Source organism: Penicillium paradoxum (assembly GCF_028828445.1).
Source record: "Penicillium paradoxum strain IBT 22861 chromosome Unknown utg000004l_segment0_segment0, whole genome shotgun sequence".
In the NCBI taxonomy this organism is placed as follows: Eukaryota; Fungi; Ascomycota; class Eurotiomycetes; order Eurotiales; family Aspergillaceae; genus Penicillium; species Penicillium paradoxum.
In genome coordinates, this window is record NW_026643182.1 from 1,091,787 (window position 1) to 2,166,560 (window position 1,074,774).

General features: G+C 49.3%; 396 protein-coding genes across 396 annotated transcripts; 202 read left to right on the top strand and 194 right to left on the bottom strand.

Annotated features, from left to right (window-relative positions):
• Nucleotides 1-2,827: 2,827 nt before the first annotated feature.
• Nucleotides 2,828-4,059, top strand: N7457_004150 (Rab geranylgeranyltransferase subunit beta BET2; the record flags this gene model as incomplete). Its single annotated transcript, XM_057175195.1, has 5 exons — nt 2,828-2,926; nt 2,983-3,268; nt 3,328-3,776; nt 3,838-3,962; nt 4,017-4,059. 5 exons carry the CDS (start codon nt 2,828-2,830, stop codon nt 4,057-4,059), a joined length of 1,002 nt encoding a protein of 333 aa, XP_057032242.1.
• A 476-nt stretch (nt 4,060-4,535) lies between these two features.
• On the top strand, nt 4,536-6,266 carry N7457_004151 (uncharacterized protein; the record flags this gene model as incomplete). Its single annotated transcript, XM_057175196.1, has 1 exon — nt 4,536-6,266. One exon carries the CDS (start codon nt 4,536-4,538, stop codon nt 6,264-6,266), a length of 1,731 nt encoding a protein of 576 aa, XP_057032243.1.
• A 5,354-nt stretch (nt 6,267-11,620) lies between these two features.
• On the top strand, nt 11,621-15,115 carry msh3 (mismatch repair protein MSH3; the record flags this gene model as incomplete). The annotated part of the gene is made up of 3 exons (XM_057175197.1): nt 11,621-12,401; nt 12,461-13,554; nt 13,607-15,115. 3 exons carry the CDS (start codon nt 11,621-11,623, stop codon nt 15,113-15,115), a joined length of 3,384 nt encoding a protein of 1,127 aa, XP_057032244.1.
• A 773-nt stretch (nt 15,116-15,888) lies between these two features.
• On the bottom strand, nt 15,889-16,698 carry N7457_004153 (40S ribosomal eS28 domain-containing protein; the record flags this gene model as incomplete). Its single annotated transcript, XM_057175198.1, has 3 exons — nt 15,889-16,127; nt 16,318-16,401; nt 16,557-16,698. Coding segments are annotated over 3 exons (288 nt in total), but the record flags the coding sequence as incomplete, so codon positions are not given.
• Nucleotides 16,699-17,262: 564 nt separating this feature from the next.
• N7457_004154 (ATP phosphoribosyltransferase) lies at nt 17,263-18,428 on the top strand (the record flags this gene model as incomplete). The annotated part of the gene is made up of 4 exons (XM_057175199.1): nt 17,263-17,279; nt 17,344-17,378; nt 17,496-17,987; nt 18,055-18,428. 4 exons carry the CDS (start codon nt 17,263-17,265, stop codon nt 18,426-18,428), a joined length of 918 nt encoding a protein of 305 aa, XP_057032246.1.
• A 482-nt stretch (nt 18,429-18,910) lies between these two features.
• Nucleotides 18,911-21,754, bottom strand: N7457_004155 (uncharacterized protein; the record flags this gene model as incomplete). The annotated part of the gene is made up of 1 exon (XM_057175200.1): nt 18,911-21,754. The coding sequence occupies one exon, from the start codon at nt 21,752-21,754 to the stop codon at nt 18,911-18,913; it is 2,844 nt and encodes a 947-aa protein (XP_057032247.1).
• A 721-nt stretch (nt 21,755-22,475) lies between these two features.
• On the bottom strand, nt 22,476-23,071 carry dprC (the record flags this gene model as incomplete). The annotated part of the gene is made up of 2 exons (XM_057175201.1): nt 22,476-22,616; nt 22,679-23,071. 2 exons carry the CDS (start codon nt 23,069-23,071, stop codon nt 22,476-22,478), a joined length of 534 nt encoding a protein of 177 aa, XP_057032248.1.
• Nucleotides 23,072-23,515: 444 nt separating this feature from the next.
• Nucleotides 23,516-24,631, top strand: N7457_004157 (MDR family NADP-dependent oxidoreductase; the record flags this gene model as incomplete). The annotated part of the gene is made up of 2 exons (XM_057175202.1): nt 23,516-24,334; nt 24,386-24,631. 2 exons carry the CDS (start codon nt 23,516-23,518, stop codon nt 24,629-24,631), a joined length of 1,065 nt encoding a protein of 354 aa, XP_057032249.1.
• A 908-nt stretch (nt 24,632-25,539) lies between these two features.
• N7457_004158 (SDR family NAD(P)-dependent oxidoreductase) lies at nt 25,540-26,485 on the top strand (the record flags this gene model as incomplete). Its single annotated transcript, XM_057175203.1, has 2 exons — nt 25,540-25,603; nt 25,656-26,485. The coding sequence occupies 2 exons, from the start codon at nt 25,540-25,542 to the stop codon at nt 26,483-26,485; spliced, it is 894 nt and encodes a 297-aa protein (XP_057032250.1).
• Nucleotides 26,486-26,749: 264 nt separating this feature from the next.
• N7457_004159 (uncharacterized protein) lies at nt 26,750-28,066 on the bottom strand (the record flags this gene model as incomplete). Its single annotated transcript, XM_057175204.1, has 2 exons — nt 26,750-26,878; nt 26,942-28,066. 2 exons carry the CDS (start codon nt 28,064-28,066, stop codon nt 26,750-26,752), a joined length of 1,254 nt encoding a protein of 417 aa, XP_057032251.1.
• A 1,315-nt stretch (nt 28,067-29,381) lies between these two features.
• On the top strand, nt 29,382-32,654 carry N7457_004160 (cation-translocating P-type ATPase; the record flags this gene model as incomplete). Its single annotated transcript, XM_057175205.1, has 1 exon — nt 29,382-32,654. The coding sequence occupies one exon, from the start codon at nt 29,382-29,384 to the stop codon at nt 32,652-32,654; it is 3,273 nt and encodes a 1,090-aa protein (XP_057032252.1).
• Nucleotides 32,655-33,590: 936 nt separating this feature from the next.
• Nucleotides 33,591-36,199, bottom strand: N7457_004161 (putative TBC domain protein; the record flags this gene model as incomplete). Its single annotated transcript, XM_057175206.1, has 3 exons — nt 33,591-34,669; nt 34,722-35,815; nt 36,189-36,199. The coding sequence occupies 3 exons, from the start codon at nt 36,197-36,199 to the stop codon at nt 33,591-33,593; spliced, it is 2,184 nt and encodes a 727-aa protein (XP_057032253.1).
• Nucleotides 36,200-36,845: 646 nt separating this feature from the next.
• N7457_004162 (telomerase reverse transcriptase) lies at nt 36,846-40,822 on the bottom strand (the record flags this gene model as incomplete). Its single annotated transcript, XM_057175207.1, has 6 exons — nt 36,846-38,750; nt 38,811-39,251; nt 39,305-39,669; nt 39,727-39,966; nt 40,024-40,327; nt 40,385-40,822. 6 exons carry the CDS (start codon nt 40,820-40,822, stop codon nt 36,846-36,848), a joined length of 3,693 nt encoding a protein of 1,230 aa, XP_057032254.1.
• A 1,319-nt stretch (nt 40,823-42,141) lies between these two features.
• On the top strand, nt 42,142-47,887 carry N7457_004163 (putative Rho guanyl nucleotide exchange factor; the record flags this gene model as incomplete). The annotated part of the gene is made up of 2 exons (XM_057175208.1): nt 42,142-46,674; nt 46,730-47,887. The coding sequence occupies 2 exons, from the start codon at nt 42,142-42,144 to the stop codon at nt 47,885-47,887; spliced, it is 5,691 nt and encodes a 1,896-aa protein (XP_057032255.1).
• A 1,377-nt stretch (nt 47,888-49,264) lies between these two features.
• Nucleotides 49,265-50,446, top strand: N7457_004164 (Ulp1 protease family protein; the record flags this gene model as incomplete). Its single annotated transcript, XM_057175209.1, has 6 exons — nt 49,265-49,321; nt 49,386-49,413; nt 49,563-49,612; nt 49,673-49,692; nt 49,764-50,315; nt 50,392-50,446. The coding sequence occupies 6 exons, from the start codon at nt 49,265-49,267 to the stop codon at nt 50,444-50,446; spliced, it is 762 nt and encodes a 253-aa protein (XP_057032256.1).
• A 2,472-nt stretch (nt 50,447-52,918) lies between these two features.
• On the top strand, nt 52,919-54,227 carry N7457_004165 (uncharacterized protein; the record flags this gene model as incomplete). Its single annotated transcript, XM_057175210.1, has 2 exons — nt 52,919-53,104; nt 53,163-54,227. The coding sequence occupies 2 exons, from the start codon at nt 52,919-52,921 to the stop codon at nt 54,225-54,227; spliced, it is 1,251 nt and encodes a 416-aa protein (XP_057032257.1).
• An 820-nt stretch (nt 54,228-55,047) lies between these two features.
• Nucleotides 55,048-57,931, top strand: N7457_004166 (cullin family protein; the record flags this gene model as incomplete). Its single annotated transcript, XM_057175211.1, has 5 exons — nt 55,048-55,746; nt 55,807-56,887; nt 56,941-57,372; nt 57,443-57,803; nt 57,868-57,931. 5 exons carry the CDS (start codon nt 55,048-55,050, stop codon nt 57,929-57,931), a joined length of 2,637 nt encoding a protein of 878 aa, XP_057032258.1.
• A 3,099-nt stretch (nt 57,932-61,030) lies between these two features.
• N7457_004167 (uncharacterized protein) lies at nt 61,031-62,994 on the top strand (the record flags this gene model as incomplete). Its single annotated transcript, XM_057175212.1, has 3 exons — nt 61,031-61,626; nt 61,695-62,317; nt 62,372-62,994. The coding sequence occupies 3 exons, from the start codon at nt 61,031-61,033 to the stop codon at nt 62,992-62,994; spliced, it is 1,842 nt and encodes a 613-aa protein (XP_057032259.1).
• A 3,752-nt stretch (nt 62,995-66,746) lies between these two features.
• N7457_004168 (mRNA splicing protein SMD2) lies at nt 66,747-67,635 on the bottom strand (the record flags this gene model as incomplete). Its single annotated transcript, XM_057175213.1, has 4 exons — nt 66,747-66,789; nt 66,874-67,125; nt 67,358-67,390; nt 67,448-67,635. The coding sequence occupies 4 exons, from the start codon at nt 67,633-67,635 to the stop codon at nt 66,747-66,749; spliced, it is 516 nt and encodes a 171-aa protein (XP_057032260.1).
• Nucleotides 67,636-68,477: 842 nt separating this feature from the next.
• N7457_004169 (putative GATA transcription factor (Ams2)) lies at nt 68,478-72,130 on the top strand (the record flags this gene model as incomplete). Its single annotated transcript, XM_057175214.1, has 3 exons — nt 68,478-68,517; nt 68,579-68,732; nt 68,791-72,130. 3 exons carry the CDS (start codon nt 68,478-68,480, stop codon nt 72,128-72,130), a joined length of 3,534 nt encoding a protein of 1,177 aa, XP_057032261.1.
• A 2,440-nt stretch (nt 72,131-74,570) lies between these two features.
• On the bottom strand, nt 74,571-75,103 carry N7457_004170 (putative ssDNA binding protein Ssb3; the record flags this gene model as incomplete). The annotated part of the gene is made up of 3 exons (XM_057175215.1): nt 74,571-74,641; nt 74,709-74,763; nt 74,861-75,103. The coding sequence occupies 3 exons, from the start codon at nt 75,101-75,103 to the stop codon at nt 74,571-74,573; spliced, it is 369 nt and encodes a 122-aa protein (XP_057032262.1).
• Nucleotides 75,104-75,634: 531 nt separating this feature from the next.
• N7457_004171 (microfibrillar-associated 1 family protein) lies at nt 75,635-77,059 on the top strand (the record flags this gene model as incomplete). Its single annotated transcript, XM_057175216.1, has 1 exon — nt 75,635-77,059. One exon carries the CDS (start codon nt 75,635-75,637, stop codon nt 77,057-77,059), a length of 1,425 nt encoding a protein of 474 aa, XP_057032263.1.
• A 463-nt stretch (nt 77,060-77,522) lies between these two features.
• N7457_004172 (trafficking protein particle complex subunit 5) lies at nt 77,523-78,414 on the bottom strand (the record flags this gene model as incomplete). Its single annotated transcript, XM_057175217.1, has 2 exons — nt 77,523-78,009; nt 78,137-78,414. The coding sequence occupies 2 exons, from the start codon at nt 78,412-78,414 to the stop codon at nt 77,523-77,525; spliced, it is 765 nt and encodes a 254-aa protein (XP_057032264.1).
• A 1,306-nt stretch (nt 78,415-79,720) lies between these two features.
• N7457_004173 (putative NAD+ kinase) lies at nt 79,721-84,994 on the bottom strand (the record flags this gene model as incomplete). The annotated part of the gene is made up of 17 exons (XM_057175218.1): nt 79,721-79,877; nt 79,959-80,235; nt 80,327-81,338; nt 81,393-81,437; nt 81,489-81,503; nt 81,916-81,960; nt 82,016-82,042; nt 82,095-82,229; nt 82,276-82,367; nt 82,442-82,652; nt 82,708-82,741; nt 82,802-82,873; nt 82,932-83,019; nt 83,501-83,985; nt 84,085-84,531; nt 84,661-84,800; nt 84,875-84,994. The coding sequence occupies 17 exons, from the start codon at nt 84,992-84,994 to the stop codon at nt 79,721-79,723; spliced, it is 3,402 nt and encodes a 1,133-aa protein (XP_057032265.1).
• Nucleotides 84,995-85,472: 478 nt separating this feature from the next.
• On the bottom strand, nt 85,473-86,564 carry N7457_004174 (uncharacterized protein; the record flags this gene model as incomplete). The annotated part of the gene is made up of 1 exon (XM_057175219.1): nt 85,473-86,564. One exon carries the CDS (start codon nt 86,562-86,564, stop codon nt 85,473-85,475), a length of 1,092 nt encoding a protein of 363 aa, XP_057032266.1.
• A 10,600-nt stretch (nt 86,565-97,164) lies between these two features.
• Nucleotides 97,165-97,644, top strand: N7457_004175 (uncharacterized protein; the record flags this gene model as incomplete). The annotated part of the gene is made up of 1 exon (XM_057175220.1): nt 97,165-97,644. One exon carries the CDS (start codon nt 97,165-97,167, stop codon nt 97,642-97,644), a length of 480 nt encoding a protein of 159 aa, XP_057032267.1.
• Nucleotides 97,645-99,158: 1,514 nt separating this feature from the next.
• Nucleotides 99,159-99,764, top strand: N7457_004176 (uncharacterized protein; the record flags this gene model as incomplete). Its single annotated transcript, XM_057175221.1, has 2 exons — nt 99,159-99,238; nt 99,305-99,764. The coding sequence occupies 2 exons, from the start codon at nt 99,159-99,161 to the stop codon at nt 99,762-99,764; spliced, it is 540 nt and encodes a 179-aa protein (XP_057032268.1).
• Nucleotides 99,765-100,512: 748 nt separating this feature from the next.
• N7457_004177 (uncharacterized protein) lies at nt 100,513-101,355 on the bottom strand (the record flags this gene model as incomplete). Its single annotated transcript, XM_057175222.1, has 1 exon — nt 100,513-101,355. The coding sequence occupies one exon, from the start codon at nt 101,353-101,355 to the stop codon at nt 100,513-100,515; it is 843 nt and encodes a 280-aa protein (XP_057032269.1).
• A 980-nt stretch (nt 101,356-102,335) lies between these two features.
• N7457_004178 (Peptidase S26A signal peptidase I) lies at nt 102,336-104,461 on the top strand (the record flags this gene model as incomplete). The annotated part of the gene is made up of 4 exons (XM_057175223.1): nt 102,336-102,552; nt 102,625-103,080; nt 103,837-104,219; nt 104,279-104,461. The coding sequence occupies 4 exons, from the start codon at nt 102,336-102,338 to the stop codon at nt 104,459-104,461; spliced, it is 1,239 nt and encodes a 412-aa protein (XP_057032270.1).
• Nucleotides 104,462-104,659: 198 nt separating this feature from the next.
• Nucleotides 104,660-105,982, bottom strand: N7457_004179 (mitochondrial 54S ribosomal protein mL38; the record flags this gene model as incomplete). Its single annotated transcript, XM_057175224.1, has 2 exons — nt 104,660-105,384; nt 105,451-105,982. The coding sequence occupies 2 exons, from the start codon at nt 105,980-105,982 to the stop codon at nt 104,660-104,662; spliced, it is 1,257 nt and encodes a 418-aa protein (XP_057032271.1).
• Nucleotides 105,983-106,171: 189 nt separating this feature from the next.
• N7457_004180 (mitochondrial 54S ribosomal protein uL4m) lies at nt 106,172-107,170 on the top strand (the record flags this gene model as incomplete). Its single annotated transcript, XM_057175225.1, has 1 exon — nt 106,172-107,170. The coding sequence occupies one exon, from the start codon at nt 106,172-106,174 to the stop codon at nt 107,168-107,170; it is 999 nt and encodes a 332-aa protein (XP_057032272.1).
• A 427-nt stretch (nt 107,171-107,597) lies between these two features.
• N7457_004181 (mitochondrial 37S ribosomal protein mS47) lies at nt 107,598-109,126 on the top strand (the record flags this gene model as incomplete). The annotated part of the gene is made up of 3 exons (XM_057175226.1): nt 107,598-107,648; nt 107,702-107,863; nt 107,921-109,126. 3 exons carry the CDS (start codon nt 107,598-107,600, stop codon nt 109,124-109,126), a joined length of 1,419 nt encoding a protein of 472 aa, XP_057032273.1.
• Nucleotides 109,127-109,502: 376 nt separating this feature from the next.
• Nucleotides 109,503-111,256, top strand: N7457_004182 (putative iron-regulated transporter; the record flags this gene model as incomplete). The annotated part of the gene is made up of 5 exons (XM_057175227.1): nt 109,503-109,857; nt 109,910-110,073; nt 110,146-110,185; nt 110,241-110,929; nt 110,987-111,256. 5 exons carry the CDS (start codon nt 109,503-109,505, stop codon nt 111,254-111,256), a joined length of 1,518 nt encoding a protein of 505 aa, XP_057032274.1.
• A 499-nt stretch (nt 111,257-111,755) lies between these two features.
• Nucleotides 111,756-113,153, bottom strand: N7457_004183 (phosphotransferase family protein; the record flags this gene model as incomplete). The annotated part of the gene is made up of 1 exon (XM_057175228.1): nt 111,756-113,153. One exon carries the CDS (start codon nt 113,151-113,153, stop codon nt 111,756-111,758), a length of 1,398 nt encoding a protein of 465 aa, XP_057032275.1.
• Nucleotides 113,154-113,470: 317 nt separating this feature from the next.
• N7457_004184 (uncharacterized protein) lies at nt 113,471-114,573 on the bottom strand (the record flags this gene model as incomplete). Its single annotated transcript, XM_057175229.1, has 2 exons — nt 113,471-113,766; nt 113,826-114,573. The coding sequence occupies 2 exons, from the start codon at nt 114,571-114,573 to the stop codon at nt 113,471-113,473; spliced, it is 1,044 nt and encodes a 347-aa protein (XP_057032276.1).
• A 121-nt stretch (nt 114,574-114,694) lies between these two features.
• Nucleotides 114,695-115,119, bottom strand: N7457_004185 (uncharacterized protein; the record flags this gene model as incomplete). The annotated part of the gene is made up of 2 exons (XM_057175230.1): nt 114,695-114,955; nt 115,060-115,119. The coding sequence occupies 2 exons, from the start codon at nt 115,117-115,119 to the stop codon at nt 114,695-114,697; spliced, it is 321 nt and encodes a 106-aa protein (XP_057032277.1).
• Nucleotides 115,120-116,701: 1,582 nt separating this feature from the next.
• On the bottom strand, nt 116,702-117,688 carry atfB (bZIP transcription factor atfB; the record flags this gene model as incomplete). Its single annotated transcript, XM_057175231.1, has 1 exon — nt 116,702-117,688. One exon carries the CDS (start codon nt 117,686-117,688, stop codon nt 116,702-116,704), a length of 987 nt encoding a protein of 328 aa, XP_057032278.1.
• A 650-nt stretch (nt 117,689-118,338) lies between these two features.
• N7457_004187 (uncharacterized protein) lies at nt 118,339-120,512 on the bottom strand (the record flags this gene model as incomplete). Its single annotated transcript, XM_057175232.1, has 3 exons — nt 118,339-119,057; nt 119,111-119,431; nt 119,480-120,512. 3 exons carry the CDS (start codon nt 120,510-120,512, stop codon nt 118,339-118,341), a joined length of 2,073 nt encoding a protein of 690 aa, XP_057032279.1.
• Nucleotides 120,513-120,966: 454 nt separating this feature from the next.
• snf4 (AMP-activated serine/threonine-protein kinase regulatory subunit SNF4) lies at nt 120,967-122,326 on the bottom strand (the record flags this gene model as incomplete). The annotated part of the gene is made up of 5 exons (XM_057175233.1): nt 120,967-121,149; nt 121,205-121,671; nt 121,740-121,889; nt 121,979-122,102; nt 122,282-122,326. 5 exons carry the CDS (start codon nt 122,324-122,326, stop codon nt 120,967-120,969), a joined length of 969 nt encoding a protein of 322 aa, XP_057032280.1.
• A 519-nt stretch (nt 122,327-122,845) lies between these two features.
• N7457_004189 (SRR1 family protein) lies at nt 122,846-124,146 on the bottom strand (the record flags this gene model as incomplete). Its single annotated transcript, XM_057175234.1, has 3 exons — nt 122,846-122,999; nt 123,095-123,766; nt 123,824-124,146. 3 exons carry the CDS (start codon nt 124,144-124,146, stop codon nt 122,846-122,848), a joined length of 1,149 nt encoding a protein of 382 aa, XP_057032281.1.
• A 738-nt stretch (nt 124,147-124,884) lies between these two features.
• N7457_004190 (uncharacterized protein) lies at nt 124,885-127,275 on the bottom strand (the record flags this gene model as incomplete). The annotated part of the gene is made up of 1 exon (XM_057175235.1): nt 124,885-127,275. The coding sequence occupies one exon, from the start codon at nt 127,273-127,275 to the stop codon at nt 124,885-124,887; it is 2,391 nt and encodes a 796-aa protein (XP_057032282.1).
• A 998-nt stretch (nt 127,276-128,273) lies between these two features.
• On the bottom strand, nt 128,274-130,492 carry mdv1 (uncharacterized protein; the record flags this gene model as incomplete). The annotated part of the gene is made up of 5 exons (XM_057175236.1): nt 128,274-128,549; nt 128,599-129,413; nt 129,466-129,672; nt 129,737-130,331; nt 130,409-130,492. The coding sequence occupies 5 exons, from the start codon at nt 130,490-130,492 to the stop codon at nt 128,274-128,276; spliced, it is 1,977 nt and encodes a 658-aa protein (XP_057032283.1).
• Nucleotides 130,493-131,055: 563 nt separating this feature from the next.
• N7457_004192 (chorismate mutase ARO7) lies at nt 131,056-132,092 on the top strand (the record flags this gene model as incomplete). The annotated part of the gene is made up of 3 exons (XM_057175237.1): nt 131,056-131,126; nt 131,296-131,947; nt 132,015-132,092. The coding sequence occupies 3 exons, from the start codon at nt 131,056-131,058 to the stop codon at nt 132,090-132,092; spliced, it is 801 nt and encodes a 266-aa protein (XP_057032284.1).
• Nucleotides 132,093-132,287: 195 nt separating this feature from the next.
• Nucleotides 132,288-133,256, bottom strand: N7457_004193 (protein-transporting protein BCP1; the record flags this gene model as incomplete). Its single annotated transcript, XM_057175238.1, has 3 exons — nt 132,288-132,833; nt 132,888-133,121; nt 133,185-133,256. The coding sequence occupies 3 exons, from the start codon at nt 133,254-133,256 to the stop codon at nt 132,288-132,290; spliced, it is 852 nt and encodes a 283-aa protein (XP_057032285.1).
• A 349-nt stretch (nt 133,257-133,605) lies between these two features.
• N7457_004194 (uncharacterized protein) lies at nt 133,606-134,337 on the bottom strand (the record flags this gene model as incomplete). The annotated part of the gene is made up of 1 exon (XM_057175239.1): nt 133,606-134,337. One exon carries the CDS (start codon nt 134,335-134,337, stop codon nt 133,606-133,608), a length of 732 nt encoding a protein of 243 aa, XP_057032286.1.
• Nucleotides 134,338-135,229: 892 nt separating this feature from the next.
• On the top strand, nt 135,230-135,648 carry N7457_004195 (uncharacterized protein; the record flags this gene model as incomplete). The annotated part of the gene is made up of 2 exons (XM_057175240.1): nt 135,230-135,484; nt 135,547-135,648. 2 exons carry the CDS (start codon nt 135,230-135,232, stop codon nt 135,646-135,648), a joined length of 357 nt encoding a protein of 118 aa, XP_057032287.1.
• Nucleotides 135,649-136,532: 884 nt separating this feature from the next.
• N7457_004196 (alpha-mannosyltransferase) lies at nt 136,533-138,023 on the bottom strand (the record flags this gene model as incomplete). Its single annotated transcript, XM_057175241.1, has 1 exon — nt 136,533-138,023. The coding sequence occupies one exon, from the start codon at nt 138,021-138,023 to the stop codon at nt 136,533-136,535; it is 1,491 nt and encodes a 496-aa protein (XP_057032288.1).
• Nucleotides 138,024-138,915: 892 nt separating this feature from the next.
• On the top strand, nt 138,916-141,336 carry N7457_004197 (Zn(II)2Cys6 transcription factor; the record flags this gene model as incomplete). The annotated part of the gene is made up of 1 exon (XM_057175242.1): nt 138,916-141,336. One exon carries the CDS (start codon nt 138,916-138,918, stop codon nt 141,334-141,336), a length of 2,421 nt encoding a protein of 806 aa, XP_057032289.1.
• Nucleotides 141,337-145,651: 4,315 nt separating this feature from the next.
• On the top strand, nt 145,652-147,160 carry N7457_004198 (uncharacterized protein; the record flags this gene model as incomplete). The annotated part of the gene is made up of 2 exons (XM_057175243.1): nt 145,652-145,702; nt 146,024-147,160. 2 exons carry the CDS (start codon nt 145,652-145,654, stop codon nt 147,158-147,160), a joined length of 1,188 nt encoding a protein of 395 aa, XP_057032290.1.
• Nucleotides 147,161-147,966: 806 nt separating this feature from the next.
• Nucleotides 147,967-148,362, bottom strand: N7457_004199 (uncharacterized protein; the record flags this gene model as incomplete). Its single annotated transcript, XM_057175244.1, has 1 exon — nt 147,967-148,362. The coding sequence occupies one exon, from the start codon at nt 148,360-148,362 to the stop codon at nt 147,967-147,969; it is 396 nt and encodes a 131-aa protein (XP_057032291.1).
• Nucleotides 148,363-149,073: 711 nt separating this feature from the next.
• On the top strand, nt 149,074-149,406 carry N7457_004200 (uncharacterized protein; the record flags this gene model as incomplete). The annotated part of the gene is made up of 1 exon (XM_057175245.1): nt 149,074-149,406. The coding sequence occupies one exon, from the start codon at nt 149,074-149,076 to the stop codon at nt 149,404-149,406; it is 333 nt and encodes a 110-aa protein (XP_057032292.1).
• Nucleotides 149,407-150,796: 1,390 nt separating this feature from the next.
• Nucleotides 150,797-153,002, top strand: N7457_004201 (potassium channel family protein; the record flags this gene model as incomplete). Its single annotated transcript, XM_057175246.1, has 4 exons — nt 150,797-151,077; nt 151,133-151,271; nt 151,325-152,627; nt 152,656-153,002. The coding sequence occupies 4 exons, from the start codon at nt 150,797-150,799 to the stop codon at nt 153,000-153,002; spliced, it is 2,070 nt and encodes a 689-aa protein (XP_057032293.1).
• Nucleotides 153,003-153,536: 534 nt separating this feature from the next.
• On the top strand, nt 153,537-154,241 carry N7457_004202 (uncharacterized protein; the record flags this gene model as incomplete). Its single annotated transcript, XM_057175247.1, has 1 exon — nt 153,537-154,241. One exon carries the CDS (start codon nt 153,537-153,539, stop codon nt 154,239-154,241), a length of 705 nt encoding a protein of 234 aa, XP_057032294.1.
• A 258-nt stretch (nt 154,242-154,499) lies between these two features.
• On the bottom strand, nt 154,500-156,032 carry N7457_004203 (allantoate permease family MFS transporter; the record flags this gene model as incomplete). Its single annotated transcript, XM_057175248.1, has 1 exon — nt 154,500-156,032. One exon carries the CDS (start codon nt 156,030-156,032, stop codon nt 154,500-154,502), a length of 1,533 nt encoding a protein of 510 aa, XP_057032295.1.
• A 1,557-nt stretch (nt 156,033-157,589) lies between these two features.
• N7457_004204 (uncharacterized protein) lies at nt 157,590-158,963 on the top strand (the record flags this gene model as incomplete). The annotated part of the gene is made up of 3 exons (XM_057175249.1): nt 157,590-157,886; nt 157,984-158,071; nt 158,923-158,963. The coding sequence occupies 3 exons, from the start codon at nt 157,590-157,592 to the stop codon at nt 158,961-158,963; spliced, it is 426 nt and encodes a 141-aa protein (XP_057032296.1).
• A 1,483-nt stretch (nt 158,964-160,446) lies between these two features.
• N7457_004205 (YoaK family protein) lies at nt 160,447-161,357 on the top strand (the record flags this gene model as incomplete). Its single annotated transcript, XM_057175250.1, has 2 exons — nt 160,447-160,660; nt 160,753-161,357. 2 exons carry the CDS (start codon nt 160,447-160,449, stop codon nt 161,355-161,357), a joined length of 819 nt encoding a protein of 272 aa, XP_057032297.1.
• Nucleotides 161,358-162,371: 1,014 nt separating this feature from the next.
• Nucleotides 162,372-162,632, top strand: N7457_004206 (uncharacterized protein; the record flags this gene model as incomplete). Its single annotated transcript, XM_057175251.1, has 1 exon — nt 162,372-162,632. The coding sequence occupies one exon, from the start codon at nt 162,372-162,374 to the stop codon at nt 162,630-162,632; it is 261 nt and encodes an 86-aa protein (XP_057032298.1).
• A 1,139-nt stretch (nt 162,633-163,771) lies between these two features.
• On the top strand, nt 163,772-165,796 carry N7457_004207 (kinesin-3 family protein uncB; the record flags this gene model as incomplete). Its single annotated transcript, XM_057175252.1, has 2 exons — nt 163,772-164,051; nt 164,127-165,796. 2 exons carry the CDS (start codon nt 163,772-163,774, stop codon nt 165,794-165,796), a joined length of 1,950 nt encoding a protein of 649 aa, XP_057032299.1.
• Nucleotides 165,797-166,228: 432 nt separating this feature from the next.
• Nucleotides 166,229-168,053, top strand: N7457_004208 (translation initiation factor eIF2B subunit delta; the record flags this gene model as incomplete). Its single annotated transcript, XM_057175253.1, has 3 exons — nt 166,229-166,289; nt 166,360-166,991; nt 167,055-168,053. 3 exons carry the CDS (start codon nt 166,229-166,231, stop codon nt 168,051-168,053), a joined length of 1,692 nt encoding a protein of 563 aa, XP_057032300.1.
• Nucleotides 168,054-171,942: 3,889 nt separating this feature from the next.
• On the top strand, nt 171,943-172,580 carry N7457_004209 (uncharacterized protein; the record flags this gene model as incomplete). Its single annotated transcript, XM_057175254.1, has 2 exons — nt 171,943-171,945; nt 172,026-172,580. The coding sequence occupies 2 exons, from the start codon at nt 171,943-171,945 to the stop codon at nt 172,578-172,580; spliced, it is 558 nt and encodes a 185-aa protein (XP_057032301.1).
• A 313-nt stretch (nt 172,581-172,893) lies between these two features.
• N7457_004210 (DNA-directed DNA polymerase alpha subunit POL12) lies at nt 172,894-175,102 on the bottom strand (the record flags this gene model as incomplete). Its single annotated transcript, XM_057175255.1, has 3 exons — nt 172,894-173,067; nt 173,125-174,424; nt 174,480-175,102. The coding sequence occupies 3 exons, from the start codon at nt 175,100-175,102 to the stop codon at nt 172,894-172,896; spliced, it is 2,097 nt and encodes a 698-aa protein (XP_057032302.1).
• A 120-nt stretch (nt 175,103-175,222) lies between these two features.
• On the top strand, nt 175,223-176,399 carry N7457_004211 (CRAL/TRIO domain protein; the record flags this gene model as incomplete). Its single annotated transcript, XM_057175256.1, has 2 exons — nt 175,223-176,015; nt 176,074-176,399. The coding sequence occupies 2 exons, from the start codon at nt 175,223-175,225 to the stop codon at nt 176,397-176,399; spliced, it is 1,119 nt and encodes a 372-aa protein (XP_057032303.1).
• A 903-nt stretch (nt 176,400-177,302) lies between these two features.
• Nucleotides 177,303-177,644, top strand: N7457_004212 (uncharacterized protein; the record flags this gene model as incomplete). The annotated part of the gene is made up of 1 exon (XM_057175257.1): nt 177,303-177,644. The coding sequence occupies one exon, from the start codon at nt 177,303-177,305 to the stop codon at nt 177,642-177,644; it is 342 nt and encodes a 113-aa protein (XP_057032304.1).
• Nucleotides 177,645-178,121: 477 nt separating this feature from the next.
• N7457_004213 (uncharacterized protein) lies at nt 178,122-180,201 on the bottom strand (the record flags this gene model as incomplete). The annotated part of the gene is made up of 7 exons (XM_057175258.1): nt 178,122-178,301; nt 178,384-178,511; nt 178,568-178,642; nt 178,708-179,337; nt 179,396-179,485; nt 179,551-179,864; nt 179,963-180,201. The coding sequence occupies 7 exons, from the start codon at nt 180,199-180,201 to the stop codon at nt 178,122-178,124; spliced, it is 1,656 nt and encodes a 551-aa protein (XP_057032305.1).
• A 1,679-nt stretch (nt 180,202-181,880) lies between these two features.
• On the top strand, nt 181,881-183,473 carry N7457_004214 (MATE family efflux transporter; the record flags this gene model as incomplete). Its single annotated transcript, XM_057175259.1, has 2 exons — nt 181,881-182,499; nt 182,563-183,473. 2 exons carry the CDS (start codon nt 181,881-181,883, stop codon nt 183,471-183,473), a joined length of 1,530 nt encoding a protein of 509 aa, XP_057032306.1.
• Nucleotides 183,474-184,347: 874 nt separating this feature from the next.
• N7457_004215 (Ureohydrolase) lies at nt 184,348-186,090 on the top strand (the record flags this gene model as incomplete). The annotated part of the gene is made up of 9 exons (XM_057175260.1): nt 184,348-184,482; nt 184,537-184,633; nt 184,751-184,810; nt 184,836-184,977; nt 185,059-185,257; nt 185,355-185,559; nt 185,635-185,727; nt 185,783-185,933; nt 186,003-186,090. The coding sequence occupies 9 exons, from the start codon at nt 184,348-184,350 to the stop codon at nt 186,088-186,090; spliced, it is 1,170 nt and encodes a 389-aa protein (XP_057032307.1).
• Nucleotides 186,091-187,336: 1,246 nt separating this feature from the next.
• N7457_004216 (uncharacterized protein) lies at nt 187,337-192,838 on the top strand (the record flags this gene model as incomplete). The annotated part of the gene is made up of 4 exons (XM_057175261.1): nt 187,337-187,493; nt 187,614-187,937; nt 188,002-188,192; nt 188,252-192,838. 4 exons carry the CDS (start codon nt 187,337-187,339, stop codon nt 192,836-192,838), a joined length of 5,259 nt encoding a protein of 1,752 aa, XP_057032308.1.
• A 1,025-nt stretch (nt 192,839-193,863) lies between these two features.
• N7457_004217 (uncharacterized protein) lies at nt 193,864-195,068 on the top strand (the record flags this gene model as incomplete). The annotated part of the gene is made up of 2 exons (XM_057175262.1): nt 193,864-193,973; nt 194,024-195,068. 2 exons carry the CDS (start codon nt 193,864-193,866, stop codon nt 195,066-195,068), a joined length of 1,155 nt encoding a protein of 384 aa, XP_057032309.1.
• A 792-nt stretch (nt 195,069-195,860) lies between these two features.
• Nucleotides 195,861-197,358, top strand: N7457_004218 (GDP-Man:Man(1)GlcNAc(2)-PP-dolichol alpha-1,3-mannosyltransferase; the record flags this gene model as incomplete). The annotated part of the gene is made up of 2 exons (XM_057175263.1): nt 195,861-196,692; nt 196,751-197,358. The coding sequence occupies 2 exons, from the start codon at nt 195,861-195,863 to the stop codon at nt 197,356-197,358; spliced, it is 1,440 nt and encodes a 479-aa protein (XP_057032310.1).
• A 238-nt stretch (nt 197,359-197,596) lies between these two features.
• On the top strand, nt 197,597-199,664 carry N7457_004219 (uncharacterized protein; the record flags this gene model as incomplete). The annotated part of the gene is made up of 2 exons (XM_057175264.1): nt 197,597-199,498; nt 199,554-199,664. The coding sequence occupies 2 exons, from the start codon at nt 197,597-197,599 to the stop codon at nt 199,662-199,664; spliced, it is 2,013 nt and encodes a 670-aa protein (XP_057032311.1).
• A 337-nt stretch (nt 199,665-200,001) lies between these two features.
• Nucleotides 200,002-201,368, bottom strand: N7457_004220 (intradiol ring-cleavage dioxygenase; the record flags this gene model as incomplete). The annotated part of the gene is made up of 7 exons (XM_057175265.1): nt 200,002-200,021; nt 200,093-200,138; nt 200,199-200,278; nt 200,328-200,640; nt 200,691-200,822; nt 200,880-201,250; nt 201,314-201,368. 7 exons carry the CDS (start codon nt 201,366-201,368, stop codon nt 200,002-200,004), a joined length of 1,017 nt encoding a protein of 338 aa, XP_057032312.1.
• Nucleotides 201,369-203,380: 2,012 nt separating this feature from the next.
• Nucleotides 203,381-205,372, bottom strand: N7457_004221 (MFS transporter; the record flags this gene model as incomplete). Its single annotated transcript, XM_057175266.1, has 3 exons — nt 203,381-204,052; nt 204,107-205,013; nt 205,107-205,372. The coding sequence occupies 3 exons, from the start codon at nt 205,370-205,372 to the stop codon at nt 203,381-203,383; spliced, it is 1,845 nt and encodes a 614-aa protein (XP_057032313.1).
• Nucleotides 205,373-206,325: 953 nt separating this feature from the next.
• N7457_004222 (inositol polyphosphate kinase KCS1) lies at nt 206,326-210,381 on the bottom strand (the record flags this gene model as incomplete). Its single annotated transcript, XM_057175267.1, has 4 exons — nt 206,326-208,228; nt 208,297-209,261; nt 209,321-210,018; nt 210,072-210,381. 4 exons carry the CDS (start codon nt 210,379-210,381, stop codon nt 206,326-206,328), a joined length of 3,876 nt encoding a protein of 1,291 aa, XP_057032314.1.
• A 3,201-nt stretch (nt 210,382-213,582) lies between these two features.
• N7457_004223 (putative MFS multidrug transporter) lies at nt 213,583-214,007 on the bottom strand (the record flags this gene model as incomplete). The annotated part of the gene is made up of 2 exons (XM_057175268.1): nt 213,583-213,649; nt 213,733-214,007. The coding sequence occupies 2 exons, from the start codon at nt 214,005-214,007 to the stop codon at nt 213,583-213,585; spliced, it is 342 nt and encodes a 113-aa protein (XP_057032315.1).
• A 1,812-nt stretch (nt 214,008-215,819) lies between these two features.
• Nucleotides 215,820-217,291, top strand: N7457_004224 (DUF614 domain protein; the record flags this gene model as incomplete). Its single annotated transcript, XM_057175269.1, has 2 exons — nt 215,820-216,972; nt 217,059-217,291. 2 exons carry the CDS (start codon nt 215,820-215,822, stop codon nt 217,289-217,291), a joined length of 1,386 nt encoding a protein of 461 aa, XP_057032316.1.
• A 1,424-nt stretch (nt 217,292-218,715) lies between these two features.
• N7457_004225 (uncharacterized protein) lies at nt 218,716-220,029 on the top strand (the record flags this gene model as incomplete). Its single annotated transcript, XM_057175270.1, has 6 exons — nt 218,716-218,898; nt 218,949-218,985; nt 219,037-219,104; nt 219,159-219,532; nt 219,589-219,659; nt 219,719-220,029. The coding sequence occupies 6 exons, from the start codon at nt 218,716-218,718 to the stop codon at nt 220,027-220,029; spliced, it is 1,044 nt and encodes a 347-aa protein (XP_057032317.1).
• Nucleotides 220,030-220,976: 947 nt separating this feature from the next.
• On the top strand, nt 220,977-221,429 carry N7457_004226 (uncharacterized protein; the record flags this gene model as incomplete). Its single annotated transcript, XM_057175271.1, has 1 exon — nt 220,977-221,429. One exon carries the CDS (start codon nt 220,977-220,979, stop codon nt 221,427-221,429), a length of 453 nt encoding a protein of 150 aa, XP_057032318.1.
• Nucleotides 221,430-221,856: 427 nt separating this feature from the next.
• Nucleotides 221,857-222,652, top strand: N7457_004227 (MscL family protein; the record flags this gene model as incomplete). The annotated part of the gene is made up of 4 exons (XM_057175272.1): nt 221,857-222,025; nt 222,070-222,265; nt 222,339-222,483; nt 222,533-222,652. 4 exons carry the CDS (start codon nt 221,857-221,859, stop codon nt 222,650-222,652), a joined length of 630 nt encoding a protein of 209 aa, XP_057032319.1.
• Nucleotides 222,653-222,884: 232 nt separating this feature from the next.
• Nucleotides 222,885-225,088, bottom strand: N7457_004228 (putative ABC transporter; the record flags this gene model as incomplete). Its single annotated transcript, XM_057175273.1, has 2 exons — nt 222,885-224,338; nt 224,392-225,088. The coding sequence occupies 2 exons, from the start codon at nt 225,086-225,088 to the stop codon at nt 222,885-222,887; spliced, it is 2,151 nt and encodes a 716-aa protein (XP_057032320.1).
• An 855-nt stretch (nt 225,089-225,943) lies between these two features.
• N7457_004229 (CAIB/BAIF family enzyme) lies at nt 225,944-227,831 on the top strand (the record flags this gene model as incomplete). The annotated part of the gene is made up of 4 exons (XM_057175274.1): nt 225,944-226,310; nt 226,364-226,662; nt 226,716-227,216; nt 227,280-227,831. 4 exons carry the CDS (start codon nt 225,944-225,946, stop codon nt 227,829-227,831), a joined length of 1,719 nt encoding a protein of 572 aa, XP_057032321.1.
• Nucleotides 227,832-228,495: 664 nt separating this feature from the next.
• Nucleotides 228,496-228,687, bottom strand: N7457_004230 (uncharacterized protein; the record flags this gene model as incomplete). The annotated part of the gene is made up of 1 exon (XM_057175275.1): nt 228,496-228,687. One exon carries the CDS (start codon nt 228,685-228,687, stop codon nt 228,496-228,498), a length of 192 nt encoding a protein of 63 aa, XP_057032322.1.
• A 1,371-nt stretch (nt 228,688-230,058) lies between these two features.
• N7457_004231 (FAD-dependent oxidoreductase) lies at nt 230,059-231,446 on the bottom strand (the record flags this gene model as incomplete). The annotated part of the gene is made up of 3 exons (XM_057175276.1): nt 230,059-230,333; nt 230,430-231,306; nt 231,429-231,446. The coding sequence occupies 3 exons, from the start codon at nt 231,444-231,446 to the stop codon at nt 230,059-230,061; spliced, it is 1,170 nt and encodes a 389-aa protein (XP_057032323.1).
• An 877-nt stretch (nt 231,447-232,323) lies between these two features.
• N7457_004232 (integral membrane protein TmpA) lies at nt 232,324-233,832 on the bottom strand (the record flags this gene model as incomplete). Its single annotated transcript, XM_057175277.1, has 1 exon — nt 232,324-233,832. The coding sequence occupies one exon, from the start codon at nt 233,830-233,832 to the stop codon at nt 232,324-232,326; it is 1,509 nt and encodes a 502-aa protein (XP_057032324.1).
• Nucleotides 233,833-236,287: 2,455 nt separating this feature from the next.
• On the top strand, nt 236,288-238,276 carry afeA (adenylate-forming enzyme AfeA; the record flags this gene model as incomplete). Its single annotated transcript, XM_057175278.1, has 3 exons — nt 236,288-236,542; nt 236,669-237,792; nt 237,853-238,276. The coding sequence occupies 3 exons, from the start codon at nt 236,288-236,290 to the stop codon at nt 238,274-238,276; spliced, it is 1,803 nt and encodes a 600-aa protein (XP_057032325.1).
• A 4,319-nt stretch (nt 238,277-242,595) lies between these two features.
• N7457_004234 (uncharacterized protein) lies at nt 242,596-243,110 on the bottom strand (the record flags this gene model as incomplete). Its single annotated transcript, XM_057175279.1, has 2 exons — nt 242,596-242,659; nt 242,821-243,110. The coding sequence occupies 2 exons, from the start codon at nt 243,108-243,110 to the stop codon at nt 242,596-242,598; spliced, it is 354 nt and encodes a 117-aa protein (XP_057032326.1).
• Nucleotides 243,111-244,290: 1,180 nt separating this feature from the next.
• N7457_004235 (uncharacterized protein) lies at nt 244,291-244,488 on the bottom strand (the record flags this gene model as incomplete). The annotated part of the gene is made up of 1 exon (XM_057175280.1): nt 244,291-244,488. The coding sequence occupies one exon, from the start codon at nt 244,486-244,488 to the stop codon at nt 244,291-244,293; it is 198 nt and encodes a 65-aa protein (XP_057032327.1).
• A 656-nt stretch (nt 244,489-245,144) lies between these two features.
• Nucleotides 245,145-245,693, top strand: N7457_004236 (uncharacterized protein; the record flags this gene model as incomplete). Its single annotated transcript, XM_057175281.1, has 1 exon — nt 245,145-245,693. The coding sequence occupies one exon, from the start codon at nt 245,145-245,147 to the stop codon at nt 245,691-245,693; it is 549 nt and encodes a 182-aa protein (XP_057032328.1).
• A 65-nt stretch (nt 245,694-245,758) lies between these two features.
• N7457_004237 (uncharacterized protein) lies at nt 245,759-247,919 on the top strand (the record flags this gene model as incomplete). Its single annotated transcript, XM_057175282.1, has 4 exons — nt 245,759-246,839; nt 246,916-247,232; nt 247,300-247,477; nt 247,543-247,919. The coding sequence occupies 4 exons, from the start codon at nt 245,759-245,761 to the stop codon at nt 247,917-247,919; spliced, it is 1,953 nt and encodes a 650-aa protein (XP_057032329.1).
• Nucleotides 247,920-248,636: 717 nt separating this feature from the next.
• Nucleotides 248,637-250,370, top strand: N7457_004238 (MDR family MFS transporter; the record flags this gene model as incomplete). Its single annotated transcript, XM_057175283.1, has 3 exons — nt 248,637-249,456; nt 249,528-249,600; nt 249,668-250,370. 3 exons carry the CDS (start codon nt 248,637-248,639, stop codon nt 250,368-250,370), a joined length of 1,596 nt encoding a protein of 531 aa, XP_057032330.1.
• A 442-nt stretch (nt 250,371-250,812) lies between these two features.
• Nucleotides 250,813-251,647, bottom strand: N7457_004239 (uncharacterized protein; the record flags this gene model as incomplete). Its single annotated transcript, XM_057175284.1, has 3 exons — nt 250,813-251,180; nt 251,232-251,321; nt 251,374-251,647. The coding sequence occupies 3 exons, from the start codon at nt 251,645-251,647 to the stop codon at nt 250,813-250,815; spliced, it is 732 nt and encodes a 243-aa protein (XP_057032331.1).
• Nucleotides 251,648-252,483: 836 nt separating this feature from the next.
• Nucleotides 252,484-253,404, bottom strand: N7457_004240 (uncharacterized protein; the record flags this gene model as incomplete). Its single annotated transcript, XM_057175285.1, has 1 exon — nt 252,484-253,404. One exon carries the CDS (start codon nt 253,402-253,404, stop codon nt 252,484-252,486), a length of 921 nt encoding a protein of 306 aa, XP_057032332.1.
• Nucleotides 253,405-253,682: 278 nt separating this feature from the next.
• On the bottom strand, nt 253,683-255,328 carry N7457_004241 (ferritin-like domain-containing protein; the record flags this gene model as incomplete). The annotated part of the gene is made up of 3 exons (XM_057175286.1): nt 253,683-254,051; nt 254,117-254,866; nt 254,933-255,328. The coding sequence occupies 3 exons, from the start codon at nt 255,326-255,328 to the stop codon at nt 253,683-253,685; spliced, it is 1,515 nt and encodes a 504-aa protein (XP_057032333.1).
• An 851-nt stretch (nt 255,329-256,179) lies between these two features.
• On the bottom strand, nt 256,180-256,506 carry N7457_004242 (uncharacterized protein; the record flags this gene model as incomplete). The annotated part of the gene is made up of 1 exon (XM_057175287.1): nt 256,180-256,506. The coding sequence occupies one exon, from the start codon at nt 256,504-256,506 to the stop codon at nt 256,180-256,182; it is 327 nt and encodes a 108-aa protein (XP_057032334.1).
• Nucleotides 256,507-258,657: 2,151 nt separating this feature from the next.
• On the top strand, nt 258,658-259,665 carry N7457_004243 (SDR family NAD(P)-dependent oxidoreductase; the record flags this gene model as incomplete). Its single annotated transcript, XM_057175288.1, has 2 exons — nt 258,658-258,730; nt 258,824-259,665. 2 exons carry the CDS (start codon nt 258,658-258,660, stop codon nt 259,663-259,665), a joined length of 915 nt encoding a protein of 304 aa, XP_057032335.1.
• A 201-nt stretch (nt 259,666-259,866) lies between these two features.
• Nucleotides 259,867-260,985, bottom strand: N7457_004244 (isopenicillin N synthase family dioxygenase; the record flags this gene model as incomplete). The annotated part of the gene is made up of 2 exons (XM_057175289.1): nt 259,867-260,859; nt 260,914-260,985. 2 exons carry the CDS (start codon nt 260,983-260,985, stop codon nt 259,867-259,869), a joined length of 1,065 nt encoding a protein of 354 aa, XP_057032336.1.
• A 1,549-nt stretch (nt 260,986-262,534) lies between these two features.
• On the top strand, nt 262,535-262,852 carry N7457_004245 (uncharacterized protein; the record flags this gene model as incomplete). The annotated part of the gene is made up of 1 exon (XM_057175290.1): nt 262,535-262,852. The coding sequence occupies one exon, from the start codon at nt 262,535-262,537 to the stop codon at nt 262,850-262,852; it is 318 nt and encodes a 105-aa protein (XP_057032337.1).
• A 491-nt stretch (nt 262,853-263,343) lies between these two features.
• Nucleotides 263,344-264,548, top strand: N7457_004246 (amidohydrolase family protein; the record flags this gene model as incomplete). The annotated part of the gene is made up of 2 exons (XM_057175291.1): nt 263,344-264,325; nt 264,388-264,548. 2 exons carry the CDS (start codon nt 263,344-263,346, stop codon nt 264,546-264,548), a joined length of 1,143 nt encoding a protein of 380 aa, XP_057032338.1.
• Nucleotides 264,549-264,719: 171 nt separating this feature from the next.
• N7457_004247 (uncharacterized protein) lies at nt 264,720-266,310 on the bottom strand (the record flags this gene model as incomplete). The annotated part of the gene is made up of 3 exons (XM_057175292.1): nt 264,720-265,738; nt 265,790-266,143; nt 266,205-266,310. The coding sequence occupies 3 exons, from the start codon at nt 266,308-266,310 to the stop codon at nt 264,720-264,722; spliced, it is 1,479 nt and encodes a 492-aa protein (XP_057032339.1).
• Nucleotides 266,311-266,833: 523 nt separating this feature from the next.
• N7457_004248 (putative cell cycle control protein (Cwf23)) lies at nt 266,834-268,171 on the top strand (the record flags this gene model as incomplete). Its single annotated transcript, XM_057175293.1, has 1 exon — nt 266,834-268,171. The coding sequence occupies one exon, from the start codon at nt 266,834-266,836 to the stop codon at nt 268,169-268,171; it is 1,338 nt and encodes a 445-aa protein (XP_057032340.1).
• A 217-nt stretch (nt 268,172-268,388) lies between these two features.
• Nucleotides 268,389-269,705, bottom strand: N7457_004249 (YgfZ/GcvT domain-containing protein; the record flags this gene model as incomplete). The annotated part of the gene is made up of 1 exon (XM_057175294.1): nt 268,389-269,705. The coding sequence occupies one exon, from the start codon at nt 269,703-269,705 to the stop codon at nt 268,389-268,391; it is 1,317 nt and encodes a 438-aa protein (XP_057032341.1).
• A 264-nt stretch (nt 269,706-269,969) lies between these two features.
• On the bottom strand, nt 269,970-272,607 carry N7457_004250 (decapping enzyme complex catalytic subunit DCP2; the record flags this gene model as incomplete). The annotated part of the gene is made up of 2 exons (XM_057175295.1): nt 269,970-272,506; nt 272,577-272,607. The coding sequence occupies 2 exons, from the start codon at nt 272,605-272,607 to the stop codon at nt 269,970-269,972; spliced, it is 2,568 nt and encodes an 855-aa protein (XP_057032342.1).
• Nucleotides 272,608-273,326: 719 nt separating this feature from the next.
• N7457_004251 (DUF4112 domain-containing protein) lies at nt 273,327-274,282 on the top strand (the record flags this gene model as incomplete). The annotated part of the gene is made up of 3 exons (XM_057175296.1): nt 273,327-273,401; nt 273,496-273,710; nt 273,775-274,282. 3 exons carry the CDS (start codon nt 273,327-273,329, stop codon nt 274,280-274,282), a joined length of 798 nt encoding a protein of 265 aa, XP_057032343.1.
• Nucleotides 274,283-274,412: 130 nt separating this feature from the next.
• On the bottom strand, nt 274,413-275,581 carry N7457_004252 (uncharacterized protein; the record flags this gene model as incomplete). The annotated part of the gene is made up of 2 exons (XM_057175297.1): nt 274,413-275,436; nt 275,496-275,581. The coding sequence occupies 2 exons, from the start codon at nt 275,579-275,581 to the stop codon at nt 274,413-274,415; spliced, it is 1,110 nt and encodes a 369-aa protein (XP_057032344.1).
• A 301-nt stretch (nt 275,582-275,882) lies between these two features.
• On the top strand, nt 275,883-277,828 carry N7457_004253 (uncharacterized protein; the record flags this gene model as incomplete). The annotated part of the gene is made up of 7 exons (XM_057175298.1): nt 275,883-275,957; nt 276,015-276,209; nt 276,263-276,588; nt 276,654-276,694; nt 276,741-276,815; nt 276,868-277,478; nt 277,538-277,828. The coding sequence occupies 7 exons, from the start codon at nt 275,883-275,885 to the stop codon at nt 277,826-277,828; spliced, it is 1,614 nt and encodes a 537-aa protein (XP_057032345.1).
• Nucleotides 277,829-278,753: 925 nt separating this feature from the next.
• On the top strand, nt 278,754-280,427 carry N7457_004254 (uncharacterized protein; the record flags this gene model as incomplete). Its single annotated transcript, XM_057175299.1, has 1 exon — nt 278,754-280,427. One exon carries the CDS (start codon nt 278,754-278,756, stop codon nt 280,425-280,427), a length of 1,674 nt encoding a protein of 557 aa, XP_057032346.1.
• A 201-nt stretch (nt 280,428-280,628) lies between these two features.
• On the bottom strand, nt 280,629-281,853 carry N7457_004255 (WD-repeat containing protein SWD2; the record flags this gene model as incomplete). The annotated part of the gene is made up of 3 exons (XM_057175300.1): nt 280,629-281,407; nt 281,466-281,691; nt 281,749-281,853. The coding sequence occupies 3 exons, from the start codon at nt 281,851-281,853 to the stop codon at nt 280,629-280,631; spliced, it is 1,110 nt and encodes a 369-aa protein (XP_057032347.1).
• Nucleotides 281,854-282,368: 515 nt separating this feature from the next.
• N7457_004256 (putative mitochondrial oxaloacetate transporter (Oac)) lies at nt 282,369-283,598 on the top strand (the record flags this gene model as incomplete). The annotated part of the gene is made up of 6 exons (XM_057175301.1): nt 282,369-282,385; nt 282,451-282,525; nt 282,585-282,714; nt 282,776-283,247; nt 283,302-283,447; nt 283,506-283,598. 6 exons carry the CDS (start codon nt 282,369-282,371, stop codon nt 283,596-283,598), a joined length of 933 nt encoding a protein of 310 aa, XP_057032348.1.
• Nucleotides 283,599-285,229: 1,631 nt separating this feature from the next.
• Nucleotides 285,230-286,678, top strand: N7457_004257 (ribonucleotide-diphosphate reductase subunit RNR2; the record flags this gene model as incomplete). Its single annotated transcript, XM_057175302.1, has 4 exons — nt 285,230-285,259; nt 285,346-285,582; nt 285,685-286,018; nt 286,074-286,678. 4 exons carry the CDS (start codon nt 285,230-285,232, stop codon nt 286,676-286,678), a joined length of 1,206 nt encoding a protein of 401 aa, XP_057032349.1.
• Nucleotides 286,679-287,161: 483 nt separating this feature from the next.
• N7457_004258 (SRP9/SRP21 family protein) lies at nt 287,162-287,728 on the bottom strand (the record flags this gene model as incomplete). Its single annotated transcript, XM_057175303.1, has 2 exons — nt 287,162-287,554; nt 287,657-287,728. The coding sequence occupies 2 exons, from the start codon at nt 287,726-287,728 to the stop codon at nt 287,162-287,164; spliced, it is 465 nt and encodes a 154-aa protein (XP_057032350.1).
• A 1,340-nt stretch (nt 287,729-289,068) lies between these two features.
• Nucleotides 289,069-289,440, top strand: N7457_004259 (EthD domain-containing protein; the record flags this gene model as incomplete). Its single annotated transcript, XM_057175304.1, has 1 exon — nt 289,069-289,440. One exon carries the CDS (start codon nt 289,069-289,071, stop codon nt 289,438-289,440), a length of 372 nt encoding a protein of 123 aa, XP_057032351.1.
• A 390-nt stretch (nt 289,441-289,830) lies between these two features.
• Nucleotides 289,831-294,043, bottom strand: N7457_004260 (Oxo-4-hydroxy-4-carboxy-5-ureidoimidazoline decarboxylase; the record flags this gene model as incomplete). Its single annotated transcript, XM_057175305.1, has 7 exons — nt 289,831-291,621; nt 291,680-292,238; nt 292,427-292,587; nt 292,746-292,906; nt 293,061-293,139; nt 293,488-293,587; nt 293,646-294,043. The coding sequence occupies 7 exons, from the start codon at nt 294,041-294,043 to the stop codon at nt 289,831-289,833; spliced, it is 3,249 nt and encodes a 1,082-aa protein (XP_057032352.1).
• A 705-nt stretch (nt 294,044-294,748) lies between these two features.
• N7457_004261 (uncharacterized protein) lies at nt 294,749-298,375 on the top strand (the record flags this gene model as incomplete). Its single annotated transcript, XM_057175306.1, has 4 exons — nt 294,749-294,822; nt 294,896-295,083; nt 295,136-298,285; nt 298,341-298,375. 4 exons carry the CDS (start codon nt 294,749-294,751, stop codon nt 298,373-298,375), a joined length of 3,447 nt encoding a protein of 1,148 aa, XP_057032353.1.
• A 1,348-nt stretch (nt 298,376-299,723) lies between these two features.
• On the bottom strand, nt 299,724-301,782 carry N7457_004262 (uncharacterized protein; the record flags this gene model as incomplete). Its single annotated transcript, XM_057175307.1, has 4 exons — nt 299,724-300,956; nt 301,009-301,167; nt 301,232-301,506; nt 301,578-301,782. The coding sequence occupies 4 exons, from the start codon at nt 301,780-301,782 to the stop codon at nt 299,724-299,726; spliced, it is 1,872 nt and encodes a 623-aa protein (XP_057032354.1).
• A 2,599-nt stretch (nt 301,783-304,381) lies between these two features.
• Nucleotides 304,382-305,983, top strand: N7457_004263 (curved DNA-binding protein (42 kDa protein); the record flags this gene model as incomplete). Its single annotated transcript, XM_057175308.1, has 5 exons — nt 304,382-304,473; nt 304,617-304,700; nt 304,756-304,860; nt 304,924-305,736; nt 305,796-305,983. The coding sequence occupies exons 1-5, from the start codon at nt 304,446-304,448 to the stop codon at nt 305,981-305,983; spliced, it is 1,218 nt and encodes a 405-aa protein (XP_057032355.1). The 5' UTR covers nt 304,382-304,445.
• Nucleotides 305,984-307,318: 1,335 nt separating this feature from the next.
• On the top strand, nt 307,319-311,077 carry N7457_004264 (putative PHD finger domain protein; the record flags this gene model as incomplete). The annotated part of the gene is made up of 5 exons (XM_057175309.1): nt 307,319-307,361; nt 308,101-308,155; nt 308,209-309,678; nt 309,737-310,212; nt 310,287-311,077. The coding sequence occupies 5 exons, from the start codon at nt 307,319-307,321 to the stop codon at nt 311,075-311,077; spliced, it is 2,835 nt and encodes a 944-aa protein (XP_057032356.1).
• A 514-nt stretch (nt 311,078-311,591) lies between these two features.
• N7457_004265 (uncharacterized protein) lies at nt 311,592-313,505 on the bottom strand (the record flags this gene model as incomplete). Its single annotated transcript, XM_057175310.1, has 8 exons — nt 311,592-311,719; nt 311,791-312,346; nt 312,406-312,600; nt 312,665-312,845; nt 312,902-312,972; nt 313,022-313,088; nt 313,138-313,279; nt 313,328-313,505. 8 exons carry the CDS (start codon nt 313,503-313,505, stop codon nt 311,592-311,594), a joined length of 1,518 nt encoding a protein of 505 aa, XP_057032357.1.
• A 126-nt stretch (nt 313,506-313,631) lies between these two features.
• Nucleotides 313,632-315,658, top strand: N7457_004266 (dolichyl-P-Glc:Glc1Man(9)GlcNAc(2)-PP-dolichol alpha-1,3-glucosyltransferase ALG8; the record flags this gene model as incomplete). Its single annotated transcript, XM_057175311.1, has 6 exons — nt 313,632-313,816; nt 313,993-314,071; nt 314,137-314,330; nt 314,392-314,768; nt 314,942-315,081; nt 315,131-315,658. 6 exons carry the CDS (start codon nt 313,632-313,634, stop codon nt 315,656-315,658), a joined length of 1,503 nt encoding a protein of 500 aa, XP_057032358.1.
• Nucleotides 315,659-317,563: 1,905 nt separating this feature from the next.
• On the top strand, nt 317,564-320,940 carry N7457_004267 (uncharacterized protein; the record flags this gene model as incomplete). The annotated part of the gene is made up of 7 exons (XM_057175312.1): nt 317,564-317,566; nt 317,665-317,730; nt 317,792-317,935; nt 317,991-318,093; nt 318,147-318,163; nt 318,211-319,805; nt 319,860-320,940. The coding sequence occupies 7 exons, from the start codon at nt 317,564-317,566 to the stop codon at nt 320,938-320,940; spliced, it is 3,009 nt and encodes a 1,002-aa protein (XP_057032359.1).
• Nucleotides 320,941-321,682: 742 nt separating this feature from the next.
• Nucleotides 321,683-322,970, top strand: N7457_004268 (coenzyme A transporter; the record flags this gene model as incomplete). The annotated part of the gene is made up of 2 exons (XM_057175313.1): nt 321,683-321,928; nt 321,993-322,970. The coding sequence occupies 2 exons, from the start codon at nt 321,683-321,685 to the stop codon at nt 322,968-322,970; spliced, it is 1,224 nt and encodes a 407-aa protein (XP_057032360.1).
• A 373-nt stretch (nt 322,971-323,343) lies between these two features.
• On the top strand, nt 323,344-324,418 carry N7457_004269 (RNA-binding ATPase activator ESF2; the record flags this gene model as incomplete). The annotated part of the gene is made up of 3 exons (XM_057175314.1): nt 323,344-323,677; nt 323,729-323,971; nt 324,042-324,418. 3 exons carry the CDS (start codon nt 323,344-323,346, stop codon nt 324,416-324,418), a joined length of 954 nt encoding a protein of 317 aa, XP_057032361.1.
• A 225-nt stretch (nt 324,419-324,643) lies between these two features.
• On the bottom strand, nt 324,644-326,341 carry N7457_004270 (ribosome-binding protein NMD3; the record flags this gene model as incomplete). Its single annotated transcript, XM_057175315.1, has 3 exons — nt 324,644-326,065; nt 326,122-326,221; nt 326,283-326,341. The coding sequence occupies 3 exons, from the start codon at nt 326,339-326,341 to the stop codon at nt 324,644-324,646; spliced, it is 1,581 nt and encodes a 526-aa protein (XP_057032362.1).
• Nucleotides 326,342-326,551: 210 nt separating this feature from the next.
• Nucleotides 326,552-327,544, top strand: N7457_004271 (RsfS/YbeB/iojap family protein; the record flags this gene model as incomplete). The annotated part of the gene is made up of 1 exon (XM_057175316.1): nt 326,552-327,544. The coding sequence occupies one exon, from the start codon at nt 326,552-326,554 to the stop codon at nt 327,542-327,544; it is 993 nt and encodes a 330-aa protein (XP_057032363.1).
• Nucleotides 327,545-328,022: 478 nt separating this feature from the next.
• pex12 (ubiquitin-protein ligase peroxin 12) lies at nt 328,023-329,611 on the top strand (the record flags this gene model as incomplete). The annotated part of the gene is made up of 2 exons (XM_057175317.1): nt 328,023-328,080; nt 328,179-329,611. The coding sequence occupies 2 exons, from the start codon at nt 328,023-328,025 to the stop codon at nt 329,609-329,611; spliced, it is 1,491 nt and encodes a 496-aa protein (XP_057032364.1).
• A 381-nt stretch (nt 329,612-329,992) lies between these two features.
• On the top strand, nt 329,993-333,037 carry N7457_004273 (phosphatidylinositol-3,5-bisphosphate 5-phosphatase; the record flags this gene model as incomplete). Its single annotated transcript, XM_057175318.1, has 1 exon — nt 329,993-333,037. One exon carries the CDS (start codon nt 329,993-329,995, stop codon nt 333,035-333,037), a length of 3,045 nt encoding a protein of 1,014 aa, XP_057032365.1.
• A 237-nt stretch (nt 333,038-333,274) lies between these two features.
• N7457_004274 (Tti2 family protein) lies at nt 333,275-335,146 on the bottom strand (the record flags this gene model as incomplete). The annotated part of the gene is made up of 4 exons (XM_057175319.1): nt 333,275-334,186; nt 334,247-334,701; nt 334,752-334,947; nt 334,991-335,146. 4 exons carry the CDS (start codon nt 335,144-335,146, stop codon nt 333,275-333,277), a joined length of 1,719 nt encoding a protein of 572 aa, XP_057032366.1.
• Nucleotides 335,147-335,271: 125 nt separating this feature from the next.
• On the bottom strand, nt 335,272-337,223 carry N7457_004275 (tRNA adenylyltransferase; the record flags this gene model as incomplete). Its single annotated transcript, XM_057175320.1, has 3 exons — nt 335,272-335,510; nt 335,562-336,122; nt 336,176-337,223. 3 exons carry the CDS (start codon nt 337,221-337,223, stop codon nt 335,272-335,274), a joined length of 1,848 nt encoding a protein of 615 aa, XP_057032367.1.
• Nucleotides 337,224-337,618: 395 nt separating this feature from the next.
• N7457_004276 (TRAPP III-specific subunit 85 family protein) lies at nt 337,619-339,902 on the top strand (the record flags this gene model as incomplete). Its single annotated transcript, XM_057175321.1, has 2 exons — nt 337,619-338,690; nt 338,740-339,902. 2 exons carry the CDS (start codon nt 337,619-337,621, stop codon nt 339,900-339,902), a joined length of 2,235 nt encoding a protein of 744 aa, XP_057032368.1.
• A 392-nt stretch (nt 339,903-340,294) lies between these two features.
• On the top strand, nt 340,295-342,004 carry N7457_004277 (putative vacuolar sorting protein SNF7 family protein; the record flags this gene model as incomplete). The annotated part of the gene is made up of 4 exons (XM_057175322.1): nt 340,295-340,347; nt 340,460-340,754; nt 340,814-341,236; nt 341,297-342,004. 4 exons carry the CDS (start codon nt 340,295-340,297, stop codon nt 342,002-342,004), a joined length of 1,479 nt encoding a protein of 492 aa, XP_057032369.1.
• A 96-nt stretch (nt 342,005-342,100) lies between these two features.
• Nucleotides 342,101-343,430, bottom strand: rad18 (E3 ubiquitin-protein ligase RAD18; the record flags this gene model as incomplete). Its single annotated transcript, XM_057175323.1, has 3 exons — nt 342,101-342,659; nt 342,717-342,846; nt 342,896-343,430. The coding sequence occupies 3 exons, from the start codon at nt 343,428-343,430 to the stop codon at nt 342,101-342,103; spliced, it is 1,224 nt and encodes a 407-aa protein (XP_057032370.1).
• A 190-nt stretch (nt 343,431-343,620) lies between these two features.
• On the top strand, nt 343,621-345,406 carry N7457_004279 (uncharacterized protein; the record flags this gene model as incomplete). The annotated part of the gene is made up of 8 exons (XM_057175324.1): nt 343,621-343,671; nt 343,721-343,776; nt 343,842-344,083; nt 344,140-344,318; nt 344,373-344,690; nt 344,759-344,783; nt 344,832-345,209; nt 345,267-345,406. 8 exons carry the CDS (start codon nt 343,621-343,623, stop codon nt 345,404-345,406), a joined length of 1,389 nt encoding a protein of 462 aa, XP_057032371.1.
• Nucleotides 345,407-345,829: 423 nt separating this feature from the next.
• N7457_004280 (glycoside hydrolase family 125 protein) lies at nt 345,830-347,485 on the top strand (the record flags this gene model as incomplete). The annotated part of the gene is made up of 1 exon (XM_057175325.1): nt 345,830-347,485. One exon carries the CDS (start codon nt 345,830-345,832, stop codon nt 347,483-347,485), a length of 1,656 nt encoding a protein of 551 aa, XP_057032372.1.
• A 593-nt stretch (nt 347,486-348,078) lies between these two features.
• N7457_004281 (uncharacterized protein) lies at nt 348,079-349,737 on the top strand (the record flags this gene model as incomplete). Its single annotated transcript, XM_057175326.1, has 2 exons — nt 348,079-348,498; nt 348,562-349,737. The coding sequence occupies 2 exons, from the start codon at nt 348,079-348,081 to the stop codon at nt 349,735-349,737; spliced, it is 1,596 nt and encodes a 531-aa protein (XP_057032373.1).
• Nucleotides 349,738-350,032: 295 nt separating this feature from the next.
• Nucleotides 350,033-351,536, bottom strand: N7457_004282 (uncharacterized protein; the record flags this gene model as incomplete). The annotated part of the gene is made up of 4 exons (XM_057175327.1): nt 350,033-350,538; nt 350,591-350,680; nt 350,739-350,966; nt 351,044-351,536. The coding sequence occupies 4 exons, from the start codon at nt 351,534-351,536 to the stop codon at nt 350,033-350,035; spliced, it is 1,317 nt and encodes a 438-aa protein (XP_057032374.1).
• Nucleotides 351,537-352,052: 516 nt separating this feature from the next.
• Nucleotides 352,053-354,404, bottom strand: N7457_004283 (putative protein kinase; the record flags this gene model as incomplete). The annotated part of the gene is made up of 1 exon (XM_057175328.1): nt 352,053-354,404. One exon carries the CDS (start codon nt 354,402-354,404, stop codon nt 352,053-352,055), a length of 2,352 nt encoding a protein of 783 aa, XP_057032375.1.
• Nucleotides 354,405-355,401: 997 nt separating this feature from the next.
• On the top strand, nt 355,402-358,819 carry N7457_004284 (DNA-directed DNA polymerase delta POL3; the record flags this gene model as incomplete). Its single annotated transcript, XM_057175329.1, has 3 exons — nt 355,402-355,791; nt 355,842-358,021; nt 358,075-358,819. The coding sequence occupies 3 exons, from the start codon at nt 355,402-355,404 to the stop codon at nt 358,817-358,819; spliced, it is 3,315 nt and encodes a 1,104-aa protein (XP_057032376.1).
• Nucleotides 358,820-359,700: 881 nt separating this feature from the next.
• Nucleotides 359,701-360,651, top strand: N7457_004285 (uncharacterized protein; the record flags this gene model as incomplete). Its single annotated transcript, XM_057175330.1, has 4 exons — nt 359,701-359,778; nt 359,862-360,023; nt 360,081-360,087; nt 360,188-360,651. 4 exons carry the CDS (start codon nt 359,701-359,703, stop codon nt 360,649-360,651), a joined length of 711 nt encoding a protein of 236 aa, XP_057032377.1.
• Nucleotides 360,652-362,646: 1,995 nt separating this feature from the next.
• On the top strand, nt 362,647-363,813 carry N7457_004286 (uncharacterized protein; the record flags this gene model as incomplete). The annotated part of the gene is made up of 5 exons (XM_057175331.1): nt 362,647-363,150; nt 363,211-363,405; nt 363,457-363,501; nt 363,562-363,606; nt 363,757-363,813. The coding sequence occupies 5 exons, from the start codon at nt 362,647-362,649 to the stop codon at nt 363,811-363,813; spliced, it is 846 nt and encodes a 281-aa protein (XP_057032378.1).
• Nucleotides 363,814-365,028: 1,215 nt separating this feature from the next.
• On the bottom strand, nt 365,029-365,685 carry N7457_004287 (uncharacterized protein; the record flags this gene model as incomplete). The annotated part of the gene is made up of 1 exon (XM_057175332.1): nt 365,029-365,685. The coding sequence occupies one exon, from the start codon at nt 365,683-365,685 to the stop codon at nt 365,029-365,031; it is 657 nt and encodes a 218-aa protein (XP_057032379.1).
• A 1,826-nt stretch (nt 365,686-367,511) lies between these two features.
• Nucleotides 367,512-367,878, top strand: N7457_004288 (uncharacterized protein; the record flags this gene model as incomplete). The annotated part of the gene is made up of 3 exons (XM_057175333.1): nt 367,512-367,652; nt 367,714-367,775; nt 367,833-367,878. The coding sequence occupies 3 exons, from the start codon at nt 367,512-367,514 to the stop codon at nt 367,876-367,878; spliced, it is 249 nt and encodes an 82-aa protein (XP_057032380.1).
• Nucleotides 367,879-368,525: 647 nt separating this feature from the next.
• N7457_004289 (putative C2H2 finger domain protein) lies at nt 368,526-370,195 on the bottom strand (the record flags this gene model as incomplete). Its single annotated transcript, XM_057175334.1, has 3 exons — nt 368,526-369,042; nt 369,103-369,779; nt 369,872-370,195. Coding segments are annotated over 3 exons (1,518 nt in total), but the record flags the coding sequence as incomplete, so codon positions are not given.
• A 669-nt stretch (nt 370,196-370,864) lies between these two features.
• On the bottom strand, nt 370,865-371,463 carry cyn1 (putative cyanate hydratase; the record flags this gene model as incomplete). The annotated part of the gene is made up of 2 exons (XM_057175335.1): nt 370,865-370,886; nt 370,943-371,463. The coding sequence occupies 2 exons, from the start codon at nt 371,461-371,463 to the stop codon at nt 370,865-370,867; spliced, it is 543 nt and encodes a 180-aa protein (XP_057032382.1).
• A 4,147-nt stretch (nt 371,464-375,610) lies between these two features.
• Nucleotides 375,611-378,258, top strand: N7457_004291 (FAD-dependent oxidoreductase; the record flags this gene model as incomplete). Its single annotated transcript, XM_057175336.1, has 4 exons — nt 375,611-375,912; nt 375,981-376,252; nt 376,306-376,676; nt 376,729-378,258. 4 exons carry the CDS (start codon nt 375,611-375,613, stop codon nt 378,256-378,258), a joined length of 2,475 nt encoding a protein of 824 aa, XP_057032383.1.
• Nucleotides 378,259-378,591: 333 nt separating this feature from the next.
• N7457_004292 (bZIP transcription factor) lies at nt 378,592-379,650 on the bottom strand (the record flags this gene model as incomplete). The annotated part of the gene is made up of 1 exon (XM_057175337.1): nt 378,592-379,650. The coding sequence occupies one exon, from the start codon at nt 379,648-379,650 to the stop codon at nt 378,592-378,594; it is 1,059 nt and encodes a 352-aa protein (XP_057032384.1).
• A 742-nt stretch (nt 379,651-380,392) lies between these two features.
• Nucleotides 380,393-384,264, top strand: pld2 (putative phospholipase D (PLD); the record flags this gene model as incomplete). The annotated part of the gene is made up of 5 exons (XM_057175338.1): nt 380,393-380,572; nt 380,622-380,997; nt 381,052-381,195; nt 381,254-383,532; nt 383,587-384,264. 5 exons carry the CDS (start codon nt 380,393-380,395, stop codon nt 384,262-384,264), a joined length of 3,657 nt encoding a protein of 1,218 aa, XP_057032385.1.
• A 923-nt stretch (nt 384,265-385,187) lies between these two features.
• On the top strand, nt 385,188-385,543 carry N7457_004294 (uncharacterized protein; the record flags this gene model as incomplete). Its single annotated transcript, XM_057175339.1, has 3 exons — nt 385,188-385,212; nt 385,287-385,475; nt 385,530-385,543. The coding sequence occupies 3 exons, from the start codon at nt 385,188-385,190 to the stop codon at nt 385,541-385,543; spliced, it is 228 nt and encodes a 75-aa protein (XP_057032386.1).
• Nucleotides 385,544-386,484: 941 nt separating this feature from the next.
• On the top strand, nt 386,485-387,559 carry N7457_004295 (uncharacterized protein; the record flags this gene model as incomplete). The annotated part of the gene is made up of 3 exons (XM_057175340.1): nt 386,485-386,590; nt 386,613-386,736; nt 386,794-387,559. 3 exons carry the CDS (start codon nt 386,485-386,487, stop codon nt 387,557-387,559), a joined length of 996 nt encoding a protein of 331 aa, XP_057032387.1.
• Nucleotides 387,560-387,707: 148 nt separating this feature from the next.
• Nucleotides 387,708-389,724, bottom strand: N7457_004296 (uncharacterized protein; the record flags this gene model as incomplete). The annotated part of the gene is made up of 2 exons (XM_057175341.1): nt 387,708-388,802; nt 388,882-389,724. 2 exons carry the CDS (start codon nt 389,722-389,724, stop codon nt 387,708-387,710), a joined length of 1,938 nt encoding a protein of 645 aa, XP_057032388.1.
• A 1,327-nt stretch (nt 389,725-391,051) lies between these two features.
• N7457_004297 (rhomboid family membrane protein) lies at nt 391,052-392,657 on the top strand (the record flags this gene model as incomplete). Its single annotated transcript, XM_057175342.1, has 2 exons — nt 391,052-391,505; nt 391,576-392,657. 2 exons carry the CDS (start codon nt 391,052-391,054, stop codon nt 392,655-392,657), a joined length of 1,536 nt encoding a protein of 511 aa, XP_057032389.1.
• A 505-nt stretch (nt 392,658-393,162) lies between these two features.
• N7457_004298 (DHHC family palmitoyltransferase) lies at nt 393,163-394,801 on the top strand (the record flags this gene model as incomplete). Its single annotated transcript, XM_057175343.1, has 2 exons — nt 393,163-393,361; nt 393,429-394,801. The coding sequence occupies 2 exons, from the start codon at nt 393,163-393,165 to the stop codon at nt 394,799-394,801; spliced, it is 1,572 nt and encodes a 523-aa protein (XP_057032390.1).
• A 365-nt stretch (nt 394,802-395,166) lies between these two features.
• N7457_004299 (ubiquitin-conjugating enzyme E2) lies at nt 395,167-396,018 on the top strand (the record flags this gene model as incomplete). Its single annotated transcript, XM_057175344.1, has 1 exon — nt 395,167-396,018. The coding sequence occupies one exon, from the start codon at nt 395,167-395,169 to the stop codon at nt 396,016-396,018; it is 852 nt and encodes a 283-aa protein (XP_057032391.1).
• A 236-nt stretch (nt 396,019-396,254) lies between these two features.
• N7457_004300 (uncharacterized protein) lies at nt 396,255-401,976 on the bottom strand (the record flags this gene model as incomplete). The annotated part of the gene is made up of 3 exons (XM_057175345.1): nt 396,255-400,673; nt 400,726-401,845; nt 401,879-401,976. 3 exons carry the CDS (start codon nt 401,974-401,976, stop codon nt 396,255-396,257), a joined length of 5,637 nt encoding a protein of 1,878 aa, XP_057032392.1.
• A 1,474-nt stretch (nt 401,977-403,450) lies between these two features.
• N7457_004301 (uncharacterized protein) lies at nt 403,451-404,886 on the top strand (the record flags this gene model as incomplete). Its single annotated transcript, XM_057175346.1, has 6 exons — nt 403,451-403,625; nt 403,685-403,803; nt 403,860-403,921; nt 403,979-404,004; nt 404,060-404,409; nt 404,467-404,886. The coding sequence occupies 6 exons, from the start codon at nt 403,451-403,453 to the stop codon at nt 404,884-404,886; spliced, it is 1,152 nt and encodes a 383-aa protein (XP_057032393.1).
• A 794-nt stretch (nt 404,887-405,680) lies between these two features.
• Nucleotides 405,681-407,540, top strand: N7457_004302 (uncharacterized protein; the record flags this gene model as incomplete). Its single annotated transcript, XM_057175347.1, has 1 exon — nt 405,681-407,540. One exon carries the CDS (start codon nt 405,681-405,683, stop codon nt 407,538-407,540), a length of 1,860 nt encoding a protein of 619 aa, XP_057032394.1.
• Nucleotides 407,541-409,044: 1,504 nt separating this feature from the next.
• On the bottom strand, nt 409,045-410,991 carry N7457_004303 (uncharacterized protein; the record flags this gene model as incomplete). The annotated part of the gene is made up of 1 exon (XM_057175348.1): nt 409,045-410,991. One exon carries the CDS (start codon nt 410,989-410,991, stop codon nt 409,045-409,047), a length of 1,947 nt encoding a protein of 648 aa, XP_057032395.1.
• A 1,851-nt stretch (nt 410,992-412,842) lies between these two features.
• On the bottom strand, nt 412,843-421,685 carry N7457_004304 (FMP27 family protein; the record flags this gene model as incomplete). Its single annotated transcript, XM_057175349.1, has 3 exons — nt 412,843-412,894; nt 412,954-413,057; nt 413,121-421,685. 3 exons carry the CDS (start codon nt 421,683-421,685, stop codon nt 412,843-412,845), a joined length of 8,721 nt encoding a protein of 2,906 aa, XP_057032396.1.
• A 735-nt stretch (nt 421,686-422,420) lies between these two features.
• Nucleotides 422,421-423,219, bottom strand: N7457_004305 (uncharacterized protein; the record flags this gene model as incomplete). Its single annotated transcript, XM_057175350.1, has 4 exons — nt 422,421-422,713; nt 422,773-422,889; nt 422,947-423,060; nt 423,144-423,219. 4 exons carry the CDS (start codon nt 423,217-423,219, stop codon nt 422,421-422,423), a joined length of 600 nt encoding a protein of 199 aa, XP_057032397.1.
• A 1,617-nt stretch (nt 423,220-424,836) lies between these two features.
• N7457_004306 (translation initiation factor 4B) lies at nt 424,837-426,717 on the top strand (the record flags this gene model as incomplete). Its single annotated transcript, XM_057175351.1, has 7 exons — nt 424,837-424,840; nt 424,931-424,984; nt 425,035-425,079; nt 425,138-425,140; nt 425,211-425,285; nt 425,343-425,633; nt 425,687-426,717. 7 exons carry the CDS (start codon nt 424,837-424,839, stop codon nt 426,715-426,717), a joined length of 1,503 nt encoding a protein of 500 aa, XP_057032398.1.
• A 1,597-nt stretch (nt 426,718-428,314) lies between these two features.
• Nucleotides 428,315-429,257, top strand: N7457_004307 (uncharacterized protein; the record flags this gene model as incomplete). The annotated part of the gene is made up of 2 exons (XM_057175352.1): nt 428,315-428,504; nt 428,668-429,257. 2 exons carry the CDS (start codon nt 428,315-428,317, stop codon nt 429,255-429,257), a joined length of 780 nt encoding a protein of 259 aa, XP_057032399.1.
• Nucleotides 429,258-429,835: 578 nt separating this feature from the next.
• On the top strand, nt 429,836-432,331 carry N7457_004308 (uncharacterized protein; the record flags this gene model as incomplete). The annotated part of the gene is made up of 10 exons (XM_057175353.1): nt 429,836-429,863; nt 429,917-429,942; nt 430,007-430,185; nt 430,265-430,352; nt 430,410-430,548; nt 430,616-431,094; nt 431,353-431,460; nt 431,513-431,552; nt 431,807-432,053; nt 432,137-432,331. The coding sequence occupies 10 exons, from the start codon at nt 429,836-429,838 to the stop codon at nt 432,243-432,245; spliced, it is 1,443 nt and encodes a 480-aa protein (XP_057032400.1). The 3' UTR covers nt 432,246-432,331.
• Nucleotides 432,332-433,128: 797 nt separating this feature from the next.
• N7457_004309 (uncharacterized protein) lies at nt 433,129-434,583 on the top strand (the record flags this gene model as incomplete). The annotated part of the gene is made up of 2 exons (XM_057175354.1): nt 433,129-434,160; nt 434,236-434,583. The coding sequence occupies 2 exons, from the start codon at nt 433,129-433,131 to the stop codon at nt 434,581-434,583; spliced, it is 1,380 nt and encodes a 459-aa protein (XP_057032401.1).
• Nucleotides 434,584-435,643: 1,060 nt separating this feature from the next.
• Nucleotides 435,644-436,129, bottom strand: N7457_004310 (Aminoglycoside phosphotransferase; the record flags this gene model as incomplete). The annotated part of the gene is made up of 1 exon (XM_057175355.1): nt 435,644-436,129. The coding sequence occupies one exon, from the start codon at nt 436,127-436,129 to the stop codon at nt 435,644-435,646; it is 486 nt and encodes a 161-aa protein (XP_057032402.1).
• Nucleotides 436,130-437,355: 1,226 nt separating this feature from the next.
• N7457_004311 (uncharacterized protein) lies at nt 437,356-440,321 on the bottom strand (the record flags this gene model as incomplete). Its single annotated transcript, XM_057175356.1, has 4 exons — nt 437,356-438,705; nt 438,772-439,125; nt 439,341-439,447; nt 439,721-440,321. 4 exons carry the CDS (start codon nt 440,319-440,321, stop codon nt 437,356-437,358), a joined length of 2,412 nt encoding a protein of 803 aa, XP_057032403.1.
• A 1,355-nt stretch (nt 440,322-441,676) lies between these two features.
• Nucleotides 441,677-442,272, top strand: N7457_004312 (acyl-CoA thioesterase; the record flags this gene model as incomplete). The annotated part of the gene is given in 2 exon segments (XM_057175357.1): nt 441,677-441,756; nt 441,771-442,272. The coding sequence occupies 2 exon segments, from the start codon at nt 441,677-441,679 to the stop codon at nt 442,270-442,272; spliced, it is 582 nt and encodes a 193-aa protein (XP_057032404.1).
• A 605-nt stretch (nt 442,273-442,877) lies between these two features.
• N7457_004313 (uncharacterized protein) lies at nt 442,878-443,372 on the bottom strand (the record flags this gene model as incomplete). Its single annotated transcript, XM_057175358.1, has 1 exon — nt 442,878-443,372. One exon carries the CDS (start codon nt 443,370-443,372, stop codon nt 442,878-442,880), a length of 495 nt encoding a protein of 164 aa, XP_057032405.1.
• A 3,883-nt stretch (nt 443,373-447,255) lies between these two features.
• N7457_004314 (uncharacterized protein) lies at nt 447,256-448,020 on the top strand (the record flags this gene model as incomplete). The annotated part of the gene is made up of 2 exons (XM_057175359.1): nt 447,256-447,831; nt 447,886-448,020. The coding sequence occupies 2 exons, from the start codon at nt 447,256-447,258 to the stop codon at nt 448,018-448,020; spliced, it is 711 nt and encodes a 236-aa protein (XP_057032406.1).
• A 2,453-nt stretch (nt 448,021-450,473) lies between these two features.
• On the bottom strand, nt 450,474-451,968 carry N7457_004315 (putative DnaJ domain protein (Mas5); the record flags this gene model as incomplete). The annotated part of the gene is made up of 4 exons (XM_057175360.1): nt 450,474-451,029; nt 451,087-451,742; nt 451,802-451,860; nt 451,932-451,968. The coding sequence occupies 4 exons, from the start codon at nt 451,966-451,968 to the stop codon at nt 450,474-450,476; spliced, it is 1,308 nt and encodes a 435-aa protein (XP_057032407.1).
• Nucleotides 451,969-452,228: 260 nt separating this feature from the next.
• Nucleotides 452,229-454,355, top strand: N7457_004316 (glutamate--tRNA ligase MSE1; the record flags this gene model as incomplete). Its single annotated transcript, XM_057175361.1, has 7 exons — nt 452,229-452,486; nt 452,535-452,607; nt 452,664-452,701; nt 452,760-453,176; nt 453,233-453,490; nt 453,550-453,716; nt 453,773-454,355. The coding sequence occupies 7 exons, from the start codon at nt 452,229-452,231 to the stop codon at nt 454,353-454,355; spliced, it is 1,794 nt and encodes a 597-aa protein (XP_057032408.1).
• Nucleotides 454,356-456,488: 2,133 nt separating this feature from the next.
• On the bottom strand, nt 456,489-458,989 carry N7457_004317 (putative microtubule associated protein (Ase1); the record flags this gene model as incomplete). Its single annotated transcript, XM_057175362.1, has 4 exons — nt 456,489-458,437; nt 458,494-458,708; nt 458,763-458,815; nt 458,873-458,989. The coding sequence occupies 4 exons, from the start codon at nt 458,987-458,989 to the stop codon at nt 456,489-456,491; spliced, it is 2,334 nt and encodes a 777-aa protein (XP_057032409.1).
• A 542-nt stretch (nt 458,990-459,531) lies between these two features.
• Nucleotides 459,532-460,588, top strand: N7457_004318 (Mov34/MPN/PAD-1 family protein; the record flags this gene model as incomplete). Its single annotated transcript, XM_057175363.1, has 2 exons — nt 459,532-459,559; nt 459,618-460,588. The coding sequence occupies 2 exons, from the start codon at nt 459,532-459,534 to the stop codon at nt 460,586-460,588; spliced, it is 999 nt and encodes a 332-aa protein (XP_057032410.1).
• Nucleotides 460,589-461,989: 1,401 nt separating this feature from the next.
• Nucleotides 461,990-465,823, bottom strand: N7457_004319 (putative cell division control protein Cdc25; the record flags this gene model as incomplete). Its single annotated transcript, XM_057175364.1, has 3 exons — nt 461,990-462,327; nt 462,406-462,622; nt 462,680-465,823. 3 exons carry the CDS (start codon nt 465,821-465,823, stop codon nt 461,990-461,992), a joined length of 3,699 nt encoding a protein of 1,232 aa, XP_057032411.1.
• Nucleotides 465,824-473,907: 8,084 nt separating this feature from the next.
• Nucleotides 473,908-476,361, top strand: N7457_004320 (Zinc finger C2H2; the record flags this gene model as incomplete). The annotated part of the gene is made up of 3 exons (XM_057175365.1): nt 473,908-474,040; nt 474,104-476,153; nt 476,220-476,361. 3 exons carry the CDS (start codon nt 473,908-473,910, stop codon nt 476,359-476,361), a joined length of 2,325 nt encoding a protein of 774 aa, XP_057032412.1.
• An 864-nt stretch (nt 476,362-477,225) lies between these two features.
• On the bottom strand, nt 477,226-478,268 carry N7457_004321 (uracil phosphoribosyltransferase; the record flags this gene model as incomplete). Its single annotated transcript, XM_057175366.1, has 3 exons — nt 477,226-477,659; nt 477,922-478,021; nt 478,095-478,268. The coding sequence occupies 3 exons, from the start codon at nt 478,266-478,268 to the stop codon at nt 477,226-477,228; spliced, it is 708 nt and encodes a 235-aa protein (XP_057032413.1).
• Nucleotides 478,269-478,503: 235 nt separating this feature from the next.
• On the top strand, nt 478,504-479,718 carry N7457_004322 (FluC/FEX family fluoride channel; the record flags this gene model as incomplete). The annotated part of the gene is made up of 1 exon (XM_057175367.1): nt 478,504-479,718. The coding sequence occupies one exon, from the start codon at nt 478,504-478,506 to the stop codon at nt 479,716-479,718; it is 1,215 nt and encodes a 404-aa protein (XP_057032414.1).
• A 398-nt stretch (nt 479,719-480,116) lies between these two features.
• On the bottom strand, nt 480,117-480,694 carry N7457_004323 (uncharacterized protein; the record flags this gene model as incomplete). The annotated part of the gene is made up of 2 exons (XM_057175368.1): nt 480,117-480,400; nt 480,565-480,694. The coding sequence occupies 2 exons, from the start codon at nt 480,692-480,694 to the stop codon at nt 480,117-480,119; spliced, it is 414 nt and encodes a 137-aa protein (XP_057032415.1).
• An 869-nt stretch (nt 480,695-481,563) lies between these two features.
• On the bottom strand, nt 481,564-481,872 carry N7457_004324 (uncharacterized protein; the record flags this gene model as incomplete). The annotated part of the gene is made up of 1 exon (XM_057175369.1): nt 481,564-481,872. One exon carries the CDS (start codon nt 481,870-481,872, stop codon nt 481,564-481,566), a length of 309 nt encoding a protein of 102 aa, XP_057032416.1.
• A 1,173-nt stretch (nt 481,873-483,045) lies between these two features.
• Nucleotides 483,046-484,347, bottom strand: N7457_004325 (uncharacterized protein; the record flags this gene model as incomplete). Its single annotated transcript, XM_057175370.1, has 1 exon — nt 483,046-484,347. One exon carries the CDS (start codon nt 484,345-484,347, stop codon nt 483,046-483,048), a length of 1,302 nt encoding a protein of 433 aa, XP_057032417.1.
• Nucleotides 484,348-484,884: 537 nt separating this feature from the next.
• On the bottom strand, nt 484,885-486,627 carry N7457_004326 (putative DNA-directed RNA polymerase III RPC4; the record flags this gene model as incomplete). Its single annotated transcript, XM_057175371.1, has 1 exon — nt 484,885-486,627. One exon carries the CDS (start codon nt 486,625-486,627, stop codon nt 484,885-484,887), a length of 1,743 nt encoding a protein of 580 aa, XP_057032418.1.
• Nucleotides 486,628-487,541: 914 nt separating this feature from the next.
• On the bottom strand, nt 487,542-489,533 carry N7457_004327 (putative C6 finger domain protein; the record flags this gene model as incomplete). The annotated part of the gene is made up of 2 exons (XM_057175372.1): nt 487,542-488,735; nt 488,796-489,533. 2 exons carry the CDS (start codon nt 489,531-489,533, stop codon nt 487,542-487,544), a joined length of 1,932 nt encoding a protein of 643 aa, XP_057032419.1.
• Nucleotides 489,534-490,003: 470 nt separating this feature from the next.
• On the top strand, nt 490,004-490,331 carry N7457_004328 (uncharacterized protein; the record flags this gene model as incomplete). The annotated part of the gene is made up of 2 exons (XM_057175373.1): nt 490,004-490,209; nt 490,253-490,331. The coding sequence occupies 2 exons, from the start codon at nt 490,004-490,006 to the stop codon at nt 490,329-490,331; spliced, it is 285 nt and encodes a 94-aa protein (XP_057032420.1).
• Nucleotides 490,332-492,746: 2,415 nt separating this feature from the next.
• On the top strand, nt 492,747-494,672 carry N7457_004329 (cyclin family protein; the record flags this gene model as incomplete). The annotated part of the gene is made up of 4 exons (XM_057175374.1): nt 492,747-492,758; nt 492,930-493,775; nt 493,834-494,373; nt 494,430-494,672. 4 exons carry the CDS (start codon nt 492,747-492,749, stop codon nt 494,670-494,672), a joined length of 1,641 nt encoding a protein of 546 aa, XP_057032421.1.
• A 1,197-nt stretch (nt 494,673-495,869) lies between these two features.
• N7457_004330 (RNA helicase) lies at nt 495,870-500,041 on the bottom strand (the record flags this gene model as incomplete). Its single annotated transcript, XM_057175375.1, has 3 exons — nt 495,870-496,132; nt 496,208-499,724; nt 499,811-500,041. The coding sequence occupies 3 exons, from the start codon at nt 500,039-500,041 to the stop codon at nt 495,870-495,872; spliced, it is 4,011 nt and encodes a 1,336-aa protein (XP_057032422.1).
• Nucleotides 500,042-500,286: 245 nt separating this feature from the next.
• On the top strand, nt 500,287-501,176 carry N7457_004331 (DNA 5'-adenosine monophosphate hydrolase; the record flags this gene model as incomplete). Its single annotated transcript, XM_057175376.1, has 2 exons — nt 500,287-500,362; nt 500,425-501,176. The coding sequence occupies 2 exons, from the start codon at nt 500,287-500,289 to the stop codon at nt 501,174-501,176; spliced, it is 828 nt and encodes a 275-aa protein (XP_057032423.1).
• Nucleotides 501,177-501,474: 298 nt separating this feature from the next.
• N7457_004332 (putative translocon-associated protein, alpha subunit) lies at nt 501,475-502,389 on the bottom strand (the record flags this gene model as incomplete). Its single annotated transcript, XM_057175377.1, has 3 exons — nt 501,475-501,760; nt 501,820-502,241; nt 502,318-502,389. 3 exons carry the CDS (start codon nt 502,387-502,389, stop codon nt 501,475-501,477), a joined length of 780 nt encoding a protein of 259 aa, XP_057032424.1.
• A 416-nt stretch (nt 502,390-502,805) lies between these two features.
• On the top strand, nt 502,806-504,398 carry N7457_004333 (CCCH zinc finger protein; the record flags this gene model as incomplete). The annotated part of the gene is made up of 4 exons (XM_057175378.1): nt 502,806-502,880; nt 502,933-503,076; nt 503,137-503,479; nt 503,533-504,398. 4 exons carry the CDS (start codon nt 502,806-502,808, stop codon nt 504,396-504,398), a joined length of 1,428 nt encoding a protein of 475 aa, XP_057032425.1.
• A 387-nt stretch (nt 504,399-504,785) lies between these two features.
• N7457_004334 (uncharacterized protein) lies at nt 504,786-506,685 on the bottom strand (the record flags this gene model as incomplete). The annotated part of the gene is made up of 3 exons (XM_057175379.1): nt 504,786-505,372; nt 505,488-506,376; nt 506,428-506,685. 3 exons carry the CDS (start codon nt 506,683-506,685, stop codon nt 504,786-504,788), a joined length of 1,734 nt encoding a protein of 577 aa, XP_057032426.1.
• Nucleotides 506,686-507,055: 370 nt separating this feature from the next.
• On the top strand, nt 507,056-508,977 carry N7457_004335 (karyopherin alpha; the record flags this gene model as incomplete). The annotated part of the gene is made up of 2 exons (XM_057175380.1): nt 507,056-507,292; nt 507,556-508,977. 2 exons carry the CDS (start codon nt 507,056-507,058, stop codon nt 508,975-508,977), a joined length of 1,659 nt encoding a protein of 552 aa, XP_057032427.1.
• Nucleotides 508,978-510,104: 1,127 nt separating this feature from the next.
• N7457_004336 (cohesin subunit IRR1) lies at nt 510,105-513,700 on the bottom strand (the record flags this gene model as incomplete). The annotated part of the gene is made up of 2 exons (XM_057175381.1): nt 510,105-513,178; nt 513,238-513,700. 2 exons carry the CDS (start codon nt 513,698-513,700, stop codon nt 510,105-510,107), a joined length of 3,537 nt encoding a protein of 1,178 aa, XP_057032428.1.
• Nucleotides 513,701-515,354: 1,654 nt separating this feature from the next.
• Nucleotides 515,355-516,554, top strand: N7457_004337 (urease accessory protein UreD; the record flags this gene model as incomplete). The annotated part of the gene is made up of 1 exon (XM_057175382.1): nt 515,355-516,554. One exon carries the CDS (start codon nt 515,355-515,357, stop codon nt 516,552-516,554), a length of 1,200 nt encoding a protein of 399 aa, XP_057032429.1.
• A 561-nt stretch (nt 516,555-517,115) lies between these two features.
• N7457_004338 (uncharacterized protein) lies at nt 517,116-518,500 on the bottom strand (the record flags this gene model as incomplete). The annotated part of the gene is made up of 2 exons (XM_057175383.1): nt 517,116-518,181; nt 518,253-518,500. The coding sequence occupies 2 exons, from the start codon at nt 518,498-518,500 to the stop codon at nt 517,116-517,118; spliced, it is 1,314 nt and encodes a 437-aa protein (XP_057032430.1).
• A 504-nt stretch (nt 518,501-519,004) lies between these two features.
• On the bottom strand, nt 519,005-524,527 carry N7457_004339 (putative rRNA biogenesis protein RRP5; the record flags this gene model as incomplete). Its single annotated transcript, XM_057175384.1, has 3 exons — nt 519,005-519,559; nt 519,613-524,010; nt 524,060-524,527. The coding sequence occupies 3 exons, from the start codon at nt 524,525-524,527 to the stop codon at nt 519,005-519,007; spliced, it is 5,421 nt and encodes a 1,806-aa protein (XP_057032431.1).
• Nucleotides 524,528-526,724: 2,197 nt separating this feature from the next.
• N7457_004340 (uncharacterized protein) lies at nt 526,725-527,522 on the top strand (the record flags this gene model as incomplete). Its single annotated transcript, XM_057175385.1, has 1 exon — nt 526,725-527,522. The coding sequence occupies one exon, from the start codon at nt 526,725-526,727 to the stop codon at nt 527,520-527,522; it is 798 nt and encodes a 265-aa protein (XP_057032432.1).
• Nucleotides 527,523-529,238: 1,716 nt separating this feature from the next.
• Nucleotides 529,239-531,145, top strand: N7457_004341 (cation:proton antiporter; the record flags this gene model as incomplete). Its single annotated transcript, XM_057175386.1, has 7 exons — nt 529,239-529,275; nt 529,338-529,544; nt 529,609-529,734; nt 529,789-529,839; nt 529,928-530,048; nt 530,103-530,637; nt 530,696-531,145. The coding sequence occupies 7 exons, from the start codon at nt 529,239-529,241 to the stop codon at nt 531,143-531,145; spliced, it is 1,527 nt and encodes a 508-aa protein (XP_057032433.1).
• Nucleotides 531,146-532,193: 1,048 nt separating this feature from the next.
• N7457_004342 (WD40 repeat domain-containing protein) lies at nt 532,194-534,432 on the top strand (the record flags this gene model as incomplete). The annotated part of the gene is made up of 3 exons (XM_057175387.1): nt 532,194-532,815; nt 532,871-532,984; nt 533,036-534,432. 3 exons carry the CDS (start codon nt 532,194-532,196, stop codon nt 534,430-534,432), a joined length of 2,133 nt encoding a protein of 710 aa, XP_057032434.1.
• A 489-nt stretch (nt 534,433-534,921) lies between these two features.
• On the top strand, nt 534,922-536,017 carry N7457_004343 (uncharacterized protein; the record flags this gene model as incomplete). The annotated part of the gene is made up of 2 exons (XM_057175388.1): nt 534,922-534,962; nt 535,027-536,017. The coding sequence occupies 2 exons, from the start codon at nt 534,922-534,924 to the stop codon at nt 536,015-536,017; spliced, it is 1,032 nt and encodes a 343-aa protein (XP_057032435.1).
• Nucleotides 536,018-536,178: 161 nt separating this feature from the next.
• On the bottom strand, nt 536,179-538,172 carry N7457_004344 (chaperonin-containing T-complex alpha subunit TCP1; the record flags this gene model as incomplete). Its single annotated transcript, XM_057175389.1, has 6 exons — nt 536,179-536,562; nt 536,625-537,659; nt 537,719-537,823; nt 537,878-537,963; nt 538,023-538,070; nt 538,130-538,172. 6 exons carry the CDS (start codon nt 538,170-538,172, stop codon nt 536,179-536,181), a joined length of 1,701 nt encoding a protein of 566 aa, XP_057032436.1.
• A 231-nt stretch (nt 538,173-538,403) lies between these two features.
• Nucleotides 538,404-540,439, top strand: N7457_004345 (proline--tRNA ligase; the record flags this gene model as incomplete). Its single annotated transcript, XM_057175390.1, has 5 exons — nt 538,404-538,933; nt 539,005-539,135; nt 539,191-539,251; nt 539,307-540,367; nt 540,429-540,439. The coding sequence occupies 5 exons, from the start codon at nt 538,404-538,406 to the stop codon at nt 540,437-540,439; spliced, it is 1,794 nt and encodes a 597-aa protein (XP_057032437.1).
• A 1,044-nt stretch (nt 540,440-541,483) lies between these two features.
• Nucleotides 541,484-543,622, bottom strand: N7457_004346 (uncharacterized protein; the record flags this gene model as incomplete). Its single annotated transcript, XM_057175391.1, has 1 exon — nt 541,484-543,622. The coding sequence occupies one exon, from the start codon at nt 543,620-543,622 to the stop codon at nt 541,484-541,486; it is 2,139 nt and encodes a 712-aa protein (XP_057032438.1).
• A 2,981-nt stretch (nt 543,623-546,603) lies between these two features.
• Nucleotides 546,604-547,605, bottom strand: N7457_004347 (3' exoribonuclease family protein; the record flags this gene model as incomplete). The annotated part of the gene is made up of 2 exons (XM_057175392.1): nt 546,604-547,415; nt 547,470-547,605. 2 exons carry the CDS (start codon nt 547,603-547,605, stop codon nt 546,604-546,606), a joined length of 948 nt encoding a protein of 315 aa, XP_057032439.1.
• A 1,974-nt stretch (nt 547,606-549,579) lies between these two features.
• On the bottom strand, nt 549,580-552,759 carry N7457_004348 (phosphatidylethanolamine N-methyltransferase; the record flags this gene model as incomplete). Its single annotated transcript, XM_057175393.1, has 4 exons — nt 549,580-549,639; nt 549,701-549,791; nt 549,856-552,454; nt 552,588-552,759. 4 exons carry the CDS (start codon nt 552,757-552,759, stop codon nt 549,580-549,582), a joined length of 2,922 nt encoding a protein of 973 aa, XP_057032440.1.
• A 1,465-nt stretch (nt 552,760-554,224) lies between these two features.
• N7457_004349 (kinesin family protein) lies at nt 554,225-555,580 on the top strand (the record flags this gene model as incomplete). Its single annotated transcript, XM_057175394.1, has 1 exon — nt 554,225-555,580. The coding sequence occupies one exon, from the start codon at nt 554,225-554,227 to the stop codon at nt 555,578-555,580; it is 1,356 nt and encodes a 451-aa protein (XP_057032441.1).
• A 350-nt stretch (nt 555,581-555,930) lies between these two features.
• Nucleotides 555,931-557,012, top strand: nbp35 (Fe-S cluster-binding ATPase; the record flags this gene model as incomplete). The annotated part of the gene is made up of 2 exons (XM_057175395.1): nt 555,931-556,015; nt 556,066-557,012. 2 exons carry the CDS (start codon nt 555,931-555,933, stop codon nt 557,010-557,012), a joined length of 1,032 nt encoding a protein of 343 aa, XP_057032442.1.
• Nucleotides 557,013-558,646: 1,634 nt separating this feature from the next.
• N7457_004351 (uncharacterized protein) lies at nt 558,647-559,687 on the top strand (the record flags this gene model as incomplete). Its single annotated transcript, XM_057175396.1, has 1 exon — nt 558,647-559,687. One exon carries the CDS (start codon nt 558,647-558,649, stop codon nt 559,685-559,687), a length of 1,041 nt encoding a protein of 346 aa, XP_057032443.1.
• Nucleotides 559,688-560,730: 1,043 nt separating this feature from the next.
• On the bottom strand, nt 560,731-562,883 carry N7457_004352 (fungal specific transcription factor domain-containing protein; the record flags this gene model as incomplete). The annotated part of the gene is made up of 8 exons (XM_057175397.1): nt 560,731-561,181; nt 561,234-561,405; nt 561,462-561,832; nt 561,883-561,903; nt 561,954-562,071; nt 562,126-562,159; nt 562,272-562,592; nt 562,647-562,883. The coding sequence occupies 8 exons, from the start codon at nt 562,881-562,883 to the stop codon at nt 560,731-560,733; spliced, it is 1,725 nt and encodes a 574-aa protein (XP_057032444.1).
• A 1,126-nt stretch (nt 562,884-564,009) lies between these two features.
• Nucleotides 564,010-565,817, bottom strand: N7457_004353 (uncharacterized protein; the record flags this gene model as incomplete). The annotated part of the gene is made up of 4 exons (XM_057175398.1): nt 564,010-564,393; nt 564,462-564,784; nt 564,843-565,482; nt 565,533-565,817. 4 exons carry the CDS (start codon nt 565,815-565,817, stop codon nt 564,010-564,012), a joined length of 1,632 nt encoding a protein of 543 aa, XP_057032445.1.
• A 736-nt stretch (nt 565,818-566,553) lies between these two features.
• N7457_004354 (glycosyltransferase family 32 protein) lies at nt 566,554-567,735 on the bottom strand (the record flags this gene model as incomplete). Its single annotated transcript, XM_057175399.1, has 1 exon — nt 566,554-567,735. The coding sequence occupies one exon, from the start codon at nt 567,733-567,735 to the stop codon at nt 566,554-566,556; it is 1,182 nt and encodes a 393-aa protein (XP_057032446.1).
• Nucleotides 567,736-569,034: 1,299 nt separating this feature from the next.
• Nucleotides 569,035-570,555, top strand: N7457_004355 (acyltransferase family protein; the record flags this gene model as incomplete). The annotated part of the gene is made up of 1 exon (XM_057175400.1): nt 569,035-570,555. One exon carries the CDS (start codon nt 569,035-569,037, stop codon nt 570,553-570,555), a length of 1,521 nt encoding a protein of 506 aa, XP_057032447.1.
• Nucleotides 570,556-571,010: 455 nt separating this feature from the next.
• On the top strand, nt 571,011-572,432 carry N7457_004356 (uncharacterized protein; the record flags this gene model as incomplete). Its single annotated transcript, XM_057175401.1, has 1 exon — nt 571,011-572,432. One exon carries the CDS (start codon nt 571,011-571,013, stop codon nt 572,430-572,432), a length of 1,422 nt encoding a protein of 473 aa, XP_057032448.1.
• Nucleotides 572,433-573,819: 1,387 nt separating this feature from the next.
• N7457_004357 (CFEM domain-containing protein) lies at nt 573,820-574,618 on the bottom strand (the record flags this gene model as incomplete). Its single annotated transcript, XM_057175402.1, has 3 exons — nt 573,820-574,268; nt 574,322-574,460; nt 574,538-574,618. 3 exons carry the CDS (start codon nt 574,616-574,618, stop codon nt 573,820-573,822), a joined length of 669 nt encoding a protein of 222 aa, XP_057032449.1.
• A 1,380-nt stretch (nt 574,619-575,998) lies between these two features.
• On the bottom strand, nt 575,999-577,343 carry N7457_004358 (uncharacterized protein; the record flags this gene model as incomplete). Its single annotated transcript, XM_057175403.1, has 2 exons — nt 575,999-576,342; nt 576,398-577,343. The coding sequence occupies 2 exons, from the start codon at nt 577,341-577,343 to the stop codon at nt 575,999-576,001; spliced, it is 1,290 nt and encodes a 429-aa protein (XP_057032450.1).
• A 429-nt stretch (nt 577,344-577,772) lies between these two features.
• N7457_004359 (uncharacterized protein) lies at nt 577,773-579,178 on the top strand (the record flags this gene model as incomplete). Its single annotated transcript, XM_057175404.1, has 3 exons — nt 577,773-577,840; nt 577,895-578,760; nt 578,805-579,178. 3 exons carry the CDS (start codon nt 577,773-577,775, stop codon nt 579,176-579,178), a joined length of 1,308 nt encoding a protein of 435 aa, XP_057032451.1.
• A 598-nt stretch (nt 579,179-579,776) lies between these two features.
• On the top strand, nt 579,777-580,239 carry N7457_004360 (uncharacterized protein; the record flags this gene model as incomplete). The annotated part of the gene is made up of 3 exons (XM_057175405.1): nt 579,777-579,894; nt 579,944-580,056; nt 580,153-580,239. The coding sequence occupies 3 exons, from the start codon at nt 579,777-579,779 to the stop codon at nt 580,237-580,239; spliced, it is 318 nt and encodes a 105-aa protein (XP_057032452.1).
• Nucleotides 580,240-580,629: 390 nt separating this feature from the next.
• Nucleotides 580,630-581,442, bottom strand: N7457_004361 (syntaxin family protein; the record flags this gene model as incomplete). Its single annotated transcript, XM_057175406.1, has 1 exon — nt 580,630-581,442. One exon carries the CDS (start codon nt 581,440-581,442, stop codon nt 580,630-580,632), a length of 813 nt encoding a protein of 270 aa, XP_057032453.1.
• Nucleotides 581,443-581,920: 478 nt separating this feature from the next.
• N7457_004362 (uncharacterized protein) lies at nt 581,921-583,322 on the top strand (the record flags this gene model as incomplete). Its single annotated transcript, XM_057175407.1, has 2 exons — nt 581,921-582,451; nt 582,513-583,322. 2 exons carry the CDS (start codon nt 581,921-581,923, stop codon nt 583,320-583,322), a joined length of 1,341 nt encoding a protein of 446 aa, XP_057032454.1.
• A 1,048-nt stretch (nt 583,323-584,370) lies between these two features.
• On the bottom strand, nt 584,371-586,418 carry N7457_004363 (Zn(II)2Cys6 transcription factor; the record flags this gene model as incomplete). Its single annotated transcript, XM_057175408.1, has 5 exons — nt 584,371-584,575; nt 584,644-585,371; nt 585,432-586,146; nt 586,200-586,303; nt 586,380-586,418. 5 exons carry the CDS (start codon nt 586,416-586,418, stop codon nt 584,371-584,373), a joined length of 1,791 nt encoding a protein of 596 aa, XP_057032455.1.
• A 544-nt stretch (nt 586,419-586,962) lies between these two features.
• Nucleotides 586,963-587,503, bottom strand: N7457_004364 (uncharacterized protein; the record flags this gene model as incomplete). The annotated part of the gene is made up of 2 exons (XM_057175409.1): nt 586,963-587,206; nt 587,298-587,503. 2 exons carry the CDS (start codon nt 587,501-587,503, stop codon nt 586,963-586,965), a joined length of 450 nt encoding a protein of 149 aa, XP_057032456.1.
• A 1,021-nt stretch (nt 587,504-588,524) lies between these two features.
• On the bottom strand, nt 588,525-589,175 carry N7457_004365 (uncharacterized protein; the record flags this gene model as incomplete). The annotated part of the gene is made up of 1 exon (XM_057175410.1): nt 588,525-589,175. One exon carries the CDS (start codon nt 589,173-589,175, stop codon nt 588,525-588,527), a length of 651 nt encoding a protein of 216 aa, XP_057032457.1.
• A 526-nt stretch (nt 589,176-589,701) lies between these two features.
• Nucleotides 589,702-592,235, bottom strand: N7457_004366 (Het-C domain-containing protein; the record flags this gene model as incomplete). The annotated part of the gene is made up of 3 exons (XM_057175411.1): nt 589,702-591,736; nt 591,798-591,956; nt 592,009-592,235. 3 exons carry the CDS (start codon nt 592,233-592,235, stop codon nt 589,702-589,704), a joined length of 2,421 nt encoding a protein of 806 aa, XP_057032458.1.
• Nucleotides 592,236-592,712: 477 nt separating this feature from the next.
• Nucleotides 592,713-593,662, top strand: N7457_004367 (phytanoyl-CoA dioxygenase family protein; the record flags this gene model as incomplete). Its single annotated transcript, XM_057175412.1, has 2 exons — nt 592,713-592,978; nt 593,038-593,662. The coding sequence occupies 2 exons, from the start codon at nt 592,713-592,715 to the stop codon at nt 593,660-593,662; spliced, it is 891 nt and encodes a 296-aa protein (XP_057032459.1).
• Nucleotides 593,663-594,789: 1,127 nt separating this feature from the next.
• aglA (putative alpha-galactosidase) lies at nt 594,790-596,424 on the bottom strand (the record flags this gene model as incomplete). Its single annotated transcript, XM_057175413.1, has 1 exon — nt 594,790-596,424. The coding sequence occupies one exon, from the start codon at nt 596,422-596,424 to the stop codon at nt 594,790-594,792; it is 1,635 nt and encodes a 544-aa protein (XP_057032460.1).
• A 680-nt stretch (nt 596,425-597,104) lies between these two features.
• Nucleotides 597,105-598,660, top strand: N7457_004369 (Zn(II)2Cys6 transcription factor domain-containing protein; the record flags this gene model as incomplete). Its single annotated transcript, XM_057175414.1, has 3 exons — nt 597,105-597,176; nt 597,277-597,853; nt 597,915-598,660. 3 exons carry the CDS (start codon nt 597,105-597,107, stop codon nt 598,658-598,660), a joined length of 1,395 nt encoding a protein of 464 aa, XP_057032461.1.
• Nucleotides 598,661-599,109: 449 nt separating this feature from the next.
• N7457_004370 (class I SAM-dependent methyltransferase) lies at nt 599,110-600,363 on the bottom strand (the record flags this gene model as incomplete). The annotated part of the gene is made up of 3 exons (XM_057175415.1): nt 599,110-599,370; nt 599,439-600,152; nt 600,325-600,363. The coding sequence occupies 3 exons, from the start codon at nt 600,361-600,363 to the stop codon at nt 599,110-599,112; spliced, it is 1,014 nt and encodes a 337-aa protein (XP_057032462.1).
• Nucleotides 600,364-603,338: 2,975 nt separating this feature from the next.
• Nucleotides 603,339-606,585, bottom strand: N7457_004371 (uncharacterized protein; the record flags this gene model as incomplete). The annotated part of the gene is made up of 4 exons (XM_057175416.1): nt 603,339-605,109; nt 605,183-605,431; nt 605,482-605,711; nt 605,770-606,585. 4 exons carry the CDS (start codon nt 606,583-606,585, stop codon nt 603,339-603,341), a joined length of 3,066 nt encoding a protein of 1,021 aa, XP_057032463.1.
• A 3,286-nt stretch (nt 606,586-609,871) lies between these two features.
• Nucleotides 609,872-610,750, top strand: N7457_004372 (putative mitotic spindle checkpoint protein (Mad2B); the record flags this gene model as incomplete). Its single annotated transcript, XM_057175417.1, has 1 exon — nt 609,872-610,750. One exon carries the CDS (start codon nt 609,872-609,874, stop codon nt 610,748-610,750), a length of 879 nt encoding a protein of 292 aa, XP_057032464.1.
• A 2,471-nt stretch (nt 610,751-613,221) lies between these two features.
• N7457_004373 (uncharacterized protein) lies at nt 613,222-614,370 on the top strand (the record flags this gene model as incomplete). Its single annotated transcript, XM_057175418.1, has 1 exon — nt 613,222-614,370. The coding sequence occupies one exon, from the start codon at nt 613,222-613,224 to the stop codon at nt 614,368-614,370; it is 1,149 nt and encodes a 382-aa protein (XP_057032465.1).
• A 215-nt stretch (nt 614,371-614,585) lies between these two features.
• Nucleotides 614,586-616,008, bottom strand: N7457_004374 (putative sister chromatid cohesion protein Dcc1; the record flags this gene model as incomplete). Its single annotated transcript, XM_057175419.1, has 4 exons — nt 614,586-614,741; nt 614,793-614,959; nt 615,026-615,774; nt 615,890-616,008. 4 exons carry the CDS (start codon nt 616,006-616,008, stop codon nt 614,586-614,588), a joined length of 1,191 nt encoding a protein of 396 aa, XP_057032466.1.
• A 557-nt stretch (nt 616,009-616,565) lies between these two features.
• Nucleotides 616,566-618,241, bottom strand: N7457_004375 (ANP1/MMN9/VAN1 family protein; the record flags this gene model as incomplete). The annotated part of the gene is made up of 4 exons (XM_057175420.1): nt 616,566-616,928; nt 616,979-617,298; nt 617,357-618,039; nt 618,168-618,241. 4 exons carry the CDS (start codon nt 618,239-618,241, stop codon nt 616,566-616,568), a joined length of 1,440 nt encoding a protein of 479 aa, XP_057032467.1.
• A 474-nt stretch (nt 618,242-618,715) lies between these two features.
• Nucleotides 618,716-619,836, bottom strand: N7457_004376 (glycosyltransferase family protein; the record flags this gene model as incomplete). The annotated part of the gene is made up of 2 exons (XM_057175421.1): nt 618,716-619,138; nt 619,204-619,836. 2 exons carry the CDS (start codon nt 619,834-619,836, stop codon nt 618,716-618,718), a joined length of 1,056 nt encoding a protein of 351 aa, XP_057032468.1.
• Nucleotides 619,837-623,069: 3,233 nt separating this feature from the next.
• N7457_004377 (bZIP transcription factor JlbA/IDI-4) lies at nt 623,070-624,150 on the bottom strand (the record flags this gene model as incomplete). Its single annotated transcript, XM_057175422.1, has 3 exons — nt 623,070-623,380; nt 623,436-623,891; nt 624,003-624,150. The coding sequence occupies 3 exons, from the start codon at nt 624,148-624,150 to the stop codon at nt 623,070-623,072; spliced, it is 915 nt and encodes a 304-aa protein (XP_057032469.1).
• A 1,831-nt stretch (nt 624,151-625,981) lies between these two features.
• N7457_004378 (ankyrin repeat domain-containing protein) lies at nt 625,982-626,392 on the top strand (the record flags this gene model as incomplete). The annotated part of the gene is given in 2 exon segments (XM_057175423.1): nt 625,982-626,006; nt 626,025-626,392. 2 exon segments carry the CDS (start codon nt 625,982-625,984, stop codon nt 626,390-626,392), a joined length of 393 nt encoding a protein of 130 aa, XP_057032470.1.
• An 817-nt stretch (nt 626,393-627,209) lies between these two features.
• On the top strand, nt 627,210-628,538 carry N7457_004379 (putative cofactor for methionyl- and glutamyl-tRNA synthetases; the record flags this gene model as incomplete). Its single annotated transcript, XM_057175424.1, has 1 exon — nt 627,210-628,538. One exon carries the CDS (start codon nt 627,210-627,212, stop codon nt 628,536-628,538), a length of 1,329 nt encoding a protein of 442 aa, XP_057032471.1.
• Nucleotides 628,539-628,758: 220 nt separating this feature from the next.
• On the bottom strand, nt 628,759-630,143 carry N7457_004380 (pepsin-like aspartic protease; the record flags this gene model as incomplete). Its single annotated transcript, XM_057175425.1, has 3 exons — nt 628,759-628,886; nt 628,955-629,718; nt 629,809-630,143. The coding sequence occupies 3 exons, from the start codon at nt 630,141-630,143 to the stop codon at nt 628,759-628,761; spliced, it is 1,227 nt and encodes a 408-aa protein (XP_057032472.1).
• Nucleotides 630,144-630,234: 91 nt separating this feature from the next.
• On the bottom strand, nt 630,235-630,647 carry N7457_004381 (uncharacterized protein). The gene is made up of 2 exons (XM_057175426.1): nt 630,562-630,647; nt 630,235-630,520 (listed from the first exon to the last, which is right to left on the bottom strand). The coding sequence occupies exons 1-2, from the start codon at nt 630,579-630,581 to the stop codon at nt 630,442-630,444; spliced, it is 99 nt and encodes a 32-aa protein (XP_057032473.1). The 5' UTR covers nt 630,582-630,647; the 3' UTR covers nt 630,235-630,441.
• Nucleotides 630,648-632,799: 2,152 nt separating this feature from the next.
• On the bottom strand, nt 632,800-633,480 carry N7457_004382 (DUF4452 domain-containing protein; the record flags this gene model as incomplete). Its single annotated transcript, XM_057175427.1, has 2 exons — nt 632,800-633,108; nt 633,208-633,480. 2 exons carry the CDS (start codon nt 633,478-633,480, stop codon nt 632,800-632,802), a joined length of 582 nt encoding a protein of 193 aa, XP_057032474.1.
• Nucleotides 633,481-637,034: 3,554 nt separating this feature from the next.
• ssn8 (cyclin-dependent protein serine/threonine kinase regulator SSN8) lies at nt 637,035-638,068 on the bottom strand (the record flags this gene model as incomplete). Its single annotated transcript, XM_057175428.1, has 3 exons — nt 637,035-637,579; nt 637,631-637,840; nt 637,909-638,068. The coding sequence occupies 3 exons, from the start codon at nt 638,066-638,068 to the stop codon at nt 637,035-637,037; spliced, it is 915 nt and encodes a 304-aa protein (XP_057032475.1).
• Nucleotides 638,069-638,525: 457 nt separating this feature from the next.
• Nucleotides 638,526-640,678, top strand: N7457_004384 (calcium-binding mitochondrial carrier protein; the record flags this gene model as incomplete). The annotated part of the gene is made up of 7 exons (XM_057175429.1): nt 638,526-638,655; nt 638,710-638,790; nt 638,881-639,088; nt 639,166-639,847; nt 639,909-640,012; nt 640,062-640,094; nt 640,159-640,678. 7 exons carry the CDS (start codon nt 638,526-638,528, stop codon nt 640,676-640,678), a joined length of 1,758 nt encoding a protein of 585 aa, XP_057032476.1.
• Nucleotides 640,679-641,351: 673 nt separating this feature from the next.
• On the bottom strand, nt 641,352-642,733 carry N7457_004385 (glutathione S-transferase family protein; the record flags this gene model as incomplete). Its single annotated transcript, XM_057175430.1, has 5 exons — nt 641,352-641,933; nt 641,995-642,173; nt 642,229-642,315; nt 642,372-642,540; nt 642,605-642,733. The coding sequence occupies 5 exons, from the start codon at nt 642,731-642,733 to the stop codon at nt 641,352-641,354; spliced, it is 1,146 nt and encodes a 381-aa protein (XP_057032477.1).
• A 331-nt stretch (nt 642,734-643,064) lies between these two features.
• ubaA (E1 ubiquitin-activating protein ubaA) lies at nt 643,065-646,410 on the bottom strand (the record flags this gene model as incomplete). The annotated part of the gene is made up of 5 exons (XM_057175431.1): nt 643,065-643,203; nt 643,266-646,047; nt 646,110-646,195; nt 646,262-646,350; nt 646,405-646,410. 5 exons carry the CDS (start codon nt 646,408-646,410, stop codon nt 643,065-643,067), a joined length of 3,102 nt encoding a protein of 1,033 aa, XP_057032478.1.
• Nucleotides 646,411-647,188: 778 nt separating this feature from the next.
• N7457_004387 (uncharacterized protein) lies at nt 647,189-649,570 on the top strand (the record flags this gene model as incomplete). The annotated part of the gene is made up of 1 exon (XM_057175432.1): nt 647,189-649,570. The coding sequence occupies one exon, from the start codon at nt 647,189-647,191 to the stop codon at nt 649,568-649,570; it is 2,382 nt and encodes a 793-aa protein (XP_057032479.1).
• Nucleotides 649,571-651,371: 1,801 nt separating this feature from the next.
• Nucleotides 651,372-652,434, top strand: N7457_004388 (putative short chain dehydrogenase/oxidoreductase; the record flags this gene model as incomplete). Its single annotated transcript, XM_057175433.1, has 2 exons — nt 651,372-651,687; nt 651,755-652,434. The coding sequence occupies 2 exons, from the start codon at nt 651,372-651,374 to the stop codon at nt 652,432-652,434; spliced, it is 996 nt and encodes a 331-aa protein (XP_057032480.1).
• A 1,035-nt stretch (nt 652,435-653,469) lies between these two features.
• N7457_004389 (putative DEAD/DEAH box helicase) lies at nt 653,470-659,327 on the top strand (the record flags this gene model as incomplete). The annotated part of the gene is made up of 4 exons (XM_057175434.1): nt 653,470-653,495; nt 653,563-654,220; nt 654,274-656,135; nt 656,189-659,327. 4 exons carry the CDS (start codon nt 653,470-653,472, stop codon nt 659,325-659,327), a joined length of 5,685 nt encoding a protein of 1,894 aa, XP_057032481.1.
• A 1,484-nt stretch (nt 659,328-660,811) lies between these two features.
• On the top strand, nt 660,812-661,871 carry N7457_004390 (Dehydrogenase multihelical; the record flags this gene model as incomplete). Its single annotated transcript, XM_057175435.1, has 3 exons — nt 660,812-661,075; nt 661,131-661,515; nt 661,564-661,871. The coding sequence occupies 3 exons, from the start codon at nt 660,812-660,814 to the stop codon at nt 661,869-661,871; spliced, it is 957 nt and encodes a 318-aa protein (XP_057032482.1).
• Nucleotides 661,872-662,208: 337 nt separating this feature from the next.
• Nucleotides 662,209-663,063, bottom strand: N7457_004391 (uncharacterized protein; the record flags this gene model as incomplete). Its single annotated transcript, XM_057175436.1, has 3 exons — nt 662,209-662,458; nt 662,511-662,892; nt 662,946-663,063. 3 exons carry the CDS (start codon nt 663,061-663,063, stop codon nt 662,209-662,211), a joined length of 750 nt encoding a protein of 249 aa, XP_057032483.1.
• A 1,272-nt stretch (nt 663,064-664,335) lies between these two features.
• On the bottom strand, nt 664,336-666,251 carry N7457_004392 (uncharacterized protein; the record flags this gene model as incomplete). Its single annotated transcript, XM_057175437.1, has 4 exons — nt 664,336-664,972; nt 665,031-665,098; nt 665,155-665,810; nt 665,876-666,251. 4 exons carry the CDS (start codon nt 666,249-666,251, stop codon nt 664,336-664,338), a joined length of 1,737 nt encoding a protein of 578 aa, XP_057032484.1.
• Nucleotides 666,252-666,735: 484 nt separating this feature from the next.
• Nucleotides 666,736-667,862, bottom strand: N7457_004393 (uncharacterized protein; the record flags this gene model as incomplete). The annotated part of the gene is made up of 3 exons (XM_057175438.1): nt 666,736-667,331; nt 667,386-667,760; nt 667,832-667,862. The coding sequence occupies 3 exons, from the start codon at nt 667,860-667,862 to the stop codon at nt 666,736-666,738; spliced, it is 1,002 nt and encodes a 333-aa protein (XP_057032485.1).
• A 384-nt stretch (nt 667,863-668,246) lies between these two features.
• Nucleotides 668,247-669,254, bottom strand: N7457_004394 (GILT family protein; the record flags this gene model as incomplete). The annotated part of the gene is made up of 2 exons (XM_057175439.1): nt 668,247-668,769; nt 668,848-669,254. 2 exons carry the CDS (start codon nt 669,252-669,254, stop codon nt 668,247-668,249), a joined length of 930 nt encoding a protein of 309 aa, XP_057032486.1.
• Nucleotides 669,255-671,384: 2,130 nt separating this feature from the next.
• N7457_004395 (hexokinase family protein) lies at nt 671,385-673,344 on the top strand (the record flags this gene model as incomplete). Its single annotated transcript, XM_057175440.1, has 2 exons — nt 671,385-672,019; nt 672,102-673,344. 2 exons carry the CDS (start codon nt 671,385-671,387, stop codon nt 673,342-673,344), a joined length of 1,878 nt encoding a protein of 625 aa, XP_057032487.1.
• Nucleotides 673,345-673,840: 496 nt separating this feature from the next.
• On the bottom strand, nt 673,841-674,083 carry N7457_004396 (uncharacterized protein; the record flags this gene model as incomplete). Its single annotated transcript, XM_057175441.1, has 1 exon — nt 673,841-674,083. The coding sequence occupies one exon, from the start codon at nt 674,081-674,083 to the stop codon at nt 673,841-673,843; it is 243 nt and encodes an 80-aa protein (XP_057032488.1).
• A 344-nt stretch (nt 674,084-674,427) lies between these two features.
• N7457_004397 (uncharacterized protein) lies at nt 674,428-674,682 on the bottom strand (the record flags this gene model as incomplete). The annotated part of the gene is made up of 1 exon (XM_057175442.1): nt 674,428-674,682. One exon carries the CDS (start codon nt 674,680-674,682, stop codon nt 674,428-674,430), a length of 255 nt encoding a protein of 84 aa, XP_057032489.1.
• Nucleotides 674,683-675,083: 401 nt separating this feature from the next.
• On the top strand, nt 675,084-677,196 carry N7457_004398 (transcription initiation factor IIA subunit gamma; the record flags this gene model as incomplete). Its single annotated transcript, XM_057175443.1, has 6 exons — nt 675,084-675,124; nt 675,182-675,329; nt 675,422-675,532; nt 676,047-676,114; nt 676,173-676,218; nt 676,270-677,196. The coding sequence occupies 6 exons, from the start codon at nt 675,084-675,086 to the stop codon at nt 677,194-677,196; spliced, it is 1,341 nt and encodes a 446-aa protein (XP_057032490.1).
• Nucleotides 677,197-677,263: 67 nt separating this feature from the next.
• Nucleotides 677,264-677,661, bottom strand: N7457_004399 (uncharacterized protein; the record flags this gene model as incomplete). Its single annotated transcript, XM_057175444.1, has 2 exons — nt 677,264-677,606; nt 677,648-677,661. The coding sequence occupies 2 exons, from the start codon at nt 677,659-677,661 to the stop codon at nt 677,264-677,266; spliced, it is 357 nt and encodes a 118-aa protein (XP_057032491.1).
• A 2,896-nt stretch (nt 677,662-680,557) lies between these two features.
• On the bottom strand, nt 680,558-681,066 carry N7457_004400 (Dabb family protein; the record flags this gene model as incomplete). The annotated part of the gene is made up of 3 exons (XM_057175445.1): nt 680,558-680,713; nt 680,799-680,909; nt 681,001-681,066. 3 exons carry the CDS (start codon nt 681,064-681,066, stop codon nt 680,558-680,560), a joined length of 333 nt encoding a protein of 110 aa, XP_057032492.1.
• A 2,386-nt stretch (nt 681,067-683,452) lies between these two features.
• On the top strand, nt 683,453-684,240 carry N7457_004401 (Tetratricopeptide-like helical; the record flags this gene model as incomplete). The annotated part of the gene is made up of 3 exons (XM_057175446.1): nt 683,453-683,793; nt 684,080-684,184; nt 684,234-684,240. The coding sequence occupies 3 exons, from the start codon at nt 683,453-683,455 to the stop codon at nt 684,238-684,240; spliced, it is 453 nt and encodes a 150-aa protein (XP_057032493.1).
• A 1,886-nt stretch (nt 684,241-686,126) lies between these two features.
• On the bottom strand, nt 686,127-688,170 carry N7457_004402 (MDR family MFS transporter; the record flags this gene model as incomplete). The annotated part of the gene is made up of 4 exons (XM_057175447.1): nt 686,127-686,434; nt 686,522-687,252; nt 687,358-687,770; nt 687,892-688,170. 4 exons carry the CDS (start codon nt 688,168-688,170, stop codon nt 686,127-686,129), a joined length of 1,731 nt encoding a protein of 576 aa, XP_057032494.1.
• A 1,175-nt stretch (nt 688,171-689,345) lies between these two features.
• On the top strand, nt 689,346-691,049 carry N7457_004403 (uncharacterized protein; the record flags this gene model as incomplete). The annotated part of the gene is made up of 2 exons (XM_057175448.1): nt 689,346-689,379; nt 690,253-691,049. 2 exons carry the CDS (start codon nt 689,346-689,348, stop codon nt 691,047-691,049), a joined length of 831 nt encoding a protein of 276 aa, XP_057032495.1.
• A 267-nt stretch (nt 691,050-691,316) lies between these two features.
• N7457_004404 (aldehyde dehydrogenase family protein) lies at nt 691,317-692,853 on the bottom strand (the record flags this gene model as incomplete). Its single annotated transcript, XM_057175449.1, has 3 exons — nt 691,317-691,430; nt 691,489-692,373; nt 692,437-692,853. The coding sequence occupies 3 exons, from the start codon at nt 692,851-692,853 to the stop codon at nt 691,317-691,319; spliced, it is 1,416 nt and encodes a 471-aa protein (XP_057032496.1).
• Nucleotides 692,854-693,299: 446 nt separating this feature from the next.
• On the bottom strand, nt 693,300-695,882 carry N7457_004405 (DUF323 domain protein; the record flags this gene model as incomplete). The annotated part of the gene is made up of 5 exons (XM_057175450.1): nt 693,300-693,546; nt 693,598-694,495; nt 694,551-694,766; nt 694,826-695,505; nt 695,584-695,882. 5 exons carry the CDS (start codon nt 695,880-695,882, stop codon nt 693,300-693,302), a joined length of 2,340 nt encoding a protein of 779 aa, XP_057032497.1.
• Nucleotides 695,883-697,852: 1,970 nt separating this feature from the next.
• Nucleotides 697,853-698,282, bottom strand: N7457_004406 (uncharacterized protein; the record flags this gene model as incomplete). Its single annotated transcript, XM_057175451.1, has 2 exons — nt 697,853-697,897; nt 698,004-698,282. 2 exons carry the CDS (start codon nt 698,280-698,282, stop codon nt 697,853-697,855), a joined length of 324 nt encoding a protein of 107 aa, XP_057032498.1.
• A 1,330-nt stretch (nt 698,283-699,612) lies between these two features.
• On the top strand, nt 699,613-700,493 carry N7457_004407 (uncharacterized protein; the record flags this gene model as incomplete). Its single annotated transcript, XM_057175452.1, has 3 exons — nt 699,613-699,744; nt 699,809-699,857; nt 699,916-700,493. 3 exons carry the CDS (start codon nt 699,613-699,615, stop codon nt 700,491-700,493), a joined length of 759 nt encoding a protein of 252 aa, XP_057032499.1.
• Nucleotides 700,494-701,582: 1,089 nt separating this feature from the next.
• Nucleotides 701,583-703,055, top strand: N7457_004408 (uncharacterized protein; the record flags this gene model as incomplete). Its single annotated transcript, XM_057175453.1, has 1 exon — nt 701,583-703,055. One exon carries the CDS (start codon nt 701,583-701,585, stop codon nt 703,053-703,055), a length of 1,473 nt encoding a protein of 490 aa, XP_057032500.1.
• Nucleotides 703,056-703,679: 624 nt separating this feature from the next.
• Nucleotides 703,680-705,603, bottom strand: N7457_004409 (inorganic phosphate transporter; the record flags this gene model as incomplete). Its single annotated transcript, XM_057175454.1, has 3 exons — nt 703,680-703,975; nt 704,034-705,461; nt 705,525-705,603. The coding sequence occupies 3 exons, from the start codon at nt 705,601-705,603 to the stop codon at nt 703,680-703,682; spliced, it is 1,803 nt and encodes a 600-aa protein (XP_057032501.1).
• Nucleotides 705,604-707,089: 1,486 nt separating this feature from the next.
• On the bottom strand, nt 707,090-708,344 carry N7457_004410 (uncharacterized protein; the record flags this gene model as incomplete). The annotated part of the gene is made up of 3 exons (XM_057175455.1): nt 707,090-707,498; nt 707,627-708,108; nt 708,168-708,344. 3 exons carry the CDS (start codon nt 708,342-708,344, stop codon nt 707,090-707,092), a joined length of 1,068 nt encoding a protein of 355 aa, XP_057032502.1.
• Nucleotides 708,345-708,848: 504 nt separating this feature from the next.
• Nucleotides 708,849-710,635, top strand: N7457_004411 (cytochrome P450; the record flags this gene model as incomplete). The annotated part of the gene is made up of 6 exons (XM_057175456.1): nt 708,849-709,074; nt 709,127-709,212; nt 709,269-710,030; nt 710,086-710,187; nt 710,254-710,382; nt 710,444-710,635. 6 exons carry the CDS (start codon nt 708,849-708,851, stop codon nt 710,633-710,635), a joined length of 1,497 nt encoding a protein of 498 aa, XP_057032503.1.
• Nucleotides 710,636-710,681: 46 nt separating this feature from the next.
• Nucleotides 710,682-714,006, bottom strand: N7457_004412 (ATPase P-type K/Mg/Cd/Cu/Zn/Na/Ca/Na/H-transporter; the record flags this gene model as incomplete). Its single annotated transcript, XM_057175457.1, has 4 exons — nt 710,682-710,967; nt 711,016-711,398; nt 711,466-713,895; nt 713,953-714,006. 4 exons carry the CDS (start codon nt 714,004-714,006, stop codon nt 710,682-710,684), a joined length of 3,153 nt encoding a protein of 1,050 aa, XP_057032504.1.
• A 316-nt stretch (nt 714,007-714,322) lies between these two features.
• On the bottom strand, nt 714,323-715,708 carry N7457_004413 (uncharacterized protein; the record flags this gene model as incomplete). Its single annotated transcript, XM_057175458.1, has 1 exon — nt 714,323-715,708. The coding sequence occupies one exon, from the start codon at nt 715,706-715,708 to the stop codon at nt 714,323-714,325; it is 1,386 nt and encodes a 461-aa protein (XP_057032505.1).
• An 869-nt stretch (nt 715,709-716,577) lies between these two features.
• N7457_004414 (uncharacterized protein) lies at nt 716,578-717,842 on the top strand (the record flags this gene model as incomplete). Its single annotated transcript, XM_057175459.1, has 4 exons — nt 716,578-716,826; nt 716,883-716,966; nt 717,017-717,750; nt 717,806-717,842. 4 exons carry the CDS (start codon nt 716,578-716,580, stop codon nt 717,840-717,842), a joined length of 1,104 nt encoding a protein of 367 aa, XP_057032506.1.
• Nucleotides 717,843-717,976: 134 nt separating this feature from the next.
• N7457_004415 (uncharacterized protein) lies at nt 717,977-719,332 on the bottom strand (the record flags this gene model as incomplete). Its single annotated transcript, XM_057175460.1, has 4 exons — nt 717,977-718,049; nt 718,119-718,894; nt 718,962-719,045; nt 719,102-719,332. 4 exons carry the CDS (start codon nt 719,330-719,332, stop codon nt 717,977-717,979), a joined length of 1,164 nt encoding a protein of 387 aa, XP_057032507.1.
• A 320-nt stretch (nt 719,333-719,652) lies between these two features.
• N7457_004416 (uncharacterized protein) lies at nt 719,653-721,138 on the top strand (the record flags this gene model as incomplete). The annotated part of the gene is made up of 4 exons (XM_057175461.1): nt 719,653-720,105; nt 720,166-720,249; nt 720,306-721,024; nt 721,075-721,138. 4 exons carry the CDS (start codon nt 719,653-719,655, stop codon nt 721,136-721,138), a joined length of 1,320 nt encoding a protein of 439 aa, XP_057032508.1.
• A 1,114-nt stretch (nt 721,139-722,252) lies between these two features.
• N7457_004417 (uncharacterized protein) lies at nt 722,253-722,504 on the bottom strand (the record flags this gene model as incomplete). The annotated part of the gene is made up of 1 exon (XM_057175462.1): nt 722,253-722,504. The coding sequence occupies one exon, from the start codon at nt 722,502-722,504 to the stop codon at nt 722,253-722,255; it is 252 nt and encodes an 83-aa protein (XP_057032509.1).
• Nucleotides 722,505-723,865: 1,361 nt separating this feature from the next.
• Nucleotides 723,866-725,340, bottom strand: N7457_004418 (uncharacterized protein; the record flags this gene model as incomplete). The annotated part of the gene is made up of 3 exons (XM_057175463.1): nt 723,866-724,035; nt 724,102-724,980; nt 725,031-725,340. 3 exons carry the CDS (start codon nt 725,338-725,340, stop codon nt 723,866-723,868), a joined length of 1,359 nt encoding a protein of 452 aa, XP_057032510.1.
• A 501-nt stretch (nt 725,341-725,841) lies between these two features.
• Nucleotides 725,842-727,080, bottom strand: N7457_004419 (DUF92 domain-containing protein; the record flags this gene model as incomplete). Its single annotated transcript, XM_057175464.1, has 4 exons — nt 725,842-726,114; nt 726,171-726,531; nt 726,596-726,810; nt 726,895-727,080. 4 exons carry the CDS (start codon nt 727,078-727,080, stop codon nt 725,842-725,844), a joined length of 1,035 nt encoding a protein of 344 aa, XP_057032511.1.
• Nucleotides 727,081-727,741: 661 nt separating this feature from the next.
• xlnR (putative C6 transcription factor) lies at nt 727,742-730,707 on the bottom strand (the record flags this gene model as incomplete). Its single annotated transcript, XM_057175465.1, has 3 exons — nt 727,742-727,885; nt 727,940-730,227; nt 730,287-730,707. The coding sequence occupies 3 exons, from the start codon at nt 730,705-730,707 to the stop codon at nt 727,742-727,744; spliced, it is 2,853 nt and encodes a 950-aa protein (XP_057032512.1).
• A 1,364-nt stretch (nt 730,708-732,071) lies between these two features.
• Nucleotides 732,072-736,274, bottom strand: N7457_004421 (DNA-directed RNA polymerase; the record flags this gene model as incomplete). Its single annotated transcript, XM_057175466.1, has 3 exons — nt 732,072-732,922; nt 732,970-735,448; nt 735,504-736,274. The coding sequence occupies 3 exons, from the start codon at nt 736,272-736,274 to the stop codon at nt 732,072-732,074; spliced, it is 4,101 nt and encodes a 1,366-aa protein (XP_057032513.1).
• A 577-nt stretch (nt 736,275-736,851) lies between these two features.
• On the bottom strand, nt 736,852-737,964 carry N7457_004422 (uncharacterized protein; the record flags this gene model as incomplete). Its single annotated transcript, XM_057175467.1, has 3 exons — nt 736,852-737,061; nt 737,128-737,396; nt 737,478-737,964. 3 exons carry the CDS (start codon nt 737,962-737,964, stop codon nt 736,852-736,854), a joined length of 966 nt encoding a protein of 321 aa, XP_057032514.1.
• Nucleotides 737,965-740,740: 2,776 nt separating this feature from the next.
• Nucleotides 740,741-741,265, top strand: N7457_004423 (uncharacterized protein; the record flags this gene model as incomplete). The annotated part of the gene is made up of 1 exon (XM_057175468.1): nt 740,741-741,265. The coding sequence occupies one exon, from the start codon at nt 740,741-740,743 to the stop codon at nt 741,263-741,265; it is 525 nt and encodes a 174-aa protein (XP_057032515.1).
• Nucleotides 741,266-741,965: 700 nt separating this feature from the next.
• N7457_004424 (uncharacterized protein) lies at nt 741,966-742,393 on the bottom strand (the record flags this gene model as incomplete). Its single annotated transcript, XM_057175469.1, has 3 exons — nt 741,966-742,083; nt 742,149-742,280; nt 742,347-742,393. The coding sequence occupies 3 exons, from the start codon at nt 742,391-742,393 to the stop codon at nt 741,966-741,968; spliced, it is 297 nt and encodes a 98-aa protein (XP_057032516.1).
• A 3,569-nt stretch (nt 742,394-745,962) lies between these two features.
• N7457_004425 (uncharacterized protein) lies at nt 745,963-746,505 on the top strand (the record flags this gene model as incomplete). Its single annotated transcript, XM_057175470.1, has 1 exon — nt 745,963-746,505. One exon carries the CDS (start codon nt 745,963-745,965, stop codon nt 746,503-746,505), a length of 543 nt encoding a protein of 180 aa, XP_057032517.1.
• Nucleotides 746,506-747,749: 1,244 nt separating this feature from the next.
• On the bottom strand, nt 747,750-748,880 carry N7457_004426 (uncharacterized protein; the record flags this gene model as incomplete). The annotated part of the gene is made up of 1 exon (XM_057175471.1): nt 747,750-748,880. The coding sequence occupies one exon, from the start codon at nt 748,878-748,880 to the stop codon at nt 747,750-747,752; it is 1,131 nt and encodes a 376-aa protein (XP_057032518.1).
• A 504-nt stretch (nt 748,881-749,384) lies between these two features.
• N7457_004427 (sulfite reductase (NADPH) subunit beta) lies at nt 749,385-754,160 on the bottom strand (the record flags this gene model as incomplete). Its single annotated transcript, XM_057175472.1, has 4 exons — nt 749,385-749,414; nt 749,473-753,858; nt 753,914-754,050; nt 754,130-754,160. The coding sequence occupies 4 exons, from the start codon at nt 754,158-754,160 to the stop codon at nt 749,385-749,387; spliced, it is 4,584 nt and encodes a 1,527-aa protein (XP_057032519.1).
• A 1,570-nt stretch (nt 754,161-755,730) lies between these two features.
• On the bottom strand, nt 755,731-756,819 carry N7457_004428 (inositol phosphorylceramide synthase regulatory subunit KEI1; the record flags this gene model as incomplete). Its single annotated transcript, XM_057175473.1, has 2 exons — nt 755,731-756,720; nt 756,778-756,819. 2 exons carry the CDS (start codon nt 756,817-756,819, stop codon nt 755,731-755,733), a joined length of 1,032 nt encoding a protein of 343 aa, XP_057032520.1.
• An 846-nt stretch (nt 756,820-757,665) lies between these two features.
• On the top strand, nt 757,666-759,290 carry N7457_004429 (MmgE/PrpD family protein; the record flags this gene model as incomplete). Its single annotated transcript, XM_057175474.1, has 4 exons — nt 757,666-757,998; nt 758,098-758,235; nt 758,323-759,101; nt 759,158-759,290. The coding sequence occupies 4 exons, from the start codon at nt 757,666-757,668 to the stop codon at nt 759,288-759,290; spliced, it is 1,383 nt and encodes a 460-aa protein (XP_057032521.1).
• Nucleotides 759,291-759,878: 588 nt separating this feature from the next.
• Nucleotides 759,879-760,814, bottom strand: N7457_004430 (Rab family GTPase YPT6; the record flags this gene model as incomplete). Its single annotated transcript, XM_057175475.1, has 5 exons — nt 759,879-759,937; nt 760,002-760,404; nt 760,501-760,589; nt 760,675-760,700; nt 760,762-760,814. The coding sequence occupies 5 exons, from the start codon at nt 760,812-760,814 to the stop codon at nt 759,879-759,881; spliced, it is 630 nt and encodes a 209-aa protein (XP_057032522.1).
• A 356-nt stretch (nt 760,815-761,170) lies between these two features.
• N7457_004431 (H(+)-transporting V0 sector ATPase subunit c'') lies at nt 761,171-762,013 on the top strand (the record flags this gene model as incomplete). The annotated part of the gene is made up of 5 exons (XM_057175476.1): nt 761,171-761,228; nt 761,288-761,322; nt 761,377-761,468; nt 761,529-761,837; nt 761,905-762,013. The coding sequence occupies 5 exons, from the start codon at nt 761,171-761,173 to the stop codon at nt 762,011-762,013; spliced, it is 603 nt and encodes a 200-aa protein (XP_057032523.1).
• An 876-nt stretch (nt 762,014-762,889) lies between these two features.
• On the top strand, nt 762,890-765,196 carry N7457_004432 (bifunctional molybdopterin adenylyltransferase MobB/molybdopterin molybdotransferase MoeA family protein; the record flags this gene model as incomplete). The annotated part of the gene is made up of 4 exons (XM_057175477.1): nt 762,890-763,150; nt 763,200-763,240; nt 763,302-763,339; nt 763,413-765,196. The coding sequence occupies 4 exons, from the start codon at nt 762,890-762,892 to the stop codon at nt 765,194-765,196; spliced, it is 2,124 nt and encodes a 707-aa protein (XP_057032524.1).
• A 287-nt stretch (nt 765,197-765,483) lies between these two features.
• On the bottom strand, nt 765,484-768,566 carry N7457_004433 (DDHD family phospholipase; the record flags this gene model as incomplete). Its single annotated transcript, XM_057175478.1, has 4 exons — nt 765,484-765,956; nt 766,030-766,167; nt 766,219-767,500; nt 767,547-768,566. The coding sequence occupies 4 exons, from the start codon at nt 768,564-768,566 to the stop codon at nt 765,484-765,486; spliced, it is 2,913 nt and encodes a 970-aa protein (XP_057032525.1).
• A 1,057-nt stretch (nt 768,567-769,623) lies between these two features.
• N7457_004434 (uncharacterized protein) lies at nt 769,624-770,124 on the bottom strand (the record flags this gene model as incomplete). The annotated part of the gene is made up of 3 exons (XM_057175479.1): nt 769,624-769,629; nt 769,676-769,747; nt 769,873-770,124. 3 exons carry the CDS (start codon nt 770,122-770,124, stop codon nt 769,624-769,626), a joined length of 330 nt encoding a protein of 109 aa, XP_057032526.1.
• A 1,149-nt stretch (nt 770,125-771,273) lies between these two features.
• On the bottom strand, nt 771,274-771,921 carry N7457_004435 (uncharacterized protein; the record flags this gene model as incomplete). Its single annotated transcript, XM_057175480.1, has 1 exon — nt 771,274-771,921. The coding sequence occupies one exon, from the start codon at nt 771,919-771,921 to the stop codon at nt 771,274-771,276; it is 648 nt and encodes a 215-aa protein (XP_057032527.1).
• Nucleotides 771,922-773,728: 1,807 nt separating this feature from the next.
• Nucleotides 773,729-775,743, top strand: N7457_004436 (putative FAD monooxygenase; the record flags this gene model as incomplete). The annotated part of the gene is made up of 4 exons (XM_057175481.1): nt 773,729-773,798; nt 773,847-774,376; nt 774,434-774,727; nt 774,781-775,743. 4 exons carry the CDS (start codon nt 773,729-773,731, stop codon nt 775,741-775,743), a joined length of 1,857 nt encoding a protein of 618 aa, XP_057032528.1.
• Nucleotides 775,744-776,077: 334 nt separating this feature from the next.
• Nucleotides 776,078-777,009, top strand: N7457_004437 (CXXC motif containing zinc binding protein; the record flags this gene model as incomplete). The annotated part of the gene is made up of 5 exons (XM_057175482.1): nt 776,078-776,112; nt 776,264-776,378; nt 776,448-776,513; nt 776,685-776,807; nt 776,869-777,009. 5 exons carry the CDS (start codon nt 776,078-776,080, stop codon nt 777,007-777,009), a joined length of 480 nt encoding a protein of 159 aa, XP_057032529.1.
• Nucleotides 777,010-777,542: 533 nt separating this feature from the next.
• Nucleotides 777,543-778,131, top strand: N7457_004438 (small nuclear ribonucleoprotein F; the record flags this gene model as incomplete). The annotated part of the gene is made up of 4 exons (XM_057175483.1): nt 777,543-777,548; nt 777,663-777,700; nt 777,830-777,985; nt 778,065-778,131. 4 exons carry the CDS (start codon nt 777,543-777,545, stop codon nt 778,129-778,131), a joined length of 267 nt encoding a protein of 88 aa, XP_057032530.1.
• A 2,195-nt stretch (nt 778,132-780,326) lies between these two features.
• On the top strand, nt 780,327-780,581 carry N7457_004439 (uncharacterized protein; the record flags this gene model as incomplete). The annotated part of the gene is made up of 1 exon (XM_057175484.1): nt 780,327-780,581. The coding sequence occupies one exon, from the start codon at nt 780,327-780,329 to the stop codon at nt 780,579-780,581; it is 255 nt and encodes an 84-aa protein (XP_057032531.1).
• Nucleotides 780,582-781,981: 1,400 nt separating this feature from the next.
• Nucleotides 781,982-783,032, bottom strand: N7457_004440 (RTA1 domain-containing protein; the record flags this gene model as incomplete). Its single annotated transcript, XM_057175485.1, has 4 exons — nt 781,982-782,397; nt 782,485-782,710; nt 782,769-782,791; nt 782,873-783,032. 4 exons carry the CDS (start codon nt 783,030-783,032, stop codon nt 781,982-781,984), a joined length of 825 nt encoding a protein of 274 aa, XP_057032532.1.
• A 1,170-nt stretch (nt 783,033-784,202) lies between these two features.
• On the top strand, nt 784,203-784,664 carry N7457_004441 (DASH complex subunit DAD1; the record flags this gene model as incomplete). The annotated part of the gene is made up of 3 exons (XM_057175486.1): nt 784,203-784,301; nt 784,376-784,438; nt 784,491-784,664. The coding sequence occupies 3 exons, from the start codon at nt 784,203-784,205 to the stop codon at nt 784,662-784,664; spliced, it is 336 nt and encodes a 111-aa protein (XP_057032533.1).
• Nucleotides 784,665-785,316: 652 nt separating this feature from the next.
• N7457_004442 (Rho4-like protein) lies at nt 785,317-786,300 on the bottom strand (the record flags this gene model as incomplete). Its single annotated transcript, XM_057175487.1, has 3 exons — nt 785,317-785,682; nt 785,753-785,956; nt 786,016-786,300. 3 exons carry the CDS (start codon nt 786,298-786,300, stop codon nt 785,317-785,319), a joined length of 855 nt encoding a protein of 284 aa, XP_057032534.1.
• Nucleotides 786,301-787,775: 1,475 nt separating this feature from the next.
• On the top strand, nt 787,776-789,592 carry N7457_004443 (phosphatase PAP2 family protein; the record flags this gene model as incomplete). Its single annotated transcript, XM_057175488.1, has 5 exons — nt 787,776-787,830; nt 787,901-788,117; nt 788,185-788,946; nt 788,999-789,468; nt 789,525-789,592. The coding sequence occupies 5 exons, from the start codon at nt 787,776-787,778 to the stop codon at nt 789,590-789,592; spliced, it is 1,572 nt and encodes a 523-aa protein (XP_057032535.1).
• An 841-nt stretch (nt 789,593-790,433) lies between these two features.
• Nucleotides 790,434-791,854, top strand: N7457_004444 (SUMO protease ULP1; the record flags this gene model as incomplete). The annotated part of the gene is made up of 2 exons (XM_057175489.1): nt 790,434-790,554; nt 790,614-791,854. The coding sequence occupies 2 exons, from the start codon at nt 790,434-790,436 to the stop codon at nt 791,852-791,854; spliced, it is 1,362 nt and encodes a 453-aa protein (XP_057032536.1).
• Nucleotides 791,855-792,665: 811 nt separating this feature from the next.
• N7457_004445 (glycoside hydrolase family 16 protein) lies at nt 792,666-794,012 on the bottom strand (the record flags this gene model as incomplete). Its single annotated transcript, XM_057175490.1, has 1 exon — nt 792,666-794,012. The coding sequence occupies one exon, from the start codon at nt 794,010-794,012 to the stop codon at nt 792,666-792,668; it is 1,347 nt and encodes a 448-aa protein (XP_057032537.1).
• Nucleotides 794,013-794,349: 337 nt separating this feature from the next.
• N7457_004446 (zinc finger HIT domain-containing protein) lies at nt 794,350-795,698 on the bottom strand (the record flags this gene model as incomplete). Its single annotated transcript, XM_057175491.1, has 3 exons — nt 794,350-795,082; nt 795,149-795,592; nt 795,655-795,698. The coding sequence occupies 3 exons, from the start codon at nt 795,696-795,698 to the stop codon at nt 794,350-794,352; spliced, it is 1,221 nt and encodes a 406-aa protein (XP_057032538.1).
• A 384-nt stretch (nt 795,699-796,082) lies between these two features.
• N7457_004447 (oxidoreductase, short chain dehydrogenase/reductase family) lies at nt 796,083-797,033 on the top strand (the record flags this gene model as incomplete). Its single annotated transcript, XM_057175492.1, has 4 exons — nt 796,083-796,130; nt 796,191-796,486; nt 796,593-796,893; nt 796,944-797,033. 4 exons carry the CDS (start codon nt 796,083-796,085, stop codon nt 797,031-797,033), a joined length of 735 nt encoding a protein of 244 aa, XP_057032539.1.
• A 778-nt stretch (nt 797,034-797,811) lies between these two features.
• Nucleotides 797,812-799,047, top strand: N7457_004448 (putative endo-1,3(4)-beta-glucanase; the record flags this gene model as incomplete). Its single annotated transcript, XM_057175493.1, has 1 exon — nt 797,812-799,047. One exon carries the CDS (start codon nt 797,812-797,814, stop codon nt 799,045-799,047), a length of 1,236 nt encoding a protein of 411 aa, XP_057032540.1.
• A 575-nt stretch (nt 799,048-799,622) lies between these two features.
• On the bottom strand, nt 799,623-804,695 carry N7457_004449 (WD40 repeat domain-containing protein; the record flags this gene model as incomplete). The annotated part of the gene is made up of 5 exons (XM_057175494.1): nt 799,623-802,876; nt 802,933-803,702; nt 803,755-804,063; nt 804,116-804,239; nt 804,290-804,695. 5 exons carry the CDS (start codon nt 804,693-804,695, stop codon nt 799,623-799,625), a joined length of 4,863 nt encoding a protein of 1,620 aa, XP_057032541.1.
• Nucleotides 804,696-806,881: 2,186 nt separating this feature from the next.
• N7457_004450 (FAD-dependent oxidoreductase) lies at nt 806,882-808,117 on the top strand (the record flags this gene model as incomplete). The annotated part of the gene is made up of 3 exons (XM_057175495.1): nt 806,882-806,913; nt 807,033-807,619; nt 807,687-808,117. 3 exons carry the CDS (start codon nt 806,882-806,884, stop codon nt 808,115-808,117), a joined length of 1,050 nt encoding a protein of 349 aa, XP_057032542.1.
• Nucleotides 808,118-808,649: 532 nt separating this feature from the next.
• N7457_004451 (translation machinery-associated protein TMA46) lies at nt 808,650-809,821 on the bottom strand (the record flags this gene model as incomplete). Its single annotated transcript, XM_057175496.1, has 3 exons — nt 808,650-809,067; nt 809,124-809,674; nt 809,747-809,821. 3 exons carry the CDS (start codon nt 809,819-809,821, stop codon nt 808,650-808,652), a joined length of 1,044 nt encoding a protein of 347 aa, XP_057032543.1.
• A 1,193-nt stretch (nt 809,822-811,014) lies between these two features.
• wos2 (Hsp90 cochaperone SBA1) lies at nt 811,015-811,975 on the bottom strand (the record flags this gene model as incomplete). Its single annotated transcript, XM_057175497.1, has 4 exons — nt 811,015-811,080; nt 811,136-811,393; nt 811,448-811,773; nt 811,951-811,975. The coding sequence occupies 4 exons, from the start codon at nt 811,973-811,975 to the stop codon at nt 811,015-811,017; spliced, it is 675 nt and encodes a 224-aa protein (XP_057032544.1).
• Nucleotides 811,976-812,513: 538 nt separating this feature from the next.
• On the top strand, nt 812,514-813,281 carry N7457_004453 (ESCRT-III subunit protein VPS24; the record flags this gene model as incomplete). Its single annotated transcript, XM_057175498.1, has 2 exons — nt 812,514-812,561; nt 812,631-813,281. The coding sequence occupies 2 exons, from the start codon at nt 812,514-812,516 to the stop codon at nt 813,279-813,281; spliced, it is 699 nt and encodes a 232-aa protein (XP_057032545.1).
• A 544-nt stretch (nt 813,282-813,825) lies between these two features.
• Nucleotides 813,826-815,719, top strand: N7457_004454 (putative RNA annealing protein Yra1; the record flags this gene model as incomplete). Its single annotated transcript, XM_057175499.1, has 5 exons — nt 813,826-814,041; nt 814,103-814,132; nt 815,094-815,258; nt 815,316-815,386; nt 815,443-815,719. 5 exons carry the CDS (start codon nt 813,826-813,828, stop codon nt 815,717-815,719), a joined length of 759 nt encoding a protein of 252 aa, XP_057032546.1.
• Nucleotides 815,720-816,221: 502 nt separating this feature from the next.
• Nucleotides 816,222-816,974, bottom strand: N7457_004455 (EF-hand superfamily Ca2+-modulated protein; the record flags this gene model as incomplete). The annotated part of the gene is made up of 3 exons (XM_057175500.1): nt 816,222-816,588; nt 816,651-816,919; nt 816,972-816,974. The coding sequence occupies 3 exons, from the start codon at nt 816,972-816,974 to the stop codon at nt 816,222-816,224; spliced, it is 639 nt and encodes a 212-aa protein (XP_057032547.1).
• Nucleotides 816,975-817,719: 745 nt separating this feature from the next.
• N7457_004456 (bifunctional C97 family peptidase/thioredoxin family protein) lies at nt 817,720-819,464 on the top strand (the record flags this gene model as incomplete). Its single annotated transcript, XM_057175501.1, has 2 exons — nt 817,720-817,914; nt 817,965-819,464. The coding sequence occupies 2 exons, from the start codon at nt 817,720-817,722 to the stop codon at nt 819,462-819,464; spliced, it is 1,695 nt and encodes a 564-aa protein (XP_057032548.1).
• A 114-nt stretch (nt 819,465-819,578) lies between these two features.
• Nucleotides 819,579-820,631, bottom strand: N7457_004457 (PhzF family phenazine biosynthesis protein; the record flags this gene model as incomplete). Its single annotated transcript, XM_057175502.1, has 3 exons — nt 819,579-820,464; nt 820,529-820,556; nt 820,607-820,631. The coding sequence occupies 3 exons, from the start codon at nt 820,629-820,631 to the stop codon at nt 819,579-819,581; spliced, it is 939 nt and encodes a 312-aa protein (XP_057032549.1).
• A 479-nt stretch (nt 820,632-821,110) lies between these two features.
• Nucleotides 821,111-822,124, top strand: N7457_004458 (D-isomer specific 2-hydroxyacid dehydrogenase family protein; the record flags this gene model as incomplete). The annotated part of the gene is made up of 1 exon (XM_057175503.1): nt 821,111-822,124. One exon carries the CDS (start codon nt 821,111-821,113, stop codon nt 822,122-822,124), a length of 1,014 nt encoding a protein of 337 aa, XP_057032550.1.
• A 241-nt stretch (nt 822,125-822,365) lies between these two features.
• N7457_004459 (glycoside hydrolase family 31 protein) lies at nt 822,366-824,768 on the bottom strand (the record flags this gene model as incomplete). The annotated part of the gene is made up of 1 exon (XM_057175504.1): nt 822,366-824,768. The coding sequence occupies one exon, from the start codon at nt 824,766-824,768 to the stop codon at nt 822,366-822,368; it is 2,403 nt and encodes an 800-aa protein (XP_057032551.1).
• Nucleotides 824,769-827,532: 2,764 nt separating this feature from the next.
• N7457_004460 (uncharacterized protein) lies at nt 827,533-828,135 on the bottom strand (the record flags this gene model as incomplete). Its single annotated transcript, XM_057175505.1, has 1 exon — nt 827,533-828,135. One exon carries the CDS (start codon nt 828,133-828,135, stop codon nt 827,533-827,535), a length of 603 nt encoding a protein of 200 aa, XP_057032552.1.
• Nucleotides 828,136-833,778: 5,643 nt separating this feature from the next.
• N7457_004461 (uncharacterized protein) lies at nt 833,779-838,477 on the top strand (the record flags this gene model as incomplete). The annotated part of the gene is made up of 5 exons (XM_057175506.1): nt 833,779-834,066; nt 834,139-835,665; nt 835,770-836,558; nt 836,619-836,861; nt 836,954-838,477. 5 exons carry the CDS (start codon nt 833,779-833,781, stop codon nt 838,475-838,477), a joined length of 4,371 nt encoding a protein of 1,456 aa, XP_057032553.1.
• A 169-nt stretch (nt 838,478-838,646) lies between these two features.
• On the bottom strand, nt 838,647-839,573 carry N7457_004462 (uncharacterized protein; the record flags this gene model as incomplete). Its single annotated transcript, XM_057175507.1, has 1 exon — nt 838,647-839,573. The coding sequence occupies one exon, from the start codon at nt 839,571-839,573 to the stop codon at nt 838,647-838,649; it is 927 nt and encodes a 308-aa protein (XP_057032554.1).
• Nucleotides 839,574-840,228: 655 nt separating this feature from the next.
• N7457_004463 (ubiquitin-specific protease UBP1) lies at nt 840,229-842,316 on the bottom strand (the record flags this gene model as incomplete). Its single annotated transcript, XM_057175508.1, has 1 exon — nt 840,229-842,316. The coding sequence occupies one exon, from the start codon at nt 842,314-842,316 to the stop codon at nt 840,229-840,231; it is 2,088 nt and encodes a 695-aa protein (XP_057032555.1).
• Nucleotides 842,317-842,557: 241 nt separating this feature from the next.
• Nucleotides 842,558-843,194, top strand: N7457_004464 (Alb1 domain-containing protein; the record flags this gene model as incomplete). Its single annotated transcript, XM_057175509.1, has 3 exons — nt 842,558-842,573; nt 842,631-842,923; nt 842,982-843,194. 3 exons carry the CDS (start codon nt 842,558-842,560, stop codon nt 843,192-843,194), a joined length of 522 nt encoding a protein of 173 aa, XP_057032556.1.
• A 57-nt stretch (nt 843,195-843,251) lies between these two features.
• On the bottom strand, nt 843,252-846,056 carry vp16 (tethering complex subunit VPS16; the record flags this gene model as incomplete). The annotated part of the gene is made up of 7 exons (XM_057175510.1): nt 843,252-843,500; nt 843,553-844,823; nt 844,874-844,968; nt 845,017-845,510; nt 845,569-845,697; nt 845,750-845,856; nt 845,915-846,056. 7 exons carry the CDS (start codon nt 846,054-846,056, stop codon nt 843,252-843,254), a joined length of 2,487 nt encoding a protein of 828 aa, XP_057032557.1.
• Nucleotides 846,057-846,259: 203 nt separating this feature from the next.
• On the top strand, nt 846,260-847,725 carry N7457_004466 (uncharacterized protein; the record flags this gene model as incomplete). The annotated part of the gene is made up of 7 exons (XM_057175511.1): nt 846,260-846,403; nt 846,456-846,599; nt 846,659-846,808; nt 846,861-846,983; nt 847,046-847,201; nt 847,278-847,441; nt 847,509-847,725. 7 exons carry the CDS (start codon nt 846,260-846,262, stop codon nt 847,723-847,725), a joined length of 1,098 nt encoding a protein of 365 aa, XP_057032558.1.
• A 636-nt stretch (nt 847,726-848,361) lies between these two features.
• N7457_004467 (bestrophin family protein) lies at nt 848,362-849,749 on the bottom strand (the record flags this gene model as incomplete). The annotated part of the gene is made up of 5 exons (XM_057175512.1): nt 848,362-848,770; nt 848,824-849,238; nt 849,303-849,381; nt 849,436-849,582; nt 849,603-849,749. 5 exons carry the CDS (start codon nt 849,747-849,749, stop codon nt 848,362-848,364), a joined length of 1,197 nt encoding a protein of 398 aa, XP_057032559.1.
• Nucleotides 849,750-850,122: 373 nt separating this feature from the next.
• On the top strand, nt 850,123-851,100 carry N7457_004468 (uncharacterized protein; the record flags this gene model as incomplete). Its single annotated transcript, XM_057175513.1, has 1 exon — nt 850,123-851,100. The coding sequence occupies one exon, from the start codon at nt 850,123-850,125 to the stop codon at nt 851,098-851,100; it is 978 nt and encodes a 325-aa protein (XP_057032560.1).
• Nucleotides 851,101-851,220: 120 nt separating this feature from the next.
• Nucleotides 851,221-851,851, top strand: N7457_004469 (uncharacterized protein; the record flags this gene model as incomplete). Its single annotated transcript, XM_057175514.1, has 2 exons — nt 851,221-851,700; nt 851,762-851,851. The coding sequence occupies 2 exons, from the start codon at nt 851,221-851,223 to the stop codon at nt 851,849-851,851; spliced, it is 570 nt and encodes a 189-aa protein (XP_057032561.1).
• Nucleotides 851,852-852,301: 450 nt separating this feature from the next.
• Nucleotides 852,302-854,078, bottom strand: N7457_004470 (FHA domain protein; the record flags this gene model as incomplete). The annotated part of the gene is made up of 3 exons (XM_057175515.1): nt 852,302-852,877; nt 852,931-853,027; nt 853,081-854,078. The coding sequence occupies 3 exons, from the start codon at nt 854,076-854,078 to the stop codon at nt 852,302-852,304; spliced, it is 1,671 nt and encodes a 556-aa protein (XP_057032562.1).
• Nucleotides 854,079-855,793: 1,715 nt separating this feature from the next.
• Nucleotides 855,794-857,884, top strand: vac8 (protein anchor VAC8; the record flags this gene model as incomplete). The annotated part of the gene is made up of 6 exons (XM_057175516.1): nt 855,794-855,967; nt 856,079-856,199; nt 856,259-856,372; nt 856,435-856,668; nt 856,732-857,481; nt 857,553-857,884. The coding sequence occupies 6 exons, from the start codon at nt 855,794-855,796 to the stop codon at nt 857,882-857,884; spliced, it is 1,725 nt and encodes a 574-aa protein (XP_057032563.1).
• Nucleotides 857,885-858,367: 483 nt separating this feature from the next.
• N7457_004472 (exosome non-catalytic core subunit CSL4) lies at nt 858,368-859,105 on the top strand (the record flags this gene model as incomplete). Its single annotated transcript, XM_057175517.1, has 1 exon — nt 858,368-859,105. One exon carries the CDS (start codon nt 858,368-858,370, stop codon nt 859,103-859,105), a length of 738 nt encoding a protein of 245 aa, XP_057032564.1.
• Nucleotides 859,106-860,008: 903 nt separating this feature from the next.
• Nucleotides 860,009-863,598, bottom strand: N7457_004473 (GTPase RIA1; the record flags this gene model as incomplete). Its single annotated transcript, XM_057175518.1, has 6 exons — nt 860,009-860,388; nt 860,482-860,795; nt 860,855-862,375; nt 862,431-863,371; nt 863,451-863,471; nt 863,536-863,598. The coding sequence occupies 6 exons, from the start codon at nt 863,596-863,598 to the stop codon at nt 860,009-860,011; spliced, it is 3,240 nt and encodes a 1,079-aa protein (XP_057032565.1).
• A 397-nt stretch (nt 863,599-863,995) lies between these two features.
• On the bottom strand, nt 863,996-864,522 carry N7457_004474 (DUF4604 domain-containing protein; the record flags this gene model as incomplete). Its single annotated transcript, XM_057175519.1, has 2 exons — nt 863,996-864,438; nt 864,495-864,522. The coding sequence occupies 2 exons, from the start codon at nt 864,520-864,522 to the stop codon at nt 863,996-863,998; spliced, it is 471 nt and encodes a 156-aa protein (XP_057032566.1).
• Nucleotides 864,523-864,852: 330 nt separating this feature from the next.
• Nucleotides 864,853-866,720, top strand: N7457_004475 (WD repeat PRP19 family protein; the record flags this gene model as incomplete). Its single annotated transcript, XM_057175520.1, has 5 exons — nt 864,853-865,075; nt 865,146-865,190; nt 865,245-865,680; nt 865,741-866,204; nt 866,260-866,720. 5 exons carry the CDS (start codon nt 864,853-864,855, stop codon nt 866,718-866,720), a joined length of 1,629 nt encoding a protein of 542 aa, XP_057032567.1.
• A 448-nt stretch (nt 866,721-867,168) lies between these two features.
• N7457_004476 (putative RING finger domain protein) lies at nt 867,169-868,491 on the top strand (the record flags this gene model as incomplete). Its single annotated transcript, XM_057175521.1, has 2 exons — nt 867,169-867,309; nt 867,376-868,491. 2 exons carry the CDS (start codon nt 867,169-867,171, stop codon nt 868,489-868,491), a joined length of 1,257 nt encoding a protein of 418 aa, XP_057032568.1.
• A 478-nt stretch (nt 868,492-868,969) lies between these two features.
• On the bottom strand, nt 868,970-869,509 carry N7457_004477 (mitochondrial 54S ribosomal protein mL43; the record flags this gene model as incomplete). Its single annotated transcript, XM_057175522.1, has 3 exons — nt 868,970-869,261; nt 869,328-869,410; nt 869,471-869,509. 3 exons carry the CDS (start codon nt 869,507-869,509, stop codon nt 868,970-868,972), a joined length of 414 nt encoding a protein of 137 aa, XP_057032569.1.
• Nucleotides 869,510-869,755: 246 nt separating this feature from the next.
• Nucleotides 869,756-871,203, top strand: N7457_004478 (U1 small nuclear ribonucleoprotein 70 kDa; the record flags this gene model as incomplete). Its single annotated transcript, XM_057175523.1, has 5 exons — nt 869,756-870,017; nt 870,082-870,209; nt 870,266-870,359; nt 870,459-870,924; nt 871,086-871,203. The coding sequence occupies 5 exons, from the start codon at nt 869,756-869,758 to the stop codon at nt 871,201-871,203; spliced, it is 1,068 nt and encodes a 355-aa protein (XP_057032570.1).
• Nucleotides 871,204-872,051: 848 nt separating this feature from the next.
• On the bottom strand, nt 872,052-872,934 carry N7457_004479 (ribosome assembly factor MRT4; the record flags this gene model as incomplete). The annotated part of the gene is made up of 2 exons (XM_057175524.1): nt 872,052-872,598; nt 872,741-872,934. The coding sequence occupies 2 exons, from the start codon at nt 872,932-872,934 to the stop codon at nt 872,052-872,054; spliced, it is 741 nt and encodes a 246-aa protein (XP_057032571.1).
• Nucleotides 872,935-873,188: 254 nt separating this feature from the next.
• Nucleotides 873,189-874,720, top strand: N7457_004480 (mitochondrial distribution and morphology protein 10; the record flags this gene model as incomplete). The annotated part of the gene is made up of 2 exons (XM_057175525.1): nt 873,189-873,289; nt 873,358-874,720. The coding sequence occupies 2 exons, from the start codon at nt 873,189-873,191 to the stop codon at nt 874,718-874,720; spliced, it is 1,464 nt and encodes a 487-aa protein (XP_057032572.1).
• Nucleotides 874,721-874,985: 265 nt separating this feature from the next.
• On the bottom strand, nt 874,986-876,160 carry N7457_004481 (triose-phosphate isomerase TPI1; the record flags this gene model as incomplete). Its single annotated transcript, XM_057175526.1, has 6 exons — nt 874,986-875,014; nt 875,079-875,293; nt 875,358-875,470; nt 875,582-875,656; nt 875,741-876,020; nt 876,123-876,160. 6 exons carry the CDS (start codon nt 876,158-876,160, stop codon nt 874,986-874,988), a joined length of 750 nt encoding a protein of 249 aa, XP_057032573.1.
• Nucleotides 876,161-878,932: 2,772 nt separating this feature from the next.
• Nucleotides 878,933-880,270, bottom strand: N7457_004482 (uncharacterized protein; the record flags this gene model as incomplete). The annotated part of the gene is made up of 1 exon (XM_057175527.1): nt 878,933-880,270. One exon carries the CDS (start codon nt 880,268-880,270, stop codon nt 878,933-878,935), a length of 1,338 nt encoding a protein of 445 aa, XP_057032574.1.
• Nucleotides 880,271-880,870: 600 nt separating this feature from the next.
• Nucleotides 880,871-882,605, top strand: N7457_004483 (Protein kinase domain-containing protein; the record flags this gene model as incomplete). Its single annotated transcript, XM_057175528.1, has 2 exons — nt 880,871-881,324; nt 881,377-882,605. 2 exons carry the CDS (start codon nt 880,871-880,873, stop codon nt 882,603-882,605), a joined length of 1,683 nt encoding a protein of 560 aa, XP_057032575.1.
• A 399-nt stretch (nt 882,606-883,004) lies between these two features.
• On the bottom strand, nt 883,005-883,927 carry N7457_004484 (ESCRT-III subunit protein DID4; the record flags this gene model as incomplete). Its single annotated transcript, XM_057175529.1, has 5 exons — nt 883,005-883,133; nt 883,199-883,459; nt 883,527-883,587; nt 883,650-883,897; nt 883,922-883,927. The coding sequence occupies 5 exons, from the start codon at nt 883,925-883,927 to the stop codon at nt 883,005-883,007; spliced, it is 705 nt and encodes a 234-aa protein (XP_057032576.1).
• Nucleotides 883,928-884,308: 381 nt separating this feature from the next.
• Nucleotides 884,309-887,172, top strand: N7457_004485 (mitofusin; the record flags this gene model as incomplete). Its single annotated transcript, XM_057175530.1, has 4 exons — nt 884,309-884,510; nt 884,602-884,650; nt 884,713-886,751; nt 886,808-887,172. The coding sequence occupies 4 exons, from the start codon at nt 884,309-884,311 to the stop codon at nt 887,170-887,172; spliced, it is 2,655 nt and encodes an 884-aa protein (XP_057032577.1).
• A 628-nt stretch (nt 887,173-887,800) lies between these two features.
• N7457_004486 (uncharacterized protein) lies at nt 887,801-890,661 on the bottom strand (the record flags this gene model as incomplete). Its single annotated transcript, XM_057175531.1, has 5 exons — nt 887,801-889,011; nt 889,069-889,345; nt 889,398-890,020; nt 890,075-890,351; nt 890,425-890,661. 5 exons carry the CDS (start codon nt 890,659-890,661, stop codon nt 887,801-887,803), a joined length of 2,625 nt encoding a protein of 874 aa, XP_057032578.1.
• A 539-nt stretch (nt 890,662-891,200) lies between these two features.
• N7457_004487 (DEAD/DEAH box helicase) lies at nt 891,201-893,590 on the top strand (the record flags this gene model as incomplete). Its single annotated transcript, XM_057175532.1, is given in 4 exon segments — nt 891,201-892,262; nt 892,323-892,741; nt 892,792-893,194; nt 893,210-893,590. The coding sequence occupies 4 exon segments, from the start codon at nt 891,201-891,203 to the stop codon at nt 893,588-893,590; spliced, it is 2,265 nt and encodes a 754-aa protein (XP_057032579.1).
• Nucleotides 893,591-894,046: 456 nt separating this feature from the next.
• On the top strand, nt 894,047-896,244 carry N7457_004488 (mRNA decapping enhancer EDC3; the record flags this gene model as incomplete). Its single annotated transcript, XM_057175533.1, has 3 exons — nt 894,047-894,161; nt 894,224-895,939; nt 895,997-896,244. The coding sequence occupies 3 exons, from the start codon at nt 894,047-894,049 to the stop codon at nt 896,242-896,244; spliced, it is 2,079 nt and encodes a 692-aa protein (XP_057032580.1).
• Nucleotides 896,245-896,972: 728 nt separating this feature from the next.
• Nucleotides 896,973-898,899, top strand: N7457_004489 (PPIL2 family peptidylprolyl isomerase; the record flags this gene model as incomplete). The annotated part of the gene is made up of 4 exons (XM_057175534.1): nt 896,973-896,982; nt 897,040-897,056; nt 897,143-898,332; nt 898,389-898,899. The coding sequence occupies 4 exons, from the start codon at nt 896,973-896,975 to the stop codon at nt 898,897-898,899; spliced, it is 1,728 nt and encodes a 575-aa protein (XP_057032581.1).
• Nucleotides 898,900-899,943: 1,044 nt separating this feature from the next.
• On the top strand, nt 899,944-901,737 carry ptcG (type 2C protein phosphatase PTC1; the record flags this gene model as incomplete). The annotated part of the gene is made up of 2 exons (XM_057175535.1): nt 899,944-901,212; nt 901,270-901,737. 2 exons carry the CDS (start codon nt 899,944-899,946, stop codon nt 901,735-901,737), a joined length of 1,737 nt encoding a protein of 578 aa, XP_057032582.1.
• Nucleotides 901,738-902,632: 895 nt separating this feature from the next.
• Nucleotides 902,633-903,760, bottom strand: N7457_004491 (mitochondrial 54S ribosomal protein mL67; the record flags this gene model as incomplete). The annotated part of the gene is made up of 2 exons (XM_057175536.1): nt 902,633-903,376; nt 903,491-903,760. The coding sequence occupies 2 exons, from the start codon at nt 903,758-903,760 to the stop codon at nt 902,633-902,635; spliced, it is 1,014 nt and encodes a 337-aa protein (XP_057032583.1).
• A 308-nt stretch (nt 903,761-904,068) lies between these two features.
• N7457_004492 (putative UV radiation resistance protein (UVRAG)) lies at nt 904,069-905,924 on the top strand (the record flags this gene model as incomplete). Its single annotated transcript, XM_057175537.1, has 2 exons — nt 904,069-904,131; nt 904,185-905,924. 2 exons carry the CDS (start codon nt 904,069-904,071, stop codon nt 905,922-905,924), a joined length of 1,803 nt encoding a protein of 600 aa, XP_057032584.1.
• Nucleotides 905,925-906,498: 574 nt separating this feature from the next.
• N7457_004493 (Zn(II)2Cys6 transcription factor domain-containing protein) lies at nt 906,499-909,730 on the top strand (the record flags this gene model as incomplete). Its single annotated transcript, XM_057175538.1, has 5 exons — nt 906,499-906,586; nt 906,638-908,449; nt 908,499-908,546; nt 908,601-908,914; nt 908,966-909,730. 5 exons carry the CDS (start codon nt 906,499-906,501, stop codon nt 909,728-909,730), a joined length of 3,027 nt encoding a protein of 1,008 aa, XP_057032585.1.
• Nucleotides 909,731-911,950: 2,220 nt separating this feature from the next.
• Nucleotides 911,951-913,255, top strand: N7457_004494 (pepsin-like aspartic protease; the record flags this gene model as incomplete). Its single annotated transcript, XM_057175539.1, has 3 exons — nt 911,951-912,273; nt 912,327-912,847; nt 912,918-913,255. 3 exons carry the CDS (start codon nt 911,951-911,953, stop codon nt 913,253-913,255), a joined length of 1,182 nt encoding a protein of 393 aa, XP_057032586.1.
• Nucleotides 913,256-913,876: 621 nt separating this feature from the next.
• Nucleotides 913,877-916,346, top strand: N7457_004495 (PalH/RIM21 family protein; the record flags this gene model as incomplete). Its single annotated transcript, XM_057175540.1, has 2 exons — nt 913,877-913,985; nt 914,125-916,346. The coding sequence occupies 2 exons, from the start codon at nt 913,877-913,879 to the stop codon at nt 916,344-916,346; spliced, it is 2,331 nt and encodes a 776-aa protein (XP_057032587.1).
• A 405-nt stretch (nt 916,347-916,751) lies between these two features.
• On the top strand, nt 916,752-918,970 carry N7457_004496 (uncharacterized protein; the record flags this gene model as incomplete). The annotated part of the gene is made up of 2 exons (XM_057175541.1): nt 916,752-916,859; nt 916,916-918,970. The coding sequence occupies 2 exons, from the start codon at nt 916,752-916,754 to the stop codon at nt 918,968-918,970; spliced, it is 2,163 nt and encodes a 720-aa protein (XP_057032588.1).
• A 31,342-nt stretch (nt 918,971-950,312) lies between these two features.
• Nucleotides 950,313-951,099, bottom strand: N7457_004497 (uncharacterized protein; the record flags this gene model as incomplete). The annotated part of the gene is made up of 2 exons (XM_057175542.1): nt 950,313-950,519; nt 950,587-951,099. The coding sequence occupies 2 exons, from the start codon at nt 951,097-951,099 to the stop codon at nt 950,313-950,315; spliced, it is 720 nt and encodes a 239-aa protein (XP_057032589.1).
• Nucleotides 951,100-953,128: 2,029 nt separating this feature from the next.
• Nucleotides 953,129-956,962, top strand: N7457_004498 (Phytanoyl-CoA dioxygenase; the record flags this gene model as incomplete). The annotated part of the gene is made up of 9 exons (XM_057175543.1): nt 953,129-953,184; nt 953,239-954,169; nt 954,366-954,439; nt 954,485-954,544; nt 954,625-955,482; nt 955,539-955,613; nt 955,670-956,251; nt 956,333-956,513; nt 956,774-956,962. 9 exons carry the CDS (start codon nt 953,129-953,131, stop codon nt 956,960-956,962), a joined length of 3,006 nt encoding a protein of 1,001 aa, XP_057032590.1.
• Nucleotides 956,963-957,013: 51 nt separating this feature from the next.
• On the top strand, nt 957,014-957,856 carry N7457_004499 (putative zinc metallopeptidase; the record flags this gene model as incomplete). Its single annotated transcript, XM_057175544.1, is given in 5 exon segments — nt 957,014-957,047; nt 957,074-957,186; nt 957,208-957,498; nt 957,517-957,798; nt 957,851-957,856. 5 exon segments carry the CDS (start codon nt 957,014-957,016, stop codon nt 957,854-957,856), a joined length of 726 nt encoding a protein of 241 aa, XP_057032591.1.
• Nucleotides 957,857-958,124: 268 nt separating this feature from the next.
• N7457_004500 (N-terminal protein methyltransferase) lies at nt 958,125-958,835 on the bottom strand (the record flags this gene model as incomplete). Its single annotated transcript, XM_057175545.1, has 1 exon — nt 958,125-958,835. One exon carries the CDS (start codon nt 958,833-958,835, stop codon nt 958,125-958,127), a length of 711 nt encoding a protein of 236 aa, XP_057032592.1.
• Nucleotides 958,836-959,468: 633 nt separating this feature from the next.
• On the top strand, nt 959,469-961,019 carry N7457_004501 (uncharacterized protein; the record flags this gene model as incomplete). Its single annotated transcript, XM_057175546.1, has 7 exons — nt 959,469-959,563; nt 959,623-959,690; nt 959,764-959,769; nt 959,840-959,957; nt 960,044-960,143; nt 960,235-960,642; nt 960,696-961,019. The coding sequence occupies 7 exons, from the start codon at nt 959,469-959,471 to the stop codon at nt 961,017-961,019; spliced, it is 1,119 nt and encodes a 372-aa protein (XP_057032593.1).
• A 1,494-nt stretch (nt 961,020-962,513) lies between these two features.
• Nucleotides 962,514-964,115, top strand: N7457_004502 (LPPG:FO 2-phospho-L-lactate transferase CofD/UPF0052; the record flags this gene model as incomplete). Its single annotated transcript, XM_057175547.1, has 2 exons — nt 962,514-962,706; nt 962,764-964,115. The coding sequence occupies 2 exons, from the start codon at nt 962,514-962,516 to the stop codon at nt 964,113-964,115; spliced, it is 1,545 nt and encodes a 514-aa protein (XP_057032594.1).
• A 436-nt stretch (nt 964,116-964,551) lies between these two features.
• On the bottom strand, nt 964,552-965,664 carry N7457_004503 (uncharacterized protein; the record flags this gene model as incomplete). Its single annotated transcript, XM_057175548.1, has 2 exons — nt 964,552-964,754; nt 964,824-965,664. 2 exons carry the CDS (start codon nt 965,662-965,664, stop codon nt 964,552-964,554), a joined length of 1,044 nt encoding a protein of 347 aa, XP_057032595.1.
• An 826-nt stretch (nt 965,665-966,490) lies between these two features.
• N7457_004504 (DNA-directed DNA polymerase gamma MIP1) lies at nt 966,491-969,550 on the top strand (the record flags this gene model as incomplete). The annotated part of the gene is made up of 1 exon (XM_057175549.1): nt 966,491-969,550. The coding sequence occupies one exon, from the start codon at nt 966,491-966,493 to the stop codon at nt 969,548-969,550; it is 3,060 nt and encodes a 1,019-aa protein (XP_057032596.1).
• Nucleotides 969,551-970,281: 731 nt separating this feature from the next.
• N7457_004505 (putative CorA family metal ion transporter) lies at nt 970,282-972,405 on the top strand (the record flags this gene model as incomplete). The annotated part of the gene is made up of 5 exons (XM_057175550.1): nt 970,282-971,926; nt 971,977-972,050; nt 972,100-972,161; nt 972,208-972,261; nt 972,315-972,405. 5 exons carry the CDS (start codon nt 970,282-970,284, stop codon nt 972,403-972,405), a joined length of 1,926 nt encoding a protein of 641 aa, XP_057032597.1.
• Nucleotides 972,406-972,674: 269 nt separating this feature from the next.
• On the bottom strand, nt 972,675-973,946 carry N7457_004506 (uncharacterized protein; the record flags this gene model as incomplete). Its single annotated transcript, XM_057175551.1, has 2 exons — nt 972,675-973,695; nt 973,777-973,946. 2 exons carry the CDS (start codon nt 973,944-973,946, stop codon nt 972,675-972,677), a joined length of 1,191 nt encoding a protein of 396 aa, XP_057032598.1.
• Nucleotides 973,947-974,290: 344 nt separating this feature from the next.
• Nucleotides 974,291-977,956, top strand: N7457_004507 (DEAD/DEAH box helicase; the record flags this gene model as incomplete). Its single annotated transcript, XM_057175552.1, has 1 exon — nt 974,291-977,956. The coding sequence occupies one exon, from the start codon at nt 974,291-974,293 to the stop codon at nt 977,954-977,956; it is 3,666 nt and encodes a 1,221-aa protein (XP_057032599.1).
• A 316-nt stretch (nt 977,957-978,272) lies between these two features.
• N7457_004508 (uncharacterized protein) lies at nt 978,273-979,350 on the bottom strand (the record flags this gene model as incomplete). Its single annotated transcript, XM_057175553.1, has 3 exons — nt 978,273-978,427; nt 978,481-979,086; nt 979,173-979,350. 3 exons carry the CDS (start codon nt 979,348-979,350, stop codon nt 978,273-978,275), a joined length of 939 nt encoding a protein of 312 aa, XP_057032600.1.
• A 702-nt stretch (nt 979,351-980,052) lies between these two features.
• On the bottom strand, nt 980,053-982,039 carry N7457_004509 (putative GTP binding protein (GTPBP1); the record flags this gene model as incomplete). Its single annotated transcript, XM_057175554.1, has 3 exons — nt 980,053-980,366; nt 980,414-981,932; nt 981,989-982,039. The coding sequence occupies 3 exons, from the start codon at nt 982,037-982,039 to the stop codon at nt 980,053-980,055; spliced, it is 1,884 nt and encodes a 627-aa protein (XP_057032601.1).
• A 570-nt stretch (nt 982,040-982,609) lies between these two features.
• N7457_004510 (U4/U6-U5 snRNP complex subunit LSM3) lies at nt 982,610-983,087 on the bottom strand (the record flags this gene model as incomplete). The annotated part of the gene is made up of 4 exons (XM_057175555.1): nt 982,610-982,644; nt 982,701-982,737; nt 982,803-982,895; nt 982,962-983,087. The coding sequence occupies 4 exons, from the start codon at nt 983,085-983,087 to the stop codon at nt 982,610-982,612; spliced, it is 291 nt and encodes a 96-aa protein (XP_057032602.1).
• Nucleotides 983,088-983,806: 719 nt separating this feature from the next.
• Nucleotides 983,807-985,786, top strand: N7457_004511 (uncharacterized protein; the record flags this gene model as incomplete). Its single annotated transcript, XM_057175556.1, has 1 exon — nt 983,807-985,786. The coding sequence occupies one exon, from the start codon at nt 983,807-983,809 to the stop codon at nt 985,784-985,786; it is 1,980 nt and encodes a 659-aa protein (XP_057032603.1).
• A 381-nt stretch (nt 985,787-986,167) lies between these two features.
• Nucleotides 986,168-987,076, bottom strand: N7457_004512 (PIG-L family deacetylase; the record flags this gene model as incomplete). The annotated part of the gene is made up of 1 exon (XM_057175557.1): nt 986,168-987,076. One exon carries the CDS (start codon nt 987,074-987,076, stop codon nt 986,168-986,170), a length of 909 nt encoding a protein of 302 aa, XP_057032604.1.
• Nucleotides 987,077-987,556: 480 nt separating this feature from the next.
• On the bottom strand, nt 987,557-988,062 carry N7457_004513 (uncharacterized protein; the record flags this gene model as incomplete). The annotated part of the gene is made up of 2 exons (XM_057175558.1): nt 987,557-987,642; nt 987,702-988,062. 2 exons carry the CDS (start codon nt 988,060-988,062, stop codon nt 987,557-987,559), a joined length of 447 nt encoding a protein of 148 aa, XP_057032605.1.
• A 5,453-nt stretch (nt 988,063-993,515) lies between these two features.
• Nucleotides 993,516-995,123, top strand: N7457_004514 (alpha-arrestin; the record flags this gene model as incomplete). The annotated part of the gene is made up of 1 exon (XM_057175559.1): nt 993,516-995,123. The coding sequence occupies one exon, from the start codon at nt 993,516-993,518 to the stop codon at nt 995,121-995,123; it is 1,608 nt and encodes a 535-aa protein (XP_057032606.1).
• Nucleotides 995,124-995,836: 713 nt separating this feature from the next.
• Nucleotides 995,837-997,231, bottom strand: N7457_004515 (D-serine ammonia-lyase DSD1; the record flags this gene model as incomplete). Its single annotated transcript, XM_057175560.1, has 4 exons — nt 995,837-996,288; nt 996,335-996,836; nt 996,887-997,000; nt 997,028-997,231. The coding sequence occupies 4 exons, from the start codon at nt 997,229-997,231 to the stop codon at nt 995,837-995,839; spliced, it is 1,272 nt and encodes a 423-aa protein (XP_057032607.1).
• A 916-nt stretch (nt 997,232-998,147) lies between these two features.
• N7457_004516 (uncharacterized protein) lies at nt 998,148-999,355 on the bottom strand (the record flags this gene model as incomplete). The annotated part of the gene is made up of 2 exons (XM_057175561.1): nt 998,148-999,119; nt 999,182-999,355. 2 exons carry the CDS (start codon nt 999,353-999,355, stop codon nt 998,148-998,150), a joined length of 1,146 nt encoding a protein of 381 aa, XP_057032608.1.
• Nucleotides 999,356-1,000,224: 869 nt separating this feature from the next.
• Nucleotides 1,000,225-1,001,682, top strand: N7457_004517 (uncharacterized protein; the record flags this gene model as incomplete). Its single annotated transcript, XM_057175562.1, has 5 exons — nt 1,000,225-1,000,392; nt 1,000,453-1,000,579; nt 1,000,643-1,000,766; nt 1,000,831-1,001,297; nt 1,001,357-1,001,682. The coding sequence occupies 5 exons, from the start codon at nt 1,000,225-1,000,227 to the stop codon at nt 1,001,680-1,001,682; spliced, it is 1,212 nt and encodes a 403-aa protein (XP_057032609.1).
• Nucleotides 1,001,683-1,002,082: 400 nt separating this feature from the next.
• Nucleotides 1,002,083-1,004,130, bottom strand: N7457_004518 (AAA family ATPase CDC6; the record flags this gene model as incomplete). The annotated part of the gene is made up of 2 exons (XM_057175563.1): nt 1,002,083-1,003,707; nt 1,003,767-1,004,130. The coding sequence occupies 2 exons, from the start codon at nt 1,004,128-1,004,130 to the stop codon at nt 1,002,083-1,002,085; spliced, it is 1,989 nt and encodes a 662-aa protein (XP_057032610.1).
• Nucleotides 1,004,131-1,004,684: 554 nt separating this feature from the next.
• On the top strand, nt 1,004,685-1,006,269 carry N7457_004519 (DNA-protein crosslink repair co-factor UBX5; the record flags this gene model as incomplete). Its single annotated transcript, XM_057175564.1, has 2 exons — nt 1,004,685-1,005,135; nt 1,005,194-1,006,269. 2 exons carry the CDS (start codon nt 1,004,685-1,004,687, stop codon nt 1,006,267-1,006,269), a joined length of 1,527 nt encoding a protein of 508 aa, XP_057032611.1.
• Nucleotides 1,006,270-1,007,887: 1,618 nt separating this feature from the next.
• N7457_004520 (putative Ste20-like serine/threonine protein kinase) lies at nt 1,007,888-1,010,091 on the top strand (the record flags this gene model as incomplete). The annotated part of the gene is made up of 4 exons (XM_057175565.1): nt 1,007,888-1,007,939; nt 1,008,009-1,008,039; nt 1,008,109-1,008,425; nt 1,008,485-1,010,091. 4 exons carry the CDS (start codon nt 1,007,888-1,007,890, stop codon nt 1,010,089-1,010,091), a joined length of 2,007 nt encoding a protein of 668 aa, XP_057032612.1.
• Nucleotides 1,010,092-1,011,662: 1,571 nt separating this feature from the next.
• Nucleotides 1,011,663-1,014,409, bottom strand: N7457_004521 (putative C6 transcription factor; the record flags this gene model as incomplete). Its single annotated transcript, XM_057175566.1, has 4 exons — nt 1,011,663-1,012,482; nt 1,012,542-1,013,916; nt 1,013,972-1,014,077; nt 1,014,242-1,014,409. 4 exons carry the CDS (start codon nt 1,014,407-1,014,409, stop codon nt 1,011,663-1,011,665), a joined length of 2,469 nt encoding a protein of 822 aa, XP_057032613.1.
• Nucleotides 1,014,410-1,015,506: 1,097 nt separating this feature from the next.
• N7457_004522 (L-rhamnonate dehydratase) lies at nt 1,015,507-1,016,899 on the top strand (the record flags this gene model as incomplete). Its single annotated transcript, XM_057175567.1, has 3 exons — nt 1,015,507-1,015,590; nt 1,015,650-1,015,872; nt 1,015,935-1,016,899. The coding sequence occupies 3 exons, from the start codon at nt 1,015,507-1,015,509 to the stop codon at nt 1,016,897-1,016,899; spliced, it is 1,272 nt and encodes a 423-aa protein (XP_057032614.1).
• A 387-nt stretch (nt 1,016,900-1,017,286) lies between these two features.
• Nucleotides 1,017,287-1,018,221, top strand: N7457_004523 (SDR family NAD(P)-dependent oxidoreductase; the record flags this gene model as incomplete). Its single annotated transcript, XM_057175568.1, has 3 exons — nt 1,017,287-1,017,355; nt 1,017,431-1,017,699; nt 1,017,753-1,018,221. The coding sequence occupies 3 exons, from the start codon at nt 1,017,287-1,017,289 to the stop codon at nt 1,018,219-1,018,221; spliced, it is 807 nt and encodes a 268-aa protein (XP_057032615.1).
• A 66-nt stretch (nt 1,018,222-1,018,287) lies between these two features.
• Nucleotides 1,018,288-1,019,371, bottom strand: N7457_004524 (uncharacterized protein; the record flags this gene model as incomplete). The annotated part of the gene is made up of 4 exons (XM_057175569.1): nt 1,018,288-1,018,703; nt 1,018,759-1,018,942; nt 1,019,002-1,019,235; nt 1,019,348-1,019,371. 4 exons carry the CDS (start codon nt 1,019,369-1,019,371, stop codon nt 1,018,288-1,018,290), a joined length of 858 nt encoding a protein of 285 aa, XP_057032616.1.
• A 720-nt stretch (nt 1,019,372-1,020,091) lies between these two features.
• Nucleotides 1,020,092-1,023,011, bottom strand: N7457_004525 (GTPase-activating protein RGD2; the record flags this gene model as incomplete). Its single annotated transcript, XM_057175570.1, has 5 exons — nt 1,020,092-1,021,116; nt 1,021,169-1,021,354; nt 1,021,413-1,021,508; nt 1,021,561-1,022,713; nt 1,022,781-1,023,011. The coding sequence occupies 5 exons, from the start codon at nt 1,023,009-1,023,011 to the stop codon at nt 1,020,092-1,020,094; spliced, it is 2,691 nt and encodes an 896-aa protein (XP_057032617.1).
• A 1,187-nt stretch (nt 1,023,012-1,024,198) lies between these two features.
• On the bottom strand, nt 1,024,199-1,026,067 carry N7457_004526 (amino acid permease GAP1; the record flags this gene model as incomplete). Its single annotated transcript, XM_057175571.1, has 3 exons — nt 1,024,199-1,025,261; nt 1,025,317-1,025,734; nt 1,025,794-1,026,067. The coding sequence occupies 3 exons, from the start codon at nt 1,026,065-1,026,067 to the stop codon at nt 1,024,199-1,024,201; spliced, it is 1,755 nt and encodes a 584-aa protein (XP_057032618.1).
• Nucleotides 1,026,068-1,031,029: 4,962 nt separating this feature from the next.
• On the bottom strand, nt 1,031,030-1,031,702 carry N7457_004527 (RNA-binding protein LSM5; the record flags this gene model as incomplete). Its single annotated transcript, XM_057175572.1, has 6 exons — nt 1,031,030-1,031,068; nt 1,031,127-1,031,190; nt 1,031,385-1,031,412; nt 1,031,470-1,031,508; nt 1,031,569-1,031,625; nt 1,031,678-1,031,702. The coding sequence occupies 6 exons, from the start codon at nt 1,031,700-1,031,702 to the stop codon at nt 1,031,030-1,031,032; spliced, it is 252 nt and encodes an 83-aa protein (XP_057032619.1).
• Nucleotides 1,031,703-1,032,069: 367 nt separating this feature from the next.
• On the top strand, nt 1,032,070-1,036,932 carry N7457_004528 (3'-5' exonuclease; the record flags this gene model as incomplete). Its single annotated transcript, XM_057175573.1, has 3 exons — nt 1,032,070-1,032,191; nt 1,032,245-1,036,695; nt 1,036,763-1,036,932. 3 exons carry the CDS (start codon nt 1,032,070-1,032,072, stop codon nt 1,036,930-1,036,932), a joined length of 4,743 nt encoding a protein of 1,580 aa, XP_057032620.1.
• A 392-nt stretch (nt 1,036,933-1,037,324) lies between these two features.
• pex10 (ubiquitin-protein ligase peroxin 10) lies at nt 1,037,325-1,038,455 on the bottom strand (the record flags this gene model as incomplete). The annotated part of the gene is made up of 1 exon (XM_057175574.1): nt 1,037,325-1,038,455. One exon carries the CDS (start codon nt 1,038,453-1,038,455, stop codon nt 1,037,325-1,037,327), a length of 1,131 nt encoding a protein of 376 aa, XP_057032621.1.
• Nucleotides 1,038,456-1,039,257: 802 nt separating this feature from the next.
• Nucleotides 1,039,258-1,040,768, top strand: N7457_004530 (EXS domain-containing protein; the record flags this gene model as incomplete). Its single annotated transcript, XM_057175575.1, has 5 exons — nt 1,039,258-1,039,342; nt 1,039,406-1,039,455; nt 1,039,521-1,040,206; nt 1,040,261-1,040,577; nt 1,040,695-1,040,768. 5 exons carry the CDS (start codon nt 1,039,258-1,039,260, stop codon nt 1,040,766-1,040,768), a joined length of 1,212 nt encoding a protein of 403 aa, XP_057032622.1.
• Nucleotides 1,040,769-1,042,098: 1,330 nt separating this feature from the next.
• On the bottom strand, nt 1,042,099-1,043,851 carry N7457_004531 (putative cyclopropane-fatty-acyl-phospholipid synthase; the record flags this gene model as incomplete). Its single annotated transcript, XM_057175576.1, has 4 exons — nt 1,042,099-1,042,305; nt 1,042,375-1,043,126; nt 1,043,181-1,043,667; nt 1,043,744-1,043,851. The coding sequence occupies 4 exons, from the start codon at nt 1,043,849-1,043,851 to the stop codon at nt 1,042,099-1,042,101; spliced, it is 1,554 nt and encodes a 517-aa protein (XP_057032623.1).
• A 669-nt stretch (nt 1,043,852-1,044,520) lies between these two features.
• N7457_004532 (uncharacterized protein) lies at nt 1,044,521-1,045,874 on the bottom strand (the record flags this gene model as incomplete). Its single annotated transcript, XM_057175577.1, has 3 exons — nt 1,044,521-1,045,293; nt 1,045,350-1,045,583; nt 1,045,658-1,045,874. 3 exons carry the CDS (start codon nt 1,045,872-1,045,874, stop codon nt 1,044,521-1,044,523), a joined length of 1,224 nt encoding a protein of 407 aa, XP_057032624.1.
• A 444-nt stretch (nt 1,045,875-1,046,318) lies between these two features.
• On the top strand, nt 1,046,319-1,047,006 carry N7457_004533 (tropomyosin; the record flags this gene model as incomplete). The annotated part of the gene is made up of 3 exons (XM_057175578.1): nt 1,046,319-1,046,336; nt 1,046,483-1,046,787; nt 1,046,844-1,047,006. 3 exons carry the CDS (start codon nt 1,046,319-1,046,321, stop codon nt 1,047,004-1,047,006), a joined length of 486 nt encoding a protein of 161 aa, XP_057032625.1.
• A 319-nt stretch (nt 1,047,007-1,047,325) lies between these two features.
• N7457_004534 (rRNA-processing protein RRP17) lies at nt 1,047,326-1,048,028 on the bottom strand (the record flags this gene model as incomplete). The annotated part of the gene is made up of 2 exons (XM_057175579.1): nt 1,047,326-1,047,793; nt 1,047,843-1,048,028. 2 exons carry the CDS (start codon nt 1,048,026-1,048,028, stop codon nt 1,047,326-1,047,328), a joined length of 654 nt encoding a protein of 217 aa, XP_057032626.1.
• Nucleotides 1,048,029-1,048,233: 205 nt separating this feature from the next.
• N7457_004535 (Ac45/VOA1 transmembrane domain-containing protein) lies at nt 1,048,234-1,049,344 on the top strand (the record flags this gene model as incomplete). Its single annotated transcript, XM_057175580.1, has 5 exons — nt 1,048,234-1,048,328; nt 1,048,390-1,048,688; nt 1,048,749-1,048,853; nt 1,048,910-1,049,149; nt 1,049,205-1,049,344. 5 exons carry the CDS (start codon nt 1,048,234-1,048,236, stop codon nt 1,049,342-1,049,344), a joined length of 879 nt encoding a protein of 292 aa, XP_057032627.1.
• Nucleotides 1,049,345-1,049,961: 617 nt separating this feature from the next.
• N7457_004536 (uncharacterized protein) lies at nt 1,049,962-1,051,101 on the top strand (the record flags this gene model as incomplete). The annotated part of the gene is made up of 1 exon (XM_057175581.1): nt 1,049,962-1,051,101. The coding sequence occupies one exon, from the start codon at nt 1,049,962-1,049,964 to the stop codon at nt 1,051,099-1,051,101; it is 1,140 nt and encodes a 379-aa protein (XP_057032628.1).
• A 543-nt stretch (nt 1,051,102-1,051,644) lies between these two features.
• On the bottom strand, nt 1,051,645-1,053,856 carry N7457_004537 (uncharacterized protein; the record flags this gene model as incomplete). The annotated part of the gene is made up of 4 exons (XM_057175582.1): nt 1,051,645-1,051,877; nt 1,051,933-1,052,841; nt 1,052,903-1,053,482; nt 1,053,542-1,053,856. 4 exons carry the CDS (start codon nt 1,053,854-1,053,856, stop codon nt 1,051,645-1,051,647), a joined length of 2,037 nt encoding a protein of 678 aa, XP_057032629.1.
• Nucleotides 1,053,857-1,054,605: 749 nt separating this feature from the next.
• N7457_004538 (Zn(II)2Cys6 transcription factor) lies at nt 1,054,606-1,056,553 on the top strand (the record flags this gene model as incomplete). The annotated part of the gene is made up of 4 exons (XM_057175583.1): nt 1,054,606-1,054,775; nt 1,054,822-1,055,634; nt 1,055,695-1,055,898; nt 1,055,956-1,056,553. The coding sequence occupies 4 exons, from the start codon at nt 1,054,606-1,054,608 to the stop codon at nt 1,056,551-1,056,553; spliced, it is 1,785 nt and encodes a 594-aa protein (XP_057032630.1).
• A 1,896-nt stretch (nt 1,056,554-1,058,449) lies between these two features.
• On the bottom strand, nt 1,058,450-1,060,284 carry N7457_004539 (PEX28-32 family peroxisomal membrane protein; the record flags this gene model as incomplete). The annotated part of the gene is made up of 2 exons (XM_057175584.1): nt 1,058,450-1,059,001; nt 1,059,067-1,060,284. The coding sequence occupies 2 exons, from the start codon at nt 1,060,282-1,060,284 to the stop codon at nt 1,058,450-1,058,452; spliced, it is 1,770 nt and encodes a 589-aa protein (XP_057032631.1).
• A 464-nt stretch (nt 1,060,285-1,060,748) lies between these two features.
• Nucleotides 1,060,749-1,061,220, top strand: N7457_004540 (import motor complex subunit PAM16; the record flags this gene model as incomplete). Its single annotated transcript, XM_057175585.1, has 2 exons — nt 1,060,749-1,060,751; nt 1,060,816-1,061,220. 2 exons carry the CDS (start codon nt 1,060,749-1,060,751, stop codon nt 1,061,218-1,061,220), a joined length of 408 nt encoding a protein of 135 aa, XP_057032632.1.
• A 2,203-nt stretch (nt 1,061,221-1,063,423) lies between these two features.
• On the top strand, nt 1,063,424-1,064,496 carry N7457_004541 (uncharacterized protein; the record flags this gene model as incomplete). Its single annotated transcript, XM_057175586.1, has 3 exons — nt 1,063,424-1,063,465; nt 1,063,567-1,063,590; nt 1,063,669-1,064,496. 3 exons carry the CDS (start codon nt 1,063,424-1,063,426, stop codon nt 1,064,494-1,064,496), a joined length of 894 nt encoding a protein of 297 aa, XP_057032633.1.
• Nucleotides 1,064,497-1,065,074: 578 nt separating this feature from the next.
• N7457_004542 (D-arabinose 1-dehydrogenase (NAD(P)(+)) ARA2) lies at nt 1,065,075-1,066,496 on the top strand (the record flags this gene model as incomplete). The annotated part of the gene is made up of 1 exon (XM_057175587.1): nt 1,065,075-1,066,496. One exon carries the CDS (start codon nt 1,065,075-1,065,077, stop codon nt 1,066,494-1,066,496), a length of 1,422 nt encoding a protein of 473 aa, XP_057032634.1.
• A 1,094-nt stretch (nt 1,066,497-1,067,590) lies between these two features.
• N7457_004543 (putative topoisomerase family protein TRF4) lies at nt 1,067,591-1,069,864 on the bottom strand (the record flags this gene model as incomplete). The annotated part of the gene is made up of 3 exons (XM_057175588.1): nt 1,067,591-1,068,316; nt 1,068,373-1,069,063; nt 1,069,116-1,069,864. 3 exons carry the CDS (start codon nt 1,069,862-1,069,864, stop codon nt 1,067,591-1,067,593), a joined length of 2,166 nt encoding a protein of 721 aa, XP_057032635.1.
• A 3,837-nt stretch (nt 1,069,865-1,073,701) lies between these two features.
• N7457_004544 (uncharacterized protein) lies at nt 1,073,702-1,073,956 on the top strand (the record flags this gene model as incomplete). The annotated part of the gene is made up of 2 exons (XM_057175589.1): nt 1,073,702-1,073,860; nt 1,073,918-1,073,956. The coding sequence occupies 2 exons, from the start codon at nt 1,073,702-1,073,704 to the stop codon at nt 1,073,954-1,073,956; spliced, it is 198 nt and encodes a 65-aa protein (XP_057032636.1).
• A 400-nt stretch (nt 1,073,957-1,074,356) lies between these two features.
• Nucleotides 1,074,357-1,074,677, bottom strand: N7457_004545 (uncharacterized protein; the record flags this gene model as incomplete). Its single annotated transcript, XM_057175590.1, has 2 exons — nt 1,074,357-1,074,455; nt 1,074,564-1,074,677. Coding segments are annotated over 2 exons (213 nt in total), but the record flags the coding sequence as incomplete, so codon positions are not given.
• Between the last annotated feature and the right edge of the window lie 97 nt (nt 1,074,678-1,074,774).

The window sequence follows — 1,074,774 nt, forward strand, 5'->3', positions numbered from 1 at the left end:
TGTCGTGGGGGGGCTGAAGCGACTCAGCCCGGAGTTGAGACGGAAATGCAATGGCGCTTCGGTGGCTGGACGTCGAGTGTATAATTGATGGGACTGGCCCCAGTGTTCACGGTATTGGATCAAACGGAGTATCGAGGACGAAGTGGGATCTGAAGCGCCAGTTATACAGTCAGCGAGACATCGAAGACATGGCATGTGAAGAAAGAGACAGAACCCAAAAAAAAAAAGGCAGAGGTGAGACGACGTGTGGTGACATATGCAGGTCAACCCCGTGGAGTTAAATGAAGCCACACCTCGACTCTTTGTTGATGGGCAAGGCCAGGGACGAGATCGCAGAAACAATGGACGGGTTCGCTGCCTGATTCAGCTGATCACTCACCCAAAGCCTCATATTATGGTTTCAATATTTCCACCGATGTCTCCAGGTTTGTGAGACCGGGACTTGTTCAGGGCAAGTTCGCTTTTCCCCCTCTTTTGGGCGCTTCGAGGTCGGGGATCGGCAGGGCGGAAGGGGGGCGCTGCAAGATAGGAGTCGTGTGGATCAAGGCCAAACGAATATGCCCGAAAACGAGAGACTGAAAATCAACTCAAACAGAAGATAAGAGTTGAAAGGGAGACCTCCTGTACAAAAAAAAAGGTCGCCCAAGTCGCCAAAGTGCAAGTCTCCTAGTAGACTTAGCGGTACACTAGTCCGGGCAAAAGAGCACTACCAAATAGTCAGACAAGCCACACTAGTATGGATTAATATAGATAATTACCATATCCTATCCAAATTATCTATTTTATGTATTTGAGAGGATTTGTATGGTTTCGATCAATTGTTCATTAGATCCCCATTCCCGATTCACTATGAAAGAGGGCCTATTTAACGGCCTTTTTCTCTATAACCGTCGAAACCTAGGCAATTCCCTGAATCAACAGAGAACAAAAAAGAGGGGACCAGAAACGTGGTGGAGATCTACATATTTTTAGTTCTAGTTCTAGTTTTATTTTTATTTTTATATTCAGATTCATATTTATTTGTTTCTTCATATCTGATTCCCCTGAAGGGCACAACGTCACTTAAGCCAAGGGATGGCGTCGAGGCTCCGAACGGTGACGATGGAGGAGCATCATAAGGTCCCCATTGTCGCATACCAATGACAGTCCTATGGGTATCGCTATGTGGTTTGAGTTTTGCTAATCAATTGGCATTGGCTCGCATCACTCTCAATGCTTTCGGCCCTGGATGGAAATGCTATATTTGTCAAGTCGAAAGGTACTTCCGGGATTATAGTGGGTTGTACACAAACGATCAGAGCCACTTTGTAGGTCAGAGCCACGGGCGCAATGATGTGCTGCCTTACGTTGCGGTCATTCCGGTCTATAATTGGCCCGATCGTAGAGCCAGTGACAGTCCAACAAATCTGTACCTGATTTCCCTTGCCGGAAGATCCATGGTTGCACTTCGTACTATGGGGACTGCCTCAATCCAGATATACTCGAGGAGCGGTTGTATATGTTGTACGGAGTAGGCATGAGCACTTGGCACATCCATTGACATTAGTGCTTTGGGTATGAACGTGGGATCAATGACCAGCATAAGCAACAACCGTTCAAAGATCAGGGGTAAGGGCTAAATGCATGGTGTCCGTGTCCAAATTGCGGTGTCCTCCACTTTTTCTAAATTAAATTAGCCCGGTTTCGGGTCCAATACCGCTTACCGATAAAGACTCAGACCATGGATGACTACTTCCAGTGCGGATCTCCTGTTTGAGAGACAATTTTAGAAACAAAGAGGTTTCTATTACCGATGGTGCTACGGTGCTGTTGATAAAGCAAGTTTGTATACGGAGTACGGAGTAACGTGGGAAGACTCGGAGGTACCTGAAAATCCTCCGGGGCACACTAGCTTCCTGTCGGTATTGTAGAATAATTATGGAGCCGGTCGTATGCAGAACGGAGTACGGAGTATTTAATATAAAATGCCGTTGTAATCATTCTCCTCCGTAACACATACTTTGATGCACTGGAATGCAGTTCATCTATCTCTATATTGTTTGAGATAGATTATGGATTTCCCCTCGGTACCACTCTTAATCATTGGGAACCGTGGACGGAGTACATAACCTTCCCTGTTGTTCTTCCTTGAGGTTCCATCCAATCTGAAACATGGCCGGAGATGCCAAACTAGCGCCTCGGGGATGACAGTGCTTTTGGGGGTGCACGGGCACGGGCATGGGTAGTGGATATAGTTGTGCTTTCTTGGAATATAATACAGGTATACACGTCCATACCTGGGTAATGGTTCTCTGATTTTGCTGGTTTTGTCGAACTTCCAAGACCTCGAATGGGGTTGAATTCAATGGAAGAACCCGAGATACACCTATAAAAGCCCAAATTGATCAAGACATCACGAGGCAATGGGCAGATGATGTATATTGGCTTGGCCCGTTTGTAGTAGGCGGTAGGCGGCAGAGCTCACCGGTCGGACTTTCCAAGAGTTAGCCGAAAGCCTCGATATCACGTGGGAGGCACGTGAAGTGTCGAATCCAACCAACAGATCAGACGCTATCCACATTCTTCTGTCAAGCCCATTGGACACCGAGCCACCGTTGGACTGACACACATACATATCCACTTCTGGACTCCAGCTGGACTGTGGGATGGGTCACAGTGGCGCATTCATGCATGAACAATGATCTAGCTTGATGACCTTGTGTGGCCTCACCGCCCTGTGCTAAAACATTGGCAGGCTCACAAGCTCACTGCACCTTCGATCAACTAACAACCCTATCCAATCAGTGCTTGGCTTGGCTTTGACCAGACATCTCCATCACTCCCAGACATGGCCCTTGTATCAGGCCCTGGTAGAGCGGGGAGTAGCCCCGCAGATTCTGACCTGCACACCTCACAACATGTGACTTACATCAAGAACCTGGACACTGTGCGTGCGCCTGAGCAAATTTTGGGTGACTGGCATCTGATGATTGATCAACATAGAGGAAAGATGAATTGGAATATTGGCTGACCGAACACCTGCGACTCAACGGTGTATACTGGGGCCTTACAGCTCTTCATATCCTCGGCCAACCCGACGCACTGCCTCGAGACCAGACAATCGACTTTGTTCTCTCGTGCCAAAATGACAGCGGAGGCTTTGGTGCTGCCCCAGGACACGATGCCCATATGTTGTACACGGTCTCTGCCGTTCAAATTCTTATAACTATTGATGCTGTCGACGAACTCGAGAAGAGAGGCCGGGGCGGCAAGCAGAAGGTTGGGTCTTGTATGATATTCCCTCATACACCCTGCTGAGACCAGAGACCTTATACTGAACCATCACAGTCATTGCCAACCTGCAGAACGCAGATGGCTCTTTCATGGGGGACCAATGGGGAGAAACAGACACCCGATTTCTATACGGGGCTCTCAATGCATTGTCGCTCTTGCGCCTGATGGACCTGGTGGATGTTCCCAAGGCCGTGAGTCATATTCAAAGTTGTGAAAACTTGGATGGAGCTTATGGTATCCGCCCTGGTGCCGAGTCCCATGCTGGCCAAGTGTTCACGTGCATTGGTGCTTTGGCCATCGCTGGCCGTCTGGACTTGGTGAATAAAGATCGTCTTGGAGCTTGGCTCAGTGAGCGTCAGATCGAGAGCGGCGGCTTCAATGGTCGACCGGAGAAACTTGCAGATGCCTGTTACAGCTGGTGGGTTGGATCGAGTCTTGCCATGATTGATCGTCTGCATTGGATCGATGGCAAGAAACTCGCCGCCTTTGTCCTACAGTGCCAGGTCAGTCACACTGTACTGCAGAGCTATATGGCCTTGAGGACTGTTGCTTACCATTCTGTAGGACCCTGATGCTGGAGGGTTTGCTGATCGACCAGGGAATATGGTTGATGTGTATCACACACATTTCAGCCTTGCCGGGCTGAGTTTATTGAAGTTTAGTGGTCTTGAAGAGATAGATCCTATCTAGTGGGTTCCTACGCACGTGATGCTTCATTGTCTAATATGCTAACTCTTGATCAGTTGTATGCCGAAGTCCATCACCGCCCGGTGTCTTGCGGGGTAATGATCTACATGCATGTACTATGCTGGATGTACTGTACAGGATTTCAAGCCCTCCCGCAAACTCGTAAACCATGAACGTTCTATTCCTATAGATCATGGCATACAGTGCGGGAGGTGAATAATGTTCACTTGGACTTATTCCGCTTCATATCCCTCTACAATGGCCAAAGAGCTGTTCAAACATCGTGGCACATGGACATCATGTATCTTAAAGAATGATGAATAGATGAATCAAAGCTGATCCAACTGAATGGCATCCCGTGACCGCATGACTTCAACCGCACTTTCCTCAGATATCCGTTCCTTGATAGCAAAACAAGAGACTTCGCCTTTTGATTTCCTGGTATCTACAGTTGTTTACCCTCTGCATCGCTCCTTCATCGGTCTCTTTGATCTGCTTTCTTGGCTTGCTCCGACAGTTTGGCTCTTCTGCCCTTTCCATTTGCATCTCGTTTTATTCCTTAGGTTCCTTGGATCATGGAGGACAACATCCTCCGGTGCGTGATTTGCCCCGGGCAGCCCCATTTCAGCGATGTCTCCCACCTGTTGACCCACACTGCCTCCAAGGCCCATCTGGCCAATCACTTCAAGCTTCAGCTTCGCAGTGAGGATCCTCGCGTAGCCGAGATTCTCAAACAATACGGTGACTGGTTTGAAGCCAATGGCTTCGCCAAGCAGCTGACGACGCGGATGGTCAACAAAGAAAACCGGAAGAAGAAACAATTGGGAGAAGCTTCAATGTCCAATGCTACTCTAGCTACTGGAGATCGGGCGCCCAATGTCGAAAGGGAGGTCTCCAACACCTCTGCCGCAACATTGATCCCTGAATTTCTTGATCCTCGATTGGCTGGTTCTTACAACGGCAACCAGCAGAAGGATACAGTCCTCATGCCGACCACGCCCGACCGCTTGCCCATTGTGAACAGCACTGAGAGATCTTGGACAGGTCCGATCCTCCGCTCGATGCGATCCGCGAATGGCAGAAGCTCGAACCCTGAGCAGCTAGCGAATATTCCTGGACTGGACGACAACCATCGACCATTGGCTTTACCTGTGACCCCGATACAGCCCCAGCGTAAACTGGACACTGAGGACATAGTTTGGGCTTCGGGCCAGGATAGCCCTGACCCTTTTGACAACTCTACTGGACATCCTGAATCATCGGGTGATGTGGAAATGGACAAGATCCGCGCTGAAGAGATGGCAAGACTCAAGGGAGTTCTGTGGCCAGGCATGGATATTTTTGATTCTGCTACCCCCAAAACGCGCCGAAAGCGCAACCAGAAGAAGGATGGCACTGTTTTGAAGCAGATGGAAATCACTTCTTTGTGCGTGGAACCCAATGAGCAGGTCTTCTCCTACAGTGGCACCTTGCTGAAGGAACGTGAGATCACGGGTAATGTGGAAGAATACAGCCCGCTGAGAGGAGAGACGCCGGTCCCCAAGCGGCGCATGACTCGATCTCAGGGCAACCGCTTGGCGAGAGCTGACCCAAATGTGCCCCGTGCTATGGACAGAAGGCGACAGAGGACTGCTGCACGTAAGGGCCGCAAGAACGCCAGAGATAGAACAGCTAAAGAAGAGCCCACTCCACCTCGCCGATCTCATCGTGCAACAGATCGTACCCATTCTTACCTTGAAGACGATGATGATCTGAGCCTTACCGTTAGCGCGTTTGGCAACCAATCAAGGGGTGGCCTCGGCGTTTTTGTTGATCAAGAACATGGGATGCAAAGAATGTATCAAGAACCAATCATGGGATTCACAGGACAGTATGAAACGTTGACCCCCACACGCCTTATTTTGAATGGAAAGACAGATACCTCTGGAACTCAATTTCCGGGGAATGGACACATAGCTATTGCAAAGGAAAACATCCAGCCTATTTTGAACTCCCAGGGTCGAATCGGCCCTCACGCTTGGCATTCTCCCATTGCTAAACGCACGGCTCCTGGTAGCTTTGATCACGGCTCTCCATACAATTTTGAACCTATTGGTCCACACAACAGTCAAGACAAGGTTTGGTATCCATTCAACCCTCTGCAAGCCCCCTTGTCGCAACCGGTTGACATCAACCAATACAACAAGGAGCCTGCAGCAGCCCAGAATAGCTGGTTTTCAGTGAACCATGCAGCTCCATCTGAAGAAACCATCGACGAAGATGACAACATGCTTTCTTCGTACTACTTGACGGGCGATGCTAAGTAAATCTCAAGATGCTGTTGACCACATCCTCGACCTGATTTTGCTGGTAGCCCTACTGAACGAACTGATGATATGCAATGAACTCCGTTTCCCGAATTGACTGACGAGGCTGTGGATAAGAATCCACGGCCAACAATGCAACTGATGATATGCGATGAATGCTGTTTCCCGAACCGACTGATGATGCTATGGATATGAATCCACGGCCAACAATGCAACTGATGATATGCGATGAATGCTGTTTCCCGAACCGACTGATGATGCTATGGATATGAATCCACGACCAACAATGCGACTGATGAAAGTGGTAGCTTTACCATTACCTGCCCTCGCCTGACAACCGAACTTACCTCTTCACGCCTGCGCTGACTGCTAGTCTCTACTAATGGGGATTATCCACGGGTGTCGATTGTACCTCTCCTCAGGTGGTCGGGCTGTTTCATAGTTTCATATGCTGTACAATATTATGCTTAGCCCGTATCAATATGAGCAACTTGCCTTATGCTTGATTCCAGTGCTTTTTTATAGACTACAAGAAAGTATTTTTGTCGACTTTGCTTATCTTATAAAGCTGTTTCTTAATCTCGTGTAGCTGCCCGTTGCGTTTCCTTCGCCTTGACTTGTTATATAGACTTGCACTGCTCGGTGTTTACTGTTCTATCTATATATCTTGCATCCTGGGAAATATGCCAACCCAGCATAGATATCTACATATAAGCGAAGCGCACTAACAGACACGGCTTTTCTTAGAGAATCATGTCTTGGTTCCCTTTTTGGGACTTGAAATGAAGCATGATAAATTTTTCCAGCATTGAGGGTGTATATAATCTTAATTACGCACTACCTGTTGTGCTGCCACAAGCGTTGCTGTCTGACCCGTTTTCAAGTATCATGGGGTTGAGTAGCAAAGAAAAGATCATTCGGGACTGCCTCTGGCTTGCAGAATAGAAGTGCTTCTCGAGGTGTCCCATCGATGTTTCTTATCTCCCAAAATTGGCACTAACTAGTTGAAATAACCTCGTTCTACAACTCGTATAACTAGTCTAGTCTAAGTCATCTGAAATAGGGCAGGACTATGCTCCCAACTTCATGCGGTGCTTCTGTAGAGCCATTTAGGACGATACTTTGGATGTTGGAAAATGCTAGAGTGATCTTCGATTACTGCATGTGCAGGCCTTTTGGTTGAATGGGATTTTTGGCATTGAATGTAAATGCATCAATGTATACACATACACATATGTACTGCTATGGGAGGTATGTCCAGATGTGCCCAGATATATCTTATACATTGATATGTTAGGTACTCACTTTGCAACTCAATCATACATCGTTAATCAACTCCCAAAGGGCGAGACAGGATCTTCTTTCTTTTTGGGATTGTTAGCCCAGATGGTCTGAATGAATGATCGTTAAGACACCCGTGAACATCTATACTGTGGACGTAATGGAACGTAGTTTCCCCAGCCTTGTGATGACCACATGGAGCAATAGCCCTGCAAAACAAACAATCCGAGTTAAGAAGGAACAAGGAGCGATATCGACTCAAGTGAGAAGCGAAATGATCCCGGGACACTCTCACCTCCCATCGTTTCAACCTCCCCCCAAACGCTCCCAAACACATTCAACCTCAAGGTCCCAACCCAAGTTTCAAAGGACTCTACAGTTACTTAGATCCGATCTCAAACGACAACGATTGCATCCTAAATCAGCACCAACGGACTCATCGTCTGAAACCTGTGTGAAGAGACTTCTACTTAGCTGATCGTGAAAGTGGTCCGATAAACGGTTTCCAAATCACCTATGACCCTCAGAACAAGGTCTTCTCCTCTCTATTGTACTGGGAATCTCCACCTTATAAACCCCGTTACTCATCGCTGTGCCGATTCAATTCCATTATCGAACGCCACAGAATCCAAAATGACCGACTCGATAACCAAGCTTCAACTACCAAAACTCCAAGGGAGACGATGACGATTGCTTCTTCCAACCAAGGAGATCCAATCTTTCAAATCCTTCCTGTGCTATACTGGTGATGGAGTGGAGTTATCCGAGAACCATGCTACACCTTCTTCCGCAATGATGCTGCCCTGTGGTGTCACATATCCCCAGAGAAGAAAACATGTGTCTCGCTACTTCAAACCATACCTTGCGATTTATCAACCGCACTATGTGTCAGCTGGCCGCTGGAAGTGTGGTATTAGACACAAAGTCTAGTGCTGGACGATGAAATGATCAAGTGTCTTCCACTTGCTCTTACATTTGAGGACTCATGGAGCGAAGAAGTACAAGAAGAAGAGGATGCATCGAATCCCTTTATTCATACACGAAGGGTTTGAGATCGATGGAAGACCTCTCTTCCTTGCTTACTGTTCACTCTCTATCATCTCATTTTATTCTGACTTGGCTGTGACAACAATAAATGATCAATGACAACTGATGGTTGAATTCATTTGAGCTTGTAAGGTGGGTTGGAATAGTCGGCTATTGAGCAATGTCCTTTTCCTTGCCGATTTGGGCAGCGGAGGCTCAACACACCATATTACTCTTCAACTACATCTGATGCATAACAAGCCTTCTTCAAGACCCGCTTAAAAGGCTTCAAATCGACAAGGAAAAAGAATCCAAAAAATATTAAGCCCTGGGAGAGTAAATAAGAAAAGATAGTGACGAATCCAGCCGGGTAGGTGGCGACACATCCGCCCAGCGACTTGCGGTCCAAGGGGTTCGAACCCGTGTAGGTGACGTTGCAGATAGTCAAGAAGAACAGGTATGGTTCCTACGATCTACCCACTCGGCCACCTGGGTTTCGCGGAGGTGGCTACGTTGATTCTGATACTTAACCGCGGAGTTCCATAGCTGGAACCCGAGTGAGAGCATCTGATTGGATCCATACAGGTTGCTTCAGAGACCCTAATGTACAAACTGACACAATTTCCTCCTTGTCATCTTGGATATCTCATTTAGTATCTTCTTGGACTATCCTTCCTCCTTTGTACATGATAGCCCGAACGAGGGAAGCGTTGCTGCATGCATCCTGTCCATCACCCAAAAATTATAAATCACAATTTGGGGAAGGCGATCGTCTGTATAAGCTGCGTCTCTGAGCTTCAATCGACTCATAAGTACGAGTGTCTCCAATGTCAACCTCTTGCAGACAAACCTTATGGCCCGAGACCCTGTCCTGCCCATTAGTAGGTGGTGATCACAACGCGATCCCTGATCGAGGCTGCTCGGCTTACAGTATGGGGGCTGTAGACATACTCTTCCAGGACACGAGCTGATATAGCTGACAACGACACTTGACTGGGTCTGATGCTAGTAGACAGGAAATAATGTAATGCGAGGAGATCCAGGATCTACTCGCTGACTGCTTATACCTGGACTCCAAATTTGCCCTTGTTTTTCTTCTCATTGACGGCTGATCCCACGAAGCTTGGGACGAATGGTAGACTATGTAGGAGACAACTGAATTTTGGTAGGCTGGGCAGGCCCTGTGGCCGTACGCTGCTTAGTTTGGATACAATGGAAGGTTCGATACTGAAAATTGTCTGCTTTGGAACTATCATCTTGCACTATGTCGAAGAAAATGCAGTGGGTCAGTCAAATATCTGATGGTACAGTGTCAGCTTGAAGGATTAGGTACAAATAGGACGAGGAACTGAGTCTAAGAGTGGTGCAGATCGTGTGAGGGGACAGCTTTGCTTCCACAGAGGCATACTAGGCTTCTCGCAATATGTTTGTCGGTATCTTTCATGTATGCTCAATAGTAATGGTGATCAGCACATCTGATTTAGGATCTCATGAATGCATAGTGAATTGTTTGCTTCAAGATGAACAAACAGGCGTGTCACACGCTTGATCCCGGAGCCTGGGATTGTCTTGTTTCCTGTTTGGGAAGGCACTCGTCGCCCACCCTGGGACCTCGTCGTTGCCTGCAGCCTTCCCAAACACATAAATACCCTCTCCTCCCCCTACTTTCTTCTTCTTCTTTTCTTCCTTCTCCACTCCCCTGCCCTCCACTCCGTTTTGCATGTATTCCCGTCCCCCTTCCTTTCCTTTCTCATCTTTCTGCCCATACCTAATTCCTCCGGTCACTTATTTGCCTGGCGCCTATGACGAGTGCTCTCTGAGGATGTTTCCCACTTTGTATCCTTCTAGGGACTGTTGATGTGCCGCGGGAAAGGTTAGTCACGAAGCATGCCAAGGAGAGAACGGGCTGTGCAAGTGCCTCGCTGTTCAACACACGGGGTAGACACTCCTTCGGCCGCTGCGGATACAGCCAGTCCTGCCTGCGGATTCCACTGTTACCTCTCCAAGCCTTGACCCCACTCCTTCACTGCCCGCCACTAACTTGCCCGGCCCCAAATGAAGAGCAATCTGAGGGTTTCCCACTTTTTCCCCTAGGGGATTGGGATTTCAAAGGGGTTGGTCTCGACACGAAGCGCGCCTTAGTTCACGGACACTTCCAAGGTTCTTTGAGCGTGGATACGGTCCTTCTTCCTGGTTATCCTTGTCCCCCTCCGATCCTTGACCCCATTCCTTCATTACACCTTGCGCTTTAGGAGTCTTACCCAGTTGCATGGGGCCTGTATGCAACACCTGATCATGACTTGCACCTCTACGTGGTGTTCAGGATGAGTAGCCATTGTGGTGAAACCAAGCAAGTCTGTAGATTAGAAATAAATTTTGTCTTCCTCACGGCTTGATATGTATTATGCCTTGGTAAATGCCTCCTTAGTCACTTGTTTGGACCTGTTTCAGAGGGACAGGCCTGGAGGTTCCTTCCCCCATGGCTCATTAGCAACATCAGTAGTCTTTGTGTAAGAGATATCCCAAATTTGAAGATATTCACAACCACTAGGTAATGTTCAGCTACCACAATTTCTTCTTATAGCCAAATAACATGACTTCATGTGCTGTAGAAATGTCACCCTGGTCTACCCTCGGGTTGACGAACATGCTTCCACGCTTCCGAAATTTATCTGCAGTCCAATACACTCGACCGATGGAGCCCTGGACAATATTTTGGCAGTAGCAATGACAAGAAAGTCTATACATCTACCTACATAAGTGACGTTGGCCATTGAAGTTAGGGCGGGCCAGATAAAGTGCTGAGTCAGCAATCAATTAAGTGGACGCTTAAGCGCGTCCTGCTAGGTACGCGTCGAGCTCCGAGTAAAATGTGGAGTGAGAACTCACATGGTTCTTGAATTGAGGCACTTGATCGTTGTGGAATACGCTGAGATGAGCCTCTTGCATTGAGATCCATTGAAGACCGCTTCCTGCCACCACAATCAGACTCACTACGTCCCAATCTACTACCATCCGTGCATTGCGCAGTTCCAATCACCGGCAAGATGGCGCCTCCCTCATCGCAATCCTCCGCACCATCTCCATCTTTGAAACGGAAGCAAGCTAGTATCTCCAGCTTCTTCACACAGAAACCCGCATCTTCGTCTGCGCCCAAAGACTCCGCACTGACACCGACCAACGAGCCCAGGAAGAGTCAAGCATCGCCAGCCAAGCCAAAGCAAGAGGACACCACACCAGCAGATTATGATGATGAGGAGGATGAGGAAATAGTGGTGCCAGCACCAAAGAGAGCCAAAACTACCGGCACAAAGGCAGAGGAGCCGATCCGAGTTGCGACAAGCGTGCACTTTGAGCCCACATCTCAGCCAAGCAGCAGCCAACGCACCGATATATTCAAGTTTCAGAGCTCTCCTGCTGTCGATCCAGCAGCTACTCAGGAGGAAGATCCCGAGCAGGCACAGCGGAAGAAAGAAAAGGAGAAACTGCACCAACAATTTGTTCGGAAGCTCGGTGGGCCGGATTGCCAGGTTGGGATTGGAAGAATCGCGGTGAATGATGCAGCTAGCGCGGAGGCCGAGGCTGCAGAAGCTGAGGAAGATGATGAGCCTCCTCCGCCGCCCCCGACTAAAGGCAAGGGTGCGAAGAAGGCTGCGAGCAAGCTCACACCCATGGAGAAGCAGGTCATTGAAATCAAGCGTCAGCATATGGACACGGTGTTGGTGATCGAAGTAGGATACAAGTTCCGGTTCTTCGGAGAGGATGCACGTATTGCGGCTAAGGAGCTGGGCATCGTTTGCATTCCTGGGAAGTTCAGGTTCGATGAACGTGAGCATTGCCTCTATCTCTCAATTTCGAAGACATACAAAAGCTTACATCTTTCCTAGATCCATCCGAAGCGCATATTGGCCGATTTGCTTCAGCCAGTATTCCTGTCCACCGATTACACGTACATGTGAAGCGACTCGTCACGGCTGGTCACAAGGTTGGAGTGGTGCGACAGATCGAGACCGCTGCGCTGAAGGCTGCAGGGGATAATCGCAATGCACCGTTCGTGCGCAAATTGACCAATCTCTACACAAAAGGAACTTATATCGATGATGCTGAAGGTCTCCAGGGTCCGGCACCGGCAGCGGGAGGCGCATCGCCGGCCACTGGGTACATGCTCTGTATGACAGAGACCAATGCCAAGGGCCCCGGAAACGATGAACGAGTGCATGTCGGAATCGTTGCTGTGCAGCCTGCTACAGGTGACGTTATCTACGATGACTTCGAAGATGGCTTCATGCGTAGCGAGATCGAGACCCGGCTGTTGCACATCGCTCCTTGCGAAATCTTGATTGTCGGAGACATGTCTCGAGCTAGTGAAAAGCTTGTACAGCATTTATCCGGAAGCAAGATGAACGTCTTTGGAGATGCCGTGCGTCTCGAACGGGCCCAGAAAAAGAAAACTTCTGCTGCCGAGGCCCACAGCCATGTATCTGGCTTCTATGCGGGCAAAATGAAGGCCACTAGCACCGAGGAAGATACCCAAGCTGCAACACTCCTTCAGAAAGTCCTTGGGCTCCCGGAGCAGGTGACTATCTGTCTGTCTGCTATGATTGAACATATGTCCGAATATGGGCTGGAACATGTGTTCGATCTTACAAAATACTTCCAGCCTTTCTCGGCTCGTTCGCACATGCTCTTGAACGGAAACACGCTGGTCAGTCTAGAAATTTACCAAAACCAGACTGATCACTCGAGCAAGGGTAGTCTGTTTTGGACCTTGGATCGGACGCAAACGCGATTCGGACAACGCATGCTACGGCAGTGGGTTGGGCGGCCTTTGCTGGACAAAGTGCGCCTTGAGGAGCGGACGAATGCCGTGGAAGAACTTACAGATCCTGCACGAGCGGTTCCCGTGGAGAGAGTGCGAGTGTTACTGAGCAAAGTGAAGAGTGATCTCGAGAAGAGTTTGATTCGCATTTACTACGGGAAGGTAGGTCGCACTTCTGCAACGATGACTACAGTTATACTAATCTTGGATACAGTGCACGCGACCTGAACTTCTCAGTGTTCTGCAAGCAATGCAGATGATTGCAATGGAATTTGCAGATATTAAATCACCTGCCCAAACGGGGTTCCAATCGTCAATGGTGAGCGAGGCCATTGCCTCTTTGCCCACGATTCGAGCAGCCGTTGTCAAATTCTTGGATAAGATTAACTTGCACGCTGCGCGCACAGATGACAAATACTCATTCTTCCGCGAAGCGGAGGAGACAGAGGCGATCGGCGAACATAAGCTTCAAATTGGAAGTATTGAGCACGGGCTGTCTGAACATCGCAAAGAGGCGGCGACGACAATAGGGAGAGGCAAAGTTGAATACTCGACAGTCTCTGGCATTGAGTACTTGATCGAGATTGAGAACAATTCCCCGGCGATTAAACGTGTGCCAGCATCGTGGGTCAAAGTCAGCGGTACGAAAAGAGTATCACGCTTCCACACGCCAGAAGTCATCCAACTCATCCGAGAGCGTGATCAACATAAGGAAGCTCTGGCAGCAGCCTGTGATCAAGCCTTCGCGGCTCTCCTAGCTGATATTGCAGCGCAGTATCAGTCCTTCCGGGATTGCGTGCAATCCCTCGCAACCCTCGATTGTCTGCTCTCCCTCGCCGACATAGCCCAGCAACCTGGCTACGTAAAGCCTGAATACACAGAGGAAGCAGGCCTCCACATCGAACAGGGCCGACACCCAATGGTCGAGCAACTCCTTACAGATACATACGTTCCCAACGACACAAACCTACAGCACGACGGCACGCGCGCTCTCCTCGTGACCGGCCCGAACATGGGCGGTAAATCCAGCTACGTGCGACAGGTCGCACTAATCGCAATCATGGGCCAGATCGGATCATATGTTCCCGCAGCTTCCGCACGACTCGGTCTCCTAGACGCAGTGTTCACGCGCATGGGCGCCTTCGACAACATGCTCGCCGGCGAATCAACATTCATGGTCGAGCTTTCCGAAACAGCAGATATCCTCAAGCAAGCCACGCCTCGGTCTCTGGTTATTCTTGACGAATTGGGTCGTGGTACATCGACACATGATGGTGTTGCTATTGCGCAGGCGGTACTGGATCATATGGTTCGGTCGATTCAATCACTCACCCTTTTCATCACGCACTACCAGCATCTCTCGCGCATGGTGCAATCGTTCCCGGATCATGCTCTTCGCAATGTTCATATGCGGTTCACAGAGACGGGGAACAAAGAGAAGGAAGGGGAGGAAATCACCTTCCTCTATGAGGTGACTGAGGGAGTCGCGCATCGTAGCTACGGGTTGAATGTTGCGCGACTGGCGAACTTGCCCGCTGCTGTTATCGATGTGGCACGCCAGAAGAGCGCTGAGTTGGAGGAGTCTATTCGCCGGAAGCGGTTGGCTGGACTTGTGGGGGCGGTTGGTCGGGTCCTTGGAAATAAGAGTGGTTCTGATGGAGAGCCTGGTGGTATCGATGACAACCTTCTCAACAGGCTTGTTGCGAGCGCGGAGCAGTTGTAGTTATTACATTTTATGCGGGGGCATTTGAGCATTTTTCGATGTACAGTTACAATATGTGGGGTGTGTTGTATGAATGGGTTTAGCATGGTCTTTGGCAGATCTCGAATATCAATCTTGAATCAAATCGGCGTAGCACACTGACGTGTACTGGCATATGCTTGATAGATGACGATCGAGAACCCCAGACATGTCAGCCCCTCAAAATAGTTGATCGAGAGGCCCACAGACTACGCTGGCCTAGATGGTCTACGAACGCCTTCGAGACCTCGACCTCGACAAGGCGGAACCGAAAGTTTTCAAACTTTTTTTTGGGATTCCATTGTTCTTTTTTGTCGAGCAGGTCCGGTTCGAGGCGTTTTCTTTTCTAGATACCAGTAATGGAGAGAGCTGGTACAAGGAAAAGGGGGAATCAACATCACAACCTCGTTTGTCGCATTGAGCCCATGCAAGCACGCCCAAATGGGACGTGTGTATGTAGTAAAACACCAAGATCAAAACCAGACCAGACAGTGCCACAAGTCCACAAACCAGCTCTCGCGCAAGAACCTGATTTCGTTTTCTCGTATCAATAAAAAAAAAAGGCTTTCTATTATCTTTTTTGCGCTCTCTGCTCCTCTCTCTCGCGATCGGATTTCCATAATCGACCTTCCGGGACTTTCGGCATTAGAGATAAAAACCAAAAAGTCAATCCACCCAAGCAATCACCTCCAGTCGAAACATCGAAAAAAATCGTAGAAACGGGCCCCCTCGAGAATCGGCTGGTGGGAATGACTGGGCAGCGCGGCGGTTTAGGGCTGAGGAAGATAGGAGGTTGAAGGGACGGCAAGAAAGAAAAGCGGGGAAATCGATTTTGACCGAAGAGTGATCATGAAGAACCGGTCGTGAGGGATATGCGAGAGAAGAAGAGAGACAAAATAGACGACGCGAGCGAAATTTCGTTTTGATGGATTTTAACGGAGACGGCGGGCCTCGCGCTCGGACTCGAGCAGGCAGAGGATGTCGTCAACGCGGACTGGTGCGGATATAGGTTAGCGTTGCGGTTCGGCTTATATTTTTCTTGTCGTCTTTTGGGTCGATTCTCCAAAATTCAATATTTCGACATGAGGTTCTGTTCATTTTGTGAAATGAATAGACAACCCCATTCGTTTCCTCCTCTTGTATCCCAAAAGACGACCGGATTGGAAGGAATCAATATCGCATACCTGGGCCCTTGACGTTGCGGATGATGCTGCGGGAGGTATCGTCCATGAACTCGACGCGGACCTGGGTGACACCACCACGGGATCCTAAATAAGACCAACAATTAGCCATTGCTATTCCTCCAGATATCTCGTTTTCATCGTTTTGTGGCGGGCGATCCGGGGCGCAATGGGTGCACCCCGCGGATATCGAATATCGAATTGTGGGTTTTGGAGCTTCAAAAAGCTGGGAAAGCACATACCGGTGCGGCCGAGGACACGGGTCACCTTGACGAGCTTAACGGGCTGCTTGCTGGAATCCATCTTGAACGGAAGGAGAGGGCGTTGAGCTCGAGGGTTGGAGTTGGTTGGACTGAAAGTAAGAGAGTGCTGAAGATGAATTTGCCCTGTGTGGGTTCGTGCAAATTACGCGAGGGCTCAGGGCTGGACACCTGAGCCGTCAGGCAGCAGATGACTCAGCGGGATCTGTTGACACCTGGTGGGTCAGGCATAAATCGGCATATTCAGGCAGAACTTCTCTTGAAACTCCGATATCGTTTGGCATAACCATAGAACACTCCGGCTTTCATGAAAATTTACACCCTATCAAATCAAATGAAAACAACATTCACACCTCTACAACGTAATCTGTAATTATCCCAGATAGCTGTAGACCATAGAATCCTCTCACGTGGGATCATACTCTGCTACGGGCACCCGTGGACGGCACTGGTCCCGTCCCTAGCTCACCGGACCGATCTGCCCCTCCAAATTCTGCCGCAAGAACCTTGGAAGGGTCACTTTCTCTGACTCCTCCGCATATCAGTTGGTCTTTTATATTTGCGCCGAGATACTCTCACTGACTTGGAATTCCAATTGACTCAACTGCGCTGTCAATTGATCTTATATCATTAAATCCCCCCACCTCCGAGCCTCCGTGAAAGTCCCGCGCCGCAATACTCTATCGCCATGGATCTCGTCAACCAGTGAGTCAATTACAATTTTGGAACTCTGCTAGGGATCCCCTGCTAATGATTGAATTCTCAATAGCTTGGAAGGCCGCCTTCTCTTCGCCGTGCCCAAAAGCAAGTGCCTTCCCAAATCGTGACTCATACATCTCTGCGAGTACCGATTTTCACATGAACCCAACAAAACACCAAGATAAGGAACTCAAGACTGACGGCGCAAACTCCACTATACAGAAGGACGTCTGCAACAAGCAACCCTCGACCTCCTTGCCGGCTGTGATGTTCAGTTCCGCCGCGAAACCCGCCTTGACATTGCCCTGGTCAAGAACCTGTCCATCGCGCTGATCTTCCTGCCCGCCGCTGATATCCCCACCTTCGTTGGTGAGGGCCGTGTCGATCTGGGCATTACTGGCCGCGACCAGGTTGCCGAGCACGATTCCACCCTGCCTGCCGGCGAGGTCTCCGGCGTTGAGGAGATCCTTGATCTCGGCTTCGGCGCCTGCAAGCTTCAGGTGCAGGTCCCCGAGAAGGGCGATCTGAAGGAGGCCAAGGACCTCGTTGGCCGCAACGTCGTCACTAGCTTCACTGCTCTCACCGAGGCTTTCTTCCGTCAGCTTGAGGGTGCCGAGGCCGGCCAGAAGCTCTCCACCAAGATCAAGTATGTTGGTGGTAGTGTGGAGGCTGCTTGCGCTCTCGGAGTCGCGGATGGCATTGTTGATCTCGTTGGTATGTTGCGATAACCCGGAAACTGTTGATCAGTGGTACTTGTGCTAATATCCAATTCTCTGTGCAGAGTCTGGTGAGACCATGAAGGCTGCTGGCCTGAAGGCCATTGACACCGTTGTCTCGAGCACTGCAGTGCTGGTTAAGTCCCGCAACTCCAACAGCGATATTCTGAACCTCCTCACTTCCCGTTTGCGCGGTGTTATCACCGCCCAGAAGTTCGTCCTGTGCCAATACAACATCCCCCGTGGCCAGCTGTCTGTCGCGTCGAAGATTACCCCCGGTAAGCGCGCGCCTACTATCACCGCCCTTGAGGAGGAGGGTTGGGTTGCTGTCAGTGCTATGGTAGAGAAGAAGCGCATCGCCACCGTAATGGATGAGCTGACCGCCGCCGGCGCAAGTGATATCTTGGTCATCAACATTGCCAACTCACGGGCGGATTAAAGACTTGATGACAATGATTTGGTTTGTTTTTGTTGGGTTTTTATAGCATCTCCTTTGTTTCATGATCTTTCTTCTCTACATTATATACTATCTTCCACGGACCTTTGCGGGATACTGGTTCCTTTTTCTTTTCTGTCTTGATATTGAGGCGGTTTCTTTGCCCTGATGGGATTCGGCTCAAGAAAGACAAAAAGCACATACATAGAATGGTACAGGGTTTGCATAGCGTGTGTGTGTAAAGGGATCTATTCGTACGATGAGCTTCAGGTCTAATTTTCTATTTCTATATAAATAGTCTTATCCTTGCTCAGTATGTAAGACCAACCTTCAAATGCAGTATAACACAAGCCAACCCAAATGCAATATCCAAACCACATAAACCGAGAAAATCATCCAAACGCAATGGTAGTGGTATCATCAAACATCAAACCCCCAAAACAGAATATAATCATTAAAAAACACCCGAAATGAGACACCAAGATTCACAATTCCTTCTCTCCCAACCCAACACCTTCCTTCCGCCCCCGATGAAGAGCCCGAAGACACTGTCCCACCCCCTCAAGATCTCCCAACAACCCGACATGTCCACGTTCACTCTTCACTAGCCCATCCTTGATGATCCGGTATCCAGGCGGCAGCATCGCTGCAGAAGCGAGACAAACTCCATCCCCAGCCGCAAACGCAAGATCATCATATGCATCAACTTGCTTGATGGTATCCCGCGATACAACTCGCGCCCCGTACACCGTCGGCACGCTCTTCCCGTACAGCACCGCCGCAGGCGGATACCGGTTCTCGCTGTGGTGCGTCGGCCGGAAAGCGAGGTTTTCCTTGAACCGCTTTGTTTCGTCCAGCGTGCGCTGGAGATACTCCATCGCCACGGCGCGCGGGATCGTGCTCGTTGTTGCGATTTTGTTGGTTATGGCGCTGCTGCGTGGTTGTGCTGCCGGGCCGACTAGGCCGTCGGCCGGGTTTTGGACTTTTTCGGCGGCGTATGCAGCATACATGGCTGGGTTCTGGGGGTGTGGGTTGTGGGGAGGATTATGGGGAAGATTCCGGGAGTAGACGTCCCTGTCCGTTGTGGCAACAGGGTGGTGTCCGTGATATTCGTCGGGGAAATTGTGGTGGTCTTGGAGGAGTTCGTCTGTGTCATCACGCGGCGGCATGGAGAAGCGCTTGCCGATAATGGGGATGTCTTTCAAGCCGAGGCTGCTGACGCTGCCGATGGTGGTTGTGGGCGCGGGCAGGGCTGGGCCGATGCAAGGGGACAGACGATGATCATCCCAGGTTTTGGCATTGAAGAAGTCAATCCGGAACTCATTTTTGCTTTGCTTGTCGATGAAGCAGTGGCCGTCCTCTGGGAGGAGGGCGAAGCTCGTGCGGAATGTGAAATTGACTTGTGCTGTTAGCACGCGTGAGCTGAGGAGGACGTCGTCGCCGCTGCGGAGGGGTCCCAGGATGTTCACGCAGTGCTGTGGTACGCCTGCGTACACGACACCTGCGAATAGATCAGGTCGCTCGTTGACTGCGTGTCGTGTTATCAGACCGCCCAGACTATGTGCAATGACTGTAGCGCCGCGTCCGGGTTGCCCGGGTGCAGGCTCCTGGTTGCATGGCAGGCTTTCCAAGAAGGCGATGAGCCTGCGCGAGAGCAGCTCGGGGCTGAGTCGCCAGTCGTATCCGTAATCGTGAACGCGCAAATCACCACGCAAGGCATTCTCGCTCTTACGCAGCCGCTTCATCAACCGTCGGCAGACGTCCACCGGACCGACATGGGAGAGGACACCAGATGGTATGATGGTCTCCTCCATGCGTTCCTCATCCTCTGGATTCAGACCAACCTCCAAGTCTACTTTTCGCAGGTTCAGGCCAACCTTCATTGGCACCCAGAGTTGACGATGAGGTGGCTTGGCGGACCGCAGGATTGATCCTCGGTAGCCTCCCAGAATCACAACATCACCTGTGAGATCTGCCATTGCTTCATCCAAGGCCGGGTGCGTTGAATTAGGATTGTTTCGCAGAGGTGGAGGCGGGGTTTCGGTACGTTGTGGGTGTTCCCCCTTGTCGATTCCATTGACACCATTGCCGTTACTTGATGAGCCGTTCCCCAGCTCTGGAAGGAACGGGCGAGAGCCCCAGTCGGTGCGGATATCCTGCAGATGGAGAGCCGGCATGCTGAGGAGCCTGCTACTCGAGTCTTGGAGACTATCCTTGATCGCCTTGAACCGGCTATTCACCTGCGAGTGTACATTCTCGTAAAGCGGTCGCTGCTCTAAGGAAGATGCAGTAGATGACGCACGCAGATACAGTGATTGATCCGATGAGGACCTCCGCAGACTTGGTGGGCGACCTGGCAAGGCTGTGCTAGGCCTCCGAGTAAAAGAATACTTCGCGGCCGAGGTTCCATCGGGCGAACGCAGCTCAGATAGTTCCTGAGCGGCTTCTCCATCATCGTCATTGCTAACGGTGGTTGGCGCAACAGGTGATGATGGGCGACGCCGGTCCAGTGATGATGTTCTTTTTGGCATTCCCAGATTGCTCTTGGCTGGAGGAGCTACCGTCTGGCTACGGATTCGATTTTGCCCATTAGGGACTCGGAACGAGAGCGACGGGCGCTTCCTCAGAGAAGTTAGGTCCGGCAGGAATTTCTTCAGCTCGCCAGACCAAGCGCGTGGTCGGCGAGGCAATGTGTTTTTCAACAAGGCCCCGACAAAACCAGACCGCTGGTTTGCGGCCGTATCTTTCGGCCCGGGCTTCTCAGAGGCCGCAGCGAAGAGATCACTGCGAGGGCCATGCCGAAGGGTTTGCTCGGGTTCTATATACTGCACGGGAGTGCGTGTTGTCCGCCGCTTATCTTCAGGACCTTGTTCGCGCGATGCTTTTCCCACCTTGGGCTCTACCGAGTCGGGCTCGAGACCGGCCACAGACTCAGGCTCGGCCGTGAGTTCCGACACGAACAGACCATCTTCGCCCACGGTATCTGGTATGTTTGCAAAATAGCCTCCCTGGTGTTCCAGCACCCGATTCTTCTCTTCCAAAGGTGTGGCGCGAGCCTTCATACGGCTCTGTTCACGGCCAATACTAACCCCCACCACATCCCCGGCAGCATCTTCGTCGGTGACCTCGATTGAATGCGTGAGTGGCTCATCGCTATCGGAGCTGGAGAAGGACGAATAGTGGGAGGGAGAGTCTGAGATGGCCGGATTGGAAGATGACTCCGAGGAGTACAAGGTGTGGTGGTTCTGGGATGTTGAGGCTGCCGCTACCGCAGCGGCCTCAGGTCCCATTCGTGAAGAACTCGGTCGGTGTGCGGGAATTGAAGCCATGGCGAGTTATGCCGAGAAGAGAAAGAAGTCGAGAGCTCAAAGCATGAGGTCGTACAACGGGTGTGCAACTGTCGGCCACAAAAACTTGGATTGGCTCATGTGTGATGCAAAATGTGGCCCGGGCGCAAAACGTGGAGCAAGAGTGCAGAAAATGCCCCTGATGTCAATGTGTACAAGGTCGTATTCTGTGTGTGCTTTTTTTTCCCTGATGCCCGAATTCGAGGTGCGGGCGTCCGGTTGATAAATGGCCGGGAACGGGGGGTTCCACCAGCACAGCCTTCTCGGGTCGGCCGGATGATGGGCTGGAAGCTCTGAATCGGGAGATATGATTCTTAGATCTTTAGGGGATTTAGGGGATTTAGGAAATGCCGGGCAATGCTTAGCCTTGCAAGGATAGATTACATGGTTGTATATTCTACATGTGGTTCATATTTGCTATACAACATACTCCTATGTGCGATCTAGATACCTCTCCGATCGACGTGCATCCCACTGGTCGAACCCGGGAGATCGATGCCCTAATTTCCATTTAATTCCATGTGATCACGTTCGATCTTAATAGTAGAGATCAGATTCCTTTCATCTCGAAGGTACGATAGCCGAGCCGCTATTGTTTCAGGATCATCTCACCTAAGATCGTTATATTAAATCAGCTTCAGCCACGCCATACTCCGTACTCCGTACAATCCGTAGTTATACGCGCATACACCGTCTATCAAATCTAATGATTCCCAAACCGACCGGTCCGAATCTCCTCTGCTCCTTTCTCCGCAATCTCCTGATTTCTTTCAGCTCCCTCATGAGATCCAAACGCCCGATCAACCGCGGTATTCAATGCCCCACGCAATGACTCTCCAGCACCCTAAATCAACCACATGTCAGACCTATACCCCCGAACAACTAAAAAGATCAGTTCCAGCTTACATGAATCGAAGCCGCAATACCCCTCACCCCCTTCCCAGCTCCCTCGCCCATCCGCGAAGCCTTTGACCCGGTCGCCGACTGATCCTCCATCTCCGCCCGCTGTGCCGTGCTCGCCGTATGCGGGAGTGGCGCATCCCCGACAACCCGATCATCACTTCGGGACGGCGACGGCGACAGCGGTCGCTGGTGGGTTTGGGTTGGTCCACCCCCTGAGGACTTTGAGTAGCTGGACCCTGTGGCTGGATTGTACCCTTTTGAGGTGTCATACTGGGATCGGGGATCCTGGAGTCCTGTTGGACGGCCCGGGGCGCCCGTTGAGGAACCTCCGCCTACTGCGCCACGGGAGGATTCAGTGGGATCGGCATGCTCGTAGCGTCCGTATTCTTCAGCCATTGTATAATTGAGTAAGCGTACTTTGGTCTTGTGGTTATAAACGGAAACATAAAATGTTGTAACTGGCAATTCTGGATTTATACTTCGGGCGAATGAGTGACGTCATTATGAACGCAGGGCCGATTTCGCGATCTATAAATCGGCCCGGAGCTGGCGAGATTGGATGGAGGTATAGCCCAGTCTGCTGGAGTTACGAATGTGTCCTGTAGATATGCATAAATCAGATTTATCCTATGTTCTAAAATAAGCACAACTAATGCATCTGAATGAAGCTTATTATTCAACTTTTGTTTCCTGCCGAGGCACAAGGAGCAGTTTTCCTAATCTGGACCGTCTCCGATCATATCCCAGAGGCTTTTCAATCAGTGTCTGCATCCTCTTTTTTATTTTTTTCACGGGTTTCTTCATTCATCTAGGATAACCATCTAACCACTTTTTTTCAAAATGTCTAATAAGCAAATTATCTACACCACTCCACCTGCCCCGGCTATCAACCCCTCTCTCAGCAATGGAACCTTCCGTCTAAACACACTCCCCATCCCCAAAGATGTACCCACAGACAAACTGCTTGTGCGCGTGCACTACCTCTCCCTTGACCCAGCCATGCGCCAATGGCTAACCGCTAAACGCTCCTACATCGCCCCAGTCGAGCAAGGCGCCGTGATGCGCGGGCAGAGCATCGCCCAAGTCATCGCCGTCGGCAGCGGGCTGGCATCCAAGTACAGCGCAGGCGACTGGGTCGTCGCCTACTCTGGCTGGCAGGAGTACGCGCTTATAGGCGCCAAAGAAGCAGATAAGGTACTCGTGCCTGCGGGCGGACGTCCCACCGACGCGATGTCCGTGCTCGGCATGACGGGCCTGACCGCGTACTTCGGTATGGTGGAAGTCGGGCAGCCGAAGAAGGGCGACACGGTTGTTGTTTCTGGTGCTGCGGGAGCGACGGGAATGGTTGCCGGCCAGATTGCGCGCATCAAGGGCGCCAAACGCGTGGTCGGTTTGGCGGGGAGTAAGGAGAAGTGTGATTTCCTGGTTCGGGAGTTGGGCTTTGATGCGGCGGTTAATTATAAGGATGCCGATTGGCGGAAGCAGTTGAAGGAGGCTACCCCGGAGTACATTGATGTCTTTTTTGATAATACTGGCGGTGATATCTTGGATGCTTGCTTGGCTCGGGCCGCTAAGGATTCGCGCTTTGCGATCTGTGGCGCTATCAGTCAGTATAATGCGGCTAAGCCGCAGGGTCCGGCGAGTTTCATGAATGTTATTGTGAGTCTTTTTGGGGGTTGGGTTTGGGGATATCTGGCTAATTCGTCACAGTCGCAACGCATCACTATGAAGGGTTTCATTGTCTTTGATTTCGCGAAGCAGTACCCGGCTGCTCTCAAGGAGCTGGGCTCTTGGTTGGCTGAGGGTAAGCTGAAGCGCAAGGAGCATATCGTGCCCGGTGGTTTGGAGGCGGCGCCACAGGCTCTCATTGACCTGTATGCTGGTGCCAACACTGGTAAGATGATGGTGGAGGTTGCACCAGTCAGCGAGGCATTGGCGGCAAAGGCCAAGCTTTGAATAATTTGCATCTGGATAGCCTGCATTTCGAGCTCTTTATGGTATATTGTTACATAACAAATGATATGCTCTTTTCGCTCATTTGTTAAGAGTTTGGTTTATGTCACACTTTCTCAAATGGATTTTTACTCGTAGCGGCAGGAAAAGACACCAGAAATCTATATATTTGAATCGAAGTTATTGTGTTGGGTGAGTGAGGGTGGTGGTTCATCTGTCTAGATGTAGGCGTACAAAATATATCGCCGATGTTTGAACTAGAATATCAGATGGCCAACAAGAACAATTGGTAGACTAATTTTCCCAGCATTCTAGTCGTAAAATGAACAAGCAATCCATTGATTCATAATTTATCAAATTCTTTTTTTTTAAAAAAGAAATCGAGATGTTAGACCAATGACGTCATTCTGATATTCAACATGGCAGCAATGGCGAGACCTTGTTCAATATCACCACAAACCGACCAGAACCCTGGACGACACTTTGCACTAATTTCTCGTTATTTGTAAGCTGATGACAACAAATCAAGATTCAAACTCCGAGTAAAACTAGATTGCCATATTGATTAGAGCCATGGCAGCGATCAAAGAATGACCTACAGATGATGCAGGTCTCCAACTGGCAAACCGTACCTAGAACAGGTTTAAGTCATTGTCCTACTATTTTCAACAAGCCATGATTTGCTCTGGCCCTGCTTGCTCAGGCGTCTATCGATATAAATGGTAGTTCAAGTAGCCATGGCGCGGTTCTACCTTCCTACTCGACAGCTCACCCAGACACTCAATAAGAACAACACAGTTCTGATATCATCAAAAATATCAACAAAAGCACTGAAGTCTTTTTCTCTGCAATCATCGCGTCAATTCACAATCTATCCTACCAGAAATTCCCCCGTTTCAGACGAGATCAAAATGGCCGCCGATCAGAGCAACCAAAAGTTCAAGCTAGAGAATCTATTCAATGTCAAAGACAAAGGTGAGCTATACACATCCATATCAGTTCAACAGCCCCATCCTAACAAAAAAAGTGGCCTTAATCACCGGCGGCGGCTCAGGAATCGGCCTAATGGCCGCGCAGACCTTAGCCGTCAACGGCGCCAAAGTATACATAACCGGCCGAACAGAAAGCAAACTGAACCGCGTGGCAGCACTCTACGACAACGACAACGCCAGCGGCAAAATCATCCCCCTCGCAGCAGACGTGACCAACAAAGACGAGATCCGCAAGCTCGCCGACGAAATCTCCACCCGCGAAGGCCACCTGTCAATCCTAATGAACAACGCTGGAATATCCAGCAACACGCAAGAAACCGAGCCCGAAGACCCGACTCAACTGCGCGAGAATCTCTTCGACGATCCGGCCGTGACGTTCGACGAATGGGACTCTGTTTTCCGCACGAACGTCTCGCAGATCTTCTTCATGACGACTGCGTTCTTGCCGCTGCTGCAGCGCGGCTCGGAGCGTGAACGGGGTTGGTCGAGTACGGTGATTAATACGACTTCGATTTCGGGGATTGTGAAGGTTTCGCAGCATCATTTTGCGTATAATGCGACTAAGGCGGCGGCGATTCATTTGACTAAGATGCTTGCGCAGGAGGTTAGTTCGTCGAAGTTGAGGGTTAGGGTGAATAATATTGCGCCGGGGGTTTTTCCTAGTGAAATGACTGCTGGGGAGAGTGATGAGGCGCAGAAGAGTTATATCCCGGCTGAGAAGTATCGGGAGAAGGTTCCTGCTGCCAGGCCTGGGAAGGATGAGGATATGGCTGGTGCTGTGCTGTTTGCTGCTTGTAATCAGTACTTGAATGGGCAGACCGTTGTTGTTGATGGAGGGTATGTGCTTGCTGCTGGGACTGTGTGATTAATGTCCTATTTGAAGACTTGGTATATAATCAAAATCAAATTGTGTTTTTTAGTGTCTGCAATTTTCGACTAGAAAGAAAAATGTTACTCCATAGCAGCAATATTGAAAAACAATGTTGAGGGTATCTACAAGAAGCTAAATAAAAAAAACAAAAAACGCATGTCTTCGATGTGAAGCCCCGAAATGTATAGAGCACCTCGTTTATACAAGCACCTCTGCACCTGCAACCATAGATCGACGAGTGTATCAGACCTCCAGTGTTCAATATCCATTCGCACCGGCTTCGCAAACCTCCACACTTTGTATCCACTCTGATCGCAAGAGCTTTGCGGTTGTAATCCGCTTCCAGTAATCAGGATGCAACATTGCATAAATGGCGTTGCGTCGTTTCTAGAGACCAAATATTAGTATCTTGTCTGTGTTCACCCGAGGGAGTAAAACATATCAACATACCTGCCCCAGTGCCTCGATTGGTGGATATCCGTCATATCCACAGCGGGAATCAAGATATTCTAGATACCGTGCATCTTCCCGATGTGGCCGCGCACTACCCCACAACATCCCATCGGTGACGAGAGCCATGTACGTTATAGCAGTAGCCCATACATCAGCAGGACGAGGATCGCACTCCTCGCAATCCCGATTTTCATGATGCGAAGAAGGATTAAGGTAGCTTTTGAAGCCCTCAGGTGGGACATATGAAAGGCTCATCCCTACAAACGAAGGCGTGGATGTATTCGCGACAATGGTACTACTATCGCGAGAAAAGAAATCAGAACTTCGACAGAGTGAAATAAGGAGCGATGGCAACGCGGACGACCATGTCGCCTGTGGCTGTGGTCTTGGGGGCAGCCTTGCTTCCCCAGATGCCGTCAGTCTTGATACGGAATTCTCCCAGATCCGTCGGATATGTCCATCACCAAACCCAGCTAGCTTGACTGCGCCCCTAGCAGTAAGTAGGACGGTTTCTAGACGGATATCGCGGTGTGCTGTGTCCTGGTTATGCAGGAAGGCAAGGGCGCGGAGGATTTGTGTCATGATACAGTCCGCTTCTTGAGGTGGGAGGGATCCGTGGCGAGCTAGTAGTGTGTTTAGGTCGCCGCCAGCGCAGTGTGGCATGACAAGGCAAAGTTCCCCACGTTCATTATGGAGTAGGTTGAGGATTGGAAGGATGTTGGGGTGTTCAGAGTGCAGGGATGCTGAATGAGAGGTATTGGGACAGCCCCTTAGGATGGTGCGCCGGTAGACTTTGATCGCTACAAGTTGCTTATCTCTGGATTGATGCAGACGCGTTGTGCTATGTATACCATAGTGTACCATCTGGAGGCAACGGCCGTATTGTTCTATGAATGAGCGACTGGGCGATGGGGATGCAGACCGAGTAGATTCGGAGGACGTCGAGTCTTGTCGTAGCAAGGGCCGCTGGTCTGTCGAAACCGATGTCAACAACCGCTGATAATCATGACTGGAAGTAGGGCGACCACGCGTCTGAGCTGCCGTATTGACTGGATGCTTGGCGGATCGTTTGCCTGGTTTCACGTAATGATGGTGGTCGACGGGCTGATCTGGAGGACGCATGGCAAGCACTGTCCAAGTGTGGCGTCCAAAGTTTGAAAAGATGGGGAGAACCTAAAAAAGATCAAACAAGAAAGAGGCAGCTTGATTTCAATGTTGAGGCTTCAAGCCAGGGGGCTTTTTATAGACCTTGTTTACGCGAACATCGCTACTTCTCCATGGCTGATCTGCCCATAAAAGGACAATAATAGGAGGTGCACACGAGAAAAGAGCAGGGAAGAGCGAGGTATCCCAGATTGCATCAGATCGATCATACTCCTGGATCGGATTCGTGTCAATAATTCCCTCGTGGCTGGTATGTGGCTTGGACGTTTGGCGATTGGATAAGACAAATTGCTCACGACCATGTCAGGTCGTCCGATAGCCTGAGTGAAGTATTGGATTTTTCTAATTGACCTGTCAGAAGCGCTCTTACCACATTTTAATTGTGGGAGAAAGAAAAAAAGGGATCTAATGCGGAAGCTGTGGTGAGAATAGGTCTGAATTGAGTAGTTCGGCATCAAGCGAGAGCCGGTCTGTGGCCCGGAAAAATCCCTCACTGGGGATTCACACTGTACTTTTGTGGCTGTGACAAGATACCACTTTACCTTCAATATTGACATTTAACAATTTAACAGATCTGCGGCATTTGTTTAGATTGCTTAAAGAATTTAAACAAACACATTAATCTCCATGGTTAGCCGGTGAATGGCAAGGAATTGTCTGCTCGACAGGGGAAGTTAGGGTAGAGTTGGTGTTCTGTACTGTCACAGATCTATATCAGCCACTTATGATTGGCGGTGGGAGCCTCTACTAGGTAATATTACGTTTGCAGGTGTATATGTATTCTGAGCTGAACGCGATGACCATGGCAATGGGTCATAACCTGGATCCATGGATGGGGAGATCCACAGTAAACTCAAGGTTTGTCGTACCTGATACTCTTAGTTTCCTAGCTAATGTGTAGTGCTTACCGGTACACTATACCCTGTCTACATCATGTGTGTAGGCACGATAGCGGCTATGCCCTCCCATTCCTGGCTTTATTCCCTCATCGGGTCCCTGAATCGACCGGTTCCTCGTGGAATCGCGTGGCAGCGTCACACGAGGAGCATTTCCTGCAGTTGGAGATTACCTTCCCAATTCATCACTAGCTGAGATGACCTTGTTTGGGTTTGGAAGCCTGGAAGCCTACATAAAGGAGGGGTGCACCTACCTACCCTCTTTATTCCCCATTATTTGTCTCTTTCGCTCATCAATCTCGTTGTGTTGCCTGTGAGTGGCTGTTGGTCTTCCCATTCTGCCTCTTACCTTCTTGTCCTCATCCAAGACCGTCATCATGGACTCCGACAACGGCAAGACCAACATCGACATCGAGTCGAAGGGTGATGATGAACGCACTGGACGCTCTACACGGATCACCTTCGAGGAGTCCTCTTCCCCAGATGGTGCTCGGTCCATCTACCAGCCAATTCCGGTCACTCGGACCCGTTCGCTGAGCCGGGACAGCACCAGGACCAGCCTCCACGGAGCCGCTGAGATCCCCATCGAGTTCCGAACCCTGTCCATCCAGATATCGGAATCCCAAACCGCACCTAAAGAAGATATTCACAATGTCGCACACAAGGACAAGCAGCCACACCAAGACTACTTTGAGAGCTTGGATTTTCACATCATTGCCCCCGAGAAGCTGTGCCAGGAGTTCAACGTCGATCGACGTACTGGGCTAAGCTCATCTGCGGCAGCCACACGTCTGGAGCGGGATGGCAAGAATGTCATTGCCCATCATCGGGAGAACTATATCAAGAAGATCTTTTTCTACGTCTTTGGTGGTTTCTGCTCTGTTCTTTGGGTTGGTGTTGTCATCTTCTTCATCTGCTGGAAGCCACTCAGCGATCCACCCTCTCCTCAGAATCTTGCCATGGCTGTTCTCATTCTCATCGTCATTGTTTTGCAAGCTAGCTTCTCGGCTTTCCAAGATTGGTCCACGAAGCGTGTCATGAACTCGATCCTGAACCTCCTACCCGCAGAAGCAATGGTGATGCGCGACGAGAAACTGATTCGTCTCCCTGCCACTGAGCTGGTCGCTGGTGATGTTGTTCATATTGGCATGGGAAACAAAGTCCCAGCCGATATGCGCCTTCTCTCCAGCTCTGGCGATGTTCGCTTCGACCGTGCCATTCTGACTGGCGAGTCCGATGAGATTGAAGGCACCATCGACCACACTGATTCCAACTTCCTGGAGACTCGGAACATTGCCCTCATGGGGACCGTTGTCACCAATGGTAATGCCATTGGGGTCGTCGTTCTGACAGGCTCTTGCTCCGTGATGGGCCGCATCGCGTCCATGACAGCTGGCGTTAAGCAAAAGCCAACCTTGATCCAACGTGAGATCAACCGCTTCGTCACCATCATTGTAGTTCTGACAGTCTGTTTGGCCTTGCTGATCCTTTTCACCTGGCTGGGCTGGCTGCACAAGGACCATCCTTCCTATATGAGTGTTGTTGCCATGTTGAACAATGTCATGGGGTGTATCGTTGCCTTCATTCCCGAAGGTGTGCCTGTTGCCGTCGCATTGACCCTCATGATGATCGCTCAACGAATGAAGAAGACGAACATCTTGCCTAAGGGTCTTTCCACCGTCGAGACTCTGGGATGTGTCAATGTGCTCTGCTCCGACAAGACTGGTACTCTTACCCAGAACCGCATGTTTGTCAAGTCTCTTGGAATGGTAGATCGGGAATATAGCCTCGAGGATCTGATGTCTGGAGCGCTCGGAAAGGTTGAGCTTCCTGAAGGCCTGTGTGATATGCTGCGGGCATCTGTCTTATGCAATGATGCAACATTCGACCCGACCACGCTGAGCCTGCCCATCCATGAACGTGCTGTCAACGGCAATGCTACCGACGCAGCAGTTTTGAGATTTGGCGAAAGTGTTGGACTCACATCTCCTACGCTCTTGGCTGAATACGAACGTGTGCATCAGGTTCCCTTCAACTCGAAGAACAAATGGATGCTTACCTTGCACCGTGACCCTAAATCTACCAAAGAGTTCATCATTTACGTCAAGGGAGCACCAGATGTCCTGTTGGATCGTTGTGCGACCTACTGGTCTGCAGTTCATAATGCGGTTCGCCCACTCGATACCGAGGCTCGAGAGAGATTTTCAGACTTCCAAGTTAAACTGTCACGGCGTGCAGAGCGGGTAATTGTCATCTGTCAGCGCCGTTACATCCCTCGTTCTGCTCCTGGCTCCAACGAATTCAGCGACGAGATGATCGAACATGGTGTGCAGGATCTCACAGTTCTCGGTATCTTCGGTATTGTTGATCCCCCACGCACGGAGACGGCCTCGACTGTTGCAGCTTGTCGCAGGGCTGGCATTCGCTTCTTCATGGTGACTGGCGATTTTGGATTGACTGCGGCTGCCATTGCTCGCGAGATTGGAATCTTTGACGGAAAAGCTGAGCCGGACACCGCTGAAGATCTAAAGGATAAACTGGAAAAGTCTATGGACGTCGAAGTCCCCAAATCACGACACAGCCTGCTTCTTGAAGGTCCTAACTTGTCATCACTCACTTCGGAAAACTGGGACAGAGTGTGCAGCTATGATGAGATTGTCTTTGCTCGTACTACCCCGGAACAGAAACTTCGGATTGTGACAGAGCTGCAAGCTCGCGGCTATGTGGTAGCCGTGACCGGCGACGGTGTCAACGATGCCCCAGCACTGCGCGCAGCAGACGTAGGCGTTGCAGTTGGATCTGGCAGCGACGTGGCTATCGAGGCGGCCGATCTGGTCCTCTTGGACCGATTCGATTCTATCATTGAGGCCATTCGCCTTGGCCGATTGGTCTTCCAAAACCTGCAGAAGGTTATTGCCTACCTACTACCAGCTGGTAGTTGGTCCGAGATCTGGCCCGTTCTAATGAACGTTTTCTTCGGCTGCCCTGCACCCCTCAGCGTGTTCCTCATGATCATCGTGTGTGTCTTCACCGATCTATTCGTCTCTCTCTCTTTGATCATGGAGAAAGAGGAGTTCGATCTCCTCAGCCTACCCCCACGTCGCCCAACCAAGGACCATCTCATCAACCTCCGCATCTATGGCCAGGCATACCTATTCGTGGGTGTGATGGAAACCCTCAGCGCTCACGCCATGTTCTTCCTGTACATGCACCGCCACGCCGGAATTACCTTCAACGAGCTCATCTTCGCCTTCGAGAGCTTCGATGAAGGTTTCCATGGCTATACCAAGGATGAGCTAACCAATTTCACCAACGTGGGCCAGTGCGTCTACTTCGTGGCCCTGGTTATCATGCAATGGGGCAACGTCCTATCCGTCCGCAGCAAGCGCATGTCCCTCCTCCAGGCCGATCCGATCCGTCCTGCCCGTCGCAATCCATGGCTTCCGCTTTCCATGCTCATTTCACTGATTATCGCTATCTTCGTTACCGAAGTCCCCGGTATCCAGAACTTGTTCAGCACCGCTAGCGTCCCCATCGAGTTCTGGTGTATCCCTATCGGTCTCGCAATGGGTATCCTCTGTATGGATGAGTTGCGTAAGGTCCTGGTCCGCATGTTCCCCAAGGGACCTGTGGCTTGGGCTTCGTGGTAGAAGCAAAAAGAAACAGAGACATGACCTTGAATGATTTCCTAAGCCAGAATGATCATATACGATATGTCGTACCCTTTCTATGGTTAGAGGCGTCAACTTACTTTAAAGAATGATGAGGTTTCTTCTTTCCTTTTGAGGGTTTTAACTGGGATGGGTGGGTTGGGGGTTTTGATATCTTCGTGTGCAATATTTGACAGACATATGATTATGCTGGTTTTCTCTTGTGGCTAGAGCAGAAGATAGAGGGAAAAGATGGTCCTTTGAGACTGTGACGCTGGAATTTCATCAGCATAGCTCCTAAGAAATCTTTTCCATTTTCTTCTTTTTTCTTCGATGTATTCATTCTCGTAGATATTTGATAGCTTATCCATTGTAATGCCAGGGCTTGTTTACACTCTGTTGGATGTAATCCAATATCAAAGATTGCTAAAAGACCTGGATTTGGCTTGGAAGACTAAGTACCCAATGATGAAACAGAAAGCGATGCATCAGGGCTTGAAAGTCAGGGTGGCTAAAAATACATGAAGTAGCAGAAAGAAACAATTCGGAAGAAAAAAGGGCACAGAGACCAATCAGTGAGCTAAGAATATTTGGGTACTCGGTGGGAAGAAAGGTACAAGTGTAAAAAAGAAAAAAAAAGGGAATGGTCTTCATGCGGTTCAAGATATAGAGAGAACGGCTGTTCAGTGAATGACGGGTGTGTATACAGCATAAAAGAGCAGACTGCACGGTAAGCAAAATCGGGTCGTGTCTGTGCTTTTTCTCTGGGATAGCGAGTGGATATCAAGATTGATGAGGGATCATGTGTCTTTGGGGTATGGAAAAAGAGAAAACAGGGTAGAAGCAGGATGAGAGGCAAGCGCCGGAAGAGAACTGTTTACGCAAGACATAACCCAGGAGACATCGAGTCTGATAGACATGACACAGCTGCCGTATTCAAGAAGTGGCTGGAGGCTGTTGGCGCACCTTTCCGGCTTCTCGAACGGCATTCATAAATCCATCCTCGTCACCTGCAGCAGTGAGAATCCAGTAATCAGCAACACCGGGATTCTCAATTTGCCCACCGCCAAAGCCGGCAGCGGCAGGGGCGCTGTGTCGGTCTTTGGGCTTTTGAGTGTTGGCTCCGATATGGCGGGGACCCCAGCCTATGATATCGCGCACGACAAGACGGGACTGTTCATCGTTCTGTTGGAAGGAGAACAACTGTGTCTGGAGACAGCCTAGGATGGCGACGGCGGAGCGGATCATGACACGGTCGCCTTCGAAGACCCAGCAGTCCCAAACGCGGGAGATGCGCTCGAGGTCCAGACCGTTGGTCAGGAGTGAACGGAAGATAGGCTCCCAGATCTCTGCTTCAGAGAGTTGGAAGGTTTCAACAAGATGGGTGTGTAGACGGGGGAACTTGTAACGCAGGGTATCCGATGCCAGTGTGTAAGAGCGGGCCATGGCGCCGCGGTCCCAGGTGAGGAATGCAACAGGCAAGGGGCGGTTGAGTGCGTTGGCCATGGCGAGGAAGGCGGAAGCGGGGGTAGGAAATTGGAGGACGAGGAGAGCGGCGATGGTGTGCAAGCCATGGATGTAGCCTACGTCACTGCGGTACATGCAGTATGCTTGCAGGACGTCGATAAGGGTATCCCGTAGTGGACCACCTGCTTGGAAGAGGTTCAGGTCCGGGAAAGCCTTGGACACATCTGCTTCGATTGCCTCAAAGCAGTCCTGTAGTCGTTTGTTGTTATCGTTTTCTGCATCCTTTTTGCCTTGAAGATCCTTGGCACGGCGCAGCGCTTTGGTGAAGGTCTCATCGGTTAATCCTAGTTCGTTGCCAATAGCTCGTTTCCAAATGGCACCGCGGTTACGAGGCGGAATTCCACGCCACCATAGCTCGCGAATTCGAGGCTCGCGGAGAGCCCGGTCCCAATGCGGACAGACGTATTCATCCCAGATGTTCTGCAATGTTACTCGGGTGTTGTCCTTTTCACACTGCGCATTTGCATCCCTAGCAGCTTTGCGTTTCTCTAGAATACCAATTAGGGGGCTGGTGAAGCTTTAAGAATATTTCATACATACCGGTTTCTCGGGATTGAGCCATCATTTGCTGGTACTGCTTCAGATGTTTCCTCTCCTCTTTTTGATCTTTGGGTGGAAGCCAGCTTGGGCGTGTGCGTGTCAGCACCTTCTCTTTCTCCTTGCTGATTGGCAATGGATCGATCATGATATTGGATTTCTGTATAGGCGGCAAAACGACAGCCTCGCGAGATGCTCGATATGAGTCCTCGCTGGACTTTCGCACAGTACCGGTTTGAACATTCTCCTCGTACTTGCGATCTTTGTCATCAGCATGCAGCTCCAGAGCTTCGGTGATGATCTTTGCCTCCTCAGACAAGTCGGATAAGAAACTATTATACGAGTACGTGCGGGGATTGCGTGGCGAAATCTGCCCGCGCTCCGGTCCTGCGGAGCTCGATCGCTGTATGCGCTTCATGCGAGAGGCCTTGGCCGTGTTTTCGGGCGGTGCTGACTTCCCATCGTCCGGTATGCTGTGCTGGATAGGCAGTGGCCGTCGCCCCGGGCTGCGACCATTCGGACTGGCGGGCCGTGATGGGGCCCGATCCTGAACTGGACGCGGAGAGATAGGAATGTTCCATAAGCTCGCGTCATCTGGCAGCTCATCGTCCGAGTCATGATACTCTGCCTCCAGGTCTTTAAGAGACTTGCGATTCGGCTGCCAGGTCTGTTTCTGAATAGGCACTCGTGCGGATAGCGGAGACAGAGCTAAGCTCGTGTTCGAGGCGGAGCGGCTGGATGTCGGCCTTAACGGCGAGACAGACCGTGAGCGGCGGGGTTGAGATGGTGCCAAACCGGGCGACTGCAATGTGACCCCGGAATCTCTGCGATTGCCAGTTCTGGCCGTGAGGGATCCTGCGGACTGAGGAATTCTGGCAGCCCCGTTTTGTATCGGAGGTAGAGGGCTCCGCTTGCGGGATTTGGGAGCAGCGGTTAGCTCACGGGTCGAGGCCGCAGGGGCTTTGCTTGACAATCGAGCGGCAGGCGACCGTGCCATTACTCCAGCGCGGCCATAGGAGCCTGGTGGATCGGCATAAGAGATCTCAGCGTCATCTTCCAAGCCAATGTCTTCGAAGTTCGAGATGTCGGTGAAGATACTGTCCGGGCCGTCCAGGTGGGAGGAGGAATGGAAAGAGGAGGATTTTGAGGATTTGGACCCGGAGAGCTCGGGGGAGAATTGGGTGTCGGGCAAACGGTGGTCATGATATCGTGCAATTATTCAGATGTATGGATCCCCCACAAAGTTAATCTATCAGACAAAAACACGGGGAGAAAATCGACGGGATGGCCGGAAGGGTCGAAGACTGGCGCGACGATCGCGATTTGCGAATAAAAGAGATATGGATCACGAGATAAGAACACTCCAATAGAAGCCAATTAAGGTAGAAAGGAATTGCAGGCTCAGCCGCAGCCTGATGAAATCCAGATCAGGTGTTGTTGTAAAGAGGGATCAGGAGAAGTCGATATTACGGGATGACCATTTGGGGCCAGGGGCGTTTGGAGTATGAAAACAAAATAAGAGTGGGAAATGAATGTGGGAAAGTAGAGAGAAGAAGTGAAAGATTCAAACGAGAGACGAAGACGACATGAAGACACACAAGAATCCAGAAGAAAGTGAAAAGAGAAACCGTGATGCTGTCTGCAAGCGGAGCCTCAGGCAGTTGTGCCGCACTCGGTCTGGCCGAGAACAGGGGGGTACCTCGGCGATACCTTGTGCCACTAGTGCAGAAGCGGTGATAGAGAAGTACCACTCAAGTATTTTACCACATTTCTGGAGATCAAGGAAATCGATCCTCATGAGGAAGGGATAGACCTGCACAGCCTGGTACACCGTAGTTAAAAGTCCCTGAGCACGCTGTTTAAATGAGAGTATCTGTTGTGCTTTTGGATCTACACGCTATACCCCTGAATCACGGTCTTTTTGAGACGATTGCCCCAGCCAGATTTGTGCCCAATGCTGGACGATCCGCGGTCTTGAATAGAAGTGGCACAGTCTGGAATCTATTTCATTGGATGATGATACAAGTTAGGCTCAATCCATCTTACAATTACTCCGTACTCCGTACCCCGTGCACTGATTGTCTGCTGCTTGGCACAAGTCGTGATACACCACTCTAACGTCGTAGCTTAAAATCGCCATTCCTCAAACATGGCATTTCCCTTCTTCACCACCTGCGTCATCCTTAACGCCTCGGAATCCGATGTGGGTCGAGCATCTTTGGCTAGGGAGTCTAGCCAGCGCAACACCGCCGCATACCGCGTTTGCTTGCGCTTCAAAACAAACCGAAATGCCGCCGAAGCTAGATACTGCACATGGGACCGCTGGCCGAAACACGACAATGCAGATTCCGACTTATCCACACGCCGAGCTTGGATAGTGCCGGCTGTCTGTTTAATGAGATCTTGGATAGTCTTCTTTATGATGGCAGGGCCCGGATGTGCACGGCCCCGAAGCGACTTCATGTAGTGGTACATCTTCATGGCAGAAGTGATGAAGCTGGAGTAGAGATTGGATAGCACAACGGCGCGCGAGTTGTGCCCATCATCGATGTACATTGGATGTAGCTGCAGGCGGAATGCACTCAGTACTTTCCGCTGAAGAGTGCGACCTGGTAGACGGGTAGCGTCGACAGTCAATGTGTCAGAGAGTGTGGCAGCAGCTGACTCGCCGCCCTCGAGAATGCGTTCTTTGTCGCGGTGAATTTCCAATGTATGCGTATCGATGAGACTGCCGCAATACGGAAACAATGGGGAACCTTCTAGGCGAGGGAGCAGAACCCCGCCAACCGAGGCGCTGAAATTCGCCATGCTTTTGCCTGGATTGACTTGCACACCGTACGATGGCTGGCCCCGGATCATTACCTCTAGGAACTGCATAGCCGTGTCCGCGTTTGGTGTAATGAGGAGGAAGTCGTCCACGAGTCGCATGAGTAGAGAGGTCTCAGGGTTGATGAAACCCAGTGCCTCTCGTTCTAGCTCAGCGTAGAAAAAATTGCAAAGGATGCTGGAGAGAACGGAGCCCTGAGGAATACCGTTGCGTTGGCGGAAATACTTCTTGCCTATCTTCACGAGGTTGTTGCGGACATGTTCATCAAGCAGGTCTAAGAGACTATCAGCGTTATGCTCTTTTTGGCCTATAGAGTCAACGAAAACGGTGTTGGCCTTCCGCCCTGGTGGTCCATCATTAATGAAATCAGGCAGATGTTGCTGTCTCATTGCGGGTGCAGCACGGGCCCTGTATTTTCGTATGGGTTTGCCTTGCTTGATAGTGGAAACCGGTGGTTGGAATTCAATATGCTTTGAGATATGGTAGCTCTCTTCAGAGACCAGCTCTGCAATAAGTTTGAGCAACTTCTTCTGTGGAATAGTATCGAAGCAAGCCTTTATGTCAAGTTTCACGAAGTTCATCGGCGGGAGCTTGGGTTTGCCAAGCTGAGAATTCGAAAGTCGATTAGACAATTTCTCTTTGTACGCCTTCAATCGCCCATGTATATCTCCAACGGATAGCATTGAGGAGCCCAGCTTGGAGGGAGCTTGCTGGCGCTCGTAAGTCAACATGCTGAAGATAGGCGTGATACTTGAATTGATACTGGGGGCGAGGAACGTGCGCCCCTTTCCCCACGATGTTTCCTTCACAACTCGTTTGCGAAGATTCAGAATGGGCCGGATGCCAGCAGATTTGGGGAGCAAACGAAGGGAACCAAAGCCAAGGGAACGTCGTGCCAGCACACGTTCAGCACGCTCTGGCTCAAGCTCTTCGAACATACATGCTTTCAACTCCCCAAAGGGTTGCTGGATCAATTGCTTCCACACATCATGGCGAAAATAGAAAAGGCGATTTCGGTGCGTTTGAGATTCGGTCACATAGAAATTGGAGCGTATGAGAGGAATGAGGATTGCATCGAAAATCCAAAAGATGAACTCATGAAGTATTTCCGTCCGTTTGTGCAAGTCAGACAGAGAAATCTTCGATCTTGTCTCGGATCGTGAAGTCTGGACCTGTGGTGGCTCTAGCCAAGGAATGCTTGTTATCTAGCATGTGGATCAGTATGGCGTTTTGTCTCAGACGATCATTCTGAAATAACCACAAACCTTGATACTCTTGCACACTTGATGCAGACTTAGACTCTCGAACCGACGCAATTTTATAAATCGGTCAACGTGTCTGAGAATAAGCCTAAAGTTCGAGATGCCATCCGGGCCGACACCAAAAAACTGTCGGGGGATTAATTTCTGGATCACCGTTCGACAAAATGCCGACACCGAAGAGGCCGGAGTAGCATGATCAGTTAGACTGGATGGAGCAGGTCGAATGGCTGGCGGTTGCCTGGAATCTGTCCCACAGGCTACACCCATGCCCGTGGAAGGCTGCCATATCGAAGCATCACATGCAGCTTGCGCCGAACTATCGCTTGACGATGGATTGATTCTCACCTGTGTGACGAAACTTGTCTGCAGGGAAGAGAAAGGCTCGCTGTTTTTAGCATCAGGCGTGGAGGTAGCGAATGCACCAAGTCTGCTGGGTCCCGTCTGCTGTTCAAGGTCAGCTATACAATCAAGTCAATGTGAACAAAGAAATGTCTCACTTCGGTTGGACAATAGTATCGCAGCAACTCTCCGTAGGGACATTGTGCATTGCGGTTCCGCAGCTTCCGAACAAGCTCTGTGGTATTTCCACGAAGTCTCTTAGGTACCTTGATATTTCTTTGGCCGCCACAATCTGCATCTGCAGGTTTATTCTGGGGCTGAGAGCGCTGTCCTTGTACCTTGTCCTCCAACAAAGATATCTCGTTCTCACGGAACATGAAGCCCTTCCATTCATCAGTACTATTGCGGTCCTCCGAGTCCGGCATAAACACATTCAGCAAGCCAAACTGTCGGGGGAAAATGTACTTCATCACATGGACCAGTTGCGCCGTCGAATCAAGCGATGAGAAGCGATTAAGAACATCTCGAGTGTAAATTAGCATCGGCCCAAAAATTCAATAGACGAACGTGAAGCACATACGTGTTTGACCTAATCCAGACGGGACTTTCTTTTTGGACTCGGCTCGACCATAGAGCATTCGCCGCCGTAGAAAGACAATCTCGTTTGGGGTTCGGAGTTTCTTCTCGGACTTCCGCTTGCACGCATTCCCTTTGGGAAATTTTTGGCCAGTGGGAGGGATTGTGTTTTCTCCTGCGACAGCAAACCCATTGGTCACCACTGAGGCAGCGCTCAGAGGCTCAAGAACCGAGAGCGGCAGACCTAGAAAGATATCAGCAATCGCGGGTTTCTTCCCAAGCCCTGATCAAAAAGACATACCACTGAGTTGGTAGTAGATACCCCTTCGAGCGTCCATCGCGGCAAAGATACCGCAATCGAAGAGGAGTTGCATCATGATATCCTCGCCATTACTACCCAGCAAATCAAGGATCTCTGCCCATGCGCCCTGTTTTAACGTTTCAACATTCTGGTTGGGAAATTGAGACATGACGCCGGGGATGGCAGTCTCTTGGGCATTCTGCCCCATGACTGGGCGTTGAAAGCCATGCGTAAGCAGATGCTGGGGTTTCCCATAAGGGCCACTGTTATGATTGAAGAGTTTCCATATCACGAAATCAACCACCTAGGACAGAAGTCAGCCGACTGGTACTTAAATTTGATTTGGCCGCCATTAACGCGCCTCAGACTGTGGGCAGGTCGGCCCCGTGTCGGTGCAGGTAAGAATAGATCGTGATGGAGACGAATTATAAGACAGATATTCCCGTTGCCGCTCTGAATTGAGGACTGGAGAAGATTCCTTCAGTACACCCACCAAGGTGGAGTCGAGCAGTTCCGCCAGTGTTTGAGATTGTGTATCAGGGTCTTGATCTGCACGCGGTTCAAGTGCCAGGATGCGGCGCCGACGCGACTTCGATGTCGCAGGGAGTTGCTGGAGCAGGTACTCCCGCAGGGGTACCACATGTCGGTAGTACAGGGAGATAACGGGATGGCTTGTGTTCTTTCCCAGGGAAATTGGAGCATGGGGGTTTCTGAAACGGCGGGGAGATGTGGTGATACCCGTGTGAGACGAGGGCGTGGGACCACGATCCTTGAAGGGTCTTTTGCGCTTTTTTCCCATACTGGGCATTCAGATTATGTTTGGACCAGTCACTGTAGATTTGATTTACTCCAGTGCCAAAGGCGACTAGTTTTCAACGCGTGACGCGTCTGAGGTCCCGGGAAAAAGAGGGTCGGATATTGGAGTGCTGGCATGTTCACATGCGGTACCTGTCTACACGCTCTGTAGGATTGCACTTTGTACACGTCAAATCAAGACCATCGAGGCTGCAGCACGGAGTACCCCGTACAGCGAAGTCCTTCGTACTTTACCAACGAGAGTACGGAGTACCAGTCGATATACCAGATTCACGTGAGCCAATCATGGCAATTCAACAAGTGAACCATGGAACGGGCGGTCTAGAAAGGGCCATTGCGTCTCCACTGCGTCACGGGTCTCAGGGGACTCTTGTTCCTGGAGAAGAGAGAGCGTCTACCTGCAGGTATAGGTACTATGCAGTACCCGATGACGAATGATACCGATCGATCTTCTAGGCCATTGCCGCTCAGGATACTCCGTACAAGAAATATACATGTATACCTACGTACTACGGAGTACCTCCACACACAATGTACTCCGTACCCAGGAAATTACATGTACATAGGTACACACATCGGCAGACACCTCCAATCTCCGGTAGCTCTGCCCTACCCTACCAATGTCCCCCATCCTACACAAAGAAATCCACCTTTCCCTCGATCTCATTTCTTCAGTTTCACTTTGACGATCGTGGCTTATTAGTATCCCATCTCTGCTCCATTCATCCTTTCTCGAATATTCCAATTCATCCGGACATGTTCAGAAAATAGATCGACGCTGCACTTCAACTCCTCATTATCACTAGCGTAGGTTAGTCAAAACGGATTGGCCCGGAGGGGAAGCTAACAAACCGGCCCACCGCCAGGACTCGCTTTCAAACCCCCCCCCCCTCAACTACTCCGTACCAGGGCATCACCTATCAGCGTCCATCGTTGGTAGACGAAGCGTGAATTCCAGCCTCGGTCCTTCCATTCGTGCCATCTCCAATCTATCTCGGCAACTGGCCGATCGTCGATTCCACCCTTCTCCGACTCCCCCGATCCGAACCTCATTCGAACAATCTTTTTATTTGGGTTCGAAGGCGGACACTTCCCCTTGAAATTTGTGGAGGGTTGCGAGTGTCTCAAATATGAATGCTGAATGGGTGTGCGCCACCCAAGAGGATTGCTTTGTGGCCTGAGTCGACTCACCTGCGACATTCCCGTTGGGCGACCATCCCGGAACAACGCACCAGTTTAACCCGCCCAGAACCGAAAGGCCGCGACCAGTCCACGTCGACCTGTCGGCCTGAAGCATGCAAGATGTCTGGCGGTGGCGAGCAGGGTTTTGATGTCCGGTATTGCGGGCCGCCTCCGTTTGGGCGACAAGTGTCGGCTCCAATATTTGACCAATCTGTCCATCATCACACTACCACTTCGTTAGCTGACTCGCCGACCGTTTCTCTTTCCCCCCAGGCACCATCACCGTCCACGTATTCTCCACTGCCGTCGGGCTTCATTCGACCCCATAATACCTCCACTTCGACGAATCATCTGTCGGGCGATCAATTGGAAGATCGTAGAGGACGGGAGTCCCCAGACCCTGCTGACTATTATCGCCAGCGTGGGGCCCTGTCAGGGACTGTGTCCAATGTAACAGAGGGGTTCGGCGATGTAAGAACAGGCATGGCTGCGGCCGACTATCCTTCTATCAGTGACAAAGTGTCACCCCTGCCAACAAATATGCTGGAGCCATCGCGCACCAGACGTCAACCGTATCGTTCGACCTCAGATTCTCCAACGTTAGGAGGTCCCCCTACCACTCTAGCCTCATTACCCTCGAATCCAAGAGCACGACAGCCGTCGTTCAAAGATCTTGTCAATAAATTCAACAAAACCTCGGACCAGGTCCTTCCTCTACCCACCGTTTCTCGTTCAACCTCGAGGGCAGTGAGCCCTTCTGGAAGTGTGGACGGTGAGCGGAATCGTGCTTTGCCACGGCATCGTGAGTATCGCGATTCTCTACCGGAGGCGATCACCAGCTATCCTCGAGCTCCGGTTGATTCGACCCCCTCTTCGCCAGTGGCCCATACATTTGGCCCGCCTCTGGACACAAACGGTGCTGTTCCGCCGCCTTTATTCCAACGAATTTCCCAATCGAATCCTCGCCGACCGTTGTTCAGCGAACTGTTGTCAATAGACACACAAGTCAACAACAGGCCCTTATCGCGTCTGCAACGCCGCGGTTCGGATGGAAGTATCCCAAGTCCGAACCCAGCCTTCCTTGAGCAACAGGATCAATACTCGAAATCGCCACTTACCCCAACTGCATGGTATCTCGGACACACAACTTCTCTGGAGGCAGTTCATGTTGGAATAAACAACACCGGCAGCCATCGCAGAGTGCAAAGCGATTTGGACAAAACCAGGAACCCCCTTGCAGATCCGTGGGATCCTGAAATGGCAGTACCTGCGCCCTTGCAGCGGACTAAACCCGGCCATGGCTCGCCCCCGGATAGTCCAAATTCCAAGTCGCGCATTCCTGTCTTCTCACACCGTCTTATCACTGCTTCCGGTCCCGAAAGCTTATCCCCGTCCTCCCATCCCACGTTCAGCAGCCGATCTGCTGCCATCGCTTCGCCACCTAGGGGCAGTAGTCGCCTTCCTATTCCGTCGCCCAGACAAAGTCCTCCCCGCATGCTAGCGGATGATGCGGCCTCGTTTGCGACAAACTCGCGTGGTAGACGGGATCAAACAACTGGGCGATCCCGCAATCAATTATCTGAATCCAGTCGCCGACTCCAGGCCTATATCGCTGAACCGCCGCCCCAAAAATCCCATACATTACGCAGTTCACGACCCCGACCAGCGGTTTCACATGGTGCGGCAGTCTCCCCACGCTCCAAAGTTGGAGATAGAATTTTGAATTTACAGAAGCACCCCGAATATAGCGATTCGCGATCTCGCCCTCAGCGCAAATTGCCTGAATTGGGCAATGTTGATTTTGATGCTCGTCGTAGACACATCCAACAACAAATCAACCGACACGCGGCCAAACCAATTGTTCAAAACCCCAAGAATGATAAAAAGCCGGACGAATCATCCGATGCCCAGTTTGGACGTTCTGATTTGGAGCAAGACCAGAAGACGCACGAAGATTCCAAGCAATCAGCAGATGAACCTACAGTCACGCCAAATCCGGCTGTGACCAACACGACGTTATCCGATGAGATGGCTACCATGGTCAAAGAGCCTACCGGGCCCGTTGAGTGCAAGGAAAACGGTGTCCATGCTGTTCCGAGGCTGCATCTCAACACTGCCCTCTTGACGTCGGATATGGCAGCACCACACACAACAATGGACTCCCCCACCCTTGGTCTTCCACAGGAAGTGATTTCAAGGACTGCGGACGAAGCACAGCCTAGCAATGACGGCCGGCCACAGTCAAGCGCCACAACAAATTCCGATGACACCCATGTCACCACCTTTGATCCAGAGCCGCAGCCTGGGCTGCTCCAGCGCAATCCCGGTATCTCTCATCGGACTCTTTTGAGTCAAATCATGCAAATTCGAGAGTCTAGTCCGAGCGATGACTCATGTGATGAACCTGATTGCAGTCTTTCGGAAAATGATGGGAGAGAGTCCATTCGGATTATGCTTGGGGGTACGAACTACTACACTTCGTCTGATAGAACTAATATTAAAGAGCGTCGTCACACATCAGTGCATCAGGCTCCAAACAGTGCTAACCCTCACAACCGTTGGAGCATTGGATCATGGTCCTCTGTACAAAATCAACATTCTACCTGTGATGAGCAATGTGATGAGAGCGGGGATGACATTGTTCTTCAAGACCATGAAATGGGACCCCCGACTGAAAGTTGTTCGGCGGTTTCAACAAGACCAGCTTCAATGGCGGATGATGAATCCTCCGCTCCGATTCAGGATCATGGTGTAATGGGACCGAACACACTTCAGGCATCTGACCATTACCGGATAGATGCCTTCTCTACTCCTCCAAGCTTGGCGAGGATGGGTAGATGGGATTCGAAACGTGTCACCCAGCTCTACCTGGAGGAGTTGACGCGAGGCAGGAACTACAGCCTTGTCTCAGAGCACCAGGCCCTCCGTGAGCCTCGGTCTCATCCATCTGATGTGCATCCAGATGCGCAACCTGATACTCTGACGGACGATCCAGTGCTCGTCCCGGGGTACCAGGACTTCAGCATCTCAGATCGACACTCTCACACGGCTAGTTTGATAGGGCGCGATGATTGGGAACATGCATCGCCCTCTATCATGGACTGGATGCAGATTGCTGCTGAAGATGATGCCATTACTCCGAACACCGAAACCGATGGCATGCGCACTGAAGGAGTGCTTACACCTCGTCTAGCTTCGACAAATAGAGACGCCGGCGTTGCCAGTACAAACAATGGCCTCGGGGTATCTGTCGATCTCCAAACCAACAGCCAGCTATTTGATCCCTTTTCACATTATTCATTCTCATCAACTCTCTTTCAGCCTTCAACAACGGACTCAACCATTGTCGAGATTTCCGTCGAAGGTCCACTCAAGCGACTGGGCCAAGCTGAATCAAACCCCGCCATGCAGTCTGGTTCTCGAGTTGCGAGACACAGTGCGGATAGCAGCGAGGACTCTTCGTTCCTACATCTGGAACCTGGTCAATCTCCCGAAGCCGCTGGATCTTCAGCCACATCACTTGTCCCGTCCACGGAGCAAACCATGCCTGCTGAGCCGAACAAGTCACCTTCTCCGGAGCAAAGACGCCTCAAGAAGCGGCGGCACATCATCAAAGAATTAGTTGATACTGAACATACTTTCGGTCATGATATGATGGTTATTGAGGATATCTACAAAAGCACCTCGCATGCGTTGTTGGATCCTGATGATGTCAAAGTCCTTTTTGCCAATTCGGATCAAGTCGCGAACTTCTCCGACACCTTCTTGTATCATCTCAAGCAAGCAGCCAAAAGCATTTATGTTATTCCAATGTCTCAACGGTGGACTAGCAAACGCAGCCGCAACAACCAACCTGCCGAATCCACGGCTTTGGGGACCGATGAAGTGTCCGAGCGTGAGGGATTGTCGGAGCTTGAAAAAGATCGTGCTACTTCTGTTGGCCGGGTGTTTGTCACATATATGACACAGATGGAAAAGGTGTACACTGATTATTTGAAAAACCACGATGCTGCAAACAAGAAGCTCCAGGCCCTGCAGCGCATTCCGAATGTAGGCATTTGGCTGAGCGAATGTCGGAAATGTGCTCACGATCTCACAACTGCCTGGGATTTGGACTCCTTGCTCGTTAAACCGGTGCAGAGAATCTTGAAGTATCCTCTCATTCTCCGCGACCTGTTGGAGTCCACACCAAACGATCACCCGGACAGAGAGTCGATTGCTAGTGCACTCGAGGAAGTCACCAATGTTTCCCATCGTATCAACGAGTTAAAGAAACGGGCAGACCTTGTTGGTCAAGCTGTTGGTCGAAAGCGCAACCAGTCGGATGTGCGTGCCGGTCTATCTAAAGCCTTTGGTCGTCGCACGGAGAAGTTCAGACAGCAGGTTGGACTCTCTGACCTGTTCGAAGACAAAACCTATGATTCTCTGGCGCAGAAACTTGGGGATGGCTACTTCCAGTTGCAAGTAGTTATGCGTGATGCTGAGAGTTACTCCCGGGATGTTCAACTCTACGTGAACCAGTTCAACGAGTATGCTGATTCGATTGAAGAAATCATCGGCATGTCCCCCTCCCCCTATCCACAGTTGGAAAGCAAGTGGCATCGGTTCAAGATGACAGTTCAAGAACTTGTGACGACTGCTCTTCCGGAACATGTAAGTCGTGCCTCCTGGGTCTATGGTTTGAACAAAATTCTAACCTTGAATGTAGCTTGCTGTCGTCCGCAAAACAGTCATCGATCCAATGGTTGAGCTACTCGGTCTTTATAACTCACCCCAGCGAGTCATGCGCAAGCGTGACAAGCGACTCCCGGAATATGCACGCTATAAAGCTATTAAGGACCGTGGCGATAAACCCGATAAAAAGACCACTGAACAGGGCGAGCAGTTCTTGGCTTTGAACGATACTTTGAAGGATGAATTGCCTAAACTCTATGCGTTGACCTCTAAACTGATGGAAGCGTGTCTGAAGAACTTCATCGAAATCCAAACTGTGTGGTACAGTATTTTGCAGAAAAAGATTGGGGTCCATGTGGAAATGTTCCCCAGCGACCTCGAAAGGCTCATCGACGAGTTCAGTAGTGACCACATCTTGATGGAGGCACGAATGGGGGAGCTGAGCTCTTGCAACGGGGCTCTAATGGCCCAGTCGCTGAATCTGGTCCCTCTTTCGCCCAGTGAGCGTGATCACAATCCCATGTCGCCTCGCCGACCCTCCACGGTCAGCAGTTCACATGCTCGACCTGGATCCATGACCGAGGATTCACCGAATGTTTCTCGTGATTTCAGTGTTGGCAGCCAGTCATTCCAATCCCCCCAGATGGAATGTCACTCCAGCCGCAGCAGCCGTTACCGCGCTGATTCTGTTCTATCGGGCCGGAACGTGTCCGACAATTCCAATCACTTGCTTCAACAAGTCACCAACTCCCCTGCGCATCCAAGAACAAGTGATATCGAGCCTTTCCCAAGCCTGCCGAGGCTCAGCCTGGATACGCCCTTCCTCACAGACATTATCACCAGCTCCTCTCACTCGAGCAATCCGCCAGGCTCCCCTGCTGACCGATACTCCGGGTTTTTCTCGTCTGCCATGCCCATGTCGGATACCCCAGGTGATGCTGCTGTACCCGCGCCTGCTGAACGCAACGTCCCTCCCACGGGTCCTGCAACCTTGTTTTGTGCCGCCAGCGTTTGCGACTTCAACATTGAGACTCGCACCGAGGGCGGGTATCCCTACCTCACCTACGGGAGCGGCGATGTCTTTGATATTGTCGGCGAGAAGGGCGAGCTCTGGCTTGCTCGCAATCAGGACGATGCCACAGGAACAGTGGGATGGATCTGGAACCGGCATGTTGTCCGGCTTGCCAGTTGAACCAACCGCTCTCGCGTCATATTCTTGATACATCGGCCGCGAGTTCTTTTTTAAAAATGAATATGAGAAAAAGACAAAACAAACGGTTTCAATACTAACTACAAGATATTACAGGGTCATGTTCGGTTTTTCTTTTTCGCTATCTATTTCCGATCTTGTCTTCATATTTTCAAAAATAATACCCCGGAGAGACCAGGGCAAGACAAAAGTAACGAGGTACCTCACTGTTTGCTGTTATCTTTGTTGCTTTGGTCGGCATTCTCTGCTTTTGCTTTGTTCGGCGCTATTTCATGCTGATTGCCCATGGTCGTGATCTTTTCGTTCCCTGTCATGTCAGGTGCTTTTCAACTGCCCCGTCTCAATTCCCCAGCGTTCCTCGTTCTATCCCAGTTGCTCGGTTCTTTTCGAACCATCTCAGCACGTGGTCTGAAGCTCTTCGTATGCTAGAGCTCTGGGATGTACTTTTAGATACCCCTCTTACGAATCCAATTCTTGAAATTTGCTACCGAAGAAGGTGCATGGCTAGTATCATCTGTAGTCGACGCATATCGTATCTTCCAATACTTCTCATCACCAGCATAATGACCGAGGCCAACCTCGTCTGCCCCGGGATGGGAAGCATCATGTGACTTCTACATGTGACGCAGCCCGATCAATCCCACCCGGAGTGCCTGAGTCCAGTTCATTTGAAGATTCGTGTTTTATTTTGTATTCTGCAAATATTCTGCATTTGCCAGGTCACTTCATTTTGACTACGTCAAGTATTGTATCATCCCAAAGGCCGTGTCCCACAGCCTCGGTCGACCGTAACCAACTCGGGTGATCTTCAACCCTGCACGGTCACTTCCTTATACTCTTAACCTCCTCCCCGGCCAACCATTTCCCATAAAGCGCAATTGAAACTACCAGTCAATATCCTGGTCCTCTGATACCATCTTCAGCCTCCCTTCTCCGCCACCCACAAGCTAACGGCCTCCCCCTCCGAAGCGCCGCTCAATCCCGAGATCCCGACCGGTCCCACTCCCGGCAGCGCAAAAACGGGGTACACTCGTTCAAGTGGCATTATTTGGAACATTGCCAAGGTGTCTCTCGCCTCCAGCTTTACTCGCCACTGCATGTCGGTATTTTATCCCATTTATTCCTAGCACAGGGCTTCCGAACTTGAATTCTGCACCAAGTTCTGCACGACGAGCGCTACCCCGTTTATCAACCGCGTTTTGTGGGGTCTGGCTCGGCCCTCATCTCCTCTCACTTATTGCGCGCGATCGACTGTGGCGCAGTACATAGGTTTCCTGCCACATCATTTGCGACATTTACATTCTAGCGGTCTATTCTTGATCTTACGATCAGTACCGACGCATACCTCATATCGCCAACATGCTGGATGGCGGGCTTAACAAATTGCGCAAGGTGCGCGGGCGGTTCGGCGATAGGGTGAGACCAATCAGATTCGATATCGGGAGTTGATATTGGCAATTTCGAGTACTGACTTGAGTAGTTAAACCCAGATGATGCCTTTTTGAGCTGTGAGTGCCTGGAACAGAACGTCGTAATACAGTGATATGCGGACGATATACTTACAGGTAGTCCTTGGATGCTCATAGATTACGACGTCCGATGTATGGAACCAATTCCCGAAGCGATGAAAGGATCCAGATATCTAACGAATTTGTAGTGACAAGAGAGGATATGCAAACCCTCAAGGACGACTGGCTCACAGATAATGTGGGTTTTGAATGGCTAGACAATCCTCTTGGCTGAGACATCTGAGCTAATCCATCATAGATCATCTCATTTTGGGAGGAGTAAGTCCCTGACATCGAGTCCGATACACTCTACAGCACCGAATATGGCACTGATTCCCAACTTGCTCTAGATATCTCGAGCATGAGTTCCTCACACAATACAAATCTTCCAATATCATCCTTCTCCGCCCCAGCATGTCCTTCATGATCCTTCAAACGCCCGACCCGCGCACCCTGCGTGAAGCGCTTCCAGACTTTAGTCGAGCTACCCATGTCTTCCTCCCCATCAACGACTGTCGCAATGTCACCCAAGCAGAAGGAGGCACGCATTGGTCCCTTTTATTGATTTCTGTGGTCGATCGCATCGCATTTCATTATGACTCGCTATACCAAGGAAACGTCTGGGAAGCAGATACGGTGACCCGCAAGTTTGGATACCTCCTAAACATCCCCATTAGATTCCTCCATTTGAACGATTCACCCCAGCAAGACGGCGGCAGCGACTGCGGCGTATTCGTATGCATGAACATGCGACACTTGCTCATGAAGCGGCTGTTGATGGCCAGCGCGCATGAGAAGGTAAGTATGAGTCTCGGAGGTCGCAACATTGACGCCAATGCTTCCCGCAAAGAAATAGCCAAGATTATCGAAGGGTTCCGAAAAGAAGGCGAGCGCCGACGATCGTATGTAGCCTCCAATTGGCCCGACTGCATAGTGCAGTAAGGGCAACAGCAACCTGAAGCTAATGTTGGAATTTAGAACGAGCGCCAGTCCCATGGGGAAGAAATCGAGGAGTCCTCCGCGCGTTGATTGAGTCATGTTACTTATCGTTTATTGGGCTCATGTCCTTTTCCTTCACGCTCAGTGACACGCTTGCAAAAATGAAATCCCCTAAAAACATAACTTGTGTGAACATTATATTGACGATCGTGTACTTACAAGCGCTGCATTTTACTTGAATGCGTACTATGAACTGTTTGATGATTTGTTGATGTACTTCTTGTCTATATACATAGTGAGATTTGACGAGGATGTCTTACAACCTATGCAAGCTATGATTCTTATAAACTCAACATTTACTTGTTGGGAGAGTTCAGTATTTCGACCAACATTGAACCATTCTATAGGAGTGTCCATTGATAGGTGAGGCTGTTATAGGTCAGTATCGTGTCGAATATGGCATGACTGATAAGCCAAACCACATAGGAGGAATAAGCTATATAATCGTGCCAGGCGCACCATCCCCTGGGTACATTAAAAAAGATAAATGAAATTAAACTGACCAGGGCTGCTGGGATTGAACGAATAAATATCGGATTCAAAAAAGAGAACGCGCGTGGAAGTCAACTTGTTTTATATATAATGTTATACACGCCACCCAGGATAAATAGAGAGATGAGGGAATTCCCCGCTACACTACCCACCCTGGGGGCACTTGGAGCTTCGTTACTATATTACTTATAGGGCCTGGGGCATTGGCTAACCCGTGGATTCTCTCTTGGATAAGTATGATCTAACCTCTTAGTATACTCTTTGTTTACAGGCAAACATCTTAACTTAGTCATAGATTATATAGCACAAACAACCGCTATAGGATCAAAAAGGTAAATCAAATTAGACTGATCAAGGCTGGGATTGAACCAATAAACATTAGATTCAAAAAAGAGAACGCGCGTGGAAGTCAACTTGTTTTATATATAATGTTATACACGCCACCCAGGATAAATAGAGAGATGAGGGAATTCCCCGCTACACTACCCACCCTGGGGGCACTTAGAGCTTCGTTACTATGTTACTTATAGGGCCTTAGTCAACCCATTCTCTCCCAGGCAATTACGATTTGATATATACTCTTTCTTGGTTAAGCATCTCAGCTGGACATGTTTCTGCCACCGGAATCAAGTTTTCCACATGCTTCTTTGCTTAGCTATTCTCATACTTTCCCCCTCCTACTATAGACTCTACAGGGGAAAACAGGGCTTCCTGTTCGCCCAGCCATACTGAGGCTACCTGCAGTCACTATTGTTTCCCCGGAGCGCCCGCAATTGTCACTTGAATATGTGCATACTCTACATTCTCTAGATTCGAAGGGTGGCTCAATGATTCAAACGTGTATACTATGGCTATAAAATGCGACCCAGCGTTTTGATGTCAATGCCGTAATCTTCGGCTGTTGGCCCATTCGGGTCGGGGGATCCGCTGCTCCATTTGGGCCTATGCCACCACAACATCATTGTGTGTTGGCATGAGCAAGACGAGGGTTCAGAGCATTCATAGTGGGCCATCTCAACTCCTGAGAATCATGACCTCAGCGGTATCGGCAGCTCCACATGATCTACGATGTGCAAGATACATATACCCCCTTCCCAAACGTCATGACCCACCCCCTGAGCAACATCACCTCTTTACCCAAGCACATCGCCTTCATATCAGGTAATGTACGGATTTGAACGTGTTAGAACAGTATGTCTTCAATAACACAACAGACATCAGGGGAAGAAACTGTCGATCATCGGACATTATTGTTGAGCCGAACTCCAATTAAGCAGGGCCAGAAAAGCTTGTCCAATTTTTGAGCCATCTTGGCCTGTTTGGACTAGTCGCCACAGTGGGTATTGACGGTTCCATACCCCTGATATACATTGAATCCCATGGCTTTTGGAGTCTCGACTCATCACAAGTATGAGAGGTCTCCCTGATGTTCATTGATTGAAGAAGCGTTAGAGTGGGTTCGTTATACGCACATGTGTCAAGACAAACCATTAAGAATTGTGAGAACCGGTCTTGAGATGGCTCCACTGCAAATGCTCATCGTCAATGTCCGTCGGGCCGCGGCGCATGGCAAGTTGGAATTTGGCAATCCTTGTGACGAGATGCGACAATCATCCAATAGCGCACACTACTATGTCAATGTCATCATGTCCTGTGCATTGCCATCTTCGCTCGAACGACACGTGGGTTTATTGTCCTGGATCGACATGATCTCTGAAAATCATGTTCCAATGATTCCCCCCTTTTTGGTCAAGCTCGCAAGGTTCAGCCCAAGACCGACGTCAGCGATGTTCAGGGACCAACCTTCAGCTTTACGTCCAAATTGTTGAGTCCAGTATCTTAAATACTTACTCTATCCCTCTCTGACCTGAACCGAACTAATCATTAAGAAGCCTATTAAGCAAAATCAATTAAGGACTGGACTACAATATCAATCTCCGAGCCTTTTTTATCGACAAAAGACAGGAGTTCACGCCTCTGGGAGTCTGATCTGAGGACCTTGGCAAATTACACTATGTCCGCCACCCTGACATTAAGGGCGCTGGTATTAGCAGCCCTTCTGCTAGTTCTAGTGCCCTGCTGTTCTGCGTTCCGATTTGATAAGTCTCGTCATGAAGATGTCCATGCATCGGATCACCAGGACATTTATTCTGCAGAGGCAGATATTATGATCAAACATGATAAGAGCGAGGAAGGAGAGGTAGGTCAAGGCCCATTGATTGTTACCTCGTATTACCAGCTAACCAGTTGAATAACAGAACCACGGCGATATTAAAGTGCCAGATGGCGCTAGATTCACGTCATTCAAGGTTAACGAGAAGGGCGACGAGGAAATTCCAGGTTTCATCTCAAAAGATCTGGAAGACGACGCTGTCGAGCATCTCTTTATTGTTCTCCATGGAAGACTAAGAGATGGAAACAGCTACTGGAAGATGCTGCACAACTCCATCAACCAGGCCAGAGAAGACAACTTCACCGGAACAGACCGCAAAATGGCAGTTCTCGCCCCGCAGTTCTTCTCAAAGAAATTCAACTCCGGCCAATATAAGAAGAACCAGCTGGCCTGGGATGACTTGAACGCTTGGCAGCCAGGCGGCCAAGCTATTCACCCCGAAAACACAACCCTTACCTCTTTCGACGTCTTGGACGGCCTCGTCAAGCTCCACTCAGACAAGGAGAGGTACCCTAGCCTAACAAACGTCACCATCGTTGGCCATGGTGGCGGTGGCCAGCTCGCCCAGCGATACTCAGCTCTGGGTAACGATCCCCCCGAGAACGTCCACGTTCGATACATCCACGGCGACCCATCATCCTGCATGTACTTCACCGAAGACCGCCCTGTCCTCTCAGACACCGATGCCTCGAAGAAAACTTGCGAATCCTACAATATCTGGCGATACGGCTTCGACCACTTCCCCGGCACGGGAGGCAAGCGCATGACCCCAAAGGACTACTTCAAGCAGTACGTCAGTCGAGACGTTGTCTCAATTGTCGGATTGCAGGATACCGGAAGCGCAGGTGACACGAGCTGCATGGCGCAGGTCCAAGGAGGCCAGAATCGACGTGCTCGCAACCTGATCTGGTTCCGGTACATCAACTCGCTTGCGCGCACGGACGAAGACCTATCTGGATTCCCGGGTTCATTCAAGAATCTTCCTGATTGGAGTGACGCGGTGGATGGAAAGAGTCATCTACGACTCCTTGTTGTTGAGGATGTGGCTCACAATGCGGAGGAGCTGTTTGAAGGAGATCTTGGACGAGCGGCGCTCTTCCACGATCGTGATATTGATCAAGGCTGGCGTCCCAAGAAGGATGATAACTAGAGTTGGCGGCTGTATAGAACGCAAAAGATCATAATACCCTACCTTCAACCAAGTTTTCTATCGGTGTGGTACCTGTTGACCAATTGACGCTATTCATTTTGTAGTAATTCAGCGATCGAGTACAGAGTACAATTATTCAAGAGACCTATATAGTACAGACGGCAGGATATTGAGTAGTCGAAATTAACAAGCTATACTACTTCATTTTGAACGTCATATCTCCGAATCAATGATTAGTCCTAATACAGAAGACCTTGAAGATTATTGACTTTCCCAATACTACGATATCAAAGTAAAACACTTAAAAAAGGGAAGCCCCGGGTGGCGGCTTTAGGGCTATCCTAAATTATCAGGTTTCTTGTCCAAGGGATGCATCTAAAGACAGTGTGGTAGAAAGGAGACATGCAGCTACTTCTCAATTTTTGTTCTTCAAGCGCCTGAGTGCTGGAACGTAATCTCAATGGGCTGGAGACTGAGTCTCATCCCTGGGGCGCCCTTATAAAAGCGGCCGTCACCTACATGTGACCTCTGTTGTACATAACGTGCGTTATACACCGGTCAATACCTAGGTAGTTGTAAGACATGCAGATTTGAAAAAGGAGCCCAGAAGAATGTCGTCTATCTATTATTTATGCGCCAGTCAAGGATCATACGTGAAGTACACAGTCTAATACCTGCTGTTCTGAGCGTAGCTCCGTATCTTATCGCCGTGCGGAGCCAACGTCAATTCCCCTCAACCTCTCTTCTTATGCTACAACTTCTTCTGCCCTCATCAATCCATCGAGAGCCCCTCAAATCGCCATCGGGCTGAACCGGGTAGATGCAGCAGATCTCGAGCGATACCGAGCAGAGCGGTAAGCGCCAATCGATCGGCAAGAGGAAGCTTTCTGATCAAGGGGAGCCATCGCAGCCGCGATCGCAACAAACCATCTCCGAGCTCTTCTCTGAGCGATACACACCTGATCCCAGCCTTCCGCAGTCTCACAAACGGTCTCGTGTGTCAGCATCACCATCGCGCCTGACCTCCACGACCCCAACTGTCTCGCATAAGATGTATCCGATTTCCGGTTCCCCGCCCAAGAATGGCGCCGCGCTTGGTCGGGGTATGTCTGAAACCAACGGTTCTGTCAAACCTCAAAACATGAACCCGAATTCTCGTCAGAGTAATTTTTCTCCTCACACCGGTGCGAAAAAGCTCGTTGTTAAGAATCTTCGTGCTGGACCGCGACTCAACCAGGATTCATATTTCGATAAAGTGTGGTCGCAGTTCGATGCGGCTTTGACGGCTATTTTCGATGGAAAGAAACCAGAGAGCTCGCTGGAGGAGTTATACAAGGGCGGCGAGAATGTGTGTCGCCAGGATCGGGCCGCTCTATTGGCCAAGAAGCTCCAGGCTCGGTGCAAAGAGTTCGTCAGTGGAAACATGCGCACAAACCTTGCTACCAGGGCTGGAGGGAGTACCGATGTGGATACACTGCGAGCGGTGATTGAGGCATGGTCAACCTGGCACACGAAATTAGTATGTGGCAATGAAACATCTCAAATACAACTCACCACTGACCCTTCTCTTATCGTTTAGGTCACCGTTCGCTGGATCTTCTATTATCTTGACCAATCCTTTCTCTTACACTCGAAAGAACATCCGGTGATACTTGAAATGGGGTTGATCCAATTTCGATCATACATCTTCTCCGACGCCAGTCTGAAGCCAAAGATTTTGAAAGGAACATACGACTTGATCGCTGTCGATCGCGGTTCAGATACCAAGGCATTGGCGGATTCCACCCTGCTGAGAGAGGCTATGAAGCTATTCCACAACCTTGATGTTTATGGTAGTGACTTTGAGCCGCTGTTTATGGCCGAATCTGAGAAGTTTGTGAAGTCCTGGTCACTACAGCAAGCCGCTGGATCCCTAGCCGCCTATGTCGATAATGCTCACCGGTTAATTGAACGTGAAGCGGAACGGTGCGGGCTCTTCTCTTTCACCCGGAACACAAAACTCCAACTGTCCGAGCTCCTGGATGAGAATCTGATCACAAAGCAAAAGGGTCTCTTGACCAGTAAAAACGAGGTTCTTGTTTTGATGCGAGCTGAAAACAAAACTGCTTTGAAACAGCTTTACAGTCTGCTTGATCGGAAAGACCTCACTCTCGCGTTGAAACCTGCATTCAAGGATTTCATCATTGGGGTCGGTGAAGGGATTGTGTTTGATCAAGAAAAGGACAGTGACATGGTTATTCGCCTCCTCCAATTCAAGCAACAGGCCGACGAAATTTGTGCCCAGGCTTTCGAGTCGAACGAGGAATTGGGTCACACACTCCGCGAAGCCTTTGGCATCTTTATGAATACCGGAAAGAAGATGGAATCGACAGGCGGCACCGATAACCCCAAGTCGGGTGAAATGATTGCCAAATACGTGGACAGGTTGCTTAAAGGCGGCTACAAGCTACCACCGGATCTTAATCCACAAGAAGTCAGCCTGATGGCCGACGATGCGGAGCTCGACCGACAACTTGACCAAGTTCTAGACCTCTTCCGTTTCGTACATGGAAAGGCAGTCTTTGAGGCTTTCTACAAGAACGACCTTGCCCGGCGTCTCTTAATGAAACGTAGCGCAAGCGATGATGCGGAAAAGAGCATGCTAGCTCGTTTGAAGAACGGTTTGTTATCTCAAATACTCTACTCGTATATGCTCGAGCTAACTTTTCTTCAGAATGCGGATCAAGCTTCACTCACAATCTTGAGTCCATGTTCAACGACATGGATATCGCTCACGATGAAATGACAGCCTTCAAACGGTTGCAACAGGATGACCGGGAGCGGCATGGTCGATCTCACGTCGAGATCGAAGTTAACGTGCTATCTGCCGCCTCATGGCCGACATATCCCGATGTCCCTGTACGGATCCCATCAAGTATTGCCCGCTCGATTAATAAATTCGAAACGTTCTACCACACCAAGCATACAGGGCGTAAGCTCACGTGGAAGCACCAGTTAGCGCATTGTCAATTGACTGCGAACTTCCCGCTTGGGAAGAAGAACCTGGTGGTCAGCTCATTCCAGGCGATCGTGTTACTACTGTTCAATGATATCCCTGATGGCGAGAGCATGCAATACCCACAGATTCAAGAAGCAACCGGCTTGTGTAAGTGCTTTTCCGGAGGAAAAGAACCTCATTTACGGCCAAGCAAACCCCTCACTGACATGACCCACAGCGGACCCTGAATTGAAACGAACCCTTCAATCACTTGCGTGCGCCAAATACCGTGTCTTAACCAAGGAACCCAAGGGCAAGGATGTAAACACAACGGACAAGTTCTCGTACAACACCAGCTTCAGCGACAAGCAGCTACGCATCAAGATCAACCAGATCCAGCTGAAGGAGACGAAAGAAGAGACCAAGACGACGCACGAGCGCGTTGCAGCCGATCGCCACTTCGAGACGCAAGCCGCCATTGTGCGCATTATGAAGAGCCGCAAAGTTTTGAGCCACGCCGAGTTGATCTCGGAGGTCATTAGTGCGACTAGGACCCGAGGTGTTCTCCAGCCTGCCGAGATTAAGGAAGAGATTGAAAAGTACGTATCGCTACCCCCCAAGTTTTGGAAACACATCGTGTCTAATATCAGCCTTATCGCATAGGTTAATTGAGAAGGAGTACATGGAGCGCAAGGAGGGGACTAATCAATACAGCTACATGGCTTAACGCATAATGTTACACACTGAAAGTACTTTTGTCACGGAATGCACACATTCATGTTTATTTGTTGGGAGTTTCATTTGTACGGGGATTTTTTGTTTGAGGATTAATTCGTTTCGACTATGGTGGCCGGGCTTTTCATGGCTGGCGCACATGGAGCATGTCAGATTGTACTTTGACAACATCTTCTGTATTCGTTCATATTGCACTACCCGATTCTGAGTGTCAACTTCGAGAAATAAGTAGCTACGCCTTAGCGTAGAAGAACAAGAACCACTTGTCGATCACCTTTGGTGGATGCAAGCCACTGCTCTCATATCCTGCTGTTCGCTGCAAGCTTTTGGGAGCCCTGAGCCCATGTCCCGTAAACGAAGGAGACGAGCAATAGAATAGACCATATCTGCCAACGATAATAACGACGCGGCTCGTCATCGCCGAATTGGCGACAAACGAGAATAAATAGATATAAAAATGCGAAAACACCCAGTAAGGTCCTCCAGTAAGGTCCTCCACGGTAACGGGTTAGCAACTAGCATCGAGGATTAGAAAATTGGGACATACAAGATACTAGTTCGGCAAAAGGTTCGTTTTTTGCAAGTGGACTTTCCTAGGTATAAGCTTTAAGCTTTAAGATTAAGACTAAGCCTGTGGAACCCAAGTTCCAGTATGCGCCCCCCAAGGGTTGTCTGATTTCTGCCTTTGAGCCATTCCAAAAAGCGAGACTGGAAGGAGACTTTGGTTCCATGATGTTATTGAACTAACTCCACAGGCATCATAGACCATTCATCCTAATTGAAGGCTACAGCAGGCTACAGCAGGCTACAGAATCACAGAGGATCCTCCTCTCCCCTCCACAGTATTGATCACTGCAGTCAGTCCTATCGCTTCACTTGATGTAGTGCGTCCATCGTATAAACCTCATCACTGTTACATAATACTCTCAAAAAGAAAGAAAAAGAAAGCATCTGCTATGAGTAAAATATATGCAATGCAATCAATGGATGCGGAGCAAATTGTTAGAGAACATCTCCCAGTTCCTACGTAGGTATCTGTTTATATTGAGGCGTGGGTCGGGTCCACTTGATTTTAGCTTTCTTACTATAAGCACCGGGATGGCGGAAGGCGATCAATTTATGCCCCAAAGTTGCTGATAGGTCAATGCAGCTCATAGAGAGAAATAATAGGGCCTTGTTAATATAGGGTGCTAGCCTAGAGCTATTTAGCTCACCTAGGTGGTCCAACTCCAAGGTAGTGATTTGATTCTAAGGCTGTATTATGAATTCATCAGCTGAGGACGATCACCGGGCCCTCCCCACACGTTATTAAAAGTTCAAAGGTCACATGTTGAATCCAATATCTCGGAGAATATGATATGATAATGATATGCCAAGTCAACCAATGGCAAGTCAATGATCACATACGGATTTGGGAGGATCTAGTTGTATTCAATGCAATAAAGGCGAAGTGCAATCACGCGGGAGATGAGTTTTGTATCTTGCGAATATCATATATGGAACCTATCTTACTATAGACTACCTTATCGCCAATTTAGGTAGGTTGATACCCGATGTTTGGCTCTGTATCTCGTTCGGATGTATGCAATGGAATGACATTCTGTACTCTGCATGCACCTAGGTATTGAATTGACCCCTTGATGAAATACAACACTAGGCCACAGAAAAGGGTAGGAGAGATCCATTTTTATACGATTGCGCGATAGCGGTGTTGATCCCTGAAGCATCAGCATCAGGTGACAGACAGTACCCACCATGGAGTTGATCTCTCCTTTCCCCTTTCCTCTCTCCCGTCTTTTCGCTAGTTCATCGGCATAGTTTATTTCTAGAATTGATGCATGATCTGATCTCTGTACGGAGTACGCAGTACGGAGTAGAGGAAGACACGACGGCTACATGAGTGGCTACTGCACAGATGTCCTATGTAAGTTCAGTGGGTTCAAGGTCTTGGGTATATCCGAAATATGCAGTCATCCCTTGCCATATAAAATTGTGATGAACATGGTGACACGAACAACTCATCCACAGGCAGAATGGTAACACTCCACTATTGAAAGGAAGGTCCTTGCGGTCACAGCCTCGACTGTTCTCTGATAATTTCGACTACCGAGTAGACCCCAACTCCTATTAGCCGATCTTAGTCCAGAGGATTTACGAAGGGCTTCGACGTTCTCGTAGATTGTAACTGTGTCTTGACGCGAACAAATGTCCTGATATGTGTAGAAGGTAAGGACTGAAGTGACACGATTGCAGTGGCAAGTAAGAGGTGGTAGGTGCACGAGGAATGCCGGCAAACCTGCTGCATTGAGCATCGACCGCAAACAAAAGTAACCCAAGTCCCAGGACTCGAGAGTGGACCCGTGGAGTGTCGACGTATCCAAAAAGAATGATTCGAATGTTCGGTGGAAAAGGGCCCATTCGGACGACAGGGCGTTTCTGGAATGCGGTGCCTGGCGGGATATCCGTAGAGGGTAAGCCGACCCGTCGATCCAGACTCCAGGATCTCACGATATGTTCATGTGAGCCTGTTCATGTGAGCGGAAAAAAAATGGTAACACGGACTCGATTCTACGATGGAGCAACGAGTACGGAGTTCGTCGATTGAACCCCGGAGGCGCCATAAAGAGGGAGTGGTATCCCAGAAGCGATCAGAGACCAGACTCAACACTCCAGACAACGGAGACCTCAAGTACAACGTGAGTTGCCCATTCCCCCGCAACGATTGTGGGAGCTCCGGGCAGTGTTCCGAGGCAATCTATACACCATCTCTCTCATCTTACTGACTTCGAAATAGAAGAACCCCCACTTTTTCCCCGCCCTCACGACGCTGAAGTCCAATCCGAGAGCTGCTCGTTGACTTTCGATCCGGTTTCATTGACGGCGATTCTGATTCTGGTCCTGAAAACATATCCCCATTGGCGAACAGTCCCCTCCATTACGAAGAGTCCATTTATACCGCGACCCTCCCAGTTTCCAGCTCAAAATCCATTGCGCTCTGTTCTTTTTTTTTTTTTACTCTCCAATTGTCCATTCGATTCCAAAAGTCCCGAATTCTATATAGCCATCGGAAGCTGTCCACTTTTGATCAGCAATGCAGAGTACGTTTTCCGCTCCACCTGATCATCCCGTCCCCACACGCACTCCGAGGAACTTCGGTGTCTCTGACCTTTTCCCAGCCAAACATTTCTTCTCCGATCCCAATCACTTGGTCCTGACAGCGCTTAACTCGCTTACTCTCACAAACCCATCGTTGGCGCTGGATCGACAGAACAAGATCATTTTCCGCCGTCCAGATGCGCCCCGCAAGCCGAACAAGGTCTCCATCGTGACGGGCGGCGGCTCGGGCCACGAACCCGCTTTTGCGGGCTTCGTCGGTCATGGTCTTTGCGATGCCTCTGTCGCAGGCACCATCTTTGCGTCCCCCTCCGCGGAGCAGATCCGCAGAGCCGTCATCGATCGCGTCCCCACTGAAAATGGCGTGCTGATCATTCCTATGAATTATACCGGCGATGTGCTGAACTTCGGTATGGCGACGGAGAAATCCCGTGTCGCTGGTATCAAGACAGAATTCTTTGCCATCAATGATGATGTCGGTGTCGGTCGTGTCAAGGGTGGCAAGGTCGGTCGCCGCGGGATTGGTGGTGGTGTGTTGATTTTGAAGATGGTCGGCGCTTTGGCTGAGGCTGGGTACGTTTTTCTACATGGGCATTTTCGCAAGCCAAAAAGGAAAGAAAAAAACTAACTTAATTTCCCAGTGGCTCTCTGGATGAAGTCTACGCTCTAGCCCAGCTAGCCAACAAAAATCTCGTCTCGCTGGGCTCATCGCTGGAGCACGTCCACGTGCCTGGTCGTGGTGTCCCCGAAGACACCATCCCACACGGCGAGGTCGAAGTCGGCATGGGAATCCACAACGAGCCTGGCTCTCACCGGACGAAATTCGAACTAGTCGAGCTGGTCGCGGGTATGCTCCTGCAGCTACTCGACCACAACGACCCAGACCGCTGCTACGTGACCCGCAAGCCGGAGGACAAGTTCGTCCTACTGATCAACAACCTCGGCGGCGTGAGCCCGCTCGAGCTAGCCGGTATCACCGACGAGGTCTACCGCCAGCTGCAGCGCGACTACCAAGTCAACATGGTCCGCGTCATCCAAGGCACATTCCTAACCAGTCTGAACGGCCTCGGCTTCAGCATCTCGCTCATGAAGCTAGTCGACCCAGGCTACGCTGGAAAGACCATGCTCGAGCTCCTAGATGCACCCGCCGAGGCAGTCGGCTGGTCTGCCCCAATCAACACCGCAACCTGGGATAACCGCAACGACGACCCCGTGGAACTGAAATCCTCCAACCTAACCGAAGACATCCACAGCAACCTCCAGCGTGAGTTCCCCCTTCATCGCCAATCCAAAATCTCCAAACTAACACATCCCCCAGTCGACCCCAAAATCCTCCAAAAGGTCCTCAGCGCAGGCCTCCAGCGCGTCATCAAAGCCGAAGCCGAAGTAACCCGCTACGACACCATCGTCGGCGACGGCGACTGCGGCATCGGCCTAAAGCGCGGCGCCGAAGCCATCCAAGATCTCCTCACCAACACCCCCCTCAGCACCGACATCGTCAGCACAGTCGCGCGCATCGTGACAGTCGTCGAGAACGTCATGGACGGCACCTCGGGCGCCATCTACGCCATTTTCCTCAACGCGCTAGCCCACGGCCTCCTCGCACACAACACCCCCTCCCCAACCCCAATCACCTCCGCAACATGGGCCGCCGCGCTAAAGTCTTCCTTCGCTGCGCTTGGTATCTACACGCCCGCGAAGCCAGGCGATCGCACACTCATCGATGCGCTAGCGCCGTTTATCGACACGCTGGCGGAGACGAATGATCTGCGGGCTGCGGCGGCGGCGGCGCAGCAGGGGACTGAGTCTACGAAGGCTATGAAGGCGAGTCTTGGGAGGAGTGTTTATGTTGGCGGAGAGCAGGAATGGATTGGGAAGATTCCTGATCCCGGTGCGTTCGGGTTATCCGAGTTTTTGGCTGGGTTGGCGGAGGCTGTTTAGTGTTTTTCCTTGTTTTTTGTATACATACTATCTATCTGGCTGGCTGCCTTAATGAGTGTGTCTCGGGACATATGGTTAGTTGATGATAATGAAAATTTGGTCACTCATTCCTGTATCGGATGTATCAATCTTGGGAGTATGTCAGGGCAAAGAGCTTAAACTGTCACAGATTCTTGGACTGCGTATCGAAGCAGAGAGCCCAGGTCAGTCGTACCATCGCGAGCCAAGACTGAACCAGTCTTGACTCCTTTCAACAGGTCAAAGGCTTTATCAATGACATCGTCCATCCCACTCACAACGGTCTAATAAGTCCGGATGTGAAAGAGAGGACTCTGACTGAGGCTAGGACGCATGCACGAAAGTGGCCTGGTGGGGAAGGAACAGGTTCATTTTGGTAAGGAAGCGTTTCAAGTTGACGAAGTTGTACGTATGCGAAGCTTTGGACTAAGTCAATAGTTAGTCCTCAACGAACCCTTCCGTTTTCAAAGGTCAGAACACAAACGCACAGTCGGCTCGAAGGCACGTCGGAAGACAACTCATCGCAACCCTAGCTATATAGGTCCACGCTGTAACAAGATATGAGCCCAGAATGTGGGACTAGAGCGGTGAAAGCTTGGGGAAGAATGTCGATGATGCGTTCACTATTTCAGGTCGCGTGTGACGTCTGCGGATACACCGAGAGTCGACCGGCACCTGTGTAGTATGCGTAGATAGGTACATTTTCGATACCATGCTGACACACAGAAAGGCTGATGTCCTCGTTACCGGGGTATCCTGGACATCGACGTAGACGAGTAGGGTGAGGTCGAAGCCGATAGATTGCGCGATTGACGAAATCCAGAGAAGGACTGTAGACGTATAGAACTGGAGAGCAGGTGTATTGTGCGCGAGCAGTCTCTGACAGGTAGATACTTAAAGTCGAAGGCGTCCATGCGACTGAAATTGCATGTGATTTCAGAAAGATCAGAAATGATGGTGACTTGAAATTGAGAATCTTTTCATTCTCCGTCCTAATGTAAGATGAGCGAAGAGTACAGGCACAATAGGTCTCCATCACACGAACACAGAGAAATAGGCTTTTTCTGAATCCAGTCCAAGATATTCTCGGTATGTTGGAGTATTTCCTACCAATATATTCCCATCAGAACGCCGCTCGATGGATGTGTGCCGAAGTATTTCGAGATAACGCATTATCAGGCGACTCTCTGTCGATTTCGGGCCACGAAGAGAAGGATGGCTCTAATACTAGAGCATCGGCCGTTTCTTGAGTCGAGCTGTGGACCATCAGACTTTGTTGAGGTTCGGGAGAAAGGCGTCCAATTTCACTGTTCGGAGGAAGGAGTTTGCACTCTTATAACCCCCCAACACCCGTAGATGCATTATCAGGTACTTGGCTTCAGGAACCTCGTTTTCGGCAGCCAACCAGAAGGTGTTTTGATGAGTTGCTGACACTTGCTCATCTGGCAGTGGTCTCTTTGGTCTAAAGATGTACCAATCAGGCGGAGAATTGGTCATGGCGCGACAATCTCCAAAGCCGAGCCTAGGATATACCAATATTCCATTGACTGTTGACAATGGCAGGGTTAATTCTTGTTCAAAGCAACTGGGGCTGTGCCAATCCACGTCCAGCATCTCGATGCTTTTGATGGTTGCCAACGTCATATCCACTCCTTGCGAGTAGAGACATGGTTAGGCTGGATCTCATGCTTCGTCTTCCTATCCAGACGTTAGACAACGGCACACATTTCTGTGCGAGAAGGTGTAGTAGTTGGAATAGACAGAGCTGACAGTTGGCTTATAGAAGCACACAATTATCGGATTGACCCTACGTCTCTTGGATCAATTTCGCGTACCTTGGAACAGTCCAATCATGGAATCGGGTCTTGTATGAAATAGCATTGACTGCATTGGTCACCAAAAGCCCATATGTCGGACAATTGGACCCCCGCGAAGCACTCAAGATTTGGAGTAACTTTTATTGTAGTCCCCGTAAAGCCAGTCACCGTTGTTCAGCGTCAGCCGTTCTGACTCTTCGGTGATTTGTAAATGACTGTGGAGATTGACGTGGTCATCGTAGAGAGTTTTGCTGAAATTTTTGTGGAATGGGAATAGGAATTGTGAATGAAGACCTTCTTCCTATTCTTTGAAAGAATGTATGGATCCATGGCATAGGATTGGATCTGGGAAGACGCTTGTTTTGACTTGGTCGAGCGGACAATCTTCTTGTTAGCCAGGGAGAGAGAAAGAGCGCCCAGCAACTGTTGATCATTTCATTATGCTGAGTGTAGTTTCCCTAAAGAATTGCAAAGAGCCAAGGTGGTCGCTCTTGCTGCGCTGGAAAACAGGACTGGAAAAGAAAAAAATGCAATCCAAACGTAGCGGGTCCAGGGCTACTGCAGCTTGAGCGGGCGTCACGTAGATGTGCAACTCGATGGTCGCAATGTCGGAAACTGGTGGTCGCCGTGATAGTAATGACGCAAGTCCCAGAGACGATGTGACTCGATCCATCTGAGTGGTCACACTCTTGGAAAGGCCTGCATAGAGCGAGCAGCCTTGACACTGTCGCCTTTGCAATACCAAATGCTGCCTCTCAGTAGTCGCATTTCTGGTATCAACCACGCTTTTCGTATGCTTGTCTTGTGGATTTCTCGTGCACGATTGGTTTGTTTTGACGTTCGTTCCTTGTGAGAGGACTTTGCGAAACTAAGGTTCTTGGCCTCAGTTCTTGTCCGTTGTCCTGTCCAATAGGAATGGTGGCCTTCATCCGGTGGCTTCGTCCTGCAGGTGGTATTCGGATATGTGGGCAGTGTTTGATACGCCACGATTATGGTCAAGCACCCTAGTTAGCAATGGTACAAAGGAAGGTAGGAGGTCAGATTCTTGTAGAGCGGCGTATACCACTGAATGGCGTGGTCGGTGAAGCCGAGGCCCCATGGCCAGCGATGTCGCGGAAGCTAGACAGCATCCTGTGGGGAAACGATGGTCGAAATGGGGAAGTCAACAGACTTATGGGGGAGTGAAAATGAGTGAATGAGACTGGGGATAGAAATGGCTCAGATGAAGTCGGGTACTAGGGACCGGCCAACAGCGAAATACTAGAGATGAAAGTAACAAGATGGAGAATGGGTGTTGTTACCTCTTGCCTAAAAGCAAGTATTCGAAAGCTTCAATCGCAAGACTATGTAAAGGAGTAAAACGACCAACACCCTTCTCCAAATTGATTTGCCCTATCCGGGAGCTGCTTCAGGCTCGGTGTGACCTCTGTATATAAGATTCTGCGACTATACCAACCTAGGTCCAGCGCTGGAAGGTAGACATTGGGTAAAACATGCTACTGGTTGCTACACTGGAAGCCAAGGGAATATTGATGGGGAAAAAAGAATTCACACTAGCTACTGCCGCATAAGCGGTGTCGCAAGAGCAACCAGATAGTCAAGTGCTTCCTTTTTCCATGCACAAAGAAAACAAAAACGAGAAAACAAATAGAAACAAGTCCGGAAATGAACAATCCACACAGGCGGCTGCCGCATAAAGCGGTGTCGCAGAGCAACCAGCCAGTCAAGTGCTTCATTTCTTCCGTACAGAAAGAAACAATGTTAAGAGACATATCCGGAGAAAACAAGTAGTGAACAACCTTAGATGTAATCACAAATCCGGAAAAACATGGGTATCGTCGAGGAAGAATTTTCTGTGTTCAACTCTCCAACAGATGCAAGATCTCATAGGAGAGGAATCGGCAAGCGAAGGCTTGCTTAAGTCTCCATCACGAGGATGACGACATCGCCACGCAGGAACCTAAAAATCGAGACATAGGCATTAGAGATGGATCAAATGATAAAAAGACAGAACAAAAACCAGTTGAGGATGTGGCAAACATACATCTTGCTGATGAAACGATCCCGGTTGACCAGCTTGCCCTTGGGAGCGCCACGGGGTCGCTCTGTCCACATCTCCTTCACGTTCTCGAGGACCATGTTGCAGTGGCGATCGAACGCCTTGACACGAGCCAACAGCTTGCGATTGCCACGGGTGTTGATGAGAACCTGGTTACCAGTGTTGCAGGCGTTGTAAAGCAGGCGGAAGGGACCATGGGTCAGCTCGTAGAATCCGACGCGGCCAACCTCGTACTCGCTATTGGAATGAAAGGAGCAAGATTAGCTTTTGTTCTCTGTATGTATGCTATGCATAGCTTTCAAGGCAATGCCAAGTGGAAATGGCGGCGTCAGACATCCCCGGAGATGGGGTACCGTAGACAGCCCCGCCGATTCGAGGATCAGCTTCAGTTCGAGGGGACAATGACTACGAGGAACGACCAATGCTGCAGGGGGGAGGGGGAGTCAATGCAATTGACGCGTGTACTTACGTGAGCTCGCTGCGGGGCTTAGCGAGCAGCTCCCTATTGAGTTGGTCAGTTGATGAGCTCTAGGTATAGTGAGGTTGTTGGTAGACATACTGGATGGTGGGCTCCGGCGCAGACATGCTGACAGAAGAGACCTCGGTCGAGACAGCTGAAGATACTTCGGTCGAAGCGGCGGTTGATTGGTCGCTTGGAGCAGCAGACAAGGGTTGAATATCGAGTTTGAGAGAAGCACGCTTAGATGAGGTTTGCGAGATGTCGGGGGAGCCAAGACTAGAACTCATCTTGACAAACTTGGTGGGCGGTGAGGTAGTGATCACGTGACTTGGGTAAAGCAGAATTAAGACGGCGGTGAAGGTGAGATGAAATCACGTGGATGACACAGCTCCTGGTATAGTGCCTCGCTTTTAAGGCATCAATAACTTCTAGAAGCAGGCCGGATCCACACCTTATAAATCAGGCATCAGAAGCCAAGACCATATTGGCACCTTATAATACAGGCACCCACTTCCGGCGCTTTCCCGAGGACGCGATTGGCTAGAGTCACGTCGCGTCACGCCTGTTTGGAGATCTTCGAGATAGCTTTAATCGCGTATGCAAGGCTTCTTAACTTCTCTCTCCCCTACGTTCTCCCCCTCCCATTTCTGTCGGCCCATGCAGAGTAGTGGAGTGACTATTGCCATTTTTCTTGCTTAACTCTAGGTAAGAATTGGCTCATCATGTCTTTTTCCTTTTTTCCTTTTTTGCTCTTTATGCGTGTTTTGCCTTCAGGCCTGTTGGTCAAATGCTAACATTCCAGCCCTGCAGAAAAAGGCTTCTCCACTACCTGTTGCATAATCCGTCCATTCTCCCGGCCAACCAGCTCCTTGATAGGTGCGGAGTACCATTGATCACCTTGATTGTCACTACCTCCTTTTGGACCCATCCCCGATACGACGTGGAGTGTCTTGAATCGACAATTTCATCTCGCTTCCCCCACCCCTCGATATCCCTCTTCCTTCTCTCTCTCTCTCTTCCCTCCCCCCCCATATTCCAACAACCTTCGAATACGTCTCGTCCTTGCACTTCATTCAACGTCAGACTTTACCACACTGTCGTACATGGTGGGCAAACAAAGTCTGATGAGATGGACTCTCAGGACGGTATTGATGTCCGCCCTATGAGGCGTATGTTTCCTGCTACTTGATAAGTCTAGTCAACTGGGAACTGAACATGATCATTCTGTAGTGAAAGTTCTTTACACATTCGACAACGAAAATAAGACCAATTGCCTTGCTCGGTGGCCACACGTACTCGATATCCAAACAGCCTACCTAGACGAGAACACTCCGGTTGGAGTGATCGAACTCAAAACATGCATCCAGTCCATCGTTTCTGCTAGGTTTGACTACCTGTCCCCGGCGTTTCTGAGATGCCATACTGACACATTCATTTGTTAGCCCTGAGCTGGTGGGTCAATTAGGAAAGGATTATACTGTTTATGCCTATGACTACTCCGAATTTGAAACCCCTCTCGTTGGACAAGGAATGCTCTCAAGTGTACTGGCCACTTTTTCGTCCACGTCCGAGACATCTACCCACCAGTCAAAAACAATGATTACCGGCCGAGTTTGCAAGAGTCCCCTGAACGGTCTGTTCTCCAAAGGCGCTCAAGAGACATTAGAGGTCAAATTACGGCTGGTGCCAGTCCCAACCGTTACCCAGAGTGAGTACCGCGGCAATATGCAGAAATATCGGGGATTGACCCGTAGTTCTACAGGCGATTTTGATACGCAATCATGGACGAATTTTGTTCGCCAAAATCCTGCCTTGCTGGAATCTTCGAGAAGCCAGAGCCACAACGACCATGGTGGCTCTCCCATGAATCAATCGGGGATTGAGAGATTCCACCAGATCTTGAGTGAAGGTTCAACGCCACGAGAGTTCCCTACATTCCACCATAACGGTTCGGTCCGCTCAATATCGCCTTCACACTCATATGCCGGCAGTCGAGTTTCAACGCCTGGTGGAGCTAGAACACCTGCATATCACCAATCTTATACCAAGCAGAGCATCCCCCACAGCGATATGATCCGCCCATCCTCGAGCGCCTCTATGCGAGATTGTGACACTCAAACCCAACTTTCACAAAACCTTCGAAGAGGATCCATTCAATCAGCATATGGTAGTGGTGACGAAGAACCTACGGAAGCCCCGCCTCGCAAGAGGGCGAAGGTATACCAGGCCAACTGGCCCGGAAAGTCGGGGATGAATATCGAAAGACAGCCAAGCTCGTTGCGAGTAGCAGCCAGCACCGCAGCCTCTGTACGAATCCATCGTCCAACCCCAGTGAACCCTGCTCTTACGACCGAACATGCCCACGAGGAGCCCGTCCGTCCACCTACCCCGATGTCTAGACCTTCTGATTTCCCCCGACGAAGCCGACCCAGTGGTAGTTTGTTGCGGGAGTCATCGAGCATGAGCATTGTCTCGTGTCCTGCTTCGTACACTTCTCCATACTGCATGAGCGATGATATCCCCAACACAGATGCTACTGCTGAGTCCCCTGAAGATACTCGATACCAAGGTATTTTTGAGCCATCATTCAACATGCCATCCTCGCCTCCGGTGTTCGATGGCCGATTAGCCAATAGATCAAGTCCTGTCTTGCCTACTATGTCCCTAGACAACGACTCCGGTTTCATGAGTGCAGGGCTGGAGGAACTTCAGGACGATGAAACCGCCACCCCTCAAAATGACCACAGAATGGGGGCTTTTCACGGCACAGCCCAGAGCAAGCGCTCTGTTCGGACTACAGTGCAAGCGAACTCCCCAGTGAGCACTGTTAGTGCCGCCCAAGGAACCAACAATGATCCTCTTCCAGTCGACGAGAATCCAGCAGAGCAGGTTGCAAAGCAGACACCCCGACCGTTATCTCGTGCTGCCACATCTCACTCCGTTCAATCTCGTCCTACGTCTCGTCCGACTACAGCTACCGGATCGAGGCCTTCAAGCTCCGGCGCACAACGCTTGGCCCCAAAACCACTTGCACCGGCACCACAGATCTTCCCCAACGAAGCTCCTCAACTTTATCGCCCAATTCCCGCTAGTGATCCAATCGTGGCCCCTCGTCCTACTGGCCCTATGGATGTCACGTTCCTACCTTGCAAGACATCCAACCAGTCGAAGCAATCGGCAAAATCAAAGCAGGGATCAAAGATGGTACCAAAGAACATTAAAGCTCGCTTGGATAAGGCAATCCAGGACGGTGCCATTCCGCCGTATTGCGAGAATTGCGGGACCATTGAAACCGCCAGTTGGCGTCGCGCATGGGTCAAAACGGTTGAGGGAGGCGAGCATCTCGCAGAGGAGATGATGAAATGCTCTTCCATGCTCTTTTGGGAGTCTTCAGATCGCAACGATGAGGGTGAGATGCATCATTTCAAGATTTACAAAAAGGGCGCCGAGATAGACGATCCTGAGTGGTTGCAAATGACCTTTTGCAATCCCTGTGGTTTGTGGCTCCACAAATTCAAAAACATGCGTCCAGAAGAGAAATGGACTAAGCCAGGAGCCACAAAGCCCGTCAAAAAGAACAAAAAGCGCCCGTCGAGGACTCGTACAGATGATTCACTCAACTCTTGCCCTGCTACTAGGACTCGTAGCAAGGCCGCACCAAAGAAGTCCTCAGCTTCATCGCCCGCACCCACTGAAGCGTCTTCTATTCACCCTGAAGGGGAGACTCCCCAAATGGAAGATGACGATGATCATGATGTTGAAGCTGAATATTCCCCCAACGATCCTCCTCGGGCAAACAGTGCCGAGCTCGATGGAACAGATGATACTCCAGGACGCCTGTGGTCTAAGCAAGATGCCAGAGAGGCCATGCGACGCGCTATCAAGTCTAGCCCAGCGAGCCGTATGCAAGCCCGCTCTACTCCAGCGCTAAGCTCCAACAGCCTAACCCCCAAGCCTTTGAGAAGGTCGCTGTTCCCAAATGCCCAAAGTGAAGGGCCGCTGAAGGAGCTCGATACTTCTATGGTGAACGGCTGCTCTCCACGTCGCAGCCCTCGCATTGCGTCAACAAAGGATGAGAAGTTGCACCAACAGAAGGAGAACCTTGCGCCCACTCCAGGTGATGACCTCGATGATCTCTTTGAGAGTCCTTCCATTGGATTTGATTCAACAAGCCCTACTCCTCGCCGACGCAACCCTCGGATCAATGCGATTGACAAGCGATTGTCTTTGCCTGCCAATTCACCAAGTCTCAACAAACGCAAGGACCTGGGCCCGGTTATGACTCCGGCTCGACTGTCCGCCGAGCGCTTGCAGCGTATCCAAGCAATCCATGGAAGTCCTCGCTCATCGCCACGGCAACAAAAGTCTCCTGCTAAGGGACAGACGTTGGCTCCACAGGCTGTCCATGATGGTCTTCCAGAGGCTTTCGAGTCCATTGATGGCATGATTCTCGACATATTTGATCCATCCGACAAACCCGATCCTTTCTTCGGAATGGACCATGGCAAGTTCGCCGGCGATAATTGGGCAGAGTGGCTTCCAACGGACTATGTATCCCCGGCCGAGTCTTGTGGAACTCCTGCCAATGAGCTGCTCAATGCTCTTTTCTCTGATCCCTCCGATAAAGATAACTTCAACTCCGACCTTCTTCCTTTCAACTTCAATGACGTTGCCATTCCCGACTCCGGGTTCTTCAGCTCGGACGCTCTCTCCACTGACGCATCCAAGGCCCAGCCGGCTGCTGCAGAACCCGAAGGCCAACTCGCCACCTCCCCTGTCTAAGACTGGGATAACATCTATCGATCACTTCTTCTACATGTCAATTCTTCCTCATACCTCGATTGTTTTTTGTGCAGTTTTTTCAGCGATGGCGTTCGGTTCCTGGTTTACCCTCGTTGCATACATGCAACGCATCCTAACTTTTACCCTGAGATTCATGACTTTTCCTTATTTGTTCAAACCGATGACCCCGAGTATCCTGATGGAACTCCGATATTACATACCCTGCTCCTTTTAGTGGGTGCAGCCCACCGAAAGAGATGCGGTAATCTATTGTTACATAGCTAGGATGCCCTTCCTGTGGATCCTCACAAGCTTTTATGACAGCATGAAAGATTAAATCAAATGAAAGATTACAATGACCATATTCTTCTGTCTTCATCTAAGTTACTTCGAATCTACTGTGTCTCCTTCCATCCTCCGCATAATGAACTCTACATAGTCTTTGAGGATAGTAACTCTTGTATGTCGGTTATCCTGGTTGTAAGGAGGACCGTTCAATTCCAGCACTAGCTCGGCAGTAAATTGGCACTATGGCGCTATCAAATCTCACTACTGATTGTGTGGAACCATTCGTCTAGCACCCGGAGCAATGCCACCTTTCAATCTCATTTATACTTATTGCCGATCTGGTTCAATGTCAACCTTGGAAACTTTTTGATATAACCACAGGGCAGATACAAAGCTGTAGCTTCCTCATGAATGAATAATTGACAAAGGCTCCCTAAGTAAAATAGTAAAAAAGCTCTAAGTGCCCCCAGGGTGGGTAGTGTAGCGGGGAATTCCCTCATCTCTCTATTTATCCTGGGTGGCTTGTATAATATTATATATAAAACAAGTTGACTTCCACGCGCGTTCTCTTTTTTGAATCTAATGTTTACTAGTTCGATCCTAGCTTGATCGGTTTAATTTGATTTAATAGATGAGTTAGTTAAGAATGCTCTATAAATAATATAGTAACGAAGCTCTGATTGCCCCCAGGGTAGGTAGTGTAGCGGGGAGTTCGCTCATCTCTCTATTTATCCTGGGTGGCGTGTATAATATTATATATAAAACAAGTTGACTTCCACGCGCGTTCTCTTTTTTAAATCTAATGTTTACTAGTTCGATCCTAGCTTGATCGGTTTAATTTGATTTAATAGATGAGTTAGTTAAGAATGCCCTAGAAATAATATAGTAACGAAGCTCTGATTGCCCCCAGGGTAGGTAGTGTAGCGGGGAATTCGCTCATCTCTCTATTTATCCTGGGTGGCGTGTATAATATTATATATAAAACAAGTTGACTTCCACGCGCGTTCTCTTTTTTAACTCTGATGCTTACTGGTTCAATCCCAGCTTGATCGTTTTAATTTGGGTGAAAATTTTGATCCTATAATATTTTCTTTGTGTTGTATAATATAGGACTGAGATGTTTGACCGCCGTTCTTTGTTATAGACACCATGACAATACTAGAGTGCTATTTGCATAGCATCTAGAAGCCTCTAAAACTTTCCAATGCTCCAAGCTCTAACTCTTGATGGTTACTTATTGACTGTTGATATAAGGTGATCTAAGGCTATATGGTATAGGAAGCTGATATGTTGCTTCACTTGATGGATTTGGTATAAGTATATGCACTCATATGTGAGCAATTCCTATAAGAATTCTCACTTTCTACACGATTCTAGATAATTGCAACTGTCTCAATCTACATGTACGTATATGTGTGCAAATTATTCGATACTCGTGAGAGGGAACAAGCTTTCACGGCCCCGAGATCCTGTGTCGCGCTACAGTCATCTGCTGGGATAAGTGCCAGGAGCAGGCAGATGTCTTAGGCTCAACGTATTATTACATATTTGACCCCTTTCCACTTGGCTAGAAAAATATAGATCCTCTTATTTGGCAATAACGCTGTAGTCTAAACCTGTAGCACCCTTTTATATAGGCTTCCTGTCCATGGAACTCTTCAAAACCTACAATCCCTACGATGTGATTCATACTCAATAGCAAAAGAACTACTTTCCATATACATATGTAGATCTATACAGCTTATAGAGACGCTAGGGTTTATAATCGAGCCGGAAAGCTATTATACGAGAGTAGAACCCTCTACACTTGCAAATTCCAACTTTCAGCTAAAGTTTTCTATAAACCTCAGCTCAACATGAGATCTTAGTTGGTAAAAAGCTTTGATCATGACCTCGTATGTAAATTGCAAAAGCCGGGGAATCACAAAACAAAAGTCACGGTGAGTGTATCGACACAGCGCCACGTAGACAGATAACTTTAAGACAGACCATCTGCTCCACGGACTTCAATAGACCATGCCATCTGAAAATTTCACCGTGACCAAGCTGCCTTGCCCTTTTTGCGTGGCAGACTCCAAAATCACCCTAGATCCGGGACATATCCCTCAGAGGCAAAAGAAATGGCATTATATTCGAATCCCTCAACTCCACATTACTCGACATTGTAGAAGATAGGTGTGAAGCGATGCGTGGCGTTGACGACCTGTTCATAGATCTTAAAGTCTGGAAATTGACGTTCATATATCAGTGTCCGACCCCTCTGTATCTTGTATCGCAGAGGAGCACTTACCGCAGTCAGCTGGGTCACCCCATTCTGTCGAGCCCAGCACACGGAGTCCCAATCCCTGTAGGAGAGAAATTATTAGTACACTGTTACACGAAGCGACTGTGTCCAAGATATGGCTTGTATATATGCCCCTGAACAATCGATCTTAAACATACCTGTCCACCCTCCAGATCGGCCACCTTCCCTACAACCTCGACCAGCTTGCCAACCTGCAAGCGCGCATCAGACTTCAAGATCAGTGTAGCATCGCCGCTTGTGCCGCATGTGAGTGTTCCGGTGCTACCGTGCAGTGCGGTAACTGTGCCGAGTAGGCGGACGGTGTATGTGTGGGAGCCAGTGTTGTTGGGGTGGAAGGCTTGGAGGTGAGTAGGGAGGATGCGGGGGGTTTGGAGGGACATTTTGAATAATTGATAGTATCTCGGTTGATGTTGAGAGACTTGATAGCTTTGGAAGTGTGGTGGTGGGGTTTCGTTGCTTGAGATTGATCTTGGAGACCGGCGGGGAGTAAGGCTGATTGACGCGAGGCGCGGGAACGCGTGGTCACGTGGCGATTAAACCGCACTATGGTAGATACTTTAGATGATATTTGTTTTGTGAGCTAGATATAAGAAACGAGTCGTGTTTGAAAGCTATTTCAGTTAGAGAAACTAACATACTTAGTTAGACAGCGGAGTTTCATTTTCCCTTACAATCCAATTTCCAGTTTGAGATGGTCACTTTCCTGGAGCTTGCGATATCATCACGTGATCTCATATCAATCTTCAGCAAAAGCTTCAGCCCGATACGTCAATTCAACAAGGCCAAGACTACACCTACGACAGACGAGACACGGTGCAATTTTTCGGCCCACAGCCAAAGCTGAACAATCAAGTTTTACATCAGTTTGCATAATCGATACCCACATCTCACACCCATCACATTCGACCACAATGCCTCCTCCATTCTCCTCCTCCCGGGGGATGACCAAGAACCCCCTCAAGCCTAGCCGCCACCGTGCCGGAAAACCTGTCGCAGAGGAACCCTCCTCAGAAGAGGAAGAAGAAGAGGACGAGGAAGCAGCCAAAGAGGCGCAAAGAGAACAAGAGCGGCGCAGACGAGCCGAGGCACTACGACGGAGACAGCAAGCGCCCAAAGCAAGCTCCTTCCCAGCTGGCGCATTAGCAGCCCAAAAGGCCGAAGAAGACGATGACGAGGAAGGTTTCGTTACCGAAGACGAAGAAGACGAGAAACCGGCACCAAAAGCAGCCCATCCCACGACCGTAGAACCAACTGTATCCAAGACTGCGGCGGCGCCGGGTGCAGACGCAAGCGACGAGGAGGAAGAAGAGGAAGAGGAAGAGGAAGAAAGCTCAGAAGAAGAGAGCAGTTCCGAAGACGAAGCACCCCGAATTCTCCTACGACCCACATTCATCAAAAAAGACAAGCGCAATGCATCTGCAGGCCAGACACAAGCACAAGCCGCCGCCGATCTAGAAGCCGAAGCCGAAGCCCGCCGGGCTGCCCAGCGAAAAGAAAAAGCCGACTTGCTGATCCGCGATCAGCTGGAGAAAGAAGCGATTGCGCGATCGAGCGCCAATCGCGCATGGGATGACGACGAGCTTGTCGAAGCCGAGGATGAAGAAGCCATTGATGACACCGATGGTCTGGACCCGGAAGCTGAGCGCGCGGCTTGGGAACTGCGCGAGCTGAAGCGGGTGCAGCGAGCACGGGAGGCTATCGAGGCTAGTGAGAAGGAGCTCGAGGAAATTGAACGTCGTCGGAATCTTACTGCCGATGAGCGCGAGCGCGAGGATCAAGAGTTCATTGCTAAGCAGAAGGAGGAGCGCGATGCCACGCGTGGCCAGACTGGGTTTATGCAGCGGTATTTCCACAAGGGTGCCTTCTTCCGTGGAGATCTTGAGGCAGAGGGCCTGGATCGGCGGGAGCTCATGGGTGCGCGGTTTGAGGATGAGGTCAATCGCGATACGCTGCCGCAATATATGCAGGTTCGTGATATGACTAAGTTGGGTAAGAAGGGCCGTACTCGCTACAGGGATCTCAAGTCTGAGGATACTGGGCGGTTTGGTGATGGGTTGGATAATCGGAGGAGAAGAGATGGTCCGCCGGAGGGTGTTACTGATGAGAGGTTCATGCCTGATCGTCGGGGTGGTGATGATGGTGATCGTGGGCCAACGGGTGCCAATGCTAGTGTTGTGAGGCCTCGGTACAGGTCGAGGTCGCCCCGGCGGGACCGGCGTGATGATCGAGACCAAGGTCGATATGAGCGGAGTCGGTCCAGAGAGAGGAGAAAACGGAGCCCATCGCCATATGATGACCGGGAGAAACGTCGGCGGGTGGATTCTGATTCGCGATGATTGATATCCTACTTCGTTATTGGCGTTGGGGCGTGGTCCTATCAAAATGTGCATGGGTGGGTTTACTTCTATGACTGCATTCCGAGCAACCAATGTGTCAATACTCTTCTGTACGTAATATGGCATATCCTCTCCTGGAGGAATTGTATTGTGTGATGTCCTGCTGGCCAACAACCAAGGACTTTTGTACATAGATCCACAGCTGATTCCAAGAACCATTGAGAAATTCCTCGGATCAATCGTCTAGACTTGTACTTGCATGACTTCGTGAAGGGAATACGGGTGCTGGAAATCAAAGATCCGCCCCAGACCAAGAGTGCTGTAACCACCGCATATATCATGAAATAGCCCTCCGAACGCCATCACTCTATCCCGCTAACAAGCACACGGCACGAGCTTTCACGCATTGGTATCGAGATGAACACAAAGGCCCCAACACCCCAATCGAATTTGAGATCATAAATTATTTAACACCTGCCCTCTCGAGCACCTTCTCCCTCTCCATAACGGGATCCCCAAATCGGACCAAGAAGACTGTGCGACTGGGCCACATTTCTGTGGGCTGGTTATGAGCGGAGACCTTTGTTTCAAAGCCACACCCGTCGCAGACACCCTCGATAATGCCAGCAACATAAGCAGCACAGTTGAGCATGCTCATATCGCGCGGTGCGCTGATATATGTGTTGACCATCGGGTCATTATCGGTAATCATGTACTCATTGGGAGTGTCTGGAGATACGGAGTGCTCCAGGGCATCTGCGGCGCGGCCGAAGAGAAGCCGCCAGAGGGGGCCATGGATCAAGTGCAGCAGAGTGATGATGCGGAGGGGTCGGTTTGGGGGAGAAGAGGAAGTAGAGGAGCTTGATAAGGCTGAGGAGGAGGTTGATGTTGATCGGTAGAAGAGGAGGTCTAGGAGGCGAAGGCCGAGGGGATAGCCTTGTTCATTTAAACTGGAGGGGTTTGGTCGTTAGTTACGACATTCCAGGTGGGCAAATGGCGGGAATATGAGAGCTCCCTGCAATTGCTCTGGCGAAAGCGATGCAGGACTCGCAATGTTGTATCAGGGGTCCGGCTCACCGTTTCTCCAAGTCTTGGATACCTGTTACTCTCCGTTGAGCATATGTGACCATCTCGCCAAATAGAAAGGCGAAGCTCGCCCGGCTGAGTTCTGCACTACGAGTGCGATTCAGGTGTCGGTCGTAGATTGTCTTGCGATTGGAAGGCACTCGGAGCCCAGTGGACTGCTGTGATAGACTCTGAGCCTGTGATTGCGATGTCTGTGGTCTGTCGCTCCCTGATTGTGTCCCGCCATTGTTGATGGACAGCATCGTGGCACGTCGGGTTGGTACCGCCATGGGATTGGTGTTGCAATCCAAATCAAATCGGAGGAAGACTGATTTGAAAGCTTGAATATCAGGTCGAGGGTATCTATGGGAGGTTGAGGTTGCTTGGGGCTTGGGGCTATGGGTCAATAGTGGATGCGATAGGTACGGCGGAGCAGAGCTGCATCAGGTGCAATCCTGGCGCGAGATTTTTCCGCGGGCTTCATGGCATGGAAAACTACAGACTACAAGACCTGGCTACAAATACTACTGAAAAAGACGGTATAATGGTGTAGATAAAAGTGCGATAGATTCATGCTATACTAGATATTCTGACTCCTGGCACAGCATAACATCAAATTCGACGATATCAACGATTTGTGCAAAGCAATGACCAAGAATCAGTTGCAGCGACAGTGCAACCAGATAGGCAGACACTGTACCCTGCAAGGCGATGATATATAAAAGATCGAACGATCCAGTCACTGAGAAGAGTTCCTATTTCTGAGAGACAATTAGCTTCATGTCTCGACTGCAAAAATTGAAAGAATTTCAAAAAGAGAACAGCCAAAATTGTTCTCAGACATCCAAGGAAGATATTCCGCTCAATGTCGCCTTGATTGGGTTCAAACGACGACTAGCGTGGAAACTGCGAATGTAGGAAGATTTTCATCATCGAACGGCGAAGCCGTTGGCTGATCTGGGAAATGCAAGAAAGCAAAACAAGTGACTTACCAAGCCAGTGAAGGAAGAGTATATCTGAGATTTGAAGTCAGATATACTCTCCAAAGTTGTCGGACTCAGGACTCAGAGTTTGAAGCCAACATAAGACTTCGAACCCGAGATGGTTGAGGAAGATGAAGAAGAAAAAGTTTTCGGGCCGGGAGATGGCCTTTTATAGGGCCGAGCGGAGCTGCCCCGGAAACCATCTGGACCCGTACGAAGCTTCTAGCGAAAAAAAAAATTACTTGAGAGAGTCCACTTAGAAAAAAAAGAAGAAAAAAAAAAACAAATGGCTGGGAATTATATTGTGGAAGCCCATGGTCTAGCCTAATAAATTAGCTAAAATAAATTGGGAGCAATCTTGTTCTCCTATTCGAAGTGATCGGCAAGAAATTTTTCATTTCCAGTCTCCCAGCTAGTTCCAGGTTAAGGTCAGGTTCTCATGGTTTTTTCTTTTCGTAAATGACGTCCTCTGTACACCATAATCGAAGCATCATCGCTGTATCCTAAGAGATGGGATCTAAAGCAACATCAATTGCGTTTGTCAAAATAAGAAACAAGAGCCAGAAGGGCATCTCAGAGGAAAAGCACTGCAACAGCATGTTGTATGCTCGAATCACTTGAAGCTCTTTTGCTTCTGTCGTGAATTCCAATTCAAAGTCTTGGAGATGCTGTGCACCCAACCCTCGCCCTGTCCGCCAAGCGGCAAGACATTGGCAAAGGGATATCTCGACGCGGACACAGTCACGTAGTCGCCGGGATGTAACTCAACTCTGCGATGGCATTGTCAGTCAGAGAACAAAGCAAGGTACCAGACTAATGTTTATGACTATCTTGCAAAGTCATGGACTCACCTCTCTCGACCATCAAAGCTAGCCCATGAGCTCGTGCGCGCATCATACGGCACGCCCATGCGCAACACAATCGTGTCTGGTAGAATGATCGGTCGGAAGGACAACGTATGAGCGCAAATGGCCGTGACAAGGATAACCGGGTTCTCTGGATGCGAAAGAGAGCCGCCAGCGGCGAGGTTGTAAGCAGTCGATCCAGTTGGTGTAGCAATACAGATTCCATCGGCGAGCATGGTCGTGAAATGCTCGTCGTCTCCGAAGAGTTCGATTTGAGACATAGCTGGCGAGACAAATAGTCAGCTGTGTTTGCGGTTGTGATGCCTAACATATAACATCGAAAAAAGAAACACAATCAGATACCAGGAACATACTTGGATTCGGCCCTCGATCGAGGACGACATCATTGAGAATCTCATACACTCGATCTGGAGTATGTGTCAGTGTATCCTCGCCCTCTTCTCCGATAAGTTCCTCCACCAGGTCGCGGTTCGCTAGAGCCTTCGGGTTTGGATCTCTCATTCGTGCTTTGCTTCGCATGATCGTGCATTCAAAGCGTAACCTTAGACTGACAATGACGCCATCCCGGAAAGCATTATCAAGACTCTGCTGATAATCCGCAAAGTCAAAATTGGTCAAGAACCCCAAAGAACCCAGCGCGAACGAGAGAACCGGCGGCACAATACGCTGAAACAACCAGCTGGTATAGAGAACCGTTCCATCTCCACCGAGGGTAATCACAAAATCGAACAAATGCGGCTGTTCTTGCGCCAGCTTGGGGTCCCAATACTTGAGCCGGTCCTTCGCAGAAGGCTCGTCTCGTATCAGCTGCAACGCACCAAAATCTGGATGTGTCTCGAGTCGCCGCTCGACATAGACCACGTACATAGAGTCGCGGTCCTTGGACAATAGCCACCTTGTGACTTTCCGAGTCAGACTTACTAGCGACTCGTCCTGCACCTTGCTTACCACGAAGACATTCTTCACCGTGAGCTTGAGTTTGATGCTGCCCAGCTTCTTCGATAGCTTGCGCACATTCCAGGCCATATCCGACAGCTGTCTCTTTGTCAAATGTCTCGATTCGATGACTGTCGGTATGGGTTTGATATCGTCTGTACTGTCGCCATCCACCACCGTGACCAAGTCGTCCGGCTCATTGCTTTTGATATTTGCCAAAGGCTGATTCTTCTGCTCATTTAACGTCCGAATCACTTCTTCGGTGTCTCTTTGGGGATGAGAGGGTGAAGTCCATTCGCCTGCGATGAGGGAGTGGACGTAGCAGGCGGTCGTGGTGTCATTCTGAGCTGGGTGAGGTGGTACTCTCGGCTTATCCATCATGACGAGGGAGGACTTGCGACGGTGGTTGGAGTCGGGATAGAAGACAACCTGGGTAATTGTACGCGCTCAGTATGGAACAAAGAGTAGAGCCTCGAGGCGTACCTCCAGGTGATTCTGGGCGTCTGTATCGCTCGCCCCTCCATGGCTCTATGATGGCATCAGTCAGTCACTGCAACACTCTTGTCTAGCACCACATACATCATCCGCAACTGCCTGATCCATCGCGCATAAATCCAGGAATTTCCCTGTCAGTTACTCTTTCATTGTTGAGTTGTTTGTCTGGCCGGGCGTGGGTGGCATGAAAGGAAGTGGGTATGACGTCGGTCACCTCGAAGGGGGAAAAACAACCTCCATGGGGCAGTTTCCCCGAATTTCCGGGGTAAATTGCCCTATAGTGCTTTCATTGCTCTGACTTCTTGTTTAGGCAGGGGAATCTTTTTTATTTGAGTTAAGTATGTCTTTCTGCTTTGGCAGTCCATTTTAACTCAGAAAATCTCGCTCTTGACTTTTCCACAAACATGTACCGGAACCAGCATACATGTGCCTAAATGTGTGTTGAATTGCACGCTAAATTGGAATCCATACTTTACATCGAGTTCTTCATCTCTCTCAATGCTGCCATTACCTCCACGGGGTCGGTCTTGCCAGTTACCTTTTGGATCTCGGGGTCCTTGGGGATTGAATAAGCCAAGGTAGACACAACGGGGGAAGGATAGAGGACTTACATTGACGCGCATAAACACATTGTGAAGCTAGAAATATGTCAGCCTCCATCGAAAAGAATCGCTCCGTTTTAGTTCTTACCTTCTCGTCGCCAATGGTGAATTTTCCTTGTGTCTGCTTGTTTTGTTCCGCAAATGCCTCGAGTTTCTTGATGGGCTCAGTCTGCGAGACCGCAACGCAGAACTTGACATTGGCCTTGGTGTACTCATGGCCAGGCTGGGAAAAGTCAGTATGAGCTTCACAACAAAGAAAAGTAACCTACATAAACCTTGGTGTCATCCGGTAGAGACGCGAGAGTCTCGTTCAAGGCTTTGTGCATCTCTTTCGCGTTTCCTTCAAAGAATCGGCCACATCCTAGTCCCCAAGATTAGTCTATCATATTCCGTCCACGAAAATGGAGATGGAGGGTCGAATAATCGAAGACATACCACCAATGAAGAGAGTATCACCCGTGAAGACAACACGCTGGTCTCCATCTTGCATATAGTAGCAGATGCTGTCCTGCGTATGGCAGGGAGTATGCAAAGCCTTCACCGAGATCCGATCTCCGATCTTGAATTCTTCACCATGCGCAGGAGTCTGGGTGACTGACGCGCAGTCTTTGCCTCCAATGACCTTCAGGCCCTTGAATTGTTTCAACTGATTGAGAGTTTAGCATCGGACAAAACATATCGGACCGAGGAATCATGCATACAATGTCATCATTACCACCAGCATGGTCCCAGTGACTTCAGCAAATGTCAGCAAGTGTAAGTTCTTTTTGGTAGCTCATAGAATTTCGGACCTACTGGTGAGTGTTAACAATGGCGGTCAAATTGATCTTGCCAGCATCAATCTGGGACTTCAATTCCGGCGCAACCCTGCAATGATACAAAATCAGTTCAGCTCGCGCAGGGGATCCCATCCGATGCCACTCACTCTGGGGGATTGGCAGGATCAATGATAACCGAGTGCTTAGTCGGTTCATCTGTCACGAGGTAGGCATAGTTATTGCCCTTCCCGGTCCCTGTAGTAATAACCTCGAGTGAGCAATCATTACAGTATCGTAGACAACCTTTCAAACTGGCAAGTGTTGATTGGTAATATATATGGCGCGATTATGCACCGGAGAGGTCAACGTACACATAGGAATCGATTGAACGTGCATAGTTCTGACCTGTGATCTGAAGATACGCGGGCTAGATCTAAATAATTGAGTTCCTAGGAAGTTCATCACCAACGATGAATCAAAACACAGTGCGGGGGGAGCTCATCAAAGTGGTACAGCTCCCGGGACTACAAACGTCATCCGGAGGAACTATTTTCCTCCGATAGCTCCATGACAGCTATTTTAGTAATGCCGCCGCTTTTGATTGGCTGTTCGTTACAGAGTGCCGGGACATACTCGAAACTTGTATACATGTACGTCGTAGGGAATATTGATGCTCAATTCTCCAACGCTGCCAGCAGCGTATGCATTTTATGACTGAAGGATATGCCTCAATTACTCGATACTACACCCAAAGGTCGACTATCCCATTTCTCCAGGTAGCCCCATCCATGTTCCAGCAGCTTTTCTGAGAGCTGAGACGGAGCATAATGCGAGTCATTTCTAACCGTTTTGTGTTTCGAGACCCGATTTTTGGCAGCGGATCTAGCAGTAGACACTGATTTAGCCCTGCTAGCATACTTCCTTAACCGATCTGCCAACAATGTGGTCCAGTGGTGTGGACTTTCATCGCAAGCACGGAGAACATAGCTCTGTGAGCATGATTGCCTGTGGAACTCCCAAGCAGAAGATGTGAAAATATTGGCGATCCACAGATACAATGCCTCGGAGGGGGCATCAATCGAAAGATCGGCTGTGTCCTTGAAGGCTAGATCATTCACCAGATCTTCTGTCAAATGCCTCAAGAAAGCAGGATGGCTCTCTGCAACCTTTTGCAGGACCGGACTCCATTCCTTAAATGTCTCACTCAGCGAATCTCCAAGGCTATTAAGTTCACAATTAGCATGTACGCCCCGAAAAAGAGATGCACCCAGACACGGCCGGGAAACCCCCAGAACAAAGGTGGTGGGGAGTAAAACTTACTTCCGCCCATTGGGAACTAAGAAACCCTGCTCGAGCAAAACAGAGGACAAATCCCTGGCTCCCGTCTCCGAAACGTTACAAACCGAGACAAGCCGCATAGCAACCGAGACAGCCTGATCCCGCTTCCGCTTCTTCGAGACGGACTCCGCCGATCCGGATAATGGCTGCAGAGCGTCGCACAAGGCGGCCCTGACAGATGCACCGGAGTCATGGGTCAATGCAGACGCAGCGCCGGAGTTATCACCAACACCGGCCCAGTAATTGTCCCAGAGCCACTCAAGCGAGCGCTGCGCTGCTTTACGCAGTACGACAAGCGATGGTGGCTCACGGTGGGTTGCTTCGTGGCGGAGTTCCACGAAGGAGGCAGGGAGGCCTAGGTCCGTAGCTCGCTGGAACATTGTTCGGCGAACGCCGTGAATTTTGCTGTCCACAAGACCGGTTACAAAGCTGAGATTTGGGTGTTAGTCATTTCACCAGACATGTAAGGGAGATTGAAAATAAGACATGGTTCACAAGGATACAATGATTGTTTCTCCCCATACATGTACAGAAATCAAAGACAGATTAAATACTCACCGACAGAAAGCCGCAGAATATGTAGCCCGAATAGAGAAAATTGAATTCCTCTGCGCATCATCATGGAGAATAGCATCCGTCAACAACGCTGTGGCCTCAACATGGTGCGGTACGTTGCCGCGCAGCTTCCAAGCCTCGACCTTGAATTGTGAATTAGCAATCTTTCTTACACAACTGAATATCACATTCAATTCCTGTTGCATATGTAACATACCACTGCACATCCATGGGAGCGCAAATCCGGTCCAGCGTACGAAGGCGGAGGATAAAACTCGTTCCGCACATCCAGCAATTCAGACTTGGTCTTCCAAGCCGTGAAGATGACCTTCGCCATTCTCCTGAGATGGTATTAAGGAAAATAAAAATTAATTCGATGCTGAATGAGCTTGCCTTTGCTTGCTTGACTTTTCGTTGATACCCTGGCGAAATATTTTCGGCGGATGGTTGTTCCTTCAGGGTGGTTTCACCGAGAACCTTTTCTTCCGTAGCCAATCAGCGGGCGCTTTTGTATACTTCTTTAAGCAGTTGAGATAATTCCGAACACTAAAACATATGCTACTAAAGTTTTACCTCAAAAAGCGAAGAAGAATTCATGGGTAACAATATTCTTAAGCTAATTCGTGTATCTAATCGTGTACGAGTACACCTAAAGGTATGTCGCAAGATGCGAGTTCAGGTCAACTCGTCCCAGGGTATCCTTTCCATGTATCCGACGCCAAAAAAGAGGAAGGAAAACTCCACGCTATGCTGCTGATAACAATATGAAATGCAAAAAAAAGCCAAAAATAAAGTCCTCCGCGAGGTGATCCATCTCAGATCCACCCATACCCATAGTTCATGCAGGGCTGATTGAAACCAGCAAAGGGGTGTGAAATCATGGTCTGTTGATCCGCATCATCGTAGTCGAAGAAAGATCGTTGAAGCAGGTTCAGGGCCTGCATGGGCTGCTTGTAAGAGAAGTTTGATTGACGGATAGGCGTAGGCTCATCATAAGGGATTGTTTGCTGGGGCGCTTCGTATTGTCCGTCCTGCTCAGCCTCGGCGTCGGCCTCGCTCTCCTGATCTTCTTCAGATGGTGTGAATGTTTCTTCGAGCTTCAAGCCTTCGCCTAATTTGCTTTGCGGGGCTCGTGCAAGTGTACCGTTGGGTTGGTTGTAAAGTCCCATGCCGACCAGTTCTTCCTCGCCCTTTCCGGTCTTCTTAGGTTCGACAGTGGGATAGAAGGGATTTTCGAATTGCTGCATGGGGAGGAAGTCCGGTGTTGATGGACCGCTCAGTTCACCTGGGGAAGGAACGCTGACGTAGCTTGGGCATGTTGTCTCCGGTGGGGGAATGTTGGTGCCCATTGAGAGCATGTCCAAGGTCCAGTTGTCGGAGGCCGGGTGCGACATTGATGAGAAATCAGTGGACATAGTGGGAACATCCCACGCGATCGGCTCGACCTGCGAGCCAGTCAGGAGCGCCGGCGTGTGTTGTGGAAGTGGCAAATCCTCGTGAATGCCAGAGTAAATGGGAAAGTAGTCGTTAGGGGAGAATGAAGGGTCGGCAGTCATGGGATATGTCATGATGTTTTCGCCGCCGTAAACAGCAGGGCTGAGATATTGATCAGACACAGTATCAATTTCGGCATAGTTGTCCGAAGGGAAACTGGTGGTGTATGGGTTGGAGAGACCCCGAGTTCTGGCCGAAGAAGGGTGCCAACTAATCGGACGTGAGTTCCGGGCCGCTGAGGCGAGAAGGGCTTCTTCCAGAGACGATTCATATCGAGTGGGCAGTCCATGCATCACATTCTGATTCACGGTCGAACGCTTTTTGATTGCTGATGAAGGGCTGTTGCCCGCACTCCGGGGCTTCATAACCCGAGTATGTCTTGACCGAGGGAAAGCACGGACCAGATCCTGCATGGTGGATGGGCTATAAGGCGCATCGTCTTGAAAACTTTGGGAGCCTGTTGAAGGGACCTGAGGTTGCCAGCAATAATTGTCCATATAAGAAACTGGACTGAAGTAAAAGATAGAAGAGAATGAGAGATGTTGGCTGAGGGGGAAGTCAGCATATAAAGTCAGTCATGGACTGGAAAGGATAGCTTACGTAGTGTAGAGTCAAATAAAAGATTAAAAAAAGGGCCGATGCTCCCGTTCAGGAACAGCGACAAGGAAGAGTATTTAATTCCAGAGTGATGAAGATCCGTCACCAGGCAAGGCAGAAGGACTTATAAGGGAATCCAGGGAGCCCTGGGGATCTACCACCCGCCCCAGCTCCACGATGCCACCGCACATGCTAAGATGACACGACGTTGACACTAACGAAACGAGCCTAGACACAAATAAAGGGCAACCTGGAACCGAATCCATGAATCAGGGCAGTCCCACCGTTTCGACCAGGGCCCATAGGGAATACTCCGGAGTGCAGCAAATAGCAGTGGGGGTAGGATCGGACCTGTGGGAACATGGAACATGCTTTTTGAGGCGAACATGGGGAACAGAATAGAATAGATTAATTTAAAACAGGTATATTATTGGTATTGTATAGACTCTCGTACGCAGTCCTCCGTACGCAGTCCTCCGTACTCCGTACTTAAGGTGCAAATAGTCCCCCAATCGACCACACGGGCCTAGTCTTCTGGGGCCGTTTCCTTTTTGTTCCTTGTTTATAGTTCTATGAACCCCCCCTTTTGACTGCTAATCAGGGATTAGCAAATTACCTTTACTTTTTCTCAGAAATTGGAATTAAAATAAATCCCAATGAGTCAAGAACCTTGGCTCTCCAACCATGGGAGTACTGCTTGTTCGACTGACCCGCGATCCGGCCCGATCTGCGGCCAATACTTCCCCAAGGCTTTTGCCCTTTCTGATCCTCTGATCCGTAAGAATGCACGCATCAGTGAGACTAATCCCGGTGTACGGAGTACAGGACACTTTGTCCTTCCTTTGCCCTCCCCCACACGTTCTACAATCATAGCGTCACCAAAGCTCGTTACGCAAGGGTTACAATGTGATGGGAGAGGATCGACTACTTTGTGTGTGCATCCGGGCCTTTTTGGATTTCGACAGGGGTTGTAAAGTGGAGTGGGAGATACCTAATTACCGTCATTGTTGGGAGACCCCCCTTCCCAAACTAGATTAAAGAAGTTCCTTTGTACCGTGCATACCCGGATGTGAGGTTGCTATTTTCTCCTAGTCCCATGCATACTGTTCAGTGCTCTCCGGAGTACATGATGCAGGAGATGCATCATTGCCACCCGAGAGGTGTGATCTTTATCCATGCACTGGGTTCCATCCTTTGCTGGTTGGGACTCCCTTCAATGATACCTCTGTTATTTTTGATGTACGTTTTCCGACTTCCGATCCTAGAAATAGACTACTAGACCCGGCTTTCATCACCGGCTCACAGCCAATCATCTAGGTCGGCTTGGCTGTGTCGAAACGAGAAACTTGGGCCGGAGGTCGTTGACGCTAACTGCTTTTTGTCATTTTTCTCTCTCTTTTTTTTTTCAGGGATCAGCACTGAGGTCATCTTCTGGTATCACCTGAGAAAAAGAGGGGCAACTAGTGTGGCTAATATAGCGTATCGATCCGAGTCAACGTTTTGTGGACCTGTTTCATCGGGAGCGTGGTACACTCACACTCAGACGCCACCAAAAGAGCAAATATTGGACAATCTCGAAAAGAGGCTAGGAATGGCTCTGAGCGGGAAGCTCGGCTATCATTGAACTCGCGTGGAACTGGGCCTTTTGAGTTTGGATTCAATGGAGTCGAACAGTGACGTTGGGAGGTCTGGCCCCCATGTGATCAGTCACCCATCTTCTTCTTATATCACCTGCAGACAAGATGTTAGTTCTCTGCTACTCCGTCAACACGGCACAGTGACTCTCAATCTGCTCAAGTCAGATTGGCGCCAATTTCCAGAGCTTGGCCTCTGGACTAATGTGGAACTAAAAGAATGGAGAAAACAAGTGAAAAAGGACCCCACTTCGTGTCACCGATCAGGAAACGAGCGGTAGAGCCACCATTCACAACGTGGCCGGATCTGATCGTGCTTAGGGCTCTGCCAAAGCCAAAAACAAACCAATCCCCGACTGAAGCCCGGTCTTAGCTTAGTGGTTTTTTTTTTTCAGGGGGCGTTTTCTTGTCCCCTCATGCCATTAATCTATATTGAAGGATTTGGTTTGGGAGGATCAAAAGATAACCAGTGACGGAGTATTGACATGCACTCCCATATCGTTCAGAACGCATACGGAGTATTCCATACAGACTTGTACACCTGGAACCCTCATTGCAGTCATTCCTTGCCAAACAACTATCAGAGCCGATCTCGATATGCCCTGCAGAACACACGCCCATTACACGGCATCAAGCGATCCAAGTACGGAGTAATCCGTACTGGAATTGGCAGATCCACTTCCTGCACTGCAGGGGCCACTGGAATTCCGAAGGAGAAAGAGGAAATAATTGGAGACAATTTCCAGAAGGCCAGGGGGATGTGTCTGATTTGTCCCATAATAATCAGAGTTCTCTCCCCTGGTGGACCCGCTGACACAATCTGAAAATGCCGATCGCTCTATGGTATGCACTGAGCACACCGTAACAGCACCATTAAGGATACGGAGACTCCTTCCGTACAAAGGGAAAAAAAAAGAGGAGTCCGGTCTGATCACCCCCCTTGAACTAAGCACACAATACACATGTGTTTGCAGGATTCAGCTCCGTACGGAGGAGTACGGAGTAGCAAATACGAGATTCCCAAAGGAACCTGCTCTGCATGCCAGGCAAGATCCGAGGCCCAGTATCATGTTTTTTTTTTGCCTACAGTATACTTGTTATAGGAGACTACTCCGTACTCCGTCCATACCAATCAACAGTACTGCGGACGGAAGACGGAATTACGGAGTTCGGAGCACAGGTATAGTAATAGGCGGTGTCTGAGACCACCTACAGCATAGGCGCTAGATCGGGCATCAGCTCTCGCAAGTCAGCCTCCTTTGGTCCACTCTTGAAAGGACAGTAACTTCCGAAAGAATGTCCACGGGTCATCCACTAGGGGACATCACTAGCGATGAACCTCACCATTTGCACTCCACACATCCACCGACACCCCTCCACTATTGGGGCGACACAGGGGGGGGCGGAGTCGATCACACCTTCCTTCGTCCTTCCAGACGTTCCAAGTCGGGGGTTATGATTGCCCGGTTCCCCTTCTTAGCCCCAAGGAATGCAGCGGGAGCTGCGGGCCAAGTCAATTTGGCTTGCTTTAGCGCCATGTCATCACCTCCTTACGGTGTAGCATCGGATGCGAATGTTTGGGTCACCCTTGTCCCCGTGCGCTTCCCTTTGTTCGTCGTTTGTGGCTGAAATGTGAACTATGATGACAGGAGAACCATTTTTAAAGAGGGAAGGAATAGGGGGAGTACTCCGTACAAAGAAAAAGGAAAAAAAAGTAATAATTCAATTGCAAATTGGACTGCGTCGGTATGTGTCCTCCCTGGCCCAATGCTTGGCCACTTGTGCTTATGGGCGGGCCGTTCACAGGACTCGACGATCGCTGGGGATTATCCTCCGACACCAGTACGGAGTACCAACGCAGATGTCCTTCAAGGTTGAAACTAAGACTGAGGCGCTGCCGTCCCCCGATAGGCTGCAGCATTGAATCAGCTGTGCTTCAAAACTAGGCGATTCTGCCAACAAGTTGTGGCAATCACAATCCAGACCTTGCAAGGGCCCTGTGACACAGCGCCTCGAGCTCTGAGATTATAAAGACACGTACGGAGTAAGGTCTGCTGCATGATGCACGATGAAGGCTGCAGCCTCACGGTTTACATTTCGTCATCAACTGGTCTTCTTCTGTCGGCCCCCGAACTTCGTACGAGATACTCCGTAGACCCATGAACCATGATCCGATCCAAGGTCTAAGATCTGTCTCTCGGGCGCGATTTGAAATGCAGGCTGCCATCGGATCCATTGGGTCCCGACGCCTGACGCCACGCAAGGTCCAGGTGCAGGTGCGGAGTTCATTGTCGACTCGCCCGTCTGAAGTTAAACTTGTGACTGGTGGCGGAGCAAAACCCAGGTTGCTGGGTGGACGGTGGATGTGAAATCGAAAAGTGCAGAGAGACAATGACGGCGCCTAGCGGTCAAGGCAACGTGGATTTCCCCCAAAGACGAGGTTGGGCCAATCAGCATCCTCCAACACGCGAGTCTATCGAAATTGCCTAAAACCTTCGACTCCAAACCCATGAGCTCCAATGTACGGAGTACTTGCTGCACCTTTTCCGTTTCTCCTCGGTACTTAACCGTCACAGGATCCACAGACCGACATGTTGTCATGGTCCATGCGCTCGCTCTTTTTTTTCCCTTTTTTTCCTGTTGATCTCCCTATGCTGATCTTGTTGGAAGCCCAAAAGATCATAAAATGAGTTGATCCATTCATGCAGGGGCTGATCCTGAGGGGCAGCCCCTCGTATACATACTCCGTACAACTACGTAGGAAGCTCCATTCGACTATTCCGTATGGAGGTACCACTTACTATTACTAGCTTCAATACATTGGAGCCAACAGTCACACTCAGCCATGCTTGACAACATGCAATGTACCTATCTTAGAAGACATACAGCGGGTGTCGCCAGAAGCAGTCTGGCGCAGCTGATCACAGGGGTTATGTGCAGCGCGCGAACAGCTGCAGTGAGATGGCACACGGGTTTTCTAGTCGATCCCACAACGTATGATGTGTTACTGGCTATGATCCTAGCTCTGAGTCTCGGCAATTATCATGTGTCGCACTTTATGTACTATAATTGCACATCTCTCGAGCCAATATACGGACACTCCGTCCGGAACACGGAGTAATCCGCCTAATATAAGATTAGGGCGCTTCGGAGGCTTTCGAGGCTTTAGCCCGGAGTGCTTTGCCGTTGGCTTGAAAGTCCCCACTTCCAATTTACTCTATCTTCTTTGCTTACGAGAAAGAGGGGGACAACTTCGGCCGTTCTGGAGTCATCTTCCGTGCTCTCCATAATTGTTTAATGAACTAGTGAGGAAATGTAATTGCCCGCATCGAAACTTTGAGACACGACTATCAGATTCTTGCCTATCACACATGCACTCCGATTTGACTCGGCGCCTGGATATATACACCCGTGGTCTTCACCGTACTCTCCTTTGAGCACACACTTGCATCTCTCTCTGTGTTCCACCGTCGGGTATGTAGGCCGAGGCACACAGATGTGATATACAGTACTCTGTACCTCCCCGCACACTTCAAGTCTGCATCAGCGTACGGAGTACTCCGTACACAACATACACAACGTACAACCCAGACGCACCCATACCCTCCATGACCCTCCCCACTGCAATATGCGCCGAATCCACATCCCTTCATCTCCAACTCCCCTACTCCATCCAGATGCATACACAACACACCCAACACCAACCGATCAAGTAAGTGGCACAGATAACTCCGTACATAGTTCCGGACTGCCCACAAACACCAACCAACGAGATCAACATTCCCAGAAACCATCCCACAATTAGCAGTGGGAATACCCCTCCGACACCAAAGCGCCAGTCGTAACCCCACCATCACCGAGCATCATTTCCATATTGGACATAGAGTCCAACGAAGTCCCTCTCCCGCTTCATTCCCTCTCTAACGGCACAGTGGGAGTGGATACACACCTATACGGAGGGTACCAAAGATTTCCGCTTCGTGTGTTACCGATGCGCGCATTATTGATTTTGGGCACTGGCCATTGCAGTAGACCGGATATTACACTTTACGCGAGTGCAATTTCGTAGATCAGGAGTGGAGTTTTTGTGGAGTAGCGAGTTCAATGTGGCTTTGCTCATTAATTTGATGAAAATGCGCTATGATTAGTTGGTAAGTTGCGTTTTGATACTCCGTACTAAGGATATATATCATGTGAGCTCTTGCGTGTGCTCTTTATGGCTCTCATTTGATACTTGGCTTTTTTTTTGAGCGAGGACCGAGGGTCTTTGAGGGGTTTAATTTACTTGAGAATTGCAGGTGTTGTCCCGTGAGACGAAAAGACCGTTGGGAGGCCGTGCGACTGGGCCTTTTGCCAAGTCGTTGGTTCATTCCGGTTTATCCCATTTTTTTGAATGCTCTTGCTGCTTGTCTTGGCGGAATCGACAACATAGTGAGGTGTTGATGCGCAGGACTGTTTCGTAGCGCCTTAGCTGGGACTATTATATCGACATGCCTCCGGTCTAAAGTGTGCTGACTACGTTTAATGTACTGGGAATTAGCGTCGGTTATACAGGGGATATAATTGGACCTTCACCGCTGGCATCGCCTGCTCAGGATCTTTTGATATAGTGTCCGGACAACGACCGGGGAAAGGATTCTGGGGGCTTTGACCGAAACAGCATTTCAGGGCGGCTTCTACCACACCGCATGTTTCACGATACTCTGTAGATGTACCAGGGTGTATGCGGTAGGTCCTTGCGACGATAAGAAACCGGTAGATACTCCCGAAGTTTAGGCACAGGTTGAGGACCCGGATAATCGCCGGTTTTATCCCTCATGTGTGAAACCATGTAGGGATTTCTCCTGCTGGTCTTAGCATGCAAAGGATCGGGAGTGAGAGATTGGGAAATGTTGGAAATGACGTAAAAAGGCCCCTCGAGAGCCGCATAAGCACAGAATGCTAGACGATATCATAGGTATACTAAATGCCACATATCAAGTCCTTTCATCACTATATACACGCATACGAGTGTTAATTTCGAGGTCACGAGAGGAAATGTCGTCAGTAAAAGAGAGGCGTCTATAGGAAATAACAGAGATGGACACAAATGGTATGGGCTATAGAAAGATGGCTCTATTCAATGATTCAAATATGATCTCAAGATGGAAACAAGGAACACTCCATGTTAGTGAAAGAGCTACTGGAAGCAACTCATACGAATAAAGAGAGGCTTAAAGTCAAGAGAATAACATCAAGAAGAAAAAGGTCGTAGTATCTGCTGATATGATCCATCTAGTTTATATGACTCTTACTTGCACGGAAACGTAGGCGGCTGTTGGTCGCCACCAACGCGCAGCAACCGGATGCTTCCTTCAGCGTCAAGTATCTTTGTTGCTCTTGTCTATTGCCCATTACCTTCTTTCTTTTGTTTTTAGCCACGAGAAGAATTGTTGATATCCCGAATTTCGAAGACAACTTTGATACCGACAGTGCAATTCTTCAAGTTGTGGTCGTGCTTGCCCTCTTCTGAGAACCCACACCTCTATGTAATGACTTCTCTCACATGACCTCACTGTCGTTTGTCGACTTCGACAAATCGTCTACCCACTCGCCCTCATGACAGGTATGTATCTCCCTACCTCCACACGTTTCTTCCAATCGAAGGTTTCCCACAAGAGAAGCCCCCCGGAATATCTGACATTCGAGTCTACCTCGGTAGCCCAGTCTGGTGGCACTTGTCCATCATACGGCATTGATTTCGAGTCAACATCTCAGTCTTGATGAGACACGAAGATGGAGCAAAACCAGTGATATATGTTCAACAGAGAAGAAGTCATCTTGGGAGACCAAGTCAACCAGGGTAGCAGTCTAACCCCCGAGACTATCTCAGCAGCAGGCCAACTATCTTATTTGTCTCATATTTCGACACTATCCATAAGCCATTGCCACTCACAGGCTTGAGAATATTACTCATGAGTTCGGTCAAATGATGGTGGCACAAATAAAGGGGACATTGAGATCGCGTCACACGCAGGATAAAACAAAACCACCACAATGCTTCTGGGACTCATCGATGAGTCTTCATATCTCACATTGGTTCTTCAACAAATCATCCTCATCAAATCAGCTACGGGGCTTTTTGCTTCTTTTTGCTCCCAGATCCGACGTGCGATAGCCTCATTCCAAAGATCGCACAGTCTTTCTTTTTGCCATGAGGACAAATAGTGGGACTAAACAGTTGAAGTTGCAGAACAGAGCTCATCCCTCCCCGGGAGAGAGTGGTCAGGGGATACACCCAGGAGTAAGCGCTTATCTATGATAATTGGAGGTGGAATTAATCCAGTGTGCATTCCAAGTAGCATAAGTTTCATGCGCAGATTGAATCAGATTGCGGGGATAATGCGCTTGAGATGCAATCTACCAGTCTGGTTTTGCTCCCAAAAATCCGATGGCGAGGCGCCTAGTGCGATCCTGGACCGAGATCTTCCGTCTCAGTCTCTCAGTGGTCGTTCGGAGCGATGAACACATGAAAACCGTTATGGGATCTGCTTCCCCGGTCATCAAAATACTGTTTTCAGCCGTGTTTTGGCTGGACTAAGTCATCCTAAGTCAGAGATGCAGACCGAATGTGAAGACACGGTGTCGGCTAATGACAAGTCGGAAGCCAACGCAATATCAATGGGCTTGGTATTCAACTAGCTGCAGGTTCGGGAGGCTTGCAGGCATACAGACTTTGTGAGAGACAAGTGATCAATGAAGAGAACAAACAACACCTCAATGGCGAGTCCCAATGGCAAGCCGAGTTTTTGTTCACAGAGTTAGGGGCGTGGGAGTTTCTGCCGCTGAAAGTCCATATTTCGTTTTTCTTCAATGCCTCCCTCAAAATCTGATCAGATGAGGGATGTGAAATCAAAGAGATAGCGAGGATTCAAACTCCTGAGGGTATTATGGGTAACTGGTACTAAACGCTATCGATTTCGGGCTGGGCCCGCCAGTTTTGGCGTACGAATTCGGGTTGGATCGGTGTTAGCGAGGATTTGGGCGAGGATGCCAGTGCCTTGTTGCCATATCGGTTTCGTCGCGCAGCATGTCCATCACCTTGTCACCAGCTTCGATGGCCTTGTCATCAACTATAGGCGCTTTCATTCTTTGACCGGTACAAACTTGAGCCATGTATGTTCTTGTCCCCGATCCATGATCATTTCGGGGTTGGTTCAGAGGCTTATCTTACTTTTCTAGGCCCATCAGGATTTCGACTACAATGGGTGTTACAATCGCTACTGCTTGCTCATCCCCGTTCCACCTCCGGATCGTGAACCTTCCTGGACCTTTCTAGCGGCGAAAAGTCGCTCTCTTCTTGCAGATAGAGCTGTCTATGCAGATGGCAACCCAAAGATCCTGCGGTCGTCTTCTCATGTTGATAACTGGTATTCACGGAAATCCGACCAAGGTTCAAATATGGACGGAACAGGCGCAGGACCATGACGGTTCTGACTCTCTCAATCAGATTTAAACCCACATACCCTCATACAAGCGCAAGTCTTATCAGCCTAAGATCATCGATGGCAGTCTTCCCGAGGGCAGACAGCCTTTCGATGGGATTCTTCAGCGCATCGCTCGCTTCAACCAACCTGTCGTCAGACCTTCTACATTCCAAAATATGGCTATTTGATTTCCACCTTAATGGCGACATCTACGTCTCATCTTCCTCGGAAAAAGAGCAGTACCCATGAGGAATTTTGCTTTGCTCTTTGCACCGCAATTTTACACAACCTCTGAAAGCATCCAACACATCATGACTGTGTGACATCGCACATAAACCAATCTAAGCTGCCCGTCGACATGTTCGAGAACGAATCTTGTAGCCAAACATACAATTTTTCAACCCAAGTCTGGCGAATTCTGGTCGTACATGCCATCTTTTATCACTGTGTTTAAACTACATCTATTCATCGGGTCCAGAGCCCCGCTGGTCCATGCCTCAACACCGTCCCTGTTCGGGTGCAGTTCGGGTGCAGTTTCCTCATACCTCAGACTGGGATGGCATGGATCTTTTAAGTGGGATGCTTCCGATATTACCTAGAGAGAATATTGACTCTCTCCTACCCCCTGTGACTAAGTCAGATTTAGCAAGTGGAAAACCCCGACGAAAAGTACGTAGTCTTTCTAGCAGCAATAAAACTCTGCAAGCTCTCACATTATTCACGATTCCCTTATTTTAGCACCTCCAACCACAAGTGTAGGTAAAAGCAGCATCAAGTCACAATAGCTTAGAATAACCAGAGCCTCTTCCAAGAGACGTTTGATTTGGTGAAAATATCCCCATCAAGGTAGAAATGAAGTCATCTGTGGAAGATCTCTCCTCATGCACCCAATGACCAAGAGACTCGAAGAGACCAAGACTTGGGGAATATTGCTTGCCTGAGGTAAAACGACCATATACCTATGGAAACTTGTCAATCAGTAAGATGGATGCGAGAAATATGCTTATGTTACCATCTAGTGTCAGCAGGTTCACTTCATTAAATCATAGGTTATGGACCACTTCTTCAGATAGTCGAAGCAACTTTTGACTCTCATGAGCCTCCAGGCGCAAAGGAACCAAGCTATCAAATTTGATGTCCAAAGGGAGTAGCAGTCACCGACAAAATGTTTGTTTGCCTCCCCAACTGATCATTGATCTAACTGCCTTTCTCCTTAAGTCGTTCAATCCAATATCCCACCATTTCAGCCTTCCTGCTCTCACCCCCATGCGTCAACAATACACCGACAGATCTCCGCATACGCGTCAATTCCCAATATGACATCGACCGAGAAGACCCCGGCTTCATATATCGGCACAAAGCTCAGGGGGATGGATAACTATCGTCCATGGCTTCACCAGCTCAAACTTGATCTTTCCGCCAGCGACCCCAAATACTGGCCAATTCTCATGGGAGTCGACGAGTATCCAACTGAGCCACAATATCATCGCTACACCCACGAGCAGGCCATTGCCACTATTGCCTGTTCAGAGCACATTCAATGCGAACAAGTCACCAGCGAACAAGTAGAGAACTTGCTCGAACAAGCCACCCAGGAAAACAAGCTTCTTTCCTCCGAATACAACGCCCGGGTTAGAGAATGGGAGCAACTCAACTATCAAGTCCGCTCGAGGTTTGGATCGACTCTGGGGATTGTCCCGGCCTCCCATATCAAAGGCGTATTTGGCGCCCGCGCTGCCTTCCTGGTCATCGAATACCTTTATGCAGATCGCGTTGCTTGGATGGGAACGTTCTAGGCGTACCTGCGTGAACAAGCCTTGCTCGATGCATGTCGCTCTGATCTTGCCTAATATCGATCACGGAGTATTGTGTTGAGAGATGGGATGGCTCGATCATCTCTAGACCGGGAATATGGATGATAATGATATCAAGAAGTAGTGTATTGCATATTTCGTTTTATGTCTAACGCCCTTGAGTCAAGACAGCCGTGGTTTGGAGAATTGTGCTGATTTGTTGGACTTGTAAGATTCGAAGAAATGTCGCGAAGTCAGTCTGTCACTATGGTTAGGCAACCCGCTAGAGAGAGTTATCTCTTCCAAATAGTTGCTGTCCACTTCTTCGTTCATTTTGGTGGAGAGGCCCGCGCTGATTGCGTGTCCGCCATAACAATTGACTCCCAAGACGATAGGAACTACGAGTGCCGATGGTGGCTCGGCTGTCGTCAATTTGTGCTTTTCCTTATGTCAAAACACAGTTGCGAGCTGGTAAGCTAAATGTGGGTTGATCTCAGAGGACTACTGACGGCGTTTGTAGACTCCGGGGCAGACGCGTTTGACAGTTTCGGGGGACCCTTCGGAGCTTCGAACTCGCATGCATACTATTGGGATGAATATCAGACGACTGGCCCATACTGCTCTCCTTAGTGAGCTTGCACTCCCACAATTTGTCAGTTCCAAGGTCAATGAAGGACCACAAGCGTTGGATCATCTACGGGTCTGGTTTCGTGTTTCCGACATCTCCACCCAAAGGAATCCAGAGCCTTGGCCCCCAAATAGCCATATAGATCAGGCCTCACCGACCATCCGTGCGCTTGGTAGCCTTCGCCTACTGCCCCAAAGACCTTGATACTTGCTGTCTGTGACCGAAGCACGGATAGACAACGCACGGATAGCCGCGTCTCTGCGGGAATAATTCTCCAATTGAAGTCAATGGCACTGCGTCGGAGAGAGCAGCTTCCGCATCTCGAGCCAATCACTGCTTCTTGGCACCTTGGTCTTGTTGCTGACTTGGTACTTCCTTCGCTGTATCGGCCAATCAACATGTGCTCTTAACGTTGGAACATAGTCGACCACTCGCCTCGTCGGATCTTTGGGAAAGGCCCCAATGAGGATCGATTTGAGATGTATAGAGTATTTAGGTAATATCTAGGTACCTAAGCAAGCACAAGATCGACTGGCGTTGGTCTATTTTTATGCTGCGCGTAGCCTGTTCGCTTTACCTAAGGTATGGGCTATGGACTGTGATTGGCCTCTTCCAAGGTTGTGTATCGACCCCTCTTTTTAGTGGGCGAGGCTCTGGGATGGTCACTGTCCATTGGGCTCTATTTTAAGGACGAGATCTTCCTCCGGGCCAACCCAAATCACCCCATATACTATCCAAAAGCAGCTATATACTTGACATTTCTGTCAAACGTCGAGACACAAGATATAAAGGTACCCAGATCCAGATTAGGGTTGAGCAATCTCTGGTGAAAATAATTCTCGCACTATTCGTCCCGAGTTGCTCAATATACGGCAATTGCAAGATCACCATGCCTTCTAACAAAGACCGGATTTATGTTGGTCTCCATGCACGAGGAGGTAAAGCCACCATGCCGGGCAAGGAAGACACGTGAGACATTCCCCAAGGTCTGGTATCTTGGAGCAAGCAGCAAGATTAATACTATATCCTGACTAGATACCATTGGTCCCTGATGGTAGGGCCAAAAGCTGAGACTGAGAATAACACGGGTTTTCGCTATCACGCAAAAGAGACCTTTAAGCCGGGAGGAGGCTCCGAATGGCACTTTGAAGAGCTCGAGTGTCCTCTTGATACCTCTGGGATGCTGCTTGTTCGGATCTTGATCGGGAAGGTAGTGAATGGATACCAGACAGCCGAGATTCTGCGTAATACGCCTGTCCGACAAGGTCGACCTGGGTGGAATTGTGTTGCGTGGGTGAAGGAGGCGCTGGAAACTCTCGATGTCGACGATAAAGCTCTAGGCACGCGAGTCCTTGAATGGAGCAAAGTGCGAGATGAGGCAATGGATTATTGTCACTTAAAGAGAGAGCAACATCGTTTCGATGGACAGGGGATCTTCGATATGAGAAGACCCCCAACTTATAACCTATTGGAACAACGAGAGATTATCCTATAAGCTCTCAGGTCAGAATCAATATCTTCTGACCGATCAGGACTCAATCAGTGAACCTCGGTTGTAGACGTGTCACTCTTGAGATGAATTAGTTTTAATTTTAGAACCCTGTCAAACAGATTCTATATGATCAACTCTCTGTCCCATTTTACCAAATAAGCCAATACTGACAATGCAACCCTGTACGGAGTGAGTAGGTTCAGCTCACACACGAGAAGAATCTGTTGCACTGATATGAAACTTGGTTCTGGGTCGGAACCAATAATGAGGCTGTTCAACGAGGAATATGCTGCTAGCGACCGGTTCGGTGGTGCTACCTGAGCCGCCAGCGATTTCTATGATAGTGTTCGTTTCCCACTTTTAGCGCGGGCTTACTGTTGACGCTATAACGGGACTGATGAGGAGTGTCTGCAGGTACAAGTGGCCCCCCTTTCATTGCAGGATACCGTGAAATCTGCTGCCGTCTGATTTTGTTTCGTTCTAGAAAGGGTCGGATTGTAGACTGGAAGCAAGCCCAATCGTATCGTGTCAGCTTTCTGTTACCAACATGTTGCTTGTCTGTGTAATGGCACAAGCATCGTTGAGTGGGATAGAGTGTGGAATGAAGCAATGGGTTATTGCCAACGGAAGAAAGACCAACACCATTTTGAGGGACGGGGCAACTTTGATATGAGAAACGCTCCAACTTATGACTTATTGGAGCAGCGAGAGATTATTGCATGATTTATCAAGGCAGCACAATTGGACCATCTCAGAAGCGTCTCTGACGGATCTTTTCCATTGCCAGCTCCTCAGGCATTGGTTGTAGAAACCTATCAATCTCATTGATCCAAAATGAATTTTGCGGATTGACTTGACAGGCTGTCGTGTATTCCCAATACGAGGGATACCAACCAGCAGTTTCCCAATCAATAATCCCGACAATGGTATCCCCACGAGCAAGAATGTTGAGACTGCTTAAATCGCCATGAGTGAATTTCATTGGCCATGAGTTGTTTTGTCGTTTGATAAGGTCCTGAACATCTGGGTCGAGCCTGGAATCGAATTCCATACCTCCGCGCAAATGTCGATGAAAGTCTTGGATGGTAGCAAATGGGCCAAACCGCATGAATGGACCTCCAATACGGCAGTCAAAAAGCGATCTGCCGTCAACAGAGGCAACTGTATTTGCTGGTGGCTGAAGCTCCCGCATCTCCATGATCATTTCTTTTAACTGCGAAAGAAGTCTCGTCTGTGAATCTGCACTCCGTCTCACCCATCCATTGCCAATTATATCTCCTTCAATCCTTTCCATCACAATGTATGTGCAGCCGGAATGAACGAACGCACATAGAACTTTGGGCACCGGGATGGAGGTGTTTTCCGAGATAAATAGCATTGCTGATGCTTCTGATAGATCTATGCGGCTCCCATATTTGACACATATCCTATTTGTCAACATGACAACGTTGCCATGCCTCAGTCGAAAGCGTCCAAGAATTTTGATAGCCAGGAGTGTCGCGAAACGATTAAACGTAGCGTCATTGATTGGCTTCGAGGCGCTCAGTGAGACGAGTGGTGGTGGAGAGGGGAGATCATTGCGACGTGAAAGCATTTTGACTACATATGCCCCTTATTTATGTACATGGTAGGTTGTATGGTTCACTGGACGAGAAAGAGGAAAGATGATACAATCATCTATCTACAGAGCACGTGGCTGCCGCGTGATCTGCGACGGCAACATCTGTTTTGGTGCTCGCGCCTCGTTGCTTCTCCCTAGTAAATTGAGCACGATATTCTATTCTATGCCATGATATATGCATCTGTCGAGAGCCACTTTTCGGGCAAATTCCTAATCTCCATGCAGATTCACCCTTCAATATCTCAGCGAAACCGCCATCTCAGCCATAGATGACTCGGAGTGCGGTTGAATAGCTTGTATGAGATTCAAGATACGTGCGTTGGGTCTTAACCACGAGAAAGAGCTTCTTGGAGCCGGTTGCCTCTGCTACTCTGGTGACCCTCGCAAAAGCAGGCTGGAGCTGCCGCCTATCACTGAGCGTTTAGCAAGCCGCCAACCATACCTAAATGTAGGCACCCATCAAGTTTCCTTGCCAGGTGACAGCACTGAGAAGTCCAGTGAAGCTGACTCCCACCACCGGCCATCATATGTATGTCATCTTAAACACAAGCCTACATCATCATAACCCAGGTACATGCACCTGGGGTACTTCATATATCGAAATCCCCATCTACAAGTAACATATACTCTACGACGGGAACGATTGGCTTCATGCAAGGACCTATACGCAGAATAAAGAATAGACAGTTGGAGGCGTGCCATGGGAGTTTCCCAACCATATACTCGCAGTTATGTAGACTTCGTTAAGCTACGATGAAGTCCTCGGGAGACGAAAGCGATCAGGAAATCAACAATCATTGTGACGTCAACAATATCAAGTTACATAGTTCCAAGAAACTTGGTCAATCTATCTAGACCTAAACTCTTAAGTTCTTCAAAAGAACAGTGCAGATCGCTCATGACCAGCTCGGAACTATCACACCATATTCGAATCCAAGGTATACAGCAACACAATGTCAAGCTGTGGAAAGAGCTCCTGCAGCGATCCCAGCGCAACCCCAGGTGATCCGCGGACGACGAAGAGTCGAGTTCTCGAGACCGGTGCCTCAATGGTGCAAGACTTCACGCCTGTGAAACAAATCTGCGCCCATCTCAATGCGTTCCACGTCTACGCCAACGACCCAACTCGATGCATCGAAGCTAATCACTATTGCACGCATTTGACAGAGGGTATGTGATAACAGTCAGGCCTCCATCGCAATAACCGAACAATCCAGGACTGAACAATAATATCTATCCCAGATGTCCGTCAATGCCTTATCTATGATTCGCCAAAGGCAACCGCCCGTCTCATCGGCGTGGAATACATGGTCTCACCGCGCGTCTTCAAGACGCTTTCTTCGGAGGAGCGCAAGCTCTGGCATACGCACGAGTACGAGATCAAGAGCGGCATGCTGATCATGCCAGCACCGGTTGGTATGCCGAATGCTGCGTGGGAGGTTGCCGAAACGGCAGAGATGCATGATCTCGCGCCTGTCTATGGAAAGATCTATCATTTCTGGCAGGTCGATCGGGGAGATCCTGTGCCTCTTGGTCAGCCGCAGCTTATGGGCAGCTTTCTATCAGATGAGAGAGTGAAATTGGCGCATCCTGGAGGGTTGGATGCGTTGCTAAAGGATCGGGATGAGAGGTTTGGAGTGGATCATCGGCAGAAGGCGAAGAAGAGGGAGAATATCGAGCCAGTGGAAAAACATCCGGGTATGTATTGTCGTGCTTCTTGCTGGTTAAGCCGTACTTGGATATCGGACTGACTTTGATGTTAGACGCTGATGCGATGTGGACCAAGACTGTCTGATACATCATGGGAATTTGAGTGAATTTGTTACGAGAAAAGACTTCGGAAAGAATAATGATCGATGGGAAATAATAATAGATTGTCTAATTGAGATGTCTCCTCACTATGCATGCCTCAAGAACCCAGTCCCATAATTAAATGGGGTCAAGATTGAGGCACACTGGAGGACAACCTAACAGAAGATAGGCTGGTTATTTTCATCTTGCTTCATTGTCCACACGTGCTCGTCCTGGTTATGTATTTCGGCGACGGCAAGCTCTAGCATTTGGAGAAGCGAATATCCCGAATGGGATGGGGGGAAGGGGAAGGGGATTGGGGTAGTATGTAAAAGATATCGACTGCCGAAGCATCTCTCATCATTAGAGAGATGCTCGAAACAATCGAGGTATCAGTGGAATTCCATGCAGAATCTTCTCAGCCCAGTGCCCACGAGACATTGATGGGTAGCTGGTATGACTGGAAAGATACTGTATGTCATATTCCAATATGAGAAAACCTATCGAGCGCTGGTTCAAGACACAGGACAGTTTGATAGGTCGGCTGATGATGAGAGAAAAGGAGAAGATGCGGAGCAAAAAAACGAAATTTAAAGACAACGTGGGTCACATGACCGTCACCGAACCACCGCGGAATTGTTGATCAAGCTCGATCTAATGCAGCCCATATTTCTAATTCACCACAGATGGAGCGCTTATTTCGATCTACGCTAAAGTTCGCCAATGTGCGAACTATCGGCCGGCTCGCACTCAATGGCGCCGGCACGTTCTGCGCCTGCGCACTGATCTGGGAGCACCTGATAACCATCCAGCTCAGCGCGGGCCCGTCGATGTACCCTACCTTCGATGTCCGAGGCGATTGGCTCATGATCTCGCGATTACACCGCAATGGAAAGGGGATCGAGGTCGGCGATGTCGTGCGATTTGGCCATCCCAACTTTCGGGGTGTGAACGTTGCCAAACGGGTGGTGGGAATGCCTGGGGATTTTGTCTGTCAGGATTCGCCGCTGAGTATGGATATTGGCAAGGATGGGAACATGATACAGGTGAGCGGCGTGTCTTGGTTTCCAATTGATTTAATCGCTGACTTGCGGCATTTGTACAGGTCCCCGAAGGCCATGTGTTTTTGGCTGGCGACAACCTTCCCTGGTCTAGGGATTCGAGAAACTACGGCCCAGTACCCATGGGTCTCATTAATGGAAAGATAATCGCGAGGGTATGGCCACCGTCGAAAATGGAGTGGGTGCGTAATCCATTGCAACCGGCGCAATTGGATGAGAGCATTTGAGAATTATATCATGTATATCACACCGAGGAGCATTGATTCTTGTTAATGGATGCACTCGGGTCCGTTCTGTTTAAGCATACGCATGGAGTTCGGTTGAAAGGGATTAAATCAGTGTGCATATTCATACATATTCAAATTGTACAATACATATCTAAACTCAAATGGCTTGGAGATGAAACAGGGTAGACGAAAACAAGATCAGCGGAAGGAAGAGGGGTTACGTCTCTTATATGGCAGAGGCTCGACTCTCTTGCGACGCAGCTCCACATTGGCACCATCGAATCCAATCTCCTTCATGACCTCCAGGGTCGTGTCGTCCCACTGGGTACGGAACAAGTGCGCACCGATGGCCTTCAGGCGGTAACGGGATTGAAGGCTGCGAAGAAGAGTGGTGTCGCGGCTGGTCTCCTTAGCCTTGACAGCGGCAAAGTCAAGAGGCTGAGAGTCCTTCTGCTCCATGATGAAGAGAGAAAGACGGTGGTAGGGACTTCCCTTCTGAGCAACAGGTGGTAGCCAAGGGAGGACAACCTGGGAATCTTCCAAAAGCTGGGCGAGATCGACCTTGGTGGATGTAGCCGAAATGGGCACGTTGACGGCCAGGAAGTGTGTCTTATAATCGAAGCTGTTGGTCTCAACGTTCGGGACATCGGGATCGACAACTGCAATGGTGACGAGCTTTTCACCACCTTCGAACATTTGGATGTCGAGTTTAGGGGCGCTTGTGCTGAGTTTCGCTTCGACGTATTCACCCGCTTGAACCTGTCGCTTGCCGAAGTACATCTTTGTCTCCACGACGGGATCGCAGTGAGGCAGGACATCCGGGATCACGTTCATCTGTGTGATACGCTGGACCAGAATCTTGCGGCGGTACTCGCGCCATTTGCGGTCGGCCAAAAAGCGGTAGATGGGCTTGGACATGTCACCTATAATGATAAAGAATGAGCAATTAGCCTTGGCCTAACCCGTGCGACTGCATCGAAGATAGTTACCTTCATTATCTTCAAACTTGCGCTTCACCAGGGGGTCGTTAATATCGGCAAGAATCTTGAGACGCTCGAGGTGTAATTGCATCGCAGTAACGCGGGACTTCTTGGCCTTTTCTCCTCCGGCTTCTTCGACGGACAGAGCCTCCTGTCTGGCAAGGCGCTGTCTCATCGTCTCAATCTCCTTCAATTTTTCTTCACGATCCGCGAGCAAAACCTTCCGAGCTTCTTGGAAACATTGGTAAGGCAATTGCTCGAAGGGAATGTTGTCGGAACCCTGGAGCGCGGCACGGCGACGACGAGATCCGATAGGAGTGGTTCCCTGTCGCAGCAAACGTCTTTCAAGACGAGGACTCGTCACGAGGGATGGATCGGGGGCCTTGTGGAAAGGTTGACTCGGGGTTTCAGCTTCGGCCTCTCGAACGTTGGCGGTCGACTGGAAGGCTCGCGTCTGAAGCTGGACTCCAGCCACGCCTCTAGAGTAGGTGTTGCGCAGACATTGGAGCAGGGGCTTTGAAGCCCGCTCACAGTGGGCCATGATTTGAGGAATTGAGGGTTTTGATGGGGTTGCCCTTGAGGATCGGATGTTGTTGTCTTTCCGGGGGAACTTTTTCTGTTCGGCCGCCAAGGTTCTGCTAGCACCCACCGCCCGGGATCAACTTTTGCTCGTCCATTCACAACTCCAGACATCACCAACTTATACGTCGATCACACAGTGGCTTTCACAATGCCTGGAAACGACGTTCTACGGTCCCTGAGGCTGCTGTCACGCAGCTCAGGCGGACTCCTCTCCGGCCCGAAGCAAGTGACGGTTAGTGCTTTCCATGTGTTCCTCCAGATTCGATTCCAGGGCACAGTCACTGATTCAGATCAACAGCAACGATGCCTGACACGCTCAATGGCAACCGAAGCCCAGACACAACCATCAGTGGCGACTCAAAATGCTATCCCAGCCGAACGCGCAGAACGTCCAGGTGGCCAAACCCCTGTTCAAGTCATGACCTACCGGTGGCCTGACCTGAAGCCCGAACGCCTGTTCCACTACTCCCGGAGGCTCCTTCAAATGCCCGTTCGTCACGATATCCTCCACCGCGCAGTAGTTTACGAAGGTGATTCGACCCGACAAGGTTCCGCCAGCACCAAGTGGAGGGACGATGTGCACGGTAGTCACAGGAAGCTATATGCGCAAAAGGGCTCTGGTCGTGCGCGTGCGGGTGATAAGATGTCACCAGTCCGACGAGGTGGTGGTGTTGCCCACGGACCTCATCCCCGTGATTTCTCGACCGATTTGCCACGAAAGATCTATGATCAAGCCTGGCGCATTGCCCTCAGCCACCGTCTTGCCCGTGGTGAATTGATTGTCCTCGATAACAGCATTGAAATCGCCGAAGAAGCGACTCCGTTCTTTGTCAAGAACCTCGTTGAGGCTCACGGCTGGTACGGAAAGGGCCGGTCCACATTCATTACGCTCCAGCCCAACGACAAGTTCTCTGATGCCGTCGAAAAGTTCAGCAAACACGCACGAACTATCTGCCTCGAGGACTTGGATGTGAAGAATCTTTTGGAGACCGGGCGATTGGTTATTGAGAAGAATGCACTCCACAGGATCTTGCTTTCGCATTCGACAGATTTGTCGAAGATGGACACCCTCTTTTCGCCTTCGGCGGACGGAAGCAAGGTGTACCCCCTTAACGTTAGCCGGATGAAGTCTGCACGTCTGGTTTAATCGCGGCACTTTTATTTTTACTTTCTTGTTTTGCATTATCTAGCTGTGTACAAATAGATCTATACTCCAAACGTTATCCACCTCCCAGAGTCAGAGTTGCTAGATATTGTAATATTTTATACGTTATTCATGTTCAAACACATTCAAACTATTGAACCTTATTAAAATTTAATGTCGTAAAAGACCGAGATTGACCAGGGTGCTGTCAATCGTTCCGACGTGGTGTCGGTTATGGGCGGAGAGATGGCCCTCGGAGCGGAGAGAAAATCCAGCGAAAAAACTCCCGAGGTCAAAGGAAAGCGGAGAACATCTGACTGTCAACACATCATAACCCCCTCCTGGTTCTCGTCATATTCCAGTTGTCATGTTACTTCGGCAATTCAATCGTTTCCCCTCGCCGAGCTGGATCTCGCGCGTTCCATCCGCAATGCCTCTACGCGCCAAGGTGACCAACCCTGCTTTCAAGGCCACAGCTATGGTATACACTCTATCTCGGAGAGAAGCCCGACATTTCATGCTTATTCGTCTTAGATGTCGACTTCACCGGATATTCCCAAAGAGCTCCCAGGCGATGAGCCCGACGATGTTCTGTTTAACTCGATCTACGGCCTCCGCAGCGTTGAGCTCAACCGCCCCAAAAAGCTCAATTCCCTGAACGGCTCGATGGCTCGCAAGATTCTTCCCCGGTTGAAGGTTAGAATGAACACCCGGAAGTTTAGGAAGATACAGTACTAAGCGTTGGATGAATAGGAGTGGGAGAAGTCTCATCTTGCGAACATGATCCTCATTTCCGGAGCTGGCACCAAGGCTCTCTGCGCAGGAGGCGATATTGCCGCCCTGGCATTGCAGAACGAAACTGGAAAGAAAGGACAAAAGGCCTCCACAGAATTCTTTGGACTCGAATACCGTCTCGACCACCTGATCGCTACATACTCGAAGCCCGTTATCTCATTTATGGATGGAATCACCATGGGTGGTGGTGTCGGCCTCAGCATGCACGCCCCGTTCCGAATTGCGACTGAACGTACCGTCTTCGCTATGCCCGAGACTACTATTGGCTTCTTCCCCGACGTTGGCGGCTCGTTCTTCTTGCCGCGTCTCGACGGTGAGACCGGCACATACCTCGCTCTGACCTCGGAGCGCCTCAAGGGTGTTCAGGCTTTGTATGCCGGTATTGCTACGCACTATCTGCACTCCAGTGTTCTGAGCAACGTCGCCCAGCGTCTTTCGGAGTTGACTTTCCCCGACCACGTCGAGCTTCCCGAGCGATTGGAGATTGTGAACAAGACCATGGCTGAGTTCTCTGTCGGTCTTCCTCCGCTTGAGGAGGAGCCTATGCTCATGGCTGGCAGCCTGCGCACTGCGATCGACCGCTGCTTCGGTTTCAACACCGTGGAGGAGATCGTCGAGGCTCTGGAGAAGGAGACTGAGCACAAGGAGTGGGCACAGAAGACATTGGAGACCCTGTTAAGCCGCTCCCCGACCTCTTTGAAGGTGACCCTGCGCCAGCTGCGTCTCGGCAAGAAGTGGGGAATTTCTGAGGCTTTCCAGCGTGAGCACGAGATCGCGGCCAACTTCATGCGCCACCCCGATTTCGTCGAGGGTGTCAAGGCCCGTCTGATGTCCAAGCCTGCTCGCCAGGCTAACTGGAAGCCCGCCACCCTCAAGGAAGTCTCCAAGAAGACCGTGGAAAACTTCTTCAAGATTCCCGAAGGCGAGTCCCGTCTTCCCCTTCTTAGCAAGAGCGATTACCACAACTACCCCCACGCCCACTTCGCCCTTCCCTCCGAGAAGGAGATTGAGCAGGTTGTGCGTGAAGGCCACGCATCGCGGAGACCCGTGATCGACCACTTCCTCCAGAAATACGCCCACCGCGAGGGTGTGCGCCGAAAGGTCGTTGAGGTCATTGCCCGACGGACGACAACATCTTCTCCCGAAGGACTCAAGTGGATTTAAAGAGGGAGAGCGTCATCGTCTATAGCTTGTAATTTTTTTATTGTCCTGGTGTATTAGAATTTATTGGGAATTGGGCCCATATACCACATACCATTTACTGCATTTCTCAAGATTTGCCATTGATCACTCTCAACTCCTTATAGATGAGTCCTGACAATTCCACAACCCTCTATTAGAGTCTAGAGCGAATTGTTGAACAAAGTAAGCAAATAACAACCTCAATCGACCCCAACACCATCTAATCCCGATCCACAAGGGTCCTCAGCCGACCCGGCACATCGCAGATCCGTCAATTCCCAACTTACCGACTGCCAAAACCATGGCCATTTGATCAAACCCTGGCAATTCAGTTGTAAATATTCTACGGGTCTTCCAAATGGCGCCCGAAAGCGGGCCTCTAGAGCCCAGCCAATGCTCATCGGAAAGTATCAATGCCTCCAACGCTCTTTCGCCGACCCCCACAGACGATGCTCCAGGGTACAACAATACCCCGGCACCAGAGGCCCGTTCAGTACTAACACGTCTGTACATTTCCCACGCCCTCTCAGCATGGAACTCCCGGATGTTCGAATTCGGCGCCGTGCTGTTCCTAGCTTCAATCTTCCCCGGCACACTGCTGTATGCTTCGATATACGCTCTAGTGCGGGCGTTTTCAACAGTCGTACTCTCATCCTGGTTAGGTGCACAGGTTGATCGATCTGATCGGCTCGTGGCTTTGAGGCACTCCATTGGTAGGTTTGCGACTATATATCGTTCGGAGTCAGTTGCTAACGGGAGGATCAGTGTGGCAAAGAGTCCCAGTCGCGGTGTCTTGCTTGTGCTTTGTGGCTACTCTATCTATTGAGTCATGGCCTGTTACTGTTCTTCTGTTTGTTATACAAGGCTTGCTGGCTTGTATAGAGAAGTTGGCTGCCACGGCTAATGTAGTGGCGGTGGAACGAGACTGGGTATGTATGGAAGATTGTAGTCGGGCTATCTACTCGGTATATGGAGAGATCTTGCTGATAATTTGAAACTAGGCAATCGTGATATCGGACAGCATCAATGTTCCTCGACAAGGTGAGAGAGCTGGAGCAGTTCTAATCACGGCAAGATCTAACTCCAAGAACTTCAGATTTGAACGCCTCCATGCGACGAATTGATCTCTTCTGCAAACTCATCGCCCCAGTATTCATCTCCTTGGTCGACAGCCTATCAACCCAATACGCCATCTGGACAGTATTCGGCCTCAACACCGCATCCGTGGTAGTCGAATACATGGCCATTGCTCAAGTCTACCAATCAGTCCCAGCCTTGACCAAAGCACCCCAAACCCTTCCACCAGCAGAACACGACACCAATGAAGAAAATGATTCTCACCAAAATACATCCACTGGATCAATCCACTTCTTGCAAGAATCACTGTCCCCCTGGAAAGAATACATATCCAGTTCGGTCTTCCTCGCATCGTTCGCCCTAAGCCTGCTATACCTAACAGTCCTGTCCTTCGGCGCAACAATGACCACATACCTCCTCCACACAGGCTTTTCCTCGTTGCAGGTCAGCTACATGCGTATCGGCTCCGTAGCAGCCGAACTCTCCGGTACATGGACCGCGCCCATAATCATGAACCGGATCGGACCGATTCGATCCGGTCTCTGGTTCCTGAACTGGCAATTCGTATGTGTGGCAGGCGCAGCAGCCGCTTTCGTCACTTGGGACTCGAGCTCGCGATTGGTGGCGGGTACGTTGATTGCGGGCGTTGCTATGAGTCGTATTGGACTTTGGGGATTCGACTTGTCCGTTCAATTTCTTGTGCAGGAGGTAAGGAATTCTCCTCGGAATATTTTGCTTTTGTATACGTACTGAACCTATGCGCAGAATATCCAGGAAGGTGCTCGCGCCCGCTTTTCCGCAACCGAAATGGCCTTGCAGAATGCTTTTGAGATGCTTTCGTTTGCGTCGACTATTGCTTTCCCGTTGCCGGGGCAGTTTCGATATCCGGTTCTGATTAGTTCCGGTGCTGTGACTGTGGCTGCTGTTTGCTTTGCTGCGTATGTGCGCAAGGAGCGAGGACATCTTCTCCATCGATCGCGGTGTTTGGGTGGAGATAAGGTATTGTACAGAGCGATTGGGTCGGAATCTGTCTAGAAATGTCTGTCACTTATTATCTTTAGGGAATATATATGCATTCAGTGGCTGGTTTCCCCGCAATGGCGCCGGCTGTCGGGGGTTCGATGGCGAGCTCGTCGGTTTTCACCGAAGTCCTCGTATTTCTCAGCTTTAAACAGAGATTAATGGAGAGCTATATGTATTGAATAAATTTGCATAAGAACATTGGAACATTGTTGATAACAGAATACCTTCTGGTTTGAGTATGATCTACGATATGGGCCTAGACTAGACGTCTGGATATTGCCTCAACTGCCCTTTTGCCCATATAACCGCCTGACTACGATGTTATAATTTTTACTAAAAGACACCCAAGTTAATAAGGTCTTTGTATCGCTTCGTCTCACACGGTTCAAATAGAAGTTGACATCCAGCTGATCGGCAGACGACTAACTACATCCATGCTATAAGAATGCCATATCAAAGCTTATTAACCCTGCAACGAGCTATATAAACAACCAAACCAATCTATATAGAATCAACCCACAGTCACCGGCGACCCAGATCGACTCTTCAACCCCCCCTCCTCCTTCTCCTCCAACTTCCTCCTCACAAACGCCTCCATCCCCTCCCTCTCTTCAACACTCAACAGCGCAACCCGATCCTCCAACTCTCCCTCCCCAAAAAACCTCCGATCAATCCTCTCCCAGTATATAATATCAAAAGCCCAACTTCTCCTCGCCGCATAACTAACCCAAAACCCTCCACTATCCCAACTCTCCCGCATATACCCAGAAAGCTGATCCTCCTCCCGAATAATCCCCTTCCGAACCTCCTCCTCCTCACGCACCCGCATCTCCTGCAGAAACACCTCCAACCGCACCTCATAAGCCCGCTCCCAGTCATCAAGCCCCTGCTCCCAATACTCCGGCCGCTCAAGCAACAACCAGCACGGCGGACTATATACAAACTCCGCCGGAGCCGCATAAGCAAACTCCCAATCAATCACGCCGACAATACCATACCCGCAGTTTGAATCAGCCAGCACATTCGCCGGCCGCAGATCATCACAAAACAGCCTAAACGGACCATCAGGGTACCGACAAAGCCGACCCTCCCGCGCAAGTCTGCGGAACAGACAGCGCGCGATGTACTTCATCCTGCAGTCCTCTGCATCTTCGATTGCATCGTTCCGCTGCGACGAAAGATGCGTCATATGCAGTTCTGCCAGAGCGAGGAAGTACTCCGTTCCGCTATCGAAGGGCGTCTGTGGGAGATCCTCCGGCTGTACGCCACCGACTTGCACAAGTTCGTTCATATTAATGCTCAACGGACGATGCCTGACGTCCCACTTCTCCTGGAATGATATACACCCGATGCGGGGGAATGTGTGTTTCGCAACTTGCAGGAGTAATCCTGCCATTTCGCTATACACGGAGCGCAGTCTGTGCACGCTGATATTCGGGTCTAGGACTGGACGGTCTTCGTCCGGGAGACCCGGAGTGATTAGTGCATCGACTAGATCGGCGTTGTTGTCGATATGTTCCATGATGATGAATGGGCCTAGACACTGCGGACTGTCGTCTGTCATGCCGTGGTGGAGGATGCGCGGGATGCGGATGGTTGAGTGCTGAGAGAGGAAGGTCATGACGGAGACTTCGCGTTGGACTTTTTCTTCTGGGAAGACTGAGTAGCCTGGGATTGGGAAGCGGATGATGGAGGAGGAGTGGTCGGTGAATTGGAGGCGGATGACCATGTTGAAGGCGCCTTTTTGGGGAGGGAAGAGTTTGGCTGCTGGGACGTTTTGGTGGTGGATTATTAGGTCGGTGATTTTTCTCATCGCCTGTTGGTTGAATAGAGATGCTTTCCAGTTTGCTAGTTGGTCGTCGCAACGGTCCCAGGCTACTTCGTCGAAGAACATGAGCTTGCCTTTCATGATCGGCGTAGGGATGGGCTTGGATCAGGCTGCAAGATGAGAAGGGGGTTTTGTCTGTCTTCTCTGATCAGGATATATATGAAGTGCCTTACCCCGCGGTTACTCAAGAGTCACGGCGGATTGCATGTTCTGAAACAAAGCCTGACGGGTTGATTTAAAGGATAAGCTCATTAGCGTGGTGAGAGGCGCTGATTGAGAAAAAAAAGCCATTCAAAATAATCGGAGATTTTTCTATCTGGGTCTGTTGAGACTATATGGAGGTATCATAACGCACATGCAGATTTATCCTTTCTCATACCATTCCTAGCCCTCGACGCTCAGAAAGGCTTCACTGTCCGTTGAAATCTCGGCGGTTGACGAGAGAACTTCCCCGGCTGATCCCTAGCCCCGTCTGTCCAGTAATCAAACTCCATCCACGCCTTCTCCGGCATCTGCGCTTCAGTCGCCTCCAAGAATTCCCCAAGACTAGGACACAGCGGGACAAGACCCGTCTCAAGGACATACTGATCCCAGAGCTTGAGGAGCTGCTTCAGCTTCTCCGGCTCGGCATCTGACAGATCATGGATCTCGCCGGATCTCGCGCAAGATTGTATAACTGCCATTGCTCCGGGCCCTTGGGCTTAGGAATAAAGACGATCCTCCAGTCCGCACAGCGTAGCGCAGCCTGCCCACACGTCTCCCAGCCCCGGATGAAATCAACCGGGTGCATCCGCTGCACCTCGCCAACTGCCCAGGGGTGGAAGCTACGTCCACGCATTTCGACAATCTCGCAGCCCTGGTACGTAGGCGCTGGATGGTTAGTACCTGCCATATCTAAGATAGATGGTGCCAGATCCATGACTGTGGCGAACTGATCGGTGATACCGCCCTTGGCGGCAACATTTAACGGATTGATGTTGAGATTTGTAGGGAAGCGGCATGTGAAAAGAACGCTGACGCCACCCTCAGTACTCTGTAGTGCAAGCCCTGTAAGGACGTGAAGGCGCGGTAGCCGCCTGTGCCCAGCGCGGGCCGTACCAGATGAACGAATTACCGTTTCCAAGGTTTTCGATGCTGTTATCGTAGTATTTCTGCAGATGAGGCGTGACGCCGTTCGTGCCCATCGGATAAGCCTCGTAGATGGTGCCTTCTGCGCCGTTGCGCTATACTCCTCCCACGGCTTGACCTCGGCCTGCACGGGATGTGGCTCGACGTCGTCGCGCACCATTCCCAGTTCCTTCAAGTGCCGCAGCCGTTTCTGGCGTAGCACATCTGGGCCTTCGTCGTATACACCGTGGTAGTGGTCGATATACTCGCGCGGTGCCTGCAATGGCCAATGCGGCGCTGTGAAGGGAAGGTACCCGAAGAAGGGACGGTCGCCCCTGCCATCGGAGCCTCCACTACCGCCAGTCTCTTTCCACTCTTTAAGATAATCCAGCATTTATCGCTGTAGTCATCAGATGAGAACCATCCCTCGGGAAGGTGACGCACATACTCGCCATCCTCCATATGCAGAGCAATATAGCTCGCGTTGATGAAAATAGGGATCGAATACTTATCTTTCAGCTCTGGCTCAAAAGCATAGTGATTTGAGCAGGCAAGTGAGCAAACGAGCGCTCAAAGCCACGCTTGTGCGGGGAGCGCTCTGGCGTTAGACCCAAGCGCCACTTGCCCGACATCATGGTATGGTATCCTCCATCGCGCAGCACCTCGGGGAGTGCAACGACGCGCTCGTTGAGGAATTCCTCGTATCCGGGCGTACCGCGCTGAGGTGCGGTGCTCATGACTGAGCCCTTAGGATCGTTCTGGCCAGAGATTTTGGTCTATTCGATTAGGTGGCGGCGGAGGGGAGATCTGTAAATCGGAGTCCCTCTTTAGCAATCTGCTCGATGTTAGGCGTGCGGATTTCGCCGCCAAAGCAGCCTACCTCTGAGAAGCCCAGGTCATCGGCGACAATGCCGAGGAAATTGGGACGTTTGGCTGCCATTGTCAAGGAAAGGAGTATAGATCAGGCCGAGGAGAGGTAGGGTAAACAGCGAGAGAGGAAAAGAAGAAAGCGATGAGAAGTCATGAGGGGCACATCAATGGTTGTATCAAGCAAAATTACTCAAATCCTTGCAGCCAGCAACCTTCAACCTGCAAGCAGTATCCGAACACACCCATCGATAGTCCTCCGTATGGAATATGAAATGTCTCGTCAGTCGGCCATCGGCTCCAAAATGCGGGAAAGCTCAGGCCCCACATCTGATCACCGTTTTGGGAAAAAAGAGGGGCGCGAGACCCCGTTGATGGGCTTGGCATCAATTCAGTGAGAAACGAGAATGTACCCAAGTATGGAGTATCCAACACAGTGTACACAGTGCACAGTGACATGGTGCCATTCCTCCACTGCAATTGCTCACGTCGGCAATCAGCAGTCCATGACATAATCCATCCCATTCCGGATAGCTACGGGAGCTGATTGAGGGTCCGAATTGGCATAGGCTGCTTATTGCTGGTGGGTTATTTTTGGCACAGCAGTCGACGGGTTCGACGGCGCTGGCGTATTTCGGGCCTCGGGTTTTCCAGCTGCTGGTTGGTGGTGGGGATCGGACGCTTCTTCTGACAGGCATCATTAGTGCGATCAAGGTTGTTGCTTGTCTGACCTTTGTCTTATTTTTGTCAGATCGCTTTGGTCGACGGCCATTGTTGGGTGGTGGTGTGGCCTTTATGGCAGTCTGTATGATTGCCACCGCGGCGGTTGTAAAGAGTTATCCACAACCTTTCGACGGGACAGTTACGTCTTCGGGGATCGCGACGGTGGCTCTGATACATCTCGATATCATACAACTTCAGCTGGGGCCCATTTCCGCGGCCGTACACAAGTGAGATCTTCCCTACACGCATTCGAGAGCCCGGTGTTGCGTTTGGCGTTGGGTCGCAGTGGTTTTCAATTTTTTCTGGAGTTTCCTCAACGCCATATATTCAACAGAGCCTTGGATGGGGCACATTCTTGCTGTTCGGGCTGCTGGATGTGATCGTGGGTTTCACTTACTTCTGTCTGAAGGAGACGGCTGGAAAGTCTCTAGAGGAGATCAATGGAATGTTCCATGGAGTCGATCCGGATGCTGAGCATGGGTGGAAGGATACTAGCTTCGATGAGCATGACGCATCAAGCGTGCCTGTCTATGATGAGAGGTATCCCGCTGTAGACAAAATATAAAAACAGCACGTTGATAGAAACAAATGCATTTCCATCTGAGGTCATGTTATTCATAGAAGATACACCGTCACCAAACCGAATGCCCATTTCGACAGCGGTCTCCTAGCTAGTCACCGTCGAGGCAGCTAGAAATGGAAAACAAAAACGACAGTATCAAGTATCACAAAAGAACAGCTTGTTCCGTTTACTCAAGTCGAGGGAATCAAAACGCCAGACACCCTCCAGTTCCCACTGGATCGCAATTTAACAGAACCGAGGTGATCAAAAATCCACATTCAACGCCAGGCTGACAGACCTGCTGCCCATTACCTCCACATGAAAACAAAAAGGTCGTTTCGTATCACATAACATCAGCCCTCCTTGCCCCTCACACATTGATCAGATCATCGAAGGAGGTATCCTCTGCTGAAAACGAATAAGATCCCTCCGAGACCAGCGAAGCCTCCGACTCGCGACGCATCTGTTGTTCAAACGCCTCCGCAGCCGCGGCAGCAGCCGGCTCAAGCTGCAGAGGATCATCGAAGCCAAAAGACAAGGATGCCGGCGCCGTGGCAGAAGACACCGGCACAGCTGCAGCCGCGGTAACCGGCACCGGGGTGGATTCCAACGGAGAGACCGAGGGGTTATCGGGAATTGCGACAGGTGACGGCGGCGGCATCGCAGTCTGATTCTGAGATCCATCCTTGTCGGTAATCCGTTTGACCATCTGCGCAAGATGCAGTTTAATAGGCTCATCGCCACACTGAGCATGTTTCAAGACCTCGTTTTTCAAGCCCAGGACTTCCGAGCGCAAACGCGAAATCTCCGCCATCAGCTGTTCCTTTTTGTCGGACTGCTCTTTGTAATCAAACTCCAGCTTCTGGGTGTGTTCTTTCTTTTTCTGGCGACACTTGCTGGCGGCAAGACGATTTCGCTCGAGGAACTTGGCACGCTTGGCGCGCTCGTGCGGCGCTTCGTCGAGATCCGGGCTGAGACTGGCAGCAGCGGTCTTGTATTCGCGCACACGTCGGCGTTTGCTCGCACTTTCCATCATGTCTAGCCCCGAAAGGTCGCGGCCTGGGTCGTCATACGGGGGCGGGGTTGGTTGGCCATTGCGGACTTGGGCGTTCTTTAGGTCCCGCTCGAGTGCGGAATTGGCAAATGCTGCCGAATCGGCTTTGTCCCAACCTGTGGCCATCGGTGACACCGGGCTCAGCCCCCAGAGCTGATCGTCGTCTGGAACGGGAAGGCCCAGAAAATCCCCGGAGAAAGAAGTTGTAAATGGCGAGGGACCGAGGTTGATATCAGTTGCAAGCCCAGGAGGTAGCCCCGATGATAGCCCCGATGGCATTGCAGATTTGAGGTTGGTAGACATGTCAGGTGTAAAGGGCAAAGACTGTGGAAGCTTTGAAGAAAGTTATTTCCGGTTCCTTTAAAACAAATAGCAAGCACACAAGCACACTAAGAAAGCTAAGACCTGATTGCTCTTGCCCTAATAACCCTAAACAGAGTCTCGGGCGTCAAGACTTAAGATTCACAGACCGGAGAGTGGTCAGTTTGGACTCAATAAGAAGAGATCCACGGTCGTCTGGCCGGTGCCTGAAGAAGGTGTAGGTCCAGGTGCGGTCGACCTGGTTGGAGCCACGGTCGGACAAGACTTCCTGCGGTCCAGCAGATCCGGGCGAATGGCACAGATGAGGAGGATTTTGGTGTCACCATGGAAAAGGGAAAAGATTACCTCGCCAAAAGCAGGTGAAAGAGGGCAGAGGGTGAAAGAATGGTAAAAGAATGTTGGATTTTATAGACTCCTCCCTTCCAGGCCCATCCAGACCCTGACAAGAACGGTAAGAGATGATACAGAAACAACAAACGAACGGTATCCAACAGGAGTCAAAGCCGTCAGCAACAAAACAGGGTTGGCCTGGTGGAGAAATCCCGTTCGACCTGGAAGTATACAGCTTTTCTAGAATAGTCCAATCAGAAACCGTGCGACCTGCCAGGTTTCTCCCTATGAAACACCCCATTCTACTCCTTGCTCAGTACGTATCGTCCACTTGTCCAGTGTCGCAGCTGTCGGTGCACAAAATGCCAGTTGTTGAGTAACAGCCCCGCCACGCGTTGATCATTGATCTCCTGCTCCACTTTGCCCGTCCCATCTTGGTTCTCTTGCCCCCTGGACCCGAGGAGGAGCGGTCCAAACGCCCGAGCCAAATCATGGAAGTTCGGGTTCGACAGTGGCTCACGGAGCTCCATCCCGGATTCCTGGCCCTGGACCTGGCCCTCGACCTGGCCCTCGGACTCATGCACCAGTAAGGAAAGCAGGCCGAATACTGCACAGATAAGATCGCGCTGCATCTCAGTTGCCAATGCAATAAGCGCCAGGCAGATAAGCTGCACCCGCGCTGCAGTGGTTGGGCTTGCCTCCGAGATACAATCCGGCACACGGAGCAGATGCGATTGATTGGGAATCGAGTGGAAGTACATGGCCCTGAAGATCTGGTAGAGCCGGACACTCCCGAGGATCCCGTTTGGAAGGCCCGCCAACAATGCTTTCAATGCCCAGGCCACACTTAGTACCGGTGCTGCGTCCTCACTGAGTGTAGGCATCGCAACCACACGCATAGTGAAGGCAATTTTGGCCTCATCTTTCTCCGCTGTAAGTACCTGGTCAGCAAAATGGTCGTACATGCGAACAGCCGCTCTCAGGTCCCCAGGCTGTAAGAATAAATCGGGAGTGTTCAGACCTGCAGAACCCGGAGTCAGTGGAGTCATACTATAGAAAGAGGTAATCACAGACCATATTTGTGCAGAAACATTAGTGTCGCTACAATACACGCAGGCAGCTGCACTGGACAAGGAGCTAGATCCACAAGCATGAGATAGCCATGTCCTCCAAGACGAGCCAAAGTCTCGACCGATCGTCCTTGCAATGAAGTCATTGCACTAGAACCAGGACGGTGAAGATTCGCGAACGTCTTTATCCGTCGCAACTTAGGAGTTGGTGCCAAAGGTGCTGTATCGGTTGCCAAATTGGATGATCGCACCTTGCGAACTTTGCCCAAAAATTTAAACCCGCGACGACTTGTATCTTCCTCCTCTGGGGCTGGACTGCTTGCTGCTGGAAATCGTTTAGTGATAATTCATGCACGGGCAGCCGAGCACTTACGTGGGCTAACTGCAGCATCCTCGACTGGAATGGAAATTTGAATACCAAATTGAACTGCCATCCGATTGAAAGCCATGATAGCCTTGGGCGCATCAAGTGTGCTGCTCCAACTTACTCGACTTTTTTGACTGCTGGTTGAGTCTGTTTTCTGGTCGTTCGAAGTCTGGCTTTGGATTGGTTCAATGACCGGCTCGATTGCATCGACATCAATCTCGGGAATGGGCTCTAGCGTCCCTTCAGAAGTTCTCGACTCATCTCGGCTCGTGCCTGCACTGTGTCTTGAAGACCCAGGCCTTGTTGATTGGATGTCGGTGGCTTTTCCATCTGAGAACGGATCCGAACCCTCTGGGACACGGCGGCGTTCTTCGGGCCCATACAGCATCAGTCCTGGCCAACCCCACTCATCCCAGGGTTCTGGAATCGGCATCGAAATATGTTGAGAACTATCTCGGCAGACAGTATCCTCGGTCTGGCTGGAGTCCTGGGAATGAGTCGTCTGACCGCTGGTCTTCCGCCTCTCTTTCGGGTCATTGAACCTGACAGACTTGCCAGCTGTGTTAGAACCTGTCGCGGCTTCAGGTTCGAAAGGGTTGGAGCTCAATGGTTTGGCAGTCGGTCTTCCTTTGCGGGTATCACGCTGCTCGGTTTGACCCTGTGGTTCCGCGATGGGCTCATCATCCTGGGATGAGCTGCCACGAAAACGAGCCACCATTTTCTTCAATCGTTTGGTGCCATTTTTGGATCGGGACAGGTCAACAGTCTCTTCGGCAGGCTGAGCATTGGACTCGCCTTTGCCGGCATTGTTATCGGGGGATGCTACTGCAGCCGAAGAAGTAGGCTTTACTCGAGTCCCGCCAGATTCCGATGTAGCTGGACGCTGCTCATCATCTGTGACCTCCTGTGAAGTGGCTCCTGCCTGGGGCTTCACTGGATCTCCCTCAGACGAACGATGCCTCCGTGGCCATATAGAACGAGACGAAGCAAGATTGGGGGTGTCTGATTTGGACCGGAATACAGTTCTGAAACGCCGCATGGTTTCTTTTAGATAATGAATACGAGAGGAAAAGGTGTAGATGAAGTAAGGAATGGGGATAACGGGGGTTCTGGTTTAGACAGGCCTCGTTCTGGAGGAAAGAACCGAGTGACAGGAAGCTACGTGTGGCCTCCAACAGCAAACAATCAGGAAATGCTTCAAATTGGATTCAAATCTTCCAAGTCTATTTCTGTGGGCAATAAAAACAAAAAAGAAGAGCACCGATTTTAGAAACCATATCATTACCTCTGTACATTCGTAAAACCCAAAATGAAAATAATAACCCAGGAACTATCGCCTCGCCGGGCCAACGTGTTCCCAGGTAGTTCATGTGTTATCTCCGTTTTTCGAGGGATTCCTCGAGGATTCAAAGAAGAAATCAAAAACGCCGGAACCATGCAAAACTGGATATGTATGAGAAAGATCACGTAGAGTGTTTCTGACTAGACACCGATCATGCTTCTTCATTCTCTCCCTCGAGCAGGATGTAGTGCAGAATATCACTCAGAGTAAGAACGCCCTTGAGCTTGAAGTGCTCATCCACGACGACGAGACGGTGCACTCTGGATTTGCGGATAGTATCGAAGATAGTATCCAGTCCATCATTCAAAGAACATGTGTAGATTCCCGGGAATCCCTGCACAGAGCGTCAGTACCCAGAATTGATATCACCAAGAACGAGCGTCACATACCTGAGAACGTTTTTTCAATGCTTCACCGACAGTGAGACTCAAGTCATCGTAGACACCACCCTTGATCAAGGTAATGACATCGACAGACTCGAACACATTATAAACGACACCTTCCGAATTCACGATAGGGACGCTGGATATGCTGCGTTCGACCAGAATGTGGATGACATCAATGACCGGGGTATCCATCGAAGCCGTGGCGACATTATCATACGAGCCAAGCAACAATTCACCCAGCGGACGACGCAGCTTCTGCGTGTCGGGAACATTGACGGCGACGAATTTCAAGATACGGTATTGCGTAATGACGCTGAGCACGTGGGGCCGCTCGGTCTGGCTATCGCTGGTGACGAGGGGGATACGGCGGGCGCGCGATTCCAGCATGCGCCGACAGGCCTCGTAGAGAGGGCGCTCCGGGTCAATGGAGATAGTCTCTGGCGGGGCCACTCCTAGCGCCTTTTCAACTTCTGTATATTCCCGTTAGCCACGAGGGTGTACCTGCAGGGGATCTGGAGACACAAGGTCCTTCACGCACCTCGCAAGCTGTCCAGGCGGAATTGATCGATCTGATCCAGCGCGGCGGGGTTCTGGAAATAGTATTGGATAACATTGATGTAGTCGGAGGTGGTCAGAAGACCAGCGAATTTGGACGCTTTGGAGTCCCACAACGGAGCTGACACGATGCCTGTACCTCCCGATTCCCGGTTCGCAGTCAGCTGGAGAGTTCTCGGCAATTCTCCTGGGAGGAAGGAATTCGGCTAGGGGTCAACGCACCATTTTGAATCAGAATGTTGAGACTCTCCTTGACGGAAAGCGATGTGTCGAAGATGATGAGTCGGAAGCTGAGAGGCAGGACATCGTAGGAGTTACGGGCTTTGAGGAAATCGCGAATGGCACGCTGTTTGCTGCGTTAGTCAAGATCCAGATGGAGGTGATCTGGTGACTGGTGAACCCATGCCGAAACACGACTGGGCGAGGTTCGCAATTCCGATGATCCCCCCCCCCCCATAGTCCAACGTCCAACGTCAGGTATAAAGAGAGGGCGTCCCCGGTGAAAAAGCAAAATGAGAGACTTACAAGGCCTTGTCGCTCTTCCCGGTCGATCGCTCGCTCGGAAGCCATTGAGGGGGCGTAGGTACGAGGATGGCTGCACGAAAGGCGCGTGACCAAAGATGAAGGTCCCGAGTCGAGGATCTTCCGCCTTCGGTGTGGGGGTCATACCAACCCAGATTCCAAATTATAGAAAGGATCTCGAGGGAGGATTGGCATTTTCTTTTTTTTCTCTATATCAGATTCTCTTAATTAATCCCGTATCATTTGTCGGTTTCACTTCTCGAATGAGGGGGCGCTCAAGGAGGGGCTGCAAGTACACGGACTATACGGGAAGACTACAGATGCTCGATCCTTGTTCAATCCTCCCAACTCCATGGATCTGCGTGGGTTCGGACATTGCGTTACTTTCTACGGAATACGGAGTACGGACGATACTGACCAAATATGACTTGGCATGTAGCACACCTAGTTGTTCAGGCAGATTCCGTCATATCCGACCCTCGAGCTATATGCTCGGTCCTATGGCAAGATCAGTTCCATTCTCCCCCTCAAAACATCTGAGAAGGACTCTATGACGACATGCCACATTTACAAAAATCTACCATCTTCACCGAGAGTCGGTGCGACCACCGACTTCCGGATATAAACCACAAGATCTAAGCACACCATGCTATCAGGACCAAACTCATGCAACTCATAGCCCTCCAGCATTGCTCTGATCCGCGAGGAGTCAGGATCAGACCTAAAGAGTCTGTTATCAGCAACACCATAAGATGAAAATTGAAATAGTCTGTGTGCAGAGGAAGGAATGGCGGGATACGACGGGACGAGACTCACAGCCAGTGTCCCGGTTCGAGTCCATCATCCCAGCCCACTCGATCCCAAATAATAACCGCCGGTCGAGCAATATCCGCAATGATCTCCTTGACCGGTACATCAGGTCCCACTGAGAGTATCATAGACTGCTCATCCACTTCAAGCCAACCACGCGGGTCTTCAATCACCTCGACGCCGACCTCGTCCAAAATCTGCCGGTCAACTTCGGTGAACGCTGGATCCTGTGAATAGCATGGTACTTTCTGCTCCCGATCCCTTTCTTGTAGCCATTCCTTCATAGTCAGAAGGAGCGCATGCTGAGATGCAGGTCCCCACCCAGACTCAGCAAAGGGACTGCCGTCTTTGCTATAATATTGGATGGACATCGTGCCCAGAGCAAACCCAATAACCTTGTCAATCCCATGATTCTTTGCAGAGGATGACAAGATTGTCTTGAGCCTTTCGCAAGCTGCACTTTCTGACCATTCCTGAGTCTTGGTCTGGAATGTTGTTCTGACCACTTCACGGTCCCGGGCGACACGCGGAGGAATGATTTTCTTATTTTCACTATCCCGTCGATATGTCACATGCATTAAACTTATTGGGCAGGCTACCCAGAGGTTTGGTGTATACGACCACTCAAGGTCTCTTCTGAGAGATGCCCGGCATCCATAACTGAGGACTAGTTCCTTACTGAATGAACATCAGTTTCGATACACAATTGCTTGTAGATAGGATCTACATACTCACCAAATGTATTTCTTCATCGTGTTATTATCGGGTCCCCATTCATTCACTTTGCCAGTCTCCGCAATGCACACGGCTGTCTCTCCGGTTATGTGTTTGAGGAATATTTCCTCTCCTCGAGCCGGCTCTCGCTTGATCTGATCCCAGGCATATTGAATTGTTTGTTTGGTAAAGAAGGGCACTCCAGAGGCATAGAGTCGGTCAATAAGTGCCTCGGCCTCTTTCAAAGGTGGTACCCCTTTGCAGTGAACCAAGCGAGATCTGGGGCAATAGTATTCCCGGTCTGAACTTTCTGTCTCATGCTCTGAATTAGTTAGGCTGTCCATCTCCAAAATGTGAGTATGTTTTCAGTTGATTGCCTTGTAAAATGGAAGGCTGTAAGAGATGAGGGCAGTACTTAAGGCCGATGCGGCTCAACCTAACTGTCAAGGGTGCCAGGGCCTCTATTCAGCTCTGTCATGTCAGCCACAACAGGAACTGTAATCATCCAAGCAAGTTAAGCATATCTGCCGACTGTCAGACCTTATTGGGATCTTCTAGTTTAATAGCATTCGCTGGAAAATAAATCGTCCAAACTGGCTGTCTATATATTCCAGGCCTATAGCATCCTCTGAGGATTTGATGTTCAAATGTACCTCTATTCGAGGGATAGTCGTAGATGCCCATTTAAAGAGCCCATACGGCTGGCTCCATCCCGTCACAAGACAATGAACCCCTGCACATACACACGAGAACATAACGAGGAAAGTGCGAGGGGCGAGTCAGGCTTGAATGGATCATGGCTATCGTATGATATGCATTCAAAGATATATGTAATTATCCACAGAGGGGAAAAGAGTATCTAATTAACCCCAAAAAGAAAGCCGTGAAACGCCGCCGCAGCCATGCAAGGTATCATCGCAAAGCACATCTTTCCAAATGCTAGACCAGCCTGAACTAGGTCTTTTGGAATGTTAAATACATTAAAGAGGAAGAAGGGGGGAGGAGAGAGAGGGGGGTTGTTTGGGACGAATCAAAGCATAGGTAGGTCGCGAAGGAAAACAGATAAAGACCCATAAATGGACTCAGACATGCCCATGTAACCTGAAACGGTAGATGCAGGTGTGGTTGGCACCCCAATTTGAAGTCACTCGGAACACAACCTTGTCCACACGGATAGTTGAGATGTCGACGACCGTGTTAAGCTTGAATGCTTGCACATAGTCCGGGCTATGGATATTGTAATCAAATTTCCCAATGCGGTAGAAGTTGGGCCCAAGAACCGGGTCATCTGAGTAGGCACTTGGGGGCTCGAAAGGATTACTGCGACGCAGTAAATCCATGAGAAGTCCATGAAGGGTACCGATTCCTGGGATTATAAATCCCCCAAGTCCTGCTTCGCGGGACGAAAGAGCATCTGTCGCGGGCGGCGGCGTATCTGACACCGCGGAACCCCCAAAGATTTTGGAGAAGCCAATCCGCCGAGGTGTAGCTCCCGGAGTCGGTTTGGCCTTGACTGGCGTTTTATGAGGGTTCACTTTGAAGCGAGCCCATACCTCAATTGTTTTAGGTGCCGCTTCCGGTTCGAGAGAAGCACCCAGAGGAATGTGCTCAACTACCATTCCTTCCGCCACGATGTCCCGACCAAGAAGCACAGCTAGTTGGGTCGTTCCATTGCGGGGGGCACTACACCAGCAGTCGCCTATCTCCTCCCATTTGGTAATGGCAGACAGAGGAGATTGTGATGATCGAACGACATTTTTAGCAAGCAATGAAAAGAACCAGAGAGCTCCTCGGTTGGAAAGACTGCGTCTGGGCCCCAGAGTCGGCGAAGTGTTCTTTGGGTCAATCATTGCTCCCAACGATACCGACAGGAAATTCACACTCTGGGCTGATCTTCGCTGAAGACTTACGTCCGTAGGAGTCGAATCATGAAGCGCGTGTTCTGCCCGAACCGAGCTCACTTCATTCGACAAAGACTGAATTTGACCGTCCATTTTTGATATCTGGTTCCGGAGGTTGTAGAAAATCTCCGATTTAGCCATGCTCGTGTTCGAAGGGGAGTCCCAATCCAGGTTGCCGTAGTAAAGGTAATCTCTAGTCTTTGCCGCAACCAGAGGCACGAAAATAAAGCTCAGAATTAAGAGTAAGAAGAACCCCGCCCTAATTAAGTTCTGGTAGGGACCGTCCATTGCACCTTCAAACATCTGCATGCAGCTTTTTCGACGTGGAGCGCTGGGTTCCTCAACGCGAGTCTGGAGTGCTGGGCCTCGAGGTGCTCGGTCTTGAGGTGCTCGGGCTTGAGATGCTCGGTCTTGGGATGCTCGGTCTTGGGATGTTCGGGCTTGAGATGCTCGGTCTTGGGATGCTCGGTCTTGGGATGCTCGGTCTTGAAATGCTCGGTCTTGGGATGTTCGGGCTTGAGATGCTCGGTCTTGGGATGCTCGGTCTTGAAATGCTCGGTCTTGGGATGTTCGGGCTTGAGATGCTCGGTCTTGGGATGCTCGGTCTTGAGTTTCTCGTTCTTGAGGACTCACCAATGCTGACAATTGAGGACTCAATGATGCTGATAATCGACGCAATAAGCTTAATTTGGGAACATCGGGACTGGGAGCAACGGGGCTAGGAACAACGGGGCTGGGAATTCTGGAGCCAGGAACTCTGGGATTGGGAACTGAGGAAGTTGGTGCGTTCTCAAACTTCATGTCTTCTACCACTCTGAATTGCACCTCCTCCTCCTCCTCATCCTCCTCCGGAACATTTGCCAACCCAGAGATACGTCGAGGGGGCGCTGTGATGTTTTGACCATGCTTGCTTGGTCGCGTTCTTTGCAAATTATCATCGTTGATATCGCGTTCAAGGCTCCAAGATATTACAGAAGCGTTGTCGACAGAGCTATGGCGATATGGTGAGCTGCCCCCGGATCCATTGCGAAGGGGAGATTCCATATGTTGAAGGGCTGGTTCCATCCGTTGACGGGGAGGTTCCATCCGTTGAAGAGGTGATGGATAGACCGGAGAGTTGGACAATTGACGTTGCAAGGGAGGTTGAATCTCAGGACTTGAGTCCGTAGAAATCGTACGTTGAACAGGAGGCGAGGGAGTTTGATCAGAATGTTGCTCTACTGCATAGTGCAGCGATTGCTGAAGCTGAGTCTGGTCGGGTGTTGGCTCACGCTTTGGCGGGCGCATCTGAGCGTTTTGCTTCTTTTTCGTAGCAACTGCTCGTTTTCGGGAAACTTCGAGACGGGCATCGATTGCTTCAGCCATTTGATCAATCCCAATATTGGGTCGCATCTGCATGCGCTGGGGTAATGCTGTTGTGGTAGCAGCGCCATAGTTCCATGATGCCTGGACTGGAACGCTGGGTAATACGGGCCCGTCAACAAGATCAAGGATTGACTCGAATTCTGGTTCCTGATGTAATCTTCTTGAAGGAGTTGCGCCGACCCGGCGTGTAGTGCGTCTGGGCGGCATATTTACTTGCAATCTCTAGATTGGATCTCAAAGTTATACTTTGTTCTTTGTTTGTTTCTAAATGAGGTGTCAGCATTGAACTGAATGAGTAAAATCAAGTAATGCCGGAAGACAGGACATGTTGAATATGTGATTTGGACCTCAAAAGCATCAATCAAGTACTTGAAATAGGTTGCGCGCGCATGTTATTGTTCTTAGCTGAAGAACATCGTGTCGCCAAAATGGAGCATGCGCGAGGACCAACGCCATTGGTCGTCGCAAGTATTGCGTAAAAGAAATAACGCAAAACAAGTTGAGACTTACCAAAAGACAAATGAAGCAATACAGACTCCGAAATTTCGCGTGTAGATGTCACTTCGAAGCCTGTAGATCGCGACCCCGGAGCGACGCGCAGACGCGACGGAACGTGACTTGCAGCTCCCAACCAGAGATGGTGGAATCGGGGAATTAAGGTGAGTGTAAGATTGCCTTGTTTCAAAAACAATAAGGACAAGCAACGTGTGTTGCGTTGCGCCAGAAATCCGGGGAACAAGGAGGTTGTTGAAGTGAGGAAAAATAGACGGGGAGAAAGGGTGGAGCGCAACTGCGAAGATCGCCGATGAGGAATCTCAACTCCGTGGTTGAGTTCAGCTGCCTAGGAATTCTGCGCCGATGGAGATCCATGTTCCTTATATCTCTATTGAATGTTCTTTATCGTTGTCAGTCTCACTACCTTAGTCTTTGTTACTAGATCTCTTTGTCAACGTTGCCCCTCGGAGACAATCTGGGTACTATTTTTGTTTCGGTCCTACTTGCTGCACTGATGGGTTGGAGATGGACTTTGTTCACGTTGTATACAGAATAACAAAATGGCCCTGCCACTCCTGATTCGCCCGGTCGCTACTAAGACACTGGAATATTTGAATACTATACAATAGTCGCGAAAAGGCTGGGGTGAAAGCAAAGACAAGGAAGATGAGGCCCCAAGTATACGCCGTCTAAAAGGAAATCTTACAAGTCTAACACGTCCAGGCGGCCATAGTACCGTCTTTACGTCCCTCCACAAGGTAGCCATCCTTGAGACGAACCTGCTCGATGATCGCAGGGAACGGCCCGTCATTGTCGATGCCAACTCCCGGACCGCAGTCCCATTGGTTGCCATCGGCCTTGTCATAGACTTTGACCACACTCTCTCCGGCAGCAGCCACAATGCGTTTGGAGTCAAATGCCATGTCAGTAATGGGCTTGTCATAAGCATAAGCGTCGTAGATAGAGCCCATACGCAGATCCCAAATCTGTAAACAGTTAGAAACGATAAATTTAGAGAAGCACTGAGATACTTACTCGAATGCTGCGATCCAAACTGCCGGTGACCAAATGCACATCGTCAAATTGAAGACATGTGACCGGTCCTGTGTGTCCTACGAGACTGCGGTGGACATGACCACTGCGCAAATCCCAGAGGCGAACCATACCATCTGCCGTACCACATGCCAGCGCAGCATCGAAGCACTGCACTGCGCCAACAAAGTCAGCCGAAGCATCGGACATGCGTCCCGATGGTCGCCAGTCAGATTCTCCTCCCATCATGGAAGACGATGCCTGAGCGGACGCCCACATAACATCCAATGTTTGAACACAGCGGCCCTTAACTAGATCCCATTGTCTGAGAGTCTTGTCTGCGGATCCCGAGATGAGTGTATTGCCCTTGAAGTGAAGCGCTGTCACCTCATCGACATGTGCCTCGAGGGAAAAGACATTGCAGTCTTCGAGGTTAGACGTCGGCGGTGCTGGGAAGTTATGACCTGAGTCTCCATCTTCTTGGTCACGCTCGTGCTTGTTGAGACGCCCATCTCGAGTCACGGGCCGAGCACGGCTCAGATCCCATAATTTGACAGAGGCATCCATGGATCCGGTTGCCACGATGTTATCCTCTACCTGTAAGCAGCGGACTGAAGCATGGTGACCCTCCAAGAAACCCGAGCATCGACCGACATTCATGTCCCAAACTCTCACGGTATCGTCTAACGCAGCGCTGACCATGGTACCAAATGGATAATCGAAGTCGATGGCAGTAACCAGGTCGGTGTGTGCTTCTATTTCCTTGATCAAGGACCCAGGAGTGAGGTGTTCATGTAGGATTGGCATCGACCGTTTCCCTAATATCTGCTGTCAGTCATGAGTCGCATCCAATGTTGAAGGTTTCCATACGATTAGACCGATGTCGTAGGCTTTTTGATGAGGGCGAGGGCAGCTTGTCATAAATTGATTCGGACATGAACGAAGCGTCCATCGCTGGATCTCCGGATGACCCAATAGAGCCATCTTGACCGTCAGACTGCGGCGTCCCTGTCGCAACTGGTGTGCCCTGTGAATCTTCTTCTGGGAAATCTTCCAACTGATTATCGAGGTCCGTCACTGTTCCAATATAATCAGTTATGTCCCTCCCCATCATCCGGTCTGTCCAAAGAGGTTGACCCACGTTCTTGCTCCAATCCCGCCTCGTCCATTTCCAAGCCAGCCAACCGATCGAGAACGATCTTGCGCATCTTGTGCAAGTTGGCTACCTTGTTGTCGATTTCGTGAATCTCCGCGCTGCACATGTTCTTTCGAATCCCCATCAACTCCAACTTGCGACTCAGCGATTTCCGCTGGTCCTTCAACCCGGCCGGGCCGGCAGTCAAGGTGCCGCCTTTCTCGGTGTCCTTGAGAAGCTTGCCCTTCGAGGTGCGCCTTCGGTGTCGTTTCTTTCCATGGTCTTCTTCGGGTATGGAGGCCTGGAAGCCTTGGAAAAGGGAGTAGGAGCTGCTATCTTCGGGAATGTTGGCGAGAAGGTCATCCGGGACCGACGAGAGGGCACGGGATTGAATCTCGGTGGTCGAAAGCTTCGAGCGGACGAGGTCGGTCGGCGTGGTTTGTGCGAGAGAAAAAACCTTGCGCTGCATCGACGGTCGCCGCAACTCGCGGTGGATGTCGCTCATAGCATTGTGCAAGTGGTTGCTATTCTGTTCGCCCGGTCCCATCAGGTGTCCGGCGGTACTTGTGACTTTTCGTCCGAATGCTTCAATATGGCGAGTCTGCATTCACCGCAGATATGTTCCAATCAGCCAGGAGCTTGGTGGGGGGCGTCATCGGAGGGAGAGAAAAAGCCTACCGTTAAGCCGGTGCCCAGAAGGCCATCGCCCTCGACGATAGCTGAGAGGCCCGACGGCGAGTCGTCGCGGCGCTGGTTCTCCATGAGACCAAGAGTGTCTTGGGCTCAACCGAAACCCATGCGATACGAGGAAGGGGGAAAAAGTTGGCAGCTTGCGGTAGGTTGCAGTAGGATACTTGGTGTCCCACGCGAGTTTACCGCGTTCCCCGGATACTGCCGTATGGTACTTTTACAGGCTGAAACCAGCTGCTTCAGTCGCTTTGGACTACCAGAGTTTGGATAATTCGGATCTGTGATTGTTTAACCGCAAGGGTATTCAAGCGTTCTGGTTTGCGGTTCTTGAGGGTGTTTTTGCAAGTACCTCGGTCGCATATGGCCTAAGTACCAAATTCGATGCATCATTATACACCAGACCGAGCCTTGCAAGGTCTTTATCACTTGTTCACCAATTTATTCTTGCTTGTAATTTTTAAAACTCCGTATACGAGGATGATGCAGAGCTTCCAATACAGCGATTTTCGATTTTCTGCCTCTTCTGCGACGTATAAATGGGAAGACAAGGGCCCGAGTTGGGCTGGAGATATCCGACTTCGCATTTCCGCCGATTCTCATTTTCTCCCTTAGACACTTCACCACAATATTAAGCCATGGATTCCGCCATCGATCTGTCCGATGTCTCCAAGGCACTGGACCTTGCCAACATTCGTTTCCAGTTGATGTGAGCTATTACCTTTCCTCTAGCCCGGCTGAAGACTTCCTTGATCCTTTTCCCCGCCCCCGCCAAAATCTTTCAATACACACTATACCCATGCAAAATGTTACATTTCTATTAGACCTCCTCAATACAACTATAGCAAGAGCCGCTGGCTAATATTCCAGACCCCTAGTCGTCTCGAGGACACGATCACCTTCCACCTGATCGAACGAGTACAGTTCCCGCAAAACAAGACCGTTTACGCGCCTGGCGGCGTGAAGATCCCCAACAGCGAGCTCAGTCTACTAGACTACCTCCTCCGCGAGCAGGAGCGGATCCAGTCCCGCGTCCGTCGCTATCAATCACCTGACGAATACCCGTTCTTCCCAGAGGTGCTCGAAGAACCGATCCTGCAGCCGCTGGAGTACCCGCGCATCCTGCACGAGAACGATGTCTGCGTCAACGATGTGATCAAAGAGCGCTACATCAATGAGGTCTTGCCGGCCATTTGTCCCAAGTTTGGACGGGAGGACCGTGGTGAAACGCAGGAGAACTACGGCTCTGCGGCGACTTGCGATGTTTCTTGTTTGCAGGCGCTGTCGCGTCGCATTCACTTCGGAAAGTTCGTCGCGGAGTCCAAGTTCCAGAAGGATCCTGAGACTTTCGTCCGTCTGATCAAGGCTGAGGATCGCGCGGGTATTGATGCTGCTATCACCAACTCTGCTGTTGAGAAGAAGGTCCTTGAGCGCCTGGGTCTCAAGGCCAAGACTTACGGCACTGACCCTGCTTTCCCTGACGTCAATGGTCCGAAGATCAACGTCGATGCTGTGGTTGCTATGTACAAGGTAAGAACCGATATATCGAACTCTGCTCTTAGGTGTGCAATGGCTAATCGTTGTACTACTTTGATAGGAATGTGTTATCCCATTGACCAAGGTTGTCGAGGTCGAGTACCTCATGCAGAGACTCAAGGGTACAAAATGGGAGTAAGAAAAAACTTATTATGAAGCTACGATACACTTATCCCATAGACTCTACATTTATGGAAATCATGTGGCCGACACAACAGGCCCAGGAACAGAGAGAAAGCGAAGAGCAAAGACATAATAAACTACCACAGAATATATTGCTTTTTTCTCGTAAATTGGACATTAAATGTATCAGATTATAAAGTCCTTACATTAGCTATGACATGTATTCAGTGAGAGCCTTAACCATGGGCTCAAACTTAGCCGCTTCGATCAGAATCAAGCTACCCTTGGTACGGATACCCAACTCCTGGAAGGCACGCTTGGAGTCTGAGTGGCCATCATCAGCCTTGTGGGTATACTCAATGGTGCCAGAGCATAGCGCATGGCGCTCCACCACCTCGTCTTCGGGGTGGAAGAAGAAGCGCTCGGCCTGCTCACCACCCTTCTTCTTCTTCTTTTGAGGCCGCGACTCTTCCTGATCGAGCTTGGATTCGATCTCTTCGTAGTTCTTTGAGACAACCAGGTAGTGCGTGAAGCTGTAGGGTTCCTTGTCCTCAACAGCCCAGGCGATCTCTTCCTGGAGCATGTTGTACATGGGAGGAACGATCTCGGAAGGCATATTGATCAACCGCTCGGTCAGGATCAGGCCGATGGGAGGGATGGGAGTTTGGGAAAGAAGCTGGGCAGCGGGAGCGAGGGACGGGTTGGAGGCAGTTTTGGTCTTGAGGTAGTTGATCAGGTTCTGGATGACGGGTTTATCCTGAGAGCAATTCGTTAGTACAATTGAAGAAGCTCAGAAAGTGAAAACGCGAACCTTGTGTTCTTGCAGGTTGAGAATAGTCAAGAACGCATAGGGGTCTGATTCATGTCCATCAGTCTTCACGGTTGATCCCAGGGTCGGTTGGGAGAGAATCAAATCGGCCAGTGCGGACATGTCGAAGAGCTGAGCATCATTGTCGAAGAGCTGGCGCAGAAGGTTCTTCAGGCCGTGGAAATCGATAGGCTGCGGGTCAAACCATTCGAAGTCGACATTGACCATATCCATATCCTGTAACAGTCATTCTTGTTAGCAACCCAACGGTACACAGTCTGGGATGTGTGCAAGTCTGACCTCGTCGGACGACTCGTCGTCGGGCTTGGTGCCACCCATGGTGACATCACCGAGCTCTTTCCGCTTGACCATATTGTGCTAATTGGAGTATTATTTGTCTGAGCTTGGGTAAAATGAAGTTCAAAAGTTGATCTCGGCCCCGCGCTCGGCCGCTTTCGAACTTTTTCTCTTATCGGTTGTTATCGCCGATGTATGTCATCAGTGTTTTTTGGCCGCCTTGCTACCGAATATACTTCTGTGAGGGATTGATCTCAATGCTCAATGGTAAAGTACAAAGGATATTCGGGTATGGTAGAAATCTGGGAGTCTCATGAAGATGAGGAGTAGTATGAACGGGCTGCGGTTGCTATATATACTTCTGTCTGGGATGCAAATGTATGGAACCGAAAATCATTCACTCTCTAAGTGCAAATCTCTATATCTAAACATCATACTCAACAGCCTCAACAGTCGGCACTTTGTGAAGCTTAATATCATAGAACTGAGCCACAAGCTGCACACAATCCCAAATAACCTGAACCTCCTCCTGAGGAACGCCAATGCGTCTTGTACCACGAATATGCCAATGGGTCTCCTTGGGCAGATTCTGGCTCATAATACCGGGCAGCACAACAAGTTGGGTATCAAGGTCATTCAGGACTTGGCGGTCCGACAAGAACAGCCCGTAAGTGATCTCCTTGGAAAGCCAGGAGAAGTCCTTGTGAGCACTGAACAGATCAAGCGTGCCGGTGGTGTTGCGAGCATACAACTTCTGCAACCACCCGGTGCCGCGTTCATGGTTGGCCTGATCGCACTGCCAGCCCTCGCGGGTGAAAGTGTAATCCTTGTCCTCGTCACGCTCGACTTCACTGATCGCCAGAATTGCCTCGATGGGCTTGCATACTCCGATTATAGGCACTGCTTTGACCAATGCCTCGCGGAGCCGGCGGACCAGAGCTTGTCGGGTTGGCGAGGTTGCATAGTTTGCTTGTTTGGTGAGATGGAGGTAGAGCTGGTCTGCGCGCTCAGGGTCTGGGCCAGCGGCCAGTGTGGTAATAGCTAGGATGTACCATTTGTCGCTGCCCAATTTGGTGGTTTTGAAGCGGTCCTCTAACTCAGTGAAAAGTTGATTGTAGCGGGGCTGGACTTCCGCGGTTGCCGTTGAGAAACTCATGATTTTGGGCGAGTGCTGGAGAAAAATGGAATGGATTGGTTTGTGCTTCAATGTGCTGGCTCGGATTGATAATCAGGAGAACATAGCGTACGTATAATTGTACAGCGTATAATGTGCAATGCAAGGTTACGATCTCTCTCGTCTCCATCAATCGCAGGGCGCTCCGGCGACCCGAGTGGGTCGCTGCATACCGGCTCGAAGCATCGTAAACGATATTGTATCCCCTATATAACTGAGGTTGTTTTCTTTATTCATGCAAATTGTTCCCCTTCGCTGGAAGAGATCGAATTATCAAGGACATTGAATAGGATCTTTACTTTGAAAGGACCCATACGCTACCTATGCCAGAGGGATCTAAGCCGATTGCGGACTAGACCCGATGCCGACGATTTACGAACTAAAGTCAACAGATAGGTCTCTATGAATTGAATTAATTAATGATGAACGCAACTCATTCCTGCAGGAATAGGAAATTCCATTCCACCTATGCTTTATCCACGGTCCAACTTGCGTTGTCGATGTATTCGAACGGAGTATAAGAGTGGAGCGGACACTAGTCGGGATCCTTAAGCCCCGACGACGATGTCACAGAACAACGCTGCCTTGATTGCAACGATTTTTCCGGATCAGAACCTCGCAGAAGAGCCCAGAGCAGATGCAATCGGAAAACGAGCAAGGATCTTTTGTAATTGCCTTCAAACTGGGCTACGCCCCACCATGATTTCAGTGACTCCAACATGACATCACAAACCAACATACCAAGTATAAGATCAAGCTCATCCAGTGGCAGAAACTAAGGAATCAATTAACCAAACACTTCCTCTACTCGCACAAACTATCATCTGTTTTCAAACCTCTCGACAAACCCCAATCCATTCTATATCCATACACAATGTCAGGCAACTCAAGCGTCGGTAACCGCGGTATCTACGAGGCAGGCGACCAGCGTAACACTGCTGTGTCCGATCTCCAAGAACGCGCCCGCTACGCTGAGGGCAACCCTGGCAGCCACAAGAACCTTGACCCCAAGGATGGCCGCTCCATTGCCAACAAGCTGGCTTCCCAAGAGAACAAGCCCAACCCCATGCAGCACCGCAACGAGTACGACCAGGAGGCTGAGTTGAGCAAGCAAGATCCTACCAAACCTGTAAGTCTACTCCAAGATCCATCTACGCACAAAGACATCTGCTAACATTGTTCTCCCTACAGGCCAGGGTACACGGCAACGCTCCCTCCAAGGGTGCTAAGATTGATGCCGAGCTCCAGGCAGAAGACGAACAGCGTCTGCGGGAGAAGGGCATCAAGCACTGAATTTGTGAATGCTGTTTTTGATGTTAGAAAAAATACCCCCTGGATCTTCTGATTAGAACTGAGACTTCATCGGCCGGGGATGAAGGGGTTATTGTTATAAACATGATGTAGGATACGATTGATATTTGATCAAAGGTACTCTTAAATGAGTTAACGAGGCCATCGAATGAACACATACATTGAAGATGAATCATATGAATTGTGATAGCATGTATAAGTGGTCCTTCAAAATCGAAGTCCCATGTAATTGCCACTAATGATTGATCTCTCGAGATACTTGAGCGCCATCACTGAAATATTCTCTAGCACAAATGCTTTCCACTGCTTGAAGGACACAGGAAACGACGTGATGTAGCTACATTATGCGTTTTGAGGAATAGGTACAATACTAACGATCTAGGATGAAGGGATGAAGGATCAATTTCAAAAGGTGTCATTGCAAAATCTTGTAATTAATAGGGCGTATATCATGAGGTCGCGTTCTCTCTAAGCACAGATATGCGATATGTACGAGACCCAGGAGGTGAAGGGCCAAGATATTGTACACAAGTTTGTACAATGCCAGGATTGGCAGGTAACAGAAACACTACAAATTGTTTCTGCTGGGAGGTATGGCCGAGTAGGCCAGGGGAGGAGGTCTTGGGTCATCAAAATCCCCCCACTGTCGACCATGGTAAATAGGTAGACAAAGGGGCTCCAGTCGACTGGGAGGAGGTTATCGCCGTAGGTACCACGGCAAACTAGCCCGTGGTTCAACGGGGAGAATCGCCGAACGGCATTGGATATGTATTGTCCAAACACCGAACCCTGTTCGGTGGGGGGAGGGAGGCTGACCAGGCCAAGAAGTAGCCCAAGGCAGAAAGGTGCAATAGCCGGAGCTTAGATTAGCCATCCAGGGTAAACTTGGGGTCATCATCATGCGGTTCAGCAAAAACATGACCCCAGTACTCCTCAACTTTCTGGCATAGACCCATTTTGTTCTCCCAAGTTTTGAATGCTGTTTCGAGGTTACAGCTCACCCATTTAATCTCTTCCCAATACGCCCTTTCGACGTCATATCCAAATCGACTTACGGTCTCTGGGGGTGCCGTCCAGGCACGTCCATCTGAGCCATCCTCTTTCAATGTGGGAGTTGTTTCCCAACCCGTGCCGAAGATCCGATCTCCGGGGTTGAACTTGGGATAGTTCGCGTGGATGAAGAAAACGTGCGGCGCAGGGGCGACGGATTCATCTTTTACGCGCCACTTGTCTTGCTGAATCAAAGCATAGTCCTCGCGCGGGTCTGATTGTGCCATAGCGGATCCAGATAGCCCATCTGCGCTTGCATGTCCAATAGCTTGCACTCTCTCACTGACGGTATAGAAAGGTGCACCTACAGCCGAAGCAGCTTGTATGAAAGTTTCCTTATCTCCCTCGCCAGGAGCGCCCTGGCTCAACAAGCGGAAGTAGTGTGATGGGCCGTAGAAATTATAATAAGCCGCTAATAAGAGAGCCAGCGAATGTGTTTTCTTGGAAACCAAGAATGCCCCAGTTTCTGACGACTGTCTAGCAGCCATAGATGGTGGTTCCTGGCGTGAGATTCTGTAGTACAGCGGAGATGCAGATGAAGCCCAGAAGTCGGGCCATGTGACTAACCCATTGGATTTGAAGGGTTCCGAGTCGAGCAGTTCCTCAGGTTTGCCAAGAGGAAAACAGTCAGCATCCATCCAGACTATCTCTTCGAAGGATGAGAAAAGAACCGCGAAGATCTTGAGTTGATAGTGTTCAATGATATTTTTACCCACCACGTCTGCCAACACCAAACACCGCGCATTGAGTTGGGGAAGAACCTCGTTGCAAACGTGTTTCTCGTGCTCGGTGGCATCTTTCATGTAGAGTTCAACCGGCAACATTGACCCCGCACGGCGGAGCATCCGCAGCGACGAGACAAAAACGGGGAGGTAGGTGGCCCCAGCTGTCGACACCAGACCGCGCTTGCCCGCAGTATGGATTGGCTTCAGTTCCTTGTCTGAATTCTTGATATCCTCGATGAAGGCCGCATGGGCATCTTCCATTTTGCGTATGTCTTCTTCACTCATCGTCGTCAAGTCAGGACGCGGGGTTTCTTTTGTGGGATCAAAATGCTGAGCTTCGACATCTCCTCGTTTTTCTGGAGTAGGGCAGTTGGGGTTATGACGTTCGATGATGGGTCGAAGGACTTTCCAGAAGTCCTTCTGGCGCTCCGTGAGGGGAACTTCGAATGCTGTGTTCGGAACGACAGAGACAGTGGAGGCTGCGGTGATTGGAGACCAATAGAAATAGACCGTGCAGACCAAAATCAAGGCGAGCACCGCCAGTATGAGCGATCTCACTCTCCCCGGTCTGAAAGCACCCATAATCGCCAGATGGTCTGTTTGGCCTAGTAGTTCCGGCGCTTAGATCCAGGGGTTCAGCCGCGCACGGCCACGCCGATCGACCTTTTGAGTACCAGCTACCCTGAAGTCAAGCAAAGATCAGGTTGTATATTCACAGAAGGCGATGGCCGGGGTTGCAGAGTGTGGCGCATTGTTCTAAGGAGACCGCGGGTTTGGCGGAAAGAAGATTAGTCCAGGGGCTTGGCGGGCCGCTCTACGGAGTACGGAGTTACAATAGGCGTACGCGTACGCTTATGTCTCCATTATGGTGGGATTATGATATTCCCGAAGGATTTGGTACTTTCACATAGTGCATGCAAATGGAAACACCAGACTGCTCAAAGCATTGCATCCTCCGATATCGTGTTTTGTCTGCTTGCTGAGAGCCGAGGCCTCTGGCTATTATGTACCTCGAGCTCTTCTTATGGCCAACCCAAGGCAACTATGGAACATATTCGAAGCAGATCGCATGTGAGACCCGGTTATTATAATGATTTCATGATCACCACAGTGGAACCGGCTACCTTTTGAAAAAGCCCCCATCGCTCAGTTCTTCCCGACTAAACGACTAAAGCGCGGATCAGCCTCCACCGGGAAGATCCCCTACCCACCCCCCAACACGGCACTTCCTCCGGTTATCATTCCCTCTTTTTCAGTCTGCAGACTCAGGAGTCTTCACTGTGCTATTTAATATACACCCAGAATTCCCATACGACTCCGTCGATCTTGTGAGAGATTGGATATTTCCGCCCCCATTATACCTAGGATCATCCCCCCTCAAATACCGTCACCCCGTGAACGCTCACTCCAATCGACGGGTATCCCAGGTCTTGACTGATGGACTCCGTGCGGGCATTGCCCAAGCCTGTTTAAGATGGCCTCCGATAATACAGATCGTCCCCCGCGAGACCCCGCGCCCAAAGGAAAATCCCGCAAAACTGACCCGAACGCTCCGGTTCGCAAACGCCGCAAGAGAACAGTGGTCAGCGGAGCTCCCGATGATTGCTTTGCCTGCGCCAAACGAGGAGCACGGTGCGATCGGCGCCGACCCTATTGCTCCCAGTGCCTCGACCTCGGCCGCGAATGTTCCGGATACAAGACAACGCTAACATGGGGCGTCGGGGTTGCAAGCCGAGGGAAACTCCGAGGCCAGAAGCTCCCGGTGATGGAATCGGAGGCAAAATCGTCGGGAACATCTGCGAAATCACCAGCGAAAGCGTCAAGTACTAGCGGTCCCTCATCATCGCGGGTTCCTGCAAATGCTTCGGCCCCCAAGCCCCCGGCCGCTGGACCAGCAATGACATCGTTTGGCGCAAGGAGTCCAAAAGTGAAGCTTGAATATAGTCCGCCTATAATACCAGATGCGCCCGAGATGTCTTCAAACATGGCCTGGGCGATGGACATGCCGGACCCACAATCGTGGTCGAGCACGTGTACTGTTCCACCCTCGATCTCAGGTTTACCGGTATCAAGTCGACCAATGATTCCAGATACTACTAGCCAGGCCATGGCTCCGGGAACACCCTTGCTATATGCACCCATTCTGAGCCCGACGGCTAGTTTTGGCTCCCCGGTTTGGCCAATTGCAGGTTCATTATCAGGTCAAGCTGCTACTCCCCCAGCGTCACAGGAGACTGACGAAGAAGATGTCAAACACGACCCTAATTATAATGTGCTCTGGAATGCCGCTCACTCTCCGTCTCTCTCTCAGCTTCTTCTAGCACGATCTGTAGGGCGGACTCCGCGCATTCGTTATCTCATCAGCTATTATGCCGAGGTCATTGCTCCCATGATCGTTGCTTTTGATACCCCGACAAATCCATTCCGAATTCATGTCATACGCTTAGCGATGGAGAGCGAGGCTCTACAAGAGGCAATTGCAACACTGGCTACGAGTAACTTGCGCCAAAGGCGAGAGCACAATCACCTCTCCACAGAAAGAACCTTGCCAGCGCGCATGTCATCAATGGCTCACCGCGCCCTCACCGATGAAGATTTCCAAGATCGATATGGCATATCAATGGTTGAGGGATATATGAGGGAAGAAAATCACCATCGAGGCATGGCCGTCAAGGCTTTAAACGCCGACCTGGCCGATCCTCGTCGCAGATTATCCGACTCCGTTCTGGCAACTTTGTTAATTCTCTGTCTTTTCCACGGCTGCGATACTGGCGTTGCCGGATTCCGCGCACAGTTCGCTGGAGTGACAAGGCTTCTTGCGATTCGGATGCGCCATTCCCCCGTCATCACAGAAGATCTTAAATGGTTCATCCGCATGTTCTCGTGGTTTGATACCTTGACGGCAACCACCAATGACCGTGATGTGCAACTCCGCGGAACATGTTTGGAAATCAGCTCTACAACCGATGGAGAATGGGGCCTGGAAAACCTGGCTGGCTGTGATGGTCGCCTATTCAAGCTTATCTCTCAGCTGGGACGCTTGAATCTACTCAGCCAGGATCAAGAGCCCAACCTAGCGCGCCCAAGGGACGCTGCTGTCTCCACCACGTCTCTCCCTCCTAATATGCTGTTCCCTGGTTGGGAAACCGTTGTTCCAAATCCAGGATCAGGCTCCGTACCGGAATACAGGTTTTCTCTTCCCACGCCGCCTCAAAGCAGTGACTCATCCCGTCGACCTTCCTCCCCAGCATTCTGGTCAGAGTGGTATTCGCTCAGGCAGCGACTTGAATCCTGGCGATTCGACCCACCTGCTGCGCCTGCTGAAACCTCTTTCCCCTCTCCGCCCTTATCTGCATCTACAATGACCTGGAACTCTACCACGTATATTACGCCACCAACTTCTACATCCGCATATCAAGTCGCGCCCGAGAACCTTCAGGACGTATACCAGATCTCGGAATGCTTCCGTCATGCTGCTCTTCTGTACTGTGAGCGTCTAGCTGAGCCGACCCTTCCATCACGCCATGGTCGTATCCAGCACCTCGTCCAGCTTGCCATGCATTGTATTATCACTGTACAATCAGACGTGTATCTTCTCTGGCCACTGTTTATTGTTGGCTCCGAGTGTGTCCAGGACGACCACCGTGCAATCATTCGCAACCGCTGCAAGGATATCTCCAAGGATTCTGGTTTCATCAATAATCTATCCTGCCTGGGGCTCCTTGAACGGATCTGGGCCGAGAATTCCGATGAATCTTCGTTCCCAATCTATCCGAGCGGGATTGGTCCCCCGCCTCCACTGGCTGGTGGCAGGGCGCCAGCTCCCTCTCAGGCTTTCAGGTGGTCCCGTGTTATGCAGGCCAAGCGGGGCGACGGAGAGTATATGGTTGCATAGACGTTTTTGCTTTATCTATCTTTTTTATAATCTCACCCGGGGTTTGAAACCCGGGTTCCAGCTTTTCAGCACTCGGATGAACTCATTGGATTCTTTTTTTTTTCTTTGTTCGTGAATCAGCGAATCGTGTGTTTGGTCTGACAAATATGATACCATTCTATATGCAGCAATTTCGCCTCGGTTTGATGCCGTCTATATGGTTGCTCTGTTTTTTTTGAGTTTGTTGGGTTTTGTAAATAGAAAGGTTGCATGCATTCATACAAACACAATCCCATGTGTACATACATATATAGACCACAGGATAGCCATGCAGATCTAGAATATGTATCTATCAATGATCTTATCCTATCTATCCATAAAATGAACTGATCAGCCAACCAGTTCACCGTCCACCCATCCATGAGCAAATCCGAATCATATACTTCGTACTCCGTACTACGGCCCAACTAACACCTGGTGCGGTGTACATTGCACAATCTATCCCTTCAATGACCAATAGTACAGGTGGATTGAAATCCCTCGAAGATAACGAGACCGAGACCTCCCCATCTAAGAATATGCGTGCCCAAGTATGAAAAAGCCAAGAACCAAAAAAGGGCCATCACTCAGCCAAAATCCTTCCCCTCTCACCACCCCCACGATATGAAGACAAAAGTACGAATCAGGCAGCCCAAGACTAGACATTGAGCCACATAGGGCACAGGGCAAGGGCAATCATTCAAACCCTAGATGATCAGCGCGCACAAAACCTCGACATATCAACCGCGAACCAATAATCCATGGGACTAAATTCCTTCGAGGATTCCCCCGACCGCTAGTATTCCATTCCGGCCTAGAATACCAATAGGAGAGATTAAATGAGACCCAAGGTCTTGGTTTGATTCTCCCACAGCAAATCCGACACCCGCTCGTGCAAGGGATGGCAGATAGACGGGATTTCAATGTCCACTAACATGTGATCGAGAGATTTATTTTGGATTGCGCCCAGAGCGTGCGTACGTGCATGTTTGATTAGATGGCCAGGGGAAAGGAGGTAGGTGCTGTGTGTTGTATATACATACTCCATATGTTGCACTCCGTACTCCGTAACCAAATGGAGGTGAAGAAAACAGTGGCTTGTCATTCCTCGGACATGAGTCCATAATTGGGCAAAATTATATTCTGATATCAGGCCCACTCTGTAATTCTTGGAAAAAATCCACAATATGTCGTGCCGTACGGCGTACATACCCGCATGGCATCTAGGCAACCTCCTCAATCCAAAACAACAAGGATGCTGAGCCGTCAACGGCCGCGCTTCCGCTGAGCATGTACTCCGTACTCCGTCCGGAGTAAATGGATATGGCTGATACACTGTGGGCCATACTAAGCTTACTATGAACGTCGCACAGAAGCGCGGGATATAAATTAAACTGAACCAATGGATGCGCCCGTGAGGCTACGGTGTACGAAAGGGTCTGTGCCCGTGGGCCTGTTCAAGGTTATGTTCCTACAGCCGAGGGGGGAAGATGCATCCCGGCTCCCAACCCGTTGGCCCCCCTGCAGCCTGGGCTCATTCGTGTGGGTTCTGGGCCTTGGAAACCTTGTTCCAGAATTTCTATGGCCCGCTCTTAGGCGAGCACACACTAAAATTTAATATATTAGTATGTACTCCGTACTCCGTACTCCGTATTACATCGCTTTTTTTAGTGGTCCGTTCATGGCTGAGATCAACTTGATTAAGGTGGCGAAGTAGAAGGGGGCGAACATAGGGGCATCTTTTTGTCGCGTCAGATCTGTTCTATGTTGTACGCTGCATTATCTATGAGGGAGTAGACACATCTAACATGATTCATTTTTTTTTTTAGAAAAAAGAAACAAAAAAAATTCAGCTGCCTGCATGTGAGATCTATCTTGCAGACACGATTTTAGGCGGGAGGTTTAATCCATTTTTGTTTGTCAAAAAAAGAAAAAAGAAATACGCCATGTGCAACCCTAGAGGATCGGCAATGCAGAGGTAGGTTCTTTTGTCCTTTGTTTGGTTGGCTGAGACAAGGGGGGAGTCATTTCTCGAAGAGTTGACTCATTAACCCTCGAATCAGGGGTCTCCCTGGGATTCTTTCGTGTGGGCAGCAAGGATAGGCTGGAAACCCATCTTTCATCCCTTGATTCGGTGCGTGAACGTAAAGACTTTGTTAGTATTTCTGGTATTTATGGCCAAGCAAACTGGCGGTGATAGTGCTCTTTACATGGAGGATACAGAGGTAGATTTCTTGTTTCAGAGAAGAGTATGTTGTACATAATGGTGTACTCCGTATACAAAGACTCTGTGCTCCGTATGCATATTTTGTTGTAATATTGATATGTAGCTTAATTACTAGCACTGCCAGTCATGACGCATATGTACATACTGTACTGCACATCTTGTAGTTAGCGCTAGCATGTAGGTGTTAGACCATTCCCGAATAAGGCACATTAGGGCTTGAACTCGATTGCGATCGTGATGAGAGCGAGTCGTCTATTATCCATCGCCCCACGCTGAAACAATAAACTGTGGACAGCCAATATTAAAGATTCATGACAGCGGGTGATTCAGATATGACTTCATTTTGCATCTGGTTGGAGGACACTGCCTCTTCATCATGCGGCTTCGATCCCAACGTCTCGTGCACAGCCGCTAAAGCATCTCTTAAATTTCGTACTTGATAATGCGTAACTATTTTGGCTTCCAGCCTGAGTTCTTCCCTACCCACTTAGAATACTGCTACTGATGGTCGGACCCAAACGAGCAAGTTGCGGTCTGCGAATTCTCTGCCTTTTGCCCAAAATGGTAGCGGTTGCTGCCCAGCGATGCGGCGGTAAGCCCATGCATCGTCCATGATGTTGCCCAACATGGCAGTGCGAAGTGGATGTGTGTGTAAGAGGCTTCAACGGGGCTCACTAGCTGCTTCTTTTGCCATGGCAACGTGTTCGGTTTATTTTACAGTTGATATTGTCCGAGTTTCTGGGGTTTTGGTGGAGTCTGAACCACTGGACGAGACGGGATGGGCCGTCATCGAATCTGGGATGCCGGCTGGCCAACCATGGAACCGACTCACTTTATACGATCGAGTATTGCGCATATGCTGTATGGAGCCTTCCGAGGTCGTCTATGGAGTACGGAGTACTCCGTATACGATGCAGTGACGACGTGCAGAAGTATATCATCTGTCCTTAAGGTTATTGTTACGAGATGATATCGACTCCGTAATATGGTCAAGATTTGAAGAAAAATTACCTCCTCGTATACAGTATTCGTGATGCTGTAACTAATGATGGCGTTCATGCGGATGAATTGTACGAGGCATGGAAAAATGTAGCCTAGTTCTGGAAGTTGAGCACATGGACTTGGGCTCATCCAACCCAACTGTGACACGCCAGCTGATAGAGGGGTGGTCTAAATTGGTTCCATCGGGAGACATCTGTAAGGCAGCCAGTGAGATCTTTGGACGATTACACTATGACTTAGTGGCGACATGCACATATACCTTTTTGACCTTTGGTTAAACTGTATCATTCCACCCGGGCGAAAAGAATCTCGCTAGCTAGTTGCCTTCAAACCGGCAAAGGCAAAGACATCGAGAGGAATGCAGTTGGCCGCTGTCCGATCCAACTGAGGGGCAGTCAGCCCAGCGGTTTGCATATGGCGCTGGAGGGAAGGGTCTCCATCTGGACTAGTCTGAGGGGTAGAGGCATCAAGTCTCACTGGTACTTTGGATAGGGCAGATTGACGAGTAAGAGAGAAAGTACTGGTGACTACTAGAGTGCGACTCTCTACTCCGTACGGAGTACTCCGTATTTCATTTGCCACTGATACGGAGTATTTGAGTCATAATGATAGCTCTGACCTCGATGCTCAGCTATAAAACCCACGGACTATCACCCCAAAGCAGGAATGATATATCTAAATAATAAAATATGCTGATTTTCCATGACCAGTGGAAATGAATAGAATACCTTGAAATTCAATACCTGTAAGAAAGTATCCAAACGCCACAGCCCACAACGCCAACTCACACGCATCGGCGACTAGTGTATGCACTGATTGGCCTGCGCCAATATCATCGGCCTGTCATTAAGGATCCATATTTCCTCTTTTCTCTTTCATTCTTTGGATTTTTTCACTCTCCACCTCTCTCCACTGAATTTCAAAGCCATTACATGTTTTGGAGCGGAGATCTCTCTGCTCTTTGTTTTCCCTCAAAACTCCTTTATCAACAAGGAGTCTTGGATCCTCTGTAGGATCCCCCTAAACGCACTCTTCCTCTCGTCCTCGGATTGACCGAAGAACGTTCAAATGCTCTCTCAGCACATACAGTTTCAACCCTCTTCTCTTCGATCGGAAACCGTACCACGGTGACGATCCTATTACCAAAAAAAAAAAATCCTATCTGACAGTTCCAAAGTCGGCGTCGATTTCTGTTTGGGTGCACGATATCCTGTATAATATACTTGGTGTTCTTGTTTTTTGCTGCTGATTTCATTTAAACTGCTTTGGACTGTTTTTGCATTTCCGGCTCGTCGCCTCCATTTACATTTACCGATCGACTGGTGCTCCATATGCTCGCGCGATAATGTATCATTACTCCAACCCACCCCCGGGTGGTCAACCTACGACTACACACAATCACCTCCTACCTCACCTCACTACGCCTACTACGCCTCTCAGTTCGCCAACGCCTATACCTCCCCCCGGGGCACCCCTTCACGGCGCCACGGCCGCAAGGCCAGCTACTCAACCACCAAAGAAACACCATGGCAGCCTGGGTACTCCCACAGCTTCTACGAAGCAACCCCAGACCATACCATTCCTTCGCGAAAGCACGATCATGTAAGTGCTTCTGTTGCGGGAAAGCCCAAACACCACCGATACCACTCGAGCGGTCATCCTACGGGGGATGGCCTCAGCAACGGATATTACCCGTCGCAATCGCAGACCCGACCCATCTATGTAGATGTGGTCGACGACGCATTCGATGTCCCGCGCACCACAGCCCGCGAACCCCGTACCGGTCGCCCCGGCCGTCCCCCGGCCACGAACCCCAATCGAGATGGCACTGGCCAACAACGTCGTGCCTCGACCTGTTACCGCAAATCAAATCCAGCTGATTCTCACTTTTACTTCACTCAGGTTCCGAACAGCGAGGATATCGATGCGGCTAGACGCTCCCGTACCAGACGCCAGTCCACATCAACCCGCACTCCCAGCAAGCCCAAAACCCCACCTGCATCTGCCAACCCGCCACCCACCGCCACCGAGCTTGACGCCGAGCGCGCAGGGATCCCCGCAGGCTACTCGATCAAAAACTGGGATCCTACCGAGGCACCGATCATCCTGCTTGGCAGTGTCTTTGACGCCAACTCCCTCGGCAAGTGGATCTACGACTGGACCGTCTTTCATCACGGGGCCTCTTCGCCCATGGCCGACGTCGCTGGCGACTTGTGGCTCTTGTTGATCAAGCTGGCGGGCAAAGTAAAGAGGGCCGATGAATGCCTCCCTCGCATCAAACGTGTGGAGGCGCAGGAAGTCGTCGAAGATTTCCTGGAAAGTGGCGAGCGCCTCTGGTCCCGATTCAAAAAACTTCTTAAGGGTTGTGAACTTTACATGTGGAAGGCCGCCAAGCGAGAAGGTGGCAAGGGGCCCGTATCGATGGGTCGCAACGCAGGATGCGAATTCGTCGAATCGATTTTCGGTCGCGACCGTGAGCTTGAAAATACCGAGAAGTTCATGAACAGCGTCCGACTCTGGAACATGCGATTCGACGCCAACTGCGAAGACATTTTGCGCCGACCATCGGCTGCATAAGATGTTTTTTAGATGTTTTCTTATTTACACTACAGACCTGCCGAGGGAGCGATACCCCAGAGAGAGAGACTTTCTTATTTTTCCTTTTCTTATCTACTGGAGCATTTGACCGTTGAATCGCATTTGGAGCGTGTTTGGTTTTTAGCCATCTTTGCTCGTTGCATTTACTTGTCTATTTCTTCGATCGGCAGATGTCGCCCCGGGTTTTCGGGCGACACAAAATTCTCGTTTTTGGGTCCCGGCGCGTTTGATGTTTCCCTCGAGGGACCAGGCGTCTATTGATCCATTTCCATTTCTTCCATTTCCGGCGTCCTTGTTTAATTCCCATTTCTGGCCGTCAAGTCCCTTTCCCGTCTTTGAAGTCCGTGTCACTCTGCTTCGATGATACCATCTTGCGATTTCGTTTATACTATTTCCTTTGTCATCTCGCATTACATGTGTTTTCTTTTTCTACTGTCCTTTTGTGTCCCTGATATGATGTTGAGTCGGAGACACCGGGTTGTACATAGAACCAACACAACCCTCCAGTCGGATAGACCAACCACCCACGCTCGTTTTACTTTTCCTATCATTCTCCCTAGTACGTCCCGTAAATCAAGTAATCCCGCGTAACCAATACTATTTCCACGCCGGTGAGGTCACCCGAGTGTGATGTGATAGCTACCCCTCAACCCAGCGCTTCCACGCTACGCATGCACGTCTCAGAGTGGATCACGCTTACCCCCGTAGAACCTTCCAAGGTTCCAAAGCGCCCAGAATCGCAGCTTCCAGCCTGCGCCGATGGTTGTGTTGGATCGACGAGGCAGTTAGCTGTACGCCAAAGCAGGTACTGTCTCCCCAATGACGGCCATTGATGTCACGCTTGAGGTCCCAGCGGGGTGAATTTGCGTTATGCAGGTGATTGCCGCTGTCATTGGCTCGGTTTTTGGTGCAGCATGCACGTTGGGGGCTTCCCGACGGCGTGGCGACCCTATCACAGCGAGGGATGGGGTTGCGTGCATGACCTCTTTGTCTTGGGTTGCAGATGCTGATCCGTGACTCTGTATATGTTCTGGGTTTGGCCGGATGGGGAACGTATTTTGTATCGAAGTGATTGTGTTGAAGTGGGTGTACGTCTGGATATTGGAAGAGGTGGAATGAGTAGCGCAGTCTCTGAGACGTTTATCTCCTTCATTTGGAGTGATCTCGGGCTTGTGAGACATGGATTCCGATGTTGAAATAGAGAAAATAGCCGAGTTGGTTATGCATTAATATGCCGTGGACTGGAGCCGGAAGGTGTCAAGCGTGGGAGCTAGTGAGCATACGTGCAGATCTCACTAACGGGCTCACGCACTAAGTGCGGTGCCTTCGTACGCTTTTATGGGTGAGGAAGACAGCATCAGTTACTTTCTATCATGAGCAGCTTCGACCGTTGTTCCGCTGGTAGTTGCCTAGAAGGGAAAGAGTCAATACGTCTGTCATAGCCCATTGCAATGTTGAAATGCCTATTGGATGGATGTATCATCCATGGAAAGGCCGATTGGACACTCGAAGAGGCATCGTGTTCACAACAAGGTGAGGCAGCCTCTGCTCAACCCCGGGTTATGCATGCCATTACATGCGTATCCACCCCCCTCGGTAGGCTAGAATGCCGTCCACTGGGAGCCTGCATTAGGCTTTAGCCAGGAGATTAAACCGTCTCTGCGGTTGAGCCCGGGTTTCAGCTATGGTTCTGGTGGACCCGATAAATCAGGTGGTGAGATTTAGAAATATGGGATTTGGATACTAAACGCATGAAGTTGATTGCACTCAACCAGGAGCTACCAGCTGGCGGTATGGCGAATGGCATTATATTGCGTGATCTCCCTCCGCGTTGAACTCACGAAATCTCCTCATTATCCATCCGCTCTACCATCAAAACACATTATCTTGCAATGGCGAACAGTGAAACATCCACTGGAAACACAACATGTTGTGGGGACTTCGTGAAGGATGAAGACGAGGAACTTGATCTCGAAGAGCTTGTTGAGCCATGGCATAGGTATGAAACAGAGGAGAACGAAAATGTCCTCTATCCCATCCACCTCGGGGAAGTGCTCAACGATAGGCATCTGGTTGAGCCTAAGCTTGGCTTTGGTGGTGGCCCAACTGTCTGGATGGCATTTGACCTGCAAGAAAAGAGAGACGTAGCTCTCAAAGTCATGGCCCTAGGGAAATGGGGCGACAACGAACTTCGAATCCAGGATGAGATTATCAACACGGCATAGGATAAATCTCGCCTGATCATATAATACTGCGACCTTCTTCCTGTCCCGAAACGATAAAAGCCCCCATAGAGTCTTAGTGTTTCCTTTGAAAGGGCCATCTATCTGCACTCTTACCTTGAAAAGGACTCTTATAACTTCTCGTATGTCTGCGGCTCGACAATTACTGGAGACTGTAGCAAGCTTGCATGAAGCTGGAATCATACATCGCGGTAAGTCGGCATTCTCTTAGCCTGTTTTCTGATATACTAAGAAAATTCTATACATTTGAGCGCAAGAAATTGTATGTAGGGAATGGCTCCCATCGGTGGTCTCAGTAGGAGCGGGAAGCATGAGTTACTCGGACGGCCTTTAAAGCAGACAACACCATTTGTCGATCTCTATAAAAAGGGCGAGCTTGTGAGCCCTGACAAAGTCCCTGATGACATCCGCACAGAAGAATTCTATCTCTGTGATTTTGGTTTAGCAAAGAAAATCGGCGACCCCTCTATTCAACACGGCTATGCGCCTATGCGTTATTGCTCTCCAGATCAAATTCACAAACAAGAGCCAAGTTTTGCTTGCGATATGTGGAGCTATATGTTTATCTTCTCTATGCTGTATCTTACATTTCCTCCGTTTCACACATACCTCGAGGGCGGAGTTGTGAATGGTATGGTTGAATGCTTAGTAGTCTTAACATAATTCTTTTTAAATCACTCGAATCTTTCGAAGAGCCACGGAGCGCAAAGAATGACCTATAAAAATTGAAAAGACCATCCATGTCACCCCTTGTCGATCTCCGAAGCCATATAACAGCATATCGACCTTGTTCTTAGAGTCATGAGATAATCAGAAAGTGGATTGATGCCCTTTGGGCGAATACAGTAAACGGCTTCCACAGCCGGGGCGCCACTTCGAGTGAAGACCGAGGTCGATACCATCGCTATTCTGGTTCATCTCAGTGTATGCATTCGTGGGCCATGGCTACATAGCTTCTCACAAGAGCAAGCTACGAGATTTCTCTGAGGCCAGTATAATGATGACGCATGTGGGATTGTCACGGGACCAACCTTAATATTTGACATCGGGTGAGCGTATCCTCACGAGAACCATTTGTGACTACATATGTACCTAAATTTTAGAGTCGAGTTCATTCAGATCATTACTTAGGGTCGGACAACTGCCAATATTCCGACTCATCCTTTCCCCTGTCCTGATGTAGTCTCGTCTTACCAACGACGGATGTGCATGTGACCCCTGACACTTCCCCACAAAGTCTCGGCTTAGTCTTGGTGCTTGGGACAAAAAAGCTTGGTATGCCCAGATTTGAAGACATTTGATTTCTCATTTACATGTACCCTCGACTCTCCGCTTGCTTCCAGTCTCGGCGTGTGGTCATGCTAGAAGAATAATGCAGCATGGATCCCCGACGTCCGAAGACGACAAGTCTCAAGGGCTATCAATGTGGAAATGGGTCCGCAGTCAGTTCAACTTGAGACCGCCTGAAGATGACGAGCCACAGTCATGGTGGATTGCATCGACGGCCATTCCATTGCTTGCTGCTGCGACAGGTCCACTCGCCAATCTCATGTCGATCGTTGCGCTGGTCATGCCATGGCGGAGCCAAATTCTCTCCAGGACTGAAAGTGCTGCTGGGAATCTCATGCAAGAAGTGATTCCGGATTCTCATTGGTGAGGACGATGCAGAATGGTGCCCTACATCAGGATTGTCTAATACTGCAAATAGGATCACTGCTCTGAATGCTGTTTCGCTTGTCTGTGGGGTCGTCGGGAATATTTTTCTGCTATTCAATTTTACCAAAGTCATCCGCTATATCATAGCTTTGCCGGTGACGATTATCTTGTGGTTCACTGCAACGGGAATCGTGAGTCCCCCGTCTGGTCTTACAGGTTCCATGGCCTAACGCGTGGTTTATAGTTATGTGGGATTACCATTGCTACACATGTCCATATCCCACCAACAGGTACGGGTCAGGTATACTCGCAAGCATATTGGAGTGCCGTAATTGCGGCAATTCTCTACTTTCTCTTAAGCCTCGTGTTGATGATCAACATGCTGGGCTATTTCTTGGGTAAATACCCGCAACACTTCGCGTTGACCGACGAGCAGCGAACCTTGATTCTACAGATGACCGCATTTGTGATCTGGCTGTTGATTGGTGCGGCGATTTTTCAACGAGCCATAGGGATTCCGTATGCCGATGCATTATACTTCTGCGATGTGACCGTTCTGACGTTAGGGTTTGGTGATATAACTGCTACTAGCCCTGTCGCCCGAGGTCTTGTCTGGCCATATGCAGTCATCGGTATTATCATTCTTGGTTTGGCTGTGGGTAGCATTCATAAATTTGCTCGCGAAGTTCACTACGACAATGTCATTCGGAAGCACATTGAACAGAAACGGCAATCCACCTTTCAACGATCAATCGAGCCTGAGGAGCTCGGAACACTCCAAGAAAAATACCCAGATGGCGCAGAAGAACTCACTCCCCCAGCTCTCACTCGCCAAAATTCTGAACCGTATCGGCGTTATCGGCCGATTCGCAATACAATCAATGCCATTGCGGCAAATCGTCGACCCAGGGTTCTTGTAATGCGTGAAGAAAAGGATCGATTTGACGCCATGCGCCACATTCAGGACGATACCATGCGCTTTCGCCGCTGGAATGATTTGATTATCAACCTCGTTGCGTTTGGGATTGTTTGGACATGCGGAGCAGTAGTGTTCTGGCGATTAGAAAAGATGACCTACTTCGAATCGCTCTACTTTTGCTTCTGCTCCTTGCTTACCATCGGATATGGGGATTTCACGCCGCAGTCGAATGCGTCCCGACCATTCTTTGTCTTGTGGTCTATAATCGCCATTCCGACCATGACCATGCTTATCTCCCATATGAGTGACACTGTGGTGGTCAGCTTTAAGCGCGCCACTGATATAATCGCCGACTACCTCGTGCTCCCTCAATCGGGCATCTACAGGTCAACTTTGGGCCGCATCCCCGGCATCGGCCAGTTCCTAGCTTCGCGTCAGGAGAGAAAGCGAGTCAAGCATGGATTCCAACTCGAGGGAGCCGATGAACCCGAGTCAGGGGAAAGTGCGGATTCCGAGGAAGCTCGTGACAACGAGAACTTGGCAGAGTCACATCCACACCAAACCCTTGAGGAACTCGCCCGCGATCCATCCCCACTAGAGCTCGCCCAGCAACTTGCCTTTTCCATACGTCGTTGCCACAAGACATGCCCGGGAAGGCAAGCGGAAACGATACTCTTACGAAGAATGGGTCGAATTCACCCGGCTCATCCAATTCACTGATCCACGATCCCGACTGCGATCGTCTTCAGAAAATCAATCGGTCAGCGGGGAATATGCTGCCAATACAGAGGATGAGTATGGGCTTCTCAATTGGGATTGGATCGGTGAGAACAGCCCCATTGTGACGAAACAGACAGAGCCTGAGTGGGTGCTGGATCGGTTGTGTGAAAGTTTGATTCGGTATGTGTCGACTCAAGAGGACAGTCTGATTGGCAGAGGTTATGTGGATCCGACGGAGGAGGCAACTCTTAGGAAGGAAAGGGATATTGGATTGGATGAATGAGATTTATTGTGGTGATATTTACGCCGGTGCATAGAGTTGTACATATCTTACGGCTATTGGCTGAACCAGTCTACATACATGGAATCCATGTTCATAGCAAGCTCTAGTTTGTGTTTCTTGAGGTCAGGCTCCCAACTTTGAGGGCTTAAGATTCTACGTGTGTCATATAAGGACAGGAGTAGGTGATAAAAGACTCGAAACAGGGTCTAGATTGGCACCGGAATGACGTTTCTGCCTGCAGATCATGGCACAAACATACAACGGACGATAATCAACATCCAAGACACAGCGAGTATATAGCAGGTCATTGCACCTCACGCTGTCAGCCTTGGTTATTCCCAAGTCAAAGTAACAGCCTTGAAAGTCTTGCTCAGCCCCGGTCCTCAAAGCCCCCACCAATGCGGGGCTGTGTAAATCGTCGATGCTCAACTACATCTACAGACATCATACAACTCCTTCCATCGCCCTATAATCTACTTAAATCCTACTCCCCACCCATCTCACCCCCTCCATCAATCCACCATCAACCCCAAAATGACCACTAACATCCCCGAAATCCTCCTCCTCTGCATGGACATCACCTTCCTCACAACCTTCAACGAAACCCTCAAAGCCCTCTGGCCCTCACACACCCCGACCAAACTAAAAATCACCCCCATCAACGCACGCCTCAACAACCTCCCCAAAGAAACAACCTTCGACCTAATCGTCTCCCCCGCAAACTCCTACGCCCGTCTCGACGGCGCCTTCGACCACGCAATCTCACTAACCTTCAGTCCCCGCTCCGACTACCACGCCCTCACCCGCGCCGCGCAAGCCGTCCTCTACGATAAATACCGCGGCTTCGCGCCCCCGGGGTCCTGCACGCTCGTCGAGTTCCCCGCGGAACTGAAGCAGAATGGCTACGGGTGTGAGTGGCTCGCGCTGTGTCCGACGATGCGTGATCCGGCGGACGTGAACTGGGATCGGGAGGTGGTTTATGAGTGTGTGTGGAGTTTGTTGTGTCAGGTGGAGGGGTTTAATCGGGGTTCTGGGGAAGGGAGGAGGATTGGGAGGATGCTTATGACGCCGCTTGCGGTGGGGATTGGGAAGGTAAGTAAGGAGAGGTGGGCGGCGCAGACGGTTTTGGCGATGAAGATGTTTGTGGATGCTGTTGAGAGGCCCGAGAGGTGGGGGGATATGCAGTGGGATGAGATTGAGAAGGATTGTATTGAGGTTGAGGGGACTTGGGGGTTGTGAGGGGTTTGATTGGTGTTGATTTGTTTTCTTTTTTGATACCTGTGTTTTCTAGGTTGGAGGAGATGGAGATCTATGCTGAGGATGCTGAGGATACGGAGTATTGTTGGTAGAAAATATTATTTTGGTTGAATTGTATGTCCTGTCGAAGACTCTGGGGATGGGAGTCTATATCCCAGGTCTGTCGTAAAAATTAACTATGTACATGAAGCATCGTGCTGTTTTCTTTTCTCGTCGCAAATCAAATGCATAAGACTTTTCTCATATCGCGTAACGGAAATCCGGGTTTTGGCGGTCTGTCAAGTCCTGGAACTCTTGGTTCTCAGCAACGACATAGGCATCACCCAATGCCTCCTTCTCTTGATCGCGTCGGCGATTCTCCCGGACGGCGACCCACCAGATAAGGCCCAGATCCACTGTGACGAGGAAATAGAGAATGACGATGGAGATCTTGGCAGGCAGGTAATTCGGGGCATCTCTGGCTTGGAAAGTCTGGGGTGAGATGATGTTGCCGACGGTGTAGGCGATTGTCTGGATGCAAGAGACGGTGACCTTCTTGGTTGACCCAGCCACATTAGTACTGGTGAGTCCGAGAATGGTCGTCCATCCGATAGGAATACCTCCGGAGAGGTAGTATCCCACAAGAGCGGGTGCCTTTTCGGTTGTCGCCATGAGGATCGCACCGACAATGGCCAGGATGTGGCCAACGATGCACCAGAAGAGTCGCTTCTGAGTCTTCATAGCCAGATAGGTCAGACCAACCAATGCCACCACCTCGTAAGCTCCCATGGGAGTCACGAGCAGGAGACTCTGCGTTGCCGAGTATCCCATTCCGGTAACCATGGTATTTCCGAAACTCGTAGCAATGGAGTTGGGCACATTAGCCGCCATGACCCAGAAAGCGTAGAGCCAGGTATGCGGGTCTCGGAGAGCTTCGAAGAACTGCTCTTTCTTGAAAACATTGCTTCCAATGCCCTGGCCATTACTACGAAGACGCTCCGCGTGCATTGCCTTCTCGCGAGGCGACAAAAAGCCTGCAGTGACGGGGGAATCGGGCAGGATGAAGAAGAAAAGCACACCGATGACCACGGTAAACAGACCCAGGATCAGGAAAATGACCTGCCAACCGCGCAGGGGCGAGTTAGGATCCTGGCCAACGTGGGTTGCAACGCCGTATGCGACGTAGCCTCCGAGCATCTGCGCCCATCCACACATGGAGAACCACAGACCGACGCGGAAGGCCTGTTCCTCCTTGCGGTACCATTGTGAAGTGAAGATCACCCAGGCAGGAATGACGGCAGCTTCTGCGGCACCGAGAAGGAACCGGCAGACGATCAGGCCAGCGTATGAATCAGCCGCAGCCATGCACGACAGGATGGCGCCCCAGACGGTGACGTTGACGGCGACGTATCGCGCGAGGGGGAATGCTTGCACGAGACGCATGGTAGGGAAAGCAAAGGCTAGCTGACCGAAGAAGAAAACACTGGATACCCAGTTGAACTGGTTACCCTGGAGGTTTGCTGACTCGCGCAATCCGGTGACGCTGGCATAACTGATTGCGATTTTGTCGAGATATTGTAGGAAGTAGACGATGCAGATCAGAGGCATGATATACAGATCGATCTTGCGCACCAGTCGTCCAGATGCCTGTGGATCGATATCGCCGAGGGGACCGGCTTCGGCCAGCAGCTGGAGAGCTGCGTCACCGTTCGTAGAGTGGACATGGGGGGTCTTCTCATCGTACTTGACAGGGACACTGTCTGTCTCTGTCGGGGAAACCGATAAAGCGGTCATTTTGACGGGTGTATTGAGGTATGTTCACTTCAGTTCTCAGAAGAGGGATCCATTGCTTAAGTACTATCGCCATCGCAGAAGGCCGACTACGTGCCCGGCCATGAGCCATCCAAATGAGGTAGCACGCCATCGCGCTGTCACAATTGCTGCCACAGGAATTCTTGTCGGTGGAGTTGTCGGCCCCAACTTGGCGGTTAGCCAAGGCCCACATCAAGCCTTCTGACTCAGGATTTTCCTCTGGGCATCGGGGAATTTGTCGTTGCGTTTCCCTCGGGCAACTCGGGACTATTCTCCGTGGTCCTGTCTTAGCGGGAAAGACCCATTCTAGTCTAACTTCCAAGGTTGCTTGTAATACCAATATCCACTATCTACAATAGGCATTCTTTTAGTCTGGAAGGAGTGGTACCTCGAAAAGAATACAGACTCAATCTGCCAATTTCGGGGCCCAGTTGCCGTAGTCAATCAACCACGGGGCCGAAATCTTTAGATCCCGGGTTTGGGGCTAAGAAGTGGATTTTATAAAATATGCACCTCGTGGTGGGCTAAATGAGGATGATGTGATTTCCTGCATCGTTGGTTGGTTCACGCTGTCTACATGTAGGAATCTGCTCGGCTACTCTTTCGTGAAATAAGAGCAGGGATGTCTGAGCCCTAAACCGTAAATAGAAAGACCCAATGGATAGTAAAGATAAAATCATGAGGTGGGTAGTTCTAATTTGGCTTCTCTGAACGAATGACGCAAAAGACAGATCAGGAAACACCTAGGTAATCAGTTTGTATGAAAATCTGAGAAGAAGAGCCTAGAGAATAAGATACCTCGATCAAGGGAGCAAACAGAGAAAGAGTCAAATAAACCACTCCCAACACCTTCACCAGAACCAACTCCCCCACTATCCAATTCCCCGCTAGAATCAAAGTTCAAACAGGAATTTCAATACTCTAGCATGGCCCTATCAGCTGCAAATTAGCCCATTCTTCACCATGCATTGATCGACGCAGGTAACACAGTCACAAAGCGGCGGCGGTCCGACACTGGAATGTGGCGATCAGAAAAATCTCCATATGTATATCTTTTACCCGCACTATCCATGCATGGCATGCATGAAGGTACTAGGACGATCTGATACATTTTGAAATGCGGGTACTCGCGCGCCTGGGGGGGATCGGTGGCATGTTCCATTCGAGGATCCCTTCCCGTCGGCATATCTGCTTGTCTCCAGATAGAATGTGGGGATAGACAAGGCCGTCAAATAGGCCGCTTTGCCTTATATTTAGCTCTGTATCCACAGATCGGCTGATTCCCTGCATATTTGCGGGTTGCTTTTTGCCTCAAGCGCTAGAACCGCTCCCGTTTTCGACTCGTGTATGTTGTCTGTGGTGAAGAATGTGTTATGCGGGGAGATGGCTTGCATCTGATATGTAGGGCTGGATGCCCACAGAAGGACAGAAATGGGAGGCATATATATATATAGTCATAGACCGGGGGTCGAAGTATTGACCTTGCACCTCAAGATCCTTGCCTTATACTTCGAGAAGATGACAATCCAAATTCCCATCATGCCATTCGACTATTTCCAGCCCAGTCCAGCCAGACAGTTTCTCAGTCTCACTAAGAAATCACGTGTGACTGGAGGGCAAATAAATACGGCCTTTCAGAGACTCAAGCCTCTCCAACCAGATGATTTGATCGGTGAATGGGACGGATATATTCTTACCACTGGCCACCCATTTGAAGAAAAGCTGGACGATCTCAATTGGTTCGGCAATACATTTTATTCCTTCGACGATGTGACCCCGTTGATCGTTGCACGAAATGGGGAACGGGTGCCCTTTGAGGATTGGGGGCGTGCATCTGTAAGTCGCCTTTCTTTTCTTGTGACTTGACGGCACAGCTGTATCCAAGGGTGGTTGAGATGTCAAGGAATATAAAGTCCTCTAACACTTTGGGCAGTTGCGGGAGATCAAGTATGATGGAGTCGTTTCTGCGGCGTTGGTCTACGATGAGCGGCCCATAATGGTTCACTACCGGGCTGTGAAACGTAAGATGGTGGCAGGATGTATGGAGAGTAAACAGTGGCAGGGGAAAGTATACTTCTATCTGACGAAATGATGTGATTGTATTTGATCTATTATGGAAAAGTTCTGGATGCATATTCTGTCAAGCTGGGAAGGTATCCAATCGTATTATATTTCTTCTGCCATCTCTCTATCTAAACACCATCCGTTCTGTGTGGCACTGTGAAGAGTATAAGTTAGAATATCCTCTACCTAGCATCCAGGGGACGTAAAGATTATGAAGGATATTGGACTTACGATGCTTTCTCGCGACTTTAGACTGGACAACGTCGTTGCTATCATGGCCGCAACAAGTGATGCTGCATGATATGTGTGGAATTTTCACAGAAAACAGTACTATTTGTGTAACTTGATGAGTGTTTTGATGAAGATTGGAGACTATAACCAGTTCTTGACCTGGATTTAGCTCATTTGAGAATTCGGGGTGCTTTTTGTCGTGGCTGATTCGCCTTGGCGATATTCCGCAAGTGGTTGATACCAATGTCGGTTTATTTGACCTGAGCGATTAGAACATGGAAGAGTTGTTCGTTGATCTGTTTCTTGTGTCTCTCCTGCATTTTCTCAATGTTCGCATCACCTTGGAGTTCTTCGAGGGACCCGATTTCCCCCAAGCTTTTTTTGATGAGCCAAGGGAGTCGGATCAGCTTAGACCGGACTTCGTTGGACAGTGTCCACCCGCTGAGACTTCCTGTAGGTTTCTATTTCTCCATGAAAGATTGTCGTAAAATTTCATAAATAGATGTACATATTTGATAGGATGACGATCTCATATCCATGCCAAGAAAAGGGGCCATGCCTTCTGAGAAACATGAAGGTAGTCCCTGCCGACACGAGGATGTCGTCTGGGCAAATTAAACGGAGTCAATCCTGGAATTGTATTCAGGAATCACTGTAAACAGCCAGGCGATGTCTTTCTCGGGTATTTCTGGTCAGGACTCTCCTATATTGTGGGATTTCTTGATCTCTTCGATGTGGGCCACGTCAAGTCCGAACGCGAGAATCGTCAATCTACCTTTAAACCGGTAGAAATTGACGGTGTCAACATGTTTCTGGTCGATTATCTCTTCGCAGGGATCCGCATTTTGATAGGGGAGTGGACAAATGGTCTAGAAATAACACACTATTAGCACATCGCACTTGGTAATCAAAAGCCCGGGCCCCGGGGTTGAGTAGGCATGTAGCGGAAAGGTTGTTACCAAGTTTGCAAAGACACGCCGTCTCAGGGGATCAAGACTAGGACCCTCTGCTTGATAGTCACTCTGTAAGATTTAGTTCCTGGTCGCTCTCGCACGATAACCAGGAACCTGTACTTGTGTTGGTTGCGATGACCCTGTAATATCACATCCAAACCAACAAGACCTTGTTTTTGTTGAACTCAAGGGTCTCTAATAGTACTGAAAAGAGATCCCAGTCGGGTCAAAATCCATTCGGGGGATAATCAGTCAAGATACAAGGTAAGATGAAGTGCGAGAGATGCCGACCACCTCTATAATTAGATGCATGTATATGAATGCGAAAGGAATGGAGATGTCGTCCACAACCTTATTCCACAGGTGCGGCTGAGTGAACAAAGCAAACAGAAAAGGAAATATATATAAGACAAGTATGGGCTAGTGAGACTCTCAGCCAACAAGTAACTCAGTAGGGTTGATGGAATATATGGAGTGCCAAGTGAAGAAATGGTTGGATTTCAAGTGCAGCAGTTCATTGTGTCAAATGATTCGCTTTCTTTGTTTGGAGGAAGCTGCCTACCTACATGGTACATATGCCATCTAACTATGACATGTTTGTGGCCTTGACCTCGGGAGTCCCTATATATTCCGCATCGGCTCCTTTTAATTGGGGGGATCTCCGGTGTAGACATGTGTAGCACGGCTCTCGTCGATTAATGGTGAAACTTCCTACTCAGCATCATAAATTATGACAGGTGAAGACTCTATTTATATTTGATTAGTCGATGAAGGTGTCACGGATGATATGACTACATCCGCTGTGTTGTATAAAGAGAGTGTTGACCCGAGGTCAAGACCTTTAATTCAGCCTTATCCGAATCGCTCTCCACTATTGCGTGCTGAGCGCTCAGGCAGCAGAATTTGGAGACTTTGGGCCATTGACGACATCAGGATCTAGACACCCTCGACAAGAGGATTGGTTCGTTGTATTTCATCTGACAACCTTGGAAGTCCGCAATCGGAGACGAGAAATTAAGTTTGCCCCCTCGGAGGTCGCCTTGTGCCGCCCAGGAACCTGAAAATCCCGCGCAGAACCTGTGTACGACTATTATTTCCTGTGATCTCCTGAGAGCCTTGTGTAGCGCAAGTCGATTTTTCCTGCCAAAATGGAGAAGCCAGCGCAGGCACCCGCCGTACCCGACCTCGAAGCTTCCTCCCCGGATGTCCCCGTCAAATCACAGTCGGACGTCATGCAACGATGGAAGCAGAATCTGACTCCCACACACGCAGACTTAGTATGTCTGCTTCTCTGTTTCCTCACGGGCCTATGCGATAGCAGTGCCTACAATGCCTGGTCATGTTTCCTTGGCATGCAAACGGGTATGATACGCAGCCGGCTGCGCCCATGCAAGGGGCGGCACGTCAACGAACAGCGCAAGGAGAAAGCTAAGAAAACAATTTTTCTGGAACAGGAAATACCATCTTCCTCGGTCTCGGTGCCTCGAATCAACCCAACAGCAAGCCATGGGGCTGGCTGAAGTCCATGGTCTCGATCCTTGCCTTCTTCTTCGGCGCGATGATCTTCTCGCTCGCTATGCGCACCGTCGGCGCCCTTCGCCGCGGGACCCTCTTCGCCTCGTTCTTCGTGCAGACCCTCCTCATCATCATCGCCGTTGCTCTAATTGAGGCCGATCTTATCCCCCACACCTCTGATGATGCCGCCCTAGACGGCGGCCCGCTCTTCCTCGAATTGATCCCCATCGCTTTGCTGGCTTTCCAGTCCGCTGGTGGAATGACCTGCAGCCGTGCGCTGGGGTACAATGAGATCCCGACCGTGGTCTTGACTAGTGTCTACTTCGATATCGCGTCGGATCCTAAAATCCTTGTGAAGCCGACCGCAAATGTCAAGCGCAATCGCCGGGTGGGTGGTGTTGTGGCACTACTTATCGGTGCGATTGTGGGTGGTTGGTTGAGTCGAAGCAGCGGAGGTATGGAGTCGGCGCTGTGGATGGCTGCCGGCATGAAGTTCGTTGCTGCGTTTGGGTGGTTGTTCTGGAGGGCTGCGCCCGCAAAATAGATCTGCGCAACTAATCGGGGATGCATGCCTTGTTTTAGATGCCCTAGAGGTTCTTGGAGTAGATTTATGATTTCAAGCGAGTACATACGTATAGATCAATGTTAATAGTCTCAGACTTCGGTGTCATTTAGTCTGATTGGGGATATCTTCTAGCACGACAATGAACCAAGACCAGTGTTGCTCTCAGAATAGCTTTCTGGCTACTATAATTCTAATACTCGCACGTCCTATTCTCTACGCGCATTGTTCATAATTCCTTCCAGAGATCATCCACGCTAATCCGATCTGTATGTGCATAGTATGAACTGTGGCAAATATCGCAGGCAAATGTACGTGTACCTTAATTTCCTGTCTCCCATATAGAGACAGCATTCAGTTTTGTGGCGACCGTTTACTTTCACAATACGATATTGCCCAATCACCGGAATGGAACGTCGTTAGGAGGTGATTGTGAAGCCTATGAAACATGCTCGGCTGGACTTGTGAATGGGCCGACAGGATCGATGTGCTTCGATTGCCACCAAATATTTGGGGAATATTTAATCCGTGATTTTGGACAGGAATAATCACAAAACAGAGCCTCGTGGCAAATGCTCTGTCATGGTATATCCATATTCCCAACATCCATGGAATAATTTCGCCCAACCACCGCCCACGATAAACCTCAATTGACTGGCTCCTCTCAAGCAGCTTCCAGAACAAACAAAAATAGTACAACTAGATGCATCTAGATGGCAATTGCGGGGAAGCACCCAAGGTGGTGGTAAAAGTTATCGTCATGGTCGAATCATCGCCGCCACCTTCAATAGACATAAATATAGACACCTCGCCAAATATGAAGAGTCATAATAATTGAGTCTGAACAGATACAACACCACTATTGCCGATATCACAAAGATACTCAGTATGTGTCCACTTCAACCCCGCATTTAGGTCCAGAGTGTCAGGAAGACGATGGTGGAGGTTGAGACACTCGATCTATGGATTCTCTACTAACATCCCGCTTCTCCAGACATGCCTATGCCAACCGATTCGATGCTTTCCCAGAAGCGTTCTCAACGAGACAAGGCATCCGCTCACAGATCTGAGGTTCACTCAACGCAAAAGGCTTCCCATAGCGAGATGGGCCCTGCCGAACTTCTAAGTGAAGAGATGGATAACGCTGGCAATGCTGTACCCGATCCAAATTGGCCCGGGGAGGCACAGAACTCGAGTGATAAGGAACATTCGGATTTGGTTGATGCTATGAAGGCGGAAACTGCCGATTTTGAGTAGGAGTTTTGACTGATTTGTGGAATGTGCATTGCGGTTATTTTGTATATTACTGAGGAATTGAATGATTTGATGTCACTTATGCCAAGGACTGATGATTGTGGTTTCAGCCGAGGTTTTGAGTCTAGATAGGATTCCTATTAGACGATCCCTGCGAAAGGTCTTATTTTCAGCTGCAGTCGTGTATAGTTTTGCTTGAGCTAGCGTTTAGGACCTGATTCCTATTTACTATAGCTCTACGATCCACCATGCCGCTGGGGCTATGATTCATGAAACCTAGATTTCGTCGGGGATGGCGTTCCATAGCGACACCGCAAAGAATTCGAGATTAGAAGAGCAGAAGAAATAGAAGTGACTTTGAAGTTGAACTTTTGTTTTTGTTTGGTCAGTGAGGCTCCTGCACCTAAAAGTAAGCCGTTGAACAGTTATGGAAGACCCTGTGATTTTTCTAGAACAAATTCAGATAGCAGCTCAGAGAGATAATAAATTGACTTGTATAGTTCCCCAGAGTCTCGCATAATGGTTCGACATATGTTTGAAACATCTTGGGCTCAATTTCGTGTTCAGGTGGTGGAAACCGAAGTGGGTGATTTGATGGCATGGAGACTACATACCTCGTCCAGATTGGGCAGAAGAGCACCCTGGCGAAACGTGGGCTCATTATTAAGTCACAACCACGCTGCAAGGAACAGACGGAGTACATATGTGTGCCATGTCCATGACAAGATAATGGATTCAAATGTGGGTTTTTGGTGGAGTAGTAGCGTGTCATTGCTGTGGCAACGGAGTCTTCCGTGACACCTCGCACGCCTGTAACCTGTAATCCGATCACAACCTTGGAACTGGCATCTCAATTGTTTTCAATCGCGCTCTTTCCAGTTGCGTACGCTCTTTCCCTGATCCGCCCAGCTGAACATGCGGCCCTAAATGAAGTCTGTGTTTACAATGAACTGAACTTCCCCAAGAACACACACACGGTACCTACCCCCCTTTCACTCTTTATCTACGTATTCCCTTGCCTTTACAATCAAATTATCATCCCCTTTGTTCTCAAAATTCATTGCATGTACTATTCGCTTGTCAATCGACGACGCGACGCCGTCACCACTTGTGCACAGTTATTGAGGGACAACAGTAGGGACATGGCGCTAGATTCACGATTTTACCACCACATCGGCCATCCGGGCCCAGGCTCGATATCTTCGGCCGCTTCATCCGACATATCAGCCGCGACGGGAATCACATCTCCTAGCATTGTCTCCACCTCCGCTTCCGCCGCTATCCTCCGATCCTCAGCTTCAAGTCCATCCTTCCGCGCGCGGGAAGGCCTCGGGATATCCGGTATCAGAGATGGGATGGCGAGTCCAACACCGGCAGGCAATGTGCGCGTCGTGGTGCGAGTGCGCAAGTTCTTACCGCGAGGTAGGTGCTGTATGGAATGCGGGGTGGAGGCGAGATGCCCCGAAATGGAGGATGTTGTCTAATCTCATCTTGCAGAACTCGAGCGCAAGGCCCAATGTCTAATTTCGATGGACCCGCACACGCAAATGACCTGTCTTAAAGCGCCGACACCGGATCAGGCAGATCAAGGAAAGCCCAAGTCGCAGGCTCGCGGCAGGATCTTGGAAGATAAATCGTTTACGTTCGATAACTCATTCTGGTCTCATAACGAGGAGGACAAACATTATGCACATCAGGAAGATGTGTACAACTCTCTCGGCGAGGAGTTTCTGGATCACAATTTTGAAGGTTATCACACCTGTATTTTCGCATACGGACAGACGGGTTCAGGAAAGAGTTACACCATGATGGGAACACCGGAAAGGCCGGGCTTGATTCCTCGAACGTGTGAGGATTTGTTTCAGCGCATTGAAAGCTCGCCCTCTCCTGATATCAGCTATAACGTGCGAGTGTCCTATTTCGAAGTATACAACGAGCATGTTCGCGATCTCTTGGTCCCGCGGACGGATCCCCCGCATTATCTTCGTATTCGTGAATCACCGTCAGAGGGTCCATACGTCAAGGACTTGACCGAGGTCACCGCGAGGAACTACACCGAATTGATGAAGTTCATGCGAAAGGGCGATGTCTCCCGAACTGTGGCTAGCACAAAGATGAACGACACCTCATCCCGTTCTCACTCAGTCTTTACTATCACTCTCAAACAGATTCACCACGACTTGTCAACAGATGAAACCACCGAGCGCACGGCGCGCATCCGTTTAGTTGATCTGGCAGGTTCCGAGCGTGCCAAATCCACCGAGGCGACTGGCGCCCGACTTCGCGAGGGCGCAAATATCAATAAGTCTCTGACAACGTTAGGACGTGTTATTGCGGCTCTTGCAGATCCTAAGAAAATTCGTGGCCCACGCAAGGGCAAGGAACTGGTACCCTATCGCGACTCCATCCTCACATGGTTATTGAAGGACAGCCTAGGTGGCAACTCGAAAACTGCGATGATTGCATGCATCGCTCCTGCAGACTACGAAGAAACACTCTCCACTCTTCGCTATGCGGACCAAGCTAAGAACATTCGAACTCGGGCACGGGTCAATGAAGACCAAATGTCGGCGGCTGAGCGTGACCGGCAGATTGCGGAGATGACGGAGACAATTCGCACCCTTCAACTCAGCGTGAGCCAAGCGGCACTCCATCAGCGGGCCAATGAAGCCTCCGATGAAAGGCTAGAGGAATACCAGCAAAAAGTGGAGAAAATGCAACGACTCATGGAGGAGAACAAGATGGTCAGCGAGTGCAAGATTCGACAACTACAGACAGAGAACGACGCCTTGCGCATGCATCTGAAGCTGGCGGTTGAAAGTCTCAAAAACCCAATCCCGGCTATTACCTTTGAGCAGCGAAACCCTAGCATCGTCTCCATAGGCGATGAGAGTCAAGCGCCCAGTCATTTTTCAGCGGATCGTGAGAGCTCCCCTATGGTATCAGATGCCGAATCGGATGTGGATGTTTGGGAGGATGATGAGACTATCGCCGATGATCTCACCGAGCAAGAAGCCCAACGAATGCAAAACCATATGCATGATCTTCTTGGAGACTTGAGTGTCTTCAAACGGAAATTAGCCACGGACCATGAACGGTTCCGCCCCATCGAGGAGCAGGGGACTCGCAAGCGGCGCGCTCTGGGGTCCATTAGCAGCAACCGTTAATTTTGTGGATATTCTTTTATTTTTATCTTCGGGGTTCTTCTGGGTGTACAGGGATTGAATGGTGTTGGCGGCGACTTCTTTGTTTATTCTTGTGTTTGTCCTTTTTATCCTGGACTCCACAGTTAAGGTCTTTTTGAAGACTTCCTTGTTTGGCTTTTGACTAGACTTGTTTTGACTCATGTATTCCTTTCTTTGATAGCGATCCCCTGCGATGAATAATGAGATACCTGATGATATGCATGTTTCAATGCCGATGACCCTCATTGGGTATCATGAGTTTCTTTTAGGCCGCAGTCTTAAAAGATGGGCCCCCCGGTACCTAACTCGAAGCTATAGACCCTAGCTATTTGGATCTACGTGCTTGATTGCGAATGGTATCTGCGAACTTCTGAATAACCATCGAATAATTCGTCGTTTTTGTCGTATTCTGCAATGAATCGCAAGTTAGGGCTGCGCCGCTCAGTGGGCCGCTTATGGCATCATTTCTTTTTCCGTGAGTCAACCCTCCCTCCTTCTCCCCACCAAATTCGAACAACCATCCTCACACCAGAATTGACTCGCAGACACGATGCCGGAAACTTCTGACCCAGCGCCGATCGCGCAATCACCAGCTCCTGCCCCGTCTGCGCCAGAGAAGGCCCCACCCGCGACCGAAAACCCTCCGCAGACTCTCCCGATCCGCGACTCAAAACCCGCCCAGCCCACCGAAAACGCGCCCGCGTCCACAGATGGTGCCGCAGACAAGGCGCTTAGCCCAGCTGAGTTAAAGAAGAAAGCCAAGGCCGAGAAGGCTGCCCGACGTATCCGAGAGAAGCTTGAGAGGGAAGGAGGTGCCCCCGGCAATGCCACTATCAATGCCGGTGCTGGAGGCCAGACTCGTCCGCCCACTACACCAAAAAAGGAATCTGCTGGTCCTGGTTCTGCACAGAAGGGCCCGCGGGGTGCACCACCCCCGCGACGGGGCTCTGGTCCCCTCGCGCAGACTGGGTCCGTCCTCGTGGAGCAAAAGAAAAAGAAGGATGATAAGAAGGTTGCTGTCTTTGGACATTTGTACGGCCAGCAGCGCCGCACAACTGTCGCCGGTGCCACAAAGGAAGTACACCATGCCGTCCTGGCATTGGGTATGCAGTTGATGGACTACACTATCTGCGGTAGCAGTGCACGCTGCGTGGCCACGTTGATTGCTTTTAAACGAGTATGTGCTTCGATTGCACTTCGGACACATGACATTGTTCGCTAATCAAATCTCTGTTCAAAGGTCATCGAATCATACACAACTCCCTTGGGCACCTCGCTGGCTCGCCACTTGACTACACACCTCTCGCACCAAATCACCTACCTCTCGACTTGTCGACCCCTCTCAATCAGTCAGGGCAATGCCATCCGTGCCCTGAAGTTGTCCATTGCCTCCATTGATCCCTCCACCCCCGAGTCGATCGCTAAGATTACCCTCTGTGAATTTATCGACAGCTTTATCCGGGAGAAGATCACCGTCGCCGACCAGGTGATCGCAGACAGTGCCGCACAAAAGGTCCAAGATGGCGACGTGATTGTGACATTTGCCGGCAGCAGCATCGTTAAGGAGACTCTTTTGTTAGCACACAACCAAGGCAAGCGATTCCGCGTCTCAGTCATCGACTCACGGCCGCTCTTCGAAGGCAAGAGCCTTGCCCGCGATCTCGCAAGGGCCGGACTCGACGTCCAATACTCCCTCGTCCACGCCATCACCCACGCCATCAAGGATGCCACCAAGGTCTTCCTCGGCGCCCACGCCATGACCAGTAACGGCGGCTTGTACTCACGTGTCGGCACCGCCCTTGTCGCCATGTCCGCCAAAGAGCGCGCCAGCGGCGTTGAAATCCCAGTCATCGTCTGCTGCGAGACAGTCAAGTTCACCGACCGTGTCGCCCTCGACAGCATTGTCGTTAACGAGATCGCCGATGCCGACGAGCTGCTGCCCATGGATTCCCCAGCCTCACTCGTCGCTAGCCACCCGGCCGATGCGCCGGCCCCTCCATCTGAGAATAAGAAGGGTGCAAACCGCAATGCTAGCACCCCAGCCCCCGAGCCTCCGGTTCCTTCGCATAACAACTCATCTTCCCCTCTTGCGAACTGGAAGAATACCCCCCATCTGCAGTTGCTGAATATCATGTATGATGTCACGCCTGCTGAATATGTCGACATGGTCATCACGGAGATGGGCAGTCTTCCTCCCAGTGCGGTCCCCATTGTCCACCGCATGGTTACGAATCTGTGATTTCTTTGATTTTTTTCTCTCTTTTTTTTCTCCTTTTGGCTTGTACACTGCAATCCGGTCATGATTTTGGAGCGTATCAAGGTCTTCACATGTATTCTGAGTCAAAAAAGCAATGAAAATGGTTCCGGCTGCTTTTGCGTCGTGATTACCAGGGGATTTTTTTTATTTCTCTCTTTCTCTTATTTCTTTTCCTTCTCTCCATGGAGCTCCTCGGTATCCTTTGGGTTGGTTCAGTTGAGTAGGTATTTTCGTCGTCTTTCATATTCATTTTAATCTCGGGTTTCGGTTATTCGACAGTTAGAGATGTCGGGATAGAATAATAGAAGACAGATTTATCTTGAGTTCTGTAGTAGATCGTTCTCAACATCTTTATGCATAGAATCCCTTGGGCGTGCAGGGTGTCATTTCCTCCTATCATTCTTGTGGGCATCTATGTATGTAAAGATCGATCTCTCTGTAGAAAGGTATCTCAAGACTGTATCTCCCTAGCACCTAATTTAAAAAGCCCAACGACGGGATGTAAATGTGTACTGGGGCGGCTCTCCAGTAGTACTCTACTCTAGTTGCCATCGGTAATCAGCGCCCAAAAGAAATTTCAGCACCAGAGCAAGCTTATTTCTGTCAAATGAAAATCATTCAGGCGATCTTCCATTTTATGCACAGGCCAAAGGGAGATCGACAGCTCGGAGGCAGAGGAAATGGATTCACAATATTCATCAATATATATCGCGCCACTCGCCCACCACAAGCACAGTCGATCACTAAAACTCGATCATAGATGCTATTCATTGGTATGAATATGGCGTAGGTATATAGACGATATGATTAGCTGCAGTTGTATGCCCGTTTGTTACTTCGAGATAATTCGTCGACAAGATCAGGAACGGACAGGAAATGTAAATATGACATGCTTGCGGATCAGTGAGAATGCAGCCTATCAGGATTCAGCCCTTGATGGTAAATGTAGAACCTGAATCGCTGGAGGATATTTTAAATAAAGCTTTTTGATGATGAGATGCGTAGGCCTTTATTACAATCAGGACCCATGTGTTCTTGAATACCCATTTTTGGAAACAGAGGGACTGAGGTCCAAAGTTCATATCTAAAGTAGATCATCCCAACTGTGCAAAGTGATGAAAAAAACCGAAGAGGTGGCAAAATAAAGGAAATTTAAGGAAGCTAATTGTCGTATACCATTGAATCCACGATCTAACCAGCAGAGCTGCTCATGAAATGGAAGGTCACGTGCTCATTACAATGTGAGGCTCAAGGGGAAGAATGTCTCAAATGTCCAGAGCGTCCAGGGCACATACAAAACATGCCGTTCATCACGGACACGGAAGCGGTCGACGTTAAGATAAAGTTGCATCGTTGTCATGGTGATCGGGGGCTTGCATACGTACTCGGTGGACATGCCAACATGACTCGAAGTCATGTAAACAATATTAGACTACGGAGTAGGGCGCGTCGAAATATTCTGCAAGTGCCCAGACGGTCTGAAGGATGCAAAAGTGTTTACATCTTTGGGGGATGGTGCGCGCCAATATGCCAGTGCAATCGAACGCGTCCGGGGACACAGAGGTTAAGATGCCAGAGCTTAAGATAAGCTTGGAAGGACGAGCACAAAATCACAAAGATTAGAATGTCAAAAAAACGCGAGACCAGATTGTTGATGTACAAGGCTGTGCTCACTTCGGCAGAAGAAACGTGGAGCTGTCAAGCAGTGGGGCCCGGAGCGGGCCGACCCACACAGGTGCAGTATATAAACGCGTACACACGAACGCGTACATAACAAGTTGAGTGATCTCAATATAGCTTCACGATAGGTAAACATTATCTAGGAGGTACAAGCTACAGGCTTCACTTCTCCAATACCGTGTCATTGACTCGCGCATTGATGAAAAGAAGAGGTGTGTGTGCCAAAGAATATGCCTGCCAGTGACCCGAGAGCCAAAGGCCAGACCGTCCCGCCACGATGTGCAATGCAGGGGACAGACTGTGGTGAGATGCCTTCATGATCGCATTCCACCCAGACCTGTAAGTCGTGTTGGGGAGGGAAGGAGAAAGAAGAAGACCAATTGAGGAGGAATCGGGTATTTATACCCAGGACGCTAAGGAGGCGGTCGCGGCTTGTTCAAAAAAAAAAAAAAGGGAAATACTGGCAGTATAAATCAGTCAGGCGGTGATGTTATACAAGTCTCGTGCGCGGTTGTCCAATGAGGGTGGAAAAAAAGGCAACGTGACTGCTTGCATCCAAGGTACTCATCCGTAGATCACTGCTGGATCGAAGACCAATCTAGGGCGCACGCTGCCATGATTACTACTAAGACAGCTTCGGAGGTTAGACTACCATTGCCTAGATAGTTTCTGGTAGACTTTCTGTTTGGATGGTCAGATGATCATCCTCTGTTTGTCCCTCTGATCTCCTCCTACTCTTCCTCCTTCTTCCATAGCATCATCCAGAGAGACTGTGTTTTCCCCGATCTGCCTTCCTTCGTAGATCCCTGACACTTTCCCTTCGTCAATACATATAACTCCATCCGCACGCCTCATCAGACTTCGCTATATCCATCATCATACTGACTAGGGCCTGAATCAAGACGTGATACATGTTCCCCTTTAACTTGTGAAGCAGACCCTATCCTCCAAATAGGTATTCTTGGCCTTGTCCTTAATAATAACCTAGATGTTTGATCGCTGTTGAATTCACTTTCCTGTTCGATGGCACTTGGCTTCACAATCCATCTTAGCGTACATTTGTATGTCTACATCGTTCAATGCTCTAACTACTTCCTTGGTAGTGCTGCCGGTCATATAAATTCCTAATTCGCATGCTATTCTAATGTATAACTGAGTATGTTATGTTTGGAACATGTGGGGTTCCAGCATTAGTTGCCCTATGGAAACAGACAGTTACAGACTAGTGGATGGATAAACTTGATATTCAGCGGGTGGCACTAGCATAATGGCCGGTTTTTCGGGATGGCCCTACCTAACCAGTCATAGGTAGGTACATGTAGGTATCATTGCTCTGGCTGATGAATCCACTATTTACTTCACACCAAATACACAGTTCATCGTTTTCTGCTTGTCCCAGCAAAATCGTCAATTGTCACCTACCCGTCTTGATCTTTCAATACGGATACCTGCAATGAGAGTTTAGTATCGGCCATGAGGATTCATACTCCTCATTGACTTAGACAATAGCAATTCTACTCAGCGATTAGCAGAACATCCTGCGTACATTCCGCGCGTTGCTCCGGCCTACCTTCTAAGATTCTCATTATCGATTTGTTACGTCCATTCGATGTCTTCACACATGTAATAGTCATACATCCTAATGCAACATATCTCTGTATATATACCTCAATGTTACTTATTTCGTGATGGAGTATCAAGCCCGAGAAAGAATCTACTTAGCAGTGTGATTCCTTTTAGACTATCAAACACAACCTCGCGCTTTATAGCATGACATGATGACAAATTCGCCTTGGAACTCCGGGAGCCTTGTGGATTGAAAACAATTTATCAAAATAAGTCCACCGATCCTACAAAATGGCATACTCAGACCTATCGATATGCTGTTTTGCCCACTGTAGATCTGTCGACGAGGTCTGATAGCGTTATGATATACTTGTTATCCTGTAATTGCTTGATTTTGTATTAAAATCTGGCATAGCGTCCATAGCATCCCAGCTATTTCTATGGCACATCTGCACCTTGGAGTAGGAGTGCAGTTCGTGCATCAATGTAAGCCAGTATAAAGGCGGTGTATCCAAGAGCATTATTCTGCCATCAACAAGCGTGCAGATGTCATCGTCTCCAAATTTATCTACAATACCATCTGAGAAACTAGGATCCCATCGAGCGGATCAAACCATCATTCAAAATGGTATCTTATCCTGACATTGCATTGGATTCCCTGGAATCACCCACTATACAGCCAAATAACAAGCTAACACCCACCCACAGAGCAAAGACTCCTCCGCCTCGTACCTGCACATGCACCAGCCACGGTTAGCAGACTACTTCGAAGAATTCACACGCCCACATACCTCAACCGCTGGCAATGCAATGACCGACCCACACAATAACCACCGCGACGCAAGCGCCAATGCAAACGCCGTAACCTACGGCTCGACTTCCCCCGCTACAATCCCCTCCTTCCTGCCAATTGAGGAGATCTACCTGCCTCCGCAATACCAGCCGCCAAATCCAGAAGACGAGGACGATGTAGTTCCCGACCAGCATGCGGCGTTCGGAATTGCCCGCGCCATGGAGCGCAGACGGGCTACTATCTGGCGCGATCTTGGTCTCGAGGCGCTTGTGAGGGGCGAGGGACACGGGCCTGATCTTGGGTCTTCGACTGGACCTGGCGGTACAGGTGCTGCTGGTGCGGCGACTTCTGGGCCTGGGGCTACCCTGCGGGCTAGTGGGAGCGGAGCGGCGGCGGCTGGGGCGCCTGTTGTTCGAGTTAGAGATTCTGGGAGGAGGATGGGTGGGCGCAGAATTGTTGCGATGCGATAATTGACATTGATTGGTACGGTGTATTTTTTTCTATCTTTTTCGGGGGCTTGTGTTACAAGTGATCTTTGTCTACCTATGCAGGTAGCTTGTGTCACATTTGGTTGATTACTGGAGTATGTTTATGTTGGGCTGGATAGCCCTTGTTATGATACCCGTGTTGGAAATATTTTTCTTGTTTTGGTATGCTTTGAAGATCATTGATTCGTTTCCATTTGCGATTTTGTTCCTATAAACCGCCAATACCAAATGGCTGCAGAACTAGCTTGCTCTGAGCCTTAACGCCGCGCGTAATGCGATATGATTATACATGCCACTAGATTCGGTTGATGTCCACCCGAGCCCGCTCGTACAGCTTATGGCTTAGCTGCTTCTGCTCACGCTCGTCTTCGGCCACTACTCTAGGGTGGATGGCCATTTGGGCGTATGAGCCTGCGGCGCGACGTTTTGAAAGTGTACCTGGGTTGATGACTAGCACACTGTCGACGACCTGAAGTGATGATAAGGTTAGCACGGTTGATGGAGTTGGAAATTAAGAATCAAATACCTTTACGAAACCTGGCAACATGCTAGGGACAATAAGGATATCGGGCCGGACATTCCACCACTCGCCCAATTTCATGTATGGCAAGTCCACCATGGCACCTGTAGCCATGCTGCCCTCGGATCCGGGCTTCGGGAGGTTTGCCCGTGCAGTTGGAGGGAACAAGGGGAAGAAGTGGCGTTGCTCGATGAGATACTTGGGCAGCCGAGTGAGCAGGCTGCCCTCTTTCGGTCGACCATGTAAAACTTCCTCTCGACGAAGCTCGGCGAGCACATCATGTGAGCACATTCCAATAACGCATTCGTTGAACGATAATGTGACAGGATTTGAGACCATGCGGACCTGCTTCGGTAGACCCAGCTCTTTCTTGGGGAGCTGCTCTTGAGGCCAGGAGACGTGACGGCTGAGTGCATCGCGCACAGACGGGACCATTACAATTGTGATGCTTGGAACGGCTGCTGCAAGTCGTGCAAGTGGTGCGGAGATGCAGTGCCGGAACATTATTGACAGTGTAGCTGTATCTGGGTCGATGCCCTTGATATCTGGCAGATCGAAATCGCCCGATGCAAGAAGCGGGTGCTCAATGTCTAGGAATGGTCCCAACAACACCAGACTATCGGCGTAGGTGTCAGCTGCCTTTTGGCATAGTTCTTGCAGTGGCTCAAAATCTAGGTTATCATCCGCTGTGTACGGACCAGCCGCTATGATGACGTTGAGTGGTGAGTTGACATCTCCGTCAAGTCGCTCGTTGATGTTGTCCAATGCCACAGCTGAGGATGCCGCTGGTGGCAAGAGGGGAATCGGAAGCACCTCTTTCACAGTGAAGTATTCACCAGAAGGATTGATTCCCCGGAGAGCTACGATCTGGCCCGGGAAGAAAGTGACTGACGGTACAGAATCCACCTTCAAGGGGACTCGTCTGCCGGCTCCGGTTCGGCGCGAAGTTTCAAGCACAAGAGAAGCTGAGTTTAATTTCCCTTCAAGGCTGTCTGAGGCAATCCGTCCAACAGCAATAATCTCGCTTGTGCTCTGAATAGCTGCGCTCCCGAATGTAATCTCGTCCGAATCGAATTGTGCCTGGAATATAGTCGCAAACTCGTCGATGCGATCATCTAAGATCTCCGAGGCTTCTGACAATTTCATACCCATTGGCTTGTAGCCGAATTTCTTCAGATCTGTGTTGGCTGTAGGCTTAATGCGTGCTTCGGAGAAGGGCGCCATTAGGGATTCTGGCAAGGATAGGTGCGCATTGAGAGTTTCGACCGTCTGGCCAGCGTTTGGTCGATCGGAGAATGGCACCGGTCTGTTCCTGATGTCAGCCCCTCCGATATGTTACAGCAAATTTGATAATCACATACTGCATTCCATCTCCTGGTGTCCCGTTCGGTGTTTTTGTGCTTGCCTGTGATCCAAGCTTTTCAGACTTGCTCACTCGTGGTGTAGCGGGGGATGTGAACTCGGCCTTGCGCTTTGCTGATCCAAATCCATTCGCAGTGCGGCTACCGGACGCATTTGGTGTCAATTGGTCGAACATCCCAAACATATCACCGCTGGCTGCGGCAGCGCCCCGCGGGGTTCCCATGTTGGCGCTTCGTTTCTCGGTGTGCCGGCTGACCTTATCGCGACTTTCACGCTCCAAAGCCTCTTGGACATCCTGTTTAAACCCTCGCACTGTTTCCATGGTCAAAGTCACCCCTTCACCCATCTTTATGCTGTATGATTCCCATTTATAGAAGAGCTCCTCCGCGGGGATCGAATGGATCCGCAACATGGAGAGGAGCTCAGCGAGAACATCTTTGGGAATCCCATCGGGGAATGAGCCCGCGAAGTACTCATTGAGCTCTGCTTCAGCGTCCATTGTGGCGGATTGTGTATAATTGGAAGGGCAATGGACCTTGAACGTGCAGACACGCGAAAGACGCGTGATACCGTGCCGCTGACCTAAGCAGCCTAAAGCAGTAATATTATTCGAGCATTTCATCGGAGTGGACCTGTCGATCGTGAGAACTCGTGGTTTGGCTCCCCCCCAGATTTATTTTCCTAAATTTTTGGAGTTCACGTGCCATTGTATAGCTTGTTATTTTATATCCCCTTCTATATCATGTCGACCGCCGAGCAAGATCCTACTGCGCAGGCGCCTACCAATGGCGATGCTGTGCCCGCTACCAACGTACAGACAACGACCGAATCGGCCCCTGTGAACACCCAGAAGGATTCTACTATAGCCTCGAAGTCAATTGAGCTGGAGCTCCCTACATCTGCCGCAGATGGTCTTATTCAGAAGCCATTCGCTAGGCCCCTGGACACCGCCAAGCCGGCAGCACCTATCCCGCTCACTGCGGACCAACAATCCAAATATGAGGCTGTTTACAAGACTGTTTCATCATGGACCACAATTCCCGACAAGGCTGAGAAGAATGCCTCAACTTCTCCCATCACCGATGATGAAAAGATGTGGTTGACCCGAGAGTGTCTCCTACGCTACCTACGCGCCACCAAGTGGAACGTGTCCGAGGCCGAAACTCGGCTCCAGAGCACTCTTACATGGCGTCGTGAGATTGACCTGAAGAAAATGACACCTGAATATATATCAATCGAAAATGAAACAGGCAAGCAGGTCCTTTTGGGTTACGATATCCATGGACGGCCATGTCTGTACCTCTTGCCCTCCAACCAGAACACAGAGAGGAGTGACCGCCAGCTCGAGCATCTGATTTTCATGCTGGAGCGTTCCATTGATCTTATGTGTCCTGGTCAGGAGACAGTGGCCCTTTTGGTCAATTTCAAAGAGACAAAGTCTGGCCAGAATGCAAGCCTGGGTCAGGCTAAGCAGACACTTGGCTTCCTGCAGAACCACTACCCCGAGCGACTTGGTCGGGCTCTAGTGATAAATGGTGAGGGATTTTATCACCGAGCAAATCTCGATAGTAACTTACTGATCGCCTATTATAGTGCCCTTTGTCATCTGGGGATTCTTCAAATTGATCACACCTTTCATTGACCCAAATACTCGTGAAAAGCTCAAGTTTAACGAGGATCTGCGTCAACACGTTCCGCCGAGCCATCTCATGAAGTCTGTGGGTGGCGATGTCGAATTCCGCTACGACCATGCAACCTACTGGCCTGCTTTGAACACCCTGGCCGATCAGCGCCGCGATGCTTACCGTGAACGCTGGGTTCAGGGTGGCAAGCTGGTTGGCGAGTTCGAGAACTACCTGCGGGGCGAGAACATCCCCAGTCTCTCTCAGACTCAGGTTGAGGCTAAGGCCAGCGAATAAGCTTGAATCTTGACTTATATTATCGCATCTCTCCTGCGCGATTACGCTTTCCCTTCATCTTCCATGGCTCGATAGCCGTTATATTCACGGCGCTGGTGTATTTCCCTGTTGGTTTCTTTCACATACACCGTCATATTTCTGCATATTTGTTCATAGCCATTTCTGTCTTTGTCAATATTTCAGCGATAGAGTACCCGGACTTTATATATGTATCTAATTCTTTTCTGCAGCCTCTTTTCTCTTTCGTCTTATATAGCAATTAATAGGGAAGATCATCATTGAAACATCTCAACTTCGTGATACAAAATGCAAGAATTAAAATGAATACATGCATTGTTTATATTCCGTTGGCAACACATAAGAGGCCTCCTATCAAACGGTGTCTTCTCGGTATTCAAGAAAAGAGCAGGACAACGCTCAACAATTTGCTTGTATCCCCGCGACTTCGCCGCTCTTCAAGCCATCCTGCTCTATGCTCAACGCTTCCTTTTTTCTAGCTATTTTCTCTCTACCCCCCGTTGCCCTTCCCATCGACTCCCACAATTGAAGTGGTAAATGAGACCCGGGTGAATAATATCGAAGGGTTGCTAGCAAAGTGACATGTTCATTGTCACAATAACGGAAGTCTTATCTTCACCTCCAATAAACAGGCCCAAAGAGCATAAAGCCCTCCAAAAGACACTTCAGTATGGACTCGTTTAAACACTGGGAGTTCAATCATTACAAGACTTCTCTTCTATTGCTGGGTATCAAAGTGCATGATTGGTCCAGTTAGCGCTACTAGATGCCTAGGTAGGTACAGATCACAGCCCCTCCTCGGTCATCAGAATCTTTACATTCCCCCACAATTATTCACTGCCATATAAATCTCGAGCATCGAGATCTCATCTCCTATCTTGCCAAATGGATGGACTGTCGTCTGCGGCGAGTATTATCGCGGTCATCCAGGTCGCGGGGAGTGTTGTGAAGATTTGTGGCGGTTACATCAAGGAAGTGAAAGATGCCAGAGATGAGATTCTCAAGCTACAGCAAACAGTTACGGACCTGCTAGGGGTTCTCCAGCAGCTGGAGTCACTCCTCGAAGGTCCTAACAGCTCGAAGCTCTCCAGATCCCAAGACCAAAAGCAAATTCCTAAGGGCCATTCATTAGATTGGTCAGTGACATTCTCACCAGATAGCCGATTACTAGCTTCCGGGTCCGATAAAACAGTCCGGCTCTTGGAAGTAACGAGAGGCGCCCTATAGCAAACCCTCGAGGGCCATTCATTAGTTTCATCAGTGACATTCTCACCGGATGGCCGATTACAGGCTTCTGGGTCCGAAAAGACAGTTCGTCTCTGGGATACAGCCACTGGCGTTCTAGAACAGACTTTGAGTGCCAGCGGGATTCTCAAAACGCTTGAGTTCTCTCCAGATGGCCCATATCTAATCACAAGTCTGGGACTCATCGATATCCGGTCTAGGTGTGGTGATGATAACTCCACTCCCCCACTGCCAACTTTGGATATATCTATACAGGAAGAGTGGATAATTCTGAACAACAAAAAGCTACTATGGCTTCCCCCTGACTCTCGGATTGATTGTTGGTCCATCAAAGATAGCACAGTTGCTTTTGGACACGTGTCAGGGCGAGTGTCTTGCATGGAGCTTTGCCAATGTGAGGTATAGGAATTTGTTGATTCATAACACAACAATCAAATCAAAGTCCAGAGGTCCATTACCCTATGGTTCTATATCAAATTCTGGATTCACCCATGATGGCTGTGGCGCCTTTGCACGCATACAGCCACCGAACCTATGCAAACTGTTGAAGATTAAACCACACCCAACGAGCACTATAAGTCCTTGCGCGCTAAATGTCCAGGTCCAGCCGGAAGAGGCTTGCCAGGGAGAAATAAGGAACTACATACATTAGCAAAATTAGCTCCCATAAAACATTTTTTTTCTCAGCAAAGTGAAGGGCCTTCATAATTAGAGTACGTACCGGGTTTATGAAGGCACTGAGATTGAGAAACACAGCGTAGAATGTTATCACACTTGTCGTTTGTAAAGGATAGCAGTCTACAACATAGCTGCTGGTCACTGTGTTGCCAATTTGGATACCTGCTGCGACTAGAACGTTGTCAATCTCACTTTCATCTTTTCATATCTCGAGGAGCCGCACTCACATAAGAAGAACGCCACTTGGCCTACCATCCAATGGTAGTTCTTGTCGATACTAATCCCCCAAAGAATCAGCCCAACTATAGAATATCCCTCGTTAGCAAGTGTCGTATCTCTTTATCTCTCGGTACCAAATAGAACTCACCAGCAGTGAGCAGTATAGCGGGATACGCCAACCACAACCGCATCTCGGGAACTCGAATGTTGTCATTCTTCTTCGCCAATCTCTCGACAATATAGTCACCCAGTCGACCAGAACAGCAAACTTCCGATACAACCGTCCCAAGGAATAACCCAAGAAACAGCAGTCCCTGGATGAGAGGAGAGTAGGCTGCATATGCCGCGGGTACCATCGTGATAACCGACAGAACCCACCAGTACCAAAGAAATGAATACCCAAGCAGTGCGATCACCACAGTAGGTAGCTGAAATGTCAGCATGAGACGGGTGATTGAGTCCCATGGCTTAGGATGGGATATGCCCGGGATAGGGTGCCAATTTATAAAAGGTAGGCTTTTCGTGCGGCGTAGATCGGATGGTACGGTCTCTACAGGTGAAGGAGCGGGTGAACCTATACCATCTTCCACCGGTTGTTTTTCAATGTCACTAGGAATATCTTTGTGTTCACTAAGACGAGGCATCTGTTGCAGCATCTTGTTTCGAGGATAAAGCGTTTCAGGCAGGAAAAACAGCTCGAGGAGAAGTAACGCAGCGAAGAGGATCGCGGTAAACCAATTGATCCATGCAGCGTTGATGAGGTCCAGAAAACCACCGACTATAGGCCAGAATTGTTAGTATGTGATGAAATGTTATAGAAGGGAAAAAAAGCTTACAAGTAGGACCCAGAAGCAAGCCGGAGTCCAGTGCCAGGGCCCACAGGCCGAGCTTCTGGCCACGCTCATAATCGAAGAAGAGATCATTCACTACGTACAGTCAAAAGTCAGATGCTTATTTATAGCTTGTTGATAAGACATTGCCAAACACTTACCTATAGCCAACCCAACAGTTGACCCTGGGCTCACGCCAAACCCTTGGAAGAAGCGGGCAGCCATGTATCCCGAATATGTATCGGCGACAGCAGCGCCAATTGTGGAGACTAGGGCTATTGTTGTTCCAACTAAGAATATCACTCGACGGCCATATATATCACCCAGCGATGACCAAATGAGTGGACCAACGGTGAGGCCCAATGCCGGAACGGCAACCGTCCAGTTTACCTGAGAATAGTTGATCTGGTATTGGTCCTGGATCTCGGTAAAGGATGGTACTGTGGTGGTAGTGAGATATGTGAATAGGAAATATCTATTGTTAAACAAACATGATGTGTCAGTACTTTGGATATCTCATTTCTCTTTATGTAAATTGTCAAAATGATCTGGGATTTTAACGAAAGTACATACTTGAACATAACAATCGACAATATGGTATGTTTTTGGACACCAGACCAATTAAGTGGATCTAGAGTGTCTGAGGTGGGCTGTGGATGGAGCCTGATTCCATATCTATCGACAGCTGCCTTGTGAATAATTTGAGTCCCCTCGCCCAGAGATAGATGTATACGGTCATTGGAGCTGTTGTATCTGCTGCCCTTCTCTCTCGCATCAGATTTCTCATTCATCTCTGCCGTTGGGTGTAGCATCTTGTTGGTAAGGGGGTTTGATAGGGACATAAAAAAAAGAAGTGTAGCCCAGGGCTGATATAAATTTCTAATATAGATTGCACCGAAAGGGCCTTCAATATATGAGCCGGGTGCTCTTTCATGAGTAGCAATTTGGGAGAGGGGTACTTTTACTTTTATAACGAAAGTTCAAAATCATAATTGATATTCGATTGGTTTGCTGCCGGTGGTAGATATTTCACGCCAGGGCATTTCATGCTTGCTTATCGGTAACATACTGAGGCGTCAAACCGTCCGTATCTTTCATGTACAAAATTGGACAGATTCATCATAAGATACTTATATACCTTATATACCTATTATTATATTGGTTTTTGCTCTAGGATCCGTTGTTTTCAGCTTCAACTCCCTACATTGACTAGTGACCCTAGGTGAAGCATTCGGGTGCCAATATGACTTGCGCTCTGTATGTTCCCTAACTCTTATACTGAAACCATATACCTCGCAACATCAAACGTATATAAATCAGGAGCATCATTGCCTAAAGTGGTTGGCCCTTATCAAAGTGACAGGGGTGCAAGGAAGTCGTCCGAGTGCACCAATCAATGCGCCAAAAGTCATGATAAGAACCGAAGATAAGAATGCTAGACGATCGGAGGCCACTGATCAGAGAACAATTAGTAGAATAAGCGGCGGTTGAATCTATTCTCCAATATTAGAAGCCCCGGAAATAGCTCATGATCCACCCTGGAAGCGTCTGGGGTATATACTCCACACCAACGCAGTGGAAATACACCAACGTTGACGATGCCTGCGTTCGATAACCTAAGATAAATTAGAAGCTTGAAAGTAGATAGAATATGATCATACTGATTTCGCAACGTCACCAAGTTCCTATTGGATCATTGCTTGGAGTAAGACGATAGGTAACGACTTCATTGGCAACGGTCATGAGCATGACAAAACCTATTTTATCTTTCGATGCTATCATCACCTCCCTTCAACTGACAGCGCAGGTTTCACTCGAGACAACTTCCTCTTTGGGGCAGAAGCTAGAGCAGGCTGATCGCCCTGTTTCCCGCACTGATAAGACCCTTGGTCCACTAGCAGTACTTTTGACATCATCTCCGCAATCCAAAATAGGCCTTTGGATTTTAATTTGACGGTTTTTGTGAAAAAGCCATCGAAATGTCCCCAGTACGATCAACTGTCGCATACTACCTCAGGTCCAACTGGTAGTCGAGAGCCGAGATCGGAGTTGAAGCAGCATGTCGTGGGCAGTGTATTACGCACTAAGAGACAGGATAGTGGAGCAAAAATACACCATCCGATGAGATGATCAATGAGATCGTAGTGTTTACATGAGTTGTGAGATACGCAGAGAGAAACGGAAAGAGAATTGGGCGAATACTCCGTTCTGACCTGATACAGTGATACCAGAGTTCAGCACTGAGCATGATGGATAGATTATGGAAATTTCTCTTTCCAATTGAGAAGAGATTTCGTGACGGTGAGTGTATTTGCTTATTCTCCAGTCCCTTGCTTAACAAGGATGCTCGTTGGACGCGAAAAACCACACTGCCCCCACTTACAGGAGCTGAGCACCACATCCCCAAGTTGGTTAAATATACTGGCCTACAAGACCCCGCAGATTCAAAAATATCCCATCGCAAATCATTTTCCTGCTGCGCTTGAACATAATGCACGTCGCCGACAACAATGGTCCTGCGTCAAGCCATCCTCCGGCGGATGAGTATACCTCACTTCTCTCCAAGCCCACCGATGATGTGCCTCCATGGAACGAGATCTCAGAGCAGAATGGAGAAGAAGATTCCAAACACGGAGCCTTCTCTCGGAGTCTCATACTTGCCGAATTCTGGATCCTACTCAAGGACTCTATCCCAGTGATCCTGGCATACACCTTGCAAAATAGCCTCCAAACTGTGTCCGTCTTGATCATCGGTCGCTCATCACCGCATAACCTCGCGACAAGTGCTTTCTCGTTGATGTTTGCTGCAGTCACTGGCTGGATGATTGCCCTAGGCGGCACAACGGCATTGGATACCCTCGCTTCATCGTCATTCACCGGGAGCGCCAACAAACATGATTTGGGAATCCTGCTTCAACGCGGGTTCCTGGTCTTGGGTCTTTTCTATATCCCAGTTGCTATCCTCTGGGCTTTTTCGGAGCCTGTCTTCCTACTCCTTGGACAGGACCCGCAGCTTTCTCATGACAGCGCGAGGTTTCTGACTTGTTTGATTCCTGGAGGACTGGGGTATATTTATTTTGAGGTCATGAAGAAGTATCTACAGGCTCAAGGTATGTAACTTTCTGCACGCGCTGCTTACAAGGCCTGCGTAGAATTCTAACCGTAAAGCACAGGAATCATGCGAGCTGGAACATACGTCTTGATGATAACATCTCCACTTAACGCGGTACTCAATTACCTCTTCTGTTACACATTCGAGATCGGACTCCTTGGCGCCCCACTCGCAACGGGCTTCAGTTACTGGCTCTCATTCGCCCTCTTAGTCCTCTACGCACGCTTCGTCAGAGGCTCAGAGTGCTGGGGCGGATGGTCCCGCGAGGCATTCCAAAACCTCGGCACATTCAGCAGACTCGCACTCCTAGGCGTTGTGCAAGTCGGCACAGAATGGTGGGCCTTTGAAATCGTCGCACTTGCCGCAGGACGTCTGGGCACAGTCTCACTCGCTGCTCAGAGTGTGATCATGACCGCTGACCAAGTCCTCAACACGATTCCTTTCGGAATCGGGGTCGCGACGTCCGCTCGTATCGGTAACTTGCTTGGTAGCAGGGATGCTATTGGTGCAGCCCGGGCGGCGCATACATCTGCTCTGCTGAGCATGGTCTTTGGCGTGGTTGTGTTGGCTGTTCTTGTTGGGACGCGGGAGAACTTTGCGAGGATCTTTAATGATGATTTGAGCGTTGTAAGGCTTACTGCGGATGTCTTGCCGTATGTGGCGCTTTTCCAGATTGCCGATGGACTTAATGGGAGTTGTGGGGGTAGTTTGCGTGGTATGGGACGGCAGCATGTGGGTGCTTTGGTTAATTTGGTGAGTTATTACTGTGGTGCGTTGCCGTTGGGTATTTGGCTTGCGTTTCACGGTATGGGACTCAAGGGTCTCTGGGTTGGACAATGTATTGCGCTCTACTTGGTTGGAATCTTTGAGTGGATTATTGTTGCACGCAGTGAGTGGGACGAGGAGGTGCGAAAGGCTTTCCGGCGGATGGATGTACATGAATGTCTGGAGGCAGGGGTTGAGAGGGACTAGGATAGACGTAGTTGGATTTCTCAATTTGGATGAATCATGATCTTGATTGGTGTATATAAACCTATGTTCTCTTCGGAATTCGTCTACTACTGTTATAGTTATGTTAGATTTGAAGTATGACCTACAAGTTAAAATACATCTCTCAATTGCTTCCAAGTAGCTCGGACTATATCCAATACATGCTCTTGACCATACTTGCAATAGTCAAGCAATACGATAATACAAGCATAGAACATCGTGACCCAGTTGTACCTCCGTAGTCGGACACGGAGGTCGGACAACGGCTCAACCGATAAGTACTTTATAGAGCGAGTTGCGCCAATGACAGTCAATAGATAAGCCCTGTGCCCTGAGTCAAATCTTCAAACATCGTTCCCTATCTTCTCCAACTCTAATGCCTGTCTCACATCCATTCTCCCCCGGCTTTCCATTCTCGGTGGGGAAGCAATCATGACATGTATGACGCACGCTATCGCCAAGTCTATATTCTTGAATCTTCCAATAGGCAACTTGCATACTAGGCCAAATTCCCAAAAGGGAAGTTGTCGGGAGTGGGGAGAAAGAGTATCTGTTTGTGTCTCTAATGTCGACTCCAACTTCGCAGCCCGGGAGTGCAGATGGTGATTTGAGAAGATCATCTCTGATTCTGGACAACGAGAGGAGACTCCGTGGCGTAATTGCAAAATTTTCATCGATCTAGTTGTTTACATCGTGCCAAAGTTAGATATTGGTGAATCCTTCGATCTCGAAACCAAGGTATATATAAAACGCAGGAGGGCGCTGTGTTCAAGGCCCGATAATCACACCTCTTACACTCATTCTCAATACTTCCTACCTACAATTCTTGTCTGAGTGACTCCTACAACAATACATGATGATTTCCTCTGTAGCGGGTTTAGTTGCTTTCTTTGCTTTGGCAACAGCACATGGGGACCACAGCCAGTCTCAGCTCGCTGGACCTCACCAAGGTCTTTGGTACAATACACTGCCAGGTGATGGTGGCACGCAGGTAACAGAATATCTTGAATTAGCATCCATTGAGTACTCTGGCTGAAATTGGAAGGCCGACTCGGTATTCTCCGGAATCTCAACCTTCGGTCGTCTACCTTACTTCCCATGTCTATCCAGCGACGCCGAGAAATACGACATTGCGTTCTTAGGTATGCTGGCCTTGGAGGAAATGGCATCACCCGACGATAGCAATGATGCATAGATTTCTAACATCGTCTCTCTCGAATACAATCAGGTGCCCCCTTCGATACCGGTACCTCGTACAGGCCCGGAGCCAGATTCGGCCCCAGTGGAATCAGACAAGGTTCTCGCCGCCTCAATCTCTAGTATGTTGTCCTTTCAAGTGAGCAGAAGGCTCACACAAGTCAATGCATGGCGAACACACAGGCTCACGCAAATTGGGCTTCAGCGGAGGCTACAATGTTCCATTGCAGGCAAATCCGTTCGTGAGCGATTTGAAAATTTTGGACTGCGGAGATGTTCCAGTTACTTCGTACGTTGATCCCTGATCTCTGGATCATCACTAAACTCTTGACAAATATATGCAAGGCTGACCACTGCGATGATCAAATAGATACGATAACGCCTGGGCTATCAAGCAGATCGAGGAAGGACACAACAGTATTTTGATGCGCAAGCCTTTTACCAATGCAGATAAACTCGGTCTTTCAAGGGCTGGGAAGACTCTTCCTCGAGTCATCACCCTTGGTGGTGATCATACTATCACACTGCCCCTGCTGCGGAGTATCAATAAGGCTTACGGGCCGGTGACGGTTATTCATTTCGATAGCCACCTGTAAGGAGCTGGTGAATTGTTCGGATTTGATAAGGAAGGCGTGCTGACTGGTACCTAATAGGGATACCTGGAAGCCCAAGGTCTTCGGTGGCTCTCCCAGCCAGGTCGCTGCCATTAACCACGGCACGTACTTCTACCATGCCGCCATGGAGGGTCTGCTAAAAAACGACACCAATATTCATGCTGGCATCCGTACGACCCTTTCCGGTCCATCTGATTATGAGAATGATGGGTACTGTGGGTTTGAGATTGTTGAGGCTCGCGAGATCGATACAATTGGTATGATCTTCAGCGCTGGGTAGTCTATTTTGGGTTTTTTTTCGCCTCTGCTAACCAATATATTGTCTCGATTAGGAACGGATGGCATCATCAAGAAGATTCGCGATCGCGTTGGAACCGACAATCCAGTCTATCTATCTATTGATATCGATACCTTGGACCCTGCCTGTAAGTATCCTTCATGGCAGCGCTGCTTGTGAGGCGAATGCTGACTTCTCTCCAGTCGCCCCGGCTACTGGTACTCCAGAGACTGGAGGATGGTCCACGCGCGAGTTGAGAACCATTATCCGCGGGCTTGATGGCCTGAACTTCATTGGAGCGGATATCGTCGAGGTGGCCCCGGCCTATGATACCAATGCAGAGTTGTCGACAATGTATGTGTTTTCGTCGGGTAGATTTGTCTCTAATCGGGCAGAAAAACGCTAACCTTTTCGTCCCTGTAGGGCTGCTGCCGATGTCCTCTATGAGGTGCTTACTATCATGGTGAAGAAGGGCCCGTTATCGATTGGCGAAGAATCTCACGAGTTGTGAAGGGATAGATTAAGTGTGGGGGATCTAGTCTATAAATGGAATTCAATTCAAACCAAGGACTCAAGGATGCTGCGATAGAAAAATAATTGGTTCTCTATTTCGCGATTAGGCAGTTGGTATGACCCTTCACTACGTAGTAACGGTTTTTGTCAGCCGGGGCAGTTGGCCAGGCTCCCGATAATTGGACGCAAGGATCGTAAAAAGGCACCGATCGTCCAACGGTTTTTCCTAAGTAGTGGACCTTTGCCCATCGCAAGGCCACCAGATGACATTTCTGCATCGGCCCAGCCCAATTTTCCACGTGTCGCGATGAGGAATGCTCAATACCTCGGATTAGGCCGCATGAAGCATCAAGAATGTACCCCTCCCTGACCGAACCAAGGCCCTGGGACAAGATATCAAACTAATTTAGCGGGCAATATCCTCAAACCTCTGGGCCTTTCATGGTCCCTTGGAGTGGACCTCGGGTGTAGGAGAAGTGAGCGGATTGGCCTGGCTGGGCCGTCTCCAACCCGATTTAGGCTCCATCAGGAAGTGAACGCGCACCGATCGACACCCAGAACCCCATGCGGTGGCCGGTTCGTATGAGTTGGAAGGGTTGTGTTTCGCGTTTACCTTAAACGGAGGGGCTAACGGGGAAACCTGAAACGAAGGAGGTTTGGAGCAGGGGGACTTATTAAGGTAGCGTTCATGTGCGAAGATGCAATTTAAGATGGAGTACACATAGTCCGGCAGATGAACCGTGAGATATGTAAGGCAGGACACTATTGAACCATGTGTCCGGAGGATTTATACCAAAAGGGAATTGTTTAATATGTAGATAGTGTTCAGATCCAAGAACAAGCCAGTGACAAGACCAGACGCTCAGCGATGGAGTGGAGTGTACCGGAGTAGACGCGGAGAGAAGCCCCTGAAAGGCAAAGAAATCACTCCCAATCATACATCCTTCATCTTAAAACCACTAAGCTCTTCTGGGTTGTGCACGGTGTTTCTCCAGACCTGCGTCTTCTGGTTATTATTTTGCCTCCCTACTTTCTCCTCTTCTAGATTTGGAGAGTCACCAAGAGGTAGGATACGCGTGTGTTGTCTTTGACAACCAAAATAAAAAGAACAAAAACCAGGGGCACTAACACTTGATTTTAGACATCTCCTATTCTGCGCCTCATGACTACGCCTGCTATTGATTAGCATCCTTTGATATTCCCTTGATTTTTATTCCACCTGGTGCGGTCTCTTGGGGGAGAAAATGACTGTCTCACCGCCAGGCTCACCCACCGGCGCCCCCCCACGACCGATCAGCGCCGTCATGCGCACTCCGCGCAGTGCCAGTCGCCTAAGTATGAGCAGCAGACAAGGTGGAAGTCGAGCATCGGACGAGGATGGCAAGACTGCAGTCAAAGTCGGTATGTATGGATCGCATTTCCCCTGATCGCATCCATAGTTACCCGATGTGCAACCCAAAAAAAAACCGCTCGACGGAGTAGTCCGCAACCAAATCTGAAAGCACAACTGACCTCGCGCAGCTGTCCGTGTGCGCCCACCACTGAAACCCACCGATCCGGGCTACGAATTGATCCCCCAGCGATTCCAGCGATCCATGGTTCATGTCACCGCGCCAACCAGTCTTGCCGTCGACGTTCCCAATGGGCGCAAGTTATTCGTGTTCGACCGTGTTTTCCCCGAGACTACCGAGCAGGAAGGCATTTGGGAATATGTCAGTGATAGTGTCAATTCATTTGTGCAGGGCTACAATGTCTCGATCATGGCATATGGCCAGTCTGGTGCGGGGAAGTCCTTTACAATGGGCACTTCAAGCCCCAGTGAGCAGAATCTCACGCAGGATATGGGTGAGTTTGAAAGATGCTTGTTTACTGATTGTGTGTGGAACTGACGGTCTGGATCTTTATTTAGGCATCATCTCCCGTGCTGCACAGGACTTGTTTGATAAATTAGATAGTCCCTCGAAATCTAATCGGCATAGCTCGAACTCGACGACTGGGCTGAGAACACCGCAACGATATTCAATGAGTTCCGCCGCAAGCTTTGGGAAATTGAACCTGGAAAAGGAAAAGACCTGGCAGTTGAAGGCTACCTATGTGGAGGTGCGCATTCGATTTCTGGTTCTGATTGCTGGCAATGACATTTTTCTGACCTGTCACAGATCTATAACGAACATCTGAGAGATTTGTTGCTTCCCGAATCGACTACGGGAGGCGATCGCAGCAACGTGACCATTCGTGAAGATACCAAAGGCCGCATCATTTTGACCGGATTGCACCAAGTGAATGTCAACTCGTTCGAAGATCTGATCGGTGCCTTGAACTTTGGCTCCGCCATTCGCCAAACGGACTCCACGGCGATCAACGCCAAATCATCTCGGTCGCATGCCGTCTTCAGTTTGAATCTCGTCCAGCGCAAGTCCTCGCCAAACCATTCGACCCCGAGCCCTATGAAGGAGAAGCGCATGTCAATGCCAGTCGACTCGTTTAACGCCGCGGAATCAGTGACTGTCGATAGCAAGCTTCACTTCGTCGATCTGGCGGGTAGCGAACGGCTGAAGAACACGGGCGCATCCGGAGAACGTGCCAAGGAGGGTATCTCTATTAACGCTGGTCTTGCCGCGCTCGGCAAGGTTATCTCGCAGCTTTCCTCGCGCCAAAGCGGCTCGCACGTCTCCTACCGTGATTCCAAGCTTACCCGACTACTTCAGGACTCACTTGGCGGAAATGCCTATACTTATATGATTGCTTGTGTGAATCCTGCCGAATTCCACTTGAGCGAGACCTTGAACACAATCTCATATGCTCAGCGGGCTAGAGCGATTCAGAGCAAACCGCGCATTCAACAAGTCGCAGATGATAGCGACAAGCATGCTTTGATTGAGCGACTGAAGGCCGAGGTGGCTTTCTTGCGCCAACAGATTCGCAACAGCGAAGGGTCCGAGCGACGGGAAGCAGGATCCTCCGAGCGAAACGAGCGCAAAAACGAACGTGAAAAGCACCTGCAGAACCAGTTGCTCGATATTCAAGAAAGCTATAATTCCCTCAGCCACCGTCATGCCAAGCTTATCTCGAATATGGCCAATGAGTCCAACCCGCCTGCCACCAATGGCGACATGGACGACGCCACAACTCAAATTGGGAAAAGCTCGGTTGAACGAATGCAGCGATCTAAGTCGTTCGCTGAATCCGTTGAGCAGATGGTCTTGGAGTACGAGAAGACCATTCAAAGCTTGGAGTCTTCCCTCTCCGACACCCGGGCTTCCCTATCTGTCACCGAGAGTGATTTACTCGAGCGCGAGACAAAGTGTGCCTATATTGAGACTGTTAGAGAACAACTGCAATCCCGTGTACAGAAGTTGCTCGACCGAGAAGCCAGCACCGAAATCTATCTTCGCGAATTGGAATCCAAGCTTGATGGCCATTCCGGGGGCGAAGAGAAGCATGCTGCGATTGTGGCCGAACTACGCAAGGAATTAAGTCGGGCCCGCGATAGTGAAGCCAGCTGCGAGGAATACATCTCTACACTCGAAGAGCGACTTGCGGAGGGCGAGCAGGACATGGAGCTGATGCAGCGTGAAGTGATGCGATTGGAGCATGTGATTGAGCGCCAGCGAGGTCTTAGTCAATTGGATCATCGACTCAATGAGCTGGACCAGCGCGATGGCGGAAACAGACATGACGGGGCCAATGGCATCGACTACTCACAATATCCACCACCCAGGTCAATGCACGGCGCTCATCGACACGCGCCCTCCCTGGATGTGCTCAGCGAAGCAGTTGAGACAGCCATTCCCGAATCAGATGAGGATCTCATCGATCCAATCATGAAATCCGAGCGGGAGTCTCCTGTGCAGCCTCAGCCGGGGCTGGGCGAGGACCTTAAGGTGCTGGAGACCGTGACTAGCAAGCTCGAGGCGCGCCGTACAGAGGCTCTTCTTGAGGAGCCCCTCGCAAGCCCTGCTCAGTCTAAGTTCGTTGCCGACAAGCTCGAGTCTGTCACCCAAGAGCTTTTCGATCTGCGTCTGCAGCACGAGAATACAATGGGAGACTTCGAAGTACTGGAATCCAAGTACGAGGAGGCCATGAAAGCCCTTGCCGACCTCCGCCAGGACAAGCTTGACGAAGCCCGCCACCCGGCACCCAGCGTTCAAAATGACCTTTCTCCCCGCCCAGAGTCTTTTTTAGGAGGAGGAGGCACTCCGAACTCGAAGTCTGGAGCACAACACTCATTCTCGCAATCACTCTCTTCGGAATTATCCTCGGCCGGGGAGCAATCCACTTTGCGCGAGCCTTCTGAGGACGGATCGAAGGCACTTTCATCCGCCCCCTCCACCCCGCAAGTGCCGCATGCCAGCCAGCTGGACTTCGAAGAGTCTGAGAACATGCGCAAGATGCTCGCTGAGCACCAGGAGGGTGCTGAGCTCATGGCCCAGAAATACACGGAATTGCAATCTGAGCACGAGGAGATTCTTGTGCTGGTTGAGAAGATGAAGGCCGAGGCCCAAGCCCAACGCAACAAATCGAACTCACCCCCTACGACTCCCGGCTTCAAGATGATCCGCCGCATGACTAGCCAGAACCTGCTGTCAGGAGTCGATCGTGCAACACGCGCCCTTACAGGCCTTCGCCTCCTTGCATCCGAGGAGTTTGCCGAGAAACCTGACGCCATGCATAATTTCGATTATCATCTGGACCAAACCATGCATGAATTACAAAGCCGTATGGAGCGCCTCCAATCCCTTGAAGCTGAAAACCACAGTGTGAAGAAAGAAATGGAAATGAAAGCTACTATTATCTCCGGTCTGACAAGAGAACGGTCGAGTTTGCAAGGTGTTTCGCCCGTCGACATGGCTTTGGTATCTCAACTACGCGACCAGGTTGTTTCTCAGGAAAACTTGATCAACAGACTTCATGATGCCCATCAATCTCGTCAAAAGGAGTTGATGGCTGAGATTGAAACTTTGAAGGGTCTCTTGAAGTCTCAAGAAAGCGCTACTCGCTCTATGGATGCCGGTGCCGACAACCAGGATAAGAAGATCGGTGCCTTGAAAAGTGAGATTACCGAGTGGCAGGACAAGCACCAGAGTGCTTTGGAATCCCTGCAGTCTTCGGAATCGCAGCTCACTAGTACTCTTGCCGAATTGGAGTCTGCGTTGGCGACTGTTGAAGCTATGCGCTCTGAGCGTGCTACTGTTGGTGACTCTACCGAGAGAGAGCTCCCCGCTCAAGACCTTGAAGATGGCCGTGCTGAGCAACAGCAGCTTGTGGATGGTCTGAAGAAGGACATTGAACAGCACAAGGCTACTATCGCTGCTCAGCTCGCGACAATTGCCGGTCTGGAGAAGTCTCACTCCGACGCTCAGGATCAACTGGCTTCGCAGACCACCATGGAGGAAGGAGCCAATGCCGGCGCTGTTGACTTGGGTCTTTCTACTCGAATGGCCGAGCTTGAGAAGGAGATCTCTACCCACAAATCAGTTGTTGATTCTCACAAGACTGAGCTGGATACCCTTCAGGAATCCCACAAGCGTGAATTGGCCGAGTTGGAGGAGCGGACCAAGGCTGCTCTCCAGGCTGAACATGACGCACGTCTCGTCGAAAAGGAGGCTGAGCATGAGCGGGCGATGGCGACCTTACAAAGCGAGATTGCGGAGTCTCGTGATGAGCTGGTTACCCTGCTCAAGGCTGTATCGACTATCCTCAATTCCGAGGTCTCATCCGAGAACTTGACTGATCAGATCCAGGATGTCTTGGCTCAGAAGCAACACTTCTCCGACAAGTATTCTGAGCTTCTGGGCACAAACGAAGACCTTCGCAAGCAGTTGGAAGCTAGCGGCAACTCTGAAGGCCTTCTGGACGAGCTGTCTAAGAAGAACAACGTCCAGGACGCCAAGGTTAATGAGCTGGCTCTCTTGGTGGCTACATTGGAGGATACTCTTCGTCAGAAGGACGAGCAGGTCAAGAAGAAGGAAGCTCTGGTTGAGGAGATTACCATTGAGAAGGAGAAGAGCGTGCGTCTCGTGGAGGAGCTCGAGGAACAAATCACCAGCAGCTTCGATCAACACCACAATCGTCTGTCCGTCATTCAACAGGAGCGTGACCAGGCCTTGGAGGACGCCAAAGCTAAGATCGTGACCTACGAAGGTGACATTCAAACCTACCAGGTGCGGATCGAGCAGCTTGAGCTTCAGATCAAGAATACCGGGTCATCTGATGGCTCCCATGATCGCAGCAGCTCTATCACATCCAACCTCCGGAAGAGCTCATCTGCCGCCTCTCTCCCCTCGCCTCCACCGGCAATCCCTCTCCCTCCCCTCCCCTCCATCGCCTCCCAGGCCAATGGCACTTCGAGCGTGTCCCCACCCAGCTCCCGACACGCCAGCAAAGAGCTGTCAAGTGTCCAGCTAGTGGAAGACCAGGAAGCCCGGATCCGAACAATTGAGAAGCACCTGTACGCCGAGAAGCAGCTGACCGCCACCTTGGAAGAAGCCCTCGGCGACCTCGAAGCCCAGAGCACCAAGGTCAAGAGCGACTGCGAGGCCTGGAAGAAGAAGGCCTGGTCATTCGAGGACGAGTTGACCTCCCTCCGCAAGGAACGCAGTTCTGCTCGTCTGTCCCTCCAGGCCGTCGAAGAGGAGCGCAGTGCACGTCGTGAAGCCGAAGCCGCGCGCGCCCAACTTGAAGAGCGCATGCTTGCCCTGAACAAGAACAAGAAAAAGAAGAAGAGCACCCTCAACTGCTTCTAAGCGTTTTTTGATTTGACCTTGCTTTGAGCGCCTTTCCCCGCAAAAAGCGATCGTTGCATTCTCATTCTTAAATCGTCTTCCCCGGTTGTACACTTTTCTCCTTTTCTGTTACTTCTTTTTTTATTTTTATTTTCCTTCATCCTCTGTTCCATACCCCCTTTTTTTACTTTCGATTTCTCGCCTGTTTCCTCTCTGTTGTCCTGTATTATGAGCTTTTACGTTGTCACCCCTGTCGATTCCGTCAATACCTTGTCCTATAGCCCCGAATCCTCCTCCCTTTCCACATATTTCGTCTGTCTATCGCATTCATGAACATTCATGACTGGTAGATGTCTTTTCTTTTATCAATCTCTTTGTCCATCGGTGAAAATCCATGTTGTACATTCCGTCGGCTGTCTAGATTGATTCACGTTGAAGTTTACGTCGCAATGGGGGGTTCTTATCGGTTCTCACTCATACGTTTTTTTTCTTATTTGAATTCCATACGGGCTTCCTTCATATTGAATTGCTTTCCTACAAATCTTGACGTATTTGCTTTAGAAGTTTGGAATATAGGACTGTAGGTATGCCTGGCCGAGGCTGTAAAGCACAGATGTGGGTGTTCTTGACAGTTGACAGTCATATGTTTATATGAAGACGTTTCCATTGTACAAGAAGTGTAGATGCCTTCTCCTAGCCTTGCGAGACCCTACATCGAATCGGGTCTCGCCGACTTTTATAGCCGATGGATATTCCTTCACCCGGGTGAGAATCCTTTGAAGAGGCATTAGCAGTAGGTGCTACAACAGTATGCCTCTAACAAATCAACCACACCCCAGCACCAGAATCTCTTTGACCTCCCCGAGAGATCCCGATCAGATAACCCCGAATCAACCTGCGAGGGAAGTATATCGGCTTCTCGGCTCAACGTCTTCCAAGCCGTTGATTTGTCGTCCATTCCCCTCATTTCCCCAGACGCCAAGAAAGACTCTATTTCAGCCCGCATTTTGATGAAGTCAATTAGCTACTCTACATGAATGAAAATCATGGCAGACAGAGAAAAGAGCGACCAGATAGCAAGCAACCACGAAGTTGAGCCGCCCATTCCGTCTCAAAATGACAATGATATTGATCCTCACCCGAAACCGACGGTCCTGTAAGTTCAAACTCTCACCTTAAGCATGCAGCCCTAACATCCATCCACAGCCGCCAAGCCCTAGTCGTCGCCGCAGGCTTCATAACAATGTTCATGACCTGCGCATTAATTTTCTCCTACGGTGTCTACCAAGCCATCTACGAGGAAATGGCTCAAAAACCAAACACATCCTTCACAGGCACCAGCTCGTCAATAATAAGTCTCATCGGCACCGTCTCAATAGCCGTAATGTCCCTCGGCGGACCATTCATCATGACCTGGGCAAAGCTATACGGCCCACAGACCGTCATCATGGCCGGCGGTATCGTCTTTGCACTGGGCTGTATCCTCGCAAGCATCAGCGAGTCAGTGTGGCAATTCGCCCTGACGCAGGGTGTCCTTGTCGGTTTGGGAACTTGCATGGCCTACGTACCTACCATGGCGGTTGTGCCGGGATGGTTCGATGAACGCCGTGGACTAGCCATGGGCGTTGTCATCGCCGGCTCGGCTTGTGGGGGAATGATCTGGCCACCGGTGTTGAGAAACATTACTACCGTCGTGGGGTTCCAAAATGCACTACGTATCTCCGGGTGTTTAGTGGCCGCGTTTGTGCCTTTGGCTGGGTATGCCCTGCGCTGGGAACCCGGGTTTGGCGCAAATGTCAGCGCTCAGACGGTGGGGTTATCCAGACTCACGGGATGGTTTCAGGCGCCATTGGTTGATTGGGAAGTTATCAGATCGAGGAAATTCGTTTCCCAGGCATTGGGATGTTTCTTGCAATCGACGGGGTATTCAACGCCGTTGTTCTTTTCTGTGGCTTATGCGCGTGCATTGGGGTATAGCGTTTCCATGGCTGACAACTTCATCACGATTAGTAATGCGGCGAATTTTGTATCTCGGATTGGGGTCGGGTATGCGGCTGATCGGTTTGGGCGGTTGAATGTGCTTTTCTTGACGACGGTGTTGAGTAGTGTTTTCGTGTTTGGGTTTTGGTTGCCGTCGACTTTTGCGGGGGTGTTGTTTCGCATGCGGCGGCGGAGGTTTTGTTTATTCTCTTTGCTGTCGGGTATGGGTGTTTTGGGAGCGCTTATATCTCGTTGTTTCCGGCGAGTTTGATTGAGTTGTTTGGTGTGCAGCATTATACTTCGGTTAATGGGGCTTTGTATCTGATTCGGGGGGTGGGGGCTTTGCTGGGGACGCCGTTGACGAGTCTTTTTCTTTCGGGGAAGGCGGCTTTGGAGGATCCGTTTAGTTATTTGAGGGTGAGCTATACTGTTGGGTTATTGTTGTTTGCGGCGAGTTTAGCGACGTTGTGGGTGAGGATTGAGGGCTCAGCGGGGAAGAAGTGGACGTGGAAGTTATGATTGGCCTGAATCTCTTGTTGGCAATCTTTTTCCTTTTCCTTTTCATGTATCAGACTTTATTGAGACGCATTAGAAGGCTGAAGATATTGTAAAAGTATATGCCATGCTCGTTGGCAGGTTCGGAGCAGATTCGAGTAATCTGGGGGTTGTAATGCTTTTATTCAATGGTTTAAGTAAATAATGACTTGGTTCTCAATATGGATACTCCCAGTTGAACGGCTTGATCTCTAATTATGTTAATTGTGCAAGAATTATAGGGGTTGCCGATGTGTATGCAAAGCTTGTACTCCAGACTTACATCGATGTGGGCTAGCACGGAGCCCAGACATGGCCTTAAGAACACCACAATCTAATGACCCAACACTTATTTAGTGGACCATCACATAGTCAATATATCTGAGACACAAAATTAGATGAATTATTGAATTAATTTCCTGAATATTCGTAGACATCAACATGTGCATCACATGACGCGTATACTCCACGTGTCTTTTAAGCTTGTCGCGACGACAGCTCCGATCTCCAAGCTCCAAAACAACTCAACATGGGCCTCCAGCGCTCAAATGTGACAATCATCCACCCGGATTTGGGTATCGGCGGCGCAGAGCGGCTGATAATTGATGTCGCCCTAGCCCTGCAGAACCGAGGCCACCGCGTAACGATCTACACCTCCCACCGCGATAAGACGCACTGCTTCGACGAGGCGCGCGATGGCACACTAGACGTCCGTGTGCGCGGCAACACCATCTTCCCCGCCCATGTCTTCGGCCGACTTCACATCCTTATGGCCGCGCTGCGCCAGCTACATCTTACCGTGTCATTACTGGGTGAGCTTGGTGCACGCGGGACCTCGAAGACAGCCACCGACGAGGAAGATTGTGACGATATATTCATTGTGGACCAGTTACCGGCCTGTGTGCCTTTATTGAAATCATTCGGCCGCCCGCGCGAGTCCCGACGCCAGCGCATTCTGTTTTATTGTCATTTCCCGGATCAATTGCTTGCGCGTCGAGATGAGGGCGGGTCGCTTCTTCGGTTGGCGAAGATGCTGTACCGGTTTCCGTTTGACTGGTTTGAAGGCTGGGCTATGAGTGCGTCGGATCGGGTCGTTGCTAATTCTAAATTCTCCCGTGGGGTTGTACGTGGCGTTTTTGGCTCGGACCGGCTGGGTGATGTGGAAGTGGTCTATCCGTGTGTCGATATGGATGCGGGGGTAGCAGAACCCAAGAAAGTGGAGGAGGATCCTCTCTGGGGTGGAAAGAAGATTTTGCTTAGCATCAATCGCTTCGAGCGTAAGAAGGATATGGCGTTGGCCATTCGCGCGTATAATGGATTAGGGGCAGAGAAAAGGGAAGGGACGCGATTGGTGATTGCTGGTAAGGATGTCTACATAAAACCCGTTTTTAAGTGGATTCTAACATGGGATTTTTTCAGGCGGTTACGACAATCGTGTCCAGGAGAATGTTCAGTATCACCAAGAGCTGGACGAGCTTGCGACGAGTCTCGGGTTGGAGACCGCGACCTCTAAGACAGTCCTCTCTGCACTTTCAATCCCCGACACGATCGATGTCCTGTTTCTTCTTTCAGTTCCCACCGCATTCAAAGATACCCTGTTGGCGCAATCGAAACTCCTTCTCTACACCCCAATCAATGAACACTTTGGCATTGTACCCGTCGAGGCAATGCGCGTTGGTCTCCCAGTACTAGCATCAAACACCGGCGGTCCACTGGAGACGATTGTGGAGGGCGAAACGGGCTGGCTCCGCGATGCCCACGCAGATGAAGAATGGACTGCTGTGATGGACAAGGCTCTTTACAGATTGAGCCAAGAGGATGCTCAACGCATGGCTCTTGCTGGCAAGAAGAGGGCACAGGAAAAATTCTCGCTCACTGCTATGGGCGATAGGCTCGAAGAAGAAATTACCACCATGCTTAACGCCGAGAGAAGGCCGTTCAATGGATGGCAACAGGTCTTCGCCATTTTTGCTCTGATTGGGGCTGTTCTTGCAGTGATGGCTGCAATCCTGCTTCAATTGATGTAATCCACAGTCTATTCAATACCACACTTGTATTACACATTAACCTGCTTTCTACTCTTAAGCTTGGGAATATCTCCTCCCTACTCTGTCGTGTGTACATTCTTCATCAAATCTCACTTCAACCGCCACTGTCCCATATTGGTCACATGACCTCGTGTTTTGTACGCGGTGACGTCGCGTCCCCCTCCATCGACCAGTCTTATCCTAGTCGCCTGCCCTAGTGGCATTGGTACTTGTCAAAATGCCCGAAATCATTGACCTCATATCTTCAGATCCCCCTGTTCCATCTAAGCCTCAGCCACCGAAATCAAACCCGCCGGCCGAACTTCCGTCGCGGCGCCCATCCCACAACCTCAATCCGATCTCATCGGACTCATTCGATACATCGCTGTTGAACTATGACGAAATATTTGACCAGCCCGCCAAGAAGCGGAGAGTGAGCGACCGTGACACTTCATCTTTACGAAAAAGCACAACGCCAAATGAACCTCGAGCGCCGGTTTCTACAGCAGAGCCCTGGTTCTCAATCTCCGACGATGATTTCGACTTGCCGCCGTTGAACACCGCAGTGCAGAAACAAGCATCAAAGTCACGCATTGAAGAGTCGGATCCGATTGTTCCTACGTCTTCGGCCCCGGGTCCTTCTCTACCAAAGCCCTCATCGCGGAAGCCGAACCCTACAAGTCTGGATATTATTACGCTTGATGATGACGAAATTAAAGACGCCATGAAGCACCCACTCTCGAGTTTCCGAGGACATAGTGATATAGATGATTTCAGCGATCCATTTACGCTACCAGAATTTTCTGAGCTATTGAAAAAACCTTCCCGAGATGCGACGACCTCAAATCCTATCTTCTCCGAGTCAACTGCTCGCCTATTGTCTCGTCTTAGCGAGGAAGACAAAAATAGCACGAACAGCTCAGGCTCCAAGGCAAAACCTGGTGCACGAAAATCGAAAGGTGTCAGCTTGACAACTGCACTTGCGGAGTTCCTCTCCGATGAAGACATCGATGAACCAATAGCGCCCCGGAAGACAGCGAAGAAGACCAGCAAAGTCACTACCGCGGATAAAGAAGCTAAAGCTAAAGCACGTGAAGAAGCCAAGCTTCAGCGAGAACAAGACCGCCAGCTTGAAAAAGAGCGCAAGCTGAAGCTTAAAGAGGAGAAAGCGAAAGAGAAACAACGGGCTGCCGATATCGCCAGTGTCAACAAGCTCAAAGTAAACAAAAAGGACTCCACCGCTGAGATGATTGTTGACATGGCCACAACTCTCGAGGACAGCAGTGTCGGCACTCAGACTATCGAGTTCATGAAACGACTAGGAGTCCAGCAAACCTTCTTCGCAAGCGTGATTCCCAATGTGGTCAAATGGCGCCGCAAAATGAATGCCACGTACAACAATACTCTGCGTTACTGGGAGCCATGTCCGTTTTTCGTCCAAAATGAAAACCACGTGCTGTGTCTGGTACCAGCACAGGACTTTATCAAAATGGTGACGACGCCGCCAGAAGGAGAAGAGAGAGAAACGCTAGAAATTCACGTTCTTCGAATCAAAAGCGCCTACCCCGATTGCAAACCCATCTACCTGATCGAAGGCCTCACTGCTCTTATGCGCAAGAACACGAATGCGCGTAACCGAGCCTTTCAAGCCGAAGTCCTACGCCAAATGGCGGAAACCACCGCGCCAGAGGAACCCACCACGGGCCGCGGTAGAGGTCGAAAACCCAAGAAAAAGGCAGATGATGCGCCCCTCATCGATGACGAGACAGTCGAGGATGCTCTGCTCGACCTACAGGTTACGCACTCCTGTCTCATCCACCACACAACCACACCATCCGACTCCGCCGAGTGGATCAAGAACTTCACTGAGCATATATCGACTGTGCCCTACCGCCGTGAGCGACAAGAGGCGCATAATGCAGCTTTCTGTATGGATACTGGACAGGTGAAAACTGGCGTAGACAAGCAGGATACCTTCATCAAGATGATTCAGGAAGTCAATCGTGTGACTGCTCCTATGGCTTATGGAATAGCATGTCAGTATCCTTGCGTCACGGATTTGACTCGTGGAATGCGGATGCATGGGGCTATGATGCTAGAGGATATTAAGGCAAGTCCCTTACATATTGACCTTGACTTTGTTTTATTTGGGGTTTACCTGGCAAAGTTCTGCGAACATCTACTGACTCTTCTAGAAATCGGCCAATAAAAACGGTGCCCTGACGAGTGCCCGCATTGGGCCTGCTGCTAGTAGGCGACTGTACAAGGTGTTCACTGGGCTCGACCCGAGCTCAACGGATATTTAGGTGTACTTCTTGGGCCTTTTGGTTATCACTACCTTTGATTTTGGCTCTCGTTACCATTGGGGTAGCCTTGCATCGTGGATTTTCCGTATAATTGGAGCGTTGCATCATAATTCGCTTGATTATTGGAATAGCAGAGCAAGGCTCTGCCTCGCTCATCTTCTGGTCGAGTAATTAGATATTGTTTTTTTTAATTAGCAAAATAGAGAATAAATCCTTTTGCTGGGCAATCTGATCCTCCACTCTGTTGCTTTGATGGTCACACTACCTCTATCTTGACTTCATAACTCCTCCAAATTCCCTCGATACAAATGCTGAAATGCCGAAACTCTTCACACATTCATGCATCAACCCCAGGAACTATAAACACGTTAGCCAAGCACTGTGGGTATAGAATTACCCATAATTTAACAGGAAAAGGAGCAACTCACGAGCATCAACAGTAGATCCATCCCGAATCTCCGATCGTTGAATACCCTAAACCCACCAGTTAGCACAGGCACCCAAACAATCCCCCCCAGAAGACAACAAACTCACCAAAGTAATATACCCAATAACACCATTAGCATAATCCTCCCCATCCAAAGGCTCCGTGTCAAGAACCGTCATAGCCCCAGCTACACCTCCGTCAGCAAGAATCCTCCCACACACAGAACAACAACTTACTAGCCGACTCATTCGCATAAATCCCATCATCGACATTCTTCACCCGCTCAATCTGCGTATGGCTAGCATACGGCTCCAAAGCCATAATCTCCTTCTGCAAAGCCTCGGCAACAAAGATCTGCCCGGTGCTCACGATGGGGCCATTGACGAGCGTCCCGTTCGATCGCACGGTCCAGTTCGTGTGGATCTGGACGTGGATGTGGATTGCTCGTTGGACGTAGAAGCCGGGGAAGATGGTTGTGAAGGATGTTACGCCGTGTTTGTCTGTGGGCCACATTCCGCGCAGCCAGGTTTCGTTGTCGGTGGATAGGCGCTGGATTTCTTGATTAGTGGGTGTAAAGAGTCTTGCGTGTTGGTACGTACTGATAGGTCTGGGAGGCCGGCGTGGAGGTCGAGGTCCTGGTTTTCGTCGGAGTTCTCTTTGTACATTTCGAGGAAGGGAGTGTTGGGGGAAAGACCCGTGAAGGAGCTGTAGGATCCGGTGGCGTTGCAGTGCTGTAATCGTGTATCGTGTTAGTTTGGGTTGGAGGAAGAAGGCGTTGTTGTGGTTACCCAGATATCGACCAAGACGTCTTCTACTGCCTCGCATGTATCAATGTCGATGACACCGATCTCGAGAGATAGTGGGACGCCGGGCTGGCCTTCGCGGACATCTTGTCGAAGAGTCTGGCTTCGAGGGTAGAAGTATGGTCCGTTGCTGGTCTCCGGGGTGAGGATGTTGGTCCAGTTGGAGATGAAGTCCTTCTTGGGTGCCTGGGCGTGGATCTCGTAGGTTGTCTCTTCCGAGCTGGGATCAACAGACAGTTCTCGACGGCGGAGGGCTCGACGGGCCTTCTTCATCCCAGCTACCTTGGAGCCGCATTTGTGGGCAACATGGTGGTGCTTCGCAACTGTGGCCTCGTCGGGAGCGGTGTGGGGATGGGCTATGTATTTATTAGCAATCTATGTGTATCTACGGAGTAGTTCAAGAAAGTCTGGGAGGTTACCTGCAACTATGCTTGAAACGCCCAGAAAGGAGGCGATGATAGTGTTGACCAACATGATGGAATCCCTTAAGTGGTAGAAGTTATCCTCTGGGGATGGATTTCCAGTTTACCCAATAATTAAATACTGAGATCGCTAGCCCGAAAAGCCCCGGATGTAGCGAATGCATAAACGTGCATATCTAGTTCCTAAAAGACTCTGGTGTTCTAGTTGCGGAGGTGAGATCCAGCCCAAATCCACAGCTATATATGCGTGGTGGGTCAAGGAGCTCTAGTTGCCCAGTCATATTGATACCAAGGCGGCGATCAGTGGAGTCTGCAGAGAAGGGATTCAAAATCAAACCGCTCTCATTGATCAATCTGCCTCTTCGGATACAGGTAGTGCATGGTATATATCCGTGGCTATATACGGGCCCAGGAGCCGAGACATGGGTTGCATAAAATCGCGGAATGCATCAAAAGCAAAGCCCGGAGGTGTAGAAACAAACTTGTATTGAAAATGAGCATATCTTCAATGCATCTCACTTCTATGAACACAACTCATAATGTGATTCGCTCGCTGGTACCTCTCTATCTTGGATTTGGTCCATTGAATGCGTCGACCTCCGCGTGCCCATCCCACGCGAATAAGCGAGAATTCCAATCAGCTAACTCTCTCCATCGTTGAAATGCAAGGAATCATCATCTTCAGGCGGAACTGGGCCGATACGTCGCAGCTTGTCGCCTTTTTTTAGATTCTCTCCACCGCGGACCGCACAATAGTCCATGATTCAATACACGCCTGACTCATGATTTCGAGATCAACCACTTCCGCATCAGAAGCGGGCGAGCCAGGTCGAACCGTCTCTGACGGGAATAGTAGGGAGCAACCGATTCTCGCAGTCTTGAGGGGAGCACGCGACCTGACACCCAACAAGAATTTGCAAGGGCACAATAGTCCACCGCAGTCTGTCGAGTGGCTATGCCCTAGAGACGGCGTTTTGTGATTGCTTTCTGTTGATACCGGTTGTATCTCTGAAGCTAGCCGCTAGTCACGTCTGCGCTGGCTTTGCTTTGACTTTCGCCACCGATGAGCTTTGCGTCAAAAGGTCCAGGTGAAGGGCCACGTTTTGAGGCGTGCTTCGTGACGATCTTGCACAGAAGCCATATTTGTGCCTCAATTTGCAATTTCGTGAAGATATTGTGAGATAGAAGTGTGGGTAGGACCAGTTGATTGTTGTGCCTGTGCGATTTGAAGAGGACATTCGGACATTTGGATGAAAGGTGACTTGAAGTTTGGTTGCTATAGGAAGTGGTGAAAATGACCATTGGCGAGAAGCCTGGGAGGTGCAAAAGATGAGCTCTGTGAGAAATGGCGAAGGAGAAAGAAGCGTAAGGGTCGGCTATTCCTCACAACAGGCACCTTTGGGTGCTCTTGCCTTCCCAGGAATTCCTGGTTGACTTCCTGGGAAGGCGCGATGGACTTCTAGAAGCCCTAAGCCTATATCTGCATATAGTAGAGGTAGGTACGGACGTAGGTAAAGCAGTTCTCGCTATTACTCGTTAATCACAATGTGATTGCCTTTCTTCCCGAACGTGTTAGCGCTTGACTATCTAGAGAGCCTAGGTATAACATACATACAGGTTGCGATAGTGTGCACCTATCTACGCAGGTATAATCATCCATAAATTCACCGAGGAAACCACTCGACTTAGAGATGTGCTTAATGGTTTTCCCGGACGAAGTTGAGACCAACAACCACAGCAGACATTTTGAGTACCTGGTTTATCGCGAAGCAGCGGTATGTAATGAAACAATGAAACATATCGATAATTGAATTCCCATTGAATGAGTGGAGTGTTAGACGCATAGCATCTCCTAATAAGAATTCGCTCTGGAACTTCTCAATATTAGACTCAAGCCCCAATCTAAAGTGACAAACTGACCAAAAGAAACCAAAAGGATACGCCGAAATGTATGCAAAATGCCAAACCAAATGTGTAAACCTCATGAACGCCAATATAACTGAAAAGGGCCGAAATAAATCTCTTAATCGCTAAAACCAAAACCCGGAAGCTTCCAGCTCCCTCTTAAACAACGATACCCCTTTTCTTCCATCCTCTCCAAGCGGCCAACCAGGCTAGCACGGCAATCCAAACACTCACTAGGCAGCCAACAGCCCAGAATCCATAGCATCGCCAGCCGTGGCATTGGCCATCGGGCAAGCCACCACCATCTCCATGATCCATGGCGTTCTGGTAAGCGGCTGAGTAGACGACTCCCCAAAGTGCTGCGCCAGCTGCGGGCATCATGGCGACGATACCCCAGTTCGTGGCAAAATTCTCGACGCCCCAGACGACGGAGATGATGATGGGAGTGAGGGAAAAGGCGCCGCCGTAACCGAAGCCAATGAGAGCGGTTGTCAGGTTGAAAGTTCCTGGGTAAGCTATTGGGAGAGGGGAGGCGAGGAGGAGGTAGCCTAGGGAGAGGAGGATGGCCGAGGGGATGAGGAAGGTCATACGGGATAGAGTGAGGCCGGGTGACGTAGTGGATGCAGTGTGTCCATGACGAGCTCCTTCGGGGATCGGAGGGAATAGATGTGTCGCTGGGGGCGCGAAGAAGTCGGATAGCGAGCCTGTCAGGAGACGGGCGATGGTTGAAGTCAGGGCGATAGTTGTGACATGGGTTGATGGGGAGCCAGCTGGTGGTGATGCATCCGTAGGATATGATTGAGGTGTTAAAGTCGGGATGACAGTGCCCAACTTTTGGATAAGGAGTTAGCTTAGATCGGAAAATATCTCTGGAGATGAACTCACGTTGTTGATGTATGACTCGCCGGGCCCAGTGACCAAGAAAAAGCCCGCGGCCAGCCACCACATAGTCTGGTCCTGCAGGAACACCCGTGTTTCGTAGTTCAGTAGCCAATTCTTCTTCCGGCGCTCTTCTTCTTCGCGTTCTTTCTCTAATCTTTGCTGCTCACGTTCTTCATCGGACAATTGTGATTGCTCCTCGTCGAATGCACCGGAAAAAGTGCCGTACTCAGCAGCTTGCCTGATCTCATTCCGCGGCCGGAAGAAGTCACTTTCCTCCAGCAATCCGCTGCGCTCCAGTTCTTCAACGGTCTCGTCGATATACTTGTCATCCTCTTCCACAATACGCAATGCAAATGTACCGATGGTACCAATTGTCAGGAGCAGCAGCGCAAGAAACACAAAGTATTTGAAAACATCGAGATCACCGTGGCTTCCATCCTCAAGATGTTCGTAGAAAAAGTACGTCCCAACTTGGCTCTGCCACATGCCACTGAGACCGAACGCTGCAATGGGGATAGCAAGCATGATGCCCTTATGCTTACCCCTGCCGAAGTTCTTGGCGCATGCCGCCACCGCTGCGAGATACATGCAGCTAGTTCCCATGCCGATGGCAATGAAAGCCACGATCATAACCCAGAACGGCCATCCAGACCCGCCAACATCAACAGGCGGACCACTCTTGTACGCAAATGCAGCAAGGAGATAACCGAGGCCGAACACCAGTCCTGAAAGCAACGATAGTGGTGACGGACTGTACCGATCACACAAGTAGCCGAACAAGGGCACGGGTAGGTACATTGCGATTTCCGCAGCGATGGAAACAGCATTGACCTGGAGCTGCGAGTAATGGAGTCGAGTAAGGAGTAGATGACCATACAGAGAGAAAGCAGTGATACTGCCAGCCCCTAAGCTGCAAAATGACGGGAAAAATAAGAGTCAGCTTCCAGAGCTCAATTTGAGATTCTGTCACAACTATGACAGCGGGAAGAGTGGTAAACCATACCAAGTCACAATGCCCCAACCAAAGCTCACTACTCGAATAACCTCCTTCTGCATCTTCAATCTATCCCGTTCAACTAGCTCCTCAACGACATCACTCAAAAGTCCGTCATCGCTCCGTATCCCGAATCTGTCATCGGAGTTACGTGAATTCCCTGACCCAGACCGTAATCGGGAGGGCTGTGGGCTTCGATCACCCGTATCCTGTGATGTATCGAGGTCATGGAGGAGCGGACGGTTCGCGTCGAAATCGCGCTTATCTATCGTCATGGTGCTTGGCCTTCTCCGCACGGTAGCACTGGGGTTATATGATCGAGTCTCCACGGACGGGGAGTGTAAGATGGCTAGGTAAGAATAAATTTGGAATATAAAAAAGGTTTCAAGGTTTGAAGATGTGGCGTTCAGGTTCTGGCCCCTCTGAGACGCCTGCCGAGCACGTTAGTCGTCCCCCAACTCACGGGTGTGATGGAGCTCCAAAGGTGGGGAGACGGCGGTGTCAGCTGGGTGAATCAGTTGAGTTGTTCGATGTCGTCGTGCTACGTCATTGGAATGCCGCTTCCGATCGCCGTGAATTTATTTGGGAGTTATGTTCACTGTCAAATTATCGACGCAATAGTTATATCTTAGGAAGCTGCCTTGACCGAGGCTGGTTGAGGGGAAAAGGTGCGGAGCGGAGAGAGTTGGAGTCATTCCACGTGACTCACTACAAGGATGCAGTCACGTTATCTACGAGGGAAATGGCGCCGGATAATGGGGAATGGAGGTAAATTAGCCATCTAAACATCAAAGATCCATGTACAAAATACGAGTAACATCAGAGGAACCCATGGTGGAGGCAGACCGAAAATTAGAAGAAAAGCTTTGGAGACATTGGGGGGTATTATCAATATCAATAAAACAAGACAGAGAAATGAAGGGGAGACTGATACACGCCCGAGAAAAGCAAGAGGCTGCTGTGAAAAGAACAAACAAATTGAGGAAAGGAAACGACTCTAAATGCATCCAAGCGTTGACGGGGATCATAGAAGCAGCCATGATGAAGGGCGGGTCGTTATTTCGTAGTGCCCGTCGCCAATCAGACGAGGTCAGGCACTGGTGCATGAATGCTGGCGCTCCAATGTGGAAGAAATGGTCTATCCTCCGAACGCCACGTATCGGCATTAGGCCGAGAGATCAATGTGAAAAAAAGGGTGAAACAAAACAGAAATGAAAAGATGAGAGAACTAGAAACTGACTTCGCCCGCGTCGCTTTCCATCATGGTCTCATCCCAGTACTGGTCAGACGGTCTCTCGCGCGCCGCAGGTTGGGAGCCTAGTGCAATCGCTTCACCTTCACCTCGTTCGATGAACTCATCGAGACTGACTTCTTTCATGATCCGCTGGAAATACATACGGAGCGTGCGGAGCCCACGCAGATATCCACGATCGATGTCGTGCGGGTTGTGAGGGGGACATGGTGTATCCGGTGGCAGTTTGTCCTCGCCAGTGACGCAGTTGGCGAAATCCACAATCTTGAGTTGAACATCGATTTTGTTGTGGCTATCACCGGACGGACCACGTTTGAGTGGCGAGTGCCCGCCAGTATAACGAGGTGGTCCTTGCTGAGGAGACAATGGTTCTCCATCATAAAGAATCAAGAGACTACTAGCATAGAGACGGTAAGAATCCAACTGTCGGATCATGTGCTCTAACAGCGCGAGTTTTTCTAGAATGATAGGAATCTTCTTGGCCACACTGGCATAATTGACCCCATCGTAAAGGAAGCGCGTGAGCGCATCCTGGAACTCGCGACCGGATTTCAGATCTCGCCCGAAATACTTGTCTTCGAAGATATATTCTTGCTTTTTGACGTTCCAGGCCTGCATGCCACAGAGTCGCACGCCGAGCTGCTGTGAAGTGGTAGACTGGCATTTCCGGCGCTGAGACTTCTTCTTTTTCTCATTCGCCTCTATACCATACTGCCGGGTGCCCATCTTCAGGTCCAACACGCAGGGTTTATTCATACCAGCTGTGAGATCCTCGAGAAGAAGGAAAAATTGCACTCGTTCATCCTTTCTCAACTGTGCCTCCTTCGGATTGCTGGGCAAGATCGAGTTGACAGGTTCCTTTGGCTGCAAGCGGGAAGAATCAGAATCCCTGCCGGAAACGAATCCTTCGGTAGGGTGGGGATCGCTGGTCGAGGTACTGTCTGACGCCGTGGAGGCTAAGCTCTTGGTGGCAGAAGATGAAGTTGAAGGAATAGAGCAATCAGCTTCCATAGAAAAGATCTCATCCTCCTTATCGCCGCCATAACCATCGTCATCGAAGAACATCAGTTCCCTATTACCTCGAGAGTCTATACTCCCGCGTCTCTCGAGACCACTTCCAGAATGCCGTCGTCTTGCATGAGAATGGGAAGCCCGAGAAAGCGAGCTTGCTCGGTTAGGCTCCTCTTCAGTCCGGATCTTCTCTAAGCGGTTTGGATTGGTATCCAGGGCAGTCGACGCCGACGATGAAAGAGCAGGCCCTTCACAAGGGGAGACCACAATGTCAACCGCTTCTGTCTTCAGAGCCGTGATTTTGCCAGGGACCGGCCGTCGACTACTAGCTGTACGATCTTCAGACAGGTTTTCTCGGCGGTGCTGGGTGACCGGCATGTCGGAATTAGCTCTTGGCAGATGAACGTGGCCCCGAGCATGCCTTCGGTGGTGATGAATGGTTGGAGGGCTGAACACTTCGCGGAGAACTTGTTCTTGAAGCTTGAGATTCACAGTGGTAGCGCCCCAGATCTTAGCCCGCTTGCTCAGAGCCAATGAGTCAGACTCTGCTGACATGCCCTGAAGACCGTCCATCGACCGTGCGCGGTTCACTGAAGCATCCGCCGTTCGTGGTCGCTGTTGACGGGTAAAAAGATCGGCAGGAATGATATGTCGGTTGTTCTCAAGGATAACCTTGGGGATCACACCTGTAACCTGGGATTGACTGACAATGCGCTGTGGCTCTTGCGGCTCTGCGAGGAGCTGAGCACTGAGAGCTGAATTTCCATTGGCGACTGCCATATCTTGAGTTTTCCCGTTAGCGGAACTAACCTGATCCTTTGGCTTTTTGGAAGTTTTCGAGAAGGTGACGTTCAGCACGCCAATGTATCTACACCGAAAAATTAGTATTCATCACACTGCCAACTGCTTGTTTTTATGCGGTTGAGGATTACGTACTTAGGAAGAAACAGCAGCATATTCGGGTGTCTCTGCTCAATGCGTTCGTAGAACTCATTCTCTCTGTTGTTCAATTGCTTGCATACAGCACGTCTGGAGAAACGGAAGACTGTGGTGTGCCCACCAACCTGATGTCGATAGGGTTTCAATTCCACAGCACCCAGAGGCCCAGGAGGTTGGGGTTGAGGTTGAGGTTTCGGGCGAGAAAGAAGGCGAGACTTTGGGGTCGGTGTCGCCGTTGGAGTCTCCGCCTCGTCAGTCACATCAATGTCATCATAGGCAGATTGTGTAAATTCATCTGCTGATGGAACATCGGCATCGGGTCCATGTGTTGAACCACAGGTGTGTTCAGAGATGATACTCAACGGCCTGTCTGGCAGATTCTCGCGCGGAGAATGAATATTGCCATAAAGGATCTTATTTTCATTCTTAGATCGAAAGGATATATCCACATGGCTGATTTTCTTTTCGGGAGATTCCCTACGTTCTTGGGGCACTAACAGCAGCTCATGGCCCTTATCCGCAGGTTTCAACTGAACAGGTTGTACATCATGAGGGCCTTCTGGATATTGCTGTATGCCATCAACCCCTTCAGGCACCGTGCGCTCGTGAGGGAAGTAAACGGCAGAAGAGATCTGCTCATTTTCCTCTTCCTCAACCCCAAATTGCCTAGATCCCCGACGCTCCTCTTGCTCAAAAGAATCAGTTGGAGATATTCCAACATGGGGATCCTTTTGGAAATAGTCCCTGCTGCGCTCTGAGTACTGAGTCGGAATGCTTCTCGAGAAAGAAGATCCACGACAACCGCCAGGCGTGAGGTGAAAGTTTCTGATCTCCTCAAGCAGGCTGCGCGGTAGCGCTCTAGGACGGCGCTTAGATGGCTCATCGTCTTGTAGGTTCAAAGAAAGCTCAGTTGGAGTTGGGGGTCCAGAGATGGACCCTCCCCAAGCACGGGAAGTGAGATGCTTTTACGAAGCGAAATATCTGGCTCTGAACGATGTGATTCCTGTTCATATTCAATGACGCCCTCCCGTGACTCCGATGTCTCATCATGTGGCCGTTTGCGATCAGGTGAAGTGGTATTTTCTTTGAAGAGCCCCAAGTAATGGCTAGACTTACGGCTGCGCACGTTAGAAGCCGGCTCTGCATTGGTCAAATTGGCTTCAATCGAACTGTCAACTCGGCCACGACGGCCTCTGCTTGGGCTTCGCTCAACCACAGCATGGGATGGGGGAATTTCTTTCTTAGGACTGTAGGATAAGAAATCCCGACTGACCTGGGCGCCCTCGTGGCCAGAGGATCGGATGTTCAAACCGTGTGGAGTACGAGAAACATCATCTAATGCAGATGGTAGGAGATTATGTCCAGGTAAAGTGCCATAAAAATGATTAACATTCGTACCTGTGTCATCCAATGGCACCTTGTGCCGCTGGGATCCGCTCAAATGTGCCTGCACGCTCGCCTCTAAATTCGGACTCTTGGAAACATCAGTTGGCGAGGTCGATGCGCGCAGGAGAGACAAACGGGGAACATCGCAAGATGGAAAGAGGGCGGAGGAGCGCAGTGGAGAGTGTCTGTGGACGTCAACTTCCATGGGGGAAGGGTCGACGTTAAAATGGTGGGGAGAGACCTTGGGGAATGGACTTGGAGACACGGGTGCATCATCGAGCCTGGGTATCAAGTTGACCTGGCGCTCATTGCCCAAGGCCTTTTCGGGGGTAACTGTGGAGTATTGGCGCCACTGTCTGAGGGGAGGTAATGAGTTGCAAAGATACTGTCGCGCTCTGACAGCTGAGGCCTGTAAGCAATATCTGGTTGCGCGGTATTTTCTGGGGGTGTGGTTGCGGTTCTCTTTAGAGCAAATCGAGAGGCGGGCTGAGACCAGGATTGAGCCGTGGGAGACTCCGCCCGCGATGGGGATGACACCTCCCTCGGCCCCTGGGACAGATGCTGGCCCTGCCGTAAGTGGTGACGTGGGCTCCGTCCTTGGATAACATCCTTAGAGCAATCATGTTGGGCAGGCGCAGCAGGTGTCACCAGGGGATTAGGCAAGGTATCTTCGGGAACGGACGGCGAATTTGACATGGGTAGGACATTGGACAAGTACAGGTCGGGGTGGTATGGAAGCGGAGACCGGAGTGGTTGGGCTCGTAGTCGTTGGAGAGATAGGATTGGGCTAATGGGGGACTACCTAGACGGGAACTGGCGTCACGACAAGAGGCGAAAGTTAGAGAAATTGGTCTTCTATGCGAGTTTCGAGACAAGGGAAGGAGTTTTGGCCCACGTTTGGGCAAGGCGAGATCTTACAGGTGGAGAGAGCTGACCGCAAATCGGTCGGAATGCCGGGATCAGAACAGCTGCAAGAGAATAGAGAGGAATCGAAGAACCTAAATGGGAGTTTGGGCCAAGACAGCCCTTTGGCGCCGATCGTCCGTCACCGCCCTTGAATTGTGGATCCGATCTTTGTTTTGAAATGAAGCCTCCTAAACACAGAGAGTCCGAGATGAGTTTGAGGGAAGAAAAGGGAGATGTGGAAAGTGACCTCCAAAGTGGAGAAAAAAGAAGAAGAGATGCTGTGGAACGGGGAAGATGGTGAAAGATGAAGTCACCGGGCAAAAAAAAAAAATCAGAACGGGGAGTTTGCCTCTTTGCTCCTGAGTCTTTCTCTTTCACTACAACTTCATTCCAGGTGTCTGTCGCCCCCCCTCCGTTCTCTTAGAATGCGATACAGCAACTACAAGTACTCATGGGAATCAACTCTCACTTTCGTACAACCTCATCTTTGTTCGTCTTACGATGTTTCCTGTCTACCAGGGTCCCCGGTGTATTGAAGCCACGATGGCATACTCTGTACTCCGTGAAAGGGCAATAATGACTACAATATATCCCTTCCAACACGTCCACATGGCACAGATACCACTCGAGCTCAGGAACCGGAGGCCTCGGAATGTGAGATTTTCTTGATTGGCAGGGGATTCTCACGAGGATGCTTCATCACATTGGGTGCTACCAACTGGAAGTTTCTCCAGATGATATGTGTCAAGGCTTTTGGAGACCTCATATTTCTTCCAATAGTCCTTCGTAGTCCGTAGTGTACCGCCGTATCGCCGTACTCCAACTTGAAATGAGGGCAGTCAGTTTGTCACTTTGATTTGATTTCACATACTCCGTATCCTGCATGACGTTCTGCCAATCATTGGACTCAATGCGTGCCGTGCAGCCGATGCGGTCGTTCATAGGTGTTTTCCCCCGAATCATTTTGAATGACCTGTGTTATGTTGATCTCGCTCTTGGGCAGAATGGCCCAATGCTACTGTGTGTTGGAGTCATGATTTAAGCTCCCGGGCTAAATGGAGATGCTCAGGGACTTCCCCAGAGTCTGAAGAGAAACTAAAAAAGCCCTTAATCCGCTTTGGTTTTGGTTTGTCCGAGATTAAGTGCCCCCCACTTGGCTCCAAAAGACGCCTCCAAACATTCAGCCAAAGGACCTACGCAGTAGAATTCAACGGACTGCTGCCTGCTTGGCGAATATTCTTTGTTCGGCGTTGGAATCCGAGCCCTATGGAAATCATTTCGCGTATTTCGTAACAACACATTCATATGCCATATCTGCAAAAGGGAGGGACCCCAATAGGGCTTAGAGCCATACCAAAGACGATAAAGAATTCCCAGCAACAACCTTGGACCTACTAGAATGTCGCAGGTATACTCAGTACGTTTTCAAACCACTGATCAGCTCCCAAATCCATCGAGTGCATCCAGACCATCTGATCGAGATCTAGGACATCGTGGTGGTGAGAGGTTGTGTCGGGGTTGGCACTCCGGCCCGGCCTAGTTTCCACTTGTACCTGGGAAGCCATATCCCACCGGGCCTCAGCCCACAGCCGACATCGAGTCAAAAGCTTAGACAAAAATCGGAGTAAATAGTCGTCGCACTAAAGTTCGGGTTCCTTGCTACCAAGTTCCAGTTTCTGGAGCATACTCTCCAGGGTTGATATGATGTGGACGGTGTTTCGTACCGCTTGGCAATCACAATCCGCATCGCTCAGGGTGGAGAGATATTTTAACAGGGTGATAATAAGAATCATTTGAGAACAGAAATAGAAGGGTTAACCGACAACTTTCGGGCATAGAATTCGGTAGAAATTTTCCACCCCCGACTTGATATTCTCAACTAACTGCCCTAAGCACTCGCAGCGTTCGAATCCCAGCATAATCCCGTTGTGGCCCCTTCTTCCAGGGAAATCCAATAGAGGGCTTTGGCTCATAGAAAAATCTAGCTAATTTATATATAACTCAACGTATTGCGCGTGTGTATAGAGAATGTCTACTTAGTCACCAGATATATATATCAGCGATCCCGCAGCGTCGGAAATTCGGCCAAGCCATTTGCCCGAAAAACGACATATACTAATCTATCTAGTGAAGATCTGGGGGAAATGTAGATTTCAGCTCATATAGTCGTCTTCGTAAAGATTTGAGATACAACAATCGAGGAACAGAGGCCGCTATAGGAGCTGCTCCTGCGCGAGCATAATCCCTCTTATCGTGTTGTCGGACATCCGCTCGTTGTATTAATAGCTGCAGGCGCACTAGAGAAGTAAATAATTGATCCGTAGGACATGACTTGTTTATTGTAATGACTCGAAGCGCCTCTTCCATCTGAGGTGTCCATCGCACAGCGTCTTGACGCCCAAGGTGCGAAGATGTACTATAAACAAACAGATTTAGCTCAGTTTAACAGAGAGATCCAAGGATTTAATAGCCGTGCTCAAAATCTTTAGCGGTGGGCTCGTGGGTTTCTATCGGGGATAGGATTAAAGAGAAGGAATCCGCTAACGACAACACCTAGAGGGAGATTGATATAAAAGCCTAATATAGGAGAGTTATCCTCTTGGGTTAGGATATTCAATACATGATAGAAGGTAACGACCACCACCGCTAGGAAACATTTATAGTAAAAGCCCCTCCTATAATGGGGCTAGTTGTAAGGCCAAGCTAGCCCATACCTATGTTAAGCCCCATAAAGACCGCCTGTTTCCTTATTAGAAGAACCGGGGACATGGTTATCATAGCGCCGTTAGCTACTCCAGCAGACCCGATGCCTGCGATAACACGACCGACGATGAACATTGGCGACGACTGTGCCGCCTCGCATATTGCAGATCCAACCTCGAAAACAAAAAAGAAGGTAAGAAACATCCCCTGCATGGCGGTGTTATCAGAATTTGCCTTACTGGCTAGAAAGAAAAAAGAATTTAGACCAAGGAATACCTTAATAGAAAACTAGCTGTAGATTTTGCCGCTCAAAGGTTGAAATGCTGCGCTTCTAAGCTGGTAGGCACCGCCGTACCTGGAGAGAAATGGGTCAGTGTCCCCTAAAAGCAGCTTAAAGCAGCTTGTAGTGGTGGAAGAAATGAATCGGCATGTACTTACCAGCCAATGTCCACTAGGGAGTCAAATTGGGACGCAATGGTTGGTGTGGCCGTAAGGATCACGGCAAGGTTGAGAAAAAATAGGAAATAGGCCAGGGTAACTGATGTGAGAATCAAGGTGAGTGACAGGCCTGTAGGATACTCATACTTGAGCTCTACATCATTATTAGAGGAGCCTTTCTCTCCACCGTCCTGTACGTGCACCGAAGAAGTCGGAAGAGATACGGAGGAGTCCATAGGAGGCCCTTTTGAGGTATAAGGCCTTGGCTCGGCCATTGCAAGATGTGAGTTGTCCAAGTTGAGATTAGAGAATGTGTGATTTTGCTAGCATGATATGATTGAGAAATCCTGAATGATGGTGCGAGAACATATATAAGGGGAATCTTCGTCATTGATCATGAGTGCTCCGCGTCTATAGATCCATACCCCGGAGTTGGGCCCGACTGTGGATGAGACGACCGGAGTCTGATTCCGAAATCCGGAATCAATAGAATGTTGTTTGCAACTAGAAATCTGTGAAAGATGAATTTATAATCCAGATTGAGTTTGTGTAAAAGTGGATAGTGATCCGGAATCTATCTCCTAAATCTGAATTCAGCTGGTTTCCGCTGAAGCAGGCCTCTATACATCTTAATGCCGGAGTTTCGTAACCCACCATCATAGATCGATATCGTCGGCAGCAACAGATTTGAGGCTTCAATTCTGGCCACATGTTAACGTGCGGTATCTATATTTATTAGTGGTCTCCCAGAAAGCACAAAGGCGAACTGATGGCCGGGCCTAGCTTCAAACGACCATCTATAGTTATCCTTGACCCGACTTGAGGTCAAATCCCAATGATGCCTAGGTTTTACCAGGGTTAGGCTTAAATTCGCAGTTTCCTCATGACAGACTTCCCGGACATGAACTCATGAGCCTTTTGTGCCGGTTGCATTGTGCATAACCTTGGTGATAGCAAAACACCCATGATTTTCGATATTGAGCATCTCCAGAGCAAGTGATAGTAGCTAGTTCCGGACAATACCCCAGTCGCTCTCAAAAAATGACCCATTTGGTGGATGAGAGTGGCACGGAACTCAATCATGATGTGCATACAGAAATCGGGTATAGCGGTTAGAATTGACCAGGGGTGGCATGCTGTTGAGAAGATGAAAAAGCTCAACGAGCGAAAGAGACTGGGTTAGCACAAGGGCTATTATGTAGGACTGTGATATAATAAGTAAAGAGACCATCGGAAAAAGGGAATGGCATTTCCCTAGTATGTACATAAGGTATGTGTGCTGGGCATATCCTTGAAGGTATACATCGGTGTTCCTGGTTCGCCAACACGCCAGTCCCAAATAGGCATAGCGGGGAAGGTGATGGCTCCATCGGGTTGCATCATTTGCAACGTAACTGTACAATATCAAGAGCACGTACGGTTGTATACAATCTAAATCCATGACAGAAAATTTCGTCCGAGGAGAATCACAAGGCCAATACCAACAGCGCCGGGGATGTGATTGTGATGGAAAAACGTGATCCCCCAACGGGAGGCGCCGGGCGGGTCGTAGCCCAACCAGAAACCCCAGTGATGTGAAGCAGATGCATTAGGGCCAACACTCAGGACAACTCAGTCTGACGAACCAGGTGGCTTGAAACGGAGCAAGAAAGCTCTCAGACCACTCATATGCTCGCATCCCCGCACAGCTCTTACTTTCGTACGCCCCGCTTGCGAAGCTCCTTAGACACTCTCTCCTCTTCGGGTCCTAGTTCGATGCTAGCTGCCTTCCACCATGCGCCTCCGTTCACATTGGAGGTTAGATTCCACTGTAGCGAACGCCCCCAGAGCTTATACGTCCCATTTCCCTTGGTCGATCAGTCTCGCCTTATCTAACAGCACGCCGGCTCTTCTGTTTACTATCACCTTTGCTGATGCCCGCAAATGTGCTCTTGAGAGTCGCATGCCATACAACCGCGACCTCGCCTATCTGCTCTGTTATACAAAATTTCATCAACCAGGTTTATCATTGAAATCTTCTTGGTCGAGAAAGGCTGGACGATCGAAGTGAGATCCATATCCGATAACGGGCCCTAAGCTCCTCTACAATGAGTCGCTTGAACGTGGATACCACGCTGAGTGGTGACAGCAACGAAAGATACTCCTTTATGGAAACACCGCTCGAAATGCACCCGCAATCTCACCAACGGGAGCTATCGTCGCCGACCCCAGCGGACTCGAGCGCACCGCCGGAGCATCCTGCGACAGACGAGCCCCAGAAAACGCGACAGCGAGCATGGTCATATGCGCCGAGTGAGAAGGAGGTTAAATTGCAACATCAGGGAATAATGCCAGATTATACCAACTGCCCGCCCCTGGAGCAGCACCCGGCCAATTATGCGCCATTGGTTCAAGCACAGCAGCGCCAACAGCGCCACCAGTCACAGCTCCAGCACAGCGCTTCAATGCCTCTGCAGCTGTATTCGAATGCGTCCGAAGACCGACAATATGGCACCGAAGATTATGCACAATCATATACAAACCTAGCCCAACCACAACACGACACGATGTCTCCTCGGTCGTATACACCCCAGCCATATACCAAGATATCAGAACAACAGCATCAAGGGCACCAACAAAGTAGCATGTCCATATCTCCTCAGTATGCGCACGTACCCGAGCAATCGCAGCATGCTGTCCCGATGCCTCCGCATTCGAACTCACATGTGGGCAATCCATATGAGACGCAATCATACATCGATTTCCACGAGCAACAGCGCGCCACTCAGACGTCTTCTCAGCCCTATTTCTCATATACCGAACCGCCTGTCTCGCCCCCCAGCTCACCAGGCCCACTCCCGTTGAAGGCCTTAAACCCTGACGCATCATCACAATCTGAGGCCATGACAATTGGCCCAGATTCCAATCCTCTGCAGTCGCCAAAATCGCCCTATTTCCCCCCTCCTACGAGGGCAGCAGCCTCGCATGCTCCCTCTCCGGATGATCTGAGCGCATACCACCAACCCGGCCAAACCCCTCATCCAAACCAAGAGGTGATGGGAGGGGGGTGGAGCAATGGGCTGTGCGAGTTGTCGAACTTCGGAATCTGCTGTCTCGGATTAATATGTCCCTGTATTTTATACGGAAGAACACAACACCGACTCTCAATGAAATCCAGAAAGGAAGACCCGACCAACATTCTCGGCTATGAGACATGCAATGGGTCATGCACCGCGATGGGACTGCTCTGTGGATGTCAATGTAAGTCCAGTTATAAGGTCCAAGCTCAAGCAAAATTTGCGATGTAGCAGCTGAGGGGAGGAATAACAATGTTAACAATCACGCAGGGCTCCTGGCAACTGTCCAACACACCAGAACGAGAAAGACCTATGGAATCCAGGGTACTATCGCATCAGACTGCGTGCGGGCAAGTTGCTTTACATGCTGTACGTTGATTCAAGACGAGAAGGAGATTCAGAAGCGTGAGGAGACCCGCGCCCGGGCAGCGAGGGAACGAGGAACGACTCTGCTCTCGCCATATATCACCCCCGCACCGATGTCGTATGGCGCCTCAAGATAACACGCTATTCCTGACGGGAAACCGGAATTCCGACCGTGTCATGTTTTGTGTATATAGCTTATGGATCATGATATAATGTTGTATATCATCTGATATGTTTCGAAATGCTCGATTTACGCGAATTTTTGTACGCAGTTGGTCATGATCGCCAAGCTACGGCGCGAAAGCGAGAAGTTTACTCGGAGAACTGACGTTGAAGGATAGAATAAGTTCACTAACTTGGAAATGTTGCAGATTAATTGCATGCAGCTGGTGAAATGTGATGCATCATATTGCCACTTCAACCCCCACAACGAGGATATTGAGGGGTGACCTCGAGTCAGTTTCTTCGGCCGAGGCACACAAAAGACACAAGAAGAATGAAAATCCAATTGATGCTGGTGCGCTGATGATACAATGCACCTGCTCAAACGCGTACGTTATATCTCTGCAACAAAGGTCTCGGTGCACACATCCCCTAATGCTTCCCGATCAATAATTTGGGTCTCTTCAGCCAATTGCCAATTACTCCCAGCCAAAGATGGAACCATTAAACTCTCAATGAAGAAACAACCAAACACAACCAGCAAGTCCGACCCCTGATATACAGGACAACGACGACAGCGGGCCACTCTCACATTGAGAGGTGGCAAAGCAATACTAGGACCCAATATAGAATATAGTCCTTGCGATGTATCAAGTCGAGGCCTGAAGAAACTGACATGATCGGATCGGACCTACCAGACAGGCGGCTCAACCTTTCCAGGCCATCGGGTCGATGCGCCACTACAATCTACAAAACGGCCCACCAATTCTGTCTATGGAGTACACAATCCGGATTACTATCTACTCTGTACGGAGTACTTTGTGTGTACGGAGTATATTAACCGACATTGGAGACTCCACAATGTCACATTGCCACACTAGCCACCTGGCATGCAAGGCCATGTACAAAACGGGGAACGCATGGCAAACATGTATGTCGAAAATGAGCACGATAGCCGATGCACTGGGGTCGGAATGTGGGATGTCTTCCTAGAGGCTGGTTCAGGCATGGGAACTTCCTCCCCAGAAAAGTCCGACGTCCAAGCCTTCGCAAATCAAGGGCGAGAGTGGGGTGTTCTCCGACTAGTTGGAGATCACGGACGTTGATCGGCTGCTAAGAAGCAAGGACGGGATACATCTATTTCTTTTGCCTCGTTAGCGACCCGGCAACCATTCCTGCGGGCGAGCAGTCATTCGAGATAATTGCAATCGTCAGGGTTAATATACTTTGCGACATGTCCATTGTCTTGCCTTTTTTCCCCTTTCGGTCCTTCCCTCCATAGATTGGTTTCTGTGCATATATTACATCGAGGACTCCTTCACCGTGCCGTGAATGGCGCTTTCATTCATTTAAAAAAATAACCCTATAATTGTACAGACCACTCTGTGATACCTGCAATATGGTGGATACATTGGGTCAGACGGCCGATGGCTATAGCCATGATAACTTGCGCCATGTGGTTATTACTTCGACTTGCTTTGCTTTCATCTTGTCGACGACTGCTGTTGGCTTCCGGATTGTCTCGCGCGCAATCAATGGAAGTGGTCTTTTCCTGGATGATTGGCTTATTATATCAGCCTTGGTGAGCAATATTTTCCGAGTTTTATATATTTCGCTACTAACGTTCATTAGATCTTTGAATATGGTATATCGATAGCGGGAGTTGTGTGTAAGTTGGAACTCCTCTCAACAAACCTAGTCATTAGCTGACAGATAGCAGTGCTATACAATGGACTCGGAACCCATATCATCGAAGTCAGCCCCGAACAGATCGTTATCTACCTCAAGGTACGGGAGGGCATCCGCATTCTTGTTGCAAGATCATTGCTGATAAAACCACAGACACTGTTCACAGGATCGATTCTCTATACCTGCTGCATTGCATCCATCAAGCTATCTATTTTGATGCTGTACCGAAGAATCTTCCCCATCAAGGCTATGAAATACTCCGTCAATGTTGTATCAATGATTGTGATCTTGTGGGCTGCGTGTGGCATTGTCGCCGGTTGCTTTACCTGCATCCCAACCGAAAAGCTCTGGCACCCCGAGCTACCAGGTGGCTGTATGAACCTATCAAAGTTCTACTATGGCCTTCAGATCCCCAACATCTTGACTGACGCAATCATTCTCCTGATGCCGATTCACATCGTGTGGAGTCTTCCCATCTCCAAAGCTCAGAAGCTGGGTCTTTCCGGGATCTTCGTTCTGGGATTCTTGTAAGCTCCAACAACTCTGGGTTTTATAATAGAGATCCTTACTAACTCCAAGACAGGACTCTCATCTTCGACATCATCCGTCTCGTTGTCCTCATTGAGCTTTCCCAAATGGGCGCTGACATTACCTGTACGCAGAAATCCATAACAAACCCCATCTACGCGGAACACTACTGATGTACAAACCAGATAACCAAGTCCCCGCAAGCGTGTGGACATGCATCGAGCCCGCTGTCGGAATCGTCGCAGCTTGTCTAGCGAACATGCGACCCCTATTCAAGGTCTTGCACACCAAGGTCTGGTCTAGAATATCTGGCCGATCTGGCACCAACGGCAGTAACAGCAACCGCAACAACGCAAACAGAAGCAGCCAGTCACAGATTGCAGAGAAGAGTGGCTGGCCACGAAACTCACCTAGCCCTACTGGCGATGAGAGTCATTCTACCGACTCCAGCAGTGATTTGGGCCAGTCACCGATGCATAACCAGTCTGCTGTTTGACGCAGGAGAGGTTCAATTATACATATACACCTATACGGATCTGGAGTCTTCTTTTTTTATCCTTGGAGGGGATTTGGCATTCTTTTATTCTTTTATTCATTCATTTTATTTCTTTATTCTAAGTATAATACGATTTTGTGGCTCGAACAAGCCACGTCTACATAATAGTTTGTTTCGAAGTCTGGTAGTATAAGGTAGGATAAGCGCATCACAGAATAAGGCTCGCCACCGTCTTGATTTGTTACGAATGCGATGCTTCGCTGAAGAGGTGGCATTCACCATAAATATCCTAGAGTCAATCTCACGGGTAGTCTCATGATGTACTAGATAACGGTTTGCCACTCTACCAGCATCTATTCGGGCGTTATACGTCTTACGAGCTTGCAAAATCGATGTTTATAGGAGATCTCTACTTTAGAATAGCCTGGAGAATAAAGTAGCTACCTCCCAATACCTCCTAGAAGGAATGCAAAATATCAGCCTTTTCATTGAGCCTTGTCTCCCTTGCGAAAGCCGGAATCGGCTTGCTATCTTTGTTCATATGCATACTCTGCATCTTTGTTTAGGAACTAAGAGTCACCAGCAATGGTATTGTCGTCTATTTCAATATAGTTTGATTGGAGGAAATGAAAGAACCGCAGACCTAGCCAAAAATAAACCAAACAATATCCTTCACGGACTTCGGTACCGTTGCTTTCACCATCAAAGAGACATCAAATACGCAACAGAGAGCAATATCAAGCACAAAGTATAAGTATCACTCACCTATCTCGCCATCCTCCGAGGATTCCCAAACAACCCACTTGATTTTAGTATCCTAACAAGGCCTGTCCACTATTTCCTACTTACCCTGTGATCAATTCGCGTATACTATATACTATCTAGGTGAAGGTCAAGCCTAGGTAAGCACCACCTCCACACCTATCAAACCTTCCAAATTCCCCAAGATGCCTAACACCGAGCCAATATCGCCACCGCAAGCGAACTTCCAAAAGGAATGCTGTGATTTCGTGGACGAGATCGAATACCTAACGTTCTATATCAGAGAAAAGGAAAATCAAGGCGGCATCGCACATCGATCAGTAGTTTATGAGGGGCTAATGAGGATCTGGAACCAAGTGGCAGACGTCAAAGACGCTGGACTTGACATGGTCGCTGAGGCCCCGAAGTGCGCTCTTGTCGCCGAGGCGCCCAAATATTGGTTCATTGAGGCTCTTGCAGACCAGACTCCTTTCGAGCATCAATGTGATAGTCTAGAGTACGATCTAGAACAATGGGCACGGTCCGTTCTCCGTAACGAGGCGGAGAACTTTTGGATTGCTGGTCTCCTTGAGAATATGGCTTTGCAACTGTCGGGGCAATATTATTTGTTTGGATTCCGTGCTGTCAAAGGATTGTAGTGGGTGTGGAATCTGTAACAATCGATACCCTAATATAATTTGATCCTTGTCCAAGAAAGCAGTATTCGTTGTCTAACCCGTAACATTAGAGATCATCATATAAACACCGACTCTAGCTGCCCCAGATCAGCTGAGTCGAAACATGCAAACCCTTCAATTCGCCAGCACAGTGATACGAGAATGTAGATCCCAACCAAATCATCCCCCCGGATCTCGCCATCGAGGCCAACTGGACCCCCCCAACTGGCCGATCGCATGCCTTTTGGGCAGCGCCAAGCTACCTAATTTATACCCCCGCGCCCTAAACCACCGCCACATGACACGCAACGCCAACGCTCCGATAAAAAGCGGCCATGTTTCAGGCGTTTTCTCCTTTTTCTCCTGACTTCCACCCGGATATGCCCCTTGAGGAGCTACAACCACACCAATGCGCGGCCTAGACGAAAGCACCGACGTACTCCTACGGACTGGCCACAAGGCCCAGGAACAGGTGCGGCATGCGTGGGACGGGTTCATTAATTTCGCGGCGCGGGATAATGTGCTCGAGGTAGCTTTGGGTTTGATGTTAGTCTCTGCGCAGAAACGACTATACGAGTGTGCGAGGACAAATGCTGATATCTCGATCCTCTCTAAAGTATAGCCAATTCATTCACGAAAGTCGTTACGTCTTTTGTCTCAGATCTGATTCTACCGATTGTTTCTCTCCTGCCATTCCTGAATCGGAATATGGATGAGAAATTCGCGGTGCTTTCCAAGGGTCCGAATTACAGCAATGAGCATGGGTATAACACTCTGCTCCAGGCGAGAGAGGATGGTGCCCTAGTTCTGGCTTATGGGTATGTATGCTCCATGGAATGGGATTATTCGATTGCCTGGTTCCAGCCAGTTCGTTCTAACGTATCTTCGCAGAGTGTTCATTGAAACCCTGCTCAATTTCATAGGCGTCAGTCTGACTCTCTACGCGGTCGGAAATTTGTACATGTTTGTCACGCACACGAAGATCATCAAGCCGACTGTTCGGTGTCCTTACTGCAAACAGTATATTAGTCAAGCGGTGAGTGGATCCGCTGGATGTGTTGTTCGTCTCCGCTAATTTGTTCAAGGCGCTTCGTTGTCGGCATTGCTCTACGTGGCAGGATGGAAGGGAAGATGAACCTAAAGGTGATAAGAATCGGGAGGAATCAGGGGATGCTGGGTCGAGCCTTGTGGGGGAGATTCCTTAGCTGGTACGTGTGCGTTGGATAGAGGTGGGTTCAGTTTCGCATTCTTGCGGCATGCACGAGGAGATGATCTTAGCCTTTTCTTTTTTTCGTTATACCAGGCTGTGCGCGACAGGGGGAGGAAGAATCGTGGTTGAGATAGATAAATTGGGTTATGATTAATGTACACGATTTCTATAGTATAAACAGACGTCTAGGATCCCAGACCAAATGATGATGTAGAATCTCTATATCTCTATATCGTCCACCATTCGAATTCAGACATATCCTGGACCGGCAATTCACTTTGGTTGCGGCGGAACGTCCGACGGGCTTCCTTGGCGAATACCGCTGATGGAGACCAGGCTAAATCCCAGGTCGAAGGGTTTCTCAGAGCCGTCTTGGCCCGAAGAATGCCGAATCGGAAATCAACCGAATCGGCATCAGCATCAGCGCCAGCGCCTTGGGAAGATGGTAGTCGTAGGTAGTAACGAACACTATCGGGAATTTCGTCGGGTACATGGCTGATCATGATCAAAGCTTGGTCTTCGGTGAGACCAGTGAAATTAAACTTGAATTTGTCGAGATTGGTATAAGGTGTAGGTTTCTCGCCGTGCTCCAAGAAATACAAGCACTTGTCACGCTGCGACGCGGATAAACCCGAGAATGCTTCGTCGAGGATAACAATGTCCGGCTTGTTGACGAGGGTCCGGAGGAAAAGCACAATACGTTGTTGTGCGGTGGTCAGCTCACCGAAGAGGATTTCGTCGGCATAGTCGACATAGTGATCCACGGGTGTGTATTTCTCTCGGCTCCAGGCCGTCTTTTTGAGATTGGGGAAGTGGTCGGTGCTCACTTGTGGTATTTCCCCAGCCGTGATAAAGTTTGGATCCAGCTCGGCTCTGAAATGATGCAGGAATAAAGTGATGAAGTCATCTCGCTCTACGGTCAGCTTTGGCTTAGAGAGGAAAGTCTCGGCAAAGGCGGACTCAAGCGCTCCTCGGATGGTTAATTGGCGCGGGAAAAAGGCATGGAGCTCTGGTGACGAGTGTCCAATTCGAGATTGCAGCTCGAAGATTGAGATTCCTGGTTTGCCATTCTCTGGGAGCCTAGATCGCCCGAAAATCTTGACGGGCTGCGCATACGTCTGTGGGTGATCGGATGTAATCATTGATAGCAGAGTCGTCTTGCCTGACCCATTGGCACCGAGGATCGCCCAGCGTTGCCCCCGGCGCACTCGCCAATGCAGCCCATCCTTCTTTTCGCCATTAATCTTTTGCTCCCAATTACCAAGAATTGGCTTGTCGCCATACTGGACATGAACTCCTTCCATCTCGATGACTGGCTCTCCGCCTAATGGCGCTTGGAATTCTGGGAATCTTAAGTCACGCCTATGCGCCACTAGATCTCGAATGAGGTCTTTATCCGTGATACCAGCGTCTTCGAATATTTTGTCTTGTGCTGCTTTTGATTTCTTCGAAGTGACCTTCTTGCTCAAAACATTAGCCCAGGAATCTAGCTTTTCATAAACCGTCGACCTTGGCCCTTGGAGGAAAATTTGATGCGAATTTCCCAAAATCATCATGTGTGTGATCCAATCCGGCACCTTATCCTGGGGGCGCAGAGCTAGGATAAGCCGCGGGGCGGACCTTTTCGCTAGGTCATGAAGCAACTCGGAAATGTTCTTCACTGTCGCCGGATCCAATCCCACTAGCAGAGGTTAGAGTGGTCATAGTGAAAAAATGCAGATTCCAAACACTCACTGAAGGGTTCGTCAAGGAGTAATAGCTCAGGCTGTCCCAACAGTGCCTTTGCGATGCGCGCTCGGCGGGTTTGACCATTGCTCAGATTCGCAACTGGCAAGTGAAGCACGCTCGACATGTTGAGGTCGGCAATGATCCGAGCAAGGAATTCTTCATCGTGTACCGTGCCCGCCTCCTCACCCTCCATCGGATTCAAAGAGGTCTGTCCACGCAGGTACTGCAGTACAGTCCAGTCGGTTTCCTCTCTGAGACTCTCATATCGAGCACTGAGATATGCGCCGCGGGTTCCGCCAATGGCCTCCGACCCTTCACCACTGAAACCAATGTATTGAATCGCATTCGACACTGAGCGTAAACGTGGGTCCTTGGCGGCGATCGTATCTGTAAGAAGGTATGGATATGAACGCGCAGTGGGCGGAAGACATATGTGTTGGCCACGGAGGATATGAAGGAGGTCGGTTCGATCTGATGGGCCAATAATGGCCCAATGCTCTTTATCTGCGCCCGTTTCGGAAGGTAGAGAGAAGTTCAGGTTCGGGAAGAGAGGTGGATTGGACGAGTCGTCGGCGGTTGGGTATTTTTTATAGAAGGTTCCATCTTGAATGTGAATAAATGGGGTCGTGGAACTGAGCCGGATGGGACGAAATGCTGCTAGCCGCAGTACCCTGGGCCGCAATGTGGTTCGGAGTAGCATCATCGCCGACTGGAATTGTCGCAAATGTTCGGAGATTGGAGATCCAGGGTTAACATCGGCGGGGTCACGTGATCCGATCTATAGATGAAGCGGATCCAGATCCATGTCCGTCGCTACCAGATGCAATATCGGTACCTAAAACGTTGAAGTAAGACATTGCATGCTTGCTTTGACAAGGACTAGATCTCACGGACTGCAGTATCGTCTTCGAGACTTAGATATGGTCCATGGTGTTCTATATACGTCATGTGACTGGATCCGGTCATCTTTCAGCCTTATATCAACGTTAAACTAGTGCAATGACCTCAATTAGCGAGTCGGAAAATGGACTGAACGCATTATATTACTCCCCTCAGTCCATGCATGTCTATATTGTAGGATGGACATATCCTCGTGCTGAGTTCCCCGACCGATCCGATCTGGCCGCATCCGAAAGTTCATCTCGGGGCCGGATAGCCCTTTTTTCGGATCTGCGGGGTTGCAGTCTGAGATGTGCTATTCTGCAGGGAGTGTGTTCACCTCGAATAGCCAGAGCGAAAGCACGGAATAGAGAGATTCAAGAAAGCTATCAACGTGTAGAGAGACCCTTTCCACCAAAAGACAAAATGCGCAAAGCCCAGGAATGGGAGCACAAGCCCGATCCGCCACAACGAGCCGACGGGTGCGGGAGTGGTCACCCGACCAAACTCTCGGGTCCCGATTAGATCAACTTCGTCACTTCGTCATATATAACGTCGGGTTTCCACTCTTGGCTGACTCTTGTATAGCAGGCGTGGATCCGATTTCGAGAAACCGGGAGAAAGAAACATACATTGTGAACCTAATCAACCTCATTTTTGCTACAGGAAAGAAAGAAATATGGCAGGAAGCTGCTACTCTCCGGTCCTTGAGACCAGTCGCATCTTTTCGGAGCTGTGCGAACAATCAGAGCGTTTCGACCTGCCACCTGAGGTCCTGGCAAACAAGGACCGTGTCTCCTTCTCGACCAGCCACAATGAAATCTACTTCCCCATTCCATTTAAAGAGACTGAGACGCTCGCGGCCTTGAAAGGTATTGAGGGCTCTGTAGCTGCTGCCATCGCGGATCTGCGATTTGGTGCTGGTGAGCAACCTCGCGGGGTTCAAGTCAATCTCGAAAGTGCTACTGCGTTCGGATGTCAAGCGTACATGGCAAAGGTGGACGGCTTGTCAAAGCTCGACCCTAATGTGAAATCAAAGTTGAAGAGTATGTACTATGGAGAAGGGCTTCATGGAAAGAATCGAGATTAACTGTAATAGACACGGATTTGTTGGCTGCTCAATCTAATGGCTACCGACGTATGTCCGCCAATCTTTACAAGACCAAGAATCCAGATGAATATTTCCACATTCATGGATCATTGGAGGCTACTACGACATTGAACATGATTGGACTGGAAGGCCAACGACCAGATCTGACTGATTATGAGGAAATTATCAAGGTTATTGAGGCCAAGGTCCAGCGCTATACAGCCACGGAACTTGAAGAGATGAATAAGGAGAGACGTCAGGCCGGTGTGACTGCTTACAAGCACGAGGATTTCATTAAGACACCACATGTGAGTCTTCAACGAAGCCGTGTGTGACGACCAGCAGGCTAATAATTCGACAGGGAAAACTCAATGTTCAAGAGCCCGCATGGAAAGTTAGCAAATTGCCCGGTGATCTTCCTCCAACTCCATTCCCCGCCAGAAAGAACGGCAGCAACAGAATCCTCGAGGGTGTCAAGGTACTGGAAATGTGCCGTATCATCGCGGGCCCCACTGTCACCCGTATTCTGGCAGAGTATGGCGCCGATGTTCTAAAGATCACCAGCCCAAGCCTTTCCGATGTTCCATTCTTCCAAGTCGATGGTAACATGGGCAAGCTTGCAGCAGACCTCGATCTGAAGAGTGAAGCTGGAAGGAAGGAGTTTGAGAAGCTTCTAGATGACGTCGATGTTATCGTAGATGGCTACCGTCCCGGAGCGCTGGACAAACTCGGCTACGGCGCCGCGGCTATGGCCGAGTTGGCCAAGAAGCGCGGCAAGGGTATTGTCTACGTGAATGAGAACTGTTTCGGATACGAAGGCGAGTGGGCTGGTCGCGCTGGATGGCAGCAAATTGCCGACTGCGTAAGTTATTTACTCCAGTCCTCAACTTTTCAATCCAATGGGATTCATTCTAACCTCGAATAGGTCACCGGAATTGCCTGGGCCCAGGGTAAGTTCATGGGCCTCTCCACGCCTGTTGTGCCCCCGTTCCCCATCTCCGACTATGGCACTGGCTGTATGGGTGCCATCGCCGCACTGAGCGGTCTCTACCACCGCGCAAAGACCGGTGGTTCTTACCACGGCAAGGCCTCCTTGATGCACTATGATCTCCTTCTCTTTGCCATGGGCCAATACCCGGCCGAGGTACAGGAAGAGCTGCGCAAGGTGCAGCCACCTGAGTTCTTCAAGTTGCGCCACTGCGACAGCGTGGACCGCATCTCTTCCACTGTCCTGAAGGGCATGCAGGAGCGATTCCCGCACTTATACTTACCCGCCGGTCCGGAATCCGAAGGCCGCAAGCCTTTGACTGAACTGTGGTCGTCGCGTGCCTATGGTGCGGACATTGAGGTTGTCAAGCCAGTCGCCATTGTTGAGGGAGTGAATAATCAGTTCGTGCGATCCAGTCGTCCGAATGGATTCGATCAACCTAAGTGGGAAGACTTCAATGTGGAGGAGACAGATGTGAAGAAATGTTAGGTTATTTCAGCACTGTTTCTGTTCTTGAGTTGCCCTTGAGCAAATACGATGTACATAAAGTGTAATGACATATCAGTCTTCACACATTTTCAAAGCCAGAGTCTTGTAGATTTATCAGGGTACATTCTGAAGCAAGTACGGTCCAAGTGCCACCCGGATGTCTCAATCTTCTATCCTGAAACACAAAGGAATTTTCACTCTCCATTGTGGCACGGGTTATCGCTTTCGCCAATAAAGCTGCCTCCACAGATTGATGGCATACCAGCCAGCTGAAAGATTGCGGGTGAGCCATTTCTCCGGTTGTCTTTCCACCAAGCTCATGTTATAGCCCGAGTAATCGGGAGAAAGACCACGTTTGTCAGCAGATGATACGGGCATGAGCTAGATAACATCTAGAAGGCTTGCTTTCAATGCCACTTTGAGGGATGAAACACCGATTTCATCCTCAGGAAGGGGCTTTCCTCCTCGCTCGAAGAGCAGACGAAGGGCGCTTCCAGAATCAATCCAATTGGGCGGCTCGTTGGGTTCCTCTGTCCAAAGCTCAGGGCATCCTCCCAGTCTGGTTACATTCGCGCCTTAACTCAGCAATACGTCAACAGTCAATACAGCGGCCTTGAGATCCTCAACTACAGCTGCATCTATCAAATAATGATCGAGGGGAGCATCATTGCCACCAGGTCACTATACCAGTCTCGCAGGCCCAGTTAAAAAGGTCCTGCTCGCGCCGTCTCCAGTTGTCCTCGCGCCTTCTCCATCTACGGATATCAGCACCCTTCTCGAGAAGCATGCTGACAATCTCCACATGGCAGCTCCGTACTGCCCAAGATAGCGTCTTGTGAGGTTTCCTGGCAACCATGGTCGACGCAGTGCATATTTTCTGTCTCGATAACACCGTGTCTGCAAAGTCCGTTCAACGATGTCGTCGAGTCCACATCCAGCAGCTAGAAATAGAAGCTTGGGTTTATCCTCGCCATCGCCGCTCATTTCTTCTCCGCTGCGATATGGCCTGGCAATCATCGGACAACCTCGAATTGACCTACCGCCACCGCCCGCCTCATCTGCCAAAGCGTGCAACCGTTAGGGCGTGCGGAATCGGGACAGGCTCCTGCCTCAACCAATGCCTGAACCAGTTCCAAGTCGCCTCTAGTCATGGCATGTCCGAGCGGAGGAACTCCTTCGGAGTCTGGAGTATCTAGATGAGCCCTCCAGCCGATCGAAAACAGCGCAATATCCGGATCCCTGGCCATATGTAGTAGCCTCCGGCACTCCTCGCGTGTAAAATTGATGATTTGTGGAAGGTTCTCTACGGGGAACTTCAGAGTGGAGAAGTTGGAGGTAGGTAGGTAAGAGTTGAGACAGACATGGATATTGCACGAATGAAGCGCTTTAAGTCATACTTTAACATCCTGTTATAAGAATAAAAGAGTTTGACCACTGAAATATGGCCCCCGGAAATACCCCAATCCGTAGAATCCTCTTGCAATGCGACAAAATGTTCATAGTCGAAAGGTTCTCCATTCTCGACACTATTGTTATCATTCGGATACCGAGGGCAGAGAGGAGCACATCATGACTTCCTCTAGATTCTGCCCCCGAATGTAACATCGCTTTGATTACTTCCGTACTCTCAAGCAGTACAGCTAACTCCAGCGGGTTGAACTCTTCCTGCCCAAGAGCCGTGGCGCCGGCTGCAGGGAACTTACGAGCTGCGGACCCCGTTCCATTACGGGCTATCGATACTAGCTCACAATCGTTGAACCGCCACACATTATTCTTGTGCAATCGTCGATCCAGTGACTGTTATAGTTGGCGGGTTGTTCTCGACAATGAGCTGATGTCGCTGTCCAACTCGAAGAAGTCAACAATTAGAGGAACCACATCCAACGGGATGTCAAAAAGCGCCATCCGTGCGAAAGTTCTGGGGAGTTATTGAAGAGCAGAAAAGACTTGATCGATAATTCCCCAATGGGGGGTTGCCGTTAAGCTCTCTCTGTTAGAATCCGCGTTCGAGCGTTGTCATCAATGTTGCTTTCAAATACATAGAGGGTAAATCTTGATACTGAGGCTCGGGTTATTCCAGACTTTTTTGGAATATCACCGCAGACTGAAAGATGCAAACCCTGATTTATATTAGGAATTTCAACCAGGAAGAGTTCCTATTCAAGGCTAAAGTATTCAGTTCTATATCCACTGGGTAGTGTAGACCGAACAATATATAAAACATTATTCATAGTTCCACATCATCAATATCATAGACCAGATGCCTCTCTCCAATCCCCAACTTATCCAATCCCAAAGCGCCAGAGACACCTGTATAAATACCGAATGCAGTCTCCTTGATCCACAATCCCCACGGACCAGTCTTCTTTCTCGTTCCAGCATTATCCGCCGCCTTCGTATAGATTGCATTCACCCGCGGGCGACGGATCTCATCGAATCTGGCAAAAACATCACTCAGAGATCTGTTGGGATCCTCCAGCAACCGCGAGACCAAGAAAACATCTTCAAGGGCCATAGAAATCCCCTGTCCAGCACGCGGAGACATAGCATGCGCCGCATCACCAAGCAAAAGACATCGACCCTTGTATCAGCGCCCACCAAGCGGCAGCCTGTAAATCGGATGGAACTTGACGACAGAGGTATTCCGCACAAGATCCTTCACAACACCACCCCATTCACCCCGAGAACTTTCAAGAATCTTCATCATCGAATCCTTGAGCCCCTCAACCTCAGCCCGGCGAGTCTCCTCCCACCCATCCCGACCATCCCCAGATTCAGGAAGCGGAACCTCACGCGAGAAACCCCATAAAATCTCCTCCTTCTTCGGCATACAGGGATTCACAATAACCATCCCATCCTCCGTCATCATAACATGCAAGCCAGACATCATCTCCACAGACCCAGGTCTCAAAACCTCAGCCGGAATCAGCGCCAGCGACCCCGCAATTCCAGAATACTCCGACAAAAGCCCAGGATCAACAAACAACCGTCGCACCTGCGAGTGAATCCCATCACATCCAAGAAGAACATCCGCAGAATCTCTGTATCCATCTTCAAACACCACCGTAACCCCATCCTCCCGATCTTCAATATCCTTCATCCTCATACCATACCTAACCTCAATCCCTTCCTTCCGCACAGCATCCAGCAGAACATCCATCAAATCAGTCCTCTTAATCCGTAAATACCCATACCCGGTTTTCCGCCTCGCCCAACCGACGTAATCTTGCGATCCAACGACCCCACCACCCAGTGAATGCAGCGTCAACTGCGTCCCACTGTATCCACGGGCAAGCAGGTCGTCATACACACCCAGCCGGTCAAACAAACGCAGGCCGTTGGATAGAATGCCAATTGCACCACCCAGAGTCGTGGGCTCTGAGCGCAGCTCGTACACCACGCAGGAGATGCTATTGTGACAGTGCAGACGCAGTGCTGTTGCGAGGCCGGCTGGTCCTGCGCCGATTATTATTGCCTAGATAGTGATTCCGTTAACGTTTTCCTCGTTTTATTTTGTTGTAAAAAGCTACCAAGGCTCTTATGTATGCGCTAATGTGCTTATATGCATATGTGGAGACTGGTATGGAGTGTGCTTACTTTGCGTGTTTCAGACATTGGAGACTGAGTGGAGTTGGGTGTAACCTCGAGAAGAATGATTCTCTGATCAGAGCGTTTTTGAGAAGAATATTTCAAAGTGATGGGAATATGAGATTTGCATTGCTTATTCTGAGAGTTATATACTTCACCCTCGTATACTTCCCAGCCTGGGTGCTCCGCGGCTAATTACCGAATTAGGCAGGAGTGACCGCGGAGATCGGAAATAGGAATATCCGGACCGATAACCTTAGATCGAGGCTCAGGCCATGACGAACTATACCACAGCTTACGATTTACTCGGACAGATGCAAGCATATGCACGGAACTCAACATATATTACAGTACATTAAAACTTAACTCCAGGGCGCTTAGATAGACCAATACAAACCCAGTCTTGATCCGAAAATCTGCCACCATGTAAATTTCAGCACACATCACAATCGTCTCCACCACTCCAATTGGCCCCTTAACCCCTTGTGTGGAGCCGGGGGTGTGTATTTGGAATTGTATGATGACCACGCACATAAGGATTATTTGTGACAGAAGTTTGGGCGTGGTTTGCACCAACGGGCTGCCTAAGAAGGAGACGCCTAACGGACACCAACAGGGTCATAGCGTGCAATTCCAAATCACTCCAGGAAGTATTAACATATGTACAGAAACAGACCCCCTGAAAGAGGAGTCTGACACTCGACATTCTTCCGAATGGAAATTCTTGACCAAAAAAATTAAACATTGTCAATAAACGCCGCGACCCGAGGGAAACATGTCGCAAAATGCCGAGAAGATGCAACTCCGAAATGAAAAATGAACAAAAAGGCGAGAAGTGGGAATAACAGCAAAACATGTACATATGTGCGGTCTATAGACAGACAAAACATTGCTAACGATGATACTAGGAATCAAAAATCGGACCAAACGCCGGGGTCCCTCGCGCTTCGAGCTCATAGACGATTCGCCCCGTCAGCACAGGGTTACTGATCACGCACACCGCTTCAGCATTGAAGTCCTTGATCTGCTGCAAGATAATCGGAACCATGTCGATGCGCCCGCACTGGTCAGTGTCCAGTACAATTGGTGCCGAATCCATCCGGTGAACTAGCTCCAACACCCCTGCACCGTATGTCTTTTCGGGCGCGCGAGTCTGCCAAAGCACACGCAGCGCAGGTCGGTTATCATCGCCGAGGAATGACAGACAAGGACCGATTCCGGATCCGGTAGTGACGACAATCACTCTTTTGAAAACGCGCATGGCATATGCAAAGCCATAGATCAGCACGCCACGCTTCCATAGGTGGGTAGGCGATTCCTGGATCGTCGCCGCCGTCCAATCACCAGCCTTCGAGATCAAGCAGGAAAAGCTTGGGTTACCGTGAACACCTGCAGGCACGGGATCTGGGAATGTGGCAAACCCATGCCAGTCACGGAGGGGGTGCTTGGCGAGCTGGATTCCCTTGCCAAAAGTGGTGACAGCGTGGTCGAAGTGTAGGCGGGTTGCGTGGGTCGACAGTTGCTCGGCCCGCACCGCAACCTTGCGAAGGAATAGCCATGGTTGGATGATTGCTACTACAGTGAGCATCAGGAACCAAAATGCTGGGAGCGAGATGATGAATATGCCAAGGGGTTTGTTCACGACCTGACTGGCCCCCTGCGAGAAGACTACCAACAGAGCGACGAACAGGGCTACGACAAGCCATCCCAAAAAGCGGTGGGTGAGTTCGAAATAATCATGTCGTTTCATCCGGAATGAGGGATGAGCGACCACAATGATCGCGAGCAGCAAAGCCAGGATGATGTAAGCGATCACAACTGGCGCTGCCGAGGTGATGATGTTCGTGTCGGCTGCCGAGGGTGCCCAGTATTGGCGAGACATGACACCCACAAATCCCACGTACCATATCAACGATGCGACTCCACAGCCGCTATGCACACCACCATAGTGGTAGACTTTGGCAGCGATGCGACGCAGGGGAAGCGGTGCCGACCTCGGCATCGAGCACACTACTACAAAGATGGCATTGACCACCAGTGGCTGACGGGCCAGACCGCAGGCCAGCAAATTGGCTGCTGTGGCATTGACCAAGGCCAAGAGCTTTTGCTCCGTGGTCATGACAGCCACGAAAACAGCAATGTTTGCACAGAAGACTAGCGTGAACAGGCGTCGGTATAGCGTGAGAATAGCATAACGTGTGGAGGCAAGCAGCTTGGGTTTGCGCTGGGTAGTCTGAGCCTCCACATCAAGATCTTTCGTGCTATCCAGATTGAGGGTTTCCATCTCCTTGGAAAGACATTTTTCAACGACTCTATCTCCATCGCTCAGAGTAGCTTCACTTGAGATCGGTGAGCATGGCTCAACGACGGCTGGTGAAGGCACGGTAATGGATATGGGGGGTTTCTCCGACATGGCCTTTTGCAATCCTGATACAGGCTCACACTGGCAATATAAAAGAGTTCAAAAGATGGCCGGGGTGCGAGTGAACTAATTAGGCCAGGGATTCCTTGGGGCGGAGAAGACTGAGGCGAAGAGTTGACAACCCAACCAGGGTGAGTCTCCCATTTTTGAAGGCCATGATGTTTGGCCAATAACTCAGACTCTGTGATCTCTATTTTCCCGAAGCTCGGCTCACATCCCTTCTGCGCCGCTCCTTCCTTCACCAATCTGACTCCTTCCCCATCTAGCCTCAGGCTAGCGTATGCTTCCTTCCATTTCGGGAATCACCGCGAACGGTGACGTCCTTGGCCAACGTTCTTCGGGGCTTGTTCGGCCTGCTTGCTGCATTTCGCTTCGGGGTTTGAGTTTGGATCCGTTCGTCTTGGTCCAGGATTGCATTGCATATGATCCTATTATCTGGATTATGGCGCATTTGCTTCCCCTCTCCAGGTGTATGACACTATCACCTCGAGGTCCAGGCCTAACACTAGCGCGAAGGTTCTTCCTTGCCAATCAGCAACCAGAGAAGCATCCTAATCCCTTGCTTTCAGCTCCTTCAAGTCCCTCATGGGCTCGGGGAAGTGGCTTACGCGGTCCGAGGGACCCACGCTTTAGCCTGTCAAAACTTTGTCTGATCTTCAAAGGGAGTCATTATTGCTTTCGGAGACGGTGAGGGCCCGGAAATGAAGATCAAAGAATGTGCCCAGCAATGGTGTGATACAGCCCAATCAGCTTCAACGACAATCAGTCGAGGGACTAGCCACGCGTGATGCAACGGCTCATTATCGGGGCCCGGTTTGACTAGTCCTGAAGGGATGTTAGCACGCCGGATTCGATTGACCAGAGCACATGCTGCTATCTACGCTGCCAGTCAACAAAGCCTTCAATAATAACAGGCGATCTGCGGCCGAGGGATGGCAATAACTGGGCAAGATCCTTGTTAGTCAATGCACGCTCGAGGTGCATTCAACAATCCCGGTGTGGATTCACGGATGTTGCTCCATTATGCCATTATGTCAATACAACAATCCATTGTGATGGCATACAAGGCCTTGTGCTGTCGGCCTTTTCTTGTTTTTTTCTTGTTTTTTCTTTTTCCCTCATTTTTTTGCTTTTTTCGATTTCCTAATTTGCATTCAACAGTACTCCATACTGCGCGGTCGATCATCCGCCGCAGCTGAGTGTGTCCACAGCCAAATCCAATTTTTGCCCCTCTCCCCATTACACTCGAACGCCTCACTGCAACGCTGATGGCACTAACGGATGCTCCACTTCGGTGCCGAGGCGCTGGATGCATGGGCGCAGCTACATCACCAAGTGGGAGTGGCGCACGGTTTCGCTAGCCGATCTTTCGTTAGCGGATCTGAATCTTGGGGGGAGGAGATCTCACGTTCGGACTCCACAACGAAGGGATCGATGGGATCCCGAGAGTCCCCACTGATTATCGGCTGCAGGTGTTGGGCATCGATGGAGATATTGGGCCCATGACCGGGCGATGGAAGGAGAACAGAAAATCTCCATCCCTTCATGACGGGACGTCAGACAGCAATGACAGGAGCGGGGATGGGTCTTACCACCAGCTCTGATTTGGCAGAAAGGGCAAAGTTAGCCGTAGTCTTCTAGGCGAGTAAGGCCGTGGCGGGGGCCGGTGATATCCTTGTCTCACACCGATCTCGTCGAAAATGGCCTCAGCTCGTGGGTCCTTGAAGAAAATGACAGTATCGGATCAATAACTGCAAGTTTTCGCCCAGGTGAGCCAATTAAAGTTCGGAGCATATCGCGTGTAGATCCTTCATGAACCACTCCGAACTATACTCCACGCAAGGAATGACGGAGACGGACGAAAGGGCGATCCAAGCGTGTGGCTCAGCTCACAAAGGGGCTAGTGACTGAGTGGCGAATGCATCAATATTCGAATCTGTTTTCTCCTAAAATCGACTTATTGAATTTCAAATCCCCCGACCGCCGTCCTGGATCCCACTAGGCCACTTCGTTCTTAGTCCTGGGTGTGTGGTGGGGACGCAACGCAGGACAAAGTACAATGGTCGTTCGAGCTCATTTTCAATGACATCGCCTGTTCCCAGGAGCACATGCGAATTGTCTTGATTTTATTCTTTTTTCTTTTTTTTCCCGAGATCCCTTTGCGTGTTCTCCTGTCTCCGGTGCAGCAAGTAAATTGCGACCAAATGGAGTCCCCAAGGCTGGCACTAGCGTGTCCTTACCTAAGCCATGTATTTGGAATCAGTCGTCTAATGACAATTGGGCGAACGGAGGGAGCAGGTTAAATCAAATCATCTACAGTAAAAAAACAAAACAAAAATAAAGTGGAAATCATACATTAACCTATATAACCCCCGGGGATGGACTTCGATGTTCAGTAAATACCCTCATCAGTTCTTCCATCCCCGCCTTCGGTAGCCCTAACACAATGGGTTGGAACGCATCTACTATGTCTACAAACATCACTATGCCCGCAAAGGAGGTCTACACAGACTTGCTGAGCTTCACCTTTGATGGTCCCAAACCATACAACCAAAACCAACCTCTGTTTATTGATGCCGAGGATCCCTCTCGATCATTTACAGCCGCCCAGTTCCGACAACTGGTCCGGACTCTGATCGCCGGGTTCCAGGCTCATAATGTCCGGCCAGGAGATTGTGTATTGATGCACTTGGGAAATAGTGTAAGTACAAAAGCGCATCCCAGGAAGCAGGAATGTGATATTAGACCGGAAGTGGTCGAAGAATTACAAAAAGAGAGAAGCAGAAAAAAGCAAAGAAAACAATACTGACGCGCAGTCTATCGATAGATTCTATATCCCGCACTCTTTTTCGGCATCATCGGCGCCGGGGGTGTATACATGGGATCAAACCCTCGAAGTGCACCACAAGAACTCGACCATATCATCAGCCTCGCCGAACCAAAAGTCATCCTCACAACCCGCGATGCCCTCCCCACCGTCCTCGACGTCTCCGCAAATCGAGGCATCCACCCATCACAAGTCTGCGTCCTAGACGAGCGCGCCATCGACCACTGCGCACAACTATTCCTATGGTACGAACTAGGCTATTCCGCCGCCGGCCAATTCTTCGCCATGAGCGGGAACGATACCCGGCACTCGAACTTCGCCAATCTCCTCTGCTACGGCGAGAGCGAGTGGTTGAAATTCAACGACCCGGTCGTCGCACAAGCCACGCCAGCAGCCATGTTCTCGACAAGTGGTACAGGCGGACTCCCCAAAGCAGCCATCCTGTCCCACTATGCGATCGTTTCACAACATCGCTCGATTTACTACGACGTGCCGTACCCAGTGAGCCGTCTCATGTCCCTGCCCATGTTCCATCTCTTCGGCGCCCTCTGGGCCCACCTCTTCCCTGTACGCTACGGCCATCCCCTCTTCGTCCTGCCGCGCTTCGAAATCAATGACTTCCTAGCGGCGGTGCATAGATACCAGATCTCAGAGACGTATCTGGTCCCCGCTATCATCCACTCCATTAACCAGTCGCCCGTGCCGATCCGCGACTACCTTTCATCGCTGCGCTATGTGGGTGTCGCGGGCGCGCCGATTGACGGTCCCTCCATGCAGCAGTTCCGGGGCCATATGCATCCAATGGGCTACGCCTGCCAGATCTGGGGCATGACGGAGGTCGGTGTGATTTTCCAGACGCGGTATGGCCAGCAGGGTGATCCTGGAAGCATCGGAACTCGTCTTGCCGGCTACGAGGTCCGATTGGTAGATCAAGATGGCAATACCCTGGGCGATTGCTGCCCAGGTGAAATGTATGTCCGCGGTACCGGCCTGCTCAATGCATACAAAGGCCGCACGGATGCATTGGAGCCTTCGGGCTGGTTCCGGACCGGTGATGTCGCCTATGTCAAGCAGGGCCAGTATTTCATCGTTGGACGGACAAAGGAGCTCATCAAAGTGCGAGGGTAAGTCTTCCCATCCATCACACCCATCCACCCAAAACAATGATCCTAACTTGGTTACAGATGGCAAGTGGCCCCCGCGGAAATTGAAAACATCCTGCTTCAACACCCCGGCATTGCCGACGCCGCTGTGATCGGTGTCAATAAAGAAGGCATGGGCGAGGTGCCGCGCGCCTTTGTCGTGCGCTCACGCGACCCAGCTATGGCCCAGCTCACCGGGGAGCAAGTGTACAATTTTGCACGCCAGCAGCTGGCGCGGTACAAGTCACTTGACGGGGGCGTCGTGTTCGTGGAGGAGATCCCACGCACAGCGAGCGGTAAAATCCAGCGCTTCCGACTGTCCCAGATGAACTCTTACCGGGAAATGGTAGCGTCGCTATTATCCCGGTTCGAAAGCGAGGGCGCTGCAGTAGCGGCCGCCCGGCGTGGGCTTCCCGGGGGTGAGATCTCGGTAGGCGTCGTTCCCGAGGGCCGGGTCGTGGCCTGAAAAAGTGGAGACCGACTACGTACATATTTTTCGTGCAGTTACATACTCGCATATGAGTTATGTCGTCTGGTGACTTATAACGGAGAAGCGGTGAAAACGAGAAATGGCGTTTGGGTTGAGGATGACGGTGTTCAGGAACTTGGGTTCGCATTTGATATTCCCTGAGGCTTTTTTTGTTTCTTTCATCTCGGATGGCACATTCTATTTTCTTTTTTTACGACTTGCAAATTTGGTCTTATGATAGTCTTCATTATAGCATTGGTTTTTATCATTTTAGATAGCATCATCGGCGGGAATTTATATATACTGAATTATTTCAACCATCACATTATTTGTCCATGATGACAACAAACTTCCATCATATGTCAGTCTTGAAGATAAAGCCGTTCATGTGATAGGTTCTCAATGTCCGAATTCTGCAACCTGCAGTCCAGAGTCTAGAATACCACACCGTCATTCCGAGGGAGTTCAACGAGCACTCGGCTTCCACGGTTATGTGAGTTTTGTAGATCACCGATGCATCGTCGACCAGGTCAGGACCTCCCGACTCTCACTCACATTGTCTCATTCAGATACCTACGTCACTTCAAGGGGACCGTGCCAGAACTTACTCCGACTCTTACATCTACCAGTGAGCGATAGTCGCGATTGCTCTACTGCAGGGAACAAGAATGGCCACTGAGGATTCAAGGAAAAGGCGCTAGGAGCTCTCTGAATCTCCAGTCTCACGCAGAAACAAATCCAAGAACTTCCACTCGAAAGGAACCATAGTGGGGTCAGGGCCCCTTAACCAAACCTTATTCCATTTTACGCTAGCCTTGGAAGATATAAGAGCAGCTTATCGTGTCATTCCAGTACAACTTCTTAAAGGCTATGAAGGCTGCAACCTCCCCGATGATGAGAACTACCTGGCTTGGAATCGGGGCCAGTAGCCCGAACGCATGGTATTGCGAAAACAAACCTGGTTGGGGTATAAGGTCTATCGCAGGCGGGTACTTCGGAGCTACCGGCATCTCTACCGCAGAAACACCCCGGCCATCCCTTGTTATCGGATTTGGGTCTTCCGAGGGTCATACATCACTCCAAAGCGATACTCGTTCATTGGATACCTCAGACGGTACCACAAAAGTTACTGATACAGGGACAGTATCTACAAATAAACGAAAGACTGGAAACTTCTGCTATTTGTCTGAGAGAAGAAGAAGGAACACTGTCTAACAAGAAGGCTATTTATAGCATAGTAAACGGGGAGAAGGTGCACGACTTCAAACACCCCCCATGGGCTATTCTCAAAAGCCCAAAAGACCCTCAACCGCTAAAAGCAGAAAAGAGCTCCCCAATCCTCGGGTTTGTTGTCTTTTGAGGTGGTATTAGCACGGAGACTTCTGGATCTGGTTCATGCTCTCGTATTGCACAAAGTCAAGATAGACTTTTGTCATGGAAGTTAGGGACTCAGTAATGCTGACGTTTTGGACGAAGTTGAAGGTTTTCGGATTGTCGGCGAGAGAAGCCAGGAAAAGGTAAGCTCAACAGCTTGTGAAAAAGTGCCAACCAACTCCCGATAGTCCTGAAGGTTATCCTTAAACCACCGGACATAGTGAGATGCATTGTAGCCCTTATACCTCATGCCAACAAGCTTTTGAAACCTGTAAACAGCGTTTTGAGGATCGAAAAGGCCTCGTAAGCATTAGTCTTTTGTGCAATGTGAGCCTCTATGTTGGAGTCCCTAGTCGAGGCCATCATCAAGCAAATGTGGATATTTGCGGCATTCCAAATCTCCTTTTGTCTCTCATACGCTACCCTTTTTGCCTCGTTTTCGGTCTCAATGGCGGTCATACGACTACTACCACAGCTGGCGTTACTGTATTAGCATTGCCTTGACAGGCTTCGAAAATGAGAATTTCTGTAACAGCTCTTTCGGAGCTGTCGTTGTACACAGGAGGATGGGGTAATAGTGACTCTTTCTGAAGAAGGTCCACGTAGCAAGGACTAACGACATTCATAGCCAAAACTTAGCTTTCCATATTGGAAAGTTTGCCCTCCCTTTCAATTTAGGAACGCAGTCGGTAATCTTGATTTCACCAAGCATGGCACCACTGACACACTGACACACTTCTCAAGAGTGTCCATTGTGTCGTAGTGTGGGAGAGGGTAACCAACTGCAATATCACCGTCAAAGCGTCAGACCAACTGAATGATAAGCCTCCGTGTCGATAAGACAGGCGTCAATTTCACTGGGTCAGAGGTGTCTGTGCCAACAAGACAGGGCGCAGGTTGCGGACTGAGGTCTCTGTGCCAGATTGCGGGGTTATGGGGGTCGACCGAAATGTGGGAAATCGCGAGAGCTGCTGGCGAGGTTGAAGCTTTAACAAGGACGTTCGACGAGAGAAGCTCTTGAGATGAATCGGCGAGACGAGACCGACAAAGGTGAGCTAAGAGGCATGGTATGCGCACTGATGATAAGATCAGATACGCACGAGCAAGGTGCTCATAGCCCGATAAAGGGACAGTGTTTACAAATCAAGGAAAGACTAAAAGGCCCTGCTATGCGTCTGAGGAGAGAAGAAGAAGAAGAAGGCAAACTATCTAGGAAGAAGAGGCTATTCGTAGCATAGCAAACGATGGGAAAACATATGTATTCGGACATATCATCTCCCTTAAAACCAAGAACACCCAGGGCTTTGCACTTGAGATTGAGCTAAGAGAGGAGCTAATGACTATAGGCACAAGAAGCCGCCTGCGGTTTATTTCATTCCTAGCTGGCTTAGGAAGCACAGAATCTACCACTGTCAATGCCTCCTCCGGACATTCCGGTATGATGTATCTTCCTTCGATGGGCAACTTTGATGAGGCAGCCCCCGGGCCCAACCCACTCGGAATTTGTTATCCTGCCCTCGGCGGTGTTAGTGGAAATTTGCTCTTCTCCTGTTGAAGTGCCTCCTTTTCCAATAAACTTTAAGTCCTCTGCCGTCCACACTTGGTTGGTGGCCATCTTGATCAAAGCCATTTCATACCTGGTCTAGTCGTCAGCCTGCATGGCAGAACGACTATACAACACCATATGTACATATTGAAGAGTGAAACCCCCGAGGCTGTATGCTCTCTGGTATACACGTTAATTCAGCACTCGCATTTCAACATCACACACCCAAGTAGGCGCACGGAAATAAGCCGGGCATACGCCTAAGAAGTGAAGTCAGAGAGGTGTAGGATTCTGTATTGCCAGTTTATAACTATCGGCTATCTGTATCCACTTGCGCAGCCAGCGCTCGTAATATACGAAAGATCAAAGATATGGCAAGGTCAATATGCATAGGAGAGCCTGATTCCCCAATGCAATGCGCAGATGGGAATTTAGGCAACGATCTTTGGAGGACCCACGTTGAAAATGTGACTTATACGAAAAGCAAAAAAATACAAAAACAGGAAACAGGAAACAAGAAACAAGAAACAGGGCTTGCGTTCACGTTCAGCTCCTGCAGTGTCAAATGTACGGGGCTGCGGACGGATGGCGGTTTCGATCCCCGATCTCGATTCAACATCCCACGCGTTCTCAACAGCATACGCCACAGCGGAGCACACTACGTGCTCCGTACATGCAAACATGGAAGGTTCGCTGCAAGGGGGTGTTCCTTACTAGGGAGGGGGCGATCGACGGAGCTAGCTCTTGGGCGGAGTTAGTCATGTAGCTAGGTATTGGTGTGCGATTAGGTTGCAGAATGGGGTAACTGGGGAAGTTAGTGAGGTGGATGTTAGCGAGGAAACAGATGAAATATGAACAATAAAGGTGCCTACACTAAGGTACATATAGCGGGTCCATTATGTACATACCCTGCCGACCCTCGCCGAGAGCGGCCTTTGTTTAGACCTAGGAGCTAGCTCTGCCAGGCCCAAGTCCTGGATGTCATATTGCACGGTCTAAGGCCTTTCTGCACCGGAACAATTTCATTCTCCGAGGTAGTTGGCAGGTTACGTGGGTGTCCTTGCCTAACCGGAACGGTTATCTGCCATCTCCTACGTCGGGTGTGAAGAAATTGACAGAAACCTTGCAGGGGGCGAAAAAAAGGACACGCATGTCTTGAAAAATGACATTGTTGGCAGGGATAGCAAAGGATCAAAAAACGGACAAAATCCCGTGACTATTCTTTAAACATCTAGGGCAGAGAAACTAGTCTCTGTATGGAGTACTAGACTATACCCTAGCTAGCCCTTTCATCCAGGTGCAGCTGTCGATCTTCAACTAAAGAAAACCCCCATCTGCCTGTCCCTTGTTCGTACATCGCCGAGGCGGCAGGCGCGCGGCTTCTACATGAGCCACGTCAACTGTCCAGGTAATTCAAAGCATAATCGCGCATTTCAATGAGCTTCGCGTCCAAATAAGTACTAGTCAAAATGAAAATCACTCCAAAGACAACCGAGCAAATTCCTCAATCAGCGCTTGGGGGCGGTCTGAGTGTATGTAGAATCGCCCAGCCAACCCATGTGGATCCAATTCTAAAATACACCAAGGACTAACAAAACATTGCCCCTCTGCCCCCACATACACTTCAGTGTGAGCATGGATCTGTGGAGGGTGCTGAAGTGGCTCAAAGCGCAGGACCCATTGGGTATTGGTCGCATCACAGTTGGTGGGAAAGGGTTGGACCAAGGAACACACCAAAGCTAGGGGGGTAGGGTCAGAATGACCTTCGGCGTGGATGATCACGGTCAGCTGAAGTCCGCCTGCATCTCGGATGAACTCGTGAGTCTGCTGATCCAGGATCAATATGGGGAGGTGCTGATCCAGGATCACTATGGGGAGGGTTGGACCGCCGGCGGAGTGGTGTTCGGACATTGTGGTTCAGCGAGAAAGTAACGGTGGAATATTCCTGTTCATCGAGATTTTACTTCTTCGGATGAGGCCTTTTTTTATACAAATGTAGGTACTATGAACCAGCATCCGATAGTGTGGGTAAATGGGCTTTGTTTGGTTTGCGTCAGTGTTAAAATGTCTTGTACATCTTTGGTTCATGTCATTGATGGCTTTAGATCAGGGATAAATCTCCTTGTGATTTCGGTGATACAGATAGAACAGAGGATTGCTGTTTGAGTCCCGGCCAGGTTAAACTTCTAGCGACACAATATAAGATAATCACGAACCTACCTCAGTATGCAACAAACTAGTTTCATCGCATATAAAGCCCCTGTGGGATTTCAATCATATCTTAACTCTCCAACAGGACTGCTGTTTTGTGTATCTTCATGTATATACTTGAACACAGACCTTTGGAACATAAGTCTCTGGAACTTGGAACGAGTCCATGTAATGAGCCGAGGATTCTTATACATCTATCGAAAACATGAGGGTTACGATAATGTCAACGACCAGCTACTCTCTGTAGATGGCAAAAAAGAAAATTCACGATAGCAGAAAGCTTAGTGCTGTTATGTGTGCACTCAGCGGATCATTCCTGGGTCCTTCCTATCTTGGAAATGGGTCACCTATCACGTGATGGGATTGGGATACACCTAGGTAGGGGAAGGTACGGAGTAAATCAAGACCTTTCAGCAAAGAACTCAGCTGTTGTATGGATAGAGAAGTAAGTCAACCGCTTGATTACCCTGACAGCCTGGAGTAATTACCCTTGGGACCTGAAGCTTGAACTTTGTAGCCTGATGGTCGAAAACCCAACTTCCTTGGTGGCCATGTGTTACTGGGAATTTGTAATCCTCACATCCTACCTATCTGTGTACATATGTTAGAAACCGGGTCCATGAGGTACATCATATATAATCCAGAAAAGCGAAAGAGAGCTGAGTATGCTGGTGAATTTCCCTACTAGCGGTGTATACCGGGTATGCGATTAGGGTACTTTTGTAGGCTTCAATTCCTGTATGCCACAAAAAAAAAAAAAAAAACAAATAGAAAAGATAGAAGAGAAAAAAACCGGTGTATCCTCACAAACGGCGCTTGAAACCCCAAAATATAGTAAATGATGAGTTATCCATGTTTCCATCTATGCAAAGCCCTCCATTTAATTCGCTTTGAGTTGTTTGTCCTGGAAGGCGGCCTTGAGATCGAGTTGCTGCAGTACACGGAGGTGTTCCTTTTTCAACGCTTTGAACTCGTCGTCTAGCTGGTTGTGCCAAGGGTAGAGAACGAAGACCTGGAATGCCAGTGCAGAGGAGGCCACTGCAAAGTTGACGAGGGAGATTCCGCGAGTGATCAACATGGTGTTAAACTGGGAACGCAGGGGTTAGTATTCGGCACGTTGAGAGAGTGATACTCGAAAAACAAGGACTCACATGAAAGTGGAAATGTGATCTTTTTGTATATTATCGAGTGAAGCGTATTAAATCCCTAGGGAGATGGGATCTCATAGATGTGCAGGCGCGAGGAGAAAGAAGAAGTCGCAAATTTCCGTCGCAGCCGTGAAAGAAGTAGCAGCCTCGGCACTAACTCCGGTCAGGAGGCAAACGGCGAAAAGCACCGAACGCTCTCTAATATATGGGAGAGACCAATTTGTTAATGCCCGACCTCGGGATACTCCTGACAGCCAAGCCCCTAACGGCCGGAGATTGTTCGGATCAGTCGGATCCGACGATATCATTTTAGGGCCGAGCTTGATGCTGTTGCGAGGAAGGAATACGTCTGGATAGAAAGATCAATACTGGCTAGTTAGTGTCTACCATAATCCGATGGATTGACGCTCTGATAATCTGCGCTCACTCATAATCATCGGAAACATGGCACAAAAGAGGGCCAAAGTACTCGGCCAAAAGCGACGGTTACATATTATGCGCGAATAATGCAAATTCGCCATCAATCGAAAGAGACACACCATTCATTCCATCCTGACTCAAACAAACACACAGCTAAACTATGATCATGGCGCAATCATTCCGATTACAGACATTCGAGTCGCAGATCTTGAGCCTGCTCCATCGCGAGCGCGGAATAAAGGTTACCTCCAGCCACTGTATACCTACCGAGAATCGCAGCCGGTGGTCGATTCCATCTCTCTTGTCCGCCATAGCTCTCACACTTCAGAGCAATCAACACGTCGCCGAGGCGACTGCATTGCACGATGCTGTCGAAAGAATCACTGCAGACAAGAACTTCGGTGGATTGGCTTTACGCGACGACGAACATGATTTGCTATCTGAGATCGATTATGAGAGCGCTGCGTTCATAGTAGAAGGGATGTTAATGTCCGTGAGTGCGGAGGAATCGTCGCGATGCTTTCTTCCTTTGTCGGGCTCAGTTCCCGCCACAGGACCAATGACACTGGCACAAAAGATCTTCATGCAGCATCTAGTCGGCGGGAATCCAGCAGCTGTTCAACTGCGAGCCGGCACTGTTGTTCGCGTAGGCCTCGACTGGGTTCTTTCGTCGGAGTTATCTTGGCAGGTGCGTATGAGGCTTCGGCGAGTTTAGCACGTCTTCTTCGCTTGACTCTAGATATCCAGACTGAGTATTGCTGTATCTCACTATAACAGACAATGTCACGGGTCTATGAACGCGATCTCGGTTCACCCGGCATCTGGCGAAACGACCGCTTCTGGCTTGCAGCCGATCACGTTGTGCATCCTGATGCGACACAGACACCCACGATGCGCGATATGATTGCTCGTGTAGAAAAGGGCAAATCGGATTTCAAGATGACGGAATATCAAGGACTGAATTATACAATCATGCACACAGAGTTTGTGAGGGAGCGTGCAGAGCCGGGCATGCTGGTCATTGGAGCCGACTCTCATACCTGTTCTGCTGGAGCAGTGGGATGCCTTGCCATCGGGTTGGGTGGAGTCGACGTGATGATGGGTCTCGTGATGGGCGAGACATGGTTCAGGGTCCCCGAGTCGATTTTTGTAGAATTCAGGGGGCGTCCGGCTCCGGGAATCAGCGGCAAGGACGTGATTCTGCACATTCTAAAGGACCTAAAGAGGAACACTGTTGCCACAGAGCGGATTGTGGAGTTTGGTGGCGAAGGCGCCCGGTTCTTATCTTGTGATGCTCGCTTCACCATATGTAATATGGCGACCGAGTTCGGGGCCATCTCAGGGATCTTCGTGCCAGACGATGTGACTGTGAGATTTATCGACCGGAGAAAATCGAGGAGGAACAAGCGACACTCGGTTTATTTCCGCCCAGACCCTGACGCTTCATATGCTGGGAAATACGTTATTGACTTAGCCATGGTGGAGCCCACGATCGCCATTTACCCCAGCCCCGATAATGTGGTTCCGGTCACCGAGAAAGTTGGGATGCCACTTGACGGTGTTTTCATCGGCGCGTGTACAACAACCGAAGAAGAGCTGGTGCTCGCGGCTCTTGTCTTGAAGGTAGGACTGAGCAATGGTTCACGAGTTCTTCCTGGCAAACGCCATTATGTCCCAGGATCATTACCTATAGTCGCCAAGCTTCAGTCAATGGGTCTATTAGATGTTTATTCGGCAGCTGGATTCACAAGAGGACCACCCGGGTGCTCTTATTGCATTGGTCTTTCTGTTGACCGTGCCGGAGAGGGTGAAACCTGGCTCAGTTCGCAGAATCGCAATTTCCAGAACCGCATGGGAAAAGGTTAGTACATCACAAGCACTGTCTCCATTTATTTCCGTTCGTCCTTCTTCTCTTGTTGCTGACGGACGTTCCATAGGATCATTTGGTCATCTCTCCTCTGCTGTGGTGTGCGCGGCATCTAGCTTCGGCATGTCCGTGGTAGACCCTCGACCGTTCCTCAAAGCAATTGACTATGAATTTCTCGAGAAGTATATGGGGGCAAAGCCGCAAATGATTGCTGAGATCCAATATGCGGAGCCAACCATTCTGACCGCCGAAATGCACAAGGAAAACACTTCCTTGGATGCATCAGCGAAAGCAGACATACAATTCTCACAAACCCTCTCTAACCACGCGCTACCACATATCAAAAGTAGAATCGTAAGGCTGGGAGAATTTATTGACACGGACGCGGTGAGTATTGTCATGGTGACGTCCGTCCACTGACCATTGAGAATAGTCATTAACCGACTAGCCATAGCTTGCACCAGGGCCAGCTTTGACAAGCTGCATTACCGATGAAGACTTTGGGAATCATTGCCTTGAATATACCCTTCCAGAGTTTCGAGATAAAGTCAGAGGAGGACAAAAGGTCATTGTGGCAGATCACGCATTTGGCTGTGGATCCAGCAGGGAAGTGGCAGTCTCTGCGCTGAAGGGTAGGTTCGGTCTAAACCAAGGACTCCGATAAACTCAGATCCTAATTTCGGCCTTCTCCTACCAGGAATTGGCATAGAAGCAGTGTTCGCGCGTTCATTCTCCTTCATATTCAATCGTAATATGAGGACTCTTGGACTATTAGGGTTCACCATCACGGATAGCGCATTCTATGAAGCTGTCGCGGATGGCGAGGAGATTGAAGTGGATGTTGCGTCCCAGATTGTAGTTGTCAAAGGGGAGACCTTTCGTTTTGAATTGAGTGATATTGAGAGGGAACTCATTGCGAGAAAAGGGGCTGTGGAGGCTTATAAACTCCTTGGGAGTGATCTGTGGGAACAGCTGACGAAGTCCAAAAGCGCTGCGGCTCCTAGTCCTATGGAGAAGATACCTATCGCTGTTCTAGAGAAAGAATCAACCGCTGAGTCGACATTGGAATGGTGAGATGGGCCAGAGGAGGTGGAAAGGGCAGGAGGCATCCGACTTTTGTGTATCTTGTTCCATGTGATTTGATGTGATTTATCAATGGACAGAATTTGCTTCAAAGTACAGTCCCTTTTGATACACATGGTATTCAGACAGGCATGTCCCAGACAGAAACAATCCAGTCAACCGCCACTTTCGACGTGGTTGTCCAGCATCCAATCCGTTGCCGAAGGCACACATCGCGCCAACGCGTCTAGCACCCCTGCATCATCATATGGATATCCCCAGCTTTATGGACTAGGATATTGAGGCATCATCGGCTTATTCTTTTCAATGGCATCCCCAGCCTTGCAATCGGATCGGTTGGACATTGCAAACTGCTTTTGCACCAGTTTGTTGAAATGCACCGAATTCATTGATTGAACAATCACTCGACTTTCAATATGACATGGCAGGGTACAAGAAGCGACGAAAAATAGGCTGAATATCTTTACATCGGTGTCAGTTCATCAGCCAAAATTGCAGATACAGGGGTACATTTCAGGGCTCCCAAGACCCCTGGAGCTGGGCTTGTCCGCCATTTGTCAGCTCGCTCCCTCGGCCTGAAGAGCGCCCCGGCGAATCTCCGGCGGCGATTATCCATACAGCTAGAGTACAACGTAGGCATACTAAAGACAGACCGTCACCGATGCGATGTGATGTTGCTTCCAAGGTTACTGCTAATCAGCTCTCGTCATGTCGGCCTCAATCTCTGTCACAGAAAAGGCTACACCTGACTGTATTATCACCCCCTCTATTTCGACCACTCGTGAGAATACTGCAGTCGAACAAACCGCAATCAATGAAGATCCCAAGTACGCCTCGGGCCTGGAATTATGGGCCATCATGGGCAGCATCTTCTTGGCCACGCTGGTTGCCGCCCTAGATCTAGGTATCGTCGCCACGGCCATCCCGGGCATCACGAGCGACTTCCACAACATTGACGACATCGGCTGGTATAGCGGCACAATTTTTCTCACTGTCGGCGCCAGCTCGCCCCTCATTGGCAAGCTTTATAAGTATTTCTCCGGCCGCTGGGTCTATCTTGGCAATGTCCTCACGTTCCTGGTCGGTAGTCTGATTGCTGCTCCAGCCCCAAACGGTGCCTGTTTAATTGTCGGGCGCGCCCTACAGGGTGTTGGTGTCGCTGGTGTGCTTGGGGGTTCTGTGCTCATGATCACTTATATTGCTGAGCCTAAGCTACGTCCAATGTTAATCGGCGTATGGACGGGCGTGCTCATGCTCTCCACCGTCCTGGGTCCCTTGGTAGGCGGCGCCTTCACCACTAATGTGAGCTGGCGATGGTGCTTTTGGATCAATCTCCCCATCGGTGGCCTCATTATTGCGATGGTGTTGCTCTACTTCCACATGCCCGAGCACGTCAAGCCTGTACCAGCCACGTGGAAAGTGATCCTGCTGCATCTTGACCTGCCAGGGTTTGCCCTTCTGCTCACCTCGGTTGTCCTCTTCACGCAGGCCATGCAATGGGGGGACAAACCAAAGCGTGGAGCGATGGGTCTGTCATCGCCACTTTGGTCATATGGATTGTGTTGACCATCGCCTTCTTCGTTCTTGAGTGGTTCCAAGGTGAATACGCCATGATACCGTTGAGAAATCTCAAGTCGCGCCTTTTTTGGACTAACGCCTTGTATGGTTGGCTGTGAGTGCTCGTTACTTTCACCCGTTCTTCGTCCCCTTGTCACACCCGCTAATGAGTTACTTCACAGGGTCAACCTCGCCGACTTCCAGGCCCTATTCTATCTTCCAATATACTTCCAGTCAATTCATGCACAGTCGGCTATCACCAGTGGCGTTAACACCATCCCGTTCGTCGCCCTCTTTGCTCTGGGATCCTTGCTGAGTGGATTTCTCGTTTCCAAGACGGGCCATCTGCAGCCACTCCAGTTTGCCAGCGGGATACTGGCCACCGCCGGTGCCGCTCTACTCTACACCATGGACATCGACTCTAACAAGGCTCGCTACATTGGGCCTCAAATACTTCTAGGCTTTGGCATCGGTCTGGGCAACCAGATTCCAATGACAGCGTACCAATTCTTCTCCACTCTCGAAAACGTCCAGGAAAACACAGGCATTATGCTTATGACTAACGGCATGAGCGGCGCCTTTTTCGTCACGGCAGCTTCATCCATCTTTGCCAACCGAATGCTGCAGACTGTTGTCAGGTTGCGCCCCAATCTTGATCCACAAATCATTCTGCAGACCGGCGCCTCGGAGCTTCAGGTGGTCTTCCACGGTGCTGACCTGCTAGCGGTACGTCAGGCGTACATGGTGGGTATCAAGGATATCTTCGCCTTCTCTGTCGCTGGTGCCGCCTGCACTGCGGTTGTGTCCCTGATTATACCTAGGACAAGGCTCCCTGGTCATGGTAAGATGGAAGTGGAATCGGAGGACTCGAGGGCATCTCTGTAGTTGTGTGTTTAGTTCGTGGTTTGAGAATGACATGAGATGAAACCATGTTTACACATTCGTGTCTTTGGTATGATTTTCAAGTATCGCAGTTTGTAGGCTAGCTAATCAAAAAAAAAAAAGAAAAGAAAAAGAAGTAGACTAAAGCTAGTAGCATTTCCTCATTCCAGAAATCAAATCTCCATGGGACTGACAGAACTTAGATGCTGCAAATCCAAAAATGAGCTGTACGATACACAAGTCGACTGAAATTCTGCTTGGATTGCATGGCCCTTTTCTATCGGACGAAAATGACGCAAATAGGGTGAAGAAATGGCAGTTTAGATCTATTGCTTCGACAAGATGAAATGTATACCTTCTTACAGGGAAATTGCATTTGCAAAAAGCAAAATTCACTAACTGTAGATCTTATGTATCGCTCTGGTACATACACTCAGAAGCCAGACTAGAACTTCTTCTGAATCTTCAACTTCTTAATATCATCCACATCATCGACCCTGACCCGCGAGCTGCGGACTTCAGGAGTGGCGAGCATCAACTCGTAGACATTGGCAAAGTACGATGCCTTGGTGACCCCATGCTCCACGGCACTCTCATCCACCTCAACTCGGAAGCTAAGATAGAGCTCATTGAAACGGACATTCGTAGCCTCGTTCTCACGAGCAGCGGCCGTAGCGAAGGAGAACAAGGCACCCTGCGTCATGGCCGGTACTGGGCGCAAAGCTAGATCGCCCTGCGCCCCCGTACAAATCGTCCAGGTGCTCTCGGGGTTATTCTGCTCCAGCAGATAGCCAATGGTATCCCGATAGGCGACTGTAGAATTATCAGAAAATCTCCAAGGTGATACGGATTCAAATGTCTTACAAAAATTAGCCTCGAAGGAGGCGTTCATGTTGCGACGCAGCTGCTCGGTGGTGATCTCCTGGAGGGGAGTTTCGGCGTATTCGCCACCAACTAGGTGAATATGTCAGTAGTGAGGATTATCTACCGGATCGGAGAAACTCACAGCTGGAAAAGACATGCTGGAAAGCCGGAAGCTTTCCTGCACGGACTTGATCAACAACACCCTTGACCCCGGAGTCTGAGGTACCATCCGCTTCAGCGAAAGTGATTCCCGCCGCAGACCCAATGTATTTCACGAGCTTGTCTGCCGAGTTCTTGTTGCGGACAACGGCCAGGACGTTACGCTTAGAGCGCAAGGCGGCCATGACGGCTGAGACGCCGATGTTTCCAGTAGCTCCGACGATAAGAACGGTTTCCATGATTGCTTTCAATGGCATTGATGGCGAATGAACAGACGGTCACCTCGGTTTTGTACCATTTCTACGCCAGGCCATTTTCTTTGTTGCGTGAAAGAAATGATCCGCTATGACACATCAATTTACATGGTCCTCGCGAGTCGGTCTTAACAAAGAGCGCTTCGGGCTCTCGAAAAACCGAGCTGACATATTGGCCAATAACGTGGTTTGATCGCTTCGCTCGGATCGATCGGGCGTTCGTGCCCCACCTCCCTTGCATATCACTCTGCCAAGTGCCACGAATGCGCGGCTAATTTGTTTCCTGTTTCTTGTTGGATGGGTGGACTTGGATGACCGCATGTTCGGGCTTCGAAGAAGGTTGCGGGCCGGCCTCGGTGTCCATTGGGAGGAGGTATGAATAAGCGAACCCGCCCGGGCGTTCCCGGCCACCTTAACTCGATTCATGGCGTTGGCCAGGGCAATACACCTTTGAATCGTGTATCTACGTAGGCCGATAGGTACCTCGGTACGTTGCTAATTAGATATTGAGGTGCGTGATAAGGGGTTGTGCTTACAAGGTCTACAATTAGCTATGCTGTAGGTAATGCCCGGGGAATTCCCAGTAGATTATCGAGACTCAAACATCACTATTGTACCTAAATAGACCCATTCAGCACTGGGAGGGATCTCCTAAGATTGATGGATAAACACGGGGTATTATTTAGCACTAACGAGAACGGGCACATCACCGGCTAGCAGAGCGCACATACGCGCCGGATGTTCAGGCCCAAAGCCCTCCGGGCTGCGCCGTAGACTTTGTCCAAGTCTATCCTCGCCTCTCAACTATTCTTTGCAAACGATATGATCCACCCGCAAGCTCACATAATGCCATATCCCATCCACCAAACTCCCCAAACTAAAGGCCCCAACGCTCCAAGTACAGCCGCCCCAAATGGCAACTCCAGGATACACCAGATCCATATCGTTCCAACGGAGGGTGCTTTCTTCATGACAGCGTAATACGGCTCGCCATTCGTGATAGCGATCAGATGCGCCCCCAGCAGCGCAGCAACAGGAAGAAAAACCAGAGTTCGCAGCGCGGGCGGGAAGATCAGTCTGCGCAGGAATGAGAAGGTGAGTTTGTCGCTTGTCAACGGGAACAGATAAAGAGAAGAGTCTGTGTTTGCATTCTTCGAGCCGCGCTTGTTGAAGGTGATGATGTGGCCGTGGGCGAGGTGGACGATGAGAGTGAGGATCGGGAATGCGATGGTCACAGATTCCTTGAGGAGTTTGGGTAGATCGATGCTTTCGGCGTATTGGTGGGCTGCGAGATAGCTCAGGGTGAGGTGGAGAGTTGTGAGAGGCAGGGAGAGGAGAACTGTGTCGAGGAATGGTGGCAGAGGTTTGTCCACTTCGGGTTCAGAATCGGATTCTTTTGCTTCTTTGGTCTTCTTGGATGCCTTGGCTCCTGTAGTCTTCTTCTTTGGGTAATTTGAAAGATGGCTGCTGATGTCGCCGTCGGTGTCGACCAATTCCCCTGAGGCATCGACGGTCATGAATCGGGTTCCCGCTGGCTGTTCCGGTATGCCCTGTGCTTCCACTGAGGCTGGAATAGATCCCCCTTTTGGATTGAGTCCGTTTTGTCGCTCTGCGATGATGTCATATAGTGTGCGCTCGACGGTCGATTTGTTTTTAGTCGGATCATTGCGTTGGGGATGGGCCATGGGAATCGCGGGTTCGTCGTTTTTCGACGATGACGCAGCTGCCGCACGGCGCTGCTTGCGATTTCTTGCTTCCATTTTGTGTGGAGTGGTGGTTGTGGAATAACGAAGGGACACAAAAAAAGGTGAACAAACACTGACGTGGAGAATTGAGGTTGAGGGCTCGGCGATAAGCCCTATCCACCGGAGTTAAGAGGATCGGCGCAAGGTACCAGTGGCTACGAGATTTGGATTTACATCTACATTTCTCGAGCTAAGACTAGTGACCTTATTTGGAGTTCTGAAAATCAAAAACTTTTACTCATTCTCTGCATACCCATCCTCGACTCTCAGTACACCAACCATTGATAACAAATTCAACCAGCCTGATACAAGGCCGGACCGGCAATCACATGCCGGTTGATCAAGCTCAAATTGAACGGACTCAGGAACGGGTCACTGTCTGTTATGGCAATAAACATTGTTCCATTGACAGCCGGGTTGCCCTGGTAGGTTTCGAAGTTAGGCTGGGTGGTGTAGCCTCGAATGCCATTCAAAGTACTGTTGGTAGTACTATTAGTGGTAGTGGTGCCATTGGTGACATTGAGACCATTGACAATGCGCAGAGGCGTGTAGGTGATGTTGAGCTGCGAAACCCAGGCAACATACCTCGCGCTACCAGCGTCTGCCTCGGTCGAGGTGATGTAGCTGTTATTGGGACCGACATTCTTTCCCGGAAGGTCCCACTGCAATAACACCTGACGACCTGGGGATGTGAGAGGTGTTGGGCGAATATTGCTGACAGACACACCGGAGCTGGAGCCCGCCGTAGTGGCATTGAATTTTTTGGTGACTTGGGGATACTGACACCCGGTCCGACTGTTCCGTTGGCCCCAGTGCTTTGGTTGAAGCTGTATCCTGCAGCTTGAGTGAAATTGGCAGTTCGGTCAATACTTGATGTGTAATTCGACGCAGAAGTCTGATTCCACCGCGAGGTTGAATTCGCAGCAGCAGATCCTCCATTCCAAGGATTAGGTTGATTGACAACCATCAGCGCAGGGAAATTCTGCCAAACCAAGCGGGTCTGATTGTCCGGACAAGAACTGATGAAAGGTGCCAACAGTGTCCATGCCCATGATTGGGGTATGCCGACTTCAAACCACTCAACCATCGGGAAAAGCCTCTCAAACTGGCGGAAGATCAGTTGCTGGCGTGCCTCCGTAGTAATAGCCTGGGTTAACAGAGTGGCCGCCTCGCGCGAGTCAAGGTGAGCCAAGAACCCGTACACGCCAGCTTCGCCAAAGCGAGTAAGCTTCTGGCAGAAGTCGATAAATTCTCGGACATTTGTGTACGGGAATATATAGGAACATTGCTGTGGAGCATAGGATCCCAAGATGTTGCTGAGCATTGTGACATGACCTATCTCCTGCTGCGCCATGAAGGCAATCAACTGACGGTCTGCAGATGTAAGACCCGCAGCTTGGAAGTCCGACTCGCTGAAGCGTCTAAGCCCGTCCTGGAAAAGGTCAAGCTCGATCCATTCCTGGTATAAAGCGAGAGACTATTTGATTTTCAGTCAGCTTTCGAGCCGCAGCATTGAATATCCAATTGGTTTTAAGTGGCCTACCAATGATTCGTAGTCGAAATCGCTCTTCGTATTGTAGACAGGTTCACTTCCGTTTGTCCCGACGCCACCTGCCGGGACATAGGGAGCAGGCTCGGCAGAATGAAGCCTTCCATCAGCAGGATAGCTTGTCGCTCCAGGCGCAACACCTAGCCTAGAGATTCCCGTTCCGATGGAAGATGCCGTCAGAGCACCGGTGGTAGTTGGCGTTCCGGTGAAAGGTGTATGCAGCTGCGAGCTATTGAATGTTCGAAGCGTGGGTGCTGAAGCCGATACATTTGCTGCATATTCCGACGGCGATACCTTGGTTGTTGCTGCGTTGTTGTGCTTCTTAGGGGAGGCCTCCACGAAAGGGAATGCGCCCAATAAGCTCACTAGGACGACGGTCTTCAAAGACATTGCTGTTTGATTTCAAATTCCAATTTCTTTTTCTTCCAGTATAGAGACAGTTTCTTGATCACTGCACTCTAAAGCATAGGACTCGTTTAAATCGATCAAAAGCTCTCGGATAGGCACGGATCTTGAGTAAAGTAAATATGGAATTCCATCAGCCAAATATCATCAGCGTCGAAATGATCATCGGCCCAGAATAGCGGTTCTATTCTCCCAGTGTAGGGAAATCGCACAGTGGCGGCTGCAGGCGTCTTCCTCAGGGCTAACATATCGGTAGCTTTGCACGGAATCCATTTCCGAACAGGAAAATGGCCACACGGGGATGGCAAAGTTCAATCGCAGGAAACTTTTATTGGTCATTTAGTCTTGTCAATGGGACATCTCTTGCGCACTTGGCTGATCGAGTAGTTGTCGAATGCTACTATTCACATCAGTATAATGGATCCGGACATGTCGGCAACAGATGACGTCGAGGGAAGCTTCCTCTTCCACGGACCTGAGCAGACTAAACGAGCAATCAAAGACATCTTTGGGGTGTGGAAATCGAATCCGGCCGGGCGACGCCGGAAAGCCATTGGAGAAACAAGGGGGAGTGCCAGGCTGATCAAACTCAGTTGAACTATCGAGACAATGAGAGACTCTTCATCAGAAACAATATATTAAAGAAAATAATTACAAAGCTGCAGACATAAAACCAGATTTGCTTCTCCTTTACTGAGTTCACAATCAGGCCAACTTTCCAGTCCAGGTCCCCTTTTAAAGCTGTAATATCTGGCCAAGTATACAACTGGCCATATAACTGGGAATGAAAAAGCCAGAGCCATAGGAAGGCACTTGGAAACACCAGACTTTGCGCGTCACTGCGTCCGCCAGCCACCCTCGCCCGAGAAGAATCCATAGGTATTGCAATGGGGAACATTGGCAGTGATTCTCACACCATTAGACCACGCAATCTCCATGGTAGATCCAATGACAGTCGCCGTGAATGGCTCACGGGTCTGCAGGGAGCGCCGGATACTTCCAACCTCCTTCCAGGGAATATTCACGACTGCAGGGGCGCGTTGAAACGGTGCCGCGGTTTGGCCGCGAGGGTTCTCGAATACCCACGGCTCGCCTTTGATCATGAATACACCAGCCAGAGAATGATCGTTCTGGCTGGTCAGGGATCCAATCCATTGAGGCATGACTGGAGAGTTAGTATGCGGTCTTGCAGTTTTGTTTGGAGAATTTACTTACTGGGGTGCGTAAGGAGGAGCTTTGGGAGTTGAGGGAGGAAGAAAGGGGAAGAAGGCTTCCAAGGATATGACGTCCTCGAGAGGCGTTTATCTATCAGATTCAGAACAAGCGAAAGGGATTCCCCGTTGACTCAACGAACTATGTTGGCGTATTTTCTTGCTTTTTATATCACTTTGCCGTCTCCAGGCAGCCATATAAGAAATTAAGATTGCATAAAATCTCTGACTGTGGTTCCTTGCCCCTTGTTGTCCTCATGCCGGAGTGCTGCTGCATCTATTCGTGAGGTACGGAGTACATATGTATGTAGTGAGTACATTCATTCGACCCTTGATTAGAAGTATATGGATGGAATTTTTAGCCGGGCATGAGAGCAAATCATGCCTTACGCGTGAAAGCAATCAAGACCTGCATCAATGTGGCTTCACAGTGTCTTTTGACAACCTACATACGGGCGACTAAGTATGCCTCGCGGCACATAACCCTCTCATTGGATATTACCCTACCGCCTTTTCACCGCACTCTCGAAGCCTGTATGCTAATTTCAATTTCTCTTTTATTTCTATGCCTATATACCCGGTAATGGTGTGACTATTCATTGATCTTGTACCGTATAAAAATAAAATTATCTCTCTTTTTCAAATCGGGGTATCTTACTCCGTACACCTCCGGAGGCTAGACGCACCCGGAGTCTCCGAGCATAGTTCTTTTGTCAACTGACGTGGTATTCAGTATAATAGGGGTCCAATTAATGATTGTTGAAATCTCTGTATTTCTGTCTCCACTACTCCGTATGCTAGCAGGAAATATGACTTTCTGACTAAGATCATAAATACTACGTACAGTACTACGTATATAGGATGAACTAAACTTCCGGTATGCCGATCTCTTGCTCCGGCATCTTTTCTTTGCCAATAAGAGAGAGGGAGAAGAGAGGGGGAGAGGAGAGGGGGACGATTACAACCGAGAAATAGGTGTATACGGGGATTTACATAGCGCATATGTAGGAATAGCTTTATTCAATTGAACTTTAATACCTTCTTATTAAGCCCTCTATCACAGCCCTTAATTCGGGTATTTTGATTAATGCCAGTCTAAAGTTTAAACTAAGGCAGAATCCAGGCATATTAAGGTATAAACCCTGCAAAATGAGGCATTCCAGCCCTGGAGGGAACCTTGGAAGGTATGACTTTTGGATGAAAAGAATACTGCCGGGCGATATTATCCAATGAGAGGGTTATGTCTCGCGCGGCATACTTAGTCGCCCGTACATACAGGTACGTCTGATATATCACATACTCAATGCAGTGGTTTGAAAATCTGGCCAATTCGCTCCTGAGTTTCAATAGTAGTGTCTTGAGATTGGATCTGTACTTGAGACTTGGCAGAACATGTATACTGGCTTATTCGTTATCCTCGCGCTATCATTGTGATCACACAATACTCCGTAGACATGTATGCAATGCACCATAGGGACAACCCTTTCTGGCCCAAGGCTGCAACCCGGATCGTGATTCATGGTATGCATCGCCTTCTACGGAGTACCTGCTCAAACATCCTCGAGTCTCCAGTGGACTGATCAGATTGCTGGGAACCCCTTAGATTTGAATCTAGCCCGGGGAGCTATCGTATGAGGAGGCCGGATCAAGGGATAGACTCAGCATGAGATTGGAGATGTCAGGGCATGGCTTGAGCAAACTCATGTTCATTCAAAGCAACTAGCCGAAATATTTGAGCCTCGTATTCAAGCAATAAAGATCGTTTCCCGTCCCTGAACTAATCGCGTCTCTGCTGACCTGCAACGATGTCCGGCAGTCGGCGAGATCCCTGTCAGCCCCCTTACGGTGAGTTTCAGGAAGTACTGTTATTGACTGAGTGCAATGAGCCTATATCCTGGGATTTCACCAATATCATCGACCGTCGAAATATTGCAAGGTTCGTGAAGCAACTGGAAAAGAGAACGGAATGATTCCGCGCTGGAGACTTGATCGGCAGCGACGATCCAAAGTGGGGGGAATAACGAGGGCGTGGGGGAGAGGCTCATCTTCCCTGTTCTTCTTGTCTCTCTCTTCCACCTCCAATCTACAAACCCAATGATCAACATGGCCCATCTCCAAGCCTCAAATCTATTCTCAGTCAAGGACCGGGTGGTCGTGATCACCGGCGGCGGAAGTGGTAAGAACCAAATAAAACCCCCATCGCATCGGATACACCCATGGATTTACCGAGGTAGGCACTACACAGAGCTAACTCAACCCCAATGACAAGGCCTCGGACGCATCATGACCAAAGCCCTCGACGCCAATGAAGTTTCTAAAATTTTCATTCTCGGCCGCCGCGAGGACGCCCTCCAAGAAACCGCCTCGCAAGCCATCAACGGCACCGTAATCCCCATCCAATGCGATATCACCTCAAAAGAATCCCTCGAAGCGGCATACAAGGCTGTCGCGGGTCAGACAACCCACGTCGACCTGCTCATCGCTAACAGCGGCATCATGGGGCCACCCATGAAGCTCCCGCAGCCCGCCGAAGACGGGTCCATGCCATCGCTGTCCGAGGTACGGGAAGAGCTGTTCAACATCCCCATGGAGGAATTCAATAACGTGATGAACGTTAATGTCACGGGGTCATACTACACGGTGCTAGCATTCCTGCCTCTGCTCGAAGCGGCGAACAAGAGACGTCCTGCGGCGCAGGAGAATGTCCTCGCGGCTCCGACTGCGCAGGTGATCATTACCAGCTCGGTTGCGGGTTATATTCGCAAGGTGCCGTTTAGTTTTGCGTATAACTCCTCCAAGGCGGCTACGACGCATTTGGTGAAGATGCTTTCTACTGCGTTTGCTCATTATAGTATTCGGGTTAATGGCCTCGCGCCTGGTCTGTACTATTCTGATATGGCGAATCATATCTTCCAGGGCGCTGGCATTCATGGTCGGGCGATCTCTGATGGCTCGTTCCCCAATGAGATGATTCCTGCTACTCGGGGTGGTGGTGAGGAGGATATCGCCGGGTTGATTGTTTGGCTGGCGAGTAACTCGGGGGGTTACATCAATGGTAATATTTTGGTTACTGATGGGGGCCGGATTTCTGTACTTCCTGCTGTCTATTGAGTGGTGTTTTCGGTTGGGCTAGAGGTAGACTCCGGATAAATAGGCTGGAGAAGTTTGAGCTCCGATAAATATACACATGTTTAAACTGCATAAATCACAGATATGAATGTTCAAAATCTCACAAGTGACAAGCCAACAAAATGGGAGGGCAGCCTCCTGGCCGTCTCAGACCAGAGAACCCCAAAGTCCGGGTTTGACATTTCAGTAAGTGGCTGTCAATCGCTGGACGAGATATTCGCTCGCAAGAATCTCCGGATATTTCTTCTCCACGTGGCTATCGTTGCCATAAGTTCCCGGTAGTGCCTCAATGACCTGGTTGTTATTCGGGTTACAGAAATACGCCACACTATAACGAGCAGGGTAATCTCCTGAAGGATCATTCTCTGCCTCATTTGCGGGCATCGGCGGTTGAATTACCCGATGGCGGGTGCTCTTAATGGTATCATTGGACCAACGAGCGAGCAGGTCTCCGGCATTGACAACAATGGTATCAGCGATGGGAGTCGCATTCACAAAGGTTCCTTTCGGGCTGCGCACTTGCAGTCCACCAAGTCGATCCTGGAACAGCAGAGTGATCGAGCCGTAATCACTGTGCTCACCGGCACGGACCTGGTTAGGGTTCTTTTGGAATACCTCTTTGCTGACAGCTGGATAGTGGAGAAGACGGAGGGTATTGTCTCCCTCACTCACAAAGTCGTCAAAGAAGTGCTCCGGCAAGTTCATTCCCAACGCAATGGCCTGCATAATATGCTTGTGTAGGTTTTTGCCCATTTCAAAGAATGACAGCATAGTCTTCTTGAAGTCCTTTCCTTCGTCATCGAGATGATCGGGCCAGCGGTTGGGCAGACCCTCCACTCCCTCGCGACCAAGTTCCATGGTCTCCTTGATATCCGGAGCCGACGCACGCAAGTTATCGACGCCATCCGTCTCGTCCACGGTGGTTAACTTCTCCCGTCCGATGGCGACGTAACCACGGTTGGACTGTGGGGTCGTCCAGCCCAGACCATCCTTCTCGCTCTGGGGCCGAGCGAAGAATCGGGAAGATGAGCCAAATACATCAGATACCACGGAGGGAGGGATACCATGGGACTTGAGGTAGACGAAGCCCGATGTTTTAAATGCTTCCGTTATAGCGAGAGCAACGGCATGTTTATCAGATGGGGTTCCTGTGAAGAAGGGGCCAAAGTCGATCAGCTACAGCAGACACGAATTAGCCACGGCTTGACAACCACCGGTAGCGGGGCATACCGGTATCTTCAAATCGTCCTTGTCCACTCCAGTAGACGCAGGTTGAAACTCTTGGGGAGGGTTAGAGGCCATTGTAGAGATGATTCCAGGGGATGGATGATGTGCACTGGGATTACTGTATGGACGGGGGAGGGGAAAGCTTAGAACCATGAGAACGGACTCACTAATTTATCACTATAAACGAAGGATTCGCAGAAGAGGGGAAATTGAACGCAGACGATCATAGGTCAGCGGCATACTTCACCAGATAAGCGCGCAGATAAGCCGTCAGATAAGATGTTGACATTCATTCGGTTTGTTCTTGACTGTACTCGTTGACATTTCCTTCGTACATCCTATCAGATTCCCTGTGTCTGAATGCCGGAATGTCTGAATGTCGAGGACATGAACGCTGCGCAGATCGACCTCTCGAGTCTCTGCTGCCCACAATGGTCCGTGCACTGTCAGCGTGGAGAGTGTCTTCCCCGGACATACAATTTGGAACAGAACATCACGACATACGTTGCTCACATATAGCTATCAATGGTGAGAAAACTAACTCGAGTAGGGGACTTGACATCCGCAAAATCAGAATTAAGAAGCTACTCAGCATAAGCCGGGAAGATCTCATCTATGCCCACAGGTCGTCGATCAGATAGCCTGTATAGACGTTGTCGATTTGGATCCGTGACTTGCCACATACTCAATAACGAGTCATCATTCTACTCACATCATGAGTGATCAGTTCTCTTCGGTACCGACCCCACTTGCAAAGGAGAATCCTTTGCTGGCCGTATTCCCTTCAGATCGACAGTAGGCGAAATCTTCGTCACTAGCCAGTATCTTCAGCTCGAGGATCGACTCCATCTCGGCCTCGCACTTACTGGTAATCAAGATACTCACTTTGTCCGCGCCGCTAAAGAGTTGAGCGTGAAAATTGCGTCGCTGGCAATGGTTTTGACATGCCCGGGAATCTCCAATTTTCACATTTCCCCAACGGCCAACGCATCGCGGATTCCCCCCGCAGGATCAACAGGAGTTCTTTGATGAATCAACCAGAACCGATATATTGCATGATCTATGCGAGATGCCGCGATTTTTATCTGCTGTCATCCAGAGCCCGTGTCTGCAGCCTATAGTGTTGCATGTCACATACTGCTTTTGTCCCTGATACCGTAATCAAATATCCTCACGGTGCACATTGCACAAAATGCCCATTGTGGGCATGACTTGGGCCGAAACCTGAACGCCCGTGTCCCACTGTGAATGTGGGCCATTCTGTGCGATACGAAATACACGTCTGGCTCGGACAATGGTGTCCCGGAGATGATATCCGCCCTTGGGACTTATGTTGTAGGCCCCCAAGGCCCCCCAGTGCTGATATGAAGACATATTTCCGTCCATAAACGTTCTTGTAGCAATCAAACCACTAAGCATAGACCTAGTTCTGGGCATCCTCGGCAATCGAGTAAAGCACTCAACCCTCCGCCTCGGAGGGTCAAGTTGCCCAGGAAGCCCCGCACCGGACTATTAATAAGACGATGATCTCAACCCACGTTCCAGCTCATCTCTTCCTTTTGACATCTCCCAGACAAGACGCTAGGTGGATATCAATTTCTCTCGAGTCCCTTCCTCCGCCATAATGTATACCGTTACCATTCTGTACCCCAACGAGGATGGCATCACGTTCGATGAAGATTACTATCTCAGGACGCACATGCCACTTGTTGATCGCGTCTGGAAAAGCCAGGGCTTGACCAATGCGCGCGTCGCCAGGTTTTCCGCTGACCTCGCCGGCCAGCGCCCTCAATATCTGATCATGGCTATCCTCGATTGGGAGAGTGAAGATGCTATGAAGGCTGCTACGCAGGGCCCCAGTGCCTCCGAGGTGTTTGCCGATATCCCTAAATTCACCAATGTGAAGCCTATCACCCTCGCTGGCAGCCCTCGTCCTTGGTAATCTGCGTTTGGAAGGGTAAGCGCAATTTCGATGGATACTGTTTACGATTTAGGTGTGGTTGCTGAATATGACACGCAGTGAGAACGCAATTCACGATATAAATGGATTAATGAGACCTACCGAGGGATCCATGCATCTGGGAGGATTGCTACATACATGTATGTAGTATAATGGATGCCCTTGTACGAAATGGGATATAAGTTATAACGTAGTCGTGGAGACTCGAGAGCCTTGGCAGGTCTAATGAGAAGCCGTATCCGTGAACCAATTAGCCCCCAATTAATTCAGAAGCAAATACGTAAGATCCGACGCAAAGACGAGCTATCTCCAGACTTATCGACGAGAGACTGGGATCGCATTGTCCCGAAGAGGGGAAATACCCCCCCGCTTCCTTCCTTATCTTCTCTCCCCTCACTTGGGTGTCAATATACCCCCTGTGCATGTTTCTTTTCTTCTTTTCTCTCCAATTCCATTTCGCATAATCCCCCAAAATGTCTCGTCCACTAGTAGTCGACGTTCACACCCATGTGTACCCTCCATCGTACATGGCGATGCTCCGTGCTCGCAAAACAGTCCCCTACGTCCACGATCCTGCAAGTGGAGAACCACGCTTGATCATCCTCTCATCAGATGATGACCCATCAATTCCAATCGACGAGCGTGGCCGTCCCGTCGACACCTCCTACTCCGACATCAATGTCAAGATCAGCTTCATGCAACAGCACGGCATTGACTGCAGCGTGATCTCACTCGCCAATCCTTGGCTGGACTTCCTCGAGCCCGCCGAAGCCCAGCAATGGGCTGAGCGCATTAACGATGATCTAGAGGAAACCTGTGCTCAGAACAATAAGCCCACCGACGGTCTTCCTCTGAAGGGCAGGTCGACGTTGTTTGCATTTGCGACTTTGCCGCTGAGCGCACCCAGCCCTGATATCATCGTTAACGAGATCAAGCGACTCAAGACCCTGCCCCACATCCGTGGCGTGATTATGGGCACCTCGGGACTGGGCAATGGTCTCGATGATGAGAAGCTCGGTCCTGTTTGGGCGGCTCTGGAGGAAACGCAACTCCTTCTCTTCTTGCACCCTCACTACGGTCTGCCGGATGAGGCTTTTGGTGGTCCTGAAGTAACGAAGCGCTATGGTCATGTTCTTCCTCTTGCTCTGGGTTTCCCGCTTGAGACTACCATTGCCGTGACTCGCATGCTGCTGTCCCGTGTTTTCGATAAGTTCCCGGGACTGCAGATCTTGCTGGCGCATTCGGGTGGCACTTTGCCTTTCTTGGCGGGACGCATTGAGAGTTGTATTTTGCATGAACGGAAGTTTGTCGAGCATGGTGGGGATGTTCCTGGACCGCAGAGGAGTGTTTGGGAGGTTCTGAAGACGAATATCTTCCTTGACGCTGTCGTTTATGGAGAGGCTGGACTTAAGGCTGCTGTTGCTGCTGGTGGAGGTACTGACCGTCTGATGTTTGGTAAGTCTTTAGTTCTGTCGATCGTAGAATTGGGATTATATCCGACTAATATGTCCTCACAGGTACTGATCACCCGTTCTTCCCGCCTCTGAATGAGGGCGAAAAGGAATGGATCAGCGTTACGACCAACTATAAGGCTATTGATGAAACTTTCGAGGGTGAGAAAGAGGCCGTGGCTGCCATTTTGGGTGGCAATGCTGCTCGTGTTCTGAAGCTGGAATAAGTGCATACCCTAAGCTATCTCTTTGCTATCTCCATCCTGGTTGATGGGTATAAGCATGCATATAAATAAATCAAGAAAAGTTGATATATGAAGCAGAAATGAGGAACACATGCAGAATAAAAGTGAAGTAGCAAGTATTCAGCATCATGACGAATTCTATAACTCCTGGGGCTAGGTTGGACCAAATGCAGCCCTCAACACGTCCCAGCCCACAATTCGCCATACCTCTTGAGTAAGCCAATCCGCAAACTTCTCCTCTCTCGCCTGTTCATCTTCAGGCACTTGAGGAGGTGGAGTCTGCAAATGCCGCATGCCTTCCCGAAACAAATCTTCATCAGCTCCGAAAACCGCCCGAAGAAGCGTCTTCTGTAGACGATCTTTGGCATCTGCGATAAGCTTGCGAGCAATCAGTTTCTCGGCTGCTGATTGAGAGAGTTCAACATTCAGAATCCTGTCCAGAAGTCGGACGAGATATTTGGCTTCAACTTCTGCCTCATTCGGCATGATACCCTCGTCTGTCATTGCCTCCAATCCTTCGGGAAACGTCATCCCGGGACAGATACCCATTGGCAGTCGCAGATCATGGAAAACGTGCAGAGCTAGCATTCTTCCCATGCGAGTGAGGAGAAGGAAGAGGATCCCCTCCATTACATCTTGATCTTCGGTGCGCGTTAGATCAAGGGAGAGCGCCATTGTGCAGAGTAAATCTGCGAGTTGAGATGCCACCTCATTCTTGGTGGATGACGTCTTCTGTTTGGCGTTTTTGTCTCCTTGTGTAGACTCTTGGGTTTTATCGGTCGTTGTCTTTCTTGTCTTTGACTCCTGTTTGGATATTGAAGTGCAATGAAGAGCGAGCGCAGTCATGGTTGATTCGAATAGAACGACCAGGTAGTAGGTGATCTGGGCTTTGTATTGCATACCATTTTTGTTGCTAGTCAGTTTGTGCAACGTTTTGTGCACGAGATGAAAAGTCACTGCCACTCCTTTAATGACAGCGTCTGGATCCGGTGTCTTGACCAGTTTAATTTGAGAGGTTTTTTGTTCCGTCGAAATGGTTTGGATCAGCTTTTGTTCTGCACACTTGCAAAGAGTCACTGCATCTATAGCCAGCGAGTTGGCCACAGAGCTGCTGGTTTGTCGCCCTTGAAGGGCTTTTTCGAGGGTATGCAACTGTCTATTGAGACATAAAGCTATCACAGTGTCAGATATCATGGTTGGTCAACAAAGGGAGAAATGAGTACCTTCTTCTTCAGGATCATCGGTATCATTCTTTTTCAATGTGATAGTTTTCGGTGTAGTCTTCGATGGCCTTGCGCGGGTCCTGGCGACATCTGTGCTATTCGAGTCTTTGCCAGTGGTAGACGCCTTGCGTTTGTTCACTGGTAAGGACCCGTCTTGACCTCGCAACTTGATAAGCAGAGCTTCATTGCGCTGCTTGAGCTCATGCATTTGATCTCGCAGTTCGCTCTGTCTTGCCTCAGACCGCTCGTACGCTTGTTGCCAGAAGGAGACGCTGTCGAGGAATTTCTCGGTCTCAATAACATCGCTCCAGTTCTTGCCTCTTTTGATGCACTGTCGGAGCTCTAAAATGTAGTCTAGGATGTATAATCAATCATTGAACGGCTTAAGGTTGTAGGGAGAGGATGCTCGTTTTACCTTGAATGTCTGTGTCTGGTGGTTTCTGCTTGACAACAGCCAATGCTAGGGCTAGTTGAAGCTTGGTAGGAGCAGTAACACCATTGGAAGATACAATAGATGCCATATTCCCAATGGATCTAGATTGACCATGACTAGGGATGAAACTCAGGATTGGATGCAAAAGGAAGATGAAACTTCTGGGCTTTTGGCGGATGAATGTGTACCTACGCAATATATATCTTTGCAATTGAACACAAAACATTGTATTCTAATCCTATGAATGGGATTTAGAAAGATTCAAAAATATTGAAGAATTTATTCAGCTATTTTAATTTCTTGAATAACAGACTTCGTGATGCTTTTTGATCTCCAAGCTGAGGTTCTCATAGTACACCAGTTGGCCGCCTGAGGCGTGCAAGACCCACCGCCCAAAGCTCTGAACTCGAACCTCCAAATTTCCAACTCAACAACAACACCTTACTTTCTAGAGCGCGAAATCAAAGATATTTGCTCTTCGGGAATATCACTGCGTCCTGGAATACCCTTCCATCCCATTCAGCAATCACGAACTCAAATATCTCAATCCCAACCCCTCCAATACCTCCCCGCAAAACTCCCAGTGACAGCTAGTCGCATAAACCACCAACATGTCAAACGACGACCTCAAGGCGCACGCCGCCTCAAACCAAGATTTCTACGCTCTCCTCGATATTCCACCATCCTCCACTGAATCTGAGATCCGCCGCGCATATCGACGCACGGCACTGAAGTACCACCCAGACAAGATCGCAAACCCGACGGCAGCAGACATCGACAAGTTCCACTTCCTCCAGATTGCCTACGATGTTCTTTCAGACCCAACAGTGCGCCAGCTCTACGACAATGCGCGGGAAGCCCGGCAGCGCAAACAGCGCGAGCGGGAGATGATGGGCGCCGCGAAACGGAAGATGCGCGAAGACCTAGAAGCGCGGGAGAGGGCTGGCGCCGCTGAAATGGGTGGTGTCAGCATGAAGCAGGGCGTCAAGAGGGCATGGGCGGCTGGTGGCGATGACGATGCCGAGGAGAAGCTGCAGCGCGAGATTGATCGAATTGCGGAGGACGGTCGGCGGAGACGCCGCGAGGCCGAGGATAAACTCAAGAAAGAGCTTGATGAGGAACAGAAGAAGATGCAGCAGGAGGAAGAGGAGGCTCGCAAGGCGGCCGACCACACCGCTCAGCGCGTGGACCGGTCGAAGGAGGGCGGTGGCGCGGAGATTCCTGAACTTGAGCGTGCGGTGAAAGTGCGCTGGGTGCGGGAGGGGCGTGGGCTGGAACTTGATATTGAGCGACTGGCGGTACTGTTCAAGCCGTTTGGGAAGATTGAGAATACCTTTGCGCTCAAAGATAAACGTCAACGGATCGGGGAGAAGAAGGAGAAGAAGACTGTTGCGACGGGCGTGGTTGTGTTCACGTCTATTGTGAGCGCTCACGCTGCTGTTCTTGATAGTGAGAAGAAACTGCGTCAACATGCTGGCCAGGATGGGGAATGGGGTCTTATCGAGTCTGTCTTCTGGGCCACAGGCACCCAACCTGATATTGGTCTGGGCACAAGCAGCAATGCTGCTCCAGACCCTGTTACATCCCCCAAACCTGTGGAATCTGAGACCGCGCCTACACCGTCGATTCCCTCCACTAAGACTACTAATGGGTCTGCTAAGCCTTCCTTCAACTTCCCGGGGCTAAACTCAGCTCCTCGATCCGCTAACACGCCATCATTTGGCTCCTTCGCTTCCGCATCTGCCGCAGCAGCTGCACCGAAAGCATCTTCATTCAATCCATCCGCCAAGGCCCCAGGCGCGCCTAATATGCAGGAATTGATGATGATGAGATTAAAAAATGCGCAACGCGAGAAGGAGCGCAAAGCGCTCGAGGAAGAGCTGGCACGAGAAGACGAGGCCGCGGATGCAGCAGAAGCAGCGGCAGAAGCGGCCGCCAAGGGCATCTAGTCTCCAGTCTTCACCGCGCCCTACGTTATGTTTGCATTTTTGAACACGTTCAGCCTGATTCTACCATTGTACTTAGATAAAAGAGATACCCCAAGGCACATTATATACGCAATGTTGAGTTGAATAGAGATACATAGCTATTTACATCATATCATGTTGAGTTGTGTTGTATTATACATGTGTGGTGATGACCTACCTAGGTAGACACCCAGGCATCTTAGTTTCGGTGTGCTTCGGCTTCCTCTTCCTCTAATTCCTCGACGAATTCCCGTGCTCTCTCACCCTCTGCTTGAAGGTTACGTGAAACGGGTTTCGCCTCCTTGTCACCAGAAATGAAATCCCGAAGCCAAGGTGGCACAAAAGCACGTACGCCGACCTCAGCAGGCTGCTCAACATCAGCCCCCCAGGACAACTTGAAGTGGTGCTCATAAGGACTAGCAGGGGCCTCGCCCATGAGCGCAACATCAGTCATAACCTCGAGTCGGCACAACGCAAGACCAATATTGCCAATGCCATTAAGAAATGTTCCTGCACTGCGGTTTCGGCGCGTAGCAGCTCCAGCCTTAACGATATCCGATTCACCGGCGGGCAAAGCAAACTGCACAGATGGATCATATGTCAGGGTTTCCGGCGCATTTTGCTCCTGACTCAAATCATATAGCTGAACGGGCAGAAGACGTTTCCGCGTAACGCCACGGTGGTGCGTACGGATCGTCAACTCCTGCCCGACATAACATCCCTTACGGAAATCAATACCGCGAGCCATGTCCATATTGCACTGCAATGGCAGAGCCGATCCACTGATAACCTCCGCCTGGCCCTCGGCAACACCGTGCAGAATGCGACGCACGGTGTACGAGTCCAGCTGGACCTCGAGCCCGGGCACCTGTGCTTCATCGGGGAGATGGGCTCGCAGACCGTCGGAGCCGGGTGTGATAATGCGGGATCCGAAACCCGGAGCACGGGTATCAATGCAACCGGCGATTTCCGAAGTGGGGGAGAAGGGCGATGGGGATTCAGATTCCAGACTGTACGCAGCCCACCGTTGCGGCTCTGCGTGGTTCTTCCAGGAAGACCAAATTGTGCGCTCGCCTTCCTCGAGAGCGCGCAGCTTGAGCTTCGCGCGCAATTTGTGTTTCTTGAGATGCTTCAGCAAGACGGGCACTTGGGCCTTGTCTACTTCCACCAGCCAGCCGGATTCGGTGCCTTGAGCCTCTGCGCCGGGGAGTGGGTAAATGAAGGCATCGTTGAGGACGCGGCCCTGCGAGTTGAGGAATGCGGTGTATGCTCCTGTGCGCCGGATGCTTTTTTTCGGGTCATTGGCTACTAGCATGTTCTGGGTCATTAGACCCTGGAGGAAGGTTGTGCTGTCAGTACCGGTGATGGAAATCAATCCGCGGTTCGTGAGTCGGCTATACCCTGCGCTCGGTGGAAAGGGAACATTTTGGCTTTGTTCAGCACGCTGCGCTGTCGTAGAGAAGAGCCTATTGCGGCCCAGGCAGCATTTACAGACTGAGGGGCGTGGGCGCATCATGATTGAAATGATGTAGAAGAGCCAATGCGAGTCGATATATTTCTTTACAAATCCAGCGATGACGTTGGGCGGTGGTGTATGGCAGAATGGTATCGGGACTCGAGAACTCGATGAGGTCTGGGATACTCCGCACATGTAGATACAACAGGACGCCGAGCTACGGATATAGAGATCTAGGAATGTTTCCATGAGAACGGAAATTATCGGCACGTATTTCACATTTGCATCACTACTACAAACCCAGTCGGATATCCGACCACGAAGCTACTTGTTTGCTTTGGCCACTCCCTCCAAGAACCCAAGCAAGAACGCCTTATTGTTCGGGGAGGAGACTGAGTGAGTCTTGACATGTGCGCCGCCATCAGACGGTGTACCTTGACGAGAGATCGAATCTCCGCTGCTAGGACGATGACGGGATGAAATGGGGCTAACAAGGCCCGGGAATGCAGCTGGCTGTTGTTGAATGGTCTGGGAATTGAACGGGGTTGACAAGATGCCCGACGGAGAGGCCGGTGCTTTGCTGAACAAAGACAGAAGCGAAGCTTTCTGCTCAGCCGTCTGGCTGGGTCGACGGTCAAAGTTGCTCTGCGGTGCCAAACCCTGTGTGTTGGCTTCAAGAACTGGCAAACTTGGCTTTGGCTCGACAGCTTCCGCGCGAGGAGCTGCTGCCATCAAAGCCTCGTATCCAGATTGATCCGATCGACGGAGAATCTGCGGCTGGAAATTCTTGATAGGCTTAGGTGCCCGTGGCATAGTCTCAGGGGTAACCTGGGTTGCTTGTGCAACTGGCTTTGGCGAGCTTGCCTCCCGTTTCGCGGACTGAGGCCGAGAAAGAATAGTGATGGGAGAAGACAGCTGTTGGACGAGCGGTTGCTCCCGTCTGCTCACATGATTCTTGATATTCGTCCCGTTCATTGACTTGTAAGTTGGCTTGGGAATTGCTTCCAATTGGGGCATGTTCAATGGCCCGGACACAGTAGCCGATGCCCGGCCTGCTCCTGTACGGCTCTTCGTGATACCGGCTACGCCGCGCGTGAGTTGATTGTGATCATTGAGAGGACGCTGAAGAATCTGCTTCTCTGATGGGGCCGTAGGGGGCACGATGGGGTTGCCCGATAATTCCACTGGCTCGGGGACACGGGTAGCTTGAGGTGCTTTGAGTAAACCCAACAGACTATCCTGATGCTGAGATGTCTTTCGCAATTGCGAAGAACCCTGCACAGGAGCTGCCAATGTCGCTGGGGCTGGACCCTTGGGAGTTTTGACTTTGAAAGCTTCCAAAAGTGCCAAGGAATGACTTGTCAGCTTCGGGGGAGGCAATTTGCTCGCTGGCGGAACCACGGGACCCCGATTTTCAGACAGTTGAGCAGATTCAGAGAACTCAGGATCTCCCGTCCGCTGGAACGGTGCGGGCATATGGCTAGGGGGCAGAACTCCATGGGCCAAAGGAGGTTGATTATGGTGCTGATAATGAGACGATGTAGTGCCTTGAGGAAATTGAGGGATTGCGTGAGGTGTCGGGTACCAAGTATGCGGCGTGGTAGGGAATATATTGCCTTGAACAAGGTGCGGGGCATTCTGCGATGGTTGAATGTGAGGCTGAGATGGCACGGCATGGAATGGTGTGGAATTCTGCCGCATGAAAGGAGAAGGACCCATGTTCTGCTGCTGTTGGGGGAACCCCGGGAAGAAGTTGGGCCCTAAGTGAGGTCGTTGTTCCACAGTTTGAACATTGGACTCGATTACATTGCGCGGTGACATCATAGGATGGCTAGCAGGATTCTGAACGGACGTCTTTTGGCCCCCGCGCTGCAATAATGCGAGAAGCGCATTTGCCTTAGACGGGTCAACAGGAGAAGTCTGAACTGGCTCGAGGCCTGGAGTTTGAGCTTGCACCGGCGCCGCGCCAATTTTCAATAGGCGCTTGAGGTGATCTGAAGCATCTTGCACTGAAGCTAGCTCGGGAAGATCGCTGGGTATACCCATTTTAGCGATACCATTGATGTGCCCATTTTCATCCATCGAAGCGTATCCTTCGGCGAGTGCAACTTGGTTTGTACCAGGGTGGACCTTTCCATTGAGCCTTTTCTGCTGTGCGATCCATTTTTTCAGTGGGTTGAGGAACGGAGCGACCATGTAGAACTTATTCGCATTCGCGACAGCGAGTCCTTCATCATGTTGCTTGCTTTTTTTCAATGTCGGTAGGTCTGATAATTTGTACCATTCGATCTTGCTGATTTCCTTTCGGGTACGCGGCTCAAAGTAGGTGTCACGGGGCACGCCTCGGAAGACATAGAGTCGCATATGTTGCTCTCTCATCGTAATCTCGATATATTTGACATCGTCTGCGTCTTTTACTAAGTCGGCGTCTCGGACATCAAACCCAGTCTCTTCGTAGACCTCACGAATGGCACAATCCAGATCCTTCTCGCCCTTGTTGATTTTACCTCTTGGGAAACTCCAGTTGGCTCCTTTCTTCCAGCCCTTGACTAGAACGACTTCATCCATGTCCTGATTTAGCATGATCGCACCACGGACCGGCACGCGGGTCTTGTAGTCAAGGAATTCCTGGAAGGCAGCTAAATGGTGGTAATGGGACCATGACGACATGAGCGGGCAGTGTTGGAAAATGCGCATAGCAAATGTCTTCAGGTTCATCGACGGTAGTGCAGGGTCAAGTGGACGAATGAAGTCTTCGTAGAACCATTGTGCTTCTTCGACTTGGAAACATATCCGTTCAACCGATTCAAGCTCTTCGCGCGGGAGGTTAATGATAAAGCGGACACACAAGTCATCCAGCCCTGTTGGAAACAGCCCACCGGCCTCGGTCAGCAGTCTGTCGTCATTGTAGATCAACAGTCAAATACTCACAATCTTCTAATTGCATTTTGGTTTCTGTCATGTTGATGGATAATCGTTGGCATTTCAAATCCCGGTTGACTGAAAAAGAATCCGCTCACTCGATCCGACGGCGCAAACGGTCGAGATAGCCGGCGACAGAGTGGAGGGAACAGCTTCCAGGAAGGGTGGACCAACCCAGGGCTGTGTTGTTATGGCGATATGATTGGGGCAAATACCGATGGAAATCGAGTACAGCGTAGGCGGTATGTGGCAGGAGTGAGGTGTTCCAATCAGCTAAAAGCACAGCGTAGAATGAGGCGTTGGGAGGCAGGGCAAGGTCGGAGCTGCCCAAGTGGTGATCGGGTGACTAAGGGATTGTGGCGGTGCAGATCGCAGACACAGCGCCACATTTGTGGCTCGTGGACGGGTTCCAAGATTCAAAGTAATGACGTGTGTCGCGCGCAAAACAGTTGATCTCCTTGGATCCCCTGGGTTCTTTGGGATTGCTATATTAATCCCCTTGGCTTCAAGTGAAGCTCCTTTCTCATCTTTCCTTACGCGCCCTTTATCCTTGTTGAAAACAAGTGAAACGAGCGCCTACTGAAACCCTCGTTCATCCAACCAGGAACAATCTAGGGCCTGGAAGGATCAAAGGCTATACATAGTCTATTTTTACTATCCTTGCACGGCATCTTTCTATTTCTTCAACACGTATCCCGAGAAATCTTCTTCCATAATTATTTTCCCCCATCTCGTGAGATACTGCGATCTGAACCAAATATGTCAAACGCCTTGGTGTCTCTGATCGGAAAGAAGGTGCTAGGTGAGACCGCCAAGAATCATTTTGGCACCGAGGTGAGTTTACTCGATTTATCACAAATATTTTAATTTGTTCTATTAATTGTACTGGTGGATGCATGTAGCTGACTCCAACGCTTCTTTTCTTCAGGACCCTTACTTTGAGGAAGTTCCTGCTTCACGTCTTGGTCGTACATTCGGCAAAAAGACCCAAAAGCGTCGCAAGGCCATCCCACCTGGGCTCTCAGAGAATGATACCAAGGTCCTTACAAAGGTCAAGCGCAGAGCCTACCAGTTGGACTATGCTCTTTTCAGCTTGTGTGGAATTCGCTTTGGCTGGGGAAGTGTAATTGGGCTCATTCCATTGTAAGCTCCACCACAGTTATTGCGCTCGCCAAAAAAGAGATAGATGCTAACCGATAGAGTGCAGCATCGGTGACGCTGGCGATGCTGCCCTCGCAATGATGGTTGTGAGATCTTGCGAAAAGATTGACGGTGGACTTCCTGCAGCCCTGCGCATGAAGATGTTGATCAATGTGATCATTGACTTCTTTATTGGCCTCGTCCCTTTCATTGGCGATCTTGCCGATGCAATGTTCAAAGCCAATACCCGAAATGCCGTCCTTCTCGAAAGCCACTTGCGCCAAAAGGGTGCCAAAACAACCTCAAAGCGAAGCACACGACATGGCCAGGCAGTTGAAGTTGATAATAGTCTTCCCGATGCATTTGATAGGCAGGAAGGTGGAGTGATGAGCGACGGACCACCAGCATATGATGACATGCAGCCCTCAGGTCATGGAGGAAGGCACAACGCAGCCCCCCATCCTCCAGCCAAGCCCCAGCCAGCCCATCAGTCACGGAATAACCGTTCATCAGGTAGATGGTTCGGTGGTGCAGATCATCTAGAAGATGATTTGGAGCGAGGCCAAAGGAGATGAGGCATGATGTATGAAAATATTGATATCGCGGTTCAGATACCCCCAGGATTGTTTGTTAATAATTCCAGATACTGTAGGAGTTTTCCTTTTAAGTTCATCTAATGTTGCCTTGAATCAAATATTCACTTTTTCAGCAAATATCGCCAGGCCGAGAGCGCATGCATCCGTAGCAAAACTGAGAGCTGTGGTTATCCTCTGCCTGATTCGCAACAGTGACACCTGAGTTGCCCTTGACATTTCCCAGTAGACCAGCGCAAAGAGCACATGTTGGTGCACTGTCAGAAACAGAGGGGTTGAGTTTGTTTGCAGTTCGAGCAACGTTCGCCATGACACCCGGGTACTTTGCGCCTTGGTTCTGAACATACCGCAGCATCAGCTCGTCAATTGAGAGATTCTTGGTAAGGATATTCTCCGAGGGCGGTTGATCCGGTATGACGAGATCAGAGAGCTCCGAACAGACACTTTCATACTGGAGCAACTCAGCCTTATACAGATCACGGAGCGGGTACTCGAATCTGACGCCCCAAGGAGTCATGCCGTCGGATACCTGCCAAGTCAGGGAAGCCCCACGTCCTTTGGCAACACCTGCCAGTGCCTTCGCAGCGAGACGGCTGTCTGAATCACCCCACATAACAGATTCACATCCGGTCTTTTTCGCAAATTCAACGACTAGTCTGGTCATCAAAATGGTGTCGACATCAGTCTTGGAGGTAGCGGTGGAAATAGATGCACGGAACGCAGCCAAGCGTTCTTCATTCGACCGCGAGCTGTCGTCTGTGAACTGTGGTCCCGCATATTCTTTCATGATATCTTCCATCTCTGGGACATACTCGAAGATGGCGTGGAAGGGTATCCGGGTGAGAGTGGGCATTGAGAAGTTCTTCTGAAGGACTTCGTAGTTTTGATCAAATGGCGCTCCTGTGGCCGTGACAGTTGACGGCTCAATGACGAGAATATGGAAATCATAGCCCAGGGGGCGTCCATCATTCAGGCGATACTGGCGATCGGCATACAATATATGTAGCAAAACCGAGGAGGAAACACCGAAAGATAGAGGGAGAAGCAACTGGTTTCGGGGGCCGTTCAAGCCGAAGGCTCTGTAGACACTCAGGCGCGATTGGACCTTGTGTGCGATAAAACGTTTAAAACAGGAACTAAAAAATAGTTAGTGACTATGAGTTGGAGGGGTTGTAGATTCTCGACTACTGCATACCTGCAAAGCTGCCTCTGGCGGACAGTGAGTTCGGATTCTGCATCCTTGCACTCCATGCATGGCTTATTGAGTTCCTTTGCGGGCATGATGGATTCTTTTAATAAAATGAATGCTAATCCTGAGCTCTGAACTGGGCATCGAAAAAAAGTCGACTGAAATTGGGAACTAAAATAGTGGCGGTGCCCGCTTAGATAATGGCCACGCGCGGCTTCCCCGGTTTGGGGCCATCAAGCTTAAGAAGAACAACCTAGCCTTACGAGTTCCCCACGCATTTTAACGAATTTGGCTCGTTGTCCTCTTGTCCATATATTTGCTTTGATGCTGTCTGGCCTTGAAGACCTCATCTCGACTCCCGGAGCCTAGTCTCGCTTCAACTTTACAGTCGCCATGAAGGGCTGGCTTCAGACCTTGGGCTTAACAGCCCTATTGGCAACTCATGCGCTTGCCAATGATGCTGAACTGGTAGGCATCTATGCTCTCCCAATGTGATGATGATCAAAAGCTGATACAAATTCACAGAAATCTGACGACGCACACCGACAACGATGCTCGGGGATGTACAGTCGCAAGGCTTGGGGAGGAGATGTTGAACCCTTCATTTTGGTGAAGTTTGCCAAGTCGGAGGTCAAGGACAGTGATCCGTTGGCTAGCTTGATAATCTTTGAATGGTCCGATGAGAAATTGATTGGACAATACCGATCTGGTGATACTGAGGTATGTCTCCCAACTCCGCAGGAACCAGTGGCGCGACTAATTATCAGGTACAGGTCAAGGAAACCATCTGCGATGCCTCGAATGTCGAAGCGAAAATATGCACCCAGGAGCAGCTCGGATCTTTCGTTCTCACTAGCAATGCGACCGACGTCTCATCAAGCCCTATCATCTCGACAGCAATTCACCTAAACAACCCGGACGCTGTGAAGTACCCCGTCAGGAAAACTGGATTCTATTGCGTCAGCACCTTCGCATACTCCGGAGAGGACTACAAAGCAGTGGTCACCTTCCGGAACTCATATGGCGAGCTCCCGGCTGCGCAAATTGCTAAGCTTCCATTCTATGGAGCACTGACGATTGTTTACGCTGTTATCGGAGTGTATGTGACCATCGAAATTGATGGACCCGATGAATTTTCGAGCAGAAGCTTACGCGAACTTATAGATTCTGGGCCTTCCTTTACGTGCAGAACCGTTATGATATTTGTACGTCCTTCGCTTCTGTTATGAGAGTCATGCTGATCCCGAATAGTGCCTGTGCAAAACTATATCACTGCCATTGTTGTCTTCTTGATTGTTGAGCAGCTGATGACGTGGGGATTCTATGGTAAGAGAGAAAATTGTTGCCTCCATGACTACTCTCTGACTGATCTTTCTAGAATACCAAAACCGCCATGGCTTAAATGGTGGAGCAAAGGCACTCATGGTAATTGTGGCGGTACTCAATGCGGGCAGGAATGCCTTCTCTTTCTTCCTGCTGCTCATTGTCTGCATGGGTTACGGTGTGGTCAAGCATTCGTTAGGCCGGACCATGATATATGTTCGTATCCTAGCCATCGCTCACTTCGTGTTCGCGGTTGTGTACTCGGTTACCAGTCTATCAATCACCCCGGATAGCGCTGGTCCTCTGGTCCTCCTTATTGTTCTGCCGCTTGCTGGAACCTTGACAGCTTTCTATGTCTGGACCTTGAATTCTTTGAACGCGACCATGAAGGATCTTATCGACAGAAAGCAAAAGACCAAGGCGATGATGTACAAGAAGCTGTGGTGGTGTATCCTTGGCAGCATTATTGTGATCTTCGGCTTCTTCTTTATCAACTCGTTCGCTTTCGCCGGGCGCAGCGACGCCAGCTTTGTGCCCGACCACTGGAAGACGAGATGGTTCGTACTTGACGGCTGGTTGAACCTGGTCTATCTGTTCGATATTGGGTTTGTGGCTTATCTGTGGCGACCAACCGTCAACAACCGCCGCTTCGCCATGAGCGACGAGGTATGGATCTTTTCCCCGAATGATCAGAAACTGGATTTTGGTTCTAATATATGTTATAGCTCGCTCAAGACGACGATGGATTCGAGATTCGATCATTCGGTAGTGGGTTGGACGAGGAAGATGCTTATGATGCTCCTCCGGATTATCCAGGCAGCTCAGCCGCCGAGGGCCGCCGTGACCTCTCCCCAGTCCCTCCTAAGCCCTTCCACTCTGCTCCCAGACAGCGTGAGTCGCTTGAGGAAGAGACAATCTTCGCAGTCGGCGAGGAGGACGGTGAGCGATGGTCCGATGACGAATCGCCTCGCAATTCGAGCGAAAGACAAAGACTCACCGGCAAAGATAAGGATTAGATTCAGTTGGCTAGCCTTTTTCATTGCGGATGTTGTTTCTGATTGGTGTATGAATAGTTACCTATCAGGACTAGACATCCGGTCAATTGGCGAGATTCTTTTTTCGCCCAATGTACAATCTGGCTCCGGAGTGAGGATGCAAGCATGCCATGGCGTTGGTCTTTCGTTCACACTTATGTCAACTACTTAGTTCTGCTGGGCTGCCTTTCAGTTATATTATTGGCTTATACGTGTTTTTTGGATGAAATTGCCTCAGGCATCTCCCCAATAAGCCAGCGAAAGCTAGAACGCCTCTGTATGGAAGCTAGTGATTTTGCCATTTACATAGATGATTAGATTTAGCATGATTGCGGTAATACGAAACGAATTTTTCTTGAGAACCTATCTCGGTAGGTAGATATAGCTCCCTGGCAGTGTCAACTAGCTGTAGCAGGTCAAAGCGTTCTATAAAGGCTGCTGCACGTTACAACCTTGGGAGTATTCGGGTAAATCGCATTCGTGCATACAGTGGCCTATCTTGACTTGTTTTTACGAAAGCGAGAAAGCGAAGTAACCAGAGCAGTACGCCGTATGAGTATGCGATGAGAGAACTGTTTCCAGAAGCCAAGTGGAGATTGCGAATTGACTCATCCAGAGAGCCTCAAGTGGACCCCTCGCAACCCCCAGGTCCATATACATCGGGTCCAATACCTCACTCTTTACGGATCAGGTTATATCTTCACCCTAGACTGGTCGCCATCTGATAGCCAAGGCACTTCCTTCCGCCAAACAACACAACAGAACAACGGCAAAGCCACACTGCCCCAAACTCTCACCAAACAAAGAAACTCCGCCTGAACAATTCTACAGAGCAGACGTGAGCATTCGAGGCAGAACAACTCTTCTCGGGCATCACATGCAGGCAATCAGGGTCTGAGAATCTACAATGGCAACAGATGCGCAACCCCGCGTCCCCGCAGACCCCTCCTCCAACGCCGCTGAGATTTCCGACCAAACCGATACAAGCTCCGGCACTGCAAAACCAGACTCCCACTCAACCGAGTCCTCCAGAGTCAGCACCACACTATCCGCCCAGCTAAATAAAGAATGTAACGACCTGATCTCCGAAATCGATGCCTACCAATCCCTCCTCGTGGCCACCCTGCGCAACCCGCAGCTCGTGGAAGTACGCCAGTTCCGCTCGAATGTCGCCTCCGAGCTGAGGATGCTGCAGAAGCTGGGCAGACAGATTGAGGAAGCTATTGGGCCGGGGTTGAGGGACGGTGACGGGGCGTGTGCGAGAGAACCGCAGGATCCGGATCAGGAAAATCGGCTGGTGCATGCGCTGCGCTCGTCGAATTTACCGTTTTACCAGGCTGTCTGGAGTATCACGAAGTCTTGTTCTGGACTGGTTGCGCTGGGTAGGAGGTTCTACTGGGATGGGGAGACGAAGTGGACGGAGAGGGCAGCTCTACAGGACGATGGTTCCCAGCCGAAGAAGCAGCCCAATAAAGATAAGCGCAAGAGTGTGTTTGTGGATATTGTGGCGGATGATGGGGAGGAGTGGGTCAAGGTATCTACTATCTCAGAAAGCCGGCTGTTGTTCGAGATGGCGAAGAAAGGCTGGGAATGTGACAGTGATGACGATGAGTGGTCTGACGGGGAGAAAGGACGGGTTGTGTTACAGAATTTCGATGAGGATGGGAATGACGATGATGATGATGAATTGGAGCTCATTAAATTAGCTCGGGATTTAAGGAAGGCGTCTGATGCTACTCGCGTTAGATATAGACGTCCTCGGCTACGAGTTGTTATACCTAAGATCGAGGAAGGGAGCGTTCCTGAAATTGATGCTATTTTGAATCAGATGCGGAGCTATGGCGTTCGGGTCGATTGTCAGGGGAGTCTGCCAATGGAGACTCGTACCGGGCTGGCCCATCTTTTGCCTCAGCCGTTCAAGAATTTCACATCGACTTTGAATGTCGATTGCACTTTGCTCCTTGCTTTGGTGTCGGACTTATCCCATATCAAGGACATCCCGATATCACCCCATTTCCATAGAGCCATCGTTCGACAAATCGAGGTTGAACGGGAAAAGCCACTGTTGAGTTCTGAGCTCTGGCCCGCTATGGAAGGCCGTGAACTGCTGGCCACCACAGAGGCTGCAGTGCGCTTCCAGGAAATCGTCGAGATCATTGGAACAGAAACCGAGAAGAGCCGAACTCGATTGTTGCTGGGTCATTCACCCTATGAGCAACTAGATCGCGAGGCGATCCTCCAGAAATTCCAAGAATTGTCCGACTATCAAGTGCCCGCAAATTGGAACCTCCCCATCAAAGTGGTTGAATCCCAAGAAGTGATTGATGCCGCGAAGGCACAGGGTAAACTTCATCCAGTGGTCTATGAAGTCGAGAAAGGCCTATCGGATATCAATTATAGCGTGTTTTTGTACGGCTGGGTGACAGGGTTGACGACCATCTCCAGCAATCGCACAATCGACAAGCAAATCGAGACCACCGTTGAGAATAACAGGAAAGAGAATGATGACCTGGAAGGTCCTGATGTCTGGATATGTGACACAGCCCGAAGTTTGGTGGGCAAAGACAAAGATCGAAAATGAGAGCCATAAGAGGCTCGGGTATCAGTTAGACGTATTGGGACAAATCAATGATTCTTCATTTTGTGAAGACTTTGGAGCACGGTTTTGTTGTATTGCATAACCTATGGTTCTGCAATGTACTTGAGAATAGTGATCGGCCGACATTTGATAGAGCAGAGGAAGTCGGGAATTTAGACCTTGAGTCGCGCCTCGAGATATGGTTTACTTCTCCGAGGATTTGCCATGGTCTTCTGGGACATAGAAAATAATTTCCTTGTCGGCACTGGCGATCATGTTGTACCGAGGGTTGTATTCCACCATGGAGATGCGGTTTGGAGAAGACAACTTGGCCGAAGGCTGCAATGTGATATCTCCGGCGCCAATCTGGCCCAGGTCCCACACAAGCATACCGTTCTGCTCACCATTGCCACCAAATACGAATCGACCATCAGGGGAGAAACACGCGTCGCCTTGTCCGAGAGGCTTTCCGGTGGTGGATACCGGCGCAGCGCGACCAGACGATCCGCTCTTCCCGCCCAGGAAGGCCTTGACCGAGCCATCAAAGGCATCTAGAATATAGTGCCCATGATAGTCCGTTCCAAGCATCAGATATTTTCCATCGTTGGAGAATTCCAACCGAGTCCATGCTCGTCCTCGTGTAGATGGCGTGAATCTTTCCTCATATGGTGCAAGGTCAAATGTGGAGAAGGGCGATTTGTCGAAGTTGCGGAAATCGTAAAGAAGGACCGAGGCTGTGGATTGAGAGGCAATCGCAATCACTGCACCCGAGGGATCAAAAGCAGCAAGGTATGGTGTCGCAAGTTTGAGCTTTCCCTGCGGATTCCTAGAATTGAGGTCCCACAGTGTCACGGTATCGTCCTTGGAGCAGGACATGAAGGCGTCGCTGGCAGGCGAAAGAGCCAGGCAAGTCACTTGGTCATTGTTGCCAGTGAAATATCTTATGTATCCCTCGTTGTGAAGATCGAGAAGTCGCAAATTATCTGCCGGTGGTGAGCTAAATAGCTAAATAGCCAAGAGCCAGTTTATCGAATCACATACTGTCAATCTTGGTACTCGCATGGAGGACCTGGCGAGAGTGGTGGGTGAACCTCGCAAGATGGACACCATATTTTTTGCTGGCAACGGACTTGTTGTATTTGCCCTCTTTAACGTCATAAACATGCATACTCTCATCGTTGCCGGCGCCAATCAGAAAGTCGCCCTGGTCGTCAAAGTCCAAAGAGGTGACATATTTCGACTGGTCTTTCTTGCAGGGGTGAAATCCCTATCGAAGATCATTCTTAGAACAGCACAATATGGCTCAATATTCACTCAGGCCTACCTTAGAAGGGCGGAAGGTGTCAACAATCTCCGTGATTTTTTGCGACTTGAGGGGAGCTTGGGCGGCGGGTTGAGCCTGCTGAGGTGTTGATTGGCCCTCCGTCATGTTTAACAGTTGGCTGATGAACCCAGAAAATATTGGAAAACTTCAAGATTAACAAAATAACCCACGTTGCACTTAATAAAGTGGACAGGATATGAACAACAACTAGAGCATCTAAACGATAAGCTCCGAGGTGCAGCTCCGCGACTGGGCTTTTTGCGCGCTTCACCGCCTCCGCTGACGTAAAAACTCTGGGGCCGACGCCGGAGGCCCCTGGTGCCATTGACCAATGAGCGTATAGCCGAGCCAATTCGCCGCATGTAAGCTTTTGAGTCCACGGTTATCTCAGGTCTCGTGTTCAACTCAACTTCTTTTTTAATCTAGCCGAGGGTGAAGATATTGTGCCTTTATATATATCGAAAAGTGTGATTTGGCTTCAAAGCCTCCTTAAGTTGCACATATCTTGCACAATCTTTGCCACAGGCCGCATCATTCGTGTCATCCAGCGGCTCCGATCTTCCTCCGCCTCCCGACCATTTTCGAGTCATCTTCGGACGAAAGACAGCAGTTAAGGCACTATGGCCACTACTGGAGGGTATGTTACATGCTTGCGATCGTAATGCAGAAGAATTGCACTGATATCAAATTGCGGTTGAACAGCGCATTCATTGCAGGTGGCATTGCAGCATGCGGTGCAGTCACCGTCACTCACAGTTTCGAGACAGTCAAGATCCGGTTAGTGTCCCGATATCCAACTAATTACCATCATACTAACATCTATAATTGGCTTCAAGGCTTCAACTGCAGGGTGAATTGCAGAACAAGAGCCAGGCAGTCAAGAAGTACAAGGGCGTGCTACATGGCGTGAAGGTCATTTTACAAAACGAAGGACCTCGGGGGCTGTTCCGCGGTATTGGATCTGCTGTAGGTGTTGTCCTCATGTTTGGTTATAAAGGTGCACCGATCTAACCTCTGAGTCGTTTAGTATGTCTACCAGGTCCTGCTCAACGGCTGCCGTCTAGGCTTCTATGAGCCTATTCGCTCGAACCTCACAAATGCTCTTTACAATGATCCTACAGTCCAGTCTCTCGGTGCCAACGTCGTTGCAGGAGCTGCTTCAGGCGTTATTGGAGCTGCGGCTGGCTCGCCCTTCTTCCTTGTGAAGACCCGTCTTCAATCCAACTCGCCGTTCCTCCCTGTCGGCACTCAGCATAACTACAAGAACTCATGGGATGGCCTTAGCAAAATCTACAAGGGAGAGGGCATCCGGGGTATCTACCGTGGTGTTGATGCAGCTATGATCCGCACCAGCTTCGGCAGTTCCGTGCAGCTCCCTACATACTTCTTTGTCAAGCGCCGTCTGACTCGCCACCTTGATATGAAGGAGGGCCCTGCCTTGCATCTGGCGAGTAGTGCCGCTTCTGGTTTCGTTGTTTGCTGCGTTATGCACCCTCCTGGTATGTCATCTCGAGTATGGGATAGTGGTCCTTAGCTGACTTGGTTCATTCTAGACACGATCATGGCCCGTATGTACAACCAGACTGGCAACCTCTATGGAGGTGTTTTCGACTGTCTGTTCAAGACGATCCGCACCGAGGGTCCCCTTGCCATTTACAAGGGCTTCTTCGCCCATCTGGCCCGCATCCTGCCCCACACTGTAAGTGCTACCCCGAAGTTGAGTATTGCCATCATTCATGAGCTAACCCCACATCCAGATCTTGACTCTGAGTCTGGCGGAGCAGACCAACAAGCTGATGCGCCGTGTGGAGGACCGGATCCTGCCCGACTCCTTCCGTGAGGGAATCTAAAAAAAATTCCATAAGGATTAGTTTCAGCGGATCTTGTTGCGAGATCCATTACCACCGTCTGCATTGCCTGGCTAGGGTTTTCATTCCGGGATGTTTGGTGTCGCACAATTGCTTTTGACTGGGCATATTACTGGCGTTTATTAGAGTACCCTCTTGATTCTGATTTCGAGGGTCTGTAAATATCTATCGATGATCACATATGGTTAAAAACAACAATTATCACTTATCTTGAATGTGAGTTGTCATTAGTAGTTGGTTCTCTAGTTTCCCCGGCAAAGATCACGAAACGCGAGAACGCGCCCACACGTGGTGATGTACTCCGTAACGCACCCTGCTATTCCCACTGGCCCACTTCGTATGTGGATCAAAGCTATGGGTTGCCAGTGCATCGAAAGCTCAAGCCAGGCAGGTGGAGATCTAAGGACTTGCAAGGGATTAGTCGCCACATTGCGTTCGAAACCTTGGGACCCTTGTCAATATACGGTCATAGACATTCACTGCTGGAATCGACACGTCTAATGCGAACTAAAGCAAAAAGCAATGCCAGCAACGGCCCCTGACATTAAGTAGTTGGAATATCCGGAGTACTACGTAGAATAGCTGGCTGTTCACGAACACGCGATGCAGCGAAGATCGGCACCTTATTTCTGACGGGTCCACCCTTGACTTGTCGACTCGGCGAAGAGATGCCCCTTCATTCCTGGGGCGAGACGGGATCTACCACGCGTCTGGCAGCTACTATGGTATCTAGACTATAAACCTGGGAAGGGATTGAAGAAAGGACCTTATAAGTACATGTATACGGAGTACTCCGTACGTTGCACTCCTACGTTGTAGGCAGAACATCCGATGGAAGTGGAGAGCTGAGCTCGAGTTAGCCCTTACGCCATATCCATGACCAAAAGACTTGTGAATCGGCCAATGGGAAGCAGGTGGCTGGATCTAGACCCCACGATGAAACCTATTAGATCCGTAAAGCCGAATTGTTTGCTGCGTCGCGTCGCGCGTTTTTGTTGGCTCTGGGCTTATCTGATCTTGATCAATAGTGGGGACTGGGAAAACTTGGAGACGCGTTGGAGGTCTGAGGTAATAGCGTGTTGCTAGATTCAATACATGCACGGAGTACGGAGTAGGCTACTGTCTCCTCTCTACACGGTATATTATAATATCTTCGTATCATAGATGACTAGGAGACACTTGCAGGCGAATCTTTCGAGCAGAGCCTACCTAGGTACTCCGTAGATAAGATTGGAATGCTCTACAACATGATATACAGGAGACATAAGGCGTATGCACGAGAATGGAGTCCCGGACTGGAATGGAGCACAGCCAAGGACTCCCCTCTCGGATGTTGCTGGGAGGCCAGTGGCATGAGACAAAACGGCGCCCAAAAAGGAAAGAAGGGCTTTGCGGAGACGACGCGTCGTTACCTAAGCAATGCGCGCGGTCACGTGCGACGTGACTTAGCACGTCGCGCTAAAGAGAAATCGGCAGTACTTAATCGAGTCTCTTTTCCCTCATTCCAGCTCCGAATTTCCCATCCCACTTTCCAAGCTTCTGCCCCATTCTTACTCGGTGTCTTTGTCCTCAAGAGTTGTCCTGCTATTCACATTCTACGCATACTTGACTCAATGGCCGCTCCATTCACTCCCTCGAAGCAGGTACGTGATGTCACGTTTCTCGCCTCTCGCCTCTCGCGTCAGACGCGTCCTGAACCTCATTTAAGCTAACATTTGTTCCTTCCTAGGCTGCTTCCTCCCTCGAGAACCTCAAGATGAGCGATTCACCCATCAAGAAGCTCGACTTCCAGTCTGCTGGCAAGGAGAACGCGTCTATCAAGCCCGTCGACGCCACCGCTGAGAAGCCCACCGAGAAGGCCCTTGAGACCAAGCGTGCCCTCACTATCAAGGAGTTGGAGGCCACTGAGCCCCTCCTCCAAGAGAACCCCCACCGTTTCGTCATGTTCCCTATCAAGTACCACGAGGTAAGCCACATCGTCGACGCGTTTCACGCGTAAAGTGGATATCAACGGAAGATATCTCGATACCGTGAACCTTGAAGCTGATCATATCTATGATTCCAACAGATCTGGCAAATGTACAAGAAGGCCGAGGCCTCCTTCTGGACCGCTGAGGAGATCGATCTCTCCAAGGATCTTCACGACTGGCACAACCGCCTCAACGATGATGAGCGTTACTTCATCTCCCACGTCCTTGCCTTCTTCGCCGCTTCCGACGGTATCGTCAACGAGAACCTTGTCGAGCGTTTCAGCTCAGAGGTCCAGGTTCCTGAGGCTCGTTGCTTCTATGGCTTCCAGATCATGATGGAGAACATCCACTCCGAGACATACTCTCTCCTTATCGATACCTACATCAAGGAGCCCAAGCAGCGTACATACCTTTTCGATGCTATTGATACCAGTATGTGCCTCTGTCATTGACCACGCGAAGTCCATTTGACTAACATAATATTTAGTTCCCTGCATTGCCAAGAAGGCCAACTGGGCCCTGCGCTGGATCAACGACCGCGAGTCCACCTTCGCTTCGCGTCTGGTTGCCTTCGCCGCCGTTGAGGGTATCTTCTTCTCTGGCTCTTTCGCTTCCATCTTCTGGCTCAAGAAGCGTGGTCTGATGCCCGGTCTCACTTTCTCCAACGAGCTGATCTCTCGTGACGAGGGCCTCCACACTGACTTCGCTTGTCTGCTGTTCTCTCACATGAACCACCGCCCCGATCCCAAGATCGTTGAGGACATCATTGTTGAGGCTGTCGGCATCGAGCAGGAGTTCCTGACCGATGCTCTTCCTTGCGGTCTGCTTGGCATGAACTCCAAGCTGATGTGCCAGTACATCGAGTTCGTCGCTGACCGCCTGTTGGTGGCTCTCGGCAACAAGAAGTACTACAACTCCACCAACCCCTTCGACTTCATGGAGTCCATCTCCCTGGCTGGCAAGACCAACTTCTTTGAGAAGCGCGTTGGTGATTACCAGAAGGCCGGTGTTATGGCCAGCACCAAGCAGGAGGTCAACGCTGAGGGCGAGAAGGTCGCCAGCGGCGGTCTCAACTTCGACGAGGACTTCTAAACGATGTCCGACCTTCTTCCCCCTCCTGTTGTTTTATACCCTCTCCCCTATGATATTATGCCGTTTTCTTATTCTGTCTATTATTGATTGACGCAATTTCTGTTTCAAGGTTCGCATGGGAATGGCGTTTCTTGTTTCTTTTCTCGTTCTGTCCTGGGCTCCTCGGTGTCTACGGACGGATGGTGGATTCTGTATCTAGATTTTTTCAAATCACTTGTTCAATATGTTTGTTTCTATTTCTATATTTAAAAGCTAGTGAGTGACCTTACAACATGTCGTCAATACAATGTCCTATAATGTGTCTACTACTTCTCCCCAAACTCCGCTTGCCAATCTACTCAGAATCTAGATCAACATCCAGATATTGATAGGTTCAAATCACTCCGAATTCAAACCCAGTAATTTGATTCCCGATATCAAAAGGCCTCAATCCCATATCTATGAATGCATAAACACAAAGAAAGCAATTAATCCAATCCCCAATCACCTCTTCCCCTTCCCACCCTTCTTCTTCCCCTTCCCACCCTGCGCCTGACCCTGCTGCGCCTTTGCAGCGCTCGGCACCACAACCTCCTCAACCGGAGCATCCACCATCTCCACATCCGCACTGACAGGCGCAGCCGTTAATCCCAGCCCCGCTACATCCGCACCAGCAGCCAGCTTCCCCAGAGTCGTAATCAAGCGACCGACCTCCTGCGCTTTGTTCGTGCGGTAGTGCAGACAGATCCCAGCGGTGGGGTTGAATGTTTTCAAAGTAAGCGTTGCGATTGGCGCTGTTGCATCGCCTGTTTTGGGCTTCTTGGCTTGCGATTTTTCGATTCGCTTGGCATTGCCCGGTCGTGTCGTGGGGAAATTGTATTTTGTTACTATCCGGGTCTGGCATTGTCAGTTTTGCTTTTGGGGTTGAGGCGTTGCCCGCTGTGGGGGGTGATCGGTGTGGAAGTCGGTTGTGGAATGGGGGGCATTTGGGCGGCTTACTGTGTCGGGGTACGCTTGTATTAACTGCGCTGATTGTTCCAGGTAGGCCTGGGAGGTGGATAGGTAGGGCATTTTGGGGTTGTGGCGAGCGCTTGTCTCGGGGATTTGGGTTGAGAGGTGTGGTGGGATGCGGAGGTTGGGTGGCGCTTCTTGGGGGCGCGGGGATTGATGGGGTTTGGGTGTTGCGGATTCGAGGAATGTGTTCCGCTAGGAGGCAGTTATTGACGGGGGAATTGGTTGGGGGGAGAGTAGGTCGTGGACGGAGAGAGATGTGGAGGTGTTATCAGTGTGCTGGCGGCTTTTTCCAGGTCTTGGCACCATTGCGCTTCACTCCGCATCTATAGCTTGTTGCACTTTGTCATTCGGTGTCAGATGGGTTTCTTTTTGTTGAAACTAATTTTGCCAATATAGATTTATGATATCGATGCTAAACTAACTGCGTACTATCTAGTTTAGGAATTTCCTTGGGCTGAGGCGAGAGCAGGAGTCGATTCTCTGCCATCAAGCTCATCTACTTGATTAGACTCCATCATGTTGAATACGTCTGCCAAACAATGCGACAAGAATAGCATGAGACAGTAGCAGTCGGTTCACTCCAGTCTCACCGTTCACCTTTTGCCCAGCTAGTTTGTTTATCGAAGGAATCTCTCCCCTCGCCGTTCATGTGTTTAAGACCCAGTTTCCGCAGCTTGGAGAAGAAATCCAAGGCAGCATCAAATGTTTCATGATGGGTCCAGCCATCTCTTTGAACAAGACCTTGATGAGTTTATCTATGGGGATTTTACGGGAATATTTGGTGTTCTTGTAGAGTCGGTATCGTAGTCTTTGTAGGGTACTTAGATCTCTGCTTTTTTCCAGGGTCGTCTCTCTGGCCGTATTCTCCCTGGAATGTATCATGGCTCTTGATTTGGGATACGAGGACCACGGATCAGATGGCCAAAGACAGGTGGAAAATGAAAAGATCGAACTCATTGCACTCGAGTTCAACAAGAGTTATGTCTGGATATATTTTGTAGAGAGTGGTCATGTATTCTGGCTTTTATATCAACGACCCATGTTGATATCAATGTATAATTTCCAATGCCCAAGGTCTCTTCAATACTGATAATAAATGGCCATTCGTCCAGATACCTATCATACCTATATGAAAGCGATGCCAAAAAGAACACGAGTCTATTATACCTGGGTATGTCAATCACTACCGGTTCCAGAATCTACCTATGTATACATGCCCTTCTTAGCAGTATATGCATGTCAGATCACCCAAGAAGCCCATAGAAGATCCCAGATTCACCAGGAAAACACACGAACGTTCTGAGACTTTTAAAAACATACATAAAACCTTCCTCCCTGAGTCAGAGCCCATCCCCTTCACAACCTCCCAACCCCCAATACCACACCCCAACTACAAAATGGTCTACAACGTGATGGTCTTCGCACCGCGCAAAGCCGGCATCACACACGAGCAATTCAAAAACCGCTACGAGCAGCACATGCAAATGATAGCCGGAATCTGCGGCGACGCGGCGCCTGTCTCGCACACGAGATGGTACCTCCAGCATGAGGGAGACGAGGCCGTGCTGCTAGCGGGGAATCCTGCGGAGATGAGATATGATGCCGTTGTGCTTATGTCGTTTGAAGATGCGGCAGGGTTTAAGAGATTCACTGCTGCTTTGGATACGGATGAGGCGAAGGCTTTGGTTGAGGCTGATGAGGCGGGGTTTTGGGATCGGGAGAGGATGAAGGTTGTGATTGTTGGGGATGTTAGGGAGTCGAGGAAGTAATCTGGAAGGATGGATGTTTTTTTGGAGGTGATATGTTAATGGGGTTTGTGGTTGATTGGTTCATGCAAGAGCTGTTGATGGTATACTGTGAGGTCTACATGTACATATGTGTAGGTGGTCTATTAATGTTGTCTCGTATTCTCATTGGATTTGGTACTATACACGCCTTGCGATGAAGGATAAAATAGAAACAAAGTGTACACATTACACGCAAGATACATGGATCTCAAAGATGCTGAAACAACCATCCTCCAATATGTAACACCTAACATGGTGAAATAAACGCCAAACCCATCATATACACCTGAGATCGTAGATCGTAGATCATAAACACCCACACAAAAGAAAAGAAAAGAAAAGAAAAGAAAAGAGAAAACAAAAGGGCAAGGTTCAAGAAACCGGCCGGAGACACTCCGAACAGATGAGTTTCTGCTTTCCATCCCTCCCCTTGACGCTGCGGAAACTCGTTCCCCGACATTTATCACACTTCCGCAGGTCATCCTCAGCATCCCCCATCGAGGATGTACAGTCGCTGCTAAGGATACTGCCAGCCATACTCACTCTGCGATCTTGCGTATTGCTATCTGGTCTCAGCAGGTCGCCCGAGTGGCGGGACCGCATGGCCAGTGCGTCGTGCGTGATCTTGTTCCAGTACACATAGCTATGGTCACCCTGGAGCCAGAGTGGGTTGTCCTGTGTGTTGCCGCTGGCTAGGAGATCTGCAGAACATGTGGCGAGTTTTTCGGTCGCGCTTTTAGCGTTTGATGCAAGTTTGGAATCGATGGTATTGTTGTTTCCATTTGTTCGGCTCATCTCTTCGCTGTTCCGTGTGCTGTGGAGGCGGGCTCGGTGCGGGGATGCGGGTGGAGATGTAGTGAAGCCGGATAATGATTCGTTTGGACCAAGACTGGACGGCCGGGATGAGGTTAATTTGAAGGTCGCTTGACGATGCTGTGGAGATGGGCTGCGGGTTCGGAGACCGGGGCGGGAGCCTTCCGTACTGGAGCGGCCGTGGCGGACGACAGAATTGCGCCAGGAGATGATGCGCTCGGATGGGGTCTTGTGCGAGGATTCCTTTCCGATTGAGGAGCCAGTGCTGCGGCGTGCGGAGTCCGAGCGTCCTAGAATGCGCCGAGAAATTGTAGAGTTGACGTGCCAGTTTTCAAAGCGTCGTTTTTGATATGCGCAGTCTTGCCGGAGAATTTTGATCTTGCCAGAATAGTCGGCGATCACGATGATATCTCCGCCTGGATGCTTGGACCGTGCAAGATATGAGGGGGATTCGTGGGCCATTTTGCTGATTATGGAAAATCGAGGGGTTGAGAAAGAGCGTTTGTGGGTTTCCCCAATTCCTCTGCCTGAACCTGGTCGGCTTGAGGAATTCGCTGCGTCTGGGCCAACTAGAGCCACCGGGGGAGGATTGCAAATGTCGTATATGGGGTCTTCTGATAGTGCCAGGACCTGCTTAGTCTGAACCGGTGCCGTGATTGCAGCTGTTACTATAGCAGATTGTGTCTCAAACACCTCCACAGCGCGCCTTTCGGAATCTCGTTCTACAGACGCGATTGGCCACACGTATGCTCTGCGATCCTCACTTCCACAGATAATGTGCTTGCCGTCATCAGTAAATGTCGCTCTGATTTGACTGCAGGTGTTCTCATTCCCTCGGAACTTGGCCTGCAAAGTTCGATCCTGGAAGTTGTACAGCCTGATGCGGGAGTCGTTGCTGGTAACCAGTAATTTGATATCGCCCTCTGTGTCACCCGGGGAATCGTTTTTGGGAACCACCATCGTATCGATGCCAGTGATTTTGCTACCCTTCGAGTTACGCCCGCGGGCTGATCGTACATGGATCTGGGCCGATACTCTCAGGCCCTCGGTGTCATAGATGTTAAGCATACCATTCAGACATCCGGCAATGGAGTATTTGCCATCCGGGGTAAATGCCACCGCAGTAATCATATCAGGTACAGCAGTCACAAAAGCCACACTCTTGTCCGGGATACTCCAGAGTCGCAGTTTCGTATCGAGAGATCCAGCAAGGAAAAACCGGTCGTCACGAGGATGAAATTGAATCGAGGTAACGAAATCACTGTGCTGGAAACAGCATAGACATTCTGGTCGAGAGATATGCCATAATCGCACTGTTTTGTCCATTGACGAGGAGAGAAGGAAGTTGTTCTGGCTCTTAGATCAGCATGATTTCTACTAATCAAGTTGAATCATATAGCATGCATACTTTGCTCCAGCTCAGGTCCAATATACTTCCCGTATGTCCCTCATACACCTGAATAGGTTCGGGTTGGAACACAGGCGCGCTCAGCCGGATATGTTCCTGTGCGTCGACGGGTGTCGCCTCTTCGTCGCGATCGGCATCCTCGCGCTCCTCGGGTGTTGAGATGACGGCCCAAACGCGAACCTTTCGGTCTTGGCCTGCCGCCGCGAGGTACTTACCATCTTTAGAGAACAGAAGTGCCCAGACAGCCTTTCCGGTGTTTTCACCATTCTGCGTCAAGGCGGACGCCCCGGATATCCGTCTATCTGCGGGTTGAGGTGATGGGCTGCTGCCCTCCAATTCCTGAGCTAGGAACACGCGGTCGAATGTCTTATCCTTTTTGTAATGCGCTCGTACTTTCAAATATTTAGACGGAGCAGGATGCCGAGGTATGAATCCAATCGGATTTGAAGTGTCGATGGACATGCGGCCAGCTTCGGGCTCTGAAATCTCATCTTCTGCATCCGACACTTGATCTTTTTTCTTAGTTCCAATGATTCGGCTGAGGAAGGAGACGCCTTTTCTGTACGGAGAAGCGCAAAGCACAGATTAGTCGCTAGTAATGTATTGTGGCCGCGAGTGTGGGAATCAATCTTTCAAACTGGACGCGGAGAGGCGCAACAAGAGTTCCTGCACGCAAGTTCCAAGTTCGGCGACACAAACTTTCGGCGTGACTGATGTCCCACTGGTAGAGTTGGTTTGAAAACTCACTTCTTCTCCTTTGAAGGTTTGGAGATAGGCGATGAATCCCCCGGTGCTGAGCCTTGCTCTGGCTGACTGTAATCGGAGCCCACGGCCTCAGCCTCATATGAGGCCTTCCCCAGTAATTTCAGGGGAATGGATTTTTGGGTATTCGTGCGTTGGATAATGTGCTACAATAACGGTAGAGCACGGTCCTCCGGTCAGCTTGGCTCTTGCATCTCCGTATCTGCAGCTCGCAGGTTGCATCAAGCACGCACATGATCGCATCAAGCGCAGCAAGTATCGGCCAATGCAGAGCTGCAAGTCTCCTGCAGTCGAGAGCGCTTACCTGCGACAATGGATCTATAGCACTGGACTCGGTCCTGGTTTCGTAGAAAGTATTCGTCGTTGAAGCTCGTACAGGGCCACCAATGATTGGTGAGCGTCTGGTATTCCGGGCATCGTGGAGACTATGGGCTGAGCCCGATGCGACATCCGATAAGGCCGAGTCTGACAGTTCCGTCAGCACGTTCATTGGCAAGACTTTTCTTTGTGCGCATGTGATGAAGGGCAATTTAACTGCAGGCGATTGGAAGGAATCGTCCGAAGCCAAATTTGCCGGCGAAATGTCCAAGTTGCAGGTCCCCAACGCAGTCGCACTTACTAGGGAATGTCGAGGCTCTGAGAGGGGGTTCGGCTATCGCGGGGGTCGTCGCGACTCGGAGATGAAGATTGTCGCTTCCCTCCGCCATGTGGTCGCTCGCATGGGTACAAGGGGAATACAATAACAAGGAGGCAAAAGAATTAATTAGGAATTCAAAATTCCGCCGAAAAGGAAAAGCGGCAAAGTCCGGATAGCGTGGATGACATCAAATTGGGGCGACGGTGGGGACTCTGGACCCTTCCCGTTTCATTTGGCTTATTTGACATTGGTATATAAGTCTATAGATCCTTGGTTTTGGTTTAGATTAAATGCGCGACTGAAGCTTTCTGGCTCGATCCTTCGCAATGTCACACATTCCCTACAGAAGTCAGCATATAACGGTGCCCCCGTCCAAAGTACCAGAGTGAAGGGAGATAAGGGCATTCACCTGAATCGTCTCTTCGATCTCCTTCTCCGCATTAGCGCGGTCAATGCGTTGGCGCATTTCGACCATGATCACGTCGCGACTGCGGCCGTTGACAAATGTGCTAGACATTCAGCTCAAGTCAGCCCTCGTATCCATGGAAGTAGAGCATCTGGACGAACACAAATCGCAATCCTGGAAACTTCTCCTCGTATTCCGCATTCAATGCTCGTAATTTCTCTGCTTGTTCTTCTGCGCCTTCGTTCAATTGGGCCTGTTCTTTCTTGCTCAATTCGCTCAAATGCTCTGGGTTGGTCGGGGCCCGGCCCAGTCGCGGATGCGATCCCAAGATACCAAAGAGCACATCTCGGTCGGTTGGGGAATCCGGGGCTGAGAGCGCGGACATGCGACCTCCTACCGCATCGATCAGAGCTGTATAAGAGGAGAATGTCTGGTTGGCCAGTACAGGGATCATCAGTCGGTGGAGCTCTGGGGAGGGTTCAAAGAGGGTATCGAGCACCCGCAACTGGGTCTCGCGGGGAAGGGAAGGGATCGTCGATAGCGGTGGGAGGTCGGCCATGGTGGGTGAATAAAAAGTGGATGAGCAAACAGTGGATGAGCTGATGAGATCGCGGTGTCCATTAAGTAGTAGATCCCAGATTTCCTCCCCGCCTTCGGAGGCCTCCGAGATGGTTGGCGGGGCGGAGAACAGCGGGAATAACACGAGGACTTCCGGTTTGGGACGATTCACTTCTATTGTTTGATGTGACATGCAACATACCTTGTATTCGGGAAACGCGTACCTCGTGATATACTTTCGAATTGAGCTCATATTCTTGACCCTTCACAAAGAGTAGGGTCATACCATCCGAAAAACGCAGACATTCCATGTGGACAATGTACCACTCTGTCCAACATACTATGTAACGACACCCTCTGCGGCAGTACCTTTGAACATACCAGGACAATCGAGTTGACTATAGAGCGCATTGATCGCGAGAGCACGTTTCAGGATCGCATGTTAAATTGGGATAACCACTAAAAGGTGGAGCTGCCGAACGAATAGAAACGGAGGTGCCCCTGAGAAGAGTTCGTCGCAAACCACCTTCTGTTTCATGAAACCACATCTGCCCTTCTGCCTTGATTGGGCACGATCTTGAGATCTGATCCCAGTTGAACGAGTTTAGTGTCTACCCGCTTTTAGGGCCAGGTCACTTTTCCCATTCACTCTTCCCCTCTTACATTCGGCTTTGCGCCTCTCGCCGTTCTCCATGCGGCTCACGCCATGTCTTTGAACGGGCTCGATACTGCCCCCGTCGTTGAAGCCTATCAGAGTGCCTTGGCAGACGCGGGTGGATGGTGAGTGCATACCCCTTTCGGCGTGGTTCTACCGAAAGGCAAAGTCACTGATACCCCTTGTTCTATATTTCAGGTTTCTACTGCACTATGTTGCACGAGATGAGGTGGCCCTCCACGAACGAGGCACCGGCGGAGTGCCTGACATCCGGAATGCCATTGACGGCTATGAAGAATGTTCGCCGCTGTACGGCTTTCTCCAGTACCGGCGCAGGAAAGTGATCATCCGTTACATGCCGGAGGGGTTATCTCGACTCATACTAGGTACGCCACCAATGCCTTGCCTCCCCAGGGAACTCGATCTAATTCATCCCAGCCCGAAGCAATGTTCAATTCCAGTCCGTTACCGACAAGTTTACCCCGAACGACACGGTTCTCGCGTTATCCAAAGCCTCCGATCTCACCGAAAGCGCCTTGTCTTCCGCGTGTCTCCTTCATACCGCATCCACCTCGATCACCTCCTCTTCGAGCTCTCTGCGTCGCCGCCGTTTGATGGAAATTACGGAAGATGCCGAGGAAAACGGCACAAAGGATGAAGCATTGACTCCGACTTCCCCTCCCCAGGCGGACGCCCGATCAAGCTCCAGGAGCGTCACATCGGAAGCTACCGTTGTACCGTCTCCCATCGAGCCCTCCGTTGAACCCCCGACATCACCAGAAAGTGAAAAGGCATCAGCCGACATCATGCCACCCTCATCGTGGGCGAGCACCATGGCCACAGCCTCTCGAGAGAGCCCTATCGAACCACAATCGGCATCGATGTCTCCCAAGTCTGTAGCCTCGGATCACTCGAGTTCCAAGTACCGCAATATCTTGGATGAATTTCCCCGTCCTTCAGAGGAAACCCGTATGTCCACCCAATCCTCCCGTCCCTCGCTCCGGGAATTGGAACGCGCCGCAGGAATCACTCCCAAGGTCAAGCTGGGACCCCGGCCATCCGTGGACAGCAGTGGAAGACCCCGCACAGCAGGCGGTTCCCGAAATCCTGATCAGCGGCCCGTTGCGTCTCTGCCGACAAATATCCGGTCTTCTTCGCGATCTTCTTCCCTGCGAAAAGAACCTGTCGACGCGCCCCGCCCGCGATCTCAGGGGAGCACTTTCGCAACTAAGCCCACTAGTCGTGTTCCGCCAGTCCCACCCTTGTTGGTCCCACCCCCGTCTATGCCTATTTCAAGGCCTCAACTTTCCCCTGGCGCCAAATCTCTTGGCGCATTGTCAAGCTCATCGGGATTGACCCCTGAGAAAGAACGTTTGATGAAAGCTTTGCAACAACGGAAAAAGAATATGGCCAAGCGTGCGGAGGGAACAAAAAAGAAGGCCCCCGAAGGAGAGTCGAAACCTGAGAAAAAAATTGTTGATTACGATGACAATAAGGAGAACCTCATTCAGATTCACTTTCCTGATGAGCCTGAGCTGGAGTCTGTTGAGACAGATCAACTGGACACGCATGAGTTCCCCTCGGGGGATTTACCCGTGCTTCCGGAGTCCGCCCCTGAATCCATTCTCGAGTTCGCTCCTGAGATTGTTGAACCATCTCAGTCGATTGCTGAGCCTTCGGTGATATCCGAACTCGAGCAGTCTTCTGAGCCTATTGAAGCTCAACCAGAACAGGTCGCTGACGTCCCTGTTCCCACCCTTGGGGATAGACCATCCTCGCCCTCGGGTCCAGCTTGCGATAGTATTGTGTCAACGGAGAGTGCTGCCACACCTTTGGAAATTGTTAAGACGGAAACAGCGCAGATAACCCCTGAAGATGAAACACGCTCTGAGCCTGAGGACTCCGCAATCCCTGGCCTAGCCCCACCTACATTTAGTGCCAACGTCCCACTCCCAAATGAGCCTTCGGACGCCCCGCCTGTTTCAGAGGATGTTCCAGAAACAAATTTGGAAATTCCGCCCATTTTACATCTGCCAACTGAGGAACCTTCCGATCAGCCTATCTCAACAGAGGTTCCTGACTCGATTCCCCTCCCTACAACCCCCTCTATCACCCCTCCTGAAAGCACTGGTCCCGAAACCTCTGCCCCCGGTTCTGTCTCGGTCTCTCCTAGTCCGGAGTCTACCCCTGATCACCCAATTACCGAAAAGGCCGAACCGTCTTCCCTAGATCAGAGGCGCAGGGTCCACCTAGAGCCTATTCAAGTGCCCACTCCTGAGTTATCAGACGACGAAAATCTCCTTTCCGACGATTCATTCATGGAGGAATTAACCTCCGCTACTGTCCAGGAGGCCAGACCGGTATCCGTAAAATCCCCCAACGCTGGCGATCATTCCTGGAGAAACTCCCGTGCCGTCTCGAGTCCATATTCTTCGGGCTCATCCTCGGCCATGCACACTCTCACAGTGGGCCGATCAATCTCTAGCTCCTATTCTGAAAATGGTCCTTCCACGCCGGTACTCGTGGCCAAGAAGATCAATGTTTCCTCGGGCATTTCTAGTCGTATCAAGGCTCTTGAGAAGTTCTCAAGCCGCGAAGGCACGCCCTTGGGCGCGAGTCCAATTGTGAATGGACCATCAGCCTCATCATCTTTCGAAAGCCTTCGCAAACGCGCGTCTATTTCGATGCCCAGTGGGCACCAGGAGCCCATTGTCCTGAGTACCATGCATTCTGCTCATGCCCCTGACAGTTTCATTCGTGCACCAAGCGTGAACCGACATGACCGTCGGGTGTCTGTGGATACCACGCGCCTCGCTAATTCTGTTCCCGTAACGGCCCGTATCGTGCGTGGTACCGATGCCTCCCCTGCATCCTCTGCCATTGAACCCTCGGAATCCGATGTTCTCAATCTCCAGGCCAGTCCTTTGACTGTGGAGCGTGCCACAACCGAACGAGCTCGACCCCATACCTCGACCCATGAGACTGCCAGTCGTTTGCAGGACCGAAGCTTGTCTACATCATCTAATGGATCTAGTCGTCCAGCGACATCCCGCCCTGGAAGCCGTCCCTCTCCCCCCTCGCGCTCTAGGACTGACGAGACCATTCAATCTACTTCATCATCCGAAGAAAAGAAAGTATCTCGCACCTCACGCCTCATGCGTCGCATGTCTTCAATCACATCCACGTCTCGCCGCAGCATCATTGGGGCCCTCAGCCCGCCAGTCAAGGAAGATGTTTCAACTCCCGCTTTCACAGATCGATCTAGTGAGGCTCCAGGACCTTCCAGTACCCGTACTTCGGAGCCCATTGACATTGGTGAAGTGAACGTCCAGTTCCCAGAGACTCTTCTCTGGAAGCGCCGAGTCATGCGCATCGATGAAGATGGATACGTTGTTCTCGCGCCTGCTACCAATGATGCCACAGCCCGCAACATGACTAAACGCTACCATCTCACCGAGTTCCGGACCCCTTGTCTCCCCGATGAAGACATGCAGGAACTGCCCAACAGCATCCTCCTCGAATTTTCAGATGGTAATACTCTTCAGTGTGCCTGCGAATCGCGCCAAGGACAAGCCTCTGCCCTTCAGAGTAAGTGTCTATCCATGAATTCAAAATTGGAGAACCCATATCTAACCATCCACAGCTCTCATCGAAGCACACAACGCCCACCGGCAATAAATCCAATGAACAGCATTCGTCCTCTTAGACTTTGCTTTCTAATCTCATTCTCTAATGGACTTCAATCCGTCCGCCTTTTTCTTTCCTTTCCCACTACACGCATTTTGCAGAACCACATTCTTGCCCACCGGGATCCATATCTCACCAACCTCCTTCGACATCTATTTCCTATCTTACTTCTACAATCATCGTCCTCGTTTTTCTCACTTCCTGTACCTCTACTCAATCTCTTATCTCTCAGTCTTGTGTGTATGTGGTGTGATATATGTGGCATGTTCTTGGTATACCCCTCCGAGTCAAAAGACCTTCTCTCCTTTTCTCTTTTCTCTCCTCTCCCCCTCCCCACCTCCCACCTCTTCCAGTACCAATCTACTGTTCTTCGCTCCCTGTACAGACAGACAGTATTTCGTTGCCCGTTATATTTTTTCTTGCTTTCTTGGCTTTTGTCTTGCATACACACTTCGAATCTCGAGTGTTGGTGTTCTATTCAATCCACTGTGCTGTTTTCTTGCTTGTCAGGCTCTACATCTAGATCTTGTATATTTTATCCTGTCTTCCGGTTATCCTCGTACATATTGAGCCAGAATTGTATATTTCGGAGTCGCTAGTGTTAATTTCGGAAAGAAAAACCCCCCCAGCTGCCTACATGTAGTTAAATGTCGGTATTTAACTTAAGTAGATTTCATTTCCCTATACTTTTCGGCCTAGAAACCATCTACACTGTTTTGACTACACTCTCACTGTGCCTGGAGCTATAGTATATCTCCTTTGATGTACGGCCCGACAGTGTCAGGCAAGGATATACACCCATATGCAAGAGCGAGACCTGGGTTCAGTTATTCTCAAGCTCTGTAGTTCTACCTGCTTGTTCTGTGTGGGGGGGGTATTAAGTGAGAAATGAAAAGAGTGTCATTAAGAAAGCATAGACAGACTGTAGCGAAAGTAAACACTGGGTATCCCTTGTCCCTGTATTCATCCGGCCTATCTCGCCGTGCATGTCTCGCAAGGTCATGTAAAACGCCTTCCTCGCCGGTCCCATCCTGTCCTTTCTAACACCCAACGCCTTTATTTCCACCGGTGAGAAGCAAATCTTGAAATGTATGGGTATCGCTGTCTGCAAAGAGGGAAAGCATTAGAAAGTGTTCTGTTGAAAGTCTCAGCAAGTGATGCGCTTACATACCCGAGAAGAGAATCTGCCCTCGACCTCGGGTTATGTAAAACTGTGTGCCGGTCTTGTGGTCCTGTGATCGTGACTTGTTATCAAAGTCGAGCGTGATGTTTTCACAATTCAACTGTGTTTCTGCTCTTTTTGATCATGGCCATAATATTTGTTGGTTCAAGGGCTAGATCAACTGTAGCCATTCACAAGATCTTCAAGCTCCTCTTCTTCATCCTCTTCGTCCGCATCATTCTGCTCTTCTAGGCTATCGGCTGCTGGAACGGGTATCTCTCCATTCTGGGGGGTTTCTCCATCCTGGGATGTGCCGTTTGTTTTGCCCGCAGAATAGAATTCCGGAAATGCAGTGCGCATTTGCAGCACATGCGCATCAACAACATATTGCATGAGGTTGCTTACGGGGAAGGATGCATGCATGCGTTTCTCCGATTCCATGAGCTCGACTTTCATCTGGGTTTCCCAGTCGTGTTCTCCAGCGTGGTCGCCAACCAGCCTTTTGCGCTCGTCTCTATCAATTGACGTGATCACTTTATCACATCCGGGCATGCGGCATGTCCAAGTATCAGATAAGTCATCGATGAATTCTTCAACTTCGTGCGATGACTCTGGAGTCAAATCCCGCTCTGGGGTCAGAAACTTTTGGCGCGTTGGAGATGAAGATACGGAAGGAGACTGGAGTTTGTCTTTGATGTTGTCCTTGAATAGGCTCTTCATGAGAGAGGAGCCGGCGCCGCTCGAAATTGCTGATACGAATGACCGAGTCCGGGGCTTTGAGGCTGACCATGGATCCCTGATCAATTCGTGACCGCGGATTTTGCTGGGTGTTTCAATCTCGTCGGCTTCATCGGTCTCTTCTTGGTCGTCCTCGTCATTGGATTCGACCGTGTGTTGAGCTGTGGAAGCATTGCGATTTCGCTTCCCGGTCACTTTGTTCGAGACAGTGGTAACTTTGGGGCGCAGCACAGACTTGTGAGTCCGGCCATATCGTTCATCATCGCTAGATTCTTCCGGGGAATCTAGGGGCATGAGGAGTGAGGCTGGAAGAGGAGCGGATTTCGAGGATGCATGTGTGAGTTCCCGGTGAATGACATAGCGGGACCATCTGAAGTCCTCTTCATCCATCATTTCTAGGACATTGCTTGCCCTAATGGCAATAATTTTCTGGGCATCATCGTGACTGAGCGAAAATCGCTCTGCCAGGCGTTCCCTTAGAAGGTCAATATGCAAACGACGCTTTGCCAAGTGACCCTCTGTTCTGAGATCTTTGAGTAATTGGTAGATAGCGTCGGCTTGTGACTTTGAAATTGCTGCAGGCTGATGTCGGGGTGTGGACACTTCTGGCTCCTCATGAACTTCACTTTCCTCAGAGGATGCAGCCTCCTCCATCAGCCGCTTGTAATCATCCTAATACCGTTTTAGTATCCTCTTGGCAATTGAGAGTGCTGTCTTGACTTACATGAAAGTGGCGACGCAAATGGACGAATACATTTGTTTTCTTCCATTCTACATCTGCATCGCCCTGGATCATGCAGCGAAGCAAGAACGTAGCATGGGTCGCGAACACTTCCGCCGATTGTTGTCGGGTTTCACATGAGCCATATGTGTGGTAAATGTACTAAGAGCAAATGGACATTAGGCCTCCAACACCAAAGCGCTTCTCCTAGAACAGAAATACTGACTTGTTCGCAGAGACTCCGGAAGGATGGATTGATCTGCTTGTTCCCTTGTTGGTGCTTGTCGACCAGGAAATACAGCAAGTCGATGGCCTGTACCATGCGATTGTATGTCGGCGTGAAACCCTTGGCAGGCGAGATAAGATCGAACCAGCCCGCCTTACCAGCAACCCAGAGCTCAATGCTCTTATCTTCGGTTTGGCCGTAGGCGTAGTGTGTGACTTCGTCGATAATAATGCGCTTCGGAGGATTGTCGGGTTTCAGTACTGATGAAGTGATGACTGGTCAGCAAGCCACTCAATAACGCGCATTGATAACGACCTCGGGAGCTGTAACTGGACCTGATACGCACTCAAGTGTTGCTGTTCCTCACGAAGCGGCTCTAAGCAGCCGATTACCTGCACTGGATTCTGTTCGGTGGCATCTAGTAGATTCGCATAAAGCATCTTTCCGGGCTTCAGAACTTTCACATCAGTGAGGCCGAACTCCCACCAATCGTTCTCATCAGTGATAGAGGGATCGGTGGGAGCTAGGACGGTTTCTTCGCGGGATGTCATGGTGGAATTGGCATGGTGGGTGTCCCGAGAAAGATGGAAGGGTTGTGTGGAAGTTCAGTTCAGGGACTGGGAAGATAAGAAGAACAAAATGGGGACTTCAAATGGAATCCTGGAGTCGTCAACAGTCGAGGTCGTCGATTAAAGGTAAATTACCGATACACAAGTTACCCGCGATTAATTACATGGCGATAGGAAGAGGGTTTGATCCAATCATGTTACTTGCATCACGTGCTCGCCCCATAGTTATCAATGGCAGGTGCGATGGTCCCTATGTTCAAATGGAAGGAACCCAGGTAGTCAGATCCCGAGAGAATTCAACTGTCGGTCCTTCGGGGACCGGACTTCATAACGCAGCACATCTACTCAGGCATTTCCGGTCCAAGTTCTCCCTATTACAGTGTGACAGTAACACCCATGGGCGTGATTGGATGGTTAGTGGGCCACCTGGCTGCGGATCTACTGGTCAAGGGTTGTCACTTGAGGGTTATCATATTTGTTTTGGTTATTGTTCCTGGAGCTACACTGTAAGGTCATATTGTTGATTTATCGGGATTCTCAGACTCTCACGTGCCGTATTATGTCAGGCGTATTTATAGTTCTAAGGTTGCCTGTAGACGCGGTCCACACGGGCGATCCAAATTAAAGTTCGATCTAAATATTCACAACCCTCCAAGGGAGTTCATGAGGTGCCTACATACCCACGTCTTCATAGGTATAGTGTGTCTCTTGTCTGAATGTTTTGACCCCATATCGATATAAATCTCAAACTTTCGACTGGAGGAATAGGAAAAAGCTCGGCTATAGAGCAAAGATTTGGGTCATTAGATCACGCCAAAAAGATGTGACTTTGCACCACAACAGCTATTGACCATCTCAATCATATATGAATGCTTGCTATTTATTGCTTTGATGCAAGGGCAGTATCTCTTATAGAGGGACTTGATTGACACCCCAATATAAGCCAACGACTATTTACTAAGAGAATCTATTATACACCATAATCCTTATCTTCAAGCGAGCAATAGCGCTGTTCAAATATGACAACCAGGAAATTTCTCTGCCAAGTAACTCAATCTAGCATTGCTGCAGGGTTGGATATTGCTGCAGATTGGGCAACCCCTGAATCAAGTATAACTGAAGGTGGGTCAAAATAGCCATAGACGCTTGGTGAGCTATTTTGAAGTTATATCTTTTGGCTGCCAGTCAAATATGGACTGGGAAAAAACGGGGGCAACCTCCAAAGTACAAGGCCTAGCAAAGCTCCGCAACCAAAACCGCAGACACTAAGCCCTTAATTGAGAGCAGTTTGTATACCCTGCTCATTATTCTCCATCGATTGCCTTTATGACTGCCAGCGAACAGCTCAAGTAAACACTGACCAATTTAGTCGGTGTCTCTTTCCTACTTTTCCTATATCCTATCTATGCCTATATGAAAGACTAAGTGCGCTAGGCTTTGTTATTACATTTACTACATCCGATTCTCGCTACAAAATCGGTATTATCCTTTTGCCCAATTCTATACTAAATTAGCACAGTACCTGCGCACTGTTGAAAGTATCGATCAGAACACTAACCATTTTCTTCATCGTGGGTCTACCGGATAAGCTACGTCTCATGGTTTACTTCGGTATTCAGAAAGAATAATCTGCTCCTCAAGTTAACAATCATAGCTTTCTCATATTAGTTCTCGGAAATGACCAAGGGATACTCTTCCAACACCTTTAGGCGAGTATACATGCCCATCAATCGCACTTGTGATGTTTCGCGACACCCTCGTGACCTCCGAACAGATACAAGCGAAGCATGCCAAATTTTATATATTGTTAAAGCAGTAGTGATAGTCACTAAGCATGACTGTATGGGCCTTGGAAAGTCCAAAGGAATATTTACTCTGGCTGACCGCGAGCGCTAAAACAGCTGCGGGGTTGGGGCATGATCTAAACCTGCATGAAGGAGAGAGCTAGTGGATCAAGTCTTTGACCATGAGTCAATCATGCCACATGAATCAACTCTCTACAAAATAGGTAAGGTGCCATGCTCAGGGAGCTAGGTATGAATAAACAAAAAGATATCTAAACTTTGGGTCGGGGGGTCTTCTGTTTTTAGGGGAGGTAACCCCCACATAGCGAGAGGACCGAAACCTCAAAGAATAGGACTAAAGCCCGATTAGTTCCTAATCATACTATTAGGTACCTAACTGCAGGTAAGAGGGGAACTTTGAAGTCAGGTGAGGAGAAGTTGCGATTGGGGTAGTAGCCGGAAGGTCTGAGCGATCCTGGTTTGTGGCTCACAAGGAAATCCGGGGTATCGAATGAGGCATTTGTAGCAGAAGAAGAAAGAAAACACAAGGGAAAAGGGCAGCCTATAGTTACATCCGTGTACTCGACTCGGGCCAATGGGGTAGCTCAATATGAAGTCAAGGACGTTGTAGAGGAAATTGCCATGACGTCTTCGGCAAAGCCCTAGGCAGTCAGCCTGAAACTTCAGGCTCCCACTCAACCCCACCAACGCTAAACCGCCCGCTCGACGCTCTCTGCACACGACTTGCTCTCGGCCTATTCCTCTCTTCTAGCTTTACACGGGTTTACAATCCGAAGACTTTTTTCGAAACCACTTGCATTTTCTTGTTATTACAGCTCCACGAGCTCAATTCACTTCACAATGGCCGAAGAGAAAGCACCCGAGGTTGGTATGTAAACTCCATCGCGGTGGAAAGCTCTGACGTTTGTGGGCACTGAGCCCAATATGGGCGATGAGCTCGTTGGCGGCCACCAAAACAAAGGAATTATGTGACAATCCATAGATCATGGCTAACTATGTGGTTCTTTCCAGACTACACCCTCAACAACCCCGATACCTTGACCAAGTACAAGACCGCTGCGCAAATTTCTCACACCGTCTTTGAGGCTGTTGCTGGTATGTTGCTCAACAAATTCTTGCTACCACCTTTTGTGATCTAACATATACATAGCTCTTTGCTTGGAGGGAGAGAAGATTGTCGAGATCTGCCAGAAGGGTGACAAGCTCCTCGAGGAGGAGATTGCCAAGGTCTACAAGGGCAAGAAGATCGTCAAGGGTAGGTTTTCACGTCCACTCAGCGGCAGAAGGGTTACGTAAAGATTCTAACGTGTAAATTAAGGTATCTCTCACCCTACGACTGTCTCCCCTAGCTCCTATGTGACTCCCTACACTCCTCTGGTTTCCGATGCTGCCGAGGCCGAGACCGTGCTGAAGGCCGGCGAGCTCATCAAGATTCAGCTTGGTGCCCAGATCGATGGATTCGGAACCATTGTTTGCGACAACCTGGTCGTTCCCAAGAAGGACTCCCCCAAGGAGGTTGTTACCGGACGTGAGGCTGATCTGATTCTCGCTACCTACTACGCCAACGAGGTTCTTCTGCGCCTTATGATCCCCCAGGGTCTCTTGGCTCAGGGTACCGACGAGGAGAAGAAGAAGGCTGCTGCCCAGCGTGCCCCTACCCAGGCCTACATGTCTTCTCTGCTCGAGAAGATTGCCAAGACTTACGACTGCACTGTCGTTGAGAACACCACCAGCTGGCTCTTCGGCCGCAACGAGATTGAGGGCGAGAAGAAGATCATTCTCTCCCCCGGTAACGGTGTCCGTGGTGACGGTGTCCCCGAGGTTGGCGAGGTCTGGGGTGTTGAGGTTGGCCTCAGTCTGGGATCCGGCAAGGTCAAGAACCTCGACCACCGTGCTACCCTGCACCGCCGTACCACCACCACCTACGGCCTGAAGCGCCCCAGCTCCCGCCAGACCCTCTCCGAGGTCGTCAAGAAGTTCGGTACCTTCCCCTTCAGCTTGCGCCAGCTCGATGACGAGAAGGCCGCCAAGGTCGGTGTTGTTGAGTGTGTTCGTGGCGGTGTCCTGCGCCAGTACGAGCCTGCCGGCGAGACTGACGGCTCCCCCGTCTCCCGTCTGCTGACCACCGTTGGTGAGTACCCTTGAATTTGTGTGAAACAATTTGGAGCCCCAAGCTAACGTCTCTCATAGCCATCACCAAGAACGGTCTCACCAAGCTCGCTACTGCCAAGCCCGTTGATCTCGAGCAGATCAAGTCCGACAAGAAGATCGAGGATGAGGAGATCCTCAAGATCCTCGAGCAGCCCCTTGCCCGCTCTACCGGTAACAAGAAGAACAAGCCCAAGAAGAAGACCAAGACCACCGGTGGTGATGAGTAAATATGAGTTCATACTCTCGACTAACTTCCCCTTGTCATCATGTTCATGCAATTACACTTTGATATAGTGTAGGACTTTTGGTCCAATCTGAATGCAAAACAGAGATCCAATGACAAGCCTCGCAGCAGGTCATACGAAATCTATCCAAAAACAAAAGAAAGACACTTGATTTTTCCAATGACGTGCGACAGGGCTGGCAATGCCAACACATTTTTGGAAATTTCGGTATATACTTTATCGACGAACTTGGCGCAGGGAACATCTCCTCGTGCTTTCCTTTGGAGTCCTGTCTATTTTGTATCTAGCAATTGGAGAAGACTCCATGGGCCAAATCAAGACGTTGCCAGTCTATATCCGTGTGCATTTAGATTTTTGTAGATTCTTCGAGAAAGACTATAGTTGAGTCAGTAGTAATTGTGAGTCCGTTGCCTCATGTGTCGACTCTTGGGCGTGTCTCCGGTCAGCTTGATACTTGCTCGTAGCGACTTGTCCGAGGAAATAGTCAAAGCTACATGTGTAGATAAGATGTGATTCGTCGATTCTCTATTGCACGAGACCGCGATGTACAAAAGTTTGGAGTCAAACACTTGCATTTCAGGGTCCTTTTTCAGTCTACGCCATGGTATGACTATATATGTAATGTTTGTCTACTAGTTGGCCATGGTAGAGTCTCGGTGAACTGATTATGATCTCCATGTTGTTCCTGACAGCAGTTCGTCCCCAAAGACAACTTGATACGACAGCTTCTTGTCTACTCTACGAGCAACTCATATCCTGGGGCCACGGATCACTTCACCGTGCGGTGTGGATACAATAATCTTCATGTCCATTGTCTCTTGTCAACATCCAGTGCTGCATCCCAATCCACGCTGACGACCATCAGGTTGTCTACGAAATTTGGGCCAAATAGGTCTCAAGCTAGGCAGTGATTGAAGTTGCTTTCTACACAGGCAGACTCAAAACCTGAATAGCCTCGAAATCTTAATAGAGCAATGCACTTCAAGATGTCAATATATCAATAGAATGGAATAGCTATCGTAGTCTGCCTCCTCCATAGGCACACTGGGGATAGTAGCTATTGAGCCATATGGGAGACTGTGATTGGAAGTCTGGTCTATCCTATTGTCCTATTGATCCCTCTATTGTCTGCTCTGAGAAGAACAACAGCCCTGGCTCAAAAGGGAAGGTCCCCCATCTCAGTCGACTACTTATTACTTCCCTTCCCCCCGATCTTCTTCTCTTTCTTTTCTCCCCATACCCTCTTTCTTTTCTCCTCATCTTCCTTTCTTTTCTTCCTTCTCTCTTCTCTTCACGTTCTGCCCATTACGTTTCAAAATGGACACTGTTCGCCGGATCTCCAAGCGTCTTCTTGAGAAAAGTGAGTTTTCGTCTTCTACCTGTCCATCCAGCTCTCTGCCCTAGCATCCAATCCCCCAGCTGGCGTCCAGTCATGTCTAGACGGCGGAGACACGCGTTCTTCGCGTGGAGAAGCCTATTTATGTCATGTTGTTACGTGTGTTACCGCAGCTGTCCCCAGTTCTCTGTCTCCTGTCTGCTGTCTGCTGTCTGCTGTCTGCTGTCTCCTGTCTCCTGTCTCCTGTCTCCTGTCTCCTGTCTGCTGTCTGCTGTCTTCTGTCTTCTGTCTTCTGTCTTCTGTCTTCTGTCTTCTGTCTTCTGTCTTCTGTCTTCTGTCTCCTGTCTCCTGTCTGCCCTGCTGCTGTTATGGTTGCCGTGCACGATCCCCATTTACACCTTGGCCTGTATCTTTCTAGAGTAGAAAGACGTGGTCTACTTATTTCCTATATCTGCTCCAATTACTGCTGCAACTGCAGATCCTGTGTCAATGTTTTCATGTTCATCGAGTGAATGAGACAGCTCCCCCGTCGTCTGTTCATGTACTTATTCCTCGGAACGATCCCTCCCACTACTGTCTGCACACTTGAGATGATATTTCCCCCGCCTATTCCACTGATCTAATCGCTGGTCGCCTCTGGGATGTGGAATCCCAATGGGATGTTGCATCTCCAGAAGTCGCTGGGAGATTTTTGATTCCTCTTTCTTTTTCCCCCCCACTGATCACGTTCAAGAAAAGAATGCACACTGACTGTTTCACTTAGAAAATGCCAAAAATGCCAAAAAAAACACAGATGAATCGAATGAATCGAATGCTCAGTACGTTGATGTGAGAAGTTAGGGCATGGAGCGCGTGGCACTAACCCTAGCAGGTCCCTTCCGCCTGCCCCTACGGGGTCCACTCAGTCCGCAGGCCGCCAGGCCTCCTCTCAACCCGAGAAACGACGGAAGCTTCAGAAGAAGCCCCCGGGCCCTTCGAAGCCCACCTCTCAGTATCCGACAATGAGACCGATTGGGGAATACCCATCGGTCGCGGAATACCGGAGTGCGGGTGTACCTCCTCTGACTCCCCAGCAGATAGAAGAGCGCGTCGCGACCGTAACTGCCGGCATCCCGCGCCCTGAAATCGAGCGCGTTGCTCCAGCTAGCGAGAATGAGAACCTGCCCGCCACCAAGGACCATGCTGAGGATATTGCCCAAGAAGCGGTCGCCACTGCGATCTCGACAGTTGAAACGCCCGCCGATGAGGCCATTCGCAGCATTACTCCGGTCGACGCAGCCACTCGCACCTCTACCCCACCGATTAATGAGACTGTTCCTGATATTGGCGGCTCGAAGGACACCAACAAGTATCTCGCCGTGCTCAAGGCCCTTCCTCTTCCCACCTCCGAAAAATACAACATTATCAGACTCCGAACCGTCATCAAGTTTGCCATCATTCATGCAATGGAGTCCGGCAATGAGAAATCTGCTCTGACTCTTCTTTACTTCTGGTACAATGCTATGAGCGATGAATTCCAGCTATCTCTGATCGCCAACATCTCCCAAGGAGACGGAGGCGACGACCAACTCCGACTGACCCTCATGACCGCCCTCGCTAACTCTTACCATGACGCCCGTCAATGGTTTCTGACACACACCCGTGCTGGTCCACCTGATCCTCCCTCTGGCAGCGAGGCTAGCCTGACATCTGCCAAGACAGCTGGCGCGGAGCCCAGTTTCAAGGTCTCTGACATTTATCGCGACACAAGTGGTCCTCGAGTAGAGGAGCAGTTCCTGAGCGGCAAATCAAACACTGCTCCGCTCAAGAGGCCCAAGAAGCCACATCCAGCTAACGAGGCTGCTTACAAACGCAAACGCCAGTGGGAAATGGATCCTGACCACGAGGAAAAAATGGATGAAAAACGTGCTCGCCTTGCGGAAGAGTATCACGTTCCAGAGACGAACCCTCCCACCAGTGCAGTCAGAGAAGAGATCGGACCGCCAGATGGCATTACACATCCTTACAGCATCGAAAACGTTCTCAACAACGACCCAATCGAACGTACGCGCTCATTGCCCCCTTCCGGATCTATCTTCGATGTGCCGATCCCCAAGAGCTTAGAGCCTGGCCCTGCATCTGTTTGCTCTACTTCTGTCTCTAGCATCGCTCGCAGGACTGGCAAACCCGTCTCACAACGTCAAAAAGCCAAGAACAAGCACCCTGACTCCACCCAGCGTGCACGGTCGCTCTCTGTTGACACGACTGTCTCGAGCCTTTCTTCGCTCTCTAACTCTGTTTACTCGGTCCGATTCAACGAATGGTCTGGTGACCACGAACCACGCCAAATGCCAAATTCTATGTATGTGATTTCTTGGCGCAACTTGACCAGCTCTACGTGCTAATCTGATATCTTACAGTGAACCTCCCAACAACAGCGACGATTGCCACCAGTGTGGGAAAGGTGGCAGTTTGCTCTGCTGTGATACATGTGACAATTCATACCACTTCACATGTTTGGACCCTCCCTTGGATCCCAAGAATCCTCCACAGGGAGAATGGCACTGCCCCAAGTGCTCCATCCGCAACAGCTTCTCGACCCTGATTGCACACTCCAACCACTACAAGAAGACCGAGTTCCAGCTTCCCGAAGATATCAAAACTCACTTCGCCGGAGTGGATGAAGGAGTTGTTTTCGATGAGGACTATGCGCGCAATCCGAAGCACCAACGCTATTACAAGAGCGCGCCCCACTTGCCGCGGATGACTAAACCACCCAGGCAGTCGGACAAGGAAGCCGCCATAGCTACCTCTTACACGAACCCGAATCTTTACAAAGACGTTGACAGCACCGGAGCCACAATCCGCTGCTCCAGGTGTGGCACTACAAGCCTCGGTGACCGACCTATCATTTCTTGCGACTACTGCCCTTGTCGCTTCCATCTGGATTGTCTTGATCCCCCCGGGCAGTTCCCCCTAACCCGAAGACTGGGTGGATGTGTCCCAACCATGTTACTCCCGACGATATGATTGCCACCAAGGATTTTGAAGGACTCGAGCGTACGCGCCGTGTCCGTCGCACCAAGAACATGGAACTCATTGACTGTGACATCATGCTTCCTGATGACCCCAACCAGAGTTTGTTCAACGACGACTGGAAAGAAAAAAGATCCCGTTTCCCTGCAGGCGACGTTGTTTTGAACTTCATCGGTGCGGTCAAAGATGACCATTACGAGCGTGAGATCCAATTCGCCGAGCGCGTTGAGCGCAAATGCTTGGACTTGACCAAAAAACTTACCAACGAATATCTCTCCCGTGTCGACACCATTGGAGCCACCAACCTCATCTCATCCAATGCTCTTCCTGCCGAATTGAAGCAGACTGTGTCCGACGCTGTGCACAGCACCATCCGGGGCATCTCTGCCCAAGAATTTGACGCTGTTTCTGCTCTCCTCGGGATGGCTGGCCCCCAGCCCCTTGCTGTTGGCGACGGTCACATCGCCGAAGCTGCCGGGCCAGCCTTGCCCCCTGCTCCCCAGACTCTGGCTCGCATTGATGAAGAGTCTACCTTGGGATCCTCTCACCTCGCCACCTCGCCCCCTCCCAAGGCCCCCTCCACCGCCTCCGAAGAGGCCCACCCTTCGGGGTCCGAGCTGCTCCCTCGGATTCCCGTGTTCAATCGCAACAAGCGATCCCGTGCCGATGACCAAGAATCGGCAGAGGAGCCGGCGCAGAAGCGCCAACACACCAAGCTGAAGTGAGCCCCTTCGGCTTCTTCTCATTTTCAATGCGCGCATGAGGAACGGCGTTTTGAAATTTTTTTATGAAAAATATGTTCCCATTTTCGTGGTCGCTTCGGCGATCGTCAATTTGTTAAATCTGTTCCTCCGGGCCGTCCGACCATGCCATTTGCTTCTTCAGTGTTCTTTTTATGTCCTGTCTTCAATTTTTTTTAACAAAAAAAATTTGCATGGTCGGATGGCTCGGAGGAAAGTGTACGATAGCATGGGCCCAAGGCCAAATGAATATTTGTCAATTTTCACCTTTCCTTTACTTGTAAGAGTAATCTCAGATTTAGTTGTAGCAATTGTAAGGGTTTCAAGGTTTTTTAGAACATAATCGTATTCGTGTGGCCCCGCAGGGCCCGAAGAAGAAATCTCAGCGCTCGCCAACGCACTGATAAATGATATGGATTCCCCCTCACTCCCATTACATGGAAATCGAACAGTATTCAGAGCCAGGGGTCGGGGGGAAAGACAGGGGCAGAGAAGGTATCTACAGGTATTTCTTGGGCATGCTAGCCCGGCGGCGCTTGTAAACTACATAGCCAATGGCGAGAAGCACCTGGAAAGCGATCACCAGGAAAAGGAAGAAGCCCATACGAGGAGTTGAGGCAGTGATGACTATAAAATGAGAGGAAAGCAAGAGATTAGCAGAATATTCAAATGGATTATCGGAGCAAAACAAGACTTACCACTCAGCAGGTGGCCCTGCAAGTTCTCGCTCAAGCTGAGGTGGGAGGAGCGCAGCGTCTCGTGGAGCTGGTTGAAGCGTCCGTCCTTGTTCTCCAGATCACGCTGGACGGTCTGCAGCAGCTGCTCGACGCGAGTGAGTCGGGCGTCGAACTGAACGAGCTGGGAGGCGAACAGGCGATCCTGCGCTCCGGTCTTCTGGAGGAGCTCGGTGTGGCGCTTTTCGGCCAGTTGGGCCTGGTTTTTCATCTCCTGAACGATCGTGTTCGCTGCCTTGGTGGTCAGCTGTAGGCGGCCGCTGATGTCAGCGAATTGGGCGGCCACGCCAGCTGCATTGACCGTTGCGCTGTCAGGTGCGCGCTGGTTAGCGACGGGTGGAGCAACTCGGATGGTCTCCTCTTTGGGAATTTGCTGCTGGGAGTTGCTGCCTTGGTTGGGGGGAATGGTTGAGCCTTGGCCTTCGGCGGACTCGAGAATGAACTTGAAGATTTCGAATGAGTCGGGGTTTTCGGGGGTGGCTGCTGTAATGCCGAAGGTGTTTCCGGCAGGTAGGTGGACCTGTTGGCGTTAGTTTGTTGATAATGGTTTTGGTGTTTGCCGGGATGCAGTGTACATACCTTGTTGGTAGAGAAGCAAAGCTTGTCGTCAATGGTAACTTCAAAGATGGAGCTGGTGTGCTTGAGCTTGACAATGGATGGGCGACCTAGATTGCGGTAGGAGTAGTCGCAGTGGCCAAAGGCTAAGCTGTCGGGACTATTATGGCTTTTGTAATCGGTGGTACCATCGTTCAAGAACCCACGGACGCTGCCACCCTATTCAACAGGTTAGTGATCGATAATTCGCCACGATGATACAATGCGACAGATCAATACGTACTCGTCCACCGTGTGTATCAATCACTAGAGCAAAGCCATCGAATTGACCGACGGTATAGATGCTCGATGTTCCAATACGGGACTGACCCTCCTTGGTATACCACAGTTGAATGATTCCTCCTGCTCTTTCCGGCCCACTTGCGCGGAACTGGAATTCTGCTGACCATTCAGATTGAGAGACTCTATACCCGGGTTAGTATTTGGTGTCCAATATCATGGTCTGAAGCCCGCCACTTACGGACTTTGCGCCCAAGCTGATCCCCGTGTGTTGCCAGGCCACGGTGGCGTTAGGATAAGTTTGTCTGATAGCTGAATTGGCGTTAGATTGCTTCAATAATAGTACAACAGAATAACTCACAAGATGAGGTTCATGGCCTTCTCCTCCAATTGTCCACCCCGGAATTGAGTCTCGGTTCGGTGATATCCTGGTCTGGGGTTAGATTCACTGAAGACTGAACATGGTAGTGTACTGACGTTCGGCCATTGCCAAAGCTTGAGCTCTCAATAATCTGAGAGGTTACCCCCGCGGCAAACAATGCCAGGGAAGCTAGGGTTCGCATCATGTTGTGTCGCTTAACGATTGGCCGGGCTTGATGTTGATACGGGTTTCCAAAAGCTTTGCACAGCAGCTATCGACGCTTGCACTGGCCTGAATCACAATCACACTTTTGATTGCAAAGGCTAGAGACAACGTGGGTGGTGATCCAGCCGACAACAACAGCGATAACGCAGAGACGGGCCTCCTTTGCAATGAGAGCTGCCGATGGCGAAAAATCGAAGAAGTGGTGAAGCTCTACACTATTGAGAATAGTGTGGCGGATACCAACGTCTGTGAAGTCCATGCGGAGAGACCTTTCCCGTTTAAGGCTGGTTGGCTGGGATGTATTGACTACGGAGTATCTGTCCTTCTGTTTGGCTCCTGATTTGATCTCCGATCTCCGCATACGGTCACGTGTTGCCGCCTTAACATGCGGAGGGAGCTTCTAAACTCCGCCGATTCGAGTATTTTCGCGTCTTGGGTCTTCCAAAGTCCCTCAACTTCTCACATTGTTGCACAATCATGCGCAGGAGCTCCAATGGTTGAACTATACCCTTCATTGACGCAATGCGCCATCGTTGCAGCCGCCTTCAAGGTGCTGCTTTTCCCCGCATAGTGAGTTCCGCGCTGTTCGCCGCAACACAAAGACAAAAAGACCCCAAGAAGACACCTAGAGAGATAGCATACAATCTCTTCGGCGAAAATCTTGCAGAGTGCAGCCAAATGAGTGGCATAAGCAGATACCAGAAATGATCAAGAGCTTTGCTGACATGTTTTTCACTGCGTTGCAGCAAATCAACCGATTTTGAGGTCCATCGCAATTGGCTCGCCATCACACATTCCCTCCCAGTTCAAGAGTGGTACTACGAGGTATGTTCGGTCGGGCGCGTATACTTTAGCCCAAGCACAGTGAATGTTGACTTGGGGTGGTATAGAAATCTTCGGAATGGACTCTCGATTACCCACCGTTCTTTGCAGGCTTTGAGTGGTTGATGTCGCAGGCTGCCGCATATGTTGATCCGGCAATGTTGATTGTGAAGAACCTTGGCTATGATTCCTGGCAGACGGTCTACTTCCAGAGGACGACTGTGATATTGACGGAACTAGTTCTTGTCTATGCGCTTACTCGGTATGGCCCTCGATTGCGATCCTTTGGCCGATGCGATAAGATACTAACTACAATCCGATAGATTTGTCAAGTCGGCCCCTTTGCCAAACAAACAGGCAGCCCATGTGGCCAGCCTCTCTATCTTGCTATCCCCCGGTCTCTTCATTATCGACCACATCCATTTCCAATACAATGGCTTCATGTACGGAATTCTGATCCTCTCAATTGTCCTGGCTCGCAAGCAATCGACCCTTCTTCTCAGCGGGATTCTTTTCGCGGTCCTGTTGTGCATGAAGCACATCTATTTGTACCTCGCTCTCGCGTACTTCGTGTACCTGCTGCGCACCTATTGCCTCAGTTCCAGGTCGGTTTTCCGGCCTCGATTCGGCAACATTTTCAAGCTCGGGTTTTGTATTGTGGCTGTTTTTGCCATTGCTTTTGGGCCATTTGCACAATGGGGTCAGTTGCTGCAACTCAAGGACAGACTGTTCCCCTTTTTCCCGGGGATTGTGTCACGCGTACTGGGCGCCTAACATCTGGGCGATGTACTCTTTCACCGATCGAGCATTGATTCCTTGTGAGTAACTTCTTTCTCTGGCGTTCATATGAATCTGGCTGACAATTTTCTCCAGTGGCTCCCCGCTTGGGACTTCCTGTGAACACTGATGCTCTGAACAGCGTCACCCGAGGACTGGTGGGAGACACATCTTTTGCCGTCCTTCCAGAGGTTACAAAGGAGCACACCTTCATCTTGACATTTTTGTTCCAACTAGTATGTATTCCTTGTCTCGTGTTTTTGGCATCTTCTTACAGTTGTCTAGGTTCCTCTGGTTAAGGTCTGGTTCAATCCCGGTTGCTGGGATACCTTTGTCGGTGCAATCACCTTATGCGGTTATGCATCATTCCTTTTCGGCTGGCATGTTCACGAGAAGGCAATTCTCCTCGTTATTATCCCATTCAGTCTCATCGCCCTCAAAGATCGTCGCTACTTCAGCGCCTTCCGGCCTCTTGCAGTTGCCGGGCACGTCTCTCTCTTCCCATTGCTGTTTACGGCTGCTGAATTCCCCCTCAAAACCGTTTATACAGTACTGTGGTTGGTGCTCTTCCTCTTCGTCTTCGATCAAGTCGCACCCGTCCCTGAGCGGCCCCGGATCTTCATATTTGACCGGCTTTCGCTACTTTATCTGACCATTTCAATCCCACTGATTATCTATTGCTCCCTCGGACACCAATTGATCTTCGGATGGGACCGACTAGAGTTCCTGCCATTGATGTTCATGAGTAGTTATTCTGCCCTTGGGGTCGTTGGAAGCTGGATCGGGTTCATGGTCGTTTACTTTACAGCATAGGTGCATCACCCATCTAGGATCAAAATTTTTACCTTAATTTTAGCTGTTAGATCTGAATTACAATACCCCTGGTGGTCCTTTGCAGGTGACTTCGGAGTTCACTCGGACAATAGCTGCAGATGATGTAAGGGGTTTGCACTGTTTGACTCCACGTGGATAAGACCCACGGATCACAGAGTCTATTCCCCCACTAGCCCCAATCAGGCTAGCCCCACTTCATCCATGGTTGGCCTGCAGCCAAATGCATGTCGTATCCAAACACGGGGAGTGGATGTATTTTCCATTCAAGCACTGTAATGATCATTCCATTAGAATATCGGTATCTTTTGTTAATGCCTTTAACCATACATTGACCCATGAACTTGTCTATATGTAGATGTATGTTTGTGGGCTATATGTATCCTGTAGGGCCCTGATCCCATTCCCGATCATATGTTATTTCGGATCGGTGCTTTTATTGTCTGCACCTATCAACCATGTATAGAGAAATGCCTTAGTCCACAGAATATCAACTACTCTTCTCTGTTAGTCTACTGTATTACCAAGCACATTTATATTTTCGTGAGTGGCTACACTATAATATACCTACCGTTGTGTTTCATACATAGTCGCGTCAAAAGGAGACAAACACGCAAAAAGGCACGATGACATTCAAAAAGGGGCACATAAGAACTCTATCAGGAACTAGGGAGAATGAGTTATCCAACAGTCAATATCTGAGTGGCCAGTGCGCTTGTGATACCGTGGCTGAAGGAGTATCAAATCTACATGCTAACCATCGCTACCTGCCTAAGAGTCATATATGGTGCCGTATAACCATCACCCCGAGGATCCAAGAGTTTCACACAAAGCCCTTTGGCTCCTACTGCTGCAACAAGACGGGAGTATATCTAATCCTAAAATAGATCAAGTTACATATCGGGTATAAAACCTGACTACTAAATCTCCCTATAGGTAGATGACTTCAAATTCGGGAAACAAATACAGAATCGAGCATTTGAAGGCGAAAGAAGGTTGTTGAAAGGTTGATGTTTCATACTAAAAATACCATCAAAGATGGTGGTTGACATGGCCCCCGTTAGTTCAGATTGATTGTTCCGATTCTGGGCCGGGGGTGACGGAGAATAGAAACCAGGAATTGATAATCATGGGGAAGAGCGAGAACTTGGAAAAGTTCTAGAAAGTCAGTATTATAGACAAATTCTGCTTGAGCAGACGAGTCGAACGAGGGTAAATAAGGGTAGTGTTGGGATAGAAAGGAAAACGGAATTGATAGTCGGAGATGACGAGGGGGGAGAAGGGAGGTGTCGAGGGTCCCGAGGAAAGGTGCGTTTTTCTGCTGGGCTTTGGCTCCCGCTTGCTCCTCCTCTCCGCCAATCAGCGTCCACCGCTGATTCGCGGTCCTGCAATGATCTACCGCTCCGTCCTTTTGTCTACCTTTCTTCTTTCCTGCTTCCTTCACCTCCAAATATTCACAGCTTTCCCCCCGGCCAGCATTACAGCAGTTCTCCATTTCAGAATTGCTTGAAGAGCTGCTTTATACTGAACGCGTTCTACTCCGGTAAGTCCGCCGCACGAATTCCCGAGCCATCGTCCTCCACTGTTCGCGTGTTCTGGGTCTGCGACCAGGCCTGATCACGACAATTCCCTCATACCCGCGTACCCCCCATCCCCACACCAGGGCACACCAGCATATCCAAAGGCAAATGGAGTATACTCAATCTATGTCGCGACGACCGTCATCTCCGCCGATTTGGGGTTTGACGCGGTCTCTACCTTCACACGCTCAATCAACCAGCTTCACTCGCTAACCATCATCGCGTTTTGTCTAGCATGTTCATGCTCGCTTCTGCCCACGATAATCCCCGGCCGACTGGCGCGTCCAGACTTAATATTTAACACATCATGGTATGCCATAGATTGTCCGGTGGAATGATTGCGGAGAGGCCAAGAAGAAAGCGATGGATGATATGGAGACAAAGAGGCTCATACAATGACTCGAATAGGTGCTGTTTAAACGCAAACCGGTCCAATACCTCCCACAGACCGTCATTGAAGATGATAGCTCTGAGGTATGCATCTCCACCACCCATACCGCAAGACTTGCCTGTTGATTCTCTTTCTTCCACTCAGGTCTGGGTTATCCCAGAGACAAACGAGGTCTTCACAAGCTATGAGCCCTACCTCCAGCGAATGGATTTCTACAAGCAACGCCGATTCATCTGCGAGATCACCGGTCACTCCGGTTTGACATTTTTCGAGGCGCTCCGCAGCGAGGTACATTATTATACTGTGGACATACAATGATGCACATATGCTAATATTTAACTAGACCGAGGAGTCCCGTGAAGTGAACAATACTTTCCCCGATGCGCTCAGAGAACCTATCCTGCGCAGAATTCAGTTCTCGACAGTCTCGAGGGTAGACAGCCTGGGTATGTCACCTATGTTCCTCACCTCGGGCCAAGCTAACAAAATTCTTTCTTAGTGGACGAAATTTATGAAGTGAGATACTCCCACCTTTCCATCCTAACTCGATCTAACAAACCCAGGAATTTAAATCAGACTTCTACCCAGGCGAAGCTGTTCTCATTTTGCTGGAGGATAGTAGTCGACTCCATGGTACTATCAGAGATAAAGCCAACTTTGCAGAGCAATTATATGCCGACGGAACCATTAAAACGCCTGCTTTTGCGAGGTACCTGGTCAAGATTCTAGACCGACAAAATGAAGAGGCCCTGCTGGATCAGGACCACATCACGCGCGATCGAAAGGCATTCACCAAGTTGATGCTGCGCGGTTTCATCAAAAACAATGTCACTAGAGAATCGTGGACCGGGGCTCCTTGGTTGGTCAAACCATCTGTGGCGGAGACATACAAAATTCCAATCGAGGTACCGAAGCATCTGCAATATGGAGCGAAGGTGGCAGAGAAGAAGGCGATGAAGAAAGCAGATCAAGAGGGGTTCTTTGGGTTCTTTTCTTCGCAGCAACTCCCCGAGTTGAAACCCGCAGTAAAGGGACAGAAGTCAAAGCTGTCTGCACAGGATATGGCGAAGTCGAGGGAGGCACAGTACCAAGAATATCAGCGATCGCTGAATGGGAATCCCTCCTTCCTTTTGCCTTCCAACCCCTTGCGTCCTTCCAAACCGCCAGTGGTCGGTGATAGGAAGCATGCCGGAATTCCAGCCGTGGTCATCAAGAACGAGTCAAGACCGCCATCGCCGTTGCCGATCAAGTATCCCATTGAAGATCTGGACCTTGCTCCTAATTCCGAAAAACAACACCGACCAACCCTGAAGTTCATGATGGTTGGTGACTCTGAAGATGAAGGCGCAGAGGATCTTCTACCTGACGATCTAGAACCGGAAACGGTAGGATTACTCCTGGAGACTTGGGATACACTCAATGTCTATTGTGAGGTATTTGAACTCGATTCTTTCACATTCGATGATTTCATACAAGCCATGCGATTTTCATCAGAGGAGATGGACTGCGAGCTTTTCGTTGAAGTGCATTGCGCCGTCCTTAAAAAACTTGTCAATTCATCGAACGATGATGGGGCTGTTCAGATCTCGCTTCCAGATTTCCCCATCGAAGAGTCTGATTCAGAGCAAGAAGAGGATGAAGAAGAAGAGCAAGAGGAAGAAGCCGGGGAAGATACTCCGGAGCCGCAGGCAAGACCTGGAAGAATGACCACCAGAGGGAGCCTGGCTAAAGAAGAGGCTGTCATCATCAAAGCACAGGTCGATGAAGACGAATCTGAAGAGAAGCGAATCCACCGTGCTGGTGAGATGTTTGAGCAATATGGGTGGATCGATCGTCTCCGCAAGCGTGATTTCCGGAATGGTGGATGGCAGTTGGTAATAGTCGGACTTTTACATCAGCTGTCTGTCCGCCCTCGCTCGGAGCAAATTTGCAACAACATTCTCAAACATCTGGCACCTCTCGATCGCGAGCCTAACCAGGATACTGTGGAGGAGCAGTATCGTACCCTCGATATTAACATGCGTACCAAGGTGCTCCAGATTATTTGCATGCTGAGTTTGGAAACCAAGGCCATCCGGAACTACCTAGAAGAGTGCAGCAACCAGATGACAGAGTTGCGCAAAGAAAAGATCGAGTACCAGAAGGCACGCAAAGCAGGGTAAGTCAATCCTTGAGAAATATTGTCATGTCAACCGCTAACATAAGCTTGTAGTCTCATCGAACTTCGTCAGCTCCACCAGGAACGCAAGGCCGTTCAGCCCGAGGTTGAGAAGGTCGGAAAGTCACCCACGCCTGTTCCCGAATTGGACGGCCTGGACGATTCAAGAATCGGCTTGGAAGGGGATTCCGAATTGGTTGGGGACACAGAGGACGAGGACACTCCTCGACCACGCTCGCTACGTGGCGGAGTTGATCGGGCTCTGGAGCGTAAACGGAAACAAGAGCTGGAGAAGGAGCGAAAGGAAATTCTAGCAAAGCAACCGAAGGGATCCAAGCAATATCAGCGTGTCCTGAAAAAGATCGATGACCAGAAGGCCAAGATCGAGAAACTCGAGGAGCAGATTGAGACAGTGGAGAACAGCCTTCGCGAGACTGACTGCCCCCGGACCCGATGCCTCGGATTGGATCGCTTCTGCAATCGTTACTGGTGGTTTGAGCGCAATGCGATGCCCTATGAGGGTATGCCGGAGAGCTCGACTGCCGAGGCATGCTATGCCAATGGTCGCCTATGGGTGCAAGGCCCAGATGAAATGGAGCACGCTGGCTTCATCGATGTGACAGATGAACAACGCAAGCAGTACCAGAAGCATTTCCAGACCACCCCCGCAGAACGCAAAAAGCACGAAGAGGGGCCTACCCATGTCTCCAATGCCCGTGAATGGGGATATTATGAAGATCCCGAGTCAATCAAACAACTGATAGAGTGGCTGGACTCGCGCGGTAATCGGGAGTTCAAATTGCTGAAGGAGCTGCTCCTCCAGCAAGACTATATCGCCAAGTACATGCAGAATCGCCAGGCGTACCTGGCTGGGACACCTAACAGGGCGGAGTCAGAGGAGATCCCAGCCAAACGCGTGACCACTCGAACAAAGACCTACGTGGACGTGAACGAAAACGGGCCCCGCTGCCTGCGCTGGAAGAACACGACCGCTTTATCCGAAAATGGACATCTCCATGTTGACCCTGGCCGACCAGGCAAGCGCAAGCGGGTCTCTGATGTTGATACCAGAGTGACTAAGGTAGCCAAACAGGCTAAGCCTTTGCCCCGAACACGCGCCCAGCGCAGGGGTTGATGCCTCCGGTGGGCATCAATTCTATATCATCACGCGACCACGATATTCTTTGTATTTCGTATACAGTTCGAGCTGCATGGAGACGGGGAGTTCATTTCTTTTCTACCTAGCATCTTGTTTGGGAGACGTCAAATAGCTTAGAAGCAATGCACCAACATAGAACCACTGTACATTCCGAAACCATACAGTTAGACTACCATAATGGCCGTAGTGAAGCCTACTACTTACTATCCATGGATGTCTATACCTAAGTACCTACAGGTATGTACATGTATCTAATGGGTGTCGGCTGCAGTTCCACATTAGGCTTAGCGTGAAGGTATTACGATGACAAACCGGCTTCTCGGGACTCGCTGAATTTGCGGGTCGTATTAATACGGTAATCCGCCGCTTACACGCGGGGCTGGCTGGTATCGGCATGTCAGTCTGTAACGACTATCCGAACTTCGCCCAATACGTCAGTGGAAACAGACACACAACTTCTTCTTTCGCCTTTGGTGATCACTCTTTCAGGTTCTACCCTCAATTCTCCCTGAACTTCCTCTACTACTTATATGAATAAGATATATCTACACAAACTGTGAAAACATCCTGGAAGTCATCCGGTAGCCCGAGGGTTCTTGGTGCATATCGCCGAATCAATCACGAGGCCCCGGAGATCCTGCCCCAGATATTCTCGCCCCTCCCCGTGAGCCTCGGTTGCTCTATCGCAATTTCTCCTTCCTCTTCTTCCTTTCGTCTCATGTCGACTAGTCATTCGGACTATGCATATGACCCCCACAAAACCCCAGAGTCTACTCCGCAATCCGCTCCGATGAGCGAGACCGCACCGCCGGGATCGTCGCTTATTGGCGGCGCGACAAAACAAATTGCCGCAAATCATACATCCACCATGAACAAACCAAAGAATACCGATAAAAAGGTGGAAAAGCGTTCCTTGGACTATGTGGTTAAGAGTGGAATCGCGGGAGGACTGGCGGGGTGTGCGGTACGTTTATCCGCATAAGAGAGCACTTGCGAAAATTTTACTGACTGATTTGCCGGAATGATAGGCTAAGACCGTCGTAGCGCCGCTTGACCGTGTGAAGATCCTCTTCCAAGCATCGAACCCTCAATTCACCAAATATACGGGTAGCTGGACTGGCCTGGCCGCAGCGATTCGAGATATTAAGCGCACCGAAGGCGCCAGAGGCCTGTACAAGGGCCATTCAGTGACTTTACTCCGCATCTTTCCATACGCCGCAATCAAGTTCCTTGCATATGAGCAAATCCGTGCCGGTATCATTCCTTCCCGCGAACAAGAGACACCATTCCGCCGCCTGATTTCCGGAAGTTTAGCCGGCGCCACCTCTGTCTGCTTTACATACCCATTGGAATTGATGCGAGTGCGAATGGCCTTTGAGACAAGACAATCGCATCGCTCAGGGTTGTTGGATATCTGGCGCCAGATCTACTATGAACGCCCTCGACCCGCGCCAACCCATTCAGCTGCGGCCGCCGAGTCTTCTTCCGTCGCTGCCGCTGAGAGTGCTTCCTCAGCTGTATCAAAAGTCGTCCCGCGCACTGGAATCTCCAACTTCTACCGTGGCTTTGCCCCCACTATCCTTGGAATGCTTCCATACGCCGGAATGTCCTTCCTCACTCACGACACAGTGGGTGACATCTTCCGTCTCCCCGCTTTCGCACCTTATACCCTCAGACAGCTATCAGAGTCAGATGTCTCCCCACAAAGCGCCTCTCGCCCACCACTGAACACCACGTTCGAGCTTTTGACGGGTGCTGTGGCCGGTCTGGTATCGCAGACCTGCTCATACCCGGTCGAAGTACTCCGTCGTCGCATGCAGGTCGGTGGTGCAATCGGCGATGGCCACCGACTTGGAATGGCTGAAACGGCTCGTACAATCTGGCTTGAGAGAGGCTTCAGAGGGTTCTGGGTCGGACTCACTATTGGATACGCCAAAGTTGTACCCATGGTTGCAGTAAGCTTCTATGTTTATGAGCGAGCCAAAGGGTGGATTGGAATCAACTAAACTTGCAATATACCCATATTTTGGCCCTTTGTTTGCACATACCATGAAGGCTGGCGTTCCGGGGATAACTTGGCAGGGTACAATGTTCTTTTTTAGCATATAGAGCCCGAGTGGCTTCGCGCATATAGCAGCACGCAATTTTACTTTGAATTATTTTTTGCCCCAGATAAACAATCTTCTCTAGTTATACCTCATGGCTTCGTAACTCTAGCTGATCCATAGATTTTTGTCTTAATGTATGCCTTGTGGCGAATGTGTTTGCGAGCATTCAACCTCCAGTGGTTCGAATCGGAGCGCACAGACCACTTGCATAAAAAAAGTTGCGGACTTCCGCTCACTTACCAACTATCTTCTCCACCGAGATTCCAACAAAATGACGACCCGCAAACACAATGAGTTCCTAGACATCGCGGCCAGCGACGACGAGGCCAGCGACAGTGACCGCGGCTATGACTCCGAGGCCAATGTGGCGGAGAGCAAAGGACGTGCCGTGAAGCGGCGGCGAACAACAACGCAGGCCTCATACTCAGCCGAGTCCGACGAAGAAGACCAAGACCAAGATGAAGACGAAGACAACGAGACAGACGGCGGCGCAAGCCTAGAGGTCTCCGAGAAACCCACCAAACCCACCAAGTCGTTGAAAGCAAAAGGCAAACTCGCCAAGCTTGCAAAGCCGCCCAAGAAAGATAAATCAGGCGTCATTTACTGTGAGTTACATGGCGACTTCTGATATATGTACATGGTACTGATATTTGCAGTCTCTTCTCTGCCCCCATACCTCAAGCCCTTCGCCTTGAAAGCCATGCTCGAGAAACGCGGATTCGAGGATATCACCAAGGTTTTCCTGGCGCCGCTTCTGCCCTCTGCGGCGGGTACCCGACAGCGCAGTAACAAGCGCAAGATGTACACGGAGGGTTGGGTTGAGTTCAAGAATCGCAAGGTTGCGAAGATCTGCGCGGAGACTTTGAATGCGACGATCGTGGGTGGTTTGAAGTCCAGCTGTGAGTATACCTATTTTCCCTACTGAGGTTTTTGTTTTCTGCGGATATTGGCTAATGCGATAACGTACAGGGTATCACGACGACGTGTGGAATATGAAGTACTTGAAGAAATATAAGTGGTCGGATCTTATGGAGCAAATACAGAGAGAGCGTGCTCAGAGAGAAGCCACTCAGAAGCTTGCTGATTCTAAGGCTCAGAAGGAGACTAAGGTGTTCTTAAGTGGTGTGGAGAGGTCTAGGGTTTCCGAGGGAATGGCGAAGAAGAATGCAGAGAAGATGAAGAGGCGGGAGGGTGCTGATGATGGGGATAAGGAAGTACCGCAGCCCAAGCAAGCGGCGCAGTCTGCGAAAAGACGTTTCCACTTCCAGCAAAATGAGGTCGTTGGGGGTTCGAAGGATGCTGCAATGGCTGATGATGCAAAGCGGGTTCTGGGCAAGATCTTCTAGACTTATTTTTCTTTATCAAGAAACCTTTCTCATTCTTCATGGCCTTTGGTCTGTTTACTTGGTGTACCTATGGCCTATTTCATATCTTACCTAGAAATAACAGGTATGGATGTAGAAAAAATTCACATTGCACGTATCTGTTTGAATATGAAGAACTTTTTGTTTGTTAATTGAAAGGATCCAGAAAAACACACAAACGCCAGCCGATGATCATCTGCAGCAAGCTTATTCGTCATTCATGTTCAACTCGTCAAAGTCATCGAGCAGCTCTTCCATGTTGATCTTTGGCACGGCGTGTCCCTCTCCGTCCATATCTTCATCGTCTTCATCCATCTCTTCCTCCCTAGCCTGCTGCTGGCGGACCTTGTACAGATCAAGGGTGTGACGCAGCTCCTGGTCCTCTTCAACATCACGCAGGAACATCTCGTAGTCTTGCTCCATACGGGCTTGCTCCTGCTCCTGGCGCTTGTTCATGGGAACGTTGGCGTTGGGAGCGGTGGCCTCCTCTTCATACTCGCGAGCCATGCGCTTCAGGCGCCAGTTACGAGTCTTAGACTTCTTGCTGCGAACATAGTGCTTCTTGATGAGAACGACATCCGGGATGGTTGAGCCGTACTGGTGGCTGTTCTCAATTGCATCGAACTGGTCGTTGTTGAACTGGGTTCCCGTCAGGTGATATCCAAGGACGGAGTCACCCACGTGCAGGATACCACCAAGGTGAGTCCGTGTGAAATATGTGATATCGTTGGTTCCTAGGTCCGAGGCACGGGCAACAGTGGCCTCAGATAGGAGGTATCGGCCATTGGAGATGCCAGTCGATTCAATGTCCAAAACGATAAATTCCTTAAGCTCAGTGATATCCGCAAGGGCTGAGAATGGTTCACGCCAGTATGTGCCTGTAGGAATATCCGTTGTACGGAGAGTGCAAGGATCCATCAGATTGACAGTAGTGCCAACTCGGTGACAAATGGTAAGCGGGCTGATATCAGATAATGAGCGGGCCAACTTGATCGGCAGAGCAACGAGATCGTCCTTGCAAATAGGGATGATATTTACAGCAAAACTGAATTTGTAATTCGCTGAGGATGTGTGGATGTCCATAGAAATGAGCTCTTCGGACTTGCTAGTCTTGCAAGGCACGACGCTGGTGAGGAAATCAAGCATCTTTTGAGCATGGTTTCGTTGCGCGAAGTAGAAATCAAGACCATGTTTCGCTTCTTTGATGTTGACAGTATCCTTGTGGGCACCGTGCTTAAGAATAAGCTGCTCCAGATACAAGAAAGTACGCTTATGGGGGACCTTCTGGCGAACCTGCACCGAAGCACGCCAGGTGTTTGCCGTGAAGGATTTCTGGCAGTCGGCACATTGCTGATTGGCCACAACATATTCCACTTCGAAAGTCTGTTGGATAATTGTGCCCTGGAAGGCTTCTTGCTGAATAGTAAGCTTCATACGAATGCGCTTGCTATGGGGTTCCGTCCAGATAAAGCTGGCGTCGATGATCCGGACTTTGTTCAGACCACGGAGCTTGCGTAGACAAATGGCGAGAAGTTCCTTCGATTCAGGCGCCGCGACAACCCAGCTGGTAGGGGGTTGCAGCCAGCGCTCGCAGTCTCTGCAGCAGTGGAGGACTGCATCGCGTTGCACCTAGGAGAAACCCATGTCAGTTGAGTAAACCGCAAACGGGACTATAGACGACATACACCCTGAGAAACATCGACAGTAAGTCTGATACAATCCGAACACAAGGCTCCAGCCGAAGTTGTTCCATCGATAGCGGCACCGCAGTTGCAACAGAGAATGCTATATGAAAGACCTATTAGGGTTTGAGCGGGGAAGAAAAAAAGTTGCAGATAAGACTCACGTTGCTGCAACCTGCTCCTGCTGGCCCACATAGACCGGGGCATCCAGATCCATCGACATTTTGAGTGGAATCAGAAATCAAAACTAGACGAAAAAAAAGTCTAGGATGGGGGAGTTTCAACTGTTGTAAATTTCCAAATTGCCCCTCCCCGAAATGATTCTTCGGGATGACCCATCTGTTTGCACTGTTTGCTTCCGCTATCGCTGATAGGAGCCGACGCAAATGAAGTCAAGACTTCCTTGGCATATCTTTTTCCCAATACTGTCAATATGAGTAGGCTTCTTCTACGAGGGGCTGCATGCCAAAATGCTCGAAATGAGGTGTTGCGATCTCTTCCCGTCTCTGGCATCCCACTGCCGCGGTTCTCTCCTTTTTCCTCCCCTTCGATCCCCAACCCTAGAGCTTTCTCCGCCGTAACTTGGCTACGATCTGATCGTCCTCCGACTTCACACCAACTCGAAACCCATCTGTCTGAACCGGAAGATCCAACAGCTCAACTAGAAAACAAGACGCCAGCTACATCACAACATGTTCCCTGGTATCTACAGGAAGAGGCGCCGACAGTGACAGACCGCCCGTTGAACGAGGCCCATCTCCCGCAGATCCCTGATAATTCACCAGAAATGCTCTCGACCCTTCTGGAGTATACCTATAAGGACTTGGGTCTGGATAGTCTCAAACTTTTCGACTTACGTGGCCTTGAAATCCCTGCAGCTCTCGGTGCTAGTGTCATCATGATCATTGGCACTGCTCGCAGTGTTAAGCATTTGAATGTGTCGGCGGATCGCCTCTGTCGCTGGCTTAGAAGTCAATACAAGTTGTCTCCATATGCCGATGGCTTACTTGGACGCAATGAGCTGAAAATCAAGCTTCGCCGCAGAGCCAAGCGAGCGCGTGCCGCTAGCGCAGCTGGCGCAATGATTGACGAAAAGGATGATGGGATCACCACAGGATGGATCTGCGTTAACGCGGGCGTGGTTGACGAAGGTGCTTCCACGACGCAGCTGAGCGACGTTGGCATCGAGGGATTTGGTAACCTTGATCTTGGCACCAGTGTGGTTGTCCAGATATTCACGGAGGAGAAACGGGCTGATGTTGACCTTGATGGTCTTTGGGAGGCGACTCTAGTTCGTGAAGGGCGACGAAACCTCAGGGAGAGCACAGAAAATCCCTCAAAGACTAATGCTGCGCCTCCTAGGTCTATGTCTGATGGATTTGGCTCCACTCCGGGCTCAAAGAGATACTTCCATACCGCACGATGAATCGCGCTAACTACCGGCTCTGTTGAGTTCGAATTGGAAGCGGTGTCCCCTGACACAGTGACTCCTTCATATCTCCAGGCGGTGCAGCAGCACCAGCGGCAGTGAAGTTGTATCCTAATCGACACCGACATCTCTGTTGGCCCTTCCACCGAAACTTCAGCTGAAAGTGGCCGAGCCGAATCTGGGAACACTGTGAAGACACCGTTAGGGCAATTGAATGAAGAGAATCTAATTTGTAAAATAGTTTAGCATATATACTCAGTGTACAATATCATGATATCTATCTACTTCTAATCGCTCGCAATTATTTTCTTTCACTCACCTCACAGAGCGGTGGATCTGCACCTGTTCAGGGCATGGGGAAGGAGGTACTTAACTCGGATAAGCTGAGCCTCGGCTGAAGATCACTGGTTCCGCCGACTCTCCCCCATCTCTCTTCAGAACGTCACCCTGATAAGGATGACTGACACTCCTGACGATGGAGTACCTTCCTAGCCTCACACAGGAGTTCGATGAACATAAGCCATCGTTATTCGGTAAGTTGATTGATGCTTCCCCGCGGGGGCACACCCCAGACACACGGAACCCCATACATGATCGGAATCGCTGACGTGGAGATTGCGCGCAACAACAGAACTCCTCGCAGAACAACAGCTTTCGGATCTTCTCCCTCCATCTTTACGTTATCTCCTCGCAGTCGCAACACATCGCCACCCGCGGTACCTTCTGCGGATCCTCAATTCATATGACGAAGTCTATGCCCTCATCTCATTAATAGTCGAACGTTACTATCTTCGAACATTCGGCGGCTCTTTCACAGAAAACTTTTATTCCTTGAAGCGTGAGCGCGTTCTCCGCACCAAAAATGGCGAAATCCCGCGCGCCCAGGTGGGCGCCGCAGGACCTGTGCGCGAGGCCCTCAAGCTACACTCGACGGACATCTGGAAGAACTTGTTCGTCATGGTTGGCATCCCTTATCTGAAACGCAAGTTAGATGAAGGATACGACATCCATGCTGCGCCACACGCATCCCTGGTCACAAGCAGCGGTCCAAGATATAATCCCAGCGACGACTTGCCGGCCAACCCGTCACTGCGCCAGCGCATCTTCTTCTACTACAAGTGGTTCCTGCGCAATGTTTACCCATCGGTGAATGCGGCGTACTATTTCTCCGTTTTGGCCTTCAATCTTGCCTATCTCTTCGACAACACAAAGTACTCCTCCCCATTCCTGTGGCTTATTGGCACGCGCATCCGCCGTCTCGGCTCCGCAGACCACCGCGCCATCGCCGCAGTGCTAGATCCCAAGCCTGGCCCCAGTACCGGACGATCTCGACGCCCGGGTGGGGGTCTGCTAGGTCTCCTTAGCCCCCAGAACCTCCACACTCAGCTTTTGACGTCGCTGCGCTACTTCCTCCCTGCGTCAATCTTCGCTCTCAAGTTCCTAGAATGGTGGCATGCAAGTGACTTCTCCCGCCAGCTTGCCCGGAAGGCAACTGAAGTTCTGGATCTGCCCGCCCCCGTTGTAGCAGGTCTGACTTCTCCCGCGGAGCGACGGAAGTCGTCCATTCAGGACGAGAAAGAAAAGGACAAGAAGCAAGCCGAGCAGGAGAAGAAGAATGCCACTGGTGATCTAAAACCCGCACTCAAGCCTCCCCGCCGCCACCAACCCCCCATCTCTGCGACTTCATACCTTCCCATCTACACCGTGTCCTTGCCTCCCGCTGATTCTTCAAGCGCTAATACTTGTCCTGTCTGTATGGGTGCGCTCGTTAACCCGACTGCCTGCCAGACTGGGTATGTGTTCTGCTATGTATGCATATTTCACTGGCTCAACGGTGAGCATCAGCGTCAAATCGATTTTATGACTGGCGATGGCGCTGGCGCTCCGTGGGAAGAGGAGATCATGGGCGATGACGAAGACCCAAAGAAAAGCGTTCATGGAGATGACTCCCATCAAAGCACCCGCAAACGATCTGGTAAGTGGGAGAGTGGTAAGGGAAGATGTCCTGTGACGGGAAGAAGGGTGCTTGGAGGGACTGAGGGGCTGAGGAGGGTGTTGATTTGATCTACGATTGCCAGAGTGTATACCCTAGATAGATAGCCCAGTTGGCTTTCTTAATGGCACATTGTAACGCAGTCATCGAACTGTATATGAATACAACAGCATGCACATTTACCTGCATCTATATTTATAGGTATATTCTGTTTCTCCACGGGCATAAATATCTAGGACTACCGATATTATGTCGGCTTTGTAGCCAGATACATCCATATCAAAGACATTCGCATGTGTTGTTACCAATGCGGCAACTTTGTCGCCTCAGGCCACAGGCGACGTCATGTGGGGATCCCCGTCGCTCTTTGTTATAAAGTCGCCTTCGGTTGATAAAATAGTTATGTAGCTTTTCTAGCTGCATATCAAGCTTTTCCCGGTGTATTCTGAGCGATGGAGAGCTTCGATGATGTTTCTCTTATTGGACCAGTGTCCCATGAGCCAGCCTTCCACGATGACCGACTCCCAATTTCCAGCGCCGACCCTTCAGATCCAAGTCTGGCGAAACCAGACACTGTAGAGGCGCCACCAACGTCAACTCAAACGACGAGTACAGGAATCTCTTCGCGAATAGAGAAAGCTGATCGTATTGGACTGGTTGACGACGGCTCTGTTGTGTCGGAGTTCGAGTTTCCCCCTTTGTCCTACAACCCACCACCCGGGGCTCGGATTGAAGAGGAAGACGGCGAGGATGAGGAGCCACGAGTAGCCACCTCTTTTGAGCGAGAGGCGTCGCCAGCTACTGCGCTAAAACATCGACCCACATTGGACAACCTAGAGGATGAGGGTATCAATCGCATGCACAAATTCACTCTATACGAAACTGCGACTCGATTCTACATGGTTGGAATCAACCTTACGGAGACTCGTTTTCGCATTTTGAAAATTGACCGGACTTCAGAGTCTGGAGAGTTGAGTATTACCGAAGATGATATGGTGTACAACAAAAGAGAGATGGTCCAGTTGTTGGACGCGATCGATGACGGCAATAAAAGCTCTGGCGGGTTGAATCAGAAATGTAGTGCCTGGGCATTGCTCGGTTTCATTCGGTTCACAGGCGCATATTATATGCTACTTGTCACCAAGAGGAGCCAAGTTGCCATGCTGGGTGGGCATAATGTCTATCAGATTGACGAAACAGAATTGATCCCATTGACCACGTCTGAACCTTCACACCTGAAGGCAGAGAAACACCCAGAGGAGGCACGATATATTGCGATCCTGAACAATCTCGACTTGTCGCGGTCTTTCTACTTCAGTTATGCCTACGATATCACCCGCACACTCCAGCATAACATCTGCCGGGATCGCAAGCGGCATCAGGATGGCCTCCCACAGCCCTTCTCCCAAGATTACCATTCCATGTTCATTTGGAACCACCATCTTCTTTCCCCCGCTGCTGAGGCTCTCAAGAACCCCTACGAATGGTGTCTTCCTATCATTCATGGATATGTGGACCAGTCTAAGATGAGTGTTTATGGACGATTGGTCTATACCACAATCATCGCCCGTCGATCCCGATTCTTTGCTGGAGCACGCTTTCTTAAGCGCGGTACGAATGACTTAGGATACGTTGCCAACGATGTGGAGACCGAACAGATTGTATGTGAACAGACAACAACCTCATTCCATTCCGCTGGTCCAAGACTCCATGCAAACCCTCATTACACCTCATTTGTCCAGCACCGCGGGAGCATCCCTCTTCATTGGACCCAAGAAAACACAGGTGTATCGCCCAAACCTGATATTGAACTTAATCTTGTTGATCCATTTTACTCGGCTGCAGCGTTGCATTTCGATAACCTTTTCGAAAGATACGGAGCTCCAATCTACGTTCTTAATCTGGTTAAGTCCCGAGAACGAACCCCGAGAGAGTCAATACTCCTCAAAGAGTTTACAAACGCTGTGACTTACTTGAATCAATTTCTCCCTGAAGACAAAAAGCTCATCTACGAGGCTTGGGACATGAGTCGTGCTGCGAAAAGCAGGGATCAAGATGTCATTGAAACTTTAGAAGGTATCGCAGGCGACATCATTCCAAAAATCGGTTTCTTTAAGAATGGCGATGACGCGGAGTCTGGCCTACAGCTTCAAAATGGTGTTGCGAGGACCAACTGTATCGATTGCCTTGATCGAACGAATGCCGCGCAATTTGTCATTGGCAAGCGAGCACTTGGATATCAGCTCCATGCCCTTGGCGTCATAGATGACACCACAGTGGAGTATGACACCGATGCCGTCAACCTGTTTACGAACATGTGGCATGACCATGGTGACACTATAGCTATTCAGTATGGCGGATCACATTTGGTGAACACCATGGCTACCTATCGCAAGATTAATCAGTGGAGCAGCCATTCTCGTGACATGGTTGAGAGCTTCAAGCGGTATTACAACAACTCTTTCCTTGATGCTCAGCGCCAAGAAGCCTACAATCTGTTTCTTGGAAACTATATCTTTTCGCAGGGCACTCCAATGCTTTGGGATCTTCCTAACGACTACTATCTCCACCACACCAACCCTAAGTCCCATCTTGCAAGAAAGAAACCTAACTATATCGCGTGGTATACGCCTGAAAATTTGAAAGCCAAGGAATTTCCGCCGATGCCATTTCTTCCCAACGCACCGATTTCACATTTCGATGACTTCTGGTTGGAGTACTACCGGCCCCTTGCTCTTTCCTCTCTCTCCAAGGTCTTCTCTCTGAAAATGAACTCCACAACTCGGTACTTGCCTCCGATCCGCCCAGGACATCCAGTGCCCGATCTGAGTCCCTTCGTACCCCGAATCCCTCCAGAGCAAATCCAACGCGAGCGCCACCCACAACAGCGCAGCGTCAAAATCCAAGAACCACCCACCAGTCGCAGTCGCGCCTCATCAGGCGCCCTGAAAACCCCTGAGTCCACACACACCTGGGCCCACCAGCCACCCTCATCATCAAAACACCCCCCGCCCACAGGCATCATCAAAGAACCCACTTTCGAGATCCATCAGGCATCTCGCATCCCGCCCATCAACCCCCCAAATCCCCATTCCACCCCCAGCAAAGCCGAGATTGCCCAGTGGACCCTCGGCCAGCTAGTCAGCGACTCGCTCAGCCCCTCTGTCACCGCTGCCGAGGCGGAAGAGTATGAACGGTACATCAACCACCCGCTGAAGGTTCCGCTCGTTGTTACATCTGAAGACGAAATGACAGCTTCCTCATTGCAAGACCATGGCTACAATACCGATCTACTGGAGTACGCGAACAAGTGCAATGTTGAGGACGTTGCACTGGAGACAAGGGCCGGGCACAATAGAGATGCTTATACTGAGTTCCTGGATATTTCTGAGGATGGCATCACCGTCGTCGGCGAGGATTTCGAGAAGAAGAGATATAAAAGATACCGCCAGTGGCTGCGTGGGAAAAGCCTTTTCAAGCAGCGGGTTGATGCATGATGGGTGGATTTGAGAATCTATCATTTCGGATTTTTGTTGACGTTCCGCACAGCAAATTGATACCCCTGTTCTAGTATATTTGTTTCATCTATGAAGTGTTGCCTCTTTTGTTGCCAATAAGATATCAAATGCAAAGTTTTGATTTAAATCCAACAAATCAATTTACATGACCTTTTTATCATTTTGCTTCAGATTCCAAAATTATCTCTTTAAATCGACTTATCTAACAAGCAATTATCAAGCAAAAAGACCCTTCAGCTCTGCATCCGCGTCGGCGAGCTCCTGGAGCTCCTGCTGCATCGTTTCCTTTGCCTGCAGTTGCTCCGGCTCTGGCACACCAGCCGCTATGGGAACAGGGTTCTGCAAAACATGCTTCAGAATTTGGAGCGTTTGTTGTAACTCGCGCTTCAACTTGGCCAGTTCAGTCACAGAGTCGCTGGTATCTTCAGCAACATGGAGCCAGCATGAGCTCAGTCCGCTGAGGACCTCACCACGCCAGCGCCAGATACGTGGGTGCGCGTTCTTGATCACCGCTTGTGTGGTTGTTGCTGCAGCTAGGAGAAGAGGGGGGTGTGCGGTTCCGAAGGGATTTGAGAGTGTGGTGTAGAGGACTGGAATAAGTTCTTGAAGGTATTTCGTTGCGTGAATTCCCAGCTCGTTGATGATAACTGACATTTTTTCCAGGAGGAAAGTTGAGAGGCGGGGGTGTGGGAAAGAAGCCGTCGCTGAGCCAGAGGCCGGGGTGCTGGAGCTGACATGGTGGAATGAGGAGATGAGGTTTGATCGCAGGAGTTTGACGAGGCTGGTTGTATAAGCTTCTTTATCCTTTTCAGATTGCAGAGGACCCTTGTAGGCTGTTCTGAAAGTGGAGAGGAGAGCCGGGTATGCTTCTCCGAGTATGTCTAGGGATCTATCTTCGGGTGTGATGGATGGGAGAGAAAGGAGACATGGAGTGACGGCGTCTTCGAAGACAGATGTGAGGTTTGTTCGTCGGAGAATATCCGAGCCGCTCTCTTGGATCGGGCGCAGGAGTTGAGTGAGTAGGGCGCAGCCTTTCGATTTGAATGGGAGGTTGTTATCATCAATCATTGCTAGTATAGTTGGTACAAGCAGTGGGAAGTGCGCTTCGAATTGTGCCTTATCCTCGGCCTGGTATGGATGTCAACATGGAAGTCATGAGTCAACAAAACCTTGATGATACCAACATACCTTGTATTGCGAGATGATCCATGATAGCACGGATGCGACATAGATATCGGTGGTCTTCCAAGGCTTAGCTGATTGATCCAAATCGCTCGCACCAAAACGAGGCAAAGCCTGAGGATGGAAGTTCTTGCGGCCGGCACTGGTGATGGCTGGATTCTTTATTTTTGCAAAAAGAGGCCTAATTCTGTCTTTGAGGATGGATTCAATAGCAGGCCAGAATTTGTTGCTCAGACGAGTGTCCTGGATGAAGACATTCATAAACATCGACGCTGCATCGTGGCTCTCAGATGTGACCCATGGGTCTTGCTTATTGGCAACAGATGCCCCTGCAAGTAGGACATCCGCCACATTGTGTGGTTTTCTAGTTGGCATGCCGTACAAAGTTTTGTTCAACATCAGGAGAAGTTCAATGGCCAGCTCACACCTGAAACGGGCGTCGCTTTGGGCCTTCACGATATCTGATTGGCAAAATTAGCAAAGGCCTCTTGTGCGTCTCTCAAAGACTTACCGTCCGTGATATCGGCGGTTTCATCAAAATCAACTGCAAATTCCGATGAAGGCAGGGCAAGAGCACTAGCCCAATCAAACAAATTGTTCACGGCTTTGGCCTCCGCTGGGTTCAAGGGTCGGGCGCCTCCATCGTTTGGCAGCAGCGGTTCCCAGTACTCGATATAACTGAACGCGGTAACAATGCTCTCGCATATCTGAACAATGAGCTTCGTCCATACTATCTTACAAGGCACTTACATCCAGATGTGTAGAGTGATCATGAGAAGAGATGTCTTGCCATAACTGACTTAAATCACTTTTGGACGCCGCCGCATTGGCTGGGAAGAACCGATGAGGCAGTTCTCCGGGTTTCTGGACGAGAGTCTCGCGAACTTCTTTGCGCAGCTTATCCATTGTTTAAATAGTAGACAATGGGAGAATGAAGTGTTAAGATTGATGGGAGCAATGAGGATAAACTGTCTGGACCAATCCATGAGGGTTTTTTTTATTTGTCATCGGGTCTTCCCCCGTCAACGTCTTCACTTTAATTCTCCTTGTCGACCCGCGATCTCCTCCAGCACCTTTTCCTTGTCGGTGATTTCAGGATGGAGGAGCTGCCATTCCAGAGCCATGTTAACTGCCTTGGCCATCCAGGGTCCCTTTTTAGCACCCAGGCTTTTGATAATTTCATCGCCATTTACAATGGGTCGGAGGTCACAAACATCCTCCAGGTCATTTTCTACAATATACGCAAGGAACTGGTCGTATTCACGGGCCACTATACAGCGTGAGCAACGGAAGGCCATAAACACAAGAACGTAGATCTTACCTTCTGCGAAGTCGCGGAGAGCCATGGCCTCTTGCATGATGGCCAGGAGAACGCATAGTTTCCAGTCCTTATTCCATGATCGAATACGTAACCCCATTTGCTGTCGAATTTCTGCCGGTGTTCCATTTATCTGGTTGGCGAGAAGCGCAGTTTTGGTCGCAATGGTTTCCTGGTAATTCAGAGCAGCGGCTCGGATGGCATTAAGGGTCTTGTTATCGGCACGAAGACTGTCTTTTCCAACCTCAACCGCTCGTGGGGGCAAGGGTTTCATTTTCGCTGGTTTGGGACGGGCGGGGATGGAGGTCCAAGGAGCAAAAGTCGCTACCATCCAGGCGTAGTATATGCTAGTTTCGTCACGGAAAAGGATCTCACGAAGGCGCCTCGTGACCGACTGAATCTCCTCGCTCTCACCAGATTCCGGACGCAACAAACGTGCCAGCGTATTGTAGGCAAGAGGCCATGTCGAAGTATCAGCCTTGACATCATCTTGATGATTAGCGAAGATCGTGGGATATAATTTGAGTCGATCAATAAACTCCAATGCACCACGGGGGTCCGGGCCTAAGAGATGGCGTGTTAGAAAGGTAAGTCATCGACCGAGCGCAATCACCCACCACGCAGCATTTTTTCAAGCTCGGTTCCCACGCGCTCTTTGCTGATTTTAAGCTTCAGTGCCTCGCCGATATCTTCAATTTGCATAGCTGACTCTGTATCGTGGTCTATTTGATATCCGAGCCGGCTCGCAAACCGAATCAGTCGAAGCACACGCAGTGGATCATCTTTGAAAGTTTGGTATGGTTCCATTGGGCATCGGATGATCTTCTTTTTCATGTCATCCAGTCCCCGTTCGGTGAGATCCTCCAGTTTTGACTCATTAAGATTGTAGAAAAGCGCATTGATGGTTGCGTCGCGCCTCAAGGCGTCTTCGACCGCAGTACCAAACTCCATCTGAGGGTTTCGACTGTCATCTGTGTATGTTTCCTTCCGTAGATTGACCAAATCAATATCTAGGCCGAAGATCTTGGTTGTGACGGTTTCGAGGTGTTTTGATTTCTCTGGGTTGGCCTCGATTTTGTGAAGGCTCACGATGGCATCGTGCATTTTCCCGGCTGGAAGGCTTTGTTTGTATTTCTCCAGGCGTTCTGGAACATCCAGATAGTCTTTGAGGGCCATGCCGAATTGATATCCAGTCATGTTGCTGATGCCCACGTCGATGTCATGGCTCTCGACTCCGAGCAGCTTATCCCTGACCCATCCGCCTGTGAAGCGCAGGACGGTCTCTGAGTGATCTCTCGCATAGATGCCTCCCTCGGCAGCTTTCTGCTCACTAATATATTTTGCGACATCGAGCAATAGGGTTCGTAGAGTGCTTTCAAGTGGAGTGAGCTCAATGGTAGGGGCGGCGGTGCTCATATTTGCGTGTAAGCCTTCCCGTACCGGGGAGGAGATGCGTCGCCTCTTGCTGACTCGATCTGAGAACTCGGGGTCCGATTCGGGGTTGCGCATGGAAAGGCGTGCAGATACAGCGTAGTTTCGGAGGGGTAGATCTTGTTCAACCGGGCGTGTTCGGCCAGCTCTTCTCGCTAGAGTGCGGGCAAGTGGAGCTCTAACTGAAGAAAGACCAGCGGCCTCTACTAAATACGCGAAAGAGCGTAATCGCATTGAACCTAACCAGGTCAGGTACTTTGCGAAAGTGAGTCAAGTTTGATTGACGATAAGCATGGCCCTCACGTGGTTTGCATCACCACTGGGGGATCTCTCAGCTCCCTCTACTTTCCTCAGAAGTATTAGATATTCATTTCAGTAATACGCTTCTCAACCTCAAAGGGCTTTATTTAGTATCCAACCTGTTCTGTCACTCTGTTGCCGTTGTTGCCCGTGTCAGTGCCTATCGGCCCGAATCCATCGACTTGGCTTTCTCCCCAACAACACCTCCGTGAAGCTGCCCGCATCGTGTTCGCTCTATCACACATCGTCTAACCTCATCTACCAGTCGATGGGGCCTGTCGATTAACTAAACTCGCTTCAAGTCTGCTCAAAGCAGCAGGTGTCCGCCCATGACATCGCCTGGAGATGCTGCTCCGGTCAAACCTCCGCCGTCCTTCTCCCCCGGCGTTGCGCGAGTCGCATCCACATCACCATCACGATACCCCGGGGAGCATGAATCAACTCAATCCTTAGATGTCGAACTGTCAGAATCCCAAGCAGTCATATCTCCGACCCCGCTCTCAGCCACGATCGCCGACTTGCCAATACGGTCTAGCTCGACGCACTCGCGATCTGGGAGATCTTCCACCCCACAAATAGCACGGTCATCAATCGGTTCGCCGTTCGATGGGAGATCTGATGGCTCAGAAGATATAAGATCATTAATTATCCGGTCATTCTCACCCACCATCGCAGTTCATGCCTCCGATGATACCGATTCTTTGGTGAGGAATAAGGGGTTCAAGGGGGGCTTTTGGGAGCTGATCCGGCCCTTTGGAGAGACAGTTTCCGGCAAGGTGGTTATTCGTGACAGTATCGGCTCAAGCCGTGCCTGGGAGGACTATGGTGTGCGCTTTGTTGATTTCAGAGGGATCGGCAGGGCTTCGGCTGGTCGAGACTCTGGGTCCCTGGCGCAAATCGAAGAAGTGTTGGCCAAGCAGTTGGACTCTTCAGAGGGTATGTTACGTGGATCAGTATCGGCGAAAGATTTACTGGGATTGCCTGCAACAACTCCTTTATGCAAATCATTCTTGCAGCAACTTCTCTCTTTGTCAACCGCAGCACCCCATGAAACTTTTGGCCACCCGGTAGCCAATGTAATAGCTATCAGTTCGCGCAATCCGGCCCCCTTGGAGACACTCCGGCAACTTTACGCTGATGGTACAACTGGGGCCAAACACTTACCCGGCTGGGTTAACCAGGAGTATCTCCGTTATTACGTTTTGGTTCATGACGAAGAAAGAGACGATATCACGGAATCTATGAGGCTTTATGATCAGATGAAGCGGCACTTTGGCCTACACTGTCATCTTCTAAGACTGCGAAGTAGCCAGTGTGTGGTGACAGACGATGATAGCATGCAAGTTCCCCAGTGTGAATGGCTCTCGCCATCAGAACATCTGTCGGGAGCGGGCGAAGCAGGCAAGTCCTTAGCTACCACATAGTTACACATGAACTAACCCTCTACTAGAAGCCTTGGTTGACCTCGGCACCGATGGCACACCATATCTTTTTGGCTCCGATGCTACCGCTATCAGGGCATTCATCCGAGAATTGACGGTGCAATCCGTGATTCCATTCATGGAAAACAAAGTAGCAGTCTGGAACGACCAGGTCGCATCTAAAAGGCGTGGCATTAGTGGCAGATTCATGTCGATGTCTCGTCGATGGGCTGGCTTCGGTTCAAGCTCGCGTTCAAGTATTGGAGGTTCGTCGGGTGGCATTAGCGGCAACTACGATTCGACACAAAATTTTTATAACCCAGATTCCCCAGAGGCTGTCTTGCGGAAGATGGCGGACTTTGCATTCATGCTCCGCGACTGGAAACTCGCTGCGTCCACATATGAAATGATTCGAGCAGATTTCGGCAACGACAAAGCCTGGAAGTACCATGCCGCGGCCCACGAAATGTGTGCTGTTAGCATGCTCTTGAATCCACTGGCCACATCAGCCAAAATGAAGCTTGATAGCGTCGACCAAATGTTCGAGACCGCCTGCTACTCCTATCTCACGCGTTGTTCAGATGCGCCAAATGCGCTTCGTTGTCTATCCCTAGCGGTCGAACTTCTCAAGTCTCGCGGTGGGTCAGCTACCGAGAGCGCAGCCAAGTGGGCCATGCGGGTCATGGACTTTGGTTTGGTAGGCTCAGTGGGTCAGATCCTTTACACTGAAAGGGTAGCTGCTTGCTACGCTTCAAAGACACCAGTTGGAGCAGCAAAGTGGGGTGGGCGCCGCAGAAAGGCTGGCATGTGGAGCATCCTCGCTGCCGACCAATGGCTCAAAGCTGGCCAACCAACCCTAGCTTCTGCCTGCCTGGAAGAGGCCGAGCGTCTTTATGCTGATGTGCTGCAGGCCGATGGCGAGTTTCCCATGCCTGAGATGCAGAATTTCGTTGAAAATCTGCGCCATGCGGTGAGGGTTGAATATCTTGAAGCAAGAGGGTTCGATGCCCGAGATGAACCGACTAGCGAAGATCCCTTGGAAACTGAGGAGACTAGCGAGAAGCTCGACTTGCGCCATCACCGCCGCTCTCTGGTGGGACATCCTGTCCAGCTGGATCCTGGGGCCTTGAACACGACGCAGGGAGCTCGGGATCCTGAGAGTCCACCCAGTGATGACTTTGAACGAGCTTAGACTAATGATGGTCTTAATATTTCATCATAACATATAACCATAGAATACAGGCCTGTTCAAACGGAAATTTATATTGAATTTATCCCATCGCCTCCTTATAAGCCACATAAGAAGGCATAGCTACCTCGTTTACGACTTTGCAAGCCTCTTATACCTCCCTCCAACATTCTTAACACCTAGCCCATGTAACTGACACAACTTTTGCAATGTGAAGTATCCCCGCACCTGCTACTTCCAGAAGCATCACGTGCGGCGGCTTATCGATAAAGCTTTAGGTTCACGGAGCGGTGGATGCGTCGATGACCCTATCCGCTTTGTCTCGAATTCTAGTCTCCCAACTTGACCTCTTTGCCTAGAGTGAGTCACATACTCGCTCCTCTGCATAATCCCGCATGATGAGTGAACTCCTGCAGTATATTCTCACCCACGAGGAAGCATTCCGAAGGTAAAGTCCGAGTCTCCAAAGTCCAGATCTGCCAGAGCAACGAGACCCTATACGGTCTATCGAAACAACCAAAGGAAGCATTTCATGCTAACCACCATCTTCATATTCTTAGAAACCGCTTACCCTCTCTTTACTCCGACTTCACGCCTCAAAAGAAAACAAACCCCGATGGCTACGCCGTAAACGTTGCTGCATGGGAACAAGCACTCAACCGAGCCGCAAAGCGTGGCTATACCTCTTCACGCGGCGTGCGGGTCCGTTCTGGTTCTGATATATCAACTAAGAGCAACAAATCACCTGCAAAACGGAAGAAGACAGACCACCTGGTCCTGCGAACGGATGAGGCACTGCTCCGGGATTTGGAGAGCCCGGAGTGGGGAAGACCTGTGGCCCTGGGCACTGTGTTTGTAGGTCTAGTTTCTACCCTCTGAACATGAGCTATAAAGCTAACCATTGAGCCTTACAGGACGAAGCAGTGCGTAAGAGTTCGATGATTCCATTGCCGATCTACAAAACCACTGCTGGGCTTTTTGAGAAGAAAAGCCAGTGGAGAATAATTGACCCTGGGGCTTTAAGTCCCTGGAGTGTTATGAGCTGGGGGGCTCGGCAACTCAAGGGCTTCGTCGTGGGCTCTGATAGCGATTCCGCACCAAAGCTGCAAGCGCAGGAGTTGGTCTTGGTAGAGAATCTACAAGATGCGGCAGACCGCGCTGTCAAAAAGGCTACGGGAAGCAATTCATCCAAGCTGGACCTTATCTACTCAAAGGAAAGCTTTGTCAAGGACTTTGCGGCCATATTAAACGAGGGTACAGAATTATCGGATGCAGATTTCGATGTCTTGTTGCTTTATTTGTCCCGCGATAGCAATGCTATTGCATATGATGGCAAGGTAAGTCGGACTATATAGATTTGGGCGAGAACACCCAGATGCTGACTGATCATTGCGCAGACGATTAAGTTCAGATCCGTAGACGACACTGCGGAAATCACGCAGCAGGACACAACCATTGCATCCATCAAGACGCTGGTTTCGACTATGTCGGAGCAGGTCACGAGTCTGGAGGCGAAAATCGCTGAGCTGACTGCGTCCGCAAAGACAGCCTTGGCGAACAAAAACCGCATCTCGGCGTTGTCGGCTGTGCGTTCAAAGAAGCTAGCTGAGCATAACCTCCAGCAGAGATTCAACACTCTCATGCAGCTTGAAGAAGTCTATTCCAAGATCGAGCAAGCTGCCGGTCAGGTAGATATGGTACAAGTCATGCAGGCAAGCACTGGCGTGCTTCGCGGTTTGCATACGCAAATCGGCGGTGCTGAGAGGGTCGAGGACATTGTTGAGGAGCTGCGTGAGGAGATGACCAAGGTGGATGAGGTCGGAAGCATCATGAACGAGGCCGGTCCGGTCATTGATGAGGGAGAGATTGATGATGAGCTTGCAGCAATGGAGAAGAGCGACAGAGAGGCAAGGGAGAAGGAAGAAGCAGCAGTCACCGAGAGCAGACTTGCCGAACTGGACAGTATCAAGCAAGCCTCTGATGAGGCTTCCCGCCGAGCACGCGCACGCGCACAGGCAGCCGAGGATGTGGAAGCGGCGCTGGCGGATAACATTGACAGGCTCTCTAACATGTCTGTCGAGGAGCGACCGCTACCAGCAAAATAAAGTCTGTTCTATGAGAGAGTTACTTGCCTTTCCGCGAAGGCAGTTTTCATTATCATGGTTGCTTCTCAACGCCAGTTCAATGCGGCTTGTTCCGAATCATCCAGAAAGGTCGATAACATGATTGACATCAGTGTCTGGATTGAACTCAACCTGTGCACCATTCACTTCCAACCCAACTGGCTGCTGTAATTTTGGTTCCACCGGTCCAGACGAAGATACAGATGGTTCAGGGATTGCAGATCGTACCCGAGTCTCACTCTTTTTACGCGCATTCGCGATCAAACGCTTGAAGTCGTCTTCGTGATTGGTTGACCATTCATTTGCATCGAAATCCTTACGCATCACATTGTTAGATGGGGTGAACGGCGACGGCGCCGCTGCATGCCCTCCCTGTGTGCGTTCCCAAATATCCAATTCCTGAAGCAATGTCCTCTTGGATTTCGGGTGTTTGGAATCGCAATTTGCATTCCACAAATTCATCCACTCGGTATGACGTCTTTGCAATAACTGTTTCTGGCCCCAATCTGGGATTCCGAGATCCCGGAGCTTCTTCCGCAATGCGATGTCCTTCAATATGGAGTAATTTATGGCAGGAAGTCGCTCGGGCTGTTTGCTATTGAGGGGAAGGCCTCTTTGGGATGGCGCTTTTAATGACCTGTGATCGTTTCTGGTTAGCACTAGTTTCTAGATCGATGTGATAGAATCAAATTACCCGAATGATGCTGGCTTTGTACTTGAACCTGTAAGGGGTGCTTCTTCCTGTTGGTGCACATTAAGGTGTGGGAACACTGCTTCTTCCTTCATCTTGCGATAGCATATTGGGCAAGAGACCAAGCCATCTTCTGTGAGGAGATTAGACGGAGTTAACATCTGTAGACTGGAGTGTCATACCAGGCACATATTCTTCCTCTTCCTGGCTATCTTCAATGACCTCTGGCACAATGTCAGGGACAGCCCGCTGTTCCGCAGAGCTATTGATATATCTTTGAGAGCGAGTCCGCCGGGGTTGCGAATTTGTGTCCGGGACCCGTGTCTCCTCCTCTTCTACCGGATTGACCTTCCGCTTTTTTTGTGCAGGCTTCTCTGCTTCTTTCTCCCCCCGAGACAAGCGCTCGGTTTCCTTCCTCGCAAGCCCGAGTACACTCGGCCGTGCTGCCATGAACGCGTCGACAAGTTCCTGCACCGCCCAATTGCGACGTAGTTTGAGCTCTTGGTCAGAGCTTCGACATGCTGGACACTTGCCTTCGGCACTGAGACAACGGCGAATACATAGCGAGCAAAATGTATGACTGCAGGAAGTGATAACGGGATTATCGAAAAAGTCTTTGCAGACTTGACATCGTAATGAGGATTCGAACGGCGCGAGTAGCGAAAGTGGTGTTTCCAACCAATCGGTAGAATCGGGGAGATCAAACGATTGATCCATTGATATAAGGCCTGGACCCTGAGTTCCTACGGCCTGTTCTGTAGAAATTCCAAGCGGACTCGCTCGGCGATAGCGAACGAAAGAGGAGAATACGAGTGGAGAGCAAGACACCAAAGATGCCAAGACCCGCTGACTGATACGCGTTAAGTGGTTGAGCGCGCGTCAGAGCAACTTGCACCTCACAGCAACCATGGACTCCAAATTGTATCTGGCTGAGAATGTGCTCAATGAGCGCCGCCCTGTATGATATACTTCCGCCCTTTTACAGAAGAATTGGCTCATCAGAATAGGTCACCTATCGTTCATTGAGCCGTGCGCTCAAAGTGAACGCCAATCGGGCTAAACAGTATGTTTTTTTCCGTTTGCAAAGGAAATTGCAATTGCAACTGATACTAACTCTCTGGTATCTAGTATCCTTTTTGAATTCCACCGCAATGAGAACGCGAAAAAGCCGCAGACTGTCCACGCAACCTACGTCATCTCCGGTCTCCAGAAAGCGTCTGAACCAGCCCCTGCAAATGGCCATGCGAACGACGAGGATGAGGTTATGCAGAGCAGTCCGTATCTGCCTAGCTCAATCCCGAACCAGGATGAAGTCTCAGACTCAATTCGCATCACCTCCATTGTGTTAGCGCGTGAAGAAGACCTTGAAGGTGAACTGATATACAGAATGTTATCATGAGTGGGCTGGTTGCTGATCGTGAAACAGATGCGAAATCAACATTCCAGTCGATATCTACCATTCATGTCTACAGCCTTGAACCGACCGCTCTCCCGGACTTGAATGTGTTGGTGGATGCCAGCCGAGAGATAGCGAGTAGCCATGCGCATGAGGATCCATTAGAGTGTGGGAAGCAATGGGGTATGATCCAAAACCGGAATGTCAAGGTAGGTTATTCGTTGGCTCAACAGCTCTACTGTGATCTAAAATGTAAGGTTTAGAGGAGGACTGGTGCGCGCCCACCCCCACCCCGAGCTGCAGCTGCAGCTCCAGCTGTTAAGGCGCCAGCTGCCAAGGCATCGAAGCCTGCGACTGAGTCGACGGTGCCTGCCAAACGGCCATTTCAAAAGGAATCATCCTCAGCAAAGGCAGAAGCTCCCAAGCCCGATGAACCAAAGTCCGAGCCATCCTCTGCTGCCAACTCTCAGACATCCTCGAAGCCTTCTGGTAAATCAGCGCCAGCTAAGCAAAAAGGCAATATTTTCAGCTCTTTCGCCAAGGCAAAGCCAAAGACCAAGGCATCAACACCTACAGAATCGGTTTGTGGAACCATCCTTGTGCCCTTCTTCTGTTATCTGTTTACTGATCTTACTCACTTTGACTCCAGGCCGCAGCAAGTGCCGCGGAAGATGGTTAGTGGACCTCCCTTTGTTTTGTTGCATTAACTAACAGCTTGAAAGTGATGCTTGACGATGCCTCTGAAGAAGAGGCCGAAGAGCTGTTCCCCAATAGCACCGATAAAACTGCTGCACCAACTCGCGAAAATAGAAAAGAGCGCGAGGAGAAGCTTAAGAAGATGATGGATGACGACGAGGATGAGGCTGATGGTACACCCAGGTCTCCATCTTGCGACTCGAAGAAACAAGGCATTGACATGCATACAGATGAAGAAATGCCTGATGCCGACGAGGAACCACGGGAGCCCACGCCTATTGAACAACCGCCACCATCCAAACCAGCCGAACTCAAAGAAGAAGTGACAGTGCAAGGTGGGCGGCGGCGAGGCAAGCGGCAAGTCATGAAGAAGAAGACGGTCAAAGACGAGGAAGGTTACTTAGGTCCGTGCATACCACTGAGGCCCCATTTGTTTTCCGACATATACTAATTTGACGTAGTCACCCGGGAAGAGGCATCATGGGAGTCTTTCTCCGAAGATGAGCCGGCGCCCAAGAAGAAGCCAGTCAATGTTCCCAAGGCCAAGGCTGGCAAAGCCGCGGGACAAGGGAATATCATGTCATTCTTTGGGAAGAAATGATATCGTTAGCATAATTCAGGTGTTTAATGAGTGTCCAAAAGCATATATAGCTAATAGCATAGCGTATTTTCAGCTTGTCCTCCGCAAGTATACTTCCAGCTTTGTATTCAATATTCCCAAAAAGGAAACCCCGTGGTGTCAATTTTCTCCGCATCTCGCGTGGAGAAAAGACACCGTGCCCAGGCCGATGTCACCTCACTCGGGGTGTTTAGTTTGAGGTAATTGCCCTTTAGTATCTTCAGATTGATATATAAGATCGCAAGATATACTACTGGGCAGCGCTAGAAAATCGCATGCGTGCCGTGGAATGTATCCCTGCCCGGTTGAGATCGGCATACATCCCCTCTTATTTACCCCGGCCTTCTCCTCTGCAGTGTCGCAAGTCTTCCCTTCATTTTGCTTCAGACTCGCGACCCTCGCGCCATGGCTCTTTCTGCCTTCCTAGCAATCGCTCTGGGCTTACAGGTCAGCGCCCTCCCTGATAGCGATAAGCCGGCCATCTTGCGACGAGCCTGTCCAGACTACGTCTCCTATGCATCGACGCCGCAGTCAGTATCGAGAATTCGCCCAGAGACGCAACATCTGCTAATATATCGCAAATATAGTGCTCCTTACAGTGGTGGTCCCTTGAACCTTCCTTATCAGCGACCGGCAGAACCGTGTCGGACCTTCTCATCGCCCGCCGTAGAGAAGGTCATTGATGATATCACCTCACGCCTGGTCGACAAAGACCTGGCCCAGTTATTCCGTAATGCATTTCCAAATACCTTAGATACCACCATTCGATGGCATACAAACGGATCAACTTCATCCAGTGCCAATGCCAAGCGAGATGGCGCGCAATGGACCGGCGTACAGACCTTCATCGTGACAGGCGATATCAACGCCGAGTGGCTCCGTGATTCAACCAACCAACTCACGAACTACCAGAAGCTGGCTGCGAAGGATAAAAACCTTTACTCGCTCATCTTGGGAGCTATCAACACCCAGTCTGAGTTCGTCATCCAATCGCCTTATTGTAATGCCTTCCAACCACCATCTCTCAGCGGTATCAAGCCGGAAACCAGCTCCCAGAAGGATACTGTGCACCCCGCTTATGACAGATCATTTGTCTTTGAGTGCAAGTATGAACTTGACTCGCTAGCTCATTTCCTACAGCTGGGGACTGAGTTCTATGAAAACACTGGTTCAACCGAGTTCTTGACGGACCGATGGTACAAAGCGCTGCAAACTTTGCTCGAGACTATTGACGCCCAGTCTCAGCCTACATTCAATTCTAACAATCAATTCGTCCCGAATGTCTACACATTCCAGCGACAGACTGACATTGGCACTGAAACACTCAACTTAGCTGGTGTAGGCAACCCGCTAAATAGCGGCACTGGCCTGATTCGCAGCGCCTTCCGGCCCAGCGATGATGCTACTATCTTGGGATTCTTTATTCCGCCTAATGCTATGATGTCCGTGCAGCTTCAAAAGACGGCAAAAGTCATCAAAGCAGCCGGTGGGCATGCCGACCTTGTTGCAGACTTGCAGGAGCGCGGCACCAAGCTAGCCAAAGCAGTCCGTGAGCATGGTATTGTCCATCACTCCAAATATGGCGATGTCTATGCATTTGAAGTCGATGGATATGGGTCGCGTATCCTCATGGATGACGCCAATATCCCCTCCCTGCTTTCTTTGCCTTACCTCGGCTTTGTGGATAAATCAGACCCCGTCTACCAGAACACTCGCAAAATGATCACGAACAAAGCCTCTAACCCTTACTACCTGGAGGGTCCGCAATTCCATGGTATTGGGGGTCCGCATATTGGCCTTGAGAACGCTTGGCCTATGTCTCTTCTTGTTCAAGCTATGACTTCTGACGATGACGCTGAGATCATTGGAAATCTCAATCTCGTTCGTAACTCGAGCTTGCTCGGACTTGTCCATGAATCTATCAGTGTGACTAATATCAAGGACTATACTCGTCCTTGGTTTTCGTGGGCGAACTCGGTCTTCGCGCAGACTGTTCTCAAGGTTGCTGCCGAGAGGCCTCATTTGATATTTGGTGATAATGCTGAGCCGTATACTGTTTGATAGGGGCGGCAGATCATATATTTGTCGCCTAGAGATTTTGGCCGTTTCCTGAAAATACTTTTAGTTTAGGTCTATCCTCATCCACTCATCATTATTCATTACATGAGTCTAGGAATGGGTAGTCCTGCTTTTCAGTCTTAGTCTTAAAAGCGAGCTACTTGTCTCTTGATTGTATTCCCAATCGTTTGTTCGAACTCATGGCCCGAACTTCAGGCTTCTGGTGTCTGGTTGGAGAATATACATGAAAACCCCGAGCTGATTGTGCGCGCATCAAGGATTCAAAAACAAATACCAGGGGCATACCTAGTCCCCGCACCTCTCAAGTTCTACAGGTCGGAAGTAACGGGATCGATATGATTCAAGACCTCAAATCTCGGTCTATATGTCATTGGCCCGTCATTAACTATTCATGATCAGCCCTTGAGTTACGTTGCATTGATACTGAGGTACGACTCCTGGCATTGCTTCAGGCTTGAGAAGATCCAGTGAGATATCATCTCAACAATTTAAATTGTTCGCTAAGTCCGCCTGATGTGCCATTGAATTGGCTGGCTGATCCATCCCGTCTCAGGATTCCCTGATCTACAGCCAAAATGTCTCTCGCATATCCAGAAGGCGAGTGCTTCTTCAAGCGTTCAGCCTTGAAGACATCTGTGTATGATGCCGACAGACCAGAGCATTTCTATGCTCACCTCATGGTCGAGTTTATATGGAACAGGCCGGCATTCCATGGCTCAGACAGCCCATATGATCGAAATCGCCATTATCACCCACGCTCGGTATACAAAGTGGTGAAAGGAGATATGTGGAACACCCGTTATGGCAACTGGACAGATATCTTCTTCTTGTACGGCAAGAAGCCCTATAATGGCACTTACAGAGCAGCAGAGCACAATCTCTGTGTCAATGGGAATCGCTTCAGAGATCAAGAGAAGGGTGGATCGTTGGAGTCATGGTTCATGTTGATGCCGATGCCGTTGTTGGCAAAGGGCGAAGACTGGGTTCTTATCGACGTATGTTGTATCTAACATGAAAGAGATGAGATATTCTTATTGCTAACTGTCTTTGTGAGACAGCGCTTAGCATGCATCCGTGCAATATATATCCCAGTCGCGCAACAGGCCTCTGAAGACTTCCCTGAGGTGTGCACATTTTTGCAAGTTAACTTTGCCATTTCGCGGGAAGTCAGTATTCTCGCCTACCCAGAGATTTGGAGTCCAGACAGGCGCGATTATGTTGTTGGAGAGCGTTGGGAGAGTCTCTACTTGGATGCCACACTTGGTATGCAACCGGCACCAGAATGGACCTTGGCAATCAACATACGCCGATTAGTGAATTTGCTGTCGTTGCCTCGAACCCTGAGGACGTATAACGTCTTTTCCTCCGAGAGTATCCTCCTGGTAGATCGCAAGTTGACACCGACAACAGGAAAGGTGCAGAAGTTTTCCGACTCTGCTGATTTGAGTTGGACGACTGTTGCGAGTGCGAATTATGGACTCACCGTCCAGTGGAAACCCCCTCAGGCAACCACATGGCTGGCAGACTTTATCAAGAACACTATGACTACTGCTGTGGGGTTCGTTCCCTTCATTGGTCCTCTCGCTGCGGTTGCATTTCCCTTGGCATGGACTGCTATTGCTGATCCGGAGAGTTTCGAGGATACACTGCGTACGATGGTTCCGAATGCAGACTTAGCAATGCGTATTCGTGATGAGATTCAGAAAAGCGCCAAAGAGCAGCAGAGCTATGTGCCCAAAGAATGGATCAAGGTATCTGGGGGCATGGGCGATGTATTAGCTCAACCTGCAACGACTGCCCCGGCCAAAGGGTCCGGGATAGACGAAGCAAAGCGAAAGGCGACGGTGCAGAAGACTGAAGCTATCAGAAAATTCAAATATTGGAACATTCTCAAACCTGCTGGACAAGGTGTGGCGGAGAAACCCCAAGAGAAGAAAGAGACAGTCACCACCTCGCAAGCAGCTACAGTGCAAGAGAAGAAAGCGACCCCGGAGCCACCGAAAAAGGTCTCCCTTGACGATGTGGGGCCTAGTGCGCTGTTCCAACTTGCTACTCAGGTTTTGGAGCACTCGGGGGATAATCCAGCCCTCAAGTCTGATACGGTTGGATCTGAAGATGGCGAGACTGGGGCTGTTCTGGAGGAAATGGTCCCAGAAGAATACTCAGCCCTTGAAGAGGAAGAAGTAGAGAACTTCTATGACTGGATGGCAGAGTATATTCAGGGCCAAGCTTGAACTGGGATGCGACATTGTCTTAGGCGTTTCGTTCAAAGGTGTGAGATATATTCCGAGCGCATATCCGGGCTTTTTGCTCGAAAACCAAATTGGAAATCTCAAGCTCTTTTGCCTTACTTGATGGAATGAGAATATGTTCAATGAAAATGTCCTTGTCAGTATCCTTTAATGTAAGATTATGCTGTTGGGGCTACTACTGGCATAGTCTCCTGGGTCATATTCCACCGAAACTGTTTCATTTCACATGTGGTGGTCTGTCCATGTTGTAGGAGATTGAGATCTCAGCGTCCGGACTTCATACTTTAGACTGTCTCTTCTCAAGCGCCTTTCGTCGGGTGCGAATTGCCTTCGTCTCCTCTCTAAGGGCCAACCCTGCCATGATTTCCTCGCTTCCACCACCGACTACATGAACTCGAGCATCACGACTAATTTGCTCAACTCTCGCGCCCTTCCCAGCCTTGTTGTAGCCTGCACCCCCAAATATCTGCTGTGCCTCTCGGACGGTCTTCTCCAAAGCCCTAGTCGACATGACTTTGAGCAAGGCAGTCATACCGCCGATGTTGACGTCGTCAGAAGGACGGTCTTTCGTCAGTTCGAGGATATTCACAAGCTGCTCCATAAATGCATAAGCTGGCTCGATCATAAGACCGAACTTAAAAATCTTGCTTTGAATAGCCTGTTTCTCAATCAATGGTGAGCCAAAAGTCTCGCGCTGGACGGCATAGTTATATGCATCTTCGGCGCAGACACGGGCGAGTCGCAAGGATGCACAAGCAAGTGAAAGGCGCTCTGGGTTGAAGTCTGAGGCGGGGTTAAGAATTTGACCATCTAGCTTGGCTTGACACAAACTCACTTGACATGATAAGAGGGAAGCCTTTGTTCTCTTGACCGATGAGGTTCTCGATAGGAACTCGCACATCTTCGAACTCGATGAACGTCGAACCTAGACTGGTATCAATTGACATGATCTTCACAGAGTCATAGGAAAAGGAACTACCTACCACTGGCATTGACACCCGAGTTATGCATGCGCCTGCGAGTCACTCCAGCAGTAGCCAGGGGAATTACCAGCAAGCTAATACCAGATCTGCCAGGACCACCAGTCCGCACAGCAGCAGTGCAGTAGTCAGCCCAGATGCCATTGGTAATCCATTTCTTCGCCCCATTCACAATATAGTGCTTGCCATCAAGTTGCGCCGTAGTGCGGATACTGGCAACATCGGAGCCCGCTGATAAAAACAATCAAAGTCAGCACATCTACTTAGATGGTCCCTCGGGAGAGGATCGACCACAACACAACACATACCGTCCGGCTCCGTAATCCCCAAACAAAATCTGATATCACCCGTTGCAACGCCAGGAAGCCATCTCTTCCTCTGCTCAGCATTTCCAAAGCGCGCAATAGGCGGGCATCCAATTGCATTACCACCACCAAGCCCCCAACTCACCCCGACGTATCCAATGCGCGTGAGTTCATCCGAGAGAATCAGCGAGCACCACGTATCCCACTTCTCACGCGGCACATCCCCAGGGAGGGACAGACCGGCCGAGTCCTCCTCGCTTGTCAGGGGATGCACGATGCTGTAGCCCAGCTTGCAATGGCGCCGCCGCACGCCTTCAGGGACTTGGCCTGCTTCTTCCCATTCGGCGGCGTAGGGCGAAAGGTAAGTATCCACATATTCGCGCACAGAGGCGCGCAGCCTGTGGTGCAGGTCTGTGTAATACGGATTGCGGACGTCTAATTGGGGGAGAAGGGGCTCGCTGTATGGAGCTGTTGCTGGGCGGAGAGTATCAGCCATGATGGTATTGGGTTAGATGGATAGATTGATAAGTAGCTAGGTAGTATGTTCACAGGTTGGACAATTTGATTTATTCTGAGAAGGCTGAAGTGAGGTAGAATGGACTTATGCGGGGAAGCCCAAGCTCGGTCGCCTGTGAAGAAGGCTGAAACGTGGGGAAAGCTATCAAACCGAGGCCCGAATGGAGATCGCTACATTGTCACATTACCTACATGTATGTATTCCATGCGGTTGTTTTTCTGCGATTTTGGTACATACTTGTTCAAATGTCAGAATAAGCGGTTGAGCTGAAGGCTGTTGCAACTATTTTGTCATCCCTGAATACTACGAGATAGACCTTAATATGTATTACCATGACCTAGTAAACTGATGACCTGGTGAGGGAAACGGCTCAACTTAGTAGACTGTCATACAATTTGCTTCGTAGAGTGGAGTTATGCATTTCTATTATAATTTGGGTATATGGTAACAGAACCCCGACGTTTCTTCGTTGGCTTTTGTCTTGGATTCACACATTTATTCCTGCGTTTGCTCAAATCTTTGAACAGCTTTTTTCAGCGCCTGCAAATGCTCCTTGACATCCTGACAGCTCCACCGCTGCTTTGAACTGGGGTTCAGCATGCCTTTCATGCATGTCATGAGAGACTCCGCTACCGAGATTCCATCATCTAGCATGACTGAGCCATGGTCAATCTTGGCGGCGAAATCTGCAGGGAAGATAGTGCGCTCGGAGCGATCTTGGCCTGACCCGCGAGTCAAGTCATTCAAGACAAACTGTCTTTCCATTTTTGTGTTCAAGCGATACAGCGTCTCGAAGAGAATGACACCGAGGGCGTAAACATCGAGCTTTTCGTCGATCTTGTATTCGTCACATGGCGAGTTTGGATCACCCTGAGATGTAGAACCATTGGCTGGAGGACGGTAAAACTCGGTTCCTACTACCCGCTGAATTTTCGGCCCCTCACGATATGGTGTCACGGTGCCCTGCGAGGCCTCGTCAATATGGGAGATGTCCGCCACGAGACCAAAGTCCCCAATGCGAGGGCGACAGAATTGAACTGGAGATGATTGACCTGAGTTGCACGTGGCGCATGTGTCTGTCGTGCTGTTCTCTGGTGCACACAGGAAAATGTTTGCGGGTTTCAAGTCACGGTGCACAATGCCCTTCGAGTGGAGGTACTGAACACCCGAGACGATATCTATCACAAACTCCAGCGAAGGCAGCAGGTGGAAACAATGGCGTCTGGCGATAGAGCATCCGTCATACTTTGGAGCAGTTTCGGGCTTAAGATATGAACCGAGGGAAATGGGATGGAGCGACATTTGGATGTGAAGAATCACCGCGGGTGGTTTCTGGCCAGGCCGATAACGGGGTTGAAGTTGAAGTTTAGACTGATCCTGGCTCAGACCGTCGGAGAAGATGTCATCAGTCTCTCCGAATGAGGAGGTTTGACCAGCGGACGTATCTCCGTCAAATTTACGGGGAATAGGCTCAATGTCATCATCCTCCTCATCGAATCCCCTTCGTGAGGCTTTATTTGACTGGCGAGATGAACTGGTTCCACGACTGTCCCAGCGTCGAATGCTTTCGGCGAAGCTATGATCTTCAAGCAGCGAGCTCGGCTGTGACTCAGGATCTGAGCTTTCAGAATGACCAAAAACAATGCCCACGCTTGACTCGTTCGTGGCATCTGGAGAAGGTAAGTTGTCTTGCGACTCATCATCATACGCAGTGTGAGTGTGGTATTCGGCCGCGGGTGGATGTGAATGATGGGGCTGCTCAACCCATGCGCCGTAGTATCGAACAATATTTGTATGCTCAAGGCGGGCAAGTGTTCGGATCTCTTTCATGATAACCTCAAGCTGATTTTGGCCTCCAAACTGTAGCTGTTCAAGTCGCCGTTGACTGAGAGGAATCTTTTTGACAGCATAGTCTTGTCCGTCAATATGATTTGTGACGTGATAAACCTCACCAAAGGACCCACGGCCCAGGACTTTGAGCTCTTGGAATTCGACGGAATACCTTGATAGTTGATTGTACGATGGGGTAGTAGGAGAATTGAATAACGGAATCCCTACAGGCGAACTTCCAAAGAGGGGGATGGAAGGGTTGGGAACATTCATGGGCTGATGAGGAAGATTTGGAACAATGTCAACCTTGCGAGTGGGAGGAAGTTGTTTCAGAAACGACGCAGTCGGGTCGGTAATTCGTCGGAATAATGTTGGTCTGTCCAAGTCTTCCACGCTGGCTCTCTTTGCCAATGATTTTATAATCACGGCGAGGTCTTCACCAGCACCAATTTTGGACGACCGTGAATGAGGGCCATGAAAGTTCATTTCCCCAAGGGCAGAGATACCAAGCAAATCAAGGTTGTCGCGGTAACTTTGTCTACTTGGCGCCATTTCCTCCCTGTCAATACCGTCGGCCAAGATACCATGAGCCGACAGGAACTGAGATTTGTATTTGTACAGTTTTTTGCCAAGGAAATGGGCCTCAGGGCTATGCCGACTGAATGCTTTATTTGAGCCCCGTTGGGCGTTGAGAATGTCTGCTGCTCGACTTTGGCAATAAAATTCTAATAGGGCGGCTGTCATCACATTTGAATGATGATCGACATTTACATCGACCATGTCTTGTGGGAATGTTGATGCATCATCGAAGGATATTGAAGAGTCTGGGTCAGTCGAATCCACGTCTTTCGGGGCTTGTTTGGCCTTGCCCTTACTCGAGCTGCGAGATTGATTCTTGGTAACACGACGAGGAGTTGATGACCCGGAATCCTGAGCCTGGTTCTCTTCCAAGCCGGAATCGGAATCAGAATCAGAGTCCGATGATGATATTTCTGCTGCTGATCGGAACATCGACATGTTGATATACTATCCCAGAGAGCAAATGCAATTAGGTCTTAGATCTGCGTTGCGCTAGTGCCATTGGTGGCGGAAGATGGGTTATGAGGAACAGCCCAACAAAGCAAAAGAAAAAGAGAGCCTGGTCTGCAAGGTCGGTAGTAATTATGCCGCCTGTGCTATTGATAGTTGGGCTGAGTATTGCCCCGCAGTGACAATGGACGAGTCTTTGATCAAAGGCAATGACGCAGAATTGAAAGAATGATAGAACGTAACAGGTGTCAATGTTCGCCGGAATCCTAGGAGATGCCACGTTGGGCTTAAGATCCAATGGAGCAAAATGTCAACATGCCACAGATCCTAGCGGCCGATGATCGACTCAAGCTTCCATCGGGTTCTACTAGTGGGATGTCCCTGATAGGGCGTGGGTCGTGTGGCTCTTGGCAATAGAGACAACCTTGAGTACATGTGCTCCTAGGCAGGATTGGAACATACTCCCAGGGGCATTGATAAGTGTCCAATGTGTTAAAAGAGAACTTCATTCAAAGGCCGAGTCACTCATCCCCAGTGCCAAGCCCAAGGAGGCGAGTCATCTGTTTTCTGCCGGAACCACCGAAGTATAGGACACATGACGACTACATTGGTCCTACTTTCTACGTGCGAGTTATTCATAGAGAGTTTGTTTGGATATCTGATCTGCTAGCAATCCAAAGCAAACGAACAAGGATGGTAAAAAAAAAAAAACATTAAGAAGCTTACAGGTGTACGGTGTACGGTGTACACGTATGTGGCCTCTTGACCAATCACATCAACCAGAATCCCTGGTTTCAATTTAGCTTATCTTATCGCACGTGACCACCACGCGTCAACTTCACGTCGCAGGCGCGACAGCGCGACTTTGACAAGGAGTTGCCCGCTCAACATAACCTCGAGTTTACGAGCCCCTCTGCCCTCAGTTCATTCACCCACAAAAGTTGACCACTGCGATACTGTTAACTTCAGTCTATGAGTCGTCACCATGCCTGAAGCTATCATCCCTCCCCAGAAGCGGGTGCTGGGCGACGCGGTCAATAATGCCAACAGCATCTTAAAGTCTGATGGTGCACTCAAGAAGCGAAAACTCGACAATGCACCTTCTGTGCAGTTTGCGCCGTCCTCACAGACCCCGCGGCGAAAGATTGGCTCAACTCAACCACAGAAAAGTCAATTCGAGGAGGAGGTGCTGGAAAAGTTGACGCAGGACATCGGCGACTTGAAGGAGAACAACTCAGAAAAGGACCAGCAATGGGAACGCCCTCCGCTCGGCGACTTTGATGAAACAAAAGAAAACATCTGCTTCCAACAGATTGACGCAGAAGAAGCAGTACTAATGGGAAAACCTGCCATTCGACTCTTCGGTGTCACTGAGGTAAAGGAGTCCCTCATCTGTTGGGTTCACGATTTAACCTATTTTTGCAGGTTGGACAATCGGTCTGTCTTCACGTTACCGGTTTTGAGCATTACCTCTACATTGCGGCCCCAGTTAGCTTCACGAAAGCGGATTGCGATCCTTACAAACATTTCCTAGAACAGAAACTCGGCCAAAGCTTCCCCGCAATCTCGTCTGTACAACTTACCATGCGCGAGAACATTTACGGGTTTCAAGGAAACCAGAAGAGCTACTACATCAAGATCACAGTCACGGAACCAAAGTTGGCTGCTCGGTTGCGAAGTGCTTTAGAGACTGGCAGTGGAAGCATGAATTACAAGGGCATGTGGAGCGGCGCAGATGGAATCCTTACCTTTGACAATATTCAATATCTCTTGCGCTTCATGATCGACACTGGGCTAGCTGGAATGGCTTGGGTCGAGGCAGTGGCTGGGAAGTATCGTCTGCTCGGACAGAACCAAAAATTGTCTAACTGCCAAATCGAAGCTTGCGTCGATTATAAAGACATGATAGCGCATCAGCCCAATGGAGAATGGGCGAAAATGGCACCGCTTCGCGTCCTGTCATTTGATATCGAGTGTGCTGGGCGCAAAGGTATCTTCCCCGAGCCCAACATGGATCCGGTCATCCAGATTGCCAACGTTGTCACTCGATACGGAGAGTCAAAACCATTCATCAGAAATGTCTTTGTCCTTGATACATGCAGTCTTATTGTCAATACTCAAATCCTGGAATTCCAAAAGGAGGAAAAGATGCTTGACGCCTGGCGTGATTTTGTCGAAAAGGTGGACCCCGATGTCATCATCGGATACAACATTGCCAACTTCGATTTCCCATACCTGCTCGATCGTGCTAAGCATTTGAAGTGCACTGGATTCCCATATTGGACCAGACTGAAGGGTTGCAAGACCGAGGCCAAGGATGCAAGCTTTTCGAGCAAGCAAATGGGTAACCGAGACACAAAAGCGACCAACACAAATGGTAGAATCCAACTTGATCTTCTACAATTGGTACAGAGAGACCATCAGTTGAGAAGTTACACACTTAATTCAGTGTCATATGAGTTTCTGAAAGAACAAAAGGAAGACGTCCACCACACGATGATTACTGAACTTTTTAACGGCACCCCCGATTCGAGACGAAGATTGGCAGTGTATTGTTTGAAGGATGCATATCTGCCACAGCGATTGATGGACAAGTTGATGTGTCTGGTCAACTATACAGAGATGGCAAGAGTCACGGGTGTGCCATTCAATTTCCTACTGTCGCGAGGACAACAGGTGAAATTCATCAGTCAACTCTTCCGCAAAGCCCTGGAGCAGCAACTCGTTATTCCCAATTCCAAGCCTCAAGATGAGCAGGATTACGAAGGAGCCACTGTCATTGAGCCGAAGCGAGGTTACTATAGTGTGCCTGTTGCAACCCTCGATTTCGCCTCACTTTACCCCTCTATCATCCAAGCACACAATCTCTGCTACACGACTTTGCTCAACAAGAGCAGTGTTGAGAAATTGAATCTGAAGAAAGACGAAGATTATATTGTCACCCCAAATGGAGACATGTTTTGCACCACCAAAGTTCGCAAAGGCCTTTTATCTCAGATTCTTGAAGAATTGTTGTCGGCAAGAAAGCGTGCAAAGAGAGAGTTAGCCACGGAGACCGATTCCTTCAAGAAAGCAGTGCTGAACGGTCGTCAACTTGCTTTGAAGATCAGCGCAAACAGTGTCTACGGTTTGACCGGTGCCACAGTGGGTAAACTGCCTTGTCTTCCAATTGCCAGTAGTACAACCAGTTATGGTCGTCAGATGATTGAGAAGACCAAACAAGAGGTAGAAGCACGCTATACCATCGCGAACGGCTACTCTCATGATGCTCAAGTCATTTACGGTGATACCGATTCCGTCATGGTCAAATTCGGAGTCACCGAACTGGCAGAAGCGATGAAGCTTGGCCAAGAAGCAGCAGATTTCGTCTCTTCCAAGTTCATCAAGCCTATCAAGCTTGAATTCGAGAAAGTCTACTTCCCTTATCTTTTGATCAACAAAAAACGATATGCTGGATTATACTGGACGAATCCCGACAAGCATGACAAGATGGATACCAAGGGTATTGAAACTGTCCGTCGTGATAATTGTCTGATGGTTCAAAATGTCATCGAAACCGTGTTGAACAAGATCCTGATTGATCGAGACCTGGATGGTGCCCAAGAGTAAGTTTTTGTTCGTTTAAGAGATGATTTTCATGTATTAACGGTTCATCTAGCTACGTCAAGGCCACAATTTCGGATCTTCTCCAGAACAAAATCGATATGTCAAAACTGGTCATCACAAAGGCACTGTCAAAACGCAAAGAGGACTATGCGGGCAAACAGGCACACGTCGAACTCGCCGAGCGCATGCACAAGCGTGACGCAGGCTCCGCACCAACACTTGGTGACCGTGTAGCCTATGTTATGATTAAGGGCGCCAGCGATTCTAAAGGTTACGAGCGCGCCGAAGATCCCATCTACGTGCTAGAGAACAACATTCCCATTGACACCAAGTACTACCTCGATAACCAGCTTACAAACCCACTGAACCGTATCTTCGAACCCATCCTGGGCGAGAAGAAGGCTGGCCAGCTGCTTACTGGCGAGCATACGCGGTCTATTTCCAAGGCGGCATCAAGTTTGGGTGGCCTGATGAAGTTTGCCAAGAAGACCCAGACCTGCATGGGTTGCAAGAAGCCACTTTCCAGCAAGGAGGAAATGGATGGTGCCGTCTGCGCCAACTGCCGGCCCCGTCTCGGCGAGCTGTACACGAAAACCTTGACCAAGGTTTCCGATCTGGAGGTTCGCTTCGGCCGGTTGTGGACCCAGTGCCAGCGATGCCAAGGTAGTCTTCACTGCGAGGTTATCTGCTCCTCTCGTGACTGTCCGATTTTCTATATGCGCATGAAAGCAAAGAAGGATGTGGAAGATGCACAGAAGGACCTGTCCCGGTTTGACTTTGACGCTGGTGCTTGGTAATGAGAGACCGTTCTCGACTGTATGACTTATTTTGTTTTGGATAACTGGTCCTTTTGGTGGGATGGTCTTGCCTTGAGCATGCATGAATGGCGTTTGATTTTGGGCAATGTCGTGTACAATGAGATTGAAATAATAATGAGAAGTTCATGCTCCCCGTTAGGTGGGCTCTCGCCTCTTCATGTAACTTTTCCAACTTTTTTCTCCTAGTAAGATTTCCCAAATCATCTTCGCAGACGACTCGGATAAAGATAGCGGACGAAACAATGTACTTGCGAAATATGGGAATGAGCACAGCCTCAACATAGTACCACAAATATTCCAAGGCTGGGGTGTGGAGAGAAGTGACTGCTTTTTTGGCTTTTCATCTCTCGCTAGGCAAATCAGCAGCTTCATCGTCTCTTCCCAAGGTTCGATTTACTCCCATGTGTTATAAGGCATCTGTGCAATTCAAATTCGAAGTTAATTTTCAAGCTCATCCCTCACAGCCACGCCGGAATCCCTGGAAGTTTCCCGTACAGCTTATTCCATAGTATAGTCCGCAGCCCAAATAGGAAACCGTTCTGGGCTCTTATAGATATTCATAGTATTGGTACTAATGGGAAGGTACACACTAAGAGAGAAATCCATGGAAGCTCTCTAGTGATTAGTGTTTATTGAGCTGTTATTTCCATGATTCTCCCACGGAAACAATAGGAAGCTCAACAATGGTGCATTGAGTAGACGAAAAACAATAGGTGCTATTGTACTCCGAACAGGGGAAGGACAACATCGGCCGGGGATACCAGTCGACTTAAAGCCGGAAGCGCGTCATTAGACCGAAGTCTTGGCGCGGAGTAGCTCCATCGGCCGATCTGCAATTTCAATCCTGGAGACCTCAAGCCATGAATCCCACTGTGGAGGACGAGAACGACAGCCATGCCAGTCCGAACTCGGAGGGCGCACCGATCCCTTGGTCGGAGGTATGTTTTTTCTCAGGGAAACTGCCAATTCTAAGCTCGAGGAGTGCAAGAGTGACTGACCCCGGCTTTCTGTGCACAAACAGATTTTCTCCCGCCACGAGGCCGTCCTGTGCTCTCACCTCGAAATGCTGAGCATGGTGAAGGGTCAGGTTGCGTCGCAGGCTGATGGGTTTCAGGCGGTGACGTCAATGGTGAACAAAACAGTACAGGCGATGAACCAGCTGAAGGTGGCTAGAAAGCATATGGTAAGTGCCCTCGACACTCCCCACCTTGGTCACGAGACTGACACATATTGTGTTTAGATGAACAGTAAGTCCCAGGAACATCCTATCCCGGAAAACAAGACGGCAATCCGTCCCCCCCCACTTTTGTCGAGCAATAAACACAGGAATTAACATGACTGCTTCAGAAAATTCCAGCGCATCGTCTACCTCCAGTCCATTCAACCCTGCACAACCCGCTGATATAGAGGCGAATACGCGCAAAAAGCGACGGAGAGTATCGCGCGAGAAAGATACCCGTTCTGAACCTATAGAGGAAGTACGGGCCCCAAAACGATACCGTGATTCGTCGTCCCAACCCCCCATTGGGCAAGACGAAGACTTCGGATCGATATCATTGGGCACCGAGGATATCTCAGCAGAAGTCCAGCGCCGACTGAAAATCAAGGAGGAGCAAAGGCGGAGGAAGGAAAACCCCAAGCCGGACAAGCGCAAGCGCGACAGTCTAGCGTCGAATGATGGTGCCTCATCCGCTGCACCCCGGCCTCGAAAGAAACGGCTCAGAATGGAAACTGTGCACAAGAGAGAGTATGATTCGATGCTTGATAACGAAACCGATTCTCCAAAAATGAAGCGGCGCAAAACGCCATAGAATTGCTCGAAAGGAACCACTGAGTGACGCTGGTCCGTTGCCTGGTTTCTGTTTCTTTCTTTTCTATGGCTTCGCGATGGATGCTGGATTATTGAAACAGAGTAATCCTGCGATATATGCGTATTGAACGTGGGGTTTACACGCCTCCAGTTCAATCTGAGCTCATGCGAATGCTACTTTTCATCTATTAGCCTAGCACCCTCGCGTATTCCCTTGAATATGCCGTGAATAAGTGTTCAGTTAAGGTTCCAATTGTCAACCTTGAAATATCTCCTTGGAAAGCAGGGAGGCAAAATGAAGCCTTTCATATAATTGGTTGTGTTTGCGGCCTTGCGGTGTCTTTCTAGCAGTCTTTCCAACTGTGTTTTCAAAGGTCTTTTAGAAATCACCTTTACAGATGATGTCTCCCGTTCGCACGATTTATATGGTAAGAATATATGATTTCCAACACACATTGATGAGTGGTGTCAAAACGGCCCAAAAGTGGGCATATTCAGGCAGAAGATGGCCTTCGTAGGCGACTTCATGCGCTTCCCCAGTATCATACGGTTGTTGGCTTATTTGGCCAGTTCTGCCTGGTTCTTGATTCGATCCCCAGTATCTTGTTTGTCTTCTTCATGTACTCTAAGCTGTTATCCCCGACATATAAAGTCACGATGACATTGAGTCCAAACTGGGCTTCGGGACATCGGCACATGGATTGAAGACCCAAGAAAGCCCTAGTTCCAAGACAAAGAAATCAAAATCAACAAGTAAGAAGCGATGAACCAAAGGTATTGTCCGGGGAAATAACGTTCCAAGGCTTTGTCCATTCTGCGGGTGACATCGGGAGATCCCGTCAACTGTCCATCTCCCCAACTCAATTCTCCTCTCTGGTTCAGCAGAATCATCTAGATCAGTGTGAATCACAACATGGTTTGAGTCGCCCTTTTGCAGTACCATACTTGGGATATTGGACCAGTGACTAATACTGGGATAGATTTCCAGTTCCTGTGATCGTTCACATGCCAGCATCCAGAGGCCGATTCCATTTTGGGCTCCGGCACTTTCATCAAAAGCCCGTCAATCCATGAAACTAAGCTTTCAAGCTGGATCTGGGTGCAAGAGATCCAAAGTTTCTTTGTCCGGTTCCCCTCTTTATCGCGGATAATGGCCCATTGTTGACTTTTCTTCTCGTTCCGAGACTCGTTCAGGCTTTGTATAAAACAATTAAGTCCTCATGACCGATAAGACCATGGAACCATCTACGGCGGAATGTCGATTTGCACTGTTTCAGCCGATAATCTCTGGATTCAAGAAAGCCAATGTCGGCCCTCCGTGCTAAAACCAGCGCGGCCCTCAGTTTGACTTTAGAGGCCCATCTTCAGCGAGACGTTATATACCCCTTCGTTTCACCTTTGGCTCAATCACCTTTCTTTCCTTCTTCACCTCTCCAGGGGTCAATCGGCATCGAAAAACATATCACGTCATCTGACATTTGTCCTGCAAGTGTCTCTCATCTACTCTTTGGGGTGTATCCCCTCCCCATTTAGAGGGCATACACCCCCACCTCTGATATCCAAAAGAACACGACTTGGCCATCTACGTGCCATCAACAAACAATCTGTCATCCTTCAACTCTTCAATCTATACTACTCAATACGGACTCGGCTCTCCAGAGTTCAAAGAGGAAGATATACAATCCACATCCACCATATCACCCAGCCAACCCAACTCTGTCGCAGGGTGCCCTGACCAGGGATTCATCTTCAACCGTCGGACTTTCAGGTCACTATCCTCTTGAGGTGCAGCATCCCAGTGAAGGCAACGAAAACCAAAACCAAACCAAATAAACAAATCCTCCCCACCGGAAACAAAAAAATAACCGCAAGGGTTGAGGTCAAAAACCAAACAAAATTATAGACTTGTTCGCCAGCGTAAGAGGAAAACACGCCAAAAACAGAGCTCTGGTGGGAATTTGAAAGTTGAAACCCGGCCTTGTGGAAGCTCTATCAAATGGTCCCCTTTGCACGAGACTTCTCCAGAGAAACAGGCAGTGGTAGTCCAAACAACCATCAAACCTTTGGCATACGGAATAAAGACAATATGAACTACCACAACCCATCTTTCGTGCCCACTGGGCCCCGAAATCATCAGCACAATGGACGTGCTCAGAACAACCGCGGGAACCACAATCACTGGAACAACAGAAACAATCAGAATGACTCTGGCTATGCGAAGAGCAACAACTGGAACAATCACAAAGGCCCTGGTAGTTCCAAGATCCACAAAAACTGGAACGACCGCAATGGTTCTGGCTATGCCAACAGCCAAGACCATCACAATCCCAACCGTTGGAACACCCACCAAGTTTGCGATGACAATAAGAAAAACGGTGGAAAGGGCAACTACAAGGGCAAGAACTTCAATCCCAACTACAAAGGCAGGAGCTCCGATCCCAACTACTACAAGGGGAAGAGCTCCAAGCCGCAATCTGATCATCCTGTACGGGAAAAGGTGGTGAGTAGTCCCATCAACCTCTCTTATCAATTGACAATATCATATTAACTACAGATGTAGGCTCCAGCTCGAAAGAGCAATCTGGAAAATCAACACTCCAATCCTTACCATCCATACCCGCAACGCCATGAAGGATATCCCAACAACCATTGCAATGGCTATCAGGACCAGAACCACCAGGCTCTGCCTTACAAGCTCTACAATACAAGCCAAGACGAAGATATTGAAATGGTCGATGCACCATCCGATGAGCCAGTAAGTTGATCCACCATATCATAGTATATCAAATTCTAACATTGATTCTAGAATGATATTGAAATGCCCGATGCACCACCTTCGCCCATCGACCCCGTAAGATATTCCTGGAACATGACACAGATGTACCAGTGACTAATTTATACTCATCTACAGAGAGCTGCCGCCTTACACATGAGTGCCTACGCAGTCAAGGAAATCGTAAGTCCCCTGTTGACCCTTCTCAACCATGCCAATTCTATCCTCCAGCCTTTGGTCCTCCAAGATTCAACCCTCCAGCCTATTCCCACCAGCACCCAACAACCTGCAAGGCGATGCTGAATGTGAGTTCATTCACTAACTTCTTTCTAGGCTGAGACTATGATCAAGCTGATAGAAAACTACGACGCAAGCCTGATCCCCAACTGAGCTCCACCAGACAGCGGTCTTGCCAACCCTGCTCTCGTCGCCTCAGAATGGTACAACATGTCGTCCGCGAACCTGTCGTCACCAACGGAATCCTCCGACCCCTGGAGCCGCGATGCCCCAAGATCTCTTGGTTCCTCAAGCTGGGTATGAACCGTCTTTAACCGGTGACAACCCGCCCGGAGTAGGGCACGCATTCGAGGATCCCCATCGACAGGCGACATGGAATACAACTTTTCCTTGATCCTGGCCAGCGCGCCATCTGCACCCTCAACAAGAAGCTCGGTAGGGGACACCAAAATCGACAAATGCGCGGAGGACACTTCAAACAAAGGAATCTGATATCTTGGGTATGCAGTCCTGGCCATGGTTTTTTCTCCCCCTACGCACCCAACAAATGTTAGGGATTGCTGGGTTTTCCCATGGCCCCGTCGACGTGAAGGCAACATCGACAAGAAACAACCCAAAAAACGATATACTTCACCTTCGCTCGACGGCTCGAATGAGGGGATTTGCCATTTCATTTCTTTTATTACAGACATGTCGTTACACTTTTCATGTATGCTTTGTTTTGTGGAACATCATACCGGGGATTTCATTTGTTATTTCTGAAGATACGAGGAACTTTTCATGTACTGATTCCGGTGAGCTTGCGAGTCTCTCGCGAGGCCATGATCGTTGAGGGTCTTGCGGCTTGCCGGATGGAATTTGCCTGGAAGAAATACTTCATGTATTGTCCTTGGTCCAGGAGTCTCTTGCGAGGCCATGATCGTGGAGGGGCTTTTGGACTTGGAGACACTTCCAATTTATCTTGAATAAAATGAAAATGACTTTCAAACTGGATTTCCCTTGCCAAAATGCAGACACTGTGGATCTGCTGCTGTACACAGAGGATCTGAGGCCGAAGGACGATGCTTCGAGATAGGTGCCATGCCTGGGATTCCAATTCACCGGTCTACTTGATTCTAGAAAGTCCATACATAATTTGGGTTCTAAGTCTGAGTGGATGGACTCCGTATTGCACATGATAATAACAGACTTTTCAGCTCAAAGAGCAACAAATTCCTGGTTGGAATTTGAAATGCAATCAAACGCCTAACCCCAATGCAAAAGCAAAAAGATATAATACAAAAAGGAGCTGGGAGATGAAGACGCTGCACAACAAAGAAGACAGAAGCAGCGAAACCAAGAAAGAAAAGAAAGAAAGAGAGCTAAACCTCAATCCTTCTTCTCAGAAACAGCCTCATCCACCACAACCTCTTCCTTAACCCCCTCTGCACCCTTCCCATCCTTCCCACCCCAAGTCCAAACATCCCAAATATGCTCCTGAATCAAATCCGCATATCCCTTCCCCTCCGCCAGAGCCTTCTGCTCCTCCCGTAACCTCCTCTCCTTCCACCCCTCAGACTCCCCACCCATCCAAACCCGCTGCACAACGCCTCTCTCCTGCACCTGTCTCGCCTTCAACTTCTCAATCTCCTCCATCACCGACGGATCCTGTCTATCCGACAACGCCTGGATCTTCGCCTGCAACTGCTCATCCTGAGCCTGGCGGATCTGCGCATCCCGCGCAGCGCGGAGCCGGTCCTGCACTTCCTGCGCGCGCTCGCTCGGCAGCGCCGAGAAGGTGTCCTGGACGCGGGAGATGCGCGCGTCGATGCGGTCGACGATGCTGCGGCCTGTGCGCTCGTGCACGAGGTGGTTGGCGGAGGCGCCGAAGGAGCAGAGCACTAGCACCGTGAGAGGGTCGAGTTTGCGTGGTGGGAGGGCGATGAGGATGGGCGCGCCGATCAGGAATGTGTACGCGGCATAGTTCTTGAACCGCTTGTAGTCTGCTTCGCGGCTTGCGTTTAGGTCCGGCGTTTCGGTTGCCATTGTTGCTGGTGGGTTGTTGCGGAGGTTTGGTGATGTGAGGTGATTTTATGCTTGTACTTACTTGCCCCCCGGAGGTCGCGGGTTCGAACCCCGGGGGCTTCATTTTGGGGGTTATTTTGTCGCTGTAGATATAGATATTTGTTTAGTAGGAAGGGTTCTTTTCTTGAGAATGCAGTATGATAGGCTTGATATTTGGGAGGTAAATAGGGTCCCTAGAGGTACAGGTGGTCACAATGTGCACATATGGGCAAAATGTATAGAAATTGGAATTATCATCGACGAGCTGTTTCTTTCTGTTGGAAACGAGATGAAGTCTAGAGATATGCACATAGTTTGACATGGTCTGATTTGGAGAATCTTGGTCATTTGAAGCAATTTGGTTACATGTAAATTGTATATGTGTCGTCGCAATCTCATGTACAGGACGATGTACCCTTTGGTAGACACGTCTTGTTTCTTTGCCATTGCTGGGATTGGAATACTGCTCTAGCACACAATGTTAAATCGTAGTTTCTTCTACATCCTCAGACACTGCGATATGTGCTTCCTACTTAGGTGTAGGCAGTATGATCGGTACCTTCTAATGGACTCGACTACACTCGCACGTCTTTTGCACCTCTACACTGCCAACCAGAACTCATCAACAACTGCCTGTCTTACTGGGTATGAGTATATACTTCACATTGAGCCCTGACTACTTGTCCGGAAACACTGATCTATCTCGCACGATGGCCGGGCTGGACAGAGCGCCAATGAACCCACGAAGAATACATTGGACCTGTCGTCTGAGCAGACAGTAATGCCGACGTTGCATTCCTGATGATGGAAACTGATTCTTTCAAACATGAATGGGGCTGGGTGCCTATGTGCCGGAATAGGGATATAGGGAATGTCTGGACTGTTCGTGAAGACGGGCGGGATCTGACTGTAGACGATGTAGGGATGATGTGCCATTTTGCGAGACGCAAACTACAGCGCATGTTTGAAGATGTGATGGGATTGGACTGGAGCTTGGTTCATAGGCAGAGGGTTTGGGATTTCATTATTTCGGACAATACGGTTGCTCATTGGGATGAAACTGGTGGGCATTAGCGATTTGGTTCCCAGGATCAAACTAGACTCTGCTGCAAGATTGTAATCCAAGATCAGATCGATAAATTCCATTCCTGGTTGCAATAATATTGAGGTATAGATCGCTTTGGGGGAACAGATACGGTTATGGAGGGATTACCTATTAGGCATCGAATGTCTAGAGGCCGAGGAGCAATACGCAAATCTCCCGAGGGGAATTTGTTTTGAATTGAACTGTACAAGGCTCAACGGTTTCTCGTTTCGTTCTTTTCTTTGAATTCCAACATCCGAGGAAGATCAAATATTGAAGAGTATAGCATAAAACGGATCCCTGAAAACAGAGCCATGATATCCTCCCCAAGCCTTTTCACCTCCACTAGTTTTGCAAAGAACCCGAATAGAGACCGAACCCCTATATCTCGAGGTATACTCGAGAAGGCAGGGCCTAGGAGAGTAGAACAGCTTCCCAGTCTGACACCAATAACAACCCTCCCTCTAGTTGCACCACCTCTCATAGCCATCACAAGTCCAAAAGCTAAAGAAAGAAAAACCGCTAAAGATAACTCCAGTAAGATCCATCTTTAGCCCAAAAAGACGCAAGTACAAGTACGTTAAGCTACACCTCACGTAAAAGCCACTATAATAACTCCGCGTCCCACCCTCACCGGACCCTTTCCTTCCTACTCCTCCCAATCCTCACCCAACTCCATCCTCCAACCCTTTCCCATCATCCCCTTCACTCATATTCAATCAAAATGTTCGCCAACGGCATCTTCTCCTGGTTCTCTCCCAAGGAGCCAACCCCCAAAACTACCTCCAACCCTCCCACCACCGAGAAGAACCAGCCTATCAGTCCCCAGGCCCCCTCCATCGACCGCATAATGACCGAGGAACCTGTATGTGGTACCAAGGAATATTCCGATGAAGATCTCCGTGTCCCCAACTAATGTCACTCAGACCTCCCAGGAGCAACCCATGAAGCTGCGCGGTGGTGGTGCTGGTGATGTCTGCTGCGGCGTGTAAGCCGAGGTCTTCTCGAGGTCTGAAACGACGAAAAGGTCTCTAACAGTATCTAGTTGCACCGGTCTCCTCTGCTTCGAGTGCTGTGAGGAGTGTTGCTAGTTACGCGATTCGCAGGATTTCCCCGACATCTATATCCTGGTGATGGTATCAATAACTCTTCGATTGGTTGCCTCCTGTTCGATGGATTCGCGCGTTGATCCTGATACCTGATTGAAATTGCCCGGTGGAAAGTGCTGGGAGATACCAGGTTATGGAGATCAGCTGGGGAGAACGCTTCACATTCACTTATACTGCCTTTTTATGATTGTTCCTATTGTTCCTATTGCTCCTTGCTTTTATGCCAGAGCTTTTGTGCGCAGGGGAGTCTGGCTTCGGCTTTCAACATGAACTCTTTATTTTTTCTTGTTTCCTTCTAGCTGAATGCTCCGGCCGGTCTCGCCTTTGATATTTTCCATTTCTGTAGTTCCACGATGTCTGCTTTTCGAGGTTGTAGAGCTGAATGAAGGACGAGGTGCTGGTCTTACTCCGATTCAACGAACATTGATTAAATTGATTGGAATTGAAACTATGAAAAAAGATGGAGATATTTCTCTTCTGTTCCTCGACGTGATACTATCTTAATGCCACCTGATAGAATCACGGACAAGCGCCCTCAGCGCCCCCAGGACTCATCCTTAGAATCCACCCCTAAGCCACCGCCTCAAACGTAGCCTCAAACGTCAATCTTATTTGCCACGCCGCAACCGTCAGAGCTCTTCTTCCTCATCTTCATACTGGGAAGTAGGAAAGACCAGACCCCTCAAATCCTCCGCCAAGGACTCCGCCACGGACCGCACTTGAGAGGATCTAGCCTCTACATGAGTAGAATCAAATTCCACGTGAAAAGAGACAGCTCCGGGGTCAGAAGAAGAGTAGATAGGCTCAGGGTAGGAAGAGCCGAACTCTGCATGAGTAGAACTGAATTCGACGTAGGAACGAATCTCTCTCTCATCAGAAGAAATGGGTTCATCAATAGAGGAGACCGCCTCTGCAAAGGAAGAGCCAGGGGAATTATGCTCAGGCTGGCTGCTCATATCAACGTCGATGGCGCCCAGCTCCGACTCGGTATAGAGCCTGGGGATATCAGCCAGGCCTTGAGTAATCTCGCTGAGCTCCTGTTCCATTTGGGCAGTGGTTGCGCGGACAGCGCACTTGGACCACCGAGCTTCCATGTGTGCCACGAGTGCGGCGAGACTAACAAATCTCTTGAAGCATCGAGGACAGCTAAAATGTAAAATGTGAGAGGGGATCCTGCGTATGACAAGACGAGAAGGAAAGACTTACTCATTGATGGTTTCATCCTCCATCGTGAGATGATACTCAAAGGTGGCAACGTATAGGAAGGATGCACCGCAGTTGCAGTAGTAGCGGCCTTTCTCGGCATTCCAGAAATGCTCAGGGTTCACTCCTTGGACATGACCGTGAATCGTGTTTCGCTGGCGCGAGAAGCTAGCATAGTTGGAAGGACCTGCTTGTGGACCCTGGGGAGAAGATGCAGACGGCAGGGGGAAAGGGCCAGAACGAGAAACCGGTATATCGACAAGATCGTCGAGAAGGACACCTCCGGGTGAATCAGTGGATGTACTTTCTGGTTTCCCTTTCCATGGGGTAGACGGGGCGGCTAGATCGGGCCATTCATCACAAGGAAGGGAATCCTCGTCGGTACCGCGAGATGGACGCTTGCCTTTTACATCGGCGCAAGGGAGATTGAGAGGAACACCACCATCCGTATCTTCGTCCTCGCTGGAATCCTCAGCACGCGAGACATGGGGTGCAGGAGAAACTCTTCCCATGGCCAGAAGGCTTCCTGCGCGAATGTCAAAGTTCACACCATCGCGGATCCTATCTGGCAGGGAAAGAACGGGGCATTCCTTGTCTTCAATGTGTTTGACTACTGCAGCTGCAGACTTGTACTTGCAACCACAGCCAACGCAAGCAACTTCGCGATCCTCGTGATGATTCTAGATAAGAATAAACAGCTCATTAGCGTTATTTCAATCTTCGCATATCATATATTGTGCGGGAGTTGTAGAATTGAAGAGCCAGAACTCACGTTTCTCATGTGAACCTCAAGGCCAGCCTCGCTGCGAAGCTCGAGACAGCATTCAGGGCAGGCGAAGTGACGATCGCTTATTATCTTGTGCAAATGGAGCGCCTGGTGATTTGGAAAATCCAAGTCGCATTTCATGCAGTATGAATGGCCGTCCGCATTGGCCTTGTGGTGTTGCATGTCGCTCGTAGAGTTGAAGGCAAGCTGGCAGCTTTCGAAGGTGCAAGGTATCACCCGTTCTTCCGCCATAGCAAGCGATCTTGAGGACCCTCGGATTGGTGTATCGGCTTGTATCAAGAAGATTGACAAATAAACACGGGGAACGACACTAGTAGTGACGGGAAAGGTACGGCCCAAGGACGTGAAGGAAAACAAAAGTAACGGTAGAGTTGGAGAGCGTTGAACTTGTTGGCAAACGAACTGCCTGTTCTTGCTCCTTCCCTTTCGGGACAATCCATTCCAACTCTGCGACTTTACTCTTCGTCGCCGGGTGAGCCTGAGGTGTCTTCAGGCTTGCTCATTGTTCTCGGAGAAGCAGACATATGTCTCCTGCTCTTGGTTCTTGTTTCTTTTCCAACATTCAATATTCACTACCTGGTATTTACTGTTACCTTTGAATACTCCAGTACCCAATGATACGGCCCCGTATGAGTATAACAGCATAACTACCTAATATTAGCTGTCACGGTGTAGAATACAACAGTATATGGAGGATTTCTACATTTGATACATAGCTGTAGTGAGTACACCTGGAACTCATAACAACCTTTCAGTTGGGAAAGGCAGCGGACAGGGTAGTAATTGCACTCATCAAAGGCCAAAAAGCCCCATCTATAGCCAAAGTCCAGCAGTATACACGTGAGAATGAATTATTATTGTCAATGTTATCTGGAGACTGCAAAAAAGGTGCATTTGCTAATGCAACAAGACATTCTTGAAGGACATAGCATCTAAATTAAGACCTAGTTCCTCTGACATTCCTTGGTTTCGACAAGATCAGAATCGAGAGTAGGGCAACCTATTCATTTGTCAGACGACCATTCGTTCAAGCGGCATGTAGAAAGGCAGACATACCATTTACCACGTAAAGTAATGATAGCCCAGCTGTTACCCTGGTCGTCAATCTCCTTATCAACCTTTGTCGAAAACGAGATCGCACTCATAATCCCATCCCCAAACTTCTCATTGAGAACTGCCTTGTAGGCATAACCATAGTTCTGCACGATCTCATACAGTCGATAAATCAGGGGCTCCTTCGGTGGCATCTCAACGGAACGACCGCGATCGGGGAAGCCGTCAAGCTGGTCCTCCAGGGGCTGCTGAGGGATTCCAAGTAGACTGGCCAACTTTTCGATATCTTCCTGCGACGCCTTGGCCTGGCCGTAAAAAATAGCGGCCGCGGCGACTTCACTTCGACCGAGGTGTTCACCGATTCTCTCGAAGCTGAGTTTGCGAGCTGCCTTGGCCCGAAACAATGTTGCGGATGCTGTGGGGAGATTGGGGTGCGCTGTGGTCTGGTTTGAGGTCAGCGTGATGGTGGGGATGCGGTTAATCAGTTCACGAGGAGACCTCACATCCAAAGTTGCGAGAGACATGATGAGCAGATTGAGGCTGACGATCCGCGGTGATGGAAGGCTTGAGATTCTGGAGAGATAAACAAAATTGTTGGGGGTTTTGCTGTCGAAGTGGGATGTTCCTCTGCGACAGGTGGACTGCGGGGAAACAGGTTTCCCTGGAACCTTGAAGATCTGCTGTTTAGCTATCTAAACAATGGACTTTGTCTACAGCTGAATGTATGAGACATCGGGATAATCTGATATCTGCTTGCTGATCGTGCTTTTGTCTTTGTCTGTTGAAAATAACATCCATCGCTGTATAAAATTGATCAATGGCGAAGGAGGGAACCACCTTTCTGCACTGATACACCCATCTATTTGCTGTAGGAATTACAATTCCATTTGAGCTCACTGCCATGAATATCACTCGATATTTTCTATGACTTTTAGCGTAGCTCGAAGAAATAGAGCTAAATATAAGCATAAATTTAGGCCTTTGTTTGCCCTGTGACGTAGCCTGGGGATCGCTTGAAAATCACATTTGCTCTAAGCCATAAGCCCGATAAGGAGCAGACAGCAATGGAAGTGCGAACAGCTAAGACCGTCTCTCCTGAAATGTCGAAGAAATCCTTCTGGAGAAGGCTGGGAAGTTCTTCCGAAAGGCCAAAAAGCCTCGACGATGTCATGGCGATACTCTGCTGCCTGTTCATCGTCGAACACACTAATATAGCGAATACAAATCAACTCTACAACACTTTCGAAAAAAGCACTTGGAGCCTCGGGATTACTGGGGGATGTTTCTATTGAGTCGGAATATGTTTTCGCAGCTCGTGGCTCAATCCCAAAAACATCTCGCGTGTTTGCTCTGTTCCACTTCTCGTATATAAACACCCAGTCTGGGCACTCTTGTGTTCTTTCTTTTCCACTTTTCTTCCTTACCAAAATATATCCTACACGCAATCTACCTTATATTTCAGCTATAATCTACTTTATCGGATATCAATATATCAAAACACGATGTGTTTATAAGACGCGTGTCTCAGACGTCTCCTCTTCAATCCTTTCGACAGACCCTGACTTCACCTCGATATAACACAAGCTCTTGTGCAAAATGTGAGACTTCTCGAAGATTGCTCTAGTGGAGGAAAGCAGCAAGTTAACTCTAGCGTATATTCTTCAGGCTCATAACGCCCCGGTTGTTTTATCAACGCAGCAGAAGAAACCTCGACGGGAGCCACCACCGCACTTCAAACGATGGGGATCAAAGGCATGCATGTCTCTTTATAAAAGAGTGCCATATCCTGTAGAAGGATACCACTGGCTACACATTCGCGTGGTCCAGATTCCCATCTTTCTCCATTGGCCGACGGTTAAATCCCACACTCCAAACGCGCGAGAAATGTTGCCCACTCAAGTACTTGACCGTTTGCAGATGTCGGGTTTGGTCGCCACAACAAAACAACCCATTTTGTATGGTTGCCAACCTCTATCCAAATATCAGCAATAGCTTGCGGGTTGGCGAGACCCTTACTGCATTGCACAACTGAGCTGTTCCTCTTTTTCCCAGTTTGAACAGTAAATTGATCGAACCTTTTCTCCAAAATTGATGGCGAAGAGTGACTGTTTCCTGGTGAAAACTCTTGCATCCGTTGCGCTAGGAATTTGGCGGCTTTTCAATACAGGTTCTGCTTCGAAGTCCCTCCCGACACGTCTTTCAGCTCCCTTCACAGTTACGCGAGAAGTACGTGACCTTAACCAGCAACCTTGCGAAGACCCTTTAGCGCCATTCAACGGACGGCTATCTCTTCATTGACGTGAAATCGATGAAATATACTCACGCACTAGTCTGCGGCACTCACCGATATCGTTGCATATTCTGTACTCACCGGTATCAGCCGTTCAGCGATCATAATGGGCTCGACTTGTTGGTTTATTTCAACAACGCGTACGACAGCATTTTCTATGTGCTGAAGCCGACCAATAAGACACGCATGAGGTCTAAGGCCGGATTACGGGGTTGTTCATCTTCATGCGAAATGCTAGGAAACTTTGGACTCTTTCACATCTGGATTGCCTCTTCCATCATCTTGGAGAAGCTTGGACTAAGCGCTGCCCAACAAACGGTTTATGAAGCAGAGGATATCATACACCTCGCAAACACCACTCCTTTCGGTATTATTCCCTCTCCACAAAGATTGTCTGGATCGATAACTGCGATGGCAAGAGGATCCATGTGTATACCGCCCACCAGCCGTCATCTGCAGGCCTGGTCATCTGTGTTTAAGTGAGACATTTCGTTCATAGGAGCGCCAGTTCCTGCAAATTTGCGCGTTAATCTTCCAATGACGAAACAACAGAAAAGGGGCCTCAGTGCCTCATGCTCTCTTTAATCCTCTTGTTCTCCTCTCTGTCTGTTTCATGCTGGATGCTCAACGAGGATGATTTTCTATTCTTCGCTGTTTTCTCTGGTCTTCTCTATATAGCACGGTACTCTTAAAGCTTACAAATTTGGTATATTGATGAGCCGCTCAGTTAGGTTGGGATGATCGGTTACTCCCTAATTTGGTGGTTTGGAGTTTCAAACTGGACTTTAAAGATCTGTTCTCTCTTAGCTTTCGTAACAATGAGGATTTGGGACTTGCCAATTCACATTATAATTCCGGCATTGATGGTTGTTTTGGTACACTAGTAAATGATACCTGATCCCATCTACGAATGTAGTCAATTCACCAGCATATCCAACAACTCTCCCATCATGGAGGAATCCAAGACAGATGTGTTCATAAGCATCAAACGAGGAGAGGATGAATGCTACGGGACGTGGTCTGCAAACCCACGAATATCGCAGCTACCTACTCCTAAGTATCATCCGTCGCAGCTGGATCTACACCATCGCTCCAATGTAAATCATTGAATATACGGTGTGTATATCATCCGAGAATATAAAAATAACCAGGGAAATCACACTAACCGCATACGGCTACCAAGTTCTCCAAGTGTGGATGTTGAGGCGTCCCATTTCCTTGGAAGACGCTGTTTCGAGCAGCATACTGTCAGCTCCGCCGTCGAGATATTGTTGGGCGAGTGAGAGCTTCTTAGGAAAGTCGTTCCTACTGTCGACAGTACCCACTGATTGGCCAGAAGGGGATTGTCCAGCTCCCACACAACCTGTTTGTTCTCTCCCCGGAGCTTGATACGTTTCTATACAAAATTGCTTTTTCTCCTCTTTTTCTTCTCGTTATGGGTCATCGCGCTTATCTTTAAGTTTACAGTTACATCATACGATATTCAGCTTCTATGTTGTACATGGAGTCTTCAGGTTTACAGCCCCTGGCACTCTACCTTGTCATGATGCGACCGCAGTGTATTTCCTGATTAGGAAAGCGAGGCCAATGTCGCCACTAATTTAGCCAAATCCCCGGGGCTAGGTTTAGGAAATCCTTGGCATCTAGAGCCTAAGTTCTTTGTTGACGTCCCTGTAGTCACTAGTGCATGGTTCAAAGAACTATCTGTGTGCGGCATGCACCTGCTGCACTACCGCCCACATCGCAATTTCAATAAGGCAGAGGGAATAAGGCAAATTCCTTCTGAAGGACACGATGGCGGATCTCGAGGATTCCAGAAGTTATAAACAGTGGATACCTCCAAAGCTGAAGGTAAGAATCATCTCAGCCTCCAAACGCCAAGTACCTTCTACTGAAAAAAGCGCCCATTTCAGGCCCGAATGTACAACCAGCCTAACGAGATGAAAGAACCGAGCTAGTCAGCGACAGGGATGGTAGAATGAAAGACTTCCTACACTAACACTTGACGCAGTTGAACGGCGTACTTAGTACGGAGTACGGAGTACTCCGTAGATACACATGATTCCACAATGTTGGAGAGATCGACACGGCAATGCCCATCGCACTCCGGACCAATTGGTTTAGTCCCGAGGGATTCCCATTGGTCGGATTATTGATCATTGGCGAAGGTTAGCTCCCAGTGAGACTCCCGATCAGAAATCACCCGGTTTTCTCCCCGATTCAGGCGACCCAGTCCACGGGGAGACCGCGGGCCATGTGGGTATGCGCAACGCTCAGGGGGCGCAGGATGAGGTAGAGAATATAAATCGCTCGAATCCAAGGCATCTTTTGTGAAAATTCCAAAATATTCTCTGCAAATCGTCTGTATCGCGTATGACATCATGGACAAGGAATCGTTCAAAGTCATCATCGCGGGTGGTAGTATTGCTGGGCTGTCGCTGGCGTTGATGCTGGAGAGGAATGGCATCGACTATGTGATTCTAGAAGGATACGGCAGCATTGCACCCCAGGTCGGCGCCAGTATTGCGATTTTGCCAAATGGCGCCCGCGTTCTCGACCAGCTGGGTTGCTGGAAGGCAATTGTAGAGAAGTCGGAATACCCAGTTGATACGTTTACTTTCCGTGATTCACAGGGAAAGGTCTTTTGGGAACTCGGGGACTTTGACAGGCTGTCGGTTCAACGGTTGGTGCCCATTGCATCTTGCTTGCTATTAGCAAAATGACTGCAGAATCCGCTGACATTATCTCCAGTCATGGCTATTCTATCGTCTTCCTGGATCGACGGATGCTGATCGAGATCCTCTACGAGAAAATTCAGGACAAGTCCAAAGTGATTACCTCCCAGCGAGTCAACACAGTTGAAACTGGTTCGTCGGGTGTCACAGTCACTACTACGACCGGTGAAACCTACACTGGGAGTATAATCGTTGGAGCGGATGGAATTCATTCTAAAGTGCGTCAAGAGATGTGGAAGGCAGCTGAAAAGGTCGATCCCACGTGGATTGATCCTTCAGAGGAATCTGGTATGGAAGATCAGCCCAATACTACAAAATCGCCAGCTAACGCTATGTACCAGCCCTGCCAGCAACGTATGCATGTATTTTCGGTATCTCTGAAGGCTTGGAGGGAATCGACAAAGGTACGATGAGCTCAGTGTTCAACAGAGGTCACTCGTACCTCACCGCCAGTGGACCTGGTAAGCGCTCCTACTGGTTCCTGCTATATAACTTGGGGAAGACCTACTATGGTGCAGATATTCCTCGATTCACCAAGGAAGACGAGGAGAGAGTCGCAAAGGAGCATTGGGACGATCATATCACGCCTACACTAAAGTTTTCCAGCTTGTACAAAAGCAAAATTGCCTCGGCATTCAGCTCTCTACCAGAATATTCCTATAAAAGATGGCACTTCCAAAGAATCATGACTATTGGCGATTCCAGTCACAAGGTGAGACAGCCAGCCGTGAACTAAATGGTCCAAATAATAACGACTGTCATAGTTTGAGCCTCTGACAGGCCAAGGCGGAAATAGCGCAATCGAAACCGCCGCGTCCTTGGTCAATCACCTTGTCTCAGCCTTGAAGACCTCCCAGTCAGGCATTTTGTCAACGACGGATATCTCAAAAGTCTTCGAGGACGTTCAGCAACAGCGTCAAGACCGTGTGGATACCTTGATCAAAGCATCCCATGCCCGGCAGCGCGTTGAGTGCATGGAGACGCCTCTCGTGAGATTCGTGGCCAAATACGTGATACCACGCTCCTCCATATCAGTTGTCCACGCCAGATGGATGTTGACATATAGTCCTGCGGTGTCATTGGACATGCTTCCGCTGCCGCATACGGGTCACGAAGTCCCATATTTTGACGAGCTTTACAGCCAACCATCATCTCGAGGTGTTTTTGGTGTTTTCCTTTACGCTGCATACTTCTTCTTGGCCTGGCTAGGCTATCGCCGCTTGTGGGCGGCAGGCGAGGTGAACGGAACATGGGACCTCGTGGGTCAGGCAGTACAGGGCCAGTCGATTCCACTTGCGGGAGGATTCGAAGCTCCTCTTCGCCAGGTGTACACGGGGCTTCAACCTGTTGATCTGATTTTGCAGACTCTGGTGACCGTCTTTCTTCCGGTGCTCACCAACTCCTCAAATCCCGAGCAGCCTTTGCAGACTCTGTACTTCCTAGCCTCGCTCGCCCCGCTCATCGCCATCTTCACAGTTGAAGGTTTCCGACCAAGAAATTCATGGACTTTACTCGCTATTCCGAGTCTGTGGGCGTTTTTGTACCAGCTGCGTGGAATTGGCATGATTGTGCCGCTTTATTACGCTGCCAGCACCTGGGTTTCAGCGGGGTTGCCATACTTCAGTGCAAGCTCCCGTACACTTCCTGAATCCACCGCTCGAGCAATCCTCCCTGCGTTGATCCTTGGATTTGTCGTCCCGACGATCCTGTTGTTCTTCCCATTGGCCAATGGGCTGAATGTGCGACAACTATTCATTGCATTGTGGCAGCCTGCTCCGATATATGTGGTTATCTTGACACATATCTTTTCTCGTGGGATCAAATTCGTTTGTTCAAGTACCCCGACCAAGACATGTACGACCACAAGGAGCAGCAAATTGAACCGTGACATCCCGCACCTGCGAACACTCTACGCAATGGCCAGTTGTATTTCCGTTTGCTTCCACTTGGGATTGCTGCTGAGTGGGGTTGCTTTGGGTACAGATTTCATCGCAAAGGCATTCATCCCATTCGATTCCTTCGCACAGGCGACAAGTCTGGCAGATGGTGTCGCTGTGTTTTTCCAAAACGATTTCCTCCTTGCTGCGACTGCCACTCTCATATGGTCCATAGCTAGCGTGTGGGATCTACAGCGCATCGGTATTTCCAATGTTTCACTGTGGGTAGCACTCCCTGGTCTGATCCTGGGTTTCCTGGCAATTGGACCCGGTGCGACTACCGCAGCTGTGTGGTACTGGCGGGAAGAGGTTTTGAGCCGCACAAATTTCCCCCGTGCTGCTTCACGACCTCTTTGAACAGTGTTTGCCAGGGCAGATGATGATGAACTGCCACCTGACTGATGAGGAATACACGGCAGATCTTAGGTGTTTGGGATCGATTATGTTTTGAATGTCTTAATCCGAATGATCAGACGATTGTGTATGTATAATGTATGTAGGAGAAACGGGGTATTGGGACATGTCAAGAAAGAGATAGTTAGACACAGCGTTATCCTAGAGAGCTAGTAGCCCCAATTGGAAGCCATCTCAAAATTTCAGATATTATGCTTTCAACATCAGAGCGGCGGAACCCAGCCACACAGCCTAGGGCGATGGGACAGTGACTCAGTCCTGACCAGGTTAGTTTAGTCAATGCTCATTGGAGCCAAGTGCGAAAGCAAAGGATGGGAAATACGTACTAGTAACCAACTCATCCTCATCAATAACCATCATGGTACTGCCTGGCGTTGCTCCATACGTCACCAAACTCAAACCCCCAATATTTGGGGTATCAGAGTGGGATTCCATGAATTCCGAAGCTGGGAAGTTGCCCACTCCAATCCCTTGGTTGAACAGGTATCTTTCAACATCATGGATGTCAAACCATTCTTCATCGGAGGGAATATGAAACACGCCATTTGTTGTTCTGAAGGGAGCGAGGTTATCTGACCAGGCGTCACTGTGATGCTGTAAAAAGTGTGTTCCTGAACCTCCAATGCTGATATAGGGGAATCGGACATCAATGATAGGATTGCAAGGCTCCTTGTTGGCGACACGTTGAAAATGTTCTATGATCTCGGCCCGTGGCATTCTTTGCAGCAGGTACTTAAATTGCCACATGTCTTTGTCCTTAGATGTGTTGTTGGAAAGGAAAAGGTAACCACTTTCGACGCAAGCACGATAAAGCCGTTGTGTGAAAGGTGTCGTTGCATATGGGATGGTGTCGGTCTCATTGGTAGATTGTACCGAATTAACGGGAATCAAATCATTCGATTCATTCACCGTGGTCTGCGTATTAGTTGATGGTACCATGACTGCCGTTGAGCTCAAGAATAGAGACCAGAAATTAGACCCCGTGGTGCGATCTCTCGCGATTAATGCCTCAGATGTGACTGGAGGATGGGGCTGCTCATTGACAGGCTGGGATGGTTCTGTAGTTTGATCTTTTGGAGGATCTCGAGACTGAATACCAGCCCGCTCAAACTGGGATACTATATCTTCCCGTAGTGACTTGACGGTCTGCAAGAGTTCCGTTTGAGTCCATTGCGACCCACTCTGAATTACTTGGTCCTCAAATGCTTGCACGGTTTGGCTCAGATTGTCAAATGCATCTTCCAACTGCTCTACACGAGCTTTCAGTGTTGAGAGCTGGTTTTGTTGGCGAGATCGATATGCCTTTTGCGCTTCGCGCACTTGAGCGCGTCGCATCTGTAATGAGAGTGAGACCGAGTGGATAGTCCATGTTTCAGAAAGGGGGGCGCACGGATTTCGCATCTTCCACTGGCTTTCGCGGTCTTCCCAGAGGGCGTGTTTTTATTTGAGCTGGAGGCATTGCAGTATTATTGAACTATGTTGTAGATACATATATGAACCAGGGAGCTTTGCTGGGTAGACGCGTCTATTGAAGTTCCGGACGTGATGCCAAGCCGGCATCTTCAGCCTTAAGAGCAGAAGTACCATTTACATCATCGACATGTGGAACATACTCGCAAGATACATGTATTCGACGCAATCTTACTTTATTTATGTAGGTAGGGAATACCTTCGATATACGATGTCATATGTTCCCTTGCTCTACTATACCCGTGGAAGGTCCACGGGTAGACGGAGTGGTTATGTATCGCGCCTTGATCCGCAGGACTATAGTCTCGTCCAGTACAAAGCACTCCGTATACAAGTGCATTTCCTACATGCACTCAGACTATTACCCTGAATCCCAAGAAGATCTAAAATTAGAGGAATATGACCTTGTAAGTCGTCTCATGTGGTCAGCTTATACACCGCCACCGTCACCACGTTCCCATCGTGGCTGGGTAGCGGGGCGTTGGATTTAATAACAGTCGCACCCCGCTTTGCAGGCACCCCTGTTTCTTCTGGACTTTTCTGACTTCTTTCGCTTTTTCTCAACGTTGTTCATTACATCTATTTACAAGCTACTTTGGCCGTCAGAATGTCCAACCAGGATGATCTGGCCTATGGTGGCTATTACCAAGGCGCGGAACGTGGGTCCAAAGACGGATCCCGCGGACTAGGCGATACCTTCAAGAAGCTCCGGGATACTTACAAGAACCACCAGGGGTCTTCACACGGACAGTCCAATCAGACATATAACCCAAGTGGCTATCAGGGTGTAAGTCTAGTCTCCTTGCATCCTCCGACATCCACTAATTTTCCTGCAGCAGAGCTACCCAACCCAGAATCAACCCTCGCAATACGGTTATGATCAGCAGAATCAAAGCACAGGCGGACAGAACCAAAACCCGGACTATTACGGGAAACCTGCAAAGGAAGATAAACTTTCTGGTTTCTTGGGCAAACTCCAAGGAACTGTGACTGGGTTTGGTTCCGAATTCGCCCAGAAGATTGGTACTACCCTCGACCCACAGGCATATGCGGAGTATGGTCCCAGCAAGCCCAGCACAGAACATCGATTTGGCAGTTTCGCTCCTCCTCGGGAGCACAACGATGCCAAGTGGTATGTCGATGGGTGCAGCTACTTCTGGGCTGTGTCGCGAGCTTTGGAAAATGCCCGAGAGTCGGTTTGGATTCTGGACTGTGAGTTTCCACCCTTCGCGGAACATTGGGACGCAGCTAATTAGATGTATATAGGGTGGCTGTCTCCCGAACTCTATCTGAGAAGGCCACCAGCGAAGAATGAGCAGTATCGATTGGATAGAATGCTGCAGGCTGCAGCCCAGCGGGGCGTGCGGGTCAATATCATCGTTTACAAGGAGGTTACCCAAGCACTCACTCGTATGTTGATCGCCCTGGAGAGAATGCTTCCACGAGACTAAGCTGACAATGTTCCTAGTATCCTCGGCCCACACTAAGCATGTACTGGAAGCTTTGCATCCCAACATCGCTGTCTTCCGCCATCCTGATCACTTGCCTGACCGCCAGGAGCTGGCAGCTTCCCTCGCATCGTCGTTCCAGAATATCTCACTGGATCCGGTAAGTCTGAGTAAGATGTCGAAAGACACACTCAAGGCACTGTACGGAATGAACGATGATGTGATCCTCTATTGGGCCCATCACGAGAAGCTCTGCTTGATCGATGGTCGGATTGCCTTCATGGGTGGTTTGGATATGTGCTTCGGCCGCTGGGATACAAACCAACATGAGCTCTCAGATCTCCATCCATCCGATGTGAACCAAACCGTATTCCCTGGTCAAGATTATAACAACTCCCGTGTCCTTGATTTCCAGGATGTTCCTAATTGGGAGAACAACCAGCTGGATAGAAAGACCATGTCTCGGATGGGATGGTCTGATATATCCGTGAGCTTACACGGTGCAGTCGTGGAGGATCTGCGACGTCACTTTGTGGAGCGATGGAACTTCATTTATGATGCGAAATACAAGGTTCGCAGCGATACTAGATATGCTAGACTGGCTCTTCACGGACGACCTACCTCTGGGGCTGGCCAGCTGCAGGCTGGCTCTCCGCAACCGAACCTTTACCCCTCGGGACAGTCAAGTCCGCAAGGCCAGCCTCCTGCACCATCCTGGCAGACCAAGCCTAGTGGAGTCGCATCTACTACCTACCCGCCACCGCTTGGCCAGACATCGGCGAACCAGTATCAACAGTCGCAGTCGCAGTCGCAGTCGCAGCCACAGTCTCAACCTCAGCAACAGCACTCTGCTGGCTCAAACCAGCCCTACTCTAGTGCTAGCACCCCAACATACCCGCCGCCACCAGCCCAGACACCGGGTTCATACGAACATTCGCAATCGCAGTCCCAGCCACAAACCACAGCAGGATCATACCAGCACTACCAAGGCGGTAATACTTCAACTCATTCGCCACCGCCGGCTCAGACCTCCTCGAACCAGCCCCAATATCAGCAGCAACCCAATACTTCCTCCCCGTACCAGCCTGGGAGTCCTTCAGCATATCCCCCACCACCTAGCCAAAATTCTCCGGGCTATCCGGGTCAACCCAGCCAATCGAGTCACTCCCCGAGTCAGGGCCATAGCCCGTATACCTACACAGGGGACTCGTTCCCTCCTCCTCCGTCTGGACCCCCTCCAGCGCAAACCGCTGCCAATGCCCAGTACCAGCCCTACCCGCAGGGTCAGCAGGGTCAGCAGTCACCTTATTTCCCACCACCGCCAGGCCAGGAAACATCCCACTCTAACACTCGTGGAATTGATGAGAATCAATACCAGGGTGATCTCGAACGGGGCTCTCTGTCACCTCGTCGCTTCCGAGAGGATCTGACTCAATATGGCAACTCCCTTCGTGGTCAGCTCGCTGGGCAGATCCATCAATATCAAGATAAATTGACCACGTACGGTCGTCCTTCCTCCTCACAAGCGCGAGGAAACATGTCGTGTCAGATAGTGCGCAGCTGCGCCAAATGGAGCAATGGCAGTCAGATTGAACATTCAATTGCTGACGCATATTGCGCCATCATCCGCAACAGTGAGCACTTCATCTATATCGAAAACCAGTTCTTCATCACGGCGACCGGCGATTCGCAGCTTCCAGTGAAAAATAAGATTGGTGCCGCAATTGTTGAGAGAATTCTGCGTGCTGCCCGTGCCGGTCAGAAATATAAGATCATTGTAGTCATTCCATCTGTTCCCTGCTTTGCGGGTGACTTGCGAGATGATGAGACTCTCGGAACACGGGCAATCATGGAATTCCAATACAACTCCATTAACCGAGGAGGTCACAGTATCATGGAGTTGATTGCCAAGGAAGGCTTCAATCCAATGGAGTATATTCGTTTCTATAACCTTCGAAATTATGATCGAATCAACAACGGCTCCATGATGGCGGCTGCTGAGCAGCAAAGTGGTGTCAACTACGAGGATGCTCGCAGACAGTATGACGTGAACACCGCGGGCCCTGGTGGATATGCCCCGAGTACCACTCGAACTGCTTTCGATACCACCGCGCCTTTCCAGAAGTACCAACAAGCTGCACACCAAGTACAGGGCGCCCACGCTTCTTCGAACCGGTGGGATAGTGTCAGCGAGTGCTATATGCTAGGTGGGGAGGATATTCGCAAAGTGCCATGGGATGGTCACCCCGATGCCGAAATTGATGCGTTTGTTAGCGAAGAACTCTATGTGCATTCAAAGGTTTGTCTCCTACCGAGCTTGATGATGATCCCATAATCTAACTAAAGGAACTAGGTGATGATTGCGGACGACCGTGTGGTCGTTTGTGGATCTGCAAATTTGAACGACCGTTCCCAGTTGGGCGACCATGACTCTGAGATTGCAGTCATCATTGAAGATTTCACGCCTGTGTCGTCGAACATGAATGGAAAGCCATGGACCGCCAGTCGGTTTGCTTCATCTCTTCGTCGCCAGTTGTTCCGGAAGCACCTGGGTCTCTTGCCTCCACAAGACTATCAGCGACCGGATGCGAACACCGAGCCTGTGGGAGTTCCCAATGAATTTGATTTCGAATGCCCTGAGAGCAAGGTCGTTGCTGATCCGCTTTCCGATACTGTCCAGAGTCTCTGGAACTCACGGGCGCACACTAACAGCGAGGTCTTCCGAAAGGTGTTCCACGCGGTTCCAGATGACTCGGTCCGCAACTGGAATGAGTACAAAGAGTTCTATGAGTTCTATTTCCACAAGACCGTTGGGGGTAAGGATGAACAGGCACGTCCGGCGCGATTCCAATGGGGCCACGTCGTGCGTGATGACTTCGCACCTGGTGCTGAGGGGGCTAAGCAAGTCAAAGAGCTGCTCAGTCAAGTCAAGGGTACATTGGTTGAGATGCCTTTGATGTTCCTGATTGAGGAGGATATTGCGAAGGAAGGATTGACTCTGAATGACCTGACCGAGCCGCTCTATACCTAACGGGGAGAATGTGATTGCCACGTTCGGAGTTTCAGTATCGGTGAACACTTTTATTGATGTACTCGAGCATTCCATTAGCCAAATTGTCGTGTCCAAGCGAAGTCTAATTTCGTGTTTTGTTTCTTGGTAGCAATGCTGTTCGGTGTGTTCTCTTTCATAGCTGCCCGAGTGGAAATGACTCTGATGCTTGACGTGCAATCAGACAGTTCATCTGAAATATTTCCGATGCCAAGCCTGTGATAATATTGTTCCTCAAGAACAATCGTAGGCGCAACGTGCTTGTAGCGATTGGCCGCCAGTTCTCTTTGTTTCAAACGCCATCCCCATTTGGGGATGGCCACCAATCCAAATCTCTGTCCACTATCCTGGGCTTAATATTGTTCTGACATTCTGACGTCTAAACGAGTCATCCAAATTCCCCCATTGCATATAACTGGAATCGGGGCCTCTCAAGCATATCTGTGGCGTTCCTTCATCAAAGACAACCTCAGCGCCACGCGTGCCTCGAGGGATACGCTATGCAGCCTTGATGCCCTCGATGAATGTGCCGACCAACTACTCCGCAATGGCAAAACAAAGAGCAAAATCCTCGAGGCAACGACATCTACATTCACGGGGTAGAGAACAATATCAAACGACTCCGCAATGAGCCTCCACAACCCCAACCCCAGGCTTCCCGGATTGGTTCTACGCCGTCGCCAATGCCCAACGCATTCATGTCAGCAGCTCAATGCGATGCTCGCATTGACATCTAGATGAGGCCGCGATGATATTGATAGTCCGTGAACTGGACATTTCTCGAATATAAATACCTACCTCTACAACCAACTTCAATTATTTTTTTCACCACCCGATCACATTTCAATCATCCCAAACAAACAATCTTTTCAAGCTTTCGCTTCTTAGGCTCCTCTATCTTCGAAATGTCTCGTGCTCAGGTCCAGAAGTGTGAGTGTCTTCCACTTTGCAATGCTCTTCCCCTGGGGTATAAAGTACCTTATACTGACCTATCCATCTTACAGCTCCCGGTGGTGGCTGCGTCGTCATGAAGTCCCCCGGCGGCGGCTGTGTTGTGATGAAGGATCACCCCATGTCTGGCTGCGTCACCGGCGATCACCCCGACAATAGCTTCTGCAGCATCCAAAAGCGCTCTCCCGGTGGTGGTTGCGTCGTCATGAAGTCTCCCGGTGGCGGCTGCGTGGTCATGCGATGTGAGTACCATCTCCTTCTCACCCAATATCCAGTTATACTGACTTATCAAACAGCCGCTCCCTTCTAAATTGCTTCCATGAGCACACCCACTTCCGTCATTCCATCAACCATAGCTTGACCTGACTCGTTGGTCGCCATGGCCATTGAAACGCGTCCATTTCTGATCTTCACCACGGACACTTGAGAACACTTTCAACTTTTTCAAAAAAAAAAAATTCAATCCTTCTGGACACGGCCTCCGGTTTTGCTTTTGCTTTATTGTGAAAAGACTCCCTGCGAGTCTATCTGTCCAGTTCATTCTTTTTCTTCGACAAGCACGGTTCCAGCTCTTTCGACAGGTCTATGATCTCCCTGCTTGATTCGTCGGCGATCATCGACTTCAATAATCCTCGATTATGAGTTGTTCTGTCCTTGCGAAATCTCTCGTGGACGATCCGGGTAACAATGGGTGGTCTTCTTTTAGAAGAAAGACATTTGCTTTCTCGTTCCTGCAGCTATATTCGGAGGTTTTTCCTCTCCATACTATAAAAGCCGCTTGATTGTGTATTTTTCTCATTTGCGATGTGGTGCAGGTTTCACTGGTTTCTTTGGATGGTCTGGGTGGATAGGGGTTCTATTTCTTAGTTAGAATTGGTCATGGTAGTTGGCAGGAATGCAGCATTGTCTCTAAATCTCGAATTCTTTGCAATTTTGTGTAGTTGGATTATTGTAGGACATCAAAAGCTATCGTGAACTACCTGGGTTTGGAAGTGCTCCTCTACGCTAGACAGGATAAGACCACGATCCCAGATTCAAGACTTTTTCTTTCAGGGGCTCATCATTTTGATTTCTCCTTTTTTATCAGAGCCTGAGGACTGTGGAATTAACGCTAGCAACGGACGCCTTTCTAGGGTTGTCACTTTGGACGGCGGCCTCTTCATCGCCCGCAATCCTGTGCCACCACTATTCTCGTGATATATGAATTCAGGGATTAGCTAGATGGAACATTGGTTTCAGCCGATTTCCAACATGGCCACGAGGCGAAGAGCGAGTGTGGTCACCTCACTTTGGAACCGCACTCAGCAGCACAACGTCTCTATCAGCACATCACACACATTCCATTCCTCTCCTTCCAGTACGTTGCGGTCTACGTACAGATAGAGATTCGATATCCCTCCGTCACCCCGACGGTTCATTCGAGGATCTTGGTCGCGTCGAAGGTGACTCCAGCTATATCGAAACGATAAAACGACTCTCGTCGCGCACTGCTTGCCATCCTAGGTACATTTCCCCAAACGAACTCCTTCCTACCATATAATTTCATACTAATCCAACCAGCCCCCCCCCCTACTCTTCAATGGAAGATATGTGGAACGACACACCGCGACAAGCCTGGCGCTCTTTCCGTAAAAAGATCGGTCTAGCAACATCTCTTGACGCGCAAACCATGAGCGCGCTAGTCAAGAAGCTCCTTTCCCTGAACAACTCCGCCTCTGTTCCATACGTCGTAATCAGCTACCCGGCAATTGCGGCCCTATACAAACAAGATATCAACGACATGGCGGAGTGCTTGGGTCTTCCGAAACTAACGGGCCTTTACAGAGACCATCCGGTGGAGATCTATGCCGCTTATGTGGGACACGGGCTGGGAGTGTGCGAGCACATTGAGGATGGGGATCGATATAAGGAGGAGGGTAAGCGACTACCGGTTCACGAAACACTGCTGGTTGAATATACCGATCAGGCTGTCCTGCTGTATACAAGGTCTTTACGGACGGCTGTGGATGTGGATAGGGGGTCTGATGATCCTCATACAATAGCTTCTTTTGAATTATGTGCTAATTCACGGGTTGATGAATATTTGTCGCGTGTCAGGGAATTTGCTCATCGGTTCTTGGGCTCTTGGTACTCCAAATGGCTCATTCCTGATACGCTCTTGGTTATCATGACGGGGATCGCGGATGAGGCTATAGAAGAGGCTGTTCGAGAGGCCGCGGGGAGAGTTGTACCAAAGGTCCGAGTACTTTCGTCCAAGTCTGAGTTTGTTGCATCTAGGGGATCTACGGAACTTACCTGGAGAGTCACTGGTATGGAACTTTCTTGAACTTCCTTTTTGTGGAGTTGGGGTGGATGCCGTTTTTATTGTTCATTCCTAGGTGGCTTCGGACATAAACAAGGTGATACCTGGGCATCAATCGTGAAATATCATATTTACTGAAACTCTGTACAAGTTACTTGGATCTGTACATGAACTAGTTCCAAATAGCAATCTCCTTCCGAATCTCTGACACCTTAGCCTCTTCAGCCGTAGAATATTCAGTCAGATCCCCCTCGTCATGGCCAAAAGCATCGCTAGCTGTCTCCTCGATTTGATCCAGAGTAAGACCAATGATCCCAACAGAGCGTGCATTTCCAATCTGACACATTTCTTCGCCAACTGCAGCTTCAATGACACCCTCACCTCCTTTAGCTGTGAGATCGGCCTCGAAGCTACGGAACAACTGTCGGAGAGGGTCCAGTACATTGCTTCGGAAGAACTTGGCAGTCTTCTCGAGTTGAAGCTGCTCTCGTAGGGATGGCGAAGAAAGCAACAAAAAGTAAAGACTCAATGCCGAGTGAATTGGTGCGCCTTGAGTCTGGGTAAGACGGGACCATGTGGCTACAAGATCTGAAGATGAGCTGGCAGCTGTGACCGGCTTGAAAAGAGACGGGAATAAAGCCCAAAAGTAGAGCGGGTCTTGGAAAACAGTGTCAGAAGACTGGATGGGATTGCGAATAAGTTCATCCCTTAACCAGGCGATGGCGCTATCCCGGGCTGAGGAAAGATTGTCGTCTTCCAAAATCTTGTGTATAAGCTTGAACCGTTTCTCGGAAGATGGGTGACTTTGAACAATGGCAGCTGGAATCTGGCGAACAATCCCGTGGCTTTGGCGTGCTGTGCATGCCGTCAGAGTGACAACGAAATCCTTGAACTCAATTTCGCTTGGTGGGGTTTCGATGGGTTGTTGCAGAGCATAGACTGTCAAAGCCAGTAGGGAGTCAAGAAGGGCATGGGGTTGGCCAAACGCTATTTCGTCGAGATTGGTGTGGCCGCCAACAAAATTGCTAAATATCTGGGCCAGGTGAGGGAAAACCGATATTTGGGGGAGAGGGTGTCCAGACTCGAAAAGGGTCGTTCCTGCCGCTCGAGCTGCTAGTAGTAGAAGTGAACCGTGACGTTCTAGCGGAATCTGATCCGGGTGTATGGGTGGCTCGTCAAAATCAACCTGAGCGGATTGATTTGTTGGGGAATCGGAGATGATTGACAGAAGCTGCTCGTTATCGATTCCTACATCTCGTGACAAAGCCTGGGCAGAAATGATCAGATCAGCTATCTTTTGAGGACTTTCATGAAAAAGTCGATATATTTGCCCCGTTTCCACTTACCAGAATCTTTCCCATGATCATATCGCGCTCTTTGAGGGCTTTGGTTGATCCATATGCCTCGGTCTGCGATTGGGTGGGTAGCCGCAGGTTCGGATGTAAGCGTTCCTGCATCCGAATGGTCCACGACATCCCCGGGTCCATGGGACTGGAGAAGCTCAAGAGATATGACTTGAGCAGTTCAAGCAGGCCGAACTGGGTGAACTTTCGGACAAGGAGTGTCTCGTTATCGGCCGAAGGGGACGGCGAGGCTACCTCTGCCTCGGGATCTGGAGCTGAGGCAGCGGCAACCCGCAGGACACTAGACTCACTCGCAGCTCGAGGAGGCGGCGCAGGTCTCTTGGAAGGGGAGACTGCGCGGAAGAACTCAAGGAAGGCCAGGGTAGTCTCGTTTGTCGCCATCGTGGTATATGCTTCCAAAGCTGCTTGAAGGGAAGTCGCCAGGAACCGACTCGGAGCTTTGGTTTGGATCCGTGTATGAAGCACCGCAAGCATGCCGAGAAGGCAATTGAACTGGAGGATATGCAGAGGGAGTCCCTTGCCAACCTCATCATCGTCCTCGTCCTCGTCCTCGGGCTGAAGCTGCATCAGAGACTCAGAAACGCGCAAGATCACTTCTCGCGGATTCCCAAGTCTAGCCACATCCTCTAGGCAGTCCGTGGATGCTGGTAGCATCGGCAGGAGGAGCTGGACCAGGTCCCAGCCGATGTTCGTTGTGAGCTTTTCATCTTGCAGAAGAGTGTGCAAGAGCGGCAGACGCTCTGGTGTCAACTGATACTCCAGCAATGTAAGATAGGTCAAGTAATCAGTAGCCGGAGGCAACGCTTGGACGAGAGGGTCCTCCATGGTGATGGTTGACTATTTCATGTTTCAGGGCGCGGGGAAGATGAAACATGGCGATGACATCAGCGGCAGAATCCCGAAGAAAACACGGGCCGATCGCGTCCCCGAACTATACGCCACTCCGGGCAGCTGGACCTTTTTTTTTTTTGGACTACCTTCATCTTTCTTGTCAGTCAAATCGAATGGACAAGTGGACTGGAGGTCATTTTACTCATTATTTCAGTAACAAAGTTGCGACCGTGCATCGGCCCCCATCATTAGGCCCCATATGATATCATAGCCTGGCTAGTGTCCCTCTGGTATGTTCAGGCTAGTATGTAGGTATATACCCCTGGCTTCATGTGAAGTGATAGTGAATTGGAGAAAAGTCAGTTCTCTGGTTTCAAGTCTTGATCTCTCCGTCTGAGAAACACAGCCAGATCTACGCGTGGAGGCTCTAGTCAGAAAGCTCAGCCGTTTCGTAGGAACAGGCACACGACATATATCTAGGGGTAGTCAGACACAGTAAGGGAGATGTAAGATATTATAATCAAACAAAGGATTGAATTGAGACAAATACCACTTTTGACAAGAATCGGAACTACATGAAGTCTCCTAGGTAGACACTCTACTCCGTACAGTAGACTCAGAAAGCACTCGTCCAATAAGCTCAATGCGGATACCCAAAGGCCAAAAGGTGTTTCCTTCGCCTTTCTGCTCTTTGATGATCTCACATCCCCTAGGTAGGTAAATCGCAATCTGCAGCTTTGTTGATATCGCCTCACATCCCAATAGATGCATAACCGTACATGAACTTGGAGTGTATGGCTGGCCAGTACCTAGGTAGCCCCTACCTATGTCTATTCAATCCATACTGCGCCTGTTTCATTGGACCAACGGCCATAGTCTCTCCAGGTCCTTCATGTAAACCACAACATGTGGCTGTTGGGGCAACCGTGCAACGTAGTGCTTGGCATTGCGGCTGAGACTGGTGCAACACGTGTGTCACGGAGGGAACGAGGCGAGGGGGTACATTTTTCCCCCGGTAAAAAACAACATACCTAGGTAGACACGTAGTATCGACGTAGCAAGTTGGAATCTCCAAACAGGATAGATACTCAGGTGCGTAGGGCAGAGTGAGAACCCCAGCCGCGCGGCTGGGGTTGCGTCGATCGGCCCCAAAAATAACTCCGGCGAGTTATGTGACTGCCTGCCTTCACCTTCTTTCATGTTGTTTTGTTTAACACCTCTTTTGTCTATAATCTTCTTCATTCAACCTCCCTAGCATCCCCTTTTGACGATTTGACGGTCTTTTTGCTTTCAACCCTAAATCAAAATCTGACTGGCCACGATGGCCAACGACTATTACCACTCGAACATCCCACAACCCCCCAGCTACGACCAGGCAATACCCGGGAGAACAGACCAGACCGCACACCCAGTTCCGGGATTCGGTTACTCGAGCTATGATAACAACCACGATGATCCTTCAAACCCCTATCACAACCGAGAAAGTCAACAATCATTCGCATCGGACAATGGACATTACCAGGCAGCCGGACGGCCAGCAGAAGGCGACCACTACGCAGAAAACATCCCTCTGAAGACCAACACCCAATATGGAAACAATCCAGATTGGATGCGCCAACAAACCCAATACCCTCCATCACCAGGGGGACTCGAGGATAGCCGACCACGCGACATCCGCAAAAAGAAGGGATTCTTCAAGAAGAAGATCGCTTGGGTGACATACATCTTGACTCTAGCCCAGATCGTCGTGTTCATCGTCGAACTAGTCAAGAATGGTGAGTTTCCCGTCCTTCTCGGCATTGCGCTAGCATTTCAGGTCCACTGACAGAATCTTTCCCTCTACAGCCCAGTTGACAGGGTCTGTCATTGAGACAAAGCCGACCTTTAATCCGATGATCGGGCCTTCACCATATGTACAAATCTACATGGGAGCACGTTACAACCCGTGCATGAAGAATGTCGAGGGAATCCAGAACGCCAATACCACCATCGGATGGCCCTGTCCGAACTCTACAACGGCCATGGGGAGCTGCTCGCTGTCTGATGTGTGTGGCTTTAGCGGTGTGCCCAATCCCCGTGTTCTGGGATCGACCGATGATAGCCCGGCTCCCAATCAGTGGTATCGGTTCATCATCCCCATTTTCATGCATGGCGGATTTGTCCACATCGGATTCAACCTGTTGGTCCAGCTTACAATGGGTGCAGATATGGAGCGTATGATTGGAATGTGGCGCTACACCTTGACCTACTTTGCCAGTGGAATTTTCGGATTTGTCTTGGGTGGAAATTACGCCTCGCAGCTCGATCCTAGTGATGGCTGCTCTGGTGCTCTCTTCGGAATACTTGCGCTTTACTTGCTGGATCTGCTCTATGACTGGACTCAACGCGAGTCTCCGTGGGTTGAGCTTATCATCATGGTCCTGGGAGTGGGCGTTTCGTTCGTTCTTGGCCTTCTTCCGGGACTTGATAACTTCTCCCATATTGGTGGCTTCATCATGGGCCTCGCCATTGGGCTGACGATCATGCGGTCGCCCAATATTCTCCGAGAGCGAATTGGTCTTGCACGCCAGCCTTATGTTGCTATGAGCGGGGGAGCTGGCCAAGGTGGACCCCAACAAAAGACCACCTCCTTCATGGATTTCTTCAAGGGCAAACAAGGCCTCACATCGAGCTCGACACAGACGGGCGAGTCTACCAAGGGCCCGCTCAATTTCTTCAAGGGCCGCAAACCTCTTTGGTGGTGTTGGTGGCTAGTTCGTGCCGGCGCCCTGGTCGCGGTCCTTGTTGGTTTCATTATGTTGATCATCGACTTTTATAAGTACCCTTCCACGAACTGCTCCTGGTGCCATCGGTTGAGTTGTCTGCCCGTCAATGGCTGGTGTAAGCAAAATGGGTTGACGTACACCACCACGGAGAACTCCAACTGATTGAGCCTTTTGTTTTTTTTTTGCTTTTCAGCTTTTCAGCGGTTGAAAATCGTCCACGTTGCACTTGAAGGCAGCTTCAATGAATCTTCGAGCATTATGACTGTAAATAGAATTGAGATATTCACCATAGTATATACCCATGTCTCAATCTATCAAGCTCCGAACTACCAAGACCTATATGATGATGCCTCCTTGTTGCCCCTGGTTCCTGAAATGACCCAAAATAGAACTCCCAATGACGATGTAGTTGTCGCCCGTGGACCTGAATTTCGGCTGTTTCATACGAATTGTGTGGCTGGCGCTGTGGCGGAGTAAATAGATTACCGTATCACAGTTACCATACCGTACATCTCACCTGATAGCCTCGTTCCCATCGCATACTGAAACCCTCAATCGTTCAGTCCTGAGACCTATCTTATGATTTCCAATGCTCTGTCTATAACGGGTCGGATCCCTTGAAACTCCATGCACAACGTCTTTTTGCGTGTGCGATAAACCCTCAGCTATGGCCACTTTGGCCTCCTCACCTCCCACCTCGCCCTCGTGGCCCAAACGACGCCCGCGAGCATGGGCCCTCCGATGTGAACGATATTGTTGTGCAGCTGCAACCTGCTTCCCACTTGCCTTCGTCTATGGTATTACTACATGGGCAGTATATGTCGCTGTCAGCATTGGCATCAAGCCTTCGCGAAGTGACTGGATCGGTATGCAGGTTATCTCTCGCAGTCTGACGGCTCATACAATATTCCGAGAGTACTGACATCTCGACAGGCATCCCAAGCAGTATCATCGCATTTACCTTTTACGCCATCCTCAACTTCTCATATACCATCGCCGTTTTCACCGATCCGGGGTCACCGCTCTCGACTCACAGCGGCGCCGACCGTCATGAGTACAGCGCCCTCCCACCCTCCGAGCACCCGGAGTTCACCTCATATACCGTTAGCTCGACCGGCGATTCACGGTATTGCAAAAAATGCCAGTGCCCGAAGCCGGATCGCGCGCACCACTGCTCGACGTGCAAACGATGCGTCCTCAAGATGGACCATCACTGTCCCTGGCTCGCAACTTGTGTTGGACTGCATAATTATAAGGCATTTTTGTTGTTTTTGATCTATACCTCAATATTTTGCTGGGTTGTTTTTGGAATCGCGGCCATCTGGGTCTGGACCGAGATCCTGAACGACACTCAGTACATGGATACTATCCTCCCAGTCAACGTGGTTCTGCTAGCTATCCTGGGTGGTATCATCGGACTGGTACTGAGCGGGTTCACAGCCTGGCATATCAGCCTCGCTGTGCGAGGTACCACCACCATCGAATGTCTGGAAAGAACCCGGTACGTGTCTCCTCTGCGCAAAGCGCTCGACCGACGACGGAACGAGCAAGCGCCCAACGACAACTATTGGGGCGAGCCGGGCGATGGTACTATGTCCAACCGACTGCAAGACTACGGAAATCAGATCCTCGATGCCCACGCCAATACTATCCCTGGAGTCACCCGGGCCGAGGAAGGCGAAGAGCACATCTATGCCATGCCTCGTCCATCAGGGCCCCCCGACGGCTTCGGCAACGGCCTAACACCAGCGCAACAAGCGCTGACCCGGTCATACGCCGAAATGGAGCGACAGCGCGAGTACGAACGGTACCAGGAGTACCAAAACGACGAAGATAACGAGAAGATGCCCAGCGCATTTGATCTCGGCTGGCGGCGCAACTTGCTTCACCTCTTCGGTGAGCGGCCCCTTCTCTGGGCTGTGCCCATTTGCAACACTACCGGCGATGGCTGGCACTGGGAGCCGAGTCGGGAATTCCTCGAAGCGCGCGATCGCATGCGACAGCGCCGAGAACAGGAATCCAGCGAACAACAACAATACTACCGCGAGCTGTACCAGCGTAATCTGGACAATAGCAATAGTTGGAGGGAAAGTGCGCAACCGCTGCGCATGCCTAACCGTGGTAGCACGCCTGACAGGCCCCCGACGTCTGTGTCAATGCAGACGCTTGCACCCCGGTCTCCGCGGCCAAGGCCTGGGGACAGTGATTATGGAGATGATATTGAAGGAAATGGGTTGTTGGACCCGGGCGCCGGACGCCAGCAAGCCTCGCCACGGGATACTGATGAATGGCGAGACTGGGAGTAGGAAAAAAACCCCCTTGAGCATTGATAGGAAGCATTTTGAAGGCGTTGTACGTGTACAATTGTGTTTGCTTTTTATTTCATGTCTGAAGTCTATGCGTAACTCTTAATTCGAATAATACATGGAAAGACCTTACGACCATATCTTTTTGAAACACTCTTTGTCCTCGTACTCGCAGAGAGTAGCGCCTCGCCAATCACACCGCTGACGTCGAGTCCGAGGTCCCCGGGACAACTGTCCAGATCGTCATCTCTTATCGACTCCCCACTTCTTTGTGACAACATACCTTCCGCTCAATGCCTACACTCTGCACATCTCCCATTCCTAAACCATACACCTAAAAAAAAGACCCAGAATCCAAGAGAACCATGTCCTCCCCCTCCGCCCGCCGCCTCCTCAAAGAAAGCAGCGACCTCCACAAAAACCCCAGTCCATACTTCACCGCAGGCCCAACCAGCGACTCCAACCTCCACGATTGGCACTTCACCCTCGCCGGGCCCCCCTCCACACCCTACGCCCAAGGCCTCTACCACGGCCGCATCACCTTCCCAGCAACATACCCGCTCCGCCCGCCCTCCTTCCGCTTCCTCACGCCCTCCGGCCGCTTCGAAGTCAACCGCGAGATCTGCCTCAGCATCTCCGGCCACCACGAGGAAACATGGCAGCCGGCGTGGGGAGTGCGCACGGCGCTGCTGGGTATCCGGTCGGAGATCTTTGGGTCGGAGAGCAAGGGACAGGTTGGGGGGATGGAGGGGAGTGATGAGGTGCGGAGGGAGTATGCGCGGTTATCGCTTGGGTGGCGGTGTCGGGAGTGTGGGGTTGGGAATCTGGAGATTATGAAGGAGGTTTGGGGGGTTTGTCGGGAGAGGGGGGTGGAGGTTGATGTTGAGGTTGGTGAGATGGCTAGTGAGGGTCTTCGGGAAGAGAGGGAAGAGGGTGTAGAGAATGATTCGTCTGTGTCTGATACTCTTCCTGCGGTTGATGCTGCTCCGGAACAGATACCAGAGTTGCAGCAGACGGCATTGCAGCAGATATCGACACAACCGCCTTCATCGGGGCAGGTACCGACTACTGCTGCCATCCCCGTGCAGACAAGTGCGCAGTTGGCTACGACGGAGACTCCGTGTGAAAGTGTCTGGCTGGACCGGGCAATCGTCGCTGTGATCATTGCTCTTGTGGTATTGGTTTTGCGTCGTGTGGCCAATGTTGGTGATCTTTAACGGACATAAGGCTTTATTGAAACATTTGCGGTTTATCTGGCGATTATGCGAGCGTTTGGGGTTTTTTCACATTACAGGAGTCAATATTTGATCATGATACCTCTAGATAGTTCTTGGAAATCAAGCACACAACTCATTGAAATATAGTCCTTGGTTCTTCTTTGATTTTTGTTGATATTCCCTTGCTCTCAAATATGGTCCTACTCTTACATTCAAGATTCTTTCAAGATGAGCACTCAAGATAAAATCATCCACCATGACTCCTGTAATCTCCAGCAGGCTGTCTCTCCCTTACCATCTGCCTTGACAACGCCAGCTTGCTCCAGCCATTCCAGCATCAGCACAGTTTCCCATACACCCATGGTAGGCTTGATCATGCTGGAAACGCTAGAAGCCTTGATTCCGGGCCGCGTGACCAAGCATCCGATGACAGGACCAACCACTAGCTCCCACAAACGACGAACGAATTGGCCATTGATATCGTACCACATAGGGGTCCTGATTGGCACTCCTGTCTGCGATGGTGAAGGTGATGGTGCCGGTGGGATTGCCACCGCTGCCGCTCTATCGGTGACAGGGTTACCATGGCGGTATTTCTTGGTGGGGATAACTTCGATGGCGAAACGGAAGCGTCTCTTGTCCATCTGTCGAGTCTCATAACCACCGTCGGTGAGACCAAATTTGGCTCGGGGAGGATCGCGGGGCCGCAGCTGAATAGCTTTTGATGCATACAGATTCATCAATGCGAGAATATCGCCATCTTCTGCGGCGTATGCAATGTCATAGACTCCGTTAGCCCGGAGCTTGGGATCCAGTATCGTTGATTTGAAATGAGCTGCACGACGGAGTTGGGTGCTTTCGACAGCACGTTTGCGGCTCAAGGTTTGGAGGAAATTCTCGGAGATATCATAGTTGCGACCTGGGGTAATGCGACCACGGCTTGTTGAACTGATGACACGTTCATCGATCAGGGCCTGCGTCGCTCTGGTGATGAGTTGATCGCCGAAGAGACTCAGGATATCGCTTGCCTCGTTGGGTCGATAGGTCTCTTGTGCGGTGATGATATTTGCCCGGACCCATGTCTTCGCCGCCTCAAGCTGTGCCATATAAACCTTTCGTGGGGCCACTCTGGGGTGGGCTTCGTCAACCAAGGTTACAGCACAGGGATTTCGCGCCATCAAGTGACGTTTATGATTGAGAGTGACACCGTGCACAGACTGGTACAACTCATCGCCTGCCGTGATAGGATCTTCGCGTAGTTCAAATAGATTGTCGAATTGCTCCCTTGTTGCTGGAAGATCAGGGACACGTTCAGACGAAGATATATCCAGCTTGGTGCATGCCCACTCGATCAAAGCAGGCCAGTCATAGCCAGCCAAATCAGAATAATCAATGCGCGGCACTTCATCCCTTTTGTACCCCTCAAGGAAGCACTCTTGGAAATCTCGGTGCATTTTGGTAATCTGCAAACGATTTTTGCTGAGGATTTGACGCGCTCGCCCTTCAATGAACGACGGATCTTGATTCGGGAAACCCTTGGTCACCAAAGTCCAGTCAATGATTCGGGACTCTGCTCCGCCTGCAAGTACACGAACAACAACCAGAGCTATCATAAGCTTTTTCTTGAGTTCCTCAGAAATAGGACGCACGACGCGGTATCGACGAATTCGTTTGGGTTTCTGCGCTTCTTTGTCGGATGGTGCTGTATCATCAAGCTTGGCCAAACGGCGATCCTTGGGAGCAGCACGCGACGCACGTTTTCTTCTTGTTTTCGGTGTTTTCGGGATAGTTGTGTCTGGGATCTCAGGCACAGACTTTCGTAGCCGAAGGGCTTCGCTACGCCGTGTTGGCATAGGAGGTCCGAGTGAAGCCCGTTCTAGTGGGCCCGTAGACACTTCGAAGCGAATCTCGCCCTGTACTGGCGCAGTCTCGAACTCGTGGCGAATAGTCTGCTCAATAAACTGCTGGCCCTTGAGGTTTACAGCAAAGAGATCATGGTGGTCAAGCTCCCAATCGAGAATCTTCTTGGTTCTTAAATCAAACTGTTTCATGCGTGACAGTCGCAGTAGATCTTTATCATCATGAGCCAATCTAGATAGCTCATTGACAGAACTCTCAATCTCACGGATGTCCATGACGGGCTGCTTTGCCGCCCCGTGCTTGGGCTTTGGGGGTTTGAACCAACACGACCCTGTGGTAAAGGTCCCTGTAGTTGAATGAAATTGTTGCGCCGGGTTCATTAACATAGCGTACGCTCCGATGGCAGAAATTGGCTTCATCATCGCCCGTTTGGCATGCACCGCACGTTTTCGGTACTTGACCGGACCACCCATGTTTGTGGAGAAAAGCGGGCGGATAATCGATGTATGCGGATGGGCATCAATGTCTAGCTCAGGAGGGCGCGCAAGTGTCATGAGTCGCTGAACCCCAGGCACGTCAGGCAGGTTATCTGTAGCTACCTTCGCGGCCTTGGCTTGGGCTGCTAGGCGTCTTACGATATTCGTATGGGCCAATCTCCCTTGCCTTGTCTCATAATTCACAACGAAAGCAGGCTTCTGTTGTAAATGGACATGGGTTTCTTGTTCGACGGGTAACGCAAATCGTGTTCGGATGCTGTGTGGTCGACCACCACTTCTTGTCAAGTTCGGATTCAGCTCGACGTTGTCTGCGAAGTAGGGCTGATTATCATGGATATCGATGGCCAATACTTTGGTCTGCATCTCTTTCACCAAAGGACTATCTGCTGGAATATCAGGCTTCAACAACAACTTCTTCGTCACCATCACATTTTTCTTGTCTTTGCCACTGAAAGTCAGCTGCCGTAGCAGGCCGGCATCGACCAATTGCCTGCATGCATTGTTGACCGTTCGCAAGTCGGGCTTTTCTTTAGGATGGGCTTTCATCCATGCAGTGACAAACGGATACCAGATTGCAGTGCCTGCAGGATATACACCACCCGCCTTTTCTATGATTTCCATAAGGTATTTCTTCCGAAGCACGCTGATAGATCCGCCTCTTTCAATCAAAGGTCTGATGGATTCAAATCCTTCCTCATTTGAACCTAGCGCACTCCGGATACCTCGAGCTCTGCGCCGCGGTTTTGCAGGCTTCACGTCGGAGGTTGATTGTGTTTGCTGAAGGACGACTAGGCTGGAACGTGGCGTAGGAACATCAGATGGACGTGGTGCCGGAGACTGTTGAGTAGTACAATCAGAAGAAGCTACACGGCGTCGTTTAGATGGAGTTTCGTTTTCCTCATCCTCGAGTTGATGGATGCTGGCACTCTTATCGCGATGGCGTGGTGTAATCGGTTCTATGAAGCCCTCCTGCGGACCCCGGGTAGCATCCTCGATGGTGATTTCGTCGGCTACATCCAAAGGGCCTTCCTCGTTCGCATCTTGATCTTTGTTGAGACGAGATCTTTTGTTGGGCCCCTCGTTTCTGAAGTCAGTGGTGTTGGAAGTTAACGATGGTGTTGGTGAACCCAGAGTTATCTGATCAGGCAGAGTCCTTTTGAATCGCCTTGAAGGTGTCGGGGTAGGTGTGATAAAGCGTCCCTCAGTTTTGATGATTGAGGGTGTAGGTTCAGGGACAACGCTCTCGGAGTCCCTAATGGTGGTACCGGCATTCCGTGTCGCATCATCGTCACTTGAATCATCCTTGTCCTTGACAAACCAGGGCAATGATGCTAGTTTGGGCAATTTAAACACGGCAATTCGGCTCTGTCTCGGACGACCTCGAGACTTGCCGACTGGCCTTCTTCGGCCGCGAGGAGTCACGTACAACCCAGGAACAGGCTTGTCCATGATAAGCGCATTGTATTCGGTCCAATTCTCGTCCATGCCAAGCGCTTCAAACTTTTCTTTTTTGGATAATCCAATGAGTTTATGTTTGGTTCTGGCTCTTTTAGTCGGTGGGGTCTCCACAACATCTTCCCAGCCATAAGCTTGGGGCACATCCGGCTCGGATTCGGGTTCGGATGGTGCAACCTGAGCTTCGGTGGCTTCGCTTTCTCTCGCCCGCTTTTCCAACATCGCGCGGCTTGGTCTACCTTTCGGAAGCCCGGTGCGTCCCGGATTCCGGGCGCGGCCTTCGAATAGCTGTTTAGAGCCGGGTGGTAGCTTGTCGGTGCGTGTACGGACAACTGCGATGGTGTTAGAATTGTAGCTAAAAATGTTGTGAAACTCAAGATTATGGAGAGTAACCATACCAAGTTTACCATCTGCAAGTTTGACAACGAATGGGTCAGCTGAAGAGAGAAGATAGTCGCTTGGTTTGGCAGCATTGATCCCGTCGAGGAGGGTGGAATTCGCATTCTTCAGCATACCCCTAGGGAAGTCCTTCTTAGGGAACCCGAGTTCATCAAGTTGAGGAAGCACGCCAAAAGGCGGTGCGTCGAGTTTCAGCGCTTTGGCTTTCTTGGCTGGGAACTCAACGGCCTCCCATACTGCCCGACCGGCTTCAACGACCTTTGCAAAGTTATTGACCGAATAGTGGACATAATACATTACGGTCTTTTTCATTGCCATATCTCGGACAATAGCGAGATGACGGAGATGAAGCGGCTGAGCGACTTGCCATAGGTCCACCAAGCGATGCACCATACCCTCGGCAGGTCTTTTATAAAAGGACCCAAAGCATGTCCAATTAAGCGTCTAAGATAATTTATCAGCGGAATGAATTCTTACTTGTCGGATTTTTCCTTACCTGGTTCGTGATGCCTGTTGTGCCCGACTTTTCAACGATGTCAAATATCTGGTTGTAAAGGATCCGATCCGGCGTCCAAGATGGTACGATGCGCCCGGCGTGTTCAACGTGTTCTTTGATCAGGTTCAGGCCATCTTCCTCTGGGCTAAGTGACCTTTTGCTTGGGCCTTCCAGGTCCACGTCGCGGTTTAGGGGAAAGCGGGCTCCCACCCCATGCTTAGTCAAAACATCGAAATTGAATTCATGGAAAAGGTCCAGATCTTGCTGTGTGGGATCTCGTAGTAGCTTCACACAAGGGTGCATCCTTTCGTATTGCGACTCGGCTCTCACGCGCTGTACCACACCTATCCGCTCCCACTTGCGGAGAGCACGGGACAAGACTTTCCATCGCCAAGGATCATCAAAACCTAGCAGCGTTTTCAGATCACTCCGAGCGATGAGCGGGTGCTCCCGAAGAATATCAAACAAATTGGTATTGAAGGTATCGAAATCAATCATGGTCTTTGATTCCGATTCATCTTTTGATTGGGCAACTGCCTGGCTGGCAGTGGGGCGGAAATAACGCTGCAGTGTACAGAGACTGGTTCGAGCTTTTTTTGTTTGGACAGGTCGCTTGTCAATGTAACCCTTCTGATGTAAAGCAGCGGTACGCTTTGGGACAGACCGTTTATCCTGGCCACTAAGCTTCACCAGCTCGGGCTGCACGATACCCTCTGATTTGCGCGACGCAATCACTGACAGCAGAACAAATTCAAGAGGCAGAACCTTCGTTTCATCTGGCGGATGGCCAGTGATGGCAAGCCAGATTCTTTCCTCTGACACGAAGATGCGAATTGGCGATGGATCAGGGTTCTGCTGTACGGTTTCGTCTGACTCGGGGACACTGGTGGCTTTGCTGCTCTTGGTCGCTTGTGAGTCAATCTGCTCAGCTTCATCCAAGGTGAGGTGGTTCCATTCATTGTTTTGGCCCACAGACACCTCCGGGTTGGTCGTGAGCCAAGACCAGACCTTGGCCTGGAAGAGACGGTCGATGTTCTGATTTTGCCGGGCACCTTCCTGAGTTTGAAGATGGAAATCGTCAATGGCTTTTAGCACATCGGATAATGTTGCGCCTTGAGATCTGTTAGCATTTCATGCAACTTATGCAGCAGACCGAATCCTCCAATCAGGGCTAAAATATATAGATCGGCATGCCGTGCCACCAGCATATAGACCCGGATCAAACCCAGAAGAAACCCCGGGTAGCGTCATTATCAAGTAAGGGATAACTCGTAACGAGCAATGCATTATACCAAGCTTTTCAGATGATGTGAGAGACATGCGAAATCCACCGCGAACATGACATGCGTCTCCCGGGTGAGGAAAAGTGGGTCTTGAGAGAAAAAAAGACTATACACACCTTGACTGCCGCAGAGAGCGACTTCGTTCAACACGAAGTCGATAAGATGCTGTAAGCTAGGCATAGCTACATAGCTTTTTTATGAATACGATAGAATGAATAAAATGAGAAAAGAATGGTGATGGGCGATGCAGGAAATAAAAAGAGAAATGGGAAAATTTGAAGGGGGGGACTCGAACGCCGAACATGGAATTTGCAAAATGCGATTGTCACGTCACATGACTTTTCTTCTACCTAAGACCCATGGATGCCTTGTTTGCAAGGCAGCACAATGAGCAAACACCCCGGACACATTGTTGACTCCGTCAGCACTTGTTTGTCTGTAAGGCTGAACAAGCAACAACAAAGGGATTTCTTCCACCCTCTTTTTGTTGTCATGCCGTATACATGAAAGTCAAGTACCTACAACATACAGTGTAGAGCGTTTCGGATCCTGACGGAAACAGATAGAGCAAATTGGTTTTTCGTTCTTTTTGTGCCGCCCTACATCAAGAGGAATTCAATCTCAATGTATTGCCTAAATTTTGAGTACGAAGCCTTGCAAGGTCTTAGCTTTGGTATGGTGTACATCGTATCTACCAAGTATGTGTACAAAGTTGTGTACGATCTGCTCTGGGGGCTTATGAACAAGCATAAACACACTCCCCGTGCGGTCGGGATCGGCGTCCGGGTGGACCGATAGCACTCGGGTTCCAAGTCTGGACCGATTTCCTGTTTCTGCAGAGGGTTATGCATCTTTGTTCCTGTCATACGGGGATAAACGCTGAATGTCGACATAGTTACTACATACTGACATCGGTTGACCCCGGAGGTTCCCTTCTTTGACGAACTGACCCGATGCCGCGTGAATACTTCAAGTTGGGGTTACTGGGCGCATGACTCTCTTGTACAGTATAGAAGGGGCTAGCAAGTGAGAGGCGGGATTGTAGGAGGCAAAAAACATCCAGGGGATATTTTAGGCGAGAAACATACCGTATGAGGCAGTTCGAAAGCGCCTCGGTGGTTTGATCGAAGGGCTGTGTTCTACGTATTTCCAATGACATCATGGAACTTACGTCAGGTACATCGCAACACCGCCAAGTTTGTATGGCCACCGAAGTACCTATCAGTGGCCGTTGTTTCCGGTCAAATTTTCTAGACTTATTCTCAGTCTCGCCCTTTTGATTCTTGGTTTATTCTACTTTGGTGATCCATTCAGCTTTCTCAGGCTCATATTTGAACCGCGCCATGTCCTAATAAACTCCCTCATCCCCTCCCATCGATCAATCCTACGTGTTTTCCGATCCTATCCCTCACCAACGGTGATCCGCCACTGTCGCCACACCGATGGAAGCAGGAACCGTCCCAACGCCGTCCGAGCCTCCTCCGCTCCCATATTCGCTGCATACGAGGAAGAAGTCCATTGCGTTCTTTTGGACGATATTCGTGATTGATACTCTAGCTCAGCCATTGATTCTCTACTGGTGTCTCTGGTATCTCACGGATCTATCACCCAATGTGGGTATGTTTTGGGCAGCGGAACGTACATCCGTTCAGGTTGCTAATATGCGTCTTGTACAGTCTTCTCAATCGTCACCGCGTCCCTTGGAGGTGTCTCGGTCTTTGAATACTTCTATCGCCTCTATAATTTATTTCGCAAAAACTCTCGCGCCCGGCCGCTAAACTCTCGGGTATCATGGGTAAGTTGTTACGATATGTCGATCGATTACGGGCATTCACTGACAGCTATCGATAGCTCGATTTCTTTCAAATCAACTTCACCATCTTGTGGCTGATCTTGGCTGTCGAACTAGTTGTGTAAGTCTTGGCATATACTAGGAAAGCCGCATAAGCAATAAGCTAACATTATTGCAGTGGGTCGGTCCCTGAACAACCATACGGTTAGATCAATCCCAGTTGTTCCCATGCGCAATTGCATGTACTGATTTGAAATAGTGCGCCTTATCGCCATGGTCCTACCAACCGTCATGTTTTACTTCGGCATCGTCTACCTTTCCCTCGACATCTTCCGTATGATGGGCTTCAAGGCCCCATTCCGAATCTCTTCCACACCTAAAGGCTCTGTAATGCCGACTGCATTATATGCGCTTATCGAAGATGTGGTAGCCGTGGATGGTGGTGGTGGACAAATCTATCGATATGCCCTCCGGACTCGATACCTGTCGAGCCCTTATTTCCGCCGTATGCTCTTCGAGATGAACTGTTTTTGGAGTGGAGGGTCTATCATATGCGCTGCCGCCATCACCGCCATCATATTCACGGTCCAAGAAAATGTTGCATTCACGGTAAGCAGGGTCCAAACTAAACTTGGAATCCAACTGAAAGACTAACCTCGTATACAGCTGGGCTGGTCTCTTCCATTTGGCTGGGCTATTATTTGGACCTTGATCACAATCCCCTGGGTTCAGAGTGACCTGCGGCGTGAGAAGAAGGCTTGGGCAGAGAACCGTGGGCAGGGTGGCATTCCTTGGGTTGACGACATTAGTGCGCCAACTGCACGTACCCGATTCGCATCCGTTCAGGCGAATGTGTGGCCCTGGACTCGTGATAAGCAGCAAAGCGCCCCTTCGACGTCATCTGAGGGTGCCGAGAAATTACCAGACCAAGGCCCTGCCGGAGTCTCTAATCCAGCCCACGATGGGGGCCATAACGATGCATCCCCCACTGTCCCTAGTGGAGCTTCTCACCATACCGATACAACTTATGACGGGGCAACTCATGACACCAATGCCGAACCATTTGCGGAGAAATCACCCGTGTAATATGTATGACTGATGAATATTCTTCTATTTGAGATGGGTTGTTTTCCTTTTTTGAGTCTTCCCTTCCGCTGTACATGAAAATGCATTGGGTTTGGAGAGAGTCATTCTAGATTTTGGCATTCTTTTTTTTTTATTTTTTTTCATATATTCTGCTGAGCAAGCCAGTGTCGTTGTACATAGATACCCTCTGTTTATTCTCTAAAGCATCGAAAAATTGAGTACTTTGCAATTGATCTGCCCGTACCAGTTGTGCTTGGGCATGAGTTCCTAGACCTTAGATCTTTTCCGGCCCCCAGGGAATCAATCTAAATCTACACCCTCTGACGCAGATAATCTCGATCCAAACATGCCTGGATATCTCGAAAACACTGCACTGTCACCTCCACGGCGTACCACATCAGGTTGCATGATGGAGATTCTTGGCGATTAGTATTCAAACACGGGGACGTTGGGGCGAAAACTGCCACCAACTCAGCACTTGACATGCAGCTCACGATAAACACCTGAGACGATCTCACAGAAATATAGTGCTGGGGCCTATATCGCACGCTATATGGTCCTACTGTAACTTCAAAGCGCTACCTCCCCCACCCCAACGTGCGGGGTTGGGATTACTGTAGCAATCGATGGGCTTCAGGAACAGCTAAACCAACGTGACATCGTCAAGAGAAGATCTGCAGAGTGCGAGATTGATCGCGTCTTGGCGCAAACCAAATGAGATGATCACGCAGGTATAAAATGGACAACCGGGGACAAGTAGAATGGGCATAGTACGAGCCATTCTTCTCTCAATCATGGTGGTGTCTATCTCCAGATTTCTTCTTTTGTTAGTTGGTCTTCTATCTGTGACTCGAGCGGCCGAGCCGTTCGGTTACGACGAAGAACACTTCCTCCTCAATGGCGAACAGTTCCGAATCCTCGGAGGCCAAATGGACCCTCAACACATTCCCCACGAACTATGGGAGGATCGTCTGGCTAAAGCGCGTGCTTTAGGCTTGAACACTATCTTCGCTTATGTATTCTGGGACCAGCTCGAGCCGAAGCAAGGCGAGTGGGACAATACCGGCAACAACGATATCGCGAAGTACATCAGAATCGCCGACGAACAAGGATTGAAGGTGGTTCTGCGACCGGGTCCCTATGTCTGCGCCGAGCATGAATGGGGCGGTTTCCCGGCATGGCTCAGTGAGGTTCCGGATATGGTTGTCCGCTCGAATAACCAGCCTTTCCTCGATGCGTCGAAGTCCTTCCTCAATCGCCTCGCTAAGGACTTGGACTCGCTCCAGGTCACGAAGGGAGGACCTATCTTGATGGTTCAGATTGAGAACGAGTATGGATCCTACGGAAATGACCATGAGTACACTGGTGCCTTAAAGAAGATCTTCGAGGAGGCTTTTGAGGTCCCCTTCTACACCAACGATGGGGGCCAGCAGAGCATGCTTGAAGGCGGCCAGATCCCTGGTGTTTTGGCTGAGTCGGACGGCGATCCATACAGTGGATTCGAGGGTCGTGACAAGTACGTCACCGACAAGACTAGCCTCGGACCCCAGCTCAACGGTGAATACTATGTCACATGGCTCGACCAGTGGTCCAGCAGTTTCACTTTCAATACTGCCTCCGGAGATGCGGAGAAGATCAAGACCATCCAGAAGGATATCGAGTGGATGCTGTCCCAGAATGGATCATTCAGTCTGTTCATGTTCCACGGCGGTACCAACTGGGGCTTCCAGAATGGAGCCGATTGGGCAGATGCCCTGCAGCCCATCACTACAAGCTACGACTACGGCGCGCCCCTTGACGAAAGTGGCCGTATCAACGACATCTATCATGCAATTCGTGAGACTATCGGCAACTTCATTGGCGAAGATAAGCTCCCTGAGCTCGTTAAGGAAGAGCCGATGATTGAAATCGCCTCTATTGAACTGAAGCCATCCGTGGCTCTGTTCGATACTCTCCCAGAGGCTGTCGAGAAGAAGTCCCCCGTCAACATGGAAGCCGTCGGCCAGGCCCTCGGAATGATTCTGTACCGCCACACCGTTACCTCCCCCGTCAAGGGTGCAATCAAGGCAGGTGACACCCCCAGAGATCGCTTGCTCATCTATGTCAACAACCGTCGCGTTGGCGTGATTGATGGCACCTACGCCACACCAAACACCGTCAACCTGGACCTAAAGAAAGACGATGTTCTAGACATCCTGGTCGAGAACCTGGGACGTGTCAACTATGGCGGCGAGATCGTCGACCAGCGCAAGGGAATTGTCGGCGACGTCAAGGTTGGCGACAGTGTTCTTTCCGACTGGCAGATCTACCCCTTGCCCCTGACCTCAACTCCCAAGTCTGATTCCGAGGCTCCCAAGGCTTCGTCCGAATCAAGCCCCATCTTCTTCTCTGGATCGTTTGATCTGGATACCGTTGGTGACACTTTCCTCGACCTTCCCGGATGGACTAAGGGTGTTGTCTGGGTCAACGGTGTCAACTTGGGTCGCTTCTGGATTATCGGTCCTCAGCAATCCCTCTATCTTCCTGGCTGTTATCTTCGCGAGAGTGGTAACGAGATCACCGTTCTTTCTTTGGAGCCTACTGGTGATGAGGAACCTGCTCGCGGAATCACCACACGCAAGTGGGGCAACAACCCTGATCCCGATGCTCCATGAAGCGCCATAGCAAGAAGATAGTAGATGCGTTCGGACAGAAATATGGTATAGGAATGCTCGGGAATAATGGAATTTTATATTGAACGTTATACGAAGCTTTAGTACAAGTGTTTCCAGGCCATTTCGACATATGGATGGGCGTAGGAGTCTATTAACACGTAAATCACGCTACCATGGGAGTTCAAGGGCAGAGCAGACGAGCAAGTTACCAATGGGTTCAAGATACCTAAGCTAATAGTTCCTTTGACACGTTGGCATCTACGCGTGCTAAGACCGAACTCAGGTGGCTGAAGACCTGACCACCAAAGAGGTTTGTTGATCGCGAGGACATGGATGTCGATCTGCCAAAAGCTGCCGTTACATCCTTCGCGCCGAATTAATATAAGATTTCTCGCTGCAACTCTTTGATCCAACACCTGTCGATCAGTGGAGACCGAATCATGCACTTTGGTTTGTATGGGAGGGGATTCACCGATTCTATCGTTGTTTCGACCAGCAGAGAGTACTCAACTCCGCACAGAACACAGACCAACTTTATATGGATTGATGATGGCTGGCTGTGTTTAAGATAATAATGATGAGATAGGTATAGTTAGTTAAAGGACTAGAACTAGCGAGTTACGGGCCATTACAGTGGCACAGATCTATTGTCATATCCAGGACAGGAAGATAGAGTAACTAAGTAGTTGGGCTGGCAGGGGAATAATGCAAGCACCAAATACAGCCTAAAAGAGTACCTATGTATGTTATCATGATGTTAGAAACGATTTCGGGTACAAAGCGCTGTACCTCAATCAGGAAGTGATATGATGATCCTTTATGCTTGGGGAGTTCCGCTCATATAGATCAATGTACGGAGTAGATATCAAAATGATGCAGTGATGAGGATTGTGTTCATTAGATGAATGGATATTTCTGAGAAGCAAAGCCATGGAACAGCACCTGGGCAGTCCTAATGAGGCCACTGCGCCACTTCGAAGTTTGCCCGTACTGTTAGTAGTAGTACTGCAATTTTATACACGTTGCATCGATGTTCATTTTTGAAGCTTCTTCATTTTGTTTCTATTTTAATAAAGCCTACATCTAGGTATGATAGAATATTCTGTATCGCGTCGTCTAGTGAGTATTAACCCCCCTTTCCGTATACAAGCCCTGACTGATCAAGGTACACTACTGCAAAGCTGCGAAGTGAGACCACATGAAAGGAGGGCAAGGAAAAGATATAAGCTCTTCCAATATCAGTCGTAACAACCCAACTACTGTCTTGTTGGTATATTGTTGCCCCTTGCAATAGCACAATGGGTTCAAGGGGCTTTTGCCCCTCATAGTCAACGAACCAAGGAAAGCCGTAATAAGATGTGATATGTAATAAGCTCGCCCAGCCTTGCCTTCGCGATTTGATGAGCATATGAATTTTTGCTTCCCAGTGTAAAGGAGAGTATGGCAAACTTTTTGACGCCCTGACTCTGTTGCAAGATGCCTGTCGCAGGATCTCAGAGCAGCACTATCCGTAAAATACAGTCTCCCAGAGCCGCACTGTGTCGTCCGCGGAAGCAGACGCTAGTATCTGGCCGTCGGGCGAGAAGGCCACGGAGTAAACCAGATCTGAATGGCCCTTAAGGGTGTGTCGCAGAGCGCCTGTCGCAGCGTTCCAGAGTCGCACTGTGCGATCCCAGGAGCTAGACGCTAGCAACCCGCCGTCAGGCGAAAAGGCCACCGAGTAAACTGAACTTGAGTGGCCCTGGAGAGTGTGTCGCTGAGACCCTGTCGCAGCGTCCCAGAGCCGTGCTGTGTTATCCACGGACCCAGATGCTAGCATCCCACCGTCGGGCGAGAAGGCCACCGAGTAAACCGGATTCGAATGGCCCTTGATAGTGTGTCGCTGAGCGCCTGTCTCAGCGTTCCAGAGTCGCACTGTGCCATCCCAGGATGCAGACGCTAGCACTTGGCTGTCGGACGAGAAGGCTACCGACCAAATCGATTTGGAATGGCCCTTAAGAGCGTGTCGCCGAGCACCGGTCGTAGCGTCCCAGAGCCGCACTGTGGTATCTAGGGATCCAGACGCTAGCATCCCACCGTCGGGCGAGAAGGCCACCGAGTAAACCGAATCTGAGTGGCCCTTAAGAGTACATAGCCGAGCGCCTGTCATAGCATCCCAGAGTCGCACTGTGCCATCCCAGGATGCAGACGCTAGTGTTCGGCTGTCGGGCGAGAAGGCCACCGAGGAAACCGAGTCCGAGTGGCCCATAAGAGTATATCGCCGAGTGCCCGTCGTGGCGTCCCAGAGCCGCACTGTGCTATCCTTGGAAGCAGACGCTAGCACGCGGCCGTTAGGGGAGAATGCTATTGAGAGGACCGGGCCTGAATGGCCCTCGAGAACCCGTGATCCGGCGCTCCGTCTTCCTCTCGGTCGTGGTAGATTCGGATTAATACGTTCTGTGGTCTCAGTGATACGGTTGATGCGCGGTGGGGCTTTTAAAATCCTCTCTTCGCTGTCCACCTGTTGAGGGATGATTCGACATAGAAGATCCTTGGCATACGCCGCTGCGACCATAGCTGCATACCCTTGCCATTCTTTGTTCTTGTGGGAGTCGGAGTAATCGCAAATGCCACGGATAATAAGGCATGGGAAATGATTCATCAGTCCAGCCGCTTCCATTTCAAAGCATAAAACATCATTTTCCGTAGCAAGTTTATCGCGGATCACAGCATCTTTCATAAGCTGATTGGCTGATGCGATTAAACCATAGTGTATCGCCGGGTTGTCTTCATCTTTAGGGCGTGGATTTCGTAAGACCAAGCTATTACAATCATCACTGCAATCTAGCGCGCATATTGATACACTTTCTGGCGGATGAACAATATGACTTCGGTATAGCCGGTCGCTCTCTTGATCCGGCCTCATATATTTTCTCCGTAGTCTTGGCTTTTTCTCAAGGACCGCATTGACTGCATTCTCAAGCCGATGACCCTCACTTTCATATTGGGCCCGCAGTCCGTTCACTGCCGCACGGAGGACGGCTGGAGGCTGATCAAGGAAGCCCGTTGGCTGGAAACATCGGCCTTGGATTGTTTTACCGAAGTCATATTGAATCACACCACCTCGACCGTTGGAAGGAATGCTAACAACAAGGTCACCAAGACGAATATCATGGTTTAGACTTGGGGCTCCGCCGCCAATGCCGACCATCAGACCGACTCGAACGTTCGGGAAGCTGTGCAACATGTCCTCGGCGACTCGCCCTGCCGAGGCAGTGCCGTATGAACCCAAAGGAAGAACCGAAAGGACCACGTTATGTCTTCCTATTCTTCCTAAGGTATAGTCATTCTTGTTGTGCGGCGGCAGATACTCCGGCCCTTCATGCTCTTCATCCAGGAAGGCTTGGGCGGCAACATATTCAGGGGTGATGGCACAAATCCAGCCAACAGTATAGTTTCTTGGATCGGACATTTGAAGATCAGGATATGTATCCAAAGGCGAAGTCGGTAGGGATAAGACTGTGAAGGGCTTAGTCTCTTTGGATAGAATGCGGGGAAGGGTAAGCGCAGTCTGAGTCCTGACACTGCACAACACCACATTGTACCAAACGATTACATATGGGCTAGTTGATTATAAGCAGCTATTAACTAGGCCAAGGGCGTATTTCGTGAAATCTTCATCTTAATTTTTTAATTTTTTAATTTTTTAATTTTTTAATAATCTGGAAAGGGGTGGGTGTCAGAAGTCATGCCTCTGCTGCTCGCTATACTACAAATAGCCCTCTCCTCCTAGATAGCCAAGTTTCTTTGCCTTCTCTCCACTAGACGAGATAATACAGAATACTCCAGCAACACTTTTCGCAACTGCAGGCACAACTCTCACAACTATACCGCAGATTTTTCAGCCCCTCGATCCCGGGGTGTTCTATTGAAGCAAGACAGAGTATCCGTTCTAGAACAAGAACTGGCCAAGCTGTATCAAAATGAGGAAAGGCCATCTCTTTGGAGTTGCCATCGAGAGCGTCACGCTGGGCGGTAGGCTGTTTTGGCTGGAGTGGATTAAGGCTTTGATCGAATACGGTATGTCTCGATCCTTCCAAAGGATATCATTAGCACCTGTTTCTGTACCTGTGGTCATAATCGATGGATTCAAGAGGAGACCCAGGACACGTCGGGTTGCAATACTACAGAACTGGATTGAAAGAAATCCTTTTATATGCCGCAATGAAACCAAATTCTTACATGGACATGACTTGGTAGGTAGCTTGATCGTCCCCAGAGGATGCGACTCTAACATCTTTAGAGGAATGGATGGAAGGCAAGCTCGTCAGATTCCTTAGTAGACTCTGCAAGGTTTTAGCATCTGGTCTATCAAGTCAGAGGCTTGCTAATAGAGAAACTAGAAACCATGTCAGAGGTTTTGCCATTATAGCCCCCGTCCTGATATGCCGTGCTCTTCAGAAAATGCTGTCGCGACTCGGTGTTATCTCTATTTCCGCAATATTCTTTATTGCATCACTATCTGGTGGAACTCGGGCAAAGACTGTCGAGATCGTTGTCGCAGATGCTGCGTATCTTCGAATTCTTCCACAAGGTGCTGACAGCTGCTGTCGACAGATGTACCACTGTTTTAATGGTTGTTATCACTCAAGGAGTCCTACTAGAGTGAGATAGTGAATCCAACATCTATGCCTATAGTCAAATGAGAATATTGATAGCAGCTCTCAATACCCATACATGTTTCCAATGAGATCACCTAAATAACTTCATATCTATCGTTGACTATGTAGTGGCATGGATTATTTTTCATTTTCCAGTGGAATGAACGCGACATTCATATCGCAATCCTTGGTCTATGGGTCTATATCAAGTACACTAGTAAAGGGAAACCCGCGGGGCAGCTAAAATCCAATGAGAAGCACTATCCATGAGCACCTTTTCCAGTCAGAAAGATGTGTAATCGAAAATATAATAAGAAGTATAGGCAAAAAGAAAATGAAATGACCCCTATCGCCTCTATACAGTGTCCTTAGACGGCCCCGGTAATAAAAAGACACAAAATATTTCTCCCCGGTCCTCCCATATAGACACACCGAAAAATAAATGATCAAATGGCAAAACATGAGAAACAAAACGCTTATGTACGGCCCGCTGCAGGCAGAGGGTATCTAGGAGAGACACGAGGGGCCTGGTGGGAATAAGGGGGGTGATGGTGTACAAAGGATCACAAGGTGTTGAAAATGTGTAAAAGGTATTAGAGGAAAGTTGGAACGTGAAGGAAGAAAGAAGAGAAATTTATGCAGCGCGATTGACTGCAATGCAATTATTTCCGGAATGTCAACTTCCGGCCGATGTTGCGAATTGTTTTGATGTGACTAAACTCCAGTCAGTTCATGGACTCTGGGAATGATGAAGCTGGGATTGGGGTTCATACCTATCATCATGATCGTTCTTGCCGGAATGAACGGTAGTCACGGGGTTACCAGAGGTCATCGGTCTCCTCTCCTGGGGAGGGGGGTTAACAAAGCGACGGGATGCCTAAAGATTATAACACATTAGTAGATGATTACAGATTCACAATGAGACGGGGGAAACACGAACCTCCCAGCGAGAATCAACATCTACCTCACCATCGGACCGGGAGTCATGAATAGAAGGATCAGAATCTTGTATGCCGTAGGTCTCTGAATTCAATGAAATTGACCGAGCCAATGGCGAGGCATTCGATTGCATGGACTTGCGTGACCGTGACTCCGAGTAATCACTGTTCGAGTCGTAGCTAGCCAGACTCTGGGCTTGGCTCTTGCTCGGAAGCATCACGCTGGATGCACTGGGCAAGAGTTGAGACGACGATGCAAGCTCACGGAGCCGCCTCTGCTGCTGCTTTGAGGGCCGGTGGTGTGAGAACTTGTTGCCAAGGATGGCAGGAGCGTGCGAGATGAGGGCCTTGGTCACGTCCTTCTTGAGGCGCAAGGCAAGATCAAGGTTCGACCATGTCTTATTGCTGTATTCAAGGACTGGCAGACGGAAGACAAAGTCGTGCAGGTCCTCGAAATTGTGCTCTCCTTTGCCTTTGTAGCTCATACAGAGAACGACATCATTCACCTTCACGCGTGAGAGGGTCATGTAGTTGGAGGCGCGAGAGATCATTTGAGACAGGTCGTCAGTTGGCTGTTTAGATTTGGAGCTCTTGTGAGAGCCTTTGCCCATCGCGAATTTCTTGCGGCTTTCATCACCAGCACTGTGACTAGACAGTGATCTTTCGGTGGGCTGTTTGGTCAACATGCGGATACTTTCGGCGGACTTCTTTTTGCTGAGACGACCGGTCGTCGCAGGGCGGCCTGTCTGGCGCGCAGTTTCCGATACACCCAGTCTGTTGTTATCTTGGTAGATGGGTGTCATCGCAAGGCCCTTCAGGTGACCTGAGCGATTGCGTGCCTTCGGATCATCGGAAAGCGACAGTGTTGGCTGCAGTCGGAGCTCGATGGCGCCCGGTCCCTTAGAAATGGCAAGGCTATCCATAGATGAGCTGTCGACATCTGTACTTGTCGAGCGCGTCAGTGGGGTGCCGATTGCGCTGCTATCATCGTCATTCTCCTCATCCGAGCCGTCAAGCGGCTTCATATTCTTGATCATGAAAGGGGAGAAGCCACCAGCCTCAAATGCACTCGAGCCCACGTTAGGGAAGATGTATTCAAAGACTCTCTGGCCTAGCTCACGTTCGAGCTGAATCTTGAGCGGGAACAATGAAACCTCAAAGTTATCAAGCACGGGTATACCGGCAACAGCCTCCAGCATATGCCATTTGACACGTAACATGAAGTCATCAAGAGTGCGTGCTCCGTCGAGATAAGGTGCGATGATTTGGGGATAGATAGCATCTGGAAGCAAGTTCAATCCGAACAGTCGCTCGATGGATACCAAGTTGTGGTTCGAGCCATCAGTGTTGTCAGTTCGTTCGTATGAAGCATTCCGTAGCTGGAATTCAACCAAGGGCTCGGTAGCCTCTTTCATCAAATGCCATACGACCTCGCGTGCCGATATGCTCCAACGCAACACACCCCTGACACCATTTGCCCTGGACGAACCTGGTTCCATCCGCCGTTGGGAAGTTGTGATTGCCTTCATCATGAAGAAAAGCTCATCCTCGCATTGAGATAAGTCGCGTTCAACAGCCAGCCGATCCTCCCAGCCCTGTTTATCCAGGAACTTCGCGTTGATCTGGAAGTACTCTTTGATTTCCTCCAGTTGGCGAATGCGTGCTTGAAGCTTAAACACCATTTCGGGGGCACCACGAAGATCACTGAAGTCTGAAGTGAGCATAATCCTCTCCAGACGTTCATTCCGGACCTTTTCGAGTGGTTCACTGTAAAGCATGAGATCCAGGACAATAATATACATGGAATAGTACTCTGCAGAATCACAAATCGCACGGAAATGAGGGAAGTCCACACTAATCGTGTCTATGCGGTCTTCTTGGATCTCAGGATGAGGGCCTTCCTGGCCCTTTGCCACCTCTTCGTTATACTTGAGGCGGAGATTGTTGTATTTGTCATAACGCAGAGTGGCCGAAGTCTTTTGCACGATGCGAGAGAATCCGAATGGATTCAACTCGAAATCGAACATGGCTTCCAGAGTCAACCACGGCGGCCACGCTGACCCGGGCGCATTTCCGTACTTATTGCCAGCATAGAATTGTAGGTTTGACATTAAGTTCTTCTGCGTTGCAACGAAGAACTGGGCACCGTCCATTTCGAGGGAGAAACGACGCTGTACCAAGCCGCTCACATCGTCTGAAACTCGCTCTTTATCCATGATGGAAACAACCTTGAGTTCCATACCTTTAGCGGCAACAAGCAAAACTGACTTCCGGTTCTTCTCGCTGAGAAGTTGGATTTGAGGCGCAATGAGACGCAAGTGGTAACTATTCTGGGCTGTGAATTCCGGTGCGATGTTCTCACTTGCATTATCCGAAGTAGAAGTAGATTGGGTGTTTGAGTCCGGTGGCGAGTCCGGTGGTGAGTCCGATGGTTCGCTCTCTTCGACATTCACGTAGCGTTTAGCGTCATTCAACAACTGTTCAATGCGGTCTTCAACGTCTTCATCGTCGTTGTTAGAACTTCGAGTTTGCGTCTTAGACATCTTAGGTTGTTTGCGCTTGTTCTTGTTCTGTTCCTCCACGATGTCAAGAATAAACTTGACAGCGCGTCGGGACATGTAATAAACAAATCCACGTCGCTGGCTCACTTGGTGACTGTACCGCAAGATGATGTTTCGGAGCGAGTTGTTCCATTTGAGTTGTACGTTATGGATCATGAAACGATTGTTGAAATCACTGGAGAACTCATCATTGCCCGATGTGTACATTCCATCTAGGCCTGAAGAACGGCCATCAGTCGTGGAGTCGCCATCCCTTCCTGTCCATCCTGTTCGGAAAGAAGCAGTGCTAGGTGCCACATTTTTTCCTAGTGTATTTCCGTATGGCGTGCGCTCGTCGCGTGTGATGTGCCTTTCCAGGCGATTGAGAGTCGTGGTCAAGAATTTGCGTCGTCTCGCAAGAGACTCGGAGTGACGAAGGAAGGTTTCATGGTCAGCTCTCAGTTGCTCATTGTTGTCTACATCTTTCATGAGCTTCAGCTCCTGTTCCCCAATTGTGCGTTCGTAATTGCGGATTTGTGCCTCAACGGTTGCAAGGCGGTCTTTGACCAACTCAATTTGAACACGGCGAGGATCGTTGGTTTCGGACATAACACATTCATGACTTGGTTCATCTCCGAAGGTGCTGTAGCCCGTTTCTTCGGGTCCAACATCGCCATGATCTGTGTTGCGGAAGTAGGTGAAACGTGGGGTGAAGGCTAGAGGTAGGATTCGGGTGCGAGGGTTCGACTCCTGTGGAAGAATCCAGTCCGGCTCCACGAAATCATCCATGTCGACCCAGTCTAAATTGTGATCAGGGATTGTGAAACGGGACAGATCAACTGATGGAACAGGTTGCTGGAAGGATGAAAGGATGTCATCTCCGTTGCGCTCAACATCCTCCGATGTTGTGCCTTCGATGGTAGCAGATACGGCGCGGAAGTCTGCAGATTGCATATCAATCTGGGCTTGGTTGATGCGCATTGCGCTTGTCCTAGTCTGTTTTGAGCGGCCTCTGGTTTGAGTTTTGATCTGCTCACGGCGTTGATGAATGTCGAGCTTCAAGCAATCAAGGCGGACCTTCAGACCTGTAGCCGTGACGAAATTTTTCGCATAGTCTTCTCGGTCCTTGTGTTTGTACATGTGGGCTACGAACAGGGGCGCGAGAAGAATTTTGTATTTGACAGTTGCCAAATGTCGATTGAACTTCTTGCTCGTCTTAGTAACTCCTGGCCACAGCGGTCCTTGGCGAACAGGAAGCGACATAACACCCGAGAATAAAGACCACCAGTTGAAGAAATGGGTGAAGAATCGGGGTGTTAGGTGTATAGTGTTATAACTCGAGGATGGCTGAACAGTGTCGACTGACCATTCTCTGCTCTGGGGTGCAATAATGGCAACAGAGAGATGAATGTGGTCACTCCGGAAGCCACGATAAGCATCATATCCGGCACGTTCAGATGGGTCGATGTATTTAGGGTTCTTGAGAATGACATCGTAATGGTTTTTGAAGGAGAAGGACCTCGCATCATTGGCAACATCCCGCTCAAATACCAGACCTGCTGCCCATTTGACATCGCCCGATAGCTTCATAACAACCTTTTTGAAGTGAGCAGCGTTCTTTTGCTCGCTAGATGCAGAACTGTTGTCCAATTCCTCCGTGGCTGCCTCGTTTGCCCAACGCGCCTCGGCGCTATAGTCGGGAATAGCAAGCACGTATTCGCCACTGGTAACACTCATGATTTCCATTGGATTATCACTGGTGTGAATCTCCCATTTCACGTCTCGGCGCCAGCACATGACGAACCCGCTTCCAAAGCCGGTCACCACGTATGGATCACGAGAGCCCTTGAGCCGCAGATGTACATCACCGTCTTCCTTCCACAACACCTTGATGCGGGAATGGAAGCTGAGTCGAATTTTGTCCCAGAAGCCGACCCGTTCGGAAGGATCAATCTCAGGCTTGGTGAAGCCTTCGATGATCTTCATCATGTCTTGAATGACAGGTTGATATGAGACACCCCATGAAATGCTAGTTGGCATACTTGTGTTTATCTCGATGATGGGATCTGAGTAAGTCTTGACCGGTGTAACAGAACGCCAGACGAGTATTTTGAATGGATCACGGGGGGATCCATCAGGCCCTTCGGATGCAGGGACAAGTTCCACTTCGACCTGTCTTGCGGATTCATGGTCACGCCATTCTTCGGCAATGACAAAGTCTGTCCGCATAGACCAGCTGGGAAGTCTTGGGGATTGCCCTGGGCGCAGGGCTGGAATATGCAACAAGTCCAGGGGATAGTCTCGAAGATTTACGCGTGCTTCACCCATTTCCAAATTGAAACTCATTGGGACAAGCAGGCCATATTGCATGGACATGGGCATTCCCTTTCCGATTCGGTTCAGATAGGTGGGGAACTCCTCGATAGCGAAGGAGGGCTTGTCAATAACAAGATTGACATCACTGATCAAAGCTGACAGAAGGCCCGGTCTGTTAGGAATGGCAAGAATAGTTTCGGTCTCCTTGACGTCCGCAGGGGGTTCATCAGCACCAGAGAAAAGATTTCTAACTTCTTTGATAGAAGCACCCTGGAATTTGAGCGCTGCATCAATCTTCTCCTTCCAGACTTGAGCGTTGTATTGCTGAAGTCGATTCCAAGCAGCATCTGTAGAGATCGTTTGGTCGGATGAGAGACAGGTCGCACCTTCGGTATCATAGCGGTATTTCCGGCCTCTCCCGCGTTCTTGGGTGCCAGGTCTTGATCGTTCTTCAACACTCCTGCTTCGCCGCGTATCTTGGCTAGTACGCTCGCTACGTAGTGTGCGATGGCTGGATCTGGCTCGTAACCGAGACGTAGCACGTCGCTGATCAGATTCTCTGACTTTGTGGGATTTCAAGTCAAAGGCGTCTTCACGGGCCAGCCGTTGGGCCTGTTCAGTCAAGCCGATGCGATAAATGCAACCAAGTTTCCATTCAAACCCGTCATCTTCTAGCTCGAAAAGCAAGGCTTTACTACGGAGAGAAACCCTTGGCACCTTCTTTGGGCCTTCAGGTTCTCTTTTCGAGCCGAATTCTCTGCACCCATACTTGAAGCGATGGTGAAGTTGTTTGACAGCCTTGGCGGTGTTGATGAGGTTATCGAAAATGCGATGCATCACCATATGATGAGGCACACCGATTCTGATGAAATCTGTCCATATATCAATAGATTTTTGCTCAACCAGATTGTGGCCATGTTTCATCTTCATTGTTCGGAAATCCAGCCTGACATTGTTCATGCTACCGACTCTTGCCCAAACACCCTTGAGCTTAGGTGCCTCTGCATGGAAGCGAACAAGGTTTGCTTTGACATAAGGAGTGGAAAGGCGTTGAGAAGCGCCGGCCAGCCCATAGAGTTGAATCATTAGCTGAGGATCGTTTGGCAAGCTAGCCTTGAGTTGAACGACTGTTGCTTTCACATCGTAAGTAACCAACTCTTTCTTTGGGGACCACTTGTATGCTGGAGGAGGCGGTAGCGATATGCTTGCAGGCGCCCTGGGTTTCCCTTCGGCGGAATCCGAGTCCTTTTGTGGTAAAGGTGTAAGCACATCGTGTAACACTGAAATTGCAACCCCGAGGCAGTAGAACCGGTACAACGAGTATTGAAGATATATGCCCTTTAATACGGAAGTGACATGCAGAACTGGTCCGAGACGGTCACTGTTCGTGCTCAGCGCGACCTCAAACCGAGGCATGGAGAAGAACGGCTCGGGTTCCAAGTAATCTTCTGATTCAATGACAAAGCCATCGAACCCACGCGCATGAATAGCCAGTCGCCGGCCGTCTGAGGCACCGCGTTGAGTATGAATGGCCTTGGGAGGAGATGTTGGAGGAAATCGAAAGGGGGATTCATCACCGATGGTGGAATGACTGGGGGTTCGTCGCCTGGCAATGCTTCCCACATTCTTTTCCGTTTTCTGAGCTTTATATTCCGCTGTCCATGATTGCAATTGCAGTGAGACACCACGGGAGACATCAGAGACGGTGGAGTCTACGCCAGCGATTTCCACACTAGACCCGGTAGCTTCAAACTGGAATTGGAGAAGCCATGGCGGCATTCGTCTCAACACACTTGGTTTTCGTTCATTTGATGGCATTGGCATCCGCTTATGTGATCGCATCTGTGTGATGATTTGTTGCAAAACTTCGCGGATTCCGCGGTTTACCTCTCCATCAATCATGTGGACTGAACATTCGTTGAGACTTCCCGAGACGACCACACAGACCTCAGGTGTGGCATTGAGGTGGATCTTCAGCTCCAAATTCTCGTTTGTGAGCAGATTATGCTTGTTTCCCGCTGGGGTCTGGTAATAAAATTTGTGGGAGGCAACCCGGTAAATGGACGAGAGGGAGTAGTGGGCGCCACCTTCGGAGGAATGAGAGGATTCGCTATCAAGCGAAATGGAGGAAACGGAAGAGATAAGTAGGTTGTAGTCATCGGGAGTGCCAGACTCTTTCTCGATTGGAAGAACAAACCGAACCACAGGCTCGTGGACGGAGAGCTTGATGCTTGCTTTCGGGAGTAAACGAGAAATCAAACGATGGTTGTCTCGTTTCTTCCCTCGAGGAGAAGATGCCCGGGTTCGTGCCAGTTTGAGAAGCCTCGAAACATGTTGGGGTTGGAGATCAACCGAAGGCGATGTGACGACCAAGTTTGCGAACAAAACGTTCGTGTTTCGCTCTTCGGCGTTCTCATCATCAAAAGCGCTCACTATCTTCGATGGCAATGTAGTCTTAATGGTTGTCGTAGCCATAGGAATATATAAAATGTTGTCGGTCTCGCCCGATTCGTCGTCCAAGCTGACTGAGAGAGAGATAGCAGCCAGAAGAGCCTGATGAGCAACATCTTTTCGCCGGAAATACATGCGATGCTCCGGGTTCTTTTGGTCCATCCGATGAAGATCAACTCCAAGCTCATGGGATACCACATTCAGATATACTGGGTTTTGCCCTGCGGAAAGAGACTGGATGCTCTGCGAGATACGGAAAAAGCTCAGAGCGACCTGAATCTCCTGTATACCCCGGAGTAATGAGCTTGCAAACTCCTTTGAGTCCGCCACGGTTTGTACAATCGTATCATCTCTGCTTCCAGGCGTGTCGAGTTCCTCTATAAAGTCGGCAAATGACATCTTCTCGTCTGTGTCGGTGTTCCCTGGCCCTTTGTTGGGTTTCTGAGGCGGTTTGATGCGCTGCAACAATGTGCGGAGGTCGTCGTATGGGACATGCATACGTCCAATCTTCAGGGCCACCGATGCATCTCTGAGTCCATCCAAATCCTTGTGAAGAAGCCCGTGGAGGTTCACGCCCACATTATCCAATATTTCGGTTGGCTCGCGACCATCGACACTGAGTAGAACATTTTGAACGTTCATAATCCACTCAGCTGGGCGTTGGTCCCCCGACATGTCCTTCTTGCGACGAAATAGCTTGCCCCGTTCCACCATTTTATGCCGGGTATCAACTGAAAGGGAAAGCGATCCAACCTGAATATGGCCGGCGTTGACGAAATGAACAGTTGTGTTGACAGCAGTCAGGTCCACAAGAGCTAGCCAATTGATCTGTCGGTGCAGCAGCTTGACACGTTCCTTGATTCGGGTTAGAGTCCTCCATGTCTTACTTCTACCATCCGATTCGGGCGCGGTGCGATCGTCGGCAGGGCTAGAAGCACCAGGAGACTCCAATATGCCGCGGGACACTCCGCGCTTCCCTTGTCCCAGAGTCGTCGGGTCCACGGTCACCTTCAATTCCGCCAACCGAATGCTGATCCATGTTGGTTGAGCGAATGATGGTGGATGCAGCGAAAATCCAAGGCCGCGAATTTCAATCTGTAATCCTTCCCTCGGGGTGTATGCGATCCGACGTAGCGAAAAGTAGCCGATCCGTTGAATGGAGATTCCGGTTGCGATCCGGACGATAGCGAAGATAAAAAAGGACGAGAGGTAGAGCAGGAGGAAGCCCACGAGGATCGAGGTTGGGTTGAAGAGTGTCATCGCGGTGCGCGATCAGCAGCGGGCTGATCTCAGGTAGACAGTCTTCAACTCGCACATTGAGTGTATGTCGATCTGGTTTCAATCGTACAGCTGTTCCCCGGATCTCTACTGTCCGTCTGGTTGGAATCAGTGATTCCAGGCTCCAGAACAGCAACGACTTTGCCCATCAAAGTCTCAGTAGGATACCAGGTTCAAATACAATAAGTGTAGGCGAATCATGCCGGAGCAATAATTAAGGGTAAGGGAGAATGACGGGTGGACTACCGGACAGGTCGGAGGAACCAAAAAAAGCGGAACACTAGTTGTTCCTCTCCCAAAACCGGCTTCGGTTTCCTTTCGCTCTGACCCTTTGTATTCTTTGTTTTTGGGTTCGCAACTATTTCTCAATTTATTGTCTTAGAGTTTTCAATGGTAAGTTAACTGTAGAGGAACCGTGTTCTCCAGCTCCTTTGGTTGATCGACATGCGACCTAAGATTGCGCTCAGGGGAGATCATGTCAGCTTGTACTCAGCCCTCTATGGTCATTATTTTCTCCGTGATCTCTGGTATCATATTGTACATAATTTACATTTCCCCTTTTATCACGTGTCCAGTCCGGGCTTTCAGCTGACACGTACGGTGCTTTCGATGCTGTCCGTGCACGGTACGGAGTAGTCAAAGATCATTGCCCAAAGAACTGCTGGACAGTGTAACGCAGGGATTACTACCCCGTCAAAGCCGATGGGGTTGATAGGTTTACTTTGAGACTGAGGCAGGGACAGGGCGAGAGTTCTCCAGTTCCTGGATCTTGTCGTCCAGAAGGGCAATCTCGGCCTCGATACTAAGCAGCTTTTCGCCCAGCATTTCCCTGTATTCCTGGTCAGACAGGGATCGGAGTGGAATCCACTTAGAATCAGCCATTCGCTGCATCAAGGGCTTTGATGTCGTGTGTGCATTTTCCATCTGCCAGGTGTCGACTCGATTGAAGACACTCTGGCCACAATAGCCCAGTAATGCGAAAATGATAGTGCCCGGAACCAGCCGGCCTCCTATATAACTTGGTTAGATACAAGATCACAAAATGTACTTTCGGAGCGGGATACAGTACCCATCAGCTTCGTTACACCTCCACCGGCGATGCCACCGCATAGAGCACTCGCGTACGTGCGCTCCTTCGGCGAGGCTTTCTCTTGGTAATGATGTTTAATAATGTTGGTTCGTAGCCCTATCCCAAATCTAAGGTTAGAGATCCACGATATTAACATAAGATATCTCCACATACACCAAAAAGCTGAGCCGCATGCAAACCAGTGAATGCCACATGACAACGAATGGATCATGGGATTAGGGGATCTGATTACTCCGGCAGCTCCTCCATAGATCAGGCCGGCAGCTCCTAATTATAACATCAGTATTTCATTTCTCAGTACTTCCCGTGTCTATATCAAGACAATCTTGCGACAGACGGTAGATACTAACCACTCAGGGCTCCAACTTTGGCTGCAGACAGCAGGGCATGAGACTGGAAGTCCACATCTTTGGTTTGGTCACCCATCTTCTTATCAGGCAGACTGATTCATGAGTTCAAGAATAGGGGGATTGTTTAGCATCATCGAAGCAATTATCGAAGCAGCAATCCAAGTCAAGAATGGATATGGTCACGTGCCGGTACTGTGCTTATGTAATGTTATATTGTGGTCGCGTTAGGGCACAAAAAAGGCGATTCCGATTACTTGGATAGAATATCAAGGGATTCGGTTGTGATATATGTTGCTTTCAATTTTACCGCACCTGATTTTGTTTGGATGTATTGAAAATAATCCCGATGTTGAGAAGCATACTGTAGATCCTGAAAGACCAATCATAGATATATCTCCACCTTCCTTGCATCCAACAGATGACCTGCTGCAAGATTCTTAGTTCCACGAGTATTATTCCGACCTGCTGCGGTCATTTCTACCGGCATTCTCCGCCTTGAATAAGTGTGCTGCAATTAGAGGTGATCAATGAGTACCCTACACCTTGGGCTTAACCGTTCATACCGAAGCTCAGATCCAACGTTAACCCAACGATGGAATACTATTCCATCTCCCTAGATAGACTATGTAGGGAAATGAGGTTACAGATCTCATGGATGTCTTGCCAGCAGTTCGATTTTGATAGATGATGTTCTCAAAGGGTCGGTAACATAACTGGGGGTACATGTAGGTATCGCTATAGTTACTTCAATGTACTTGACCTGGTCAGTCTGGGTTCACCCAAGAAATGTGCATCATTGGGTCCAGAACTGCACCAAATATACCAACAATGCCAGCAAATGGCTGACATGGTTGATGAATGGGATGGAGGGACTTTGTTAGAGGAAAGACTAGTAGTCTATGGAGGTATAGCGAAGAAAGTATCCCGCACTAGCTCACATAATACATATCAGGTGCTACCTAGGTATGAAGAAAGCTCTGATCATATGCAAAGTATAGTGAACTAGGACTAAGACTTCATGTTGAACAACCGATGAGTCACGCTCACACTACTGATTTGCGTGAGTACATGTGGATTGCAGGTGAGGCCACAGACCAACGCCTTTCAAGTGTGACCCAATATCAACCACAATGCTTATCGTAGAAACGAATTGGTGAATGTTGTACTGGTTTCTTTTTGGGCATATGTTCTGTGATCTCCATCCTCCGCCAAGTGTCATCTATAAGACTCCAGGAACATGAAAGTCATTGTATGGAGTATGGATAAGATACAGATTGCGGAGTGGGAATAGACTATTTTTTTTGGGCTCTAGGCGATTGGAGGCAGCCCAAGCCATGTCAATCCCCCGTCATTTTCCCTTCGCTGAAACGTCACTTAGTAGAAGACAAACGGATTGGAAGTCGAGTGAAGTGTGGTATAGACCGGTCTGGCGGCTCTGATTGGGCTAGCGTCATCCTAAAAATTTAGTAACCCGTCCGCTTCCATGCCGCAGCCGACTTCCCCTCTACCAACTTTTCCACTGTGGGTTTGCAGATATTGAACCTAACCAACTACTCACTCAAATTTTGACCCTTGGCCTTCTCAAGACCAGGTCTATCTGATTCCCAGACTTTTTTTTCTTTCTACCTAACCCTCTTCTCCGAGAAGCGCGCACAAATCCGTTGGCGCGTTTCCCCCCAACCTTACCGCAATCATGGGTTCGTTCCAGACCTTCGCTCTCCCGCAAGGATATCGAAATATCGTTGAAAATATTCATGGATGATTGCTGAATCGACAATGCATATTAGCTCCCAAAAACAAGGCCCAGAAGATGTCTATGAGCACCTTCTTGGCAGATGAAAGTGAGCGATCGGAAAATTTGGATGATCGAGATGGTTACTGACAGTTACAGGTCTTGGATCTTGGGCTGATGAGATGGAGGATATGCCCCTTCCTTGTGAGTTGCAGATCCCCCGCCTTGAAAAATCGTGAAATGGTGCTAACAAATTTTATAGCCAGTATGTAGTGCGCCCCATATCGAAACGCCTGCTTATCGTTAATTGATATCTTTGCTTACATTATGGATAGCCCAGCCATTGAGTTCCACTTTCAACCGTCGCCCCATGGGTGACATGGGATATGGCTCCAGCTCCGGCGGTTTCGGTATGTTGTTCTCCGCACCAGATACGCTGGGCAGATTCTGACAGAATGAATGATTAGAGCGTGAGCGTGGTGGATATGCCGTCCGGGAGCCTCTTGATCTCCCCACTCAGCCCCCCTACACTTGCCACGTTGGCAATCTTTCCTTCGAAGCGACCGAGGCCGACATTTCCGAGCTTTTCGCTGGATGTGGTGTGACGAACGTCCGTGTCGTGGAGGATAAGTTGACTAAGGCCCCCAAGGGTTTCGGATATGTCGAGTTCGAGACCGTCGAGGGTCTGCAGAAGGCTTTGGATCTCTCTGGATCGTCCCTCCAGGGACGCTCCATCCGTACCAGTGTTGCGGAGCCTCGTAAGTACACACGGCTGAGGAGTTGTGAAGATCTCGACTGACAGTTTATATAGCCAAGGAATCCCGCATGGAAGGAAAGGATCTTGATTGGTCCCGCCGTGGCCCTCTCCCCGATATTCCCCAGCGCCGTGTGCCCGAGCGCTCCAGCTTCGGACGTGGCATGGATGCCGGCTCCGATGCCGGCAGCGAGCGCGGTGGCCGTCGCAGCAACTTTGAGTCCGATGGAAAGCCCCGTGACTTCAACAACTGGGAGCGCAAGGGTCCCCTCTCACCCTCTGCTGGTGCCCCGCGTGAGGGTGGCCGTTCCAACAGCACCGAGGGAGCCGGGCCCGGTTCTAGCTTCCGCAGAAACGAGGCCGCATGGGGTGAAGGTCGTTCCCAGGATGAGGGCTCGCGCCCTCCCCGCCCCGAGCACGTTCGCCCGGAACCTACACCTACCGCTGCCGATATGGACAACCAGTGGCGCGCGAGAATGCGTCCCGACGAAACCCCTAAGGAGCCCACCAGCCCCGCATCCCCCTCTGCCACACCTGCCGTGCCCGTCGCGCCTGCTGGCCGTCCTAAATTGAACCTGACAAAGCGCACTGTCTCAGAGAACCCCTCCGTTGCTACTTCAGCCGGCAGCGACTCCAAGGCCAGCCCCTTCGGTGCCGCTCGCCCCATTGACACAGCTACCCGCGAGCGTCAGGTCGAGGAAAGACGCCAGCTTGCCATCCGTCAGAAGCAGGAAGCCGCCGAGAAGGCCAAGGCCGAAAAAGCCGAAAAGTTCGCTGAAAAGCAGAAGCAGGCTAAAGACGCAGCCCCTGCCGTGGATCACAACGGCAAGGATGTTCTTGAGACCCCCAGGGGTGGCGGCAACTTCGAGGTCCTCCAGCGGGCCGGTGAGGATGGTGATATGGCCACCGATAAGGAGGCAGAGGAGACAGCGGCTGCCGCTCCTGCGGAAGCAAAGAAGGAGATTGCCAATGGCTGGAGAACTCCGGCCGCCGAGGCTGGTGCTGGCGGTGACGATGAGGGATGGAGCACGGTCAGCGTGAACAAGCGCAACAACCGCCGTGGACAGACTGGTCGTGGATTCGCATAAACGTATCGATACCCCGAAGCAACTGCATCTTGCTGCTTGAGCTATGGATTTTCCGGTTCGCTGGTGGGTTAATTCTGGACGAGGCTCATTCCGTCCGGTGGCTGCTTGGTTCAATTACCTAGCGCGGCGCACCGGGTAGGTTTGTCACTCATAATTACCACCTACTCCGCCATTTCTCAGCGCGGACGTAGATTGCTATTCTGATTGAGCTCTATTCTCCTTTCCACCTCTCCTCTTTTTCCCCCCCTTTGGTTTCATGATCTCTTTTTCCTTTTTCGTGGGCTAGATTTTCGATATACATCTAGTCTTCGCTCCGATGATCTGGCAGTCCGAAAAGTTTCATTTTATGTCTTGTTCGCTATCTAGCTATTATTCCCATGCGTGACTCAAGTGATCTGCCCATGACCATTACAGCCGATGCGAAATGAATACTACATGTTCCATTCTATTTTCTTGTGTTCTTTTTCTTTTCGCCTGCTTTTTGAACCCCGTTTCTCTTCCGTTCGAATGACCACGGGTGGTCCGGTTTCTTTTTTCCTGTCTGCCGTCGGACCCATGTGGGGAGTGGGAATGTGGAGTCTTGACACCCTTCTCTTCTTCTTTCTGGACCGTTCTCGGCCACGCGAACAAGATGCATGACTCTGCGAGAATAGTCATTTATGAGCACCCCCCTCTCATGAGCACCATGCTGACGAAATCAAACCCTGTTCTTTGCTCGATCTCCTCTCCCCCTTTCTTGCTCCTCCTTCGACTCCTTGGCCGGATCTTTGCCCGGCATGCAAGGTTGTCTTGATGGTCCTCTTTGCTCGATTTCTTCGTACTCAGACTCCGCTTCGCATAGAATGAAATGCAGCCTTCGTTGACAGCTGAGGTCTTTCGTAGGGTCCTTCTCCTAAGCTAATCCCTGGATCGTCCGCTGTGAGGCTATAAATATATGCGTGTTCCGCTCATATCTGGCTCCCAATCTATTCCGTATATTATCGCAAAGTGCGATGGATCCCTATATTTATGTATTTATATCTCTGGAAGGACAATCGCTAGTTGAGTGGAAGCCAGGTCAATGACACTGCCTTTATACTCCGTGCCTCTAGTCTAATTATAGAAGTAATAGTTCCTAGATTTAAGACAAGGAAGATAATAGTTCGAGGGATTTCACCTGTCTAGACCTGAGAATAACCAGCAAGGGCACATAAATAGGGACCCACTGGGGCTGAGAGGGCCCGAACCCGAACGTGTTTAGTGCAACGAGGGCGCAGAAGGTGTGAGATATCATGTATCACCGAGTTATAACAGATGTAGAGGGTCTCGAGGAGCTGTGAAATGGACCGGGGTAGCTCGGTGCGCTATGTAGTTTGTTTTGAATCCCAATGAAATCATCCAGGCACCAGGGACCGACGATTGGCCAAGAAATCGAGTGGCCGGTATGGAATTAATTGTAGCCCCTTCCCAGGGTCTAGGTTTCATCAGCCTCCCAATTGTTTCTGAGTTGATATCCGCTACGGGACTACTTAGGGACTTCCAAGCCCTGCCGTTGCAACCCAAGTCCCCTAGTCCCTAAAACGACTTGAGAATCCCGGGGTAAACCCCCCATGTTGTCATGTCGACTACCACGCTCACTACCACCACGCTTGTCGGATCCCCGGCCATGAAGGGTATCTCTATATCGGAACGACAATGTCCCATGTGCTGGGGCGAAGGACTCTCCCAAGAGAGTTCAGGCGCCCATGATCGAATCCGGGAGTTGGAGGGGCAAGTGCATGTATTAACAGCGCGCGCTTCAGCAACAGGTAAGACCAGGGGGAAAAAAAGGCCATCACTCGGTGCTCTCTACGGACTGCGCTAGTATATTCTATATATGCTACGGTCGCAACTCCACCGAGAGCCCGAACGGTTTTATGTCCTTGAACCCAATCCACAAACGAGAACACTATCCGCTAACCCGATCGCAAGCCTCCAAACTCACCGAGTACGAAGATGAAATCCGACGTCTCCGCTCCTCCCAGTCGCAAACCGCCTACGACACCCCAAGCAGTTCCTCCCTCGGATCCCCTTCCCAAGCCAACCGGTCACGACCAACCTCCTCAGACTCCCAACCCCAAACCTACCAAAGCCGCCTCACAAACCTGGCCTCTCTCCTCCCGTACCGCCGCGGCAGTGCAACCCCCGCCAGTGCGCCCGCAACGTCCAGCGGGGCCCCACTGCCAAGTACTCCGACAGTCCCTACAAACCCCGTCAACCACCAACTCTCTCCAGCCAGCCACACTTCCGAGCTACAAGAAGCCCTCATGCGCGAAAAAGCTCTGCGCAAAGCCGCCGAGACGCAGCTTTCGCAGGCGAGCACCGAGTTGGAAGAGTTGACGGTGCAGCTCTTCAGCCAGGCGAACGAGATGGTCGCAGAAGAGAGGAAAGCCCGCGCTAAGCTCGAGGAGAGGGTTGCTGTGCTGGAGCGCAGGGATCTGGAGAAGCGCAGCCGCCTGGAGAAGTTGGAGAAAGCTATGGCGCGCGTGGAACGAGTGCGAACTTTGGTGAACCATCAATAATGGGGGTTCCCTGCTTCTTTTTTTTACGACTGGCACGATTGGATTATTTGACGATGGAAACGACCGGGCGTCTATTCTGCAGGGTTTTGAGTATTCAGGATATCCCATTTCCGGTTGATATTGGGTTCATGTGGCGCATGGAGTTTTCAGCTTGTGCTTTGGCTTGGTCATTTTGCATCCTACCTAATTTGATGAATTCTTAATTCTTGAATATGACTTGATTGAGCACGGAGAATTCCGTCTTGGGGATTATAGCACTCGGGCTTCTTGAGAGGTTCTACTCCGTAGGTCAGACAGTGTAAGGGAAGTAGTGCAGGGAGATGAAACTCGTCCGAAACCATCCCTCCGAGGTGAAACAGGCAACCCGTTGAAATGACCGAAACGGCAATGGAGCGGATTGTCGTTGGTCTCCAACGTCCAGCAAATGACGTGAGTTGAGGTTGGACCTTCCCGCAGTTTAAAGTGGCTTTTGCATCCTGGGAACCCCACTCTGCAGTCCTTTAAATAGCCAGCGTACGGGACAATGACATTTTATATTCTCTTCCTATCTAGCTATCTATATCCCCTCTAGATTCATCATGACCGGTGTAGCCATTATCGGCAGTGGTATGCATTTCTGTGGTTTGCTCTTGCTGTATGCAAACTAACATTCTGAATAGGCATCTTTGCGAAAGAGCAGCACTTAGTACGTCAGCCTGCTCAAGGACAGCAACTACTGCATAAGGTACCTTGTTAACGAAACCGCATAGCCTGCTGTGCAAGCGGCCACCAACTTTGAGCTCAAGGCCATCTATTCTCGCTCATTGAAATCAGCCCAGGATCTGGCCAGCGGCACATCGGGGGTCGACCTCTACTCTGAAGACTCGGGCTCTGGCAAGTCCTATACCGATATTTTGGCTCGTTCAGATATCGGCGCCGTGATCATTGCGTATGTGCCTGCTCTCCATTTCGTGAAATACTACTCGAACATCAGAGAAGGACGAGAACCTAATCCTCAACTCCTACAGTCTTCCCATCCTGGTCCAGCCAGACTTTATTCGGAAAGCACTGCTCGCTGGAAAGCATGTTCTGTCCGAAAAGCCTATCGCCAAGGATGTCGCTACAGCCCAAGAGCTCTTGCAATGGTACAAGAGTAACATCGATACCAGCAAGGTCTTCTGGGCCGTCGCTGAGAACTTCCGGTACCTCACCAAGTTCCTCTTCGCAGCAGAGCAAGTCCAGAAGCTGGGCAAAGTCCAGAACTTCCGGGTGAACGTCCACAGCTTGATGGATACCGAGAACAAGTACTTCCGTGCGTTCTACCCCGGTCGAGGCGCGATAAAGATCTTGCCAACGAATACTGACTATGTTTAAACTAGATACCGCTTGGCGCAAGACCCCTGAGCACCAAGGTGGATTTTTATTGGATGGTGGTGTGCATATGACTGCTGGTCTGCGTCTGATGCTAGGTCCCACGGAGCGTCTCAGCGTTCTGTCGGCTTATTCGCAACAGCAGCAATCATTCCTGCCACCGGTTGACACAGTAGATGCCGTCGCTAAGACTGAATCTGGTGCTACGGGTGTTATCTCCCTATCCTGGGGATCGTTGCTTAATGATCAGATCTTCGAGGTTGCTTGCGAGAAAGGTGTTGTCACCTTGAACTTCGATGATGTGATCGTCAATGGTGAGAAGCACCACATTAAGTTTGATGGTAAAGGCGTTGTACCCGAGGTGGCGGAGTTTGCGGACTCCATCGTAAGTGGAAAACCTAGCAGCAGACAATCACCCGAGGAAGCGTTGGCGGATCTGGAGATCTTGGAGCAGATGTTGCGAAGTGGCGAAAAAGATGGAGAGAAAGTTCAGTTGCGTTTGCAGTGATATTTAGAGACCATTTGCAGATCAAATCAAACTTAAGATCACACATTGAAACCACTTTTGAATGAATGCGCCTCATAAGAAAGATAGAACATGTACAACATACAGGCCCTCATAGACTAAAGCTTCAAGTAACTATACAACGTCTCCAGATATTACCCAAAGAGGGAAGTTAGGGTTAGGGCTAAACCAACCCTAGGCTGACATAAGTGGTCGCTTAGTTCGCCCAAAGCGCACTAGTGTGGGTCTCCCACTCTGCTGCGGGAGAACCTGAGAGAGAAGTTTTCGAGATTGAACTCCGACTCGACAACTCTCGAACGCCCGGCGAGACCCAGCAATACCGACAAGGTGAGTTTTTCATGCGCATTCTTTTCGGTGCAGACACTAATTTTGATTCCAGATGGTCGCCGCTAAGAAGCACATCCCTATCGTGAAGAAGCGTATGTTCCCGATCACCTGTTCCATTCCTTTTCGTGCCCTGGATACCCTCGCCCTTCGATCATCGACCAAATGAAACAAAACACTCTCAGCAAGATGCACAAGACGACAAGAACCTAGCGTTGGAGGATTGATGTCGGAGGAATCACCAACTGTTTTGGATCGAAGGGCGACGATAATCCGCAGAGCTATGGGAGGCCACGGCGGCACAAATTATTTACATTCGCGATCGGAGGACTGACATGGATCGCAATAGGCACCAACCGCTTCAACCGTCACCAAAGTGATCGGTTCATGCGTGTCGGTTCCTCTTGGCGCAAGCCGAAGGGAATTGATAACTGCGTTCGTCGCCGTTTCAAGGGCCAGATGGCCATGCCCTCCATTGGTTACGGTTCCAACAAGAAGACCCGCCACATGATGCCCTCCGGCCACAAGGCTTTCCTCGTCCACAACACCAAGGATGTCGAGCTCCTCCTTATGCACAACCGCACCTTCGCTGCTGAGTACGTCCCACCGCACCTATCGCCACCAGCGAGATCGTCTATCGCGTTCTACATTCCTTCAGTCGCTAATATGATTTCTACAGGATCGGCCACGCCGTTTCTTCCCGCAAGCGTGTTGAGATTGTCGAGAAGGCCAAGGCTCTCGGTGTCAAGGTCACTAACCCCAAGGGCCGTGTCACCACCGAGGCTTAAATGGAATAAACCCAGTTTGTTTCCTTTTTGTTGGGATTGGTGCACGAGGTCAGGGTTTTTGTATGGCGATACTATCTCTCTGGCGATAACGAAATTTAAGGATTGTGCATGGCATGTCCAGCTCGGGCCTGGTCATAGTGCCGGGCGCTTCACAGCGAGAGAATTGTTCTCTGAAATGACAACAAAAATTGCAAAAATCCCTTTTTTTGGTTCATGTCAAGACATTTTCAAGGAATAAGGTGTTGCAGATTCCAATCTGATCTGGACCTTCTCAGCCTTGTAGTTGCACGTGTATACATTCCGTAGCCATGGATGTACCCTGCGAACCCGACGTAACCCTAAAAACATCCCGTCAACCAATGCCCCCTCCTATCATTGACCCCTCTCTTTCTTGTTACAATATACAAGGTAAATATGGAATCGACACTATGACGCCCCTTGATCTTATGAGATACATAATCGCTTTATACAGGTTTCAGATCGTCGGACCCACTGTGACCTACGTAACACCAGCTAAAAGTCCCGAGCAAAGCGGGCACCGAACATATCACAGCACCCCGATTTGCCAATGTCTCATCGAGAATGGCCTCTGCAGCCAAACAGATCATTACTGGCTCGAGAATAGTGGTACCATGTTAACTGGTTTGTCTAACCGCCAACCTCTCAAGAACTTGCATAGGCCATAGGCCCCCACGTCTGCCTGGACATGACTTAAAGGACATCGTTCCCCTCCTGAAGATCCCCAATTCTCCCATTTTGTGTTTATATTAAGGTCTCCATCTGGATATGGAGACCGATAGTTCGGAATATATCTATTGAAGCACCCCCCCTTTTACTCTGTGCTCGATTCCCTTCTTCATTCTTGCATCCCGAATATCCCGAAATGCCCACTCTCCCAGCCCGATATGGTCGCTGGGGACCGATCCTGGCCCCGGTGGTCATGATCCTGCTGATGCTCCATATCCTCCATTCCAACTTCGGGACCAACAGCACGCAGGACGTGATCCAGCCCGCCCCAGGTCTAACAATTGATACACGCAACGGAACCGTCCCCAAACCCGAACATATCCCATCATCATGTCCACCACTCCCCGGCATGGAAGATGTTCTCGTAGTGATGAAGACCGGCATCACCGAAGCCCAAGCCAAAGTCCCCGTACATCTAAGAACAACGCTCCGCTGCATCCCGCACAAGATAATCGTCTCAGACTTCGAGGAAGACATCGCCGGCACGCAAACCCACGACGTCTTCCTCAATGTCTCAGACACCCTCAAACTCGCAAACCAAGACTTCGCGATATACAATCGTGCCCGCACAGGCGGCCGCACAGCACTAACCTCCCAAGACCGCACGAAAGTCGCCAACGGCCCCGCCGGCATGTCTGACAATCCAGGATGGAAGCTGGATAAATGGAAATTCCTCCCGATGATCCATACAGCGCGTCGCGCGCGCCCAGACGCCAAGTGGTTCGTCTTCCTCGAAGCAGACACGTACCCGATCTGGCCGAACCTGCTCGGCTGGCTGGCCCATTTCAATCCCGAGAAGGCTTTCTATCTCGGGAATCAGATGCAGATCGGGTCGAATGTGTTCGCGCACGGCGGGTCGGGCTTTGTGCTGTCCCACGCAGCGATCCATGCCGTTGCGGATTTCCACAAACTGCATATCAACGAGTGGGATCAGATCACGGATCGCGAGTGGGCGGGCGATTGTGTTCTTGGCATGGCGCTTGCTGCGGCTGGTGTGAGCTTGACTTGGTCTTGGCCCCATGTTACCAGTCAGTCGGTTTGGGAGCAGGATATGGTACATGAGGGGTTTGGGAAGAAGCCTTGGTGTCATGCCCCTTTTACTTTCCATCATATGACGCCGGCGGATGTAGATCGGTTTTGGGAATTCGAGCAGCAGTGGTTCGCCCACGTGAGTTTCTTGTTTATCGGAAATATTGATTCTTCGCGGTGAAACCATAGACCATGTTTGCTAACAATTGGCCAGACAAACTCGAATGTTCTGACATACAGTGACATCTTCCGTAACCTCGTCCGCCCGACTCTGGCTGATAATCTTGATAATTGGGATAATTCTGCAAGTGCGGGAGATGATAAGGAGGATTATGCCGGTCCTAAGACGCCTGCGACATTCGAGGCTTGTGCGGATTACTGCGCTGCAGACGCAGAATGCACCCAGTATCGGCTTACTGCAGACTTGCGTTGCACGACATCGAAGGCCATCCTGCGCGGCAAGCCGCAGCCAGGGACACGGTCAGGGACGATGTTGTGGCGGGTTGATGCTGCAATAAAGGATATGGAGCAGTGCAAGAAGGTAAGATGGGTGACTAGTTAAAAAATTTCCCGGATTCCTTGTTTATTCATTGCTGGGCGTTGAGCATTGGGCGGTTTTGTATTTTTTTCTTTTTCTTCTGGGTTTGCATTGCGGAGTGGTAGCAGCATATATAGCATTGGCGTGTCTCAGGATTGATAGCGGAATTTGTCATGAACAAGCTGTTAAGCAAAAGGTTGATCTACTTTAGAGTTGTCGCTATGTGTAGAGTTCTGTTTCGTATGAATAACTTCACGCGTGGGTTAGTGGGTTAGTAGGAGGACCAAAGTCTGCCTTGTCCTGTTCAGTGGGCTCGGCTGCTGTTTATAGACTCTCTTTACCTCCGGTTTCTTGGTCTGTGGCTCCAATGGGTGCGATTATAAAGCGCGCTGTGCTTTAACCTTCGAGACCCATGTCCAGAGTTTTGGATCTGCAATAAACATATTCGCATTTTGGAAACGATTCAGATGCGGTTTATACCGAGACCCCCAATTCGAGACGACTGTGAGATTTCTTGCCAGTGTGAGATCCATGGTATCACTGGGATAATCCTTCTCCCGTCTGCGGATCTCAGAAATAGGCTTGTCCTCTGCCTGCATCTCTTCATATAGGACTATGTAATGGGGCAATTGCCTCTGTGAGGTAAGAAAGATCTCAAGATCGTAATCCGGATCGTGGACTGTATTCCAGATGGTACGGACAAGACGTAAACCATCGGTCGAATCAAATGCAAGGAGTCTGGTTATAGAACATGAAAAATCGCTATCCTCTAGAATATTAATTGCGTCCGAGGAAAGTAACAGCTGCGTTTCATCATGACAATCTGTGCAGGAAGCATCCTTATACGCCTCTCTGAAGACCTTAACAAGGTCTCGGGAAGCGTATCTCGGGGTTGGGGGAGCCCGGGGGGAGTCAATAGCATCGCAAGTGGAACAGACGAACAAAATGACCAGTCGATGATCGATGTGATATTGAAGTCATCGTCAACGTAGATATTGTTGGCGCTTAAATCGGGATGATAGAGAGGGAATGGCTCTGGTAAAGTATGCGTTGGGTAGTCCTTTGTACGTTGGATAATGAGATCTTAAACCGCATCCGCGACAAGGATATATTCTAAGCGATTCTCTGCAGAATCGATCTTATCCCCGATGGCCACGAAACCGTTCCAAAGACTACAGGCCTCACGGTGGGCAACATCGTTTTCGTAGTCCCCGCGGGAAGGTATTAGAGCAACGAAACAGTGGGGGGAAAGAGGGAGAGATTCTGCGTGATTTACCATGGCAGTTGTGAGACTATTGTAGAAATCGGATTCCGTTGCGAAAGGTCCCCGCGGGATTTCATCTAGAGAATAACGTTGACGGAGAACATGACCCCGAGACATGCGTTCCCCTAATTCGAAGGTGTCGTTCTCGAAAAGTGAGCCAATGCAGTTGAAGCGAACTTGAGCGAGTTTCCATGTGATTTGACCTAATTGGGAGATGACTTTTGCTTTGTCCGCGCGAGTCAGACGGTCTGTTGAAGGATTGGTCGTCCAGACCTTTCGAAGAGGTGGCCCTTGAGCCTTGCTCATCAAGATATAGGGGATACCGATAGGATTTTTGCAGGATGCACTATTGGCACATCAGTAAATGGATCAGACTATTACGGTATGTGATCATGCCTAGACGAATAAACCTCTGGGACGGGAATCTCCCCAACCTGTCCGAGGTACTTCAGTGTTGCAGCCTCACTCGCAAGAAGTCATCCGCTCACTTCGCCAAAAATTTGACCATAATCAGATCGAGGGGAGCGCATTATCCACTCAATACCATCCTCGAACTGGACAATTACTGCCCAATTGAAACTCCCATGCATTGGGCGTTGACTCGGGTCGCAGGAACAAGAAATCCCATTCCGGGACGCAGTCGCCAAGCTGCAAAGAGCATCAATGTCGAATGTAGCAAAGTCGAAAACCATACTGTCTGCGTTCACGTGCATTGTTTGATTGTGCCTTGGGGCTTCCAAGGTTTCCAGTCGTTAGATATTGTCAGCTTGCTTTAGCAGGCTATTTGGAAAAAAGAAACAAGCAAAGTGGCCAGCTAGCCAGAAAGGTTGTTTCCTACTCAACGCATTCAAGGCAAGATAGTGGAAATCTCAGAAGATATTCTATCCCTGGAGATGGGCGAGACACGGAGTATATGTAACCCAGATGCAAACCCTGCAAACCCTACATGATGCATAATAGGTACCTATAACCTACATGTACGTACCTGTATGCATATGTATGTGTATATATTATTCGGAAGCTTCTCGTGCTCCACTTACGTGCTTTTATACTACCTAGGTACCTAAGTACCTTGTGTAATAAGTCCAAAGTTACTTGGATTCGGGATCGGCGGAGTGCTGTTTATCCTTCACTTGTACCACTCTGAGGCAAGCATTGCTGATATAAAAGGATCTCACTGTGAAAGTGGAATGGAGTACCTAGGTACTGCCTGGTGTTTCGATACAAAGCACATACAACTCGGCATTTAAATCTACATAGGCAATGCCTGACTATTGTTGGTAGGTTGCGGCAGTTTCATGGAGCATATTGAAAAGCACCTAATCTATGTACTAGAAAGTAACAAGCCCAAAAATCAAGTATATGTCAACCCATCATGCAAGACCAAAACGCTATGCTCATGAACTTTTTTTTCTCGCAAGTCAGCAGAGTGGTATCGTGAAGACAAAGACAACGCACACTCCACAAAGGACACTCCGAGGAACATGATATAAATAGAAAGGTATCTGTAAGAAATCTAAAGATCAACACCATTAGACTGCAGCCGGAGCCGCCGCCTCCTCACGGGGAGTCTCATTCATAATCCTCGCAGCATCGGCGAGATTGACAAGACCAACACCTTCCACAATCACAGAGCCAGAGTTTGCATCTGCCGCCTGGTCATCATCACCCAAGCCGAGAGGGATAGTGCCATGGCCAATGATGACTTCCTCGCCCTCGGCAGCAGGTACCCAATCCGGGGCCTCACGAGGACCCTCCATGCCTAGAGGAGGCAAGCCCCAGTGAGGCATGGGGCTGCGGTAACCCCAATCGCCGTCTTTATCGGCGTATGCGACGGCATGCAAGAAGATGCCCAGCTCATGGGGACCTGGGTCCGAGTAGAGCTCTGTGCCGCAGACTTCACAGAGAATACCGGACAGGCGCTCGCCCTTGCGCTTCTCGTAGTCCTCGGCCGCGGCCATCTGTTCGCGGTGCATGATCTCGTTGACAAGCACCGGATCAGTGTTGGGCGGGACATTCGGCGCAGCGGTCAAATGGGTGCGGTAAGAGACTGTATCGGGAATCTCTGTCTTACCCATGAGGGACAGTCTCGCAACAATCTCCTCATCGCGGTCCGCACTCGCCTCGGCCTTGCCAAGCTCTGGTCCGAATACACGGCGGTTGGAGTAGATAGGATCGTTAGTGATCGGGTGGCCCAAGAACTGGAGGTGAACGCGGATTTGGTGCGTGCGGCCAGTCAGCGGGTAACAATGCACAATACTGTATCCCTCCGTCTCATTGCAGAAAGACGCAGGCGGGGTAGCGGGGCGCTCGTCGTCGCTAGATGAGCTAGCATCTGCAAGTGTCTCGGGAGGATAGTAGGCCAAACGGCGGAACTTGGTTGTAGCCTCTTTGCCAGTGGCGCGCACACGATTGAGACCCAGCTTCGGGCTCACCTGCATGATTGGCTGGTCGCAGACGACAACGCCATCTGGGAACTTGCCCTTCACGCGCGCGATGTACTCTTTCTGGACGGTGCGCGCCTTGAGCGCCGTAGCCATTTTCTCGGCACCCTTGGGGTGCTTTCCAATGAACATGATTCCAGATGTCAATCGATCGAGTCGGTTACATGGGCGAGGGGTGAATTCGGGGCCGCGCTCGGAGCGCAGGATCTCGATGACTGAGTTGAAGTGGTAGCGACCCGCGGCGTGCACTGGTACACCGGCGGGCTTATCAATGACCAAAAGGTCGTCATCTTCATGAATGATTCCGACGGGGAGGCTGGTCACAGGCGGTTCGTGACGGTGGAGGGTGTGGGAGATGACCTGGCCGTTCTTGAGTCGTGTTTCAGGATAGGCTCTCACGCCGTTGACTTGTACAAGGCCATCCTCGAGGGCTTTCCTCTAGTGATTGTTAGCATGCGATTCGCTTCCCCCGTATATGGTGTTGGTATCCATATATTCACGTACATAATACTCCGGTTTGCGATCGCGAAATTCGGAAGTGAAGATCTCGACGAGTTCGCGACCCCTCCATCGCTCCTTGCAATTGGTGTTGTAGGTGTAATGGTATGGCTTCACCCGACGGAAACCACTGTCCAGATAGTAAGGGGCAGGCCACGGGTCGCAGGGAGTAACGAGGACATCGGGGGGCGTTGCAACCGGTTTCGAGGGGGGGGTACTTGATCGACATTCATGAGGGCCATGGTGGGCTTTGGCGGGAGCTTGAGCTTCCCTCGCCGTAGCAAATAGGCCGTAATACGAGGTGAAGGAGCCAGATAGGCGACCAAGAAGACAAACGAGGAATTTGCGAAAAGAGAGAAACTGTTGATCAGGGCAAAAAAAAAAAACCTTCCCAAAGTTTAGATTCCCAGTTCGCCCCACAAGAGATTTTGAGTCGACCAGAGAACCTGTGCCTGTTGATCCAAAGGTACCCCCTCCAGTTCGAAACAAAAAATTGGCAAAAAAATGTCAGTCAGATCCATGATCAGATCAAAATAAATACAAAAAGTTATGCAACCTGTGGGAATCGAACCCACGCCACTTTCGTGACCAGAATGCTCACTGATTTGCTCAGTGAAGAAGTGATGTTCTTGAGTCTGGCGCCTTAACCGCTCGGCCAAAGTTGCTGTTGTGATGGTAGAGGCTGCCTGGGAGAAAATATAAAGTATCCCTGCCATCCCCAAGAACAGTAATCATCTCAACGGAGAATCTCTATCACTACCGTTGTCACCACGTCTCTCAAAGCGATCCACATCCTCCTCGAGGTCTTCAAACACTGGCATCAACTTCTCGTTCTTGGCCTCGGTTTTTTCAGGAACAACATAGCCCCCCTGAGCCTCACAATCCTGAAGCACGGAATTTCTCCCAATCGTACTTCGACTCCCGATTATACACCCCGTTAAGACACAGCACTCACCAATCACAGCGTTCTCAAGCACGACACATCGCGTGAGCCGAGCGCCACTGCAGATCTTAGAGTTGGGGCCGATACAGGATTGCTTTATCACAGAGTTTGCCTCCACAATAACATTAGGTCCAAGGAGACAGTCAGCCTTCGAGATGAAGCAGCGTGAAGCTACACCCTCAGGAGAGGCGATCTTTTGGTCGTGAGCAAATGGGGAAGGAGTAGATGTATGGGCGATCTCTTCAACAGATTCCAGTCTAGCTAGACGAAGGGATGTCGATAAGAGAAGAGCAGGACTGTCCACCCGACGGACCAGTGGCGTAGATCCTGCGTGCAAGTATGCTAGAAGAGATGGTACTTCTGGCAAGCCGCTTTGTGGTCGACGGGACGTGGTGCTCACATCCCGGTAGCCATTCCATCTACCGCTGTCGATCTGTTCACTCAGACTAGGGTTCAGTCCTAGCTTTTCGCCCAATCCACGCTGCCATGTGGCTTTGGCCCAAAGACCGATTAGATCCTCGCTCACAGATACGAGTCTCTCCTGGCAGTGAACAAGATCTTTGACCCAGTAAGGAAATGCGTAGAGGTGAGCGTCGCGGTAGGCAGTCAGCATTTTGACTCTTGCGTGTTTCTTCGTCAAGGAACAACGGAGAAAAAACTCTTTCTGTTTCTCCAGCTTTCGTTTCACTAGGTCCATGCCGGTGGACATGAGTAGCCTTGATATTCCGTGGTTGGATTGTGCAGATACCTCACTCTGCTGAAGTGGTGCAACAGCTATCAGATCCACGACCTCATTCTCTACGGCATCTTCTACTTCATAGTATACACAAAGACTGCCGAGGCGGTCTTGTTTACCAGTCAGTCCTTTCTGACTTTGCGATGCCAGCCATGTTTGCAACAGGTGTCTCCCATCAGTTTCACAGACAAGATCGCAAGGCAGGAGCAGGAAATCCGTTCTTATGCAAGACTGCACCTCGGGAAGGCGGAGCAACTGTGCTGTTGCTGTTGTCGCTTGCAAATCTTGGGGGGCGAGGACTTTGGGTTTGGGAAGTGATGCCAAACAAGGGTTCTCTTGTAGTGCAGCTTCGATATGAACAAGAGCAGAGGGGGGTATGATCAATGTCACATCTAAAGCAGTCAATGAAGGAGCAATTTAGGCCTGAATTTTCTTTGACGTACCACTGATTCGGGATCTCTCACAGAACTCCAGCGGGTAATATATCATCGGTCTGTTAGCGATTAGGGCAAGGCATTTCGGGGTGTCCTCTTGCTTAAGGAGAGTCTCAAATGAAGTACCAGGACCGCATAAGATCAGAGCTTGAACTCCAACCTCACAAGCAGATCCCATGGTGATTCTGATGAACTATACAGCAATCCCTCGAAACATAAGATAGCAAAGCTGCCGAAGAAATGGGTCACTCGAACACCAGAGATCTGGCAAAAAAATTTTTATAATACCTACACGCATAAATCCGAGGGCATGGCTAAATATATATTATCAAAGCCTCGATATCCCCTTCTTTGTCACCAAAAGTGAATCAGATGAAAGCCAAGTAAAATCAAAGAACGGAGCGGATCTTGGTCACCGCACCCCCAAATCCATCGTTTCGATTCGTTTTCCGGTTGCTTAAGGAATCATCAAAACATCAGGTGTAGACTTCTTGTCATTCAAGGGCAGGTTAGGGCTTAGGGATCTTTTGGGATTCTGGTATGTATATTTGCATCCTAGTGACGAGAAATTTAGGTATTCAAGGATTGTTTTGGTGATTACTCAAGCAAAAAGTGTGGTGTGCGTGTCAAAAGCCGGGCACCTGGGCACCTGAGGTCAGGTGTAGTCCTCTTACTTAATCGCCGATATGCCGAGGTCCGCGCAAGCACACACCCGATGTTATATATCAAGCTTAGACAGACCGTAAACAGACTCAGCGTGAAGCATACCATACCATAAAGTAAAGGGAAAAAAAGAAAATGGCCACCTCAGAAACCCAATCCAAGAAGCATCGCAAGCGCAGCGACTATGGTTTCCACCAAGTACACCAGACCCGATGGTCAGTATATCTAGCTCTCCACCCCGACACACCACTCACACCGATGACAGGTTCGACAACGACATGTACGCGCATCTCAACAACGCAGTGTACACACATCTCTTCGACACAATCGCCAATACATGGCTCATCCAGGAGTGCGGTATGGATCCCTTCAGTGTGAACAACCCGACTCCAGCGCCGAACACCCAGCCATCCAATTTCCCCTCCCCGTCCAACCTGGCAGTTGGCGCGGACCAGATTGGGCTGATTGTGTCGACGAATGCGGACTTCTTTGCGTCGGTCCGCTTCCCGGATCTACTGGAGGTCGGGCTGCGGGTCAATCGGCTCACCAAGTCGAGCGTCACCTGGGAAGTGGGGATTTTCCGGAAGGGGGAGGAGGATGTTAAGATGGTTGGGAATTATACGCATGTTTTTGTGTTGAGGGAGACTATGCGGGTTGGGAAGACGGGGATGGAGGAGCGGACTAGACGGGGGTTGGAGAAATTACTGGTGAAGCCTGAGGCGAAATTGTGAGGGCGATAGAATGTGGTTCGCGGATTTGGAGTACGGAGTACTCCGTAGTTTGTACATAGTTGTTTTATCGGTGGAATATATTTCCCCCCTTGCAGTGTGCTGTTCTGCGAGGCTTGTTGTAGATGGGAAATTTGAACCGAGATTAGTCGGTCGCATGACCATTATATACATCAATTGAGGGACGGAGTACAAATTCAAGCAAGGAGGATGAGGTGTGGCTGAGAAGAGAGTATTCTATTGATTTGCATTGATCATCATCCTAGGAATGTGAATCCCCGTGAAGAAAAGACAAAAACGTGCGCCGTGTAGATCATCCGAAACCCTGGACCATCAAAGTCTAATCTAACCTGAGATCTATGACATGAAAATTAAAATCCAAAGAGCAAAGCTCTGGGTAAAACACCTAATACATATCCATCATTGAAACACGAAAATCGAGACCAGGTACTTTTGAGTGTTATCACAAGAAAAAAAAAAGACACGCTAAATCGCTTCGCAGGAATCGAAACATCAAGCGCTAACAGAATGGGTATCTGTATGATGGGAATCCCAATCATAATGAGGAGGGGTTGTCATCAACCCCAGGAGGGTCTGAGAAAAGTCGCTCATTCAAATTTGCCAGCGATGATACTGCTGCAACGGGAGACATTGGCACTGGTGGGCGGTGAATTACCGCGACGCATGGTATGTCCATCTTCATCGAGATACCACTTGGGGTAAGGGCCAAGGATGAAGCTTCCATGGGCATCCCAGCCAGCGACCCAGTGGATACCGTCGTCAAGGCGGAAGAAGCGTAGCTTTTCCGGACGGCCACCTTTGTGCATCGGGGCTTCGAACCAGCGACAGCGATTTTCCAGTTCAGATTCAAACATGTAACGGTGAAGGATGCGGCAGTAGACTAGCGCAGCGGGGACTTTTTCATCATGATCACAGTCGTCCCGACGAATGAGGTGCCATCCGCGTCCCGGGAAGAACTTGTAAGTGCCCGGAACGGGGGATTGCCAGTGCTGTTCTTTGAGGTTGGAGTCGCGATTGCCCTTTTGAAACCAATAGATCGGGCAGAATATGGTGCGGGCACAGAGGAAGAGGTTGGGGGCCATGATTGAGGATGGTATCAAAGACCAAAGACCAAAGGGGAAAAAAATGGATATGAGCGAAGATGACTTGTCTGCGAAAATCGGAGGGAAAGTTCAGGTTGATAAAGAAACAGCGCTGAAGTGCAAAGAATTTCAAGGGCTAGATCGGGCTATAAGTCGACAGCCATGGTGAAAAAGAAAAGAAAATATCAATTGATCAAAATCCAAGTCGAGATAGGAATTCGACGGGTCTTCCCGTGTTCACTGAAGCTCAATAAAGGCCCCTAGAGACCAACTTTCCGTGAACAAAGAATGTGGAACAGCAGGCACACTTGGCACGGGGTTGTAATTTCGGATGACTGGGAATGTCCAGGTCAGACAGCACTGGTCAGATAGGGTGTTTCCGTTATCGATGCGGTGAGCAGGGGGGTTGGCGTGTTCAAACGCGCCAGGAAAAAGGGGCTCTGATAAGCTCGCAGTCTTGTTCCTTTGCAGGCACAGGCCTGTTCTTGATAATGATGAAGATGGAGGGTGGGAAGCGAATAAGAAGATTTGAAGGAGCCTGGGCTTGCAGCAATCGGCAGCACGCAGTAGCACGCACACACACACACAACCTGTGTTAGAGCTCAACCAGGGCGTGTGCTAGAGATGAAGCATTTGACTGGAGGAATGTCGCCATAGTGATTTGGATGTGAGAGGGTATATGGAGTAGAAATAAGGAATGTGTGTTTGGATATATGGGGAGCGGTCAGATGTGGAACAAGAAAAAGTCAAATCGACCCTCTGGACCCATAAGGCTAAACCCGAACGGGGAGCTCTGGAGGTTTCCCGCAGTTGGCCGCAGGATTCCCGTGGCTGCCAGTGGCTGCCGGTGGCTGAAAAGCGGATAAAAAAAGAGACAAATGTACACAGCAAATGTACGCGGGTGCTGTACATCATGGTACGTAACTGCTGACCTGAAAGATTTTCACGTGGACCAGCCGAGCCCTTGGCTTAAGGCGGGATTTGCCCTTTCTCTCCTGTTATTGTCCGTTCTAGGGCCGATCCCTTGCTGTCATAGCTTCAATTGCCAGGAACCTTTCTGCCTCAAGGCCTCGAGCCCTTGGCATACATTCCTGATACCCAGAAACCGGATATTGATTCTTGGTGTTTTTTTGGTTATTTTTAATAATTTCTAATAATTCTTTCCCATGCTATCAAATCCTTCGTGGCGCAGCTGATCTCATGGTTCAGCCCTATGTGCTTCTCGGCGTTGTCCTAGCTTACAAGCTGATCCGACTTTTCTTCTAGCCTGGTCTATTTCAGGCCGATCCTGTTTCTTACCCCGTGATATTTCCAATATTTCCACGCCATTCTATCCTTGGATTGACTATGATTCATCAACCTTGCTATGACCATCGCTAAGACATGGTGTGATAGCTGCACACCGCACGCCGCACATTCACAAATCTATTCCTAGACAGGCTTACGATATCCTTGTTCATGCAAGTGGACCACATCTCATGCCACTGAATGCTCAAATGCTTGCTCAATTTTCAATATGACACACATCAGCTATATCGATGGAGGTTGAAATAAGTTGACCGATAGACAAAATCAGTTTAGTGCTAGCCCATTGATGCAAGATAACGCAAAGTTAGCCTGTTTCCCTAAAATCCGAAACCTACATGTACATATGCATATGTACATGCAATGTATGGATCCTGAAAAGTTGTATAAAGTCTTGTCTTTGTCATGCCTTTTTTGAGTCACTGGTTGCCATTCAATCTTGCCACGTTCTGATATGGGTCGGCAAGCTGATCTTACCTCATCTACTTCATTCTAGAGGTTGGAGGTCGCCACCAGGGCTATTGTCGGGCATTGTCGCTTTCCACGGTCCAGACCTCACAAGAGCTAATCAAATTGAGAAGTCGACCCCTGTTGAAATCTCCCCAGTGGCCTATCATGCAGGCCGAAAAAAATTATGCAATCGGGTCCGTGTGCTCTCGTGGGCAGCTTCTCGACTGCCAATTGTTTGGCAAGTCTGCCGAGACCACCTAGATAGGCCGATGGAGAATTCCGAGCCCACGGAAGCTCCTTGTTTTATGAATCATCCGGTCTCACTGCTATGACCGGCCCAGATACAAGCAGTTGGGGTCACCTGGGAAGACTATGTATTCTCCTTTGCTATCCGTCGGGATATCCAGGCTCTTTCAATCAGAGCAACGCGATTGGGGGCACATCAATTGACATGGGTACCTAGCTTTCATGTGAAAAATCCGTGATATCGGCCATTTACGTTTCCCCTGCAGCCAAACAAATAGCCCTAGAGAACTTTAGACATGACACGCATGACATGTCGCACCACTGCCAGCTTCCTATCCCCGTCCACTATATCAGATGGCGCCAATTCTCTGCCATGTCTCTCGATCTTCAACTCGACTTGTTTTTCTTCTTGTTCTGTTGCATCTGCGGGAGCTTAGTCCTCAAATGACAGATTAATGTCATGGACACCCTGGACAAGGGACTATACGGGAGCCGCTTTGGCTATAATCGCATCATTGCTTCCTGGTAGTGCGACAGACCAGCTATGCGTAAATACAGCTTTCTAGTGGATTTCGAACAGGAGCAGTCCTGAAGGGCCGCGAAATTCTCAAGAAGAGCGATCGCTATGTTTCCTCCCAGTCACAGTGAATTTCACCGCACTATCATCGTCATCTATGATCTCAAATGAAATGGCTGATCGGGCATCGCCTTGTGGTCTAAGGATCAGGCGTGATTGTGAGTTTGCGATGTATTCTTTGTGGCAGGAAGCTGGCGATCGAGAACCCCGAGGGGTTTGCGGTACCAGGATACGGGTATATGTATGTGACTTCCATGACTGGAGATGTATGGTGAACAATTTTGGTGAGATTAAATGCTGTATTAGGCTAGAAGACCAGACATAGAGAGCACGGGTAGCCCCTCGTGGAGCTACATTTGGTGTCGTCATCAACACTAACTGCGCCATCCTCGTTAGCACTAGTGTGACGCTAGCCACTGCGCTTTCATAGCCTGCCTGAGGGATTGAGTCACGCACTGTTCTTGCATGGTAAAGAGGATTGAGCGATGAGAACCCCTCAACGATGCTTCAATTTTGTCTCCAAATTTCCTAATCCATTGATCTCTCTAAGATGCTCTCAGCACTAATCTGTCCAGATCTCTTGTCTGACAGGGAATAGAATGAGTGAATTCGAGGGTTTGACTCCAGTACCTCTTTCGCGCCGATCTTTGAGCCCGGGGGCCAGAATGCCATTTAGGAAGACTCCAAAACAGACACAGGACCACACGATATACCCCGACCAGCTGCAACCACCTAACTGCCATAAAATAACATCATGCAAAACACCAGAAAGCTGTCATATTGTCAAAATCACAAGGATCTAATCAATCTACGAGCCAGGACTCAGGCCAGTCTGTTGCATCGTTGATATGAAGAAGCACCAAGCAGATGTGGATTATTCCAAGGCTTCAAAGGCCTGAGGTTTCTCACAGGCATTCAAGGACTTTTAAATCGGTTTGTTTTGTCCTAGACACTGCAATCCTCCAGTCATAGCAGTGAAATAGGATGGAACTCCATATTAATGACGTCACTTGGATTCCTGGTGTCTAATACAGCCCCCACGCCCGGGCGTTATATGCGCCCTGGATCTCCTGGATCGTGCCGGCTTTAGGTTAGTTTCAACCACAGTTGGGTGTTTTTTTAATTTAATTTGCCGGGGGTGTTGGCCCCGCGAACACGCCCGACTCAATGTCACTTGACGTGTGCACCGTTCTACTTAACTATAATATCTACGGCATACTTCACTCTCTGACCACAATATTATCGATCAGTTTGAGATGAGACCAGCCAGTCTAGACAGTATTCGCACTCTCTTCCTCCATAAAGATGGCTCCAACAGTAACCAGCCCCAAACAGCCCATTGCTGTTCGCCTTGAACATATTGCCCCCAGGTCCATGTCTCTTCGGGTCAAACAGCATAGCTTGAGTTGGTCTGGCGGTGATTTTACGATCTCAGAATGGTCAAATGACGAGAACGGTTCTTCTGGAAACCCAAAGACGCTGTTCACCGTCAATGGCAAAATCGCATCTTTGACCCAGCGACACCAGTTTCTAGATAAAACCGGTCTTCCGCTCTTCGACATCACACGGAATTTAGCTGGCGTGACATGGTTTGTTAAGCTTCCTGGTGGTAGTTTATCTTGTGAGCCAATCGTTACGATTGCACCTCGATGGAGCTATTTCAAGGACAAATTCGATGTCTATGTTGCAAATGCTGCCATGGACGGGAAGGAGGTTGTGATTGAAGCACGTGGGCAAGACATCTGGAAACTGAGAACGAATTTCTACGTCAATGGTACCTTGGTGATGACATCGAAAAGAACAGATAAGCTTACGACATATATTCCTGGGAAACGACCTGAATGGCGAATGGATGTTGCGGAAGGCATGGATCTAGCCCTGGTGAGCCTTAGATCTATATAAAACCATTGAGCGTTATCTGACTTTACCTCCCAGGCATCAGTATTGTGTGTCTATCTAGCCGAGATCTTGTTTAATAACAGTATGCCATCTTCGCATCACTCTGTTAATGGCACTCAGGGGTCATCAAGTGAACCATTCAAGTCTGAATCAAAGACTGCTATCCCTTGATGCTCAATGGCTTGTGGTGGTGATGGATGGAGAAGTGTAAGTTTCTGAAAACTAGGTATGCTGAAGCTTATAATGCCCAATCTTGGCGATTAATATAACCAGTGGAACTGATAGATGGTTGCAGACATGATTCAAATTCAATTGCTGTTTCAGTGTGGGAATAGCTCCAATCAGGGACTATGATTTCCAATACACAGCAATGAACAATCCTGAAAGTGCCCCGCAACTAAGCATGTTCAGGCAGTAAATTCGGTTCTGTATGAAGCGGGCCCTAAGCGCTATAAACCTTCGCATCCGTGGCTCAAGGGCATGGGAATGGCTACTATAGGTGGATTAGGGGGTTTGAATTTGAGCTATGGTTTCCTTTCTCATTACATTCATGCATAATTGAATTGCTTCATAATGTCAGTCATACTATCCTGAAGGGTATACGATTCGTCTTTTCGTCTTGTACATAGGGGCGAGTAGACTCATCTAACTGACTACATGTAGTTTACTGTGGGCAAAGCCGACAATCATCAGGTAAGGAAGATGTTTATCACATTTCTCCCTTTCGTTGTGCAAAAAAAGATATATTTCGATGCTCAATTGACCGTCACTTATTAGTAGCATTGTGATGTAAATACTTGCCGAAGTGGCTTCTACTACGTACATGTAGGTAGGTATGTTCTAGACCTATGAGATACATCACATTGTAGAGTAGATGCATAGAGCACAATGTATGTCCTTTGAAAGGTACAATCCCTTATAAAATAGCCGTGGTCTCTCATTTCTCTCACATCCTCCCGTTGAGGAAGGTACGATCCTATCACTCAAAAAGGAAGTGCCTTCCCGTTGTGGAAGGCACTCCTCCCCCTCCCAGGGTATAAATACCTGCCCGACCCCCCAACTTCTTCTTCTTCTTCTTCTCCCCAGAACTCCCCAGGTGAAGGTTGGCTGAGCTACTTGTTGGTCTGTCGTCCCGCTTGATCCCCACCACACTCCCTCAAGGACATCGTCCTACAGCAGGCACCTCCAACGATCTTAGCGGATAGCGATGGGTTGACTTGTGTCTTGGTTAGCTGGATCCACTGGTCTTGGGGAACAAAAAAGGATCTCAATGAGTCAATTCTTTGGAACCCACATTCTGTCACAGATAGCCCTCTGACACCTGAACAAGACTTGCACCTTTACGCGGTGTTCGGGATAAGTAACCTTGATGGTGAAACCAAGCAAGTCAGCCCTGAAGGAGATGTCTCTTAATAATACATAATATATGAAGCTTTTCATGATGTACCTTGGTTGACATGGGTGCCTCCATTGTAAACGTAGACAGAGTATGGACATCAACGACGGTGCCTAGGTTTCTCCCAGGGCCACACGACGCTCTGATACTTCACAGAGACACGTAGAGACATGCCCTCATTCAGCTGGTTTGTCCCACGCCGGGATATCTCTTGTCACGGCGTCTGCCTCTCAGGCATAGAGAACCCACCACGCGCCTTGAGCTCCTCGCGAGGACACTCGAGTTCCTCGTCCGCAATAGCAATGCCAACATGACAGCTATTAAGATGCACCCCCAGCCAATCTACGTTACGAAGAAGCGCAAAACTTCTACCATTTGCTGTTTTCATTCGTCTCTTGGTTTCGCTGCGTCGTTATGACGACTGCGGTAGTCCTCCGATCCGTCAACCACTAGAACAGCGTTCTTGAAACGTCTTGATTCTCGAGGAACCTTCCCTGGAAGGCCGGTCATATTACGCATGTCTTCATGATTGCCGAGTTAAAGAAAGTGCCTTTCAAATGCACGAACCCAGCATCTTCTGTCAAAGGCTCGGTATATGCTCGGGTCATCTGTCAGTTCCAGTTGTGTTTGCCACACATACTTTTTCAGATTACTTGGTCCAGGAAGAGAACATAGCCTTTAAGCCTTGGAAGCCGAGGCCGAACTGGTCCCGGCCCGAACCCACACAGACTTGCTTCGGCATCCCGTGTTGGCTGGACAGGTTCAATGGTCTGCGTATATACATGGACATGTAGTTTTGCGCTGCTGATGGCTATTTGATACCTTGTTTCCCTTCTGTTGACTTTACTGGAGACTGTGGCCTATCTTTCTCTACGATGTATGTCTAGGGGGGGGGGGCGCTTTACTATACGTTGAATCAGGTAACTCAGACAACTCCGTGCAACAACAAGTGGAAGCCGGTTGGAATCCTTAGTCCACGGGATTTGATATTCTCTACCGTTCCAAGGAAAATTGTGCCACGAAAATAGTTTTGATATGGATTGTCGTTCACCTCGCTGTCTTTCCACTCTGATCCACTCCCCAGTGAGTGGAACCGGGGATTCCAGATCCCACACAAGGTACAAGCTGAATTACAACGAACCATGCTTCATAGAGTCGAGAAGGTGGTTCTATTCACAGACCCTCAGAATAATGCAAAGCCCCAGACGCCGTCTATACCAGGAGAAATCTACTGAGCAGCGCACTGCGCCGGTTCGTCCTCCTCCTCTTCGTCTTCCCATCCTGAGGCGCCCTGGCCATCCTGTGCACCGAACTCTTCGATCTCACCCTTAGGATCGTATTCAACCTCGTCCACAGTCTCGGCTGTGATGAGAGCTGCGGGCTTAGGAAGGATTTCCTTGAGCTGCTGCATCATTTCGGGAGTAGGGTTCCAGTTGCTATCGGGGAACTTGACGTCAACGACAAGGTAAAGGTCACCACGGGCATCGGTGCGCTTCATGGGCATTCCCTCTCCAGGAACCTTGAGGACTTGTCCTGGCGAGAGGATAGCACCAGGGGTAAGGGGGTGCTTGAGCTCAATACCGCGGCCATCGAGATGCTTGATCACGACGCGTGAGAATCCGGTCAAAGATTCAGCCAGAGTGATCTCGATGGTTGCTTGAAGATCAGAACCGGCGCGGGCAAAGACGGGGTGCTCTTCCTCAATGAGTTTGAAAACAATGTCGCCGGGCTCTTGATCGGGAACCTGGTCGGCCTCGCCTTCCAATATAATCTTGTCTCCATCCCTATAATACAATGAGTAAGTGATGATATAACTTCGTTGGACAAAATGGCGGTCTTACCCGGCACCTCGAGGGATGTAGATCTCCAGCATCTTCTTCGCCTCGGTGGTTCGTGTACCCTTGCACTTCTTGCACTTCTCCTTGGGAGAGAAGTATGAGCCCTGTCCGTTACATGTAGTACAGGCGACCACCTGCTGGGTCACAAACTGGCCCATGCGCTGCAAAACCTCTCGTTGGCCATGGCCATCGCAAGTCGAGCACTTCTTGGGGGTGGCCTTTTCCTTACCACCCCGGCCCTTGCAGAGTCCGCAGATAATGTTCTTGACGCTGGAGAACTTGACAGTCTTGCCCTTGTACAGGTCCTCTAGGCTGATCTCGTAGTCTTGCTCTTCGTTGGGGCTCTTGCGCGGCTTGTTCGGGCGACCACCGGGCATTCCACCCATTCCAGGCATGCCACCCATGCCGGGCATACCGCCCATGCCACCCATACCACCCATACCACCGAACATCTGCGCCAGCAAGTCATCCAGGTCGGGGGCTGCTCCCATGCCCGGCTCACCGGAGCCGTTGAATGCACCCATGCCATGTGTGTCGTAGAGGTGACGCTTGTCATCGTCGTAGAGAATATCGTAGGCCTCCTGCACAGCCTTGAATCGGATCGAAGCTTCCTCGCGCTCGGCTTCGGGGACTTTGTCGGGGTGGCTGGCTAAGGCTGCCTATTCGGAAAGTGACCGTCAGTATCACTGGAATACGGAACGATCGGGGCCGACCTTACCTTGCGGTATGCCTTGCGGATGTCATCTTTGGTAGAGCTCTGGTGAATCTCCAGAACCTCTATATGCGTAGAAAAGCAATCAATATTGTGTTCCTTTCAAGTCGGCGAGCTAGGGATAAGGATCGCATACCGTAGAGGTCAACAGTAGCCGAAGCCACTTGAGGCATTGTTAGCAGATGGGACAAAAACACCTAACATTTTCCACTTACTTGTTAGTGATCCGAATGAAATGCGGTCGGACCTTTCACTAATGAAGATAAAATGCCAATTAAAGGCCTGTGAAAGAGAGGTGATGGACTTGTGAGAGGCGGAGCCAAAGAAGTTGCGATAGAAATTTTGTCTCGGCAGCTCCGCGCCGCAACTCCGCAAAATCCAAACAGATCGGCAGTTCTTTGGACTACAACCTTTGTCCCTCGATTAACTCGCCATGAGAAGCCCTCAAAGTGGGCTCTTTGCCCGGCGCTCCTGGACCTGCATCCAATGTCGAGCCTGTTCTTCTTCTTCCCTGAGCGCTCAAGCCCGTAATTCGAAATCCAAACTGCCACAAGCTCCTGCGCGCACTCGTTTTGCGCCCTCGCCCACTGGCTATCTTCATCTAGGCTCCCTACGGACGGCACTCTTCAACTATCTGCTGGCAAAACGGACTGGCGGTCAGTTCTTACTGCGCATTGAGGATACCGATCAGGTTAGTGGATTGCGTTCAGTTGCATGAACTACGGCTGATTGAGGGTAGAAACGGACCATTCCCGGCGCTGAACAGCGCCTTTACGATGATTTGAAATGGGCAGGATTGAACTGGGATGAAGGTTGGATTTGACATATATCTCATATTAAGGGAAATTGCCGCTAATCTTGTTGACAGGTCCCATTGTCGGCGGACCTTACGGACCTTACAGACAAGTGAGGCATTCTCCCTTTGTTATAGAGGAAACAATCCTAACCGCATATTCCTATGCAGTCTGAAAGAACGGCTTTATATCGCTCCCACGCCAATGACCTGATCTCTAACGGCCATGCATACCGATGTTTCTGCTCCGCGGAGCGATTGGACTCGATCGCCCGTCACCGCAGCCAGGCAGGACTACCCCCCGGTTATGACCGGAAATGCAGTGACGTGTCTGCCGAGGAATCAGAAGATCGGGCAGCCAAGGGGGAGGCACACATTATTCGATTGAAGGTGGAGGAATACCCCATGTTCAATGATCTGGTTTATGGCAAGACCGGTCAGAACCGGACCAACAACAAGAAGCTCGATTTTATTGATCGCGTATATGACGACCCAATCCTTATCAAATCTGACGGACACCCCACGTACCACTTGGCGAATGTGGTGGATGATCATTGCATGAAGATCACTCATGTCATCCGAGGAACAGTGAGTTACTTCTTATACTTGAGTGTTCAACGAGATCTTTAGCTAACCTTTGCCAGGAATGGATGCCATCCACACCTATGCACATGGCCTTGTATAATGCCTTTAAGTGGACTCCACCGAGCTTTGGTCATGTCCCTTTGCTCGTCGACCAGAGCGGACAAAAGCTCAGCAAGCGCAACGCAGATATTGACCTCTCGTCATTCAAGGATCAGCAAGGAATTTTCGCATCAACCCTAGTGAACTTTGCTTCTCTGCTAGGCTGGTCGCACTCCCAGAAGTCCGACGTCTTAGATTTGAAGGAATTGGAACAAATCGTATGCTCCTATCTGATCCTACAAATACGGCCTGGTCTCACTACTAATCATATTACCAGTTCAATCTAAAAATCACCCGGGGCAACACCGTCGTCGCATTTGAGAAGCTCTGGTTCCTCCAGAAGGCACATGCCCAACGGTTTGCCGCAAATGGCGGTCCTGAATTCGACGAGATGGTGAAGAGAGTAAGCTCAGTGGTGGAAGAAACCCATCCTGTCGACAAACTGTAAGATGGTCATATCCGGGAAAGGCTTGCATATCAAAATGACTGACATCTAGCAGCAACACGATCCTCAAAGGACGCACTCTATCTGAATACATCGCGCCGCTCATCCGCGCCGATGCCAAATCCTACACAGATGCAAAGGAATTCGCTCAGCGTAACTCCACCTTCTTCACGCCTAAGCTCGATAGGGTTCCTTACACACCTGCCTCGCCCTCGTCTTCATCATCTTCCCCCGAAGTCCCTATTCAAGCCCTGCATACCGCTGCAGCTGCTCTCACGCTTGTGCCCTCCTCTCACTGGGACATCGAAAACCATCGCTTCAACATCAACTCCTACGATGGCTCTGATAGCGTTGTCCTCCCCGTTTCTGAATCAGAGACACCCGCCGCAGCCATCACAACAGACAAAGTCTTCAAGAAAGAGCTGTACCACTACCTCCGCTGGGCACTGTCGGCTTCCGCCCCTGGCCCTGGTATCCCCGAGACTATGGCAATTCTTGGAAGAGACGAGACTCTTCGCCGGGTGCAGGATGCGAAGGCATCCACTCAATCCCTTGTTCCATCTGCTGGCAAGAGAGTTCCCAAGGGGACCTTGCCTGAAGATCAAAGTTGGATGGGGTCTCTTGCAACTAAGCGGTAAGGAGAAGTCTTCGAGCACCTGTACCATACTTGTATCTGATATAAACCGATCTCAATGTTTCTGATATAATCACCGGTGCATTCATTCACGACATCTAGAGTTAGCCTAGTTTTGGGTAATCTATGAGGTCTGGGTCAGATTTCGACTTCATAGTATGGGATAGATACATAGATGATGACATCAAGTAGGAAGAGGCAAACCCTGGAAGTGAGATGGTGGAGATAAAGGTGGGGCCTGTAGACTCCACTTCTATATGCTTAACCCAAAAGGGTAAACATCCAGACATCCCCGAAGAAAAGAGACATTCGAAAAATATAAACGTACCTGCTTGTCGCCTCGTCCAGTATCAGGATGTTACTTTTCTTGAGAAGGGCCCTCGCTAGACAAAAGAGCTGTGTTTGGCCATCAGACAAAGTTGTCTGACAGTACTGTATCAAGCAAAGCATTGCTGTAGGGGCCACTGTTCGTCGCGGATACAAGAACATTCCAAATTCCAACACTTTAGATGGCTTTGATGATATCAACGTCTGTGGCGATACTCGAAGGCTCGATATCTTGCCGAATGGTACCTGCAGGAAGGCTTCTTGGCTGAGAGAGCTGATTCGATGCCGAATCAATGGTCGAGGCACTATGGCTATGTCTGGTCTGTCAATAAAGATCTTTGCCGGTCAAATACGGCCGCGCTATGCTGAACCCTATAAGGGCAAGCCGAGGGATCGCAATAGTAGCAATCTCCCAGCGAAGACACTTGAAGACGGCCAGTAGCAGCGCATGTTGACGACTTTCATTATACAACGCCCATGACTCTAGAAATCGATCGGACTCACTAGAAGATAGTTTCTCGTGAATGTGAGGTAGCGTATCACCAGTTAGTACCAAGGTATGGCCTTTTCTCAACAGGCCATTCAGCCATGCAGATAAACCCCGACTGAACAGCCTGGTGGACCACAGGTCCAAAGAAACTGCCACAGATGCTCATGGCTGTGGTCGACTGAGTCGACGCCAGACGCACTTCAAATTGAAATCGTTTGTATATTAACAATGCTTAGGAAATCAGTTGATTAAAGAACACGCGGCTCCATTAAAGGGATTGCCCAGAAGCTCACATCGTGAATTGAGGCTTGTTGAATAACGCGAGCGCTAACTCTGTACGGAGTGCGGAGCCCGTCCAGCACAAGCAGATAAGCAGGGATGTGGTAGCATGGCCTTCGAGGGGTGGGATCTTGCTACAACATGGGCATCCGCGTTAGTCTTATTGAGTCTTTGGCCCCCTCTGATGGGCAATGTTGTCGCCTCTAGTCTCTGGTCTCGTGGACAAGCATTCTGAAGCCAACTCTTCTGTTGGACTGAAGCTGCTCTTGGCAAACGCCATACGCCGTAGCCCCCGGCCGAAGAACTCAACAGCCAATAAGCATGGCGGGGGGCACTTGGGGGTCTGGGAAGGAGCTTAGCATGCTTAGGTCTTGTGGTTTTACTTGAGAGAGAAGACTTCGGGTATAATAACAAAGAGAATCAGAAGATTGAATTAACCACACTATATCAAAACACTGTACTTCGCTGACAAATACATAGAGAATTGGGTGAAAACCACGGGCGTCGACTCCGGAGATCGAACAGGGAATAAGCCAGAAGCACCAAAGCCAAGAAGAACCATAAGTCACAGAGAAACGAAGAAAATAACACCATTCCAGAGGAACCGGGGAAGGAGAAAAACAAAGAGAATATTAAACCCAGTGGAGATCAAAACAAAGAAGGAGTCAGTCGGAGAAGGCGTGAATGACAGGATTCCTCAAAAGGCTGTGGACGGACACAGCCAGACGCAGGAGTGGGCTCGAAAACCTCAAGAGATGAAGGAGGGCATGAACATGGTGGACATGACGAACTCGTAATTTTGGACAGGAAGTGAAGTTGAAGTCGGCTCCTCGGAGAGGAGTCGTTCGCGGAGGGAAAAGAAAGCAGCCAGTCGGGAATTGAAGGAAATTCAGTCTTGAAAAGGAGACCGAGGGTTATGATGAGCCGTGCAGAGTCCAGTCGTGGGATCATCAAAAGCCAAACGGTTACGGGACCACCGTTGACATCCGAGGCGCCGAGAGAATGCATTATGGGAAGGGTATCGAGGCGATGTTGAGACATCTAGTAGGTTTCATAGTCATCGGCCCACTCATTATCACTGCCAGCAACGCGCAGGACCTGCCCGGGATGCGGACCATCTGGACTGACACTTCGGATGCCCCTGGCCTTCTTGCCGGCGAGATCCGCCCCATCTTCCGGTGCAAAACGCTTTCCTCCTTGCGCAGCACGGAGTTTAGAATAGTAGATATCACTAGGATCGGCTTCGGATCCCGAACCGTCCTCGAAGGTCTCCCAGTTCTCAGATCCAGAGGCAGTAGTGTTGACTGTAGAGGAATTCGAGACCTGACGGGGGGCTGGCGGTGGAGCCGCATGCTGCAGGTATGGGTTGGGCCGGGGGAAGTTTTGAATAGAGTTCAAAGACAGTGACGATTGCGAGGATTGAGATGAATGAGAAAATCCGGTAGATCTTTGTGAGTTTGAGAATCCCGGTGTGCTCATGAAGGACCGCTGTCGTTCATCGTAAAGGTCTTCTGGGCTCACAGGACGTACATAGGCACTAGACATAGCACTGTTGCAGCGAGGAGGTTCCAGAAGGTGACTGAAACGGTCTTCCCTTGACTCGACCGTCAATGCACGCATCCGAGGGGGAGGCCCACGCGGAGGCGGCATCTTTCCATTAAGTGTGCTGGAAGAGTAGGCACCAGGTTGGATACGACGTTCAGGAGAGTTGTTCCCATGGGGCATATTTCCAAGTGGAACACGCGCCGGAAGCTTTGATGGAGAGTTTGCACCGGCCCTCGAGGTGGCTCCAGCCCTAGAGGCACCGTAGCCAATGGTGTTATGTTTAACTGGACCAGTGCTAGTAGGGGTCTTGGTGGCGGAGCGAGGGGGAGGTGGCCCTCTCAAGGAGCTTCCAGGGCGGGGAGGCGGTTGGTGTCTCATTGTGTTGGCCTTGATGGTTGGGGGCGGCGCAGATGGGGTCTTGGATCGAGGTGGGGGCATTGCCTTGACAGGCGTCAAGGCGTCAAGGTATCGCTCCCCATGTACCAGGAATGGTCGGCCGAATTCATCTTCCCAATGTTCCAACTCTTTACGCAGATCGGCTTCCAGTTTCGGCAATTCCTTTGCAATTCTCTTGCGCATCTTTTCCTCTCTCAGGAGCTTTCCAGGATCACGCTTCTCTCCCTTGTTTCCGCGGCCCATCAGGCGAGATGCATCTTGGCTTGACGTTGCAAGTGCCTGGCGGTCAGTTAGAAGCGTACGGTGTCTGTCGATCATCTCCAAGGTAGGGGCGCGCTGCTCCTTAAGAGCCTCCAGCTTCGCAATCTCAGCCTCATGTGCCTCAAGCAAGGCATCACTGCAGACATCGGAGAATGCGGGTGTGAAATCGAGCATTTCCTCTTCGGAGAAAAAGAGTGAATCCCAAAGTTCTTGCAGTCGGCAACGAGCATCCTCCACAAACAAGTGGAGATTCTGTCTCTTAAGCTCATTGAGGCGTGTCAATTCCTCCTCAAGGTCGTTGATTGTGCGCAAACCGCAGCCACGATTTGCAGCCAAGAATGCCTTTCGGTCACCTTCTTCGACCCCGAATCGATCCCAAAGGGAGATCACAGTGTTTCTGAGTTCGTTAATCTTGCGTTCGCGGCCCTTCTTTTCCTCCAGTAATTTGTTACGCTTGGTCATGAGGTTGGCGACATCGTCTTCGTGCAGCCCAAGTTGTTCGGGCGAGTCGCGATAGCACTTCACAATATTGGAGTCTGTTTGTGCCTGGGGTGTTCCGAGCTCGGCCCAGAGCTTGATCATCTCCTCGCAGGCAGATTGGACTTGGGCAATGCGACGGTGGTATTCTTCGTAGACGTGGGTGAACTCGGCATCCAACGCGGTGACGTACAAAGGCGAAAGATCGAAGCTCGGCGGGATTGAGGAATCTGGCGCAGTGGGAGGAAGCTCGAGTTTGACGAATGATGGCTCCAAGTGTGAGGAATAAGATTCAAGGGCCTCAACGAGTTCTAGCAGATGTTAGTAAAAGGGCATCAGTGACGCAACATCTCAACCAAACACTCACTCTTAACCTGTTCAAAGCGCTCGCGATGTAACTTGCTCATTGACTCGTTCTTCTCCCGCAAAAATGCGATACATCGGTTGAGCGGGTAAGTGACGCGAAGGTCGTCGTGGTTGAGCTCATACTGGCCATTGGCCCTTTCATCACTCAAGGACGACTCCATCTGTTTGATAGCGACAATGAGGCGTTCGGCTTCCTGTGTCATATCCTCCCTCTCCCTATGGGCAGCGTTAGCGAGCCCACACTAGGTTTTTTTTACACGTTCGACTCACTCATCAACAAGCTTGAGATGGTTGTTCAATGTCTCTGACAGAGCACTGAAGAGCTGTACAAATTTGTTAGAGACCGAACAATACCATTGTTACACCAAGTTCAAGCTTACATCTGCCTCACGAGACTCGCGCTCTCGCGCCGGAACTCCAATTTCATCGTAAATATCATGGAGCTGAGCGACGATGTTGTTGACCTGAGTAGTCAGGTAGCTGGTGTCTACACCCATGATGAGAGTACCTCAAGTGAGGGGTGCAATATTCTAGATTGATAACAAAATATGATATCCAATCCAACGCACAGCGCCGAGCGAAGCTGCGACAGGATGACCAACGTCAAGGTCAAAACAACAGAGCCCGACACACAGGGTTCTCGGCACACAAGGTGCGACGGAAGTAAACGAAAGTAAAAGGCAGCGAAAGCTCTTAGGAGAGCGACATAGGAGGATGGAGACTGGGGTTGTTTATGAGGGGGTGTTCTGGAATTAGAGATGATAACATCAAGTTTCCAAGGTCGCAAATGGGTGTTTGGGTGTGCTCGTCGTCCCGGGCAACGGCTGACTTAGCAGCCCCACCGCCCAATTCTGCCAATCAATGATCAACCCCACGGGTTAATCACTGTCCTTCATGCATTGACTTCAGATAGCATCTCCATTTATTCTCCGGTCCTTGCAGATTACCCCATTATCAGCGTGTCCTTGCTTCCTGTCATTGGGCATTTGCAATAGTCTATTTAATAATCGATCCTCCGCCCCATCCTCTTTCAACCGAAATGCAAGCTGCTGCCCAGAAAGCCTGGGGTGAGTACCTCCACACACCCATGACTACCAGCTTCAATTGACCAATCTTCTCACATAGAGCTTGAAAATGCCATCACTGTATTCGATCCCCAACGAGATACCCTCTACCAATATGATGAAAACACCGAAAAAGCCCTCAACGCCGAGCGACCATGGGCCACCGACCCATACTATTTCAAGCACGTCCGAATCTCCGCAACAGCCCTATTGAAGATGGTGATGCACGCCCGCTCAGGTGGCTCCCTGGAAATCATGGGCTTAATGCAAGGCTACATCCTACCGAATACCTTTGTGGTAACAGATGCATTCCGACTCCCAGTCGAAGGCACCGAGACCCGAGTGAATGCACAGGACGAGGCAAACGAATACATGGTGTCATATCTACAGTCGTGCCGAGATGGAGGGCGAATGGAAAATGCTGTCGGATGGTACCACAGTCATCCCGGCTACGGGTGCTGGCTCTCTGGAATTGACGTCGCCACCCAACAAACACAGCAAATGACCGGGCCCTTTGTCGCCGTGGTCATTGATCCGGATCGTACCATCTCTGCGGGTCGTGTTGAGATCGGCGCTTTCCGCACATTCCCATCAAACTTTACCCCGCAGAAGGAGGCCTACGAGGATGACGAATATCAAACTATCCCGCTCGGCAAGGCAGAGGACTTCGGTGCACATGCCAATCAGTACTATTCCCTTGATGTGAGTCACTTCAAGAGCACACTCGATGCGCAAATATTGTCTCTACTGTGGAACAAGTACTGGGTTGCGACGCTCAGTCAAAGCCCGCTATTCACTTCTCGCGATTTCGGTAATAAGCAGATCATGGATCTCAGCGAAAAGGTCCGCAAAGCTCCACGTGGGATGGAAAGCACCGGTCCTCGCGGCACAACCTCCAGCGCCAAAGACCAACAATTGGATAAGGTCGTCCGCGGGGGACAGCGGATTGTTGCAGAGGAAGTGAAGGGTCTCGTCGCATCCGAAACGAAGATGAAGCTCTTCCACGGCATTGGAAGCCAAACCCCGGAGTGATTCAGCTCAGACGCTGAGGCATCCTCGATTTGACAAGTATTGACATGACTGGCACGCTTCTTTTTTTAGCCTCACTTGGCGTCCTCGGCGCTCAGCGGATTGGTATTACTTTATTTCCTTTGCATTGCTATCTTGGCTGGTACCTCTCGGGTTGTCCGGCTTTGTTATGCAACAGCCTTCGATGCATCATGATCACTGAATATCCACAACTGCAGTTGCTGCGAATAAACGAAATTTACGACTTCAGATCTCACCATATTTAAAGAGCGCCCTAGGCAATGGCAGTCTATGGGTTGATGTAGTAACACGTGATAGTGCAGCGGATCCATGACCAATCAAGAGAATCAACCTCTATTGACCCGGAACACGCGCCGCAAAATTCCGGGCAAGAACCAAAGTAGTAGAACACTAGATACAACGAAGTGGAAAGCATCAAGCCAACTCCACCTGGTAACGTCCACCGAACATGAACGAAGGTCTCAAGTCGTTCGTGACGTATCATTATTCAGAAGACGGCGTCGAGGACATAAGCTTGAGAAAAAGAAGCAAATCGCCTCACCCAGGCGACAACATGAGGGGATATGTTAAAGAAAGAAACAAAAATCATGACGGTGAAACAAAAAGGCCAAGAAAATATACACAGAAGATATGGCCAGAATATGTCACAATCAGTACAAAGAAGAGGTGGGGTGGGGGCGTCCTGAGACATGTAATCTCATCTGAGAGACAAGGAATAGAAGAGGGAAGGAGAGGGAATAGACAAGGGATCCCGACATCTCGATTGGGGCCATGTCGGGAGAAAGGTATCTTGAGAATCAAAGCGAATATGAGGTATTCACAAGCGCAGTCATAAATGCGCGAAGAACGGGATAACTGCGAGCAGTTGAAAAGGGCTAATTGGCGAAGTTCCGGTGGGTCTCGCAGAAACAGTGATATGCATGAGAGAAATCGATCTGCAAGTATCCAGCCCTGGGACGCCCTGAGAGGCGAAAAGGCGAGGCACTGTGGAGACTAATATCGCCGAGACACAGTCGGGAGGGCCCTCGATGCCTAAAATCGACTTGGTCCGTGTTGATCATGAATCGGGTAAAACAATGGCGCTGTCGATTGGCGCGCAAATGGCGGAAGTGGTCGGCGAACCTGTTTGGTGGCGCGCCCGCAGGATGCAACCTGACAGGGATCTTGCGGGTTACAGGAAACCGGACTCAGATAGTAATCTACGAAATTCCAATCGAAAATGGTTAGTCTCAACAGCCGAACAGTTTTGAGAGAAAAAAAAGAAAAGAAAAAGCAGGTTTGTCTTGTTTGCCCAAAAAAAGAGGGGAGGTCATAGGAGGTCACATTTGGGTATCGTTGAGCAAATGCCAAACGCCATTTTTTTAAAAAAGAAAAGAAAAAGGATTATCGCAGAATAGCGACGGTGGATGCAAACAACAAGGAGCCCTTGTCTCTGCTTGTGGTTTCAGCATACCTTGCAATCTTTTCATCCTCGCGCTCTCTAGGCTCGATTTCCAAACTCCGTTCGTACATGTCGTGTACATCGCCAGCGCCTTGAAGATTACTGAGAATGTAATCCTGGAGCTCGCCGACAGGCTGCAGAAGGTAAGGGACATTTTGGTATTGTTGAATATCCCGAATGACCTCCGCGGTCTTGGCCCGCTTATTGAAGTTGATCAATTCCGAAGGTGTTAGGGACGGAATACCATCCTCAATGAAGGTCAAATCGGTAAGATAGACGCCTAAAAAGACAATCAGCCACGGAAAAAGGGGGGCTGGAGACCTCAAGTCTTTCTACTTGGATGAGTCGGGTTTCATACCGAAGAATGGAATACAGGGCGGGTTAGCGAGATGCAGAGTCTCTCGGTATTCGCCAAAGTTCTTCGTGCTAGCCATGAGGCGACGCATGTTTTCTAGAACTGTAGAGGTGCGTCCGCTGACCTGGCTCCACGTTCTACCCAAACGATGAATGGGTGCGGTTCCAAGAGCTGAGATAATGGATGTTAGGGTAGAGTAGTTGTTTAAAGCGCGACATTTCTGTATAATCGAGTTAGCAAGGCCGGAATTGGTGAAGCAACCATTGGAACAACATACATCAGCCACATTGACAAAGTGTTTGATGACCACAACACGCTTCTTGACATCACCTTGGGTAAGGATCATTTCGGCGACCCAGTTAGTGAGCTGGTTCGAGTGAAGAATCAAGGCTTTGACATTGGGAGACGGTTCCGGCTCGTCAGGGCCGACCTTCTTCTGCCAGGTCTTATTCAAACATTCAGTGGCCCGGATTTTGGAGTAGAGGCGCGACTCAATGATGGTCAGCTGCCGAGCAAACTCCGTAGGATCGATGTCAAGGAACTTCAACTTCTTCATGTTCTTAGGGATGATAGGTGTGGGGGCGGCAGTGCTCTGTGTCGGAACGAGACGCTTGACAGTTGTATCCTGCCCACGAAGTCGCTGTTCGATCACAGCGAGTAGGGTGGGCGTGCCGGGAGTTTTTGTGGTAGCAATTGAGTCGCTAGTGAATGTATGGACTCGTCGCAGGAGATCCATATGCACTTCATCGTTAGGTTCCATCCAGAAGTGATCGAACCAACTCTTGAGGATGTTGACGACACGGAATCTAATCGGCTTCTGTTTCCGATCAATCCACATTTGCATGTCATCTTGATTCAGGCCGAATGGAGGCTGAATGTTAAACCGCTGGACGAGCATCTCAAATAACTCGGCGGCAGTAGTGAAAGAGCGATAGGTGAGGAGGAAGGTGCCATTAAAGGATGCATCGAGCTTATCATGACGGGTGAGGTGCTCAACCAATCCGGCAAGTGTACCGCATTTGAGAACTGGCGAGTCGCCCTTGTTATCGTAAAACACTTCGCCTTCATGGACCATTTTCAGGAACCAGGGAGTCTCTTCGGGCTCCCGGACTGGCTCCCGGACTGGCTCTCGGGTGATGGCTGTTGGGGGTGCCTGGCCAAAGAATCGCTGTGCCTTGTCCATATTTCTTCGTACCTTATCAGTGCCTTCCTTTTCAGGGGCGTAGGAGGACGGAATTCCAATTGATTCCGTGGCAATATTTGCCTGGGAGTCGCCTCGGTTATGGATATTCTTGTAGTCATCTTCCACTTCTTGACGGCTACCACGTCGTAAAGATGACACTGGTTCGGCAGGAACTTGCTCAAGAAGCAGCGACAATGAGAAGCCAATCTGGGAAACACAGTTCTCCAGCTGCCTGGCGATGACGCGCACAGCGTTCACACGATCGTCGAGTGAATCACCCCGAAGCTCAGCCCATTCATCGGCCAGAGGGGTAGAGATTGCTTGACAGCTTAGGACAAAATCACCAATACCGTCATAGACTCTTTGCTTCTGTAAGCTGAAATCTACCAGTTGGGGATTTTGGAAGCTGGTGCCCAGCGGAGCTAGGTTCATCGACTCGACGGCAGATATCCATGGGCGGAACTGCTCGATGACTTTGATAGCGGCAGCTGAGATTGCATCAGCAATGTCCTGGTGCTCCTTTATCGTAACAATCTTCTGGCCGATCACCAAGCGTTCTTCTAGTCGACGGATACTGCCGACAAATGACCTTCTAAGAATGTCAATCGAATCCAAGAACGCAGTATCGAGAGAAACGGATGGCTCGACTCGTGAACCATTTCCATCCGGAACAAGGAAGGATGTCGGACCCGATGAATCTAGGGAAACACCGTTGTTTTGCCAACTACCACCGGAAGAGCTGCCGCTGACGAAGCCAGGCACCAATCGACTTATCACATCCCCACGCTGTTGTTGAGCCACATCCACATAGCCATATACGCCCTGCATAACGCCATCGGCCTCCTGCAAGCATTTATTAACCGAATCGGCACCAGGCCAATCGGCGGCGGCAATGTGTGACGAAAGAACCAATTTCGAGAACTTAGACATCATGTCTCGGAAGAAAGGATACAGAGCCTTATTTGTGGAAATGATAGACGGATTACCAGAATGGTTATCCGTCGTGTCAGATCCAGCAGCAAGCAACATGCGAAGATGGTCGGAAATGTCCTCGGCCTTTCTTACATACTCTGCACGCTCACCATTGAAAAGTGCCTGGCGATAATCATCCACGGCGTATCGCATATTACCGACAAGCAAAGACCATGAGATTGGCGTGGTGAGGCCATCGTCGACAAAATGTAAGGGCAAATTGGAAGAGATAGACGCTCTGGAAAAGCTCTCGTTAACAGATGTGCTCGTACTGTTTCCACCTAGGCTGTATGTTGCTTGGGGGCTCTTGCTCGGCGGCGGCGGTTTGAAGTCTTTGGATCCCGGGGGATACAAAGAGTCCATGGATGTGGCAGGGGATACTCCATCGATCAAGGACTGACGTCGGCGAGACATCGAGTCATGTGAGCTAAGCATCAAAGACTCTCCTTCTGCCTCTGAGGCCGACCCGTCATACTCGTCTTCATCTCGCTCAAAACCACGCGCCATCAGCTCTGGGGGTGGGCGCGTCTGATCGGGAACAAAGAAATTATTTCGATCTCGCGGGCCAGATTCAGCTGTGGCCGTTGGGTTCTCAAAGGGTAGCTCCATGGTAGAATATCCCGTGAGAGTATTGAAGAAGAAGAGACGGCCGTCGGGTGTCGCCTGGGGAATCCAAAATGCGGCCTCTTCCTGCTCCTTGGGCGCAGGAATGCCCTCGATTGGGAGGACTGGCTGGACTTCTCGGGGATTTCCCTCGGATTTCGCTTCCTCCTCTTCGTGTCCATCGCCGTATTCATCTTCGAGTCCGGAATCCGCACTGAGATCGGTATCATGGTGACTGTGGGCGAAATGGTCGCCGAAATCCTCGGCCTCCGCAATTATGGTACAATAGTTACTTGGGAACCAACCTCGCACATTGTCAATCACACCATCCCACCATCCTGTTTCTAGCTGGTTGAGGACCTGAATAATGTCGCCCCGGCGGAAACTCAGACTCGTATGGTCATCGGCGTCATAATCGTACATGGCCCGCACGAAAAGCGCCGGGGGTTCGGGACTGACCGCATATCCGGAAGCCATTTTGACCGGGGATTGGTTGATATGGTCGTGATCTCGTGATACACTGTTTCCCCGACCGCGATAGCGGGATATGGCGGTGGGCGTGGTCGCCTGTTCGTCGGTGTACTCGAATGCGGTCGCAACGGAGCCAGACTTGGCCAGCGCAGTAGTGTTCACGGCTAGATCTGCCACGCGAATCTCAAACATCGAGGGTCACAGGACCACGATCCAGGGAGCTCCTGGGGGGTTGGGGAGGGGATCGGTTGAGTCAATATCCGTGGCTCATGGCTGAATTTGACGCTTAAGGAGGGGAAGTGCGGGTGGAGGGGTCCCTTTTTTTGCCCGGTCTGTCTAGAAAGGAGCGCTGAGTTGGTCACAGAACGAGAGTATGATACTGCGACTCTACCATCGATATATTCTAACAAAAGCAGCGAGGAACCCTAGAAGTGGGATTGGATTAGGGGGAGGTGCACCAGGTGGAGGCGGGAACAGTCACGCAATACCGGTATTGATACAACGTCGAGTCGCCCGCCAGAGGGTTTTGGAGGATCAAGAGGTAAGATTACAGTGATATTACCATACCATGACACTCTTTCCGAATGAATCTTTCTCTTTTTGCATGAAGAAGGTCAACACGATATCCAATGACACCTCAGATGCTTGACATTGATATCCACAGTCTGACAGGTACCACAACCCTTTGACGTGACTCCAACTTGCATTCCCATGCGAATTCAGTCGAGTGCAAGAGCCCCTCAAGATGGACCCTCTACTCCGTACTCAGTACTCCGTCCTGTCCCGTGTGTTGGAGCAATTATTACACCCTTCACCCAGACAGGTATTGGGGATTTTGTGGGTTTTTCTTTTCTCCCAGTCTCTGTTGTACTGTTCCCCACTGCCTGTTTGTGTGTGTGTGTGCGTGTGTGACAAAATACCCACGCTTACCATGCTTACGGCCACATTTCCACGCTGACGGCAAGTTCGAGTGCCGAGCTCAGCTTGGTTAGTTGCATATGTATTATGCGGTTTGACGTCTGTATAGTCTAAATTCTGGTCATGAAAGATGCCAAACAAAAGCATTGGGGGAAAAAGAATTCCAAGGCTGGGGGAAGTTGAGATCCCAGGTCTATGGCCCGCAAACATGGCTTTCGGCCGCGGCTATTGGTGGTTTGGCACATGGAAGACAAGATGCGTCTATTGGTTTTCACCTACCGAGTATGAAGAATGACATAGGATCCCCAATCTGCAGGCTCCCCTTGTTTGGATACTATATGCAGACCCCATCTACGGAGTACTCCGTATCTTCAGTCTCCAATAATTGACCAAAGGGATATCCTAGTTTCAACCGCAAGGGGCCCCCAACTCAGAACACATATAGCCCAATCGACTAATTAGGGAGCAATGTGGAAGCCCTAGTGCGATAATCGATTGACAACTGGTTTCAGTGTGACAAATGACTTTTTTGCTAATTCTGTCGAGTAATACGAGGGTGCATATACAACGGATTTCGTGCCTCAGAGGTGCGGAGTACGGAGTCCTGAGGACATAACTCTGGAACTCATTCGGATATCCATCGGAAAACATATCTATTCTCTAACCAACTAGCGCCAAAATTGTTCTAGAAAGCAGTTTTTAATATATTATTTAATAATGAGCTACTCTAGAGTGGGGATGCTAGCTCCCACTTTCCGGACTCGGGTTGGATCGTGCTGACGCTCGTCCCTAGCACATTCAAGGGCAAACCGAGGGCAAATTTGCCCGGCACGATTGATGCAAACATGGGTAGACGCGGAGGTGTTGGTGAGACTCTGTGATATTGCTGCATGGCCAGGCGTGGGCTCGTTCTGAATCGAGGCTTTTCAGGATCCCGACAATAAACGCCGCTAGAAGACACTCCACATTTCGTCGAGCTGTGACCATGTAGCTGAATTTGATCAATACATGCTCCCACAGGGTCCTCCGTACGTTGTGTGTAATCGAAGAGGTGGCTATGTACTCCGTACCCCCGGCTCAAACGGGGCGTTCTGACTGGCAGCACATGGCATGATCCATTTTCAAATCGGCTGTGGCCAATCCGAGTACAGTACAGATTTCGGCTAGGCCCACCCACTGTTCCGAGTTGAACCATGGTACCAACCTTAGTACGTGATGTGAATCATGGATCCTATGCTCCGTATGGTTACATGGAGTCCTAGAGGGGCATTCGGTGGGAGAACAAGCCTTATCGAGAACAACCCTTCGATTCTGGGAGCATATGCAAGACCGTTGCTCCTCAGCACCTAGAACCATGCACCGCGGACCCAGCGGCTTGGGAGGTTACCCACTTAGAAACGGACCGTTTCTACTTATGGTCTACATGACTATTTTTGAGGGAGGTGTGTGCTCTAAGATGACGCGTAATGAGTCCAACTACCTTGCTTTCTACGGAGTACTCCGTATAGTAGATCCTGTATAAATAAAAATAGAGACGACAACATCCATCGTATCAAAGAATTATGCCCGGCATAATTGAAATTACTCACGTAAAGTCACCACAGTTCAGGTGATATTAAGCCACTGGAGGTTGCCTCGGTAGATACGATAATGTCGCTCTTGACACTATATTCTAGGCCTGGCTACGGGATGCTTATACGTACCATGGAGATCGAGCACGTGGTCTATTGAGTATCCAGCAGTTGGAGGTTTAGCTTTTTCTGCTAACGGGGGGTCTCACACCCTGCTTGTCATTCGCTCTCTTGATACCCATGTCTGAGAGAAATGTTCAATCCCGGGTGAGTCGGAACACAAATTGAAGAGTCCATTTCTAATTGAGTTTTTTCGTACAGAGTATATTGTATACAATACCTTGCTATTATCTGAATCTCAACTTACCTGGGAAGAATAATAACACTTTTGGCTGTAAGTATGATGGAAACAATAGTGCAGCTGGGATTTTGCGGTAGAAGTATATATTTGTTCACGGCAAGACCGGTCGATCAGAATACAACGTTAGGTATACCCAAGTCTATATGTACCCATAATCATGTCGACAAACCCATAGACCTTGGATCAGGTCAAGGTTAGGTATCTCTGAATTATCTACCTATGTTGTGTGTTTCTATGCCGTAAATCAAGTCTTAAAGGTATGTATACCGGTCAAAGCAGGTCTACACTTCCACATATTTCTGAATTGAAGCAAGTGCTCGAGTTACAACAAAACAAACCATATAATTGACCTGTGCCATTAATCCAGACCGATTGATTCATGGAAGAGTATGGTGTACTCCGTACAAGGCACTCTGTAGAATCTTATTGATTATCGCAAGTATCTGAATATGAACCGAAGTACTCCGTACTCCGTATAACATATGTTGTACTTCACACGCAAAACTGAGACCGAGAAGCTTAATGCTAAGACCCAACGCAAAAGCTCCAAGTTTAGCTTCAAAGTATATTTACACTTTATTCCCCAAGAGCAAACCAGTTGACAAACCAAATCTTCTCGGAAGCAAGAACTCGCCACCAAACCCTTCCTTCCTTGTTCCTTGCAGCCGGACATTACGGGTCGCAGGAACCCAGGAAGACAACATCCAGCCACCCAACCGGAGGCATTCTTACCTGCCGAGAACCCAATCCTGCCGCTCCGTGCATCAAAGGTCCAATAGGGACTCGAGGCCATCCCCCCTGTTTACCCAGAATCCTGGGTCTCCGATGATCTCTTGATCCCCCTTTTTTCTTTCCATAACCCTTCCTTTTTTTCCACGGTTTCAGAGCGAGACATCGTAAAAACGCCTTTCTCTCCACTTCTCTCTACTAATTGCCGCCTCAGCTACGGAGTATGGAGTAACAGGCCTAGTCTAACGGACTATGGAAGTTTGTTCGTGGGAAATTTGCTTTGTTCTCGACGCTGGGCGCAGCATGTCAAACCTTACTTTCTGTTTCGTGCAAGCCGCAACAACCCAAACAAAGAAGGTCCTCCGCTCTCCGTGTTTCCCACTTAGTACGGTGTCCACATTTTTCGAGAAAATTCCCTGCGAGAGCCGCGGGGGGAGAAAGGAGTCATCTCCGCTGGTTAATATCCCGTGAGAGATCAGCAATCCCACTCAATTTTCCCGACACCATATCAATTTATTGGTAATGTGATGAATCCGTGCTCGCTTGTGTGTACTCTATCCCCTGCATTCGGAGTCACTGTCCAATGAACGGGGCAAATTCGCCCAACTAGACAGGGGTGGAAGAGAGAGGAGGGGAGGGAGGGGGGGGATAGAGAGAGAGAGAGGTATGGAGTAATCCGTATGCACGGCGGAATATAACACAGACACAAAAATTTGCGATATCCGAATTGACTGGATGTGGTTTCATCTGTTTTGCAGATAGATCGTTGCAGAAATCCAGAATGTGACTCGTTCGTCTGATACCAGAGCGTTGCAAACCAAGATCTAGACGGATGTGAACCATGGGCCGGAAGGTCTTCCCCGGACGCACTCTTCCGTCATCCAGGGGTTTTGGTGGCGATCGCAGCTGCGATTCATCATGTTTCCATGGTTCAAAACAAGGCTTTAGACGTCATGCAGCCTATTGATTATAGAAGTGTAAATGTGTTTATGCAGGTGAATCATCTAAACAGAAATACCAAAATGAGGGGTTAGATCGAATTCTTTTTCCATATTGCCCCGTCGAATGTCCCACATGCTATGGGGATACTCTATGTAGTACACAGAAGACTTCAATTCACCCGTGTCTCTGGATACGGATTACAAAATGCGGGCGCCCGAGTCCAGACTCGTGCTTGTCGGGACGGCCGGTTCGAGCGCGCAATTCGGAAATAGGCTTCCTGAACTAAGAAGGCAAGCGGATGTGTGATTATGTATGTACTCCGTACTCCGTATGCTGTAATACCTGGAACCCACTGGCGGCCCGCTGTTTGGTAAAGATGTTTACAATGTATCGAAACAAAGCACGCGTTGGGTGGAGAGGGACTCCATCGAAGACGGCTCCTCGTCTTGGTTTGCCAGCGCGCTGGGAAGTCCCTTTTCGAGACCCATCCTTTAGCGAAAGTATATCGGCCATAGCGCGCACAATGGGGCTCTCAAATTCAAGTTGAAATTCAATTTCAGGTTTACACTGATGATGCTCGTTCACACCGTCAAGTCGGTTGAAGTCGAGACCAGTGGGGGTAGGCTTGTTTAGTAGATTCCTCCCACGGCGTGCGGAATTACCTCAGTGTGCATATTGCAGAAGCGGTGAAGATTGAGTATACTGACACGATTAAGGCTTCACCGACATCTTTGGGTTCGAGGCGGCAGGCATTGGGCTTATCTCGAAAATAGAACCAAATTGGGAGATTCCAGACCGTCCTGGCGTCCCTGGCGGAGACACCGGACCTTGGCTATGAAGTTGTCGGGACGATGGGCTCCAGCCAAGGCCGGCTGTCGGTGGCCACTAGCTCAGGGGCCGGCGCCGGGGAAGAGGTTCCTGAAATTCTTGCAACGGCAGCAGGCTTGCTGAGGTGGACCAAAGTTCAAAGGAAAAATGATAGAAAAAGTTTGATTCGTAATGGGTCCGATTGGGCCCTCAGTGCAGATCCATTATTGGGCGGGTTTTCGATGAATATAGTGCTTTTGCCCAGTGTGCTTTTGACCGCTTGGAGGGGCATGGAATGAAAGCCCTACTCTGTATTTTCGGCCCAAGGGATTGGGAATGGTGGATCGCCTGTATTATTTTTGGAGGTAAGGCATCACCACCGGTGATTGTTGGGCGGTCAAGTCACCGCTTCATGCACTATCACCCTTCAAGAATATTTTGTTTTGTTCGGTCGAGAACGTTAGACTGGGTCGGTCCGCTGCATCGGGAAGTGGACCAAGAGAAAGCTCAGGGAATGTCGACTGGTGGGATACGACATCAAGAATCAGTCAAAGGATTTCTAAAAAGCGTAAGCCACCCGGCTTCACCGCTGGAGCTTGAAGCTAGTCGATAGTCTAGATCCACCAGATCAGAGGAAGTCTCGCCCAGGCTTTTGGCGATCAGCCGGGGCTCCGGGAGAGTCCTTGGGGAGATGGCTTCCACGAATCAAGGGGGGTGCTTGGGGCCACAGGCTACATCGATGGTACGGGGTGCGGTGCGAGACGATATGGCTGTGCACTTTTGTTATGGCCATCGAGATGTTCTGAAAGGCGATCTTATGCCGTGTTCCACGCGAGGCGCGTTTCCCAAGTAACCGTGATGCTCCACGTCCGGGATCCTCGGGCTCCAATGATGTAAGTGTTGGGTTCGCCCCACTGATAGGAGCCGGAAATTCGCGATACCCAATTTACAGCTCCGCAGTGATAGGTAACGGTGTACGGAGTATAACTGACAGCTTTGCGGTGTATAAAACTGCAACTTCACAGTGTGGATCCCGGGGAAAATATTGGAGTGTTTTTTTCACGGGTACGAGATATTCTGTATGTTATACGTGGTCTTACTGTCGTCGTTGTAGCGGAGGCCCAGTGTTTGTGTTGTCCATGCATCAGTCGCAACATGGTGAATTACGTTGTCGACGATGCCATCCAAAGCTCCGATTTGCATTCTGGTCTGCATGTCGATCCTTTCTCTATGCAGTCCGGCAGGTGATGCCTCGAGGACACTACAAGGCCCATCGATCCTATGCATGATGCGGACCTCCATGGCATGATGGAGCCCATAATCTCGAGCGTGGCACAGCCCAAACAGATGAACAGCCACAAGGCGGGGGTTAGCCGTCATAGGTCGAAATGACCCCAAGTGAGACTGGATCTGGACCAGTCAATTTGTGAGGCGACAAAAGTACTCCATACAGTGGAATGATCTGTCAGGAGACGGGACGAGTGGAATCACTGGATTAACTGGAATAGGATTTAGATGCCAACTCTGCGATTTACTTTCCATTAATGCAACTCTCCCAGTAGCGCGGAGATAGCAAAAAAAAACCGGGCTCCATTCCCAAGCTCGGCATTTGTTCACATTCAGATGCAACTCTATACCGATTACGTATCCCTGTCTCATTCCCCAGAGACTCGGAGTTGTGTGACAAAGCCCGCACAATGTGGCATCCAGTCAGATGTAGTTGTCAACGATGTACAAGGTGGAAGATGGCGATCTGAGGGGTCAAGAGGGGTATGCGGATAGGAACCATGGTTGCGATCTATCTCTCTTTCCGTCCAGATATATACACCTATAAACAGACCCTATATAGAGACCCTAGAAACAGACCCTACATAGAAACCCTATATACAGACCCTATATGGAGTACGGAGTACACCTATACACATATCGCGAGAATGCATCTCACGGACTACGATCCTAACCCTGGACCGCTCCAAATTCTAGATGAGACCGATACAATCTCACCCCTGTAGGGGGCGAAATTGACCGATAATAAGGGGCTCCCCTCTCGAAGTCGGCCACGAACACCACCGCCTCACATGCCACACCAATTTAGATAAACAAAGGACCCCTCCAAGTCCCACGCCCCATAAAATTGAGCGAGGGGCACCGATTCAATAACCCATTGCTGTTAATCATTCGGCCCACCCTCGCAGGAGACGTTGTCCAAGACATAAAATGATCGACCCTGTAGGCTGTAGTTTAATTATCTAATAATGACCCAAGGGGGGCGATGGAGTAAATTGAACCATGTGGGCTTACGATCGGGACAAATCTATAGGGCTTCCAAGGTTAGGAAATAATTACGACGTGTCGATTTCGTATGGTAAATTGGTAAAGTTCAGGAAAGGGGGGGGGGAAGGGAAAGCACACTATTACAGCTGAAAAAGGTGAGTGGTGAGAGGAATCAACAGTGCGTGGCCGAAGAGGGGGCTGGGTATGGGATTCCCCTCTTGGCCAGTGTTTACCAGTGATCAGTCCCGCTTTCGCCCCGCCGTTGGTCTTTGCTTTTCACACGTAAAGTAAGCGATCATCTTAGGCCCACGTCCTCTCCCCCTCCCTTCGTGAATCCCCCCCTCCACTCTCCCAAAAAAACCAAAAACCCGATTTCGAAATCCCAAATTCCTTCTTATTCTCCTCATCCTCCCCCTCTCCTCTTCCCCTCCCCTTCTTCCATCTAATCGCGGTTGATCATCCCGCCCTTCTTTTTTTACACTCGCGTTTGCTTTAATATTTCCCCTTCGTGGCTGGACACCACTTTCTCTCTACCTTCTTTGACTATTTTCCCCCGCTCAAGGAATGATCAGACATCCCAACGAACTTCTGTCGTCGACACGCCTACAGAACCGGTGCGAACTTACCCAAGGGACAATACCACCGCTTTCACTTTTCCTTTAACGCCCGCACACATGGCTCCTTCCGCACCTGGGGCAGCCAACTCGCCGGCTAAGAAGACCTCAGCCCCCGAAAAGAAATACAAATGCCAATTCTGCAATCGCGCATTCAGCCGAAGCGAACACCGCAGTCGTCACGAACGATCCCGTAAGCCTTGAGAAACGGTTCTTGTTTTCTGTTTGCCCTCGGTCGACTGACACCACCTTACAGACACGAAAGAAAGACCCTTCAAGTGCTTAAAATGTCGCAGTACCTTTGTCCGCCGCGATCTTCTTCTGCGCCATGACCGAACTGTTCACGCTAAGGACGGCGGAATTCCTTTGGTGGCAGAGGGCCGCAGACGTGGTGGAGGGGTTCAGAAAACCTCATCTGCCCCAGCGAAGCCGTCGGTCACCATTGACCCGACGACGTTGGAGCAGATCGAGGCAAGCAGCGACGGTATGGTCGACCTTGAAACTGCAGCCATGTTGATGACAGATTTCCAACATAAGGCTGCAGCAGCGGCGACCGGCCAGGTCTCCGAGCGTTCCGAATCGCTTTCGCCAGGGCACGGCTCCTTCGAGCCCTACCTCTCGGGCAACGCCACCCTGCCTCAGATGCCTTGGGACACCCTTGTCTCCCCCGCCGAACCGGGCTCGATGCCTACCCTCGTCGATCGCCATGGCCCTGTCGGAGACGTTCTTCTATCCAACTCCCTGCCTATGTCTGGACACTCGACCCCGAATGCCCTCTCACCTTATCCCTCGATGACTGGCCCCGTCAGCCCCGTCAACTACCGCCGCTCGCCCGGTCCTAGCCAGGCACTCACTCTTCCCAAGGCACCGCAAATTGCTAATGAGATGGAACGTAACTATGTAGTGGACCGGGTTCAGGGATCAGACACTCTTGGTGCTCTTCCCGATACTTTCCAACTTCCTTCCACGGTTGCGTTGAACCGGTATTTGTCCACCTACTTTAATCTCTATCATCCTCACTTGCCATTCCTTCACCAGGAGTCTTTCAAGCCCTCGCAAGTTCCTGCGCCCTTGTTACTCGCAGTCTTGTCCATCGGTGCTCTTTACACTTTCGAGCGCGAGCACGCTTTCATGCTTCACGTCGGATCCAAGGTCCTGGTTAACCAGTTCCTGCAACACAAGGATAACTTTGACTCCCGCAAGTGTCCCCTGACCTTGATGCAAGCTACTTTGTTGAACATGGTATTCGAGAGCTGGAGTGGTGACCCCAAGGGCCTCGAATGGACCTGCTCGATCAAGAGTCTTCTGGCCAACATGGTCGCCGGCAATCGATACCAACTCAAGGTACGGACACAGGCCCGCCAAAATGTCCAGCCCTCGCGTGAGGAGTGGATCGAGGATGAGTCTTGCCGTCGCACATATTTCGCCGTGTACATCTTCTTCGGCATGCTGACACTCACATTCAATCACACTCCCGCCATGAGCTTCGATGAGTTTGACGACTTGGAGCTTCCTTCCTCGGAGTCCCTTTGGAACCTGGATGCGACTGATGATGAGGCTTGGCGCCGCAGCATGGTCTCGAGCGCACTCACCGTGCGCGAGGCCCACGATTTCCTGTTCCAGGGCGAGCAGACTCGCTACAGTGCTTTCGCTACCCGTGTGCTGATCAACGCCCTTTTCCTGCAGGTCTGGAACCACAAGCGCAGCTTCGAGGCTCTGCAGGATGTGGTCACAGAGTACAAGTTGCGGCTGGCTCTCGAGACCTGGGAGAACTCCCTCGAGGTTTGCGAGCCTGAGACCATTGTGGTCCCACTCAGCACTCCCCAGAAGGGTCACCCCTTGATCTTCAACTCAATGGCAGTGTATCGCAATACCCGCGCTCGCCTGGAAGTTGATCTCAAGTCCATCCAGGAGGCGATGCGGTATCACTCCTCATACGAGGTGGCAGCTGCTATGACTGTCGCTCGTGAGAAGGTCAAGCGGTCGCAGGAGATGAACAAGGTCATCCAACAATGCTTCGAGTGCATTGAGATTGCCGCCATTCAAGGCATCAATTGGGTTGCAAAGACTTCCGCCACCAACTGGAGTGTTGAGCACCCTCTCTGCGGCCTGGACCTGATGGTCATCCTGAGCCTCTGGCTCTACCGCCTGGAACATGACGACGAGCCGGCCACTGAGGCTGAATTGGCCCTCTACAACAAGGTCCGCAATCTGTTTGATGACGATGCCATCGATGCCTTCGGCAAACTTAGCTCCACCGTCGCCCGTGTATGGGGTAACATCCTTGACGGCGTGGTTGTCTGGGGGTACGTTTCTTCTTTCCTTCTGTCCATCTGTCCATCATGATGACATTTCGCTAACCGCTGTAACAGAATTACCAAGCTGATGGGCGAATCGTTCAAACTTCACTCCCAGGCCTTGGTCGGCTATGAGGACTCTCTTCGTGTCGCCAAGGACCAGCCGATCCATGCGGTGCCAACCAAGTCGCTTGCTAGCGTCGGCACTGCATATTAAGTTTTCGTTTCCTCACTTTCGTTGACTTGATTTGCTTTTACTCGCTTTTTTTTTTCTTGAATTTTCCGTTTTCGGGTTCTTACTCTCATTTGTTGGACGCTCTCATTGGGACACTCTGGAATCATGACTGGACATGCCAGTGGGCAGGCGGGGTGTTTGGGCTTTTCTGGAATACTTCGCCTTTTGATATCCCATCTCGGTGGTTCCTGGTCTTATGGTTTGCTTTTTGCTATTTGCTTTGCATTTTCCCTGCCTTTTTTTACACCAGGGAGTCCAGTGTGGTGTTTCTGCTTTCTTCGACACTTGGCTGGTCCTGTGTGTTCTTTCGCACTCCGTGGAGTTTGACTTCTTTATGGTTCATCTTAACCCCTAATTGTGCCCCCGTCCATCTGCTTTCCGTGCTCTCGATACCTTTTGACTTTCTGTTTTCATGCCTTTGCCTTGCGTGTTCTTTCATGTCCTGCCATTTTTTTTCCCTTTGCTTCTTTGGCCTCCCAGCCGCTGTATTTGACGTTAATTGCCTGCATGTCCTCCATCCCCGTCCTTTGCTTTATGGTCTTTACGCTCAGCATCTCCTTGCAGTTCTTCGCATCTGTTTCATCTGCACATGTTTTTATGCCTTTTCTATGTACTATACGTTATCAATGAATTACCTGGCGGGGACAATCATAAATTCCTAGGTGCTGCACAGTAGTATGTAGATTCCAACGATAATCTGTCTTGTAGCTATGATCCTTTTGATCCTTCCACGCTTGTCTGTAATCGGATTCCACGGGAAGACCGGCTCTCGATAGTCTTTTGACCACAAAATGCTTGGATATTTCTCCATATTTCTGTATGCTAATGATAGTGATACCCGATAATCTACTTCCCAACAGCAACAAACAACCGATCTCCAATATCTCCAATACCAGGCACAATCATGCCCTTCTCATCAACGCCCTTATCAATAGCACCAACCCAAACCTCCACATCACCCCAAGTCCCCGCCGCACGCTTCACTCCCTCCTCAGAGGCAATCAAGCTAAGCATAATGACCTTCTTCACACCCCAATCGCGCAGCAACAGAATCGCCGCCTCGGCCGTCGCGCCAGTCGCAATGACCGGGTCCAGCAGCACGGCCAGGCTTGCGGCGGCGGTGTTGGTCGTTGCGTTCAGCGAGGCTGGCGAGGCTGGTGACAGCTCCGACCGGTGGAAGGGGAGGTTGTTGTAGTATTCTACGGGTTGCAGGGTGACCTTTTCGCGGAAGAGACCCAGGTGGTAGACTGGGACTGGGGTTGGGAGGAGGTCGTTCAGGGCTGTGGGGGGAGTAAGCGGGGTTTCGGGCGGGTGGAGTGGAGTGGGGGTTGGGAACGGAGATAAGGCATATGGAACACGACAAATTGGGGGTTTGGGAGATTGGGTTGGGCTTTTGGGTAGATTATTGGGGAAATAGTGGGATAGTGGAATAGGTAATAGGCAATGAGCATCATGGGATAGTGGAGTGAATAGAGAGAGAGATGTGAAAGTGGGATATATGGCATACTGTAGTTCTGGGATTAGGGGGATTGATTCACTTACCATCAACCATTCCTAGGCCAGATCGAAGGATTGGCACTAAAGCTAGGTCTGCTGGGTCGATTCCCTGGGTTTCGTATTCGATTCCAAGTGGGGTTTTGTCCTGGGAGTGAGTGTTAGAAGAGAGATCATGATACGCTGGAGATGGTTGATTCCAGAGTTTGAGTTGTACATACTGTTCCTGTCTTGGCCAGCTTCAGCCCTGTAAAGGCTTCCACGCCTAGGATGTTGGAAATGTCATGGACCAAGCCTCTTGTCTCGCGCGGGGTGGTGGAAGACGAGCGGATGAGAGAGAGCTTGGCTTGGAGACAGGGGTGAGAGGAGACGTGAACGTTAGGTGGGAGAGACATGATGAAGTGTAGCGAGGAGAATTGAAGAGGAGGAGAGAGGAAGGAGAAGAAGAAGAAGAAGAAGAAGAAGAAAAGGAGGAAGTAGAAGTAGAAGAACAGCAACAGAAGAGAACCGAAGCGCCTTATCTCCCTTTCCCCTCTCATACAAAACAGACCCGCTAATCTCTTATCGGACTCCACCTGATCTCCGGTCTCCGGTTCTTGGCATCTTTTTTTCTCTCCCACCTCCTACTCAATGCCATCTGTCGATTCAAGTTCTTCAGACAATCCCTCAGAAATAACCCAAGCGAGGGATAGCATACACGGATCATGGCAAAATTCGGGTGAGCGCGCGCCAGCACCTGCACCCCAACCTGCATCTGCTGCGCCGCCCCTCTCCAAACACGCAACCCACCTCTACACCGTCTCCTACCTAATATTCTTCTCATTCCTGGGCACTCTCGCCCGCCTAGGCCTACAGGCACTGACCTTTTACGCGGGCGCCCCCGTTGTGACAGGCGTTCTATGGGCGAATGTCTGCGGAAGCCTGGTAATGGGATTCGTGAGCGAAGACCAGAACCTGTTTCGTGAAGAGTGGGGCATATCACTGCCCAAGAACTCGGCTGCAGAAGACGAGAAGGGCAAGAGACACATGGCCGTCAAGAAAACTATCCCTTTATACATTGGGCTGACGACTGGGTTCTGTGGCTGCTGCACGTCCTTCTCGTCATTTATCCGAGACGTCTTTCTCGCGCTGGCAAATGCCCTTCCCGATCCGTCGATACCTTCTGGGTCGCATATTGCATCCCGGAATGGCGGTTATAGCTTTATGGCGCTGGTCGCTGTGATACTACTTACTGTATCGCTGAGTTTATCGGCGCTTATTTTCGGCGCGCATCTTGCTCTGGCTTTAGGACGTGTAACCCCCACCGTACCCTTTGCATTTACACGACGGTTCATTGATCCCACTGTTGTTGTGCTGGCCTGGGGATGTTGGCTTGGGGCCGTGTTCTTGGCTATCTGGCCGCCAGACCGACATAACGGCCCGGATGTCTGGCGCGGGCGGGCAGTGTTCGCTCTGGTCTTCGCGCCGCTGGGTTGTCTGCTTCGGTTCTATGTTTCGCTACACCTTAATGGTCGAATTCCTACCTTCCCGCTCGGCACGTTCGTGGTTAATATCTTTGGGTGCATCATCGAAGGCCTTTGCTATGACTTGCAACATGTCAGTGGTCTTGGCGCGGTGGTTCCTGCTGCTCTGACGGGATGCCAGGTGCTGCAGGGTGTTATGGATGGATTCTGTGGCAGCACAACTACCATCAGCACATGGGTTGCGGAGTTGAAAGGATTAGCCCATCGACGCCATGCATATCTATATGGAATTTCCAGTGTGGCTGTTGCACTTGGATTTTCGATTGTCATCATGGGTTCTTTACTATGGACTCAGGGATTTGCCGAAGCTGTGTGTGAATAGATCCATACTGTATGATATAATATAACGGACTAAGATTAATACCAACTAAAAGAGATCCCAAGGAAGAAGACGATAAGTAAAGGAGCAGAAAAGATATCCATAGTCCCCACCAACCATATCCAAACGCCATGAAGCTCTCCTAGGCTCTTCCATCCCATTACACACCACATATACCCCAACCCACTCTCTATTCCCGACTAGGCGCAGGCCCAATCTCAACAGGAGTCCTCATCCCACCCACCCTCCTCGCCGGACTCTCCGACCGAAATCCACGTGCCGGACTCTGACTCCTCCCACTCAAAGCCAACCCAATAATCGACTCCAGCTCAATCCCACCCTCAGGACTACCATCCCTAGACGCCAACCTCCCCCCAATCGGACTAACAGGACTCAGAGACCTAGATCCGCCCAATGGACTCCCAATCCGCGATGACCCCACACCCCCCCCTATCGTCCGCAGATACACCCTTCCCGCTAGCGTACAGATCCATCCCGTGCACAGGCAGCTCGACGCGGTTCTCGGGCATGGCGTAGCGGTCGAGCATCTTCTCGCAGGGCAGGACTCCTCCGGGACTTTGGATTGTGGTGAATGTTCCGAGGTGAGGGTCTGGGGATGCCGGTGCTTTTGCGCGGAAGGCTTTGCGGCGGGCGAGGTCTTGGGCGTCGAGGCGGGTTTGGGATACTTGGGGATTGTTAGTTTGGGGGGTGGTGGTGTAATTGGTGATGGTGTTTATAGTTGAGAATCGGGTTGCGGTGAATATGTGTGTGGGTTATTGCTGGATTGGGTAATAGATCTATAGATCTATGGAATTGATGGGAAGAAGGGAAGTATTGTGGGTAACGTACCACGCCAGAGAGCAGTATATACGCCCATGACTACTATGCAAAGAGAGAGGAAGCCGAATAATAGCCCTAGCTCGTGGTGCAGGGAGGGCATTGGCGTGTAGGGTGGGTATTCGGAGTTGTCTGTGGCCATGATGTTGGTTGTGTATACTTCGCGTTGAAGTTCAGCGTGAGGAAGATATAGCCGCTGGATTCAAGCGGGAGTTGGGTTTATTGTCGATGATATTTCGAGGATAACGCTTGAATCGAAGGGGATAGAGCGAGTATTCGAGTGTGAATGTGGAGTCCAGCGTAGAGAACGCTGAACGCTGGGCTAACCTTCTGCTTGCAATTGCTCTGCTATGTGATTTATTTGCTCGCCTGGAGTAATCGAAATAAGGAGAGGGGAGAAAGTAGCTCTTCTCAAATCAGTGATCATAGCAAAAACCAGGAAAGCTGAACAGCCTTTGAAAGTGATACTGGGAGGAACAAAGAAACCCCCGCGAGTCCCAACTCAAGTCCTCTCTCAAACACAACCAAACAAAGAAAGGCAAAAAAGCAATTAAAGAGGGAAGGAGGTATAGTCAGTTCGTATTGGCCGTATTTATATACACTAATTAAGTAAATCATCCCATATACATGGGAGCATCAGCGTCAGAAACAAAAAGGTATCATGTACAACGTGCGTACAACATGCAACTCTATACTCCCGACAAGGATAAGGACATAGAGTACCTCACTATGTCGGGGAATGCAACAGGAAAAAAAAGGTGGCTCCAAAGATCCAATCCCACGCCAATACACAAAGGCCATGGATGCAAAATAAACAAGGTAAAAATCCGCTGCAAATGACCGTAAGAAAAAAAATGAAGAAGTATGTCGAGCGGATTAGAAAATAAACAAAGGTTCGAGCAGTGCCCGGCGTTTCACGTGTCGTGTCGAGAGAGAAGTAGCAGTAGGTCGAGAGGGGAGAAAAGATGTAGATGAGGTGGAAAGCTGACGGCTCAAAGCAATTCCACCTTGTCATCCAAGCATCACAGCCGCCAGAGCAGTGAAGGTTAACCCGATAGCCATGCCAATCCACGGCGTCTGGCCTAGGGAACCCTCACTGCGTGCCTGGAGGATATGCCGTGCGGCTAGCATGCGCATATCGTCTGTGGACAAGTCGCGATCCACGACTGGAGCGAATTGTTGGGGAGCGAGCTCTGGTAATGAGACGGCGGGAGAGTTGTGTGCGAATTCGGAAGAGAGGCTGGCGGCGGACGCGGGTTGTTGTGATTCCGCAAGGACGGCGGCCGGGGCGAGGAAGGCCAAGAAGGTGGTTGGTTTCATGGCGTGAGATTATAAGTATGCGGTATGGGAATGGTTGGAAATGCGCGAATGCTTTTTGTTGTTGCCTATGAACAAGCAACGCCAAGCTGGTTGGTGCGGGTTGTGGGGGACCGAGAGTCCCTGAAGTTGGCGAGGCAACAGAGCTGCAGATGGAGGCGGAGAGTAGAGAAGGGACGATTGTATAGAGTGTTTGGACAGTTGCTCATTCAGTCGGTTTATGAGGGACTCCAAGCATGCCACTTTGAGTGGGTTGTCGGGGGGTCACAGTCAGGCAACCGGAAATAGGGGCCAAACAGAGAGGTAATTTCCAGGGGTCCTTTTCGGCCTTTCTCTTTTTTATTACCCGAATCCAACTCACTCTTAGCCGTAGAGAGGGATTGAAAGAGAAATAGCCCCGAAAATAATCCAGACCGAGGAAAAAAAAACCGGCACCGAAACACAGGGGGGGCAAAGGAGATTAAGGGAAAATCAAGGTGAAGCAAATCAGGGCAACGGCTTGGCTCGTCGGGGTTCCATGGTTCCTGATTGGCTCCCGTGTCTGCGGCTCCCGTGTTTATTTACTCGTCGCTCTTCTTTCTCTGTGCTCTGCTTTCTGTTCTCAACTGCTGGTTATGGAAAAACTAGATCTCGGTATATATCGAACGTACACGGTCTCAATATCATACATGCGCGAGACACGTCCGACATTCCATTCGCTCGCGTTGCTAATTTTAGCGCCAAGGAGGCTTGACAGATGACGCCACAAATGATCGTCAGCGCAGAGGCGGAAACCGAGCGAATAGACGACCGAGGCTAGGCCTCGCCGAAGACAAGATGACGACGCGCATATGTACTGGCTCGAGTACGGAGTAAGTACTCCGTACTCCGTACACAAGACCAAAATCAAGACATTCACAGCTATCTCCCTTGGCATCGCAGTCAGACCAGAACAAAGAATAACCAATTTCCAAATGTCGGGTTCTGAGAGCGGGGTGCATTTTAATTATAGCAAGCCACAGCCAATATGCCCCGATAGCGGGTTGAATGCGCGCATACTTGAGGACCTCGTGCTCCCTCTGCATCACAAGACCCCCCGGCCCTGAAAATGAGCCGTGGAAATGAGAGGTTCAAAACATAGAGACAACATGTTCCAGCTGCCCGGAGGGTTTTAATAATAGTCATCCCCTCAATAGTTTAGTGCGCGCATGTCTTCACACTCTCCTCCGTAAACAAACCTGTTAGTGTAGATTCTCCCGCCGGCGGAGGGACCGGGGATTGGGAAACCTTAGATAGATTGACCTGGAGGTTTTTCAATCTGACCTGCTCTCGCGCTCTCCGGACTGCGAGGCGCATTTCGCTAGGCAACGAGCTAGTTTCGATTAAACAGTCCGCACAGGCGCGGCAATAATATCCAGAATCGGGTTTCTTCGCTTCAACAAGTCGACGCTTGCTGCTGGGGGCTGTCATCTCCCCGCAATGACGGCAGGGACTTTTCAAATCCCTGGGATTAGACTTCGAGCGGTTTTCCCGAAGCCTCTTGAGCGCCGTAAGTTGCGCCGAGCTTGGCAAGGCGTCTGTTTCAAGCAGACAACGCGTGCATGGCTGGCAATAGTATCCCGCCGCAGGATTCTGAGGTTCAACAAGTCTACGCTTGCTGTTGGAGGTGGTTATGTCGCCACAGTGAGTGCAGGGGTATGCATCACGACTTTGCTTCTGTCTGGTAGGGTCGGAACGTTTAGAAGACGAGGAACGAGTGGGATTTGCGAGGTTTTCTTCCGAAATCCCTGGTTCGTTATTTCGCGAGGCGGTCGCAGGAATCTGCCTATGCCGAATCTCCTTTCGATACCTGAACGCTGCAAGATCTTGCTCGGTTGGGAGATTACCGTGCACATTCATATGCCGAACACATGGCCGACAGTGAAATCCCGCAGAAGGGTTATCTGGATCGATGAATTTACGGCTACTCCTTGGAGCAGTTAACTCGCCGCAGTGCTTGCATGGACTGGTTTTGCTTGCTTCTCCACTCTCCCTCATCAGCCTTCGCCGGTTGATCGTCACCAGCTGCTCTTTATTCGGGAGATGGCCATGAACACGGATATTTCGAAGGCAAGGTTTGCAGTGCCAGCCACTGGAAGGGTTGCTGGGATCGACTAATTTTCGAAGCTTGGCAATAGACTTTCCGCCGCAGTGCGCGCAGAGTTCTGGGTCCTTGGCCCCGGAACTTTCATGACGACGTTGTTGAGCCCATGATAGCTTGTCATGTCTCTGAGGGGTGTGTACGGGTCTCAACAGATCACTGAGAAAGCTCGCTAGCGACAATGAAGCTCGATTCGCATGCTGTGGACTTGTTGTGGACTTGCGATGTATGCAACGGGCGTTGGGCGGATGGGTAAAGATGTTTAAGCGTGATATTATAGTATGTCTTTGCTGCGGTGCATTGCGGACGAATTGCGCGTAGGGGAGGTTGCATTGATAACCAAAAGGACGCAGCGACATCGCGCGAAGCTTCACGTGGGACCGGAGACACTTTGTTTGGCCTATACTTGCATTGTATAGGAAAGGCCAACAATTGAGCCGAAGGGGATCGTAGTTTGCGTGCGTGCGACCGTACTCGAAGGTCGGAGGATACAATGATGCTAGCTTGAGATTCGATGCGCTCAAACGAAGTTCGTAGCTGCTCAGGGCCGAGATATCTTGGCACAGTTGATGCCTGCGTAGTCAGGCAACCAATGATCATTGAAGGATTACTGATTTCAGCCTTAGCCGGATGGCATCCATGGATCCATGTGCCAGGTACTTCGCCTCGAAAGTTTGCGTCTCTTTTATATGTACAATCTGCCTAGTAAATACCTCCTACCTACAAAATACATGTAGATATGTCTCTCGGAAGCTATTTCATTTAGAGAGAAAGATGAATGATAATATAAAATACATTTTAGCCAATTCTATTGATTGTATACCGCAAAACCAAAAGAATTACTGCTATGAGCTCGCTGGGGTTCTTTCCATTCATCATAAAGTGCTTTGGAGGGTTCAAAGCATTTCGTCCCAATTGGGCGTAACTGTGAACTTGCCAGACAATTGACCCATAGACCAAATAAGGTTGCCCGAGTCATCCTCAATTGCACCGGCAGGCAGGGGTGGTTTCTTGGACATGATGACTGCCTCCTGGACGAAACCTACCGGTGCTCCACGATCCAGCTCCATACTGATGCCACCCCAGTCTAGAGTCACACGGCCTGACTGGTGTACGTTCAGTTTGCCGACACGGCCGGTGGGCAGTACCCATGGTTTGCCAGCTGTGAGAATGTTGCTATCTTGTGATTCGGTGGACTTGGGGTTGTCCAAGATCTCCACGTCGTCGCCTGCTTCGCGCTTGATCTCGCCCTGGGGAGCTGCAGCTGCAGCCGCAGGTTGAGATTGATCGCCTTGATCAGTTCCGTCGACCTTGAGGCTGGGAGTCATTGGTGGGAATTGCATGAGGAACATCTGGCCTTGCAGGGGATTCTCTTCTTCTTCCGCTTCTTCTTCCGCTTCCTTCGCTTCGCCCGCTTGGGCCTTATCTTCCCCTTCTGTTGTAGCAGTTTCACCCTCGGCAGCTCCTTCGATGGTTTCTACTTCTGTCGTGGCTTTCTTTGACTCCTTGGGAACGAGAAGATCTCTGATAATAGCCAAGTCCTCCATGTGTCTATCATATTCATCAATCTCCTCCTTGGTGTGAAGAAGGCTGCGTGGGTCTGGGATTTCGGGTTCGGGTGTGGCTTGAGTTGACCGTAATTCTGTCGTGCTTCTCTTCGTTGGGCTCATGCTTTGAGCTGAGCGCACACGAACGTTGTGCTCTGGGAGGAAGTCGTCATCGTCTGCGTGGGGAATAGCATCTGGCATAGCTGTATCGTCGTCTCGCGGCTCAGCTTTAACTTTGACAGGAGTAGCAACATCCTTCGCAGCCTTCTCCTTCTCTGCCTTTTTGCGGATGTCGGCTGCTTTGTGCGAGCTAGATTCCATGTTGACGCTGATGACTCTTTCCTCGTGTTCATGTCGCTCAACACGGACGGGACGAAGTCCACGGTCGCCGGACGATCTGCTGGGCTGTTTGCCCTTGAAGTCCTTCGGTGTGTCCCAATCCTCCTCATCGCTATCCAGGTTGATGTGATCGATGCTGATGCGGAGTGCATGTTCCTCGTCGTCCGAGGAGTCGTATGCGCGTCCACGGTTGCCTCCAGTAACACCAGACCGATTATATCCTGAGCCTGCGCCGCCAGGGCCTCCTCCATATCCACCACCACCACCATGACGGCCACGGCCTCTCTTGCCACCCCGTCCACCAAATCCACCCACAGCCATAGCCATGGGTCCACCACGGCCACGGAACCCAGCGCGACGAGCAGTACCACCGCGACCGCGCTGGATAGCGGCAGCCTCCTTGAGACGCTCGTTGTATCGTTCCTTCTCAAGCCTCTCCATCTCCTCTCGCTCTTGCTTGCTGCGACGGCCAACAGCCTTGGGTCTATGTTTCAGGACTGGTTTAGGCGGCTCGCCGCCAAGCGCCGAAGGTGGTCGGCTACTTGGCGCAATGCTGCCAGAAGGTGTACGTTTATTCAGAGATTGAAGTCGTTGCACTGAACCTCGACTCGCGGGTCCGGCTGCACCGGTGGCCGAGGGCGCGTTTTGTGTTGTGTCCCCGCCAGCGGGAGTCGTGGTCGTTGAGTCAGTGCGAGCACCGCGGTTGGCGGCACCTCCACGGGCGCCCCCACGAGGAGCAGCTTTGGGAGGCATTGTCGTCGCTTCTCAGACAAGGCGCTGCGTGCGGCTTGCTGGGCGGTGGGAGAAAAGCTCGTGTAGAGGGTCTGGTTTGCGCGGCGCGTTGGATGTGGACTCAATGTTAAATAATTGAGCTTCTTTTGAAATGCCACAGTAGATTGCGACTACAGATAAGTAAATCACTGGTTCACCGAAGGGAAAATGTGAGCGTTTGAGGTTTGAGAAAGTTGAGCTCTTCAAAAATGTTGCGGGGCCACTTACACCGCCTTTGTCATGTGACACGTCCCGCCATGGCTATCGCTGATCGACACTCATCACTCAAACTTGCGAGTCAGACTATAATGAGACTAAGAGGAATATTGAAGTGAAATGTATAATTGAAACCCTTCCATTGACTCCTTGACTACCCAGAAGACGAAATAAAGCAAGACCGGCATATCTTCTACGGCTCGTCACCTTTGGGTCTAGCGCTTTTTGGAAGTATATAATACCTTCCGCTATCTGCCAGGGCTAGTCCACCATACACACCACACATGAGACCGACATAAACGAAGATAGATATCCAGTAACATTGATTCGGAATGAGCGAGTGGATGTGACAAGAAGCATGTAGCCCGCAGAAACACCAAGACGCCGAAGGGACACAACAATAGATTCAACCGCTTGGCAGTGTGTGATGGAGGTCAGGAGCATGGCTTGTAACCAGAGAAGGGAGCGTGGGGTGAGAAGACCAAATGATGGTATGGTAGTATAAGGAGTGTCTCTGGTGCTGGCCAGAAAATGGCGAAATGAGAGAGGGAGGCCAGATGATATTGGCCCATATAGTGAGGATGGTAAGATGAAGGAGAGATCCCATGATCACGAAGATTGGAGATGCGAAACAGTTCAGCGCTCAGAGATGGCGGGAGAAATCGCAGCGTGAAGTTTGACTAGCGCTTCCGCTTCTTATTCTTGTCTGCTATAGACGCAGAGATGGGAGGGGTTGCAGGCGTTACCGAAAACTCCTCATCTTCATCCATCTCTTCCCCGTTCTTCTTGACAGGGACACCCATATGGCGACCGTAACGGCCTTTACGACCATTGCCTTCATCCTCACTGAGGCATCCGTCAATTCCAATACCAGCATCCTTGCAACGTCCACAGGGACGTTGACGATCACACCCCTTCTTGCTCTTGCGGCATCGCTGGCAGCGAGGTTTGGTGGAAAGGTCTTCCTCGTCTGCACCGAGCTGGTGCTGGAAGTTGACCGAGCCTCCCGAAACCTTCCGGGAAGAAGCTGGGCTGAGAGGTGGAACAGGCGCCGCTGACTTGTCGGACGATTTGCGAGGAGCAGGCGCAGCAATCTTACTCTTGTTCAGTTTTGTAGGCACAGGCTTCTGGTTGCGAACCTTGAACGATGTGGGACGGCTCCTCGGCTTCTTCGCCTTGGGCGCAAACTCCTTGTAAAGCATATCGTCATCAGCCTCGCTTTTGATGCCGTCGTCTGCGCCATCAGAGCTGTGATCGCTGCTGTCGGCGCTGGGGAGGATATCATCCAAGCCCTTGAGGTGGCGCTTGATGGTTCCCGGCGGCAGCATTGGGCTTGAATCCAGCCTCTGGCGACGGGCTGGCAAGTCGTCCTCATCCTCGCTAAATTCATCACCGTCACTAGTAGCGCCGGTGGATGAGGCAGCGTCAGCGGCACCACTGAATGCATCATCCAATGTCGAGGCAGAAGTGCGACCGTGAGAGAAATTGGACGCATCGCCTAAGCGTATCAATTGCATTGCCACATCCTCGTCAGAGATGCAGCTTGCAATGGTCGGGTCAGGTGTGGGCAATACACCTGGACCGTTGACTCGGCTAGCCGAGTTGCTATAGACCCCGTTGTCGCGCATACGATTTGCATGTTCTGGGACAACGGGAGTCGCATACACTGTATTGCGCCCGGAGTGAACACCATATTCACTGTGACCATAGCTTTGTGGCGATGGAAGCGCATGCTGATAGCTATATTGGGGCCGTTGCGGTGGGCGTGCGAAAGGCGACCCAGCGCCTTCCTGTCCAACCGATCGACGTTGTGGGGAGATAGAGGAGGTGGAGGTAGTAAGGGGGACTTGAGGAGGAACAAACAACGGAAGCTCCTAAGGGAGAGACACTGATCAGTAGAAGTCCTTAAAAATATCGTCGAAATGATGACTCACAGAGCTGTCGAACTTGGGTCGTTTCCGACGACCATCTTGTAGTATATTCTCCATGCTGATATCAGAGCTGGCAAATAGCTCATTGCGAGCTCTACGAGCATAAGCGCTCTCAGTATCGCTATAACCATCCTCATCATGGAGACCTCCATGGATGCTCGAGGCCCGGCTTTTATTGCCCGCGCGAGAAGGGGGCTTGTGCTGAGATGCACTACGGAGACTTCGGTTGGACGGAGAGGTGCTGCGCTTTCTCGCAAGTCGGGAGGCTGGTCGTGATGGCTGATCCATCATCGGCGCCATGCCATCGACCATCTGGAAAGGCTCTGCCAGACTAGGTCGCTTGCGAGGCTCGACAGGGAACCCATTATAGTAGTGATCCCCATATGGTTGGATGGGAATGACTCGCACATATACAGTCCTGTTATTCTTGAGATTCTCGTACCTTGCGATGAGAGTGGTCCCATGTTCATCCTCGAAGCTGACTCCACTGGCAGTACCGTCGTAGATGCCATAGAAATTTTTAACCGTCGTGACGATCGAATCCGTGGTATCATGAGGATAAATCTGCACGCGCATTGGGATACGAGCTCGCACTTTGGAATTCTCGTCGAGCAACAATTCGAAAGCGATGTTCTTGGGTGCTGGACCCTTAAGCGACAGGTCTCGAGCTACGGCGGCAGAGTCTGCGAGACCTGGCTGCTGAAGCGGGCCAGGGAGCCCTTCATGCTGAACCGCTTGCATATTCACGTGTTCCAGATTGCGAAGAAATATTCCACTGCTATACCAAAGATTGCATCAACCCACTGCTTGTGTGCGGTAGAGGGCGGGAATGTGATCCATGGCTAGACACAGAAGGGCAGATGTAGAGGGAAGAATCCATCGAACCTACCACAATGATTGAATCCGAAAGATCAGGCTGGTGGATGGACCACCCCCGGGTCTTGATGTATATAAACTGTCGAAGCAAAACCTTCGATGGAGGTGGAGGGGAATCTGCAGTCGCAAGAGCCGGAAGCGACTCAGAAGGGCAAATGTGGAAAACCTGGAGGGAAACAGACCGCCAAAGTTAGCACAATGGGGTTCAAAGTGCTTGAATATACCACAACGATGGATTTTGTCTGGGAGGATGATGGATGGATGTGTCGCTAACCGAGTCCGGCCGACCTTGAGGGCGGGCTTGGGGGGAAGCAAGCGAGAGGACCCGGGAAAGAATGGAGAGAGACATGAACACACCTAATTCAACTCAAAAGAACCCTGCAGTATCGCAATTATACGGATTGTCCAAGACAGGCGAAGGGTCGAAGGAAGGATGGGGTTCGGTCGAGGTCGAGAGGGGATTGTCGATTCTACGAAGCGCTGAGGGTAGGTCAGCGGTGGCATCTCCAGAGCCGAAATGGGGTCAGGGGAGTCAAAAAGGGTAAGAGACAGGAGAAGAAATACATACCCAATACCGCTGACAGTGCTGATGGCGATTTGTTCGAGGGGTTGCTGGATGGAAGGAAGAAGGTTGAGGTGGGTGCGTACGATGGTTTCACCTAAAGCGAGAAAACGGCCTTGGGTCGGTGACATGGCGATTTGCGCTTCCGGCGCCCATCGAAGCAGCCATCACATCCCATAGGATTAACGGATATCGATAAATCATTCATTTGATTTGCGACTATTCTATGCATCTAAAAAAATAACTCTGTGCGGCACCGTCCCAGTGTGATATCTTTTCGCAAAGGCGCAAAATGCTGTCGCAAAGCCGGATGCCATTGCGCCGAGTGACGGAGCACTTTGTCTGACCCCCCTTCTTGGGTATGATGTACGAGATTGAGAATATAATCCGGCCTTTTAGTCTTCAGGGATGAGGTGTTTGCGAGTGCAGGCTACTTATGACTCTTGAGGGGAAGTCAGCGCTTCACACATGGCATCCGGACAGGCAGCTTAGGCACCTCTGTCGCTACAAGGATCCAGAATATCGAATGGTTGAGGGCGCAAAATAAGTTCAAGGAATCGCGCCCAATGAATTGATGGGCTTGCAGCTCGTTTCTAGCTTGACCACGTAGCGACCATTCCCTTTTTTGGTCTGTTGTGGAGGTGTGCGCCTTGGACCGAATTGACAATGCCAACCCAGTCATTTTTCCCTAACCACCCTTGTCGCATTGTTCATTTGTTGTGTGGGAACGAAAATATTCGATACCGCGACACTTCTGATGGGGTTTAATCTAGAAATCGCTAGTGTAGGGTGGGTGATGGATCCTTTGGTGATCTACCTGGACCGCCTGGATCTGGAGGTTTATACTCTACACTACTACCAAGGATTATCCCCAAGGCCCAAAGGCACAGGTTCGATCTCACAGAAAAATAGAACTAGCCCTGCCTTTTATATTATCGCATGACTCCTCGGAGTTGTCTCGCATGATCTGCACTTTGGACTTACCCCTCCTCGGGACCTACGTAAGGTCAAAAAAAATAAGGGAAGCCGGCATCGAAGTTACAGAACATTCCTGAGGGTACTCCTCGGATTCTACAAAAGAAACTCCAGCGTCCCTGGAAGGCAAATCCGCCATTGCACTTAATGAACAAGAAAATAACCGATGGAAAGGGGGGGGGAAATATTTCTGCATGGTGGAGTCAGGCGGTGATGTTGAGAGACTGGGCGCAAAAGGGCCTTTGGGATGTGAGGCAATGAATATTGATGATCGGCTCCGCACTGGAAACGTGCACTACAAGAATTGTCCAGACCGATAGTTTCCAGGATTTGATGCCCAGTCCCCATGTACGCAACCCCGAGACTGCAAAGCCACAAGACTCAATGATGTGGGTTTCGGTTGATCACAAAGTTGCCAAACAGGAACCGCTTCATTCCGGCGTCCCACCTCTGGTGACGGCGGTGTGGCTATCACGTGGTGTCGTGTTGATAGCGCGTTGGATCTAGATCGGACCATAAAAAGGCGATTGTATCCACAAATGTCGCTATTTTCAGATTTAACCTGGCGGGATCTCTGCATAACTATGCAATAGTAAACTCGACAGCTTTCTGTCTGGCTTTCTCACATTTACAGTCTGCGTTTAGCCAAAATGTGATTTGATAGACATCGGAGAAGACGCGCCGATAAGGTTGATGACGTCATGACAACATCAAACAGTGCAAATATAGGACAAACACAACAAACATCCCTTGATCGACGTCCGAGTCCCGAGGTTCCATCTTCCAAAATTGGACCACCATCCATGGACACCTGCGCAACTGTAGACCTCATTCCAAGATCGAAAGACACTCAGAAAGTATCTCAATACAATAGAACAAAAACAACGCTTCAAAGGAGGCCCCAACAGAGATATTGGAAGGAGGACCGGAATAACGCAGGTCGAAATGCTATCTCAATTTGTTTATATAGATCCACAAGAGGATTGACCTGTCAGATCACACGTTGATTCAAGGAAATATAGCCCTGAATTCAACGGATCTACTCCGTACCCTGTGCCATGTTCGGGACTTCCACTTGATGTAAATAGATCGAAGGATCCACTGGACCCGATCCCAGCGTCGTTGTGAGGCAAGGTAGCAATGTCCGGAGGACATAATGGTAGTTCTGCACGGGAGGTAGACACCCGCGACCGTATTTTCCCAAGCCAGGGTTAGCGTACATTGTTCACCAACACGTCCGAGGGAACAAGGGACATTCTCCGTCCATCGCGGCAACTGTCATCTCCTCGCAATCTCTCCTCGTCGCGTGCTTCCAGTTTGCTTCAATCCAGGTAAGGTTGAATCAACGTGAAAGCAACGAGCGCCGATTAGGAGCTTTGGAAGGTGCAGGTGAGCGGGTCCAGAGACTGTTTATTTTGCTTGGGTCGGCCAATCACGCACGGCAACACCGCTCCCCCAACAGAGCAAAAAGTAAACAACACCTCTCGACCGACTTCAAAGAAGATCCGACACTTCCTCTTGCAACCTCACCGCTTGTCATCATGGACGCAAAGGTAAGTGACTGCTATATTCTCCCACAGAACTCTGGAACTGTTTGGTTCGCACGTGTCAATCGCGTGATCAAGCGTGGGACGGCGTGTTGTTTTGTTCCCGCTTGGCCTGCAACCTGCAATCGCTTCGTTAATAACGACTTGGGAAGCACTGATGCTAACTTATTATGGCAGCCACAGCGATTCCGAGCTGTTGGGGACGAGAATGTGGTGCCTGCGTCGCTTCAGACTCAGAAGAACAAGGCTATCCACCAGCGTAACAAGTCGAGCCCTGCGTTGGGTATGATGGCCCAAAACACTGCTGGCCGACGTGCCTTTGGCGATGTTAGCAATATCAAGGACGTGGGTCGAGGTAGTCGAGATGATATTGCTCTGGGTGGAAAGCTTAATGGAAAGCCCGTGGTGGTTGAGGTCAAGAGTTCTGGACTGTCACAGCCAGCTCAGCGTCCTACGTCCTTGACAGGAAGCAAGAGCGTTATCGATAGTGGCACCACAACTAAACCAATCAACCCCGCTGGAAAAGCTCACCTCTCCAACAAATCGAAGCGAATGAACACGGTCTTCAAAGACGAACTGCAAACCCTGCCCGAGAAAGGCGCATCCAAGGAAATAAATACCGCGATTGAGGCAAAGGCCCACAACGCAAAGAAAGAGATGGAGGCCCATCTCACTCTCAGTGCTGCAGAGGGCGCAAACCCGATTGAGTCTGATGCTACGGTATCTGAGACCGAAGAGGTGAAGGACGATGTCCAGGCTCAGGAACCCGTTTCGGCGGGATCGGAGCCTGAGGAATGGGAAGAAGAGGATACCGAGTATTACGTTGCACCTTCTTACCCCACCGATGGAACAACTGCCATCGTCTATCCATGCATGAACAATGTGACTATCCGTCAGATGTTCCAGGCTAAGGCCATCGTCGAAAGTCAACAGACAGAGGAAGATCTGCGCGAAGACTTCTTGGATACAACTATGGTTGCTGAATACGGAGATGAGATTTTCCTTCACCTGAGAAAGAAAGAAGTATGTTTAATTCCTCCAATACCTAATCCAATGCCAATTGTACTGACCAAATCCGCAGATTGATATGCTCCCGGTTCCGGACTACATGGCCCGTCAAAGTGAACTTCAGTGGTCCATGCGCTCAGTCTTGATGGACTGGCTCGTTCAAGTCCATCAGCGCTTCAATTTACTTCCTGAGACTCTGTTCCTGACAGTCAACTATATCGACCGCTTCTTGTCGTACAAGGTCGTTTCCATGGGCAAGTTGCAACTGGTAGGCGCGACTGCAATCTTTATCGCGGCCAAGTTCGAGGAGATTACAGCTCCGTCCGTGCAGGAGATTGTCTACATGGTTGATGGTGGATACTCTGTTGCTGAGATCCTGAAGGCAGAGCGGTTCATGCTTACTATCCTTGACTTCGATCTTGGATGGCCAGGCCCAATGAGCTTCCTTCGTCGCATCAGCAAGGCTGACGAGTATGACCTCGAAACTCGTACTGTGGCCAAGTATTTCCTTGAGCTTGCCATTATGGATGAGCGCTTTGTCTGCACTCCACCCAGCTTTGTTGCTGCTGGAGCCCATTGTCTGGCCCGTATGCTGCTTAACAAAGGCAACTGGGTATGTCACCTCTGTCACTTGTTTATTGGAATATCACTAACCCCCATGAAAAACAGACACCAGCCCATGCCTTTTACAGTGGTTATCTCTATGCACAGCTCATTCCGGTCCTGACAACCATGATGGAATGCTGCGAAAACCCTCGCCGTCACCATGCAGCCATCTTCGAGAAGTATTCGGATCGTCGATTCAAGCGTGCTGCGTTGTTCGTCGAAGCTGAGCTTGCCACGGACTTCGCTCTGCCTGAGCCTTCTGAGCTCAAAGATCCGGATCGCCTGGATGGCTATGCGAACTACTAAGCCTCCGCTCTACACTACTGCCCTGGTGATTTGTAGGCACCATACGAAGCTGGCTTAGCGATTGCTGGTACTTCTCACCGAACATGAGCTCTCATCTTTCTTTCATTTCATTCGGTCAAGGTCGGCGTTTTCTTCGGAATGAACCGGCGAATGGGTTTTCTTAATGCATGGCGTTTATGCGTGGTCTTCTGACTTCTTTCTTTCTTTTTTTTTGCAACTCTCATTCCGTCGTTGTTTTCTTGCCATTTCCGGCATCTGCTTTCTTTTCAGCTCTACTGGGCTGACGACGAGACGAATTGACGCCACCATTTCCCGGCATGGAAATAAAATGGTCGGAAGGCGTTGAAGATTATCGGTTTCTCGTCTGGCGTTTCATCTTGCTTTTTTTTATTTCCCCCGGACATACCTCATTCTTGTTGATGCGCGTGATTCCCCAGCCGCGCCGACAGGCAAGTTTATCGCGTGGCTCCCCCATCCCCTAATGAATTGTTTCTCACCACGTTTTTTTTTGTCTTTTCTGAAGATGCTTTCCCAGGCACATAACTGTTTCCCTCTGGCTTTTTCCGCTGCATCTATTGCTCAGTGACTATTGCTACATAGCATATTTTGCTTCGGCGGTTATTGCATATTGAAATAGCTTTAGGGAAGGTCTTTTCTTTCCACAGATAGTAATGGACACAAGATAGTTGTGTCCTTGGTTTTCCCTTGTATCTGTAGTACGGATTTGGCCAGGGAAATTGTTCTTTGTATCTGGATTTTGACTCGATGTCTTCGAGTTCTTGCCATTTGTTGGTTGATAGTGCACTGTGTGTTCATTCTGACTTGTACGATTTGACTCAAAAGCTTATTTTCACTTCATTTCCCCTTTGTATTTCCTAGTATTCCTCATATCACCACCTTGGTATTGTAAAGCAATCATCCAACCATACTAGAGGTCGAACATAAGTTTAGAGACTGATCAGGTACTTCCTACATGTACTTCATCCGTGAATGCTCCGGGAAGACCGTCCGTAGTTGACCTGAAATGCAAAATACGTAAGAGAACCGTTTCAATGTAGAAAAGCACAAGCATTTGTGAAATGCTTTTACTGTGATTGCCGTCTATCGTTAATCATTTCGATTCTTTTCCCATCTATAAAATAGTACCTGATATGCGCTGTATATATATTTGAGAACCAGAAATTCGTCTATGCATAATCACTGATCAAGCCCATTGAACTCGATGAGCTTTTTGACAGCCTCAATCACTCTATCGCCAATGCTGCTGCCATCAGCCACCAAGGAGGGATTGTCGAACCGTTCCGCGAGAGCCTCATCCAGCATGGTACGAAGTCGGGAAACCAGCACACCAATTCGAGCCCAACCGCGTAGACGGAGCCAGCCGTCTACAACCAGTCCACGGCCCACAGTATCGAGTTCTATAGAGCCGCAGAAGAGAAGCAGAGAGTATGCATTGAAAGCTACAAACAAGAAATAGAATGTTAGAAGCTGATATCTTCAAGGTTAGAAAAAAAGAAGCGAGAGAAATAACTCACGAGTGAGATCACGGATGAAAACTTTGCTGGTAGCCATCTTGGTGAAGTAGCTTAGATACGCCGCAGCACTGGGATATCCAGCCGCGGAAAAGAGAATAGAGCTGGGATGAATGAAGACACGACCGTTCTCCTGGTTGAAGTATTTGATGGTGCGCGCGTCCGGATCAACCTCAACCGTACCAGTTACAGAGCTGGCGAATTTCTTATCCGGGAACGAGATCTGCGCGACCTGCGGCTGGAAGGCTCCTGCAACAAGAGCCCGAATCAAGTTGCGGTTGCCGGCGTTACGGTTCCAGGCAGAAACCGATGTCTCGGAATACTCGACTGGTAGAACGCCTGCGTCTTTGAGGGAGGTGATGAACTGCGCGCGATTGGAGGAAATATCGCGCAGGGTCTGGTGGGAGAGGAAATTGGCCGCACACCATGATTGAGTGCCCCAGTAGCCGCCCTTGGCACGAGTCAGTTCAGACCAAGCCTGGTATGCAGAGAGATCTGTGAGGAGGTCGCCATCGCCCTGGCGGGAGAAGCTTGCTTTGGCAGCGTTGGCTTCTTCGCGCTTCTCGCGTGGTGAGACAAAGGGGCTCTTGACTGTTAGCATGGCTGCGATGGTGAGGCAGGGTTCCATGCAGCCGAAGATCGAGCCGTAGATCATGAGCTTCGCGCAGCGGAGATCTGCGGGGATCATGGACAGGTAGCGACCCAGTGCTGTGAGCCTGTCGTGGTCTAAAGCGCCAACGCGGTGCAGGAAGCTCAGGGCGCCTTCGACGGCTATGCTTTCTGGTGGGGTGATGGTGTTGGCTAGGAAGGTGGCAACGTCCTCGATACCTTTCATGGATTTCACGGACAGACAAAGCTGCTCCAAAGGCACGCGACGGATCTCGGGATCTGGTCGCGGGGCCATGTTGGATTCGGCTTTGCGGGTGTAAAGTTTATAGCAGATACCTGCGCGGACACGACCGGCTCGACCACGACGTTGTTTGCAGGCGGCCTGTGATGCCCATACCTCCTGGAGACGAACCATGTTGTCCTTAGGGTCATAGCTCGTTTCTTTGACTCGGCCGGTATCAATCACGGCAACAACATCTTCAATTGTGATGGATGTTTCGGCTACGTTTGTAGCAGCGATGACCTTTCTCTTCCCCCTCGGTGCGGTTTGGAATACTCGACGTTGTTCAGCTGGGAGTAGAGAGGCATGCAATGGCAGAGGATGCATGTTGGGAATCCTCTTGACTGCGTTCAAGCACCTATCAATCTCTAGGGTACCAGGAAGGAAAATCAAGATTCCTCCTGGCTGACCTCCTAGTTGGGCATCGATGTACTCGACGGTCGCTGCGATCAAATCATAATTGATGCCCATGCCCAAGCTCCGTAGGGCTTTCCCGAGGGTTTCGTCCCCTCGAGAAGGCTCTTCATCATCTTCATAGCCCTCGGAAAGTTCCGGAGCAAATGATGTATACCGGATAACGTCGTCCAGATAATAGTCCTCGACGGGGAATGTTCGGCCGGGGATGTTCACCAATCCAACAGATCTCTGGCTACCAAAGTAGCTCATGAAGATACCAGCATCAAGGGTGGCACTCATAAGAATGACTTTCAAGTCCTTACGGTAACGTAGAACATCTCTCAGCAACGCCAATAGGAAGTCTGTATCCAAACTTCGCTCGTGGACCTCGTCAACCACTACGTGGGAAACGTCTGCCAAGGAGCTTGCGACATTACCATCCGCATCACCACCGGATTGAATCCGGCGAAGCAAAACACCAGTAGTCACAAAAGTGATTTTTGTTGAACCGGGCTTGGCTTTCGACTCGCCCCTAATCACATATCCGACTTCATCACCAACTACTGCGCATCGCTCATCGCTGACTCTGTCGGCGAGACCCAAGGCTGAGATTCGTCGTGGCTGTGTGCAGATGATATTGGCAGCGCCTCCCAATCCCCGTTGGATCATGTCGTCCAGCACAAACTGCACAGATTGTGTACTCTTACCACTACCAGTTTCACCCGAGATGATGGTGACCTGGTGTGTGTTGACTGCATGAATGATTTCATGTTGGATGTTCCATGCAGGAAGTGCCTTTCTTTTCCTGGTCATCTCAATCTGAGGAGCAGTATCTTGTTTGGCCTCCCAGGCATCTCGGATAGCCAAGCTCCGTTCCGAGTCAACCTTCCAGTCGATGCCCCTGCGATTCTTGCGTGCAGAGCGCACGGGAATCTCAAGGGTCTCAGCTGTCGATGAGGCTGTGACAGAAGAGATCTCTCGTAATTTACCCGGGTTCTCCATAATGCTAGGCAGGTTGATCTCCAGCCAGTCCATAACGTTGAAGATCATAGATTCACCAGTAAAGTTTTCCTGGGCATATTGCACTGCCCGGCGGATTGCGCTAAGACGTATATATGCCGGTACGCCCTTGGCCTCAATTGATATGACAGGAGGAGTGCTTGGATAGTGAGCGGAGGGCTTTTGGAACCGGAAGGTTGTGTTGGGTGGAATTTCCGATGCTTCGCTCTTGATCACGCAAACCTTGGATGAGATCCGATTATATCGTTCGCCGAAGATGGCCTCCAACGTAATGGCTTCTTCTGCCCAAGCTTCCTCATCCTCATCCGCCACAGATGGGGCTGAGAATCGAGTTCCATGTACCAAAGTACCCTGCAAATGCTCAGCAGCCGCCAATTCGTCGCCATCCTTGCTGTCCAGGACTTGGGAGCACATGTCGGCTGGATAACCAACAGATGCCAGTCGTTTGATTTTACCTTCACGAGCAAGATCAGCGGAACCAAGAGTGACTCCGGCTGAATATCCTTCTGGCAGAGACCAACGTGGGAGGTCATCATCAGGGACATAGATGAGAAGCCACTCCAACACCTCTTCACGGTCTTTGCATTCCGTGGTAGCTTCTTCAACATGGCTACGACGGAACCCTAAGCCCACAAATTCGTCGGCAATGGCCTTCTTTTGGCCTTCTGGGATTTGAACGCCATACGGATTCCAAACTGTATGCTGTCGCAAAAGGCCTTCGATATCTCGTCGAATCCGCATGCCCATATCCACCTTGGGCGCTTGCGACCAAATACGCTTTGACCTGGCATCTCCGTTTCCTAGCCCCAATTCCGCATTAGAGGCCTTTTCCTTTGCCTGTGCTTTTTCGCGATCTGCTCGCTTTTTTGCCAGATCGGCGGCCGCGCTCTCTCGTTCTTGCTTGGCTAAGAATGGATCTGCCTCGTACATCCAGCCCTTGCCTTCCCGAGTATCGGCCGCTTTGATTTCTCCAAAGTCCTCCTTCCACAATTTCTTGTATGTTGGGGGCATCATCATATGGATATTGCGCATATTGCATACTCGGAAAAGAGCGAATGCCGCAGCGAAATGGCGCGCTTCGAGGGCCGTCGGCTGACCAGCGAGTTGCTTATGAGAAGGTGGGAGTTTCATCGGTGGGATCACGATTAGTTCTTTCGTCTTAGGATCTATCTTCTTCATCGTTACGGAAGATACAAAGCCATCGGATGTTTTAATCTGGAGTTATTGCAATTCATCAGTGTCTGAATTGGTAGATGCGTTTGTAGGCTCGATGCGACAAGGGTCATGGAGGGATTGATTACCATGCTGTACTCAGGCTTTTCCCATTTTTGCTTTTGACAGTGCTCCGCCAGCATATTGACTGGTAGCTTTCCTGTCCATGATGCGCCGCCGATAACCTCCTTCACTGAGGGTTTCTTGGGCTCCTCGGGCGCTTGTTTTTTCACCTCGCTCGCTTTCTCTGCAACGGCTTTTGCCTGTTTTGTGCCCGGCTTAGGGCCACCTTTGCCATCACCTTTCTTCTTAGGCGGCATTTTGGGTCTGGTGAGTGTTCGCGAAAGATCGACAACTTTTGGAGCTTCAGGCAAAAGAGCGACCCGCACTAAACCGCTTTGGGGTTGCGGGGAGCATACGGAGGAGGGCGGCGACCATCGAGACTTAATCTCCTATTTCATGTTCTTAACCCTCTCGATGTGATACCAAAATCTTATTGCTCACTAGAAATGCTACAGCTAGACTCTATCGTGTGACGACGAGTCAAACTTCCACATTAAACATCATGTCTGGGGAGTCCTCCAATCCGGTCAAGGGCGATCCAAAGGAACCCACTGGGACATCGGAGAAAAGAAATGCTTGTAAGGAAACCTGGAAGATTATTTGAAAGGGAATGTTTTCAATTAACATATCACTTTGACAGTTACCGAACTCCTAGCTCCCAAAACAAAGCAACCAAAGCACGCGGCCAAAGCTCCATCTGATCGCAATGCGGCCAAGGGCAGAACTGCCTTTGGTGTTCGAGATGGACTCGGTATCTACATCGCAAAGCCGGAAACATATGGCTCCGATGTTGTAGTTTACCACAATGAAGACTTTGTGGCAATCCACGACATGTTCCCAAAGTCATCGCTACACCTCCTCCTTCTTCCCCGCGACCAGAGCAAAACGCGCCTGCACCCATTCGATGCCTTCGAAGACACCGAGTTTCTGGCGAAGGTAAAGGCTGAAACGCGCAAATTGCGTACTCTGGCAGCGGGTGAGCTGCGACGCAAATATGGGAAGGACTCTGCGCAAGAGCAAGCGAGACAAACGGCACTGAGTGCTAATCCGCCGCCCGACGAACTACCACAGGGTCGGGATTGGGAACGGGAAATTGTGGTCGGGGTGCATGCAGTACCTTCGATGAACCACTTGCATGTCCATGTATTATCCGTGGATAGATATAGCGACCGCCTCAAGCACAGGAAACACTACAATAGCTTTTCGACGCCGTTTTTCGTGCCAATTGAGGACTTCCCGCTGGCAGAAGATGACGTACGACGCAATCCGACAGGAGAGGGGTATCTGAAGCGAGACTTTGCCTGTTGGCGTTGTGGCAAAGCTTTTGGAAATCGCTTTGTGGAATTGAAACAGCATCTAGAGCAGGAGTTTGGAGAATGGAAGAAACAGTGAGCTATCGGTGCGTGAATGCGAAGATATACCAATACTGCCAGAACAGGCACAGCATGATATGCAATGGATTGAATCCCAAAAGGTCTTCGTTTGGCTTCGGCGGAAACTAAACCGGGCCAAAATCTTCTATCTGGTTGATATACATGTCTCCTGTGACAAGCAGTAGGGACCGGTGCATTTCCAGCACGTGTCCAATACTGCCTCTACATTAGACCAAAAGTGGGACAATGGCGTCTATTCCAAGGTCAAACAAAATTATCCCCATCCTCCCTCCGTGATATCACTGTCGCGTGTGCATTTACGCACGGGCCTTGGAGCGGCCCTTGACCTTTCGAGCCTCGGGGCGGTTGATGTGGTGGGAGGGAATCCAATCAGCGTTGTAGGTGGTGGCAGAAGAGGCAGCAGCGCCGCTGGATGTCTCCTCGGTAGCCTGGGTCTCAACGCGCTTAGAGCTACCTTGGGTGCGCTTCTCACTGGTCTTTCCGGACTTGCGCTTCTGGGGGAAGTAGGGAGCGACCCAAACGGTGTAGAAGAAGTAACCGGTGCCAGAAACACAGGCGAGCAGGAAGAAGTAAAGGAAGATACTGATATGACGGATTAGTCCCATTGCGCCCACACATCAAGATAAAAAGGGGCCCCTTACATTTGAGGGTCAAAGATGCTGGTATCCGCCTCAACGATGCTGACGGTACCGTTGTGAGCAACGATAGGAGCAATACGGCCCTCGCTGTCCGAAATGATAGCAGAGAGAATCATCTGGAGATCCTGGGGGTGCATCTCGGTGGCGAAGCTGTAGCTGATGGTCTCCTTCTCACCAGCGGGAATCTCGATGGCGTAACGAGTAGCAGTCAAGTTACGAGCAATCTTGGACTCGTCGTCGATATCCCGAAGACTACCTCCAACGAAGTTCACCGTGATAGGGTTCGGTTCATCGTTGGAAACGGCGATCAGCGCCTGGGTCGGGTGACCGTTAACGAGCTTGATACCGAAGATCTCGGAATCAGGGAAGGAAGCCTCGGCCGAGACAGCCAAAGCGCGAGCCTCTGGTTCAGCATTCTCAGCATCCTATAGATTGGAAGCCGCCAATTAGTCAATTGAGTCATGCGACGTGGACTGTTGAGGCAAAACAAGTTAAACATACAGCAGCAAAGCCGGTGCCAACGAAGGCCTGAAGAGAGAGCAGAGCCAGAGAGAGGAAACCAAAGCGAGTCATCTTGAAACCGAAATCTAGACAAGAGAAGAGAATGGAGAAAGGAGCAAAGTCGCAGTTGAAGGGGAATATTTGGCTCCACGTATGCAAAACCGGGGAGCTGACTCAGCCAGATAGCACCCGCGGTCTTAGATCGATTTTTTATTTTAAGCACGTCAACGCGTTGTTATAAGTTGTCTCTATATCAATTAATTTAATGAAGAAAGGTGGTCACTGATCATTGGTGATTCCAGGACTTACGCGCTTTGTAGATTGTCACCTCCTGCAAGCGCCTGCCAACTACGAAATCAGATTTCCCAGTTCGCTTTGATCGGACTTGAAACTTGCTTCTCTCCCTTACTTTCTTTCCTCCTTATCTCCTGTCGCATTCATCTTCATTTCACTTCCAACTATTTCGGATCCTCGGCAACTTCTTAAAAATGACGACCCAAGCTTACTTGGAGCGCTATCGCCAGCTAAGCGCCTTGGACCAACAGAAGAATGATTTCATCGAGGTACCAGCAATTCCTCCCTTGGGTCTGATCAATGCTCACGCGAGATCCATAGGAACTTCTACAACGAGTGACCGCTCTAGAAAACTCCTTCCAGCAAGAGAAACTCGACCATGAACGCGAGACTCGGTTCAATCGTGATATTCAGGTGCATGAAATGGAGCTGATGGAGCAAATATCAGCAGTCAAGAATATGATGGTGAGCGCAAATGGGGATTTGCGTCCAGAATCTTGCTAATGCATTTTTTGTTTCATCCAGGACCGAGAACCATTTGTCGTTTTGCTTTTAGATGGCGAAGGGATTATATTCAAGGACGAGTTTTTGCAACTAGGCGAACAGGGTGGGCGCAATGCGGCGAAGCAACTTTGGAAATCTCTTCAGGGCTATGTGACGACAAATCTCTCGACGATCACCGAGCCGAAGATAATGACGAAAATCTACCTTAATGTGAAGGGACTCATCGAGACTTACATCCGGGGTGGAATCAACCTAGAGCCTTCCACACTCAGTGAATTTATTCGCGGGTTCAATGAGAGCGCATCCTTTTTCGAAATTGTGGACGTTGGAACTGGCAAAAGCAAAGCGCACGATAAAATCAAGGGTATGTGGTACAAGCTGTGATGACAGAACTCATTGCTGATTCGCTCACTGCAGAGGCATTCAAGCTTTACTTATACAATTGCCATTGTCATCAACTCTTCCTCGGTTGTCCCTCGAATGAAGAATATGCTCGATCATTGACAGAGCTCATCTCTGGTGCGAATTATAAGGGTCGGGTCTCGCTGGTTGAGGGCCTTCCACTCGAGAAGGAGTTTGATTATTTCAGGGAGCAGGAATATCGAATCACCCAATTTCCAGATGTCTTCCGCACCACAAAGATTACCCCAATTTCATTGAACCCACCAAGTGCATCGGGTGCAGCACCGACTTGGACTGCTCCTTGGAAAAGCGCGATACCTTCACGGACTTTGCTCACACCTTCGCCAACCCAGCAATTCCAAACGCCCGCTCCACTTTCAAGAACATCTACCAGTACGAGTCTGTCAAATCTGGGTGTCCCGTTGGCCCCAGTCACGAATAAATCGGATCCTTCTGACTTCCAGGTTGTTCGGTCCAAGGTGCCTGGTGCAGCCCCCCCAAAGACCGTGGAACGAAATAAGTACGGCCAGCGTGTTGATCGACTTGATTTCAAGAGCATCCCTCGTGACGACCTTAACAAATTGAAGAAGCTCAAGCTGTGCAACTATCACTTCTTGCTCGGCGAATGCCCTAATGAAGAAAATTGCTATCATGACCATGATCGCAAATTGTCCCGCCAAGACCTGCACATTTTGTCCGCTATTGCCCGCATGACACCATGTCGCTTTGGTCTAGAATGCGATGACGTTGAGTGTATCTATGGCCATCGTTGCCCTCAGAGTGAGCCTGGTAAAAAGACTTGCTTCCGAGGCGATACCTGCCGCTTTGAGCCTATCGCGCATGGTATTGACACAAACATTGTGAAAGTTACGAAAATCTGAGAGGCTGTTTCGCCATTCTCATTTTCATTTGGGCCCTGGCCCTTACGCCTTACAAAAAGGATTCTAAAATATTGTCTATTGAGTTCAGCGTGGCCGGATTTGAGCTTTCACGGGGCACAGGTTCATCGGAAGCACCCTTGATAATATCAAAATTTCGATCATTCGGGCGTTATGGACGGCTGCATGGGAGCAGGTTTGCAATACAGTGAAATTCAACCTTGTCCTTTTCTATGCGATAAAGATGTATCCGGGCGCAAAAGACTCGACTATTTATTCTATTGGTTCGGATTTTTAAATTGTATTAGTATAAAGAATCAATTCATATCTTATTTAGGGGTATCTGAACTTCGGGATTGATAGTGCTACAAGACTCGAACAACATACACTTCATGTGTGGATGGTAGTGCCGAACATAGCAAAACGTCTCTCCCATCCAAAGCAGCCTGGGTAGCTGCACACATCGCCATCGATGTCCATAGCATTGGGGTCTTTGCTATGGGTGCACCGCACGCCGTATTCCTTGATGCAGCACTCGAACGGGCGAGATCTTACTTGCCCCCAACTTTGTTGGCCAGAAGCCCTAGCTTTTGATTTCTTTTCCTCGAGATCGCCCCATAGGATGAAGAGCTTTTCTTTGATCTCAGTTGCTTTTTTCGAATTACTTCGGAGATCAATTGCATCATCGTTCAGAAGACAATCGCCATCCTGGCCGCACACATAGAGCTTCGTCACCTGTCGGGGGAGTTCTTCGGAGGCTTTGGGTTCGACCCCCTCCACGAGGAGGCAGAATCGCCATTCCCAGCCATATTTAGGATTGCTGCCATGACTTTGACCCGAGAATACAGGAGAAGAAGAACTGCGCTGCACAGCAAAGTCCTCTATCATTGGGGGGAAGAAGTCGACAACACGAAGTTGGGAGCGATAATTGACGTTTTGAAAGGGCAATTGATAGACAATACCCCCGGAGCATTGTTCTTGTGGGTCTCTGCCAGCAAGATCTTTTCGAGAGGCAGAGTAGGTACAGTGTAATCTCTTGCTTTCACTGAAAATTTATCAGCCAGGATACTCCATGGCAGGGAATTGACTCACCATTGGGGTTCATCTTGATTCGGGACACTGCTGGCAACAAAAGCTGGCCTTCTTCTTTTCGAACCTCCTTCTTCTGCTCGGCCTTCTTATTACGCTTTTTGGGTTTTTTGGTATCTGCCTTAGGTTCCCCATGGATTTTCCAATATTGCGCCCGACGTTCCATTAGGGCTTGGACACGCTCGTCATTATCATCATGAACTATATGGACGTGGATCTTCTCGGGATCTCGCCTGTCTTCGTGAACGGCAGCTTCCAAGCCACGAGTTTCTTTGATACGGACATACGTCAGTAGAGCGATATCACCCGGCTTGAGGTGTTCTCTGGCATAGGTCGCGTGCGGCTCCCATAAAGTTACTTGGATGGTCAATTTGCCCCATGGGCCTGGCCAATCCTTCTTCTTCGATACATAACCGAATCGGTCGCCCTCGGGTCCTGAGTCCTCATCATCGTCTCCGGGCTTTTTGTGATTGGTTAGGTCCCCATTTGCAGTATAATCAGTCATGTGTAGCGTGCACTTTTCGCTGTCAAGGGTGTAGAGCTGCACAACTTGGCCCAGCAATTGGCATAGAAGGCGAGGTTTGGCAGCTTCAATATTGATATAGGGCAAGCCTCCATACTTTGTAGCCGAAGGTGCAGCCTGAACATGTTGAGGTCTTGTGAAGGCGGGTGCACTGCGCGACGTGGTCGGTTGCACAGAGGATACCCCCGGAGATACGCGGTCCAGGAGTGATTGAGCCTGATCCTTTTCTTTCAAAGTCGGCTCCCAATGAACCGGGCCACAAGTGATGAAAGGGCTAGAACTCGGGTTGGGATCGGGTCGAAAAACAGCCCATAAAACACTATCTTGCTGGGATACAACTCCCGTGGGCTTATTTTGATAGATGGTCACCTAAATCGTATTAGTTTGCCACAGATGCCTCATTCATCCAAATATGCTTACCCTGATGTTATGTAGCAGAACTACATCGTTAACTCGGACATTGGGAAGACAGCTGTCGTCATCATTAAAGTATTTGACTTTGAGACCTCCTTGCCAGGTTGGTCCATCAAAATCGGTGTCTTTGATGGTAAATGTGATGCATGCCGATGAGCCTCTGGTCCGATAGAGCGGAAGAGTATCAACCACCACGCCTAGGACATTGAAGTTTCCTCGTGAAGTACAAGCCGTGTGAATGTCCACTAGACCACCTGAGGCCATGGTTTTCGTTGATGGGAAGATGTTAGATTGACAGCCCTGCGAGCTCCCGGGGCCGAGATATCATAGGAGACTAGTTCAAAAACACACACTTTTTGATCAATGCACATCCATTCTAGAGCAATTACTCTGACAACATACTAAAAGAAGGAAGATGATTTTAATAGAAAGAGATCATTGTTGCCCAGTGCAAATGAAAACAGACATCACGTGATAGCATCGTTTCCCCTCCCACACAAGTCTTCTTCCCCCCACATCACCTCTCTCTTCTTCTTCCTACTTTCCATCTTCCCTCCGGCGCGCCCATTTCACATCACTCACTACATCTCTGATTCCCGCGGCGCGCTTCGTTTTCTTCTTTACATTTTTCATCATGGCGGAACGTTATATCCCCGAGCACCGCCGGACGCAGTTCAAGGCCAAGAACCAGTTCAAGCCCGATGAGCTCCGCCGCCGCCGTGAAGAACAGCAGGTCGAGATTCGCAAGCAGAAGCGTGAGGACAACTTGGCTAAGAGACGTGGTATCTCAACTCGGGATGGTGGAATCGGTGTTGGTGGCATGGCTGCCGCCACTGAGAGTGACGACGAGGCCAGTGCTATTGAGAGTGAGGTAGGTTTTGGAAATTTCTTTGATCCTTTGAGTTTGTTTCATCCTACGCGGGGTTCGAGTTGAACATTCGTATCGTGTGGTTGACCATCCCCTGGCTCTGAGATTTTCTTTGTTTTCATGATGCGATCATCAACAAGGAATTTTTTTCACCGCCCTGTTGCCATGGCCCACGAAGCCCCTCCAAACTCGGGTTTGGAGCCCATGCCCCACTGCAGTAAAAACATCGTGAAAAAAATATAATGCTAACGTAATGGATATTATAGCTCAATGTCGAGCTTCCTTTGATGGTCAAGGGAGTTTTCTCCGACCAGGTTGAGGAGCAGATCCAGGCCACCACTAAGTTCCGCAAATTGCTTTCTAAGGAGCGCAACCCTCCTATCGAGCGTGTCATCGAGACCGGTGTCGTTGCTCGTTTCGTCGAGTTCCTTCGCTCGCCTCACACCCTGGTCCAGTTTGAGTCTGCCTGGGCTTTGACCAACATTGCCTCCGGTTCCGCCCAACAGACCCAGGTTGTCATCGAGGCTGGTGCCGTCCCTATCTTCGTCGAGTTGCTCAGCAGCCCTGAGCCCGATGTTCGCGAACAGGCCGTCTGGGCCCTTGGAAACATTGCTGGTGACAGCCCTCACTGCCGTGACTTCGTTCTGGGCGCTGGTGCTCTCCGCCCCCTCCTGAACCTTATCAACGATGGCCGCAAGCTCAGCATGCTCCGCAACGCTACCTGGACCCTCAGCAACTTCTGCCGTGGCAAGACCCCCCAGCCCGACTGGAACACCATTGCCCCTGCCCTTCCCGTCCTCGCCAAGCTCATTTACATGCTGGACGATGAGGTCCTTATCGACGCTTGCTGGGCTATCTCTTATTTGTCCGATGGTGCCAACGACAAGATCCAGGCTGTCATTGAGGCTGGTATCCCCCGTCGCCTGGTGGAGCTTCTTATGCACGCCTCTACCTCTGTCCAGACCCCCGCCCTTCGCTCCGTGGGTAACATCGTCACTGGTGATGACGTTCAGACTCAAGTTATCATCAACTGTGGCTCCCTGCCTGCCCTGCTTTCCCTCCTGAGCTCTACCAAGGATGGTATTCGCAAGGAGGCTTGCTGGACCATTTCCAACGTTACTGCCGGTAACTCCAGCCAGATCCAGGCTGTCATCGACGCTGGCATCATTGCTCCCCTTATCAACCTGCTTGCCAATGGCGACTTCAAGACCCGCAAGGAGGCTTGCTGGGCTATCTCCAACGCTACTTCCGGTGGTCTCCAGAAGCCCGAGCAGATCCGCTACCTTGTTTCTCAAGGATGCATCAAGCCCCTGTGTGACCTCTTGGCCTGCCCTGACAACAAGATCATCCAGGTTGCTCTGGATGGCCTTGAGAACATTCTCAAGGTTGGAGACATGGACAAGGAGGCTGGCCAGGCTGGTGAGGCTCGTGTCAACCGCTACGCTCTCTTCATCGAAGAGGCCGGTGGTATGGAGAAGATCCACGATTGCCAGAACAACGCCAATGAGGAGATCTACATGAAGGCCTACAACATCATCGAGAAGTACTTCTCCGATGAGGATGAGGCTGGCGGTGATATTGAGGAGCTTGCTCCCCAGCAGACCCAGACCGGATTCGCTCTTGGCACTGGCCCCCAGCAACCTGGCGGCTTCAACTTCGGCAACGGTGGTGATACCATGGACATGTAAAGAAGCCAAATCGGGTTTCTCTCATGTCCAATCTCCTTGCTTGTATCTCTTCTATTTTAACCGAACTTCGAAGCTGCGCTAAGCATATCCTTGCTTGCGCGGGCACCACCGGCTTCGAGAGGCCAGACGGCTCGCACACAGCTTCGATGCCTCTTGTGCGCTTCGACCAAGCTCTTTCTCGGTTTGGCGTTGCGTCTCAACAGTGCCTGGTACTCATTTGATTCCCTCATCCTTTCTTGTCACGAATTTCACTTCCCCTTTCTTCTTCTTTTTTTGATTTCACGATAAACAAGATTCACCATCATGTATCCCCTCCCCCACCCCTTTAGCATCCTCATACACAGGCGTATTTGTTTGCAGGATCGGTTTTCTCTCTCCAGCTACGTTAATGTCCACTGGCCTAATGTTCCCTAATGGGGCATTGGTCTCCCGTGCAGGAATTTCTTCCTCGCTCACTGGCAACAGGGGTATGTGATGGCACCTTTGCCTTGTACATCGCTGTACATTGCTCACAATCTGGTCAAATCATGCCCCTGAAAATGTTATTGCGTTATTCTCGTGGTACACTTTGAACTTCGCCAGGAAAAATCTCAAGTTTTACTCGATCAACCTTGTTCTTTCTGTAGTTGTATCCTAGTAATATTCGATTTCCCAGCACCGTTCATACACTTTATTTAAGATCTAGACGAGATACTGCGCTTGCATTCATCCGCTGCTTGGTATTGTTCATTGTGTAGGCACTTCCAGGTTAGCTAGTCCCTAAGATGAAGCACAACTCAAGCCTACTAATGATAACATGCCGAGTTCTGTCTTCATGTACTACAATTCAATTCACGTATCCAAAAAGTACAGTAAAGATCAGAGGGGAATAGATTTAAATCAAGCCAGCAAAGCAGCAAAGCAAAGACCAGAAAGAAGTGTATAAGATACAGGTTGAAAAGAGGCCCATATCCACACACAAGAGCAAAGAAGAGAGATACAGTCAATTCAAGCCATGAGCCATAAGTTAGAAAGAGAGGGAAAAGTAAACAAGAAAAAATAATAAATCAACCTTCCTAACAATAAGGGAAAAAGAAAAGACGATTTTGTCCAGATACACATTGTTAACGTCAAGCAGGCGGATTAAGTCAGTCGCCCATTATCTCATCCTCATCTCCTTCAGGAACGGGGGTGAGCTCCTCGTCCTCGTCACCGTTCTCATGTTCATTGTCCTCCTCAATGAGTCCGCGTGCGCGCAGATCCTCGTCTTCGTCTTCTTCTACGGGCTCTGAGTGCTCGCGCTCATCGTCATCGACAACGTGGTCAGCAGACTTGGAGCCTTTAGTAGGTGAAGTGGTAGGCTTGGCGGGCTGCTTTCCCTTGGCGCGAGACGGACGAGGCTTGCGCTCCTCGAGGTAAGAGAGGACCTCGCGGTAGTTGTGGCCGAGAGCGGTCTTATTACGAAGGAGACGCTTCTTCAGGTCGCCGCGCTTGGAGCCGGAGGCGTCGATGATACGGGCGATAATGGCGAGGACGAGTTTGCCTGTCAGCTCGCACAAGCGTTGTTCGGCAATGATGCTGTTGCGGAGACGGTCGTTAGTGACTGCTTCGTCTTCGGAATCGCTGTCTTCATCTTCAGAGTCGAGCTCGTCTTCCGAGGCTGGGGCATCGTCGTCTGCAGGCTCGAGGTTGAGCCTTGCTTTCTTGGCGGATGTGCGTTCGGCGATACCGTGGATCTTTGTGATGAGTGCTTGGGTATCGGGACTGATTTCATGGACCAGGCTTTGGGTTTGGAATAGGACGTCTTCGTCGTTGCCGTTGCCTTGACCGATGTTGCGGAGTGTGCTGAAGAGGGTTTGCAGATCCAGGTACGTGGTGGTTGCTGTGAACCGGAGATCATCTAGGCCGGAGCGCTTCTCCATGATTTCAACCAGTGTGGCGGCGAAGGTCTCGCGGCTCTTCGTAAGTGCTTCGAAGTAGGAGGTGTTGAATGAAGCCTTTCCGTCATTCAAAGCTGTGGAGAGCGCCTGCACCTTCCACATGAAATAGAAAAGCAATGTCCGAATACTGCTTGATACCAACTCAATCTCTGCCTTGGCGGTGTCCTCGTCGTCATCTTCACTGCGCAGACCACGCTCGGCAAGACGGATGAGGATGTTGAATGGGGCTTCCGGGATGTCCTTCTTGGATTTCGAGCGTGCGTTAGGTACAGTCTCAAGAATGGCGGCGCAATCTGTGATACCGGCGAGGTTTGAAATTCGAGAAACAGTGTTGGTTAAATCGGTGAGAGTTGGATCAGATATCGAGCCGCCTTCCTGAACGCCTTTCTTCCGAGATAGAGCAGCCAGTGCTTCCACAATGTCATCCCATAGCTCCTGGATCTTGCTTTCCAATGCCTCTCGCATCTCTTCGGAGCTCTTGGCATGCAAGAAAGCCACACTGGCCTCAGCCAGAACGTCTTGGTCCGAATGAGTCAAGAATTGTTTGTTAATATCATTGAGCAAGGAGGAATAAGCTGTAGCATCCTTTTGGAGATCCTGGATTGTATCCAAGTCCACAAGGTGCTCCAGTCTCAAGACAACAGAAGCAGCTTCTGGCGTGGAGCCGAACTTGTTAAGAAGCCGGGGAATGATCTGGGCGAGGTTATGGGAGATCTCCTCTTGAAGTTCTGATATTTTGGCTGTCAGAGCTTTGACCTTGCGCCCACGCTTATCAATATCAGACTTCGCGACATCGAGGACGCGAAGCTTGACTGCGGCGCACAGCACCTCCAGAAGGATAGATTCCTGCCCCTCTTGCATTTTGTACATGTTTTTAACAACTCCTGCAGTGTCATCTTCAGATGGCTCATCGACGATTTGAGAGTGATCATAAAGCAGATAACCAGCCAGGGACGGCCATTGAGCAAGCTCTTCCATGTGAGGGAAGACAGCCTCAGTCGCGAGAGCAAAGCGGGACTCTACAGCTACTCCCAGCAGTGTGCCACGCGACATTGGCTCGGACTCTTGTTCGGATTGCTGTCCATCGTAGGCCTGGAACAGATCGGCGAGGCATTTGAACTTGATCCATGAATGCTTGGGTGATTCGTAATCGTCTTCATCGTCATCAGCCAGTAAGTCGGCGATCTCCTCTCCCACTTCCTCTGTGGCAGCATCATAGGCATCTTGAACATTGGAAACAAAGAAACGTCCAGCTGTTTTCCGGATTCTGGGATCCAGATCAAACACTAGCCGGCCGATCGCATCAATATCATTTGGCTCGAGCAGGCCTCCTTCACGGAGGTGGCTAAGCAGCTCCACCGCAACCATACGCACGGAAACATCAGCATCTTGGGCAGCAATCTCCACAATTCGCTGCCGGAAGCGCTCAGTGAACGAGTGCAAACCAGCAAGGTTGTCTCGGTTCTCATATAGACTCAAAAGTTCAGTCAAGGTAACAAGTCTGGTCTGCGCAACAACATCGGCAAGGGTCCATCCCAGGTATCGCAGATACTGGCCCTCAAAGAACATTTCCCGGTAAGTGCGGATCCACCCGCCAAGAGCTGTCAGACACTCGGCGCGAATCTGACCGTCAATATCTCGATATCGATGGACAAACACAGTATCGAATCCGTCCTGCAGGAACTCATCTAGTCGCTCTACCTTTTGCTCGCCCTCGGACACAGCAGTTTGAATGGCTTCCACGCGACCCTTGTTCACGTTCTTCTTTTTCTTCTCACTCTCGAGTTGTTTCCGGGAAGTAGATACGCTTGTCGTCACCTCGCGTGCAATATCACACAGAGCATTCATGATTGCGAGGGAGATCATAGTTGCCGTATGTCGGAATGGTCGGCATTGTGATGTGGACATAGAGGAGATCCAGATCTGAATATTTTCGAGCAGGGTATCATCGGTGTACAGGATGGAAGAGGCATGGAAAGTTTGGATCAGTGCGACGGTGAACTCTTCGAGAAGAACAGGGAACGCCCTGAACTTCTTGGCTTTGGAGATAATAGGGTATTCGGTGATCCCTTCTGCCTGGTAGAGGTTCTGCAGATCTTCAATTCGGCCCGGGGCATTGTCGATATCTTCCACTTCATCATTGTCGATCTCCAGATCGGTTCCTGTACATCTTAAGATGAAGTTAACGAGATCCCGCATAGCTTCTCCATTGTTCCGCTGGTATTGAGAAAGCCACTGAGCGGCCACTGTATCGGGGTTGCTGCTTTTCCCAAAGACCTCCGCTAACTCTGATATCAGCCGCAAGGTCCAATGCGCATATACAAGGAATGATATCACTCACCGAATAATCCACGCTCTCCAGCAGCCAGACTAGGTCGAACTTTCGGCTTTCGAGAACGAGCGGCGGGCAGTCGGCCATTGCTAGCTGGCCGGAAGGCAAGCTGTCTCCCTAATCCGTTGCTCGCGACCTTGGGTTTCTTAGAAGCGTGCGATGCCTTGGCCTTGGGCTTCGACTTGGGCTTTTTTGCACCAGTTCGACGGGCAGCACGTCGCTTTTCTTTCAATTCCTCCTCGTCAGTCTCGTCGCCGGCATCATCACTGTCGGACTCGGACGCGTCTTCATCGCCATCCTCATGCGCTTCGCCCCGCTTGCGCTTTCCGCCGGTGGCATTATCTTCAGCAGAATGCGTGCTCTGTGAGAAGATCTCGGGTCGTCGCGTCTGTCGACCGGATTTGCGTCGGTCTTCGGCGGGGGTTGATGACAGGCCACCGGGGCTTGATAGCGGTGGGTTGTCAATGTCCATGATTTGAGATTAGAGTTTGAGATGAGTATGCGATCAGAGAGATAGGCCTGCTACTCAGATCAATGACCTTGAGCAAAGTTCGTAAGTGTTGCCGCAATTAGGTCGGGAGACGCGCTCGTGCAACGCGCGGGTTTGGTGCGACGAAGCAAGCCAATGTTGGGGGATGAGAAGTTAGTCTGTAATTCGATAAGTGGAATTCTAGCGGCACACGCTCTGGCCGCGTTGAGACTAAATCAATCAAATGAACGCACTTGGGCAGAAGGCGGACTGAGTCTCAGCGTGGGGGAGACGCGACATCGTGCCTTGAGGCCTGAGGTTGCCTAAATTACCTAACCAAGGCCACGAGGTTTTTATGCCTTGTACCTAAGGTGTCTATATATGTACATGCCTTTCATCGCTCTCCACAATCAACATTCAGTGTCAGTATCTTAGCCAATACTCCGTACCCTGCATAGCTATCTCATTGAACAGGGCTTTGCAGGTTGAATTGCAGGTTGAATTACAGGTCTCAGCAAGTCAATATCTCACTTTCTGCGCCTCCTGGTTCTGCTTTATCTCGTTTCTAGGTGATGATAATCAGAAAAATAAGCCGACAAATCACGGAGCATTTAAAGCTTGGCCGGTGTGTCGCTTGTCCCAATTAGATTCTTGAAAGCTGCAGGGGTTTGCCAATCAAATCAAGGCCAAGGACTTGGTATAGTTTCATGGCACTCGAGAAACTACATCGAGCTATACAGTGTACGGAGTACTTTGCACATGTTTGAGGGAGCTTGTGAGAGAAATCCGACAGACGATCTTTCATTTCCACCTGCATCTGACCTCTCCCAGCAGATCATTGATCTGGTGCGTATTGCTGGAGCCTTCGATATGCACCGTCTCGTCAGAGATGCATAGGCTGCCTTAGATATCTGGCCACCATTGCATCGGATCTACAAAATCACGTCGATCCCCAAGCGCTCTCAAACACCCCAATTGGTCGCGAGGAAGCAGTCCAGCTGGCGATGGGTCTTGCCTTTCCGGAACGTTTGTTTGTTGCTCCGACGTCTACGTTGTACGGAGTAGGTAATATTATACGGCATGTTCTCCGGAGCTACCTACCTAGGTACCTCAATGTATATCGACGGGCCTGTGTTTTGGCAGGTCCCATGATCTTCTTTTGATCTCGAATGCCCAGACTGATCTTCACCCGCTTGTCCGACTCTGCTGTCGACAGAAATGAGCCATGTAGATCAAATGACATAGCGAGTGCGTCGCCAAGAGGTAACCACCACCAGTCTCACGCCAATACGGAGATACTCTGTGTCATAGAAATATCGACCACCGTTTATTTTCTGCGACGTCCCAATTATGTCGCAGTTATGCCCGGTGTCATTGCTCTTTTAGCCTGGGAGCCAAGAACTAGTCGTTGGGATATCCCCTTGAGCATGGGCGCTGGAAAAGGTGGGTTCGTGACTAAGGACAATCGTCACTTCTCCGGAGCTTATATACCAAGTCGCCCCTCTCAACTCCGGGGTAATCGCTGTTTCTGAGGTCATGGCAGTCCGGTTTCACGACTCAACATAAACAACATAGGCTTTCAGAGCTTCCTCGACTCTCATCTCGCGCCTCTATTAACACCCGACCGCCACGCTTATCTACTATCTTCATCTCCGTCATGCGACAACCAGCAATGCCAATCCCCTCGCCCTTTCAGTCTTCCATTGCGAAGCCGGGGCAGGGCAAAGTCGTCCTCTCCCTCCTCCCACCAAACAATCCGACCCTAACAACCCTCACCTACAAATATCCATTGAAATTGGTCCCGCGCACCGGCGGTTTTACTCCAACCCCAGACCCCGCCGGCTTATCAGACACATGTCCCTCCCACCCGGTCCATCTCTACCTCCTAACCTACGGCGGCGGGCTGCTACCCGGCGATCACATCGAAGTATCCATCAAACTAGAGCCGCGGACGCGAATGGTCGTAACAACCCCACAAGGAAGCACCAAGATCTTCAAAACAGACCCAAATAACTGCGGCACCAGCCCAAACGTCATTAAAGGCCACCGCAAACAAATGCCCGCCAACGCACACCTCTCCGACATGAGCCAACAATCCCTCGACGTTCACATCGGCCGCCAAGCAGCCCTCTGCTACCTCCCCGACCCCTCAGTCCCCTTCCAACACAGCCGCTACGCCCAAGTACAAACCTTCACCGTGGACGCCAGCGCCAAAGGCGACCAGCGCAGCAGTCTCTGCGTCCTGGACTGGGTAACGCAAGGCCGGACCTCGCGCGGCGAGAACTGGAACTTCCGCTTCTGGCGCGGCCGCAACGAAGTCTGGGCCGAAGACGAGAAAACAGGCAAAAGCCGTCTCCTACTGCGGGACTCGGTCATCCTAGACGATGAGTCCGAAGACCTCGACGACTCAGATATGTCCGAAGACGAGGTCGAGAGCACGAACCGCAATATGCAGAACGGCTTAGCGAACCGCGCCGATTTGCCTCCACAGGCGCCCGCCGGGCTGACACCGCTGAACCTCATCGCGGAGCGCACGCGACCGCACGGTGTCGTCGGCACGCTTATTCTCTCTGGTCCGGTCTTCGAGGCTCTTGGGTCCTTCTTTCTGCATCAGTTCCAGTCGCAGCCTCGGATTGGAGGCCGTAATTGGTCGGACCATGCGCCGTCGGTGCCGGAGCCCTCGCTTAGCCTGCAGGGTGCTGTTACTTGGACTGCGGCACGCGTGCGCGCTGGGTTCGTGCTTGTCAAGTTCGGTGCCAAGGACTTCGAGACTGCTAAGCACTGGCTTGGCGGACTTATTCGTGAAGAGGGGAGTGTCGCCCGGGAGTTCGGCGAAGAAGCGCTCTTCTGTTTATAAGTTCTCGAAATGTCTTCGCTTGATGTGTTCTGTAGGCGTTGAGAGGCTCTCCGCTGGTCGAGGGCCGTTTCTTATAATGATTGCTAAGGTCCCCTTGGGACCGAGACTCTATATTTACTTCTTTGCTCTATGCATGTGGTTAATTTGATTTTACAAGCATGGCGTCAATGGCGGGCTGTCTGCTATCAACAGCATTCAGACGGTTCAGAATATGAAAAGGGCATTTTCACTTCTGCGCTAAAAGCGACAGAGACCAAAATATGATTTATGATTGCAGCGATTCCGAATCGCAGAATTGCTCGTACTCTTACTTTGTCATTCTCTCAGTAGCATCAGTATCAATATCCCAGAATCTGCATTTTTGATATCAGATGTAAAGCAACATCGCAAATCCGAAGCAAGTAGTCTATATCAAACAAAAGGCATGAACATCAAAGAGCAGCCGAGGTATCATAAATCACAACCCCAAGCTCAAACGCCAGCCTCATCCATTGCATGATTCCATATCCCATAAAATGTAAGAAAAAAGCAAAACGATACCACTTATGTATCATGTAGATATCACGGCCACCAGTTGAAGATGCCCGTATTCCAATCCCCCTTCGTAGCACCAACCAGATCATCAACGTTAAGCATATCCACTCCTTCTTGCGCAAGGACCCGCCAGACATGGTTCCGCAGACTACGCGGCCAGCTTGGCAGCGCCCAGTAACGCACTTTCAATCCATTCTGGTGTGCAATACGCACCTGGCTGCGGATGCGGTTCATCTGGCTTTGCGTGAAGTGGAAGGGCCAGGGATGTCCGATTGCCTTTTTGAAGGAGACGGAGGCGTAGAAGCTGTTCGTGTTGTTGAAGGTGTTTGCCATGATAGTCTCCGGCATGCCTGACTGGCCTTGACCAAGATCTGTGCGTGTGACGGGAGACCGTGCGCCTGGCTGGGAGTTGTCTGGCTGGTCGTCATCGACAAGCTTGTCGAGTGGGGCATCGAAGAAGATGTCCCGGTATTGCGTGTTGGCGGTGACAAGATCGAAGGGTGTATTGCCCGTTCCGACCACGGTGATCGGGCCTTGGATTATCTCTTCGCCGTTGAAGTGGGTTAAGTAGCCGCGGTCACGGAGCGGAGAGAGGTGCTTCGTCACGGCGTGCCATGTTGCCGGACCGGTGGTCTTGAAGTCGATTAGAAGAATTAAGCTTTGAGACGGGTCTGTGTCGAAGACGCCGTGTGCGGGGCTTTCGATGCCCGGGTGGAATTTGGAGATTGGGTTCTGGCGCTCGAGGATGGTCACTAGCGGGTCGATGTACATGGATCGTAGGGTCAGGTGCTCTGTGAGGGACGAGCTGGTGTGTCCGACGTAGAGTTCATCGTCGAAGAGCCAGACGTCGGCCTCGACGCCTGTGCATCCTGCTTGCAGCGCGGAGTAGAGTGGCACCCGGCGCCAGTAGTCGTTATGGGAGTGACAGCCGACGGGGATGATATCGCGCGAGATATCGGTAGGCCAGTGGTTGTTTCCCGCGATATTCACGGTTTCAGAGCTTGATAGCCAGTTATGAACAGCGCGGTCGTATTCATCTGGGAAGAACGAGAGGACGATGCCGCAGGTGATGGAGATAAATTGGATGATGCCTCTGTTATCGGTGATAGGTCAGTTAGCGCTTCTTTATAGAAACATGCCTCGTATAGTTAGACTTCAACTTACAGCATGATCAATATGACGAAAAGAATGCTTAGTAGCCCTTGACAGTATCGCGCACGACGAGACTTGGGTTTAGATGTGTTCGATGTTAATGCACCGGGCGATGTCGAAGACCAAGCCAAGGCTTTCCAGACCTGATGCCATGAGCGGGCCGGATACCCCACCCGGTCAACGGAGTCAACAGGGCCATTGACCTTCGAATCATCTGCATATAGTGAGTCTCTGTAAGGATCGAAGTGCAGACTCGACATGGAGCTGCTCTGAGAAGACCGAAATGAGCTCATTTTCGCTGCAAAAGACTCCCAAACACTCAAAAGACACAACATACCCAACAGATGGCAAAAGGAAAGAACTGGAAGTAGCGGACAGAGAAAGGATTATAAAGACCAAGAGAAACCCTGTGCGAGGTTCTGAGGCAGCCATGATGCGGAGGCAACGGAACTGATTGGGTCCATGGTCACCGTCAATTCGTTTCACGGTCAAGACTCCACGTGCGGAAACTCTGGCTGCTTATATCCTCCGGACTGCATTGGGCGACGGAGCTACGAGTGGACAGGGGACTACCGGTGTGAGGTATCTACTTCCCTTCATATAGGTCCATGTAGGTAGGTCCACTACAGCATGGAACAGAAATTAACAAAAAAGAGAGATATTTCCTGAGTCGCTATCTATGTACATGTACAAATTCAAAGAATGCAAATGCCCCCAAACACCCACGGGTTCAGACGAACACACCTTTTTTTATATAGAAGAATTTACTCATCCTCTTTCAGGGACTTGACGTAGGTCACAGCCCGTGCCTTGACTTCCTCAACCATCTTTTCATCGCCATTCTCTGCGGCAAGCTTCTCCTCAAAGGCAAGCCACTTCTTGAAGAGGAAGCGAGCTTGCTTGGGCTTGAGCTTCTTGCTAGCATCAATGCTGACGGGACCCTTCTTGCCGCTCTGCAAGCCAAGGACCCGCTCAAAGAGACGGCGCACTTGCTCCGCATCGCCGACCTTGATCTCCAGATCCAAGAGAATGTTCCACAAGTCAATACGCTTGGGGAACGAGGACAGGAGACCCTCGAAGACGGTACGACCACGCTCGACGTCTCCGTTGGCGGAGCGGAACTCCAGCTGAGCAAACTTGGAGGTCGTCTCGACGTGAGTGTGGGCAGGGAGGGACTGCAGGGCGCGGGGGAGTAGAGCACGAGCGCGGTCGGGGGAAGCCATGGTGTCGAAGAGGAAGCTGGCGTAGTTGTAGAAGAACTTGGGGGACTGGGAAGAAATCTTCTTCTTGAGGGCGGCGTAGAAGAGATCGCTTGCTTTCTGTGAAATAGTTAGTATCCGTGGAAATAAAATCCGAAAGAGATGACACATACCTGGTTCTTGCCAGATTGGATGTAGATACTGATCATACGCTCGTAGATCTCCTGGGGCTCGTTGTACTGGCAAGCACGCTTGAAGACCTCCTCGAGGCTGTCGTCGTCACCATAGGTGTTCTCCATGTTCAGCAGCGCAACCCAGATGTTCAGCTTCTCGGCATCCTGGCCCATGGTGATGGTGCGCAAGGCACGCTCAGCAATGGCGCGGGCCTTCTCGATCTCGCCCAACTCCAGCTGGAAGGCCATGTACTGCAGCCACAACAGCGAGGAATCAGGCTCACCCAGAAGGAGTCGCTCGAAGTCGGCAACGGACTGAGGGCCATTGGCGTCCAAGTCACCGGTCCGGTCGACCTGGATCTCAGGCTTGCGGTTCTTCTTCTTCTTCTTTTTGGAATCCTCATCGTCGCTGTCAGAACGTGCAGCATCGTCGTCCTTGGCGGTGCCGCTCCAGTCGAAGCCGCTCGCACCGAGACCGCCAGCCTTGCTGGGCTTCTGGATTGTGACTTCTTCATCGTCCTCGGAATCCTCCTCCTCATCTTCTTCTTCACTGTCATCTTCCACGTCAACGCCTCCCATGGACTCATCATCATCTTCATCGTCACTGTCGTTCTCGCCGAGTTCGACACCGCCAAGGCCATCGATGCTCATGCTGTCCTCATCATCACTCTCCTCTTCTTCGGTCTGGAAGTGAGAAGCCTTGAGGGAGAATGAGATCTTCTTGGACTCAAGGTCAATCTTGATGACCTTGGCCTTCACAGCATCACCTGCATCGTACAATTTGCGGGCGTCTTCGACACGCTTATCAGCCATCTCACTGCGGTGGCAGAGACCACTGAGGTTTGAAGATCCGTCAATGACAATGAAAGCACCAAACTCCTCAACCTTGCGAATCTTTCCGGTGACAACCTGGCCAACGCTGAGATCCTTAAGGGTGAGAGGGGCCTTGAAGTTGGGGTCCAAAACAGACTCCTTCAAGCTCATTTGAAGCTTGCCTTGCTCGGCGTCAACGAAAGTGACCTTGCCCTTAACGAGCTGGTCAGGCTGGAAAGAGTCTTTCCATTCCTTGAGATACGAATCAGAGAGATCGGAGACGCGGACGTAGGCGGTGATATCGTTGCTGACAGCCACAAAGAGACCGGAATCAGTGACTCGGCGGACGAAACCACGAATGATATCGTTGGGCTTGACCTCCTTGAGTGAAGTGATCTCACGATCCTGGACAGGGAGAGAGGAGCTGAGAACCTTGGAGGGGCGGAGCGACAAGGCAATCTTCTTGGTAGCCTTATCAACGGCGATGACACAAGTGCGGAGAACCTCGTTCTTGTCGTGCACGGTGGGATTGGCCTTGGAGTAGTCATCTGCGAGGTCGATCAGGTTGACCGCACCGACAAGAGACTCGCCAAGCTGCATGATGACTTGGCGCTCAGTAACCTTGGTGACACGACCGGGCAAGATCATGCCAGCGGAAATATCTTCGAAGTTGAGCTTATCGTAACCCTGTTTAGCAGAAAGATTGAGGTGGCCCTTCTCGGCGTTCACGGCGGTGACCTGAACCTTCAGAGCAGATCCGATGGGGAAGTTCTTCTCCACATCAGTCAGCAGGGACAAATCGTCTGATGCATCCATGAAGCGGAGTCTGCCGCGGACGTTGGGAGACAGGTTGACCCAGAGGCAGTCATCGGCAACGTTGTTGACGAAGCCCATCCAAGAGGATCCAACTTGGACCTGCTCCATGTTCAGAGGGGCAGGGTTGGCGGCCTTCAAGTAGCTTGGCTTAAGAGAAAGTTCGAACACAGGGTACTTTCCGGTGCGGTGGCTGATGGGAAGGAACTTGTGGTTGCGAGCATCATGGACACCGAGGATTCTGGCGGAGAGAGTTTGCTTGGCCTTGAAGAATCGCAAGGGCTGCTTGCGATCCTTGATGTCCTTCCAGTCATCGAAAACTTCAGACACATCGATACGACCATGGATGTTATCTGCGAGCTGGACGTTGACTTGGGTTGCCTTGATGGAAACAACCTTGCACTCAACAATCCTGCCGAAGGTGAAGTCGGACATGGTCTTGATATTGTTATCGACGGGGTTGGCGACGGTCTCGTCAGTCTGCTTGGCTGCCTTTTTGGGAGCAGCCTGGGTAGCCTGAACGGGCTTCATGCTCAGGATGAAGCGCTTGAAGTCCAGATCCACCGACTGCACATTGACAACAATGGTCTGAGCCTTTGACAAGCCGTAGTGAGGTTGCTCCAGGTTGGCGTCCTCGATAAGACGCTTAGGCAGCAAGCCAGTAAGACCGCCGAGGAACTCAACGAAGACACCATCGGGTGTGATGTTGCGAACGAAGCCCGTGATCATGGAGCCCTCCTGCACTTGATCGAACTGGCCGGGCATATTGTTCTGCTTGGCAGCCTTCTTCAAGCTAGCCCTGCTGGAAACCTTGATAAGACGGTGAGCACGCTGGATGCTGAGAACCAAAAGGTCGTTCAGCTTCTGTCCAACGCGGAGCTTGTTCATCATTGAGCTCTGCTTGGAGGGAGAGCCGTCGATAATGTGCTGGGAGTCAAGACGAGCCACGAGGCCAGATTCATCGAGCTTGAGAAGCACATCGTCATTAGACTTCTCGAAGACGATACCAGAAACAAGGTGGCCGGGGTGCAGGTTTTCAAAGGCCTCGCGGTACTTCTCGGTGAATGTCGACGGGTCCTTGCAAGAAACAGCAAGTCTGCCAAGAGATGCATCCACGCTCAAAGCGTGAACATTAACGACCTGGCCGAGCTTGAAGTGCTGGGCCGGATCCTGAATGTAGGCTTCACTCATCTCAGACACAGGAAGGAAACCACGGACATCACCGTAGAACTGAACAACAGCACCATGGCTTTGGAGGTTGACAATGGTACCAGGAGACTGAGCTGATGGAGTAATGTCTTTGTAGTCCTTCCAGATAGCAGATTGGCTGTTGAGCAAGCTCTTCTTCAAAGTCAAGCGAATTTGGCGCTTCTCAAGGTTAACGGAGAGGATTCGCAGAGAAAGCTTCTGACCCTCGCGGAACTTCTTCTCGGGGAACTGGAGCGTAGTATCCGCAAAGTGCATTGAAGGGACAAGACCAGTGATTCCGTCGGCTAAGTTGACAATCAATCCGTCCATACCAGTGGGGCCAATCAAAAGCTTCTCCACCTTTCCTTTAACGATGGCTCCCACAGTCACATCCTCGACGCGAAGGAAGGGCTGTTCGATAACAGACTTCTCAAATGAAAGAATGTAGAGGTTATCGATGGAGTTGTAACCAATGACTCTGGCCTCGTGGACAGCGTCCAATTGGAAAGCTCCCGAGCTTTCATCTACTGTTTCGACCTTGCCATCGGAGAGTCGCGACATGTGAACGAAACCCATATGCTTGGTCTCTCCAATGCGAGCATATACACCCAGACCGTGATCAACCTTCACGACCTTGGCCTCGGGAATAATTGCTGAGATAGCAGGCGCATCATCAGCAGAACCGGGGCCGCGGGCATCGGAAGAGAGCTTGAGCACATGGTCGAGCATAGAAAAGCCAACCTTAAGCGGCTCAGCAGCTGGGAAAGTCGAAATAATACGACCCTTGATCTTTGCACCAATCTTGAATTTCCTCTCCAAGTCGACCTTGCCATTAATGCTAGACTGGACCAGATCGACAGTTGCGTCGAGCATTCCCATGATCTTTCCAATCATGCCGTTTGCTGTAACTTCCGTGAGAAGAATTTCTGCCGCGGTACCGGGTAGGAAAGTGTTGATTGTGGGTGCCGCGCTGAGATAGTTGGACTTCTTGATCGAGGCGGAGGTCTGGAAGTTAGAGGACAGCTTGATGACATTGCCACTGGGGTTTTGACCAGTGATCATGCAAAGGAAGACAGATCCTTCCTTGATGTTAGAATAATCCACATGGGGATCGGTCTCCTTGGAGGACATGAAACCCTTCAGGTCTGAGCCATCAATTCCAAGGTCCATGACCACACCGTGATCTTCCACACTGACAACGGAAGCCTGGACAGCCGAGTTCACAACGAGATCGGACTTCGAGAAGCCAGTGTTTACTTGTCTAGGATCGACCGACAGCTCGATGCGCTTCTTGCTCTTGGCCTTAGGATCGGCGGGGTTGACGCCGGTAGACACAACGTAGGCCCGCAAGTATTGACCCAGATAGAAATGATCCTTCAGATCGAAAGACTCATCATCCGAGCTGTCCTCAGCATCGTCATCTTCACCCTCATCGTTCAACATTTTCTCGAGTCGGTCTTCGAGACCCTTGGAAACGGATGTGAGAGGAACGTAGCCGGTAAGGTTGTTGGGCAGTGAAAGGGCGATGTCGTGGGCATTGATACTAGAGACCTGACCCAAAATCATGGCTCCGGGTACAATGCGCTGAATTTATTAGAGTAATGTCATATGAAGAAACCTTTGCGTTACATACCTTGAAGCTAAGACCCTCGATGCGAACATCTTCCTTGTCATCGGTTCCCTTGTCCGCGGACTTCTTGGACTTTGACTTCTTCTTGCGCGACTTTTTCGTTGTTGTAGTGGTCTCTTCGTCCTCCATTTCAACGTCATTGTCGCTGTCCTCAGCCAAATCCTCGGCGGGCTTCTTCTGGGAGGGTTTCTGAGTTCCAATTGCTTTCTGCTCGAACAGGACATCTCTGTTGGCCTGGATCTGAATTTGTTTGCGCTCCAATGGTGTCAGAATGCTTGCGCCACCACGAGGGAACGAGGGTTCATCGTCGCGCAGCACAGAAAGCTCTGAAGCTTTCCCAGCGCTGGATGTGGCATCGTGTGGCTTCTTGTAGTCTTTCTTAGCCTCCTCCGCTCCAACCTTAGCACGTTTTTGGGGTTGGCGGGAAGTATTTTCTTCGGGGGCATTCCCCTTGCGCTTAATGGGCGCCATTCTTGAATAGGCAAAACCGAATCGTGCAGTTGCAGATTGCGGTCTGATTTCTCAAGAAGAAAGGTAAAAAAAATTCCGCGGATGCGGCAGAACCTCCGGGGCGGTCAAAAATATTTATGGGGTGATGAGTCAGCTCATTTGTGCCTGAATTCTAAGGTGGTGCCTCCGCATCGTTCCAGGAAGTATGGAGCTTCAAAAGGATTTACGGGTCGGGTCTTTTGTGATATTGTGCTCTTTTCATGAAGTCTGCTACAAAAGAATATAACCGCTTGATTGAATTCACTCATGTCTCTAACATCATTGTGAGACTGGTCCTCAATTTATCCTTTTTGGTGTCTTTTCTTTTCCCTATATAACTAGTCGAGGACATGAACAAAGCACAAGCTTATAGATGAAAAGCAACAAGCCAAGCCAAATTTGTATTGCTGCACTGAGTCACTAAGTATCCCAGCATCTGCTCAGCAATTCCCCGTGAACTACAGCAAAAATAAACGAGAGCAGCTTATATTATTTAACCGAATCAAATCTATAGATATAGGTACAGGCTATAGGATATGCAACCTGTTGCTATAGAAAGATAGAGCTATCAAATAGTATAATTTGCCTAGTTATAAAATCTTGATATTGTCTGAAGTCATTATTCATAGGCATAGTAACTAGCGAGAATGTCTTTAACGACAATGAGACTTGCTGAGTTGCACTTGCCATATTCATGTTAGTTATAGCTTAGTCTTGCGCTAACGTATTTAAGAGCTGCTTGAAAGGGCCTGGATCTTAGGTAAAAAAACCAAAGAAGAGGGATTGACAGGCGTCTATTACATACCGACTCTAATTGAATATCCGCGCGGCGCTGGAAGAATTGGGCATCTGCTAGTGATTGTACAAGGTCCCGGAGCTCAGGGATTTGGCTCGATCCAACGTAGTACATACCCCACTCCTAGACTTAGTATTGATTTTGATAAATCCATAGAGAGAGCTCATTAGGTCAAAGAGATGGACTTTATCACGTATCTGGGGGAGTTATTCGATATGCCTGATATTGATACATGATTCAATCATCAATTGGCTCTATAAAGGAGGCTCAAGGTGGTTAAAGGTGTAGTCGGATTAGAAAGAATGTCAAAGTCGGTTTCCCCCTTCCCCGGAGAGCTATTACCAATGTATTTTCTTTTGATTGGGGTTCAAAATTGCGTTGTCAGTGCGGCTTAGATGCCCATGTGGCGCCTGATAAAATACGAGCCGGAATCCCCTATATCTACCTGGTATGATTATAGGCCCTGTTTACCCCAGCCGAGACACTGCCACTTCGTTCTTGCTGACTGCATGCGCGCTAGGGCAGCCACGTAGACTGGCCATCTTTTGACCCAGGCAAATTACAACATCGCATCTATTTGTCGCGCCATCTGCCCTTGTGGGAACGGAAACTGCGATGCTAGTGGTCGCCTCATGTTCCGCAGTGCCTTCTTAAACACATAACATAGCCTTTGGCTTGCATCTCAACCCACACCCGCCCCGTGGACTTCTGCCACAGATACAAGCCTCGTATTATAGCTAACCGACTTGGGACAACTTGCGATCACGGTGTTGTTACCACTGGGTATCGGTGTATACAACAAGCTGGGAGGAGAACTATTTGAACATGCCCTCTCCGCCATGATTCTACAATAAATCAGTCGTATCTCCGTCCTGAATACATCCTAGCTCTTACACGTTTAGCATCTTCTGATATATTCTTATTCTGTGAGTCAAGACGTCCTTCTCCCATCAGATGTCAACGTATCAACTCTCCGAGTCCGACTTCTCTTATCCCAACCCAGCATGTGTTCATTTTTGCCTTTGGCCACTGACAGAGAAAGTCTATCCGATCCCTCCAGCTCTCCTTTTCAACAGGAGTCGCTATCAGTTGTGAACCCGACGATAATCCCCAAACAGCCAAGAGATGGGCGCAGGGCCAGCGGCCGGGTTCTGGTCATCTAGCAAACATGTTCTCAATGTTTGTTTCCTAAACGGAGGCGAATATGAACAGAGCACGGTAAAACGCTTGGTCAGAAGGCATTATAATTCTATTCCCATGCGCCTCCGCTTCGAGTTTTTATCCGAACGGCACATAAACTCCTCCGACATTCGTATCCAATTCACGGACCATTCCAAAGCCTATATCGGATCTCAAGGGGAGGCCTATCCAGGCCAGCCCACCATGTGGCTCGATATGCACCCGAGACTGCCGACGCAGGGCGCGACTGATTCCAAGGTGCAATCCAACGTACTCCACGAATTTGGGCACGTATTGGGCCTGGTACACGAGCATAAGCACCCGCACTGCAAGGCCAGGTGGAACTATAGCCAGCTTATGAACCGGAATCAATGGCAATTGGACATGGTGCGCCGCAACTACGACGATGATACGCATAGCGCTGTCAACTCCAAGTGGGACAAGGCGTACGATCGAAAGTCGATTATGCACTACGCTATCGCAAGAGGAGATACGCAGAGCGGGCTGATGGATGTCCCTGAAAATATTGTGCTCTCTGACACTGATAAGGAGACGTTGGCGAGTATCTACCCACCGGTTGCTGTTGTGAAGCAACGCTCTAGAGTGCCTAAAGAGCCCATGAAGAACTATAAGAAGGAGATACGTCCTAAGAAGCCAGATTTCCAGCAAGAATCGTCTGACAGTGAGGATACCGAGGACACCGAGGACAGCGAAGACACAGAGGACAGCGATGTCAGCGATGATAGCGAGGACAGTGAAGACAGTGAGGACATCGAAAGCATCGAGCATAGCGAGGGTAGCTCTAGCGAAGATAGCTCTAGCGAGGACAGCTCTGACGAGGTCCACGGAGGCTACGTGGGGGGAATCGGTAACGTGGAGATGATCATACACACCCGCGGTGCCCGCGTCGTTGTCTCTGGCAATGGCAGTACAGTCGTCTACGGTAATGGAACCAACGGAAATGCCCAAGTCTATGTCAACGGGGTGGCTCTGCTAGGATGAGTGGGAGTGCCTCGGTCAACTTCACAGGCACGGGCACGGGCATAAGAGATCGCACTGGGGATGGATCTGTTCGTCAGAATACCTGACGCTTGGGACTAGGATATATTTGTTCTACATGAGCATTTACATGATTATTAGGTATCATTTCAATCGGGTGCCTAAGGCTGGAGTCCAGACGATAGGATAAGTTTTTATGTGATCAATACATGTGGCGGGCTTGGGAAATGTTATTAGTTCAACCTTTTTAGTAAATTCCCTAGATGAACGCTTGAATATAGGGAGCCAGTTAAATGGTAGAAAGTATTTGCGAAGCTCTGCATCATCATGAATCCGGGACTGCCGAGAACGAGACTAAGGTATTGCTACCAGATACGAGAAGCCATAGGCTTTAGACTGGTTACCTACATTTCGATAAAAAGATCAACTGGTTGAGTCAAAGGGCATATTAGGGAGGTAGGAACCTTCGCCGAGCTCAATGGCTAAACATAGCGGATGTTTGAAGCCAAGGCCAATTGCCTAGTTGCGACCCTCGAAACCGCCTCTATAGGTGATGAGGGCCCTATTTATGACGACGCACCTTTTCCTTGTCGTTGAGAAATTGATCCACGATGAATAACTCATATGGCTCCCAAACACGATAATCTTGCGGATTCTGGCTTCCACTTTCCCACACACGAGTCTTCTAGGGAATCCTAACAGTTCGATTTCTAGAATGAGCTCATTTCATGATAGTCTCGCATATATTCGCCCATGAGGGACCTAGACAAGATGCTTCTGCGAAGATCACAGAGACGAAACCATAAGCCCACTCGAACGTGGCCAGTAAACTTGGCATATGAACGAGCCGTTCGCTTCACCTCATCCAGAGATATAAGCTTCCAAGCTTTCTTCCAAGCTTTTGGCATAATAAATTCCTCGGCTTTCCGCCAAGCCAATGGTCTCATGTAGTTTACTATCTAGACTTTGTCCTCGTTTATTCTGTGGATCATCCTGCAACTCAAAGGCTGCTCACCTGTTGCAGGGCCACGACTATCTACGATGTATCATCTGGTCTCGCAACTCGATCGCATTTGAGTATGCAGCCAAGGCCCTAAGCGGGAACGGCTGTTTGCCCAACGAAATTTCGAATGGAAACTGACGCTCAGCGGATGCAGACGATAGGTCGGATCTTTCTAGACGGGTCTTTCGATAAGAAAAGAGAAAACGAGGCTAGGAACCGACGAGAATATCTATCTTCAAAGTAGAGGTGTCTACATACTAATCTACTCACATATAGGCTGTATACAGCATTGACTACGGGGTACGGAGGACTGCATCCCGAGATCGCTGTTTGGTTTTCACGCGAGCTGCCGCAGTGGTCAGGGATTGGGCAAATACGAAGAGATGTCTGGAGCCAACGACAAAATCAGATCAGTAACAGGTTCATCGCTCTTTGCATGAGTTATTTTCCCGGTTGTCTTGGCGTAGTTAGTAATTTTCTGCTTCCCCGTGCTTCTCCAGTGGCTCCAGCGGGCGATGAGTAATCCTCCGTTTTCGGCCCACGTGGGCAGTGTCGACTGCATTCCCGGTGCCCAGCTCGTGCCCAGCTCATGCCCAGCTTATGCCCAGACTGCCTAGACTGTGAACACATGGGTATCCACCGTTTTGGTGGGTGATATTTAAGACCTGGGATTCCCTCGAATTTTCGTTTTCTGAAAGTTAAACACAAAATCCAGCATGGCCAGTGGCTTCCTCCCATATCATGAACCAGGAAGTATGTATTCGAGCATATCCCAATTGATGCCTGCTCACTCCCTCACTGATCAATCGTTGCAGCGGTTCAAATCCTCGTCGTCGTTTCCTTCTTCTTTTTGCTTTCCCTTGCAAAATGGGTCTCGGCGAAGGTGATCCACGCTGGGGTTATAGGTCAAATCGCCGTCGGCATCATCTACGGTGTACCCTTGGCCAACATCCTTGAGTATAAGTGGCAAGAGACTTTTGTCACTCTCGGATATGTAGGTCTGATTCTGATCATTTTCGAGGGTAAGTCGGAACAATTTTCGTCTTGGCTTCTTAATCCCGGTACACTGATGTCATGGCACTCTAGGCGGTCTTGGAACTCGTTTGGATCTTCTGAAACAAAACTTCACTTTGAGCATGATTGGCGCGGCAACTGGCGTCTGCTTCCCAATTGGTCTTTCATATCTTTTGCTCTATTTTGGCTTCGGTTATGGTTTGTCTCACTCGTCTAGTCATCACCAATGCCTGTCAAGCTAATGTCGGACAGGTGCAGTGGAGACTTTCATCATCGGCGCGGCTCTTTCCGCCACCTCACTAGGTAAGTTATTGCCGCTTGAGTCGCTCAGTTATGCCTTCAAGAAAAGCCTGGGTCAATTGCCTACAAATCAATTACTGATGAGTCACAGGGACTACCTTTGCTGTAATCAGCTCTGCGTCTAACTCGGTCAATCTCTCTCAAACTAGAGTGGGGTCAATTCTAGTGAGCGCTGCGGTCATCGATGATGTGACGGGACTTGTTATGCTAAGGTGTGCTACTTGAAGTAAGGCATGGTTGGTATATAAAGCTGACTGAGTGCACAGTGTCATTAGCGATTTGGGTCGACTCTCAGAAGATGGCAATGTCAACCTGGGCTGGCTCATCGGACGCCCCATCGTGGCATCGATGGCCATGGCCATCGTAACTCCCATCGTCACCAAATGGATTTTCGCGCCGTTTTTCCGAACATTCATTGAATACCACTTTGCGCTCTTCGACCATATTTCCAACATCATCCTCATGATCCTTGTGCTCTCGGCGTTTATTGCCATCGCTGGGTTTGCTGGTACATCGGTCCTCTTCGGTGCCTTTCTGGCGGGCGTGGTTCTCACATACCTTCCGAGCAAGCGCCCCGAAGGACCATTTGTTGTCATGAGTCGCGAGCAAGGTGAACGTGAAGCGGATAAAAGTCCTACTTTCGTGCACACCTTTGAAAAATATCTGTTGGCACCTCAGCAGTATTTGATGGAACCTCTCTTCTTCTCAAGTATTGGGTTTGCTATTCCATTCCTGAAGCTCTGGACAGGGAAACGGATTTGGAGAGGTGTGGTTTTCACCCTCCTTATGGCGTTTGCAAAGGTATAAAAAGTTTCATATGAATCGCTTGCTGGTGACCAAGCTAACCGATTATATCTAGTGGATTGTCGGAATTTGGATACCTATATGGCAACTCGCTTCGGGGAGTCAATCCCACAGCAAAGGGGCGCCAAATGAGCAGCAGCAAAGCCAGAACACGCTAAAGCTCGAGGGGGATAATCCAACCACCCACGTCGGACAAGGCGAACAGCAAAAGGAAAATAAATGGAACCGGGCCTGGCTCGCTGCCGCGCTTTTGGGATCCGCCATGGTAGCACGCGGTGAGATTGGGCTATTGATCATTGAAATCGGATATAACAAAACCCCATACGTTAGCGATGAGGGCTTCATCACTGGTGTCTGGGCTATCCTTCTCAATACCATCATTGGCCCAGTCACTGTCGGCCTCCTTGTTCGCTTCTACGCGGACAAGCTCGAACATGGGGATTGGGGATTACAAGATCCTTCTATGCCTGTCTCGAGCCAGGAGACTGGCCACGGAGCAGTCTAGAAAATTTATTCAAAGATTACTCTCAAGTGGAAGTGAAGGTGTTCATATCATGGGTTCTGTGCTTCAAACAAGCTGACCCCTGCCCAGGAACCCTGTGTCAGAACTGGCCAATCGGGCCACTTTGACTGCATTTGAGCTCTGAGTGAGACTCCAATAGACACATAGATAGCCTAAATTCAACATTGCCACTCATTAAATAGTGTGAAAACATTGTCATTCCATCCATTCTTTCGCGTTAGAGCAAATCAAAGAGTCTCCATGCTATAGCCATAAAGCGGGCTTGTAATATCGGGACCTGTGAATTACTACAGTTACACCTCATTCGCTTGGAGGGATCGCCGGAGAGGAAATATTTACCAAGCACCAAGGTAATGAGGTTTACACAACAAGAAGGGTCCAGGCATTGGCATATCTTCTAACAATTGAACAGCCTCCCCCTGTTCCAGATGTAGTATTTTAGCCTTGCCCTACTTTCAACAGAAATAGTGGTTGTTATATTCCAATCCATCTGATTAATATCTACCCCGTCCCTGTATATTAGACGCTCGTGCGCTATGGGACGCTATGGTTTAGCCCCCGCAGATAGTAATACCTATTAAAATATTTACGTATTCTCCACGTTAATTATAGCTTTGACATGTCCACTTCTATGGTATCTGCATTGGATAGAATAAGTTGCCAATATAGTCGTCATGGTGTGCAATTTAGCAGTGTTGACATCAGCACAACCCTTGGCGAGCAATTCGACGCGTTTTGGGGACGGAATACTGATGAAACACCCGAGTTCAAGAAACGAGTCAAGCCAATTGAAACGTATGAAAATGTAAATAGAAAGGGCTAACCAGGATTGCAGGAGTTCATCAATTCAAGGTGTGTGTGAGGGGGAAATGCCCGTCCTTGACACGATCGCGTCACGTCGCGACACGAAAAAAGAATCCAACTTTCCTAATTCATCCAGACCGTCCCCTTTAGCCCGTTTAGGTCCACCAATGCATTCCTAGCCTCTTTTCGTTTGCTTTGCTTTCTGCTCTTTTCCTATTTACACACGATGGACGCCTTCAATCTCCCGGAAGTACGCCGGTCAGAACCTGTCCTTCCTCCTCCAGAGCCACCTTCTTCCCCACCGTCCATTTCTTCCGACGCTGGTCGCCGCAGAACCAGAAAGCCACCGACTGTGACGCCCCGGTCATTCCGTCGATTCTTTACCCCGCGTTCTTTATTGCCGACTGCCGATAATTCTACCACGCCGACAACCAGCCGCCAGGCCCTACGGGCGCTGACATCTCCTGCAGTGAATCGTCTAGGACCGGCATTCTCGAGAACCTCCAAGGCCGGCAGCACCAGAAGCCCTCACGATGGCTTGCCAGAAGATTTCATTCGTACCCCGAGCAGGAAACGGAGGAACTCGTTCTCTTCGGTCGTCTCTCCACAGTCCTCGCCTTTGAAGAGAGTTCGTGTCCGGTCTCCGACAGAGGATGTGAACCAAGACGTTCGAATTCCAGACATCAACATCTGTTTCAAAGCAGCAACACCGCCAATCCCACCGAAGCCAAAACTTCCTGTAGCGCCTGTCCGCCGCTCAAGGGCATTGCAGACGTCTGGCGCATTGTTTATGCGAACTGTCGGGGGTCGAGCAAACAAAGTGACCCTCCGATCGAATTCTGGCGTTGGTAGGTATTTTGAATACCTTATGACTTTCTCAGACGAGTCTAATACCCTCTCTAGGATGGCAAGATCTTACTTCGGATTTCTATTCCCAACCACGGGACCGTCACACTTGTGGTAGTTATGCATCGGATGGGTCACTGGCCCTCCCGTTCTGCAATGCTTCATGCAACAGTAAGTCTTGTTTTACTTGTCATTTCCACATATATGCTAACAAATAGAAAGCAAACTCACTCGTTGCAGTGGGCGACGAAGAGGGTGGGATCCGGCTTTTAGATTCATCGATTGACGAGGAGAATGGGTTCATTGACGCATATCTTGGGTTTCGTCCGCACATGAATTCGATCATGGACCTCGAATTCTCCTCCGACGATATGCTACTAGCTACTGCATCTGGCGATCAGACATCTCTTGTCATTGATATGACAACACAACGTCCCATCCACTGTTTGTCGAATCACTCTTCCTCCGTTAAGCGTGTCCAATTCCAGCCGGCATCCAACAATAAGGTTCTCGCTACATGCAGCCGAGACGGAAATGTCAACATATGGGATCTTCGCTGCAAGGGATTCGAACGGCCCGCATTGCAAGTCCAATGCTCGCTTGAGTCCGAAACCGAAAACGTCCCGGCTACTGCACCCCCGAAGATGTTATACCCGCATGTTTTAAATACCATTCGAGGTGCTCATGCCTATACAACCTCTAATAATCTTACCATGGACAAAAACGAGGCGCCACCCTTTGGCCGGACCGACATCACTGTTACTTCTCTCGCCTTTCTCTCACCTGGCCGCGAAAATCTATTTGTCACAGCTTCCGAGGCTAGCGCGAGTGTTCGCCTCTGGGACTTGCGAACTGCCCATAATAATCGCCGCGGTCGACCTGTCATACCGTTATCTACAACACAAGAGCCAGAAAGCCACGTGAAGTACCGACGCTTCGGCCTGACATCCATGGCATTTGGAGGAGATGGATCACGCTTGTACACGCTTTGCCGAGATAACACGGTTTATACATATTCAACCTCACACCTGATCCTCGGCCATGCGCCTGAACTTTCACTCAACAATAACCGTCCACGACGGACCGGCGGCTCTGACAAAGACGGCCTTGGACCCCTCTACGGTTTCCGTCACCCTCGACTCCAGATTTCCTCATTTTATGTGAAGTTGGCTGTGCGCAAAGCAACCAATGATCATCCGGAGATGCTAGCTGTGGGAAGCAGCGACCAGTGTCCCATTATTTTCCCTACCGATGAACGCTACTTCGATTCTCCCATTGAAAAGCCCACCGAAACCCTGCCTAGCAAATCTTCACTTTTCACCACCCGCTCTGGACTCCGTCGCAGCAACTCTGGAATCGGCTTGTCTGGACGTCTCGAAGACACTATTCCTATTCACCAATCAGGCACTCCACTTGTGGAAGGCCATCAGAAAGAAGTCACCGGTCTTTCGTGGACGCCATCTGGCGAACTCATCACCGTAAGCGATGACTATTCTGCTCGATGTTGGCGTGAAGGACCCGAGGCTCGCGACCTTCGGAACGCTGGTGAAGCTGAGGGCAAACGCTGGCAGTGCGGCTGGGCTGATATGAAAGACTCGATTGATGACGAAGACGAATAATTCCCGACGTCTCCTGTGGTTTCTTTTTCTTTGTTATGCATTTTCCAAGGTGCCTGGGGGTTCTTATCTTTTCTGCCTATGGGCATTTTATTGGCGTTAAGTGCATGATTGTTTATTAGCGTAGCATACCCTTCAAGTCTTCATCTCAAAAGACTCATTTGATTTAATGATTCCTCGAAATAAACATCTCCTCGCTCATCGAGGGTCTAATACTGCATTCTATCTTTCTCCCGTTAGTACATGTAGATCATAAGCCACCACTATCTTTCTTGGATAGATTATATAGGCAATTCAGAGATAGTCTATTGATGCAAGTCGATCAGTCCAAACGTATGTCAAAAACATCAGTATAACGTTCCAGAGGGCGAATACGAAGTTTAGTTGTAGTCGAAGCCATACAAGCGGGCGATAAGATAAGGCCAACCCCCGATGAAAAAAGTTCAGCCGACAAGCCCAATCCTCCAATCTTCCACTCCAACACCACCCAAAATGCCTCACAAACACAAGAGACGCGGCGAAGCCGACAAAGCGTAAGCATCTACGAACTCGACTCAACGTTACTCCGAAATCCACAGCTAACAATCTCCTCACCAGCGAATTCAACCTCCCACCCACAGAGATCGCAAAAGCACTTCCAGTGCGCGATCTGAACAAGCCCAAGCCCAACAAGAACGGCAAGAAGGGCGGCAACAAGCCCCAAAACAAAGACCAAAACCAGAGCGCCAACAAAGCGCCCACTCACCGCCGCAAGAATGCCGCCGAAGACGACACTCCCAAGGCATTCCTCCGCCTGATGCAATACCAGCAAACCGGCCGACGGGCCCCGTCAGGACTCGAGACCGGCGAGCGCACTAACAAGCGCAAGCGCAATGGCGAAGACACAGCGCAGTCATCTAAGAAGACTGCCCGGGCGGAATCACAACCCCAGCCCGCCAAGGAGAAGACTCCCGCCAAGGAGAAGACTGAAATGCCCAAGATCATGCCCGGCGAGCGATTGGCGGAGTTCGCGGCGCGAGTGGATCGCGAAATGCCATTGTCGCAGATGACCAAGTCGGTTAAGACGGGCGATGCCAAGGACAAGGAGCAGCACAAGCAGACGAAGCATGAGAAGCACTTGCGGCGGTTGCAGAGTGGTTGGCGTGAGGAGGAGGCTAAGATCCGTGAGCGGGAGCAGGAGGAGCGGGAAGAACGTGAGGAAGAGATGGAGGTTGAGTTGGCGCAGTGGAAGGAGTGGGAGCTTGAGGCGGCTGGGGGTAAGAAAAAGAAGGCTGCTGCACGGAAGAAGAAGAAGGGGAAGAATGCCAATGGGGGTGATGCTGATAGCGGTGATGATGATCCTGATCCTTGGGCGAAGCTGAAGAAGCGTGACGAGGAGCGGAAGAAGAATCCGTTTGAGGTTGCGCAGGCGCCGCCTCAGTTGGTTAAGCCTCGTGAGATCTTTAAGGTGCGCGGTGGGGCTAAGGTCGATGTTGCCAATGTGCCAGCTGCTGTTGGCAGTTTGAGGCGTCGTGAGGAGCTGGCCGGTGAGCGGAGGAATATTGTCGAGGAATACCGGAAGTTGATGGCCGCCAAGCGACAGGCTTAGTAGAAGGGTTGTTTTAGGGCTACGGTTTTCATGTATCTATCTTGGGAGAAACTGATTTATGTGCAGTCGTAGCAGAAATGAGATTTCCTACTGCTGATCATCTATGTCACATCATATTACTGCCTTTTTTTGGGATTGGGGTAGTCAAAATGAGATCAGCCTTAGTGGCCGTGGCCGTCATCCTTTGGCTGCTCGGGGTCCAGCTTGATGATCGTGTCAATGCGCATGATGGCTATGCAAGCCTCCACGGCACTCTTAAGCTGCTTGATCTTGCTCATGCTGGGCTCCAGCACACCAGCCTTCAGAGTATCGTGAACTCGTCCCTTCGTCAAATCCAAACCGTAGTTGCGGTAGGTCTTCTTCTTAGCAATAGCCTTCTCCTCCTCGTTGGCATCGCCGTCCTGCACACGCTGTGACAGGGCGTGGCGAACACGGAGCTGGGCAACGAGCTCAGATGAATCCTTTGCTGCGTTGACTGCCAGAGTCTTAGGAATGACAAGGAGAGACTGTGCAAACTCGCCAATAGCCAATTGCTCGCGGGAGCCCTGGAAGGGAAAAAAGGTTAGAAAACAAGGTTGAAACAAGGAATGTGAACAATAGTACTTACCACTGTGACTGCGAATTCCTCCAGGTAGATGTGAAGTGCGGTTTCCACGGCACCACCACCGGGAACAATGCTTCCGCTCTCCAAAGTGCGCTTGATGGCACAGAGAGAATCGTGAACAGAGCGCTCCATCTCATCCAAGCTGTACTCGTTGGCACCACGGAGAATAATGGAAGCTGCAGTGTGGACCTTGGTGCCGCGGACGAGGATACACTCGTCATCTGAGATACGCTCCTGCGAAACTGACTCTGCGTGTCCAAGGTTTGATGCCTCGAACTTCTCATCTCCGTTGAGGTCAGAGAGAGTGCTGACAAGGGTGGCACCGGTAGCCTTAGCGATGCGGCGCAGATCCTCCTTCTTACAGCGGCGAACTGCCATGGCTCCCTTCTCGACGAAGAGCTTGAGAACCATGTCGTCGATGCCCTTAGTTGTAAGGATGACATTGGCACCAGACTTCAGGATCATATCAACACGCTCCATAACAATGCCAGACTCCCGTTGGCGGATCTTCTCCAATTGATCGGGGTCCTCCACTGTAATCTGAACACCAAGCTTCATCCGCTCCTTCTGCAGGTTCATGTCGAGACAGGCGATCTTGGCGTCGGTCACATGGGTCGTCATAGCCTGGGAAGCAACAGTGCAGTTCAATGCGTAACCGTTCACGAGAACGGACTCGGTGCCACTCTTTCCGTGGGCCTTGAGCAGGTTCACGGCCTTGACTGGGTATTTGACCTCGCCTCTCTGGTTCACAGACTTCACTTGCAGCATCGCGTCGACACACATGTTCGCAAAGAAATCGGAATCGGAACCGATGATCTTGCTGGACATGGAAGTCTTCGCAATGTTGACCAAGCTCTCCTTTCCAATATTATCCACCTTAGTCGTAACATTTTCGTTCATATACTTGACGGCTTCGCGCAGGGCAAGTCGGTATCCGTTGATGATCGTAGTAGGGTGTATGCGGTTCTTCATCAACTCATTGCCTCTCCGGAGAAGCTCAGAGGCAATCAGGACAACCGAGGTAGTACCGTCACCGACCTATTGAGATAGATTTGATAAGCGGGTGTCTTGGACGTGTATGTTGTAGAACTCCATACCTCCTTATCCTGTTGTTGGGCTAGATCAACGAGGATCTTGCCCGCAGGGTGCTCAATATCCAGAAGAGACAGAATAGTAGCGCCATCGTTCGTCACGGTCACATCCTGCTGAATGTTAAAAACTGCGGCCAAGCTCTGCGGGGTTTATCGTTTCCATACCCCTATGTCGTCCACCATCATCTTGTCCAAACCGGACGGACCAAAGGAGCTCTTGATGACATTTGAGATAGCTTGTGTTGCCAGAACTGCGAGAAGTCAGCTATTACGCTCCAAAGAAGCCCGAATAAGCAATGATTCAACATACCATTTTGTTCACGGACATCAGCACCGGTGATTTTCTGCCCACCCAAGACTGTGCGAGACTGGTCAGTTCATTGCAACGAAAACGAGAATCAATCCCGAAAAACTCACAGAGTGTGTCCGCATTCCGCGGCGCCTCAAAAATGCCTGCCATGACTAAAACAGACGAAGTAATATGAGCTATTCGAGTGCGATGGCAGAGCTATCTGGCTTCGGGGGGGGCTGCTGTGGGCACTAAAAGTTCTGCCGAGGCGGTGTGCTGGTAATTTTCGATATCGCATCCCACTTTACGGAGGGGAGTCATAACCCGATTTCGCTTGATTGCAATTCTACCTTTGATTTGGGTTCCTCTCTCATTGTCTAGTCGGATACCTCCTTCTTCGAAATGGCTAGCCAGACCCCCAGCGACGTCCCCGCCCCCGAGGGCGCTGCCCCCCAGGCCCTGCCTGACCGCACTCAAACCCCCGCTGATAACCAGGCGGGTGAGTCAAAGAACGCCGCCAAAAAGGCCGCGAAGCTCGCCAAGCTGAAGGCCGACAAGGCCGATAAGAAGGCCTCGAATAAGGGAGAGAAGGGCATTGGCAAACCAGAAGCCAAGAAGGCTTCCAAGAAGAAGGTTGAGGGTGCCGCTTTGATCGGTATCGATGTCACGAAAGAGGAGGACTTCCCCGGCTGGTACCAGCAGGTTCTCACCAAGGGTGACTTGCTCGACTACTATGATGTCTCCGGCTGCTTCATTCTGAAGCCCGCTTTGTACTTCATCTGGGAGGAGATCCAGGACTATTTCAACAAGGCCATCAAGGGAATGGGTGTCAAGAACTGCTCTTTCCCTCTATTCGTCTCTGAGGATGTCCTGCAGCGGGAGAAGGACCACATTGAGGGCTTCGCCGCTGAAGTCGCCTGGGTCACTCACGCGTACGTCGTTTTCCAAACCTACATCAAATTTTTATACTTCAACTATGGAACATACTGACATATACTTCCAGTGGCTCGACCCCTCTTGAGAAGAAGATTGCTATTCGCCCTACTTCGGAGACTGTCATGTACCCCTACTACGCCAAGTGGATCCGCAGCCACCGTGATCTTCCCCTTCGTCTCAACCAGTGGAACTCCGTCGGTACGACCTTGCTTCTTTCCCCATAGCTCTCTCGGAATTTTACTAATAACAACAGTGAGATGGGAGTTCAAGCACCCCCAGCCCCTCCTCAGATCCCGCGAGTTCCTTTGGCAAGAGTATGTCCTCAATCTCTCTTTGGTTATAGAATGACATACTAATCATTATGTGCAGGGGTCACACCGCGCATATGACTGAAGGAGCTGCCCGCGAGGAAGTTCTGAGCATCCTTGACTACTATGCTAAGATTTACCAGGAGCTTCTCGCCGTGCCCGTTGTCAAGGGCCAGAAGACTGAGAAGGAGAAGTTCGCCGGTGGTAACTACACCACCACCGTTGAGGGTTACATCCCCGCCACTGGCCGTGGTATCCAGGGTGGCACTTCACACGGTCTGGGTCAAAACTTCAGTAAGATGTTCGGCATCACCGTTGAGGATCCCACCTCCACCGTCGATGAGAAGAAGCCCCCTCTTCACGTTTGGCAAAACTCCTGGGGTCTGTCGACCCGCACCCTGGGTGTCATGGTCATGATCCACAGTGACAACAAGGGTCTCGTCCTTCCCCCTCGTGTCGCAGAGACCCAGGTCATTGTTGTTCCTGTCGGCATCACTGCCAAGACCACCGAGGAGGATCGTGAGAAGCTCAATGCCGAGGTCGATGAGCTCGTTGCCGTCCTCGTTGCTGCCGGCGTCCGTGCCGACAGCGACAAGAGCAGCTACTCCCCCGGCTGGAAGTTCAACCAGTACGAGCTCCGCGGTGTGCCTCTGCGCATTGAGTTCGGCCCCGGTGAGTCTGCCGGCCAATTCGTCACCACCGCCCGCCGTGACATCCCCGGCAAGGACGGCAAGGGTAGCATCCCTATCGCCGATTTGGCTACTAGTGTCCCTGCTCTTCTTGAGACCATTCAGACCGATTTGTACAACCGTGCCGACGAGCAGTTCAAGGCCCACCGCATCAAGATCACCAACTGGGATGACTTTGTCCCCGCCCTGAACAACAAGAACATCTGCGTCATTCCCCACTGCTTGACCGAGGAGTGCGAGGACCAGATCAAGGATATGAGTGCCCGCAAGGCTGAGGAGGACTCTGGTGAGGCTGAGGATGCCAAGGCTCCCAGCATGGGTGCTAAGTCTCTCTGCATTCCTTTCGACCAGCCTGAGGGCATTGAGAAGGGTGTCACTCCTTGCTGCAACCCCAAGTGCCAGCGTCCCGCTGAGAAGTGGTGCATGTTCGGCCGTAAGTTTCTGGATCTTTGGTTTTTTCTTTATGGTTCATGATACTAACACTATGTCTATAGGCTCTTACTAAACTACTGTATTGATTTCAGAAATCTCATCTGATACCGCCAAACTTACCTTACAGTCCACAGCACCAGTAATACAAACCTTAAAGTTACCAAAGGCGCTGTATCTTGACAGTCCCCAATGCATAGTGAAACACAGTTGAAGTCTCAAATCATGGCATTTTCTTCTACGGATTCCAAGGCGTCCCTTCAATATGTTGATTTGTCAATGTGGAGTTTTTAAGGGGGAAAGGGCAGGTAGTGGCAATGATATTATGAAAATGAGAGATGTCATTATTCCTTTATGTACTCCGTACTAAGATTTTCTATTCATCTCATGTTATCTATGGGTCATTCCAAGTCTCGCCATGCCCAGAACTAGTACCAGGCTAAGAGCAGAAATAGCATAGACATAAATAGCACGGAATGGTGAGAATCCGAATTTCCGGGATTTCGGGATTTGATCCGGTAAACGGTCTAATCTTCTACGAAGTACGGAGTAGAATGAGGTGTATAGCCGAACTTGGAACTATATGACTCAGCTATAAGCCTGGCATTAAGAAAAAGTGCTTCTCATAGGAATGTCGTATATTTTGTCCTATGGATGAAGATGCTTTTTGTCTGAAGAGCGAATAACATCATATACAGAAGTGAGCAGACGTTTTGGGGTTATAATATACAATAATAATAGTAATCACAAGAATTATATTGTCAACATATACAGAGTACCGGAAACTCCAGTAGATGATGCAACCACGATGATAAGACAGGAGAACAAAATTGAAACTTGCCACAGAGGAGGACTGACAGAGTCTGATCAAAGACAGAAAGGAAAGAGGAAGTCGGGTAAGAGGGATAGACTAGGGTGAATGATGTGGTATAGATGATAGTATGAGGGAGGAAACGAATTATTGAAGGATTGCACGGCTTTTTCTCGGAGACAGCGAGAGAAAGCGAGAGAAGGAGAGAGAGAGAGAGCAAGTCATGAAAGAATCGTTATCATGCAGAGAAACACATACATCCCACCGAGCGTGCTAAATCGCCCCAAAGGAGCAATATGTGTATGCAACCTAGTAGCTCTCGACAGAGCGAGAACCACGAAGCTGCATACGTGCACGGGACAATGGAGACAGACTATTCCCAAAAGGACTGGATGTAACACCGCGACGAGCACGCTGAGGCCAGTGCATGAACTTATGCGCCTCGTCAGCCGATGCGGCATCGATCACGTAGCGGACGTTGTTCTCATCGACGCCTTCGATCTGCACGCGCGGGGGCATACTCAGGCTAGGGAGGGGAATAATATCATCATCACTGTCGTCGAGCGAGTCGTTGCTCGATGGGCTTGAGTGTGCCTGCATGCAGTATACGGCCGGGGTAAAGGGAACATCTGGGGCGCAGCGGGCCATGGTGGCGAGGTTACCCACTGATTCTGAATGTCCTCGTTTGGGGGACGTGGGAGCTGCGCAGTTGATTGAGACGGGCTGTTGATCCCCGTTTGCGTGCAGCACGTCCATGTAGGTGATTGGTTCTCCGGAACCGGGACGAGTGATGATTGACTCTTTGCGAGGCTGTAGCTCGGCAAGGAAGCCTGGGCTGGGAGCTGGGGCGTCGGTGTGTCGACGGCGAGGGGCAGCTCCGGAGACCTTCCGCAGGAGTCGGTCGTAGCCAACGCTGGTTGAGATGCTGCGGCGGGTCTCGGGATTTCTCTTGTGCTTGTATGAGGTCCTGTTCATCAGCCTGAGTTTCGCCGAGTGGCTTCGGTGGTGTCCAGTTGCTGGCCTGGAGATGTCGCCGAACTCATCTTGCTCCGCCGATGGGGTGAATGGAGGTCCTGGGGCTGGTACGGGCACTCGTTTGAATGCTTCGTGGGAATTGATTTCGCGGATTATAGCGTCCTGCAGGGTCTCGTAGGTTGCATGAGAACCCTTGGCGGACAAATAAGCCTTGCTGAAAAATTCCATCAGTTCCGAGGCCTTGAAGCGCGGAGATGATTCGGGAGGAGTGATGGGGCTGGCAACAGGCAGAGGACTGTTCATCACTTCTGCGATGTTGGGAGCCTGGTTCGCATCGGTGGCTGATGGCGTTGGAGGCTGAATGGCACGGTGCCCAATATTGGGGCGTCCTTTAGTAGCCAATTCTGTGTTAATTGAGAGCCCCCGCGCATTCCGTTTTGAGCATTTCCCCAATGAAGGTGGCGGAGAGAGTGGTCTTGGTGCCACCGATGAACAGCAAGATGATGGAACAGGTGATCGTGACGGCGAAGAAACCTTACTAGCGTCCTCTGTCTTGGCCCCGGGGATAGGAATCGTGGGGCTATCAGGGAGGGGAGTATTGCTCCACCTTTTGCCTTGTTTATAGGCAGGAGGAACGCCCAAGCGCTGAACAGGAGTTGGGGGTGCATCTTCTTGTGAGATAAAGCTCTCTCCGTCTCCAGACAAGCTCGGTGCCGATCTTTGGTGCCGAAGAGAATTGCCAAGATGGGATTGTGATCGTTGCATTGAAGTGCTCGAGCCATCATTTTGGAGTGGCCCTCTCCGTAGTTGTTCTGCTGACACCCAGGCAGACTTGCCTGGATCCCGCTTTCTGCCTTTACGCCGTTGGCTGTCTGGGATCCGTACCCTACCAGGCGCAGCCGGCGATGACCGTGAACTGAGGTTTGACAAAGTTCGGTCCGGAGCCCGATATTTTGCGATATTTCTGTCTGCCACATCTTCTTGGTACAGAGCTGATAGTATCCGCGAGTGGGCCAGTCCATTCCGGTATTGTATCCGTAGAAACCGGGTCATATTTCGTTCCGCAACATGTTCGTTGTATGGGCTGCCTGGGGGAGAGAGGGGTTCTGGGGAAGTTGTTTGGTCACGTTGCGAAGAGCCCAGCGCATCCATCAAGTCGATATATCGGCCATTTGGGAGTTTGGGGGCGGCGAAATGAGATGTGCTAGGAGGTAATTGGGATTGAGAAGAAGTTGGCCGTTCCAGTCGATCATGTAGATCTTCAAATTGCTTCTCAATCTGGTCAAAATGATGAGACACATCTAGTGATTGCGAATTTCTGCTCGGGAAACCACCCTCAAAGTGACTTCGCGCAGGCGAATCAACCGCCGTGTTAAAATAAGCTTGGTCCATGGCACAGCCTTCAAGTCCAAGGCTAGTGGCTGGACGAGAAAGAGACTTGTCCGTGTAGAACAACTTCTTCAATGCAGCCATTTCGTCTGTTGACGTAGGTATCAAGCACAAGGCCGGCGCGCAATTGTGAAATGAAGGGCAGCGGTGGGGGGGAGGTGCCGCGATGACGAGGAGAGGAAATTAAAGGAGAGAGATGATAATAATAATGGTCTGGAGCTAATAATCAAGGGAAGGACAAGACCAACGGTCATAAAGAATTGAACAGTCTATTGATATCATGGCATCAAAGCTGGAGCAATTGTAAACCGTGACACGATGCAAGTGTCATATCCGTAGCCATAGTGAAAATACAAGAGAAAGAAGAAAAACAAATCAAGGCCCAAAAAGAAGACAGGACCCGGTACTCCGTATCCTGTCAAAGCAGAATGCAGATCTAGCACCGTTCCTGTGCCTGGATCAGGGGAAGTGACCCGGACTTCTCCATGATCCTAAGATGAGGCGTGATGGTTCGAACGCTAAAAGTTAAAGAACACACTGCCGTTTTCTTTGTTCTAAATTTGTTCCGAGATTGCACACGAGAAATCCCCGAGCCTCGATCCGAGCGCTTGTTGAGTCCATTTCGAGCCAATTTCGCAAAACAACATGCGTTGACTCCGTACCGGGTCAAGAGCTGCCTTCGAATGGGTCCTGCCTCCGAATGGGTCCAATCCTTCAGTAAACGGGCAATTTCTTCTGCTTCTCCGGAGTCAAGCTCCAGGGCCACATGATAGGTCCAGAACGGCCCCCATCCGAGGCTAGGATCCACTGAGGCTTTGACAGGAGAAAACGCCCAAGGGATCGCTGGGCGATGGTGGTCGAGAATTGGGCCGTGGTGATTTCCCACGGTCCACCGAGTAGCACGGATTTGCCAATGAGCAGCTCCAACGGGAATAGGCCATGGTGGGTTGGGGGCTTGAATTATGGCATGCGATGGAGCTTCCAATTTCCGTATGCGCCGTTATTGGTGTGATGAAAGGTGATCGCCAGATAGACCGTGAGCCGTCTCGTGCTAGGCGGGACGAACACACGAACTGAACGCCATTGGTCTGACGGGCTTTGACGGGCTTCTTGGAACTATCATTTTCGTGTGATGGGCGAAATGAGGGTGCCTTGTACAAAGTAGCAAAGAAGAAAAAAAAAATTCACAGTGGATCTCGGGTTTGTTTCCGCGCCAAAGTACGGAGTCAGGGACAATGTACGGAGTAGATACGCCCAATCTCCAACGTACGCACCTTCGAACTCTCAGGGGCAAATTGAAACACTAGTCGCTATAGAAATAGATCCACGACATGGAACGGTTCGTGCGAGATATGCGTAGATATCACGCGCTATACGGAGGACTCCCTACACACTACATGTGCAACATAGTTCGTCATAATGGGCATGTTTACATCTCTTCCAAGGTACTTTGTCTGGGACAATAACGAACTCCTTAGATCGGATAGCTTACGATCGATCGAGATTCCGATTCCCAAGTCTCGATTCTAATGGGGCTACGATCGTCATACCTTGACACTGATTTAGGGGCGTCGGTAGCGTTTAACCGTTCAACTCTAACGATCTGCCCCTTTTTTTTCCAAGTCCCTGTTTCTATGGAGCCTAGCTGATCATGGTCAGTTCACAGAGCATGGAGGATTGTCCATGTGTCGTACGGAGTACGGAGTACTCCGTACAACATAGTATAGTATGCTTCGTAGCACTATCTGATCCAAGGGGTAAGCTTGAAGACCTTGGCCAACTACGGAAAAGCATGGGGAACACCCTCTATTTGGAACAGCTAAGACCTACCTGTGAGTGCCATATATACAGCTACCTTTCTGACACGCAGTATCTCCAACGTGGATTACCCTGGAACATATCCAATCTGGTGAGCTTGTGTTATATTGACTACATGTACGGAGTACATGTAGGTGGTGATGCAGCCTGGGTGGTCACTATGAAGTTCATTTCTCCGATTAGAGAATGAGAAAGGACATTAGAAAGATATCAAAATTGATATATGAAGAATGCACCGACAATATAGAGATGATGTCAAGCCAATCAAATAATAGCCTTACTACTCCGTATATGTGCGGTTATAGTATATCTCATCCACTATATTTCCATCGTCAAGATCGAATATATAGAGTACAGTCTTGGCAATTGTTTTCCAATAAACAATCTATATTTTTTTTTTTCAGAGATCGGGCTATATATTACAAAATAAATGAACTAGAGCACACTTTACTTCGAGGGCAAAAGCTGCATTCTCGAGGTGGTCCTCAAGACCCTTGTACGTCTTTGCATGATGATAATCCACAAATACGCACCTGGAAAGAGCGGGCACTCTATTTCAACAAAATCTCGAACTACTCTTGCTTTGCTTTGTTCGGAATGCCATTAGAAATATAAATAGAGGCTTGATAAGAAGGCCAGTAAGGCACACTCTACTAGAGTTTACACAAACCCACAGAGGCGCGGGAAGAATGAGGTCAGTGGCACATAATAATATTCTCTTTGGGCGCTAGAATATCTATTCGGGAGTCTTCCATGGCTTGGATGCACGTTAGATTATAACGGCCATGGTTTCATTGAAGCGCATTCTACAGGAATCGGTTACATAGGTTTCAGTACTCCGTATAAGCAAACACGCTGCGGCCATGCCCAGATATGCCCTGAGCTCCGAAGGATGGGATCTCTCGGATGACCAGGCGCATCTCAGTGGATTCAATGGGCTGTTCCAAGGTTGTATCTTGTATCTGTGAGTAAATTTATCGCAGCAGAGAGTGGCCCCCAAAGACCAACCCGCTAGTCGAGATTGCTTGAGATTGCTGTGGAGCTTAATCATATAAAAATGTGACAACCGGCCGAAGGATACTGGCAATGAAATCTCTTGCTTCGGACAATGGCATGATTTTGAAGCAAGCAATTAGCTGAACGACGCGGCCTCTGATTGATTGCTAGAAGCGCGAACACAAAATCCGCTGTTACTATACCCGTATGTGCTTGGAAACTTCATTCATTCATTATGTAGAGTGGCCATATTAGACTTGAGCAATGGATCGCACGATAGATTCTCTCACGGCCTCGGCCAAGACCGTATTAGCGCCACGAGCCGCATCAACAGCTCCATCGATCAAAGCCTCATGACCCATACGTCCATCACCTTTCTCAAGAGCCGCCCTTGAGCTATCTCCCTTAAGCCAGAGCTCAGTAATCTCATCGCGTGCAGGCATGTATGCCACCACACAAGCCGAAACAATAGACCGATGCTCCGCTGGATCAATATCAAGCATGAGCCGCGGGGTTGACCCAGGGTGTGAATCGTCCGAGACCAGAGCAGCGACACCACCTGACACAAGATCAAGACAATCAATGTGGGCATCCGCAATTGCAGCAGAAGCAGCTGTGATACATCCGGCAAGCACATTCATCATTCCCCACGAGGCATCATGCGAGTCGGGAGCATCGCCCCACCAACGATCGTCCTCTGCTTCAATGATTGTAAGAGTGATATCCAGACCACTCTTGGGCCAGCGCTCAGCAATGATGGCACCGCGGAGGGCGGTCTCTAGATGTACGCCAAGATCACGCTCGCTGGCATCGCGAATATGTCCTTTCCGCTTGCGGGCGGCGAATGGCGCGTACTTGACATGAGTGGTGAGGACAAGGTTGGGGGAGAATGCAGCGGAGCGGGGGAGTGGCTTAGGTCCATGGACAGTGCAAGCCACTTTGAGGGCTGATGAGGGCGGGATCAGAGATTTGGGGTTGGAGCGGGCGGCGGCAAGGGACGCAGATGGTTCAAATTCAAGGTATGAAGAGCCTGAGGCAGTTGGAATCAATCCTGTTTTCAGAACTAGAGCATTGAGAGTCAGCTGCGATCACCAAGAAGCTTGTCGGCGGTTCATACAGATTTTCCGCAATTCGGCGGGTTGGCGCTGGCGCTGGGCGCGGTTTGCGACGCCTGTCTTGGATTCTTGAAGAGATGCAAAGACTGGAGGCCTTGTGCCCCCAGGTGGGCCATTGACACGTCTTCTGTCAGCCATTTGAAGTGATTTAGGGCAATATTGAAGCTGTCGCCAGATGGCAATGGTTGAAGTCCCAGAAACGGAAATCTTGGGAGTTTGCACTGTTTGTAGGCCCCACCGCCTAGCGCCGTTTAGCTTTTCGCGACTTTTCTTCGATTTTTGCTCTTCGGTTCTCTCTCTTCTTCACACACATCTCTACAGGGAACATTCCTTCAAATGTCGAAGGAATTGACTTTGCTTGATGATGTTTGATATATCTTATCTTCATTCGTCACTAACATCATAAACGTGAGTACCCTACAATCCCTCCAATCCTGTCTAAATGATGAGAGAGTTCCAACTCCTGTTTGGCGACAAAAAATGGGCCATGAACAAAACATGCATCACCATCTGATTATGACAACAACCTCGCTATTGTTTTCAATATTCCACTGCCGTGCATCAGGGACTAACAATACCTTAAAGACAGATACAAAGACTTCCAGACTTGTTCTTGAGAAGCTCCGTCAAAGACATTAACTAACAAGGTAAGACAACATCTTTTTTTTTTCCTTTCCCCAAAGCCCCCTCATATGATGAGAAACAATTTTCAGTTCTGCTTCTGCAAAATTTTTGAAGATAACAAAATACCTTACCAAAAACTCCTGATCTATTTGGAATCATTATCATTGTCTTTCAACTATCCTGTCGATGACACGAATGCTGACAAGTCAAAAGATTTAGCTGTAATACATACCTTGATTTCATATACCTGGTCATTCATTGAAAAGGTACATACATTGTCTTTTTCTTCTCTTTATATTGCACGTCGAACACAGTTATCATGATGACACCCAGTCTATCCATTCAACGACCTCTTTGAGGACCGCCCCTCAGGTTGCACCCATGCCGTACAACAATGTGAGGAATACAGGTGTCGATCCATTGTGTCCACTCCCTTATACTGGACCTCGCGTGCCTTCGGGTGTGTGAGGGAGGAAGGTTGTGGAGCTCGGAGACTTTGGGCTTCGTCGTCATCTGAATACGTTCTTTGCATTTGTTGTCTTGTCCGCGGCGTGGTACTGCTATACTTGGCTTGTGTTGGTTTCCTAATGCTGGGCTGTCCATCCGTCTTGGGTGCCAGTCCGGTGCGAGGGGCCAGCAGGGGATGGGATGAGTTAAAACGGCTTGCCTGAATACTGTATATACTTCGCCTTTGCTTGCAATTGAGAAGACGTGCATGTTTTGCTTCTTCGGGTCTTTTTGGACTTGCGCTGACAGCATCTCAAGTTTTAGGGTTACACCTAATAATACATAGCTTAGCAGACATCAATGAAGTTCAATTGTTATGAAGAAGACCGCATTTGCATTTCTAGTAAATTTCTTTTGATAAAACCAAGTTCTGCAGTAGTGAGTACCGAGTACTCCGTACTGAAGGTCACATTTGTCTCTTCTGGAGCTTTGTCCGAAGATGTATCATATCTACACCTTACACCGTAGTTTCTCTGCCACTAAAGTGGACACCTCATTTTCTCATGTACCTAAGGGCCTGACCTGGACCAAGTAAATTGCACCAAAAGTCATAAACAAAGCAATAGATTTCTCTGAAAGCTATGTACAAAATACTTCGTAGAGAAGAAAAACAAGTGGCCCACAGCCAAAGCCTCCCCGGGTCCCCAAAAGGCAAGACACACGAAAATCACCTGCCGCCTGACCCCTGAAATTGAAACAAAACCATCATGGGAATCATTACCTTAAGCCTCGCATGATCTGGGTATGCGAGGCAAGGAAGAAAGCGAGATAGCAGAACTCCTCTTTTCCTTTAAAACATGATTTTTTCATAATTATGGCATCTTTTTTTTGGTTCTTTTTTGGTTCTTTTCTTTATGCTGTCAAGCATGAAGCTTCAAGGGCGAGATCCGCTTGAAGACGGTGCTTTCCAGTCAAATCAAGTCGTGTTCTACCATATTGAAACATGGCTGAGTGGAGATGTCGGGAATATGCCCCGAGGGTTTATTCTTTGAGCTCAAGGGGTGTCGTGGTTCCATTGGATCTCGACATGCTGTAGGGAGCCTGCATAGTCGAGTTAGCTTTGGGCTAAGAGGCGCACTTCATCCGTCAGTATAATACTTACGAGAACCTTCTTGGCGTTGCAAATCCTCCAAGCCAGGTTGCGCACATTGCCATCAGCCTTGACAACTCCAGGTGCCAACTCGATACCGAACCTGTGTGATGAATCAGTCAGAAAATCATATCCAGCGAGGGTGATACCATCCGATGGGAACTTACATCTGATGGACAGCGAAGACAACACGTTTGGCAAACTTGCCATCCCGTTCCACGAGGCTACCGAACCGCTCATCGACGCTCTCCGGGGCAATTTCAGGATCCCGGTCGAAGCAGTTGCGAACGACAGACAAGAGGGCATTCTCAACGGCAGATTCCACGAGGGAACCACCGTCGGCGATGGTCTCATCCTCATCCGAACGACGAATACGGATCTCGAACGGTCTCGAGATAGCCATGACATTGTGCATAGCGTTGTGGTGGTAGCGGAGTTCGAAAACTCCCTGGGTCCAGAAGAGCTTGTCGCCAGAGAGAAGGATCTCGCCGGATGCGAGTTTGCGAGTGTCCTGGCCGGAGGGATCGGACGAGGGGACAACAACATCACTTGTGAGGATACCCTTCTCGCAGGTCGAGTTGTCATACGAGCCTTCGTTGGTTGCAACCCAGCGACCTTGCGATGATACACGAGTGACCTCTCGAGAGGTATTGTCTGTAACCCGATAAAGACCAATCCAATCCCTCTTGCTGTGGTTCAGCGGGGCAGTCCATTTGACCTTGATCGGAGAGCCATATTCGAAAGTCAAGTCCTTGAGATCACCGCGGCGATCCAAGGGCATGCGTGCGTTGGCACCCTCACGACCCTTGGTCTTTTCGCTTTCTTCGAAGGGAAGAGAATTGGTACCTTCAACCGAGAGAGAATAATCGCGGGTGTCAAATCCAGCTAGGTCCGCATCAATCCGGGAGATGGTGACACGTGCAGGGTACTTTTGGAAGAGAGCAGTGGTATCTTTGACAAATGTGTTTACTCCCGCGGCCAGTTTAGGGCGCGCACTTTCGAGCATCTCCTCAATGAACTCATAGGAGTCATCGAACATCTTGTCGACGCTACCGTGCAATTGCTTGAGAGAGGGAGGCAAGGATCGCTTCAGACTCTTGACAAGACCCGCATCCTGACGAAGGCTGCGACCGTACAGCTTTTGCATGTGTGGACGTTCAACGAACTGAATGAAAGCCAGGCTAAGGATGTGGCTCAGCAAGGCGAGGAAAGTGATGGCTCCGCTACTAGTGATGAGGACAGCGCCCCACACGCCTGCGAGACCAAGTACGCGCTCTGGGTTATTCAGGAAGCGGTAAATACCGTTGTAGGTCAGCTTGGGAGAGTTGTCGAAGAAGAAATCACCGTAGAACCAGCCAAACTCGCCGAGAGACTCGTAGATGCTGACCGAAGTCCAAATTTGCAGACTGATCAGACCAGCTCCGAGAACATGGCGGAACAAAACCAGACCGTAGCCCCAATCGGCCGGGAAAGTGTACATTTTCCACACGGCAGCAATAAAGCTAGAGTAACACAAAATCATGCTGAGATGGTAAGTACCCTTCCATTGGTTCCAGGCTTCCTGCTGCGTGTCGCCATACTTGACGAAGTGCCTTGTCCAAGACTTGGTGTTGGATTGATTCCGAAGAAGATATCCAATGCCTACGGAATACCAGAGTCTGGAGGCGGCGGCGAGCACCACAAACAGCAACTGGTAGTCGGGTGTAGAGGGCGTCAAAGCCGTGATAGAGAATACAAGGAGCTGAACAAGCATGATCGAGGAATCCGTGGTTCTATACAGGTCCAGGTTGTGTAGCCCCAAGAGATTGTGGACCGACTGGGGCGGCTTGGCCGAGTACGAGGATGTCGCGTTGGGAGCCTGATCTTCAGACGGAGTTGGCGCTCTCGGAGTGTCTAGATCGCTGGAGTAGTCGGAGGAATCCACACAAATAGAGCGCTTTCGGGGTGGTGGCGGGTTATAAGTTTTGTCGATGTGTGGATTCTCGACAAGGACCAGGAAAACGAATTGTGCTGCATGGGCAATGATTGAGATGAGCAACACCTTATAACTGGCGGCCATCAGAGAAATTCCGTAGTATCCCGCGTAGCCGACCGAGTACATGGGGTGAGGTGCCATTTCGAACACGCCATCGAAAGTCAATTCTTGGTCAATGAGGTAGAAGAAATCTCCCCAATACCAGGCGTAGTCCTTGACCACTCGATGCGCATCTAATTTGACCCACAGGTTGAACAGCACTAACACGATACCTGCAGACCACCGCAGAACGGTCATGAAAACACTCTCGTCAACGGGTTGGTGGCCACAGGCTATCGCAAAGAGGCAGTAGGAAGTGAAGTCACACATGAGGATCAAGTCGACAAGACGTCTAAAGACAAGCCAGGTGTTGTATTCAATTGGAGCATTGTCGAACGAGTAATCCTTCGGAATCTTGGTCTCCAGTTCCTTCTTGATCCAGTTATACAATTTGGGGTGAGGGTTCCCGCCAGTAGCAGGATTGACAAAGACCTTCGTCTTCTCTGCCCATCGAATCAATGTCTTATGGTGCGATTGATTGTGGAGAAGCCATCCAATTCCTGCATTGTAAGCCAGGCGCCAGAAGAGATAGATGGCTGCAAAGGCCGGGATCTTGGCTCCCGCGGGAAGAGCCCAGAGGAAGAAAACATGACCCGCCAGGAGGAACAACACCACAAGGTCACCAAAATTCTTGGGTTCAGATGGCAAAAGCAGCTGTGAGACCATGTCATGGGTCTGAGGGACCGTGAATACTACAAGACACGCGGGACGCGGTTAGCAGCGCACTCCCGAAAATACTCGAGGGGAGGGTTGAAGGCATCTAGCAATCCCTGCATTCGATTGCAATACACCAAATTGACGTTTTTCAAGCACAGCTAAGCTTACCTGTTCCATCGGGTGTTCTCCCAAACGTTTTCAACTGGCTAAGATCCTTGTCTTTGGCATCCATGTCCCCGGCTGTTAAAGCCTCGCGACCGACTGTTGAATCGGTGCGCACGTTTCTCTCACGTAGCCCATCAATATCTTGATGGGCCCCTGTTGAAAGGCCTTGATCCATGGTGTACCACTTTACAAGGGTGTTGAGAGAAAGGAAACTGTTGAGAGAGAATGTGACGACAGAAGCATGTGACAGTGGAAAAGCGGAACCTGTGGTTAGTCAGTTGGGGGCAGAATTACTTCCGAGTTCTGATCTCTATTTTTTGTCCTTTTGACAGTCTCTTTGTTCGAGAAAGCCTAAAGGGGGCAAAAAAAAAGAAAAGAAAGAACCTCCGAGGAGTCCAATTATTTATGTTAATGCCAGCAAAGAGTGGAACCGTTGAGACTCGCGGATCTCTTGTGATGTGGCCTCCGAATGGAGGAATGGAGCGGAAGGGGAAAGAAATGGGGCCTTGATCAACAACGACGCTAAGTGGCGTTAGTCTGCGTCTTCTGGAGAATTGTTGTTGGGAACCTCGTTTAATTCTAACGTGAATAGGGTTTCGACACCCACGTCCCTGTCTATCCCTCTCTCTTCTGTCCATGGATTCGTACCTCCTACGATCAACAGCGGGGTAGTACACTGCGGCAAGTGCGGAAGCCTGAGCATTGCACTCGGTGTATTTACGAGGTGTACGAGGTGTACGAAGTGTACAAAGTGTACATAGTGTACACAACTTCCCGCTTGCAGAGCTTGATACAGGCTGATTTCTTGGTGAGCTCGAGCCCCGCATATAAAATGCATTGTGATCGTGTCTGCATGTTCCATGGGCGAATGAGTTGATCCATGGCCAGTGGAGTAGTTGACCTCATCCTATCCTAACCCCCGATTCTGTTGATCAAGTCCAGAATTGAGAGAAGCCCGCTGCACCAAGGCCGGTTGGTGTCAGTGCGCCGTAGATTGATAATGGATAGACACTCATAATAACTTGCACCCGATACAACTTATGTAACAGGGGTTATACAATCTCAACTGCAGCTCAGGGCCTTGTCTCAGAGGCACCTTGCATGCAATCAGTCGGTCTGTTCCACTGGGGCCACATCCATCATTCTACAGTAGGAGCGTTAGATCAAGATTCTAGCCTCCTGGTTAAGTGCTGACAGGTTCAGGGAGGCCCTGTCTCCCTCCAATTGGTCGAGTTATCGACTATTGGTGCTTTCGTTTGTCCGGGTAGCACTTCCATGCCTTAACCCTACATAGAACCCGCCTCGGCCTGCAAAGGCACATAAACCCGCAGTTGATTGAAGCATTGTAGCACATGCTACCAGCGAATGTCAAACAGCCGATCTGTAACAGTCCCAACTCAATACTGCATAATTAACAATACCGTAGGCCTCAAGCCCTGTCTTAAATGTCTATCGTGCGAATAAATTATACCTGCTTTGCCCCCCCTCCCCGCCCCAGCACTGCCCGCCTGGGCCTTGGGCAGGTACCTCGCTACCTTGGCGTTATATCAACCGACGGATTGACCCGGGCGCGATTCGAAGATTATCTCGGTACTTCTATGTTGTTTCACTTGGAGTTTTCCAACTCCTGCACATGAAAAATGAGCGTTTTCAAAGTATGGGTGCGATGGCGACCCCTCAACTCGACTGAGGTCGAAACAGGGGAAATACAGCGGGAATACGGCCAGCATCCCAACAACCAACAATCTTGTATCTCCGTCACCTCGCCTTTGCAAGCTAAAGCACTTTCTACTCGGGAAAAATCGTGGAAGAGCGGATTCTCATTTGACGGCATCATCGAATGTGACGACAACAACCACTTGGTATTCGATCGCGTCGTTGCGCCGATCATCCCAGAAGTTCTGCAGGGTAGGTCCTGCAACTTTTTTGCATATGGCCACTCAGGCAGCGGCAAATCTCATACCATGATTGGCTATGATTTCGAGCATGCCGAGGAGTTCGGGCTTTGTCTAGCCGCTGCACGCCAACTGAACGATGCGTTGAAAGCTATCAATTCAGAGGATAGCAGCCACCAATTCGGCATTGGACTGCGTGTGTATGAGCTACGGAAGAATGTCGCTTTCGATCTCCTCAACAAGCGGAATGAGTGCTTTGTTCGCGAGGGGTCTGATGGACGGGTTTATATCCGTGGCGAAACCGAAATGTTGGACAACGGAAAAGTGAGAGTCCGGCCAATTGTTACGAAGGCATGTTGGAGCATTGAAGAACTGCAGATGGAGCTACAGGAAGGTCTAAAGCACCACAGGACTGCGACATCGACAGTGCACGATCAAAGTTCACGAACGCATGCCGTTATCCAACTGGAAATCATCACCAAGGATCTCCTCAACGCGCGTGATCAGGTGGTTGAGCGGCAGTCAGAGTTGGTCCCTGTGGGGAAACATGCGACAGATGTTTATATCGAGGAGCAATATCGCGCGATGGTCCAAACCGAAGACGGGAAGTTCGTTCCAAATCCTGACTACCAACTGGATCAACCACGCATTGATGCCGCGGAGGCAAAAAAGGCCGAGTTTGAAGCTCGTGTGAAAGAAGCAGAAAAGCACGAATGTGATATATTTGCAACTACCGCTCAAGCACATCCCTGTATCGGTGGAAAGCTGGTTTTTGTGGACCTCGCCGGCGCTGAATTTCTCTCCAGTACTTCTGGGTCTGCGCTAAAACAAACACCCCAGGAGAAACAGGAAGGAAAGCAAATCAACACCGATCTTCTCGCGTTGAAAGAAGTGATCCGGGCCCGGTCGAGCAAGAAATCACGCATCCCATACCGCTCCTCGCCGTTGACTATGGTGCTGCGGGAGCATTTTGAGGCGTCAACAGATACCCGTTCAGCCATGATTTTGACTGTCTCACCGGATGCAAATCAGTACATTGCAACGACGAACACATTAAAATACGGAGACCTGGTTGGCTTAGCGAATGGACACAAGAGGTAGATAATGTAGATGTGCATTGAATGATATGCCGTCTGGCTACATACATAATTGTTAACATAGTCTCTACCTACATGTACTAGTTTACATCGAGCAATTGAGCCATCAAGGTACCCATTCATTATGTTATGTCTCATGGACAGCTCTATATCTGTAGACGGCAATTCATGTTGTCATGCGATTTACTCCAAACAATGGACTCCGACACCGCACCTGAGACAGCCCCCACCAATCGCGATGGATTTTCCCCCGCTTATCAATCAAGCCGCCACCACGAATTTCATCTGTTTCTTGCATACCATCTCTCAGTTTCACTCATTTGCTCTCAGTGCTGCACAGAGAAACAACCCATAATGGCGCCCTACGTGGAGGAACCCGCGGAGGAGTCTCTAGCAGTCTCATCCAAGGTGGCTCCGAACCTTGTTGCGCCTGAACCAGGTAAGCATGCACAGTATCTAGACAAAATATCATCCGCTAACTGTTCTCAGAGCACTGCCCCGGCCCCGAATCCGAGAGAGCCGGTCAGGGAGATGCCTGCGCCGGCTGCCCAAACCAACAGATCTGCGCCACCGCACCCAAAGGCCCCGATCCCGACATCTCGATCATCACTGAACGACTGTCTCAAATAAGACATAAAATCCTAGTCTTGTCTGGAAAGGGAGGAGTCGGCAAATCTACATTTTCAACCCTTCTCGCGCACGCGTTCGCCTCGAACCCAGACTCAACGGTCGGCATCATGGACACCGATATCTGCGGACCGTCAATCCCCAAGATGATGGGAGTGGAGTCCGAGACCATTCATATTAGCAATGCAGGCTGGAGTCCCGTCTGGGTGACGGATAATCTAGGCGCGATGAGCGTGCAGTTCATGCTTCCCAACCGGGACGATGCGGTGATCTGGCGCGGGCCCAAGAAGAACGGGTTGATCAAGCAATTCCTCAAGGATGTGGATTGGGGCGAGCTTGATTACTTGATTGTCGACACTCCCCCTGGAACCTCCGACGAACACCTGTCTGTCAACTCTTTGCTGAAGGAGTCTGGTGTTGACGGCGCTGTTGTTGTGACTACCCCGCAGGAGGTGTCGCTACTGGATGTGCGCAAAGAAGTTGACTTCTGTCGCAAGGCGGGCATCAAGGTGCTGGGACTAGTCGAGAACATGTCCGGTTTTGTGTGTCCCAACTGCACGCATGAGTCTCAGATCTTCCGCGCGACGACTGGCGGTGGTCGCCGGCTGGCGAAGAAAATGGACATTCCCTTCCTAGGTGCTGTACCTCTGGATCCCCGGGTTGGTATGGCGTGCGACTTCGGTGAGAGTTTTGTGGAAAATTACCCGGACAGTCCTGCATCCAAGGCAATCAGGCGTGTCGTGCGTTTGGTGGGACAGGCGGTTGGGGAGAATCCAGATGATGTTCTTCCAGAGGATACGATTGCTTAAGATGCTTTCTTTTTTTCAATTTACACAGCGCGGTGCATATGGGTAAGGTTTCTGCGAAATATCTCGGCGTTTGGGAACACATAGCATAAATTATGACTTGAGATGATTCGCCTAAAAGGCAAATGAACACATGCATTTTTAACAAAACTCGAGATTTCTCATTCAGGTCCTCTTTCTGAGATCTCAATAAGCGCCATATACCAGAGCCAATTGATCAATCTCGTCCCCATCTCGTCCCATGAAACCCACGACCCCAAAACCGTTGGGAGATGTAAATGTCTGGCAATTCTCGGTGACAGTGCCCGCTTCCACAGTATTACCTGTAGTGATAGTAGCCTTGATATAGAAATTGTGAGTATGACCTTTATACTCCCCAGTGCAGAACTTTGTTTGCGTCCAATATTCACCAGCTCCAAGGGCAAGAGAGACCTTCCTGCCACCAGCACCGCCATGGTCAAACAACGTACCATCCTTCAACTCTAGGGACAACCATGGGGCACACGGTATGAGCTCGGATAATAAGCGACATCAAGTCTGATGCAGCCAAGAATAAACGGTCTCAACGCTAATGCAGTTGATTGCCAATGATTGACCGCGTCACTTCCCTGTTCTACTTCGAGCCCGGGTCCATCCATAATGTGTTCCGCATGGAGTAGGGGGATAGGGAGAGGTTAGAAACTGGAAAAATGGGTTACGGAGTACTCAGAAATAAAACTGCAATTACTCTGAGAACTTTGGACCGTAGCTTCTATGCTGATTGATATACTACAGCCCATGCAAGTGACTGATTTATGCGTAATCGATCCGGAGATATACCGGTAGTTGAAATTGGGAAGATCCATATACTTACGACTTGGGCGATTACTCGGCGAATGTCTGTACTTGAAAGTTGAGATCAGCCCTGGAGCTATGTTAAGTTGCGTGTATAGTTCGCTGTGAAGCAAAAAGCAGTGTGTATTGTTCTTTAACGGATTATCGAATACCTCTACATCAAGTGCTACTTTCTGTTTTTCTGCTTCCACCTCTGGTCCTAATTTATGCCAATTAACAAGTCCGTTCACTTTCAATCATTCCCTAAGACAAACCTACTATCGCTCAAGGCCAACTGGGTCCCCAAATCTCATGGCTGGAGATCCCCGTGGTTTTGGTACAAGATTCCCAGGCAGCCTTGTGCAATGTGTCCGATAGACCTGATGCCCTCGGCATGTTGGTCATTGACGTCTTTGTCCCAGCTCTTATAATAAGTTCCTATGTTGTTTTGAACTACCATCTATGCTCTTTATTCGCCCTTCTCTTGGATCATGGCTTCTTTCTTCAGTTGTTCACATCACCATGCTTGGTCCATCCTCATTGTTTCGGTTCTAGCATCTCTTTGGCCCTTGTTCTATTTTTGCGCTCTTTGTATATCCTAGAGAATCACGCTGTCGAGTATACACCACTCAGTTGATCACTATAAAGTAACCCGCAGCCTCCCTCGATACACACTCTTCTAACAGACAAGTACAACTCCATCAGTCAATACATTATCTATATATCTCTACCCTTCTATATACAACCAATTACCAAAAATGGGTTGCGGTTGCTGTCCTCTAAATTGCCTTGGCATTTGCCGGCAACTGTGCAAGAGCCCCGTCATGGACGATGGCTTCAATCCCGGAGCAGAGGGCACTAGTCTAGAGCTACAATACGTGTCTCCCGCTCTTCCTATGTATTCATATGCCCCACAAGGTGGCCCTGCTAGTACAGCCGTTTTTGGTCCTACGCCTGCCTCTGTTATACCGCCACCCCCATTCCCTGTGTATTTTGAGAGATACCGGGCGATGGGAGCCTTGCGACAGAAATGGATCGACGATCCCACGGATCCCAGCAACAATGTAAGGCCATTCAGACTTAACTTCAGATACTTAACTCGAGAATTCCCAATGAGATTGCCTTGGGACACGAGATTTGACAAAGTGCTCAAGGTTCCTAACTACATGGCGGATGTAATAGCAGGGCTTGGTCTCCCGGTCGAAGCCCGGCAAATGATCCTGGTCAATAGACCTAATGAGCGCAGGACACCCTATAATCTTGATTCAGCCAGGCTAGGCTACCGAAAGAAGTTTAACGAACAAAATAACGCCACCGCAGAGGGGTATATCCTCGCCCTGGATGTTCACAGAGAGGATGGGCCCCACTGGTCAGATTTCGTCCTTGCGCAGTACATTCTTAAGCACAAGATTGAGACCTTGAGGCACGTTTTCATTGGAAATGTTGTTAACAATGATACTCGGGACCTTATGTTTGCCATTTTTGTGGATGCGCTTGGGTTGCCAGGGCGGCAACCGCCAATCGAAGAAATCCCAGAGGGCACATCTATTACTTGTGAATTTGGAACTCCCAATTATCAGGCTGTTCTAGGAACAACTTTTGGAAAGGGAGTGGCTGCCATTATAATAGCAGGATTCCCCAATGGTCAGTATCGTATCGCAAGAATCATTATGCAGAAACGCTTCCTGATGCAGTTGCAATTCGATATCCTGCCAACTGAACAAGTGCCGGATCCAGGCCCTGCTGCCGCTCAAGCAGTTGCTCCATCTGCTCTCGCTCAAGAAGCAGCTCCCTCTGTTCCCGCTCAAGGAGCAGCTCCGTCTGCTTCCGCCCAAGCAGAAGATCCGATGGATTGTGGCGAGTGAAACAGATGAAAGACTTTTTCCGGTGGATTTGGATTCACCTGGAATAAGGTAAGTTGTTTCCTTGTGAACGCTTTGTCCTATATACATACAGGGTTAGATTCTTTTAGAATCTCTGAGAATCAGGGATATTCCTTCCCCATTTGCATTACCTGCTTGTTGTTTCTTTTCTCTTTGATACCCCCGGTTGGGGATCAAAGCTTTATTATAGTACCTTATGCTTCTTAGATGAATATATATAGAATCTCTTTTCGCGATACCTTAGTGGGCTTGTCTAGGCTAGATCAACTTTTTATCTTGAACGAAAAACAAAAGCCGATGTTAATAGGAATTCATATGCGAATTCGATATTCTGGCCTGCTTATATATACCTATGCAGGTCTTAAGTCGCCGCTAGATAAAGCACTTTTGGGCTTACCACTCCCTTGCCATCATATTGTTTACGTGACAGAAATTGAAATGAAAGAAAAGAAAAAGAAAAGTAAGATATACTGTTTGAAATACCTCCAAAGGCTTAGTAAATGAGATAAGTATGACAATGTAGCCTCGAAGCTAGGAGGCCTATCGTCTTTGTTTGTAGCTGGGGTCTTCAAACTATCACAAGCATATAATCGGCTCTACCAAGGTATTTTCAAGCCCTTTATCTAGCCTATAATCGAAAGTTCAGAGGAAAGCCAAGATAAATGCCATTCATAGGAGTGATGTAGTTTGCCTTTTGCTTCGTTTGTGTTGGTAACACCTGGTCACAGATCGCTCGAAAGCCTACATGTATTTACGCTAACCTCGTAGATGGGGATAAGTATGCTGATGCATTTGATAGTCTCCAGCCTGACTACATTGTAACAGCCGTGCTGGCTCTAAACAATGGTCGGGGTGTCAGAGTATTGAAGGTGGCCCCAAGCCAGAATAGTTAACTCAGCCTAATGAGTGACAAGACCCTTCACATGCTCTTTGAATGCTGCCAATATAGAGTCCACATATTCCGAATCCGCCGGATAAGCAAAATGATAGGTAGACGAGCAGTTCGAATCACAAACAAGAGGTTTTTATGCCCCCAAGTCATTTAAAAGATGTCCCCATTCCACCCAGAAGAGAGCCGGTTGACTATCATCCATAGGTAATTCCAGACTTCCCCAATCAATTTCAGCATCGCCCATGTGTGACAGGTCTCCTGTGTAATCAGAAGGAAGATTATTACCTGTGGGATCTTGCTGTTGATTCTCAGGACCTGTGGTGGGAGAATTTTGCTGTGCGTGAAGCTCTCTTCTTGAAGCTCTCTTTGCTCGAGCGAGCGTTCTTTTGATAATGATGGTGGCGTTTCGAGTCACGACACATTCATTTTGAACGTCCAGAATAGCAATTGCTCGATCAACCTTCTTGAACAATGTATCAAGTCTTTTGTTGTCTTGTGCAATTCCATGAAAGATTCCCGTGAGGAGGACACTGACTGCGAACAATACGTATGTGGAGGTGTACCACCTAATGGTGATGCCGTTGCTTAATAAATAATCTGTTTTGGAACAGACGCAGCGAAAGAAAAGTCACGTACCATGTTTGAAAAAACTCATAATTCTTGAATGTATCATAGACTAGGTCAATTGCTTGGCTGGCAGACTCGATGCATTTCTGTTGACATTCACGGATTGCTGGCATGTCCTCATCAGCTACCTCGGTCAATGTCAATGACTTGCCAAATATGATCATTCGAAGATTGAGATAGCCTATTTCGAAATTTAGCAAGATTGCACATAAAACGGTGAAGCTTGGTTGTTCGTACGTGTCATCAACACAACCGACTGCTTTTTGAAAAAGCTTGCTGTCCCTGTGCGCTTCAAAGGGGGTTCCTGAGTAGTAGCCTTTTGCGGCTTCAAGTGGCATGGAACTTGCTGAAACCAGTAGTCCAATTGAGCATCCAGTTCTGTTGCCCGAGAGAGTTCTTCCCGGGGAGGGCAAGGTAGACTGTACAACCTAAGACCGACTTTCCGCATGAGCCTTGAAAGTTTTACCATACATGGCACAAATTGTAGCACACGAAGGTTATTACTCGAATGCTCCACATCAGAAGGCCTTGAATCACCAGGAATATCCTGGGTATGATACTCATCAGGGCCTAGACTATCGGGTCTGCCAAGCGCAAAGCTCGTTTGTCTATTGCTTGTTAGTCGAATGCGGCTCTCACTAGGGTTCAAACTACTCACATGTCGAGGCAATAAACGGCCCTGGTCTGGTTAGCACTAGAGCCCAGAAGGATAATTGTTTTGGCGCTTACCACCACGTCTTCGCTGCTACAGTGGGCGACCGGGGGTCAGAAGGCTTGCCATAGGGCAGCCGGTTCAGCCCAGTTGCCAAAGCAGTGCGAGTAGCCTGTCCAGAATATAAATACGTGGCTAATGTTTGTCAATTAGCGAATGAAAGCACTACATTTGAAAAATCGTAAGTACCATGTGGGTTCAGTTCGTGTTGACAGACTTTCCCCTGGTAGTAAACGATGGTTAATATTTCGACTAAAATGAGGATCGGAATAACATACCATCATATAATAACATTGGACCATCTCCAAGTCTGTTCCTGAGCCTAAGTTACTTACAATCCCAAGTGTCTGATTGAAAAGCTTTCGGCTCCATGAAAATCGATCGCCACCGTATATCTCTCCCTCATCCCAGACCATCACAAGGCTTCCTAGACTCAATGTTGCATAATAAAGTGCAAAAAAAGTCATCGGCTGCCGTTCATACTTTCCGAACCACAGATCTTCACAACGAGTCAAAAATTCCTCTTGGTCAAAGATAGGTTGAATGCAGTGGATGTTGCTGAAGTAGGCATCGAGAAATCTCCTGCCTACTCGAAAGTAAAACCGGTCATTACTACCATCGCCAATCCCAGTCAGTATACTCGGAGTCGAGTATGGCTGAAAATTAGTGTTATGCAGCATGGAGGCTAAGGAGGGCTCTGTCCTTCCCACTAATTGCTCGCTAGTGTTATTGCCCGATATGTCATCAACGTGCTGAAGAAAGGCTACTGAAGAAGACGCGCCATAGAACTCGAGACTCTTTGTGTGCAGATTTGTATCCATAACATCGGGGAATGGAACTGTCAAATGTTGGGATATTGAGAGACCACGTCTCGCAGGTTGTCGAATCGATGATGCGATGAACGGCGATAGGGCTTCTCTTTGAGGTCTGTGAACACTGGTAGACATTGGATCAGGTGTAGATGACACTCGATTCTGGTCGAAATGAGTCTCATCAGTGCCCTCGGGTCTAGTATCTGGGAGGTTCCGGACATTGTCTACTACAAATGTAGAACTTCGATTCATCTGACTACCTGTTTCGAGCTCTGTTGCCCCTCGGGTTGGTTCCACAGATCTTTTCTCGTCAGTTTCAGCCATGAAGACAGTGAAGTCTGTTCTCTCCATCCCAGAGAATGGGAAACGTACGGCTTGGCTCGTTTTCTCACGCGACGGGTCCTGGAGTAGACACACTCAAGGTCGCGTTCTGCCTGTTATGGTTGGCCAATGGTCCCAGGAAATGAAGTCAGAGCGTGTGCCTCTGCCACGGCTTACCAATACAGTAGGAGCATGGTTGCTCCTCATCGCAACGGTTCTTCCTCGCGCGACATAGCTCACATGCCTGGAGGGCTCGCAAACGTTTCGGTCTTTCAGCCCCGCTCATATCTATCTCAGCAACAATTGCACGAGCCGCACAAGTTGAAGGCAAGTGGGAGATTGCGTCCTTCTTGCGACGCGTTAGAAAAGAAAAGAGAAATTGGAAATTGGAGAAGTGCGGGGCCCCACACTTTATCTAGCACTTGGCCCCCAACGCTGCGTAATCGTAGACTGTGTTCATTTACTCTGCACTGAAGCTCCATTGGCATCCAAATCAAAGCTTACATTTGACGTGCTGGACTAGCGCGGGCTTTTACTGGCGCTTCTTGCGAACTATAACTGCGCCCAGACCTTCACAAGGAGAAACGTGCCTTTGATGACTGAATATCAATCGTTTTTCATCACACCGGCGAAGGTGACAAAAAGAGTACGAGAGAGACATCCCAAGGCCATAAGCGCGGCCGACTATTTGAAAAGCCTCATTTGACCTGCTTTCCAAGGTCGAACCTAGGTACCTTAACTAGGCACTTGTTAAGGTCTCTGTCACACTACATCAGGTATTCTAGTTTTCTGCCAGCATATTTGATTTTAATTCGAACCGACCCTAGGGCTAAACGCTACGAACCTTCGCACACACCCAATTTACTCGTGAACAGTGAATTTGTCTCTGCTCTTTCAAACGGTTTAACCCGCTGAAAACGACTCAAGCTTCTTCGTCTCATCAATCAAGCAAATGCTCCGTGGCCTTTGCAGACTGTTCAAGCAACTGATCCAGCAGTCTCTCATTCCTGATCTTAAATCCAAGATCAAAGTCCTTCGGCTCAATAGACAGGCCAGAGGGATTTGCATTAGCCTCAAGTGGACCTGTCAAAATAGGCCGTCGAGCGGGATCATGTGCTGGTAGTACCTCGAGAGCGACCACCAACCGCACGAATGTGACATACATCTCACGCATCGCCAGATGCGAGCCTGTACACATTCTAGATCCAGCTCCGAATGCAAAGTGCAACGTTCCTGATCCTTCGGCCATGTTGAGGAAGCGTTCGGGGGCAAATGTGCGTGGGGATTCGTATTGCTCGGGGTCATAATCAGCCGCCCAGGCGTTCTAGATGCGAGTCAGTATTTGATTTATAATGCACGGGAACAATGAAGGAGAATTTCGAGTTGACATACCATAAGGAAGGTTGTTCCGGCTGGGATGAGTGCGCCTTTATAGTCCATATCCTTGACACTAACTCGTGGAAGGGACATGGGAATGACTGTCCAAAATCGAAGGACTTCTTTGCAGAAAGCGGACATATACTCGAGTTTCTCTTCTTCGAGACATTTTTGCCATGCATCGTTGTTCGGATAAACCGTATTGATTTCATCTAGCAGTTTTCCCTGTAGTTCTTTGCCTTGGGGTCCAGAGAGCATGGCAGTGCCGAATTGAATACATGCCGGGGTTGTATCAAGACCGCCAGCGATCATTGTCAGACAAATTGATTTGATCTCGGCTGATGGTCCAATTAGCGTTCTGCTTCCTCCGGTTCGAGGTGAGAGGTTCAATCTTACCGTGGTTTAGCTTATAATCCGGGTCTTTCAAGATATTTCCAGTGATACAAGGTTTGTCAGTCCCTTGAGCAATGCGATCATTCAGTCTTTTCAAAAGAAACTCGAGATATACGTCACGGCGAATTCGTAAGTCTGCGGCACGATCGTTTCCCTTGGGAAGAATCCTTAACATGGGGACAAAATCTTGCCAATTGTTGCTTGTACTGCGAAGAGTACTAATACCGCGCTCGACATTGACAATCTCTGTCAACAACTGGTCTCCAGAGTCCCCATCGATACGGAAGCCATAGCCCAGTGTCAGACTAAGGTTCAGTGCAAGACGCTGAAACAAAGCGTAGGGATTGAGGTCGACCTGACCTTTCTTCCCACGGACCTGGTCGACAAGCTCTCTAATACTCACTAGCGACTCCAGATCAATCAAAGGCATGTATGAAGCCACGGAGGGTCTGTTCACTGCTGTTGCGGCGGCCTTTCTGCGGCGCTTGCAGGAGTCATCCCATGGTGAAGTACCAATAGTGAAGGCCTCTGATCCTGATAACACATTGTGGAATGTGTGAAGCTTGGGACGAGAGATGAGATTGGATTGGTTCCTGATCCAGAGTTCCTTGACAGTCTCAAACGAATTTGCCACAACAAATCTCTTAAGTCAAGATCAGTTAGATGTATAATACTCGATGAACGGCGACATACTTTGTTTCCCAATCTCATTTGATAAACAGCCCCATGTTTCTTAGCCAGCTCTGCCAGACGCTTGGGGTGTTCGACGCCCAATTGTATAAGGTTGCCGAAGATAGGGACTCCAGGTGCTGACGATAGACCGCGAATATACGGCACATCGGTGGTGTCGAGGAGGAAAAGCAACAAAAGTAGCGATACCGCACATAATATCACACCAATCCCTGTTGAGCCTAGCCAGTTCAATAGAGGTAGAAGCGGACTATCACCGGAAAGAGAAATTGGGTTGACAGTGCCCATAATGATTCAAGTTGTTCTAAATCCTCAAACCGATTACTTTTGCATTTTAAGTACCATCTTCGGTTTGCCACTAGCTATCCACAGAATGCAATCGGACCTCTTGGAGCTGACGATCGAGTGGTCGTTGATCTCCCGAGCGGCACATCCGACGGCACACCCGGCGGAGTGCTGAACGGTATATACCATCGACGGAATTATCAATTTACGTCCGGCCTTAAAGAGAAAAGTTTAGGAAGTCTCAATTCATGTCAACTGCTTTTACTGTCAAGCTCTTTGAGTTCCGTCTGGATACCTAGGTCACAACGGAGTATACTTGCTTTATTTCCTCGGCCCGGGCTTTCCTATTTCAGATGCCACTTTGATGAGTTCGGAGTCAGGCTGGGTAAATTCCAGTTTAGATAGATATATATGACCAAGAGCATAGAGCACCTCTCTCAGATGAGTAGAGACGGAAATCGAGAAATTGCTGCCGGGCTCATAACATGTATGTCAAAGGAATATCGATTGTTCTTATATCAAAGAGAATAACTGAAGCTATATATACAATGAGAAGATCAAGTGAAAATCAACTTGGTTCTTTGTGTAGACAATGCGGTAATTAATTCAGCTGGGCTTGATTCCTGATCTGCACCAGCCTCATAATTACAACAGAGTCTGGGGAGGGCTCTGCGAGGGCGTACCGCTTATATCTAGAACACATAATCACATTGCCAGAAAAAAAAAAGGATATCAAAAATCAAAACATTCCCTGGTTAGGGGATGGTTCTATATTCTTCAGTGCTTCGCCTATTGCCTGGAATGTGGCAATCTGCCGTTCCTGCTCTTCCTGAGGCAGAGCGGCAAAAGCAGTTGATTCTTCATCCCACTTCCTCACACATTCCAGATTCCAGTTGCACCTCTCAACCTCTCCAAAGATCGGGTGATAGAATCGTGGGTGACGGTTTGGCCAAGCAGATGCATGATAATGGTGCTTGACCAGCGCTGCGCGCGAATTATGGGAGCCCGAGTCTGAATGACCTTGCCCAGCGGCGAACGCTTCAACCGTGAGAACCAAAAACCCTCCGACAACTTTAGACTCTTGTATGTCATGGAACATACTCCATGTGACATCTTCGCCCGTTGTACGGCTCATTTCAGCTAGTATTGCGCCTGTAAAGGCAGAAGGCCCGGTGCCTGTGATCACATCGTCGAAGTCCAGCTGAAGCTCAGAGATTGGCCTCCCTTGTTCAATGGAGAGCTCGGTCAGCCAGTGGAGGATGTTCTCTACTAGATGCATCATCACGGGCTGTCGAGGCTTGCACATGAATGTCCATTGACAGAAGGATTGAGATTTTTGACCTAGTACAGGATGGTCGCGGAAGCCCGGTTCATCGATTTCGACGCCAATGATCATGTCAATCTCGCTCGCATCGTGGGTGCTTGGGATGAATCGCTCCACTGGTCTCAATGCCTCCACGTCTATATCAGCATAGACGCCTCCCTCTATGTACAACACAAGATACCGGAGTAGGTCGGCCTTGATGATCGGAGCCGTTAAAGATCGGTATGTTTCAATGATATCTGGTCGATTCATCCCAAGGGGTCCGAAGTTTGTTTCGACATAGTCGAGGTCATTCTGATCGGTGAGGACCTCGTATCTATAGCCCGGATTTTTGGATATCCAGCTGCGCGCTACCTCGACATCACGCCCTTCGAATTCCAATGGATTCACTTTCCAGATCTGCCAGATTTTCCTGGGGAATTGTTCGCCAATATTTGTCGTCAGCTGGGTAGGGTCCGACTGATTCTCGCTCACGTCGTGCGACGTTCTGGTGGCGCAAAAGTAGATGAACAGAAACAAAGCCACGAGGCCCCCATGTGTGAATCTGCGTGCCTTCTTCGGAAAGAGACTGGGCAACACGAAATTCTTCTCCAGCATGACTGGGCCTGTGATGTGGTTTAATCCAGTGACCTCCTGTCTGGGACAAGCATCGGGGTCGAGAAAGGAGAAAGATCGTTGGTACAGGAAGACAGGGCCTTAGTTCACTGATAAGTAGATTACATACATTACGGAGTAGGGCATCTCGTCGTAATTAACATGTGGGACTCATCAGGTCTGCGGAGTACAGTGCACTGCCTCGGGTCACGTTACCCCCGTGTGCATAACGTTAGGTATAGCGCGCAGGGGTCTGTTTCAATTAAAATCGAATTGATTGCCTCCAACATGAATATGCCTGGCTTTGGACCGCTTTGGACGCCGCTCATTACTGTATTGTCAATCATAATCCCCAATTGAAGCCATTCCCGCAATGGAAGCTATTCACACCATAGATGTCTTATGAGTAGGAGAAGATATCTATGAAACTGACTTCCCAAAAAAAACCTTTCAGAACGCAGTTTAAAATACGACTAAAAAGTCCACTAACAAGACATTACAACCCCGCAAACGCGGCCGACTATACGGGGTATGAAAAGCTTCATTTTGCCGGCCTACTTGCCAAGGTTAGAACTAGGTATGGAGTACTCCGCACCTTGACTAGGCATTTATTCAGGTCTCTGTCATGGTCATCCGGGTATTCTAATGTTGGGCTTGCCCAAATGCAGGCATAGTTAGGCGAAAAGAAAAAAAAAGGATTTTGGTTGAAACCCACCCCTGAGCGCTATATTCCGTACGGAGCACACATTCGCACATCACCTTCGCTTGTACCCCGTTTGCTAAGCTGCATGATACCTGTCGCTGACACGGAAATGGTCAAGGGTTGGAGCGTACCTGATTGAATTATTCCCTAGACGAGTGAAACATCTTCAGCCATTCAGGCGGTTGGGGCCAATTGTAGAGAGCTGGTGGGGTCAGACTTCCTGCGATGTTAACCGGACGGGACACTCCGTACGGAGTGCGGAGTGGTGCGCACTCACATGCGACCCCAAATCTTGCGAGATTGCAGGGGTGAGATACTGAGCTGCACGGAATCAGCCATATCAAGTCATACCCCCGAGGTGTGTACAGAGCGTTCAGACCCTGACTTGTGGGGAAATGAAAGAGAGCTCTGGCAGCAGGTCTTTAGGGGCCTCGGCCCAACTCTAGGGGTCACTAACAAGGACTACTGTACGCGACTAGATTCACGTGTTACAGAGTTGTACTGAGAGCTGTGTAATTATCAAGCGGTGGATTTCGGGTTTCTATTGACCTTTTCTTCAAATTTCCAAAGGTCTCTCTTAGCTTTAATTCACTCGCCCAATGCCTATGCTACACTCCTCAATCGAGAACTGTTCGCCTCAGTTATTGAATTCAAGCCCAGAGCGAGCCCTGGAGGATGGGCAGTGGAAACCACGGCTTCCCCAGATGACACGCTCTCGGCATGGGGTGTCACTCCCCTCTTGGATGGTACCCTTCCTGCCCACACTCCCTACTGGGCGGACAAATAACGACCACAACGCGAATGAAAAGCAACGATTACCTACCAGACCCACTGCATACCTAGATGGTTTGCGAGGGTTTGCGGCTCTACTAGTCTACTGGGGACATCATCAACTTTGGGCCCACGATGGCGGAGGGGCGGGAAATGTGCTCGAGCTGGCCTACGGTTACGAGAACAAGTACTATTTCGCATCTCTTCCTGGTGTTCGAACATTCTTCTCGGGAGGACATTTCGCCGTCAGCGTCTTTTTCGTGCTCTCTGGGTACGTTCTTTCAATGAGGCCACTGGTAAACATCCAGGATGGCGATTACGTTGCACTAGGTAAAGGCCTTTCCTCGGCTGTATTTCGCCGATGGTTCCGTCTATATATTCCTATCATTTGCACAACATTTTGCTACATGACATTTTTGCACTTGTTTAATATCAGGGCTGTCCCAGAGCTTCAGGGAAGCTACCGCGCGGAGCTATGGAACTGGTACGCCGAGTTCAAGAACTTCAGTTTCCCTCTCCGAACAGGCGGCGAGCCCTGGTTCACATACAATTTCCATGCTTGGTCTATACCCGTCGAACTCCGAGGCTCTCTGGCTGTCTACACTGCCGTTCTCGCCTTTGCAAGATTTAGCCGCAACGCCCGGCTCCTAGGCGAAGTCGCATTGGTTGTGTACTTTTTGTACATTGCGGATGGAGCACACTACGCTATGTTTATTGCTGGCATGCTTCTAAAAGATCTCGATCTCCTCGCCATACGAAATGACTTGCCGCGCTTCTTTCTTAGACTGGTTCCCTTCAAGGTAGCCATCATGACCGTTCTCTTCTATACAAGCCTTTATCTTGGAGGGGTCCCCTCACATACGGGCGATTTGCAACAATTACGTGACTCACCAGGATGGTACCTCCTGTCCTTCCTCAAGCCACAGGCAGTGTTCGATTTCAAGTGGTTCTATCTGTTCTGGGCCGCTGTCTTTCTCGTCACATGCACCTCTCACCTTAAGTGGCTCAAGACATTCTTTAACGCCCCATTCAACCAGTACTTGGGCCGTATTTCATTTGCATTCTATCTGGTTCACGGACCGGTTCTGTGGACTTTGGGTGACAGGGTCTATGCTGCAGTGGGTCTCGCACGCGATTCACACTCCGTGAATTGTCCCTGGTGGATTAATCGCCTCGCCTTGTCTAACGTTGGCCCTCTTGGGCTTGAAGTCAACTTCCTCGTCGCAAATCTGTTTCTGCTGCTCCCCTTGACTATCTGGCTGGCAGATGTCACGACTAGACTGGTTGACGAGCCGACGGTCAAGTTCTCGCAGTGGATGTACCAAAGGGCGCTACTTGACACACCCTGAAAACCCTCCGCATGTGTCCATGATCTGCCTCGTTTGCTTTTGAGTATATAGTGCAAAGCATTCTCATAACTGGTAAATTGTTGTATAGTATGAGTCTTGCAACCGGAAATGAAAGTTGCTGCTAGCCTGGACCCCGGGGCTCAGGGTACTAATGGGTCATAAAATCCTTGTAATGGCATTCATAAGATTGACCTTAGAGTCGCCGGTACTATTTGCGAGATTGAAAATTCTCTAGAAGGAGTTTACATATAGTTTTGCAAAGATATCCAGGCCACTAAGCCAAGTTTCGTTAAGCGTTGTGGGTGATAGCACTGATCGCCGTAGTGGAAAGTCACTGCCCGTGTCAGTCCAAGCCCCCCCTTTTAGTCAGTGCCAACGACCAATCTCGGCAAGGCGTTCTCTGAAATTAGACTTATAACCTCTTACTGTTATATCCTGTCTACGCCAAACTAATCATGGCCAAAAAAATAGCCACACGCCTGATACTTATTGCAGGGCTATTGTCCGCGGTGATTCTCGTCGCCAAATTCCAATCCTACCATCTCGACCTGCAATCGAGATCTCTCTTTACGGACCATTCCTCGGCTGGTCCATATCGGCAATCACACATTGATGCCGGACAATCTGACACGGCTTGTTCGGGCGCTCATGACAGCCACTGTCGGGATGGACAAGTTACAGACGAGGACCGGAGAAATCCTGCAGTCGACAAAGACATGTCTCGGACACACCATATGATCTACTCAGTATCAAGCCTTGATCAAAAGTATTTTAGGATCGACTTTGGAAGCAGATCCTCCTTGAATCCCAGTATAATCCCCCACCCTGAGCTGCCTGACACCTGGATCATCACCGCACAAGCACAACATCGTAAACCCGTTCCTGGTCGAACTGCCTCAGTCTGGTACGCTGAGCTCGTCTGCAATGCCGCATTTTCGGACGACAAGCGAGTCTTGAGCTGTCTGGAGCCACCGCTGCAATTGCCCATCCCAGCGACCTTTGGTGACTCCAGCAAGTGTCACGGCGACCTTTCGTTCTTTAGTCTCAGCATTGGGCCCCACGATGCAAGAGTATTCTACGGGCCGGAGATTCCGTATACCATCTACGGCTCCAATTCGTTCTTTACATGCTTCGGACAATGGATATCTGACTTTCGAATCCTGGTGGATTGGGGAATAGACACTATAGCTGAGCACGAATTCCGGCAGTATCGTGAGCTTCAACGTCCGATGCCATGGAATCCTATTGAGAAGAATTGGTTCATCTTCTGGGATGATTTGGGACAAATGTTCCTCCACTATGAAATTGCGCCGGCACGTGTGTTTTCGAAACTCGAGCTAGATGGCTCTGTTGGGCCAAATCTGGCGCTGACATCCGCTGCTTCTGACCAAAAATGCCTCAGGCGATTCTTACCTGAGACGGGAAAGATTCATCAAGCGACCAACTCGCTAGCTATCACTCTATGTGGACGATCAGACCAATTTTGCCAACCTGATGCAACCAATACCTTTGTGCTCTTCATCATCCAACAAAAGACCGCGCTCGGTCTTCGCCTCGTCTATGAGCCCTATGTGGTGCTGATGCGGCGTTCGGCACCATTTGAGATCTATGCGGTCTCGTCGAAACCACTCTGGGTCTTCGGTCGCAGCACTAAAGTAGAGAATTCAGACAAAGATGCTCCCACCGCATCGCTGGAAGACATCCCCGAGATGCTCTACATGACTAGCATCAGTTGGAAAAACCATGGCCAAAAGTACCATGGGTTCATCGATGACACACTGTTCTTAGCTTTTGGCCGGGAGGATTCAGACGTTGGGGGCATCGACGTCACGGCGGGGGATCTTCTAGCAGAGCTGGGTGTGTGCGCAGGATTCTGATTTGATTTCTCTCATACTGTAACATTTATGTGTATATTTCTTTCTCCCTCAAAATTTCGATGGTATCGTACATACTCAAAATTACCAGAACCCGACGGCGTTGTCTAGCGCATTTTGCCACAGAATCAATCTCTGGAAAGATTTGGCGAGCTAAAATCTGTTCAGATCTTCACATGTGCTGCTTAAGGATTCACCGAGGCTCTCAACGTTCTCAGCTCAGGCCTGAGCGTATCCCATGAGCTTTTAGCTTATGCCACAAAGTCAAATTGATTAGGGTGTGGGATGGGCCAATTGACATTTTTTTCACCTCACTGCCACAACGCCTCTCCAACCGTTCGATCTTGTGGACGACGTTGTACGGAGTACGGAGTAGATGTCGCTTTAATTTCCACTATGTTGGGCTAGACCCTCAGCGACCTGGGTGAAGGTACAGGTCGTCGTACACCCTACTCCGTTCTCCATACTCCGCACTCCGTACTCCGAGCCCGTAGTGGAGGTTGTGCAGCGTTCCCACTGCAAAGAAGCAGTGCATTGACTATGCACAAAGCCGAAGTCGAGGAACAAGCCCAAAATTATGAGCAGAGGGATTGGCGAACAGGAAAGTCCGGGGAAGATCATTGGAGCCGTATTATCGAACTATCCCCCATTCGGACTTGGCCCGGGCCACTCCTCAACATAACATCGCAGACAATAATCCCTCTCTGTATCCGAAGCCGATTCCGTATCTGATCAGCTTAGGCCTCTCGGGGGAAATGAAAAGGACCCTGATCGACTACATCGTTGTGAATGCGGTGCGTGCTTTACTTAGGCCCTGTTTGCCATCCGGAAGCTCTCGTGGAAATTAGCTGTCATCAGGCACAGATTCGCAATGGAGCTAAAGGCCGTGGGGCGCGCACGCCACTGATCTAATGGCTCAGTCCGGGGTGAACGAAGGACCTTTTCCCTTATCTTACCTTTTTTTTCCCTTTTTTTTTCTAGTTCGCTGTTGCCGATGTTACATCCAATTTCCCCCCACAGTAGGTAGGTTCTAGGAGGCAGAGTAAAATCCGTGTATGCCGGTGTATTGATGTCGTGACAGTCCTACTAAGTACTTATTTGGTATTTATGTATAGTCACCCAAAAGCTAGAGACGGCAGTCTCACCTGAGCCTATGTTGGAAGTATGAAATATAGTTCCAAGGTTGTATCTAGAGAAGAAATGCGCATTGGAATTAAAACTCCCACCATTCGATGTTTTGAACACTCTATTCTAGAATAGGTAAGGGATTAAAATGAGTGTAGCTTGACATGGCCAGGTAGAGGCAATGAACGCAGGTAGAAGGTACCAGTGCCGAATTAAGTATAACAGAAAACAGACGAGAAACAATTATAACTCTCCACACAACTCTTCAAACAAAGAAGACCATGCTGGCTAGCAGGATAGCACTACCGACCATCTGCGCAGCTCGGGGCGCAACGGCAGACGCACCGTTGAACTGGGGGCTGCTCTCAGGCGGAGCCGCGCTCGCCGGAGACGAAGTCGTAAGGCCTGACCCGGAGCCACCGCCCACGGGCAAAGTCGTAGGCCCTGATCCGGAACCACCGCCCGTGGACGAAGCTGTGGAGGTGGACTCGATGCTACTGACGGTTGACGGGGCCTCGGGGCCTGGTCCGATGCCACTGACTGAGGTAGGATGGTAGCTTGGCTCAATACCACTGACTGTAGTAGCATTGGAGCTCTTCGTTGTGGTTACGATACCTCCCACGGCAGTCGTTGAGGGAACCGATGTGTCCATCGGGGGGATAGAGATCGGATGGCCAACACCGGAACACAGGTTATCAACGACGCTGGATACAGCTAGAGGGACGAGTTAGATCGGGTCGTACGAAAGGGAATGTAGCTTCGCATACCTTGTCGGTCCGCGACACCACAGGCTTTATTAACGCAGGGCACAATATCCCCCACGAGGCTAGGCTGTTGGCAATGGCATGCGAAATCTGTAAGCTCAGAGCAGCCGTCCCCGCTAAGAGCCGTAGTAAAACAGGTAAGCTGGAAGAGAGAGAAACAAGCACTGGTTAGTTGGAAAACGAGACACCGAGCAGAGATTTCGAGCGGACGGGACATACAGAGCATTGTGGGATATTGGATAGTTGGGCTCTAGCGATGGCCCCAGCAGCGAGCACAACAATAGCAGCAGAGAGACGCATTTTGACTATTGTGTCGAACGGAATAGATGAATATCCTGGGGTCGCTCTGGCGTGGGGATATTAAACGCGACCAGAACAAGGAAGTCTGAATATATGTACGAGACTCAGTTTATATGATTCAGTTGCAATGCAGCCTCTATCTCATGCTAGCGGGATTTACCGGTCATTGAGCCACATTCATCTCACATTATTGGTCACATCAGAGTAATCTTGATTTCTCTCCCCAAAAGTACGACGTACAGTCGGCTCGGTTCTCTTACTCCGTACTGGTATTCGACTAGTGTCAACCCTGTTCCTGACCTTCCAAGAAACTGAACGAATGAGATTTAAGCGTCGATCGCAAAGCTTGGACAAAGATGGTTTAGTGTGGACCTCGAGGACGCCAAGTCATTGGGCTTTTGTATACACACCGGGCTCAGACGTGATCCGCACATGTCTTTAATTAAACACAGTGGACCGAGGCGGGGGAGTTACGGGGTAGCCAAGAGACTCTTGACTAGAATTGGTATCTGAGCAATGCTAGCTATTATAACTACAACATACGGAGTACACTCTTGTGGTCCCAATCCTCAAGGTCCTGTCTGAAACGCATATCTGTAGATCAGTGGCATTTCTCGGCTTGATTCGCAGTTGGGAGGGGCTTGATCATCACCAGGCAGATTACTCTTCTCGTGTTAGTGAGTGGATGACTCTTCTCAAATTCCGCAGTGACAGCTTGGTCACAAGTCGACAAAGAGGTGAGACATTGCAGTGCTTTCCGCTTATTGGCTTCAGTGATAGCACAGCATCCGGAAGGCTGACGGGCCAACTTAGAGGGGGAGGTTGCAGCTGTTTTATGCCACCTTTGGGTGGTCTCGTCCTCTTCTGGATAATAGCTTGATCATGAGAGTGACTTGCATTGTCCCTGGTGAATGTAGGAGGGTCAAGAATTCGAGGATCCAGGGCCTTAAGACTTTGAGCTCGTTCAATCCTCCACTCCGATCGTCAGATTGCTCCAAGGCTCATATGATGATCAGTGAGTGGAGTGGAGTGGGCAGGGACGTGCTCAATTTTACTTGGAGCACTAAAACGGAAAAGGAAGGCGAAAGAGGAAATCAAGAACATAGAAGCATCTCGAATTCATCAGCATTATTTGAAATGACCTGGTTATTTCCAGGCATCTTAGAGAGTAGATAAGCGAGCAACGTGGGATCGTTGTTGAAGAAACGATTCATAGATGGAGATGGCACAACCCTAGATGGGGTACTAGTTGATGGAAGCGCAGCTTTTCTTAGAGAGATTGTCTGACACTAGAAAATATAGCAGCTGCTAACATTGAGCTTATGAAAAAAGGTATTTTTTTAAAAAAATAGATAATAAAAGAAATACATTAGAACCTCGCTATAGCGTTAGGGCGGGCTTGATCAGTCCTTCACACTCTCCAAAGCCCACCAGGGGAGACCCATCCTTGCCACACCAAGCGCGAATGCTGATACTATCTCCATCCTCTAAGAATGTTCTCTGGATCCCATTTTCCAACTCAAAGCTTCGAGTCCCCCCAGCGGAGGCCTCAAGCAATGAACCCAGACTCCCAGGCTCAGTGCCACTGATGGTTCCCGATCCAATAAGATCACCTACTTGCATCGGGCAACCACCAATTGTGTGATGTGCCAGCATTTGCGCAAAAGAGAAAACAAGGTTCTTGCCATTGGTGCGCGTAAGAGTCGCGACCTTCCCATCGGCAGCTTGAAACAACCTTGTCAGTCGAGTGCCATGTCAATCTTAAGGCTGAAGACTTACTCTTGATTTCTACTTCCAAATTGATGTCATACACGTTATCTCGGCGTGTCTCTTGCAGATAAGGGTGTAGCTCAGCCTCGTTGGGAATTCCTTCGGCGTGGAATCCCTCAATGGCATCTTTCAAGATGACCCAGGGGCTAATGCTTGACGCGAAATTCTTCGCATTGAATGGGCCCAAAGGCACGGCTTCCCAGGCCTGGATATCTCTGGCAGACCAGTCATTCAAGATTACGAAGCCGAAAATGTGTTCTTCGGCTTGGTCGACTGGGATTGGCTCTCCCATTTTGTTGGATTTGCACAAGAGCGCTCCCAGTTCGAGCTCAATGTCGAGTCTTCTGCATGGCCCAAACTGGGAGGCTGTATCCCCCTTGTTTGCCAAATATTGGCCTAGGGGGCGTCTGATTGGTGTGCCGGATACCACAACAGAGGAAGCCCTGGAGCTATAGCCGACGGGGAGGTGGAGATAGTTTGGTTGGAGCGCCTTTTGGGGATCGCGGAAGATACAGCCGCAATTATATGCGTGATTCCTTCCAGCAAAGAAGTCTGTGTATCCCTCAATCTTCATGGGAAGATGGACCTTCACATCATTCTTGTGGAACAGTGCAGCTTCCCTTGTGGTATTGTTGTCTTTGAGTACTTGAGGAACGGTCGTGTCAAGTGCGAACACATTTTGAAGATATCCTCGAATAAAGCGATGGAAAGCTTGCCCAGTGGCGGCAAAATCATTCAATGTCGACTGCGAGAAAAGCCTTTCGTGGGCTGGGGTAAAGTTCTCAAGACCTGCGAAGCCACTGTTCACCGCGAAGTTATGTAGATCAAGAACGTGGTCTCCAATAGCTACACCAGCGTGGGGATCGGTTGAGGCGGGGGTTGTGATAATACCAAAGGGAATATTTGCCAGGGAGAAGTGTGATCCCAAAGGAATTTCAAGCCAGCTTGTCGTCATCTTGGAGATTGGTTGTTAGGATTTGAGGCAATGTATCTTTGTATCAGACACCTTTGGAGAACAATAAATAACGAACGTCGACTAAGTGGACTTCGAGTTGTCAAGTTTGATCCTTCATATATATTTCAAGATACAATATCACATTCAGGAATGAGTCCATACAAATGTTCCATCACTCACTTTGATCGGTTCATCCGACGATCGTCGATCGCGGCACATCCGGCGGATAGTCCGTGATGAGCGGAATCTTTCCACTGCGTCGACTCGATTGGGCTTGGCATTGACCGTATTCCTTCAAATGAGGGGAATATAAGTGATAGAATTATCTCTTAAATATCCAGGATCCGAGGCAGTTCATCTCCAACTTAGGCTTCAAATATATCCTGCTTTGATGCCCAGTTGCTCGCCTACCGAGCGACTAGATCAACAATGCCGGTCACCAACTTCACCATTCCCGAAAAATACGAGTATCAGACTGGTTTCGCAGCCAATTTAGAGTAAGTGATCTCATACACAGAGAAGTAGGAGTCAAAATTCTCAGATCCCAATAGGACCGAGGCCATCAAAGGAGCGCTCCCAATCGGCCAAAATTCTCCCCAGAAGTGCCCATACGGCCTCTACGCAGAGAAAATCTCAGGCACAGCATTCACAGCACCTCGCTCTGAGAATCAGCAAACATGGGCGTACCGCATTATCCCGTCAGCTGTCCATTCGTCGTTTGAGCCCGTCGCGTCAGGAAACAGATTCAAGCCCGACTTCAACCAAATCCCCAATCAACTCCGATGGGATCCATTCGACATCAACCCAGATGTCGATTGGATCGAGGGTCTTCACATGGTCGCAGGATCAGGCGACCCGGCTTTGAAGAACGGTGTTGCGTACTACATTTACGGAGCCACGAAATCCATGAGCGAGAACACCGCGATGGGCGATTCAGATGGCGACATGCTTATTGTGCCGCAGACCGGTGCGCTCGATATTGAGACCGAGATGGGACGTCTTCTAGTACGCCCGAACGAGATCTGCGTGCTTCCACGCGGCATCAAATACCGTGTCAATCTTGTCAACGATGAGCCTATCCGCGGATACATCCTTGAACTCTTCAACGGACACTTCACACTACCCGAACTCGGCCCTATTGGGTCCAACTGCCTGGCCAATGCTCGGGACTTCCAAATTCCCGTTGCGGCATACACGCATGACTCGAAGTCCAACTGGACCGTGTTCAACAAGTTTTGCGGGCAGTTGTTCACTAGTAAACAGGGTCATACTCCATTTGATGTCGTTGCCTGGGAGGGCAGATATTATCCGTATAAATACGACTTGGGTCGATTCAACACGATTGGAACCATTTCATATGACCATCCGGACCCTTCTCTGAATACTGTCTTGACGGCGCAATCAAATGCTCACCCAGGTACCGCCATTGCAGACTTTGTCATCTTCCCCCTCGGTGGTTAGTCGGCGAGGACACCTTCCGGCCGCCGTCGTATCACCGGAACTGCATGAGTGAGTTCATGGGTCTCATTGAGGGATCTTATATTGCAAAAGGGGCTGGATCAGGAGGCTTCCAAGCCGCCGGGGCAAGTCTTCACAACTGCATGAGCGCTCATGGGCCAGACAAGGCGGCATTCGATAAGGCCAGCAATGAAGAACTAGTTCCTGTCAAGGTTGGGGCGGGAAGCATGGCGTTCATGTTTGAGAGTTGCTATATGGTCGGTATTACGGATTGGGGCTTGAAGTCGTGCCAGAAAGTGCAGGCAGAATATAATGAAGAGAGTTGGGGAGCACTGAAGGATATGTTCACACCCCCGGACCTCCCGTCTAGCACCTGACGGGCTACCCAAGATAGAAACGCACTTGGCAGTTCCCGAGGTTTCGAGGCAGAATGAAATAGAATGATGTTGATTAGAATTCATGTAAATCAGGTTAAGCAATAAAACTTCAGTCTCCACCCTTGCCCAGGTGGGCTCCTCCAATGCTTGCTATGCAATGACGTTTAGTTATGTAGGGTCCTACAACCTAGGATCCCTTCAACAATAGTTCGATTCTCATTCTGCTGCTCATATTACAACTCAGGACTCCGAGCCCCAGGCTGACTTGATATCAATGCCCCCCAGAACGGATATGTTATCCTCAAATGATGTAGAAGCCAGGTATACATATCAGGTTGTTCAACCCCGGGCCCACTATCAACCCGATGATGTCATCGAGCATCAGGAGCTGCCAGAACCAAGTCGAAAGAAAGACCTGGCTCTTTTCGAGATCCGTATCCCCGGAAGATAGTTCCAATAAATCCTCTTCTCGCAGTTTCAAATAGTTGCCTCCTGCATATCTTCATACACATCCATCATTCTACTGGAAATTCACCATATACCACCTACAATCCCATATCTACTCAATTAACCTTGGAAGTACTACTATATCATCACCATGTCGTTCGTCCTCTCCATCCGTGCTTCAACTCGCCAGGCCATCCGGTCCAACTTTGCTGTCCCCGTCTCCGCATTCCACACTTCAGCCATTCGGAGTTTGAACGAGAATGATAGGAGTACGTATACCACCATTATCTCTTAGAGCTCTCATACTGACGTGCCCAGGCCGCGAGAACCTTGCTGAACATTACGAATCCCACAAACAAGAAGGCATCCGCAACTCGAAGCAGGGCAAGGGGAAGTGGAAGTCCGAGCTGGCTAGTAACAGCGAGGCAGATGTAAGAGATTCCGTCTACTGTCTATTGTCTATTGTGCTGCACATACCTGCGTAGCTGTGCAAGTCCTATCAGAGCTAATGTCTATGGATTATTTAGGTGAAAGCTGATCGCGGTGAGTTAGACCGCGGCCATCCCGTCGTTCAACAAATGGAGCAGGCGGAAAAAGCTGCGCATAAGAAATAAACAAGTGCGAGTCATGGGCTTGTTGTAACTGTTCGTTCTTGATGCTTTTCATGTTTATTGGCTTTAGGCAGTCTGTGTGAGGTTATGGAGTCTTGCTTGGTGATTTATTCAAGCTGTATCGCATTTATCAATGATAATTAAAACTACACACTTTCTCCAGACAGATAGGTAGAGATATGGAAGAATATCGCTTGTAGATGTAGTATGATCAAGATTGCGACCAGGGGTCTAGAAGTGACTTAATTTGTCTTAACGCCTCAAGCCATTGTGAGAAACATGAGAATAATCAATCGTCTCGCTATTGCATCCAGCCAAGAAAACGCCCGCTCGCCAAAGAAAAACCAATAGCATCAAGAGCACAACGGCCAGTCATTCACCCAAGCCGGGGTATCATTTCAGTATCACAATCAAGATCACCAGGACAATGATCAATCCGATGATAGTCATCATGCTCCAGTTTTCACCCGCCTTGCGACGGATCCTATCTATCCGCCGTCTCGCGCCGTCAAGTCGAGTCTGGTGACGCTCGACATCCCCATCCATTCCATCCAGAAGTTGTATATGGCCATCCAGTTCGTCGCCAATCTGGATACTCAGCTGGTGCTGTCTGCCAATGGATTCGCCGAGGCGGTCTAACTGGTCGTCTTGTTCGCGCATGGTCTGAGCGTGGTGGTCGTAGATTTGCTGGTTGTCCATTCCGGACTGGTCCGGTCGTGGCGGTGATGGCTCATCGCGATACGGGCGAAAGAGGTTGCTGCGGTTTCGTTCGTCTTCTTCATCGATTTCCTCTTGTACCGCTGCCGCTGCGGCGGAGCTGTCCATGAAACGGACGGATTTGGAAGGTGGGTGTTGAGGAATGGGCTGTTTGAGATCGGGGGTTGCGGAAATCGACGCCTGCGCCGTGATGTCGTCTGTGGGTGCGCCGTCTGTGCCGTAGAACTGGGTCGACAGGTCTTGGTATTGGGCTTGGAGGGGGCTCAGTTGGTCTTTTAGAGCGGCGGCGCCTGCACTGTCATGCGAGTTGGCTAGCCGAATTTGCTCAGCTTCCACTTTCTCTATGCCCTCTCGGAGGGAGTCGAGGGAGCGAGAGATCTCTCCATCTTGAGAATTGGGCTCGAGGTCTAACGAGATGGCACGTTCGCGTTCCAGCAGGGATAATTTGATGTGATCGGCGAGTAGGAATAGTTGGCTAGGGTTCGTCATGATGAGGTGTTGTCAGGCTAAGATCTCGGACTGTTAAGATGTGTAGATTGGAGGCGTATTCACGGTCAATGCGGAGAAAGACCTCCGATCAGCCAAGAAAGATAGGTTCAGTCTGTTGAAATGTTGACCAGTTGGGGTGGAGATGGGTAAGACGAGAAAGCGGAGGCGACAAGATGACCAACTGCCTTCCGCCTTCGCCTCCCTTGATCCCCGCAGTCATCCCGCCTATTGCTGCTTGGCTTAATATGTTTCTTCCTCGCAAGCATCTGGGGTTTGCTTCCGATTATTCCACGGCTTGTGTTCTGACCTAGTGTCCTCCTTATGGAGTCAACCTCCCAGTTTACCTCGGCAACTAGCGGACAATCTGCATGAACCCGTGTGCGGTTTCCGCATTCCTGAGCGCAACACAGGGAATAAAAGCCCACTGGTACCTTGCATCTTACTTTGAGCCTCATGATAGGCTTAAATTTCACACAACATGAACCTTCAAGACTTCCTAGCAATGGAGGCAAGCCGTGAGCGCGACGAGTTAATCGACCTCCGCAGCCTGGATTTAGTATCTGAGTACGACTCCCACCTTATGTGTCCGATCTGCCACTGTCCCTTCGTCGAACCCGTCCGTCTAGAATGCGACCATGTCTTCTGTGGGAGCTGCCTCAGCTCGGCGATTACCACCTTCCGCTCGACCGACTCCGATGAATTCCCGTGTCCCTCTTGCCGAAATCCCACCCAGACAGTGTCGGTTAGCGTGCCCCGCCTGCTGATCAACATGTGCGACGAGATTCGGGTGCGATGCCCGCTGATTACAGAGGGCTGCCAAGAGATTATACCCCGAGGTCATGTCCAGTCGCATGTCGAGAAGTACTGCGGGTACAGGCTGGTACCATGCCCGGATGATTCATGTGAGCAGATGACACGAAGCAAGGACGTTGGGATGGATCGGAAGTGTATACATGCAGTACGGCGATGCTCTCGTTGCGAAGAAGATGTTTTAGAGCAGGAATATAAGGTTCGTTGCGCACGTAATCTCTTGGCTAAACTATAGATGCTAATCAGAATACTTGTAATAGGAGCATGAGAAAGAGCTCTGTCCTGTTCTTGAGGTCATGTGTGATGACTGCCAGACAGTTCTCACCAGAGGAGCGCTAAGAGAACACATTGAAACATGCTCTGAGGTTCCGATCCCATGTGCAGCATCCAAGTATTCATGCCCGGTTAAGATCCGACGAGCAGACATGGAAATGCATGAGCAGAGCTGTCCCCTAGTCGCAATGGGTCCCTACTTCGAAGCACAAAATTCCCGGCTCAACTCTCTCGAATTAAGTATGCGACATCTGCAGCAGCGGAATGAGATCTTTGAGGATGGCCTCGCAAACATCCGGTCCACCCTTGGTGAATCGACACGCATAGCTATGAACAACCATGACGATGGAGAGACTGCCCAAGCCGGCAGGGACCAGCAAGCCTCCACTCGCACCGACATCAATACGGATGACCCGGCAGATATTGCTGCCAGTGTATTCTCATCCAATGCCACAACATATCTACTTTCGCTACACGAATCTCTCCGCGAAGAGGTCAGCCAGCTCTCACATGCTATCACAGACCTCGATGCTCGCGCCAGCATGGCTATTATGACTGAATGCATGCGCATCAAAGAAGACATGGCTCACACCAACGCTGCAGTCAACAGCATGCGTATGCAGGTGCAGTGGCTCATGAATCCTCGCCTCCACCAGGAAGCGCGGGGAGGAGCTGTCCGCACTGCCGCAGATGAAAGAACGTCCGCAGCCGGGCCAAGTCAGGCCTCTGCTCACCCCCTAGGTCCCCTTCGACCCCGACGTCCCAGTGATGGTGGACGCGAGGGAACAAAGCTGTGAATGAGGGACAAGAACGTCTAGTTTGAGCGCTGCATTTCCTCCATTGGATGTGGAGTATCGGGGCGTTGTTTATTAATTTGTAATTTAGATATGATTGATGATTCGAGTTGTCTTTTTCTATTTGTATATAGTTAACCGGAACTGACAGCTTCATTTTCATCCAGCAATATAAATCGATTGCAACCTTTCGGGTTATTTTAACATTCGACCACATGTAGACAGGACCCGTGTCAAATATATATTCTCCACTAGCCAATAGAAATACAACAACTCCCAATAGTGCATCCAGACGAGCTCATAGATCATTCAGACGACCAATTTGAAACCCACGAATTCATTCACCAACGCATATCCAAAAATTCACTTCCAAAAAAGTCAATTCTATAACCGTCAGTCTTCGAGAATCAAAAAAAAGAAAGCAAAAAAGAAATCTTGAGGTTTGTTTTTAGGAATAGCCGAACGCGGGGGTCGAACCCGCAGCCTTAAGATTAAGAGTCTTACGCTCTACCGATTGAGCTAGCCCGGCCGGGCTGTTGAAGAACCGAAGCAAGTATTGCGCTATCAAGGACAACTAACGAAACAGACCATTGGAGCAAGTGCGAGGTCCCAGCTAAGTCTTTCTTGGCGTTGGTGGCTGGTGGTTGCCAGGAAATAGCACATTTCCCAATATACGCTGGTCTGTAACCTCAATATAGGTAGAATCCGGTACTCGATCGACAAGCAAGAGACTCGCTGGTTCCTTGTAATTCAAATAAATTGCAAAGGCAAAGAGGGAGGAGAATGAGAGAAAGAAATACCATGGATATGTATATATACCTGGTTTGTTGACGGGGATTTGTAGGAACATGTCGGTCGGACAAAGGAACGAATGTATCAAAGATATAGACTGACACCAAGACTTAAGCCGAGGACTACTGGCAATCTGGAGTGAATCGATTACCAATGGGTATGAGTATCCTGTCTATGTACAGCCCTTAACAAGAAAAGTCGCTAGTAGGAGCGTGGATGATCATGGTTCTGTAACTGTAGCCTGTGAATGTCTCGCCAGCTAGATCAATCTCTCAACAAAGGCTCGTGTCAAATAAAATGGCGGGAAAGACTGTCCGTCATCCATAGGTTTATCGAGATCAGTCAAAAGCCCAGCGATATCCTCCAATGTCTTGAGGTCTCTTGCAAAAGTAGTCGAGGTAGGTACTGTGATGAGATACCAGAAGACAGAGAAAACAGCCGTTAGGAGGAACTGTGCGTGGATCCTGACAACACGGAAAGACATCAGTATATACTTATGCCTACGAGAGGTTGAAGAAGCATAAATACTTACCAGAATGTTTGATGGTTGACGAACTGGCGAACTCGCCAGATATAAATCAGCGATGACCTTGCAGCTTCAAAGCAGAGCTCCGCGCTAGATGGGAGAGGCGACCAGCTCTGCGGCGAAGGTATCCTGCAAGAGCTGCTGGCCCCGTGGATCTTCCCAAGACAGTAATAATATTCCAAATGGATATTCACGCCACGGAGGCTGAGATCGTGGAATAAATAGTCCGGTGCGTTCTCCGTGGCGAAAGTATTCGGTCGGCAGTTGACGGGATAGCCCAGTTTCAGATCACTCAGTTCTTGGTCTAATTCACGAATATGCTGAAGGCGCCTGGCTTCGGGAAGACTCTGACTGCGTACTGAATAGAGTAACCGAAAGATCTTGGATTTTAGCACGGAAAATCGGAGATCGGAGGGGAAAAGAAGCTCCTTCGATGACAATGGCTTCATGTAGAAATGGCGTTCAGAGGTCTCCTGGGCGTATGTGGTAGGCAGATCAAGATCGCAATCGTCGTCATTCAGCAAAGGTGGTTGGGATTTCCTGATAGAGAATTCTTTGTCCACAGCGTAGCAATGCCAGAATAAAGCTCGGAGGTGTTGACTGCGTTGATCTGTCCTGTGTATCTCATGAGGGCGTTGTATCCTGTTTGCCCCGAGATTATAGATGAGCTGCACTGCAATGCCAAGAAGTAGCTCTGCTGCCTGGGGTCTGCCAAGAGGCGCAATATAGAGCATCTACCACCATCTATAAGCCTTGGAGACAACACAAACATGCTACTCGCGCGAAGGACTTACCAATATCGTTACCGCTTCTAATGTTCGAATATCCGGAGGCTCCAGTAGCATGCCAGGGATCAGCGTTAGCGCCGCTTGCAGATAAGCATCTGGCTCAGCGCCGCCGAAAGCAGGTTCATGACGGTGGATGCTGGTGATCATTGCGGAGAAAGCCACTAGACAAGCCCGATTCGCCACACGAGTCATGCCTGGTGGCCAGTCTAAAACGTTGGCGTTGAGTAAGATCTGCACAGCCTCAACATCGACAACTGGGAATATAGAGTATAGCCCATTTGCATCGAAGTAATCCAAGCACCGCTGGACAAGAGTAGATTCGGGCCATTTGATCCCGATCACTTTCTTTGCCGATTTGAGTCGCTCTGACATAAAAGACTCAGTGACCTCCTGAGCAAAGACATCGACATTGAATGTACATCCCGTTTGCCGTTCAACGAGCGAGTAAAAGGTTGCTCGCTGCGAGGAGCGCGCACCGCCAAGCCCGCAGTATGAGAGATGCCATTGGAAAGCCGCCAACGCGGTATCAAAATCCCGCGTATCTGGATGATAAGTTACCGTTTCCAATAAGGAGTCTTGAGAAGGTCTCAATGATGCTGGAGAATATCGACTGCTCGGAGAAAGAACAAGTTGGCCTTTGGGGCCATTGGTTGTGGATTCTTCAAGTCCGAGCAAGGTCGCTTCTAATTCCCGAATCCGAGCTTTCGCATCGGCCAGCTCTCTGTCCCCATCGTTAGCGCTTGTCTTCAGAGGGATCCAATCAGATACTCTTACTGTCGGGTGCTTTCCCGAGGCTGAGATAAAGATTGCAAGAAAGTACACGGCAGTCCCGCAAGATGACAGTTCTCGCAGGCTGGTTCGTTCCTGTCACAGCGGATCTGTGCACAACGTCAGAGGGACACCTGTCACACAATTGCAGGCTATTACCTTTCGGTGTCGACATAGATCGCATACGCTGCGCACCTTTCCGCCCCGAGGGCCAGTGGCGTCCATCAAGTAATATGCTAGTCACGTTGTATAGGTGTCAGGAAGGCTTTCCAGCCCTAATAAAGTGGGCGATTGGGGTTCAAGATTGGCACAAGGGCTTTTTCATATCCGCTGAATCATTAGCGCCTTCTGTCAGAGAGCTTAGACAATCAACAGTCCGTAGCTCACAGAACGCTCTTGCTGCCACCTTGACGGATCTGTAACGCCAAGTCTTATAACCATGCAGCGCCAAGACCTGTACTTTTGCGAGGCTTAAGTAGATCAACTCATATTCCAAGGATATTGTTGCTTATTGATCATTGTTCAGAAGAAAAGAAGAGAGGAGATCGCTTCTAGGATTTGCTATGCGATACTGCCTTGCCTGGATCTTGTCACAGTCGCGGAGCTCAAATAAGAATTGATAATTTACTACACACAGTAGCGAGCGATATCAAAAGCGTTCCAAAACCGGGCATATTCAGGCAGCGAATTCGATTTGAATTGAAACGGAGCTGTGAGCCTCCTACAAATTGGCACCCCTGTTTCTTCCCTTCCAAGAATATCCAATCAACTAGAGGGTAGAAGGAGCCACATCGAGATGAAAGATACCATCCCACCTGCACTTTGCCTTGGGATACTCCTGCTTCTCGCATTTCCAAGATTCACCGTGTACCGTTGAGCGCCCAGTCTCAGAACCGTCGGCGCGAGAGACCCCGAGATCGATGTTCTCGATGTTATAGATTCCATTCGGGAGGTGAAGCCGATATGCCTTATCTGAGCAGTCGTAAGTCTTGTTTCCAGCCATGCCGATTGACCTATATGATAGTTAGGTATAATTGATCATTGCTTCTCTTGACGATAGGTCCGAGAGGTAATAATCAGAAACCGGGATAGGCTGGAGCATACCAGTAAGCAGAGCATTGAGTGTCGGTGTTGGTGTTTGGATCTGTGACGTCGAAGAAGAGGAAGCATGTTTGTGGGACACTCGTGCTGTAGATAGCTGCGTTGAGGTTCGTCAGTTGCAGCGGCTGTAGATCGGACACCGTAGGGCTGGGCGCAGCGAGGGTGGAGGTGGCGGTCACCATGAAAGCTGTCATAGAGGTGATCTTCATTTTGATAGATAGTAGTCTGGCGTTTATTTCTTGGGAATTTATACTGAGATAGTTAGATTGCTAGGCTTGCTAAAGATTATCTCGACGTTCATGACCCTTTTATACCTTCCAAGTGGCCTGGTGTCGATACTTGTTGGAAGGTCAAACTGAGACATTGATACGAGAATCAAACACGCAACGTCAACGAAATGACTTAGTGCTGACGTAGAGTTACATTATATATCTACATGTACAAAAGATATATTTAGGAAACGTGTACTGCTATTGCAACCCACACCTATCTGGATTCTCAAATTCTTGAATAATCTTTATTCAGCCATGCCACTAAAATGAAAGTTAGGCATGGCAAGGAGGCGCTGCCAGGCAAACAAGACGTTTAATTGATGCTCGAGAAAGGAAAATAGCCCTGGAAGTCTCAATCTGTGCTAATTGGACATCCTTGGATGGCAACTTCAAAGACCCATCGCGTATTCAACTGGCGGTTATTGGCTGCACTTTGGCATTGGGCGATGAGTCTCCACCGGTCTAAAAATATCACAGATATACTCTGGAGATGAAGTCCTGCGAGAAGGAGTTGCTGAAGCTCTATGTTGGAATAAGGATCAACATTAAGTGTTGTGTCCTGTGCTAGTTGAGCTGACAGCGCTCCGTACCCAACATCAGCCCTCTTTTTATACACCTAGAACCCTGAAAACTGACACCGCAAGGACGACGCTTTTATTCAAATGGCTGGGAAAGATTATTATTCTATCTTGAGCACTATACCGGACTGAGTCACTAATACGCTATACAACGGGGACTGATCGTAAAAAGCAGTTATATTCATTCTTAAGCTAAAAAAAACTCCAATCACAACTTTGATATACTAAGGTCAACGTACCGACTCTTCACGATAAATCGTGTTATGTACCTAGCTTCAGATCCTTTTGGGATCCGATGGGCTTCATGTAAAGTTCAGACCCTCGACAAGAAAGGCACCTGCTATTCGCTACCACCAAAGCTCCTGCGCCATGGCCGAAGATCACGGAGAGTAATCAGGAGGTAGAGGAGAGTCCTCACTATAAGGAGGAGGAGGCACCGTCTCAAGCTCCGTATACCCAGACGAGCCCGGTAGCCACCCTAAGTCCTGTGGGGAGGGCATAAGTAAGTCAAACATGCGCGCAGCCACACGCCCGTTGCAGAGAGCTACATGAAAGTGGTCATCTAGGGGAATACCTTCATGATATACATATCCCAAGAGATTCAAGAGACCCGCTCCGGCGCGCGTATCGGGAGGCGTAGAAACGATGGCAAAGTTGTTATTCACCCTCCCAACTGTATGTGTGAAGAATGCTACCTCGATGGGCGGCTTAGGGATGCTTAGCAAAGATCGAGCGGCACCGGGCTCTGTACGATTTATAACGTCCTGGATCTGAGTCCAGTACTCGGAGAAGCTGGCGTTGAAGGTCTGAGTCCATTGTTCGTCGAGACCGGTTTCTGCGAGGCTGGCGCTTAGGGACCAGAGGAGGTGGTTCTCGCTGATCCATTCATTGACTACAATTAGTGGCCATGGGTATGGGGTTTGAGCTCGACCTACGTTGCATCGGATGCAGGCTCGGGGTGTGATTGTGAGATCGTCGACTGGTTCGCCGTAGAGCTCTTCGAGCTCGTCCCAAAAATCGGCAGATTGCATTGTGAAGAAGTAGGTTGTAAGAATCCTGAAATGGGATTATAGTTGAGGTTTGAGATAGAATGGATTGTTGGCTTGAGGATATTTGAAAAGAGGGCGATGTTGGTAAGTTCCGTTTAACAGCACGAGGAAAGGAGGGCTTATATAGTCCGAAGCCATTGTTAGACACGAAGACGAAGAAAGATCATAGATGCATGGATGTTCTTTGTGCCAAGTCGCTCAAGATACTTGGACAATGCTATTTACATGATTAAAAGACATTGATCCCCCTTTGTCGAATGAGCTCCAAAATATCCAATTATAGTGTCAGTGATGATTCGACACTTGAAATAGGATGCTGATGGTTCCTTTGTAACTTGAAGTACCTATCAGCTCTGCGATACATTCAGCCATTCTTCATTCTCTTACATTATCATCCTTTTAAACTCCCTTGGATCTCACAAACCGACACGAACAACCGTCCCACCGATTGAAATGCAATCATAACCAGCGACCCTATAATTCAATTTTATGCTAATTCATCTTATCTTCAATATCTCGGTTGACCATAGCCATGTGCATTTCCATAGCCATGACCCTGGTGTTGTCCCTGGCCATGCCCACCGTGAGGACCCGGGTGAGAGCCTTGGTGTGGGGGATTGTGAGGAGCATGCGGTGGTGCATATCCAGAATGATGCTCTTGCTGTGTGTAGTACGAAGAGCTCTGAGAGCCTCCATAGTGCTGCTCATGCTGTCGATTCTCCTGATAGCCATGGCTTGGTGGAGGAGCGTACTGAGGCTGCTGATAGCCGCCGTGCGGCTGTGGAGAGTGCGAGGGTTCGTATCCACCACCACCCTGATGACTCTGGTATGAGCTATGTTGGGTCTGTTGGGGGGTTGAATCGGGTTCATCACGCGTCAAACCGCCAGAAAGGAGACCGGAGAATTTGCTTAAGTTAGAGATGCCTGGGATAGGGAGGCTGGAAAGCTTATCCCAGGGCACCCCGGGCGAGTTGCCGCTTGACTGTTGAGTTTGCTGAGAAAAGAATGAGGAAAATCCGCCGGATGAATGACCACCATTGTTACCGTGTCCATGGCTTCCGTGGCTTTGATTATGGCCCTGACTTTGGCCGTGAGAGGCAGCAGCCGCCCCACCCAAAATGGGGAATCCGGCATGTTCGCCACTATGTGTGTGGCTCACTCCACCAGTGTTACGACCGTTTCGCACGCCCTCGGAGTTGAGGATGGAATCGAGGGAAGCACCACGGTCTGGGCGAGCACGGGCCCATTTCTCGACAGCCTCGAACATTGAACGGTGGGCATCGTTGCGCATATTGCGCAGTGCCGGGTGATGGAAGACCTGCAAGCAATCCTCGAGGACCTCGTTCTCGGAGACATCGATGTGTTGCCAAGCATACAGAATACGAGGCGCGATGTATTCCACAATTGCAGAGGCGACCCGTCCGGCGGGCTCATTCAGAATGTTGGCGAAGTGGTCCTTGGAGAGTAGAGAGTGGGTAGGGTCTGTGCAGTGAGGATCGGTCCATGGCTCATACTGGTGCTTGCCAGACGCATCAATGACACCTGATGATCCGGTTTGCAGGGAGTTGGAAGCGGCCTTGATCAAAGGTCGGATGAAAGGTGCAAGCAACGACATGATGACGATGGTCAGGGTCTCAGAGATCTTCTCTACAAGCGACTCCAATCCTGGAATCTTCTCAATAATAGAGTTCAAGCTCCGCATGACCTTATCCCGGAAGGCCAGGATAGGATAGATCTTGGCCACCGTTTCTTGAGGGTTGAAATCGGGCAGGCCATCAAGGCCAGAGCTGGGCTGGGAATTACCACTCGAAGGCTCATTCGGACCAGCACGGGACCGCTCGTAGCCATGAGAAGTAGACTGCCCATGAGACATGGCAGCACTGCGGCTCCGGTTGGCCGTCGCTTGAGCCGCCGATGCCCTCTTGAGGTTCTCAGCCTCATCGACAAGATCCCTAGTACCGGGGATCTTGCCTAATAGTCCAGCTAGGGCCCCGAGGGAGTTGTTCGACTGAGCACTTGATTCAGCATTACCAAGCGCGATATCCATCTCGTTGACCTCCGACTGTGTGAAATGATCATGTGCTTCTCCCAGAACAGAATGGAAGAAGTCGACCATACCAAATGTTCCAGTGATCAGAGGGAAAACGCGACGTCCTTGAAGGTTGATCTGAGTAGCTGTACCCGTGTGCGGGAACACATTGTGGAAACCCATCTCGCGCAACACCAGCTCAACGTAGTTGGTGTGTGCAGCGAAATCCTCCAGTGTGTGCAGTCCCTGGCCCAAACACCGGAGTGCTTCACACAAGTCCTCTTCCTTGCCCTTATTGTGTCCGCCATTGGTGTAAGTCCGTCCATAGTGGATGCTTCGGCTCAGACTGAACTTGATAAAAGCCGAGCTAGTGGCCCAATCGCCTCGCTCATTGGCAATATAGTTTTTCATACCGGTCTGAGGGTCGATTTCGAGCTCGACGGCGCGCACGGGTGGCCGCAACCGCTTGTCATATTGGCGTGCATCTTCGTTATCGGCATAGTCCTTAGGGTTACTGCGTGAAGAAAGACAATCAGCATATGCAGACTCCCAAGCGGCTCCTAGATTCAACTCACTCGATATGTTCCTCAGGACGGTAGACGCCCAGCCGATCTGAAGTAACTTCGAATTCACCGGTGGCATAGCCGAAGCTCAAGAATGAGAGGACCCACACCAGGATGCGGATAGTATCGGCCTGCAGATTTTTAAGGGTGCCAACATCCATTGCTTGTGAGCTACAGAACTAGTCAGCGCGAGTCACTCTCATTCTTTGGGAGAATTACTCACTAATCGCGCAACCAGTTGCCGAAATACACACGCTTCATCATGGTGGAGGTCCATTTATGGCCGTGGATGAAAGCCAGCGTCTTGAGAACATCTTCAATGTCGCCATGGCGCCAGTTCTTGCCTTCGACAGTGGAGATCGAGGCGATGTTTCCTGCTCCGAAGGCATGAACTTGCGGGAGTATGAGCAGGAGCACCAGTAGGGCTGAGCCCGCATGGAGGAGGGGCATGGTGGGGGTGAGATTTGCGCGGTACTTTTTTTTCTCCGAAATGTAGGAACCAGCACGAAGTGTTGGGGTAGGGTAGTAGTTTGAGAATGCTTCCAAGCACTCAAAGATGTCCGAAGAAGATCCAGCGTCTCAGCTGCGAAAGGATTCAGCCCTCTGGACTCTTGGCCGATCTTGGCGCCCGATGATCCATATGACGTTGGATGAGATGGCATAGACAAGGATGTACATCTGTAGTATGTGCCATGTAGATTCTTTTTATCCAACAGCTTCCTGTTTCTTTTTTTGTTTACGTCCGATCTATACAACACCGCAGGGTACATGGAAAGGTCGCATTCTGGCTCCACCGTCGTATCGCCAAAAAGAAAAAACAATGCAACATGGCGTCTGGCCATGTCCAATCCCCGCAGATATAAACCCCACGACATCTGCAGATCTCCAGATCTAATTCTGTCTCCATTGTCTTCTCATCTATCCAAAATGGCAACCCCGCACCTCGACGCTCTTCAACGCGACGGCTTCGTCGTCGTCCGCAACCTCCTCTCCCCAACCGAGGTCGAGCACTACCGCGAAATCGCAACCAAAGCAACAACCCTGACACGCACCGGGGGCTGGCCCCACTTTCGCACCGTGCCAAAGCAATTCCCCCCATGGCCGACCACCGTACCCCCCGCCTCGGAGGGCGGAATCTGGGGCGTGCAGCACTTGATGCACCCCGAAATGCCCGGCCGAGATAGCTTTGCGCGGTGCTACTTCTCCCCGCAATCCTGGCCGTTGCCGAGGAGCTGATGGGCGTTCAAAAAAGCGAGAGCAGCGACGCCGAGCCCCTCGTCATGGAACTCTTCAACCTGCTTGTCGCACCGGAGACCAAGGACTTCGAGCTCCGCTGGCACCGTGACGATATCTCCGAGCACGCGACTGCCGAAGAAGAACTGACCCAGCTGGTGGCCAAGGCACCCGGCGGCCGCCAGTCGCACTGCCAGTACAACCTGTCCTTGTGCCCCGATGCCTCGCTGATTGTTGTGCCGGGCACACACAACCGTGCGCGCACCCAGGTTGAGCGTGATGCGGACCCCTATGCACCTTCGCTGCCGGGTCAGCTGGTTGTTGAGTTGCAGCCTGGTGATGCGGTGTTCTATAACAGCAACATCCTGCACCGGGGAGTTTACCGGGGTAAGACCGAGGGTGGAGCTGAGACCAGACTCACCTTGCACGGCAGCATTGGATTGAAGGCATCTGACGATGCAACCGGTGATGATGTTGAGGAGAAGAAGAAGGTCCGCGCCACTGCTGTGCTTCAGCACGGTGTTGGAGCCTGGGTTCATCGCGACGACGCTGCTTTCGGTCTTGGAGAGCGGCCCGAGAAGATGAGGGCTAACCTTGTGGAGATGGGCACTGGAGAAGGTGTTGGATTCTCCTTGCAGGGATAGATCTTTGTCTGAGATTGTGAACATATTGTCATTCTTTCTATGTATTTACCGCTGTGTCTGTTTATGGCTGTCCAGCACAGGATGTACAAATGAGACGATTATGCATATATGAGTTACCATGCTTGACCGAGAATTCTCTTCCTCTAACGTATACCATGTAACATATCAAAATAACGAGCAGCAATGGGGGTATTGTTGGTTGCAATGTCACATCTCATGTCGGTGCCATTTAGAAACCTGTGGGTATGGAGATGCTACAAATGACTATGGGTGTTGGCAGCCATTCCCTAACAGTTTGTCGAATCAACTGAATGGAATTACATACCTTCCAGAGTTATTTCCGAAGCCTCATATACTTACACCAACTCTTACTATTAGGGGTTAGGGCAAAGCTGAAGGCTTCTAAAAGACCCCCAAAAGAAAACCGCGGACTGTCTGTTGTTATCAAGTATCACTTTAAGCCTCATAGGGCATGGATAACATTTGTACAATGTCCTCATTCCATTTATCTGCAAGTAGTAAGTTATATCGTACGTAAAGGTTTTTGTTTCGGATTAAACATCGGTCTCTCGTCTTCCCGTTTTGATGCAACCATTGATGCAGGGGCTCACGTTGATGGGTTACATTGACCAGGAGTAAGAACGAGATGTCTTAGCGTCTTCTCTCATAACGCTGTATGAAGTTACAGTGTGGATCAAGCAGATCGAATGGAGAAGAACATGATCCAAGGAGAAAAATACGAACAAATAACAACATGTAAATGTCAGACTCTGAGGATAGTTAGATTATTCACTGGCTATCTAGCTACACAAATGCATAAAGTGGTAACGCGGAAATTTGCAGTGTGATGGCCTCCGGAAATGACGTTGCCCATTGAGCCTACCAGTGCTCAGAGGCAGCAGCTCCTAGCAGGGCCTACCCTAGGAGATAGTCTGGTTCCTTACTGCCTATGTAGATATGTACCTGGCTACTAGACTTAGTGATTTGACGTTCTGCTAAGAGACACGCTATGACTGCAGGCCCATCGCGCCTGCCAAAAAGGTGCATGTATCTGATCGACCACGTGAGAACAATGCATTTGATTGGACAAGACAGATCTTTCCAGAAGCCGCTAGACAGCATCTGGACTAGCGCAAGCCTTTATCAGCCAGACGGACTCCACTTGCCAATCCGAATATCTGCGCAGCATTGTCCACCACACATGCTTCGATCCCCTTGCCCGAGCCCTTAGTCAAACAGCCTCCAGCATCCTCGTTGCGCAGATGACCGGTGAGATAATGCTCCCAGGTGGTACCGGCACCGTCTTCACACGTAGCAAGCGAAGGCTGGCCATCCTTTCCAGCAAGGCAAAGGGATGTATCTGACAGGGGGCTCAACGTCACCTTACTGTCCTTGCCTGCTACTTGCCAGACCTGAGAATCCGAGGCACTGCATTTCTCATAGCTGACAGATTGACCACTAGCCGTCATGCAGAGACCAGATGGAGTATGGAAAACCATTCCAGTGGGGATGGTCTTGTCGCAATCCTCAGGGAGCTCAACACGGTAGACAGCAGTGGCGTGAGAATTCAGCTGAATGTCGAAAGCAGAGTCAACGGTTGTCTCCTTGCCAGTCAGCAGTTCGCGCGCCTTATACTCGCACTTAGAGTCAGACAGACCGAGACGGGCCAGGGGAACGCTCGTCTTGCCCGCATTGTCACCACGGTTCACCACGGCAAGGAGTCTATCCCCGCTCTCCAGGGAGCGGGACAAAACATCGAAGGTACCGTCTCGGCTCACGAGGGCAGCCTGCTGCGCCAATGGGTCCTGGTCCACGGCGATAAGGGCCTCATTGCTGAGAAGTTTGATCTCGTCGTCCGTGAGGTCGGGGATGTGCGCGCTGATGATCAATGGTGCACCGAGGGAAGCCCAGAGTGCGAATTGGGACGCTTTCTCATCTTTGCTAAGATATGGATTGTCGGTGATCAGGAAGTCCGGGTCGTTATAATAGCCCGGCTGCTGGTAGCGCACCAGAAGCGTGTGGTAGTCATAGTTAAACATGATACTATTCCAAGGACTGCTCTTGGTTTCAAAGACCTGCACATCGGCTGAGTGCCGCGCCAGCTCGCCATACTCCGGACACGAGTCCATGACGACCGCCCAGTCTGAGGCGTTGTCCTGGAAGTATGCAGGCGCGGAATTCGAGAAGATCAGTGGCTCTGGAAGAGCACTCAGAATATCGTGCCATTTGCTGTAGCGAACATCGTACTCCTCGCGGAGTGAGCGGCCCTCCTCGGGCTCAACGTTGCATCCGTCCATCTTGAGGTAGTCAATGCCCCAGCTAGCGAAGAGTTCGGCATCCTGTTTCTCGTACTGATAGGAGCCTGGGTAGCCACCGCAGGTCAGATCTCCGGAGTCTTCATAGATGCCGAGGAGGAAGCCTTTGCTTTTCACTTCTTCCCTAAGCCAAGGGATGCCGTTGGGGAACTTGTCAGTGTCCCACTCCAGGGAGCCGTTGGCAGAGCGCTCCATGCGCATCCAACAATCATCCAGTGTAAGGCGATTGTAACCTGCGGCCAAGAGGCCGCGGGATCGCATAGAGTCTGCAGTATCGGTGAACAGCGTCTCATTCAGATCGCACATGAATCGGGCCCAGTTGTTGAAGCCCATGGGGGGCGCTGGCAGCAATTTCGTGTTTGAGGTGCTGGCCTGCACTAATAGTGGACTCATGAAGAGGCCAGCCATGCTGGCAACTGCCCAATTCGCGGGCGAGGAGGTTTTCATGGCGTCTTGACTGCAATGGGGGCGTATCGACAAGATAGATAGAATATGGTCGATTCCGACAGAGCTATGCGTAGAACCGGTTGGGACTCAGCAATTGACAGCATCTTAGTGGTCCATTTATGCAATTCTGCATGCTTCACTTCATGCTCGAGAATCCCCCGCATCGATGTCGCATCTACATCGATATTAGGGATCTGCGTCGAGGCGGGGGAGGTTGCAAGTACTGTTGCGACAGTGCCATTGAAGTACAACCTCTTTATCAAGCAACATACAGCACTTGCACAAACAAGACGTGTATCTTGAAGAGCATAGTATTGCAGCCCTCCCAGATCTGCAGGTGGAGAACACAAGCTTCACGAGGGCATCCCGAACGGCCGTGTCCAATCAGATGGCCGTGGAGCTCAGGGTCTGTGGGGAGAAAAAGGTTGAAGATGCGAGAACATGAGACTCGTCACATTTCTCTGCAATTTCCCTCGTTCCCTATCCCAGATTCGCATATCGGCCCCCTGATGTGGCGTGGCTGAACCTGCATGGGCGACCGGGATGCAAAAGGCCAGAATCTGAGTGGAGCGCTACTGTCTCCCCCGCGACGTTCAACGGTTTCATTTGCCTGAAGCGCTTTAATCTCAAATATCTGGATGTTACGCGAAATTCTACTACCGTAGTGGTACTCGCCCCCAATGCCCAGCGATTCCAAAACGAAGATCCGCCCGCAACAATCGTGTCTCCGATGTCGCGAGCGCAAAGTGAAGGTACAATCCAAACGCCCGCCTTTTGCATCTGCATTGGTTTCGTCTCGGTTTCCCTTGCCTCCGCTCTCGGATCAAGAACTAATCGAATTCCTCCCACCAGTGCGACCGCTCCATTCCCTGCCATGCCTGCATAATTCGCGGGCTCGAAGCAGAATGCACATATTCAACGACTCCCGAAGACCGCGCCCACATTAGTCAATCCGAAATCATCAACCAGCTACGCCGCGAAGTCGCACAGCTGCGGGGGCGCCTGGACCAGCCGCCACGAGAGTTGAGTTGTAACAAACGTGCGAGCTCGGACCAAGCGAGCGGGAAGAGCAAGAATAGGAGACAGCATGCGCCCGTGGGTTATAGCTACGGAAACCACACTCATGGCCACGGCTCTGGATATGTGATCAACGCTGGCGCTGGTTCCGCCGGGGGTACCCCTGATGCTGGGGAAGGCAGCTGGCGCGGGTCGTCACCCTCCTCGTCCACGACCATGACAAATTCGGCGATTGTTACGAGCCCCGATAGCACGGGGAGTGAAAATGGGGCTAGGCCGTCGTCTATATCGTCGCTATCAGCTTCGGCTTCTGTCTCAACTTCGGCGTCGGCTTATCCCATCGCGACGGGGTATGCGCCGCGGATTGCGGATTTGGATGGGTCGGCTGTAATCGACCCATTTGCTTTTGGAAGTATGTCTGGTAGTCCTGTCAATATCTTGGTGCTTGTGTTGATTTATGTTAGATTGTTTAGACGATTCGAGAATGTCCAATTGTTATACAGGAGACATGTCCTTCGCCCCGGGGGACATGGCTGGAACTGTCCCGGTCCAAATGCACGGCTTTCCAGCGCACAGAAGATACGCGCAAGATGCAATAATAGGCGTACAACACCCGCCACTGTATGGGGCCGATCACGGCGAATATCTACTCGGCGGAAGGAAAGCGTCGCCATATTTACAAAATACCCACTACCACACACCGGTACCGACTTCGACAATCACACATGACGGGGAGAAGTTCCCAATATCAAATGAATACGACAGCCGTCGTGCATATCATCCATGGGGGATGGACACATATGGGAACCCGAATTCGAGTCCGAACCAGTTGCCGCATATGCATCCATACCAAGCCCAGGCTCATTATTCGACTATCAATTCCTCCAATACAGATATCGCCACCGCCAATACAAATATCAATGTCAATATAGATGCGCATCTCTCTCTGCCCACCCCGACACCCGTGGCAAGTGACACCTCAAGTCATCCGAGCCCCAGTTCCCAGGACCGTCCTTCGCCAAGAACCATTATGAACTCCATGTCGCGCTCTTGGAAGGTAGAAGGGAAACAGGAAATGCTGGAGATCCTGCTGGAAACGATTGGCAGCTGTGATGAGAAACATTTGCCACAGGTGATCCACGTCTTGCGGATGAGTGCTTCACCCGAGGAGGCCGTGTCGGGGGTCTGTCGAGTTCTCGGCATTGGGAATGGACGGTGACATCTTCCTCTCTCATATAACTCTGTAGGATCAAACTCCGGGCTCAGATATGGGTCCGAGCAAAGGATATACTCCCATGATGTCCCCCTTTGCCGAATTGGTCAGGGCTTAACTGCGCCCGGTCGGATTCAGAGCTGGGTCTCTGGAAATATCAGTGTCGATCATAATCCGGATCGCTGGTCGATGCCAGACAAGTCATGGTGTCTGAGACAACATGCTCAACACATTCTAAAGACCCCATTCTCTCATGCGTCACGATAGCCATATAAACATAATTGAACCAAAACAATCTAATAACCAAAACCTTTCTAAACTCCAGCGAAAAACTTCATCTAGCCATGATTCATGTCAAGTAAAGTCGACAAGGAGAGAAATCGAAACTCTCACTTTTGTAAGTCATGGGGTATCGTTGTCATAATCTTCGTTAAACGCTCACAAACCCACAAGTCTCAAGAAGCGTCGGAATCAGGAGAATCCTCAAAAGGCCGCTGCCCATAGACATAGTGGAAGTACACGTAGAGGTGGTACGAGTTGCTCATCAACTCCGCCCGCACTTTATGCATATACTCCTGAGCCTCCTGGTACGTGAAACCCAGGACACGAGTAAAGAGCGCCAAAGTGTACGGCTCGACGACCTCCAGTATCGTCACCTTGCCAATGCGACCGATTTCTTTTAAGCGGCGATTCTTCGCCCAGCCGCCAACAGGACACTAAGTCAAAAAACCCAGTCAGCATGAGTGGAAAAACACAATCAACCCCTCACAAAAAAAACCCATACCTTATACGTATCATCCGTAACATTCGCAAACCCCTGCTCCGTCATCCACTCCGACACCCTCGGCGCAATATTCAACGGTTTCCCAAACTTCACACTAGCCTGATTCAACAATTTCTGCCAATCATCCAACACAGTCGCTAGCTCATGCGTCCCATCATCCGAAACCACCAACGTCTCAAACTCCTGCGCCTCAAACCATCCCCCCGGCTTAAGATGCTGATATGCCTGTTTCAGCAACCGCGGCCAATCCCCAATGCCGCCGCCCATAGATCTAGCATGAATATAATCGAATGCCTCACCGGGCGAGAACGTCCAGTCACTCTCGACGTCATCGATGAAAAAGCGGCAGTTGGGCGGGGCCCAGTTTGGCTGGATGGGGCTGAGATCGGTGCCGATAATATCCGCTTGCGGGTGGTCTTCGGCCATTTCTAGGGCCCAGATGCCGGTGCCGGTGCCGATGTCGAGGATGCGGCGCGGGCTGGTGTCGGCTATTGGGGCGCGGTGCAGGTCGCCGCCGGTGAGGAGTTTGAAGAGATGGTGCATTAGGGCGAGGCGGTCTTGTTCTTCTTCGTCGTTGGGGAGGGGATATTGGCCGTTACGGTAGGCGTGGTAGCGGCGGCCGCTTTCATAGCTGTAGTCGCGGACGGAGGAGGCGAAGGAGAGGTTGGAGCCGACTAGGGAGCGGGTATCGAAGAGGGAGTCGTCATCGCTGGTCTGGGGTTGTTAGTTATGGATTTGAAGATTGGGGGATTGTGATGAGGATGGTAATTGGGATGGAAAACGATAGCAGCGGGAATAACCCCATATTGGGTACTGACAGAGACCGAAGACAGGGATATGGGATTTGGAGGGGTTTCGAACATAGGGAGATATATGATCTGCTTACATCGATTTGAATGCTCTCATCCATGTTTGGGTGTGACATGGCAGGACCGAGAAGGAGAACGGAGCTAGATAGGGAGTGGAGAGAGGAGAATTTTCCCTCGAGAAAAAGAGAGAGAGAAAGAGAGGGGAAAAAGGAATGAAGCTATCGAACCCGAGAGAGAGGATGAAGGAACCCTAGCGTACTTATTTTTTTCTTCTACCACCTGGTCGGATCCCGTACCTTTGGCCTTGACCCCGCAGAACAGATCCGACAGCCTGGTACGGGAAAGTTTCCAAACCCGGGATTTGGTTGAGTTCCATGGACACGTACCCTGGGCCCGAGCTTGGAACTGCGCGTAAATCTCAGCCCACAGGGTGGTTGGTACCTGGGTACTCCGTATAGTGCACCCAGTTCGCGGGACCCTACCCAATGGGGCATATTGTTTACCTGCGTATCTCGCTCTATCGGCCCTTGACGATGTCCCTTCTTTCTGGGGACTTGGTCCCATTTGAGCTTTCTGCAAGCCATGACCAAGGAGCGGCAATAACCATCAGCTATGACGAGAATGAAGAGAGGGAGAGCTACGAAGAGGATCGTGTAACTCGACTGGCCCATCGAGGTCTCTAATTACTTAACAACGTCATCAGTCCCCACATAGGCACATTCGATGTGTTCTCGACGATCATTCAATTTTCTCGTCCTCCTAGGGGCTGGGAATGAAATCGGTTGGTTTGCTCATGGTACGATCAATGAAACCCTGGGATCTACTCCGTAGTGGGATAGTTTAACCGGCCATCTGGGTTCTAGATGCTGTTCCCTAAGCCAAGCCCTCTAATCCATTGGCACTAAGCCTACTAGCAGTTTTGGTTGTCACCTAATGGCCAATGGCCCTTGCTAAACCGGTGTATTTTGACGAGGGGAGGGACACCCAATTCGAAGACGGATGTATTTGCTACCGTTTACCGTTACACCTATGGATCGGACCTCGAGAGGGAGGAATGAGTATTCCGTATATGGACATTCGATGTTTCCACCCTCTGATTCCCCAACTTGCTCTTAGTAGTACCTAGGTGGAAGCAACAACACGCTTAACATGCTGGCGAAGACCCAAGCTACCAGTTCAACAACCGCAGGCAAACTCCCCCGAATAGACGAACGCTTAGAGCCCTCAATGGCCACTTCATGAAAAACATGGTGACGTGAGGCCGACGAGCTATTTGCCAAATGCGGTATAGTATCTTACTTAGTATGGGGATCCTTGAAGACTTGGACATCATGTAGCTAGTTAGTAATACTCCACCCCATCAACGCTAGCTTGAGAAAGAGATTTACAGCCGCTCCCAGCATTGAGGGTCGTTTTTTGCCCAAGACCCAAAGAGAGCCAGGCACTCATCCTCTGCCAGGTCGATGGGTTCTGCTCACACCAAGGTGTGTTCCTAAGATATTGGGGTGTCAATTTCAGCTTGGTTCCTCTTAGAGACCAGTTTCGACGAATTGCGGAGGTATTTGTACGACTAGCGTAAATCTCAGCTAATCATCTTATAAGACATATTGAAAGTATCGGGGGCTGTACCAAGATTGAAGACGTCGTGGGCATATATAAGATCATATTCCAGCTGAAAGAAGCCCTCGTATAAGCAAGAACAGGGAATATAGACAGCCAAAGAGGTTGCTTTCCCGGGGAAACGGGGAGTCCCCAGAGAGAATCCGAAAGATAGTTGGAAAATCACTGGGTATACAGGTATTGGAGACTGATTTGTTTAAAGATCACTTGTTTAGCCATTCAGTGTTCAGTCTTGGAATGAGCATCCTGATGGTCAAAATCGATCCTTGATGTGGCCAGTGTTAGGCAAGCAGTCGATGGTAGACATCAAAATATCCGAATAAATAGACCGAAAAATATATAAAGTGCGCCAGCCTATTATCAAGTAACAGCCTCCAGTCAATATTATAGAGACTTCTCTTATGTAGAAGGGGCAATGGGTAAGAACAAGAGTAGAGTGTGTATAGAAAATGACATGGTGCAGTTTAGTGAGGGCTTCTACGGAATGACAAAGTCGCAGTTGCTCCGATTCAAGTAGCGTGCTCAGATCTACGCAAGAACCACTCAGCAGGTGTGAGCACTAACACGGAAAAGGCTGCCAAGAGGAAGTGGCACGCACTAATTGGATTTACTTGTTTGCTCCAGCTACATTCTGAATCACTTGACTCGTAGAAACACTAGGATAGGCAGGATAAATTATTTAGAAGGAGAAGAAAAAAGAAATATGCAATATGACGAAGTGGAAGAAAAGAAAAAAAAATTCCGAGAGAAAAAGAAAAGGAGAGAAGAAAGGGAGCAAAAGCAATGCCACCTCCACTGGGGTCATCCTGGTCTGAGACCCGACTGTCTGGTGCGTCCCCACACGGGACGGATAAGCTCTGGGCGGTTCCGACTGGAAGGGTTGGCTCAGAGTCATGTTGTCTGCAGAAACAGGGGTGTCCTGACTCGTTGCATGGCTATGTCATTCGGTACTTTTGGTTATGTACGGAGTAGGGGGGCTATGTTCGGTGTTCTAGTACCATCCCTGATTGCCCGTTGATCTCATATCTGATGTACCGGAGCCTGATGACATGGCCAGGCCCCTAGGTTAAAGTCAATTCAACAAAGAAAATACGTTGCAGAATGTATCCCGTACGGAGTACGGAGTACTCCGTACACCTGTCATATTTGAGGGGCAAACAAAGAACTTCGGGGCGTTGAAAGGCGAACTTATAGATAAAACCAACGTATTTCTCACTATTAGCATGGGACACCTAATCCTTAATGTGCGACACAAAAAGGAGCACTCGTATTCCATACGGAGTACTCCGTACACCGGTAACCGAAAAAAAAAGAAAAGAAAATAACTACATGTAGGTAGAAGGGAGTATGTGTACTTCGTACAAATGTTTATTGGCATCCATGCATCAAACCATTAATAACCCAAATCCCGAGGGGAGGGATTTGCAGCCATAGCCTCTTGGCAATTGAAATTACATACATTCAATTCCACTCACAGACTCTGTAGCTTAGTCTGCTCACTCGGAGTCAACGCCGCATACAGTTCTTGGAAACCCGGCTGCGTGGAGGCCTGTCGGAAGAAATCCGCCAGGAAGCCTTGCGTTTCATCATCTCGGCGACGCACACCAAACACACTCTCGGAGCCACCCTCAGCGAAGTCCATCAGTCCCTGCTTCGACGCTCCGATACCGAGGTCCAGAATCTGGCTGGGGACATCCTCCCAGTCGTCGTCACCATCGTCGCTGTCGGCGTCTTCCAAGGCCGCCGCGGCGGCAGCGTCCATTTCCTTGTTGCCGGATGCTGCACCCAGCTCTTCAACAAGGACCTTGATGATCTTCAGCGGTGCTCGCACGGTCGTGAATCGGTCTGGGTTTTTGCGCGCCTGTGAGCGGGTCTTGATCCGGCCTGTATCCTGGATGATAAGGTCGCCCTTGACAGGGACTTCGGCCACGCGGGGATCGGCGAGCTCGTACAGTCGCGCTAGGGCAAAGATGTTCTGCTTGATTTCATCGTAGCCGGCGAAGTTGACTGAGTTCTCGAGCCACTTGCTCAGGACAACGGCAAGTCCGCTCTGGCCACCCAGGTTAACCTGAGCTAGGAAGTCAACTACCTCGCGTGCGCTGATGAGAGTGAGTCGCGCGAATACAAGGATGAGACTTTGAATGAATTGCGCTTGCTGCGCTGTCGCCAATCGTTGTGCCACAGCTTGCAGAAGCTGCGGCAGGTAGGGACCAAGGCGCTCGGAGCCAGCCCGCTCAACCAACTCTGCAGCCAGTTGGCCGACCTCTGTGGCTGCGTTATCATCAACTGCTGGGTCCAGCAAGCGGTCAATGATGATCAGCACAACTTCGAGTGCTTCCTTTCCAGATTGAGGATCACGCCAAGCGACAAACTGTGCAAAGTCGTGAGAGAGCATGTGTCGCACGGCCTCTGTAGCTGGTCGAATCAACTCTGCTTCGTCAGATTCAAGCAGTAGGTGGTTTAACTTTGGCATCACGGTCTCCACAAAGCCAGCAGGCATCGGCTCGGGACTCCGCTCGGCGAGAGCGCGAAGAAGATCAGCCGCGAAGGTTGTCAAAGCATTCTCCTCGGTCAGATTGCCCACATCAATTGCACCCATCAGCGAGGGAAGCACCTTCTCGCAAAGACGCATGTAAGGTTCGGGGCCACTATCAGTAATTTGATCCACAATGTCTTCGAATGCTTCTGTGACAGTCATAGTTAGTTGGAAGTTTTCGGCTCCGCTGCTAGCAATGCTGAACAGCACATCAATGGCAGTAGACGATAGGACGATACTAGAATCGGCCATAATAGTGTCCCGAAGGGTTTCTGCCAGCGTGACCTTGAGGTCATCAGAGTCATCCTGCTCACGAAGATCATGTGCAGCGATGAATTCCGATATGGCCGTAATCACAGCAGGCTGGAAGGGACGGGCCAGCCCCGTCGGCAGGGAGGGCATCAAATCTTGCAGGACCCGAATGCAGGCTACCTGGACCACCTCGGCGGGATCTTCGGCGATCGCCTTCAAAGTAGCCTCCAGGTAGGACGATGTAGTCTGTTGGAATGTCTCGCCGGCAACCTTGGACAGAGCTCCAGCAACAAGGTATCCTCGAGCGCGCAAGAGCTCCTGTTCTTGCTGGGTCGCGTACTGCACGAATTGCGTGAAGTGAGATGCCAGTTCAGGTGAGATCTGTTGGTCTACTTCACCGAAGTCTCGAAGCAAACAGTTAAGAATGTAAAGGGAGGCTTCCCGAGATTTCCATCTGTTTGCGTTCTGGTTAGTTTGATCGCACTAACGAAGGGTAGGGGGGCGAAAGGGGGAGAGGGGCTTCTCACGAGACAGTCGAATCAGCAAAGAGAGTGTTCATGTGGCTCAGGAGACCTTCGGCTGCCATACCCTTCAGCCATTCGCCAGTCTTGATCACTAGATCTCCGCTGCAAGTTCGGGGGGTGTAGTTGGCCGTGACAGAAGTCTCCTCTGAAAGGAAAATGTTCACGTCAATCTCCCATAAAGCCTCCTCCTCGGTTGTGATCTGTGCATAAGAGCTGGCAAGCTTCATAATTTCCGGAAGCCAGCTAGACGTGCTGGCGGTCGCACCGGCATTTTGAAGTTGCTGATGCAACTCCGCTTTTACGGGGGTGCCTTCAACAGGGCCTGGATAAGATCCAGCTCCTCCAAAATGAGGAAATCGAGCGAGTGTGGAAGTCCGTCCGCATCCTCCAGGCGGCTCTGCCTCTCCTCCTCAATGTAGAAATTTTGGTAGATGGGAAGTGCGTTGGTGAGTTCTGTCCAGACTGTTGAGAAGAAAAGTGTGCTCTGCGCTGTCAAAAGAGCAGGGAATATCATGCGGATTTTCATAACAGTCTATAGCAAAGAATGTTTTTAGCCAGAGCCTGGGTGACCACGAGCAGACACTGCATACCTTGACAATCTGTAATTTCAGCCCGACGATACCTCTCCATTGTGACGCAATCTCTCCTTGTTTGTGCTCCTCCTCCTCACTAGGTGGTTGCGGCAGGGGTGCCTTCAAAGCTTCATCGAAGAATGGCGACCATCCGCTGAGCACCTCATCCATGAACTGCTTGATAGCATCCTTGTGTTGTTCGAGAACCATTTCCAGGGTATCGAAACAGGAGCGGAAGACTGCGACAGCCAGAGCACGTAGCATAGGTCGCCTGGATTCGGCGATGGCCACAGCGAAAAGGGACGAAACGAGATCACGGGCGACATTGAAGAACTGTTCCTCGCTGAAACCTGTATCTACAAGATCCAGAAGAACCTTGAGAGCACCGTGCATCTGGCCATCGGTACTGGCGGGATCATTGATAATACGCAACAGCGAAGGGAGCAGCTCGGGCCAGTCGTCCGGGAAGTCGGCACTGGCGATCTTGCTGACGGCGTAACTTGCGGAGTTCTTTACTTTACGTTCAGGTGTATCATGCGTCGCAAGTACCAGTAGTGCTTGGCGGACACTTGCCTTATTCACGTCGTTGATGAGGATCTGTCCCTTGAATTCGTCAAGGATGGGGGACCAGGCGGCGGCAATGAAGGTACGCAGGACCGAAAGGGCAGACTGGCGCAAGTTGACTGGGACTGAGTCGTGAGAGGCAATTGCTGTGAGCGAGATCGCGAAGGAATCGTGGGCGTAAAGGCTTTCCAGCTGAGACTCCGCAGCTCTTCTGGCATCGGCCTTGGGCGACTGGGTGTCTGCCAGGAGCGACAAGAGTTCTTGCTCCATGGCGAACGAAGTTCAAGTTAATTCAGGTCAGTTAGGGTAGGTTGTATAGAAAGATGAAAGAAAGACTGAGGGGCTCGAAGCCAATGGATCTCAGTCACTAGAGAACCCAATGTTTTGCGCGCTAAATTGCAGATAAGGAGACGCGGAGGAGGGGCAGTTCGAAGGCGGTCGGCCCTCGATCGCTCCTGCTTTGTATGTATTTTACTCCGTACTTTCTCGTCGAATGTGAGGATTTGCCTATATATAGATTGTATATATGATTAGTGATTTGGAATGAGAAGGATTACTTTCAAGATGTTCAATTGAGCTGTTGAGATATCCGTGAGTATATTGTGTGGGCCTACCTAACCCTATGTTGTAACTATACCTAAAGGTGCTTCTGTCGAAGACCGATGAAACTGACCACGAATGTCCCTCAGGTCTAATCAAGGCTGCGAAAAGACACACCGAGTCCATCTCCGTATCAGATTGCCCATACTAAATCTACATCGTGTACAAAGCCTCATGTCCCCGGCGCTTGTAGTACCTACTTACTCCGCAAAGCAGACTCGATCTGTCAACGTTACGGGTATACCTACATGTAGATAACTCCAGCAGTGCCTATGTACCTCGATATATTGCTTGTAGGCCAGTAATCCCCCATATCTACCGAAATAACGTACCAGGTAAAGTGTTTGTTTTATACCTAATTTCTGTTTCGGTTCGGTATCTCAAGCATTCGGTTTCACTGTACGTATGGGGCCGCCACTTACTACATACCTGTACCTCCGTGGGCTCATCATATGTAGATACCTCCGCCACCTCAGTTCAGATTCGAGGGCTAGGGAATAGCGGAATACAAAATATTTAACCTATAAAATTAGACATGGCCGATTCGTCTTCGAAGCGGGAGATCACTCTGATCTGCACCAGCAGTGTACCAGCAAGATCTTGGAGGAAAAAAGAAATCACAAAAAGAAATGGACGGTGTGTAAAAAGACCTGGGGCGATCCCGAACGCCACATATTAGGTCCTTCTGCTCCTTGCCTCTTGCTGGCAGGGATTGAGAGAAAGTCGGGACTTCACAGATGGATGCGTAAATCGTAGACAAGCTTCCGTCTCGTTCCAATCGCATCTTCGGCATGGTCACCAGATCGGAATATTTCCCCAGCGGTAAACTAAGGAATTAGATAGAAGAATAGACCTCCGAGGGTAAACCTTGGCAATGGCTGAAAGAGATCCAGAATGGCGGTTTACCGTTTACCGTTTACCATTTCAGGCCCTACACCATACAAAGCCGACTGCATGGGTCTTCCGGAATCAACTGGCTCGAGCTTCGGGTGAGATCCCAATTATGATCCTCGTGGCTGATCCCATTGGGTCGTGATCTTTCGGAAAGGGCTCGGTGTCATTTTGGGGCAACTACTTGCAACACGGTCGTACAGGGCGGAAAAGAGTATTACAGGAGTATTCGAGAATTGCGAGTCGTGAAAGGGCGCTGGAGAAGGTGGGTTCACCCAGGTACAACATACATACATGTACGGAGTACGGAGTACGTGGTGTACAATATAGTATAGCATACGGTATGGAGTACTCCGTACTTGTGTGCATATAACCCTTCTAAATATCGGGACAAGAATAGGTAGAAACAGATGGAAGGGATTGATAATCGAGTAACCCATCAGGATCCCTCATACCCTACAGGACCTGCAGGACTACGGAGCACAATGACACTCCCCCCGGGAAATCGTACCCTTGTCTTATGACCGCCACTGCCGTCAGTGTTGGAAGATCATCGGTAACATGGTACGGCATCCTTACTGGAGAGAGTGGACAGGGCGATGCAGTACTGCAGTACGGGTGTTGTACCCGATACCTCGATCCTCTGAATTATAGTTCGGCGAAGATGCCATTTAGGGTCAAAAAGAGGGATCTCCTCGATGCCTATGTTGTACCTAGGTAGTGTGCAATATAGGCTATAGTGTGGCTTGGAGCAATATAAATCGGCCGAGCTAACTGTACGGCATCTGCCCAGGTACCGGGATATAGGACGATAACCAAATTCTGCTCGGCTATACCCTGCGGGTTCGTGCTCTGAATCCATGGTAGATGGGTTCTATATGATCCTGGTACCATTCCATGTCTCCCCTTTTGGTGTATTCTCGGCCCAATGCGGTACCCTATTTTTCGCTGGGCTGCGATGATCACCCCTCTTATAGACCATCCATCCACCTCACAGTGGGGAAGAGAAAGAGAGGCAAAAAACTGTGTGCCCTTCTTTTTCATACGAAATTGGTAAGGATACTGGATACTGTACTCCGTACTCTATACCCTGATCATGGTAATTTTTCCCTTTTTCCCTTTTTTTTTTTGCTTTTTCTTCCCTCTTAGTACATCTCTGTACGCCATGCCATATAGCACACACAAGGATCCGTCTATACAAAAACCTCCTAATACCCAAGCATGGTGGTCTCCAGAGCCTAAAGAATATAAAGCTGTATCCATACCCAAAAGCGAAGTAAAAGTAGGGGGATTCTGCACCAAACCCATGACGCAACCACGTGACGGGAATCGTGACCTTCGAATCAACCACCTTAGTCCGCCTTTCTTCTGCTTTTCCCCTCGATGAGCGAGAGTGAGGTATATCCCATCGTCGATTCATCTCCATAACCTCTTTTTCCCGTATTGTTTCCTTACTTGGCCCCTTTTTTGTCTTAAAACTATCCCCCTCGAGGGTCTCCGTCTCTCAACGCTTCCCCTCCTTCCCTTCGCTTTAACACCCCTCCTCGAATTCCCCTCCTTAGGGATCTAAAATCTAAAAGTGACCATTCTCTTGCACTTGAGATCGTCGCTTGTGAATCATATGGTTCTTCCATCCCTCATGCTTTGAGGTTTGCTTCTACTTGTCGTTTTGTCCACTTAAGCGTACGTCTCGGGCTTCCTTTTCAACAATAACCCCCTCCTCCACCAACCCACCATCTACCCAACCATATTTCCCCCTCACGAGACCCTATTCCATATCGTGCTGAGGAGATATTCCCGGTCGCTCTATCTGTACCGATCTCCCAACCCCTTTGGATTTGTGCTTTGTCGTGACCCGCTTGTGTCACTGGCCGGAGCATCGGGGAACCCCAAAAAGTCTTGATTGAATTTCAACGATCATAACACTTGCAACTTGATAGGACGTGACATTGACCGATAGTTTAGAAAGGCAGAGCGATGATTAGCTTCAGGGTGGAACATCATTCAGATTCTTCGAGACTTCGTCAAGACCATCCTCACCGTGGAACCGACACCGGATCATTCAATGGCAATGCCGATTGCCAGCGAGAGCAGTAGTACCACCACCACCATGACCACATTCTCCGCCCCGGTCCCTGCTACCAAATCGCTGCCTACAAATCAGTCAGCGTTAGCGGCCTCCTTCACCAACTTCCTTACCGTGTCCGTTCACCAAATTCTATTCCTGCGCTCCGTCTATCCGCGCGCAACTTTCCTCCCCGTGCGGGCATACAATTATCCCGTCCGACAATCTCGTCACCCAAAAGTGTGTGACTATATCAACGATGCATCAATCGCAGTAGGAACGGAGATTCTCAAAGGCACAATCACCGCAGTCAGTATCATCATTTCATCTCTTCGCACAAATCAGCCCCTCGAGCGATATGCATTCGATCTGTCGGGTTTCCCGCGTGCTCCTGCGGGAGAGGTGAATACTACATTCGAAGATAGAAATGAAGATTCATCTAATCCAGCTGCCCCCGTCTCAGACCGGGGTCCCGCACCAACATCGGTCGACCTCGAGGCACAATTCCGAGCATGTCTAGCGAGACTTGCCTCAGCCTGTGCCCGCTTGACCCCGCTTCCCCGCGATGACGAGTTCAGTTTCACTGTCTGCATCGAAGTGCGGGAAGATGCTTTACCACCGGCGGGGACCACCAAGGAAGAACAAACTTGGATTGTGGCAGAACCGGGCAAGGTGCACCTAAGATCGTGCACAGCACCATTCTCCGTCTCTAAATTGCGGAACGGTGAGCCCCAGCAGCCGCCACCCAGGGTCTCGAACGGCCGTGCCAAAACAGTACCTGTACGACGTGTCGAAGCCGGTGAGCTTCGGTTGGAATTATGGGTAGAAGAGGCACGGCAGAAATTTAACGAACCGGTGGACTCAGAGCAGCCACCATGACCTCGAGATTCTCTGGTACGATTTCAGGCCTTGGGAGAATTTGTGTTCTTTGGTTTTCTTTTTTCTCATCTCCATCTCCTCTTTTTTTTTCTCCCCTGCTCCCACACCCAATTTCTGTCTCATTCTTGATTTAGCGTGACCAATGATCGAACATACATGATGGACGAAGGAAATTCTGGAAGTGCCGTCCGCAAGAAGTGGCGCAAATACATAAAATGGGGAGCGGACGATTTCTGGGACTCGCATGGCATTTATTTACATAGATCAGGTTCATATCTTTTTTTTTTTTTTGTGCTTAATTTCCAAGTGCTTAAATTTCTTCCCCTGCTCTTCCCATTCTCACTTTCATGACACTCCTTCTCGATCCTTATTTTCCTCTTTTTCCCCGGCTGCTTTTTACCTATATCTCCCCGTTTACTTCATTTTGCATCTTGCTTGATCCCTTGGGTTCTCTCTCCTCGCTGGTCTTTTTGCTGCGGTCCGGCCTTGTTTCATACCATCTCCCATTTTTTGTTGTATTTCATTCGTCTCCTTGGTTGAGATCTCCAACTACATGATTCTCTTTTCTAGCCAATTCAACTACACTAGCAACTAGTTCCCAATGTTGTCTCGCTATCCAACTTCATTTTTTTCCCTCTTTCTTTTTTTGTTCTTCCATGTCTGCTCTTACGCTGTTGGACCCAGCGAAAACAAAAAGAATGTCCTTCGAGACGAAGGTATTTGATATCGTAATGCTGCATGTTATTCATGGATGTTATAGGGTCGTCTCCGATTTGGTTGATTCTGTCATTGTTTCTCTTGCCTCTGCCCTGTCTATATTCGGGCCTCTCTACTTATCATCCCAGACCTGGCTGGTTAAGAATAGGCCAGTCGGCCTTTGGGGGTGACAAAGTAAGTGTGCTAGCCAGACATCCAGCTTAGGTTAATGTGATACGTACAAAAGAAAACTACAGGGAGTCATGCTCTTGCTTCATCCCAGTTCTATGACGACACAATAGGATCCATCACCCCATGTCAGGGGCTTCAAGGTACATCCTCGGGTTGCTTCCATTTATATCCTGCTTCATTCGTTTACCCAATTTAATGATCGACAGGGATTTCAAATGCTGAATCACAGAAGGAAGAAGGGAGGGACGGGGCCATTGTTTAGGGCGATTTAGGGCAAGAGTCTACTAACAACGGGATAGAGCCAACATACATAACTAAGGTCATCTGAATTTCCTGCTCTGAGAGATGCTGCTCGGGCTTCTTACTTGCAAATGCCATATGATCAAGGGAGACCCTGTGCGACTATAACATACGGAGTACGGAGTAGATTAATTGATACATATTAATGCCGTCTAGAAGGACTAGTGGGGTTTCCGAAAAAGGAAGTACACAAATAGTAATCAGCCCTATATTGGCAGCAACCTACGGGGTACTCCGCACACTTTCAATGATTCAAATATAGCCTACTCCGTACACATCCACGGGATTATTTATACTGCACATGCGAAATCGAGGTCTGATGCACTAGGAGGCAGCAAAGATATATTCTTAGATATTTTCAGGACGGTGGGTCAGGGGGTTATAGCAGATATCTCAATAGTTTCTTCTCTACTCCATCCAGTGGATTAGAACCAACACCAAGCCCATCCCCTATTTTTTTTTTAAAAAAAATAGGATATTGGCAATGACATCGACTGCCCCTGTGACAATGACCGGCTTCATATACTCGTCTACGGAGTATCAAGACCGCGTATACGTATCTCCAACCCTATAAAACCGGTCGCGTGAGCTTCAATGACCACCCCAGGGCTATCAACGCTCCGACTATTGCATAAACTCGACTAAACACCCATCCTCCGCTTAGCAACTAAAACCGAACATCCCCCAACCCTGGAAGGTCAGCATACGTCAATAAATAATGACATAATGGCGCCAAGGGGCTCACATGACCCGACCAAACCCTCCGCCCCCAAGACCGGCTCTTACGTCAAGGGCCGACCTATAAGGACTAACGCAATGCAACCTCCCCGTCGCTTGCCATCGCTTCGCCGCGGGCCGGGGACAAAGAGACGATACTCCACGCTCTTTCTTACGTATAAGGCAGGCCCATCCGGTCCCGATTGTGACGCGGAATGTACAGCAGTCGGGGACATTGGGATTGTGGTTGGTCAATTGTAGCTGAGTAGTGGTTTCTAGACGGTACGTTCGCGTGACCCCCGAGATCTATTTGTAGAAAGGATACTCCGTGGAATCCTTGGGAATGACTGGTATATTATGGCATCGGGGTCCCGTCGGTGCCATATCTCCACATTGTTTCTGTGTGGTTTTGCCTTCCGGAGCTTTGACTTTAGAGACCCCGGATTATTTTTTTTTATCTTTGTATTGGATCACTTGATACGAAGTTGACTTCCCTCCTTTTCTTTCTTCCGACATCTCAAATCAGACGTTGTATCCTACTCATCTCTGCTCACTGGAATTTCGAAATGATTGCTGCAGAGATCCCCACTCTTCCCGCAGGGGAGTCTCCAGATCTAATTCTGGTGCCGGCTTCGGCTGCGGAACGCATTGCTTCGATTAAGCTGAATAGCGTGGCCTGGAAGGGCCCGCTGGATGTGGAAACTTATATAGAACGCGAGAACCATCTTCTTCGGCAACGCTTGACCCGGGATGGTTTGACCTGCTGGATCCTAGTGGACCGCAATGAGCCCGAGGACCACCGCACGATCCTCAGCTCGTGCGAGTCTTACCGGAAGACAGCGTTGCTGGCTCACAACGGGAAGGTGGAGGAGGTATCCACGCACGGCGTTGGAAGTGTCTACTGCCGGCCAGAATTCCGCGGGAAAGGGTACGCCAAGCGCATGCTGGAAGAACTGAGCACTAAGATCGAGACGTGGGATATGGAGAAGGAGCCACGGCGGAAGTCTCTGTTTACAGTGCTTTTCTCGGATATCGGAAAGAAATTCTACGCGCAGTTTGGATGGAGGCCATTCTCGTCTTCGCATATATCTTTACCGGCTAGTGCGGGGCAGGAGAAGGCGGTTACGAGAGATCTGTTTGCTGAAGATGTGCAGAAGAGCTTGTGTAGTGAGGCTGTCCTCGCTAAATTGTGCAACCAGATGCTTGTGGCATCGCAGAAGTCGAGTGGTGCTAAGATTGCCATTCTGCCTAATTTCGATCACTTTGTCTGGCATTGGGCGAGAGAGGAGTTTTATGCCGAGAACTTGTTTGCAGAACGCTCCCCGCCTGTAGTCAAGGGCGCGGGTGATGACCGGGCTCGCGTGTACTGCGCTTGGAACCGGAACTTTGGCGAGACGCCCGAGGACAATGTCCTTTACATTCTTCGGTGGGTGTATGATGATCCCACTTCCCCGGCGGAGGAGCAGGCCACTATCAAAGCTATGGCTGCTATCCTTCGTCGCGCACAGCAAGAAGCACACGAGTGGAACATGAGCAAGGTTGAATTCTGGAATCCGACTCCTCTTTTGCAGAAGGCTGTGGCCTTGGTGGACCCCGAAGCTGAGCTTGTCCACCGCGAGAAGGAGAGTATCTCCTGTCTGCGGTGGACTGGTGAGAAGCAAGGGCTGGGCAAAGACGTGGAATGGTGGTTGAATGAGAAGTACACTTGGTGTTGATCCTCGACCCAATTTGGCATCATTTCGGGGGTTTCTTTTTCCTTTGTTTCCCAATTGATTTCCCCATATCTCTCTTCTGGGAGGTGTGAAGATCAAGGCGATTTTGGGCGGGTGATTGCGATGGTTCTAGATACGCGCGCATCATAGATTAGATGCCGCAGCATTTTACGCAGCAATTGCATTGGCTTTTTTTTAAAAGATTTTCTCTTGCCCAATCAACGACGATTTTTGAGCAGTTCATGCCAATTCCTGGTGGTCTTAGCTTTTGCAGCGGTAGCAGGAGCAGTGGGAGTGGCTTTGCTGCTTTGCTGCCGTTGCGAGGGTTCAACAAAGTAGATGGTCGTAGGGTCGGGACTACTGTAGCAGCCATTCTGTAATCCAGATTAGCAACTGCGCTGCAAATCAAACAAAGATCAAATTACCGTCAATTTGGATAGCAGCGCCTCTCCTCTCCAAGACTCAGGAAGACAGTCTTTCCACGCACGAAGGAATTCACTTCTTCCAATAGCAGAGGAGGTGGTGGGAGCAGTAGCTGCCAAATACGTCTCCCCAACCCATTGCGTACACTCAATCTTATCAAAGCTCGCCCCTAGAAAACAGCATAGAGCGATTAGTGTCTGTCGCAATCACACCTTATCATTCACATCCGACTCACACTTGATATCATCCGCCAACGGCGGCCTCTCATCCGCAATGCAAATCCTTCTCACAACAGCCTCAAGCAACGCACGAGGGAACGGCGGTTCCTGCTCGTCATCCTCATCCAGAACAGACTTCCACAAGTCCCCAACAAGGAACTGTTTCTCAAGATCAATCCCCTGTAAAACAGCACCCTCAACCAACCGCTTCCAAACACGCAAGCGAGACCGTGCCGATGGCCGCCAGCATGCCACCTCTTCGCCCCCATCCACAAACGCGCAAAGCTCCATCCAGCCCTGCTCGCACTGCGCTGTCGACACGGGGATGTCCTGACACACGCGCGCTCGGATCTCTTTCATCTCCTCTGATCCCAGCGGGCCTGTTGAGTCGGCAGAATCACCCATCTCTGTATCCGGATCATCGTCGCTGCGCCGATCATACAATCGCAGAGTTTTCTCCAAGAATGGAACAGCCGAGAAGCCTCCTGGTGGGGTGTGTAATTCCAGTGTCGACGAGCATTTTGCGATGGCTGTTACCGCTTCATCGGGGAGGTTCAAAGCGCCTGTTTCGGCCTCTGGTTCGACGACTTTGATGTCTGCTTGGGAGATTTCGCCGCGGCTTGGGCGGAGGATGTGCAAGGAGTTTGAGGATTGGACTTGGCGGATGCGGAATGTTTGTGTTGGTGTACAGAGGTTGACATAGTCGTGGGCGGTGGGATCGACTACTGCTTGGGCGAGGGCTGTAGAGGGTGATTTGAGTTCGAGTCTGGCAGGTGGGCGTTGTTGGTTAGTCAACGTCTGCCAATTGGGAGAACAGAGTATATGTGTGCAAGTTACACATTATAGCAGGCGGATTGTTCTCGATATGCTTCTTCACTTACACAGGTGCATCTTTCGATGTTAGTAGTTCCTCCAGTTCCGGGGTTAGTTCCAATAACCGGAACCCCTGCTGGGGACGAGTATGTGTGAACAGAATACTGCGCGCGTCTTGAGTAGACATTGCAAATTAAGATGTGTATTAAAGATGCAAAAAGTAAAGTGGTCGGAAATGAAGCACTGACTTTGGACGCGTTGACGCGAAGTGGATAGCACACGGACCACCTTAAAGGTGTTCGGCTTCATCCGATGCCTCTGATGTAGACAGCGTAGGAAGGGAGTTCATGTTACATTATTGGGCCAGTTTAAAAGTAGAGAATCCATTGAAATCAAAATCATCAATGTTACATTGAATGGCCAAATTATCGCTCTCCCCGACACCCCAACCGTATGCTTTTGTTGTACTCCGTGAGAAAATACCACCCAAAGATAAAAGAAAACATATGCAAGAATGGAAGAAACATGAAAACATGAAAACATGAAGAGCAAAGCTCTTGAAAGCTCAGAGCTTGAGCACACAGCCCAAGCCCCAACAAACAGATAGTCTCTTCCAGACTGGGAATGAGACACTAAGGTTGTCTGTGAGAATGCAATGCGTAATCCAGCCGGCTGGATCAAAGCACGTCCGGCTGTGAAAGGAAAGAAGCGACCAGGAAAGACAAACGAGGGTCATCGTTTCGGCTAATTGACTTCCATTGATTTCCCAGCTTGATCAACTTGGCTGGCCTGGTCGATTTGATCGGTTTGATCGGCTGGGTCGTTCAAATGACGCTGTGTAGAATCCTGGGCGTCTTTCAGGGGCTGACCAGCCGGACCTTCAACAGAGCCCTGGAGTTGTTCGCCGTCAACAGTCTGATCAGTGCCCAGGGGTTGGGACTGGGGGCTGGCCATTTGCTCGGCTCGCTCTTGCTCTTCTTTCTCGTGAGCTAGGCGTTCGATCTCCATTTCTTCCATATGTCGGAGATCATCCACACTAGGCTCATACAGATGCCAAATTGTGTAGTGTGGCAGTCCGACTACCGAGAACTTCATCCGCCTGGCCATCTGGGAGATATTAGCAATTATAAAATTGGTGTCCTTGGTTGCTCTCTTACCTTGCCGAATCCTTCCGTCTCGGCATGCTTCTCGAAACTGAAGGCCGGGAAATGCACACCGGCACGGAACACCCTGGCTTTGGCCAGAATACTGACACCTCCAATTCCATCCAGCTCCATCTCCATGTCAGGATCGCCGTAGGGGTCACGGAGGTAGGCAAGATGAGGTCTCCATGTAGCATACTCAGCGTATCCTTCGACGATGACGGCATCCTCATCCAATGTATCTGCGAGCGCCAATGCAGTCTCAGATTCTTGCCATGAGTTCAGATCATACGGCTGCTCTCCGCCAAGCCAGTCTGGAAGCGGGCGCCATACATCTACAAACAAAAGCCAATTAGTACAGCTCCGAACACCCGAAAAATAGTCATCACTCACTTGGAACTATGACGTCCTTGTTATGGCGCATCAGATCTTCAATAATTGTAAATGGGGCAGTTTCCACGTCCGCGTCTCGCCAGTAAACCCAGCTATGGGTCGGGCGAAGCGTGGCGCTTAGCAGCCAATTCCTGGCCTGCGCCATCAGCTTACGTCGGCTAGCTTGCGCCTCGAATCCATGTCGGCTTTCCACATCCTGTTGGACTTTCTGCCCGAAGTCCTTCTGGATCACGGAAATCTCTCCAAAGGACATACTTGGGTCCGGATCATTTTGTATTTCCTCCAGCATGCGCGATAACATACCCAGTGTGTCATCCTGAGAATCGGACACCAGAAAGGCGAGATCAATTAAGTTGTGTGGGTATGTGAGGTTCCGGAGGTGCGAGAAGAACATCGGAAGGTGGGATGATGCATCTCGCAGTGGAGTGCACATCAGGACGCGCTCTCCGCGCTCCCATCCCTTCTCTGAGCCTTGCACTTCTGATAAATCATAATATCGAACCGTTTGTAGGTGTAGATCCCCCGGGTATGAGAGAAGACCGAGCGAGAGCGTGGGGAGGATGGCGGCGCGCCAGGATGGGAAGATCAGGAGGACCAGCACCAATGACACAAGTCCAAGGAGGAAGAGGCGCTGGAAGAGCTGGCGGCGTCGCCGGAGGGCAGGTTGAGAGCGAGGCTGGAATCTGGGGAGGCGTACACTAGTCAGTCTCGATTCGAAGCTTCATGATCCGGCATGACGCCAGAGCTCTGAGCTCTTTGGGCAAAGAGAAGCGAGCCGCTTAGCATTGGAGGTTCGTCGGCTTCCACATACCTATTAGGTGAGATTGAAAATGCAGAACCTCTTGGGTAGGCAGAATGGCCCTTTTCAAGGACGTGTCGGTTCATTGCTGTCACCGTAGCTCTGGTGTTGCGGGCCAAGAATTGATGGAGCGGCCGGGGACCCTAGCAACAACCCCGGTCTGTTGTAAAGGCCAGCTGTATGACCCCGTAGAAAGGAAGCAATGAAGGTCTTACAATCAGAATAAAATAAAAGGGAAGGGAAGAAAGAAGAAGGTGATAAGCGACGATGCCATCGGAATAATTGGAGGTCCCATTGTTGTCTTTTTCGCCTTCACCAAATCCGGCCATCCGCTTGCAACATTGGGGCACGGCAACATCCTGGTTCCTGTCTACGGAGGAGACCCCTGTATATTATTATCTGGACTATGTGATTATATCGTTTACTGGGATATTTGGTGTACAAAAAATATGAATTTCGCTGATTAAATGCTTTGGTCTGGCCAATTGGCTCCGCCAATTCTATGTACGAAGGACTCCCCCAATGCTAAATGTCTAGACAAATTTCGCTTGCAATGAGGTTCATAATGAGATTGTAGGAGGTGAGACCATGTTGAAACAAGGACGAATAGGAGCAGGCGACTCCACCTCCTTCGCTTCCACTTCCACCTGTCGCATCATCTGCACTAACAAGTTGTTCACTTTGTCCCCATCACGGAGACTCAACAGGACGGATGCGGCTTCGTAGTCGGTATCGAGGATAAAGTAGCGTTCCTTTTGCCAGTTCTCCACCTTATCGGTCTGGAATGTAACTCTGGCTATCGCCTTGGCTGGGACACTAGCCTTGTTCATAGAGCTTCGGGATACCATGCGCAGGAATGGCCGAAGCCCGGACCGAGTCTGGTGTGCGACTTTGACCGACATGGGCGCCCCGGTGCGCAGATTGCTTGGGCCAGTCATGCCTCCTGGATCCAAGGTGAAGATGTCGAGTGATATGTTTCCGGTCTATATTTAGATTTTGTTAGTAAACGTGGGAATACGATGTGCATGACGACCAAACTGAAACCTACCCAGATCAAGCTCCGCCTCAATGCATATAATGCGACGCTCGCCATTAACTTGCTGCTTCCAAATCGAACGTTCTCTTCCTTTGCGCTCAGCGAGGTTCCCGGTTTGCGTCCCTTTCTTCCATGATCGCGTTCGAAGTAATCCAGTTGTCCTGAAGATGCCGTAGAGCATCCGATGTAGATCACCTTCGCTCCACCTTTTGGTGTACCATCGCCAGCCCGGAACGCCTCGAGCAGTCCGATGGTCAATAAAAAGGGAGACAAGCAGTTGGTCTGATACACAGGGTCGTAGCCGTCTGAGGTGAGCTCATCGACAACGTAAGACGTTGCAACAGCCGAGTGAATCAAACTGATGACGGGCGGAATGTCTTTGAAACGAACACGATCGACAGTGGTTTTGGCGAAACATGCCACAGATTTCAGATCGGTCAGATCGAGCGCCAGCACTTCGATTGATCTAGGGCCGATCAAGCGGATCTTCCCCGTGAGGTCGCGGACATCGTCAGTCCTTATATCCCGGGCCGTCAATAAAAGATGAACGAAAGGTTGTTTCTTTGCAATCTCGATGGCGATTTCGGAACCCAACAGCCCATTTCCCCCGGTAATAATGACCGTCCCTGTCAGTGGTGTCCCCATAGCGTTATGTTTAGGCAAAAATCCCCGAGGGCGCAGCGGAGACGAGGTTCCACAGTTGAAGTGCGAAATGGTTAAAAGAGCATACTTATGCTTGGGTATTCGATTCCAATTATAGAGAAGCAGACAATAGAGTATTGCGTGACAAAGGAACTCCAAGATTTCAACACCAGAAAAAAAGAAAGTTGTCAAAGCGTAGGCCAACTCAAAGGGCGAGTATAGGCATACCCAGACGGATCTAAAAATTCCATCCCGCCCCATTCATGCAGTCGGATGGGCCAATAAATTATATCGGACATGAGCGGTGTCATGTCTCAGTTCACGGCTGAGGCGTGTCTTTCCAGAAAAAACGACAGAGTGGATCAATCAGATGCGAACACAGACGACGTGCTGCCTTAGTGTGTAATAGCCAGAGGCCGGCAAACCCCTATACCCTATGGTTTCTCTGCCTGATGATGCGTGGCACGGCGACTAATTTTTTTTTCTCTCAGCACTATCCTTGTATGCCGAGCCATCCCGTAAGAACGGGACCAAATATGAGTTGAGGGGATCGGCATATGATGTGCTAAGTTAGTTCCCAGGCCTGGCGCCCTTAAGCGGCTCCGTCTCGATCCCTTTCGCCAACTCCTGATCAATCATGTACTCGGAGTAGATCCCGACGAACAGATCTAGTCTATGTTCGAGGCATTGCCTAGACTCTAAAGAGGGGCCTTGTCAGGAAAAGAAAAGAAACCAAAAGCAGGGGTGGGAAAGAAGACACTGCCCCCCAGTGTCAACGTCCAATTTTTCTCCCCAACACAGTCAGCCAAGATTCCAAGCTTAGGTCACCCCACGCTCTTCGTATTCCAGAGTACTGCAAAGTAACCATGATATGATACTCCAAGTGGCATTCACTTGCTACATTCAAGGACTGTCCTTGCTCCTGGCTGCACTAACGTTTCGTGGAACATCAAACCAGAAACAAAAGGATTGAAGTCCCAAACAATGGCGGTTTCAGGCCCCAAAAAGACACAAAAAAGAACTTAGCGCCACCCGACCGGAGCTAATATAGAACATCGAAGAAAATATGTCGTCATGGTTCCAGCCCATCGATCCGATGGCTTGTGTCTAACTATAACTCGTTTGTCCTGTTGTCGTAGGAACTGTGGTGTGCATAACTATTCATGTATAAAACCGAACTGGATTGGGATCTTATGGTTACATTAAACTCAGAAAGGAGCGTCATACTCCGTAGATCCTAATTCACACCTCTAATGTAAATAGGTTCGTTTTCTTATTTTTGATGTTCTTTTTTTGTTCGTGGTCATGAGCTAAATATATCGGGCGCGTTGCCAACTGTTGAACTACTGCCTGGTCAGATAGAAGGCCTGACGATATCCACCAAATCATCAATGTTGGACCCAACGGCTCTACTAATTATAATAGTTGAATGCTGTATCGAGTAGGGCTGACTCTAGCCTACCTGGCCAAAATCGTGCATCCCAGGCTACTACGTACAAGAAGCCCTTAACTGACATTGGTGAGGATATGTATGTCCTCCTAAACAATGCGAGTAGTCTGTTACAGCAACTAAAGAAGCGATAAGATTCCAATAAATATAGAATATATTGAGGATACCTGAGGTCAAACTGCACGGGTTTACCATATGCCATTATGCATAGATGTCGACTAGGATCTTCGCATGCTTTATGTATCTTTCTCCCCGATGGGAGCTTTAAATGCCTCTCTACCACGTCCTTCCATGAACTTTTACCAGTAGTCATCAGATAAGACTGAATACTACCCGGATGAAAACAAAAGAAAGAGATCAGCAGAGGACCGAACCTTGGAAATTGGAACCTAACTAGGGTAATGGAGACTATAGAATGAGAAGCAGCTGAACATGCCTGAAACAAGAGCATCCGTCCTAGCTTCGAAGCCCTTATTGTTATTAAGCGCAGCTTTGATGATATCCCTATCCTGAAACGCAACAGAAAAAGCATCGATAAGTGGCTGTCGTTCGCACCTCATCGGGGTTCACAGTAGTGGTCGATATAATACCTTGAGCCTTAAAGACTTGGATGGTAGTCGGGCCAATTGGATCAGCTCCAATCACGAGGACCGTGTCTTCCGTTCGCAGAGATTTGTGGCTGATGGCGTGCCATACAACGACAAATCGTTCCATTGGGGTCGTTTGACCCACCTCGTTAGACCCGAGACAACCCAAACACAACTGAAACGAAAGAAGTCTAATCTTTTCACCGATGCCAGAGGGGATGGTACCAGATAATAGAATAGGGCTTGTGTGTCCACGTCTACATGATCCCAAAGCTCTCCTGCGTACCCTGTGACTGTTAGCAACAAGGTATCCATAGATGGCCATAAACCATAGCATAGTACGCTACTGAACCCGATAAATCCTCTTCAGCGATTGAATCTGCCAATCGAGTAGTCTGAACACGTGCCATCGGAAGTATTAGGCTTGATCTCGATCTGGTTGCCGACCTTGAGTTTCGTGACGCCCGAACCAGTTTCTTCAAGTATACGGAGTACCACTACCCTAGATCTATAGCCTCGAACGATTGGTAGTTTATTCCGATCAAAAGGTGCGGGGTAACGGGGAAAATACTAGTTCGAATGATATTTGTGAATATCTAAATTGGATTAGGGAAACACTGGCTTATGATAGATAGACATTGGATTTATTGGCTTTCACTTTATAGATGTAGACAGGAATCCCCTTGCCTATGGAAACGAACAGCTCTCATGCTGAATGAGGCTCATGTTCAAGATGGGTTCGTCATGTTATCATCATAAGGCCAAAGAGATAGGTCAGATGCAGGTGATGTACTTTATTGATTGAGCTACCCGGGTGAGATATCAGATGGAGCTTGGTATGGAGTACAGATTATACAATGGAAAATTCATATTTACATATTCGTAATGCATTTAGACGAACTTGCCGAGCCGAGCTAGTGGCCTCGTATGTCTCATTTCCATTTGGGCTGGAAAAAGTTGACGGCGAAACCCCTCATCTATCACCGATCTCATTTGCCGGCACTGGTGGCAGGATGCGGGGAGTGAGATTTACCCGATGTATACTCCACCTGACAACACATCCCTTACCCATATTCACAGGAGCTACTGCGTGGAGAGAGCACTAAATTTTACCGAATACCTAGGTAGGCCCCAACTCAAAACCAATCGAATTCGTTATACGTAGTACGGGAGACCAGCTCCACTATTCGAGTATCCAACTATGTATCTCTGTTCCTACGAGTGAGAAGTCCCTTCAAAGCATCCGTTTCCCCTTCGAGCTTCGAACACCGAAGTCTCAATTCATCTCTTTCCTTACGCACTTTCTCCAACTCGCCCTCAAGATCCTTCATCCGATCCACACGTCTTTGGCGACATCTCCGCGCTGCGAGGGTGTTAAGCTTACGCTTTTCCACCCTCGATGAATCAACGCGACTTAGAACATCATCACCGTTAGACGCGGTGGGACTGGAGAAAGAAGCTGAGACGGGAGCAGGTAACTGCGATACTGGCGAGGGATGCGAGCGATCATCTTTAGGATATTAGATATTGGTGTTAATTGGCTCAATCGGAATGTGTGGTCCTACCTCGTGAATGGGCTGAGCTAGAAGCCATAGATGCAGGAACATAGTGTGGGAACTCGATTGATCCCGAATCCGAAAGAGAGTTGAACGCGGAGACATCCATATCTCCATACCCGAGGTCCAGGATCGGGGCATCGCCGCCGTCATAGTCAGGAGGGTATGAAGTTGGATGGTTCACAGATATGAAGTTCCAGTCGGTGTCGACAAAGGACAGATCGGGCTCTGCCCAAAGTGCCGACTCTTGTGCAAAAGGATCGAAGGATTGACAGACTGGCACAGCCGATGGAAAGCCTTCCAACGGCGGAGCCAGGGAGGAAAAGTGGTGATGATCATTGTACTGATGAGGACTCGACCGTTGCAAGTAATCAGCAGGCCCTTGATGGCGTTCCTGCGGGCCAGTGTTGGGCGGGCTGGAACCAGTGGAAGGAGGTCTGGATTGCCGCCGCGGCGCTGGAACAACTGCAGGCGGACATCGCTGGATCTCTTAGACGGGCCTTTGCAGACCCGTGACGCTCTATCAAAGGGAATAAAAGGATAGGGTGAACCCTAGTGACTGTAGATGGGGTCGACTATCGGAGTCGAATCCTGAGGAAGAAATCGAAGGACAAGGCCGGGCCATATAAGAGAATCGAGAGGCCATGCGATGAACCGCAGCCGATGGGGGCCCACTGTAAGCGGCATGTGATTGGCCAGGCTGCTCTGATCGCCCACGACTCATCATGACTCATTTTAGCGCCGTTTGGTTGACCAGTCAGAGTGCAGCATTGGCCTACGCTAATGTATTTTAGGTTAGTGCATACACATCGAATGGTTACATTTGGACATTTGGACATCTAAGCCTCTCTACTCCGTATTTGCCTGAGTTATGCATAGAAAGATCAATAAGAGAGATACCGGCCGGAACGCTACGAGAGCCCCTGGGCCTATACCATTGAAGTCCTATTGCAAGCCAAAGAAAAATCGATTTTCTGTTTTTAAGATTCTCAGACCTTGGTCAGACGATCCATCGACATCTGGTCCCGTCCAGCTAAACAGCACCAGCAGGCATGCTGATAGGCAACATTGGAATTCAGTAAGTTTGGGTTGCTTAAAAAGAAATTTGGAAAGTCGAACAAGAAGGAAAATGCTGCACTAAGTTCAAACTCTCCATAACAGCCTAGCAATATTAGAGACGAATGAGACCTTCAACTTAATTGAAGGTTGATTACTACATAATGAGAACTTCTCGCCTAAATGATCAATTGAAATATAAGCGATCGTAATATCAATCAATGGCTTTACTCAACATTCGATCAGGTGCAGGCTGAGGTTTTTACGATATGTCACTGTCTAATCTCCCTCCTCTAAGCCCAAAGGCAATTCAGAGAGCATGTCAGATCTTTGAATTGCTCCAAGCAAACTCTCAATGGTCCCTCAAGATCAAGCCCAATGAAATCGACGTGCTTTACTTTATAGTAAAGGAATATTCTCAGCAACGGAAAAACACTCGCAGCGCCTCTGTCCCATCAATTTCGACACTTCGAAAACCTACCTCGTATCAATTCACCTTCCCGAAGTCATGGTTGATTTTCAAAAGTCGGCCGAGGAAGGCAGCACGAAAGCTGTTCAGGGAGGTCAGGCCAATTTTCATGGCGGATGCGCTTCGCGATTGGAGGAAACAAATCTTCACAATATCACTCCTCGATCTACATACCGAGTTGCTGCTGCTCATTGCAGCCCTGCTACCGGAGAAGTCTATCTTTGAACTCAGGCTAGTGAATTCGCGTCTTTCCAATATCATGAGCTATGAGCTCTACCGACGCTTTGTACTGGGGCTGGGACCGGTCTCAGATGACAATTTTCACAAAAGCGGTCCAAGCACTCTCCAATCTTCCCGAAAGCACTTTTAATGCTCCTCTGGGCTGGAGTATAAGTAACGTGAATAGCCAGCAGCTTCAGATGTTTCAGTATATGAGCTCCGAAGGCGGTTTGAGCAAAGTCATGCATGATCGAATTCTTTCCCAAACTTTGATGCACAGACTCACTTACGGGCAAATGTTCCATGCAGATCTATCTATGAGGGCCTCCTGAAACTGGGTGCTGAGCCGAATGCGCCAATAAAGGCCTACATAATGGGAAGCCATAGGGATTTCCAAATGCTATGGATTCCTAGCTGGCACCAAGTTGGACATGCAATTCAGCACAGGTTTGACGGCAAACCAGGAAATCCTTCGAGCAGGTAACGATCCTGAACCGGACACGCAAGAAAATCTAAGATAGAGGAAGAGGAACAGAAAACATTATAGCTATAAATGAAACGACTTCCATTAGTTTTTGGTCAGCATTACTGGGATTGCTCATTTAGCCTCGATCGTTTTATCTAATATAAACTTAGTGGACATCAGAGCTCAATGTTAAGCATTATAAACTCCTATAGGGTCTAAACGGCTCGAATCGTCAACCAATGATATGAGAGCATAGATTGATGAGCGCGACAATAATGGCATGACTCTATTGGCTCTTGCTGCCAGGCGCTTGGGAAATCAATCGGTGATCATCCAATTCGCCAAATGAGTGGTCCGTATGCCAGACAGGGTTGATATCAACTCCCAGGATATACACCGCTTTGTCACTGCCTTACATTCAATCAGTATGATGTGGCTCGTCTCCTCCTAGCGCAGGAGAGACTCGATCCCAATCTCGGTCCAACAGATGAGTTTCCGCTTTTATGTGCTGTGATTCTTAATTTGCAAGACATTGTGGAACTGTTACTATATTTGAAGCAGCTCGATGCCAACAAGCAGACTAGCGATGGCACGACCCCTATATTGGAGGCGATTGATGTAGGTAATCCAGAAGTGATAAAGATGCTTGCGAAAACTGGTGCCAACCCAGACATTGAAACGAGTCAGGGCAGAACAGCGAGACGGCAAGCATTAGCTGCAGGTGTTCGTGTTAAATGGAGGACTCAGCCGGTATGAGCCGGAGATCTGTTAGCATTCTGTTGTCTTGTTGCTATACCTAGTTAAAATCACCATTTGTCGCCCCGATAAGTGGTAAACATACCTTCACTTTGTTATTGAATTAAGGTATTATCTCTGTGACAGCGTACTGTTCTCATTCAAGTGATAGCTATAGGGGCATGTAGCTTGCCCTCTACAAAATTACCCTGGGCTCCGAGTTCTATAGGTTCCATCAACTCATTGAGTTAGTTTAGTCTGTAAATGCAGACCTGAAGGGAATCACTGACATGGAACTGATTGAGAAAGCAATTATCTACTACTTCGAAATGCCCATTCTTTGACAGATCCAAGGTGTGATGACACAATGGCAACCGAGGAAGCTACCTAACTCCCCCAAGGCATTTTTGGATATACATATTCCTTCTTTCCCTCAGTGCAATGTGGGCATTGATGTAGCAAGTAACTAGGCAGAATATGGCCCTATAAAAGACCCACGTTGGCCAGTGCTAGTAATTCAGAGAAACGCACTCAAGCTCATGTAGCTGTTAGCTGAACTACAGCTGTCATAAGGTGCCCGGCCGAAGCTGCTGAGTCAGCAACGCAGCACGGCCAGAAAAAAAACCTCAAGGGGGATTGCGTGGGCTGATTGGGATATTAAATAAAGCGGATAATTGCAACCGATCCCTCTATAACAGGGGTCATCGCCAAGTTGAATTCTCTCAGATCGCTGTTGCGGGCCCGACTGACAACCCCGCGGGTCCAATCGTTGACACAAATCCGTGCCCCTCCTCGATTTTCTCTTCTTCCACTCCCAACCCCTCCACAATCATACACCATGGCGACGGCAGCAGCTCCCGAATCCTCTCTCCTCTCCCTTCTCTACCGGTCGTACCCCACCGTCATCTCTCCAGATGCGACCGAGCCCGACTACCTCCACGCCTCGTCCAAGATCTTCCCCCAGGTCACCTTCAACGAGGCAGAGGAAGCCGACATCAAGCAATGGCTCCACACCGTTGCCGGCCTGAAGACCTCCCTCGCCAATGCCGACAAGGACGTCACTGAGGGAATCCTCGGCCAGCTGAACATCCACCTCGCCACCCGGACCACCCTCCTCGGCGCGAAGCCCTCGGTCGCCGATATTGCCGTCTACGCCCTCCTGGCCCCCGCCGTCGAGAAGTGGACTCCCGAAGAACGCACCGGCGAGAAGGGCTACCACCACATCGTCCGCCACGTCGACTTCGTGCAGAACGGCCGTCTCTTCTCCCTGCAGATTCCCGAAGAGGAGAAGATCGCCATCGACCTGAACGACGTCAAGTTCGTGCCCAAGCCCGTCGATCCCAAGGAAGAGAAGGAGCGCAAGAAGCGCGAGAAGGCCAGCGCCCAGAACCCCGACGCAGCCAACGAGTCCAAGCCCCTCGTCATCGGCCAAGGCAAGGCCGACAAGGCCGCCAAGGCCCAGAACCAGGCTGGCGCTGACGCCCCCAAGACCAACAAGAAGGAGAAGAAGGAGAAGAAAGAGAAGGCCCCCAAGCCCGCTCCCGCACCTGCTGCCCCTCCCGCTCCCTCACTGATTGACCTGCGCGTTGGACACATTCTGCGCGCTATCAACCACCCCAATGCCGATTCGCTGTACGTCTCCACTATTGACTGCGGTGACGCCCCCGGCAGCGACAACACCTCGCTCGATGAGGAGACCGGTAAGACCGTCCGCACGGTCTGCTCCGGTTTGAACGGCCTGGTCCCCCTGGAGGAGATGCAGGGCCGCAAGATCGTCGCCGTGTGCAACCTGAAGCCCGTGACCATGCGTGGCGTCAAGTCCTGCGCCATGGTTCTCGCCGCCTCTCCCCGTGTTGCTGAGGGTGAGGACTCGCACGCCGGTCCCGTCGAGCTGGTTACCCCTCCTGCTACTGCCGCTGCCGGTGAACGTATCTTCTTCGAGGGCTGGAATGATGGCCAGCCTGAGAAGCAGCTCAACCCCAAGAAGAAGGTCTGGGAGATGTTCCAGCCTGGTTTCACTACCACTGCGGACCGTGAGGTTGCCTTTGATAGCAGCGCTGTTCCTACTGTCCACGGCCAGGAGGGCAAGCCTGCTCTTGGAAAGCTGGTTGCTGCCTCTGGAGGTATCTGCACTGTCAAGAGCTTGGCTAATGCTACTGTGCGGTAAGGAATAAATGTTCGATATCTTCTGAAAATAAAATGGACTACGCGCATACTCACGAGAATATGAAGAAATAAAAAACTCCAAGTTCGGTATAATTATTCTAATCTTCTTACATTTTCTACAAATCAATGCATAAAAAGTGGAAATATGGATTTGATTTTGCTAAATCTGTACTCCGTACATGATCACATAGATGTGAAAACTGATGGATTATTTTGTTTGTTCAAGCAGGCGACGCGAATCCCAGAGAAGGCCCGCGTGAATCGAAGACCACAAACAGAGCCTTCAAGAACACATCGCCGTAGATGGCCATGGCTGATTCTCCGCTTGACTGAAGTCCGCCATAGCATACTGTCGAAAAACAACATGGTTAGTCCAGATCTCATCGCTCAAAGGAGGCTGCGTATGGGAAAGCTCACCTGTTTCGCCGGTAGTTGTATTGATACCAACCTGCGACCAATTCATCAAAGATCCAGGGATGGTAGCCGAATAAGCAGTCCCGATTGCGACAGACAGAGTGGGCAAGTCCGAAGTACAGGGGAAGATATACCCATTGGCATTGTTTGCAAAAATGGCGCCTTCAACCTGGTCATAGTACGCCTCAGCCACATCAGGACTGACCATCATGAGCGAGGTGCCTGTGTCTGCAATCGCCTGGGTTGTCTTAGTGATCGGTTGGAAAGAGCCTCCTCCTACGGCGAATTGTGCTGAGTTGAACTGCCAAAATCCGTTGGATGCATCTACGCTGACATTGACCATGGTGCCGCTATATTTGCTTTTATCAACGGTTCCAAATTCATATTCACCGACGCCATTGCTGAGCAGTCTGGCAGTGAAGACCGGCTCGTCGAGACTGGGGGCGACGTTCTCGAAGAAGGTTTTCTGTGGCTCGGGTGTGATGGTGTTAATTGAGGAGAAACCAAGACCGACAAGTCCGTTGGATTTTTTGTCCTCGGCAAATGTTTGCGAGACCACTGTTGGGAGGCCGAATGGTTGCCCAGTGACTTTAACGCCGCCAATTGAAACATCGTCCTTGCCTACTCCCCCGTTGGCATACGACCCATCGCCGTATGAGATCTCGAAACTGCTATTTTGGACTTCTTTGAATGTGGCGGATTTGCTCGGCTCATACACTGTTCGGCCATTTTGCACGGACTTGGGGAGTTTCGAGCTCAGCACCCACCTATACGAGCATTGGTTAGTCTGGCTTTATTCTGGTATTGTTTCACTGCAGGCCCCTTGCCGAGGAGAAGAATATAGAAAGGAAACTTACATATCAGCAGAACCACTATCAAAATTCATATCGAGGGTCTGGCCGCCGATATTGACCGGCGAAACGAACTCGACGTCTCCATCAACTGAAGTGGCATCCACAGCGCCAGTTTTCCCATCATCCACCACATCTCCCTTTGCGCTTTTGGTCGGGGTGGTATGCTTAGTGTCGAAAGGCTCGAAGTCGCTCACGTCAACACCCTTGAGGTTCGAGACATCAATTCCGAACTTGCGGTATGCCTTACGCAGCGCCGTAGGACCATGGGCAACATAGTCACTGCGCTTGACGCGCTCGACCTTGAAGGACCGGCCTTGAAGGTGCTTTTGAGGAGCCATTGGCATAGAAAGAGCAGTCAAGCTCAACGAAAAGAACACAAAAAGAAAAAGAACGAATTGCATCTTGTCCAAAGCCCCAATTGGGGATATCAACAACGAAAGAAAAGAGCGATTAGACCAGGGCCAGCCTGAAGAATTGATATGCAACGAATGCGATGGGCAAGAAATGCAAGGATTAAAGATAGCACAAGAATAGAAGCTGAAATTTTAGCAGCTTCCCCCGAGATGTAGGGGTAAGCTCGATATTTGTGTTTCCTGAAAGAAAGTGACCGACAATACCAATGTCGCAAAAAGAGCGTCAGCAGGCAGTAGTCCAGACTTGAATACCTGCAGCCAAGATGAATGGGAACAAAAGACAATAGAACAATGAGCCAAGACTGAAAACAAAACAACAATGTCAACTAAAAAAAGAAGAAACCCCGGAAACACTGCTCTCATATGGCAGGACCTCAACAACCCTAACAGTAGGAACGACCCGAGTAGCAGGACGACCTCGATGGACGTCTGTGAAAACACAGTTTGTTTCTGATCACCCCGTCATTGCATAAACATCCACCTATCGGAGACCTGCGCTACAATGTAAAATCCTTGGCCTATGCTGGGCATGCTTCACAGTAGACACCATCGGCCCCAGACCAGAATGGCGCACGAGATGTGTCACTAGAAACTCGGTAAGGGAGGGGGTCTAGAATGGAATAGTAGCTACGATCTACCCTGCTATTTGTCTGTGACTGCATCTGAAGTGAGTGTGGGCCACTGGTCTGGCGCGTGTGTTTGACACTGAGACGTCATTATTTAGGGCGTGGTTGGTTGGTCCTGAAACAATGCCTAGCGGGTAGGGAACCAATCACGCAGGCTGTACAACAAGTTGAAACGCTTTGGAGAGGTTATTAAGATCTCTCAGTTTGGTATGTCTCCATTTTCTTAAACTGGATTTCTGGTTGCCTATCCGAATAATAGGATGGAATAATTGGTGGCGAAAATCCGGTCTCACATTGATCTTCGGGGGATCAGACTGTTATTTATGACCAATGTGAGATGGATATCTGATTAACTACGACGATTCATTAGTTTGTAGTTTGAAGGACGTAAGTCTTCTCTTGCTGCTTTTAGTCTGATGTCCATATCGAGGTATCTAACACATAGTCTGATGAGTATATAGTTACATGTATATAAAACGAATCATTGTCGCTCCAACATTCATACAAATTCTCTCGAGCACTACCATGGGCCGGTGATATTGTCTACAGATTCGAGTTTATAAATAAGAATGGCTAGAGAAACCAAGCCTTGATCCTTCGGCTGGGCTTGGAAGCGCACGGTCTCTAGAAGCCAATTCGAAGCTCCAAACCAGCTTCATGCCAATACAAATGACGAAGCGCCGACCTGAACGGAGTACTCCGTACAGAGTACAGAGTATAACAATGCAGGATTGTGGATTTGGCCTTGCAATCTAGAGCAGTCCACGTATCAGCCACAACTACACGCCATCGATCCTAGCGAATCCCAGCAATGTACAGCGAACCGCACCGTCATACAGAAGACTACGAGGAGATCGGTGATTGAAACATGATGATATGAAAGTATCAATGCGATCGTAACTCTCCGGGAGTCCCCGAAAGGGAAATAAACGAAATACAGAGCGAAGGAAAAGGAATGAGTAGAGTAAAATGAACAAAGCATTTTAAGTGCATAATGGCCTAAACTCGCACACGGCGAGAGACCCCCAAGGATATCGATTTCAAACAGAAACAACTCCGCATCCCATGGTTTCGCTCGCAACCAGACCCAACCAGCCACATACCAGTGGCAAGGAAGCGTTGTTCACCAATCCCCAAATCCGATGTACAGAGAAACAATCCATAAAAGATGAGAAAAAAAAAAATAGACGAAGAAGGTAACAAAGCAATAAAAAACAGCCCAAGATATTCAACAGTGCCCAAGCAATGCAGACGTGTATCGTTTCCGCCTCTAGATCCTTGAAAATGATATCCATTCCCGCCCCGGTAAAAAACCCCAAAACAAAGAGATCGTAGAAAGAAAAATAGGTCACAGCGTAGGTGTATCTGGCAAAGTCGTTTGCACGCAAAACCATCCCAATAAAGGAAAATAAACAAAATCAACTCCAAAGGTCATGGACATGCAACGTCAAGTAGCAATGTCACTGCACGTGTGTTCTGTACATCATCGGTGGCCCAACCGAAAAAAAAGAAGAAACATAGGCCGAAGAAAGTATTCGTCCCTCCCTGAGAGACGAAAGAGGTATCGTAGGAAAAGGATGCAAGATATTGAATCGCAGGCGCCGTCGCTCGCAACAAGCTAAGATTATCGCAAAGGATCTAGAATATGAGGCGAAGGTGGTCGTAATCGGCGAAGAGAGAAGAGGTGTATGTACAGGTCGGTTTTTTTGTTTTCGAATTTTTGATGATTTTTTTTGTCGCCGTGTTCGTGGAACCGAGAAAAGTATTTTTTTTCCAAGTTGTGTGTCGTGTCGAATGCAGTAGACGTATCGGACAAGAACGCAAAAAGTGGACAGAGAAAACATTATGACCTGCGATTAAGGGACCCCGATGATGCAGAACAGCTCAAAAATGGACGTGCAATGGACGAATGGAGAGGTGGGGGTGCCAACCCACGACTTTGGCAGATGGCACCCTTACCATCGACGTTGAGCAGTCTGCATCATCGCGGGCGAAATCGATGAAGGCGGGCTTGCGAGGGTCATTCCGGTCGAGGGGTTGATGATCGGGATAACCTTGCGAGTCCGGTTCGCAGGCTGCTGGTAGTTGACATGATTAGGGTTGCCGGCAACACCAGGGTGAACGTATGAGTTGGTCTGGGCGGGAGACAAAGAGATGGACGGAGTCACCTGCTGCACCGGTTGAATTTGGTGCTGCAGAGGCGAGGTGTCCGGCGAACCACTGGAAAGGGACGAGCGGTCGGAGGCGGAGTGGATGGATTGCAGCTGTAAAAACCGTCAACAAATTGCCCCCCTAATCAATCCATCTGACGATCTTCAAGGGGTACCGAATCAGGGGTTTGGAAGATTCGCCGATCAACATACATCGTCCTCAGTCAGGAGACCCGGGCAGAATTCGAGGTCGTCATCCAAATCGAAGGACCGACCAGCCTCGAATCTTGCACGGAACGCCGTCACGGCCGGGGCTTCCGCCAATTCCCGCATGCTTTTCACTCCTCGGAACTGACGCTGCGCATTTTGAGCCATCTTCGGGGCACGACGAGAGCGCCCGTGGTGGGTATTCGTTGCGGATTGCATATGAGCACCATGGTGAGGGTGTTGCTGGTGTTGCTGGTGGTTGTAAAAGTAGGCAGACATTGTGAAGTTGTGAAAGACCAGCACCGGAGGTGAGAAGAAGAAAGTTACAAAAAGAAAATAAATGAGGAAAGATCGATGATGGGATTGGAAGAAGGGAAGATTAATGGGAAAGAGTGTGTGGGAAGAGGCGAAGGGAAAAAGAGGGGAGGGGTGTGTTATGGGGAGGTATGGTTACCGGTATTACCATCACAGGGAGTGGGAAGTCTGTTTACTATGGCCGACCACTGTTTTGTATTGTCACCGCTGGAAAAGACACATACTGTCACGCACCAACCAGAGCTCGGCGCTAGCAAAGTGGCAAGAGCATCGGACCAATCAAAACACGCAGATCCTCTCAAAATGGGTCCTTCAAACGGCCCACCCAAATACCGAAAACGTGACGTCGTTGACAATCGGAGTGATGACACTGCATACCAAGGGCGTTTATTGAGGTACGGAGTACTCCGTACAATGATGATTGTTACATATTCCGATTTCTCTCATTACCGCCCTTCCGCTCCCTTATGATGCATATCATCAACAGCCGGAACGAAAGGGTAAGGCTCAACTCCGGAAGGGCAAACCCCCCCATATCTGATGGGGGGTTGGGGGAACCTGAGTTGGTCGTTTTTCAGCCATTCGGGTCCCTTAGCTGCAGGCTGTGCAGGGCAAGACTTCGCCCAGGCACATTCCCTCCCATCTCCCCCCCTATAGGGTGACCCGAATCGGCTGTGGCTGCTGATCTCGCTTTGATCGACTCCCGTACAAATTCCCCAATCCTTCGACGCGCAGCGCAAAGACCACCCGAGGAAAACCTTGTTGGTCTCGAGACACACCCACCATCTTAGCTGCAGATAAACCCACCTATTATTGGTAGGGGATCTTGAGACCTTACCCTTGTCAGCCCAAGCCTCCCCCAAATCGGTTCTCAGTGCGGCGTCCGGACTAGGCCAAAACATTAGGCCTCAGGGGGGCTTGTTCGCTTTCGCGCTGGGTAGCATTGCCTCCCCGTGAGTCACTAAGTAACCCCACCGAATAAAAACCGATGGCGAGTCTCCACCCTTAACGTGTGGCAGTACATGGTAGGCCTGGGACCTATTTCCTGTTACTCCATTTATTTTGGTCTATACCTTAGCCCCCCCCCCCCCCCCCCCCCCCCAAGTCTGGAAATAGGTACATTCGGCGCCTACTGGAACGGAGCCCTGTTGCATGATGTGCCGAACTTCCACCTTCCACCAGTGATGACTTCTCTGTCCTCACACGGCGTCGAGAAGGAATAAGCCCAAACTCTACTAGAAACAACGTACCACCGTAAAGCAGTCTCTCCAGTCTCGGCTTCACCGCTTCTTTGCCCTTGAATAAACAGGCTCTCCAGTGGCGCAGTTGCACGGATTGCCGCCAACATCGGATCCCTCATATATTGTAAACGATGCCCCTCCGGAGCTTGAATGATGCAGCTGATATGTCCACCGTCTGTGCAGGGTGCATGAGGTGGTGTTTGCGTGAGATCGTGGGGTCTGGATGTGTGAAATATGTAATCCAGCGAGGGACAACCATGCTGCGATCCGATCCCCCGATACACCCGCAAGGGACCTGGAACCACGATTCAGCCGCCCTGGCTGGGTTGCAAATATGTCGCTTCCATTACGGAGTACATCGTGGCAAGTATTGCCGTGCTCCCAGTGGTTTCAGACTGTGGGCAGCATTAAAATTGCAATTGCGGAGTTGAGGACATCCTTGTCGCACCATATGAAAACAAAGAGATAAGCGAGATGCTTGGATATATTACATACATATTATTGCTTCTGGTAATATTTATGCCCATGAAAGTTAGTCTGTCTTATTTATGCCATTAAAACATTATTAAGATTAAAAGAATATCTAATGCCTGCTTAAGTTCATTAGGCTAAAGGATTGAGGATATCCACATAGCGATATGTTTGTTTACTCTAAATCAAATTATTTGAATTCTTCGCTCAATCTGCGTCACCTGCTATGGTCCACTAAATACCTATATCCATTTTTTGAAGTAGGTCCTTAGTCATTCCTGTCTTGTATACGGATTAAGCATATGACGATTCCACGGGCAACATACGGGTGTCAACATGAAACCGCCATCCGTATTCGTATCTCTAGGGAACTAAACTAACAGGTACCCCGTATTTCTCCGGCGAAATCTCATGCATGTCCATACACTAAAAATGCATTCGACAAGCGGAGGAGAGCCAATGCAGAAACAATAGTGTTCGGTATTCCTCTGTTTATTATCCACAATGTAGCACAATGTGGCACAATAGGTACGGAGTAGCACAAGCAGATTGAGCACCCTACAGCAGACAGATATCAAACACCTAATTATGTCTTTGATTACTTGCTCCCCAACTCCACTAAAGTGAATTATCAATCTTCGTGTACTTCTTCGATCACTTTCTATATTTAACTTGCTGTCGATCAGTATGGTGCCACCCGCCTCCGGAAACCACCCAGCCCCCAAAGAAGCCCCAGCAAAAGATGTTACTTGTGAGAGCATTTCTAGTCCCACAGAGTAGTTAGACTTGCCATTGCGTTGAGACTTGGCTGAGCGCATATAATGGCCGATCTGATAGGGAGAAGCCGACACTCGACGGGCAACCGCGCGGGCTGCGGCTGATCATACCTGCACACTCAGTTTTGAATGAGACGGCGGAGATGTATATGTGGAGAAGCCGGGTTTTTTTTGTTGAGGGATTTTGATAGCGCAAGTTAGCCTAGGATGATAGGTAGGGAGATCATACAATGGGGCTTGTATCTACCGCAGTCAGAGCCAATACGTTGTTCGGAAACATGACTGAGATTAATTTGGTCACTTTACACTTTGAAGAACCTACCATCAAAATTGTGTAGAATGCCTTAGAAGTCAGAGATGAATAGAACAGATAATACAAATCCAACATCTCAAGTTTCCAGTCGAGTATGTATGTAGGCGTTATAGACAGGGAGTCAACTATAGGGGAATCCTAGAGATCTTTCTGAGAAGACACAGCTGGCCAGATATATTGATTTCCATCGATTTGATATTTGAAGACTCGCATCTGGACACTGAGTGCTTGAGCTGGTTCACCGTGTATCTAATTCATTGGGAGCATGGTCAGCCCATGGATATCTGGCCAAGCCGGAAAGTGGATAGAATGGAGAAGGTTTGTGAAGACCGCAATTGTCTTGCACAAGTGACTATTCTGCCATGATAAACTTGTGTTTTAAGAATGATCTCTACCCAAAGTTTCCAAAATTAACACATTGAATGATTTTACCAAGCACGGGTATGAATAGATCCAAGTCGGCCATCTTGGTTTGTCAACACATTGCGAGCACCATCACCGATGGCTGTTTGCACTGAAGATAGTAGTAGCGTCAATTCTTGAATAGATGGGTAGGTAGGAGAGAAAGGATCTACGAGAAGAAGACCCGTTAAACATTAGACTAAACATATGTCAGCTGGCTGCCTATGTACAATGGCCCCAGAGAATATGACATGACTGAAATACCGAGATCGTGGTACATGAAGGGTTTGTTAGAATGAAAGATGTGGCATGTAATCATTTGTCCAAGTTCTTGCTCTTGACCATCCTCCCGAGCAGCTCTTTGCAGTTCTTCTCGCTATACTGCTCCCACACCTCGTACAACGAGACCAGCTCTTGTGTACACTCGATGATAGCTTTGATATCGACTTCGCTTTCCGCGAGCCAGCCAATGAGCTTTTGGATTTTGGGAGGAGGCCCGGATCCAGTCTTATCCGACAAAGCGGCCAACATCTGCATGCCGCCCCCATCTCTCATGGAGCCTGCCAAGGCCGATTGCCCGGTTCCGGGGTAAGGGTTTGAATGGACAGGCTTGAAGACGATGGCGACGATAATTGCCATAATCGCAATGACGTGAGGCGGGTGGAGAAGCGGTAGATCCGTCAGGTAGTGATCGTTGATCACCGACCAGGCGAGGGCGACCTCATCCGTGGTGAGTGATAGTTCGGTCTGAAGTTCAGACAAAGTCCGGTAAGGATGATGGACGATGAGCTGTGAGCTCATTTCAGAGATCAAGGCAAATTCGCACTCTCCAAGCCTCGCCACATCTGGGGTAATGAACTCTGTGGATGGTTAGCATCTGGTTGATGATCGCTTTTGATAGATATACACACCTGGCCATAAACCACGCGCTTCGCCGACTACAAAGCGGATATGCTGTGGACACTCCTCCATCTTGCAAGCAAGATAGAATGCTGTGGTGAGCATCAGATACGGACTTGTCTGCCGAATCTCATTCTTGGTATAGAATCTCTTGAGATACACCTGGGCAGTAGCAATGGCCTGTTGTCTGGTGGACATGCGCTTTCCAAGCTTGATCAGCTCTATATTTTGTTTATCAATTAGCTCAAAGCTGCATTCAATTATTGAACATCGTATAGGTAGCACCTACGCTGGTTGAAGTAGATGTTCAGTAGCCGCTGGTCGGGCAGGGGAAATTGCGAATGGGCAACTTGATCCTTCTGCCGTAAACCCTCACGGATATCCGCTAACTTCTCCCGGGAGAAGAGCCAATGTCGACGCTGGGTCGATGCCCAGTAATTGGCTGCCATTTTAGAAGTTGGATGGTTCAAGGCTCGCAGATCGAAACCCGTCACGACATGGTCCGAGGTCCGGGTTACAGTTAACCCCGCAGGTCACGACTTGATCGAGGTGCAACGAGTTCTGTCAAAACACAACATCAACCCAATCGAAAATGAATCGACTAAACAGCCAACAAATCACCATTCGAGTCCACCATGACCAGCATGGAGGTCAGGTTGCCATCCCAAAAGGGGATAGTAGGGCTTGGCCCTGGTCCCGTGCAAGATAATCCGGAATGGCGTCAAAGGTCAAATCGGCGGGCGCCTATTAATCATTATTCAAGCTTCATAACTTTGAGCGTCCCCACGTCATCCTTTGATGTTCCGACTTTTCCCTTCGAATTTCCCCTCAGCGCGCTAGGGGTCCTTCGAACCCCCTCTTTACAACAATAAATATAATGAAGGGTGCTCGGTAACAAATTTCACCATGGCACCGGGCGAGTCGAAAGATGAACGCGACGAGCGAGTCGCTAAACTCTGGGAAACCCTGGATACTCGACAAGAGGGTCACATCGACTTGACTGGGTTAAAGAAAGGATTAAAAAAGATCGATCATCGTGAGTTTGTCCAGGTTCCAGGCCGTTCCGCGCTCCCGGCTAATCTCGGTTTAGCTCTTAAAAATGCAGACGATATGGTCCTCAGCGTCGTCCGCAAGGTGGATACAAATGGCGATGGCCGTATAGACCAAGCCGGTAAGATTATGAGAACTACTTGGGCAGCGCCTGAAGAAAGGGTTGCCCTAGCTGCGCGCCTTTGTTTAGTCTAATCCTTGTCACTACTAGAATTCCGAGCATTTCTCGACCATACCGAGAATGGATTATGGCAAATGTTTCAGACCATCGATCGCAACCATAACGGAGAAATCGACAAGTCGGAACTGGGAAATGCCTTTTCGCGCTGCGGAGTCACCGTCTCAAGTGCCAAGTTGGACCGGTTTTTTGATCAGGTTGACAAAAACAATGACGGGGTGATCACTTACACAGAATGGAGGTATGGCTTGGGTCTGGTCAAGTGAAAACGAAAAACACGAGGCTAACTTGCATACTCTTTTTCTTGGTTTCTTTTAGGGACTTTCTACTCTTCCTTCCTCTCCAGTCCCCGACCGACCTCCACGCAGTCCTCTCATACTATACGGCCACGGGCAATCTAAACCCGGAAGGAGATGTCCACATCAATGACCTGCAGGGTTTAGGTACAGACCATCCGTTTCTTACATCTTATATCTTGGCCATCCAACACCTTTTGTATAATATCTTATCCCTCCCCGCCTTGGCCTCTCTCCTTCCTTCAGCGCACGCGCAAGCCAGCCACATCCCAAAGTTGGAACCCATTCTTGAGCATGAGTTTCCTTCGCTCGACGGAGACTTCGACTTGGAGTGGTTATCTCTTCCCCAAACCACCGCCTTGCGGTTGTTTTGCCGATATTATGGACGGAAATTGACCGAGAATACCCCTCAAATAGGTTATTTCCTTGCAGGTGGACTTGCGGGAGCCGTTTCAAGGACGGCCACCGCTCCCCTCGACCGTCTCAAGATTTATCTCATTGCACAGACTGGCGTCAAAGAGTCAACCATTTGTGCGGCGAAGGACGGAGCGCCCTTGGCGGCTGCGGGGAATGCTTCCAAATCACTGTTGGATGCGCTGAAGGATTTGTGGCGGGCAGGAGGAATTCGGAGTTTGTTCGCAGGTAATGGCTTGAACGTGGTGAAGGTTATGCCTGAGTCTGCAATCAAGTTTGGTGCCTATGAGGTTAGTACTTCATGTAGTTGATTTCGTCCACGCAACCGGATGAATACTGACCAGAGAACAGTCTGCGAAACGAATGTTTGCACGACTCGAAGGACACAACGATACCAAGCGACTCCTTCCAACTTCACAGTTTATGTCCGGTGGTTTTGGCGGAATGGTTGCACAGTACGTATTTTGCGCTCGAGTGAGGAAACTCGGTTCTGACAAAGTTTAGGTGTTTTGTTTACCCCCTCGATACTTTGAAGTTGTGAGTATACCGGTCTATGTGATCCATCCATTATGAAGCATCGTGGCTGATTCATTACCAATAGTCGCATGCAGTGTGATACCGTGAAAGATGGCCTGAAAGGCAACCAACTCATCGCAGCCACCGCAAAAAAGGTGTGGAATAAGAATGGCCTGGTTGGATTTTTCCGGGGACTTCCGCTTGGTGTTGTAGGAATGTTCCCTTACGCCGCAATTGATCTATCGACGTTTGAATATCTTAAACGGACTATAATTGCTAAAAAGGCTCGTGAACGTGGCTGTCATGAGGATGATGTACCGCTCGGTAACTTCACGACAGGGGCAATTGGTGCTACAAGTGGAGGATTTAGCGCCTCGATCGTTTACCCTCTCAATGTCCTTCGGACTCGACTTCAAACCCAGGGCACGATTATGCACCCACCTACCTACAGTGGAATTGGCGAAGTCCTCAGCGTCACTCTGAAGTCGGAGGGACCTCGTGGCCTTTACAAAGGTCTCACGCCTAACCTTCTCAAGGTGGCACCAGCCATGTCAATCAGCTACGTGGTTTACGAGAACGCGAAACGCACGCTTGGCCTGCGATGATCCGTCGATCTCACCAAAACTCTCACTTCCTCTTCACCTTCACATCCCTTCACTCCAGCTCGACCAATCGCTTACATTCTCAACCTTCGCCCCGGCACATCCCTCACACTTCCCAGTGCTTTTGGACAGATCTTTGCTTTTCACTGGCTTGACATTTAGAAGCGTCGTCTCAAAATATACCCACAAAAGCCACCGACAAGTATGGCACACCCTATCACTCATAGGTGCATCTCAAATGCATCCATCACATTCTCAGTTTTGATTTCTCTTCCATCGCTCTCACTGTGAGATTGCTCAATTGGAATTTACTTTTGCATTCGCCTTTGGTTGATATCATCGAGGCTCTCTGTAATTTTTATTTGCTTTCTACTGCTCATGTTGCGCTCTATCGAGACAACTGTACTTCTTTTTCGACCCCTTTGATACAGAGGCACTGGGATACTTACCATCGACCACATAGCATGGCAAGGCGTTTATACAATACCACGGGACTTTTTGATTTCCATTTTGTCGATAATAGAAAACTTACATTTTTGGATAATACATTTTGAAAGACTTGTTTAAATGGCATTGGAATTATCCTTGTATTGTTCAGTTCGTCGCTCGCAAATAGTCCTAATCACCAGCCCAGCTTTTCCCTTTTCTTCCCCCCCCTTGTTTTTGGGTAACTCCCTTATTCAGCTCCCTGCACTGCCCTAACTTCCTCGTCCTTAGGCAGGATATCAGGCACAGGCCCAAGGGGGGTGATAGCAAACTGATTAATCTGCTTGTGACTCTTAGTGTAATGGAACTTGATATGCTCAAACTCCGTGGTATCCCGGAAAGCGGGAACATCCCAATAAAGCTTGCGAACCCAGCGGTGGATAGCCGGGAAGCCAGAGCGGATATCGCGCAGATTGCACTTGAAATGCTGCACGTAGACCGGGTCGAAGCGAATGATGGTAGTGTAGAGTCTGATGTCCGCCTCGGTGATCTCGTTGCCGAAGAAATACGGCTTCGCGGCTGCTTCTTGCTTGGCGAGGTGGGCTTCGATCCTGTCGAGCGAGGAGAAGAGCGTCGTTACCGCTTTCTCGTAGGCTTCTTGTGTGGTTGCGAAGCCGGACTTGTATACACCGTTGTTGACGTCATTGTAGATCCATTCGTTGGAGGCGTCGATCTCGGCTTGGAGAGCTTTGGGGAATGGGTCGACTTTTTTGTATTGCTCTGGGAGGAGGTCGTCGAATTCATGGTAAAGCATACGGATGATTTCGGCGCTCTGGTTTTTTGGGAGTTAGATATTGGAATTAGGTGATGGTTTTGGGGAGATTGGTTCGTACCTCGTTGCTAACAATTTTCTTGGTCTTCTTGTCGAAGAGAACTGGGACGGTAAACCGGCCGGTATATTCTGGGTCATTGGAGAAGTAGATCTGTCGGATATGGGTGAAATCCGGGTGCAAAGGGTCAGGAATGGTGTTCTCTCCTGGCAATTTCTCATCGGAAGTAGCGAATCGCCAACCTAAGAGGCGAGTTAGAAAGATCCAATAATCCAAATTATGTAGGATAAAGTGTACCGTCGGTTCCGAGATACCAGTGCACCGAAGAAAAAGAAATGAAGTCCTCGAGGCCCTTGAGCTTCCGAGTAATCAAAGTCCGGTGAGCTAGTAATCGGTTAGCAAAGGATCGAGCACCAGGTTACTTGAAAGCTATTCCATACCCCATGGACAAGCATACGAGACATATAGATGGTAGCGGCCGTTCTCGGGAGGAAATTGGGCTCCAGCCTCTCTTGAGATCCAGTTCCGGAAGACGGATGCTTGACGCTTGAACTCGCCGGACTTGTCGCCGGGTTTCACCCAATCGGTGATCTTGTCAGTATTTCCGGTCTTAAATCACGAGTCAGTACATGTTTTATACTCAGGCAATTGTAGCCGATGATGCTTCTCTTACGGCCATATTTCGAGAGTAGATTGTTGGTGTGGGGAACACGAGGGGTTGATGGGCTGTAAAAAGAGGCCTTGCACGAACGGTTGGACGTGAAAGATGCAATGTCAGAGATCGAAGTCGTGTCAAGAACATAAGCAGCAGACCCAGTGCAGTAGCCTCTCTTTATACTCCAACTCGAGGTGTTGCGGGGAATAAAGTAGATGATGAAATGCTGAGTCATAGATGCTTATCGCCAGCTCGATCAGCGTTGACAAATGGAGATGCTCTTGGCACAGCCCGCTTGTTAAGCCATGGTTAAGCCATTGGTGTGGGCTTCAGAAGTGCTCCATACACACATAGCGGAAATTGCTAATTGATACCTGCAATAATTGAACAAGGCGTGGAAATATTCATGAATTCTAGCTAATTGTACTAGGAATATGTAGCCTACCGGCTTTCCTTACATCCTATTTAGACATTGCCCTTATTTTGAGAGCTTGACCATCACATAGGGGACCTCCACATCCTCTTCTGTCTGATCTTCGGCTGTCACCTCGAAGATGATGTTCTTCTGGTGTTCGGGAACTGGCTTCTTGCTCACGTGTTCCACAAGCTTGCTCATCCTGCGAGGGCTGATGTTAATGCTCTGCTGGAGTTTATAGATAGATATGGAAGGGACACTTACGACAGTGGGAGGCGGTCCTTGACCTTCGAGGGAGGATAGAAGCTTGCATACAGCAAGCTGACCCCAGAGCTGACCATGGTGATGTCCAAACCCTTCTCGGCGAAGAAATCGAGGAACTCCTGGAGGGAAATATCTTCCACCTCAAATCGATCCCAGAGTTTGTCAATTGTGACCTCGCCCTTCTTGCCCTGATACTTGCCCTTTTCGCTACCGATCGGCTCACTGAAACTGAAAAGCGGAAGTGCCAAGTTGACAAAGCCGTTTTTATATTTCTCAATGTCGTCTTGGCCGTCGACAACCTTGTAAAGCTCGAGGGCCACAAGACCAGTGGCCAAAGCAGTAGTGGTAGCAATGGCCGGGATGATCTTGCCGGCAATGAATTTGGTCTTGTGTCGGTCGGCCTGAGGAATTTCGTAGTTGTCCGCACGGAGGTTGCTAGCTGCGGTGATGAAGTCAATGTGGTGATTGGTGTCATCGTCCTTCTCAAACTCAACTGGCTGCAGGCGGAAGCCAGCGAGAGACTTGGGCGAGGGAAGACTGGCGACCAACGTCTGGATTTCGTCCTCATCGGACGAAGATCCAGCCGGCTGAGCATTTGGATCAGGATCATTCTCATTGGCCTGAATCTTCACATTAGAGCTCGGGGTGAACTCGGGGATGATCATATCATCCACCACTCTGCGATAATAGTCCTTGTCCGCACCGGGGTTCTTGATACCGTAGTTGAAGGCATGGAGATTGGCACCGGCAATGACAAATCCGAGGTGGGTGGGGTTAACGCTGTCAAACTTCAAGGGCGTAGGAGCACGCTTGGGTCCAGACCAGAAGAGCTGACCGGATGAGGTCTTGGAGTCTCGGGGGAAGTTGTAGAGAAGCTGCTGGATCGCATTGTTGTATTGCGCTTCAAACTGCTGGCGAGCCCACACAATACAGTCATCAAAAGTCAGTGGCTTCTCAGTAACCAAGAAGTCACGAAGGTGCTCCAAGGTCTGCTTCTCATTACCCGCCTGCTTGAGGGTCTGTTGAATGTAGTCAGGTTGCGAGAGGTACATGTTGACCGACTCAGGTGGGCCAACGAAGTAGGTCTGGAAGACATCTCGGGCCCAGGCAATGGTGTGCTCGATGCGGTTGGGGAAACTCTTAAGGGTGCACATGGGGAATGACTTCTCTGGGGGATCCTGAGAGCTGGAGTAAGACTCCGTAATGAAGGGAAGGATGACCTGAGTATTGCACTTGGTGCCGAGAGTACCACTCTCCAGCAATGGCTTGCGGAAGAAGACACAGCGGCGATCGACATACGTCCGCGCATCAACATTATCCAAAGCGTTTGTCACGCCGTCAAGGCCATTCCAGAAATTCTCATTGAAGACGTGTTCAGTATCGGCACCGACGCGATCACGAAGAGTGACAATTTTATCATTCAATTCAGGATTCATGACCTGGGCAGCTGCAGATGCACACTCGCTCTTGAGTCTGCCGACATCCTTGGGACGGAAGAGGAATTGCCGGTTAAGGTTGCTCCTCTCAATTTGGTCCATATCAGTGACGTAAATCTTTCCATTAGGTCCTGTACCCAGACCCATCATGGCCCAATTCTTCAGCGTCTCGCAACCAATAGCTCCGGAGCCCACCAAGAATTGTGTGACATTAGCAAGTTTATCTTGGTATTCCTTGCCGAATACCGCGATCTGACCATCATAGCGGGTACCGAGAGGCTTGCAGCTCTCCTCAGATCGAGTGACCGATGAAGGCAAAGACTCCAAAGAATCAAAGTACATCCACTGATGCACAGGACTGAACTTTCCAGAGACGGCCTTCAAAACCTCCTGGGCGGCGATACCACCGAAGAAAGCAGCCAACGGATTCAAATCACCGCGTGCTTGGTAGCTGAGCTCCTTGATGATCTTCTCATCCAGCTCTACCTTGTCCTCACCAGCAGCAGCAAGATTGTTAGCAATCTTTAGAACCTCCTGGGCGTCGGTATCGTTGTGAGGACGAGGCAATTGGCGATCGTGAGTTTCCGCAAATTCATGGAGAGCTTGAATACCAATGTGTAATTGTTGTGGCCGATCGAACTTAGCAAAGTCAGAGATGAGCAGCTCGGGCTTTTTCAGTTGCTCGTCCAATGGCTGGAAATCAATGAACTTAGGCATCTTGACTTGGGTGAAGAGACCACCGCCCTGGTAGGATCCTAGATCGGAGACATCACCAATGGTGAAAGTATACGGACCCTTCACCGTGACCTTGCGAGGATCACTGTTGTTGAGGCCATCCATGCCCTTAACTTCAGTGAAAGTGACAAAGTCACCATCTTCGAGTCCGTGCCTGGTCTCATCGAGCGCCGAGACCAATCCTTCATCATTGATATCGGCCACAATTCCACTAGCAGGCTCTTCACCATTGGGGTCACCCACGGTGAAGTTCTTTCCGAAGTCATTGAAGATATAACCAAAGAGACCAAAAGTATCCGTAATCGTGAGGTAAATTTTGTTCTTGTGACAGAAGTCGGCAATCGCTAGTTGTTCCTTCAAAGGTGTCTGTGTGAGAACCACAGCCTGGTAGCGCTTAAGTTGTTCAAGATCGCCCACAAGGTTCTCGCCCTCATGGATTGTGATGGGAACGTAGGAGTTCAACTCGGCGACTCTGGGAGCAGTGACTTCAGCGCGAGACTTGCCGACATCCTCTGGCTGAAGGAAGAATTGAGAAGAAAGATCTGCGATAGCGACTGGTGCGGGGTCATATAGGGTGAGGGATTTGACACCGGCGAGGGCGATGTTCTTGGCTGTGGAGACAATCAGATGTTGGGATGAAACACTGGCTTTGATTTACAAAGGAGCCACTTACCGATTTCCACACCCAGGCCCTTGAGACCTACAACCAGAACATTTGAAGAGCCCATACGCTTCATGGCCTCGTGGCCAAGAACGTATCTTGAAGGTGTGAGTACAAATATATACTCGAGCTTGGACATTACGGAGGAAGGTGGGGGAGCTTACAGCTGCCGACTATACAATGATTCGTCGATTTCCCCATGCTTGATCGCCTCAACGGTCTCTTGGGGGTTCTCGACTTGCATCTTGATATCCTTCCATGAAGTTTATTAGTGTCAACTCTAGTTCTATCATCCAGATAACCATACCGTCATGGTTCGTTTTTCTGGCGGAGCTCCGACGTCGTCTTCAGAGGCTCTGCGCTTTCCGGGCTTAGCCGCGTCTCGAACAGGAATGTTTGAAGGAATGATGAAAATCAGGAGGTGAAAGCCTTGCGGGAGAGCAAGACTTTCGATGGTGATGATAAATCAAGTTGCAACGCCTAGCGTACCAGGTACCTAGCTCGACGAGCACAGAGAATAGCTATCCGAACGCAATCGAGGGATGGCAAGGGGTTATAAAACAAAAGGTGGTTTAGAGCAGAGCGCGGTAGGAGGCAGGAGGAATGAAAACAGTAATGGACAAAGGAATAGACGTAGGAGGGATCAAGTGAGGGACACCGACGTAAGAGGGACCCGGACAACTAGGGCGGTGAGCGGGCGATTGGCCTTAGCCCCGCGATAGTTCCAGAAACCACAGGGAGCTATTGTTCTCACATTACAGACTGTCTTATTTGAGGCTGAAAGCTGTGGCTACTCTGGATGAGATTGGGGTTGCCTCTGGAGAATGACAATTACATCTATTCTCTCCGGCCGGTTCTGAACCCCGCTAGTCAACACGCCACATTCGACGCGTCTCGCTATCAACGCGAAGCTTGGCGTCGTCAAACGCTCTACTTCATATGTGTCGCTTTGAATTCGTAGGGCGCGGTCTATTATACTGGCAGCGCCAGAAGTGCCCAGTCGAGAGAAGGCAGTTCTCTAGGTTCGTTTCCCGCCTACATATGCCAATAAATGGCTAGTGGTTGACATCAGATAGGGAAATTCCGTCACCATGCTCCACGAGATCTTACTCTCTCTCTCCGGTCAGCCTTCCCCACTCTTCGAAATCCAAAAAGGGGAAACGGCTATCGCTCAAGACAATTTTCCCCTCCTTTCACCTCCGGAGAAAGCCCTCCTCGGCTCCGTTGCCCATCTGAGTCGACTCCATGCACAGCTTCGGAAATATGCCTCCGATATATCCTCCACAAATCGATCAGTGATATGCCGCTCGGTTTCTACTGCTATTGTCGGAACGCACTTAGGTGAATTCCAGAAAAAGATTCTGGAAGTCGAGAGCGCAATCCTTGCCGAGGATAGTGGATATGTTGGAGGGTACGGTATTGTCCCATTGTCAACTATCGTGGGGGAGTTCGCGCCATGGACCCGGCGGATGGAGTGGCTCTGGAGTATCATCCGATTCATTCAAACCGAGAGGAAAAGCACTGAACGTTCATATGGTACCACGGGGGCAGCACTGATCGATCATTTGCGGACCGAAGCTCAAACGGGATATCTTGATATCAAGGAGATGGCCCTACAATTGGCAACAGCGGCCGAGGCAGCATGGATGAAACAGCTTTCAATGTGGTTACTGTATGGGAATCTTCCAATGTACGGAAAAGACGACTTTTTCATTCAGGAGGAAACTGAAAACGAGACCGACGAGGTGCAATTCAGCCTGAATGCTCATTTCCTCCCAAAGTTTGTCACGATACAAACTGCAGGCTCAATACTATTCATTGGAAAATCACTCAATCATATTCGGTCGAAACGAAAAACATCAATAGCAGGAACATCTACCGCGCCTGTGACGTTATATCGGGACCATATCGAGCAGCTCGCAGGCCTAAAACCACCGATTTTACCTTCCAAGCTGACCACCGCCGTTGACTGTATTCGGCTCTCTCTTTCTCAGTCAACGTTATCGAAATTATTGCCCCTCCCGAAAATTCTCGAAATCCTCACTCTGCTCCATAACTTCCTTTTATTGGGGAGAGGAGAGTTTGCGGTGGCTCTCATCGCACATGCAGATTCCCGCATTGAAGAGAGCCGACGCCGAAGTCTAGCGGCTGCTCGTACATCTGGGAAACTGGATGGCCTTACTATCAAAGAAGGTGATGTCACGGCTGCTCTGGCTCAAGCCTGGGCAGAGCTTTTCTCACTACAAAAAGAAGAGGATCCAGCCGACGAGGAGCTCGAACTTGCCCGGGAATTGCTTTGTCTGTCTATCAGTGCCCCTAAAGGTGGCCGGCCGATGACCCCTGCTCAAGTTCCCAACTCAATTTCAGAAATCTCAAGAGTCTCGTTTGAAGATCTGCTCTTCCCCATGCCCACACATCTTGATGCACAAATCCGAGCTCCGTTGGACCTGTTCATCTCGAGCTCTGATATTGCCATCTACTCTAAGATTCATTCTTATCTCCTGGCATTACGACGAGCCCAAATTCGACTTGGAGACCTTTGGAAACGGACTCCGTTGCGGCGGAATTACCCTACCCCTTGGGGACCTCCCAGAAGCAATAGTAACTTTGGCCAAGCCACGCTCAAGGCTAGAAGAGAGAGGGATAATGCTCGGCTTCGCCAAATGCGCCCTATTTGGGCCACAAGCAGTGCATGTTTGTTTATGCTTTCTGAGATCGGTGGCTTTTTTCAAGGAGATGTTGTCAATGAGTCGTGGCAGCACCTTCGCGATTGGATCGAAGGGTGCTCTTCGTCTGCAGCGTCAACCGCTGGCTCTCGTCCTGGTACCGCGTCATCTTATAAGCCCCATGGAGCTTCCAAGAATGTGACTTCAGACCGTATGCCTACCAGGGATTTCTCTGAGTCTACCCAATCCGGTCAACAAACTATGGGACGACACGACCCCGAGGCTCTCACCGTTGCCCACCGTCGACACCTGGCATCTCTTGTTCAATCACTCTTCCTGACAGAACTACCATTCACAAATGCTCTAAGAAGTCTGCTCACCAATATTGATCGCTTCGTCGCCCTTGTGATTCGGCTGGAAACAATTCAACGCAACATGGATCTGGAAACAGATGAAGGCGTGGAAGATGCCTTAGTAGATTATGCACAAGAAGAACGTGAGGTATGGGAGGAGCTGCGCGCCACTCGCAGCGATGTTGAGATTGGTCTTAAGAACCTTGTTGGGAGCCTGCGGGACATCGATGATAGTCGCTCGGGAGAAGGCCGGGGACCCGTGGATCTCGCAACGAACTTCGGTCAGATGTGGCCTGGCTCCCGTCGAGATGAAGGCATGAACCCTGGTTTCAGCCATTATGTGCCTCATAAAGCAGCGGGGGTGGATCGTCTGCTTATGAAACTGGACTTCGGCAGCCTTCGCAGCGACTTCGGACCCGAGGCGACTGCGGGTTTTGCGGGTGTGCAATATTGAGTGAAACAGCTCAAATGCACCAATGAGGTCATTTATTTTTGTCATGCGTCTTTTCACTTCCTAGCGAGGAGTTGGCGTTCTATCACAGGGGCATCAGATGGGTTGGGATGGTCCATCGGAGTCTGGGCATTGCGCGGATCGTTTTCTAATTTTTTTTGCTTTATTTGCTTATGGCGCTCTTTGCGCAGAATTTATTTTAACCTCGACTCCAATCGATTCCATCTACTACTGCACAGTAGGGTCATGTGTTGACAGCTGTTCTCCGTTAAACAGCACACCGTGTCCTCGCAGATTGCGTTGATTATCCCTCTATTAACAGCAACACGACATATCCCTTATCTTACCACGCAAAACACAGGTGACCTGAATTAAGTACAACATACGGGCCCCATCCCATAGCGCGTTCAGGATCACCTTCGATCCTTCGCTGGCCGCTGTCCCGGAATTAGGACCGTAGGCACGTGTACAATATAGGTCTTGCCGAATGCTCTATCATAAATTTGAGCGGATAAATTTGAGCGGCAGAGAGGGTCCCAACAGCAAGCATGAAGCGCCCTTTGAGCCACATAAAAGCATAATAGAAAGGCTCGGCGTGCATATCGTATGTGCATGCTTGCACGCGCCCGCCTTCCGACTCTTTTAGTTCCTGCCAATGGCGGAAGCTTGGTAACAAAAAGAATGTGTCCAGGTGCCTGTCCGTTTGATGAAACAAGTGTAACAGAGAGATCCCATAGCACAATCTTCCATGAAGAATCTGACCGAAGAATATCTTGTCCCTTGAGCATTCGGAGTTGGTGTGGGAAAAGGGTTACCCGATTAGGAAGTTCCGGGCTTGAATGTATGAGATTTCATTAAGCTCAGATGCTCCATTCCTCCCCATCCTAAAAATAAAATAAAATAAAATCCTGAGCTCCGGACTGGACAATCTGCACGCCCGTGGGTTTTGGGTGGATTCTCAAGTGGAACTCGGAGGGTCTGGAGGTCCAAGGAGCTCGGGACACCGAGAAAGGAGAAGACGAGATACCGATATGTCACTGCCCACAACTTTTTTTTTCTTTGGAAATCCGAAACCTCAGAGTTCCGAGCCAGAGTAATGTAAACCGAGAAATCCAGAAACCATGAACTACGCTCCCGATTAGAAATACATGTCTGCTCGAGGCATTCCGCATCTGCACGGGAAGCATCAACTTCCCGGGATCTTTTTGATATTTCCCCGGCAATTCTAATCCCTCGACCCGGAACAGGATCGGGGATTGACATGGGGAGAAAAAGGTGTTCCCGAGCCAATCAAGGTCGATAACCATCAATCATCATGGAAAATCGTGCATACTCCTGGGAAACAAGGTGGGGCCATTCCATCGAAGCTCCCATCGAAGACTTGCCGTCTTCATCACAAGGGTCACGATAATCCAGCTTGGCGATGTGGCCCTTCTTTCCCCAGGATAGCCATATTCATGGCTAATCAGAGCTTCAGTGGCAAGCTTGGGCCTTACCGTGGATGCTCTCGGTCAATTGGAAGTGCCTGGATCCATTTGAGTCATGGTGAAAGCAGTTACCCACCTGGTCACGCGCAATGAAGATTGAATTTTCATGCCAATCTTCATGTAGGATTCAAATTTGCTCGGTACGCTCTCCAAGGAAGTACCGTTCCAGCCTTCTGGACATATAAATCTCTCTGGCCCCAATGCCATGGGGGATAGTGGATTCTTTGGTCTGGAGCCGTGTTCATCGATATTAACTTCAATTCCTCTTCCTCCCCAGATAAATTCTACTCTATATACCCCCGATTGCTCTCAAGGCCATGTCTTTCACTATTCCTCGAGTTTTGGCTCCTGCTCGCACACGCCTCGCTGGAGCTGCCATTGCTGCTCCTCGTGTTCTCTCTTCATCCCTTCGCTTGTACTCCAGCTCCAGGAGTACCTTCAGTCCTCAGGATATTCACAATGTAACGCATAGCCCAGACCACATCCAGTCGAAGATGCCGGCTAAGGAACTTTTGCGCAACAATCACCGATTCGGCGAGTTTGATCTGGAGGGCCGCGTATATGCCATCACTGGTGGTGGACGAGGACTGGGGCTATCAATGGCGGAAGCACTGATTGAGGCTGGAGCTAAAGGTAAATACTCATTCATTTTCCCCCTAGAAGGAAATGTAGGAACGCTAACGTCATATCACAAAATCAGTGTACTGCTTGGACCGCCTCGAATCCCCACACTCAGATTTCCTCATTGCCCAAGAAAGGGCCGAGAAAGATTACGGCAGCAGCCTGGAATACATCCGCATCGATGTCCGCAACAATACCGAAGTCAACAACACATTTGCTGCAATTGCAGCACAGAACCAGCGGCTAGACGGTCTGGTCGCCGCAGCCGGTATCAACCACCTTCAAAGTGCGTTGGAACATTCGCAGCAAGCTCTGGATGATGTCATGTCAATCAATTATAATGGAGTGTTCAACTCGGCCACCGCTGCTGCCCGCCAGATGTTCAACTATCAACAAAAGGGCTCAATCCTACTGGTAGCCAGCATGAGCGGCCTCATTGCAAACAAGGGCATGACCTCTCCCGTGTATAACTCCTCCAAGGCGGCAGTTATTCAGCTCGGCCGGTCTCTGGCTATGGAATGGGGCCGTCACGGTATCCGGGTCAACAGCCTGTGCCCCGGCCACATCATCACCCCCATGGTTGACGAGGTGTTCAAGCAAAACCCAGCGGCTCGGGCTACCTGGGAGGCAGAGAACATGCTTGGTCGCTTGGCGCTGCCAGAGGAGTTCCGTGGCACGGCTCTCTTCTGTCTTTCCGATGCGAGCAGCTTCATGACCGGTAGTAGCCTACTTGTTGATGGAGGCCATACTGCTTGGTAAGCGGTACCAGAGCATTTGGTTTTGGTGAAATATCTGCAAATCTGCCCAGAAATCAAGTCTGAACAGAAGATGTGAGCATATTTGGCGCAAAATTCCAAGAGAGGTATTGGCGTTGGCGGTAAATTTTGTACACTAAGAGCATGCATGTGTTTTTTTTTAGAAAGGATTTGACCCAAATTTCAAGCTTATTCTGGCTTCATACTCATATCTTGGTAGTTCTGGTTTTCTTATACTCCATAAGGACCTGCTAAGGCCAATAGCAGCCAGTCTTGAACGATATAGTTACCTATCTCACTTCGCTATCAAGGCCGGCTACTACATGTAAGTACATGTACGCTATGTAGGTACACTAGGTGCAGTGCTCTAATCTTGGAAGGCTTAGCGGAGCTGACATCAGTCTTCCTGCCCAACCCAGGTTCATTCCTATTAAACATCATATCTTTAAATTAATTATCACTGCTAATATGGTAGACGATCGTGATTATTGACTACTGTAATCCCATGGTATCAAAGCAATATCATAAACCGATCTTGATATCATCCAAAAAGTCAGATCCTGGAAATTAGCTTGTTCTTGACACAGCTCCATTGACAGACTCCTTAGGGAGCGGTACATGGAGGGTAGGTACTTTCTAAGATTATGTACCAATGTAGACCTAGACCCTGGAAATACTTGTATATTAGGGTCTCTATCGCAGTAGCCACAGTAATAAAAAGATAAATTAAGGGAATGGTTCGAACTGGGATTTTATTGCAGAGTATGTTGGGTGGGTTAATGGCGATCTTACGTGTCGTAAAGTTGTACGTACTTGTGTACATGTACGTGAAAGACAATTTGTACATACATGTATGTACTGATTGTGGTTTACACTGTTTGGCACCTTCTTGTGACTATCTGGCTGGTGTCGGTCTGCACAGAGGGGTTCCTTGATTGAAAAGTCTCTTGCTTTCTCTTCTCCTCCTCTCCTCCTTCCCATCCCGCTTCTCTAGCTACTTCTCCCCACCTACGCAACCCACTAAGATATTGGCCACATTATGGATAGTAGCATCGTGCTAGACTGGTGAGCATCAGACTTATGGGAGTTTGATGGACTAACACTTTTGTGACTAACTCGCCCTTAATCTCAGGTATCGTACCTTGAACTCCCGAGTTGTGGACCTCGTCGGTGACTTTGCCGGTAACGAGCTTTTCATAATCGAGGGAGATTCGCTTCTTCTGCAGTGCTTTTCCGACAAGAAACTCGACTTCAATCCTGGATTTCAGGTCTTGCATGCGACTTACCTTGCTGAGCAGTTGTTGCAAAAGCTTCAACAGCGCAAGTGCGTCTTTCAAGTTGTGTTCTTCACCCAGAACACCCCACTATGCATTCCCCCTGGTATTCACGGCGATCTTCACAAGAGATATCTACTGGCGCGAGAGGCAATCATACAACATCTGCTCTCTATTCCCATTCATTCATCACAATACTTTCAGGCTTTCAGATTTGAGAGTTACCAGTCCGAGGAATTCAAAGCTCACCTGATCAATTCTGGAGCATACATGTTCATGTGTCATGATGGAGCCTTTTCCGGATACAACAAAGATGACCCAGTCGATGATACCGATTCCAGTGACTCGGAAACCAGTGATCTTGATAGCAACTCTGAAGATGATGACCACAAGGACCTCTATGTCGATGAGCAAGGCGAGCCAGAAAGACTCCGGCTTCGTAGGATGATCTACTGGATTGTTGCTCATGGAATTAACGTTGCTCTCATCAATAGTCTCGTATTTCGTGACACAAAGGTTAGTGCCTTCTAGTGCTCTAAGATTTGGGTTCATACTGACAATATACATAGATCATGGCAATGGTGATCGAGAGTTCAAGCAAGACAACCGTATTGCCGAGCGTCCCTGAACCCCGCGGTACTGATTCACCCACTCGAAACGACGAGCTCGATTATGTTTCAACCACCCTGTCCAAAATTGAAATCGGTGATAATGAAAAGGAGGCTAAGGATACGCCTGTTAATACGTTGAGTGGCCAGGATACAGGCAACGAACTTTCAAACCAAGTCCAGATACACAAGGCTCTTGAAAAGACCATTCTCGATAATCCTGGTCTGTCCCAGCGCCAATGCCTTTTGGTAGTTACCCTGGGTACCATGCTTCTCGATGATGCGGTGGAATGTTCCGATAATAGGATTGGAGCAGAATCCATGATTTTGCATCTCGTGCTTCTGCAAGCTACTCGACTGTCAGATAGATCGATCAAAGCAACCGCATCTCCAAACCTCAAGTTCTTCAACAAGTATGTGGGAACGGCGCAAAAGTTGCTCGGCTCAAAACTTTGGCAGAAGGCAATGGAGGATCATGGCTTATCTTGCGATCTTTCCGATCTCATGGATGGAACATTGTTCTTTGAAGTTCAGATAATGGTAAAAACGCTTGGCATCAGCAAAGTCATCTCGCCGGCCACACTACTGCCATTCAACGATCTTGCACGTCTGGTGGATCGCATTTGTGGTACAAAGTTGCAGTGTAAATCGACCAAAAAATTGAGAGCTCACTCTAAAAAGGCTACTCCCAGCGGCCCAGAACCGAAGCATCGTGAGATACAAAGTGTGTCCAAGACTTCCCGCAAATTTGGAAAGGTGCTGCCATTCACCAACGCAATTTTTGATGCATATCTGGAACCTGTTCAGCTCCAAGTGGACAAGTCTGTCGACCTGACTAGCGATGCCCAAATTTCCAAAGAGTTCAAAGAGAAAAGCCACTGGCATAGCTCCAAACCTCTTCATCAAAAAGCGAAAGTTATCTTGACACCTGAGGAAGTCCTTCGGCACCAAAAGCGGAATCAGTTCTTCATGGCCGAGATGAGAGATTATGCTGCAAGCCTCACGGGATCAACGGGCCTGTTACAGCCAGAACCAATCATTGTTGAATCGTTCAGTGATACACACCACAGGCACCACCCAAAACATCCTTCCATGACCAAAGCTATTGGAGGCCCCTCCTCGACTTCTAAATCCAACAAGAAATCCCATTCAGCGTCTGGTAAACCCACGGCCAAAGAGACCGCTGCTGCATACCTTCATCAAAAGGCAATCGAAGCCAGAAAAAAGCAAATACAGAAGTGGGAAAAATTGTATCAAAAAGACTTTTCTCGAATTGATGACCTCGTGCTTCGTCTCTCGAAGCTGAACGATTACCTGGCCACTCTACCGAAAGACAGTCGACAAATTCTGCAGCCTGAAGTCCTGACTTGCATGGTTGATACGTTGCTACGAATCATCTTTGTTGAAAGACTAGACGCACAGGTTGAAAAACACACATTGATTGTGATACACATATGGGAGATCATCACTCGTCTTATGAAGATCAAGCAGGGGATCTCAACTGACATTGCCACATATGTGAGAAAGGCTTGTCATCAACTCGGTTTACCAAACGTTCAACTTAATACGGACAGTGAGCAGCAACTATCCTTCCAGCCCTTTCAGATCCCCAAAGCACCCAACATGAGTATTGCAATGCCATCAGTCGAATTCCAGCTTTTGCATGGTGGACCTTTCATGGACCGCAGCATAGAGTCCTTGCCCGACTCCCGGACGCCCGATTTTGAGCCTGACCTTTGGCAGCGTGAAGTCTTGGACCAGATCGATGCAAAGAGGAGCTTGTTCATTGTAGCTCCAACTAGTGCAGGAAAGACTTTCATCTCGTAAGTCACGCAACTATGATGAACTGTTTCAATATCATGCTAATTTTTCTCAGGTTCTATGCAATGAAACAAATTCTCAAAGAAGACGACGATGGCATTCTTGTGTATGTTGCTCCCACGAAGGCTCTGGTTAACCAAATCGCCGCTGAGGTGCAAGCCCGGTTTTCCAAAGCATTCCCCGCCAAAACGAGTGGAAAATCAGTTTGGGCGATACATACAAGAGATTATCGCATTAACAGCCCTATGGGCTGCCAAGTTCTCATAACGGTTCCAAGTATTCTCCAAATCATGTTGCTCGCGCCCGCGAATGCCCAAGCATGGACCCCACGAATCAAGCGCATCATTTTTGATGAGATCCATTGCATAGGACAGGCTGAAGACGGTGTCGTTTGGGAACAGCTACTGCTGATGTCCCCTTGTCCAATTATAGCCCTTTCCGCTACTGTTGGAAATCCCCAAGAGTTCTATGATTGGCTACATCTCGCCCAAAAGACGAATGGATTTGACCTCAAGATGATTCAGCACCGGCAACGATATTCGGATTTGCGAAAGTACATTTACCAGCCCTGCACAAGCTTCAAGTTCAAGCGGTTTCTCCAAACTGGTGGCTTGCCACGTCTAGGTCTCGATTTGGCAGATGATATGAAATTCATTCATCCCGTAACCAGCCTCGTGGACCGCTCCAGATTGATACCAGATGACTTTGACCTTGAACCACGCGACTGCTTCACTTTATGGAAAGCAATGCATGATCTAAAAACGGAACGCTTCCCTGTTGATTCGTCTCTGGAGCCATCCCACTTTTTCTCAGACATTGTCATCCAAAAGGTGCATGTCATAGAATGGCAAAAACGACTCAAGCAATTGTTAGGAGAGTGGATGAAAGATCGAAAATCCCCATTTGAGACGCTTTTGCGCAATCTTCAAAACGAAAAAGGATGCGAACCCGTGGGACCAACGGATCAGAAGGCATCAAACAACGTATCGCAGTCGAATGGTCTGCCATCGGAGGCAACAGATAATGACTTGCTGAACTCGACGCTTCCATTGATTTTCTCCTTGCATGCTCAAAACGCCCTCCCAGCATTGTTCTTCAATTACGATCGCAGCCAATGCGAAGGTATATGCCTGCACCTGTTGACTGAGCTACAAAATTCCGAAGCCGTATGGAAAGCAGACAGTCCAGTATGGAAATCGAAGGTCGCAAAATGGGAATCATGGAAGGTTTCCAAGCATGAATCAACGAAAAAGCTTCAAAATAATACCAAGAAAAGACAGATAGGCAACGGTGACAAGGATGAAGAGCCGATTTCCAAGGCGGGACTCGCCAAAGAATCAGCATCTGCTGAATTCAGTTGGCTTGACAGCTTTGATCCAAAAACCCCAGTGGACGGGTTTCATCTGGCGGACTTTAAGAAGATATCGTCTTCCGAATTTTCTGAATACACCGAGGCGTTGAAGTACCGCCATGTGCCCCAGTGGTTGATAGATGCCCTAGAGCGAGGAATCGGCGTTCATCACGCTGGAATGAATCGCAAATATCGTCAAGTTTGTGAGATCCTTTTTAGAAAAGGCTTTCTGCGCGTGGTGATTGCCACTGGGACTTTGGCCTTGGGTATCAATATGCCCTGCAAAACAGTAGTCTTCTCGGGTGATTCGATTTTCTTGACTGCCCTGAATTTCCGACAAGCCGCTGGAAGAGCAGGACGTCGAGGCTTTGACATGCTGGGAAATGTTGTTTTCCAAATGGTTCCACCTTCAAAGATAAAGCGGTTGATCGGCTCGAAGCTCCCAAGTCTCAACGGTCATTTCCCCATAACCACCACTCTAGTTCTACGGTTGTTTATCTTGCAACACGGTTCAGATCAAGCCCCATCTGCTGTGAAGTTGATCAACTCGATTCTTTCAAGCCCTCGAATCTTCCTCGGTGGGGCTGAAATGAGGGACACAGTCCTACACCATCTCCGGTTTTCCATCGAATACCTACGGCGAAACAATTTGCTTAGTAGTTCTGGGACGCCGCTCAATTTTGCAGGCTGTATCTCTCACTTGTACTACACAGAGAATTCCAGCTTTGCGTTCCATGCACTGTTGAACTCGGGATACCTCCAAGAGCTCTGTCAAGACATTAAGAAAAGGCCTCAGAAGACACTTCGCACTCTTATGCTGGTGATGGCGCACCTCTTCGGTCGTATCCCTTTGCGCCAAGCCACCTTGGAGTTGTACCAGTCTGCAGAAAAGAAGCCCCCCTCAATAGTGACTCTTCCGCACCTGCCCGCAAAGGCTGCTTCTGTCCTGCGTGCTCACAACAAGCAAGTCCTTGGGATCTACACCAACTATGTGTCCAGTTTTGTCAACCAGCATCTCAGGGATCCGGACCACTCTCTGCCTTTCAGTGGGATTCAGTGCGGTGGAGATAATTCCGCCGCCCAACTTGGTTTCACGAAGTTCAATCATCTGGCTGCATCGATAATATCCCCATTTTATGCCCTTTCGGGAAATCAAGACACTTGCGATTCGATTTTCGATCTTAGTCAGATGGTTCGGAGTGGCGTCTGGCTTGAAGATTCTGTCATTCCATACGTGGCCGTCTTGGCCGAAGAGAACGCAATGCCTCTCAATGCATACCTGTATGACTTTTTCAAACATGGAAATGTCACTGAATTGCTGACTGCCAATCGGATCCGCCGCGGAGACGTCTGGTTCTTGTTGAACGACTTCTCGTTGATATTGGCAACTATCACCACAAGCATTGAAGCATATCTCAGCCCTGGAGGAAACATTGACCCAGACATGCTTGATGTATCCGGTGGAGGGGAGGTCCATGAAAATTCCGTGAATGATAAGGCTATCGAGAGGACTGATGCCGAAAATCAGAAGAAAGTGAGTCTACAACCGGCCACCATTGGTCGGAGCCAGTCGCTTGCGGCCCCCCTGCATGGTACCTCTCGTTCCCGCGCGAAGAAAGTTGTGGATAGCTGGGAGGATGAGATGGGAGAGGATGATTTGATTCAAACTGCGGACAAAGCCCGGGACCATCAGGCTCCCCAAAAGACGATTAACAAGGCCAAGTCCAAGGCAAAACTGGGAAAGCCAACGGGAAAACCCCAGGGATCTATGCTCTTGGTTGCTCAAGCGTTTAGAGAACTGCAAACTGAGTTTGACAGCAAGTTTAAGGCGATGTGGGCCTGATAGTATGATTATCAAGAGCAATATTCTTAAATCAGTGAAATTGAAGACCATGGGAGATATCTACATTTCTGTAGACATGTTAATCTTCCAAAAGAATAGACAATATACATGTAGTAATCCCTGTAAAGTAGCAAGATTTAGATCTTCAAAGATCATTGAGCTTGGATCTAATACAACCCTAGCTCTTGTATGATAACACTAATGCATCTATAGTGTGGAAAGAAGTAAGTCATCCAGAATCCCAAGAGCCATTCCATGATTCAATATGTAAAATATCTGACCAAAGTAGCGGCAACTACTCCGGTTCTTGCATCAACTGCACCCTTCGTGGCATCGCCGACTTTTCCTGCCAATGCCGCAATTCAGAGCGCGACATGACTATGTCACTACTGTCATTGATCTCAGTATGTTGATTCGTTTTGAAGAAAAACAGGTCACTCCAGGAGGTACTAACCGTTTGATTCTAAAGACAAATGCATCGGTAACGACCACGGTGAGCTTCGCTGCTAAATCATCCAGATGCATGCAATACTCTAGCCTATGAAAGGATTGTAGAAGGAATGTAAGGCTGGAAACCGAATTTTGATTTAAGAATTATGAGGCCATGATTTTGTTGGAGGGTACGTGCTCACGATCTCACTTTACATATGAATGATATGAACATTTAAACGGAGAAAGAACTTCCCAGCCACCAGTCAATCAATATAATTGACCGCAGTACAGTCTAAGACTCACCTTGTGGCGTTCAAAAAGCCTTACTCTGTATGTGGCACATCATACATGGTTTTAGGCAATGTTCAATATATGACGAAAAAGTCAAGTATGTAGTTGAGGCCATTCTATTACCGTTCTAGCGCTCATCTCTTGCTGTATTTTAGTCACTAGGTAAAATTAAGCGCGCCCCTAAGTAACTAAGGTTAACCTTCCGAGGTTCCCAACCTTGGAAGGCCACTGTCGATTATGTAAGCACTATAATCCAAATTAAGGTTTCTCATTAATTCCACGGTCCAATCAAATCATGATAATCTAGCCATCTTAACGCAATCGGGCACTTCCAGGATCACAGGATATAGACTTACTGTACAAATACTATCTAGTATATTGTATATGTTGTAGATATGTGAGGCATCTACATGGAAATGTACAGATATCTAGGCGCCACAATTAAACTATCTTAATACATACCTAGGTATCTCCCGAGGTCCAGGGCTAGGTGGAGAAAATTCCGAGTCTACCCAAGCTGCAACCCGAGAAATGGCCGGGAACTGGCCGGCATCTGGAACTTTCGGCACAGAAAAGAGTTGCTGATCACGGCAAGGACGGAGCGATGGCTGCTTCCGAGGTACCCGTAGATATGGTCCTTATTTCGATACCAGATTGCCATTCCGAATGTCTTGCCTCAAAAACCTGAAAGATATTAACCTGTGCCTGTGTCGAGGACGAACATCACTTTCAAAATTAAACGGCGCGACTATTCCTCAATTATGACTGCCTCTCCCATCAAGACTGTTGCTGTGATCGGCACTGGTGTCATTGGAGCCAGCTGGACAACACTATTCCTTTCCCATGGCCTGAAAGTCATTGCGACAGATCCAGCACCAGATGCGGAGGCGAAGCTTCTTGAATATCTGCACAAGAATGCTTCTTCCATTAAAAATGCCAAACTGACTCCAGAAGATTTCTTGAAGAACCTCACATTCGTGAAAGATCTCGATCCTCATCTTGGAGAGATAGATCTAATCCAAGAAGTAAATCCGCCCGAAGGGACCTCAATGAGTTTCTCCTGATGACTAACTTCCATAGAATGGACCTGAAAGACTGGACTTCAAGCGCCGTCTATTTGCCCACTTGGATGCAAACACCCCAGAGCATGTGATTATTGCATCTTCCTCATCGGGACTTCCATCTTCAGACTTCATCACCGACTGCAAGAGGAATCCAGCCCGTGTGCTGATCGGACATCCGTTCAACCCACCCCACTTGGTGCCCCTGGTGGAGGTCGTTCCCCATCCTGGAACCGGCGAAGAATACGTGACAGCTGCATTCCAATTTTACAGCAGTCTGGGCAAAGACCCTGTTCTGGTCAAGCGAGAAACCCCGGGTTTCATTGCAAACCGGCTCCAGGCCGCTGTCTGCGCTGAAGCCTACAGCCTTATCTCACGGGGCATTATTTCTGCCGAAGACCTTGGTATGTACACCTGCGAAAAATTTGCGAAGATTCGTTCTGACTTGACAGATAAAACTATGACATCTGGCCTTGGCCTTCGCTGGGCACTCTCCGGTCCTATCATGACCAATACCCTCGGGGGAGGTGCAAACTTCGGTCATTTCATGGATCACTTGGGCCCTGCGTTGAAGAGCTGGCTTGACGACATGCAAAAGCATCAATTTGACTTTGAATCGCGAGAATCTGTCGAGGGTCTCAAAAGCACAGTCAATGAGTGGGTCTCGGATGTCGATCTTGACGAAGTTGCGAAGAACCGGGACACCTTCTTGGCTGGTCTGGTAGCCGATCGATTCGGCGACAAGAAGAGTGATAATTAAAGCAGGAATGTGAGGGTTAAATGTCAACTCGTCAACACTTGGATGGACATAGCTTTTGTGAATAATATACCAACCATCTCAATATCTCAACACATTTTAGTCCTTATATACCAGGTAATAGCGGAAAGGTCCATTTATGAGTTCGAATAAGCTAGGTTCTGTTTGCCGTCCGGGCTTTACGTCTTTGCGATGGTTCGTGCCTCCGGGGAAATCGCAGAAACGGGGCAGCGGATAGCTTCCAAGACCATGTATTGGCTCTACTTTTTCATGACACTTCATAACTAATTTACAGTGATTTCTATGACTGCCCCAGTAACAGTCGGGCAAGTTGCCGACTTTACATAAACGGACACCTGCTAACACCACCCTGGCTGCTAGCCTGTTCCTCTTTGCTAGTTGGGTCCTCGGGGCTAGTCTGGTCCTCGCTGATAGCCTGGCCCTCTCTGCTAATCTGGCGGAACATTGCCATGGGGTCATACCAGATATCAAGACTCTGCACTTGGAGTTTATCATTGACCTTGGCCACAATAACACCCTCAATATCAATAGTGCCACCGTGCGCTGCAACCCTGACTTTTTCACCGGAACTAGTAATGTCAGCATAAACCCCGAGGGTCATGGATTGTAGTGATCAGGTACCTATTGTATCCCACGTAATCATTCTTCATCTCACCCCAATGTCTCCATCGAAAGACCACAACTGGAGGGCCGGAGTATACTTCAAGCACCTCCCAAGCAAATGTTGGCATCATCCGCTTGAACGACTTGTGCGAGTCTTCGAAGTTGTTTTGTTCAGGATCATAATACTGACTCGCAGTGAGAAGCGCATTATAGGTCCCTACTTCCAACATGTGGTGACCCGTTCGTCGCTCACCACCGTTCAGGGAAACTGTGTATACGTCGGCATCGATTGTGCGCCAGTCGGATAGGTTCCTCTTGAAGGAGGCTTCGATTTCCCAATTCTTCACGAGGTTTTCAACCAGGAATGGAAGACTGCCGGGTTCGTGAGTCCTTGTCTTAGCTGTATCGTGTAAGTAATACAATTGAGATGACTAGGAACAAGGGGGCACGTACTCTTTTCATAGAAGGCTCTTGTCTTAGAGTAGTCCGGTGGATTACCATTGCGCCAGGTGGCAGTGGTATCCATAAGGACAGCATTGGGGTTGAGCACGTAGTCAGGTAATTCACTCATTGTGAAGTCTCCAAGTGTAAGCTTTGAGTAAGGAAATGAGACAGAAAAGAACGAGAGTGGGAAAAGACGACTTTATCTAGCCCCTCGCCCACGCCCCCCATAGGCCTCGGTCAAAAGGCATATGTATGCTACACAATAGGAAGAACTTGCTGATCCACAATAAATCGCAGTGCAACTACAACATACGTGCTCGCAAACCTGCTAATTACGTTACGCTAATATCGCATCTATCTAGTTAATCGCACAGCCTCAAGATCAACCAATCAGGTTAAATCTAGCTTGAGTTCTATCTATATTGCCTAGATGGAACATAGTATTCCCGTCTCGTCGGCCCCCGGTCTGGATATTAATTTGCATCGACGCCCCATTTCTACCCCGTTCTTAATCCGATCTGGCCTCTTATTATCCACACTCAGCACAGATTCAGTCGCCACTTTAGGGTTCAAAGCGCCTCATGGAATAGCCACGTATATTGATTGGCTAATCACACCTATCTAGGCGCGAACCCCTGCATCCCATGCCCTATGGTCGTATGCGCTAGCTTGTGCATGCAATATGAGGAAATATAGACCGAATAACTGAAACGCAAAATCCCGTCCAGAGGGGGGTTCTCGGTCTACACGGTTGTAAATCTGTAACAGTAAGGATACGGGTAGTTTCAGACTGATCCTCGCTTTTCGTTCTCACTATAACCAGCTAGAAGTCGAGAATCACTTATCACTTGCCCAATTTAACAATGATCCCCGGATTTTTTTTCTTCGGTGTATAGCTAATGTAAAATGCGTTGATGAAAAGAACAGAATTTTAGCTCTCCAATACACTCTATGTTAGTGGCGCATTTCCTAGATGAGGAATCTAGAACCTTTCAGTGGATTAAATGGCAAGAGTGATGCTCTAGTAAACCTTCGTGGTGAAACCCGTACGGGGGTTTATCCATTCTGGGTAAAGTCGACAGGGATTATTCGCCGATTGGGCGCGGAACATCTAAGAAATCGGGATTAGCGCCTCTACCACACTTCTGGAAGCAAAACTGATCTGAGCCTGAGCGTCTTCATCAAAGTAGTCATAGTATAGGATAGAGGGGAACAATTCGGGGGGGGAGGGGAGGAGGGACTTGTATCAACTTGAAACCGGAGCCTCATCGCATGAACAAGGGAATATTCTAAACTGCGAGAAAGGAAATTGGGAAGAAATCAAGCCTTCCCAATTCTAAAATCGGATGTATTCTTGATCTCTTGCATCATTGCCAATCTCCGAATATTATCGCATCAACTATATGATATAGACGAGCCTTCGGTCACCAGTAGAATGCTCTAAATCGTTCCTCCTCCCACCACCCATAAGAACATCCCGCTCTTCGCCACGATCGACAGGACCAGCCTGTTCAATCGAATAAGTAGTCTCCCCAGTCGCGCGGTTCATCCGTTGCAGCATAACCCGCAATCCCACAGCCAGGACCACAACGAGGAGCATAAAGAATGAGCACACAGCCATGCCACGAATATACCACGGTCCGTCGGTGTCAGGATACAACCTCGTTCCGAGCAGGGGTCCGCACTGGCCAATGATGTTGAGAATGGCAATGCTGGCACCCTTGCCTTCTTTCTCAACCCGGTTATCCATTGACCATGTAATGATTAGAGTAATCGCGGAGAAAAATCCGGCCGTGGCGGGGTACACGCAGATGTACCTAATGAATGTGTGGAGCCATGGGGCCAGGTGTGAATGGAAATAGCCAGTTAGAGCAATTGCGAGATATGCAAGTGACGAAATGAGCGCATGGGCTATTAGATATGGGCTTCGGGAGCGGCTGCGATCTGATGCGTATGCGGTGAGAAGGACTACAACAAAAGCGACGAGATAGGGAGGCGCTGAAAGAGCTTGGGCCTGCAAGGAGGAATATCCCATACTGTAGAGGATGTGAGTAGGCTGCCTATGTCTGAAGTAGAGGCAGATGGGCAACGTACTCTCTGATGATTGTGGGTAAAAAGACAGGCATCGAACTGAAAGCAACGTTACAACTGAAGAACATAAACTGTATTTGAACGTGTTAGAATGTTTCCACAAATTTCAACGGCGGATAGCACTCACAGCAGCCATATAAGCCTTGGGATCTGCAGCCGTCTTCAAGATTTCTCGCCAATTGAATTCGCTTTTGTACGATTGCTGATAATCGGCCGTGTTCTCCTCTAGACGCTGCTGGGCTACAACCCTTTGTCGACGAGTTAAGAAACGAGCTCGGCCAGGGGAGTCCGGAATCAAGAACCAAGCAAAAACCGCAACTATCACACTCGGGAAGCCCTCTACGAGGAACAGGGTTCGCCATGGAGAGATCGGGCCGTCGCTGCTGAACTTGACAATCAAGTAGGCTAAACTGCTAGCGAAGGATGTCGCAAGCGGTGCCGCTGATATAAACAGTCCATTTCGGAAAGCCAGCTCATGTCTGCGATAGAACAATGACAGATAGAACGGAACACCCGGGCCAAAAGCCGCCTCAGTGATTCCGAGCAACGCGCGAAGAACCAGCAAACCCCCAAAAGAAGTCGCGATACACTGAAGTGATGCGACAAGACCCCATCCAAATACACATAGAGATATATAGATATGTGGGGGGACAAGCCGGTACATCAGCGTCATCCATTCGAATAGAATGTAAGTAATATAGAACGCAGTAAGTAGCCATTCATATTGCGAAGATGAAAGTTGTAGGTCGTCTTTGAGCCCTGCTATCTTCGCATTACCAATATCTGAATAATTAATCAGCGCACTCTTGAAACAGCAGGGGAGAAAGCCCCTGGATAACTAAACTTACTCGAGCGGTCCAGGAAGGAGAGGAGATAGAGAAGAGCCAAAAACGGGACCAACCGTCGATCAAATATCTTCACCACCTCACTCTCCTCCTCTGGTGTGCATCGCGGCGCCAATCCGCCGCGACCACGCGGGAATTTCCCCTCAAGCCCGTCACGGGGATTATATTCGCCGTCGTTTTCGCAATCGGATAAAGGGTCACCGACATCCGGGTGGTCGTCGAAGTTCGTCTGCAGTCGTAATGGGCCCAAGGGCGACTTCGCTGGTCCAGCCGTGGAAGAATCATCCTCTGAGCCATAGGAGATAGGGGTGAATTGTGGGTTTGAGGTTCCGGAGCTGGTGGAGGCGTTCCCCGCGATGGAGGGATGAAGGTCTTCCATTTCTTGGGGGAGGCGTGCTTTCGAGTCGTTCTAGGTGCCTGGTTGATAATCCAGTCTCTCCATCTGGGCAGAGATCAACTCCTCCTTGAGATTGGAACAAAACAAAAAGTAAAAATGGCACCCCCTCGTCTCGTGAAATCGCAGGTGACCATTGTTGATCCTCGAGAGATTATGTCATCTACGCACGTGTGTTCGCGATGACGCTAGGGTGAGAGTGGTATAGCGTCGAGTTTAAATCTAAGAACCTGAGTGGACTGGATACCTACATGTAAGGTTGTATGGACACTCCAACAGTGGCTGTCAATTGCTCTACGACCAGGAGAATAGCTGCTTGCAGCTTTGGAATGAGTTTTCAAATTGGGACTGACTGCTGTGCTGTTGTTGTACATGCTGTGTTGGATAGTTTCGTGGCAGGAGCCAAAAAAAAGCCCAGCCTCATTATTCAGAATGCCCATGCACAAGGAACATAGATAGAGAAACACACTTAGGAAGGGCGGTAGGAGTCGAAAGCACGACTGTGGTCCCATTCTTCCTTGGGAGCCCATCTGCGCGTCTTGGGAGCCCATCTGCTCTTCTTGTTGTGGCTATGACTATCCCATTTAGTCTTTCCGAGCACATGGCTGTGGTCCCATCCCTCACCGTCAGGGACATATCGGTCCATGCGGCTGTATCCCTGGGATCGGTAGGGGCTGGCACTTTGGCTACCTGTCGAATCGTTGTCCGAATGCTCAAACTTGCGCTTGCGGCCGCCGGCGAGTTGATTTGCATGTGCCTGGCTGACCTTGATGATGTCTTCAAGTTCGGGAATCAACTCGTGGTGCGTATCGACTGAATTCAGGTAACGCAAAAGGTTTTCGGCAGTATCGCGTAGGAAGCGGACACTGTTGGTTCGCTCACGGTGGCTCTCCGTCACCTCAAGGATGTAATAATCAGCCTTAGCTTTCTGATACACCTGGATGAGCTTGTTGAGGTTAGCTGGCTTCGGTTTATCAGAGCGCTGGAGCGAGTTGCCGTCCTTTTGATCATTGCCGATCTGCTCCACGGTCGAGATGGCATTGACTGGAATATTGGAGATCGGGCCTGTCAGGGTATATTAGAAAATTTGATTGATTCCATCGAGGCACAGGAGCAGACCATCATCCAGAACGCGCTGGGCGGCAAAGTGGGCAGCAATGACGGAGTTGATGACTTTCTCGGAGCCACAGTCTTGGGTTCCCAGGTGCTCAGCCAGGTAGAATTCAAACAGTCCGTAATGCTCCATAGTGTGTCCATCGTCATAAAGACGAAGGAGAACTCGGTCGTAGATTGTGACTTCGCCATCATCATAGGACAGTGAACGGCGGCGGAGCGACTCAACCTGGCGCCTCAGACCATGGAAGAGAGTGCGAGCATGATCACTGTTGCTGAGAAGCTCATGCAAAACATCGCTTGGACTCACGACCTCACTCCACTTGAGGTACAGGGCATCCTCCTTACCACGAAGACCACGAGACATGATGCGCTTGGTTTCTGGGGAAGTCATTGTATCTTTAGCATTGTAGAAAGAGGAGACTTCGAGTAAAGCTTAGAAGCAAACGTACCGCCTTGTTTTGGATCTGAAGAAGATGGCATTTTGGCGTTCCCCACAGATGGGAAAGGATGACCTGTGGGAATGGAAGAAGTGGATAAGAGAAAGAGAGGGGAGGGAGGAGAAATCAAGTGAAAGATCTGATGGACTACAGCGCCGTTGAGGGGGCGGCCAGTTGACGCGACTGAGAACTCGGGTGCTAAAGGTCAGTCAAAATGGGGTTCTCCTTATGGCCACAGCATATGGCCAAGGCTAAAACCTCGAAACCTTTGCGGTTGATGGAAACCCCAGACACTAGATCTGAATATGGATTCCTCTAGTGTAAGAAAATGCAATGGCTTGTGAGGAGTCATCAGGTATATTGATTTTCATGTCCTATCGTATGCATATGGATGCTGGGTATGAATGCTAAGGTATCCTTTGGGAGTTCAGTTTCTCTCTTTCCAGAGCTTCTCGACCTGGTCAACTAGGGTCGAGGGTTCGCTTCCTTGGCCATTCTGGGCGCAATCTTTCCATTCATCGCTATCACGGATGCACCAGACAGCATCATCTAGACGCACCGTACAACTTGTTGTGATACCGAGTTTTTCACCCTTTGTAGCGCTTTCACGCAGCAGGGCAACGCCACTGAGTGGTGGTTTGCCATCTTTACCATCATCGGGGTCATCGTTCTGCTGACTCACACACTGATTCAGAGCGTCAAAGTCAATTCCATGTTCCATTGCGCACTGATGGACAAACTCGCGGTCTGGTATCCGGGCAAAGTCATTGAGCAGACAATTTGAGAATCCTAGTGACCGGATAATTGGGGTTCGGGGATACTGAGATGGGAGAAGGGCTTCATCTGCAGCGGGAGGGAAAGGGAGGTTGGCCGCACAGAGCATAAGCATGTCACCGATACATTCACCGGGGCCATGCTTGCACTCTATCTCTTCGGTATGTTTAGAAACACTAGCGTTGTGTTATTAGTCGATATTCAATGGAGTATAGAATGAAACCATGGTTTCTCAATATCCAATTTGAACTCACCTGGCAATGAAGGATAATTTGAAGTCCACTTTGTCACTGATCTTTTCCATGGCAGGCAAAACCAATTTCTGTAAGCAGGCCTGGGCATCAGGGCACTTGCTCATGATGTGAGCTTCAAGCGGTATCTTGGTTTGCTCAAATATCTTAGGTGCATCAAAGGCAAGATGACCCAGATTCATATCATTATACTCCACTGCAACCTCAGTTTGATAGCCCTCAGTCTGTGGAGCTATGCTGCCACATCGTGAAGCTGGCTTTAACAGCAAGACGTAGTAGCCGACGAGGAACAACGCGGCGATACCGGTTCGCCACAAATATGTGGTTGTGCTAGGACGCGTGTGAGATTTGTTTGCTGGTTCTGGAATTCCTCCATATCCCTCCTTGGAGTGGATTGGTAGCTTGTCCATGATAGTTGTAGAGGCAGAAGTGACGTTGTTCTGATAAGATCATGTGGAGAGCAGGCCACTCCGCCCCTGCCCAAGTCATTACGTAAGATCTGCCAGTAACCTTGGAAAGACCCGTCAGTGACTCAGTGTCGATGTATGAACCTCATATTGTTGGCCAAAAGAGAATGCAGCCCTGTGGGTATCCTTGTTAACATACTGGAAGAAGACTGGAAACAAGGTTATCCTTCTTCCTGTCTAAATCAGACCTCATGGCTTTCCTACGGTATGTCAGTCACCGAGGTTATACTCCATACGGGATATATTATGGCACGGAACCCAAGGCACCTTGGGCTAGACCGTGCTCCGACTTCGGAGACGATTTAGATGGCGGCATCTAGCTGAAGTTTCAAACGTTCAAGAATAGCAACACCGGGCCTGCGTAGACATGGGTTATGGCCGGACCGTGCATATTGGCTTGAAATTGCGTGCTCTAAGGTTGTGATTTGTGCTCTGAAAGATACCTGTAGCTCTGAGGCTCGTATATGGAGTACCAAGTCTTCATGGATGGATGTGTGATAGAACCGCGCCAAATACGAGAGCCACAAGAGCCACTGAGAGCTACGATCGGAACTATCTGTCGGGGAACAGGTGATCAAGTCCGGGCCAAAAGCCAAATTCAGACAGCTTTAATAAGCTCCAGTAGGATTGGACACCTTTCTGTGGCGGGAGCTATCGGACGACCAAAAGTAAAACCACGCGAACGGGTTCATCCCCGTTGGATCAAACCGTCGCTGGATGCGCCTGTGTCTGGATACGGGTATGCCCGGCCCCATTCCCACGCGAGCGCCACGAGTATATCGCACTGGGCGAGCCTCGTATCAAGCGAATTGCACTCTAGAATGGACCCTCTATCGGATACTCTGGCGCTTGCTCCAAGACGGGATCCTTGACTCCCACCGGGGTTCCTTGTCGAAAGGAGGCATTAGCCTGCAGTTGGATCTCACGGCCGTGCACTTTCAAATCGTAGGCTCGTATGTTTCGTCTAACCTTGAGACTGCCAAGATTTCTGGGGCAGTTGGCGTTGAGCCGGAGAAGACCTCTAAGCTAGTAGCCGAGGCCTTTAGCGGAGGTCTCCAGCTTCGTCCAAATGGCTTAGGTAGGGTTACATAGTTGGGAGACCCGACCGCGTCATAGCGATTTAGCTCATAGAAGAGCGGACCAAGGTGTCAAATAATAGCGGATCCTAAATCCCGTAGTCATCCAGAAAGTTTCAACCCAATGGAAGGCCAACTGCCGGGGTGCTTATAACTTTTGTCCCGCGTTCAAGAACAGCGTCACATCGCCTCGTGCCTTCCGATGGTCGCATCTCATCTTACACATTTACTCCGTGAATTTCTCTTCTTCTACTCTTTCCCTATACCTAGGTCATTCTTGATGGTGATGACTATTATGATTAATCTGAGTATCACCGTCTGATATAGATTTTCCCCACTTCCGACTATTCTCGTTCTTGGAAACAGCACTAAAAAGGTACCTGGAATCTTTCCCTTGCTCTTCTTTGATACCTCCTATTTCTCTCGTTTCAGTTCTTTTGTGTTCATTCTCGGTTGTCCTGTTTGAGAGGGAGCCATACCCTGGTCATTCTTGCGCACCTCCCTCTAGGGATACTTCCAAAGATTCATATGCAGTCTCTTTGCGCACCATCCCCGATCCCTGAAGCAGAAATAATAATTTTGACGTGATCAGCGCATCCCCAAATTCCAGGGTACGTAAACTAGAGACGGGGGATTTGGGTGCGCTTTTCTGGCATGATCGTCGTGTTTTCTGTTTTCCCCCGCAGCCGAATTATCGTGCAGACCGCGTCACCGAAATGTTCGCTTTGCCCTTTATTGCTACCTCACTAATTCAGGACCCAGTTCCCTGCAAAGCTAGCTCCTTGGCCGTTGGATTGCGGCTAGTCTCCACAACTCAAGGATTTTAAGGATATGGTGCCCTGTTTGCATTCTTAATTCCAGACCACGTCACCGTTGAGAACATAACGGCTAGAGTCGTGTTGGAAACGTGCTGGTATCCTCGGCGACAACACGCTGGACTCGGCCTTTGGTTAAAGGAAATTCAATTAGGCTCTCCATTGCCAGTCAACTTCCCATCATGGCTTCTGTCGACTCGAAATCTTCCAAGAAGGACGACGGGGAAGGTGACATTATGCATGACGATTTGATCGACGACGAGGAACCCGAGGAGTTCACCTCGGGGCTGAACCCTGCTCAACAAGAATACCTCGCGCATCAGCAGCAACTGGAACATTTTCTATCACCACTGTTCTTGGATGAGGCCAAGCTGTACAAACTGGCCCGTCGTTTTTCGACCACATACCGCAACTTGGCCCTAACATCGAACCAGCAATTTTTGCCGACACCCGTAACTCAGCTTCCTACTGGTCGGGAAACTGGTCGTTATCTAGCGATCGATGTAGGAGGAAGCAATCTCCGGGTTGCTTTTATCGAGTTGCTTGGAGACGCCGTGGATTCTGATGTTCGTCCTACGGATGCCACGGAGAGGTCACGAGACACGATCCGGAAGGCTCAGCGTCAACGGGTGAAGCGTACGCTGGAACGGGCCTGGCCTATTCAAGAGCATTTGAAAATGGACAAGGCGGAGGATCTCTTTTCCTGGATTGGTGATTGCATTGCCGAGGTGGTAGCGGAAAGCCTATCATCGGATGCCACTAAGAAAGATATTCCAGCCGAATTAGATATGGGAATCACATTCAGTTTCCCCATCATGTAAGTGTTTCCTCTTGCTCTTGATTGGCCAATTTTCAAGATGCTGGAAATTGGGTATGACTTGATCCTGACCAAAATCCAGGCAAGAATCATTGGCAAAAGCCACACTGATGCCCATGGGTAAAGGCTTTACCATCTCATCTAATCTGAATCTCGGTGAGATCCTTCTGAATGGATATGAAAAACACACAAGACGACCCGATGATGAAGACGAACCCTCGTCCAAACGCCGAAAGCTCTTTGCATTGCCAAAACTGAAAATACAAGCAATCACCAACGACACGGTAGCCACGCTAGCTTCCCTTGCATACAAGGTCAAGTCCTTACCGAACAGCAGAGTCGCCATGGGTATCATTGTGGGTACTGGCTGCAATGCCACCATTCCAATGAAGCTTAGTGCATTGCACGAATCAAAAGCCAAGAGCGTCAACACAATGGAGCCCAACGCTGTGGAAACCATCGTCAACACTGAATGGACTATTTCAGGTGCTGCGCCGCCACTACAAGAGCTCAGGGTAACCACAAAATGGGACATTGAATTAGACCAGGCCTGTCCGCGCCCTGGCTTCCAGCCCTTTGAATACATGACTGGCGGCCGCTACATCGGTGAACTGATTCGCTTGATCCTGTTCGACTATCTCACAACAGTGGCCAATCTATCGAAACGCTCACTACCCGCAAACCTCATCCAAGAATATGCCCTGACAACAACATACATCTCCGACACGGTCGCCAAAGCGCGATCCGACAACGACCTCGCCATATCACTGAACGAATCCCTCCCTGCTCCCGAAAGCAGCGACTGGCGTTGGGATTACCGAACCGCGGGCGCATTCCGAAAGATTGCTCGTACAGTACAGAGACGATCAGCTGGACTGATCGCTGCTGCGGTGGTTGGGCTTTTATCTTGTGCCCGCGAGATCGAGCTCAAGGAGGACAGCAACAGCAGCTCTCCCGAGAACCCGGCTTCACCCCAAAGCAACGGCGATGCTATCGCCGATTTCGTTGGTACTCCCGATGCTGCTGCTGCAAGCCTGAATTATACTGCTGCCGCCATCAGCCACGCAGCCCAAGAGCATGTTGTTCCTGTCCTCGATCCTACGCCTATAGATTGGCAGTCCGGCCCTGAAGAGCTGGTTGTAGCCTACACCGGTGGCATTATCCAGCATTATCCGCAATTCAAGGAGATGTGCCAGCAATACCTCGACCGTCTCATCATGCGGACTGGTCCCCAAAGAGGTGGAAAGTCGGTCTTCTTACGAGAAGCTTCTGATGGCGGTGTCATTGGTGCTGGTGTTTTGGCTGGCATGGTCGTTCGCAAATAAGCTGTTCCCTTTGGGTGCGTCAACAAGCATTGCTTGTTCTTTTTTCTTTGTGGGTGAGGTCAAGCAATGAGAATTGGAATGGTTCGAGTGCAGGTGTTGATGGGTTATTTCCTACTTTGTTCCTTCATTGCACTTTGGAACTCACGGCATAGAAATGAGATTTGATTTCTGCGACTATTATGCTATTTTGAAGGTTAATAAATCAGATTCACTTTCTTTTGTGGTCTGGCAACTGTCTTCAAGTTGGAGTCGACCTAGCCTCTTCCGCAATGGAAGCTGCGATTCAGGAGCAACAACCTGAAACAGATGGGGAGGAGGGGTACCCATGTCTACGGCCATTGAGTAGAACATTGGCCAGGCTCAGGCAGCAGTCGGACCCGTTCCTCCAGATTCGCCCCCGGATCCTCGGGTAACTTGATGTCAACAAAGCCTAGGGCGGTTCTAGACCCATAGCAACAAAGCAAGACGGAACCGGATGAGCAAACATTCCGACGATCTAATCATGCCGCGTATAAGGCATAAGCTTGGATACCTCCTGTTGGCTATGGATCATCGCACCTCTCAATCCTCGGAGAGAGTTGTGGTTGTATCCAAACGCGTGGAGATCGCCTGGCTCTTTTGAGAGATGTGGCGAAATTGCGAGTCGGTGCCTGGAGAGTTTCTCTGTAGCGGCTTCGAAGGTTGCATTCGCAAGAATCTCTTTCTCAACGGAAGCAACGGCAAAGAGGATTCCGGCCATGGCTGATTGCGCGGCTTAGTCCTAGGAATCGTAATCGGAGAATGCAGGAATGCTTTCGATCATGCCTCACCAAATGTCGTATTCAAGAAAATGACATTTGCGCAGCCAAATCGGGTAAACTCAACCGAAGCCAGATTCTGGTACGGAGTATGCATCTTCGCCACGGAGACAAAGTCGACAGAGTCCAGAACAGAAAGGTGACAGGGCACATTCTTTCTCCACACGTCTTGGCATCTGTAACTAAGGCCACATGGCATGATATGAGGCCTCGTTTAGATATACATCCGGGACATTAGATTTGATCATACTTCATGCATGCAATGACAATGTCCAGGTTCATTGCTTCAGATTAGTCGGAACATGTTGTTTCGCACGCCACGCTTCATTGCATTCGGTTTCCCGTCTTCATATTCTATTCCGGAGGCTCCTCCTCCTCCAGACATTTGTTCAAGCCGCTCGCGAAGCTCGGCGTCGGCTTGAGAGACGGTTTTAGCCTTAGGTGGTAGCGTGTGGCGTTTGTTGTCTTGGCTTGAGGAGGGGGTCTCGGATGCCTGGTTGTTTTTCTCTTGCTTGAGGTTGGATTCAACGGAGCCTATCATTCCAATGCTTATAGATTAGCTCTGGCATGTTCATTCGCAGATACTTAACCAACCTGAAGCTTTTGATGACCTGGGCGAGGTTGTAGATAATGATCGAACGCAAGAAGCATGTAATTGACGCGTGGATATAGCCTTTGAAAAAGACATAGACCCCAATTGTTTCCCAAACATTTTGTAGCAAGCCTTGAACTTGATGTGCATGTAATTAGAAGATCATGCTCAAGAGACTTCCTGCCATCAACCTCATCGGATAACTGACGCAATTCCCGATAAGAAATCCACGTGATATTAGTCACGTGTGGCTGACCGTCCCCGCGATTTGGCCGGCGATCCATGAACTTTCCTTTGTCACTCATCCTCCCGATTCCCTTTTGACGAGTCTGCCATTATCTCATCTCAAAATGGCATCAGTGGCTTACTATGAGCTGTATCGTGGCAGCAGGTACTATAAACTTTGAGGCAAATTGAAAGCTCCAAAGCTGACTTAAGGAACGTCTAGCCTCGGTCTGTCCCTTACTGATACTCTCGATGATTTGATCAACGAAGGCCGTATCGAGCCTCAGCTGGCGATGAAGATTCTGGGAACCTTTGACAAGATTGTCACTGAAGTCTTGGCGGACAAAGTCCGGGCCAGACTGACCTTCAAGGTAACTGATTCTGAATCGGACGAAACTCTTCGAGGTCCATGGTTTGATTATCATCCAACGAAGCTAACTTATTCATTTTTCTCTCTCCGTAGGGCCATCTCGATACCTACCGGTTCTGCGACGAAGTCTGGACATTCCTGATCAAGGATGTCTCATTCAAGCTGGATAATCAGACGACTGTGACCGCGGACAAGGTGAAGATCGTGAGCTGCAATAGCAAACGACCCGGTGAGGCATAAGCATATACTTGCATGGGCAGAGATACTGGCGTTTTTTTGTTTCCCTCAACTGGTTGAATAGGCGTTCCACCGGCAGTGCTGTCCTTGATTTCGGTGATATATCCTGCACAAGGCGTTTGAGGCGGTCCCAGTTCTTTCTATCTTGCATTAACAATGCTCAAAATGGCATTAGATACCCAAACGAATGAGATTCATACTCGCAAAAGTCCTAGTTTGTAGTGAAGTCTAAGATTGCAAATTGAAGGTTTGCGGAATGCGGGCGGGTGACCTCACCTTATCGGCCATCTGCATGGATGCCTATCAGCGGCTCTCTTTTACTCACTATAATCTTTCTCTTTGCTCGCCACACCTAGCGATGTCTTAATTTCTCTATACGCTCTTTGATAATGCCCAGAACATTGCCCTGGCTCCGGACCGGAAATGCATCCTCCGTGAAGAGAGAATCGACGCCACGGAAACGCGTTAAACCCGAACCCAGTCCGGATCGCGACCTCACCCCCAGATACCGGCCAGTCTCTCCCAGCAAGCGCGATTTCTTCAGGTCCTGTATGTCTTGCCTTCAATTGATATATGGCCTAATCTAACCTGAGGTTTCATTTCGAAGCTCAAAGTCCGCCCACATCCCCCCTCAGAAGCTGTCCTCCCGAGGAGTATGATCGCAGTCCGGCCTCACGCAACCAACAAGCTCGCTTCGCTAATAGGCATGCTACAGATTTTTGATCGAAGGCATTAAGCACGATGACGGTTGGGTTATGGTGGAAGACGAGTTTTACGCCGTCGCGCAGACATTCACCCAGCATCTACATCATGCGGAGTACCTACGATTGAGGAAAGAAGTAAAGGCTGCAAATGCAGCCGGCTTGCAAGAAATCGAAAGGCCTACAGATGGCCGCACACCACTACCGAAGGAAGTTGAACGGAAAAGAGAAGCTGAGGCGCTAAAGGAGCGACAGAAAGCCGGGCTCGCGCAGATAGGAGACGGAGGAGCCGACGAGAAAGATGAGGATGAGGATGATCAGAGATGGGCTGGAACACATCTCCATGATCTCATGACAAGTCCACGGAGAATACGATCCTTGGCCGGTATTCACTTGCCCAAGTCCACTACTAGAGCTGCTGCTGGATTTGGACAGGCGTCTACTTTAGGCACTAGACGAGCCCGGGTGAACAGTATTGGGAGCATCACCGCCGAACCAAGGGAAGCAGAGATCCAAAGCATTGATCTGGATGAGGAGACGGCCTCGGGCTCGGATGATGATATCGATCTTGAATCTTTGCCTGTCGTGGTGCAACCGCCCAGGAGAATAAAAGTTACACCCCAAAACGATCAGGTCGATGATCAAACAACTCCCCGAGCTCCGCAGCGATCGAAAATACAAAGCACGTCTATATCAAAGCGAACACCAAGACCGACACATGGGCGACCTATTGCAGCGAACGCATTTAAGTCCAGAGTCCAATCGCTTTTTGATGACCTCGATGAACTGCCAGAGTCATCTCGGGTAAATACTTCTATCTCTACTAATACGAGAGAATCCTCAACAAAACAATCGTCTGTAACGGGCGGTGGAAACAATTTAGATCCAAAAAAATCCCGACACAACGAAGTGCCCACCTTCTTGGTGTGACCATCCATAATTCAACCCACAATTTCCTTATTAGTACGCCGTCGGGGCGATCTTCACTTCTCTCAATTCAATCGGTTCGGTCGGGTCCTTGGTGCCGATGGCCTGCAGCTGGGCTCGGTTGCCACCAACGGGAAGGATTCATCCGCTCATGGAGATAGACTGCGACAGTCTTGCACTTAGTCTTCGAACATGGCCCTGCATCTTGGTCTTTGGTGATGATGGTATAGACACCATCTCGATCGTTGTTTCGTCCTTCTCCGTGGTCGCTGTGTGACTGTCCTGCGAGGTCAGCGTGCTGTGATTGATTTGTCAGATCTGGTCGCTGTCGGAGTTTGGGTCGGCGAGAGGACTGACTCTGCATCAGAGAAGCAAGCTGGTAATTCTTCTTTTCGGAAGTTTGTTGGAGGACCCTGTTTTGTGTAGTCATTAGCGACTCTTTCTGGCAACACACCATCCCCTTTTCATTTGGACTTACAATATCAATGGCTCTCTCCTTTTGACGCCTGAAAGGTCCCCTAAGAAACTGGAACATCTGCCGAAAGCATCCCATGATGGATTGTTGCTGTGGGTGTTGATCGTATGAATAGAGAGACGGCTCTTTTATAGAGCCAGAGGGTTCGCAGGAGCCGGAACAATGGCGATTCCAGCTGAGGGTCCTTGGATGCAAACAAGGAACTTGGAAAAGAATAAAGGCAACGCTTGGAGTGAAACAAATGCTATATAACGAAAGACAATGCGTAACGAAAGTGTGTTGTTGGTAGTACCTCAAGAAAGACAAAGGAAAAAGAAATGGAAATTGTTGCTACTCTACACCACGAAGGCGCGTTGGGGGGAAGAAGAGAGTCAAAATGGCGGCGAGAGCACGGAGTAGATATATTAGTCTATGCGAAGTGACCGGCACCTGCAGAATGCACATCCATGCTATTCCGGGCGTGTCAAGGACAACCCGATCCACAGTCTCGCCCAGTCTTTGGCTAGGCGACAGCCGCACACCGACCTTGTGGCATGGACAAATAGTCAGGCTCGTATTTGCTCCAGAAAACACTCCCCTGTCCCTTTGCTCAGACGGTGACACATTTCAATCTGGCAGTTTGCTCCCCTAGCGGCACCGGCGGGTCTCTCCCTGGGTGAATGGCATGACTTTGGCTCTGAAGACAGATCTGAATATTCAGAGTCCCCTTTACCTATTCCGACTTCTACGAAGCATTTGAAAAGCTCAACTCCGATGATGATGCTTTCTACGGGCATTGACCTGGAGTCGGACAATACTGCCACGATCTGCTGCAAAACATCGGGGACAACATAACAGATAGGCATTACAGGCACGCATCCATCACTCGCAGGCTGCAGGGAAGAGCTCAAACCCCCATGCAGGTTAGGCATTTGACCCTCAGTGGAGCTATTGGACGGCAGACGAGGTGAAAGGGGGAAAAGGAGAAGAAGCAAAGAAAGTGCTCGTGCCCTAGCGAGACCTATCCCTCTCATTCTTCGCGTCCCATTTCGGAGCACAGCCCCATCTCGCTTTAAACTTCTGTGCAGATTCTATCCTGTCTTCCCCCAGTACGGCGTACGGAATACGGAATACGGAGTACAGGATATGTATCTCGATATTGACCAGTCGCCGAGCCCCTGAGTGCCCGTTTGCCGGGTCGGATATGTGCATGGAAGAACCCTGCGCGACTTGGAAGCTCGGGAAAGAAATTCTTTGTCCCTAGCTCAGGGGAGAATGGATTTTTTTCGTCCTTTGAATGCAATGTTACTCGCTTGATTTGAATACCTCTTTGCCTCTCTCCTTTTTTTGGGTTTTTGTCTCGATCGGGCGATCGATCCCGGATCCCGGCAAAGCAATTCCATACATCTCGCGGATGCATGGTCGATCGCTATTTCTCTACCCGTGGCGATCGATTATCGATCGTCGATTCATCATCGATACATCATCGAAAAGGATCATCCTGCAAGCTGCGGACTCTTCACTTGGATACTCAGGCGTATTCGGAGCTATTCGGGGCTAAAAGTCGGATCCTAGACTTCTAGTGTATACTCTGTATACCGTACGGAGTAGAGACAGCTAATGCCATAATGAACCCTTCCCCGTATTGTCACAAGTGGAGCTTTACCCCATATCTATACAGGAAAAGTAATGGTTAATGCATGTTTCAGCCTCATTGACAATTCCGGAAGAATCTTAAAATCGGGTCCCTGGACTCGGTCTTCGGTTTCCTTTGTCAGATCTTCCCTTTATCGCGAGATAATAGCTCGACTCCCGTCTGTCTCCAGAAATTCCCCAAATTGAATCAAAATAGCAGGGCCCTTGCGGGTGACTGCGAGGTTCGGGAATGATTGGGACATCTTTCTTTTGTTATTGTTATTTCACATCTCCCTTGCATCGGAGCAATGCCGAGTCAGAGAACAACCCACAAAGGTTGATTCAGCCTCCACGCACGAATTTTGCGATGCTACATTGCATAACCCAATAACGAGACTATTCGAGATAAGAGAAGATCTATTGTGCCCGCGTTTCGTTCTCGTGTCTTTCGGGAATATCGCTGATGAGTGTTTCAATCGGACTAGCCAAAGTCGAGCCCTAACATAAACGGCACCCCAGGGGTAGGGAATTCTAGAACCTTGAGGCAAACCTAAAGAGCCCTTGAATAACTCAAAGCTACGAGATAGTTACGGGAACTCAATTGAATCCCTATTGAATTCTATTATACTGTATTTCGTGCCTATTCGGCTTATACGGGGTACTATTCCGGTGCTTCGACACATGACACACGATGAGCTTAGGGCCGGTATGTACTACGGTCCTCAGAATGCAAGGATCGTTTAGATCTGCAAAGTCCTGCCGAAGGATCTAAAGCCTATCACGGGAAGATACATCATTGGCACATATTTACGCTAGTCCTAGTCGGTTCTCTACGTCTAGATACTAGCTCGCATTGCTGGGTCCATTAAACTCAAGTGCATACCGGAGAGTCTGCCGGGAATGTTCTCCCGACCTTAGCGGTCCATTTCTGTTGGTCATTTGTAAGCAATGGGCAGACATGACCCTCTGCGGGATAGATTCAGAAGGTTTGCACTTCTATCTGTGCTATGTGTAGATTTGATGTCAGTCAGTACGGTGTAGGTTCCTAGGGCACATTGGTTTTGACAATAGATCCACTCAAAAACGACAAGAGCGAATACAGCAGAAGTTGAGAGTGACTCAGCTTCTGGCATATATATCATCAATGCTCTAACCTTTCGATCGACATGTCATAAACGTAACCAGCGGTCTATAATTTCACGATATCTACAAACCTCAAAGCTTCGTATCCCGTTAGAACAGCTATCTTAACTCTGAAAATAAGAACGAGGTTTCTCAAAGAACACCATTAGTGAAGTCAATGACCTGTGCTTTCTCGACGAGCCCGTCGAGGCTTTTGATAAACCCCTGATGGACCGGATCACTTTGTACGTAATAGTCACGATCTTCAGCACTCGCGAACTCTACCACAAAGGCATGTGTAATACCGTTCTATATCAAGGAAAGGGGTGCTTCGTTAATCACTTGCTCTTAATTTATTTCAAGATTGCAGAATGAGAACTCTATGGCAACTCACCTGAATGCCTTCCGGCGAGTTATCCTTCCCACCCGAGGCTGATTTGATATAGGGCTTTTGCGATGATGGATGTAGGCAATTGTCTTTCAAATCAAGCATACGCCCGCAGGCCTTTTGAGATTATGATTAGCATTTGTTATAAATCGTCTGTCGCTTATATTTGAATCAATATGATGCGGTATCAGTCTATGATAAAACATACAGCTTGAATAGCTTCAGCAGCCACATCTGATTTGAACTGGAATAGAACGAGGTGGGTAATTGACATATCGAATATTTTCCTTTGGTTATATCACGTTGCAAGAGGGTCAAAGCAGATCAAATAATAAGCTGTTAAGTGCCCAAAAAAATGAGTTGAAATGAACTGCATTGTTCGCTAAAGGCGGGGTGAAATCAGGAAATAGGATCACATGACCGGTGTACTTTTGAACAGCGGAGGATCTTCCTCTGTTATCACGTAAAAGGCACGGTTGTAAATTCAGTTTGTGCAGCTAGATCGACGGGGTAGACCGTAGACATACGAGAGAAAGCAACCGAGGTTGAGTGTGTATAGCGCCTAAGGGGCTGACAGGACCATATACACTGTGTAACTGCCTCGTAATCGCTGTATAATGACCAGTGGAAGCATCAGGGCATGTAGTATAAATATTCAATCAAGAATTGTTCCTCATTCTACCTAGTGTCTGCTAAATTTGGCAAAATAAGCCCTAAACCATCGAGAACGTTCGCAATGTGACTTGGATAAAGCGTCGTAGAATGCTCGTGCCGCCAAAAATAACCACCAGCCAGAAAGCCCAGTATTGCAGAACATTGCATATACTTTGTATCAGACCAGGATTATGCTACAAATAATTTTTTTGATAGGTAGGAGAAATCCCCATTCTTGCCGCCAGGAGTTAGTTGTCTCAACAGTGGAGTAAACGCACAGCTAGAAAAATCTATTGGGTTGTAAGTCTAGAGACCTGGTTAAATGCCCACTTAGTTGGACTTGGCGCGCGCTTCGCCCTGGACTGTATTATCCACCGAGAACTATTAGTAGGATGAGCAGCATGCCGTCTGCCGTTGCAATTTCAAGAAAAGCCTTCGTTCAGAAAGCTCTTCCCCGTGTCTCTTCCTCTCACAGCCCAAAATGAGTATACAAAGCGCGTTCGATCCCAAAGGGACTGACAGGGCCTTTGGCGGAATTGGAGAGCAGGCCCAAATTGAAAACTACAAGAGCCCAACATGGCAGAGGGCTATCGACAGATACTATGAAGAGTTGAGAACAAGAGGAGTCAAAGGCCCAACCATTGATCACGATGTCTGGAGCATCCACAGCCCAGATGATCTTCTTCAACGCATGAATGATTTCGTTTCGCCTGGTTCCGGCTTTTCTGGTCAATGGGCCGCAAATCTGCGAAGGCTCGAGCCAATACTGCTCAAACTAAATGATCTTGCGGCAGTAATTACATTGGCTCTGGGAATGAAGGGTCAGGTTGCAACAGTTATCTGGGGGTCTATAGGAATAACCTTAAAGGTAGGAGAAGTGAGACCTCCCCATATATGGAAATTCAAGTTAAGATCCTGTCCAGCTTGCTCGACCAGTCCTTCCTGCATTGCTCGATATCTTCGAAGAACTAGCTCGAGCTCTCCCCGGGTTTCGAATCGATAACCAAAGGGTGTCAATCACAAGTGCATTGGGAGAAGCTCTCGTGGCAACCTACACGGAGATAGTCGTGTTTTGTGCTCATTCCATTGCCTTTTTCCGAAACAACCCAAATCTATCTCACAATACAAGGGCTTGGTCAAGATTCAGCAATGATATTTCCAAGGTCATCGTCAATATCCGACACTACTCAAGGGTTGTCGATGAGACAGCGGACACAGTGCTCCTTTCTAGACAGTCTCACTCAGCGAATACAATCAACGCGATGTGTTGAGACAGGGTCCCGTGATGATCAGGCACAACCCCACCAGATAGGTAGATAGTCGGGAGCCGAGTCTCCTTTCATAATACAACTCTCTCCCTCCTCTCTCTGAGTCCCACACTGTAGGCCTCAACACGATGAGTTGCGTACAGGAATCGAAAACTGAGGAAATGAATACTCCGTGCCACATCATACCATACGGTCTCAACCATAGGTTCTTTGGCAGAGCCACAGAGAATGAAGCATTGAAGAGCCTGCTTGACCCTGATGCACATAATCAGAGCTTGAAAGTTATCTCAATTCTGCGGAATAGGGGGTGTGCGAAAAACACAACTTGCTTTACAGCACGCCAACACTTCGACAGAGCTATTTGATGTGATCATTTTGATTCCATCCGAGACGCAAATCAGGTTTATGCAGGCCTTGGCGAGATTTGCATTTAAACTTGGTATACCAAAAGAGGAAGATGCAGAAGATGAGTATCGATGCATCCAAAAAGTGAGAGATCGGCTGAATGTATCAAGGAAGACTTTCCTTTTGATATTTGACAATGTTGCAGACCACAGAATTCTGGAACAATTTTGGCCAGCTAGCACCAAAGGGTCTGTGATTATAACTTGTCGTTCGCGCTCAGTTGCAGCCAAGCGAAGCACGGATGTCATACATCTTGAGTGTTTTCTAGCTGGGCCAGGGACAGAAGTCCTTGTCTCATTGACTGGTTTTAAGCCCTCTAGTGAAGAGGATACAATGGCTGCTAAAGAATTGTGTCAACTACTGGGTGGCTTCCCCCTTGCCATGGTACAGATCGGTGAATTCATGAATGAGCGTGGCTATTGTTATCAGGAGCTTCTGCCTGTTTACAAAAGGTCAGCCGCAAAGATATTCGCAAGATCAGCGGTGCCATTACAATACGAACATACATTGAACACGGTTTGGGATATTTCGTTCAAATCTCTGTCCACTGAGGGAAAGATACTGCTGAATTTGCTTGCCTTCTTCGATCCCGACGCAGTACCAGAATGCCTGCTCTCGAATCAAAAGGCGAATATTACTGAGCCATGTTTGAGTTTCTTACTAGACGATTTTGAGTAGGTTTGATTGTCTTCTGTTATAGGCTGTTTTGCTTACAACGAACAGGTTCGGTGATGCTGTCGTGAATCTAGCAAGAGCGTCATTGGTTGTTCGATCATCCGCATTGAAAGCAATCACATTACACAGACTCATTCAAACTACTGTGTTCTCTCGTTTGTCTGAGTCAGAAATATTGATGTACCTGGATTGTGCTATTCGGATACTATCCTCCAACTTCCCAAATTCGTGGGTCGAAAAAACAAATCAACAAGGTCATAGCTGGAAATCATAGCAAACTTGCAGTACCGTCTTGCCTCATGTCAGCAAACTGGTGAATTTGGTTGAAACCCATTCACTCAAGCCTACCAACCTGGAGCTCTTTGCAGAGTTGATCTTCCGCGCTGGAACGTAAGTCTAAATAGCCCTATCGAATTAGCCTATTGGCATACTTTTCCAGGCTCTGACTTTAAAAAAGATATCTTTGGGAGTGCGAAAAACCAAGCACTGCACGGTACTTTTTCGAATATGGCCTTTCGCTCGACATCATTCAGTCCAGTCGAAATTATGCATACGCTTGTCGGCTTTTAGGTCAGATCGCACCAGACCTGGCATAGCCAGATTCTGCACTGTTTGCCTATCAGAGGGCCTTAAAATTGCGAGAAGAATTGGAGGAAAGGGATTCTCCTCCAATCGCAGACATATATGACTCGATCGCGTGCAGTTACACCGAACAAGGGATGGTAGCCGAAGCATTCGAATACCTCTCAAAGGCAACAGCTATTCACAACTCCCACGATCCCCTCAATATGCCCAGAACAAATGCAATATATGCCATGACATACCTTCGAGCTGTACTTGGTTAGATAGAAGCGCTACCTGTCATTTCAGATATTTCGCGCACCACGCCCACCACACGCCACACTGTAGACATCAAGCATAGCAGGGGCGGTCTTACCAAGTCATCACAGCTGTGTCTTGGAAATGGTAAAAGGCATCATAAAATATGTAAGCTTTCAAGGAGTAAGACATAAAACTATAATATCCTTTGGGGGGCGATTGAGTATGAAGAGTGTTCCATTAATTAGGGACTCGTAGGCAGCTTAAATCATATATTAGCTATGGACGACCGATGGAGATTTATAATACCTGTTTTGACCATAGTCTACTGTCAAAAACATACAAAAAGAAGCATTGTTGGAAGACTATGGTCGCACCCAAAACAATCAGCTAAAGCAAAGCTAGCCTACTAGCAAGGTCTTTCGATACTGGGTAATTCCAATCACCTTAGAGTAGGTGTCATGGTGCATATGTAAATCAGGATTAACATATTTGTACAATCCCAGAGAATTTATCCCTCAGAGAACCAAACTGTTTCCCGCGGCAGTAAAAATATACTACATTCTTGACAAGAGTGATATTTAATCGCCAAAAAGAAACGGACGCTCAAAATATGTTACCGCAATAATAGAAAGAGACTCTTCCCGACGATATAGAATCGACAAAAAATGATGACCGACGCAGGGATCGAACCTGCAATCTCTTGATTCGTAGTCAAGCGCCTTGCCATTGGGCCAGCCGGCCTTGATGGAAGGAAGAGCCAGAATGTGTATTATCAGCGGAGTCAATGTGGAGCCTCGCCTAAATCCGGGCTCACACTCGCTAGAATTGGTTTTGTCGATGTTAGTTGACGAAATCAACTCAGAGGCCCTAGGTAGATTACCCTCAAGATAGATATATCATCATCATCGCTTGTATTATGTGCTTTGCGAGTGTTTGGAGTATTTCTGCTCGCCGATAATTGACAATATTCGAAGGTTCTTGTGCCTCGGCCTCCCAGGACTTTTAGTATGAATATGTCCTTGGAGTTGATTGCCGTAATTATCTTGATTACTAGGTATAGTCTGAAGCGCCTCTTTGGCAATTTTTCCGATGGATAAAGAACTGACAGTATGAGAGCTTCGTGGTGTTAATAGAGCAAACCCAAAGGAAATGGAGTTTAAGCAGCCCGCTCGCTTGCTCAAAAAGTAGATCTATTTCTCTGGGCATATTACTTACATCTGCAATATGGGAATCTGCTTTTAAAAGGTTGAAAATCTTTCATCGGCTTTGAATTTCTTTGTGATAGCTACATTATCAAATATGGTAGGCATGATATATATAACCCACTCGATAGTCCTACTCCAATAGAGTATGTAGGTAGCCAGCCTCGAGTACCCCCCAATCTCCTTCTTCGATGCATTCCTCCATTCCGTCCTCTCTCTAAGCTATCCAAATCATCTTACAAGAGAGATAATTTCTATAACGAGAAAACAGCTATAACTCCGTTTGCATAATTCTCTGAACATTTGTTTCAAGCACCGCCATCACTGGGTTTCTTCGCGTTAACATTGGCCCATTTGTTGCATAAGCTGAAGGGAACAGTGAGGCCGCAGGCCGCGATAGTAATTGCGAAAACAATCTTGATACCCCATGCGTACGCACGGACAACTCCATCCAGCTCGGCTCCAGAAAATAGCCGGTGCACATCAGTGGCACCGGTACCCGTGACTAGAGCGGGATCGACGCTCGGTGCGGTGTTGGCAAGCTGGTGCACGATCTGGTTAACGAACCCGGATTGCGCGGCTGCGAGCAAAAGTGTGCCGCCGACAGATCGAGCGACTGTGCGCGAGGAATAAATTTAGCTTGGGGATACAAGGGGACGAGAAAAATTGACCATATCCCAGGACAGAGCGAAGGAGAACCTACATATAATAATCGCAGTCGTAGGAGCCATGTCGCTTGGCGCGGCAAAAGCCTGCGCAACGACGACCGGGACTTGGAGGGCGAGGCCGTATCCGAAGCCCGCTAAGATCTGATACCCAACCCATCTGTCCGCCGAGGTCCCAATGTCGAGAGTATACAGGAGACCGGCGGCGATAGTCACGATAACAGAGCCAGCTACCATATAAGGAGTTGCAATACCCGTCTTTGTGATAGCTCTGCCTGAGCCATATGTGGCAATGCCGAACATGAGAATGAGAGGAATGTTGCGTACACCCGAGTCAATCGGACTGACGTTGTCGATGCTTTGGAAATAGATAGGTAGGTAATAAAGCGTGACGAAATACGCTCCAGCGAAGAAGAAGCCCCATACGCTGCTAGCCCAGACGGTTCTCTTGCGCATAATGCGTGGCGTCAGCATGGCGCGCTCACCTTGCCATATTTCTGCAATTATAAGTGCAACGACTATGACGACGAAGCCGACGAGTAAACCGATAACGACGCTAGAACCCCACGCATGGGTTACACCGCCGTACTGAAGAGCTAGAAGCAAACAGGCTAGTGCACCCATTGTAAGCACCGTTGCTATGGGATCCATGTGTAGAAACTTCTCCTTGAGCGTAGCCTGGACCACTTTAGCAGCTTTAGGGGTCTTGAAGGTGAGCAGGATGACAAAAGCCGCCAGACCACCGATTGGAAGATTGATATAGAAACACCTAAATTTGTCACATCAGGACAGGTCCGGTCATGGCGGAATGAGATAACTCGAAATACTCCCATGTTTGCAACAAAGACAAAGCAGGGAATTTTTCTTGACTCACCATCTCCATGATGCCCCTTTGGTAAGCCCTCCACCAATGAGTGGTCCACAGACGCCGGCGACACCATATGACACACCAATGACCCCCGTGTAAGTAGCTCTTTTGGTGGGCTCAGCAGCAAAGGCAGAAATCGTGTATACTCCAGGCGCGATACCCGAGGCACCGAGACCGGAGATAGCGCGTCCAACAATCAGAGTCGTTGAGTTTGGGGCGACAGCGGCGATCAAACTCCCAAGTTCAAAGATGAAGATTGCCACCAGGAAACTTGCTTTGAGGGGAAAGTATTTATACACTTTACCCCAGGTTGACTGGAAGGCTCCGAGCGTCATGAAATAAGCCGAGCCGTACCACGAGATATCGTCAAGCCTGTGGAATTGGTCGGTAATCTTTGGAATAGCGGTTGCAACAATGGTCTGAATGGAGAGTATCAGCTTACTAGCGTGTGATATATTGCATTGGCAGCAGACGACTCTACGAGAAGCTTGGAGCGGTAGAACTCGCCTGATCCAGAGAACAGAGGGTGATACTAAGTACGAGCGCAACCATGATGAACAAGGCTTCGATACCTTTCGGATAATCCACAACAGGTTTTGGCGGCTCATCCACAGCTTTGGCTTCAGCAGCAGGACCATCATCTACACCATTAACAGACGAGAATGCCATAGTGGACGGTGTTTTAGACTCGGCGGTCTGATTTTCCTTTTCCGGCTTGACCTGATATGTTTGCCCTCCGATTGCTCCGAGGTTGCCGTTGCCGTTGCCGTTGCCGTTGCCGTCCTCCGGCAAGGGAGGTGGAAGGGCTGATGGAGACATGTGTGTTTGTCGTATGGCTATGGCTCAAATGCTTCGACTTGATATGAGACTCCGCTTTAGCGACGCTTTAAGGTTAAAGTAACTAAGCTTTTATAAATAGTGCTGTTGAAATCTACGGAGATAATAGGTATCAGACCCTTATTAGCGAGAGCCCAGCAATTTTGGTAACAAAATTATAGGGGCCGGTCAGTATGGTACATGCCCAAATATCAATTGATTGTACCCAGGTAGCTTTTGGGGCTCGCCTACCACCGTTAACTCCATTAATTCCATTAGTTCTGTTAATTCCGTTAATCCCGTTCGATCTCATTCTGGGGAAAGTGTCTACTAGACCCTGTTTTCCCCGTTCGGGTTTAACGCCACGATACAAGCCAAGCACCCCACGACTTCTTCTGATAAGAACAGGCATTCTCTACTCAACTCAATCATGGAGGAAGACTTTCAGCCTCTTCCAGCAGTAAATTTCAGGATTTGCTATTAATTTGCGGCATTTGTGACCGCAACAATGATCCTTTTAAACGCCGACCTCCGAGAAACAAAGGAAAACAGACTACACGGGGATGGATGGACCGTCTGAGAAGAAGAATGAGAGGGATATAGATAGGGGAAAGGTCCATATAAATGCCAGAGATATTGTGCAAGAGGAGAGTGGCGGCGTGGCTGCTTGCAAAGGTGGCTCACAACCCTCGGTGATGATTGAGAGGCACGCAGCGATTACCAGCTCGCTTCAGTCTGAAACGCTCTCGTCGAACCCCACGGAAACCTCTCAAACCGGGGCAGTCCTGAATGTTATCGTCGAGAATATACCTGTCGACTGTATAAGGCTGAATGATCCACTGGAAGATATGGACACTGGTTACAGCGGACAACTATGACAACAAAGGTTGAAGAGATCCAGAGATTTGTGGATGGCACGGTTTAATTGCAATATCCTATTACAGTATTTTTGATCGAGCAGGACAACGCTTTCTCCGCGAGCAGAAATATTGTCCAATGCAACTCTCCCTCCTCCCCGAGGCTCGCATCTGTAGGCCTCAACAGGGAGTCTGGCTGCTACAAAAGGGGGCCACTTTCGGCGCGGGTTTGGTGGTGATCGGGAATAGGGAGAGCAACTTGCCGAGGCCCAGCACGAACACCGCCTACCTACCTACCTTGGAGGTGCATAGCTCGGAAAGATGACCAACAGCGCTTGGCGGGTGCAGAATAGTGGTCAGGGGTGATGGGGTGGCCGAGGAGCGTGTCGCTGAAAATTACGGTGGAAAGGCGGCTGTTTCTGGCGCCATTTTCATAGGTCCTTGCATTCAATATGCAAGCCGGCAACGTCGGCTTTTGACATAAGCATTTGTTTTAATCGTTGGGAGAATAAATGTAATATTGATTCTTCTATCTCCTCACGACATTGTTTGCCCCCACGATCAAAACCTGAAGAGGATTGTTATCTGACAGCGGGACTGGGCTCATGAGAATACGAAGAGCTAGTTGCCTCTTTGTTCGAATGACAGGGTATAACGGGGGCTTGTGGTGAATCGATGACAACGGATAACTCCATTAGGGGGTAACGGGCAAAGATCGCCCGAGAACGGACTTCCGACGAACTTGCCAGTTGCTGTACACGAACGGGAGGTAATTATTTCAGAATCCCGCGGAAATGGCAACTCTTTCTTACTTTAATACAGCTTGTGTACATAGTCATCTTGGCTCCGCCAGTTATGATGCCTCAAGAACTTATCCGGCCGATGTACGGAGCACAAGGCTAAGCTAGATACCATTTGCATATCCCGTTGATCTTCTAATCCAATGTGAACCACACTTCACAGACCGTCTAGCCTTACCTTTAGCCATTGCTGCCTGGCCGGGCACAGGATACTATATAGAGCTCTGATCCCTACCGTAAGTTCTTTGGCCATCGACAAGGCTTAGCCCTTGGCTTAATTACCAGCTCACTCCCGCGTTCGGCCCCCATACTATAAGCCTAGACGGTACATATCCCGTCTATACGAGGCTTGGCGAGCGAGTCAAGCTAGAACGAAAAAAAAGAACAGGTTAAAGTCAGTCCATTTCACGAGTCCCAATCTTCACCAGCAACTCCTCAAATCACGGCTATCTTCCGTACAAGCTGGCTCCTCGTAGCCCTGCAAGCCCTACGCTCCTCGGCTGCAACGCCCACACTACCAGAGGTCCTGGAGGTGGACCTGATATTCCCACGCAACGATACCTTCGCCCCCACCGCACTGACGCCAGTTGTCTTCGCCGTGCAGAACTCCGATCTCATCTCAATCCTCGACCTACAACTCTCATGGAATATCAGGCCGATCAGCAGCGAACGCTGGGGTGTCTCAGACGGTATGAAACTGAACCTGGGCGAGACCTACAACGACACGTACTTCGTGCATAGTTCCACCGAGCAGCTGAACATGGAAGGTATCTGGAGACTCAGTTGGACCCTATCATTTCTGAACTGCACCTCCGTAAATGGCAGTGCTCAAAACTCCCGCTTCGGCATAGGTGATGAGCTTTACTTCAGCACCAGAAATGACACCCAGGCGCAGGACCTTGCCGCCGCGACGGAAGAGGGCACTTGCGCTAAGCTGCCGTCGTCTACGTTGAATGTTACGCGCTTGTTAGATGCCTCGGGTGGAGATTACCCTGAACGCTCCTCGTGTGCGGCTATTCCTTCTTCAGCGCCTGAACCTAGTCCTTGTAAGGTTAAGATGGATTCGGCGGCTGCATTGAGTCTGTCTGCGTCGATTACGGCAACTGCATGTGCCCGCACAGGTGCTATGATCAAATGCTCGGGTGCAGCCTCTGGAGTACAATCCTCGATCTGGAAGGTGTGCGTGCCAGCTATCTTAGGTTGGCTTGCCCATAACCTTGTGTGATTAATTTTCCTTTGTTCTGATGGGTCAATATTAAGCAACGTGGTAGCTTCTTTGTTTGTATTGAATGTTCTAGTGTGAATAAAGTCATAACGGTATCCATGACTGTGCCATTAGTATACCTAGCGGTATCATTTATCACAGCTCGTAGGGAAAGGAAAAGACGTTGAAGATTGTTGAGAAGGCACTCATTATCCTTCAAGTAGTAGTCCATCTAACAAATCCTGTTTTCATCTCTGAGAACATGCAACCATGAAATCTAGCCCATATCTATTTGGGGTAGTCCTTGATGTGGTGGCTCTTAAGTTTGACAAACTGCTCAAATCCGAATCGGCTCAGAGTAACACCGCGACCAGAGTTCTTCCAGCCTGTCCAGGCGAGATCCTGTAGGGCACTTCGGTTAGCGGGGGATGGCAACAATAATACAAAAAGCTGCACTTACGGGACTAGGGAAGTCTGATCGGTTGACAAAGACAGTGCCAGCCTCAACACGCTCAACCAGCTTCTCAGCTGCAGCAACATCCTTACTCCAGACACTGGCAGTAAGACCAAAGTTGCTGTCGTTCATCAGACGAACAGCCTCGTCATCACCTGAGACCTTCATAACAGGGATAACAGGTCCAAATGTTTCATCCTTCATCACAGCCATATCATGGTTAACACCAGTCAACAGGGTAGGCTTAACATAGTTGCCGTTTGGAGGGAAGTTCTCGAAGGTTTCATTAGCAGGTGTCTCATTCCTTGCGCCCTTATTGACAGCATCCTCGATGTGCGCAAGAATAGCCTCCTTCGCCCGCTTAGAGACGACAGGCCCAATTTGGGTCTTGGGATCGGAGGGCTCGCCAACACGGTAGTTGCCCAGCACCTTCTTCACTTCGGCGACAAACGCATCATAGACTTTCTCGTGAACATAGACGCGCTCGATCGCGCAGCAGCTCTGTCCACTGTTGAAGATGGCACCATCCACAACTTCCTCAGCAGCCCATGCGAGATCCACATCCTCTCGCACATACGCTGGGTCCTTGCCACCGAGTTCTAGACCAACATTGACGATGCGATCAGAAGCTGCCTTTTGTACCGAAAGCCCACCGGCCTCAGAGCCAGTGAAGCAGATGTGGTTCACTAGAGGCGATCGCACCAAAGTTTCAAGCAATGTGAAAGATCCGCAGTGGAAAAATTGCAAAATATTTTCGGGAAGACCAGCTGCGACAAAAGCAGACGCAAAGTGCTCGGCGATTGTTGGAGTCTGGGGGGATGGTTTGAGGATAACGGCGTTTCCAGCGAGAATGGCGGGGATCAAGCTGTTGACAAGGGTGAGGTACGGGTACTATGGATCCACTAATTAGTGGACTGCGGGTATACCAATATCATCATCACAGTTCAAACTCACGTTCCAGGGGAAGATAATCAGGACCACACCGACAGGGGACCGCTTGATATACCGTCTGAAACCCTTTTCCTCTTCTCCATGCACGATTCCTTCCTCACCTAACACGGAAGTACTAATACGGGTCAAGTAGCGACTACGCTTGATAGCGGTCGCGACTTCGACGCCGGTATAGGCGATGGGTCGGCCCATCTGCTCAGTAATCTCCCGAGCTAATTCATCTTGCTTCTTTTCCAGAATATCAAGGGCACGTTCCACAATCTTCTGTCTTTTTTCTAGAGTTGTGGACTGTGAGAATGATCGGAAGGCTTCTTGGGCGGTCACGGGGAGCTGTTTCAGCTCATCCTCTGAGATACCGGTGCGGGTGACAACGGGCTCATTAGTAGCAGGGGAAATGGTCGTAATAGTCTCCAGAGACATCATGTAAGATATTTCATGTATGATTCAAGTTCATCTATCAGGAGAAAAGAAGGAATTGGAGACGATGTTGGGGAAAGGACGAGGGGCAGTCACGTTACGCTCCCCGCTGTTTATCTCTTATCGCGACAATGAGGTCATTGTCATCGGGGATCCCCCAGACAACTTCCGCGTACCTGAATGTAGATATAGTCTAATCAGGGTCTATTTACAGATCTCTCACCAGCCGCGCTCCAGCCCATGTATAACGATAATTATGCCGGTACCAATTGACGCTGGCATGTGTTAGCAGGTTGGTTTCTTGACAGATTGAGGGGTTGTTCTTACAAGGTGGTCCGGCCAGCAATTCTGGGGAGAGTGGCCCAAGAGCCCCCGAGAACGATATTGTGCTTTCCATCGAAGAAATCCGCTGTTAAGATAATTTAGTTGGAGTCCCAGTGTCAACGAATTTACCACTCACATGTGTATCCAGGGTAGATATCCATAGATTTGAAGCCTTCGTGTGGCGTTAACGGCGTGCTAGTCCATTCCCAAACACCACCCATATCACCCTGGCCAGCTAGCTGGTCGCCATTTGGAGTGACGGGAATAGGGTGCCAGTGTTTGAATCCAACATTGCAGCCGCTGAGATCACGGAATATTGTCTGGTCGGCAGAAAAGGGTTCGGGACCCTTAGCAACGCCATTGACTCCATTGCTATATATTGGGTTAGTTTCTGTCGTAGGAGCGCCAAGATCGCTTACATACCTCTGATCAATCGTGGCTTGATGTTTCTTGAGCTGATCGGAGTAGTGATATATGCTCCGAGCCTCTTCAAAGGTAGGAATCCTGCAATGCATGCTCTTGGCGTAGCCAGCAATTTCGTCATAAGAAGCAATCAATGGCCAATCCTCTGCAAGACTGAGAGGCACAGGTCCGAACACTGTTCGAACTGAGAAATTGCCCAATGGAAATCCTGTAGTGCTGGTGCTGGGAGAGGCCTGAGTGTTTGAAGAATCAATGCCTCTGGAAACAGGATTGTCTTGATCGGGGTTCAGCACCCAGGACGCAGGGTATGTTTCAATATTCTCGGCCTGCAAGTACTTCGCATATTCGCCATTGGTGACAGGGCGTGCTTGAGCTTCAAAAGCATTCACGGTAACTGTTCTTTGAGGCTTTTCGTTGTCCCATCCAAATGATTGCTTCGGCATCACCTCCTCATTACAGTCGTCCAAGCCAATTTCCAAGGATTGAGAGGGGATGCTGAACCACTTGTTTGGTTTTTCGTCTCTCTTGGCCTGGCGACTGATTTGTTCAAAATCGGGACGAGCGACCCCAGTAGGAGGGAGGGTTTTATCACTCTGGAGCAGCATATAGAGGAAAGTCTCGAGATGCATCGCTTCGTGTTCAAAGCCAATCCAAAGAGCTTCTGCGAGCGCGCGGTCTTGAGATGCGTATCCTTCGTCCAAAATAGATCGGGCACGGTTTCGAACTCTCTCTTGATAGTCCAAAATTTCGTCCAACTGTGGCCATTGCTCAGGTATCTCGCTGTGGCTGTGACATTGCGCCGGATCTTCAACGTCGGGATCAATGCCACGCTCAAATACCTGTTTATAATGCTTCGGCTCTGTAAGTTCCTCTTGCAAAGCCCGTGCCAGATGAATGTCTATCGGTAAATAGAATTAGCAATTAGGACAAAAGTATGTCTTTGGAAGACATACCGAAGAATGTAGGAATGTGGCCAAGATAGAAAATCAGGGCGTTTCGAAGGCTGATTGGTTTGGACAAAAGCTCCTCACGAGGAATCATCGTTTTGGTCATGAGATCCCATGCGGTCCACAGAGATTGGAAATTTTCGATACTTGGGATTGCCTGGGTGGCATAGTTCGATGGATTCGTGGACACATCTAGCGCAGCTGGTGAGAGCAGATGAATATCTATCCCAAAACAAGTCAGTCATTTGCAGTTTCAGGTAGGCTAAAAGGTCAAAGCTTACGGTAATCATCTGTGGAATTTCCAAACTCAACTTGAGAAATCAGCTCTGCACTGCGCCACAGCTTTTCCCGTTCGTCGCGCCCATACTTCCACGCTTCTTCGAAGATAAGCTTCTCTCCTTTAGGGATCCGGATCCCATTGATGGTCACATCGACCTTTGGGGAGTAATAGGCTTGATGGCAGCCCTCGCGTTCATCATAACCAGTCACGATGTCCCATTCATCGGCCTTGAAGGCCTCGAAGCCAAGAACGGCGTTGGCATGCAGCAGTCCATTCTCGTAGAACTGGTGGGTAACTCCTTCGCTGTCGTTGTAAGCCCTATACACCTTTTCCGGATTCTTGCATGCATCCAGTCCAATAAGCATGAAGTCAGACGGGCTCAAAAGGTTGGAAAAACCACCGAGGAACTCTGCAGCACTGGAGCGATCGAAATTGCCCATAGATGAACCCATGGACATGACCACTGTGGGCCGTTTCCTGTTCTCGGGATTTTGCAGCCAGCTAACAGCATCATCGTAAGTCCCATGGAGACCATGGAACCCTACATGCAAAAAGCTCTCGGGTGATATCTCGGAGAACGTTCGCTGCAACTCCACCAGCGAGAGGTCCAAAGCATAATAATCTACTTTCTTCTCTGTTCGCTCACATTCACGAAGCAAGATCTCGATCTTGCGCAGATTTCTAAAAAAAAACCAAGAAGAAAATGTCAGCACTCTGATAGGCAAGTTCCTTTTAGCAGGGTTATGGCGGCTAACGGACCCACTGCCAAGCTCCACTAGCTGTGCATTTTCTGGAATGCGCTCCACTATCCGTTTCGCATGAGTGGTTAAAATCTCAATCTCCGTGTTGGTGAGATAGTATTCGTCCAAGAATGTGATCTTCTCGAAGAGCTTCAATCCTTTGGCATCGTAGAGTAGAAGGGTGGGGAAGGTGCGCTGTTTGCCGGGTGGCGGGTCCAAATTCTTGTAGATATTATCCACCAGAGAAAACTCCATGTCATCCTGTTGAATGTTCACGATTTCCACCGTATCGAGGTTTCTGAGCGCGGTAGGAGACATAACTATGAGAGCACAGACGTCAATACAGGAGTCAAAAGGGTAAGTAGGTGGTTCAGTGTACAGGATTTGTCAGGTGGATTGAAGTGAGGGAAAAATGCCTCAATACGGATGGCTAGAAATAGACACCGAAGGACTGAGAATCATACCTGCAGAGACCTGTAATTGCTACCTCTATGACAAATTATTATAGAACTGAAGCTGAGAAGGAGCCGTGGTTCAGGTCCAGGGGTGTAGCCGGTGATGCAGCGACTTGGCCTAGATGAGTGAGAATTATAAATGTCAAAAGGAGGGGAACAATCAAATTTCTAACAATGGAAGGTAAACACAGGGGCTTTATAATTTTACTTGAGCTGCAGACTCAACCCGGTTTCATCGCGACGTGTTTGCAGCAGGAACCCCCGCAAGTCTAGATCCATCGCCGAGTCGTATGAGTGGCTGATTACGGAAAGATCTGTGCCCACAGAGGTGGTGACAAAATAGACTAGAAAAAAACCGATCCAGCCGGGCTATGCCGCCCGACTTCAAGTAGCCCATTGGGTGGCTGCAGTTGCATTCTGCTTGTCGAGATGCCTCAATGTGGGGAGCTGCGAAGTTGCAGGCGGCCAGCTGCGGAATAAATGAGGTCATAGTGGGTATTTGTCACTTTTGTGAAGTTTGCTTGGTTGATTGTGTTTGCCAATTTTATTACCTAGGTAGTTTGCTCTGTTTGGCTGGTTTGTACTATATCGGTGCCTGATAATTCGGCCAATACATTTGGCTTTGTTCACTTTTATAAGAGACCATGGATGCAACCTCCAAAGTTCTAGTTTCAGTATAAAGACTTTGTTTGAGACAAAGGCTTTGTTACAAGTGGTGAGAGATCATTCATTATTCTATTTTTAAATCAACAAAGCTATCTATTGAAGGTCCTTTGAAGACTTCCGTGATAAGCCGAGTTTGGGTCAAATCATGGCGAAAATATTTTGGAAATGTTAGATTAAGGTAATGAATCAATTTGGAAAGGGGTAATAGCGAGATTTAGATTAATTAAGCGGGATGCGAGGGATGTCAGGGCATATTACTCTTATTGACAGCTGCAAGAAACTTGACCAGCCTCGTCATGGTTAGTAAACAGTTCAGTCGGAGTGATCCACTGGGACTGATATCCTCTGAGTGAGTATATGACAAGGATGACTGGATACTTGCAGTGGGATATACCATTGTAATAATCTGAAGCTTGATGATCAGCATTGAGGGAGCAAAATGTAATTCTCAACTAATCTCCACACCTTGGTCTTCTGGATAATTCTTTGTATTTTTGCTGAAGTCAAAGTCAATGCGGGCGTTTGGTCATCCAAAAATTAACAGAAACCTCTTTCCAACTAGGTTATGTTTCTTTGGCTCATCGAAGCGCGCATGGGACTAGTGTTCGGCGTGACATTTCTAAAATCGTATTGCGTATATTATTACTCGGTAAGATTTTAGCTAGGAGTCACCTAAACTTCTTCAAATAGAAGTAAGAGCCCTGTATGTGAAAGTTCGCTTTTGTCAATCCTGCTAAATTCCCTGGTCTCAATCTAGGATGTTGCAGGAACTACCCGATTGGGTAATTTCCACCTCCGGCAAATATAGAAAGAAAAGCTTAAAACCAGGCAAGTGACAGATCACATAAGTACATATAATCGACTCAGCCGTCACATCCTCAACTTAATTTAATATCTCTCTGCTACACTTATCGATAAAGCATCAAAATAGAGAGCTAATTAGCATAATAAAGATCGCCTATTGGCTGTCACAATTGTTCTCAGTCTAGAAATATTATAAGGTGTGTGGGCTGATAGCTTCGAGGCCGTCTATTGCGTGCCAACTTTTACGGAAGAAAGTTATCTCTACGTAGATATGAGGAGCCTTAAAAAGGTGCAGGTATCATCCGAATATTTAGCTAGATCTATTCACAGGTCTTTAATGTATCCAGCCTTTACATGCTTCTTTCACGGCAACCGATCCAGCCCAGTACCCCTTTTCATTGCCCGATCCTATAAAATGCGAGTCAGTATTAATTCACCAGGAAAGGGCCGGAGAATAGAAAATGGAGTCACCCACCAAAATGTATGTCGGCATGAACTTTGACATCCATCTCACCATGGAAGCCATGGCGCCACGCCACAAAGGTCCCTTCGCTCCACCCAAGATATCCTTCACAACTTCCAGAGCAAATTCTGCAGGTGTGCTCCTGGTTTTCACATCTTTTCCAACGCCTCGCAACTGGATTGCCGAAAGTGCCTTTTGGTAAATCGAGTTTAATGGTAATATCAGATTAGAATGTGACATGACATTGGTAGCGATAGAACCAGTTATCAAGGAAACAACGCGGATGTCAAAGGGCTGCAGCTCTAATTTCAGAGTTTCACTCCAAGCCATAAGTGCAGCCTTTGAGGCGTTATAGACGCCTATCAGAAGTTATTAGCACGCGATTGAATTTCTATTATAACTGTCAATGTGGAGGACACTGACTCATCCAGGGGACATATAAGAAACCCGAGATAGAGCAGAGGTTCACAATAGTACTGCTCTCTTTAGTGGCGAGAAGTAACGGGGTGAAAGCTTGTGTTAGCGCAATAACACCCAAAGGTTTGACCTCGAAAAGCTGCTTGGCTTCTTCAATAGAAATATCCAGGGCAGGGTAAACGAGGGATTATGGTAGAATCCTCGTGGTGATAGCTGCTTTCCCGTCCAGGAAGGGATATCGTCTACGGAAAGCTTGAGAGAAGTCATTAAGGGGGTGTGCGTCCGCGAAATATCTGAAAATTTTAACATAAAGTTATCATAAGTGTATTAGAGGTAAAGTTTTGCCTTTTTGGTCAGTTTCCTTCCTAGAAAAAAAGGTTAGGTTAGAAAGATTGATCTTACCTTTAGGCGTTATCGCTGTGGCTTCGCGCCGTCCTCGATAGACGGGCCAACATTTATATCACAGTAGGCTATGGGTAACAGCGCTTAATTAGCAAAAATGCTCCCATTTAATATGAAGGATCTAGCTCTAAAGAATTCTGAGTTTGGGATTAAGGCCCACTGCACGACACGGCCTTCAGTTGGGCGGTTTAGTGCTCGCATATGCTCGTGTCCTCGCGTTGTCCTTGAGGACACGCTACCACAGCGCGAACACAGACTGTAGGCAGTGGTACGCTCTTTTTTTTTTTTTTTTTTTTTTTTTTACCTATTATTCAGAAATCGCTATATTTGGTCGCTATATCCGCTCATACTGTGAGAAGTACTCACTTTGACGCATGGACTCTGGCCCCAACGCTGCCCAGCGAGCCTGGGGTCCTTAGCACCGGCCCGATCACTCTAGCGCACTGTGGTTGCTTACGCACCTGCAGATACATAGCATGTCTAATCAGGTTAGCCAAGTTTCACCCTGCCCTCACATCCACTTCTTTGTCTTTGGCATTCAGACACTGGAGTGAATCTGCACTCCCTTCACGCTCCATTCAGACTAATGAGTAACAAAGCAACCATCTTCTAACAAAGATGAAAGTGGATTAGCTTTACCCATGCCAGGGCTACTTCCGGTATCGAAATTACCCTTGGAAGTCCAAGGACTGGATCTGAACAATCAGTCTGCATATTTAGCGCTTGAGGTACCTTGTCATAAGCATATCTCATGTCTTCGTGGCAAACATGGAAGATGAGAAAAACAAGGCGAATCTTTGACCATTCCCTGTTAGATCACTAGACATAAATTAGTTCCAAAATGTTTGGAACACTGCGCTATCTGCCTGAGAAGAAAGCCGGGGTATTCCTCGAGCGCGAGTTAGGGGTTGCGGCAAATGCGGCAACCAACAAATTCCAACATTCGGCCTGTGACAATTGTCGCGTCCAAAAGGTTGGTAATCTTGCTATGATCCCCCGCATGAATCTATGGCTTGGTTTCCCAGAATGACTAACAGGCGTATTTTGATGTGTCAAATAGGTTCGCTGTAGCGGACGCAGAGCGGGGTGTGTGCCGTGCAAGAGTCTTTCTCTTCCTTGCAGCTATACTCATACCCCCGTACAGAAAGCGAAGAAAATCAGGCTCCTAATGCTTCTCAAAAGCGAAATGAGATCTGTCCGGAAATTGGTGCGGAGGTCGCTGGATCTCCAACGCGGGGAGATGCAAACTTACAGCCCATGGAACCGCATGGGGAAGGCGGGAGTTATGTTGGAATAGATAGGCCGATCCATCGGATTCAAGGCAATGCGCCATCAGCCCTAGATCTAATTTTCAAGGAAGGCTCGGGTTGGTCTAGCTCCTTCGATTGGCTTCTGGAAGGGGAGGACGCTTTCAAGCCAAACTCGGTTGAAGAGATTGGAGGGCTCGGGGGGATTCCCCGCCATTGGAAACTCCGTAGCTTTGAATCAGAAGGCCCTTTGCCACAGCTATCACCCACTGGTGTCACGCTTCAAACTCATCAATTTACCACCACTGTGGCCCCGACCGTGGGCAACTCATCAAATACGGACATAACCAGTATCACTCTGGGGGAGCAATCAACTTACCCATGTCTCCCCTCTGCCGTCTTACTACTCCATGAATTAGAGTTGCCCCTAATAATGAAGATTCCACCGAGCGAGGGCTCGATTCCGTCCTATTGATCTACCAAGAAGTGCTCTCCTCGTGCCAGCGCATGATCTGTTATGAGTCCTGCCGCATCAAATCGGAGAATATGATGATGCTCGGAATGGTGGTTGAGCGATTAGCCATTCTCTGCGGGGAGGTGATTGACATCTTCCTCGCGAAGAGGGCTGTCGGCGGTCCAGAGGGATCATTCATACCACCAGCCATGATGGAGAGACAATCATTGGCCCTTAGTGGATACGAGATTGGAGGTAGTGACTACGAATACATGATGGGAGTGCTTGTGATCGGGCGACTGTCAGAATTGGAATCATTTCTAGGCCACATGAAGATGCTCGGGACTTTTACCTGCCACAGGCACCAACAGGCAAGAATGGAGCGGATCGATCAACAGGTTAAGGAAATATCTCGCAAGCTTGACATCAGTCTGTCCTTTTGTCGCAGAATTGCGGGTGGATCCGAAAAGGTCAGTGACTATGGATCATGGGGGGAAACACATAGAAGATGAAATCATCCTTTCAAAATGAATGTGGGGGTAGCATGATAAAGATCGCATATTTAGCAGGCGAGAGTTGCATTGTCACCATGGACCCTAAATCAAGTAGAAGTCACAAACACCCCATCTAGTCTGCGTCATAGTATGGATTCGTATAGAAGCGCAAACGTGAAAGGCAATATAAAAGGCGGGATAGTCATACGTTACTGTAGCATCATGTGTTGTTTCGGTTTCAGCGAGGATAACAATGGGATGGAAAGGAACAAAAGAAAGAACCAAATCAAGTCTCCTCCTACATACAGCTACCTTTGTCTTTGTGTCTTCAAGTGTCTTGATCGACTTTTTTTTACGACGCGCTGTCTCTCGCGCTAACGCGTCTAGAGAATAACATAAGAGCCAGCACTTTCTCATCTTGCCAACTTCCATCACCATCAACATCACCATCAATCGTCACTTTCTACTTTCTACTTTCTACTTTCTACTTTCATCTCGACGCGTGCAAGAACAACATTTTTCTTATTCCCATTTGCTATCTTCAATAAATCAAACGGGAAACAAAGCAAAAGAAAAAGTACCAAAGCGCAGGCAGATTGATAAACCATAGTCGATCATGGCCGACAACCCATCCCAAGTGGGGAAGGATGCAGACCTTCAGTCACCCCCGGGGTCCCCTTCCTCTAGTACAATTCCACCAAACCCTTTTGAAGGGACTGTGATGGACCAAGAAATTCTGATCCAGTTCAAGGACCTGTTCGATGCGGCCCCCGATATGCAAGCCGGCTCATCTACACCACCCGCCTTCGAAAAGGAGATGGGAGAGCTTGTGCACAAACTTCGCGAGATGTCAGAAAACAAGACCAAAGTTTTTGAATACATCCTCAAGGACAAGTCTCTCAGAGAAGACCAGGACGAAACAATCTCCTTGGTCTACAGTGCCGAAATTAACTATTTCCTCTTGCCAGCCTCAGAATACATTGCTCTGGGAAAGCCCGATAAAGCCTGGGAAACGGTCACCTTCGCGATGAAACTTGCCAAAGAATCAGGTAACGAGCTTCTGATTGGCAGGTGTGAGTATTGGATGGGTCGAGTCGAGTTTCTGCGCGGGAGTTTCACAGCCGCTCATAAACATTTCCTGCGGGCCCAGGTTTGTGCCGTGGATCCGGAAAAGGGTATTGAATGTCAGGAGCTGGATTTTTACTTGGATATTACCAGGCCTGGGATTACTGATTACACTCGTTTGGTTAGACTGCGTGCGTATGATAAGATTCTTACGACTCGGTATGAAAAGAAAGTTCGCGGAACCGACAACATCCCGATCGAAAGAAAGCGCAAAAGACCCCTGCTGACCTGGAGAGATGCTTTCTTTGATCTGCAGCGACCTTCCATAAAACAACGTGCGATTCACAAGATCCGGAAGCCTTGCCGTCCGGGGCAGGTTGTAACCAGAGTCAGCGAAACACAGCTGACACAGGAACTAGAGCGTTATCAGAACCCGGCCAATCTGTTCATTGGAAAGGTTCTGGCCGAAGAGCTTGGGTACAGCTCTGGAGAAGACTTCGACGATGACGCCGCAACGGAAAGTTCTGACGAATCCGATGCCGAGATCAGTTGCTCTGCACACAGTCTACACGGTACAGACGGCACTGTGGATGAGGACACAGCCGGCTCATCAAAGCCCCTGAGCAATGCCCAAAAGTCAACGCTATCCACAGTCTTGAGTAAGCCTCCAGGTCATCAGGTTGCACCCCATATGACTGATTCCGACTTGGCCACGGCCCAATACATGGTTGCACGCTCGATAGCAAAGCTCATCCCAGAGCTCCAGGAAATTCCAAAAGAGCCTTTTGTGTTTGGAGAACCTCACGAGCCGTCGAAGTACATGGATTTCCGGTTCAGGTGTTTCAAGGTTGGCCTGGAGCCACGCGGCCGCTCAATGACACTATTTTCGAAACTGCCAGGCGAGATGGTTATCTCTACCGAGGAATGGAAGGCTATGGAGCCTCATGCCCGCCAGCAGATTGTCACATGGGAGTATCTGATGAAGGTGCGATATGAAATGATGAGGGTTGCTGAACAGATGTGAATTGAGGATGGCAGATCACTACGACGACCGTGGCAAGATATATGTCAGTGTGAACATTGTAACTTATTTTCCTATTTTTTTTTCTTGTGGAATTAAATTCAAATATCTCATCAAAGAATATGTTTCCTATGTAGGTAATATATAACAAATAATGTATGGCCCAGCTCTTTCTTGTAGATATCAAGAAGAATGTACTGGGGAGTGGGATGTTAGAACTGGCTAATAATGTCAAAGATCCGGACCTCTTCCAATAAGCAGTTTCCTGGTCTAGCGGTTATGATTTTCCGTTAACAAATGCGATTCGCATATGTTCCGGAAAGGTTCTGGGTTCGATTCCCAGGGAAACTATTTTTTGTATCTTTTTTGGATTTTTGCGAGTTAACCGTTAGTGTACTCCACTTGGTTCGTTTTTGCAAGTCCAGAAAGCCCCAAGACCAATTGAAAATCTTTTCGCCATTAAGCTTTGCCACTACATCAGACATCTACTACGAGAATCTGTAACATAGATGAATGTGATTCCAAAATCTAAATTGATTTTTGAATGAAAGATGATTAATAATTTGGATATATACGCAGTGAAATCATGTGCAACTGATGCAAGAAAAACAAAGAAATGCCCAAGGTCTAAGCCCCGATGGCGAAATGAGGAGCGTTAAGAACCAAACCCATCAGACATCCACCTAGCGTACCGGCGATGGGGATGGTCATAATCCATGCGAACACCAACAGACCGACACGCTGGAAGTTGACAGCCTTGAGGGATCCATTGCAGAGTCCGACACCGACCGTAGCGCCGGTGATGCACATGGATGTGGAAACGGGGAGTGAGAACTGCGAGAAAACCAGCACAGTGATGGCGGCGCCCATCTCCATGGAGGAGCCGCGGGAGGGCGAGTGGTAGGTGATCTTGTTACCCATCACTAGTACAACGTTAGTAAAAAAGAAGAAATACTGGGATGAAGAAGGATCATTGCTCACCTTTCATGATGTTGTATCCGTAAGTGCAAAGACCGATGGAAATGCAGATAGCCAGAACGGCAAGTTGCCAGACAGGAACGGGAGACTTGGAAGCAGCCGGGGTACCGGTGGACCAGGCGGAATAGATGGCGGCCCAGGGACCGACGGAGTTACCGATATCATTGGCACCGTGGGCGAAAGAGGCAGTGCAAGCGGTGATGATCTGGATGAAGGAGTAGGTGTGCTCGACTTCGTTGGGGTATTTCTTGGCGTGGGCGTAGACGCGCTTCATGCGGTCACCCTCGGGAGTACCCTCGATACCACTTTGGGCGCTGTGAATGTCGTAATGGAAACCGTAGAGAAGGCCGACGGTGCAGACGGCGGGGAGGCGTTTCAGGAAGCACTTCATGTTGCGGATCTCGTAGATCTCACCGGGGCCCATGGGATTGTCGCGGAGAAGACGCATAGCCCAGCCGAGAGGACCACGGCTGTTGATGAGCTTGGCGTTGTGGCGGGCGTCAGACTGGGCCATGAGCTCGCGGTAAGAGAGCTGGTTGGCCTCGAGCTTCTCCACGGATCGCTCCTCGGTAGAGCTGGGGATGGAGGCAACACCGGTGGTGGGGGTCTTCTCATCAAGTTTCAATTGAGGCTCGTGATCTTCATCGTCTTGAATGACAGCATAGTTGGGAACCTTGGCGACCTCCGAATCGGTGGGAACTGGACGGTTGAAGAGAAGAGGCCCCTGGATGACCATCCACCATTTGACGGTGGAGTCCCTCTTGATGATGCGGGAATGGAGCCAAGGAACAAAGAAGATGGCAGACAGCAGACAAACACCACCACCAGTGCCCATGGTGACGGCAGCAATGTACCAGGAAGGCTTCTTGTTCAGACCGAGGTTGGGAGAACCCTTGTACACAATGGAAAGTGTGCAAATAGTGGCAGCAACCAGGAAGAAGAAAGGAGCACTCCAGACAGCCCAGGGGATGGGATTTTTCCGCATGTGCACGATGAACTTGATGAGCATGAAGATCACAGCGGCAAAGCCACCAGAAATGACAGGAGCCATGCCCAGACCAGCGAAGATGGCACCGAGACCCTTGCCATTGTTCCAGCCCCACTGGACCTGGGAAGCGCCAACAGTTGCAACACCGACACCGGCAACGGCAGAGATGAGGGAGTAGGTTGAGGAGACGTGGGCAGAGTGTCGGGTGCACCACATCACCCAGGTGGAAGCAGCGGCGAGGGCACAGGTGAAGGCAAGCATTTGGACGCCGGCATTATCCCTGAAGGCTGTGTTGGGGATAATACCGTTCTTGATAGTATCGGCGGTACGGGCACCGACAGTAACTGCTCCGAGAAATTCAAAAAGTGTACCGAGGATCATAGCCTGGCGATAGGTAATGGATCGAGAAGAGACACTGGTAGCCCAGGCGTTGGCAACATCGTCTTTGGAAGTGCAAGGGTTAGCCGATGTCACACGAGTATAGAATAGGAGGCTGTGGTACTTACTCGCACCGTTATTGAATGCGTCAAGCATTGCAAACAACGTGCCGATGGCAAAGATGTAATCATACTGGTGGAGATACATCTTGGTAGTTTGTATCGAGTCAAGTATCAAGTCAGGACTCAGTACTGGGCTTTTGTGTTGCACGGAGAGAAGAATAATCAAGACCAAGACGAATTGACTGCCTTTTATGTATGCAAGGAAGCTTTCATGGGTAGATCTGATCTCTCTACTTCCCACGGCTGATATGGACCCCGTGGCAAGCAACCCTCACCAGGACGACTGCCCTTTTGGGCCATCCTGACCACACGTGCTGGTCCTACTCGCAATCGGAGCCCATCAGCCATCGCCCGTTCCCTTGGTGGAGAGCAAATGCGTGAAAAGGTCTGGCCAAGAGTAGAAAAGCTCATTTCCGCAAGCTTATGGCTTCAAGCAAATTGGCACGGTCTTGGCAACGAGGGCGTAGCACATTTCAGTTCAAGCTACCATGGAACAGAACCCGATTAGGTATAGATTAGGTGCAGACGACCGTTGATTGGCTCCGGCTGACGGCCATTGGACGATTGCGGCTCTTGGCGGGGGTGGGGGCGCACGGCCCACATCTGCCTATGAGAGCCCTGATAACCTACACGTGGGTGTATAAGAGGTCCCCGGACTTGTCGCATGGCTCTGTTCTGGAAGACAAGTTCTAACTTTGTCCCTGGAGTACTTTGTCCCGGGGTACGTCGTGTTCACAGTTGGCTGACCGGGCCTCTGGACGCGAACGCACGTGTCCTCGTAGAAATCTCGGTGCTTTTGACAGCTTCCACAGATAGGTGGCGAGGGAAAAGAGAAAAAAAGGGCAATCAGAACGTACCTAGCATTGATGGTGGTTCAATGGTCCCAAGGGTCTGACCAATTCAAAACACAATCGCACCCAGGCTCGTGAGGGATCAACATAACGGTACCCCGTAACCGTATGCAATGCACTACATCTCACGGAGAATTGCTAGTTTTGGAAGTTGGATGGTGTTGGTAAATGCGCACCCATGCATTTTTAGCCCGATTGTCTCCCCACCCAACTAGAGGCGTTCGTATCTGTCCATTTCTCCGATATGGTCAATACCTCCCAGCTTGCATGCTTGCATGACCCTGCCGAAAAGGACGAATCAGTTGTAGCAATTCATCCCCGAGGGGCCTTTTTTGCCGAAATCAAGCCATCTCATGCTCGGACTGGGAAAACCTGTTAGTTCAGAAGGTGTTCGCCGAACCCTATATCATCGGCTAGCGCGCAACTGCTGGACCGTTGGCTGATATCGATAATGTCTTTCCGGGCTATGGAGCGTCCGGAAATGAAAATAGTCGGCAGGAAGGTCACATCCAAATGAATCGGTCCACTCACTGCTTAGATTAGCTTCACCAAAGCAGCGTGCAAGCAGAATAGTAGCTCATTGGCTAGTTGAGCATACATGTCAAACGTAATATTGTGCCATCTATTCTCGCGGATTCTGTCACATCAAAAGATTTTATTATACATTCAGTTAGTGCGCGAAATGACAAAAATAACGCAGCCCACTGTTTTTATTGGCGTCTAAATGAATCGTGGCCTGTCATAATCCACGTGAACCGTGTCGATAATTCGAATTTCATGCATATCCTTGGTGTCCCAAAGTGCCTCCTGACTTGGATTTCGTTCAGGGTCGACTTCAGCTGTCGTCTTTGTCGCATAAACATGAGAACCCTCGAATACTCGTCGCTTTGCTGGCCAAGGAATCGATCGAAGACCAATGGATACCGTATCATTTGAGTCATCCTGGTCTTTCGTCGAGCGGTTCTGCTCTAAGATTCCGAATAAAGTGCGCAACGCCGGAATAGAAAGAGCAATGATGGCGGTACTGATTTCTGTGCAAGACCATGCCATCACAACAGAGAAGTACCACGTTGCATCTTCCGGATTTTGAAGGGCGACAATCATGGATACCATTCGAAGAATGGATGTTCTGTCTTGTGAGTTAGGAATGAATCATCGAGGATATGAAAACTACTTACATAACCGCACTAGGCAATAGACCCATATTAGCAACTGAGCTCCGACGACGTCGAATACGAGAATCGGGGAACAACTTACAAAATACCCATGCAAAGTACAACCGCCAGCGCTATCCTTATTGCTAGCTTTGCTTGCAGCGAAAAAATAATCCTCATTGGCAACAGCAATATAAGCAAATCACAAGCGATGGTGAGGCCAGAAGTCGAAATAAATACAGCCTCCGATCCTATGCATTTACCCTCTGCACCACCCCACAGCGCAGCGAGAGGCACACACTGCAGAGCAATGATCAGTGTTTGCGCCACGTACACAGCCGTTACAAACACGAAGGATATACCAAGATAAAGGGTGAATCGCGGCATATTGTTGAGACGAGCATAGAAGGCAAGACCTGAGATCCGGCACAGCCAAAGATTGAACATATAAACGAGTTGAGCCCCGACGAGCCACTTGTACATATGGACCAACGTGTCTGGGGTCTTCATCAATGCCGCGAGATGTCGACCAGAGCCATATTGGATGACCATCGACGATAGGCCCAAGACTATCCAACTGACCAACTAGAGACATGTCAACTTGATGTCAGAGATCGCAAATACCGGGTTGCTAGGTATATTACCTGCGCAAGCACAATTGCAACATCATCCCGTCCTAGTTCATGAATCAAATAACCTCGAGCATATAGACGAACGCACACAACAATGAACGAGAGAACTGTGACAGTGACCATGCCGATGATCGCCGGCTGGCGACGATCCTCCGCCAGAAAGGCCGCTGGATATGTGGGTGGCGACATCATAACTGTGCCTTGAACAAGATTCAGAGACCTCACTGCATCTCCAAGATGGCGAAATCCGCGAGATCAGCTGCGATGAACCGGATCCCAGGTCACCTCGGCAAACCATTAGCGTGATCCCCTCCTTCATCTACGATCCCTGTTGCTTAGCACCAAGCTAACAGTAGCTAACCGTTTAGCTCTGGGACAATAACACCATCCCCAATCTGTGCTAGCAGTTAATATCCACGTCCGTTCTGATAAGTCTGTCAATGCGCGGCCCCACCAAAGACCCGGCCGGAACAATGCTCACGCATGCCGCTTTCACGATTGCGGTTTAGATGCAAAGCGCCAGACGAAACGGTGGTTTCAGGAGAAGTCGCGGACAAACTGCTTTTATGAAAAGTCCGTGGGTCGCTTTAAGCCAGATCCAATTCCAATCCCCAAATCCCTCTGGGTATAACTTCAGTTTCGCATTTCCAGAGCATGCCAACCCACTGTGTACACTAGATATCGCTAATCGCAATGGTCTCTTTACTTGCATATATCTCAGGGCCCTTGGTCACCCTGTGTAAGCTATGGCTTCTGGCGATTGTCGGCTTCCTTGTGCGAGCGGTGATTCGCAGATATTGGACCCCCATCAGTGATATACCAGGCCCCTTTGTGGCTTCATTTTCCACATTGTGGAAGGTTTACCATTTATGGAAAGGACATGGCGAGGAAGAGATGATCAAATTGCACAAGAAACACGGTGGGTTTATCTCTCAGTCTTTGTACTGTTCTGTGACTAACAAGCGCAATAGGCTACTTCGTTCGCATTGCGGAAAATGAAGTCAGCGTCTCTCACCCGGACGCAGTGAAGCAGCTTCTACACGCAAACATTGCGAAGGTATGCAGCAATTCTAGAGATCGAATTACACCCTAGTCTTAACGATTCTCCAAAAGGGTTCATGGTACTCCATCTTCAGTCTACCAGACTTTCACTATGTGAACCAGATGTCCGAACTGGACCCAAAACGGCACATCGAGAAGTCACGCAATGTAGCAGCCGGCTTTGAACTATCAAACATCATCAAATCCGAGCCACATGTGGACGCAATCCTGCAATGCCTCGAGGACCGATTCGACGAATTAAGCAAGCAGAACGGAACAGTGCCGCTCGACGACTGGTTCAGCTTCTTTGCCTTCGATGTTTTGGGCGAAGTCACATTTTCCAAGTCATTCGGCTTCGTAAAAACAGGCACAGATATCAGAAATGCAGTGGCAAACACAAAAGCCCTCGCATTGTACATCGCAGTCATGGGTCATTATACCTGGCTGCACAATCTGACGTTGGGGAATCCGCTACTCAGCCGGATTGGGATTCAGCCTTCTTCGCATATCTTCGATACCTGTCTTGCGGCCATTGATGCCCGAAAGAAGAATCCTGAAGTCAGAAATGATATGATGCAGCGCTGGTTGGATGTTCGCGCTAAGTATCCCGATCGCATGGCCGAGAATGAGATCTTTGCGGCGGCTGTTGCGAATATCGGGGCTGGAGCTGAGACCGTTGGTGCTGCGGCTCAGGCATTTGTTTATTTCCTGCTGCGAAATCCTCAGTATTTGCGGCGACTGCGCGAGGAGATTGATGCTGCTCAAAGTCGAGGTGAACTCTCGCGTATAGTTCAGTATAACGAAGCGCAGAAGTTACCGTTCCTCCAAGCTTGTGTGAGTAGTCACTCACTATTTGATTAGATTTACTTAGACTGACATTTCCAAATAGCTGAAAGAGGCGTACCGTTTCCATTCCGCTGTTGTTGGTGGTCTTCCCCGAGTGGTGCCTCAAGGCGGAATGACCATCGCCGGCCGATATTTCCCCGAAGGAGTAAGAATGATCACAGTGGCTCTATGCCGATTGCTAGTTGGATTGATGCTGATTTCTCTGCTTTAGGTTGTTCTCAGCATAAATACATGGGTCTTCCATCGTAGCCCAGAGATCTTTGGCGAGGATTGCAACAGCTTCAATCCAGATCGCTGGCTTCAAAGCGATACCAGCAAGATTGACTCGTTTTTGATCCATGTATGCACTCAATGCCAGTAATTACTCTTTTTCACAAAACCAACTAACACTTTTATTACAGTGGGGGGCTGGCTACAACCAATGTCCCGGTCGCAATCTCGCCCAATTCGAAATGCTCAAGTTGATGGCAACTCTTATCAGAGACTACGATATTGAGCAGGTAGATCCTGAAAAGGAATGGGTATTCAAAAGCCAGTTTACATGTGTTCCGTCTGGATGGCCGTGCAAGATTCGAAGACGCTCGTGCGATTAGGCGAACAACAAAACAAAATATGACAAAGATATGAAAGATTAGAAAATCATCGACGACGCAATCGCTGCCATATTCTTTCCATGCCGGCCATTGGTTTCTCAATAATGATTGTGGGTATTCCTTGCAACAGGAAGCCAATGGGAATCGAAATTGCACCGAGAACAACGGAATAAGCCCATTGATCGCCGGTCAATTTTGTGATTGAGAACGCTCGCCCGCCGACAAACATGATCAGTATTTGAGCCCCCATCATGATGCAGGTGATCGCAATAAAGAGCCAATTGTGATGTATTCCTTCGAGAAGGTTGAAAGATCGCTCGATTTGTCGGTTGCTGCAAGAAGGTTAACAAGGCAAATAAATGAGGGTGATTCTCACGTACTTGTACATATTGAATATTTGCATCCACACGTAAGTGTTGAATACAGCAGTCTGCAGCTGTGATGTCTCAACAGCAGTTTTATAGGAAAAGATTGAAGAGCCTGCAAAGTACAGAATGAGTGTGACGGCCATCTGATATAAAGACTGGCCGATTATCATCTTCCACATGATCGGAGTAATCAAGGGTGTAGATACGGGCTCGGGTTTGCGGTCAAGGATACGTCGAGAAGGAGGGTCGGTTGCTAGTGCCAGAGCTGCTAGGGTATCTTGAAATAGGTTCACCCACATGAGCTGTACTGGGGTCAGAACCGATTCCTGTGATGAATTGGCCACCGCTGACACAAATGCAAGGCCAACAGAAGTAAAAGTAATGGTAATTTGGAACTAGAGAATCAATGTTAGCTCTAACGGTCATAAAGGGGTGATATCGTTGATAAGCCCTCAGTCCTACCTGCAAGAACTTCTTCACAGCATCACTGACTGCCCTTCCCCACATAATAGCCTTGACAATTGAAGAGAATGTATCATCCATTAGAACGATTGAGGATGCCTCCCGAGCAATCTCAGTGCCAGAGATTCCCATCGAGAATCCGATGTCAGCAGCTGCAAGGGCAGGAGCATCGTTGGTGCCATCTCCAGTGACAGCAACGACTCTACCGAGATCCTTCAGGCACTGAACCAGAATTCGCTTATCATCTGGACGAGATCGAGCTAAAACCTTGAGGCGTGGGGCCAGCTCCTTCTGCTGGGATTCGCTTAGCCCGCGAAATGCACCACCCTCCATTACAATATCATCTGGCCCGCGAATTATTCCGCATTCTTCTGCAATGGCTCTTGCTGTAATAAGGTTGTCACCAGTAACCATTCGTACAGTAAGGCCCGCATTGTGACTGGTTTCTACAGCATCCCGTGCATCGGCTCGGAGAGGGTCTTGTATACCCAGAACACCTTGGAATGTGAGATCTTTCGCAACCTCTTCGAAATTGACGACCTCGCCCTCACCCATGAAGGGTAGATTTTCGAAATCACGGAAGCAAATGGCAATCGTGCGCAAAGATCTCGAGGCATACTGGGAAATTGTCTGACGTATCTTTTCCACACCTTCGTCCGTGAGTGGTGCAGTTTCGATTCCTTGCATTGGCTGCGCAATTGTCGTGACACATTTCGCGAGAAGAATCTCAGGGGCCCCTTTAATATATGCTCGATAGGAACCGGTGGTAAGCTTTGAAATTGAAATCATGTATTTTCGCGAAGCATCAAAAGGTAAAAGATCCACGATTTTTGCATTGGCCCGCTCGTAGTCAAGTTGACCCAAATTTAGATAGTCCCGAGAGAATCTCAATAAAGCAGCCTCCGTTTGGGACCCAAGGAACTGCCGATCCTCCCCATGTTCACTTTCGATTGCAGTCGAGTTTAGGACAATGGCTTGCTTCAAAAGGGCACTTGATTGCTTTGAGAGCTTGCTCATACATTTCGCCACAGAGGGTTCTTCACCCGAAGTTTCTGAAATGCTAGCTTGATCGGTAAATTGCAAGGTACCACTGAAGAAACCCGACACGACAGTCATCTCGTTTTGCGTTAATGTCCCGGTCTTGTCTGAGCAGATATCCGTAGCTTGGCCCATCGTCTCACATGCTCTGAGTTGTCGAACCAAGTTATTATCTCTCATCATTCGGGTAGTTGCAAAGGACAATGCAAGTGTAACTGCCAAGGGGAGTCCCTCGGGAACAGCGATCACAACAACAGTCAGGGCTAGAATGAAGACATCCAAAAATGATTGTCCCTTGTCTGAAGCAGAATCGTTCCTGTACCGGAGCCCAACACAGAACTGAATGAACAAGATCAAGAAGAGCACAAGAGCCGCAAATGCACCGAACCTGGCGATGTTCTTTGCAAGATTGCTAAGTCTTATTTGAAGCGGGGTAAATCCTATATCGGTGTCGAGGGAAAGGAGAATCTTTCCGTAGCTTGATTTTGAACCCGTAGCCAGGACAAGATAGAAACCCACGCCTTCCACAACCTTGGTATGAGACAGGATGAAGGGATCCGCCGCCTGTTGAGAGTCGCTCTGGTTTGTCTCAATAGGGGTTTTATCGACTGGATCAGACTCGCCAGTTGCTGAAGACTCGTCCAATTTAATCTGATGACCCCTTATTAGAACCCCATCTGCAGGCACAATATCCCCAGGACTGATGTGGATCATATCCCCGACCACAACGTCCGAGATCGGGATTTCGTGAGTCTTTCCGGAGCGAAGGGCCCAGACATCGCGAGCTTGTTGCTTTTTGTTGAGTTTTCGAAACTTGCATTCCTTTTGGTAATCATTCGCGGCACCGGCGAGAGTAATGACGACGATGGCGACGAGGATCGAAACACCTTCCACCCATTCGACGGGCGGATTGTCGGCAGAATGCTTGGTCCCGAATGTCTGGTACAGACCCAAAGCGAGTGAGATGATAGCAGCTGCAGTTAAAAGGAAGAGGACGGGATCGTTATAAGCTGCCCACATCAACGACAAGAAGCTCGGGGATGGTGTCGTGGGTAGGCGATTGTCCCCGAAGACTCTCCTCCTGTCAACAAATGCATCTCGATGGAGATCCACCAATACAACAGGTCCAGAGAGAGTGGCCTTCTCCGTGAGCTTAGTACCTGTGATGCTTGCGGCAACATTCCCATGAACATCCAGGTACGTCTCGTCCAGGCTTAGACCAGATTGGACATCGGTGCGTAGTGCTTCCTCTAGACCCCGTACGCCACCAAAGGCTTGGAGTGCCTGGATGTCTTTGGATTGAGCAATATCCCCAAGCACGTTAGGGTCGAGAGAAAAAGTGCATGGAGTCAATTCCGTGGATTGTTCGGTCGTACGTTTTGATCGGAGGATCTACGTATCGTCAATAAGATGCGCTCGTTCGACCGAATCACAAATTCGTAAGCTTACCGTTCGAAAGAGACCAGAGGACAGACGAGCCCTCCCAGCTCTCAAAGTTGACATCCTTGCATGAAGAAGGTATCGGGGAAATGAGAGAAACCTGGAAGGAATGGGGGTGCACACATCGCCTGTTCTCGGGAAATACAGATACGGTAAGATACAGAGCTTGGAAATACGTGTAACGCAAGTGGGTTAAGGTTGTGGAGATAGGAGAAACTGCCCAGGTGGGTTTGGATCCTGTGGCAACCTTCTCGGAGTCCCGTGTCCCTCGATATAAAATGTCAACATTTGAAGTACCTACGTAGATTCTAACCTTACACGCTATCATTGCGCGGAAACACTCGACAACGCCTCTCCAATATTGAGACCTAGAAATAGTCTAATACAATGTCTGTTGTGCATTCTGATTTGCTGCCTCTACCCGCGCTACTTTCGTCAGCTCCTCCAGAGCCGCCACGGTCTCTGGATGCTCCTTCCCAAATATCTCTTCCCTGCGCGCATATAGCGTCTCCGCTATTTCCCCGGCAGCATCCCACTTGCTCTGCGACTGGTATATGAAGCTTAGATTGGCCATTGCGCAGAGCGTGTGCGGATGATCTTTGCCGAGTGTTGCTTCCATCAAACGAAGAGACCGGGAAGCCAATCTCTCCGCATCTGTTGATTGCCTGTTCATCTGATATGTGACGGCGAGATCCGCCATGGCGACCAGCGTATGGGGATGATGCTCCCCTAGCACCTCTTTCATCACTGTCGTTGCCTTCTCCCCGAGATTCTTCGCTTCTTCGAGTCGGCCTTGATTGCGATAAGTTGAAGCTAGATTGCTTATGGACATGAGCGTTTGCGGGTGTGCCTCGCCGAGTCCGCTCTCACTGCCAGTCACGACTTCCTTCTCAAGCCGTTCGGCATCGGAAAATCGACCTTGTTCACGGTATGTAGATGCAAGATTGGCCATAGCGATGAGTGTGAATGGACTATGTGGTCCATTAATATCTCGACTAGCGGCCAGGACCTCCAGCTCCAGCTTCTCAGCGGAATCCAACTTACCCTGATCCCTGTATGCTGATGCGAGACTGAGTTTCCAATTTAAAAGCGAGGAGTTCGTACGAGGTAATTCCTTTTCTCCAAGATCAACTAGTTGTTTCGTGATCGACTCGGCTTTCTCATGCCAACCAAGATTGGAATATGAGAGAGCCAAATTTGACATCGAACCCAAGGTAGACGCATGCCTGGGGCCTATGGTCTTCTTCTTCATCTCCAAGATCCGCACATCGAGCTTGAGCGCATCATGCCAAAGGCCCTGACTGCGATACACAGAAGCAAGGTTTGTCATCGAAGTCAACGTCTGGGGATGGGTCTCGCCAAGAATATTCCGTCTCAACTCGACGACTCGGGAAGCGAGAGCCGCAGCTTGGGTTAGTTGCCCACGGCCCAAATAGGCCGATGCGAGATTGTTCATCGCGGTCAAGGTCATCGAGTCTCGCTCGCCTTTCAGGTTCTCGCAGGATACCATCACCAAGATCCCGAGATCTACAGCCACGATCCACAGCTTAGCCTGCAAGCATCTTCTCATACATGTGGATAGTTCTTCGAGAATTATTGCCGTTGGATCGCGGTCGGTGTCGGTCGCAGAAGCACGCTTCCCCGCTGTCGTCATCGCAGCCTCCAGTTCGGTCGCTTCTTTCGTCCGGTGTCGGCCATGATATGTCGTAATGAGTTCAGTGACCTCCCTCTGAAGCGATTCGACCGAGGGAGGGTGTTTGTCCATAAGTCACAGACAGGGCAAGATGGGTTGATCCAATTACGGGCCAATGTCGTTATGAGGTGTCCGAGTGGGATGATCCGATAAGGAGGATCCTATCGCTTATGCGCGTTGGAGGACCTTCAGATCGCCGATAGATGAATTGATGTAGTTGATTTGGTTACTTCAATCAAGTCACGGTAAGCGTTGAACGATGGATATGCGGCTCCTTCAGAGATGATAGGAGATAATAGTCGTGGGCTGTGAACGCATTGCCAAGGAGGAGGGGGAACAAGAACAAGAACACGACTCCAGCATTTGTGATTGATGACAATACCAGCAAGGCTTACTAGTGTCGGTGTTCCCCCTGTAACGATTGTGGAATAATATGCCGATCCTCCAGTAGCGTGATACCTCGGATATTTATAGAGAGAACTGCGTATCAAATGCCTCATAAGGCTGAAACATACCGAAAATGCTGTTGCCTGAACGTATTAAAACTCGGGTAAATACCGGCTCAGCCCTATCGCGCCTTCCGTATTCAGTGGAGTCGAGGCCGTTCGAACCGTTTCGCGCTGGTAATAGGGCTGTACTATGTAACTTTGGATGAGCTTTAATTGGGAAAGTTACCGTATTTAACGTAGGACAGTCTGTAACATTGGGAACACAACTGACCGTCGTCTGATTTTGGTTTCCCGATCCCTGGTCGCATTGCACTTAAGCTTCAACATAGCCACGGATCCAATTTGACTGTTTCCATCTGTACCATGCTCTCTCGCCGTGACATGCCCAGGCAACCAGAGCCCTGTGGACCAGAGCTAAGTCCCCGTCAAGTTCAACAGCAACCTCGAGATGCAGATATAGATCCTTGGAATCGCTTTCACGGATTCTTCAATATGCCTGCGCAAGGAGGACTGAATACAATGAATACCAGACATGGATGGATGGTGATGGTGCTTCTGCCTCTGGCCGGTGTTGCCAAGATATTCAATTGGCATTCGACGATAGTTCTCGTGGTGAACATCAGCGCCATTATATCCTTATCTGAGATGATCTCGATCTCGTCCGAAGAACTCGCCGCACATCTCGGAGAGCTACAAGGCGCCTTGCTCAGTGCCACCTTCGGAAACACCGTAGAGCTTACGGTGTGTTTCAACAATGCCCTGGAACTACAAGACAACACTATGCTAACTCAGCACAGGCGGGAGTTCTGGCTCTAGTCCATGGCGAGATATCATTTGCGCAGTCTGTCATGGTCGGCAGTATCCTATCGGATATTCTGCTTGTAAGTGCTCCAAAGACTGGCGACTCTATCAAACTGACAACCGGGTCTAGGTATTCGGCTGCTGCCTCGTCACCGCTTCGTACAATAGGGATATTCTGGAATTCAATACTGCGCTGGCAAAAACGTTGTCCTCCTTGATGATGATTACATCCGTGACCATGCTTCTACCAACCGCTCTGTACTCAACTTTCCCAGTCTCCGAGATCGACGACAAAGTGCTGGTATTCTCGCGAGGGACTTCACTAGTCCTTCTCCTCCTCTATGGAGGCTACCTCTACTTCTACCTCGGGACACACAAGCATCTCTTCATTTCAACCGACGTCGAATCTAGTAGCGAGGAAGACGACGAACAATCATCATCGCCGACCAGAATCGCTTCATCAATCATCCGATTAGTCCTAGCCGTTGCCGCCACAGTGTTCTGCACAGAACTCTTGGTTGAGAGTATCGGAGATATGACGCATGCCCTTGGAGTTTCCGATGTCTTCATTGCTATTATCTTTATTCCGATCGCTAGCAACAGCACTGAGGGGGTGCACGTCATTGCCGCATCGCGCACCGGTGACACCGACTCTGCAATTCGAGTTATCATCGATAGTCTGTTGCAAATTGGACTGTTTGTCATACCGTTCTTGGTGATTATCGGCTGGTGTATTGCACAACCGATGACATTGTTCTTCGACTCTTTCCAAACCGTGACTATGTTCTTGGCAATCCTGGTTGTGAATCATCTGCTACGTGATGGGCAATACGCTTACATCCATGGTGCGATGCTGCTTTCTCTGTAAGACTTTCTCAGAAGGACCATGAGTAATAAGTTTACTAATCTATATTCATAGGTACTTGAGTCTAATTGCGGCGTTTTATACGCGGTAGTCTCCATATCTCGGTTGCATTGAGCTTGAAGCAATCTTGACACGGCGCAAGAACCACAAGTATTCTCTTAAAATCCACATGATTCTTGATAACTTAGGCAATTCCTGCAATATGATGTGTGTGAATAGACGAGCCTAAGATCCGAGGTAGATCACATTCGCCGGTACCTCAGGCCGAACAAAAAATGAGGTCGTGATGATACCATACCTAGACAGAAACACCAAAGGTTAATATCAAAGATTACTTGCATCAACCCAAGTAGCGAATGATACTCACGTTCCAATCAACATCAACCCTTCGAAGTAATTACTTCGCCCATCAGAAATGAGATAAGTCATAATAACCACGCTAAGCAAAAGTATCGTAGCCTCAAATCCGTCAAACCGGAGGGTAAGAGGCTGATCAAAAGCCCACCCGATTAGAATCAGCAACGGGGTAATGAGCATTGTCACTCGTAACACGGTATTGATGACTGCTCTGATTCCAAGCTCAACCTGATTGTGGGACCGGCACCCAACAACAATTGAATAATACCTGACCGAGTTTCCAAGCAGAGGAACAAGCGTAACAGCAAGGAAAGACTGGTTCGCTCCTGTGACTGCTGTAAACCCTTTCAGGCTGCTGACAAGGTAATAAGTGCATGCAAGCGTAGACATGGAGGCAAACCCTAGTATCAGCATTGTGAGGCTCTTGCCGATATACAACCGCGGAATTTGGGAATTCGTTGCCTGATCTTGACGCATTTCGAGCCCATCGCGGGTTTGATCTCGTGGACTGAATGGGGTGCTGGCGAACATAGTCGCGTGCGTGCCGAGGCGAAAGACGAGGAAGGTGAGGAGGAGACCAACTAGAATGAGAGCTATCGCGCGTTGCATGAAGAGGATCTGGTCCGCCGGCGTGGCTTTGCCGGATGGGAATATGTCCATTATTGTTGGTAAGGCGAGAAGGATAAAGACAACCATCATGAGGGACGAGAGGACCGTTGTGAGAGTGCGATCGAATCGGAGACGTTTTTGGTCATAGCCTGAGAAGAAGATGCTGCCACCGAGTACCTACATGTGTTGTTGGCTTGTGTTAGCCGCCAGTTCATAACACTGACTGATGATCACATCTATTTACCAGTAGCAAATTGCTTAGAATACTACCAAGTATCACAGACTGCGTGATGTGCGGTTTCTTTTGTATAATCGCATTGGTGCCGACCTGCATAATTGATGGTTAACTTCTGTTCGAATAGAGAGCGAACAGTTAGATATTACCATCAATTCCACCGAGTTTCCAAGTGTTGATTTCAGTAGCTCATTGACTGGCCGACTCGCACCGACACCCAGTGCTTCGACTGATCGGTTGATCCATGATGACAGAGGAACTAGTGCGAGGATGTTGAGAGTGAAAATTACCGCGCTGTTCCACTTCAAAACTCCTGCTATGATACCGAGGACGGGTATTAGCACTAAGAAGAGACCCAGGCGATGCGGGAAGTGGGCCATGACCGTGCCGACAGAATGATCAAGGCAAATTTGAAAAGGAGAGATGTTTGATTGAGGAACATAGTGAAACTTAAACAAACTCCCCCACGTACTTCGCCATGAGGCTCGGTGTATTACCAGCGATACCGTTTACAGAACGATGCTGTAACATTGATACCACACCGAAACAGCCATGTATTTTACCTGCACTCCTTTTAAGTAGAACAGGTCTGCGCAATCCAGTTACACTGTCGGCCTGCGAGACAGTGGAGCAATACATCTTCCCTTCGACACTCGAAGTGAAAAAGTTCTTTGAGTGTCTTCCCTCACTCCTGGCAACCATGAACGACACGTCTCACCCACGATTGCGAAAGCCAACCAAGACTGGCCCTGAAAGTATGTCTGGGTCCTTCAGCACAAACGAGATTGGAGAGCAAGACCCATTGCTCAGAGAAGCCTTCGGGCGTGAAAACAACGGGGAGGAATCTGCGGCGTTGCGTGACACGAACCCATCCAAGCTGAAACGCGTACTGTTCCTAGGCAAGTCTGTTTTACGTGTGTTTAAGACGACTCTGGCATGCAGCTACAGCAATTTGCTTTTGCCCTGTGTGTTTCTTGGGATTATTGCAGGGGGTCAAGGGTGGGGTGATTCGATCTCCTTCGTGTGCAATTTCTTGGCGATTCTCCCTCTTGCTGCATTGTTGTCATTCGCCACGGAGGAACTCGCGAAGAGTGTCGGGCAGACGGTTGGGGGGCTTATCAATGCGACATTTGGAAATGCAGTCGAGATGATCGTGAGTGTTCTACGCTTTGATCCTCTGCTAAGCGAGAGACTGACGCTAGCAACGCCGTAGGTGGGCATTACTGCAGTTAGACAGGGAGAAATTAGCATCGTGCAATCTAGTATGGTGGGCAGTATCTTGTCAGGAAATCTTCTGGTAGGCTTGGCTTTCGGCTCAATGTTATTGGATTTGTTTACTCATTTGAACTCTAGATCCTCGGCGCTTCATTATTCTGCGGCGGCTATGCAAAAGATTCAGTGACTTTCAACGTCGATGTTAGTGGGATATTATCATCCTTGATGGTTGTATCATCTGCCACACTAATCATTCCATCTGTGCTCTATTCAACCATACCATCCAAGTCAGAGGAGGTGGAAGTCAGTGTCCTGACTCTCTCCCGCGCCGCCTCCGTGGTCCTACTCACATTCTACCTGGTCTATCTCTACTTTCAACTGAAGAGTCATTCCGACCTGTTCGTCGATGACGACGCAGGTGAAGAGGAAGAGCGCGCTCTAGGCCCTTGGTCGGCTAGCATCGTTTTGATTTTTGCAACTCTCGGGGTTACCGTCTGCTCTGATCGTCTAGTAGACAGCGTCGACGGGTTTGTGGAGAAATGGCATGTGAGTCGGGCTTTCATTGGGCTGATTGTGGTTCCCATTGTTGGCAATGCGGGAGAGTTCAATACTGTCATTAATTCCTCCATCAAGGGCAATATGGACCTCGCAGTTGGTGTGATCGTGGGGAGCACATTGCAAATTGCTTTGTTTGTAAGCCCCTTCCTGGTAATGTGTGGTTTGGTGATTGGGCAGCCCATGTCCTTGCGCTACAGTCCGTTTGAAACTGTGGTCTTCTTCCTCTCGGTGATAGTGATGGACTGCTTGATCCGAGGAGGGAGATCCAATTACTACGAGGGGTCTTTATTGGTCGGAACGTGAGTGGCTATCAGAAGATTTCGGGTGTCTCAGGTACTAATTCTTCTAGGTATCTCATCATCGCCATTGCATTCTTCGTTCACCCAGATGCCGTCGACGCATCCTTGGTTTAAGATGGTAATGGAGTGGTGATGGATTTTCTGTCGGATGCATCGATACACTTTCGTTTTACGCGATACAATGTGAAACCCAGGGGTGTAACCTCTTGACAAGCAAATTTATGAAACGAGTATATTAGGAGAATGCCATTTTTAGAAAAATCAAATCGGCACGGATCGTCATCGGCGGAACCCACTCGTAGGGCTGAGACTTGGCGCCAACTCCCACTAAACGACCGAGTTGAGGTGGATCGCCAATTTCCACATAAAGTGATTCTCTAATCAATAATTGAGGCAGTACGAAGTACTCCGTACTTTTGGAATGGTTCAATCCTACGCTAGTGATCTCCCAAATCAACTCTCATACTGTTCGTAGCAGAGATATCTAGCGCGTCCAGCCAATATACATAGACAAGAAAAAGACCCATCACACAGATACCTGGGTAAGTTACGGATAACTCGTAATACGTTATGTGATGCAGGAGACTAGTCTGACATAGGTAGCAAGCAGCAAATAGTGCTCATATCCCGTTCCACCATGTACCGGCTAATTGGCCAAGGCAGATCCTAACATCCTTGAGATAATCGAGGGGAAGTTTAGGCAGCAGAATTCACCCAGGAAATTAGACGCCTAATCCACATGCAATTTAAGCCAATCCCCGACATATTGGTTCGAAAATAACAGAATCTGGAGTCTTAAGGGCCTAGCCGCGAGACAAAGTGCGTATGATTATAACTAGAATGATATACCATGAATGCGAAGACAAGTATTAATATAACAACGTGGGCCTTGGTCCAAAGCTGATCCACTCAGCTCTACTCCGTAGATAGCGAATGGCAAGGATTCCCCTGATACTCATTCAGCGGCGTACAGGTCTCAAGAGTTTGAACTGTGTCACAGATACATGTAACAGAAGCGTAATTACCAACCCTTGATTTACATCACAAAGAGGAAGTCAAGTCAAAAAAAAAAATACTAGCTCAAAAATTCTTATACAAACATGAAGAGATAAACATTTGAACAAAATCGAGTGTACGTGTTGCGGGAGCAAAATATTCTGCAACACGCACGTTAGCAAGAATGAACAATTCTCTCCGAGAGCTGCTCCTACCCAACAAAACATATCTACTAAGGCCGCCCATTTCCAAGTCCTTGCTCCATCGCCCCAGGATTCTTAGCATAAACGGGGGCTGGTTGTTGGACTGGGGTATACGGCACCCATTGCTGTATAGGGGGTGGCTGGAAGGGCTTATCCAACTCCTTGTCTTTCTTTTTGCGGTCACGGCGCATTTTGATGAGAAGAACGGTAACGACAATGATGACAATGAGGATAACGATCGGAATGAGGATCGCTTTGAGCAAGAGCTTGAGAAGACCCATGATGAGAGAAGGCGGGATCTTGGGGTAGGTAGCAAAGACTGCTTTAACAGGAAACAATGACCACGAGGAATTCGGGTACACGGAATATAATATCAAGTCATACCTGAGAAAAGGACATACAACTTGAATGGGTGAGTCGGGAGGCCTTTATACCCCGACGTAATGAAAGCCCTGGCTATGTACGACTAGACCATGTCGTACCAACGAGGCGCCCAGTTTCAGGAATCACAGAGAGGATGGCGCAGCGCTAAGCAATGGGATTTCGTTGGTGACCGGGCTGTGGATAGGCTAAAACTGATATGCAGATATAGAGGGAGTGTGTGTGTTGTGATTAGGTGCACGTCGTAAAAAAGAGCCCGATAGCTCCTTCCCCGAAGTATACCAATGTAATAGTTGCGCCTTCCCTTTTTATCTTTATAGTCGATGCTCTGGAATGTTAGCTGGCCTAGAAGCCGTCAATAAAGGGAAGAAGCAGCCTAGAAGCAAAAAAAAATAACAAAAAGTGAGGCAAGTCTAACATACAATGCAAAAATAACAAGGAAAAAAAAAGAGGGGGTCGGCTCCTAGCAGTCCTTTCTCGGTAGAAGACTGCGCGAATCGAATCTGGCACCAGTCCGTTTTATTGGACAGTCCTTTTCGGGACATACCCTTTTAAGGAAGGGTAGGACGTTTAAGCCAGGACAACCACACAGCCACTGGTCGGAGCCGTCGACAGGGAATGAGTTGTCCTTTTACTTAAGGGAACAAGAACAAACATACTTCCCAATCGGGAAGGTAGGCCCATATGTCAGAGCCTCATATCGCCCGGATTCTTACACCAGGCGCTACAAGTGTGATTTATCATGCAGGACTGAAGCTTGGATAGCTATTCAGTCGTTTTACCTCATAGGAAGCTGTATAATTGGATCTTCTCGAGCCGAGATAGATGCTGTGTGACTTTGACCAGCGACCCTGCGTAAGCATTCAGAACGCCCGTGGACACATGGATGCCACCTACATATGTCAGATCAATGCTGCGGCGGCTACAATTACCAATGATTCGAGAATTATCGAAGGGATTCTAAGCAATAAGGCAGAGCACTTAGGATCACGTATCATACGCATCCTGCCGGATTTGAGAGTTTTTCTACACAATCTCTGAAGACAAACCAAAAGATCCAGTTACATTGATATGAAAGTAGTGAGTCGGCCAAGCGGCCCTAGCTAAAGAGACTGAACACCAAGAAGAGCCGAGTTGACCTCAGACCTAGTCCAACAGAACAATTTGAGAAGAGTGTGTTTCTGAGCTTTGAGCATTTGAAAAACCACTCCAGGATCATAGGCCTTTCACAAAAGCAGACCCGTGCCATATGCTGAAGATCCTAAACAGAGACTTGCTCAATAGTATCACGACGCAGGACCTCGGCATCTTCAGGCAACAAGAAACCCGCTTGAATCTGTCGTTCCACAGCTTCTCCCGCCTGTCGTCGATAATTCTCAACTGACTTGTAGAGAGCCCACATTTGGACATCAGTGAAAGGCACTTCACTGCCTGCCAACATTGTCATATGCGTTAATGAACCGACGAGAAATAAAGAAATGGACTGCCACAACTCACCAGTCTGCCAGTGCGGACGTGGCTTAGGAGAAAAGTCAATCAGTCTGGAAGTCGGGACGTCGGTGTGAACAGTGCGGACTCCAGCAAGCGCATTGCCATGTTCATCCCGCTCAATCTCCCAGTTTCTGTTTACTTCAAGTCTGGCACCTCGTGGAGGCGCAGCGCCAGTCTTGATCCACTTATCCATAGCATCGAAGATAGCGTGGAAGACGAAAGAGTTGGTAAAAGTGCTCCACTGGGCAGTTCCGAGGTCAAGGGTTGACAAGCGTTTCCTTTCTGCCACGGAGAGGTATCGAGTCTCGCGATGAGACATGCCGGCAACTTCGTAGAGTCGAAAAGAGTTGGAATCAGGACGGCGATGGGGTAGCTCTTCCACCATTCCATTCGACCAATAGAGTGCCTTTATAGAATTGATTTCAAGCTCACCTATGATCTCAATGATTTTTGATTCGGCCAAGTCTGGGAGTGCTTCGCCGCCCTCAGATTGACATGGCATGAATCCCTCGAAAGGGGCGTATCCATTCGGTAGTCGCAGATGAGGAGCCTCGAGGATGAACTTCCTCGTCAAATCTGCAGTCTGACAAAGACCACACAGCACGACGCGATCTGCCCTGATACCCATCCGACCCGCTCTCACGGCATGCGACGCGGCAGTGAGGATCTCAAGAGACTGCACGGTTGCGGACCACCATCTATCTTTGAAACCCTTGTAATTGTCCCAGAGCCGTTCGGTGGTCTCATAGGCGGGGATTTCGCTGATGAAGTCCTCCAATCTCGGACCTGGGATAAAGTGCATTTGCTTGTACCGCTCAGGATCAACGTTTTTGATCTGATCAATCGCTGCGGGAGCCTGTGAGTCAACTTCCAACCAGGCGTGTCCTTTTTATTCTGTCAGCCCAGACACCACATCAAGCAACGATGTCGCTTACCATTACGCATCAGCCATCGATTGATTAGACGCCAGATTGTTGTCCCGCCCCAAAGGTGGGATGGTTCCTCGATGACAAGACCGGAGAATCTGGCGGGATCTGCAGGGCAACGGAGAAGAAGACGCGTGCAATATGACTGTGTGATGGCGATGCCACTTATCAGGTATTCCCGGGACACATAGTTGTACACAGAGAGCAAATCATTATGACAAAGATCGTGTGTCACAATCTTCGATGCTTCGGTCTCAGGCAGAAAAGTGATCCTCGGCTCAGCGACTCGGACGTGCATTGCGTTCTCGTCAGCCGACATCTTGGCCAGGATGATCTGCTTGCTCGGGTCAACACTCAGATACTTGTTTCTCGCTTTTCTGAGTCCATATTGGTGGCCCAGGACTCGACGCGTGACACGTTAATAGACAGAACTCACAAGATAGGGCAAAATAAGACACGTGATGGATTATGCAAAAGCGTGTGTATGATGTAGCTGCGTAGACTAGGTTGTTGAGCTGCAAGAGAGACAACAGAAAGCAGAGTGAATGAGAGGGCAGTGAAGTAAACAATCATGAACTGAGGTCAGAGTAATAAGGTGGGAGAGTATCAGAAATTGGGACAAACAACTTTCGACTGGAGCGCAAGTCCCGTTTGCCTTTCCACAGTGTATTTGGAGCAGAGATATTCAAAACCAAAGGAAAACATAATCTCATTATAATTTGAGCCTAAGCCATTACAAAAGATAGAGTGAGCAAAATACTGTATGTCCCAAACCTGTATCAGTCTGATCTTGGCCCAGACTGGAGAATAGTTGAAGAATCTACACCAGCAACTCAGACACGTCCAACCCCCAGAACCACTGCGAGATCACCATGGCTCCAACACTCATAGTCGCAGCCATGAGGAGGTTGACACCATTATTGTCCAGCCAGTCATGGCCAATCTCAAGGCGTCTGCTTTCATGACTTTCGTCGATGGTGCCTGTAGCTTGCCTGCCACGCAATGTAGGGGTACTGTGCAGCGAGCTGCCAGTGGCCTCAGCAGGGGCATCAGCGACTTTGATCCCCTTGCCCGTCGAAGGGTGAATCAGCACCTAGAGATCAGATTAGAGCTTGTCATACTATGACTGAGGATATGCGATAGTCCCACCTTTCGGCCACCCTCCCCTTCTACAACTTTCCCACTCATCTTATCGACAACACTGGCCTGTAGAGTTGCGCCAAGGATGCTGTCAAGCACACTGCCCAATGCACCCCAAACAGTCATGACAATGGTCCACAGAGCCCGATCCCTCAACCCGGCGCTGGCACAGAACGGAAGGACCGCAGCAGAGGTCGCAGAAACAATAAACGAGCCTAGAAGACCAGCTCCGAGACCAGTCGTAGTGACACCACCGTTTGTACCGGGGGGAACTTCACGGAGGTTCAACGAGGTTATAAGGCGGGGTTTGGATTTCGAGAGAATACCGAGCTCGGAGGAGAACGTGTCTGCAGCGACGGCGGCATAGTTCCTGCGAAAAACAAGCTATTAGATATACTCTCCGGAACTTTGAAATGCAGAGTTGAGCGACATACGCTACAATCCCGACCATCAAGATATCGGCCGCATTCTGACCGAGAGAGAAACACGATTCAGTGCCAGGTGTTTTGGCAAGGACAATCGCATGCGCGATCGATAGTATAGTGGCGACAAAGGAGTTGGCCAGGACTTGGAGGTGATTTCGCGGGCCTTCGCCGCCTTGCGCACCGGTTGCGGAGAGGGTCAATGTGGCCTTGATGTCATGTTTAACCTGAAAACGCGGGGGTTGTTAGTCGAGTCACCGCTGAAGATCTCGTGCTATACAGCTTCCCCCGATACAAGAGGAAATCCATACCTTTGTAGCCTTTGTCCCGCCAAAATAGAACACCGCAAGCAGCACGACTGGCGCAGACCATGGGTGGAGCGCGTGTGCGGCGGCTGAACATCCCGCAAAGACGAGGCCAAGCGGCGTAAGGGATTTGCGAGACCAGGCTCGATAGACAAGCCCGACCACGAGTGGTATTCCGATATATGGTTTCATTTGTACTGATTAGTGATTTTCCCGAGCGTCATCTGTTGGGTTAAATTGTGGGTGTTGAAGAGATGTCATCGAAGAACATCGGGGGAGCTTATGTGGACCCCCGAGATGCCCGGTGCTAATTCTCGAACAGCACCCTGCTTTTGCCGTACTTGCCCAAGATATATTGATCAAAATCAAAAACTATCGCGCGAACTAGATCTAAAAAACAATATTACTCAACTGGTAAAAGATGAAAAAAACGAAAGGATAGGTGCTCCCCCTAGTTCATCGATGTATGTGGCTCGAAGGGTATATCACGTGGTCTCCTTTCGCCTCATTTGGAGTGAAGTCTAAGAATAGTAAGCAAATGGACCAAAAAGGTGAGCTCGAAGTTCATTCGATTCGAGTTTAGTAGTATAATGATATAGAAAAGGTTGTAGGGAACAGGGCAATGTTAACAGATTTGTTCGTGTTTAACATCGATGATCGATGTATACCTAGACACCAAGTGTGCGCCTTTTTTTTCCGCTCCTCGGGGTATGTCCAAAATCCAGGAAGTATATATTATACAGAGCGCAAATTGCATCGAATCAAAAACGAAAGGAAAATAAGAAGCAATAAGTCCGAAAGCCAAACCTCCAGTCCCAACTGCAAGGTCCTCCGTATGCACTCGGATATCTTGCTAGAGCGCGAGGCCGCTACCATCACCGCTCCAGCGGTAAAGGGCTAGCACCTCTCGCCTACGTTGCTGCTGCTCGCCAAAGTCCTCTGGGACCCGGCCACGGACTTGAGCCAAAGCCGAGCGCATCACTTTTCGGAACGTTCGCTGCCAAAAATTAGCTTGTGGTGATATAGATCTTGAGGTGGAGGGAATTCTTACCTGATATTCCGTGTTCAAAGTCACAACGCAAGCCTCATGCGCTCGAACGATTGTTTCACAGGCCCGAACAACACTAGAACTGGCATCCCCTTGCAGCTTATCCGCAGTCAGAAGTAGCAAAAAACTACCCTGCAAGAGGTATATGCCGAAGAAGAAAGGCATGAAGCTCAAATCAGGGTCATACTCTAAAATGTCAGAGGCTGCCTCAGCAGAGCTGACTGCATGACCCATGGCAGTAATGAAAGACTCCGAGGAAATCCACAAGTCGTTATCGTCGAGAAGATTGATCGGATCCCACTTCCCAGCCAGCAGGATGTGAAGGACGTGCATTATGTGAGTGCCGTAGGCAACGACCATCTTTGTATGAACAATAGACTCGCTGACATGCGATCCTACCGTGCTACACGATCGACCGGATGGACTGACGTGGTTGATGGTTGAACCTTCCATGGTAGCATCAGCCTCGCCAGTACCAAGGGCGAGAGAGCTGGTATATCGAGCCTCGAACTCTTTTAAACTTTGTGCGTAGACATCGAGCTGTCGACTGATTTCCATGGCCTGGCTTTCCCATTCACCACTGTTGCGGAAATGGAGACCGAAGCGCGGGTGATTGCGGGCATGTTGTAGATCTACAATCTCACCCAGAATAGACATCAGCGGTAGGAAGTATCCGAACATGCTGTGACCAGTGCATTCGGATGATGGACCAGCACGGCGATAATTGACGGATGAAAAATCGCCTGCTTGCCATATATCGTCGTTCATCGGCTGTAGCAACCCTTCACACTCTTTGTCTAGTAGTGTCAAGGGTCGATTGTAACAAAGTGCCAGATGGCGATCTGTCGCATATAGTAGCCACCAAATCCGACGGCGTTCCTCGCGTTCTTCCTCTGTGAGATTTATTGCGGAATTGCCTGGGCCGTGGCCCATCAGAGAAGATGCTTGCCTCTTGTTGCCATTGACATCAATATCTCCATCACCCTCCATTTCGCCGTCTTGACGAGTCGTTGCGTTAGGTGGTAATTCGCGACCGAGTTTGAGCTCTCGCGCGAGAGACCAGGCAGCTGTCCACCATCGCATACTTGCGGCCTTATATTCGCTGGCCGAGACGACGGTCGCCAAATGGACATACGTAGCCACGTCATCCACCGCGCCAGTTGCACTGCTCTGAGCCCCCAATTGATCCATCGAAACACCGAAGCCACCGAGAGCGACCCCATTAATCACCATGTTAGCTGGATAATTCGGGGACGCTTCTCCGGTGGCAGGACCATGAATCAGTGGTCGAAGTAAGCCAATCGTCAATTCCAAGAGCTTTTGGCAGACTCGGCCTCGAGCTGAAGGAGGTGATGTCAGAAATGCAGCCTCGCTTGTTTGTGCTGCGACCCACAACATGCTAGCAAGAAGTCCAGGGCTACACGACCGCGGCTTCGTGGGGTGCAAGAACGATTGCTTGCGGAAGACATAGCCCACCACATACGGAGACGAAGGTGAAAGGTGCGAGGAAGACGAGCTGGTAAAGTAAACATCGAGGAGATCACAGGCGAGAGATTGAGGAATTATAGAAACAATGTGCGGAAGAACAGGTTGCAGAACGGGGTATCTCAGTGCGGAGGAGAAAGGAGGCATACTGAAGGAGGGAAAGTTGGCGGGTGATGGAGAGGGAAGTGGCAACCAACTCGGTGATTGCGCTGGGGGAGAGAATCCCATAAATGGAGCCGATGGATTATCTGTCGAGTTTCCAATGCGAAAATGATTCATTGAAGCCGGATTGTCTTGTGCGTTGATCAAAGGGTATGCGCTGTCGTTATATCCTGCGCCAAATCCTTGGGACTGAAGCATTGCGCCAGGCGACCGAGGATTTCCATTGGAGCTTTGCATCATCTGTATAGAGCGCATATCCGGTATGGGCATCGAAGTTCGATGGGGCTCCTGCAGCGCTGCATAATTATTAAAAGGCATGCTCGCCATGTTGGAGCCCATCTGCTGTTGCGGGGTCGCCTGGACGGGAGCCTGATTTTGGCGCATCGCAGATAAGCCAGCCACCTCTGCGTTATGCGACCGAGCTTGTGCACTCTCGGCTAAGGTGCGCGCAGCATCAAACGCAGGGTCGTAACTTTCATTGGATTCATGCAAAATCTGTCCGTTGGAGGACTGTCTTTTGTTATGTGCCGTATTTTCATTGCTACCCATGTCACTGTCGGTAATAACAGTGGCGGCTATATCCTTTCTGGATGCTTTCCCGCGCTTCTTGCGCTCGCGAGCGTACTCACAGCTAAGCCCAAACTCTGGGGATTTGTTAGTTAAACTGATGCGCAAAGGAAGAAGATGCGTCGGAAAATCGTACCAACGCAATGCGCGCAGGGGTTTTGCCCATCGCACTTGGTTCGCAATTGGTTGCACTGGTCGCAGGCCCGGCTAATTCTCCGACGGACTGGGGTCGCAGAGTTTTTGCGAATGGTAGAGCGCGCCTCGGCGAGAGAATCACGTAATTCAGGATCCTTTAGACTTGAATTGGAACCATTTTTTTCAGTGTAAAGGAGGTGCTGGGAGTGTTGCGACGATTTCGAGTCGGTGTGAGAGTTATTGGGATCGGTCGGAGCATTGGCAGATGCACCAGCTTCTCGTGCTAATTGGAGCTGCTCTAGTGCATATTGCGAGCCCTCCGCAAGAGTGTCCAGGCCGGGGGTTTGAGATTGTGTCATTCGTTTAGCTTGGGACGAAAAGGGAGAGTAAGAATTGGAAGATTGAAGGGAGGTCATCGACATGCTTCTCCGAGGAGACAGGAATGAAGCTATGGCGACATAGAGGGACAGCTCAGGGGATTTCGAGTCTCTAGTTGTCCAACCAGAGATAGGAGATTGGTTCAAAGGGTAGGTGACCAAGTCACAACGGCATTGCAGAAAGATGCAGAACCCCGGACTCGGGAGGCGACTTTTTTTCTCTGGGCGGAGCCGACCCAAAGCTTACTTTTCGGGTTGGCGGAGGCAAATGACGAGGATCCAAAATATAGAATTCTATGAATTTGAAGTGTAGAAGATCGCACAATGAAGATCAGAAGATCTGGGGAAGTTGTCAAAGGCGGGGGAAAACGGCACGTGGTGCACGGAGAGATGTGGTGTGGTATACGGAGGCAAGTCCAGAAAGTACCATCTCTCTCTTTCTTCACCAGGAAATTACTGCGATAGCTTTTACCCCGATTCCATTCCCGCCCCATGTGCAAGTACGCGGCGGGTTCCCCTTTCCCCGGGGTCCCTTCGCGTATATCCGTTATCCATTTTGATTGCCGGAACAGCACCCCAGTCAGGTATGGCTGAGTACAACATGTCCCGTATTGCAGGGATTGGGAGAATGGAAACATGTGGCGAGGAAAGTTCGGACCTGAACCCCTCGTCTGGCCACGGTCACATACCCCGGACTTGGCCCAGGGGGGGGACCAAGCACATTAAGGCACAGGGGCCCCGGATATAACGAAAACCAAAAAAAAAAGAACTTATGCCGGCAGATTGGCATGGCTTTCTCAAACACCGGGTTCTACGTGAAGGACGCACGAGACTATTCAGGGGAACCATGGTTGAACGCAGGTATCGTCTCCGATGATGGGTCATGAACTACTCCATGCAGATGTGCCTAACAAAGGCCTGGCAATCCCCCAACTTATTCTACGATGTACTCCGCATGAGCAAGGCATCTGAAATTGGCTAGACCCGCTTTACTCAAGGGTGACGATCTGCCCTGTTGGCTTTGGATTTTGCCTAAATCCACATGAAGGCCCCTGTCCGGGTATTTGGCCTGAAGGTGTAAATCGGCATGGAGGATATCCTGGAGAGAGAAGTGGAAATCAAAAGATATCATATTCGAACAGGGCTAATATATGCATAATGGTTTTTTTTTTGGCTTTCTTTTCTTTCCCCATGCACTCGCCATCCAATGTGTAATATACAAATGCAACCAATGCACCCCAATGAACCAGACAATGAGAAAATATACAGGGAAATTACAAGGCAGCTAAATGAGGTTTGGAATCGCTCTTCCACACCGCTCCAGAGATGGCCAAACAAAAATGTAGAAGTACGCATAAACGCCAGCGAAATGCGAGAAGACCCAGGGGGCTAGAGGAGAGAAAATAAGATCACGAGAAGAAGTATTCACTCTCGCGGATTCGGGTGAGATCCCAGTCGCCCTTTTTAGGGACTGGGCGGAAGCGAAGAGGCATCCAGAACCATGTCGTAAATTGACGCTTGGCCTTTTTCTTTTCGGGCTCGTTGTTTTGCTCCAATTCCTCGAAATCCTCGGTCTCATCGAGCACATCGGACTGCTTGAAGTCTTCGTCCTCGATGTTGTTGCCTAAGCGGGCTTGTAGTTCACGCTCGGAGAGCGCCTTCCCTTCAAACATCGACAGGTCGCCCACCAAGCTCTGAATGGCCGGGTCGTTAGAATCGAGGTTATCCCCGGATGAGGAGCGTTCCAGAGTGGAAACATCTTCGGGAACATGGCCGATTGGGGTTTGACCCAATGTCTTATAAGGAGTCAGGTCCTCATTTTTACCACCCAATGATTCGAAAATGCTGCCGGCGGTTACCATAGCACGGCCTTCGGCCTGATCTTCTGGATCCTCCGATGCGAGGAGAGTTTGTCGGCGGTGTTCGTTGATCAACTCTTGCAGTTTGCTGACCCGATTTTTGGTACGGTGCAAATGGATTTGACGGCCAATCTCAGTGCTGCGGGGGACTCTGGCGAGGAACATATTCTTTCCATATCGTACTTTGAATTCAGCACCAAGGCGCCCGACAACATCATCAGAATGCATGCGAACGAAGGCATCGCGAAGGATCAGGTTCATCTGGTCGATGTCGGCGGCATGAGTCCAGAATGAATCGTGGACAGCGGAGAATGTCAACCCGGCTTCGTGGCATGCGTTGGCAGACAAGATCATGTGCGTAGCATCGAGGGAGTGAATGAAGTTCGGGGGAAGGCCTGAAGCTGCTTGCGTTTTGCGACAACATCATCGGCGCTAGGATCAATGATACTGATGTCTTGCAAGCTGGTCCTAACACGTCGCGCCCTGCGCGTACGATAGGGCTGGACAACTGGAAGGCCCAGTGGGGTAGTCCAAATGACAGTTGATCTAAACGATTTCTCGGGATCGTTGGACGACGACGAGCCGGTGCCGTTTCGTGTGCCCGAATTCTCTTTAGGTGACATTGCCTTTTGGGTCAGTTCCTCGATTTGTTGCGGGGTCAGAGACTGTGTAATGCGGTGAGCGCAATCCCCAAGCCAATACTGAATTTCGTGGGCTCCATTGAACATGGATCCGAGAGCTCCGAAGATTTGTCGGGCGATGTAATAAGCTGCCTTGTTCCTCTGATTGGAATCAAGATCAGGGAGATAGTCAACGAGCTGTCTTTTGACCTGTCTCATTGCTCCCAAGAAAGTCACACCGTAGACATTAGTCATGACAGTCTGCTTCACAATCTTTCTGGTGACTCGGCCATTAAGAAGCTGGGCCAACTGATCACCATCAGCTGCGTCCTGCGCAATGGCTTCATTGACAAATTGGCAAACACCGGTATAGACGTCAGATGGGCGATCAGAGGGTTCCAAATTGACCTGCTGGGCACCAGCTCTGTCACCACCCAGGGCAGCATAATGTTGAAGACCATTACACGAGCCATCCTGGTGAATTGGGAGATGAGAAACATATTCGGTGGGATCGGAAAGCTGCAAGGCGTTGCGAAGTTCACAACACGCTGCCAAGAGCTGCCATGGGTCCTCAGCCTGGAGCCACCACCGGCGTCCATGGAGTCCCTTGTTGGCAGAGTCAAGGACATCGTCCAATTTGTCCATGGTGAATTGCTCTCGTTCGGACATGCTCGCTTTATCAAATCCGAACAAGTTTGCAATCTGAATCTTCAACCAGCGCATACCGGCTGTTCCGAGTGGTTTCCCCTTATCGAACAGAAGCAAGCCTCTTGAATTGTCAGCTCCCATCTGGTTCAGATAGGGAGGAAGGGGATACGCTCTCCCGCGGAAGTCCATATTGTGGGGCAGATAAAAGACCTCCTTGCGGAAAGCTCGAGCGACCTCCAATTGGAAGTTCTGGAAGCATCGAACGGAATGGAAACCAGAGCGCATATTTTCAATCTCACGCATCTTTTGGTGCCATGCTCTCTGGGTTGCATAGTCAGCGTCTTGACTTGGTTGTTCTGGCACCTCCAGGTTTGGTTCCAGAGGTGCGAGCTTTCCCACGGCGCCTCCCTCATTCCAAGCTTCGAGCATTACTTCAAAGACTTGTTGATTGATCTTCCAGCCAGTGCCGCCAAGAACATCAAGTCCCCCTCTGATCTCCTTGATACCATCATCTTGCAAGACAGCTTTGAGATAGGCTGGCTGTAGTAGTTCACCAGGAGTAGTACGCACTAGGTGGGATTCATAGATTGTATAACCGCCACTCCTAGGCCCTGTCCATGGTTTAGGCTTGCAAACCATGGGGAGATGGCGAGCCAAAAGCTCAGGGGGTGGTTCTTTGGAAACGACCTCCACAATTTTGGGATGGATATGGATGAGACCAGAGCGTCGACCGAAGTGAATCTGATAAGCATGTTGGAAGGCCGGTTGCATGGTGAGGGTTCTCGCTTTGGTTGTAGGGTCCTCACTCCAGATGGGGGCCTTGCCGACTTCGAATAGCATGCTCATAAGAACAGCGCCAACTCTGACCTGGGAACGAGATCCCCAGACTATGGACTCGTCATGTGCATTCATCTTTTCAACGAGGGCTTTCCATCGAAGTCGCCCTTCTTTGTCCTTGCGGTTCGCGAGAAGCTGCTTCAATGCCTTCACACGATTCGGATCAATAGCCTTCGCCTGTTTTAGGTAGTTATCGGCAATCATTTCGTCTTGCACTTCCTTTCCAACAGCGGAAGCGATATTGGAGAGTTTAATTCCCTTGTCCATACCCTCGCGACTGAAAGCGGACATTGTAGTGAGGACGGTGAGTGCCGCTAACCGATCGGCATCGAGAGCTTTCAGGAACACACCATATTCACAACGATCTCTTTGCTCCACAGTCAGAACAGGATTCGCAAGTGCCTCTTCAACGAGCTCCAACTCCTTCTTGATTCTTGCCACAAGGTCCGTGTGCCATTGACTCATGATGGCGCTGAGTCTTTTGCCATCAGACGAGACATTTAACCCAGCTTTTTGTCGCTTGGCATTATCGATGCGCCAACGCTCGAGGGCCGAAGAAAGACTGTCGGTTTCAAGTCGTTTTTGTCTTAATTCCGAAATGAGGATATTCTTTTCCTCCTCAGTGCCCTTGAAATCATCAGGCAAAGCCACATCAATCTTCCCGGAGAAAAGGGACAGAGACTCTTTCAGGGACGACAAGCCCAATCCATTTTGATCGGCCGCTTGCACTTCGGGAGTATCATCGATAGCAGGGGATGTTTCGGCGGGTTCGGAAATGTCCGTGTATTTCGAGACGAAGTCCAGCATGTCGGAGGAGCAAATCTGGGTTGGGAGATCAGCATGAATCTAAAATTGAAACGAAAAATACAAGGCTCACCTTAGACAATTCACCAACGTCAGAGTCGTCGAGCACCTCAATACCGACAAGCTCTTCTTGTAAGTCCGCAGCTTGTGCAAGTTCCCAGTATCGACGCACGGTTCTCTCACGCTTCGAACCATGGAGCATGCGCAGCGCCATTCGAATCATAATCGCAAAAGTGATTGCATCCGGTGTCACTCCACCGGCAGGCATATCAATTTCGAACCATTTTTGCAACGGCAGAACCATGTCCTGCTGGCGATTCAAAATCATGTAAGCCACCATCTTTTGCAGGTAGCGGTTATGCAAAGTCAAATATTCTTGCGATCCCGGCGGGTGATAATGGCCAAGACGATTAATCAATGAAGCAGCTCGCTCGAATTCGCCAACCTTCAATGAAACATCCAGGTTGGCCCGCATCTCCAGTTCATCACCTCCGATACCTTGTCTCTTGCGGAAAATCTTTGATTGTGATTGTGGTGTCTGATCAAGGAGAATCAGGGATGAGGTATCGAAGTTCTCGAAAGGCATGTGCATGAAATGATCGTAAGGTTCCGGCGAAGACCCGTCGAGGTTGGTGTGATCGGCAGCAGTGGCAAGATGGCGCTCTGTCCGAGGAGCCGGGTTACGCGGACGATCGTGAATCGATTTGCATGACGAACTTATAAGGGGAAGTTTACTCGAGAGTGTATGAAAGCGTGTTGTCGGCAGATGGGCGGGCGCTCGGAGGGCCTGAGCCTTCCGGAATTGAAGGAAAACATTTTTTTGACGAGCCACGCGCGATAACATGGTGCATAAATATGTTGTTTTCGTATTTCGGTGATTGGAGGTTCAAGGCTCAAGGCGAGAAGGAAGAAATGGCCGCGAAGAAGAGAGAGATTAAGGGTATTATATGATAGATGCTTCAACAAGAATGGACATCCAGAAAACAGAACACCGCAATGATGGTGTGGAGCAAAGTCAAGGCGACTTGTCCGTTATGGGAGACGGATTCTGATCGCGTTGACACGCTGTCCTGCAACTCTCGACCAAACCGAAAAAAAGAAGGGAAAAAAAAAGAAATGTCGAGTAACAGAAAGGGGATTCGTGACCTGTCGAGATAAAACGGAGATGGCAGAAAAACCAACGGTGGCACGTGACCTTATCCGTTTCCTTATCGTGATTGGCGGACAGCTCCTCTGGGTGGCGAGACCTTAAATCCGAGCATCTTCATTTGTACGTTCAGTGTATTAAAAATCAATGCGCACGAACGCAGAGGGAGCGAATCGATACATTCCGAAAAGCTTGACGATAGTAACCAGTTCGCCGTTGGATGATTCGCTAGAAATTCATTGTTTTGGTTTAATGTACAACACAGCCCTTGCTACTAGCCCTCATTATCTGAATGGCCATCTCTTTGCCGCCGACGGTTTTCCTTCATAGCCCAACCAGTCAGATCGGGTCGGGTGGGATCAATCCTAGGGGCACTCATTTTGTCAAGGTAATCTTCCGACTCGATAGCGGATTTTAAAGTCTGGAGTTGCTCGGTCTCTTTGTGAATCATGAAGCTCTCGTATGTGAACCAGGATTCCTCGGTCTAAAATCGGAAGGAGTCAGTAAGAACCAAGAATCAATAATGAACCCCCGCGGAGTGATAACATACCTCAGCATCAATCCACTCGTATGTTTTCCATTTCTCATCCTGCATTTGCTTAAGGAGATCCAAATTGCCGGCGTTCGCGGCCGCTTCTCCGTCCTCAGCGGCCTTGACCTTAATATCAATTGCACGTGCTTCACTCTCGGTGGGACGGTCATCTTCGTCCTTTTTAGCCCGCAAGCCTTTGCCCTTGGGCATTTCATCCAAAGCGTCCAAGTGGTGAAGTTGAGGGTGAAACTGGACAACCGATGTGACGGGTGAGAGATGTAAATTATCTAGAATAGAATGTTAGGATGCGTCATTGCCAATAAGGCGACAACCCCGATTGGAAGCATGACTGCGTGGGATCAACATACTGTCTGTGAAAGTCGCCAGCATGTAGACCGGATCACCTTCCTCGGCAGGCTTTATGCGACCTCCAAGTGACTGCACTCGCATCAATGAATCTGAATCCACGGCCCGTTTATGATCCAAAACCTCCACATCGCCGTTTCCCTCTAGCTTGACTCTTCCTCCTGCAGCTGCAGCACCGCTGCCCGCAGTGAAACCTCCTGCCATGCCATAAGCACCTCCATCGCGCGCAGAGCGGCTCTTCTGTATGGCCTCCCCGTATCGCATTCCCTTATTAACATCGTAGTTTTCCCGAGTGATGATGGGAACTTCGACTTCGACAAGACCGGTGCGTGGCTTCATGCGAAGTTTGTTTGGCCGTTGGTTATGTTGGTCATTGTAGGGACGGTTGTGCTCGCGGTCAACATATTGAAATACGTAGCGAGAGACATCCGAGTCTGTGAGGAGCACGTCGTAGGAAGCGACGACTGGGTCATCATCAGAGAAAGTCATGATGGGATGCCGATCAGAGTTAATAATGAAGCAAGAAGTTGAAATAAACCAAACGGACGGGCAACGCAGAATAAGAGCCTCACGACGGACCGATAACTTTTTTTTATCGAATTTCATCGGCGGGGAGGTGGCAGAATTAGAGTGTAGCTGACCGCTTAGAGATCTCTTGCTCCACCTACAACACATGTACTCTGTACCAACATACATGTAGTTACCTACTTATCTCTACTCTGTACATCAGATTTTAGTCCCTGTTGGTCTATATTGCCTGCCAAAGGATTGGTTATTTGCACACTCTACTTACATATTACAAAAAAAGCACGGATGAAGAGATCGCTGAAAATGCATTGCAACAAGCCCGATATATATAGGGGAGGACGAGGATCGGATGAAAAGCTGCCTACGGGTAAGTAGATATTTGCTAGCAAATGTAGCAAATGAACTATACTACGCAATTAAGGTATTCCGGCTATCAGGGACAGCCAGGCTCATAACCTGTTGAATATGAAATGGTATGACACAGCATGTAAGGCTTCAACAATAGTTCATCTGATCCTGAAGTGGGGGATCCCTCTTAGAAGGTGTATGATTGTCTAAAGATCTAAATAATATCTATAACTATCTGCTATTTATGCTCCTTTGTGTGCCGAGGGAATCAAATACTCGGCATAGTCCCAAGGTATGGTATTGAGCCGAATAGCCAAAGAAAGGCGTAGCGTTGTTGAGTCCGACTCCCAGAGATCAGAGGATCATACCTCAGGCATGGTTCTCAACACGATCTCCCTACTCCGCAGTTTCCACTGCAACATCATGCCAGAGATTACACATGACAAGTGCATCCCAGATCATAATATGACTTCATTGACGCATAGGGTGCGTCGTGCAGTTTGTATGGAGTAGTATGTGTCATACCGCAGGACTTGGCGCCGGGGAGCGATGAGAGGGATAGCCCCGAGAGCTTAGCGTTGCCCACCCTATGGAGGATTGGGGAGATTCCCAAGATTGTTTCCTTCGTCCACTCTCCGCCATATAAATCTGAAATATAGGAGGGTTCTTACTAACCCCAAATTGTGGTATCTCAGTCGATGTACGGGGTAGAATTGGCTATGCTTGTCCTGAACGATTTGGATGTATCCGACGCCGTGTTTCCCCCTGGAATAACGTGGATCCACTCTTAGTCATCATAGGGTTGACGGATCCATTTAAAAGGGCTTCCTCTTGACCATCTACTTTTTCTTTCTTTGGGGACCTTCGAGTTGTGCCGAGAGAGCTATCATGCTATCCCCCCTCTCATCGCCAAGCACTCTCTGACGTCGAGGCTCTTGCAGCCTCCGTCACCATCGAGCATGCCAATTCCACCTCGATGCCTTCCTAGCGTGAGAGACGCACCTCTTGCTCAAATCCTTCTGTTTCCCACCTCCTGTGATCAATCCAATTCTCCATCCCCACCCCAACTCGTCTGCATGACTTGAGGGTATCGGTTCTGTTCACGCCCACCATACGTAACGCAGTTACATTCGCGATTCCCTTCAGATTGGGCAATCAGCATCGACACAAGTCGACTCGCGCCTGACCACTGGCCAGTCGCAATTTTTTTACGGTCATCCGAAGACGGATTCAGACCTCAGACTTCGGTCAACAACCAGCGGTTCCCATAAAATTGGGCAATCAGCATCGACACAAGCCGACTTGCGCCCTATCACAGGCCAGTCGCAATTTTTTTACGGTCATCCGAAGACGGATTCAGACCTCAGACTTCGGTCAACAACCAGCGGTTCCCATACAATTGGGCAATCAGCATCGACACCAGCCGACTCGGCCTCACAACGGGGCAGTCGCATTTTTGAGGGACGTCAGGGCCACCTTTGGGGGGTTTGGCGGATTCGTCCCTCTCGACCTTCGCGGTCTTGAACATGGTCCTAAAGACCAAGCAAGAAAGGATACATATCCTTCTTCTTTGAAAACAAATCTGGCATTTGGAAGATGTCAGTAGCTATTCATGTCTACAATGAAATGAAAGCTGGCTCCAGCGGTTATCGGACTCTCTCGCCGAATCTCAAAAGTGAGAACATCATGCGCGAGTCAGGGTGTCTAGGACTGGACTATTGGTGCGATGGCCGTTGATGGGCGATGGTTATATTTGAGCAAGACAACCAAATTTTTTTTAGCTAGATGGCTCTCAGATCTCTTGGGATCTGCCCGTAAATTCAAGTTGTTTGGCTAAAAATTCGGTGTTTCCTTCGTAAATGTGTATATATTTCTCACGATAACCTCGAGCAGTATATCGAGCAGTACATTTACCCGTTTGATAACTGCCTTGTCCGACCAGGAGACCACGGCCCGGCCCAGTTAAAAACCCACCAGTTGTTGGTCACGACGTCGTCCAGGTGCACATTTCTTTATTTGTATGTTTTGAAGCTACTCCGCCATATTTCGAAGGATCCAACTTCTTCCAGGTCTACGTCTTCACTACAAACACCTCAGTTATGAATGATAGCGGACCACCTAGGTATCTAGGTAGCTCTAGCTTCTCAACCCCTACTTCGGACGAAACAACCCTGACGAAAACAATGATCTCATTCGCTACCTCCCAGCGCAAAATGGCCCCAATTTAAGCCCCCGCAATCACCGGGGGGCCAACCTTCAGTTCCACCATCAATTTACAAACATCCCACAATCCCGGACCCCTGCGTCATCGCCCATATCTCTCTCTTCTATCTTCTCTGCCTTCGTCTCACAACCCAGCGAATCCATTCATTCCAAAGCCTGAATCAAGATGCTATTGACAAAGAACCTCCTCATCGCAGCCTGCTGCCTATCAACATCCACTCAAGCCCTGACATGGTCATCACCCATCACAGAGTCTTCATTTGGAGAAATGCTCCCTGAAACTGCATCCACGATAAAAGACTACGTGATGCAATGGGCCGAATCGTTGGCTGACACGATCGATAAGCTTTCCAACGAAAATACCTGCAGCTCCATTATTACTGGAACTGAGGAGGGCATGAAATGGACTTGGCAGTCTGGTCGGGAATGCGACGCTGAACGACACCGCGAAATGCTCACCGGTGCTGTCAAGGAATTCTTGTCTAAACACGAGAATTTGGCGAACTGCGAAGATTGCGAGACCCAGTGTCTAAAGATGGATTATGGCGGTTCTTTGGAGGGATGGGTGAAGTTAGGACCCATTGATGGGTTTGATGAGGAGTTTTACTGTGGTCCGTTGTGCAAGCTTGAATCGATTACCGAGAGTATCGAGGATGGCCAAGAAGGTTTGGCTGAGCAGAAAGTTCTCTGATCAAACTTCGGTCTCTCTGCTCTGCACATACGTTGACATCACTATATCTATTCTTTGTCAGTCGGAATCTTTCATGCGGATGTGAGCCTCATCCAAAGCCACATCTTCTTGAATGTCTCAACTTTCCAAGTGATCCGCCGGATCCCATTTATGTCCATAATCATGTCATTCGATAAAGATCTGGAGCCGTCTCGTTTTACCATCTCTAACTCAAAGCCGCCAACGATTTCACGGTGATTGGAACTCCTATATCTATCTCCCTATCTGAGCCGATCCTAGGACTACCATTGACATATCGGTTTCTGTTGGCTACCGTCTGTCGACAATAATCCGACTTGATCCGAGAATACAAGTGCCCTTGTTATATGCCATATACAGCGATGATTTCATGCAAGTCATATTCATTTCTTCAATCTTGAAATCAATCTGAGGTCCAATCCATCGTCCCGTCGGAAGCCATGGGTAAAATGCAAGTGCAAGACTTGAACCCTCATCCTCGAACATCCTAAAAAAAGCAATCTCATCAAAATTCGTTATCAGAATAAACAGCAGGGAAGCTCATCCCGCTGCTGTACTCTCCACCAGCCATGCATATCCATCCACCTCAGACAGGACTGAGGGTAATAGCAGCATGACAAGCCAAAATAAAAGCCATCCAGCCATCTATAAACTGTGAGCCGGGCCCAAACCCCTCACCACATCAAGACACAGTCATCTTCCACTCGCACATACCTGAATGATGCTCTTCAACCATATCCGGATATCCAACGATCTCAGTCTCGAGCTTGTCATCGGAAGGAGCTGTCCGGCGCGGGCGTCTGCATGAGCAATCGACGTCAGTATCGCATGCAATGACAATAGTCGAACGAGTAGCACGACATACTTCTGCCTTCCGCGATAACAAACTCGAGCGACGACAACAACCACGAGGACAGCAAAGAGAATGCTCGCAACGACGGCCAAAAAGGTCCAATTACCCTGGGACTCGAGAGAGAGGGTGGTCAGCTTGTCAAGACTATCACACGTGTCAGTTTGGGTCACGCTGGTGGATGGGCTGGTTATCTTTCAGTTCACGGCGTACTGATTGAACCGCATTGCCCTGCGAACCAGGCCTGGGATGGGCGCCATCGAGGGCATCTAGGACGCGTGATTGAGTCGTCGGTGGCCAGGTTGGACGCGTTTTCTGGTCCTCTGGCGCGTTTCTTGATATCTGGTGACGCGGAAATACGCACGTAGGGGGAAATGGAGTTTGCTATTAGCCAAAGACTCTGTCTGAGAATGCGATGGTGTCTAGTGAGGGCTTGGTTAGGGTGGTATCAACGATATTTGGTACGAGTTTGGGGTTGCGATATGAACAGACTAAGAGATTGGAGGCTTGGAGAAAATGGTTGGGAAATGGGCTGTTGATGTCTGCGAATGGAGACTGCCTAGTCACTGCAGGAAGGAGCAAACAACTGGGGAAGGTGGGATCCTCCTATAGAGCCAATGAGGACTTCATAGACTACATATATGGACTGGACTGGACTGGATGTACCCGATGAAATACCAGACTGAGAGAAGAGGGTAGAAAAGACCACTAAGCCACTATACCTCAGGTATTCATAGAGCACGGCAAGAAGTATAGTTATAGCCTAGGAAACCACCCATTTAGGGCATCAAGAGTCCCATGACACATAATCAGATGCGACCCGACATAAAAAAGTCCAAGGCCGCTCCATCGCCGAGTCCATTTCTCCGATTATTCAGAAACTTCAAGGCCCTAATATACCGATCCGATCCAACATTCGACATCTTTCCAGCTGGGTTTGGTGGCTCGACAAGGATATAAGCTCTCACATCGTTTCCCTTGGTGGCATTCACATGGAATCCCTTAGTCTCATCCCAATCATAACGCATCTGAACAGTGATATTGCCCACGAGTGTGCCATTGATGCCACAAACCCCGTCAAAGTTATTGAACTTGACGCCCTGTAGTTGGGTTAGCTATGACGCGGCTTGGATGGTTGACGGGATAGGATACAAGCCATGTCCACGAAACCAGCGCCCTCTGACCACTATTACTTATCCATTTGGCGGCTTCACCGAGGGGATCTCTGGCGTAGTGTTTAGTTTCGGCCTGTTTCATCGTTGTTTATGGAATGAAGAGGGCGATGTTAATGTGATGATTCCAAGTCCCTGGAAATGATAAGTTGCAGTATGGAGCTCTCAAATGAGTTTGATGAGACACTGCCCCTTTGGCTTATATATGTGGATTCTCACGGCTATGCCGTTTTTCAGCCTCATGCTGACACGTCAGCTGGCGAAGAGCTGCACCCGGGCAAAAGCGCAGCAAGACTGGTGGCTGACAACCGCGGGGTATATGCGATATATGTACCTGTATGTACCAGATTTTAGGCCGCGGATACGAATTTCCCGATCATGTAATTGCGATATAAGAAATGGATTATTAATTCATTGTAATACATTTACCGCATAATTATTTTTCCTTACTCCCTTAGTTTATATTTGTAAGGTCACTTCTCCACACTCTATTTATCACTCTACCAATCACCTTCTAGATTCTCTCTTCCTTTTATCCCCTTCGGCCAATCACAATCCTTTCTTATTAACTTCACATTTCTATCACCTAGTTACCCATACAGTATCATCATAAAGCATTTCGAACACATTAACCAGCAGTATAGCGCCCAGTTTATATAATACAGTGGAGTATAAAAGGTATATAACAATAGCTAGGAGTGAACTAGACCTACCTACCCTTTTGAGGGTCGAGTCGGGTCGGGTTTCGGGCTTTTCGAGCTTTGCCGAAGTCTAGTCGTGACTATGCTCGCTAAGACCATTTTCTTTAGTCGAGCACTATACTTTATGTTAACTATAATCTGTTTGTACATAAGTCAAGTTAATTTTCATTTTGAGAATAATAGAGCCTCAGCTCTTTACCAAACCAAACCACTACCTATAATGCCATAATATCACCACTCAAGATTCTATTAACAGGCACTCGTCGCTACAGCGAAACAAAATATAAAGCACTATCATGTTAATAATCTCTTAAGGTGGGGTTTCTAGAAATAATTTAGTCGAGAATGAAGCTATCGTTTGTGCTAGATTTGAAGTTGATCAGATTCGCACTAAGCAGATGGCGAGTGGTGGATGGAGAGAGCCTCTATATTCTCGATACGACCGCCGATTTGCTCGTTCCACCTTTCGCTAGTCATCGCCATAGTCGGGCGGACGACGGGCTCGCGAAGTCTCTGCATCTGGAGGATGTATCGAATGAGTAGGGATTTGACTAAGTCGCCCTCTTTCGCGACTCCCCATAGGAGACGTTGGATATAGTTTGCCCACTCTCCAGCTTCGGGTACAGGTCTGCCAGGGGCCCAACTGGGGGTGGGGGTTTGGGGAACGCGGGGCCCGTGGGGCCTGATCAACTCCGCGTACAATCTCTCAATATCCCTCCACTTACCATTCAACCGATTCCCACCCAGAAAGCATACTCTGTGCAGATGGTCCACGTCGAGCCCAACAGTGTTGTCGGGGTCCCGTTAAGGATTCCATTCGTTGCTATTTACGACCGACTCCCAGGACTAGGGGAACATGATATCCTTATCAACGCCAATGGTTTTCTTGAAACCACCGAGAAGGTATTCTGATATATTCTGGTTTGCTATCGGTCTTACTACCCATCTTCCCCAGATGCCTCATCGACTTTCTGTGTATTGTTAACTGAGATGGTTCTACATATAAAAAGAGGCACATGAATCAATAGGCAAGGTGGTACCTATAGCTTTCAGACCGGTTCTTACGACCCTGAGGCTAAAGGCCACTCTCGTGAACCTCTTTTTTAATTGTGTCAACCGGGCCGTAAATATTCTCAACATTGATGCCTTACGTTTGTAGGTATATATGATATTGCCAACTTATTTTGTAGCCGTAAAGATGACGTTATAAAGGTTCGATCTTGAAGTGGCCATTTACCCCATCAACATCCCCTGAATTCCTTTCTCGTGAGCTTCCGGAATGGGCATGGTTGAGGAACTTTCGAAGTTCTTAAGGACATGATAAGGAAGAGGCAACTGCCATGTCGAAGTAAATTGATTTATCAGAAACTACTTGTAAGAAATGGCGGCATAACTTATAAGCTAACTAAGCTGAACCAATCTTCCTTTAACAAACTACCCCTGGGTTTCCTTTTCCTATCTTCCGCCACTGAACAACCTGCTCGCTTGTTTCACCTGGTTTGCAGACAGATATCACCCCTGTTGATGACAGCGCACCCCGCGAAGCCCCAGACTTTCCTATTTAGGTGGGTTGCCTACCTAGGTACCCGTGGACAAATTCAGACCTCACACTCGCGATGGACTCCGTATGAGTAGATCAGCTCCGGAGTATTGTGGAGACATGTTGATTCCACTCCAGTCCGGTTGGTTGGTAGAAGTTGGGTAAAAGTTGCGTCTAAAATGTTTGTGTGGGCTTGATAGGTTGGAGCTGGAGAAATTGAGAATTATATGTGAGTGTTCCACGGTTAACACCCAGGACATTAGGATCCATAATAGTCGCGTTGTCACCTCCATACCCTCCTTTTCTCTCTGCTCAGCACCTGACTTTTACAATTCACCTGTCTATCAACTTCATCAAAGCGTTTTCATTTCTTCAGAATCTTGAAGCTGCCCAACCCTTCATCTCCTTTCCTCATCATGATGCCCCGGTTTCTTGACTTTGACCACCTGTGTGGTACTGAAATTACACTCGACCAGCCTTCCCTTTCGCCCCCTCGCACGTTCGTCCTCGACGAAAAGATATCCGAAGACTACCAAACGATGACTCGGCGGATATATGATCAAGGGTTGGGGCCTCCGTTTGCCGTCATTAAGTTTTCTTGTCACAATCTTCTGGACGCTGGTCAGCAGGGCTTCATGCGTATCTACTTGCAGATCCCTATTGATGGTACCTTTTCTAGCGCTCCAGAAGTCCGAGCCCAGCAGGCCATCAGCCAGCGCACCCACACGGAGCTCAAAGCGCTTGCGACTCTAGATCGTGAAAACTGTACGGCAGTACCGAAATTACTTGGCTATGGGGAAGGGTTGCAAGGCACTGAAGAATTCGTGCCTGGTGGCTACATCAACTACGTTGCGTGGGCACGGGTACCTGGTGAACCCGTAGACTACTATTCTTTCTGGAAACGCGACTTGGAATACCGCCGGCAACTGCGTTCCGCCTTTCGTACCGCCTATGAGTAAGATCATAACCCCTATACGTCCACCCCTTAAAGAACTACCTATACTAATACAACGAAGAGAACTCAGTAGGTGTTCTTGGCAACCTAGACTGACCCCTCCGAGCAAGCTCATCTACGATCATGTCACCAAGGCTATGTAGGTAGTTCTGGCATTTCATTCACCTGACCAATCTATGAATGCCGATGGCGATGAGCTAATTGCTTTGAGGCACATTTCCGGATTCCGAGGAGCCTATCCAATGGACACTGAGCCATTCTCAGACGAAACCTACGCGTTATGGGGATTGGCAAAGCCATCTGACAGGCTGGATTGGTATCTTGATAGCTCTGACTGGACCTGGTAACCAATGTGGATCTCCGTACATCTCTGAGCGATGCTTTTGACAGTGGAAATGGCCTTTGGCATATGGGATTGTATTTTTGAGTGGTTCATGATGCCTAGCTACCCCAGTATGCATGTATTTGTCACTGGACTAGTGCTTTTAATAAGACGATTGTAGTACCTTTCCGCTACTGGTAACCCTTTATACTGTTGATCAACGTAAAACGCCTTCAGATCATTCAGCATAAGGGGTGAGCACTAAAACGGAAAGGGAAAGCCATGTCGCGCGGGCTAAAATCCGGTGTATATGTTTGGTTTATCGTAGGTCAAGCCAGCCAGCCGCGAAACAACGGCAATATGTCCTGGGCGCCTCCATAAGCAACCGTCCCAGAAAGGAAACTTGTTCCATGGCACTGGCTCAGATGTTTCGTCGGTATTGTAGCTGAATGCTTTGGTATCTCATCCAGCGTTTGCTACTGGACTAGAGTCTGAGGTCAGAACTTGAAGGAGAGGCTCGCCCAGGGCCCATGACCCCATTTTTGGGCGTTCAACCCTACGCCCGGGCGCCGGATTGGGATTACAGTTCCCGTTTCTCCTCGCTACGCGCCAGGAAGGTGATATCTCATTATGCTCCAGCAGTGTGCTTCCTAATGCTGCAGTGGGATATAATATACTAACATGCATTTACGGACCTTGTGTTGCCCATTCTGGTTCAATGGGCCTTCCAAATTCGTACTTGGCACTCTGGCCGGCAATATCACAGCCACCTAAATCAGCTATTTCAGATCGAGATACCAGAGTAGTATGCTAAGCCCTAGAGGTGCAACGTATCATGACGCTCAAGGGTCTGGGAATGTTCATTTCATACAGCTATAGATAGCAAAAAGTACCTACTCAGACATTCTCACAAGGCATACGCAGCATCATCGAGGCTCAAAGGCCACACTAGGAACCTCGCTCACATTTTCATCCGACAGAGCCTGGATCCTCAAAAACATGCCAGCCTTGACAGCGCATTGACCAGCCTCCTTCCGGAAGTTCAAGATCCATGCAACCATAAGGATATCATGTGGCACACGATCCTGCACGAAATACTCAACTCGACCCTCGTTCTGCTGCATCTTACCGAAATTTCTTGCCAGCCGCTCATGTTCCTGAGACATCACCTCGCGACCACCAGAAACAATCAGAATGGGACATGGAAGGACAAAGGGCTTCCAGATCGGCGCGAGATGGGGCTCGAAATCGCTAGTGACCTCCAGATTACCGACGACATGCTTGGCGCCCCACGCCGGAAACACGGCCGGGATGTAGTCTACCTTTGCATTGGGGATATTATCCCAGACGTGCTTGTCGCGGCAGCTGAGGATATCGCACCAGGGTGAAAAGAGCCAGCAGCATGTGGGGGACGGGAGAGTACTGTTGTCGTCGTATTCACTAAGGTAGCGCATCAGGGACAGGGCGAGATGGGCACCGGCGCTGTCGCCACTGAGCACAATGCGCGAGGCTGGAATGTGAAGTGTGTGGATTAGGTATGAGTACGCGGAAATAGCATCTTGGAGCTGAGCAGGGAAACGGCCGTTGGGGTTGCAGGCGAGACGGTACTGGAGGCTGAAGACATGGCTAGAGTTTGTATGCTCCAGCAGGTGGTTGGCGAGGAATTTGCAAGATGCTGTGCGGCCGTCGCCAAGGATGTAGGAGCCACCATGAAAGTGAAGGATGACATGCTTGTCTTGGGTAGTTGTTGTGTTGTATTGGTAGAGTGATGGGAACCAAGTGCCTCCGACAGCCACTGGCTGGATCTCATCGTCGACTGTGATACCAGTGTAGAGCTCTGTTGCTGCGGGTTCAATTACGACGAAACGGTCTCCATCTAGACCTGGCTTGAGGGAGAGTGGTGGCTTTGTGCGGAAAACCACGAAAACGAAGAGAAAGACTTTCATCCACGTGTTTGTCAGTGCTTGTCGATAGGACCAGTCGGGATCTTGACGAAACCGGGAGAGCAGGTAAAGGAGTGGTGCGAAGAGCGCTGTCAACACTGATGCCACCTTCATGATCACCTCAAATTGAAGTCTAATAGAAAGTTAAAACGAAGGTATGTTGGAATAAAAGGCAACAACCAGGTCATGGGAACCCTGGTGTTGATGAGGCCAAGAGGACCTGGGGTGTTGTGATGTCAACGATGCATCAGCCTCGCCCCTGTTGTGATTCCACGGTTAGGGCTTCTTCCGCCCTCAAGGCCGCCCGGTGGTTCATACGGGGGCAAGTGCCATGGATGTATGGGATTCGGTCATATATATGCATAAGAGGTGCCTATATGGAGGTATCCTGTAAATTTCACATACACGAAGTGAAGATAAATAGAAAGACATAAAATTCTAGCAGTATATTTTTGAAAGAAATGAAATCATACAATCGCCAAAACATCAATGCATTGCGACATGAGATACAGGACGTGGGAACATCCTGGAATTAAAGGAAACAAACCAAGACAAATTTTAGAATCCATGAGGGTCATAAAAATCGGAGATTAGATGTGTCATTGCTCTGTTCAGCATTTACTCTTCATCTTCCTCATCTTCGGCAACCTGTTGTATACAATTAGCATCGATGATGTGGGTATCATAGGAGAAAGGAATCACTTACGCCATCGTGGAAGTTCTTTCCATCAGTGGTGGCCTTGATGACACCAGCGCGGATACACCAATCACCGAAACGCTCAGGAGTCTCGCCATCGGTATCACGCTCAAGAGAGTAGCGCTTGAGAAGACCCTTCATGATGTCCAGGATCTCGTCCTCCTTGATGGAGGAGCGGTAACGCTTGTTGAGACGCTGGCCGTGGTAGCCACCACCCAGGTACATGTTGTACGCACCGAAGGCCTTTCCGACGAAAGCAACCTCAGCAAGCCAGGGACGAGCGCAGCCGTTGGGGCAACCGGTCATACGCATGACGATGCTGTCACGAGCAAGACCGCATTCCTCGAGAGTGGTCTCGAGCTTGGAGATCAGGACGGGGAGGTAGCGCTCGGACTCAGCCATGGCGAGACCGCAAGTAGGGAAGGCAACACAAGCGGAGGAAGACAAACGCAAGCCAGTGAAGTTAGTGTTGTCGAGCTTGTACTTGGCCATGTGCTCCTTGACGGCAGGGAGGTCCTCATCGGTAACGCGGGAGATCATGAGGTGCTGGTTACCAGTCAAACGGAACTCGCCCTTGCCCATCTCAGCGAGCTCACGGAGACCAGTGCGCATCTTGAAGTCAGCGGTATCTTCGATACGACCGTTCTCGATGAAGAAGGTGAAGTGGTTGAGGCCTGTATCATCCTTCAGCCAGCCGAAGGTGTCGACATTGGACTTGAACTCGAAAGGACGGGGCTCGCCGAACTTGAGGCCATCGGGAAGAAGCTTCTCGACCTCGCCACGGAACACATCAACGCCCATATCATCAATGGTATACTTCATACGGGCGTGCTTGCGGTTCTTACGGTCACCGTTATCGCGCTGCACGAGCATAATCTTCTCGCAAGCAAGGTGAACCTTATCGGCGGGAATGTATCCGAACATGCGACCAGTCTGGGGATAGGTCTTTGTGTTGTTGTGAGTTGTACCCATGCCACCACCGGCCAGGACGTTGAAGCCCTCGAGGTGGCCGTCGGCACCCTTGATGGCAATCAAACCAATATCGTGGGCGTAGACATCAGTATCGTTGTGAGGAGGAATGGCGATGGTGATCTTGAACTTTCGGGGGAGGTAGGTAGGACCGTAGAGAGGCTCGTGGTCAACGATAGCATCTCCACCAACCTGGATCTTCTTATCGTTTTCATCCTTAAGCCAGATCTCGTGGTAGGCAGTGGTCGAGGGCAGCAGGTGTTCACTGATCTTGGAAGAGATGGCCCAGGTCTCACGGTGGAAGGAAGAGAGCTCAGGGAGAGAACTGCACATGACGTTACGGTTCACATCACCGCAGGCAGCGAGTGTGTCCATCATGGAGTTGTTGATGGCACGCATGGCACCACGAAGGTTACGCTTAATCACACCGTGGAACTGGAAGGTTTGTCTGGTGGTGAGCTTCATGGTCTCGTTACCGTGGGAGCTGGCAATGGCGTCCATCTGCAACCACTGCTTGGGAGTGGCAATACCACCGGCAAGACGGCAGCGAATCATAAAGCTGTAGGCAGGCTCAAGACCTTGGGCCTTGCGCTCATCACGAAGATCACGGTCATCCTGCATGTATGTACCGTGGAACTTGGTCAGCTGCTGATCACTGGCAGGGATGGAACCAGTGCTTTCGTCCAAAAGAGCCTCCGCAATGGTACCACGAAGGAAGTTGGAGCCGATCTTGATGTCCTCGTTGGTGATCGGGGCAGGCTCCTCGGGGAGACCTTCGACCTTGTCAACTCCGAGAGCCTTCCAAAGGCGGGGCTCCCATTCGGAATAACCGGTCTGGTAGGCGTCGGGGTCCTGGTCGTCACCAAGGCCAATGTCAGTCAGCTTGCGACCACCCAGGAAGGCAACACGATCATCAAGATCCTTGCCGGGCTTGTTGTAGTAGATCTTGTCCTCCTTGCGAGGCCAGTAGTGGCTGTCACCAAGACCGAAGACGGAGTAGTTGATGGTGGACAGGTCGAGATCACCAGAGTTCTTGACGTGCTCCCAGAGAGCACGGCCGTTCACGGGGAACTCACCCTGGCCTGCAGTACTGGTGATAAACACAACATTCTCCTCGGTAGGCAAGTCCTCAAGAGGGAATTCATCCATAGCAATAACCATAGTCTTCAAGCCTCTGGCGCGACCACGGTTACCGAGACGCTTGGCGATATTCTGAGCGTTACCGCCATCGGAAGCAAAGAGAATAGTCAGAGGAGCACCGAACAGACCATCCAAGAGCTTCTCGTAGGAGTCCTTGGCGTTTCTCTTCTGAAGAGCGCGGACCTCAGTACCATAGGACTCGGAGAGCACAGGAGCGTACTTTGGGTGGCGGTTCATGAGCTGGGTGAGCTGGTTGTCGCGGCGAAGGAACTCCTCGAGATCACGCTTGATGCGCTCGGAGTCAAGGGCGAACTTTGGCTCACCCTTCTCCTCGTTGTCGGGGTTCCAGCGGTACAGGGGCCAGTAGCCAAGGTCGATGGCCTTCTTGGTCTCCTGCAGGACTGTGAGTGCCGAGTTGTTCTCCTGGTTGTAAGGCAAATAGGCAACAACAACCGAGGGACCGTTGAACTGCTGGGCCTCGGACATGGCCTGGAGAACCTGGGTGTACGAGCTGTAGACAGCAACAGAGGCAACGTAGGCGTTACCTCTGTTCATGGCATAGAGACCAATGTCCTTCTTGCGGCGAGTGGCGTCAGCGGCAGCACGCTCAGAGAAGGGCTGAGAGTCAATGATGAGCATGTTCACGTTTGCACCAGATGCGAGAACATGGTGAACACCAGAGTTGCCGAAGTCGTACGCCCAAGCATCGGAACCGATCAGCCACTCGGACTCCTCGTAGAAGAAGTTCTTAGACTGAAGGAGTTCACGGGAAAGTGCGGACCCATCGTCAGAAAGCTGCGCAATGACCTCAGGGGCCAGCTTGTTAGCCTTGGCGGCTTCCTTTACGCTCAGAGCCCAGTGAGACAAAGTGGACTTAGGGGCGTCAGTGGCAAAATCACCGGACTTGGACGCTTCCTCGACCTCCCGGATGAAGCGCTGACGGCGCTCTTGGCGAGCCAGCAACGAGCCGAATCCATACTCAGGGCTTGCGGCAATGGTGCTTGAAACACCAGCGTTGTCAGATCCAAGCTGGTTGGCGATGTGAAGACGCTCACCGAAGAGCTGGTTCAGAATCTTCAAGTAGGCGTTCTCAATACGAGGCTGCTCAAGGGTATTCTCGACAGTGGGAACCTGAGAGCTTCCAATCTCAAGGTTCTGGATAGGGGAAGCGGAGTTCAAGTTCTGCAAGACACCGCGAAGCGCCTGGACAGCAGTAGAGGGCTCAATGAATCCAAGACGATAACCAACAATCTGAGGAGCCTGGGTGCGAGCACCGGAGGGGGTCAGGCTGGACAACAGATCCATGAAAGAAGGACCCCACCGGGTGGTCTTGCGAACCTGCTCCAAAACAGCAATCTTCTCCACAGAGTTAGGGATAGAGTTAGAGATTTGACCACCGACCCAAGGGCGGTACAGACGAGCAGTGATCAAACCAATGTTCTCCAACTCCGGGTTGGCACTAGCATTGGCAAGAGCATCCACAAAGACTCCGGTAGAGCCAAATACGAAAATAGCAGACTTAGCATTGGCAACACCAGTGTACTCAATAGCGTTGTATCTACGACCGACCTCTTCGGACAGAATATTCCAAATCTGAGCTGTCCATTCGAAGATATCGCCCGCACTAACAGGCCGAATAGTGGCGCTATCCACAGTCGTGGCAGTCGAGCTTGGGGCTTCACTGCCAGCGCTGCTATCTCTTCGCGAAGAGCCGACTGATGAGTTATCAACGCTCGCGGTGAAGGGAGTCTGAGGTTGAGAGGGCACAGTCAAATTCGTTGACAAGGGTTGGCCAGAAGGTGCAGTACCCACTGCCTCATCGGTAACAGTGGCCACACGACCAGAGTCAGCATAGAGAGTCTGGGCTCCAGCAGAGGTGGCGGCATTTCCACCAAAATTGAAGACCTTCTTCACAACCTCAACTTCCTCCTCGGCGATAGAAGGATCCTGAGCCGAGTTGGAGGGGTCGAAGAAATGAATGACACCCTTTCCAGACTTGCGAGCAAGTGCATGAGCAGTGATAGCAATATCCTGAGCCTCTTGCAGGGTTTCTGAGTGGAGGAATGTGAAGCCGGACTGGCGAATGGAGCTAATCACGGAGTAATCGGGGAATGGAGAGGGCTCCAGCGCAACGTGGATGACTACGGGGCTGTTGGCGAGACGGTAGAGGTGAGGAACGGCGGTGATCAGGACCGAGGAGCTGGTGACAACGGAGATAGTCTCGCCATTCTGAAGAGGAGTGAATGCGGAAAGAAGGGGGTCTTCATTGTACCGCACAGCTTGGACCTAGCCATATAATTAGCGGGGTTCAGATGTCGTAATGTCAACTATTCGAACTTACAATGGTGGGTTTTGATGACAAGTTGATTTTCTTGCCAGCCTTGAGGGCCTTGAGCGACTTTGAGAACAATGAGTCACTCTGCAGCGCAGGCTGTACGGAGAGGACGGTATCACTGGTGAGGTAGGCGATTCTCGCCACTATACAATTGGATGGTAAGTCAGTCACCAGTCACTGATCTCCAATTCCAAGACCGAGATACACCATAGGATGACTTACCTGCCTCAGCAGCAGTTGAAATGGATGCCATATTAGCTATTCTTGACTGTTAGGCTCACAGCACAAGTGGGATGGTTAATTGGACCGCGATATGTCTTATCAGTATGCAGCGATCTCCCACTCGCAGCACGGAACCGAAAACAGGTGATAACAAGGGAGACGAGACAATTGAGGAGGACGTCTCTCTTGTAACTTCTTTTTTATTCAAGAAGAAAAGAGCCAGTGGTTTTTTCTTTCCCTCAAACGCATGAATCTCCGTCGTCGGGGTTAGATCAGCAGTCCGCTGATTGGCCCGTTGGTTGCGTTTCGATCACGACATCAATGCAAACACCCGTCGCCGGCGATGCAAACTTGCCGCTTTGGGCCCAGTGCGGGGGACCCCGTGATCCTCCGAGCACGTCAGCGTCGGGATTTGCCTGGACAATGGCCCAAGAACCCCGTCAAGATCTATACAATAGTTACATGCCCGGGGTTTCAAGGGCTTTGCTTCAGTCACAGGTTGAGCCTAAATTACAAACATCCTGCAGAATTGGGTGGGAGTAGCTCACATACCCCAATCCTACTTAGTCTTCCTCCACGTTCTGCGGACGTACCAATAGCACCACGACAATTACCGATGCCTAACAATTGCATTTCGTTCGGAGTGCCCGCCCGTGTCTCCGGCCTAGTCTAGGGCTTGGTATCCCAAGCCTTGGAGGTAATCCCTACTGAAACAAGACTACCGGTCAAATGCCGAAGCTTGAAAGTCTTCACCGATCTCGCTCGCCTATACTTTCCGCGAGTGACTCTACCTATGTAGCCAATCAGCCTCAGGTACCACATTGTCGGCCGAGTATTGCACACATTCACCCTAGAGAAATGCCAGGCGCTTCGCTTGTACATGACAAGATGAAGAACCCATGGCCAAGATTGAGAGTGGGACAGACTCGCGTTCTTCGGTTTGACGGCTACAGCCAACACTTGATAGATCGCCAAGAGGAACTTGTAGTGAAAATATATGTGAGGTGTATCCAAAAGCAACTGTGTACAATATTAAGACATAAAAATCTGGGGAAAGATGCAAAACCCCTATATCAGATAACCAATATACATTTGTCCCGACGCCAAAACCGTGGATGTTAGATAAATGACCATGAGCATGACCGTGAGCCAAGACTCGTTTCGAGTTAGAGCGCCCCAATTCCCAAATTGACGAGATTTAAAACGCCTTCCAGGCCCAGAAGGACCAAAGATCGAATGATGAGGCAGGGTGGTGTGAATCATAGCTAAGTTCCTGGTCCCATTCCAATTCATATATGCAAAGTGTGTCGTAAAAATCGAGCAAGAGGAGCTCGGGCTTCATAATGTGGGGGGTCTCGAGTGAAGCCAAATAGTCGATTATCGAGTACCTAATCGGTGGCATTTTGAAACGAGGGAAAAGACGCAAGAGCCAAAAAGGATTGTGTCCTCCGACTAGACAGACCGCCGGATCGATACATCCGGCGCGCACAGCCAGGCCGGGAATCGGGAGTTCAAGACATTGAGTCGAGTTCCAAAGGGAGCGGTGTACAGTGATGCGAGCAATGTTCATAGATAGCCGCTAAGACGGTCGAAGTAATCATTTACCGAGGCGCGGTCCAATCTTGCATTTTGACATTCATGCCATTGCCATGTTCAGGGATTGGTTGCTGAAGAACAGTTGATCGCACAAGGGACGGCGACGGTTGAGGAGGTCCTGTTCCAGAACGACGTCTCCGCTCTCGTTCCAAAGCCCCGGGCAGCTCCGTGTTGCCCGAACGGTTGAGGAACTTGTGGTTGATACCGCTAAGCCAGTTGCCATCTTCCTCTTCACCCAACCAGTAGCTGTGGCCGATACCGATCATAATGCGACCCAGCTTACCTTGCCAGCCCTGCCCATCGGGGCTATAAGGGGAGAAAGGCTCTCGGTCGATATCGGCGACACTGGCGACTGAGACGTTGCGACTGTGTGTGGGGAGTTGGGTGTGTCGGGGGATCGCGACCCAGAGGCGGAGGGCCTGGCGCGCAAAGGCGAGCATCACCAGAACAAAGTAGATGCGAATCACCCACAAAAGGCAGATGAAAATGATACTTTGGAGACTCTCGGGCTGAAGGACGACATTGCTGAGATCATCGGCGGCACGCGGGGGATGAGCGACGAAGTTATTGCCTTCTTTGGTGTTCTGTATTTCGACGTAGGCTGCATCGTACTTGGGGCTGGTGAAGCCAGCGGTCTGGGCAATCGTGTCGCCCCCTGGGCCGGCGGCTTTGCCACTGTCGTAATGTTGCGACACCACCAAGAACCAAGTCACACCGAAGGCGGCAGTATAGGCGGCATTAATTAGGCTGTCGAATACATAAAGATAGGTGAGGGCGAGGCATTGTAGAGGCGACTGTTTGCGAATATGGGGAAACAAGAGTGCGGCGAGTCCGAGGGCGAGAAGGGACCAAATGTACATTGACAGTTGTACCGGTGAGAGGTGATAACCGGTCAGCAGAGCTAATAGGCCATAGAGACCGCTAATTTTATTCAAAAGCAGTGAAAGGGTGATCAGTGAAGCGCCAGTCTCTAAGCTCATCACATAGAGAAAGGACTAAAGTCACGAGACGAGTTAGCTTCAGGCAGCACCTAGGATGAGATTTCAGCTTACCTCTGGTCGCGGAATGCGGAGAAAACGGGAAGCGAATCCCATGGTTATGGTTGAGGGCCTCTGGCCAAGAATGCGCGTTCTCAAGATGGAAATAGCGATGGAAATGTCGTTGGGTATATATACGGGCAAAGCATGGGAAGAGGAAAAAGGCTGGGTGTAGGGCACCGCAGATTGTCCAGGGGCGCTATTTCCCGGGCGATCCGCCCGAAGATCAATTGCCCGATTCCGTTCTCGAATGCATTATTTCTCACGGTATTCCACTTTAATGAAGTCATTAGCATTGCATCTATGGAGTATAGTTCTCGAGTTTGTAGTAGTTATCCTGCTCCTAGCCAGTCTGGTCACTGAAGGGGTTCTCTTGATTTGGGGCTTTATACCTCCTCCGTGATGAAAAACACCCTTGTCATGGTTTGCCCCCTTGCTTTCGACTGAATTTTGTGAAAATTTATGAAAATATGGATGCCTGAGCCCCTATTATTGGTGCCTTACAGCCAAGGCAGAACTATTGGGAAACACGCCGCATCGAGAGTCGGCTATATACTATTTCTTGGATGTCTTCGTCGCGGGTGTCTTACGACCTCTTTGCACAGTTATCACCGGTATGTAATTAGTCTAGCACTGTGAGAGGTCAAGTTCCCATTTGCAAAACTGTCAAAAAAATATACTACAGCCCTAGATATTCTCAATGGTTCATCTATATGCCCGTTCAAGGGTTGTATACCTCGGGAAGCACATAACCCACTTCTGAGGAGGGGGAGTAACCTTGGAAGTAAGTAAATAGCCAGCCCGCTTTTTCCCCCGCATATATTTGGGAGAAAACCCAGGGCAGGCTTCAGGTCGTTTCATTCATTTCATATCTTTCTGTTCTTTCCCAAGAGAGTCTTCACTATGACCGTCTCCTCGAACCAAGAAACCAGAACTGATCGGTTGGTCCAATGGGCCGCCAACCTGAAATATAATGACATTCCAGGCGATGTGATCCAACGCACCAAGGACTTCTTTCTGGATACGTTGGGCTGCACTATAGCTGGTCGTAGCCACCCTGCTGTTTCCGCGATGGTGCGCTTCGCAACCCAAATGGGCCCTTCGAGTGGGAAGAGTGAATTGATCGATGGCTCCCAATCTCTCACTACTAGCCCAGCATTTGCTAGTCTGATCAATGCTGCTGCCTCTCACGTGGTCGAGCAGGATGATCTTCACAATCGAAGCATCATGCATCCTGTGAGTCTTGCTTGCGTTCTTATTGTCCCCACGGGACCCACCTTGGATGGCTCTCCCTCGGATATCGCCCCACAGAATGCTGATTTGTACATCATATAGGCAACTGTCATTTTCCCGGCTGCTCTTGCGGTAGCACAGGATATTGGAGCAAGCGGAGAAGATTTTCTTACCGCTTGCGTGGTTGGCTACGAAGTCGGTTGCCGCGTTGGTGAATATCTAGGCAAGAGCCACTATGAGGTAAGACGCAAACTATACCTATATCACAAAGCCAGAAATCCTGGGCATAACTCGCTGCTTCTTGATAACTAACATATCCTTTTGTAGAAATTCCATACTACCGCGACAGGTGGAGTCATTGGAGTTGCAGCGGCAGTAGCCCATCTTTTGAAACTTGATGCAAAACAGACCTCATCAGCAGTCGGAACAGCTGGAACCCAAGCTGCAGGCTTATGGCAATTCTTGATGGATGCAGCCCACTCGAAGCAAGTGCACACAGCCAAAGCCTGTTTCGACGGCATCTTCGCTGCCTACTCTGCTCGCGATGGCCTTCTCGGTCCACGAGATATCCTAGAAGGGCCACGTGCAATGGGTGCTGCACTAGTGCCCGGTGAAACATACCCAGAAGCAATTGACCAAAACCTGGGTAAAGAATTCGCCGTCATTCGCTCGAGCTTCAAGTGGCATGCATCCTGCCGACACACCCATCCTAGTGTGGATGCACTCTTGAATCTGATGGACAAGAACCAAGTTTCATTCGACGATATCGACTCAGTTCTTGTTCCCACATACCAGGCCGCTATTAATGTACTTAGCCTCAGTGGAAATGGCGATACAGTTCATCAAAGCAAGTTTTCAATGGGCTTTGTACTTGCCATCGCGGCAAAGAAGGGTCAAGCTATGATTACCGACTTTACTGAAGCTGATCTAGAGGATGCTTCTTTGCGTAAATTCCAGAGTCGAGTGAAGATGGAATATAACGCAGAGATTGATGCTCAGTTCCCTGAGAGGTGGCAGGGAACTGACATCGTTACGTGCAAATCTGGCAAGACTTTCACAGAGTCAGTCACATTTGCAAAGGGCGATCCGGAGCTTCCTTTGACAAGGTATCTTATTTTACCCTGGATAATAAGTCACGTCTGTTCTGACATCATATTTCTAGGCCCGAAATTGAATCGAAAACGCATGCGCTTGCCAAATATGGTGGTATCACAGATACGGACAGGATCGACTCGTTAATCAAGAGAGCATGGAATTTGGAGCATGAAACAGATTTGAGAGGATTTGTTTTCTAATAGATATCTTGCTTGCCGGCAAGTGATGGGTGTGTCAGATGGTTGTGGGCATTGCGCAACACCGCCGAAATATATAGCGATAAACAGGGAGGCCTACTCCTTTTCATAGGTAGATCAAATTAAAACATGGACTGAAGTATCTGAACTAAAATATGTGATAATGTTGAGTTCATATTTGATTGGCGCCGGCTATACCGTGCGTTGGCCAGAAGCGAATGCCATATTATACAGCTTCAACAAAGAAAGCATATCGGGCGTATCAAACATATTAGCTCATGTTGCCAGGGTGAAGAGCAGTAGACCCCCCAAAGGAAGTCAAGCGAAGCAACTTCAACTGCCACAAAAAAGATATGATGCTGGTTGAACGGAAATAAAAACACCTTGTCTCCTCCCAAGAGCTTAAAAAAAGGAATTGGACACGACCGCAGGGTACTGAAAGATCTAGACACGCACGCTATCGACCCGAGGAGCAAGTAAAGAAAGAAGAAACATGTACATCTTCGAAAATTGTAGAATATCATGGACAGCCTCGATTTTCATCATCGAGATAGGGGCACTTAGAGACAGAAGAATGGATGCGGGGGAATATTAACAGGCACAGCCGTCGTTGGTGGTCGTCTCCTTGGGATTAATATTAACGTCGATCACTGGGGGTGGAATCATGGTTAGCACAATGTGGAGTGAGTGGATGAGATGCGACAATGGACATACTTGTGCTTTCGCCCTGCTTGGCCTCGCCTTCCATTCCGGGAAGAGCCTGAGCGATTCTCCGGAACAATTGCTTAACGTTGTGCCCGACCTTTGCGCTAGTTTCGATAAACATCAATCCATTCTTCTTCGCCTCTTCTTCACCCTGTGCGGTGGTGACCTCCCGCTTATCGTTCAAATCGGTCTTGTTGCCCACGAGCACAATAATCACATCGTTTCCGCGCTCTCCACGGACATCATCAATCCATTTCCGGGTGTTCTGGAACGACTTGGCATTCGAAATATCGTAGACCACTACGGCAACGCTCGAGTCCCGAATGTAGGAAGGAATGAGCGAACGGAATCGCTCCTGGCCGGCGGTATCCCAAAGCTGAAGGCGGACAGTTCGATCCTCGAGGTACATAGTCTAGACACAATAGTTAGTCTTATCCTGCGCATGGATAACGTCCCAGAAGGATGTTCGATAAATCATGACCCCTGTGCGGGGTATGGGGTGGCGTACCTTGGACAAAAAGTCGATGCCAATAGTTGCTTGGTATGTGTTGTCAAACGAGTCATACATAAACCGAGTGATCAATGATGTTTTGCCAACTGCAGTGAGTGTTAGACCTCTCGTGCTGGCCCCTCTTCTTAACCTGAGTGTATGGGCAGATGTATGAACTGATAGGAAGCTTACCACTCTGTTCGCCTAGGAATACCAGCCTACAAACTTCTGTGTTAACAATACAATCACCAGTATGTACTGCGCTTTGCCACAACTTACTTGAACTTCTTCAAGGGGTTCGAATACGACCCAACTCCGGAGGCGGAAGCCATTGTCGCGGAGATGTTGATGTGGTGAGAATCAGGGGTACTTAAGCGTCGCAAAACAAAAGGGGTTTGCGATTGGTTGGAATATGTGAAGACACAGTCAATGGAAATATCAAAGGTCAAAACAAGTGTCTTCCCCTAAAACGAATAGCAAAAACAGGGGAGAACAGGTGGTGCTGTCCGTCCGGGGAAGCACAACGCGAGGTCACCGCCCAAGCGGAGCAGTTAATCCGGTCCGACCACCGAGTCCCCCATCACCCGCTTCCATCCCAGAGCTTCAGCTACCTTATCGGCTGCGTTTTCTACGTCTGCGATCATCCCGACCTTTTCATTCATTCGTCATCAGGCTCCCTGAGGTCGCCATGGCTTACCTCTATCCGGCCGGTGTCTCCACCACCGCTCTCATCGTGGTGGGATTGTGTACGTTCCAACACATCCAAGGTGCGATCTGGCAGCTAATCAGAGGCTCTGGATTCTAGATATGCTCTTCCACGGAGAGGGAGAAGCATTCAATGTACGGACTTTCACCACACCTTTTTGATTCCATTTTACTAACCCGACACATTAGGTCGGCCGTTTCCTTGAGGAAGTTTCTCCCTACGCTTGGGCAAATATCGGAATCGCTTCGTGTATTGGTTTCTCAGTTGTCGGCGCAGCATGGTAAGCCTGTCATCAATGTACTAAACTTGACATCACGATACTGACTGCATAATCCTCTAGGGGTATCTTCCTTACCGGCTCATCGATTGTTGGCGGTGGTGTCCGCGCGCCTCGTATTCGTACCAAGAACTTGATCTCCATTATCTTCTGTGAAGTCGTGGCTATCTATGGCGTTATCATGGCCATTGTCTTCTCCTCAAAGCTCAGCCCGGTGGCTGAAGGTGGAATCCACACCTCCAGCAACTACTATACTGGCTACGCGGTCTTCTGGGGAGGAATCACAGTTGGTGTCTGCAACCTTATTTGCGGTATCTCTGTTGGTATCAATGGAAGTGGTGCTGCCTTGGCCGATGCCGCTGACCCTAGCCTGTATGTGGTCCCATTGAAATTATTCTTGTGCTCTTCGATTAGTCGCTCACCGTGTTTACTCTTCCAGATTCGTCAAGATCCTTGTTGTCGAGATTTTCAGCTCTGTCCTGGGTCTGTTTGGTCTGATTGTCGGTCTTCTTGTGGCCCAAAAGGCGGCGACGTTGGAGGCGGCCTGAAGTTGAGTCTTCCTTTGACAGAGAAGAGCTTTCAATTCGGGCGGTAAACAGCTATCGGGGACTCGACATAAATGCCCCAGGTGAATTTGCTTCGCCAATCTATTCTCGTTTTCATAGTTCATGTTCATGTTTCGATATACACCGCATTGGGGCGTCTGGGGTCGACCACGTGAAGCCACTTTGGCTTTCTTGAATTGCATCGATGATCTTGGAGATCATATGTATCAGATTTGAGGCAGCGCGAGCTAGTTTTAGCCTGTTACACTAGGGATTTGGGCAAATATCTGTAGAAATCGCTATCGAATGAACTCTACATGTATTGTTGCCGCAATTTATATGGAGGCTCTCAGTGCCAGGAATATACACAACCCATTTTTCTCCCAGCCAGTCGATATTCAGCCCTTATGGCCCAATTGGGGGGTTGGTACGGAGTAGTCTTACTGGAGCTGAAATAACTCCGTTATTGACCCCCGAATCCATCATATAGCGTCAGTTAATCCCAATTGCAGTGGGCCTGATTCTCCCACAACCGAATCATATACCGAGAAACCCTCCGCATATAGATGTGAGATCATCTATATACTCCTGGTTGTCTGGTTGGATTGGATATCCCCTCGACCCAATTTGGGAGGCCTCGCTAGTAAAACCTCGGGATAATTAGGATCAGATGAAATGGATATGAACCAGGAATAGCCCATCGATCAATCATGATTGGCATACTTCGTACGACAAGTCCAGGAGAATTGACACTAATCTCCCTAATTGCACTAATTACACTAACTCAGGTCGGGGTTTCGCGATAGTCCGATGTTTTTTCCTATTTCAAAGACTTCCCCCACCAACATCCACTTCCCCAGACTTCGCCAATGCAACATCATGGAGACCAAACTAAGAGCTACAATCCTGATTGTTTCGGACACAGCCTCGGAGGATCCCGCTCGCGACAAGGTCGTCGATGCACTCACGCCCATCCTGGCCGCGGAGGGGAAGTGGGAACCCCCCGCATTCAAGATCGTCCCGGACGACATGGTCCAGATCCAACAGGCGGTTTGCGACTGGACCGATGGCCCTGATTGGTACAATCTTGTTCTTCTCAGCGGAGGAACAGGTTTTGCTATCAGAGACAATACCCCCGAAGTATGTGAATTGGAATTGTAAGCGGTGCCAATGCTCATGATGTCACTAGGCAGTGTCACCCCTGATACAGCGCCATGCGCCGGGTCTAGTGTGAGTCGGCTTGATGCCATGGATGCCGGATTGACGCTAGTAAACTAACCAAGACCTCAAGACACGGCATGATTGCTGCCTCGCTCAAAGTAACTCCCTGTGAGCATGACATAAGGGCGCGCCACCACGGCACCCCTGGAAGACTTATTTACTTCAGCTAATTCCCGCGCAGTTGCTATGATGGCCAGACCAGTCGCTGGTGTTCGTGAGAAGACTTTGATTATTACTTTACCGGGTTCACCTAAAGGAGCCATGGAGAACCTCGACGCTGTTGTTAAGCTTCTCCCGCATGCCTGTCTACAGTCTGCCGGTGCCAATTCACGGAATCTCCATGCTGGAGGCGTGAGGAAACTGGAATCAGACGCTGGCATTGGTGATAATCAACACCACCATCATCATCATCACCATCACCACCATGGCCATGATCATGGACATGGACACAAGGTCCCCAGAGCGCATACGTCGCCGTCCGAAAGGCCGCAGTCCAATGACCCCAGCGCAGGACCCCATCGGCGCTATCGCTCCTCGCCTTACCCAATGCTGTCTGTAGATGAAGCACTCCGGCGGATCAATGAACAAACCCCCGAGCCAGAAGTCATTGAAGTCCCAGTGACTACGTCGTTGATTGGATCAGTCATCGCCGAAGACGTCTATGCTGCCGAAGCCGTGCCAGCGTATCGAGCTAGTATCGTGGATGGCTACGCCATCATCGCACCAGGCTCCAGCGCCGACAACCAGTCCACAAAGGGCATCTTCCCCGTAGCCTCTATCACCCATGCCAACATCGGTGGCAATCTGGAGCCACTGCAACCGGGCACAATCGCTAGAATCACCACAGGCGCCCCTCTCCCCCCGAATGCAAATGCCGTAGTCATGGTCGAAGATACCGTCTTGGATTCTTGCACGCCTGATGGCAAAGAAGAAGCCACGATCGAAATCCTTGCCGAAGACATCGAGCCCGGCGAGAATGTGCGCGAGCCTGGTAGCGATGTCACACTAGGCTCAAAGATTGTCGCCCGCGGCGACCTAATCAGCCCCGTTGGTGGAGAGATAGGCTTACTAGCATCAACGGGTACCAAGACTGTCAAGGTCTTCAGGAAACCACGCGTAGGCGTTTTGAGCACCGGCGATGAGCTCGTGGAACACAATGACCCATGCATCCTCACTGGCGGGCAGATCCGAGACTCCAACCGACCATCACTACTCTCATGTTTAAATTCATGGGGCTTCGAAACGGTCGACCTCGGCATCGCTCGCGACACACCAGCCAGCGAGCTCGAGCATGCCCTCCGCGACTCCCTACGGGGTATCGGCCGGGCCTCCGCCAGCGTCGACGTGATCATCACAACCGGCGGCGTCTCAATGGGCGAGCTCGACCTCCTCAAACCAACAATTGAACGCTCCCTCGGCGGCACCATTCACTTCGGCCGCGTCGCTATGAAACCAGGCAAGCCAACCACCTTCGCAACCGTCCCTTTCAAAGCATCCGGCGGTGCCACATCCTCCCAGCAGGAACGCCAATCAAAACTCATTTTCTCGCTTCCCGGAAACCCGGCCTCCGCCCTCGTCACTCTCAATCTGTTCGTCCTCCCCTCGCTGCACAAGCTCACAGGACTGGGCCACAGCTCCCAGGCAGTCAGCTCCAGGCCTTGGCTCGCGCCACAACTTGGTCTTCCGCGCGTCGCTGTCGTACTCACGCATCATTTCCCGCTTGACCCCAAGCGTACGGAATACCACCGTGCTGTAGTGACGGCGTCGCGCTCTGATGGCCGGTTGTACGCGACGAGTACGGGTCTCGAGGGCGCTGGACAGCGGTCCTCGAAGGTCGGTAGCCTTGCCAAGGCGAACGCCTTGGTTGTGCTACGGCCCGGACGAGGCATTGGTATCAAGGGCGAGATTGTGGAAGCTTTGTTGATGGGAGATGTGCATGGGTCGGACACCCGAGTCATTTGCTAGAAATGCGATACGATATATGACTGATGCCTGGATGGAGACCGGATCTCCCGAAAACCTTTTGTGTTTTGGTGTTTTCTTTTTATATTTCTGCATCTGGGACTATATACGGTCACGAACTGGCGGTTTGGTTCAAAAGATACAAATGCATTGCACTTTTAGAAATGAATTTTGTTTGTTTATATGCAGATATTAAGATCAATTAACGTGTTCTATCTCTAGTCAAGAAGCTTAACACTGAAGCTATGATCGATTACGTAGAAATCCCCATAGAGAACCCGAACATGGACTCAACCCTTGAAATACTTCCAACCCTTCTTTTTTTCGGATCGGAACGCAAGGAGTGTCCCTTCCCTTCCCTGCTTTCTTGCAATTTCCACAACCAAGAATCTTACAAAATCCCCAAGTGTCCAGTAACTGCTGTGCGCGCTCAGCATATTGAGGTATTGAATATTCAATGGACCGCCGCCGCCAGATAGATAATAGTCAATTTGGCCGTTGTCGTTCAGGAGAAGCATGCGCTTCTCAGCGATTTCTTCGCGTGTGAAGTCGTGAGTCTCGAGTTCCACATTGGACGGGAGTTTAGAGACCGCTGCGGGGCGGATAGGGACAGTGGATGGTAGGAATGTAGAAGGAGCCGGGCTCCAGCGGAAGACACTCCCGAAAGATTGCCAGAATGTGGAGGTGGAGCTGGGGATAGAGCCCATTTTGAGGGAATTGGAGAGCTCCGAGTCTACTGCGGCGTTGACACGGTATGCGATTGCTGATATGTATTGTAAGTATGGGAGACAAAGTGGATATCGAGGTGGTCTTAGAATACTCCCGAGTTCACTTACGGTCAGTGTTGTGCATGATGTTGTAGAGGTTGTCTACGGCAAGACAGCCATATTGACCTGCTTCACCGGCAACACCACGAAGCAAATCGTCACCTTCGCTGCCTGGCTTTTCTCTACCCTTTCGGGGAAGAAGACTAGCTGTAGGAGTGTTAGATGCCACTCACATTGTTGGAAAACGTTGGGACATACCCTTGTTAAGAAGCAAGAAGAAGCCGACTGGACTACCACAAAGGAAAAGATGTCTAGTATCGAACTCAAATATGTCGCTATGCAAAGGCGTATTGGAGAAGTCGAAGTGTGGAACATGTGTTGGTTGCTGGCTAAGAATATCTATAGCCATCACGCTTCCGAGGGAGTGAGCAATGAGATGTACGTGGCCGTGTTCTTGAAACCCTGGGTTGTTTTTACACCAGAGGCGATATACACGATTCGCTTCTCTGACCACTGCCTTGACCATTTTCGGTTTGTGATGTGATAGATAGTAAGGAATGTCAAGCATCACATCACTGATTAGAGATCGGATGGCGGGAAGTGTCTGAGGCGTGATATCTGCAAGAGAGAAATTGTTGCTAGCTGGATCTTCGATATCAGACTCGACTTCAGGGTCATCCAAGGAGAGTTTCATGCGCCAATTCACAGGAAGAACCATGATTCCCCCATGGTCTTCGCGCACGTGCGGCCACACAGGTTCGTTGTTAAGCTCCATGTTCACCTCTCGTCGAAACGCGTTGATGGCGTGAGTGAAATGGAAGCTTTCCATCCTCTCCGATAACTTTTGCCCGATGCCGTGGATAACGAGGACTAGGTCTGTGGGAGGTGGTCGTGACTCTTCCATCTTGCACGCATAGCATATTTGTTCACCTGGTGCGTGGGAACTCCTCGACTGTGTCTTGCGGATGTAATGACGCACGTCAATAGGATTGGGCTTTGACGGGTGCAATCGTTCCCATGCCTTTCGACTAAAGCCGCGAACCACGGGTATGCCTATCTGTCGACCCTTTCTGATTGGACCAAGAGGTCGTCGTCCTCTCGACACAGAGGGAAGTAAGCTTGGCCGGAGTATTTGAGCATTTGTTGCATCGACATAGATGGCACTGGATGTGAGGTATGATTTGATGCTCTCAGATTGAACAGAGGTGCCGCCTGCCGCTTGGTTTTTGTCGAATTTCAAGAGATCTCCTGCGTCATCTAGAGGTGTGTCACTACTTTGTAGGTTTTGTAAAGTTGCAGATCGATTGTCTTGGTTCGTCCACAATGGATAGACAATCTTTAACTCGGCGTCGGCGCCGTTTTCGACACAACTATTCAGTTCATCTTGCCAGGTGTCGGTCCAAGGCTTCAAATAAATGTAGCCTTTTTCCAGCTTATTCGCAAGCTCTGTTTCAACAGGCAACATAGTATTCTTGTAGAACCAGGTGGCTCGGACTACATTTGATATGTCTTGAAGCGGACTCCAGTAAATAGGTTTCATCTAGACAAATGTTAATACAATCCAGAGTAGAGAGGGATTTATTCACCTTTAGATTTGGTAACTCAACCAAGTGAAGCCGTGAAACTCCAACTGGAATCTTTGACTGGGTGTTTGGCTCTTCGGTTCTCTCCTCCTGCGAGTCCAGTGTCAATTGATCCAGGCTAACAGTCGTTCTCAGGCCCGAAGGCTTTGGAACACTGCGAGGAGGAGTACTGGTTCGTAGTTCGGCCTGCCATTCGCCCCCTTCTTTTGATGTCGTGGACTCAAACGAGCGACCAAGTGGTGTTTGGAACTGAGATGTAGGCACCCGTATAAAAGGTGAACCACTCATGCTCGCATCGCGAGAATGATCGGCTCTCAGACTTTGTGTCTCTTCACCTTCACCCACATCTTTGGTCTCCAATGAATCACTGTTTCTTCTTTTGGCTGCGCTAGATTCGTTGACGGATGAAGAACGTGGTCTTTTCCGATCGATGGCAATTGCCCTGGGAGTGTCGTAATCCAAGCCGTCGCCCAGTGAGGATCCGATCTGATTTTCCTTCCCAAGCTCCAAAGCTCGTGCATTCGCACTTCCGGCAGCAAAACCGAGGTGGCTCCTGTGACTGCGGGAGGGAATCTCGTCCAGCAACGGAGGATTGCTTAGACTGCTTTCTTTACTACCAATCAAAGAAGGGCCCTCTTGCTTGGTCGGCTTGTGGTGGAGTTCGACATCTGAGACCAATTCGTGCCCAGGAACAGCTATGCCAGGCCTTCCCGATGTGTTTGACCTGGATCTGTTGTATTCGATTATCTTGGTTTTTCTCGCTTCCCGTAGCCCACTCCAGGCATCCTCTAGGGCAATGTTGTCTCTGGCTGAGAACGGTGTGGGAGGAAGTCTGTCGTTTCCAGTCGCGTGGCTTGCAGGCGGTGGCAGTGGAGCGAGTGGATCATCGATCGGTAACGATGAAATATAAAAGAACTGTGATCGGAGTTCTGGTGGTGATGGTAGTGCTTGCGGTCTGGTGTGGTCCTGCTCTTCATCCACTAGCAAGCAGCTTGGACCGTAGGTGTGGATCGGGCCCGCCATTCGGATATTTGTGGGAGAGCTCAGACAGCTCGGACTTGGAGTAGCTAATCTCCACCCCCGGTCCTGAAACGGAGAGCTAGATACGGGCGGTCATCGGGGGCCAGGTCGTTACGATCCACAACGCATTTTTATCAGAAACACTCGGTTGAAAATAGTTGTGAGCATTTACAAGAGAAAGTTCTGGGAATTCAAAGTCGAAGACGTGTAGAGCGGTGACAGGCACCCGTGGTCTTTTTCCAAATGACGTCGCCCCACGTGTTCTTTATGTACAACTTCCAACTTGCTCTGCTGCCCTGCTGGTGTTTGGGCTCGCTTCCTTGCCTTCTGACTAGCTGTTAATTTGAGATCGTCATCTCCTCAGAAGTGACCTCCAACAACCACACTGACTACCAATGGTTGATCAGTGCCAAGGCTACTAGTTACAACTGATACGGGGTCCGAGGCCTGAAACATCAGGCACGAAGGTCTGATGACAATGAATAGAATTGACGGTTCTCATAGGCTTTGACTTACAAAATGCATCGTGGGCCTATTGGAATGCGATTTTTTCCAATTCAGGCAATCTATAAGTCTTCATCACGATGGTCCAATTTCATGATGCCCTGATGTTCCTTCGGAGTCCGGACCAGAAGACCCAATCCCATACACTTCATGATTCAATGTCGTACTGTGAGCGCTCGATGTTCCGATTTCATACAGCCCCTTGGACTGCCTTGCTGCTGGGCTGCATGGTGCTTCGTATATTCCCCTCATATCTCCCTCCCGCTTCCCAAAACATGCTGCGACCTTGTTGCATAGGAAGAAAGTTGCAAGCAAAGCGATCGCCGCAACGCATCCAATGGCAATACCTGCAATTGTGCCCCCGGAAAGCGAAGAGCCGTCTCAATTTGAGCTCGGTGTACGACTCGATGTAGGTGTTTGCATGCTGCTTGAAGTAGTTATGCTACTGATTGCCGTAGTAGACATGGCGAGGGGCGCTACTTGAAGGTTGAAGTAGATGATAATGGCTTGGTCTAGGCAATTATGCGGATAAACCCACTGGATGAGGTGATAGCAGCTACAACTGTTAGCTGAGTATTCGATATACTGACATAATATCTAGGACCTACCAGTGACAGAGGCAGGAATTTCTCGATATATAGTGCCATAGAACCAGTTTTCAGCACAAAGAAACCTTGTAGCTATATGATCTTCGAATGGTGATGTTGCAGCAACGGTCATAGTAACGCAAGAAGCAGCGGCCTTGCTATATTAATATTTAGTACACCGAAAACAACGAATAACTAATTGACCCGGCAGAACATACCACGTATTTTTTTCCTCCATTGTCATATAGGAGAACATTGTCCTCACAGGCTGTCACAAGAGCATAGGCATCGGAAGGCAAGCAGTCGGCAAATCCACCAGAGATAGAAAAGGTTTGCTGGGCGAGCAAGTAATTGACGATGCTTGGAATGAAATTTAACATCTCATTCGCAGTTATATGAGAGGTTTGCGTACCTCTTCCTTCCCCAAGTGGGAACCAGCCTTGAGATTCCGGCGCTTGCGGAGTCGTCATAGTGTAACGGGCGCAAAGCTCGATTGAAAGACCCGTATATTTGTATGAGGCTAGTAAAGAACCCTACCAGCTAGCATATGCCAAGCTAAACCCAGTAGTAGGATTCTTACGATTGGCTGTCTAAAGTGGTGAGTAGAATATTGTAGTGCTTTTGGCCCCGAATTTTGAGGGTATCGCACTTCATCGTGAATACAAATTTAGGGTCATACGCGTATAATTACTACTATATCTACTCAGTATGGAGTACGCGGAGTGCAGGCTGATTTGCCTGGTAATGGGTTCGGAGAAAGTACGAATTGATAGCTGACCACCAATCGATGTTATATATATATATAACACCGCCCATGTGCTTTCTGTGATCTTTGAGGGTCTTCATTTATCCATAGCCAGATAATTATATGCATCTATATACGCTCTAGAGCTTAATCGAGATGTTCGACCCGAAGACGACCGGCATTTGGTATAATGAGAATTCTACCCTGGTTGCTACTAGCCAAACGATTGTTCAATGTTATCATCAAAGGAATTATATCAAACTATGTGACCGATGTAAGGACCGACTGCACCTGATATGTACATAAATGTATGCACTAGAAATATGTCCTAGGCTGGAGCTGTCAGGGTTGGTCCTTTCCTTTCCCTCCGAGTGCTTTCAACCTTAAACCGCAAGATTTGTACATCGCTTTCCTACCATGTACCTACATATAGTTGTGTTAGTTGATTCACTCATCGCATATAAAAGACCGGAAATAAAATAACAGTAAGCGAGAAACAAGATAAGCCTGAGAAGAGACAGAAAAGCAAGGGTAAGTTTAATTAAAAGTCAAGCAGGCTAAATTCAGACAAGAAGAACGGCCCCATCCAAAAAAGAAAACGAAATTGGGGTGAAAGCGAGAGAAGTCATATGACTATAAATAAGTGTGAAGGTGGAATTCCAAAGTGAGCTGAACTGAAAGATACCTACCGAGGATATGGATCTATTTGTATTTCCCAGATCAGGAGAGTTTACCTGAATTCAAAGAAGGGTGAACTCGGAATCTCACTGTGGACTGAAAGAAAGCCCCAAGTTAAAGAGACTCGTCGACATTCAGGCCAGGAACCGAAGTGGAGCGAGATCGCTTGTGGGAACTAGCCTGAGACCCAGGGGCTTCAGAACCCGCAGGCCAGATTTGCCGCAGCAGCAAAAGCTTTCTCACAATGGGCAGTCCAGGCTTCATCAGCCTCGGACATTTCACCCAGGTAAGAACCAAGGTCCTGAGCGTGAGCACTCGTACGGGGCGGATAGAAAGCCTCACGGTTGCCAGGGAATTCATCGCCCATCCTTCCTCGTGTGATTCGACAGAACTCATACACATCTTCGACGGTCCCAGGTCTCAGGTGCCAGGGAAAAGGAGAGTCTCCATAAGGCTCAAAAAGGGCAGCTTCCTCGGGAGTAAAATATTCAACGGAATTACTAGGGAGAGCACTGTCCGATGTAGTTAGATCATTACTGTCGCCATCGGACAGTTGCTCGGCACATCGGGCAATTGGAACATGACCATGGTCGCCTTTCTGATCGTTCTGATTGAGGACGAAGCCAATGGCCATTCTGTTATGAAGCTTAGAATCGTAGAAAACAGGTTCCGGAGGAACTCGGCTAGCCGACTGGGAGGTATGGGGGTTGTCGATAGCATTGTTATGCACAGTCTGAGAAAAAGTGATGGGGTATTGCTGGGACGATTGGTCCGGATCATCTTTCACGATGGGATGGTCAATGATGGGGTTCTCCCGCGAATGAAAAGATTGGGAACAAGACATGTTGATAAAAGATACTGCGATTGTAGGAAGCGAGACAGGATTACGAGATAGAGGAACTTAGAGAGCTCGAGAGAAAGAAAAATGATAAGAATAAGAAGGAAAATGGAGAGGATTTGCAAGGGAAAGAGAAGATGGGGACTTATATAGAGCGGCCGTGGGAGCTTGAGCTACAGAGTATCCTGTTAGGATAGCTATTTACAACTCATGAGGCTAATAATCCATTGGAATTTCTAGGAAATCGAGGCTATTGTTGTTGGATACGCTGCCGAGAAGTTTATTTCAGGACCACATAGTCTCTAATAATAAGATTAACAACGGTACCAGGCCAATAATAGATGTACCTCAAGGACAATGCGAACAAAAAGACAAGATACCGAGAAGGCACAAAGAAAAACAGAAAAAGAAGTTGAAAGGCAGAAATCAGAAATTGGACAAACAAAAAAATGAAGCAAAGAAGAAGTATCATTATTCTTCATAAGTCCAGACTCTTTGTGCACCTGGTAAGTGATCCTGTGTGTCAACCTTAATGATATGCCTAGGCTGTATCTACTAGCTATATTGCATCAGGTAGAAATGGATGACATACAAAGTATATGAGTCTTAATTTCAAAGATTGCATGTTTTGCACTATTTTCGTCTGCATTTAGACATGAAGTTGGATCAACTGTATAGTTCAGAGCGGGGCAATCCTCACCCGAGCCCCAGACTTGACTTCAATGTTGTTATTGCCTTAGGTTTCCTCTTCGTTGTCACCCTCCTTACCTTGGAAATCATGGCGTCTCATCATAGTTTAGACTTGAGGGTTCGCGTAGCTATATCAACTGTTTCTAAAGATCCAAGCACAACAAATTCGTACTCCCAAAGTTCAACTGTTTGCAACTGTAGCAAACTCTCGACTATGGTGCCACGGATTCATTAATCCTACTTTGGTGAAATTCTCATCAAGATAGTCACTGGATTTGGGTAGTGCATGTATGCCCTGGCATAGAACCTCGGGTTTTCCGCAGAGGAAGTGCCAGGTTGAACTACCATGGCGTCGGTCTCAGTGGATAAGACGGCAGACATTCAAAAGTCTCGGCAGCACGGGACCTCTTGGAGCATGTAGCCACTTGTGGGGGAAATAGGAATCCACTGGTTACTTCTCGGACTGGTCCAGGGAGTTGCGGAGCACGGAGCATAGAAAAGGCAGATTAAAGGATTTCCGTTGTCCATAGAGAGTAGAGTGCGGAGTAGCGAGTGCCTCGTATGTTGAGGAGATAGATCCCGGGCAGGATTGCCGAAGCGGGGGTCACGTGCTCCCGCCTCCGCCTACCGAGACTCGTTTCCGGGTGGAGTCGCGGGGAGTCGAGTCCCATTATTGGATCTCACAAGCTACACAGTTCGGGATCAACAACGGGATTACGATGGATGGTCTTGAGCAAAGCCAGTGCGTCCCCCACACAGCGCTTGTTTGCGGAATCCTGACTAATCACCCATAACTGTTTTTCTGGCGAACTTGATTGGCCACCCTACCCTTTGTACCGGTGCTCCCCACGATTCAGCCGACTCTGAATGCCGTGCATGTTCTCCGTTACTTCAGTTGAACGCCCAATCCACCCGCTTACCCCAGCTGCTGGATAGTATATAGGAACAGCCATGGCCCTCATTTCTTTTCTCTTCATGCAGGGCCATACTCTGATATATTCTATTTTTCTTTCAAGGCCTACATACGTCTCTTTACGCTGATCATATCTCCCTTTGCCATACCTTTGTACAACCATATCTTCCCCCCCCTCTTGAGTCCCTGTCTTTGATTCTGGCTGCCACCATGGCTCAACAAGAGAATTATGACATTGTTATTGTGGGCGCCGGCCCTGTCGGTCTGCTCTTGTCCCTATGTATGTCCCGATGGGGCTACAAGGTGAAGCACATTGATAACCGCCCAGTGCCGACCGCAACTGGTCGCGCCGACGGTATTCAGCCACGATCCACCGAGATTCTGCGCAATCTTGGCTTGAAGCGCTCTATTATGGCTTACGAGCCCGCCAAGGTGTATGATGTTGCTTTCTGGGATCCCAAGGCCGATGGTTCTGGCATCGGCCGCACGGGCAGCTGGCCCAGCTGCCCCCGATTCATTGACACCCGCTACCCTTTCACTACCCTTGTTCACCAGGGTAAGATTGAGCGTGTGTTCTTGGATGAGATTGAGAAGGCCGGCACAACTGTTGAGCGGCCATGGACCATCGTTGGATTCAAGAACGATGGTGCCAATGCTGAATACCCCGTTGAGGTCAACCTCAAGTGCCTGGATACCAATGTCATCGAGAATGTGCGCGCCAAGTATTTGTTCAGTGGCGAGGGTGCCCGCAGCTTTGTCCGTGAGCAGCTTGATATCAAGATTCACCACAAGGATCCTATTGCCTACGTTTGGGGTGTTATGGACGGTGTTGTGCGCACAAACTTCCCCGATATTGAGGTAAGGATGCCCGAAACGAGCCAATTTATCGCCTCTGTCTAACGCATTGATTCACAGACCAAATGCACCATTCACTCCGATGCTGGCTCTATCATGGTCATCCCCCGCGAGGACAACATGGTCCGTCTCTATGTTCAGATTGCCTCCTCCACCGACGCCGATTGGAACCCCCGAAAGACCGCCACCGTTGAAGAGGTCCAGCAGACTGCGAAGAACATCCTGAAGCCATACTGGATTGAGTGGGACCGGGTTGAATGGTACTCGGTCTATCCCATTGGACAGGGTATTGCTGAGAAGTATACCCTTGACGAGCGAGTCTTCATGGGTGGTGATGCTTGCCACACCCACAGCGTCAGTGACCCCTTTCTTGCCGTTCATCTGAAATATTGCTAACACCCTTAAAGCCCAAGGCTGGCCAGGGAATGAACACTGCTTTCCACGATGCACTCAACATGGCCTGGAAGATCCACGCCGTGGAGAGTGGTTTGGCAAACCGCTCTACCCTCAGCACTTATGAGACTGAACGCAAGGACATTGCCGAGACATTGCTGAACTTCGATGCTAAATATGCTGCCCTGTTCTCCAAGCGCCGCCCTTCTGCTGGCGAGGTTGGTTCTGCCAGCCACACCACGGTGGGTGCTGGTGGGGAGGAGGACGAATTTGTCAAGACTTTCAAGGAATCTTGCGAGTTCACCAGTGGATACGGAGTGGCCTACAAGCCCAGCATCTTCACCTGGGACGCCACTCACCCTGCCAAGTCCGCTCTGTTCGAGATTCCCGGCGTTCACCTGACTCCTGGTCGTGCTTTCACACCGACCACTGTCACCCGTCTTGCTGATTCCAACTTTGTCGAGCTCGAGCAGGAAGTTCCTGCCAACGGTGCATTCCGTATCTTCATCTTCGCTGGCAACCAGGCCAAGACCAAGAAGGCTATCGCTGACTTTGCTCTCAACCTGGAGAAGGAGCGCTCATTCCTGTCGGCCTACCGCCGCTCTGATATCGCCGATGTGTCATTCTTCGAACGCCACAATCCTCACTCCAAGCTCTTCACTCTGTCTGTGATCTACGCAGGCTCCAAGAACACTATCGATGTGGACTCCATCCCCCAGGTTCTGCGCGACTACCACCACCACATCTATGCCGATGATATCCCGGATGTGCGTGTTGCTCAGGCTACATTCGCGGCCCATGAGAAGCTCGGATTTGATGCTGAGAAGGGTGGTGTCGTTGTCACTCGCCCCGACAGCCACGTTGCCTGCACCGTGCAGTTGGTTGAGGGAAGTGGTACTGTTGACGCTCTCAACGAGTTCTTCAATGCGTTCTCGACAAAGCCCCTGGGCCAGGACACCCAGCAGAGCCGCCTGTGAGACTTTCGATACCTTTATGAGTCTGTAATTTACTTTTGAGATGTACATAGCTTGTTTGATTCGTTTGTGGCGAGCTAGGGCATGACTGGCGTTTATGTTCAATTTATATATCAATTTCACTTCAATTATCATATATTCACCTCTATATATTGGAATTCATGCACACATATACCCAATGTAGTCTTGGAAGCTCCGTGTTGCAAAATGGTCACATGCCAAGCCTCGATCTAAGTAAGTATTTTCCATCTCCACCCCGCATCACCCGCAGAGAGGATCTTGCTTTAGACATCACAACTCAAGACCAGTTCACCTACTTGATTTCAAAAGTTCCAAAATGCTCACTCTTTCGGTCGAAGCTCAACTCGAGGGGTAAGTGGTCATAGCCCTGGTGTCCGAATCATTGAGCCCTTCGGCATTGCCAGAATCTCCCCGCACCGTCCTCCAAATTCAGGAACACTGCGCGGGCAGGCCCTTTCGGACACAATGATCAAAAAATCATCCAGCTGATATGGTGATGCAGCGTTACTGCCCTCCTTCCCACTGACACCGAGGAGAATCCTTACTTCTACACTTTCCGTGTTCAATGTACCTCCTGCCACGAGACGCACCCCAACTGGGTCAGCTTCAACCGCTTCGTAAGTGAATGACAACGAGACGACCATGATTATCAATTCCTAATGGTTAATTGACCAACCCATGTATAGGAAGTGCACGAAGTTCCCGGTAGCCGCGGCGAGGCTAATTTCGTGTGGAAGTGCCGACTTTGCACAGTAAGCATGCCATCCTTTTCCCAATTGAACAGTCGAGCTTCGTTTTTGCCTTTTGTGCTCTTTTAGCCATGGATTCACTTTTCTTTTTTTTGTCTTCATTGTGTTGGCAATGCTCATTTGAGCCTTTTCGCTTTTTTTTCATTGAGAACCCAGCTGACGGAAACCCCACAGAAAACTCACACTGCCTCCATCACCAGCGGACCTAAGGCATGCGAGGCTCAAGAGAAGATTACTAGCCAGAAGATCCTCGAAATGGATTGCCGTGGCCTTGAGTTCATTGAGTTCAAGCCTGACGTTCGTGAAATCCCTGCATTCCGTCCAAATTTACAAGCATGTACTGACTGAGTGAATTCAGGGCGAGTGGGAAGCCAAGGCCATTGATTCCAATACCACTTTCTCCGGTATCGATCTTTCGGAGGGTGAGTGGTATGACTACGATGAGAAGAAGGGCGAGGAGGTCAGCATCAAGGAGATTACCTGGACTGTCGGCCGTTAAGCGACGGGTTGGCAATAATATGGCGATCCAGATGACCGGGATACGCTTGGAAACTGGTTCTTGAAGCTATGAATTCAGATTTTATTTGTCTTTTGTATTTTTACTAGGGTCTGTTGATTATCTTAGGCTGTGATAGGAAGGAGGCATGAATCAATGACGGGAAAATGTGCTATGAAATGACTTTGAACCCTTTGCCGCAGTTTGCTAGAGCTAATCTTGGACTTTCGAGTAGTCCATAATAACAACAATCAAGTTCTACCGAAAGGAACTCACCAAATAACACGACAGTCCATTTCACTGTTCTTTATACAAAAACCACCCAGTCTAGGGTGTTAGGCCAATTAGCGTCGGGGACTTTTCACCGCCCGTGGAGCTCGCATTTTCGCGACTGTCGCCGACTCCGATGTCAACGCAGCTAACAGCAACCAGCACGATCATCCAACGGAGTAAAAGACCTTGCCGAGCTTTCCTTGCTGCTCTATTTGTGATCGATATTCCACAACAACCAACCAGCAACCCGATCCCAAGCCACAATGAGTGTACGTCTCCCCTCATCCTCGACCCGGTATCGAGCAAGCTCAAAGATACCGCCCATTGCCACCAGGACCTTCATGGTATCCAACGAGGAACAATTACTAACATTGCCTGTATAGTTCCAACCACTTAACCCCCGTCCTTTCCTCCAGGCTCGGTATGCAATTCGTCCCCAAAGCCACCCAGACCCCACCAGGCAACATTAAGCACCACATCCATCTCTCTACATGTCCACACATCTTCATCGCTGCTGGTACATGGCTTGCTAATCTATATATATCTATAGCGTCGGCAGCGAAGTCATTATCCGCCTGAAGTGGGGCCAGACCGAGTACAAGGGCACTCTCGAGACTATTGATTCATACATGAACGTCCTGCTGCGCAACCCAGAGGAATACATCGACGGCAAGCTCTCCGGCGCATTGGGCATGGTGATGATCCGGTAAGAGCGCGCATCTACCGGCCTGGTGTCGGGCTTTGATACGATGGTTCTGGTTTCGTTAACTCTCTTCTTGGAACAGATGCAACAACATCCTGTGGGTGGGATCGGCAGATACAGTCGATATGGAGAATATGGAATACAAATAATATGTCGCATATGCTGGACGGGAGATACAGTGTGCTGCGATGCAGGATAGAGGGTGTGTGTGAGATAATTGCTGTCTTTGGTGTCTCAGTTCGAAGTGTGCCTTCGCTATCGCGGCTTCGAATCAATGCAATCGGCGCGGTGGAGTTTTGGAACTTGGAATGGACGCGTTGCTTGAGTTTGTGGCAATCAAACCTGCTGCGCCCGCCAGACATCTAAGGACACGTTTTCGGAGCTCAACCTTTCGCCGAAGATCAATGTGCTGAGTCTACTGGTTTTGTTGGGACTTTGTGTTTTTTTGCCCACAATTTCAATTATCATGAGGCGTTTTCTTTTTGTTTATGGCTTTCCAAAGTGGGGTTTGTGCATGGCCTTTGCCCAAAATCGAATCAATTACTTTCTGCACGAGTTTCCGGGAGGTGTACGTAGTATGATTACTCTTCCTTTTTGTGCATAGTCCGGTTTCCGTGAGTCTACCGCGCCATCAAGCGTCGCGTATGATTCCTGGCGTATCAAGATGACCCGATTGCGGCGCAGCGACGATCAGCCTCACATCTTCCGTTGCCTCCGATCTCATCATTCAACCAGAAAGTATCGGTGAGAGTGGCGGATCACAGGCCGAATCTCCACCAGGCATCGAGATATTACTGTGAGTGTACGTACGTGTGCTCTGTGAGCGGGTACAGTGATGGGGTGACAAGACAACAGCATTCGGGTGATCGCCCTGCAATCAGAAGAGCACACTTTGATATGTAGGGGAGCTCAGAGCAAGAGCTGCTGTTATCAAATGAGGATCCCAGTTCAGGCCCCACCACCGCGACCGCCATCCCAATCCTGGAACAGACAGTCGAATCGCACAGCCCGTGATAGTCTTGGTTGACCTCAGTGCGGGCGCAGCCATGAGGTGCAATATCTGTGGAGGCAAATCGGACTACGTGTGATGGGCATCATTATTGCCCACAACGCCATTCTCTGTTCTTGACTCATCGCGAATGCAATCTTATGTCGATGAGATTGGTTTTTTGTTCATTGGCCTTCGCAGCTTGAAAATCTGTGGCACTGAGAGCGTGGCTGGTTTCTGTGGCAGTTCTTTTTATAGAAACGATGCACCACATACCAGATGTACTGCATTGTACTGTGTACATCGAAAGTCCGATGCTTACGAAAACTCTCCACCTTGGTGACTATCAAATGCCCATGTGCAAGAGAGATTTTATGCCGTCGACGTCATGGTGCTTGAAGGATGGAGAGCATGCATCCACCCTGCTAAGCTAAAGCGAGTAGCGGGCTATCCCGGCTTCAAAGTTCGCAGCGAAGGGGTCTGTTCTACAGGCATCCGAGGGAAAAGAGAGGAAAAAGAGGGGCAGATATACCTCTCTGAACACCCGCTATGTCTCATTTGACCTTTCGCATGGGCCGCTAATAACGTTCTCCATATATCTGGACGAACCATCAGGTGGTTGTTCATCAACGGTTGGTCACTCGAACGCCACCGAGACTGGCGCCGATCATCGCCCCATTTATGAGAAGAGTCACACATTATCAAAAGAGGCTTGTACGGAGTACGTCTTCAGACTCTGGGGTGCGACTGATCAGAAGAAAAGGGCTGCCTATGTACTCTACTAGGTACCCAGCCCCTCTACTTCTGTCGTCGGAGTACGAAATTCAAATCCCCAAAACGAAATCTCCGATACTTCTCAGGTTAGCACAACGCTGATCTTCAATATCCAGTCCACAGACAAATCTTATAGTCTGACCGTCGAATCACTTCTCTTTTCCTCCCCTGATCTTCACCTCGGGCTCCACTGCAGACCTTCAGATTGGCAAGTTTTCCGCATATCACCTGCGATACTCTTTGCAAATCGGAACTCATATCCATTTGACCATTCATCCATAAAAACTCGTGGGCTCCATGGAAATCTCCACCCCATTCTCTCGTTTTTCGCTCTACTCGGACCTTGAAACACTGCAATCCCCGCAAGTCTGCAGCCAGCCCAAACCTGCAACGTTCTTTGTCTCATTTCGCGCTTGAACCAAAACCTACATAGCGCATAAAAATACACACATATCCCCTCGTGACCCCTCTCAAGCCAAAGTTTCCCAGTGTGATACTTTGCATTGGAAACTATATACACACAATATTTCCCCACCTCCACAATCCAGATCCGCGCAAGATAAAATATCCACCTCATACACAATGCGCGACACACCCTCCAAATTCATTGAGATCCTCGATCCGAAGGACTTGGGTCTACGCATGTCTGATTCAGATGTTCGTCTCGAAGACGTCCTCGCCGACCACGAAGCCACCATCAGCAGTCGAGCCCGCTCCTCTACGCAATCCTCCGCCAAACCCCTAGACAAGTCTATGGGGCGCGCATTCTCAACATCTCCAACACAGCGCTGGAAGCGGTTGAGCAATATCCTTGGTCAACCACGCCGAAACTCCTAAGAGTTGACCCCCGCTCTGGTTGTGGCTCGGGTTATACTATACTACCCTATAGTACTCACACCTACGATGTGAATGGTCCCGAGCACAATTCTTACCATGCGAAACGACAACATAATTCACGAATACGATCAGAATATGATCATGACTTGACCAGCGGAATGCGTTTCTCAGTTCTGTGTTTCTGGTCTGCGGGGTGTTACGGTGACATGCGCACTACGGGCCCAGGAATGCAAACGCGATTACGAATTGAAACGAAACGGACGTGGGCAACGAAGTTACCCCGAGAAATCCAGGTGCGATCGATTGTTTAGCCCAAGGCCGTTTTTTTCTGGTCTGCTCTGTTGGCCCTGGTCCGGTTAACAAGGGGACAAGATTTGCCCCGCTTTGATGATTTGACGACTGCTACTCCGTACTTTTTTTCTCTCTTTCCTCCATACGAGTTCGGATCTGGATTAGCGTTGGAACTAGGACTATAACGATTATGATTTGTCTGGAATTGTGTGTGTCCTGCCCTTGGCAGGTTGTATAGAAAACAATTTCCCCGAAACAGCGGTCTGGGACCGGCTGATGTTCTTCACTTCTTGTATATCCTTGACAGAACCCATTTTATTTTTCTTCTTTAGCCCTACTTTCTGCTCTCCCGTTTGTAGCCATAGGCCTTTCACCCGTAATGAAATCCCTCTGAAACCTCGATGAAGCGATAGTAACCGAAACGCCATTTGACCCGGTTGTTTGTTCTTGAACTTCGTACCTGGCGAGTTTTCAACCAGGCGGGGTCTTAGCTCGACCTTGTCAATTGCTATTGGGCTTTCTTCCAGGTCTTGTAGCGTGTACTTGGTCGAGATCCCTGGAATGTATCGAAGTAGCAGTGGACCCTGGGCCCTGAGGTGGGGGGTTGCACCTCGACATTGTTGTGTTCCGAGTACAACATGCCCCTTATAGACCGGCCTCACGAACCGAGCTTGAGGGAAATGTTTCAGAATCCAGGTCAGGAACGGTTCCTCGGTGAAGCTTGAATGCCCCTTTCGCATTTCATCTACGGCTACCTAGCACAACAGCTCCCTGTGGGATACAATTCCCTACCTAGCGCCATATTAGCATTCGTCCCTGCGCCGGACTATTCGGACCTTAGAACCTCGACTGGCGATGTATGCATGTAGGGCAGACTACCCACAAGTCCCTCGTGTAGGTTACAATCTGAGCGATTTCAAGTTGAAAACAGCACTATAAGATGGTCACCACGGACGTTGAACAGGCTTCGGAACTGGCTGCGGGGCTCATTCAACTTCTATCAATCCGATCTATCAACATTGTAATGTACATGTGTACCTACCTTAGCACAGGTTGATCCAGTCTACTTGGATATCTCCGGAGATATCCCGGACTCTATCCCTCGCCAATCATCCGATCATCTCCATTTCATATCCGGCTTTCCTTTGCGCCATTAACTGGCTAATCTCGGCTGGATGCACTGCATTGAATGCTACCATCACCAGAAACATAAGGGCGGCATCGAAGATGTAACTCCAGAGTTCATGCTGGAGCAATGCACCGCTACTTCCTTGGTTGTATTCGATGTATCGGAAGATAGAACGGATGAAGATGAGGAGACTTCCGACGTATAGCACATTTTGGTGCTTTTTCCAGGGGACTTGATGCTGCTGTAGCACCGTTGTTCGATTTCTCTGAAGTCTGACGTGGAACAGTATACCGGTGATTATGAACAGTCCAAAGAAGATGATTTGGATGATCAAGCCGATTTTGATCACATTTCCGCCTTTGGCGGCTGTGTTGGCTTTGACGAGCATTGCGGCTCCTATATCGTGGTAGAGCGTCAGTCAATTGGCCACTTCACTGATGTAGGACATTATGGAATCGTTGAGGGGCAAGGAATTGGCCTTACCTCCTGCTTGGACGAAGAAGGAAATCACATCTCCAACCACAAAAATCTTTGTCAACCACGATCGGCGGATTGGTGACAGCCTCTCTCCACCAGTAACGATCATGATGCGTCCAAGCTCCATATAGATGCTTGCAGCGAAGAGTGACGGCGCGACAAGAATGAGCACGGCTTGAATGGCCAGAGGTGGAACTGTATAGTTCGGATATTGGTTGGAGGATACCACACGCTGGGGTTGTTAGCATATCTCATATATGACTTGTTCTAGTATGGATGGGCTGGCTTACGGCTATATACCCGATGATCTCAACTAACGAACATTGGTGTTAGAAACAAAAGCCCAGTGGGAATTTGACATGCGAAATGCAGACTACCGCATTGCAGTACTCACAGACGCCTCCGAACACAAAAGGAATGAAGAACCAGGTCCTCCCTCGAAACATTTGCCAACAATGTAGAATGGTTGTGAGTCCGAAGAGCACGATAAACGTCACGGCAAGTGGTATTGACGGGATGTAGTCGTATTCTCCCATATATTTGACCTCCACCATTGTGTTCTTGGGCCCTGGATGGGACATCCACTGGGATCTGTGGTATAAAAGAACGACTTAGCGGATAATTCTAGCTGGGTAGTCTAGCATACGGCACTCAACAGTGATATATTCCCTCACAATGCCAGATCTTCTCAATCCACTTGCTTCTAAATTCTGACGCCTAATATATTTTTAGCTATAAACTCAAGACAACTGGAATGATCGCGCGTACAACGTTCACGGAGTTTCCCCTGTGTCTGACTTGAGTGTGTTTAGCGTATTCGTTTCACCCTACCACCGAAACATCATGGCGGTATAACAGTCTCCCTGCTCCATATCCTACATGTAGTTTGGAGGAATGCTTGTTATCATTATCTGGCAAATTCGTTATAACCAAGCCTCCACAATATGCACTGTAGCCGCCTCGGCTCATGGACTACGCCAATCCGCATACCTTCTAATGCGACTAAAATTGCCAGATGCACATAATCGAGATTAGTCTCACTACCAGGACTACTTTTGTGTAACTCATACACTGACACTCTATTACAGTGGGATCAACCTCGTGTTTGTGTGTAAGGTGAAATGTTACTCCTATATGAGCCCCTAGCCGCCCAGTCTTGCTTTCTCACACCAGGTCGCACCCTAATTATCGCCGGCTATACGATGGATGGACTAGTTATCACGGTTTGAGGTTTATCACCCTAGGTTTAGATGCCTACGCTCTCCAAGATATGCAGATAGCAGGAACTTCTTAATTTCTTCTACACGAAGGTTGTCCCGGGTATTTTCATATTCATAATAGACCTGCGGTGTGTAACCATGTAGATTCTTATAAGGTTACTACTATGATTTCTGGCCCAGGTACGATTGGCGTTGTGTAGAATGTCCAAAGGGCAGTCGAAGTAAACGATAAGGCGATCGGAGACTCGCCTCCAAGTTGCCCCACATGCCCTTCACATCAAATCCGAGTGACCGCGACCTGACGGACACCATCACCTGGCAATCCAAGAGACTTCTATACCAAGCTGCACAAAACCGAGTGTGGTATTTATCTCCCCATCGAAGATCCTCGATAGTGAAACCTACAGGTCACGGTTTAAGTTGGGGCGTAACATCCTCAAACATCGCCGAGTCACCGTCTCGTGTATCCAGCACTCACAAGTCTAAAAAAAAAAAGCCACAAATATGTCCTGGCTACAGCAAACACCCGGCGCCGGCGCACGCGTCGCGTCTCCAACGGTCTTCGAGCAGCAGCGCGAGGAACTCGTCCGCGAGATTGCAGTGGTAAGGGATAACAAATTTCGCACACCCAATACCCATTCCCCATTGTCGTAGTCGATACCAATCTATTCGAACAGGGCATGGAGCAAGTTCTCCAAAATATCAATCGGCTGAACCGGAATCTGGAGAGTGTTATCGCGGTAAGCTCGAACGTCCCTAGTTAGGCAAGCGCATCTACTCAACTGCTTCTAGGTGGGCAATGAATTCGGATCTGTGGAGGCTCTCTGGTCCCAATTTGAGAACTTCATGGGTCGAGCTGAGGAGGAAGCTGAGGAGGGTGGGAATGCGAAGAGGAAGGCGAGTGAGGAGAGTGATGTGCCGATCAAAAAAGAACCGCAGGAGGGTGATTCGACGGTCATGCAGTGATTTACAGTTTGATTTGCATGGCAGGACTAGGCGTCTGGCGGTTTTACTTTTCTTTGCGTTTTCCCATCTAGATACCATGCCATTCAAGGCCGGACTGTTACGAGATGGAAAGAAAGATTTACGAATGCTACGGAGGCATTGATAAACACAAAATTCAAATGCATTGTTTCGGGGTAACACATAAGCGTCGCTGTCGCCAACATAACAGATCAAGTAACATAAACGAGAACACCAGTTCCATGCATGCCAATGGAAAACGGCAGAGACCCGAGTCATGAGAGACATCAAATGGAAAATGGAACATAGAGACAAGGGTCATGAGGTTAAAAAAAAATCCAGGAATAAGACAAGCAGGGGAGCCAACATGAAGTAAAGGAAACAGCCTCCGGCAATAAGAGAAAAGAAGTCGAGGTCATTGTAAAAGCCGCACAGCGTATCGATACAACGGAGAAGATTTTGGAAAGTCATGTAGCTTTGTCCAGCTTGCGGCGACATGGCACATACACGGGGAGACGGGCAAGCAAGCCGACGAAGCTACCAGGCTTGTGGTCCGGCCAAGAGAGAAAGAAAGGTCAAAGGGTAGTCGCGAAAGGGAAGAAAGGAGAATATAGAACGAGCAGAATCAATCTACAGGATCTTGCAGGTTCGCTTCTTAACTTTCTTGCTGGGGCGGGGGCAGTAGTACCCCTGAAGGAGCAGCACTGGCACGGGTAGTGCGATTGTTTCGAGCGCTACGGCTGGCGGGGGGTGGGGCTGCCCAGCCCTGCTCCTCGATTGAGATAGCGGAGTCCACAGCCTTTGCGAATACTTCATCCACGCCGCGCATCTCCTTGCTACTGCATTCGGCATATGTTGCACCCATCCGTTGAGCGACATTCTCGCCTTGCTCTGGTGTGATGGGCGTCAAGCCTTGAGTCTTGAGGAGTTCGATGCATGTTCGCTTATTACGCAAGTCGGATTTCAGGCCGACAAGGATAATAGGTGTAGTGGGACAGAAGTGTAGAACCTCGGGGTACCACTAGACAGAGATGTTAGATCAATGCAATCCAAAAAAAAAAAAAAAAGTGGTTGATATTTTGGGCACTCACCTTGTCGACAACATTCTCCAATGATGCGGGGCAATCGATAGCAAAGCAAACAAATAGAAGATCAGTCTCGGGATATGACAGTGGACGCAAACGATCATATTCCTCCTGTCCAGCGGTATCCCAAAGGGCTAATTCGACGGTCTTGCCGGACGCCCGATGCGTCGTTTGGGTAATATAATTCTCGAACACTGTAGGGACATATTTCTAAACAACAATTAGCACCAGGTAGCTATGTTTGATCGTAGGGCGAAGACTGAACGTACCTCTGGGAAGTAACCTTGAGAATAACTAATCAACAGACAGGTTTTGCCGCATCCACCATCGCCCACCACCACGAACTTTTTTGAAAAAGAGGGGGGCTGGGTGATATTAGTTGCCTCGGACATTCGTCCACTTGACACGCTCGTGTTGGTACTGGCTGTGCCGTGACTGACTCGAACGCTTTCGCTGCGTGCACGAGTGTGACGGGGAGTCAAGGAGGGAGGAGGGGTGACGAGGGAGTGGCGACGTGAGCCTGCATAGTATTGGTCTTCGTACATAGCGCTCATGGTGAATGTGGCAGGGTGGAATGCGGTCCCTCGTTTGTAACGTGATGCAGGGGAAACGGGAGTTGACGGGGTGGCTGCCGATAGGATGAGAATTGAAATGATATGCGTCCACGAGGTAGTAAAACTGGGAGGCAAGAGAGTAAGGAGAGGAAGAAGAAGGAGAGAATAGATCTCACAGATCTAGAGGATCGACGATAAAGCAAGAGGGTCTCTCGTCAGGGCGAGACCCGCGAGACCCGTGTTTACACTGGCTACCATAGCAACGGCCGTCTCGTAATGACGCCAGGGCTCCGCTTCCCACGATCAGAAAAGCCTTGATATCCTGTCATATCCTGTCATTTACCGGAGTATCTCGATCCTGACTTGGTTGGGGCTCCGCTAATTGTTGACCTACCCCACTGTTCAGCTCGCCAGAACAGGATCCCAGCGTGGCTTTGTCTTGGACACAACGTGCCCAGTACGGTCATGTGATCGTAGATCCTGTCTCCAAGCGCGGTGTTTCTTCGCTTTTGAATCTAATGCCAGGCTGACGATGGTCGTCAGATGGTCTCTAGGATACTCTATCGTGGGAGTATAAGCTCGCAGGGTGGTCAATCGGAGATCCAATTGACACTGCATCAAGTAGGGGCTGAGCACACTAACCCTGCAGGTCATCACGTCTCTAAGCACTTGGGCACGTTCTCCATGTGCCTTTCAACGGAGAAGACCGAAATCCCAGCCTCTCAGCAACCGGGATTTCAGGGATTTGCACCGTCTTCTCTGATTTCGGCTCTCCCGTTTCTTTATCAATTCTTGCTTGATTATTTTTGAGCCTTTGGTTTTGCCGATCTCTTTTCCCCAGTTCTTTGGTATTTTAGAGGAAATAGTGTACGAAGTAGGTAGAATTGCTGGACACTCCTCCGTATTAACATTAACACTATCAGAACAAGCCACTGGGTCTATAGCAACTACCTAATAGCATGGCTTGGTGTAATGAGGTAGGAAACACCAATTTGCAGATGGTTGATCAGTATAGCTCATACACTATAACAGGTACTATCCCGTACATACTTGCCCATAGCAAAGCTGATCCTCGTACTCGGTAGTGAATGTATGGGCTAGCGATAGAGCATACCATGCTGATAACTCCATGGAACCCCAAATGCTGCCAGACAGGGCCCATTCCCCATCCAGCAAAATCGACGAGATCGTCTCCTAGTGCTGGGAGCCTCCAGGTTGTGCCTCGGGCCCCAGTGCAGAGGTGACTAAGCACACACAAGGGTGCCGCGGGCATCAGGGGAGTCGCGGAGGCTCTCCCCGTGAATTTTGAACAGTTCCGAGGGCCTCAATTATCGTTTTTGCACAATCCAACTTCAATCCATTCCTTATGTTCTGATTCCTCTACCGCACACCCTTGAACGGACCGGCAGGCAGCGTCCTGTCCATCTATGGAATCTATCCGATTGCAGCTCTATCCGGAACGATAACACTGCATCATGGGCAAGAGCAAACCGGATCAGCCCGATGCTGGGCTGAAAAGCTTGAATCACTGTATGCGATTAACCTCCATTATTTGCGCATTTGCATGATCGCAATGTCCGCTAACCGCGCATTGGCATAGACTCCAGCCGATTGCCCTTCTGGCGGTATTGGCCACGACAGAAGCTCATCCCATTGATCCGATATGAGACGCCATATTTGGCCTGGGTGCAGGAGAAAGTGCGCACACCAACTCTCGATTCGTATTTCGCGTTCACAGCCAACCTTGGCACGCACACGTTTTTCATGGTCTTCCTGCCCTTCCTCTTCTGGTGCGGTTCTCCCAGTATGGGTCGCGGGTATGTTCTTCTCTCCTTGGGAATGGAAGTGAAAGAGGATGGAAGGGCTGATAAAGTTTTGCTATAGATTGGTACACATCTTAGCATCAGGCGTGTTTTGGAGCGGTTTCCTCAAGGACTTGCTATGTCTTCCTCGGCCTCTGTCCCCACCACTCCAGCGGATTACTATGTCCGGCTCTGCAGCTTTGGAATATGGCTTCCCCTCAACACACTCCACCAATGCCGTCTCCGTGGCAGTGTATGCTCTAGCTCTGCTCGGTTCACCGGACTCGACTCTTAGCGCGCAGGCCACCCTCTTGCTCCAAGCTGTCACCTATATCTACGTTGTGTCAATTGTACTGGGCCGACTGTATTGCGGAATGCACGGGATGTTGGACTGTACTGTTGGATGTGCTTTGGGTGCGGCCATTGGCCTGGTGCAATTTCATTACGGACCTGCCTTCGAGGAATTCATTTTATCTGCCTCGCTGACCGAAATATCTCTCCTGGCGCTTGTTATCATATCTCTTGTCCGCATCCATCCGGAACCGGCGGATGATTGCCCATGCTTTGATGATAGTGTCGCATTTGCAGGCGTCATGCTAGGTGTGGATGTTTCTTCGTGGCATTTCGCTACTATCTGGGAGGGTTACCCCGCTGGATCAATTCCATACGATCTCCACACCGTGGGCTGGATCAGAACAGTCATCCGTCTGGTCGTGGGTGTTCTGTGTGTCTTTGCTTGGAGGACCGTGACGAAGCCCGCTTTGCTGCGCATCCTTCCACCTATTTTCCGGACCCTGGAGAAGCTCGGCCTGTTGTTACCCCGACGCTTCTTCACCACGGCTTCGTAAGTTTGGACGTAACTTTTGCTTGTGGACGCTGTTCTAACTTCCTTTTAGGGAATATACCACTGTCCCGACCAACCTTAAAGACCACGATGTTTTTCCTAACTTCTCCGACATTCCAAGCATTATCACCACCATGCGTCACCCTCGCCGCCGAGCCGTGTCCATTGGTCCCCAGTCAGAAGCCGATGCGTATGAAACCCTGGCGTACCGAGAAAAGCGTCGGCGCGAGAGCCAATCTGGAAGTCACCATCCCTTCACATTAGTAGAGGGGCAAGTCCAACCCAATGGAACACCCCTGTCGTCGAGAAAGACAACCACCCTGGATGATTATGAAGATATGATGGGTAGAGGCAGTCCCCGCTCGTCCGCTGTAGACGTGAATTCGGACGTGTCGACAATTCCTTTCCCTTCGCTCGATCTCGATGCTGGAGAGCGGGATGAAAAAGAAGTATTCTCCCAAATCAAGAAACCTCGCGTGCGATACGACGTGGAGGTAGTGACAAAACTGGTTGTGTATGCAGGTATGTAAGACCCGCTGGTTTTCAATGCAACATTTGCTAATCCCAGTCTCCTCTAGGTATCCCATGGGTAGTCATCGAGGTGGCACCCCTCCTATTTGACCGGATCGGGCTTGGAAGTCGATAAGGAGAATGAGAAATAGACTGGTACAAGCGCGATCTGCCTTCCAGTCACTCCCATCTCACGCCTTTGTCAACTCCTCGGCTTGCCCCTAGCTCAGCGGGCTGTGCTTGAATGGGTCACCTTACAAACATCATTCACGTTGCCCATGTACATAAAACATTGAAAGCAGTATCCATAAGCATATTCTTCGGTCTACCTAGGTAGCCAAACATCGCATTCAACCTCTATGGACTAGCCACAATAGAGGCTGTTATAGTTGCAGTCAGACAAAGAGGAACGATCAAGTAAGGTATAAATGACTGCTATAGAAAACCTTCTTTGGGGTTGTTTCGTGGTGACTATTCCTACAGTCCACCGAAAGCCAATCATCAGCCGAGTACTCCGTACCAAAGGACTCGAGACTAGAGTGAAAGAATATTACATCTATATTTGCCAGAGGGTGAAAGAAAACGTCTCAAAAGGAAATGCTCTCGAAGATCGGCAAACAAAGAGTGACAATGGATACATCCATGGAGATCAACATAACAATGGAGGCTGGGCCGGGGAATATCTGATGAGTCAGCAGAATGATGAAAGAACCGTAGACCGCGTCTGTTCATATTATTCCCATACCTCTTCCTTTGCGGAGTATCTGCTCTTGCTATTAAGTTCGGGATAGCTATTCCAGTCATGCTCAATGATGGATCTTGAAGTTACTTTTTCATATATCTGCTCATTTCCTCGTCGTCACTTCCTCGACTTTCATACAACCGCCAATCTACCCGAAAGCGCGTCATCGGACGAGTAGATAACTCTCGACCTCTAGCCCCCACTCGTCCAGATTGGTTTTCAGCTTCGCAGCATCATGGGGTTCTTGCGTTGGCCTCGGTGCAAGCGACGCGCTTCACCTGCAAGGCCCATCGACGTTCACCCCATGACTTCCAATCCCTTTGAGGCCTCAAAGACCACGATTGACGACCAAGATGGTACGGTAGCCCATCGTTGAACCACAGATCGCGCGTACTCACCCACTGCCTCGCCATAGATAATCTCCATCTACCCATTCCAGGAGCTTTCCCCTCTACTCCTCCTGCATCGCCTACCCTAGAACCATACATTGCGCCTACTGAGGATGAGCATGTTCCAGCGAAGGGGTGGGATTTTATGGACGTCGATGCTCGCACAATACCGGCACTTATTCCAGATCTTGGTCAACATCTGCACCCTCGACTACCACCATACATCCCGCCCGCTCCGAGCCCTAAGCGCATTCCATCGCCAATCCCACCCAAACCCGCAAAGGCTGCCAAAGATGATCTTATGCAAATTGATGACCCGTGGGCCCAGCAAGCTCAAGAAAATGCGAGACTCCCCCATGGCCCTGTTTCCGCTGTTCAGTTATTCTACGCCGCCCGGAGGCCGATACCCGCCAATCGCATGGCATCCTGGTACCAGGCGGAATTCGAGAAGCGCGAACAAGAAAGAATTGCACGGGAACAGGAACTACAACGTCCAGCCAGGGTCAGACCGATAGGTGAACCCGTACGCCGGCTTTCGCCCGAGTGGCTTGCGAAGGTTCAGGGCGCCGCGCAGAGTGGACAGGGAGATGCCGTCGCCAGATCATTGGCCGGAGACGATCTGTGCCAGAAGGATATCATCACATGCATTCGACCTTTCGCCTGGCTAAATGACGAAATTATCAATGCGTATCTTGGGTTACTCGTTCAATATCTACGCCTTTTGAATGGAAACCTCGGACCCAACGATCGGCCGCGCTTCCACGCCTTCAACACCTTTTTCTACTCCACCCTGCGTGATAAAGGTTACCAGAGTGTGCAACGATGGGCAAAAAGGGCCAAGATCGGTGGGGAAGGACTGCTTGATGTAGACACAGTCTTCATCCCCGTACATGAGTCAAGTCATTGGACTCTCATGGTTGTTCGGCCGGTGGAACGTACAATCGAGTATCTCGACTCTCTGGGTTCCCGCGGTCTTCGCCAAGTCAAAAATATCAAGCAATGGCTCCGCGGAGAGCTTGGACCAAAATACAAGGACGAAGAATGGACCGTGCTCCCATCGGTCTCCTCGCAGCAAGACAACGGAAGCGACTGCGGTGTCTTCCTCCTAACAAACGCCAAAGCAATTGCCGTTGGTGTTGATCCAGCTGCCTTTGGGCCAAGTCACATCCCGCTCCTCCGTCGAAAGATCGTCGCCGAGCTCATGAATGGAGGTCTCCACGGCGAGTTCAGTCCACAGGACAAGACCACAGGCGCAGTGTTGCTCTAAACGAGCCCCAAGGACTCGATTCTCCACGGCTACCAACCTGTTTCCATCTCTTGTTGATCTCTTCCGATGGATTTGAAACATCTTCCCATCCTACTTTCTCTCACATACCCCATCCATTACCCCCACCCATCCATTATCCATACCAAGCACCATCGGGGCGTTCTCGATTAGCATTCCGCATTATTTGATCTTTTCTCGGCGCGCAAGGCGAACACAAGATGGAAAACACGAAAAAAGGACCATGGTTGTTTTCTTTTGGCGTTCTCTTTCTATGTGATGTTTGCAATGAGTTTGAATGATACCCCCATAGTCACCGTAAGGGTGGCTCAGTTGACATAAAGAAGTGTGTTCTGGTGAACCTCCTAGGTCATGCCTAGATCCCTTCTTTATGTCTCATGTTTTTTTTTGTTTCTTCGATTTTCTTGGGGCGTTTTCTCTTTGCCTATTACTAGCTTCTGCTTTTGTCTATAGAGCCCTGTACTTCTTACCTTGTTGGCGTGGTCATTTTCCATTTGTCTGGACACTATGTAAGCATGAAGCCTTATTCGTATCAATATCAAATCATCTATCCTGCATACAGTCGCTTCTATTCTCAAGTTAGCTAAGGGAATATTCAATATTGTAGGTTGATCAATGCTTTTCTCTTGAGTGTTCTCTGTTTAGATGTACACTGTCACCATGAAGCATTCTTTTTGTTCATTTAGAAGTAGAGCACAGTAAACCCATGCCCACAAAAGCGAGAAACCGTCCAACAACAGACAGAAGAATGTCCAACTCTGATAAAAATACAATCTCATCCAGAATGTCCACATCAATCCTCATCAATGTTGCAAGGTCTCTGACAGAATTCGTTCAGAGGCCTATTCCTCCACTTCTTTCTTCTACACTCGCGGCCCAGTCTGCCCGGCTTGCATTTCTCCACCTTTTTGTCTGGGTCTAGGAGAGTATCATTCCCAGTGGAACTATTTGTAGAAGGGACGTTTTGATGCCCGCCATGGTTCAGCGAAGACGGCCCGAAATGGCCTCTGGGAACATCAGAAGAACGGTTGTAGGCCATTTCGATGTATTCGATACCCAGGTATATACTATCGCCGATTTTCATCTCGCCTGTCCAGACTCCGCCATCGCTCCAAAGATTGAGCACAATCATGCTCCCCAGGTTGGGGACACGATATGACTTGGCGTCCTGTATGCGGTTGTTGACGAACCATCGTGACATGTTTGAATGCCAGTCTAGGCGATGAGTGGACCATGTTGTCCACGGAACAGGCAAGTCGGCTGTAGTGCTCGCACCGGGAATCTCTTCGTCAGTGGCGAAATCGTAGTCTGGCTGATTCGCATAATGGACGAGATGGGGCGGGTCCCGGGTCAGAATCTCGATATCCGATTCACAGGTTTGGTCATGGTAAGTGAAGATACCAGCACAGGCACCGGGAGATGGTCGCCCGTCGTGGTGTGAAACAGTATGGTTGTTCGAAGGCGCCGGAGAATGTCGTTCGGGGTCCCGCGATGGCCAGTGTTCAGGGTGAGGAGGTTGCGAGATGAGGAAGCCGGCTGGCAAAAAGCGCAGCCGAACACGCAATGAACACCGGTAGATGTTGTGTAGGCGAGTCTCGATCTCCGCTGTGGAAGTGTAGTTTGAAAAGCGGGTGGTGCGAAGAACAAGATACGTTGTACGAGTATCATTTTGCTCCTGGTCCCGGGTGAGGAACACATTATGCTTCGAGTTAACCATCAGGATTGGGGCTATTTCGCTTCCGGGGCGTTTCCAGTTTTGGCTGCTCCAATCTCTTTCGAAGGCAGTTTTGTAGAATACCAACGAGCTGGGGTCGGGCTCCTGTCCATTATGGACTCCGGACAGCAGATCGCTATTTGGTTCGTTTTCGTCGCCTTCATCGTCGTCACTCCATTCCTCATCGCTATCCTGGATGGGCTCTGACATGTTAAGATGGGCATGTTTTCTCAGATCCACTGCCCGAAAGTCCCAGAGCTTGTAGTGCTGGAAGTATCCCGGGTTAGGTCCGGAGACTGTATAGCAATCGCATCCGCGTGGTCGTCTCTTGAACGGCGGCTGTGGTGCTTTAGCACCTGCTAAGGCCGAGACAATGTTGCCGAGATAGATCACGGCAACTCCGAAGGCTAGGACATTGAATCTCATGTTGATCTGAACAGGCCGGCAATTCGAGAGAGTGTCTTGGGCGAAGTCAGTTGGACTTGCGAAGTCTTGATTCCACTCGCCAGGAAAGCGCGCTGGACGTGGTTTCCTCTCGCAATCCTAAGGTTGAGATGACATCGTTCCCCAGACGATGGGCTCTTTTTAGATGCCTTTTAGTAGATATGTTTGAATGTGAACTTCAAACTCACTGCAAGATCAAAGATGGATTGATGAACTATTGAGCGAGTGACTGACAATTAATCGTATCTAGGTATCGTACATTTTCTGATGGATATGCCGAGTTGGCAAACCTCTGTACTTCTCTTCCCATAGCGAGCACTCATGCTGCTGGACCAGTCTCCGATACTGGTTCAAATAGGTCTTGCGTCAACACCTCCAATACCCGCTTCTCGTCAATATTTTCAAGATTCACTGCAGCACCGGCAAATGGTGTGTTTCCAGTCATGCCATCGTCATCACTTGCAGTAGTAGATTGGCCCGTCTCCTCTGGGCCAGTGGTGCGAAGATATTCTTCCTCCAGTATGTATTCAGAGTTATCTTTCTCTGCGAACAGCGTCACCGCTGCATCTGGCAGTGCATATATCGTGGGAAATTCGAGAACAGTCCGATTTCGTAAAATAGTATTGAGCGTCGCGGATTGTAGCAGAGGGGTTAAGACTGGCTTTTTGGTAGTAGTTCGTGGACGATGAAGATAGAAGTAAAGACCGCGGTGAGGAGATATCGTTTCGGTTGACGCTGTATCTACTTCCTCAGTTGCTGTCGCTGCTGAGCCATCGGTTGATGATGAATGTGGCTTTTGATCTGCTGTTTCAGTCACTGCAGCGGGCTCCGTAGGTGCAGCAGTGGTGCTATTGTCGTTGTTGGGAGTCACCACATTTTTAATATCCTCTTCTTTTTCCTTGGTCGGCTCAGAAGCGGGCTCCTGGTCCTTTGGCCGTGGGTGGCATCGGTTATAGGCTTCAGCGACGGAGCATGTATCGAGGATGGAATCTCCGATGGTCTTCCTGCCATCACTTGTAATCCATTCTATGGTCCACGCAAGACGTTTATGCCTAAGGAAACATACCAGGTTAGTATGACGTTTGATCAAACGAGGGCAAGAAAAAACATCAACTCACTTCGGGTGCATACGCGAGCCATTCTGCTTATTCCTTGACATGCCCTTCGGGGCTCGGACAACTTTTACACCACTAGCCTCGGCGCCGCGCAAGAATCCAGCCTCACCTTTTGCGAGACCCTGATTCGGGTGCTTCCTCTTATGCCCTGCAGCCTGATGCTGAGGACTCTCGGAAGCAGCATCTTCAGTTTGGACACTGCTCGCAATATCGATCCCACGGTTCTCAACTTCTCTATCTGCGCGCTCGAGAGAGCGCTCAATGCCCGTGATAAAATTAAAATCGCGATCAAATGCAGATTCAGTAGCGAGCTCCTTGCGCTTGAGGTATGCAGCTGGATCACGCACGCCAGAGCATTCTGACCAGAGTTTGTGGCGACGTGTGCATGGTAAAGAGCAGGTGCGTGTTGAGCACCGCGGACAGCGGTATTTGGGAGGGTTGATATGGCTGCATAGGGGCAGGAGGTTAGAATCAAGGTATGTTGCACTCATGATTGTTCAGATACTTACCAGATCGAGCACAAATCACTCAGCAGGGCCTCAGAGTCAGCCATCGTTGTTGTTTGAAGTTGGAGAGTTGGAGAGTCGAAGGGAAATAATTTGTGATCTTATCGATAGCGGCCTGAGGCGGCAATCGGGAAGTATACAACAGCCTTTTTGCGCATTATACCTAGGCACCTAGGTAGATAATCAAGAACCTTGGAGATGACACCATATGCATTGAAGATTATTCATATTAATCGTCTCATTTCTTTCATCGTGATCTTTTGGGGTATACCAGTCCCGTTCTCTGTAGATGATATCATCTGCGGAGGTGATGATCAATCCCCCGCCGTATTTCTAAGCTTCGGTGATAACTCCGAGTCGACTGTTATTTAGACCACTTCATCCCTCAAGTTACGGTAAGGTTTATGTCTGTCCCTATTAATTCAACGATTATGGCTTCCAAGGCACTTGCGATCATTGCTGGCGTTGGTCCTGGCACGGTACATTATATCCCTCGCCATTGACTTCATACAAGAAAGTTTAGCTGACGAAAGAGATAGGGCGCCTCAATCGCCAGGAAATTTGCAAAGACCTACTCAGTTATAGTCTTGGCTCGTAACCCGAATAATTATGGCGCCGTTGTCGAGGAAATCAATTCCAGCGGCGGGCAGGCCATTGGCATCAGTGCCGATGTCTCCGATTCCAAGAGCGTTAACGCTGCCTTTGACAAGATCATAGCCCAGTACCCTTCCTCAAAGGTGGCAGCCGCTGTATTCAATCCAGGCGGTGGCTTTGTTCAGAAGCCATTCCTTGAGCTGACGGAAGAAGATTACTCAAATTCACTCGGATCCCAGGCGTACGTATATTATCTTCTGTGTCTATGACTTGCTTTATTCCAAGGCCGATGGAATCCGCGCGACATATACATGGGGAGATCACTGATATTTATATCCTCACTATAGAAAAGGCGCTTTCAACTTTGCCCAGCGTGCTCTTCCACTGCTCTTACAAGCTCGCGAATCATCGGAATATCCACCAACATTGATCTTTACTGGGGCCACTGCCAGCCTCAAGGGGTCTGCGAAGTTCGCTGCCTTTGCCTCGGCAAAGTTTGCACTACGCGCATTGGCACAGTCACTTGCTCGTGAATTCGGTCCCCAGGGTGTCCATGTCTCGCATACTATTATTGATGGTGTCATTGATATCCCTCGTACTAAAGCCTGGGTCTTTGAGCACGAAGATGCTAAATTGAGCCCTGATGCTGTAAGTTATACTTTGGCGGTTGCTTGATCCTGGATACTGACCGGTTACAGATTGCGGACGCATATTGGTATTTGCATACCCAGCCGCGGACAACGTTCGCATTTGAGCTGGACCTGCGACCTTATGTTGAAAAGTGGTAAGGGGATTGAGATTGGCTTTCATGTAGCTCTTTGGGGGCTCTTTTTGACAGATTGAACTCTCTCAGTAAGTCCAAAAGAACGGCATCTATTCAATGAGGATAGTAGCAATGAATTATTACCATTCTTTAAATTGAGCTTTAGGGGTGTATGGAACGGCTGCATCAGAATTTGATATAAAAGCCCAATATATATAACGACATTTGTCTGACCTCCACGGATTGTGTTTTCATCGCCCTCGTCAGCGTCAAATAGACCTTCTAGAAGATGAGCTCCTATGGTGGAGTTATTTTACCTTAGAGCTTGAGCTAGAATAAAGCCGAGCCAGTATGGCGCCAATTCCCCGGCCAATAAGGCCCACTTCCTCATCTTGCTAGTCTTGTATTAGACTCAGCAAGGGCTTTATATATGTTCAATGAGTTATAATACAAAGGCTATCATATCAGCGCGAATTGAACAAAATACTTGCATGGCCATATGCCTACATCAGACCATCAGGCCATCGGCGACAGGACCTTTCCAGCCGTGTAGATAGCTAGGTAGGTACTTTTCTATGTTATCCTTTGGTTCTTTGATTCACAGCAAGATAATCCCTCTGATATATAACAGATTCTCCACACACTTTTAAAATTGCATGCAAGTCTACTACATATCTCTACAAGTGCGGTTAGTGCATGGACTTATGCAAATGCTGAGTCAGCGCGTAACGTCACCGGTCCATAAAGCGGCACAGCTCCAGTTCCCATCGTCACGCTCTTCCCTGCCACTCGAAATTCTCGCCATGAGCTCCAACGACGCCTCGCCACAGGCAGGTGCAAGCTATAACAGCAATTCCTCATCGGACGCCTCTGCTCAAACCCTGCCAGGCCACAACCCCGCAATCGCGAAATATAACAAGCTCCAACTGCGACAGGATACAATTGTGAAGCCGGATCTGTTCACATTGTACTTTGGATTCTTCGGCACAGGGCCATGGAAACGCAGGGTTGCCAACGTAGTGACCGAGCGAGTGGAGAACCACTACGTGCTAACATCACGATCTCCAACACAAGATGAACTGGACGCCATCGTCGAGCACGGAACGCGGACCCTATACTACCGACGTGCAGGCATACCCATAAGCTCATTTCTTGGAACGGCATGGCTCTACAACCAAGCCCGCAAGTCGCCGAACTTCCCGCGCAATCCCACACCGGCATCACTGCTCAACACGGTGCGAGGAATGGCTTTGGATTCTAGCTTCAAAGGCACCATTGCATCCGCTGCATTCAAAATGCTCTTTATCGTGACTCTTGGCGGAATGGCCTCGGGAGCTTACGCTGTTTATAACGACGCCATGCACATGTTGACGGACCCACGATTGAAGCAATTCGTCGAGGACATGCGCCAACAGAAGCCCGAGGATGTGCGCAAGCGCAAACTCCAGGCTGCTTCCGAGCGTATCCGTAACATGCGCACTGGTGAGCAAGATATCGGCACTCAAATGCAACAGGTCATCGGTCAGCCTGGTGGGTATGCCGGTGGCAACGGCGGGTATGAGCAAGAGCAGGATACCGCATCCCCAAATTCTTACTCTGAATACGAGGCTACCGACAATATCTCGAAGAGCTCTGAATCTGACTACAATGAAAGCTACTCGCAGAATTCGACTGTGGGTGCGGTCTGGGCACGCGGCAGGGGCTCACAACCCGAATCAAAATCAGCATTGGATTTCATGGATGAGGACGATGCTAGTCCCACAGCTGCTGAATACCGGGATACCAACATTGACGGGTCATCGACCGGTAGTGCTTGGGACCGGATCAGACAGCAGAATGCCGGTGCTCGCTTCCAGCCTCGTCAACCTGGCATGCCCTCACAGAATCCTTACTCTTCCGATTATACCCGCAATGATCAACCCCGATCTGGTTACAATTATACAAATGGCAAGGATCAAGCACAAGCAGACTTCGATCGTTTGATTGAAGCGGAGAGGAATGCTGGTGGCGAAGGTTCATCCCAGAACCGAGGATGGTGATTTTGAGCATATCTCGACCACTTGTCCTCATGTGTACTCCGTACAGTTCTCCTATCTTCAGTACTTGAACAGTTCTCATATCCAAATATATTCAGCTCTGAAGCAAATGATACCGCTTTTCATTAAACCTTTGCAGGCATATACGTATCTTTAACTATGGTCTGCGCCTAATAGGAGGATAGGCCCCAGAGGGAAGAAGATCTTTAAAGACATCCCTGTCTGCAATTTCGAAAAAGCAACTTCAGTCAAAGACTAGGAAATTGTGCACTCACTCAATCATAGGATTGAAGCCGATGACAGGATATATGGTATTTGAAATATAACTTGGGGGAATGGAACGAGGATAATATCAAAAAAGCAGAGCAAGAGAGGGTATGAGTCCAAAAACAGGGGATGATATCAAAACCGAAACCAATAAGTTGAAAAAGCACGATGCGTGATACATTGACGAACATTGCAATTTCATACTGAAAACAAAAGATAACAGGCAAAACGGGCTCATGATGCAAAAGAGAGGGGAGAAAAGTGTTCATGGCAAAAGAAACTCGTGCGTTAGCCCAGCCCTCACGGGAGACCTAAACGTAATTTGAACCAGGCGCAACATAGCTCTGACTCGGCAGAATATAGTTCGAGTTGCTAGCAGCGTGCGGGTGCAAACTCTCATAAGGAGCCATCTCTGCCTCGTGAGCCTGCGTCCAGGGCTCGACGCTGCGACTGCTGTTGCGCATACGCGTCAAGCTACGCAGCTTGTTCGTGAAGCTCTCGTTCGAGTTACGGTTTCGGCGATGGTCGAAGGACATGCGCCGGCTGCCTGACTGGCGGGAGTCAGTCCCGTGTCCGTTGACATTGATAGTTGGGGCGGCAGTCATAGCGCGGGGAAGCAGATGGCCGAGGTTCTCGTTGTTGTCGATGGCGATGTCGATCGTCGCGGAGGACTCGCGGGGTGAGACTGGGTCTGCGGAGATCGGGAAAGGCGGTGGTGGGGGAGGGGTGTTGAGATGTTGCAGCTCTGGTAGGATGGGTGGAGGCGGCGGTGGTGGGATTATCTCATAGTACGATGAGGGACCGCCTTGCATTGCATTCTCGATGGTCTCTTCGATGCTCACTTGCACATGAGGGGAGGTGCCAGAGACGTAGCCGCTTGAGCTGGTGCGGTGATGGGCGGTCTTTCGGTTCCGACTGCTAGACCGGCTTCGAGGGAGTGCTGGGTTATATCTGGGATGCATGGGGAGGTCATTTGGCATGACGGGAGCACCATACTGTCCCTCTGGTACCGGGACGGACATCGATCTCCCAATTCTCTCGGCATCTCCCTGGTATCGGGCATTGCTTAGGAAGAGGCTGTTGTCCGTGGGAATTATAGGAACTGAAGGTGGCCGCTCTTCGTCTTGCCCAGTTCCTCCGTATTTGGGATGCCGCATAGCTCGGGGGGTTGCTGGGAGCCCACTAGGCATGCCGGAGCGTGAGGAGTTCGAGTCAGAACTGCTAGGGTATTCGGGAGATGCTTTGCTTTGGGACACCTTGTTCCGCGATGGAGCACGTGGGAAGTACGAGCTTGCACCAGAGAAAGGTGGAGGACTTTCAAGAGGACTTCTCGCGGTGGGCAGCTCGCCCGGGAAGGGGATGTTCGGTGCAGATGGGTTACGTGCGAGTGATAATCTTCGCGCTTCCAGTTCAGCTGCGGCAATTTCTCTTCGTTTTCTTTCTGCGAGACTGACGAATGGTGTTGTTGGAGACGCGAGCTCCTGGAAATTACTGGTAGTCGAGCTGAGTTGTCCATTAGTATACCCGTTGGAAGTATCTTCTTGGCCGAAGACCTTGCTGCTCAGTTGCTCCGGCTCCATTTCATGCGCCCAAGGGTCTGCTTTCGGCCCAGGCTGGGTCACAGAAAGGCTCAGTGATGTCTTATGTCTAGTCTCTGGCGAGCCATCTCTCTTAGAACTTCCTTTCTCGGGGCGACGTCGACTAGCACTTCGGTGGCGCGATCGTAGTCTCTTTTGATTACCCTCAACCAGCCTCAGGGGGTTGTCGATACTTTGAGACGACTCATCTGTGGGGAATGTCATCGGAAGAGGTGACGATGGTGATCGAGCGCTGGATCCATGTCGATCATTGCTGCGACCTCGGTTTGAGGCGTCTCGCTTGTCTGCACCGACGCGGCTTGCGGTGTGTCGACTTGAAGAGCGTTGGCGGCTTCTAGAACCAGCTCTTCTCGCCTTGCTAGAACTCCTAGCACGCGACTTCGACTTCGACTTCCGTGGCTCTCCTGACCTTTCGGATCCTCCAACGTGGTGTCGAGCCAGCTCTTCGGGAGACATAGGCACCGGCGAAGACGGAGAGCGCTTGGCGGGTTGAATATATCGACGCTCACTTATTCCACGGGAGACCTCGCGCGATCCATTGATTCGTGAGCTTTGGCTAGTAGTGTCATCTGGATTCCGTCTTCCGCGGCCCGGAGTATGCGGACGGAGCTTGCGTGCATGGTAATTTGCTTCATCGAGGCTACTGATGTACTGGTCAATGCTACGGCCACTGATGCTTGGGCTCCTAGCCGAAGCGTAGCTATGGGCTGTAGAAGTGCTTTTGGCGCTCGGAATCAAATCGGAGCGGTCCTGTGGTGTTTTTTCACTTTCCGATGTCTCGATTTGTAGCCCATCTGGCTTTCGATCTCGAGACCCATTGCGGTGATCGTCATTTGTCAAAGCCTCAAATACACCGGCGGCTGGTGATGGAAGTCCCTTGATGGTAGCAAACTTGTCTATCCCTTGTAGAGCAGTCTGAGGACTGGGCTTGAGAGATTCTATACTGGGGGCATATTTCGCTGCTGACAATGTGAGAAGAGCGCTTTTCATCTCTTTCTCGTCATGACTCTGTTCGTGTCCACTCATTTCATTCTCAGAGGTGGAGCTATATTCATTTTGGCTGTAAGAATTCGAACGTGAAAATGATGGAGGCTGCACATCTACCGGGGTCTCGCCTATCGAAGGCAGACGACGCCGATTGAAAGAAGGTGTATTGGTCCGAGACATCGCATGATTCAGGCTTTGGATATTGTTCAGCTTATAAGAGCCAAAGCCACCGGGGGAGATAGCCGAATCGGGAACAGCAGATTCAGCAATCGGCGTGATTCCGGGTGCGTTGGTTGGCGTGCGATCATCAGACTTCAGTCCAGGGAAACGGAAACGCCCATTTGACTGCCCGTCAAAAGAGGTAATAAGCTTTAGCGCAGGGGTTTTCGCTGTAGGTTTCCCGTTCGATGTAGATCGTGGCCGCATGGGCGGTTGCATCATATTGGCTTGCGAAGGATCGGGTGAAGCATAAGGAGACTTAGCTCGAATCATTTCGGAAAAAGTAGCATTTTGCTGAGCCGAAGGGGATGCCCATGGCTCTGATGGTTCCGCCCCTGTGCACATGAAACAGCGAATGGCGAGCTGCTGTTGGGAATGAGTTACAACATGCTCTCCCCATCGACGCACGAGATATGACTGGCGCTGCCAGTCAGATGGGAAAAGAAGACATGTCATGACAATAGCTTCCAAGAAGTGATTGCGAGAAACATAGACTTCAATAGCATCATTGCTATCTCCGAGACCAAGCAAAATGGCGGCTGAGGTATGTATATCTCCGATCTCAAGCAACTTTTGTACAAATGCTTGTCCGACCTTGTTTGCTTGTGCCTGGCCACTCATCTGACTCAAAGCAAGAATCATCCAGTCAGAGCTTGTTACCTGGCCAGGGCTGATCATGGAAGCCATTTCATCCGAGTCATTTTCACCGAGCCATTGCATTAAGATAATAGCACTTTGGCTACCCAAGGCATGGCGGCTCACTAAAGAAATTGTCAAAGAAATATTCTCAATGTAGAAGGCCAGGGGAAATGCCTACACTCATCTATGATCAGGTCTTGAATATCTCCGTCCCAGCCAAATACGACACTCAACATGTGTTGCCGAAGATCATCCGAGGTGAGATTTGTTTCATCGATAGGCGGCTGCTGTTTATAAGGCACGTCATTCAAACGAGCCCGGGTAAAGGGGAATAAGTCAACGATATTCTTGTCGGCAGGACTGATATGAACTTCGTTGCGCAATCGGGATGCCGCCCTCGAGCTTCTCACGGAAGACATTGAAACAGACGAAGGATACGCAAATGAAGCAGAGGCCTGTGGTGTATCACGACCAGCCGATGTCATCGAAAACGTCGTAGAACTCTGACCAGAGCGGCTTGGCGGAGAAAACGGTCTCATGTTATACTTACCAGATGATGCCTTCGAGCTCACAGATTCCGTCCGACTTCGCGATGAAGCAGGACTCGTCAGATCTGCCCTCTGTCTAATGCTCTCGATGGTGGTCGAGTCAAATGGCGTTCGTCTGGCCGAGCTCGCCTCTCGCATATCAGGAGGATCCTGTAAGCGTCTTGAAGACATTGTTTGCAATCGACCTTCCGCCGTGCCAGCCCGGGGAAGGATGGGAGCATGTTGCACATTTGCAACCATTGCCGGATTTTCCAGATCATACTGTTGTACTGAATGCTGAGGTCCAAGTGTAAACAGAGTCGCAGTTGGACCGTAGTTTGCAATGCCCCTCACACCGTCTATTGTGGGGATTGGATCGCAAGTAACATGCTTCGTTCGAACATCCCATGACCATGTCTCTCTGTGATCTGATGTCAGTAAATTCTCGTTCATATTCACATGGCATTGCGTACCCTTCCAAATATTGTACAAGTCTTCCATTCTTAGACCACCCCATCCATTTTGGGTCAGAAGAGTTCGAATCGGATCGTTTCAGTACCCTGATGACTCGCGGCGACTCTTTCCCTGGTGGTTTTGCCACGCTCCAAACTCTTAGATCACCATTCGAGGACTGCGTGGCCAACATATCCGACTTCTGTTTTGACGAGGACGCATGCCAGGCCAAAGATATAATTGGCGATGGTCCACGAGAAGTGGTCAGAGTGTGAAGAATGGTAAACTGAGGAAGTAGAGTTGCGATCAAGATCGATCCATTATTATATCTAGGGCTCATCAGCATACTGCAGTGCCACTCAACAGTGTCACCCAACATACCCAATTGCATAAGTACGACAATCTGCGGCGGGAGCTAGAGCTGTGATAGGATCGAAGATGGTGCGCGCAGAAATATATTCCGACGTGGAGGGCTCAAATAGAATCACCTCGCCCTTGCCATTGCCTTCAATATATATTAGCAAGCTCGCTCCTTTCGTAGAATTTTAAGCTTACCAAATGCCACATTGCCATTGCGCATCCATGAAGCTATTCGCAGATGCTCTAAGGAAGCAAGCCGGGCAATCTCCGTTCCGGTAAAGATATCCCAGACTATCGCGGTCTGCCCTACATCGTAACTGACAACCAATCTCCCCGCACCCCGTTCACTGACATTATCGACTGAAATAAATTCAATGTTCTCCTGGTGGCTTTGAAAACGTCGCTCAATGGCCAATGTATCATGGTGCAAGCAGAGGATTGTTGAGCCTTGGGCATAGAGAAACAGCGATGCCGTCGAGGCGCAGGCCTGAAAGCCAGGCTTGGTGACTGGCGGTGGAGGTGCCATTGCTTTGAGGGTACCCGAAGGTCGCAATGCTGTTGCCAAACTTCTATTCCATGCCGATTCAACCATTAGACTCATGCATGTGGTGATTTGCGGGGAAACTGGTTTATTGGTGCAAACACCTGTGCTGGGCTACTGGGCCCAATTAAACGGACAAAAGTCCCAGAAATGATATCCACAGAGCAAAAGGGAAGAAGAAAACAAATCAACACAAGAACTTGGGTCACTAACCTCAGTTTAAGCTTGGGTTACTAATGGGCCACGACATCAAGTACCGGTCAAGGTCGAGAAAGACGGGCCTTCTAGCGCAGGTCAAGGCACATCTGGCTTGTCGGGACACGAGGAAAGTTAGCGCCTGACAAGGGAATGCGACCAAAGTAAAATAGGCTAGTTATCGCGAAGATCTGGACCGCGTAAATGAAATGGGTGAGATGTAAAATATGTAAGATATATGCGAGAAGGCGAGAACAGGATGCAAGCCTTGGGACCAGGGGAGGGGGAAACGAACCAAAGTAATAATCCAAATAAAAGAATAATATTCAAGTGTGACCCTTGAAGACCGTCTAGGAAATCAAAGGACTCGCTTGCACATTCATCACATAGAGTAGCGTGATAGAGGGGCTTAACTTTGTGACCGAAGTAAGACCTATATCCTATATGCTACATAATGTACGGAGTACGGAATACATATAAGCAGGCGCCACTGCCCGTGGACCCAGAAGCGCATGTTTCGGAAGAACAAATTATCTAAAACTAAAATAAAAGGGAAGTATCGCGAGTCCATCCGAATTTCATACTACGGAGTACGTCCGGCGTACTTCGTCCTGGTTGGCGCTCGGGGGATTGCTGGGCGCTTTCATTTCCTGACTGGACCACACAGGTCTCACGTTCTGGAGGTACAGAGCACCGTGCTTTTATCTGGGATAAAAGCCATCATATTCAAGATTTAATTAGCGGAGACGGTGAGATCGAGCCTTCTCGGTGGCTGGGCTGTCCTGCGGGACTACAGCCAACGAGCATACAGAACCGAGCAGAGAAAAGTTAACCCACCTGAGATCAATGCAGACCGTTCCCGAATCACAGTCCCGCTATCAGCATCGTCATAGCAGTGGATCGAGGTGAAGAAAGCACTCCTGGGCTATGGTTAGCGTGCTGCACGTAGATCACTCGGAGATATCCTCTTCGAATGTATGTACTCCGTACAAAGCAGACATATGTTACCCGAACCACCCACTTGATTTCCCCAGGTAGAGATTTGTTGGATGCAAGGAACCGTCCAATTTGCAAAAGCCAGTTGGGAGTGGTAATCTGCAAAATAGAAATGTGATGCGAGAGAGTGTGATTGGGATGCCGTTGTCAAGCTGCAGCTTCGTCACTTTTACCCGCCAATCACCGCCCATCACTGCTGATCCCTCGGCGCCTATACGACAACCCCTCAGCCAATGCCTGCATGTAACCAGCCCGGCCAGGAAAGAGTGTAATCCCCAGGCGATGGTTCCAATTTGACAACTAACCTATAGTAATCCGTCATCTTGCGCTCAATTCGGAGAAGGCCAGGCGTTTCACATCCGGACTAGTGTTTCCAATGTCTATAAACGACGATCAGGTTGTCTTCTTTCCCCAGCTTTCAACTAAGATTTGTGAACTTTGGATGTTCCTGTGATGTGATAGTCACTGCAAATGAACGCAAACTCCATGCAGTCATCCCTGCAGATTAAGGCACCGTCAAACGTCCTGGAGCTTGGGCCCCTGTGATTGTATCGGGGACGAGGACAAGCGTACCCGCAGAGTTTTCAATTGACCTGGGGCAATGAGAAGGATTTTGATGTTGTACTCTGTTTCTGTACACCGTACGGACTGCGAAGTGATCAATTCCATTCCTGGAGCTAGCATGAGTCACAAAACGCTACTACTCATACATATCGAAGCAATACGGCCAAGCAACTTGCAAATGGAACTCACCATCGGAGCCTAGCGCTGTCATAAGCAGCGGAGAGTATTCCATTCCGAGGTCTGTTACCAATTCCAGCAAAGGAGAGATGTATACAGAGTAGAGAGTAAGAAGAGAGTCGATATCACCGGTCCTCTATCTCCCGTTATCGCGTATCGTCCGATTGCGGGGCTCCGACCCCGGCCCTTCCCCAGACATTTTGACTCAACAACTTTCAACACTGGACTTACCCAGTGCTTCATTCAAGATTGAAGAGAGAAGCTTCTTCAAGGAGCCTCTGTTTCACTCGTGGCAAGTTTTCCAACCCTCCAAAATGTCCAAACAGGAAACAATCGTGGTGATCGGGTAAGTCGTAACTCACCCGCACTTATACATAACCAATACCCAATTTTCCACAAGCCCAACTACCGAGAACAGAAAGAAAAGAAATGTACATGGGCAAGCAATCGGCTGACACTAAACAGAGCGGGTGTCATTGGTTTGTCTACTGCATTATGCATCCAACAACACCTCACCCCATCGCAATCCATCCTACTCGTGGCCCGTGACTTCCCCGCTGACACGTCTGTCAACTATGCCTCGCCCTGGGCCGGAGCTCACTACCGCCCGGTACCGGGATCCTCGCCGCAGGCGCTCAAGGAAGCGGGCCAAGCGCAGCGCACGTACGAGTTCCTGAAGCGCACAGCGGCTGCTGAGCCCGGTGCGGGCGTCCAGTTTATCGGGGGCGTCGAGCACCTCGAGGCTCCGCCGCCAGAGTATCTGGACCAGCAGAGTGTGCGAAATGTGTATTCGCATCTCGATGGGTTCCGCATGCTGAGCAAGGACGAAGTTCCCGCTGGCGTAACGTGGGGTGTGGAGTATGGATCCTGGGTGATCAATTCCCCCGTTTACTGTGCGCATCTGCTGCGGAAGTTTGTTCTCAAGGGTGGTGAGACGAAGCAGTATACCCTGGAGAATGTGAAGGAGGCGTTTAGCCTTGCGCGCAATGTGAAGACCGTGGTGAATTGCTCCGGGAGTGGATTTGAGGACCCGAAGTCCTTTATTATCAGAGGTATGTGGGAACATATTGGGAATATGATTACACGTGTTTGTCTTGAATGGTTGTTAACATTCTCCAGGCCAAACCTGTCTTGTCCGTAACCCCGTCTCAAAGACCATCACACGTCAAAACTCTGATGGCTCGTGGTCCTTCTGTATCCCGCGTCCCCTCGAAGGTGGAACGATCATCGGAGGTACCAAGGAGCCGAATAACTGGGACCCCAACCCGTCGCCAGAGACCAGGCAGCGCCTGCTGGCGAACGCAAGCAAGTGGTTCCCTTTCACTCCGGAAAGCAAGGGCCAGTTTGATGTGATTCGCGACATTGTCGGTCGCCGACCTGCTCGTGAGGGCGGTTTGCGCATCGAGGCCGAGAAGGTTGCTGATGATCGGTATATCGTTCATGGATATGGTGCTGGCGGTCGTGGATTTGAGCTCTCTCGCGGCATTGCGGAAGACGTCGTATCCGTGATGCTCGAGAAGAGGCTTGTGCAGGCGAAGGCTTCGCTGTAGATTACATGTTGCATTTGCGAGCTTATGCATTGTTCATATAGAAGGCATGTTGTAATTTTATATTAGAGTGATGGATCTTACCATATTATGCAGTCTGGTTATATATGGGCTTGGATAGTGATAGAAGAAATAGAATGCATCATGTTCATTTGAAAGAACGAACTTTTTGCTACCAACAAAATAACAAGGTGCTATCAAAAGGTATCTCGGCCGTTGATTCTTCTGTCACATGGGACACAAGTCTCATTGAGCCTGTGCGCCCCTGTGGCTAGTCAGCCTTGACATTTCCTTCTGCGCATGACATTTGTGGTACACACGTATTGAGATTGGAAGGAAAAGGCGACCAACCGAGCCCTCGGTGATGAGTGAGGTTGCGTACAAAGCGAGCCGTTGGGACAGGCGATTGTAGCGATCACTCGACATCGCGATCCGACCGTATGGCAACATGGAACAAACGTGAAGATCCCATGTTGCCTGGGGAGAAGGATCCGCAAGGGCCCACGAATCTAGTATCGTGAAGGTATATATGGGCTCAACCAGCAGCTTGAGGAGTAATGGTGGGCAGCTCCCCACCATTGGCCTTGAGAAGACGTTCCTCCTCCTTCAGTTCGCGCAGTCTCTCGGTCTCTCTCCGCATAACTGACAAGTTCCAGGTTCCACTTTCATCCTCGCCCTCCTCAGGCTCACTGTCCTCATCGGCCCAGTTGCCACTCTCGAACAGTGTACGACCAGTGGCCTCCTTAGCCTGCTGTGCTTGCTGCTCAGCAGCCTTCTTGTCCAGACGCTCCTTCTTCCACTGGGCAAAGGTCTCTGGGGTGACGGGAGTTAGGGTACCGGTCAACTTGTGACGCTCCGAATCCAACCAGTCCTCTAGGGTGAGGGTATTTAAGGGTGATTTATCCCTGAGGGCCTTCTCGGCGGCTCTCTGCTCCCTGGTCTTCAGGATGAATCTGCTCACGGTGTTAGTATGGGATATGGCTCACAATTGAATGGTGGATACACATACCCTGGCGGCAAGCTGTGCTTGTACATGCACTTGTCTCCTCCGTTCGGACAAGTCCAGAACCAACCGTATTTTTGGTTCTCCACTGCCTCGATGAAGAATTTGCACACCTTGTCGGTTGTTGTGCGCGGGTTTCCGTGTTTGCTCATAACGACACTGCGCAGCTTCTCCTCGTCCCATTCATCCATGGTATCCTTTTGTTTCTTCGCTTCCTCCTCGGCCTTCTCATCACGAGTATCAGTGTACAGATCCTTCTTGGCTGCCTTGCGCTCGACATTGGGATCGTGCGAGAATTTGCACTTCCGGCCCTTCTCGCAGTGTCCTTGCTTGAAGAAGATACAGAGGACAGTCTTCGGGTCGACACCGAAGGCGACTTTCTGAACCTGCACGGGCTTGAACAGCTCAAGATTCTCTTTCCTGGCCTGCTCAGCGGCCCGCTTCTCAGCCTCGCGTTTTTCTTTTTCGGCGGCCTTCCTCTTTTCGTCTAGGTTCTTGTTGCTTGCTGCCTGTGCTTGCAACTGTTGGATCTGCTTCTTGGCGGCACCACCTTTTTTCTGTATATGATGTTAGGACTTGGTATATAGCGAGGCGAGTATTGAAGACCTCGATGCGGGGCGATGGCGTACATTTTTCATACCAAAGGACTTATCCTCAACGGTAGCCTTCTTCTTCTTAGGCTGGTCAACCTTCTTGGGAGGCATGGTGACGGTTGGGCGGACGTGACGTCGCGGCTTCGGGGAAGAGTAAAAATGTGAAAATGCGCCAACCTAGAGTGCGCCTCCGTTAACAAGGAAAGAAAAGACGCTGATGCAACCTGAAAGAACGACAGGGAGATCTGAAAGAAGGATACGGAGTGGGCAAGAATGCCAAGGTTGTTGTCGAGTGAAATGTCGAATCTCGAAAACGAGGGGTGAGAGAGTGTGACGGCAATTTTTGGTTAACCAATGACGGTGCGGGTCCTTCGATCTTTTTACTCCAGCGTCTCGGCGTCTCTACAGACAGCCCGAAACTCATACTGCATGCTTTCTGTGTTTACAAGGCTATACTGCTGGGAATACTCGTCGAAAGTTCTATATCTGGTGTACAGTCGAGATTTCTAATCGCTCTCTAGGGCTTCACGGTGACATGCGTCATATGCCCACTGATTCCTGCCCTCAACACCCACAATAATAGGGCCTTGCTTTGCAAGTGCAGATACGATGGATATCCTAGACAAGAGCCAAATGAAATTGTCTAGTTCCTAGGAGACAGTCTAATCACTTCTGGTTTTCTTTCTTTCTGAATGTATAAAGGCATGACTTTAGCGATTCGCTGCAATGGGATAGATGAAGAACAATACGCAAAAGAAAAGACACACCTATAACATATAGTGAACGTGCCGGGATATAATTTGGTAGATAGCAATCAATCTTAACATGTATCTTATATGTAGTGCATTCAGATCAATTCAATCATCTATGTAATCACTTGATTTGAAAATACTACCATGTCATGGGCGTCCACACATTTGTCACGATGCTGCCAGGAAGACCAATGAACCTTTCAAAACCGGAAAAATCGTTGAAAATGTCCCTCGGATACCTTATATGTAACTATGCGAAGTTTGAATAAAGGTTGAGCAGGGTACAATGTTAACGGTTACATTAGTCTACGCGAGCTATGGCCCCTCATCACGCTTCATCAATCATTGGGATGTTTTCAATGAGATAGATCCGCTATTTAGAAAGGTCGGCCTTGGACCAAAGCTGCCTGATCAAAATAGCGCTGCAGCCAGTGGACGGCCAAAAACCCAAGCAAATCCATCTTCGGCACATCATCATGGAGGCGTCTCGGAGCGCCTTCAATTTTTCATTTCTGGTCGTCAAAGATTTCGCAGAAAGCAAGCATCACTCATTTAAGAAACCTCCTGGATCTTGGTGGACTTCTGGCCTTCAGCCTCCTCAAGGTCGGGGAGATCATCCTGTGGAGTTGGGTTAATAAACGACCAAAAATCATGCATAGTTAAGCAAACTTACATCATCTTCTTCCTCAGCACCTTGGCCGCCGGGCATACCACCCATACCACCCATACCACCCATACCGGCCAAAGCACTGAGGTCGGGCATACCACCGCCCATACCACCCATGCCAGGCATGCCACCAAGCTTGGAGAAGTCGATGTTGCCGAGGCCACCGGCACCGGCACCGGCGTTGGGGTCCTCACCACCGAAGCCGCCGAAGTTGTTGGCATAGTCATCCTCACCGGCCTCGTCCTGCTCATCCTCATCCACCCACTTCAAACAGTCAGTCAACATCCATCGTCAGTTGGAATAAACGACCGCACGTACCTTGTCGAAGTCGGTCTTCAGGAAGTGCATCTTCTGCTTGCTCTCGAGCAGACGGGGCCAGAACTCCTCCTTGAGCTCCTTCTTGCGGAGAACGAGCTCGACCTCACGGTCATTGTGGTTGACTTTGCTGTTCTCGGGGTCGATCTCGGCAAAGAGGTCAAGAGAGACGCTGTATGTTACGCCCTTCTTGGACTGGCCCTTGAAAGAAACATTCTTCTCGGTGATGCTGAGGGTAGTGTCGGCCTTAGGAACATCGGCAACCTTGATGTTCACGTAGAGGTAGTTGCGCTCAGGCTCCGAGTCGGAGGAGCGCTGGGCCCAGGTAACTGCAAAGAAAACATCATGTCAGCGCCTTGATCTCAAAGTAAAAATGAGATCATAGATCTCATATAGTCGATCCCTCGAAACAGCTTGAATTATGGGATAACGTCATAGTATATCGCATGCAAAATGTGCAGTCCCGCGTTCGAGAGCGGGGAAGAAGTAGAGCAGTCACAACCTACCTTCGGGAGTCAAGGTCTGAGACATATTGGATTAAGAGTGGATAATAACTGAGAAGAATTGGGAAAAGGGAGGGAGATAGAAAACGTGGTCAAAAAGTGATGAAGAAGTGTTCGGAGAAGCTCAACCGCATTCACTTACTGAGCTACAACGTTGTAGAAACTGGTGGAACAATCGGGATGGTCGCCTCAGGCATCCAAGATGTGGGACAACCCAAGATTACGTCAGGGCTGACTCAGGTACTATCGCCGCGGCTGGTGTGGTCGCATCCGTGGAGGTTGCCAGGCATCAGTAAACACAGATCTCCAAGAGTGACCTCAAGATCCTGCAACTTTGGTCTTGAAGTAGGGCTCTGTTTCATTGTATTCTGAGGGTTTGGAATTGCGCCAACCCAGCAGACGATCAGCCTTACCCCGCCCATTTCCAAGACCATGCACCGGGCATGAGCCGTGCCGCTGATCGAACCTCACCTTGAGACTATAGTCATTTGGTGAACAAACTTGGCCCAATCGATCTAACAGCTTGATTTCTTCCTTCGGTCTTCCCTTACTACGAGACACCAATCATGGAAAGCCTCAAGGCGGTGTTCTTTGGGCCCGACCCACAAGCCCAGGTAGGCAAATGGAGTGGCTCGTTAATGCCTTTTTGAGAAGCATGAAACTGATGAATATTGCGCTTTTAGATGAGAAAATGCAATGCGTTAATACGCACCAATACACGGCAACTCGACCGCGATCTAGCCCGGCTGAAAATGAGCGATAACCAGACTCGCCAGCACATCGTGAATGCCTCTAAACGAGCCCAGCGAAATCCATCCCAGGCCAAACAGGCTACCAATGACACTAAAGTATTTGCGAGGGAGCTGGTGCGAATTCGGAAACAAACTGCACGGCTGCATACCAGCCGAGCTCAACTACAGAGCGTGGGGATGCAAGTGAATGAAGCGTTCTCGGCGCGCAAAATCCAGGGCAGTCTTCAAAAATCGACAGGTATCATGAAGGATGTAAACACATTGGTCCGCCTACCTCAATTGTCTTCGACCATGCACCAGCTCTCTTCAGAGTTGGTCAGGGCAGGCATTATCGAAGAGATGGTTGATGATGCTATCACAGACCCTTCAATGTTCGAGGATGAGGAGGATGAAGCAGACTCCGAGATTGAAAAGATCTTACAGGAAGTGCTTCAGGGCAAGCTCGCACAGGCCCAGCCTGTCACTGCACCACCTGTGTCCAAAATCTCAGAGCCCGAATCCCCACAAGCTGAGGAGGAGTTCGAAGATCAAGAAGCCACTCTTGCGCAGATGCGTGGTCGATTGGAAGCTCTCAAGAGTTAATGCATTTTCCGACTCCAGCGTGATAATCTGGTTTTTTTTTTTGTCATTTCTGTCGTCCGCTACACGATTACTACGCTCGGAGTTGGGTGTGTATCGTTCCATAGTCTATTTTCTGTCAGGCTGGGCCTGTACATAATGATTTTTCACCTGTTTAGAATAACAGAGAATGGATGTAGCCTCTCACCATTCAATTTTCTCGCATAATAAGCGAATGAGTCAATGGGATGAATGGATCGTTGCATGCGATCAATAGAGCTTCGTCATTGGGGCTCAATCACATCCAATCAGGTGGTTGGTCGTGGTTGCTCCCAAAAGGGCTTAGTGCGAAGTCTGACGCCTTGCCCCCTCTCGTCGCTCGCATCTCCCTTTTGACAAGATTCATCCACTGCTCCTGCCTAGAAAACACTTCCATCTCCTTAAGTTCTCTCGAGATTCCAGTTTCTTCTAATTTCACCGCTCTCGCACTTTGCGCTCACTCCCCGATCACTTGGTCACGCGACTTCCCGTTGAGCTTGCAAACTGCCAACTTCGTTCCATCGCAATCATGTCTGCCAACCTCGACAAGTCCCTGGATGATCTCGTCGGTAGCCGTCGCCAGACCGCTCGCCACACTGCTCGTCGTCGTGCTGGTGCTCGCCGTACTGCGACTAAGCCTTCTGCCGTCGGAGGTGTGAAAAAGTCCACCAAGGCTGCTCCCAAGCCTGCTCACCCAACCCCTGTCGCCCAAACTGGTTCCAGCAAGATTCTTGTCAGCGGATTGGTAAGTCATCTATGTGTCACTCCTTGATTCGCTATGCTCGTCCATGCACTAACATTCTCAGCCTTCCGATGTGTCCGAGGCCAATGTCAAGGTATGTTGATCTAAAGGCTCTCATATTGGCTTCCATCGCCATCGTTATCCTCGAGAATTTCGCGGCGCAAACGATTTCGACCCGCCTTCCGACATCTCTCTACCTCTTGCATCTATGGATCTCCCTTGATGCACGGCACCCACATTTTGCTCCTTCTGCATGTCTCTGCACATATCTTGATATTGCTGGCGCTTTGCGAGACCAGAAGTTGAGCAGTGTGGCAGTACGGTGAAAAGATGCACATTGCTCGTGTTGATTTCCTCCTGGAGAATCCACCTGCCTTGTTCTCTGAGTACTATGCCGAGGATGATTGATGAAAATTCATCATCCTGACCTCTCTTCCAATTTGCGCATCCCTTTCATGTGTTCTACTTCGAGATCCGTTCGGGCATCAGCGAGCAAATTAGCACAGCAGTGGGAAACGGGTTCAGCGGGCAGACTGAAACCCGCCTGTTCAGAGCTTTTCTGATTTGTATCTCAATACGGGCAGAGTCTTACTGCTATGGGGTGGTTACCTACGCTAGTGACTCAGAGATTCAAATTATGCTTGATATAGCCCCTACTTTGTTGGCTTGACGAATTCATGGGCAGATGGATTCTCGTGGACAAATTCTGTGTCGATTCCAGCGACGCGAAAGGATGCTTCTGTTGAAGGACTTGTTGTGATCACTGGAAGGGTGGATGGAAGAAGTGGAAATTGCTGCTGTGCATTTTTTATGTGATTTTGTGTCGCATCATGGGGAATAAGCCTGCGATCCGTTGAAGGAACGCAGTTATGGACCTTGTGTATTCCATGCTCCAGTCTTGGGACGAGACGGATGATCGGTTGCTGCGTGCTCGCTGATGCTCTCTCTTTATCTCACCTTGGCCGTCTTCGTTTGCGCCGCCACTTCTCAAGGCGCGAGAACAGTCGCTATCGCTGAAGTTTCTGACGAGTATACTAATCGTCTCTGCGCTATAGGAATACTTCAACAAGTCTGCCGGTCCTGTCCGACGGGTTATGCTCACCTACAACCAGAACGGTACCAGCCGTGGCATTGCCTCCATCATCTTCAACAAGCCAGATACCGCTGCCAAGGCCACCAAGGAGCTCAATGGTCTCCTTGTCGATGGTCGTCCCATGAAGGTAAATTTCATTGCCCTGGCTGACTTCACTTACAACAATGACTGACTCATGTAATAGATTGAAGTTGTCTATGATGCATCCCACGCTCCCACCATTCCTGCTCCCAAGCCTCTGACTGAGCGCATCGCGTAAGTTATTATCCTTCTTGGTTTTTAATTCACATCACATATCTAACCATTCACAGCCACAAGGCTCGCCCCAAGTCTGCTGCGGCTCCCAAGGCAAAGGAGAACAAGAATGCCGCTGCCGAGAAGGGAGCTCGCCGTGGCAAGGGTCCTGCTCGCTCTCGTGGTCGCAACGCCGGCCGTGGCAAGCCCAAGACCGTTGAGGAGCTTGACGCCGAGATGGTTGATTACTTCTCCACTGATGCTCCCCCGGCCGAGGGTGCTGCTCCCGTCAATGGCGCCGCCCCCCAGGCCAACGCTGGCCAGGATATCGGCATGGCTGACGAGATCTCCTAAACACTTCAGCTGTTACCTCCACTTTCCTCCATCGCGGCTTTTGCATGATACAGGTTTCGCAAATATTTTCAGGAGTTCTTTCATGGTTGATGCGCGGGTCATATCTTCTATTCTGCTCCTTTGTTGCTTTTTTTTCCAATGGCTGTGTTTCTCTACTTTATCTTTTTCCTTTTTCTTTTGCTAGCACCGGGCTTAATTCTTCGATGTTTTTCGCGAAAGCCGGTGGAGGAAAGCATGTATCTACAATCACAATGCAACATTACAAATGATAATTGATTTTGCACAAATCATCTTCTAGGAGTCCCCTGAGCCTAAATGCAGTATTGCAATATTAGATTCACTTCGATGAATGAACGTCGGGCCAACATGTCAAAATTCCCCGACTCCTTGCTAAAAAGAAATGAACACCACAGAAAAGACACCACATTGAAACGCCGAAGCCAACGCTTATATCCATCCAAACAAGAAGAGCAGCCAGGCATATCCACACTCTCACTCCTGTCTAAAACACACCAGCCCGGGTCATGACATCATGGAATTGCTCCAAAGTCACACCAGCACTCAACCCAGCACCACCATTCCCCTCCAGAATCATATCCTTGAGCAGCTCGTCGTCCACACTATCCTCCTTCAAGTCGCGCGCAATGCGCCGCAGATGCGACAGTGTAATAGGGCCGTCCGTGCCACGCGTAAAAAGCTGATAGGCATCATCCACCTCGGCAGTCATAGCCTCGTCATCGCGCGAGCGCAACTTGGCCGCTGCGATAGAGACAAAGGGACTGTAGGGTACGTAGCCGGTCAGAGTTGGGTCGAGGGCGGAGAGGATTTCTGCGAGTTCGCTCGAGTCGGTGGGTGGGAGGCCGAGGGCGCTGTTGGGGAGAAATTGTTAGCGGGAGCTATATCATTTAGTTTGCCTCAGGGCATGAAGTACAGAGGAAGGGTGTAGGTAATTGTCGTTGGGTACTCCGTATAGGTAGACGTAGGGGAGCTTACACCAGTGCCTTGCGCACATCTTCCCCGGGGAATCACTCCTTCCTTCTCGTCGGGGAAATCTGCATGCTTGTCGGAGAATAGATGGAAGACTTCTTTGATTTCGTTTTCTTCTTCGGCTGTGATGTTGTTCTCCTTGGCGAGCTTGGAGGCGCGTCCGCGCTTCGGTGCCGGTGCGGAGGAGCTTGCAGCTCCGCGCTTTTTGGGAGGCTGTGTGGATGTTAGATTGGGGGAGGGAATGACAATAGCACGGGTATCTCACCATGTAGATCTTTGTAGGGCAGAACTGGGCGGCTCTAGCAGAGTGGCATGTCGCAAGAAACAAGATGAGAATTGGGGTTATGATGGAGGTGGGGAGTGCGGCTCCGATTGCAAAACGATCTACGGAGCACTCCGTGCAGATTATGGTTGACCTCACTCATACTAAGTATGTAAGTTTTAGATGGATATTTCCTGAGTGTAAATGGAAGGATCCTGAAATTTGTAATTTTATATTTCAAGTTGAGAAATCATGACCTCCGCCCTGGCTGTGAATCGTTTTATGATTGAGCTTAGCGTTCCTGTTGATGGGATAACCGTCAAAGGGATTCTCCCAGAGACTTGGGCTATATATTGATGCTCAACGAGTCACCTCTGTAAATTCAACGGAGTGAAGCAGAAGCGAATATAAGATGCTGCAGAAAATCATCGAAGACGATGGATAGCCCCCGTCGTAGCTGACGTTATCGGATCGGAGCCTGGGGGCAGATGCTCTTTATCTTGAGGCTTTCACCTCGTCTTGACACTCGACATTCTACATTTGACATTCGACATTTGACATAGCCTGTTTTATGATGGATGTCTCACTCTATATCTATGATCTTTCCAAGGTGAGTTATTCCGCTCCAATTCCGTAATGATTGACTAATTGTAAATATAGGGCATGGCCCGGATGGTAGGTGCATTTCAGCTCGTTCAAAGAAAGCAGAGTCTAATATGAGTAGTATTCCCTGGCCCTCACAGGGATACAAATGGATGCGATCTATCATACATCCATCGTGCTCAACGGCGTCGAATATTATTTCGGCCAGGGTATTCAGACCGCTGCGCCAGGAAGTACCCATCATGGACAGCCCATAGAGGTCGTGAAATTGGGCACTACGGAGCTTCCAACTGAAGTTATTGAGGAATATCTCGGCTCATTGGCGACCATATATACACCCGAGGTTCGTTCTTCGACAACTTGAAACGTACAATCATGTCTAATTCATTCCAGTCATACGATCTCTTCCTGCACAACTGCAATAACTTCACTCAAGACCTCTCAATGCTCCTTGTGGGCAAGAGTATCCCAGAGCGTATCATCAATCTTCCGCGCACTTTCCTTGAAACGCCATTTGGGCAGATGATGAAGCCTCAGATCGAGATGGCTCTCAAGGGCGTCACGCAAGGCACCGGTACAGGTATTGCTCCTGGGCCAAGTGCTCAGCCACCCACAGCCAGGGTTGTTCCTCCTGCACCTCAGCCAGTAGCACGCCCAGGAACAGGCACAGTCCGTATTGTGGGCAATGTCAGTCAGCTTCAAAGCGAACTATCTAGTGCTTCCCATTCATGCGCGGTTATCTTCTTCACGTCTTCAACAAGTCCGACCTGCAAGCTTGTCTATCCAACTTATGACCAACTTGCAGCAGAAGCAGGCGAGCGGGGAACTCTCATCAAGGTTGATGTCGGCGTAGCTCGCGATGTGGCCATGGAATATAGCGTCCGCTCAACGCCAACCTTTATGACATTCTTGAAAGGGCAGAAGCTAGACCAATGGAGCAGTGAAGCCCCTGCAAAACTTGTGGAAAATGTTCGTACATTGTTGGAGATGGCATATCCAGCCCATCCCCATCGCCAGCTACGGCTCCCCAGTCTCCAGCGAGAGATCACCAACCTCGTCATGTACAAAAAGGTTCCACCGTTGGAAAAGCTCCTCCAAAAACTGCCAGACGCTTTCAAAGAAGGCCGCGGTGTTACAGAGGTTATTGAATTTGTTAAGTTGCGTCATTCAATGACCGGACCTGTTGCGAATATCAGGGTTCCAGATTTGCATACCTTCGCCATGACATTAAATTCTGCATATTCGACACTTCCTAGCGGAAGCCATTTTGCTGTGGTTGATTTAGTTCGACTTCTTCTACTTGATCCGCGTGCAAGTGGCTACTTCGCCGAGGAAGCCCAACATGAAACCCTGCTTACTCTTCTTGCACCACTCTCTCAAGAAGATCTATCGGCGTGCCCTTACAATCTCCGCATCGTGGCTCTCCAACTAGTCTGCAACCTCTTCAGCACACCTCTCTACCCAGAGCAGCTCACCTCCTCGTCTTCACCGCTACGTGAGACTTGCCTGAGTCTCGCAACCAACTCCCTCCTAGACTCTCACACCAGCCTCCGCGTCGTCGCTGCCTCCTTTGCATACAATCTTGCTGCATTCAATCACAATGCTCGCTTTGATCAGAGACCCGATCCCTTGTCCGAGGAAGATCAGGTCGAACTGACTGCATCATTACTTGAGGCCGTGTCGCGCGAGGACGAGAGTGTGGAAGCTTTGCATGGGTTATTGTTTGCCCTCGGACTTATTGTCTATGAAGCTCCGATGGATGGGTCTCTGGTAGATCTTTGTCGCGCGATGGGTGTGGCAGAGACAATTTCCGAAAAGATGAAGGTCAAAGCTGTACAGAAGGAACCGCTGCTCAAGGAGATAGGAGGAGAGCTCTTCAGTAAGGGGTTGTAGTTCTTGAGATACCTACCTTTATATACCGACAAATCTAGTTGCCAAATCGCCTAAATCCCCGATTACATACAAGCAACTAAAATGATATACCCTCAAAATTTCCATCTAGAATGTTCATTCAACAAAGATGTTCCCTTCCGCCACAAACGCGGCATGACCAGCAAGTTTGATACTAGAGACTTTCTTCCCATCCTCATCTAAGAGCACATCGACAATGAGACGACTATCCCTCCCCATCTCAATTCCTTGGTCAATATAGAACCGGTGACTTCGGCCCTTCTGGCTATTTGACAGCGCAAGGTAAGCTCCCAGAGAGCTCCCCCCACTCCCACACGCAGGGTCCTCTAAACCAATCGCGATCATACGTACACGGAGATCCCAAATCACCAAATCACCCTCCACGCGAGAGCCAAGACGCCGGTGATACATAATCCCCGTGAAGGACGGTGTCCAACCCTCATCAAGATCAAGATTCGGGCTTCCACCGGGCACAATATTGGCGAAGATATCTGGTCGCTCAGTGAGATCGACGAGTCCATATGTGACACCTTTGACAACAGATACTACCGGGGATGACAGTTCTATACCCTTCAAATCCAAAGCTGCCCTGAAGCTAGCTTGGACAGGAACTATATGACTCAGTGCCGCGCCTTGCTGGTGGATATGGATATTGTGAGGGACTTCCGCGGACACAATCTCGCTAGCTGGATCAAATGATATCCCCACGGCTCCGGCTTTGGTCATTACTGTAAGACGGTTCGAGGGAGTATCGCCCCGCAACCGCCGGAAAAGGAAATGACCAGCGCCGAGGATCGGATGGCCGGCGAACTCCATCTCGTTAACGGGAGTGAAGATATCCACCCGAGGGGCTTCATTACTGATGACGGCGTGTAGGAACACAGTCTCAGAGAAGTTGAATTCCTTCGCGATACGTTGCTTTTGCTCTTGCGACAACTTGACGTCGTCGAGCTTCACGATGGCGAGAGGGTTGCCTTTGAATCTATCTTATTCAATTAGCTCAGCTCGAAGGTCCTTGTCGCTATGGTGAAGAGAGAAACTCTCACCTTTGCGATGTGAACACATCTAATGTGACTAAAGCAGTATCAGTATATGCTATTTGGTATGATTCGGGATCTTCCTACCATATGGTACTTGTTTGCTAGACATGATGACTATTTCGCATCAAAGCTTTGAGCAATTGAATAATCAAGGACTACTGCTACGAGGCTACCGTCGTTTACTTCCGTTCTCAATAAAACAGGTCCGAATGCGGTCTACTGGATGTTGATATGTATTACTAATCATGAATCTCCTCGAAGGCTGAGATCGGCTATCGTCGGCGTTGATCTATATAAAAACGCCACGCGGGGGAGCAGGGTCCTAACTCCGATCCTTGCACTCGCACGCTATCTACCTGTGGCGCAATTAACCTATAGTCGAGATTCAGAGCTTGAAAAATCGCATTTTTACGTCGTTCCAACGCCTAATAATGGCGAGATAACGGTAGTATCCCGAGACCCATCTCGGCTACCGTCGGCATCTGTAATCCCACAATGGGACCTTCCAAGAGTCGGACTTAGGAGATAGAGCGTTAAGAACTTAATTGACAGTCAATCCAGTACTCTTCCACATACTCACCTTCAATCATGGTCGAAGAAAACGCCCACCACATCGTTGCCATTGAGGCCGTCCATTGCACGATCCCGGAATTCGATCTCCCGGTACCGCACACTCGGGCCGTCCACCGATGGACCAATCCTGCCGACATACCCAACCGCATCAAAGATGCCACAATCGTCATCACCACCACAATCCGCCTGTCGGCGGAGGTTCTCAGTGCAGAAGTCACGCCCAGATTGCGCCTGATCATGATCATGGCGACCGGCACCGACTGCGTTGACATCGCAGCCGCCACAGCCCGCGGAATCACCGTCTGCCACTGTCCCGGCAGCAATATCGACAGCGTCAGCGAACACGCCATCGGCCTGTACTTTGCCACGCGCCGCAAGTTCGTCGAGCTGCACAATGCCACCATCGCGGTGCCCGCAGATCCCGCACTCGACACCGAGTGGAAGACCAATGGCTCGCTACTTAGTCGGGTGCGCGCACCGGATGGAAAGGCCCCGTTATTGTGTAGTGACGAGACGGTGTGTATTGTGGGGTATGGATCGCTGGGCAAGCGCATCGAGGTCTTGGCAAAGGGCCTCGGGATGAATGTGATTATTGCGGAGCGGAAGGGCGTGGCTCCTCGGGCCGGTCGGTTTTTGTTCGAGGATGCTTTGAAACGATCCACTGTGGTTGTTTTGTGTTTGCCGCGGACTTCGGAGACTGTTAATATGATCTCCACTGCGGAGTTGCAGATCATGTCTCCGTATGCGGTGTTGATCAATGTTGCTCGTGGTGGGATTGTGGATGAGCAGGCGCTGGTGGATGGTCTCAAGCGTGGGCTTATCGCGGGTGCCGCGACGGATGTTCATACTGTTGAACCCGCTGGTAGAGGCGATTCACCGTTGTTGAGCCCTGAAGCAGCGGGTTTGAATTTGGTTCTGACTCCCCATCTTGCTTGGTATGCCGAGAGGACGTTGGAAAACCTTTCGGCTTCTGTGAAGAACGCGACAGAGAAGTGGTTCGCTGGTGAGATCATTAATCAGGTGCTATGATCGCTTCGTGATTTTGGTCCTTTGCATTTGTTTGGTAAATAGAGTATTATAGGGTTCTTGGGCATGGAGGTTGGGAAATAAAATAGAGGCTATGATTGACGAACGAATAAAAGGAGTCTTGGGGGTATCGCCATGGATAGGAATAGACCACACAAAATAGATTACAATCTCGAATTCTCTTCAATGTTCGTTCAATTTGAAACTAGTGATTCTCACATTTTGGCCATCTGGCGATCCCCAATCACAGCACGCGGGAATCAGCCAGGAGGAATTCAAGAACTGGACTCAACAAAGCAGCATCTAATCCAAGCGTATTCAGCTCACCGAGTTGCACGAGTCTAGGCTTGGAGCTCTCCACAATAACCTTGATCCTGTTCTTCAAATCCATTCCAATCTGAGCACCACGCAAGAACTCCACAATCCGAGGTGCCGGCTGATGCACATTCAAAGTAGGATTGTTTTCCAACTTGACTATGATGGACACATTGTCTAGATGAGATCCAAGTTTCAACAAAAGGCCATTGTCAACTTCCTCTCCCTCCACAGTGTATTGTTCATCGCCAACGGAGACTGGGACCTCCCCAGTGGACGAGTATCCAAGGAGACGCAAGGTCCATTCCCGAGTACGCGGAGAGAGAGAAGATCCAATTGTCGGTCCAATTTGCAACGTGCCATTTGTTTGATTAAAGGAGATGGAAGTGCGACGGAAGTTGATTTGATCTGGCGACTGGCCTTTTCCATCATCTTCAACGAGTTCAAAGGCGCCATCAGCACCAACGACTAGTAGGAGCTCAAACACTGCAGGTTCCTCGCAACCATTCTCAAGCTGGCGTGTAGCATCAAGGGGGATGATTGCCCCCTCTGGTGCGAATACTGGGATTTTGGTTAAATGTCTGTTTATCCAAAGTCGACGGTCTCCATCGTACACCACGCCGGTGAAGATATCCACGTGTCGTCCAGGAGGAAGCCATGCGAGTACCTGAGATCTCCGGGATCTAGGATCCTGCGGAGTCGTGATGGGTGCCACAATGAGCTGAGAGCCAAACAAGTACTGATTAGGGACATTGTAGGCGTCATTTGCCTCCGGATAGCCCCAGTACATGGGCTGGACAAGTGGCAGTCCCTCCACAGCAGCACGAATGTTCATTGTGTACAGATATGGAACGAGTCGGTGACGAAGTCGAAGATAATCCGTCATGATCTGATCAAATGGAGGTTCGAGATTCCATGGTTCCTTGACGCTAAAGAGGTTGTTTGTCGAGTGCAAACGTAAAATTGGAGAGAAAACACCATACTGCACCCAACGAACGAGCATCTCCTCGTTTCTTTCGCCGAGGAAATGACCGCCAATATCATGACTCCACCAGCCGTAGCCGATGTTTGATGCTGTGGCTGTGAACTCCGGCTGGAAATGGAGGGAATCCCAAGAGACAACGGTATCACCAGAGAACCCAATGGGGTATCTATGGCTGCCTGGACCAGCATATCGAGAGAATGTGAGAGGTCGTTTGTTGTCCAAGGAACTATCCAAGAATTGGTAGTGATTTAGAACCCACAGCGGATCGATGCCTGGAATCCGCGAATATGTCCCCTGTTGCCAATCCACCCACCACAGATCCGTTCCTTCTTTTTCGAAATGACGATGTAATACATCAAAGAAGGCGTCTAAAAATGATTGATTTGTGATGTCGAAAGGTATTGCGTCTCCCATTGAGGTATCATGGTTCAGTGCGTTTGCCATCTCTTCATATTGATCTTCATAGCTCTGGACTCCGTCTGCAGGATGATCGTTCAGAGAAGTGCGTAGATTCCGCCGATGGAGCTCTGCCAGGAAGCCCTTTGGGTCGGGGAACAGCTTTTTATTCCAGGTATACCCAGTCCAGCCAGTCACCCCAGCACGCTTGACACGTTCATCATCAATGATATGCCAATCGACATCGAGTACCGCTACCGATAGCGGAATGTCCTTCTCGCGAAACTGGTCCATCAGAGAAAGATATTCATCTGCACTGTAGGCGTAGTATCGACTCCACCAATTTCCTAGTGCCCATCGGGGCACCAATGGCTGAGGCCCAGATAGAAGATAAAAGGCCTGCACGGCCTGTCGGTAATCATGTCCATAAGCAAATAGATAGCCATCCACACGATTTCCAGGCCTTCGTGTGGCCACCCATTGCCTGTTATCAAATAGCATGGACTTGGAGTCATCCAAGGCGGCAAAGCCTTCTCGGGACAAGATACCTTGTTCCAGTTCCATGCGGCCATCGACCTTGTCCAGCGTGCGGGCCGTGCCGCCCAGATTCGTAACCTGGGTTCCATAGCGCCAGACACTGCCATGAGGCTTGTAGTGGCCTTTGACGATTGCACTCAGGCCGCTTGGGGAGAATGGCTGTTTGTCATATGTGAGGTGGAATCGCGATGTAATGATCTGAAGACTATCCTCGTCGTCCTTGACCCGGAACTCTGGGACTGGTAGGTGACGGTTGATTGCCAGTACGGATGCACGATTTTCAAACTGGCAATCCTCGGCCCATTCAAACCGAAGTAGCCCATCTGTCAGGACTATAAACCGGTATTGGCCAATTCCACCGACTGTCGCCCCTGGGCTAGCAATAGGCGCATGGGGAAAGGTATAGCGATGCATATTCTGAGATTGGAGAAGGGTAGGAGGGGAGAAATGGTTTAATGAAAGAGGGGTAGTTGTTTTCCTTGACTTTGATATGTTTGCCCTGACACAAGTACGGTAGCCCATGTTGCTCGAGCTCATTTGCCAACACTCTCAATTCCCGCAGAGCCATCCCCATAATGGTGATTCCCACGATGAACCTGCTGGTTCAACCCGCGAGAGAAGCACAGGTCTAAGGGATCCGGTGAACAGTCTCCCGGCAAACTTGGACACCTACTTGACCTTCAAGGCCTACTTATCACTCAAATAAAGGGCAGGCTGGTTGAGGCTATATGCTCTAAACGGGCCAATCCCATTTATTCTTGGTGTTTTCCTTTCGCTTGACCGTCCCATGAGGTTGTTTCACCACTTGCCAATTTCTGACAACTCCGCATACAACATCGACGACGCTCTGGGACTGCTTCTCACTAACTCCCATGAGAATATCTGTTCTAGCAAAGAGTCCTATTGTGACTCTTTCAAATGGATCAATCGTCGCTGTACTGAAGTTGCTCTACTACGACTGAATGTGTTGAGACTCTTGCAGTATCTGGTATAACGGAAACATTATCTACTTCCTACGACAGATAATCATGGTATGGCAGCAACCAAGTTTGATGTTTTGCTATTGGAGTCAACGACATCCATTGAGTAATCTCATCTCCACATCCGGCCTCACTCTCGAGCCAGTCAAGTTCCGATCACTCGATTCGCCATTTTCTACGGGCTTGGCCATTGAAACCAGCCCACGGCACCAATCCCTCAGAGTATGATCCCATTAATAGAATTTATCTATCATATACACGGGACGATCTACCCATAGACATCTCCTCCTTAGGTTGTCATTCTAGCCTATCCCAAGCACACTCTACCAGCATGTGCCAATATCCCAACAATCCACCATTCAGCGCCAAAGCATGTGCCAAGCCAAGCGAAGAAGTAACAACCAAACCCACTACTCCGTACGGAGGCTTCACCATTTGGGTCGGTGCAACACCTCTAACACCAATAGCGTAAATGCACCGGTGAACCCAAAGCAGATATCACCAAGTACCGTCCACAGTAATTTCGGCCAAATCCTTCCACCCCTTCGAAGTATAGACAATTACGTTCGTGATCGGCGAAGTGCGGTGAAATCCCACACACCCACCAAGCGTACTTTTCACCAGCATATCAACCTCCTTAACTCCGATTAATGGCCGACTCTTCCCGTCCCAGATGACCGTAAAGAAAACAGACAATATCGAAATCCCGCCCAAGGCCCCCAGGCTAACAATCTACGATATTCCCCGATATCTCATCGAACGTGATGTATTCTGTACACATACACCAAGATGACCATATTCCCATTCGGAATGTGGATGTCGGGCCCCCTCCCGTTTCCCATCCTGAGTCATTGCCCAGGTCGCGATATCACAGTTGCATCTTCGTAGCAACGATGACTGCCCGCCCCAGGGTAACCTGTCATACATCAGATGGCAATAAGCTCTTACAGCCTCGCTGTTTCTGTTGTTCGGGGTTCCCGCTGTGAGAAGGCCGAGCCGGGGAGGTTACTCAGGGCGGGGGACACGAGGCGGACAGGGCTGACGATCCGGTGGATGATTTTCTATTTTGAGGATGTGGTTTCTGGAGGTTGCATCTACACGAACGTGGCAGGAAGATGACTGGGAGTACAGCATCAGGGAGATTAGATGCATGGGTAGATTTGGGCATACGATGATCGTATTTCAAATCAATATTTTTTTTTTTTTCGGTTTCAAGGGTCTTCGTTGTTGGCAGCTTACTTTTGTATTTATAATTTAGAAAAGGATGATCGGTGTTTCAGAATGTGACAAACAGGCTTAGTTCAGTGAGGCTACCTAATGTACCTAATGTACTGTGAACCAACGGATATGGTTGGTTGGCATGATGCCCAACAGGCAGCATCACGTACATACATCTGTGACGAACGTGATGCGGCGCATGGCGCGATGCTCTGATAACAGATCCCGGCGCCAGCTGCGGTTGGAGATCGGGAAAATACAAAGCAATGGAAACAAACGGTGGGGTATACATCGTACAAGACAGGGAAAGGGGGGGTATCTGAACAAAGCGCTAGGAGGAACAAAGTCGTAAATTGAAACCAGATAAGGCAGAGCAAGGGAAAAAAAGAAACACCGGGGCCATGGATGCACGCCAAAGGGTATGGGGCGAAAAAAGGGTCAAATGACAGAATCAAGGCGCTGCAACTCCATGCAAGAACGTGACGGATCCCTGTGAATGTCGGGGGGAATAACGGATTCGCTGAAAAGAAAAGATGTGATAAGGGAGCCGGAAAATGAGTCAGAGAGCCAAGTCAACCAGCGGTGTGTGTAAAGGAGAGCCAAAGGCGACGGTGGGATTTCTAGAAGCGCCGACAGCGAAGTATTAGGTAAGCGCGGGGGAGGTCGGCCCGTGCTCCCTTGGGTCACAGTGGTCGCACTTGCGCAATATGACCCAGGATAAAGCTTGCAACATGTGGCTGATGATCGACACGCGTTGATCGCTTCGCTGTCAGAAGTGATTCGCAGTTGAGATGAGGCGAGCGGGCGGATATCACGGTTGAAAGGAAAAAAAGAGGGTATCGGAGAAAACACTGGTTGTGGGTCTAGACTCTTCGGAGAGATGCGGGGTGAAAATTAAAAGATAAGGAAGTAAGGACATGGTCGTGAAGAGAAGGCGTTGGCGGACAGTGCCTGCACTGCACCGGTAGACACCGGTGAGTTTACTGAGACACCTTGGAGGCCGAGTGGGCGCGTCTCTTGGGAGTAGGCACGACTCGACGCTTCTTGCGCTTGGAAGTCTCGCGCTCGTTCACAATGGCCTGCTTCGTTGTGCGCAAGGCTTGGGTTGCGCGTGCGTGGGCGTCAACCTTGGCGAGGAAATTGGCACGATCTTCCTGTTCGGCGATAGCGCGCATGCGCTGGAGTTGGTGTTCCATGGTCACCGAGCAGAGAGTGGCTTGGTTGGTTGCCTCCTCAACGGCTTGCTCTGCAGCTGAATTCTCTGGCATCCAGAGGAGGTCGTCATCTGAGAGATAGGCGCTGGCACAGGAGTCGGCAGAGCCATTGCTGGAAAGCGAAGGTCGGTTTGGCCAAGAAGGGAAGGCATATGCCGCTGCCATCTCGCTGGAGAAGGATGATTTGCGAGGGTTGATGTCGAGGAGAGAGTCGGTCGGAGTGGGTGGAGGGGCGAATGGACTTGACATGAGAGAAGAGGTAGAGCTGCCGCTCCAGGCAAATGTTGGTTGTGCTGGATCGGTGCTGGCGATGGGAGCCGACCCCTTTGGGGCAGACATCGCAAGCAAACGGGATTGAATGGGAATCATAATGGCGGATGGGTGTAGTTGTAGTTGAGGGGTGGATGTTACCAGGGCCCAAGATAAACCGTGTGAAGATTGAAAAGGTGAAGAAGGGATCGAGGGTGGGGAGGTGTTTATCAATAAACGGTGTGAAAGGGCAACACAAATAGATATCAACGACCAAAGCCGGGGAAAGGCTTCTAGACTGCCGGATACCCTTGCAGCACCCAAAATGGAATATTGAAAAGGGAATTATCCCAAAGCGGAAATAATCCCAAATCAAATGTCCCAGAATGGATCAATCAGAACAATCCCACGTCAAACAAAGGGCGATCAGGGAAAAGAGAGAAAAGAAAATCAGAAAAAAATGAGAAAAAGCAAAAAAGAAAAGAAAAAATATTCTTTTCTCTTTTCTCTTTTCTCTTTTCTAATTATTAATTCTGATTTCTTTTATCCGCACTGTCTCGATGTATCCGATTCTGGACGGGGAAGATCGGATCCTCGGTTTAGCGTTGCGTTCCCTGCCACACCCGATACTCCGTACCCTGGGATCCTCTGACACTCTGACACTCTGACAGTGAGGCGGAAGTCACGATCTCCGATCTCAACAGATAACTCGATGCTTCTAAAAAGCCCCTTACGGCATGGGATATCGTTCCCCAAAAAGGCTGCCCAAGCAGATCTGGGAAAATCGGATTGTTTGGATTTTCCAGTTGCGATGATAATTCCCCAATGATCATGCCTCGGATTGACCGCTTCGTCAATAATAAAAAAAAACAAGATGCAAATGTTGCGGGAGATGCAGGCGGGATTGCAAGTTTGCAGCCCTAATCGCATGCGCCCAAACGGAGTCTGCGATCGCCTGAATCAGTCAGGGATCAGATAGTTTGGCGTTTGGCGGTCAAAATTCGATCCAACACGTCAACACCGATGATTTCAACCAGAGGCTGTTGGCGAACAAAAGTCGGAATTGGAGAGATGAGAACGCTCACGGGGGGAATGAGCCATCCATCCATCTTTAAATGAACACTTCGCGGCATTTCAGGATTTCAGGGATTCAGGGAGTTCCTCCGTGTCTCCACCTCGGCCCAAGTCTAGAGCCCGTGGAGCATTCGAAATGGTGAGCTAGAAGCCCTTAGCTTACAACGTTACAATCTAGGTGGGAAGCGGTAAATTGGCCCAACGGCTGCCGCAGCCTCGGGACTTTCGCTCCCTTCCTCCGTCTCCACGGGGACGACGGATAAATACAGTTCCTCGGCTCTATGGCAATGGGCATCGCACCCTTCCAGATGTTGGGCTAGAATCCCAGACCCCCGTCAACTCGATCAAAGCGATTACCGTGCATTCTCCGAGTAAATCCCGTACTATTTCTCGCACAAATCAGCGACATCCCCACAGGCGCATTCTCTAAAATGTTGTGCTCCGTACGGACGTACTCCGTACTCCGTACTCCATCTGGTGTAGTGGATTTTCTTTGTTCAGACCAAAAATTCAATTATTCCATTAATTAGTGTGCGGGTCTAGATCGCTCAGGTCTAGCCCATTAAAACAAAGACATTTCCCATCTATCAACTCCGTGCTGATTTTCAGGTTCTCTCCCCTTTCCCCGGATGATCACGCCCCCTTCCGTTCTATCTGTCAATATTCATGTCCTTCTGAATGTTGCCCATGACTTGCGTAATGCAAGACTAGCGCCCACCGGAAAGAATGTGACGCCCTTCCCCGGAGCTCTAGGTGGATCGATCCAGCTCCTTGGGCTCCCGACGACCAACTTTCCACTCTCCCAGTTGGGCGCATGATCGCCGCCTCTGTCAGACTGGTCATATCTAAAGCTGGGGATCCGTCCCAGTCCAAGGCCGATCGACTGTACTTTTGGTTTAACATACATCTAACCCCCCCCGACCACATTAAGGGAATGTGGAATACTATCTCCCCGGCGCCTCCTACATCCCCATAATTGATGTTTGCGCGTTCCGGCCCGCCGGGGAACCAGGAAAAGGGGCGAGCGGGTCAAAGGACCCAGGAAATCACATTCAGATCGACGTGACAGCTCCGCTGTTCTCCGTGTACTATTTTGAATACGGAGTATACACAATGCTTCTGAATACCGCTTCATTCCTCATGGGGGCTCGGAGGGCCTCGAAACACACAACTTCCGTGGCTTGTGACAGAGAGGACGGAGCAACTGAGCCGCGGTCCACGAGCGAGCGCGTCACATCCCGATCCTTTCCCCTTTCTCGTGCCCCTCGGTGTTTTAACGGATATTGGACACTTTTCCTGCTACCTGTCTCCTGGGTTTAGTGGTGGCGACGGATGGATCCGCGGTGGAGGCTTTGGGGCTGAAGCTCCTGGTTTGTTTCATTATGGAGGATCCGGAAAGACATTAATCTCCCGGTCAGGTTGGGCACAAAAGTTCCGATTTCAGGGAGCGAGAGCGAAAGCTCGGTGTATCGGCTTTGCCTCGGGTAAAAGAGCTTGTCATGCAGCTTTGCGAAACTTGGTCTCGCGCCAGACATTTACAGTTTTGGATGGCGCGGAGTCCATGCACATGTTTGTAGACTGAACATTGTGGAATGAATCCAGGAGCTAAATGAAGGGAGCTTAATTATTGTCGATTCTGTCGCCGGGTCTGGCCCCTTGGTGAAATGAAATTGGATTGTAGCTCGGATCCACTCTGGCTCTTCCAGCCATTCCCGGGTTTCCCTGCAGCTTTCACTCTGCAATGCATATGCAGTTCATATGCAAGATCTCTGAACTAAAATTGCAAGGACACAGATGGTCGGGTCTAGTCTTGCATAGTTAAAGATAGTACAGATAATACAAAAGCACTGCTGAAGAAGTCAGATATCAAATCCAAGCTGTTTACGGAGTACCAGGTACGACCTATTGCAATCTGTCAACTTCTGTGAAATATATATTATATATTAACTCCGAGGTCTAGCCTCTGTAAACGAGATTTGAATGTGACCGGATCAAGCTCAAGTTCCGACACCTTGACTCACCGACTCAATCGCCACCATTTTGACTTCTACTATGTACATATGTTGTAGAGATATGATTTCTATGCGGAGTACGGAGTACAGCTAGCTCTGTGGAGTTTGCCACAGCTGCAAGTATTAGATGCAGCACTCGGATAAGATAGTGCTGAACCATGGAACACATCCCCGCCCCATGGGGTCCCGCCGACCCACATCCCACTAGCGGAGATATTGAAGAATGTGAGATACCACATCATGTATCCTGTATACCGACGGAGTCCCCATTACAGCATGAGTAACCCAATGTCCTGCCGGACCACCATCCGCGCTCTCGGCTGCAGCGATCGACAAGGGTGTGATGGTAGTGGCGGGTTTACGGTGTACCCAAGACGTGTCCATGAGGCTTGCTTCATGGCTTGCTCGACTTGTCTGTGGCTTTTAATAACAGTGATGCTCCCCTGATTTATCGCAAGGAGCCCGATGGCCGCATGAGATTACCCGCACGGATACCAATGTCGTCAGCTCGTCATCTAGACCGACGCCAACATTCAGATGATTGTGAGATCAGACACCCCATCTCTGAGACCGCTAGATTAGCCATCGCCATTGGATGCGCCCTGTAGCCATCGTCCGCTCTACTGACTCGGATTGAAGGACGTGCTATCTGACTCAGAACTCACATCCCACTTACCCCGATCTCACAGATTGTTCGAAGTACGGGGTCCGGAGTAGAGTGAAAGGGTATTTGCGTTGACCGATCTTTGCGACCGGGAAAGATGCAGTCTCGCCACGGTCGCGGTTCCGTAACTACATACGCTTTAGGCAATTCCAAGACGGAAGTCTCGCAGTAATCAACCCCAGACTCTAATGAACATAATCTCTAGTCGGAGTACGGAGTACGGAGCAAAAATCTCCACTATTCTTTTTTTCGAGAACGTTTCGACAAACTGCAGAACATGTGGAAACCCGTAGGGGGAACTGCGGAGGCCCGCGTTAGCAATGGAGATGCGTCTTCGCTGCACTTCTTTGACTTGCCTCCCCCAGCCCAGCCAGCAATCACTTTGTTCCTGTCCAGCCGTTTCCTGTACGCTGCCGGGCCTGAATGCCTCGGGCGCATCGACGTTTTAATTTTCGCTGGGTACTGACATCCGCGCTCTGCGCGTCTACATGGTGGGTTCGGACAGCGTGGAGGAAAAAGTAACATCCCTGTCGTACAGGCTGGCAGACATCACATCCCCAACCGACTGAGGGTGAGCAATGTCCGAACTGGTCGCTGATAATCTCATCCCGTGGGCGTAATGACCCTGGTCGCGCTACGGAGTAAAGTGACATGGGTTTGCTCGCCAGGCTGGCCTTCCCCGATGCACGGGTCGGATAGATAGACTGGCGGTGAATTGTGTTTCCTTCCTATTTGGCGATGTGAGATATGCACCGTGATTTGGGCAGCACTTGTAGATGTATGGGAAATTGAGATTGGCGTTTTCTGTTGGCGTTTACGACAAAGATGGTTTGACTTGGAGGACTGGAAGGAGTGCACACCATATCTCCCCGGTCTCGCGAAATCCTTCTCTTTGTTGAGATCAGCCCCTTTTTTGTAGCCTGACCCATTTTGGGCTATTGCCAAGAAGACCAGGTTAGATTGTGGTATACGGAGTACGGAGTAGTGTGGTGTCAGTCAAGATGCAGCCTCTTGAGCAGGCCTTCGAATACTGGCAGAAGAAAATGACCAGCACATTGCATTGTATTTCCCCATGAAACGGGAATCAACTTGGAAGATATCTTGAATATATCCTCTATTAGCTTGAGAGGACCAGAGTGTAATCTGATATGCGTATATTAAGCCAAGCTTGGTGTCTGTTCAACTCCTCGTTCCCCGCCACGACTAAGTGATCTTTGACAATGAACAATTTAACGAGTGCCATTTTGACAAAACATTGACCAAAGGTTTGCGGCTGTTGATAACAAGGACATTGCATTCGACTATAGTTCGACTGGATCACCATTTCCCCAAGGTACCTAGGTAGATCTTGGGGATGTTCCTATCTGGGAAGTTGTACTAGACAGATGAGCCAGACGTGGTTGGAGAGCAGACCAAATAGCAGTACTTGCAGTATTTCCTTTCATATCCTCAGTCTACAGATGTGTTACTCAGGAGCGCTTCTGCACTGCTTGAGCATTCTCGTTCTGTCAAAGCATACACTACCCCAGTTCGAGATTTGAGGGCCTTTCAATCAATGCCGGGCTTTGACCCTGATCCTATTGGAACTGAAAAGGAGACTTCTCTATCAAGTTTCATGGGCTTGCTTTCTATGGATGTTCCTGCACTGGAGACTAAGCCGTTTTGTGAACCAGGACATATTAGGGGGAAACTACACTCTCACTGCCTGGCGGATTCCTCAGACATCACCAATATCTACATTCGCGGGGGGAAATCGCGGGAAAAACTGAGATATAAGGCTGAGTTAGATGACAAGAAAGTCCTCCACACTGGCGGCTCTTTCTGCAGATGCAATGCACATCTCGTTGTGTGCGTGCCAAGACGTCTGACATGGGGCTGATTTGATGCCCAAATTCTGCGACGCCGAACACTTTCGAGTCCATCTCATCTCTATTCATCTCGTTGATAGTAAACAATTACTTTTTATCCAGTGTTGACAAACCCCGACTTTGAGGGCCCCGAATTTTATGCAAAATGGCCCCTCATATCCCCTTCCGCAAGAAGCAGAGCGAAACATCTCATCCGCCGAAAGAAAGACCAACAGCAAACATGAGTGAGCTGTTGGATCGTGTTTATTCCAAGTTTGAAGATCTTACAGGTGAAAAGCTAAGCTCTAGATCCATCGAAGACCTTCAGAAACTGCTATCAGCGGATGATCAAGCCGGGAAAGAGATGTTATCTAGCACAACAAGAGATAATTGCCTCCAGGTTACCGAGGCTATCAGCGCTCTGGCGAAGCCAGTTGGGGAGGTCGCCTCATTGGTGAGTATCTAAACACCCAGTTCGGTTTGTTCTTATGAACTCGGCGTTGATCAAACTCATCGAGGTTTATAGGCCTTTCCACCCGCGAATGCATGCTTCAGTGCGCTATCATTCCTCCTAGAAATACCCTCAAAAGTACACGCAATCCACGAGTCAATCAATGCCGTTTTTGACGAAGTGAAACCCCAATTTACCCAGCTTGGAGCATATGTCCGCATGAAGGATTTGGATCAGGACTTAATGGAACTTGTTTCCAATGTCATGATGGTCTTTGTGGAGCTTTGCGCTCAGTGTGTAAAGCAAGGCAAAACTGGCAAGCTCTCTAGGTTCTTCCGAGAGGGCAAATGGGTATTGCTAAATGAAAACCCGATCAAATCCCGCCTCGATCAGCTCAAAGTGCTTTGCGAGCGGAAAGAAAGTTATCAATCGACTATCATGCTGGAACAGATTCTCAGCTCTAAACAAACCTTGGATGGGATTGATACTAAAGTCGGTGGGATTCAAGACTATGTTGGCAGGAGATCGGGCGAGCAGGCGCGACAACAAGACCTGAACACGATTAGAAACCGGTTTGGGATGTCCGACGATAGACTACTCATGTCCCATCGTGTCTTCGCGGAGAATTCCCGACTGGCAACTGCCAAGAGTTGTTGGTTCGTCAAGTGGGATGCTTACCAGAAATGGAAATGTCAAGAAAAGGAAGGTCTACTTCCATTGCTCCTGGTCATTGGAGCCCAGGGAACAGGCAAGAGCGTATCGACGGCATCGATCTTTCTTGATCTTAAAGCTCAGGTGGAAGCTGAAGAGCAGAGCTTGATTGCCTACTATACCTTCCCTCCTATAGCGAGGACTGGAAAGGACAATCAGCAGCCATTGGAGAACTGCATTAGATCGATTGGTCTACAGGTGGCAGAGCAAGACTCCATGTACAGAAGATGTTTGCTTGATCTCACAGCCAAGAAAGCTGACTATAAGGAACTCTGGAAGACATTGGACGCCTCAAAACTTCTGAACACGACCAGCTGCTACCTTCTTCTGGATGGGCTAGACAACTTGTCAGAATCCGATATCAGCTATCTCATGGACGAGTTGGCGCGACTCTCTCAACCCGTTTCTTCTGAAGCCAGTCGTTTTCGCCTCTTTGCGACTGGAGAGAAGACCCGATTACAAAAATACACCAAGTCAGATTTTTGTATGGGCACTGCAAAGATCGAGGAATACAATTCGCAGGAAATCTCGGGATATATTGAAGGGTATCTCAAGACCAAAGACCTACTACAGGAGGACCATCTCGACTTCGGCGATCTCAGAAAAAGAATCATTACTGTGTTGCACCGAAATTCCTCCGGTAGCTTCCAAAGAGCTCAAAAGTCGCTTGAGAAGGTGGAATCCCTAGTGCGGTCAGATAGCAGGGATGAGCTGATTCGTTTCCTCGACACATTGGGCCAAGGAGCATCAGCCCCGAGTGAATCTGAGCTGCGAGATCTTGAGAGGGTGCTTGACGCGAAGGAGATTGAAGAACTGAATGAGATAATCATCTGGGCGGAATTTGGCTCGCGTTACAACGTTTTTGATGCGGAGGAAATTGAAGCCTTTCTGGTAACACCCCCTTGTTCTTTATTTATTCTTGTTCATTTACAAGGCTTGAAGCGAGAGTCTCGCCTTGACGAGAAAAAGCTAACAAAAAAACGTCTGGGTCTCAGTTTATTCGATCGAGTTCCACGCCTTTAAGATCTCTTCGCAAGAAAATTCAAGAGCGATTCTCCCTTGTCCTAGAAGAAGGAGATTATGGCGTCCGACTGCGTGAAGACATGAAGCAATGGGTGATCCAGAACCAGCATGGACGCCAGCGACCAACTGTGACAGCGTCAATTTCTATCACAAATGCAGAGATCGAAGTGGCACAGCGGCTCTTCTGGGATCTGGCCCATCATTCAGTGATGAACAGATTCAACTTCGACACGCACCAAGTAGATATGGCAAAGCCCTCGACACAACAAATCCAAGTTACCGAGCTGAATGCGCATCTAGTGGTCGTGAAGCGAACCTTTGAGTTCCTGCGAAGAGCACCGCACGCCCTATCACAGTGTATTGGAAGGCGTCTGTTGGATAGCCTGCCAGAGCATCTAACTGATCTGCGGAAACTGTCTGCATTCAAACAGATTGCGGATGCGGATCGACAGGTGATAGGAGAGAACGTCCAGGAACTATTTTTCAACCCAATGAACCTTGAAAGACACTGGGAGACCTTTGTAGGGATTTATTGGCATTCGGATGGCGATGCGATGGCGGCATTCTGGGAATGGCTCGGAGATGATGCTGCAATTAAACAGATGGATGTACGAGACAAGCTTCAAGAAATGTACGAAGACCCAAAGCGGAATCGAAGGCTTTTTGAGCCCCTGGCAAAACTGGCCGGTCGCATCTGGCTTCAGGACATGTCATCAAGTGCGAAGGCAGCATTCAAGTGGCTGCACAATTACCTTGAGCTGGTATGCAGTAGCGGTGGACCCCATCCTCTTCGACATTGTCCTCAAACTGACATGACTTAGGACACGAAAGATGACACACCCGATGATGCCTCTACAGATAGTTCCGAAGACATATCCACGGGTGGTTCTGATGAAGACGATGAAGTTTCTAAAGCAGAAAAATGGTGTAAGGAGGCATTGGGCATGCGCCATCTGCGTGGAAATGACATTTGGCTTCAACGAATCGCAGAAACATACGAAGCTCTTTATGATGAGCAGGGCATGGATGAGTTTCAAGAGAAGGCTTTCAAGAAGTATCAAAAGGTGAGTTTCAGCCAATGATCTGCCTTTAATGCTCATCAGATGTACACGAGGCTGAATATCATCTAACATTCTTTCAACTTCCTCAACTACAGACCAACAAAATCCTTGAGAAAATGGATGACCCGGACCGAGATCGACGGGTGGGAGTGTTGAAGCGCCTTGCCTCGCTGGCCAACAATGAAGATGATGCGGTCAAATATAATTGGGATGCTTTCAGGCTAGACCCAAGAAACATCGACGCGAGATACAGTCTATTTAAAAGTCTCCACGCTCGTCGGAATGATCAAGATGATGTGGAGCTTGAAAGCCTTGTCACGAGTGCATTGCAGTTTAAGGACAGCACACGCCACATCTCCCATCTAGGCTTGATGGTCGAAATGGTGATTAAAGATGACGAAAGTAACAGCTTTGAGCTCTTGAATAAGATATCTTTCATCTGCTCATCCGAACCGTACCTCGGCGGTTTGTTGGAAGACATGGAAACAGCCATCAGTGATGCGAAAGCCCAAGAGCGATATGAAATGTGTGCAACTCTGCTCTTGCATAAAGGGATCACACTCTCGTGCTACTCTGGGGATATTTCTCATTCAGAGAAGGCAGTACAAGCCTGGACCGAATGCTCGCAATTGATTCTGAAAAATATCACGCAACTTTCTACCGGTGCTATTCTTTTGGACAAAGTCGGGCGGCAGCTGAGCGCTTATTACTTTGAACAGGCCATCAATGACTTGCCAAACGCTGCCCAGTATGCTCAAAAGCTGGAGCAAGTATTGGAGGAGCAGAAGAGCATAGTTCATGGAATGTCTGCGGCGAAGACATACTTGGCAGCATACAGAATCCACAATAAAGATGAGAAAGCTGCTCGGGATCTCTTCAAAGAGGATATGGCAGAAGCATTCGCCTTACTTTCCGATGAAACGACAAGCAATGATCACCGGGGATTCATGCTGCTATCTCAAATTCTCCTCTACGTCAGAGACGATACTAATTACCTGATAGCGTTTTCTCTTCTTGCTCGGCGTGTACTCGACATTGATATCTTGAAGGAATGGCTGTCACTCGATGGCGAGCCCATGACCGCTGAAGCAACCGAGCTCATCGAGTTCTTCGAGTCAAACTATCCTGACAACGAATCATCCGACACGCATGCCTGGTTCAAGATCAGCGCAATGCAGGAACATCTTGAGAAGCTGAGCGAAGATCTCGTCTTAAACAATGAGGATAGTGGAAGAAGAAAAACATATCACGGGTTGTTAGATTCAATGGCCAGGTATGACAAAGCCATCGATGATGCCAACAACGACTACATGTGTGACATATGCGAGTGCTTGTTGGAGAATAGCACACCGATGTATGCATGTCATTACTGCTATAATATCGGCTTCTGTGACTCGTGTCTCCGGCGGCTCAAGTCCGGCGCGCTCAAAACGCCGCTTTGCCGAGCTACTCATCACTGGCTGCAGATTCCTCCTTGGAATGCTAAGAGACATGTCAGATCATATCGGAGAAGAGTCTGGATAGAGACTACGGAAGGGGAGGATGGGTCTCTGACTGAGGGGCGAGAGATACCAGTGGAGGAGTGGCTAGAGGGTCTGAGAAAAGAGTGGATATCTTAGGAAGTCGTACAACCCTCCACTGGATGATTTGCGTTCTAGCATTCCGGACTGGTTGTCTCGGCCATTGAGGGCATCGAGAACATGTTTGATATTTATGTCGCGATGTCTCCTGGACATTTGAATCACAAATATATTTCTCATCGTACCGAGTTGAATGCTAATGCTATTATTATATGGACATAGAAAAGGAAGACGAGGACGAGTCTGAAGACTCAGACGAGGCATTCAGCGTCGGAACAAGAGGCGTCGCAGAGCAAGGCCTCAGTGCCCATCGTCGGTCATCCCCAACGCCTTTGATAGGAACCCATGAATGACTTATATGCTTCCTCCCAACTTCCACCCGACACTCCCCAAATACCCTCTCCAGCCGCCGATCCAGTTTACTCTCCCTATGCACTTGATCCTCGCCCTGAAACAAAATCTGTCTGCGCTCAGAGACCACCACCAACCCACAATCCAAATCATTCAAATACATCGACGCCACCTCCAACCGCAGACTATCCCAGTCTATATTATCCGGGATCCACTCCTGCACCGGCTGTAAAGTCCCCGGTTCATAGACCCATTTGGGCGTCCACACCTCGAAGTTCAACGGTATTCGGACACGGGATCGTCCGCTCCACAGTATCCATTTGTTGCGGATTGGAACTAGCGTGCTGCGTCCCTGAAGGAGCGAGAAGATATGACCCATTCGCAGGAAGTCGTTATCTGGACTAACAGCCAACTTGGTGAATTGTGAGTCCGATCTTTTGATGATTTCAAGAACCCCGATTGACGACGTTGGTGGTTGTTGTAGGAGCATTTGATTCCAACTTGCGTCTTTACGCAGATGGGCTTTGAGCTTGCGTCGGTCGTGTTCCCGCAGTGGGAATCTGCTTACATCGACGGTCTTTGACTCTGACGTGTGTTGTTGTTTGAGGAAGAATTGTGCCCAGAGGATATCTTCTAGAAGGGGGTTGCGAAGGCGCTGGGAGGGATCTGAGACCTCGGACTTGGAGGCTTTGATAAATAGACGTTCTTGCAGTCTGGTTGATGTTCTGATCATGGTGTTCCAAACGCGAGATACGCGTTGAGCGGATGTTAATAGAGTGCGCATGTCGGTATGGAGAAGTATGGTCTCTAAAAGCTCATTGATGAGGAATATATCATGTGGTTGGCAGGGCCGGCAGGTAGACATAGTTGAAGACGAGGATATTGACAAAAAAGAAAGCTATTGCTGGAATTAGAATAGAGATCAAGTTTCTTAAGTACTGGGGCGAACCTCATGCTATATGACGATCTGATGGGAAGTGAGGACCCCGGGAGACCTTCGGCATCTATACGGGCCCATGCAACCCCCGGCCTATCCTTGCAAAAAAGGAGTGTTTCGTTTGAGAAATGGTGATACTTGCTAAAAATGTAAAGATGACACTGGAAGAATCGAACACTGCAAGTCTACAAGAAAATACATTCAAAAAGTGCTATGTGATGATGGCAGCTCCCAGGTCGCCCCAAAGGTACTTGATTAGGTGATTCCGCCATCCTGGATTGCCACTCCCCAAGGTGCTCGCGTCGAAAGATGTGAATTCCAAATCGGAGACCCATGTTAATACATAATTTTACAGGATAATATCAAACGCGGTGGGACACAGATTAACGCCTCAAAGGGAACAACGTGGTATTGGGTATCATGATCATGCAGCGGTCAGGAGGCACCGTCATGCTGGCAAAGAAAAAATAATCAAGAAATGAATCGCAGAAGGAAATGGCAATCATGCAAGAATGGTGGAGGGTGAATCTGGTTGATCACTTGACTTAGCCTCAGTATCGATGACGTTCGAGGTCTCCGAAAGGCCCTCCATCGGTATCGAAACACTGGTGGCACGGGAAGTAGAAGAGTCAAAGTCGGTGACAGTGGATGGAGGAGAAATGTCCTTGGACATGGTATAATTGCGTAGTGAGTCTACATCTTCGGAAGAAGTAGACTCTACATAGCACTCGTCGTAGGCATCGGTATGAATTGAAGCAGATTGAGACAAATCGAGCGAGGTGGAATCATCAATAGCTTCATAGAACAACATGAAAGCACCGCCTTGGGAGATCACATGGCCTTCACTGACCATCTGAACATCATCGTCGCTTAGCCGCCACCAACGCTCGGGCTTATCCTTGTCGCCCTCGGCTTGAAGGATCTCGTCTGGAGCAGGAGCTGAGAATTCCGACGTTGGATACTTGCGGTAACAGATATAGTGTCCGTTCTCGTGTCTGCCATAATGGGTGATGATTGCCCGTAGCTGATATTGTCTGCTGGGGACTTCAATAGATTCGCCAGGCTGTGGGAGCATTGATCGCGAGGGGTTTGTTTCCCATTGTTCGGAATTGTCGCCAGATTTACTAAGAGCTTTGGTGCCAAGACACCAATGATTTAAATCGATGGTTTGCGGGAATGTAACGGCCGCGAGATTTTTCTCCAGCGCCCCAGTCATTTCGTCGAAGACACTGCGGTTGATATGAATGGCAAGGCAGCGAGGAGCCCGTGCAATGACGGCTTGCCGAGATTTTGTAGTTGAAACCCGATTCTTTGAAGGGATGCGACACTGTTTCGCCAGTGTGTTTTCGCTAAAGTCATTGCTCTTCAAAGCCGTCTTGACAGCCTCTAACCGCGAGTAAGCCGACTGTTTGACGGCATTCAATGCCTCGGGTATCTCAGAGCCACCCGAAGGATTCTCATCGTCTTCAAACCCGCCAATCAAAGCGGTGAGTTGCTCTTGTTGATGCAATAGCGTGCACTTAGCGCACTCCACGCCTTCAATAGGCTCAAGCGCCATGTATTGGTCCAAACATTCGCGAACATCATATGAGAATTTTCTGCCCAAAGGAACAGTGAGACAGTTGAAAGGAATTAGAGAAAGCCCTTCCGTCCATCCACACTCCATGCATCCAACCCGCTGAGCGAGTAGACCTTCGAGGGGATTGCAAGATGAAGCCTTATCAAGATAAAGCTTATCTGTGGATGGGAGCGAATCCAGCCCTTTAGAGATCTGTTCGTCTTGCTCGTTGTTTCGGAATATGTTTTCATCTCGTCCTGCAATCTTCAATCCCATGTTCAGGGTGTTGCCTCGTGCGCCCAGTTCAGCCTCAAGGTCGATTTGATCCACCAACTTGGAAAAGTACTCTTGCGCATCTTGCTGTTGCCAACTACTCATCGATTTCAGAGGCCCGGTAATCCACAGTTTGGTGCCACCCTTGGAAGCGCTATTCAAACTATCGAGGAGGTCCAAAAGGGCCCTATGCGTCTCGAAAGAAGCCTTTCCCGAGAGGTTTTCAATGTTGTGGCCCAGAAACTCGGCGAGAGATTCCAACGAAGCTAATCCTTGCATGATGCTGTTCTGGAAACATGAGTTGTTCCAGTTTCCTAGTCCCGCGGGTGTGACATCGTCGGTATTTCCCAGCACGGCATTCCCGAAGATGGAAAGTGGTTTTGATCGGGCGAAGAAGGAGAAGTAGGCATTGTCGTCTAGACCGAGGATGCGTTTCATGGCGTCACTTTTATCTTGGGCGAGCAAGGGAGATGGACTTGAAGGGTCGGAGTCGGAGTCGGATATGTGAGAATCCAAAGCGATAACGATTCGCGAGGGTATGAAGTAAACGAAGAGATCCCACAAGATGCGAAAGAGCAATTTAGGAATAAATCCAAGGTAACCTAACAAAATAGGAATGGAAATGAGAGCGACGATTATGTACCCTAGCGCTTTGTTGTTCTGAAAAGCCGTGAGAACAGTTTCATAATGGCTGTTGCGACTCGAGTATTGATCAGGACTGTTGGAAAAGATCTCAGAGCGCCCGTAGCGAGGGTTCATTGTCAATGAAACCAGAGAAGTAGCTGCAACTATAGAGAGCTTCCAGCATGAGCAAAAGCATAGATGTATAGTAAACGTGTTTAGGTGTGAAGATGTGTGTACAAAGTGACAAGAACCCAACGCTATACCTATGTATCTGTCGCCATAAGCTGCATGTTTGGTTGGTCTCGTCCACCGTAAATATTTTTTTATCGATAGCGATTTCCCCCCACGAGATTGATAATTCTTCCAAACAACCACCATGGCGAAGAGCAGAAGTAAGTTACTAGCATCCTTGCAATAAATTGTTATTGATGTATCTAACATTCAGACAGACCAATCCCAGCGTTCCCGCGCAGCGCGTAGGGCAGCGTCCCCAAGCCTGGACCTCGACAAGTCGGTGACTTCGCTGCCCCGAGCAGAATCTCCCACCACACAAAGGCCTTCGGTTCTGGCCGAGCGCGCCAATGCCGGTGTCCAGAAAAAACAGAAGAAAAATGACAAGATTTCGAGGGCTCAACGCTTAAGGCAACAAAAGGGAATGGACCGAGCCGAGGCCGTCTTGGATCAATTGGAGATCAAAAAGGCCAAAAGTATCTCTCGCGGCAAGTCCGTCAACGCCAGAAGGGTATGAGAACAGGAAATGGCCATTTTCTCCAGGCGTACAGTTGCTTACACTGAAATAGGCTGATTGGGAAGATACCAACCGCAAAACCATGACGTTCGCCGCCCTCCAAGAGGATGATGACGAGGATGATGAGGACGACGATGCAATGGTCGAAGAATCTGCGGCTCCCAAGGCCGTTGTAGCAACGAATGTCTTCGAAATGGTGGCCGAAAACTCCGATCCAGCAACGGATGATGCTGCGCCCGTCGATGAGACCGACGAGATCACCTGAAAAGCTCCAGCGCAGGCCTATGTGATCCCTGATAGACATCAAGCATCGTTAATGAACTCATTTCCTTGGCCTAAGTTGGTTGATCATGCGTTCGATCTCGGTGGCTGCGGGGCCAGATGCTTTGGTGCGGAGGATTTCTAGCGTGTTGAGGTCCTTCGCCTTTATTGCCTCTTCTCCAGCCTTCACGATCATTCCGCACTTCACCCACATCTCGATTCTCTCGGCAGGGGACAAGTGTGTACACTTTGGCACAAATCCGGAAGCAAGTTTTGTGTTTCCAGCACCCAAAATCTCGTTGTAGAAAGGCTGTCTTGTGTGAGCATCTGTCCTAGTAGTTTGGGATTTTGGACTGTCTTACCTCCCACCCGATTGGGGATTTCTTGACCTTAGCGATTTCCTCTAATTCGCCCCAGTCTCGTTTAGCCACCAAGGCTCTCAATCTCAACCACCAAAATGTTTTCTCTGGCATTTTGAATTCACTTTGGATCTTGTGTGCTCTTTTACCGTAACCACCCCGGATAAGTCTGTAGACTGTCTCATTGACACTAAGACCAACAAACTCGCTGTGATCTGCCAGGTCTTTGTCCAATGCGTCTTGCGCCTTCAAAAGCTGGGAGGCCTCAGAGACTAATTTCTGGTTTAATACCACTGTCGGCTCCTTGGAATCTGACAAGAGACGAGATGCCAAGTGGAGTTTTTCGGTCTGGCGAGTCAAGTCAGTGTCCCTTAATGCCTCAGATAGGAGCACATTAGCGCCATCAATCGGTCGATCATCTTGATAGAACAGATCTTTCAATAACTCGATGTCATCACTTCGTGCAGCAGTCTCCACAAGTGCTGAAGCCATGGGACGAGTGTTGATCATTCGGAAAAAGCTCGCAAGAGGAAGCTTGCTCTTGAGATGTAGTAACACGTAGTTCACCAAGTCGTCATCGCCACTCTCTATTGCCTTATCAAGGGCAAGCTCGTCTTCTTCCATCTTCAAAAGCAGAGGAACTTGCTTGCCACCTCGTGGTTCATGGTTGAGTAATTGTGTAGCCAGATGGGATCGACCTTCGTCATAGGCAGCTTGGGCGATAACCTCAAAAGAGATTCCCGGCTTCCCATCAAGTCTTTGAACAATGAGTTTACATACTGCTTCGTCATCGACAGTCGAAACTTTCACCTTTTGGCTTGCCCAGTGAACATAAATTCTGTCTGCAGGAATCTGGAGGTATTCCGAGATTCTTATTGCAAGTAGATATTCGTGTCTGCTAATCAAGCGTTCAATGAGCCCTTCTGGTGTGAGGCGCAGATATTGTTCGTACGATAATGGCAAGCCGACCTTATAATCTCTCAATGCTTTGAGAACGCGTAGCTTTTCAGTCATCTCTACGAACTCATCACTGTTGTAGAGTTCAAGGACAGACTTGCCAAACGATGCAGCCTTCAGCAGGCGCTTCTGCCAATAAGCGTCAAATTCATGGCCTGCTGCTTTGATGCATGTGTCGACTGCTGAAGGTAAACTCGATCGAATTCGTTGGATGTTCTCATCAGCCTTGGGCGATTTCTTCTCCAATTGGTCCACCGAATCTAGGAGCACGGATGCCGGCGAGGACGATCCAAGACGGAATATCTCTTCGGTCACAGCTGGAACTCGTTAATGGCAGTCTGTCTATTTTCGGGAATTATCAACTTACTGGAAACCTTGTGCACGAATTCACAAGTGTCATTGGTTATAAGACGGACTCCATCAAACTCTGGTATGACATGAACGCGGCCATCATAATAGTACCTGGGAAAATTAGACCATGCCGGCAGAAAATCCACAGAAGTTACTTACTTTGAGGCGGCACCGTTGGGTCCAACAAGGTGGATCTCATCTTCCCATCCGAGGATGACAGCATCATCACCACACCAATTGACGGTATTTGGTGGAACCCGAGACTTCGAATCATATTCGCTGAATTTGTTTTGGAAGTCATTGCTAACTACCCACAACTTTCCTTCGGCAGTGAAAAGGGCAACAAAACGCCCTGTTGGGGATACGCTAATGTGCTTGAATGGGCCGTCTTGCAGGATCTTGTCTTCTGCTTCTGTGGAGTCGATTAGATAGATTGTCCTGTCAACAGCCAGCAGAACCTCAACAGAGCGTGAGAGGGTATGAGCGGGTGGGATCAAAGCCCATGATGATACCTCGCCTTCAGGGCAAGGTGCTAGGAGCCGCGGACGTGGTTCATCATATCTTGATACTGCAATCAATTGGTTGTTGGACAACAATGCAACGAGGCCTGATGACCAGAACTGGCAGGCTCTTACGCCATACTCTTCGGCACCCTGTTCATTATCAGCATGTGCGCAGATCCTCTTGGGAAATCAACCCATTGATTCTTACATTGCCGAGAGAAAAGGACGTAAATTCGCCGTCCAATCCGAAATAGCGTCGCACCGTTCCGTCCTCGGAGACGACCAGAAGCTCTTCTTTCTCAGACCAACCCAGTCCTCGAATAGTGGCTTGCTCCCACTTAAATTAATTAGTATCTTCACTTGAGACAGGCCAAAGAGTGCAAACCAACGTTTATACGATTGATTCGCTGTCCAGAGCATGAATAAACATCAATCGATGATCGGGAGCCCGGTCCATCGCGAAGTCTGAACGGCTTGCTTTCGTCGCGATAGAGCGCTAGTATTCACGTTAGTTTAGATGTCTATGTTCTCGTCGATTCAAGTTAAAGTCCCACCAATAGCTCCTCCGTAGGGGGCGCCCGCGACAATGTAGTTCTCTAACTCGACATCATCCTCAAAAATGGCGTCATAAACAGCGATCTTGCGATAAAAGCCATCACCAACTTTTTCCCAGTTCGCGAGTGGGTTGGAAGGCATGACTGTGGAATTTGTCACAAATGAGGCCCTGAATGCCTCCAGTTGTTCGACGTTGGAGCTGTTGATCGGGAGGCCGGGGCCGCACTAGACCCGATCGAGCGGTGTGGCCTTGATCCTCAGGCGGTAATTCCCCACCTCAATCCTTGACCTTCTGTCAATAGTTACTGCGTCTTCATTGGCCAACTTGGCCTTTCTTCGAAAACATGGATGATATAGATCTTGCAGAAATCGCCCAACAGTTATCTGATCTGGAAGTAGCCCTTTTCCTGTGCCTCGTGGCCCGTGAACAATGCTTGATCGAGACTACCAGCCACTGTATCCATGACCTTGCCAAAGAACTTGCTTTGGTATGTCAATCTATACTTCAAAACGTGAACACATTACCTGATTCAAAACTAGATTGGCTCGACTACCTTCAATCATCCATACTGCATCCTTGACTGTTCGTCGTCAACGTCCATGGATGACATTTTCAATGACGTTCTCACATCAGATGCTCGCCCAAATCGACGTCTATCACGTCCTTGGTTGAACACAGAACCAGTATGTGGATATCCTTGAGTGTCGACTATGATCAAAGGATTTTAGGCTGATTAATCTAGTCAAGCAAACGATCTTCCTTCAAAAGTTTGGCAGACTACAGCAAGTCACCAACTCCACTTACGCCACTTCCTGGAAGTAATGTGGTCAATATTGTGATTGCAAAAAACTTTAATTTTGTCAACGATGATATCCAAGTGCATATGTTGCAGGTACATGCTCCGCTGGACAATATAGTAAGCAGGCTGCTAACATCGAATACAGTTAATGCGATCCAGGGAGTTGGTCACTGAGAGCGGGACTCTGATTGCACCTGAAGACTTCCTTTTCATTCCTCTTGTGGCGCGAGATTTTGATCAACCCCGACCTCGTTTAAAATCACACCTTGTTAGTAATTTTTCATACATGCCGCAGTTTGTCAGGTCTCCATTTTGCTAATATCAGGGTAGATCGATAATCTTTTCATCTCCCATTTCCATAGCCCAGACACTGGGTACACATATCTCGAAGAGAATGATTGGCTTTCAGATGGACAGCTCTCTGGTTCCTCTGTTCTTCATAAGTCAAAATCAAAGTCAATGAACGATTTCACAGTCAACCCAACGGTATGTTTGATTCTTTTCTCGCTCCTCCGGTTTTAGGGCCGCGAGCAAAACATCAAGGTCTGATACTGAACTCAAGACCCTACAGACGATGGATCTACTTCGAAAAGCGACTGCATCAGTCAGCATAAGCGCTGAAGTCTCTCGGTACATCCAGGATATCGTTGTATTCCTGCGGCTCAGCCGCGCTGTTGCAAGCGGCGTATCTGCCAAAGCTAACATTCACTTCTCACGATTTGCACAGTAAGTCCGCACAATTCCTCCGCTAACCCAGTCGTATCTTGCTCATGTCATTAATTTTATTATCCAGACTTTTAGCCCCTCTTCATGGCATCGATTATCTGACTCCCTCAATCGTGGCTCTAGCCGCCAGGAAGGTCTTTCGCCATCGAATTACCGTCACTGCACCTGGTGAGGACCGTAGTTTACAATATGGGAGTAATCTACATGCGTCATCTCATGTTCTTGCGGACGTGACACCGGATTCAATCCTAGATGGCGTTCTAGCGCTCGAGCCACCTTTATGAGATGATGGATCTGCTTATTCTTGGCCATTGTATTGGATACCCTACTGAAATATATTTCGTCTGCTTTGCAATCTGTGGGGTCACACCTTGGAGTTGGCAACATTAGGACTACTACATATTTGTATAAAAGAGTCAGTTTAGGTTTCATTTCCGTCTATAAATCCTTAAGGTTCTTGACACTGTGGCTGTGTCTATATACATCTCTTCCAACCTCCTATTCAGAATTCATGAGGTTGTTCGTCGGTTTCTAAGTTACCGATGCCATGAAATGAAAAGCAATTCAACGGAAATAACGACAATATATATTTTCAATGCATCTGAGCATGGTGTGGGAAACTGCTTTTGCGACTGATTGCGTATATTCCCTCTACGGCGGAAGGAGTAAGGCTCGAGATACAATGCTTGTGTCTTCAATTCACCCAAAAATACCGCATCTCCTGCTAGAGGCCCTGGAATACTCATATTTCCATACTCGGATATGGATTTTCAATATGGATTTTCAATATGGATTTTCAATATGGATTTTCAAGCCCTAGACGAAGTTCTATCTCTAGCGACGAGGACCATATATAATGTTCGATTACTGAAAATCATCGTACCAGAGATATAGCTGACGAGTATTCCGTCCCCAATATCTCACTCTCGCCTACCAGTGCTCGGCCTCAATCGCAAGAACAAGTCTGGAGGCATATACTTCTCGTCCGCACTTGCATTCCCAGCTTCTTTGCGATCGGGTGTCAAACAAAGGTCACCATGGACTGCACCGGCAGGCTGTTGTCTCAAGGTTTCCATGGCTTTCGAGTGCGTGCGCCACTCAGACAGAACAACGTCAATTTCAGTCTTGGCGTCCCCAACAATAGCGTCCATCTTGATGTCATTCCTATCGTAGCCAAAGGGGTCTTCCAGCTGAGAGCCTATACCATCAATGCCATAAAGCGTGAAGATAACGAGGCTGACAATTGGAATGGCCCACCAACCCATCTCATCAACCATTGCAAACGGTAGGACACAACCAAAGAGAGCGAGGACTTGCTTTTGATGGATCCTGGTTCCAAGTTGTTAGCATTCGGAACGTACAAGGCTAGGGCAGAGACTTACAGATGAGCCACTGGAATTGGAGTCAACTTGATCGTTTCCATTTTCCCATATGCATCAGTCAAGGTGTTCAACTGGGCTTGCATCTGACTAGCACCAGGAGCGGGATACCATCCACGCTGTTCGCCACGCTTGATAAACCCATCAATGAAAAATGTCAATTGGAATGGAAGCCCCAATCCCTCGTCTTCATGACCTTCCAGTCCTGCTGGTAGTAGGTTTGCATATTCCGGGTTATACAGCGTAGTACCGTGGAGGTTCAAATCCTCCTCGATGGAGTTGCCAAAAACCCAAGCAGCGCCCCATTCAGCTCGTAAATGGTTCTTCACGGCATACGGAATAGCCATGAGAATGCGAATAGTGCGTTCGATATCCTCGCGCTCTGCGGCGGTGGGGGGGGCCTCGCTTAGAATTGTAACTATTTGTTGCAATTGTGCGGACGAGATTGCGCACACATGTATTGAGCGCGTTCATTCCGTTACGACCGTCCCAGAATCGATTGTAGGATGTTTGGTTGCGGAAGACAAGCATCAAACCTACGACTATGGATAGCGAGGGGATCTGAGTTTGCGATGTTTAGTCGCAATCTTATTGGTTTGATCCGGGGATACGTACGATAGTGCTAGGAAGACCGACGGTTTCGAATACGAAAGTATCCAAGTAAACGATCAACGCAGTGAAGACTGCGTGTAGAAAGACCGGTAATAAGATAGCGCCATGGATGGCGCCTTTGATAAAGCGAAAGACGAGTGGCCATCTTCTCTAGATCAGCATATACGGACAAATTGTAAGACTGACTTGGCCCACCTTCTTGGCTTGATGCGTGACGTCAGCTGGTGAGGATGGGTACCGCGTCGCTGATGATGATGTATTGTAGTGTTTTGGCGACTCAGGGTCGGAGTGGGTGGCTCGCTGAAATTTAACCTCATGTTATCAAGTTGAGATCTGGGCCGATCTCGGGGCATACTGTGCGGCTGCAAAAAAGCAATGAACCAATCAGTCAACCCTGGGACACGCTCTTGATCATCTCAAATCCGGGGAAGGATTGAGATATGCCGTTGACATCGCAGACCCACTTGGTCTTTTTAGCGCCAACATGTGACCTACTATACAGTTCTCGAGATGATACATACAACATACTTCGATTATTCACATCAGAGCCCGAAGACATCCAATAAGCGTCTAGCAGAATAACGGGAGGCGACATAATTTACATTGCGCGCCACCTGCGGGCACGCACGACGTCAACCCAACCCCTCCTGCATTCTCCAACCGTCCCAATCCAAGTATCTTTATATCGCCATGTCTGAGATTCTTGTGATTACTTGCCCCAACGGCAGACAATGCTCCCACCTTATTCCTCTTCTATACAACAAATCTAAATTCAAACTCCGCCTAGCAGCACACACCTCCAAGTCCGCCAATAGTCTCCAACACAGCTACCCGGACGCAGAGATAACAACATGCGATATAACCTCCCTAGCCGACTGCCGCAAGCTTCTCGGCAACGCAACAGCAATCTACCATGTAGGCCCATCTCTCCACTCCCGAGAAATGGAAATCGGGATCAACATGATCGACGCAGCCGTTGCCGAGAGCCAGAAGCCAGAAGCCAACTTCAAGCACTTCGTATACTCCAGCGTTCTAGGTACTCAGCATCGAAACCTCATGCAACATGATCACAAATGTCGTGTTGAAGAGAGACTGCTGCTAAGTCCTCTGAACTTCACAATCCTCCAACCGACCAATTTCATGGATGTGTACCCGGCTGCCAGCCTAGCTCAGATGGAAACGCCGTCCATCGAGTATATCTGGAACATTTACAATCCCAATGTTGCCAACAGTGTCATCGCACTTAGGGATCTGGCTGAGGCTGCAGCCCGGGTTCTGGACGAGCGGGAAGCACACTATTTCGCTCAGTATCCACTGTGCTCGACGTTCCCGGTATCTGATGTGGATGTTGTAAAGATCATTAGCAAATATATCGGTAAGGAGATATATGTCCCCATTCCCACTTTTGAAGAAGGCGTTAGCAAGGTCTTGAAGCTTCTGTATGCCGGTGAGAGCGGCGTGTATTCCGGGGATCGGGTGAATGCGGATATGAGATGGCCAGCTGCGCTGGGAGATGTACGTCCTGATATCACAAGAGACGAGGCCGAGAGGCTGATTTTGTTCTATAATCGGCGTGGATTGAAGGGAAACCCAAGTGTTCTGAGGTGGTTGATTGGCAGGGAGCCTACGAGTGTCGATCAATGGGTGAAGATTCAGTTAGAACTCTAGTCTCATTGTGGTCTGATCGAGCTTGTCTGGATGTCAGCCAATGGGGCCACGAGAGGAGGCAAACATCAAAAACGCGGGGTAAACTTAGACTGTACCCATATGCCTTGTTTGCAAATCAATATGCTTTCCTTTCTTGACCTGCCTGCGGAGATCCGCTTGATGATATATAAGCATTCGCTCAATCCTAATGAATACGTGAAGAGCTATGGAAAGCTGGGGGACCATACAGTGTCGCCAGCTGATGGTCCGTTATGCACTTTTCCTCGATCTTATGTCGAGCGATATACGCCATCTATCCTCCTGCTTAACAAGCAAATTACCACCGAGGCTCTGCATCTTTTATATCGCATCCCGCTCAACCTGTACGGGACGCCGAGCACGTATTTCGTGATGCGTCAAATGGATATCACGGAATTCATCAGCGAGCATATCCTCCAGAGAATCCGCTACGGTGTTCTACGGCTTGACCGTGCCCATAAACATTTTGTCCTTACACTCTTGGACATTTGGGGTGCTGACAATCGGTTGGAACGATTGGATGTTTACTGCCCCAAGCGGGCACGGCTTGACAGTCGGCATTGGGAAGTTGTGGCAAGCAGGGTGGGTTATGACTCCTTTTGCCGGATGTTCATGGTAGGTTGATCACTGAAAACCTTTCTAGCTTTGGACCTTCTCGGGTGTGGTTCCAGTTGTGTTTCACAGCGTTGATGATCCGCTCAAGGTAGAGAGGCCTGCGGGGCTACGTAGATAGGAGAGTAGGCGAGGGAGAGACTGTCATAGTAGACAGGTAAGGTTGTGTCGGCACCGATTCAGCATTGGAACAGCTGGAGGCTAACGAATAATTGGTCCTAATCTGCTTAGGGACCCGAAAACAACAGTCCAGAGCCGAATGGGTATCAGAAAACATTGAGGCAGGGGGATATCAGCAGGGCAAGAGAGGGAGACAAGGGAACGCTAAGCCGCCACGATGAATCAAATTCAATGGAAGAGGTGAACGCTATTGAACAATGCAAACAGTGTATATGAGGTGTGCACCCGAAACCAAAGCAGACAGGATTCCTTGCAACAGAGATATCGCAAAATGCACACATGATAGTTGCCCACAAAAGGATAGATGACAAAAAGAATGATGGGTTATGTATTAAATTAAATGCTCAAAGCCTTCGCTTTCCAGTTATTATTGTATACCAAAGGGAGCATCTCACGGCATCCCTGCTCGACCATCAAAGGCCAGAGGACCCGAGTCGTTTCGTGGAGTCAATGGGTTGTCATCAGATGTTGGGGTGTCTGATCGTAGTTGTGATTGACGAGCCGGCACATTGAGTGGTTGTGTCGGTTGCCACCCGGGGATGCTAATAGTCGCGCTGCGAATCAGGTCATCGGTGCTTGAATTGGGGGCCGGCGAGGCTGAGCTTCGAGTGTCATCGGTCTGCTGATCATCTTGAAGATGCAGATTCTCAACATCGCTGGCCAAGTGTTCTTCAGCAAGATCTCCAAGCTGCTCATGCGATCCCTCTGTGCTGTTTGTTTCAATAACCGAACGCCGCTCCGTCTCAGCCTGCTCTCCAGAGTCAGTGGATGCCATGACTTCCGTCGGCTGGGTCTCATTTTTCTCCTCGGCGTCATTCGAATCATCGACCTCGGCGTTGAGATCAGTGAATGCACGGCAGTTGGGACATTGGAACATAGGGTAATCGGGCGAGTGAAGTAGACGACTGATGCATTTGTAATGCCAGACATGTGCGCATGCTGCCATGAACAAACACTGGTAAGGCCGCTTCAGAGCAGTTAGTAGATGCAAAATTGGCAAAAGATAAACATGAGACTAACCAAGACAGAGCCAAGACAAATTGAACATTCACGGCAACCCGAGTAGTCAGATGTTTCACCCTTCCCTAAGTTTTTGATAAGACTTTCTGTGTTTTTGCTGGAAGATGGGTTAGCACCACACGACACTTAGGATCGGAGGCAAAATCTTACTTGAACTCATTGGGTTTCTGCTGCCATGATCGATTGCATTCGATTCGAATCCGGACGCATCGAAAGATCATTTCTTCTCCGCCGCGGAAGTCGATACCCAACTGCACGATGTCACCGTCTTTGATGGAATACAGACGGGAGACCATATTCGGCTGACTCAAGCGCATGTGGTTCAAGAAAGTGCCCGAAGAACTGCCAACATCTTTGAGATGCCACTGTCCATTCACGTACAAGAACTCGCAATGTTTGCGGCTGACTACCTTCGACTTGAATCCCACTGGGGCATCCGAGGGCTCAGTGGGGTTGGGGGTCGACAGCCCATCGCGCTCCGAGTATCGACCGACCCGAATCACACAGCTCTCGGACGGCAAGGTGCGGGCAACTGGGACGAAAGGCAACGAGGGCCTGGAGCTTTGAACAGAGTCTTGGTAAGGGAAGAACCGGATGGTTGCCTTTGTGTCCGATTTTGATGGAGCCACCTGCTCCTCTGCGGGAGCGCTGGTAGGCTCGGCTGCATTACTTGAGGCGGGGCCCGGCTCGGGGGAAGGAGTGGACTCTTGAGGATTGGTGTCTGTGGCCCGCTCTACTGTACGAGGTGGTGGACGCTGAACGGCCGATGCGCTCCTCAAGCGGGCCATAACATGTGACGTTTGAGTAACGTCGTTCGAGGGTGTAGAATCGGTGGACTCAGTCGAGGAGGTTGGGCTGCTGAGTTCGGCACCAAAACCGTAACTCGGGGCGGGCGCAGAGGTGTAACGAGAAAGTGTCGGGTGGTCACTTTCTGGGCATGGGGGAGCTGTGGGGTTTGTCGGAGAGATCGAGTCCGAGATCGAGGACCACCAAGGAAGTCGACTACTCAAACTGTGTCTATAACGATTACCGGTCGGCAAGGTCGCGGAGATGTTGTGAGTATAAGTTCGTAAATGGCTGAAGCGACGCAGGCGACTGGGGCGAGGGCTGTCAGGGAGGGAAGTGGAGGCGGTGACTGATGCAGACATGGATTCGGTTTTGCGACCATGAAAGGACTGCTTCACCAGGATACAGAAAGACAAATGGAAAGAGATTTAGACGGGCAACGTCACAAGTGGGATCTGCAACTGGGCTGATGCGATTCAATGAGTTACCAAGACATCATATGATAGGGCCGGTAAAGGAGAGATGATCAAAGAAGAAGATCGAGAGAAGTCGCGCATGCGATGCAAAAAGAAAGAAGGGGAAGAGAGCCAATAGCGATCCAAACGAAAAAAACCCTCCCCAGAAATTGCGACACGGCTCTTTGATTGTATAGTACTCCTTTATGGCAAACCCATTCATCGGCTACGAGCGCCCTGACAGTCAGCATGTCTTGGCGCTGGCAGAGGTTTCCCCGCAAATTCCTGTTTGATACTGAGCGTCCTGACGCCGGTTGCGGTGATATCTCAAGGATTCTCCATTTCTACATCCTACGCGAGATCGGGGGAATATGAGAACGGAAGCAGTGATAGACCACTTCAGACTACATGGAGACAACAGTCCCAACCATGTTGTAAGTCCCGAGTACGGACCACGGACTAGCGCTCTCTCTATACGGAGTATGCTACTTCAAGAGCCTTGCCCGATTGGGTAACCTGAGTCCACCCTGGTGATGCAAGCATTTCACTTCATGTACACCGTGCTCCGTACTCTGTCTATAGCAAATCCGTACGGAGTACTCCGTCCAAAGTAGCATCTATCTCAGTTACCCAGTGCTGATCAATGCCCTGAAGCCATAGCGAGATAGACGGAATAGAAAGAGCTGGGCTTCATCTGCCGAATAACCGCGGCCACCGAGTCGAATTAGTAATTAGTACTCCGTAGCCGTTTCGATATGCAGTTGCCGTGGACAGCTTATCCCCGGATCCCCGTATCCCCCATGTGAGATCCTTCACGAGGAATGGACTCCGAATCAACGCTAATCGACCCTATTCCTATATGACACTTCCAGGTGATCATCTGCGTCACTTGAAAACGAAATCACAAGAGCACATATGGGGAGAGGCCTTCATTGGTGTAGAAGTCCTGCACGGACCTTTGGGAGGCTGGGAACACTCGGGGCGCTTCAGACGGCCCGAGTCGAAGGCCAACAGAACTGGGAACCGATTCGACGATATAACCTGTGGGAGGGCCAGAATCCTTCATTGCCCTATGAGGTAGGTAGAGGCAGCGATGGATGGAGTATGGAATATATGGCTCCAGGGTAGTTGATGTAGTTGATCCCTTTTTCCGGATTGGTCAGCCCGGAGCTCGATGATGTATGCGCTGGAGCTTGCCCAGGTCCATCAAGGTTAATTCCAGATACTGCTTCTCATACCCTCATATCTTCATTTTGGGGGAGGCTTGAAGATCCGAGAGCTGAAGAGGGTAAATTCCACACGGAAGAACTGTAGATAAGCATTAGCTTCCCACGTATACCAGCCATTTGCTCTCGAGTTTCTGCCTGAGGAGACTAGTTTCGATCTTCCCCCTCCCTTAACAGAGACCTTGGAACTTCCTTCCTCCCAGCATCAGGAGGCTTCCCTCCAAAGTTACTTTCATCACGCGCTGTTTGCTTTTTACTTCTTCTGTGTTCCCCCCGAAGCTTTACCTTTCTGCCTTCACCTCCCTGAATCTCACTTCCCCGACCGCCCCATCTTCCTTTATCTCCGTTGACCTCATTAGTCGCAGCATCGCGCCCGATGCGGGCCTGCTCGCCAGCATGAGTGGAATCGCGAATGCCTGTTTGTCTTGCTTTTCAGCAGTAGACCGATGGTGTCATATAACGGCGTGTCTCGGTCCCATCGGAGCTCGTTCTCGAGACGGCATCTACGAAACCACTTTAGCTGATAATGAACGAGAGGCGGTATCAGACCTCTTGGGCTACCTGGAAAACGTACGTGCCATCCGATATTTACCTGCAACGTCTCCCTTCTATCAGTCTGGGACTGGTCTGCTGGGACATTGCCCTGCCCTGTGCATTCTGCTGACTTTCATCAATGGATAGCGCGCCGAGACAGACTTCTTCCACGGTGAACCGCTACGAGCATTGAGTACCCTGGTCTATTCTGAAAATGTCGACCTCCAACGAAGTGCCAGTTTGACTTTTGCCGAGATCACTGAGCGAGGTGCGTATCGCCGTTCGGATGGCAATGATGCAATACCTGACCTTTCATCTTATCTGCAGATGTACGCGAAGTTGATCGCGATACACTCGAGCCGATTCTATTCCTACTACAAAGTTCCGATATTGAAGTCCAACGGGCTGCCAGTGCAGCACTAGGCAATCTCGCGGTGAATGGTTGGTGCTCCTCCGCTTCACACTTCACCTGCGGTCGCTGACTCGATACAGCTGAGAACAAGGTCTTGATCGTCACCCTCGGGGGCTGGCTCCCCTGATTCGCCAGATGATGTCTCCCAATGTTGAGGTACAGTGCAATGCGGTTGGTTGTATCACGAATCTTGCGACGCATGAGGAAAACAAGGCCAAGATTGCCCGCTCTGGAGCCCTAGGCCCTCTCATTCGCCTGGCCAAATCGAAGGACATGCGTGTACAGCGTAATGCGACGGGCGCACTGCTCAATATGACCCATTCAGGTATGCCATATAGTTTTTTTTTCCCCATCTGGAAATGGATTCTTTCTCTAACACGAACACCAGATGATAACCGACAGCAACTCGTCAATGCTGGCGCCATCCCCGTCCTCGTGCATCTCCTTTCATCCCCCGACGTCGACGTTCAGTATTACTGCACAACAGCTCTCAGCAACATTGCCGTTGATTCGACCAATCGTAAGCGACTCGCTCAAACTGAGTCGCGCCTGGTACAATCCTTGGTTCATCTCATGGATTCATCCACCCCGAAAGTGCAATGTCAGGCGGCTCTTGCCCTGCGCAACCTTGCATCTGATGAGAAATACCAGCTTGAGATCGTTCGGGCGAAGGGTCTTTCCCCACTGCTGCGACTTCTACAATCCTCCTACCTTCCTCTCATTTTATCCGCCGTCGCATGTATCCGCAACATCTCTATCCATCCTCTCAACGAATCACCTATAATCGAAGCGGGCTTCTTGAAGCCACTGGTGGATCTTCTGGGTTCGACTGACAATGAAGAGATTCAATGTCACGCTATATCCACGCTTCGTAACCTCGCTGCTAGCTCGGATCGCAACAAGGAACTTGTTTTGCAGGCCGGAGCGGTGCAAAAATGCAAGGACCTGGTTCTCCGGGTCCCTCTCACAGTTCAATCTGAGATGACTGCTGCAATCGCTGTGCTGGCCCTCAGCGAAGAACTGAAGCCGCACCTTCTGAATCTGGGAGTCTTCGACGTCTTGATTCCTCTGACTAGTTCCGAGAGCATTGAGGTGCAAGGTAACAGCGCAGCTGCTTTGGGTAATCTGTCTTCGAAAGGTACGCCTCCCTCCTTTCTTGACGCTCCCTTTCTTCCTCCTTTGGGTCATGCTTTACTAACGAAGATATAGTCGGCGATTATTCCATGTTCGTTCGTGACTGGGCAGATGCCAATGGTGGCATCCATGGCTACCTTCATCGTTTCCTCGCCAGTGGAGACCCAACATTCCAGCACATTGCCATTTGGACTCTGCTCCAGCTTCTTGAGTCTGAAGACAAGAAGCTCATTGGATATATCTCACGATCCGAAGATATTGTTCGTTTAGTCAAGATCATCTCCGACAAGAACATCGAGTCAGATGAAGAAGACGTGGATGATGGCGAGGGCGAAGTCATTACTCTAGCCCGTCGTTGTTTGGAGCTGGTTGGAGCTGGTCCTAAGCAGACCCTGGTGGAAGCTTAAACTATCCGTTTTCTCTGTCTATTCTACCAGCGCCTTTTCTTCGGCCCCTTGTGTCTGCACCCTTTTTCCCCAGTCACTGGGCCTTGTATGGTCATTGAATCCACTTATTCACTTTCGTCAGCGGGCATTTGGAGTGATACGGATTCCTCTTTTATTTCTTCTGTTGTCGTTACATGTTCATGGTATTTCTGGGCTGGTGCCACTGTCTCTGTTATTCCAACGCATACACTGTGTATTAAGCTAGATATGGGCTCTATAGTTAATTGCCTGCAAACAAATGAACTGCTAAGCAAAGTTGTAAATGGATTTGGTGCATGTAGTGTAAAGCATCGCAAAAAGGCCAAGCGACAGACAAGCTGCACCGGATAAACGTTATCCCGCCCGGATCATAGCTCCCCCCAAAAAAAGCTCCCGAAAATTCACTGTCTTCTCTACAACACCCGGCACTTTTCCACCTCAACGCTACCCAAACATAACCACAATATGGCTTCTCTTCCACCAGTCGCCATTCCTGGGCAACGTCTTGGCCCTACATCAACATATTCTGCAGGCCCTGGCACACATGTCCAGCAATCCTTCATCTATGCGTCCATTGCCGGACCCGTAGTTGCAGACCCTGCCCAGCCGCATACATCAACACTACCAACCCTTAGAGTCTCACGAGTGACTCACTCCAATGGCCAAGCAGCCTCAAATGCCTCGGTCGCTCCATTGGCTACAAAATCAAAGCCCCGCTATAACACGCTACCTGCTGTGGAATCCATTGTTCTTGCACGAGTCACCCGCGTGCAGAAGCGACAAGCCACAGTCAACATTCTTGTTGTCTTAGACGAGTCAGCATCGCAAGCTCAAGACCAATCACGAACAACCTCAGACAATGATAATGTCGCCTCCATTCTCACATCCGCCGCCAATCCAGAAAACCACAGCAGCACTGATGAGCTGCGCTTCCAGGCACTAATCAGGAAGGAAGACGTGCGAGCTGTTGAAAAGGATCGGGTTGTTATGGATGAGATGTTCCGTGTGGGTGATATCGTGCGCGGCTCGGTCATCTCGCTCGGTGACCAGAGCTTTTACTACATCACCACCGCACGCAATGATCTCGGTGTGGTCATGGCTCGCAGCGATGCGGGTAATATGATGTTCCCTGTCAGTTGGAAGGAGATGAGAGATCCCGTCAGTGGAACTAGTGAGCCGAGGAAGGTTGCCCGGCCATTCTGAGAACATTGATTTACATGAACTCGATTCCCCCTCACTGCGTGGCCTCTGACTATTCCCCGTGAATATTCCATGGCTTCGTGTCTCAACCCTTTACCATTGTCTGGCCACATGGTGGTTCAACCAACAATATCCAAGCAGACTCTACCCTTGCCCACACACATTGCCGTGGCAAGTCTAGTTTGTTCCCGAGAGCATGGCCTTTCTATCTTCGGAATACATGGGTGTCCACAAGACGATACCCATCCTCACCTTGAGAAATGCCCACCAAGCATTCATACTTACTCTATGCTCTCAGACAGCATCATCCTGCTTGACCATAACGACGTTCATGTTTCGCAAAGCCAAGGACAGTCTTGCGTTTGATTTGATTCAATTACGCCAATGTGTACTCCTGGTCATGTGTATTATTGACATTGATAACGACTTCAGAATAAAGATACCCCACGGAACCATGGCTGAAAAGCTCATGTCGCTTCCGCCATTCCCACTTTCTCGATCCTCGCAGTGCACCGCTCTTGATCGTTCATCTCTTTCGCTTGTCTTTCCAAGTAGAGCTGCGCCAATGCCGCTAAGCGTAGACCCTACCGGGTAATCCTCCTTAGTATACACGGTCGAGACCTATGCCATGTCGGACTGTGTTTGTCAAGAGAGGAAGATTGAAGTTTTTCATCCGAGAAACACGCGGGGGACTCTCATCCTCTGCGACCCTCCTATTATCTCATCTGTCATGCTCAAGTCTACTCAGTGGAGCTCGACAGTTGTTTTGTGGAGTGACATTTCCATAAAAGACTTAATACTTCATATTTCGTACATCTATTTTTTGAAATCTCACAACGCAAATGAAATGCCAAATAAATCTCCAGTTTTGAACTCTGAACAGAATAGATACTATACCCGGAATCCTTATTTCTTCAATGTCTTCTGCTTCTCTGCATCAATCAACTTCCGGCCCTGAACAACCAGACCCTTCCGATTGCGCACGGCGTCCATGTATCGCTTCGCGACATTCTCCTTGTCAGCAAGCTCACCCAGATCCTCCAGCTCTTCCTCGGTGGCAGGCACCCAGAAGGGATCCTCGTCGAGAGCCTCGAAGCCTGCGAAGATGAGCTGGGGCTGTGCGGCGCCGGATGTGCGCTTGCGGATCTCCTCGGCGAATCCGAAGGACTCGGCTACGGGGAGGAGGGCCAGGATAGTGAAGAAAGGTGTGCCTTCTTTCATTAATTCGGAGAGAATACGGCCTCGGCGACGGGTGATGACTGCGTAGACGCGGCCCAGGACTTCGGCTTTGGGAGTGAAGATGAGATGTTAGTTGCGGGTTTGGTTTGAAGATGATATTATCGCATATAACGAAGGAAATGGGAGGAGGAAACACTTACTTGTCGCTTGAATCTCGCAACTGTACATTGCGAGCATGATGCGAGGACTCCAGTCCAGGAATCCTGCCGAGATACCCTCGCGGACTAGTCTGATTGATTCGCCCGTCAACCGGCCCATGTCGAGTTCGTCGCCTGCGTTACATTGCACGGATAAATCTTCTAAGAAGACGGCCACGCCTTGCATGGGCTCCTGGCACATGGGTCCTTGGCCTGTTGCAAGCTGGAAGGCATAGGCGATCTTGTCGTTGAAGTCTCGCACGAGGAGCGCTTGCTGGTTATCAGCTGCGATCTGTTGTTTGATATCGTCGGCCAAGCTAGAGAGTGGATGTTAGATATAACGGACAGATGCAGCGTTGTTCGGAATCAGACTTACAATTTCTCGCATGTATTGACTGCTGTTGCATCAACCAGAATGTTGGGTCCGACTCTTCGGGGTCCGAAGGCAGTGATTCGGTCGACGACATTCTTCCATAGTTCCTTGTCTTCCTTGATCTCGTCGTCGAACAGTTTATCGAGTCCTTCGCGGAACTCTTGCTTGGAGAGAATGTGGCCTTCGGGCGCCTCGCCAGTGCCGTCGATGGCACCTTCGGTTGCATTCTCGGTATCTGTCTTGCCTTCCGTCTCTGAGCGCTTCTCCAATTGGAGCTGCTTGATCGTGCTAACTTGTTTGGAGAGGAACTCAGTCACGGCCTCTGGCATTGGGACCACACGAAGACGAAGCGTCAGTTGCTTCGAAGCGGAAACGGTGAGAACGGTTCCACGTCCAAGCTCTGGGTTTTTAGGTGCGGCCATCTCGGGTCCATGAACAATAGTTTCACGATAAGGGACGATAGCCTCGCCGGTTTGAATCTCGCAACGTGCGAACCGCTCCCGGAGATCCGTCACACAACGCTCCAAGTGGAGTTCACCTGCCGTGAGAATAACGTGTTCACCACTAGGAAGCACCTCGTACTGTGCGCAGGGGTCACTTTGTTCAAGCAGTCGCAGTCCAGTGACCATTTTGCTCAAATCGGCAGGGTTGACCGGTTCCAGCGCAACTCGGACGATGGGCGGCATGCTCAGCGATACACCAGCCAAGTTGATACTTCCGTCCAGTCGACTACAGAGTGTGCCTGTCTTCAGCACATGGCCTGCAAGACCTCCAATTCCAAATACCACACCAGCTGGCACGGACTGGAGAGGCTCAAGGGCTCTACCCATCATCAGGTACAGGTCCGTGACTGTAACCTTCTTTGGCTCCGGGCTAGCGTGCGGGTGGGCCGGTGAGAATTTGGGCGGGAGCACGTAGATTTCATCACCAACCGAAAGGGTTCCTGAATACAAACGTGCAAATCCAATAAGGTGATCGGGGTCCTCTTTCTCCACATGCTCTTCTTCTGGTTCATCCGTCGTCTCGGTGATCAGTGAGGTGGTTTCGAACATCGATGTCATGCGTTCAAAGTCATCTGCTTTTCCATTGCTGGCCTCTGCCTGCATCTTTGCAATCTCCTCTCGCTTGCGGCGAGCGATCTCAAGAGCTTGGTCTGCGGTCATGGTGCCAGTGGTTCGCTTTTTACTAGCCATAAGCTCGCTCTCCGGGATCGCAACCATCTTGCTGACATATGCCACGACGGGTTCTTCGGGCCCTGTCTTGAACTCAATCATGGCCTTCTTGATATCATCGGCGATGAAATCAGCGCCAGGTGATGTTTTAATCATTTCCGGTAGTCGTGCGGCTTGGGCGGCCGGGGGACTGGGGAGATATTCAATAACGGAAACCAGCAATGCGGTAGATAGCGGCAGCCATTGAGAGAACAATGTGTTCATGATGTTCCTGGGGTCACGTCCACGCAAGATATATGGCGGGATGTTAATGTTCAGTGACTTGGTGATCTTTTCTAGCAAGATCGGGTCCCTAGCGAATATTGGTATTAGCATCGATAGGATCACTGATCTCGTTGTCTACTCACCCTTTGCCTTTGTCACCACCCGTGGTAGCTTGGTAGGCTGCCCAAATGCTATCCAAAACCAACTGAACGAACATGGGCTTCAAAGCTCGACCCTTAAGATGCTTTGCGCCCAAGACACGTTTCGTCTTAGGGTCTAGATAATAATCACCCCAAAGGACTTTCTCCAAGACGGTGCGTTTGATTCCGAGTTTCTTTTCGTAAATGGCAGCGAATTGTCTGATAGTGAAAGCCCACCCATCGACAGCACTGCAGAAGATGACGTTATTCTTCTCAGGAGCAAAATAAAGATCTTCATCGTCGCGCTCTTCAAACTCAGTCGACTCGGTAATAATTGATGCCGATTCATCATCTGCTGAAGATTTCTTTGGGTCTTTATCTCGAGCTGCAGAAGCATTGATACGTTCTTCCATACGCTCACGCCACTGCAGATCTTCTTCCATGCGCTCACCCTGGTAGAAACTGCCAATGACAGCATTGACCTGTTCCAACAGTCGACTAAGATGCGAGAAGGCCTCGGCAGGGCTCATCTTCAGCTCTGTTACCAGGCGGTCCATCTTGTTGATAACCAAGATCGGCTTCAACTGCTCGACCCACGTCTGTCGCAGGACTGTCACAGTCTGACTACAGACACCTTCGACCGCATCAACGAGAACCACTGCACCATCGCAAAGACGCGATGCGGTTGAAACTTCGCTGCTGAAATCGATATGTCCAGGTGAATCAATTAGGTTGATCAGATACTCCCTAGGGGCTGGTGCAGCTTCCGGACTTGGGCGGCGAAGCATCGAGAAGAACAATGAGATAGCTGAAGACTCCATTGTAATACCTCGGAGCTGCTCGTCCGGGCGAGAGTCCAGGTAGCGGATCTTACCCGCCAACTTGGGTGAAATGATGCCATTTGTGGCTATGAGACTGTCCGTCAAAGATGTTTTGCCGTGATCCTAAAATAGAAGAAAAAAATCGGCAATTAGATTTCTTTTTTTGCTTTTCTCTCAAACATAAGGATAATTTTGCACATACGACGTGGGCTAAAATGCAGATCTGAATGAGATTAGTATAAAGCCGTGACATCAGACCTCAGAGTAGGATGGAGGGGCACACGCACATTTCTTATGTCCTCGGGCTTCCGCTGGAGCCGGACGAGCTGGTCGACATTAACTACAGGCATCTTGGCTGATACTGGCACCAAGAGCAGGTTGTTTGTAAAAGAATGAAGCCGGGAGACTGGATCCCGCAAGGGGAAAAAAAGTTGCAAAAAAGTTGCTGATAAAGAGATGTGTGCCCCCAGGCCTGGAACAACACGTTAATTATTCATTCACTTGGACTGAGTTATGTGTTCTCATATTTTATTGATTGAGTGTGAATATTAATACATATTCTTCTAATTGCCGGGTATTGACCCCAAAAAGTGGTCTCCAAACCTATGACGCTGTACAATCCGGATTGACTCATTATGAGTCCTCAAGGCCTTGCGCCGAGTAAATCAGATATCCACCCTTGGGCGACCTAGAAGCTACATGTAGTGCAGGGAGTGATGTACAATGTATTTCTTTCATGTCAATACTTCATTCTTCGTCAAAGGAGAGCTTGATCTTCTTTGGCTTCTTTGATTTCTTCGCCACCTTGGGCTGAGCCTCTTCGGCTTCTGCTTTATCCTCCCCTACCACCTTAGCCTGTTTGCGTTTCCTCTGGCCTCCAACCTCAGTAAGATTGCTTTGCTTGGTGGGGGCAAGTTCTTCAGGAGACTTGTTCTCATCGCCAGTGGGTTTCTCCTTTGTTGAGGAACCGTTCTCGTCCTCTTGTTTTAGAGCGCTCTCACTGACAAGTGCCTCGTATTGCTCTTTGGAGATCACCTCATTGCTTTCTTCGTCAACATAGGTAGGCTCATCATCGCCATCATCCTTATTGACTTTGAGTCTGGTTGGTCGTAGAGCCGGTCGCTCTAAGCGACCGGTGTTATCTCCATATTGGCCCCGAAGCTTTTGGAGAAATGCAGGCTGCTTCGCATCTGGAAAGAATGTTAGAATAACCGAAGACATATCACAAGCTTGAACAGCAACATACCGTATTCGAATTTCGGGTTCTTAGGCATGGTGGGGATACTGTGTTTGTTGTATCTGCTACCAATGCTACTAGGGCTTTCAATTGAAGCTTTATGCTGCCCTCACCCTGTTCTGTAGATTTTTAAGAAATATGCATCTCTTTCGATGATCAGAGGAGTTAAAAACAGAAACAAAAACAGAGCATATTTAGGTGCAAAGAGCAAGAAATGGAGAACTTGTAAAACCGCAAGCCGAGCTACATACGGGGGAGGATAGCGACCATCTGCCTATGACTTCCACGTGACTTGTCTGTCACACCGCCTGCTTTCTATGGTTAGCGCCCTTGTCCACCTCCATACCGCCCCGATTCACCGCCCGCTATGGATCCATTCAACTTCCCCTCGGACATCTGGTGGGAGATTTTCCGCCAGCCAGAGTTAGTGCTGATTCGTATTTCACGGGATAACCGTCCCCCTCACACCGCCCCAGCAGCTCCAGACGCTAGTCCGCAACAGGACACATCGAAAAGTCCCATTGAGCCGCTCCGCGTCGACTCTCCATCAACTCATATCAACCAACCTCAATTAACCATGCTTTGTGCTAGTGAGTAGCCTACTGTCTATTGCGCTTCTAGGGTTCTATTTGAATTTGGTTCTCTAACTGAACGTTACAGTCTCCGGAGAGGCACCCCAAGTGCCCGTCGTGTCTCCCAAGAGCGGTAAGTCTTCTCAATCGCTTTGCGCGCATGGAGTTCCATCTCATAATCAAATAGGCAGTGTATTTGAAAAGCGCCTCATTGAGGCATACATTGCAGAGCATGGCAAAGATCCTGTAAATGGCGAGGAGCTCAGCACCGACGACCTGATCGATGTCAAGACGCAACGCGTTGTCCGACCCCGACCACCTACCCTTACATCCATCCCCTCTCTGCTCAGCGTATTCCAAGAAGAATGGGATGCCCTGGCGCTGGAATCTTACACTTTACAACAAACCCTGGCGCAAACAAGGCGCGAGCTGAGTACAGCGCTCTATCAGAATGATGCCGCTGTACGAGTGATTGCACGTCTGACACAGGAGAGAGACGAGGCCCGCGAAGCACTTTCAAATGTTTCTGTTGGTGCCACCCGCTCTACTGGCGAGGCTATGCAGGTGGATTCCACAGGACTGCCCCAGGCGGTGTTGGAACGGATCGAAAGCACACAGGCAGCGTACGTACAATTGACGCCTCCTACATTAGGTTCTTGGGTCGACGACTAAATATTTCACAGGCTATCTAAGACCCGCCGTAAGCGTCAAGTCCCCGAGGGCTGGGCTTCCAGCGAGGCTATTTCCACATTCAACCCAACTGAGACCTCTGACCCTCTTTACCCCGGTGGCCGCGCTCTATCCATCAACTCAACCGGTGACCTGGCCCTTGTTGGTGGAGTTGACGGAGTGGTTGGTGTTTACTCGTTCTCTCAAAAGAGCGTTGTGCAGACTCTCAAGACAGATGGCCCAGTCACTGGCGCGACATGGGCAGGCAACAAGGCCGTTGTTGGCTCATCTACGGGATCTGTGAAGGTTTTCGAGAACGGCGCCGAAGTTGCAAGCTTCAACTCCCACGCTGGTGAGGTCACAGCTGTCACTGTCCACGCTACTGGTGACATTGCTGCTTCTGTTGGTGTTGATAAGAGTTACGTTATTTATGATCTCGCTACGAACACTGTGGCTTCCCAGATTTTCACTGATGCAGGTAAGGAACCGCCAGATGGAACACAGAAATTATCCAATGCTAATCTCTCATCCAGCCCTACTCTCTGCCAACTTCCACCCTGATGGTCACTTGATTGCAGCCGGTGGCGCAGACGGAAAAGTCAAGATCTTCGATGTCAAGACTGGTGCTTCTGCAGCAGACTATGCGATGTCTGGTCCAGTGAAATGCCTGTTCTTCTCTGAGAACGGAACCTACTTAGCTGCAGTGGCTGGAGAGTCTACCACTGTATCAATTTGGGATCTACGCAGCTCCCAGGAAACCAAGGTACTGGATACAGGCAGCCCGATCAACTCGATCTTCTGGGACTACAGTGGCCAATTCCTCTTGGTTGGTGGCCCTAGCGGCGTTACCGTACAGCAATATTCTAAGGCAGCCAAGGCTTGGTCGGAACCTTTGCGACGTGCAGTCCCTGCTACTTCTGTCGCTTGGGGTCCCGCTGCTCAGAGTATTGTCGTATTGAATGAGGCGGGTGCAATCACGGTGCTGGCAGCATAATCATGAGATCACTGGGGAAAATAATGTAATATTAGTGCTGACCAAATTCTGAAACGTCAACTGGTGTTTGTTTTCAATCTACTGCTACCCTTGATCCAACAGCGTTCACAGGTAAATTCCGTTATAAAATTGCATGTAATATCTATGATGTCGGCACCCGTGACCTTCTAGATATGAAACATTTTTTTTTAATTCATATGAAGCTGACGTTCCACTAGCTACAATCCACAGCGACAAACTCCTCAGAAAGATCTTAAATAGCTACTGTTGGAGCCATTTCATTTCTACTTCAGTCAATCTTTGGGCCCAACGAATACCTTATCAGAGCCCGTCACCGCCTTGTGACAAGAAAACACCAGACCGCCTTCAAAAACGGGGATTTGAGTCTTGACCGCCCTTCCATGATCAGCAGAAACCGACCGCCTTACGACTCGGCCTAGAAACAAAGATGGATCCTCGGAATTGGATATCACCTCTTTGGATCTCTTCAATTACCCCTGCGTCTGCAGCATTTCAGTCTTTACCTTCGTTACTTGGATCTGAAATGAGTGACCATCCTGGCGTCCAGTTTATGGGCGCCAGAACTAAGGTAAGTCTTCATCCGTCGTGAAATGGGCGGGGCACCCGATCAGATCACCAAGAACCTAACTAACAGGCTTCCTACTACTTTCAGCGAACACATCGTGTTATGGCTGCAGAAAATGATAGAAGTGGGGATGAGGCCTGGCAGCACCATTTCCATCCCCATCCCACCGAAAACCCTCGGCCTCCTCCTACCCGATTGCCACCCAGAAGACATCGAGATGGATACGATTATCGACGACCGGCAGCACTTTCGCCCGCGGACAATGTCGTGATCGACCTAACAGAGGATCCCGAATCTCCCCCACAAGAAAATACGCAATCATTTCCCGGGCCTCTACACATCCCACATCCGCATCGTCCAACATTGCGGTTTCCGCGAGATTTGATGAATCGCACGTCCCCTGTGGCGGAACAACCCCATGTGATTGATCTGGAAGCTGAGACACCCAGTGATTCGGTAGATATATCATCTACCAGTGGAGATGTTCTGTACATTGGGACTTCTACCGTCAGACGGCCACCACCCGTGCCAAGGTTTCTAGACAACAATGGCATGCCGATGCATTATCGTCGCCACACTCAACGCCCGAGGGTGTTTGACCATGGTCCATCGAGAAGGGTGTTGAGACCTGTATTTCCTACCGAAGATGATTTTATTTCGATTGTCTCCTCTCTACCAGGGACGCTCAATTATGGCGTTCCTGCCTTTCCCTATAACCCTCCCAGTCAGTCGGCGCCCCGGGGACGGCGAAGCTCGTATAGAGCACCAAGCCCCCCTGGGGATGGGTTCTCTCGGCATTTGACAGCGAATGACGTGGGTTTCTGTCCGAATTGCCAGGAAGAACTTGGCGCTGGAGAGGGACTGAAGCAACAGATTTATATTGCAAAACCATGTGGCCATGTGAGTATTGTGCATCCCTGGATGAATATATCAATTATTGAAACTGACAATTGTCCTAGGCCTATTGTGGTGAATGTGCTGGGAACCGAGCCATTTCAAAGTCCAAAAAGGCAGCGTCCAAGACCAAGCCATTCTCGAAGTGCCAGGTTACAGGTTGTAATAAATCTCTCATCCCCCCGACCTCCATGTACCACCTTTTTTTATGAGATTTATCATGGGCATTGTTTTCACGGGCAACTCATTTGCATTCTGGTGTTATGGCCATTCCCTTTCTCATTCCGTTGATACCCAATATGCATGGAACTGGCAGGCATTGTCTAATAATGATTTATACACACTTATGATTTCAATAATCCCTCTTTCTATGTATGGCGTTTTGGGATTTTGGCACATTATGTACGTGGGTACATCTTGTATTATAGAAACATTACGAGCTTCTCTGGATCAGTAACTTCTAGTATCATCAGTCTCGCAGATTTGTCACAGGATGAACTAGTGATATGCTCAAGTAATACGTACAGGTCGTGAATACTGATTACGAATTGATCCTCTGGCAGACTGACTCATTGTCTTCGAATTGATGCAGTCTTGAGTTTGGTATGCATAAAAAAAGAGGCTCAAAGAACCATTGGCTTCCAGATAGCAAATAGACAAGAATGAAGAACGGAAACGGAACCCAGGTCAATAGTACAGTTGCGATGGAGACACCTGATAATCACCATCGCTGAGAGAACAAAAGCCGTAAAAAGGAAAATGCATCCATCTAGACACCCCGCAAATCTCCGTGATATGGTGACCAGATACCACGCACACTCTCGTTCAAACTTGTGATCGGCTTCTTGGTTCGCTTCAACTTCTCTCCGCTGGCTTCCTTAAGAAGGATGGCCTTCTTCAGGATCTCATGTGGTTCAAGATTCCGTACACACACGGGCTTCTCACGGCCATTGATGTAGAGGCCCTTGATCAGAGGGTGCTTTTGGGGTCGGGGAGACACACGGATCTCAATCTGAGGGTTTTCGCGGGCGAAGGTGGGGAGGGTCTTCTGCAGGAAAGCGCTATAGCATGCAATGTTAGTATGAACATTGCCAAAAGAACTCATTTATCATTCAACAGCCACGTACACCATGCCCCTTGAGCTACCTGCCGAGTTGCAGTAGTGGAAGTCAAGGCGTTTGCATTGTAGGATAAAGGCACCGGCGCCGTTCTAAGCAGGTTAGCTGGTTCAATTCGGCGGCTGAACGTCAGAGACCTAGAATTCACATACCCTGGCTGCTGTTGTTGTTCTGATTCCACGCAGAGGCATCGTTCCAGTCGTTAGTAGTTAGGTTATCTCTGTGGCTTACAATGCGCGACGGTTCTCCGGACATTTTCTGGATTCACGTGATCAGGAAGGCGGTGAATCGAGGTCACCAATGGCGTTTGCAGCAACTCCCCTCGGCAGACGCTAAGACCAGAACTGCGACGCGAAGCTCTCACTCCTGAGGGCCCGACTTCCACTTAGTCTTCATCTCACATCTCAGTCTCGTTCGTCTCGAGTGAATCACTCAGCATGACGGACAAGCTACCCCCGCCACTCTTGGCGCTTTTCCAGCCCAGACCACCCCTTCGATACATTCCTCCGAGCGACCGCGCACCAGGAGACTGCCCAAAGAGCACTCTCACTGGAGTTGCCCAGTACCTTGCCGAGGCCAAAGCCTTCGCCGAGGAGGTGCCTTATAATGCAACTGAAAGCTGGGTGCAACGCAAATTGCGCGAAAAGACAGAAAAGAAGGATGTTCTGCAGAAGAAAATAGCTGAAGAGCTACAAACTTGTAAGTCCATTTGGTGTCTACATATGTTTCAATTTCAACTGGCTAACATGGTGCTTTCTTGTAGTCAACCCTGAGAAAGATCCTCAAGCTCGAGGTGATCCTTTCAAAACTCTCTTTGTTGCACGTCTCAGTTATGATGTCAAAGAAGCAGACCTGGAGCGAGAGTTTGGCCGTTTCGGTCCCATTGAGAGAGTATGTCATTACTTGGCTGTGATTTTTACCTATAAATGCTAATCTCTTGATTACAGATTTCCCTTGTCAAGGATACAGTATCAGACAAGAAAAAGAAAGCCCACCAAGGCTATGCCTTCATCGTGTATGAGCGCGAAAAAGATATGAAAGGTATCACTACCATACCAATTTAGTTGGCACTAAAATACCTCCTTTATGCGATTTCGCGGTAAGATATATTGCTAACACCAGTTATTTCCCCAATATCAGCGGCCTACAAAGAAACAGATGGCATCCGAATCAAAGACCGACGAGTCTTGGTAGATGTCGAGCGTGGTCGTACCACTAAGGGATGGAAGCCTCGTCGCTTTGGTGGTGGTCTCGGAGGACGTGGATACACCAAGGCCATGCCGTCCCGCCCCGGCGGACCTGGATTCAATGCACCATCTGGACCTGGTGGGTATGGAGGCGGATTCCGCGGTGGTTTCGGTGGCAGAGGTGGAGGTGGAGGTGGTGGCTTCCGTGGTGGAGGTTTCCGCGGCGGAGATCGCTTCGGTGGTCCTCGCGGTGGTATCGGATATCAAGGCAACCGGAACGGCTTCGGTGGACAAGCCCCCCTAACGCACCGTCTGGTCCCGGTGGCGGACGCAGTGGAGGATTCAGAGGTGGCTTCGGTGGTGGTGATCGTGGTGGTGGTAGATTCGACCGTGGCGTTACTGGCAGCAATTCGGAACCTGTGCGACCCCGAGACAGCTATGCCGATCGTGACCGCCGCGACTATGACCGCGACGACCGATACAGAGACCGTGATCGTGACCGCACGGGAGATCGAGGCATGGGAGACCGAGGCATGGGAGATCGAAATGGAGACCGATACCGGGATCGCGATCGTGACAGGTATGGCGGCGGCGGCCGGGATGCCGGCCGGGATGCCAGTCGAGAGGAGTACGGACGCAAGCGAAACCGCGAGGATGAGCCTGGATTTGATGATCCTCGCTCCAGGAGACGATACTAAACCTTCACTGTCCCGGATCTTCTTTTATCCTCATTGGCCCTGGTTTGTTGGTGGGTATCACTGTCACTGATTTGCCCAGTTTTCATGACTCTCTTGTAAGGGTAAAAGTGTCAGGCATGGTCTTGGCCCATGTGCCATTCATTCCGTCATAACGATTACAACTGTCGATGTTTTTCATCCCGAGCTGCGATGTCAAACTCAAACTCGATATCGAAGTACTTATGCTCTACCTTCCCTGCTTGGTCCACGCATACTTCCTGGCAGATGGGAAGTCTCATGAACTGTGCTTGTATTCCCCGTTCTCTTTGTTCTCTATTTTCCCTGGGAGTTATCTTTTTTCATATGTGTTTGAGTTTTCGTTTTTTCCCCTTGTTCCCCTTGGCCCTAACGGGATATTGTTTACTCTCCAAGGATAGGTATTTGTATTTTAGCTGGTCCTCATCCGCACGCAATGGAATCTGGTGAACCATCAGGTAAGACCAGGTAAGGGCCATGTGAAATGACTGAAGGCAGGTACCTTGCTAGATAGGTGAAAGTCTAGGTAATACGATAGCAATTCCCGCTACAATTGAGTGAGGCCCAGGCACGAGGTAGATTTGTAGACTTTTTTTTCGACCTAGTATCTGAATCTTATCATAGGCTCATAATCCAGAAGGAGGGAGAAAACCTCCCCCAGACAAGGACGAGAGAAAGAGAGATATAAAACACAAGTCTTCAATATATTTGCAAAGAAAGCGCCCTCACCAAACTCCATAAGATGCCCAGCAGAGTTCTTTTTTTCGGCCACACGGAAGCCGAATGGGAAAGAGAAGAAGAACGAAAAAACGGAAAAATACGAAGATCCTCATCTATGCATCAACATCCATTCCACCCTCAGACTCGAAGATCTTGACCTCCTCGGTACTGCGGGTCCAGCAGGCCTTAAGTTCGACCTTGAACTCGGACGAGGTGATACCGAACATCTTCATCAATGTGGTCTGTCGTGAATCCAATGTCTCTCCCTCTTTGCAAACGGGGTAGCCCTCCTGGCCCTCGACCAGCTCGAGCATAACCTTGCCCTTCACCAGACGGGTGGGGACACCGAGCTTGCGGAGCGCGGGCTCAATGGTGTGGCTGACGGGCTCATCCTGATCGGTGGGGATCTCGCCGCCCCGTGCGGTAACCAGACCGTTGGGAATGGTGAAAGAGCGGGTGGCCACGGTTCCAGCGCGGGCGAAGTCCTGGGGACGGAAAGTCTCGAAGTAGGAGACAACTGATTCCGAAGTGCGGGAAGTGAAGAGCAATCCAACGGCACCGGTGAGGAAAGGAGTGAGTTTGCGCAGGTTGGGAGCGGCCTCATCTTCGACAGTCTGGCCCAGAGCCTTGGCCATAACCTTGGTCTTGCCGAAGAAGACACTATAATGATAGGATTGTTAGACAATTGATTTTGAAAGGGTTTGCATATCAATATTCGATATCGGATCCACCGCTGGTGTTCAGGCGCTTTTTTTCCGATTCCATATCTCAAGAAAATACCGGATTGGGGGGTTCTGCTTACCGGCTGTCGGCGAATTCAGTGCGCACATCCTTCAGATAAGTGTTTCGCATGTTATCGACTGAAAAGACGAAAAGGTGATCATATTCTTCGATACATTCCCGGATGTTGGCGAACAGACGACGGGTCTGCTCCTTGTGATCTTTCTTGGCAGTCTTCGACTCGTGGACGATGCGCGCACGCTTTGAACGAGGCATGGTGAATTATATGAAAAGAATTGGTGATTCAATGATTTCAAACAGAAGGTTAGATGTTTCCCCCACAGACATTTTTTCTTCGCTGATAACCGGATCAATATACCGCCGGGCTTATCCAACGCTAACCTGAATGGGGCAATCAGCTGTGATCTCAGGATCGATTCACGTCATTTGCGCGCGCTTTCAAGACCTCTTATGTTCCTTTGATTGCACAGTACAAGTCTCATTGTCGCCTGTAGGGCAGTGTCTGGACAATGCTGGACTTTATGGACTATATCCAGCTATCCTTCGCCGAGGCGACCCACTGGAATCGTGACAACTCGTACTCGGCACTCACCACAACCTCCCAATGTATGTAATTGGTTGGTTCCTAAAGTCTACTTGCAGGATAATGAAATTGCCAGATTAACATATATGGGGCAGCAATTCTGGACTTCTCGACTCCGGAGCGATTGCGCGTTCACCTTTCATCGTTGTCCACCCCCATTTCGCAACCAGTTACACACTCGGTACCGTGGGACTGATCGATGGATCTGTGTCATATCTCTTTAGTACTGTGCCCTTTAACAACTTGCCAAGTGGAAGTGCATCAATTCCACTTCGAAAGATATCCCTAGGGTACCGACAAGTGCAGGCCCCCACGGCCCCAATCCAGACATGGGGATGGGATTCGCTATTAGACGGCGTGAGCATTCCAGGACTCAAAGATACGAGTCGCACAGAACCATCAAGTCTCAAAGACGGAGAAAACAGCAAGAAAAATGAGGCTGAGCGGAAAGCAACTCTGCTCCATGCTTCTCTCCATCTTCCGCCTCCAACCACTCTATATGCGCTCTTTCTCCGCAGAATCTCTACCAATATGCAGCTATCCCTAGCAGTCTGCTCAACCCAGGGACCACCGCAATCCAAATCTGCACCGCAAGCATCAATGCTCACCCAGCTATCCCACGACACAGGCAAATACAGCAACGAGTACCTGTTCAGCACGGACAATGCGCTATTCGGCTGGCGCGGACTCTGGAATTTCGGCCCCGATCCCCGATACACTCCCGCCGACGCGCCGCCGCCATTGTCCCTCCTTTCTGCAGGTGCAGAGGCATACTACTCTCCCGTCTCATCATTGGTTGGCATGTCCACGGGCCTGCGATTCAGCACACTACCCGCAGCCACCGAAGTCCCACTATCATCACCACGCTGTAACACGTCAACGCCTATCTCCACCTTCCCTTATACACTAACTCTAACGTTGGCACCAATCACGGGCTCGTTATCAACAACCTACTCCCTCCGCGCCTCGCCCAATCTCGCTTTCAGCTCCCGCTTCGGCTTCAACGTCTACAGCTGGGAAAGCGAAATGGTCGCTGGCTGCGAGCTGTGGCGCCAAACCCCGAAATCCAAGCCTACCGATGACGATCTTGAATGGGCTCGCCGCAAAATGCGCCTGCATGACTTCGGCGCTTCCCTGCCTGGAGCGCCTCCCTCTCCGCTTCTAGAGGACCCGGTTCGCCCCGAGGGTCTAGTGGGCTCAAAGTCTAATAGCGAGGTTGAGACGAGTGATTCTGTCATTAAGCTTCGCATTGATCAATCTTGGAATGTGCGGTTGCTCTGGGAAGGCCGCGTCAAGGAGCTTCTGGTGAGCGCGGGCGTCGGGCTGGGTCCGGGCTCGTTCTCTTTGTCGCCTTCCGTTTCTTCGGCTTCGGGCAGCGGCTCGGGCCAGAGTGGAGGCGGGAATCCTGGAATGTCGTATTGGCGTGGGGTTGGTGTTTCGGTACTGTACTCTTCATAGGCTACGTGCTCTTTAGACCCCTTAGTCTCGTCTAGCCGCATACGGTCTGATTGGTTCGGGGAACAGCTACGTACTTGGCTATGATAACTATGAGGTTTAAACCATCGAAATATACTTCAGAATTGTACATAAATTCATGATAATGTACTTGAAATTTCAAGTTTTGATTCTTCTATCTGATGCCAACACTACAGAGCTATTTACTCTGCTGATAGGGGGACACTATTTGGAGGGGCGGGGGGTATTAGTTTCGTTCGGAAACCCTTTAGATGCGGGCGTTGATGATCTCGACGACTGTAAAAGTTGATTAGTATATGTGGCGAAAAGCTTTGTGATGAATGATTTGCCATGAACTTACAGGCAGGCTTCAAGCTGGCACCGCCAACCAAGAAACCGTCGACATCGGGCTGAGTGGCGAGCTCGCGGCAGTTCTTCTCGTTGACGGAGCCACCGTAGATGACACGGACGTTGTCCTGAGCCTCAGCAGAGATGGACTCGCCGAGCCACCTGCGGATAGCGGCGTGGACCTCCTGAGCCTGCTCAGTGCTGGCGACCTTGCCGGTACCGATAGCCCTAAATCGATATGTTAGACTTGCCTATAACATGTTGATATAGAGGCAATGGGGTAAGTTCATACCAGACGGGCTCGTAAGCAATGACGACCTTGTCCCACTGCTCCTTGCTCAGCTCATCGGCGGCAGCGTTGAGCTGGCGGGTGACAACCTCAATGGTCTTGCCGGCCTCACGCTCCTACAAAAGAATCGGGTGTGAGCGGGATATATTCAGAAAACTAATAGCCGGTCTTGACCCGATGACCCACAATCGGGACGAAAATGGGAAAACCGGGTAGCAATGACGTACCTCAAGGGTCTCTCCGATGCAGAAGATGACAGAAACATCACCCTCAATGGCGGCCTTGGTCTTGCGGGCAATGAACTAGTTGGAGATAGTTAGTGTCTACTTCGTTGGGGAGTGGTGTTCCTGATTGGTTGGCAGTTCGAGGATGGCGGGGAAGCATACCTCATCGGACTCCTTCAGGATCACTCGGCGCTCGCTGTGGCCGATAACAGCCCAGTTGATCTTAGTATCGCGGAGCTGCTCAACACTGATCTCTCCAGTGAAAGCACCGTTGGGCTTGTCGTAAACGTTCTGGGCAGCAACACCGATCTTGGGGTCGGCGAGCTCGCGGGTCAGAGCGAGGTAAAGAGCGGGGGGAGAGATGACGACCTCAGTGTTGGCGTCGAGGCTAGCGTTGTTAAGGTTTTTCACGATGTCGGTGATGCTCTGGGCAACACCGTTCCTTGGAAGAGTCAATTGCGCGTTCTTTTACAAGACGAGTAGGTATTAGGTATGGGCAAGGAGGGGCTTTGAGAGCGCGGGGTAGAAGCTCGGGATAACACACATCTTGAAGTTACCACCGACGAAGAATTGGCGAGGCATATTGAATATGTGAAGAGAATGAAGAGAATGAAGAGTGAAGAAAGAGAAAAGAGGTTTGAGAAAGGTTAATAGCTCAGGGGAAGAACAAGGGAAAGTAAGTTATGTAAATGGAGGGGCATGGCCGTCGCCTAAATTGTCAGGTGTCAACAATGACATCGGTGAGAATCCACCTGGGCCATAGTCCAATCTCCGTCAGTCTCCTTCGGGATATACCGGCATTCTAGCTCCCTGCACTGACCGGAGAAGACAACTCATGATAGAAATTGACAATCTATTGCTTTGCTGGGTGATGATTGTCTAGGAGTGACAGCAAGACAGGTCATTTTGCCGACCTTCCACCATCATGGCCCCCACATTATGGAGTATGCCTCCATTCTTTACAACCCGATCTCCTATTTGGAGTAAGATGCATGTTGTTGGGCTTGGCACTTGAGACGCACGGCCTTTGATCCCCGGATGCACTGTCCTCGGCTCTATACAACATGATGGTTTGAGACACTCACCGTGCCATACAGTGGCACTTCTCGATATTGGGTCTCTCAGATCCCTGCGCTTTGGAGCTTTACATCCCTGTGCGTATACCGAATCACAATGTCGGTTTTCATGGCCCGTTGTCCTTGGGTATACTCCACCCCTGCATCAATATATGGATCCAACCCCACCCTCGTCGTTGGACCGAGAATCTGTGAGTCGACATGACGAGGATGCCCTTGGATATTCGTTATCATTTTATCTGTAGCAGATTACACAGACTCCACTATAGCAGACTTGAGCGATTAGGAATGGAATATCGGCTCCTTGGGGGAGTCCGAGATGGAACCATTACCTCAACGAGACCTTTCGGAATTCCTCCGTCTGAAAGGCCGCCGAGCCGTCCTAGTCGGCTCGTGGGGATATGATCAAGCAATCAGATAGATGACAGTCTATATCGGGTGCTCAGGCACAGCTGAAATTGCTCATGGTCAGCAGGCTTGAGTCCATCAGACTCGTGTGGGGAAGATTTGAGAGCTTTGTTGTGGTAGGTTGATTTGCGGTGCCACGCTATACGGATGCATTGGCTCAAGGTGCGTTTGGGCATCTCTAAGTCGCATCGGACTGATATCGAAGAAATCATCTTTTCTGAATTTCCTATCGGATATTATGTAGCGGACTGAGTGTGATATATTTGCCGCGCAGTCCGAGATGTATTCTCTCAGATCTATTCTAGCATCCCTCATGGCACTTCTCTGCATTTGTTGGGCAAGTTTCATGTGAGTCAGTACAGCTTGCTCCGTAGACGGGCCTTTACTAGAGGGTGAAGTTGTCTAATTGCATAGGAGATAAACATTTATTATTACTGCTCATTGGCTGTCTTGCGCATATCCTCGACCATACTTTGTTCCTATCTGCCTTCCCAAACATAGGAGATAGCCCTATTCTTCACTTTTTCAATCCATCGATCACGAGGAAGACTCTGTCGAGACCAGTAAGAGTACTATACGCTGGGCTGGTTGCTATTAACAATGATTCTCTCACAATCCTTCGTTTTGTTGACTCGCAAGATGCACCTCGTGGGGAAGCTCCAGAATTAACAACCAAATCAAGAATGAACCATCTCTTAAGTGGCTCCATAGAGTCGAACTCAGCAGGAATATGGAACATAGTCGTAGCCTGCAGGCTCAAGTTCGTAATGGAATTGTCGCTCTAGAACTTCCTCACAAAAAGCTTCGCTCATAGTGAGATGACGCCGTTATGTACACCCGCTTATATCGGTTACGCAGGAATATATCACAACTGGTAGGATGGCAGTGCATAATGAAAATGAAGCATGGCAAGCCCCGGCTTACTTAGAGTGACTGTAGCGCTTCACCGAAGGGTTGGCATATTAGCGGTGAAGGCTGGTTCGATGCATCACCGGGGCTTCGTTGATGTGTCACCTTATCCTCCGTACGCAGTACATCGATGTGCTGTTAGATCTGGTACCTATGCATGTATCTAGGCGCCCTGAAGTCCGCAGCGAGTTCAACTAGGGCATGTTTCAAGGATCTATACTCCGTATGAGCACATGTAATTTTGCATTGCCCTGAATGATGAGTGTGAAGGAATGCGCTATGATGTGGGATTTGAGACATATCCCATGTTCATGAACTGGGATTTGGGGACTCACGGTCCTCCATTCATCATAGCACTGGTTTATCTTGACTTAGAGGGAAAAAGCCTCGGAATCTAGTTTGTAGTTCTGTGGAAAATCTTCGAAAACGAGCTTAATATAGTAAGAGTCCAGACATGTCATTCGCAACAAGGATAGCCCCATTGGGTCATTATACTTCCTCACCGAAATATATCCCTATGTGTTCGTAGATTATTGCGAACGTTCAATGGTGCATATACTGATCAATATTCGTAGGTGTAGTAGTCTTGATAGAAATGCAAACTGGGGAACTTCCAAAATTATGCAGATTGTTGAATGATCGAAGTCATAATATTTCTAGTATCTATTCTAAATTTCTAATCCACTACTTTGTCTAGATATCTTGTCTTCTCAATTTCTGGATTGACTATTGCTAGGACCTGCCGAAACAAACGTATAATGCGAATCAAATGGGCAATTTGGACGAAAAGAACTGTTTGCTATCCGAAAGATCTCATAGGCTCACAAAGTCTGGTGGGAATTAAGGCATGTTGGTATGTATCTGGTCTCAAAATGATTGTGCGCTGGTAGAGCAGTCATTCTGGTGGATGAAGAGAGTGAAAACAGCAATTTCATAAAGTAAAGGTAAAAGAGCGCACCAGTCACACGGTTTCTCTCTTTTTGATGGCGCAACGACAAGTACAACGGCATGCTGCCGACGTATCCTTCACTGGCTGGCGACATTCAAGTTGAAATACTTCTGAAAATGTCCTCTTCAGCATCTTTTCCCGCTGTCCAATACTTGCTTCCCGATAGTCGAGCATTCGGCTTCGAGCTTCATTGTCGTCGATCAAATGCATTTTATATCTTTTCCCAGATGCTGAACCCCGAGACCGAGCTCTCTCAGTTCGTTTTGGCACAGAACTCTTCATCAGAGTCGCCTCAACTCGGTCGCGGAGGAAGTAGCTCTTGTCATGTCTTCTCTCAAGACCACGGCTTTGAATCCCGTGACGGGAAGAAGGCCCACGACTCGCCTCGCGGCGGCGGGGACTAGCAGCCAGTCGAAGATAAGCCTTGTTAGGTCGTGGCATGCAGTTCTCAGTCTCAGTATCCATGCTATCTGAGTCGTCTGTCATAGATGTGTCGTCAGACTGGTCAACTATGGTGGATGCACTATCTGAGTCACTGCTACTTCCATATGAAGACTCGGAATCGGAAGTATGTGCCAAGTCCATGTCACCGCTGTCTGCGGCAGTGAGCACCGGTCTTACCAATGTATCAGTGATAGTGGCAGTTGACTGGGTGAGCTCACGAAGCGGTTCTCGCTTTCCTGCGCTAAGGTTCCCAACTGAGGCCAGCTGACAAGGAATTTGAGCCATAGACCGCAAAATATTCCCATTTTGACCCAGCGGCACAGGCTGAGAGACATGCTGTGGCCAAATTGATGGAAGCTTCGACTCGGGTTGGAAGGCTCTCCCAAGATCTACTATGTCACCCATGGGGGACCTGGCATGAGCTGAAGACTTCATAGGCCTCTGCATGATAATGACAACCATGGAAATTGTCTCATAGTCTCCCCGACGAGCATTTCGGGCCTTGGATGGTCTGGCAACTTCTTTGACGTAGACGCAGGTCCACTGAACAAGTGGGTTATTGCATCTGTGTTCGTCAATCAGTTGATTTATATGGGCGCGTCTGATATTCGAGGACACGCTTTCATATTGCAGTGCTGCAGATCTTTTGTTCGCTCGCTTCTGAACCATCTTGGAGAGTTCGTCTTGACTCAGATGCAAGGGGGTGCGTTCCACGCAAGTCCAGGTTGGAGTTTGGTTGGGCATAGGATCCGCCTTGTATAAGGTGAATCCCAGAAAAGTAGGAGTTGGTTCGGAGGCCCCAGCAGCATTCTGGACATTTGGCAAGTCCCTGGGCGCAGAAAGGGGTCTCTTTTCGATCTTTGAAGGCTGTGCCGATTTGGTGTCGGAGTCGACATTGGCAGACATGGTCAAAGATCTTTTCGTTTTGGGTGATCAGGGAAAGTCGCATGTTGGTGAAGTGTATCATTCCAGGGAGAGGGATTTATATACTCTCTATACTCGCTATACTCTCTGTTGCGGCTCTGTTGCGGCTCGTATGATCCTGGGCAGTAGTTAGGTCGTTGCGCTCAACCCGGGTTGAGGCTGAGTACGCCCTGCGGCCCCTGCTAACGGCGACTCATTCAGCTGCAGGCGATAGGCAGCCAGGTTTACCCGGGCGAACTGAGTTATTGCTTTGGCTAATTAGGTATTTATAGATCTACTAGCATCATCTGATAATACATCGGGGTGTTGGGTAATTTGAGAACCTCGTGTGTTCTTCCAGGTGACGAGGTCTTTCGTTTTCGTACTTCAAAGGACATGTCCTCTTTGATCTCCAGGTTGGATTTCCATATTAAGAGATTGTTTGAAATGGTTTCTTTCAACTCTGCTCGGAAACTAAGATAGATCCTTTGTTCAGTCGAGAACAAATGCATTGAAGTTTCTTGGTGGTGTGCATATAAATGGCCTTCGCTCCGTTGCTTTTGCCTTCCCACCACACTTCTTTCCAACACTACAACTAGAATCATGGCCACACAACCAACCGTCGATCCACAGGATCCCTATGGGTTCAAGCATAAGGTGGGCAGGGACATAGGCGCAGTCCAGGGGAATTATGCGAAACACCCACGCATGCGGCCTTGGCCTGGAATTTTTCAGGGAACGGCCTTTGGCTACATGGCCCCGGTTCTGTTGGATCCATGGGCCACGCTCTCGCAGAAATATCCCCAGGTGAGTCAGATCATCCGAGAGCGTCTGGGGGCAGCGTTGAAGAGACGAAACAACGAAGATTTTTCAAGATGTAATTGCCGAGACGACTCAGGTCACAGATGCGACAGCGAGGCATTTCAATCCCATAATTGCACTTTACATGACGATTTGGGTGTTTTGACTCGTCCAGCACGCAGCACTGCCATGTCTGTATGCCTTTGTCCGGATGTCTTCGAGAGACTACAAATATATGGAATCATAGGTGCAGGATGTAAGATTACCCCTTCTTGATTTGGCCATGTGACAATACTAACTGATTATAGCATTCGGCGTCACTTATCTTGCTCGAGAGAAAGGTGCTCCCGGTACTCCCCTAGAGGACCTCCAACAATACGCAATCAAGTCTAAGCTGCATCACACACAATGGGAGGACGATCGCCTACGTCGCTGGACACCTGAGATGGTAGCTTTCGACGAACCGAGCAACGAGAAGCACCATATACCAGAAGAAGCAGTGATTCTAATCTATCTTGATGGCAGTGACAGATTCCCGCATCTTGACTCGGTCTACACGCACGGTATGTTCACTGCGATCCTCATGACTCCCTGCGTTGATCCTAGTGATGAAGGTGTTTCAGATATCGACGAGGAACACTTCAAAAAGGTCGAGAGGGGAGGGGGTATAGCACGCCTCCGAAAGCGATACCCCCGTTTTCCAGCTTTTGATGGAAACTATCTTATGTCCATTGACACCAAAGAGCCTCAACTGAATGAACTGGAGGGCTGTAAAGTTGCTGCTCAGTTTCTTCAAGCTCTGAATGAATTGGCTGACATGGGACTCTGGCATGGCGATATCTCCATTAACAATTATCTTATGGACCAAAACCTAAATGTTCAACTGATCGATTTCGGGCTGACTACCTTCTCACTTGATCAGTGGGGGTTCCACAGGTTCATAGACCATTTTATCACTTTTCACGAGTATCAGATGATGCCTGAGCGAGCCACCGAACTAGAAAAATATGACAATTGGAGAGATCCTGGCCGCAACGATGTCCGTATCAGAAGCATCTACTTACCAAACGACGAACGAAAAATCTGCTTGTGGAAGTATTCAACGCTCGTTTACGGCTTCTTACATGGTTTCTGGCCCTGGGATGAGCCAGTACCAAACAAACTAGATTGGTATGATCGCTGGGCAGGTACATACGGTGACCCGTGTTATCCCGGTATCAAACGTAGACGCAAGAGAATGATTAACGAGGATGTACCTATCAGCGAACACCTCTCGCAGGATTGCAGAGATATGCTGCAGGCTAATTTGGCCAGAGACCCGTCCGAACGACCCTCCATAGGAGAGTTATCGTCATTCCCCTGGTATTCCCAGTGGTCTGCTGAAGAGCTCGAGTCCGGTCGTCCTTTGAAAAGGCCTTGCCACCAAAAATTCAACGACCATAACAGGACAACGGGTCGTAAAGGGTTTCCATGGCCAAGTGCAGCAAGGAAACTACCCCGAAAAAGACTTGCGCATCGCACCAACCGTGCCAATTAATCAGATGATCAGTTTTACTCGTCGTCAGATGCAAGATCCGTGTACGAGGAAGCTCTGTCCTCTCAGAAGGCGTAAAAGTTTCCAATCCGACAAGTTGAAAACGGTGCGCGATATTGAGATACGAGGCATCAACTTAAAGTGATAGTAGGCACTCTTCAATGTCAATTAATATACTCCGTATTTGGCCTTTGATTCTCATCGGGCATACACCCTCGGTTCATGTAAATATGTTTAAGTACTTCTACCAAATTCATATTGGAACGTAATGCATTGGTAGGTACTAGGAATATCTTTCAAAGGCATGCTAAGAACTGCAAAATAAATTCAATTGGGGCTCAAGAAACAGACCGCATGAGGACCCCTGTCATCAATGACATATAACAAAGAGAAAAGTCGTAATCATCGCCGAAGGCTGTCTAGTCTTGCTTGGAGGTCATCATCGCTCGTGTTGCCTCCCCCTCCGATGGCTTGCGCAACCCGAGTTTCATTCGCTGGTGCTTTTTGTATTTCTGCGGGTGTTTCGCCAAACTGTGGATTGGATCTGTTAGCCCGCGGGGTCCGCTTTCTGATGTTGGGGGCTGAGGGTTACAAACCGCCTGGTTCAGATCGACGCCAATCTCATCCAAAATCTCCTTCACAATATCTTCACCTTCTTCCTCTTCACCTTCCATTCCTGTGGCCTCGTCGATCGCATCGTCCATCATCTCTTGCCGCTGGTCCATAACGTCATTTTCTCGTTCGAATTCCATCGCAATCCGTTGGAGTGCCGGGAGATTCATCTGTCTGTTCATACTACCCAAAAGCATCGTAGCTCCTTTCATAGATTGCATCATTTGCTCATTGCTTCGAACGGTCTTGGGGGCAACAATAGTCAGCGCATCGAGGCATCAAGAGGGGCAGTAGATGTCAGTTTGCGCATACCTGAATGCGGAGCGAGATAGCCTGTAATTGGGTGCGCATTTGATAGAACTTCTGGATATATCTGTTGAAGTCCTTCAATTAGCCAAGGATACAGCAATTAGGAAATAATCATCAGGAACTGACCTCCGTGTCCGAACCAGGTCTTTGGCTTGGATCTTGCAGGCTCCAACTTGCCCATTTTTGGCACTCTTCTTGATGTCTTGTACTAGCTTCTTCTCTTGATTTTCTAGTTTCACCCGCTCTCGGTCGAGTTCACGCTGGGTTCGATCCAAGGCGCGCTGGTGTTTGCGCAGACGCTCCGCGGGGGTCATGCGCTTTCCGAAAGCCCACTCAACGATCTGAGAGACCTCGCGTGAGTAAAATAGCCATATCTAAAGGTGTAATATGCAGCCTACATTCATGGTTGCAAGTAATAATGGGCTGTCAGTATGAGTCGGAGAGTGAATTCCAGTCCAATGTAGGAGCCTGCGTAGCAACAGTGACATCAACCGCGGTATGGTAAGATTACGGGCGCATTACAACAATACCGGGTCACATGCACACTAACCCCCTTTTGGTCCGACGTCATCAAACCTTCCAAGAAATTGATCTTCTCATAAGCAACCGACCAAAAGCACAACTTTTCTTTGATGGATTTTCCCCCAACGTTAAGTTGTTTAATCCGTCATGAGTCAGGAATATTGTCCCGGTGAGGGCTCGTCATCCAGAGCTGGCTCGTCCAGAGTCCCAGGCGAGGAAGAATTTCCCGAGAAGAATCCTTTTTTCGTCCCCCGCCGACGTACATGACCGTCGGCAACGGTTCGACCTCGGAAAGCGCCACGGCTTTGATGACCTCGCTCAATCAGGACTCGGGTTATGGAGGTAGCATTTCCGAGAATGCCAGTACGGAGGGTGATGCAAGCGCGGCTTGGCGCGCAGGGTTGATGGAGGATAGACCGACTCCGGTGCATACTCCCACGCGTCCAGGAGAGTGGAATCCTGCGGGTACGTGATTCGAGACTACGAAATGATGGCTGTGCAATGATGTTCCAGTCAAGAGAGGACCGAATTGAATTAACGCGACCTTGGGATATAGCTGAGCATGAAAAGCAAATGGTTGCTAGTCATGTCTCTCAACTCATGTAGTATGTTTCGCCTCCCCGCAGAATAACTCAGTCATAAATCGGCAAGGCTTACAGTCTTTCAGCAACTCGAACCGAACCCAGCTTGGTCGTGCGATTTCCCGAACCATCGAAACTTTGAAGGATCTCCAGGATATGAACCGCCAATGGCCTGCCCACTATCCCTCCGTGCAGAACACGCCCTCCTCGCCAATGGATCGTCCATCGCCGTACCAAACTCATTCGGAGTCAGGAGGTAACGAGAGCAGACCCGGCACTCCGCCCCGGCCCGATCTGAGACGCGCAGCCACTATCGGAAATGAAGACAGGGGAGAATTCAGTGCCTCGCCGCCACGTCGCGTCATGACAGAGCCAAGATTGATGACCCCACAGATTGCGCAGGAGTTTTCTATCTTGAAACTGGATTTGAAACTCGGTGCTCTTTCGCAAACAGAGCTAGTGCATTCGTTGGAAAAGGCATCAATTGCCGCCTTATTGGATGGAAAGATCACTCAAAGCATGAAGCATCTTCTCTCGCTGCGAGACAGGATTGAGGACACTTCGAGCAAGGTTCTGATTACAGGAGACTTGAATGCAGGAAAGTCGACATTCTGTAATGCTCTTCTGCGCCGAAAGGTGTTGCCAGAGGACCAGCAACCTTGCACCAGCATCTTCTGCGAGGTTCTTGATGCCCGTGAAAATTGCGGCGTGGAAGAAGTCCACGCTGTCCACAAAAATACGCCATATAACCGCAATGACGAAAGTACCTTTGATGTCTATGCTCTCGCCGCACTCGAAGATATCGTCATCGAAAACACGAGGTATATGCAGTGCAAAGTCTACGTCAAGGATGTACGGTCCATTGATGAATCACTCCTCAACAATGGTGTGGTTGACATTGCTTTAATCGATGCACCTGGCCTAAACTCGGACTCATTGAAAACAACCGCTGTCTTTGCTCGCCAGGAGGAAATTGACGTCGTTGTGTTTGTAGTCTCGGCCGCAAACCATTTCACATTGTCTGCAAAGGAGTTCATTCTGAATGCTGCACATGAAAAGGCATACATATTCATGGTGGTCAACGGATTTGATCAAATTCGCGACAAGCAACGTTGCGAACGCATGATTTTGGATCAGATCGGCAAGCTCAGTCCTCGTACATACAAGGAGGCTGCTGAGCTGGTTCACTTCGTTTCTAGCAATGCTGTTCCCGTTGCGCCCGCCATCTCGCAATCTGGCTCTGGTGGAGGTGATGGTGGCTCTGACGATGAGGATGATAAAAAAGATTCCAAAGGCAAGGGCAAGGGCAAAGAACGAGAGAAACTCCAGGATTTCGAGAATCTCGAGGGCGCTCTGCGACGTTTCGTCCTTGAAAAGCGCTCTCGGTCCAAGCTTGCGCCTGCCAGAACTTATCTTCTCAATCTCCTGGCTGATCTTACCTCCCTTGCCACAGTTAACCGTGATGTCGCACAAGCTGAGCTTAAGCGGGTGACGGATGAACTGGCTGAAATTGAACCCGCATTCGAGAATGGCAAGAAAAAGAAAGGAGAGCTCGCAGAGGGTGTCAACAGGGCCATCGATGACTCATGTGATGATGTCTATGACTACACTCGTTCAACATTGACCAACACAATCGAGCGTGTCTCTGAAGCCGACCTTGGTGTCGAGTATCCTGGTCTGTTTTCGGCATTCCAATACGCCGAGGACTTGAAGCTAGCAATGTTAGATCAGATTGCTCTAGCCGTTAACAACTGTGAGGACTACGCCAGGGAGAAGACTGTTCAAGGAGTCGGATTCATTCAAAATATCGGGCTCCTGCACATTGGTGAAGATAAATTCACCCCACTCAACTTCCGCGCAGATGCGATGTTCCGCCGCGGCCGTCGCCACACATTTGGCCGTCAAGTTGATACTGAAGTTGAGTTGTGGGATTTCTTCGATATTGCTGGCCTCTGGGAGCGCCAAGAGAAGATGGCAGGAACAGGTGTTGCCATGACAGCGGTTACTGTGCTGGGTGGTAGAGCATTGGGTGGATTCAGTTGGGTGGATAGTGCCTTCAGCGCTGTCAAGCTCATTGGGCCGAACAACCTTCGTCGGTTGTTCTTCCCTGGTATCGTTGCTGCTGGTGAGTATTTCTCATCTATCTTTGCAGGAATCAAACACATACTAACCTCATTCAAGCTGTTTTGACCACTGCTTATGTGCTCAGCTCCATCCCGACAACCCTTCCTCCACGTTTGTCGCGCAAGATTGCCGCTACTCTTGATGATATGGACTATGTCCACACAAATGCCAACCGACTCTCGACTGAAGTTCGCCGCATGCTGCGCATGCCTGCCGGCAATCTCCAGACCTGTTTATCTCAGGATATCGAGGATCTCGGCCGACGAAAGCAAGAGGTCACCAAAATTAAGCAGGAGAGCGATGTTGCCACCAAGTATTTCTCTAACCTCTTCCGGGATAGCAGTGAGAATCGTCGCTCTATTGAGAGCTTGGATTTAGATGCTCATCTCCCTGGCGCGATGGGTGCGGCAATGCAAGCATAAGCATAGGCTCGCCTTTGTACAACAACTTATGATTCCTACGATCTTCCTTTTCTCTTTCCTACTCTCTTGCCCTCTGACTTGTACAGTTCGTATATCTCTTTTTCTTATCCACATCCTCCCTAACTCTTTATATGGAGTTCCTTCCATTGGCCCTACAATCACTCTTGCTGAGGGATTCTCTTGCCTCGTCGGCTTTTATTCCATCCCTGGAGTGGACGGCGCGAGGGCGTACACCAAAGCCGGAGTCCCATTTTTACCCAAGATTCCCATCTGAACTAAGATTGCAGTGAGCCTTCAATTTTTGAATTTTTCTGAATTCCTCTTTCTGCTCGTTCTCAATCAAGATCCGAGGCTTTTCTTTCTTCGTTTCTGCTGTCCTTGAAGGATTTAGTATCAGAATGCAGCTTCTTGCTTTTGTGCTTATGTGGTAAGAGGCCAGTAAACAACTAACTTGATGTTCAACTAGATTGATTATCATTGATCACCTCTAGATATTGCTCTTCAAAAACCATAGATAGACCAGGGGGCGCCATTCGCAATGCAATGCCATGCCTTCGCCGATGAAACACAAATCAAAAAATCTAAACCAAAGAGTAGCACCCCATTTCATGTAACCATTTGGCAGCCGTCATTCATCATCCAGTTTAACAGGATGTCTCCTTGTCCTCCGCCCGGACGCCCATCCAATGTCCTCCAACTCGCGCATTTCACCAACAATCACACCAGAGCTAGCCGCCGTCGCCGTCTTGCCAGATAATTTCCCAGCATCCCTGAGAAGCTCAGCCCTCATAGCAGCCGCATCAGGGTCTTCATAATCCAGCTGCGTCATCTGAGGCTCCTGGTTCTCCTCGTCTTCGTTTTCAGCATGGGCAGGGAGTTTATCGTTTAGGAAATCGAATTTGCCGCCACTGAGCATAGATGACAGACTCTGCTCCGCCCTGCTATTACTGCGGGATATAGAGTTGTCTCTAGTCGGGTGTGCGCTTTCTAGGACGTTGCCGAGGCCGTCATCGTTGAGTGTGTCGATCGAGCTGGCGCGTGAGACGGGACGCTGGCCTTCGATCATTCGCACTGAAGAGTGGGATGGGGCGCGGCCTAGAAGGGGCTTGCGTCTTCTTCGAGGCGGATTTCCGTCATCGTTGGTCGTGGTACTCTCCGACAGCAGCCGTGATTTGGCAGCTCGGGCTTGTTGCAGAAATCCGCTGAGAGCGGTGTCCAATGCGGATGGTCCAATGGGTGGTACCGGTTCAGTATTCGGTGCGGGCTGTTTGGCGTTCGACTCCTGTGAAGCATCTCGTTTGTCTGGGTTCCTGGTCGGGGATGGAGACCGAGACTCCGGGACAGAGGGTTTTGGTGCATCGGCTTCAAAGCCGTCGCCGACGATGGGTGTTGTTTGATTTGCGGTGCTCTTCCCTGAGTCTCGCCTTTCGGGCCTGCTACCATTTGTGGACTCGGTGGAGATGTTGAACGGAGAATCTGCTCGTCGTTCATCGATATGTCCATGAGGTTGCTTTCGCTTAGCAGATAAAGAACCAAGTTTATCTGCGCTGCTAGCGCTTTGGGGTATCTTTCGTTTGACAATGTATGGTTCAAATGACTTCTTCTGTCCTGCTTGAATGGATATCCAAAGCCAGTCAGCAGACACTGCTGGGACTCCCCATTCGTTCGTATGTCGCAGTTTTTCAAGACTTGCTGTCTGGGGGTCATTGCAAATGAGAACTGAGGCTTTTGGGGTGAGATAGTCTCCATATGTAGCCCCCATCAACTCTACTAATTTGCGGACGTGCAAGAGATCGATACCTCCAAAGCCAGTGGAACAGATGCGTAATTCCGAGAACCCTGTTATAACCATTGACATTAGAGCAAGTTACAATATTGGATCCAAGGAGATCTCACCTGATATGGGAAATTTGGGGAATGGAGTGCTTGCCACATGTGACTCGGGGGGGATAAACGCTCGAGCATCAATGCATCTTTCCAGCCACATTTCTGTAACAATCTCACATTCAAAGGCCATTTCGTCTGTTGAGGGAACCTCTGAGCTGGGAGTCTGGTACGGCACCATGATGAAGAGCCCGTGTCCTGTCTTGGGAATACTAGGGCTGGCAAACTCGTTCAACGAATTCACCAATTGAGCTCCATTGAAAGTGAGATGCTCACGCAGGATTTTGGTCTAAGAAACATGTCAGCTCTCGGTCATTATGCGCAAAAGAATGAGCACAAACCTGCTTGGGAGAGAATCCATCGATAAAGAAATAAGTCAAGTGTAGATATCCATTGTCCTTGGACGGAGCAACCGGCGGTGGTATATGAGCCTCGGCGCTCTCAGAGAGTGTAGTCTCGCTAGCAAATGACTGATATGCCTGAATCACGGGTTTGGGGGCTTCGCCTCGTCCTTGGGGGGTCTGTTTAGCTCCACCCGTGCCGTTATTTTCAAATCCAGTTCCGACAATATCTCCCCAGATACTTTCATTCTGGTCCACCAGCTTGGTACTTGCAATTCTGCGTAGTTTTCGAGGTCGAGGATTGAGGGGGTTCTCTTTGATAGAGGGGTTGTCACTTCGAGATGGCTCTCTCTCTGCGGGTAATGATCGGTCCCATGCTCCGACACCTTGTTCTTCTGGCGGTATCAACGGGTGATATTTCTGTTCGTCCAAGATCATTCCACGCTCGATGCTGTCCTCAAACCATTTGACCGAAACAACTTTGATATTCCATTGTGTCGCGAACTTGTATTTGTCACCCTCCGAGGTGCGCGCAATAAGGTGTGTCACTGTTTTGGTCAAGTCTTTCCGATATTCAGCCCCATTTGCCTCTGTTGTCTTCTGCATGTGGGCTCGAAAAGGAACTGCGGTGCATTTGTGAGCATTTCCTCATGTCCAAGTGAAAAAGTCGGACTCACGATCCGAGAATCCGGTGATACAAATCTTCAGCCCATGCAAAGTTGACAGTCGATATTGTTTCTCCAATGCCTGTATATCTATATCCTCTCCCTGGGTCCATGACTGTCGTACAGCCTCGATCCATTCCGGATTCATTGCCAAAACGTCATTTCGCTCCCTCGCAACGAACTTGTACTTGTCGCTGTTTGTATCACCCACAAGCAAATGGGTTACGTCTGAGGTAAGATGGATACTGTGCATTGCGCCCATCTGTTCGGCCATTTGGGTCAACGGGGTCTATGCGATGGGAGTACAAATTAGCCTTTTCCAGTGGTCTCATGAATCGCCAAAATTCTTTGTATATACATACCCTTCTCTCAATTTGAACTGACGTAAAGCAAATGACTACGCCCGTCAAAGGGTAGTCTTTGTCTATCACACGGCTCGTTAGCGGTTCAAGTTCAAGCCCAAAAGAAAGCGGTGTTTCACGTACTTGAAACAGCCATCCCTGCCATTCCTCATGGTCGCAGGGTGTATCCTGCTTCGATATCGCGTGATTGGCAAGATATCCTCGCGACTGGTGGTTGAGACTATCTGGATGGCGCATTCTCGTCCCGCGTGTTTTGCGGTAATTGATGATCACGTGATATGGTGTCTCCTCGCATACGCGTGGATAGCTTCTGGTTTTCGGTATCAATGTTGAAACTATCTACCTTGAAGAGTCGTAGGAATCAATGCCTTGTATTCGATTGCATGGGATATTTGATCTTCCATGTTTTGAGGCAAACAGATGATAGGAATTGGACATCAGATCTGAACTATATATTCTGACCAATCATCCCAATTCTCCATGGGAGATGGCACTCGAGAAGCATTTTTATTATTATTTTGATAGCTATACAGTGTATTTGGGCTAATCAAATTACCTCTGGCGACTTATAACATATGAAACATACATATCCAGCCCAACAATGTGCTATATAACGTTGTCTAGACCCAGATCTCGGTGGAGCTGTTATCTATATCAGTCTCAAATCACGTGGCGATAATCGCGTCTCCAACGCGTCGTGGAAAACCGATCTGCGTCCCTATCGGAGTTGTCTGGCGCAATCTCATTGTCCTGGTTGACAGTCTGCATTCTATTTTATGCATGTTGTCATAATCAGGGCGCGGGGCATACACACAGTTAGATCGCTCTCTTTGACTTGCCCAAGGAGACCACAGACTCCATCTGCGTATTCATCCTCGGTTCGTCCCGCCGTCACCACCGAGAAAATGTTCAAAAAAGCCATCCAAGACCACACAGGCAGTGGCACGAAACCTCTCCACCAGTCCGACTTGTTACGTGCCAATGCGACAGCCCCTTCGCAATCGCAAATCCAACCACAAACCAGTGCTATCAAACGCAAAATTGATGTACCCGAGTCCTCGCTGGGGTCCTTGCACAATGCGGTTTATTTCGATGAGAATGACTTCGATGATGATCTTGACCTCGACGAACCCCAACCATTGATCGCACCAAGGATGACTAGCTCCGCCATTTCAAAGACGGTAACATATCCAAGCCTTGATCCGTCAAAAACTGGCCAGTCTGCCAACGGCAACAGAGATCCCTCAGACGTCAATTACCCCGATCTTCCTCCCATGTCCCAAGAGGAACTCGCTCCTCCAAGCAGCATGCAGTTACCGTGGTCATCCTCGCCTCCCTCGCATTTCCAACCTCCTGTGAGGAAACCTCGAACCCTTCCATGGACCAAGGAAGAAGTGGAACCGCGCGAAGATAAAAGGAGGAGCTTTGTGACCCCCAAACGCGCAAGGCCCGCAGAACCATGGAACAAGTCCGAAAGCGCCATCAAGGCAGAACAGAAAGAGTTGAGACAAGAATATAAAAAGACCCAGCAAACCGACGTGAACCCGAAGCCACAGGCCCGCCCAAAGATTGCCTCTATCTTTTTGAGTGACGAGCAGAGAGCTGTTCTTGAAGCTGTCGTGGACCGTACAAAGAGCATGTTTTTCACTGGCTCTGCGGGAACAGGAAAGTCAGTACTCATGAGGGAAATCATTGCGAAGCTGCGCAACAAATACCGCAAAGAACCCGATCGAGTTGCAGTTACGGCATCAACAGGTCTTGCGGCATGTAATATTGGAGGTGTGACGCTCCACAGTTTTGCTGGAATCGGGCTGGGCAAAGAGCCAGTGCCTGAACTGGTGAAAAAGGCGAGTCTCTCTTTACCCACGCAGAACTCATCACTGCTGACAATTTACTAGATCAAAAAAAACCAGAAGGCTCGAAATCGCTGGCTGCGTACCAAGGTCCTTGTTGTTGATGAAGTCTCCATGGTCGACGGCGATTTATTTGACAAACTTGAAGAGATTGCTCGACGCATTCGCAACAATGGTCGTCCTTTCGGAGGTATCCAACTTGTTGTAACTGGCGATTTCTTCCAACTACCTCCTGTGCCGGACGGAAGCAATCGAGAGGCAAAGTTTGCATTCGCAGCTGCTTCCTGGACAACCTGTATCCAACACACCATCCTTTTAACCAACATTTTCCGTCAACGAGATCCGGAGTTTGCAGATATGCTGAATGAAATGCGACTGGGAAAGATCACCCCTCGTACGATCGAGGCTTTCAGAAGGCTTTCTCGCCCTCTGGATATTAATGACCAGATTGAAGCGACGGAATTGTATGTTATATTCCTCTAGATTGAATTACATTAAAGCTGACTTATGCTAGGTTCCCAACGCGCGCTGAAGTGGAAGGGGCTAACTCTGCACGAATGGGAAGACTTTCAGGCGAAGTGATGAGGTTCAACGCAGTGGATTCAGGAACAATCCAGGACCCTCAACATCGCGAAAGACTGTTATCAAATTGCATGGCCCCTCCTCTGATCCAGTTGAAGAAGGGTGCTCAAGTTATGCTTATTAAGAACATGGAGGACTCGCTTGTTAATGGCTCTATCGGAAAAGTGGTAGCTTTCATGAGTGAAGATTACTTTGATTCCTATAAGGAGATCGACAAGAGCTTCGCGGATGATGCGACTGTGAGCGATGATGAGCGGGCTAGTCGGGCTCGCAAGAGGCTCAAACCTATGGGCTTCAAGGATGGCCAAGCCTCGATGGCTCGGAAATGGCCCCTAGTATGTTTTCTTCAGCCCGATGGCACAGAGCGTCATTTGCTGTGTCAACCAGAGACGTGGAAGATCGAACTTCCCAATGGAGAAGTTCAAGCACAACGTCAACAAGTCCCATTGATATTGGCGTGGGCTTTGTCTATCCACAAGGCCCAGGGACAGACGCTTCAACGTGTGAAAGTTGATTTGGGCCGAGTGTTCGAGAAAGGTCAGGCTTATGTCGCGCTAAGTCGAGCTGTTTCGCAGGAAGGCCTGCAGGTCACTCGATTCGAGCCTCGTAAGGTGATGGTGCATCCAAAGGTGGTGGACTTCTATTCCAACTTGGCCACAATCACAGATGCCATGAAGTCTAAGCCTTCAAGTGCTCTGAACCCGGATGACTTTGATGATGAAGACTTTTGATCATGAATCGATATAGCCTGGTGAATGGCCCCATGTTTCGTTTCCTTGAACGTAGGGTTTGTAAATGTGGGGAATATTTTCGATATTGAACAACATTTGAATAGCTTCAGTTCCAACAGTTCATTATTAATGACCACGAAAATTTGCAACATATGCTTCACACTGCTTGTATGATGATCATCAAGATTCAAGATTGGCCTACAAAGTACATACTCCGTTATCGCTATCGCCATGCCAATGTCATTATCGTTATCGTTAGCTTATTGTTATCGCCCACCGCCCACGGCTTATCGATTATATATCCCACGTGATCATGGAATGCAGCTGTCTGACAGCTCTTTCTCCCCGAAGCCTTTGCATCTTCCAGTCTCATTCTGAAGTTTACATCGCAATCTAAGACAATCAAATTGCGCAATTGATGATTTTTTGTCTGTACTGTTGAAGTTCTTAATCATTATGGCTGCCGAATTTATTGGCTACAATGTGCTAGTGACATTGAAGGAGCCACCGGGTGGACAGCTGGTGGGCCAGGTCGCGAACGTCTTTGGGCAACGCTTGCTGCTCCAGGATGGTGAGATATGAATAAAAGTGGTACTTTCAACATGGAGTGATGTCTAACCGTCTATCACCTAGTCACCTTTTTGTGGAATGGACAACGCTTGCCTCAATATTCCATTGATGCCTTGGCCATTAGCAATCTTTCTCTTGAAACGAACAACCAGGCTCCCTCGCAGTCCCAGCAAATACATCAGGTCCAACATAGGCCTCACATCCCAACTCAGGCAACAATGGTTGTGCCACCAGCTCCAACCCAATCTACTCCAACCCAGCAGCAATTCACGGACCCCGCTATTCTAAGCTTTTCCAAGCCCCCTCTGATGTCTAAACCATCTATAGAGAATGTGCCGACGGCTACAATCCCAAAACAAATGCCTGGAGCAGTTTCGGCATCTTTGGTTGAGCCATTCAGCAGCCTGGAGTTGGACACAGATGGCGATAAAACCGGAACACAAGGGGATCCCCACACGAAAGCACTTCAAGGCCCACAGGAACTGTCGCCTTTGAAGCAGACACCAAAGCGCAATCGACGTGGCAATCAAAACAATTTGCGCGAAGAGGGAGGATATGCTGTCAAACACGGTGCCGCAGCGAGCACCAACCCAAAGAGCAAAGGTTGGCGTCAGACTGCATTTGTGGAGCCAGCTGGCCCTGCATTCCAGGATTCACCTGAAGTTATGAGTCGGTCCGGAACTAAACTTCGCAAGAAGAAGTCACGCCGTTATGCCGAGGATCCCAGTGGTTGGGCAACTGAAGATGCGACCGATATCCAAGAGTTGGGTGAATTTGACTTTGAAAGTAATCTGTCAAAGTTTGACAAGAGAACCGTATTTGAACAAATTCGAAATGATGACACCACCGCGGATGAGGATCGTCTGGTCAGTTTCAATCGAAGAGTCAAGCCTGGTACCAATGGCGGAAAGAATCTACACTGGACAGAGAATGTGCTTGATAGCCCACAGAACAGCGATACCGGTGATGATATCGAACGGGTTAGTGAGATAAAAATGGGTAGCGAGGTAGTCTCCGGACGTGAGCGAGCTAGGGTGGCTACCCACTCCCAGCCTATCCGTAAAGACAGTGCGATACAGGCCCCCGCAATGGCGCCACAGCTCAGTGCGTTTGGCCGCAGTCAGCTGGCGAACATCTCTCGCACCACCAGTCCTCGACCAGGCCGGTCCTCCGTGTCCCCCATGGTCGTTCCGAATGTTTCTAGCGGTGGATCTCTCCGGCTTACAACTACCAATCGTAGCTGTCCTACAGTGAGCCCTTTACAGACTCTGGAGATCGAGCAAATCACAGTCGCCGAGTTTGGGTTGGCCGATGAGATTATAACAGAGAATGCGGGTCGAGGAATTGCAGAAGCAGCTGTGGGCCTTCTTTCCAACGACGCAGCTGCACCCACTATGCTTATTATTACTGGTAACCACCGCACCGGTGCAAGGGCTATTGCAGCTGCTCGCCATCTTCGCAACCGGGGTCATCGGGTTACAGTCTGTTTGCTTGGATTAGAGCACGACGCTGAACTGCTGGAAAATTGCCGCAAGCAGCTTGATATTCTCCGCAAGGTTGGGGGACGTGTGCTCAGATGGGAAGACCTATCGACTCGTTTGGGCCCTGCAGACCTGGGCCCTGATGTGATCATTGATGCCCTGTTTGGCATGCATTTATCATTTGACGATCTTCGAACCGACGACCAAGGTGTGGCTTTCGAAATGATATCCTGGATGAACCGAGTTAGTGTTGATGTACTATCTGTGGATGTCCCTTCCGGACTCAATGCTTCTACTGGTACGTGCTCACGGAAATCCATCCAAATCAGTAGAACTAACATGACAAACTATATAGGCGAGATCACTCTGGCTGCGGGTAATCGCCTTTACGTTAATGCCACATCGGTGGTCTGTCTCGGAGCCCCCAAGACTGGTGTCTTGAATGCCCTTTTATCTGGCGAAAGACTGACCTGGAATCTGGCAGTTGCCGATATTGGAATCCCTCAGGTTGTGTGGAGGAAGTATGGTACCCGTCGTCGCCATGGAATTGACTTCGGGAACAAATGGGTGGTCCCATTGAAGTTCCAGCCCTTGCTCTCTTAAATACTCCCACACCACTCTCTTTACTGATATGAATTTTCATGATCTACAGCGTCATCGGAGGCGTTTTCAATTTGCATGTTGAATGATTCAGGCGGTGGAGCTCCCAGCTTCCCCCCGTGGCGTTTTCTTCTAACTTTTAACGATGCATAGGCTTCTAGGGTTCAGCGGGAAGGATAGCATTTGTGCTATGTACATGTATGATTATCCACTCCCAACGGAGACACAAGGGACTTGCTTTGCCAAAACAAACCATGTCAAATAACAAAAATGAGATTCTCTAGTTTCTTGTGGACTTTTCTTTGTAGTAGTCGGTAATGTACTCTTTAAGTGGTACATATGTAGTTACATGTAACCTTCAAAAGTACTATGGCCTGCGCAATCTACCGCCTTGACCACCGCCTTCTTTATCAATGAGGTCCTTTGGAGTAAGATTTTATAATTTATCTCACTAATATAGATAATTGATGGAGATAATATGTGAGTAGGACTGACATAAAAATACGTGTCCAAAGTCCACCTTCTTTATCTTTATCACGAGATTGAACAGCGTACATGTACATTTTGATACATGTAGTCGGACACCAAACATGGCCTAGATGGAGTGGGGTTGTTCTGCTGGCAATACCTCGGCCAGGCTAGTCTCAAAGCGGTAAGTATCCTACCGTCATTTGATCTGCGCGCTCTGCGCGAAAGTTGCTGGAACAACCTTGGAAGTTTCATTGTCAATTATGGGGAAAGGTATGTTTAGTGGAATCGCCTCTTTTAGCAAGCTCATACTAATAACTTCGATTCTAGGAACGGATAAGCTATACGTATGCAATACCAGTCTTGTTTTGGAACCTTCAAAGCTCTCCCCATCGCATATCGAATTTCCGCTGATAATCGTGTATTTTCCTAGATCACACACTCTGAGTGGGCATCAGAAGATGCATTCTCAGCTAGTGCTGGCGCTGGTGTGTCAAAGGCAAAGAAAGGTGGCCCCCATGCCGCGTTCAAACGCTTACCGTTCAATTTCTGCTCCCTGTCACTCCAACCCTACTCACATCCCGTTTGCACACCATCTGGAACACTTTTTGACCTCACAAACATTCTGCCATGGATCAAGAAGCATGGGACAAATCCTGTTGATGGAGCCCCGCTGAAGGGTTCCGACTTGATCAAGTTGACTATCGCAAAGAATGAGGACGGCGACTACGTTGACCCGGTCACCTACAAGGTTCTAACTGATAACACACATATTGTTGCACTACGGAATACAGGCAATGTATTTTCCTGGGATACGGTAGAGCGGCTCAACATCAAAGGGAAACTGTGGCGCGACTTGGTCACAGATGAGGAATTTAGTCGGAAGGACATTATCACTCTACAAGATCCGCAGAACATCGAGTCACGCAACCTCAGCTCATTCAACTATATCAAAGATGGAGAAACGGGAATTCTGGAGGATCAAAAGGCTTCTGGAAGTGTCAACACCAGTGCACTTGGCAGCTCGGCAAAGATCCTAAAGGCGAAAGAGGCGGTGGCAAAGGCGCGGTCAGAACGCGCTCAGCAGGCGAATGCCGTGGCTGGCTCAAAGACAGTTTCGAAGCTCGGATCTGCAAGTGCAGCTACCAAGGTGGGCGGGGCACAATCGGCAAAGCCAACACCTTACAACGCCGCACGGTTCACAACGGGCAAGGCGGCTGCCTCGTTCACCAGTACGGGCTTGACACCGCACACATCTGCCGAGCTAGCTGTACTATCAGAGGAGGAATACATGCTTAAACGGGGCCGCGTCAAGGCGAAAGCTTACGCACGCATCGTGACTACCGCCGGTCATCTGAATCTGGAGTTGTATCCCGAGTATGCGCCCAAAACTGTGTGGAATTTCCTTCAGCTGGCCAAGAAGGGCTATTACAACGATGTTCCTTTTCACCGCAATATCAAGGGCTTCATGCTCCAGGGCGGTGATCCAACCGGTACCGGACGAGGCGGCGAGAGTATCTGGGGCAAATATTTCGCCGATGAGTTTGAGGGACCCTTGAAGCACGATGGCCGAGGCACTCTGAGCATGGCTAATAAGGGCAAAAACACAAACAGCAGTCAATTGTAAGTGGCTTTTGCAACTCCCCCACCTTCAACCGATTACTGACATGTGCTTTCAGTTTCATTGCCTATCGAGCTCTGCCTCATCTCAACCTCAAGCACACCATCTTCGGTCGTCTGATCGATGACCCAACCCCTTCGTCTACTACTCTGAATATGCTCGAGACCCACCCCGTGGAAGCCAACACGAATCGTCCTACCCCCGATGTGCGCATCAAGGAAATCACAGTCTTCGTAGATCCATTCGAGGATTTCCTGAAACAGAAGCGCGCCGACGAAGCGCGCGCCACGGGTGCCACAGGCCCTTCTGCTGAAGAACAGGAAGAGACAGCTCGCCGCGTTGACGATGACCGCGTTACCTGGACCGGTAAGCGAGTCCGCGGTGCTGGTGCGGAATCGAATGACGACGGTGCCCCGGGTGGCATTGGAAAATATCTGAAGGCAGCATTGGCAGATCGCAGTGGGCAGGAAGAAGACGAGATTGTGGAGTTTGTAGATGAGCTTGCGCATGAGCCTATCCGTAAAAAGCCCAAAGCTTCAGGAGGCTTCGGGGATTTTAGTTCATGGTAAAGGATCCTCCCTAGCTTCTCTCGCGCCCTTTGCTCTGTAAAATTCAGATTCTACCCAACTTACAATGAGGACCCTTGACAGAGTCCTGCATATTTTCCAATGAACATCATTCACCTTGCAAGTACATAGAGCAATCTTCTCTGAAGACCTGGGGAAAGCAGATCATAGCGTCATCGGCCAGAAACGGACTTGAAACGGACTTGAAACGGATCCGACGAAAGACCTCAGCTATAGGATCCTACATAAGAGCTGCCAAAAGACGAGTAGTCCGGTTGAATGCAGTATATCAGATCCAGGCTATATATGTACCCCGTACTCCGTCCTCCGATCTAAAGTTATCGATTTGTTTCCCCGTCTTGGCTCTCTCCGCCCAGTGCCGCGTGAGCCGTGGGGAGATTGCTCTTCCTCTCTTCACCATTCACCCTCCATCATCCATTACATCTGCTTGGACTCAGTAAGTGTGCTATTTCTCTTTCTTCTCTCTGATGTTATTTCTGGGGACCCCCATGGGGTTGGAAGCCTATGAGATGATGAGATCAGATGCGTTGTCTATACTTGGCCAATGTGCCTTAGATGTCCCAGAAGATCGAGGACTAAGGATTGATCATGGCCCATGTATCTGATATTTGATTTGTTTCCATTGGTCTTGTGTTAAGATATATATTGCATGGTTCTGAGGACAGCGCCTTGCCTCATGATTTCTACTATGCGCCCCAATTGATCACACGTCTCTGCCGCTCACTACCTAAACCATTTGCCTCTTGTCCTTCCTCTCCCTTTTCTCTCATTTCAGATACTTTTTCGCCCCCCGGCCCCAGACATAGCCCTCGCTGATCTATCCGGCATTTGCAGCCCAATTCCTCCCATTTCCGCCTCGACCGACCGACCCTACGTCAGTCTCGCAGCGCCCCCCATCTGTGTTCGCCCCGCCCATCACCTTCTCACCATCCCGTGAAAGCCAATAATTCCTTTCGAAGGGATACAATCAAGCTGGCAGGAAATAAGCGCCGCAGTTTTTCTTCGCAGGGTGGGTTGCTGAGCAGAATGTTCAGTGGTTCCTCGAGCCCACCTAAAGACAGAGTAGACACACTTCCGGAGAGCGGCCTCGATACCAGCGCCTTGACCCTTCAGACCGACGCAACAGGCACCAGTCCGCGTGAGAAGAAGTTTTCTCCACCCGGTGCTGGCTTCTTTCGTCGACAAAGCGAAGAGCAAAGTAACCCTGGCGAGAAAAAGCGCAGGAGTAGTACCGTTACAAAAGCAGCCAACTTCTTCAATAACGCCAAAAGTTCCTTGAACTTGAACGGGCGCGATAGTTCTGCCATCAGCACTAGCCCTTCGATAGCAGAAAGCCCCCTACAGAAGCTTGGGAAGATGGATCCAGCTCTCAGCGTCCCTCAAGGGTCGTTCAATAATTCCGCTGGAGAATCCGCACCGACTGCTCGTTCATCTTTCCGCGTCGGTGTCACCGAAGACCGGAATCGAAAATGTCGCCGGACAATGGAGGATACACATGCCTATCTCTACAATTTTCTGGGCACTCCCACTCCGAGTGCCGCATACATAAATGGTGCCAACTCCCCGAAGGTCAGCGGCCCGCGCTCATCAGAGGATTCATCTAGCGTCGTAGAAACAGACAATGGTTATTTCGCAATTTTCGATGGACATGCTGGAACCTTTGCGGCAGAATGGTGTGGAAAGAAGTTGCATTTGATTCTTGAGGAAGCCATGCGCAGAAGCCCCAACAGCCCCGTCCCAGAACTCCTTGACCAAACATTCACCAGTGTGGACCAACAGCTGGAGAAATTGCCCGTCAAGAATTCGGGATGTACAGCTGTTACAGCTGTACTTCGGTGGGAAGATCGTGTACCCAGCTCACAGTCGGCTACCGGATCCTCTACCCTCGCCCCGGCAGCCGTTGCGGCGGCGAAAGGTGATACAAATTCAGAGAATACGGAAACTCCAACTCAAGCTAACCCGAATGTCTCTGCTGTCCTGCCCAAATTGCAAGATAAAGCTGTTCGACAACGGGTTTTGTACACAGCCAATGTTGGCGATGCACGTATTGTATTATGTCGCAACGGGAAAGCGCTTCGTTTATCCTATGACCATAAGGGCAGTGACGAGAACGAAGGGAGAAGAATCGCCAATGCCGGCGGACTAATCCTGAACAACCGCGTCAATGGGGTTTTGGCTGTCACTCGTGCTTTGGGTGATGCGTACCTGAAAGACCTCGTGACTGGGCATCCTTACACAACAGAGACAGTCATTCAGCCAGATGGTGATGAGTTCATCATCCTGGCTTGCGATGGTGTAAGTCTTTATATATTCAATGTTGTTGATACAAGGAAACTAATTCCATTTTACTAGCTTTGGGATGTCTGCACCGACCAGGATGCTGTCGATCTCATCCGAAATGTTCAAGATGCTCAACATGCATCGAAGATTCTTGTTGACCACGCTCTTGCACGATTCAGCACCGACAACCTGTCTTGCATGGTGATTCGACTTGACTCCAACCGCCTGAAGGAGGTTGTCAACAACATCACAGAATTGATAGGAGTGGACGGGGATCCGCATACAAAGGTGGCGCAGGGCTTGAGCGAGGCCGATAAGATAGTTGAGGGTGCACGGAATAACATCGCCTCTTCTGGTCTCGCAGATAACCCAGCAGCGGCACAGAAGGCCACTGAAGAGACTCTTCAGAAGATGGCCAGTCACAACGACCATCAAGAATCTGGGCCTGAAATGACAATTAATGAGAGTAACGACCTTCCCTCCGTGGATATTCTGAGCCCCAGCAAGAGCCCGCACGATCCGCCAGGCTCAACTAAGTGATTTTATGAGATGTCATGCAGCCGAACCACAATTCCGAAGCAGCAAAAACGAACTGATAGAACATTTCCGTTTCTTTCTTCTCGTCTATCATCCACTTATGGTGCTTCTGGGAGCAATGCACCCAACCCGGAAGAGGTTCTGGAATTTTTCTTTGTGTCTTCTTCTTATATTGCACATTGGCTTCGGTGCACTTCGCTGGCCCGTTGTCCTTTGCTTCCAAACTCTTGTTTGATAAGACATCAGACCCGGCTGTCTCGATGTCATCTTGTCAGCATAACCTTTTTTGTCCTTAGGATATTTGTCCTAAATTTAGCCTTCATGAGATTAGGCTTTTGTCTCGTTCTTTCATCCGATGATTGCTGAAATCAACCTCAGGCGATGTATTCGGCTAAAGTGGAGGTATGTAAAGCCTGCTGTGCACACTGCAGCTATAGGGCACTCTTAAGGAGAATATGGCTTGCTTGAGATAATTATGTAGTTTTTTGTTTAATACGAGCGAATACAATGTCTATGTTGTAATGGATGTATTGCATAGGCGGATATTTCAGCAGTCACCCGGCGAAGCCTTGTGCTCTATGTCCCTTTCATACCTTTTCTCTCAAACACAATAACGATAGTAAAGAAAAGACATAAGACATGTACTTATACACGACTTTAGAAAGAATGCCAAAAGAAGAGACCACTTGACAAGTAGCCGTCACTTCTTATGATTTAATATATCTAAAAGTACAATTTATGAATGCTAGGATAAGCTAGACAAAAACACACAAGAGAGAAAATACAAAGAACACCAACCATCAAGCCATAGCTAGAGGGAAGTGGATATCAACACACCCAAATGTCTTGCTCGGCCCTAGAGACAGCAATAGACAGAAGAGAGGAACCCGCCGAAAACCTACTTCTGAGCGGGGACCGGGGCCTCCTCGAACGAACCATCGGCGATGATCTCGCTAGTGGCCAGAGCATCTTCCTGGCCAATGATGTGGTTGCGAGTCCAGCGCAGCTGACCGTGCTCAATGTAATCGGGCCAGCTCTTCGCACACTGCGCATCATAGGTATCCTGCCACAAGATCTTGACAGTCTGCTCCCGTGGTGCGTTGTGATCAGTACTAATCTTAACCTGCAGCTGCTGCTCCAAGGATGCGACCTCATCCTCACGAGCCTCGGCCTGCTCAGCCTCCTGCGCAAGCGCCTCACGCCTGCGTCTACGGGCCTTGACGGTCTTGTAACCGGACTTGGAGCTATCGGGGAAACCCTGCAAGATGTGATCCCTGTGCTTCTGCAGAACGAAAGCAACATCGGCGATGGAGGTGGCCTTCTGGTTCATGAGGGCGTAAGCACGCTCTTTCTTCATCATGATCTGGCCCACTCGTCCCATGTTTTCCTTGTCCCATTGCTTCTGATCCCTAAGGTCTGTGGGACGCTTCGAGTCGAGGTATTCTTTTGTCACGGTGATCATTTCCTTGGGTGGGGAGAGCTGGCGGAGAAGGGCGAATTGACGCAGGTGGTTGTAGACGTTCAGTCCAACTTGCGCCTCATTGAAATGCACGGAGAAGTAAGGCGCCCACATATCCTTGCGGATTGTGGAGGGGATGGTCTTCTTGCCATGGTTGACACATTGCTTGATGAGGTTGTTTTTCTAAGGGACCGAGAAGTCAGAAAATTGCGATATTATGGGACGAAAGGAACATGATGATCCTAGGCAAAGCGAGGGATTTCGAGTTCCTCGGAGATATGGAAAAAGGCAACTCACCTCCAAGTAACGAGTCAATGAGTACACGACCTGTTTTGTGCGGAGGTGTTGGTACACGAAGATGTTTTTGCCGTGAGTGAGCGAGTTCAAGGCCTTCTGTAACCGGCGACCTTCCTTGTCCTGCTGATCTCTGAATGCATTTGAGCCTGGTACACGGGTCTGCCCTTGAATAGGTGTTTTCGGGTCGATCGGTGGTCGGCGGATGAATTTCGTGGCCGCAAGTGCTGTTGAATCCAGCACTTTCTGGAAGGACTTTGCGTTGGAGGCCATTGCGGCCGGACCGGAGGCTGCGTACAGTCTTTCTGAGAAGAATTGGTGTAGGGAGAGGCGCGGGATTATTGCATTGGTGGGAGGCGCAGACGGTGTTGATCAAGAGAGACGGGAGGTCGATTTTTTGACGGGGAAGACTGAGGTCTTGGCGCTTGCTCTCCGCATCATCTCTTATCGGCTCACCCTCTCACCACCTCAATTGCCTCGAATTGTGATTTGGGGATCTTCTGTTTTCTGACGAGTATGACCGACCGGATCTGTTTGCGACTTTGGATTTAGTCACCGCGCTCCCCTGCGGCGCCGACCTTATGGATAAGGACACGGAGCACGATACAGGTGCCCGAAGAGAGCGACCATGGCTCTACGCATGGGTATGAGATATCGAAGAGAACGTCGGTAGTTCCAAATGCTTACGGATTATCAGAATCGCAGGCTCAGGCATCTCCAGGGGATCTCTATCCGCAATTTGGTTGTGACACCTCCCCCGACTCGGGCTCGTGGCAAGACTATTGATGACGACGATATCCCGAACACCTTGAAGACACCCTCAAAGATCTTATCACAGAACGAAGCCCACTCCTTGCACCCCTCAAGGTCCTTTACCAACCTCAAGTCGCATAAGAATCAGCATGAGAATACGAACGAGCCCGTGGTGCGCTTGCGTCGCAGAAGTACTCTGCCCTGGAACGACCCCAATCCTCGTACCCGACAGGTCAAACTAGAAGATATCACCAACAGTCGCATGGCTGATACGTTTTTTTCACTTCATTGTGAGGGTTTGGATGAGCCCATCTACATCAGCGAAACCGTCGATCGTGCAAACAATCCGAGTTTCCGGTCTTTCAACTTAGATCTATGTGGTCCACATGTCTCTCGAAGGGATGAATTGACTCTAAAGCTTTGGGCAAAGACAGCCATTATGCCTGAATTTATTCTATTAGTTGAGTTACAGGTGCATCTGCGATCTCTACAGTTTTTGGGCAAGTCCCCGGAGAGCTTCCATCAGCCACTCCCTGCCAACTCGATCCTTTTCCACTTCCCAGACGGCGTGTATTCCAACCTCACCGATCTTCCGCCAGTTGAAATGCCTCTCCAAGCTGCAGGACAAAAGGCCACCGCTGATGGAACTGTATTATCTTCCTCATCATATGACGCTTTGATGAAATTGGCCAATCTGGATGAATGCGTACAGGACGCTTTGGCAACTAGAGAAAAGTTAGAAGCCCAAATAAGCTCAATTCTTCAGCATAACGAGCGCGCACTGAAGGTAACGAGCGATGCTGCTGCTGCACAGGAAAAGCTTGCTCTTACCAAGCAGTACGTCGCTATGGAGCGCAAACGATTCCGCGCTGCAACTAAGCGTAAAGAGGAACTCATTGCCAGCATCAGAGCCCGGAAGGAAGCGATGGAAGAAGGTTATAGTTCTCAAGAAAAAATACGCAGTCATCTTCCCGAGGCCCAGGACAGGTTGATTTCCAGCGAGAAATTGCTTGATCAAAACGAGGACGACACGAAAGGCCAGATCAGACGTATTGCTGAAGACCTTCTCACAATCTATCCTATTGAACCTACCCCCGAGAAGCCTTTGGCTTTCACCATCGCTGGGTTAGCTCTCCCAAACTCGACTTTTGAGGACATCGACCGTGAGATAGTCGCGGCGGCATTGGGACACACCGCTCACTTGGTGTACCTGCTTTCCTTTTATCTGTCGGTGCCTCTGCCCTACTCCATCAACGCGAATGGGTCAACGTCGTTCATCCAAGACAACATCTCTGCTTCACTTCCACAACGTACCTACCCCCTCTATCCCGTGAGCGTTCAGTACCGATTCGAGTATGCGGTTTTCCTCCTCAACAAGAACATTGAATACATCCTTACCAAGCAAGGATTACGCGTTTTGGATATCCGACATACGCTTCCCAATCTGAAGTATCTCCTCTATGTTCTGACTTCTGGTGATTCGGCGATTCCCGCCCGCAAAGCTGGGGGTGTCCGGGCTCTTCTTGCGGGAAATTCGACTCCCAACCATTCTAGAAGCGGTAGCACGGACAGTGGTGCATCTGGAGAGTCGGTTCAGCCGCGCAAAGCCTGGGAATCGGTTTCCAAGATGAACATCAGCTTGGCTTCCAACCGGGTGAAACAGCCCTTGCCGACCGCTGGTTGATTTTCTCCCATTCAGAAGGTCTCTAGAGGGGTTAATACGGGGTTTCTATGAACATTCGCTTTGTGTAATATGCTCGGGTCTTGTTTTCCTCCCTTCTCTTGGCCTCTGTTGGAGGCCACTGTACAAAGTTGTACATGTACTTGATGAACATCGGAGTTGGGGTCTCACATTTGCTTACATTTGGCCATCACTGTGTAATTTTAATCCCAATTTACTCTCAAATGTACTCAATCATTGTCAAGCCCGATGGTGCATCTTCTCCGGAGTCGTATTGACGTACCTATCCCTTAGGTACATTCCGTCGGGGACTATTACCCCGCAGAGTTCTCATTATACAATGGAAACTCCCTTAGTCCAGTGACCGCAAACTGTGACAAACTCCGCAGGAATTGAAAATTTGACTGTCTCACGCGTCTTATTACAGCGCAATCCCGTGTCGATTGCATTCTCTGTCTGTTCTAGGCCTTTTGCTTCTGTCCGAGTCGTCGGAGTAACCCCCACCGCCTTTCAACGCTTATCTCGCTTTCCATCGCTTTGTGTCGGGGCCTTCCCCATCATTTGCGTTATCCACAACATGGGGGACCATACTGATGCACATCATCGCCGAGGATATCAGGCTTGTGATCCGTGCAGGAAACGTAAGGTCAAGTGCGACTTAGGAAGTATGGCCCCATTGTCTCTGATCTATGCGATGTGACTGATCGGAATTGAAGGTGTCGATAACCCTCGCCCCCCACCCTGTGTTCGATGCCGTCGCGAAAGTAAACGCTGTGAATTTTCAGCAACTCGTCGCAAGCGCAAAACTTCCGATGCAGAAGAAAATGAAGTGGAGGCAGCGGCGATCCTCCATCGCGACAAGCGAATGATGATTGGGGAGGTAGCCAAGAACGAAAGCCCAGTTGAAGCACCGCCATTCGCGCCGTCTGATCCACCTCAATTTGACCATGAAACCGTGCGTGCGCAGCAGAGGTGGTCTGAGGCACCGACTGCACCCGCGCCTCAGCGGTACACGCCTAGTGCTCCCAAATCACGAGCGCCCACATACCCTGTCAGCGAGCGCCCCGTGCCTCCCAGCTATGGAGGGCCTTCGATGATGAATCGCACAGCGGTAGAGCTCTTGTCGCCCGCAATTACGAACACCCACGACGCTTTGCATCTTCTATCAGAGGCAGCGGGGAGGACAGAAGACCTCAATCGCCAGAGTCTCGAGAATCGCTTTGCTGCGCGACAGTCAGTCTCGTCTTTCAACTCAGGGCCCTCGCCTCTAGCACAAGGTAGCTCGCCTCGGAGCTTGGGTGGGTCCTTTGTGCGAACTCCTCGATCAGGAATGTCTATGGGCGGATCTACATACTTCCCTGCTGGTGCTCAAGCGCCGGTAGATCCCCAGATAACGGACCCCGGCCCTCAAAGAGAACGCCCAGTTAACAATGCTCCTCCTGAGCCAGCATATTTCGACGCCATCAGAGCCTGGTCGCGATTGCGATTCGTCCGTGCTGGTTGGCTCTCAGTGGAGGAGGGGATGGATTATGTGGAATACTACTATGAGCACCTAGCGCCGATGAGCCCTGTTGTGATTCCCGATTTCTCTCATCCCTCTACGCATCGCACAATGCTTACCGATGAGCCTGTGTTGGCGGTCACGATCCTCACCATTGCGTCCAGACATTTGAAACCTAAGGGCGAGGGTGCCAATACGCGGGCATTCTATATTCATGACCGTCTGTGGGCTTATCTACGCAGCATGATAGAACGTCTATTCTGGGGCCAAGAAAAATTTGATGCTGCGACCTCGGGTATTGGCCGACCTCGATCATTTGACCTGAGTTCCTCAGTGTCAGGCAAAGGAAGCGCCAGTGGGCAATTGAGATCATTGGGTACGGTGGAAGCTATGTTACTTCTCACAGAATGGCACCCACGAAATCTGCACTTCCCACCAGGTGATGATGAAAATTCTCTCCTGGATACGGATCCTCAGACCCAAAGTCGAGCCGACAACCCCTTGGACCACGACGGCGAACATACCTGCAGCAAAGGATCAGAGGGAAGACTAGCATTTCAAAAGTGGCTGGAACCCGCCTGGCGATCAGATCGAATGTCGTGGATGCTACTCAGCACCGCGCAGGCTCTGGCATTTGAACTTGGTGTCTTCGACCCCAAAGGAGATTCCAAGGCAGCCAATGAGCCACCCTCTGAACAAACACGGAAACGTCGACTACGGCGTTTGATTCTCGTGTTTATCACACACAGCAGCGGTCGTCTCGGGATTCCTTCTATGCTCCCATTGCCCCAATGGGGACATGACATCACGCCGACTTCTGCTGATGCAAAGGATGCCGATGCCAATCTTGATCGGATGCAGGACTGCTGGATCAGTATCTCAAAGATTGTCTATCAAGCCAACCACTTGTTGTTTGCATCCAGTGATCAAACGATGGATTTGATCAGAACTGGAAGATACCGTGAGCAAATCGACCGGTTCCAGCCGTATCTAAATGATTTCCAGCAGCAGCTGGATAATGTTGATCGTGAGTGAATTAGCTCTTGGGTATGGGTAAGAAGGCTAACAGAGAGAAGTTTGCCCGGCTATGCGGAGCGTTTTGTTGATCGAGCTCGAGTACACCCGTAAGTCAAACCCAACGCTAATTTGCTGAAGGATCATGTCTGATTTCCTATCAGGTCTCTACATCAATTCCCTCGCCTTACAAGCGGTTGTCGATCGATGGACCACCATGTCGAATGAGTCCGCTCAAAGCAACAACCAGACGCAGAATGGCCAGTCTGCATCGGGGACCTCCAATAGCAACAGTAGCTGGTTCCAGACGCTGAATGAGCTCTACCGTGTCAATGAGCACTATATCCAGGAAGTCATCGATTCCTCGCGCAAAATTCTGCAGACAGTGTTGGAAGGCCTCGTCCCTGAGGGCCGACTTAGACATGCCCCCATTCGAACCTTTTTCCGAATCCTGTCTGGAATGATATTCATCTTAAAGGTATGCTTTCTCGTTCTAGCCCGGCAAGTATTATGTTAATTTGACCTATAGACTTTCACACTTGGTGCCCGAGAAGACGATGTGAGAGTGTCTCTAGATCTGCAGGACCGGACAGTAGAGGCACTTCGCAATTTTGTTGTGGATGACGTGCACCTCAGCAACACGGTAGCCCGACTCCTTGAGCTCCTCACCAGCAGCATCCGGACGCGCTTTTTGCGCTTTGCGCCCCATGACCGGGGCGCAGACGGGGAGGGGCACGACCGCACCTCGGTCCCAAACTCCCGACTCCATTCACCATCGCGCGAGAACTCAGCATCGCGACGTGATGGCACGCATACAACCTGGTCCGCTAATCGGGACCATGACGCGACCTCCGGCGGGCCTGGTCTGGGCTATGTGGATCATGGCGCTGGGCCGATGGGCTCAGGACACGATCCACTGGCGAACATTCCTGCACAGCCTATTAATTCGTCTAACCTCAACGTATCCTTCATGCCACCTCCACCATCCGTCTACCACAACTACTATGACTCGAACACGACATTCCCTACCAATGATATAGATGGGTCATCGCCAAACCAGACCCCATCACATGCTATGGGCGACGGCCACCATGCCGGCGCACTTCCAGATTGGTTTGCTCTACCTCTCGATCAATTCTTCAACAGCTCCACTGGAGCCGTTGATCAGGGTCTTGGTGGGACTGGGCCCATGCTTGGCGAGTTTGACATGCTTGAGGTGCTTCTTAACGAGGGATACGATGGAAATGCCCACGGCGAGGGCGAGAACGCAGGACTCCCATCCCAATTCCTGTGACGAAAGTTATGATTACGAATTGTTTGGTTTTGTATTTCGGTGTTTGGCTTTTTTTTATGTCTCAGTGTCTCTTTTACGATTTATCTAATTACTAGTCTTTTCCGTGATGCCTCAAAATTATATACCCCGGCGGGATCCGCTCGGCATTTCTCATACATACATGTATGCTTTGTTCTTGACTTTATACGCCGTACGGGATGGCCTTTGGCGTGGTACCTAATACGCTTGAGATATAGGTCTGTGCCAATGTATTTTCGTATATATTACCGCTGCTGCTGTGGGTTATGTTCAAGTCTTCCAAAGTAGCCGGTCTCCGTCGGACTGATTCCATTTCGGGATATTGTATGCAGAGTATGCGCCTATTCATGCATTCATGCCTGTATACTTCGTAAACCAGGATAGGCTGCCACTGCTTCCATGAAGACCCAGGATCACTCCGTAATAGACATAAGCACGCTCTGCATAGGTAGCTTAATGCTTAGCAGGTGACCCTAAGTATTCAGTTGGTCCTGGGGACTAGCACTTCTCAATTTCTCTTGTCATCTACCTGCATTAAATTACAATATAATTCCAGAATCATGGATATATATAGCGAGGCACCGCAGTTTCTATAGCCCAAAACGACTTGTATCACGCCTTTAGGCGTATGATGGCATTAGATCCATGGCCATGTCTACAAGATAGCCTTTAGGGCTCCAAAGAGCTTTGAGGAAAAGGGGAAAGCCAAGATCAGACATCGCTTCCCAGGGTAGTATAATCAGTGTATAGTATATTGTCTGTGCTCTATAGTTTTCACATGGTATCTCTATCCTTGGCCGCGGTGTTTGAAGCTTTCGGGTGGCTGGTGGCTTTCGCTTGTTTGCGCAATGTGACCATGTCCCGGCGTGAGATTGATTGTTAGGAGTATAGTCCGTACAACGCACGAGCAAAGATCATTGCCGGATGTGGTTACATGTGGTTACTGTGTCATGACTGAGGACCTGGCACACCAGGCCACGTGAGAGTCTGTAGTTAATTTCCTTGCAACGAAACAGCAATGTCCCTGGCATTTTCTAGACCTCACCAGCATTCATATATTCTCTTCATCTCTGGTGTTCTAGCACTCTCTCCTGTTCATCTGTCAATTTCACCGTCAAACACCGGGATGGGCGTCATATTCTTCCATGTCTTGCTCGGTGAAGCGTCACATTGTTGATGGACTCGGACGTTCTGCATCTGCAGGGGTTGGTAATGTATATGGGGACGGATGCCCGTCGGAGATTACAATTCCGTTTCATGCCATGCAGAGAGCTAGGGAGGCTAAGATGCCTGTTGGTTGTTGTGGACAGCCTTGCATTTATCTGAAGACAAGGTTAAGCCTGAAAGCTTCTAGGACCTACGGGGTGTCTCATCCAATGGGCTCTCTGAGATGGGAACCCCCAAATGGAACGATGTGACTGTGTTTAGCTGGTGGGAAGGGCAGTTGCTCTCTCTGCCTGGTCATTGGCCGACGTGGAGATAACAGGCAATGATCGCCAGGGCTTTTTGCTATTCTCGATATTCTACACAATCACTTTACTCGGCCTGACTTTGCAAAAAGTCTAGCGCAATCTATTCAGAACCTCAATTGCAACCTTATGCCCTCTTGCACCAAGATGGCGAAGTATGGCGATCGACCAATCTTTGCCGAATGAGTACCATGATGCAGTGTCCTAGCACGACGCCTTGTCTTGGCCGGAGTTCCCCGTCCTGCAACTCAGATAGCTTGTCACAACCAAGCTCTCTGGGCATTTTGCTTCTAGCATATTAGTACATCCCCCGCTCTTGTGTGGCGGCCGCGCTAGTCCTAATCACGCCCATTTGATATCATCTGCCTGTCTGAGACCATGGCGCCATGCCTCCTCTGGCCTGCACACCCCCCATCTCTTGCTTGGTGGTCTCCGTCGCGCTATCCTGGATGACCGATGGTTTCCGTGACGATCTTGAGGTTTTCCCTTGACACTCCTTCATCTCGCTGGATCGTCCCTGCTATTTCCTAGAAGGATAGTGTCACCTTTCCTGCATGTTGCGATAGCCAGCTCAGTTGATGCTCTCTGGCTGTTAGACACCAGAGGGTATCATGTATCCAAAAAAGTTATAAAGGAGGTTCTCGCTCCCGCTGTTGATGGAGACCATCCCCTTCTGCATCGTCCTCGCCCCCTCTATCAGATCTATTCATTATTCTATAGAATCAACACCACCATGGTTGTCTTCAGCAAAGTCACCGCAGCTCTCGCTGGCTTTTCAGCCGTTGCCTCAGCTGTGCCAGTGAAAAGCCCTCGCAAGGGTTTCACGGTGAACCAGGTGTCCAAGACCCCTAGTCGCACTAGACAGGTCAACTTGCCTCGTGTGTACTCTCATGCGCTGGCCAAGTACGGTGCCACTATCCCAGCTCATGTCCGCGCCGCTGCTGAGAGTGGCACTGCCATTACCACTCCGGAGGAATATGACATTGAGTATCTGACTCCAGTCACCATTGGCGATACTACCTTGAACCTGGATTTCGATACTGGCTCTGCCGACCTGTGAGTTGATTGAAACGATATATACAATTGGAGCAGCGATTGACTGTTGATAGCTGGGTCTTTTCCGACCAGCTCTCAACTTCCGAGCAGAGTGGCCACGATGTCTATGACTCTAGCACTGGCACCAAGCTGTCGGGTTCTACCTGGTCGATCTCATACGGAGATGGAAGCTCTGCTAGCGGTGATGTCTACACGGATGAAGTCAACGTTGGTGGAGTTGTGGCCGCCGAACAAGCTGTTGAGGCTGCCGATACCATTAGCTCACAGTTCGTCAGCGACAAGAACAACGATGGCTTGCTGGGCCTTGCGTTCAGCTCCATCAATACCGTCAGCCCTAAGGCTCAAAAGACCTTCTTTGATAACGTCAAGGACCAGCTCGATGCACCTGTGTTCGCTGTGACTTTAAAGCACGGCGAACCTGGCACCTATGACTTCGGGTTTATCGATGACTCCAAGTATACCGGAGAGGTGGTCTACACTGACGTTGACAGCTCTGAGGGATGGTGGACCTTCACTGCCGATAGTTACACGGTTGGCGATGGTTCTGCCGGCGACTCTATCACCGGTATTGCTGGTGAGTTACAAATCTCCCTCTATGGGGGTCTACAAGTTGTTGCACATGGCTGATCCTTTGAATCATATAGACACCGGTACCACCCTCCTGCTTGTCGATGATTCGGTTGTCGAAGCCTACTATGCTAAGGTTTCCGACTCCGAGGACAACTCTTCCGTTGGTGGTTACACTTTCCCTTGCGACGCTGACCTGCCTGACTTCACTGTGACCATTGGCCGCTACGATGCTGTTGTTCCCGGTGAACACATCAACTATGCCCCTATCACAGATGGTAGCTCCACCTGCTACGGTGGTATTCAGAGCAACTCTGGCATTGGCTTCTCCATCTTCGGTGACATCTTCCTCAAGAGCCAGTACGTCGTTTTCGACGACGAGGGACCTCGCATTGGCTTCGCCGCCCAGGCATAAATGTTCCCCATGAGACTAAATCGTTGAATGAGAGATTCCCCATGTGAGATGAATTTTGTACAGACAGGGAAGAAAGGCGTGAGCTGCCAACGAGTCAACGGGCTAGCATGTGAATAATAACCCTCGTTGGTCTCAGCTGAGCTTATATCTAACAATTCATGCTGCACATAATCAATTCGTGAAACAGTGAGATTGACAAAACATATAGATAAATAGTGTAAAGCCTCCGAGGTAAAGCAGCTACGGACCCCTGGAGCTCTGGAGTAATTACGGAGTAGCGTGCGCAAATTGTGGAGGAGCCAATGCCGAGCCTGGAGCGGATCATCCTTGACTCCAGATTTCCACCTTGATCCTTCTCTCTCTCTCCCCTTATTGTCCCCCTCCTCCTTGATCTTCAGGTGGGACGAAACATAATTCTCTCTTCTCTTACACCGTCCAATTCCCGCCTCTCAACTTTAATCGGGCCTTCGGACTCGCAACGTCTGTACGCGCGGCTCCAAACCAGTCGAGAATGGAAGTCTAATTAGTGAACGGTCTGTGACACGGGCGCATCGGTGGAAATTGCGCGGTATATGAACTGTTCCTGGGACGGCAATTCGAGGTCGTCCACTGAGTCCGATCATGGGAGATGACTTTCACTTGACTCCCCGCCAGATCTGGGCGAATCCAACACCGACTACGACAAAGACTTATTCGCCGGGCTGTACGCCAGTCGTTTTGCCCAGTAATGGTATGTGGTCTCCTCTTCCTCGACACCATGGTTGTTGGGCCGCAGGCTGCTGCAGGTCGCAGGCCCGCAGACATGATGTCGGACAACCGCTCTCGGAGTTGTGTCTAATCGCAAGTTGCGCCATTTCTCGTTGATACAGGAATCGTATGGCTCAACAATTCATATCCTATTACCCTCACTGAAAATGCTGTGTTTGAGCCTGTCTGTACGGGCTCTCCAACCGACGGGGTTCACATCTCCGCCGTTCTCGATACTCGCGACCCATTCTATTCCTCCATTACCCCACAGCTCTATGCTATCGGCTGCGCCACTGTCGTTAGCTATCTCCTCGTCATTATTCTGCTTATCACACCGCGCACATTCTACGTTGGTGGTCCCGGTGGCGGGGCCAATTTCCTCAGTCGCCATGGTATGATCAGTGGGTCGTATAGCGGGAACTCGTCGGTGGTTGGAGTCGGTGGACGGCCATGGCTGCAAAAAGTGGCTGCGATTTTGGTTGCAATCTCATTGACTATTGCTACGGTCGATTCCTTCCGAGTCGCTGAGCGGCAATACAACTATGGGTTCTCCGATGCCGAGGCGCTTTCCGAGGAGGTTATTGATGGACTGGAAATTCGCATCGTGCGCGTTATATCGAGCACGTTCCTTTGGCTCGCGCAGGTTCAGACATTGATTCGATTATTTCCCCGACATAAGGAGAAAGTCATGATCAAATGGGCAGGGTTTGCGTTGATCGTCCTGGATACGACTTTTAGCAGTTTGGAGAATTTCTGGGTGAGGAACTCATCCACGAGACCTAGACTTTACGACGATGCGATCCCTGCTCTGAGTTACTTGTTTGAGTTGTCGCTTAATCTTCTCTACGCCGCTTGGGTCATCTTCTACTCTATATCCAAGCACCGATACGCTTTCTTTCACCCCAAGATGCGCAATATCTGCTTGGTGGCGCTTCTATCGTTATGCGCTATTCTAATACCGGTCGTATTCTTTGTTATGGATATTGCCAAACCGGAAATTGCTGGCTGGGGTACCTATATTCGATGGGTAGGTTCTGCAGCGGCCAGTGTGGTGGTATGGGAGTGGGTGGAACGCATTGAGGCGTTGGAACGCGATGAAACCAAAGACGGAATTCTAGGACGCGAGGTCTTCGACGGGGATGAAATGCTTGAAGTCACCCCTTCGGAAGAAGTTGACTGGCCACGTTTCTCGCCCCAAGGACACGACCGAAGTGGCGGCAACGGTGCATCATCTGGATGGGGAGGCGTGATGGGTTTAGCCCACCGTCCCTTAAGAGCTCGTGCTGGATTGCCCCGAAGCAACCGAAACAAAGGCGCCAAAGCCTCATCAAATAACCGCGTCGCTGCGTCGAGGCAGCAGGGTTCACGCCAGAACCGGCCCACACCACCACCAGCGGCGATCACACCAGTTAGCCGTGCAGATACTACGAGTGCAGCAAGCACAGTATACAATGTCCGGTATCACCCAGTTGCCAGCCCTACGCCGCCTGCCGCAATACCGGATATGGACGAGGAGGAGGAATTCGACGAAGCCAAGGAGCTGGAACAAGGGGACTTACAAACTCCTGATATGAATGGCCATTCTCTTTCTACTCAAAACACCCGCGAGCAGTCACCGCAGATTGTCCAGACCGACCCGCGATGGCATGTCATTCTCAATCCATTCAAGAGGCGACGTGCATCTCTGCCCAAAGAAGTGGCGTCTGCACAGGCCGGCGAAGAATTCTCAAACCACAGACCATCTGCTGCGTTGGGTGAGGAGGCAGAGGCAGAGACAAACGCTGCCCGGTCGCGAACTGATAATTTCTTTTCTATCTACCGTAAAGGGCGACTAAGGGCTGGGCTACAAAATCCCGATGGTTCGTTACCAGTCACCGTTATCCCAGCCCGTCGGCGCGGCCAGCACACATGGTCACCACAGAATCGACTGTTGGAGGAAGCCCAGCCAGCGGGAGAGAGCCGGCCCATCCAACCCCCTCCACAACACGAAACATCCTCTCGCCGGTCCAATTTACCTGTGCGGGTTATTCCCAATCAACCACAGGCGTCCGCCCCATGGACGGAGGCAGACGTGGAGCGAGGAGGCGGGGACTATGTGCTACACTATGACCCCGAAGCTGCGGCGCTGGTCAACGAGGATGTCAACCCTTTGGATCATCATGATCGTGTCATCACTTATGACCAACGCAGCTGGACTGATACAACATACTCGGAAGACCGGAATGATGTGTCACTTGAAGATGAAGAGCAACCGGTCGAACCACACATACAACCCGGACCGGAGCACAGACGTTCCGACGAACAGCATGGCCGAAACTCTTCATCAAACTCCGCACGAGAGTGAACATCGTGCAATGAGCCGGAATCTTATTCAGGCCTTTCCGATCGAGGCTGAGCAGTTGGGCCGAAGGTGCCGTAGCGCTTACCCCTGACGGTGCCAGGGGTTCAGGCAGTCATTTTTAGGGTTATATTTTTCAGGAGTCAGGAGTCAGGATTAGGGATATTTGGGAATTGGTGTTGGGAGGAACATATTTAGAAAAGATACCCTTTGAAATTGAAGCTATATAATACGTCGATATACGTCGATATACATACATGCAAGATCCAGGCTATCAGGATGCTGACCCCCGTCGATCCCGTGGCTTACGAAAGTGGAGACGAAATTTCACTCGGGAACTCTCGATTCCGGCTTCTCCATGTTTCCACACTCTTTGATTCCCATGTGACGTTTTTCCTTGGACGTCGCATCATGGCGACCGTCAATCGAAATATGTTCGGGGCGAGTATCACTGAACCGCCTGGCGGTGCTCAGTTGATGGTTCTGCCGTTGAACCTCATCGCCGAGATCGTGTCACATGTGAGCTCCATAGCGCATTCTGTATCTCATCCATCATAGCCTAACAAGCCCCATAGGTGACCGACACAGCTGATCTGGCCCGACTATGTCGAACCTGTCGGGTTCTCAATTATATGGCGCTGCCACAGCTATATCGCAGCCTGACCCTGACCTCCTACGACAAGATCCGTTATCGCGATGAACAACCAGAAGGAATCGGGGGCGGCAGTCCTTTCACGATAGGCTTAAACGCCGTTATCACACGATCCTATGCGACGCTGGTACGGTCCATGACACTGCGGGGAGAGTGGAAGGAACATGAGCTGGAAGAGCATGCCCGAGTTGGCAGAGTGCCGGACGCGACCATGTTATTGAATATCGCTGCCCGCGCCGCAATAGATCGCATGACCAACTTAGAAAGCTTCCACTGGGAATTAAGCACCAAAATGCTCGACACGGTATTTGTGGGCCTAGTACAGCTGCCGAAGCTCACATCCTTGACTATCCGGTTCCCATCCAGTCGTCACCCTCAGCCCACTTTCGTGATCCCGGGCATGCCACATCTGCGATGTTTGAAAATCACCGATATCGACCCTCTATGCTACCCCGATGACATTGCGACTCTCCTTTGGAAGAGTAGGAAGTTGCGCGAGTTGAGTTTACATTGGTCGCCACGGATGCGGGATGCGCAGGAGCCCAGTGTCTCTCTACACGAATATTTCCGAAAGCTCATCTCAAGCAAACAGCCCCTGACGGTCAAAAAGATGTCATTCCAAAATCTCTACGCATTCCACACCGAAGACTTCAATTTGTCTTTTGATCCGACGACTGTGGAAGATGTCACGTTTCTCACTGGTGTGGAGGGCTCCAATCTGGTCAACACATTCGTCGAGAGCAGTTGGCCGACCGTCCCACCACATGCTAAGCTCCGCATCAAATCTGTGCGGATGGATGCATTATCCAAACGGAACTCGGAGTTTATTGGGAATTTCAATGGGCTCGAGCGACTATACTTCGTCAATGTCACCGCCGACTCGAGCGATTCTATCAATTCCCCAAGATCCGGTGGAGGCTCGGCATCAACAGCGCTTACACCACCAGTTTCTGAACACCAAATGGCCGGCGCGCCCATTACAACGGCGGTCAATTCCCCCATTACTTCCGCTTCACCAGCTAGCCAGCTCATTGCTACTACTAGCTTACGAGATGTCTACCTTTCACACATTACTACAAATCACGGTGCGACATTGCGCCATCTCCTTCTCCCCTCGAAATGGCCTCTCTCTTCCGGGATGGTCGCACGTCTCGTCCATAGCTGCCCGAATTTGGAACAGGTCGCCCTCGCCACGGAATTTTCCTGTTTAGAATCACTAGGCCTACTAATACCCTTCCTCCGGAAGTTGAAAGCGCTCCGGCTTCTCATCCCCCCATCCTCCGGGCAGTCTCACGCCGGTGCAGCGAGCGCTGCATTGAAGACGCTCATTTCTACACAAGGGAAGGTATCATTCGATTACAGCAAAACGGTGGAAGACACTTTTGCGAATGCCAAGACCCTCGCAGAAGTAGTGGATATGAATGACTCGATCCTGGCAGAAATGTTGAGTTACAGTCTTGCCAATCAACAAGTTTACTCGAACGTGAAAATCGTCGGCATGGGCTGGAAAGCCTGGGAACTCAAAGAGTTCTACAAAAGCCCCATCCCACTACGAACCGATGCAGAGTCTCCATCATTCACAAATGGCGACTATGGACCCACGACTCCTGTTCCTGCACAATCTACCAATGGCATCGGTTTAAGCGCATCAGACCAACATGCCGTCTCTTATAAATCACCCGATATCAACGTCCCTTGGTCACATCAATCCCCCGATACAAGGCCCATGGTGCCGCCATCAACGCTAGGGAAACGATCACGCGATCCAGATGATAGTGAAACCCCCAGACGAACAATCAAATTTATGGACAATTTCAGCAGAAGCGAAGACAGCGAAGAGGATGCGCATTTCATCCCCAATTGCTACCAGCATACTCTAGCCAACGACGGTCTTGTGTGGCGACGGCGTGTGCGGCGTGTTGGATGGGAAGCATTGCAGCATTGGGAGGTGTGGGGATTGGATGCACAGGAGATCTAGGATGGCCGTCTACTTTGCTCTAGCGTCATGATACACAGGAGTTTAGCATTTAAATGATTGGTGTTGGTGTCTACCCCCCGGGCCTGGGGCTTAGTGGGTTTTTGGTTTAGATCAAGAACTTTATATCTATACCTACACTTGTGGCGTTGGAACATAATATACGGAGGTCGGTTCCCCTTCTTTTATTCTTTTATTACACATACGAGTATAAGTTGTTCTACGAAGATCATGTCCCCATATGTGAAGTTGGTTCAATTTGGTATTCTCTCATATCATCGTTCTCCCATGACATCCACCCTCTTTCCTTTTCCTTGCAACGGGTGGTTAGCCCTGGTCTGGGTATTGCTAAAGATGATCTGACAAGGTTTTCGCACTCGCGTTTGATCTCAGTCTGTGATAGCGACTAGATCGAGTTTTCTTTCGAGTTGGCTTTGTCCGGATTTTGCCTCACACCCGCAGAATGTCACCGGGTTGAGCTTCCACTGCGGTCTCTGTTTTGGTGACTTCTGTTTCGTCCGGGATATCGTATAGAATTGCAAAGAGCTTGCTTCTTTTGAAGTGAGAGTATAAGGAGCTGATTTGCCGAGCAGTCAGACTCTGATTATGCTGTCCAAGAATAGCCAGTAAAAACGAACCAGAGATTGGAACAGTTGATGAAGAGCAAGAATATGAATGAAAAAGAAAGTGGTCGTCCACTCATCACCAGAGCCGGGAAAGTCATCGGGTTCTCATAGGATCGCTACGTCTTTTGACGAGCGGTGAAACCATCCATTGCCTATCATCTCCACTGGTTTAGGATAGAGAATATCTGCAGTTTTTCCAAAGCTTTGTTGATGAAAAGTATGAGTTCCTGTGAACCCTTGTTCGACTGGAACGGATGACGCAGCTGAAACCGGTCATATCCGTATGTTCCGATTTGTCGATTTTGAGTGAAGCTGTGCATTTGACAAGTAGCATAGGAACCCTGATCCCATTGTCATCTTCTAGAGCGAGCTGTGAAATGGGTTTGATCTGAAGACACAGTTATCTGATTCGGAGATTTCGTTTGCTCCATGTTCCATTTCGGGTATTGCTGCGGTTTAGGCATAGCTGAGAAGTCGCGAGAGAACCGATTCAGATTGAGCGTAGCCATTCATTCCGAAGAGCTCGAACCATTTTCCGGAGTCGGCCTATCACTCCCCCTTCCTATGGTTCTGTTTGTGGGTAAATGAGAATCGAAGACATTGAGTGTTCACACCGAATATCCGGTTTCGGAATAAGGGCTGATTCCTCAGATCGCTCGGATCTGAAATGTCCAGCTTTTGTAGTCCACGCGTATGTTGCATGTCCTGCAATTCGAGGGATTTTGGTTGCTTATGTCCCTTGAACCCACTCCCAGGGCGACCAGGGTATAGAAGATACCCCATTCTCAGTCGGCCAGGGTAGTGTCTTCCCTGGCATAGAACCTGCAGTTGCTTTTGTTCTATGGCTTTGGAACGGCCATAAGGGAAGGTGTCTGTCGTATCATGGAAAGACCAGCACTGTGCCGGTCACCGCAGCAGGCTCTGGGACGGCCATCACCGTCCCAGGTATAAAGGAAGGAAAGCTGATCATGATTGGAAAGCCTGTTGTTTGAGGCGAACAGTTTCTCGAAGTGCGAGCGAGCTATAGGTGAAATTTTATTAGAATGCATGTCCAAGCGGGGTGACACAATGCAGCTGGTACACCTTAGCCCTAGAACACGTACCTGCCCACATCGAGGTCACTTGATGAGTGTAGATGACCCGAATAAAGCTCGGGTGATCAGAGCTCCATATATAGTTGATTAGCGCACTAGTGATCAGAGCATCCTTTGACGCGTCGCTTCAAAGTGCAATGAGGAGAAGATAGACCGCGTTGCCTGGATACGTGGTACTGTCGGTTGAGGCCATCTGATGCCTAAAGAAGTAGGGTAATAAGTAAAGTCCAAGCTCTTAGTGGCTGGCTTTCCAGCCAGTAGACTGTGTAGTCAAACCTTTTGAACGAGAGTTCATTCGGGAAGCATGCTTAACCTTGGAACTACAGGTATAGGTACCTCATATATAACTGCCCAGCAGCTAGGACCATCGCACCTGCCAGATATTTGTGGAGTGGGCACGTGACTAGGGCTGCTGCGATTGGGTGCTTTTAAATCAAACTAGTCTATATCGGGATTAGTAACCACGACTGCCATCCACCAAGTGAAACCTTAACCTAAACTGTAGCCTTTAAAGCTCCCCAGGGTTCTTCGCAATACTCTTGTTCTTGCAGCTCTGAGCTGAAATTACGATAGGTAACTACTCTGTGGGCAGTTTAGATTGCCCAATCATGTCCTCTCCCGCTTTGCACGAGTGTGGTGCTCCCCGATGGTGCCCGCACTCGACACCCACGGTCTCTGGAAAGGTCCCTTGAGGGTTATCAAGAACACAGCAGTCTCAAATATGAGAAGGGCAGATTTGCACAGTGGAGTAACTGATAGCCTATTGATACTGAACTACACAATATTAAGAAGAAGTTACTTACCATCCTCTATATCATATTTGGTGCAAGCTATGTCCGTTAGACGCGAACCGTCCGATGACTTCTTAATATGACATGTATTAGCTCGATTCCCCAAAGGTACGGGACTCGAATCCCCCTTGTCAGTAGAGGTAGCCGTTTTGGTCCTGGTGAAATGAGGAGAGAATATGATCCGTAGTTGTAGGCGATATATTTTAACTGATGTGGTTGGGTATGATTTTGTAAGTAACGGAAATATTGCAGCACGACGTCAACAACATAAGTGTCTCTAGCTCTCTAGCATTAAGAGCGACTAATGAAGCCGGCTTGGTCTGGTAATTGTGCTGTTGAGAACCATGCCTGAGGCAGGATTCTCTCATCCGCAGGATTATCAACGCTACGCCTTTTTTGTCTTTTCTGCCGAAAAGCTCACCTTTGGGGGCCAAATTGAGGACTCCGATCCTCGGCACACAAAGGGGCATAAATAGCAGGAAAAGGCAGATATTATCTAGATCTTTAGACAATTCAATACTTCCATGAGAGATCCTATTCCTAGTATCATTTGAACCCATTATTGAACCCTACATGCTGTATTATACCTCTATATCTTCAATAGGTTATGAGCCCGGCTGTCTCTAATAGCCGGAATACCTAAATTGCGTAGTATAGTCTATTTGCTATATTTGCTAGTAAATATTTGCTTGCCCCTATATACCTTTTTATCTAATCTTTGCCTAGACCTATATATATAGGTCCTTACCCTAGTGTTACGACCCTCTGCTAGGAGAGTGCCTCACAGGCTGGATCCCGCCTGGTCCTGTGACCCAGAACCCGTGACCTAGTAGGGGTAGCATGACCCCCCGCCAGAGACCGCACCAGGGAGACTGAGTCCTACCGGGTCAGGTGACCTAGTCCCGTGACCCGCCAAAGGTCATCTATACAGAGACTGCTAGGGGAACTTAGCTCTTTAGCGATTAGTTTATGAATATACTAGTACCCTACTATTCCTTCACTCTAGTTCTATATTACCTACTAGGACCCGCTAGTACGCCGGTCCTAACATTCTAATCGCTAAATCTTAATTAAACTAGACCGTTAGAATACGTAATATCGACGACTCGACGCACGAGCGACCGCCTAAGGGGAACCTTAGCCCCGATCGCGGAAACGAATAATATCCCGGGACCCCTATAACCCCTACTAGAAGAGATAGAGATATAGGGAGTCGACGATAACCCTTAGGGAGGAAACCCGCTAGATCCGATAACCCCGACTAAAGTAGACGAGGAGGCGGAACTCCGAGAGTTAGAGACCTTTAAAAGACGTCTAGCTCTAGTAAAGGAGAAAAATAGGATCCGCGCGGAGCTATAGGACGAAGAAGAAAACGTAGTAATCCTATAGGCGAGAATATAAGGATCTAGGATCTATTAGGGTTCGTTAGATAGTACTACTAGCTAAACTACTTACTAACTACCTAATACTATCTATACGAACTTAATTATATTATAAGGAAGTACTAGAGGCTACTTATTCTATTAGAAGGAAGTAAGGGAACTATATATACCCTATAATATAATAATATATAGAGCTAAGAGTTCGGGCGAATATAATCTCTTTAAGTCGAACTAAGAAGCCTTCTAGAATAGATACCCTAACTAGTTTATTAGTAATATATATAAGATAGACTAAGTAACTAAGTTCTTAGCGCTAAAAATTAATATAATATAGATAGAATACTATAAGAATAATCTAGATATAACGTTTACTTAGTTAGTCTTCGAAATATAGGCGCTCGCTTAGATTACTAACCTAGTCGAGATATAGTAAGAAGCTAAATATAACTAGTAGTAGATAACGTAAGCTAAGTATTAGGATATATACTAATACGCCTTAAAGCTTACTAGACTCTATAACCGCCTAAAAGATACGCTAACTAAATAGATAAGAATCGACTATTTAGAGATAAATATCGTTAAGGAGATATAAGACGAAGTAAGGAGATTTATAGTACCTACTATAGATTAATAGGATAACTAAGTAGCTTTCTATAACTAAATTAAAAAAGTAATACTAGATAGGATATTATATCTTAGGGAGGCTAGGAAGATAGCGCTAAGAAATACTATAGACTTATAAGGATCTAGTAGAAGACCCTTTAAAGGAAATAGCGCCTTCCCTATATAGTAAGCTACGACTACTATAAAGAGTAGAAAAGCTACTATAGGATCTAAACGAGACTAGAGCGGAGATAGTAAATTCTATAACTTCTATAATAAGCTAGGCTACTATATAAAGGATTACTATAAGAAAGCTATAGTAAACGTTATAGCTATAGAAAAGTTAAAAAAATAGATAACCCTATACTATAGACTTCTATAGTATTAAGGATAGTTCTCTTTAGAGAACGTAAGGGAGTATACCGAGTACTTATCTATAATATACTAATATTAGACGTTAAGACTAGAGCCCTAACGGGGGTAGCTAAGACGCTAATAGATAGTAATATAACCTAGAGCTTCGTAAGCTAGAAATAGGTAAAAAAGAACCTAGAAGAGATATATATAATAAATATCTATCTAGTAAAAGCTATAGATAGGCGTAAGATCTTTTTATATAGAAGCTAAGAAGTATAGCTTAGTCTAATAGACCGGAATAGAACCCGTAGAGTTATTAAAATAATTTATAAAGCTATAGATATAATAATCTACGATATAATCCTAGGAATAGATTAGCTTAGACTAGTAAATCCGGATATTAACTAGGTAATTAGTAAGTAGATATATAGAAATATAGCCCCGCTAGAGATTAAAACCCTCCCGCTAGAAGATTTTAAGGAAGAAATAAGACTATAAGGTATACTCGGAGAGCTATACTTAGACGTTAATAAGATTACCGGGAAGTTTATAGTAATACTAAGGGTAATATAAAGCTTAGATAGGACCTCCTATCTAGTATAACCCCTAACTAAACTCCCGCTAGAATACTAAGATCTAGCTATCGTAGCGAGTAAAAAAGGTACTATAGCCCTTCTAACCTATATAAAGTATAATTATATAATTAAGCTAATACTAAATAAAATACCCCTTTAGAGACTAGTATATATATTATCCGCTAAGAAGTTAGAAGTCCTCCGCTAATATATTAAGAAGAACCTCGAAAAAGGCTAGATCTAATACTTAAAAAGTTAATTAGGTATACCTATCCTTTTTATACTAAAGAAAGATAATAAGCTTAGACTCTACGTAGACTATAGAGAGTTAAACGCGATTACTATTAAGAACCGCTACCCTCTACTACTAATTAATAAGTCCTTAATAAAATTATTAAAAATATAGATCTATACTAAACTAGATCTACGAGATACCTATTATAGGATCTATATAAAATAAAGAGATAAATAGAAAATAGTATTTAGATACCGCTATAGATATTTCGAATATATAGTAATACCGTTTAGACTCGCGAATACTCCTACTACCTTTTAGGCGTACGTTAATAGAGCTTTAGTAGGATTTATTAACGTCTACCTAATAGTATATCTTAATAATATACTAATCTTCTTAAAGGATAAGGAGACCTACGTATACTACGTCCGAGAAGTACTAGAACGCCTAATTAAGTAGAGGTTATTTATTAAATCTAGTAAGTATATATTCTACGTAAAGAGGGTCGACTTCTTAGGCTTTATCGTCTTTTACTATAGAGTTACTATAGACCCTACCTAAGTAGAAATAATAAGCTAGTAGCTAGAGCCGATCTATATCTTTAATATATAGTAGTTCGTAGGCTTCGCTAACTTCTACTAACGTTTTATTAGGAAATAGTCGATAATTAGCGCCTCTTTTAACGATCTAATTAAGAGGCTAGATATATAAAAAAAAGGAAGAAATAAGCGCTAAGAAGGATTCGTCTTTATAGAAGAAACGCGAGAAGTTTTTAAAAGGACTAAAACCGCTTTCTAGACTACGCCGATACTTATATACTTCGACGCTATATTAAAAACTATAATAGAAACGGATACGTTAGGAGCCGCTATCTACGTAATTATATTATAGCTCTATAAAGATAGATACTAATATCCTATTACCTTCTACTCCCGGAAGATACTAGTAGTAGAGAGAAATTATTAGATCGGCGACTAAGAAATACTAGTAATCTTTATAGGGTTTAAAAAATAGCGCTACTTCTTTAAAGGAAATAAGTACCCGATTATAGTAATAACGGATTACGCTAATCTTATCTAATTTATAACGACTAAGAAGCTTATAAGATACTAGGTACGTTAGATAGAATATCTTATAAGTTTTAACTTCGTTATTATATTCCGCCTAAGGAAAATAAACCCTATAGACGCTCTTAATAGATAACCTAACTATATAGTAAATAAGCTACTAGATACTATAAATTATAATATCTTTATATAAAGACTTAAAGAGACTATTAATAAAAGCGCTAGTTACTAAAGGGATCTATAGGATACGATATATCTAAGCGCTATAATAACTATAGTATACGTAGAGATCCCTACTAAGCCCGCGATAAATAGACTACTAAGTCGAAAAAAGGTACGCGAAGTAGCTAAAGGAGAAACTATATATACTTATAAGTCGCTAGAAACTATAATAGAATTTATACTTAAGACGTAAGCGAAGAATAAGTTCTATAGGAATATACTTAGAAGGATACGGGAAACCGGCGACTTTAAATAACCCCTAAAGATATAATAGAGTATAAGAAGCTAAGATAGACTACTAAGATATAATAACTATATCTATATTCCTAAAGGCGAACCTATAATCTACTAAGAAATTATAAGGACCTACTACGACGATCTATAGGTAGGCTATTATATAAGGAAAAGAACGCTATAGGCTATTAGACGTAAATACTAATAGAAAACCTTTATTAAGGATATATAGGACTATATTTTTATATACTAGATTTACTAATCTAATACTATTAAATACTATAAGCTATATAGACTACTTAAACTACTACTAGTACTAAAGAGACTAGGCTAATAGATAAGCGTAGACTTTATTATAGGCCTACTACTCTTAAAATAGAAAGAGAAGGCCTACGACGTAATTATAGTTATAGTTAATCTATTCTTAAAATATTCCCTCTATATTTCCTATACTAAGAATATAGATTCGCTAGAACTCGTAACCTTATTTTATAAAAAGGTTATATCTCTATAAAGAATACTAGAAAACCTCGTTAGTAATAGAGATACTATCTTTATATTAAAATTCTAGAGCTATTTCTACTATCTTCTTACTATAAGATATAGACTATTAATAGCCTATTACCTATAAACCGATAGATAGATAGAAAGATAAAATTAGAGTATTAAGTATTACCTATATAATATAGTAAGCTAATACTAGGATAACTAGATAAGATAGATCCCCCTTATATAGATCGTCTATAATACTACTACCTATAGTATACTAAAAATATTCTTAGCTAAAGTATTATTAGGATTCCGATCGGAACTAAGAACGTTAGTACTAAATAGGAAGATAGAAACCTATAATAACGCTAAAAGCCACGTAGAGGAAATACTAAAGATATAAGAAATACTAAGAAAGCGCCTAGAAGAGTTAAAAATTATAATAAAGCGAGCTTATAATAGGAAATATATAGAGAAGTCTTTTATAATTAGATAATAGGTTATACTAAGAAATAAGTATATTAACTTAGGACGACTATATAAAAAGCTAAATAACCGTTATATAGGACTTTTCGTAATAGTAGGTATAGTAGGATAATAGATATACTAACTAATCCTTATACTAAGATACCGTAAGATCTACCTTATATAATATACTTTAATATTAGAGCTATACTATAGAGATCCGCTAAAAGCTTAAGAGTAGCCTAATCCTATACTAATAGATAACTAACCTAAATAGAAGATCGAGGAGATCCTAGCTAATAACTATAAAAGCGCTAAATACCTTATTAAATAGAGAGGATATAGGTATAAGAAAAATACTTAGAAGCTAAGAGAAAACGTAGAAGATATACTAGTATTCGAGAGCTACTATAATAAGAAGAAAGAATAGCTAGAGTATATAATACGCTAAGGAAGATCTATAAAGAAGAAGTTAATATAACCTAGGATCTACTATTAGATATATTCCGGGAAGATTAGAAAGACCGGAGTAGGCTTAAGAACGCCGAACCTAATAGCTAACTACTAAATAGACCCCTAGAAAATAACTAGCTATACTAGTATACGCTATAGATAGGTTAGGGGAGGATCTAGAATACTAGTAAAGATAAAAAGCGGACGAAAAATATCTTAAAGAGACTATAGACGTATAATAAGGATATATAGGAGTTTATCGCCGAAAAATAGAATAAAAAGTAATATAGCTAATACTCTCTAAGGGTATAATATAATAACTACCTATACTAGACGAGTAACCTCCGAGATATACCTATATCCTTACCGCTATATATATAACCTAGTCTAAGAAAACGCCCGAAGCTAACCTATAATCCGACTTATTAATAAAACCTATATTAAAAGGGGCGGAGGGAGTAGGGGAAGTAGAGAGAGTGTAGCGCGAGAAGGACTAAAAGGTATAACTATATCTATATAGATATCTTAAGTTAAAGTATTCCGCGTACCTTAAAACCCCTATATAATTGTAAGAAACGATATATTCTACGTAGGGGTAGTATAGGGCGTTAAGATATAAGTATTAGCTTAAGCGTTAAGGCTAGAATCGACCTAAGGAATATTAATAACCGCTAATATAAGCGGAGGTCTATATTTACTATTATATAAGACTACCGCTTCCTTATATAATAGTTATACTAAGGAGTATTAACGTTAATCCCGCTAGGTAGAGGGATATATATATACCTTAGGTTATATCTAAGACGGTCTATATAACGCTAATACTACGCACTCGTAGGGTTAGTAAGGAAGACGACGGCCGGAGGGGCGTAATTTATTAGGACCGGCGTACTAGCGGGTCCTAGTAGGTAATATAGAACTAGAGTAAAGGAATAGTAGGGTACTAGTATATTCGTAAACTAATCGCTAAAGAGCTAAGTTCCCCTAGTAGTCTCTATAGGGATAACCTCTAGCGGGTCATAGGACTAGGTCACCTAACCCGGCCGGACTTAGTCTTCCCGATACACTCTCTAGCGGGGGGTTATACTATCCCTACTAGGTCACGGGTCCTAGGTTATAGGATTAGGCGGGATCTAGCCTATAAGGCACTCTCTAGTAGAGGGTTATAATATTTTCCCCCTCCTTAAAGAGCTACGACCTCGTAGCTAAAGGTCGGGGGTCGAGGGTCTCTTATAGTCGAGACGGGGAAGGGTCAAAAATAGTATATATATCTAGCTATCTAAAAGGGAGTAATTTATCTTTATAGCGGAAGGTATAGATAGACTCGGAGCTTTAAGCGTTACTTCTCTTCGTCGCGTATAATATAAGTTCTTTATATATTTTTTACTTATTTCTTTTCGCGTTATAGCTTTCTTCCTTCTACACTTCCTTATCCTTTCGCTTTTTCTTTCTATAGCTTTTTAGTCGTTTCACTTTTCCTACTATAGGTCGTTTCGAGTTATTATAGTAGCTCCCTTTCCTCCGGTCGCGAGTACGATATATACCTCTATTAATAATTACGCCCCTCTAGCTGTCGTCTCTCCTACTAACCCTACGAGTACGTAGTATCGGCGTTATATAGACTATCTTAGATAGAACCTAGCGTATATATATATCCCTCCGCCTAGGGGGGATTAACGTTAATACTCCCTAGTGCGACTATTATATAAGGAAGCGGTAGTCTTATATAATAGTAAGTGTAAATCTCCGCTCGTATTAGCGGTTATTAACGCCCTTTAGGTCGATTCCCGGCTAGACGCTTAAGCTAATACTTATATCTTAGCGCCCTATACTACCCCCGCGTAGAATATATCGTTCCTTATAATTATATAGGGATTTCGAGGTATACGGAACTCTTTAACTCGGGATATCTATATAGGTATAGTTACGTCTTTCGGTCCCCCTCGCGCTACGCCTCCTCCGCCTCCCTCTCCCCCCCCCCGCCCCCTTCGATATAGGTTTTATTAATAAGTCGGGTTATAGGTTAGCTTCGGGCGCCTCCTTAGGCTAGATTATATATATAGCGGTAAGGGTATAGGCGTATCTTAGGGGTTACTCGTCTAGTATAGGTAGTTATTACGTTATACCGTTAGAGAGTATTAGCTATATTACTTTTTATCCTATTTTTTAGTAATAAACTCTTATATATTCTTATTATACGTCTATAGTCTCTTTAGGAGGTTTTTCGTCCGCTCCTTATCTTTATTAGTGTTCTAGATCCTCCCTTAACCTATCTATAGCGTATACTAGCGTAGCTAGTTATATTCTAGGGATCTATTCGGTAGTTAGCTATTAGGTTTAGCGTCTTTAAGTCTACCTTAGTCCTTTCTACCTTCCTAGAACGTATCTAGCGGTAGATCCTAGGTTATACTAACTTCTTTTTTATAGATCTTCCCTAGCGTATTATACGCTCTAGCTATTCTTTCTTCTTATTATAGTAATTCTCGAATACTAGTATACCTTCTATATTTTCTCTCGGCTTCTAGGTATTTTCCTTATATCTATATCCTCTCTATTTAATAAGGTATTTAGCGCCTTTATAGTTATCGGTAAGGATCTCTTCGATCTCCTATTCGGGTTAGTTATCTACTAGTATAGGGTTAGGTCGCTCCTAAGCTTCTAGTAGATTTCCGTAGTATAGCTCTAGTATTAAAGTATATTATATAGGATAGATCTTACGGTATCTCGGCGTAAGAATTAGCTAGTATACCTATTATCTTACTATACCTACTATTACGAAAGGTCCTATATAGCGGTTATCTAGCTTCTTATAGGGTCGTCCTAAGTTAATATATTTATTTCTTAGTATAACCTATTATCTAACTACGAAAGACTTCTCTATATATTTCTTATCGTAGGCTCGCTTTATTATAGCTTTTAACTCTTATAGGCGCTTTCTTAGTGTCTCTTATATTTCTAGTATTTCTTCTACGCGGCTTTCGGCGTTATTATAGGTTTCTATCTTCCTATCTAGTACTAACGTTCTTAGTTCCGGCCGGAATCCTAGTAATACTTCGGCTAGAGATATTTTTAGTATACTATAGGTAATAGTATTATATACGATCTATATAAAGAGGATCTATCTTATCTAGTCGTCTTAGTACTAGCTTATTATATTACGTAGGTAATACTTAATATTCTAGTTTTATCTCTCTATCTACCCGTCGGTTTATAGGTAGTAGGCTATTAATAGTCTACGCCTTATAGTAAGAAGGTAGTAGAAATAGCTCTAGAATTTTAATATAAAGATAGTACCTCTATCGCTAACGAGGTTCTCTAATATTCCCTAGAGGGGTATAACTTTCTTATAAAATAAGGTTACGAGCCCTAACGAGTCTACGTTCTTAGTATAGGAAATATAGAGAGAATATTTTAAGAATAGATCGACTATAACTATAATTACGTCGTAGGCCTTCCCCTCCTATTTTAAGGGCGGTAGGCCTATAATAAAGTCTACGCTTATCTATTAGCCTAGTCTCTCCGGTACTAGTAGTAGTTCGAGTAGCCTATATAGTTTATAGCGTTTAATAGTATTAGACTAGTATACTTAGTATATAAGAATATAGTCCTATATATCCTTAATAAGGCTTTTCTACTAGTATTTATATCTAATAGCCTATAGCGTCCTTTTCCTTATATAATAGCCTACCTACGGATTATTATAGTAGATCCTTATAATTTCCTAGTAGATTATAGGTTCGCCTTCGGGAATATAGACGTAGTTATTATATCTTAGTAGTCTATCCTAGCTCCTTACGCTCTACTATATCTTCGGGGGTTATTCGAAGTCGCCGGTTTCCTATACCCTTTTAAGCGTATTCCTATAGAACTTATTCTTCGCCTATATCTTAAGTATAAGTTCTACTATAGTTTCTAGCGGCTCGTAGGTATATACGGTTTCTCCTTTCGCTACTTCGCGTACCTCTTTTCGACTTAGTAATCTATTCGTCGCGGGCTTAATAGGGATCTCTATATATACTATTATTATTATAGCGCCTAGGTATATCGTATCCTATAGATCCCTTTAGTAGATAGTACCTTTATCGATAGTCTCCCCGAGTCTCTATATAAAGATATTATAACTCGTAGCGTCCGATAGCTTATCTACTATATAGTTAGGTCGTCTACTAAAAGCGTCTATAGGGTTCGTTTTCCCTAGGCGGAATATAATAATAAAGTCGAAACCTATAAGATATTCTACCTAGTATATCTAGTATCTTATAAGCTCCTTAGTTATTATAAACTAAACGAGATTAGTATAGTCTATTATTACTACGATCGGGTACTTATTTCCTTTAAGGAAGTAGCGCTATTCCTTAAACCCTATAAAGATTACTAGTATTTCCTAGTTACCGATCTAGTAATTTCTCTCTACTATTAGTATCTTCTAGGAGTAGAAGGCGATAGGGTACTAGTATCTATCTTTATAGAGTTATAATATAATTACGTAGATAGCGGCTCCTAACGTATCCGTTTCTATTATAGTTTTTAACGTAGCGTCGAAGTATATAAGTATTAGTATAGTCTAGAAAGCGGTCTTAGTCTTTTTAAAAGCTTCTCGCGCTTCTTCTATAAAGATAAACCCTTCCTAGCGCTTATTTCTTCCCTTCTTTTATACGTCTAGCCCTTTAATTAGATCGTTAAGGGGGGCGCTAATTATTAACTATTTCCTAATAAAACGTTAGTAAAAGTTAGCGAAGCCTACGAACTATTATACGTTAAAGATATAGGTCGGCTCTAGCTACTAGCTTATCGTCTTTACTCGGGTAGGGTCTATAGTAACTCTATAGCGGGAGATAATAAAGCCTAAGAAGTTAACCCTCTCTATATAGAATATATACTTACTAGATTTAATAAATAATCTCTACTTAATTAGGCGTTCTAGTACTTCTCGGATATAATATATATAGGTCTCCTCGTCCTTCGAGAAGATTAGTATATTATTAAGATATACTACTAAATAAATATTAATAAGTCCTATTAAAGCTCTATTAATATACGCCTAGAAGGTAGCGGGAGTATTAGTAAGTCTAAACGGTATTACTATATATTCGAAATATCTATAGCGGTATCTAAACGCTATCTTCTATTTATCTCTTTATTTTATATAGATCCTATAATAGGTATCTCGTAGATCTAGTTTAGTATAGATCTAGGCTCCTAATAATCTTACTAGAGACTTATTAATTAGTAGTAAAGGGTAGCGGTTCTTAATAGTAATCGCGTTTAACCCTTTATAGTCTACGTAGAGTCTAAGCTTACTATCTTTTTTCGGTATAAAGAGGATAGGTATACCCGATTAACTCTTTAAGTATTAGATCTAGCCTTTTTTAAGGTTCTCCTTAATATACTAGCGGAGGACTTCTAACTCTTTAGCGGATAGTATATATACTAGCCTCTAAAGGGGTATCTTACCCGGTATTAGCTTAATTACGTAATTATACTTTACGTAGGTTAGAAGGGCTATAGTATCTTCTTTACTCGCTACGATAGCTAGATCTTAGTATTCTAGCGGGAGTTTAGTCGAAAGTTATACCGGATAGGAGATCCTATCCGAACTTTATATTACTCTTAGTATTACTATAAACTCCTTAATAACCTTATTAATATCTAGATATAGTTCTCTAAATATACTTTATAGTCTTACTTCTTCCTCGAAGTCTTTTAGTAGGAGGGTTTTAACCTCTAGCAGGGCTGTATTCCTATACGCCTACTTATTAGTTACCTAGTTAATATCCGGATTTACTAGTCTAAGCTAATCTATTCTTAGGATTATATCGTAGATCGTTATATTTACGGCTTTATAGGTTATTTTAATAACTCTATAGGTTCTATTCCGGTCTATTAGGCTAAGCTATACTTCTTAGCTTCTATATAAAGGGATCTTACGCCCGTCTACAGCTTCTACTAAGCGGGTACTTATTATATATATCTCTTCTAGGTTCTCTTTTACCTATTTCTAGCTTATAAAGCTTTAGGTTACGCTATTATCTATTAGCGTCTTAGTTACCCCCGTTAGGGCTCTAATCTTAATATCTAATATTAGTACGTTATAGATAAGTACTTAGTATACTCCCTTACGTTCTCCGAAGAGAACTATCCCTAATACTATAGGAGTCTATAGTATAGGGTTATCTATTTTTTTAACTCTTCCGCGGCTATAGCGTTTACTATAGCTTTTTTATAGTAGTCCTTCGTATAGTAGCTTAGCTTACTATAGAAGTTATAGAATTTACTATCCCCGCTCTAGTCTTATTTAGACCCTATAATAGCTTTTCTACCCTCTATAATAGCTATAGCTTACTATATAGGGAAGGCGCTATTTCCTTAAAAGGTCTTCTACTAGATCCTTACGAGTCTATAGTATTTCTCGGCGTTATCTTCCTAGCCTCCCTAAGATATAATATCCTATTTAGTATTACTTTCTTAATTTAGTTATAGAAAGCTACTTAGTTATCTTATTAATCTATAGCGGGGGCTATAAACCTCCTTACTTCGTCTTATACCTCCTTAACGATACCTATCTCTAAACGGTTAATCCTTATCTATCTAGTCGGCGTATCTTTTAGGCGGTTATAAAGCCCGGTAAGCTTTAGGGCGTATTAGTATATATCCTAGTACTTAGCTTACGTTATCTACTATTAGTTATATTTAGCTTCTCGTTATATCTTAATAGGGTTAGTAACTTAAGCGAGCGCCTACGTTTCGAAAACTAACTAGGTAAACGTTATACCTAGATTATTCCTATAGTATTCTATCTATATTATATTAATCTTCGGCGCTAGGAACTTAGTTACTTAGTCTACTTTACGTACGTCGTTAACGAACTAGTCGGGGTATCTATTCTAGAAGGCTTCCTAATTCGACTTAAAAAGATTATATTCGCCCGAACTCTTAGCTCTATACGTTATTATATTATAGGGTATATATAGTTCCCTCGCTTCCTTCTAATAGGATAGGTAGTCTCCGGTACTTCCTTATAATATAATTAAGTTCGTATAAGTAGTATTAGGTAGTTAGTAAGTAGTTTAGTTAGTAGTACTACCTAGCGAACCCTAATAGATCCTAGATCCTTATATTCTCGCCTATAGGATTACTACGTTTTCTTTTTTATCCTATAGCTCCGCGCGGATCCTATTTTTCTCTTTTACTAAAGCTAGACGTCTTTTAAGGGTCTCTAACTCTTAGAGTTCCGCCTCCTTATCTATCTCGGTCGGGGTTATCGGATCCGGCGGGTTTCCTCCCTAAGGGTTATCGTCGACTCCCTATATCTCTACCTCTTCTAGTAGGGTTTATAGGGGTCCTAGGACGTCGTTCGTTTCCGCGATTAGGGCTAAGGTTCCCCTTAGGCGGTCGCTTATATGTCGAGTCGTCGATATTACGTATTCTAACGGTTTAGTTTAATTAAGATTTAGCGATTAGAATATTAGGACCGGCGTACTAGCGGGTCCTAGTAGGTAATATAGAACTAGAGTAAAGGAATAGTAGGGTACTAGTATATTTATAAACTAATCGCTAAAGAGCTAAGTTCCCCTAATAGTCTCTATAGGGATAACCTCTAGCGGGTTACGGGACTAGGTCACCTAACCTAGCCGGACTTAGTCTTCCCGATACACTCTCTAGCGGGGGGTCATACTATCCCTACTAGGTCACGGGTCCTAGGTCATAGGATTAGGCGGGATCTAGCCTATAAGGCACTCTCTAGTAGAGGGTCGTAATATAATTATTAATAGAGGTATACGTCGTACTCGCGACTAGAGGAAAAGGAGCTACTATAATAAGCCGAAATAACCTATAGTAAGAAAAGCGAGATAATAAAAAGCTATAAGAAGAAAAGTGAAGTGATAAAAAGCTATAAGAAGAAAAAGCGAAAGGACGAGAAAGTATAGAAAGAAGAAAGCTATAACTCGAAGAGAGATAAGTAAAAAATATATAAAGAACTTAGATTATACGCGACGAAGAGAGATAACGCTTAAAGCTCCGAGTCTATCTACACCTTCCACTATAAAGATAAATTACCCTCTTTTAGATAGCTAGATATATATACTATTTTCGAACCCTCCCTATCTCGACTATAAGAGACTCTCGACCCCTAACCCTTAGCTACGAGGACGTAGCTCTTTAAGGAGGGGGAAAATGTTATAACCCTCTACTAAGAGAGTGCCTTATAGACTAGATCCCGCCTAGTCCTATGACCTAGAACCCGTGACCTAGTAGGGGTAGTATAACCCCCCGCTAGAGACCGCACTAGGGAGACTAAGTCCTACCGGGTTAGGTGACCTAGTCCTATAACCCGCTAAAGGTTATCTATATAGAGACTACTAGGGGAACTTAGCTCTTTAGCGATTAGTTTATAAATATACTAGCACCCTACTATTCCTTCACTCTAGTTCTATATTACCTACTAGGACCCACTAGCACGCCGGTCCTAACACCTAGGATCTCTCCCTCCTTCTTATATATATCTTACCTCTTATTTTATACCTTATCTTCTATACCTATACCTCTCGATCTTTTATAGATCTATCTATTTTTTTATTAATTCTATTATAACCCCTATCACCTAATGGTCCTAGCGAGATAGGGGGGTATCTAGTGCACCTAGTATACCCTATATACCCTACGAACCCTCCGACTCCGACGCCGACCGACTAGACGAATTAGGGTCCGATAATAACTATAGTAGCGCCTTAGGCGAGGGTAGCGATAACGAAGGAGGAAACGATAGTCCTATAGCTCCCGCTAGCACTAGAAATATAGACCCCGGCTAGGGCCTATAACGTCTAAACCCCGCGGATTAACTAGCTAGAGAACTCGAGTCGACTAAGTATCTCTATACCTAGTAGCCCTAAGGACTAACTAAGTAGCTCGTAGCGGGTAGACCCCCCGCTAAAGTCTCCGAGTCTATCGAGACTAATATATAAGTCCTATTAATATAGATTAATAACCTAAACCGATTTAATCGAGATAGCTCTATATTCTCGTTACGTAACCGCTACGCTACTCTAAAGAATAATACCCGAGAAGAGAAAGAAAACGCCCTTCGATACCTTAGTTTTACTAAGGACCTCGGGAAAATATTTAAAAGAAAAGAAGAATATAAAGGACTAAAACTTATAGGATTAAATAATTACCGCACCTAGGCCGCTAATATACGGTAAGTACTAAACTAAAACCTTCTTAAATAAGTTATTAATAGTAAGGTAGGATTATTACCCCCTTCGTACGAGAAGTACTATATATTAAATATATAGAAAGGAGTAGCCTAGCTTACTATCCTAAATACTATATATCTAGACTTAGCGAAAAATATTATACCGCTAAGCCTTTTAGAACCCGAGCGTATCTAATAGGAATTATAAAACTAATACGATATAAAGGATACTTTTACCGCCGAATAAGGCGCTATTACGATAAAAGCACTATATATATCCCGTATCTATAACGTCGGAACCCTAATTAAGGTATTTAAGACTATATAGACTAATAAGACTATTATATATCCCCCGATCGAGAGTCTACTAATTAAGCTATAAGAAATAGATAAACTCGAAAAATATACAGAACTTATAGTATACCTTAATAGCCTAGAATAGTACCCGTAGAAGCTTAACTACGATAAAATAGTTAGTAGATTAACTAACTAACTAGACTAATACCTCTTTAATCGCCTATATAGCGAACTATAAAGAAAAGAAGATAACCTTACCGCCGGTAAAAAGGTAGCTATAAGGACTTTATCTACGGAAACTAGTAAACCTATAAAACTATAAGGACCCTATATACGATAAGGACCCCTAGGATTAGTATATATATTCTATAAAAAGAAGGGGTACCCCGCCGAGAAATACTAGCTAAAAAACCCTAATTTAGTACCTAAACGGACTACGGAAACCCTAATTATATAGGTTAAATATAGTTACGAGGTATAAAACTTCTTAACTAGTATCTCGATTAATAACTAGATCTATAATATAGCCTACGATAAATATATAATTAGCTCGTTAGACTATTTTATACTAGGCACTACGAAACTACTAACTATTACGATTAAAATAGCCCTAATAAACTAGCTAGTTTAAGATATAATCGGAGATATTAAGATTATAGTCGACGATAGGACTAGATAAGAGAGAGATCTTATTCTTACTAGGACTATATATCTCCCTAAACTCCGTAGTAACCTTATCTCGTAGCCTAGGCTCGCTAACTATAGGATTATAGCGATATACGGAGACGAGGTTATTTTCCGAAAACTAGACGGTAGTATTCTTATAAAAGGACTACGAAAGGGTAAAAATTAGATACTAAACGTTCGCTACGTATACCGATACTAGACCCTAGATCTAGAAACGTTAGTTTTAACGATAGTATAGGAAGTAAGAGGTATCGGATATCTAAAAACTTAGGCTAATTATTACGACCCTCTACTAGAGAGTGCCTTATAGGCTAGATCCCGCCTAACCTTATAACCTAGGACCCGTGACCTAGTAGGGATAGCATGACCCCCCGCTAGAGAGTGTATCGGGAAGACTAAGTCCTACCGGGTCAGGTGACCTAGTCCCGTAACCCGCTAGAGGTTATCCCTATAGAGACTACTAGGGGAACTTAGCTCTTTAGCGATTAGTTTACGAATATACTAATACCCTACTATTCCTTCACTCTAGTTCTATATTACCTACTAGGACCCGCTAGTACGCCGGTCCTAATATTCTAATCGCTAAATCTTAATTGAATTAGACCGTTAGAATACGTAATATCGACGACTCGACGTACGAGCGACCGCCTAAGGGGAACCTTAGCCCCGATCGCGGAAACGAACGACGTCCCGGGACCCCTATAACCCCTACTAGAAGAGGTAGAGATATAGGGAGTCGACGATAACCCTTAGGGAGGAAACCCGCCGGATCCGATAACCCCGACCGAGATAGATAAAGAGGCGGAACTCCGAGAGTTAGAGACCCTTAAAAGACGTCTAGCTCTAGTAAAGGAGAAAAATAGGATCCGCGCGGAGCTATAGGACGAAGAAGAAAACGTAGTAATCCTATAGGCGAGAATATAAGGATCTAGGATCTATCGGGGTTCGCTAGGTAGTACTACTAGCTAAACTACCTACTAACTACCCGATACTACTTATACGAACTTAATTATATCGTAAGGAAGTGCTAGAGGCTACCTATCCTATTAGAAGGAAGCGAGAGAATTACGTATACCCTATAATATAATAATATATAGAGCTAAGAGTTCGGGCGAATATAATCTCTTTAAGTCGAACTAGGAAGTCTTTTAGAATAGATACCCTAACTAATTCGCTAACGACGTATATAAAGTAGACTAAGTGATTAAGTTCTTAGCGCTAAAGGTTAATATAACGTAGATAGAATATCGTAGGAATAACCTAGGTACGACGTTTACCTAGTCGGTCTTCGAAATATAGGCGCTCGCTTAAGTTACTAACCTTATTAAGATATAGCGAGAAGCTAAATATAACTAGTAGTAGATAACGTAAGCTAAGTACTAGGATATATACTAATACGCCCTAAAGCTTACTAGACTCTATAACTACCTAAAAGATACGCTAACTAGATAGATAAGGATCGACTATTTAAAGATAGGTATCGTTAAGGAGATATAAGATAAAGTAAGAAGGTTTATAGCCCCCGCTATAGATTAATAGGACGACTAGGTAGCTTTCTATAACTAAATTAAGAAAGTAATACTAAATAGGATATTATACCTTAGGGAGGCTAGGAAGATAACGCTAAGAAATACTATAGACTCGTAAGGATCTAGTAGAAGACCCTTTAAGGGAAATAGCGCTTTCCCCGTATAGTAAGCTATAGCTACTATAGAGGGTAGAAAAGCTACTATAGGGTCTAAACGAGACTAGAGCGGAGATAGTAAATTCTATAACTTCTATAGTAAGCTAGGCTACTATACGAAGGACTACCGTAGGAAAGCTATAGTAAACGCTATAACCGTAGAAAAGTTAAAAAAATAGATAACCCTATACTATAGACTCCTATAGTGTTAGGGATAGTCCTCTTTAGAGAACGTAAGAGAGTATACTAAGTACTTATCTATAACGTACTAATATTAGACGTTAAGACTAAAGCCCCGATAGGGGTAGCTAAGACGCTAATAGATAGTAGCGTAACCTAGAGCTTCGTAAGCTAGAAATAGGTAAAAGAGAACCTAAAAGAGACGTATATAATAAGTACCCGCCTAGTAGAAGCTATAGATAGGCGTAAGATCCCTTTATATAGAAGCCGAGAAGTATAGCTTAGCCTAATAGACCGGAATAGAACCTATAGAGTTATTAAAATAACCTACGAAGCTATAGATATAATAATCTATAATATAATTCTAGGAATAGATTAGCTTAGACTAGTAAATCCGGATATTAACTAGATAACTAGTAAGTAGGCGTATAGGAATATAGCCCCGCTAGAGGTTAAAACCCTTCTACTAGAAGACTTCGAGGAAGAAGTAAGACTATAAGATATATTCGGAGAACTACGCCTAGATATCGATAAGGTTACCGGGGAGTTTATAGTGATACTAAGGGTAATATAAAGTTCGGATAGGACCTCCTATCTAGTATAACCTTCGACTAAACTCCCGCTAGAATACTAAGATCTAGCTATCGTAGCGAGTAAAGAAGGTACTATAGCCCTTCTAACCTATATAGAGTATAATTACGTAATTAAGCTAATACCGGGTAAGACACCCCCTTAAAGGCTAGTATACGTACTATCCGCTAAGGAGTTAGAAGTCCTCCGCTAATATATTAAGGAGAACCTCGAAAAAGGCTAGATCTAATACTTAAAGAGTTAATTAGGTATACCTATCCTCTTTATACCGAAGAAAGATAGTAAACTTAGACTCTACGTAGACTATAGAGGGTTAAACGCGATCACTATTAAGAACTACTACCCTCTACTACTAATTAATAAGTCTCTAATAAGATTATTAGGAGCCTAGATTTATACTAAACTAGATCTACGAGATACCTACTATAGGATCTATATAAAATAGGGAGATAAGTAGAAGATAGCGTTTAGATACCGCTATAGATATTTTAAATATATAGTAATACCGTTTAGACTCGCTAACGCTCCCGCTACTTTCTAAGCGTACGTTAATAGAGCCTTAGTAGGATTTATTAACGTTTACCTAATAGTATATCTTAATAATATACTAATCTTCTTAAAGGATAAGGAGACCTATATATATTATATCTAAGAAGTATTAGAACGTCTAATTAAGTAGAGATTATTTATTAAACCTAGTAAATATACGTTCTACGTAGAGAGGGTTAACTTCTTAGGCTTTATCGTCTCCCGCTATAGAGTTACTATAGACCCTACCTAAGTAGAGATAATAAGCTAGTAGCTAGAGCCGACCTATATCTTTAATATATAGTAGTTCGTAGGCTTCACTAACTTCTACCGATATTTTATTAAGAAATAGTCGATAATTAGTGCCCCCCTTAACGATCTAATTAAGGGGCTAGACGTATAAAAGAAGAGAAGAAATAAGCGCTAGGAAGGGTTCGTCTTTATAGAGGAAGCGTAAGAAGCTTTTAAAAGGACTAAGACCGCTTTCTAGACTACGCCGATACTTATATATTTCGACGCTACGTTAAAAACTATAATAGAAATAGACGCGTTAGGAGCCGCTATCTATATAATTATATTATAACTCCGTAAAGATAGATACTAGTACCCTATCACCTTCTACTCCCGGAAGATACTAGTAGTAGAGAGAAATTACTAGGTCGGCGACTAGGAAATATTAGTAATCTTTATAGGGTTTAAAGAATAGCGCTATTTCCTTAAAGGAAATAAGCACCCGATTATAGTAATAACGGACTATACTAATCTCGTCTAGTTTATAACGACTAAGGAGCTTACGAGACGCTAGATACGCTAGGTAAAATACCTTATAGGTTTCGACTTTATTATTATATTCCGCCTAGGGAAAACGAACCCTATAGACGCTCCTAGTAGACGACCCGATTATATAGTAGACGAGCTACCGGACACTATAAGTCGTAATATCTTTATATAGAGACTTAGGGAGACTATTAGTAAAGGCGCTATCTACTAAAGGGATCTATAGGATATAATATACCTAGGCGCTATAATAATAATAGTACGCGTAGAGATCCCTATTAAGCCCGCGACGAATAGACTACTAAGTCGAAAGGAGGTATACGAAGTAGCGAAAAGAGAAACCGTATATACCTATAAGCCGCTAGAAACTATAGTAGAACTTATACTTAAGATATAGACGAAGAATAAGTTCTATAGGAATACGCTTAAAAGAGTACGGGAAACCGGCGACTTCGAATAACCCCTAAAGATATAGTAGAGCGTAAGGAGCTAGGATAGACTACTAAGATATAATAACTACGTCTATATTCCCGAAGGCGAACCCGTAATCTACTAAGAAATTATAAGGATCTACTATAACGATCTATAGGTAGGCTATTATACGAGGAAAAGGACGCTATAGGCTATTAGACGTAAATATTAGTAGAAAAACCTTATTAAGGATATAAAGGACTACGTCCTTATATACTAAGTATACTAGTCTAATACTATTAAACGCTATAAACTATACGGGCTACTCGAACTACTACTAGTACTAGAGAGACTAGGCTAGTAGATAAGCGTAGACTTTATTATAGGCCTACCGCCCTTAAAATAGAAGGGGAAGGCCTATAACGTAATTATAGTCGTAGTCGATCTATTCTTAAAATATTCTCTTTATATTTCCTATACTAAGGACGTAAACTTACTAGAGCTCGTAACCTTATTTTATAGGAAAGTTATACCCCTCTAAGGAATACTAAAGAACCTTATTAGCGATAGAGGTACCGTCTTTATATTAAAATTCTAAAGCTACTTCTACTACCTCCTCGCTATAAGGCGTAGACTATTAATAGCCTACTACCTATAAACCGACGGGTAGATAGAGAGATAAAACTAAAATATTAAGTATTACTTACGTAATATAATAAGCTAGTATTAGTATAACTAGATAAGATAGATCCCCCTTATATAAATTATATATAATACTACTACCTATAGTATACTAAAAATATCCCTAGCTAAAGTATTACTAGGATTCCGGCTAGAACTAAGAACGTTAGTACTAGATAGGAAGGTAGAAACCTACGATAACGCTAAAAGCTATATAGAAGAAATACTAGAAATATAAGAGATACTAAAGAAGCGCCTATAAGAGTCGAAAGCTATAATAAAGCGATCCTATAATAAGAAATATATAGAGAAGTCTTTCGTAGTCGGATAATAGGTTATACTAAGAAATAAGTATATTAACTTAGGACGACCCTATAAAAAGCTAGATAACTACTATATAGGACCCTTCGCGATAGTAGGTATAGTAGGATAATAGATATACTAGCTAATTCTTACGCTAAGATACCGTAAGATCTATCCTACGTAATATACTTTAATACTAGAGCTATACTATAGAGATCTACTAGAAGCTTAGGAGCGATCTAACCCTATACTAGTAGATAACTAACCCGAATAGGAGATTAAAGAAATCCTTACTAATAACTATAAGGACGCCGAATATCTTATTAAATAGAGAGGATACGGATACGAGGAAAATATCTAGGAGCTAAGAGAAAACGTAAAAGGTATACTAGTATTCGAGAACTACTATAATAAGAAGAAAGAACGGCTAGAGCGTATAATATATCGGGGAAGATCTATAAAAAAAAAGTTAGTATAATCTAGGATCTACCGCTAGATACGTTCCGGGAAGGTAGGAAGGACCGGGGTAGGCTTAAGGACGCTAAACCTAATAGCTAACTACTAAATAGATCCCTAGAATATAACTAGCTACGCTAGTATACACTATAGATAGGTTAGAGGAGGATCTAGAATACTAGTAAAGATAAGAAGCGGATAAAAAACCTCCTAAAGAGACTATAGATATACGATAAGAATACGTAAGAGTTTATTACCGAAAAATAGGATAAAAAGTAATATAGCTAACACTCTCTAACGGTATAACGTAATAACTACCTATACTAGATAAGTAACCTCTAAGATACGCCTATACCCTTACCGCTATATACGTAACCTAGCCCGAGAAAGCGCCCGAAGCTAACCTATAACCCGACTTATTAATAAAACCTACGTTAAAGGGGGGGGGGGGGAGGGGGAGGTAGAGGGGGTATAGCGCGAGAGGGACCGAAAGGCGTAACTATACCCGTATAGATATCCTAAGTTAAAGAGTTCCGTATACCTCGAAATCCCTATATAATCGTAAGGAACGATATATTCTACGCGGGGGTAGTATAGGGCGCTAAGATATAAGTATCGGCTTAAGTGTCTAGCCGGGAATCGATCTAAAGAGCGTTAATAACCGCTAATATAAGCGGAGATCTATACTTACTATTATATAAGACTACCGCTTCCTTATATAATAGTCGTACCGGGGAGTATTAACGTTAATCCCCTTAGGCGGAGGGATATATATATACGCCGGGTTCTATCTAAGACGGTCTATATAACGCCGATACTACGCACTCGTAGGGTTAGTAGGAGAGACGACGGCCGGAGGGGCGTAATTATTAATAGAGGTATATATCGCACTCGCGACCGGAGGAAAGGGAGCTACTATAATAACTCGAAACGACCTATAGTAGGAAAAGTGAAACGACTAAAAAGCTATAGGAAGAAAAAGCGAAAGGACGAGGAAGTATAAAAGGAAGAAAGCTATAACGCGAAAAGAAATAAGTAAAAAATATATAAAGAACTTATATTATACGCGACGAAGAGAAGTAACGCTTAAAGCTCCGAGTCTATCTACACCTTCCGCTATAAAGATAAATTACTCCCTTTTAAATAGCTAGACACACGTACTATTTTTAACCCTTCCCCGTCTCGACTATAAGAGACCCTCGACCCCGACCCTTAGCTACGAGGTCGTAGCTCTTTAAGGAGGGGGAAAATATTACGACCCTCTACTAGAGAGTGCCTTATAGGCTAGATCCCGCCTAACCTTATGACCTAGGACCTATGACCTAGTAGGGATAGTATAACCCCCCGCTAGAGAGTGCATCGGGAAGACTAAGTCCTACCGGGTTAGGTGACCTAGTCCTATAACCCGCTAGAGGTCATCCCTATAGAGACTACTAGGGGAACTTAGCTCTTTAGCGATTAGTTTACGAATATACTAGCACCCTACTATTCCTTCACTCTAGTTCTATATTACCTACTAGGACCCGCTAGTACGCCGGTCTTAACATTTATTATTAAGGTAAGTAGGCCTAACACCACTATGCAAAACGTAGGAAGTAATAGTAAGGTAGAGCGTTTACTAAAAGAGCCACTATAACGACTAACTAGTCGTTATATTAGGTTACTAACCTAAATACCCGATATATGCTATAAGATATACGCACCGTATTCGTACTCCGTACGTTAGGTTATAACATTATCTCCCCTCTTTCTAATGCCTTAACCCCGAGGCATAAGGAAAGCATAGAATATCCATAGGCAGCTTAAACGGTATGATTACCGTGCTAATAAGATATCGGTATATATATTTAAGTTATAGACCCCTAAGTGTATATCTAGATCTAGCGCGGGGCTATTTCTATAATATTCCTTACAAAGACCGTAGACTCGAATTTGACATTGATTTAACATCTACATATCTCGAACCTAGGGTCTCCGAAGTTAGTCGTCATATTATTAAGGCAAGTGGGCCTGATACCACTATGCAAAACGTAGGAAGTAATAGTAAGGTAGAGCGTTTACCAAAAGAGCCACTATGACGACCAACTGGTCGTTATATCAGGTTACTAACCTAAATACCCGATATGTGCTATAAGATATACGCACCGTATTCGTACTCCGTACGTTAGGTTATAACACTAATACTCTTATTTCCGCCGAAAAAACTACCTACGGATACCTAATTTCTTAGGCTAATAATATAGAGGTTATCCTAAGAGACCCCTACCCCTAGCTAAGGGGCTTAAGTACGTAAAAATTAGAAAATACCGTAAGTTTACCTAGCTAACTAGTAAAAGGTACTATTCCGCTAAAAAAGGTAATATCTCTTATACCGAAAAAAGGACCCTTTTCTTAGGTAGAAAAGGTAGAAATACTCGCTACCTATAGAGTAATAAAGATATAGAAGATAAACTCGTTTAGTGGCTTAAAATAATAGTCCTCGGAGACTACCTCGACTTCTTCTAGCGAGACTCCTCTTAGCGAGCTACCTACTAAGCTTAAAAAGGATAGGGTTAATATCGATACTTAGTACTATAGACTATACTATATAGGGATTAAACCCTTATAGAAAACGGTAAAAATTATAGAAGATATTAATATTATAGGCCTACCTACCCCTAAAAGACCCTATAGCTATTACTAAATTAGAAAGGCCTAGCTTATATCCTATAGAACCTTAGTTTTATATAGATCTAGTAAAATAGGAGATCTCGTATACCTCGATCTAGGGGGCGGGGGTAAAATACCTAGAGGTTAGAGAGATAGCTACCGATACTAGATAATTAGTATCGATAACTTCGACGGATAGGGAGAAATATAGTTTACCTCCTATAAAGACTTCGTCTTAGACCTTATAATTAAAATAGTAAAACTATATTCTACCGAAAGGGAGATAATAATTAAGATATTTATAACCCCCGATCTCCCCCCGCTACTAGTATTAGGAAGTAAAATACTACCGCTTAGTAGACTAGAGATTAGAGCCTTCTAATTAGATTATAAAGGAGAGTTTAATAACTTCCGCCTATAAAAATAGGCTAAGGATACTAATACCCGTCTATATTTCTTAGCACTATATATATATAAGTAAAATAGTAAAGTCGAAAGAATAATACGAATAGTATAAGAACGCACTAGAGCTATTCTCGACGATATTAGACTCCTAGATATACTATAGCCCGAACTAATAAAAATAGTAATAATAACCTATAATCTTACTATCTATTTTAGTAGAAAAAGAGATAGTCTTCTAAACTAGATACTATATAAAATACAATTCGGTAGAAAACCTAATATCTTATTCCTACGGATACCTAGTAGTAAGGCTTACGTTATAAGAAGCCCCGAAGAGATTAGGGCTATAGTTAGTATATTAATAAGTAGATATTTATAGCCCCGCGCCTAGATAGATAGACTTATTAGGTATAGTAGCTACTATAGTATATAATACCGTATCTAGCGTCTAAACGTAAATAGAAATAGGGGAGAGATTATAATTTAGAGAGACGTTATTTTCGATAAAGGAGATAACTAGACCCTATATAATAATCCTAATCTCCTAGTCCTACTAGAAACCCTATAGTTAGTAAAATAGTCTAGGTTCCTATTCCTAGACTCTAGGGATCTTATAGGCCCTAAGAACCTTATAGACCCTAAAAACCCTATAAATAATATAAACCTTATAATTTCTTCCGCTAAAAAGACTCTTATAACTTCTTCCGCCGAAGAAAGCACCCCTTTTTTAGACTCTAAGGGAGATCTTAGACTTATTAACGAGAGTTCTAGTAACGAATCGGTCTTATTAGTAGACCTACTAAGACTATCTACCGAAGAACTCGCTAACCTTAATTATAAGATCTAAAATAAGGTTTTCTATACTACTATACCTCGGGTAGATAAAAAACGTATATAGGATCTAGTATAATATACTACTATCCTATATACGTAAGCTAGACTAACCCTATTATCTAAGGATCTCCTAACCTTACCCCTACTAATAACCCTAAAAAATATAGACCCTAAATAGATAGAAGACCCTAAATTAGTCCGATAAGTATATAACTTACCCTTTTAGCCTTAGTAGTATCGCGCTATAAAAATCGAGTTTAAATAACTTAGTTTAATTAAAGCTTAGGAGATAATCCCTACCCCCGTACCCGCTAAGAATATATATATCCTTACTAATAAGTAGGTATATAAACTAAAGCTCGATACGGATAGAAACCCCTTAAAATTTAAGGCTCGCTAGGTAGCGAGAGGTTTCTAATAACGGGAAGATCTAGATTATACCGAGACTTTTATTAGTATAGGTAGCTACGTTACGCTACGGATCCTTCTCGCTATAATTACGTAAAAGAAGCTTTTTATAGCCTATATTAACGTAAACGTTATATATCTTAACGCTACGTTAAAGGAGAGACTCTTAATATACTACCCCGAAGGTTTCGAAGATAATACCGATTTTTTAGAGATCTAAGGTAAAGTCTACCTTCTAAAAAAGAGTCTTTATAGTCTAAAATAGTTAGTAGTAAATTAGTTTAATATATTAGAGGACTACTTATTAACGAAAGGCTTTATATAATCTACTTCTAACCTATATCTTTATACGTAGTATAATTAAAGGGGCGCCGGTATAATTATCTATATTTTTATATACGTTAACGACCTTTTAATTATAGCTTCTATAGCGGATCTCGTTAAAACTATAAAGGAACTTATTTTAATAAAATAGTCTACGTCGGACCTCGGTAAGCTATCCTACTATCTTTTAATAAAAATAGTATATAATAAAGAGACGGGAAAATAATAATTTCGTAAAAAATATATATCGAAAGGTTTTTAAAAACCGTAACTTTAAGACCTATAATCCCTTTATCTATTATCCTAATAAAGGAAGAGACCCTTACCGCTATAAGTAAGGTAGTAAAATAGTACTAATCTAATATAGGCTCGATTAACTATACTAGTATAGTTACGTATCTAGACCTCTTACTCGTAATAAGTATACTTTCGTAGTTTACTATAAACCTAAACACTAAATACGAGGATCTAGTATAAAGAGTAATTACTTATATAGGACGTACTAGCTATTACGTAATTATATACTAATCTAGACCTAATTAGGACCTCTAGGGGTATATCGACGCCTTATACGGATTAGCCCTAGAAAGTAAAAGTAGGACTAGATATATCTTCTTCCTCGTAGGGGGTCTAATATTATAGAAATCTTAAAAGTAGACTAGTATAGTAAAATTAAGCGCCGAAGCTAAATATATAGCCCTCTTAATTACTAGCGGAGAGGTAATTTAGCTACGAAAACTACTAAAAGATCTTAATTTTTACTAAGGAAGTATAGACCTCCCTCCTATCCCTTTATATAGCGATAGCTAGTCTACAATCACGATAACGAAGAACCCTACTATTTTAGGACGTTTAAAATATATCGACGTATACTAGTACTAGATCCGCGAGTAAGTTAAAAGGGGAAAAATCAAGCTTATATATATAAAAGGGACTAAAAACATTATAGATAGACTGATAAAGCCCCTCGGGGCTCCTAAATTTATAGAGTTTATCGTAGGTTTAAACCTTAACCCCAAAATATATAGACTTTCGGCAGAATAAACCCCTATATCTTTCGTAGTATAAAACTGCGTCTTTTATAGTGCAAAACTGCTAGTTTTGCACCTTCCTACAGTCTAAAAGCTACACCTTTTGACTAAGAAACCTTATTCATCTCAGTCCCTAACAACATGATCTTACGATATGCAACGGCTGCACGTTAAGGGGGCGTGTTGAGAACCATGCCTAAGGCAGGATTCTCTCATCCGCAGGATTATCAACGCTACGCCTTTTTTGTCTTTTCTGCCGAAAAGCTCACCTTTGGGGGCCAAATTGAGGACTCCGATCCTCGGCACACAAAGGGGCATAAATAGCAGGAAAAGGCAGATATTATCTAGATCTTTAGACAATTCAATACTTCCATGAGAGATCCTATTCCTAGTATCATTTGAACCCATTGTTGAACCCTACATGCTGTATCATACCTCTGTATCTTCAACATGTGCTACCTTCGCTGAGATCTTTGTTCAAGAAGTGTGGCAAGGGTAGTGTGTCCGTCATATCCACAGTGTCTACCCAATTTCTTTATGTTGAATTGCCTCATTCTATCACGTCCGATTAAGGTATCCGTCCTGGCTCTCTATATAGGATGTCCTCATAGCACCACGGTTAATGAACGCACGGTCACGGCCAGGCCCATCCAGTGCTTAGAACAAGACCATTTCGAGACGCCAAGAGAGCAAATCAGAGGAGATGTACGTGTCAAGTGAGAGCAACAGAATACACCAGTCTGTTCATCTATCAAGTCAAACAATAGTTTTCATAGTGATCGCGTTAGGAGACTGCAACGCCTTTTAGCTTTGAAGCACAATATAGATAGTATAATATGAATGGTCCTGTCCTCTCTCACCAACATTTCACTTGGGTTAGAGGCAAACGTTCAACGTGAGCCTGGGAAGACTTTTCCTTCAAACCCAGTTCTTACTCATATCTTTTCTACATGAATGTGTTGATTTGGGAATTAATTGCATCCTTTTTCATCTAAAAAGCCTGCACCGCGCAGTTATTTGTACGAACGTCATTCTGGTATTCCGGGAAAAAGCAGAAGGGAAATTGCTGTCTTATCATAAATCGTCAACGCGTCATTGTGCTTTACTCCAGCTCTGCAGCCTTTGGCGGTGACCCTGGAGGCACTTAAGCTGGATGCCCATCCACCATACTAAACTCGTCATAAACCCCAGTCAGATTTCTCTACGACAAGCTGACTCCAGAAAAGCTCTCTAGATTGAAGCTGGATTAGCCCAAGTTCAGTCCAGTCCAGATATCGTAAGTTGATAGTGGGGGAACAATGGGCTAATAAAACTCAGTTGTGTCGATCTGCGTTACCTTGAAGGCTGCTTTCAACCTCGGTTTTGGGTTCCTTTTCCTGGGGTGGCTCTTCTCGAACAAACCAATGGAGATCCTTGGAAGCCGAGGCTGGCTTGTCCTCATAACACTCAATCATTCCTTCAAGATGAGACACATGCTTATCGTATGCAAGAGCCATGTGTCGAAGACCGGGCATCAGGTTCTAATCATAAAAGTCCTAGTCAGTAAATGTGGTTATGCGAGTATGGCAAGGCCCAAAGATGACTGACAGAAATAACTCCAAACACAGAATCCATGTTCCTCTCGTCCTCATTCACGGCCTCACGTCTCTCAAAGTACATGGTACGAGCCCAGGAAACTTCCCCTTGCGAAAGAACACAAAACGAATCACTCGTGGTGTAGATACTCGCAAAAGTCCTGACCAACTTGGGGAACAAAAGGCCGTGGAGGGGACCTTTCTCCGAAAAGGAGTTCTTCTCCTTTCCAGGAGGGCTGGAAAACTGCAGGACTCGCGTCCACATCACGTAGTTCGCGTAGAATTGACGGCGTTCCGGTGAGATCTTTTCCATTACCGCATCTAGTGGAGCCTGAGGACGCGCCCAGAGCACAGGAATGGCCTCACTGAACCAGAGGCTGTTTACAAGGGCATATTTTAGCAGGTTGGAATGGCGCGAAGTGGCGTTCCCTTCATAGCCGGTTTTCTGGTCAAAAATCATGCGGAGTATCTCAGGGATCGCCAGAGCTCGCTGGGTAGAGGTTTCATATTGGATTGTGGAATCCATTTCCATAGAAAAGTGACTTTGTTTCGGTCAAGTAAATGGTGATGGGGATGGACAAGATCGAAAAGGTCCCAAAGAGTGAGAGTTGTGAGAGATGCGGAAGGGAAGAGAAGATGGCTACGTGGGAAGAAAGTGGTGAAAAGTAAACAATGTCTCGAGGCAGATAACCTCTGAATGACCCAGGCACACCTACAGATGTATTGATTTGAATGGGATTGATTCCTAATTAGGAGAAAGTCCTTCTTGTCAATAACACACCTTTCGCAGTAAATTAGCTTCTACTCTGGAGACTTCAATATTGTTTCTGGATGTCATGCTGATTTCACTTTTATCTACATCTTGAACAGAGTGCCGACATTATCACTCACGGACTTATATAGGCTACCTCATGTCGCTCCAATGAGCCATTCCCAGAACCCGTACTATCCAAGTCATAGTTATCCAAATCTCCATCAGATCCATCACTGTCCTGAACCAGGCTGCTGGATAGACGGCCAGCAGCCTTAGAGCATTCGTTAAAATCTGTGTACTTAAGGCTGTCAAGGATGCGGCAAAGATTGGGATGTCGTTTCTTCGAATATTGAATTGCTTTCGGAAAAAGTGAATCGGGCAAGTCAAATTCTAGCTCTTGTAAAGTTGCTAGTAGGGTATCTATTCTTTTAAGAATTGTCAAATATGGACAGTAACACGATAGCTCATGTATCCATCAGCGTCCGAATGGGATGTGGGATCAAGCTCTGACCTCGAGTTAATATCGAATTCGGACAAGCTCACCGCGTGAAGAAATGGTGAATTTATCGCCTAAAGGAGGAAAAAGAAGAAGAAGGAGACCGATTCAAAACAAAGAGAGAGATATGAACTCTTTGGCTTTGCAGGTCTCATATAACACCCTCTTCCTTTCACCCTCGCTATCTTCCATTTGACTGGATATATGTAGTTGAAACATATATGCAATGGTCTTCAGAGTTATGATAATGATGTGCAGGGGTTTCGAGTCGCTCGAACATGCGAATTTAGGCACCATGAAGCTGTCTTATTGGTGTGTTGATACAATCGACACCCCGGGGTAATAGCATAGTGACGCCTCAATAGTGTCCCGAGATTAGAAGGGACGATGCTGACGTCGGGAGCAGCCGATAGCTTGCCATTTCGCATCTAGCGTAAATAGTGGATTATTTCATGACTGGGGAGACGCGTCCACTTCCTTGGTGGCGAACGAGTGATTGGAAGGAACCGTACTCCCGGACCCAGTACTCCGTATGGGGTAGCCAGGTATTGATATCGAGCGGGGCTTGGCGACTAGAGCTCATATGGGGCATCAAAGAACCTCGCTTCTGTTGATTCCCCAATAGAGGACCAATAGAGGATCGGAGATCCATGCGCGAGGCCTGTTTTAGTCGACTTCTGCGGGTGGCTTCTCGGCCTCCCGAAAGAGGCAGGAGTCCTTTGATGATGTCGACGTGGGGGCACTGGGGCCACAGAAGATGAAGTGTGTTGGCTCGAGCGCTTGGATCGACCTCGGAGGTTGATTTGAGCTCTTGATGGGGCCGCAAGCCCGATCTATGATGATCCTGCTCACAGACCACGTAGCAATCTATTTGCAGCGGAAGCAAGTTGCCTCATTTCTCAGGCGTTTCACTATATCACCTTCTCTTAGCTTTTTCCCTTTTCTCTTTGATTCGTTGTTATTCATCCAACATTCTCACTAACTGAGCTGACAAGGGTCGACGGACCGTCCAGCCGCCCCACATCATGCGGGTGATCGTCCGCCTATCCGCTGGCTTCATGTTTTGCTTAGTTCGTAGTTGGTCGGGTTGGTTTATGCGAATCATCACAAGCCCTAAGGTGGTTTCAATCTAAATCGCGAGCTGCAAGCTGATGAATCATATTGCATTACGGCCTGGGACTACACAGCTCATCGGGTACTTAACCGCTGCAATCCTCCCATCATTTTGTTCGACATCAATCCAGAATAGAAGCCTTGATCTATCCTGAGATCCCGCATTCGATACTGTCGGATTGGACACACAACATGACTGCCACAACCGTCACTAGCACTGTTCCCCGTCTGAACCATGCCTCTCTCCGGTAAGCTTCCCGCGTGCCTAGATACGTGAGATACTTGCTAATCCACGATAATAGCCTAAGTGGGCCCTATGGAGATTGGAGAGATGATCTCCAAGCTCAAGGCTATGCGGTGATCAAACATGCTATTGATCCCGAAAGGGCCCAGCAGTATCAGCGCAAGGCCCTAGACTGGCTCACCTCGTTTGATACAGCCCTCAATCTCGACGATCCCTCTACGTGGACGAATAACAACTTACCCGTTCACAGCAAAATCAATACTTTCATCGGGTATTCCGTCACCCACGAGAAGTTCATGTGGGACGCTCGCATGGAGCCTGGGATACTGGAGGCATTTGCTAAGATCTGGGGCACCGATGAACTGCTCGTCTCGTTCGATGCGCTGAATATTACTCTCCCCAACCGAAAGGACAAACCCGCGCGAGAGCCATGGCCCCACGTGGACCAGTCGCCGATGCGTCGCGGGATCCACTGCATCCAGGGCATCATCAATCTCAGCCATGCGGGTCCCGAAGATGGATCCCTCATGTTGTTTCCCAGATCCAACACGATGACCGAGGAGTTCTTCGACACGGAGACTGACCCATCTACCTGGGAACAGAAGGACATTCGCAATTTCAGTGACGACGAAATCCAGTGGTTCGAGAATCGTGGTCTGAAGCCTACCAAAGTGCTCGCGGAGCCTGGAGATCTCATTGTCTGGGATTCTCGCACAGTGCACTGGGGTGGGGAGCCAACCGTCAACAGCAACACGATCCGCACCGTGATTTATGCATCATACGCCCCCGTTGCGCTAGCCAGCGAAGAAACTTTGGCACGGAAGAAAGAAGCTTTTGAATCTCACCGGGCGACGACTCATTGGCCACACGAGAACATCGTTATACGAGACGAACTGGTGCGTCTGCCCGACGGCTCCGTCGATCCCCGCAACCGGGCCGCGCCGTTGGAAGAGCCACAGCGTACCGACCGATTGCTGCAACTGGCGGGGGTGAAATCCTACTAGAATTTAGTTGCTTGAATTGGAACACCTCTTTTTTGATCTATTTGGTTTTTTTGGTCTTGTTCTTGGAACCCCAAGCCCCCATGGCTGTGTGATTATTAAGGGGCTAATGGGCTCGGGCGTTTGCTGACAACCCCGCACTGAAAGTTCCTTGACTCGGATTGCTCACAAAGCAAATATGAAGGCATTCGAGTCTCGTCCTGCCATCGAATATCCCCGGAAGCGTGCTTCAATCGCATGTAATTTCTGTCGTCATCGGTAGGGCTTCCCTTATTGTGTTGAATCATCACTAAACGGGCCTAGCAAACGGAAATGCGATGGACAAAAGCCTACATGTGGACTCTGCACTGATGCGGGGGCGCAGTGTGTCTATCAAGAAAGTGACAGGTAGAAACGCTATATCGCTATATCTCAAAGGGTTCCTCGATAGTGACGATCCACAGGGTACAGGATATCCCGGCCGAGATCCTGGTTCGCTTGAGCCATCTGGAGACCTTGATCGAGCAACAAAAGGATGCAATCACAGAGCTATCCAACCGGATAGGCTCCCCATCTTCCCATTCGGACCAATTCAGCCATCGTTCAAATGCCTCGATGTTTTCTTCACAGCCACGATACGACTGGGACCCATCACCGGAGCATCTATACGATAAATCTTCGTTCGGTCTTTTCGCCCAGGATAACCTCTACAATCAAGAATATACATTCACCATCCCTCCAGGCCATCACACTCCGGCAGGAAGCTTATTTTCATTGGATCTAGTCAAGAATCTGGTTGGCGACTACCCTCAGGATTTCTTCAAGCAGATAGAGAAGAAGCGCCCATTCAATAGTATCCAGCTCGCAGGTGTACCGCAATCGGTGGACCAAATTGACACCTCTCGATTGCATCCCCACGTCACCAAGCCTCTGATCAATGAATTTCTGACCCACGTCCATCCATTCTTTCCGGCAATTGACCCACAGCTATTGAATAGGCTCTTCGAAACCTTTTCAGCATACAACAAAGTCAACAACATTCAAACCCCACTATATCTTGTCATCCTTGCCCTCGGAAAAGTCTCCTCCAACCCCCAAAGGATTTTCGATATCGAAGCGGAGAGAGACCTGAATGGCATGGAGTATTTTGCTCCCGCATATCACCACTTGACCAACCCATTGATAAGGTCATTGGGCGCGGATCATTTGCTGCCTTTGGCATTGCTTTACGCCTCTTTGTATCTGCGTTTCATAGGGCGTCCGATCCAAGCATGGGAAATGATTCGTGATGCATCTTGCAGTGTCTATCTTGCGATTAACGAGTGAGTTTTCTCTCTCGGGCATGATTCTGCTGCGATATTGATGAGGTTGTGTCCAGGCTGCATGATGGGAGCACATACGAAGAGCGAGCCATTGTATACCGGACTGCCTGGGGCTGTTTTATACTTGAATGGTTGGTATTTCCTCTGCGATTGTCTCCTGGCCAGCTAATAATCACTTTTACTCAAGTGATGACCTAGCGGAGTTTCATTTCCCTCCCAGTAGCATTGAAACTCTAGTCGAGAAGTTGCCCTTTCCTGGGATTTCAGAAGATAGTCGACACGCTCATACGCTGTTTCTTGCGATGTGCTCAATCCGCAAGATTCTCAACCGTGTGCACAGTACTCTTTACGCAAAACCTCACCAGGAAAATTTCCAGCCCGAGTCTTCACCTCAGTCCACAAGTGAGACGTCCAATGCGACTCCTCCAAAGCATTCGATTGCCTCCCTGAAGACAATCAGTGAGGAACTGGATCGTCAAGTGGAGAATTGGCTTGATAACATACCAGGATATGTGATGCCACCCCTAGGCAATGCCTTATCCGCCGACCACCCGTTCCAAACTCATATTCTCGCCCGGTACTATGCCACCAAATACATCATTTGCCGCCCGAGTCTTTTCTTCGCCGCCTATACCCAGAGTGGCACTGTATTGCCAGAGTTTGTTTTCGCCAATTGCAAAAAGTGCGTCGAGAGCTGTCGCCAGTTAATTTGGGCGGCAGCCCGTCTATTGAGGAGGAGAACGTACGCAACCTGGCTCAGAATGCAATCGTAAGTCTCTTTTTTTTGTTTCAAGTGCGGTATCATATTCTGCAAGATGTTTGTTTACTTACTGGTTTCACACATATCTAGCATGCTGGCTGCCATTTTCACTCTCTCGATTGCCAGAACCACGCCGTCATTAGAGGCACTTGTTCCGGACTTCGACGACCTGGTGAAGGAAGCGATCCAATGTATTGAGCCATGGGCGCACCACAGCGAAACTGCGGATACAATCCTCAGCATGTTGAAAACGATCCGCCAGAAGGTTCGGGTATCGCTTCGAGCTTAGTAGGGAACAGACCTGGCTGCACTGTAGTATATATCTGTCAATATTTTGCATTTGAATACATGTTTGTGAAACACAAGGCTCTGGAAGCCCTCCTGAAGAATCTAATCCACTCCGGGGTTATTAATTTCTTCTTCTGACCTAGGACGTCATCAGTAAGCTGCCAACTTAGCTAGATGTGATAGTTATCAAACCCAGCGGGGGACTCCGCGGAAAAGAGCTCAGACTAGACTTCACCTTACCAGAAATATGCCTCCGGCACGACTAACAAGCCAAATCAATTCCATCTAAGGTGTTCGGCTGGCAGACAAGCCGTCCGCCTGGGGTATCCAGTTGGATATCCCGCAGACTCAGGGTATCGTCACATCTATGACCCCTGCATGGATCCTCTACAAGGGATGTCGCCGAATCCCCGCTGGCCCTACCAGCCTTGACACACCCACACATCCATCTGGATCAAGTCTTTATCCATAGCACACCCGAATATGCCCAATTTCGACCTTCGGCCGGCATGTTCCAGTAGGCACTGTCCTCCATAACCAAAGCCAAACAGCAATTCAGTCACTCGGATATTCTCAGAAGAGGAGAGTGGCTCCTTGCCGAGTCTGCTGCATCAGGCGTCACTGCAATGAGAGCCTTTGTTGAGATAGATCATACAGTGTAACTGGTCTTTGTAGAGGCTGCCATTGCCCTAAAAGACCAATGGAAGGAGTCTTGCGATCTACAGATAGTCTGGTTTGCGCAAGATCCTATATTCTCCAGTGAGTACGGAGAGCAGAACGTGAAACTTCTGGAGCATGCTTTACGGGCATATTCACAAATTGATGCCATCTGGACAACGCCTTATGTTGAATCCCGTGTCGATGCCGCAAAGGAAAATATTGAATGGGCGATTGACCGTGCCCTGCGGTTAAACAAACATGTCGACTTCCATCTTGATTACAACCTCGATTCCAGCAAAGAGGCTTTGGTTTGACATGGTATAAAGTCTCTCAAACAACGAAACTGGACTGCCCAGTCAACAGACAAGCGTGTCATGCTCGGCCATTGTACACGGCCGACGCTGCCTACTGAGAGCGAATTGGCCCGACTTGCAGCTGATATTCATGAATACAAATTCCCAGTTAGCTTTGTTGGTCTACCATCTAGCGATATCTACATAGCATCGCCTCCTAGAACGAGCGAGGATTCCGAGCCATCGCACAATCACCCGAGAGGAACTTTACAAGTCATCAAGATGATTCGTGAATACGGTTGCGTGGAGGACAAAGTGAATAGAGATGTATTTTCTGGTGAACGACTCAATATTTCTCCACTTGCAGTTGTAGATTCGCAAACTTGGTATCAATTTGCACGATCTAGTTTCATAAGGACGGTCATCAAATGAAGAGGTTCTATGTACATACTGGTCAATGGATGGGAAAGCCATACAAATTGAGCTGCTAGAGGGCATAAATCAACACATTTTAGCGAGTCAAGATTTCCAGATTCGCACATGCATTGCATCCCCCATCCAGTTGGCGATAGGATTCATGGATGCAAACTCAGAGGCCTGGATCAAACATCGGGCATCATAAAGACAAAATGTTAGAGGCACTAATTAGTTGTCTTCGGTCGCAATGCATAGAATTGCACAGGCAAGAGATTGAATGACGTCGGGAAGCCCTTTTGAAGTTCTGACTTGATAATCTGCATCCCGGCGGCCTCAAAGATCTGTCGGAACTTCGCATCTGTTCTTGTGACACTGCTATCCTCACTGTCGAACATATCTTGTCCAGCGAAATGGGTAGACAGGTTCTCCTTGACCACCATAAGGCCGTCATCAGTCAGCGCCTTACGACACCGCACGGTATAATCGGTGAGCTGCGAGTCCGTGAGATGGCCCACACACCACTGGACCCAGATCAAGTCGTATTTCTTTTCGGGGGTCCAATCTTCAAGACCGCGCGTGTAGACAGACCCAATGACGCCATCTCTTTTCAATTGGCTGTCTTCCATCACCTGGGTGAACTTGGCTACCGGCTCTACCGCGTCTACCACTTGACAGACCTGGCTCAGGAAGCCTTCTGTTACGCGGCCGACACCGGCGCCGCAGTCGACACCTTGGCGGAATTTGCCCTCTGGTAGGACGCCTGGCAATAAACGCCGGATCTTGGCAAGGAAAGTTTTTGATCCCTGTAGGTCAATGCGCGAGACTGAAGGGAACTCGCCAAGCATGCTGCCCGGAGTGGCTGGGACACTGTTCCAATATTTTAGAGAAGCAGCATGGTTGATTTGGGAATCAGGTGAGGTGGTTGGGTCTGTCATGATGGCGGTATTGGCTGGCGGAAATGATCACCGGAATAATGGATCCTCAGTCAGAATCAATGGTGTTGTTCAGGAGGAGGCTGTTTCACAAGAAAATCCATATCTGATCCTTATCACGTGACCGTATAGCGACTCCGTAGATGACATCGTCTGGACGATATACATACTGCGAACGATGTGCAGTCCAACGCTTCAATGTGATTGGTTGTTCTAATCCCTGTTGTCTTGCTAAACCCAGTGCCCTGTCTTCTTGGCAATCGCACCTTAATTGACCCTAATTGGCACAAAGACATGACACACGAGACAAGGAATAGACCGAGACCGGGCTGTGCTATGATCGACAGGGATAGAAATGCCAGGGAAATTTCCGACCAAGATCAACACGCCGAAACCCTGCGAGACCCTGCGGGACTTGGGATTTAGGATTACGTGTAAGCACTGGGGCAACACACCCGTTGAAACAGCGTTGTGATTGGAAGTGGCCGGTGTAGCGTACCCAGTTGGGGGGGCGGGTGTTAGGGTGTTAACTGCCGATCGTTCATAAATCCATTTCTTCCCCTTATCTTCCCCTTCAACCATTCTTCCTACTCACCACAGTCATTCTTTTATACTGTTTTTTCGTCTTTTTTCATTATGGCAAACGGTCGCTCGTCGCAGGATGAGCGTAAGCTCGAGGGTGGCTCTCCCGCCCCTCAGGATAAGGGCCTCCACCCGGCCTTCTACATTGCGTGTGTAATTCGAATCTGGGAAGATGCTGGAACAAGTTGACTGAGCCTGGAGTTTCTAGTTTGTGGATTGCCCTGAGCTCCAGCGTCATCCTGTTCAACAAATGGGTTCTTGCGAGTGCCAAGTTCAGTATGTACCCTCCCCGGTCCCTGATCCCCTATTCGAGTCGCATCGGACTTGAGCTAACTATGATTGCTTTTAGACTTCCGTGAGTCCCTCAGCCGCCAACCGAGTTTGTACCGCGTTCGAAGATTCCAATTACTGACATGAGACCTCAGCGCTCTTTTTGACCACCTGGCACATGGTGTTCGCCACGGCCATGACCCAGATTCTCGCCCGGTTCACCACCGTGCTTGATTCGCGCCACAAGGTTCCCATGAACCCGGCCACCTACACGTGAGCAACCCCGATGATGCAAGAGCGAGCATAGTTGCATTCCAACCCGAATTTCGATTGCTGACAGATGGATTTGGGGAGTACAGACGAGCCATTGTGCCCATTGGTGTCATGTTCAGTTTGAGTCTGATTTGCGGTAACCTGGCATACCTCTACCTGAGTGTTTCTTTCATTCAGATGCTCAAGGTGCGTTTGAATTGAGGGGTTTAGCCCTCAAGATTCGACCCCCGCTCGACTACTTAGCCAGACTTTACAATCTAACACTGTGTCACTATAGGCCACCAATGCCGTCGCAACCCTCTTGGCCACCTGGGCTTTCGGTATCGCTCCCACCAACATGAAGACTCTCGGCAATGTGTCTCTCATTGTTGTCGGTGTTGTCATTGCCTCGTTCGGCGAGATCAAGTTCGAGATGGTCGGTTTCCTCATCCAGATCGCTGGTATCGTCTTCGAGGCCCTCCGTCTTGTCATGGTTCAGGGTCTGCTCAGCTCCGCTGAGTTCAAGATGGACCCCTTGGTTTCTCTGTACTACTACGCTCCCGCCTGCGCCGTGACCAACGGTATCGTCGCTCTCTTCGCTGAGCTTCCCCGTCTCACCATGGGTGATATCTACGGTCTCGGTATCGGAACCCTCATTGCCAACGCACTGGTTGCCTTCCTTCTTAACGCCTCCGTCGTCTTGCTGGTAAGTCTACACTTCGATGTGAATGGTAATTACACCGCTAATCCATGCAACAGATTGGCAAGACTTCTGCCGTTGTCCTGACCATGGCTGGTATCCTCAAGGATATCCTCCTTGTCGCCGCCTCCATGTTCATTTTCCGCGATCCCGTCACTCCCCAGCAGTTCTTCGGTTACTCTATTGCCCTGGCTGGTTTGGTGTACTACAAGCTCGGTGCTGAGAAGTGCCAGAGCCTTGCTACCGATGTGCGCCTCCAGGTCGGCGAGTTCAACCGCAGCAACCCCGCCCGCACCAAGGCCCTTCTCGTCGGTGTGCCTTGCGCTCTCGTTCTGTTCATTCTGTACAGCGGTAGCTCGTCCGCCGCCCCGGTGACGGTCTAAACATGAACGCATATATCGGCGAACTGAAGCAATCGACGGAAAGTTGGAGCACGTGGAGAAGCTTTTTTTCCACGCGAGTTTATTGTTTCACGAATTCAAGCTCGGAGAAAACCCGATGCTTATGTTAAATTTGATAAAGATCATGTCTTGTCTGGACAGGACACCACATGCATGTAAAGTTAGGGGACATAGATGATATCCGGCGGTCTAAATGGGGGAATAAGACTTATAATCAACGGTTGCATGAAAGCGATACTTTGTACTCCGTACGGAGTATCAATTAACACATTTATTGCTTGCGTATCTTCCCACCATGCGGAGTACATGTACTCCGTACAGAGTACCCCGTAGCTCTCTATATTCGGAGTAAATATAAACATCAGGAATGACGTAGCTTTTAAGCATATCGCCAGCCCCTTGCATAGCGCTTGAACAAGACTTGGGCCAAGATATCAGAGACAGCTCCACGCACTAAAATAGCTACGATATATCAAAAAGCCCCATGACATACTCCCTATGTGGGCGAGTCCTCCGCCTGGACAGCCCCTGGACCGCTTAAGGGGCGCTGTGGTGATTCATGGATATTATAGCTGATGGGCCAGGCTATCACAGTGTCATGGTGGACGGGTATCAGCTTGGATTAGTATGAGCCGCAGATGCTCTTCCAAGTCGATATCCACAACCCTAATGTTGAACCCATCCTATTCCCCTAATTGATGACAGGGGAAGTGACTCGCTCTCAGGGTGGAATCTCGAAAGTGGTAGGCATTCATTTCGAGGTGAATGAGGGAACCTTCATGAGCAAAGGGATGCAGGTGACCTCGAATGTCCGGTCTGATACATGTACTCCGTACTCCGTACTATTTCTCGAGATGTCGAGGAATGATTTATCTACAGAGGACAGGGAAATATGCGGAGTACTCATGGACGCTGCGTGTGGTTGTTGATTATGAAGGGACCTAGCAGCGGACTCCCTGGGAATGCATAGGATTGTTTTGCTGTGGCATTCCTCGCCAGCTAGCCGGCTACCTGTGTCTTCAGTTAAGACCTGGTGAGTGATGGTACTCTATTAGGACAATGTAGACTGTTTACTACAGGCTCTGTTTTCCGAATCTTGGGCTGGACTCGCCTGCTGTCAAGTGCATCGTGTATCAAGCGTCTTTGGTAGATCAATAAGTGATAGGAGAGCGTATCTATAAATAGAATAAGACAATCTCACACTCTTCATATTATAAATAGTTCCAGGCTCAGATAGCCGAGCACATCATTCGATTATAATTAGAAAAGCCTGGTGAAGGTGCGTGTTCAACGTGTCGAAATGGAAATGTGTCATTGTTGCGCGGGTGTTCGGGGCTACCAAATTGGCCAACGCCGATGTCCCAAATTCTTCTTTCGAAACACGTCGCACACTTGGCTTTTTCGAAGTTGACCAGGGATTTAGCATCAGATACTCCGAATCAAGTACTGGAAACAGCAAAAGAATAAATTTCGATCATGGCGACCACCACTAGGGGGATCGTTGTCATATCTGGCGGCAGTGCGGCGAACAATCTGGTCGACGTATTCAACGCCGTTCGTGAAGACAAGCACTGCTCTCTTAGCTACATCATTCCAATCAGTGACAATGGAGGATCTTCGTCGGAGCTGATTCGAATATTCGGCGGTCCTGGAATCGGCGACGTTCGAAGTAAGACGATCTGGATCCCCATCCCCTAACTCGCATACGTCCTGACTTTTTCACCAGGTAGATTGGTACGATTGATTCCAGATTCACCTGCAAATCCTGAGAGATCAGCAATCAAGGCATTATTCAATCATCGGCTCCCTGCCGAAGCAGGTGTTGCAACCAACGAATGGCAGTCCATCGTTGACGGCACATCGGGGCTCTGGACAGCCATCACCCCTGCAAAAAAAGAGCTGATACGCTCGTTCTTCAATGTATTAAACCTGGAGATTCTCAAACGCGCACGACCCCCATCATCGACCTTCGATTTCACCGCCGCAAGCGTGGGGAATCTGTTCTTAACGGCCGCCCGGCTGTTCAGTGGAAGTTTCGAAAGTGCTATCTACCTACTCGGAAGCATCTGTGGCGTACCCTCAGATCTTGTGCGCGTGATCCCAGCGATCAACTCCAATTTCTCACACCATATATCTGCATCACTCGCGGATGGCACTGTGATTGTCGGCCAGAACAGTATTTCTCATCCGAGTGAGGCGACAGCGCTGCAACACGCCCCTGGCTCCCGGAGACCGAGTCTGCTCCTCGCCGATGGAGATGATGTTGATTACACGGATTCCGAATTATCGGACCTGGCGACATACGAAGAGGACCATCTTCCCGGTTCCCTGGCCACTCTTCGCAACAAGAATATCAAGTTCAGTAAAACCGAGAACGAGGACTTGACTTCTAGAATCACTCGAATCTGGTACATCAACCCCTACGGGCAGGAGATCCGACCACCAGCCAACCCCCGAGTTTTGGAAGCAATAAACGATTCCCAGGCTATCATCTACAGCATTGGATCTCTTTATACATCAATCATCCCGGCAATAGTCCTCCGAGGCGTGGGAAAAAGCATCGTGTCCAGTCCGGCGCGGCACAAAATCCTCATCTTGAATGGATCACTGGATCGGGAGACCGGTCCTCCGTCCGCACCGTTCGTCGCCTCGGATTTCGTCGAGGCAATCGTCAGCGCTGGGGAAGAAAGCCGGGGACGGGGGCCGATTGGCCATTCCCAGCACCCAAGTCAGGACCCTGTGACCGCTTCATCGCAAGGGACTGTTCGCAATTACAGGGCTCTACCGTACACCAACTATGTTACTCATATTCTCCACTTGGAGGGCCCGGGGACGCCACATGTGGACCGTGAGCAGTTGACGCATATGGGTATTGAAACGCTTCGTCTCTATGGAAGAAAGATCGTAGCGAAGGATGGCGACAAGGAGACCGTCGTGGGGATGCAATATGATCCTAATGCACTTGTACAGGCTATTGAGGTGGTGCTGGGTAAGAAGGGCGATGCAATGGTTCGGGGAGGATTGGCAAATGGCCTCGGCCGACGTAATACCCTAGACCCTGCTAGAAGGGACCGATAGAATATAGATTAGCATATACCAAGAGGCGATATTTATAATATACACTGAGATCGAATTAAGTTTGCGCGTGTAAATCAATAGAAATGTGTATTCATAGATTCCGAGGGGGCCTAACTAGGCAAATGATGCTTCCTGTGGACCGGGGATAGAATGTACACAAGACAAACGCAAAGTTGAACACAATGAGAGTACGGAAACGCCATTGGTGATGCCCTGAGTGTCTTGCTTATTTGGCGAGACAAAAAAACAAAAGGAAACCACCTTTCCTCAAGCCCAGCTCGTTAACTCCGAATGCAGGTCGCTGATGCAAGATTTCGTAGAAGCCATCCGTTCCCAAACTCCGAGAAGTACATGTGTAGTGTAGAGGACGGGGAAAAAAGAGCGGAGAAAGAATCAAGTATTGAAAAACAGGGGAGAAAAAGCTGATGTGATGGTTTCAAACGGTAGGAGAGGGATCATCTCGCTTTCTCGTTTGGAAAATGATCGGAACGAGACCTCGAGACTTTCCAGAGTCACTTCGCGAGATTGGGGTCCGACAAACTGGGCATGTGCCCTTGGATTTCTTAGAAGTGTCGCCGTTCGAGTGGCGCGAACTAAACTCCAGATGATCATAAATACATCGGTGGCAGAATAAATGGCCTATGAATGAAGGATCAGTAAAAGCCCTAGCGTAAAGAAAACCAGGCCTGCAGAGTATCAAAAACATACCGCATACGGACGAAGTCCAACATTCTGGGGTTTCCAAGCAGATCGGGCACCGGTATGCGAGGAGGGGGTTGGAGTTCTGCTTAGGTTCGTTCTCGTCGGGTCCTTTTGGTCCGGAATGAATTCCGTGTTCGGAAGGATTTGCGCGCTCGAAATTGTTTGAGGGGAGGGTTGGTCGCAGACGCTTGGGGCTCGGTTCTCCCTGGACTGGTCGCTCCGCCATTGCTGTCTCTGGCTCTCTTATATTAGCAGATGAGTGAGGTACTTCAATCGAGCCTGAGTTACCTGTTAGATCCATCGCGAGGGAGATATTGTTGGCACGCGCCGAAGCTGAAGCGGAGGACTCTCCCGGTTGATTGTTGCTACGCTTAATACCACGAGAAGCAACTGGCTGTCTACCGCGGGAAAAAGGAGGCAAGTGATCAAAGGCGGTTGGCGGAGACGACGACACAGGAATAGCGGTGCGTCGCCGGGGCGTGCTGGCTGTCAGGTCAACAACCTCAGGCTCGTCGTCACTCATCTCGACTGACGGGGATTTGAGGTCTGCGTCGGAGTTGGAGGAAGGGTGAGGCGAGTTGAGAGAGATGGCGTCACCGAAGGGGAGATCAACAAAGGTAGGGACGGTAGGTGCAGGTGGTGGTGTGAAAGGCAATTCATGTGCCTGTGTAAACGAGAAGATGGTTTGAACTATCCGAGGAAACTGGGAAGTTTCAGTATCTGCAGAATTTGAGACACCGAGGGAACCAACAGGTTCCAGTTCAACAGCTTCATTGAATCCCAGTAGAGGCCTTGGAAACTCCAGCGATCGCCGCCACAGACCCCGCCACGAGAACCAGCTGGACATCTTATCGATAAGGCACGTGATGATTGTCTGAAATAAGAAGGCGGTCAAAGCGGGATCGGATAAACAAAATGCCGATCGGATGGAAGAGATGCGCGGGCGGTAGAGCGGAGATTTAATATTCCGATCGGAAATTGTTTGGGCCGGGAAATATGGCGGCAGAATACTGCGATGTGTCTGTAAGTAGAAGGCGGTCAGATAGGAAAAGGTGATTTTCCGAACTGCATGACGCCCGGATCTGGGATATTGTGATAGGCCATGATATGGAAATTACGTCTCTCGAGTTATTCTTTACTGCATTATTGCTAGCAGAAGTTTCTCTCCAAATCGCTCGTGCAGCCTTCTGGCTGTGATCGGATCTTCTAATATGACCTAACATTGTCAACATTTTTGTTCCTATGATGTTATCTTGGAGATCTTCCCGCACTCCTTGTTCCAGGGGTGGTGCTTTAAGGTCCTGTGCACGGCTAGGCTGGTCATCCCCAGTCGGAACGCAATCATGGAACATACTGCACCAGGCGCATATAAGGCTTTCCTCGACATCAGCTGAAATTGTTGATCAAACGAGAAGATCTCTCTCTGGTATGTGCTTCGCTTTGGAAAAATTAAAAAAAGAGCCGATAACTGATCGTACCCAGTTCCTTCGTCATCCAGATTCAATGAAATCGGAGTCCAACAATTAAGCGATTATGTCCATTCCCAAGTGTTCCCGAACAAAGGTCGGGTCCCGAACCCAGAACTAGTCGCACTTTCCAAGGATCATTTGGCTAGACATGAGCTCCTGGGGAAATCCCAAAGTGGCGCTGGCCCTGTTGCATTTGATCTTCCTATGCTCAAGGGCGAGACTCTGGATGAACATTTCTACAAACTCGGCATGGATTCGTCCGAGCCCTACTTGACAAACGCGAAATCATATGCAGCTCTCAACTGTCCATCCAAACCACGCAAATGGGTGAAACGTAGTGGGTGGACAAAATACCATACCGACGGCACCACTGAGCCCGTTGATGCCCCCAATGAATCAATGCTTACATTTGACACCGAGGTCATGTATAAGGATAACTCATTCGCAGTCATGGCTTGCGCAGTGAGTCCGACAGCATGGTATGCATGGCTTTCACCATGGCTGCTCGGTGAGTCGAACAATAAAACCCAGCTTATACCCTTGGGCGATCCTACCAAACCTCGCATCGTGGTTGGCCACAACATTGGTTACGACCGAGCCCGTGTCCTTGAGGAATACAACATGCAACAGTCCCAAAATTTCTTCCTTGACACTATGTCCCTTCACGTTGCGGTCAATGGCATGTGTTCACAGCAGAGACCGACTTGGATGCGACATAAAAAGAACCAGGACTTGAGGGATAAAATTGCAAATGAGCACGATTCTGTGGAGCTTGCGGCGCTTCTCGAAAATAACATGCTGAGGGAAGAAGAAGAAGAGCTTTGGGTGGGACGAAGCTCGGTCAATTCATTGCGAGACGTGGCCAAGTTTCATTGTGATGTCACCATTGACAAGGCGCAGAGAGATCTTTTTGGTGAACTTGATCGTGACTCTATCGTGGGCAGACTGGAGGAACTTCTCGACTACTGTGCGGCGGATGTTGCCATCACCCACCGTGTTTATCGGAAGGTCTTCCCCAACTTCCTCGAGACTTGTCCACATCCCGTCAGTTTCGGCGCTCTTCGACACTTGTCCTCTGTCATTTTGCCAGTCAATCAGACCTGGGGAGAGTATCTCGCTAGCGCAGAAGAAATATATCACCAGCGACTTGACGAGGTACAAAGTAAATTGCTTGAATTATGCGACGAGGCATTGAAATGCAAAGAGCAACCGGAGTTCTACACAATTGATCCTTGGCTACGACAGCTGGACTGGTCAGGCCAGGAGATCAAAATGGTGAAAGGAAAGAAAAAGGGGGACCCTCCCCGGCCGGCAGCCAGACAGAAGAAACCAGGAATGCCCAAGTGGTACAAGGATCTTTTTGTCTCCAATGCCGCAGATATCAATTTGACAGTACGAACTCGCATTGCACCTATCTTGCTCAAACTGTCATGGGACAATCACCCCCTTGTATGGTCGGATTTGCACGGATGGACGTTCCGCGTTCCGCGTGATCAGCTTCAACAGTATGAGAATCAGCCAGTCGTTATGTGTGATATGGCCGAGGAAAAGAATCTCGAGTTACGAGAGGACAACAAAGCCACATACTTCAAAATTCCCCACAAAGACGGCCCACAGGCTAGGTGTACCAATCCGCTTGGCAAAGGATATATGCAGTATTTTGAGCGCGGGATCCTTTCATCCCAGTACGAACTTGCCAAAAAAGCGCTGGATCTGAACGCCTCATGCTCATATTGGATCAGCGCCCGAGATCGCATCAAAAGCCAAATCGTGGTCTATGAAGATCAAGTGCAGAAGAGCGGACAGAAAAGCGAAACGAGCGACAACCGTGTCGGTTTCATTTTACCCCAAATTATCCCTATGGGAACCATCACTCGACGTGCTGTGGAAAATACCTGGCTGACTGCAAGTAACGCCAAAGCCAACCGAGTGGGGTCAGAGCTGAAGGCCATGATCAAAGCACCACCAGGTTACTCGTTTGTCGGAGCCGATGTTGACTCCCAAGAGTTATGGATTGCAAGTCTTGTCGGAGATGCCCCATTCCAAATCCACGGGGGAAATGCCATTGGTTTCATGTGTTTAGAAGGATCTAAAGCTGAAGGAACAGATCTCCACTCACGAAGTGCCTCAATCCTGGGTATCTCGCGTAACGATGCTAAGGTCTTCAACTACGGCCGAATCTACGGGGCTGGCGTCAAGTTTGCCGCTACCTTGCTTCGCCAGTTCAACCCTTCTTTGACCGAAAAGCAGACACAGGAGACCGCGCAAAATCTATACAAAGAGACCAAAGGAACGCGCACTTCACGGCGCCACTTGAGTGAGACACCTTTCTGGCGAGGTGGTACCGAATCTTTTGTATTCAATAAACTGGAAGAGTTTGCGGATCAGGAACGGCCCCGAACGCCGGTCTTGGGTGCTGGAATCACTGAGGCGCTCATGCGACGTTTCATCAACAAAGGCAGTTTCATGACATCTCGAATCAATTGGGCCATTCAGTCATCGGGCGTTGATTATCTTCACCTTTTGATTGTTGGCATGGACTATCTCATCCGACAATTCAATATCCAAGCTCGCTTGGCCATCACTGTTCACGATGAAATCCGTTATCTTGTCAAAAATGAGGATAGGTACCGCGCCGCGATGGCATTGCAGGTTGCCAACGTCTGGACCCGTGCCCTCTTTTCGCAGCAAGTAGGCATTGATGACCTCCCCCAGTCTTGTGCCTATTTCTCAGCTGTCGATATCGACCATGTACTTCGCAAAGAAGTCGACATGGACTGTGTCACTCCTTCGCATCCCCACAAAATTCCTCATGGTGAAACACTGGATATTACTCAGCTTCTGGAAAAAGATCAGGAGGCTTTCTTGGACCCTTCCATCATCCCACAGTCTCCTCCAAATCCCGACCAATATCCATACACCCCCCGCGAGTCCGTCATGTCCGCCCTTCAAGCCTCTAATGACATTGATTTCATCAAAGCTCAGATCACCAAGGATGACAAAGAGCTTCGTGATATCATCAAGGAGAAGATCCGTCGGACAGCTACTAGCGACAGCACTTCTCGCGCTCCTACCTCAGCCACCAAAGTTGCTGGCAAATCCACCGGCTGGTCCTCACCAAAGCCCCAGCGGGCGGTTCTGATAGATTTGGATTCAGTGTTGTATCCTGATTTCCACAGCCCCCGGGCTAATTCCCATGGGAGCAAGCAGGGCCTGGGACTCCACCGTCCTTCTTGGAAACCACGGCCTACAGCCCGCGCTTAGTGCCGGCTATTTGCTCTCATTTTCATTCTTGTATTTTTCTGACATCTTATTTTTCACTGTAATTATTGCTCTACTTACCGATCTTGACTATTTGGGCGGAGGTTGTTATATCTGGGATGGTTGGAAACCAGCATTGGGACGGCGTTATTGTATGGTGCATAGTGATGTGGTTGACGAGACAAAAGCTGTGTACTTTATATGTGTATGAATGCAGATTCTCAAATCCAACTGTGCAATGTAACGAACTGACCATTGCGTATACCAAGCCGCCATTAAATAAGGTCAGACGGGAAGAATACTCCACCTACACCCCTGTGCTCCGTGCGATATGCGACGTGGAGACATGACCCCCTGTGTCTCCTGTTTCTGCTAATTTTTCTTTTCTTCATTCTTCGATTGATTCATTCTCATGCCAATATCCTCCGTACAACTTTCTTTGCAACGGGGCTTGTCTTGGTTGTCTGCACACACGGCGGACCATCAACGCCTCCTCGACGTCATATCCCCCCACGAGTCCGATATGTTCTCACATGGACCAGTGGTGTCCCAATGAGACACGATCAAACCCGAATTCTTTGTGATCTATACTCTCTGGCAAGAGCTACTCAAAGACCGCATTGCCTTGATCCCTGCTGCGTATCGTCGAGACAAAGGGCATTCAGTTTTGGAGCCGATGAAAACCCGTCATTCCACGACCCAATTGGATGTGCGCATCTAATTGAGCCGTGAGAATGAGTGTACACTCACTCGATTATGCACACCATGGTATGGCACAATCCGAAGTTGATATCGAGGCTGGTCGCCCATCAGTTGGCTCTCAAGCATCTCCAACAGGAAGGGACAGAGAGGGGAGCTCATTCCCCGCGTTCAGTACAGCTGCAGAACGAGTGAATACCAATGAAACAACAAAACGCCGAACCAGACGCTCGAATACTGCCCGCTCATATCACCCCGAGGGATTTGCGCATGATCCCAACTGGCAGCCAGGAACCGAGCCCGGTATCGATCCGACGAAGCCGCTCCCCACGTACACGTCGGAATGGGCGTCAAATATACCCGCGGACCTGCACCGACGCTGCGAGATCACGGTGGTGGACTTTTCTCAAAATGAAATGCGACAGTATGTGCTAGACAACGACACGCTGGAAGACTTTTTGAAGCGGGAGAGAGAGCCTTGGGTGCAATGTCGCTGGATCAATGTCAACGGATTGAGCTGGGACGTGATCAAGATTCTCGGAAACCATAAAAGATTGCATCGACTTGCGATTGAAGACGTTGTTCATACAACCAATCGCACGAAGGCAGACTGGTACTCGGACCACGCTTTTGTCGTGTTGACTTTGCAGAAATTGATGAAGATCCAGGAAGTCGACTCCGATTCGGAAGATGAGGACGGAGCTTCGGTGAGTCGATGGAAGTCTAGGGACCGGAAGAGCTCGGTTTCCAGTGACAAGAGCTCGGTTTCGTTGAAGCTACCTACGAAACGGAATGTTGTTATGGCCGCGTTAAAGGACATTTTCAGATTCAGATCATCCGCGCGCCCAGAGCGCAAAGCGAAGGCGACATTATCGAGTGTCCGACCTGGCCTCGGACGGGGTGGTTCCAAACACACTTCTCATTTCGGGGATGTTGGTACCATCACAGAAACGACTGCAAGGAGTCTCCAACGGTATCGCGGTGGTCCCAACGAAGATCGGATTGAGTTCATGGAACGTCATGCTGCGCTTGCTGCTAAAGGACTGTGTGTTACTTTGGAGCAAGTTGCGATCTTCCTCCATGCCGATAATACGGTGACTTCTTTCTTCGAAACCAGCGCGGATGACGTTGAAGCCCCAATTGTCAGGCGTCTCAATTCACCTGAAACTATACTTCGACAGTCGTGCGATGCCAGCATGCTCTTGCAAGCCATTCTTGATGCCGTGATCGATCTTGCAATCCCAGTCACTATGGCCTATCAAGATGCCATCGGAGACCTCGAGCTGGAGGTCCTGACTGATCCAGACATTGAGCAATCCAAATCGTTGTATATCTTAACATCTGAGATCGCTATTCTACGGAACTCCATGCAGCCCATTGTGGCAGTGATCAATGCTCTCCGTGACCACCGATCCGAACCCGTTGGCACGCCTGGACTTGGTGTATTGCGAAATCCTCTTAGCCCGTCTACGGCTCCTGCGGAGACAGCTGAGCCCCGCCCTTATTTTGGGCTTGTGACTCCGAATTTGAAAAGCCTTGGAGGCACCAGTGTTACGATCAGTTCCATGTGCCATACATACTTGGGTGACGCCCTGGATCACTGCATTACTATCGTTGAAGGGTACGATCAAATGCGGCGCAACGCTGATAACATGATAGACCTCATTTTCAACACCATTGGTAGGTTTTTCTTGTATTCCACGCAGAACCCCAACTAACGTGCTGCGTAGGTGCCTACCAGAACGAGAGTATGAAGCAGCTCACACTTGTAACTTGCCTTTATCTTCCCATGACAGTCTTGACGGTACGTACGCTTTCAATGCCTCTAATCCATTGAGGTTTGTTGCTGACAGCATTCCAAGGGTTATTTCGGAATGAACTTCAAGACTTTTGATGCGATCGAACATAATGAATCGTACGTTCCTTTGTCTCCTTGATGAATGCAATGCTGACCTTCACAGATATTTCTGGCAGATCGCGGTACCGTTCGTCTTGGCCACAACTATTATCCTGATGTAAGTGCTAATTTAATATCATTGGAAAAGACTGGCACTAATCTATATTTTAGGCGTGACAAAATCAAGCGCTACGCTGTGATGCTCGCTCAGAGACGTTTGATTGTTAGCTCGAGGAAGCAGAGACGGCAAAGGAAAAAGTGAATCATACGCGAGTCTCGGGTTATTTTTATACTCCTTGTACCAAGGTGTTATTCAATACAGGCGTTTAGCTTGAGCGTCTTTCTATTTGTACACATATTCTTTGTATATACCTTGTTGGTTCTTGTATTGATATTTTTTTAACTGAACATCACTTCTGTAATCCCTGGCAACAAAACTCGAGACAACTGTTTTTCTATCTGTAATGTACAAAGAAGTCACCGACGGTCTTGATTGTCTATAGATACATATCATACACAGTTCGAATGTCATCAGTCAAGAGACCTCCGTCGATAAGCCGAGTAGGCCTTCCACGGAAGTCGCCAGTCTGATTTAAGTAACTCCGGGCTGAAAATATCAAAGTCTTGCTTTTCCAAGCGATCCAACCACAAACGTGTGCCAACCGCCGGCAGGAAGACACCAAACGCCCGGTTGATCTCATCAAGAGGCGACTCGCCGCTTCGAGCACTCGAAGAGACATCGTATTCATGTCCCTCTTCGCCCTCATGCTCGAAGTCATGGCCAACATCCTCTCCCGCCTTCAGATTACTCAACATCTGCTGCACGGTGATTAAATGATCACTTGCGCGCGTCGCAACGGTGAAGACCGCATCCCGGAGGCCCTCGGCTTGAGCTCCGTACCGGAGGACATCCTCCTCCTTCACGCCTGCCTGTGCCATAACATCCAGAGGCAGCATCACAGCGCCCTGCTTCGTACCCCCACCAATGGCGTTCGCAGCCCCGCCAGGGGGTGCCTGAGCAGCCGGTGCGGGGAATGCAACAAACGGCAATCCACGCAACACAGCTGTAATTCCCACTGCCTTTCCAATATGGGATGCAACATGGTCGGCAGTTACCGAAGCCATGGGCAACGCAGATAGAGTGAGGTACATGAGCGTCGAGTATGTGTTCTCGGAGTAGGACTCGAGCGCCGCGATATTTGGGTATGGATCGTTGGTTAAGGTTTGCTCTCGCGAGTTAATTATACGAGTCAACCAGCCCTTGCTTATCCGCGCGCGGCCCTGCGTACGTTCATGGAGCTCGGAGATGGCGGATGCAAGCAAAATAGCAACGGGTTCTTTTGGTGGTGTTCCGGCCAGGATTTTCGTTACGGCGTCGCGCCAGAATTGGAGTCGCATCAGTCCGATTGTGGGAGAAGAAGTTGTGTCGGGGATCATGGAGAGGGAGACATTTAATGCGCGCAGCGCTATATAGAATGATTGGGCATGTCGCGGGATGAAGGTGCTCAGTGTGTAGGAGGGTCGGTCATACTTTCTGATAGTGAGAAACCTCCTGTTAGCAATCAGAAATATATAGATCTTCGACGTTTTAATGCGCTCGAAGGATCAGATATGAATGCAAGGTGTGGCATACGAGAGTAAAGCAACACAGTATTTGTGAGCGCCTTGGACCTCTTCCGCGGTCAGCGATGCCGCAGCAAATGGTGTCCTGCTGAAGTGTCGTTTTTGTGATTGAACGGTTCGAATATTGAATCGGCAGGCTCTGCTTGCCTGGAAAGGGCTCCTTGGCCCGAGGAAAGACATTATGTGGAAAGCTGTCGTAGTTGCGGCTCCGGGGAAAAGGTTTGGCGATGTAATGCGGCGAAAGGCATTGGCCGAGCACCAATCTTTGTCAGCGCGTGGATTGGGCGCTGGAGGTGTGCATAGAACAAGAAAAAAATAGAGGAAAATATCAGAAAATCATGTCAAATGAGATGCATCCCAAGAACGAAAATGAAAAATAATCCAGGGCCTGCGTTGTAGTGGCCTCGCATTCTGTAAATCTGTAAACCGCTGACGTCGATCCGCCTGACTTCGCGTTTCTCGGCGCGTCTCCTCGACTCAACTTTTTCATCTTCGCCATCAAAAGACTCAATGTTACAGCGAATATGAGTGAGGATGATGAGAAACGACCAGCAAAGAGACAGCGTTTCTTCACAGATCCTCCAGAATCGCCTTTACCGACTAAGGCCCGAGAAACGGACGCGTCCTTATCTGGTCATTGCCCGAAGAGCGAGGAACACCACGATCCTCGGACGGATCATGACGCCACGCTAGAGCTCCGGTCTCTCGAACGCATTCCCGAAAGCTCCCCTGGCTTGGATAACGAGATCGAGCAGCAGGATACACAGATCCGAACGGCTGGCCCGGATTTACCTGCTGTATCTAGTGCCTCACAGCCCCAGAATGGCGCAGGCCGGCAGAAAATAGAGGAAGTGACTACCAGTACCACCATATCACACACCGTTGCAGATGGGTTTGATGTCGACCTTTTTACCAGCATTGTGGGGGAGCAGTTGTCCGCAGATTCCATCAGGACCATCCAGTCGGCCGCTTCCAATAACATCGAACGGGCTGTCAACATATACTTCGACGGATCGTGGAGGAAACCCGGGCGTTTAAGTGGCGGCGTTTCTGTCAGAAATCGACAAACTCCTGTCCAGGTAAACCTTAGTCCTGAACTCCCGATAGGCAGTGAATCGGTTCTGCGAAATCAGCCACCCGCACGATATGTTGGCGCCTTTGGTGTGGGAGGATGGGCAACCAGGAGTGGCCTAGCATTTCTCAAGCATGGGGATCCCGTAAATATTGAACGTGCACGCTCACAGCCAACAATGAAACGTGGTCGAGGAGGCAAGGCATTTGTCAACCAGAAAAGCGACGTTCTGACTCGATTTACAAACACCTCGGGCCAAGAAATTGGAAGGCTTCCGCACGAGACGGCTGAATGGGTTTCTACGCTGATTGATCAGAAGATCTGTCGGTTTGAAGGAGTCTGTGTGTTTGTACCCGATAGGGTGCGAGTCAATGATACCATATACTTGCAACTTCGGGTTTACATGCGCAAAGAAGCCTTCCAGAGTGGTGCGTTCGCTGCTTTGAATGTTAATGACAACAGGTCCACTGGACTGTTTGAAGAGAAAGAGAGCACCGAGGAAAAGACTCTACGACTGAGGCAAGTCGCTCTTGTAAAGCTGTTTCAGGAGATCAATCTCCATCCTACGTCGACCAACCCCACCACAGAAAAGCACAAGAGAGATGGCATTTTGCGTGCCGCTGAAATTGCAGAGCAATACGACGGCATGAAGAAAGAAAAGGACAAATCCAAATCAACCAAGGATCCCAATGATTCATCTGCAGAAGAGGAGACCGAAGAACTAGAAGAGGATCAGCTCGACACGCTATATCGGAAGGCGCAGTCATTTGATTTCAACATGCCAGCAGCAGATCCAGCACCCACGTTCACGCTTAATCTGCGTAAATATCAACAACAAGCTCTTCATTGGATGCTGTCAAAAGAGAGAGACTCCAAAGATACCCGAGACAAGTCAATGCATCCTTTGTGGGAACAATACACTTGGCCCATAAAAGATGTGGACGATAAAGAGTTACCACAAGTTCAGAACATTGACCACTTTTATGTCAATCCTTATTCGGGAGACCTCAGTGTTGACTTCCCTGCTCAGGAGCAACAATGCCGGGGCGGAATCCTGGCTGATGAAATGGGACTTGGGAAAACTATCGAGATGCTCAGTCTGGTGCATTCACACAGAGCTGAGCCGGATCCGCAGATTATGAATGGCCTTAGCTCTGTGAATGACCTTGCCAGAATGCCCAACTCTACTGGAGTGATTCCCGCACCGTATACCACTCTAGTCGTTGCACCTACATCGCTAATCTCCCAATGGGAAAGCGAGGCACTTAAAGCGGGAACATTGAGAGTTCTTGTTTACTATGGGTCAGACAAGGCTGTCAATTTGAGGGATTTATGTTGCGAATCCAAATATGCATCGGCTCCCCAGGTAATTGTCACCAGCTATGGTGTAGTCCTTTCAGAATTCCGCCAGCTCGCCCTCCAATCTGCCTTTGGGCCCAGTGCAAATGGAGGCTTGTTCTCTGTAGAATTCTTCCGCGTCATACTCGATGAGGCTCATGTGATCAAGAATCGGCGTTCTAAATCTGCTAGGTCATGCTGTGAGTTGAAGGCAACCCATCGATGGGCACTGACTGGCACGCCGATTGTCAATCGTCTGGAGGATCTCTTCAGTCTGGTGCGCTTCCTAAGAGTTGAACCATGGAGCAATTTTTCCTTTTGGAAGACGTTCATCACCGTGCCGTTTGAATCTAAAGAATATGTACGCGCCCTCAACGTCGTCCAAAGTGTACTGGAACCTCTTGTTCTTCGGCGAACCAAATCGATGAAAACTCCAGAAGGCGAGCCATTAGTTCCCTTGCCCAAAAAGACAGTCACAATTGAGGAGGTGGAGCTACCGAAGCGAGAACGGGAAATTTACGACTGCATATTTACACGAGCGAAACGAACTTACAATGACAATGTCGAGGCTGGCACACTGTTGCAGTCTTACAGCACAATCTTTGCACAAATTCTCCGTCTTCGTCAGACCTGCTGTCATCCCGTGATGACCCGCAATAAAGCCATCGTCGCAGATGAAGAGAATGCGGCAATGGCAGCTGATGCTGCGAATGAACTGAAAGACGATATGGATCTTCAGGAATTGATCAATCAATTCACGACCGAAAATAAGAATGCCGACTCTCAAGATACCCCCGGAACAATGGTCAAGTTCACTACGCATGCTCTCCGGCAGATCCAGACTGAGTCAAGTGGCGAATGCCCTATCTGTTGCGAAGAGCCTATGATCGATCCCGCGGTGACAGCGTGCTGGCACAGTGCGTGTAAGAAATGTCTCGAAGATTTCTTGCAACACCAAATGAACAAAAACGTTGAGGCAAGATGCTTCAATTGCCGTGCTCCAGTGGATGCAAAGAATACATTCGAAGTAGTACGACATCCGGTCTCAACCTCGCTGTCCTTCGCAGATGACAACGTGAGTAGCACGCCGCCAACCAGCTCTCAGCCTGCCCCACGGATCTCCCTCCGTCGTATATACCCTCTCTCTCCTTCCGCTCACACTTCGGCCAAGATCCATGCCCTCATCAATCATCTTGGACGCATCCCTCCCAATACCAAATCCGTTGTCTTTTCCCAATTTACGTCTTTCCTGGACCTTATCGGTCCACAACTTTCCCGAGTCGGAATCTCATATCTCCGCCTCGATGGCTCGATGCCCCAAAAGGCTCGCGCCGCTGTTCTAGCAGAGTTTACAAAAGCAGAAAGCTATACCGACGATGACATTGTTGATCCAGAGATCGATGCCCCCGGGAAAAGTGTACCTTCACCCAAATCTGCACCTTCACCCTCTACACCAGCTCCTACAGTCCTACTCATCTCTCTCCGCGCCGGTGGTGTGGGCCTCAACCTCACCACCGCAAGCAATGTCTTCGTGATGGATCCTTGGTGGAGTTTCGCAATCGAAGCACAGGCCATCGACCGCGTCCACCGAATGGGTCAAACACGCGATGTCAATGTGACGCGGTTCGTGGTGAAAGATTCAATCGAGGGCCGCATGCTGCGCGTGCAAGAGCGTAAAATGAATATTGCCGGCTCGCTGGGATTGAAGATCGGCGGTGATGATGGAGACGATGATAAGGGGAAGGAGAGACTTGCAGAGTTGAAAATGTTGTTCGAGTGATTCTTTGTTTAGACAGGAGATACCCTGCTTCAGCGTGGAATTGGAATGTTGTTTTTGGTTAGGTGCTAAATACCATTGATCTTGACTCAATTTATAACCCTTGGGGATTTGTGTTTTCTTCCAACTCTTCACTCCATCATACAGAGAAGGCAGGATTTGAGCCAATCGAAATACATTTCAAACATTAATACACCTGGGATTAGGAACTAGAGGACGTGTTAAATAAGATATGAAAAAAGACACACAGCAAAGACATCCGGAACTTCGTCACCACCACATCAGCTGCAAGATGTTCTCTGAACAGTGGCATTGCCTCTTAGGAGCTCGAATGATGGAGATGCTTCTTGACGCTCTCCTTAACCTTCGACATAGTCCCTTGCTTTCCGCTTTTATGTGAATCGGTCCCAGACTTATTACTGCCAGTAGGAGACTTGTTACTGTTCGCGCTATCCTTAGACTCACTCGAGAAGACTATCAAAACCGTCAGCACCAAGAACATACAACAAAAACGTAGGAAAACTCACTCTTTTCAATATCACTATTCTTACCACCCTTCTTCCCCTGCGACTCATTCTCGAATTCCTCTGCAGGCCTCGGCGCCGGACCCTGCGGGCCCTCAAGCGCCTCTTTGCTCACATCCTGGGGGCGCGGTGGGTGCGGCGCTTCACTGCTTTCACCCTCTCCAGCTTGCGAGGTGCTGCGCTGCTCCTTCTCGGTATCGTTGTTACCAGAAATCGGTTCCGTGGAGCCGCTGGAAACGGGCTGCGCGGTGCTGCGCTGCTCTTTCTCAGTGTCGTTGCTGCTGGCAAGAGATTTCGTGGACGCGCTGGAAACGGGCTGCGCGGTGCTGCGCTGCTCATTCTCAGTGCCGTTGCTGCTGGCAAGAGATTCCGTGCAGCCGCTGGAAATGGGCTGCGCGATGCTGGTTCTGGGACTAATGCTGCTGGAGGTCTCGATGCTAGCAGCGCCGCCAGTGGTAATGGTGGTGTTTAGATTGTCGGTCGACTTGGCTCCTGTGGATGGGTCTGGGTGGGTTGTGAAGATGCCTCCTTGGGGGTCTTGCCGCTTGCCATCTACGATGGGGAGTTGGATGGCAGTGTTGGCTTCTGTCGCAATTGCACCGGGTTGGTCTGCGGGGGAGTGTATTAGATATGATGACCCTGTATGGGAAGGAAAGTCTGAACTGATATAGATGATGCGGTTGAGCAGTACTTACCCTCACGATTGCCGGCATCATAGGGATCTGTGGCGAGTCCTTTGCCCTGAATACCAGAGATGGGCTCTTCGCCGTGCTGCTGTGCAGCTTGTTGAGCGCTAGTAGACGGGTTCTCGCCCCAGAGGGCAGTTGAAGCAGCCGTCGAAGCAGCGTTGACGTATTTATTGACTGTCTCCATGATTGTAGATTTGTTTAGTTCAAGATAATGATGGATGGGCAAGAAGTATGGCAAGTGGCGAGAGTTTGATATAGGAGATAAGCAAGACTAAGGACGTTGGGTATATGATGAGACGAGGTCTGGAGTATGAAGTAGAACCAGAAGCAGTCTTTGATTGAGAATGGGTATAAAAGATTAATTGAGTTGATAAGAGTATGCTAAGAAGTCTTGGATGCTCTGGGCAGCTCAAGCTTTATGAACCCACTGGGTTAGGACCCTGTTGCTCAATACGTCAGTGGTTGTTTGGCCACAGTGGCTTGCACTTGGATCCCCTGTCTTTTACGTCCCCATTGATCCCACTGATTGCTCGACGACTTGCGAATGACATTCGAATGTTAGATTCGGACTGCTGAACGAGCGGCGATCGTCTGGGCCTATGTCATAGCCTGACGTCATATACTGTGTGTCATGTGACCTTATACTTCTGGACGAAGTAGGTACTTTGTAGATCGTACATCACCAGAGATAGTAGTATACATGTATCTCGTTCAATCAGCTTGTAGCCATCTAGCCATGGTTTCTAACATGAGAATTATGAATGCAGTTATGACAAGAACGAGGTGGGACATAATCTAACGCTTGGCACGGGAAAAGACGAAGTACGTAGAACAAAGAAAGGAACGAAGACAAAGAAACTCCCGCGAAATCAAAGAAAAACAAAGTTCATGCGTGAGGTATTGAGGGAGTTGGAGTGGCGGCTCCTTCTTGAGCACCTGGATTCAAAGGTTGGCTCGAGTCGTAACCGAGACTCTTCACAATTCCAAGTCCCTTGGTCTTGCCCTCACGGAAGAGAACACGGTCTCCGGGGGCCAAGAATTCGGGACGTTGGACGAATCTGAAAGCGACTAGCGCCCGATCGCCAGTTCGAATGAAGGGTCGGTCGATGTCAATGACTGAGCAGGTCTGACTAACTGCCCCGACATGCAGCATGGCTTGATATTTAGGCTTGATGGTGGTTGCGTGAGAAAGAATCAGAACTGGTTTCGTTAGCATGCGGCGAATCAAGAGTGAATAGATGACTTACCCTCCGCGACGAATTCCCGATATACCTTTGGAACTTCGTCCAACTTCTTCAACACAACCATGCCTTTGCGGACCTCCTTTCGGCGGACGCGCTTCAAAGCAAAAGAGCCGGACTGGCCAGCAAAGCAAGCATTCACCTGGATACGTTTGCGCTCAATAGATTTGATCACTGTGGTGGTGAACTGGCCGAGCGAGTCCGGTCCAACTACGACCGTGTCTCCCGCGTGGATGACCCCAGACTTGACCACACCCGCGACGACAGTCCCTACATGGGGAACAGAGAAAGTGTCGTTGATCAAGAACTCAAACGCTCCCTCTGCGTCATATTGACCGCGGTGAGGCAGAATGTTCAGGAAGGTCCGTACTAGATCGAGGTTCTCTCCGGTGACATTGGACACCTGGAAAATAGGACATATTCGCTGGCTTACGAATTGTGTGGCCGTGTTAATAGTCTCTTCCATATCCTTGACGAATATGGGAATCTTGCGAGCGCCAGGGGATTTGAGAATCTTGGTCAGCTGCGACAAGGTTTCTTGCAGAATATGGGGTGGGCAAATGTCGATCTTGGTCACAATGACCATCACTGGCACATTAAGCGCCAAAGCAATACCGAGATGTTCCTTGCTCATTCCGATAAGACCGTTGTTGGCGGCAACCATCAACAAACAGTAGTTGGGGCTGCTGCTCAACATACCGAACACAGTGGTGCGCAGGTATCGCTCGTGACCTGCCAGATCGGAGAAGGAGATGACTTTGGCAGAGCGCTTGCCAATTTCTTCCCATGAGAGCTTCCGGCCTTGCGAATTGCCAACGATCTCACCACGGCTGTCGAAGCCCATGATCTCCAAACCGACGGAGCTGGTACGCCCACTTTCAATCTCGTGCTTGTGACGGAACAGGTTGACTCGCGCACGACCACGCCCATCGTCAAGACCACCTTTCACCAATACTCCCAGCATAGTGCTCTTACCAGCATCGACATTACCCACCACGGCTATTCGGAGCTCGGCCATCTCCTCGATGTTATCAGCGTGGTGGCGTACCAAGACCTTTCCCCAGGCGCCTTGAATCCGGTTACTATTGACCGAGGATTCCTCAGGGCCACCGACGTTATAGGTCAACAATACCCGGCAATGGGCAGGGATGGTCTCTGCCGCCTCGCACAGGCGCTGCAGTGCCGTCTTCCATTGATCGAGGTCGAAGCCCATGGACTCACCACCATCCTCCAATCCGAGATCAAGAATGGTCTCTCCATGGCCTTCGTCAATACGTGTTTGTAATATCCCAGCTAACACCTGCAGGTTGTCTTCGATGGCGTCGCCCGTACCGAGAAGGAGATCCTTCAGTTTAGCTGTTCTAGGTGTGTCCGACAGCCCGAGCTGGTCGAGGATGTCGAGCTCTGCATGATCTTCCTGATCGCGGGACACGCTCGCGGTGGAATATCCGCTGTCGCTGGGTGCGACTTGACCGGAGCGGTGGGCTTGCTGCTTCTCAGCATACTCGGCGAATTCACTCAGAGCCTAAGTGAAGGTCATGTAAGGTGGCGGAATCTCTCATCTTCATTCACGAAACATACAATTTCACCCCTTCGCCGCTCCTCATGGCTTAGTTTCCCAGTTGCAGGCATAGTGGGGAGTTGATAAGTCTAATTATGTGTGGACTGATTGTTGTGCCGCCTTTTGGGGTTAGTGACGTTATTGGTCGGTGGATCGGGATCGCCGTTACTGTTGGGTATGAAGATGTATTCGAGTGATCATAGTTTTCTTTTGTCCAGGAGATGAACAAAATGTGAAGAATGTAGAGAGGTATTTGAGTGAAGTGTAGGGTCTGGGGCACATTGTAGGGGGAAGGGGAGCTTTATCGATAAGTTCGAGTCACCGATTGAGTCATCGACCCAGAGACATCAGCCGCATCAGTTGATCCAAAGCTGGCGGACTAGATCAGAGCTCAGGCAAATCCAAATGTGACTAACAATTGCACAGCCTCTACGAAGCTCAGAGTAGTGCATATAGGGCTAGATCCATTTACTAGATCCATCTACTAGATCCAATGGAACCAGGATGATCATAAACCAGTTTGCATGGCATCGTTATCTATGTTGGCTGTATTTTGTGGTATCTCGTGTTCCTCCAAGGGTCCTTCATTGTTCACGTAGTCGCCGGACGCCATACCCTCTATTCAGGGCATATCAGGTCTCTCATGCCTGAGGGGAGATCAAGACAACCGAGTCTCCTAGATAGGTGTTAGCACCCACCGAGCATACTCGATATTCCATTCTTCCAACTCACCTCGCACGAAAAGCATCTCCTCTTGTTTCTTGATTGTCTGCATTGGGGGGAATCCAGATTAGCCCGTGGCCGTATGAATCGCCGGATTCACATGTTGCCTACCCGCACAATCTCTTCTTCGTTTTCGTCCTCTTCCACCACATAGATTGTCTCCTCCACATCGCCAAGCACCAGATTGCAGTGACTGTCGTAGGCCTGTAGAGAGATGACACAGTCAGTAGTCAGCCCGCAGATGGTCATATTGTAGGGGGGGCAGCTCACGTGAAGACGGCCCTTGAGTTCACGGTCACCGCGCAGCTTCACGAACACGGTCTCATCGAGAGAGAGACGAACGAGATCCAGGGGCTCAGAGACGGATGGACCGCCAGTATCTTCGGTGTCAGCCATGATCGAAAGGGGTGATTGAATTGTTATGGACACAGGTCCACCGGCGCAGAATCAACGAGCTTTGGCTGTGGCCTAATGGGGTTTAGCGTTGCCCGTGCCCGTGGGCCTGCTGAGTCAGCCACTACCCCGGGTTTTCGGGGGTTTGGCCTAACGGAGGTACCCACTCGATCTAGATGACAGGTATGGGGTGGAGTATAGAGAAGGTCAAAACGAACAAAACTAAAAGGCATACAACATAAACATCATATAGAATTCAAAATTCAAAATGGAAGAACTCTCTCGGGCACTGTGCAGGGTTCTCCTGCTTAGGCTGAAGCACAATCTGCAGAGTACCCCCGTCCCCCTCTCCAAAGGTCCGGGGTCGAAGCGTACCTTCCCCTCATTCGTGTCCCTGGAGACTCTGTTCTCTTTGTTGTACTTTTTCCCTGTTGGGCACTGGCAGTTGTGTCCCTCAATCCACTCATGAGGAGGGTTTTCCTTAGCGAGAGGTTCGCTTCTCTCTGGGGGTCTCCTCGCGAGCTGCTGGAGATGGAATCAGCAAGCCCAGTCAATTTCTTACACCCAGTCCGATCGGTCGCCCGAGGCGAATATCCCGTGTCGCGTCGGCCAAAACAACAGGAGTGCATCTACAAAGAAACCGAGAGATTTCCGACTACAATTCCATCCGACAATTGAGTACATGTCAACGACGAAACAGTGATCTCGCTGTACCCCGTCCTATGGAAGATGAGATCCGACTGCCTTTGCCGGAGTGGAGCTCGTCCGCAGAGGGGATACAATATCAAGAGCACTTCGTTCGAATGATCGAAAATAAACAGCCGAACCAAGTGATGGATGCGATGACCGACCCACGGTCGGCGTGGCTGGTAGGATCAATGCCGCAAAGCATATTCCTTGACGCCTTGCACCTTCTCTCCCCCGCTCATTTCGTGGAGCCATATCTACGTCCACATCATATGCTACACGAATGGGGTGTGAGAATTCAAGGCCTGAAAACATTGGCAGAGGTGTTCGATGATTTTACGAAGGGCTTGCTCACAATCATGCAATATAGAGTTGCAGCCGGGTATCCACCTCAACTAGCCGAGTACACTCACCTCTTGGCCTGTGCACGAGCAATGGGAAACGGCCCATTAGCGGAGGAGTTATGGACAGCGATGGACGGCCATGACATCCACCCGAACCTCGTGTGCTACAATCATTATATGGCAGCGAAGATCTGGGACCACTGTTACGTCGGAAAAGAATCGTATAACCTCCGCATGCTCCCATACACCTACAGAAAGCGCCGCATGGAGAGCCGGAATCCTGGATGGCGTGGTTACGCAACGGGAGCGAACAGTCTCAAGCGCATTGTGTTGGATATTTTCAGTCAAATGAGCCAGGCAGGTATCTCTGGAGATGAAGAGACATACGTCAACGTCATTCTCGCAGCCTGCCGAGTCGGCGACGGCACCGCAGCTAAAAACACCCTCAACAGCGTGTGGAATATCAATGTTGATGCCATCGTAGCCGGGGATGACTCGAAGCTGCCTGAGGTTGTGCCCTATGAACCTGGGTCTAGCCTTTATCCGACTGAGCGTCTGCTTTTCGCTGTCGCACATGCCTTTGGCACGAACAACAGCATCGATACCGCCGTGAGAACAGTTGAGTTCATAGCCTCTTCATACAAGCTTAAAATATCGGCAAAGGTGTGGTCCGAGCTGTTTGAGAGGACGTACGCCCTCTCAGTTGAACACACGCGCAGACAAGCAAATGACGGGCGAAGAGGGAGAGTACCAAGAGAGATGGTACACACTACATTTCAGAAAATGACCACATACCCGCACAATATCCCCGCGACTGTTCCAATGTACCGATATACCACCCAGACTTACAAGAGGGATGGTTACTTAGAGGCTTGCAAAACAGATATGCGTAAGGCATATGATATTCTCAGTGCAACGAGGGCAAAGAGGAAAGAGGCAAGAGATTCAATTATGCGATGGTTGCAACCAGCTTTGGATCGCATGGGATCGTCAACAGATCGAAACCAGGGACATAATAGACCTGCACCCGATCAGTCACTCTTACAATCCCCCATGCTTGCCGAAGCCATCCACAAATACGACATTCTCCGACTCGAAGTTTTCCAGCAAATTTACCTATTACAGCGCATGGCGTTTGCGATAATCGGCCAAACAGAATGGCGGGATACATCGATCAGCGTCTGGGATCTTCAGGAACGGCCCAAGCTATTGGAAGAGTGGAAAGACTTCCTACCAGAGTGTAACAGGTACATATACGACTCTGGAACACTCGAATTCTGGGGCGGAACAAAGTCCAACACCCGCTACATGAGCCGGCATGGCTTCATTCATGCACGGCGGCGGCCTGATCATCCGGACCTCTTTCATCCAGTTGAACACAAGTTTCTCGATGATAGGATATTCTGGAACCTCCTGCTTACTCAGTATCCCCAGCTGGATCAGTACAGTTCACCACTCAATCGCCTCTACTCTTTCCAAGTAGAACGCAGCGAAAACTTTGACAGGATCCTCGATCATTTCCACACGCGCATTGACTACCCGGATGATCATCCTTTGTCGGAGAAGGAGAACCCCGAAGGTGGGCTTTATGGTCGCATCCATGCGTTGGGCCTTGAGGTTGACCCTCAACGGACCATGTTCTGGGGGGATGGCAATCCTTGGAATTGCTGATTCCTTCCTTTTGTATCATTTGAGCATGTGTGCTTGATGCTGATTATAGATGATATCCATTTGAACAATTTCATGAGTAGTACAACTACTGCATTCGTTTTTTTTTTTTCGGGAGGTTTTTCATAGTAAAGCAAAATATGTTCATTAGAATCCCTTTGGGCCAATGTATGAGATATAGATGTAGAGATGAGTGTACAAGAAGGCACAAAGCCCTCGAGAAATCATATGCAGACATGAAGCGTGAGATGTCAACGCAAGGTCAAAAACGATCAGCGAAGATAATACAAGATCTGAGAATAATTGGCACAGATCCAGAACTGGCCCTTCATCTGGGGTATATGATGATCGAAAACAAAAAAAGCAAGAAAAGGGACTAAGAAATTAGACCTTCTCGCGTTTGAGATCATTAACAGTCATATACCTCCCAATGGTGATCCATCCCCAGCGGAACCAAACCATCTGACTCTTATGGCAAATCACCATAGCAGACTGCGCAGTCAACCAATCATTTACCGAGCTAACAAATAACAGGCGCGCAGGACCAGACCCAGCGGCCGCCGCATTCTTCTGCTTCGACCCCGTCAACCCACCAACAAGATTACCCCACACACCCAGAAACATAGAAAGCGGCGCATCAAGCACACCCGCATACTTGCGGAAGATCGAGGTCGTAGTCAAAGTATACAGCGTAACAGGACAAGTGAAACCCGCCTTCTCCTTCATGAGCGCGCGAATAAAGTTCACCGCACCATGATACAGCGAGCGATGATTGGGATGGTTACTGACACCATATTGATCGAAAGTAAGAATGACATCGATCGTCGCAGTAGGCGCCTTATCAATCTTGCCACCTTTCCTCTGCGCCATTTCCGGCGCGAACGCCGAAGCCAGCAATGCCGAGATCTGATCCTCGTCCCAGTCCTTGTCCATGCCGTCGGGGAAGCGGGAGGGATCGTCGACGATGAAGACGTCTGAGTCGCTGCGCAGTCCGAGCTGCTTGGCGGCTTTTTGGAGCTCTTGTTTGCGCGTTTCGCCGAGGCCGTCGGCGTCGCCGGTGCTGAGGCAGAGGATCTTGAGGTGGTTGCCGAGCTCGGGGCGGGTGAGGGCTAGGACTGTTGGGGCGAAGAACATGGCTTCGTCGTCCGGGTGGGCGATTAGGAGGCAGATGCGCTTGTTTTGGAGGCGGGGGAAGGATCGCGTGAAGGGTGAGGAGGTGGTTGAGGAGAAGGACCAGAAAACGAAGACTGCGCCTATGGCGACCGCTAAGGCGCCCCAATTGAAGGAGGACATGGTGCTTCAATTGGTGTTTGGGGTTGGGAGGTTTTGGAGATTTCGTGGGGCTCCGCGCCTCGTGGTTCCGTTTCTCCGCTTCCGAGGGGTGAGCTACCTATGTAGCTAGGTAGCTAGGTAGGGATGGGGCGGTTATGTTGCTTGCTATCTCCTGACACAGGAATTGGAGCGAGATTGGTATAATGCAATGCTTGCGATCTGGCCAAATTGGTTGCGGAAGTAGAGTACCTGGTACAATACACCGGACAATACCTGGCGAGACGTTTCCCTTTCCGTGCCTATTAACCCTATATTCCAATTTTTACCAAATTTATGGACCCTTGCTAATGAGGTTCTACACTTGTCAACAATCCCCTATGTAGTAAATACCTCTAAGCTGATATCGAAAAAGGTCAAGTATCATCTGGTGAGCTGGTGAGCTAAAGGGTATATTTACGTATTTTATTCGTAATTTATCCATTACTAGTAATCAGGTATGACCTAAATAGCCTGGACATCAACCCAGAACCGGGTGTCATCACTCAGATACTTGCTATCACTTTGAATCTGCTGATGGATATGCCATGCTGTGCACAGAGTTAGCTGGATAACACCCTTGAGACACCACATATCAGATCAAACTCACTATTAGTGTTATCCGTGTTGGAATTGTTGATTCTGGATTCTCCGTTGCGGTGGTCGCTGAACCAAATTTCGTATCTATAGCAATCCTCGCTTTTATGACAAGCCTGGATGCCCTTTGATAGGTCCGAGCTACCAGTCGTAGCATTAGCTAGGGTACAGCTATAGCTGTAATTATCGACACTTACACCATCATCGACCTGGCCGATGCTTCTACCCAGGAACTTAGGTGTAGAATATCTCAGGTTATAGTAGTTCTGCTTGAAGATATTAAATTTGGTAGCATCACCTGTTCTGCCATCACCTGGGAATATAATTGGCAATACATTAACTGGCTTTCTCTGTTTAGATTTCCGGCGTGCCATAGGCTGTATCTGAATATATATGTTACTATAGGGGTGAAGAAGTAGTGCCATAGTTTCCATGAGCTGCCAAAAAGGTATACCTGGGCCTCTCTCATGCAAATCAATGTACCTCTTTCCAGCTATATCAAGCAGCCTCACTTCACATGGTGGATTGAAAGACTGATATGACATAGAACGAAATGCATGGATGCCTATGCCGATATTGCGTTTGATGTACAGCAAGATACCCTCGACAACAAAATCTAGGGCAAACCATAACCTCTAACTATGCTCTCTACCACGATTGCGGAACCTGATACTTCTGCCAATGCTCCAGAGTGTCAGCCTCTTCGAACTTCTCAATTCCTCCCGCAACCCCATCCTCATTCACATCCCAATCACCCGATTCAACCCGGTCCGCCTAATTCAGCAATACCTTGTGAAGCTGCACACCTCGTACCGCTATTGGCAAAAATCCACTGAACTAATATACCTAATATAGCTCGTAGGATACATCTTGACTAGAAGTTAGAGAGAAATGGGACAACGGAACACTATTGCTACTGCGTACGTATTTATTAGCACCGATACCGAACGGTAGCAGCAATCTACTCTCGTTCCCAAAGCTATTCGATAGATAGTGGAGTATGGCCTCGATATATAAGCCAGCGGGAATCATCTACGCAATCCCATCTAGGAAGCACGGCCGTGTCTAGGGTGAGTAATTTGTCCCATCCGCTCGAAATAGAAGGGCTAGCTTCTCAAGTTCACAGAACATCTGGAAATTATCACGAGGCTTGGTGAATGGTTGGGATACAAACTCCACCCGGGTTTGTATCCGTATCCCTAGAGCTATATAGCGAAACTTTATGCAGCGGGGAGGAACGACCAAGAGGAAAGATCGGACAAACGAATGCTCTGTAGGCATCGAATCATCGACCATTAAGTTTGAGTATGGAAGCTGTATTTCTTCATTGCTAGTGTTTGGGGGCAGTCGGGATTCAATTGCATCGAGAAGACGAGTGAAAGCAGCGATGGCCTTTTCAAGATCCCGCTGGGTGTAGTGATGAATCAAGTATTTTAGGATTGTCGCCTGATAATGGACCCCATTTTATGTCCAGACAAGGCCTGTTTAGGTGGATTCCACTTAGGCCTTCCTCCAAGGCTCTGGGGCTTGTTAGCGTCTTCAGTCACCGACAAGCCTTGAGACACCTAACCTAAGTCCACGAGTGGATATCCAAGAGGTCATAAGATGCTTCCATTATGACCCGGTTTTGAGTAATATTACAGTCCCCGGAGTATACCGAAGTCAAGGAATATGCCGGATCAGTCACGTTGTTACCTGTTGTGCCAGTATGGGCGGATGAAGCCGGGTTTCCCAGTCAACGGTCTTGCATGTACGGAGTATTGTTCTGCGAACAACCGTTTCAATCCACCTAGTGTTTTCCGTGTTTTATGACGTATATCATACTCATAGCGATTAGTAACTTCCATGGCCGCTGCCATATGATTTGAAGAGATCGGGCGATAAATCATCAATAAATACAATATGGACGAGCAGCGTCAAATTTAGATTCAGCCAGGATATACTTGCTCTAGTTATGACAAGGTGAACTGACCTCGTCTTAGGTCTAACCCCAGATGATCTCCAATAGAAGATCTATACATTTGCATTTCTGACAACTGAGAGTCACAAAAGACTGATCGAAAGCGAATGGGTGACGGAGAGATCATATATTACTAGGGATACATCGTTCGTATTCCCTCGAAGACGATTGGAGGGTCTAATAGGGCGAAAGGAGCCGCCGCATTGTATATAAAAAGGAACTTTAGTTGGAACGTTGCCGACTCGCAAGGCCAGATCTGATAAGATTTAGTATGGCAATATAAAAGTGAATCCGAAAGTTTATATATCCGTGAGCCACAATTGGCTAAAATGAGGGTGAAGGTAGTAGTTCATTATTGGAGTATTTCCTTTGAGAATTCCATGGCATCGGCGAGCCAACTATAAAGCCAACATATATTCACTCATTTTGATAGACTAGCGCGGCCCAGAACCCATAGTTTCTTTTATTCACACCGCGAATCACATCCAAGTCACACAACACCCTTAGACCGGCAAGCACACCGGCTATTGCAACAATCGCCTCATGCCAAGGGCAAAAGTTACCCCAAGAGCAAAGCGGCGGTCTCCGATCACCTAGAACAGGCGAAGGTATGGTTTTCGCCCCATTCCGAGTGGAGGCCATTCACCGGTCGGCATTTTATATCCTGGAAATGGACCAGGAAAAAAAACAAAAGAGGATCCAGGGCCGACGGTGAACCAGGGACACGAGTCGCCATCGCGGGCCAAAACTGAGGCTAAAAGGTCTTGCGACGGGCCGAGTATAAAGTCCCGAGTGACCGACAGAAAATTTCTGCTTTCCCGCGTTTAAGCGGAGACCCGGGCATTCTCCGAACTATGTACGGAGTATTTGTCTTTTTATTATTCATTTCAGGGCAATTATCATTAGTGTTGATTTTTGGCCTCAAATTGCGCCATTTTGGTAGTGTTTAGGTAAAAAAAAAGGGGGAAGTAATTTCTAGAGGTACGATGTGCATCACCTACCTAAGTTGTTTAGGGCTGTATACACGTGTGATGAGGACGGGATGGCGTTACTTGGATGTACCATATGGCACAATGTGCGGAGCATCTTCTCCATACTCCGTACACCTTGCCGAGAGAAAAAAAAAAGGAGGCCAATTCCGCCGGAGATTAATTAAATCTAGAAAAACGATGGAAAACAAAAGGGAGATCACACACCGGCTGAAACAGATCGGAGGGGCAACCCGAGATCTCCCCGAATGAGGAAGTTCGCCAGAGACGCTTTTCCGGCTTCCCCTGTCGCAACTATTGGTTAGTCCATCCGACGAGCCACCGGTGGACGACAGCCATTGATTTGCGATCGTGACCTCCGAGCTGATGGTCACGGATATCAACCATAATGATCCTAGTTGCGACACTGGTATACTTCTTTCAGCTAGTCTAGGGGAAACGGGAAAGGGGATAGTGTGGACCTGCTTGAGTGGTAGCATAGCTAGCCCTGATACAACGTAGGTGCAGTTTATTGACCACATTCGGACACCTTGGCACATCTTACAATGTAAGCTATGTAGATCGATCCGCCATAACGCAAATCACCATTCCGATGCGCATGAGCTGACGTGCCCGGGGAAGGTAAGAAAGAGCCCCGGTGGCATCATCACAACCGAATGTTTATTTCTGTTCCAGGTCGTACAAAACACACACCGTGGCGTGATCAGTGCACTCCCTGAAGTCCGAGAAAACACCTACATGGGATGTTGCGGGTGAGCTAGGAGTGCTCGCCCGACGTACCCGCCCAATAGCCCACAATTTCTTCAAGCTCTCTCTGCATGCCCATAACGTGTCGCTAGGGAGCCTGTAGAGCCTGTACCTGAGCCCGCTGTGCGCGAAATTGATGCTTATAGGTGAATACTGGCGGTAAACTCCTGATGCTTCTGTTGTTGTTAGGTAATTAGTGTGAGCGGCGAAGATGGTGATTCGCTAGGGGAAAAACTTTGAAAGCACGGAGCATATCTTGACAGCGGAAAGGCTAGAACTTTGGGATGTTGATCGTATGTTGATATTTCGAGATGCTTCACTATTGCATCCATCTTCGATTTTTTTTTTTAATGTGATTGTCAGACGGTTGTACGGCATCTCAATTGCATAGGCCTGTGCCCCGCAAAATCCAAGGCTTGCAGTGCGGGGTACGGAGTAGACACAGGATAGGCGAGTTCCATGGCCTTAGGAATGAGTCTCCCCTACAAGTCCACTCTATCGGTGTAGTCCACTTTTATAGATCAGACGACTGAACTGTCGGGGCGGTCAGAAAAGCAAAAAAGAAAAAGAAAAAATTTTCCCGGTGGAGCTCCGCGAAGGGTCCTTTTTTTCATCGCGTTTTGCTGTCCCAATGCGGAAAGGCGGCTCCCGTTTAGGGCGGCGCTAGTCGAAGATCCTCTGGAAAGGTCGATGGCTAGTATGGTAATGGTCCGGTACGGTACTGTTTGCCCTTTACCCAGGTCTGGACACTCGGTTTGACCTTTGTCTATGCCATCATGCCACGTGATGCTTTGTTTTAACCTTGGGCACGTACCATATTCTACCCTTTGTGGTAATATATGTGAAGAAAGAAGGTATTAATAGAAAACCGGAGCTTGATGTTTTGGAGGCCTGAAAGAAGTGGACCAAACACTCCTATTATTATCATGTTTCCTCAGGTCCGCGGAGACGTTTCAGACATATATTGGGAGTCAAAGACCCAGCACGATTGATCGGGATCAATCCCCGTGTCCTCCAGCGCTAGACCTTGCCATAGCAAGCCTGATCATCCACAAAACTGGGGGGGGGGATTGCCATGACCCTTTGCTAGCTCGTTCTTTCCAGTGGATGATCCCGCCCTTGATGATGGACATCGGAGAGGACCCCCGGAGCGAAGGCCGCACCCACCTAAGCAATGCACTACAGCTCTGAGATTCAAGCCAAGTTACCCATGGCATTCGAGCGGATCGGATAAACCGGTAGGAAGGCATCAAGGCTTTGAGTCATTTACGCACGGTCGTTCCACGCCTCGAGCCAACCGTGGGATCATGTGCTCCCCTCGACTGCCCCGATAGGGTCTAGCCTGGACTCTTATAATGGTCCAAATGTTCCTTTCTTGTGATGGAAGGATGATGCCCACATTATCACCTGTGGGGTAAACAACAAGGTGTCAGGCGATCGCGGAGCATTCTGGGCGCAGGGTACTCCGTATATCGTAAAGTATGGTCCAGGTGTATAGTTGTCACTGGTGACACCTCAGCGTTTGGGCACCTTGTCTCCGCACTAGATGAGATCGTTCGACCCGGTAAGATGTGATGGGATGATGCAATGCTGAGATGAGTAGGGAGTAGAATTGCGACTTAACAGATTAGAATGATCTCAGAACAACCCAGATCTCATACCTCCAGGGCTGACACTTGGGAGGGGGAAGCTCATGTGTAATTTAAGTACCTTATTACAGAATTGAAAAGTAAGTTGACCGTCACTGTATTGTCACTCTCCACTATGACGGTGTGCCCCACTTGCTAATTCTGTTCTTGTTCCCATTTGTTCTCATTAACTGCACCGGTTCCTGGCAAGTGGGAACAGCGAGGAAAAAAAAAAAAAAAAAAAAACCAAGGAAAAATTCTATTTTTTTTTTAGTTCATTGCTTTTCCACGGATTCGGGGGATTAGCACATGATTGTTCTTGCCATTCAAAAGCGGCCGCTGCGCCCTTGACAGATGGGTTTTCTCCCGCAGATCATCTACATACTTCCAGATTATGGGTTGGATTGCTTCATCGGCTTCTCAATTATTTCACCACCGCACTGCCTCCTGAATATAACCTACTATCATACTCATATCTCTCTCAGCATCCTCTCAGAGCCAATATGCCGGGCCGTTTAATTCCAAATCTGATTCGGAACGCAAGTTCGCTACATTCCTCAGTATCGTCAACACCCATTCACTCAAACTCCTCTTCAACGATTTCCGTCAATGAGCTCCAGGGACATGGAAAGAAGCACGCCCACAACGCAGACCGCGCACGATCCCCCGAACGCCGCCTCTCCTTCTCCATGGACCACCTGATGCACCCTTTGCGAGACCACAGCAAAGAGAAGCGTCGCAGCCTCGGACGCGGAGGACGATCCAAGGAGCGCTCCGTCCATGATGTGGCTCCACCAGCGGCGAAGCTGGACGTCATGATCGAATCACCCCCACTGGTTTGCTATGGTCCTCCTGCCAACTCTACTGGCGCTCTGTTCTCGGGACGCTTGCGCATCGCAGTCTCGGAGTTGACTGGTGGAGTGACTTTGAGCCAATTCGATGTCCGCCTTATCTCCAAGATGAGCACCAAGAAGCCTGTTTCAAACCACTGCGCCAACTGCGCCACCCGCACCGAGGAGTTGACCAAGTGGAACTTCATCACTGAGGATCTTCAGCTCAGTGTAGGGGACCATGATTTCCCCTTCAGCTATCTGTTCCCGGGCCATATTCCTGCTTCTTGCAACGGCGTTCTGGGCCAGATTGAATACTTCCTGCTGGCGCATGCACAGAGCATCACTGGAGAAGAATATAGCCTCAAGCTGCCTCTGGAAATCAGTCGTTCTCTGCTTCCCGGCCCCGATAAGACCTCCATTCGCATCTTTCCCCCCACCAACCTCACTGGTCGCATCGTTTTGCCATCCGTTGTTCACCCTGTTGGCAGTTTTCCTGTGGAGATGACTTTGAGCGGCGTGGTGGATAAGGGTGAAAAGACCCAGACGCGCTGGCGTCTTAGAAAAATGATGTGGCGAATTGAGGAACAACAGAAGATTGTGTCGACCGCTTGCCACAAGCACGCTCATAAGATTGGCGGCGAGGGTAAAGGTGTTATGCACCAGGAGACTCGTGTCATCGGACACAACGAGGAGAAAACTGGCTGGAAGACCGATTTTGACACCGCTGGTGGTGAGATCACCATGCAGTTTGATGCCAACATCAACCCAGCGGCAAACGCTGTCTGTGACATGGAAGCGCCCGGCAGCTTGGAAGTCAAGCATAACCTTGTCATCGAGCTGATCGTGGCTGAGGAATTCTGCCCCAACGGCAACACCCGCCTTATTACTCCGACTGGTGCCGCACGTGTGCTTCGCATGCAGTTCCACCTCCACTTCACTCAGCGTGGTGGTCTTGGCATTAGCTGGGATGAGGAGATGCCTCCAATCTATGAGGATGTCCCCGCCAGCCCGCCCAGTTACACCAAGCCCGCTCACAGCTTCATTGACGGCTTCACCGACTCCCCGCTGCCAGATTACGAAGGTCTGGAGCGCATCGAATCTTTGCGATTAGATAGCAGTTCTACTCGCTCTTCGGACCGGTCTATCAACAGCTCTATTCACAGCCGGCTGCCGCGCTTTACTCCCGAGGATCTTGTCACGGGAGAGTCGCCTGGTGTCTCGCCCATCCCATCCCGCGCCCCTTCTCGCACCTCTTCCACCAGCTCCTCCCGCCAATAAAAAAAAACAAGCACTTCGACATGCCTCCCTTTCTTGATCATCGTTTCCAATCATGACTTGACGATTCCTATGACCAAAAAAATTCCCTCACAAAGCCTGTTTTACCATTTACGATAATCTTGTTATACTTATTTTTCCAAGCACGGATTTCAATTTTCCTTTGCCTTTTCGGTTCCCAACGAGCCTCATGATATCAATAACTGAAGGAAATCGGCCACGGCCAAACAAAGTCGGGCTGCCACACATTTTCCGGGTCCTATTTCAGCCAAGTTTACATGATACCCATTCGCTTTCATTCACCTGCGGATAATAATACCTATTTTCTGCTATTCTTTTCTTATCTTTCGGGGGTTACGGGTTCATTCGCGAATATCCCCTTATTGTTGCTTTGCTAGTCTTTGCCTTGACCATATCAGTTCATTCAAATTTTTTCTACTCTTTGATACTCAATCATTTCAGAATCATAATCTTTCAACTCGGCTGAAACTTCGTGATTATACAAATCAACGTAAATGTAACTTGCCTGCATTCGAGGTTGATGATAGTTCACGTACCAATTAGATTTCTCCAACACCGAAGAATCCATCGAACACTCAAGGTGTAGTGTCCCAACCTGCTCCTTTGGTCCTGATAGTGATTAACAATTGTATTTCATTCATCCAAGATGTACGTGAGTTGACCACCGCTTAGACCATTCTCTAAAAGCGCAAGAATCACCACCCCTTCCAAGGAACCCACGTCTCCCTCACAATATCCTGCTCATCAACAACATAGTAAGCAAAATGCATAGCAGCCGTAATACAAGCATGCTGAATATACAACATAACCTTATCTCCAACGACAAACGCATCCTCCACCTTCTCCCCCTCCTCCGACTTCGACCCCATCCTCGCAACAACTCTCCTCGTCTGGTCAGACTCCATCCACCCCAGAATCCCATGCTCCTGCGACATCCGCACAACACTCCACTGGGGCCGATCAACCACAGTCCCAAACCCGGGAAACTCACCCGTCTCCTTCGACAGCGCAATAGTCCCCGCATTGATCAGCGCCTCATTGCGCTCTGGATACACACTGCAGACATCCGCGAGGATGCGCACAGCTTGCTGTGTCGGCTCAACTAGCGAGGTTGATACTTGCTGCAGATCGTTGGTGGGGTAGTTTCCTAGGCTGTTAGTCTCATGATAGCGTTCGGGCGAATAACGACACACCGGCATGTAACTCCAGTTCCATTCCTGCGGGTAATGCGCCCTTTAATCGCTTGACCACGTGCGCTGTGGGAGTTGATCCAACTGATACGACGATCTGTCTCTCGTATCCATCTACCAGGAACTTGGCTGCTTGCACTACACCCTCGACTTCGCTCTGCAGCACGGCGGCGGCGGCATCCTCGCTGCGACATGCATATGAGTGTCCAGCGTGGCAATAGAAGCCGTAGACGCTTGCTGCAGAAGATGACTCGATGCGCTGGATGAGTTTCGGCAGCGAGGGTGAGTCAGTGGCTAGTCCTGCGCGCTGAGAACCGATGTCGATTTTGATGAAGACCGGCCAAGCCGAGGAGTGGGATTTTGAAGCGTGGGATTCTAGCAGATCTATTTGCTGCTCGCTGTCGACCATGAGGATGATCTTTAGGGATTTGGTTAGGGTGTCGAGGAAGGGGAGGGCGCTGGCTGAGATGGGGAGGCCGTAGAGACACTTTGTGGTTTTAGTTCGCTGTTTGATATTTGATATTTGTTTTTTTGGAGGTGATTGGCTGTACTGACTTCGTCTAGTTTGCCTTCTTTCACGAGATCCAATGAGCCCCTGATCTCGGCTAGGGTTGATGCGACGATTCGACGGTGGACGTCACCCAGCATCATGCGGGTGACTTCTGCGCACTGCAATCTTGATTAATCTCTAGATACGTATATGCGGTTCATATCGGAGGAAATAGGCACCTTTAGTGTCTTGACATGAGGCCGAAACGCAATTCCCAGCCTTTTCACATCCTCCAATAGGATCTGGGTGTTCCGCTCCAGCACGGGTTTACTCAGGATGAGTGCTGGGGTAGGAAGTTCGGAGACCGGACGGCCGATGTAGGAAGCGTGGTTCTGCAGGGAATAGTCCATTTCTGCGATAGACATTAGCTGCAGAAGATGACAGGGGCCCTGCAGCTGTGTTTATATGTGGGGCCCAACAAACGTGGGGGTAAATGGGGCGGGGCATGGGGCGTTGCAATGGCCCTCTTAGGAAAGGGAATTGATATAAGAGGGATTAGTAGTTGGGTATTATATTGTTGTAGTTAACTCTGGAGCTAGGAGAGTGGGATGTGGTTTTCATACTTCGACGTGCAGGAACTGGTCGCGGGAGGATGTCGGTTAACAATATATCGCCAGTGACAGTGCGATATAAGATAGTTATGGCTAACCCTAAATTTCATGTTATGATACCTCCCTGAATGTATGGACTCGTTCAATGATATTCTCTGACAAGTTACAACAAGTTGATAGTTTCGCATCGCCAGATGACGAGGACATTGCGAGGACATTGCGAGGATATGGTAGGTGGCTTCACTGGTTGCTATCCTCGTACTACCTATATTTCTGATCAGTATTGGAGCTGTGCAATGTGTTGAGTGATGACGTGGGCCATACAGAGCTAAAACTTCGTTCACGTATAATCGTATCCAAACTCATGCCTGAACGAGCATGATCGTCGAGGTAGCGTGCATATTAGACAATTGATCTGTGAAAGACTTCGTAAGCTCTTTCTTGAACACATTATAGTCTGCGGCGCTATCATATCCTTCAACCGAAGACCTGTTGCTAGGAAGCTGATGATTTCACTACTCCTAAGCGTGAGCTCTATCATTTAGAAGTTGGAACAATCTCTTGATTGGAAGCACACGAAAGGTACAGAATTCTCTCTCACACAAGGGAAATAATTAGAATCCAAAGTATTAGTTTCAGTATGATCAGGCAGAGACCCTGGGCTTGGGAAGAGGCACAAAACTCAAACAGTATCAAGAGCCGGAAGAGATATCGGCTACATCTTAGTCCCTCTTTCTTTTTCCATGGACTCCTGCGATCCCTTCATGAATGGAGCCTCGGCCAGTGCATCCGCCTGTATCTTCCAAACCATCTTACCCAGATCGACAAGATCAGCCCCAAAGCTCTCGATCAATGACTCCCCGGATGGGTCTTCCTCCCAGACCATCTTGTCATACTCTTCGTCCGAGGCGAATGTGGCAAGCTGCCAAGCTCTCTTCCACCGCGCAACTGCTTCAATAGCCTCTGTATGCTGACTCTCAATTCCAGAAGCAATCATGTAAAAGGAAGACCGCTTGGAACTAGCCTTCTTTGGCTTGAAAAGGCGAACCGACGAGAACTGTTGAAATGTCCAGATGAAGTTGACAGTGCTCCACGCTTCAAGCTTGCGAAAAGATACAATCATTGTTCCACCAGACCTGAGATGTTGAAGACCAAGGGCGAGTTGCGTGAGGGACAAACGCCTTCCTTCGCGTTTCTCTCGATAGGATGCACGCGAGTGTTGATCCAACGTCTGACCGTCGCATATGATCAAATCGAAGAACTGGTCTTCCTTGAGCTGTCGCGGCAAGAAGTTCTCCGCGTCCGGATGGCCTGCGGGAATTTGATCCACATCCATGTCTGCAGCCAGCATGGTCACATCGAGGAATACTCGCTTGACCCTGGGAGTTTCTTCCAAGCAGTTTCGATACCCGCCACAAGAGATAGGCAAGGTAAAAGCTAGAGCATGCGATCCTGGGTTCTTTTTCAAGCCTATCTCAAGGAATGCCCCAGGAGCCATGCAAAAATCGAGAATGGCAACTGGGTGTGAGGCCGGAGGTTGCAGTTGAAAGGCTTTGGTTATTCTATCAAGTTCGCAGCCTACCACTTTCATGAATTTGTAGTATCGAGTGGAGTTCTTCTGGTCAGTGTTGTTCCTTCCTCGACTGATGTTTGCAAAGTACTCATCGCCCCCCGGGGCTTCCCACGCCTATTAACAGAACAGTAAGTATCATCTCCGCTCAGGGGATATTCGGAATCGGCTTGACTAACTTGTTGTCTCACTTCATTGAGCCTTCGAAACTCAGGACTCATCTCCAACAGATAAGGCACCACCGTTTTGCGTCCCTCCTTCTGAGTATCCATACTATCTTCAGTAAGCTGGAAATCATCTTGTAGATGGCCAGCAGATGCTTCCCCCTGTGTTTTGATTTCAACTGGCTCCATGGTAGATAAAAGTGCAGCCAGGGGTTCCGGCAAGAGTGATAGAAAACAGGGCACTCTTTTGTTCTCCGTTCATGAACAGACGCAATGAAGGAAGGCAGAGATCAAAGTAGCTACGATGGAAAATTTATATCGCCAGAAGTTGTGTGCAATGGAACTACCTTTGACCTTCCATCGTTTGCTTCTACGGTTATTTGTGCACCAGGCGACATGATATTTTACATTGTTCGCAGTTCAACTTAGCCCTTATCTTGCGATTCTGTTCATTGTAATGGCCTTCAGAGATACATCAGAAGACAGATAGGCTAACGGGGGTATAATACTGTAGGACTAGGGAGCAACTATTTAGAAATAAATTTCGATTCATTGAGCTGGACGCTGTGAAAACTACCATGCGCATACCTGTATGCGTGAATACTTTAGCAAACTATTTGACAACGTACATTTCTAGAATATGACTGATGGCTGATTTTCTAAAGCTAACGACCTGGCCTGACTCCTAGTTTCACACTAAGCATGTCGCTTGTTCAACATCCTTGATAGTTCTCTGTAACAATTGTATATAAAGGACTCTTGATGCTTGCTGTATAAGTGCAGCTCCCTGATGCGAATAAGAAGAGGGAGGATTTGATCAGGGCATGTTCACACAACTGAGAGACATGGCAGCTCTTAGCTCTGCAAGATACCTAGATAGGTATACCCAACCCAACAGACATGTGGAATAGAAGAGTGTGGATGTTGATCACCAATACAAGATGAGGCTGACACAAGCTTATGCGGGCCATATGTACCCAGGTAAATCCCTCATCGATGGGATAACCCCTCCTAGGACACTGATTTACGCCTTCGCCTTCTGCTACTCATACCACACAATGGACATTATGCTGATTCAAAGCCTGCTCGAGGATACTAAAAGATCCATCGATCTTCTACAATCTAGTGGCAAAGAGACCCATCGGATTAATGCCCAAGAGAAAGCAATCAAGCTGTCCCGGGCGCTTGAGCACCCGAGAACTGCCATCTTGAAGCTATGCTATACAGTAAGATGCCCCAGACTCTATCACGATTGACCAGCCAGATAACAGAAACAATGGGAATAGCCCACCATAGTGATGGCCATCAAGGTAGCCCATGACATGGATATATTTTCTGTGTTGGCCACTGCAACTGTGCCTGTATCGTTGGATGAGCTCGCAGCTGCTAAGCCAGCCGATCCCCAGCTTGTTGGTGAGTGTGAAACCTCCAATGTTCCATATCCTCGACTGAAACACGACTAACAACTCATCTCAGAGCGTATGATGCGGCTCCTAGTTGCCAATGGCTTCGCCAATGAGCCTTCCCCACTGGAATACTTACCGACAATATTAGCCAAAGAGATGACCCAACGTACCTCAATCGCGGTGATGGAATCACTGTATGTCATCCTCCCCGACTACAGTCCATATCTAATCACATCTATAACTCGCCGCAACAAACAGTTTCCTAGAATTCCTCCCTTTGATACAGAAAATCCCCGCGTATCTCGAAGCAATCAACTACCGCAATCCAGACGACCCGATGTACGCTCCACTGCAATACACTCACGGCGTCCAGATCGATGGCTTCACGTGGCTCTGCCAGAACCCGGCCGCACTCACGAGATTCAATAGCTTCATGGAAGGCCATCGCGCGGACAGACCTCACTGGGGCGACTGGTTCCCAGTACAGGAGCAGATCCTAAACCACCCCGGACTGAGTGCCGACAAGGCTCTGATGGTAGACATTGGCGCCGGCCGAGGGCATGATCTGATTGGGTTCAGGCAACGGTTCCCCGATGCTCCGGGGAAGCTCGTGCTAGAGGATCTCCCCTCTGTCATAGATGAAGTGCGCGGGGCGCGGGATCTCGATGCTGCAGGTATCCAGACTGTGGGGTATGATTTCTTTGCGGGAATACAGCCTGTGCATGGTGAGTTGCTTCGCCGCAAAAGAAAAGACATTTCTTCATGGGAAGGCTGACACACGTAGGTGCTCGGGTTTATTATTTCAAGACTGTGTTGCATGATTGGTCTGATGAGAAGGCGAGAGTTATTCTCAGAAATCTTATACCTGCGATGAAGCGTGGATATTCGAAGATCATCTGCGAGGAACATGTGCTGCCGGACTCTAATGCTCCGGGTCTGCCTTGCATGACGGACATAGCGGTTATGGCCTTTTGTTCTGGGTTGGAGCGCACTCGGAAGCGATGGATTGACCTCTTTACGTCGGTTGGTCTGCAAGTTTCGAAATTTTGGGTGCGAGAAGGTGATGGGTTTGATATTGTTGAGGCTGAGCTGCCAGAGGTAGAGCAGTAGAATGACGCGGTTAGAATAGGTCTCTACTATGAGAATATAAGCACGAAATTATCAGCATGAGGAAGACGATATTTCTTGATGTACTGGACCCCGATTGGTTTAGCCTGCGACACGACAGGATTACTTTTACGAGGAAATTGCTTTGGCTCCGGGTCGTTGATCGAGTAATTTATCTTTTTTGTTTATTATTCTTTCGTTTCTACATAATATCTCGTATGTTCGAGTTCATGTAGAGTACAGACAAAGGAGAGCGAACAACAAAGGAAAAACGTAAGAGCGCTAAGGATGAGACAAGGATATTTCCAACTCCAGAAAGAAACGCCAACAATGTTGTACAAGGTAAAAATGACCTTGAATAAAAGTCCGGTAATGCAGTGATAGTGATGAGAAACAAAAGGGATCATAGGCCTTCGCCACGGAGCAGGCGCCGAAGGATTCCCTCGCCGGGACCAGCAATTTGGCTCTCGATTTCCTGCTGAGAAACGAAGCAGACAAGACATTGCTCGTCAAGGGCCCTATGGGGAGTCGAGGGCATGTGGCTGGATTTGGAGGGCGTGCGACGCAAATCTGTGCCGCCTGCAACAGTGCCGCCTCGGCCGCGACCCTGATACTCCCCAACTAAGCCCATTGTTTCCAAGTTGCCGAGAACATCTTTGAACTCCGTGGCAGTCAGGGGGTGAAGAATGTTGTCATTACGACACAGAGCGCAGTATGTATCAAATGCTTGCTTGATGGTGGGCGCGGAAGCACGCGACTTGGAGGGCGTGCTTGGGATCTCAAGTTGCCGACGTTTGCGCTCCAGTGCAATCAGGGCGCAGATAGCGGCCTTCTGCTGCAAGTTCAAACTCTGAAGTCTTTGAACGGTTCCCTGGCCGAAAGCTGCGGAGGTTATTCGGGCAATGTGCGCGATGCTGGCTCGGGGTGCCGTGATGACACTGTAGCTTGACATTGAGGTTGGCTTGGGAGCACTTCCTGTTTTCGAAGGTGAAGACAAGTTGGCATTTTCACCTAGTATTGGAACATTTTCGGACTCCTTAGCTTGCTTCTCCAATTTTTGGAATGTTTCCTGTTCAATGACGTCGATTGCTCGCTTCATCAACTCAAAGGCTTTGCGGAGATCGCCTGTTTGAGAGGCTACCTTCTTGGAGCAAAGCTGGATGGCGGCTGGTTGAATGAAGGGAACAAGCTTTGGGTCGGAATCTGCCCCAGGAGGGAGCAATGAGCGCAGACGATTCGTCATGACGTTGGCGATAGATGCAGCACTGTATGGTAGGAATGGTAGCAGGCGGGGTTTCAAGTTCTTCGCTTTGAGCTGTGGGAGAGATCGGTCAGTCAAATCAAGGGCATTGGCGATGCCGATCAACATCAGCTTAGAGTTGCTTTGCAATGACCACTCGAATAATGACTGCAACACCCCGGAATCGCCATTAAGTAGATGGTCAATTTCATCTAGAGTGACCAAGAAGAGATCTTGCCCTTTCTTGGATGGAATGAACATAGATTTCAAGCGATCACCCTCACTTTTCTTAAAGATATCGGTGTCCACGGAGAAATCTTGAATAAGCCTGCTGTAGACATCACGAGAGGTTCGCATGCTTGCACAGTTCACATGTGTGATTCTCACATTGGAAAGGTCAAGATCTCCACACACTTCTTGGACCATGGCACTCTTTCCGGTTCCCGGGGGACCACTGATATAGAGACATCCTCCTGACCGAGACCGCAATCCCTCTGTGATGAAAGACACCAACTTTTCCCGCTCGGCGTCGCGACCCACTAAGCGACCGGAGTTGGTGCCTTGGGCGAACAATTGTCTGGCTTGCGAATAGACGGAGTGCGCGATTGTCGGAGTGGAACTCTGTCGGGGTGTCGGAGGAAGATCGGCATGGCGGGGGGTTCGCGGCGTTATCGCCTTTGCGCCCACCTGCACTCGGTGCCTGGGTGTGATGGGGTGTCGCGGTAGATCATCTCGGAATCGCGATTTTGACGGTGTCTTGAATTCGACCTCAATTGGTTTTGTAATCTCTTCTGCGCATCCGATTAGCGCTGACTCAGGCGCCCTGCCATCCCAAATGTCAACCTACCTTCCACTGGTTTTGAAACTGTAAAATGCGAATTGATCTTGACGGGGGATTTGAACTGGTCATCGCGCAGGGTATGTTTGGAAGAAACATCCACCGACACTGTCTTATCCTCGCCATTCTCTTGATCAGGTTGGTCGACTGTTTTCTTTGCTGTTGACCTGGTTCGCCGTAATGAGGGGACTGAGACGGTATCTTTGTCGTGTTGGTGAACTCGAGGGGCGACTGTTCGGCGCTTGCTTGCGGTCCGTACCGGCAATGCTGGAGAGGCGGGTGAGGACTGGAAGATAAGAGCAGAAAGTGGGATGGTCTTACCTGCAGTTTCCACCACGCTGCGAGTGCGCTTTCCAAGAACTGTTCCTGCCATAGTGACTTGCGACACGAAAAATGGGATAGTGATGACAGGCGCAGCTTCCGTGGGAGTTTGGAGGAATGTCAAGAAAGAACGCCTGGCCCTAGTTAGGAAGTGTAATTGGCAGCTCCACTGCGCCAGGGCTTTCCACGCGCCGGACGCGTCGCGCGTGTGACTACGGTCAAGGATAGCTACCATAAAAGCAACTATAGTCAGACTTAGTCAGCCGCGTCATTGCTCACGCGGACACCTAAGGTGTCGAGGATCATCTTGTGTGGGTTTCCATTCGAAATGACGGAATTCTTTCAGCCTACGTAAAGCAGCACGTTCCTTTTTGTTGGTCCATTTTTTTTCCTATCTCTTGTCCACCTGTCTTGCGGGACGTCGTGATCTTCCAGTTTGCAGTGGTTTGCACCGCATCTCGCTCCCCACACAACCTCCGAGTACTTTACCCCAGTTCATACTACGCCTAAGCTTTCAGTGAGTTTCGAACTCAATCCTTTGCTTGAAATATCTTTCTCTGATCTGAAGCTTCTTCTCTAGGAATCCTATTCGACACACTGCCCACCATGGATAACGACGTTGTAGCTCAGTTCACTGAAATCACCGGCTCCACGCCGGAGCTGGCTATACAATATCTGCAGATCACAGAGTTTCAGATTGAGCAAGCCATGCAGCTTTACTTTGAAAATGGAGGCGCATCCTTGACTGGCGAACCTTCTCAACCTTCCCGCCAGTCTGGCATCCCAGCCGATTCCGATGTGGTGAATATTGACTCGGACACTGATGATGATACCCCACAACGCTCTACCCGCCCAACATTCGATGATGACGAAGCTATGGCTCGACGCCTCCAGGAGGAAATGTATGGTGGTCCTGGAGGTCCAGTGAATGAGGATGAAGTGAGAGCGCCGATGGCGCGGACAACTGAGACTTTGGTGGGGCCAGGTGCCGACTTTGACAGTGGTGAAGATATGCATGCCGATATCCTCAGTCAACTGAGAGCTCGTCAAAGAGGAGGTGAGTTTTAGCTTTGCTTCCGGATCGCACAAACACTTGAACTAATATCTTATCCCAGGCCGACCCGGAATCTTCAACCAACGAGAGTCATCTTCCATATGGACGGGTGGCGATGAAACTCGTCGCGAAGAACTGTCTGCCGCGACCGGGGGTGCATCGGAGGCGTCCTCCAAGTCCAATATGCTCGCCGAGATGTACCGCCCTCCCTTCGAGATCATGTCACGATTGCCGTGGGATGTAGCGCGCGATGAGGGAAAAGAAACCGAAAAATGGCTGCTGGTCAATATCCAAGATGCCTCAATTTTCGATTGCCAGGTGCTCAACCGCGATTTGTGGAAAGACAGCGGAGTGCAAGAAACTGTCAAGGAACATTTCATTTTCCTACAATACTCAAAGGATGACCCTCGCGCGTCTTCCTATCTCCAATACTACTTCCAGGGAAGCGACGTCTCCGATAATTACCCCCACATTGCTATCGTCGACCCTCGAACTGGTGAACAAATGAAGATCTGGTCTGGACCGCCTCTGATCAAAGCCGCCGATTTTCTCATGCAACTTCACGAGTTCCTCGATCGCTATAGTTTGAACCATAATGTGCGCAACCCTGTCGCCAAACGGAAATCTGACAAGAAAGACAAAAACATTGATGCGATGACCGAGGAAGAGATGATGGAGATGGCAATGAGAAACAGTCTCGGCGGTGCGGCTGAAACTAGTCAGACTGTCGAAGACCCTGATGATTTGACCCGCAGCGCAGAGAATATCAAGGGCAAGGGCCGAGCGACTGAGGAGGAAGATGTCAGCATGGAAGAACCCGAGCCAGCCGCCGAAGCCTCTCCATTCGCGTCCATTCCAAGCAACCAACCACACACTGAACCAGCTGCGGACCCGGCCACAACTACGCGCATCCAGTTCCGACACCCATCTGGCCGAGTCATCCGGCGCTTCGCGCTGTCAGACCCTGTCCAGAGAATTTATGAATGGCTCAAGGCCGATCCTCCCTTGGAAGACAAGGCTGGTGTGGAGTTTGACCTGAACAGCATGGGACGCAATCTCATTGATCAAATCAACACCAGCATTGCGGATGCAGGACTAAAGAACGGCACAGTGATGATTGGATACCTGGAAGCGTAATCCTCTTTATCGATCTTCTAGTCTTAACCTCACGCTATAATATTCCCTGAGTTTCTGCAAGGCGTTGATGGAAATGAATTGGATCTTATGGGATCCCACCTTTGTTCCCAGGCTGGCATTTGCCATTTTCAGGGATATCCCCGGCCGGCAATTTATCTGACTCACTAGTTGTCACCAACTTTTGACGCTTAGATTTGGGAGCACACATAGAATACCAAAACTTGCCTGTAAGGCATGCAATGAATCACGACAATTCAAATAGGAGCTTCCCCCTCTCTCTTCTGGGAAGAGAAGTAAAATACTTGACACCACGAGAGAGAATTCTAACCATATGCATATGGTTGTAGTGGGTTATCGTTGGCCAGGGTTTGACCCACACTAGCACGCTTTTACGATGCGGGTTTGAATTAGATGCAATTGCACCCACAAGAAAGGAACAACGCAATAAGTCTTCAGACTCTAAAACCTTTAATATGATGGCTCTATGTTTATGGGTTAGGTGACAGGCAGAACCCATAGGGGTGTTCCCAAAGGGGAAACCGGGTGTATGCATTAAGTGTAGCAAATGATGTCACGGGTTTTCCATACCCTAGTTCTGTTCGATCATCTCCCTCAAACAACTAACTTCAGGGGCAATCAGATATCTGTGTAGATTCAAAATAAGCAGAGGACTTCATTCTCATGCTTACAAGTCGCTCACTCTCTATGTCTTGTTTGTGACCCTGTCCCCTATATAACCCAGCTTGTCGCATCCCGAATCATACAACATACATACATGCTGGTAGCTTCACACATGGATCCTTCCCTTGAAAGGCCCAACATGAATCAATCTTCCTAGACAATGAAGTTGAAACCGTATCCTCGAATTATAACGTACTTGGCTCACAAGTTGCCGAATAATAAATCAGAAATCTCAGTGGCAAAAGGGTGGATTCTGGCAAAATCGAGAACCTGGGTAGATTTTCATCGCAACTCTCCTAACTCCTCGAAACCGAGTCCAATTGAGAAGTTGAGATCTCTTCAGCCCGAAACTGGATGCGAAGAGACTGCCATTGGACTCGAAAAGCCACTGCCACACCGCCCTGAGATAAGCGGCGGCAAAATAAGCCCCCGCGTTGATCAACAAGCAAGGGCCGGTTCTCACGACGTTGATATGCCCCTGCGAGGACCCCGGAATGAGACAGCTTGGCGTGAATGCATACCGTAAGTCACAGACCTGTCTTTAAGCCCATCATCTCCCTCACCCTGCCTTCTCCCATTGCACAATCGCCTTTGTTTACCAGCTGACGTCTTATCAATTGGCTAGCACCCAAACTAACGACGCCGCCATCTCTTCTCTTCGTTCATCCTTTTCAACCCTGGCCTGCAAGTCTTCGGAGATCCATCCTGCAGGTCTTATCTAATCGAATCAGATTGATCTGATTACACGTGCGTCGTCGCATCCAAAGTGACCCTCCTGACTGCATAATCAAGCACGCTCAGGTACAGCCCAACCCCACTCCAGCCTTGTGACGTTCGAGTGCATGTTGTGAATCTTGCGAGACTAACTGGTCATAACTAGGCTAAGACTCGATTCATGTCCTTCGTCGTTCTCACTCAAGTGGAATAAATCGCCAAAATGCCGGGTCCAATTGATCCGGAAACCATCTACACCAAGCAGACATGCATCGGTGGGTTTCCCCATTGTTGGGCCCAGTCCCGAGGTTTATATCTTTACTGACTGATTTATTTTTCTGAAGGTGGTGGAAGTTTCGGCAAGGTGTTCAAGGGGTAAGTCAAGCATCTTCCTACCTAATACTTCGCTTCAAAATATAACTGACTCGACTTGGGAAATCATAGTGTGGATAGACGCACTGGAGAATCAGTGGCAATCAAAATCATCGATGTCGAGAACGCCGAGGATGATGTCGATGATATCATCAAGGAGATTGCTATCTTGTCGGAGCTGAAGTCGCCGTATGTCACCAAGTACCATGGCTCATACTTGAAGGGATCCAATTTGTGGATCATTATGGAGTTCTGCTCTGGTGGCAGTTGTCACGGTCTTCTGCGGCCGGGTCCAATTCATGAGGAGTACATTGCCATCATTCTGAGGGAATTATTGCGCGGGCTGGACTATCTGCATAGCGACCAAAAGTTGCACCGAGACATTAAAGGTATGAAGACTGGAATTAGTATCATGGCAAGGTGCGACAAATAACAATATTATTTGCAGCTGCAAATGTTCTTCTCAGCGCAAATGGCCAAGTCAAATTGGCGGACTTTGGCGTGTCCGGACAACTGTCGGCGACAATGACGAAGAAAAACACATTTGTGGGTACGCCGTTCTGGATGGCCCCCGAGGTGATCAGGCAATCTGGGTATGATTACAAGGCCGATATTTGGTCATTGGGTATCACCGCAATTGAGCTGGCAATGGGCGATCCTCCGTATGCCGATATTCACCCGATGAAAGTGCTGTTCTTGATCCCTAAGAACCCACCCCCTACATTGGCGGGCGAGTTCAGTAAGCCTTTCAAACAGTTTGTGGAACTGTGCTTGCGTCGGGACCCCAAGGAACGGCCATCAGCCAAGGAGCTACTTGAGCATCCATTTGTGAAGCGTGCCAAAAGAACAACCTACCTCACAGAACTCATTGAACGTGCGGAGCGTTGGCAGATAACTCATCGGGGCCAAGATGACGAGGATGGAGAAGATGAATATGATGATAGAGAACCCAATCAAACCGCGAACGAACGAATCCAGGAAAGGGAAGACCTTTGGGACTTTGGTACCGTTCGCCCTGTGGGAAAAGCATCTGCAATCCCTTCGCGGCCAATGAAAGGCCCCAGCACAACCCCAACCCCTAACGAGACAGAGGAGTGGGATTTGTGTGATGCGACAGCCCGAAACCCTGGAGCGTCACAACCCCAATCACAAGCTCACACAACCTCAGCAAACCCAGCTACAAATAATTCTCCTACCAAAACCCCTCTTCCTCCTTCTGCACCATCTTCCCCTCTCAAGCAGCGTCCCTCTCAAACCCCTCTTCCTCCACGCAAAGTTGTATCTCCAGTCCCTAGTAGACCCGTGGCAGACAACCCACCCGCGAGAGGATTGAATGAACAATACACACAGGCAGCGACGCAATACGCTGGAGCCCCTGTTGCTGCTTCTTCGCCCAAGCCTAGCTCCAACCTGGGCTCTCCTAGGCAACCTTCAAATACACCTCTTTACGATCAATACGATCACTACCGCACCCCATCTGGTCAAATTGTGCGCAAGACAACTCCTCTTTCTCGCAACGTCCCCGATCCTCCGGGACATCATCAGTCCCCGCGTATCCCGCAAGCAGCCCTTCCGCGCCAGATAGAGCCATTGCAACAGGCCAAGCCAGCATCCGGCCTGAAGTCCAAGCGTGCAGCAGCAAACATGGACGAGCGTGCTATCCTCCACCGCTCAACCCCTCCCACGCCCACCTCTAACGATTCCAACCAATTCCCACGCCCTCTTCCTGAGGCTGAGCGGCCAACCGCTTGTGGATCTGTCATTCTCCCCGCCCTCCGTGCAGCCATGGATCGCCGCCGCAACAACCTCGTCCGGCTCGAACCAGGACGCAGCCCCAACGATTCTCCCGCCACCCCAGAAGAAGAGAAGGAATTTGACCGCAGCGTGCGCATCCACCGTGGTCTGGAAAAGGTCGCCGAAGACATCGCCCGAGCGTTCAACAACCTCCACCACTGGGACATGGAAGGCCCTGTCGACATGGGCGGCGGGGTTGATGCTGTTCTCGACGCGTTCCTCGAGGAGGTCCTCGTCCGGGTGCGTGCTCCAGACGCGTAATTTTGAAAGCGACTGGCTTTGTTTTGAGTAGAAATGGGTCTGTTCGATGGAGTTTCTAGGGTTGGTACTTGGCATTGTTTCACCCCATGCCTTGTTCCTTTCTTGAACCGCGCTCTCTTTCTTTCTTTTTGTATGTTATCTGTAAGAGTCTACCAACGGAACTCTCGTCTCTACTTCTTATTTCACGGTCTGGCTTGTTTCATCATAAGTCCTATTATTGAAAGTTTACTTACCTTTCAGAACTCAGGGCGCCTTCTTTCAGAAGCAACTTGCTGGTGAGTCTGTGCATTAAAATAAAGATTGCTGGCCTGGAAGCCTAATGACTCTAGTACAGTCTAGTTGATTATATTCATTATCTCATTTTTCAAGATCAACTGGAAGTAGATGTTCTTGGTGCCTGATTTCCCTGTGGTAAACACGACAAAAGCAGAAGTCTGATATGCCCCAAGGATTGCTACTCATAACCACATGCATTTTTCCTGCCTCCAATGAGATTATGACTTGGACCAAAAAGGAAATACTTGGTACAGACCAGGAAGCAACATCTCTACAAAAATCAAGGTCGGAAGATTGCACAAAAGGGACTATCAAGGTATATTCAGTTATAACGCCAGACGACATGTCTAGGCTGGATATCTAGGAGCTTCGTGTGCTTCTCCAATGCAACTCTCTCATTCCTCCGCTGATCTTGAAAGCCGGTATATAAGGAGCGGAAGACAAAAAAGAACAAAAAGAAACATTGGGCATAGAAGAAGTCGTTTCGAGTATTCTGACAAAACTATGCTGAAAGGAAAAAATACAGAAAAAGTATACACCGTATATATAGCGATGTAGCACATCCAGTGCTGGAGTAGGTGTGGGGAAGGGAGATATTGTCACAAATTTCATGGCTCTTGGTGCTTCGAGATAGCAGGGTCTATTTCGCAAGTCGGGACGGTGGTCAGGGTTGAGCGGGTATCTGAATTGGAAACATCTCATGCGAAGACATCTGTGCATGCAATATTAACACAAATAGGCACTCTCCATTGATTATGATGGTGCCGAGGGTCCTTCTGTCGCAATGCCATTGAAGAATCCTCGCGTTTGGTTGGAAGTTCAATTTCGTATTCTTGGAGCTTGATCAGAGTGTCATCCTCTTTGAGAATATTTGCCCAAGTGTCCTCATTATCATATTGCTCGAGTCATATACATTCAGAGAAGTTGGAACCGCCCAGGTTTGATAGAGCTTCAGACTATCCCTATCCAATCCTTCGACAACAGATGGAAGCAAATGTGCCGGCGTGTTGTTGCTGGTGATTGGAGAATTCTGAACATTTTACCAGACTGTTATAGTCTGGACAAAGATTCAGCCCGAAGCGAAGTCACTCAATAGAAATACAAGAAGGGTGACGAGTCTTGTTCAAGATTATACACCATTACCCCTTTGGGGTCTTTCAGCTAGGTCTATACCGCGTATGTAGGTAAACGTGAGCTTTTTCAGGGTGTTAGGTCACAATGATTGACGGATGAGATACTCGGGGTGTTCAGATAAGAACCGGTCACCAAGGGCGCCAGCGAAGAAATCGGTTGTTCTAGGAGGGTCGGAACAGCCAGTCCGTTTCCGGTGTGGGTATCAAGTAGTTGGTAATGTTGAACTCATTCGTATTGGAAGCGTGGCCACCATCAACTACCGACCCATTTGAGGGTGTGGGGCCAGCGTCGGTCAATCCATGAATTGACATTGGGTTTGGCACTGCTTCTGGGATCTCTAGATGAGCTTGGGCAGTAGCCAACTCAGGCGCTCGAGCAGGAGGAACACGGGGAACATTGAAGAAGCCAAAAACATCAAGGTACTCCAGTTCGTTGGGCGCGAAGTTGCGACTGGGGACTACTGGCAGGGACGAACGGGGCGGAAGGATCTTTCCGATGCCATTGTCGGCTGGTGATTCACGTGGCTGGCGCGAGATCAAAAAGTCCAGGTCGAATGCACAGCGACGCATATCGGCGAGGATCTTGACTGTTGAGGGCGTGGATCTTTCACCATCTGTGGCGATGGATTGTTGGTATTCGTTGTACTCGTCCAGGACACGTTGAAGAATGCTACTGTATCGCTCGGCAACTTTCCAGTATTTTCCTAGCTGGAAGAGAGTATCGACGAAAAAGACGATGTCGGTACTGACTGTGTGTGCGATAGTTGAGCCGTGGACGAGGAGCAGGCGCGCGGAGACCCAAAGAGTGAAAGCAAAGGGCGGGCCCATTTTGTCTAGCATGTTGTGTTCGACAACAAACCTTGATACCGAGAGGATGTTTTCGACAGCTAGTAGACATCGCTGGCTGGCACTGTATGAGGGTGCGAAAATTGGAGACCGAGTTGTCGGGTATGCAGCCGAAGAGTGTAGACGAATCACAGCACTATGAAGGTTTGCTTGTTAGATACTTGGTTCAAAGGGATAAAGATGCGATCGACTCACGTTTGGTAAGTTGCATGTAATTGTACCCAATCGCTGTACAAAGCCCGGCCATGCTTGGGCCCACTGAAGAGTCGAGACAAGCTTTCATAGGTATATTCTGCTGGAATATTGAATTCCCACGATGTCAGCTCACTATCAAGTTTGCGATAGGTAGCCTGCCATTCTTCGACATCGGAGAGAGATCCAATGTCGACAGGTCGTTTCAAGAACAGATGAATCCGAGAGAATATTCCCAAGATCTCGACATAGAGACCGAAAGACCCAACGTTTTCTGCGTGACTTAGGTAGTCTGCACGGTCGCTAGAGCATTGGAACCGCCTTGTCTCGACGGGCTGGTTCTTCATGAAATAATCATCCTTGCAAGGCAGTTTACGGTCGATGTCTCTATCGTCCAAGGCAAAGTTGAATGCAGTCGCTATTGTGGAATATCGGTCCAAGAGATAGATCATCCAGAACAATCGGCGTCTGCTCTCATCTTCAATCCATGAATCTGGCTCCGAAAGTGTGACGGCTCTCAGAGTATAGATCGAAGGGTAGAGAGGGTTGACAAGCGAAGATTTTGTTTCCACGGCCAACCCCAACTGAACCACAGACCGGGTGATTAAAGCAAGTAGCTTCCAGCCAGGTGGACCGTTGGAAGATCCAACCAAATCAAGGGCCAGAATCACAAGTGCTTGAAGTGCCTTAACAGAAGAATTTTCCAGACCATACAAGACAACCTTTTGTTTGGAGGAATCATGGAAGCGCTTTCTATTTTGGTCATTAAGCCTAGCATCTGAAGAGAAACGCAGTGTTGTTGCCACAATCGCATACAACACCATTCGATCTGCTTCTTCCAGTGGTGTTGGGCCAAAAAAGGTATCCAAAGTTGTTCGCCGATGGAGGATCGGACACCAGGAGTTGATATGTTCAAAATACAGATCTACCAAAGCATAGAGCAAATCATATGGCGGTAGATCAAGGTCAGGGTCGGTCAGGGATTGCTCTTGGCTCGAGAAGATATTAACAGGAACCTTCAAAGATGATTCATTCGCTGTATAGTCAGGATGTACATTGTGGGCATGTACCAACGGACCGACTGGTGTCACTGGGATGCCGTGTTGCAGATGGCTATGCGAGACATTCTTCACCGAAACATCGGATGGACTGTTGGTAGATACATCTGCACGGCGTGAGGGTAGGGTGACAGAAGGCCCAGGGTCATTGAAGTAGAGGGCAGTAGCGGGGCTTGGACCATGGGCCGCTGACGGCTCTGAAGGAGAGCTATATGAAAGAGGCCCTGTGTGGGGCAGCTCACGGCACATTGAGGACTCGCCCCGTAGGATGTGCATCTCAATAAGCCGCGCTTGCGATTGGATGATTTCTTCCAATCGATCTAAGACACGAATGAGACATGTGTTGACAGGCCAGAAAACTGAATAACAACTCACCAAGTCGTTGCTCCAACTCTTTTCCATATCCAGCTCTCAACCCAGGCTTCTTTCGTTCTTTGTATTCACATAGATGGCCATTGCGGGTACACCAGCCGCAGCTTGGCTGTACTCGGTCTAGCAGTGATTTAATATTAGTTACTGAAGATTGGTCTATGATTTGTTCAGCTCATACCGCATTTGACCTTTCGTTGCTTGCAAAGTTCGCATCTTCGTATGGATTAGTCTGAGGTTCCGTACAAACACGGGGAGCCGAGGTGATTCAAGTACGCACGAGACGGTGAGGGGGCGTTTTCGCTTCAGGCCTCTGGTGCCATTCGGACCAGCATGGTCATTATTAGAATCAGAAGAATATTCTACACTCTGATCCCTATCATGGTCACCATATTGCTGATTGGAGGATATGGTCTCCTGGGCGGGAAGCGCAGTGTTCGGCATTTCGATTTAGCGAGGATAGCAATTCGCCCTATCAGGGACCGAGCATAATGCAAGTCGGCTCTTCGCGGTAAACTGTCCGACTATACTGGGGCTGCCTCGTATGTGGATATTTGGAGGGATTCCCACGGCACTCCAACAGCAATGATCCGGGAAGGTGAAAGAGGAAACCGACCTGGCCATAATCACGGGTGGCCTCAGGCAGAAACCGGGGCACCCCGCATTTCTCCGCTTTGGGAAAATCTCCTGGTTTTAGCTCTTACTTCCCTACTCCGTACGGAGTACTCTGGTCTGAATTGACGCTGGAAGATAGGTGGAAATATCTTGTTTGATTCAAAGAGGGTGGAAGCTTCATTTGAAAGGGAAAATCAGAGCCTTTGGCCGCGTGAGGACCGTTGTATAGCTACGTGAGAACCGGCCCGATGTCTATTATATATAGATCAGGAACACACAACAAGGAAATGTTATTTGCCAGTGAAACGGAGTTAGTTAGGGGATAATTATACTTTCTACTCTCAGCATCAAGCTTTATAGTCTTCTTGAGCCTTGGCCTTAAAAACGATAAGGACTAATAATCTCTTTCCATCTTATTTCATCGGATGGGATCTAGTACGGATGATAAGTTAGGATCCTCCTTGATGGCAAAACTTCCTCAAGCCTCAAGGTATCTATGAATAAACTCGCAAATCAAACTCCCTAGAGCCTTACTATTCCCAACATAGGAGCCATGTTGAATGGGGTGCGTCGCTCGGTGTATTATTGACATCTTAACCGAGCTGGTATCCTCCATTATAATGCATGGATTCTAGCCCGCAAAGCCCAGAGAGAGGAACAATTGAATATGCACAAATTTGCCTAACATCCAGGATCAACAAGTCAACAGCAAATCCCATGTGTCCACTGTCACCCCGAATTCTCCGAAGCGCCGTTTGTCCGCTCGGGACAGCAATGCACCGAGCTCCCCTCGGCATGTGGGATTCATTGAAATAGATAATCCCCCACGACTGAACGATTTCTGTTTTTATTCTCTTTGTCTATCTTCTCCTGCGGTCAATCATTGGGTCTTCCTATCCCTTTTGACTTGTTTCATTTTATAAATCATGAGTTCAACAGAGTTCCCCCGCATCAAGGAAGTCCGCACCTTCATCATTGATGGTGTGGGTTCTGGTGGTGATTACCACAATGTATGGACCAGGAGACCTTTATTGAGTGTCAAAATAGTCATACTAATTATTTCCTTCAGGTCAAGGGAGGCCACTGGCTAGTCGACAGCAACATCTCCACCCCCATGACCAAGTGGGCACAGTTCCGTGGCTCGCGAACATCCTGGGGTATCAATGTTCTGGGATCGTTCTGTGTGGAGATTGAGGCTACAGATGGCACTAAGGGCTTTGCAACTGGTTTCGGTGGTCCCCCAGCATGCTGGCTGACCCAGCAGCACTTCAATCGCTTTCTGATTGGTGCCGGTAAGGACATCATCCTAATCCGCATCATGAATCCCTTTTCTGACCAACTATATCTCAAATAGATCCCCGTGATACCAACGATCTCTTTGAGAAGATGTACCGCGCCTCCATGTTCTACGGCCGCAAGGGCCTGCCCGTCGCCGTGATTTCCGTGATTGATCTGGCCCTGTGGGATCTCCAGGGCAAGATCCGTAAGGAACCCGTCTACAAGATGATCGGAGGCGCTACCCGCTCCCGATTGAACTTCTACTGCACCGGTCCCGAGCCTGGATCCGCTAAGGCTGCTGGCTTCATCGGAGCCAAGGTGGCTTTGCCCCACGGTCCTGATGAGGGTACCGAGGGTCTCCTGAAGAACGTTGAATACCTGCGCCAGCAGCGCGAGAAAGTCGGCGCTAACTTCCCACTGCGCGTGGACTGCTACATGTCTCTGACTGTTCCCTACACAATCCAGCTGGTCAAGCGCTGCGAGGCTATTGGGCTCGACATTGATTGGTGGGAGGAGTGCCTTTCCCCCGATGACTTCGACGGCCAGGCGCTCCTCAAGCGTGCCCACCCCACCGTCACTTTCACCACAGGCGAGCACGAGTACTCTCGCTACGGTTTCCGCAAGCTGATTGAGGGCCGTAACGTTGATATCCTCCAGCCCGATGTGATGTGGGTTGGTGGAATGACCGAACTGCTCAAGGTCTCTGCCATGGCTGCCGCTTACGATCTGCCTGTGGTGCCCCACGCTTCTGGGCCCTACTCTTATCACTTTGTCGTCTCCCAGTCGAACAGCCCCTTCCAGGAATACCTTGCCAACTCAGCCGATGGACACACCGTCGAGCCTGTGTTTGGTAACTTGTTCTTGAACGAGCCTATCCCTACCAAGGGTTATCTTGATGTCTCTATCCTTGACAAGCCTGGGTTTGGTCTGGAACTCAACCCAGCTGCTCCGCTGATCCCTGCTGCTGCCATTCTGACCCCGGCTCCCCAAAAGTCCCTGCGCGCCCCCGACAACGAGGAAGCTGCTAGCAGCTCTGCATAGTTTCGAGGTTGCGGATGTGGTTACGATTCCTATTTGTTTTTATTTGCCTACTATACGAAAGTCATGTACATACATAGCCTCAATTTATTCCATCAAATGAACCTTACGGATGCAACTTGACTAGTAGAATTTGTATAGATGAGATCATAGAATAGAGAAAAGACTAACTAATCACTGTGTCCTAATGCTCCATTCCCTAATGACCAGACTTCCCCTAGGATTGTTGCGTGACGCCGCAGAGTGACATTGCCCTGGCATTACCCCTCGTGGGGTTCCCCACAACTCGGGGGGAACATCACCACGAAACCCCGAGGTGCTTCTCGAGCAATTCATTCCCTTCCACCGAGGGCAATCAGAAACACAATCGATCTCCAGATCACATCCATAATGGCATTCCCACAATTATTAGTTGGCAAAGTCGCCGCCGTTACTGGCGGTCTCACAGGCATCGGACGAGTATGTACCCCCAGGTCCCAGCAGCAAATGAAAGGCAAAACAAGCAAAGAACAAAAACATTAACTGATCCTCCAGGCCATTGCCCTTGACTATATCCGCCACGGAGCCAAAGTCTCCATCAGCCACCTAGGCGGCGCAAAAGAAGACGCACTGCTAGAAGCACTCCGCAAAGACGTGACCGAGATCGAAGCCGAAGCAGCCACGTCCCGCTTCATCACAGTAGCAGGCGATATATCGCAGCCTGAGACCGGCCAGAACTTCGTTGCAAAGACCGTCGAGGCATTCGGGCGCCTCGATGTATTCGTGAGCAATGCAGGCGTATGTCAATTCGCCGACTTCCTAGAGTAAGATCCAATTCCCCTGCACATTTCCCTTTTCTAACCTCCTCTTTCCCCAGACTCGAACCCTCTCTCCTTAATCACACAGTCTCAACAAACCTCTCAGGAGCCTTTTATGCGACACAAGCCGCAGCGCGTCAAATGGCGCTAGTGCAGTCGCCACCGGGAGGTTCAATTATCGGCGTGAGCTCCATTTCCGCTCTCGTGGGTGGTGCCCAGCAGACGCACTATACACCCACCAAGGCGGGTGTGTTGAGTCTAATGCAGTCGTGCGCGTGTGCTCTTGGTAAATATGGCATTCGGTGTAATGCGCTGCTACCGGGGACTATCCGGACGCAGCTTAATGAGGAGGATATGAAGGATCCCGTTAAGCGGAGCTACATGGAGGGTCGGATTCCGCTAGGTAGACTGGGTCAACCGCGGGATCTAGCTGGGCCAGCTGTGTTCCTGGCCTGTGAGGAATTGAGTAGTTACGTGACTGGCGCACAGCTACTAGTTGATGGAGGATTGTTTGTGAACTTGCAATAAAGCTTCCGAGACATAATCATATTTCATACACTTGACAACATGCTTCACACTTCATAAACCCCATCGCTAGATCTCTATACCGTAAGCTTTCAAAGCAACTGATCCCCACACACCTCTCTTCTGCTCCTCCGACAATCCCCTCCGTTCCAACACCTCCTCCACCACACGTCTCCATCGACCCCAAGCAACATCATTCCCACCACCACCAATATTACAAACCGGCCAATCCGAGCCAAACATAACCCTCTCCGCACCAAAGACATCAAAAACAACATCCGTCCAAGGCTGCAAGCGATCCACAACCGCCCCAAAATCCACCTCCTCCCGCCCAAGCGGCGGAAGCTCCGACAACGCCCCAGAAAGCTTCATATAAGTCGACCGACTCGCACAAGCCATCTTCGTAACAAGCTCCCTCCACTCAACAAACTCAGGCCGCCCACGCACATCCCCCTCCAACCGAAGATCCGGCTTGCAAAGATGATCTACAACACCCGTCAGCGAACCCCACCCCAAAAAACCAAAGAGAAGAAAACCTACTAATAACAATCGTAACCGGCTTCTCCCCTGTGTAAACCAACCCCATCATCTCAACCGCCTCCCTCAATTGTCCCAACCCCCCAGACCTGGCATCAACGCCCAAATCAAACACAAACCCCTCCCTCCCCAACCACCTCAACCCCTCCAGAAACCCTTCCCCGAGCATCGTCCCCGCTGCCTTGTCCTGCACCAGATACCGCACCCCCTCACCTTCCCCCACGCCTCCCCCGCCCGCCCCCGCACCTGCTCCATATACGCGTCCAGCGCCTCCGCCCCGCCGGGAACGGGCGCCCACGGCACGATCCCCAGACAGAGGTGTCTATCCTGTGGGACGTGGCCCTCGCCGGGGATGGGGGTGCCGAGGGCGATGCGCGTGAGGGAGGAGACTTCGTCCAGGGCGTGGTTCCAGCCGGATTGGGGGAGGGAGGAGATGCGGTCTGTTTCGAGGAAGATGAAGCCGCGCGGGGGGGGATTGGGCTGCGTGGCGGTATTCGGTTATGCTGTGTTGGGTGCCTAGGGGGTTGGAGGGGGTGTGCCAGGAGAGGGTCTTTAGGTGGGTTTCGGGGAAGAGGTGGATGTGGGAGTCCACGATGGGGATTTGGGTTGGGGGCATGGTTGTGGGTTTGAATTGTTCGTGTTGGTGTGGGGGATTGATATAGACTATGGGATTGATAGTTCAGAAACGTTGGATAGTATGTACAGAGCAATGGAAGAGAAGGTCCAGATCGTGAGATCCTGGGGAGAGATGGAGGGTAAATCGGGGGCCCATTCGGTGGTGTTTGCCCCGAGTCCCAGGTTGGTGGAGACGGTAGAATTGACAGAATTAATTAATGTTTTGCAAGGATCAGAGCCGTTTCGTAACCTTCAATTTCCACTCAGAGTCTACCAAGTTACACTGAAGCAGAGTAGTGCTATATAACGGAAAGAATGCCATATGCACGAGAAACGAGGGGAGTATACATACACCAAGTGGATTGACACCACGAGGGCAAAAAAAGGGAAATCCATCAGGGAACATAAGAGGAAAATAATAGGAACGGCAATGACAGGAACATAGACAAGGCGAAAAGGATGTGAACAGTCCTCCGCAGGTATACAGCAGAGGGGGATAGGGTATGTATGCATGACTAGAAAGGAGCACGAAGTAAAAGTTCAAGTGCAAAAGGACAAAAAGTGGAAAGGTAAAGCTGAAGTTTCAAATCGCAAATTCACAGGTAGTCAAATGTGGGTGGAATGTGATGCAACAATGCACAAGCTCCCCCAGACACGTCCAAGACACTGCTCCTGTTTTGGTCTATACAAAGGTTTCCTCCACACCCAAGCATCCTCAAAGCTAGTCATCCATAGGTTTGTCCTCTAGGGTGACTCGATTGGGTTCACTTTCGGCGATGCTGCTTCGGTTGCTGCTTCGGCTGCTGTCTGTACCGCTAGCCCCAACAGCCGAGCCGGTGGGGAAGCTCGACAAACTACCGAGGCCTGTCTTGCGGCTATATCGAGCAGAAGAGCGAGAGATAGAGTTACGTTTCTCGAACTCGCCGGATCCCACAGCAGGAGTGGGAGTAGGGGTTGGAGAATCATCAGAAGCTGTGTCGGGGAGAGAAGGAGCAGGGGGTGGGCTGGGAGACTCCGAGTGAATGCTGGTGGTGGGGGCAACCGAAACAGGAGACTCGGTATACGAGCCGTTGGTAACAGCCTCGGGAACTTGGGTATTGACAGTGGGGGCATTTTCAGACCCAGGCTGGGGATCGTTATTGACCGGAACATCTAAGCCAGTGCCTCGGGCAGATCTGCGATCTGATGGGCTGTTGACGTTGATCGGGAACCTGCCGGTCTCCGACGCACCACTCGAGCGGTCACGGCGATGCCGTTGGCGATTGGCGGGGCTAGTTGCCCGGCTGCGGTTGACAATGGCTCGTTGGCGGGCCTCCATCGCCGCACGACGGTTACTCTCGTCAGTACTAATGGCGCGGGGCCGGTTGGAGTTGGAGCTGGTAAGTCCAAGCGCACTCGATTGGCGCTTCAGCTCACCAAAGATGGCATCCTTGTGAGAAAACAAATCGCGGATCAGGCGGTAGCTGTGGCGTTCGTTCATCGTCAGGGTGCTCTCAATGCGAGGGCGGAGGATGCAGGGGGAAAAGGCCTGTGCCAAAGAAGTAATGTATTCTTCGTCGGCGGAGGTCAGATCAATCAGGCGTGTAAAGTGAGTCATAATGGCATCAAGCGTAGCGATATTGACGAGGCGGAGTTGTCCAAGGGTGCTCTGCAGAACCTTGATCCGTCCCTCTTCCGTGGTCTCATGTGCAGTGGTAGAATAAATTGTCTTCACGATCTCGTAAACTTGCGAAGAAACCAAGGAGTCTATCCAGGGATTAGCATAAGCACGAATCAAGCCAGCGAGAGAACAACGAACCTGGCAATTCAAGGAGATACAATCTTAGAACGCTTGCAATAACTGGAATCTCGAATTGTGGCAACACTTCGCTGTAATCGGACTTGCTGTTGTTCAAAACATGACGAAGTTTATGCGTCGTGCTTAGTTCCACTTCAGTAAGCCAGATCATTCGCCGTGCCTCGTCGCCTTCCAGTTCGGGGTAGCCTGTGACATTTGTGAGCGTGAAATTCACATATCCAATCCCGTTTTATGGGTATCTTACGGTTATCCAGGTAAGTCAGAATCGTGGTCACCAAAACGGGGACACGTTTGCGGTCGACGCGAGCTCTGGCTTCGAGATCGACACCGAAGTTTTGTTCTGATCAAAATTAGCAACGCTTCACCATGGGGGTGATAAAAAATCACTGTACCTTCAACGGAGCCATAGTAGTTCTCATATGCCTGGATCTTAGGGACGAATCCACCGGTCCGGTAGTTCTCCAGCAGATATCTCAAGTCACCAAGAGGCTGGATTGTTTCCTGGTACAGCATCATGTGGTCCACCGTGCTCTGCAGGTTGGGAATCACATTGCTGATAGCACCCGAGAAGTCAAGGACCACGGCTTTAATGGCCTTAAGGCGATCCAGCTCGCACTGCTCCATATATTTAAGCTGGCCAATAACTTCCTCTTCCAGTCGGCAGCGAATTTGGTCAAGTCTGCGGACGGCAACCTTGTATCGTTCGTCGGCCTCCGAAGCTTCTCTGCGAAGCTTCTCTGAGGGTGTCTCGTTCGGATATGGGTTGTTGAGGGGGTTCCAGCCAGCCAGCATCTCAGAGACCGATGCAATCGGCGAATCGCTGCTGTTACCATCCTCGCTTGATGCCACTGAAGCAACACGCATGAGTGTTTTCTTCTTGTCGGGGATTCCAGTGAGCTGGAAAACCTTGGGACGCCACTGATAGTTCATCTTGGAGCTGTTGGCAAATACATTGCCCATGTTGCCAACCAAACGAAGAAGACCGCCATCCACCATATCCTGTCCAATTTTCTCGACTTGGGCGAGATTGTCGGCCTCCATGTAAGTTTGAATGTATTGTGCGATATCCGCGCCGGTGGATACATTCAGATAGGTGCCAATAATAGGAACCTTCGCCTCGCCAAGTTTGATGTTATTAAGCATGTGAGTGAGGAGCTTCTTGAGGTGATCTGGCGGGAAGATCCGCTCGCCTAACTCGAGGGGGTCCTCCTCCGGCTCTTCATCAACAGGAAGAACGATTTTCGGTGGAGCTTTGACCTGAGGACTCGATTCAGGGTCCTGGAAGGCAAGCTTGTTCTCTTCTTCCAAGTCCTCGACAACACGGCACTTGTTGAAATAAGTACTGCGCAGCTTCCTCACCAGCTCCGCTTGCTTGGTATGTTCCTTGATGCGGGACTGGAGGAGATCGTGCGAATACTGAACACGCATGTCGTGTTGTTCTCCCCAGCGGCGGAAAGGTGCCACGACGAGTTCGCGGATGTTGTTCGCGATTTTCTGGTGATTTTTGGAGGCCTCGACCATCTCGGTGCGGATTCCTTCGTATGCCTGTAATGATGTTCGCGCGACGTCAGTCTTCCTGCGCACTAGTCCATCCCATGCGTCTCAGACAAACCTTTCTGACACTTGCACCATCGTCCTTGCCGAATCCCAGCGCCGTCATCTTATCCACGCTCGGGGCAATGTCTCCCATGCGGAGTCCATATTGCTCTTCTGCATCGGCACGCATAGACGCAATGGTCAAAATTTGCCGGTTCTCCACAACTCCCTGCTGCAGCTTCCCGTACAGTACTCCCAGACCCGAGGCGTAGTCCGGGGTCCAGAAGGAGTCCGAAAAACCGGGCATTATGGCGGGGGCGAATGAGCTGCTTCAGGCCGTCAGGCGGAGATACGTTACAGTCGGAGTAAGAAGGGCAGGCGATGCGGAAGATAACAGCGGTAGGTTCGTAGGTTCGCAGGGAACGGGGGTCGTAAAAGGGCGGAGGGCGCGCACAACTGAGAGTAAATCGGAGGAATCGAGGTTTAGCGGCCGCGGAAACTCTTCCGGGATTGCGATACGACTATAAACACCGAAGATAGACTGGCGGAGTTGTTTGTTCAGTCACTTTCCAGTCTTTACGCTAAAAGGTACAACGCATAGACCGAGACGCCAATGACGGAGCAGGGGAATAACACTGTGGAATGCGAGGCAGGAGGCCTGCTCTGTTAAGCGCCGGGGTCGCGGAGAGGGAAGTTACGCAAAAAAAAATGAGCGGAAGCCAGGCCGAATGAATTGCGATGCAAATCGGCAGGAAGCTGGCACCATCAAGAAAAGAAAGACCGAAATGAGAAAGATGAAGATGAAGTTGTCGATGGATTCCCAGCAGAGCGTCATGTGGCTTCGTAATATTACTGTGTACATCTGAGACCAATACCAACACAAAGCCTTTGGGCTTTCCAGCCCGACTCACTCTCTCAGGCCCTGGAACCCACAACTGGCCTTTGAATCCACTTGCTATTTTTGGGGCTGGAAAATTACGTGGTAATTGGCTGCAGACCTGGGAATTGGCTGTTTTTTTTCAGCCGTTGAAGAAAAAAAGGGGTGAGCATGGACATTGCATGTGGCTGCGAGCCCTTACAGTGGATAGCTATGGAGTACTCCAGACATTCAAATTGATTACTATCTTCAGGTACGGAGTACGGAGTACAGGAATATACCTAGGTAGGACCTATATATACATCAGGTACTCCGTATATAGCACCAGACCCTCACCCTGGCATGTTGATGGGTTTCCTGGCAACACTCCACAGACAAGCCCAGCCTGGGGGTTCGAAATGACGATCGGCATTAATATAGTATTCTATGAGTGTCAAAAGGAAAAGAACGTCCAATGTTATTAAAAGGTTATGAACGTTTCATATGCAATTCATAGACATATTATGGTATCGTGATTATCTTAAAAAAGCATAGATCATGGGAAGATGGCCATGAGAATCAAATACATGTGGGGAGATGTATCCGTCGAGAGCAGAGAAAGAAGAAAAAAAAATCCCTTAGCAGAAGAACTTGTAAGCCTTCTTCCATGCAGGCCATAGTTTTTGCTCCTGTCGCTCCTGCTCGATCAAATGCTGGATATCAAGCTCGCGACGACCGGTGACCAAATCCACCTCGGAAGTGCGAACAAACTTGGTCTTGTAGACGATCTTGTAAATGATGTAGAACAGAAGCACGACGGGCGCAGCCAGGTAGACACCGAAGAAAGCTTCAGCAATTTCGCTGGAGGACATGTCGGCGTAACCAACGGGGGCAAATCCGACCCAGAACTGGGCAATCAGGACGAGGCAGTTGAAGAGGAAGCCGATCCATGAGCCAATGATACCAGGCTGGGACTGGAAGGCCAGTTCATCCAAGCTGTGGCCCTGTTGCTTCCATGCGCGGCGGAAAAGGATGTGGGCACCGCACACGGAACCCCAAGTGAAGATGGAGGACAGACCCGAGATGGCCATCATCCAGTTGAAGGCTTCACCTTGCTTGTCCGAAGCGGCGAGGAAGCCAAGCAGACCCAAGGCAGAGGCAATAATAATTGCCGGCAAAGGACGACCCTTGCGGTCAATGTATGTCAGGAACTTGGGGGCTTGGCCCTGCTCAGCAAGAGCAGCAAGAGTACGTGAGGATCCATAAACAGAGGAGTTGCCGACAGACAAAACTGCGATCATGATAACGACGTTCATAATCGAAGGCAAGACTTTGATTCCTGCATGCTCAATGGCAATGACGAAGGGGGAAGCCTTGGCATCGGCGGAGGAAGATCCGCTGAGGAGCTTGGGATCGTCATGTGCCACGAGAAGGCCGACGACAGTCAGGGCGACAACGTAGAACAGAGCGATACGCCAGAAGACCTGCTTGACAGCAGTGGGGAGGGACTTGCGGGGATTGGCGGTTTCAGCGGCAGCGAGACCAACGAGCTCGGTTCCAGCGAAGGCGAATGCGGCATTGACAAAGACACTGCAAAGTCCCTTGAAACCATTTCGGAAGGCACCTGGGTCATTCCAGTACTTACCGCCAATGTAACCACCTTCGGGGCCACCACCGCAGTTGAGGATAATTCCGAGGATACTAAGAGCCAAGTCAGTGATCTGCATCGGTTTCAACAGCCAGGGGTGCAACTCACATGAATCCAATGACGGCAATGACCTTGATGAGGGAAAAGACGAATTCAGCTTCACCATAGCCTCGGACACCGAACATATTGATCGAGACAATCAGGACCCAGAATATGGAAACCCAAGCAGCGTTCGATATGTCTGAATTCCAATACTCGACTGTTATAGAAGCAGCGACGATTTCCAAAGGTAAGACAATCAGCCATTGAAGAGCGTAGTTCCAGCCCATAGCGAAACCCCAGGCAGGATCCACGAAACGAGTTGAATAATGGGCGAAAGAACCAGCAACGGGGAAGAGAACTGCCATTTCACCCAAGGCGTGAACTGTACAATAAAGCATGCATCCAATCAAAACGTAGGCAATAATAACGGACGCTGGACCACCAACAGACAGGACCTTTCCAGAACCGACGAAGAGACCAGTACCTAAAGAGTGTCAGTGAACTTGACCCTATGGAGAAGATGCCTAGTGATGCGGAACATACCAATAGAACCACCAATAGCAATCATCTGCAAGTGACGACCCTTCAAGCTACGCTGCAGCGGGGAGTTGGCGGTATTCTGGGCGGCAGTCTCAATATCGAAGCCAGAGCCATCAGCTCCATGACTTCCACCAGTGACAGATTGATTTGGGTCTCTTCTGAAGCTGTCCACAATTCGCTGGCCGAAGCCTCGTTTCGTATCGGAGTGTTGGCCATAGGCTGGGGGCCCTTCGCCGCCAGCCTGGACGGTGGGCTCCTCGAACTTCTTCTCCTCCATGGTGAGGATGCGCGTGCGCGTCTGTTCGATGGGAGGTTTGGCTTAGAGTAGTTGAAAAGAGGAAGTATTGGTTGCTCGATCCGATAGACTGGAACGAATCGAAAAGAAAAGCAAAGGGTTGTATAAAGTAGAAGTATGACCCGTGAGGGAGGAGGGAGCGGACAAACGTATAGCAACCTGGGGGCGGCCAGGGTATAAATACGACCAGGCCGATGTCAGATAAAAGCAATATGCGAAGGCAATTATTTTACACAGTTTTTCAGATAATCAGAATTAATCAAAATCCCACTGCTTTCATGCGCTTAGACCAAGGAACTAGACTTTGGCACTAGGTGCATTTCAGACTCCAATCTTCTGATACCCTTGGCATACTGTTACGCCCAAGTTCGAAAGTACCCATGTACGGAGTACCCAGGAAGGCAAACTACCCTACTTTTTACCTGATTTAGCTAGGATTTCCTTCCATGGAGGATGAAACATGCCGTTCGAAGCTATGCGTGTTACACATATGCTATGCACTCGCGGAAGAGGACCGCAAACCGTCGAGTTAACCAGAGCTTTTACCGGGGAATAAGCCGGTTCGGGGTCAACGTTCGCGCTGTTTCACCTTATTCTCATATTGTAATAACTGTAATAACAAAATCAAATAGAATTTAAAAAAAAGAGAGAGCGAGATTAATCGGGAGACCAGGAAGTGGAACGCTGTCTTGTCGACGCCACTACCTGGGTATTGTGTACTTATCTCTCGCGTGATTTAGCCTGACACGCCGGGACGATCTCACCTCCAACCCAGGGTATTTGATGTCTGCTCCATGAAACGAGTACTCGGTACTTATGGAGTAGCCATCTTTACCTCTAACCCTTGGTCTCGCTGACTCGTCTCGCATGAAGGGTTGGACAGTTCTGGTACCGTGCTGTACGGAGGACTCCGACCTCGAAGCTCCGGGAACAAGCCAAGCTTCTTGGGCCCAGGACGGCAGGGCCCCAGAGGCACTAAACCCAATGAGTTCATCTCTCCGCACTTTCCGATAGTCGATCTTAACCCAATCAGAGGTCGCGGGAGATAAAGGATGCTTTCCCCCAAATCCCGCATCGGGCCATTGTCTCGACATATTCTCGGCTTTAGGTGCTTCAGAAGTACGTACGGGTACATTGATCTGTCTCACATGGACTCTCTCTCTCTACAGGTATAGACCACGATTCTGTTCTTTTCGGTAATGCTGGACAGGAAGTAGCTTAGCATCCCGCCATTTGCCATTGGACCGAAGGGAAGTGTGATAACCCCTTACCTCTGGGCCCGTCGGACCCCGTTCCTGTGGCATGTGCTATGTGCGACACCACTATGCGTGCAAAGCCCTATGGCTGAGGTCGCCCCACTGAGGCTGGTTCACTGTCCTGGACAATTGACTTTCTTTGGGTATCACCTCGGGAATCGGTTCTTGGCCAAGGACGTGTGGGTGAGAAACGCACTCCAAACCGGATGCTGGGCCTGCCATCGAGAACCTACCTCGGTCGGGTTTGCCTGTTGCCTACCATGAGCTCTGATAATACCCGAGCCAAGCGGCCTGGTTTCTTGCAGATGGCACCACAGAACGTTTGGGGCGATGCTATCTACTGGCGTAAGCTGGTGAACTCTCTCTGATATGCATGGAAGCACGGGAGAAGCACATCTGGACATCGTATCTAGTCAGGGTCTGTTGGATGATACCATCAGGTGGTGCACACGATTAGAGAATTTGTGTAATGATTGGCCTACCGTCAGCGCTTCGAGCAAGACCCCTCGTATTCCTTGCTGGGCAGCGTACAGAACAATATCGACGCGGCACCTCTGGTAGGTTCAAGATTATGCTCACGTATTTCGGGGTCGAGCAATAGACTTTCATGGACCAGGCGGCGACCACCGGAGTTCCCGCCAAAAGATCCATCACATTCGGTGGCCAACATATCCGGAGTACAATATAGATCGCAAGATATTCCATGATCGGATGACATTTCGGCTCGAAAGAAGCTCTCTGGGGGCCAACCTGAAATCGGAAAACGGGCGCACCAGTCTTATCATGCATCTAGTACGAAGTACGGAGTACCCACTGCATGTCTGCATCCTGGCACGATTCACCACCGGTTTCTGAGATAGGGTATTGCACAACTCGGACCACCTGTGACCCATGCACATCGTGAGAATAGGGGGTCGGAAAGCAAAAAAAACCGCAGGGTTCTCGGTCTGAAGCTGAATACGGTTGATGCTTGAATACAAGCCACCTAAGCCTTCTCCAGCTGATGGCCCACAGTAGCCACTTTTACTGGCCACGCTCCTGCAGCAGATAGCCACGGTAACATCGGGTTGGGTTGGCATGATTTTGCTCGGCTGATTGGAGCCAAGGCCGGCTTTCGTTTAGAGCTTCAGGTCAGCTGCTGCGCCCGGTGGTCTGGTAATCCGCACTCCGTAGTCCGTAGTCCGCACGGAGTACTCCAGGCCTTTGGTTCCTGAAATCTCCCAGGATTAATAATATTTGAAGATTGAGCTCCAGGAGTAATTACCCCGCAAAGATGATCGTCCACGTTACATAACTCGATCGCGGCTCTAGGGTTCCAGGGCTAGGGAAGCCGAACACCGTGGTCCGAATAGCAGGCGACCTTTTGCCACCCTGGGAACTCCACATTACCTCATGGGCATACTCCGTACAGAGTTCGGTCTCTCATTATCAGGTGTATAAAATCGCATAGCCGAGTCGGAACTTCCTATTAAGGTCCACGTGGTTCTTGGTATCGCACGGTCTGTCTCACTCCATGGCCCAACTAGAAACCCTCTCGCGAAATGTAACTCGAATTAATTCGCAACCTAAACAAAGACCCAATGTTAACCTGGGGTTGACCGGTAGATGCATATAAAATGTGGGGGATGACAATCTGTTAGGTAACAGGTTCCACATAGCCAACGTTGGAGTCTGGGGAGTCTGGGGAAGAGCTCAAAGAAACGCTAACGTTGTGGCAAGTTGTCAAAGAAACCAATTTGGAGGGAATTTGAACTCTCCAATGCTTTCCCGGATTCGCAAATGGCCTGTTGCTGTATCTACAATCCGCCCCTGAACCCGTGTGCGCCCCTTTCTTGTCCTAGGCTAAGCCCGCCACCTTCCCAGGTTATCTTGCTCCAGACTGGCTTGCGAAAGCCTCCCATGTCGCCATGAGCTGGGTATAGTTCCCGAGGAGTTGCACAGCGTGCGGCTAAGCACAAAGTCGGTCTACATCGATGCACATCTAGACCCTGAGACTCTATCGCTCTGTATGTTGTACTCCGTACTTTGTTTCATGATCAGGTTCAATCTTGATATCAAGATCCATATTAGTACGGAGTACGTAGTAGCTGTCAATTGTCTAGTCCTTGGGGCGAAATGCGGAATAATGCAATCTCGAGCTCATGTTTTTGCATCATGATATTCACAGTGGAGAATTCCCCGGTTATCACGCGGCAGTCTCTCTCGTTTCGGTGATGTTTTGTTGTAAGAGAACAGGGCCCGATCGTGTTAATAGCCGGTTGTAAACTGTAAATAGCGCACGGTGACCGGAACTATCCGTTGATAGCCTGGAGCTTCTTCGTAGATTATCCTAGCTGAAGTGTCATCCGAAACGTGGGATAATTGACACCTGGAACGTCAGGATGATAGTGAGACCTTGTAACTCAGGCATTGATGATGCCTCCGAAGTTAGGTGTCAACCTGTTTCCGATCTGAAACATCCATGGAACCTCCGCATGTACACAATAGTGTACAACATAGAGGTGGCAATTCAAACTATCTAGATGCAGTCGGATTGATTTAAGTAATCTCTGATATAATACGCTCTAATCTATTCATATCTTACTGGGATGTCGAACGAGAACAGGAAATTGCGTACCGATCTCATCATGTGTATGGAGTATATCCCCACATGTGCAGACCCATATCAATCTCCACATGTCCTAGCAGTTAATCTTGTCACTAGGCCACCTAGCGTTGAAAGACATCAACTTACGGTCTTTGCCGATGTTCCTGAGACCGTAGGCGCACTGTCCCAGAGAAAGATATCATACAAGCCTTAGCATCATTGTCGATGTCCACTACGCGCATCGAATCACGTCCCAAACTTATTCACAGTCAGTATTGATTATTCCAAAACTCGCTCCCAGCTGCTCAAGTGTTCCGCATTAATTCAGTCCCGGATCAGGCCATTTTGAATGAAGAGATTTAGTTGCATTGGAATGAGACAAACCACTCGACTATTTTTAAGGTTGACTAAGATACCTTGTCTTGACTGGCCTTCTTAGGCCAATCATAGCACCGACTGAGCCCTAGGCACGGTACCCATCAAATATCTTGCCTTTGCTGGTCCAGTTCCTGTACCATGATTTGGCATATGCCCAGAAATCTACGCTCATTATCAATGCACAGCCTACAAAAATTGCAGGGACTCGCAATCATACAGGGGGCCAGACAAGGATAGCCAGTGGCGGTGGTAAAGAACCAAGAACAAAACGAAAAAAAAACACAAAACGGCGCAAGGATCAACTGGTCTCACTGCCTGGGTGAATATTTGTAACCGAACAGACGCGCTGCATGACCTATATACGAAGGTAAGTTTCTTGACAATCTGACATCTTCCCCCAAAAGGGGCTGGGTTGCAGCCTTGAGCATGTCCGATGTTGTAGCCAGTCAACACCTTGGTGATGAAAATCCTGCTGGGCAAGAACACAACCTAGGCAATATTGCACTGTAATACGTCATTGGCAACGGGCTGTCTCCTGTCTCCCTTCAATGATGAGCTACAAGCCCTGGGCATATCCACGACCTGGTGAAAAAAAGGATAAGCCCTAAAAGGCCGCATGAAATGGAGGTTCGTTCATTCAACGATTTGGTTCTATCTCGTTGCATTCGGTATCATTAACACACAAAGGTCTCTTTTCGTCGTGTAAAATTGGGTATCTGAAGCTCATGAGCTTGCCACGGGGCCTTCGCCGCCAGGAATCAACTATTGAAGAGGTCAGTCGAGCACTCGGGAGTTTGGTTACACGGTGGACATCTTTTACCATGCAGATGTTGTTTCCATTCAACAGGAGCTTGGGGAGTTTGATCTGGGCACCGCTGTAGTCGCTGAGAGGAAGTTAGTTCGGAGAGAAACCACAGTATTGAATGACCAGATGTTGCGCAAAGATGTCAATCAAAAAGGCGAGTTCCAATGAGAACAATGAGCACTGCTCAAACGCGTTGGACTCAAGGTCGGGTAACAAAAACGACCATAGAATGATAGGGCCAAAACCAAAGATATGAAACACTGAAACACGTACAATTCTGTCACATCTTCCATGACCATGTCTAAATCAAAATTAGTGTCTGCTGGAATTGTCACGCTTCATATATAGGGATACTCACTGACGTAGTCATCGAATCCGAGCAAGGTTCCACAGAATTCTTGATAAGGATTAGTATTCTAGCTATAATTTCATTACCACTCATTGAAATCTAGCTGACCTTTGTCGCCCTTCATGACAACCCAAATCCGGGAGCCAACACACTTATCAATGAGCTCTATCAAATCAGTTAGCGGGGTCATGGCTTTCTCGGGTCATTAGACACAAACCAAGGGGGAGAAGCTGAGAAGCCATGATCTTCGAGTACAAGAAGTATGGGCGGTTGGGAAATGTCTTTTAGGCTGCGTTTGGGTTTAGAATTGAAGGTGATCAAATACTTCGCGTGGGCAAGGTTGATATAGAAAAGGACGTGATCGTTTGTCGCTCGGCGCCTCCAATGATCCGCCCCGACCGTCTAGTCCCAATTAGGACTAGTGGCACACCCCAGTTGTTTGGAGCTCTCCGCAACATGAAATGGCATCCTGATCCGCAATATAGTGGGCGTACTCCTAAGACCTTTCTTAATTCCTCACTGACTGAGCCGGCGTTTCTTGTCTTCCACGTACGACGACTTGATCACTTTGTGGGGCTTCAGGCTGGTTCACTATGCATGCTACGCAGAATGCCAGCGCGGCCCCATATTTTAGCAAGTCGGAAGACCCGATCCTCCATTGCAAAGCTCGGCGTCCATCTCGGTAAATCCATTTCGCATTGTCCAGCTCGCCGTGGAATATGTGAATGGCGGTAAGTGCGCTCTTTTGTTTCTTGTCAATTATTCTGTTCTGAACAGGCTACAGTGGCGCCAATGCTTGCGCACGATTTGGGTCAGAGCTCCAATATGTGTCTTTACCGAATCCAAGCCCCTCATCCACTTGTCTCTCGACCCCACCTTTGAAGCGAAACTTTTCGAATACTACTCGTAAAAGTGCTAGCATATGGGATGAAGATGACGATGTTCCAGAGTCAAGCCCCGTGCAACCGGTGCCTGGTCGGCCGGTCCGTACTCGCCCCACCGCCCATCGAGACTTGGGCAGCTTAGTTCGATCGAGGGTTGCTGGATCGAAACGAATGTCTCAGCGTGCGGAATTGGAGAAAATCTTCAATTCGCTGGATCCATTTCATGTCCTGCTTGAGACTTTTATCCAATTGAAGTATAAGCACCTCGATGGTTTTCTCATGGATTGCATAGAAGCCAATCAGGCCTACAGAGCTGAATTCAACGTTCTCTCCTCAATTCTTCAGAAGCGAAGCGATGATGCGATCTCATGGATAACGAAGCAGGTCCTCGAAGTTGAAAGGATCTATCAAGAATGTATGACCGAATGGGCAACCCTGTCAAAATGCATACAGGCACGACTTCTTGCTGTGGTCCCACAAAATACGGAACGAGTTCTCCGAGCAGAGGCGACCACCCAAAAGTATATCGCTGAAGTGATACGTCTGTCGAATTCTATACTCGGATTGGACCGAATGCAGGCTGCGGTCACACAGATAGAGAGCACCGGCCGACTGATCGAGGACGATTTTTGCCGCATTGTCTTCGCTGAAACTCCAGAATGGACAAGAAAGCTCAAAAGGTTTGATCAGGATATTCGTCATTTGCAGAAATCCCTTCTTGCGGCTCAAGTTAGTATCTTACATCGCTTAATCGCCACTTCTGAGTTATCAATCGATAAATTGAGAAATACACTCAACAACAAGTATCTGAGACCTCGGGAGGCTGCACGAAGTCGAATTGATCAGATTATCACTCAAACCATTCAAATCAACGAGGCCTACACGAAGTTGCAACTGCAAATGCAATCAAAAAGCTCAAATACGCCTATCGCTGGTATCAGATATCTTTGTCTGTCACTTCAGCATAGTCCAGGCCTTCACCCAAAGGATCGATTCGTGTTTGGCCAACTTAGGGATACAATCAATCGATATCATAACATGATGCTGGTTCTTGCGCATCAATACCGTGCGTACTGGTTCAGAAGACAGATGGCCTCTCATCCTCTTCGAGAAAGCGAATTGTGGAGTTTGCGCGATCTCACAGATAGACCAGAGCTGGGGAGACTGCTCTCTGGGGATGAAGCTCGTGTCATATCCGCGCTTGCACTGAATGCCCCGCGGAAATCAAAGAAGATTTCGTATTTTCAGAAACGCGCGCATGAAATAACCCTCTATCTCCGTCGAAAATATAAAGCTCTTTGGACGCCCAGACCGGCACGCAGTCCTAAGCTACATATCTACTGGCGCCAACTTGATGCACTAGGGCCATTGAACATCACCGAACTATCCTTATGGGACCTCCATAATGAAGCTTGGTATCTTCACTACAGCCTCAGAGGGGATCATGGGAGATTGTGGGCTTGGGTCTCCGAAAAGACCATGGCACGCACTATTGACAAGTTATCCCAATGGTGTACAGAAGTACAAGCCCATCGCAACCAACTTCTACGGCTATCAATTGACTACAGACATTTGAACTGGATGCGTCTTCGATCAGAAACCATCCTACATTCAATGGGAGAACCCGCCTATCTTGCTGGAAAGTTCGAAGTCCCTAACCCAATGAGCCAGAACATCTCTCGCTTTAAAGAATGGACGCATAGTATGGGCCAGACTTGTTCTGACGCATATATGATTAAGATTGCCCAGCGAGTAAATCGAACTCAATGGGAGCACATCTATGAAAAGATGGCCCTGGTTGATGGGCCCCAAACCAGAATTCTAGGACTTGGCTCTTCAATGACAAAGAGACCCAATCGCAAACGGGGACGGCGACAGTCCAAATATTCTAGGAAGACTAGCATGAGATGGCCTTGGAAGGATCATGTGCGATATAGCAAGGCGACTCTGTGGAGCCATTCGAGACCTCCGCTAATTCTTGACAACAAGAAGAGCAAGACTCTGGGCGAAATGACCTCCAAGCCTGGGCTGCCTGTTAGTCATGGAAACCAAGAGGACAGGACCCTTATGAAAGGCAAAAAAACAAGGGAATCACCGAAGTTCAGGGCTAGCCAGCTTATGGTCGGTCCAAATGCTAATAATGGGAGCCAAAGTGGAAGCAAATCTGAACATAGTCCATCAACGAAGCTTTGGGGTAAATCCAAAGGCGTCGCCGTGGACAAACAGCGTCAATCCAACCGTTCTGCAGTTGATGTATCTGCTGATGAGGAAACTCAAAAACTAGAACAATCTTTGAAGAAAAAAGCGAAAATGAAAGCAAGAGCATTACTACAGCTGGGAGTTGAATTGCATTCAGTCCGAATAATTGCTGACGCGGCGAATATCTTGCTGGAGCTCAAAATTGGGCTCACTAAAGTGAACCCTGGACCGCGTGCACCGTCTCCCAATCGTTCCGGCGAAAGTCGAAAGAAGAGAACCCTCGCATCCACACGATCCGCCAAGCAGAGATCAAAAGCCAGCAGCTTCTTGGCAGATCGGAACTCCGGTTCTAACCCATTCCCAGACTATGTACCTCTCGCTCAAAACTATCAGGATGGTCAAAAGACAGAGAAGGTTCCTCACGGATCACCAAACAAAATTTGGGGAAAAGCCGGAAACAAGTTCGCAACAGAGCGCCAGCAAAAGCCAATCGCATTCCCATTCAAGGCACCTCTCAACCAAGGCGAAACAGATTTTCGAGAGACAAGTGCTGCTGTTCACAATTCATCGAATAATCTTTGGGGAAGAGCAGGAAAGAAGTCTACAACAGAACACCAACCAAATCAAACCCTATTCCCATCCGGGGCGCCTCCCAGTCGAGACGATGAGGATATTCGAGAGACAGAGAAGGCTGTTCTCGGATCGTTAAACAAGCTTTGGGGAGAAGTAGGGAAAAAGTTTGCAGAAGAGTGCCAGCCAAACCCAGCCCCACTCCCATCCAAGACGCCTCCCACTCAAGACGCTGAGGATGGTCGAGAGAAAACGCAGGCTGTTCACGAGTCATTAAACAAGCTCTGGGGAAAAGCCATCGGGACGTTGACAGAAGAGCACCAGCCATGCCCATCCAGTGCATCTGCCAGCCAAGACGATGACAATAGTCAAGCGAGAGAGCAAATTTTTCACGACTCATCAACCAAGCTCTCGGAAAATGCTGCAACCATCGAACCTGAGCCCAAATTTACTGGCTCATATCTTGATAACTCGAGTTCAGCAAGTCCCAGCAAAAATTCCAATCCGCACGGAGTTGCTCAGGAGGCGCAACACATGTTTAGATCCCGGTCCTCCGAGTCCGTTCCACTCCAGTCATCGATAGTACAGAGTGAATCACATTCAAGCGCCGAGATTGATGCACTGCAGAAAAGGGAAGCTGCAGAGGACGCCTTCGATGCCCTTTTTGTCAAAAGGCCACCACCAATAGTTCCAACAAGAATCAGCAATCCCTCCCCAGGCAGAACATCACGCAACGATCTCAGGGCAAACACGACGCCGGTGCGAGGACCCCATTTGCATTCGAGAGGGATCTCCCGCAGAACATACAGTAAAAACGCATATTTTTATCAAACAAAGCTCCGACAAAGTAGTACTGACAGCGGTGATCCGCTATCTGAGCAGCCAGTTGAGCATGATATGCCCTCGGTTCCAGACGCCAAACACAGCCGTGGCCCAGCATACCTTGAGGGAAACTTTTTCACAGATGAAACAGTTCCATCTTCGGAGATTGAATCCAGTGCGAAGAATTTCGCAACACCGGAGTTCTGGAGCCATAGTTCACAAAAAAGTCCGGATGGGCAGAAGCTCATCGTGCATTATTGCCGAACTCTCCAAAGTACTGAAGAAACTGTGCAGCTCTTCCATGGGAGCAAAGTCATTGGATTCGACATGGAATGGAAAGCTCAAGCATCTGCTAGGGACAGCATCCAAAGCAATGTCTCGGTGATCCAAATCGCGAATGAGGAGCGCATTGCCCTATTCCAAGTCGCGCTCTTCAAGCCTTCACACTCCCTGGCAGACTTAGTGTCTCCATCACTGAAACGCCTCATCGAGTCTCCTGATGTTATGAAAGTTGGTGTCTCGATCAAGGCAGACTGTACGCGGCTTCGCAAGTATCTCGGAATTGATGCACGGGCTACTTTCGAACTCAGTCATCTATTCAAGCTGGTAAAATACGGCAGAGACAATCCCAAACTGGTGAACAAAAGAGGTGTCAACCTCAGTGAGCAAGTGAGGGAGCATTTCGGTCTACCTCTTGAGAAAAGCGATGATGTCCGCTGTGGCGATTGGGCTCGGCCTTTGAACTATCGACAAGTACAATGTGAGTATTCGCGAGTCAACACAGTTTCTCTAAATAAATGCTAATCTTGTCATTGCTTTTATTTTAGATGCTGCTACCGATCCATATGCCTGCATTCGTCTGTTTTATGCCATGGATGCGAAACGACAAGCCATCGACCCTACGCCGCCTCGTCCTGCGTATGCTGAACTCAACCAGCCCATCATTCTCCCACTTGGGCAAAAGATCAATGACGAGGGGAATCAGCCATTGATCTGACCATGTAGATATTCATGCATTTCCTATATTTGGTCCCCAAAATACCCCCCTTTTCTTGTTTTGTTTTGCAAATGATTTCAGAGCATATGTTTGTACACGTTCATGCTGGAGATTTTGTGTATATGTCATTCTCCTTCTTTTGTTGATGCCTTGCGTCGTCAGCGTACTGTTTGTGTTTTATCTTTCCTTTTACATTGTATTACGCATTGCATATAGATTCCAAGATATTGCATGCTACAATTTTCAGGAACTTTACACTTCATGAACATGATGCTTCGAGTGAATACAGAAAATAGGGTATATATTTTTCCAAAATATGCATATAAACATGTATCGGCAACACCAACCTCTGGATCTCATGCAAATGCCAGTGGCGCCAATGAACCATATAGCTACCCCCGTAGAGGGAGCACCTTCGACAGCAAAACTTCTTGTCGGCAGAGCGGGCACTCAGGCTTTTCACGCACCCAATCCCGAACGCAAATCCAGCAAAAGACATGTCCACATGTTGTGACACTAGGATCCTTGAACGATTCCAGACATAGAGTACACTTCCTCTGCTGGCCTTCGGGAATCCACGAGACAGCACTCGGATCCTCTTCCAGATCATAGAGGGGCACAGACGCAGGGAGGAGAGGAATAGTAGACGGGTTCTGAATAGAGGTGAGAACCGCTCCGCGTTGTGAGGAAGAGTCGCCAGCCCTTGCCGTCTGATCCGCTTCTTCATTCATGCTCGCGCCTAGTTTCCGAACGTGCAGGAACCCCTGCACGGCTATCTGAAGAACAAGCAACACACCCAGAACCTCATACCCGATGCGCTGCTCATTATCCTCGATCTTCTTTGTGAATACATAACGCAGCCGCCAAAGGCGCTTGGAGAGGTGATAGTATGAGCCCGTGAAGTAGAACGTCGCAATACTCAGCGCATAGATAGGCGACAAAGATGTGATGGAGTCCAGGTGCTCAAGGAGATACTGTTGAATGCGCAATTTGGTAAAGAATGGCCGTTTAGTTGGCGTTGTGGAAAACTGAGGCTTGTTGAGCAGGCCAGCCTGCTGTGCCGCTCGAAGCTCCTCTCGGGCAACGTTGCGCTCAAGCTTGTTGCGGATTTTCTGTCGCAGCGCGGGCAGGATTCGCTGCAGTGTCCATGGTACTAGAATACTGCTTAGAATGTATCCCACGCGACGGCCGATTGACGGTAATTGGAGTGTGTCGTCTTCTAATTGAACGAGGTCACAGTATTCTTCGCCCAGGGTGCGGTTGCCGATGGCGGTTGTTAAAGAAAAGTAAAGGAGCTCGGTAAGATGTTTGATGGCGTCGGAGTGGGTATGAGCATATCGGGCGCCGCGCAGAGCTCGCACGATGCCTTGGGATTGTTGGATTAAAGTGCCTGTAAGGAATGCATCCTTCTCATGCGAGCGGATAATGTCCGGTGATGTTGCGAAGGGGTAGAAATGTGAGGTGGCTGAGCCGAGGGTTGGGTTCGGGGTTGGTAGAGAGAGATGGGAATCGTCGTCCGCCATGATGGACTATAGTGTGTTGAGAGGGATGCTTGAAGAGGGGGAACGACTGTAAAGATTATTTGCAAAATTGATGCATTGCCCAAGTCAAGTGGCAGGCTCAATTTCCCCAACTTCTGTACCTGGTGGAGCTAACAGTTTCCCCGGAGTTGTCGTTGCCTCGGTATAGAGCCAGGTCATGTGACATATTTGGAACGCCAATCACGTGGCTTATCACGTGGCATGTCACGTGCTTTTATTACTGGTGTAACATTACCGTTACATACAAGGCCAGTTGTCCCACTTGGGGTCGGTACCTGGGTACATCAGAGGTACCTGGACCGTCTAGGTTGATTGCGGGAAGCTTGAAGTGGCAAAAAGTACCGCTGTCAGTACCCCCTTTATTTTTCGGCAGCGTCGTGCCAGTGGCTCCATGACTTCAAGACCTTTGGAGACTCATGATGATGTTATTGGTACAATGTATCCATGGACATAACAGTTGATAGGCTTAAAAGAGTTCTTTTATGCCGATCTGACAACGATCATCGGTCTCTCCTGAGATGTGCTTCTAATTATACCCAATTCGACACTGCAGTGTGGAGTTCCAGACCGTCGGCGGACTGTGACTAGTCCACGGGCGTGTACTGGCCTCTCTCCGCTTATTAAACTGCCCTGAAAACGGCTTCACTGGGAAAAGTCTCAACTTCCGTTGACGTCGACTCACCCCTAGTCATTCTTTTTCGTGGATATTCTGTATCCCCACGGGGTCTCTGATTTTACCTCCTTTTTCCGTTCGCCTCCCCCCCCTCCCCTCATCAATGGAATAATGGGTGTGGATCAACATGCTCAATTGGATGCCTTTGGGCTGATCTTCCCATTACCGCTACGCATAGCTGCCCTCTTGGTTGCTGGTAAGTTGACATTCCTATCTGCGAGGGGGCTGAGACTAGATCAGCCAAGTTGACATAGGACAGGTTTTTGGGGATGGGGTATGAACCTTCAATACCTGGCAAAGGCCAACATTGTAAGAGACACCCCTCATCCAGTCGTCATAGTCCTCAAAATGCTTATCAGATTCCTTACTTTTAGGATGTCCCTGCGCTCATAAAATACCCGGCCCGCACGAATCCCTCGCATCGTCCGCACCATGCCGCCGTCTATCGCCTGGCGACATGCTTCAGCATCCCACTTGCTCTATGGTTCATCGTCTTTTGGCTAGTAACCAAGCGATCTCCTGATTTGGTGGAGGGATTGGACTGGCTCCCACAATCGGTGTTCATTATTCTCCTCATTATTCTAATCTGGCCTTTCAATCGCGCTTCCCGTTCCGGGCGAATCCGATTTCTCATCACCTTCGCGCGAATCCTCGTCGGTGGGCTGGCCGAGTCCCAGGATGGCAAGTTTGGTGACATTCTGCTGGCAGATGCTCTTACTAGCTATGCTAAGGTGATTGGGGATCTGTATGTCAGCTTCTGCATGTTCTTCACCGACGGTCTCGCTGCGACTTCCAAACCCAGCCGGGCCTGTGGACATGAAATCGTTGTTCCGATCATTATCGCTGTTCCTAGCTTGATCCGTCTTCGCCAGTGCTTAACCGAGTACGTACGTGCGCGGCGGACAGCTACGCGCAGAGAGTTGCATAGAGGAAATCAGCACTTAGCCAACGCTCTCAAGTATGCAAGTGCTCTCCCTGTGGTTTGGATGTCCTGGAAAATGCGCAACTATAATCCATTGGAACTTCGCGGATATAGCGAGGTCAGCATGAGGCGCCTTCTGTAAGTCTCTTTCATACTCTTTTGCAGGGTTGATGCCTTTTCTAACACCACCAGATTTATCGTCTCTTTGATTAACTCTGCCTACACTTTCTGGTGGGATGTCGTCAAGGATTGGGATATGACTCTGTTCTCGCCCCAGCGCCACGATAAAAGCCACCCGTATGGGCTCCGCCGGCATCGCTGTTTCTCATCTGACAAGATATATCACTACGTCATCATCGCAGATCTGGCACTGCGTTTCTCATGGCTGTGGCGAATTTTACCAGGCCTCGGCTGGGTTGCAGAAAAAGAGAGCGGAGTGTGGATGCTCATGTTCCTCGAAATTGTACGCCGCTGGATGTGGGTTTTCTTCCGGACCGAAGCCGAATGGAGTATGTATCCCCCTATGCAGTCGCCCTGCCCTTAACCCCAACCGTGTGACCTCACACACCGCTATCATGGTTTTATCTTATACGGACATATCCACTCACACGCAATCTTTGCAATAGTTCGGAACACCCAAGGCCCTGGTCCAGATGACGTTCTCCTCGGCGAATACAACCACAAACTCGTCGCGGACTAAAATTTCCTTAATCCTTTCAACTTTGATCACTTCAAGCGACCTGGAACGAGAACGAGACACATAAAGACCCCCCTCCCAACCCAACACAACGGTTGACTCCTTTGGGCATACTCCCCCCCCCCAAGCCCACTCCGCATATTCCCAACCAACCACTGCTAGAACAGCGATAGATGAGGCCCGAGACTGGCGCTTGTTTTGTTTTTGGCGTGTCTATACGCCCTTGTACGCCTATTGTTTTCTTTTGGGTTCCTTTTAATTATCCCAGTGTGGTCAACATCACACATCAGCTTCCTAGATTCCTTGGACTTGACTAGAGCCTATGACTTCGTGTGCGCATGGAATTGGTGTTCTTAAGACCTCGATGTCTGGAGGCCGTGGCAAGCATGAATCACTTTTTTTTTCTCGGAACTTCTATTTACTCTTCACTGTACCAATTGTTACACTTAGGGTTCATCAGCTTGTCTGACCTCTGGATCTGATTTGCTTGTGTTTCCTTTACATATACCACTTTCCAATTGGACGGCTTTCCCGGCTACTCCCTTTTCCCCTCAGCTTATTCTTGAGGGTTGGATAGAATAGAAACTAATTGGTATTGGTGTTTGGGCGAGGGACAAATCTGCATGATTGAAGAACTTGAGTATGCTTCTCAAGCACTGATCAAGATTCCATTGAACGATGACGATTGGAATCCGACAATGACTCTAGTCAAAGCCCCTCAAATCTACCAGGTTCTGGGGCCGGATTTACAAGTTTCACTTGTTTCATTGAGTATATATTAGTTGCAATCAAAACAATTTATCTCGAGGCCCGGAGGGCATCTAGGAGCAAGTCAACCGAGTTATCCCAGGAAAAGCCTAATATTTCCCATCCTACAAGGACACCATGTTGGAAATTACATATGGAAAGGAGAAGAAGGGCATTGTAAAGAAAAGAGTCCATTGACCTCTAGAAAAAATAATATCAGACAGACTCGTTGACTTCGTACAAATATCCTCCTCAGACAAATCGAGAGATAGGAAATAGAAACACAGCCACAGATGAATACCAGTGTAAATATCAGGGCGGACCAGCCAGATAGGCCCCTGACCTATCCGTATTTCTCTCCTGCATCTCATGCCATTTTTTTCCACAACTACGCAGGCAATTCTGCTTCAACTCAATCCTCCTCATGTCATGTCACTCATGTCGTACATGTATGTTTAACTTTTTGATATGTTCACATTCGAACAACATCAACACATTACCGTCGCCCTTTCAGAAGACTAGTCCGAAGGAGGCTCATATGGACCCCCGGAGAAGCGGATGAGGGTCAACATTGAGCATCAATCCTTTACAGGTCCTTCTTGGGGATGTGGGCCCGGGGGAGGGAGCCAGCGCGGTCGATAGCATTCTGGCGAGCCTGAGTAAGACCGTGCTGGGTGGCAATGCCCTCAATACGGTGGGTGGAGTTGATGTTCTTGACAAGGGTGAGCTGCCAGCAGGTGGCACCACCCTGGCGGGAGGTGATGGTGGAGGAAGCAAGGAAGTACTCCCAGATCTAAAAATAGCAGTTAGTACGAGAACAATAAAAGCACGCGAGATCAGTATCCGAGGGAGAGAAACTTACGCGGAACCAGCGCTTTCCGTACTTAGCCTCGACCTTGTCGCGGTTACCCATCCAGTTCCGGTACCAGCGCCAGAGGGTAGCAGAGTAGTGGACACCGATGGTGTCAACAGACTTGATCTCGAAGCCAGCGCCCTCGAGGCGATCCACAACGAAACCAAGAGGAGTACTGGCATCGGCACCGGGGAAGATGTACTTGTTCATGAACAGACCCCAGATCAGGTCCTCGTACTGCCAGGACTTGCGGAGACCAGCGATCTGCAGGAAGAAAGTACCGTTATCGTCGAGCATGTCGTAGACCTGAGACAGGAAAGTAGAGAAGTGGCGAACACCGACGTGCTCAGCCATCTCGAGACAGGTGATATGTTGGTATCCACCATCAACACGGGGGGCATCACGGTAGTCACTGCAGACAATGCGACTCTGGCTCTCCTCGATACCAGCCTTACGAAGACCATTGTTACCCCAGGCGGTCTGGTTACGACCAAGAGTGATACCAGTAACGTGAGCACCATAGTGAGCCGAGGCGTACTTAGCGAGGGTTCCCCAGCCACAGCCGAGATCGAGGACCTTGTCACCGGGCTTGACACCGATCTTCTCGCAAACAATAGCCAGCTTGTTGTCTTGGAGCTCCTCAAGGGTCTCCTCCTTGTTGATATCACTGATAATACCAGAGGTGTAGATCATGCGGGGACCGAGGAACCAGGCATAGAAATCATCACCTCGGTCGTAGTGATCACGGACCTGCTCCTCGTCTGAGAACAGGGTTAGAATTGTCAATAGAGCTCGGTAATTGAGGAATCACATACCCTGAGAACGAGTGTGGAGCAGCATCTCGGGGATGAAACCGAACAGGAAGTGCTTGAAGAGACCAGTGGTGAACTTGAAGTTGGCCCAATCGTGACGGTACTCGAGGCACTCCAGAGCATCGCCCTTGAAGTCAACCTCACCGTTGAAGTACTTTTCGTAGAAGACTTCCATGGGAATCTTGCTCTTGCCGCGGTAGGTGGCACGATCGTGCTCGCTGTGGAACTGCAGGTAGTGCTCGACGGGACGGCCACAGTACTTGGCCTTCTCGGTCTTGCGAGGAGAAACGGAGGAAGAGACAGCCCAGAAGGCCACCAGGATGGGGACAGAGGTGAAGAGAGCAAAGAAGATGGTGGTATAGAAACCTCCACCGACCTGGCGTGCCAGCCACCAGGGCACGACGATCTCCAAGGCAATCATCAAGCCATTGGAGAAGCTATCACTGCCGGGGGAATCGGCGGGAACGGGAGCATTCTTGATGGCGGGATACTGATTGTCAAAAGTAACAAATTAGCTGCTGGAATCATCAAACACGCCTCCCTATAGCTCCTAGCTCCGGACTTACCAAGGTAGTTGGCACACCGCAATCGAAGGCAGGCTTGGTCTGCTCGGGGGCAGCCGGAGTCTGGATGTACTCGAACTCCTCGGTGGAGTCCGGATGAATGGTCGTCATGGCGGCGAAGCGTCAATTGAGAAGATTGAGGAAGGAAAAGGAGAGGCCAGAGAGTAAATAAGAAGATATGGGCAGTTCCCGGGGCGGTGTGGGCTAGAACGCTAGAACCATGTACCTGGAAGTACCTGATTGGTACCTACAGTTCCGTGGACGGGTGAGCTGAGAAATCGGTACCCGCTAGGTACACACCGAGTTTACTGTTTACTTCTCGTCCATTGGTTTACAAGATTCTATTTTCCCACTGACGTCGTTGAGTAGAATCAGCCGGTGCCGGTGGGTTGACCCTGATACTACATGTACTGTATATATTACATTTGTCCATACGGAGGCACAGCTCTGGGGGTATGCAGTTCACGATCTGGGATTCCACTTTGGAAGAGTCTGGGACAGTCTACGTGGTCCCCCGACGGAAATGCATGTGCGACCTCGCCTGTCGCTTGGCAAGGGATCATCGTGAAAGTGGAGAAAAGCCTGAAACAGCAGGATCCGCGGGTGAAGGGCTATCCATTACAAGTAATACATTAAGGCTATTCCATTTCCATAACGCCGGGATCCTTCGGCTTGCCGCCAGACCCTTGAGCCAATTCCGTCATCCACGAGCCGAAACAATAGTCATATGTACTAAAATTGGTATTCTCTTGAGTGTCTCATTGTGCCGATTGCCGATGCTTACAAAGTGAGCTGGAAGTTCTCGGCCTCCTCATCTTCGGCAAAGGTAGGCAGTGATCCCTCCAATTCCTGTGAGCTTTCTCCCGGTGGATCGAAGCAGCCAGCAGCTTTGCAACGAGTCCACATTTCCGAGTCCAGCGGAGGCGGTCCATACAACTGCATGTAGGTTTCGGGAGACAACACCTCGGAGCTCATGGCATGTTGTGTCTGGGATGTATTCTCTCGCAGATTCGACGATACACTACGTCCTTTGGAATAACCAACTGTTGTCCGAGAGTTGACGGAGGCGGCGGTGTTGCGCATGGAAGAGGGATTGGACGGGACCCTGGCGTGCCTCTTGGGAATAACTAAAGACGACGCCAATGACGCCACCCGGGGCCTTGCGTTTGAAACCGCGCGAGGTGTGGCAGATGGTTGCGTTCCCGCAAGCGCGGCGGCAGCATCGCGGGCTCGAAGAGTAGATACACTGCGGGTCTGTCGTGTGGTGGCCGTGGATCTCTTTGGGGGAATGGCATGCGGCTGAGTTGGCTTTGTAGACTCGCTCTCACCATAAGTGTCAAATCCAACGCTGTCAAGCTGCTCCAGAATCATCTTATCTACCATCTTGTCGTATGCAGCTGAATCCTCCTTGAACTTGCGCTGCTTTGCTGTAAGGCCATCACTACCAATTTGTTGTTTCCCGTACACACTTTCCAAGCCCAATGCCCGATTCTGTGGTCGAAATTGTGGAAATGTGGTATCGTATGTCACGTCATCTGGAAGGTCCGGAAGATCTGCAGCTTGTGAGAAATAGGCTTCTAGATTCAGATCTTAGTCATGCTTAGCGTACCTGTCGGCTTGGGTGGCATGTATTCAATATCGGGCACATCATCCAAGACCACCTCGTTGAGGACCTTAGTCTGTGGTTGCTGTGCCACAGGAGCAGCTTTCTTGATCTTCTGGGCAGTCGAGAGTCTTCGGTTTGTTTTCGGTTGCTTGGTGGTTCCTCCAAAGGGAGCTGGGGTCTGGAGGTTGTTGGCTCTAAGATTGGTCGTTTTCATGCCCAGTGGAGCACGGTCTTTCACTATACTCGACAAAACCGATCAGTCTTTGTCGCGCGGGGATCTTCAGATTTCAATTTTTGTGAAGGTCGCGTACCCATCGGCGTAACAAACGCGTTGATTGCCGCTTTTCCATCCTGTCGGGTTCCTTTCCCTTTCCCGGTGCGGTTTCCAAATACTAGTGGGTTGTTCTCATCATTGCGCGCCTTGCCGGGGGTCTTCGGTGCTAGTTGCTTGGTTTGGTTCAAAGGCTTAGCTGCCGCGGCGGTCTGGTGCGTGTTTACCAGATTTTCCTGGTCACGAAGAGCCAACATCGTGGCGAACTGTAATTAATGCTGCTCATGCACTGCAGAGAAGCAAAAGTCACGTAGTTATCCAGGTTGAGGGTGATAAGAAGCCAGGATAAGTTCTAGAAGCAGGTGTTGTTGGGTGGTTGCCCGTGGAGACGCGGCGATCCTTGGGCGGTGATTGGCGTAGAACAGGAGGGGGGTGTGTACCTAACCATACAATCTTACGCTGTTGGTACACAGTAAGTACACGGTACTTCTCCTGTAGTGGAGCTTCTGCTTGGTGGGCTAGTACTGTCTACTTATTCCTCAGCCATCCTTTATTCCTCCCCTTCTCTCCCAAAACTCTCCCCATATCATCTTCCACACACCCATCCAAAACTCGCCCGGTTTCTCGCTGAGCGAAAGCCTGAATATCTTCCTTTGAACCTTACATATTCTTTCCCTTACTTCCTTTTCAATACCCTCAAAATGGACAAGATCAAGGAGGTAAGTTACCAAGACCCCCTGCCCGGCGGGGTAGCTTGCAAACTGTCGCTCAAAATCACATACCCCCTCGTTATATGCACATATGCATAACCCCTAGCATTCCATTATTTCCCCACAAGGAATTTGACTAACATGTCGGTATTCAGCGCATGGTTGCCCTCCGCGCCGAGGCTGACGAGGCTCATGAGCTTGTCGATGAGCTCAAGGCCAAGGTCAAGACCTTGGAACAGGAGAATTTGTCTAAGGAACAAGAGATCACATCCCTCAACCACCGTAACCAGCTCCTGGAGGAAGAGGTTGAGAAGGCTGAGGCCGCCCTGAAGGAGGCCAAGGATGCTGCCAGCCAGAGTCTCCAGCACGACACCCAGAACGAGGCCCTTCAGCGACGGGTGCAGCTCCTCGAGGAGGAGGCCGAGGAGAACGACAAGACTCTGCGGGAAACAAACGAGAAGTACGTCTAGCCACTTTTTTTTGTCACAACTAAGTACTAACGTTTTGGACACTTAGGCTCCGCCAAACCGACATCAAGGCTGGTCACTACGAGCGGAAGGTGCAGGCACTTGAGGACCAACACGCCAAGCTGGAGCAACGATACGAGGATGCGATCAAGGAGCACAGCACTGTCAAGAAGGAGCTCGACGACCTTGCATCCCAGATGGCTGATATCTAAGCTGGTACCAACCAGTGATGGATGCGGGATACTGGGAGGCATTGTGTTGGATACAAGCTCCATTCTCTCGTTTGTCATCTGCTTTTTCATACTTTGACTGTTTGTGTTACGCTGGTTTCAACTACATGGACCAGATGCAGCGCTTTGATAGCAATACCTTTGATCATGCAACATGCACTACGGTGTCCACTATTTTCCTGTATCTCCATTGCATTTTACATAATTTGTAACGCCTGATCCATAAAATTGAATAACAGATAACTGCTGAAAGCCGAGTAGATGCACATATGATGTCGTACCTCCTTTTAGAATGATTTGCTCAAGCCTCCTTCCGTGCCTTGGCTTTCTTTGATTTCACAGCACGTTGCTTGAGCATTGTTTGTCGGCGCTCCACCTTGGTCTCGTAGCGGAAGTTTCTCTTCTTTTTCCTGGCTGCCTCTGATGCTGCACTTCGGGGTCTTCTCTTCTTGGCTTTTGTGTCGTCCTCTGTCGACTCGGCTGGATATGTCTTTTTCTCTTCGGTTTCTGAGTCCTCTCCTCTGGAAGCCTTCAACAGACCCTCACGAGATGCATCCATTTCTTCGACTGTGACCGTTGTATATTTGTCCTCGTCGACATATTCGGCTTCGTAGTCCACTGCTGGAGGCTCTTCAATTCCTTCCCAACTTTCGTCCTCATTTTCGCCTTCCGTTTCACTGATATCCCCAGCAGCTTCCTTCATACGCTTCAGAACGGCTTTGTGTTCCTCAATTGCGTGTTCAAAGTTCTTCTTGCGTTCCTCGCGAATCTAGACCAATTAGCAGGCGCCTCGAAGCGAAGATCGTAGACTGTCGAACCTTTTTCCGTTCAACCTTCCTCTCCTCTTTGTATCTCTTCTCTGCATTGTCTTGCGCATGCTTGGCGCGCTGCACTTTGCGTTTGTGGAATCCAGTCAGGTATTCCTGGCGAGAATCAAGGTCGAATGTAATCTCTTCAACTTTGGGCTCGGCAACAACTTTGCGCTTTTTCAAATTAGGACCCATGGTGAATGCGATCCTAATCTCAGATATTTAAATGAAATAACAAGTAGGGTTTGGTAGGTTGTTCTGCTGAATTTGCGCCCGATGAAAAAAAAGTTGATATGAAAGCTCAAGCGGGCCCGGCCTCTCGACCGCCTCCGAGAGCCAAGTCGGACACCTCCCGCTGGCAACATCATCGCCAACCCGACCCATCCCCACGTCAAGCACAATGTATCTCAGCAGGTTTGGGCTATTGGCCCTCGGAGCAGCTGCTGTTAATGCTTTCAGAGATACCTCGCCTTTTTTCCTAGCCTCAACTTCTGAGTATGTTCGATTGCACATGTGAACGCCTCCAGTTGCGGTTAACTAACCGCTTCTTACCCAGGGTCCTGACGAACTCCGCTTATATCCAGTCTGGGGCTTCACTCCTTGAGAACCTATACTCATCTCTCACTACCTGTCCCTCCGATTATTATGTCGTTGTGTATCAGCCCGGTGTGCACAGCTCCGACTTCTCGACGCGCAAGTCGGCACCCCGCTTGGGTGCGAAGGTGCTCGGGAAAGACAGGTCGATCAGATCTAAAATGAGCGTCAACGAGGTTGCTGGCTCAATAGACCCCAAAGAGATCAAGAGCTTTTTGGAGGAGAAGTGCAAGGCCCAGACTACTGCTGTGGACGCTGTTTGTAAGTTGCTGTGATGGACCTGGCAAACCCGCAAAGAACATCGAAACTAACAATATTAAGCTGGATCGTACCCATCATACTTTGAACATGGCCCCCGAATCATCGATGTTGAATTCCCCATGCTATCGCTCGGCTCGGACCGTGCACAGCAGCTTTCTGGATTCGGTATGTATACAGTGTATCCCATGCACTTTCTTTATGTGTTCACTAACTCTGTTAAGATGGCTTCCTTGCCGATGTCGTTGATCGAATTCCTTCCTCCTCAAAGTATACCATTCTTTACATCACCTCGCCAAGAGAGTTCCCAGAGACAGACTCCGTTATCTACGAAGCCTCCGAGGATTCATACCAAGAGACAATCCACATGGGTCTGAAGCGTGACTACTCCGCCCATGGTAGTACTTCAGCCCCATCAAATAAGTCCACTTCCCTTTTCGGAGAGTATCAATACTTCACTCCAGGTATGTCTCTATCAATCCGACCCCCTTTCTATTCACTATACTCACCTCCTCTCAGGAATTTTCATGGGCCTTATGGCTACCTTCTTATTCCTCGCAATCTTGTACATTGGCATCAATGCCCTGAGCAGTCTCGAGATTCCTTATGCTGCATTTGAGAAGGACACCTCAGCTGCTGTGCAAAAGAAAGCACAGTAACTTGAAGCGATGTGAGGTTATTTTTATTTTTTTTGGAATACACCTCAATTTGCTGCAGTCTAAATTGTTTTTTGCGGGTTTCAGGGGCAATCTTCTCGTATTTGCATGTACGATATATCATATTCACCAGCTTTTTCAACTGTTAGCTTTGCCGACGTAAATACTCCGTACAGTCGCATGTTTTTAGAATCCGTCAGGTGACAGTCCCAGTCCTGCCTGAGGCACGAATCTCCTTTAGCGTTGGCGCCATTTGGCTTCCCTCGAATTCTCACTTCCGAGGGTCTTTCCGTTGGGCACCTTGTGACGCTCGCTATCCTTGCTTTGAAGAGGCACTCGTTTGTCCTGTAGAATATCCCGAGGCCTCATCCCAAGAGGATCGGTCGATTGTGGATCCGTGTCCTGCAGCTTGAGTGCACGATCAGCTGGCCAATCCTCCACGAGAGACAACTCGCAGTCGTTTTCAAAATCAGCATCAGATATCTCAGAATTGCCGTCCAATCCTCATTATTGACCTGATAAGAATCGACAATCGACCTCGTTCCCGTCGTTGGGATCGGCGCCCACTCCAAGTGACCCGCACCCTGTGGAGAACCGGCTAATCAATTGTTTACGCCGCCATGCGACTTCTACCGCAAGGGCTTGGGAAAGCCAAGCCTTCATTCCTTTTCTTACTGTTTCTGATCATTGCCATCGCTGCTCAAGTCTCTGCCATACCGGCAGATGATACATCAACGGATACTACCGATGCCGCTAAGACCACCGACGATCCCTCCACCACTCAAAGAACTTCTAGCGTGAGCGAGACCACAGCTACAGATATTGCGACAACCACCACATCCTCATCTACCTCCACTTTAACTTCCACCTCCACGTCGAGTTCTAGTACCAGCACAACGAGTTCGTCGTCTACAAGTACAAGTACAACCATGGATACAACCACCACCACATCCTCTACCTCTACCTCTACCTCCACGACTGACAGTAGTACAACAACAACATCATCATCCGTCTCCACGACAACGACATCATCAACATCCTCCTCTTCCTCCACTTCCGCCGCTGCCATAGTGACAATACCCCCCACAGCCAACGCTCCATATATGCAAGAGAGCAATGCTCCAGAAGGAACAGTGTTCATCGCTGTCGGCGCCGCGCTGGGACTGATCGGTCTAATACTCCTTGCCTGGCGCGCAATGGTCGCATGGTCTGTAAATCGCTCTGTACGGCGCGCAGCCGTAATGCATGCCTCGGAATCCAAGCGCCTGCTGCGCGGCAGCAGAAAGAAGAGATCTACCGCTTACCATGCTGCCCCGGTGGCCGACGTATCTCTCAATAAGGTCGGCACCGCCACTCGCGTAAGCTACAAGTCCAACCGGGCCCCAAGCGCGGGCAGCGGTCTTTTCTTCTCGCCCACTGCAGGCGGTCCTACCGGGTCGCATGCAAGCCTCACCGCTGCAGGAACTACGGGAAATCGTGGCTCAACATACCTGCCCGCTGGATACTACGCTGCTGCCGGTACCTCCAACCCGGCAGGCGGAGAAGCCCCATACTCGCCCACTGCTGGTCTTTCATCACCTTCCCTGCCTCCGGCCGGTGTCTACCATGATTCGCATAATCAGCGCCAGTCTTACGTGGGCGCTTCGACGAGCTCTTTGAACCTGAATCAGGCGCCGCAGGGTCGTGCTCCTAGCGCATACCTAGAGGATCTGTTTGAGAGCCATAATCCTTCTCAAAACCCTGGTTCGGGCCATCGGTAAAGGCGCGGGAATTGGCGCCTTGCACATGCTAATTGTCACATGAAGGAATGATATTGGCGAATTTTATCTTCTTGGATCTATATTGAGATTTTGTCTCCTCTTTCTTTGTCATATGCCTTACATCTATCCAGCTGTCTATTGTCGTTTTGGATTCAGTCTAGCTCGGCGTTTCACAAATCTTTTCGCATGTAGTGATTAAACTATCTCCTGTTCCTCTGCCTGATATTATCATTATTATCCCCTGTTGATATAACCCTGTTCGCAGAATTATGCATTTTTGGACATAAGTGTCACCTTTTCCCATCTACTTACTGTTCTGGTGAGCATCTGTAATATTACTATAGTAGATAACTCGTCAAAAATCATGCTCCATTGAGAAAGTGAATCATAAAATATCATGGTGCCCCAATTGCAGGCTGCATTCTAGCAAAGAATCAAGTAGTCGCTAGACCGATTTATCAAATCTCCATCTGAAGCCAAAAGAAATAGTTGTTTGAACCATGTATAAGGTATTGGGTATCTACGGGTTTAAAAGACAGCAAACTAGTCAGTGCGTTTGTAAAGCTTGGCCTTGGTGCCAGCAGATGAAGACCCGGCACAGCAGGCAGCTGCTTCCTCGGGGTGTAGAGAGGATTTGTTGAACAGCTGGCTAGATTGCGGCACGTCGAGAGCAGGGTTCTTGTTGAAGAACCCATCGGGCTTCAGCATGACGCTGATGCGCTCCATTGGCATGACGGGGAAATCTTCGATGCGGGGGTTGTGGGTAAGACCAAAGGCTGATGAGAATGTTAGCTATATAGTATAGATCAGGTCAAGGGGAAGAATGCTTACTGTGCCATAGGACGACATCTTCGTTCTCTACGTTGTCCTTGCGCTGCACCCAGGTCTCAACGCCCTCGGCACGACGGCTTTGGTTGGTGAACTCGCCTGCAGCGTATAATTCATCGTCTTGGTACTTGGTGACCCAGATTGGCTTGGTGGCGAATTCAGCACGGCGGTAGCCGGGTGCGTTCTTGCTGACTAGAAGCATTTGGCTGGGAGCTGCCATGAGTTTATATGCAACGGGCTTGTAAGTGATAGGGTTGGTGATGTTGTCGTTGCGGATCTTGAAGACGCGGTGACGGTCCACGCTGGTGTTGGCTGTGCCTGCTGTACGCATCACTGTAGGCTTGGAGACATAGCCTACAAGGTAGGGGTTCTTTTCATCTTCCGGCATGGGCACGCTATCTTCGTAGTAGATGGTGTTCTTAAACCCATCGATAGCGGGGTCAACGCGAAGCGAGAACATATGCTGGTGGAACGGAGCCATAACGCCGGGACCGACGTTGGTTCCCCAAGGGACGGTTTGCCCGTTCTCATTATCGAATGGGACGGTGGAAAGAATGCCGGTGGCGCGGACTTCCAATTCAACATTAGCGGCTTGGTCGAAGATATAGTTGAAGATGTACTCGTAATTTGCCACGGTACAGATCATCTGAAGGACCAGCTGGCGGTTACGCACAACGGTAGCAGCACCAGACCGATAGTTGGTGTGCTTGTGCTGTAAACCGTTATCTTGCTCGTGCATACAGATCACGTTCTTCAACTCTAATGGATTGCCCTTAGAGTCGTTGCGGTAGCCATTAAAGTACTTGATATGACCAAGACAGTCGCACCCAAGAGCTAGCTGGTTGGCATTCATACCAAAGCCAGTGTCGCCAACATCAAACGCCTGTTTGCGATGGTAAGGGGCACGGGGATCTAGATTCGTGTAAGTGAGATTCGGAAGGAATCGAAAATAACGGGATATAATGTAGCTTACCTCCATAGGGAACAGTCATCTCAGATACGGCCAAACGATAAAAGAGGTTTCGGTTGTCATATGTGACGTTGTAGATAACTAAGCCCTCACGAGCATTGAAACCGACCCTGAAGCGCCATTTCTGCCAGTATACGGAGTTGCCATCCACTGAATAGGAAGGGCCTTCGGGCTGTTGCACGATATAGGGTTTGAGGTCGGTACGGAGGGGTTCATCCAAAAGGTCATGGGCGTACTGGACTGTCTTGACAGGCTTCCATGGTTGAGTAGAGGTGGTCTCAAAATCAGCACCGCCAGGAAGGTAGTCCATGCGGATCAACTCGTGAGTGAGACCGTCAAACACTGGTGAGAATTTACAAGGCAGAGAGTAGTGATTGTTCTGGGGGTGATCGACCTCAACCATGTACATAAAGCATTGGAAAAGTCGACGGTCCTCGTTGTCATTGTCCGTGCCATACATCCAAGGATCGTTGCAGACGGTGACGCCCGCGGGCAATTGCAATTTCTCAATCTCAGCCAATACCGCGGGGTGCTTCATGCACATTTCTTCAATTGCAGCGATTTCGTCGACATCAATAGGACCCTATGAGACACAAGTGTTAGTAAGCTCCTGGCATATATTTGGGAGAGGGCTGTGTTCACCTGAACTTCCTTCGGAAGCTCCTTAGCATAGACGACGATGCGCTTATCAGCATTGAGAATGGCCTTGTAGAATGCACCGGTATCAAGACGGTGGAAGAGCACGTAGAGAAGACGGGCTGGGGGTGTGGGCAAAGGCCGCCGTAACCGCTCCGCTTCAATGTATGCGATCACATCGTTCTTAATAGGTTCATTGACATCAATGCGCTTATAGCGCAGAGAGACGCCGGGGAAGGTCGCCTCGAGGATGCGCACTGCGAGCTTGATCTCCTCTGGCCTGATAGGGTCAAAAGGGTGAGGGCCGTGGTTGGCTACCATATTGGCGGCGTGAGGTAGGTAAATATACCTAGGTAGTTGCAAGAGATAATTGTCCGGGCTGTTTGGGAGACTTAATGATAAGGACGTATTGTGGGCGATACTTAAGGCGAAATTCCACAATCCACAGAGAAGTGAGGACAGTTAAGTGAAGATGCGAAGAGAGATGGTCAACTGATAAAACCAGGCCCAATGACTGCAGTTAAGTATCTCGTCGCAACATGGGAGACCCTGGGAGACCCTGGCGGCCCATCTTATCTGGTTACCTAAGGTCCCTGCTTGTACCTGCCTGATTAGGAAAGGCTCCAGGCCAGGAAAAGTGGAGTCTTGGAGAAAATCAGTGGAGTCTTGGCGCTGGACAATTGGGGGCAAAATGCATGGCTCATCGTTGTAGGGCATGAGGTTGGAAGAAAGCACTTCGTCAGATAATTTTAAGAATTACCTTGTACCCAGTTCAGTCAAATAAACACATAATGCCTCAATTGTTAGGAGTACAGGTTGGAGAGGATCATTTAGAGTATGATCTCACGTGATTTCAAATCCACCGGTAGCAGATCACGTGGATGCGGGGGACAGCGTGATATTGCCCCGATCTGGTCTAGTGCAATTGGCTATCGATAACGCCTTGATAAATTGATCGGTTCATTGTGTAGCGGCGTAGGCTTGTCTGAATTTGTGCAAGATCGCGATAAGCATGCTGTCATTAGTCCTTACCCCAGCATACCCATCCTCCCCAGTGGCTCCTTGACACTATGAATGCTTTCCCTCTGGATGGCGCGGGGCAGTTTTCTTCCTTCGCACCAGGCCAGCCCACTTCAGCCCCAAAGAAGGGTAGGACACGACAGTCCGGTACGGCATGGACTCGCTCAGGATGTATAACTTGCAAGAAGCGACGCAAGGCCTGTGATAAGGCCAAGCCAAGGTCCGTGCAGAAATTTGATTACAAGTTCCGTAACTAACCTGATAAGTTGCAACAACTGTTTTAAGCAAGGCCGGGCATGCGAGGGCTATGGCTCTATGTGGGTAGAGCCACTTGGTCCATCAGCGCCGATATTTGTACAAACCGAATCATCTAAACGTCGGAGACTTAGTGGGACGTCCCCGTCTCAGTTGCCTTCGCCTGCGCCGTCACCATCCTCAGATACTTGGCTTGAGACCCGTCCATCTCCTAGGTCAGAGAATTTCTTGAGTTGGACTGGATCCAATTCTCCTCAGGATCATAGACTTCTTGAATCTTCCCATAGTCCTGCCGGGGAACCCGAAGAACACCGTTCTAGCCAGGATCTTGATCTGTGTGACTCTGTCGAGGTGACCCCGCAGCCTCAAGGATACATCAGTCATCTCTCAACCCATGAGACTCACTACCTTCAATATCACATGGAGCAAGGATCCCGGCTGCTAGCAAACCTCGAGAGCGATGATAATCCCCTGCGATCAATGTTGATTCCTAGGGCGATGTCGTCGCCTCTACTGATGAAGGCTTTATGCGCCATCTCTGCCCTTCACTTAGCGAATCGCTCCCAAGGGTTTGGAGCACAGACAGCTGCTATGAAGTATTATACTGGAACACTCAACGGGCTCCGTGCAGCATTGGACCAGTGTTCAATGGAGGTACTCCCTGATGATGCTTTGCTAACAGTCGGTCTACTATGCAAATACGAGGTAGTGCGTGGCAGTGTTCAACAATGGGTTGTTCATCTTAACGCGCTGCAATGCTTGATCGTTTCCCGCGGAGGATTTGCTTCAATGGATCGAGATGCCGCCGAGTTCCTGCGTGGATTGTAAGTGTTATGGCCCATAACCCATATCATCAAACGCTTACATTTTATCGCGTATTATAGATTCGTCTATGCCTACAACATGGCCCGAATCATCAAGCGTAATCGCATTTCTGCGGATATCGTTGTCGACAGTGATATTGGTATCCCCAAACTTGATATATATATCGGGTATACTGAGGAAATCCTTAAGCTCTGTGTACGGATCGCAGAACTGCCTTCCATTCAAAGCGATACATTGGCTCTCCGACTCAGTGTTGCATCCATGTATGTCTCTCCTTTTAGGAAGTTACCAAGTCGAATATTAGCACTAACACCTCCCAGAAACGAGTCGCTCGTCACTTGGTCTCACACTTTCACTCCTCACATAATCCCACCAGGGACATCGCCAACAACCCTAACCCGGCTGCGACTTGTAGCAGAATGTTTCCGCGATGCAGGATTTATCTATCTTCACTCAATCATGGAACGCATCAGCAGAAACTATTCGGATGCCTCTCTGTCTACCAACTCTGGTACCATCGCCAATTCCCAGACAGCAGAGTATCCTTCTCTCTCAACGTCCGATTGGCTTCCGCTGATCTCCACGCCGAAGAGCACCGCCTTATACCGCTGTCTTTCCCGCATTGGAGCCTTTCCGCTGGGCGAGCATTGCGAGTACTCGGCGCTCACGTTCCCGCTGTTTATCGCGGGATGTGAGACTGACAACGTGACACATAGAGAAGTTGTACTTCAATCTCTGGGCAAGCTACAAGATAACTTTGGGATTGGAAATGTTCGACGGGCGAAGGAATTGTTGAGGATTTTGTGGGCGAGGCAGGACGCCAGTCTTGAAGCCAAGATTCTTGGGGGAAATCGTCGGGAAAAGGTACATTGGTTGGACATCATCGAGGAGCTGGGTTGGGAATTGATCCTTGCATAGCTGGCCCCTGGCTATTTTCTATCGAAACACTGTTTTGTTATTATGATATTGGTTGTATATACTAGATGGGGAAAGGAGCTCTGTGAAATAGATAGACATGTATATTTATATCCTGCGCGGCATCTAATATCAAATATCACACATGTAGAAAATGCGTAGCTACATCTACCATTCACCACAGTCGCACGTATGTCCCTAGTCACCAAAGAGGACACTCACAATAAACATACAGCTGCTGTATCGCCTTGGTTATCCATTCTCGACGGCCAGTAATCGAATCGGCCGTTGCCGGGATGATGGTTTCTTATCGAGGGGTCGTCTCACCAGCTGGTATTGATCCAAACACTAGATCTGTGAACTGAGCGTAGGTGTGCATCGCATTATTCAATCCCATGCTCACGGAGAAGAGGGTTTCCAGGTGTCAAGGTAGGACCAATCACTCGAGCTGACAGCTCCAGATCGACAACGCTCTAAAACGGGACCAAAGATGCCACGACATTCGTACACAGCCAACGGTCGATTCATCTGCTTTATAGACATCCACTAAATTCATCGGAAATCTTGGGAAAGCTGTTCAACCAAACTAACGGAGTCTCTTGTTGTTTGCTCCGTAGAACCGTAAGAGTGAAACAATTACCTCCGTTTCTTTCCTTTGCGGCCCAACGTCTGTAGATGATTACGAAGGAACGAGTGTTGGCCGACCTTCTTACAGCGAGATAATGATTGGTCTCGTCTATCCTAGTGCGACAAAATGATGAATTGGCACTTTTGGCACCTTCATTGCTATCATATTTTGAACAATCTCGTCAAAAGAATCTCCAGTGCTCCATCGCCTTTGTTGGGACTGTAAAACACAACAGAATCGTCATATAAATGAGATGTAGGCGGTGCCTCGGCCTTTAACGGTCATTTGGTCTGCAAGGTGCAAGTACCTGTAGATTGTACTTGGTGCGAACGTACTGCACCTGGATAGCAGCAATCAAGGAACACGAAGGCATCCGTATCCGAGGCAATGATGCTGTTGTTGAGATTGGACAGAGTACTTCTCAGCGTGGCCTAGCCAAATCATCTGTGCTTCATATTCGCCATGTGCGTTGATTGCACTATGGCTGATGTAGGCCAAATGGGTCGAGGTCGGCCGTTCTGTGTCGTGGTAATCATCAACCTGCTTCATGCTGGTACGAACGATTGTTCAGCCGGGAGTCTGATCGCTTGTTCTAATCTCAATTGGAATGGGTGTGGTTTGGATCGGTCAGTCAGTGGGCGAGCTAGTGCGGTTGCATCATTCGATGCTCTCGTGTTGTCGCCTTCCCACCAGACAATACAAGCTGTTGTATGGGCATACACAAAATTCTGGCTCTCGGATGCTTCTTTGAGAGCTGTCCATAGTATAGAACCGGGATCATTGGCTTAGAAGATCAAAACCGGATGGGTAATTGAGGCTGGGATGTTGGAGATGATGAAATAGTTGGACTCGTCATTTCAAACAAGTTCTTGGGTGGATTGTAGAACCTTGAAAACGGCTCAGTGTTGGAGAGGAAGATCTCGAGCTTTGGAGGAAGGAAAGTATCAAAGCGAGGATGAAAACTAAAGGAGAAGAGTAAGGCAGAGGGGAAAGGTTGCTTCCAAAAAGTGGTGTCGGCCACACTTCGACAAAACAAAACCCAGACGATACCTAAAATGGACGAGTAGAAGCCACATATTGGAAGAAAAAAGGTTAGATCTGAGATTCTAGATATAGAGAAGCCTTCAAAAAGTCTAGAATTGCCTTGCTCGTTTTATACTTCAAACAATAAGAATATTGACGCTCTTAAAGAATAATATGTAGCCATGTGCCTTAGGTAGTCGCGAAGCCAAACGGGAATAATCTCATAGTTCATGGAAAATGCACACACATCAGCTCAGCCCCATGTTCATGTCATCGCTGAGCCCCCATTCCCTTTCTGCTCTTTCCGTGCCACCCGCAGCCCGTGTGGACCACCGGTCGACATGATCTTGCGAATTCGCTATCTCTTTCTCCCGCAGACTGGCACTATCACTGGTTGCTATACTTCCTTCGCGTACATGATACGGTTTGCGGGAGTTCTTTATGCTGATAGGCTGCGAGGTGCCTGATGCATCGCCTGCACCAGAAAATCCCGTGGCACGCCCACTGTCAGTGGGCGACCCGCCGTTGGCAACCTCTTTGTCCAAATCCTTGCCACCGCTGAACCAGCGGCGTCGTCGGGAGTTGGAAGAGGAAGAGGGGACAATGCTCTGTGCGTCGGCATCATCGGCATTTCGTTGTGCCCTTTGCCTCTCCAGGGCCTGGGTGAGGCCCGATATGGTTTCTTCGGAGCCATTTTCAGTTTCTGGGGGTGAGAGATCCGCTAATTCAGCGTCACGGTACCACTTGCGTCGGCGGGTATAACGATCCCATCCATCTTGGCCGCGGCGCCCATCGTTCCACTGAGGATCTGTTAGCGAGAAGCACAAAAAAAAACATCGGAACCCTTGAAGAGAAGATAACCAACCTTGTTGTCGTAGTAGATCCATCCCTCACCGGTTGACCCCTTCGAGTCTGATTTTCCATTGAAGTTGTCCGCTCCTTCGACACGCCACTCGCTTCCCTCTACCCAGCGCCATTTAGCATCTCCTGTTCGAACATCTGGTAGTTCGAATGTCTCCTTCGGCGCCACATTGTTCATATGCTCGTCTGTCCAAGGACCACGTTCCGCCGGGAACAATGAATAGGTCCACCCGACGCCCAGCCAACGGCGCTGATTCTCGTATACAACGAAAGTAAACCGCACACCCTCGTTGTTTCGTCGTCGGGTAGATATGTTCAAGCCCTGGCTTTGGCCCTGGGCCTGGGCTGAGACCTTTTGTTGGTGGCTCGGGATGTCAGCGAGTGGAAGACCGGTCGCTGCGGCGCAGAGTCGTCGTACGGCTCGAGATCGCCACAGAATGACACGCGAGACCCTGGAGGGTCGGGAATGGTAGGTGAGAAATGCGGTGCCGAGGGTCATGATGATGCGACGTGTAGTGAGTAAATAGAATGGAGGTAGAGTTAACACAATCCACACAGGAGTTACTAAGATGATGCGGATGAACAAGGCTGTCAATGCAGGTCTAGTGGTCGCTGATGTGGGAGTGCGCTGGGTAGATAGGAAATCGGTGAGGTCGAGTAATGGTTCAAGGAGGATATTGCATCTTGTTGTGAAGATGCGGAGCGTATCAACAATTTCGTCTAGGCTCTTTTGATGACGCAGTGAGCTATCTTGGGTAACTTTAGTCTTGTGCTTTTCCCCCGTTGATGTGGTCGATGATAGTGGCGAGTAACGACGTGCGTACATGCCGAGGATCAAGGCAACCACGACCAGAATCGGCCCTGCCCAAAGGATAATGACATCGCTATACAGCACGATCATCCAAAATGTGGCCAGGAGCAAGAAGCTCTGCCAGGGGTCTCCAGAGGTCCATGTTATGAGCCCGGCGAGTTTATTTAAGGGGAGAAGGAATGGGTGCGAGTAAGCTAGGGCTCGGGTGATGGCAGGTGGTGTAGCCACGAGGAGAGGTGATTTGCGATGCACAATGACACTAGAGCGTTGGCGTGAGGTTAAAGCCGAGCCGGTAATTGTCGAGGGGGAGAAGGCAGCAACAGTCGGTGGTTGAAAATCCGACTGGGCATGTTCTTGTACGTGCGATGGGGGTGCCATGGAATCTATCCACGGAAGATCGTCTGGCTTCATCAGTGACCGGAGTTCTGAGGGCAGTATCGTGATACACCATACCAAGAGCTGCCATTCAATTATGAGCACGTCATAGGGAGATAATCAACTCATCCTCTGGGACGAGTGAGGTTTTTATGATCGTTCGTCATGGTCGGTCCAAGATCTGCGGGGAGATCAGGTTGGGCATGTGACTCTCGGTACGGAGGTCACGGCTGTAGAGTGAAGAGTTGAATATTCTAGTGTTTCGGAGGCATCTTCGGATGGAATTTGGATAAAAGATAGTGATTTCGGAGTCTAGAATTCGACCGAAAACCATCATCAATTCACATCTTATAGTCCTTATAGCCCGTATACTCTTTCTCCTCACGCCCGTGCCTGGAGCTCTCTCCCGACGCTAAAAACCCGCCGAAATTTTCCCCTTCCCTTCTTTTCCCTCCACCTATATCTCCGTGATCGCCACCCCCCGACGGCAATTCCTCACCATGGTATGTTCATTGATCTAATGAATTCCGACTTGCAAAGATGAACATCTAATATTCTCCCTGTTAGGCTCATCGCATCGTGTCCCAAGTCATCGTGACCGGAGCCCGGGTCTTCGGCCGCGCCTTCGCCGAAGCCTACAAGCAAGCCCAGGCATCCGGCAAATACGCTCACCAACAAAAGAAAGCCGGTGTATCATCTACAACCTCCAGCGTGACCATCGATGAGGCCTGCAAAATCCTGAACGTCAAGGCCCCGGCCTCCGGCGAACACAACCTCGAACATGTCATGGCCCGATTCAAGAAGCTGTTTGATACGAACAACCCCGAGAAGGGCGGCAGCTTCTACCTGCAGAGCAAGATCTTGCGTGCGCGTGAGCGCTTAGAGATGGAGTTCCGCGAGATTGAGCGCAAAGCTGCGCACGACAAGGAATTGAAGGAAGGCTGGAACCCCAAAGTCTACAAGGACAAATGATCACGACAATAAGTGCGATCCTCCGGGTTTCCGGTTTTCCCTACGAGCACGTTCCACGCTTTCTGCGACAGAAGCCTTCGCCTTCGACTGGCTCCATTTTTCCGATCGGCTCGTCCTTTCTTTGTTTGGCATAGCATGGCGTTTGGGTTATTGTTGGGGAAAGACGCCTTGATTTCTAGATCGGGGTCTATCTCTCTGATACTTATAGATGGTCCCCGAATCCCTTTCTCGGGCATCTTCTCCGGTCGGATGTGGAAGTGTTGCCTCCATCTCCGACCCTCTCATTGACCTTTCGGTCTGTGTATATCATCTGTGATGCGCCGCGTTCCGTCAACCCCCTTCTCCACTCTCTCCCGGAAAGGATTCATGTACAATAGCTATATACTTGCATTGACTTGTGTACAACATAAAGTCCGGTCTAGACTTATTTGGTGTCACGCATGAACCTGTAGACATGTACGGAGTCCTTGTACTCGACTTTTTTTCGCCACCGCCGCCTCGAGATCAGGAACGACTTCCGAGGTTATCTTCATCTTTGGGCTCACACAAGGAGTGTGGCTTTTTTCATTTCTTTCGAGTGTACAGCCCTCGCAGCTATTTGCTCAGTAGAACTAAGCATTCGCAAATGATATCTCATCTCCCCCTTGACCAATTGCCTCGCCAGGCATACCCTGGGATATTGCTACAGTTATCGGAGAATGGCTCATCGACTCTTACCACAGGGCAAATAAGGAAGCGGGAGAGGTCGGCCCGATGGGATCAAACCGTCAAGCTTTTGGACTACATAGCATTGCGGCAAAGTTCAGCTTAAGTGTCTGCACTCCTGAGGTCGCTATACAAGCTTTTGCCTGTTAAAATAGGATTTAACTGCTAGATAGAGTCAACAAAATAAGATCTTAGTGGATGCCTAACCATGAAGTATATACTAGCACAAAGCCTGCAAGACGTTGATTTCGAAAGAAAGAAGCAATTTTGGCCCCGAATCGCAAATACCATTGCCCACCTAGCATCACCCAAAAGTCCGATTGCTAGGCCGGCCATAGACAGTGGACCGATTGGTTATATATCGGAGGATTACAGTGTTAGCATGATCTTTGGGTCTACTCAAGATATGAATGTGCATATAAACAGTTATTATATCTGAGAGAGGGGTGGAGATTGCCAATACCGTCATTTATCCCTCTGGCCATCAAATTATTTCGTCTGTCTGAAAAGACTTGCTATTTAGCGTCCAGATCACCTTAAGAAGAAGTCGTGCCTATTTTGTCCCGCGAGCCCTGCTTGTATAACATAGGGCGTCAGGCGAGTTATCTGAAAAAGCTCCCCAAGTAGAACCGTGGACCTCGCCGTCTAGGTAACAAGTTGGAATGGGCTCTAATGAACTGAAGGTATTACGGTCGAACGAACCATCTAGCCCGGTCAGTCATTTGCTACGTGGTACCTATGCATCAACTGAACTCATAGTCTGTAGATGTCTAGATAGTCTCACAGTGAACCTTCTAAGGTTTATATACTCCACCACGGGCCGCCCCCACAACTGACCCTGTGCAACGTACTCTGTGTCCATGCTGAACCAAGACTTCAATATGTTTGGGGGCAGTAAGTTGCTACTCCGGGCTAGCATTCCGTTGAATAGGGCTGAAGCTGCAGCAGATTGAATATTTCCCGGAGGGACTACAGGCTTGTTAGTGAACTCTACGAAGTTTATACGTTAAAGAACCGACTTCGATGCCAATTTTGGGGATTCTCAAGCTCATTGGGTGAAATGACCTCTCCTATACTACAATATAAGATATAAATTGAGTGGGTCGATATCCGCGAAATGGCTAGATAATGCAGTGCATGAAGGACTTCTCATATCCGGTGGTGGACTACGAGAAGAACTTGGTAGATCATTTCTTCTTTCTCAGATATTTTAGTCTCAAAGAGTACATTGCCTGGCTTGTCTAAGGACTCCCCCGGTCGCCTTGACGGGAAATTGCGCAGAACTTCACCCAAGTCGTCGGCCTTCAACATAATCCCTCCGTCACCTTCTATGAGACATGCGGATCTGAAGGTATATCACAGCCTGTATTAGAATCACTCTTTTGCACTTTTCGCTATTTGGACTCGGTTTCTAAAACTTGTCTCAACTAGATCCCTCCTCTTCGCGCGTCAACACATCCCCTTTCCCCCAGCGCACGGAAGCCAATCAACCGAAACCATGGCAACTCACACTTTGAACTCCTTTCAGCGGTTAGAAAAGGTATGTACCCTTCCTTACGGCGTAGTCCCATATCATGACATGATGGTCGTGATACTGGAGCAAGTAAAGGGTTGCGTTGACCCGGCTTACTTTGATCCCAGCTGGGCGAAGGCACCTATGCAACGGTTGGTATTCCCATCGGCTTGGGGCCCGAGGAAAGCTCCAGGATTTGTTTCAAGAATGTCTGTTCACGATAAGACTAGGTCTACAAAGGCCGGAACAACAAAACCAATGAGTTGGTGGCCTTGAAAGAGATTCACCTTGACGCCGAAGAAGGGACACCGTCCACTGCGATCCGAGAGATCTCCCTGATGAAGGAGCTCCGCCACGAGAACATCCTAGCCCTATACGACGTGATCCACACCGGTGAGAAGCTCGTCTTGGTATCAGAATACATGGACAAGGACCTGAAGCGCTTCATGGACGCCCGAGATGGCGCTCTCGATCTCCCCACGATCAAGTCCTTTGCATATCAAATGCTGCGAGGCATCGCCCATTGTCACGAGAATCGCGTCTTGCACCGGGATCTTAAACCTCAGAATCTGCTCGTTAACCTAGAGGGAGGGTTGAGATTAGCAGATTTCGGCCTCGCTCGCGCCTTTGGCATCCCCGTCAATACCTTCTCGAATGAGGTGGTCACTCTCTGGTACCGACCGCCGGATGTGCTCCTGGGGAGCCACTCCTACAATACCAGCATTGATATCTGGTCTGCAGGCTGCATCATCGCCGAAATGTACGCCGGTCGACCTTTGTTTCCAGGCAACACCAATGCCGATCAACTACTCAGGATCTTTCGTACCCTGGGAACCCCATCCGAACGTACTTGGCCGGGTATCACTCAGTTGCCGGGATTCAAGCCTACATTTCCTGTGTATCCGACGCAAGACCTGCGACGCCTGATTCCCTGGCTGGATCATCTCGGGGGCGATCTGTTAGATCGCATGCTACAGTTGCGACCAGAGCTGCGAGTCAGTGCTGCCAATGCGCTACACCATCCATGGTTTCATAGTCTCTTTTCTGAGACGGGGTAGTCGACAAAGAACATGCCTAGTCTTACTTAGATTTTCCATGCTAACTCAAATGCTCATACGGATGCGCTCTTCAAGCTTTCACGTAGGTATTTCTTAGCTGGTAGTAAGTTACGGAGATCAAAAAGTAGCTCATAAAATAGCCAGTCTGAGTGGTTCCTTTAGGTATGAAGTGTCGGTTGAGTGCTCGATGGATGACTCAGGGTTGATGACCAATCATTTGCCAGGAGACAACGTGACCTCATAACTCATAGGACAGCCCCACCTACACGAGGCTGCAAAGACACCTCTCAAAGGATATCGCATCTGAACAAAGTGACTGCAAATGGAAAGATGTAACCCAAAGGCAGATGTTGGCCCCATTTCCCGATCTGGAGGAAATGCAATCCTCCCCGCCATGGCGCCATCCGGAGCGGAGCCTACGGAGGGACGGCACTTTTCCTGACAAAAAAAATCGGCCCTAAACCGTTGTATACCTCTTCAAAGAATTTTACCAATTGACCAATTGACCAATTTCCATAAGATACTCGAACATTCATAGCCATCTTCCCTCTATTAACAGAATTAAAAACCGCAAAACCATGCGCCCCTCCACCCCACTGTCCGCGGCCCTCCCGCCGCTCATTATGGGCACCGCAACATTCAATTCCCAATACAACGCCGATCCCTACGCCCTCCCAACAACAGAACTCGTGCAGCGCGCACTATCGCGCGGTATTCGCGCTTTCGATACATCCCCCTACTACGGCCCCGCCGAAGAACTCCTCGGCCGCGCACTCGCAACAGAAACCGTGCAAACCAACTTCCCCCGCGAGACATACCACATCCTCACAAAAGTCGGACGTATAGCAGGCGCTTCATTCGACTACTCCCCCCAATGGATCAGACACAGCGTGCGCCGCAGTCTACGCCGTCTACACACAGACTACCTGGACGTAGTGTACTGCCACGATGTGGAGTTCGTGACGCCCGCAGAAGTCGTCACAGCCGTACGGGAGTTGCGCCGTCTGCGCGATGAAGAGGGCGTTCTGCGCTACGTAGGTATCTCTGGATATCCGGTCGACACACTCAGCGAGCTGGCGGAGACGGTGTTGCGCGAGACGGGCGAGCCGCTGGATATCGTCATGTCGTATGCCAACTTCACGCTGCAGAACACCCGGCTACACTCGCACGCCCTGCCCAGGCTTCTTGCCGCGGGCGTAGATGTTGTTCCTAACGCTTCACCGCTGGGAATGGGGTTGCTTCGTCGTGACGGCGTGCCGATTGGCTCAATGGGCGATTTCCATCCTGCGCCGAACGCCCTGCGCACTGCTATCCGCAATGTTTCAGACTGTGCGTCGCGACACGGCGAGAAGCTCGAGGTTGTGGCGATTCGGTTTGCGCTGGAATCGTGGATGCGCGTTGGCGCACGGGCCGGCGGTCTCGGTGCGCCGCTTGCGCGTGCTGCGGACGCCGATCCAGGGTTTTTGTCAGTTGCGAATATGGGCACGGGGAGGAGACTGGGTGTCAGCGTTATGGGTGTTAGCAACGTTGCGGAGTTGGATGAGACTTTGCGCGTGTGGCACAGTATCGTTGATGGATTGGAGAATTGGAACGAGGATGATGAAGGCTCGTATTTCGATACTGGGTTGAAATCAACTGGCCCGTCGACTCCTAGCCTTGTTCCAGCGAGCGCTGTTCCAACGGCTGCGAACGCTAGTATCCTCACGCCCCAGGAAGGTCTCGTCACGGACCGTGCCTGGTCTCGCGCGCGTGGCGCTCATATCTTGCAACTTGCACGAGAGATTCGGGATATATTGGGCGCAGAGTGGGTTGATTATGTCTGGGCTAGTCCGTCGCCGGACTTTGTGAATTCGTTGTCCGAGGAGCATATCGCCGCTATGCAGAAGATTGCAGCTGAAGAGAAAGCAGGACGGAAGATGGAGATTTCTATGCCCGGGGGTGCTGTTAACGAAGATCCTATGCTGACACCACCATCTGATGTGGAGAAGCAGCTTGCTTAAACATAGAAATGGTTCATGAATGTATTGAAAGAGCCTTCCCAATTTCGGCGCATCTCACTCATACTACCTTCCGTGTATTCATAGGCCTGCATCCGCAAAAAGCGAAGATTCGCAAGTAGAAACCACCGACTTGGGCACCAACACGTGGAAACGAGCCCACCTTCCAACTCTCAAAGGGTAACCTCGGAATGTAGCTTCCAGGTCAATTAACGTGATGCGATCAAAATGGTTGCCTGAATATCCCTGGATGTCTCCCTGAGCATGTATAATCATCCAGCGAAGCGGGACTGGAAAATAAGTGCACAGCAGATAGTGCATACCACTCCACAGCTCAAATAGATTGGCCTTCCGAGGTAAACAATCCCGAGCAAAAATCCAATGCCCCAGTCGTCTCTCAAAACTCGCATATAGCGCGCCCGGAGTGAGAAGAGAGGCATGGAAAAGGGAGAACGGAAGGCACGAGGTAAACCCGCTTTGGATGCAAATCCAGGATTGTCAGTAAGTTGCATTGTATTCACTAGCAGCATCCCACGTAGGGACCGAGGAACTGTAAGAACTAGGTGCTTGTCGAGGTGGTCACGAGAGTAGAAATTGGACAGCGAGACGCCGAACCGACTTTGAACAGAGAATGGAAACCTATGTCATCAAGGCTTTGATATTGCGTAAACTTAGCATAAATGGAACTAGCTCTCAATTCAAAAATCGAAAGCCGAATTCAACATTCAGGCAGTAACTCTAATCAATTGCCATAGATACACGGGTTAACACACTCTGACAAAGTCGAGGTCCAGGAGAGAATCCTAAAAAAATAAGTTATTTTTTCTCGTCTCAGGCTCGAAGAAGAATGCCTATTCTCGATGTTCCACCAAGCAAACGCTTCTCGCTGTCGAGAAGTGGAGGCAAATCGTTTTGCCTAAAGAAAAGCGAAGATATCACAGACCCCACCATACTGTCAATGCACACATCCCTCCTCTTCTTCCCCGTGCAAATCACTAAACCAGTCGAAGCAAGGGGGTATCATACAAACAAACCGTAGAATAGAAACCAAATGAAAGTCGTCGCGGGCGTCGAAATAGAGGCTGGAGCGGCCAGGCTTAACCAGAGGCGAGAAGCCTTTTCTCTCTGGCATCCAGATCCGCGTTCATCTCCGCATCGGTCTCGTAGCCTGCATGACGGCGGGCTTGTCTAAGACTGAGGGTATTGGGGATTTTCTTGAGATCGGGCCTCAGGCGTTTAAGTCTGGCAGCACGTTCCTGACACATGATACGCCTTGCCTCACCCTTTCGAGCTTTAGCTGCCTTTGTTTCTCCCTGTTCCGGTGATTCATCAGAAGAAATGTCAACTGGTTCAGATTTAGTGCCCGTCGACTTAGATTTGGTCTTTTTGGCGCGCTTTTTAGGGGGCTGGGTATCCGCGGACGCTGAGGAGGAAGGAGAGCTGGTCCCGTCAAAAGGAGGGGGTCCAGCAGGCAGCGGCGGGGGAGGCGGACAGGCTTCATCGGCCGGAGGAGGTCCTGCGGGCGGAGGCGGAGGCGGCGGAGGCACCCTGTAAGAAGCGAATCTCTGTTCGGTCATAAACACCTGACGTAGTTGGAAGCGTTGTTCAAGATATTCGTCAAAGTTCGCCCCAATGATGGGTCCGAGAATGCTCTTGTTCGGTCCTTGGACAAGGGCAAGATATTCCATGCGATTCTTCAGAGTATCGAACGCCTTTGAAAATGTCCGGAAGATCAATTGAATTTCCTTCGTGCCACCTGAAATGTCGTTATCACGGTTATTGGGATCTTCGATTGTGAGACGATCGGGATTTCCGAAATAGTACTGTTTCAAACGGTCAGCCAACGATTTAATATCCAGGCAAACAAGAATAAACTTACCTTGCTGAAATAGCCAGGTGGGTCCATCCTGATTGCCATTTTGTCATAGCTGAATTTATTTCCGAAGAAATTGAGGAAATTCAGCAAAATGGTTCCTAGGTTGGGCTGGACATTGCCGTGGGGCATGTGTTGCAGAATATTTGTGACCAAACAGGTGATGGAAAAACCTCCTAGTCCACCAGTCGGAACTTCATTGAGCCCACGGATCAGTAAGAACTGCTTGATCACCGCCAGAATGACCGGCAGCTCTGGAAACTGGGCTTTCCACATCTGGAATGTGTCGTTGGCAAGCAAGCCACTGTCATTGTCGAAAGACAGATCCACTCGTAGTCCAGTTAGCTTGTCCACCCACTTGAGAATTGGCACGCGGGCGGATGCAATGCACTCGATGGAGTTGGGGACAGCAATGTTCAAGCTCTTGACGAAAGCCGAAAAGGCATAGATTTGACCCTTTCTCTCTCCGAACGTTCGAATCTTCCTGTGTAGGAATGTATGGGAAAGCAGCACCAGATCAATATCAGCCGTGGGAAGATAGAGACCCGAGGCGAAAGACCCAAAGGCCTTGATTTTAATACCATTGTATCGGTTTCGGAATGCAGTCTCCAAGCGGTTGACAAGATCTGCGCGGACGATGTGTTCGAATTCCTGTGGCTTGGCCCAGTTATAGAAGCTGAGAATCTCATTATGCAGCCTAATTTGGATGTTAGAATGGAGATGAAGAGAGAAAGAAAGATAGTACTGACTGGGTTCCCACATGCAGGGCAGCTGGTGTGCTCTCGAACCATGGTGTGCCTGTCTCATGAGATAATGCTCTCCATTGATCGATGACTGAACCATCGTAGCTGTACCTGCTGGCGGGCTTGCCGGTCTTTCTAGAGTAACCTTTAATTTCATCGTCACGGGTTCGCTTGCGACTCGTGATAGCGGGATCGATAGTTTCCTGGGCCTTTGGTCCTCTGGGGGCATTCTCGGGAGCCTTGGTCTGGGCGGTTTCCGGTTCAGGTTCCATGCCGAGAGAAATGAAGTCTGAGTTCTGCTTGACTGCATCTGTCTCATCCACCTTTTGGGTGATATCAAGTCTCGCTTTGCGAATCAGTTTGACAACATCAATCCTTTTATTTGTGGTTTCAGACGGAGGCGGCAGTGCGGTGTATGGATCGGGGTTCGACCATTTCGGAACAGGAGAGGGAGTTGGTATAGTGTCTTGGGACCCATCGACACCCAGCACGCGTTTCTTGCGCGGTCGGTCGTCGGAGTCATCAGACATATCCATTTCTGCCTCTTCGCTGTCGCTCAAGCTGGCAAGTGATGCAAATTTGAATCCAGGCATTGTGTCTCCCTGAAGCAATTCCGGTGCGCTTTCCATCTTCGTCGATAGCAACGGTCGATCCGAGGTGGCAGGTTTCTGGTATCGGAAAGTGAACTCGTGTTTTGGACGCGAGCCACGGTAGTTTGAGTTTCCTCTGAACTGGAATGGAGCTGGCGGAGGCATTGTCGCTCGGAAAAGCTGCGATTAAGCAGCAAATTTGCACACAAGTACACTGGGACAGGATATAATATAAACCAAGTGCGTGAACGCGAAAAAAAGATTCGGGAAAGGTATTGCCGGATGATGAGGGCGGTGACGAGTGTTGGTCGTTCCTTCCGATTTATCTACTGACTGAGGACATCGTGGACTGTATATGTGTCTCTATGTGTGTCTATGTGTGGATTAATTCATGATGCCTAGTCTCCGTCATTGTTATTCAATTTCCCCTCCATGGGTTGTGAGTCCGTCCTCCAGACGATGAATCAAGTCCGGTTGCACTGCCATTTCAGCGAAACTAACGCGACTCGTCGCCCATGCGAGCCAGTCCTCAGCTCTGGCACCATTTGCCTGGAGCAAGCCAACGCTCACATCAATCAATAATGGTCGTTCTTCACAGTGCCAGAGGACAGTTGCACCGCAGCACCGGCAGAACTCTCTAAAAACATCTGGTGAGCTTTTATGCCGCTGCATAGTACCTGCATTGAACGCGAGCGGCGACCCGTCCGCATTTAAGATGTTGGATCTGGGTACAAAAGCCCAAGTTTGGATAGGAAATCCACTGCTCATTCGACAAGTATTACAGACACAGGTTCCTGCAAGATACTTTGTATCCTTGTCTCGAAGCCACCATTTGATATCGTCTGGGTTCGCCCCAGATCCGGTGTAATATGGCACTAACAGATCTGCCCATGGTGACGACGCTTGTGAGGACGAGTCATCGGGTCTGGTGATATAAAACTCAATACCTCCACAGAGGCAACTTGCTCGCAAATGCTGGGTTGGTAGGTATCTCGCCGGGTTTACTGGTTGGACACTGGAGTTTTCGGGACTGGTCGAGGCTTTTATCCTGCAGCCGGGGATAGCGGACTCTGTTCCAAGAAGAAATTTACTGAGTCCACTGTCGCCAGTATCACTGCATTGCCAGTGCTCCACCGCTCGGACCGAAGGAACATCTTTTGCTACTATCAACCCCGAGGCGACCAAAAAGTGTCCGCTAGGTTGCAGACGAGCGAAGACGTGGGCACCACATATCTTACAGAAGAAACGGCTAACGTGGTCAGGCTGCTGGTATTCTTGAAGCCCATCTAGATTCAGTGGCTCATGCTGGAGGAGATAATATGACGAAGATAACTGCCCAGTCACCGCGCGACAGCTGTTGCAATGACATAGTTGTAGTTTGGAATGATCGATACTCGTGTCCAGCTGGATCGAGGTTGATATGCTCCCGCATATGCAAACTATAGAGGTAGCCATGATTTTCAATGCGTATTAGCCCCTTTTCCAGAAAGATAGAATACTGGCAAGTCGTAAGCCCACGGCGGCCCTCGAAAGCAGTGCGTTGGTTATGTGCGCAAGCGGGGATTACAGAAATGCACTCGCCAGTGTAACGAACAGAATTTCCAGGTTATTGTGAGCAATGACAATTCACTCAAATCTGACCCTCCGACTTGACTTATCCCGGAAAGTCACGAGTATATAAGATCCCGGTCGGCCCCTTCCCTTTCTTTCCCCCACTCCTTCACAACCCTTCAACTATCCTCCAAACTTCACCAGTTTTCACCACTTCCAACATACAAAATGAGTAAGTGCTTCCTGTTATCTGTGACTTCATGACTTCATGCCTCTGGAAGCTCGCGCTTCGCCCTGGCCTGATCCGAGTGCGGAATGGTGGGGTCATAGCGGGGTACTCGACAGAGTCAATCGTCGTATTTCACCCTCGCTTTTTCGATTCCGATGCTGACGAGAATAGGTGACCACGGATGCAGCTGCGGCTCTACTTGCCAGTGCCCTGCCGGCTCTTGCAACTGCCCTGTACGTGATATCATTCCCTTTCCGCTTCCCCTCTTCGATGACGTCTGGCTGACCCCGCAATCTGTTTAGAAGAAATAAATTACCCATATGGGCCACGGCATTCACGATGATTTGACCGCAATCACCTCGACAACATTGGCATGCAGTGAGACGGAAGATATCTGGGGTGGATAGCCCCCGACCGGGTTATGCCATGGGGTTACAGCAGTGGGCTGCACGTCATGTCAAAAGAAAAAGAGAAAAAGAAGAAATTGCCATAGTCAATGACATGCGGTTGCTGGAACACTTTTATTCTTTGTAGAGCAAGTACCTTGTGGGCATCAGATCCAATATTTGGGTCTTTGAGATCGGGGGATCAACACTGGGCGCTCAGCACGCTGTACGACATATGTAGATACCTGCAGCACTCGCTAGCGGGCATGGACAGTAGAGATGTTCGATATACATCTACATTCTAGGCGCACGGTACCTGGCAACTTCCATATCGTAGTGGCAACAATGGCCACAGTATCTGGAAGACAGTACTCCGTACTCCGTACACATACCCTCGGGGAGCTGTGCGGGTGAGTGGTCACCGATAATCTCATTTCACACCATATCAGGCATCGTTCCGAACCCAACCACATTCACCACGCGGCGATCATTTGAAGTATCGTCAGAATGACCCGAAGAGGAAATACCCTCCCGCCCTTTCGATCTACAACGTATTTGACTCGGCTTTCGCGGCTGTGTTTTGCCGATGCGTCTTTTTTTTCTACGTAGACCGCCGATATCAAACCTTTTCGATGAGACCCCCAACACCTGGAACCGCGCAGAGTTGGCTCTAATAAAACATAAAAAGCGGAACCTGATGCTGGGTTCGAGAAGAGTAACATCGGATCGGGGCCAATCATAACTGGCATCATGCACCTCGGAGAGGGTCTGTGATATGCTTTAGTAGCGTCCAAGATGCAGCCTCTCCACTTTGTTGGTGCCTTGTTGGTTTCTCGCGCTCACTCAGATTCGAAAGGCTCTGTGCTCCCATACAGAACAGGGCCTGAATGTATTTTATGTTTTGAACCAAGTACGGACACAGCGGAGATGCCTCTCAAAGCCCGTTATCAGATCTCGCCTCTTGATAATACACAGCATCAACCCACAGGTGTGATTACTTGGGGTTGATTTTACCTAATGCAATATGCGTGGGCGTTTCCAATTTACCATGATATAATGCCAATCTCGAATCCCAGCTAAGAGGACCCCGATAATGCAGATGCCAATCCCAACCGGGTTGTCTCGCCGTCACGCACCGAGTACAACTCAGATACGCCGAAAGCAAGAAAAAAAAAACACGAAACTTGAAACCACTTGGCACTCCACTGGGTGGACATGAATTTGCATATCAGGTAAGCTAGGGCTACCAATGGGGCCTGACAGCACCCCTCCTCCAAGGTCCCCAATCCGTGCAAACACTTGCCGCACCATAGGCCACGGCGATAATCCAACCCTGTCGCCGCTCCAGGCGCTGGAAATTTCATTCCGGACCCCTTCCCCACTGGACACAAGGTATATCCCAGGCCGTCTTAGTCGTTACAGTTCTCCATCCGCATGTTGCACATATGACTGTACCCATGAGATAATATGAGGCCCGTCCCGAAGACAGTGGATCAAACCAGTGCAGATCTACGTCGTACCCGAGACGTGGCCATCGTCGTGGCATGATTATAGAAGGGCTTAATTTCAATCATCCCACTAATGTGCTTGGGACGGTGCTCAGGGGGTACGCAATATCGTGCTATACTGAAGGTCGATGTCAACATCCACGGATCATGACCAGATTACCATCATACATATGAAGTATCCAGATGCAGTTGGAATTCAAAGGCAAACAACCTTCACCTATAGTTGAGGCATAAATGACCGCATTGAGCAAAGCGTCAACAACGCATGCAATGAATAGCAGCTCCACAGAACCCTTTCTTAGTTCGAGTCTAAGGAAATAGACCAACCATGTTGTTTGCATACGTCCGGCCCGAGCACAAGGTAATCAGATCTACAGGCCTGATTAACTTGGCTACTTTGGAGGGACTATTCGCATATACCGAGCAAACACCGAAACAAGAGGCTAAACTCTACGAGAAAATAGATCCGAAATCCGAGCCCCTCTGTGTATGTCGTATGCGCTATATTTGCCCCGGGAATTTAGTGTTTGGAAAGTTCGCATAGCCAAAGCCCGATAGGCTCCGCTTTATTGACGAGCGGTAGAGCTGATTCTACAGCGCATAGCGCGTGAGAAAAGAATGAAACAAATGATAGGTGGGACGTTGGAAGTGGGTTGTTTGCTTGTGAGGGGGCCGAAGTGGGATGCAGGAAGCTCATTTGACTCGACCACGCGATACGATGGACGGTGAACGGGGCACCCCGACGATGTCACTGCTGTTTAGACTGTTTGGATTGGATGGAGGTGCATAATACGTGGAAAAATGGAATATTCGCTCGACTATTCCGTAGCATGGATCGGGATGTCATAGGAGTGTCGAGGACTCCAGAAGAGGTATAAAGTTGCCCTCATATCCGGCCCTGGATACCCTTTTTTTTTCTTTCTCTATCCACGCCATCTACATCCAAAGCCACTTATCTCAAGCTTTTTTCAAGGTTTCTTACCTATCACATCTATATTCATCATGTCTCCCTGCTCCTGCAACTGCTGCTCTGGCGAGTGCCAGTCCTGCTCATGCAGCTCCTGCAAGGTATGCTGCCCTGGCTTGAGCGATCTGTGTCTTGGACCTCTGGATTCAGTGGAATGAGACCCTGGGCGAGAGATATACTAACTATTTTCTTAGCACTAAGTCAGCCTGCAGGCCATCCTCACCGCCATCTTCCTCCAATATAACCCATACGAGACCCGGACTCCCACTGCTAGCAAACTAGCGGGGATACGGTGCCGTCCTTGTCGAACTGAGATAATTCTGTTGTGATCGTCCATCGAGATGGTTGTGTGCTAGGATTTGGGGAGAACAGGGCCTGGAGCCTTGAGGATGGGGTGTTTTCATTTTATAGGTTCAGATCGGACCTTGTCTATG

Excerpts from the sequence above, each read along its gene's own strand:
- N7457_004381 (XM_057175426.1), bottom strand. The coding sequence starts at position 630,581 with ATGAGAGCAGTGTTTCCGGG. Across the intron at positions 630,521-630,561 it reads ATGAGAGCAGTGTTTCCGGG|TCTTGGCTCATTGTTCTATT; the intron begins GTTTCTTCTTTT and ends TTTTGTTTTCAG.